This window comes from Chlorocebus sabaeus, chromosome X, assembly GCF_047675955.1.
Source record: "Chlorocebus sabaeus isolate Y175 chromosome X, mChlSab1.0.hap1, whole genome shotgun sequence".
In the NCBI taxonomy this organism is placed as follows: Eukaryota; Metazoa; Chordata; class Mammalia; order Primates; family Cercopithecidae; genus Chlorocebus; species Chlorocebus sabaeus.
This window is the reverse complement of record NC_132933.1, coordinates 141243239-142128740: the sequence shown is the minus strand read 5'-3', so window position 1 is coordinate 142128740 and position 885502 is coordinate 141243239. Positions and strand designations below refer to the sequence as shown.

General features: G+C 38.8%; 3 protein-coding genes, 1 long non-coding RNA gene and 1 pseudogene across 11 annotated transcripts; 2 read left to right on the top strand and 3 right to left on the bottom strand.

Moving 5' to 3' along the window:
- Positions 1-304338: 304338 nt before the first annotated feature.
- HCCS (holocytochrome c synthase) lies at positions 304339-316031 on the top strand. 2 transcript variants are annotated; one of them, XM_007991010.3, is made up of 7 exons: positions 304339-304480; positions 305016-305157; positions 307808-307959; positions 310252-310400; positions 311475-311594; positions 313869-313955; positions 314574-316031. In XM_007991010.3, the coding sequence occupies exons 2-7, from the start codon at positions 305058-305060 to the stop codon at positions 314770-314772; spliced, it is 807 nt and encodes a 268-aa protein (XP_007989201.1). In that variant the 5' UTR covers positions 304339-304480; positions 305016-305057; the 3' UTR covers positions 314773-316031. The 2 variants fall into 2 exon arrangements, with proteins under 2 accessions (XP_007989201.1, XP_007989200.1); XM_007991009.3 differs by having other exon boundaries at positions 304356-304538.
- A 14193-nt stretch (positions 316032-330224) lies between these two features.
- ARHGAP6 (Rho GTPase activating protein 6) lies at positions 330225-868703 on the bottom strand. Of its 7 annotated transcripts, XM_073013873.1 has the most exons (14): positions 639759-640004; positions 521505-521570; positions 462020-462179; positions 398247-398318; positions 388665-388921; positions 386177-386372; positions 381920-381975; positions 379236-379386; positions 378037-378185; positions 363239-363418; positions 350428-350525; positions 336438-336706; positions 334713-334793; positions 330225-332230 (listed from the first exon to the last, which is right to left on the bottom strand). In XM_073013873.1, the coding sequence occupies exons 1-14, from the start codon at positions 639804-639806 to the stop codon at positions 331554-331556; spliced, it is 2460 nt and encodes an 819-aa protein (XP_072869974.1). In that variant the 5' UTR covers positions 639807-640004; the 3' UTR covers positions 330225-331553. The 7 variants fall into 7 exon arrangements, with proteins under 7 accessions (XP_072869974.1, XP_072869973.1, XP_072869977.1 ...); XM_073013872.1 differs by lacking the exons at positions 521505-521570; positions 639759-640004 and adding an exon at positions 867020-868703; XM_073013876.1 differs by lacking the exon at positions 521505-521570 and having other exon boundaries at positions 639759-640021.
- Positions 500382-504576, top strand: AMELX (amelogenin X-linked). Its single transcript, XM_037986268.1, has 4 exons — positions 500382-500435; positions 502370-502417; positions 503824-503865; positions 504136-504576. Exons 1-4 carry the CDS (start codon positions 500382-500384, stop codon positions 504574-504576), a joined length of 585 nt encoding a protein of 194 aa, XP_037842196.1.
- On the bottom strand, positions 546609-548893 carry LOC103232869 (aspartate aminotransferase, mitochondrial pseudogene; annotated as a pseudogene).
- On the bottom strand, positions 712378-715878 carry LOC140710803 (uncharacterized). The gene is made up of 3 exons (XR_012091869.1): positions 715252-715878; positions 712898-713012; positions 712378-712465 (listed from the first exon to the last, which is right to left on the bottom strand). It is a non-coding gene; the product is annotated as an uncharacterized lncRNA (long non-coding RNA).
- Positions 868704-885502: the final 16799 nt, after the last annotated feature.

The window sequence follows — 885502 nt, the reverse complement described above, 5'->3', positions numbered from 1 at the left end:
ATGGGCAAAATGATAGATAATGATATCTATTCCAGTAACAACCCTCCTAAGCCCACATGCTGATGTGTTATTTGATGGTTTCAGGAAAGAAATCTAAGACTTGCGAATTTGCATACTTGGAGGTAAACATTTTTAAACAACTTCCTCGACTTAAGAAGACAAGAAAATATATCTTTAAAAGAACTCTATAGCTCTTCCCCTTACATTTTATCTACCACCTAGTAAAGTAATAATTTTAAAAAATTCTAGCCAATTCCACTGAAGACAATATAGAGACTTGAGACTTTCCTATGTACCGGAGATGAAGATTGTCTGCTAAAAAGGACCTATCTCAAAACAAAACACTTGTTTTTCTTTTGTCCATGGGTTGACTGCTCGTTGAGTAGTGACAACATTATTAAAAATAGCTCAAGGCTGTTTTAGGTCTCTGCTTAGGACAAGCGAGAAAATGAATCTTCAGATGCCACCTAAGCGAGCACCAACACAAACCAATGTCAAAGAGCTTCTGCTGAGATGAGTAAGGAACAAAAATTGCACTGCCAGGAAGGGTAACTATTTTTGGATAGCAATTTCCACTGGGCAAAGACTTTTGCATACAATTTCTCTTCTTATCTCTATAGGAACACTGTGAAGTGTGTAGTATTTCCTCTTCACAATAATAAAGTTGGCTTACAGAGATAAAGTGATTGGTCCAAAGTCTCATGATCAGTTTTTGGCAAATCCAAAACCCCAGATAAAGAATTTAACTCCAATAGCATTTCCCAAAATAGAATCAACTTTAAGAGACAGAAGAACATTAAAATGGCAATTTTCCATGTTCAAATATAATTTTTAATAATCATATGCCCAGAGAATTTAAATGCAATATACAAACTTATTAAAATACTTTTTATAAAGTCATAACTTACTGCTAACATGACTCCCTTTAAATGTCTCCAGAAAGATCATAAAATGAGATAGAGAGTGTATTTTTATTGAATATAAATTTGGGTTATAAAATATTATGAAAATATAACTTGGCAAATATTGCACACATTTTTCTGTTCACAGTACTCACATTTCTATTGTATCAAGTTAAGACTCATCCTGATTCCTCCACTGGAACGAATATCAGTGTTTTCTACTTACTGGGTTTTCATTAATCTTAAATGAAACTCTGTACCATGCTAGGTAAATGGCTTTCACTAATATAGTCCATTTATGATCTGCACCCTTTGTGTCCTCATAATTCCCACTGAAGCAAGTTCTGTTTATGTAGAAACTTTAGACTTTATTAACATGTTGTTGCAAGACAAAGAATGCATTTTTTTTTTTTTCCCAGGGCAGGCTAAACCTCTAAATGCCTTAAGCTGGTCTCCAAATTTGTTCTTAGAATTCTTTTTCTTTTTCTTTTTTTTTTTTTTTGAGATGGAGTCTTGCTCTGTCATTCAGGCTGGTGTGCAGTGGCACGATCTCGGCTCACAGCAACCTCTGCCTCCTGGGGTCAAGCAATTCTCCTGCCTCAGCTTCCCTAGTAGCTGTTATTACAGGCACCTGCCACAACGCCCAGCTACTTTTTGTATTTTTAGTAGAGATGGGGTTTCACCGTGTTGGCCAGGCTGGTCTCAAACTCCTGACCTCAGGTGATCCTCCTGCCTCGGCCTACCAAAGTGCTGGGATTACAGGCATGAGCCACTGCGCCTGGCCTGTTCTTAAACAATTCTAAGCAAATCATTTAGGCTTTAAACACAAAATATCATAGGCTATAATTGTTGAATTGGAAGGTCAAAATGAAATTTGGATCTCAAAATAGCATATTTCAAAGAGGAAATACAATCCTCTGCTAAATGCATTTTAGAGGCCTCAAGAAATGGTTTGGGAAAGTCTGGATCACTGAAGCAACATGAATTCAACCTAACCATAGAGAACCCTAGTGAAAGAGTACTTACAGCTAAATAATTACACCATGCCAAAAAATAGCACTTATGGGAAACTAAATAAAATACAAGACCTATTTGAAGGGGAGAAAATATCATTGTGGTTTAAAGAAAACATCAGGGGATAGAGTTTAGAAATTCCTAATGATATGTAACTAATGAGTAGTTGAGCTACAATTTAAAGCTCACTCCATCAGACTCCAGAAAGCTCACTATTTCTGTACACCCCGAGTGTACCACAGTAGCCAAAAAAGAGCAGATGCCTCAGAGTCCAAAGATATTTCAATTCCAGTTCCATCTCTTGGATGTGTGACCTTGGATACATGTTTCTGAGCTTCACCTCCAAAGTGGAAGTGAAAATGGCTCAACATATTAGATTACTGAAAGTACCTAAGGAGATTTCTTTTCAATCATTCTTCATATATCTGTTGACATTGCTTATGGTCCAGTCATTCTGTCACATCCTAGGAGTAAAGCCATAAACAAGCTTGGCATGTTCCCCACCCTCAGGGAGCTTACAGTCTTATAGAAAAGACTGTGTATATCTATATTATGGGATGTGAAAATCGAATGTTTCCCTAAATTTCTCACAACACAAGAATGTCTAGCTGAAGTTCCATATAAATATAGCAATATTAATAAACGAATGTTGTCCAAGCAACAGCTTTCACTGTAGTTAGTGCAAGTTACTCTTACTAATCTGAGGTGGACCTTACCATGATTAGACTGGGTAGACCTGGGCTGAGCCAAATCAGATAAATACTGGGGAAAACTTGATGCATCAGCCCTATCATGACAATATCCTTTTATCTAACAATTGAGGAGGACAATTACATGCAACTTGAAAGCATCTTGAAGATGCTCAGGAAGCTGGATGGACAATGGAGTGATTTTTATTATTAATTCTGCACATAAAGAAGTGACAGAAAAGCATAAGAAAAATTTCCTAAATATTGTAATCAGTTATCAGATAGCCAATCCATTGTTAATTCACTTCTGTGCAAGAAACATTTAATTGGTACATACTATGAATGAGGTTCTGTGAAAGACAGACATAGAAAAAGATACACGGAGATAAAGAATGATCCCTGGCTTTAATAAAAATGCTTTCTAGAAAAAATGTTTCAATGTCCAGTAGCTGTGTCAGTCAGAATAAATAAGGATATGCTCTGGTAACAAGCAAGCTCCAAATCTCAGTGGCGTAAAACAAAAGTGAATCTGTTGCTCATGCCACATGTTTACATAGGCCAACAGGGAGGGCGCACCTATCCATGGCCACTCAGGAACCCAGGCTGCTGAAGGTTCTTTTTAACATGTACTTTCACTGTTGCTGATACAGGAAACAGGGATTTTGTGAATCATGTGCTGGATTTTCAAAACTTTACCCCATAAGTGACCCTTAAACATCCACTAGCCTCTTGTTGGCCAAAGTGAGTCCTCTGGCTCTGCTTAACTTCAAAGAAAGAGAGGAGAATCAAGATACATGAAAAATGATTACCTGACAACTATGACAAATCAGCCAGCTGAAGATGAGTAACATTTTGGCTAAGTTAATTTTATTTCACCAATTTATCCACTAGCACCTGTGTGGAAAGCACTATAAAAGGGCCTTACAGTCAATTTGAGTACCTTACTCTTCTGGGACACTTATAATGTCAAGAGAGAGCAAGGTTCTGCAAAGTCTAGCCCAAAGTGGGCTGTCCAGGACATCCTTTCTAAATATTACTATTTCCTTCAAGATTCCACCAGAACCACTGATAATCTTTGAGTCCACCTTTAGGTCTCTGCTCTTAGGGAAATTGGATCTAATCAGTCATTTCTGAACTTAAAATGCCAGTCATTATGCCATAAGGGGTATTGAGTCTGCCTGCTTAATTGACCCTTTCTATTAGTGACTTGGGTGATGAAATAAAAGACAAGTTGATTTAATTTGCAGACGGTGCCAAATTGGATAACTGACACCTCAGAGAATTCTATTATAATTCAAAATGACCTTGAAGAATAGGATTAAAATGACATTAAGAAAGGAGCTTATGTTCAACAGAGATAAATAGAGGGTTGGAATTAAAGGTATAGAAAATACATGTTAGAAGAAAATAACTATATTGAGGTAACAGCCTGCAAGTTGAATATAGGCTGGCAGTTTAGCACTTTTACTTATAAAGGCTGTTGGGATATATTTTAAAATATGGTGGTCTTAATCTTGGATGCACGGGAAAATAGGTGCTTCTCAGAATACTGCTTCATTGGGGATCCACATTTTAAGAAATAAGAAATCAGAGCACATTCAGAAGTGAAAAGAGAATTTTCCTAAAGACTAAGTGCTCTAGATCAGGGGTCAGCAAACTTTTTCTGCAAAGGACCAGAGAGTAAATATTTTCAACTTTGCCAATCATTATGTCTTTGTTGCAGCTACTCAACTCTGCTGTTGTGATCCAAAGCACCCATAAACAATGCATACATGAATGGGCATGGCTGTATTCCAATAAAACTTTATCAAACTAGACAGCTGACCTGGGCCATCCTTTGCGGACCCCTGCTCTCTACATTATACAAAGTGTCTCAGAATGGTAAGGGACTCAAACTGACTGAAACTGCCTAGAAGGCAGGAAAGGCCTTATTTTGGTCATTTTCCTATTGCTCAGATTCCTTTAATATTGTTTCCACACAGGTGCTAGTGAATAAAGTAGTGAATGAAATTAAATTAAATTAACAAAAAATGTTAATACACCAGTCTCCTTATTAAATATTCCAAAAGAATTGGAATATGTACTTCTTGAAAATGTCATGGAAATAAATCTGAAATATAATTTACCATCTTAATTTTTCAAATATTTCTCAACTATATTGTCTTTTTGGGAAATATATTAATGATGAAAAAAATATAATAGAACCTAGAGAATAATTACAATAATGAAATTAAAGGGAAGAAAAGTCACAATACTAGCCGAGGTCAATAAAGCAAATGTTGCCTTCATTAGACATAGGTAAAAATGAAAACGAGGAAAGGTTAGGTCAATTCTGTAATGTCACCAAGCTAGTGGTGATGGAGAAGAAAATAGGACCCAGGTTCCTGGCATTCACAGTCCTAGATCATGATAAACCCAAAGTACATAGGCGCTGGGAAAAAGCAGCACACAGGAATGCAATGCCTGGAGGTATTCGTCAAAAAAGTGAGGATGAATGGAATAACAAACACAAGACCATAGCCCCTACATGGAAGTCCTGTGGTGTGTCTTTTGGATTGCCTCAAGGAAAGTCCAGCACTCTATATGCCATTTCTCCTTCCCTTCCCCAGGTGTTCCCATAGCCTTACATTCTCCAATCCAATCTGGTTTGCAGCCAATCCATAGCATCTCCCTCCTTAGATAAAGGTCAGAAAGCTGAATCATAGTTATGAGTGAGTTGGTCCAAATGCTCCTGAATCTTGATTACAACCACTTCTTATCATCACCTCCACCCCATCCTAGTCCAAGATAGCATCGGCTCCTGCCTAGACAAGTTTCTTAACCTCAACTGTGTTGGAATGGATCATTCTCTGTTGTGGGGGTTGCCGTCCTGTGCATTGTAGTATGTTTAGCAGCATCCCTGGTCTCTACTTGCTAGATGACAATCCAATTGCACCCCCACCCAAAGTCAAGACAACCAAAAGTTATCTTCAGACATTGCCCAATGTCCCCTAGTGGTCAAAACTGACTCTGAGTGAGAACTTATGAACTAGATTGTTACAATAGCTTTTTAATTGTCTTCCCTACTTCTGCTTTTGCCTTGCTACAGTCTATTCTTCATAGAACTGCCAAAGTCACCTTTAAAAACTATTTATTATGTGACACACACACACACACACACACACACACACACACACACACACATATCATGGAATACTATTCAGCCATAAAAAGGAAAGAAATAATGGCATTCACAGCAACCTGGATGGAGTTGGAGACTATTATTCTAAGTGAAGTAACTCAGGAATGGAAAGCCAGACATCGTATGTTCTCACTCATAAGTGGGAGCTAAGCTATAGGGTGACAAAGGCGTAAGAATGATACAATGTATTCTGGGGACTCAGTGGGGAAGGGTGGGAGAAAAGTGAGGGATAAAAGAGCACACATTGAGTACAGTGTACACTTCTTGGGTGATGGGTGCACCACAATCTCAGAAATCAGCACTAAAGAACTTATTCATGTAACCAAACACCACCTGTTCCCGAAAAACCTATTAAAATAAAAATAAATAAATAAATATTTATTAGATCATGCTACTTCTTTGCTTAAAACCTTGAGTGGTATCCTCCTACAATTAGAATGTAATCTAGTTTTCTTACCATTGCCCAGAGAGCTCCCCATAATCTGACCTCTGCCAGCCCCTCCAAACTAATCTTATAGCACTGTGTCCAGCCACCACCTTCCTTCTCTTTCTCCAACATACCCATTTTGTTCAGACATCAGTACCTTTGCACATGTCCTTCCCACTGCCTGAAACGCTCTCCCTGGTGTGGCAGGTAGAATCATTACCTCCCAAAGGTGTCCATATTCTAATCCCTGGACCCTGTGAATATGTAATGTTACATGGCAATGGTAAATTAAGGTTGTAGATGGAATTAAGGTTGCTAATAAACTGACTTCATAAGAAGATTATACCGGATTATCTGTGGGGACCCAATGTCATCACAAGGTTGTTACAATGTAGAAGGGGGACAGGCAGAAGAATCAGTTTCAAAGTGATGTGATATGAGAAAGACTCCAGCAGCCATTGTTGGCTTTGAAGATAGAGGAAGGGGCCATGATCTAAGGAATGTAGACCACCTTTAGAAACTGGTAAACGAAAGGGATCAGAATCTCTCCTGGAACCTCCAGAAAAAACATAGCCCTGTTAACAGTTTGATTTTAGCTCAGTTAGGCTTGTGTTGTACTTCTGACCCCCAAAACAGAAGAAAATAAATTGGGCCTGTTTTAGGTCACCAAATTTGTGACAATTTTTTACAGCAGCCATAGAAAACAAATATACCTGCCATCTTCACTGCTAGTGCCTCAGTCCTCAGAGTTTATGCAAACGTCTTCTCTGGTAGGAGGCTGCCCATGACAACCATGACTGACATTGCTGACCTTGCCATCCATCCCACCTGCAGTACTTCCACATCACTTTACCCATTTTACTTCCTTCATAGCTCTTATCACTATCTGGCACTAACAGAGTTCATTCATTGCCAAAGAAAAACAAAACCAAATAGCCAAATTTCACCTAGACGAAAAGTAGAAAACAATGACAAACTTGAAAAACAAAACAAATGTGGCAGTCATTTTATACGCCTTGGATCAGGAATGTTGGAGGAAGAACCAGGTTTGGTTTAAGTAAAGAACATTTGTGTTGGATGAAAAGAAATCTTTGACGGTAGTTGGAGTAATTTCACAATGAAACAGGCTGCCAAGGAGGGCCACGGAGGCCTAGATTGTGGCAACACTCACAAAAGAGATTAGATAACTCAAGTCAGGAGAATAAGTGGAGCTTAGCCTATAGCATTTACTCGATGACCTGCTTGTTCTTTCTCCAGCTTGAAAATGTATGTAGCACAAAGCAATGAATCACAGGACAACATCTGCATGTAATTGCATTTCTGTTCCAATAATAAATGTTTCAACTGCTATGCTATTTACGAAAGCTGTTATCATAAAGAGCCAAGTGGGGGAAATTCGAAACACAAATGCTTATCTTAAGAAACCTTTCCTTTGCAATTCAGTGTGCAAGAACCCAAACACAAAATCTGCTTTAGTATCTGAATTGTCCTGAGGAGTTTATTTTTGAAATTCTATTTTACGGTGATTTTTAGGTGTTTGATTCCTTGCAAAAGCTCTTCATGTCACGGTTTTCTTAATATCTTTTTGAACCGAAAGAGAAGCAAAGGCAAGAAATTGTTCATATTTCTCTCACAGACCTATTATCTGTATTCTGGAACCATTGTCAGCCTTGGAGAGAAGGTATTTTGTACCTTTTTAGGGAAGAATGTTAGTTCTCAAAACAAAAGACTAGCATTACAGATTTTCCCTCTTTCTCCACAAAAAAAGGCAAAATCCCCAAAAAGGGACTTTTGGCCTTTAATTACTAGCAAAACGCCCACATATTTTAAAATAATTAACAATAATGTAGAAGAAATAGGAAGTAAAAGAAATTCTTATTCCTTCAGGTCAGCCTTGATTCCCTCATCTCTCTGCAGCGGCCAATACGTTTTCTGTATGAGTGGCACAAGAAACGCTGACTTACCTGCACAACATTCTCAAAGCCGTCAGTGCCATCGGCACAGGCTAGCAATTATTTTGGACTTTTACACTTAGCTTTGAGTGAATGCACATTCTGCAAAATAAAGCAAGTTGAATTTTTAAACAGTTCACTTTACTTTACATCTTTGAATTGTGTCTGTCAGCAATGTAAAACTCACTGCTTTGGGTAAAGCATGAAAACTCATCAAGATACAGAGAAAATAAAACAATCTCCTAAATGGCTGCCTCTTTCCATTTGGCTAGGCCAAATGGCCTTAGATGATGTTGTTGAGCGTTTCTTATTTAATGAGATGGCACATAACCACGTGGTCAAAAAATCTTCAAAGAGCAATGAAAATGAGCAATTTTCCAATAATAATTCCAAAGCACCACCCCATTTCCCAAGGTCTGTATTTATTACCTCTTACATGCTTACTTCTCACTTCATTAGAACTGTTTAAAACATCAGATTTGAATATCAAAACCAAATGAAAACTTAGAATGGTCTTTTAGGAAGATGAAAATATATTGCAGTTTTCCAAAGTTATTTTCAATGAACTTTTTAAAGCCCAAATTGATAACAGTGGTTGGACTCTCAAATGGTTTATCACCTAGGCAGCCTACAATTTCTGTTTCCCACTCATGGACTCTGCTTGATCCATGGTATAGATGAGGATGGAGACAGATATAGAGATATTCATTCAACAAATAATACTGGGTAAATTCTATGTGTCAGAGACACATTCATATATTAGAGTAGATAAAAGCAACTTAATTAAAGGTTGGAAGAGTTTCAAATTTATGTTTTAGTGAAACATAGAAAACATTCCACTTTCTCTTTTTTTTGAGACAAACTCCAACTCTGTTACCCACACTGGTGTGAGTGCAGTGGTACGATCACGGCTTACTGCAGCCTTGACCTCCTAGACTCAAGCAATCATCCCACCTCAGTCTCTTTAGTAGCTGGGGATACAGATGTGTGCTAATACTCCCTGCTAATTTTTGTACCTTTTTGTAGAAACGGGGTTTTGCCATGTTGCCCAGGTTGGTCTTGAACTCCTGAGCTCAAGTGATCTGCCTGCCCTGCCTTCCCAAAGTGCTAGGATTACAGCGTGAACCACCGCACCTGGCCTCATTTTAAAATTAAAAACAATGGCATTTAGTGATACTAAAAAACAAGAACACATCACCAGTGATAAGTGATGTTGGTAGCATATACCCTTGTTAGATGTGATGAGAAGGGCCCTTCGCCACCAGTTTTTTTTCTCTCAAACCTATACCCTCAGTTTAATCACATGAAAACAACAGATTAACCTGCATCGGAGGGAAATTCTACAAAATACCTGACTATTCCTCCTCAAAACTGTCAAAGTCTTGAAAATGAAAAGACAAAGAAACTGTCACATCTCAGGGGGAGCCTAAGGAGACATGATAACTAAATGCAACGTGGTACCTTTGATGAAATCTTGGAACAGAAAAAGAACATTTGCATGCTGGGCACGGTGGCTCATGTCTATAATCCCAGCACTTCATTGCTACAAAAAATACAAAAATTAGCTAAGCATGGTGGCACGTGCCTGTAGTCCCAGCTACTGGAGAGGCTGAGGTGGGACAATGCCTTGAGCCCAGGAGGTAGAGGCTGCAGTAAGCTGTGATTGTGCTACTGCACTCCAGCCTGGGAGACAAAGTGACATTTTGTGTCATACACACGAAATAAAAAAAGAAGAAGAAAGAAAAAGAAGAAAAAGAGAAAGAAAGAAAGAAAGAAAGAAAGAAAGAAAGAAAGAAAGAAAGAAAGAAAGAAAGAAAGAAAGAAAGAAAGAAAGAAAGAAAGAGAAAGAAAGAGAAAGAGAGGGCATTTGTGGAAAAAACTGGAGAAATCCAAATAAAGTCTGGAGTTTTTAATGTAATGTATTGAAGTTCTATCTTAATGTGACCAATGTACCACATAATGTAAGCTAAGGGTAGTCAATTGAAGGTATGCAAGATCTCTCTGTATTCTCTTTGTAACTTTTTCATTAACCTAAAATTATTCAAAAATTAAAAGGTTATTTAAAAAAATCCCACAAGAACAACCAAACAGCATACCACGTTAGTTTTACCTTGTGGCAAGATAAAGAAAAATAAGATGGAGAAAAGATACATTGAAAGCAAGGACAGAGGCATAGAGACAGGGACCTGCAAAGAGAAACAGACAGGTGCAGAAATAGACTGGAGGTTTCCAGGAAGGTGTTAGAGCTCAATGGCCTTGTTATGTGACTGCTATTCTCTCAGGCTATAGAAATCAGAGAAAAGGATGATTCTTTAAAAGAAATCAGAAACTTGATATACGTTGGAAACATATACTAGAGTATAGAAACTTTTCTGCCTTTTTATATTTTTAAATGTTAGGTATTTTTTTCTACGTGATTCGGAAGGGTTTGCACATGTGTAAATGAATAGCTTTGAGTTAGCAAGTTTTTCAGGAGCCTTGGCAAAGACTGACCACCAAACTTTTGACACAGAAAGCTGTCATGTGCTATGGAATTGTTATTTGAGAAACCCATACTGTCTAGTGTGCCAATGCCAGAAGGATACATTTAGAATTGGCCTTGATTTCTTCCTAATAGACACTTCTGTTTAGAAATCAATCTAGTTTTTGGTCTACCTTGGAACAGATATAATGGGAAACAAATTAAAAAATTGTTTTAAAAATCTGTAAGGTTATTGTGAATAGTGCTGCAATAAAAAGACTTGGATTCAACCCAAATGTCCATCAGTGACAGACTGGATTAAGAAAACGTAGCACATATACACCATGGAATACTATGCAGCCATAAAAAAGGATGAGTTTGTGTCCTTTGTAGGGACATGGATGAAGCTGGAAACCATCATTCTCAGCAAACTATCGCAAGAACAGAAAACCAAACACCGCATGTTCTCACTCATAGGTGGGAATTGAACAGTGAGATCACTTGGACTCTGGAAGGGGAACATCACACACCGGGGCCTATTATGGGGAAGGGGGAGGGGGGAGGGATGGCACTGGGGTTATACCTGATGTAAATGACGAGTTGATGGGTGCTGACGAGTTGATGGGTGCAGCACACCAACATGGCACAAGTATACATATGTAACAAACCTGCACGTTGTGCACATGTACCCTAGAGCTTGAAGTATAATAAAAAAAAAAAAAGAAAAGAAAAGGAATAAAATAAATGATTTCCTTCAAAAAAAAAAGAGTAAAAGGATAGTCTATTTTACTTAACTCCAAAAAAAAAAAAAAAAAAAAAAAAATCTGTAAGGTTTAGTTTAAGTTTTCACAGTTGTACATATAAAATCTTCAGAAGGTCTCCTCTTGAAAGGAGTCCCAGTATTTCACAGAAGATTCCCTGATCCTTGAACCCCACAGTTAACCGAAATTAACATATGCTAGGCATTTCTGCAGACAGTGTGTACTCACTTACATTTTCTATAGTGTTTTCGAAAAAGTGACTTGAAACGCTATTAACTACATATCAGGATAGTCTAGACAAGGTTAAGTGTGAAGTACTAACAGCCAATCAAAGATATTTGATTAGTGTGTGCCCTAACTCAGTCCAAATATGTACTTCATGGATGAGATACTTATACCCAGGTCTCAAAATCTTTTATTGATATTTATCAGAGAATCCACATACTATATTACAGGAAAGAAATCTCTATTTAGAAACTGATTGAGATTTTGACAATGGTTGTTGGGTTGGAACTGGGAGAGTAGGGAGATAGATCTGGAAGACACCTCAGGGGGATGCATATTTCCTCTTGAATTAGTTTCATACCTTAAATGTGAAGTTCTCATGAGCTTGTATTTAAACTTTAATGTGGCAAATTACATAAACTCTTTAATAAGAGCCAAAGGTCTAAAGTCCCCTCTTAGATTTGTTTTCCTTTTCCACTGAAACAGCATACCAAATCTGAATCTGATTAAGCCTGCTGAATTTGTTATCAGTGCTAGGAACTATGTATTCTGTCCAGAAAATTAACTTCACCTAGAAATGCATGTTTTTGTGGTTTTACGCCACCCCCCGCCCCCACAAAAAAAAAGCAGGCTGGCTAGAAAGGCAATAAATCCTGGGAGAAGCCAAACTTCATTCTTCCTAATAAAGAATTGGGTTTGCACATAGGCTGAAAACAGGGCTGAAATTCTGAGTTTTGAAGACACATAATGACTTTAGGTTAAGTTAAGCTGTCAATGAGGGATGCCCTGGTTATTTTCTGCCTATCACTGTGTTTGAGACTTAGACCATATCTAGCTTTATTTTTATGCATCTATGTATCTATCACCTATCCATGTATATTTATCATTTAACTATCTCAAATTTTCCCAACCTCAGCACTACTGACATTTTAGATAATTCTTTATTGTGTGTGTGTGTGTGCGTGAGGTGGTGGGGGCTGCCCTGTGTACTGTAGGATGCTAAGCAGCATCCCTGGACTCTCACTACTACCCACTAGATGCTGGTAGCATTCACTACCTATGGTAGTATGTATAACATAATAATAAACTATAATAATATGTAATAAATACATATTCTCTAGGGGAGAATATGTCTTCTACCTATTATCCTTGGTGGCAACCAACTTTTTCTGTGAACACTGCTTTCAGATACTGCTTAGAATATGTCATAAATTAACAGACAACATTTAATTGTTTCACTGAATTAAGTTAGTAAATCCATAGCAGATCATAATAATCCCACAACTAAAGCTTGTTTGGTATATAAGAACTAGGATTTTTTGAGGGAGAAATGGGATTTTCTTGAATTTAAAAAGTGTTTCTTTAAATATCAACAGTCAGAACCCCAGCTGATTTAGGAATTTAAAAAAATGGACCAACAAGATTTGGTTTCTGAAAGCAAAGAGAGTTGTGCTCTATGTCCCAACTGGAAGACTGGGAAGAGATAGCTTTGTGGGATGCCCTGCCCCTATAGGGTGCAGCCAGAGCAGAGCAGAAATGAAGAAAAGGTCTTAGCTGGCTGGCTCCAAGTTTTCCTTCGCTACTCCTTGATGAGAAGGTAATTAGAGGTGTTCATGTGTCACAATAAGTGGTGTGGATAGAGTGGTTGGAACTTGAGAGCTGGGAACCTGCTAAGAGGTGTGTGTAGTGTTACTCTAGACAAAGGGTCCCATCCCAGAGGCTGCTATGAGTGGGACATTTCAGTCTGGGGCCAGTGAAAGGATGAGGCTGAATTGCAGGGCCTGGGTGGGAAACAAATTAGCAGAGATGAAGATCAAGTGTGTTGTCTACTCCACCTCTACCCATGCTTTGCCAATGAAATAGCCTTCCCTCACTGCCTCCCCACACTCAGACCACCCTTCCTAGGATAACTACAGAGGTCATTAGAAGAGAAATTCTCAAGTTGGCTGGATTTAAGCTCTAAATAAACCACACTTCGAACCAGAAGTGACCTTTTTCATTGAATTACCAAAGAATTCTTATGCTAAGTGGAAACAGTGGCTTCAATTGAGTTTAGTTATAGAGAAATAATGTACTTTTGCATCTTAATGATGTGACTGGAAGTTTTAAACTTCCTACAAGTATAGAACTTATTAAAATAGCTAAGTCCAAAAATGTTGAAGAATAACATATTCAAAAGATGACTCACATTTTTATATTTATATCTTGAGCACCTAAAAGAGTACTCGGTACACTGGAAGTTTTCAAAGCATTTTGTTGAATGAAGGCACAAATACTAAGGAGAGGCCATTGAGAGCAGTTAGTAAAAGTGTAGATTCCAGAACCAGATAACCTGTCTTTAAATTTTCTCTCCACCACTCATTTTATGATTTGGAGCAAGTCACTCAATGCTTCTGAGCCTTAGTTTCTTCTCTTGTAAGAGGAAGGGAATCATGCCTGTCTCTAGGATAACTATGGGGATGAAATAAAAAACTATATATAAAATGTTCATCCCAGTGGCTTGCACACAGTAGGTCCTCAATCACTATCATCTAAAGTAAATCATGGCAGGTTTTTTTTTTTTTTTTTTTTTTTTTATTTTTTATTTTTTATTTTTTAATTTATTTATTATTATTAAACTTCAAGTTGTAGGGTACATATGCACAACGTGCAGGTTTGCTACATATGTATACTTGTGCCATGTTGGTGTGCTGCACCCATCAACTCGTCATTTACATCAGGTATAACTCCCAATGCAATCCCTCCCCCCTCCCCCCTCCCCATGATAGGCCCCGGTGTGTGATGTTCCCCTTCCCGAGTCCAACTGATCTCATTGTTCAGTTCCCACCTACGAGTGAGAACATGCGGTGTTTGGTTTTCTGTTCTTGTGATAGTTTGCTAAGCATGGCAGGTTTTTAAGAACACATAAGTGATATCATTTCAATTTAAACTTTAATTTTAAGCAAAACCATAATGAGCACAACTTGGGTCAGTTTCTTAGAATCAAAATCTGTGGGTTTATATTTTCATGATGTATCAGACCCCTCTATACCACAACTGCTGTGTCATGAGTAGAACATAGACATTAGACTCAGAAGTTGACAAATGACCCTGGGCAGGCCATTAAAACTTGTTAAGGCTCTTTGATTCCATCATCTTGTAAAAAGGGAAGCATATTAATTTTTACTTCTTAGGCTTTTTCTGAGGATGAAATGAGTTCAGTTAGAGCAAGCGCCTTATAATAAACTTTTGTTAGGCATTTGTTTTAATACCCCTGGAGACTGGCTTCCATAGCCAATTGCTTCAAATTCAGTAGCAAAATTTATTTCTTCCTGTGCTTGACTCAAGAGCATATATGTGAAAGTCTGTTGACAAGAGTAAAACATTATAGCAATGGAGGTAGCAGTGTGTGCCCTACCCCTTCCAAGTAATTCTTCTACCCTGTATCTCTTCAAACAGGAGCTAGGTATACTTGAAAATATTGAACTCTCTTTTAACACTAGCAATTATTTAAGGGCTCCCAGGTCACCTACTCTCAGGAGGCAGACAGAGTGGAGACCAGCATCAGCCTAAAGTCAGGAATGAACAGTTTGTCAGAGCTGCCTTTGTTGACCTTGCCTTATGAAATTTTATCTAACTCCCTAAACTTGGTTTGCTTGACTATTCCATCTTGTGTTGCATGACCTCTATGAACCTGATCCCTGGTTTAAGTGACCTCCATGGCCTCATTTGCTGACTTTCTCATTCACTCACTGATTCCTTCAGTGATGAACTATATTCAAATTGTAGTTAATCAGTGATACTGAGTCTTGTGGAAGATCAAAGGATGATTCAGGACTTCACTGTGCCTTTACACACCTCAGAGCCTGAAGGGGAAGGAAGAAAATAATTACACACAGATAACTAATGCTACAAATGTATTACATTTATATGCCTGCTTGTACTACTAACATTCAATTATATATATGTATGTGTGGTATACAAGTGTATATATGTAATACAGATGATAAATGACATAAGAAGAATCCAACTCAGATGTTTTTAGAATTTGATGGAAAAAGATGACAGATAAGGGGCTCATGCAAATCTTTGCTGAAGGGCATGTGAGGTGGTTTTTGGGCACAGATAATATTTGGGTGTAAGGAGAGAGTGCCAATACAGTTATTCATTTTATAAAAATTTGTTAAACTACACATATATGCTTAACTGAAAAAAATGTTGACAGGCACTTTAATCATCATGTTTCTTAACTTTGCACTACATTCTCTGCTCCTCTGACCATTCCAAAATGTGGTATCTGAAATATATATTTTAATTAGGCTAACAAAATTATTTTGTCAAACCACTTCTAACAATAATTGGGGTGTACTGTTGAAATGAAAAGCCAGGATTGGGATTCATCCATCTAAGTCATCTAAAACCCCAAAACTAAGATAATTTTCTCAGAGAAATATAATCTATAGCTCTCTCTCTGTGTTCTTTGACTCACTCAGTATTTTTCTTTTAACATATGGATAACATTGTTTGTCTCCCTGAACTGTGTGGCTACTATGGGAGTTTCTAGGGCAATTTGTTTAAGTACTTTAATGAGCCCAGTGTATTTGAAATCAGTTCAGAAGATCTTTCTTCCATGGGCAGGCTGACCAAGGGTTCAGAGACCAGTTTCTCCATCATAGCATAAGAGACCTTAGCAGAATCTACCCAATGGGTGGAAGGTGAACTCCTCACCCACAGTCCCTTGAGGGAAATTGACAACTAGATTGGTGAATGACTGAATGGCTTGTAGGGCTAGGGATGGTTGTGAGAAGGACAGAGAAGGAGAGGTAGAGTGAAATATAGAAGAAAGGAAGTCCAGGTACCAAGTGGAGAAAATGTTTCATTGACAAGCAGCCTTGGAAAGTAAGAGATTAGGAATCAGGGACTTAGGGGTTAAGCCTAAATGTGGGGATTTGTATATTCCAGTTATGTTTCAAAATCAATTTATAATAAGTGACACAAACTAAACAGAACCACTAAAATAAGGATAAAAGAGTAAGAACAACATAATAAACCAAGAGAGAAGCAGTTGCTTAGAAAGCAAGTACAGCAGAGTCATTAGAACTGAACACAATGATTAGCTGCAGGAGCCATGGGAGCCAAGGCAGGAAGGAAAACGAGACTAATTACATAGTTTGCATGATGCAAAGAAAGAGGAAACCATTTTACTAGCACCAAGAGATAGATATTTTAGCCAAGCACGATGGTCCACGTCTGTAGTCCTAGCTACTCGGGAGGCTGAGGTGGAAGGATCATTGGACCCAGCGCTTCAAGTCCAAGTTGGGTAATATAGTGAGACAAAATTTAAAAATAAAGGTATTTTATTCAATGGGTCATGTGGTAGGCAGAAGAATGCTTTCCCCCTCCCCTAAAGATGTCCTAATCACCAGATCTGTGGGAATGTTTCCTCACATGACAAACGGGACTTTGCAAATATTATCAAGTTAAGGATCTTGAGATGGAAAGATGATCTTAAATTATCATGGTGGGCCCAATGTAATCACAAGAGTCTTTGCATAGGAAAGAAATAGGCAGGAGGGTCAGAGAAGGAGACATGATGATAGAAGCAGATGATTGCTGGAAGGGGACCATGAGCCAGGCAAGGTGGGCAGCCTCTAAAAGCTGAGAAAGGCAAGGAAACAGATTCTTCCCTAGAGCCTCCAGAAAGAATCAGCCCGGCTGAAACCTTGATTTTAGCCTAGTGAGAACCATTTTCAGAATTCTGACCTCCAGAATTATCAGATAATACATTTATGTTGTTTTAAGCCACTAGATTTGTGATACTTTGTTATAGCAGCAAGAGAAAACAAATATAGATCTGTTTTATAATAGACTAAGAAAAAAATCACTAAAATATAACTTAGATCACTTCTGTTGGGACTAAAAATAATATGGCTGATTTATGTAATCTTCTGGCAAGGCTGTCTAGATGTAAGCAACCAGGTACATGAGAATTATCTGAAGAGATGGTGAACAATTCAGATCCCCAAGTCCTTCTCCAGTCCTGCTAAACAGACTCTGTGGCTAGGACCCAGGAATCTGGATTTTTAACAAGCAGGTGTAATATCTATCATTTCTATATACAAATTACCACAAATGTAATAGCTCGAAACACATACATTTATTATTTCAGTTTCTGTGGGTCAGAAATCTAGGCAAACCTTAGCTGGTTCCTCTGCTTCAGGATCTTATAAGGCTACAGTTAAGTAGCCAGTTGGGGCTACAGTCTCATCTGAAGGTTTAGCTGGGGAAGGATCTCCTACTAAGCTCATTCATGTTGTTGGTAGAATTCAGTTATTTAAGGGCTTTTTTCCTCTCTTTATTTTTTTATTTTTCCATAGGTTATTGGGGTACAGGTGGTATTTGGTTACATGAGTAAGTTCTTAAGTGTTGATTTGTGAAACTTTGGTGCACCCATCAACTGAGCAGTATATACTGCACCATATTTGTTGTCTTTTACCCCTCTTATTTAAAGGCTTTTTGACTGAGGGCCTAGGTTCCTGGCTGGTTAGTGGTTGGAGACTGTCTTTAGTTCCTTATCAGGTGAGTCTCTCCAACATGGTAGCTTGCCTTATCAAAGCCAGCAAGAGAGAGTCTACTAGCAAGATAGGGCTTACAATCTTAGTAATGTAATCAGGGAAGTGTATGCCATTACCTTTGCTATATTCTATTGGTTAGAAGCAAGTCACAGATCCTATTCACATTCAAAGGAAGGGATTACACAATGGTGAGAATACTAGGAGGAGGAGATCAATGGGAATCATTATCTGGGATGCTGTTAGGTTGCTTCTAATTGACCTAACAGCATCCCAGATGATTTTTGTGTATGACCAAGTTGTGAAGTACTAACTTAGGATAATAATTAATAGAAGGAATCAAACATTCAAGCTGGGTTTTTGACAGGAAATGGATGTGAAACAATTCAAGACTGCGGGCTCTGGTGATGTCTCTGTTGTGTCCTTTTCATAACAAATGCTGTAAGTTAGCATAGTGTCTGGAACTTGGAGATAGCCATTATCACTACTTTCAGGCCCCTCTCTGCCTCTAGTCAATTGCTCCCTATCTCCAAGTTGACCTCAACATCTCAGGGGAGCCACTTTGTGGGAAAAGTGGGTAGGAAAGAGGGGGGTAAATTGGCATGGTAAGAGTGGGTCTCTGTGGAATTCATGAGTTCTGATTATTTTTAGTTCCTTCTCAAAAAATGTAAATTTTGCCCTATCATAATATAAAGAGAATCCATTTCACAATTTACACAGCTGATTTTAAATACTATCCTATTTCAAGCTCCATCACATTTTCCTCAGATATTGAAATGTTATTCTGGCAGAAACATTGGCATGTACTTGCCAAGCCCTCCTGGGCACAACACTAAACATTTCCCAGCCCCTTGCAGTTAAGTGAGGCCAAGGAATGGAGTCAGCTTGTGGCAAGTGGCCTGGCTGCTGAAGCCTCCCTCATGGTCCCTGAAACTCTCTCTTCACTCATCCTTAGCTGGATGTTTGAGAACACAGAAAAGGCCTCTGAGGCCCTTGTGATGGCACAGGACTAAAGGAGTCTCTGGACTGAAGGAGCCTGGGGCCCCAGGCAACTATGTGGACTTTCCCTCCACTCTTATTGGCCAACTGCACAGGAGTGAAATGTGAGCAAGAAATGAACAATTGTGCTGTGATATCACTATTCATTACAGCAGCTGACATTACCCTAAGTAACAGTTGTATTGTTTTCTTCTGCAGAATGGAAGTCACATGCTTGGTGTAGAGGGACATGTAGTAGTATAGTTCATAGGGGTGATGTTGATGTGCATATTCCCTTTGTGTTCTTTTTCTCTAAACTATACATTAGTATGGATCATTCTAGATGTCAATTCTCTATCTGTGGAAATTGAGCTCTTTCTCAGTGAGTCTGTATGACAGGCCAGGCCCACTATTCTGACTCAGACACTGATTCTAAGGGGACGGCTTGCCCTGAATTGCCATACTCCCACCAATCTAAATTGAAATAATGACCACCTGTGCCCCATCCCACTAGACTAGAGAGTCTTCATCCTGATGCCAGCCTGGTCCAAGCATAGGTTGGTTACGCTATTTAGACACCCTGTAGTGGAACGCTGGCTTCCACTTGAGAGTTCGGGGACTACTCAGACATTGTCTTATTTCTACATTAATACACTAACCTGTGCCGTTAAGGTACCAGCCTGTCTTTTGCAAAACCCCAAGACTTTCATTTTTAAAAGGGGAAAAAATGTCATTTAATATGTGTGAGGCCCTGTACTCATCATACATCATGTTTTATGTACTTTTATTTAAATGTCTGGGGTAAAGTATCCGGATTATGTTGAATCTCAGAGTAGTAAGCTTCCACACAGCTAATATGTGGGGAGAACTGGGATTAGGAGGCAAGTTTAATTCCAAAGGCAATACTATTAAGTTGTGTGTGTGTGTGTGTGTGTGTATAATGAATAGATTTTAAAACATAGAAATATACATGTGCATTGAATAGTATTTAAACCATGTATACATATGTATGTATAATGACTAGACTTTAAACCACAAGTGCTTGAGAGTTGAGAATTTAAACCATATATATTTATGCATGTGCTGTATGCATATAATAGACTGTAAACAATGTTTATACATACATGTGTATGTGCATTTAATAGAATGTAAACCATGTATGTATGTATATGTGTATGCATTGAATAGGGTTTAAACCACGTATTTGTGTGCATGTGTGTGTGTGTGTAAGGAACAGAGTTTTCAAGGAGATATATTGACTTGGCCAAGGACACAAAGCCAGTGACAGAGGTGGAAACCCATTCTGGCTTCACAAATCTATGAAAGTTGGCCTGCTCGAAGTTCTAGATGTTAACTTCTTTCAGGGTAGCTTCTAATAAATTCAGTATAGTACATATTTGAAATGTTTTGCAAAGGGCTAGAAATATACACTTTCCACATCATGCCAATAGAAAAAGCCAACAGACTATATAAGATGAGGTTGTGCTGTACTTTATAAAATAATATTAATAATTATTTCCTGAATTCATTATAATGCTATATTTGAAATGCCTGCTTTTAAAAAAAATTCATGCCATCTCATATAACAAATTCAGAGTCTGTGGGATTTATGCAATATGTACAATAATATTTTAAAGTACAGTTCTTAAGGTTTTTTATATAGTTTAAAAATATCTTTAACTTGGCATGCACATATGTGTGTGTGTGTGTGTGTGTGTATATGTGTGTGTGTGTGTGTGTGTGTATATATATATATATATATATAAAGCTTTGGAATATCATCTCCTAAACCAGCTATAAAAAATTTGGTAAAAATAGGACTTGGGCAGAAAATTTTCTTAGCTGGTATTCAACTAATGATAACTTACTTACTGAATGAATGAATGAACAAATGAATGAATTACTGATATGAGAATGCACATTATTAAACCTGTATGGTAATTAAGGCTATGATGTATATACCATGGATTTTCTAGAGTAAAACTAAAACAAGATAAATTACACAACACCATTTTCCACACATATGAGGTGATTGTTAAGTTACACAATGTCACATCAGTTAACTGATGATAAACATCTTGGCAGTTTGGTTGATATTATGAATTAAATTCTGTATGGGTCATGGTTGCATATTTCCCAGTTTAGGGGGTAAATAATGAGGTCTTGATTTGACTTTTAATTTTCTAAACAACACTTTGGTTACATTTCTAGAATTTCGTTATACTGATGCCATATCACTAGCCCCTCATGTTCTTGGCTATGTAACAGGATTTCTCAACCTTGGCATTATTGACATTTGGAGCAGGATCATTCTTTGCTGAGCAGCATCCCTGGACTCTATCCACCAGATGCCAGTAGTCTCTGCCTTAATTGTGACAACTGAAAATGTCTCCATTCATTGCCACGTGTCCCCTGGGGGGCCCAATCCCCCCTAGTGTAGAACCACTAGTGTAGAAAATGCAGGAGCACATTTGAGAGATCAGGGCCTTCAGCAGGGAGCTGTAACCCACGATCTGGACTCCGTTGCAGCTTTCAACTTTTATCTTGGTGAGATTCAGGATGTTGACTTTCCTTTTGATTCTTAGTTGGCCCTGGGCCTCTTCTTTAGAAGGTATCCTGAAACTAACCAATGACCTTGTCCAATTTCTCCATCCAGTTTAAATTCTGGCCATGTGGCTAGAACTATTTTCTTCCATCAGAATAACTAAAGTTTAAAGTTCAATTCTCACTAAACTCTCTTGGGATCTAGCAGATCTACTTCAAAAAGAATGTGCTCTTATATAGGCTACTTTTAAAATTATTTAGACAGGAACAGATATTAAACTTCATGCATTTCACTTTGCTGACATCTGACAGCTATTAAAAAAAATCGGACGAGCATACATGTTTACATGTATCTTCTTTCTCAACAGAATTTCTCAAGTAAACAATCTCTTTTGTCTACACTTAGATGAAGTTTTAATAATATTTCATTAAGATCTCCATAAAATTTGCAGCAATATTTACCTTTTATTTTCATTACTATAGGAATCAATCATTTTTCCTCAGGAAAAATTAGGCTTCCACAAACACCCTACTGTTTAAGAAAAGCAGTTAATTACAAACACTAAAGGTTAGTGTTTCAGCCTAGAGTTAAAATGAAGAACCTCTCTTATCCTTTGAAACAAATAGAGTCTACTCCTGAATTTGCTACCAAAAATATATTTTCACTGATGCTCCCTGTTAGTTAAATCATGTCTGAAATTCCATAAAGTAAATGCATTATGTAGTAAATGGGCAGTCATCATTTAAACAAAGCAATATAAGTAATTATGCCTCTATACAAACAGAAGAGTTCTCCAAGTCACTCTCAAGTGCTTCCTCACTGTGATTCAAGTTTCTGTAAGTTCCTGTGTCCAAATTTTCAAATGTTGTTGTTGACAAAGTCCTCTGGACATAACATTTTATGCTTATCTACTCTTGGTAATTTCCTAATAGGTTTATTTGGAACCAAGATATATTATTTCAAGCTGCAAGGTCTTCAAACCCAGCATGAGAAATCTGGGTTGGCTCCCATCTGCCTCTTAATTCTTTTCTCTTAATAACAATCCAGTAATCCAATTTTAGTTTGCATTCAACTCAGTGCTCTATCAGGAGGTACGGAATTCAGTTTGCTCATTTGATTCCCAAGTGCCTGGGCTAAAAATATGTCTTGTTATTGTCAAAGAAAACAATGCAATTTGAAGACTTATAAGGAATTAAAAGGATAAGAAAGAAAATGAGGCTCTATTAAATTTAATATGTCATCTCTCAGTTTTCTTTATTTAAAGGGCAACAGAATATGACTGTTTTCAATACAAAATATTGAAAGTAGAACTTAAAACAACTTTCATAAATAAGGAATTTTCTCAGGTGCTCCATGGATGACTCTGAAGGGTACAGGAATATCATGCGACACGACCGAGAGGGTGTGTTGATCAGCAGTTGATGCAAAACCTTCTTTCTTGCTGCCCCAACTTGCCTGTGTTATTAAGCCTCATAGCTAAACTATATTAGAGTGCTGGCAAATATTTGTTCCTCTCTATACAAAATTCTTAGCTTAGATTGTTGGCTCACGATATTTTAACCAGAAGAAATATCTCGCTTTAAATCAATTGTCCCAGGTCTCAGTTTAAAATTGGTGATGTATCCATCTTTGTGGCGTTCTCTGCAAACTATCACAAGAACAGAAAACCAAACACCGCATGTTCTCACTCATAGGTGGGAACTGAACAATGAGATCACTTGGACTCGGGAAGGGGAACATCACACACCGGGGCCTATCATGGGGAGGGGGGAGGGGGGAGGGATTGCATTGGGAGTTATACCTAATGTAAATGACGAGTTGATGGGTGCAGCACACCAACATGGCACAAGTATACATATGTAGCAAACCTGCACGTTATGCACATGTACCCTAGAACTTAAAGTATAATAATAAAAAAAAATAAAAATTAAAAAAAAATAAAATAAAAAAAAATAAAATTGGTGATGTACTGAGAACATTTCTTAGGGACAGAACTCCACTACATCTGCCTACCAGGTGGCAGAAATGTAAGTACACAGAGTAAATTTTATATCAGAAAGGCAGATAATTCTGACACAGGCAGACAAAGAGAAAAGCTGCCAAAATAGAGCAGGGAAGAAAAATACCTTAAGAGTGCTTCCCTTTTTACTGTTCCCTAGACGTGTCTCACCCCCGTCCCAAATTCTTAAAAGTCACCCTACAATTCAGGACTCCAAGCTCAGACTTCTCGTGTTCTTGTTGTGGCTTCTGACCTTTCAGCTGCCCCCCTGATAACCTAGCATAAGATAGATTAACTAACCATATGCTGAAAGGTTCGACCATCCCTTAGGGGATATCAAACTACATGGAGAACTCTATGTTCTGGCAGGGGAAACACAGTCTAACCCAATTTTCTTACCACTGCATGCATTTCACCGGCCTGGGAAAAATGGATCTTCTTACTTGTTTTACCAAACTCCATCAAAACAAGACTAGGTGTCGCCCAAACAACTAATCAGAGCCTGGATTTTATTGTGGCTCGAGGGGAAAGCAGAAAGATCATTGACATTTTCTTGGCTCTAAAGCTACCTTAGGGGAATCTTGCAACCCAGACATTCCTCAAGGGATACCAAATATCACTGTACTTGATGTGGAAAAGCATATTAACTCAAGAACCCAGATATTCTTATTCTTGTTTTGGAAAATTGATTGACAAATATGAACACAGTCATATTTGACATAAATATCACGCTACACTTGTTCTTAGCGCCTTCTTAAAGTTTAGTACAAAATATTGAACTAATTCTCAAAGCCTCCTTTCTGATGCCAGAAAATATTTATGCAAGAATTCTATGCATTATCATCAGCAGAGTGCCACTGCTCAATCTGAAGTCATTGCTTGCTGGAATAACCTCTCTTCCAAAGCCAGAAATCTGTCTTCCAACAAAACAAACATCCAACACCAGAATGGCAAAGAACCACAGTCCTTTTCTCAAAGCCTCTTGGTAAAGGTGGGAAATATTTTAGTGATTATTACAAACACAAGTGGCGTTACCAGTTTCAATCACTTCTTTACTTTTCATCTCTATTGCCCTTTCGTTGGTTCAAGCTACCATCCTGTCTTCCCTACAGTACTGCAACAGCCTTTTTGTTTTTGTCTTGTTTTTGTTTTGGTAAAGGTTGTTGGGGTGTGATTTACATATCATAAAGTTTACCCCCTCTATGTGTACATTTCAATGATTTTTAGTAAATTCACTGACTTGTACAACCATCACCTTAATCCAGTTTTAGAACATTTGCACACCTTCAGAGAGATTTCTCATGTCCATTTACAGTTAATCTCCATTTCTCCCTTCCTCAGGCTGCAGGCAGTCACTAATCTACTTTCTGTCTCTCTAGATTTGCCTTTTTGGATATTTCATATAAATGGAATCATATAATCTGTGACCTTTTGTGACTGGCTTTTTTTCACGTAACATAATGTTTTCAAGGTTCATCCATGTTACAGCATGAATCAGTACTTCATTCCCCTTTATGCCTGAATAATACTCCATTGTATGGATGGACCACATTTTATTTATCAATTTACCCATTGATAGACATTTGGGGTCGTTTTCATTTTTTGGCTATTATGACTAATGTTGGTGTGAACACACACATACAAATCTTTTCTATGTTTCACTTTAGGATTAGAATTGCTGGGTCATGTAGATTTATGTGTCACAGTCTCTGAACTCTTCTACTTGTCTCACATCTGGGCCCACTTCAAGACCTTCTCCTTACTATGGCTAGAATGGTCTTTTTTTCTTGTTGAAATGTCTTTATTCCTAAGGTATGATCTTTCATACTTCTTTTTAAAAAATTATTGTAATGGCCACATAATAATTATACATATGTATGGGGGTACAGAGTGATATTTTGATTCATGTGACTGTCCTGATTTTTTCATTACACATTATAAAATGATCTTTTGAAACTGAAAATTCACATGTCATTTTGCCTGGTTAAAAATGCTCCAGGGGCTTCCCATTGTCCTCGAGTTAAAATCAAAACTGTGCAACACTGTTTGTGGGGCCTTGTACGATCTGTTTTCATTCTGCAGCCTCTAATCTTATTCCTCCACTTCATCTGGCTCCTCAATCTTCTCTGTATCAATCAGACTAAATTCTAGTTTTCGGTACAGACTGTGCTCCTTTAAGGCCTTATCCTGGGCTGTTCCCTCTATCTAGAAATCTCCTTCCCTTTAGGGTAGTGGTTAAAAGGGCAGCTCTGGAGTTAGACACCTGAATTCACCAATGAAAAGCCATAAGACTTTGGGCAAGTCATGTCTCTGTATGTCAAATTCCCCATCTTTAAATCGAGGATTAATAACAGATCTTGACTCATAGGATCCTTGGAAGGATGAAATGTGTTACAATGTGCAAAGCATTTTAAACAGTCCTCAATAAAAGTTAGCGATGGCCAATGAATTCTTCATTTTTTTTTGGCTTAGATTTAACTTTCTTCTAGAAACCTTCACTGACCTCTTAAGTATGGGCTAGCTCCTTTCAGTGTTTCCATAATACTCTGTTCTTGTTGTGTTGTGTCATATTGTTATTGCCAGTTTACTTATCCGTCTTCTGGTAGTCTCTGAGTTTTGTAAGGCAAACCAGAGTACTTCCATCTTCAGCATCTAACAGAGAGCATGGCTCACAATAAATGCTCATTAAAATATTTGCTAAATTGAGAAAAACTATATTAGATAGTCTCTGTGTTCCATTCATTCCCACCCACCTTTGCCCAATTGTCTCTCTCAGAGAGACCTACATGAAATGTATCATCTAGACTACATACCAGCTGTGGTAAATAGTTAGGTTGGGTTTGGCCAAGAGGAAGCTCTGGCAAGAGATAGATGAGTGGGTTGAGGAAGAGGTCATGGTAATTATCCTTTCCACTTCCTCCCTGCTGTGGTTCTGCCAGTGACTGCATTCTGCTATAGCTATGGCTCCTGTTAAGACATCCCACTTCCAGAGCTCTAGCTCTTTCTGGTGCCATTACAGACATTCCCTTCTCTTGCCCACTCAGACCTAGGAGTGGCAGCTGCAGCTTCCCGTTATTGCTAATCCCATGGTGTTCTACCATTCTTCATCAGTCTTTAGCCATGCCCAACCATCTGTAAAAAGTTCACTATTCTCTCTCCATGTAAACTCATTTGAGTGTGCCATCTGCTTTGTTTTGAGACCCTGAATAATAACAATGACTGAGCATAGCCATTCCTGCTAGGGGTTTCAGGTGGCAGAGGGTGGGGGAACTCTTTGTGTGTTTTGTTGGAGAGATAGTGGTGGGGTAGAATATGATTTCACTATTAAATAGCTTGCAATGTTTACAGTTCTTATTTTTATGTGTATATACGTCACTTGCCATATGCCAGGATGTGTTATTGCCAATGGTTTCCATATGGATAGTTCATAAAGCATTTTACTGTTGGATCATTCTTTCCGGTGCACTCTGTAGTGAAGACTTGGTAGCAGTGCTTGACTTGATTGATAGAAAATCATAGTCCACCAAGTGCTAAGTCTCTTCAAGTATCACAATTCTTTCCAGTTCCAGCTGATGGTATATTTCTTAGGCTATTATTTCTAGTTCTATTTGAGAAACAATGCTGGATATGTGAGCCCATAATTTTCATTACAGGAATAGGTTTCAGACAGCCGAGCATCAGACTCTGAAACCAGGAAAGACATATAGGTTCAAAGACCACCTCCTGGATATCTATGTCTCTTGTGTTAGTCTGTCGACGTTTATCAAGCACACACTCCTTACAGAGCCTGACCCTATTTGCTTAGTTTCTAAGAGACAGGAGGCTTGAACTGACCCTTCAGGTATTTTATGATATAACTATTGCTTTGTGTCAAATAGGTGGTCTTCTTGCATATGAACTTGGAGTTATAAACAGCACACACAAGGCCTTGGCATTATTATCCAGTTTGCATTATTTAAAATGATTCTTTGATTAGTAAAGCTCAGATTTCAAGAGTTCTAACTAGATTACTTTGTAGCCATTAAAATTTGTCTGGAGCTAAATGTGAGAGGCTATACTGAGGAACTGATGGTTTTTTTAAAGTATATATTCTAAAATTATGGTTATATTTGTGTCCTATAGCTGTTGTAAGAAGTTACCACAAATTTAGTGGCTTAAACAAAGCAAATTTATTATTTTATAACTATGGAGGTCACAAGTTCAAATGGATGTCACTGGGCTAAAATCAATATGTCAGCAGGGCTGTGCACTTTCAGGAAGTACTAGGGGATAATCAGTTTCCTCAGTTCTTCCAGCTGCTTGGGGCTGCCCACATTCCTTGACTCATGGCCCCTTCCTCCATCTTCAAAGCCAGCAATGCTGGTTGAGTCTTTCTCACACTGCATCACTTTGACACTGCTTCCATCCTCATACTACTGCCTCTGACTATCTTGTCTCCCTCTTTCACTTACAAGGATCCTTTTAATTATACCGTGCCCACCTGGATAATCCAGGATAATTTCCCCATCTCAAAATCCTTAACTAAATCACATCTTCAAATTCCTTTTTGCCATGTAAAGTAACATAACCATAAGCTCCAGAGATCAGGATGGGAGGCCTTTATTTGGGCCTACTCCAATCTTTGGGGGCCATTATTCTACCTACCACACCTATTAAATAATTATGTAAAAATTTAAAAACCTTTATCTTTGCTGTTATAAATAATTAAAAATGATGGAAATAAAAACTAAAAACTAAAAAGCATTCTATGGGTGTTTTCAATTTTCTCCTGAGGCCATAAAAAAACTGAGAAACATTCTGTTACCTTGATGTCTTTAAATGGAAATAAACACAAATACTTTAAAGGACTTAAATTTTTTGAATTTAAAATGGCTAATACAGGTAAAATTACTGAAGTAAAGAATGTGCTAAAAAATAGTCCTCTATTCATTGCATACCATTTTGAAATACATATTATTTTCCCTAAGTTAAGAAAAAGGAATATTTCAGTAGTAATGATTATAATTGTTTAGGTTTCAGATGTCATTTTGTGATTTGGAAAGCTCTATGAAATAATTTCATAGTTCATATCATCTCATCTTCAAAATTAATAAAGAGGAAACACATTTTTTAGCCTATGTATATTTTTTACTTAAGTAGCTTTGGGTTTGGCTCCTTACAAGATAGGAACTAGAAAAATTTTTGGTTTCTGTGGTGGAAGCTAGGAATTCTCCCCCTAATTCACAAGCCAACTATGATGTATGATTCTTCATTTCAGCAACTGAGAAGATAATTGCAAAGTTTGAAGACGGCCAGGTTGTACTTCTTAGCACCATACAGTGTCATCGCCATGCCACTGTACCGAGGACAATGAAGTAAATGGCCAGCCAACAAAATGTACAGTAATCAAAAAGATAACTACCTGCCAGGTCAAGGAACAGGGGTGACGCAGACAGATAAGGCACCTGCTTTTGTGGTACTTACATTCTAATGGCGAATGAGAGAGAAATAATACACCAATAGGAAGGTGAGCCAATATACAAACAATGTAAATCCAGAGAATGGGAAATGTTATGGTGATAGTGATATGCTAGGTTGTGTCTGTGCCAGAGGGGAGGCTACTGTAAGGGAAAATGTCTCTGGGGAGGGGACATTTGAGCTGTCATTAGATGATAAACAGTACATCCTGTAAGTCCTTAAAAACCCAAATCCCTGATCTCCAAAATGGAGTATGTGCACTACCAAAGGCAAGCAAAAGAATCTATTGGAGTTTCGGGAAAAAAGATGAGAACTTCTGTTTGTATTTATTTTTATTTAGAAAACAAGAAAGAAATTAAACTTTGCTAACATAGGGAAGGAAAAAATTTCCATCACTAGGTTTGTGGCCAGTTTTCTATAACAAAAATTAGATTATTAACAAGAAAAAAAAACATAGAAATTTATTGAATATAAGTTTTATTTAACACAGGGGCCTTCAGAAATGAAGGTTCAGAATAGGTAAACTTGCATATTTGCATACTTAAGATTGATAAAGAATGGACAGTCACGGAGAAATATGATTGGAGGACGAAAGGATATGATCTAATGGTAATAAACTGGGGGGAATTTAGCAAGACTTGTTTGTTCAGACTTTTCTCTGCATCCCTGTGTCTTCAGATAAAAGGATGTTCCTTTCCTTCAGGTATAGTTCCTTTCCTACAGGGAGGAAACCTCTCACACTAGGGTCTTACAACTTGCTTCACAGGAGAACTGTGAAGGGAAGATGAGAGTGTCCTCCCTGTTTCTGCTGTTTTTCCAAATTTCAAGGTGCCATATTTTGGGGTAGTGTGTCCTGAACCCCATCACTAATATTTACATTTTTACATTGAAACCCTATATGTGGCCCATGTATCAGATAGTCACCCCCACTCTGGAGTATTGCAATGTATTGCACTGTTATATTATCTAATTTTAACTTGAATAACCCTCACATAATGGACCAATGGCTTTGAAAGTTTTCTATAAGGAAGCCACAGGTTGAGGAAGTACTACTATTGCAATCTTAATTCAGTGATAAGAAAATGTCAGAAGCAACTCTTTTCCTACTCCAAGTAGGCCATCATCAGCCACATTATGACTCTTTATTCAGAGTCAAAGATAACTCAGTCACAAATATTTAGTATTATCAAGAAATTAATATACAGCATGTATTAACAATTACTTCCATTCTATACAAACTGTACCCTAAGAGGGAATTGTGCCTTCCCACAGGATGATGCTATCATGGTGAGCATCACGTTTCAAAATATTATCTGTTTATGTCATCTTTATTCCATTATGTATGTTTTATAAGACACAACATGTATTGGTTTCTGGTTCATGTATGTAATTTATAAATATATATATATATTTATAATACATGTGCATTTATTGTTACTTCTACACATGCATAATCAAATATACTTTTCAATCGTTGCTCTAAACTATTTGATAGCTACGGCCCTTGTCAAAGACTCTCAGCAACTATATATAGGGCAACCCATCTCTGAATTCTGAAACTGATTTTCAAAGATGGTATGAAGTTTTCAGCATAATTAAGGTGGCAAGAATCACATAATCCAACAGAATCTAGGTGAAGTGGCAATTTCCTGGTGCTTTGGAAGGTACATTCTAATTCCAACTAGAAGCTTCAAGGCATCTGTGCTAATCCCTAAGGCAATGCTGTAATTTCTGTGTCTTTAGTTCATATATATGGTGAGGGTCAAGATTTCTCTACATATTTGTCCCCCAGAAATAGAGTTCCATGAGTCTATACAGGTCCCATCATCAGCAAATTTTGTATGAGCGTGTGTGTATGTGTGCCTACACGCAGGCACAAACATACACCAAAGTGACACCAACCAGTCTTCCCTTGGGCTCCTTGTGATTTCATCACCTTTGAAGTGTTTTGATATTTGTCTATTTTAACATGGATAAACTATTTTATATAAAAGTGGTTGTTAACTTTCTTTGGTCTGTAGCCAAGAAAATCTAGAATGCTGACTATGAATATATTTATTTTAAAGTATGTGTGTGTATTTTACTCTAAGTGGTATTGATGAAATAATTTTCAATTTTGTTTGTCCTTAAGTATAGGCATTCAATGCAGCAAATTTTCAGATGCTTTCATGTTATCAATTGTCTGTGGTAAATAGCAACTGGTAATATTTAAGGATTTCCTGGTGACTGGATTGGGATGCTTTTCTCTTTCCCAGGAGAAAAGGGAGCTGCAAAGGTGCCTGAAGGTTTCCATGTCCTATATCTCACATTTATCAAAGTAATAACTGTCCTATGAAAGGATTTTTCTCCTGTTCACTCTTTCTGCTCCCTTTGTCCCCTCTTCAGCTAGGCACACACATCCACTTCTAAGAACACAGACTAACTCATCCCAGAAACACGAGCAGGGTAGAGTTACAGAAGTCTCAGCCAGTCATCAGCATTTTCAGAGATTTGGTTCATTTCATTCCCATTGTTCATCTACATCTATACCATGCCATTCTTTGAAGTGTAATGCCACATAAAGAATTTTAATAAAAGTATTTTGTATAGGCAAATATATCTGTGCACAGATAATGGTGTCCTATATTTCTGAGGAGACAGATAAATTTATAGGAGTGTTCTAAGGAAGTCGCTGCTTCAGGCATTTATCTGTGTTGGTGTTGGTGTTGGTAATGGTGTGTGCGTGTGTGTGTGTGTGTGTGCATGCATGTTGGCAGAGGTTGAAGGAATAGGCTTTCATAGAAAACCATCTTTCCCATACTGTGGGAAAGAAGATAGGTTGGAAACCACTTAAATTACTAATCAAATACTACCTGATGGTCCGTACCAGGTACATGAAACTTATGAAAGTGGCTTGAATGATCCAAGAAAACTGTATATTTGGACCTGATTATTTGTTCCCTGGAAAATCTTTTCTATCCCTTTCTTATTTTTACCAAATGCCTTAAAGGTAGATTCTGGATAGAAGGTTCAGGGAATCTATGAGCTCCAAATCTATTTTAATAAAAACATTTCCAGTTCTGAGCAACTCGGGGATAAGTGACAAGCTAGCCCCTATCTGGGTGAGGCAGTTAGTGCAGAGAGGCACCTGGCAGATTTCATCAGCAGTGGGAAGGAAAGGGTGGAGATGGAGCCTCATGATCAGTTTGGTCTCTTCTTTCTTCTCTCCAGAGACCCACTTAATCATTTCAATCTTTCCATATCAAGGTCCTAGTAAATTTTTCTTTGGAGAGGACAACTTCCCAGGAATTTTCCAAAGCCTGCTGTCCTAAACTAAAAACACAGAAACTCAAGACCCCCACCCACCTCTTATCATTACAATAAACATGTACCACAATAGGATGGTTTAATTTATTTTACATGTGGAAGATTTTATTAAGTTTAAAGTAGATGGGTACACAGTTCTTTCATGCAGCTGCAGTTTATGATGAGGGTAACCCAAAACACATGACCACATGATAAAATAATGTAATGGAGCGCTTCAAGAATTCTGAGTGGACAGAAGGTTGGAAAGCAATCCTTTGTGTAAATAAGAGCTGGTCTCACATAATGGTAGATGCTTGTAGATCTAAAATCCAAAGAAACATGCACTTTCCCCCAGTATGTCATTTTCAGCATAATAAACATGATTCCAAATGCTTTTATACAAATATTGTCACATGAAAAGCCTAGAGGTCTGTCATACTCCAACACCATCTATTTGGACAAAATTTAAACCTAGAAATCACTGGAGGGGCTGTTTTTTATGAAGGTGAATTCAAGAAAGATTCCGGCATTTCTCTTCTTGATCTTGCTGTTAGGTCATCGACCAACTCACTTCCTTCTGATGTTAGCCCAACTGGAGGAAACTTCTTAGATAACTTTTGCAGGTGTCTCATGTTCCTGAAGCTCATTGACTTTTTTTTGGCTAGTCTAGATGCACATCTTCAGGCTCTTCAGACAGGAAAAACATGCAGCACTGTCCCCTCTATCATGACCAGGGACCTGTTCCAGCACTTAGGAAATCTTTGCAGAATGTTCTTTTTTTGCTCACAAGTATAATCCCCTCACAATACACAAAATACTAAGAGATACAAATGCCATTTTGGAAAATATTTTGGATGGCATACACACGAATTTAAGCATGAAATAGTGTAGTTTACTAGGAAGAGGAGATGCTGTTGAGTTAGGAGGCTTGATTCATGGTCCTCACCCTGCCATTCACCAGCTGGTGCAACTTGGGCAAGTCACTTGACCTCTGTAAGCCTCCTGATCCTCCTAATCTTAAAAGGCACCAAGAATATCTCCCCTACCTACTCACAGGGTACTTGTAAGAATTGGATTACTTGAATTACTTATTGATATACAATGATTGCAAACTGTGTTGAAGAAAGAGCAAAGAGTTACTGAGTTACTTCTTAGGGAATATTTGGTAAAACCAGTTCATTTTTCTGGATGAGTGATCCGAGGCATAGGAAAGAGAACTCAACATTTCTCATGGTTACACAGCGGATGTATGTTTAACATACAAAACAGTAACACAAACAATTGTTTGGACTGTGTACTCACTATAATATTTTCCATGATATCTATGTGGAACCTGTTTATAGAACATGACAAGAGTATTTTTTCTCCAAACCTCTGCCTTCAAACATTTTCTGTCTGGCTGCCAGTTTCTTCCCCAAAGATATCCCAGGCAGATCCTTCTATTGATTGCTTATTTTCTATTTGAAGTTGACCATCTCAGTCCATTATAAAACTTCGGTCCCATATTCAGCTTAGTAGGAACTCCTCCTCTGGGCTCCAGTGCTAGGCCTTGGCTTGAGGGGTTTTAGATAGGGAGAGAGCTTTTTCCACTTCTTTCACATTGTTCTCTTCCAGGTTCTTTCTTTTTATTTGGTGTCAGGGCTTAGGGAGAGGGAACAGGGTTGGAGGTGCCTGGGGGCAGACAACTCTGATAAAATAGGTACCTTTGTAGTCAACTCTCTGTTGACTATTGCTGCTCTTCCCCAGAGGCCCTGTGCATACATAAATAAAATGCCTGCTCTGTCCTACAGTTCATGGAAGTATTTTTCCAGAAGTCCCTTGGGATGGGTCTTTCCACTACACAGTTCTCAAATGTGAAAGATGCGCTTCGGTTTGATTCAACTTCAAAGACTGTCTTTAGTGGTGGACCACACAACCTCTTGCTGTCAGGGACCCCTCACCCAGTAGGCAGCTATCATGGGTGGGGCAATAGCCCAAACCCAAGTACCTTTCTTTATGTCCATTGGACTCATGGGAAACCCAAACATCCTGGACACATCCAGAATGTGTGCTCATTGGTCTCTGCCTTCTCCCTCTCCAGTGATTGTCTTGCCCCTACATCTAGAGAAGAAACCAGCAAATCTGTTATGTAAGCAAATAGCTAACTACGGAATAATATTCCACCCTCCATTACTGAACCTTTCTCATCACTTGACTTAAAATGTAGGTGTTCTCTGATGATTCTCCAGTGCATTTCCAGACTTCTGCTTGTAAAGGCTGAGGAAGTTGGTGAGGAGATTGCAGTTGTTTGGGACCTCCCAACTCTAATCAAGTTCTGCAGAGTTTGTGAACAGAGTGTGGGAATACAAGACGCCTGTTATTTTCACCCAGGTATCTTTATCTGCTCAAATGTGCTGTTGAGTCCTGCTGGTGAGTTTTTTATTTTGGTTATTGTACTTTTCAACCTCAGAATACCTATTTGACTTTTTTTTCAATAATTCCCATCCTTTCATAAAATGTTCTCTATTTAGTGAGATTTTGGTTCTTTTTTTTTTTTTTTTTTTTTGAGGCGGAGTCTCGCTCTGTCGCCCAGGCTGGAGTGCAGTGGCCGGATCTCAGCTCACTGCAAGCTCCGCCTCCCGGGTTCCCGCCATTCTCCTGCCTCAGCCTCCCCAGTAGCTGGGACTACAGGCGCCCGCCACCTCGCCCGGCTAGATTTTTGTATTTTTTAGTAGAGACGGGGTTTCACCGTGTTAGCCAGGATGGTCTCGATCTCCTGACCTCGTGATCCGCCCGTCTTGGCCTCCCAAAGTGCTGGGATTACAGGCTTGAGCCTACACATGATTTCTTTTAATTCTTTGAATATATTCAAAATCCCTGATTCAAAATAATTGTCTAGTGAGGCTCAAATCTGGGCTTCCTCAGGTACAGACAGTTTCTGTTGACTGCTTACCACCCCCACCCCACCACAGTGTATGGGCCACATTTTATTATTTCTTAATGTGTCCATAATTTTTTGTTGAAAACTAGATGTTTGAAATAATATAACATGGCAACTCTGGAAATCAGATTCTTTCTCTTCTCTAAGATTTGTTGTTATTGCTACTTGTTGTTTTGTTGTTCATTTAGTGACTTTCCTGAACTAATTATGTACAGTCTGTTTTCTTTGTCATGCATGAACACTAAAATCTTTGCTCAGTTTAGTGGTCAGCTAATAACTAGACAGATTTTTTTAATGTCTGGAATTAATAAGTCTTCCAGTCTTTGCTGAGGGGCATTTTGTGCATGTTGGGTCATACCTTCAACACTCAGCAAAGCAGCTTACAACTTGGCCTTAGCCTTTACTTCCTGCCTGCACAGATCCCCAAGGTTAGACAGAGGTGAGAACTTGGTGCCTTCTTATGTCTTTTTTGAGCATGTGCACAGTCTTGGGCATGCACACAGCCTTACACATGTGTGTAGCTGTCCAGATTCTCAGAAGTGTGTCAGAGTCTTTCAAATCTCTCTATGTATATCTCATTCTTTAGCTTTTTCTTTTAAGTTTTGTTGGTTAGCCTATTATTTGCCCTAACTGTTATCTACTGCCTGAGTTAGCTGAGATGTTTAACAATCATCTCTAATTGTTTTAGACAAACACTGCAGGGAAAATGCTGTTTGCACGGTGTAAGCTCTGAATCAGGTCAAATAAAGACAGTCTCGTGAATGGGGTCTTCCAGGGAACCATCAGATAGGTCAAGTAGACAGTTCTATGGGCATGAAGCTCTGAGGGAGATCTAACTCTGATCTTTCCCTTCCAGTGGCTGCTAAGCTGCTGATTTTCACCACGATTATGGACTGTTGGTTTTCAAGGCTACCACAAACCTGGGAGGCAAGGATAGAAATAGTACAAATTAAGATGCCACAAGTCTTGCTTTTCTTACTGAGATGCAGTCATTTTTTTTTTTTTTTTTTTTGAATAAATGCTTTCTGGATTTCTGCAAGTTTTTTGGTTAATTTCCATAGTTCTGAAAAAAGTTGATTCTGAAGATGTTTTGCTAGTGTTCTCATTTCTCCTATAAAGGAGAGAGTTTTTGGAAGTCTTTCCTTTCACTGCCATTCAGTTTGACCTTGGGGTCTTTGGCAGTAACTCTGGTACAAGAGAAATGGACTTCTTCAATAGCCTGTACATATACTAAGCACTTATCTGTCTTCATTCAGTTATTTAAAAGTAAAAAATCCTCTTTACCTTCATTCACGTGGTCCTTTTGGGATAGCAGCTTGTGGTCATAGATAACAAATAATATCTCTTGGCAATTTTACTTATGAATATCATATTTATACTTCTGTAGTCAACCACTATAATAGTTCTAAACTATGGCTTTCACATTATTTTAAACTTGTCATTCTTGGAAATGGCATCATCTTGGCATTTGGAGTACAGATCTACACTTGGTCAATGTTTTCTTGTGGATCTGCCCTAAGTAGTCTCTGGATCCCCTAATGATCATAATGAAATCAAGGCCATGGTGTAGCATCTTTAACCTTACTGCTGTCTACACTCCCTCTAGGATCTCTAAGCTTTCAGTCTAACTGATATACACAATACATATCATTGGTTCTGGTTCCCCTACACACGTTTATTTCCCATGCATTTCCTTCTTGTAGTTTGGCAGAGTATGAGAAAAGGAATAGAGCTCTATGTAACCTATGGTTCTAGTCTGAGTGTTCTAGGAATACCAAAGTTCTTGTAAGGATTGCTCTCTTAGCCAAAAACTTAGCCCAAGACACAAACCTTTAGGAGATCCTAGAGATGACTCCAGGTGAATAGATCAGATGGGCTGCCATGCCATAGCATCCCAGCTCACCATTCTTCTTCACTGCCTTTGCTTTCATTTTGGTGGTAGGGGCTACGCCTGTTTACCCATATCTGGACTTCTTCTTTCCTGGAACTATGGGAGGACATATACTTAACCAATCCCCTTGCCATTAGACAGAGGGATGTGACTAGTAATGGCCAATAGGCTGTGGGCAGAAGTAACTTGCATCATTTCCCAATTGGGAAACTTTATCGCTATTGTGAGACCTTACAGCACTCTTTCCACTGATGTTATGGCCAGTGATGTTCCATATGTTGTTATTTCTATTAACCCAGGTCCCAGAGGCAGGATAACATAAAATAACATCCTTCATGGGCATCTGCTATTTATGAGGCATAATACAAAAATAAACTTCACTGTGTTATGTGACTAAGATTTTGGTGTTGCTTGTTAATGCAGCTTAACCTGCACTAACCTGACTCATCTCATGATTTTAAGCTTGGCTCAACTATGGTCCTCTGGTTTGACTACCTGCATCATTTTGATCACATACGTCACATTCATCAGCATCTTTGTGCTTATTTGATGCTTAGTGAAGGGAGGCAAAAGCCTCATATTTTTTTTTCTCTCTGAGTCTCACATTAATATATAAAGCTATTAGCAAACCAAATATTACTATCATTTTCTTTATATCTCTCTCAAAAGAGGTTTATTTGACATAGACTCAACTAGCTAAAATTTAACTTATAAGAACATATACATACTCAGAGTTCCTATGCCTCTTTATAACTTGAGCAAACCACTATTGTCTTGGGTTTCCTTTTGCTACTCTGTAAAACAAAGACAAGAGTGATATTTCCCAACGTGGCTATGATAATGTGTGGTTGGGGGGTTGGGTATAACTAAGAGGATATTAGGGAAAGTTTTGTGTATTTTGCATAAAGTTCTGGAGTGAAAAAAGGCACTCCAGAACTTCCCAAGATGGCCAAATAGGAACAGCTCCAGTCTGCAGCTCCCTGTGTGACCGACGCAAAAGGCCAGTGATTTCTGCATTTCCAATTGAAGTACCTAGTTCCTCTCATTGGGACTGGTTGGACAGTGGGTGCAGCCCATGGAGGGCGAGGTGAAGCAGGGTGGGCATCGCCTCACCTGGAAAGTTCAAGGGATTGGAGGATTTCTTTTACCTAGCCAAGGGAAGCTGTGACAGACTACCTAGAAAAATGGGACACTCCTGCCCAAATACTGTGCTTTTCTCAAGGTCTTAGCAACTGGCAGACAAGGTGATTCTCTCCTGTGCCTGGCTCGGTGGCTTCCACACCCACAGAGCCTTGCTCACTGCTAGTGCAGCAGCCTGAGATTGATCTGTGAGATGGCAGCCTGGGTAGGGGAGGGGTGTCTGCCATTGCTGAGGCTTGAGTAGGTAAACAAAGTGGCTGGGAAGCTCAGACTGGGCGGAGCCCACCACAGCTCAACAAGGCCTACTGCCTCTAGACTCCACCTCTGTGGGTAGGGCATAGCTGAACAAAAGGCAGCAGACAACTTCTGCAGACTTAAACGTCCCTATCTGACAGCTCTGAAGAGAGCAGTGGTTCTCCCAGCATGGTTTTTGAGCTCTGAGAACAAACAGACTGCCTCCTTAAGTGGGTCCCTAAACCCCGTGTAGCCTAACTGGGAGACACCTTCCAGGAGGGGCCGACAGACACCTCATATAGGCAGCTGCCCCTCTGAGACAAAGCTTCCAGAGGAAGGATCAGGTAGCAGTATTTTCTGTTCTGCAATATTTGCTGTTCTGCAGCCTCCACTAGTGATACCCAGGCAAACAGGGTCTGCAGTGGAACTCCAGCAAACTCCAACAGACCTGCAGCTGAGGGACCTGACTGTTAGAAGGAAAACTAACAAACAGAAAGGAATAGCATCAACATCAACAAAAAGGTCATCTACATCAAAACCCCATCTGTAGGTCACCAACATCAAAGACCAAAGGTAGATAAAAACCACAAAGATGGGGAGAAACCAGAGCAGATAAGCTGAAAATGTAAAAATCAGAGCACCTCTTCTCCTGCAAAGGATCACAGCTACTCACCAGCAATGGAACAAAGCTGGACACAGAATGACTTTGACCAGGTGACAGAAGTAGGCTTCAGAAGGTCGGTAATAACAAACTGCTCCGAGCTAAAGGAGGATGTTTGAACCCATTGCAAGGAAGCTAAAAACTTTGGAAAAAGATTAGATGAATGGCTAACTAGAATAAACAGTGTAGAGAAGACCTTAAATGACTGGATGGAGCTGAAAACCATGGCACAAGAACTTCGTGATGCATGCACAAGCTTCAGTAGCTGATTCCATCAAGTGGAAGAAAGGCTATCAGTGATTGAAGATCAAATTAATGAAATAAAGCAAGAAGACAAGGTTAGAGAAAACAGAGTAAAAAGAAACGAATAAAGGCTCCAAGAAATATGGGACTATGTGAAAAGACCAAATCTATATTTGATTGGTGTACCTGAAAGTGATGGGGACAATGGAACCAAGTTGGAAAACACTCTTCAGGATATTATCCAGGAGAACTTCCCCAACATAGCAAGGCAGGTCAACATTCAAATTCAGGAAATACAGAGAACACCAAAAAGATACTCCTCGAGAAGAGTAACCCCAAGATACATAATTGTCAGATTCACGAAGGTTGAAATGAAGGGAAAAGTGTTAAGGGCAACCAGAGAGAAAGGTCAAGCTACCCACAAAGGGAAGCCCATCAGACTAACAGCAGATCTCTTGGCAGAAACCCTACAAGCCAGAAGAGAGTGGGGGCCAATATTCAACGTTCTTAAAGAAAAGAATTTTCAACCCAGAATTTCATATCCAGCCAAACTAAGCTTCATAAGTGAAGGAGAAATAAAATCCTTTATAGACAAGCAAATGCTGAGAGATTTTGTCACCACCAGCCCTGCCTTACAAGAGCTCCTGAAGGAAGCACTAAACATGGAAAGAAACAACAGGTACCAGCCACTGCAAAAACAGGCCAAATTGCAAAGACCATCGATGCTAGGAAGAAACTGCATCAATTAATGGGCAAAATAACCAGCAAACATCATAATGACAGGATCAAATTCACACATAACAATATTAACCTTAAATGTAAATTGGCTAAGTGCCCCAATTAAAAGACACAGACTGGCAAATTGGATAAAGAGTCAAGACCATCAGTGTGCTATATTCAGCAGACCCATCTCATGTGCAAAGATGTACATAGGCTCAAAACAAAGGGATGGAGGAAGATCTACCAAGCAAATGGAAAGCACAAAAAAGCAGGGGTTGCAATCCTAGTCTCTGATAAAACAGACTTTAAACCAACAAAGGTCAAAAGAGACAAAGAAGGACATTACATAACGGTAAAGGAATCAATTCGATAAGAAGAGCTAACTATCCTAAATATATATGCACCCAATACAGGAGCACCCAGATTCATAAAGCAAGTCCGTAGAGACCTACAAAGGGACTTAGACTCCCACACAATAATAATGGGAGACTTTAACACCCCACTGTCAATATTAGACAGATCAATGAGACAGAAGGTTAACAAGGATATCCAGGACCTGAACTCAGCTCTGCAACCAGCAGACCTAATAGACATCTACAGAACTCTCCACACCAAATCAATACAATATACATTCTTCTTAGCAGCACATCACACTTATTGTAAAATTGATCACATAATTGGAAGTAAAGCACTCCTCAGCAAATGTAAAAGAACAGAAATCACAACAAACTGTCTCTCAGACCACAGTACAATCAATTTAGAACTCAGGGTTAAGAAACTCAATCAAAACCGCTCAACTACATGGAAACTGAACAACTTGCTCCTAAATGACTACTGGGTAATTAACGAAATGAAGGCAGAATAAAGAAGTTATTTGAAACCAATGATAACAAAGACACAATGTACCAGAATCTCTGGGACACATTTAAAGCAGTGTGTAGAGGGAAATTTATAGCACTAAATGCCCACAAGAGAAAGCAGGAAAGATCTAAAAGTGACACCCTAACATCACAATTTAAAGAACTAGAGAAGCAAGAGTAAACACATTCAAAAGCTAGCAGAAGGCAAGAAATAACTAAGATCAGAGAAGAACTGAAGTTGATAGAGACACAAAAAACCTTTCAAAAAATCAATGAATCTAGGAGCTGGTTTTTTGAAAAGATCAACAAAATTGATAGCCCACTAGCAAGACTAATAAAGAAGAAAACAGAGAAGAATCAAATAGATGCAATAAAAAATGATAAGGGGATATCATCACTGATCCCACAGAAATACAAACTACCATCGGAGAATATTATAAACACCTCTATGCAAATAAACTAGAAAATCTAGAAGAAATGGATACATTCCTGGACACATACACCCTCCCAAGACTAAACCAGGAAGAAGTTGAATCTCTAAATAGACCAATAGCAGGCTCTGAAATTGAGGCAAAAATTAATAGCCTACCAACCAAAAAAAGTCCAGGACCAGAAGAATTCAGAGCTGAATTCTACCAGAGGTACAAGGAGGAGCTGGTACCATTCCTTCTGAAACCATTCCAATCAATAGAAAAAGAGGGAATCCTCCCTAACTCATTTTATGAGGCCAGCATCATCTTGACACCAAAGCCTGGCAGAGACACAACAAAAAAAGAGAATTTTAGACCAATATCCCTGTGAACATCGATGCAAAAATCCTCAATAAAATACTGGCAAACCGAATCCAGCAGCACATCAAAAAGCTTATCCACCACGATCAAGTTGGTTTCATCCCTGGGATGCAAGGCTGGTTCAACATAAGCAAATCAATAAATGTAATTCATCACATAAACAGAACCAACGACCAAAACCACATTATTATCTCAATAGATGCAGAAAAGTCCTTTCACAAAATTCAACAACTTTTCATGCTAAAAACTCTCAATAAACTAAGTTTTCATGGAATGTATCTCAAAATAATAAGAGCTGTTTATGACAAACCCACAGCCAATATCATACTGAATGGGCAAAAACTGGAAGCATTCCCTTTGAAAACTGGTACAAGACAAGGATGCCCTCTCTCACCACTCCTATTCAACATAGTGTTGGAAGTTCAGTGCAGGGTAATCAGGCAAGAGAAATAAATAAAGGGTATTCAATTAGGAAAAGAGGAAGTCAAATTGTCCCTGTTTGCAGATGACATGATTGTATATTAAAAAGAACCCATCGTCTCTGCCCAAAATCTCCTTAAGCTGATAAGCAACTTCAGCAAAGTCTCAGGATATAAAATCAATGTGCAAAAATCACAAGCATTCCTATACACCAATAACAGACAAACAGAGAGCCAAATCAGGAGTGAACTCCCGTTCACAGTTTCTACAAAGAGAATAAAATACCTAGGAATCCAACTTACAAGGGGTGTGAAGGACCTCCTCAAGGAGAACAACAAACCATTGTTCAAGGAAATAAAAGAGGACACAAATGGAAGAATATTCCATGCTCATGGATAGGGAGAATCAATATCATGAAAATGGCCATACTGGCCAAAGTAATTTATAGATTCAATGCCATCCCCATCAAGTTACCAATGACTTTCTTCACAGAATTGGGAAAAAAAACTACTTTAAAGTTCATATGGAACCAAAAAAGGAGCCCACATTTCCAAAACAATCCTAAGCAAAAAGAACGAAGCTGGAGGCATCATGCTACCTGACTTCAAACTATACTACAAGGCTACAGTAACCAAAACAGCATGGTACTGGTACCAAAACAGAGATATAGACCAATGGAACAGAACAGAGCCCTCAGAAATAACACCACACATCTACGACCATCTGATCTTTGACAAACCTGACAAAAACAAGAAATGGGGAAAGGATTCCCTATTTAATAAATGGTGCTGGGAAAATTGGCTAGCCATATGTAGAAAGCTGAAACTGGATCCCTTCCTTACTCCTTATACAAAAATTAATTCAAGATGGATTAAAGACTTAAATGTTAGACCTAAAACCATAAAAACCCTAGAAGAAAACCTAGGCAACACCATTCAGGACATAGGCATGGGCAAGGACTTAATGACTAAAACACCAAAAGCAATGGCAACAAAAGCCAAAATTGATAAATGGGATTTAATTAATCTAAAGAGCTTCTGCACGGCAAAAGAAACTACCATCAGAGTGAACAGGCAACCTACAGAATGGGAGAATATTTTTGCAATTTACCCATCTGACAAAGAGCTAATATCCAGAATCTACAAAGAACTCAAACAAATTTACAAGAAAAAAACAAACAACCCCATCAAAAAGTGGGCAAATTATATGAACAGACACTTCTCAAAAGAAGACATCTATGCAGCCAACAGACACATGACAACATGCTCATCATCACTGGTCATCAGAGAAATGCAAATCAAAACCACAACGAGATACCATCTCATGCCAGTTAGAATGGTAATCATTAAAAAGTCAGGAAACAACAGATGCTGGAGAGGATATGGAGAAATAAGAAAGCTTTTACACTGTTGGTGGGAGTGTAAATTAGTTCAACCATAATTGAAGACAGTGTGGCAATTCCTCAAGGATCTAGAACTAGAATTACCATTTGACCCAGCTATCCCATTACTGGGTATACACCCAAAGGATTATAAATCATGTTACTATTAAGACACATGCACAGGTATGTTTATTGTGGCACTATTCACAATAGCAAAGACTTGGAACCAACCCAAATATCCATCAATGATAGAATGGATTAAGAAAATGTGGCACATATACACCACGGAATACTATGTAGCCATAAAAAAGGATGAGTTCATGTTCTTTGCAGGGACATGGATGAAGCTGGAAACCATCATTCTCAGCAAACTATCACAAGGACAGAAAACCAAACACTGCATGTTCTCACTCATAGGTGGGAACTGAACAATGAGATCACTTGGACACAGGGCGGAGAACATCACATACCAGGGGCTGTTGGGAGGTGGGGGCTGGGGGAGGGATAGCATTAGGAGAAATACCTAATGTAAACGATGAGTTGATGGATGCAGCAAACCAACATGGCACTTGTATAGCTATATATCAAACCTGCATGTTGTGCACATGTACCCTAGAACTTAAAGTATAATAAAAAAAAAAAAAAGGAAAAAGAAAGAGGCACTCCATTCAACGGAGTGGTCTGGAGAACTATAGACCTTTGGAAGATGGTGGAATCTGTTTTCTATTTTCTGACATTTGTTTCATGCTAAAGCCATTTGGATGCTCATTCTCCATTGAGATATTTGGCCCCAGCAGTAGGTAGTGAAACATGGACTTGTTACACTTATTTACTGATTTAAAAATAGCAGCTAATCCAGTAAGAAGAGGATAATTCTTTTATCAACCTGAGAGGGTAACAAAACATTGTGTTTCTGCAAATTCTAAATGCTTTAATTTTTAACATTTTATTATTTTGTTTATAAAGCAATGGCCACTTTTTATTAAAATAGTAATATGTTTATGCAATGTTACAATAATAATTGCTATAGTTAGAAAATTTGCCCCTCTCAAAACTCATGTTGAAACTTAACTCCCCACATGGCAGTGTTGATAGGTGGGGCTTTTAAGAGATGATTGGATTACAAGGGCTCTGCACTCATGAATGGATTAATTCATTCATGAATTAATGGATTAAAGGGTTAACTGATTAATAGGTTTTTGTGGGAATGGGACTGGTGGCTTTATAAGAAGAGGAAGAGAGGCCTGAGCTAGCATGCTCAGTCACCTTGCCATGTGACTTTATAAACAATCAAATGTGTCCTCTTGAAGTATGCCTTGGGACTCTGTAGAGTCCCCACCAGCAAGAAGGCCCTCACCAGATGTGGCTACCCAACCTGGGACTTCTCAACCTCCATAACTGTAGAAATAAATTCCTTTTTTAAAAAATAAATTACTGAATTTCAGATATTTTGTTATAAGCAACAGAAAATGGACTAAGATAATAACTAAGCTTATAAAGGATATGCAGGGATAACCACATTTCATTTCCACTCCAGGCATTCAGGTTCCAGTCCTCCCAGAAGCAATCCTTACTATTACACATTATATGCATACACACGTATAATATGTGATACGTACAATGTTTAAAACCTACCCTTCCCATATTTATCAACATAAATTGGAGAGAATGTGCACAGTATTTTTGACCTTGCTTACTTAACCTTGATTTTTTAAACTTAACAATGTTATCTTGGTCATTGCTCCTCTTTTGTCTATATAGATTTATCCATTCTTTTTAATGGCTAAATAATATTTCATTGTACATTTGGGACCTGGCTTATGGTGCAGATGGCCAAGCTGGAAAGCTGTAGGTGGGTCTGGCTCAAAATTATAGCATGCACGATACCCATTTTGATAGCACAGTTATGCTACATTAACACACAATCCCCGGATGACAGACATTTATGCTTTTTTTCAGTCTGAGGCTATTGCAGACAATGCCATGAAGATCTTGCTCTACCTTTGTATACATGTGCAAGTATACCTAAAGAATAGGCTGGGCACGGTGGCTCATGCCTGTAATCCCAGCACTTTGGAAGGCTGAGGTGGGTGGATCACTTGAGGTCAGGAGTTTGAGACCAATCTGGCCAACATGGTGAAACCCCGTCCCTACTCAAAAAAAAAAAAAAAAAAAAAAAAAAAAAAAAAAAATTTACTGGGTGTAGCGTGGTGCATGCCTGTAGTTGCAGCTACTAGGGAGGTTGAGGCAGGAGGATAGCTTGAACCTGGGAGGTGGAGGTTGTAGTGAGCTGAGATCATGCCACTGCACTCCAGCCTTGGCAACAGAGCGTGACTCCATCTCAAAAAATAAATAAATAAAAATAAGATAAAAATAAAGTCTTAGCAATCAAGTGCTGAAATAAAAGGTATGTATATTTTTGTTTACTTTGAATAAACTTTATATACAATCAAATGCATCCTCTTTAAGTGTGCAGTTTGTGTATGTCCACGTTACCCTCAACACAATTCAGATATAGAATATTTGTGTTTTAATAGGCTTTATTATTACTTAGGTATGGTAAAGGCTGACAGAGCAGGAAATGACTGCCATTCAAAAGACAGTTTATGATACTCACAGTTTTCAAGAGAGGGAGTACACTTCACACTACCGGGGAGTCACCTGGGGAATCACTGAGGGTAAGGTAATGAAGCCAGTGGGCAAGAGAAAGAGGAACTGTGGGTCTAAGGCTTTATCATGGTTTCTGGAGGAAGCACAAGGGAGGAGAAATGACCTTTGGTTGTTAGAGAAGGGAATGTAGACTCTGGATTGGTTGGTTTGTATTTAAAGTGACTTAAGTATTTCACTGGGTTGTCCAGAGCAAGGTGTGTTTGGCATATGCATGCAGGGCAGATGTTAAAGTATCAAATTTACAGACGGTACAAACATGGTTAACCCAAATTTCATCACCACAGACGTTCCTTCACAACTGTTTGCAGAAAATCCCTCCCCAAACCCTAGCTCTAGGCAACCACTTACTTGCTTTTTATCAACATAGTTTTTTGCTTGTTCTAGAATTTTACAAATGGGATCATACAGTGTGCACACTTTTGTGCCTGGTTTCTGTTTCTCAGGAGAGTTTTGAAATTCATTCATGTTGTTTTGTTATCAATAGTTTATTTTTTATTGCTGAGTAGTATTCCATTGTATGAATATACCACAATTTGTTAATCCATTCATCTTTGATAGACATTTGAATTCTTCCTTGTTGTGGGCTATTACAAATATTCTTGAAAATATCTTTCAGGGCCACAGGTGTACATTTCTCTTAGGAAAACACCCAGGCATATAATTTCTGGGTGTGTGTTTAACTTTGTAATAAACGGCCAAATGGTTTTACAAAGTGATCATGCCATTTTACACTCACAGCTGTGTACGAGAGTTCCAGTTGCTCTAAATCTTTTCCAATACATGATATGGTCAGTTGGGATGTAGATTTTGATAAATATTGTGCTTCAAATGTGTATCAGATGCAACATTGTTGGTTGCTTAAACCAACGTCTGTTCCCACCCCCTTTCTTTCTTGCCTCTCTGCATTAAGCTAACACATTCTTAGTCTCCACTGCATCTAGGAGTGTTGGATTATATCACAGTTACAGCCAGTAGGGTATAAACCAAAGTCTGCTGGGACCTATCTAGGTAAGCTTTTATTTACCTAATACAGGAAGAGATGTGTCAGCACTACTTCCTCTCCCTCCTTGCTCCTTACTGACTTGAATGCAGACATGGTTTCTGGTGCTGTGGTATGCATCTTGCCACAGTGAGAGGGAAAGGTCAAGAGAACCACAACAGATAATGGAAGCACTGAGCCACCAAAACAGAAGCCATATACCTTTAAACTTCTAATTAGGTGAGAAAAGTAAACCTGAACTTATTTAAGTCATTGTGCCCCAGGTACTCTCTTACTTGCAGAATATCGGACTAACATTTTTGTGTGTGTTTATCATTCATTAAAGAATACAAAAGGGAGTCAACAGCTGGTACCTCTATTGCATGGTTTTCATCTTTAGTGTTTTGTTCTTTTAATATACATTTACTTAATTATGAATGAATTTGGAACTTCATTTGCTTAAAAGCTATTCATTGTCTTTTCTGTTATATGCCTGTATATATCTTTCAGATAATGATTCGTAAAAATTCTTTATATCTCAATAAACTCAGTTCTTCATCTGTCATTTTTCATTTGTCTCTCAACTTTGTGTAGGTAAGTTTTTTGCTAATCAGAAATTTTTAATTTTTATATAACATGTTTTAAAATGAGATGTCCTATATTCAAATGTTGTTTTTGCTCTTTACTAGTTCTGATTCAGGGACTTTTCTACACTCAGTTATCTATCATTAATATGGTGGGAAATCCTTCCTAGGGTTCCTTTGAGGATAAAATGAGTTAATACATACATTATTTTCTCCATATAATGAGCATGCAAATATGAGGTTCCACTGTTATAATTTACAATTATGCTATTTACCTCATTATTAGGATTCAAGTTGTTTTCTTTTATGTCTTTTAGAGTTTGTGTCTTGCTTGGAAATCTGTTTTAACTATAAAATTATGTTTTTAAAAAAAACTCATCTTTTGAAATATTTATTTTATGATTTTTAAGAAAAATTTTGTTGCAGTTAAAGAACAGAGTTTTAAATGGCAAAGAGCAAAAGAGTAAAGGGTTTTTCTTTGGATGGTAGACTAAGGGATATATATTAAAAATACTTTTATCTGACATTTTTTTAGATGGTTGGAAGAGCATACAAAGACACAAGACTCTAGGCTTTCCAGTGACTGAGGAACTTGCTTGGGTAGTAGATGTGAGTGCAAAAGCTGTTGGAAAATATCTGCTGTTTGATTGATAGATTCTTATAAAATGAAATGAGGTATATGTGGTACTGAGTTGAGCACGGGAAGGAAAGCATGCCCTGGATATCCTCCCAGGTAGCAATACCCTCTAGGAACCACGTAGTGGAAAAGCCTAAGACAGATGATATAATTAGAGTATTAGCAATTATTTGCAAAGTGCTATGCTTATTATTTTGTAAATACGTATTAAGAGGAAAGGCCAGTGCAATCAGATTGTTCTGGACTCAAGTCCCAGCTCCTCTACACCCTGTGTTAGATGACCCTGGGGGAGCTAACTGCCTTCAATAAACTTCAATATTTTTTCTATTAAATGGGATAAACATGAGTTCCCATGTCATCAGGTGATTGTGATGATTGAACAAGATCATGCAGTGCACTTAGCACAGCGACTCTTTTAGTACACACTAAGCACCCAAGAAATGTTACCTGTAATTATTATCCAGACAACACCATTAGGTAGGTATTATCACCCTCATTTTGTGGATGAGGACAGTGCTGTCCAGAGAGCTTAATTAGTTTTCCCAAGTTTATCCAGCTAGTAAGTTATGCTGGGATTTGAACCCAGGTCCATCTGACTCCAAACCCCAGGATCTTTCTATTTATCAAAGTACTTTATGCCTTACTGATTATATGCCATCTCAGTTAATTGGTGTGCACAGTATTTAGATCATCTTCCTAAGGGAAATCATACCTGAAGTCACAGAGAAGACACTTTCTTCATTTTTTCTTTGTGAAATTGTGGCTCCCCTATGGCTTCATCTATAGGTTATAAACAGATATGTGGATCATCCTTCTAGAGAAATCATACCTAAAGCACTGAAAACACTGGCTTTCTTCAGTTTTTGGAAAGGCTGTATTAATATTTCCAATCTTTTCTAAAAATGTGGCTCCTCTATGACTCCATCTGTAGTGTACATACAGATACGTGGTAGGTCCAAGTTGGTCTCCCAAGATCAAATTTTGTCTCCCTTTTGGTGGTCTCTACTAAAACAATTTGTTTTAGTTTATGAAATCTTTCAATGCCATTATCAATTGAACTTAAAATGTTATCAAAAATTTCAATTATTATTAACACAAAAATCTAAGAACTATGGACAGTCTGCTTACTGTGGGCTTATCTCTCCCTCGATGGCTATATAAGGGTGGGAATTTCATTTTCTTAACCTATATGAAATTAGAATTTTACAGTACATGCCACACAAAAATCAGCATTTTTCTCAATCCTATTTCCATTTTAGACTGTAATTTTGTGTTGGCTTACATTTTAATAAAGTTGGCATTTTTACATCTTCCACATCTGGAACATTTCCAATTGGCTTTTTCACATTGTGAACTGAAATAGTAATTCAGTTGTACTGAATTTGCTTTGAGGAATAAACCACCGCTTTTGCATTTTTCTCCTTTATGATTTACTGATTTTCAAGATGTGCCAGGAAATATAGAAATATAGGTATACATATATTGTATACATGTATATATGTACTATATACACATGTGCATATGCACAACTGAAGTTAAAGTAAGAGTTGCATGCACAGTTGAGCTTACTGTTAATTTGATTTATTCATATAGAGTAGCTCTGAGGAGTGAGAAGCTGAATAAAAGCAAATTTAAGAGAGAGAACAAAATATATATATGTAGATTGTTGAGAACACAATTGTTTCCATCCCTTCACTGCTTCTGGAAAATAAGTATTATTTCAGTTTGTTCAATATTTAAATTTAAGAAGAATATATTCTGTCAAATCAGTAACTCTGGTAAATCCACTAGACACCCTACATCAATGTGACTCTTAAATGTTTGAAATAATATGACAGCAATTCAAGAAGTTTAAAGGGTCTTACACTTTTACTACCTTTGCAAATAAAGGGGAATGTAATTTGCCTGTCAAGAATAGCCACTCTCTGCCATTTTGTTTGAGGGTGAGAGCATGGTGGGGTGACCAACCATTCCATTTGCTTGGGATTGGGGAGGTTCCCAAGATGTGAGACTTTCAGTGCCCAGGATTTTCCTGGGCAAACCACAATGAGTTGGTTAGCATAAAGCAGGGAAACCTGTCATGGGTGTTACAAATTGCACCCATCTGGGTTTGATATTGGAACACGTGACTGTCCTTCAAGTGCCCAGAACTGAGATCATCCCTGGAAATATTCACAGTGTCTAGATGGAGGAAAAAGTCCTGAAACCACAATAAAATCTTAAATGTTTTAAAAGGCTATAGTGAAGGCCTTTTGTAGTTTGATTTCTCCAGAATAGTCAGGATGTTGATATAAACAAAACATTTTCTAAAATTCAATTAAAGAAAACCAACTCTCCATAAGATAAGTGTCAAGTCTAAAATGAACATCAACTTAGTGGTTTGCCATGAGGGAAAGAGATGTTTATATATGGTTAAAATGCAATATTATGTTAAGAAGGCAATTTAGAAAGTAGTTTCCTTTATTATCATAAGCATTGAGTTCTCTAAGATAATAGGATGCCCATTTTTACGTGAAAAAGTCACCAGCAGCTAATATTCTAGTGGCAAGTCCCAAAAAAGCTATACTTGAATCTGCCACTGTTGCCTACATTCAGCTATGTCCAGAATTAGGGACCATTTTGAAATGCATTTTGTGTAAAGCAAAGACTTCTAAAAAGAAGATATTTATGCTCACAGATAAAATATTAAGTGCTTTTAAAATGATTAGACACCTCTCTTATCTCTTGTTCACAACTGGCCATTGTGAACAAGTTCTCGACCAGAACATTGGTTGAGGAAAGCATTCTGTTTTTTTTTTGTTTGTTTGTTTTTTTTTTTTTTTTTTTTTTTTTTTTTTTTTTTTTTTTTTGAGACAGAGTCTCGCTCTGTCACCCAGGTTGGAGTGCAGTGGTCGGATCTCGGCTCACTGCAAGCTCCACCTCCCAGGTTTACGCCATTCTCCTGCCTCAGCCTCCTGAGTAGCTGGGACTACAGGTGCCCGCCACCTCGCCTGGCTAATTTTTTTTGTATTTTTTAGTAGAGATGGGGTTTCACCGTGTTAGGCAGGATGGTCTTGATCTCCTGACCTTGTGATCCGCCCGTCTCGGCCTCCCAAAGTGCTGGGATTACAGGCGAGGAAAGCATTCTGGTTGAGAACTTTTCCATCTACTTTTGAGTTGATTACACTGCTAGACAATATGCACAGATGAAAGACAAGAGGGGCTTGGCCTAACTTTCTCCTTTTCATTCTATAAGATGAGCCAGGGTATAACTCAGATGTCAGCTGAGCCATGCTTTCCCTTTTGATTGTCATTAAGTTGGTTGGTATCTCCATCCCAATACAGTGGAGGTCCTCCATGGATTCATGGAGGTAGGTGGGGCTTGGGTTTCTTCTACTTGTTTCTGCTCAAATTTCTGCTTCTGATGGATTAGACTGTTGTCTTGATCACCTCACCTTACTGAGTTTATTGTCTTTTGGTGACCATAGGCTTATGCCACTCAGATCTCCCTTTATGAGAACTTGCTGCCAGGAGTATGGTTAGCAGACAGCCACCAGCTCTTGTGCATACAGCTCCCCTGTGGCATTTATGCCCTGACGTCACTCCCAGCCAATGACTGAGCACAGCAGAGGACTAGAGACAGACCCCTGTCTGATGTGGATTCCTCTAATGGGCAAGCTTTGTTCAGGGGCTCCCCATTAGCCAGGCCAAGATGTTCTTGGAGCTGCACTGCAGGTTAGTTTTCTGTCCCAATCTTCCTTCCTTTCTTCTTTCCCCTCACAGGTGTCAGAGTTGCATCATGGATTAATGACTCTCCCTGACTCCTCCTGCTTATCTTTCACTGACACTTTCTCCATCTGCATACGTGCTTCTTACAGGAGCCAATTTGACACATAGATTTTTCTTATTGACCTGTGCTAGACACCACTCAAAGTACCAATGACACAAAGTTCTATGTATAGCAGTTTTTCATTGAAGGCTGGAGGCACAGGATAGCATTCACCCTGTTATACACCAAATGATATGAAACTGAATCTTTAGCATCTCTGCCTTAAAATACTTTGCTCACCCCCCAATCTTGGAATTTCTCATGAACTGTCTTTCCACAGGCTCCAACTTCTTGTCATGTCTTTCACATTCCCAGCCATGTATCATTTCTATGGTATCCATTCTGCACTCAATATTTGCTGTGGCCCCTAGATTCTTGTTAACATCTAAGCCACTGGGATATCATCTGCCACAGCTCAAGAAGCCTATCATTTATCTTCCTAAAACTGTCAAGCCAGGGTTAAAAAAATGACATTTTTTCAAACCCTATTGTGCATTATTAAGGATAAAGAACCACAAGTCTCATGTTTACAGATGAAAAAGGGACATAATTTCCATAACTCTATCCAACCAGGAAGTATTTCTTCATTCTATGAAGCCATAAGAAAGAAAAGAACATTAAATTGGGTTAAACCAATGGTATTGTGGTAATAATTTTATATATTTGGTTCTAGCATTACATGAAGATGAAGCATTTCTCTATTTCTTATGGTCAACATAATTTTAACTCAATGTGCATTCTTTCAACATTTATGTTTAATGCTACCTGTGTGCCCAATGCAGAGTTTGTTTTTAAAATAGTAAATCCTTTGTTTGTAAATATAATTTCTTACATTTATTTCTTAGACACCAGTATATGTAAAACAATTAAAGACACCTTACAACATTTCCATAAATACTTATAAAGAATTTGAAAAATTGTGTGTTTAGGGCAACACTTTTTGTTTGTTGGACATTTGGTTCAATGGTTTCCTTAACTCTTTCTTATTTTCTATGATTTTTACCATAGACAAATGCTTCTTCCACTCAGTTAGGAAGTTGGTTGTGTTTTAAATAAATAAATGAATGCAGACATATATGTGACCATTTTATAAATTTATATGTTTATTTTTCTGCATTTTTTGTGTCTGTATGTATTTCCTTCTGAAAGCACACTTGGCCATAATTATGAAAGAAGTACATTACCGGAGACCACAATCTCTGTGTTGAATATTCCTTTTCCTAAACTTTCTGACCTATGACTCCTGGAAGGAGGAAGCACAGAATGGCAGTGATGCTAGGCTGATAATTCTAATGATGCTTGTCTCTCTGGTACTTGGAAGGTAGGATGCATCGTGAAAAAACATTCTTCAACCAGAATAGTTTGGGCTACAAAAAGCAGTAGAGCATGGGATACTGCCCATTTTCAGCGAATGAAATTTGGAAGGAGGATTTCAGAAGTATTCTGGACAACTTGCCCAGTGCCTCAGTCCAGTGTTTAAATGCCAGTGGTGTTTAAAGTGAGACTGCTTGGAAGTCTAAAAGCCTCACATTCAAATTTCATTGCAAAGGGAGCATTCTTAAGTCACATGCAAAAAATATTATGTTTAGGTTCGAATTATCTGTGTCTAAGCCCTTCTCCATTCCACAGTTAACAAAGATCAAACAGAAGTAACATTTCTGCCCTTATCCTCCTCTCATTGCATTATTTATTATCACTTGAAGCATTATGATGCTGCTAATCCTATGACTGTACAGCCTGACTTTCCCCTTGGGAAATACTCCCAGGACTAGAGTCTGCCAAGGCTAGGCTAGTCTTAATCTACAATTGGCAAGTCATTCATTTGAGATATCAACCAAGATGAGCCAAAACACAGCAGACTATCAGTAAGAAAGAGAAGAGAATGCTCAAAGAAATTCTCAAGAGGGAAAATGGCTCAATGAATGGCCATGGACTCAAGTCCCATAACCTCTCCACGTCTCAGTATACCTCTTTGTATAATGGTAGAGTTACACTGGAAAATTCTGGTGTTCTTTTAGTTCTAAAAGTCTATGAATTGAAGTATATGTATGTATTTTTTGAATGACATCAGTGCCTTATCAAACTCTAAATCTGACAGAGCATCCTTTTTTTTTTTTTTTTTTTTTTTGAGACAGAGTCTTACTCTGTTGCTCAGGCTGGAGTGCAGTGCTATGATCTCTGCCCACTGCAACCTCTGTTTCCCAGGAGCGATTCTCCTGCTTCAGCCTCCCGAGTAGCTGGGATTACAGGCACATGCCACCCTTCCCTGCTAATTTTTGTATTTTTAGTAGAGGCAGGGTTTCACCATGTTGGCCAGGCTGGTCTTGAACTTCTGACCTCGTGATCCGACCCGGCCTCCCAAAGTGCTGGAATTACAGGTGTGAGCCACCGCACCCGGCCCTGACAGATCATCCTTCAAAGGTGCACCCCTTGTGTTTTGTTTCACTAGTTTCACCATGTTAAAAAGAAAATATCTCATTTAGAAACCAACTAGTAAGCATAAAATTAAAAAATGTGGTGGAAGTTGTCAGTAGATATCCATGTATGTGTCAAAAGGTGATGAAAGGGATTGTCCAATTTGTTAACACCTCATTTTTGGATCAGCTTCGCCATAAATACCTTTCTCAAACCTCAGAAAGAACAAGAATAGAATATATGTAAGCTGGGCTTATTGAATGAGTCCAAAGCCTTGTCGGAAGATATGAAGCCTTGAAACCATAGATTCTCACTAAGTGACACTCAAATGTATTCCAATCCTGCAGTCTGCCACTTAAAGGAAGCAGTTCTTATTATATCCTGGGTTTACTTATTTGTTTGTTTTGCTTTGTTTCAATTTTACTGAAGTTTGATCACATCTGGCAAATGTCTACAGAGTAGAGGGGAGAGGGAAAGAGATGAAATGGGAATAAGGAAATAAACTTGCCATCGGAGGAGGGAGAGTTCCAGAAATATTTTCTACACAAGTTTCCATAGTAAGCCAATGGTAATAAGGTCTCACCACATGCCAGGCACTGGGTGAGGCCTACAAGGCACCATGCTAGATGGACATCAAACAGAGAGGGATGAAACGCAGCCACTTGGCAGACACTTCTGAGTTAAAAACCCTTTTGCATGGGCTTGAGAGAGGCTGTTGTCCCCTGGAGAGGCTTTGGCATGGCCAGAAGAAAACATCAAAGACACTCCAGACTTCAAATCCCCTCCAAGGGTGCGATCAGCGGGACAGGAAATGGGAAAGTCATTCTAGAAGGGATTTGGAAGGGAAAGGGCTTATCCAAGGATGCCCCTCACCCTGCACATGAGCTCTCACCGTGTGTACAGTTAACAGACATGATATGGTGAACAGCTTGGCCCCCAGTCAGTAGCAAGTCTTACCCTAGCCCCCGACCAAGAAACTGTGGGGATAAGGCGACACAAGAAAAGATAGTGCAATAAGGATGTTTTGTCATCTTCATGGTCGACTTAATAGTTTGAAAGGATACTATAGAACAGGGAAACTTGCATTCTAAAACACCAGAAGCACAAATAAATAACCAAAGATAGAAGTCCAAAGACCAAAGTCAACCAAAGGAAAATGAACAAATAGGTTTTGCCTGAAATAATATCTGGCATGCTAAACTAAAATTTCTGGTAACCCAGCAGGGTTGCTTCATGCTTATAGTACCCCAATATGACCAAGGAACCAAAAGTTGCCAACAAACACAAGGAAAGGCCTTTAATTCCATGTCACTGGGAAATAATGACAGACTATGAAATCTGTCCATGCGCAGAGCCCAAACAAGACTGAAATTTCACATGCGGCCTGCCATTGAAGTGGGATCATAAAAATGAAGTCAGCCAAGCTGTTTTTTTTTTTTTTTTTTTTTTTTTTTTTTTATAAATACAAAGAGCTCCTACAAAAACAAGGAATAGAAACTTCTTTGAAGAGATAGGAATGTGCAAGCAAATGTATGGGATACTGTGGATGTATATTGGTTGATTAAACCAAAGAACACATGCCACATATGTATGCGTACACACACATACACACACATATTTGAAGTTGAGCAAAGCTGAGATTTTTAAAGTAAAGCTGCAGCAAGCGATACATTTTTTAATGAGTTCCCAAGCCTGGTAATCTTCTCTACCACATGCCTAGTTAGCGAAGACCCACGCATGTAGCTTGATAGCTGTGTAGCATAATGGTCAAGCTTGGAGTTTCTGGAGTGAAACCTTCTGGCCTTAGCAGCTTCACTACCAACTATCAGTGTAACTTAGAAAAGGTCCTGGACCAGATCTCAGACAAAATGGGCATAATGGCAGTACTTACCATATATGGCTGTTGTAGGTATAGTGAGCTAATACATGTAAAACACTGGACTGAATCCTAGCACATATTATGGACTCAATAGATATTCACTATTAATATCATAAATTTATCATTAGCTCTGTGCCCCATATGTCTTTGTAGTATGCACAGCAACAGGGCAAAGAGTAAAAACAGCATTTATTAAATACCTGTTGTTTGATTTACAAATTAGGACTCTATTGTTTGTTTGATTTCCTAAGTCCCACAATATAATTGGTGACCTATAAAACAAAATTGTTTTCTTGTCTTTTTTCCTATATGGTTATTTTCATCAGTTATTTTAAAAAATGTTTTTTCCTAGTGTAGTCAGTTTTAAAAATTCATCTTCTTAGAACAAAGTAAACACCTGTTCCTTGTCATTAGTATTAAATTCCATAAATAGTCCTTCTGGAGCCCAGCACAATATTAGCACCTCAGAATAATGTTCCTCACGATATCTCCAAGAAGCATATTCTTCAGATGTTCCTATTTTTAAAAATACCATATTAAAGTTAACTTGAAAATGCTGAATTAAACAATGCTAATCAGGCATGCAGGACTTATCAGTCATAAAAATGCTAATATGTGCTGTGGATCTCCAAGAGATGAATATAAAATGAAATGCTGTGTTCCAACAGGTTACTTGTCCACATAATTCCTTTTTCATGGAATTACCTCTCTCACAGAACTATGACCCTCATACAGCAGTAATGCTCTGTGGTAGGCACTTTGGGACATTCTATGTTCAAGGGATGACCTGAAATCTACTGATTTTATCCTGGAAAGCGGGAGTCACCATCTCATTAGAACACAGTCACTTTTCTACTTAGGTGGTCTGCATATAAAGCAATGATAGCTACAAAACATCAGTATCCTGATCCCCAGGGCTGATTCTGATGATTTTACTGGATGGAATGGTGTTTTTTTTTTCACTTGCACTACTCCCTGCGTAGGTTCCTCCTGCACCTATAAGCTGAGAAATATCAAATTCTTAAAAAGATGAATGTAGTACTGGTTTCATTCAAGGGCATCACTTATTCTGGATGTGCGTTATGCTGAACACATCATCAGTGGATACTGCAAGATAACACAACCTTTATTTGTATTGTGCTTTCCATAGTCATTTAAGCCTGCATTACAATTTAGTTTCTTGATTAGTGTTTCCCAAACTTTAGGATCATAATAATCACCAATGGAACTTGGGAAAAATCATGATTCTTGAGTTCCACCAGCCCTGCAGAGTCTCCAGTTGGGAGGCCATGTGTTTTGAAATGCTTTCCTAGTGAGGCTTACGATCAAGCATCTTTTGGAAATTCAAACTTGGTTTCATATTACATGTTTTATTTTTTTCCCAAATACTAGAATTCTAAACAAAACCAACTGCATCAGAATCTCCAAAAGTGGAATGGGTATCTGTATTTTTAAATGTCTAAGAAATTCAGAGTCAGTTTTTGAGGGGAGCCACAGCTCTATACCATACCTGAGACATACTGACAGCTAGGGATGAAACTGGAAACCAGCTTCTCCAATTTGAAGTCCCAGGTTTCTTTCATTGGACCACTTAATACTGGTCATGAGGTACTGACCAGCATGGCACCCTAAATGGGAGGAGCCTAAATACATACTGAATGAGTAAGGAAGGAATGTCAAAAGTAACACCTGAAAATAAATACTTTTCTCTGAAAATAGGCTGAGTTGAGAGCAGGGAATTCGTCCAAAATTTCCCAGTGTGGTCTGACCAATAGGCTCTTCTTGAGAAGATGTGATCATTCCACTTTACCTTCCAGTATTTTCTACAGTGGAAAATGCCTCCATAGGTTTTCTTTAGGACATGAGATACCTCCCCAAATATTACCAGGCAGTTTTCTGACTAGTGATATGTTTTCCCAATATATTTTCATTTCTGTTTTGTCCCCCCAACCATAAGCCTGAATATATATAGAACAAGCTCTCCACAGGGAGACATGGCCTTCTAAGTGGGAAATGTGTGAGCCCTGCTGTAAAGGAGGAGACTCATCATCAGCTATTAGACTCTGGACACCTCATGCTAGAAAGAAGAGGCAATCTCAAGACAATTACAAAACTAGCTAATCATACTGTCAGCCCAGAGAAACTCTTATTTGAAGAATTAGCACAAATGGCAGAAGGAAGTGAGAAAGAATTAAAAGAGAACTTCTGGAACTAATTTTGTTAATATGATTCCTACAACAAGACACCTCTGAGTAATCAAGACGTAATTTCATTTGTAAAAAAAATTTTTATATCTCCATAGGTTTTGGGGGAAACAGGTGGTATTTCGTTACATGAGTAAGTTCTTTAGTGGTGATTTGTGAGATTTTGGTGCACCCATCACCGAGCAGTACACACTGAACTCAGTTTATTGTCTCTTATCCCTCATCCCCTTAAGATGCAATTTCTTGTTAACAGTTAATCTTTTCTGGGAGATAAATTTTAGACTTACAGAAGAGTTTCAAAGATAGTACAGAGAGTTCTCATATATCCTTCACCTAGCTTTCCCTATCCTTCACATCTTATATAACCATCAAATTTTTATTAAAACTAAGAAATTGACTTTAGCTTAATACTATTAACCAGAGTACAGGACTTATTCATATTTCCTCAGTTTTCACACTGATGAAAAAGAAATCCTGTTCCTTGAGAGGTTTTTAAATCAAGACATGTCTTTTTTTGTTGTTGTTGCAGGCATCCATTGAGGATTCCACATTGCATTAACTTATCACATTTCCTTAGTCTCCTCTATTCTGTGAGTTTCTCTTTCTTTCCTTGTCTTTCAGGACTTTGACACTTTTGAAGAGTACTGGTTACTTCTTTTGTAGAATGTCATTCAGTTTGGGTTTGTCTAATGTTTTCTCATGATTTAGACTGAGGTTTCACATTTGGGGAAATACTACTACTAGATCACCTAGCTAAGCTGGTATCTGCCAGAATTCTCTACAATAAACTTACATTTTCTCTTTGTAATTATTAAATATGTTGGGAGAGATACTATCTAAACAAATATCCTGTTATTGCCTAGACTATCACCCACTCATTTTAACATTCATTGGTGGATTTTTCCTGAGACAATTGCCACTATAGTTTACTAATTCTATTTTTGAACTACTCAATTTAGAAGTTCTATTTTTTTATTTTCACCATTCTTTTTACTTTTATTCATTGGAATTCTTTGTAAGGTACAGTTGTTGCTTCTCCTCCATTTAAGACAAAGTATTGAAAGGATGGAAACAGGGTATATAATTTGAGGTAGACTGGTAGAACAGCATGCATAGTTGATTGGATCTTCAGAATATGATACTAGACCACCATCCATTGATAGTATTCTACTCTGAAGACAAGCAAAACATGCACAGGGCTGGGCACAGTTGCTCATGCCTGTAATCCCAGCACTTTGGGAGGCCGAGGCAGGTGGATCACTTTAGGTCAGAATTTCGAGACCAGCGTGTCCAACATGGTGAAACTCTGTCTCCACTAAAAACAAAATTAGCCAGGCATGGTGGCGTACAGCTGTAATCCCAGCTACTCAGGAGGCTGAGGCAGGAGAATCGCTTGAACCCAGGAGGCGGAGGTTGCACTGAAGCAAGATCGTGCACTGCACTCCAGCCTGGGTGACAGAGTGAGACTCTGTCTCAAAGAAAAAAAAAAATCAACAACAACAAAAACCCGTTCACAGGACATGAAAAGTTCTGGAGTTTAAACCTAAACTCCAGGTTTAGGGTGGAGCAGGGTGGAGATGATACGGGGAGGGGGTTGTTCCTGGTGGTGTCCGTCTGAAGAAGATGAAGCACTAGCCAGGAACAAAAGTATTTCTGAGGTTCAGAGAGTATAAAGGCAGAAAAGGCTGAACAGGTGAGTGGCAATTGATGCTTGGTTATAACAGCAGCCAATATCAAAAGAATCCAAGCAAAAGGTGGCAGGGCCAGTGACAAAATTCCATAAGGAAAATAGGCCAAAATTTCATGGGGCTTAAGACTGAACACAGACGACTTTGTATGACAGCAGGGAATCCAGACAAATGTAATAGACCCAGAAAACAAAAAGATTAGCTGGTATCATCAGAACTGTTCTCTGTGAATGGCCAGAAAGAAAATATTTTAGGCTTTATAGGCTGTATGGTCTGTTCAACAACTCAACTCTGCTGCTATCACATGAACACGACAATATACATTATGTAAAGGAACGGCCATGGCAAAATTTGACTTGCAGTAGTAGCCAGAGTGCAATTTGAGCACTATATAATTTACCTCTTGATTAGGCCTGTCTTGACTTAAAAACTTCCCAAGGGGCAGAGAACTAAAAAATGACTATAGTCACTTAAAATGAGGCATAACAATTTTACGAATTCTTGCTAATGAGAGAATCTTTGAGTTACTTTAGTTATTGTTTTTATCTAGATAGAGGGGTAAGCATTACTCTGGAAATTAACCAAGTTAGTTATTTATAATACATTTCCCCAAATTAGATACATTACACACTTTTATTTGGTAATTAGAGTTTAGAAGTACATTATGTTGAAGTTTCTTGAGATTTTTTTGAACCAAAATTGAATATAAGTCACTGTTATTATTAAATGACCTCTTAACTTGAAATTTTATTATATGGGTAATTTGAACCAAGTTCTTGCCTTGAATTATTTCAGTAAGTTGAAATAAAGGAAATGCTAACATTTTCTCCATCCTTTGATTCATCTCTGGCGTGGTGTTTTGTTTAATGTTCTCCTTAAACATTATACCTTTGAAATATAAGCTTTTAAAGCATAATAGTGACTAAATAGAGGAGGATGAACCAGGGGAGAACTTCAAATCATTTCACTTTAGGAGGGTTAAAATATATAGAAAATGTTAAACGAATCCTTTTGGGAGTGAGATATCAATTCTATTTTCCTTGCACCCTCTGGGCTTTTCTTGAATCTTTGAAATCCTTTCCCTATAACTGGAATCTCTGTGAAAATATTTCTGCATATTTATTCTCAAGTAGCATAAAAAACTTTAGAATTCTTTGTTAACTTAATTTTATGATATTTTACAATTTTGACAGCCTTGGAACTTAAATGGACACAAATATAATGCCAGATAGACAAAATGCATGACCATTCACCTGGGAGATGAATAAAAAGAAAAATTACCTTCCAATATTTTCAGTTTCCATAACGTTCTATTAGTTCCCTGGAAATTTAATTTCAAACACATGTCATACTTTACAGATTTAATGTGAAGTAAAGGAATAAATTTCAGTAAAATATCAAAAAGATGTTTTCACATTTTAAATTTCACTAGACTGAATATTGGTATAAGACATACAGGATCCATGTCACAATCTACTATTTTGTAACATTTGGAATTGAAATATTATGCAAATTATTTTTCATCTAAGAATTTTTTCAGCAATTTGCTTTTACCTTGTGAAAAAAATAATAGTTTCATACCCCCAAACCAGTAGACAGACTATAGAATCATTTGGGTTTTAGGGCTATAGAAATTCCAATTGTTATATTCATGCTTTCCTTTGGGTATAAATTAAGTAGGCCATGGGACAGTTTTGTAGAATGACCACAGCTTTACAAACCTTATGGTTCAGCAGATGTGGTTGTAAGATATGGGTCCACTGAAAAATATTTACCACTAAGCAATTTGAGGACTCCATTCTGAGGTTTTGATTTAAAAACCTGGAATTTCCACCAGAAAATGGGTAGATTTACCATCATATTGGTCTTGGGATACAGAAATATTCAGTTGTCTCACGTAAGCAACAATGTGAATCAGGAATATTTCAAATTGCAGTGTTTTCACAAATCTGCAAGTCATGAGTTGAGAAAGGTTTTCAGCACATGCAATGACTCCTATTTCAGTTTCTTTTTGTTGACCTCAAGATATTCTGGGGCTTTTCTTGGTGTAAAAATTAGAAGCCTTCATGGGAGGCATTCACTTTGAAAGATCACCTCAATATTTGAGTAAATTATTTGAACAGTATATTCTCTGATTAGTAAAATATGTGCATTTTCAAGTAAATGTGGTATTATTGAAGTGTTCTAAGACTTTAAAGGAAATATCATAGCTACAATCATTTCCTGGGCTGTGGATTTGAATAACATTATCCATATGTACATTGAGAAATTTCATAAAATCCTGAAATGCACAGGAACCAAGTAAGTACCTAGACATCCATGAGAACAGAGACAAAGGAGCTTCAGAAACACATTAGTCAACCTCATGCTTCAAAGGTTTGAGTTAATAAAAAATTGAGTCAGACCAGCAGTACTACTTTCATCTAGATCAAAACTTCCCACTCTAATTCCTTGACTGTGAGAGGAAAGTGTATTTCCAGATTTTTCTTTGTAAAATAAAAGAAAATCTGAAAAATGCTGACATACTTCCTCAATGGTTTTAGAACTTGTGAAACTCATTATGAAACTCGTTGAGTTACAATCTAACATTTCCATAAAACAGGAAAAGCTGATGAAATTAGCATGCTAAAAAGTTGCAAGGGAAACCTACCTCTACAATAAGGCAGGATTGCAGTGTTGATCCTCAATGAGTGCTGTTTCCCCACCTGGGGGATAATTCCTAGTTGGTGGAATACTTAGCCCTCAGAGCCTTTTAAGATGTTCCAGTTTTTCACTTACTTTCCCATGGAATATTCAGAGTATCACTTATGGTTTTATTAGTCAGAACTCTTTGGTTGCCCAGTCATGACAATATTTATTTTTAAATCTTCCTGTTTACTTGTAGTGTTCTTGAAAAATGACCATACAAAACCTCACTGAACTCACTCATATAGATAAATGAAGACCAGGAAGAATAAAAGTACTGTTTCAATTGCCTCTGAAGTTGTCTGTTTTCTCTCACTAGATTATAATCTCTGTGAGGGTAAGGACATTAAGCATTTATCCTTCAGGATGTCATCAACACTAGTATGGTAGTTTGGACATAATATAGGAGCTCAATAAACATTTTAGTTTGATTGATTATATCTGGGGTTATTAGACCCTACACAGTGTGTTTCCTCTACTTATTATCAATTAAACTTCACAATGACTTTTCCAGTTAGGCAATATTATCGTAATTTGCTAAAGTTCCAAGGTAACATCATAGGAAAGCAAAATAACTGAGATGAGAACTCAGGGTTTCTTAGTCCAGATTTATTATTTCCACTCCCCATCAGCTGCCTGAGAAAGTATTCAATGGACAGTAGTAGTTTTAAAATCTTTTCTCATTCCACAAAATAAAGGATAATAACTAGACTTAAAAAATTTTTTAATATAAATACCTAATATAAGAATCCTTTCTTGACCACAGAAAAGGAAGGCTTTTGAAATCCATTATTCCTTTCAACTTTGAAGGAACAGAAAAGTCTTCAGTTAATTATTTAGAGAAAAGACTTCCCAATCCCCAATCCAATATTTTCCTAATCACATTCCTAGTTGGAACATAGGCACTGAGTTTGGAACCTGAAGCTTATTTCCTGTCTAAAATTGTTTTCATTCATTGTATGTGAACACTTGTTTTTTTATTGCAAAGTTGTTTACAAAGTTGAGCTGCTGGAATACATTTCTTTTAATGAACAAAAGAGTGATGGAATATTTAGCTGGAAGGAATTCACAGAGTTGCATGCAACTCGGAAATAGTTTTAAGGTTTAAAAGTTCTAATGTAGGCTTTTTAGTCCAAAGTGGAGGAATACACAGGTAAAAAAAATTTAATAAAAGAAGTGAATAACTCAGGAAAGGAAGTTTCACAGTCTCTTCAAACTAAACAGAACTTGCTTTCATCTAAAAGAATGTTTCATTCAGTAAACATTAATGAATATAAAATCCTTGCTACATGCCAGGCATCAGGATACAAAGTTCATTAACATTGATCCCTACTCATAACATAAAAGATCAATAATTTTGTATCTTCATAAAAAATAGCAAATGATTGTTATTCTAAAGGCAATTCATATAAGTGAGAGCAAATATTCAGAACCCCAACAATTAGAACAATAATATCAACACCTAAGGCTGAGATCAACTGCATATACAAGCTACCCTGAAGACAAAAACCTGGTACTTGGTCTATAGAATATGTGAATCAAAAGAAAGTGTTCTTTTAATCGGTGAAACTTCAGTCTTTTTACTTAAATTAAGATATAATTCATGCACCATAAAATTTGCCATTTTCAAGTGAATGATTCGGTGGCTTTTAGTATACTTATAGAGTTGTGCAATTGTCACAACTATCTAATTCAATTTTCATCACCTGAATTAGAAACTCTGTACCCTCTAAGCTGTCACTAGCTGTTCCCTCCTTCCCCTAGTACCTGGGAACCACACATCTGCTCTTGGTCTCTATGGATTTGTCTATTCTGGACATTTCATATCAATGTAATTATATAATACATAGTCTTTTGTGATGGACTCCTTTTACTTAGCATAATGATTTGAGTTTCATCTATGCTGTAGCAGGAATCAGTACTTCTTCCCTCTTTATAGTTGAAAAATATGTCATTGGGTGGATGGACTACATTTTAATCATTCTTTTATTGATGGACATATGCATTGTTTATATTTTTTCGCTATTATAAATAATGTTAATATGAATGTTTGTGGACAAGTTTTTGTGTGAACATCTTCCTTTGATAGGATCAACTTAGGAAAAAGAAAAGTAAGGGTGAAAAAGGCAGCTAACACAGTGCCAAAGACAGCAAATGGCTTATTATAAATCCATAAATCAGGATTCTAATATTCCCTAATTATTCTGAAGATAAGTCACTATGTCCTTTGCTGCAGGACATATTCATGGGCCCCAAACCAGGCATACTAAATTTGAATTTCCAGGGAAGTAGGGTGAAAATCTCTATATTTAAACAAGCCTCCCAAGTGATTCTAATCATTAGCCAAGTTCAGGGAACACTGGTTTAGTCTTTGCAACTCAAAGTTGATTCCTGAGAATCTCTAGCACTGCATCTCCTGGAAGCTTGTTAGAAATGGAGAGTCTTAAGCCCAACTCCAAACTTATTGAATCAGAATCTCATTTTAACAAGATCCCCAGGTGAAAGGACTCCTTATTCAATAAATGGTGCTGGGATAGCTGGCTAGCCATAAGCAGATGAATGAAACTGGACCACTACTTTTCATCATAGACAAAAATTAGCTCAAGATGAATTAAAAACTTAAATATAAGACCTAAAACTATAAGAACCCTGGAAAATACCATTCCGGACATGGACCTTGGGAATGAATTTATAACTAAGTTCTCACAAACCAGTTGCAACAAAAACAAAAATTGCCAAGTGGGACCTAATTAAACTGAAGAGCTGCACAGCAAAAGAAACTATCAACAGAGTAAACAGACAACCTACAAAATGGGAGAAAATATTTGCAAACCGTGCATGTGACAAAGGTCTAATATCCAGAACCTATAAGGAACTTAAACAATTGAAAGAGGAAAAAATAAATAACCCTATCAAAAAATGGGCAAAAGACATGAACAGACACTTCTGAAAAGAAGACATACAAGCATCCAACGAACATGAAAAAATGCTCCACATCACTCATCAACAGAGAAATGCAAATCAAAACCACAATGAGATACCATCTCACACCAGTCAGAATGGCTATGAGTAAAAAGTGAAAAATCAACAGACACTGGCAAGCCTGTAGAGAAAAGGTACATTTATACACTGTTGGTGGGAATGTAAATTAGTTCAGCCACCATGGAAAGCAGTTTGGAGACTTCTAAAAGAACTCAACACAGAACTACCATTTGACCCAGCAATCCCAATACTGGGTATATACTCAAAGGAAAATAAATCATTCTACCAAAAAGACACATATATTTTTATGTTCACTTTGGCACTATTCACAATAGCAAAGACATGGAATCAGCAACCTAAGTGCCCATCAGTAGTGGACTGGATAAAAAAAATGTGGTTCATATATACCATAAAATACTATGCAGCCATAAAAAAGAATGAAATCATGTCTTTTGCAGCAACATGGATGCAGCTGGAGGCCATTATCCTAAGTGAATTAACAAAGGAAAATATCTTAAGTGAATTAATGTAAGATCCCCAACCATAGTTGCACATTAGATTTTACCTAGAGTGCTTTTAAGAAATATGATCCCTGTGTTCCACCCCAGAACAGACCAATTAAAGCAGAATCTCTTAGGAGTTGGAGGTTGGGCATCAGTATTTCATTTGATTATTTTAGTCACCAGGTGAGTTTAATGTGCAGCCAGTGTTGAGACACCTAGGAAGTGGTGATCCCTCTTCGGCAGCAGTCCCCAACCTTTTTGGCAAGAAGAACCGGTTTCCTGGAAGACAATTTTTTCCCTCGGATTTGGGGATAGGTTTCAGGATGAAACTGTTCCACCTCAGATCACCAGGCATTAGAGTCTCATAAGGGGTGCACAACTTAGATCCCTCGCATCCTCAATTCACAATAGCATTTGCACTCCTCTAAGAATCTAATGCCTCGTATCTGACAGTAGGCTGAACTCAGGAGGTAAGCCTGCCACTCACCTCCTGCTGTGTGGCCCTGTACCGGTCTGCTGCCTGGGGTGTGGGGATCCCAGCTCTAAGGTAAGGCTAAGAGGTGAGTCCAAGAAGAATATTACATTGTCACACAGCCTTTCCCACTGCAATATAAGCATAACATTTCATGTACTTAATCCTTTAGTCCCACTATTTTCAAAAAGGGAAAAGGGAAGGAAAGGAGGAAGGGGAAAGGGAAGGGAGAAGGGAGAAAGTGAGTGAGAAGGGAAGGAAAATAAAAAAGGAAGGGGGAGGAAAAAGGAAGGAAAAAGGAAAGGGGAAAGGAAAAAGGAAGGGGATGGAAAAATGAAAGGAAAGGAGGGAAGTAAGGAGGGAGGGAGGGAAGGAGATATAAGAGAAGAAAAAAGTATTATAATATGCTACATAAGAACCATATAGTTTGAATCAATTGCAACAATTTTTATTGGAGCATATAAAAAATTTCCCAGTTAAGTTTTTAAAAATTCTGTTGGGGTATCATTTACATACAGGGAAATTAACCCCTTTTTGTGTATTGTTCTGAATTTTGACAAACACATAAGCTTGTGTAACCACCACGGCAATCAAGGCGCAGCAATTCCTTCACTCCCAAAAATTTCACTCATGCTGACTCTGTGTAGTTAGCTCTTCTTTCCACCCAAAGACAACCACTGACCACTTTTCTGTCTCTATAATTTTGCCTTTTCAGAATGTCAAATAAGTGGAATATTGAGTCTGGCTTTTTTCACAAAGCACAATGAATTTCAGATTCATCCATGTTGTTTCATGTATCTGTAGTCTATTCCTTTTATTGTTGAATACTATCCCACTGAATGGAAATGCCACTGTTTGTTCATTCACTCACCAATTGTATGTTTGGATAGTTTCACACCAATCGATGTTTGGGTAGTTTCTAGCTTTTGGCAATTATAAATAAAATCACTATAAACATTCACATACAGGTTTTTGTGCGAATATATATTTTAATTTCTCTTGGGTTATTACCTAGGAGTAGGACTGTAGCATTGTATGACAATTCTGTGTTTAACTTTATAAGAGACTGCTAAGCTCTCTTCAAACAGATCCCAGTGTTTTGGCTTCTCATCAGCAATATATGAGAGTTCCAGTTGTTTTGCATACTTGTTAACATTTAATACTGCCAGGCTTTCTGGTTTGTTTCTTTTAGTTTTAGCCTTTCTGTGTAGTGATATCTCATTGCGTCCCTTTAAGTTTTGATGCCCTAAATTATCCTCGACTGTATTTTTTTAAACTTGTTTTATAAAATCTAGCAGGTAACCTGCTTTGTTGTTATTGTTTCTTTTTGGTTGCCCAGCATTAAAAAAAAACTTGTGCAGAATTAGACAGAAGAGTATAATAAATCTGTGTGAACTGATCACCTAGCTTCAATGATTGTCAGTATTTGCCATTTCTTTTCATCAGTCACCACCATCAATTTTGTTTGTTTCTGGAGTCCTTTAAAGCAAATTTCATACTTTATTTCATTAGTTAATATTTCAATATGAATTCCTTGAGGAACTTCAAAAATAAAGCAAAGGTAATCATGTATAACAAAATTAGCAATGATTCTTTAATATCCCCTAATAATCAGTCTATTTTCAAATATCCTCAATTGCCTCAAGCATGTCCCTTAAAAAAATTGCTTTGTTTACATTTAATTTGCTTATGACATGAAGAGGAAGCTAGAAAATCCAAGGTCCTACTTTTTTTCAAATGATTGTGGTTCCACTCAATTTTCAGAAATAGTTTGAAGTCAGTTCAGATTTTACTGAGCCATAGTTTATCTATTCAAATTATATTTTTGTTATATAACAGCAATTGGGAATTATAAGGCAAATATTAAGAACATTGAATTGGCATATCATTTAACTCACAGATCAAAACAGTTAAAAGATGCCTGCCACTAATGGACAGTACAGTCAATTGATTCTGTTGGCAGTGAATATATGGGTTGGCATTACCAGCCCAGGGTAGCGGGGAGAGGACAAATGCAGTGGTAGGGGAATTGGAAGGGATTCTTTATTTGGCCAACAGAGAGAAGGGCTCACTTCTCTTACCTGGCATTGTTACAAATAAGGTTTGTTCATAGTGGGCCCCTAGCACAACTATGGAATTGATAAAACACTCTCAAGAGGTGTGTGTGTGTGTGTGTATGTATGTGTGTGTTGTCCCAGAGATTTCATCCAAATACAATTTTGGTTTTATTTTGTTTAAAATAATTTTTTCTTTCTTTCACTTTAGTTAGTAAATAGAAAAGACTTTATTTTGAATTTGTTCCATTGTTGCTTTTATCTTTTTAAACTGTGGTTTAGTTCACAGCCGAGTTATATAAAAGTAATTAATATTTAGATTTGAAGATCAGCATCTCGGTGATTTCTGTTCTGATTTTTTAAAGTATATGGTTCAGTTTAGATTCCAGATTGGAACAAGCCTTTTTCTTCAATCCAAACCTATATGGATTCCTACAGCCTTGAGCTCTTTTTCAACATTTGCACAAATGTATTTGCTTGCTCTATTACCGTTTAGTACAGATAAGAAGGTTCAAGTAAATGTAACCTGCACAATAAGAATATAATCACTGTTTAAAATCAAACTTCAGAACAGGTCAACATGGCATAATCTCCTGTATAAATGATCTGTAATTTGCCTCTCCAGATAGTCATCTTGGCCCTGGAGTGGTTTAAAAGATAGTAGCTGCCAAAAATTGTTAACCATTAAACAAAGCTTTTTTTTCTTTTATGTGGCAGGAACAAAGGTACACTTTTAAATTTGTGTCTGAAAAATGCATTGGTTTTGAATCCAATTCACTCTACAACCCTTGCTTTTGGGATCCAGGAGGAACCTTTCCAAAAAGGGTTTTTGGTTTGTTTTTTTGTTTTGTTTTGTTTTGCCTTTATGGAGTGACCTGAGCCAAGGTATGTGCGTTTTATTTCCGGGGGCAAAGTTGACATAAAGAAAACTTGGAAAACCCAAGGGAGGCTTGAAAGGACCATGTATTACACTGGAATGTATTCCATCAATTGTCAGAGTACTTAGGAACACTGAGTCATCATGGGGAATGTTCCCTTCATGAAGGCAACAATGGGTTTGCAGTATGGAGAATATTCATCTCTCTCATTGAACCATAGTGCAATTTGGCAGTCCACACATTCGCCTTTCATGGTAGCTAAAAAGTAAACATTTGTATTTATGTTCTATTTCATAAAATTAGACCACTATATTGCTTCCAACATCAAAGAATTCTGTAGTTTCACTTTCAAGGCAACTCTAGAAGACAGTATTTTAAGCACTAGGGGACTTGAGATGCATATACAACCAGCCTCTTATGGATTCAATTAGTTACCATTAGAACCTGAAGATCTAAGTTTCTACTTAGTTCTCTGTGCTCATGGTAGGTTTCTCCCAGGGGATTTATTTCATGGTTACGTTTGGTTTCTGCCAAATTCTTCTTTTGATATTTAGAATGTCTTTTTAGACCTTTACCAATGGAAGGAAAATGCCAGGTATTTCATCAGCATAATGCACCTATATGCCAAAGCTAATCAGATTATCATGTTACTTGCCAAATTCCTTAGATCACACATGTTGGCAAAGTAATCGCTTCCTTCCACCTATTAGATTTGTTGTTTTTAATGCTAGATGAGAGAAACAAAGATACTTCAAGCGATCTTTTATAATCAGGTGACTTGCTACTATGAACATTTAGGGTTAGGCAATTCTTTGTTGGAGGTGGGGACTATCTTGTGCATTGTAGAATGCTTACCAGCATCCCTGACCTCTACCCACTATTCCAATAGAAACCCCCTTGCAAGTCATGACAACCACAAATGTCTTCAAACATTGCCAAGTACTCCATGGGGAGCAAAACTGCCCCCTGTTGAGAACGAGTTTTATAAACAGCAAGACAGGTATTCATCCTCAGTCTTTTGAATTATTTATTAATTAATACGTTCCACAGTTGGCTTCTGTGTAAGGGGTGGTGCTAGACATGCGGGACTATTGGATATGATCCTTGCACATGGCTTGTTTTCACAAAGCTTATGAGTTAGCCTAGGAAGCTCACAATCTAACCTCATTCTTAACATCTCCCTGGCAAGAGTCAAGAATCAGGTCAGTGTAAGACAGGACCCATTTGGAAACTCACACCTTGCACTGGCTCATGACCTGCCTATTTGACCCTGAATCCCCAAACCAGAGCACCTGTGTAGCCTCAGTGGGCACTCAAACAGGGTGATTCCATTCTCTTTTGAACTCTTCCAGGGTATTAGATTTGTGCCATTGATTATCTACTGCCCAGTTTATAGACATTGTGTACAGTTCATCATTTTCTTATTTTTAATGATTAGCACCCTCCGTAAGGTGGATTTGGCTGGCTGCCTGGATGAATGGTTCGGTTGATTATTTTGGAGCATCTTGGCAGCCAAACTAAAGAGTTTGGAGACAATTTCTTTTAGTATGGGAATGACATGGCTGATTACTTAGTAATATCCACGTGTCACGGTGCTGGGAAGATTTGGAGAGGGGACAGCATGAAGCCAAAAAGATAATAAAATGATTTTATATTCCTCCTATGGATCAGTAAAGTACAGTAGCAGAATAGCAGCAATGTCAATGGGGAACAAAGGATCAAAAAGGAGAGCCATTTCAAAGAAAAAATAAATAAGATTTTGGAAGAGGAAATGATCATTACAGAGAAATTGAGTCAAAGGACTCAAGTTCAGTATGCGTAGATATGAAAATGTGGTTTCTCCATTAAATACAAATACAGGTATTGAGATGAATAAAAGATATCCTGATATACTGAGGCCATCATTCTTCATGTAACTTTCCTCATTTGAAAGTAATATTCTTATGAATTTTCTATTCTTACATTAAGTCTAGCTGTAAACTAAGAGCAACCAAACAGGAGGTAGGATGATTCACTTTTTTAACAATATCACATGTAAACAATGCTGTAAAAAGCAATGCAATATGAATACAAGAGGCCTGAAATCAGAATTAATAAATCTGGGCTCCCCAGATGATGTAAGTGAAGCCTCACATGGCATTATTCACCACGCAGTTCACCTCACCACATTTCTCTTTCCTCAATGTGAAAAAAGTGGCTGACAAGTGAAGCTTTCCTTAAATTGTAGTATTTTTAGAAATGCCAATTATATAAATGATATCCTCCTTATTAGTAATCTCCAAGTAGTTATATAATGTGCAGAATCATCTCAAGCACTAATTTTAAAGTAAATGAATATTGAGTGTCTCATATATGTCAGACCACTTTTCTGGGCACTGAGAATAAAGGGGTTTATAAAATAAAGTCCTTGTTCTTTTCCTCTTGGAGTTTACACTCTAATAGGGGAGACAGATAATAAACATATAAAGAAATGAATATGTAATAAATCATGTGGTAGTAAGTCCAATGAAGACAACTATGGCACTATAATAGGATTGAAGGTGATTGAGGTGTTATTTTTGATTAGTGAAGTGACATGTGAGGAGACTAGAAGGAAAGCAGGAAGCAGGCTATGCAGTGTACTAGAGAAGACTATTCTGAGCAAAGGAAACAGCAGGTGCAATGGTCCTGAAAAGGAGGAGTGCTTGGCCCCTTAGGTAAACATCAGTGAGGGCAGGTGGCTGGAGCAGAATGAGTGACAGGGGAAGGAGAGGAAGTCAAAACGGAGTAAGAGCCAGTTTATTAAGGGCTTTGTAGACCATGGAAAGGACATCAGGGTTTTCTCCCCAAATGTGATGGGAAGAAATTGAGAGTGTTTTGAGTAGACAATGACAAAATCTGATTCAGAGTTTCCAGCAGTGGTTCTCAACCAGGGATAATTTTTGTCCCCAGGGTACATTGGGGAATGAATGTCTGGAGACATTTTGGTTGTCACAGCTGGGGAGAAGTGCTCCTGGTCTCCAGTAAGCAGAGATTAGCGATGTTGTTAAATGTCCTGCAATGCAAAGGACAACCCCTTTCCCTTACCACTGCCCATTCCCACTACCAACGCACACAGCAAAGAATTTTCTGGGCCAAAATGTCAACAGTGCCTGTTTACAAGATACCTCTACCATTGTGAAGAGAACAGACTGTGGTGGGGCCAGGGTAAAAGCGGGGTAAAAGCAGGAGTCAACTGCATGAGACTCAGGTGTCAGGGGTAGAGACTGGAAAGTGGTCAGATTGGGGATACACTGTGAAGACCACAATAATAGAATTTGTAGATAAATTTAGTATAAGAGATGACTCAAGAATGACTCCAAGTTTTCTGGCATGAACTACTGAGCTGAGGAATTTAGGGAGAGTAGCCAGTTTGGGAAGATATCAAAAATTCATTTTTGAACATGTTAACCTTGAGAACTTGCTAGCTATCTAAGTGTAGATCCCAAGTAGCACTCTATAAATATAAATCTTAGAAACGTGAATCTAAAGTTACATGTTTGGCTGCAAATATAAAGTTGAGAGTGGTATTGCACAGGATTCTTAATTGCAGACAACAGTCCATTCTAGCCAGTTTAAATCAAAAGGGGATGTTACGTAGTTCCAATAATCTCTGGGTAGGATGGAACAAGACCTGATATTATTTGGTCAGAAACAATACAGCCAGGGTACACATCCAGCCACACCATAGGAAAGTTCTGGGAAAAACACCACTGTTGCTACTATCCACTATGACTTTAGGGACTGGAAATTGGAGATGTACTCAATTTGCCTCAGACCAAGCAGGTGTCTTAGCCTTCATGCTAGATAATCCTATTATCTCTCCTAGTCACAATTGTGCCCAAATCTTGTACCTGTACATTTGATGTCACATGTCTCCACTCTAGCTATAAGAAAAACATACAGTTTTAGCTTTGCAGTTTCTGTAATATTGGAAGGCGAGCTAGAACGGTTTGGAACGAGTGTTAATAAGTCACCTTGCTCCCTATATGCCTCAAGAAGCCACTGGCATATAGATGGATTTTACAGTTAGGGTGTTTGATATGTGGGGAGAGAAGAATATTTAGTGGGATGAGCTCTTAGGCATCCCAACACTTGGATGTCCAGTAAGGAGACTGAAAAGAATCATGTAGTGACAGGAATGAGAACCAGGAAATTGTGATATTCTAGAAGCCAAACCATGAGGGTGTTTCAAGGAATAAGTGATCAACTGTATCGAATGGTGCTGTCAGATCAATTATGGGCAGACAATTAACCAGTGGATTTGAAAACACTGAGGTTATTCATAACCTGACAAGAGACAATTCAGTGGAGTGATGGGGACAAAAGCCTGATTAGAATGGGTGCAGGAGAGATTGGGAGAGGGTGAAGTGGAGACAGTGAGTATAAAAGTGACAGAGATATAGTCCTGAAAGTTGGAGGGGGAAATGGGGCTAAAGAAGGGTCTTTGTTTTCAAATGGAAAATATTTAAAAATTAAATATTAAAAGAAAGGCATAACATGGCCACATTTTAAAGCAATCCAGCCAAGTTCTATATTGTAAATTCTCTTTCACAGAAATTGGTTTATATCTTGGTCTTTGCCAATACTGTGCTTTTAAACAATGTTCCTAATCATTTAGAAAGCCTCCATGGGGAATACCAAGAGAGTTCTGATTAGCAGCTCATTGCCCTCTGAGCCTTTTATGCATATATACATATATACATATACATATATATGTGTGTGTATATATACACATATATATGTATAAAAAATCATTGTCAAGATCATCCTTTCACAACTGAGATCTCTGATCTTGTTCAAGCTTTTCCTAAAACACTTTTCATTTTTCTCTACTTTTAACAAACGAGCTTCATTAGAAAATACTACCCTTTGTTATCCATAAGAGGAGTTCACTTTAGAAAGTGGTAGAATATGAAGATCTTGTTGTAATAATATATCTCTCTTCATCTGCTGAAGCACAGCTACTATGAAAACAGAAAGAGTAACTTCTTCCATTCAACACTCCCAGCTCTACCTAAAGGGAACATGTCTGAAGAATTAAGTGATTCGGTCACCTTTAATACATTTTCATTTCCATAATATCCTCTTAACAATTCAAGTGACATGTTTCTAAATTTAAGTCTCCCACTGGGCATCACTATCTTTTCACAAACTGTTTTTAGTTATTATATTTGTATTGTCTATGGAGATTAGGTTTGCTGCTATGACAAATCAGGGGAGATTTTAAAGGATGACATTAATTTGACAATTTTAGGAGTATTTATTCATATCTTTAAATATCAAAAGGATTAGAACAGTCATTTTGTTTTCTCCTTATATATTTTGTATGTTAACTTTTTGTCAGATACATGGCAAATATTTTCTTCCATTCTGTAAACTGACTTTTAATTTTGTTGATTGTTTCCTTTGCTTCGTTTGATGTAGTCCCACTTGTTTATTTTTGCTTTTGTTGGTTCTGCTTTTGGCGTCATATCCAAAAACTAATTGCTAAAATAAATGTTAGGGAGCTTTCCCCTGTTTTGTTTTCTAGGAATTTTATGGTTTCAGGTTTTACATTGAAGTAAATAATTTTTATGAATGGTGAAAGACAGGAACCCAATTTTGTTCTTTTGCATGTGACTATTTAGTTTCCCACCACCATTTATTAGAAAGACTATCCTTTTCCCACTGTGTATTCTTGGCACTCTTGTCAAATATTAGTTGACCATATATGTGTGGGCTTATTTCTGGCCTCTCTGTTCCTTTCCAGTGGTCTATGTGTCTGTTTTCATGCCAGTACCATACTGTTTTGATTACTAAAGATTTGTAATATAGTTTGAATTAGGAAGTGTGATGCCTCCTGCTTTCTTCTACATTCTCAAGATTGCCTTGGCTACTCTGGGTCTTTTGTGGTTCCATAGGAATTTTAGAATTTTTTTTTTTCTATTTCTGTGAAAAAATCCCAATGGAATGCTTTTAGAGGTTGCAATGAGCCTAAAGATCACTTTGGGCAGCATGGATATTTTAACAATACTAATTCTTCTGATCTATGAGCACAGGATATCTTTCCATTTTTTGTGTGTCTTCAGTTTCTTTCATCAATGTGTTATAGTTTTCAGTTTACAGATCTTTCATCTCTTTGGTTAAATTTATTCCTAAGTATTTTATTGTTTCTGATGCTGTTATAAATAGGATTGTTTTCTTTCTTTTTTAGATAATTCATTGTTAATGAATAAAAATGCAACTAATTTTTCATATGTTGATTTTGTATTCTGCAACTTTATTGAATTCATTTATTAGTTCTAACAGTTTTTCTGGTGGAGTCTTTTTTTAAAATTTATTTATTTATTATTATTATTATACTTTAAGTTCTAGGGTACATGTGCATAACGTGCAGGTTTGTTACATATGTATACTTGTGCCATGTTGGTGTGCTGCACCCATCAACTCGTCAGCACCCATCAACTCGTCATTTACATCAGGTATAACTCCCAATGCAATTCCTCCCCCCTGCCCCCTCCCCATGATAGGCCCCTGTGTGTGATGTCCCCCTTCCCGAGTCCAAGTGATCTCATTGTTCAGTTCCCACCTATGAGTGAGAACATGCGGTGTTTGGTTTTCTGTTCTTGTGATAGTTTGCTAAGAATGATGGTTTCCAGCTGCATCCATGTCCCTACAAAGGACACAAACTCATCCTTTTTTATGGCTGCATAGTATTCCATGGTGTATATGTGCCACATTTTCTTAATCCAGTCTGTCACTGATGGACATTTGGGTTGATTCCAAGTCTTTGCTATTGTGAATAGTGCCACAATAAACATACGTGTGCATGTGTCTTTATAGCAGCAAGATTTATAATCCTTTGGGTATATACCCAATAATGGGATGGCTGGGTCATACGGTACTTCTAGTTCTAGATCCTTGAGGAATCGCCATACTGTTTTCCATAATGGTTGAACTAGTTTACAATCCCACCAACAGTGTAAAAGTGTTCCTATTTCTCCACATCCTCTCCAGCACCTGTTGTTTCCTGACTTTTGAATGATCGCCATTCTAACTGGTGTGAGATGGTATCTCATTGTGGTTTTGATTTGCATTTCTCTGATGGCCAGTGATGATGAGCATTTTTTCATGTGTCTGTTGGCTGTATGAATGTCTTCTTTTGAGAAATGTCTGTTCATATCCTTTGCCCACTTTTTGATGGGGTTGTTTGTTTTTTTCTTGTAAATTTGTTTGAGTTCTTTGTAGGTTCTGGATATTAGCCCTTTGTCAGATGAGTAGATTGCAAAAATGTTCTCCCATTCTGTAGGTTGCCTGTTCACTCTGATGGTAGTTTCTTTTGCTGTGCAGAAGCTCTTTAGTTTAATTAGATCCCATTTGTCAATTTTGACTTTTGCTGCTGTTGCTTTTGGTGTTTTAGACATGAAGTCCTTGCCCATGCCAATGTCCTGAATGGTATTACCTAGGTTTTCCTCTATAGTTTTTTTGGTGTTAGGTCTAACATTGAAGTCTCTAATCCATCTTGAATTAATTTTCGTATAAAGAGTAAGGAAAGGATCCAGTTTCAGCTTTCTACTTATGGCTAGCCAGTTTTCCCAGCACCATTTATTAAATAGGGAATCCTTTCCCCATTTCTTGTTTCTCTCAGGTTTGTCAAAGATCAGATGGCTGTAGATGTGTGGTATTATTTCTGAGGACTCTGTTCTGTTTCATTGGTCTATATCTCTGTTTTGGTACCAGTACCATGCTGTTTTGGTTACTGTAGCCTTGTAGTATAGTTTGAAGTCAGGTAGCGTGATGCCTCCAGCTTTGTTCTTTTGACTTAGGATTGTCTTGGAGATGCAGGCTCTTTTTTGGTTCCATATGAACTTTAAAGCAGTTTTTTCCAGTTCTGTGAAGAAACTCATTGGTAACTTGATGGGGATGGCATTGAATTTATAAATAACCTTGGGCAGTATGGCCATTTTCACGATATTGATTCTTCCTATCCATGAGCATGGTATGTTCTTCCATTTGTTTGTGTCCTCTTTTATTTCACTGAGCAGTGGTTTGTAGTTCTCCTTGAAGAGGCCCTTTACATCCCTTGTAAGTTGGATTCCTAGATATTTTATTCTCTTTGAAGCAATTGTGAATGGAAGTTCATTCCTGATTTGGCTCTCTGTTTGACTGTTACTGGTGTATAAGAATGCTTGTGATTTTTGCACATTAATTTTGTATCCTGAGACTTTGCTGAAGTTGCTTATCAGCTTAAGGAGATTTTGGGCTGAGACAATGGGGTTTTCTAAATATACAATCATGTCATCTGCAAAGAGGGACAATTTGACTTCTTCTTTTCCTAACTGAATACCCTTGATTTCTTTCTCTTGCCTGATTGCCCTAGCCAGAACTTCCAACACTATGTTGAATAGGAGTGGTGAGAGAGGGCATCCCTGTCTTGTGCCAGTTTTCAAAGGGAATTTTTCCAGTTTTTGCCCATTCAGTATGATATTGGCTGTGGGTTTGTCATAAATAGCTCTTATTATTTTGAGATACATTCCATCAATGCCAAATTTATTGAGAGTTTTTAGCATGAAGGGCTGTTGAATTTTCTCAAAGGCCTTTTCTGCATCTATTGAGATAATCATGTGGTTCTTGTCTTTGGTTCTGTTTATATGCTGGATTATGTTTATTGAGTTGTGAATGTTGAACCAGCCTTGCATCCCAGGGATGAAGCCCACTTGATCATGGTGGATAAGCTTTTTGATGTGCTGCTGGATTCAGTTTGCCAGTATTTTATTGAGGATTTTTGCATCGATGTTCATCAGGGATATTGGTCTAAAATTCTCCTTTTTTGTTGTGTCTCTGCCAGGCTTTGGTATCAGGATGATGTTGGCCTCATAAAATGAGTTAGGGAGGATTCCCTCTTTTTCTATTGATTAGAATAGTTTCAGAAGGAATAGTACCAGCTCCTCCTTGTACCTCTGGTAGAATTCAGCTGTGAATCCATCTGGTCCTGGACTTTTCTTTGTTGGTAGGCTATTAATTATTGCCTCAATTTCAGAGCCTGCTATTGGTCTATTCAGGGATTCAACTTCTTCCTGGTTTAGTCTTGGAAGAGTGTAAGTGTCCAGGAAATTATCCATTTCTTCTAGATTTTCTAGTTTATTTGCATAGAGGTGTTTATAGTATTCTCTGATGGTAGTTTGAATTTCTGTGGGGTCGGTGGTGATATGCTCTTTATCATTTTTTATTGTGTCTATTTGATTCTTCTCTCTTTTCTTCTTTATTAGTCTTGCTAGCAGTCTGTCAATTTTCTTGATCTTTTCAAAAAACCAACTCCTGGATTCATTGATTTTTTGGAGGGTTTTTTGTGTCTCTATCTCCTTCGGTTCTGCTCTGATCTTAGTTATTTCTTGCCATCTGCTAGCTTTTGAATATGTTCGCTCTTGCTTCTCTAGTTCTTTTAACTGTGATGTTAGGCTATCGATTTTAGATCGTTCCTGCCTTCTCTTGTGGGCATTTAGTGCTATAAATTTCCCTCTACACACTGCTTTAAATGTGTTCCAGAGATTCTGGTATGTTGTATCTTTGTTCTCATTGTTTTCAAAGAACATCTTTATTTCTGCCTTCATTTCGTTACGTACCCAGTACTCATTCAGGAGCAGGTTGTTCAGTTTCCATATAGTTGAGTGGTTTTGATTGGGTTTCTTAGTCCTGAGTTCTAGTTTGATTGCACTGTGGTCTGACAGACAGTTTGTTACAATTTCTGTTCTTGTACATTTGCTGAGGAGTGCTTTACTTCCAATTATGTGGTCAATTTTGGAATAAGTGCGATGTAGTGCTGAGAAGAATGTATATTCTGTTGATTTGGGGTGGAGAGTTCTATAGATGTCTATTAGGTCTGCTTGCTGCAGAGATGAGTTCAATTCCTGGATATCCTTGTTAACTTTCTGTCTTGTTGATCTGTCTAATGTTGATAGTGGAGTGTTGAAGTCTCCCATTATTATTGTATGGGAGTCTAAGTCTCTTTGTAAGTCTCTGAGGACTTGCTTTATGAATCTGGGTGCTCCTGTATTGGGTGCATATATATTTAGGATAGTTAGCTCTTCCTGTTGAATTGATCCCTTTACCATTATGTAATGGCCTTCTTTGTCTCTTTTGATCTTTGATGGTTTAAAGTCTTTTTTATTGGAGACTAGGATTGCAACCCCTGCTTTTTTTTGTTCTCCATTTGCTTGGTAAATCTTCCTCCATCCCTTTATTTTGAGCCTATGTATGTCTCTGCATGTGAGATGGGTCTCCTGAATACAGCAGACTGATGGGTCTTGACTCTTTATCCAGTTTGCCAGTCTGTGTCTTTTAATTGGAGCATTTAGTCCATTTACATTTAAGGTTAATATTGTTATGTGTGAACTTGATCCTGCCATTATGATATTAACTGGTTATTTTGCTCGTTAGTTGATGCAGTTTCTTCCTAGCCTCGATGGTCTTTACATTTTGGCATGTTTTTGCAATGGCTGGTACCGGTTGTTCCTTTCCATGTTTAGTGCTTCCTTCAGGGTCTCTTGTAAGGCAGGCCTAGTGGTGACAAAATCTCTAAGCATTTGCTTATCTGTAAAGGATTTTATTTCTCCTTCACTTATGAAACTTAGTTTGGCTGGATATGAAATTCTGGGTTTAAAATTCTTTTCTTTAAGAATGTTGAATATTGGCCCCCACTCTCCTCTGGCTTGTAGAGTTTCTGCCGAGAGATCTGCTGTTAGTCTGATGGGCTTCCCTTTGTGGGTAACCCGACCTTTCTCTCTGGTTGCCCTTAACATTTTTTCCTTCATTTCAACTTTGGTGAATCTGGCAATTATGTGTCTTGGAGTTGCTCTTCTCGAGGAGTACCTTTGTGGCATTCTCTGTATTTCCTGGATTTGAATGTTGCCCTGCCCTACCAGGTTGGGGAAGTTCTCCTGGATGATATCCTGAAGAGTGTTTTCCAACTTGGTTCCATTTTCCCCTTCACTTTCAGGCACCCCAATCAGACGTAGATTTGGTCTTTTTACATAATCCCATACTTCTTGCAGGCTTTGTTCATTTCTTTTTCTTCTTTTTTCTTTTGGTTTCTCTTCTCGCTTCATTTCATTCATTTGATCCTCAATCGCTGATACTCTTTCTTCCAGTTGATGGAATCCATTACTGAAGCTTGTGCATTTGTCACGTATTTCTCGTGTCATGGTTTTCATCTCTATCAGTTCTTTTATGACCTTCTCTGCATTAATTATTCTAGCCATCAATTCTTCCACTTTTTTTTTTTCAAGATTTTTAGTTTCTTTGCACTGGGTACGTAATTCCTCCTTTAGCTCTGAGAAGTTTGATGGACTGAAGCCTTCTTCTCTCATCTCGTCAAAGTCATTCTCCATCAAGCTTTGATCCGTTGCTGGCGATGAGCTGCGCTCCTTTGCCGGGGAAGATGCACTCTTATTTTTTGAATTTCCAGCTTTTCTGCCCTGCTTTTTCCCCATCTTTGTGGTTTTATCTGCCTCTGGTCTTTGATGATGATGGTGACGTACTAATGGGGTTTTGGTGTAGGTGTCCTTCCTGTTTGATAGTTTCCCTTCTAACAGTCAGGACCCTCAGCTGTAGGTCTGTTGGAGTTTTCTTGAGGTCCACTCCAGACCCTGTTTGCCTGGGTGTCAGCAGCAGAGGCTGCAGAAGATAGAATATTGCTGAACAGCGGGTGTACCTCTCTGATTTTTGCTTTGGAGGCTTCCTCTCAGGGGTGTACTCCACTTTGTAAGGTGTGGGGTGTCAGACTGCCCCTAGTGGGGGATGTCTCCCAGTTAGGCTACTCAGGGGTCAGGGACCCACTTGAGCAGGCAGTCTGTCCCTTCTCAGATCTCAGCCTCCGTGTTGGGAGATCCACTGCTCTCTTCAAAGCTGTCAGACAGAGTCGTTTGCATCTGCAGAGGTTTCTGCTGCTTTTGTTGTTGTTTAGCTGTGCCCTGTCCCCAGAGGTGGAGTCTACAGAGACAGGCAGGTTTCCTTGAGCTGCTGTGAGCTCCACCCAGTTTGAGCTTCCCAGCGGCTTTGTTTACCTACTTAAGCCTCAGCAATGGCGGGCACCCCTTCTGGTGGAGTCTTTAGGGTTCTCTTGACATAAGATTGTGTCATCTTCAAACAGAGAAAATCTTACTTTTTCTGATTGGGATGTCTTTTATTTCTTTTTCTTGCTTAATTGCTCTGTCTAGGACTTCTAGTAGTATGTTGAATAGAAGTGGTGAGAGTGGGCATCCTTGTCTTGTTCCTGATCTTAGAGAAAAAGAATTCAGCTTCCCACTATTGAGTATAATGTTAGAGGTGGGCTTGGTATATATGGCCTTTATTATGTTGAGGTATACATCTATACCCAATTTGTTGAGAGCTTTTATTATGAAAAAATGTTGAATTTTGTCAAATGCTTTTTCTGCCTCCATTGAGATGCTCATATGATTTTTATATTTCATTTTGTAAATGTGGTATATCACATTTATTGATTTACATGTCAAACTCTCCTTGCATCCCAGAGAAAAATCTCACTTGATCATGGTATATAATCTTTTTGATGTGCTGTTGAATTTGATTTACTAGTATTTGTGCATATTTTCAATTCTTTTCAATTTGCTGAGGTTTATTTTATGGCCCAGAATATGGTCTATTTAAATTCAATATTCATCACACTTAGTGAATATTCATATGTTTCACTACAGAAATATTCATGTGATTTATTTCTTGGGGCTGCCCTAGTCTTTAATGTGGGTGACACACTGTATATGTAGCATATAATATTCTTAAAATTTGAAAAACTGTGAATTCTGAAATACATCTTTTTTTCAGGGATTTGGAATAAGAAATTCTTGGTTATATTATCATCCTTGTGATCAAGAATAAGTTTATATTATTTTTAGATTGTCACTGACATGAAAACAAATAAATTTTAAAATTTCATAGAAGAACTTGCAGACTCAAAAGAATATTTCCATAGACCATGGGGTCTGTGGTTCCCAGCTAAAAAAACTTAGCAATGATGAATTTACAGTATAAGGGTTGTTGAGTTTTCTTTGGCTCTAGTTGCTTTCTCAGCAAAGATCTTTGAAATGCTAAACTATCTGACAGGCAAATTTGGCTGGCACTTTTGCTTTGGATTTTCTTGGATGTGATCAGAATTGCCAAAGGTAATTTTATTGCTTTTCTGTGATGAGTGTCACAGATTGCAAGGCAATCACTGAGGAGAAAGAGATGAATAGTTCATGACAATTATCAGCCCCATTCTAGATCATAGCAATCTTGCTTATTGAAATCCAATAATTATCAGTTGTAACTAAGAAAATTTCTTGTTGAAACCAAGAAGGTTAGCAGTTTTAGAAGAAATTCTAATGCCATTCCTAAATCTGTGGTAATGAGCTGGAGGCAAATAATATATTTAAGGGTCCTTATAATTGCAAGCTTTAGTCCAGAATTAAATAGATAATGCCAATCTTTATTAAAAAATATTGTTTAGTGAAAATGATCAAGAGGCCTCTGTTGTGGTCGGTTATGGTGGCTCATGCTTGTAATCCCAGCACTTTGGGAGGCCAAGGAGGGTGGATCACTTGAGGTCAGGAGTTCGAGACCAGCCTGGCCAACATGGTGAAACCCTGTCTGTACTAAAAAAATACAAAAAATAAAAATTAGCCAGGCGCATTTATGTGTGCCTGTAATCTCAGCTACTCAAGAGGCTGAGGCAGGAAATCACTTGAACGCAGGAGGTGAAGGATGCAGTGAGCCCAGATTGTGCTACCACACTCCAGCCTGGGCGACAGAACGAGACTCCATCTCAAAAAGAAGAGGCCTCTGTTGTGTAGGATGAGGGGGAAAGACTCCAGATCAGCTACAAAAGTTAACCTGTTAAATTCAATGGACACTGTATAGGCCAGCCAAACTTTTGGGCAAGAGAAACACAATACAGGGAGAAAAAAACAGGCAAAGCTGTGACATGGTTTGCATTCTTTAAACATAAGCAATCAAGAAATCAAGAGAATCAGGGGAAATTGACTAGATATTGTAAACGATGCCACAACTGCTCTGCACATTTTGCACTCCTGATTGCCCAGGAACTAAGACCTCTGCCTTATTTCAATAACATTACAGAGATATTAATGTGCTAAAGAGGAGAACAGTAATTGGGGGTGGAGCAGTACATCATCTGGTTGGCTCCACCTTGACAAAGTCTTGAACAGCAACTTGGATTTGATGTCATTAAATAGAACAATATTAAAAGTTACTTTTAACTGGCTGCTACTGTGTTGCTTCCCCTCTGGACTCTGGTTGGACTTCATGTTAAGTAATAAAAGTGATATGATTATTCATTCCAGTTGAATGACATGGTCTGCTCTTGGATACCAGCTCGAAAGGAAAAGTTCAGGAAGCTGAGACTCAGGACTGGAAACAGATGAATGAGCCATCTCACCATGCCCTGTGCAGGCTAGACAGTGAATGTCAGTGGGATGAACCTCCCTCTCCACCCTGGGGCTGGGGAAAGGTGGCACATGGAAAGTTAATAGGTTCTACATAGCATTCCTGACAAAGCACTTATTTTTCATTTATATTTAACCTAGATGTTTAAAAAACCCAAAAAAGCAGATCAGAGTTTTTGAGGAATCCGTTACTAAATACAACCCTTGGTCAGGGATGTTACCTAGAAAATCCTATTCTGATTCCACTCCCATTTCAAATTTAGGAAATATACCTGCTGGTCTCAGTCTCCTCTACATCTGAAATCAACTTCAGAGGCAGAATAGAGATTTGGTTAGGTAAATGGTGGGTATCTATAGCATTCTTTGAAGAGAGAAAAAGGTAAAGCCAGGGCTGCAGGCAGTCATGAGTAGAATTCTTACACCCCGTGAAAAATCAAGCTGTGCATGATTCTGTTCCAGCACTGTCTACTCATGGTTGCCTTAAGTGGCTACTTCCAGTGAATGCAAAGTTCAGTCTCCCAAACTGAACTGTGTACCTGAATATTCTGGGAAGGTATCCTTATTTTATTTTCCTTCAAAACCCTAAAGCCTGCTGGCCAGGTAAAGTAAGAAAACATATGGTCTTTATTTAGTTATTTTGTCCTTACCGCCAAGACTAAGAGGAGGGTGAGGAGTGAAGATTTCTTGGCTGTCTCCGATGCTTTCCTTTAATCTTACTTTATTTGCTAAGAGCTAATAAAAAAATCTGAAGTGCTTAACTGTCAAGTGTTGCTTTTTTTCTGGGCATTGGTATTTGATTTGTTTCTTGGCCTAAATTCCCTCCCTCTTTTTACCACTAAATGGGTGATTGTGAACATCCTGTGTAATGCTGTGCTCATTCTCCTTTCTTTGATATATTTTTCAGCTTCTTGAAGTTATTGTCTTTTTCTACTCTTATTCAAAAATTTAAGCTACACTCATATTGGATTTATACAAAATAATTTAATTATAGAAGTAATATTTTTGGAAAAGATGAGAAAATCATTTATAATTTTACTGTTCAATTGCAGTAGCTCTTGATTTATTCTCTTTTGATATGTGTTGTATTTTCCATAGTGTCAGAGTGTGCATAGAATTCTGCTCCGAATGTCTTTCACACAACATTATCCAACCAATATGATTTCATGTTCACTAATTCTGCTTTGTAATAATTAGATTGCTGGGGCGCACCCAAGATGGCCAAATAAGAACAGCTCCAGCCTCCAGCTCCCAGCATAAGTGACACACAAGGTGGGTGATTTCTGCATTTTCAACTGAGGTACTGGGTTCATCTCACTGAGGTGTGTCACGTCAGACAGTTGGCGCTGGTCCTCGGGTGCAGCCCGACCAGCGAGGGCTGAAGCAGGGCGAGGCATCACCTCACCTGGGAAGCACAAGGAGGAAGGGAATTCCTTTTCCTAGCCAAAGGAAATTGAGACACACAACACCTGGAAAATTGGGTAACTCCCACCCTAATACTGCGCTTTACCAAGGGTCTTAGCAAACGGCACATCAGGAGATTATATCCCACACCTGGCCCAGAGGGTCCCATGCCCACAGAGTCTCCCTCATTGCTAGCACAGCAGTCTGAAATCTAACTGAAAGGTGGCAGCGAGGCTGCAGGAGGGGTGCCCACCATTGCAGAGGCTTACTAGGTAAACAAAGCCACCAGGAAGCTCGAATTGGGTGGAGCCCACCACAGCTCAAGGAGGCCTGCCTGCCTCTATAGACTCCTCCTCTGGAGACAGGGCATAGCTAAACAGAAAGCAGCAGAAACCTCAGCAGAGGTAAATGCCCCCCTCTGACAGGTTTGAAGAGAGCAGTGGATCTCCCAGCACGGAGGTTGAGATCTGAGAACGGACAGACTGCCTGCTCAAGTGGGTCCCTGACCCCTGAGTAGCCTAACTAGGAGACATCCCCGACTAGGTGCAGACTGACACCTCACACCTCACACGGTGGGGTACACCCCTGAGACGAAGCTTCCAGAGTGAGAATCAGACAGCAACACTCATTGTTCAGCAATATTCTATCTTCTGCAGCCTCTGCTGCTGATATCCAGGCAAACAGGGTCTGGAGTGGACCTCAAGCAAACTCCAACAGACCTACAGCTGAGGGTCCTGACTGTTAGAAGGAAAACTAACAAACAGAAAGGACACCCACACCAAAACCCCATCAGTACGTCACCATCATCAAACACCAAAGGCAGTTAAAACCACAAAGATGGGGAGAAAGCAGGGCAGAAAAGCTGGAAATTCAAAAAATCAGAGCGCATGTCCCCCTATAAAGTAACACAGCTCATCGCCAGCAACAGAACAAAGCTGAACGGAGAATGACGTCCAGCTTGACGAGTTGAGAGAAGAAGGCTTCAGTTAATCAAACTTGTCAGAGCTAAAGGAGGAACTATGTAACCAGCGCAAAGAAACTAAAACCTTGAAAAAAGAATGGATGAATGGATAACTAGAATAATCAATGCAGAGAAAGCCATAAAAGAACTGATAGAGATGAAAACCATGACACGAGAACTACATGAAAAATGCACAAGCATCAGTAACCGACTCGATCAACTGGAAGACAGAGTATCAGCGATTGAAGATCAAACAAATGAAATGAAGTGAGAAGAGAAGTGTAGAGAAAAAAGAGTAAAAAGAAATGAACAAAGCCTCCAAGAAATATGGCATTATGTGAAAAGACCAAATCTACGTCTGACTGGGGTGCCTGAAAGTGATGGGGAAAATGGAACCAAGTTGGAAAACACTCTGCAGGATATCATCCAGGAGAACTTCCCCAACCTAGTAAGGCAGGCCAACATTCAAATTCAGGAAATACAGAGAATGCCACAAAGATAATCCTCGAGAAGAGCAACTCCAAGACACGTAATTGTCAGATTCACCAAAGTTGAAATGAAGGAAAAAATGTTAAGGGCAGCCAGAGAGAAAGGTCGGGTTACACACAAAGGGAAGCCCATCAGACTAACAGCAGATCTCTCGGCAGAAACTCTACAAGCCAGAAGAGAGTGGGGGCCAATATTCAACATTCTTAAAGAAAAGAATTTTAAACCCAGTATTTCATATCCAGCGAAACTAAGTTTCATAAGTGAAGGAGAAATAAAATCCTTTACAGACAAACAAATGCTTAGAGATTTTGTCACCACCAGGCCTGCCCTACAAGAGATCCTGAAGGAAGCACTAAACATTGAAAGGAACAACAGCTACTAGCCATTGCAAAAACATGTCAAAATGTAAAGTCCATTGATGCTAGGAAGAAACTGCATCAACTAGCAAGCAAAATAACCAGCTAATATCATAATGACAGGATCAAGTTCACACATAACAATATTAACCTTAAATGTAAGTGGACTAAATGGTCCAATTAAAAGACACAGACTGGCAAATTGGATAGAGTCAAGACCCATCAGTTTGCTGTATTCAGGAGACCTATCTCACATGCAGAGACACATATAGGCTCAGAATAAAGGGATGGAGGAAGATCTACCAAGCACATGGAAAACAACAAAAAAAGCAGGGGTTGCAATCCTAGTCTCTGATAAAACAGACTTTAAACCATCAAAGATCAAAAGAGACAAAGAAGGCTATTACATAACAGTAAAGGGATCAATTCATCAGGAAGAGCTAACTATCCTAAATATATATGCACCCAATACAGGAGCACCCAGATTCATAAAGCAAGTCCTTAGAGACTTACAAAGAGACTTAGACTCCCATACAATAATAATGGGAGACCCCACTGTCAACATTAGACAGATCAACGAGACAGAAAGTTAACAAGGATATCCAGGAATTGAACTCAACTCTGCACCAAGCTGACCTAATAGACATCTATAGAACTCTCCACCCCAAATCAACAGAATATACATTTTTCTCAGCACCACATTGCACTTATTCCAAAACTGACCACATAGTTGGAAGTAAAGCACTCCTCAGCATATGTAAAATAACAGAAATTATAACAAACTGTCTCTCAGACCACAGTGCAATCAAACTAGAACTCAGGACTAAGAAACCCAATCAAAACCACTCAACTATATGGAAACTGAACAACCTGCTCCTGAATGAGTACTGGGTACATAACGAAATGAAGGCAGAAATAAAGATGTTCTTTGAAAACAATGAGAACAAAGATACAACATACCAGAATCTCTGGAACACATTTAAAGCAGTGTGTAGAGGGAAATTTATAGCACTAAATGCCCACAAGAGAAAGCAGGAATGATCTAAAATCGATAGCCTAACATCACAATTAAAAGAACTAGAGAAGCAAGAGCAAACATATTCAAAAGCTAGCAGAAGGCAAGAAATAACTAAGATCAGAGCAGAACTGAAGGAGATAGAGACACAAAAAACCCTCCAAAAAATCAATGAATCCAGGAGTTGGTTTTTTGAAAAGATCAACAAAATTGATAGACCGCTAGCAAGAATAATAAATAAGAAAAGAGAGAAGAATCAAATAGACACAATAAAAAATGATAAAGGGGATATCACCACCGACCCCACAGAAATACAAACTACCATCAGAGAATACTATAAACACCTCTACGCAAATAAACTAGAAAATCTAGAAGAAATGGATAATTTCCTGGACAATTACACTCTTCCAAGACTAAACCAGGAAGAAGTTGAATCCCTGAATAGACCAATAGCAGGCTCTGAAATTGAGGCAATAATTAATAGCCTACCAACAAAGAAAAGTCCAGGACCAGATGGATTCACAGCTGAATTCTACCAGAGGTACAAGGAGGAGCTGGTACCATTTCTTCTGAAACTATTCTAATCAATAGAAAAAGAGGGAATCCTCCCTAACTCATTTTACGAGGCCAACATCATCCTGATACCGAAGTCTGACAGAGATACAACAAAAAAAGAGAATTTTAGACCAATATCCCTGATGAACATCGATGCAAAAATCCTCAATAAAATACTGGCAAACTGAATCCAGCAGCACATCAAAAAGCTTATCCACCATGATCAAGTGGGCTTCATCCCTGGGATGCAAGACTGGTTCAACATACGCAAATCAATAAACGTAATTCAGCATGTAAACAGAACCAAAGACAAAAACCACATGATTACTTCAATAGATGCAGAAAAGGCCTTTGAGAAAATTCAACAGCCCTTCATGCTAAAAACTGTCAATAAATTTGGCATTGATGGAATGTATCTCAAAATAATAAGAGCTATTTATGACAAACCCACAGCCAATATCATACTAAATGGGCAAAAACTGGAAAAATTCCCTTTGAAAACTGGCACAAGACAGAGATGCCCTCTCTCACCACTCCTATTCAACATAGTGTTGGAAGTTCTGACTAGGGCAATCAGGCAAGAGAAAGATATAAAGGGTATTCAATTAGGAAAAGAGGAAGTCAAATTGTCCCTCTTTGCAGATGACATGTTTGTATATTTAGAAAACCACATTGTCTCAGCCCCAAATCTCCTTAAGCTGATAAGCAACTTCAGCAAAGTCTCAGGATACAAAATCAATGTGTGAAAATCACAAGCATTCTTATACACCAGTAATAGACAGAGAACCAAATCATGAATGAACTCTGATTCACAATTGCTTCAAAGAGAATAAAATACCTAGGAATCCAACTTACAAGGGATGTAAAGGACCTCTTCAAGGAGAACTACAAACCACTGCTCAGTGAAATAAAAGAGGACACAAACAAATGGAAGAACATTCCATGCTTATGGATAAGAAGAATCAATATCGTGAAAATGGTCACACTGCCCAAGGCAATTTATAGATTCAATGCCATCTCCATTAAACTACCAATGACTTTCTTCACAGAATTGCAAAAAACTGCTTTAAAGTTCATATGGAACCAAAAAAGAGCCCACATTGCCAAGACAATCCTAAGTCAAAAGAACAAAGCTGGAGGCATCACGCTACCTGACTTCAAACTATACTACAAGGCTACAGTAACCAAAACAGCAAGGTACTGGTACCAAAACAGAGATACAGACCAGTGGAACAGAGCAGAGTCCTCAGAAATAATACCACACATCTATAGCCATCTGATCTTTGACAAACCTGACAAAAACAAGAAATGGGGTAAGGATTCACTATTTAATAAATGTTGCTGGGAAAATTGGCTAGCCATAAGTAGAAAGCTGAAACCGGATCCTTTCCTTACTCCTTATATGAAAATTAATTCAAGATGGATTAGAGACTTAACTGTTAGAGCTAAAACCATAAAAACCCTAGAAGAAAACCTAGGTAATACCATTTAGGACATAGGCATGGGCAAGGACTTCATGTCTAAAACACCAAAAGCAACGGCAACAAAAGCTGTTGTAGGGACATGGATGCGGCTGGAAACCATCATTCTCAGGAAACTATCGCAAGAACAGAAAACCAAATACCGCATGTTCTCACTGATAGGTGGGAATTGAACAATGAGATCACTTGGACACAGGATGGTAAACATTACACACTGGCCCCTATTGTGGGGAAGGGGTAGGGGGAAGGGATAGCATTAGGAGATATACTTAATGTAAATGACGAGTTAATGGGTGCAGCACACCAACATGACACATGTATACATATGTAACAAACCTGCACGTTGTGCACATGTACCCTAGAACTTAAAGTATAATAATAATAATAAAATAAAAAATAAAAAAAATTAGGTTGCTTATTCCACCGAGTGACATTGCCTCAATTTACTTAACCATCCTTTTCTCACTGGGACATTTGGATTGATAATATCTGCATTTAAGGCTGTATTAACGCTGACAGGAGTTTTGTAAAGCAATCAAACCTACACAAAATGAATGTGTAAGGCCTAATAATGTGTGAATCTTTGGATATGAAAATGACAAGTTATAAAAATTTTGTGACAAATAACAAGAACAACTCTCCTTGGTTATTTTCAAGACGTTCTTACAACTGTAGATTGGGAAAGTGAGCATATGTATGGTAATACTTAAGAATGAGTATCAGCATTCTTAAAAAATAAAAGTATCACTAATACAATCATCCATACCCATGGTGTCAAGTTGCTGTCATACCTTTTCTGTAACTTACCCTTGAAAACGTGACTCTTGATATATCCAATCCCCAGGTCAAACTAATTATATCTATATAAAAATCTTCAATATTGGTACAATATAAGCATTTATTTCCTCATCAATTACATAGTAAGCAGCCTTTTAAATATCTTTCCATGTTCTAATATTTACACATTCTAATTTTTTTTCAGAGAAAATTAGAAAATTGATTTTTTTCTTCTAGAAGACTTGTATTTATCTGTAGACACTAAAAATGGAAACTAACAGCTTAATAAACCTGATTGCGTTATTACTATCCAGCCTAATCACCTTGTTTTGTGATAATCTGGAAATTGTAAAACAGACAAAAGCATGCTCTTCATCCTTTGTTAATTAGTGACTACACTATCTCTTTTTAAATAAATAGTGCCTCTTAATCTGGATATTGATCCTTTTTCTTTTTAAAATTCTTTTGTTAATGAAATACTTGAAATATACAGAAATCCTAAAGATTCTTGATGCAATCATCTCCTAGTCAAACACATTTTACCAATATCAAAACCTTTTAATAATCTTATAAGATCATTACTTTTTTCTTACCCAATCTTTTAGTATCTCTTTTCTTTCTATTTAAATATATTTTTCTTAAATTCTTCTCTACTTTATATACCTGTTTTGTTTTGGTAATTGGCCTTTCTCTGGATATATATTTTTTGCTCTCTCAAACTATTTAAAAATAGCTCGTGTCACTTTGTTTTATGTGTTTCTCTTGTGGGCAGCATACGGGTACATTTAATTTTTAATCCAACCTGATAATCTCCATGTTTAATGGTTTTATTAATCTTTTTGTGTATATTTTTACTGATGTGATAAAATTATTTATGCTGTCTTTTTTCCTTTTTCTTTATTATCTTTTGATTTGCTACTATTTTTATTTTCGCTTTCTAACATCTGTGGGATGAATAACTTTTTAAACTATTCTTTTAATAAGATAAGGCTTGCATTTGTATTAGTTTAGTGGTTATTCATACATGTTAGCATACACAGCAAGTTTAAATTTATCTAACAGCTTTAAGGTTATTTGGTAGTCCCACCCTCCTCCAGGACATAGCAAGAGCTATAATGCTTTAAATAGCCATAGAAACTTCCCATTCTCTTGTTATTCATGTCTATAATTTTACTCTTATCTCTTTCAAAAAAAACTTTTTTATCAGAGTTATTTATGTTTATTTACATATTTTATTAATTTTAGGCTCCCAATTGCTTCTTGTACCCCACATTTTCTTCTAGGTTTCCATTTCTTCATTCAGAAGCCCCTCACTCCTTGTAACTTTAGTGAGTATCTCTGGCTTTGAGTAACTGAAAATGTCTTGTCTTTGCTTCTGCTTTAGAATGATAGTTAACTGGGTATAAAATCCAGTGTTGGCATTTATCGTCAACATTTTGAGGTTATTAATCCATTATATTCTGGCATTCATTTCCAATTACAAAGAAATGCACTGGGAATATACCCAACAGGATTCAGTTCTCTGTCTTTTCTCTCTGGCAGCTCTTAAGATATTTTGTATGTTACCCTTTTTGTATGTTACCCTTAATGTTCTGTAGTTTCATTTCAAGTGTCTAGGTGTGGATTTATTTCCATTTATCCTCCTTGGTACTTGGAGCATTCTTTTAAATTGAAGACTCATGTCTTCTCCAATTTAGGTATTTTCCAGCTATAATAACAGTCATTTCCTCCATTCTTGGTGCCCCACTTCTCTGATGCCCCTCCAACACAAAGTGGTGGTTTGGGGCATCTCATTACAGCCTGGCCAGAATGGAAGTCTAAGCTCTGCACTCTGCCTTTGCTGGCTGGGGTAGAGGTGCAGCTGCAATTTGTTCTTTTTCTTTTCTTTTCTTTCCTTTTCTTTTCTTTTTTTTCTTTTTTTTTTTTTTGTGGAGTTTGACTAGAGTAGAGTGGTTAGTGTCTAAACGTTCTTCATATTGCCGGTTGCCCTTTTCCTGTTTTTTGGCTAGAGAGATCTGGCTTTTCTCAGGTTTTTTTTTTTTTTTTTTTTTTTTTTGTCTGTACCTATTGGCATTTCCAGGTATGCAGTCTGGAATATATGATGCAAAAAGAAAACCTCAGGTCCTAAGGTCCCTAGCTGGTCTACCTTCTTTTCTCCACCTTTCAGAGGCTTGTTATATTTGTTTTATGTTTAATGTTCAGGATTTTTTGTGGTACTTAGCTGGAAAAATAGGAAAAAGCATATCTACTCCATCTTCCTAGAAGCAAAGCCCATGTATTTTAAAGTATTTGTCAGACTCCTCTATAAATTAGTTTTTAAGTAGGAAGAACTTAAATAATGATTTAATTATCAATATTTTTGGCTATGTTCCTCACATTAGATTTCTTTGCCTGATTTTGCATTTTGGTTTTCAAGCACATTTTGAGAAAGAGGTTTTGCTTTATTTTTCTCTCTCTCTCTCTCTTTCAGTGATCCATTGTCTTTTTCTAGTCATTTCATGATTTCTTTCTCAAGACACTAGACTTCAATTCTAGAACCAGGTTTAAAATGTAATTCAGGGTCCTTGCTTTTTTTCAGTGAGCTACAGTTATCACAGATCTGAACCCCAAGGCATTTGGTGACCTAGCTAAGTTCCTAGTGGATCAGCTATCTCTGAGTTCTTCCACTGGTTTGGCCTGTAGGTAACTAAGAACTCAGTGAGTGGCAGCAGATTTTTCAGTCTGTTTTCACTGGTGGGGAAAGAGGAAGCCCCACTTCAGCCCTAGCTTTAAACAATGAGTTTGGCCCAGTGCATCCGAAGTGGAGATGGAGAACCAGAGGGCATGTTAGTCTCGCTTACTTTGAAGCCCAACTGTCTTCTGTTAGGCTCAGGTTGTGAGAGGCTGCTGGGTTTCACGTTTCTGTTATTCTTTCTTTTGACCACAGCAATATGTTGGCCAGGATGGTCTCGATCTCTTGACCTCATGATCCACCCTCCTCTGCCTCCCAAAGTGTTGGGATTACAGGCGTGAGCCACCGCGCCTGGCCTATCACAAGCATTTAAAATATTTTTGATATCTCATTACTATGTGTTGGGAGCAGAAACTGTGCACCAAAACATGAACTTGCTGGGCTATCTTAATGGAAAGTCTAAATTTTACTTAAACACCTTTGGAGACACTTGTGGGGAGTAGTTTATATAAGACAACAAGCTGCAAAAAGCTCAGATTAGGTTAACTTCATTAAAGAACCAGTTTTTCGTTAACATCATGTATTTCTTAGCAATTTGGACATATAATTACGTAGTTTTCTTACATCCCCCTTCATATCGACCCATCATCCAAGTAACTTTGTGTTAAATTGTTATTCAGTATTATTGGGTGAATATAAGCCAAATGTGTACTATCACTAAATTTTCTTCTAACCTTCTATTCCCCTAGTACTCATAACTGTCTCATTTTCCTGGGCTTAGTTATCTTTTTATCTATGGCTAATTCTTCCCATATCTTATTATGGGTAATAGAGATTTCCATGCAGTCAAATATCTCAGTTCATTTATCAGTTACCTTTTTCTCCTTTCTGACTTTCCTCCTTTCTGACTTTCTGACTCTCCATCTTCATGTCCATTAAGGCCAATTACTTTCTTGGACTTCTGACAGTTGTCTTCTGGGAACTTCTCTTTGCCATCAATCTGGGGATTCCCTTTTCCTCTTTCCTGTGTCAGATCTCCTTTCTAAGGACCTCACTACTTCTCTGGATTTACTGTGGTGTGGCTTATGCTCTAGAGACTTCCTAAGAAAAGATACATGAGAGATACCTTTTAAAAAAATATTTGTTTTACTTTCACTCTCAATGAGTAGGTTGGCTGATATAGCATTCTAAGTTGAAAATTATTTTCACCTAGAATTTTTGGAAGTCATTGATCTATTTTCTTCTAGCTACTAGAGTTGGTAAGTCAAATACTGTTTTTATTCCTGATCTTTTATATGGGACCTGATTTTTATCTCTGGAATATTTTATGATATTCTCCTAATCATCTGTATTCTGCAGTTTCACAATTGTGTACCATCATGTGGGTTTTCTAAATTCTTTGAATTATGCTCTCAGGAGGTCTTTTCAATCTTGAGACTCAGGTACTTGAGTTCTGGAAATCCCTTTTGAATTATGTGGCAGAACAACTAAACTTCTCATTGGAATTTAGTTTTTCTCCTTCCAGAGTCCACCCCCAACCCCTGTTCTCCTTACATCCAGGTAGGCCAGATGATAAGTTCTCACCAATAATAGGAGAAGTGACATCTGGGCTAAGGCATTATAGAGGTAGGTGGCTTACTCTACTCTCTCTTTCTTCCTATTTGTCAGATGGATGCAGCAAATGTCAAGGTGCTAGGATGGTAGAGCCACAAGGTAGAAGGATCATGGGTCCCTTAGTCATCATAAGGAGACAAGCAGCTTAGTAGCCAGTAACCATGGGCATTCATCTGTTATGTGAGTGAGAAAAGTACTTTGTGAAGCCACCGATGTTTAAAGGTTTGTTATAGCAGTCAGTGTTCCCTGACTGATATATTTTTTGAAACATCCTACCAACTGCTTTCTCTGTTCCCAGATTTCTGCAGTGTTGATCAGTGAGATATTCAACTTCCTAGATTAATCTTCTAATTTCTTACATTTTCTCACATCGTATCCATCTCTTTGGCCTTTTTTCCCCACTTTTGGTGAGTTTGATTTGATAACTTCTTTCAAATATCTTATTGAAAAACTTTGGAGGGGGGATGGAGAGGGAGAGGGCTATCATATTTTTTTAATTTCCAAGAATATTTTCTTTGATTCTTCTTTTATGGTATATTTTATAGTATATAGTTCATGTTCGATTAACTCAATAGTCTTATCTCTGAGGATAACAATTATAGGTTTAAACTATTTCCTGATTTTTATATCATTAATTTCCTTTTTGTATGTGTATTGGAAGCTATTTCACAATGTCTTAATGATACAGGGCTGCAATACTTCTTTAGATTGAAGTACTAGAAGTCTGACTGAAAGCTCCATGTGGGTCAGGGAGCAACTAGTGAGCTTCCTATAAAACAGTTGCATGGGCCACTGGCTTCTTCACTGGATGAGCTCCAATTATGAATGAATTCTCCACTTAGCCCTGATTTTCTGAGAACAATACAGGGACAGGAGATTGGGTGGGAGTGGAGAGTGGGGTTCCCATCATTTTCTATGTATACTTTCACTTCACCCTTACCTTCACCTTAACATGTGCCAGGTATTACCCCTAGTCCCAAGTCTCTCTAGTTTAACGTATGCATGGAATAAGACTTCTAGCCTTATTACAAGGACTGGGAAGAAATAATTGTCTGATATGAAAACTAAGGCTAGGTTATGGAGGCAGAGCAAGATTGGTTGATTGGGATCTTCCACACTCCCAGAGTTCTATAGGTCAAGTGGTGTCAGTAATTCCTTTAGCCAAGATGTGGGCAAAACAGGAGAAATAGTAAGTGGGGCATGGTTTGAGGTTCTAGCTAATTGGCTTTTTTATAGGGTAGAAGGACCCCAGCAACAAGAAATGAGAGATAACCTGGATTGCCAGGGTATCTCACTCTGGAGTTGATTTGGAAAGTCATACCCAGAAACAGAAGTGAGTGACTGAGGACAGTGAGACAGGGAAAGGAGAAAAAGCCACAAAATAGTGAGTTATTAAGTTGGTAAATAGTGTGGGCAATGGGGGCTCAAGCTCAATTAGTGCCATCTGGGGAACTAGTAGAATAGATCTCAGAATTGTTACATCAAACTAAATGGAAGTGAAGTCATTTATCTATTGACTCTCATTGCTTCTCATTGGTTACTCTTGGGGCATCAACATCCCCGTCATACTTCAGGGGAGTGGCTGTTCAAGGCCTGAAGGGTCTCCCTCTGCTTTGGGGAAAGTCCTGAGCAACAAAGCAATGATATACCAAGACTGAGATATGACATGTTGGCAGTATGCATGGAATGTCCATCTAAGATGCAGGGAGATCAGTTAGGTAAGAGCACATAGTAAAAGATACTATGAGTATCTGCTACACAGGGTGGTGGAAGGAGGTGACACAAGTGACTAAGCAGAAGAGAGAAGCACCTACCTAGCTCAAGGGGGTCAAAATCAGAGAGTTCAAACAGAGATCCTCCAAGAGGCCCTCAAAAAAGGCTCACATGACAAAGGACCAGTTTCATACATCTGCCAAGCATAAAGAAAATGAAGGCAACTCAGAAGGGACCAACTCCATTCCCTTTCCCTTCCCTTTCCCACTCCTCCTTATGCCCAAACTCTTGAGTGGTCTGCCCAACATGCTAGGGGGTTGGGGAAGAGGAGAAACCCAAGTTAATGCCCATTTCTTCACTGGAGGATTCAAGTCTGGGAAAGGGATAAAGTGCTGCCTTTAAATCAAGCTTTCTGTTTTCATCTATATCTTGGATTAGACAATGATTTGAGAGCTGAGACTATTTGCAACTGTCTATAACCATAAAAACTACATGTTACCTGAGAAAGAACAGAAATTTTTTCATCTTGGGGAAGGGTGCATTCAACCCTTTCAAATAAAAGTTTTATCAGGAATGTAGCAGATAAGAAATAAAGCTACATTTTGATTGTAGCATTGGCTGTGCTTATTTGACCTACATGTATCTTTTCTTATTTTCCAGGGTAGACCATATTTTCCACAGTGAAAAATGTGATGAAGGATATGGCAGACAGAAAGCTTGGCTTGAGGCTATGAGAATGAATCCAAATTCCTTACCACTGCTCATAAGGCTCAGTGTGGTCCTGAGCCTGCTTATCCCTCCTAGTCATGTAACATTCTCTTCAAATTCTATGCTTCACCCACAGGGAGAACCCTTCACTTCTGGCAGAGCACCAACATGTAGTTCCTCCCCCGTCCTCCACATTGTTGTTCTCTCTCCACTCTCCCACCTCCTCTGTTTTCTCTTATGTTCACCTAACTTACTATTCACTAGATCTCAAATTTCGCCTCCTTCAGGAAGACCTTCAAGCACCCAAGTTCCAGGTACTCCCTGTGCTCAATCTCTCCTAGTACCTTATCACTACTATATTTACTTGTTCACTTTGTGGTGTACTCCTTGCCCATACTCACTATTACAATCTCAGTAAGAGATGGTCTGTCTGGCTCTTGCCTGCATCTCCAGAAGTTAGTATAGTGTCTGGCATACAGTGGGAAATTACTGTCAAATGAATTAATTTGTGTATTTACATAAAACGTCTGATAAATGTACATCAATCAAGCCACAGATTTTAAAAAATAAGCTTTACTGTAAATAATAAAATGAAAAGATATAGGAACTATCCTGGAAAATTCAGGATTTATGTTGGCTATATATAGTAAGTATATATCTCTTAAAAGAGTGTTTCTCAAAGTGTTGTCTCAGGACCAGCAGCATCACCTGGGAGCTTGTTAGAAATGCAAATTATCAGCAGGGAAACCCACACTACCTCATTCCCAACTAAGAAACTCTGGAAGAGGGGCCCAGCATCTGTGTTTAATAAGCCCTCTGGGGCATGCTCAAGTTGAGAACCACTGCCATAATATTTGAAATGCCCCTCCCTGCAAAGAGCTTAAGTCATATTTTAGAGGAGATGGTGCGTCTATTAAACATCCCTGAAAGTTGAGATCTGTATGTTCTCCTTCTCCTTGATGTCATTCAAGTTAACCATCCAAACTAAAGACTGTCCAACACAGTCCATTACAAGAGGACTCAGCTGGAAAGGATTACAAATGAGCACTACTGTCAATATCTACAAACGGTCTCCAGGTGTGTGCATCTGGCATGCCTCGCTAGGAAATCACTGGATTACTTGCTTCATTTAGTTCTGCATTTTAACAGTCTGACATTTTAAACTTTATGGCTGGATTTTTAATCAGATGGGTTGATCTCTGTACCTATCTTGGCATGACAATTTACTTTGTGGGAGAGTTGAATTAGCAAAGGTGTTAAGCCTCAGGTTTGGCCAAGGGGAGAGGAAGTGACATTTAAAATGTATGACCATTCCATATGGGACTTAAGATCAAAGCCTCCTGTTGGATAAGGACAGTGAAGAGCCACGTAGAAATCATCCAGAACCTTCAGTGGGTATTTACTGATTCCTTCACCTGAGTAAGTTGTATATTCTTAAATCCCTTTTAAGTTCAGGGAGACAGGAAGTCTTGTATCCTGGGTTAGATTATATTTTATCCATGAGGATCACCAATAGGACCAATGGGAAAGACCTAAGACATAGGAAGGAAAATACATTTTTAAATGTAGTAAAACAACAACAGTAAAAACAAAAACAAAAACAAGAAGAGCATAAAGAAAGAAAAAAAGAGTAAAAACTTGTCAGTTAGGGTTAACAAAAAACAAATAATAAACAAATGAAAAATACCAGACACTACGTAGAGAAGGAAAAAAAAGAGAAGAATAAAAATGCCAACCATCTTACATGCTAACGGCTGTCTACTTATTCTTTACAATTGCTCTGTCCATGAAGGAAGCTGCTAGTCATATGAGGCTATTTACATTAAAATCAGTTAAAATTACATAAAATTAAAAATTCAGTTTCTCCATTACACAAGACACATTTCAATTGTTCTACAGCCACATGTCGCTACCATATTAAACAGCACAGATTAGAACACTCCCATCATCATAGAAAGTTGGATTGGAAAGTGCTCCTATAAAACTTACTTTAAGATCAAACTTGTACTTTTCCCTGTCCTTCCAGGGGTATCTAAATCCACAGAATATGGAAAACTAAAAGGTTAATGTCCAGATGTCCAGGGATGCAAGTAATTTTGCTTAGTTGATGAATCAGAATTTTCCCTGAAATTCAGTGCACACATGGTCTGGTTTGTTTGTCTACACATCTCTCAAGCATATATTCAACACAATTCAACACACCAAATGTTAACTTGGATGCCTGCTCTGGGCAAGATACTACCCTGAGCACCACCTGAAGAGTAAAGATACATATAATATAGTCCCTGTTTTCCAGGGACATATTTGACAGAGCATGTAAGACTAGGACATAATTAGAATACAAGATAAGAAAAATAGGTACATTGGGAGGGGTATAAAATAAGGTGTGGGTCTTTCGTCTTGCTGTGCATATAATTGCCTTGTTAAAAATACAGATGTTTCAGCATCATCCCCAGACAGGTGTATTTGTTGGCTCTGAGAGAAGCTTCCAGCATCAAGCATATACCTTCTTTATGGATGCAGACATCTGTAAGATGGCTGGTGGGTTTAAGGAGGCAGGACAGTACAAGGGAATGGGCATTGGTGTGGAGGTCAAGAGAAAAAGGATTTATAAACTGGCTTTGGCACAGATATTTGTGTGCTGTTGATCAAACCACTTCAGCAACTTAACTAGTGACTATGGTCAAAATGGCTGATTATGATTCATGTTTGAATCTTCAAATGTCAAAAGAACAATTTAAATCCTTGAGTAGGAAAATGAACTCAGGCATTAGTGAGATCTGAAAGGAATAAAAGGGAAACCAAGTCCTGAAGTCACCAGAATTACTCAAGGGACTTAAGCCAAACCAGAAGACAATATAGACAATCCTTTGGGGACAGACGAGTCATTTGTGATACTTATCAAGCTATTAATTAGTATAGGTAGAGCAGCAATCCTTAAGGGAAGAACATCCTCTTTATAGATAAATAGAACACTTTTCGAATACAGGGAAGCATTCCTTAGGATACAATACATAAAACTGAGAGTAGCTGGTAAAATTATGTACAAAGATGCTGCATTTATCAGGTGAGAAATGAGTACCTTTCTGACCACATATTGTCCATAGATATCTCCTAGCCTATTCCTTGGCAGTAATGGCTTTCACATTGATGGCTGATTGACTTGGGCCAGTGTGATGGACACCTCTCCTGTGGCTGTGCAAAACCAGAAAAATCAATACTAAGTTTGTGGTTGACTTCAATCCCATTGTAGCCTAAAAAGCACATAAGTATTTAAATTTTAACTTTTTCATCCTCATCCTTGGTTTCTTTCTTGTCCATCTATTCTAAGATATTGATACTTCCTTCCTCCCTCCTTTTATTTCTCCTCTCCTCCTTCTCCTCCCCTTCCTGCTCCTCCTCCTCCTCCAAGATTGGAGATGAAGGGGTTTGCCGTTTCTTAACTAGATAAAGCAGATAAAGAACAAGAATATTGGCTCACTCAAGGTTGTCATAATTTCCTTCATTTTAACATATTTCTTCACCACCACCAGAATGCCTTTTCTAATGACAAACAATTTCCTGCTGTACCATATTTCAAGACTTTAATCCTTGTGAATGGCCATGCAAATGTTAGATTTGTAAGTCATAAGCAGTTTTCTAAGGAATTTTTAATCGAGTTTCATTGGACATGCAGGCTAAAATGCAATTTCTGGCTTTTATTACACACTAAAATTCTGTCTTTCAAATAAATCAGCAAAGGAAAATTGGGGTGCAATACACAGCAGATAAGAGGCAAGACCATCATATAAGACCATACTAGTTGTACATTGCATAACTACAGGAAAAGTCATTCATAAAGTCTTTGATGTGAATAGTGTTCCCTGGAGTTGTACAGTGTACAACCTGCTCAACTGCTCATGACAGACATAACAGTAAGATTTCTATATAATTATCATGGGTTATTTGTTCACGTAATTAAGTGTTTATTGGGTGCTGGTCATATGTCAGGCTCCGTGCTGGATCCTGGTGAGCTAAAGTAATGAAGTCTCTGTCCTCGTGGCGTTAATATGACATTAGGAGGGTCAAAGAATTAAGGAAGCACTCATGATGAAAGCATGTTAGGTACTACAATATAAGAATTATAGGGTGACATGGAGCACAGAGAAGGGAGCCCCTTTGGGAATGGGTAAGGGGAGATTCCTAAAGCAATTGACATTGTTTTGAAATATTAGAAATAAACAGGAATTAGATAAGCCAAATGAGTAATATGATTGGAGTGGAGGGGGGAGGGGATGCTGAGGAGGGAACATTCCAGAAAGACTATTATGCATGAAAAGAACTAAATGATGTGTGATGTGCTGAGTCATCAGCTACTTCCTGATGCCAGTTTTATTGGAGCCAAATGTGCTTGCTGTATTAGTGCTCATGGCAGAGTCAAGCCATGGGTCATGTTGGAGAAGATGTTATCTCTAGGCAGTCACATGGACAGGTGTACTTTGCACCTGCTTGGTGACACTTGTCTCTAATCTTATGTTTTGCTCCAAAGTAAATGGGGTACTTTACTCCCCACTCAACTGTGGGAGCTCATTAAGAACAGAGTATGTCTTTGTTTCCGACGTCCTTTATGCTATCTTTGTATGTGGCAGGTGTCCAATAAATATTGATAGAAAATAATAAAGCTATCATCTAACAAGATAAATCAGCATAAGATAAGGACTTGGGATTCTTTTTTTCTTTTTCCAACCTTTCAATTAAGTGAAACCAACAGACATGTAAGCTGGGAAGATTTTGAGCCTGGTTTTTCTGATTTCAATTGTGTTGTTAGTGAACACATAAAGAGTGGTTTCCTGATATTGTAATATGACAGAAAATGACATTTAAATAATGATATTTGCAACCAAAGATCCATGATCTTATGTTTTGATTCCAATCTTATAAACACTTGAAAGTAGCTTTATAGGTATCTTGGGCTAAGACACCTCTGAGAGAGCATATAGTTCTTGTGCAGTCATTGGAAAGAAAACACAGTATCCTGTTCCAATAAAAGTTTCAGACATGGCAGTAAATCAGGCTTGCCTTCCAGAATGCAACATTAGGCCATCGGTTTGGGCATAACATTTGGTAATATCATTGAGACACTGAAAGTGCTCACCATAACCCACATATATCTGCAGTTCCAAGGGCAGCTTTATGTTGAAGCCAGAACATGACGATGGCATGCATTTTTTTTTTTTTAACCTCATATGGTGAAGACCATAGAGACTACCAGCCAGTAACCCATTAACAAGATTAACTTCCCCCTTGACACCAGGGGAGTGACTTTTCTCAAAGCTCATAAAATATCTTTGTATCTCCACTGATAAGTTTGCAATGACAGTGGGGAAAGTTCTCAAGTTATTTCACTCAGCTTAAATATTTTTAAGAAGTCTGATTGCAAAAATGCTCATTGACCTTTCAATTACACCACTCCTTTCTCTTATTAGTGACAATGTTGCCAGCAGCAGGGAGGATGAGTGACCTAAAAATGTGGGCTTTCATAATTTGGCTGATATTTTCAGCTTGTATTTAGGAGATTTTACTTCCAATTTTCTCCTGGCTTTTGCACTGCTTTAATTTCTCACAAGCTCTGTTTCCAGAATAGCTATGCCAAATTTGGTCATCCATGACGACAGTGGGGTAAGTTATAGAAATATTGGGCTCCAGATTTCTTTGGAGAACAAATTTGGATTTAATGCTCCCAATACCCCATATTTCTTGGGAGAAATATGCAAAAATCTTTGGTTTTACTTATAAAAATACTCAAATAAATGAATAAACTTGCCCATTGAAGAGCTTTACATTTACTGTATACTCTCATTACTTTAAATTCTGATAATCTTGGATTACATTGGGCTATTTCAACACTTAAGTTTTCATGGTTTCTTGAGGCTTTCAAAAAAACAAATGTACTTTTCAGGTACAAATAATCGATATGTTACAACATTGATATAAATATCTTCATAATTGAGCATCTTTCTATATTTGCTTTGTGCATAGCTATCCAGTGAATTTTTTGAAAAGAATGACTAGTTCTATAAATATTTCTCTATATCCATCAGCCAAAATATGTTAAGGCCAGACTGTCACCTAGATAATTTTAAAATGGCATACTTCCAATTGTAAAATGCAGTTCAAACCACTCATCATTTTCAGTCTTTTGGCATCTCTCTGGTCCCCAGGTCTATGTTCTTATAGGCCAGCCCAGCTCCTAGGAATACTCAGGTTGATCACAGTATTCAGTCACTGTGGCTACAGAAAACAGGGGCTAGAATATCCCAATGGAGTGTCTAACAACTGGAAGGAGCATATTGGCAAACAATCCCATTAGCAGGCAGACAAGAGATTTCAGGAAGGTTCTTCCCCGAGCTGGTGGGGAGCAAGAAAATACAGCCCTCCACCATTGTAGGAAAACTAGAAGGGATGAAGATGGTATAGCCCTAAGGAGGCTGAGCTGATTCTGATTTACTGAGATTCAGATTGAACTCAAGAGATGAGCCAGTACGCTACAAATTGAGGTGGCTGTCCTGGGAACAAAGAAGAACTCCAGTTATATGACCCAGGGGCAAGATCAGAGCCAAAATGGCAGACAGGAGGGCATAAGAGGATATTCTGGGCATTAAACCAGAATTCCTTATATTACCCCCAACAAAGATAAAGGTTGAGTCTAGAAACTAGCATGAGATTAAAGTAAAGTGACTGTGCCAGGGTGACTTCAGTGGGTGGCTGTTTTCACACTGATATAGAGAAATACCTGAGACTGGGTCATTTATAAAGAAAAGCAGGTTAAATCGACTCATAGTTCACATGGCTGGGAGGCCTCAGGAAACTTACAATCATGATGGACGGGGAAGCAAGGCACGTTTTACATGGTGGTACGAGAAATAGAGAGGAAGTAGTACACCTTTAAACCATCAGATTGCATGAGAACTCATTCACTATCACGAGAACATCATGGGGGAAACTGCCCCCATGATCCAATCACCTCTCACCAGGTCCCTCCCTCAACACGTGGGGATTTCAGTTCGAGATGAGATTTGGGCGGGGGCATAAAGCCAAACCATATCAGTGGCCCTGTTTTCCAGGCCATATGAATGTTTATCCCACGCTTCAGGGCCCTCAATAGCTCCATTTTCTCCTGCGGCTGAGCCATTCTATTTCTACAAAAAGTCTTTCTTCATGACTGAAGGTTCAATCTTGTGCTAGTTTCTAGACTCAGGGAAGAACCTTCCTGAAATCTTTTGCCTGCCTGCTACTGGGATTGTTTGCCAACATGCTCCTTCCAGTTGTCAGACACTCCACTGGGATATTCTAGCCCCTGTTTTCTGTAGCCACAGTGGCTGGATACCGTGATCTATCTATGTATTAGTTCATATTCTCCAAGAAGCAGATGTCAAGACAAGATGAAGTGTGCAGGTATTTCATTAGGGGACATGCCTACATGAAAGGAACTAGGAGGGGAATGGAGTAGGCCAGGACAGCATTCAGTTTGTGATGCAAATTGACTTGCAGTGAAGGAGAGAGGAGGAAAAGATGGAAGCTCCTAGACTATCCTTCCATCTTAGGAAGGTTTGGGAAAGCCACCAAGGGTATCTTAGCCAAAGTCATCCATCAAAGAGGTACTGCGTCTCCCAGGAAAGGACCTGCCTTAGAACGCCCTCAACCCCAATCACATTTAGCCATTGGTAGAGAACAGCCTGTGGGAAAGGGACCTTGGCACACACCCACTGATAGATTCCAGAGTGTACTAGATGGAGTTTCAGTCAATTACATCCCCTGTAGTCACAGGTGTGCCAGATGCATGCTCATGACCTTCCCAACTTGTCAGTTTGGACTTTCTTCCAGCACCCAAAGCTGGGTCTGTACCCCAAGGTGCTAGTCTCACTCTACAAACATACTGTTTTACCTTCAAGTCCCAGTCTCTCCTAGCCTGCTTTATCTGGCTGGAGTCAACAGACAGCCAGGTCAGGCCTTATCATGAGTAGCATTTTCAAGTGTGAATTCCTTCCTGGCATTTCTCCAGAAATTTATATGGACTTCTAAAACCTGAATTCCAAGAAAAAAATCATTGAAACATTGAGGAAATAAGAAAAAATGTTTTGATTCTCCTCAAAAAGTTAAAACTGAACAATCAACATAAAGACATAACTGGTTTGATGGAAGCCACTGATAAGTTAAAAGAGCAGGAAACTCTGACATGGAGTCAAAGATCAAGGTTGGCATTTCCAGAACCATGACAGGAGTACAGAACAGTGGTCATGAGCTAATTAGTCAGCCTTTCTTGCAGCTGTTGCCATGTTATACGTGTGTGTTTGTTGCAGATAAATATTAATAAGTTTATATGCATAATATACTTTATACAAATCATATGATTGCTGTTCCAAAAAAAAAACAAGTTTTTGAAGCAAAATAAGTCCTTTAACTGGCAGTTTCCACATGTGACTCTGAGACGTGATGTTAATTTTATTAGGAGATCTGAATGTGAGGTTATTTGTATATTACCCAATAATATTTGTCAGCATTTTTCAGTGTTTGAATATTTGTTATAAAACATAATTCTTGGTAAAAAAATAGTAAACTGAAAATTCCTTATTTATTAAATCATTTTAATGTCCATAATAATAAGATATGAAGAATGGTGGAAGTATTTAAAAAATAACATATGACTTAGAATAATTTGTGAAATTTCCAAGAATTCCAATATCTGATTCTAAGTCTTGAAGACTAGAAATACTGTGAGATAAAGCTTGGGAATTCTCCAGGATTAATTAGAGAAAGGATGATGACTAAAATGAGACTGCTATTTTCACTTTTATCCAATCAGAACTCAATCTCCTTAGCCAACCTAAATTTTAATCTCAGTGCTGTGAGCCTAATTTAACTGCTTCTTCAGAATAAGGAAAATAATTACACCATGCAAATTTCAATTGCGAATTTTCCCAACTTAGGAAAAGATCAATACAGTTTAAATATTCGTCCTCTATAGGGCTTGGCAACAACATGGCTAAAAATAAAAGTGATATTACAACTAAAAAGAAAAACACCACTATAGCCATGCTATTGCTGCAGAAATTTTCATATACTTGACCTCTGATTAACATATCATCTCTCTAAAGAGCTATTCCCAATTTTACTCCAGTGTCTTAGTCTGCTCAGGCTGCCATAACAAAATACCATGGATTAAGTGGCTTAAACAACATAAATTTATTTCTCACAGCTCTAGAGGTTGGGGAGTTCAACATCAAGGCACTGGCCAGTAGGGTTCCTGGTATCTCTCCGAGGTCCTTTCTTATAACATCACTGATTTCATCACGAGGGCCTTACTGTCATGACCTCACCTAACCCTAATTATCTCCCAAGGACACCATCTCAAATACCATCCTGTTGGGTTGTAGGGCTTCAACATGAGAACCTGGGGTGGAGGCCAAAAACATTTGGTTCATAACATCTGACAAGGCTTTCTTGAGACCAGAACCAGCTCATGAGAAGAGTCCAATCAGGTAAGTATAACTGGGCAGTTCCTACCACTTCTCCTTGGTGCCCCTTATTCCCCCAGGTACCAGTCCCTTAGTGTCCTCATGGGGGCCTCTCTCTGGGATTTGGGGAGCAACTGAAGGGGGCAGCACATTCCCATGTACAGAGGGCAGACCATGTGCAGGGGCTTCACAGATATCAACTTTCACCCTTCCAACATCCCTGCTGGGAGCATCTCTTCCATTTTCAGAAGAGAGACATTTGGCATTGAACCAGTTTCAATAATTCATATGCCCATATCACAGAAAAAGTAAGGACTAGAGCTAGTCTTTTCTTAAAGATACAATTCAGATATTAGAGAATTCACCCTTTCAAAGTATACAGTTCAGTGGTTTTTAGTATATTCATAACATGCAACCATCACCCCTATCGAATTCCAGAACATTTATATCATCCCTAAAAGAAATCCCATACCCTTTAGCAGTCACTCCTCATTCTTCCCTTTCCTTGGCTCCTGGCAACCACTTATTTACCTTCTGTTTCCATGGACTTGCCTATTTTAGACATTTCATATAAATGGAGTCATACATGTTTTTTGTTATCTGGCTTATTTCACTTAACATAAACATTTTCAAGGTTTATCTATGTTGTAGCATGAATCCCTACTTCATTCCTGTTTATGCCTTAATAATATTCCATAATTAAAAGTGGTTTTAATTATCTGTTTATCAATTGATAAACATTTGGGTTGTTTCCACCATTTTGGCTCTTATGAATAATGCTGTTATGAACATTCATGTACAAGTTTTTGTATTGATATATGTTTTCCTTTCCCTTGGCTATATACCTTAGGAGTTGAATTGCTGGGTCATATGGTAACTCTATGTTTAACTTTTTGGAGAACTTCCAACAGACCTAGTTTTGAACCAAAATATGTCTGTGTTCTTTCAATCACATCAAGCAGTTATTACAACCTCCCTCAATCTTTGTTGCACATTCTAAGCACTTGGAGACCTTTGAAAATACCCTGAAGCCCAGGTGTCCCCTGTGCAAAAGATTCTGATTTAATTGGTCTGAGGTGGGGCTTAGACACTGGTGTTTGTTCAAAGCCCTGGGTGGATCCTACTGGGAAGCCAACGTGGAGAATCATAGCATTCCACTTTATGCATTCTAGATCTATGGACCTTTCAGCTGAGGTCAGTCTCTCTACTGTTGATAAAGAGAAATAACAGGCTAAACCACTCTGGGAAGGTGTTTCCCCTTTCTTGGCCACATGATATTTTAACAGAGTAAAGATGCATATGTCTTTGACCATTAGATTTGCCTTTGAAGCATGGTGAGGCTATGGTAGGCCGGCAGGCCCCTTGGTGCCTAGTGTGCATCCATGAAGGTAAGGGCCCATTACTTTTCCTAACTTCTGAGATAACGTTATTGTCTATGAACCTTGCGATAACCCTCTGAGACAGTGATTGTCATGATCCCCATTTTATAGATGAAAATGCTAAAGCTTGGAGAGTTTGAACCCCTTGCCCAAGGTCCTCAAGCGGTGGAGCTAGAATTCAAACTGCAGGCATCCAACTCCAGAGTTCTCAGTTATAACTGATGTGTGATATTGACTCTATTCTAATAAACAACTTTAACAAAAATCTGTGATTTTGACTCTCTTCTAATAAACAACTTTAACTTTATTCATCTTAATTACTGAAAAAATAATCACCAAACATAGTGCTCTATATGACCAAAACCAAAATGAAACATTCTGGTGAGAAAGGAACTAAAGACTTTGAAATCTGGCTAAAGGCATTAAGAAAATAAGTACTGATATCAGAAAATTTCAGATGTTCTGTCTTCCAAACCTCTGTTGGGAACCTGACCCTAGAGCACAAGATATATTTTCCCTGTCCCCACGATGGATATATTTAACGATTCTTTTCTGGTCTGAGAATGGGGGTTCTGATAATGCACCATACACAATTATATCATCCTGAGTCTGGGAGGACTTTTGAAGGTTGAAAAGCTTGCTAAAAGTTTAACAGCACAGTGCAGCCTCAGCTGCCATCTCCTTCCACTGACCAAACCATATCACTTTCAAAACCATCTCTCTCAGTAGCCTCTGGTTTTATTTAATTTACTGCATTTGGAATTTGATAAGTTCCTGGCTAGCTTTCACATTCTTTTGCATCCTAGTAATTCACATATTATCTTTCAGCTTTCAATTCTTCAAATCTTCTAGTTACCCCTAGAGAAAAACTGCTTTAGTGTTTTATCCATTTAATGCCTCAAAAACGTAGTCAAACACGGGGATATAGATTCTTACCCCAAAAATGTCATTGTGGTCCAGGAGCTCCTCAATGTCCAACGTTTTGGGAGGTCCAGTTTTTTTGTGCATGTCCCCCACTGAGGATCTACAGATGAAAGAGTGTCCCCGCCCCACAGGAGCTCACATTTTTGTGGGAAGAACAGACAACAGCTAGTTAAAAAATAATACAGGCATTCCAATAGAGGTACAGTATGTGGTGCTGCTCAAACTCATGATTGAGGAAGCTTGCACAGACTGTGGAGGCCAAGGAATATTTTATTTTGGAGGTTGTGGGTCATGATGAGTAAACAGCGACAACTGCATACCAGGAGGTGGGAGGGCATCCCCAAAGCATCATCTGTGAAAGTAGATGTGATCTGAGCACAGACTGTGGGACACGGAGTGAAGAGATATAAAATGGCTAATCCATATATAGTCTTACTACATGCCACTCATAGTTCTTCCTGCTTAATCCTCACAACTCCTGGGAGATGGGTAGTATTATTTAGAGATGAGGAAACTAAGGCAGAGAGAGGTCAGAGTGCCCAGTAGAGTATAAAGCTAGGATGCAAACCCAGGCAGCCTGGAGCCAGAGTACACAGTTTAATTCTACCAGGCAGGTATGCAGAGCATGCATGAGATCATGACTGACTTTGCTAGTTCATTCCATTCATTCATTCACTCGTTCATTCATTCATTCAGCACATATTCATGGAATGCTACTATATGGCAGGGATGGTAGTAGACTTGAGGATAAAACAGACAAGGCCCTTGAATTCTATCCTTAAGGCAATAGTGTGGGCAGTGCAGTGGGCAGGCTGCCATTTGACTAAGATGCAAATGGAATAATAAGACATGGGCCCTGCCTTCTGGGTGCTCAAGGTCTAACAAGAGAGAATGCTGTAAGAACAGGAAACATTCCATTAAAAAAATTCACTCAATATTATGGAAAGAAAATTTAGACTGAGCATTGAACCTAACAAAAATTAATCTTAAAATGAATAAGTGAGCAAAGATTAGTAAAGAATAGGTTATTACGCAAATGGGAGAAAGTTGGAGATATTTGATACCAATCGAAAGGGGATGCAACTTGATATGAAGAGTGAAATGGAGCAGAGGCAGGACAAGCTTACAGGGCTGGCAAATGCCACCTGGAGGCACCATGTACATGACTTGGGTCTCTATCAAAATCCTTCAGGGTCCAGGCACCTGTAATCCCAACACTTTGGGAGGCAGAGGTGGGAGGATTGCTCGAGCCCAGGAGTTCAAGGCCAGCCTGGGCAATATAGAGACTCCCACTTCTACAAAAAATAAAAAAAATAGCCAGATGTGGTAGTGCATATCTGTAGTCCTGGCTACTTGAGAGGCTGAGGTAGCAGGATCACTTAAACACAGGAGTTGGAGGCTGTAGTGAGCTATGATCACACCACCGCACTCCAGCCTGGGTGATAGAGCAAGACCTTGTCTCTAAAAACACAAACACAAGAGCCCACAAAATACATCAAGACTTCTCTTGGAATATTCAAGGATGTTGCCAGTACACAGTAGCACCTGGAAGCCAGCCTCAAAAAGCTCTCTGGCTGACCAAGAGAACTAAAGGAAGTTAGTTACAAATTCTTCCAAGAACATACCCAATTCACACACTCTGGCCTTAATGACTTTGGCAGACTGGGCACAAAACACATGACCCATCAGCTCCCGACTGACTGACTTGCCCCAGTGTGAACCCCCACGCCCCTACTCACCTCCCCTACCTCTTCCAAAACTTGCCAGTGACAGGAGAGCGGAAACTACTGGGCTCAGAACATTTTTTTCTTAAAAATCTTTCCAAAGTTCCTTTTTAAACCGAAGCAGGGACAACACTTTAGGAAACTCTTTCCAAAGCAGATTTTTCTGCTTGACCAAAGGTATAATTTTTCCTCCAGGAAGTGAAGGCACCTCATGCTGGTGTAATCGAGTTTCCCTGGGAAGAAGCCGCTGCCCCCTGGGTGGTCACTGCTATTGAAAAATTAAACACAGATGTTTGGCGGGTCGCCTCCCCATGCATCCCACTCTTTGTGTGTTTCCTCTTAGAGAGACGGGAGTGGATTCAGGACATCCCTGACATGCTGGGCCTACGTACTCATCAACACGTCCATGCAGTTTGCTGTTATACAAACCTCTGAAACTAATTGGTCATCCAGTGAATCCATCAGGCACCACCATATTGGTTATCCCTTCTCCCAGCCATCGTCCCAGCCAATGAACACAGCAGTATGCCCCTTCTTATTTGAGGAATTGTGAAAAAAGCTTACAATCTGTGAGATGCAGATTTTAAAGCTATGTTCTTATTTACTCTTTTGGGAAATAAATGCCAATTATTTTAACCTTTCATATGAAGGGGAAATGATAGGGTGAAGGTTGTTTCCCTAACATGGTGCTATTAAGTGAGGATAATGGATATTGACTTGTTAGTGCAGCCACTAATTAATAGTAATTTTTGAAAAATTATGAGCAGAAATAGGAATGGGTTAAACTTTTAAATCTCACCTTTACAAATATCCTACTAAGTCTTCTATCTTAAAATAAAAACATATTTATTCCTGTCCCTCTCAAGTTAGTCCATCCTTTATTTCCTGTAATTTATAACAAAACTTTTGAAAAATTATCTGGACTCCCTGAAGCCAATTTCTCTTTTCCCATGCATTTTATGCTACTTCAATTTGTTTATGTCACTATAAAACTCATTTACATGAAAACTTCCCAAACATAAAACAAATCAGCTCTGTTTTTCAGCTAATTTCATTTTCTTTCCAGTCCTCTACTCTCTAATTTTAGGACCATGCTGTAATCAGGCTTGTGTATCAGTGCAAGCTGGCTTCCTGTACTAGCTCATTGCTATGCTCTTCCTTGGTGGGTCCTTAAACAGGCCAATAAAATCATAGTAAAACACTGTCTACAACTTCATTCTGCAGCACAAATATTAATCTATTGTAAGTTATTATTTGCAGGCAGCAGTATTTTCTATTATCAACAAATCTGTACAAATCTGGTATGATGCCAAAAAACTTGTCATGACACACAATTAAAATACTGTGTTTCCACCCATTTTAGTCAGGGCCCATAAATAGAGTATGCGTACATATGTCTGCTGTGTACCCTTTAAGAACACAAATGTCACTTAGTCATCTTACACTTCTATAATTGTGCTCACTGAATGTGTTGCTTCCTTAATGATAACTGTAGGCTAGGGTAATTGATTGATTTGGAAGTGTATTCACTCTCCAATAGTAAGCCCTGCAAGCAACTTTGGAGTAATTATAGGGTAGGGAAGGAATAAGTCAAAGCTTTAAAATCACCTTCAAAACATGCAGCCATTTCTCCCATCTCCCAATTTTTCTCCAGATAGTGACACATTTCTCAACTTCCTTTTACAAGGAGACTCCTTCCAAGTGTTGTTTCTATTTCCTCTTTCCACTTTCCTGCCTCCCAGTCTTGTGAACCTTCTCTTTTCAAGCCATTGCAGTCACCAAAGCTGTTTTAATGAAGGATCACTCGTTACTTCAACATTACTACATCTAACATTAGTTCTCAGTCCACATCAGGCGTGGCTCATGGGCAGCATTTTACAAAGCTCATCACTGTCCCTGAAACACTTTCTAGGCTGGGCATGGTGGCTCGCACCTATGATTCCAGCACTTTGGGAGGTCGATGCAGGAGGATCACTTGAGGCCAGGAGTTCGAGACCAGTCTGGCCAACATGGTGAAGCCCTGTCTCTACTAAATACACAAAAATTAGCCAGGCATGGTGGCACGTGCCTGTAATCCCAGCTACTTAGGAGACTGAGGTATGAAAATTGCTTGAGCCTGGGAGGACAAGACTGCACTGAGCTGAGATCACACCACTGCACTCCAGCTTGAGTGACAGAGCAAGACTGTCTAAAACAAACAAACAAACAAACAAAAAGGAAAGAAAGAAAAAGAAGAAACATTTCCTATTCTTGACTGTCAGGATAGGCACAGGAAAACCATCTTGGTTTTTATCCTGCCCCTCTGTTTCTCCTAAGCCTGCTTCACTGGTCCCTTCTCCTCTTCCTTTCTTGTTCCCTTTTTTTTTCAAATTAAGGTGAAATTCACATAACACAAAAGAAACCATTTCAAAGTGAACAATTATATGGCATTTAGTACATCCACAATGTTGTCCAGCCACCCACCTCTATCTAGTTCCAAAACATTGTTATTACTCCAAGAGGAGATCCTGTATCCATAAAAAGGTCACTCAACATTCTCCCCTCCACCCAACCCCTGGTAACCACTAATCTGCTTTCTGTTTCTATGGATTTTATTATTCTGGTTATTCATATCAATAGAATCATATGTCTTGTGTCTGGCTTCTTTCACTTAGCACAAGGTTTTCAAGGTACATCCATGTTGTCCTATGTGTCAGTACTTCATTCCTTTATGAATGAAGACTATTCTACTGTATAGATAGATCATAATTTATTTCTTCTGTTGATAGACATTTGGGTTGTTTAATTTTGTGCTATTTTTGCCCTTGACTTGTTAATATCAGCATGCTCTGGGGCTTAGTCCTCCCACCTCTTCTCTCTGTTTTCCTTTCCATATCACTCTTCAGTGGATCTACTCCCATTGCATGATTTTATGTGATATCTGAATGCTGTATATCTCCAGCTCAGACCTCTCTCCCAGTTAAATATACTCTTATATTTAACTGCCTGCTCAGCATCCATTGTTGGATGTTTAATAAGCATGTCAAATGCAACATGTCTAAAATGATACTTTTTATATTCTCCCACCTACCATTTACTACCAATCCTGCTTCTCCCAGTCTTCCCCATCTCAGTTAATGACAACTCCATCCATCTGTATGCTTTGGCCAAAGTGCTTAGAGACACCCTTGATTCGTCCTGTATTCATATTTGATCCATCAGCAAATCCTATCACCTGCTCTCATCACCTCCACTTGGACCACCCATGTCCACACTACTGTTACTCTTTTCTGGATTATCACAATGGTCCCTTGACTGGTTTCTCTGCTTCTGCCAAGGTTGGGTTATAAAACACAAAAAGACACACACACACACACACGCGCGCGCGCGCGCGCGCCAATATCAACTCCTCAGGACCCTGTCTTTTTGGATGTTTTCACAAACTGCTAGCCTGCTTCTGATTATAAAAGATTTCTTAGGCAAAAGCATTATGACCTTCCAGGAGAAGTTGAAATGTATCCATTATCAGCTGGCGAGAATACTCTCAGATGAAATAAATATGGAAGAAATGACTTTAATTTATTCACTCTCAAATGTGCTTGTTTTCTGGCTTTATTTTCCTTGTTTCCAATCCTTAAGGAAAAAAAAATCGACATAAATTAAGTTCCTTAGGTCTGCTCCAAGGGAAAGGAACAAATCCTTCTTTGTACAATTTCGATAGTAATCTTCCTCCATCCATTTTAATATATGGACTAACTTCTAACACCCTGTCCAGCTTCTATTCCATATATGTGAATTAGCTCCATGTTGCCTAAGTATTTAAAAGGACAGTAAATTAACTCTACTGAACCTACTCACAAACAAAGGTCAGCATAGCAGCACCAAAAACTTAAATCAGGGTTCAAGTAGTCACAAACTATTTTTTTTTCTTGTCAAATGTATAATTACACCACTATTATTTTCAAGAAAACAAAATTGTGATATAATATAATTGCCAACTTATCTTTCCATAAGGCAGTGATTTTCACCTTGGGGCTATTTTGTCTCCCAGGGCACATTTGGCAATAGCTGGACGCATTTTTGGTTGTTGCATGGTGATGGAGGATTGCTAGTAGCATCTAGTGAGTAGAGGCCAGGAATGGTTCTAAACATCCTACAGTGCAGAGGGCAGTCTCCCATCACAAAGAACTACCTGGCCCAAAATATCACAAGTGTCAAGTTTTAGAAAAGTAGCTTTGAAGTTACAACACCCATTTCTCCATGGGACCATGGGAGATAAGTCTAATTTTAAAAGATTTACATTTTATAAGTAGACTTCTGATTTTCAGACTTTTGATGCCTTTCATTGAAGTCATAGCTTTTACATTTTCATCTCGGATAATGTTATTTAAATTAACATATGTCATGTTTAAAGTAACCCATGTAACACTAAACTGACTTTTGGAACTACTATGAGAAAAACTCAGTAACAACTAATTTCCTGAAACACTGATCTGGTACCAAACAGATAACCTGGAGATGAATAGAGAAGCATGAAGCATAGTACACTGCATATAGTGTGTGTGGGAAATATCTGGTGATGTCTTGACTCCAGTTCAGGATGTGTTTGAAATACAAGTTTCTGGATGGTTTGTTAGTGCCTACATTTATCAACCTCATATAGCATTCAAATCCTTTTTGGGTCTAATAGGGTCCCACAATTTCTATAAATGAACATGGTATGAGATGACTTAGAATGCTTTTATTTCAAAACATTCAAATAATTCTCTCCCTATTACATGTATAAACATAGGTATAGGTATAGGTATAACCCTGTAACCACTGAGGCCATATTAAATTAAAAATCTCACATCTATTGTGTTCTCTACTTTAAGAGGTTAAGTAAAACATTTGCTTCCCAGAATGTGGATACTTAATGGACTTTAATGAAGATCTAGTGCAACCACTCCTTTTTATTACAAATGAGGAAGGAGAGGATCCCAGAGGATATGAGACTTTTGCAAGGCCACAGAGCTGGTTATTGGCCAATCCTGGACAAGAGCTCCTCTTTTGTTAAAATATTCTGGGATTATTCCAATAAGCTAATTTTTCTTTGCTTAACTTATTTGGAATCAAACTTTCCATAACTGCTGCATAAAGTTGTGTTGGCTAATTTATTGTGAGTCTATAAACTTGGTATAAGTCCCTGAGCAAGTTACTTATTCCCATCCTTTTGTCTGAAATGAAAATCTTCCACTAGGCACATAGCACAATGCTCTCTTCTCTGAAGTGAGCTGAAAAGTGTTATGTAATTCAGGCTTTATAAGTGCAATGTGTGATACGTAATACTTAATATATAATACGGTACAGTTAATGATTTTTTTTCTCAGAATGACTTTTGAGGAATTCTACCACTTTTAGAACAATACTTTCTTCCCAGATATCAATTTTTTCACCCCAAAACACACTAAATAAACTAAAAGAAGTGATATGTCAACATTATTAATTTAGACAAAGATATCTTCACCAATTTACTTGACACAACAATTTTTGGTAAGAGAATACAGTAATATGAAACAAGTTTTATGTCTACCATGCTTGAATGAACTCAAAGGATTTTGCTTGGTTTTTAAGCTAAGCAAGAAGGATATACTGGTTGATGGCTGTTGGCCACATGTGCCATTTCCACATTTTTGAGACACACCTTAATATTGCTCCCAAAGTATATATTTTTTTCAGCACTATAACTATTTGTAAGTGTATTCTGAATATAATGCAACCATGAGCTCCTAAAGATTGGGAAGTTGGGAAAGAAAACGAGTCAGAACAAAATGACTCAACAGATCTTCACAACATTTATATTTATAGGTATAAAATCTACTTATGTATTTATCTATTTAGTATCCATTTAATCTAATTAGTGAACTTTTTTATTTCATGGTTTTCAGTAATGAATTACTGATGTTAAGCAAATAATAAAACTGAAAGTGATTTGGGATTTTTATCATAAAGCCACGTACTCAAGCACTCTCCACAGTTACAACTCTACAGGTTGCCACTCCCTGTTCCCTAGTAGAATTAATTATTAAAACATTTGATTCCAGATCTTTTACTCTCTTTGCGTATCTTCTCTTTTTATCTTTTCCTACAAGCTAGATACCACAGTATTGTAACAGACACTTCAAAAATGCCTGGAGTCAGGCATGTGACTTTATTAGGAGGCTCTGGCTGGAGCTTTTTGCAATGAAAACTAAATAATTCTGCATTCAAATGGAAATGAAAATATTTCATCCTGAATTATCTTTACGAGATGATTTCAGCTTTAACATATGAAAACAGCAGTTGAGATTGTTATCTGCGAATTTCTCAGGAGCTCCATTTTCAGACTATGTGGCCTATTTTAAACACACCATATGGATTATGTACTCTAAGAACTACTCTCGACTAAAAAAAAAAAAAAAAAAAAAACTTTGCAAACACAAACCACCCAGCTCTAAAGTCCCAGCTGGCACTTCTGTTACCCATAAGTGCTCTCTTCTGTTTATGTTTCTTACACCCACATGTATATATGTTTGCAGTTGGAATCCTTCACCCTTGTCTCTTAAAAATTCCTTGAGCAACAAGGCGACTGCAAGTGAGATTTTGCTCCATTTCTTGTAGCACGAACAAGGCCAACACTGCAGGCAGACAGCTGGTGAGAGAACACATGGTCCAGAATCTTCTCCTCCTCCTCCTCCATCTAAATTTGCTTGTCTTGTATTCCATTCCCTTGAGGCTCAACTCTCTGCTCTCATTGATGCCACCCAGTCTGATGAACCAGCATTTCCCAAAGATGTGTGTTTTAGCAGCTGTTAGCAAGAGTCCCATGAAAAGATGGGTTCCGTGGTTAAAAGCATAGGAAGTCAGAACTTCTCAAAACCTTTTATGCCCAGGAGTTTCCATGTTATTGCTCATTTTAAATATATTAGATGGGATAGAAAAGTACAGATTTTTTTAAAATGTTTAAATATTTTCCTATTTTCCCCCTGAGAGTCCTATAGAAAAAATAGACCATAGAACTCATTTTGGGAAATACTGCTAATGTTAATGGTGCAAAGGAACCTTTCAAGATCTAATACTATATCCCAGTGGCGTGAGTCTCAAGTAGTACAGGCAGGCTGCAGGGTAAGCTATTTTTAAATAAGCAGAGCTATTGGCACATATCAGGGCCCACCACACAAGTGGTGGCCAGTTTCAGTCTGATAATAGAGTTCCCTGTGACACAGTCACATTGTCACACATCTAGGAGTGACAGCAATGATTTCAGGGATAATGAACTACACAAGAGGCAATGCAGAAAGCAGACAGAATTTTAACTGCATTTTTTATGAGTTACAAATAGTAGCAATCCTTTCATCCTCCACTACACAATGATTACCTTAAAAATGGTAGTCAGGTTGTTCCTTGCTGTTGCCCTGGGCTCGACTAGGTACAGGGTCTGGCACATGTGTGCACTCCATAAATATTTGCAGAATGACTCATTGAAGCAGTGATCACCAGATTTGGTCATTCAGCTCAGTTTTTATCTTTCTATCTTCTCTACGATTCCAATCACCTTTTCACATATGATCATGGGAATCTGTAGATACGTAAACCAGAGAGGGCACCTAGTCTGCTATTTGTCATCAGTCTGAAAGCTGCATCTATTAGATGAATGACAGCTCCCCTATCTTTACAAACCCCAGTAAAAGAGTCTTCAAATCTTCCTTATTACCTTGTTTCAGAGTTGAATTACACTCACTACTAGGAAACTCAATCTCAATCACACCCTCTATCTTGTGCAAGCATTCAAAAGGCACTGGAGGGATGGTGGCCATTTCCCTGGATGTATCAAGTCCAACCATAACCCTTTGGCAAAAGCACCAAAGAAACAGATTTTTCTTGATGCATGAAATCAGATGAAGGACATTCTCTGGAATCTAATTTCCATTCCCACCTTTTAAAAAATACACACACACATACACATATACACACATGCATATATCTGTGTGTATGAGAGTGTATTATATGTGAGTATGTGTACTAATATCATCACTTGGCTAATCATGTAGATTCAAGATTTTAGCCATTTTCATATCCTCCTCCTCCTGTGAACTTTGCTCATTTAATTAACCACTGAATTGGGTTCATACTGCTTCTGAAATGATGTTCATGCCCATTGGATCATCTCCAAATTACTACTACTAGTTCAGCCTTCTTTCTCTTTTATTTAGACTATGCAGTAGGCTTCAAACTGGTAGAGAGATGTTTCCAAACTCCCCATCCAGTGTTGTATTTGTATGGCAACTTATAACTGCTAAAATGTCTTCTAATATATTATTTTATGCATATGACAGTTCTATGGACTAGGCAGTATGGCCTCTGTGTGCAGATGAGGTCGTGGTGAACAGTAAACAATCAGCTCAGTGTCCCACCCACCACTATTAATTTATGTGTCAACAAATCACCTCTTTTCCCCTCCTCTTTTTTCCCCATAGACCTTAGGTATTTTTCAAGTAAGTTGTTAATGACTGCTAAACAAGAACGTATTAAGTGGGAACAGACAAAATTTGTCTTTATATACAATTTTAAAAGTTATTAACCATCAAAATATTAAAATAAATATTTATATAAAGTTAAATAATTCTACTTGAAATTAGTTAATTTATACTGTGAAAAATTACGCAATTTTTAAAATTCCTATGGGCATGTGAAAAGCAATATATGGCCATGAAAAAATTCTGTTATTTCCTGATTGTTGGGGTTTGTAGGTCTGACCAAGTAGAACTACATGTGGGGTGCAGACCCTGCATTTGTCTATTCTTTACTCCCAGCATAGGATGACTCTTTCCAGTATCTCCAATTTGCCAAATCCTGCCCACCCTCCAAGTCCCAGTTAGTATGGCATTCCCCTCCCCTATCTACTGCCCCATGAGGCCTTGTCTGTTACCTTAGGTTGTTGTTTAAAACTCTCTTAGGGAATTCAACAAATCCTAGCCTAAATCATAGTTATCTAGGGACACATTCCCCATCCTTAGAGAATCATTCATTCATTCGCTGATTCAACAAATAACCTTTCAGCATTGCTACCATGCCATTCTGGGACCTGAAAACAATGGGAGTGAGAAGAAATAAATTCTATCTTAAGAGTGCAATCTTGTGCAAGCAGCTGTTGTCTTTGTTATATCACATATATGAGTGAAAGGTGCTGCTATGTCCAGTCTAGCAAATCTGACTGCAGATCTCAGTTTTCTGAGGCTGTTGATTCTATTGCCTCTCTAGTGTAGCCTGAGACTGTAAATTTATCAGAAAGAAATTCAGCATTTCAGCCTTGCATTTAGTATCTAACAGCTAACTGCACTTCAAATAGAATGGAGCTTCTTTTGAGAAAGAGGTATCCCTTACATGAGCCCAGCATTCCATGAACCAATGAACGAAACTGTTGTTTAAACATTCTATTTCCCCTTGAATTCTTCTCTTAATTAATTATGTAGCTCAGGGGGCAGAGCAAGATGGCCGAATAGGAACAGCTTCAGTCTCCAACTCCCAGAGTGAGCGACACAGAAGACCGGTGATTTCTGCATTTTCAACTGAGGTACTGGCTTCATCTCCCTAGGGAGTGCAGGACAATCAGTGCTGGTCAGCTGCTGCAGCCCAACCAGTGAGAGCTGAAGCAGGGTGAGGCATCGCCTCACCTGGGAAGCGCAAGGGGGAAGGGAATCCCTTTTCCTAGCCAGGGGAACTGAGACACACAACACCTGGAAAATCGGGAAACTCCCACCCCAATACTGCGCTTTAAGCAAACGGGCACACCAGGAGATTACATCCCACACCTGGCTGGGAGGGTCCCACGCCCACGGAGCCTCCCTCATTGCTAGCACAGCAGTCTGCAATCTAACCGCAAGGCAGCAGCAAGGCTGGGGGAGGGGCGCCTGCCATTGCTGAGGCTTAAGTAGGTAAACAAAGCTGCTGGGAAGCTCAAACTGGGTGGAGTTCACAGCAGCTCAAGGAAACCTGCCTGTCTCTGTAGATTCCACCTCTGGGGACAGGGCACAGCTAAACAATAACAAAAGCAGCAGAAACCTCTGTAGACGCAAATGACTCTGTCTGACAGCTTTGAAGAGAGCAGTGGATCTCCCAACACGGAGGTTGAGATCTGAGAAGGGACAGACTGCCTGCTCAAGTGGGTCCCTGACCCCTGAGTAGCCTAACTGGGAGACATCCCCCACTAGGGGCAGTCTGACACCCCACACCTCACAGGGTGGAGTACACCCCTGAGAGGAAGCTTCCAAAGCAAGAATCAGACAGGTACACCCGCTGTTCAGCAATATTCTATCTTCTGCAGCCTCTGCTGCTGATACCCAGGCAAACAGGGTCTGGAGTGGACCTCAAGCAATCTCCAATAGACCTACAGCTGAGGGTCCTGACTGTTAGAAGGAAAACTATCAAACAGGAAGGACACCTACACCAAAACCCCATCAGTACGTCACCATCATCAAAGACCAGAGGCAGATAAAACCACAAAGATGGGGAAAAAGCAGGGCAGAAAAGCTGGAAATTCAAAAAATAAGAGCGCATCTCCCCCGGCAAAGGAGCGCAGCTCATCGCCAGCAACAGATCAAAGTTGGACAGAGAATGACTTTGACGAGATGAGAGAAGAAGGCTTCAGTCCATCAAACTTCTCAGAGCTAAAGGAGGAATTACATACCCAGCGCAAAGAAACTAAAAATCTTGAAAAAAAAGTGGAAGAATTGATGGCTAGAGTAATTAATGCAGAGAAGGTCATAAACGAAATGAAAGAGATGAAAACCATGACACGAGAAATACGTGACAAATGCACAAGCTTCAGTAACGGATTCCATCAACTGGAAGAAAGAGTATCAGCGATTGAGGATCAAATGAATGAAATGAAGTGAGAAGAGAAACCAAAAGAAAAAAGAAGAAAAAGAAATGAATAAAGCCTGCAAGAAGTATGGGATTATGTAAAAAGACCAAATCTACGTCTGATTGGGGTGCCTGAAAGTGAGGGGGAAAATGGAACCAAGTTGGAAAACACTCTTCAGGATATCATCCAGGAGAACTTCCCCAACCTAGTAGGGCAGGCCAACATTCAAAATCAGGAAATACAGAGAACGCCACAAAGATACTCCTCGAGAAGAGCAACTCCAAGACACATAATTGCCAGATTCACCAAAGTTGAAATGAAGGAAAAAATCTTAAGGGCAGCCAGAGAGAAAGGTCGGGTTACCCACAAAGGGAAGTCCATCAGACTAACAGCAGATCTCTCGGCAGAAACTCTACAAGCCAGAAGACAGTGGGGGCCAATATTCAGCATTCTTAAAGAAAATAATTTTAAACCCAGAATTTCATATCCAGCCAAACTAAGTTTCATAAGTGAAGGAGAAATAAAATCCTTTACAGATAAGCAAATGCTTAGAGATTTTGTCACCACTAGGCCTGCCTTACAAGAGACCCTGAAGGAAGCACTAAACATGGAAAGGAACAACCGGTACCAGCCATTGCAAAAACATGCCAAAATGTAAAGACCATCGAGGCTAGGAAGAAACTGCATCAACTAACTAGCAAAATAACCAGTTAATATCATAATGGCAGGATCAAGTTCACACATAACAATCTTAACCTTAAATGTAAATGGACTAAATGCTCCAATTAAAAGACACAGACTGGCAAACTGGATAAAGAGTCAAGACCCATCAGTCTGCTGTATTCAGGAGACCCATCTCGCACGCAGAGACATACATAGGCTCAAAATAAAGGGATGGAGGAAGATCTACCAAGCACATGGAAAACAAAAAAAAGCAGGGATTGCAATCCTAGTCTCTGATAAAATAGACTTTAAACCATCAAAGATCAAAAGAGACAAAGAAGGCCATTACATAATGGTAAAGGGATCAATTCAACAGGAAGAGCTAACTATCCTAAATATATATGCACCCAATACAGGAGCACCCAGATTCATAAAGCAAGTCCTTAGAGACTTACAAAGAGACTTAGACTCCCATACAATAATAATGGGAGACTTCAACACTCCACTGTCAACATTAGACAGATCAACGAGACAGAAAGTTAACAAGGATATCCAGGAATTGATCTCATCTCTGCAGCAAGCAGACCTAATAGACATCTACAGAACTCTCCACCCAAAATCAACAGAATATACATTCTTCTCAGCACCACATCGCACTTATTCCAAAATTGACCACATAATTGGAAGTAAAGCACTCCTCAGCAAATGTACAAGAACAGAAATTATAACAAACTGTCTCTCAGACCACAGTGTAATCAAACTAGAACTCAGGACTAAGAAACTCAATCAAAACCGCTCAACTACATGGAAACTGAACAACCTGCTCCTGAATGACTACTGGGTACATAACGAAATGAAGGCAGAAATAAAGATGTTCTTTGAAAACAATGAGAACAAAGATACAACATACCAGAATCTCTGGGATACATTTAAAGCCGTGTGTAGAGGGAAATTTATAGCACTAAATGCCCACAAGAGAAAGCAGGAAAGATCTAAAATTGACAGTCTAACATCACAATTAAAAGAACTAGAGAAGCAAGAGCAAACACATTCGAAAGCTAGCAGAAGGCAAGAAATAACTAAGATCAGAGCAGAACCGAAGGAGATAGAGACACAAAAAACCCTCCAAAAAATCAATGAATCCAGGAGTTGGTTTTTTGGAAAGATCAAGAAAATTGACAGACTGCTAGCAAGACTAATAAAGAAGAAAAGAGAAGAATCAAATAGACACAATAAAAAATGATAAAGGGCATATCGCCACCGACCCCACAGAAATACAAACTACCATCAGAGAATACTATAAACACCTCTATGCAAATAAACTAGAAAATCTAGAAGAAATGGATAATTTCCTGGACACTTACACTCTTCCAAGACTAAACCAGGAAGAAGTTGAATCCCTGAATAGACCAATAGCAGGCTCTGAAATTGAGGCAATAATTAATAGCCTACCAACCAAAAAATGTCCAGGACCAGATGGATTCACAGCTGAATTCTACCAGAGGTACAAGGAAGAGCTGGTACCATTCCTTCTGAAACTATTCCAATGAATAGAAAAAGAGGGAATCCTCCCTAACTCATTTTATGAGGTCAACATCATCCTGATACCAAAGCCTGCCAGAGACACAACAAAAAAAGAGAATTTTAGACCAATATCCCTGATGAACATCGATGCAAAAATCCTCAATAAAATACTGGCAAACCGGATTCAGCAGCACATCAAAAAGCTTATCCACCATGATCAAGTGGGCTTCATCCCTGGGATGCAAGGCTGGTTCAACATTCGCAAATCAATAAACATAATCCAGCATATAAACAGAACCAAAGACAAGAACCACATGTTTATCTCAAAAGATGCAGAAAAGGCTTTTGACAAAATTCAACAGCCCTTCATGCTAAAAACGCTCAATAAATTCAATATTGATGGAACGTACCTCAAAATAATAAGAGCTATTTATGACAAACCCACAGCCAATATCATACCGAATGGGCAAAAAATGGAAAAATTCCCTTTGAAAACTGGCACAAGACAGGGATGCCGTCTCTCACCACTCCTATTCAACATAGTATTGGAAGTTCTGGCTAGGGCAATCAGGCAAGAGAAAGAAATCAAGGGGATTCAGTTAGGAAAAGAAGAAGTCAAATTGTCCCTCTCTGCAGATGACATGATTGTATATTTAGAAAACCCCATTGTCTCAGCCCAAAATCTCCTTAAGCTGATAAGCAACTTCAGCAAAGTCTCAGGATACAAAATTAATATGCAAAAATCACAAGCATTCTTATACACCAGTAACAGACAAACAGAGAGCCAAATCATGAATGAACTTCCATTCACAATTGCTTCAAAGAGAATAAAATACCTAGGAATCCAACTTACAAGGGATGTAAAGGACCTCTTCAAGGAGAACTACAAACCACTGCTCAGTGAAATAAAAGAGGACACAAACAAATGGAAGAACATACCATGCTCATGGATAGGAAGAATCAATATCGTGAAAATGGCCATACTGCCCAAGGTTATTTATAGATTCAATGCCAATCCCATCAAGCTACCAATGAGTTTCTTCACAGAATTGGACAAAACTGCTTTAAAGTTCATATGGAATCAAAAAAGAGCCCGTATCTCCAAGACAATCCTAAGTCAAAAGAACAAAGCTGGAGGCATCACGCTACCTGACTTCAAACTATACTACAAGGCTACAGTAACCAAAACAGCATGGTACTGGTACCAAAACAGAGATATAGACCAATGGAACAGAATAGAGCCCTCAGAAATAATACCACACATCTACAGCCATCTGATCTTTGACAAACCTGAGAGAAACAAGAAATGGGGAAAGGATTCCCTATTTAATAAATGGTGCTGGGAAAATTGGCTAGCCATAAGTAGAAAGCTGAAACTGGATCCTTTCCTTACTCTTTATATGAAAATTAATTCAAGATGGATTAGAGACTTAAATGTTAGACCTAATACCATAAAAATCCTAGAAGAAAACCTAGGTAGTACCATTCAGGACATACGCATGGGCAAAGACTTCATGTCTAAAACACCAAAAGCAACAGCAGCAAAAGTCAAAATTGACAAATGGGATCTAATTAAACTAAAGAGCTTCTGCACAGCAAAAGAAACTACCATCAGAGTGAACAGGCAACCTACAGAATGGGAGAACATTTTTGCAATCTACTCATCTGACAAAGGGCTAATATCCAGAACCTACAAAGAACTCAAACAAATTTACAAGAAAAAAACAAACAACCCCATCAAAAAGTGGGCAAAGGATATGAACAGACATTTCTCAAAAGAAGACATTCATACAGCCAACAGACACATGAAAAAATGCTCATCATCACTGGCCATCAGAGAAATGCAAATCAAAACCACAATGAGATACCATCTCACACCAGTTAGAATGGCGATCATTAAAAAGTCAGGAAACAACAGGTGCTGGAGAGGATGTGGAGAAATAGGAACACTTTTACACTGTTGGTGGGATTGTAAACTAGTTCAACCATTATGGAAAACAGTATGGCGATTCCTCAAGGATCTAGAACTAGAAGTACCGTATGACCCAGCCATCCCATTACTGGGTATATACCCAAAGGATTATAAATCATGCTGCTATAAAGACACATGCACACGTATGTTTATTGCGGCACTATTCACGATAGCAAAGACTTGGAATCAACCCAAATGTCCATCAGTGACAGACTGGATTAAGAAAATGTGGCACATATACACCATGGAATACTACGCAGCCATAAAAAAGGATGAGTTTGTGTCCTTTGTAGGGACATGGATGCAGCTAGAAACCATCATTCTTAGCAAACTATCGCAAGAACAGAAAACCAAACACCGCATGTTCTCACTCATAGGTGGGAACTGAACAATGAGATCACTTGGACTCAGGAAGGGGAACATCACACACCGGGGCCTATCATGGGGAGGGGGGAGGCGGGAGGGATTGCATCGGGAGTTATACTTGATATAAATGACGAGTTGATGGGTGCTGACGAGTTGATGGGTGCAGTACACCAACATGGCACAAGTATACATACGTAACAAACCTGCACGTTATGCACATGTACCCTAGAACTTAAAGTATAATAATAATAATAAATAAATAAATAAATAAATAAAATTATGTAGCTCAGGGTAGTAACTATAGTAAGGAAATCTGTCACAGCCAGAGCTCTTTTCTACTAACAAACTAATTAGACCTTCTTGTTCATGTTTATATTTATAGTCATATATGAGAGTGAGTTAATTTTACAAAATACTCTGAGTTCAGTGGGAGTGAGAAGTGTCCATGGCATCCTTGAACAATCGGGGACAATTGTTTGAGAACTTGGTGCTAACTGTAACTGTCAGTTCATCATTTATATAACAAACTCTTATGAAGAGGTGTTTCCTCAGCCAGCATAAACCAATATGCTACCATTGGAGCAAAGGGAAAAAAACTTTCAGTAGACTTTATAAATTACAGATTCCATCATTATTTTATGGGTTGGCTAGTTCTTTCAAAGTAGGATTTGATACAGCTTACAAGTTAGTATATAAATTCCAAAAGAAAAAATAGGGAAGTGAGGTCATGGAATGAAGTAGAAAGAAAATGTACACCGGCATATTTGATGGCACTAAACAAGTTTAACTCTGAGCTTCTTGCTGGCAAGGGAAAAAAGAGAAAAATGACGAGTAACTGAGATATCATTAGCAGAATATATGAATGTTCTCCTTGGCTAACTTCCTCAGTTGGAGATTAGACGGTAGTTTCCTCATCTTTACCTCTCAGTTTGCTAAACTGGATCTTCCTTTCCAAGTGGAAGTGTGGGCTCCATTAAGTTTTACTAAGTTTCCTCTGTAATCAAAGGCAGTATTGTGTTTATAGCTAATAACTGGGATGGCTGCCTTTTCTCCTGACCCTGGTAATCCATTCTTCAGAGAACAGCTAGAGTGATCTCTCACAGACAGACATCAGAGCAGGTCTGTCACATACCCACCATCCTCCCAAGACTTTCCATCACATTTAGCATAAGTCCAGACTCAGACTCCTAGCCTAACCCAGAGGTCCCCAACCTTTTTGGCACCAGGAACCTGTTCCATGGAAGACTATTTTTCCATGGACCAGGGAGGGGGTATGATTCTTGCGCATTACATTTATTGTGCTCTTTATTTCTATTATTATAACATTATAATACATAATGAAATAATTATACAACTCACCAGAACGTAGAATCAGTGGGCACCCTGAGCTTGTTTTTCTGCAACTAAATGGTCCCAGTTGGGGGTGATGGGAGACAGTGACAGATCATCAGGCATTAGATTCTCATAAGGAGCATGAAACTCAGATCCTTCGCATGCAGAGTTCACAACAGGGTTCACACTCCTATGAGAATCTGATCCAGCCGCTGATCTGACAGGAGGCAGAGCTCAGGCGCTAATGCAAGCGATGGGGAATGGCTGTAAATAGAGATGAAGCTTCCCTCACTCACCCGCCCACCATTCACCTCCTGCTGTGTGGCCAGGTTCCTAACAGGCCAGGAACCAGTACTGGTCCATGGTCCAGGGACTGGGGACCCCTGCTCTAACCCACATGACCCTACAAGATCTGAACACTGCCTCAGCTTCCAACTCCCTTTCTTTCTTTCAATTCTACTTTAAGCACTGTGGTCATCTCTCTATTTCTGGAACACACCAGGCTTATTTACTCCTCTGGGTCTTAGCACTTGCTCTTCCCTCTGTCTCAAAAGCTCTTCCCTAGATTTTCACATGGTTTGCTCTTTCATGCATTCAGAAATAATGCAAATGTTAAATTCTCGAGAGGTGCTTTCCTGATGACCACAAAACCAGTCTGAATATCACATTTTATCACATTACTGGGTCTTATTTTCTTCACCACACTTAGCATCTGAAGTGATCTTGATGCCTGTCTCCATTTGCTTGTTTGTCTATGTTATCACTAGCATGTAAACCCACAAGAGAAGCAATTTGAATATCTTACTCCCTTCTCTATCCCCCCAGAGTTGTGCATGACATGTGGTGGTGATGAAGAAATCATTAATGAAAGATATATTATAAATGTATTTTATTATTAAATATATAAAATGAAAGAGAAATACAAATATATCATAGTTATCTCCTTTCCCAAACTATCTGGTTAATGTCTATATCAGTGAATTCACCTAATACAGGGGTTAGCAATTTTTTTTCTGTAAAGGACCACTAAATAAATATTTTAGGCTTTGTGGGCCATATGGTCTCTGTCTCAACTACTCAACTCTGTGCTTGTAGCACAAAAGCAGCAATACATAATACATAAACAAATGGGTGTGCCTGTATCAATAAAACTTTATTTTAAAAAATAAGCAGCCATTGGATTTGGTCCTTAGGCCACAGTTTACCAAATGCTAATATAGCATGTAGATCATAGTTAGTATCAAGAAAATCAGAGTTGCTGTTAAAAGTAAAAACAAATAAACAGAAAAAAAAAATCAATGTTAAAAAGAATCCAGAACACTGGAGCGAAAATTCATATTTATAAAAAATGAAACAATAATAAGAATAACAAAAGAAAAACCAAATAGCAGCAATGCCAATGTCCATATCCTGGTTTAGGCCACACTCCCAAGCTTCACTCCATGATTGTGAAAAGATGATCCTCTCTCTAGAATATGCTGATGAGATCATACCTGGAAAAATGTAGCCAGGTCCAGGCACTTCATTAAGGAGAAAATGGAAAAAAAAGTCCAAAAACATTGGAAAGCTTTCCTAGTCGCTGGAGTGCATTCAGAAGCATGCAACCAGAAAGGAAGCTTGGGAGGTGAACAGTTGCAGCATGATTAAAAAGGCTGCAGGCTATGAAACAGGGTGGAATAAAGAAAAACTACAGGGGACATGTGAAAGCATTTATGTAAGAATGCTGCACAAGCTGCAAGAGTTATGTGCTGTTCATTTTATCTGAAGATTTGAAAACATAAAATAGAATGATATTTGGAAAATACATATTGGATCCAAATTTTCCTACCAGAGTTTAGAAAAAAATATTAATATCTCTTCTTTTAAAAATCTTCCAGTGATTCTAGAAAATGTTTCCAAGAATATATTTACATTTATTTAGCACTTCACAGTTTTAAAGTTACATTTGGATGCTCCATTCCAATGTGATCATTGAGGCAGGCAAGAAAAATTTTACTATCCCTGTTTTGTAGATGAAAGGACCGAAGTTCAGAGACGTGAACTGGGTTGGCTAGTAAGTAATTGGGTATAGGGCCTAAGCTTTGGAGCCATGTAGATCTGAGTAAAATTCTAGCTTAAGTCATTGGGCTTATTACTACTTAAGACAGAACTTTCTCTGAACATCTACATCTTCATGGACTCAAAGAACACACTTGGGAAATTTCTGGCTCGACATGAGATATACCTGAAGTACATTTTTTTTTTAAATGTAGCTATTCTTGGGCTTCACCCAGACCAATTAAATAAAAATTTTTGGGAGTGGGACGCAGACATCGGCAATATTTAAATATTCCAAGGTACCACCAAAGTTGAGAATCACTGATCTAGTACAAGGGTTGGCACATGTTTTCTGCAAAGGGCCAGATAGCAAATATTTTAGTCTTTGCTGACCATTCGGTCTCTGCCACAACTACTCAACTGTGCTGTTCCATGGCAAAAGCAGCCTTAGACAGTATATAAACAAATGGGCATGGTTGTGTTCCAATAAAATTTTATTTACAAAAGCAGGCAATAGGCCAGATTTGGCCCAAGGGCCATGGTTTACCAACCCCTGATCTAGTAGAAGATTTCTATGGAAAGAGATGTCTAGAGATGTTAAAGACCTCATCATTCATCAATAACAAAATCAAGGCCAGGATCCTGCTGTTCTGCCCACTGGCCTGCTGTGGTACCACTACCAGCTCTCTCTCTGTCTTGGACATGCTGTGCTTTATTCTCAACAAGCTTAAAACATTGCTCCAGAATAACATATCAATCATTTAAGGGGAAGAGGGCTGCCTTTAGACAGAGAGAGCCATGGTTTTCAGTCCCAGCTCTGCCACTCATTAGCAGAAGCAGTTCCTTCAAACCCTCTGTGTCTGAGTGCCTTCATTAATAACCCAGATATGAGATTCCCCACAGGGAATTTCTATGTGGGTTAAATGAGGATGAAATGGCCTGGCACCACGGTTGGCACGTGGTAATTGCTTGATACTGATTCCACCACCTACAGACTTTTATTATTTTAAGATGTGCTCTTTTACACTTCATGTAAAATATTGGAAAAAACTGAAGTCTTAGGAAAAGATATACATTTTACTAAAATTTACTCTCACAATCAGAGAGGAGAAGGAACATATTTAAAAGGGGATTGAAAGAGGGGTAAAGAAGGTATATGAAGAAGCTCCCCAAAGAGATTCTGATGGCCATGCCCAATGTTACACCAACTGAGCGTAGAGTCTGAATAGTCTTCCAGCATCCCAGAATTTGAAACAAGATGAAGAGGGTGCAAAGATTATATATATTTTAAGTCAAATATATGAGAAACGTGGTGTGGGTTTGTTTACTCCATCCTCCTAGGCTTGGTGGCTTAAATATGAATCTAAATACCATAATTCATTATTTTTCATTGAATATGAGAGACATGTTAGTCAAAGTGTGACTTCAGGATTTAATGGACATGATAAAATTGATTTATACTGATATTCGTGAATTTACTGACTTTTAAAAATATCTTAGGGTGGTCATCAAGCTACCTATCTTTCCACTGAGGTTTAGAAGATTTCTATGTCACATATTCTAAAAGATTGGGATACTAATTCCTATGAGCAGGAATTATTGGTTGACTGTACAACATCCATTTCCTTCCTTGCTTGCTAAGGGATCCCTATATCATTCAGAGATTTCTTGCTCCTAGGCCATCATGTATTTCATGTGAGGGAGTCTGAACCTATGCTCAGCTCTACTTGTGGACCTGATTGATGTAGAAATAATGTACATCTTCTCACTTGTGATTGGATAGAAAACGGGTATGTTACCTTATTCTGGCCAATGAGAGATGAGAGGAAGTCACATAGGGCTTCTGGGACAGGTTTCCTAATTCTTTTGAGAAGGCAACAGGAGAGACTGTCTCTCTTCTTTCTTTGGAAAGCATTGTCTCTGTAGGTGATGCCAAGATCCATCATCTTGCCTAAAGTTAATCTGATAATAAAGGTGGCCATGGGGCAAGTGGTATCAAGAACTTGGATCCTTGTTGACATCATTATGTCATGGAATCAACCACCCTGAACATGCTCCATCTATGGATATTTCTTTATGTGAGTTAATACCTCTCCTTCTGGTTCAAGTCAATTTGATTGAGAATGTCTTGGTTCCAAAAGCATGCTCCTGAAGCCAAAGTACAGCATGGAGTAGCATATTTGCTACATTTGGTAACCTGAGGCTTCACAAGGAATGCAAGTAGTCTGGCATTATGAAGATTTTAGAAGAGACATGTTCTTTATTAACAAATTTCTACAGAAAAATCTCGCAGCTGGATGGCAATATACCCAGAATTAATACCATTAATCCTTAGGGAAAGCAATGTCTTTGGAGTTCAGACCACTTGAATGCACGCATATTTGCCAATCTTGTACACAACTCAAAATTTTGGTTTTAATTCATCGTTTCGAAGTACAATCAAATGTTCACCAGAGCAACCAAATAAATGAGAAAAACTTAAATTTATGGCTTTAAAATGATATAGGTTATAAATTATTTCTCTTAGCTCAGCATTTGAACTTCCTGTACTCATTCTTCCCATAAATATTTATTGAGCTCCTATTTTGTGCTAAGTGTACAGAATATAGAAATAAAAAGGGCAAAAATCAATCCTTTAAGGGAATCAGAGGCTATCGGAGTCCTGTACAGTAAACCTTTCTGCAATGATGGAAATGTTCTATATCTGTACTGTGCAGTACAGTAGCCCTAGTCACCTGTGGCTAAAGACTACTTAAAATGTCGCTATTGCAACTTAGGAACAGAATGTTTAACTAAATTTAATTTTAATATAAATAGTCACATGTACTTAGTGGTTTCCATATTGGATAGTACAGTCTAGATGGTAATGCAGACAAGAAAATCAAAGGTGATGATATACTATGATCTGTACCACAAAAAGAGATGCATCTGGCTCTAAAAAGTAATAATCCAGGGGAACAGTGCCTAAGTAATTCAGTCTGGGGCTAGAGGGCAGGATAAGGAAATACATCCAAGGAAAGTGGACCCTTGAACCAAGTCCTAAGGGCAAAGAGAAGTTAATCACTGAATCCACTTTCTGTCTCTGACATTATAGAATTATATTTGCATATTCTAGTATGTCATGAAATTAGCATATTCATTGTATATATACATTGGAGCTTTCCTGAATCACTCACTCCACATTTGATCCAGAAGGATTTCTACTTGACATTTTATGTTAAATACAAAATATTTTATGTTAATACAAAAACACTCATGTGCCAGTTTAAATAGGATATCTACAAACTTGTTTTTGAGCACATGCTACCAAAATAATTTTATCTGATCCCACTCTATCCATGACTTTCTCTCTCATCTATTCTAAATATTGGTTTTCAGATTACCATTAAAATACATATCTGAAAAAGCAAACCTCTAGTCATATAAATAGTATGTGTATGGAGATTCATTTTTCTTTCTATTGCTTATAGTTCACTGAGAGAGTCATTTCTGACTCTTGAGGTCTTTCTGAAGCCATGAGGCGCACTTGTCTCTGGAGCAGAACTGAGTGCCCACCTCTATGAATTGATTCCAGGTCCTATCATACCCTGCATGGTTCCTAAGCACAACATTCTGTCTCTCCTGAAGGAGAGTAGCTGGGAAAATCTGCGTGTCAGAGTACAGTTGGCTCTAGAAGATTAATGGGTGAGCAGTGAAGAGAACAAATGCGGGCAGGGGTACTGCTGTGGAGGAGAATCACCACAAGGCCTGGAAAATGAGGAAATGGAGAGGTAATTGGATCTCAGGTGATAGCAACAGAATGGACAGGCTTGGGGCAGAGGTGAGGAGAAAATGAGAGCACTATTCGGTTGGAAACACATTCAATACTGGAAGCAAAGATGGTTAAGGCTTTAAAGTAGGTGACTTTTAAAAATGTGGAGGATGGCTTGGCTTCTTTTGGGAGTTAGGTGGGGTTCTGTTGGATTTCAGGAGCAGTGGGGTATGGATAACACAAATGTGGAGGTCAGTGATGTCACATTTAGAGAGATCACTGAGGGGGTAAGGCAGATGGGAAGGAGAGCAAAGTAAGGGGCAAGAGACTAGACAGGGAGCAACCACACAGAAGAACTAATGTGCTTGGAGGTTCTCAGGCCTTGGAAGAGACTGTGGAGCCCAGATTAAGGTACTAAATGAGACAGTCAGGACAGAAAGAGACCTGGAATGGGGATAGATTGGGAACCACAGGTCTGTGATTCACATTAAACAACGGAGAATATGTCCCAAGAGTGCCTTGCTCCAGCAGAGGAAGTATGATGCCATGGTTAAGATCCCAGCCTCTGCCACCATTTAACCTGATTTGGAATTCTGTCTCTGTGACTTCCGGGCTGTATGACCTTGGACAAATCACATCGTCTTCCTGTGCCTCAGTTTCCTTCTTTCTAAAACAGCGATAGCAACAGTGCCTTGTGTGTCATTGTGAGGATTAAGCAAGTTAATATATGTAGTATATGGGAGAGGTGGAAGAAGGGAAATAGTCTTTCCGAACTGGAGATCTTGAAGTTTGGAAAGCTTTGATTACTAATGGTGGTGGCAGGGACAAATATCAAGGGTGAGGTGAAAATGGAGGCCCAGAAAGTGCTGGAGATTGAGGAACTGGCAGATAAGTGTGTTGGGAATAACCTCAACATAAATGTTAAAGGAGAGCAAGCATAAAAAAGAGCAGAAAGGAGATTAAGTTTTTCTTGACAGCGTTTGAAATTTTAATATTAGCAGATATTACTGATCAAATATGCTAGCCTCTATGGTTGGCAGTTTATGTTCCTTTACCTCATTTTCTGCTCATGACAACTCTGCAAAGTCAATGTTTTCTGCCTTTTCAGAAAAAAGAAATTGAGACTGAAGAGGTTTACGTACAATGCCAAAGCTCCCACAAATAGCGCATGGAAAAGGAGCCCTTAGTACCTGGGCTTTTCTAACCACAGCTATATCATTGGAGGAAAGAGAATAGCTCAGATCGCCAAATTGCAGTATTTGTTGAGCTAAGATGATGATGTCAAGGGGAAGATAAGGAAGAATGCAGAAAAGATCAGTTTGCAAGACTGTAGGCTATTCGACATTGTAATCTGTATTTGGAAACCTAAAAGAGAACCAATAGGCTATTCGACATTGTAATCTGTATTTGGAAACCTAAAAGAGAACCAATCAGTTTGCATCAGTTCTTTTGGGTTCATTGCAGTTACCCACTGAACTGAGGAAGCTCTTCTTTTCTTTTTTCTCTTCTTTTCTTTTCTCTTTTTTTTTCCTTCCTTTCCTTCCTCCCTCCCTCCCTCCCTCCCTCCCTCCCTCTCTCTCTCTCTCTCTTTCTTTCTTTCTTTTCTTTCTGTTGGAGAATAGCATTATCATTCAGATTGGTTTGAGTGTCTGACAATGTTTTATGTAGTCTTCTTATTTCCAAGCCTGAAAAGTTATTCCCCATGTAATAGTTCCACATTCCTTTTGGAATGTGTAGCATGATATGCCTCCCTCCCTCCTAGCAGCTTGTCTTCTATGACATATACCATTTCATCCCTTTAGCAATTGGAAAATGTATTTCTAGAAGCCACTCTCTTGGCAATTGGTGCATTATTTTTCCATTAAAGAGAATATCCATGCATTCACTAAGAATTGCAGGTTTAAAGTGTTTTGTAATAATCTCTGGTTGTTTGTCAAGCAGAATTTCTGTCTGAACATGAAAATACAACATGAATATGATTTGCAACCATTCCACAGGGTTCCTAATTTCCTCCAGCAACACAGAGTTATTTTTCTTCATGCTTAAAATCCACTACAGGTGCTTACTGCATTTGGTCTCCTTTGGAGGTACATGTTCTAAGTCTGACAAAGGAAAAAGTTGAAAATGTTCTAACCAAGTAATCCCCCCATTCCACAATCTTTTAACTCTGATTTATTCCAAAGCTGAAAGTATTCATCACTAGTTGAGCTAAAATAAACTAACTCTTATAACATATAATTAAATTACTGGCAGAAACAAAATCTGAAATTCCTCCACAGTACTTCACATAAACATCAGCAGAATAATTGAGTTGAGGTAAAACATTTTGTTGAAAGGCCAAAAAATGTCACCTGAAGGAATTTTTTTCCCTAATCTCTGATGTTGTTTAATTTTCTTCATAATTACCAAAAAATTCACTTTCATGTAAAATCCTCTTTTCTTTTAGCTCTTCTTTACCTCACTTCTCTTTCTATGTCTTTACCAGAAACTGGTAATAAAAACATTAGAAAAAAGTTTACACTTTTAGCTGATAGTCTCTCCAGATCTGGCTAAAATAAATTATGCATATACTCAGTATTCACAATTTCTAAGTTTAAATTCTAGAAAGGGAGAGTGTTACATTTCCGTTTTGTCTATCTGAGTTTTCTTTTCAGTTGACCCAAGAACAGACTCGATTATCCTCAAGACTTTGTAACCAGGGCACATTAATTTGGTGAGAATAGTGATTTCCGGTTTCCTAATTAAATAGCCTTAGGGAGAGGGCCAAAAATGGCCTATTAGAAGCAGCTATGGAGTGAAGCACTCATGGAGAAGAATGAAAGGGGCGAGTGAATATAGCACCTTCAACTGAAATATCCAGGTGCACTCGCATTGGGAGTGATCAGGGAAACAACTACCCACAGAGAATGAAGAAAAGCTGGATAGGGGGACGGCCCTCCCAGGATTGACATGGAGCCAAGGGAACCCCTACCCCCAGCCAAGGGAAGCAGTGAGTGATTGTGCAACCCTGGGAAATCGCCACTTCTCCCACAGATGTTTGCAACCCATGGATCAGGAGATCCCCTCAAGATCCCCTGCCACTAAGGCCTTGGGTCCAACACACAGAGCTGTATGGAGTCTCAGCAGGGCAACTGCTCAGGAACGCACAGAGACCCAGGAACTTTACATATTCTGGGCCCAGGATCCCCAACAAACATGTCTGCAACTCAGGCAAGTCAAGAGGTCCGTACATATCCCTAGGAAGGGGACTGAATCCAGGAAGCTGAGCAGCATCAGTCCGCAGACTCCACTTCCACTGCACCTCTAAGATAAGACCCACTGGCTTGGAATTCCAGCCTGCCACTGGCAACAGCATGAAGCCTGCCTGAGATGGGATAGTTCCCTCAGTGGGAGGGGCAGACCACCATCTCTGCTGTTTGATAGACTCAGCCATTCCAGCCTGTGGGCTTTGGAGAGTCTAAGCTGACAGAGGCAGAGGCAGTTCCCCAGCATGACATGGCTGTTTTGTTAAGCATAGCCAGACTGCTTCTTTCAGCTGGACCCTGGTCCACTCCTCCTCTTAGGTGGGTCCCCCCAGCCAGGGTGTCTGGCCATCCCTGCCCATGTTCTAAAGCAGACAGAGTTCTCACTTCACCCTGGTACTGAATGCCCAAGCAGTAGGGTAGGCTGCCACCTCAGCTGTTTGAGCGTCTCAGCTCGTCCAGCCTGTGGGCCTTGGAGAGCCAAAACTGATCAGGTGCTGAAGGGATCCCCAACACAGCACAGCTGCTCTACCAAAAAAGCAGCCAGACTGCTTCAAGTGGGTCCCTGATCCCATTCCTCTTGACTGGGTGAGACCTCCCAACAGGGGTCTCCAGTCACCTCCTACAAGTACATTTGGGCTGGCAACAGGTCAGTACCCCTGGGATGGAGCTTCCAGAGGAAGGGGCAGGCTGCCATGTTTGCTGTTTTGAAGACTTCACTGGTGATACTTCCAAGTACGGGAAAAATCAAGGTTACTAGGGTCTGGAGTGGACCCCCAGCAAACCACAGCAGCCCTATGGAAGAGTGGCCAGACTGTTAAAAGAAAATCAAACAAGCAGAAAAATAACAGCAACAAACCATAAAAACCCCATCCAAAGGTCAGCAACCTCAAAGATAGAAGGTAGATAAGCCCACAAAGATGAGGAAGAATCAACTCCAAAACACTGAAAATTCAAAAAGCCAGGGTGCCCCTTTTCCTCCAAATGACCACACCTCTCCAGCAAGGGCTCAGAACTGGGCTGAAGCTGAGATGGCTGAAATGACAGAAGTAGGCTTCAGAATGTGGATAAATCAAACTTCACTGACCTAAAGGAGCATGCTGTAAGCCAATGCAAAGAAGCTAAGAATCATGATAAAACAGTGCAGGAGCTGACAGTCAAATAGTCAGTTTAGAGAGGAGCATAACCAACATGATAGAGCTGAAAAACACACTACAAGAACTTCACAATGTAATCACAAGTATTAATAGCAGAATAGAGCAAGCAGAGGAAAGAATCTCAGAGCTTGAAGAATGTCTTTCCGAAATAAGACAGGCAAACAAGAATAGAAAAAAAAATAATAAAAAGGGATGAACAAAACCTCTGAGAAATAAGGGATTATGTAAAGAGACCAAATCTATGACTGATTGGGTTACCTGAAAGAGACAGGGAAAATGGAACCAATTTGGAAGACATACTTCAGGATATCATCTAGGAGAATTTCCCCAACCTAGCAAAACAGGCCAACATTCAAAGTCAGGAAACGCAGAGAACCCCAGTAAGATACTCCACGAGAAGATCAAGACACATAATCATCAGATTTTCCAATGTCAAAATGGAAGAAAAAATGTTAAGGGCAGTCAGAGAGAAAGACCAGGTCACCTACAAAGGGAAGCCTAACAGACTTACAGCAAAACTCTCAGTGGAAACCCTACTAGCCAGAAGAGATTGGGGGCCAATATTCAACATTCTTAAAGGAAAGAATTTCCAACCCAGAATTTCATATCTGGCCAAACTAAGCTTCATAAGTGAAGGAGAAATAAGATCCTTTCCAGACAAGAAAATGCTGAGGGAATCTGTTACCACCAGACCTGTCTTACAAGAGATCCTGAAGGAAGCACTACATATGAAAAGGAAAAACCTTCACCAGCCACTACAAAAACACACTGAAGTACACAGACCAGTGACACTATGAAGCAACCACATAAACAAGTCTGCAAAATAATCAGCTAGCATCATGATGACAGGGCCAAATTCACACATAATGATACTAACCTTAAATGTAAATGGACTAAATGCCCCAATTAAAAGACATAGAATGGCAAGCTGGATAAAGAACCAAGATTCATCAGTATGCTGTCTTCAAGAGACCCATCTCACATGCAAAGATACACATAGGCTCAAAATAAGGGGATAGAGGAAAACTCACCAAGTGAATGGAAAAAAGAAAAAAGCAGGGGTTGCAATCCTAGATTCTGACAAAACAGACTTTAAACCAACAAAGATCAAAAAAGACAAAGAAGGGTATTACATAATGGTAAAGTGTTCAATTCAACAAGAAGAGCTAACTATCCTAAATATGTATGCACCCAATATAGGAGCACCCAGATTCATAAAACAAGTTCTTACAGATTTTCAAAGAGACTTAGACTCCCACACAATAATAGTGGGAGACTTTAACATCCCACAGTATTAGACAGATCATCAAGGCAAAAAATTAACAAAGATATTCAGGACCTGAACTCAGCTCAGTATCAAGTGGACCTGATAAATATCTACAGAACTCTCCACCCAAAAACAACAGAATATACATTCTTCTCATCACCACACAGCACTTACTCTAAAATTGATCACACGGTCGGAAGTAAAACACTCCTCAGCAAATGCAAAAGAACTGAAATCATAACAAACAGTCTCTTAGATCACAACACAATCAAATTAGAACTCAAGATTAAGAAATTAACTCAAAATCACACAAGTATATGGAAATTGAACAACCTGCTCCTGAATGACTTTTGGGTAAATAATGAAATTAAGGCAAAAATCAAGAAGTTCTTTGAAACTAATGAGAAAAAAGATACAATATACCAGAATCTCTGGGACACAGCTAACACAGTGTTGAGAGGGAAATTTATAGCACTAAATATCCACATCAAAAAGCTAGAAAGATCTCAAGTTAGCAACCTAACATCACAACAAAAAGAATTAGAGAACCAGCAAACAAACCCCAAAGCTAGCAGAAGACAAGAAATCACCAAAATCAGAGCTGAAGTGAAGGAGATAGAGACATGAAAAACACTTCCAAAAAATCAATGAATCCAGGAGCTTGTTTTTTGAAAAAAATTGATAAAATAGATAGACCACTAGCTAGACTAATACAGAAGAAAAGAGAGAAGATTCAAATAAACACAATCAGAAATCACTGATTTCTGACCCCACCGAAATACAAACCCCCATCAGAGAATACTATAAACACCTCTGTGCACATAAACTAGAAAATTTACAAGAAAGGAATGGATAAATTCCTGGACACACACACTTTCTTTCTCAAGATGGAACTAGGAAGAAATTGAATCCCTGAATAGACCAATAATCCAATAATGAGTTCTGAAATTGAGGCAGTAATAAATAGCCTACTAACCAAAAAAAAAAAAAAAAAAAAAAAAAAAAGAGCCATCACCAAATAGATTCACAGCTAAATTCTACTAGAGATACAAAGAAGAGCTGGTACCATTCCTACTGAAACCATTCCAAAAAAAAAAAAAAATTGAAAAGGAGGGACTGCTCCCTAACTCATTCTATGAGGCCAAAACCTGGCATAGATACAACAAAAAAAGAAAACTTCAGGCCAATGTCCTTGATAAACATTGATAGAAAAATCCTGCACAAAATGCTGACAAACCAAATCCAGCAGCACATCAAAAAGCTTATTCACCACAATAAAGTAGGCTTCATCCCTGGAATGCAAGGCTGGTTCAACATATGTAAATCAATAAATGTGATTCATCACATAAATGAAGACAAAAACCACATGATTATCACAATAGATGCAGAAAAAGGCCTTTGATAAAATTCAACATTCCCTCATGTTAAAAATTCTCAATAAACTAGGTATTGAAGGAACATACCTCAAAGTAATAAGAGCCATATATGACAAACCCACAACCAGTATCATACTGAATGGGCAAAAACTGGAATCATTCCCCTTAAAAACTGGCACAAGACAAGGTTGTTCACTCTCACCATTCCTATTCGACATAGTATTTGAAGTCCTGGCCAGGACAATCATTCAAGAGAAAGAAATAAATCATATTCAAATAGGATGAGAGAAAGTCAAACTATCTTTGTTTGCAGATGACACAATCCTATACCTATAAAACCCCATCGCCTCAGCCCAAAAGCTTCTTAAGCTGATAAGCAAATTCAGCAAATTCGCAGAATACAAAATCAATGTGCAAAAATTGCTAGCATTCTTATACACTAACAGGCAATCTGAGAACCAAATCACAAATGAACTCCCATTCACAATTGCCACAAAAAGAATAAAATACCTGGGACTATAGCTAACAAGGGAAGTGAAGGACCTATTCAAGGAGAACTACAAACCACTGCTCAAAGAAATCAGAGATGACACAAACAAATGGAAAAACATTCCATGTTCATGGATAGGAAGAATCAATATTGTGAAAATGTACATACTGTCCAAAGCAATTTATAGATTCTATACTATTCCCATAAAACTGACATTGACCTTCTTCACAAAATTAGAAAAAAACTATTTTAAAATTCATATGGAACAAAAAAGAGAGCCCAAATATTCAAGCAATCCTAAGCAAAAAGAGCAAAGCTAGAGGCATCATGCTACCTGACTTTGAACTATATTACAGGGCTACAGTAACCAAAACAGTGTGGCACTCGTATAAGAACAGATACATAGACCAATGGAACAGAATAGAGAACCCAGAAATAAGACTGCATATCTACAACCATCTGATCTTTGACAAACCTGACAAAAACAAGTAATGGGGAAAGGATTCCCTATTTAATAAATGGTGCTGGGAGAACTGGCTAGTCACATGCATAAAATTAAAACTGGACCCCTTCCTTACACCATATACAAAAATCAACTGAAGATGGATTAAAGACTTAAATGTAAAACCCACAACTATAAAAAACCTAGAGGAAAATCTAGGCAATACTATTCAGGACATAGGCACAGGCAAAGATCTCATGACAAAGACAACAAAAGCAATTGAAACAAAAGCAAAAATTGACAAATGGGATATAATTAAACTAAAGAGCTTCTGCACAGAAAAAGAAACTATCAACAGAGTAAACAGACAACCTACACAATAGGAGAAGATTTTGCAAACTATCCATCTGACAAAGGTCCAATGTCCAGCATCTATATGGAACTGAAACAAATTAACAAGAAAAAAACAGACAAGCCCATTAAAAAGTGGGCAAAGGACACGAACAGACACTTCTCAAAAGAAGACATATATGCAGCCAACAATCATGAAAAAAGCTCAATATCACAGATCATTAGAGAAATGCAAATCAAAACCACAATGAGATACCATCTCACACCAGTCAGAATAGCTATTACTTAAAAGTCAAGAACAACAGATGCTGGGGGGTTGTGGAGAAAAAGGAATGCTTTTATACTGTTGATGGGAGTGTAAATTAGTTCAATCATTTTGGAAGACAGTGTGGCAATTCCTGAAAGACCTAGAGGCAGAAATATCATTCAACCCAGCAATCCCATTACTGGGTATATACTCAAAGGAATATAAATCATTCTGTTATAAAGATACATGCACGCATATGTCCATTGCAGCACTACTTACAATAGCAAAGACATGGAATCAACCTAAATGCCCACCAATGATCGACTGGATTAAAAAAAAAAATTGTTACATATACACAATGGAGTACTATGCAGCCATAAAAAGGAATGAGATCATGTCCTTTGTAGGGACATGGATGGACCTGGAGGCCATTATCCTTAGCAAACTAACACAGGAACAGAAAACCAAATACCGTGTGTTCTCACTTATAAGTGGTAGCTGAATGATGAGAACACATGGACACACAGTGCAGGGGCAGAGAGGAACAACACAAACTAGGGCTTGTTGAAGGGTGGGAGGAGGAAGAGCATCAGAAAGGATAGCTGTTGGATGCTGGCTTAACACCTGGGTGATGGAATGATCTGTGCAGCAAACCACCATGGCACGTAGCTACCTATGTAACAAACCTGCACATCCTGTACATGTACCCCTGAACTTAAAATCAAAGTTGGAAATAAAAATAAATAGCCCTGAGGAACACACCACCCACCTGGTCCCCAACACACATATGCTACTCAATCACTCTGTACTTTTACCCATTCAGGAACTTGTTAGGATAACTTCAGCTTTGTTTTGCTTAGGAGTTTGTTCTTTCTGTCACTTGAAATTTCAAAATGATATGGTCATTTCAGAAGCCAAAATTGCAGTGTCCACACCACATGGAAAATTTGTAGGCCAACACTTTCAGGATTCACCACAATATGAACAAGTCAATACAATGGTGGTTTACAAGGCAATAAATTTTTCCTCCAAGGTTTCATGGTACCATTTTCATATTAACTTCTAAGTTTGAAAAATTATCTTAACCATCCCCTCCCTTTTCCTGTTGAACACCAATTTTTAAATTATCTGGTGGTTTAATAAACTTCTCTTATTTTTCCACACTCTCTTCAACTGTGCTAGTATTTTTCAGACTACTCTTCTTTCTAAATGCAGGGGGCAGGGAGAAAAAACAAAAAATTGGACTTGAATTAGGAAATTTGGGATTGGCCTCAACTCTGTCATTTATTAGCCATGTGACCTGTGGCTGGTCCTGTGATGCCTCTGAGCCTACTGGGCTCATCTATAAAACAATGATATAAATACCTACACAAGTGGAGGATTCAAAGATATGGTAGTTTGTGAAGAAGCTTTGTAAGTGCCAAGAGGCTACACATAGGTAATTTTTATTCAAAGGCATCTTTGTGACATAAAATATCTGGCAAAAGAATGCATTGACTTTCTTCTTCTTCCACTAGGAAGAAAGAGCACTGTCTCAGGTATCAGCATTCACTGCTGTAATTACAAATGTCTTCCCACTCTGAACTCCAGAAAACTCTCCTGCTCACATTTCAGAACTATCCCAGGCCTGTTCTCAAGAAGGTAACTCTACTCCTACTATTTTGCAGCCCATAGTCTACTGATAACATGTCCATATGCCTTCATATTCTCTAATGTCTCTACCCCTTGCCTTATCCTCAAGGCTCTACCTCCCTTTCCAGCCTTTCCAAAGGAAGTTTGATTGCTCCTTCTCATACTTCCCATGACTTGGGGATGGGAGTAGAATGACTAGGAGGAGATGGAATATTCCCTACTTTCTTCTGTAGCTTTTAGGTTTCTGCCCCAATATCAACATGCTATAATGTTCCTAGTTTGCGGGGGTGGGGGTTGTTTTGTTTTGTTGAGACAGGGTCTTGCTCTGTCACCCAAACTGGAACACAGTGGTGTGACCATGGGTCACTGCAGCTTTGACCTCCCAGGCTCAAGTGATCCTTCCATCTTAGCTTCCTGAGTAACCGGGACCACAGGTGCATACCAACATGCCCAGCTAATTTTGTAATTTTTTTGTAGAGATGGGGTCTCACTATATTTCCCAGGTTGGTCTCAAACTCCTGGGCTCAACAGATTCTCCTGTCTTGGCCTCCCAAAGTAATGGTATTATAGGCATGAGCACTGAGCCTGGCTCTGTTCCCAGGTTTTAAGACTTTTGTCATATACTTACACATCTCTCCTTTGCCATTTATTGTTGTTCCATTCTGAGACACATTGCCAGGTCTTTTAAGACACTAGGCATCCACTGCTGTCTTTCTTTCCAAAGACATCATCCTGCAAGGCACTGACAACTGTACTGATGCCCCTTCTGACACCACAGTTCACAGATTCTTGTCCTTCAGTGCACTAAGAACTCATCTCTTTGGTACTTCCCCTCTAAGGAAGCATTACAATATACTTGACCATTTCATATGACTAAGTCTCACACATTTTGAAATTTCAAAATGATATGGTCATTTCAGAAGCCAAAACTGTGAGATTCCTCTAATAGACCACAACCTCCTGAACTTCCTATGCTTTCAAATCCTGATTCCTGCTTCTCCTTCCTCATGATAGCATCCACTTCCTCGATCCCTCCCTACTTTTCTAGTGGATTGCCAACTGTGGTCCAATGAATAATGACCCTCCCAAAGGTTTCCACATCTTAATCCCTAGAACCTGTGAATATGTTACCTTACATGGAAAAGGGATTTACAGATGTTATTAAGTTTAGGATCTTGAGATGAGGTGATTTTCCAGGAGCCCAAAGTAATCACAAGGATTCTTATAAGAGGGAGGCAGGAGGATCAAAGTCACACAAGGTGATATGAGGATGGAAGCAAAGACTGGAGTACGCAGCTATGAACCAAAGAAAGTCAGCAGCCTTTAGAAGCTGGGAAAGGCAAGAAAGATTCGCCCTGGGGAAGTAGGGAAGACCTAGCACTGACACCTTGATTTCAACCCAGTGAAACTCATTTTGGATTTCTGGCCTCCAGAACTCTAAGATAGTAAGTGCTGTATAAGCCATCAAGTAGGTGGTACTTTGTTACAGCAGCCATAGGAAACTAATATACAATCATAGCTGAGTGGCCTCTTGATTCAGTTCTGAAAGAGCCAATGGTCAATAATTTGTTTTTCCCTTCACCCTAGACTTTTTCTTGCCAATTCTCAACTGACTTCTATTACAATTATGGAACTTTTCATTCCTACACATCCGTTTTTGAGTGATGTTAGAGCAGATCTTAAACTAGTTAATTAAGATCATTTATGAATTGCTGAATTATATAAATTTTCTTTTTCCTTGAAGATTTCTCACCAGTGGCTCAGTAGCCGATGCTGAAAATATTTCTACTCTGTCTGGGTTACCAAATCCACTTCCACCCATTTCAGTCTTGAATGAACCCACCTTCTCTGACAAAATTGAGATAATCTACAACCTTTCAACTTTTCTTCTATCTTTTTTTAAGAACTGTTTTTAAATATATAATTTATTTTTTCTTTTTAATTGATATATAGTAGTTGTACATGTTTTTAGGGTACACATATTTTGATAGATGTACACAAAATAGTTAGAAAAGAAGATTGGAATGTCCCCAACACAAAGAAAGATAAATGTTTGAGGTATAGATATTCCAATTACCCTGTTTTGATCATTACACATTGTATACATGTATCAAAATATCACATACACCTCCTTCTGCTTTTAACTGCCTCTTTTCTTCCCTCTTGTCTCAAATTCAGTGCCCCTTTTCCTTCTCAGTTCTATGTACGTCCTCTCCATATCCCCTAGATCCCATGCCATTCTGCATCTTCCTGGGTCTCACACCATCTATTAGCTTCAATCACTGAGGTGCATAAGGAGTCTAATGCACTGGGAACTCCACTCCCAGGTTCAGGGAAGCACTACCTAAACCATCCAAGATAAAAATCATTCTCAAGTTGTTTCTCAAGGTCCCCAAAGCTAGATCCACAGCTTGTTTCCTCTTACCATATTTTCTTGCTTTAAATATAGAGATTTTCTCAAGTTGAAGAGAGCATTCTATTGTTTTGCCTTTTGGAGACACACAGGAAAAATAATAGACACAATGACATTAATAGGAATTATCTAAGATCAAGTGGATTGCAAATATTCTATACCATTGTCTCCATAAATATAAAATGATCCATTTGTTTTATTTTGTTTTGTTTTGGAAATTAGGGTCACTCTTCCCATGATACCTAAAGAACTGTGCCCTTTGTGTAATAGACACTCACTAAATATTTATTGAATTAAATATTCAAAACAGCTCATTGAAATGGACATTTTTCATGAACTTCATTATCATGGGCATTGGACTCTTAACCGAAATAGCTAGATTTGCCTTCAGGTAAGAATCTCTCCATCTCCGTCCCCATAAATTTGTTACAAAATAATATTTTCATCAGTGTATAACCTTTACCATGTGGCTTCCCACTGTGAAAACAGAATTATGTGCTTTCTACTGCTGACACTGATATATGCTTGTTATAGGCTTCAAAAATGTCATGTAATAGTTCCAAAAATTTTTGTTGGCAATTGAAGCCCATGGATGAAGAGAAAGAAGCATAAAAGGGAACAGTTGTGTATATATATATGTGTGTGTGTATATAAATACATAATAACTGACACTATGTCGATGTTAAAGATGTCAACATTTTTGGGGAAAAATATTGCTTATTTTAAAATGTCTAACATTAATCTAGCCAAATAAATAAAGAACCAAGCTCTTGGAGAAATATAATCCTTTTGAAAAAGATATAGATTTTTTCATATAGCTATTTTCTTTTTGCTTAAATTAATTGCATGTGTATGTAAAGCACACAGACCTATATTTAAAAAGTATATTACATATACTCACCTTCTCAAAATTTGTATTTTCAATCTGTGAATTTACATATATATGAAATATATAAACCATTTCAACAATAGTACCAGAATAAATTTTAAATCCCAATTTATGAAAATATCTTAAAGAAATTATGAAGACATTTAAATAAGAAAAGCAATATGGAGTACTGAGAAGAAAGTACATGTTTGAGCTACATCAACCTGGATTTGAACCTTTATCACTCACTATGTATTATTTCACAAGTTCAATCCCATTAATACCAAAAATTACATATAATAATATTGTAATTCTCATCATCCTCAATGTTATGGAGCTTAAATGAGTCACAGCCTTTCCAAAAACATGGATTTTTTTTCTTCCTTCTGTTTAAGAACTATATCTAATTTTTCCCCCAAGAATGCCCAACACAATGCTTTAAACAAAGTAGATATTCAACAAATGTTTACTAAGTCAATCAATGTCTTGCAAATCACTTGGCAATGCACATTACCTATTTTCCTCCACACTGAGAAAAAACCTTCACAGATCAATCAAGTTAATCATTTCCCTTAGCCTAAGAACTACATCTCAGTTTCTTTCAGAGAACTTTACATTTTGAGTCTCTGAGTTTCTTGTAAATTATCTGTCTTCCATGGGGCTTGGCAATCAAGTGGCTAAAAAGAAAAGAGACGCCAAAATTTAAGGAAAAGGAAAACACATCATTTTAGCCATGGTATTGTTTCAGAAGGTTTTATACACTTGACCTTTGATAAACATGTTATTTTTCCCAACAGCTATTCCTGATTTTACTCCAAGGTGGCTTTCCCAAGACCAGAACAAGCTCATGAAAAAAGAGCCCAATCAGGAAAGGGTGGTTAGACTCTAATCACCCTGGGCAGTCCCTGCCTCTTCTCCTTGGTGCTCCTCATTCCCCTGCAGGTACCAACCAGTCCTTTAGCATCCTCATGGGGCCCCTCTCTAGGATTTGGGGAGTGAGCAAAAGAGTCAGCACATCCCAATTTATAGAGGGCAGACCATGTGCAGGGGCTTCACAAACATCATCAACTTTCACCCTTCCAGCATTCCTGCTAGGAGCCCCTCCTTCATTTTCAGAAGAGAGACATTTGGGGTTCAACTAGTTTCAACAGATCATTTGCCCATGTCACAGAAAAAGGAAGGATTAGACCTAGATTTCTTTTTCTTAAGATACATCATATATCACACAACTTGCCCTTTTAAACTATATAGTTCAGTAGTTTTTGGTACATTCATGATGTTGTGCAACTATCACCAGTGTCTAATTTGAGAACATTTTTATCCCTCTAAAAGTAAACCCCATACTTTTTAGCAGTTACTCCTTACAACACTCCACCCTCAGTCTTAGGCAACCACTACTTTCTGTCTGTATGGATTTACCTATTCTGTACTTTTTATATAAATAAAATTTCATATTCTTTTTGTAAAAGAAAGAAGTAAACTAGGATATATTTTATATACATATAAAGAACCTATAGAAAGATATTTTAGTCTGTTTGGGCTGCTAAAACCAAATACCTTAGACTGGGTAATTCATAAATAATAGAAATTTATTTCTTACAATTCTGAAGGTTAGGAAGTCTAAGATCAAGGCATTGGCTGATTGATGTCTGGTGAAGGCCTGCTTACTGGTTCATAGAGCCTTCTCGTTCTGTCCTCATATGGTGGAAGGGGTGAGGAAGCTCCCTGGGGTCTCTTTTATAAGGGCACCAATACCATTAATGGGGCTCTGCCCTCATGACCTAATCACCTCTCAAAGTCTCCACCTTCAAATACCATCACATTGTTACTACGTTTAAATATATGAATTTTGGAGGTATACAAATATTCAGTTTATAGCAATGAGGGAAGGGGAAACTGAAGAGATTCTAAGGGTAAGAGGGGCTCAACCCACCACTGTCTGCAGGGGCCGGGGGAAAGCAAGAGAAAGAATGTAGGCAGCTGCTGGAAGCAGAGTGGTCTGACTGACAGCCAGCAAGGAAACAGGGACCTTAAGCCTACAACCGCATGGAATTGAATTGGCCAACAACTCCAAAGAACTTGGAAGTGGATTTTTCTCAGAGTCTCCCGAGGAGTGCCTAGTTGGCTGACACATTGATTTAAGCCTTATGAGCCCCTGAGCAGAGAAACCAGCCAAGCCAACTCCACTTCTGACTTACAGGGCAGTGGGATTTTGTGTTGTTTTAAGTTGCTACATTTGTGGTAATATGTTGCAGCAGCAATAGGAAACTAATACATACCTAGCTGTATTATTTTTCTTCTTATTATAAATAAAGATTGAAAGCTAGTGGAAAACCAAACAGACCATGCTAAGATAATTGAAAGTAAGGCTAGTTTCTCAGTGACATAACTTATCCAGTCAAAAGGCCATGGTAGTTTTTAAATTTTGTTTTGCGCACCTACGCTTACTAATTTTAGTCTGAAAATTGTAATTTTGACAAAAATCCCCAGGGAAGCAAATCTTTCTAGTAAAACTTGAATGGCAGGCTTATTATCCCAATGTTCTCTGTCTCCTAAATCTAGAGCCTTCCCTTAATACTGAAATTCCAGGATATAAACATGGTTTCTTTCATTCTTAAGAAGTTGGTTAAAACTGATAAAAATTAAATTGATAGACTCTAAAGAGACAGACACTTGGCTTAAAGGAGGATGTTTGCCTTATCTAGTTGAAATGTCTAAAGGTTAACTCTGCACTTTATCTAACCCTTAACCATACAGTTTTTCCTTTTGGTATTGGGTATGTTCCAGAGCTTTTCTAAAAGAGTTTAATGTTATTACATGGGGAAAAGGGTCAAATAAGTGGTCTTTAATACAGAATTAAGATGAAAGTTCTAAGAACACCATTTCTCTTATAATCATTTAGCTCTATATAGTTAACTACTTTGTGTGAAAACAAAAACATTTCAAAATTGACTACATTCTATGAGAAAAAGCAGAAATATTTTTCCTACCTAATTTTTTGGAAAAGTTAAATTAATTAATATTGAAAAAAACCCTACAAATTAATCTAGTTGTTGGGTAAAATCTACTTATTTTTAACATCATCTCTCCTCTTCTAAGACCTTCTAAGCACCTCTTGCTACCCACTGCTGATCAATATTTATTTCAGTAGTTCTCAACCCGCGGAGATTTTGCCTCCCAGGGCACATTTGGCAATGACTGGAGATGTTTTTGACTGTCACAACTGGGGGTGTGCTAGTCAATCTAGTGGGTAGAGGCCAGGGGTGCTGCTGAACTTCATACAATGCACAGGACAGCTCCCTCTACAGATAATTGTCCAGCTTCCAAATGACAATAGTGCCAAGTTTGAAAAATTCTGGTTTAGGTGGATCTGGAGAGGTGGGTCAGTAATGAATAAAGATATGGGGTTCTCCATTTAGGGCAATTAATGAAAGCCATGTTAGTATAGGATTGTTGTGAGACAGGGAGAGGGATCAGGAAAGAAAGAGGTTTGACCAATGTCTATATTAAACTATATTAAAGTAACAGAAAGAGGGACCAAAAAGTAGAGGCAAAAACCAAGTGATCAGAGAAATAGGAAGACAAGGATAACAGAGTGTCACAAAAATAAGGGCGAGACGATTCTGAGGAAGACCTCCTCAGCAAGGTTGAATGCTATGGAGCAGGAGTGTTGAATGAGCACTAAGGAAACACCATGACATTCATACTAGGATATTATGGGTGACCTCCGAAATATAAGCTTTAAGTGAACAGTGAATTTTGGGGAAGAGCTCAAGGCTTGAAGGAATAGGAACAGATGCTTGTGTTTTTTTTTGTTTTGTTTTGTTTTTTTAATTTCTGTTTATTTTTGTTGTTTTATTGCCTTTTTAAGACAGAAAAAAATGGAGAATGTGGTTATGTTGACAAAACCACCACCAGGCAGGATAAAAAATATCATTGTGCTAAAAATTATCCTCCAAAATAATTAGCATTTCAATAATTTTAATTTTTTTCACAATTTCAAGCAATCTCAACATTTAAAGAGGCATATATCACATATGACATTTAAAGGGAGATATGAACTATCTTGTGAAAACTGAGACATAATTCAATACAAAGAAGATACTCTTCCCTCCTTGTTCTTCTTATACCTAGTTGTAAACTCCAGTTTATGCAACATCCAACAATTGAAAGTTAATTGGATCTGAACAATTAGTCAACTGGGATGAAGGGAATGCAAAGAGGAGAGCATTGCTTATACTGCTCTCTGGCATGATGACAATCAGTTGGGAAACCAATTTGGTTTTTGTATTTTTCAGCTGATTTTTCTAATATAGTATAGAGAGGTTAACTCTGATTTTCCCATTTGAAACCTAAACGGATTTGACATCAAAACTATTTCTTTAAGTAAAGCATAAAAATAATCTATTCAACTGTCTGCCTCCTTCACGCTGGGCTGCTTGTTGCCATGCTGGACTGTGAACTGTCACGCCAGGCTTGAAAAGCCATTGCTTCACATAAAACCCAGGCCTGCCCCCATGGTCCCACATAGCTATTGATGGGCATGCTCAGCGGCTTCTTGGATCAGGCCTGAGAGCTGGAAAGAGCTGGAAAGTCACTATGGAGCAGCAGACAGAGTCAATCAAAAGAGAACTTCCTTTGGGCAAGTGCAACTACAGGAAACAATAATAGACTTCAGATTTCTGGGAGGGATTCTTCTTATCCAGTCTCTTAAAAACAGAAAGCTTTTCTCAGACCCTTAAGAAAATTTAGTTCTAGCTTTCTTTTAGCTTTGGGTTGGAGGGAATGTAGCTGAGTAATAACTAACAAGTATAATGCATTCGTGGGGGGTGCCCAAGATGGCTAAATAGGAACAGCTCCAGCCTCCACCTCCCAGCGTGAGCGACACAGAAGATGGGTGATTTCTGCATTTTCAACTGAGGTACCAGGTTCATCTCACTGGGCGTGTCGAACAGTCGGTGCTGGTCAGCCAGTGCAGCCTGACCAGTGAGAGCTGAAGCAGGGTGAGGCATCGCCTCACCTGGGAAGCGCAAAGCGGAAGGGAATTCCTTTTCCTAGCCAAGGGAAACTGAGACACACAACACCCGGAAAAGCGGGTAACTCCCACCCTAATACTGTGCTTTACCAAGGGTCTTAGCAAACGGCACACCAGGAGATTATATCCCACACCTGGCCCAGAGGGTCCCACACCCACGGAGCTGCCCTCATTGCTAGCACAGCAGTCTGAGATCTAACTGCAAGGAGGGCAGCGAAGCTGGGGGAGGGGTGCCCGCCATTGCTGAGGCTTAAGTGAGTAAACAAAGCCACCAGGAAGCTCAAATTGGTTGGAGCCCACTGCAGCTCAAGGAGGCGGGCCTGCCTCTGTAGACTCCTCCTCTGGGGACAGGGGATAGCTAAATAAAAAGCAGCAGAAACCTCAGCAGAGGTAAATGCCCCTGTCTGATAGCTTTGAAGAGAGCAGTGGATCTCTCAGCAACACTTGCTGTTCAGCAATATTCTATCTTCTGCAGTCTCCGCTGCTGATACCCCAGCAAACAGGGTCTGCAGTGGACCTCAAGCAAACTCCAGCAGACCTACAGCTGAGCTGAGGGTCCTGACTGTTAGAAGGAAAACTAACAAACAGAAAGGACACCCACACCAAAATCCCATCAGTACGTCACCATCATCAAACACCAAAGGCAGATAAAACCACAAAGATGGGGAAAAAGCAGTGCAGAAAAGCTAGAAATTCAAAAAATGAGAGCGCATCTCCCCCTCCAAAGGAATGCAGCTCATCACCAGCAATGGAACAAAGCTGGACAGAGAATGACTTTGACAAGTTGAGAGAAGAAGGCTTCAGTCGATCAAACTTCTCAGAGCTAAAGGAGGAACTACGTACCCAGCGTAAAGAAACTAAAAACCTTGAAAACAGAATGGATGAATGGATAACTAAAATAATCAATGCAGAGAAAGCCACAAAAGAACTGATAGAGATGAAAACCATGACACGAGAACTATGTGACAAATGCACAAGCTTCAGTAACCGACTCGATCAACTGGAAGAAACAGTATCAGCGATTGAAGATCAAATGAATGAAACGAAGTGAGAAGAGAAGTGTAGAGAAAAAAGAGTAAAAAGAAATGAACAAAGCCTTCAAGAAATATGGGATTATGTGAAAAGACCAAATCTACGTCTGATTGGTGTGCCTGAAAGTGATGGAGAAAATGGAACCAAGTTTGAAAACACTCTTCAGGATATCATCCAGGAGAACTTCCCCAACCTAGTGAGGGAGGCCAACATTCAAAATCAGGAAACACAGAGAACACCACAAAGATACTCCTCGAGAAGAGCAACTCCAGACACATAATTGTCAGATTCACCAAAGTTGAAACAAAGGAAAAAATGTTAAGGGCAGCCAGAGAGAAAGGTCGGGTTACCCACAAAGGGAAGCCCATCAGACTAACAGCAGATCTCTCGGCAGAAACTCTACAAGCCAGAAGAGAGTGGGGGCCAATATTCAACATTTTTAAAGAAAAGAATTTTCAGCCCAGAATTTCATATCCAGCCATACTAAGTTTCATAAGTGAAGGAGAAATAAAATCCTTTACAGACAAACAAATGCTTAGAGATTTTGTCACCACCGGGCCTGCCCTACAAGAGATCCTGAAGGAAGCACTAAACATGGAAAGGAACAACAGGTACCAGCCATTGCAAAAACATGTCAAAATGTAAAGTCCATTGATGCTAGGAAGAAACTGCATCAACTAGCGAGCAAAATAACCAGCTAATATCATAATGACAGGATCAAGTTCACACATAACAATATTAACCTTAAATGTAAATGGACTAAATAGTCCAATTAAAAGACGTAGACTGGCAAATTGGATAGAGTCAAGACCCATCAGTTTGCTGTATTGAGGAGACCCATCTCACATGTAGAGACACACATAGGCTCAAAATAAAGGCATGGAGGAAGATCTACCAAGCAAATGGAAAACAAAAAAAAAGCAGGGGTTGCAAACCTAGTCTCTGATAAAACAGACTTTAAACCATCAAAGATCAAAAGAGACAAAGAAGGCCATTATATAATGCTAAAGAGATCAATTCATCAGGAAGAGCTAACTATTCTAAATATATATGCACCCAATACAGGAGCACCCAGATTCATAAAGCAAGTCTTTAGAGACTTACAAAGAGACTTAGACTCCCATACAATAATGGGAGACTTTAACACCCCTCTGTCAACATTAGACAGATCAATAAGACAGAAAGTTAACGAAGATATCCAGGAATTGAACTCAACTCTGCACCAAGCGGACCTAATAGACATCTACAGAACTCTCTACCCCAAATCAACAGAATATACATTCTTCTCAGCACCACATCGCACTTATTCCAAAACTGACCACATAGTTGGAAGTAAAGCACTCCTCAGCATATGTAAAATAACAGAAATTATAACAAACTGTCTCTCAGACCACAGTGCAATCAAACTACAACTCAGGATTAAGAAACTCAATCAAAACTACTCAACTACATGGAAACTGAACAACCTGCTCCTGAATGACTATTGGGTACATAATGAAATGAAGGCAGAAATAAAGATGTTCTTTGAAAACAATGAGAACAAAGATACAACATACCAGAATCTATGAGACACATTTAAAGCAGTGTGTAGAGGGAAATTTATAGCACTAAATGCCCACAAGAGAAAGCAGGAAAGATCTAAAATTGACACCCTAACATCACAATTAAAAGAACTAGAGAAGCAAGAGCAAACACATTCAAAAGCTAGCAGAAGGCAACTAATAACTAAGATCAGAGCAGAACTGAAGGAGATAGAGACACAAAAAAACCCTCCAAAAACTCAATGAATCCAGGAGGTGGTTTTTTGAAAAGATCAACAAAATTGATAGACCGCTAGCAAGACTAATAAAGAAGAGAGAAGAATCAAATAGACGCAATAAAAAATGATAAAGGGCATATCACCACCGACCCCACAGAAATACAAACTACCATCAGAGAATAGTATACACCTCTATGCAAATAAACTAGAAAACCTAGAAGAAATGGATAATTTCCTGGACACTTACACTCTCCCAAGACTAAACCAGGAAGAAGTTGAATCCCTGAATAGACCAATAGCAGGCTCTGAAATTGAGGCAATAATTAATAGCCTACCAAACAAAAAAAGTTCAGGACCAGACGGATTCACAGCCAAATTCTACCAGAGGTACAAGGAGGAGCTGGTACCATTCCTTCTGAAACTATTCCAATCAATAGAAAAAGAGGGAATCCTCCCTAACTCATTTTATGAGGCCAACATCATCCTGATACCAAAGCCTGCCAGAGACACAACAAAAAAAGAGAATTTTAGACCAATATTCCTGATGAACATCGATGCAAAAATCCTCAATAAAATACTGGCAAACCAAATCCAGCAGCACAGCCAAAAGCTTATCCACCATGATCAAGTGGGCTTCATCCCTGGGATGCAAGCCTGGTTCAACATACACCAATCAATAAACGTAATTCAGCATGTAAACAGATCCAAAGACAAAAACCACATGATTACTTCAATAGATGCAGAAAAGGCCTTTGACAAAATTCAACAGCCCTTCATGCTAAAAACTCTCAATAAATTCGGTATTGATAGAACATATCTCAAAATAATAAGATCTACTGATGACAAACCCACAGCCAATATCATACTGAATGGGCAAAAACTGGAAGTATTCCCTTTGAAAACTGGCACAAGACAGGGATGCCCTCTCTCACCACTCCTATTCAACATAGTGTTGGAAGTTCTGGCTAGGGCAATCAGGCAAGAGAAAGAAATAAAGGGTATTCAATTAGGAAAAGAGGAAGTCAAATTATCTCTTTTTGCAGATGACACGATTGTATATTTAGAAAACCCCATCAGCTCAGCCCAAAATCTTCTTAAGCTGATAAACAACTTCAGCAAAGTCTCAGGATACAAAATCAATGTGCAAAAATCACAAGCATTCTTATACACCAGTAACAGACAAACGGAGAGCGAAATCATGAATTAACTCCCATTCACAATAACTTCAAAGAGAATAAGGTATCTATGAATCCAACTTACAAGGGATGTAAAGGACCTCTTCAAGGAGAACTACAAACCACTGCTCAGTGAAATAAAAGAGGACACAAACAAATGGAAGAACATACCATGCTCATGGATAGGAAGAATCAATATTGTGAAAATGGCCATACTGCCCAAGGTAATTTATAGATTCAATGCCATCCCCATCAAGCTACCAATGACTTTCTTCACAGAACTGGAAAAAACTGCTTTAAAGTTCACATGGAACCAAAAAAGACCCTGCATTGCCAAGACAATCCTAAGCCAAAAGAACAAAGCTGGAGGCATCATGCTACCTGACTTCAAACTATGCTACAAGGCTACAGTAACCAAAACAGCATGGTACTGGTACCAAAACAGAGATATAGACCAATGGAACAGAACAGAGCCTTCAGAAATACCACCACACATCTACAGCTATCTGATCTTTGACAAACCTGACAGAAACAAGAAATGGGGAAAGGATTCCCTATTTAATAAATGGTGCTGGGAAAATTGGCTAGCCATAAGTAGAAAGCTGAAACTGGATCCTTTCCTTACTCCTTATATGAAAATTAATTCAAGATGGATTAGAGACTTAAATGTTAGACCTAAAACCATAAAAACCCTAGAAGAAAACCTAGGTAATACCATTCAGGACATTGGCATGGGCAAGGACCTCATGTCTAAAACACCAAAAGCAACGGCAACAAAAGCCAAAATTGACAAATGGGATCTGATTAACTAAAGAGCTTCTGCACAGCAAAAGAAACTACCATCGGAGCGAACAGGCAACCTACAGAATGGGAGAACATTTTTGCAATCTACTCATCTGACAAAGGGCTAATATCCAGAACCTACAAAGAACTCAAACAAATTTACAAGAAAAAACAAACAACCCCATCAAAAAGTGGGCAAAGGATATGAACAGACACTTCTCAAAAGAAGACATTCATATAGCCAATGGACACATGAAAAAATGTTCATCATCACTGGCCATCAGAGAAATGAAAATCAAAACCACAATGTGATACCATCTCACAGCAGTTAGAATGGAAATCATTAAAAAATCAGGAAACAACAGGTGCTGGAGAGGATGTGGAGAAATAGGAACACTTTTACACTGTTGGTGGGACTGTAAACTAGTTCAACCATTGTGGAAAACAGTGTGGTGATTCCTCAAGGATCTAGAACTAGAAATACCATTTGACCAAGCCATCCCATTACTGGGGAGATACCCAAAGGATTATAAATCATGCTACTATTAAGACACATGCACACATATGTTTATTGCAGCACTATTCACAATAGTAAAGACTTGTAATCAACCCAAACATCCATCAGTGACAGACTGGGTTAAGAAAATGTGGCACATATATACTATGGAGTACTATGCAGCCATGAAAAAGGATGAGTTCGTGTCCTTTGTAGGGACGTGGATGCAGCTGGAAACTATCATTCTCAGCAAACTATTGCAAGAACAGAAAACCAAACACTGCATATTCTCACTCATAGGTGGGAACCGAACAATGAGATCACTTGGACTCAGGAAGGGGAACATCACACATTGGGCCCTATTGTGGGGAGGGGGGAGGGGGGGAGGGGGGAGGAATAGCATTAGGAGATATACCTAATGTAAATGACGAGTTAACGGGTGCAGCACACCAACATGGCACATATATACATATGTAACAAACCTGTACATTGTGCACATATACCCTAGAACTTAAAGTATAATAATAATAATAATAAGTATAATGCATTCATTCTCTTTAAAGCCTCTACCATACTATTTTATGGGTAGAACTGAAGCCCAGTGCCATATGCATTTCAGCCCCTGTGAGTTGGTTAGCTTTGCCCTGTGTCACAGGGTCTCATCCTAAGTCAGTTTATATGAAGGGCTGTGGACAGAACATCATATTCTTTGTAACTACTGGAAAATAAAGACGCCCTCCTTCTGATGTGAGTCCTATAGCATCTTGCATGAAAAGGAGAACATTATATTATTCTTGGTGATGAGAGTAGATGCTACCTAGAAGATACTCACATATACAATTTGATTTCCAATTCATTAGCACATGAGCTGGCTACCCTGCCATGTTCCCCCACTGGTTCTGCAAGTCCACAACCCTCAGTCTGTCCATCCCCCTCTTCCCCTTTCATGACTTTGGCATGACACACACTTATGTCTCTCTAACTCCTCCCCATCTACCACCTTGTCCAACACTTCAGAGTGGCACCCCAGGATCTTGGCATTTAAGTTGTGAAAAGTCACCAGGCCTATGTGTATCAATGGCCCTACTGAACGCTCATACAAAGAAATTATAGTTTAGTGTGAAAAACCCCATTGCCTTTGTAAATGCTGCGATAACACTCATTACATCAGAACAGAGCCAAAGAAAGAAGCTTAGATTTAATCTGTTTTAATCTCAGTTATTTCCTAATATAAAAGACTGTGGGCATTTTCACATTCTTTGGAAGGATTAGCAAAGGCCAACATGAATAACAAATTGACATTTCTGAAGTTCTGGAAGAGCCAAAAGCAATACTAAAGGAAGGCAGACAGATCAAATTTCTGAACAGAATTATTTTTCTTAGCAGAGTTTAAAAGTTAACATTAGGAACAAATGTTAAACAGCTCTGCACGGTTATTTTTCTTTACCTGGAACACATTTTGCCAAACAGTTTAACTGACAATTTAGAAAGACACATCTTGATGTTATTTTTTTTTTTTGGTGAAGAGTATGTTGGTTCCCATCAAATTGTTGAATATTTGTGTTAAAAGAGATCTAAAGAAAAGTAATCTACGTCAGCCTTTCATTTCATAAATGAGGAAAGTCAGGCTGAGAAACAGTACCCAAGCATCCAGTGTCATAAAATAACAGATCTATGACAGTTCAGGCCTACGACCCTGGTTTTCTGATGACTTATCCAATGATCTTTTCATTATCTTTGTCCCTTTCCTCAAGAAGATTATATTTTATCATTATATAGTATTAACTTGCTCCATTATAACCACATTCCAGTTTGCTTTGATGTATCTTGAATCAAAATAGCAAAAACAAATTGATTCTTGTGGCTCTACTTGTCTTAATGTCCCACAAAGTCACTGATAAATGCTGTGAGGGTTGGGTCCATCCCAGCCCTTGGATATAGATATATTCACATCTAACAGAATTGTGAAATGAAAAGATTCCTAAGATATTAGTTCTATGACAGGATTCTAAATCCTAACATATTCTGCCTTCCCTCTTAGTCCTAGACATGGGATTTAGTCTAAACCAGGGTTCCTCAACCTTACCACTACTGACTTTTAGGGCCAGATAATTTTTGTTGGTGACTATCAACCTGTGCCTTGCAGGGTGCTTAGCAGCATCCCTGACTTCTACCCACTAGATGCCACTAGCACCCCATCCCTAAATTGTGACAACCAAAAATGTCTCCAGAAATTTCCAGAAGTCTCCTGGGGTGGGGGTACAAAATCACCTCAAATTGCGGATCATTGGTCTAAACCCTTTAGCACTTATATAAACCTTGATACAAAATAGGAGCAAAGCAGAGATGAAAAGTAGGATACAAAGGAACTTACTGGCACCTTTGACTATGAACCTTCCTTGGCTCTAAAGCCAATTAAATGTTTTGGTGAAAAAGAGGAAAGTTGTTTTAATCAACCATATGCCTTTCCTCACTCCCACCATACTTTTGCCTTAAAGTAAGTTTTTGTTGCCATGAAAAGAGAGCCTGCCTGTTTGTAATTATAATATTATTCTGCAGCAAATTTCAGAAAGTGCCAATTGGTACACTTCCAACCTCAAATTCTCTCCCTCTTCATCTCCCTTCCCTAGCCAGGAGTTTAGAGAAGAGGAAGGAATGAGAGAAGAATGCCTGGTATCCTCAGCTCTGACCTCTTAATGCCTGCACTCAGCATAAAACTCTCAGGTCTCCAGGACCTGGCAATCAAACCTTCCAACACGGCCCTGTCTCAGACTGAACTTCATTTGCTCAGCATTTTCACCCAAAACCACAGAACTTTGATAAGAGTTAGTCAGGACTCAAAGATGGTGAAGAAAGGGAAGGAAGAGGTAAGACAAGTAGAGCCAGGAGAATCAATTTGTTCTTGCTATTTTGAGTCAAGATACATCAAAGTAAATTGGAATTTACTTTGCAAGTAATACTATACAATGGAGCAAGCTAATACTATACAATGATAAACACCCATTCTTTCTTCAATTTTTATTTTTATTTTAAGTTCTGGTGTACATGTGCAGGATGTGCAGGTTTGTTACATAGGTAAATGTGTGCCATGGTGGTTTGCTGCACCTATCAACGCGTCACCTAGCATAAATACCCATTCTTAATGAAAATGAGCTATGGTATTATTTTATTCATAGCCTGTGTTACGTCTCTGAATATGTCAGTAATAAACATGCTGTACAAATTTGATAGAACTATCGAATAGATGTGGTTATAAACATGCTGTAGAAATTTAACAGAAATATCTAATAGATGTGGTTCTTACATAATTTCTTCTCTGGCATTTCATAGCTTGAGATATAATTTACATATAATAAATTGTTCAAATCTAAACTGTAAAGCTCTATAAATTTTTGCATATGTATATATTCATGCAACTGCTTCCCAGATGAAGACATATAATTTTTTCATTATAGAAAGCTTCCCCTATTTCCATCTAGTTAATACCCACCCTTACCTCCCAGGGCAAGCAATATTGTGATTTCTACCAATGAAAGATTAGCTTTGTCTGTGTTTTTATCCCATAAATTGTACAATATGTACTCTTTGTGCCTTTTTTCCTTAGAAACTCAATGTTTCTAAGGTTCATTCATTCAGTTTTGTGTGTCAATGGTTTGTTCTTTTTTGTTGCTATGTAGTATTCCTCCATCTAAATAAAACACAGACTCCTGTTGATGGATATTTGTGCCTGTGTATATGTATGTGTCTATACAGACTATTATGAATAAAAATGCAAAGAAAATGGGATGTACTAGTCTTTGTGTGGATATATGCACTTGTTTATCTTGGGTATATAACTAAGAATAAAATTATAATACTAAAAATGGAAAATATCAATCAGCAAATTGAATTTTCTATATTGTTATAAAGACTTGAAGGACACAATGATCTTCTCCCATTTATTTTACACAAAGGGAATATACATAAACCTTTTAAATAATTAATCAGGAAAATATATTAATGCAGATGAAGACATAGAACACCTGACAGTAAGGTGAATATAGAATTTTTCATGAAACTGGGAGACTTTCTGAGTGAAAGGGGCATGATCAATATTTATATTGGGACTGTTTAACCTGGACTTTGCTGAGAAAACTGGATCTCATGGCCACTCATGCAAATTCTGACTGAGAAGATGGAAACTAGGCCAGACATCTAATGCCAACTTCAGAATCAACTCCCTTTTTGACCTTGGTCAACTTGTTTAAACCTCTGTCCTTTAATCATGGCATTAGTCAGAATATTCTCCACTGAAATTTTATGAAGACCCCATAAATGACAAGTCATAAATCATAAACCTCAAAGCCAATAAAGCTGTCCTGCAAGGATTGAGAGCTGGAATGCAGACTTCCAGGGTTGAGATGTATGCTTTCAAGAGCCTGGTTGTACCCGCTTCTAAAGTGCCACTCAATTAATTTATGAGGTTCTCTCTTCTCTTTCATTTACTTTTCCAGTTGTGACTTAAAATAAGTTTTGGCTGGCCACATATGCTCTATGTTATTTCACTGAAAAGATGTGAACTGCAAATTACATCAGTGGTTGCAACACATTTGGCAATATCTTTCCTCTTCATGCTTCAGTCAACTAGACTTACTGTGTGATGAGAATCCCAGAGGCCCAGTGTGACAGTCCCTGAAATTTTCACTAAGTCAAATCCCATGAAATTGTTTCATTGAGCTGACACTTGACATTGGGGGAAAGGGGGTTGGCATTACCTCATTAAAGTTGGTGTTCTTAGGCTCACATGGGACAACAATGCTTTATTTCTACCATGTTTAGAAACTTTAAGGCAACACAATACAATAACCACAAAACAGCAATGCCATTTGAAAAGGAGGGGCTGCCAGTTTTTGCATGCATTTAAAACTACATTTGTCAAAAACAAAAAGCAAAAAGATAGAAAATAGGTCTCTTGTAAGGGAAACAAGGTATACCGGCTATGTTTAGAATGTCCCCAGAGTCACTGGATTGAAATAATTAGTTGCAAAGAAAGAATAAATTTAGGTAAAATAATGATAATCTGATATTAAGGACATTGTGTTTCCTACTATAGAAAAACAGCCATTCCAAGTGAATTCATTGGGGAGTCATAACTTGTTGTAAAATTATAAGTTAGAACAAGGACTAAAAATATAGCATAAAATCATAAAAAAAAAAGAAAAAAAAACAGAAACTAAAATACTATTTATAACATGAATTCTTTTTTATTTACTTTTTAAAAATTATGGATACATAATAGTTGTACATATTTATGGGATACCTGTACCCTATAAATTGTTATATATATAACTATACATGTAATAGTTTTTATACAAGCCTGTAATATATAATGATCAGATAAGAGTAATTGGCACAGCCATCATCTCAAGAATTTGTGCTAGGAATATCCAATTCCACTCTTTTAGTTATTTTGAAATATACAGTAAGTTATTGTTAACTATCAGCACCATATTGTGCTATTGAACATTAGATCTTATTCCTTCTATGTAACTGTATTTTTGTACCCATTAGCTATCCCGTCTTTAATTCCCCTCATCTAGGACATGAATTCTTTGTGGATAAACTTTTGTTTTATAAAATCATCATTATCTTACCGCTAAGTTAATATTTTCGAAGTATAAAACATTTTTCACTGAGTGTATACCTTCTAGATTTCAAATACAAAAATGTATCCACATTCATTAATTTCAAAATATATATTATGTTTTACATAAACATATATATTTTTAAGTTTTTAAAAATCCATGTCTATTTCTAAATCTGAACACACACACACACACACACACACCCCTACACCATACACAGTCTTCTTCCTACCTTTTGAGAGTCACTGCCTTCTGAAAAAAACCCTTCCTAATATAAATTTTCATAAGTAAAAAACAAAATCACCATTAATATGGCAAAGTTTTTAAAATGGTAAAGGTTTTATACATTTCCGATGCCCAAATTAAACCTATTTATGCTAAAGCAACACCAAGTCACACTAAAATGAACCTGGTAATGTCAATATTTAACACAAGTTGTTATAACACAACATAACAGGGGAATAGCCTTTTAATTCATCACTAACATGGTTACCTATCTGCATATGTTCCATTCTTTCCTAGCAGTTATGTATCATGTATATCATGCATGTAAACCTGTGATCATAACACACGCATTTGACCATCATTGTTTAAGTAATTGCACTTTTAGTTAAAAAAAAAAAATGAAACTATCAGTGATAACAATGCAAATGCACCTGAGATCATGACTATTCCACACCAGCAAACCAGGAGTTCTCTTGGAGGAAGAGATGGCAAGAAGCACCAACTGCTTCGTGCCTGTTCCATAAAACATGGCCATCTATTTTCTTTGGGCCAACCAATGAGCATTCAAATGCCCTTCCATCTGTCCTCTACCAGGCCCAGGCATCATGACTGGGTCATTCTTCTCTAGCGTTCTTTAAAGACAGCCAAGCGGACACAGGGATGCTATCTGCAGAGTTTGGTGAGGACCTGATCAAAGATAAGGTGACTTTTGAAGCTGTCCCATATTAAGAGGTGTCTAGATAAGACAACAGAGTAGAGGAACAAAAATATACCATTTCAGTTAGAGCAAAAGTATCTTTATCTGTGTTTGTGTTAAACACATGTATGTCCATGTGTGCCGTGATGCATCTAATCACAGTTGGCAAAGTGTTCCTCAGTAATTTGCTGAGCTAAGAGACTTGGTGTCACTGGGAGAGAGTGAAGCCGACATAAAGAGTGTAATGCTTCCTTTGATAAAGACAATTCATCTCATCCCAACGAGTCTCTCCTTTTGCTTGGGATGCCCAAACTCTCCAAGGAAGGAGTGGAAAGAACAGAAAAGATGAGGGAGACAGGAAACCAGAGCAGAGGAGAAGAGGAGATACAGCAACCTGAGACAGAAAGTTAAAATCTATCGAGGATGGGAATTAGAGAGTTGCAGGTATGGACAGGGCCTCAGATACTTCCCACTCTAACCGTCTTTCTCACTCCGAAGGAAGCAGGAAAAAGAGCACTGGGGCATCAGCCAGTCCTGCCCAGACTCCTCAGAGCCACCATTTTCACCCAGACTCTGTCTAGAACCCAGGTGGCCTGCTCAACTCAGCTCACTTTGCACATGGGTCTCTGCATCCTCTCTGAAAAAAGTTAGGTGCTGGTCAGTTGAATGTGGCTATAGAAAGTAATGAGGAAGTATTCATGGAGATGACCAGACAAGTGGAGCCTTCTTAAGAGGAGATGCCTTAGGACTGGAATCCCTTAATCCATGGTTTTCAGCCAGGGGCATTTCTGACCCCTGGGCAACCCTGAATGTCTGGAGATGTTTCCAGTTGTCACAACTCAGGGTAAGGGAGGATGCTACTGGCTTCTAGTGAATAGAGGCCAGGGATGCTGTTAACGTCCTAAAATGAACAGGGCAGCCGCCACAACCAAGAATTATGTGGCACCAAATGTCACTAGTACTGTGGCTGAGAAACCCTGGCCTAAAAGAAGCCAACCCTAAAGGTCAGCTTGGTGATGCAGGAGCAGCCAGATTACATGGCTAAGAGGGACATAGTTGGACAGAGTCAGACGTGGGACATCTCTGGGCTTCAGAAGGACTTTAACTCAAGTGGATGAACAAATGAGAAGTCAGAATTGTGTTGCTGAAACATCAGAAGTTTCAAAGCCAGAATCAAGATTCCAGCAATTACTTGATGTTTCCCAATCTTCATTTTTTCATCTGTAAGACTGGGATCCTAACATTGCTCCATAGGAATTTGCTAAGACTAAAGAAGATATTGAACATGAAGAACTTCTCACCAGTGATTGGCAAGTAACAGGCACTTCACAAAGAGCACTTCTCTTCCCTTTTCTTGCTCTAGGTAACCTCTGGAATGAACATTACAGAGATATAGCAAGGAAGTGGATGGTTGGATCTTTTCCCCACAGCCTGACATTTTCAGAGCTCCTTGATCTTCTTTCCCTTTGTAATTTTTTCTTTCTACCCCACCTCCTTCTAAGAACGGAAATTTCCCATCCATCAGTGATCACAGACTCAGGCCAGGGCTTGAGGTGTAACTTTTTTCACCTTGTGACTCATGAAAATACAGTAGGGTGATCTCACCAGGAATCTATGCACATAAGAGACTAAAGAGCCTCATAGAAAATAACTTACCCTGGAAGAATAAAAAATCAACGGGAAAAGAGTGTTTCAAGGACAACAGCAAACTTTGAAAGAAAAGGGTCATTCTAAGCACAGCATAAACCTCATCACGAATTCACCCTCAATCTCTGGACAAGGAAACATTAAAAAATACCTAGTAAGAACCAAAATTGTTTCTGCAAAATTTCTAAGGGCTACTGAAAGCACAAATATTATTAGATTTATAACTATGAAGGAGAAGCTGGCATTAGTGGAGACTTTGCTTATGAGGGCTGCCCACTTTATTCTGACAGCCAAGTTGGTGATATGGTGGCCTCTATCCACCTCTATTCACCTTGACAGAACGCATTGGTTGCAACTGTAGCAGCAATGCTCTTTTTAAGCAATCAAATTCCTCCCCACAGAGACTCAGAGGAGGGGAAGAAAGAGGTAGTGTATTAGTCCGTTTTCACACTGCTATAAAGAACTTCTGAGACTAGGTAATTTATGAAGAAAAGAGATTTAATTGACTCATAGTTCTACAGGCTGTACAGGAGGCACAGCTGGGGAGGCCTCAGGAAACTTAAAATCATGGTGAAAGGGCAAAGGGAAAGCAAGCACGTCTTCACATGGCAGCAGGAAAGAGAGAGAGTAAAAGGGGAGATGCTACACATTTTCAAACAACCAAATCTCATGAGAACCCTATCATGAGACAGCATTGGGGGGATGGTGCTAAACCATTAGAAACCACCTCCATGATCCAATTACCTTCCACCAGGCCCCTCTTCCAACATCAGGAATTACAATTCAACATGAGATTTGAGTGGGAACACAGAACCAAACTATATCAGGTGGTGTGCATTCCCGCAGCATGGGGAGGACACATAGGGTACAGTGGGCACATTCTCTGGATATCCCCAAGATTACGGTGGGACAACTTGAGCAGTGGAGGCCAGAGCAGCCAGAGAAACACTTTTGGAGGTTGCCACTTGGCATTCTTTTCTTACTCGAACAGTTACGGCACAAGTTACAGTATAAGAGTAAACCATTATTCTGTCAGAACACCCAGTGAGTCTGCTTTCCTGTTGCTAAAAATCCTAACACCAGGTTTCAGCAGTAACAATAAGATGTTCACTGTGTCCCTGTAGCCATGCAAATACTGCAGAGCCTCAACTTGAGCCCACAAACCTTTGACAGGCCAGATCCACTATAGCACAGGATGGTGTTATGGGTAGGGGGAGGGAAATTACTGCTCTTATAACTTAGCTGATTCTCAATTGATGCTTCTAAGTTACTGTATCCTCACTTCCCCACTAAAATTAATATATTAAGTCCAAATCTTTCTGCTTAGGGTAAGGAAAAGTAAAGCTAAGGCTGCTCGACTTGCCTTATGGCGTGCTGTGAGACAAACGAGAGCCCAGGGTCCCTTGCTCACCTTGACCATCACTGCCTGACCCTTGGAATCTATACAGTGTAAATAAAGATCTGAGGGAAAAAATTCCTGGCTCTCTGTGATGTTTTAGAGGAATGCAAAAAATTAGACCTAAGGCATTTGCATTGAAACTCTTACATTCCATTATTCATATCTGAAGCTCTTTTGCTGGTTCTTTATGTCTTTTTATGGACAGGATGTTAATCTTAAATCAAGATTGTAAAATTAAACAATTTTAAATATATGCATGCTTAACTAAAAGATTTTAGAGATTAAGAATCATTTGTAAAATTAGATTTTACACATTTGATTTAAAAACATGTATTGAATGTTAGCCCCAAGTCCCCAAATCCATTCATTTGTAGGTACTAAAGGCTCCCAAGAGGTGAGCTGATTCTAGCCCTAGCCCAATTAATCCTGACTCTAAACATTATATGTGTATTTTTATTGAGTGCTTCCTACATGTCAGGGTACTGGGCAAAAAGCTGTTTGAGCACTGTATCTAATATGTCTGCAATACTTCCCTCTTCACTGTGGGGAAGAAATGTTTCACTCTCCTCTTAATTTTCATATATATATATATATATATATGCATCTGTATCACACTTCCCTCTTAATTCTCTTATATATGAATAATTTATATGTGTATATGTGTGAATATACACACATGCATTTATATATACATAAAGATAAATGGCACCTAAAGTATGGCATCAGTGCTCACTCCAGCTCATTGATTCCCATGGGTTTGTGGGGCCAATGTCAAGCTTTTCACGAAAACAAAAATTTCTGAACTTTTTATTTAAATATCCCTGTTATAGTCTGAATTATGTCTCCCCCAAATTCATATGTTGAAGTCCTAAACCCAGTATCTTAGAATGTGACTGTATTTGGAGATAGGGCCTTTAAAGAGGTAATTAAGGTAAAATGAGGCTGATAGGGAGGGCTCTATTCCAATATGACCAGCGTCCTTGTAAGAGAATCTTTGGGACACAAAGAGACACACCAAGGACGCATGCATACAGACAAAAGACCATGTGAGGACACAGTGAGTAAGTGGCCATCTGCAAGCCAAAGACAGAGGACTCAGAAGAAACCAACCCTGCCGATACCTTCATTTCACACCTCTGGCCCCCAGAACTGTGAGAAAATAAATTTCTGTTGTTTGAGCTACCCAGTCTGTGTCATTTTGGTATGGTAGTTCTAGAAAATGAATACGCTCTCATTTTTGAAAATTCAGGTTTTTAACAGCACTGTGTAGGTCAAACAAAAACATAACTAAAATGAAGAATGAACTCTCATACATAATGGGAGTGTGCATAAATTGCTTCAATCTCTATGGAGGATAACTTGGAAATATCTATTAAAATTAAAAATGATTATTTTTGAGTCAGATATTCCATTCCTAAACTATTTATCCTGCAGAAATATTCTCATGTGTGAAGTAATGTGTTCAATATTTGTTACATCATTTCAATACAGCAAACCACATACATGACCACTGATATGGGACTAGTAAGTAAATTATAGCACACCTATACAATAGAATTCTGTGTAGTTATTTTTTAAATGAGGCAGCTCTATATAGAATGATTTTACAGATAGAGTGCCAAGTTAAAAAGTATCAGAACTGTGTGTGTGTGTGTGTGTGTGTGTGTGTGTATAACCATTTGTGTGAAACAATGTGTAACGTGTTTCAAAATGGCCCCTCAAACTGGGATGTGAAAGAGAAAAAAATATATCTGATACTGAAGTCAGGGTTTTTGACCATGACCTTGAGGCATTTACTAGGGACACCATACCTATACCCAACCAAGATCTCTCGGCCCATTTCCAGATGAGCACTCAAATTTCTCAGTGCAGTTGGAGCCCTGCCCTACACAGCTAAGAGAGGCTGTGATCATCAGACTTCATTACTTCTTTTTCCCTGGGCAGGCTTCTACTCTGGCCTTTCCTGGCCCCTCCCTGCTTTGCCACTAAACACTGCCTGAAATATGGACAGCCTACCCAGAATGAACTCTCCCTTTGTGATGTCTCCTTGGGTGCCAACAAATGGGCTACTACTATCTCCCTCTTTTGAACAAAGGCTCTCTATGACCTGGTTAAAGCATTTAGCTTAGGTGGCAAGAGTATTCCATGGAGCATAAGAACCTCATTATTTATATGATCAACTAAATCTTACAAATGCTGCATACAGTTGCATACTCACAAACACATTAGCATATAAAGACTCTGAAGTCTCCGCAGTGCAGAAAAGTGGTTGCCCTTTTTCATCCCACAGTTGCCCAAGATTATTTAACTTATGAATCTTCCCTCTTTGTTGCATATCTATGTACATCATGTAAAACTAGTATTTCCTAGTGTGTAACACACTTGAGAAAATCTCTTCTAAGCCAAGTCCAGCTTCCATTCTTTTTTCCAGCTTGCTCTTTATAGAAGAGATTCCAATTACCTTCCCAAACAAGGCTCCAAGGATTACCGCTAACAAGAAGAATAAAACAACAACAACAAAAATAAGACTAAATAGGAGAGGGAGAGAAACCCAATAAAGAGGCAAAATTTTTAATTAAATGTCAAATTTTATAATTTGATGGTTCTACTTATTTCAGATTAAGAAAAGAAACCTGATCATGGAAACTAATAAATTAGAAACCAGGAGGCAAGCAGGCAGGAGAACAGACAGGAATGTTGAAGGTCACAGCAGGCAATGGGTCATAAATCAGGAGCCAAGAGAACACAAACACCTGAAAGGAGGTCAAGGTCAATGGTTCTACTCTGGACAACTCACCAGGAACCATTAAAAAGCCATGGGAGTAAGATGGCTATAGATTCTTACCCAACAGATGATTAAAAGATTACTAATTTGGTTTGATTGGCCTGAATTCTCAACAGCCAACATGTTTATGCATGTTGTACATCTAACGGAGCACCATTAAGATGGCTGACACTGTAGATCTGTGTATTTATTGACATAATTCTGACAGATTTTTTCTAACAAAATGTTTATATATTTTTTGTTTGTTCATTTGTTTCGTTTTTGAGATGGAGTCTCGCTCTGTCACCAGGCTAGAGTGCAGTGGTGTGATCTTGGCTCACTGCAATGTCTGCCTCCCAGGTCCAAGCGATTCTCCTGCCTCAGCCTCCTGAGTAGCTGGGACAAGAGATGCACGCCACAACGTCCAGCTAATTTTTGTATTTTTAGTAGAAACGGGGTTTCACCATGTTGGCCAGGATGGTCTTGATCTCTTGACCTCATGATCCGCCTGCCCCGGCCTCCCTAAGTGCTGGGATTACAGGCGTGAGCTACTGCACCCAGCCCAAAATGTTTATAACAATATAGAAATACATTATATTTCTAACTCATGCAAAGGTGCCATATGAGCAAGCAACAATCCTGCCCCAAGATCTGCCTGGTCTCTGGAAGGCCATGGAGGTAATGGCAGGAGGGCAGCTCTTGAAATCAGATGACCTGCATTCTATACCCAGCAGTTTTCCTCACCATTTTAGGTTTGAATGTCCTCATCAGCAAAATGAAATCTGTTCTAGATGATGTTTCAGTTACATGAATATATTAGATTCTTTCTCACCTCTGATTTTTCACATATGCTATTGCTTCTACTTGGAATGCTTGTCCTTCACTCATCCCCGGGCTGGCCCTCCACATTCTTCAAGTCTCTGCATAAATGTCAAATTTTCCAGAATGCTTTCTCTTCTACTTTGGTTAGATCCCCTACTCAAGGCTTCCATCAGCCATCCTCCACCCACCATCAATTCACATCAAATGTTATCATAATTATTTTTTTCACTGTTTGTCTTTCCCACTAGACTTTAAATACCCATGGACAGAAAACCTCTCTCTCCCTCATTCAGGGCTGCATCTCCACTACCAAGCACACAGTAGAAACTCAATAAAAATTTGTTAGATGAAGACATGAACAATCTTAAAATTTATATGGAGACCAATACATCTTTTTTTAACTTTTAAGTTCAGGGGTACATGTGCACGTTTGTTACACAGGTAAACTTGTGTCATGGGGGTTTGTTATAGAGATTATTTCATCACCGAGGTATTCTCATTTTTTAAAAGAATTTTTCTGTATCTAGTATGCCACTTCATTTGTCAAAGTTAGCCAAATTCACTTGTCTCCTACTTAAGAAAGTTAATTCTTGAATCCTGATTTCTTATCCCTGCACATTTTTATAAAAATAAAGTGCTATACAGGCACAAATATATTCTTATAAAGTCGTATATGTTTTGAGCGTGTGAAAACTAATTTCTACTTTAATTGTACTTAGCAACTCAAATGGAATGGAGTCGTCTTATTAATAAATACCCCTCCTCCCAATTTACTTAGCAAATTCAGATTAATTAGGACCATTTTACTTTAAAAGAGTGGACTCTTGGTGTTAACAGTGGGAGTGGTGGTGAGGGAAGTTCTGTTATTATCGATATGGAAATATCTTGATCATTTTCTCAGGGAAATAAATCAAGATAAAGAACACCAGAAGTGTGATTTGCATGATCCCCCCACCTTGACCCCATCCCCCAGTCTTCCAGAGGACTTCGTCTTTGGCAGTCATGTTTTGGAAGGCCAAAAATGATCCTCTGATACTAAAAGGGAGTAGAAAGATGAGACCAACTGGATCTTATTGCAAAAAGGGGCAGCATTTGAGGGAGGTGGCATATACCCCTACAGGAGGAAGAATTTACTCCCTGGGAGGTAAGATTCTCAGCACCCACAGATGTTTAACAGCACAGACTGTGAAGCTGGACTGCCTGGGTTCAAATCCTAGCTCTACCCTACTATCTGGGGAAACTTTGTATGTTACTTAATGGCGTGGTGTCAAGCTCACTCATCTGTAAAAATAGGGATAGTTATGGCAACTACATTATAGGGTTGTCATACCGGTAAAATGAATTAATGCATTCTGGAGATTAGAAAAATGACTACCATAATAAGTTCTCAATACTCATATATGTCAAGTTGGACTTATATTATGTTTAGCTCTATATTCATGGGCAGGGACTGAGAGGGAATTTGCTTTTGTAAGATACAGAGTACACGCCAGCCTAGCCTGAGGAAATTGGCAAAAACTGAAATGGCAAAGTTCCTTTGGGTAGGGGAGCCCAAAAGAGCTGAGGTCACTTAGAGGCCAGACTATAATTGCTTGAGATTCTCCAAATTCTCTGACTTTGGTGTAGGCAGTGGTAGCAAGGGAGAAGACCGAAGGCAGGTGAAGACACCAGTTAATGCAGTAAGGGTGACAGAACTGGGAAACAAAAGCAGCCAAGAAGCAGAGATGGGAAATGCCTGGAGAAGATGATCACTAGACTCCCCAGTTAAATGTTTGCTAGGCTTTCCTTTTTAGGTGCCTTCTGGAGAACAGCATAACAAACTACCTCATGGTATAGGAGGCATCTAGAGCCCAAAGCCTGTATAATTGTTCCTCAGTTTTTTCTCAACAGGGAAAATCCTATTAGATAATTCCAAAGTGTTCCAATCACCCAGCCTCTTTTAATGGTGCCCCCTGGAGTTGTGTAACACAGATGCTGAGCTGAGAGATCATAAATTACGTTTCTCCATCTATAAGTAATTTGTTAGCCTATTATTTCCACCTTATAATTCTGTACCGTTTCCTTTCACTGCATAACAGAAACTAATTTACATCTGCAATTAATTTTTGCATTTATTTATGTATTTATTTAGAGACAGAGTCTCACTCTATTGCCCAAGCTGGAGCACAGTGGTACCATCTTGGCTCACTGCAACCTCTGCCTCCTGGGTTCAAGCAATTATCCTGCCTTGGCCTCCAAAGTAGCTGGGACTACAGGTGCATACCACCATACTCAGTTAACTTCTGTATTTTTAGTGAGAGAGGGTTTCACCATGTTGGCCAGGCTGGTTTCGAACTCCTGACCTCAAGTGATCTGCCTGGCTCGGCCTCCCAAAGTGCTGAGATTACAGGCATGAGCCACCGTGCCTGGCCAATATTTTCATTTAGAGGCTACTGATTCATCACTAAGTTGTCAGGAGTGATATGTGTATGTTAAATAACCTCTTTTAAGAGGTTATTTAGAAGAGGAAGACACAATTATTCACTTCATTTATAAGAGTTGGTCTATTACAATTTGGTTGTTCCTTTCACAAAGCATTTGTGACATTGTTAGAACTTGTCATTAAGTCCCTTGGCGGAGGGCTCTACCTCTAATCTTTGCCCAGCACTAGCTTCTTACTGTCCTATTTTCTCACCCATCTCACACACTGCAACTGAAAATTGTGGCTGGGCTTGCATATGTAATTAGAGTTGTGCCTCTTTGCCAGGTGGTTTCTTCTTCCTCTACTAATTAGTCTAGTTTTCCCTTTAAGGCACACAGGAATTATCAGTTAAGTCAAATGAAAACAATAGTCTGGGTGATGTCAGTTTTTGAAACTGTTGATTACTTTCCATATTATATCATATGGTCATGAGGATTACTCTGCACTTATGGGTAAACTATTCAGCTACTCATTAGCTCAATCCAGACACATCGAGGCTTGTTCTGGTTTAACTAACTTTTAAGCCATGTGACACGGAAAAAAATGAATTATTCTTCAAGAGTTAAACTGACTATCATGCTAAGACCTTCCATTCCTGATGGCATTTGTAGTCATTTTTCTCACAACCCAACAGTTCCAAGACAAGGATTTGGAAGAAAAAGCAACAAAAATAATGGTGCTTGGATATCTCTTAAGAAGCTAGAGTCATATTTTGCAAATATATTATTGTCCATTTTTCAAGCATCCTAACAGGATGTGATAGGCTCAGAAGCTTCCCAGTAGTAGCATAGGTTGTTCCAACACTTTCAACGTACTAAATCCAGAGGTTTATGGTTACCCTAGCACAAAGAATAGCAGCTTCAGATGTTGGTCATGGGGCAATTGTTACTCTTACTCCCATCTCTGGGAGTTCTCGAAAACTGTGGTCCCAGAACCAGCAGCATCAGTATCACCTATTCACTTGTTAGATAGGCATATTTTTATGGCTCACTCCAGACACAATGAATCAGAAACTCTGTGGGTGGAAGTCAGCAATCTGAATCTTAACAAATTGTCTGGGTGACTCTGATACATCTCTATCACATGGAGCCCCATTGCCAACCATAAGGCCAAGTAGATATGGGCAAAGCAGGTCTGTACAGGTTTTGGTGAAATCCTTAAAGCTCATACTGTTACCATGAGTCTTAGACCACAGAAAGCACAGTGTTAGAATCATTGTTAATTCTATGCAGAAAAGGAAGAAGGAAAAAAATGCACCAATTTCCTGGTAAATTTCCCCAACGGTTTTAACAATCTTTACCATATGCAAAGTATAATGTTCTCAAAGATTAAATACCACTCTTGAGACTTAAAGAAAAGAGAATAGAAGACCATACTTGGGAAAAGAAATCTCTCTCCTGCTATGGGAGAAATATAACACTTATTATTAGGTAATTCAAAAATCTGTTGCACTGGTTTCTAAGACAAAGAAAACTTCTTAGACTGGGTCGCCAAGATGAATGAGAATACCTTTCCATAGTGACTTTTTCAGTGTTGACACACAACTTCTAACAAGAAATGTTCCTAAAGAGTTTAACCTAATTACTAAAGTTCTCTTTACTCCTGTCATAAAGGAAGGGGAGGGGAGTTCAGGTAAAATTGCCTTGAAATCGGAGTCCCAGACTCTTACACATTCCTTACATTCATGGCATTCATGACACCATCAGAAGACCACCCGTAAAGACAGACAAAAGAAGATGGACTGACGGCAGCACAAATACTAATTATCAAAGCCATTGCCAAGTGGTTATCCCGTGGAAACACATTTCTGTATAGTCGGTAAGTGACAGCAATGATAACTGAGAGTATGCCAGCCAGTAGAAGAGCATGAACAGAACAAGATTCTTCCTGACCTTATCAGTAAGAGAGGACTTTGAGGGAATGGAGATGCCTGGGCACTGAGGTCACCAGCACTCAAGAGGCCACCCCACCATGTCCTCATCCTGTGTGAATCTAATTGCTTATTTGGATTAGCTTTGCCACTTTACAATAGATGCTTAGAGGAAATCAAAATAATTTAGCATGCTAAGTGAAATTATACGAACAGGACTAACCGGGTAATTTAATGAAGAGGCACAGCCGCTTTGTTCATTAGCATTGGCCTTGGTCAAATTATGGAATTTCTCATTGCTTCAGTGACCTCATGAGTCTAGTGTGAATATTATTGCCAACATATTACTAGAAGACTCTTGAGAGAAATGGATAAAAAGGGTTGGGTTCTGTTGTATTGTACTCTAAAATTTTGCATGCATTTTTATTTGTATTTTGATGAACAAATTAGAAATAGCCCATATTCCAAGCCATTCTCACTGGAATCAAGTGAGGAAATCACTAAACCAGTAGGCAAGTATCATATTTTGCCTAACATTGAATGTTAAAAAAAGACCAGTGAAATGCTTCTATTAATAGCAGAGTTCTTCATTCAGTGTGTGTGTGTGTGTGTGTGTGTAGAAAGAGTACTTTAAGCCAACTAAAAGGCTAGATTGCCAACAGATCCTAGGAGTCTGAGAAGCGATGGTGATATAAACATCATTAAGCACTGAGTCTTTTAGAATACATATTCTATAGCTCTCCAGCAAACCAAGTCTTCACATGAGGAAGTCACTGAGGCAGCAGGTAGATGCCATGGTCCTGGTCATTAAGGTGACCCTACATTCACTTCTGCTTGCTAATGGCATCTCTTTGGGCCAGCTCCGAACCTCTCCCTAAGCAACATCTGTCCTTTAGGCTTAGTGAGCCAGAGTAGCTATGCCACGGCCCAAGGGCAGGGCAATTAAGATTCATTATGTCATATCAAGGGAAGAATTCCAAATACTGGGCCCTTCACCAACAATGCAGCATCCTCACCCTCCCACTTCAAGCTCTGAAACGTTTTCAGTAAAAATAACTTTAGCTAATCACAACTGCTAGGAAGGACAGAGATAATCTCAGTGAGGTCACAACAAGCTAAAAATAAGATTTTTGAGATCAAAGAGTTATACTAAGAAGGAGACAGAAAATTGAGGATATAATAACTAATCTTATATCTTTCTGCTCTTTCTGAACCTCAGTTGGGGCTTGGATGCTGGGATGAGGGTGTTTGTCCCACACGCCAAGCTGTATGCTGAATCAATTCCTAGTTCTATACAGAAAAGAAATATCATTTTAGTCTCGATAAATTAATAGTATGCAGCTCAATAACTCAAAACAGAAAAAGTCATCATAGTGACAGAGTTGTAAAAGTCAGTTGCAGGAAATTGCACAAAATAAGCAGAATAAATATTACTGGAGTGAACTGGATGTTTTATACAACAACCACCTGACACTCCAACTTTCTTTCAAATTTCACTTTTCCTCCCCTCTCTTTTTTGCCAGATGAATGTACTTCCAGCTGGACTTAAGAGAAGCGACGGTGTCAAACAACGACTCATTAAGAAATACACACCTGTCATAAACGCAAGACCCTCTCAGGGGATATATTGAATTGCATTCCATGCTTCCTATGAAAAGGTGCAATGAAAAAAAAAAAAAACAAATTAACTATCAACTACCAGATGTTTCTAGCATCTCTATTAGTTTGGGAAAGATGAAACAATTGCTGCATTGTACAGATGTGTAACTCACATAAGTATTTCGGATGTGGGAGGAAGGCTCAACTAAATGTGTCTTGAGAATAATTGATCTTTTCTTTTTGGCACTGCTTCATAATAACAGGAAGAAATCTCCTCCTCTCCTTGAATTGACACATTTTTTACCACCACTAAGAATAAATGAACATATATCTAAAGGTGCAAGCATATGGATATGCATTTTCAGTCTGACTTTGCTTCACTGCATCAATTATAATTATCTTGAACTTCCTGGTGACACTCATACATGCACGTTTCATTATTTGAAAGCTTTCTAGTCATAGAAATTCTAAGTACTGTAAATCCCATTCTCCAAATAATAAGAATGGAGTCTGGTGAGGAGAGATTGTGTGGTCAATGGTACAGAGAAGGACACAGCTAAAACTATTAGAACCTACACTCTAAAACTATTAAGAGACAATATATACAAAATGTTTGAGTTACTCTTGTCCTCACAATCAATGCTCGATGTTCTAGTATATGGAGAAGTCATCAATATGTGTTACTCAAGAAAAGGGTCAGGAGTATATAGTGGCAACAGCCTCAACTTCTGCCTATGGTTCCACATTGTTGCATCTCCCAAGTGAATGGGCTTTGGCTTCAGTCCTTTGTCATCTCAATGCCACAGGAGAGCTAAAGAACGGAAAGCAGAGGGGGAATGCCATTTTATGTCATGGAGTACAGGGCCCACAAACAGGCTTTAGCTCAACATGCCAGATCTGATGGATTTTCTCTAGTGACTGTCCAGCCTCTAACTGGAAAAGGATTCTGAGGTTGTAACTGGGCTTAGGTAGGAAAAGAGTTGAAATCTATTAGCAGCATTTGCCAGTACTTTGGAAGGAGATGCTATCAGCTCATGAGGAATTTTCCAGCTTGGGGCCCTGTAACGGTTAAGAATGTGGACTTTGAGGCCAAACCGATCTAGGTTCAAATACCATAGCTATACTACCTACAATCTCTGTCACACTGGGAAATTTACTTAACCTCCCTAAGACTTAATTTTATCCTCTCTCAAGTAGGGCTAACTAATATTATCCAAAAGAGCTGATATAAAGATTAAATGAAATAATGTATGGAAAGTGTTTTGTTGATTTCATGCCATAGAGTAAAAGCTATCAGAATGACAACTGTGGCTATGATAGTCATAGTATCCCTAGCCATAGTAATAGCAGTAGCAGAAGTATCAGCACTAAGGTAATAGTATCAGCAGCAACAGTCTCATAGTTATGGTAACAGTAGTAACAGTGGTAATATTAGTACAATAGTAATTTAAGGACAGGCCTAAATTTTTTTTTCTGGTAGGGATTAGATATGAAAATGAAAGAGAGAGAGAGAGAGAGAGAGAGAGAGAGAGAGAGAGAGAGAGAGAGCAACATGTTCTGATTAGCCAAGTAAACTGGAATCAGAAGCCACCTCTGGAGCTTATAGTCCACAGGTAGGTAATCATCATTCAGTTGAGGTGACTCCCTCAGTCCCAGAGAGGTTTGCTTTTCTCTCTTGGTGCTCTCAGTAGTGTGGCATGTGCCATATCTATTGTACTGAAACTGTGCTGACACTCCTGAGGTGAAGGGTATAGCTTGAGCTCTCCAAGAAAGAGATGAGGCAATGATGGGTGGTCAGATATTACTGAAAATCTTTCAAAGGCAAAGAAAACAGAAATGGAGGGATAGCTACTGTCCCCTGAGCCAATTCATTATCCCACTGGTACCGGCCGTTATGATCCTGCTTTTTGAGTGGCACCTAAAGGTTAGTTATCACCTATCTTGAAGAGTTGAGAGCATGTGTGATGAGTAAGAAAAAGGGAGTTCGGGAGCAGTCCAATGTTGAGAAACAGGTGGTGACTATGTTCCCTTTGGATTCTGGAGCCACTAAGTGTAACAGAGTGGGTTTCACAGAATCAAAGATCATGGATGTTTTATAAAGGCTCTGTGCTTCAGTTAAAAGACAGTGCAATTCATTAGAGAAATAATGGTCAGCTTTGCACCAATAGTAGAAAAAGAACAAATTCAGGAGGAGGAGTTTAAAAGAATTTTAAAGAGCACTGCTGGTGGAATAATACAGGAATAGCAGCTATAGATCATAGACTTTTATTCCTGGAATAAACCTTTGAGATCATTTCATCTAACACCATTATTTACAGATTAATAAATGCACATCTTATGAATAACAGGCATGCAGAAAGAGCTTTTAAAATCAGGAGTTATTGTACTAAAGAGAGAGAATGAGTCCAGAAATGGATATGCAGACTTTGGAGTCATCTAAGTACAAGTAGTAATTGAAATCATCTATGATGATACAGAGGGAAGAGATCCATTTCAGCTTCCAAGCAAAACATATAGAGAGTGACACACCCATAATGAAATGGCCAAATGGATACCACCCAAACATAGAGAACTATATAGTCCAAACAATGTGAATAAATAGAGGAAATTGGATGGCTATATTTCACATTTTTTGGCATATCAAGTGAACTTTAATTACTTTTTGCTCCTGGGATAAATTTTTTTGTCTCTCAAAGATTCTTAAGGAAATAAAGGCAGATTCAAAATTTGCAGTGTTTTTGGGAGGCCAAGGTAGGCAGATCACTTGAGACCAGGAGTTCAAGACCAGCCTAGACAACATGGTGAATCCACTCTACTAAAAACACAAAAATGAGCCAGGTGTGGTGATGCACACCTATAGTCCCAGCTACTCAGGGCATAAGAATTGCTTGCACCCAGGAGGCAGAGGTTGCAGTGAGCTGAGATCCCGCCACTGCACTCCAGCTTGGGCAACAGAGCGAGACTCAGTCTCAAAAATAAATAAATAAATAAATAAATAAATAAATATTTTTAAAAATTGTACAACGTGATACCACTTGGCTAAAACATATAAATATGTAAAGAAAAAAGAGTACAAGAAAGGTTGAAAAGGTCTAGTGGTGAACCAAATACTTATGATTATATTACAGAATGCAAAAATAATCATTCTTGCATGCAAAGCTAAACGAGTTAAAATAGTATTTAATATTAAACAATATGGATCTACAGCGACAAATAATTCCAACAAAAATCATAAGATGTGCCTACAAGAGGGAGGAATGAAAAAGAAGCTAATGACTTCAATTTAGATGGGATTCAAATAGTTTTATTAATTTTGTGACACTGATAATTAGAGATATACAGGTTGTGCATATTCTGTAATTTAACAGTAAAATCATAATATAAAATACATTCAGTGCTTCTAGAGAAAAAGCAGCCCCAAAAATAACTAGTAGTAGTTATGAGCACTGACTACTAATATATCACTCTTAAAACATTTGTTCCTATAACCCTCTCAATAACCTTACCCAATGGGTACTATTTTTATCCCTATTTTTCAAGTTTTAAAAATGAGAATATTTAGGCACAAAGAATTTAAGAGCTTCTGATTCTTGAAATATTGAAATAGGACCCATGCCCAAGTAGGCATATGCTTGAGCTTATGGTCTTAAACCAATATTCTACATGTGGATCAAAAGATGAAAACCAGTAAGAATAGTGGGAAGCTGTTTAAAAAAAACATAAATGAAGACATCAGAAGATAAAATATATTAGTATGAAAATAAACAGATTTGTTAGACTCATCTAAAAATATTTTAGCAATAGAATTATATATTATTTAGAAGAGATAATATATAGAACAAAATGTTCAGAAGTATTAAAAATAAAAGGATGGCAAATAGGTATCAGGAAATTGAAAGAAAAAATAGAAATCATTAAATGCAGATTGCAATAAATAAAAAATATAGCAACACTACACTAATCAAAGATATAATCCACAATAAAATATAATAGTCAAGCAATGCTGTCCAACAGAACTTTCTAGGACAATGGAAATGTTCTATACTTGTTCAGTCCAAAATGGTAGCTACTAGGCACAATGGGATTTTCAGCACTGGAAATTCAACTAGAATAACATATAAACTGAATTTAAAATTTTATTTAATTTTAATTAATTTAAATGTAAAATGTCACATGTGGTGCTTACCATAATGAACAGTGTATGTCTAGGTCTCTGTAGAAATACATATGAAGTAATGTTGCTATAATTAAACAGTTTAAGAGAAGCATATTTCAGTGTTTTATTATAAAACAATTCTGAAATATTCAATGGGCCAAAACAAAATACAATATAGAGAAATTGAATAATTTAATTGCCAAAATTACTTAATAGTTACATATAGAACTTTGCCTCAAGGAATGTGTATTCACATTCAGGGATATTTACAAATTGTCACCCACAAATAGCCTATTTTTAGATTTCCCCAAAGTAGACATTTCACCAGCTACAATGTACTGACTTAGAAATTTATAACAAAATTTTAGGCAAATATACACCAACAAAAACAACTAACTGGAAATTTTAGAAGCATTAATCTAAATTTGTGCACGTATATAATGTAAATAAGCTCTACAACTAAAGATAATTACAACATATCAAGATAAACAGGTTGTGGCAAAATTATACCGAAAGGTAACTTCATAACATTTTATTGAAATTAATCAATAAAACAGTGGAAATAAATGAGCTAACTCACTAAGAAGAGAACAAGATTATAAGAAAAGTCAAGAGAGGAAATAATAAAGGTAAAAGGCAAAATTAATGAATTAGAAAATAGAACAAAGTAATAATTTCAAAACCAAATACCTGAGAAATTGAAAGACTAAAAAAAAATACAGAAAAACCCTCAGTTTAGTTTTAGGAAACAAAACTGAGAAATATCAAACACCAAAATGTGGAAATGAGAAAGGGAATATAAAAAACAGTCATGGAGGTCGGGTGTGGTGGCTCATGTCTGTAATTCCAGCAGTTTGGGAGGCCAAGGCGGGTGGATTACCTGAGGTCCGGAGTTCAAGACCAGTCTGGCCAACATGGTGAAACTCCATCTCTACTAAAATTACAAAAATTAGTCGGGCATGGTGGCAGGTGCCTGTAATCCCAGCTACTTGGGAGGCTGAGGCAAAAGAATCACCTGAGCCCAGGAGGCGGAGGTTACAGTGAGCAGAGATCACGCCACTGCACTCCAGCCTAGGCAACAGAGTGAGACAATGTCTCAAAAAAAAAAAAAAAACCATCAAACTATCTGCTGTACATTGACAAATCACAAACCTTGGAAACATAAAATTTACCTCAGATTTAGTATTAGAAATTTTATTACTTTAAGCACTTGAATATGTCAAAGGAGAAAAATGTTATTATTTCAAGTGGATATTAAATGAGCATTTGTGTACAAAAGATTTGAAAAGACACTTCAAAAGTAAAATATACGGATAGCAAAAACCCCATAAAAAGATGCTCGACATCACTAGTAATTAAGGAAATGCAAATTAAAATTACAATGGGACACAACTACACACCTATTAAATTAACTAAATTTTAAAAATTAACCATACCAGGTGTTGGTGGTGAGAATGCAGAGAAGCTAGAACTCTCATAGACTGCTGGTGGGAGTACAAAATGGCACAACCACTTTGAGAAACAATTTGGCAGGTCCTTTAAAAGTTAATTATACATCTCCCACACACTCCAGCCATTCCAAGGGAAAAGGAAGTATATATCCATAACAAAGACTTACACATAAATTATCAACCCAGTTTGTAATAGTCCAAAACTGGAATTAGCCAAAATGTCCATTAGTGGGTGGATAGATAAACAAATTGTGGCATATCCATAGAATGGAATACTATTCAGCAATAAAAAGGAATTAACTACTTGTATAAGCAACCATATAGGTGAACCCAAAATAATTATCCTGAAAGAAGCCAGAATAAAAGAGAGTACACATTGTATAATTCAATTTATATAAAATTCTAGAAATTACAAACTAGTCTATAATGACAGAAAGCATGTCAGTGGTTGCTTGGGGATAGGAGACAGAGAGGGGCTAGAGGGAGGGGTTGAAAAACACAAGGTAACTTTTGGAGGTGATGAGTATATTCATTATGTTGATTTTAATGATAATTTCACAGGCGTATACGTATGTCAAAAGTTACCTAATTATACAGTTTAAATGTGTGTACTTCATTGTGTGTCAATTGTATCTTTTAACAAAAGGGCGGAAGTGAAAGAATAAGAAAAGATTTAACAGAAACATTCTGAAAGAACACTAGTACACATTAGCTAGAATAGACTTGACAGCAAAAGAGATTTCAAGGTATAGAGGATCTTCATAAAGTAGTAAATGAAAAATTCGCCAGGAATATGTAAAGATCCCAAATGTGTGTGCATTCAACAGAGTAGCCTCAAAATATATAAAGCAAAAAATGGAAAGTACTACTAGGAGAAATTGTGAAAATGATACTCGTAGTAATAGAAAGGAAGATGACTCTCTCAGAAATCAAGTATATAGCAAGGAAATAGAAGACTTTGACAACACAATTAACAAACCTTAACTAATTGAAACAGAAAATTTCTGCACCCATCTAAGACAATTGATCTTATTTTCAAATATTCATGGAACATTTACTGTAATGACCATGTAATAGTTCACGAAGAAAATCTCAACACCAAAGAACTAATATCATACAGTCCATGTTTTCTAATCACAATTCAGTAACATACAGCGAAAAAATCATATTTAAATAATAATAAAAATACAGTAGGGATCTAAAAATCACACATCGAGTTTCCAATCACACACATCAGCCTAGATACACACATGTTCACCTCTATACCTTCCCCAAACACTATTAAAATTACAGGGATATAAAAAGGCCAAAACTCACAAAGATAAAGAAGTAGGGGGAAAAAAGCCACAGCCACCACAGTTTGGAAGCAGAAATAGAGATGAAATTTACAATGGTAATAAGAGAAAACCCAAAGCAGGACGATTCATACCATAAAACTCCAGAATCACTCAGGAATTAGAACCACTGGTTACCTTTAAAATTGGGTTACGGGTAAAGTTGAAAATAGTACAATTAGCTGCATTTTAAAAAGCAGTTAGGGACATGTATCTCTTCCCTAACTCAAATAATCTGGAAACTACTCCCATTTCAGTAAAGGTCTGCAGGCCTATTCTCTGGCAGTGATGAATCAAAGGCACCCTGGACTTGTAGCTGGTCAGAGAAAAGGGTGCTGTACTATAGTCAGAACAATAAAGTAAAAATCTACTGCCTGATGAGTGAGATCCCACTGAGAAGCCAGCATTAAACACCCCAGGAAGAGATGGAAAACTTCTCTCTGGGAAACTCAGCTAAAAGAAAAGGCTCAAAGCTACTGAGATTTGTACCCCCCACCTTACCCAGATAACTCATCCCAGTGATCCTACATTAAAGTCCACACTCTATAAGGCCCTCCTTCCCAACACCCACACAGGAATCCAGATCTATCAATTAGCTCTTTTTTAACATGCTGGAAGCAAAGGATCCCCAGACCTTCGAGAAAGCCTCTAATGTCAATGATAGGTGAATACCAAAGAGGCATTGAAGAAAATAGAAGAAAATCAGTGAGAAGATACTTCAAAAAATTATAATATCATCCAAAAGATAAAAAAGATATGGCATTTGGGAAAGTAGAACAGGGTTTTATTTTTAAAAAGAAAGAAAAATCAGATCATAGAAATTAAAATCATGATAACAGTAATTAAAATTTAGGAGAAGGAGGAGAAATTTAGAAGGAGGATTAGAAGTTGACAATCTTTACCAAAAATTAAAACAAACAATTGGGAAACTAGAGAGGAAGAGAAAAACATTAGAAAATAAGTTTAAGAGGTCTAAAATCCAAATTATTAGGAATTTCAGAAAGAGAGCAGAGAATAGTGTAGGGAGAAAAGTATATAAGAAATAATACAAAAATAAATTTTCTAAAATTTAAGAAGTTTCCAGATTAAAAATTCCTGTCAAGTACCCAACACAACAGAGTCCTTCAGTCAGGTTAAGGACTACTCTGTTATATTACATGGCTACAACACAGTGTACCATTAATAGTTAACTATATTCCAGCGAAAAATACAGATAGAGATATTCCTGTCAAGGAGCATAAAGATACATGAGGAAAGCAGCCCAGAGCATCTTTGTATCATTATAGGATCAACTTCCCTATGTCGCCAGGAGGAAATACTCATAGAAATGTTCTGCCATATAATAAAAAAAGGACAAATACCATATGATTTCACTCATATGAGGTACTTATGGTATTCAAAATCATAAAGATAGAAAGTGGAATGGTGGCTGCCAAAACCTTGCTGGGAGGAAAGAAGGACAAGTTATGTTTAATGGGTACAGAGTTTCAGTTTTGCCAGATGAGAAAAGTTCTGTAAATAGATGGGGATGGTGGTTGCACAATGATGTGAATGTATTTAATGCGACTACACTGTACACTTAAAATGATTAAAATAGTAAATTTTGTTACACATATTTTACCACAATTAAAAAACATTAAATAAGGTATTGGGGAGTTATTGGGAAGCAAAACATTCAAAATTTTTTCTTTTGTAAAATAAGGAAAGAATGAAAGAACACTTTTAGTTAACATTCTCAACTGCATATATATTGATGTATACACACATAAAAACATAATGTGTGTATAGCATTTTTCACTCAATATTTAACTTTGTTATTTCATACTGACCCCAAATGCATAGGTGTTTATGCAGATAATCACATGACTACATATAGTAACTCAGACTGTAATTTTACTAAAAATGGCTTTATGTTCGTGGGTGGTTATACTTATACTTAACCTAGCATCTTTTGTCTTACAATTATATGGCTTAAAATAAATGACTAATGTGCAGACATTAAAAACGAAAAACAGAAATATAGCTGGGTGGTCAGACAAGCTTTGCATTCTTTAAAGAGAATGTTCCAGAATGGTAAATTTATAATAGCATATGTTCAGAATATAAAGCAATGAAAAAGTATCCCCCCTTTATAGTTTTCTGCCGACAAACATCTTTTCTTATCTCTCTCTTCTATTATCCTCTTATCGGGTTAGAAACAAACTTTGAAAAGTTATCTTACTACTCTATCAGAGCTTTGAATGAGGATCAGTATTACACCATACTATTTATAGCCTCTAAGCAGGGAGATTTTCTGAGCTCCCTGATAACTCAGGTCTCCTTGAAATATCTTCTTCTCTTAAGTAATCAAAGCTCTTTACTTCTTTCCCACTTTGCCTTTAGTGGAAAAAGAAACAGTTGAACTCTATGTTTTAGGTTCAAATTATTTTTTAATGTACTCATTGAAGAAACATTTTAAAGTAGATTAACGCTAAAAACAATAGTCTCATATACCATATGAAACCATGTATGTGCCATTCTAGAAAAGGAAAAACTTTCACGACAGAAAAAAGATCAGTAGCAGTTGTCTCGGGTCAGGGGTGAGAAGAGGGGATTCATCGTGAAAGGCCATAAGAGAACTTCTTAAAAAAAATTCAATAGTTTTAGTAGTACAAGTGCTTTTTGGTTACATGGATAAATTGCGCAATGGTGAAGTCTGGGCTTTTACTGTACACCCTTCACCTGAAGAGTATACAATGTACCCAATAGGTAATTTTTCATCCCTCACACGGAACTTCTTGATTGAAGTGGTGGTAACCAATTGTACATAATATCACAATGTATCACATTGCACACTAAAAATGGGTGAATTTTATTGTGTGTAAATAATATCTTAATTTTAAGAAATACTTTGTTAAAAAAATACCAACCCTGTAGTCTCACTACTAAAACACAATCCCTATTAATACATTGGTGTGTTTTCCAACACCATTTCTCACAGACACTTATTTCTTCATTTGTAAACATAATTTGGATCATATAGTTTTTTTGTAGCTTGTTTTTATAACAATTTATTGTAAGCACTTGCTACATTACATGGTCTTGGAAAATAATCATTTTCAATGGCTACCTAATATTCAATCAAGTAACAGGAATTACTGAATGGTCAAAACTATTTAACCACTTGTCTATTGATAGCCACATTGGTTGTCACCAATTAGTTATATAACTGTTACTGAGAAAAAAAATTTGTGCACAAACTTTTTTTTTCTTTAGGCTTCAAAATTCAGAAGTATTTTTAGGACATATTTCCAGAAGTACAATATTGAGCCAAAGGGTATAAACATTTTTAAGGCTCTTGCCAAACTCTAGATTCTTGTCAAAAAAGGCATACTAATTTACACTGCTTCCAGCAATGCTTAATGACCTTGTCACCTCCCCAGAATTGGATACATTATTTTTTTAATCTTAAAGACTTCCTAATGACCTCTCCCCACAGCCTTTCAGCCATAATTACCTCCTCCATTGTTTTTTTTTTTTTGTGTGTGTGTGTGTGTGTGTCAAGCTTTTAACAACTTTTCCTTTTTTGGTCCCTGTCTTCATTCCTCATCTTCTCTTCCTTCTTCCCTCCTGTCATCCACCAGGTCCCCTTACCTCTCCCACTGGTTTCTACTATAATTGATGTTTTTCTTCCTTATTCAGTGGAAAACCTCCACTGTTATATAAATTGTGAAGGAAGGTGTTGCTTTGACCAAAACAGAACTTAAGGCATGAAAAAAAAAAAAAACAAAAAAACAAAAAACAACTCTTCCCTGGAACATAGCATGGCCAGAGAAACCAAAAGCATTTCAAAACCAAACTGGAGTATCAGAGACCAGATATTGAAGACTGTCTTAGGGAGAGGGAATCTAGGAGGGCAGAGCACTCAAGGAGACAGACGTGAAAGCTGTCAAACTTCCTGACTACATTCCTACCTCAGGGGATAATGCTTGGAGGACAGCAAACCTTGGTCTGATGGGTATATCTTCCTAGATGTAGAGACACAGGTTCTGACTGTGTCGGGGTCCATGGCACCTGGACCTTTATATTGAGGCACCTGACCTGCTCTCAGAGTTGCATGACCCCTTGATAACAGAGGGAAGTGTTAAGGGCAACATGAGTTTGTGAAGGATTCAAGGATCCTAGCATGGTGTCATGAAAAGAGCATGAACCTTTGAGGCAGACAGACCAGGTCCGACTTTGTAGTTCAACACTTACTAGTTCTTACACATGTTACTTAGCTTCTCTGAACCTCTGTTTCCTCATCTGTGAAATATATTATCATTTCCTTTATTAAATCTTTCCTTTCTTAAATCTTTCCTTTAAACAGCAAAAACCTGGGGACATAATCTGGCCCTGGTGGAACAAGCACACAATAATCAGCTAAAAGAATAAATAAATTCATAAATTTCATAAATTTCCCTCCCCAGTTTGGACTCTGGGGTTAGTTATTTCACTGGCTCTCCTGAAAACCTTCAATTTGTCCATTATGCCCACTTCTGTCAACCTCCAACCCATAGTAGTCATTCGCTTTCACCATTCCTAAGTTTGTACTGAAGGCTGCTAAAAAAATTACATGAATGTTGTTAGTTACCATTATAAACGTATTTGTGATCCAGGATATTTCTGTTTGCAATTCATTGGATATGTCACTATGAAAAATGCCAGGTAAATATAAGATGAAAAGGCATGGGATTTGATATTGATGGTGAATTCTTATACCAGCAATTAGAGTGTGGGGCTCTTTCCCCTTTGGATCTAGAAGTGGGCAAGGAAGTGTGTAGAGATGATTCCTGGTAGGATGGGACAAAATGGTAATAGCACATTAAAGGAACTGAGAATAATTCTTGCTCCTGGAGGAATCTTTCATAAGATGCAGAACTGTTATGTGTCTGTAGAAGAATCTGGGGAATCCAATATTCAAAAATCACAGATGAGGAATTGATGAACTCAAGAACTAAATATCTAGAAGTAGGGACTAAGCCAACTCTAGTTTTTTAAGTTATTGTCAATGTTGAAAGTTATTGAAGGATTGCGAATAAAATTTCCTAGTTAGAAATCACAATTGTTAACTTCTGAAAAGAAAGGTTTCTGTACATGTGCCAAATGTTTCCATTCATGTGAACATATAAATTTGAATGTTGTTATGTGGATCACCTGTTGAAAACTCAAATTAAGGTGTCTGGACTGTCAGTATTATGCTCACTTGGTTGCCTTACCAGAAATCCTTGAGGGTAATAATTACCTAAGGAAATTTTTCACGGTGTCTGCAGTGATTTACCACAAGGAATTATTTGGGGGTTTTATCACTTAGAAATCTGTAAAGGAAATGAAGACTGTTCACTTTCTACAGAAAACCTAACCCATGTACTTAATGCTTACTCTATTGTATTTATTTTATGTACATTTTACCCTCTTCTAAAACCTTGAACATAGGGGTTGCAAGATGAATTAGTGGCAGTACCCACTGAACATAGTTAACATTCTGATGTATGCTATGTGGAATATTCCAGTGAAAGGAAAATATTTTTAAAGGTAATAGCAGGACCTTTGTGTTAAGATGAAGTAAAATAAGACATTAATTTCCAACAGTAGAAGACTCAAGGCTGCTTGAGTGTCACTTCTAGTTTTCTTTCTACATCTTTGATGTTCCTTTCCCAGTTTTCCGTCTTTTATACTGGTTTCTTTCTGTCCCCTTAAAATTACACCTCCCCAGCCCCTATCCAGATCTCTGCTCCTTTTTTCCCTATATACCCTCCCTTGTTTATTATATGTATGCCCATGACTCCAACTACCACTTAATTACTAATGGTTTTGAATTTTATCTACAACATTGACTGCTCTATAAAATTCCAGTTGTGTATTCCCAACTATTTCCTTCAAGTGCTTAAAATTTGATGCCTAAAATTAAGTTATCCTCTCACATTCACTTCAGGACTTGCCTTTCCCACTATAATTCCCATCTCAATGACTTTCATTACTATTCACCTAATAATGTAAATTAGAAAACTTGAGTTATCCCTATTTTCCTTCCTCATGACCCATTACTTTGTTTGTTTTTGGAGACAGTCTTGCTCTATCACCCAGGCTGGAGTGCAGTGGCATGATCTCTACTCTTTGCAACCTCTGTCTCCCAGGTTCAAGTAATTCTCATGCCTTGGCCTCCCGAGTAGCTGGGATTACAGGCATGTACAACTACACCCAGCTAATTTTTGTATTTTTAGTAGAGATGGGGTTTTGCAATGTTGTCGAGGGTGGTCTCAAACTCCTGAGCTCAGGCAGTCCACCTGCTTTGGCCTCCCAAAGTGTTAGGATTACAGGTGTGAGCCACTGGGCCCAGCCCCATAACTTTCAATGTCATAAAGTCCTACTGATTGTCCTCTCTAGAGATCTCACAGATACACCTGCCAGTGCTCCCCTCACAGCCACATCTTCACTGTGGCCATCTCATTAGGGCCTCATTATTTTTCACATGGACTATGGTATCAGCTTCCAAACTGGTACTCCCACCATGAGCAACTCTTCATTCATGCCTCCTCCCAATACCACCAGGGTTCTTGCTTGAAAATAGAGACATCAAAATGTCTGTCAGTCTTTCAATTAAAACTGTCCAAAGTTTCCCCATTGCTTACGGAATAAAGTCTAGATAATTTAGAACTATATCCTAGTTTGCCCCCACATCTAATATTAACTTTTCTCAATCTCCTTATATTACTCCCTACCTCACTACCAGTGGTCACGTCAAAACCATCCCTATCACACTCTAAACTTAGTCTGCTTCCTTAATTTCTTCTTTTCTTTGCACACTCTCTTCTTTCTGCCTTGGCCAAACCATAAATACCTACATATTTCTATCAGTCGAGGTCCTCAAGTCCAAACTATACCCATTCTAGCAAAAGGACTTTTATTATAGGATACTGGTAGTTCACAAAACATACTGACTGGTATGAAGAAGCTTACAAAGTTTCCAGAAGAGTCAGGGACTTTTGTATACTCAGATGCCAAGAACAATACCCAAATACCCTAGCCTCCTCTTTGCGAATCAACATCACAGATTTCCTCACCCCTACATTGCTCACACTAAAGCTCTACTTCTGTCTCCAGAAGGAAAAACCCACACACCTACCACTTCCATGGCTCACCTCTATATCAATGTCTCCTGTTTACCCCTCTGACTGCTGAAATCTAGGTAATGGGCAAGTGTTTAGCTCCAAGTAAGTCTGGTGAAGAAAGGTTTTTGCCTTCTATATTGGGGATGCAAGAAGTTTCCCAACCATTATAAGAGTGTTTAAAGGGTCTAGGCAGCTAGAGAATCTGGCAACTATCCACAACATCTTCCCTCTTTGATGACCAGATTTATATGTCCCTTCCAAAACTAATCAACAGATTCTTTCAGGCAATTGGCTCTCAATCTCATGAGGCATACCCCTACCGTGGCCCTCAGCATGCTGTACTGGAATTATGCATTTGCGTTTCCCTCACTTAAAAATTCCAAAAAATCCTTGAGCATCATGGGTATGCCTGATCTTTCTTTACATTATTCTCTTCTCCTTATTTAACATATAGCCAATGTCTGGCAGATGGTAAGCACTTAATAAATGTTCTTTTTGGAAAAATGAGTAAAAATTGGAGTCATAATTTAAATGCTCTTCATCTGCAAATATTTTAGTGATATACCTTTAGCTGAATTCTTTTACTCAATATCCCCAATTCAAGGGAATATTTTAAACTCTGCTGCAATAATATAGCATTTTAATACACAAAGTGTTTAACCAATATTAAAACCCTTTCAAATAGTATGTGGTTTTCTAATATGCCCTAGCAAAGCTGAAACTCTAGCATGAGTGTTCCCAAAGCTTAACAAAACATAAGCAATTTGAATTCAGGATCCTATGATGTCATTAACAAAGATGTGACTTTGAAATGGAAACAATAGTAGGGAAGAGTTCTGAGAGGAGATCTCAACTATAAAAGTCATTTTAAATGAATTCTATTTGTTTTGTTAACAATCATGGGATTTGCATTGATGTTACATTGCCTTTACTTTAAAGCGGTCTCCATGGATCTGCTGACAGCTTCATGAGCTGACTGTGACAACAGTCTATGTCCAATGAAAAGAAATGGGCAAGTAGGGAGTACGTATTTTTATAAGTGAACATAAAGAGAACAATGAATAAGCAAGTTCCCTTTTTATCTTTGAAATATACATGCTTAACTTTTCGAAAGAAAATTTGGTCATTCAGAGCCAATTCAAGCTATTTAACGTCCATCTTTGATAGCCAGTTAGTCTAAATTGTAAATCCATTAGTTCTGTGAGAAGAACAATTCACATAGAGCCTGCATCGTCCCTCCTGCCCCTGTTCCCTAAGTTGTGGCCCTAATTCCATGGCTCTGCAGTCTTGTAGAGTAGACAATGTATGTGAGGGATGAGGGGTGGTATAGGAGAGGCATAACACAACAAATACCAAACATATTAGAAAACACTTGCTTGAAAAATGTGCATCTCAGATCCACCTTGATCACTGAAAATAAAGGAAAAAACAAAGTCAATTTTTATATTCAAATCCGCTCTTCTCCCCACATTTTTAAAGACGAAAACAAAGAAAATGAGAAACTTGACACTGATCCAAGATCATTCATTCTCTCTTAAGTAACAAAACTTCTTTAATATGAAAGGAAAACCATACGAACTTCCCTATCCTAAATGCACTTACTGTATTCATGAGTTTTTCATTAAAGAGAAGAAAGAATCTAGTTCAAATTCCTACAATAGTATATTTATCATCACAGGTACTATACAGGGCTAGTTTAAACATACCGAGAGCATTTCAGTTACAATATAATCTACTTTCCAATTATGACAGCTTAGTTTAATTTCATGGTAGACTTGGCAAGTGAGGAAGGATGGACAGGCATTCATCCGTAGTCTTGATACAGTTCTTGGCTTAATTTCACCAATATACAGGGTGAGCTATGAGGGACCATTAACTAAAGTCCAAAAGACCATGTGGAAGATGGATGTTTATTCAATGAAATGACTATTTTCTCAGCCTGTTTCTACACTGTGTGAATAAGGATTTTCCATCAGATGAAGAAAAGAGAACATTTCAGAAATGTCTGTGCTTCTAAATATTAGGCTGAAATTCAAATACTTCTCCTAATAAATTCTTACAGTGTTTATACATGTTTTTAATCTAATCACTTATATATTTTTTTCTTCTAAAATAATTAATCTGTTAATGCTTGTGGTTTTGGCAAATAGCAGAATTGTGTTTTTACAGCTACGGTTGCCCTAGCCTATACATAGTTGTTACTTCTGTTTTCCTACAACAGTTCAGCACTAGATTTCTCTTCCTCACCCTTTCATCTGCATCCTTCCTTGCTCTATTTTTCTTCCTTTTTCTCTTTACCTCTCTTCTGTTCTTCTATCTCTCTCCATTATCTATTATCGTAATATAGAACTGAGATTTTTTATTTATGAAATATCTTGCACCTTTAATAAAGTGGAAACCATGATAATACTAACTTCATTGGGTTCTTGTGAGGATTAAATAATATACATAAAATGCTTAGAACAATGCCAAGGAGAGATGAAAAGTTATGTAAGGATAAGTTAGCAAGAATTATCTTGATTTTTGGTATTTAGTAAATAGCATTTTATAATCCTTGTCATTAATTTAGAAGTGAATGTGTAAAATTTCTAGCGTTTGTCTTATGAAAGCAATATGAAAACCTTGCTCTTTATTTGTTCTCAAGTCTCTTCTCCTGCTTTTAGGAATTCCCAGCAGCATCAACTTTTTATATCAATCGTTTTTCATCTATTGAGGACAACAACAAAAGCTCTACCCTACACCCCAGAAAACTACCTATATACACAACATTTTGCACATTATTTCAGAGCTCTCATCGATATCTTTTGTCCCTCTATTGACTCCTTAGTTGCCCGTAAACCTTACTTAAGAAACTCTGCTCCACAGAGCAAAAGTTTTCCTACCCTGACTAGTAACAGATTACACAAATGAAAAACAAGCTATGTGTTTAGGACACTACCAAGCGGGTGGGAGAGGGGGAAGAGGAAGGAAGGAGAGGGCTCTTTGAAAAAAATTGGTTATTGACACTTATAAATAAATAAAGAAAGAAGTTACCATGGGGAAAAAGGTGAGACAATGTGGTATGTTTCTGTACTTCTTTTAGGGTTTGGCATTATTTTATTTTGCATTACATTGGAGGAGTCATTTTTTTAGATGTCAGAGCCATGATCCATCCTGCCTGAAGACTGATAATGGTGTGGTCAAGTGGAAACAGCAGAGATTCTGGAAGCAAGAGAATCGAAGTCTGTGTTTGGATTCTCTTTTTCCACTTCCTTGGTTTGGACAAGGCACTACATTTCTCAGAACCCTTGCTTCCTTGGCTCTCTGAGGGTAAGATCACCTACCTCTTATGCTTACTGGGGAGAATACAACATCAGTGTGTTAAGGTGCTTAATGCTTATAGGTTCCCTCAACTTTCTTTCAACAGTAAAATTGTGCTGAATAAATAGATCATGGTGGAACCTCTTGCTCACATTATTTTAATGGCGATTTTAGAGACTGTCACTCCATGATTTCCGTGCATTATTGATCATGAATGACAGATTTTGTATTTTTTAACTGCAAAATTTGAAATTAGAAACATTATCATAGCATACTGTTGCTATTCTGAGAACTGAGACATCCTTAAACAACAGAAGGAAATTGTCCATGTGACTATTTTATTTTATAGGGGAAGATATGGAGAAAAAAAGGCTGAGAATAGGACAAGAATGAAAAGATAAAACTGCAATTTCACATAAATTCCTTCTTCTTATACCATTTGAAGTAATTAATGTGTTGTAAATAGGACAATTTTTCTTATTTATAAATGAATTTTCACTGTGAGGAAAAAGTGCCATTTCCTTTATTATTTCCCATCCACCTCTTGTGCCAAAAGTGCACTTTTTATTATTTTTCTGTACTTTTAAATATTTCTACACAATTTATCAATCAAATATCCACCTAGGAAACCTAAATAGTGAGGTGGATATCTCTGAAAACAATTGTCAGAATTCCATTCCTTTTGAACGCCCATTCCACCAGGCATGAGGATTAAAGGCAGATATCTGGGTATCATGTGATTCTCCTTTGGGAGATGATGACACACATGCAGAGGTTGAACAATGTAAATAGGCTAACATCTCGGAAAACCAGCCCAAAAAAATTGTACATAAAGATTTAAAGATTTCTTCTCTTTCTTTTTACCTTTCTAACCTCGATGATTACTGTACTTATCTTTTCTTATTTCCCCACTCTTCCTTTGACAAAACCAAAGACGATACATGGTTTTCTAATTTCCCTATCTGAAGCATCCTATGTGAGATACACAAGTTTCATTCTCCTTTTCTTCTTTTATCTTCTTGTGGTGGGAAGAAAGCTCATTATTTGATTTGAGACACTGAATCTAACTAACAATAACATTTATATGAAATGCCATCTATTCCATCAATAAACACTATTGAAGATCTACTATATGCACCAACATTAGGCACTAGGGGTACAAATATATGTTATATATAATTAGTGTCCTTTACACATGAACTTCTAAGATGAGAAACAAATGTTTAAATAAGTTTTATAACATGAATACACTCTTTAATACAGGCATGTACTCAGGAGTTTGCAGACACAGAGAATGACATGATGAATTCTGCCTAAAAGAAAGGGGTATGAGAGATATGATCTCAGGAAGCTAAGATGTGGAAATGAATCTTAAAAGGTGAGGGAAGACTAGATCACTGGAACCACCTCTCCAATGAGGGACAAATTTGACAAGTTGTTTAAACCAACTTGTTGAGAAAAGCTGGAAAAGTTGTTTAAAAACAGCTGCTTTAAGGCATTGAACTGCTAACAAGGGATTAAACAACTTTAACTTCAAGGAACTGGGAGCAGACAGAACTGCAGAGAGGTAAGCCTGCCATTTAGATGTTCCTTCTCCTTTAGAGACATTTGTCAAGCCCAAATGAGGGAATAAAGAAGCTGAGAAGTTGAGCAAAATGTCTGACAGTTTCCTAAATCTAGGAGAACAAAATTGGGAGTCCAGGATCACCAAAGAAAGTGAGAGCCTACTAACCATATAAGGCTGCGGAGTGGGACCTTGAGGAGTTGCAGAAGAAGAGTCAAGGTAAGTTGGAAAAACATTATTCCTCCCAGGGACTCCAATCCAAGCGCCAGGCACATGGTGATATGCAATAAATGATTGTTGAACAATTGATTAAATGATCATATCTGTGAATCAAGGGAGTGATGGCCCCTCCTTTTGCCAGCTGCCCCATCAGACAGCACGTAGTAGCTGGATGGCCAAGTGGCAGAAGGCAAGTTGGCACCAAGTGCCAAAAGAATGTGAATCCACAGAGTCAGGGTTCTGAGGTAGGAGGAATTAGGCAACAAGAGAAAGAGGGTGGAAGGGGCATACAGCTAAGACCATCATCTCTAGCCAACTCTGTTCCACTTGGAAAACAGGAGAGAGAGGGCGGGGGGGAGAGAGAGAGAAGTGTGTGAGTGGAAAGAGAGAGTTGGGGAGAGGGAGGGAGAGATGGGAAGAGGACAGGAAGAGTAGGGGGGATGGTGGTAGACCAGAACTCAGTTAAGAAACAGGGCAAACTTCATTATATTAAATATCAATCATAGTTTTCTACACTTGTACAGAAAGTTTATTCCTGAAATCCACTACAATATTAACTATTAATATCAATTTCAATTTGCACCACACTGGAACTAGTTTCATTTTAACTATGGTCTGTGGAGATCTTGATCTCTCTTGATTTCTAATCCTACTCTAGATCCCCATTATTTAAGGGCTTGAATCTCCAAATTAAACTGTTTTCTTACCTGATTGAAATTGTTCTCCTTCCTTGTCAAAACTGTTTTCCAAGTTCTAAAAACTTAAGGTTTCATGTTAACCACACAGAAGTGAGAGTTCTTCAAATCTGTGCATGATTTTTTGAAAAATTAGAGTTGTGAGTGAACAAAGGCCAAGTTTCCATTTTGTAGCCCAATGATAAATGAGGTGAACCTAGCATCACTTTTATAAAAAATGCAAAATAAAGATTTGTCTTTCTCTTCCTCTCATGCTTAGAAGAATAAGCTGGCTGCCCTAAAAAGCATATTTATTCAAACAGCAAACTTGGTCTTATTGAACTGTTCTCTGTGGGTGCCACATGTTTACAATATCCTTATCCTAAATTTCTTCCTTTTCTCTCAAGCTAATATCCTGTATGGTGTGCATTAATGCAAAATTGTTTAAAGGGTGAAAAATCAAAAGTCAGGAAATGCCTAGTTAAGGATCTTTAGAACAGTGAGAACTTGGTCACATTGCATACCCTGGGCAAATTATGACACAGTTTTTACCACATGAACAGAACTGTACTGAAGGTATAAATTCAACAAGGAAAAGAGGAATAGAAAAATTACATTCAGGCCATAACACCCATGTAATTAGGGTGTAGAAGTTTTGGAATTTCCTGACTTTTCTAAAGTTCGGTCTTTGCACAGAAATATTGTGATAACAGAGTTTTTGCATTTAATTTCCACGAGTTTGCAAGAGAAGAAAGCATTCTAGAGAAATCTTCAGTTTAGCAGTTCCTAACCCCAATTTTCTTTATTCATGTATCTTTATAGGACTGAAATGGAACAAAACCAATCAAAGCAAAAGATTAATATGTCTTTATAGGCTTTCATTCTTTACATTGCATTGAGAATTTTTCCTGAGCAATAATGAGCATACTGCTAAAGTGAAGTTTTAAGTTTGTCATTTGGAAATGTGAAAGCATAGGCATCTGTGCTTTTAAAAAAATTTTTTGAGCAAACAATAAATGGTTAAAGGTGAGTGAAGAAAGAATCTGAACTGAGGAACTCTCATTCTTTCTCATTTTCTTCCCCAGCCAAAGTCTTAACGGTTGAAGAATTAAGTTTACACAAGGATAACTCTTTAGTATGCCTTCTCGCTCTATATGTGCAAATAATAGTCACATGTAGTAATGTGGTTACCTAGATAAGGTCAGAAGAATTTATTTGTATTTTCTGAGAATTAAAAGTCAGTGACTATTTAAACACAATTTTCCTACCAACTTTCCAAAGAACTTGCAGATTTCCAACAAAATTATTGTGGAATTCTAAGTGTGAAAAATAGTGTATTTTTAATTTTATGTAGGTGTATGGATGCAACTACCCCTGTCATTAAAACATTTTCTGAATTGCAGATTCAAATGCATAGAAAAGACTATGCAGATTACTGTAAGTTTCATTTAGTTTCATAAAAAGGGTAGAAATTAATTAATTAGCCATTTATTTCTTAAGCAAGGTAAGAAAATTCCATATACAGAACTGTAAAACTTATTTTTTTAAAGTGGTAAATAGCTTTCATTTTTAGTATCTTTTATATATATATACTTTAAGTTCTGGGATACACGTGCAGAATGTGCAGGTTTGTTACATAGGTTTAAACATATCATGGTGGTTTGCTGCAGCCATCAACCCGTCAACTACATTAGGTATTTCTGCTAATGCTACCCCTCCCCCAGGCCCCCAACCACCAACAGGCCCCAGTGTGTGATATTCCCCTCCCTGTGTCAATTTGCTCTCATTGTTCAACTCCCACTTATGAGTGAGACCATGTGGTGTTTGGTTTTCTGTTCCTGTGTTAGTTTGCTGAGAATGATGGTTTCCAGCTTCTTCTATGTCCCTGCAAAGGACATGAACTCATCCTTTTTTATGGCTGCATAGTATTACATGGTGTATATGTGCCACATTTTCTTTATCCAGTGTATCACTGATGGGTATTTGGGTGGTTCCAAGTCTTTGCTATTGTGAATAGTGCCGCAATAAACATATGGGTACATGTGACTTTATAGTAAAATGATTTATAATCCTTTGGGTATATGCCCAGTAATGAGATTGCTGGGTCAAAGGGTATATTTCTGGTTCTAAATCCTTGAGGAATCACCACGCTCTCTTCCACAATGGTTGAACTAATTTACACTCCCACCAACAGTGTAAAAGTGTTCCTATTTCTCCACATCCTCTCTAGCATCTGTTGCTTCCTGACGTTTTAATGATCACCATGCTAACTGGCACGAGATGGTATCTCATTGTGGTTTTGATTTGCATTTCTCTAATGACCAGGGATGATGAGCTTTTCTTCGTGTATTTGTTGTCTGCATAAATGTCTTCTTTTAAGAATTGTCTGTTCATATCATTTGCCCACTTTTTGATGTGGTCCTTTATTTTTTTCTTGTAAATTTGTTTAAGTTATTTGTAGATTCTGGATATTGGCCCTTTGTCAGATGGATAGGTTGCAAAAATTTTCTCCCATTCTGTAGGCTGCCTATTCACTCTGATGAAAACTTCCTTTGCTTTGCAGATGCTCTTTAGTTTAATTAGATCCCATTTATCAATTTTGGCTTTTGTTAGCCATTGCTTTTGGTGTTTTAGTCATGAAGTATTTCCCCATGCCTATGTCCTGAATGGTATTGCCTAGGTTTTCTTCTAGGGTTTTTATGGTGTTAGGTCTTATGTTTAAGTCTTTATTCCAACTTGAGTTAATTTTCGTATAAGGTGTAAGGAAGGGGTCCAGTTTTAGTTTTCTGCATATGGCTACCCAGTTTTCCAAACACCATTTATTACATAGGGAAGCCTCTTTCCATTGCTTGTTTTTGTCAGGTTTGTCAAAGATCAGATGGTTGTAGATATGTGGCATTACTTATGAGGCCTCTGTTCTGTTTCATTGGTCTATATATCCGTTTTGGTACCAGTATCATGCTGTTTTGGTTACTGTAGCCTTGTAGTATAGTTTGAAGTCAGGTAGCATGATGCCTCCAGCTTCGTTCTTTTTGCTTAGGATTGTCTTGGCTATATGGGCTCTTTTTTGGTTCCATATGAAATTTAAAGCAGTTTTTTTCTAATTCTGTGAAGAAAGTCAATGGTAGCTTGATGGGGATAGCACTGAATCTTTAAATTACTTTGGGAAGTATGGCCATTTTCACAATATTGATCCTTCCTATCCATAAGCATGGAACGTTTTTCCATTTGTTTGTGTCCTCTCTTATTTCCTTGAGCAGTGGTTTGTAGTTCTCCTTGAGGAGGTCCTTCACATTCCTTGTAAGTTGTATTCCTTGGTATTTTATTTCCTTTGTAGCAATTGTGAATGGGAGTTAAATCATAATTTGGCTGTTTGTCTATTATTGGTGTATAGGAATGCCTGTGATTTTTGCACATTGATTTTGTATCCTGAGACTTTGCTGAAGTTGCTTGTCAGCTTAAGGAGATTTTGGGCTGAGATGATGAAGTTTTCTAAATATATAATCATGTATTCTACAAAGTGAGACAAATTGACTTCTTCTCTTCCTATTTGAATACTCTATTTCTTTCTCTTGCCTGATTGCCCTGGCCAGAACTTCGAATATTGTGTTGAATAGGAGGGGTGAGAGAGGGCATCCTTGTCTTGTGCCACTTTTTAAAGGGAATGCTTCCAGTTTTGCCCATTCAGTATGATATAGACTGTGGGTTTGTCATAAATAGATCTTATTATTTTGAGATATGTTCCATCAATACCTGGTTTATTGAGAGTTTTTAGCATGAAGGGGTGTTGAATTTCATTGAAGGCCTTTTCTGCATCTATTGAGATAATCACGTGGTTTTTGTCATGGGTTCTGTTTATGTAATGGATTATGTTTATTGATTTGTATATGTTGAAGCAGCCTTGCATCCCAGGGATGAAGTCAACTTGATCGTGGTGGATAAGCTTTTTGATGTCCTGTTGGATTTGGTTTGCCAGTATTTTATTGAGGCTTTTCACATCGATGTTCATCAGGGATATTAGCCTGAAATTTTCCTTTTTTGTTGTGTCTCTGCCAGGTTTTGGTATGAGGATGATGCTGGCCTCATAAAATGAGTTAAGGAGGAGTCCCTCTTTTTCTATTGTTTGGAATAGTTTCAGAAGGAATGGAACCAGCTCCTCTTTGTAACTCTTAGAATTCAGCTGTGAATCTGTCTGGTCCTGGGATTTTTTGGGGGGTTGGTAGGCTATTAATTACTACCTCAATTTCAGAACTTGTTATTGTTCTATTCAGGGATTTGGCTTCCTCCTGGTTTAGTCTTGCGAGGGTGTATGTGTCCAGGAATTTATCCATTTCTTCTAGATTTTCTAGTTTATTTGCATGGAGGTGTTTATAGTATTCTCGGATAGTAGTTTGTACTTCTGTGGGATCAGTGGTGATATCCCTTTATCATGTTTTATTGTGTCTATTTGATTCTTCTCTATTTTCTTCTTTATTAGTCTGGCTAGTGGTCTATTTTGTTAATCTTTACAAAAAAACAGCTCTGGGATTCATTGACTTTTTTGAAGGGTTTTTTGTGTCTCTATTAACTTCAATTCTGTTCTGATCTTAGTTATTTCTTTTCTTCTGCTGGCTTTTGAATTTGTTTGGTCTTGCTTCTCTAGTTCTTTTAATTGTGCTGTTAGCGTGTTGATTTTAGATCTTTCCTGCTTTCTCTTGTGGGCATTTAATGCTATAAATTTCCCTCTAAACACTGCTTTAGCTGTGTCCCAGAGATTCTGGTACATTGTGTATTTGTTCTCATTGGTTTCAAAGAATTTATTTATTTCTGCCTTAATTTCATTATTTACCCAGTAGTCATTCAGGAGCAGGTTGTTCAGTTTCCATGTAGTTGTGTGGTTTTGAGTGAGTTTCTTAATGCTGAGTTCTAGTTTGATTGCACTGTGGTCTGAGAGACTGTTATGATTTCCATTCTTTTGCATTTGCTGAGGAGTGTTTCACTTCCAATTATGTGGTCAATTTAAGAATAAGTGCGATGTGGTGCTAAGAAGAATGTATATTCTGTTGATTTGGGGTGGAGAGTTCTGTAGATATCTATTAGGCCCGCTTCGGCAGAGCTGAGTTCAAGTCCTAAATATCCTTGTTAATTTTCTGTCTTGTTGATCTAATATTGACAATGGGGTGTTAAAGTCTCCCACTATTATTATGTGGGAGTCTAACTCTCTTTGTAGGTCTCTGCGAACTTGCTTTATGAATCTGGGTGCTCCTCCATTGGGTGCATATATATTTAGGATAGTTAGCTCTTCTTGTTGCATTGATCCCTTTACCATTATGTAATACCTTTCTTTGTCTTTTTTGATCTTTGTTGGTTTAAAGTCTGCTTTATCAGAGACTAGGATTGCAACCCCTGCTTTTTTTTTTGCTTTCCATTTGCTTTATTTTGAACCTTTATTTCCATCCCTTTATTTTGAGCCTATGTGTGTCTTTGCATGTGAGACGGCTCTCCTGAATACAGCACACTGGTGGGTCTTGACTCTTTATCCAATTTGCCAGTCTGTGTCTTTTAATTGGGGCATTTAGCCCATTTACATTTAAGGTTAATATTTTTATGTGTGAATTTGATCCTGTCATTATGATGCTAGCTGGTTATTTTGCCCATTAGTTGATGCAGCTTCTTCATAGTGTCAACAGTCTTTATAATAATTTGGTATGTTTTTGCAGTGGCTAGTACTGATTTTTCCTTTCTATATTTAATACTTCCTTCAGGAACTTTTCTAAGGCAGGCATGGTGGTGACAAAATCTCTCAGCATTTGCTTGTCTGGAAAAGATTTCTCCGTTGCTTATGAAGGTTAGTTTGGCTGGATATGAAATTCTGGGTTGAAAATTCTTTTCTTTAAGAGTATTGAATATTGGCCCCCGCTCTCTTCTGGCTTGTAGGCTTTTGCCGAGAGATCCACTCTTAGTCTGATGGGCTTCCCTTTGTGGGTAATCTGACCTTTCTCTCTGGCTGCCCTTAACATTTTTTCCTTCATTTCAACCTTGGTGAATCTAACAATTATATGTCTTGGGGTTGCTCTTCTCGAGGAGTATCTTTGTGTTGTTCTCTGTATTTCCTGAATTAGAATGTTAGCCTGTCTTGCTAGGTTGAGGAAGTTCTCCTGGATAATATCCTGAAGAGTGTTTTCCAACTTGGTTCCATTCTCCCCATCAATTTCAGGTACACCAATCAAACATAGGTTTGATCTTTTCACATAGTCCCATATTTCTTGGAGGCTTTATTTTTCCATTTTTCCTTTTCATTCTTTTTTCTCTAATCTTGTCTTCATCCTTTATTTCATTAAGTAGATCTTCAATCTCTGATATCCTTTCTTCCACTTGATCAATTTGGCTATTGATACTTGTGTATGCTTCACGAAGTTCTTGTGCTGTTTTTTCCAGCTCCATCAGGTCATTTATGTTCTTCTCTAAACTGGTTATTCTAGTTAGCAATTCCTCTAACCTTTTTTCAAGGTTCTTATCTTCCTCGCATTGGGCTAGAACATGCTCCTTTGGCTCGGAGGAGTTTGTTATTATGCACCTTCTGAAGCCTACTTCTGTCAATTTGTCAAACTCATTCTCCATTCAGTTTTGTTCCCTTGCTGGTGAGGAGTTGTGATCCTTTGGAGGAGAAGAGGCATTCTGGTTTTTGGAATTTTCAGCCTTTTTGTGCTGGATTTTCCTCATCTTCAAGGATTTATCTACCTTTGGTCTTTGATGTTGGTGACCTTTGGATGGGGTTTCTGTGTGGACATCCTTTTTGTTGAGGTTGATGCTATTCCTTTCTGTTTGTTCATCTTCATTCTAACAGTCAGGCCCCTCTGCTGCAGGTCTGTTGGAGTTTGCTGGAGGTCCACTCCAGACACTGTTTGCCTCGGTATCACCAGCAGAGGCTGCAGAACAGCAAAGATTGTTGTCTGTTCCTTCCTCTGGAAGCTTTGTCCCAGAAGGACACCCGCCAGATGCCAGCTGGAGCTCTCCTTTATGAGGTTGACCCCTGCTGGGAGGTGTCTCCCAGTTAGGAGGCAAGGGGGTCAGGGACCCACTTGAGGAGGCAGCCTGTCTCTTAGCAGAGCTTGAGCACTGTGCTGGGAGATCCACTGCTCTCTTCAGAGCCAGCAGGTAGGAACGGTTAAGTCTGCTGAAACTGCACCCACAGCTGCCCCTTCCCCCAGGTGCTCTGTCCCAGGGAGACAAGAGTTTTATCTATAAGCCCCTGACTGGGGCTACTACCTTTCTTTCAGAGATACCCTGACCAGAGAGGAGGAACCCACAGAGGCAGTCTGACTATAGTGGCTTTGCTGATCTGCAGTGGGCTCTGCCAAGTTTGAACTTCTTGGTGGCTTTGTTTACACTGTGAGGGGAAAACTACCTACTCAAGCTTCAGTAATGGTGGATGCCCCTCCCCCCACCAAGTTTGAGTGTCCCAGGTCAACTTCAGACTGCTGTGCTGGCAGTGAGAATTTCAAGCTAGTGGATCTTAGCTTGCTGGGCTCCATAGGGGTGGGATCCATTGAGCTAGACCACTTGGATCCCTGACTTCAGCCCCCTTTCCAGGGGAGTGAATGGTTCTCTCTCGCTGGCATTCCAGGTGCCACTGGGGTATGAAAAATAACTCCTGCAGCTAGCTTGGTGTCTGCCCAAATGGTTGCCCAGTTTTGTGCTTTAAACCCAGGGCCCTGGTCGTGTAGGCACCTGAGGGAATCTCCTGGTCTGCGGGTTGCAAAGATGGTAGGAAAAGTGTAGTATCTGGGTCGTAATGCACCGTCCCTCACAGCACAGTCCCTCACAGCTTCCATTGGTTAGGGGAGGGAGTTCCCCAACCCCTTGCACTTCCCAGGTGAGGTGATGCCCCACTCTGCTTCTGCTCACCTTCCATGGGCTGCACCCACTGTCTAACCAGTTGCAATGAGATGAGCCAGGTACCTCTGTGGGAAATGCAGAAATCACTCGCCTTCTGTGCTGATCTCTCTGGGAGCTGCAGACCAGAGCTGTTCCCATTCAGCCATCTTGCCCAGTATCAAAACTTCTACTTGGTTAAAGTTAGAATTTTATTCTTAAATTTATTAAACATGAATATTAATGTTTATTACTAATGACAGTTCTTTTTCCTGAATAGCAGTTATATCAGCAGCTAATGCTTATTGACTTCTTACATTGTGCTAAGCCCTTTGCTTATTTATCTCATGTAAGCTACTCAAAAATCCCATATTGGAGATGTTATTACTATCTCCATTTTACTGAAATGGAGATAGCTGCTTAAAAGGGTTTAGGAACTCACATAGTAAGTGCAAGTAATAGTAAAAGGTACACCCTGCTGATGTACACTGGTGAATAATACTCAATAGAAAGTATGAAAACAACCACAATATATCTTCTTCATGATCTAGCTCAATTCCGGCATCTGGAGAGTGAAAAGTGTGAGAAAAATGAATTTAGATTCCAGCTATTCCAAATGAGAAGTTGATTGTTAAAGAAACAAACACTGAAATGTTTGATCTTTCATCGGGGAGTGTCAATATATTACAAATATTTTAGTGTTACTCTAAGGAACAAAAGGGAAAACAGAAATAATCCCTTCACCCCATGATGTGCTAAAAATTGAGAAATGGAAGCTCTTGTTTATTTGGTCAGGTTACTTCCTGAAGGTCATTTTGTAAGGGAAATGTTTGTGATTGGGAAAAGGAAATTCTTATTTTTTTGTGGCATTTGTTCATGCATGGAATAAGTGAATTGAATTTTACAGTTTATACTCTTGTTCACTTACAAACAGCCAATAAGTGGGAGGTATTTGAAAATACAATTAAATGAAAACATCATCTCAAGAACTAATATTATGTGTCTTTAATCTATTGAACTTTCAATTCTTTGCTTTAAATTTATTTTCATTTTTGTCCAAGTTACACATTCACATATTTTAAAGAGTCAAGTACTTTCACAAGGTTTCAATAAAAAACAAAAGTTACCTGCTTCATCCACTCAAATGTTTCCCTTTCTAGAGGCACCATGATAGACATATACTGCAATTTCTGAATATTTTGTTCTAGTCATTGTCTATCACTCCTAGTATGAAAGATGAAGATTTTGCTTTTGCAAAATCTCACCCCACTTGTACTCCTACATATATTTCTCATCTTCATCCTTCCACTGTATTTATCATGTGATTTTGCTTAGACCATCATTTGGTTTTTACATCATACTGACTCTGTAAATCCTATTTATAACTAAGTTGCCTTATATACTATGACTATTTTTCTACACAGCATTCTGTTTTTCTTAAAGTTAGCAATGATCTGGTGTTTGATTGCTTAGCTTTGTGTGTACTTACTACTAATACATTTCCCAATTATCCTCAAGTTGTATGTATCTCTCAGGACATTAGGACAATTTTATCTCTCTGGATAAATCCCTCTAGAGTCTGAGCTGCTTCAGTTTGAATTGTTTGCCATCTACACCTGCATTAATTATTTACTGCCACAAACTTGGTGGATTAAAATAGCACACATTTACTATTTCAGACTTTCCATGGGTTAGGAGTCCAGGCACAGCATAGCTGAGTTCCCTGTTCAGGATCTCACTGGACTGAAAACAAGGTATTGGTTAGGGCTAAATTCTCATCAGAGGCTCAGGGTCCTCTTCCAAGCTCACGTCACTCTTGGCAGGATTCAGTTCCTTGTAGATATGGGACTGAGGCCGTTGGCTTCCATAGACCACCCACCATTCCCTGACATGCGGTCTTTGCCACATAAATGGCTGTCTGCTTCTTTAAGGTGGGCAGGAGAGAATCTCTGATGTTTCAAATCTCTTTGATGCCTTCCCTGTATGATTTCTAGACCATTTTTAAAAGGCTCATCTAGTTAGGTAAGACTTCACCCAGGATAATCTCCCTATTGATTAACTAAAAGTCAACTGATTAGGGACTTTAATAACATCTGAAAACCTCTTAATCTTCACCATATAACATATTCACAGATTCTGCACACACTCATGTGAGGGGATTCTACAGCGCACATATATCAAGGGGTGGAAATCTTGGGGGTCATTGTAGAATTCTGCTTACCATTATACCTAATAACTGGAAGCCACCCAGAACTCTCCATTCATTATCATCACAGAGATTCTCTCAGCCTCTCTCTCGAATTGAATTCCCTGTTTCCTGGACTTTGTGTCTTTTTTTTTTTTCTTTTTTCTTGGTTCATTTCATAAATTTCTAGAAGCACATCTTCAAACAGCTTCCTGAAAAGGGACTACATGAGAAGTTTTGTTTTCTAGACACTGAAATGGAGTTCTTGAAGTTATTTTTCCTCAGAATTTTTAGTATGTTGTTGCTTCATTGCCTTCTAGCTTCCACTATTGTTATTGATAAGTCTGATGTCATCTTATACTTGATACTTTGTATGAAACCTGTTTTTTTTTTCTCCCTGAGACTTTATATTGTCCATTATCTGTCCCCAGTTTTGTGAAATTCCTCGATAATGTGCCTTGGATTTGGTCTACTTTATCCATTGTTCTGGGTGCTCAGTGACATCCCTTTCAATCAGGACATTCATGTTCTTCATAGATTCTGGAAATTTTATTTTGAATTATTTTATTAGTGATTTCCTTTTATCTATTTTCAGTATCCTCTATTCATAGAATTCCAATTATTATTATTATTATTATTATTTTGACAGAGTCTTGCTCTGTCACCCAGGCTGGAGTGCAGTGGCACTATCGCGGCTCACTGCAACCTCCACCTCCTGGGTTCACGCCATTATCCTGCCTCAGCCTCCCAAGTAGCTGGGACTACAGGCACCTGCCACCACACCCAGCTAATTTTTTTGTATTTTTAGTAGAGATGGGGTTTCACCATGTTAGCCAGGATGGTCTCGATCTCCTGACCTCATGATCCACCCGCCTTGGCCTCCCAAAGTGCTGGGATTACAGGCGTGAGCCACTGTGCCTGGTCAGAACTTCAATTATTCTAGAACATTCTAGATAAGTCTCTATTTTAAAAATATTATCTATTTTCTTCTCTTTCTTCTAGTCTTTCGGGGAGATTCTCTTGATTTTATCTTCCAATATATATTTTTTAATTTTTAATTTTTTTTTTGAGATGGAGTCTTGCTCTGTTGCCCAGACTGGAGTGCACGTGGCATCATCTCAGCTCACTGCAACCTCTGCCTCCTGGGTCCAAGTGATTATCGTGCCTCAGCCTCCCAAGTAGTTGGGATTACAGATACACGCCGTACTCCCAGCTAATTTTTATATTTTTAGTAGAGATGGGATTTCACCATGTTGGCCAGGCTGGTCTCGAACTCCTGACCTCAGTGATCTACCTGCCTCAGCCTCCCAAAGTGCTGGGATTACAGGTATGAGCCACTGTGCCCAGGGTATCTTCCAATAGTTTATGTGATCATATTGTTTATTTCTAAGGTTTCATGTTCACTGGATATTTGCTTTATAGTATCTACTTCTTCATAGATTAATATTCTCTAAGGATATTAATACTAGTTATTATTCTTTATATTTGTACTGGCATTTAAAGGGAGGTGGGGTTTTTTTCCATAAATGCCTGGCAGTCTTTGGCTGTCGGCTCATATTTAAGAGTGAGGCAGGCGCTAAAAAGAAGGCTGGGAACTCATGGCAGGGGGCGTGCTTCTCAATGGTGCTTTTCTCTCTAGGATAATATTTGGAAAACTTTTGATTTGAATGTCATGTGCTTATTTCTCTTGGGAGATAGGTTTCTCAAAGAAGATGCCTTTGACCCCCTCCACAGAAGGGGGAGAATGTTTTAGAATAGTTGAAATTCTATGAATAGAGGATAGAGAAAAATAGAAGGAAATCAGTAATAAAATAATTCAATATAAAATTTCTAGAATTTAAGAAGAACATATGTATCTGGCTCCCAACATTACTGAGCTATATGAGGGAAGGTGGCTAGAGAACTTAGGTCCTATACATAAGATTTATCTTAGTCCCTATGTTTTCCGTTTGGTATCTCTGTTTTAGTTGTACCTTGTATTGCCTAATTCAAAGATCATCTGCTTATCATCCTTAGAGAATAAACTTCAAGTCTCCTGCCAGAATGGGGGATGGATATTTGTTCAGATGTATAAATTTGGAATGGAGATATGAGGGACCAAATTTTTAAACAGTCTTTCAACTGATTATTCCACCTGCCAAATCCTGCTTCTTTGTAGGAGTCTGCAATGTACATTAGGTTATTTCTCCCCTTTTCCAACTTCCAGATTAGGATTCAGCTTTCTCATGTCTGTTAAATCATTTAACCTCTACCATCTGTCCACCAACTTCCAAAATTGTGTCACTGTTGTCTCCTGTCTCATACTTTGTTCTCATGTATTTATATCTTCTGTAAACATTCCTTTACTCTCATTTAGTGGGATTCTGGGAGGGAGAGGAGCTAAGTGTATGTTCAATCTACCATTTTTAACTATTCATATGTAAGACAATACTCATCAAAGCCCCAATGAGTTTTTTGAAAGGAACATCACCAGATGATTTGATTTGAAAGCCTGCCTGAAGGAATAACAAAATGTATTTTAAATATATAGTCAGTAAAATGGAATCATATTGGTGACTACAGACAGATTAATGGAACAAAAACACAGCAGACCAAAGACATTCGTATATGATCACACAATATTTCAAATTAGTAAGAAAAGAATTAACCAGGTAACTAATCAGCTGATAAATGATATTAGAACAAATGACTAACAATTTTTCAATATATACATATAACATCAGAATAAAGTTTGAGGATCTGGTCTCCTTCCTAGAGTCTGACAAGAGTCCCAGGGTATGACAAAAACTCCAAGAGTGTCTTTCAGTGTGTGGTTGTAACTATGCCATTTTTCTTTGCTCTGGCTCTTGTGGTCCTCCTGAAGGCAACTGGCTTTTCTGACTCAATCCCTCCAGTACACACACATGCACATGCATATGCACATGTGCATGTACACATCCTCCTCCCCCAGCGGATCATGACAGCCTTAACTGCAGTTTCCAAGGACACTGAGCTTAGTATTTGGTTGCCAGCCTTATTAGAGATCCTGCCTCTTCCCCAAAGCCAGATTGAGAGCAGGGCAACATCTCTACTGCTCTCACAACTCCCTACCCTTATCTACTGGGATTAGAAATCCTATTCCTTGTGGACTAGACTGCCACCTCACTGCTTGAACCCTCTGAGTCTTGATCTTGTTCACCTTGTTTGGAAATAAGGGCCTCTCTTATCTGTCCTTGAAGCAAAAAACTATCCACACCTCCAGAAGAGGAAGCCCTGGTGTTATAGTTATCTCATCTTGATTAACAAATCACGCCCAAACTTTTCATAAGCAATGATATATTTGGGGCTGCTCAGAGGCTGAGGACTAGGATATAAAATCATCTAGAGGCTAGTTCACTAACATTTCTGGTGGCTAATGCTGGCTGCCAGCTGGGGGTCTCAGCTAGTGCTATTAGAGCACACATTGTCTCCTCATGTGGTTGAGGCTTACTTATAGCATGGTGCCTGGGTCTCAAGGGTGAGCATGCCAAAGAGGGAGAGCCAGGTAGAGCCATATTGCTTTATAGGACCTAGCCTTGGAAGTCATGGAGCATCACTTCCACTCCATTCTATTTGCTGACTATTCTATCTCATAGGTTCACTCAGGTTCCACTCAGGTTCAAAGGAAAACAAAGGAACATGTAGGACTGGATAGATTGCTGCAGCCATTTATAGAAAATGTTATCTGCCACACCTGGCTCACTGTGTTAAAAAGAAGAGGAAGAAACTGAACAAAATTGAGAAAAAATTTATAGAATGAATCAATGAAACCAAAAGTTTGTTTTTCGAAAGGATAAGCAAGATTGATAGACTGCTAGCTAGATGATTAACAAAGAAAAAAAGAAAATCTAAATAAGCACATCAGAAATCACAAAGGTAACATTACAATTGACCCCACAGAAATACAAAAGATCCTCGGAGACTATTATGAAGACTTCTATGCACACAAACTACAAAAGCTAGAGGAAACTGATAAATTCCTGGAAAACTCCAACATCCCAAATTTTAATCAGGAAGAAAGTGAAACCCTGAATATATCTAAATCAAGTTCCAATATTGAATCAATAATAAAAAAGCATATTAGGCCGGGCGCGGTGGCTCAAGCCTGTAATCCCAGCACTTTGGGAGGCCGAGACAGGCGGATCACAAGGTCAGGAGATCGAGACCATCCTGGCTAACACTGTGAAACCCCGTCTCTACTAAAAGAAATACAAAAAAACTAGCCGGGCGAGGTGGCGGGCACCTGTAGTCCCAGCTACACGGGAGGCTGAGGCAGGAGAATGGCGTAAACCTGGGAGGCGGAGCTTGCAGTGAGCTGAGATCCGGCCACTGCACTCCAGCCTGGGTGACAGAGCGAGACTCCATCTCAAAAAATAAATAAATAAATAAATAAATAAATAAATAAATAAGCATATTAACAAAAAAAGCCCCAGACCGGATGGATTCACAGCTGAATTCTATCAGATGTACAAAGAAGAGCTGGTACTGATTCTACTGAAACTATTCCAAAAATAGTTATCGATCACTAACTCATTCTACAAAGGCAGCATCACACTGATACCAAAACCTGGCAAGGACACAACAACAACAAAAAGAAAACAATAGGCCAATATCCCTGATGAACATAGGTGCAAAAATCCTCAACAAAATACTAGCAAACTGAATCCAACAGTGCATGAAAAAGTTAATTCACCATGATCAAGTAGGCTAAATCCCTGGGATGTGAGGTTGGTTCAACATATGCAAATTAATAAGTGTGAGTCACCACATAACAGAATTAAAAACAAAAACCACATGATCATCTCAATAGATGTGGTAAAAGCTTTTTATAAAATCCAACACACCTTCATGATAAAAGTCTTCAAGAAACTAGGCATAGAAGCAACATAAGTAAAAATAATAAGAGCTATCTATGACAAACCCACAGCTAACATCATACTGAAAGGACAGAAATGGAAGCATTCCCCTTGAGAACTGGAGCAAGACAAGAATGCCCATTCTCACCACATCTATTCAACATAGTACTGAAAATGCTATGCAGAGCAATTAGGCAAGAGAAAGAAATAAAAGGCATCTAAACAGGAAAAGAAGCAAGCTATCTCTCTTCACAGATGATATGATTCGATACCTAGAAAACTCAAATGACTCTGTCGAAAGGCTCCTGGAACTGAAACAACTTCAGTAAAGCTTCAAGATATAAAATTAATGTACAAAAGTCAGTAGCATTTCTGTATACCAATAATGTTCAAGCTCAAAGCCAGATCAAGAATGCAATCTTATTTACAATAGCCACACAAAAATAAAATACCTAGGAATACATCTAACCAAGGAAGTGAAAGATCTCTACAAGGAGAACTACAAAACACTGCTAAAAGAAATAATAGATGACAGAAACAAATGGAAAAACATTTCATGCTCATGGATTGGAAGAATCAATATCACTTAAACAGCCATACTGCCCAAAGCATACTATAGACTCAACACTATTCCTACGAAGCAAGCAATGTCATTTTTCACAGAAGTAGAAAAAAACCTTTCTAAAATTCATATGGAACCAAAAAAAAAAAAAAAAAAAAAAAAAAAAAAAAACCTGAATAGCCAAAGCAATCCTAAGCAAAACAACCAGCATCAGATTACACGACTTCAAACTGTACTATAAGGCTACAGTAGCCCAAACAGCATAGTACTGTACAAAAATGGACACAGATGAATGGAACAGAATAGTGAATCCAGTTATAATACACCTAGAGCCATCCAATCTTTGACAAAGTCAAGAAAAATAAGGAATGGGAAAAGGACTCCCTACTCAATAAATAGTGCTGGGAGAGCTGGCTAGTCACGTGCAGATGAATGAAACTGGATCTGTACTTTTCACCATATACAAAAACTAACTCAAGATGGGTTAAAGATTTAAATATAAGACCTCAAACTATAAGAATCCTAGAAGAAAACCTAGGAAATACCATTCTGGACATGGGCATTGTGAAAGGATTTATGACTAGGTCCTCAAAAGCAATTACAGCAAAAACAAGAATTGACAAGTGGGACCTAACTAAACTAAAGAGCTTCAGTACATGAAGATAAACTATCAACAGAGTAAACAGACAACGTACACAATGGGAGAAAATATTTGCAAAATATGCATCTGACAAAAGTCTAATATCCAGAATCTATAAGGAACTTGAACAATTGAACATGCAAAAAGCAAATAACCCATCAAAAATTGGTAAAATACATGAACAAACACTTATCTAAAGAAGACATACCAGCTGCCAACATACATATAAAGAAAGGCTGCATATCACTGATCATTAGAAAAATGCAAGTCAAAACCACAATGAGATACCATCTCACACAAATCACAATGGCTATTACTAAAAGGTCAAAAAAACAGCCAATGCTGGCAAGGCTGCAGAGAAAAGGGAACACTTATAGACTGTTGATGGGAATGTAAATTAGCTCAGCCACTGTGGAAAGCAGTTTGGAGATTTCTCAAATAACTTATGACAGAAATGCCTTTCAACCCAGGAATCCCATTATTGGACATATATCCAAAAGAAGATAAATTGTTCTACCAAAAATACACTTGCACTCGCATGCTTATCACAGTACTATTCACAACATCAAAGACATGGAATCAATCTGGGTGTCCATCAATGGTTTACTGGATAAAGAGAATGTGGTACATATTGTGGGAAAGAGTTTCTGGGGTACCAGTTGAGTCTCAGTCTCCCCTGTGTGAGACACACATGGGAAGCCATGGGCGGCCTCTGAGGAGAAAAGTCTCCTTATTGCCTTCATGTCTTTATGCCCCCAGAGCATAACCGCTGAGCATTCCACAGGTTGCTCAGGGAGGTAACAGTCCCTTGAAGCAGTGGAATATAATCACACATCTTGGCTACTCCTGAAACCTGCTCCCACCCATTTCAGTCCTGGTAAGTTAAAGATCTTAAGTAGTTTAGACACACGCCTTTGCTCAAGGAAATTCACAGAAACTGCCACTGCTATACATCTCATCGAGTGACTCACGAGTTCTCCTTCACTGATTAATCCTATTCCTCATTCCTTCCTCCCCCTCCCATCTGCCCTAAGAACAAAGAGCTTGTAAACCAATAAATTAGGTGGAGCCTGAGAGCTCTGGAGCATAAGCAAGCCTCCGATGCTCCCCTGGACCTGCCTTTTAAACTCTTATTCTGTCTCTTTCTAACTCCTTTGTCTCCGCTGGACTCGGGGTACCCGCTGGGTGCTGTGGGGCTGGTTTCCCCAACACATATATGTCACAGAATACTACACAGCCATAAAAACAACAAAAGTATGTCTTTTGCAGCAATGTGGGTGAAGCTGAGGCCATTATCTTAAGCGAATTAATGCAGGAACAGAAAACCATATACTGCATGTTCTCACTTATCAGTGGGAGCTAAACGTTGGGTACTCATGAACATAAAGATGGTAACAATAGAAACTGGGGACTACTAGGTGGGGAGGAAGGGAGGGATCAAGGGTTGAAAAACTAACTATTGGGTACTATGCTGGCTACCTGGGTGATGGGATCATTTGTACTCCAACCTCAGCATTATGCAGTATACCCAGGTAACAAACCTGTACATGTACCCTATGAAACTAAAATAAAAGTTGGAAAAAAAGAAGAGGAAGAAAAAAATGTTTCCTTTGTTTTTGTGCATTAAAAGCCCATAGGCAAGAAAATATACAGTTAATTTCTCAATTAGGCTACCCTGCCCATCTGGTTTCATGGTTGAGAGACAAATGCTAATGAATCCTTTGCTACGTCAATTAACTCTGCTTTGCTTCAAGGTCACGGATTAGGTCCCTACATCGAGTCAATCACCTTGAAACAAATGATACTGCAAACAAGGATAACCAGACATCCTTCACACCCTGCCAAATAGAATGTCTCAGTGTAAATCCTTTTCTACTGGCAAATAATCTACTAAAGAGACATCTTCTGTGCCTAAAAATGGGCAGCCCATAAACATTTACAGTGATAGGAGTAGAAAATTATTTTCTTTTTTCATTTCAAATAAATCATTTGCACATTACCACTCTATTGAACTCATGTATAGAAAACAAGATCACGGTTTTGTTTTTGTTTTGTTTTGTTTAATGAGGAACAAACCATGTTACTGTTAAAATGCCATGTTATTTGTCTTGGCAACTACATTTGGATAAATCTTTATGGAGGCTCTATTGTTTGGTTTTCAATCATTGCTATACTTTTTAAAAATGTGCTTGTGAATGGTTAGCAATTGCCTATCACAGTGAACTTTTCCTTTAGGAGTTGGGGATTTCTGACACACAGACCTGCATTTCCTTTATATTGTGTTACAAATACTTGGTAATTCAAAACAAATTCCAGGTTAGTCTTAGTAAAAGACATGCCCAACAAATGGCTAGAGTAGTTTCTAAAATTCATAGGTGATATATTTGCATCTGGAGTTGGTAGAGGAAGATATAAGAGCAAATCTTGCATCAAGAATAGTTTAGAGAAAGCTTGATTTAGTTATATTCTTTCTTGTTCCAAATAACATTTAAACTAAGTAAGCAAGCTTTGTACAATCTACTAAGGATTTTTCTTAAGAAATGAGTCAGAAAATAATTTGCTAATAACTTTAAATATATTGTGAACAAGAAACATGGCTCATTTAATTCCCAGATCTTACTTTGACAAATGGCATTTCCTGAGAGATTTGTTAGAAATATAGATTCCTAGGGCTACCCTTAATAATTTGAGTAAGTCTGGGGTGACACTCCAGAATCTGCATTTTAAACAATGCCCCCATGTGAAATGGATACAAATGGACCTACTAACCTACATAAAATTTTATTTTTAGTTTTTAACAATTTAATAGAAAACTCTTACTCTATGTAAAGCAAGTATTAACTCATTAAATCCTCATAACTAATAATGTAGGGATATTGGTCCCAGTCTACAGATGACAAAGCTAAACCACAGAGAGGTCAAGTAACTTGTCCAAGGGCCCGCAGCTGAACCCAGGTGATCTGGCTCCAGAGTCTGTGTTTGGTTGACTTTTAAGAGACTTAATCACCCATACATAAAAATAAACTACATAACATTAAATCAGCATGTCGAGAAGAACAAAAATAAAATATATAAAATCACTGAACTGTAGGATCAAAGACCAAAAGTCTGGAGGTCGTCAGCTTCCCTCTTTCTCAGACCTTTGTAGCTGGAGTTACTGTAGGCTCTATGCTACCAAATTTCTGAGACAAAGTGGCCATAGAGTATCAAGTGGTACCACCAAGTCCTACCAAAGGTGCTACTCAGTTGTTGGTCATTACAATTCCCATAATTCCCATTGTGGCAATCATCCTTATCCTTTGAATTCTCCACTAGGACTGCCTGGAGCTCTTCTGTGATCCACACATGGTTGGTATTGTCCTAGCCATTGACAACTCTTGCTAACTTTGTCCCTGAGTGGTGGGTGTCATTTCCCATAATCCCATAACTACTGCCTGGGGTCCTTCTCTAAGGGACTCATGATCTACCACCACAAAGTCTGTCCTTCTAGTGTCTAACACTCAGACCCTGCAGCCAGACTACATTCCTCTGGCCACAACCATGGTCCAGAACCAAACCCACATCTTTTTTAGACTTGACATCCTCAACCTCACACTAGCCCAATGCCTCAGAGCACTCAAATTCAGAAATAAGATACACTGCTCCACAAGGATGCTTTATGGGGGTATTTCACACCCGAATATCTGGAATATGTTGATATATAACTGGACTTACTTGTTATCAGATCTAACACGACCCTTTCCTTCTCTGAAAATGAAAAAAGCCAAAATGAAACTTTAAATTTTTAAATTTACATATAAATAATTTATGATGCCTTTGAATTAGACATTTTCAACTTTTGCCTTAAATAGATGGGGTCTGTCAGATCTCATAATTTGGTTTCAGAAGTTTAACTTCATGAATTGACTTTATATGAAATATTTATAAACATTAGAGATGTGGTATGGAAAATAGACTCATTAAGGTCCATTTTTTTTAGCTCATCAAGAGGTGCTTTAGGAAACTAGGACTCGTTCTTAGCTGCACATGGAGTATGAAAAGGTATAAGGCTTTTTTCTTGTAAATTTGTTTGAGTTCTTTGTAGGTTCTGGATATTAGCCCTTTGTCAGATGAGTAGATTGCAAAAATGTTCTCCCATTCTGTAGGTTGCCTGTTCACTCTGATGGTAGTTTCTTTTGCTGTGCAGAAGCTCTTTAGTTTAATTAGATCCCATTTGTCAATTTTGGCTTTTGCTGCCATTGAACAAATTTACAAGAAAAAAAAAAACCCCCATCAAAAAGTGGGCAAAGGATATGAACAGACATTTCTCAAAAGAAGACATTCATACAGCCAACAGACACATGAAAAAATGCTCATCATCACTGGCCATCAGAGAAATGCAAATTAAAACCACAATGAGATACCATCTCACACCAGTTAGAATGGCAATCATTAAAAAGTCAGGAAACAACAGGTGCTGGAGAGGATGTGGAGAAATAGGAACACTTTTACACTGTTGATGGGATTGTAAACTAGTTCAACCATTATGGAAAACAGTATGGCGATTCCTCAAGGATCTAGAACTAGATGTACCATATGACCCAGCCATCCCATTACTGGGTATATACCCAAAGGATTATAAATCATGCTGCTATAAAGACACATGCACACGTATGTTTATTGCGGCACTATTCACAATAGCAAAGACTTGGAATCAACCCAAATGTCCATCAGTGACAGACTGGATTAAGAAAATGTGGCACATATACACCATGGAATACTATGCAGCCATAAAAAAGGATGAGTTTGTGTCCTTTGTAGGGACATGGATGCAGCTGGAAACCATCATTCTTAGCAAACTATCACAAGAACAGAAAACCAAACACCGCATGTTCTCACTCATAGGTGGGAACTGAACAATGAGATCACTTGGACTCGGGAAGGGGAACATCACACACTGGGGCCTATCACTGGGAGGGGGGAGGGGAGAGGGATTGCATTGGGAGTTATACCTGATGTAAATGACGAGTTGATGGGTGCTGACGAGTTGATGGGTGCAGCACACCAACATGGCACAAGTATACATATGTAACAAACCTGCACATTATACACATGTACCCTAGAACTTAAAGTATAATAATAATAATAAATAAAAAAAGGAGATTTCACTACCTTTGAATATTTAGAAAAACACTTGAAAATCCAATAAATGTTTTAATCCTTAAAAAAAAAAAAGGTATAAGGCTAAATGTTTTATTCCTAGATATTTGGATTATATATAATCAATTTGATATTGCGTTTTCTTAGTTTTATTGCTTAATTGTATTTATATACCACAGGAGGCAGCAGAAAGAAAACGTGTCAATTAGCCATTCTTACAAAAGAAAATTTGAAGAGAAAGATAATCTGTCAAGGTACCATGGTATGGTGGAAAATAGTATTGTCAATGGAGTCAGAGATATCAGGGCAAAAATTCAAGTTTGCAACCTCAAAGGTTTTTAGCTTTTCAGAACCAAGTAGAAGTTAATGACCTTATTGACATACTATAAATAATTCCCAGTAGAGAAGCTGGCAAATAGGCCTCATTGAAGAAAGTTAACTGGTTTCTTAAAACTACGCTTTGAACCATAGAAAAAAATGGGAGCAGGTACACACGGACCCTACCATGTGCCTTTTCCAAATGTCTAAATTTTGTATTATGTTATTATATTAAGTTATTTGGGGATCTAATAAGCTGGATTGGGTCATTTTAGTATTTGAGATAGTGTTAGGCGAGTAAAAGGGAGAGTAATTGTGCTGTGGATGTGAAATGAAAGGGTCAGATTAGTTCAAGTCATCTTTCATTCCCTGGTATACTCCATCAAGAGGTTAGGAGATGACAAGTTGCCATGGGTGTGAATCTCCAATTGAACCAATTAACTCCATCTAATTCAGAGCCTCAGATGAGAGTGATGGAGGTATAGCAGAAATATTGAACTGATTACTTTGAAGAGGTCACCAAGGGAAAACTGCAGGGGAAAATTTATCCTGCAGGCATAAATCCACAACAAAAACAAGGAACCTGATGACAAGTGGACCTGGAAGAATCAAGTTCTTACTGCAATTTTGAGTTTTAAGTTCTCCCTCAAGCTCATGACTTTTCACTTCATTTAAGTCTACTCAAGTAACTGAGGTTTTTTCAAAGGTCACCAGTGAAACCTTGGCCACCAAACTCAAAAGCTGTTTCAATACTTTTCCTCTCTCAATTCAGCGGGGCTTGCCTCTGCTAGACACGTCTTCCTTCAGAAGCATTCCCTTGATTCCAGGACAAGTTTTTACTGGAAGTTCCCACTTCCTTTTTTGTCCCTTTCTTACTTGTTTTATTCTCTTCTTTTCACCTCTTCAGGTTTCTAAATGAGGGCACATCTCACAGCTTAGCTTTGGGCTCTCTTTTATTAATATTTACCAGTTTTTAGTTAGTACATTTACGCCTTTGGCTGCTACTTTTCTATTTCAAACCTTGATAAACTTCTGAAGCGTGGTTGAAATTTCTAAACTTCTTATACACATCTCTAACAGATGTCCCACTGGCTCCTGAAACTTTGCATCCTGCCTGTATCAGTTGGTTCTCATACTGTTATAAAGAACTACCTAAGACTGGGTAATTTATAAAGAAAAAAGGTTTAATTGACTCACGGTTCTGTGGGTTGTACAGGCTTCTGCTTCTGGGGAGGCCTCAGGAAACTTACAATCATAAGAGAAGACAAGGGAAGCAAGCACCTTCTTCACATGGAGGCAGGAGAGACAGCAAAGGGGGAAGTGCCACACATTTTTAAATCATCATATCTCATGAGAACTCAGTCACTATCCTAAGAATAACAATGGGGGAAACTTTCTCATGATCCAGTCACCTCCCACGAGGCCCCTCCTCCAATTCGACATGAGATTTGAGCAAGAATACAAATCCAAACCATATCACTGCCACTCTTCTTATATTCACTGACCTGTGCTCCCAAATTCCCCAACACAGCTCCTCTCACTTAAGTTGCCCAGGTTCAAAAACTTGGAATCACCTGGGACATTGGCTTGTCATTCACCCTCTTACCTTAAGAGGTGCTAATTACTACAGATTCTGCCCACCAAAATTATCTTGGTCTGTGCCATTCATCTGATCCTTCCACAGACGCTCTGTGTCAACATTACGTCATGCCTGGAGCTAACATATCCCAAGAGAAATACAGGCCAAATGTACTGGGAGTCCAGAGGAGATTATTAATTCTTAAATGGATCATTCATGTATCTGTTCCAGATGATAAAAGGCAAAAAACACTGAATGATTACCAATCCAAGGAAAGTCACCCAAAAGCGTACTGAAAGACTAAAATGAATGTTGTATCTTAAATAGAAGCTAATTGTTGTAGAAAGAATGATATTTACAAATAGCAGGGCTCTTTTAAAAACAGACAAGGGAAAAGTTTCTTCCCTCCCCTAATCAGTCAATGGATGGGAATAATATGATGGCAACATAAGAACGTAAATCCGTTTTTTCAGGTGGTTTTTATGGACCTTCTGAATCATAATCATCTGGGGTAACTGTTAAAATGCTGTTTGCTAGGTTTCATCCTGTACTCTTCTTTTGTAGTGCCCTGGGACATCCTTTTAAAACAAGTTATCCCTGTGATTCTTATGTACATTAAAGTTTAAAAGCCACTAAAAAATAAGCAAGAGAAAAGGTCAACAATTACATCAAAATATGATAAATTACATTTTTTATATTTGTCTCTAGTTTTCAAATTTTATAGTTATATCAGAAAAAATAATGAGTAATTTTAAAGTTTCTAGTCTCTCTCTGGATTTTCACTATATATATCAGGCAATAACTCATAGATAAGTTCTTTTAAATAAGAAGAGTCTGTAAAAGGAGAAGATATTTGAGGTGGAAATTTTCCATATATTTTCAAAACTACTATTAAACTCAAGAGTGACCTAAATAATCTAATGTTTTTTAAATTCAAAAAGTTTTTAAAATTCCAGATGTGTAGGAAAAAGATAATAAAATTATGATACTATTGTTCTGTTTTCAAAACTCAAGTTCTCTTGCTAATTGTTAAGGATATTGATTTACTTGAAACATAACATGTTTCTGCTTCATAATAACATCTGTATTATTTTACATTTTTATTGGCAACTTTCACCGTACCCTGGTGATTTCTAGGCATCCTCATACTTCCCTGCTAGTAAAAGTTTCCAAAAAATAATAAACAAATGATTATTAACTCTGATCTTTTTATTCTATGACCATGTACCTTATAAGAAGCACTTGAAAAAGTGGAGCTATTAACTTTAGGGAAAATAGGATCCATATACCAGATCTCAACTGCAGGGATATTTTGTTAGGTAGACAGACCATCAAGAGTAGATAGTAAAATACCCATCACGAGTGTATTATTCCCAACAAAGAGTGTCAGCATTTGAACTTCCTTCCATTAGCATTGAACACACTCCTAACTTTTCACCTCATGAAAGGAATGTCCCCTGCTCATAGAGAAGTGGCTATCATGGCCAGTGTTGCTTTTTGCACAAGTGTCCAGCCTGGTGGTTCTCAGCTGGGGGTGTTTTGAGGCCCCAGGTGACATTTCATAATATCAGGTATATGTTTAATTGTCACATCTTGGGAAAGCTACCGACATCTAGTGGGTGGAGCCCAGGTATGCTGCTAAACATCCTACAAAGCAGACAGCCTCCCATGACAAAGAAATTTAAAGTCCAAAATGTCAATAGTGCCAAGGTTGAGAAACCCTGGGCTGAACTCAGAGTTCCGTAAATTAGTGCCTATTTCCATAAATTTTTAGGTCTGTCAGTTCCTGCTTCCTGACTTTCTACCCTAATCATCTGAAGCTTCAGAGTTTTTTATATCACCATATTAATGGTGACTGATCTTTTTGATACCTCTCTTGACCCATATCCTCACCCCGATCCTTGACCCAACCCTGTGCATCAGGCAGTTTCGATCCTTCTTTATCATCTGAAACCTCTATTCAGATCATTTGCCATAAAATTGTCTGTCCCTCTCTCACACAAGAATAATCTTCTTGAGTGTGAGAACTCTTACCTTAGTCTCCCCAGCATCCATCATAGTACCTCAAACGTAACAGGTGCTCAGTGAATACTTGTCAAACTAATGAAATAAGACTTGCACTGTACCAAACACTGATGATAATTCACATAATATAAAACATAACCTTTTCCTTCAAGTACTTACATTTTTGGGTGAAGGTACACACCAGAAAAGATAGCTAGCACTGTAAAGCAGTGCTTAATGAGTAACAGATGTATAATTCAGACAATAATTACTATAAAAGATTTCTGGTGAGTGTGAGTTCCCTTAGAATGAAGGGAAGCTAGAGTGCCTCATTAAAGTGAAAATAGAAATATACTCAAAAGGATGAGGATGCTTCGTATAAGCTAGGAAACGTGGGGAAGCCATTCCAGGGTGGTGAGATGAGGCTGGAAAGCAGAGCATGAGCAAAGCTTGTCTTTGCAGAATAATTTTGCCACACAGAACCATGGCATCTGAAAGCATGTTCATGGGGTCCTCTTTTGTACTTCTCATATAGTATTCCAAGAAGGGGGAGCGTACAGAAAAGCAGTGGCAGAAGCCCAGATGTCATCCATTACCCTAGATCACACTCCCTCCCTGGGAGGAGTTCAGATTCAGTGACTGTCAAATAGAGAGGGATCCAAAAGCCTGGTCCCCTTGCCTCAAGGCAGGACAACTTTGAAGAGCCATCCCAGTGCTAAAGCTTCCTGACCCATTACCATTTCAACTCCTCCCTCTGTCTCATCCTTCCGTCCATTGAGCACTTTCCAATAAATTACTTGCATGCAAATTTCCATCTTAGAGTCTATTTCCTAGAGAACCCAGCCTAAGGCCACAGGATGGGAAAAACAACCTATGCTGATGGCAGTTAGAAAGCTTGTGGTCTGGCAGCTTTTAAAACTGTCTCTCTTGCACACCCAGCAGTTCAGGCCATTGTAAGTAGGTAAGGAGTAACTGGTCAACCTTTTCGCTTACTCTACAGTATCTCACTTCCACTCCCCACTGACCCCTCATATCCCTAGGAATTTTCCCCACCCACCCTTTAACAAGACCTTCTCTGAAAGCCTTCATCATGGGGGCTAATTGACTGATGATACTTTATTCTCACCTAAGAGGAATTAAGGTTGTCATTCAACCTTGATCAAAGAATCAGCTTGCCATTAGAGACTACTTGGGGAACATGAGGGACCTTTATGGTGCCATACCACAGTACCTATATGGTATCAGAGACAATGCTATGAACTCACGAAACCCCATTTTTTTTTTGTCCTCCTAGGAGAATAAAATATGTCCCCAATGTTATAGATTCCCCAGCCTTCTCTGTGATGCAACTAGGCCATATGACTGAATTCTGGCCCACATAATGTGGGTAGAAGTGATGCCTGCCACTTCTAGGCCTGTTCCCTTACCGCCTCCCTGCCCCCAACCCCCCATACACAATTCTTCATGCTCCTTTTTCCTTTTTCTACCATTTGTTTGTAGTTAATCCAGTTGAATCCTAAGGTCTCAGGGCATGGAGCCATAACATGAATGGAGCCTGAGCCCCTGAATGGCTGAATGCAATAGAGCCTTTCTCTACACTATGTCAACCATGCTTGGGCTATGCCAGAGAGATTTTCATGTCACCTGGATTGTAATGCTTCCCTTTTTGACTTTAGCTACATCTGAATGCAGCCATAAGGACTAGGTTTGTCAGAAAATTTCTGAATGTTTTAGAAACTGTATTAGAGTAGCCCTGTACAACAGTATCCTAGAATATTCAGGAAAAAGAAAAGACTTCTTTGCCATTATAGGCATAGCAAGTGGAGATAATGTAATCAAAAGCATAATCACTTACAAACCAACAAACAACTGGCATCCTATATTTAGCTACAGAAGATATAAATGGATCATGTAATTATATTCACCCATACATATTACACACACCATTGCTTGTGTGTTAATGTGCTTACATTTTGTTTCAAAAACAAAATATCCTACCGTCATGCTCTGAGTAAACAGGTTCTTAGCAAAATTAATGAACAATGCCTGAAAAGAGAATAGGAAAACTTGAGGAAAATAAACCAAGATTTTCCCTGAAAAGTCAAAAATAGGAAAAGATATAAGGTTGGTTGGATAAATATAGAAATTATACAAACTAGAAATTTAAGAAGTGTATTATTTTAAAGGCCAAAATAAACAAAGCATGATGTATATTAACTCACTATTACCATGCTTTCTAGATGTCTATAGTCCATACTTGGAAAAGAAAATAACCAAGTGAAACAGGATGACTTGCTTTTCTCTTTTAAGCAATTATTCTTTTCTGTGGAAGGATTTAGCTATGCTTCAATTCTCTGGAGGGACTCTATTTAAAAAAAAACAATTTATATTGTTATACTTGAAAGTATCTTCACAAAGGACTCAAATTTGAAGTAGTAGAAAACTGGTTTCAAACCTATAAATGCAACTAATTTTATTATATTTTAAATTTTATTCTCAAGGAGCACATTGCATATTTTAAGTCACTCTGGAAGGAGGTTTCCAAAAATCTTTCTGTTCATAGGAGAATTTGTTAAACAGCAACACTTTCAGCCACTCACTAATATCTGAGCACCTCCTACACTCAATGGCTCAATCCACTGTGTGTTCGTGTGGGGGTGTGTGTGTGTGTGTGTTTCTCATCATTTTGCTGCATTGGAGGCAGTTTTATGCCTCCAATTTTTAATTTTTAATTTTTTTTGCATATATAGTAGGTGTATATATTTATGGGGTATATGAGTCATTTTGATATAGGCATACAATGTGTAATAATTACATCTGGGTAAATGAATGTGCGTCACCTCAAGCATTTATCCTTTCTTTGTGTTACAAACAGTCCAATTATACTATTTTAGTTATTTTACAATGTACAATATATTATTGTTTATTATAGTCACCCTGTTGTGTTATCAAATACTAGATCTTATTCCTTCTATCCAACCATATTTTTATACCTATTAATATTCCCCCACTTGCCCCTCCACCCACCCACCCACTACCTTTCCTAGCCTCTGGTAACCATCATTCTACTCTCTATCTTCATGAATTCAATTGTTTTAATTTCCAGCTTTCATAAATGAGAGCATGAATTTGTCTTTCTGTGCCTGGCTTATTTCACTTAACATATGACCTTCAATTCCATCCACGTTGTTGCAGATGACAGGATCTCATTCATTTTCATAGCTGAATGGTAGTCCATTGTGTATATGTGCCACATTTTCTTTATTTACTCGACTGTTGATGGACATTTAGGTTGCTTCCAAATCTTGGCTAATGTAAACAGTGCTGCAATAAACATGCGAGCATAGATATCTCTTTGATATACTGATTTCCCTTCTTTGGGGTACATACCCAGTAGTGGGATTGCTGGATCATATGGTAGCTCTATTTTTAGTTTTCTGAGGAACCTACAAACTGTTCTCCATAGTGGTTGTACTAATTTACATTCTCACCAACAGTGTATGAGGGTTCCCCTTTCTCCACATTCTCACCAGCATTTGTTATTGCCTTACTTTTGGATAAAAACCATTTTAAATAGAATGAGAAAATATCTCGTTGTAGTTTTGATTTGCATTTTTGTGATGATCAATGATGCTGAGCACCTTTTCATATACCTGTTTGTCATTTGTATGTCATCTTTTGAGAAATGGCTCTTTAAATATTTTGACCATTTTTAATTGGATTATTATATTTTTTCCTATAGAGTTGTGTGAGCTCCTTATATATTCTGGTTATTAATCCCTTGTTAGATGGATAGTTTGCAAATATTTTTTCCCATTCTGTGGGTTGTCTCTTCAATTTATCAGTTGTTTCCTTTGCTGTGCAGAAGGTTTTCGACTTGATGTGATCTCATTTGTCCATTTTTGCTTTGGTTTCTTGTGCTTGTGGTGTATTACTCAAGAAATTTTTAGCCAGACCAATGTTCTGGTGAGTTTCCCCAGTGTTTTCTTTTTTATTTTCAGTTGCTTTTTTCTTTTGAGAATTCTACATGCAGGATGATCCCCAACATTTTCTTGTAGTAGTTTCATAGTTTGAAATCTTAAATTTAAATCTTTAATCCAATTTGATTTGATTTTTGTATATGATGAAAGATAGGAATCAAGTTTCATTCTCTTGCATATGGATATCCAGTTTTCCTACCACCATTTATTGAAGAGACTGTCCTTTCTCCAAGGCATATTCTTAGCACCTTTTTCAAAAATGAGTGCACTGTAGGTGTATGTATTTGCTTCTGTGTTCTCTAATCTGTTCAATTGGCCTGTGTGTCTGTTTTTATGCCAGTACCATGCTGTTTTGGTTACTGTAGCTCTGTAGTATAATTTGAAGTCAGGTAACGTGATTCCTCCAGTTTTGTTCTTTTTGCTCAGGATAGCTTTGGCTATTCTGGGTCTTTTGTGGTTCCATATAAATTTTAGGATTGTTTTTCCTATTTCTGTGAAGAATGTTGTTGGTATTTTGATAGAGATTGCATTGAATCTATAGATTGCTTTGGATAATATGGACATTTTAACAATATTGATTCTTCTAATCCATGAACATGGAGTATCTTTCAATTACTTTGTGTCCTCTTCAATTTATTTCATGAGTATTTTATAGTTTTCATTGTAGATATCTTTCACTTCTTTGGTTAAGTTAATTCCTAAGTATTTTACATTATTAGTGACCATTGTAAATGGGATTACTTTTTAATTTCTTTTGCAGATTGTTCACTGTTGGCATTTAGAAATGCTATTGATTTTTGTATGTTGATCTTGTATTCTGCAGCTTTAATGAATTTATCAGTTCTAATAATTTTTGGTCAAGTCTTTAGGTTTTTCCAAATATAAGATCATATTATCAGCAAACAATGATAATTTGACTTTTTCCTTTCCAATTTTGATGCCCTTTATTTCTTTCTCTTCTCTGATTGCCCTAGCGAGAACTTCCAGTATTATGTTGAATAACAGCAATGAACTGGGTATCCTTGTCATGTTCCAGATCTTAGATGAAAGAATTTTAGTGTTTCTCCATTAAGTATGATACTAGCTATGGGCTTTATTATTATTATGTTATTGTGTTAAGGTATGTTCATTCTATACTTAGTTTTTTGAGGGTCATGAAGGGATATTGAATTTTATCAAATTTTTTTTCAGCATCAATTGAAATGGTCATATGGTTGTTGTCCTTCATTCTGTTGATACGATGTATCACAGTGATTGATTTGAATATGTTGAGCCATCCTTGCATCCCTGGGGTAAATACCACCTAGTCATGATGAATGATCTTTTTAGGGTATGGTTGAATTTTATTTGCTAGTATTTTGTTGAGGATTTTTGCATCAATATTCATCAGAGATATTGGCCTGTAGTTTTCTCTTTTTGATGGATCTTTGTCTGACTTTAGTATCAGAGTAATATTGGTCTGATATAATAAGTTTAGACATATTCCTCCTCTGTTTTTTGAAATATTTTGTGTAGGGTTGGTATTAGTTCTTTAAATGTTTGGTGGAATTTAGCAGTGAAGCTACTGAGTCTTGGACTTTCCTTTACTGGGAGACATTTTGTTATGGCTTCAATATAGTTACTTATTATTGATCTGTTCAGGTTTTTTATTTCATCATGGCTCCACTGTGGTAGTTTGTATGTGTCTAGGAACTTACCCATTTCTTCTAGATTTTCCAATTTATTGGCATATAGTTGCTCATAGCAGCCACTAATGATCTTTTGAATTTCTGTGGTATCAGTTGTAATATTTCTTTTTTCATCTCAGATTTTATTTGGATTTTCTCCCCTTTTTTGTTCCCTAGTCTGGCTAAAAGTCTGTCAATTTTGTTTATCCTTTCAAAAATCAACTTTGTATTTTGTCATTCTTTTATATTGTTTTCTTCATTTTGAATTCATTTCTTTCTGTTCTGATTTTTATTATTCCTTTTCTTGTACTAATTTGGGATCTGGTTTGTGTTTGCTTTTTTAGTTCTTTAAAATGCATTACTAGGTTATTTATTTGAAGTTTTTCTTCTTTTTTGATGTAGGCATTTATAGCTATAAATTTCCCTCTTACTACTGGTTTTGTCGTATACCATAGGTTTTGCCATGTCGTCTTTCCATTATCATTTGTTTCAAAAATCTTTTCAATTTTCTTCTTAATTGCTTCATTGACCCACTACTCATTCAGGAGCACATTGTTTAATTCCCATGTGTTTGTATAGTTTCCAAAATTCCTCTTTTTGTTGATTTCCAGTTTTATTCCATTGAGGTCAGAGAAGATGCTTGATATTACTTCAGTTTAGTTGAATGTTTTAAGACTTGTTTTGTGACCTACCATGGTTTATCCTTGAGAATGATCCATGTGCCAAGGAAAAGAATGTTTATTCTGCAGCCTTTGGATGAAAAGTTCTGTAAATATCTGTTAGGCCTACTTGGTCTATAGTATAGATTAAGTCTGGTATTTCTTTGTTTAGTTTCTGTCTGGATGATAAGTCCAATGCTGAAAATGGGGTGTTGACATTTCCGGCTCTTTTATTGGGTTCTATCTCTGTCTTTAGTTCTAATAATATTTGCTTTATATATCTGGGTGCTCCACGGTTGGGTGCACATATATTTACAATCATTATATGTTGTTGCTAGATTGACCCCTTTATCATTATATGAGGACCTTCTTTGTCTCTTTTTATAGTTTTTTCTTGAAATCTATATTGTCCAATATAAGTATAGCTCCTCCTGCTTTTTTTGGTTTTCACTGGCATGGAATATCTTTTTCCAACCCTTTATTTTCAGTCTATGTGTATCTTTATAGGTGAAGTGTGTTTCTCATAGGCAACAGATAATGGGATCTTGTTTCTTCATCCTTCCCAGGGCAGTTCCAGTAATACTGTCCAAGAGCTAAGGCCTGGACTCAGGGACCCCAAGAGCCTGCTTGTTGCTCTACTGCAAGGTGGCCAAGCTGGTACCTAAGGTACAAAACAAAGTCCCCTTTACTTGGAGTCTTTTCCTGTAGCCACCACAGCTGGGAACGTGTTGGGTCACACCTACAGTCAGCACATTACAGTGCCCAAGGCCAACAGTAGTGCCCAAGGCCTGATCGTAGCTTTGGATTATTCATGGCTCAAGACTCTTTAGTCAACAGGTAAGAAATCCTGCCAGCACTTTGTCCTTCCCTTCAAGGCAGCTCGTTCACTTTTGGCCCCAAGTGTGTCTAGAAATGTTGTCTGTGTACCAGGGCCTGGAATGGGGTCCTCATGACTCTGCCCAGTGCCCTATCCTACTGTGGTTGAACCAGTATCTAAGATGTAAGACAAAGTTCTCTTTACTCTTCACTCTCCTCCCCTTAAGCAAAAGGAAGGGGACACTTTCATTGCTGCAAGCTTCACTGCCTGGGGTTTGAGGAAAAGTGGTATAAGCAATCCTTTAGCTACCCCAGCTGGTATCTCCCTAGGTCATGTGCCACCCTAGTCCTCCAGCTCTGAGCCCAGCCCAGCACTAAGAGTTGCCTAGGAATTGCAAGCCTTGTGCCCTAGACTGCTATCAAGTTTACCTAGGACCCCAGAGCACTTTGGTCTGATGTGGCAAGACTTGCCAAGAAACTTGAGTTCAGACCAATGGAATGGGAAATTCCCCTCTGGCTAGGTCTAGTCCAAATGCTCTCTCCATGCACAGGCAATGACTGAGCCCAACATGGCTTTGCTCTCTGCTATGACAAGGCAGCACTGAGTTCAACGTAAAGTGCCCCAGTCACTGTGCTCTCCCTCCCCCAAGTGCACAGACTCTCTGCACTGCACAGTCACTGGCAGAAGACGGGAGAGTGGTGGCATTGGTGATCCAAGACTGTCTCTCTGACCCTCTTCAATGCCTCTTTCAATGATATGAAGTTAAAACCAGGTACTGTGATTGCCCACTTGATTTTTTGGTTCTTGCAATGGTTCTTTTCTGTGTGCAGATAGTTGTTAAAATTTGATGTTTCTGGTGGGGTACAAACCATGTAGACTACAATTCTGCCATCTTGCTCCACCCCCTCTAAGTTCTCATTACCCATTATTGGCCTTTTCAAGTTTTAGATTTTTTCATGGTTCAATGTTGCTAGGTTGTATGTGTCTAGGAATTTATCCAGTTCTCCTAGGTTTTTCAATTTATTTACATATACTTGCTTATAGCAACCTCTAATGATCCTTTAAATTTCTGTGGGATAAATTGTAATGTCTCCTTTTTCATCTCTGATTGTATTTCTTTGGGTATTATCCATTTTTTTCTTAGTCTGGCTAAAGGTTTGTCAATTTTGTTTATCTTTACAAAAAACCAACTTTTTTTTCTGTTGATCTTTTGCATTGTTACTTCATTTCAATTTCAGTTATCCCTGCCCTGCTCTTTATTATTTCCTTTTCTTGTACTAATTTTGGGCTTGGTTTGCACTGCTTTTCCCACTCTTCCCAATCTCTCCCTGTGGCTGCCACTGCCCCCGGCCTGTGGCAAATATTGCCTGACTACTGCCAATGTTCATTCAAGGTCCAAGAGCCCTTCAGTCAGTTTGTGGTGAATGCTGCTAGACCTGGGACTCTCCCTTCAGGGCAGTGGGCTCACCTCTGGCCCAGGACAGATCTAGAAATGCCATCCAAAAGCCAAGGCCTGGAATTGGTGACTCTAAGAGCTCCCACTGTGTCCAAGCTTGTACCTAGGCTGCAAAACAAAGTCTCCTTTACTATTCTCTCTCCTTTTCTCAAAAAGGAGGAGTCCCTCTCCATAGTCAACTGAGCTGGTAATGTGCCTGGTTACATCTAAAGCCAGTACTTCTCTGAGTCCCACCCAAAGCTGATGACAAGTACTGCCTGGGTACTGCTGATGATTATTTGAGGCCCAATGGCTCTTTAGTCAGCAGGTGATTAATCCTACCTGGACTGGGTCCTTCTCTTCAAGGCACAGAGTGTATCTGGAAGTGTTGTCTTGAAGTTAGGTCCTGGAATGAGGGCTTCAGGACTCTGCCTGGTGCCCTATCCTACTGTGGCTGAGCTGGTATCCAACTTGCAAGATAAAGTCCTCTGTACTCTTCCCTCTCCTCTCTTCAAGTAGAAGGAAGGAATATCTTCCAGATTTGCAAGCTGCACTGCCTGGGTTTGGGGATGAGGTGGTTCAAGCACTCCCTTGGCCACCCCAACTGGTGTCTCACTAAGCCATGTGTCCCCCTCCAAGGCCACTGGCTCTGAGCCCAGCACACCACCAGGGCTTGCCCAGGAATTGACTTCCTGTGACCTAGACTGCCTTTCAAGTTTATTTAAAACCCCAGAGCACTTTAGCCTTCAATGGTGAGGCTTGCCACAACTAAGGTCCCAACTGCTGGGATGGGTAGTTCCTTTCTGGCTAGGGCTGGTCTAAATGCTGAATCCATGAGCCACTGTGGTAGGGGAGCACAGAATTCCAATGCAAAGTCCCATGATCACTGTGTTCTTCCTCCCCTAAGTGTACAGATTCTCTTTCCATACCACGCAGTTGCTGCTGAGGGATGCAGGAGGAGTGGTGCTAGTAATTCAAGACTATCTCTCCTACTCTTTTCAGTGCCTCTTTCAGTGATTTGAAGTTAAAACTAGGTACTGTGATCACTCCCTTGATTTTTGGTTCTCATGAAGGTGCATTTTTTTGTGTGAATAGTTGTTCAATTTTCTGTTCCTACAGGGAGGACAATCAGTGGAGGCTTCTATTCAGCCATCTTGCTCTGCTTCCTCTTTTATGTGTCTTTTTATTTGGAATCCTACACTGCCTCAGGGCAAAAAAATACACTAGATAGGCTAAGACACAATGAATGGATATTCAAGCAGCTATACATATAAACTTAAGTTTATATTTCTGGTAGTATACATTTTTGCCCTGTAAATAAAACATTTTGATAAATTATATTTCTCTTGATTTATATAAAAATGCAAATAAATATGATGCATTTATAACTGCAGCATTATCAACTATATTTCTGACTGAAGATGACTTTGAGTTTAAGTAGGTATCAGTGAGAACCAAATCCAATGCATACAATTTTACACATCTGATGATTAGAAAGATTGTCCATAGATAGGCTTCTGGCTACATACATTTCAAATCTTGCTTTTCTTGCACTATTTGCATACTTTGCTGACAAGTAACATGGGGCACACTCATGTCACAGTACAATCTCTGGTCTTGTGCTTTGAGTCACAACACAGGGTGGCTCAGCACAGTGGAGAGTATTCCTGGAAGCCTTTCCTATACCAGAGCAACTAGTCATAACATACATAGAAGGGACTGGTAATCAATAAGCATATTCCACCAACGAATTGTGCGGGTGTCAAAGTGTATGTTCCTGCTGGGAATTTTAAATCTGTATCTTTCATCTATGAGTAAAGATAATTGAAAGTTATCTTATATCCCCAACTTAACTTTCCCTTAGTTAGATCCCCCAAAAGTCTACAGCTGCTCAAACATCTCTCATTTTGAAGGGAAGTGTGATGGAGGGGCTTTTGAAAGGGGAAGGGACAACAGTCTTAGCCAACTGCGGTTAAATTATCTCACTTTTTCAAGTTTTACAGAAAAAAAAATATGAAGACGTCCCCAGGGCTCCTCTCAGCATTCTGGAAGGAACTCATCCAGTAGTGGATCCTCAGGCTTAAGCTTCATCAGCTTCAGGGTGTTCCTACTTCTACATATGGGTTTTCTTTATTTCCTCATAAAAACTTTATATTATGGAAATTTTCAAACATATACAGAAGTCATGATGATATATAATAACTCACCATATACTTATCACTCAGTTTCAACAACTATCATCTCAGGGCCCTTCCTATTTCCTCCATGGCCCTGTCCACTGTTCCCTTCCTTCCCCACACCACAATTATTTTGAAAACAAACCCTACACTTACATTTCACCTACAATTTTTTCTGTACATACATGTTTAGGTTTATATTTCTTATATGGGGTTTTATGCCAAATCTATCATTGGCCATAATTAAAATGAATGTTTTGACTTTTACAATAATTATATTTATTTCTACTATTTTCATAATAGGAACCAAATCGATTCAAGACTACTCACTTTTAACATTTACAATAAAGATGAGTGCTCACTTTGACAGCACATATACAATAAAGATGAGATTTCATTTGAACTGACAATGATCTTTTATTTCACAATACAGCTGTGAATAAACTTCTGTTCCGGGGGCGGAGCAAGACGGCCGAATAGGAACAGCTCCAGTCTCCAACTCCCAGCGCGAGCGACACAGAAGACCGGTGATTTCTGCATTTTCAACTGAGGTACTGGGTTCATCTCACTGGGGAGTGCCAGACGATCGGTGCTGGTCAGCTGCTGCAGCCCGACCAGCGAGAGCTGAAGCAGGGCGAGGCATTGCCTCACCTGGAAAGCGCAAGGGGGAAGGGAATCCCTTTTCCTAGCCAGGGGAACAGAGACACATAACACCTGGAAAATCGGGTAACTCCCACCCCAATACTGCGCTTTAAGCAAACAGGCACACCAGGAGATCATATCCCACACCTGGCCGGGAGGGTCCCACACCCACGGAACCTCCCTCATTGCTAGCACAGCAGTCTGTGATCTACCGGCAAGGCAGCAGTGAGGCTGGGGGAGGGGCACCCGCCATTGCTGAGGCTTAAGTAGGTAAATAAAGCTGCTGGGAAGCTCGAACTGGGTGGAGCTCACAGCAGCTCAAGGAAACCTGCCTGTCTCTGTAGACTCCACCTCTGGGGACAGGGCACAGTAAACAATAACAAACGCAGCAGCTCTGCAGACGCAAACGACTCTGTCTGACAGCTTTGAAGAGAGCAGTGGATCTCCCAACACGGAGGTTGAGATCTGAGAAGGGACAGACTCCCTGCTCAAGTGGGTCCCTGACCCCTGAGTAGCCTAACTGGGAGACATCCCCCACTAGGGGCAGTCTGACACCCCACAACGCACAGGGTGGAGTACACCCCTGAGAGGAAGCTTCCAAAGCAAGAATCAGACAGGTACACTCGCTGTTCAGAAATATTCCATCTTCTACAGCCTCTGCTGCTGATACCCAGGCAAACAGGGTCTGGAGTGGACCTCAAGCAATCTCCAACAGACCTACAGCTGAGGGTCCTGACTGTTAGAAGGAAAACTATCAAACAGGAAGGACACCTACACCAAAACCCCATCAGTACATCACCATCATCAAAGACCAGAGGCAGATAAAACCACAAAGATGGGGAAAAAGCAGGGCAGAAAAGCTGGAAATTCAAAAAATAAGAGCGCATCTCCCCCGGCAAAGGAGCGCAGCTCATCGCCAGCAACGGATCAAAGCTGGACAGAGAATGACTTCAACGAGATGAGAGAAGAAGGCTTCAGTCCATCAAATTTCTCAGAGCTAAAGGAGGAATTACGTACCCAGCGCAAAGAAACTAAAAATCTTGAAAAAAAAGTGGAAGAATTGATGGCTAGAGTAATTAATGCAGAGAAGCTCATAAACGAAATGAAAGAGACGAAAACCATGACACGAGAAATACGTGACAAATGCACAAGCTTCAGTAACCGACTCGATCAACTGGAAGAAAGAATGTCAGCAATTGAGGATCAAATGAATGAAATGAAGCGAGAAGAGAAACCAAAAGAAAAAATAAGAAAAAGAAATGAACAAAGTCTGCAAGAAGTATGGGATTATGTAAAAAGACCAAATCTACGTCTGATTGGGGTGCCTGAAAGTGAGGGGGAAAATGGAACCAAGTTGGAAAACACTCTTCAGGATATCATCCAGGAGAACTTCCCCAACCTAGTAGGGCAGGCCAACATTCAAATCCAGGAAATACAGAGAACGCCACAAAGATACTCCTCAAGAAGAGCAACTCCAAGACACATAATTGCCAGATTCACCAAAGTTGAAATGAAGGAAAAAATGTTAAGGGCAGCCAGAGAGAAAGGTCGGGTTACCCACAAAGGGAAGCCCATCAGACTAACAGCAGATCTCTCGGCAGAAACTCTTCAAGCCAGAAGAGAGTGGGGGCCAATATTCAACATTCTTAAAGAAAAGAATTTTAAACCCAGAATTTTATATCCAGCCAAACTAAGTTTCATAAGTGAAGGAGAAATAAAATCCTTTACAGATAAGCAAATGCTTAGAGATTTTGTCACCACTAGGCCTGCCTTACAAGAGACCCTGAAGGAAGCACTAAACATGGAAAGGAACAACCGGTACCAGCCATTGCAAAAACATGCCAAAATGTAAAGACCATCAAGGCTAGGAAGAAACTGCATCAACTAACGAGCAAAATAACCAGTTAATATCATAATGGCAGGATCAAGTTCACACATAACAATCTTAACCTTAAATGTAAATGGACTAAATGCTCCAATTAAAAGACACAGACTGGCAAACTGGATAAAGAGTCAAGACCCATCAGTCTGCTGTATTCAGGAGACCCATCTCGCACGCAGAGACATACATAGGCTCAAAATAAAGGGATGGAGGAAGATTTACCAAGCAAATGGAGAACAAAAAAAAGCGGGGGTTGCAATACTGGTCTCTGATAAAACAGACTTTAAACCATCAAAGATCAAAAGAGACAAAGAAGGCCATTACATAATGGTAAAGGGATCAATTCAACAGGAAGAGCTAACTATCCTAAATATATATGCACCCAATACAGGAGCACCCAGATTCATAAAGCAAGTCCTCAGAGACTTACAAAGAGACTTAGACTCCCATACAATAATAATGGGAGACTTCAACACTCCACTGTCAACATTAGACAGATCAACAAGACAGAAAGTTAACAAGGATATCCAGGAATTGAACTCATCTCTGCAGCAAGCAGACCTAATAGACATCTATAGAACTCTCCACCCCAAATCAACAGAATATACATTCTTCTCAGCACCACATCGTACTTACTCCAAAATTGACCACGTAATTGGAAGTAAAGCACTCCTCAGCAAATGTACAAGAACAGAAATTATAACAAACTGTCTCTCAGACCACAGTGCAATCAAACTAGAACTCAGGACTAAGAAACTCAATCAAAACCGCTCAACTACATGGAAACTGAACAACCTGCTCCTGAATGACTACTGGGTACATAACGAAATGAAGGCAGAAATAAAGATGTTCTTTGAAACCAATGAGAATAAAGATACAACATACCAGAATCTCTGGGACACATTTAAAGCAATGTGTAGAGGGAAATTTATAGCACTAAATGCCCACAAGAGAAAGCAGGAAAGATCTAAAATTGACACTCTAACATCGCAATTAAAAGAACTAGAGAAGCAAGAGCAAACACATTCGAAAGCTAGCAGAAGGCAAGAAATAACTAAGATCAGAGCAGAACTGAAGGAGATAGAGACACAAAAAACCCTCCAAAAAAATCAATGAATCCAGGAGTTGGTTTTTTGAAAAGATCAACAAAATTGACAGACCACTAGCAAGACTAATAAAGAAGAAAAGAGAGAAGAATCAAATCGACGCAATTAAAAATGATAAAGGGGATATCACCACCGACCCCACAGAAATACAAACTACCATCAGAGAATACTATAAACACCTCTATGCAAATAAACTGGAAAATCTAGAAGAAATGGATAATTTCCTGGACACTTACACTCTTCCAAGACTAAACCAGGAAGAAGTTGAATCCCTGAATAGACCAATAGCAGGCTCTGAAATTGAGGCAATAATTAATAGCCTACCAACCAAAAAAAGTCCAGGACCAGATGGATTCACAGCTGAATTCTACCAGAGGTACAAGGAGGAGCTGGTACCATTCCTTCTGAAACTATTCCAATCAATCGAAAAAGAGGGAATCCTCCCTAACTCATTTTATGAGGCCAACATCATCCTGATACCAAAGCCTGGCAGAGACACAACAAAAAAAGAGAATTTTAGACCAATATCCCTGATGAACATCGATGCAAAAATCCTCAAAAAAATACTGGCAAACCGGATTCAGCAACACATCAAAAAGCTTATCCACCATGATCAAGTGGGCTTCATCCCTGGGATGCAAGGCTGGTTCAACATTCGCAAATCAATAAACATAATCCAGCATATAAACAGAACCAAAGACAAGAACCACATCATTATCTCAATAGATGCAGAAAAGGCTTTTGACAAAATTCAACAGCCCTTCATGCTAAAAACTCTCAATAAATTCGGTATTGATGGAACGTACCTCAAAATAATAAGAGCTATTTATGACAAACCCACAGCCAATATCATACTGAATGGGCAAAAACTGGAAAAATTCCCTTTGAAAACTGGCACAAGACAGGGATGCCCTCTCTCACCACTCCTATTCAACATAGTGTTGGAAGTTCTGGCTAGGGCAATCAGGCAAGAGAAAGAAATCAAGGGGATTCAGTTAGGAAAAGAAGTCAAATTGTCCCTCTTTGCAGATGACATGATTGTATATTTAGAAAACCCCATTGTCTCAGCCCAAAGTCTCCTTAAGCTGATAAGCAACTTCAGCAAAGTCTCAGGATACAAAATTAATGTGCAAAAATCACAAGCATTCTTATACACCAGTAACAGTCAAACAGAGAGCCAAATCAGGAATGAACTTCCATTCACAATTGCTTCAAAGAGAATAAAATACCTAGGAATCCAACTTACAAGGGATGTAAAGGACCTCTTCAAGGAGAACTACAAACCACTGCTCAGTGAAATAAAAGAGGACACAAACAAATGGAAGAACATACCATGCTCATGGATAGGAAGAATCAATATCGTGAAAATGGCCATACTGCCCAAGGTAATTTATAGATTCAATGCCATCCCCATCAAGCTACCAATGAGCTTCTTCACAGAATTGGAAAAAACTGCTTTAAAGTTCATATGGAACCAAAAAAGAGCCCGCATCTCCAAGACAATCCTAAGCCAAAAGAACAAAGCTGGAGGCATCATGCTACCTGACTTCAAACTATACTACAAGGCTACAGTAACCAAAACAGCATGGTACTGGTACCAAAACAGAGATATAGACCAATGGAACAGAACAGAGTCCTCAGAAATAATACCACACATCTACAGCCATCTGATCTTTGACAAACCTGAGAGAAACAAGAAATGGGGAAAGGATTCCCTATTTAATAAATGGTGCTGGGAAAATTGGCTAGCCATAAGTAGAAAGCTGAAACTGGATCCTTTCCTTACTCCTTATACGAAAATTAATTCAAGATGGATTAGAGACTTAAATGTTAGACCTAATACCATAAAAATCCTAGAAGAAAACCTAGGTAGTACCATTCAGGACATAGGCATGGGCAAAGACTTCATGTCTAAAACACCAAAAGCAACGGCAGCAAAAGCCAAAATTGACAAATGGGATCTCATTAAACTAAAGAGCTTCTGCACAGCAAAAGAAACTACCATGAGAGTGAACAGGCAACCTACAGAATGGGAGAAAATTTTTGCAATCTACTCATCTGACAAAGGGCTAATATCCAGAACCTACAAAGAACTCAAACAAATTTACAAGAAAAAAACAAACAACCCCATCAAAAAGTGGGCAAAGGATATGAACAGACATTTCTCAAAAGAAGACATTCATACAGCCAACAGACACATGAAAAAATGCTCATCATCACTGGCCATCAGAGAAATGCAAATCAAAACCACAATGAGATACCATCTCACACCAGTTAGAATGGCGATCATTCAAAAGTCAGGAAACAACAGGTGCTGGAGAGGATGTGGAGAAATAGGAACACTTTTACACTGTTGGTGGGATTGTAAACTAGTTCAACCATTATGGAAAACAGTATGGCGATTCCTCAAGGATCTAGAACTAGATGTACCATATGACCCAGCCATCCCATTACTGGGTATATACCCAAAGGATTATAAATTATGCTGCTATAAAGACACATGCACACATATGTTTATTGCAGCACTATTCACAATAGCAAAGACTTGGAATCAACCCAAATGTCCATCAGTGATAGATTGGATTAAGAAAATGTGGCACATATACACCATGGAATACTATGCAGCCATAAAAAAGGATGAGTTTGTGTCCTTTGTAGGGACATGGATGCAGCTGGAAACCATCATTCTTAGCAAACTATCACAAGAACAGAAAACCAAACACCGCATATTCTCTCTCATAGGTGGGAACTGAACAATGAGATCACTTGGACTCGGGAAGGGGAACATCACACACCGGGGCCTATCATGGGGAGGGGGGAGGGGGGAGGGATTGCATTGGGAGTTATACCAGATGTAAATGACGAGTTGATGGGTGCAGCACACCAACATGGCACAAGTATACATATGTAGCAAACCTGCACGTGGTGCACATGTACCCTACAACTTAAAGTTTAATAATAATAAATAAATTTAAAAAAAAATAAAAATAAAAAAATACACTTCTGTTCCATGAACTCCCATGTGTTTTATTTGTATGGCTAATAATAGTCATTAATCAATCATCACACATATATACATACAAATCACACAGAAAGACACATGTAATTTTTCTTTGTGTATCTCACTTCTCTAGCCTAAACTGAACTAGAGTCTTCAATTATGGGTAAAAGTCTGTAAATAAGGCATTAGAGAAAGAAACAAGAAAAATACAAAAAAGTCATCTAACCTATTAATACTTAAAGGAACTTAGGCCACACCCCATCCCACACATGTGCAGATTTTTATATCACAGTTTGTTTGTTATTATATCACCATCATTATATGTCATGTCATTTTCATATATCATAAAGGATGCATAAAATAAAAATATTTTGAAACCTAATTACTAGCATTTTAGTCAAAGTTGAGAGAAGGAATTTAAGTTGGCACCTTTAGTTCAAGGAGAAATTTATATGATTTCACTATTCTCACTAGTAAAATAAAGCCCGTTGGGACACACTGCCTTAGGGAATTTTCCTTTAGAGCCACAAAGGCTCCAACATGAGAAAAAAATAGTATTTTAATATGTTAGAGAGCACTGGTATGTGCCTTGGCTCAGGAATTGCTCTGATATTGAAGAGTTGTGATAAATTCCTTCGTAATTTGAGAGTATACCCTAGGCTTGAATCCAAGAATTCTGGGGTAAACAAGACAAGCATGGTCCCGACCTTCTCAGATCTTATGATCTACGGAAACAGACCACTATGCGAGGCAGCACAATAAAATGTGGTACTTACTACAGCAGAATAATTATACGGGCTTCGGTAGTGCAGAGTAAAGGAGATGAATCAGGGGTGATCTGGGAAGTGATTAAGGTGATGAAGCTGAGACTCAGGGTATTATTGTTGAGATTTCATTTTATTGAAAGGATAGCTCTGTGCAGAGGGGAGGAGAGATGGGGGGAGTCAATGTCAAGACAGGGAGAACAGGTAGAAGACCACTGCCATGAGTATGGGCAAGGGAAGGTGGCACCCTATACCAGGGCAGTGGCAAGGAAAATGGGAAGAAGTAGACAGATTCAAGAGTCATTTCAGAGTTAACATCCACAAAGTTTACTGATGGATTAGTAGGAGTGGGAAGAAAACAGGGAATACTGGATATGTGTCCTAGAAGGGAAAGTGGCAATTTTTGTTGTGTGAAGTTGGACAAGCAGTTAAGTTATTTGACTTGCAGATTCCTATTTCAGTTGATTCCCCAGAGACAGACAAACATCTCAAAGTAGAGCTTAGCATTGCACTTCATGAAATTTTGAAGGATGTGTGCAAGTGGTGTAATTACTGTTATAATTTAATGGGATTGCTAGGAAGCAAGCATGCCTTTGTGTGTTCAAAATGCTAATTGAATTATCTCTGACTTTAGTTTATATTCCTTAAGTACAAACTCTTAAGTCAGGCCAAAGGGATCACAGCTACGTTGTACCATGCTTAACTACCTTTTTTATAAGCAAGGATTTTTATTCCAAAAATAAACAGAGGCATACAGACATAAACCCATAAAGTATGTGGGTTAGTACTTTAAAGAACTATATATTTGCACAAGGACCAGGAGAGCTTTCTTAAAAGGGACCAGGTCTTGGGAATTCTCTCTAAAAATGATTTATTTCTGTCAACATTCTTCTTCAATTTAAACATACACATTCACATATATTTAAATTCCTCCAGACATTTGAGTTTAAAGTTTTACTCCTGATATACTGAGTAAATACCTTTAGCAAATAGGCAATAAATTAAGTGAAGGCAGCTTTTCTCTTTGAATATACCTTCCTCATACAAATCTCCATCTAAACACCTAAAGATTATTTGATAATATTTATTTCAAGATATTTCCTATATTTATATATGTATTGTGTATATATATAACATATGTGTGTGTATATATATATAACATATATATTACAAACGATGGAAATGTCTAAGATTTGCTGTTTTTTTTTCTCGCAGAAGAGTTTTCCTCAGCTTTCTGACAATGTAGATTTCAAACTTTATAGATGTATTTATAGAATCATTTGCAACAAACATTTGTTAAATACCTACTCTATATGGGTGGATATGCTAGTGTATGTCAATGTGTATCATCACCGTAATAAGTCAATTGTCAAAAAAATCAGACAACTTAACTGACAAATAATAATATTAAACAACCTCATGGCCACAAATGGAAACAGACTTAGGTGAACACGTTCTACCTTTCTAGTTTATTTAGAGGACAACTAAGAACAAAAACAATCATTTAGAAAGCTTGTTCCCTAGTGAATCATAGCAAGAATAGTCCATTCTACAGCCCTGACAATACATTTTCCATAGAATTCTGATAGTCATCTTCAACAAAAAGATATTGTACATGGCCAGTGGCACAAGTCAAGTTATTTCACATCCCAAGTTGTTACTGAGTGCCCAGAGAGTCTTAACATTATTTATATTTTCTGTAAAATAATCTTCAGTTTCCAGTAGGAGGTAACTTTGCATTAAATGATGTAACAGCACTTTGGAATATATCCTATTAGTGTGTATCATATTAGTACATTATCCCTAATACAAAAATCTCATCTGTTAGTTTAATGGGAAGCTTTACTTTCTCCTCACTTATAACTTACAGAAAGACATGTTGAACAAGTTAGTTATGTCAATACATGTCTGTTAAGCTGTATTGCAAAAGGACTGGAAGAATTTCTTAAAATGCTCTGCTTACACTGCTGCTGCGTTAACATCGCTGACCCTATTAAAAACACATATGGACAGCTCTGTATTGGTAACATTTTGTATGATTTAAATGACAAGGTACCATAAAAGGGAGCCAAAATAGGTGTTTTGATGTTTCAGAAGCAATTCCCCAGAGCAGAGTGAGAGTGATTGTTAATTTGAAAGTGATGGACCTTTAAACCTGGGTTGGGAGATCATCATCATCCATAATAGAGTGAATTTTTTTGTGTAGCTGTTCTTCAAACCTTGAGGTACCAAGGAATCTTGCTGGTGTGAAGACTGGTTCATAAAAGCAGAAATCGCCCTGAGATGTGGTGAACTTGACCTTGTGACTTGACCTTTCAGTCAAGCGGCCCACCATACAACAAACAGCTGTCCCAATAACAGCCCTTTGGCTCTCCCTTTACTACTCAATGAAATGTCATAGAGAGAACTTCTTATCTAGTTCTAAGTTTTGTTCCTCGGTTCCTGTTCCATCCCTGCCTTTACTCAGCTTCAAACATTTGGTCTCCACTTTCTGTCTTCTGCTTCCAGTCCCACACCTACACTTTGGGCAGATTTGGACACTTGGATTTTTGGCACCTTAACTTAGATGTGGTTTGAACTCACTCTGGTACCCATGAATCTGACTACACCTCCACTCAAACTCTGGTCTCCAGGAGTTCTCTGCCTGACTAGTGTATCCATCAGACTCAACCCTGCCCAGACAGAGCAGAACAAACAGTCTGGCCTCTATCCTGTGAAGGTACTTTATCAATCAGGAGAGGCTTGGGGATGCTTCTGTGACCAACAGCTCCAAACTCTTCTGCAGTTTAAAGCAAAAGTTTATGTTTGGCTTATTCTATGGGCCCACCATGAGCCAGTTGTCACTCTGCTCCAAATCACCCTCACTTAGAGGCTCCTCTTTTTGGAACTTCACTGGTCACATAACATGAGGAAGAAAGCATATTGTATTGCAAAGCAGTTCTTAAAGACTTGCCCAGAAGCATATTGCATTGCAAATCAGTTCTTAAAGACTTGCGCAGAAGTGATACATTTCCAGTCACAATTAATTGGCCAATGCATCACATAAGCATGCTTCATATCAGTAGGTACAACAGATCCCACCCAAAGACAGGGGAACCAAAGATATTGCTGAATGATATTAACTTCTACTGTTACCAGAAAGGCATCCTGATCTAGACCCCAAGAGAGGGTTCTTGGATCTTGTGCAAGAAAGCATTGGGGTGAATCCATAGAGTAAAGTGAAAGCAAGTTTATCAGAGAAATAAAGAAACAAAAGAATGCTTACTTCTTAGGCAGAGCAGCCCTGAGGGTTGCTGGTTGGCTATTTTTATGTTTTTTTTCTTGATTGTATGCTAAACAAGGGGTGGATTATTCATGCGGTTTCCAGGAAAGGGTTGGGGAATTCCTGGAACCAAGAGTTCCTCGCCTTTTTAGACTATGTAAGGTAACTTCCAAGCATTGCTATGGCATTTGTGAACTGTCATAGTGCTGGTAGCAGTGTCTTGTAGCATGTTAATGCAATATAATTAACATATAATGAGCAGTGAGGACGACCAGAGGCCACTTTCATTGCCATCTTGGTTTTGGTGGGTTTTGGCTGGCTTCTTTACTGTATCCTGTTTTATCAGCAGGTTCATAAATGAACATGGTTCCAGAAAACAGTGAGCCTCTCATAGGTGAGAAGACGGCCCTAATTGTTCTCAATCTGAACAAAATGATGGGTGGAGAAGAAATCCACTCTGGAAGAGAACAAGGAGAAACTAGGCAAAATTTTAATGAAAGTTTAATGGTCATATGTGGTCTGGTGTGACAGATGAGAATGCTAAGGCGCTCAGCCACAGGGTCTGCCCTGACCCATCAAATCATTCCCACAGGTTGTCACCAAATGCTCAGAGTTTTGTGCCAAAGGCTGTGTGTTGGACTGTTTTTGCATTGCTATAAAGAAATACCTGAGACTGAATAATTTGTAAGAAAAAGGGGTTTAATTGGCTCATGGTTCTGCAGGCTATACAGGAAACATAATGGCATCTGCTTCCGGGGTGGTCTCAGGAAGTTTACAATCATGGCAGAAGGCAAAGGGGGAGCAGGCACATCACATGGCCAGAGTAGAAGCAAAAGTGTGATGAGAGAGATGCCACACACTTGTAAACAACCAGATCTCACAAGAAGTCACTCACTATTGTGAGGACAGTACCAAGAGGATGGTGATAAATCATTCATGAGCAATCTGCCCCCATGATCCAATCACCTCCCACCAGGCCCCATCTCCAACATTGGAGATTACAATTCAACATGTGATTTGATTGGGGACAACATCCAAACTATATCAAGCTGGGATAGGTAGAAAAAAGATATACCTGTGAGATGAATGAGGCCTTTCCTAAGTGCAAGGCAGCCACGTCCAAAAACAGAACTGAAAACTCCAGAAAGCACATCTGAGGCACTCTGGGCTCTGAGGTACTCAATGCATGGGTAAGTTGAGAGAAACCTATCTGTGATACTCCCACAAGTCAACAACAGAAAGACAACCCAATAAAAATGGGCAAAAGAGTTACTCAAAGAGATACCTCACAAAAGAAGATTGTATAAAAGACAAATAAGTACACAAAATAGTGGCCAATATCTTTAGTTACCAGATAAATGCAAAGTAAACCAAAATGTAAAACAGAAAACATCAAATATTGGTGAGAATAGGAAGCAACTAGAACTCTTGTGCATTTCTATGTACAGTGTAGGCTGGGCACAGTGGCTCATGCCTATAATCCTAGCACTTTGGGAGGTTGAGGCAGGAGGAACTCTTGAGCCTAGGAGTTCAAGGCTGCAGTTCCAGGGCAACAGAGTGAGATCCTTCTCTAAAAAAATAATTTTAAAAACCCACTAATTAAAAACGTTAAAATTCTAGTCAGAGTATGAAATAGTACAACCAATCTGAAGAACTGTTTGGCAATTTCTAATCGTTAAACATACATCCGCCCTAAGGCCCAGCAATTCCACTCCTAGGCAATTACTGTAGCTGAATGAAAATGCATGTTCATGAAAAGACTTATTTACTAATATCAAAATAGTCATGCATAATAGCTCACAACTGGAGATTACCTACATGCTCACCGATGTAAGTGGATAAAACTATGTTCATACAATTGAATACTATTCAGCAATAAAAAATATAAGTTACTCATACACCCCCAAAGATGGATGTTTCTCAGAAACATTATGCTGAGTGAAAGAAGTCAAACAGAAGAGTACATATGTATGAATCCATTTATATGAAGTTCTAGAACCACCAAAATAATATATGATAGAAATTAAAACAGTAATTGAAGTGACCCGAAAGGGGCCAAGAGACCCTTCTGGCGTGGTAGAAATGTTATTTGGTTTCGGATGGTTAGTACATACAGTTCTCAAAACTTAACGGAAACAAAGTTTTGTGCAATTTATTGCAGCATAATTATACCTCAGTTTTTAACTGTACATGGTCAAATATTGTTATTTCAGAATATTGAGAATGAGTCAGCTCCAAATTCAGTCCATGATACAAGAGTTAAAAGCCAGGTCCTGCAAACCACCCAAGGTCAATATTTTTAAAATCATACTACTTTTCTTATTCATAATATTTAATGGACAGCTACAGACAAGACAGGGCTTGCTATAAAAAGGGCACAATCCCATACTTGATGAGTGATCTTTTCCTTTTATCTGTCTCTAGCCAGTGTTATCTCATGTTGATTCACCCAAAACCTGCTGATGTGTCACTGCTATAATCTCTCAGTGTCAGCCTATAATTGTTTAGGGTCAGCCTTTAATTCACTGGGGATTCCCACTCTAACCATGCAGAGCTTATCGATTATATGGCTGGTGAGAGCTCTACCATTAACTGCTGGACTGTTTCATTATTGCCACTTCTGATCTCAAGTTCTCTATACAAGTCTGTGCAGACATTTTCCTGTGAGAGTCCTTTGAAGTACTCCAAACTGAATATAGGTGACTGTAAGTGAGAAAAGGAGCACCTCCTAGTCTTAACACTGCCTAAAATAGCACTTCTCATACCTTAATGTGCATACAAATCACCAAGGAATCTTGTTAAAATTAAGATCCTGATTCAGTAGGTCTGGAGTGGAGCCCAAGGTTGTGCATTTCTAACAAGCTCACAGGTAATGGGGCAATGCTGTTCCATGGGTCACATTTTGAGTTGTGAGGACCAAGTATTCTTTTCTCTATGGTTATGTTTTCTGTTTCTAGAAATTGCCTCTCTCCATGTGTAGATTTGCAATTCAGGCTTTGATATTCGACAGCTTCAGGTTCAAATATGCAAGTGAGGGTTCCAGCAGTGGACAGAGGATAGCTTTTGGGTTTCAAAATAAACATTTGGACAGGCATTCTAGTTTTTGTGTATTCACTCAAAATCAATTCATCTCCCCCAATGCGTTCCCATCATCAATCTGGAGGATTTTCATTGATCAGCAGCTCCTGCAGGACAGGTAGCAGATCTTTCAGAATCATCTAAGACCAGAGCAGTGAGCCACATGCAGGAGCTTCACCGACACTTCAGCTCCTGCTTCAGTAGGATAGCCAGGGAAGGAGGAATGTAGGTCAGGGAGTCCCTCTCTGGGATGGGCCAGAGCCTGCTTCAATAATCAGGTCGGGGAAAAGGGCTTCTTTTCCCGGTGGTTCTGCTGGGTGCAACGTTGCTCCTCAGGCAAACATAAAGGAAAACAGATTTTGCCCCAAAGTGACCTTTGGGCAAGAGCATTACAAGAGATGGTAAGATTACAGTGACAGTATTATATCTGATATCCCATAGGGACATATTTTGAAAGTCTTAAATCTTTAAATAAATATTTAAGATGACAAAAATGTTGCAAAAATGCAAGAGTTCCAGACTGTATTTTTTAAAAATGTACTTGAATCATTGAATCTAAGCAATTCAGAATATTCATAAATCCCCCAACCATTTTCTTAGGGATTTAATTTATCATTTAGAATGAAACTTTATATTTAAAACAGGAAATATCAGTGCTTAATGTGGTGTGATATACACATGAGTTATTTCAATTGATCAGGTTTATTGTTAATTGGGTCAGTGGCATTAATCCTCAGGCATGCAAATACACAAACAACTAAAACTCATAGGCATATAAATGATGGCAAAAGAAGAACTCTTCAAATTGTTCATACTTTTGCTAATTTAACAAGATGGACTAGTCATGGTATGATGAAGATTAGGAGTTGCAAACTTTACATAGCCTGCTCAAAATGTAAAAACAAATTCTAAGTGAAGGCAGCCAGGTAAGTGCTTCCATTAAGGTACAGGGATCCATCCATTCACAGAGATCTGGAGATGTATTAGGAAATAGGGACTTCAAGGTGCTCAGCTGGGATACCAAGTACTCAGCAAGACAGTTACATAAACATGAACCAATAGTCAACTATTTATTTTATTTTCACTACTTGTCATCCCTTCTAGAAGTCTTCCTTTGCCATCCTAGAGCATTAGATAGTGGTTCAAGGCACTACTCAACATTTGACTGGGATTAGTCCAATATATTGGTGGTGATCATAAAATGCATGTTCTCAGGCAAGGCAAATTTTCCTAACATGGGTTTAGCTAAAGAATCAGAACTTTTCTCCACACTCAAAATGAACAGTAATAAAATCTGAAGGTCATCAGATATCTGAGGATAAGCAGAGATAAATTATTATAGAAAAGCACTGGGTTCTTTTGCAATATAGTATCATTACCATCATCTCTGTCATCATCACCATTATTGCTACCATCATATATTATTGATAGTACAATAAATGGGAGAAGACTTATTAAAAATAATTTCGGTAATAACTATTAAATCTTTATAATTCACATACCATTTGAGTCAGCAATTTCTCTCCAAAATATCTATCCTGAAGAAATACACATGCAAAAAAAGCATGGAAAAGCTTAATATTATAAAATGTCAATCCCTGCCAATAAAAGTCCAGTGAAAGTCCAAATAGGATTTATTTTGAGCAAACTGGCAAATGAACTCTAAAATTTACATAGAAATATTGTTTAAAACAAGGAAAAACTGCAAACACCCTAAGTAATTTTGAAGACAAATTCATTTAACAAATGTTTATCAAGTGCCTATTATGTGCCAAGTATTGCTTTAGCCAAAGGGATAATTAAATAAAACTTTGGTATGCAGCTATGATAGAGCACTAGGCTGAATATAATAAGAAAATAATTATATAGAAAAGAAAGGAAAATAATTTATATAGAAAAAAAGAAAATAATATAAAAGTACACTTAATAGATGTGAAAAAACGTGCAAGACATGTTGTGAAGTTAAAAAATCATAGTGCGATATATGCAAAAATGCTATTTTTTAAAAAAATTATCTTGATCTGAGCATATAAATATATAAATGCACAGAAAATAACTAGTAAAACATGTTATTAACAGGAGATGGATGATTACTTCTGGAGAGAAAAGTGGAATTGAGTGAGTCACGGAAAGTTTTATGTAATATTTGGACTTTTACCAGAACAATATACTTATCATATGTACACCTGAAATATATCAGGCTACCTAAAAAGCACTGACAAAACATTCCTTGGGACAATCTGGCCTAGAATAAACTGCACTTAATACAATGTTTTCAAAAACTTTCATATCATTGCTAGTCATTTTTCTAGGAGTTTAAATTCTGTAGGCTGATTGTAGATAAAGTTTATTTATTTATTTAATTATCTAGTGGTGGAAGGGGGTCACTGAAAAGTAACTATAATTTTTTAAAGACTTATTTTTGAGTAGTTCTAGGTTCACAGCAAAATTAAGAGGAAGATACAGAGATTATCCATACATCCCTGCAAAATGTATTTTTATTGGAAGAAAAGGCGGGCAGGCAGATACGTATGAGAGAGAACAAATTCGGATGATGTTTACCATCAGTCAAACTTGGATTCTAATCTTTATTATGGTGCCTGGTAAACATGTGTACCCTCAGAATGTACGCTTTTAGTAGAAAATAATGGTACGCCTAACAAAATATGACTTAAACAACAGAGATTTGTTAACTCACACAACCAAAAATCGAGAAACAGAACAGTGCCAGGCAGGGCAATCTCAACCACTCTCCCTTGACTTCTTCTTCGTGGTTGAAAGGTGGCTGCTGCGGTTTCAAACAAATACTGCATCTTCACAAGACAGCAGTCCAATGTAAGAAGGAATGAGGATTTTTATTTATGCAAGTCTTTACTTCATCAGAGAGAATACATTTTCCCAACAGCATCCACAAATTTCCCCTTACATTTAGTTGGCCAGAACCAGGTCACATGGCCACATTCAAATCAATCACTGGAAAAGAGAAGGAATACCATGTTTGACTTAAACCCAATCATATTCCATACCCTGGGGCTGGGCCCTCTTTCCTGATCACAGAACTATGTGATACCTGCAGTAAATCTGGATTCCTCTGTTAACAAAAGAAGAAAAAAAAGAAATCACCATTGAACACCCAAACAATCAAATTTGCTACAATAAGTAATTAAAGATTCAGTTTGTTCATCTGTAAATTGGGCCAAATGACCTATTCTCATAATTGCTTGAAACATTAACTGAAATTGCATATGTAAAGCACTTGGCTTATACTAGCTGTTTGATGAATGCCAGTTTTCTCCTTCCACCTCCTTCATCAATAATTCTAACATTATTTCAACAAGGAGCAATTATTACAACAGGAGGAGGAAGATTAAAGGAGATCGGAATTGGGATTCTCTACACCCAAACAGAAAGATGATCCTGGAGCAGTGGTTCTCAAACTTGAGCGTAGATCCCAACACCTGGTGAACCAGTTAAATCACAGATTCCTGGGCCCCACCCCCAGTAGGTCTAGGGTGGACTCTGAGAATCTGCATTTCTAACAAGCTCCCAGGTGATGCTAATGATGTTGTTCAGGACAACTCTTCACAAAGCCACTGCCCCGTAGTGAGGCATGAGCCATGGGCATGAATGTTGGCATCAGTTGTTCTCTGAATCCCCATCAGCGAACTCAGGGCCAACCCCAGCCAAGGACACTGGGGAGCAGAGCTGTGAAATGTATGGCATTTCTGAATAGTTTCAGATTATTTCCTGGCTGCAGAACTTCAGACTGAAAGACTTTATTTGGGGATAGGCCCCTTCAGGTAAGTTTGAAAGGAGAAGAGGAAGGCCACCTACCAACACAAGCCAGCTACGCAGTCGCTCACCTGCTAACTTCCCAACAAAGGGAGAACAAAATAACAAACACTCAAATTCTAAATGCCTTTAAGGGTTTACAAGTATTTCAAACAAATTACCCTTCCTTCTTTTATGCCTGAAAAAAACATTTAAGCAGAGACCCCAAGGTTTTAAGGGCTCTTTTGCTTCTTTGCCAAAGGACAGTTCTCCTTGATTGGGCTCCGTCACAAAATCCAAGAGTGGAGCCCCAGACAAACTGGCTAGACGAGCCTGCTGTCAATTGCTTTGCCAACAATGGACCAAAGAAGTGGATTAGCAAAAAAATTCTTTCTGTAATTCGATGCAACAGATTTTTCAAAACAATATTTTAATTTGCATACCAAGCCAAATTCCCTCTCAGAGGAGAGATAGAATGCATTCCATTGTGTAAGACAATACTCATTCATTCCCACTCAATGATGTCAGTGCTCAGCAAGCAATGCTCTTTCTGCAATTCTGTTTCTTGCCTTTAAGTTTCTATTATAAAATTTTAACCACTTCAGAATCATGCAAGATGTTGCAAATCTTTGTTATCATTTTTGCAAAACCAAAAGAGACAAGGCTGTCACCAACTGCCTCACGCACAATTATTTAATCATTTTTTCCTCTTGGTATGAATAGGATTTCTGAAATCCATCTTCACCTCCTCCCAGGACTTTCTTCTCATAGGAATACTGATTTGGATAGTTTACTTTTGCCAGCTTTTAATGTTCAGGGAGCAGTCTCATTGTTTGCTGAAATGATAGGAGGCATTTCAGGGTTGTAAGGCTGAACCCTGGTAGGAATTTTGAGGTTAATGGGAAACACACTGGGCATTTTCTTAGTTAGGGGAAATACTCTGGCACAGGGAAGATTAAGGACAAACTGCATTCTAACACATAAATGATATAAAATGGCGTGAAGTAGCATAGCATGGCAGGGAGATTTTGGCAAGAGCTTGTTTACAGGATTACATGAAAAACATACCAAGTTAAAAAAACACAATGTTCGTTCTCTCTCTCTCTCTCCGTACAAACTTACCTGCCTGCCCTTTTTTTTTTTTTTTTTTTTTTTTTTTTTGAGTTTTATTTAAGACTCAGGGAATACATGTGCAGGTTTTTTACCTGGGTATATTGCGTGATGCTGAGGCTCAGGGTACAAATGATTCTGTCACCCCAGATACTAAGCCTAGTACCTGATATGGTTTGGTTCTTCGTCCCCACCCAAATCCCACCTTGAATTGTAGTCCCCATAATCTCCATGTGTCAAGGGCAGGACCAGCTAGAATTAACTGAATCATGGGGGTGGTTTCCCCATGCTTTTCTCATGATAATTAGTGAGTCTCACAACATCTGATGGTTTTATAGGTGCCTGGCATTTCCCCTGCTTGCACTTATTCTCTCTCCTGCCGCCCTGTGAAGAGGTACCTTCCACCATGATTGTAAGTTTCCTAAGGCTTCCCCAGCCATTCAGAACTGTGAGTCAATTAAACTCTTTCCTGTGTAAATTACCCAGTCTTGGGTATTTCTTCATAGCAGTGTCAGAACGGACTAATACAGTACCCAGTAGTTAGTTTTTCAACCCTTTCCCCATTCCCTCCCTCCCCTCTCTAGTAATTCCCAGTTTGTATTGCTGCCATCTCTATGTCCATGAATACCCCATGTTTAACTCCCACTTATAAGTGAGAACATGTGATATTTAGTTTTCTGCTCCTGCATTAATTTGCTTAGGATAAACTGTCTACCTATTACATATCTCAAAATTTTAATATTAAAGAAAAAATTGAATTTCTATTTGAACTCCAACTGTGTGCTACTTCTTTTAATTGTGAAAAGCCTGAAAAATATAGAACAGTGAAGAAAAGAAAATAATACAGCATCAACCAGCCAAAATTAGCAACTGCTCACACCTATTCAATAAAACTTAGCTATTTTTAAAATAAAAAAGAGCAGTATAATTTTTAAAAACCCTTGATTTTTTTGTGCCCCATTTGCCTTTTCATTATTTAACTTGTTGGGTACTCTTCCAATACACAGGTTTTTAATTTTCTTTCATATACATCTTAATTCCATAATATATCCCAAAACAATACATAATATAGTCTTGTACGTTTTCTAGTATCTACATAAATGCTATTGCAAATAGTATTTATGATACGGAAAGTTGATTTTTTTCATTCAGTGTTATACTTTTGAGTCTATTTTCTTTGATACATACAAATCTAGGTTATTTTTAATGATGGCATAACATTCCATTCTATGATTATACTACAGTTTATCTTTTAGTGAGCTAATGAAACCTTCAGCTGCTTTCCATTTTTCACCATTACAAACAGTTCTGCAATGAACAGTATTGTCCATGTTTCCTAGGCACTAGCGGAAGAGGTTTTCTTGGGACTATATTAAGGACAGAACTGCTTGGTCAGAACATCTGCACATTTTCGACTGTGCTAGATATTATCAAAATGCTCTCCAGAGAGGTGATAGCAATTGGTATTCCAACTGGCAGCACTGAAAGTTTCTGTTTTCCCTAATTCTTGTCAAAACTCTAACTATATCATTCTTAAATTATTCCATTCACCCAAGGGTCCCTGGTAAACAACCAAGGTGAGTTTTCTACCCACACCTGGGATGACACTGCACCATGTGTCTCTTCCTCTCCTCTGCACCCCCAGCATAGAAACAGAGTATCTCTTTTGAGTAGAGAACTGTTTTCCCACACAGTGGGGTTATTAGTCATGAAGCTCTGAAGGAGCTTCTTTCTATGTACAGTGATTGATCCAAGGGTTGGCATCAGAACATGGCCAACCAGACTTTCTCTTTTGGGGTTAATATGTACAATGGGAGAGAAAATATCTCCCTTCTTTAAAGAACTTTAGGAGTGAGGACCAAGTTGTTTTTGCTCAACTAAGGATGAAGCCATGGAGAGGAAAAAAGAATCAAGATTATAGAAATTCCACCCCTTGGTACATGTCCAGTTGAATTGAAAACAGAAACTCAAACAGTTATTTGTACACCAATGTCCATTTCAGCATTATTCACAGTGCCAAAATATGGAAACAACCCAAATATCTATCTACCAATGGATGAATAAACAAAATGTGGTATAGACATATAATGAAATATTATTCCACCACAAAAATAAATAAAGTACTGATTCATGCTTCAACATGGATGAACCTTAAAAACATTATGCTAAGTGAAATAAGCCATACTCAAAAGGACAAATATTGTATAATTCCACTTATATGAAATACCTAGAATAAGCAAATGCATAATGACAGAAAGTACATTAGAGGTTACCAGTGGCTTGGGGAGGGGGGAATTGGGAAGTTAATGCTTAATGGGTATGAAGTTTCTATTTCATATGATGGAAAAGATTTGGAAACAAATAGTCATGATGGTTTCATAACATTGCTAATGTAATTAATGCCATTGGATTATACACTTAAAAATTATTAAAATAGCATTTCATGTTATATATATATATTTTTTATCACAATAAAACATTTTAAAAGGCACAAGATTACTGAAAATTTAAAAAGGAAAAAAGATTAAATGGATAGATATACAGACAAACAGAAAGACACATATGTATATCTCCTTACCACATCATTTGACTCCCTGGATCATACCATGCCTGAAGTCTGCACTAATTCTTCTCACTTTTAGTTACAAAACACAATACATTCTACTTTTTAATCTATTTTGAATTGGCTGGCACTAGAAACTTAAATAATTCTAGATCCTATTATTTTAGGCATAATAGTGTACAGTTAGGAAGGAAAAAGATACATCTTGAAATCTGTTTAGGTTCTAAAAATTTTATTTAAACCCCTGATATTAGCAGAAAATCAACCAAATCTTATTCTAGTCATGTACGTGTGTGTGTGTGTGTGTGCGCGCGTGTGTGTGTGTGTTAGCAGAAGCTGGTAATAGCTTGGATAAACATGATTTCATAAGTTCATTTAGCTGCTTGTTACAGGTCTAGCCCAACCATAGTTTTTCCAGATACATTTCTCCTTTGGTTAATGTGCTAAAAAGAATTAAGTGACAAACTGAAGGGGATAAAGAAGAGAGTCCACAAGGATGAGAAGATGAACAGTAAAAGTGATTATTTTATTCTGCTACCAAACAGAAAATGAAATGATCCAAAATTCTAAGGCAAAAATAATTCTCATATTTTAAGCATTTATAGTGACCTGGAAAGTGGGTGCTCCCTTTCCAAAAGTCATCATCTCTTTTAGAAGATACCAGGAGTCTCCTCCTTTTTTACAAAGGCAACTAATCATTATTCTCCTGATGTCACTTGTCCTTTATAGTAAAGACATTGACAAGGCCTCAGTGGAAAAAAAGAAGAAGGGGCAAGGAAAGGAAGGAAGGGAAGAAGAGACCATCTCCTTGATTTTTATTTTCCTTTAGTTTGACATTTCTGTCTTCACATAAGTTTAGCAACAGACAACATAAATATAGATAGAACAAAATAATTAAGGATTCACAAAACTAGATAGATAATTTTTGCATTGAATGAATTATTGAAAACAAAAACAATTATACTTTGAATCTAACAGTTTCTTCTTTTCAGAAATTACACATAGAGCAACTGGCAGACTGGCTTGTAATCTTGGTCATGATATGATAGAATGAAGCAAAAAATAACATAAATTTGCAAAGATTTAAGCTGTAGCCTTAAAAGTATTATTTATTGTAGAATTTCCTTAAGGACTTAAATAAGAGTGGTGAACAACAAAGTTGTAAGACAGCCCCAAATAATTGAGTGTTATAAAAATCACAGAAATGCAACAGTCTTCAGGACAGGCAAGAAAGAGAGAATGGATTTGTGTGTATGGAGTAGGGAGAAAGAAGCAAATTGGCAGACACTAGTGACTCCAATAGGCAAAATCTGATAGTTAATAATAGGTTATATTGCTTTTATAAGTGTTTCCACAATGGCCAAGTTTCAGAAATGTAAATTCAAAAGGAAATTTGGTAAAATACAATAAAAACGAATTATTTGTTCACATGAAAAGAAAAATGCAAACAGAAGGAATACTGCAACATTATGAAAGTTGAAACATTATTTTTCCCCTGAATTTCTTTCTTTTTTTCTTTCCTTTCTCTTTTTTCTTTTTTTGGCTCTGAAATAGCTCCACAAGGACTGAAAGAAGCAGGAGGAAAAAGGAAGCAGGGGATCTCATTGAAAAACAAACAGAGTTTCCAAAATTCATTTATGCTTTTCTTCATCCAGTTTAGTCCTTTTTCCGTCTCTTTAAATGCTTGCATGGGTGCTTTTTCTGCCTGGTATTCATAAGCAAGACATTTTGAAATATATAGCTTCATACCAATAACAGGGTGGGGTGGGACACCACACGAAGGAGCTTGCCTTCCAAATATAAGCACAAGGAAATGCCTCTTGAAATCTGTAACATTTCCAACTCTGGGCAGGCACAGCTGGCTTCATGTGTCAGTGCTAGGTAAGATCTTCCAAAAGGAAGCAACATGAATGGACTACAATGTATAGTCCATATCTTTTTATAACACAATTGAAAATATTAGCTAATTTTCCACTTCTGACATTGCATGGGTTTTCAGTATGCTTTACTTTCATGGTAGCTCAGTTGAATGAATAACGCCATAGTTAGAGGGAAAAATTATTCAGCAGAAAGGAGGGACAAGTAGGGGAAAGGAGGGATAACTGACATGGAAAGTCATTTGATATTCCCAGTTAAGCTTCAGAATTGGGGTTTTGAGGATAATTCCAAACAAAATCCAGACATTGGTTTGGAAAGTGTTTCTTTAATCTGTGTTCTACTTCTGTGGCATTCCAATGAATGATATCCCCAAATTATAAATGCTTTCTTCAAACCAAATTTCCTGTGAATTGGCAATAATCAAAGTTTAATTGGAGACAATGTGATTAATGTTGAGAAGGATATATTTGCTCTGAAACTTCTGGAGGAAAATCTATTCTGGTTTGGTAAAATGAAATATGAACCATAGTCATAAATGATTCATCCTACAAGGCAGTTCTATGATACATTTGAGGGCTCATTTAAATACTGACATTTTCCCTTGTAATATTAGGCTATAATAATTAAATGTGTTTCAGGGAGTTGGATTCTTTATCTAACATCCATTTTAATTCAAAGTCACAGTCTTAATTTCCTTTGCACAGCTCTGAATTGAGGTAGGAGGTGGGACTTGACTCCGGAGGTGGGGCTCTCAGACCCCAGATGAAATTGAGGACTAGCTAAAACAGGGACGAGTGGAAGCAGCTTTCCACAAGACACGCCCACAGTGTGCCACATCAGCTTACCATTGCCAACACCCAGTTGTTACCACCCCCTTCCATGGCAATAACCCAATGACTTGGAAGTTACCACCCCCTTTCTAGAAATTTCTGAATAATCTGCCCCTTATTTTGCATATAATTAAAAGTGGGTATAAATATGACTACAGAACTGCCTCCAAGCTGCTACTCTGGGCACACTGCCTATGGGATGGCCCTGCTCTGCAAGAAGCAGTACCTCTGCTGCTGCTGTACGTTGCAGCTTCAATAAAAGTTACTGTCTAACACAACTGGTTCACCCTTGAATTCTTTCCTGGACATAGCCAAGAACCCTCCTAGGCTAAGCCCCAATTTGGGGGCTCACCTATCCTGCATCATCACCTCATTTTCTCCTCATTTAAGCAGATAGGTTACTGCTTCTATTCATTGGCTCACTATTTACAAGCAGAGAGCTATGAAATTGTTGCATATGTACATCAATGAGTATCATTTGTGAAATAGGCACTCTAGCTGCTTTGTGTATTACCTAATTTAATCCTCAAGGCAGTGTTTTCATTTTCATTTCAGAGAGAAAAACACAAGTTTCTGAGGTATTGAAAAACTTGACTGAGGCTAGATTCAAACCCAGAACTGATACCACCACAGTTTGCACTGCATGCAATTTTCACTGTGCTATGCTATCTCCAACTGAAAAGAGTTGGCAATACCATCATAAAGGGGACTATGTGAAACTACCAACTAAATGTTCATTGAGGATGAATAGAACAAGCTATATCAGATTAAAGATTTTTCTCTAAAATATTACCTGCAAGAGCTTTAAAAAATATTCTAGAACTATAACCACCCCCTTATCCTAAATCACTAATATTAGTTATCTACATTTAAACTATTGGAGGTTTACTTTTTAATATCCTAATTAAGTGCTTATTAGTATTTTTAGAAATATAGCATTTACTACTTAATAAAATTAATAAAAATTGAAAGTATAAACAAACTTTAAGTTTTCAATAAAATACTTATATTGGACCTGAAAAATATTTCCTACAAGAAATCGAACACAGTCTCCTCATCATCCTTGTGCTTGTTTTCCTCTTTACTTCTGAGAAGATCTGGTAATTTATCACAGGGCAATATTGAGAAAGAGAGGAGGAGAAGCAGTTGTGTTTAACCTGAGAATAAATCAGCACACTCCTGCCACCACTGTCCAGCAGCCCTGCTGGTGTCCAGGAGAGGTGCTGGGAATATTTCAGTTGCACTGCCTAATGTGGTGAAATTGTGTCTCCAACTCATAAATGCTAAATTAGCTACCTCATCTCTCTCTCTGGTATTTCACAGGGGAGAAAAGTGAAAACAAGGAGTCCTTAGATCAGACCTGGGAATAAAAGAGGAGGACTTGTTCACCAACTTAAGAATCTGAAAAAAAGTATATTTCTTTTTATTGAATAGGGAGATATAAATATATTTATAAATAAACATTTTTATGTGATTGAAATATTAACTATCACCAGACTACAATGTGGTATCTTTTTAGCAGACAGTAACACATATTTGAAACAAGGTTCTCAAATGCCATTGTGATTTTCATGATTCTAATAATGAAGTTCTGTTCTATCTTGTATGTTTACCCAAATGATAGCCCCAGAAGATAATTTGTAACAACATATAGAGCTTACGGTATGCAAATTAAAGTGGAATAATATTCAAGCACCTTTTCTACATAAGTCCAAATCCATTCCTCCATATTTTCTTGTGTATGATTGAAATGATCTTATTAGATCTTAAGAACATAAAATAAGGTAAAGTGTGATCATCATAGGAAGCATATAATATTAAGGTATATAGATTTTAAAATAATATTCTGAGTCCTTCCAAATCCCACAATTTTGTTAACAGTCTGGTATACATTTTTCTACATCTCTCTCGACATCTTTCTTAGGCCCATTGTACCATGTACCTACATTTAAAATAAAAAAAAAAAACTTTTTAAAAACTTAAAAAAAAATAGGACTCTATTACTCCACAGTTTGCTTCTATCATTTACCAAAAAATCTTTGATATATTTCTGATTAATACATAAAATGATTATATTTTAATGGTCACCTAATGCTTTGCAGTATGAATATACAATAATTTATTAAAATGTTCACACTTTTATAGGCACTTTGGCTATTTCTAGTAATAAACTTCCATGAACAACAATTTCTAGTAATTTCTTCCACAAACAATGCTACAATAAACATCCCTTGCTCTATATATACAGCTATTTGTAATTTTATTTCTGTAGAAATGTCTCCAAATTAGGAGTATTGGGTAAAGTATATGTCCATTTTAAAATTAATAGATACTGCCAAAAATCAATAGCTATTTATGTTTCGCTTAATGTGGATACAAATGTTCACATATAGAAATATTTACAGATATGTGCATATACATGGCTTACTTTGCAAACATATATTTCCTAGCTCTGCCAGATGAAAGTGCCTACTAGTAAAAATCCAATTTAGCACCCGGATCTTGGTTTCTAACATCATTCTCAAACAAAAGAAACCAGGGAGTTTTGGAGAGATGGCTAAGCCTAAAGCTGGTGCAGGAAACACACAAAATGAGCCTGGCACATCTTGCAGTGCTAGAAGTAAAGAAGTGCTAAACAAACAAACAATCACAATCATGAGAGTATGCCAAAGGGACACAGGAGCCAAGTCAAGGAGCTCCAAATGGCCACAGCTAGGACAATTTGAGCAACAAAATAAATAAAGTAGCACTGGAGTACAATGTTATTTTGTACAATGGAGTACAAAATAAATATCCATGAGTCCAAACTGTTATGAATAAATAACTGAATAAAATCCAAACAGTATTGGATTATAACCAAAAGTATAAAGTAAATGTCCATGAGTCCATACTGATATAAATAAATAATTGAATAAATAAATACATGGGAGAACAGACAAATCTTACATGCAGAAGATTTCCAAATAATTCACGTAGATCTTCTGTCCCTGGGGGGTAGAAGATAATTTCCCGCTCCTTAAATATGATCTATGCTTAGTGACTTCCTTCCAAAGAAAGTAGTATGGAAAGGGCCAAAAGACAGAATAACTTAGCAGTGGAGAAACCTGACAAACACTACTCAGCCAGGTGATCAAGCTCAATATCCACACTGCAAAGTCACATTGGTAGTATGTGCCACTGATATAACGTGATGAGAAGGGTATGTCAATTCCATAGTCTTTCTCCCAATAACCCACAGCCCCAGCTAATTATGAGAAACATCCAGATGAATCCGAATAGAGGGAAATTCTAGAAAATACCTGCCAAGGTCATCAAAAATAAGAGAAGTCTGAAAAACCATCACAGCCAAGAGGAGGCCAAAGAGACATGATAACTAAATACAATGGGGTATCTTGGATGAGATCTTGGGTCATCAAAAGGACATTAGGTAAAGATTAAAGAAACGTAATAAACAATGGGTTTTAGTTTTAATGTTTCAATATTGATTTGTTACTTTTGAAAATAATACCATGCTAATGTCAGATGTCAATATTAGGGGAAACTGGGTGCAGAGTATATGGAAACTCTCTCTGTACCATCTTTGTAACCTTTCTGTAAATGTAAAAATATTCTAAAATAATAGTCTTATTATTTTAAATAACAGTAGTTTTAAAAACACCAATTAAAGTGGAAATTGAAAGAAAAATATAATAGCAAGAAAAACTACAAAATACTTCAAAATACATTTTTAAAAGCAGGTACAGAACCTACATGAAGAAAACCATAAAATTATATTTAAAACATTAAAACAAGATTTTCTACAGGAAGAATTCCTTTCTGGGAAGACTTAAGGTCACAAAAAAGCCAATCCACTGGTTTAATACTATTTCCATAAAAGTCCAAGCAAAGTTATTTGGAATGTGGGACTTTTTTTTTCTTGATAGAGGGTTGGGAGGTTGAATCAGATCAAAACTGATTGTAAAGTTTCATGAAAATTGCAAGAAAATTTTAAAATGTAATAATGAAGATTTGCTTAATAATGTTTTAAAACATTATAAAGTTACTATAATGAAAGGGTGTGGCATTAACATGACAAAAGACAAAGAGATCAGTATAACAGAATAGAAAATCCAGAAAGAGATCCAAATATATATAGCATGTGTATATACACACACATACACATGTGCACATGCACACACACACACACACACACACATATATGAATTTAATGTCTGTTAAAGCAGTCATTCCAATCCAAAAGGAAAGGAATAGATGATGCATTTGGAAGGGAGAGAAGAAAGGAGGTAAATAGAACGCTACAAGCCAAACTCAAAAGCAAAAGTGCATACAGCATTCCAAAAGGACTGAAGACATTTGAACAAGAGCACAGGGAGCAGTTTGGGATGAGGGAAAGCAGATAGGAGTATCTTTGGAGAAGGCTAAAATGCCAGGTAGTATTTAGGCTTTATCCAATAGTGAAAGGACCACTAAGGAAAGATTTGATTGAGACAGAGTTGGGAATGGGAGGAGTAGAAGACTAACTTATTGAGTACATTGAGTACTGACTGTGTCTTAGGTTCTGGGAAATTGACATAGGAGGTCATTTACTCCTCATTACAACTGTGTGAGCTTGGTAGTTTTCAATTAGTAGTTTGCTGTTGTTCTTGTTAGCATTCATCCCATTGTTTTATTTTTTGTGGTAATACTTACATTGTTACTTTGAAATATTGTCTTCATTTTTAAATATAGAGACAAGAAGTAATCATGTTAATAGTTTTATGTAAAAAGATTTTCCATATAAGAGAACAAAGTTATGATTATAAAACAAAAGAAGAAAAAAAAAAACAGTACTGTTCACTTGAGTTGGAAATGTTAATATGAGCTCACAAGTTTAAAAATATGTATTTTCTGGCTCTGTCAACTAAAATGACCTAGGAGCAACAGCATTCTGGTAGAAATAAGTGCCCAAGTCCCTAGATTTTGGCCTCTAATTTTATTCCCCCACTGAAAGGTACTAGTGTTCCTTGGAGAGATAGTCAACTCAAAGTCTAGTGTAGTGGAAGAGAAGATATAAGATGAGCCTGTAACACCATGTAGTGCCAGAAATCAAAGAAGATTTCAAAGATAAATAGGGTAATTTCAGAAGGAAACTAGAACCAGCTTAAAGAGGCTCCTACTAATCTATGATGAAAACATGAGCATCAAAAAGAGTAACTGCAGTTAAGTGTCCTTATTTTATAAGTAATAACTATAGAAATTCAAGCTGGGAGAAATTCAGTAATTTTTCCAAGGAAATGCAGCCTGTAAGTACAGTCAATGTTGAATATGAGTTTTTGTGACTCCAAATCAGTGTTTCTACCATACACCATGTTTCTAGAGCAATGTTTAACTGAAGAGAAAAGTGCAGAATGGAGGAGAGTAGAAAGATATAGCTAGGAGGAGGCAGGTCAAGAACCCAAATTTATCTTTCACTGGAAGAATTTTCTAGTTAATAGTCCCATTCAACAAGACAAAAGGATGATTACAAATATCCAAGCAGCAGCTGGATAAGATGACCTTTTAGAGAAACTACTAAGGTCCCTCCTTGGAATTAATATCCAGATGTCCCAAGTGCTCCTGCTTCATTGTGGCACTTCCCTTTAATATCCCAAGAGAAGTGATCAAATTCCCATCCCATGTCACAGTATATTTCCCCTGCCCAGGTATCTTTGACATGGAGATTCCTAAAGATAGTTGTTGACTATTCCTTAAGTTCATTCACTCTGCCCTTAAGGCTACAGCCAGCCCTGGAATTTAGCACCTTAATGTCTCACAAGCTTTCCCAGCAGGCTGCAATAACTATTCTCACAACTTTGTCCCCTACAGAGACATTGACCACTCCTTTGATTTCAGAAAGCACCACTAAGACCAGGCTACAGGGTTTAATAAGACTTCACTGACCACAGGAGGCTAAAAGGAGAGAACTGTTATGCAGAAGAGAAAATGTAAAACTGGATATGAAATAGTGTAGCTCCCAGTGCCTACTACGTTGCAGAATTGAGCCCACCTTCCCCACCCCCACCTACTCTTCCTGGAAAGGCTTTTGACTGTTGCCTCTCCCATACCCACACTCTCCTGGGACCTAAAGAGAGGCAACAAAAGTTTATCCTTGATTACCAGCCTCAGGTATGCCTCCTGTGAGTGTACATCTCTGACCTACAATGAAGAATTATTATGCAGATGGCTTAGAGTTATGACTTCTCTTTGGCATAACTAAAAGAGTTACTGTGGTTGTCTCTATTCCCCCACAACTAAGGAGTCCTGATCCTCAATGGAGAATCAAGCATCCATTTCTAGCAACAAAATAAACCATAGAAACTTCAACACTAGGGTGTCTTTTTCTCCCAAGACTCAAATATTGCAGGATTAATTTCTTCAATTAAGGCCCAGGGTTAAAATTCCAGGGATTCCTTTCATCCAGATTCAGAAATTTCAGTGAAAGGAAAGCTGTGGCCAAGCATGTGACCTGAGATGAAAAGATCAGCCTTGATACTGGGGGGAGGTAGGGTAAAGAGAGGAACCAAACATGATACCCCTCGCCTTTCCAGAGCAAACACCAAGGGACAGGTTACTCCTCCACCTCCCCCCACTCACTCTATGATTCAATTAGGCCCACAAACTGCAATTTATTTTGTGTCTCATCTTGAAAACTAAGAAGTTGCACTGATGTATTGTGACCTCAGGGTGGTATAGAGTGTAGACATGCAAGTTGGTCTCAGCCATCATCTGAAAACATTCTCCACACCTTTCCCCAGCCATCATAGGCTACTGTCCAGTGTCCAGTTGCTTGCTGCTTGGGAAGGACAAGCAGTGGGTGTCTTTCTCTCTCTCTCTCTCTGTCTCTCTCTCTCTCTCTCTCTCTCTCACAGGATCCAGTAGGGGAAGAGAGGATTTGCACACTCCTCTCTTGTAGGTCTGGCTCTGTGCCCCTGGGGGCTGACCTAAATGGACTTTGTGAATGAGCCTTCCAATGGGGAGTGCCAGGATAGTATCAGAGAAAGTGAAGATATTCAGTTTGAAGTAGGAATTCACACAGTGTTGTAGCTGCAAAGTGATCTTGATCAGGTTCTGTCAGCTGAAGGTTACAGCCTGGCCAGGTAGCCCTCTTGACTCAGCTCTCTTCGTGTCTGGGTCCTGGAAGCTGATCTCTCCCCTCCACCCTTCTGGCACGGGATGTCAACAGTGTCCACTCACTAGCTTACTGGTAGTATACCTACACTTGAGGTTTTCACACCTTTGTAACTAGATCCTTTACTAAAGTCTTTTCAGATTACTCAACATGAATGTGCCATCGTTTATACAAGCAGTTTAAAAACTTCTAACTCACACTGTTGAGATGGATTTGTACTCTCTAGGATGGCTGCCTTCTTGAGGCAGGTACCCAAGCTTTCACAGGGTCCCTTTGGGCCACCCTGACCACAACACCTATAATATGACATGACCTTTTGTCTGACTCACCGTTCCCAGTCCCCTCTTAGCATCTATCCCAGCATTGTACACAATTGCCTCCTAATGCTGAGGTCCCCTTGTCTCGGGTGATGGACATTCCGATGTGTCATCTTGATCCCTTTTTAAGGAAAGCCTTGTTTGCTGAGAGTGCTGCAGGCAGACAGCTGTCAGCTGGCAGCAACTTGGCAGCAGAGGGCTGCCAGAGCCAAGGTCACATCCTTCCCAGGGTGGCCTATACCCAATGGCCACTGGTCAAAGCAAAGGTATAAAATTCCTGTCATTTGGCCCAAGTGCGACCATTATGATAGGCCATTTTACTCCAGAACTCTCCATGGAAATGGCCAAAGCTGACTCTGGGCCTGCACTGAAGCTCAGCTTTCCTCTCTGCAAATCTCGCTTTCTTCCTCTCCTTTTCCCAGGTGTTGACCCCAAGGCTCATGTGCACACTAAAGTGTTGGACATGTGCACACTAAACTCCTTCTCATTGTGTACTTACTAGAGAAACCAACTTGTAACACCTTGCTATAAGATTCCTGTTAAAACAACCCTGGGCCAATATTCCCATCACGAGCTTCACAGCTGGTCTCTGGAATCCATGCAATTTTGGAGGGAAGGTAGTTTCCTTCCAAATGGAGTCCCCTCCCCTTTACCATAGGCCACTCAGGGTTCCTCAGATGAGTCAGGCACCAGCACTCTGGGCGCTCCAGTTTCAAGGCACAGATCTCACATCTCAGTGTAGGTTATGCAGATGTTCCCCTCACTAGAGTTGGGGCTAGAGGTAGGAGTCTCCTTGCCTCCATTCTTGGGAGTAAGAAATGGGACTCTCAGTGCTGCTTCTCCCAAGGAAATCCCTCTACCAAACACCTCTTTCCTCTGTCCCCTTGACCCTTTTATCTGTCAGGTCATTGCGTCTTCTATTCAGGTTTTCCATAGTCTACTTAGAATTATTGTCCTGGTGGTCTCTTGGAGTGTGATGTTCATTGTCTTCATTCCCCAGTTAAAACTGACCCTGGACAAGTCCCCCCATTTAACATGTTACATTATGGAAATTTTTGAATGTGGCAAGAACTCTTGCAGATGTCTCTAAGTAGGAAAATGGGTGGCTCAGGGAGAGGCATGGGATTGAGACATAATTTTCACTTCTTTTTGTCTTCTGGGATTTTGTGCCATGTACATGTATGTTATACCTGTTAGGTTGAACTTTATGGAAATACAATTTTTGACGATTTTTTGGTCAAAGGTTTCTTATAACTTGTCTATACTCAGCATAGTCAAGCGTAAGAAACCACAGGTGAACTATTCGATGTTTCTCCTACCATCAGATTATAACCATTTCATGTGGCCTAAGCTGTTACCTCTTTCTCTCAAACCTGGACCTCACTGTATAATTTTCCTGCTTACATCTTATACACTCTAAGATTGTCTTTAGAAGCAGAATAGAAACAGGATGTAATCTAAGGAAGATAGTCACATTCCCATTCTGTCCCACCCTACATCCAAGATCCCAGTAAATCGCCCTCCTTCAAAACTCTGCTGAAATACCACCTTCACCCTGAAGTCATTTCTGTATTTCTTTTCACTGCTTCCAGCTCAATGAAGAAAGATTGACCATTTCATCGTGCAGGTACTTATCAGAAAGGATCTCATATGCAGTATTGTCCTCATGCATAGGCAAATCTTTTTCCCTTGTTAGACTATTCATTTTTAAGGAAAATATATAAATCTTTATATCCCAAATGAGAATAGTGCCAGGATCAGAACACTAGACGATTGCTGAATGAACAAATGACTTCATTATAAAAGCTGGCATTATTTTATAGCATAAATAAGTTCAGCAAACCTTTTATGCTGGACACTCCTTATTCTGTATGAGTAAAATATTCTCTCTAAATGTGCAATGAGACACAACTGTGAATCATTAGCTTATGCTGACTCACTCAATGGTCCATATATGATAGATGTCTTGGATACACAGTCCTAGCACACAGAAACATACTCTTTCTGAAAACATGTCTCAACAAGGAAGGGCAGCCAGTAAGACCCTGGCTCCTACAGACGATAATTCTGTTACGCTTCATAACCTCCAAATTTCCATCTTGCTTCTAAGTGATGAGGAATTTCAAGTCTCCAAGGAGAACAAATAACATGAGAAAACTTTGTCAGGAAACTGCAGGCCCCTGGGGCCAGAGTTTAGAAAACACTTAAGCAGGTGAGGCTGTTTTCAAGAAGTTTCGACTATATAAATTCCTCTTTGTCAGAGTAACCACATATTAGTCCAAGACAGTTATTATATTTTCTTATTATAAGCATGCACTGTTTTCTGCATCTGGCGCATTTGCCAAATTGTAGATTTATTCCTATTTCTATGCATCTGTGAAAAGAATGTGTGTTCCATCTCATCAGGGAGTTACTTGAAGTCACAGGTTGCTAATTCCAAATGAATAGAAACAGTGATTAATCTGGGAGATATGGGCTCGCCACTATTCATGTAACAGATGTCCATTATGATGAGTTACACATTTGTTCCATGTTTACACTAGAATACAAAAAAGAGGATTCAACTATTTTGTATAAAAGAAGAAAAAAATAAAGAAAGAAAAGAAAGAGAGAAAAGAAAAAAGGAAAGAAAGAGAAAGAAAGAAAGAAAGAAAGACAGACAGACAGAAAGGAAAGAAAGAAAGAAAGAAAGAAAGAAAGAAAGAAAGAAAGAAAGAAAGAAAGAAAGAAAGAAAGAAAACAAAAGAAAAGGGGGGATGTGGGAAGGTAGGGAATTAAAATTAATACTTGAAAATGTTTATTCAGGTACCAGGTTAGATGCCACAGAGACATACAGTATGTCTGGAGGGTGGCAGGTAAAGAGTTGAGGGGAGGTAGAGAGCTAGGGGAGAGAGAGAGGGAAGTGGGGCTCAATATTCCTGGCTTAATTTCAGGGTGTGGAGATTAACTCAGTCAATCTCACTTGGCTGACAGAAGCACTAATGCCAAAACCGGCAATTTCATCAGCATCAGTTACACAGAAGATGGGATTTCAGAGGAAAGCACGAGAAAAGGGAGAATGATGTATGTGATTTTATTCAAATAATTAAAAACAAAGTTGGCAGTCTATCTTCCTGTCAAGAAGAATAAATATCAGACTATGGAGTTGGAAGGAAAAGTACAAGCAGCTTCCTCTGCTCCATATTAACTTTGGTCCAATACAAACTTTAGAGTTGACTCTTCACACAAATAAAAATCCTTTTCAAATGATTCTTCTATGTGTTTTTTCAGTTACTCTGTGCAGCAAGAGGACATGAGCCAGAGGTAAGTGTGGAGGAGGGTACCGGACTGAGCCACACTCAAGTTTGAGTGAGAGCCACAAATACTACTTCTCTATAGCTGAGCAAAAGAAGGGATTCTAGAAATTTCCTTTCTCTCCTTATTTTCATCCTGTCCTCATAAGTGCAGGAATCAAAGCGGGGCCTGGCCCATAGTAGGAACTGCATAGATAAGTAGATAGATAGATAGATAATAAATATACAATGCATGCATTTAAAAATGGATTAAATAAACATGAGTTGGACTTAATGACATGTGCACATGGATGGATAACATTTATTAATGGATTATCTTATATACTATATTTGCAGGCTCACTGAATTACAGCAGAAGCAGCATCATAACTGAAAGTTCAAGAATCCCTTCTGAATGTCATAATGTGGCTGCTATGTGTTCTAAATTATACTTTTCCAGAGAGTTTCTTTTTTATTAATTTTATTAATAAAAAATAAAAATTCGACTAGATTCACTAAAGGGTATTGCTCATAAAACATTTTAATAATCATTTCTCTATATTTCCAGTAAACTATTAAATTGTTTTTTAACTACTTCCAAAACATTGAATTTAAGATGAAAAATGCTTCACTTTTACATCTAAACCTTTCTTTTTATTATTTAATGATTACAACAGAAATGAGTAATCCTCTCTGCATTTGTAACATGCACAAGTCCAATTAGAGAGCAGAACTACTCTTCAGAAAAGTCCTAAATTGATTGGACTGCTGGGAGCCATACAAGGCAACAACAATATACATATCAACCTTAGGCAATGCAGGAAGGGAAACACTGCAAAGGTAATCAGATGATTATGGAGGAACTCAGCTACCTAAGAATGGCACATTGTTGTCCAGATTGGAAGTGTGAGTGCTCTGAGCCTGTTAAAAGGTTCTTTCAGGCATCCAAAACCTCTTTGCCAAAAGATTAGTAATTTTATTTAGTCTAATCCCACCAAGCGAGCCAAGTTGATGAAGATAGAAGAAGACTCAATTTTTGAAGGAGGTAAGAATTCGGATAATACAGGTGTCAGCAGACATTTTCTGTAAAGGGCCATATAGAAAATATTTTTGGCTTTGTGTACCATTTGGTCTCTGTCACAATCACTCAACTTTCCCATTGTAGTGAATGCATCCATGGACAACATGCAAATAAATGGGCAAAGTTGTGTCCCAATAAATTTTTGTTCATAAAAGCAAGTGGGCAAGCTGGATTTGCTTCACAGGCCATAGTTTTCTGACCCCTGGAATATTATGTAGATGGCTCTCCAAAACAGATCGAAGCCTAAGAAAAGACGCAGATCTCAAGGTCAAGTTGAAAATTATAGTGTTTTTAAGTTCCTTGTATTCTAAAATGTGCTTAGCAGTACCTTTACTTCTTGTATAGATCTTACGGTGTTTGTCTTCCAATAGAATTCTCCTTAAATGCATCTTTTAGATGTGCATGTCTTTTATCAAATTATCTGCATAAGCTTGAATTCAGTAAAAAAAAAAAAAAGAAAATCATTTTAAGCATTCCAGGAATAAAGAAATTACTACAAGTATTAGTCACGCAGATACTGGAATACCTGGGGTATTAGGGTCAAGAAAGTTTTGACTAGCGATCAGAGCATCAGACACTGAATATTTTAGCCTGGCACACCAAAGTGGGTGGTTAGCAAAGGCTTGAGAGAAAACTGCTCCCACTTGCAAGAATATCTGAGAAATCTCTCACTAACTGTTTCAGTTTGCACCAGCAGAGTATCCTGTTCTCAAGCACTCCCTGCAAAGCCACTCTAAGTCTCCTGCCTGCCTACCATGTAGCTGCAACCAGCCCAAACATAATAGCTTTTGTTTATCTTTCAACTCTCCAAAAAATAGATTATGTTACTCTCTCTGGCAAACTAACTCAAGAATGTACAGGGAAGGGGATAGAAAATATATAGCACTCTACTTCTCTCCTGCAATGCAGAAGCGCTCTTAGAAGAGGATGGTAGTGATGCCTACTTGGCAATGGATAATCCACTGCGGTTTGCCCCTTTGTCAATGCAGCAGCCATACACACCCTTTTTACCCATTTTAAACTTCCAAATAAAGTAAACCACATAATGCTTCTGTCCTACTTGATGCAACTATTCTTCATACATCCAAAATCCACTCACACTTTCCCCCAAAGTGGAGCCACAAAGTCCTATTTGTTATTTTATCCATAACTGGTTGATCTTTATTTGTCTTCTAGTTCAGTCACAACAGCTCTTTATCCTGCAATTTAAATATTGAAATATGGGCTTAACTCAGCCCTTATATTCTATGACAGACAGAGGAATGGAGGACAAATTTCATTAATATGTTCAGATATATTCATATCAAAAAAGGAAGAAAATATACCTATTACCATCTGCATTTCTACAACTGATCACGTGGCCCTTGTTAGCATCTACAACTTTATTTTTCTACCACTCATGGGGATCTTAGACACCCAGAACAGTCAAATGAGGTCATTGTCCATCCTGAAGGCCAAGTTGGGGTTTGCAATTCTCCAGTCATCACCAGGTGATGTGTGATAGTCCAGTTCAGGTCTTCCTAACTGCAGGGGCACCTAAGAGAGCCCAATGCCTCACCTGCTCAAGTCACCCACTTCTGGGCAGTTTCCTGGCTCAAAGGAGGCAAAGAGCCTACAGTCGGAAGTTCCCAGGAGGGGAACAGATCCACCCATGTGTCTGTGTTCTCATATACACTCCTCTACCTGTGACCCTCATTTTTTAACCTTTTAAATTTGGTCCCTGGTCCACTTGAGTGGTATAAAGTCTAACTCTGTCTCTCCCACTCACTGTGAAATCCAATAGATTTTACAGAGAATATCTTCATTCCAATTACACCTAAAAGGCATGTATTAACTCTCTTTAATCTAAGCTGGATAGTGGAGTTAATTACAGGCTGGAGTTCATGGATTTAGATTCTGTATGAACACATTTTGCTTTGTACCAAGAAAAACCTATTTCAGGACTTCAAAGTCTAACTCTTCCTGGCCAGCCAGTTCTCAATGTGTGCTAGTGGTCAAGGGTAAGGATAGTTTGTGTGATGGTTCAGTGCAATCCCTCCCTCATTCCTAAGAAACCCAAACAGAAAACTTTTCCCTTAATGATAGACTTAATGGGCAAGAGATAATGAGATTCTTCATTTAAAAAAATGGTCAAAATGTTAGTATCATCTGAATAAGCTTAGTCAATGAAAGTCCCCAAATACCCAGGCTAGAATGCCCATGTCCAAATTCTCTCCCCATCACACACACACACTCACACACACACACACACACACACTCTTCTCTTAACCTCAGTGCAATAAAGATCTGGGGATATTGAGTATCAAGATCTTTGGAATGTCAGAGTAAGGCACCAGAATTCTTGTTTGCGTGAGGACTTTTTAGAGGCCAGTGTTCCTCTAACTCTTTTAATGATAAGAAGCGTCAATGACACTTGTTAAAAATACAGCTTCTCAAGTGCCTCTCCTGGAAATTCTAACTCAATGGAAGGGAGCTATGCTGTATCCCTGAGAAAGCTTTAGAAAAAATACAGATTTCTAGGTCCCCAACCCAGACACACTGAACCTGAATTTCTAGGAATGGGCCCAGGAAACTGGTTGTAAAAAGTTCCTTGGGATATTAAACAAAAATTAGTCAGCTTTGGGGTTTGCTAGGAGAAATAGTCAAGATTTTAGGACTGATTGTCAGATTCTAAGACTAAGGTTTTGTTGTTGTTGTCGTTGTTTTGTTTGTTTTTGTTTTCGCTTTGTTTTGTTTTGTTTGAGACGGGTTTTCACTCTTGTCACCCAGGCTAGAGTGCAGTGGCGAGATCTTGGCTCACGACAACCTCCACCTCCCAGGTTCAAGCAATTCTCCTGCCTCAGCCTCCCGAGTAGTTGGGACTATAGGCGCACGCCACTATGCCCAGCTAATTTTTTGTATTTTTTAGTAGAGACGGGGTTTCACCATGTTTTGGACAGGCTGGTCTTGAGCTCCTGACCTGAGGTGATCCACCCACCTCAGCCTCCCAAAGTGCTGGGATTACAGGCGTGAGCCACAGCACCAGGCCCAGATTCTAAGACTAAGATTCTTAAGCAAAGAGTCGTAAAGCCAGAGTCAACCTCAAGGCAAGGTTGTTGTGTGTTTCTGAGCAAACAGGAAATTACCATGAAGTAAAAAGATGGAAAAAATGCATTGGCCCACCAAGGTTCACCCTCCTTGCTTAGGAAAAAACAAAAACAAAAACAAAAAACTCCTCTGCCTTTCTCCAATCTGTCTGCAGTCCTATTTGAACATTTGAGCAGTTAAATAAGGCTTTAAACACTTCCCTTTAATCAATTAGCAAATTATTTCCTTCTCCTCAAGATGTCAGTTTCAATTTCAAAAAAGACATATGCCGTTTTTCTCTTGACATTTCAAGTTTCTCAAATTTCAGAAAATTTTCAATAATAGCAAAATAAACAACCATATACCTAAATTCACCAATTACTCATATTTTGTCACATTTGCTTTGTTCTCCCTCTCCCCCTCTCTCTCAACTATTTGAGCATAAGATGAAGCTGATCTCACAGTACTTCATCCCTAAATTCTTCAGCATACATCTCTTATGAACAAGACATTATCTTATTATCCTACTAAACCACAACACCAATACCACACTGAGAAATTTAATATTGATAAAATAACATTACTTAATGTTATTTTAAGAATCTGATGTTATTTAAATGTTAAACATTTAAATGTTACTTAAAATAACATTATTGAATATACAATCCACATTTACTCTTCATATTCACCAAATCATGTACTTCATGATTGCTTTCAAAAAAATCATCCAAGAGGGGGCGCGCCCAAGACAGCCAAATAGGAACAGCTCCAGCCTCCAGCTCCCAGCGTGAGTGACACAGAAGACAGGTGATTTCTGCATTTTCAACTGAGGTACTGGGTTCATCTCACTGGGTCGTGTTGGACAGTTGGCGCTGGTCAATGGGTGCAGCCCGACCAGTGAGAGCTGAAGCAGGGAGAGGCATTGCCTCACCTGGGAAGCACAAGGGGGAAGGGAATTCCTTTTCCTAGCCAAAGGAAATTGAGTCACACAACACCTGGAAAATTGGGTAACTCCCATCCTAATACTGAGCTTTACCAAGGGTCTTAGCAAATGGCACACCAGGAAATTATATCCCACACCTGGCCCAGAGGGTCCCACGCCCACGGAGCCTCCCTCATTGCTAGCACAGCAGTCTGAGATCTAACTGCAAGATGGCAGTGAGGCTGGGGGAGGGGTGCCCACCATTGTTGAGGCTTAAGGGGGTAAACAAAGCTGCCAGGAAGCTCGAATTGTGTGGAGCCCACCACAGCTCAAGGAGGCCCACCTGCCTCTGTAGACTCTTCCTCTAGGGATAGGTCACAGCTAAACAAAAAGCAGCAGAAACCTCGGCAGAGGTAAATGCCCCCCTCTGACAGGTTTGAAGAGAGCAGTGGATATCCCAGCACGGAGAATGAGATCTGAGAACGGACAGACTGCCTGCTCAAGTGGCCCCTGAGTAGCTTAACGGGGAGACATCCCCCACTAGGTGCAGACCTAGACCTCACACCTCACATGGTGGGGTACACCCCTGAGACGAAGCTTCCAGAGCAAGAATCAGACAGCAACACTCACTGTTCAGCAATATTCTGTCTTCTACAGCGTCCGCTGCTGATACCCAGGCAAACAGGGTCTGGAGTGGACCTCAAGCAAACTCCAGCAGACCTACAATTGAGGGTCCTGTTTGTTAGAAGGAAAACTAACAAACAGAAAGGACACCCACACCAAAACCCCATCAGTACATCACCATCATCAAAGACGAAAGGCAGATAAAACCACAAAGATGGGGAAAAAGCAGTGCAGAAAAGCTGGAAATTCAGAAACTCAGAGGCATCTCCACCTCCAAAGGAACGCAGCTCATCACCAGCAATGGAACAAAGCTGGACGGAGAATGACTTTGACAAGTAGAGAGAAGAGGGCTTCAGTCGATCAAACTTCTTAGAGCTAAAGGAGGAACTACATAACCAGTGCAAACAAACTAAAAACCTTGAAAAAAGATTTGATGAATGGATAACTAGAATAACCAATGTAGAGAAGTCTGTAAAAGAACTGATAGAGATGAAAACCGTAACATGAGAACTATGTAACAAATGCACAAGCTTCAGTAACCGACTCGATCATCTGGAAGAAAGAGTATCAGTGATTGAAGATCAAATGAATGAAATGAAGTGAGAAGAGAACTGTAGAGAAAAAAAGAGTAAAAAGAAATGAACAAAGCCTTCAAGAAATATGGGATTATGTGAAAAGACCAAATCTACGTCTGATTGGTGTGCCTGAAAGTGATAGGGAAAATGGAATCAAGTTGCAAAACACTCTGCAGGATATCATCCAGGAGAACTTTCCCAACTTAGTAAGGCAGGCCAACATTCAAATTCAGGAAATACAGAGAACGCCACAAAGATACTCCTCGAGAAAAGCAACTCTAAGACACATAATTGTCAGATTCACCAAAGTTGAAATGAAGGAAAAAATGTTAAGGGCAGCCAGAGAGAAAGGTCGGGTTACCCACAAAGCGAAGCCCATCAGACTAACAGCAGATCTCTTGGCAGAAACTCTACAAGCCAGAAGAGAGTGGGGGCCAATATTCAACATTCTTAAAGAGAAGAATTTTTAACCCAGAATTTCATATCCAGCCAAACTAAGTTTCATAAGTGAAGGAGAAATAAAATCCTTTACAGACAAGCAAATGCTTAGAGATTTTGTCACCACCGGGCCTGCCCTACAAGAGATCCTGAAGGAAGCACTAAACATGGAAAGGAACAACAGGTACCAGCCATTGCAAAAACATGTCAAAATGTAAAGTCCATTGATGCTAGGAAGAAACTGCATCAACTAGCGAGCAAAATAACCAGCTAATATCATAATGACAGGATCAAGTTCACACATAACAATATTAACCTTAAATGTAAATGGACTAAATGGTCCAATTAAAAGACACAGACTGGCAAATTGGACAGTCAAGACTCATCAGTTTGCTGTATTCAGGAGACCCATCTCACATGCAGAGACACACATAGGCTCAAAATAAAGGCATGGAGGAAGATCTACCAAGCAAATGGAAAACAATAAAAAGCAGGGGTTGCAATCCTAGTCTCTGATAAAACAGACTTTAAACCTACAAAGATCAAAAGAGACAAATAAGGCCATTATATAATGCTAAAGAGATCAATTCATCAGGAAGAGCTAACTATCCTAAATATACATGCACCCAATACAGGAGCACCAAGATTCATAAAGCAAGTCCTTAGAGACTTACAAAGAGACTTAGACTCCCATACAACAATAATGGGAGACTTTAACACCCCACTGTCAACATTAGACAGATCAACGAGACAGAAAGTTAACAAGGATATCCAGGAATTGAACTCAACTCTGCACCAAGCTGACCTAATAGACATCTACAGAACTCTCTACCCCAAATCAACAGAATATACATTCTTCTCAGCACCACATCACACTTATTCCAAAATTGACCACATAGTTGGAAGTAAAGCACTCCTCAGCATATGTAAAATAACAGAAATTATAACAAACTGTCTCTCAGACCACAGTGCAATCAAACTAGAACTCAGGACTAAGAAACTCAATCAAAACCACTCAACTACATGGAAATTGAACAACCTGCTCCTGAATGACTACTAGGTACATAACGAAATGAAGGCAGAAATAAAGCTGTTCTTTGAAGCCAATGAAAGCAAGGATACAACATACCAGAATCTCTGGGACACATTTAAAGCAGTGTGTAGAGGGAAATTTATAGCACTAAATGCCCACAAGAGAAAGCAGGAAAGATCTAAAATTGACACCCTAACATCACAATGAAAAGAACTAGAGAAGCAAGAGCAAACACATTCAAGAGCTAGCAGAAGGCATGAAATAACTAAGATCAGAGCAGAACTGAAGGAGATAGAGACACAAAAAACCCTCCAAAAAAATCAATGAATCCAGGAGCTGGTTTTTTGAAAAGATCAACAAAATTGATAGACCACGAGCAAGACTAATAAAGAAGAAAAGAGAGAAGAATCAAACAGATGCAATAAAAAATGATAAAGGGGATATCACCACCGACCCCACAGAAATACAAACTACCATCAGAGAATACTATAAACACCTCTATGCAAATAAACTAGAAAACCTAGAAGAAATGGATAATTTCCTGGACACTTACACTCTCCCAAGACTAAACCAGGAAGAAGTTGAATCCCTGAAGACCAATAGCAGGCTCTGAAATTGAGGCAATAATTAATAGCCTACCAACCAAAAAAAGTCCAGGACCAGATGGATTCACAGCCAAATTCTACCAGAGGTACAAGGGGGAGTTGGTACCATTCCTTCTGAAACTATTCCAATCAATAGAAAAAGAGGGAATCCTCCCTAACTCACTTTACGGGGCAAACATCATCCTGATACCAAAGTCTGACAGAGATACAATTTAAAAAAAGAGAATTTTAGACCAATATCCCTGATGAACATCCATGCAAAAATCCTCAATAAAATACTAGCAAACTGAATCCAGCAGCATATCAAAAAGCTTATCCACCATGATCAAGTGGGCTTCATCCCTGGGATGCAAGCCTGGTTCAACATATGCCAATCAATAAATGTAATCCAGCATATAAACAGAACCAAAGACAAAAACCACATGATTTTCTCAATAGATGCAGAAAAGGCCTTTGACAAAATTCAACAGCCCTTCATGCTAAAAACTCTCAATAAATTTGGTATTGATGGAACGTATCTCAAAATAATAAGAGCTATTTATGACAAACCCACAGCCAATATCATACTGAATGGGCAAAAACTGGAAGCATTCCCTTTGAAAACCGGCACAAGACAGGGATGCCCTCTCTCACCACTCCTATTCAACATAGTAGTGGAAGTTCTGGCTAGGGCAATCAGGCAAGAGAAAGAAATGATTGTATATTTAGAAAACCCCATTGTCTCAGCCCAAAATCTCCTTAAGCTGATAAGAAATTTCAGCAAAGTCTCAGGATACAAAATCAATGTGCAAAAATCACAAGCATTCTTATACACCAGTAACAGACAAACAGAGAGCCAAATCATGAATGAACTCCCATTCACAATAGCTTCAAAGAGAATAAGGTATCTATGAATCCAACTTACAAGGGATGTAAAGGAGCTATTCAAGGAGAACTACAAACCACCGCTCAGTGAAATAAAAGAGGACACAAACAAATGGAAGAACATACCATGCTCATGGATAGGAAGAATCAATATTGTGAAAATGGCCATACTGCCCAAGGTAATTTATAGATTCAATGCCATCCCTATTAAGCTACCAATGACTTTCTTCACAGAATTGGAAAAATCTGCTTTGAAGTTCATATGGAACCAAAAAAGACCCCGCATTGCCAAGACAATCCTAAGCCAAAAGAACAAAGCTGGAGGCATCACGCTACCTGACTTCAAACTATACTACAAGGCTACAGTAACCAAAACAGCAGGATACTGGTACCAAAACAGAGATATAGACCAGTGGAACAGAACAGAGCCCTCAGAAATAATACCACACATCTACAGCCATCTGATCTTTGACAAACCTGACAAAAACAAGAAATGGGGAAAGATTCCCTATTTAATAAATGATGCTGGGAAAATTGGATAGCCATAAGTAGAAAGCTGAAACTGGATCCTTTCCTTACTCTTTACACGAAAATGAATTCAAGATGGATTAGAGACTTAAATGTTAGACCTAAAACCATAAAAACCCTAGAAGAAAACCTAGGTAATACCATTCAGGACATAGGCATGGGCAAAGACTTCATGTCTAAAACACCAAAAGCAACGGCAACAAAAGCCAAAATTGACAAATGGGATCTAATTAAACTAAAGAGCTTCTGCACAGCAAAAGAAACTACCATCAGAGTGAACAGACAACCTACAGAATGGGAGAACATTTTTGCAATCTACTCATCTGACAAAGGGCTAATATCCAGAACCTATAAAGAACTCAATCAAATTTACAAGAAAAAAACAATCCCATCAAAAAGTGGGCAAAGAATATGAACAGACATTTCTCAAAAGAAGACATTCATACAGCCAACCAACACATGAAAAAATGCTCATCATCACTCGCCATCAGAGAAAAGTAAATCAAAACCACAATGAGATACCATCTCACACCAGTTAAAATGGCAATCATTAAAAAAATCAGGAAACAACAGGTGCTGGAGAGGATGTGGAGAAATAGGAACAGTTTTACACTGTTGGTGGGACTGTAAACTAGTTCAACCATTGTGGAAAACAGTGTGGCGATTCCTCAAGGATCTAGAACTAGAAATACCATTTGACCCAGTCATCCCATTACTGGGGATATACCCAAAGGATTATAAGGCATGCCGCTATAAAGACACATGCACACGTATGTTTATCGCGGCACTATTCACAATGCAAAGACTTGGAATCAACCCAAATGTCCATCAGTGACAGACTGGATTAAGAAAATGTGGCACATATACACCATGGAATACTATGCAGCCATAAAAAAGGATGAGTTCACGTCCTTTGTAGGGACATGGATGCAGCTGGAAACCATCATTCTCAGCAAACTATCGCAGGAACAGAAAACCAAATACCGCATGTTCTCACTCATAGGTGGGAATTGAACAATGAGATCACTTGGACACAGGAAGGGGAACATCACACACTGGGTCCTATTGTGGGGAGTGGGGAGGGGGGAGGAATAGCATTAGGAGATATACCTAATGTAAATGATGAGTTAATGGGTGCAGCACACCAACATGGTACATGTATACATATGTAACAAACCTGCACGTTGTGCACATGTACCCTAGAACTTAAAGTATAATAACAATAAAAAAAAAAATCATCCAAGATCCAATAAAGGATTACCTATTGCATTGGGTACACCAGGAGAGGGAATCTTGGAGGCTGTCTTAGTATTCTGCCTACCACAAATGAGTTTATTACTCCTTGGTAATACTCTGCTATGAAATCTACAATATTTGATATTAATATAGCCACTCCAGCTTTCTTTTGATTAGTCTTGTTTCTTTCCATCCATCTACTTTTACCTCTTTCCATCTTTATATTTAAAGTTAGATCATTGTAGGCAGCATGTAGTTGAATCTTGCTTTTCTATCCAATCTGACAATCTCTGCATTTAAATTGGAAGGTTTATGCCATTTATATTGAAATTGATTATTAATATGATTAGGCTTAAGCATATCATCTTGCTCTTTGTTTTTTATTTGTCCCATCTGTTCTTTGTTCTCTTTTTCCTCTTCCTTTGCCAACTTTTCGATTAATTATTTATCGTGGTTCTATTTTATCTCCTCTGTGAATATACTCATTAAAATCCTTTGTTTTGTTATTTTGGTCACTGATTTAGGTTGCATAGTGTATATGTTTAACTTGTCACAGTGTAACTTCAAGTGTTTGCTTTTTTTTTTTTATAGAAACTTTTATTTTAGGTTCAGGGGTACATGTGAAGGTTTGTTACATAAGTAAACTCATGTCATGACATTTGTTGTACATATTATTTCATCACCCAGATATTAAGCTCAGTACCCAATAGTTACCTTTTCTGCTCCTCTCCCTCTTCCACTCTTCACCCTCAAGTAGGCCTCAGTATCTGATGTTTCTTTCTTTGTGCTCATAAGTTTTCTTCATTTAGCTACCACTTATAAGTGAGAACATATGGAATTTGGTTTTCTGTTCCTGCATGAGTTTGCTAAGGATAGTAGACTCCAGTTCCATACATGTTCCTGCAAAAGACATGATCTCATTTTTTACGGCTGCATAGTATTCCACGGGTATATGTACCACATTTTCTTTTTCCAATCTGCCATTGGTTGGCATTTATGTTGATTTCATGTCTTCATTATTGTGAATAGTGCTGCAATGAACATTAACATGCATGTATCTTTATGGTAGAATGGTTTATATTCCACTGGGTATATACCCAGCAATGGGATTGCTATGTTGAATGGTAATTCTGCTTTTAGCTCCTTGAGAAATCACCATGCTATTTTCCACAATGGTTGAACTAATTTACACTCCCACCAATGGTTTATAAGTGTTCCTTGTTCTCTGCAACCTCACCAGCCTCCGTTATGTTTTGACTTTTTAATAATAGCCATTCTGACTAGTGTAAGATGGTATCTCATTGTGGTTTTGATTGCATTTCTCTAATGATCAGTAACACTGAGCTTTTTTTCATATGAATGTTGGCTGCATGTATGCCTTCTTTAGAAAAGTATCACAGAAAGAATAACATACCTAAGAATACAGCTAACCAGGGAAGTGAAAGATGTCTACAATGAGAATTATAAAACTCTGCTCAAAGAAATCAGAGATGACATAAACAAATGGAAAAACATCCCATGCTCATAGATAGGAACAATCAATGTCATTAAAATGGCTATACTGCCCAAAGCAGTTTACAGATTCAATGCTATTCTTGTCAAGTTACCAATGACATTCTTCACAGAACTAGAAAAAACTATTTTAAAATTCATATGGAACTGAAAAAGAGCCCGAATAGCCAAGGCAATTATAAGCAAAAAGAAGAAAGCTGGAGGCATCACGTTACCTGACTTCAAACTATACTACAGGGCTACAGTAACCAAAACAGCATGGTACTGGTACAAAAACAAGCACATAGACCAATGGAACAGAATAGAGAGCCCAGAAATCAGGCCACACACCTACTACCATCTGATCTTTGACAAAGATGACAAAAACAAGCAACAGGGAAAAGACTCTATTCAATAAATGGTGCTGGGATAACTGACTAGCCATATGCAGAAGATTGAAGCTGGACCCCTTCCTTACACCACATACAAAAATCAACTCAAGATGGATTAAAGACTTAAATGTAAAACCCAAACTTTAAAACCTCTGGAAAATAATCTAGGCAGTACCATCCTGGACATAAGAACAGGCAAAGATTTCATGACAAAGACACCAAAAGCAATCACAACAAAAGCAAAAAATGACAAGTGGGATCTAATTAAACTTAAGAGCTTCTGTACAGCAAAATAAACTAACAACAGAGTAATGAAACACCCTACAGAGTGGGAGAAAATATTTACAAACTATGCAGCTATCCAAGGTCTAATATCCAACATCTATAAGGAACTTAAATTTTCAAAAGAAAAACAAACAACCTCATTAAAAAGTGGGTAAAATGGTGATTATTACACCATTTCTTATATAGTATAAGAAGCTTTCAACAGTATATTTCCATTTCTCCCCCTCCCAATCTTTGTGCTACTGTTACCATACATTTACTTCTACCTATGTTATAATATGTATATGACAGGATTTTTTTAAATTATACTTTATGTTCTGGGATACATGTGCAGAACGTGCATGTTTGTTACATAGGCATACATGTGCCATGATGGTTTGCTGCACCCATCAACCCGTCATCTAAATTAGGTATTTCTCCTAATGCTATCCCTCCCCTTGCCCTAAATACTAACTGACAGGCCCCAGTGTGTGGCGTTCCCCTCCCTGTGCCCATATGTTCTCATTGTTCAACTCCCACTTATGAATGAGAACATGTGGTGTTTGGCTTTCTGTTCCTGTGTTAATTTGCTGAGAGTGATGGTTTCCAGGGTTATTATTTTTATTTAAGCATTCAATTATCTTTTAATGAAATTTAATAGTAAGAAAAAACTCTTGTATATTTATCACATATAGTGACTATTTTGAATTCATTCTTCCCCTTTGTGTAGATATAATTCCATTTGATATCAGTTTCCTTCTGCCTGATTTTTTTTAAGTTTTCTCATAGTGTGGGGCTGCTGGTGGTAAATTCTTTCAGACTTTGATGTCTAAAAGTCTTTCAACTTTATTTTTGAAAAATAGCCTCATTGAGTATAGAATTCTAGGTCAACAGGTTTTTTTATTTGTTTGCTTGTTTGTTTTGTCCACCCACCCCCAGTTATTTTGAAGATGCAAATCCACTGTCTTCTTGATTGCATTGTTTCCAGTGAGAAATTTGCTGTCATCTTTATCTTTGTTCTTCAGTATGCAATGTATCTTTAGTGTCTTTATTTCTCTGTATGCTTTTATGACTTTTTCTTCATCACAGGTTTAAATTTGATTATGATGTGCCTTAGTGTCATTTTCTTGTTTTTTATGCTTCAGGTTTACTGACCTACTTAGATATGTGAGTTTATAGTTTTATATTTTTGGCAATCATATTGAAATTTTTTCCTATAATCCCTCTTCCCCCTTCAGGGAATCCAATTGCACATATATCTTAGGCTGTATGAAGTTATCACACAAATCACTGATGTGCTGTTCATTTAAACAATTTTTCTGTATGTTTTATTTTAGATAGCTTTTATTGCCATATCTTCACATTCACTAACCTTTTCTTCTAGAATATCTACTCTGTCACTATTCCCATGTGGTCTACTTTGTCTCCAACACTGCGCTTTTGGTCTCTAGGAGTTTGAATTGGGTCTTTTCTATATCTTCCATGTCTCTACCTAACTTTTTGATCCATTTGGGTCTTGCTCTTAAGATTTGTTAGGCGGAGCAAGAGCTGTGTTTAGAACTAATTATTCTTCCATTACTGAGGCAAGATCCTTCTGAGTTTACCATCTAATGCTTCATGAATTATGAGGTTTTCTTTTTTTTATTATTATTATACTTTAAGTTCTAGGGTATATGTGCACAACATGCAGGTTTCTTACATATGTATACATGTGCCATGTTGGTGTGCTTCACCCATTAACTCATCATTTACATTAGGTATATCTCCTAATGCTATCCTTCCCCCCTCCCCACTCCCCACAATAGGACCAGGTGTGTGATGTTCCCCTTCCTGTGTCCAAGTGATCTCATTGTTCAATTCCCACCTATGAATGAGAACATGCGGTGTTTGGTTTTCTGCTCTTGCGATAGTTTGCTGAGAATGATGGTTTCCAGCTGCATCCATGTCCCTACAAAGGACACGAACTCATCCTTTTTTATGGCTGCATAGTATTCCATGGTGTATATGTGCCACATTTTCTTAATCCAGTCTGTCACTGTTGGACATTTGGGTTGATTCCAAGTCTTTGCTATTGTGAATAATGCTGCAATAAACATACATGTGCATGTGTCTTAATAGTAGCATGATTTATAATCCTTTGGGTATATACCCAGTAATGGGATGGCTGGGTCAAATGGTATTCCAGTTCTAGATCCTTGAGGAATCGCCACACTGTTTTCCACAATGGTTGAACTAGTTTACAGTCCCACCAACAGTGTAAAACTGTTCCTATTTCTCCACATCCTCTCCAGCACTTGTTGTTTTCTTATTTTTTAATGATTGCCATTCTAACTGGTGTGAGATGGTATCTCATTGTGGTTTGGATTTGCATTTCTCTGATGGCAAGTGATGATGAGCATTTTTTCATGTGTTTGTTGGCTATATGAATGTCTTCTTTTGAGAAGTGTCTGTTCATATCCTTTGCCCACTTTTTGATGGGGTTGTTTTTTTCTTGTAAATTTGTTTGAGTTCTTTGTAGGTTCTGGATATTAGCCCTTTGTCAGATGAGTAGATTGCAAAAATTTTCTGCCATTCTATAGGTTGCCTGTTCACTCTGATGGTAGTTTCTTTTGCTGTGCAGAAGCTCTTTAGTTTAATTAGATCCCATTTGTCAATTTTGGCTTTTGTTGCCGTTGCTTTTGGTGTTTTAGACATGAAGTCCTTGCCCATGCCTATGTCCTGAATGGTATTACCTAGGTTTTCTTCTAGGGTTTTTTATGGTTTTAGGTCTAACATTTAAGTCTCTAATCCATCTTGAATTAATTTTTATATAAGGAGTAAGGAAAGGATCCAGTTTCAGCTTTCTACTTATGGCTAGCCAGTTTTCCCAGCACCATTTATTAAATAGGGAATCTTTCCCCATTTCTTGTTTTTGTCAGGTTTGTCAAAGATCAGATGGCTGTAGATGTGTGGTATTATTTCTGAGGGCTCTGTTCTGTTCCATTGGTCTATAGCTCTGTTTTGGTACCAATACCCTGCTTTCTTAGGCAGTATTCCCATGCCAGTGTGAGTGCTTCATATCATTCTCTGTAATCCTTTCAGATCATTCTTTCTCTGGTTCTGGGTAACATCCTCACTTGCATACATTGTTAGAACTGTGATGGATATTCTGCAGGTATCCAGAGTCCTATCTCTGGGCAGCTCTCTCCTCCCTGGTACTCTTTTCTGTGAATTCTAGCCTTCTTGTTCTCCCTGGACTCTCAGTTCCACCTCCTTGTATCATGGAGTTCATCAAGCTCCACCCACCCCCTTCCCCAGCATAGTGGTCTGGAAATTCTCTCAAGGCAGTAAGCTTAGGAAATCATAGAGTTCACATCATTTATTTGTCATCTCTCAAGGACCACTGTCCTTCATTAGCTGACATCAGTATCTTGAAAATCACTATTTCATATATTTTGTGTATTTTTTGTTGTTGTTGTTATTTCAGGTAAGAGGGTAAATCTGGACCTTGTTATTCTATACTAGTCTGAAGTAGAAGTCCATCATTTTTTGTTTTGTTCTGTTTGTTTTGTTTTAAACAATAAATAAATTTGTTTTAAACAATAAATAAATAAATTTTAAAAAATAAATAATAAATTATTGTTTGTTTTAAACAATAAATAAACAATAAATAAATTAGAACTTGGGGACCTTCACTATAAAACATTGTTTTAACCTACTTTATTATACTTCCTATTTTAGAAAACTAGGCCAACAAACACATTTCAAATGTTGATTAGTCAGAAGTTTCACAAAGTTAGGTGGTTCTTACCTTAATTAATCAGAAGAGTAAAGTTTTCTTGTAATAACTCACACAAAATCCATGCTTATTTATAAACAATATCATCATAAAGCTAATATCAAATACAAATAAATCATAGATAGCCTAAGTATTGAAACATTTTAGACATTTATCAAATAATTGGAATACCATAAATTAGCTCAATATTCAGAATTCCCAGAGTCAACATTCTAGCTCCCACATGATTTTTTTGGTGTCTGTTTATTTAGAACACAGACTGAGTTCACTATGAAGAGCTTCAAATTGAAAAGGTGAGAGCTAATTACATTTCAGTGTTTGTAGTTTTTTCCTTCTCAGTTTTCTTCCATCAAGGCTCTTCAGATCATTGCTGTCAAAGTCTGTCTCCCTCTTTCATTTTTAGCCCAAGATCATATCCTGTTATAGTCTATCTTTGGTATAACTTCTAACTCTTAGTCTTTTATCCACCATTAGTTCGGGTGTGGTTTGCTTGCAAAGAATGCATCATTCCACTATTGTAAGCATGTATGTACATGTAAACAAAACAGAACAAAATCCTTGATAGGATAAATCTCATTGCAACTGATACCATCATAATAAAAATTTTCATATAATAAAGGTTTTTCAGTCTCAAATACTGATTCCATTTATTTTAAGCAATGTTGAATATGCACACACACACACACAAAGAATTTTGTAGGACAGATAAAAATGGCCTTCAACTGGTATAAGACGGTGGGTTAAAGTATCAGAAGGACCTGGGTTTCACTTTTGCTCTGCCCTTACTGTGATTCCCTTATCATGTTATTTAATATCTCTGAGCATCAATTTCCTCATTGGTAAAATGTAGAGAATTATAATTTTATTAAGAAAAATTATCTAAAAGTTGAATAAGGTTAAAAGGGTGTGACATGACCTTTCAAAATTTTACCAGAGCCCTGACTGGTGCTAAAAGTTACTTTATTATCTGGGGAATATACCTGTGTTTGACTTTCTATTTTCTATTTGATTAGAATTTAGATGATCTGAAGTTATGTTAATTCATAAATGTCTATCCAATAGAAAAGATAATATCAAATACTGTGGTTTTATTTCTTTGAAGGATATTAACCAGTTTTAAATGTAGCCTCAAAATCTTATTTAACACTTTTTTTTCCCTCAAAATGTCTATAAATACCAGATTCCTCAAAATGCTCTTGGAATTAGTTTAATCTTGTAATGGTTCCAATCATTAATGAGTTAAATGACTGTTTGGCATGTTTTCATTCCATATTTATACAACATTCATGTTTTTAACTTGTTAAAAATTATACTTTAACTATACTTATAGCATAAGGTTATGATAATTAAATAAAAATAATATAAAGTAATTAATAAGGCCCTGACACATTTTAAGCAATGAATATTAACTATGGTTATTATCTATTATTAAATGAACTTTGGTCCACAGGAAATAAAAATATATTATATGCCAAACTTCACCTAGATACCCATGAGGATAAAACAAAATAAATAAAACAAAGAGAATATTGATTTCCTTTGGGACTTTTGAGTCTTCTAGCGTCTAGCCCAAGGAATCAAGTTTTGAATCAGTAGCCATTTTCATGGATGATGCTGGGACTTATATTTATTGGGATACATAATCATAAACAGAATAAATATTCTGTCTCATAAAGAAAAAGAAATATAATTTTCCCACTTCACGTGACTGATCATAGATAAAATAGCTAAAAATTTATCAAAGTAAAAATTAATATTTTTCCTTTAAAGTCCTGCCTTGATATACCCAATTGCTAGCTTTCATTTTATTTCCTTTAATTTTAATGAGTTATCCCCTGATTATTTTCCAAAAGTTTTTTTTTATTTTTAGACAGAGTCCTGTTCAGTCGCCCAGGCTGGAGTGCAGTGGCGCTATCTTGGCTCACTGCAACCTCCACCTCTCAGGCTCAACCCCCCGAGTAGCTGGGATTACAGGCACCTGTCACCACACCCAGCTAATTTTTGTATTTTTAGTAGAGACGGGGTTTCACCACGTTGGTCAGGCTGGTCTTGAACTCCTCACCTCAGGTGATCTGCCCGTCTCAGCCTCCCAGATTGCTGGGATTATAGGTGTGAGCCTCTGCACCTCGCCTTTCCAAAAGTTTTGAATAGCTATATCCTTCACATCTTCGTGTGATTTCAACAACTGCTAAATACAGTGGTGGCTTCCCTCCAAAAAAATTGTCCCCTAAAAGAAAGTAAAAAATAAGAGGGATGCATGAAATTTCTCCAATTTCATTATGATTTTGGTTCCTGTTTATGCTCAAATAACTTTCTCAGATTATAAATCCTCAAAAAGAACTCAGTCAATTTTAGGTTTTGGGGGTTTGCTTATTTTTTAGATACTGGCCCAGGAGTTAAATCAGCTTTGGCTCAGAACCAATTGAATTGAATCAACTGAATAATTGAATAAACATTGAAACAGCACTCCAGAAGCAATTCTTCTCCATACTGATGTCTAAAGAACAATGAAAAAGCATCTATAGAAAGAAATACAAGTACTGGAGCTCAAAATTTCCACATACAAATGAAAGTGGAATTTACTCTGCACTGTACACAAAACCAGAGCTTGGGTCATCAACTATTTTTTAAATACCTTCAAACATTGAAACACAATGCAGGAACCTACTTAATTCATTTTAAAAAGCAAATAAATGAATATAGAGATTTACATCAAGGTTAAACATGCAGCTGTTGTTCAGTTCCAGTGAACCAAAGAAGTGTGCACTGAATTTAAAATAAAATGAAGACACATAATATGTGTGGTACTGAAGTGCTCTTTACATTTGCAGAGCTAGCTTATGCTTCCAGACAAGTTCAGACATACATGTACATAGATACACACATAGTTGTGTATATGTGCATGCATTTATACATATGCGTAATATATGTATATATATTCACACATACATTTCCTAACCAAAAAGGAAAGGCTTATTGTTTTCGTGTTGAGCCTTTCAAACAAGAGATTAGCACTGAGCAAGTGGAGAAATTAGAGTGGAAATAGCCATCATTCAACATTACTCCCAGATTCTTGCTACTCAAAATGTCATCCCTGGCTCAGCAGCAACAGTATCACCTGGAAACTAGCTAGAAATGAGGAACCTCATGCTCCACCCACACCTCTCAGGACAGAACCTAAGTTTTTACCAGATTGCCTAATTTATGTGCCCAAATTAAAGTCTGAGAAGTGCTGCCCTGGATATGTGCTGTCCATTACCAAAGTTACTAGCCACATGTATCTATTCAGCTATTGAAATGTACTTATTGAGACTGAGAGATTGCATTTTAAAAATTTAATTAATTGAAATTTTAAAACTCATACTCAATTCAGTTATTGGAATACTTTTCGATATGTTTGGAACAACTTGGGTACATGAATCTAAATGCAGATAAGTATTTCTGGTGAAAATATAGCATCCAAATTGAGAAGTGCTGTAAGCAAAAAATACACACCAGATTTCAAAGACTTAGTATAAAAACATTTACATAAAATATGTCATTGAAAATTTTATGATTACAGGTTAAAATGATAAAATTTCAGATACGTTGGGTTACATTAAATATGTTCTTAAAATTCATGTGCTTCTCTTTTACTTTTCAAATGTGACTACTAGGAAACTGCAGCTCACATTCTATTTCTACTGGACAGCATTTCTTTCGATCCATAGTTCTCAAGTGTAAAATTACTGGTGCCTGGCTCCCACTCCCAGATATTCTGGTAAAATTGGTCTGGGGTTGAACTGCGCATTGGGATTTTTAAACTCTCCCTGGTGATTCCATCGAGCTTCCAAAGTTTGAGAACCACCACCCTGGATTAATAATACATTCATTAATTCTGACTGATAAATAATGGCCTCATAAAGTCTTTATATCTTTTGGGAACTCCCATCATTCTTCAACTAAAATATAAAGCTGGGAAAGTAGTACCATTTCTTAAGTAAAGATCAAAAGGCTGGAAGTTTGGGTGATATTATTCTCCTTCAACTTCAGGCAGAGTTAAATAAACCCAACCAGATGAAAATCAATGTTTTTCAATATCTTCAGAAACTGGTCACCAGTTATTTCAGCAGTTCATTTCTATATTTAATGTAGTAGATCTCAGACTTCTGTGCATTTAGAATAGTCTCCTGGATAGTTTGTTCAAAAGTAGATTGCTGGGCCTTAGTGAGTCACAGGAGTTCTGGGGTAGGGTGACCAAGTGTCCTGATTTGCCTGGGACTTTCCTGGGAATTGCTCAGTCCTGGGCAAAGAGGGGCAGTCGATCACCCTAACCCAGGGAAGTGCATTACTAACAAGCAGTCCAGGTGATACTTCTGAGCACAGTTTGAGAACTACTTTTAGAAACACAGGCTCTCAAATACTTTTTTAGTGATGCTTTTTTTGGATTAACCAACTGTCCTAGGAACACAACCAACGAAGTTATACAAATAACCAATTCAGCAAACAACTGATTGTGGAAATTGTTGTAATCCAATTAAGCATGTCATCAAATTGTTTTAAAGTGTATGAAAGAATTATAAAGAGATAGCCCTGATAGCCTTGATGGGAACAATTCCATTGTCAGAAATTTAGCAGATTGACCAGGGAAGCAAAGTAAGTATGTGGCTAGAAGTCACATCAATGCTGAGTTTGAATCACAGCTTCTGCCATTTGCTAGCTGTGTAACTTTCAGGAAGTTCCTTAACCTCTTTTTACCTCAGTGTTTTCATCTATAAAAGATGAATAATTTATACTTACACTGAAGGTTAAGGATGAGAATGAGAAATAATGCATTACATCAGATGAATTCCAGCTGAGGGACATTCTACTACATACCTGACCAGCACACTTCAAAGCTGTCAAGGTCATCCAAAAGAGGGAAAGTCTGAGAAATTGTCACAGCCAACAAGAGCCCAAAGAGACATGATAATCAAATGTAATGTGGCATCCTAGATGAGATCCTGAACTAGAAAATGTATATTAGGTAAAAACTAAGGAAATCTGAATAAATCTTGGGTGTTGGTTAATATTATTGTATCAAAATTGGTTTATTGCTTGTGACAAATGTACCATACTAATGTAAGATGTTAATAAAAGAACAAAATGGGGGTAGGGTAAATGGAAACTCTCTGTATATCTTTGAGACTTTTCTATAAATCTAAAACTATTCTGAATTTAAAAGCTTACTACCCCCAAAAAAGTGCCTAGCATAGTAGTGCCCAGGCCAGAAGTACACAGTTAACAACTGTTGTTACTATTTTTGTGAACTGTACATTAGAAATGATGCTAACAAGAAGAACATCATCTTGATTCAACATCTTTAGGAGGAACTACGAGCTTGAAACCCTTGGACATCAGAGTTGGGAGAGGAGGACAAAAGGCAAAATGAATGGGCATGAAGATCCCCAACCATGTTACTTCTGATTGACTTTCTTGCTGGCATTATTCAAATTCTGTACTTATTTTATTTATTCATCTGTTCTCTACTTTGAGCCCAACCTCTCCTACCTCTGCCCTAGAATATAAGTTCCTTGGAGGCAGAGACTTTTTGTGTCTTTGTCACCTCTGTATCCACCATACCCAGCACAGCACCTAACATAGCATGGAAATTTTATCTGAATTTACTTCACTGAATGAAACAATTCCATTGGCCATCAAAGGGCAGAGGCAAACACTCCGGACTGGAGCTATAATCCTTTTTATACATGTTTTCTTTTCCTAGCTTCCTTGTAGCTCCCCACCTTTCAAACAAAGAAAAGCAAACAAATACCATCACCACTCCACTGACCAAGTAATTTACTTTAGGGAAAGAAAAGACCTCAACATTTGGGTCCAGATTTGCTCTCTTACGTTCTAGCTTACATTTGCAAATATGGATGACACGGCTGAAACAGAAATGTCTTGGTAATTACTTGTGCTATATCACACCTTGTGTTTTCTACTCAATTTAAGCCTCACAAAAGTTTTGTTACATAAGCAGGGCAGATGTTTTTACCTCCACTATAAAAATAGATATAAAATATAAAGCTGTATATAAAAGAGATATAAAATTTTCATACGAAAAGACTATTTTTATAAAAAGATGTTTTTAAAAAAGAAGGAAGGAATTTAAGGTGGCATCATCATTTACCCAGCTAATTCACGGGGGATTATATTATTCAGCTGGGGCTGCCATAACAAAATCCCACACAGTGGTTTAAAAAACAGACATGTATTTTCTCACAGTTCTGGAGGCTGAAAGTACAAGATCAAGGTGCAAGTAGGGTTGGTTTCTGGTGAGCCCTCTTTCCTCAAATCACTGTACTCTCCATGGTCCTTTGTGTGTGTAGAGAGCGAGTTACAAGCCCTGGTGTCTATTCTTCTTATAAGGACACCAGTCCTCACCAGTCCTATCAGATTAGGGCCCCACTCTTAATGACCTGATTTGACCTTAATTACCTCTTTAAAGGCCCTATCTCCAATACAGTCACATTAAGGGTAAGGCTTTTCAACATACGAATTTGAGGGGACACAATCCAGCCTATCACCAGAATGTTCTCTGACAACGGGCAGAAGGGTTAACAGGTGAGCAAGGAGGAGCTAACACTTATTGAACAGGGAGGAACTAACCATTAAACCAGGGGTCAGCAAACTACAGCCTTTGGACCAAAGTTGAGGGCCACCTTCAGGTTGTAAATAAACTTTCATTGGAGCACAGCCACATCCATTCATTTACACATTGTCTGTGGCTGCTTTCATGTAGAGTTCAGTAATTGCCATGGAGTCTGTGGTCTACAAAGTCCAAAATATTTACTCTGGCCCTTCACAGAATAAATGTTCTGACTCCTGAGTTAGATCAATATATGAGTGTTCATTTTCTCCATGAGATAATGCCGTAAAGTCAGTGTTCCTGTCACTTCACAAATGAAGCAGTGGAGGCTCTGAGAGATGACGTGATATCCACATCACATAGCTGACAGTCAGAGAGCCCAGAGTTGTAGCTCCATGACTCCAAAGGGTGCCTTTCCAGGGCACCTCACCTCTGGGCCCAGGGCTCTTCTAGGCTCAGAATGGTGTGTGGATATGGCTGCCAGACTGTGGCCTATGTAAGTCAGCCCATCTGTACAATGGCTTCCTACAGTCCTCTCAGCCTCGAAGATCAAGGATAATTGTCATTCAGACCAGAATGTCCCACCGTTTCCATTCACACCTTATCAGCAGTTGACTATAGCTATTTTTGGCCCTTGTTTCTTGAAATTTTATTTTGTTTTAGTTCATGTTTTATGCTGGGGCATGTGTTTTATATGACTAAGATTTACATAGAAAGCAGATCATTTGCATTAGGGAGTCTTGCAAATAATATGTAGACCTTAAGCGGTTTCTAGGGATAATTTTGGGACTTTTAGCCCCAAATGCAACTGTTGGTCCTTTTCATTATTAAACAGAATGTTTCCTTTTCATTTCAGCATTCAATATTGAACTCCTGGTGCTTTCCTTATTGTAGGAATAAAAGAAGAATGTGATTACAACTCGGGTTCCTCTTTATGGGCATTTGTCAATAGAAAACAGCTCCAAGATCCTCTTTGAGTTAGTAGAGGCATTTCCCAAATTATTTACACAAGAATCCAGAGCTTTTTCATTAGGCCTATGTTAGAATATAAGGAAGCAAAACAGCAATTGGGATTAATTTTACTATTGGCTAATGGATCACTTCCTGTTTCCAGCTTGTTGATCTTCCTGTCCATACAGACAAATGATTTGCCTGGAGATTCCTGCTGCTTTTGTCTGTTCGGCATCATTTCCTCTGAGGAACATCCTCTCCCCCATTTCAGGTGGTCCCAGGTGGGCTGTCAATCACAACACACCAGACCCAGTCAATCATATTGCCTCACCTCCCCAGACACAGCAATTGAGCCAAGGGAAAGAATGTGACCCAGTCAGAGCAAATTCCCCCAAAAGTTAAAGAAGTTAGGAGAGAGGCCTTCACACTAAGTGGCATCAGGCCAAGAGATGGAGGCAGAGTGCCTGAATCCAGCCCTTCCTGAGGCTTTACCCACTCCTGGACTTCCTAAGAGTGTGATCCCAAAATTTCTTTTCCTGCTTAAGCTGACTCAAGCTGGACTTCTCACTCAAAATCCAAAATGTCCTCACTAATATAATATGCTTCCAGGTTTTCTGAGTGTCCCTCAGAAACATGTGTCAGCAACTTCCAGAGGACATAGGGCACTGAGCACTGGGATCCATGGGTCCTTATCCTAGCTGCAATCTTAGAGCCCTTAGGTTATCCCTATGCCAAGTTGGAGGGCTTTTGAAATGGAGAGCCTATTACACAGGGGATGCAACATGATTTCCTGGATACATTTATGTCTTATGCACAAAAGTGCATTCTAGACTTGCTTTTTAAGTTCCATAACTCTTTGCCCTCTTTGGCCCTTCCTGGAGTGAAAGCAGGACAAATTATTGTGTTGATGACACTTTTTTTTTTTCTTTTGAGATGGAGTCTCGCTCTGTCACCCAGGCTGGAGTACAGTGGTGCGATCTCAGCTCACTGCAACCTCCACCTCCTGAGTTCAAGCGATTTTCCTACCCCAGCCTCCCGAGTAGCTGGGATTACAGGTGCATGCCACCAGGCCTGGCTAATTTTTTTTTTTTTTTTTTTTTTTTTTAGTAGAGATGGAGCTTCATCATTTTGCCCACGGTGATCTTGAACTCCTGACCTCAGGTGATCTGCCCACCTCAGCTTCCCAAAGTGCTGGGATTGCAGGCATGAGCCACCACACCCAGCTGCTGATGATACTTTATTGGCAATCTTGGGAAGGAAAAAAAGACCAAGTAGAAGTAGCAACAGGACCCCTAACCCCCTAACGTTGATATTGCTTGATGACTGGGCTGGCCAACGTCTGGTGCCAGGACCCCTATCCTACAACCGAGGGAATCTGGAAGGAGAAATAAAGCCCACAACACGCCACCAAGTGGCTGCAATATTACTCTTGCAGTGAAGATACTTTTTCTCCTTTGTTTTCCATAGTGTGCTTTTCTAAACCTGTCCAAACTCCCTCTCACTAGATTCCTTAACTGTCACTTAAAGTGTTACCTATGACTCAGAATTTCCTAAGATAAACTCTATAACCTCCCTCCTTTCCTCAGAAAACTGAGGCCTACCCACACCAACCAAAACTGTGATCCAAGTGGCTGTGAGATGTCTGAATGCTGTTTAAACTGTGCACTTACATGTATTTGCAGGTAGTGATAAATAAGAACTCTTTTTTGTTGTCGTGCTTATTCACAGTTTAACTTGGCTTCCTCTGCTTCAGACAGAAGAGAACCGAAGTAAATTCTTAAGACACACAAGCAAAGAAAGTTCTTTGCGCTGAAGGCGGTTCGCCAAGGTGCTAATTCCATCTTTGGTAGGTTTCTCCCAGGACTGTGTTCCTCATCCAGGAATTTCCCTAAGCTTGATGGTTCACACGTCCAAATTCCAGCTTTGAATAAATAAACCAGCTGAAGTGCTCAGTTGCCTCAGGGATTAGCAGAGCAGTTCACGAACTTCCATCGCCCCCCAGTGGCAATTATTTGGATCTTTATGTTAGGGATTTTCTTATGCTTAAAATTTAGGTTATCGTTCTCCTCTCCAAAGTTGTTTAAGTTTTTGTTTGTTTGTTTGTTTGTTTAATTCTCACATTGAAGGTTATGAAGTATTTGTGTGGAGGCATGTTGGTAATGTCAAATTAATGGCTTCTGGGTCACCGGGTCGTAGATGGATAAGATGTAGTACCTGCTTTCATGGTTTTAAGTGAAAGACTGATTTTTCAACCTGGTCTCTATTCTGAGACTCCATCCTGAGAGATGGTGGAAATAAGCAGCACCAAATCACTAAATCCAGAAAGGACTCTCAGTGGGTGGCATCAAGGTAATCTAGAGAGCCAGTTAGCCTTGGTTGCATAGAGATGAGAACTCAGCCAGCCACAGTGATAGTATCTACTCCGAAAAGATACAGACTATGTGAGATTCCAAAAATAAAAAGCAGAAACTGTGTTGAGGGAGAAAGCTTATATACATATGAAATAGCCAAGGAACAGTTTTCTAGCATAATAAGCATAAATTCATGCAACATACAGTCAATGATTTTTGATGGATAGCATAAAGTACTTCATCTTGTTTTATAGAAAAGGAAGAAGTGGAATTTAGGAAAGTTCAGACTGAAGAAGCTTATCTTCAACTCAAAAAAGGGAAGGTTCTTGCCTCCCTGCCCACAATGGAGGTAGTACTTAAGCTTATTTTTCAGATCATAGTAAATTCCTTTGGTTCACCACCTGCCATGCTCCAGCCCCAAACCCCTTTTAAATTTAAAGCCAGGTTTGTAGTCCTTTAAGTAATATTAACTCAGCTCTAAATTCCTACACACCAAACAGTCCTGTCAATGCTAAATCCTGAGTGGAAGTGTTTGTCCTTCAGCTTCCTTTACTCAGAATTTGTCTCCTTTCCAGCCAGAACATTCTCCTTCCCTGGCCACTCCTCTCCCCTTGGCTTTGGAAGGCAAACTTTACCTAATCCCTTCTGTTTAATAATCCTAAATCTTAGTGGTTTAAGAGCCTCAGTATTAGTACACACAAGCACACATATATACATTTAAGAACACAGAATGTTTTATTATCAGCTCATTGTATTTTGTATAATATTTTGTATAATATTTGTTTAATAAATTCACCCTTAAAGTATAAGCCTTTGTCAGTTAGGCCTGGCCTCCCTATCTCCTGGACCCCAAGGTCTTATTCACTTGAATCTCCCAGTCCATGGTCCATGGAATAACAAGTTTCCCTGAGTTACATGTTACTCCTCATGGACTTAGGCTCCCATGGTCACTTCCGCCTCTGGACTCCTCTCTCTGCTTGTGCTGGCTCAGTTTACATTGACCTAGAGGGGAAACTCTACCCCTTTATCATCTTCTATGAAAACCCATTCACTAAATTACTTGCTGATTTTGTAAAACACTCATAACAAAATAGAGGTATATGGATACTTCCTAAACATGACAAAAAACTTTATGCCAATCTAAAAGTTCACAAAATGCTTAATGGATAAACACTAGACATCTTTTCACAAAAATTAGGAATGTCTACTGCCACTTTTATTTAACATTTTGCTGGAAAGTCTTAGCCCATGCAAGAGAAAGAAATTAGAGGTATTAGGCTGGGCGCAGGGGCTCACACCTGTAATCCCAGCACTTTGAGAGGCCGAGGTGGGTGGATTGCCTGAGGTCAGGAGTTCAAGACCAGCCTGGCCAACATGGTGAAACACCATCTCTACTAAAAAACAAAAACAAAAACAAAAACAAAAACAAAACAAAAATCAGCTGGGCGTGGTGGCAGGCACCTGTAATCCCACCTACTTGGGAGGCTGAGATAGGAGGATCACTTGAACTTGGGAGGTGGAGGTTGCAGTGAGCCGAGATTGTACCATTACACTCCAGCCTGGGCAACAAGAGCGAGACTCCGTCTCAAAAGAAAAGAAAAGAAATTAGAGGCATTAAAGTTGGACGGGAGGAAGTAAAATCATTATTAGTTGAGATTATATGAAATAATCCCTGGAAAATCCAAAATAAACACACAAACATTAAGACTAAAGACAAGAGAATCCAAAACATAGCAGAGCATAAAATGGATTTAGTCATTGGAGCTTGTCTTTAGTCCATTTTGTGTTACTACAGCAAAATACCTGAGGCTGGGTAGTTTATAAAGAAAAGAGGTTTGCTTGGCTTACAGTTCTACAGGCTGTTCAAGAAGCATGGAACCAGCATCTTCTCAGCTTCTGGTGAGGGCTTTCATGTTGAGTCAGACACAGCAGAGAAGGTCAAAGGCGAACCAGGTACATGTGAAGAGAAAGTAAACATGAGGGGGATCCTCACTTTGTAACAATCCTGCTCTTTCTGGAACTAATCCATTCCCCTTAGAATTAATCCAGTCTCACGAGAGTAAGAACCCACTACCATAAGAAAGTCACCAAGTCATTCATGAAGGATTTGCCCCATGACCCAGACACCTTCCATTAGGCCCCAGCTCCCAGCACTGCCACACTGGGGATCAAATTTCAAAATTAGCTTTGATGGGGACAAACAAGTCATATTAATACCATAGCACAGCTATACCTTATTCCTTTCACCAGGATAAGTTTCAAATATATAAATGGTTTAAAGGAAAAAGTATAATTTTTTTAATTGAAGAAACTTGGGAGAATTTAGGACTTAAAGAAAATGTTTTTAATTATGCCACAACATCCAGAAATCATAGATTATAAATTTAAGATCCATAAAAACTACTCAAAGCAAAACTTAGCAGAAGCAAAAACAAAAAAAGAGATAATTTAAAAAAATATTCCAACCTCATAGTGTAGAAGAAAGGTTAATTTCCTTATAAAGAATGTCTACAAATCAATTTTTTAAAAAAGCAATACACTGTGTTGATGAAGGTGTGGAAAAACAGGCACTCTCATCCACTCCTGAGGGAAGGTACAAGTGGTGCAACCACCTATCCTGGGTCATTTAGAAGTGACTATCAAAGTTTTAAAAGCACATTCCCTTTGACACAGTCATTTTAATTCTAGGTATTACAAAGATATGCTCACACAGTGTGAGAAATGATGTAAGCACAACATTACTCACTGTAGTATTGTTGTAATAGGAAAGTATTGGAAATAACATAAATTTAGTTCATTAGTAAGGGACCAGTTACATACATTGTATTAATCTATATGATGGAATAGTGTACATGTCCTAAATAAAAACAAAATGGAACACTGTATGTACTGATATGAAAAATTGTATTTTAATTATTGAATCTGTTAAATAAAAAGAAAGATGGATATGGAAAACCTCAAAGATATTTTAGGTGAAGAATAACAGTTAAATCCCTATGTAAAGTATGCTACTATTTGTTTTAAAAATGGGGTCCCCCAAAGCACATTTCTTTGAAAACTGCATTTCATGTTGTGGTGGTAGAGAATGGTTTGTCAACTTGTCTTTTGTGGGTTTAATCTTTCAATCCCACTTTACAATGAGTCTAAACCACTCAGAGAGCTTTCCCTTCCTTCCTTTAAAGCCACTCATGCCTTGCCTTATTGATTTTCCTTCTATTACTCCTATTTTCTCCCATTTATTAATTCACAATGCTTAGAATAAAAAAAAAAAAAAACTGTCAAGGAGGAAGGAATTTAGGTTGGCTAGTGAAGCATTCTCTTCCTAATAGGAAAGCCAAACTAAAGTCACGAAGTTCTTTGGTAAATTTGGAATAAGAGCAAAGAAAACCAAAGCCTTGAAGGATTTTACCATCCATTTTTATGGCTTAACATCCAAGCAAACCTGATAACTTACTTTTTCTTATATGCAACCAGCTCTTTCTTGAGTTCTAATTCTGTATTCTGAACTGCTTCTTGGATTTCACTGCCTAGATAACCATTATCATCTCAAGTGCAATGTGTCTAAACTGAACTCATCTTGCCCCAACACTAAATATTTCTCAAAATTAGCAGCCATTTTTTTACTCTTCTCTTATTTGCTTCACCTTAGCTTTCTCTTTATGCAGTAAGGTGGTAATTTCAGACAACTGTAATCTACCATGCTTCTCCTTTTTAAAAGAATAAATATGTCAGAAGGTCTTTGGTTACAGTTTATGCTTTAAAAATTGGAGGGCAAATCCAATACCCACTGGAAATTTCATTAACATAACCCCATGGTTTGTCCATTTCTCTCTACCATTAGTAACCAAATCCACTACTAATTATTTTGATAGGGAAGAAAACATGAAATTCCTCACTCCTCTAGGCAAGACTATAGTGATGTCTCCTGCCTATGTGGGTGGTGACTCACATGGCTCTCCAGAGCTCCTCCCCAGAGCAATGTTCACTTCAGCCATTCTTACCAGTGCTATTCCCATCTTTTTCGGCACACCGTGTTAAATCTAGTGACTCATAAAGGCCCACTTGTGGCAACAACTGGATCAACAACTTAATCTTAATAACTTCAATAATAATAATTGTTTTCACCACTTGAAAAGAGCGAGTCCCCGCCCCCACTTCTGCTTCTGAATGACTGTGTGTATTGGTTCGGGGTAGAAAGAAGGGACAATGAGTTATAGTCCCAGTGTAGTTACATAATGCACACTACATGCCAGTATGTTTGCATTTGTGTATATATACATATATTGAGCAAGCTGAGAAAGTAGAAGCCCATGCTCTAGCTGCCAGGTATCAAGGAGAGGAAGTTTCTGGCCTTTGGTTTTCCAAGAATAGGGTCTCTTCACTTTAATATTATTGACATTTGGGGCCAGATAAGTCTTTGTTGCTAGAGTTGGCCTTTGCATTGTAGGATGCTTAGCAGAATGCCAGACTTCTATCCACTTGATTTCAGTAGCAACCACTACCCTCAGTATGACAACCGAAAATGTCTCCAGATATTGTCAAATACCCCCAGGATAGGGACAGCAAAATCAGCCCCAGTTGAGAAGCACTGCCATAGAGGGAATCAGGGCCCTGTCTCCTGTCAAATCTCATACCTGCTGATTTCCCCAGCATGAGAAGAGGCTGGGCAATCTCCCTGCTGGCATTCATCAAATAATAGTCTTAAGTTTTCTGAATTGACCCCATTGCAGGTCCACTCAGACCACCTTGGCAGGTATCAAGGAAAGACCAGTCTTAAATAAGTACAGCTATAAATTAGAGAAACTTTCTCAAAAAGCAATGCTCTGTATACACATGGAGACATGAAACCAGGGTTCCTATAAGAAATTGGGAGTGATTCGTCATATAAGGTAGTCATCCACAATCAGCAAATTAATTCAATTTTTTTTTTTGAGACAGAGTCTCACTCTGTTACCCAAGCTGGATTGCAATGGCATGGTCTCGGCTCACTGCAACCTCCGCCTCCCGAGTTCAAGCAATGCTCCCGCCTCAGCCTCCCAAGTAGCTGGGGCTACAGGTGCATGCCACCACACCCAGCTAATTGTTGTATTTTTAGTAGAGATGGGGTTTCACTATGTTGGCCAGGCTGGTCTTGAACTCCTGACCTCGTGATCTGCCCGTCTTGCCCTCCCAAAGTGCTGGGATTACAGGCGTGAGCCACCGCGCCCAGCCAATTAATTCAATTTTTAGAGGTCTATGTGAAGAAACCCTCGACTCTCATCAAAACACAAAAAAACTTGGGACTTACCAATTAGTAATAATATATCCTCTAAAGTTATTACAATGGTTGTGAGAATAATAAACAGAATGATAACCTCTGGCCATCTCTAATTTTACTGGCAATAAATCCCTTTAAGGAAAAGTAGTGTTTATTTCCAAGAGTAAGAGGCAACCCCGGCCTTTGATGTAGACATGGTCCCTCTGAGTACACGTGATGAATCCTGGCAGACTCCATGGAACACAGACCTATAAGGGGGGGTGGGGGTCTCCTAGCTATATCTTAGGAACTTACCTTCATTCATTTAGGCCTTAGCAAAGATCACAGTCTATGAAGTTCATGGGCAGTGCTGGCATAGAACCAAGTGAAGGTCTCTAGGTGTAACTAGAGAGTGGTGAAGAGCAAAGTTGAGAAAAACAAGCTATCTCTATTGTCAGATCAAATAATTCTTCTTTTTAAAAACCCTTCCATGGCTTCACATTTCAATTAAAAGAAAATGTAACTTCCTCCTCATGGCCTATGGCATGATCCAGCCCCAACATCACCTCCACTATTCTGCCCCCAACTCATTCTGTGTGGGCCACACTGGTCTTTCCCTGTTCCTTCTGATCTCAGAACATTTTACCATGGAATTCTCATTGTCTGGACCACTCTTTGCATTGATCTTTACATGGCTGGGTCCTTCTCAATATTCAGGTCTCAGCTAAAATGTCACCCTTCTTAGAGAGGTCTTTGTTGACAACTATATCTGAGAAGGTATCCTGAGCTCTCAATCTGTATCGTGCACACTGATCATCTGGGGATCATGTTACAAGACAGACTTTGACTCAGTGGTTCTGGGGTGGGACTTGAAATTCTGCATTTCTAACAATCTCCCAAGGAATACAAACTTTCTGCTCCACAGATCATCTACCCACAGGGGTGGGTAGACCCCCATTCCTCAGTCTTTGTCACACTACCTGTGTCATTTAATTGGTGGCTTTTATCAGGATCTGAAATTATTTATTTATCTGTTTGTGCTGGATTGTTTGTTGTCTGATCTATTCATTTACTAGAATGTAAATTCCCTGAGAGCAAGGAGTCTGCCTAGCACTTTTAAATTCTCAGCACTTCCCACAGTACCTGACACATCATAGGTGCTCCACAAATATTGTTGAATGAGTGATGTTGTTCAAGATTCATTGACTCTGTGATCCCTTCAGTGTCTGCTTCTGACTGCTTCAGTGAACACTCAATTATACAACGGAAACTACACTGTAATGATAGGGCAGTGCTACTCAAGTGCCAGTCCAGAACTGCTATTTATTGGCCAATGCTGAATTAAGACTCTTATACTGTAATATAAATCTGCTATGCCACTAAGCACAATTTTATCTGAGATGAGACATTTTTCATAGTAAGACTTTCTGGATGAAACAAGCAATGCTTTGCCTTGCCTTGTGGTGAAAGCTCCTCATCTTATATTAGAATGGTAACAGTGTGTGAACTGGTCCCCACTGGCAGGACACATTTTGAGTTGTGCTGATATAGGGGATATAAAGCCAAATAAGATCTACTTTTTAACTTCAGAAAATCCATAGACAGGTAAGAGAATTACACATTCAAATACGTAGTTGCAAATCTTTTGTCAAGTGCTGTAATATGCAATTAAGTGGAAGAACTCAGGCATTGTAGAAAAAAACAAAGAATTGGTCTTTATGCTCCCCCTTAGTCACACCTTTCCTGACACCTGTTCTCATTATAATCACAAACTCTCACACTGTACCCCTTCCTCCTAATCACACACCGCTCATCTGGGCCATGCTCCTCCACTTGGGCCCTGAAACACTGAAGTTATAGGACCAGGCTTGGGTCTTCTGAGAAACTGTGAAAGAGCACTGAGAATTGTGGTAGATAACAGAAAATGATAGGAAAGATAGGTAATTGTGGGAGAAGGGAGAATTGTGGGAAAGAATAAAGTATCATGAGAGAACAGAGAATTGTGAGAGATGATGCGGAATTGGGAGAGAGACTAGGGAGCTGCGAAAGAGAACAGAATATTCTGTAATAAGGGAGAAGTGCAAGAGTGGAGAATTGTGAGAGAGAGCGAAGAATTGTAGGAGATATTAGGAATTATGGGAAAGACAAGAAATTATGGGAAAGAACAGAGACTCATAGGTGAGACAGGGAATTGTGGGAGAGAATAAAGAATGGGGGAAGACATCAGGAATTGTAAGAAAAACAGAGAATTGTGGGAGTGACACAAAATTGTGGACACACAGGGAATTGTGGGAGAGAAGGGAGAATTATGAAAGAGAAGAGATTATTGTGGGTGAAACATGAAATTGTGTAAGAGCACAGAGTATTGTGAGAGAACAGAATTACAAGGGAGACTAAGGAGTTAGGGGAGAGACTACAGAATTGCAAATGAGGATGGAGTATTTTAAGAGAATGGAGGACTGTGAGTGAAAGTGAAGAATTATCAGAGAGAAGAAAGAATTATGAGAAAGATGTGGAATTATGAGAAAGGCAGGAAATTGTAGCATACAACACAGAATTGTGGGAGACAGCAGAATTGTGGGAGAGACATAGATTTGTGGAGAGGACAGGACAAAGAATTGTGGGAGAAACACAGGATTGTGGGAGAGAACAAAAAATTGTAGAAGAGACACAAAATTGTGGGAGAAAAGGGACACTTGTGGGATAGAAAATTGTGAATGGGAATATTGTGAGAAAACAGAATTATGAGAGAATGGGAATTAGGGGAGAGACTGGGGAATTGTGAACAATCATGGAGTATTTTCAGAGAACGGAGAATTGTAAGAGTGGGGAATTCTGTGAAAGAACAAAGAATTATGGGGGAGATGGGGAATTATAGGAAAGACAGGAAATTGTAGCATAGAATACAGAATTATGGTTGAGATAAGGAATTGTGGGAGAGAACAGAGAATTATGAGAGGAAACCAAAAATTGTGGGAAGAAACATGGAATTATGGGAGACACAGGGAATTGTGGGAGAACAGAAAACTCAGGGAGAGACAGAAAATTGGGGGAGAGAACAGAGAGTTATGGGAGATACAGGAAACCATGGGAGAGAATACGGTGTTGTGGGAGAGAAGGAATAATTATGAGAATGAAGGGAAAATTGTGAGAGAAAGGAAATAATGAAAAAGAATATTGTGAGAGAACAGAATTATGAGAGATAATGGGGAATTATGGGAGAGACTGGGGAATAAGAACAGAGTATTGTGAATGAACAGAACATTGTGGAAATGAATAATTTTGAGAGAAAAGAATTGTGAGAAACAGAGTCATACGGAGTGATGGAAAAGACAGAACTGTGGGAGAAACGAAACTGTGGGAAATAGAATTTCGAGAGATACAAGAATTTGAAGGAAAGAATAAAGGATTGCTGAGAAACCCAGCAAATTGTAGGAAAAACAATAGAATTACGGGCAAGACAGGGATTTGTGGGACAGAAAAGTGAATTGTGGGAGACACAGGGAATTGTGGGAGAAACAAGAGAATTGTGAGCAAGACAAGGAATTGTGGGGCAGAAAAATGAATTGTGGGAAGGAATAGAATTTTGGAAGTGACTTGGGATTGTGGGAGAAATAAGGAATTGTGGGAGAGACAGAAGATTGTGGAAGGAACTGAGAATTGTGGGAGACAGAATTGTGGGTAACAAAACAGAATTGTGGGAGTGAAAGGGAATTGTGGGAGGGACAAAAGAATTGTGGGTAAAGAGAGAAGTTGAGCTGTGATGTAGTCAATGTAGTTGAAATGGAATCCTTGGGCTATCCTGTAGGCAGTTCTGATGCTGGGATGGCCCTTCTGAGTTGTCCCCCCTGGGGCTAGGGGTCTGGACTTACGTGCCCTTGCAGAGACCCTCATAGGATGCAGACCGTCCCCAAGGAGGGAATGTGATTTTGTGTGAGGAAATTCTCTTAGGCAGAGGACAATTCCTGGAGACTCAGCTGAAAGCTGTGAGCCCCCAACACTTCCTGCACCAGGGGGCATCTGGATGTATTTCACAGAGCCACTATAGTTATATAGAAAGATATATGTTTCTTTATTAACACTTTAAGTAACAAGATCAAATTACCTTAATTTCAAAGTAGTGGATGGATGATATTTTGAGACAGGCACAACAACCATATGTGACATAATTTATCTGTGATGTTTATTAGTGCCACACATAGCTAATAGTACTAGGATTTGTTGCCTACATTCCTGACGGAAGAAAATGCTAAATTTTTGTTGGAGGTAAATGAAAATACAGACATTCAAAATCACACACCCAGTTAAGAAGAACTTAGCAGCCAGAACACTGTCTTGTTCACTTTTGGATCTCCACCACCGAAGTTATGGGCATCTACTAACGTTTCTCGAATCATTGCTACAATTAAAACTGATGGGATAACATTAAAAAAACCAGAAATTTAAAAACTCCAAAGCACTCCCTCTGCCGCATAAAGCATACATAGTAGAGCTCTTCACTCTAGGGAAGCCTCTGGACGAGACAGCCTTACCTGCCACTGCTGGCATTTTGAAAAAGGCTCCAGGCCTGGAGGGGCGGGGCCAGAGAGCGGCCCCCGCAGCAGCTACAGGCTGAGGCGAGCAGGGGACGGAAGCTGCTCTCCGTGATTGACGGAAAATACTACTCTTCAGCCCGCCTCCCGCGTGCCCGGAAGTCCCGCCTTCTGAAAAGGAAGTAGGGGTGCGTGAGAACGCCGGCGGTGACCGTGGCCACAGCGGTGACCCAGTGAGAGGAAGGCGGCGGCGGCGGGAAGTCACTGCTGCTGTGGGTTCGGGTTGGCGACTGAAGGCGGTACCGGCCTCTCGGAGCAGCCCGGGGGAGGGCTCAGGTGCAGAAGGGCAGGCTGGCCGCGGCCGGTTTGGTCTGGGGACCGCGGGCTGGAGCAGGTGGGCAAGCGCCGGGACGGTGTGGGGAAGACTCTTGGCACCTCCTCGACCTCTGGTGTCACTTCGTTTCTTCGAATTCCTATTCATGCGCCGCACACTTCCCGGACCCCCAGCCCCTCGCTAAGGCTCTGGGGTCAGGGGTCAAGTCTGGGCTCAGTGGGCCTCCCTTCTTCCTCCACCCGGGTCACCACTCCTAGGAAACCCTCGCCCCACGCCCGCCTCAGGCCTGTACCTCCTAGCTGTGACGTGGTTTCTCAGCGACTGCCTCACCTCAGTCCCAAAATCCTCACTGCCTTAGATACGTGCCCCCAGAGGTTGGCCTAGGTTTCACAGTATTTCCCTAAGGGGGCGATATATTAAAGCTGTCCCTCGAAGTTAGTACCCTGCCTGGTAGATGCCCATGGGATGACAAAGAGGAGGAACAAGAGTTGACCAGATTAGAAGAGTCCAGAGACATTAATCTGTCTGTTTTGGCAGGTGGAAATTTAAAATTGTTTGGAGTCAACACTGTTTCCAGCCATGGGTTTGTCTTCATCTGCTCCTGCTGTTGCAGTTCAGGCCTCAAACACTTCAGCATCCCCACCTTCAGGATGTCCGATGCATGAAGGGAAAATGAAAGGTAATGGGCCGTTTGTCTAGAAAATGAAAACAAAAGGTAATTCACGGCTGGGTGCGGTGGTTCACGCCTGTGACAGCACTTTGGGAGGCCGTGGTGGGTGGATTGCTTGAGCTCAGAAGTTCGAGATCAGCCTGGGCAACATTGCAAAAACCTGCCTCTACAAAAAAATACAAACAGTAGCCAGACGTAGTGGTGGGTGCCCGTAGTACCAGCGACTCGGGAGGTTGAGGTGGGCAGGATCGCCTGGGAGGCCGAGGTTGCAGTGAGCCAAGATTGTGACACTGCACTCCGGCCTGGGTGACAGAGTGAGACTGTCTTAAAAAAATTCTTGAAAGGCTCTAAAGGAAGAGGCAGTGTAGTATGCTGCTGAGGCTGGTAGGCATGGGAGTCAGGCACCCTGGGTCTGGTCCTTATTTTGCATCTTATTGAGGTTTGTGAGTCTAGACAAGTTAACTCTGTAAGCCGCAGTCTGTCATCTGTAAGATGAGTGTATAATAATATTTCACAAGCCTGTCATGATGACTGAGATAGTACATGAGAACATAGTGAGTACTCTAAACCAGCCCCAACTTCCCAAAGTTTACTTGTGCCTACATCAGTGGTTCTTAACTGGAGGGGGGCAATCGCCCCTTCCCACAGGGGACATTTGCCAATATCTGGAGGCATTTTGGTTGTCACAAGTGAGAGGAAAGTGAATAGAGGGCAGGAGTGCTCCTAAACATCCTACAATGTACAGAACAGCCCCCCAACAAAGAATCAGCTGGCCCCAAATATCAAGAGGGCCAAGGTTGAGAAACCTTGGTCTGGATCTAGCTGTCTTAATAAATAACCTTTGCTCCCATAGCCATTTCAGTATTCTTATATATAAAAGTAAGCCATCACCTAATGGGCTTGCTGTCCATTCTTTAGATAATAAAATGAAAATGGAAAAGCTGTCTTTCATTATTAATTGATGCAGGTCTACTTTAGATTGTATTAAAGTGTGGCTTGAATCAGTAAGTCGTGAAGGGCAGAAGCAACATGGTGTGCTTACTGAGTACTAATGCTTGTGCTGTTATTCATTTCTTCAGTCAGCCAGCCTATTCTGAGAGGTCACTGCCCATTCTGTACCAAGCACTGCTGGGTTTTGTTTGTTTGTTTCTGCACGAGAGAATAACATTATACAAAATGGAGCTTTGCCTGATGGAGCTTACATTCTTATCTTCATAAGCTGTGTGGTCGGTTTTTTCCCTATTTTATAATCAAGGAAACTAAGACTTGGAGTAACTGATGCTCCAAGTCACATAGTAAGTGGCAAAGCCAGCAAAAGTTCTGTGACCTTGGACAAGGACAGACAGTGTTCTTCTGGGGTTTCTTTGTACAGGAAGAATTGAGACAGATCAGCCAAAGCAGGTGTGCTGCTGTTCTGAGTGTCCTCAGCGAGATCCTAGAACTCTTTCTTTGGTTTTATTTCATTTGCTGTATATCTTTGAGAGCTGCCAGACTTATTACATTAATAAAGAATGTGGGTGTCTATAGGAGATCATAGGGGCTACTGGTTATATGATGTGAAAAATTGAAATGTTATTTTCTTTCTAACACCCAGCTGGGATCTATGACTTGAAAAGGATTGGTGCTTTCAGTGGTAGAGAAGAAAGGCATAGCAAGTCTTCACCCCTAAAGTGGGCAGTGGCACAGGGCACCAGGAAATGAGGGCTTGGGAGGAGAAGTGCAGGGAAGGAAGTGAAAGCAAACTCATCTTTTTCATGTGTATTGTAGTTATTGCTGCTGCCTGAGGCCAAGATTCCATTACATGAGCAGCTGTCTTCTGTGTCACAGCTCTCCAAGTGCCTGCTCATTCTCTGAATCAGTTTCCCAGTCTCCCACTAATTGGGATCAGCATCCTGGGTCTTTGGGCATAAAACCCTTGCTATTGCTCATCTCATTAGGCTCAGACCTTCCCTTGTAATGGGCATCTTGATCCTGTATGGGTTGTGGAATGTTTTCTTTATTGTCTGCCTTTTCCTGTTAAACTCTTGCCGTTGACTGATGGGAATAGGCCCTAGGCCACGTGGTTTTCCTATGCCTTGTTTCAGTCTTGGGACAAAGCAGAGTGGCATTCAGATTTTTTTGCAGTAGCCTTTGTGATGTCTCCTCTGTTCATTTTCTTCTCCCATTCCTTGTACCTGAGATAATGCATCAGTAATGAAAGCCTGGATTGCAACTGTGTCCTGTTTGGGGCTGGACTTCTCTGGAACAAGTGAATGAAAAGTCAAGGAGACCCTGTGAAATGTGGCTGGTCCCCACTTAGGTTCCTCTAACAGCTCCCCAGCTGCTCCTTCAGCCAGGTTACTTAAACCATGGCATGGATAACACGTGCTCTTGCAACTGCCAAGGTTTTTTGGCTTATTTTTGCTGGGGGTGTGATACAATTAGAGAATGGGTACTCATTTTTCTTTCAAAGGAAATGTAAATTTGTAGAACCTTCTCATCTTTAGGATTTTGGAATGTTAGCTAGTTCACTTTTTGGTAGATATAAATGGAAGAAACCTGACTTTTCCTGTGGTGGTAATCATTGGTCAGAAATTCAGCACTTTAGTGCTTCAATTGAGAGAGCTAGATGGATGTCCTGCCTTCATGGTGACACCATTTTTATACTTGATTATTTCAGAGTGTCCAGTGAGTACAGAGCCATCTGGCCCAAACTGTGAGAAGAAAACATACTCTGTGCCTGCCCACCAGGAACGCGCCTATGAGTACGTGGAGTGTCCCATTAGGGGCACTGCGGCTGAGAATAAGGAGAACCTAGATCCTTCAAATCTGGTAATCCACACTCATCTTTTCTTTTTGGAGCTTTTTATGCAGAGTTGCTTGTACAGACTCCTAAGACAAGTTGCAGATGGCTAGGATGAATTCTTCTGTCCTTTGAAATCAGGGAAGTTAGATATTCCATCTATAGTGAAAATCTAGATGTGTTAGTAAGTGTAGTTTCAGGGAGTGCCTGGGAAAAAAAAAAAAACAGTGATTATGAGCAGCCAGCATAGTTGTACTGGGAATAAGCCATACCAAATGAATATTTTCTTCTGGGAGAGTTACTAGGTAGGTGGTAGATGGGAAATTCTGTAAGAACCATAGCTAGAGTTAATTAAGGTATCTTTGGTCTGGGGAAACTTTGTAGACACATTACATGATTGGGGAACTTCTTCAGGTACAATAGGGTGCCAGCCTGCACGAGTCATTAGAGTGGTTCACTGTTGTGTGACTGCCAGCAAATTGAATGCCATTGAGAAGTGAGGGCAAGGTAGATGTGACATCACTACATTTTGTGATGGACAGCATCGGAGATTGTGGTCTAAAGTTTGCAATCATGTTTTGACAGGAGGCTCAGGCATATACTTTAGAGGGCCACGGGATTATCAGGAGTAGAAATTTTAGCAAACCAGGCAGCATGTAAAGAAACTAGAAATATTTAGCCTGGAAAAGAAAGGGCGTGGGAGATACAATAGCAGCGTCCACCTCAGGAATCAACAAACTATGGCCCACTGCCTGTTTTTGAAAATAAAGTTTTGGACAATGCACCAAGATTATCTTGCACATAGGCCTTCAAATATTTGCACCAGAGGTCTTTGGCAAACTGCTTCTATAAAGGGCCAGGTAGTAAATATGTTTGGTTCTATGGGCCATAGGGTCTCTGTCATACTACTCAGTTCTGCTGCTGCTGCTTTCTCTGTAGCATGAAAGCAGCGACAGACAACATTATCCGAAGCCCCTGGCAGACCACTGGCCTAGATGATCTCTAATAGGTGAGTGGTTCAGAACATGGGCCTTTTGGAATCTTACAGACCTAGACACTTACCCCATGGGATCATGATATGTAGTGAGAATATGAATAACAGCTAACTTTTCTTTTGGTCCCTTTTTAAAAATTTTTTGATTCAAGGCTAGCCAACTGAAGCAGTGGGAGAGGAGAAGGAACAAAGAAATCTGTAACTGGTTGTGATCAATTAGTTGTAAATACCACTGTACTCAGACCAGCCTCTTTTGGTCACTTCTGTAGCATTTAAGCTAAGCACCCTACATTCTCCCCTTTAATCCTCATAACAACTCTGTGTGGCCAGTATTCTTAGTGTCCCCATTTCAGACTGAAGATACTCAGAGTGAAGGAGTCGTTCACCCCACATCACCAGCTAGGAAGTGGCAGAGCCAAAACTGAATCCTTATCCACCTCAGACCCATGTTCTTAAACACACTGTGTTTAAGTGTGTTTAACATAATGCAGGTAGAATACTCTGCAGTGCCTACCACACATGGGCCTTCCTGCTGTCGGTATTCTAACTGAGGGCCTTGTTGTGATGGAGACTTTTAATTAATGTTTACTAGGAAATCCTTTATACTTCTAACACAGAAAGTTCAAGGCCAGTCATTCCCAACCTTGAGTGATTTTGCCCCTCAGGCAAATATCCTGCTAAACATCCTACAGTACTTAGACCGCCATAACTAAAAATTGTCCAGCTCCAAATGTCAGTAGTGCCACGGATGAGAGACCCTGGCTAAGGCTAAGTGCTAGCGTAACAGTATTGGTGACCCACATGTCTGGGAGAAGGGATTCTTCCCACCTTCTGACCTGGCAGTGTTGAGATGCAAAGACTCATCTGTAGTATATTTTGCCTAAGGGATGAAGCATAAGCAGAAACCTAGAAAATCTGAGAATATTTTTTTAAAAAAGCAGTGCTGTACATGTGTGCTATGAGACTTTTCCCCAGAGAGTGAGTAGTCATTTTTGAAAAGCCTGTCATAAAGTTTTTAGAAATGCCTGAAGATCATGGCATTAGTTTCTACTTATTCCTTGGTGACATTACTTCTAAATTTGTTCAAAGGAGAAAGAGGCCAAAAATTTAACCACAGTGTTTACCATATTTGAGAACTTAATCAGTGAAGAAACACAACCTCAGTAATCTGACTCTTCAAAACAAATTATCTGAGAAGTCTGAAATTTTGATGTCACTGATTTAATAAGTAATCTGTGCTTTCTGTGTGATGTATTACTTTCCAGGAAGTGGTTATATTGCCTTTTACTTTATATCCTATAAAAGACAATCTGTTTATTTTATTTAGATGCCACCACCCAATCAAACACCAGCTCCAGATCAGCCATTTGTATTATCTACTGTCAGAGAAGAGTCATCCATTCCCAGAGCAGATTCAGAGAAAAAGTGGGTTTACCCTTCCGAGCAGATGTTCTGGAATGCAATGTTAAAGAAAGGGTGAGTGAACATATTATTTAAAATAAAAATTTGGTTGTCAGAATATCCAAGAGTTGTGTGCTGAAGAGATTTTTTACCTTCAAAACAATATAGTACATTTTAATGTATTAATCAGTTTATAATCACCTGATTTTTCACACCTGTCAGATTGTAAGTGCAAGGCCAGTGTATTACATCAGGGTTCTCAAGAGAAACAGAACCAATAGGATATGTGTAGAGGGGCAGGAGACAAGGAGGGCAGGAAGATATGTATTGTAGGGAATTGACTTACACAATTATGTAAAGCTGAGAAGTCCCAAGATCTGCAGTCAGCAAGCGGGAGACCCAGGAGAGCCAATGGCACACTTATAGTCTGAAAGTCAGCAGTCTCAAGATGCAAGAAGAACTGATGTTTCAGTTTAAGTCCAAAGGCATGAAAAGCCCAATGTCCCAACTCAAGCAGTCATGCAGAAGACCTTCCCTCTTACTCATGGAAGGGTCAGCTTTTTTGTCATTCAGGTCTGCAACTGATTGGATGTGACCCACCCATACGGAGTGGGGAGGGCAGTCTGCTTTACTTAGCCTACTGATTAGAATGTTACTCACATTCAAAAACACCCTCACAGACACAGCCAGCATGTTTGACCAAATATCTGGGCATCCTGTGGCATAGTCAGGTTGACACATTAAAATTAACCATCAATAGGTATTTTTAAAAAAACTGAAACACTTTTAGATAAAATGTTTAGAAAAAGTTAGGGGATCATTGATCAGTGGTACTATCTGAACAAATGTCACCGTAAAAATAGATGATTCTGTAAGTCTGGTTTACTGTGACTCAGTAAAATGAGACTAAGATGAACCTTTTATATTTGTTTTCAATGCTTCTGTAGTAGCTTTGGATTTATAGTGCTGCTCCATGATCATGGGTAAATCTTGAAAATGAGCCTTAGATCTGTTAAATTCAGAGAAAGTGAGCATTCTTAGTTCTTTCTCAAAGGGGAATGTTGAATAAATCATCTTATGAAAATGTGTGGATTAACTTTATGGCATTATCAGGAACATTTGTCAAATTTTCCATATGTTCTTTCCTAGGTGGAAGTGGAAAGATGAGGATATCAGTCAGAAGGATATGTATAATATCATTAGAATTCACAATCAGAATAACGAGCAGGCTTGGAAGGAGATTTTGAAATGGGAAGCCCTTCATGCTACGTAAGTATGTTTGAGATCTTAAAAACAAATCTTTCAAGCATCTTTCTTATTTCATATCAGCTTTCTAGAGTTTTAACATTTTATTCAAATCATTTGTTATTCTAATAAAACATTTTATGTAGCAGGCATGGCTCAGTGACAATTGTTGCATGACAGGCCACCTTTCTTAGTTGAAAAATAGCAACCATTTTATTAGACTTGTGGATTCAGTGGGTCTGGAGTACGCCAAGGACAGGGCAAGGATGGCTTGTCTCTGTTCCTTGATATCTGGGGCCTCAGCTGCGAAGACTCAGTGGTCAGGATGGCTTCTGAGCCATGGGCTAGAGTCTTCTGAAGGCCTGCTCGTTTACTCCTCTGGCAAGTGGTACTGGCTTTTGGCCAGAACACCTCCACATGGCCCCTGAATATGGCTGCTTCGGCTTCCTCCTATCATGGTGGCTAGGTTCCAATAGCTAGAGTTCCAGAAAGCATCAGGAGCCTGCCCAGATTCAAGGGGAAGGGACAGAGACCGTGCCTCTCAGCAGAAGGAGCATCACAGCCCTTCGAAAGCAGAGCATGTGGGAAGGGAGATGCTAAAATGCCATCTGCCCCAAGGGAGGTGGGAAAGACATTTTTGTTCCCTCAATAGCATTTATTTAATCCCCATTAGGACTAAACACAAAGAGATGTCTTAACTCAGAGCCCTTATTCTCAGGGAGAATAGGTAAATGCAGCTGTGTGTGTTAAAGGAGACAGGGCTTCAGTCTGTTGATAGTAGTGGTTCTCACACTGGAGCGTGCATCAGGATCATGGGGAAGGTTTGTTAAAACCTAGCATGCTGGGCCCCACCCCCAGGGTGTCTGACTTAGTCCGTTTCGGGTGGTGCCTAGGCTGGGTGTATCTAGAGCATTGCGTATGCTGCTGGTTTGAGCCAGGTTATGTCATAAACAGTGGTTTTAAATTCATTGCACAATGTGATTAATTTCTTGGCAAAAGTCCACTTAATGATTTTTAAGGTGTTTTGTTTGTTTTTAATATTTGCACTCTGAAGTTCATTGGTTGCACTCCCTGGCTGTCACTGACAGCCTCAGGCCTGGGGTGGGTTCATGTGAGAGGGGAACAACTGCGACCATGTTGCCCTCAGTAACCTCTGGCCTGAGAGGAGCCACAAGTGTTTACAGTGACCTACTTTGAAAGTGTGTTCTAATTAAGACCACCTGCTAATTACTTGTATGATTATGGAGCAAAGAGAAGAGAGAAAAGGGAATTTCAGTTTGTCAGTTTCAATTCCTTCTCCAGTTATCTTCTGTCAAAATTAAGTAGACCTTTTAAAAACTCATGCTATGGTCTCCAGAAGAAAGTTTTGCCTAGATTGAGTTTACCTTTTTGCCTGTGACCCTCTTGAGAAGAGATGTTAAGGAGTAGTTCCTAAAAGGAGAAGAAAAGTAACTCATAAGTCCTCCAGTAGAAGTCCTTTATACCTTGGAAATTTTTCTCCCTCCCACTTACTTAGACACCTATCTTGTTATCCATGGGAGCAGCTAACAATATAGGTGGCCTCCTGATTTGGCCACCACTCCCTCTGTCTTGGAAACAGCTGTCTGTCTAGCCTGTAGGTGGGCTGTGAACTCCACGAGGACAGGGCTCAGGGCTCAGAGGGTCTTGTTGGCACTGCTATACCCTGGTGCCCACAGAGGGCTGGCACCTAGAGAGTCCTTAGCAGGGGTCTGTGGGTAGAGGGAGTGCATTTGCCAGCTAGGACTCTGCTACCCCTCATCTTATGTGTAGTTTTTAAGGAGCCGGTCCAACATTAATTACAATCCATTTCTAGGGATTAATCCATCATTTTCTTTTCTTCATAAAGGCTATTCATTGGTTTGAAATGAAAGAATAGAATTTTCTTGTTTGTCTGAAAAACCCCAGCTGCTATGTGCCAAAGAGAAAGAAGCATGATGCACAATACTTGAGGCTGTTTTGTTTCCTTTGTTTTTTTAATGTGCCTTTCCTCCTCCACCAAATGGAAAGGTCATGTGTCCTGACTCCTGCAAAGTGCAGTATAGTATCCAGAAGGAAGGGGAGGCGATGGAACGCACCCAGTCCAGAAGGAAAGAGAAACATTTTTAACAAATAGGCACTTGTTGTTTGAGTTGTTTTAGAACTTACCTTTCTCTGTAAATGTTGTATTATGTGAAATGTATACAGGAAAAAAATGTATATTACTGAAAAATTAGAACATTATCTTTGTCAAAGAAAAGAAAGTATTTTAACAGACTTTTCTTATTTGGGGAATTCTAGAGAGTGCCCTTGTGGTCCATCATTGATCCGGTTCGGAGGGAAAGCAAAAGAGTATTCACCAAGGGCACGAATTCGTTCCTGGATGGGGTGAGTGTCAGCGTAGAAGTGTTGTTTCACCATCTTCAGATCCGGGTCAACTTTCTCTTCACACCAAAACCAGTCTAAGAATTGCAGTGCCATCTTGCAAAACCTAATCCATATTCAGCTGTAGATTTCTTTCTCTCCCTGAGGTTTGTCCATTAATGGGCAGATTTATTAGGGTGTAGAAGATTGCTTCCTATTTATCATAGGGTTGAATGGAGTTATCGTCCATGTTTTGGATCTGCCCTCTTACTCTTCCCATGATCTATGTCTTTGGGTTTATGCACTTAGCCATCCTCCCTTTCTTTTCTAGCATACTTGAGATTCTTTGCTCACACCTGCATTTCTGCAGTATCTCAGCTGACCTCCCTGGCTTAGGTCTCTTCCCCACTGACCTTAATTCCTTTGTAGGCAGATGAGCTGCCATGTGATCTGGACTTACCACAGTTCTTCAGTGCCATCTTCCCTTAGTACTGTTCACTATGTGATGCTTTGAGTCTGACTTCCCCAGTTAGGTGTTTGGGAGCAGGTGTTTGCATGTGCTTCTTGAGCTTTCACATAGCTTAAACTGGGACTAAATGCAGTGCAAGCATTTTAACACTCAGTGGCATGTTTTTATTCCAGGTATGAGTTGCCTTTTGATAGGCATGATTGGATCATAAACCGTTGCGGGACAGAAGTTAGATATGTGATTGATTATTATGATGGTGGTGAAGTCAACAAGGACTACCAGTTCACCATCCTGGACGTCCGTCCTGCCTTAGATTCGCTTTCGGCAGTATGGGACAGAATGAAAGTCGCTTGGTGGCGTTGGACCTCGTAAAGCACTGTTTGAGATGGAAAAATATAAACTATTTTTTTTCTGAGAGATACATTAAACTATTTTCCCCAAATTGAATTGCACTCATGATGTAATGGGAACTTCAAGTGGGTAATCACACTTTTTCCTTCACTTAATGAAGGATACTATGCACTGTTCACTTTTGAGTTGCATTGTACCGTATAGTTTATAGCAGATCATTTTGTTTTCTTCCTACTTAGCTTAAGTGGGAAGCAGTCCCTCAGTTTTTCCTTTACCCGCAGTATTGCCTGTGTATTTCATCTCAAAAAGCCTGAACAACCTCTGAAAAAGAGCTCTTAAAAAGTGATGAAAGTTGCTTTTTTTCTTACTGTTTTCTCAGGAATACTCGAGAGATGTGAAGCCTGAGAGTCCGTGGTGGTGCTCAAGAGCTTTCATCTGGCCAAATATTTTAACTAAAACTGTTCATTATAAATAAGAGGTGATTATACCTTTTTTTAAAAAAAGTTACCATTATTTCTAAAGCCCCATGGTATGATTGTGACCTTTAACAAAATGCAGAGTTGTACACTGTAAAGGTACTCAGCTAAATTCTCTCCAAATCTGATTTATATAAATTTCTTAGACTGAATAGAGTACTTTCAACTATACCTTCCTTTGGAACATACCTTTTAAAAAATGTTCCCTTTAAATCCTGTTATTCTAATATGTAACTCTGCTCCCAACAAACAGGTCTCCTCATTGTTCCTGGTATTTGACAAGTTATCCCAACTTCGAATCTCATTGCTTCCTTTGCTGGCAGCCTCCACCTTTCCCCGAATCAGTTGGCCTAATCCAAACCTTGAAAGCCTGGCTTAAGTCCTAGTATCAGTGATGGTCCCCCTCTAAAACATGATTGTATATTTGGCTGACTGTTAAAATTCACAAGATGAGCCTTTTTTTCCCAGATGGAGAATGCTTCAACTCAGTCTAGATTTTAAGGAAGCTCTAAGTTTGCCATTGAAACTTTTTGTACTAGTAATCCATAAACTGGTTGTTCTAATTATAGCAGTATGTTACAAATGACTGCTGGTTTTTGTTTTTTTTTTAACTGCCTATACTATTAAATCCTTTAATTTATCCTGAATGCTGTAGTGTTAAATTAGTGGATGAAATTGGCAGTCTGTGGGTGATTAATTTGGTATGGATTTGTCAGTTTTGTGTGGAGTTTAAGAAATACAACAGCCATAAACTCTGCATTTCAAAATACTTGTATATTTGAAAATAAAGCTGATTAGTTCACAGGTTTTGAAAATTTTTTGGAGTAATTTTACACTTAACCGATTGTTCAGACATATTATCTTTATAAAACCAATGCTTTATAGTAGAGTGATTTATAATCCAGCACACATGTTTATTGCAGCACTGTTCACAATAGCAAAGACTTGGAACCAACCCAAATGCCCATCAATGATAGGCTGGATAAAGAAAATGTGGCACATATACACCATAGAATACTATGCAGCCATAAAAAGGATGAGTTCATGTCGTTTGCAGGGACATGGATGAAGCTGGAAACCATCATTCTCAGCAAACTAACACAAGAACAGAAAACCAAACACAGCATGTTCTCACTCATAAGTGGGGGTTGAACAATGAGAACACATGGACACAGGGAGGGGAACATCATACACTGGGGCCTGTCAGGGGCTGGGGGGCAGTGCTAGGGGAGGGATAGCATGAGGAGAAATACCTAATATAGATGATGGATTGATGGCTGCAGCAAACCACCATGGCACATGTATACCTATGTAACAAAACTGCACATTCTGCTTATGTACCCCAGAACTTAAAGTATAATAATAATAAAGCAATGCTACAGTTTCCCTACTCCAAGCGGCCACTTTTTCATCTGCTAATCACTTTTTTTTTTTTTTGAGATGGAGTCTCGCTCTGTCACCCGGACTAAAGATCAGTGGCACAATCTCAGCTCACTGCAAGCTCCACCTCCCGAGTTCAAGCGATTCTCCTGCCTCAGCTTCCCGAGTAGCCGGGATTACAGGTGCATGCCACCACGCCTGGCTAATTTTTGTATTTTTAGTAGAAACGGAGCTTCACCATGTTGGTCAGGCTGGTCTTGAATGCCTGACCTCGTGATCCACACACCTTGGCCTCCCAAAGTGCTGGGATTACAGGCGTGAGCCACCACACCCGGCCCTAATCACGTATTTTTAAACTGTAGAGGAAAATAATTACTGTTGGCATTTTTGGGGGGTCTTAAGTGCTATTGAATGAGTGTGGGATAAGGCATTCTTATGAAAAACAAAACACTGTAACTGGAAACAAAAAAATTATGCCAAAGGCAAGATTCACCTGTTTTATAGGACTATGGTATTATTTAAGATAAACAAGCTTTAAACTCAAGCAAACTTGATGACAAGATCAACAGTTTTATACATCTTTTTATCACTTCCAGAAAAAAACCATGGCTTCCTGGATTGTCAGAGCTGTTTTGTGTCTAGATTATGCTTGATTGGGTCCAGGGGTCAATACTGATAGGAATTTTCGTGTACAGCTTGAAACTCATTTAGGGTATTCTCTGGAGTTTTAAACTAAGTCTTGTGTCTGTGGAAATAGCACTATTCAGAATCAGAACAAATTACTGAACATCAGGCTAAGTATTGGCAGACAAGCTGGGGCTACAAATGGATTGCATATTAACATTTAGTATTCCTATGAGTTCACTGGCTAACAAAATGTTTATGTCCCGTTTGTGCATCATATAAGGAATACAAAATTGCAAAAGGTATAACCCTGATATGGTTTGGCTGTGTCCCCACCCAGATCTCATCTTGAATTGTAATAATCCCCACGTGTCAAGGGCAGGGCAAGGTGGAGATAATTGAATCATGGGAGCAGTTTCCCATATGCTGTTCTCCTGGTAGTGAATAAGGCTCAGGAGATCTGATGGTTCTTTAAATGGGAGTTCCCCTGCACAGGTTATTTTGCCTGCTGCCACGTGAGACATCCCTTTGCTCTTCCTTCGCCTGCCGCCATGATTGTGAGGCCTCCCCAGCCATGTGGAACGGTGAGTCCATTAAGCCTCTTTCCTTTATAAATTACCCAGTCTTGGTCATGTCCTTATTAGCAGCATGAGAACAGACTAATGCCCCTACTTGTAGGGAACTCACAATCTTATGGACAGTCTATAAATGAAATGGTGGTAAATGCTAGAACTCCAATTTAAGGAACACATTGTCGGAATACCCAGCGTGCGAGTTCACGTAAGTATTTTTGAATATATAGAGATGATTATCAATTTCTTTACTGAGTCATCATTATGGTGTGTCTTCTCCCAGAGATTGCTTCCTAGGGAAAGTGAAGCAATGCACATTTCCTGTCTCAGCTTTGCAGTGACTGTCAGAATTGTATGACCCGTCATTTGTGTCACCATAGGCTTGAGGCTGTGTGTGTGATGATTACAAATGTGTGTCCTGGAGGCAGAGTCCTTGCTCTGCCCTTTAGTTGCTGTGTGCTCTTAATGTCTCTGGGCCTTAGCTTTCTCGGCTATGAAACGAGAGTAATAGAACCAACTTACCAGAGTTGTTTTGCAGGTACTTTGAGGTGATGCCTAAAACCACTGACAACAGAGCCTGTGGGTGGAAATGTTCAGCAAATACTAGCTATCACCCCATGATCAATAACGGCAAGGAGAGAAATCAAAGTGCTGAGATGTAATCTACGTCTCTCATCCTCTGGCCTTATTCCCCTCCCCCCCTCCCCCGCCACCAGCAGAATCAGTTTAGAGGGGTAACAGCAGGCTCTAATCCTCATTTTGATCAATTTTAAGGATTACCAGGTGTTTGGGTGCTTGCTCTAAGAAAGCTCATGTTATTTAAAATCATCAAATGGAAAAAGAACAGGCTACAGCCTTTGATCTTTCAAAAAATATCAGGGTAACAAATTAGGTACTTGATATGCAAGTCCCACTTGACAAAAATAAATATTATATTAAGACAGAGGCCCAGGCTGGAGTGCACTGGCATGATCTTGGCTCAATGCAACCTCTACTTCCTGGGTTCAAGCGATTCTCATGCCTCAGCCTCCTGAGAAGCTGGGATTACAGGTGCCTACCACCACACCCGGCTAATTGTTTTGTATTTTTAGTAGAGATGGGGTTTCACCATGTTGGTCAGGCTGGTCTTGAACTTCTGACCTCAAGTGATCTGCCCATCTCGGCCTCCCAAAGTTACTTGTGCTTCTTAATCTAAAATATAGCTCATTGTAATGTCCTTTGGATCACAAGGTTATCCCCCTCCATGAAAATATATTACACATCCAGATTCAAAACTTATTACAAGGTTATGTTTAGTGCAAAGAAAAAGATATCAAAAATTATTTCAAAAGCCATGTATATTCCTTGTAACTTAAGGTAACATTTTAAAAATGATATAATTTTGGGGGTATACAGTATATTAAAATGAAGCATATGAATTATGCCTTGCTACACTCATGACAAATAATGTCACATGTTTTCATTTATAAGTGGGAGCTAAATGATAACACACAGGGGAACAGCATACACTGGGGCCTATTGGAGGGTGGAGGGTGGGAGGAGGGAGAGGCTTAGGAAAAACAGCTAATGGGTACTAGGCTTCATACCTGGGTGACAAAATAATCTGTACAACAAAGCCCCATGACATAAGTTTACCTATGTAACAAGTGTGCACATGTGCCCCTGAACTTAAAAAGAAAAACATTTACTGCTGCAGTGGAGATTGTCATTGTACCTTCAGTAAAATTTCATGCCATAGGTATAAGTGGTAAAGTGTCTATTTCATGCTTGTGTGCTCTCTAGTTTGGAAGAAAAAGCTGACAACACTTTCTGCAAATGATTCAACCTGAGGTTTATATATCACATGGCAGATATTCTAATGTTTTTGTGGAATCATACCAGATGCTGGAGCAAACATTATAGTTCCTAAGACTGGTTTAGGGAAATGAGGCATGTACATGTGCGTGCTATCTTGTATTTATAATTAGCTTTTAGTTGATGCTTTTACATACCCAAGGTCATATGTGATAGGGGCACAGAAATAATACATCTTGAGTGGTGTAACAGGAATTGTGAGACAAGGCTTCACAATCATAGTCGAGTGAAGTCCTAAAGAACAATGAAAAATTACTATTTTGGAAGTTACTGTTTTGGAGCTCTGTGCAGAATCATCATTTAAACACTTTGCTATTCCTTGTACATTTGTGATAACAATGTGACTAATTCCCATGCCCCTTCAATGGTTTGCTATAGAATATTATCAGGATGCTTTTGGCTTCCAGTAACTGAATCCCTGCTTGAACTCACAGCCAGAAGTGAAGAGGTTGGGTGTACACTTGGTTGATCCTGCTTCTTTTGACTCCCTTTCCTTCCATGTTCAATTTTAACTTCATCCATGTAGGGCTGATTCCTTTCATCAGCATCAATGCTTCCTAGTTGCTTTGAGATCCTTGTTTATGGCCAGTAGATATGAGGTGGGGTGGGACCCAGCCATCTACCAAAACCATGGGAAATAAGGTTTCTCTTCAATCTAATTGGGCCAATTCAGCACTGGGCTTGTGTCCTACCACCCCTCCCATTTTAGTTATGTTCCTGTGGGTGCTTCATGCTTAGATTAGCTCAGACAAATCATCAGGAGGACATGTAGTGACCACAAGAGGATTCCTTCACTGCTGATTTAAAATCTCATTCTTAGTCATCATTTCATTAAGGTCTTTTTCCTTCATTTGAACCTTTTAAAAAATTTTTTTCTGAGACAGGGCCTCACTGTAGTGCCCAGTCTGGGGTGCAGTGGTACAATCTTGACTCACTGTAGCCTCCACCTCCCGGGTTCAAGTAATTCTCCCATCTCAGCCTCCTTAGTAACTGGGACCACAGGCACATGCCGCCACACCCAGCTAATTTTTGTATTTTTTGTAGAGACAGCGTTTCACCATGTTGCCAAGGCAGGTCTTGAACTCCTGAACTCAAGTGATCTGCCTGCCTCAGCTTCCCAAAGTGCTGAGATTATAGGCTTAGGCCACCAAGTCCAGCCTGAGCCCTTTCCTTAGGCCAGGGTTTTAAATCTGGAGGTGGTGGCTAACGTAACGGCATAAAACAAGATTTGAGAGCTTTGTTTCTGCACTGATTCCCTGCGTTAAGCTGGGAGATTTGGGACAAGCCACCTTAAGTCTGTAAGTCTCAATTTCCTGAAATTATCTTAAAGACTCCTTCCATACCAAAATGTTTATGTGTTTCATGTGGCCTCGTATTAGGATGGACTGAATTGTGTCATGTTTCAGGTTGAGAATCTTTAAGTTACGGGAAAACAATGTGGTATGAAACCGTATTTCAAACTTATTTTTACATAAACGACATCAGTAGACACACTCTTAAAAGACCTACACTTAAGCGAATTCCAAGTTAACCATTGCTTTCCTTTCCTTCTATAAAATGTGTTGGCTTGGAGACAATTCAAACATTCACCAGTTAGTAAATGGATAAACACATTTTGGTATATCCATGCAATGGAATATTATTCACCCATAAAAATAAATGAAGTACTGATAAATGCTACAATATGGATGAACCCTAAAAGCATTGTGCTCAAAGAGGCCAGAAACAAAAGGCCACCTTTCATATGATTCAATTTATCTGAAACCCTCAGAATAGCCAAATTTATAGGGGCAGAAAGCAGTTTTGTGGTTGTCAGGGCTGATGGAGGAGGAATGGGGAGTGACTGCTAATGGACGTGGGAGTTTCTTTTGGGGGTGATAAAAAAAATGCTCTAAAATTGATGGTTGCACAACTCTGTGACTGTACTAGAAACCATTGAACTGTATACTTTAAATGAGTGAATTGTGTGGTTTGTAATTATAGCTGTTTTTAAAAATGAAAAAGGAAGAAAAACGTGCTGGTTGATCCCTACAGCTAGCAGGTCCCCACTCTGCTCTTCCTAGTTGAGCAGTCAGCTTAGCATGAGCCAGTAACGTAATTATTTTAATTAACCAAAACAACAGACAATGCAATGTAAATGCATAAGCCAAGTATATAAAGATTAATGAATGATGAGGAAGGGTTTAAAGGAGAATCCCAAAAAATGTTGCTTTGAAACTGGAAGGGTTTTGGAAAATATAAAAATCAGAATAATTCTTCGCTCACTGCTTTGCAGTTGTTCCTTAAATTTGCTGTTAAAAACAGCAAACAAACAAACAAAATCCCTGGAACTGGAAGAGATGATGCACGGTGGATGTGGTTCATCCACCGTGCATCAGTAAGAAGGATGAAGTGGCACTGCTGACCTACCGCACCCAGAGATACAAAAGGCCTTGGCTCTATGTTGAAAGATTAGCAAATGATGTACATTTATGCTTTCAGGTAAAATGTAACGTGATCATTTTATGATTTCTAGTTTCAGCTGGATTTTTTTTTAAAAGTATGATTTGACATTGTTCAGGCTAAGCATTGCCTTAGAACAGCATTTTGGATCTTGCTGCCTTTCTCCTTCTACCTCTCTCCCTTTTGTCCTTTCCCCAGCAAAATGCTTTTCAGGCTTTTTTGTACTGTGTATCAGAATCCCCTAGAGGGCTTGTTAAAACGCAGATGGCTGGGCCCCCACCCAGAATTCCTGATCCTGTAGGCCTGGGGCAGGCTGAGAATTCTCACTGCTAACGAGCTCCCAGGAGATGCTGATGCTGCTGGGCCAGGGGGACCGATTTGAGCTTCACTTTCCTCTGGCATCTTTTGAATCCTTTGAGCTTCCACCCACCCCCATCTTTGTAATGCATTTCCAGTTGCCTCATAGTCACATAGCCATGGGTCAAAGTTCCCGTGCAGAAGATGTGAAAGCAAATCTTCAGTGTAAATACTACTTCCCCAATTTTGCTTATTTTCCATTTCTTCTTTAAAGCTTCTGCTCTCCTCACTTCTGAATGTTGCCTGATTACATCTTTGTTTTGCTTTGATAAAGAAAAGCTTTCCTGTGAAAGTTCATTTCTTCACATGACTTCTGTAGGTGATGATAGTGGGGGCAGGAAGATAATGGGGTGAAGACAATAGCCTCCCAGACTGGGTAACAGAAGGTCCCACTTATAGTGTGTGCTGCTTCTATGATAATTGTGGTCTCAAAAGGAAAACACTTTCTTGGTAGCACTCACTGGAGCAGGAGAGGTGCTCTGGGTGATTCTTGCTACTTGACCTTTGCTCAACACATTAGTTTGCTGTGGCTGCCATAACAAAGTGCCATATATGTAGTGGCATAAGCAACAGAAATTTATTCTCTCACAGTTCTTGAGGACAGAAGTCCAAGATCAAGGTGTCAGCAGGGCCATGCTCCCTCTGAAGACTCTAGGGAAGGATCTGTTCCAGGCCTGTTTCCCAGCTTCTGGGAGTTCTTTCGAATGGGGCAGCATAACTCCAATCTTTATATGATGTTTCCCGTGTGTGTGTGTGTGTGTGTGTGTGTGTGTGTGTGTGTGTGTGTGTTTGTGTGTGTCTGTGCCCCAACATCCTCTTGATTTTTAGGACACCAGCCATATTGGATTAGGGCCCACCGTAATGACCTCATCTTAACTTGATCATCTGCAAAGACTCAATTTCCAAACAAGATCACATTCACAAGTACTGGGGGCTAGGACTTCCACATCTTTGGGGGGAACACAATTCAACCCTTAACACTCACATTTTCAGAATGACTGTGAAGAAATTCATCCAGGGTCAGGCCAGCTCATTTATCTGGTGCCTGTTACTGCTGAATTGCTCCACTTGTGCTCACTCGCACACTTTGCTGGGCCATGAGTGTGGTTTGGCCCCTGTATTGGCAAAAGGGTGAACCCAGAAGGCTTCACCCTTTTGCAAAGCTCAGTGTGCTCCTGGCCCTTCCACAGACTGCATAACCAGCTCATGCATGCCTCTGATGGAAGTCTCTTGGTAAGAGAAGAGGGGCAGGGCAAGACAATCGTCTGATCCCCTGCAAAGCATCAGGAATGAAAAAGAGCCAGGTGGCTCATCTGTCCCAGTGTTCCTTTCATGATTGACTTTCCCAAGCAGATCCTGGGCCCAGACCCTTGGTGTCTGACCAAGTAAAGTGATTTGACTAGAAGAAGGCACTGAACACTGACCCTCTATGTTTCTTTCCTGCAGGAAAAAGACTGTTTCTAATCCCTTCTCTAATTCATTTACCTTCTAAGGAAATGAAGTCATCTCCTCTGTGCAGAAACAAGAAACAGCTTTGGCCTTCCCCTACTGGACATTTGAGGGTTCTGTTCTCCTTTTCATTCATTGCCCAGCATTACATTTGATCTTGGAACTAAGTGAATGGCTTAGTCTGTTAGGGCTGGTATAACAAAACACCATAAACTGGATGGCTCATAAGCAACAGAAATGTGTTTCTCACATTTCTGGAGGCTGGAAGTCCAAGGTCAAAGCACTGACAGATTTGGTGCCTGGTGAGGGCTTCCTAGTTCATAGACGGCACCTTTTCACTGAGTCCTCACGTGGCAGAAGGGGCGAAGGAGCTGGAGCCTCTTTTAAAGAGCATTAATCCCATTCATGAGGGCTCTACTCTCATGACCTCTTCACCTCTCAGAGTTCCCACGTCCTAATACCATCACCCTGGGGGTTAGGTTTCAATATATGGATTTTGAGGGGACACCAACATTCAGACTCTAGCAGTAAGAGAAGCACACACTGAAAGATAATGCCAGAGAAACAGTGACTCAGAAATAAAAATACAAAAAAATATGATGGCAGAAATAGAAACACAGGAAGAAGAAAAGTATGGAAGGAAATAAGTGGAATGGGTTTCGCATATCATAAACATTGCTTATACTCCCTGGGATGGAGCAAGGTACAGTTTTACCTTATTTTGCATTTTGGAATTATGTTCAGATGGAAAAGAGCTCTGTGGAGGAGTTAGGAACTTCGCAAAATGGCCTCAGGCAAAAGTCCCTTTAACCTCCTTGGACCTCAGGTGGTTCACCTGTACTATGAGGGGCTTCCTGTTCTTAAACTGGGTCCTTCTGTTTATCTAGCAAAGAATGTGACCAGATCTGCTTACATCATTTGCAAGTTCAAGTGAAAAATGAAAATGGGGCCGCTTGTTCAAAAGTATGAAAATTCCAAGAAGTCATTGACAGAGCATTCAAATAAGTGCTGGGCTCTTCCCAGCATGGGGTCCTCTGTGACTGCAAAGGAAGTCAGCCCTAATTGTGACCACACCATCCCTGATTTCTGCCAAGTTCTTTCTAAGGTGTTTGCTCCACTTCCAGAGACTGACTTTCTTGTTTGGGGTTTAACTTCAAAATCCAAGTAGCATTTTGTGCTATGGTCATTTCTCTGACTTTTTACCCTGGGAGAGACTGATGGATGGATGGATGGATGGATGGATGGATGGATGGATGGTTGGTTGGTTGGATGGATGGATGGATGGATGGATTTATCTATTGATAAATTTATGCAACAATTTATGGTTTGCCTACCAGACACCGCCACTGGCACATTTGCTGGATTTGTGGGACTTGACAGCATCTGCTGCCCTTCTCGTAGTACAGTTTACAAGAGTGACCATTTTATTAGCTGAGATATCTTTGAAGGCAGATTTGGACTTGTCTTATCTGTCTTTCTAATGGGCTTGGAAGCCTGTAGGCCACTGGTAAATATTGACTAGATAAGTTATTGGATGAATCCATTAACCCACCAGTTGACCTAATAAAGACATTGCATGGCTATTATAGCTGTATGAACCAAAGGAAAATGTAAAGATAATGCTAAACTAAAATTAAGTGCAAGATGTCAAATTAATAAACATGTAAATTGAATATTCTTAAGTATAATTCAACCAGGAGAGTTCAATGACTAAATCACACCCATTTTTCCCTGTGGTTTTGCTATCCAAAACTTTTAAAAAATAAAACCCTCTTTAGACCTTTTTAAATTTTAGCTTTAATTTCCCTTACTTCAGTAGGAAATGGGCAGGGAACCCAGAGCCCTTGAGTGCTCCCCTGAAGCTGTGGATCATCCCGGAGGCAGGAGCCCTCCCCAGGGGATGGTCCAGCTGAGCCCTCTTCTTTATGAGAGATACCCAGGGGCTCCAATAAGTAACAACAGAGCTTTGTTCATAGACTCTGCATTATACAAACAGCAGGTGGCACAGTTGGATGGCCTGTGACCAAATCCTGGTTCTGCACCTTCTAGATGTATGGCTTTGGGCAACTCATTTAATGTCACTTTGAGTCATTTGTGCCCTCTGGAAGATGAGGGGGTTAAATGAGTGAAAGTGCATAAAACACTGAGACTAGAGCAGAAGTTGTTAATAAATGTTAGTTATTACTACTGCATTTCACAGCAAGCTTCCCAATTTTTGTTTCTAAAATGGCCTCACATAGGACATGAATTACACTGCCATTTGTTGAATATTTGTTATGTGGCTAGCGCTGTTCTAGGTATTGTTTCATATAACTCTCAGAAGAATCCTGGGAGTTTGGTGTTTTTCTGCTCCAACTATTCTGAGAAAATGGAGAGTCGGCAGATTAAAGCAACTTTCCTGAGGTCACCCAGCTGATAAATGGGAAAGCCAGGAATCAAACTTTGTTGTCTTGGATGCTGAGGCCCATATCTTGAAACATCCTTGTCTTTTTGATCACTATTTGCATCTATTGCATGCTTACTAGGGAGCATAGAACTATACATTTATTTACGTCATTTACCATTCAAAATTTCATCTTAAGAATGGAAAGCCACCCACTTCCTCTGTCCCATACAGCACAGAGCTGAGGTGGTACATCTCTGCAGGGGAGTGCTGGTTGAGAGACCATGTCTCTGTGCTTGCTATCAGCTTCTCCTCAGACTGTCTCCTTTCTTCAGAAACCTATTTTTTATTTGGAAAATATATCACTATCTCTGCATTTGCCAGGTGGATTACTGGATGAATCTACCAATATTGGATGAATACAAGTTGACAGACATGTATTTTTCCTCTACTACATGATAAGCTGCTTGGTCATATTTACATGCATACATTCAGCAAAACTTTATCAAATGCCAACTGTTTGTCAGGTACCCCAGTCCTGAGGGTACAGAAAAGAAATACATGGTCCCCACCCTCAGGGACAGAGAGGAAACAACCTCCAGATTAAAGAATGAGACAGCAACTGTAATGCACAGCAATGCTTGCTCACACTGCCACGTGGCAAAGGGCCAGAAAAAGCTGTGTTGAATCATGTTTGTGGGAAGGGAAGGTTTGAGCTGATTTTGCAAGGAAAATAGCTTCCAATTGAACAGGAAAAGCAGGGAAGAGCATTCGATACCCTTGGAACAAAAATGCAAAAGTGTGCTGTGCACATGGGAATGAGGTTTTCTGTACATGGCCAGAGTATGGGGTGTCATGCTGGGGAGAGATACGAGGCAGAGGTAGATGAGACCAGATCGTGGAGTATGTTGATGTTATGGTGGGATATGGACTTTGTTCTGTATATCCGGGAGCAGGAGGACATCAATGTTTTTTCAGCGGTGATGGGCCTCTGACACAATGTGCACTTCAGAACTATAAACTGTGGCAGTATGGAGGAGGGGTGGGAGGCCAGAGATGGAAGGGCCCACTCTGAGTGGGGTGGACAAACAGTAAACACGTGCACAGTAGGACAACAAGAGGGGGATTGCAGGCCAGGCTGCCAGTGAGGAGCAGGAAGCAGTGCTCTGCATAAATATGGGAGTGGTGGCTGGTGAGAACATGGCTCACTGGTCCTTCAGGATGATTGAGGCATCCAGGGACATTCAGTGACAATGTCAAGCAGGTTATTGGGGAATGGGTGGGGTATTAAGGTCGGAGATTAGGGTTGCCAGATTTAGCAAATAGGTGCTAGGTTCAACTTGATTGTCAGATAAACAACGAATCCCTTTTTAATGTATGTCCCATGCAATATGTGGGATAAAGAATTTTTTGAGCATAATTATGTCTCAGGTATTGCATGGGAATACTGATACTAATACATGATCAGTTGTTTATCTGACATTCAAATTGAACTGGGTGTCCTGTATCTTATTTGGCTACCCTACTTGAGAGATGCCAAGGTCAAGTGTCCTGGATCCCCCATGCCACCTTTCCCCACCCTGCCAAGTCATAGAATGGCCTGTGTCCCAGACATGGGAATTCATTCTTTTTTCCTAAACTAGGACCATTCCTGGGGAATCTGGGATGAGTTGGTCACCCTAAGCTGAAAAGATATTGGTTGAATTGAACTTAGAGATGCTTCTGGTCCTTTTGTGACCTCTTGGGGGCCTCCAGTTGGAGCTGACACTGGATACACCGTGGTGAATTGGGGGTCACACCAGTTCAGGCGTGGGTACCCCAGAAACCACGGTGTGCCGTTTGCCATCTCCATGACACCATCTGTCACCTTAACTGTGCCAAAGAAGAATTCCAACTTTTGTCGGAATTTTCCCTTGGTTTGTATTTTATTTTTTTCTTGAAGAACATTTGCTACTGATTTAGTCCTGTTTTAAAATTCTGCTCAGTTGAGATGTCCTGTTTTAACCTCTGTGTAACTCTTCTTCAGTCATTTCCTTTCTTCTCAGTTCAGTATAATCTACCTCCCGCAGTTTGCTTATCAGACTGACATACCCCACAGGCCTGGACTTTGTTCTGACGTCCCTTTATATTTAATCCCAATGCTGTTTCTCTGCCAAGCAGATGTGTATTAAAATGTGCATAAGAAAAGAAGCAAGCTGGGTTTATTTAGAAATTTCCTCAATTTGCACAAACTCCATTGATATAAGAGGGTTTTTTTTTCTATAAAAACCCACAACAAACATATGGTAATAGCTACTTAGATGGATCAAGACAAATTCGTATTTGGCTATTTCTGCCATCCCCATTCTGGCCCCTTTGCCAGAGACACAAAAACAATGGTTCATATTGTTTCAATGTCAGAGTATTCATAGATGGAGAAACATATGTGACACACTGAAGCTTTTTTCATGATTGTTGAAGTTCTCTGTTCATGGGGAATGAGTGACTTGAACAGCCTTTTAAAGGGGTTTTGGCCAGCTTGAAAGAGTTTTTTATTTTTTTCTTGTCAGGTATTATATCATTTATACGGTATTAGAAAGGGTAATTTCCCTCAGGTCTTTGGGTTTTATGTATTTTTAAAAAACTGCTTATTTTCAATATGATAAAGGCATTTAAGAAACAAGGCCAGACATGGTGACTCATGCCTGTAATCCCAACACTTTGGGAGGCCGAGGCAGGTGGATCACCTCAGGTCAGGAGTTTGAGACCAGCCTGGCCAACATGAGGAAACCCTATCTCTACTAAAAATACAAAAATTAGCCGGGCATGGTGTTGTGCGCCTGTAATCCCAGCTACTCAGGAGGCTGAGGCAGGAGAATCGCTTGAACCCAGGAGGCAGAGGTTGCATTGAGCACAGATCATAGCACTACACTCCAGCCTGGGCGACAGAGCAAGACTCCATCTCAAAAAAGAAAGAAAAAAAAAAAAAAAAAAAAAGAGCTGTAAACTCACTAAGCTAAAGATACGGCCCCTAGGCTTAAACGTACAAAGAGAGGGAGAGTGAATATTGAGATATATGTAAAAGATATTGTGAGTCCTGTTTTCTGGACTGCTTATTTTAGATCTATTAACAGACGGACATACTTTTTGTGACCTTTTCTGACATAGGCATCAACTTCAGGGCCATTTGATCTGGATGTTTAAAAAAAATAGGACTACTCTAGCAAGAACGTGGTAGAAAGAGCGTCCCATTTATCAGGCCATCCAATCTAGGAAGGAGGGAAAGAGCCGATCAGATCATGGTCAAATTCAAAGCCAGGGAAGTAGCATCAGCAGGAGTAGGATAAGAGTAGGTGGCACAGAAAAGCCACCTGTGATCCACAACCAAGCAGCATTTCCTCTGGATCTTGTTGACAACTTTTGGCTGAGTGTGGGCAGTCAGGAGGAACCAGAGGTCTGCAGGCAAATCCTCCCTGAGTCCCAGCCAGTAGTGAAAGTGCTGGACCTGATGGCAGAGCCTGAAGCTATCTCAAACCATTCCCCAAATAAGAAATATCACATGCCACTTCTAGCTTTTATTATTTCGGCCCTGAAACAAATTAAGCAGCTAAGGCCCATAGAGCAGGTGTAACTTAACAGGAATTGCGTTGGGCAACACCTGCCCAACACAGTTCAGTAAACTCAGGAAATCTGAGTTTCAGTCCTGTAGAAAACCACCTCTTCAACAATCGAGGAAATCAGCCTTTACTTGCAACAAATTATTATACATTTCTAAATGCTTTGGTGTCACAGAGTTGATGTCCCAAATCCATCTGATATTTTTAAACCAGATTTTTTTGCTATATATGTATATGCACAGAATTGCCATGATTTTTACACTTGGATCTGTGGATAGTGAAATATATGTCTGAAATGTGATGCAAATTCATTCAAGAGATTTAAAGCCAGGAAACAAAGTCTTTGCTTAACTTTTTATTCATCATGGCACAAGATAGAACCTTAAGAAACAGCACTGGAAATTTCATCACCAACATGAAAATTAAGAGTAGCATGTTTTATAAAAAAAAAAAAAAAATCTTTTTTTATGATACACTTTCCCTTCAGAAGTGAAAAAAAAAAACATTGCATAAAATACTGAAGCTTATCGCCATCTGCTGGTCAAAAATAGTTATGCACTTGAAAAACTTCAAACTACTAAAGTACGGTAGAACATTTTACAATACATATAAAATTACGAAAGAAAACATTTCCTCAGCCTTTGGCACAATGTAAGTACAAAGCTGTAGGCTTTCCACCAAATGTGATTTAGGTTTTAAAGAATTGCATGTAATTTGGCAAATACTGATTATGGGGCAAAGGGAAAAACATGTTCTATAGTTTGAATATTCTATGTAGATTCTTAAACACTTTATAGTTGGATTCCAGTTTGTAGTTTTGAAAAATACATAAAAATTATACATTATAAATATATATTATATATGGCCTATATAAAACTGAATTTGATGTAATATGGGATGGACAACTTCTTAATTTCTTTGTGAGGCACTGCCTTTTTCTTGTTTGGTTAACTGAATCCTTTCTAAACAAGTTCTAAAAATATATTTCATAATCTATCAGATTTAGGATTTTCCTGAAAACGTATTCAGTATCAAAAACCATTCAGTGATTTTTCTTTTTGTATCTGACTCCTATATAAAAATATAGCTTCTCATATTCTGTTTCATCTTGTTAGTATTTTCGTTAGGTATTGAAGTAAGGGTTATCCCCAGTTATAAAGCTATGGCAAAAGCACAGAAACCTGCTTGTGCATATTCTAGAACATTCTATAGAATCTCATTGTTTAGTATATCTCATTGCTTAATGTAAGTGAAGTGTTTTTTTAAAATTGTTCCTTTTGTTTTCTTTGTGAATATATCATATATGATTATACATAATCTGTTACAGAATATACAATAGTCAAAACTGAAGACACATAAATACGGTTAGGCTATACCAAAGCAAGAGTTGTATCTTATATTATAGAGCCAAAAGGGACGTTTTCAGATTGGACATTGCCATCCGGTTTGGGTTCTGTTTGTTTTTCCTAAGGCTGGCTACGCAATGGAACCTTATTCTCAATGGCGGGGGCGTGAGTGCTCTACCTCTGTAGGTGAACTGGATTTCTCTTGTGTCGCTTTTGAGAAGCGTGAAAGAAGAACACTAAATGTGCCAGTGGCCACCACCCACGGTCCCCCCTGGGCTGGAGGGTGGGGGGCGCTGGGCATGGGGTCTTGGCTGGGCACGGGCTCAGACCAGCGTCTCCGGCAGGGCATCGGGGTTGTCGGCAGATAGGAGCTCCCAGATCTGCCAGCGCTCTCTCTGCCAGTCGAGCCAGCCAGCGTCTCCCAGGCGCGGACTGTCCTGCTCGCCTGCTGGCAGGGAGTTGGCGCTACTCAGTTTTTTCTGCGTGACCTGCTGCTCTCGCTCGGCTGCTTGGCCTCCCTGGTCTGTGGCTGTCCCCACGCCTTCTGGGGGCCCCTGGATCCGGGCCGCCACCGTCCCCGCCGCCGCGGGCTTCCCCGGGCCCGGGTATGGAGGTGGGGGCCGCTTGTCATCCCTCCCGCTCCCACGGGGTCTTTGGCACTGAGGTGAGGCCCGGATCTGCAGCCCGGCCACATCCAGCTCACTCTCGCTGAGGTCGTGGGTGCCGCTCAGGGTCAAGTACTGCTCCGATCTGGCCATGGGCCGCTCGGCTTTCCCTGCCACCTGGACGTGGGGAGTGCTGCAGGCACGCGACACCGCAGGGTGGGCCCTGCCCTCCGTCGCGGGGGCTGCAGGCTGAGTCCTCCTAGCCACCTGCGTGTCGCTGTCCAGCTCTGCGGGGCTCCCCTGCCACCGAGGCCAATTCGGGGACAGGTTCCCTTGAGAAAGGGAACAGGGCCCCGCTCTTAGGGAGCTGCTTTCAAAAATGTCTCCAGAGGAACCTGGAAGTCAGAGAGAAAGCCCAATAAAGGCAGTCAGTTTGTAGAATCCTTGTTGGGGATTCAAATCCTGTTATTTCCTTCCCATTTCTAAGACGTCCCCCCGGACTTCTAAAACTGAAACGGCATAGTATGCTCTTAGCTGCTGCTACCTGAAGAAAAGAACCCTCCCAGGAAAACAAAAAAATATAAATTGATTATCGGCTCAATTCATATGCCTAGACTCTGACAGGTTAGCTGAGATGTCAGACTAGATTAATAATTGGCTTTGCCACCAATTTGTGTTTCAGGAAAGGGCCCCTCTACATGGCTGGGAAAACTTCAGAATCCAGAAGGTGAAAGAAGCATTCCCTTCTTGTTCAATGCAATCTGTAATCCAGGAGAGATACAAATTATAATGTTTTCATGTTTCTATTGCATCAGTGAAGTTACTTGAATCTCAAGTACCCCATTCCATGCCAGAAGGGAGGCCAGCCACTATGCATATTCTCCTACCATCAATGCAGGAAAGGCTGACTTGGTGATCACCCAGTCGTTCCCCTTTACTTCCTACATAGCATTTTCCAGCCTTTCTGGCAGTTAGGAGGGCCACAGAAACGAGATCTGGGCAACAAGTGTGGACAGATGTGATGTGAGCCATTTCTAGGCCTGAACTAAAAATAAAATAAAATAAAATTAAAAATTAAAAATTAAAAAAAAAAAAAAAACCCTAAACAAATGCCTTCCTACTGATCTTTGCTTTCCCCATTCCCTTAACTACCAGCCCAGCATGAAGACTCCCTAGGTTCTGAAACTCTTGAAAGACTCCTGGGGCTCTGAGGATGGTGGAGCCACTGGATATGTAGAGCCTAGGCTGGGCCCCTTAGTAACTATGTGGAAGACAGCACTCCCTCCCCTCACACATTCCCACCCCTCCTCACCCCTCACAATCCACACTGTACTGGGACAGTGAGGGAGAAATCCAGTTGTAATAGGTTAAGCCACTGCCCCATTTCGGTGTTGTTATAGCAGGTAGCTTTCCCCAAAGGATACAACTTTCTTTAGGAAACTGAAAGGAAAGAAGTAACAGTGCATTTTGCAAGCCAAAGGAGGAGTCCTTGGGGCATGTGTACCTAGACTACCATTTTCCTATGAATCTGCTCTGCCCCCCACTTCTTAAAAAGCAGACAAGGAACAAGAACACGGCCATGTTGGGGGCAGGGGAGTTGGGAGATGTGAGTATTTACAAAGAAACAAATGATAGCTGAAACAGGTGATAGCTGACACTGGAAAAGGAAAATGCAGTAAGGCTCTTCACAGGATACAGTGAGATATAGTTAGAAAAGGAATTGGCGCTAGATGGCATTAAATTTAAAAATGTACTATGCTTTTAAAATGTAAGATGGGAGATATTACAAAACAATGAGAAGGGGAATATAAATATAAAACAACCAAACAAATAATTTACACATTTTATACCATATATAACACGTATTCCAGATGGATTTAAAAAATTAAGGTTGAAACAATGAAATAACATTAAAAAGAAATGCATACAGATGACTATCCAATGCTGAACTAAAGATTAATTTTATGAAAGAATTCACAGAAAAGAGAGTAATAAAATTAATGATGTAAAAAAAGAAAATGCAAGTGGTAAACAATATGGAAAAAGAGTTAACATCTTTATTATATAAAGAGTTCATAAGAATCAATTTAAAAAACACTAGCATACATAAATAGGAAATGATAAAAGTAACAATTCAATGGGGGGGAAGTTCAGCAAATTAACAGAAACACTGAAAAATACTGGTAAGAAAGGAATGCAAATCAAATTAATAAATGCAGTTTTGTTTTTCAAGTTAGCAAAAATGAAAAGCCACTAATTTGCAATACTGATGAGATTTGCACACAGCAGTGTAAAATCTCCTACCATCCACAGTTTACAGAATGCAAGGTAGTGGGTCCCATACAGAATAGGTGGTGACTGTACCTCCAGATTCTTGGAAAGCCTTGTTATATTTGACCCACTTCCCTGTTTTGGATTTATAACCTTTGACTTGCTTTCCAAAATTTTGTGAATCTATTAAAAATTTGAAAAATGAATTACATAAGAGGCTTCTGACAGTGTAACTTATTACAACAATAAGAAAAACTTTCAAATGACTTAGTATTGGTTTGTAAAATATGAATATGTACTCTGTGGAATATTCCTTGCCCTTAAAAAGGATAATGGAGAATAACTGGAAAATGGAAGTTAGAAAATAATACAAAGTTGCACAGACAGAATGATTGTAACTATAAAAACCTTTGCAAAGGAAATGGAAAATAAATATAGTCAAAGATTGGCATATTTGGGTGGAAAGCCTAAGGATAGTTTCATCCCCTCCCATTTTCAGCATTTCCCAAATAATGTTTGACAAGCATGTAATATAATGATAGTAAAGAAAACTTTAGAAAATAATTTTAAAAGTAAATGCAATAAAGTTTAAAATTAATACTTTACCTGTCATTCCTGGGTCTTTGGATCCGCTTTTTAATGTTGAATGCCAAGTTCCCCAGATATTGAAAGGCTCCTCTGACAGATCTAGGGAAAAAGTGTATAAAAAGGTATATAACACAAAAGGAAAATTAAAAATCAATGAACATTTTAATAACATCTCTTCTGTGCAAAGTATTGTATTCAAGATCCTGTTGCATACAAAACAATACAATTCAGATCCACCTTTCAGCATGTTCATTCTACTTGGGATTTACAAAAAGGCCCTTTGTATATCATGCTTGTGGCAGACAGAGTAAGGGCCCCTCAAAGATATCTGTGTCATAATCCCACAAATCTACAAAGATGTTATTTTCAAAAAGGACTTTGCAGATTTGATTAAATTATAGTTCTTAAGATGGGGAGATTTTCCTGGATTATCTGGATGGGGCCAATATAATTATAAGGGTCCTTATAAGAGAGGGGTAAGAGAGAAGATGCTGCTAGTGTGTTGGCTTAAAAGATGGAGGAAGGGGCCTCGATCCAAGGAATGCAGCAGCTTCTAGAAGCTAGAAAAGGCAAGAAAACGATTGTGCCCTAGGACATCCAGAAGGGAAAGAGGCCCTGTGGACCCATTTTAGACTTCTCACCTCTGGAACCATAAAATAATAAGTTTGCATGTTATAGGAAATGAATAGAAGGGTGATAGGTGGCAACAGCTTTATAGGCGCTAACCACATTAACACAGAACTAGAGGAACAATAGAATTTCTGTACTTTGCTACTGGTATCATTGGATTTCTTCATGCATGCATTCACTCATAAATCCCCTTAGCTTATCCATCAATATTTATGAAGTAAGGCACTACATTAGGCTTTTTCACCATCTCATTTAATCCTCACTACAATCCCATGATGGGATTATAATTACGATTTATAGCAGCAGACGTCTACTGGGTGCCTCCACGTGTTCAGCAGTTCACATGCGTTATCTCACTTCATCCCTAGGAGTTCCCAGGAGATCATTTTACAGACGATGCAACTAGCGTAAGGAGCAGGTAAGAAATGCACACAAGATTACACAGCAAGTATTATCGAGTGCGTATTACATTCGAAGTGCTGCGTTGAGGGCTTTACATGGATTAGTTCATTAAACTCAATGAATTAAATACTGTTATCATTCTGAGTTTTCACAGCAGGAGGAAATGGGACTCTGGGAACCTCACTCACTCACTGGAGATCCTGCAGGTTGAAAGTGGCAGAGCAGGTTTGTGACTCCCAGTCTAGTGCTCTCTTGTCATTGGATACTAACACTATTTGGTTCTGGAATGTTGTCTTCATACATAGTAGGTTCAGCTTGTTTTCTTTAGAAAAGTAACAGCAGTAATTGGGTGGCGCCTCAGACTAGCAAATATGCAACCCAAATCCAGTATACATAAAGTTCCTAGGATGCTGGAGGGAAAAAGGATCAGCTGGGAATAGGAGTGGCTCCTCTGGGCATGTGTTTATTTCCCAGATATCTGAGAATTGGAGCGTGGCCTGCAGGGACCCTCCCAGCCAACGACTGGGCTCGCCACACCTTCCTCTTCCTATGTAGGTGTTCAGCAGGTACTCGGTAAATGCAGGTTGAATTACAGAAACATCAAATAAGGGAGAGACGAAGAGAAGGTCCGCAGAGCCCCACACCATGCCACATGCAACAAGAGGAGGGTCACTTGTTTTGGCCAGCGCCAGCTGGCCAGGCTCCAGTTACCTTTCCCAAGCCTTGGTCCAGGAGAACTTTCCCTTGACTTTGACGACGACAAGTGGCCCACCAGCATAAACTGCCCTGGCACTTTGTAAAGCTTCTCTGAGCCCCCCGGGGCCGCGTCCTCTTGCATAGCCAGCAGGGAGCGCTCAGACAGCACTGGGGAGTTGTTGTCATAAGGGGAGATGTCTCCGCTGGAGGCCTTGTTGGAGTCTGTAGATGAATGCCTCCCTCCCACGGAAAAGGAAACTTCCGACTGCAGCATGTCAGGGCTTCTGGCACAATGAGACAATTACAGGTGTGTGAGTTTGTTAACAAGTAGTGACCAGATTTAAACAATATGGCTGTTATACAAATGACGGGAGGAGTATGCATGGACAAGGGCTGAAACAAAAAGACCATTTTGAGCAATGTTCCAAGATATCTACATCCATGAGGTGAAAGGGTTTCAACGATATGACCAGCAGAGGGCAGTAAAACCCAACAGATATAACAGGAAAAGGCAATGATGGAGAAGTGAGAATGAAACCCACAAGGAGCCCTGCATTTGCCAATGGGCATCGCTAAGTGCCTCAGGGACTCATTCCTGCTTCCATTTTTAAGTGAAAGTCTGATGCTCACTATCTATTAGGTAAGGATACACTAGTAGATAACTCACCTTCCTCAATATCCTGCATTAAAAATAATTCAGATAAAACTATGATTGACACTTTGCTTGAAGTTCATTATGGCTTTATGGACAACTTTTCCTTCCCCCAAAAATACTTAGTGTAAGTAAATCCATCCTTCATATGGTAAAGATGATGATGCCACCGGTGGGAATAAGTGTTTCATATATAAAGTGGTGACAAAAACAATAAATATATGACCGTCACTAGACTCCATTTTGTTCAAATACATCTAAAATGATTCTACAAGGCACTAGTGCTTTTACAAACTGATATGATGTACTAATTAGTATACCACTATCATAGTCCTGTGTTCATGAGTTGTCACAGAAACAGAAATAACAGTGAAAATGTATGTGGAACAGAAAAATGAGAATTTGAGCAACATGAAAAGAGCACGGGAAGTCTTACCTGGAAACATCTTTATTTTCTACCCTCCTCAAACCTGGCCCTGACAACATCTTGAAGGGAAACAATCACAGGTTGATTAAAAGTTTCAGAACCTACATCTTTTCCCCCTTACTTCACTTCTCTTTACTAGTCTTTGCTCTCTTTTGGCTTAATTTTTCAAAACAAATCCTTTTTATTTCTTAAAGAAGGTAAACACATGCCTGAACAACACTTTCCTAACCAAATGGTTTTTTGCATGCAAACTGGAGGAAGTGCATTCACAGGGATCTAGCTTCGTCTGAGGTTTTCAGCAGGGGTTAATATCGAGGGGAAAAACATCCGAGCTTCTGTGATACTGCCACAGCCGTAACTGAGGCAACCACGGGCTTGAACCCTTTTGCTGAGGACATTTCCTACCGACATGGAATAAAGAAGCCCCTTCCTTGCCTCCTCTTTGAACTCATATCACATAATCTTATGGGAAGAAGCCAGAGGACTGCTATGAGGATGATTTTCCAGACCTTCAGGCCACCAATGAGTTTGAAGGAAAAATAAAAGGAACTTACTATTTCTGCTGGAAAGTGGTGAGAAGGCGGCTATTTAACCACCCTATCTATTTAAAGGGGAAAAAAATCTTCCTTACTCTAGCTGAGAAAACACAAAAGAAAACAAATAGAGACATCTGTTGTCATGGGCTATCACTGGTTAAAGTTTATTATGAAAATGAGAAAAATTGCATGTGTTGAACTGGAAGCTAACATGGCTGTCAACTCAGAATCAGTGTTCTGTGTTAGATTGGGGCTAGAAATCTTATTACTGGGATACTTTTATTTGTTTTCCCTGTTTAGCTGCCATTTTTCCAGTCATTAATAAAAATGTCTTATGTCTACTCAGTAAGAATATAAGTCATATTTTTCTATCAATAACAGTGAGTACATAAAGCCTTACTGTACGAGATGACTTAAAGAGTCAATTCATTAGCTAAACCAAAACAAAATCAGTGCGACCAATGTTTTGTTTTGTTTTGTTTTGCCCCACTCATATTGGGAGGAAAGTTTTGGAAAGGTCGTATTTTAGCTCATAGAGAGCCCAATAATTCTCTCATGTCTTGCTTATCCGTGTTACAACCCATATAGAACAGAATACATTCAACCAAGTGTTATAAGTTGAAGATTTAGCCAGGAGTTACGTGCATAAAGATACTCAATGGAAGAAATGTCCCTTAAGTCTTGGTACTAGGGACATTTGGGTTTCTACTGATGAGTAGGTTATTTTTACCCTATGGAGCCATGAATCATGTAATAAATAATGTATTTCTGTCTCCAATGACTGCTAAGAGGCTCAGAGAATTAAGGCTCCAATTGAGTTGGTGTTTTTAAGCTTAGGGATGCCTTTGTGAGTTTTGCATCCCAACTTCATCTTATCACTCTTTGTATCGTGTTCCTTTCCCCAACATTTCAAATTACTTACAGCATCTCTAATTAATTACTTACTATGACATTGTTTCACTTTATATATTTTTCAAGCTGCTTCAAAAAATTTTTGGACTGATGTATAGGTAGGGGAAATTATACCTACATTAGTTGTTGGGGGTGGGGGGCTGGTGAAAAGGCAGTATGCCCCATGAGAGTGTTTAGTTTGGTGAAAACAACACAAAATAAAACAGACGATAATAACAATAGCAAAATTAAAGTTGCCACAGCATTTGTTCCTTTGTTTTAATATCTCTGATTGGATCTGATGAAGTAGAGGTGAGAGAGGAGGAGGCAGAGAGCCATTGCCCCTTGTCCCTTTCCTCTATTCTTTATGTCTGCAAGATCTCATTGAGTGGTTGTGAAGCGTGAATCCCTGGGAAACAGCATCTGTCTCACCTGGGAACTTTTTGGCAATGCCAATTCTACAGCTCCATTCTAGGCCTACTGAGAGGACTGGCTACATCATTTGTGGAGCCCAGTGCAAAATGAACATGTGAGGCCCCCATGTTTAAAAAGCATTAAGCATTTCAAGATGGCTGCTTTTAGTAAACCAAACGTGGGCTGCTTCTCAGTGTGGAATCACAGCCCTGAAAGCCAGCTCTGACTATTAAAAGGGAAACTCAGGGTGGGGCCAGCAAATTGTTTAAAGAAGCCCTCCAGGTGATTCTGATGCACAGGGATGTTAGGGAACCTCTAATAACCAAACCTTATTTTCCTCTCTCAATCTGTAGATGTGACAGTGGGCTAAAGGTCTGCTAAGAGCCAAATCAGGAGGGAAACCAAGGATGGTAGCCAAAACTGCAGCATTGGCTGCCCTGGGAGTGAATGTGGTGGTCTTGACCTTGGGGTTACTGAGGCCACAGTTAGGGGAAGGAGGAAGAGTGTCCCCATCCTAGTCGATTCCTGAACCTTGTCTGTCTGCCTTAAGCAGGATCCAGACAACTGAATGTAGTGTAGTCCCATTGTGGATCAGAACATGTTGAAGTGAAAGGGGGAGTAGAAAGGACCAGTGTAGTGTTCTCTGCTCTTCTGGTTCAGTCTCCTAAGTCAAGCCGGCAAAGTGACCACAGCTGGGCCCTCCATCAGGGAGGAAACAGCGGGGGGGGGGGGGGGGGGGGGGGGGTAACTGAAGCGAATCCCTGGAGGTAGAGGTAGATGAGGTGTCTCACAGTAGACACAGGCTCTGAACCTCCTTGGGATGGCTGGGGTCACAGCCAGGGACATAGACAGAGGGGGCATCCAATGAGAGATGATGTCTTCTTTTCAAAGTTTCCCCACCCCCCAGTGTATCCCAGCCATGGGAGGAGATACAGCGTGAATACACATGGCAAGCAGTTTGGGAAATATACTTATGTGAACTATCCCCTTGGCCTGTGAGGAGAGTAAAAGTTAATATTTATACAGAGTTAATTATGTGGCAGGCACTGTACTAAGCTACTGTTAACAACTCTTCTTTTTCCTGACCTGAGTCTGGGATTGAAAGAAACAAGGAGCTGACTGAATGCTGAATGCCATGCTCTCTAGCAGCAGAGGCAGTTAGGGTTGGGATCCTTCTAGAATTTATTTGGTAAATAGTGTTCAACATTATTACAAATCAATAGTAAAATGCTCTTTCTTACTTAGAGTTAATGGCCTTTTAAAATGTTTAAAATATTTCCCTATCATTTTATTGTCTTAGCAGAGGTCAGGAAGTGGCAGCCAAATTTGCCTAAGAACCTATGACCAAGAATTATCTTCTCACATGAAAGCCCACCAATTAAAAAGAAAAAAACTGTTTTATTCACTCCTCAGGACTCTCATAACATAGGCAGTTCATAGATTAAAAAATAAAGTAGTGTCATTCTATTGTTTTGTATCTGTCAGAAGCAAATCCAGGATCAACACATGTACACATACACATATATACATACATACCCAGCACACATATATACATAAGACACACGCATATACATACACATATTCAGACATAAACACACACATACATATATGCATAGACCTATGCACACATATACATATTCATACACAAACATGTATATACACGCACATAAATATGACAGACATGTACATGTATACACAGAGACATATTACATATACACATACATGCAACGATATACACATGCATATATACATACACCCACTTAGGCAATACAATTGGAAGTAAAGACACAGAACAGAGGGAGAGAGTAGGATTGCTGAGTGGAGGCTGGAGTCTGGAGAAATTTCCAGAGACTTGGAAGCAGAAGTGTGAGGGCCTTTCAGAGCACATCTGTCCTGTAATGCGGGCTGGGCATCCAGTCATTGTGGACACCTTCATTACACACCTATACTTCCTGTGTCTGTCCATTTTCCATTTTCTACTTCTAAATCTTTCTATTCTATCCCAGTTTCTGAAACATTTCTAAGTTTATGGAAGCTATTGTAAAAGCAGCTTGTCAAATGTATAAATCAGGTAAAATCTATAAAGTTCTATAAGATTTTCCATATAAAAATCACAAATCAAAAAACAAATTCTTGTAATCCAGAAATTCTGTAAGAAGACAGGGTGTGAATAAATCCAGGTGTAGTGTAGTGGAAATGTGGATAGTAAAAGTATATAGGAAAGGAAATTTCTCTGGCCCTGAAACCTAGAGATAAAAGTGAGAAAAGAAAGAAAAACCCCCTTCCAGGCTACAACTGTCAGAGAAGTGGTTGTCTGCCAGGACCAGGGTGCCTGATAAGAGTCACTGATCAGAGTAAATATTTCATGTAAATAGATACATGAGTATTTTAATGCCTTTATTTGGGATGCTGAACTCAAAACTATCTTCTTAGTGTTGGATTATCCTGGAGTCAAATCTGAGAGAAGACATTGTGGTTGCTTATCTCATTTTTCGGACATACCCAAAAGATGTTATGGTTTTCTAGATTTGACACTGAGTGTCCTGTGGAAAATCACTAAAACTCCTCCTCCTGGACTCATTTCTCCACCAGTGTTCAGAAATTAGAGTGCTGCCAATTGGAGCTGGTTTGTAGGAAGGCAATGCCCACTCAAGAAGCCCCCAGAGCTGACTCATAATGATGTGACATTTGATGGATTGAGGTTCAGAATGTTGGGTGGATGGGTTGCCAGTTGACATGAGTTGGCATCTAAAAGTGCCTGGTGGCTTCTCTTTCCAGTCTCAGAGCATCATGGATTGAGGTTGGGTGGACAGGTCACCAGTCTACATGGGTTTGCCTCCATGCACGGAGGGTTTCCCCGTTAGACCCCCAAACCCCAGGACCATCTACAGCATGCATGGCCAATCTCAGCTAACCAGACAAGCAAGGATGGGCATGGAGAGCGAGTCACATTCTCACCCTTAGCTGGTCCCTCCAGGTCAGGGCGTAAACATGCTGGCAGGGTACTGTGGGCAGGCCTGCACTGCAGCCGGAAGCACAGAACTTGTTCTGGGGACAAATGGAAAACTCCGGTTCAATCACCGGATGGGGCCTGCCCAGCACCTTGCTGAGCTGCCCCAGCAAGAACTGTGGAGATTTCAAATGTGTGTTGGCTTCATCCTTGGCTTAATTATTTGACTGATAAGTTCCAGTCTGTTGGAACTGAAAGCATTGTATCATCCATCTTGGATTGTATCAATGGAACTGGGAAAGGAATCCATTGCTGGAGCAGCTTTGGAATCATGAAGAATGTGCACATTAATCACCATCAGTTCTACAAAGCCTCCCTTACATAGATTGCTAGGGATAAAGGCACTCCACTTCAAAGAAGAACTGACATGGCTCTAAACTCCCCACTGGATGATGAAGTTAACACCCTGGGCATAAGGCTTTGGTGAAATTTGTCCCCCCATTTGTAGTCCTTATTAATTCCCTCCTAATATCTCTGGCATATGGAGCACTTATGACAGGTGAAGATAAGACAGTGTTATCTTCATTATTTACAGAGGGCCTGATAAAAACATCTTCAAATTAACATTCTGCAAATTTATAAAGAAGCCGTGAATCACAGTAAAGGTGTGAGGAAGGAAGGGGTGATATGATAAATTCTCCCTCCATCTTGAATGCCTTTCCATAGAAGGCATATATGCACACATTTTGGAATTTTTCATCATGGAATTCTCTATTCCACATAAGCTTTTTCTAAAACTATCTGGCTGGAAAGGCTTTCTTGAATGGAGTGTGTATGTTGGGGGAGGGGGGCAGGGGCAGTTAATGCTTCATAATTTCCAGGATATTGAGGCCAACAGCTACCACCACTCAATAGGACTCTTTGCTGTTACACTGTACTGGTAAAGTCAGATTTCTTGTCTGAAAATTTCCTGAAACCCTTTCTGATTTGAAAAATCCTAGTAAAAGAAAAACAAAAATTATAATCTGTCACATAACACTCCATGGATTTGTGAAAGAAGATATTTTTAATGATGAGCTTTGAAAGATTAAAAGAAATGATCTATGTGATATTTATTTGGTAAGTTAAATGTGATACCTTTAAATTAGAAGAAAGCCTAATGCTCCCCCAGAATGAAGAAAGCAGATTTGTCACTCAATAGGATGAATATCTACCTAAACAATACAATTATTTTTCAGTACTGAAATTTTTTTTTTCAGACTAGTACAGATCTTCAACCATGCTCTTGATACACTAGTCACCAGTTCTGCTATTTAAAAAAAATTTTTAATTTAATTTTTTTCAGTAAAAACTTTGTGAAGGCCACTAACAGAATTAACCACAATGAAATTTAAACACATATACCTGAGTTTAGTTCATCCATATCTGCCTTCTCTCCAAACGCAGTTAAATTTGTTCTATTTTGATCTTGTTTCCAGAGTATAGAAGGGAAGATACTTTATTTGGCCTTATTTAATTAATATTCTATTTCTGTGTAGCCCCTGAGGTTTGAGAGAATAAGAGCAAATCTTTATATGTTTCCTCAAGCCTATATTTAAAAATTACAAGACTTGTTATTGAAACTAGTTACTGTGTCACCGATGATCTGAGCTCTGCTGAGTTCTTCTGAGCTCCGGATTTATGGGGGATTTTCACATTAATCATGCTTAGTTCTACAAAGCATCCCTTATGTGGAACTAAGGGGCCTGAGATGCCTCAGGCAAAAGAAAACTGTGTACCTCTATATACATGGTTTTATGTATAATTTTTTTCCCCAGAACATGAAAGCAGTTGAAAAAATTGAAAAGAAGATACATTCGAACCTATAACATTTATGTTAAATTTAAATGTTTTATTTATGCCCAAACAGAATTTCCTTATTTTATTTCAGGTTAATTTAGTTAAAACTTATTTAAGATTGTCACTTGATCAAGAGAAACTGTCAAACATAGCAATTCTCTCAGTTGGAACCAAGATAAACAAGGCAGATTTTGAAAATCTTGCTTTGGGAGCTGAGGCAGGAAGATCGCTTGCACCCAGGCGGTTGAGGCTTCAATGAACCATGGTCGTGCCACTGCACTCCAGCCTGGGTGACAGAGCGAGACCCTGTCTCAAAAAATAAATATGACTTATGAGTTGCTTCCATTTAATGCAGCAGCACATATTTTACCTTTTGTTTCAGGTTCTATGACTAAGCATGGCTAGTCTTTTTAAAATTTTGATATTTTCTTCATCAAACATTTTTGGCATTAGCTTGGATTTTTAAAAAATATTACATTGCAATATAATCAATTTTAGTGACTGAGTTTTCCAGCATTCCCTTAAATTCTGTGTCTAGGCAAGTGTCTCACTTGCCTGTCACTAAGTCCCAGTCCTACTGTGATTCCTTTGTTCTGTTGCAAATACTCACGTTCAACATATGCTGTCCTGTTTGATTAACCTCCCATTCTCATTCCCTATTTCCTCACATCCTTAAATCAAAGGGGAGGGGAACTATTTTAAGTACCTTTGAAGAAAAGAGCATATATAATGTGCTCTTATATATATATATAAATATATATATAAAAGAGTATATATAAATATACCTGACAAGTATATATATTTTTAAATCAAAGTCTTTCTATCTTCTTCCTCTTCTTTTTTTCTAGAGACAAGGTCTTACTCTGTTGCCCAGGTTGGAGAACAGTGGCATAATCTTGGCTCACTGCAGCCACAAAACCCTGGGCTCAGGTGATCCTCCCGCCTCATCCTCCTGAGTAGCTGGGAGTACAGGAATGAGCCACCATGCCCAGATAATTTTTAAATTTTTCTTTAGTAGAGCTGGGGTCTTGCTATGATGACCAGGCTGGTCACAAACTCCTGGTCTTGCATTCTCAGTCATAAAAATCTCTTCTATTCTCCCTCTGGCATCCCATTTTGGTTGAAGTCAAACATTTAATCAGACAAGCATGACAAAAAACAAGGAATTATCCTTTAACTCCTCCAATACTGATGTTGCATAAAGAAGTGAAAAACCCAAATCAAAACAAAACATTAAGTTCCCAAATATCACTAAACGTTTGCTCTTTCAAAACAGAAATTATAATATTTTCTTGTTCTTGGTTTTACACTCTTTTGAAAACTTGTTTCTTTTCTCCTCCAAATAAAATCTTGTGCAGTTTCTACTTGGCCTCACAGGAATGTAAAGCTTTATTTAGGTACGTGAACTGGTGGCAGAGAACAGAAGCTTCAGGGAAAAAAAAAAAAAAAAAATCAAAGGGTTAGAAGCAAACATAGTGTTTGCTTTTAGACACAATGCTATAACTTAAAGTGAATGGGTTCTCTCTTGTGTCATATTGCCTGGAAGGTTGCTATCTCCTGAAAACCAAAGTAGAATCTAGTGATGGCCAAGCCTTTGGTAAGTAGTTGTAAATGAACAAATTGATGATGTTTATTATAAGCCAGACTATATTCTAAGAGCATAATTCTGTATTTAAGTTGGTGCTACTTTTTATCTCTAGTTTACAGATGAGGAAACTAGAGAAAGAGAGATCTATCTATATATTAACAGATATTAACTCTTAACTAATAGACCGCATATCTAATAGCAATAGAAATGGAATTCAAACTTAGGCAATCTGGCTCTGGATCTGAAATGGTAACCAGTCTATTAAACTACACAAGCATGTGTTATTGAACAGATAACTGACTACACAAATATGTGTTACTGATGGATAACTGACTTGCCAATGCAGTCAGCACCATCTGGCAGTTTAGAGTACTGTAATTTACTATAATTTAGCTTTACAGTAATCTATTGTCACTGCTTCTTGACTTAAGCACCACCCCTCAGCCTGCCATTTAAGGGCTTCTACCTTCAGTGCTGGCCAGCCTCTTTATTGTGCCCCCAGCTAGCCAACATATTTACTGTTATGTCCAGGTCCTGGTGCGAGCTTCCCAAATATCCAGGCCTGTTTATATCCTCCACAGTCTTCAAAGTTCACTGCAAATCCTTCCTCTTCCCAAAAGCCATCTCTGAGACTTCAAATCACACCTCTTTCCCTTCTCCAAACTCCAAGTGGATTCATGGTCTGGAGCATTGGTTCCCTTCCTTTGTCAACACAAGGATGCCTTTTTAATATCAAAAACCACGCAGCTCAAACTCCCACGTGATACTAAATTTGTGATATCCAATGTGGTGGATCTAAGCTAGAGGTTCTTAACCCTGGTTGCTCATTAGAATCATGCAAGAGACTTTAAAAAATCCCAATGTCCAGATTGCAGCGCATAAAAATGAACCAGAATCTCTGAGGGGTGGCCCAGGCATAGTTGTTCTTCAAGCTCCCAGGTGATTCTAGGGGGCTGGTGAGTCTGAGAGCCAGTGGGCCAGCACCTATTGTTTTGCATTCTACCCTTGGAGGCCTCCTCCAACAAGTCTGAAAGCTCCTGAAGGCAAGAATACACTTTGATGATGAGCATTTTTTCATGTGTCTGTTGGCTGTATGAATGTCTTCTTTTGAGAACTGTCTGTTCATATCCTTTGCCCACTTTTTGATGGGGTTGTTTTTTTCTTGTAAATTTGTTTGAGTTCTTTGTAGGTTCTGGATATTAGCCCTTTGTCAGATGAGTAGATTGCAAAAATTTTCTCCCAAATGTCCATCAGTGACAGATTGAATTAAGAAAATGTGGCACATATACACCATGGAATACTATGCAGCCATAAAAAAGGATGAGTTTGTGTCCTTTGTAGGGACATGGATGCAGCTGGAAACCATCATTCTTAGCAAACTATCACAAGAACAGAAAACCAAACACCGCATGTTCTCACTCATAGGTGGGAACTGAACAATGAGATCACTTGGACTCGGGAAGGGGAACATCACACACCAGGGCCTATCATGGGGAGGGGGGAGGGGGGAGGGATTGCATTGGGAGTTATACCTAATGTAAATGACGAGTTGATGGGTGCAACACACCAACATGGCACAAGTATACATATGTAACAAACCTGCACGTTATGCACATGTACCCTACAACTTAAAGTATAATAATAATAAATAAATTATATATATATATATATAAAAAGAATACACTTTGATATTTTAAGCTTTTAAAACTCAAAGTGTGGATCATGGACCAGTAGTATCAGCATCACTTGGGAGCTTGTTAGAAATTCGGGTTCATAGACTACCTCCCCAAGTCCCACTGATTCAGAAAGAGCATTTTAACAAGATCTGGTGATACCTACGCATAATAAAGTTTGGGAAGCATGAGTGAGTGAGTTTAAAGCACAAAAAGATCACCTACTTTGGGAGGCTGAGGTGGGTGGATCACAAGGTCAGGAGTTCGGGACCAGTCTGGCCAACATAGTGAAACCCTGTCTCTACTAAAAATACAAAAAATAGCCAGGTGTGGTGGCATGCACCTGTAATGCCAGCTACTTGGGAGGCTGAGGCAGGAGAATTGTTTGAACCCAGGAAGTGGGGATTGCAGTGAGCTGAGATTGTGCCACTGTACTCCAGCCTGGGTGACAGAGCAAGACTCGATCTCAAAAAAAAAAAAAAAAAAAAAAAAGCAACTACAGCTGGAGAGGTAGCACTCTCAATCCTCAAAAGATCACTAAAAGTAAACATTCACGTATGCATTTTTACTTCATGACATCATTCTTTGCCTTCTGGGCTGTTCCTTGTCCTGTACCTAGAGGAACACAAACAAAAACCAAACATTTTCTTCTCCTAAATAAGTCTTCCCCCAGTGTTTTCTGTTCATTGGTAATGCTAGTCTCTGACATACACAGAGCTCCTATGGGCTCACTCTTCTTTTCTTGGAAGCCCTGACACTCACCTAAAATCTTGGTCTAGGGTCTGCTTACCTACACCTTACAATTCTACTTCTTACTCTTACGGATAGGGAACAGAAGGGGCTGGACAATTGTACAGCTTGGAATGGGCTTAATATGTGTGCTTCTTCCTTTTCCTAATAGAAGAGAAAGAAAGGTTCGCTTTTTTACCATGGCATTTATATTCAAAGAGCGTATTTGAAAACCATGTAAAAATAACTTCTATCAACTGTTCTTTAAAGTATAGTATTTATCTGTCTAATAATGCCACACAAAAGCAGAAATTTGGCCAGGCAAAAATCAGTGGTTTTCTTCAAAAGTGTGTAGTTTATAGCTTTCCCATACACTACTAACCATAGGTTATAAGTGCAGTTTAATGAGGGGCTTATAAATAGAAATGCCACCATGTCTGTTTTCTGTACAAGGGAGGGAAATAAATAAATAATTATTAAAATTATGGTGGTGCGTGATCTGCTGAAAAGAAAAGCCATTTGTTAATATAAATTAAGACTTATACCTTGATGAGGGTTAGAAATCTACAAGAAATTTAGGTGTAAGCCTAATTCTCTGATCTGAAAAGCAAGATCATAAAATACTAGCTCATCTACACAATTTGAATATAATTTTATTCACTCATGGCTTTTGGGGCTTGAATTCAGGCCTTACTTTCAACAGAATTTGGTCCTATTTGAATCAGAATTTGGCCTGATAATGAATGGCCCAGACATAGATTTTTTAAAGTACATCTGAAAGGATAATCCAATTAAAAGGTCTTCCCTGCTAAGCTAGAAATGGAGTGAAGCTGAATTTAGTTGTGCTATCATTGTAATGACCTGGGAAACAAGGAGGTTGAACAACATGGAATTCCTTTTCACCAAATTTCTCTAAATAATATAACTTTTTAAGTATCTGAAATAATCATAAGTGAAAATCAATTTATCAAGTTCAACACCAATATACAGGAATACATTAACATGTGTTACTGTTTATAAGACACCACCAATTAAGACATGCCATTATTTTATTTATTTATTTGTTTGTTTATTTATTTATTTATTTATTTATTTTGAGGTGGAGTCTCACTCTGTCGGCCAGGCTGGAGTGCAGTGGTGCAATCTCGGCTCACTGCAACTTCCGCCTCCCGAGTTCAAGCGATTCTCCCATCTCAGCCTCACGAGTAGCTGGGATTACAGGCGCCTGTCACCATGCCTGGCTAATTTTTGTAGTTTTAGTAGAGACGGGGTTTAGCCATGTTGGCCAGGTTGGTCTCGAACTCCTGACCCCAGGCGATCTGCCCGCCACGGCCTCCCAAAGTGCTGGGATTACAGGTACAGGATTACGTTAGGAGCTTGTCGTTGGTTATAAGATTAGTCTCAATTTCAGAGATGATAGGGCATGGGAGAAACATGTCTTAGAATTGCTGAAATTTAGTAGATTAAAAGTATAACGAAAGTGATAATTTTATAAGAGCATAGCAACAACTTTTCCTGTCACAAATTTATGGTTTGGTGTCATGGTAGTAATACTACTCCTGGTTAATGATGCTATATTATGCCCTTAACTGGTATGCCAAATGCTCAGCGTCCCCACACCCTCTGCTTCTGCAGCAAAGATTGGAAGTAACCATAAAATCTGACTAATGCAAAAACTCTGCACTCCTCCTTTGGGAGCAAAAATGGCAGCAAGCCATAGCCTGCAGCATGGCTTGCATTTTACTAATTGCAAACATAAGTGTATGTAGAAACCCATGTGCATCTTTATCAAAATAATACTAGCTATAAAAAATGGGAGAGCTAAGAGGGTGCACACCTCTAATTTCAAATGGGCACCTAGGCCTCAGCTAAGGTCTGTCTTGTGGTTTGATAATGGGTTAATCCCACTGGTAAAGCTGCACAAGCAAGATGCATCCAGGCGCAGCCTTAAGGGCCCCTACGCATGCTTATCAGCATTCTAGAAGTAGAATCATTGACATGCATTATAGTCCCTTGCCAGTAATTTAGTGCTTTTTCCCTGTAAATGAAGTCAAAAAGACCCTGAGAGGCTAGAGAAAGCTGAAAATGAAACAGAAAAATCTTGCAATGTGGTTTCTAATTTGGTAAGTGGATTGATGGGACTGAAGCATTTTCTGGTTAGATGGACTGATCAGAATTGTCAAAAACTTGCCAAAATTCCACTTCAGGTCACCCTGCATGTAGTTGTGTGAACGTTTCCAATTTCTCAGAAATGGAAATAGAAATCTCCAATGAGGCTTTAGAAGATGCAACACTGGAATACTCACGATGACTGGGAAGCCTTTCTTCTGAGTAAATAGTCTACGACATCAGGATCGGTCTCTAATAGGCTGATCAGCACTTCGTTCTGGAGATCTGGGGGAACCTGAAGGAGCCAAATGTTGAGGCATAAATAAAACCATTCCCGAAATAGGCAAAATATGGTCATTGACAACTTTACTGTAGCATAAAACAGAGCCTTAAAAGTTGCAAGAGAGCAGAGTGATATGCTGGTTAAAACCAAAGCTATGCCAACCCATGCAGCTGCTTTAATTCTTAGGACCAACTGGATGATTACCAAATAGTCATATTCAATCCAAAATGTCACCCCTCATATGCCTGGAGATACAACTGAAACACTTGGATGCCTTTATTGCTCAGGCTAGATTTTCTTGGTTTTGAATAAGGAAAATATCATGGTTCAGAGAAATAGTGTCAATAATTTATTGCCCAAATGGGGACACTTTCTAGAGTTCACATTTATAATTATGCCAAGACAGCAGGCAGAAATGATGACTGTATTGGGCAGTTCTGGAATATATGATCAGTTTATTAAGAAGGCAGGCCCTTGAGCCAGACTGCTTAGGTTTGAATCTTAGCCATACCAGTCACTAGCTGTGGGAACCTTGACAAGGTACATCAACAAGGATCTTCCTAGATCTCAGTTTCCTCACGTGTAAAATGGGGATAACAATAGTACTCGCCACAAAGTATTGCTACAGTGATTAAATGACTTATTATATGTTGAGAATTTAAAACAGTACTTGGTCAATGGTAAATACTCAAAAAATCGCTGGTTACTACATTTGCATATGTCACTTTGTTATTCGGTGCCTGCCTTTACTCCTTTCTTGCACCAGGTCCATCAATGATGAAAAGTTTCTCACTTTGTAATTTGTTAGGTATCCAGTAGAGTTCTATAGATGAGCATCATATGTTTTTCTAAGCCTAATCCATCCACAGTACATTAGAAGATGGCCTCACAACCCTAAGTCATCTGTGTGGAAATGGTCTGTAAGAGATGACTGAACCCAGCTCTGACTTGTGGTTTCTTATTCCATAGAAGTTGACATGACAGCTCAACCAAAGGAAACTCAAACTATTGAGAGAAAATAAAATTTCAGTCTGATTCTCTCCACACGTGAGCTGAGAGAGAAGACTTTTTAAAACTGCAGGGACAAGTCTTCTGAAAATAAGTGGTTGGCGGAAGAATTTGCTTCTTGCCTCTTGAAGAACTCTATGGTTCTTGGGCTCTGAGAATCTGGAAACAATTTTATTAATAAAAACAGGGATGAGAAAGCAAGGAAAGGCGTTCTGTCTCTTACAAGTCTGTTCCTCCTACTTCATCATGAACCTTCATTAATGACATTGCCAACTTCTCATCACACAAGCTCAAGATCTCAGAATTGTACTAAAGTTTCTCTGCATCCTCTCTCCATTCAGAGCCAGGAGGCCTACTAGGCGTCATCTCTGTTACTTCTTTTCTCCCTTTTTCATTTCAACTGCAGTGACCCAAGTTCAAGCCCTCATTAGCCCTTTGTAGTGGTCATCTGTTCATCATTAAAAGTCTCCATTTCCCTCCTCTTTTAACAGTTATACACCACGTTCCCTCTGGAAAACCAACTGCTACCCAACCCTTAGCTTGAGGGTGAAGTGTGTAACCTAGTCTAAGTCTATTGAGCCTTCCATTCCCAGATCATCATAGTTGCCTGAGCAATGGGCATGTGACTCCATTAGAGGCAATGAAAAGCCTGGAGGTTTCCCCTGAGACTTCTAAGAGAGGATGCAGGACCTGTATCCATATGAGGCCTGCTGATTGTGCTGACAATTGAGCAAACAATACCAAGAAATAGAGATAAAAGGGATGTCCTGATATCATCTGAGTCCTGGGACAAGCTATGTCTGAAGCCATATTTGCTTGTGGATTGTTCAGCTATGTGAGCCTTCAAATTACTTCAGCTAGTTTGAGTTTTTCATTGCAAAGAAAAATACATACTTGATGAACCTTTGATACAACAGCTTGCAAATTTGTGTGCTATTTCCTTAACATGTGCATCACATTTCTTCTCTACGTGGTTGTCAGAATGCCGTGGTCAAGACACTCACTTACTGGAAACTCTTTTTATTCCCATGGCTGAAGCCATCCACTTGCTTGCTCTCCTCAATCTGTCTTTCCCATCTTCTCCCCTAGCAGTTGTTCCACACAAGCTCTACTTCAGCACCACTGTGCTTCTCCGTCAGGTCTTCTTTTCCCTCCCTTCCTTCCATTCATTGCATAAATGTTGAGTGAATGCTTCCTGAGTGCCAGGTACTGGATGCTGGGAATTCAGTTACAAACCAAACAGACAAGAATTCTTGTCTTCATGAAGATGATAACAAATGTGGAAAGACGGGCATTAAACAAATATACAAGGAAAACACAGAGAAACACAAGGCAAAGAAGGGCAATGAGAAATGCTTGGGAAGATGCAGTTTTAAATAGGATTGTCAGTCCCAGAGAAGCTGACATTTTAGCAGAAAACTGAAATTGATGAAGGAGTTGGAGAAAATCATTCTAGGTAGAAGGAAGGAAAAGAAAGCCAATGATAATGGTCTTGAGTCAAGAGTGATGAGGAGGCCTGTGAGGCTGGAAGAGAGTAGGAAAGGAGGCAGGTGGTAGGAAGGAGTCATGGGGCCAGGACCAGATGTCATGAAGTCTTATGGGTCATGATAAGGACTTCTGCTCTTACTTGCAGTGGGTGGGGATCCACTGGAGATTTTGAACAGATGACTAACATGAAGCAGCATCACTCTGGCTGCTGAGTTGAGAGTAGAATGCATGGAGCCAGAGATAAAGCAAGGAGAGCAGAGAGGGGCTGCTGATCTATCCAGATAAGATGATGGGTCCTGAACCAGGACGGTGAGGTGATGAGAAATATTTCCACCGTGGACATAGTGAGGATAGAGATGATAGCATTAATTTATTGGATGGAGAGAGAGAGAGAAGGAGAGGGAGAAGAAAAGATGACCTCAATGATTGGGGCCTAGGCAACTAGAAAGATGGAGTTGCTGTTGACTGGTTTGGAGAAGCTGCAGGAGGAAAAAGTTGGGGGTCAAGTTTTGGAGTGTGGTTTTGATTTGATAATGTTTAGAGGTCTGCAAGACATCCAAATGAAGGAGATATCTTGTAGATAGTTGGCAATAAGGATTCAGAGTTCATAGGAGAAGTCTAGGTTGAACATAGACATTTAAGAGACACATATAGATGGTATTTAAAACCTTGTGACCAGCTGCAGTGGCCTGGGAATGAAAATGGGAAGAAGGGAAATGACAGGATATTTAGGTCAAGGGTGAGATTATTCTCTTACTGTATAAATTAAACAGGAAGACATCATTTTTACTGTATTTTTTTTTCAAAGATCATCATCCAACAGCCATGTGCTATTATAACAGTTTTTTAAAACATAACACCTACAGGGTGAAAATGAGAAGAAAGAGAACTCATTTTTTTTTAATGAACAGCAAAGCAAAAAATAATATAGGACAAAAATATATGTCCCAATCTCTTTTTTAGAAGACACTTCCATAAACAGGAAAAGTACTTGCATTTTCATCCAGTTAGTTTAATTTAAAATTTGTTAGGCTTAGACATGTAATAAAAAATTTTGCTCCAGGCACTAATCCATTCCCATTTGGATTTCATTACAGAATAAACAATTAGAGTGCAGGCCCTTCAGAGTGGTGCAACCATGACAATATTAATTCTTTGAGAGTATGTAGTATGTCTAAGATAAATTATCAACTTGGATGCATTATTAGAATAGGTTTCAGAAGTATCATTACTTAAAAAATAACTTTCCATAAATTTTTGTTAAGCTAGTCTGCAATTCAGAGGTTTTCCTCATTCAACTAGGGGACCAATCATAATTATTGAGGCCCATTTTATGTAGCATACGTGACTCTTACTTGGTAACAAATGCAAATAGGAAGGGTCACAGTTATAAATCTATCTATAGTTTCCTTTTAAAAGGCCCATGGTACCATTTTGGTTTGGAGACACTATTTACAAATACATAAAAAAGATATAGTTTAAAAATTTAGATCCATGTATTACAGGAAGACAAATAGTATTTTCCTATGTATTATGCAAAACTACAGTGTATATAATTCATTAGTTAATTTATGTATAATCCATTTTGTTACATAATGATTTAAGGCAGCTTCAAAATTTATGTGATTAAATCACATTTTAAAAAATAAAGGAATGATTCAGAAAATTGGGGTCAGTGGGAAAATGAGGTAAGAAATTTGAAATGATGCCTGAAACTGATTTTTTAATGTTCATACAACAGCACCCAGTACTGTTTTCCTATAATTCCGCTAATCTTTGACTATAACTGCACATTTCATTTCCTAACATTTAATAAAAATGTCAAACTACTGGCTCAGTTAAATTGGATGAACATTTGTTTCTCTATTAATTTAGGTACTTACTGGAGAAACAAAAGTCAAGTGAATAAACTAATAGGAAACAGAAGCTTGAAATAAGTAAGAAAGAAATATCTAGGTAGAACACTGACTTAAGCATAACTTTTTAGGAATTAGGATGCTGTAAAAAAATCTGACTGAGGCAATAGCCCCTGAAATCCAGTTTTGGCTCTGCTGTTTATAATTATTACTTAGACACATCAATCACCTTCTTTAGGATTCTGTTCCCACATCTGAAAACATATGCATATTCATTTTCCTTAATAGGGGTGTTATGGGAATCAAAAGCGCCAAAAAAAAAAATTGAAAATAGATTACCAATTGCAAAGAGATATAGTAATAAAATGTTTTATTAGAAATAGATGAAATAAGTTAAACACTTGAAAAAATAAAAGCAGATAACATGGAGATGGACAATATTTGTTCTGCAATTATTATTAGTTTTTATCAACAGTCATCCATTTGCTTTCAGAGAAGAAGCACTCTCTTCTCTTTTACTTAACACTTCTTTTGGGTAACTCAGTTATAGGATTTTCTCTTGCTATGTCTCTGCTTCCAATCCCCCTCTGAATTTCTAGAGTTACAGCCTATGGCTTCTTGGCCCTTCAACTGCAATGGCCTTGAAGCCAGACTCTGTGTAGCCTCCCCCTGCCAGTTCCTTTTGCCAGACCTTGAATCTTCCCACCATTCACATTATTAGAAGGTAAGTTTCCTGAAGGCAGAGATTATCTGATTTGTTTACCCAGAACTGAAACAAGCTCAGAAATTTGTAGTTTTCTGTCAGCTAGCCTCCCTCAAAGCTAGGGCAAGATCATGTATGCACATGCTGGTACCTGAAGGGGACATATAGGAGCTTCTGGAAAAGGTTATCTTCCCTATTGAAAATGGGTGCATGGTAAGAAACATCATCTCTTCATTAATTAATGCAATGATGGCTGGAAGAGATGCTGTTATCAACTGTAGCCATTTTGTAGCTGAAGATGGCAGAGCAGAGACAGCAAAGTGCTACCGAGCTGCTGAAACTGTGCCCCCCTATATTTACTGTGTCACATAATAGATGCTGATGTCGAAAGCCCTTTGCAGTTGACTATTGTTCTCCTTGCCAGTCAAATGTTTCCTAAATGATGTCTCATTTTCCTCCTCTAACTTTGCCTTCCTACGCTTTCCTCTCTGGAAGCTCTTACCTGCACTTCTATGACCTTCACCCACTTATTCACTTACACACTGTCACTTGCTCAATTTTATGCTCTTTCAGAATACAAGCTAGGGTGGTGATTTCTACCCAATGGATGTGCAGTGAATGTTGCTGAAACGGCTAAAAAAAATAATAATCTAAAATCACCCAGGATTATGGTCTGCATGTGTTATGTTACCCTTGTCTAGATGTTTCTCTCTACTTATCAGTGGTACCAATACCATGCTGCAGCACAGTCTTCTTGCTATTCATTTCTAGAGTGGGAAAATAAATTTTCTTTCCCAACTGATTATCATCAGAATTTTTCTAAGTTCTTAAGCTATTTTTCTTATCAATACAAAAACTCCCAAACTTTTTGAAAAGATAGCTCAATAATTAAACAATGTTTTCATTTTCTGCTTCTGGAATTTTTGTATATAGCAAAATGGGAACTAAGGAGAAGGGTAGTGAAAGACATATTACATTTTTTAAAAAATCAAGCAATTTTGCATATTAAAAAGACAAAACAAAACCCAGCTCAAAGTGATTCTTCATTTACAATTCATTGTTTCACATCAAAATCTCTACTGGGCTTTAGTCAACCATGTAACAATTCTAGATATTTTCTAAGGGTACCATTTATGGTCGTGTTTATCTGGAGACTCAGCTCCTTAGATTTTAATGAGTTCCTTCAAAGCATAATGCTATTCCAAAAAAATCAAAAGAACTTTGGCCTCTCCAGCTTCAGAGAAAAAAATGTAAACACTGCACATATGAAGAATAAAACTGTCACAATTAAAATCTACCCGATAAAATTAAAAATGAAACCTTGAATTATTGCCTAGGGTATGATTGCTATGAGGTAGTTTATTCTATAAACCACTGAGAGAGAAAAATGGTATGAGTTTTCTCCATTTACTAAGTCACCACAATAAACCATTAAGGGCTTTTCGAAGAGCTATTCCCAGGACCCAGCCTTACTGCGCTTGTCACTGGGTGTTCCACACCAATCCACCACTTTACACTTGACCAAGAAAGATGCTTTAGTATTTAAAACCTAGCAAAAGTAAATATCACTGGAAATCATGATGGCATTTTGTAGTTAACAAACACACTAAAAGAAATCACTTTGGCTGTTTATGGGAGCAAAAGCTCAAACAAGGACAGGCCCAGCTTAGAACCTTTGGTGTGGCTCTGTTGTGACAGGTGGTTTAATAATTTAAGGGGATCTGGGTGCACAGGAGGGTCAAGATGCATTACATTTGGCAAATATTTCTCAAGTGCTTGATACATGCCAGGCAGCATGTTTTGGCAATTTAGGTACCTTAGTGAACAAATACAGTGGAAGAGTCCAGGGCTCCTGGGATGATGCTGGAGGATAATTCAAGCAAAGATGAAAGAAATCAGCAGTCTTTACTCCATGGCAACAGGTTAAAGGAAGTGGAAAAGGTTCAGGAATAATTTACTTCTGCTTCCTTCCACCTTTGTGGGACACCAACAGTACACATGTTCTGTCTTTGCAGACAGGGCCAAAGTGAGCAGGCTATAACAGGAATACTTGCTGGCTCTTGAAGCCATCTGCTGGCCTGAACATCAGGGGTGCTGTTAGTCCAGCAGTATTACTGCTGTTAAACGTCTTCATTCCTCATTTTCAGATTGGCTGAAATTTATTTTCTTATTCTTTCTCCACAAATGGACTCCATATCTGAGATACCACATCAAAGTGCCTCTTCTTTTGTGTGAGGAGGCATCATGCTGTAGAAATAATTAATTTAGTCACTGCGTCACTTGGGCAAATGAACTTGGCTTACTCCTCTTGAAATGGTAGTGAGATTTAAACAAGCCAATGATGTATGTAATGAGTAGCCCATCCCTGGTACATAGACAGTGGTATTTGTGATATATAGAAAAGGAAATGGAAATCATATATAATTATGTGGCTATACTGGGAGGGGTGGTTTCTTGCTTGATGACCTAGATGAATGCTTGACTCTTTGACTTGGCGTGCAAAGAGGCTTTAAGAAAATGCAATTTGCATCGGGGAATGAAGAGAACACAAAGCAAAGTTTGGCTTCTGACTTGGAATCCTCATCACAGCCTCTGACCCTTGCTCCCAGTAGTGCTCATTTGAAATTTCCCACGTGCACTAAGCTGGTCCCCAGTTCAGGCTGACAACTCAGTGGGGTGGGAACACACTGGCTTTCCCACGTCTCCACTGCACTCCAGACTTTTCATCAGCTTACAAGGGTGGTGTCTTCTCTTTCTTGCCCCTCTCCTAAGAAGGAGCCCTAGTAAGAATTGTTTAATATCAGCCCTTAGAAGAAGCTGACAGTTTTCTCCATTTGCTCTGAAGTTCTTACTAATCCCAAGAGCAATGATGAGTTTTCTCTGGAATTCCCAATATTAGTTACAGAAGCAACAACTCTCAGAACAATTCATGTATCAATGATTTAGTCAGTGAGAACTTTCTGGTTAGGATAATACCAATGACTTTGTCTAGATATTCATGATTCTTATCCTTGATTTCCAGTGCTCCCACACAGTATCATTTTATGTTAGCCAGTTTTTCAATAGGTGTTGATATCAGAAGTGGAGGGTCATGACTTAAAGATATGGGAATATAAGCAGTATGGACACTGGACAAAATCCAAACATCAAAAATACATTTTTTTTCTAGTAATACAGAATTGCAGTATTTATTCAACAAATAATTACTGAGCACCCATCTTCTGCTATGTACTTTCTAGCTGTTGTGAATGTCAGTGAACAGAACAAACAAAAATCTCAACCTGATGTAAATGACGAGTTGATGGGTGCTGACGAGTTGATGGGTGCAGCACACCAACATGGCACAAATATACATATGTAACAAACCTGCACATTATGCACATGTACCCTAGAACTTAAAGTATAATAATAATAAAAAAACTCTGCCTTTATCAGGTTTGTATTTTATTAGGTTTCAATAAGCATAAAAATAAGTAAATTATATAGTGGGTTAAAAGGTAATAAATGCTATGGAATAAAAAGAAGAGCAGAGTAAGGGCCTAGGAGTATGTATGTGTGGGATCAGGTCACAGCGTTATACACAGTGGGCAGAGTGGGCTTGATTTCCAAGAAAACACCCAAATATGCTTTGATAGAGCAGGTACCTTATCACCTTAATGTAATAATAATAGCAGAAATCTTTTTTTAATGCCTAGTGTATGTTAATTCTTTTCTAGGTGCCTTAAAATGTCATTTCTAATTCTTATAACAATCCTGTAAATTAGGTCATGTTGTTTCATCTTTTGGCTAGGGAAATTAACTGGGGGGGCCCAAGATTACATACCAAATAAGTGGCTGAGCAGGGATTTGAATTTTGGTGGCTCATATTCCAATGCACATGGTCTTTCTACCATACCAGTGTTCCCAAGATATGGTTTCCAAAGGTGTGGTTAGGAAACTACCAGAACTCTGTGGAGATCTTCACTAGAAAGTGCAGATTTCTGGGCCCCATCCCAGTGCTGCTCAATCTGACTCTCTGGAGTGCATCCTAGGAATCTGAATGTCTAAGTTTCCTTGCAACTCTGCTGCACACACAAATTTGAGAACCACCATTATAATCTACTGCCTTCGTATTTTGATACCTGTGGTCATGATACCTGCTATTATGATCTATTTCCAGCTCAAGGATTTCCAAACCAGTACCTGAAAAGCAAACAACCAATGCAAAAGACTGTCCTAGCCAGACTCTTAAATTGTGTGTCAACCTCTGCATCTAGGTGCCTCTTCTGTATTACAGGACGAAGCCAAGTTCTTTTCTGCCCTTTTCCATTAACTCAGAGAGTGGCCACTTGAAAGAGGCAGTCTCAGCATCAGGAAATGAAGGACGTTAGAACACTCAGAACAAATTTTGGGTCCCTGCCAGGCCTCTGTGAGCTTCTATAGCCCTTCCACCAGTTACTTTATGGAATCACTGCCTCCAGGTCTGTTCTGCCTTTCAGGACAAGCTCACAGCTACCTTTCCTAACAAGTCTTCCTTTCTAATGCTAATAGAAGTGACACCTCCCTTTCCGAGCTCCTAAACCCAAGGACTGTGAAACTGCACAATAACTAACTACTTTTAACCATCAAGCCCTGACTAGCTTCATCCTTCTTTGTTTGGAATTATAATAATTCTGAAAACTTCTTTAAAAAGCCAAACAAAACAAAACAAAATAGCTATATACACGATTACATTTTTGTCCACCCATGCAGATCAGCTTTGCTGACCAACCACCAGCCTTGGTGTAGCCAACTAGTTTCTGAACTGCCAAATATGCCAAGAGAATCCAAAATGTGATGAGATTAATTTTCTTCTGTGTTTTAAAAAAGGAAGGAAGGGAAGTCAGTGCTAGGGCATAGAACCATGCAGATTTTAGAACCAGAAGGGATCTTAGCTATTATTCATTCAAATCTAGTATTTGATAACTAAAGAAATAGAAACAGAAGAAGATGAGGTCATGTAGCCAATATATAACAGGGACAGGACGATAGTAAATTTTCTGGTTCCAGAGTCAGTTTCTTTTCATAGACCAAGGCTTGAGATATTTGTGTCCCTCTTCCTCCCACTGCACTGTTATTTTTCTGAATATATAATTACTATAAAATCCTTCTATAGAGATCAAGAATGATTATATTAATGGTTAACTTACTCCAAGAAAGGTATCCTTAATTTCTCCATGCCCAAATCTTTTCATACGTAAAAGGAGTAAGGCTCGGTAATATGGAAATCATATGTCACAGAACAACCATTGAGTCATTCATTAATTCAACCAATATTTATTGTGTTCCTACCATGTCCCAGGCACACGGGTAATGCAGTAAAGAAAGTACTACAGGTAGAAATGGGCCCCAAAAATCATCCTGTCATGTAGTTTACATTCCTAGGGAGCAGGGAACATAAAACGAGAAATTTGTAAAACCCAGTGTTAACAGTGGTGAGTGCTAAGGGGAAAAAGCAGGGAAAGGAAATAGGGAGTGATGATGTGTGTGTGTGTGTATGTGTGCAATGGCGGGTGGAGGTGCATTTTAGACAAGGTGGCCAGGAAAGGCCCTATGAGAAGTAAAGATTGTAACTGGAGACCAAAAATATGAGAGAATGTCGACATCAATCCCTACAGAGAATGGCAAACAAAGATCAGATTTGGGAAAAGCTGGAAAAGGTAGAATGCTGATGTTTTTATACTGTTGTTAGTAATTCAGGTGGCAGGAAATGGAAAGAAAAGGTATGACACAATTAAAATGGCAGCAGCTGTGTTTTCAAAGAAGCCAGGAAAAGTTTTGTTGGTATCTGAGTTGAAAAGAAATGCTCGATGATATGTGGTTTCATATAAAGGAGAATTTTGCTTAGATAATAGAATTAAGTTTGATGAGAAGTATTTTGTTAAAAAAAAAATCCAGAGAACATGAAGTAATGCCAAGACTACTTGGCAAGATGATATGTGACTTAAACTTGATGAAAATGTTGAAAAGTTCCGATATTTGATTCATCCAAATATGTAGTTAGTTATGAGGATTTAGGCTGAAGTGTAAATTTTATATAGAGTCAATTATTAATTCAACATTTTTTGAGAGCTTAGCATATGCAACCCAGGGGCAATGCTTCAAAGACACAAACAGGAGATGTCCTTCTACCTTAGTGAACTATTCATTTGCTCTTCCTCCTGGGCATCCAACCAGGATGCATTTCCAAGCCTCCCTTGAAGTTAAGTGTGGCTTGTGCATAAGTTCTGGCCAATGAAATTTGAGTGGACAAGATGGATGACCTTTCTGGGGTTGCCTGTAAAACCCTAAAAAATGTCAGAGCCTCGAAATACAAGGAGCTGGGATTCCTAAATCACCACCTGGAAGGTTGTCCACCTAACACCTGATTAAACTTTATGTCAGAGTGATATTTATTTCTGTGTTAAAGTACTGAGATTTGAGGCAGCACGTGTTACCCAACTAATATAATTATTAATTAACACTTGCATAAACTGCTACAGTTTTCACAATACTTTCACATATCAAATGATTCTGGTCACCACCCTGAGAATTACATCATCTTTTTGTTTTTCCCATTTCTAAAGCTAGAGTTGATGTTTAATGAGTATTGAATTACTTCATTACAATCATGTAGGTAAGACACAGAGGGCAAATATTCTAAACCACTGGGTCTCAAATTTACAAAAAATAATTGGTATAAGACAAGCATGGACATAAATCTAATGCAAAGCACTTGATAATTGTAGACAAATTACTAAAGAAATTTAAAAGAAGTAACTAGAATTCTTGGTTGAAGGAGCCACAAAAGGCTCTAGTGGAAAAGGCAGACTTTATAGTGTTTGCAAATTGACAAGAGAAATGGGAGAAAAAACATGAAGAAGGTTCCTGTAAATTTTGACATGCAATATTAGTGGTGAACAGAAATAGAAGAGAGTTGGCATTTGTTTTAATGTTTCAAGGGAAGTTGTAGCAAGCAATGCAGTTTGATGAAGGAAAACAGGAACTGGTAATTCAATACAAATCAAAAAAATATTTATTGAGTGCCTGCCAGATGGAGGGCTTTCCAAAAGTGTACAGAGGATATGGAGAGGAGATAACAAGGGTGCAGTCCTTGTTTTAAATGCATTTATACTCTACTAGGGGAAATGGTCATAAACAACTATACACAATGTTGGGTAAGATAAACATCAGTAAGGACAGTAATGGAGTTCAGGAGACAGAGAAGTGGCAGGGGAATGACAAAGGAAAGACAGGTGAAGCTTCATGTAGGAGGTAAAATGTCAAGATTGACCTTGGAGGAGGTGAAACCACTGAGGATGCTTATGAATACATGAATTCATGAGGGACACAGAATTCCATAAAGAAGGGTTTTATTAACATCTTGAGCAAGGACACTGCTTTATAATTAAATGACTCCAAAATGTGACCATGGTTTGGAGGACGACAAAATGAAAATTATAATTTGGTATGTTTGTTTAAACATGGAATCACAAACTCAAAATGACATCATAGTTGTGCAAATTTCTACTCCTGCTGAAACTGCCTGACTTCCAATGAATTCAGTAAGCAGCACTGCACCCCAGAGGGTGGTCTATTAGAATTTCATCCTGCCTCCAGAGGCAACCAATAGGCAGTTTGCTACGATGTCTTGCCACAGAAGGGCCACCTACCATGAACAGGGCTTCATAATTTTCAATCATCTTTTGCACCACAGCAATGATGGCTGTGCTCTCCTCAGCCCGGGCTGAACTCTGGACTGAGAATTCTTTGTCTGATGACTTCTGCTTGTGCAGCAGGTTGGGTCCAAATATGGTGGCTAAGTTTAGAGATGTCATTTTATTCCCAGTGACCTATGAGAGAACAGAACACAAGGACTGTTGTTATGTTTGCCCTTCAAAATACTGGGTGATTCAGTAATCAAGGAAACCTTTTACTCTCCATTTTTTTTTATCCTTCAAGGATACCATCATCTCTATTAGAATCCATGGAGGGCACCATGATTTTCCTTTTGCTTTCATATCTTGGATTGAAGCTCATAGTTCAATGATCATCTCAATAGCATATTGAGTAAAAATTTGCAACTCTAAGTCGTTGATTGTAAAATGGGTACTATATAAAATTTCTATCCTGTTTGCACTTAAGAAATATTGACACCCATCCATCCATCTATTCATTTCTCCATCCATCCCTTCATCAGTCCATAATCTCACCACTGATCCATCCACTCAGCACCTATCAGAGGCTGGGCATTTTTCATATATTTTAATTATTTTAAAACTTTTCCAACCATGATTACAACACAGTCCTTACTTTAAAGGGCTTTCATTCTAGGGAGGAAATAAACCTATCACTTACAGGTAATGAGTACAAAGTATAAAGCTCTCAACTCCGAAGGCCCCAGGGTCACTACCACAGAGACAGAAGCATTTGCACAAACTCTCAAAAGAAGAATAGAGTTTGCCAGGCTGAAAAGCAAAGGATCTTGGGTAGGGGGTAACTTTACAATGGAGAAAGCACCACACATGCAAAGACAGAAACATCTAAAATATGTCATGGAGCCCCAGGAAGCTCAGTGTGGTAGGGAGTTCTGCAGGAAAGACAGGCAAGGGCCAGGTGAGATGATCTTCGTGTGTCAGACCAAGGAATTCAAATTGTGATCTAAGGGCAAGAGGATTCTGAACAGAGTAGAACAGAAATGGAATCTGCATTTCAGGAAGAGCAATCTATGGAACAGGGGATGGGGGATGCAAGAAAGTAGGACTACCTGGGACATGCCACAACAGTCTAGGCCACAGCAGCTAGTATCTGAACTAGGAAGGAAGAAGTAGGGATGAAGAGCAGCTTCCAGAGTTATGGAGGGGGTGAAGAGTGAGGAGGATAATGCAGAGGGTAAGGATCTTGTGTTTAAACAAATGAAAAAATGGAAGGACAGTTAAGTGAGGAACATGAAGGGCTGACAAAGGGTTCCTGGAGACTCCAGCACCCTTAAGGAGCAGCTGATGAAGGAGGCCAAGAATGGTTGAGAAGTTAGAAAAAAAGAAACCTCTGTCCAAGAAGAAATGACAGGGGTGTTTCAAGTGAGTTATCAACTGTGGCAGAGGGTCATCGAGATGTGACCCTTCCCTCCAGAATGGACTCTCTGATGGTTCTGATGTCCCAGCTAAGAGTCATGTCAGTGGTGTGGCAGGAATGAGCCACAGTTGCAGAAGTGGAAACAGTGAATGTAGACACTTTCTTCAAAAGATATCACAGAGAAGGAGGAAGAAGAAATATAGGAGGAGCTAAAGGGGAGTACAGGGTGAAGGAAGGGAACTATGTTTTAGCTTGAAGTATAAAAAATTACTCATATTCAATATATTAATAATTAGAAAGTACAGGTAAGCAAAAGGAAAAAAAATGCCCATAATTTTACCACTGCCAAGAATCAGCCATTCCAATGCCTTCCTGTGCACATATATACATGTATACCTGATATTTTCTTCTTTAAAACTGGGATCACATCCATATATTATTTTGTAATTTGCTTACTGTCTCTTAACAGTATGTTACAATCTTTCCACTACAAAAATATCCTGTCTTCAGTCTTCATTGGCCCCTAGAATCCCACTGCATGAATAAACCATGATGTGTTTTAACCACAGTCAACTGATAGGCATTGATGTCGTCTTGAATTTTATTATTATAAGCAATGGTACAAAAAATACCCTTGAAAAGACATTTTGTGAGCGTGGGTGAGCACTTTTTAGGAGTAAATTCCTACAAGTTGACTTGTTGTAATAAGGAATATGAACATTTTTAAAGGTTTGGGAATTTTTTCTACTTGTCTCTTTTTTCAGGTGAATGGGAGAGTCTGAGTAAGTTTCTCTAGGCTAGGGTTTCTCTACGTTGGCACTAGTGACATGTAAGGCCAGATCATTCTTTGCTGTGGGGGCTGTCCTGTGCATCACAGGATGTGGAACAGCACCCCTGGCCTCAGCCCACTAGATGCCAGGAGCCACCCCTACCCTCAACCTACAGTTGTGACAACCAGAATTATCTCTAGACATGGTCGCATGTCCCTTGTGGGGTAAAATTGCTCCTGGTTGAGAACCACTGGTCTGCATGAATTTTTATTTATCTTGCCAATATCAATTGAGTGTCAGGATCAGTATGGGAACTGTATCTGCTTGGTGGGGATCTTTTGCCTGGGAAGATCTACACAGCCTTTGAGAAGCACCGGGGTGCCCAGCATAGAATTCAGGAGTCCTGATGAACAGCTGAAACAAAGCCCTCTGAGCCCCACTCTCATCCTGTGGAGTCACGGGTTGGTGGCTGCCCTGCCCTACAATCCCAGCATGGTATACGAGTTGTATTATTTTTAGAAGGCAAGGCTGTTTTTAGGTGAATGATTGGCCACCAAGGCATATTATTTCATGTGATAAACACAATTTGAAAGAAAGTACCCTTTATGTAGGATCGTTCAATCATTTTTCTTTGTTTTATTTCATTGATAAGTTTTGTATTTCATTGACAAGTTTTCATTTTATTTTTCATTTCTTTTCCTGAAAATTCATGGTTAAGGTGAAAATCAAACACATGTCATTTTCAGATTCCTCCCTTTAGAACTCAGAAGTATTTGGAGTGTTTCCCCTTACCCCTTTAAAGTCATATTAGGGTTTTCTCATTTTTTTGAAAAACATTAACAAATGGAAGATTTTGTTTTCTTTTAAAAGAATGTTTCATACAAGAACAATCTAGAGCTCTGTTTCCGCTCTTTCCTTCTCCTGTTGCTATTCTGGGAATGGAATACAACCCATCTGTAAAACTGCACACAGATTCCAGCTGCAGACCAAGCTGCTTGGGGTTTGTTAACACTTTTGGGGTTTATTGTGTTTTATTGTTTTGTAACATGGAAAGGAGACTTGCTCCCAGGCAACATCCACCTTTTCTCCATGTGTTTCAGCATATATTTTTATATATACTATATGGTTGTATCTAGGTAATACAATGTACCCTCGAGCCAGGCCATTACTTCATTTTTTAATTAGCTAGCAATTCAAGAAAACTTTTATCTTCACTAAATGAACATCCTAGGTCATTTCTAAACTTCATATGAATAGCTCATATCTGTTAAAAGTCTAGTATGTACAGGTACCAGGCTAGGGGCTTTCCACTGGCCATTGCAATTCTTTCTCACTATAAGCTTAAGAAGCAGCTGCTGCTGTTGTCCCTATTTTATAGACAAGGGAAGTGATGCCCAAAGCTCAGAGCCAGGAGATGGTATAGCAAGAAGCGAAGCTGGTGGCCCCACTCTAGGCAGCCCTGCCCTCTTCATCCCATTGCTACATCTCTTCCCGTTTCCTGTTGCTTGACAGACCCAGCCATGGCATGGTGAAATGGGAAAACGAGCTTTAAAACAGGGCTGGATGAGGGTGAGGGGAGACACAGGTCTTGCTAAGTTTCAAAGCCAACCTACCATTTCCTAGAGGCATGTACCTCCTCAAAGATCAGTAATCATGGCCCTACAATGGTATTTGTAACTTCTTTTTTGCCTCATAGACCCTTTGAGAACTCAATGCCAGCTATGGACTCTCACCAAACAACTGCATATTCACACCACATTTTCCATGCAGTGCCAGGGGGTTCTTGAACTCTGAAAAACCACTGCTCAGAAGGTTTCAATTTTGTTCCTGCTATATTCTTTCTTGAAGAAATGCAATGTTTCTTACACTTGGGAATTTCTCTTTTCCCTAAGGAGCAAAGCAAATAGCAAACTAAACAAAATAGAAGAAAACAAAACAAACACAAGATAGCAAAACACCACAATTCAATAAAATACTGCTATTTTTTCCCAAAAAAGCACTGATTGACTGGTCAACAATTTTTCTCATGCCCTTCTTTTAGACATCTTTAAGACCTCATCAGTGAATGATGCATTGAATTTTAAGCACATATCAAAGAGGAAATATTATGTTCATTTTGTAGATGAGGAAGCTAAGACCATCCCCCATCCCAACTCTGTTTTCCTTCCTCTTCCTCTCTTTCATAAAGACAAGTTATGCAGAAAGGTTCTGGCAGAACCTGTGTGAGCTTTCAAGCTTCTTGACAATCTGCTTCAGGTTTCATCTATGTTGCAATCCCCCCAAACAACACCCTAACAAATAGATGATACACACTAAAAAATAGGTAAGAGAAGAAGTTGAAAAATGTTGGGTTTTGACCATATTTTACAGTTTGATATTTAGCTTTACTCCAGTCTGCCCATTCAATATTCTCTACCTGCTCATGCCAAATCGACTAAAAAATAATAATTCTTCTCTTGATCCTCTCCCTCTACCCATGACTTCTAACAGAAGGGGTTTGGCTAACTCCCATCCCAATGCTGTGCTTATGTGGCCCATGTACTCAATCCCTACGCACCCTTTGATATGCATCTTAAATTCAACCTCCTCCTTGAAGCCATTCCTAACTTTTCTGGCCCATGCTCATCACTTCTCTGAATGTCTGCAATGACTCTGCAGTGCATTCCCTAATTCTATATTTACCTTGTGTCCTCACCTCCTCCACCTCTTAGATGCCATTGTATCCTGAGGCCAGTCATTAGAAAATCTCTGAGCAATAGTCACTGGTTTAAAGGAACCTAGGGTAGATGCTCAGGACATGCATGGTTCAAATCCCAAGGCCATTCTTTTATATTTATTTATTTATTTTTGAGATGGAGTCTTGCTCTGTTGCTCAGGCTGGAATGCAGTGGCATGATCTTGGCTCACTGCAAGTTCCGCCTCCCAGGTTCACGCCATTCTCCTGCTTCAGCCTCCTGAGTAGCTGGGACTAGAGGCACCCACCACCACGCCCAGCTAATTTTTTTTTTTTTTAGTATTTTTTTTAGTAGAGACGGGGTTTCACCGTGTTAGCCAGGATGGTCTCGATCTCTTGACCTCGTGATCCGCCCACCTCGGCCTCCCAGAGTGCTGGGATTACAGGTGTGAGCCACCGCGCCTGGCCCCCCCATCAAGGCCGTTCTTACATGGAAACGTTTATAATAGGAATTACTGTTGTCCATATTACTATTGATACAAAAGCCTCCTAACTCACTCTCCCCTTGTCTCTAGCCAATCTAAAACATGGATTATATCACCCATTAGTTGAATCCTTCCAAGGATTCACAGCTTAAAAGAATCAACCGCCTGCCCTGCACAGAGGCATTCAGCACTTATGAACATGGCCCAATTTCCCACTGTCTCCCTCAGTACTTCACTGCTCCGTAGCCTTTACTGTAGTTCACAATGGCTGTGAGAGCTGCCTGCTCTCCTGTCACTGCTAACGATTTCACGGAAGCAATGCTTTCCTTATATTTCTCCTGCTGCTTTAATCTTTGGCTATTAGTCCTTCATTTTGATGCAATGTTTAGGTCAAGAGTGTCTAGAAACCCTTGTAAACCCTGGCTTCCTTCTACAAGTTCACCGTCACTGGGGGGCGGAGCAAGATGGCCGAATAGGAACAGCTCCAGTCTCCAACTCCCAGCACGAGCGACACAGAAGACCGGTGATTTCTGCATTTTCAACTGAGGTACTGGGTTCATCTCACTGGGGAGTGCCAGACGATCGGTGCTGGTCAGCTGCTGCAGCCCGACCAGTGAGAGCTGAAGCAGGGCGAGGCATTGCCTCACCTGGAAAGCGCAAGGGGGAAGGGAATCCCTTTTCCTAGCCAGGGGAACTGAGACACATAACACCTGGAAAATCGGGTAACTCCCACCCCAATACTGCGCTTTAAGCAAACAGGCACACCAGGAGATCATATCCCACACCTGGCCGGGAGGGTCCCACACCCACGGAGCCTCCCTCATTGCTAGCACAGCAGTCTGTGATCTACCGGCAAGGCAGCAGCGAGGCTGGGGGAGGGGCGCCCGCCATTGCTGAGGATTAAGTAGGTAAACAAAGCTGCTGGGAAGCTCGAACTGGGTGGAGCTCACAGCAGCTCAAGGAAACCTGCCTGTCTCTGTAGACTCCACCTCTGGGGACAGGGCACAGTAAACAATAACAAACGCAGCAGCTCTGCAGACGCAAACGACTCTGTCTGACAGCTTTGAAGAGAGCAGTGGATCTCCCAACACGGAGGTTGAGATCTGAGAAGGGACAGACTCCCTGCTCAAGTGGGTCCCTGACCCCTGAGTAGCCTAACTGGGAGACATCCCCCACTAAGGGCAGTCTGACACCCCACACCTCACAGGGTGGAGTACACCCCTGAGAGGAAGCTTCCAAAGCAAGAATCAGACAGGTACACTCGCTGTTCAGAAATATTCTATCTTCTGCAACCTCTGCTGCTGATACCCAGGCAAACAGGGTCTGGAGTGGACCTCAAGCAATCTCCAACAGACCTACAGCTGAGGGTCCTGACTGTTAGAAGGAAAACTATCAAACAGGAAGGACACCTACACCAAAACCCCATCAGTACATCACCATCATCAAAGACCAGAGGCAGATAAAACCACAAAGATGGGGAAAAAGCAGGGCAGAAAAGCTGGTAATTCAAAAAATAAGAGCGCATCTCCCCCGGCAAAGGAGCGCAGCTCATCGCCAGCAACGGATCAAAGCTGGACAGAGAATGACTTCGACGAGATGAGAGAAGAAGGCTTCAGTCCATCAAATTTCTCAGAGCTAAAGGAGGAATTACGTACCCAGCGCAAAGAAACTAAAAATCTTGAAAAAAAAGTGGAAGAATTGATGGCTAGAGTAATTAATGTAGAGAAGCTCATAAACGAAATGAAAGAGACGAAAACCATGACACGAGAAATACGTGACAAATGCACAAGCTTCAGTAACCGACTCAATCAACTGGAAGAAAGAATGTCAGCGATTGAGGATCAAATGAATGAAATGAAGCGAGAAGAGAAACCAAAAGAAAAAAGAAGAAAAAGAAATGAACAAAGCCTGCAAGAAGTATGGGATTATGTAAAAAGACCAAATCTACGTCTGATTGGGGTGCCTGAAAGTGAGGGGGAAAATGGAACCAAGTTGGAAAACACTCTTCAGGATATCATCCAGGAGAACTTCCCCAACCTAGTAGGGCAGGCCAACATTCAAATCCAGGAAATACAGAGAACGCCACAAAGATACTCCTCGAGAAGAGCAACTCCAAGACACATAATTGCCAGATTCACCAAAGTTGAAATGAAGGAAAAAATCTTAAGGGCAGCCAGAGAGAAAGGTTGGGTTACCCACAAAGGGAAGCCCATCAGACTAACAGCAGATCTCTCGGCAGAAACTCTTCAAGCCAGAAGAGAGTGGGGGCCAATATTCAACATTCTTAAAGAAAAGAATTGTAAACCCAGAATTTTATATCCAGCCAAACTAAGTTTCATAAGTGAAGGAGAAATAAAATCCTTTACAGATAAGCAAATGCTTAGAGATTTTGTCACCACTAGGCCTGCCTTACAAGAGACCCTGAAGGAAGCACTAAACATGGAAAGGAACAACCGGTACCAGCCATTGCAAAAACATGCCAAAATGTAAAGACCATCAAGGCTAGGAAGAAACTGCATCAACTAACGAGCAAAATAACCAGTTAATATCATAATGGCAGGATCAAGTTCACACATAACAATCTTAACCTTAAATGTAAATGGACTAAATGCTCCAATTAAAAGACACAGACTGGCAAACTGGATAAAGAGTCAAGACCCATCAGTCTGCTGTATTCAGGAGACCCATCTCACACGCAGAGACATACATAGGCTCAAAATAAAGGGATGGAGGAAGATTTACCAAGCAAATGGAGAACAAAAAAAAGTGGGGGTTGCAATACTAGTCTCTGATAAAACAGACTTTAAACCATGAAAGATCAAAAGAGACAAAGAAGGCCATTACATAATGGTAAAGGGATCAATTCAACAGGAAGAGCTAACTATCCTAAATATATATGCACTCAATACAGGAGCACCCAGATTCATAAAGCAAGTCCTTAGAGACTTACAAAGAGACTTAGACTCCCATACAATAATAATGGGAGACTTCAACACTCCACTGTCAACATTAGACAGATCAACGAGACAGAAAGTTAACAAGGATATCCAGGAATTGAACTCATCTCTGCAGCAAGCAGACCTAATAGACATCTATAGAACTCTCCACCCCAAATCAACAGAATATACATTCTTCTCAGCACCACATCGTACTTACTCCAAAATTGACCACGTAATTGGAAGTAAAGCACTCCTCAGCAAATGTACAAGAACAGAAATTATAACAAACTGTCTCTCAGACCACAGTACAATCAAACTACAACTCAGGACTAAGAAACTCAATCAAAACCGCTCAACTACATGGAAACTGAACAACCTGCTCCTGAATGACTACTGGGTACGTAACGAAATGAAGGCAGAAATAAAGATGTTCTTTGAAACCAATGAGAACAAAGATACAACATACCAGAATCTCTGGGACACATTTAAAGCAGTGTGTAGAGGGAAATTTATAGCACTAAATGCCCACAAGAGAAAGCAGGAAAGATCTAAAATTGACACTCTAACATCGCAATTAAAAGAACTAGAGAAGCAAGAGCAAACACATTCAAAAGCTAGCAGAAGGCAAGAAATAACTAAGATCAGAGCAGAACTGAAGGAGATAGAGACACAAAAAACCCTCCAAAAAATCAATGAATCCAGGAGTTGGTTTTTTGAAAAGATCAACAAAATTGACAGACCACTAGCAAGACTAATAAAGAAGAAAAGAGAGAAGAATCAAATCGACGCAATTAAAAATGATAAAGGGGATATCACCACCGACCCCACAGAAATACAAACTACCATCAGAGAATACTATAAACACCTCTACGCAAATAAACTGGAAAATCTAGAAGAAATGGATAATTTCCTGGACACTTACACTCTTCCAAGACTAAACCAGGAAGAAGTTGAATCCCTGAATAGACCAATAGCAGGCTCTGAAATTGGCAATAATTAATAGCCTACCAACCAAAAAAAGTCCAGGACCAGATGGATTCACAGCTGAATTCTACCAGAGGTACAAGGAGGAGTTGGTACCATTCCTTCTGAAACTATTCCAATCAATAGAAAAAGAGGGAATCCTCCCTAACTCATTTTATGAGGCCAACATCATCCTGATACCAAAGCCTGGCAGAGACACAACAAAAAAAGAGAATTTTAGACCAATATCCCTGATGAACATCGATGAAAAATCCTCAATAAAATACTGGCAAACCGGATTCAGCAACACATCAAAAAGCTTATCCACCATGATCAAGTGGGCTTCATCCCTGGGATGCAAGGCTGGTTCAACATTCGCAAATCAATAAACATAATCCAGCATATAAACAGAACCAAAGACAAGAACCACATCATTATCTCAATAGATGCAGAAAAGGCTTTTGACAAAATTCAACAGCCCTTCATGCTAAAAACGCTCAATAAATTCGGTATTGATGGAACGTACCTCAAAATCATAAGAGCTATTCATGACAAACCCACAGCCAATATCATACTGAATGGGCAAAAACTGGAAAAATTCCCTTTGAAAACTGGCACAAGACAGGGATGCCCTCTCTCACCACTCCTATTCAACATAGTGTTGGAAGTTCTGGCTAGGGCAATCAGGCAAGAGAAAGAAATCAAGGGTATTCAGTTAGGAAAAGAAGAAGTCAAATTGTCCCTGTTTGCAGATGACATGATTGTATATTTAGAAAACCCCATTGTCTCAGCCCAAAATCTCCTTAAGCTGATAAGCAACTTCAGCAAAGTCTCAGGATACAAAATTAATGTGCAAAAATCACAAGCATTCTTATACACCAGTAACAGACAAACAGAGAGCCAAATCAGGAATGAACTTCCATTCACAATTGCTTCAAAGAGAATAAAATACCTAGGAATCCAACTTACAAGGGATGTAAAGGACCTCTTCAAGGAGAACTACAAACCACTGCTCAGTGAAATAAAAGAGGACACAAACAAATGGAAGAACATACCATGCTCATGGATAGGAAGAATCAATATCGTGAAAATGGCCATACTGCCCAAGGTAATTTATAGATTCAATGCCATCCCCATCAAGCTACCAATGAGCTTCTTCACAGAATTGGAAAAAACTGCTTTAAAGTTCATATGGAACCAAAAAAGAGCCCGCATCTCCAAGACAATCCTAAGTCAAAAGAACAAAGCTGGAGGCATCATGCTACCTGACTTCAAACTGTACTACAAGGCTACAGTAACCAAAACAGCATGGTACTGGTACCAAAACAGAGATATAGACCAATGGAACAGAACAGAGTCCTCAGAAATAGTACCACACATCTACAGCCATCTGATCTTTGACAAATCTGAGAGAAACAAGAAATGGGGAAAGGATTCCCTATTTAATAAATGGTGCTGGGAAAATTGGCTAGCCATAAGTAGAAAGCTGAAACTGGATCCTTTCCTTACTCCTTATATGAAAATTAATTCAAGATGGATTAGAGACTTAAATGTTAGACCTAATACCATAAAAATCCTAGAGGAAAACCTAGGTAGTACCATTCAGGACATAGGCATGGGCAAAGACTTCATGTCTAAAACACCAAAAGCAACGGCAGCAAAAGCCAAAATTGACAAATGGGATCTCATTAAACTAAAGAGCTTCTGCACAGCAAAAGAAACTACCATCAGAGTGAACAGGCAACCTACAGAATGGGAGAACATTTTTGCAATCTACTCATCTGACAAAGGGCTAATATCCAGAACCTACAAAGAACTCAAACAAATTTACAAGAAAAAAACAAACAACCCCATCAAAAAGTGGGCAAAGGATACGAACAGACATTTCTCAAAAGAAGACATTCATACAGCCAACAGACACATGAAAAAATGCTCATCATCACTGGCCATCAGAGAAATGCAAATCAAAACCACAATGAGATACCATCTCACACCAGTTAGAATGGCGATCATTCAAAAGTCAGGAAACAACAGGTGCTGGAGAGGATGTGGAGAAATAGGAACACTTTTACACTGTTGGTGGGATTGTAAACTAGTTCAACCATTATGGAAAACAGTATGGCGATTCCTCAAGGATCTAGAACTAGATGTACCATATGACCCAGCCATCCCATTACTGGGTATATACCCAAAGGATTATAAATTATGCTGCTATAAAGACACATGCACACGTATGTTTATTGCAGCACTATTCACAATAGCAAAGACTTGGAATCAACCCAAATGTCCATCAGTGACAGATTGGATTAAGAAAATGTGGCACATATACACCATGGAATACTATGCAGCCATAAAAAAGGATGAGTTTGTGTCCTTTGTAGGGACATGGATGCAGCTGGAAACCATCATTCTTAGCAAACTATCACAAGAACAGAAAACCAAACACCGCATGTTCTCACTCATAGGTGGGAACTGAACAATGAGATCACTTGGATTCGGGAAGGGGAACATCACACACCGGGGCCTATCATGGGGAGGGGGGAGGGGGGAGGGATTGCATTGGGAGTTATACCTGATGTAAATGACGAGTTGATGGGTGCAGCACACCAACATGGCACAAGTATACATATGTAACAAACCTGCACGTTGTGCACATGTACCCTACAACTTAAAGTATAATAATAATAAATAAATTAAAAAAAAAAAAGTTCACCGTCACCAGGATAATTTCATATTCCTTACAGTAAACTAGGTCTCTCAACTACTCTTCAAGTCTGGTTGAAGAATTTTCATTCCTCAAGTTCAGATGAGGAGACCCAGGTATAGGAAAGTTAATAGATTTTTCTGACAACACATGGTCAGTGAATTAAAGAGCTATCAAGCACTCTCAACCAGGGGTGATTTTGAACCCTTCCCCTCAGGGAAGACTTGGAAATGTTTGGAGATATTTTTGGTTGTCACAACTTGGTGGGAGAGGATATGTACTACTACTGGCATCTACTGGGTAGAGGCCAGGGATGCTGCTAAACATCCTACAATGCACAGGACAGCCCCATGACAAAGAATTCCTAGCTCCAAATATCAATTGTGCAGAGGCTAAGAAACCCTGACTTAGACCCCAGTACAGTTCTTTTTTTCTTATAATTCCTATTCTGTTAGACTGGCTTAGGTTCTATACACAGCTTGGACTTTGCTAGTAAGACTTTTTCTTTTCTCTTAATTGTCTCAGGTTCTATACACAGCTTGGACTTTGCTAGTAAGGGGACCAACCAGACCCATTAACCAGTATAATGACATTGCCCTTCTTCAAGATCTTTTTCTGTCATCCACTGGGATACGGTCCTAATAACTATGCAAATCTACAGTGACTATGGGGTCCATGGCACCTCCCCTAGAGTTGTGAAATGCACTAATATGCCACTTGTACAACCTTAAGTGGAAGCTCTCTGTGGGTTGCTACGTAAGTTACTTAGACCCCTGGCCCTAAGTTTTCACTTCTGTAACATGGAGACAGTGATCTCTCTCTTGCCTGTTAAGAGGATTTGTATGTATGTGTGTGTGTATGTGTGTGTGTGTATCCCCTAGCACAAAGCCAGCTCATGGAAGGAGAGACATAAATTGTAGCTAATATTCCAGCATACTGTTTCATTTACACCTATCCAAGAATATTTTCTTCTTTTTGGCATAGGCAAGGGAGATTTGTTCAGCATTTGAATGGAAAGAATATCTGAAAATGATTCTAAAAGGGCAATAATGAGTTCAATTGGACATTTTGCTTTCTTCAATGCCTTCTTAATTACCTGAGACCCAATTTTCTCCTTCTCACATAGTACTTAAGAAATGTCAGAGAAGTAACTGAAGTACCTTTAAACACAGAGCTCTGCTTTCCCCAAGCAATTAGGCAGATAATGCTTACAGCTTCTGTTATAACGGTAGTTGATAAAGGCTGGCATCCAAATGAGTAATAAAACTACTTAACAATTATGAGAATTATAGTATGCCCATCAAAGAGCTGTGTATGCTGAAATAAGGTGTCAGTGCCATATTATGAAAACTGAAGCCATCTGGGGCTTCACTAATTATAACTGCTATAGAGATAAATGGCTGTCAGGAGAGTTCCATTCTCACACCCATAAGGAGGGGGACAAGAAGAAATGCAGAATTGCCTGTCTGGATTAGAGTGAAAAAATTATATGTAACCACATTATTTATTTATTTAGTTATGTTTTATTATACTTTAAGTTCTAGGGTACATGTGCACAACGTGCAGGTTTGTTACATATGTATACATGTGCCATGTTGGTGTGCTGCACCCATTAACTCGTCATTTACATTAGGTATATCTCCTAATGTTATCCCTCCCCCCTCCCCCCACCCCACGACAGGCCCCGGTGTGTGATGTTCCCCTTCCTGTGTCCAAGTGTTCTTGTTATAACCACGTTCTTTGGGAAAGAAATTTGACAAACACAGAACTGAAGCCACAGTGCAGCTGAGCTTTGTTTAACAAGGATTTACAAAAAAGTTCCTGTGGTTAAGTAAGTTTGGAATGCCTCTGGCCCCCTGTTAATTTACAGTGCATGTTAGCTTATTAAAGAGTCTAAAATCTCCTGAGGCATCCGAGGTCAGGGAGAGGTATAACTGCATGGTATCAAAGAGGGAAGGGGGTGTCTCTTGTTAAGGTGAAGATTAAATAGGTTGGCTATTAGTAAGCAACTTAAAATTGAAGCCAGCATCTCATTTCTCCAAGGGTGAAACAAACAAACAAAAAATCTTGAAATATATGAGTGTAACCAAAGAGAACCAGAACCCAAGACCTTAGATTTGGTGGGGCGGGGGCGGGGGGGGCACACTGGGGCCTGACTGGGGATCAGATCCAACAAGAACATTTCTAAAGAGTCTGTGGGACTATGTACAACCTGCTTTGAGCAGTTGATACCATGTGACATCAAGACACAATGGCAATGGTCAGCAGATGATACCTAGTTTCCTCCACACCTGGTTTGGAAGCAGGACTGACCCTCCCTTGCATTGAGCAAGTCCCTGTTTTTGGGGGAAGGTTTAAGAAAGGAAAAGATCCCTCAAAAGGGAGATACTCGACTTCTTGCTCTTAGTACAGATGGGAGCTCCTGGGACAAAGTGGAAGAATAAAGAGGTGACATCATATTTGGGCTTCAAGTTATAGCAGCAGGTAAATCAATTACAAGGATAACAATCTCCTCCCACCCCCATAATTCTACTTTTACATGGTTGCAAGCACTTCTGTAGTGCATTGTTTTTCTTCTTTACAAACGGAAGTCCAGTCTTGAGTAAAGCTTCATCATGGAAAATGACAGCCTCATTTGGAAGTATACTCGAAATTTATAAGGAGACTCATGGCCCATGCACTCTTAGGAACTGTCCCTCCGGAGAAGGCCCTGCATTAGTCTCTTCCTACAGAGACAGCTAGGTTGGAGAAGGGGAGATGTCATTACCTCCAGGCAAAATGTTTGGCCATTTTGGTGGTATGCCCTTTTAAAATAGGGGAGAGGAAGAGTCACAGTGTCTATGGCAGCAAAGGCGTCTTACCTCTTGCCCGTCTTTGCTGATGTTGTCATCGGCATGCCTGGCAACGATGGAGAGGAACTGTAGGAGGCGGTGGAGGGTGTCACAATTGCAGGGAGGTAGGAGGTATATGAGGAGCTGCAAGGTGCCCAGCTGTTCCTCTGGCTCCAATACTAAGCAAGGCAAAAAGAGGTACTCAAATAAAAGGGGAGCCCATACCATTCAGGCACAGGGGAAAGGCCTCTTCTCAATTGTCTTAAGAAAGGGATTATCAAGGCAAGTCCCATTTCATGCTTTCACTCATTTGCCCATTGCTTTAGCAATTTACCAGCAAGATTCTATGAAATATATAAAGCCAAATTAGACCTGGAGAAGTGTAATATCTAGAAAAATAACTGTAATCCAGGTTAAAATAAAAGGTAACTCAATTTCCCTTACTTTCTTCTCCCCTCTTCCCTGGCATTACTCATCACCTAGTTTAAGGATTCCAGTCTTCCATTTTTGGTAAATATTTATTAACAATGGCTGAAAATTGGTGAACATTCTGAAATTTGAGTTTATAATGAATTTAAGGCTCTTTTCTGTTGAGCAATTCACAAGAGACAGATATTTTGTTGGCAATAACCATGATACAGCAAAGACAATGTATTCTCTCTCTGTTGTGATCCTATTGGAATTGTAGCATTGGAGGAAGAAATGTATGGAGGCTGACCCAGGTTTGGCCTATCTCTCCTCTACCTCCTCCTTTTTTTTCTTCTTCATGGGATCTGTAGCTACAGCCCAGAAGCAGCTATGTTGAAAACCCTGGCACTGGGCTATGACATCTTGCTTCCCCTGGAATGTTGCTTTCCTCCTTTCTCACTCTGGGTTCCCATAGTTCCCTCCTTCTTCACGCTAGAAACACAAACTCATTTTTAGGCACAGACTCAATGTGAACTCTTGTTGGTACTCTAAGCACTAACTCATAGCACTTTCTACTTTTCTTGGGTCATTTGCAAGTATCTCAAATTCTTCTTGGTTATTTCCATTTGTTTTATTGCAACTTTCTTCTTGCTAATTATTCCCAGGGTAAATCTGAGAAATTCCCCCAAATAGCTCACTCTTTAGAGATTGATAAATAAGGACAAAAAATTATCAGGAAACATATGCATAAAGTTATGATGAATGAGTTGGACATCTTAGTATTCCAGGGCCACTTTCCCACATATGACTGTATTACGCACAGAGAGTGTTGATGAAAGCTGTGTACAGCTCCCTGGTGAGAAGGGGGTCCGGCATGTCCCTCAGGAACTCTTTGAGCAAGGCTGCCACATCATGAACACTGTGCTCCTCCTCCAGAGAGACATCAATCCCACGGTCAAATTCCTCACGTAACTGGAAAAACAACGGTTCGAGTGGCAGTCACGTAACACCATACCTCAATGTGCAGTGCCCAGCAAAAGAAGTGCTGTGACATGTAGTATCTGGAGTTAAGTCTGCACAGACCCCAAGAAGGAGAAGCAAACAACATCCTCACCTTGATCTGCTGAGTTTACACAGTCCAGTTACGAATATATATATATGTGTATATATATGTATATATGTATATATGTGTATATGTGTATATATGTGTATATATATATATGCACTAAATAAAACTATCTGTGGATTTATTGTTAATGATGTATGTAGAATGGCTTAGTAATGACAACCAGGTTAGGAGGAACACCTAAGAGGTGGAAGACAATTTAGGTCAACTATAAATGTGGGAGGGAGGAATTAATCTATTACACAGCGTTTCTGTGTGTCACCAATTCTGCCATGTTTGAATGTTGATATTTTACTGAATCACTCAACAAGAAAGCAGAGATTTTTTTTTCCTGCACAAATGAAATTAAGAGCCCTGATAAGAGATTTATGACTAAGACTTAAAAGATGACAATAACTAAATAAAAGCTGTCTTAGATTTGTCAAAGTAGTCTTATTAACAATTACCAGAAGGATTTCCTGCCTTAATCATTATATTAGGTCTATTATCACTTACAGCAGCAAGAAAACACAGTAGCAAGAGAGTAATAACTCCACACCCTACTTTTATCTGTAGCATCTCAACTTTTCTTATGCATTGTTCTCTGCTGTAGAAATAATTATGTAAGTTCATAAAGCTACACTATGCAACAAACTTCTCTAAGAGTTCATTTGTTTTCAATCTTTCATCCATCCATTAATTCAACAAAGATTACTACACATTTCCTGTGTCAGACCCTGTTATAAGCCCACAAAATACACTAGTGAATAAAGAGGCAAATTCCCTCTAGAGAAACAAGGTGATAAGCAGGTAATCCCACAAATAATTCACTCTTAACATTGTGGTTAGTGATCTAAGGAAAAAGTGCAGGGTGCTAAGGGGTTATATAATAAAGTAAAATGATGAGTGAGTTAGGGCATATTTCATACTTGAAATCTACTTCTAAGTAAACACTGATTATATTTTTATTGGGTAATCCTTAAATACAACTCCATGCAAAGGTTTCCCCTTTAATGGATGCAGATATAACTGATGAGTAATTTCTGGCACTCACTACCTGTCCACCTGATGAGAATGAATACCCATCACTGTCCTGAACTACTCATTGATTCCAGACAACACGCCATCAGCATGTGTCAGGCAGCCAAAACAAAGAAGGCTTCCACTGGCACTCCTCCAACTTGTGATCATTCAAACACACCATGTTTCTTTTCCGACCATACATGCAGGCAGAAAGAATGGAACATGCAAAGAGCTTGGCCTATGAAGTTAATGGTGACTGGCTAAATTGTGTAATCTTGAATTATGTTTCTTAATCTCTCTAAGCCTTGACAGAAGTGGGTCAAAGAGGCTACTGTCACAGCTGGTTGGCAGATTCAATGAGATAATATTTGTAAAAATATTCTGCAATCCTGCACAGGTGAGAGGCCTATGAAATATTACCATACTATCTTCCTGCAAGTTCTGTTATGAAACATTAAATGTTGATCCATTTAATGTTGTTTCTTGTGTGACTATTAAGAATAAAAACCAACCAACCAATCAGAAAACATATTTCCATTGAAAGCCTTTTTTGTCTTGACAAAAAAAGATAGATGAAGTATTTATTTCAATTACTTTTAATAATATGAACAAATATCATTTCTTCAGCTTCTTCCCAACTAAAATTTGTTTTCATTTGAATTCATTTTTGAGTTGCTGAGTTCCTTATTTCCTTCCATTGAAAACAACAGGAAGAAAATAATGCTTTAATTTTCCTTCACCAACAAATGAACTCTTTTCTCAAAGGATGGTTTGCCTTTTGTGAAGCCATCATGAACACAAATACCTGCCTCATCACAGGAACCTATTGTTGAAGGTCTAATATCAAACTTCAGTTGCAGGAATGTTGCACAGGGCTGAAGGAAACAAAGGAGCACAGTCCCTATGTGAAAAGCAAACTGGGGGTCAATGGTTCTATGGAAACTTCATAAGAATTATTTATTTTTGATAAAGTAAAGCTATAAACATAGCATCTTATGTGAAGGGAATGTTAATGGCATTTTTCATATCACATTTTAGTAAAAATGGGTGCTACATGCAATTTGTTATCATTTATTGATTGGTCACTCTGAATTTCCTGCTTTTGCAATTTTCAGTAAGATGTTTATAAATTAGTTTTGTTTGGCTGCACATGGCACAGATACATCCAGACGTTTTGCTTTCAAGTGTTTGATCCTAACTGTAACAACATTTCTGAGTTGTTGCCTTTTACCTCCTGGAATTCAATTATATTATAATAACTTGGAGGGTAAAAAAAAAAAAGATGATCAAATGGAATTTGTATAAACTTGAACTTTGCAAAAGGTAATTCAACTGAAAGTCATGTGAAACAAAATATAATCTTTACTTTTCACTTACTTGTCTCACTCTCTTTTTTGAGCTTCCAACTCGGAATATCCCCACAGTCTGGAGGCCTGCAAATAAGCAAACAAAGTCAACAGTCTTGTTTTATGACTTGAGACTCTGGAGGAAATCAAAATAGAGAGCAGAATGCCAGCACATAACATGCAGAGCAATAGTAACTTGACAGCATACAGTAACACTTCTTTCATCTCACACTATTTCTATTTTCCAGATACTTAAAGGTCAGCCCTTTACGCACCAGAATTTTACGTTAAATGTTTCTGATCAAATATTTTTCATGTGATATTTTATATTTCTAATCTTCTCCTTATCAGAGAAAATGAGCTTTTTTTCATTATTCAGAATTATTACCTAAACACACATTTTATAGGGATTCTAGCTCTTTACCAATTTCTAAAAGATATTTCTCGTTTGTCTGATAATAATTAAAGTGTGCTTCTTAAAGAAAATCTGGAAAATGCAGAAAAATGTAAAAATAATATACTTTTAGAAATACCTGATGCAGAAATAATCACTCTTACTTTTCTTTTTCTCCTCCCTTCCTCCCTCCCTCCCTCCCTCCCTCCCTCCCTCCCTCCCTCCCTTCCTTCCTTCCTTCCTTCCTTCCTTCCTTCCTTCCTTCCTTCCTTCCTTCCTTCCTTCCTTCCTTCCTTCCTTCCTTCCTTCTTTTTATTTTTGAGAGAGGGTCTCACTTTGTTGTCCAGGCTGGAATACAGTGGTGTGATTATGGCTCACTGCAGCCTTGACCTCCTGGGCTCCAGTGATTCTCCTACCTTGGTGTCCAGAGTAGCTGGTACTACCAGCACATGCCTCCATGCCTCCATGCCTGACTAATTTTTGTATTTTTTGGAGAGACAGGGTTTTGCCATGTTGCCCAGGCTCAAGCTCAACTCCTGGGCTGAAGTGATCCACCTGCCTCGACATCCCAAATTGCTGAGATTACAGGTGTGAGTCACCGTGCCTAGCTAATCTTTCATTTTTTAAAATCCAGCCTTTTCTACATGAATGTAGGTATTTTTACATAGTTGAGATCATGCTGCATATATATATATATATATATATATATATATATATATATATATATAAAATATCTATTGACAGAGAGAATGTTACTCCCTTCCCTCACTATCATGTCACATGAATTTTCACTCATGCTAGTAACAATTCCTTGGAGATGTCACTTAAAAGGGATAAAAGACTACCACTTTGGTATAGTGTATATTGCTCAGGTGGTGGGTGCACCAAAATCTCACAAACCACCACTAAAGAACTTACTCGTGTAACCAAATACCACCTGTTCCCCCAAAATCTATGGAAATATAAAAAAGATGCAAAATATTCTATTGTATGAATGGGCCATAATTTACTCCATATTCCCCTCTGAATGGTGCACAGGTCCCCAAAATATACATGCTTATTTTGCTATTATAAATGACCCTATTGTGAACAATTCTGTGCACATGTTTTTGTTCACATTTCTGATTGCTTTTACTAGGATCATGTCCTAGATGTGAAAATACAGTGTCAGTGCTGAGGTTGAGAAACTCAGTTCTAAAAAATTAGGTCTCTTAAAAACACAAGTAATTTCACTATAATATACTATAAATGTCAACAATAGTTCCTTAATGCATTAAATTTCCAGTCAACATCCACATAAGGGTCACACACTGTGATACAGTTGATGTGCCTTTTAGTCTCTTAATCTGTGTTTCCTCCCTGTGTTTCCTTTTTCTTTATAATTGGTTTGGTGAAGAAATCTCAGCTATTTCCTACTGTAGATCTTCATATTGTTTGGATTTGGACACTCCATGGTGTCATTTGTATGTTCTTCTCTCCCCTTTATTTTCTGTAAAGAGATAGCTAGAGCCAGAGATTACTCTGATTGCGGTGTGATTTTATAGGGCAAGAATACTTCACCAAAAGTATTGTGTACTTCCTTTGGGAGCATGAAATATCTGAATGGTTCTCCTTTTTCTATGCCGGTCATTAATTATTGCCATTGATGAGCATCGTGTATATTCTTTCACTGGTGGCTCATTTTCTCTTCATTTGGGACAATCAATTATGAGAGTGATGGGATATTGGAGCTGCTAACAGCCATTTGAAGCCACATGAAGAGAGCTGGTCTGAGAGTAAAGCCAGCAGAGGACACTCATGACATCATTTGAATCCTGGATCCAGCTTGCCTAAATCTAGATCAGTCTCCCAGTATATAAAGATTGTTGTTGTTATTTGGGGGAGGTCACTTTGCTTAATCTAGTTTTATCTAGGTTCCTTTTTCTTGCCACCGAAAAATTTATGACTAGTACAATATATAATTAAATCAGAAAGAATTGTATTTTTTAGATACAGAATTGGGGTCTTGCTATATTACCCTGGCTGGTCTCAAACTCCCAGGCTCAAGTGATCTTCTTGCCTTGGCCTCCCAAAGTGTTGGGATTACAGGCTTGAGCCACAGTGACCAGCCTTAAATCTTTGTAACATTATTTCTTTACATCCAGAAACAAAGTAAACATCTCAATTTCTTTTAGTTGTGTTTTCTATCTCTTGGTAGAAAGAGAATAGTCCCACCTGTGTAGAAAATGTCCTTATGTGATATCATGCTGCTGTAGAAATTTCAATTATTCAGAAACCATGTGAAAATAAAAAAATACATGCAGCCAAAATTAAAATTACTGTGACCTGCTATTAAAGTTTTCTATTTCATACATAGAAGATTCATTCGGTTCATTCAGAGTCTATTTCTCTCTATATAATAATATATGCCAGGCACTATTCTAAGTACTGCATGCACATTAATTAATTGAATAATTGCACAACTTTTGAGGTGGGTACTTATGTTCATTTTGCAGATGAAGAAATATAATTCTGTATTTTATTTTAAATAGTGTGATTATCCTGTTTTCAACCTCCCAAAGTGATAGAAGCAATAAATTAGGCAATTTCATTATTGTGCAAACATCATAGAGTGTACATACACAATCCTAGATGGTATAGCCTACTATACACCTAGGCTATATGGTAGAGCCTAGTGCTCCTACACTACTAACCTGTATAGCATGTGACCGTGCTGAATACTATAGGCAACTGTAACAAAATCTTAGGTATTTGTGTATCTAAATATAGAAAAGGTACAGTAAAAATACAGTATTATAACCTTATGCAATCCCCATTGCCTATGCAGTCCATCATTGAGGGAAATGTCATTATGTGGTGCATGACTGTGTGTATGTGTTTGTGTGTAGAGAAAGAAACGTACATTCAAGATACATAGGTAATACACAGGCATGTGAAAGATAAGGTAAAAAAACATAAAAGAACCTACACTTAAAATTTGGTATAAACAAATTTATTAGGTCATCCATATGTTATCCTGTGATTTCCTTTATAATGAATTAAGAAATTGAGATATATCCTTAACAAATTTTAAATAAAGTTCCATTTTTATTAGAAGGAAACAGATGAGAATGTTAATAGTAGTTATGTCTATATGGTAGCCTCAGAATTTTCTTTGCTTTCACATTTACTTTATTACAATGAGCATATTATTTTTATAGTAAAAAAGTAACTAAACTTTTCCCATGTACATAACACGTATGCTAACACTACAGCAAACAAATTTAGTTTATGAAAATGGCAGTTTAGTAAGCCAGAAGTCTAAATTTCAGAAAAATTTTTAAAGAACTGTATATCATTCTTAAGTCAACTTAGTAACTAGAATTGAGTTGCAAAGGGTGACTTGGAGAAATTTTAAGTGGACAGCTTCCACAAAAATGCAAATGGCAATATATAAACCTGTTGTCAAAAATGATGTATTTTCTATTAAAAAAAAACTGGGGAATCATCACTTAAGTTGAACTCTTACTTTCTAAAGGAACCCTTGTGAGTAACCTCCCAGGCTACTTTTATGTATAAACAATAAAAGTGGCTCTGGTCTGTTTGAAAGAGGTTCTAGTGACAAACCCAGCCCAACAGACCTGATCCTTCACTAAATTGCTTGGCCTCCAAAGTCACTTTTGAGGACTACTGGGAGCGAAGCAGTCTGAATATCATCAAGTTGATTCACCCTCTCCTCCAATCTTGTTTAGCCCCACAATCTCTTAAGCAAACACTCACATCTGTATACTTTCACACAGGAAATTTCAGTTCAGAGCTTGATCAGATGAACACAGAATTGACATTGGGTACTTCAATGAATGATGCTTGAATAAATGAAAGTCCTTAGTACTTTAGACAGACAAGTCTACTTACCATGTTTTTCTAGATGCTGACAGCAGCTGTCCACCAGCCTAGGGACCTGTCTGTAAATAGGATTCAGACTGAGTTTCTTATCTCTGGCTTTTTCTTTTTTACTTTGAGCCTCAGCAGGCAAGGAAAGTTGTAAAGCTTCTAGTAGTCGAGACTGATTGTCATCAAGATCCGTGATAGAATCCACTGACATGGCACCCTGCAAGTGACACAGAGCTGTGAACATAAAGTACAGATAGCCAAAAAAACCAGCTGCCCCCAGATGCTAACCAATACATACTTTTGCTCATGACTCTTTATCACACTTGAAATAATATTGCTTGATTTCTTTAATTGTTCTGTTTGTATATTGAAAGAAAAAATATGCCTTTTGAAAAAGTTAGAAAACCTCTACAAGGTTTCCTCAAGCTAATAATGGCAGTTACAATTTCAACAATAGACAAAATTTTCCAAATGGAAGAACAAGCGATGGGAAACATATAATTAAAGTATTTTGGCCCAACCACTTCATTTCTTGAAACAAGAAAAAAATTACATACTCAATGAATGAGGTAGTCAGAGAAGTTTTATAAATAAAAAACTCAACTATGGTTCTAGGAAGTAGATTTTTAAAATATAATGATTCCATAAAACAGCCTGAGCTTAGTTTTCCTGAGAAACAGCACAAAGTGCTTTATTAGAGAGGTGGTCCTGGGAAACACCTATAGGGGAGGGGGGAAATGAGACAAGGAAGGAAAGGCAGCTGACGAAGGGAGCATTATCAAGTCTATTATCATTGTGGGCAACTGGAGTTCAATCTTTCTGGGGAGCTCTAGGAGACAGCTGTAGATCATGCACCTTAGAGCTATCCCTATCAAGTGAGAGAGCTGGGGTATTTATACACCAAGCCTCAGGAATCACTTCTTAAGGGCAGCCTCTGGTGGGGGCAGAGAGATAATATTATCTCCTAAGTACTTACAGCCTGCCATTTGGATGCGCTGGGTGCCTCTGGCATCAGAGAAAGCCCTCAGCAAAGAAATAAGGTGTTGGCAGATGGAAGGTGAGCTGGCATGCTAGGAATGGTAAAGGGTCAGGGAAAGGGAGCAGGGAACCAATCGCATTTGCCACACCCATACTTGATGAAGCACTGAGAAAGCAGTTGGCTAGCCAGGCCTGGACAGAGGAGAGGGCATTTGGGAGAACAATTGCCTGAGCCCTACATTCCCAGAAAGCTAAAATTTAGAGTTTTAGTGTTATTGTTGTATGACAATACACAGTCTGAGACACAATGACAGAATTAGAAGAATAATTCCATCATGCAAATTCAGGCATTCCATAATTTTGTAATTTCTTCATTTTTAAACATAGTCAATACTGCAAAAACAGCAATGGATCAGGTCTCTCTCTACCTTGGACAAGCCCTGAATGTTAGGGGCTGATTGAAAAATGTGGGTTTTAAGTGGGAAGTGTCTGGAGTTTTAACTAGGGCAGTCTTCAACAGCTGGAGGTGGCAAAAATTTTGGGTCTCCACGTGACAGTGAAAAAAGGGAGAGAAGGTCAGGTGTGGTGGCTCATGCCTGTAAACCCAGCACTTTGGATCACTTGAGTTCGAAAGTTCAAGACCAGTCTGGGCAACACAGTGAGACCACATCTCTACTAAATAATAATAATAGCTAGGCGTGGTGGTGTGCATCTGTAGTCCCAGCTACTGGGGAGGTTGAGGCAGAAGGATCGCTTGAGCCCAGGAGATTGAAGCTGCAGTGAGCAGTGATCATGCCACTGCACTCCAGTCTGGGCAACAGAGCAAGACCCTGACAAAAAATAAAAGATAAAAATAAAACGCAGATTTGTTTTTAAAAAGGGAGAGAAGATCTTCCAGTGACCTGGAAGCTTTAGAGATGCTTATGAACCGACTCAGCCAATCACCAACCAGTTTGCCTGAACAATTCAAATAATAGCACAGTACCTAGAACATAGTACTTAACAATTGGTACCATATTGTTAGAGTATTTGAAAGAGGATATATAGAGGATTCTATGGTTCTGTTTGAGAAAAAGAAATACTCCATTGATAAGGAAAAAGCTCATTGTTTAGGAAGACCCACCACCAATTAATTTGGCCAGACATGTTTTCAGACTGGTGATGAAGAAAGTATTAATAGCTAAAACACCGGGCCTTGCCCTCAAGCCTCACAGTCTAGTGGGCAAGTATGGCAAGACTGACAGATTACAAGAGACCAGAATCAATGGTGATATTGTCGAATGTTTAGGAGAGCGTGCAGCACAGATGTGACAAAGGAGGGACACCAACAGCTTCAAGAGGAGTCAGGACAATGTCTGAGGCTATGCAAGGTGCCACATGCCCAGTGCACATTCTTCATTAATGGAGTTTGTTGACAGACACCTGAACACCAACTACATATCCAGTTTTCACATGAACAAAAAGTCAAAGAATAACTGTACATCTTCAGTTTTCCTAGCACTGGTGTCAGAGCAAATACTGGCCACCTTACCCTCCTCCTAGCCCGAGGAGCCGGTTCCGGGGTGTTTGGGGACGTTGACTCATTTGGTGTTTCTGAGGTTGAGCTGAGAGATGAGTTACTGCTTGAGAGTTCTTTGTTTTGTCTTTTATTTCCAAATGGGAGGAGGGAAGCCACAAAGTCAGATGCATCTTTCTGCTCATCCCTCTGCAAGTCCTGCTTGAGTTTATAGGCCCTGTCATTCGCAATGACTTGGGATAAGGGCATTCCAAATGCCTGCGGGATGAATTCTGGAATAAAAAAACAGACATTCACTTTCAGAGACTGACTGGACCAGTGAACACTCTCATTTATGTTTCAGACCTAAGTAAGGACAGACATGTTCAAAGGAATGTTTTCTGAAGAATTGACTCATCGATCAAAATAAAAAGGTGACATTTGTGTTAATCAGAATGGCCCAAGTTTCCATTTCAATAAAGAAAACTAGTATTTATAAACACACGTCTTAGACATCTAGGTCTCTAGTTTTTCTCCATGTCTCAAGTCTATACATTCATTCAACAGGCATTTATTGATTGCGCACTACGTGCCACAACAAGCTAGGCAATGGGAAGCGCAAAGCTTATAAAAGATACAATCCTTTCTCCTGAGGTGTTCAGAGTATGGGTTGCGGTGAAGAAGTGAATAATCAGAAATGCAAATCATGGTAACAGACTGACTATTAGGTGTTATAATAGAGAGATGCATGAAGCTAAGGCTGAAATTTAGTCAACTGAATACACTTTGAGGTTCCCAGCAAGAATAACCTGACAGGCAGAGGAGCAGCTTGGGAACTGCTTGGGAAGGAGTCTGCTCTGTTTTCGTTGTGTTCCTTATCCCCACATTCTATTTCCAGCCAGCTAGGTTGGGGCTGTCACTCTCGTGACCTACACTCAAGCCATTCTACTGGCCACATGCAGAGTGGACTCAGCCACTAAATATCTCGTGGGAGGCCCAGGAAACAATTTGTTAAATCCTTTAGTAAGGAGAATTTGGGGAAAGGGGCATAGTGCAGAAATCGATGGCTTTATTTGGAGACATACATAGATTTCCTTTCTGAATTTCTGTCATAAATCTGTTTGTATACACATACCTTGGATCCTTAGGGCCAGGAGTTTTATTGGCAATATTTTAGATTCATGCTGAAAGGCACTAATAATGTAATCAGATGTATTATTCTTTTTAGACTACAAATTAGGTCTCCTAGCAGCAGTAAGTTGGAATCTAACCTCTCCATTGTTTTTAGAAGCCCTATGAATGAAACTAAATGATCAAGGGAAAATAATTCTAAGGTTGGTTGTTCTTTTGAAAGAAAAAGCTAACATTAAATTAGGTAGAAAGATACTTTAAAAAGTTTTCCTCCTTGATCCATGGCAACATTTCGAACACCACTGGGCTAATGACCAAGTCTACATTAAAAGCAGAAATGTTACTTGAAAAGCCTGCACCTCTGGTTCTATAAAAGCATGCAATTTGTTTTGAAGTAAAAAATCAAAACTTTAGTATTTCAGGATTTTCAGAGGATGCTTGCCATTCTTTAGCAAAAAGCTAGGTGATATATGGTAATAAAAAATAATTAGGTACTTCTCCTTTGAGTGATCAATTTAGACAGTGTAGTGAGGTATAATTCTCACTATTGATAATAGGCTGTGTCTACTACTAGCAAAACCTCCTGTTATGTACCCTGAGGAGATGCACGTACACACACACACACACATACACACACACATAGATATAATTTTGTCTGTAGAAATGATCAAATATTACTTTTAAAAGGTTGGAAAAGTCTGGAAACGTGGATGGTGAGGCTGACAACTACATGAAATAACAAATAGAGGGCATAATAAGAGTGAAAAGAACATTGATAAATGTAGCATGTGACACATCTGCTCAGGTGGGCATATGCATGGCAGGGATTTACTATAAGATGGGGACTACTGAGCCCTTTCCCAGTCATTTTTTCCATCTAAGGCAAACCAACCAGACTAGTTTAGAGACTTCTTATACCTCTGGTGCAGATCCTCCCCACCAGCAAATAATTCTGCCTTGTTTCAGGAGAAGAGCAACCAGCAGATGCAAAGGCTCCAACTCTTCACACCTGCTGTACCTGTGCCCTACACCACCTCCCTTTGCATGATATGTAGGTGTGACTTGGCATCCTGCCAGCCTTTCTGCCTCTCCCTGGTTCCCATGCTCTCCCACCTGCCATTCAACTATGGATAAGTGTAAACCATGGATAATGGTATACTGCACTCAAGAGCTCAAAAAAATTATCCAATACTCTTCGAGTATAAATAGGGTTCAGCAATTATTTTCTGTAAAGGGTGAGATAGCAAATATTTTAGGCTTTGTGGATATGGCTGGGGCTTAGAATGGCTAGGATGCAAAATGATAGGGTGCTCGCATTCAGCATGGGGCAAGCGCAGAGTCAGCATGCAGACTGAGCATTTCCTTCAATTCTGTGGCCTAGGTGCTCAATTTGCCTCACTCCAGCCTCCACCCTGTTGGCAGGCTGCACAGTCTTTGTGGTAGCTACTCAACCTGCCAGTCTAGCAGGAAAGCAGCCACAGACAGTAAGTAAATAAATGGGCATGGCTGTGTTCTAGTAAAGCTTTATTTACAAAGACAGCTAGTGGGCCACCCCTGCTATAAATTACATCTTCTTGTGCCTGTATCTTCAACCTCTTTTTTTCTACTATTTTTTTACTACATATATTCAAGCAGCTACTTCTTAAAAAAAATAACCCTCGACCCACTCTTTTCTTTTCTCCATGGTTTACCCCCTCTCCTTTTGCCACAGTTAAAATTCTCTAAAGTGTTCCCTTTACTTTCTGGCCTATAACTTTCTCACCTACCACTCTTTCCTCACTTCATCCTGTCTAGCTGATACCTCCATTAGATTCTAAAGCAGCTCCCTCTAAGTCATTGCTGTCTTCAGGGTCATTAAATTCAGTGTTTTTGACAGCTCTGTTTCATTTGCCCTTTTGTCATCCTTTAACCCTGATTGCCATTTCCTGAAATGCTCCCTGTCCTTTGCATCTTGGATATACTAACTGGGTTTTTCTCTACCTCTCTGGCTACATTCTTGCCCCTTTTTCTGGCTTATCATCTTCTACCTGGGTTTTCAATGTGGAAGGTCCTCAGAGCTCAATCTTAACCCTCCTCATCACTCTTGTCTCTCTATGTAAGTAACAGCACGATACCCATAACTTAAACTTCCATCCATACACATTTCACACCTTATTGCTACCTCTAGCTCAGACCCCTTCTTTGAGCACTAACCACTTCTTCCACCTTCTTATCTGGATGTCCCAAAGGCATTTCTTACTCTTCGTCTTCCCTTACAAGATCTTACTCAGATTTCCAAAAGTTTGCCTGTTCTTCATGTGGGAGAACCAGAAATCTGAGAGTCATCCTTGATACTTTATTCCTTCTTACATCCCATTTTCACTCCATCATCAAATCTTTATCATGTCACTTTCACATTATCTCTTTTTTCCATTCACTTCTCTCCACTTCCACTATCACTCCCACCCTAGTCTAAGGTACCATTATCTTTCTCCTGAACTTCCAAATCAAAAGTCATGCTGTGGCCCAGTACTGTGTGAGCTGGCCCCTTCCTAACCTTCTCAGAAACCACACACTCCCTGGTTCTTTCCTCTCTTCTTATCCTAGAAGTACTACCACTCAATGACAACATTCAATATATGTTCTTTGATAATTTCTGCATAGTGATATCTGATAACTTGACTGCTCTGCTATTTAATATGGAGCAAAATTAAAAGTTGTATGAGCTATTTGTACCTAGTGTTACTTCACAGCTCACATACAGTGACATACCTAGACAGTGAGGAAAATAAAACATGATACAATATGATTTCACCATAAAGAACGGTGCCAGACTTGAACTCTTTCCAGATACACATATGTATGTGGATACATATATGGCATAATCTGAAAATATCCTGGCAAGGGTTGTTGGGGGTACAATCTCACAGAGTTACATCATAGTAAAACCTATTCCCCATGTGCTCAGTTTAGGAAGCCCATTAATAAAACAAAGTAGCTATTTTTAAAATTACTTAATTTTAAAATTACTTTTGACACAAAGAAATTTTCAGAAGTTCTGAAAATTTTAAAAACTCTTTTGGTGTCAAGAAATATAACTAAGAGAAATTAAAGACTTGGAATTATTCTGTATGAAAATATGTTTTCTGATTAGTGTCAATCTTGAATTAGTCTCCATATGTAAATCAAAAGTCACATGGGCACTGCTTAAGTGGCATGGGGAACATAGGAGTGTCACATGATCCGCTATATATCAAGGCAATTAAATAACATACAGGACATGATTCATTCTGATGAAATCAATTAATATGGTAGCATATCAACCATTTATGAATCACTATTGGGAGAGCAATTCAATTCTAAAAGGCTGCTTCTGTTTATTTTTAGATTACCTAACTCAGGAGATCATTTAGTTTCCTGTTTTCCTTCTTTTACTCTTGGTTTCAAATGACCATTTTTCACATGTGCAGCTGTTACAAACCCAAATGCTAATATCCAACTGGAAGGAAATTATGTGAATAGATTACATCTGTGCCAGACTGGCACCCTCCACCTCATCCTCACACCCTGGTTCCCAGGACATCCATGCAATGACTCCCAGTGTTGACATGGACAGGGCTTTAAGTTCTGAAAAGATGCCATGTAATTAACCTTCACTTAAGCCTAGGTTACTTTGTTTTTAAACATTAAAGCTACTTAATTTTTTTTTTTTTTGGCACGAAGCCTGATATTTCCCCCTTAGTTGGGTGGGTGATACATCTTTTCTTTGGAACCACCAGGACCTGCCTTCCTCTTCCCACTTAGCTACCTTTGAGGCAGTATAGAACATTTCAGTTTTCACTAAGCCTATGTAAATATGATTTAGTTTTAAAAATCTATAATGGCCCAGTATGTATTGTTCGATTACTTCCCTGGCCCTTCCTTCCATTTTAATTCAAATTCTTGCTTCCCGCTGCTTTGAATATATAATATATGTAAGCAAACATACATCTTCTTCTGTTGAGGGAACATCTCATCATTCTGTTGAGGAACCTCCTGCAAATATGCTCACTCTGCTTAGTCTAGCCAAATGGATACTTTCTGAAAAATCACCTAAAGTCCAGATTAGATGTATTTAAATCCCAATATCAATATCATCACCCTAGAATAAACCAAGTTTAAAAGAGAATACATTACTAATATCAACCTCAGTGATCCCTTTAATATGCTCTATACACATGGAAAATTGCTCTAATCTGGAGACGTAAAAGTGCTCTACTGCAGGAATAGAATGAGCAAAAACTCTAGTTTAAAAGAGCAATGCTGGCTATTAATATTTAGGTCATTACAAAAATAAGGGCACAAACATATCAACAATTAAATATAACACAATTTATCAGACTATAATAGGTAGCTGGACCACCCTTAGCCTTCATTATTCCAGCAGTAGATTCTGCTGTGACAGAACATGCCCTGGTGAGTATCCTAGTTAATATGGATCAGAGTTCTCATCCTAGAAGTTGCACATTAGATGCTCTTAAAAACACCCATGCCTGAGGTATCCCTGCAGAACAATCAACTCAGACTCCCTGGGGTGGGGTCTTGGACTTTTTAAAGGTCCACAAGTGATTCTATTGTGTAGTCAGGGGTGGGGATCACTGACACTTTCACCTTCTTTTTTCCAATTTGAGGTAAACATTTGAAATGTCTGAAGATATTTGGGTTGAGGGTGGTGTTACTGGCATCTAATGAGTAGAGGCCAGGGATGCTGCTAAACATCTCACAATCCACAGGATAGCCCCTACTCCAGATAATTATCCAGTCTAAAATGACAATAGTAGCAAGGTTGAGAAACCTCACTCCAAAGGAAGTAAAACAATGGTTTTCCATTCTTTAGAATTCTTCACTTCTTTTAGTCTAAAGAACCAAATGTCATGACTGTTCAAGATATAGGTGTAGAGACTGAGATCAATGGTATGGAATAGCTCTTGTCCAATACTGATCCCAATGCACTTTTTAATACCCTTGGTTTCATCGCCTTCCATTACTTTTAAGGCAGAAATTATATCATTATATAAAAGGACTCCAAGATGAGATGTGTATGGCTGTTCTCATTCAAGACTCATTGACTGTGTCACATAAAATGAAAATAAATGCATACGTGGTACCATTTAGCAACCACTTCATAACAGACCATAAAAATAAGCAGCAAAAAGTGCGGTGGCTCACACCTATAATCCCAGCACTTTGGGAGGCCGAGGCAGGCGGATCATGAGGTCAAGAGTTCAAGACCAGCCTGGCCAGCACGGTGAATTAGCCGGGCATGGTGGTGCATGCCTGTAATCCCAGCTACTTGGGAGGCTGAGGCAGGAGAATTGCTTGAACCCAGGAAGTGGAGGTTGCAGTGAGCCGAGATTGTGCCAATGCACTCCAGCCTGGGTGACAGAGCAAGACTCTGTCTTGAAAAAAAAAAAAAAGGCACAAAAAATTGGACTGCATCAATGGGGCTCAAGTGTCCATTATGTGGGCTCAAAGAATATCAGTTTTAAATGACCATAAATACCTCTGAGAGAGTGGCTAAAGTTTTAGTTCCCTAAATAGACACACAAGGGGACACAAAACAGTATGATGAGAGTAAACAATCCCCAAAACATACAAAGCAAAAGATGAGTAGTATACTGTGATCTAACATAAAAATGCTGAGAATGCATTTGTCAATTTTGGCTTTTGTTGCCGTTGCTTTTGGTGTTTTAGACATGAAGTCCTTGCCCATGCCTATGTCCTGAATAGTATTACCTAGGTTTTCTTCTAGGGTTTTTATGGTTTTAGGTCTAACATTTAAGTCTCTAATCCATCTTGAATTAATTTTCGTATAGGGAATAAGGAAAGGATCCAGTTTCAGCTTTCTACTTATGGCTAGCCAATTTTACCAGCACCATTTATTAAATAGGGAATCCTTTCCCCATTTCTTGTTTTTGTCAGGTTTGTCAAAGATCAGATGGCTGTAGATGTGTGGTACTCTTTCTGAGAGCTCTGTTCTGTTCCATTGGTCTATATCTCTGTTTTGGTACCAGTACCATGCTGTTTTGGTTACTGTAGCCTTGTAGGATAGTTTGAAGTCAGGTAGTGCTTCTGCACAGCAAAAGAAACTACCATCAGAGGGAACAGACAACCTACAGAATGGGAGAACATTTTTGCAATCTACTCATCTGACAAAGGGCTAATATCCAGAACCTATAAAGAACTCAATCAAATTTACAAGAAAAAAACAACCCCATCAAAAAGTAGGTAAAGAATATGAACAGACACTTCTCAAAAGAAGACATTCATACAGTCAACAGACACATGAAAAAATGCTCATCATCACTCGCCATCAGAGAAATGCAAATCAAAACCACAATGAGATACCATCTCACACCAGTTAGAATGGCAATCATTAAAAAATCAGGAAACAACAGGTGCTGGAGAGGATGTGGAGAAATAGGAACAGTTTTACACTGTTGGTGGGACTGTAAACTAGTTCAACCATTGTGGAAAACAGTGTGGCGATTCCTCAAGGATCTAAAACTAGAAATACCATTTGACCCAGCCATCCCATTACTGGGGATATACCCAAAGGATTATAAGGCATGCTGCTATAAAGACACATGCACACGTATGTTTATTGTGGCACTATTCACAATAGCAAAGACTTGGAATCAACCCAAATGTCCATCAGTGACAGACTGGATTAAGAAAATGTGGCACATATACACCATGGAATACTATGCAGCCATAAAAAAGGATGAGTTCATGTCCTTTGTAGGGACATGGATGCAGCTGGAACCCATCTTTCTCAGCAAACTATCACAAGAACAGAAAACCAAATACCGCATGTTCTCACTCATAGGTGGGAATTGAACAATGAGATCACTTGGACACAGGAAGGGGAACATCACACACCAGGTCCTATTGTGGGGAGGGGGTAAGGGGGAGGGTTAGCATTAGGAGATATACCTAATGTAAATGATGAGTTAATGGGTGCAGCACACCAACATGGCACATGTATACATATGTAACCTGCACGTTATGCACATGTACCCTAGAACTTAAAGTATAATAAAAAAAAAAATCGCCCTCTCATGTTCAACCATTATATTTCATTTATATATATTTTAAAAAATTTTGTTGTACAAAAAAAAAATGCTGAGAATGCACTTACAAGTGGAACCTAAACATGTTGATATGGACACAAAGAAGGGAACAAGACACACTGGGGCCTACTTGAGGGTGGAGGGTGGGAGGAAAGTGAGAATTGAAAAACCACCTGTTGGGTACAATGGTGATTAGCTGGGTAATGAAATAATCTGTACAACAAACCCTTGCAACACAAAATTTACCTATTTAACAAACATACACATGTACCCCTGAACCTAAAACAAGAGTTTAAAAAAAATACTAGGCCGGGCGCGGTGGCTCAAGCCTGTAATCCCAGCACTTTGGGAGGCCGAGGTGGGCGGATCACGAGGTCAGGAGCTCCAGACCATTCTGGCTAACATGGTGAAACCCTGTCTTTAGTAAAAATACAAAAACAAACAAACAAACAAACAAAAAAAACCCCCAAAAAACTAGCCAGGTGTGGTGGCAGGCGTCTGTAGTCCCAGCTACTTAGGAGGCTGAGGCAGGAGAATGGTGTGAACTCAGGAGGTGGAGGTTGCAGTGAGCCGAGATCGTGCCACTGTACTCCAGCCTGGGCGACAAAGCAAGACTCCACCTCAAGAAAAAAAAAAAAAAGAAAGAAAATGAAAAAAGACTAATAGCCACTGACAATTCCCTAATGTTCCTGGATTTTTAAAAAGGAAAATACTTAAGTGAATATCTAATCTGGGAATTTTTAATTTAGGGGGTGGCAGGGTGGGCATTGGGTGAGTTTCAGGCCTTTGATAAAGCATCATCATTGTCAATGCTTCTTAAAGGGCTCTGTGACCCCCAAAATATTAAGGGCATTTGCTTTAACCTGTCTTGGCTGAGGCAATGTAACAAGGTAAAACATAAGCATTCACGTTGGTTACAAATAAATATTTTTCAACTGGGCGAAAAAAAAAATGCTGAGAATGGCCTATCTTCTTCAGTAACCCATGAGGATGAGACTGTTTCTTTCCAGTAGTCATGGTAGGTGAATTCAAACTCTCATTCAACTAACCCTGCCTGTCTGGATTTGCCAGACAGCTGGTTAGCGTTAGAGATGCTGTCCATGGCTTCTCAACCCAGATCCTCTTTATGCATAGCTGATTGGTCAAAATAATAATTGGAACCATAAACTTGGCTGAGGTCACACTCTCCTCAAACCAGCTGAATTCATCAGTTCAGTACAGGGTTGCTCAAACACAGAAGAGTAGACCAAAACAGCCCTTAATGACATTTCATTGTAGAAATCCAGTTTTCATAACAGAGTTGAACCATGTATACCTACGCAATTCAATAACCCCACCAAATTTATCCATTATGCTCCATGGAAGATGCATTTACATTAGTTACTTTATCTTTTACCTTTGTCTTTGTTTTTCTCCTTTCCTAGTGAATCCAGTTTCTTTCTTAAAGATTTCTTTCTCTTTTGTCCATCTATAAATATTAAAAGGAGGAGAAGTTATAAAGATAAACATATAAGTGATATTTTACAGTATCAATAATTACATTTGAGCAAAAGTATGACTTTTCTCTTACTTCACTTATAATTTGACATTTTAAACAAGTAACAGCTCTGAGAATACATGAAAATCCTGACTTGGATAGCACATATCACCAGAATTTTGGTGTATATTCTTGAATTTCCTTTCAGTCATGGAAGGTATAGGAAACGTACCTCCTTTGGAAGTAATTTAGCTTTGACATTTAGATAGGTGTAATTTTACTATTATCTAAGTCTCTTCCTCTTCTCTGTGGTTACATAACTTAATGTTCATCTTGAACCAAATCTCCATGAGAAGAGAATTACCAGCATATATAGCTTTGACATTCATGAGCTAGGAGAGTACAACTGGATAAGAAAATGGATTTGGAAGTCCATAGAACAGTATCATGCTGTTTTGGTTACTGTAGCCTTGTAGGATAGTTTGAAGTCAGGTAGTGCTTCTGCACAGCAAAAGAAACTACCATCAGAGGGAACAGACAACCTACAGAATGGGAGAACATTTTTGCAATCTACTCATCTGACAAAGGGCTAATATCCAGAATAAAATGGGAATTTCACAAGCTTGTTGTGAGAATGAAATGAAACAACACATATAAAGCTCTTCACAGGGAGCCTGACACAGGTCAGGCTACTTTCTTTGTGGGGAGTTCCATGTTATAGCTATATTGTAATTGAGTTAACCATTCCTCCATTGATGAACATTTTGGTTGTTTCTCATTGTTCACTATAATAAGTAAGAAATACATTCTTTTACAGTCTAGTATTTACAACAAATGTACTTAATGTGTCTGTTTAACTCACCAAATAATAAAGATAGCACTCATATCACTGGGCAGCTGCAATCAAATTCCTGGGCTGTCATCATAAAATATTGGCATTCATCATTGCCAGAATGCATTTTGAGGTTATGCAGCTGTCAATTTAGCATGTGGGAGGTGCAAATTCAGAATCCACACTGTCATCAAATAGGGGACATGCAGACCATGCCGCAAGGAAATGTATGGTGAAAAAAATGATTAAGAATTGTTTGTACAGGACACACTAAAAATGTAAAGAAAGAGATTCAGTCCAATACATTTAAAAGCAAGACTATAATATCAGGATAAAACAGAGTAAGCATTATGAAACAGAAATGAGCGTTCCTGGTATCCTCACAGAGTTGCAGATGTCCCTAACTCCTCATTTTTTGGAGGCAAAAGAACATCACAATATAATCAACAGGCACATTCAGTCCTTCCTTCTTTTCAAAGATTTCAAAAATGACTCTCCTGTCACCAAAAGAAAATAGTTCATAAGAATCTTCATTCTTGTAGTCACGCAATTTTTATAGGGGAAATTATCTAAATCAGTTGTAATGTATTTGATGGCAACAGCCATCAATCTCTTCCATTATGTATATGTTCATAGATATGAACAACATCTAAAAGGTGATCTACTAGGGCCTGCCATGACTTATTACACAGATCGTAAACATACTAACTGTACAAGATCTAATCTGTTCTCCAATTAGGCCTTATAGGTCTTTTACTCTGTAACACTTTGTTCATAGCTAGTCCATATCTCAAATGTATTTGACAGTAACAAAAATTCTTTCATTTAAATAGTTGACCCAGCAGAATAATTAAACCATCTATTAAAGCTTGAGATTTAATTTTTCATAACAAATGGGAAGATCCTAAAATTCAAACAAGCTGTCAAAGAGTCAGAATACATACCAGATAGAGGACATTATTTTTAAAAGATAGAATGATTCTTAAGAACTTTTTAAAAACTTATAAGATGTATTCTATGTAGATGTGTATAAATATAAATGTTCTGTCTAAATAATAACCATAAGTCCAACTCCAACATATCTAATAGCCAAGTTAAGCCAAGTTAAGATGTAGACTATTGCTAGTACCTGAGAAACCACCTGTATTCTTCCCTCTTCCTAGCCCCAGATAATTACTAGTGTGACTTTTGCAATGATGACTTATCAGATTTTATTCATAGTTTTACCATCTATCCATGCATTTATAAAGAATATGATTTTGTTTTTCCTGTTTTGGGATGCAAACAGATGGAATCACATTATGGATACTGTTTCTTGCCTTGTTTATTTTGTTCACCAACACTTAATGAGATTCATCCTGTTGAGGCAGGTAGCTGTAGATCATTCCTCTTGATTGCTATATAGTAGGGGTTTTTGGTATGAATATACCACAGTTCATTTCCTCATTGAACTGTTGATGGTATTTGAGTTGTTTCTAACTTGGGGTTATTAGGAACAATGTTTTTGAAAAATTTTGCTCATGTCTCCTTACAAGCATGTACATATACAAGTCTCCCTGAGACAGTGGTTCTTAAAGTGTAGTTCTGGGACCAGCAGCATCAGTATCACCTGGGAACCTGCTAGAGGTACAAACTGTCTATGGTCCCACTCCAGATATGCTAAATCTGGAACTCTGGGGTGTCACTCAGCAATGTGTGTTTGAACACACCCTCTAAGGGATTATGGTGCACATTAAAGTCTGGTTCACATTAAAGTCTGGAACCACCACTCCAGGGTATATGTAAAAGTTGCATTGCTGGATCTATGTATAGGCAATTTCAGACTTTATTTGGTAAAATCAAGCTTTTCAAAATAGTTTTGCTCATTTATATTCCCACAAATATGAGAGTTTACATAATCCCACAAGGATAATATATACCTTAAACTCCAAAACTCCAGACAACACCTTGAAGTCCCCTTATAGGCAAAGTATGATCTTTGAGAATGCTGGCCTATTAAAAAATACTTAATTACTTACAACAAAAATTTTTCACTTAATTAGATAGAGGTGAATGTTATGAATACGTAACTATACAAAATGATGGATGACATGCAATAATGTGAAATGAAGCATTGCGTTAGCACACCATTTTCTCTTTTAAAATCCTCAGCAAAATGACCAGAGATGCACGGTGAAACTGCTTATTCCTCTTCTCCTTTGTGATTAATCTGTGGTTTGCCTTGGAGTCCCCCATTTTTGAAGAATAAAATGTCTCATCTTTTGTTCTCATAAAGCACAGAAAACTTTGTGACAAAGCTCAAGAGGCTTATGTGCTTGCAACCATACAGAACAGTTTATGTTCCACCAGCTCCTTGGATGGCAATAACTGTGATTAAATGCCATTTTGTCTTTTAAAGAAATGCAAGCTCCACAACTACCAATACTGCACATAAGTGTTTTCATGGTGCATATGGTGATGACTGCGTGCTTGCTAACTGCTCCCAGTGTGTGCACTGTCTTACAGACAAGTGACCTGCAGGAAGAACTTGGGTTGCATGCCCTGATAAAATACATCTTGGAACAAGCACATAGGCATTGGCCACCCTTTGCCCTCTTTTCACTAGGAATTGTGGAAGTCCTCATTAATGTGTCCAAAGGAAACCATGTCCTACCTGAGAGACCTCACAGACACCTGTGACGCAATAGCAGATGGCAAGGCAGCAAGCTTTCCCCGTCCTAGTGACCCCAAAGCAAAGGACCCAACTGTGTGGGAGGTGGTTAATCTGGGCATCCTCTTGGGAAATACCAATGCCAAACAGTGTCTTCAGGAGGGTCGAAAACAAGAAAACATGAGATTGCTCCCTGAGACATGCTTTTTATGGATTCATTTGCTGTTAGGGATGGTGTTCCATTTTAAGGCTTCTTTCTCTAGTTAGACTAGCTCTCTGAGGGTGAAACTAGGCTTCCTAGGCGTTTGTCTCCTTCCAAGTGAATAGCCCAGTGCAGGGCATGCCCTGAGGACATGTCAACACTGTCCAAAGCCAGGAAGTCAGATGGAGCTTTTGGGTTGGGTCTAAGCAATGAAGTACGTATCTCCTAATTTTAAAGTGATCATATTCAGAGAATGAGGCTTATAAACTGGTATTTTCCATAATACAATTAATTCTAGAGATAATAATAAAAATATTGTCCAAGGAAAGATTTGTTTAGGTGACAGAAGGAAGAGTAAGGGTTACCTTTGGGGAATAAATATTACCTGAAAGAGGGTATGAGGGAATCTTCCGGGGTGCTGATCATGTTCTATATCTTGATCTGGTTGGTAGTAACATGTCATTCACATATTAAAAACCTATCGAGCTGTGCACACTCATATTTATGTACATTACTATATATGTTATTCCTCAATAAAAACAATAACAAAAGACCTCATCATTTTTGCAGAAGTGCACTAATATGAGAGTTAGTTCCATTCATGGAATGGGCCTGAAAACTCAGCAACAAAGTCCTTTGGAAGAAAGTTCTTAAGTGTTTAACTTTTCTAAATATCTGAATGCCAATGATCTCATCTGACCACCACAACTTCCCTGTGATACAGCACACAGTAGTAATAAATAGTCAGTGTTTATTGAGTAAGTACTATAAGCTAAGTGCTTAGTATCCAAAATCTTATTACATCCTCACAGCAATTCTATGAAGCCAATATTATTCTTTCCATTTTACAGATAAAGAGACAGATTAGGACAGAGTAAGTAACTTGTACATGGGCAGGAGGTGTGAGATGATAAATTCAGAACTTGCTCACAGGACTATCCAGTATCAAAGCAGGTCCTCTGTATTACTCTGTTCTCATGCTGCTATAAGAACATACCAGAGACTCGGTAATTTATAAAAAAGTTCAAATGACTCACAGTTCCACATGGCTGGGGAGGCCTCAGGAAACTTATAATCATGGTGGAAGGGGAAGCAAACGCTACCTTCTTCACATGGCAGCAGCAAGGAGAAGTGCAGAGTGAAGTGGGGGAAAAGCCCCTTATAAAACCATCAGATCTTGTGAGAACTCACTATCACGAGAATAGCAGCTTGGAGGTAACTGCCCCCATAATTCAATTAACTCCCACTGGGTCCCCCTCACCACACATGGGAATTATGGGAGCTACAATACAAGATGAGATTTGGGTGGGGATATAGCTGAACCATATCAGGTGGTTTCAACTTGCATGCTTATTTTTATGACCCTCCACTACTGTACCACTGTGCAAACTGGGTGTGTGTGTGTGTGTGTGTGTGTGTGTGTAGCCTGGTCCACAGGAAAACTCAGCAAGTATTAGCTGGTATTCTTAGCTATTATGGGTAAAGTTGTTTAGAGGTCAGTTAGCAGAGAAGTTGACCAAGTTTCTGGTCATCTGGGAGGAGTTGGCAGTCTTTCCGGAGTTGTAGCAGCATTTAACACCTGAGAATTTCTGTTCACTTGAAACTCCTTCATTTGAAGGAACTTTAGCACACAAATCAGGGACCCTCTGCCTAAGCATGTCCAACCATCTTTAAAAAGGCTTCAGAGGTGGCTCATTGAAGGCTCTCAAAATCTATAACCTGTGATGAGGTACTGTTCCCATAACCTTAAATCTATCTATAGGACCCTGGTGTGATAGATTCCTGGATGCATTTCCCTCCATCTACAGTCCCTGTCAGAAGATGGATAGTTACCTTTACAACACTAAAGAATACAGGTGCTTAAACAAATATGATATTTGAAAGCTTATAAGAAGAATTGGCTGGGCATGCACGCCTGTAATCCCACACTTTGGGAGAACCAGGTGGGCAGGTCATTCGAGGTCAGGAGTTTGAGACCAGCCTGGCCTATGCGGTGAAACCCTGTCTTTACTAAAAATACAAAAATTTGCTGGGTGTGATGGTGGGCACCTTTAATTCCAGCTACTCAGGAGGCTGAGGCAGGAGAATCACAGGAAGCGGAGGTTGCAGTGAGCCAAGATTGTTCCACTGCACTCCAGCCTGGGTGACAGAGCAAGACTCTGTATCAAAAATAAATAAATAAATAAATAAATAAATAAAAATAAAAGAATTGACTGAGTGAATGTGTGAACATATTATGATATGTAAACTTTCTCAATATAGAGTAAAAGTGGGAGGTCAGACTCTGGAAACAGACAGTCTTTTTCCAAATCTACTCCCTGACCCAAACCAAGATCAACCCTGCTATCTCACTGTGCCTCCATTGCCCTCTCTGTAAAATGGAGGATAATAACACTAGCTACCTATAGGCTTGTGATGAGGATTTAATGAATTCATTCATAAAGCACTTGGAACAGGTCTTGTCATGTGGCTAGCAATCAGTACATTTTTACTCAATAAATAGAAAGCAAAACTTTGGGCTCCTGTTGATTTCCTCACTCTGGATACTTCCCCCAGGATATACCAAATTGCTATTCTAGGTGTAAACATTTCCAGAAACATTTCTGATGCCTTTTCTAAATTAGGAATTTCCACTTCAATGGCTTTCAGAGCTCATCCACATAACCCTGGGTTTACACAAGGATATTGCAAGGATTTTACAGGGTTGAATTGTTTGAAAGAAATCAATTTCCAGAGCACCATTTTCCTAACAAACTCAAACTGCTCTTTTCAGAGGAACTCTTACTGTGATTCAGTCACGCCTCAATAATCAATGCCAGCACAGAGGAAATTCAGCTCATCACATTCTCCAGCCACTTCTAATTCACCAGTCTGGGATTGCTTGAAGCTTAGATGGAGGCTGTTGTCCTCTATAATGACATTAACAGCACCTCTTCACTCTCAAGGAGAGCCTGTTAAATTTTAAGCTTAGGAGATTTTAGCAAGAACTCCCTAAGATCATACCCAGTTTTCAGAATGGTTACGTTGTTTTTCTGGGGTGACATCTAAAACTTTCACGAGGTTCTCAAGAGGGTCTATGGGCCCAACAAGATTGAAGACCACTATTTTAGAGGAACAATGGACCCTTCTCCACTCCAAGGCCAACTCCTTCATTCTCTCATTTAGACTCTCACTCCTACATACTCAAACTTTGGTGTTTCAACTCAAGTCCTTCAGCCTACATCTACGCTCAAGTCTGAATCTTCATCTGTAAAATATCTTCCCTTTAGCAACCACCCTACCTTCCTTCTGTTCTTCCTGGCTCTACTTCTTCAAACGCTAAGTACTTTTCATCAAATTATTGTCTGTTTTTTGTTCCTTGCACTACAGCAAGACCCTGGTGATGTCTAATGCAGTGTACACATTCTAACTCTGATATAAACTCTGTGTGTGTGTGCATGACTTGATATCATTTGGATAGCAATTTATGGCAGAAACATCCTCTGGTCTGACTCTGAGTCTTTTTACGATTGATAACTGAAACTATTACTTGAAGTTCTCCCTTCCTTTGGACTTGATGACATCATTCTTCACTTTTTCTTTTCCTGTCTCAGGGTCTTCTTTCTCAACCTATTCTGTGGCTTCTTCTCTCCATGCAGCAATTCACTTTATAAATAATATTGAAAGAATGAATGGATGGGGATCGGTTTTGATGAGACACTGCTCCAAGCTTGGCTCTGCCTCTGACTGACTGCCTGACTTTGAGCGCCTTCCTGGGCCTGTCTGCATTCAGTCTCCTTGCAATATCATGGGGAGACTGAGATGATAACATATTGACTGTCCAGCACAGAATAGATGCTCAATAAATTAGTTGATCTTTCTCCCTGCAGGCAAATATTGTTTCTCTTAATGACACCCAGTGTTTTGATGACCATCGTGATGTTGCAAACTCTTAAACACATCTCTGTTTGAGGTCTCTTTACAACTGGAGACTTATTTTTCCCTTTGCTTACCAGGCATCTACATCTGAACCTCCCATGGGCACCTCAAAGGTCACAACTGTGGGTAGCCCTATACCTGCCCTCTGAGACTTCCTTTTACAGTCTCTCCAGCTACCCACTCTTCCGAACCAGCCACCTCGAAGTTATTCTGTAAACCTTCCATTTGGTGGCTAAACCCTTCTCACATGTAATTGGTAAAGAACTCCTTTTGATTTGACCTTCCTCTTTGCTCTGGCATTTCCATCTCCATGGACACTGCTACAGTCCAGACCTCCACTGTTTCCATGTGAGAGTAAACACTGATCTATATGGTCTTCCAGCCTCTAGTCTCATCCTGTTTCATCTGATAGTCCCCATTGCTGCAGAAAGTAGCAGTTGCCAACATCATGGGGAGATTAGTATAACACATTGACTGTCCAGCACAAAGTAGATGCTAAAGAAGTTAGTTGATCTTTCTCCCTGCAGGCGAATATTGTTTCCCTTATTGACACCCAGCATTTTGATGACCATCGTGATGTGGCAAACCTCCTAGAAAGTGTTGCATCACTTTCCTAGAAAGTACCTCTTTACTTCTCTCCCATATGTAAAATCTTTCAGTTACTCTCCATTATCTAGAGCAAAGTTGTTCACTCTAGCACTGTCAACATTTGGGGCAGAGTCTTTGCCATCGGGACTGTCCTATACAGTGTAGGATGCTTAGTGGATCCCTGGTCTCCATTCACCAGATGCCAGTAGCCTTCCCCCCTCCCCAGTTGTAACAGAAAAATATAGACCTTGCCAAGTATCCCAGGGAGGGAGCACAAAGTTGTCCCTGATTGAGAACCACTGACCTGCAAAAATAAAACCTATATTCTCTCTTGGCTTATAATATACCTCAAGATATTGTACCCAAATATCTTCGACTTTATCTCCTGAAACTATAACTCACACAGACCCTGAAATCTCTAATAGTTCTACAAAAAGTTTATTCTTTCCAAGTATACCCCACCTTTTATGACTCCCAGACTAAAATGCCCCATTTTTCTATTTTTTGTCCCAATTTTCTACTGGAGTACCTTTTTGTTCTTATCCTTCCAAACTAATCTCAGATAACTTCTCCTGTTGTAAAGTCTTCCCTATCTATACTATAAATAATTTGTCCTTCTTCCTTATGGATCCTACATCACTTGCCATCTATTATAGGACTTGTCACTATAATTTCTTCCTTTCACAAATGTATTTTACCCTGACCACTACTACTACCTACTTACAACTTTTTGAGTTTAGAAAAGAGATTCTATATACTTAGCATGTAGTACAATACCCAACACATACTAGGAGTCTTGACAGCTATTAGATGAATAAGGGAATGACTGAATGAGTGAATGAATGACGTCACATCCTTCTCTCCCTGGCATGGAAATATGTTGCATGTTCTGCAGGCAGAGTGAGTTGCTGGCCTCATGTCAAGGGGGAATCCCCCTTTAAGAATCGGATCTGAGCTGCTGTTCTCCATGTTACCTGAAATCCCACCTGTTCCTGAAACTTGCTCTATTGAGACTTGAGTTTCAACTTGATGCTAGAGAAAGTTGTTTAAATTTATTTTAATTTTTATTCATTAATGATTGCATCTGTAATGTCCCAGTCATAAAAATAATCTTATATTCAGTAAATCCCACTGAGAAATATTCTGCATGGGGCTCTGCTGAGCATATTGATGTGGAATTTATACCCAAGTCTATTTCGGAAAACATCAAATTAAACTTGTAACTATAAAGGAAATAAGAGTGTCCTTGACCTCCCAAGACTTAGATGATCAGCAGTTTTTAATTACATTCCTTAAAAGCAAACCTTGATTTTTAAAGCACTAGGCATGAAGCTGTAATCAAAGGCACTGATGATATTTAGATGATTTAGAAGAGCAAAAGCTGATCTGCCAACATTCAGCTTGCAGGATACATTTATCTTCCATAAGTAGTATGAAACACCTTTGTTTTTATATAGATTATATTACTTTAGAAAATTATAGATTTTGCCTTGTTATATTACTTACAGTCAAAATAAATGATTATGGATATTTATAATTACAAGAAGCAGCTCATTAAAAGGGGCTGGTTTTATTGAGGCTTTATTTCTATTGGAATAATTTTATGCACACAGCAGTATTACAAATAGAATATACCAGAGGATGATTTTAGGAACTTAGTTCAAAAGCCCTCTCAGGATTTTGCATACATTTTAAATAATATTCAGCTAAACACGTAATCACATGTTGTTCATATATTTCCAAAAATCCCATATGGTTAGAAATGCCTGCCAGATTTCTCTGTTTTGATAAACAGAATGACATTTAATTAAACAGTCCTGAAAAATACCTTCTTTCTTGACTTTATACTCAGGCGAGTTAATAAAGTTCCCATTTCCGATGATGAAATGACACATTTCTTGCCCCTATTCTGGTTTTCTGCCTCAAACGTCTTCCTGGAGAGACTCCATGTATGTCAGCCTTCTCAAGGATTTAAGAGTATTAAACCAAGGGTAGATGGTAGCTAGTGTTCTTTGATCTTACTGCACTCGTTGTTATTCATTTTATTCTTCTTTTCTTTCTTTCTTTCTTTTTTTTTTTAGATATTGGGGTCTCACTATGTTAGCCAGGTTGGTCTTGAACTCCTGGCCTCAAGTAATCCTCCCACCTCAGCCTCCAAAGTGTTAGGATTAGAGGTGTGAGTCACCACACCTGGCCTGGTTGTTGTTGATTTTTAAGAAGTGATTTCTTACTTGTTGTCCATGAAACTTGGTGTGCTCTAAATAGGTTGTTTGTTTCACTATGACATTCCGTATATTTACCATTAATTCCAATTAATAGGAATTCCAATAGAATGGCTGAAACAAATTGAGTAGAACAATTACTAACCCCTTTAGACATTATTATGTTAGGTTGAAATATTTTCTACACTGGCTCTATCTATGGGTCATTGCATCTGGCTATTTAGATCACAAGGAAATGTAATTGAACTAAAAATCCTAGTCATTGAGAAACGGGCTGTTTTTGTTTTGCTTGGCTTTTTACCTCTTGGCTGATTCCTCATCTTTGAAGTTTGCTCTGAGAGCTCTGAAGCTTGGGCAATATACAACAATATAGGCAAAGTAAGGAAACAATTAGGTTGTATGATATTAATACATTCCCATCCTGAAAACCACAGTTTTAAAATATTCCTATTGTTTCCCCTGTCCTCTGCTCATTTGACAGTTACCACGAGCTTTGGGCAGAGGGGGAGAGAAGTGCATATGTTGTCACCTGCCGCTCTGCTGCTTCCATAGCCCATGTTAGGAATGAGCATGGTGTAGATTAAGTACAACTACACAATAGTCATCAATTGCCAGTGTTATCAATACATTAGAAAAGGGCTTTGATTTCCAATTAAGCACTGAATAATTGAAAGAAAAATGTGTTGTTGCAGGTTGTTGAGAAACACCTCTACCTCCATTTACCCTTTCATTAAGAAACAGGGATAAAAAATATTGCGATATCAGGATATCTAGAATTTGGAAGATGTGGAATAATTCGTTGAGTCCAAGGGCAATCCAGCAAATAAGCTGTGATTCAGACTCTGGTGTGCTCCGTGGATGCCATGGGTCATCCAGGAGTCTTGTTACCTAGATGGGGAGGAGGAACCACCTGGGAGGAATTTATTCTAAGGAAAAAAGTCATCCTGGCATAGTGACTTTGACCCAGATCAAAAGCCTGGGTTGTTGAAGAGGAGCTGAATTCTAGGAGTGGTGTGTTTACAATGAGTGCTGTGTTTCCCAGATTTTCCCATCCATCCATAAGGATCTGCACATTTTAGGAAGACAGAGAGAGAGAATTCAGAAAAAGAACTGAATGAGAGTGCAGTAGTAGGTTAGCTCAGCAGATCTGTGTTGTCCAAACCCTGTACTTTCCAAAGAAACGTCCGCTCTTTGACAACCTTCCAGGAGATAACCTCTAAGCCCTTGGAATATCCCGCCTGATAATAATGTATTTGTTTACCTGAAGCTTTGAGTTATGCTAGATAGTTAATGCTAACAATGTGACATATAGTAGGAGCTTTGGGCCACCTGTATCAGTTTTGACCTCTGGAGGGGCTGGCAACTAAGTTCAGTCATGCAGACAGTCTGCCATGTCTACATGCCCCAAAACCACACTGGATGCCAGGGTTGGGGGAGCTCCCTGGGCAGCAATGCTCTGTGCATGCTTCCTCACCTCACTGCTGGGAGAATTAAATATCATTTGGTTCAATTTCCCAGCTGCTGAAAAACTAATTCTGTTGGGGAGAAATTAATAATGTAACTTAAAAGGAAGAATGTTGCTTTATAGCAGCATAATTTATAATCCTTTGGGTATATACCCAGTAATGGGATGGCTGGGTCATACCTGATGTAAATGACGAGTTGATGGGTGCAGCACACCAACATGGCACAAGTATACATATGTAGCAAACCTGCACGTTGTGCACGTGTACCCTACAACTTGAAGTTTAATAATAATAAATAATTTAAAAAAAAAAAAAGAAAAAAAAAAAAAAGGAAGAATGTTGATTGTGTAGATTTCGTAGAATTTTTTTTTTAAATGTTAAGGGAAGAAGGGAAGACCAACTATGTAGAAAAGGGAGCCTTTATTATGAACACACAACTCTTTAAAAGAAGTAATACCCATGTAGAATAAAAGTAAAGAAAAAAGAAATAACTCAGATAATCACATAAGATTATGTTTAATCTTACATATTATACTTACATATTTTATTTGAGACAGAGTCTCACTCTGTTGCCCAGGCTGAAGTGCAGTGGCATGATCTTGGCTCACTGCAACCTCTGCCTCCTGGGTTCAAGTGATTCTTGTGCCTCAGCCACCCGAGTAGCTGGGATCACAGGTGTGTGCCACCATTCCTGGCTAATTTTTTCTGCGTTTTTGGGAGAGAGGGGTTTCGCCATGTTGGCCAGGCTGGTTTCAAACTCCTGGCCTCAAATGATCTGCCTGTCTCAGCCTCTCAAAGGGCTGGGATTACAGGTGTGAGCCACTGTGCCCAGCCACTTACATGAAACATCTGATCACATTTCTGAATTCAAAATATATGAATATGTTATATGGAAAAATGTTTTGAAAGTCCAATGAAAATTAATAACCAAATAGAATGTTTTACTTAGTCATTTTTGACTTATCTTTGTAATAATTTTGTTTTATAATGTGAAAAATAGATCTATTGCTCATCTTGTCAAAAATATTTATGTACAGAACTGTATTTTAAAACAAGCAAGTACAAAAGAGAAATACAGTGTATGAATATTTTATTACCTCTCAAAATAGCCTTACTTGAAAAGACTATCACTCCATGGCCAATGGATCTACTTGATCCTGAAATAACTGTGGATGGGGTATCTGTTACTATCAGCAGGCCAACCTTACAGCAACAAGAAGAAAGGCCTTTGACAACCTGAGGGTCACCACTGGGATTTCTATGGCCAACTTAAGTGGAAAGAATGAGCAGGAAACCAGTTGACTTTTTTTGAAGAAAAAACGACAAGAATCTCTCACTTAGTACCTTTTAGTCATCATTTCTTGGAAACAACTATACATCATACAGTTGCATGCAGGGAAATAAATTGAATATGTACTTTGTAAGAGAGCTTGGCAATAAGTGGCAATGACCATCCCTCAAAGTTATATAGGAAGGGCAGTCCAATAGTATAGTTTTGTATTTGGGGCAGTATTTTGATAGAGGCATTTGAGCAACATACATTAAGCAGAGGCAGGCAGATGAATGGGTGGCTCTATTCTCTGCAAATCCATCACCAGTTTCGTGATACTCCTAACACTCTTCACTGCCTGCCAGTTTACTGGAGTCCTTGCATCACTGTAGTACATCCATCAGTACAGACTGTTATTCCTGCTGAGTAAAGGTAGTACAGAACAACAGTACAGCCTTTTATTACTGATGAAAGTTGTCAGTATTGAGGTCCAAAGAGGAGTCTGACATTTTTTCTAAGTTAAAAATAGTGAGCATGGTACATAAATTAATGCAATTGTTTTGCATGTGAACTTCTGCTATAATAGTCCCTCAAAAAGCAAGAACATGAAAAGAATGATAATTCGGCCTTGTTGTAGCTGAAAGGATTTGAATGGTATTTCTTGACATTTTGTTGGCTTATAAGTGAACCATGCCACAGAATGCAATGGACACAGGGACATTTCTTTTGTCATAGCATCTTTCACAAGTGAAATTCCCTAGTTAGACTATAAACAAAAACAGCTGTGCAATTTCAGACAAGTTCCATACACCGAAGATGGGTCAAATTTAAAAATGAAACAGTTATTGTGGAGTTTATGTTCCTCCAGCTTTTATTGTTTTTTTTTTTAAATTTATTTATTATTATTAAACTTCAAGTTGTAGGGTACATGTGCACAACGTGCAGGTTTGCTACATATGTATACTTGTGCCATGTTGGTGTGCTGCACCCATCAACTCGTCATTTACATCAGGTATAACTCCCAATGCAATCCCTCCCCCCTCCCCCCTCCCCATGATAGGCCCCGGTGTGTGATGTTCCCCTTCCCGAGTCCAAGTGATCTCATTGTTCAGTTCCCACCTACGAGTGAGAACATGCGGTGTTCGGTTTTCTGTTCTTGTGATAGTTTGCTAAGAATGATGGTTTCCAGCTGCATCCATGTCCCTACAAAGGACACAAACTCATCCTTTTTTATGGCTGCATCGTATTCCATGGTGTATATGTGCCACATTTTCTTAATCCAATCTGTCACTGATGGACATTTGGGTTGATTCCAAGTCTTTGCTATTGTGAATAGTGCTGCAATAAACATACGTGTGCATGTGTCCTTATAGCAGCATAATTTATAATCCTTTGGGTATATACCCAGTAATGGGATGGCTGGGTCATATGGTACATCTAGTTCTAGATCCTTGAGGAATTGCCATACTGTTTTCCATAATGGTTGAACTAGTTTACAATCCCACCAACAGTGTAAAAGTGTTCCTATTTCTCCACATCCTCTCCAGCACCTGTTGTTTCCTGACTTTTGAATGATCGCCATTCTAACTGGTGTGAGATGGTATCTCATTGTGGTTTTGATTTGCATTTCTCTGATGGCCAGTGATGATGAGCATTTTTTCATGTGTCTGTTGGCTGTATGAATGTCTTCTTTTGAGAAATGTCTGTTCGTATCCTTTGCCCACTTTTGGATGGGGTTGTTTGTTTTTTTCTTGTAAATTTGTTTGAGTTCTTTGTAGGTTGTGGATATTAGCCCTTTGTCAGATGAGTAGATTGCAAAAATGTTCTCCCATTCTGTAGGTTGCCTGCTCACTCTGATGGTAGTTTCTTTTGCTGTGCAGAAGCTCTTTAGTTTGATGAGATCCCATTTGTCAATTTTGGCTTTTGTTGCCGTTGCTTTTGGTGTTTTAGACATGAAGTCTTTGCCCATGCCTATGTCCTGAATGGTACTACCTAGGTTTTCCTCTAGGATTTTTATAGCTTTTAAATATCATTACAAACAATGTAATAATGCATTTTAGACTAGTAGTGGTTTTTCAAAAGTGAAACCAGGAGATTCCAACATTAATCTAGAAAATTGATTTTGGTGTGTATCTTTTGCTACTATTTTTATGAAAAACAAAACATATATAGAGAAAAAGTATATTTCCATCAATAGAACTATTAAGTTACACATTTGATTAAGCGTATTTTGAAGACTCACAAATGGAATGAGATTGAGAGCCTCGATATCTACTGAAAAGCCAAGTTTGAAAATGTTAAAAGTCTATTATTTGAATAGAAGTCATTTATTATTCAGAGCTCTATCATTTATAAATGATACAACCAGCCTCATCTTATGAGAGTTCAGCAATGCTCTTTAAAAAATCTGGATGAATTAAGTGTCATTCACTCAAATACAAAACAGAAATAGAGAGAAATTATGAGAACAGCTTTTTTTTTTTTTTTTTTTTTTTTTTTGAGATGGAGTTTCTTCTGTCACCCAGGCTGGAGTGCAGTGGTGCGATCTCGGCTCACTGCAAGCTCTGCCTCCCAAGTTCATGCCATTCTCCTACCCCAGCCTCCCGAGTAGCTGGGACTACAGGTGCTCGCCACCACACCTGGCTAATTTTTTGTATTTTTAGTAGCGACAGGGTTTCACTGTGTTAGCCAGGATGGTCTCAATCTCCTGATCTTGTGATCCACCCTCCCTGGCCTCCCAAAGTGCTGGGATTACAGGTATGAGCCACTGCGCCTGGCCTATGAGAACAGTTTTGTTGTTGCTGTTGTTTTGAGACAGAGTCTCACTCTGTTGCCCAGGCTGGAGTGCAGTGGTGCAATCTTGGCTCACTGCAACCTCCGCCTCCTGGGTTCAAGCTATTCTTCTGCTCCAGCCTCATGAGTAGCTGGGACTACATGCGCCCGCCACCACACCCGGCTAATTTTTGTATTTTTAGTGGAGATCAGGTTTCACCATATTGGCCAGGCTGATCTCGAACTCCTGGACCCATGCACCCACCTTGGCCTCCCAAAGTGCTGGGATTACAGGCGTGAGTCACCTCGCCCGGCTAAGAACAGTTTTTAAAAATTGTGTATGGTAGAGGAAGGAAAACACCTTTAACTTAGTAAAAGAGTCTTATAAATATAAGAAACAGCTCCCTAATAAAGATAAGAAGATAGTCCATGACCTCATGGCGCTTTCAAGATCAAATTAATCAACTCAGTGCCCCTGCCAACCTCAATTTAGCAGAAATTCCAGGTAGTTAATTACCTTGCCCAAACTTGCAGAGGCAGTTGGCATCTGACCCAGACTGTGTCTCCTAATTTGTTCTAAACCTCATCAGTTTTACTATATTATTAGAATCCATAATATATATGTATTATATATTAATCTACCCAAAAATGTTATAGTTGGATTCCTGAAGTTGCCTTTTGAGGGTAACGTTCTTTGGTTTCTTTCTAGACATGTTTTCTTTAATTAGCCCTTTACTCTGAGTAGTCCCAGGTCATATGGCACTGGTAAGTAGGGGTAATAATTTTGCATGTTTCTAATTGGGGAGAAGTTTCAGGAACTCTGGAGCCTATACAGAGAAAGGAGTTCCTTCTCAATTGCCCCCAAAACTGCAGCTCCTGATGCCATCACTGTAACTCCTAGAGCACTGCTTTCAGAGATTTTGTGAGGCAATGGATAGTTATGTTATTCAGAAGTCCTTTTCTTCTCTCCTATTGACACTGAAGATCATAAACTTAGATCTCAGTCTCCCCGTGTGTTTCACACATCACTAGAGACCCTGAAAATATCACACTGACCCAGTCTAATTGAGTCCCATGTGTGTCTGCATCGTTTCCCAACTAGCAGAGAACTGACTAAATTCATGACTCACCTAGACAAGATTTCAAAGGTTAGGTCATGCTAATAAAGTGTCCCTGCATTACAATTGTCTATAGATTTCTATGCACAAAGGTAAAATTAAATTCAGCCACAAAATTACATACTTTGAGAAAAAAAATCTGTATAATAAAAATTTAAAAATATATATAGGACCTGTAGATGCCAACACCACGAGGCTCCTCTGAGGGCCTGAGTCCTGGGTTCTTGCAAGATCAGCCAGCCCTCCTGCCCATGCTCCTCGCTGATTGGTCGGCTCAGTGCGCATGCAGGTGGTGGGGCTGTGTGGGGTCACGCCCCCTGCAGGTATGCCCTACCTCTAAGGGACCACTCAAGGAATCTGTGGACCCAGGGAGCGAGGGTGGCTCTTTGAGGCCTCTGTCCCCACGATACTCCAGCTCCTCATCCTGGCAAAGGAAGCAAGGAACTGGGAATGGGGAATGCTGGGAATCCTGTCCTGAGGAATGAGGCCAAGTGGATGGGGCCTAGGACCTCACCCCCGGGCTCGTTCCAGCCACCCCTGCCCCGTTGGGTGCAATGGCCATCACCCTGTGGGTGGGGCCCAGGCTCCCTCCCATTCCCTCTGTGCTCCCAACACACCCAGCTGCATCCTTTTTATCAATGGATTGTGCTTTTATGTTTTATCTAAGAAAATTGTTGACTTTCTGCTATAGACTAAATGTTTTTCCCCAGCATATGTCACTCTGTTCAACCCACCAATCCCACCACTGGGTATCTACCCAAAGGAAAAGACATCATTACATCAAAAAGACACCAGAACTCATATGTTTATCACAGCAATAGCAAAGATATGGAATCAACACTCAGGTGCCCAACAATGGATAATTAGATAAAGAAAATGTGGTTTATATGTGAAATGGAATAGTATTCAGCTATGAAAAAGAATGAAATCGTGTCTTTTGCAGCACCACGAATGGAACTATAGACCATTATTTTAAGTGAAACAAGTAAAACACAGACAAATATTGCATGTTCTCACTTATAAGAGAACGGAGCAATGTGTTATACAGGAACATAGAGAGTGGAAAGATAGACACTGGAAACTCAGAAGGGTGGGAGAGTGTTGAGAAATTACTTAAAGGATACAATGTACATTATTCAGGTGATGGGAACACTAAAAGCCCAGACTTCACCACTACACAATAGATCCATGTACCAAAATTGCCCTCGGCGCCCTTAAACTTATATAAATAAATGTTTGATTTTGCTGGGTCAAAATTAAAGGGTTTTTGAAAGCTTTTGGTTAAAATCATTCCTGGTGATAAAAATGAAACTGATAAACATTTCTATAATACTTGACAACAGAATTATAAAGAGAAATGATGCATGAATACATCTTAATTCTTGCCTTAGGAATATTCTCTAACTAAAGTACCCAAAGGCTTAAATATGCCCATTTTATGCCAGAGTAGAATTACCTCTGCAATTTAATCTATAAATATAAAAGGAAAACCTTTGCTTAAGTACACACACACACACGTGTGTGTGTGCATATACATATATATTTTTTTCCCCTCCAAAGGCAACTTCAATTTTCTTAGATAAAACATAAAAGCACAATTCAATGATAAAAAGGATGCAGCTGGGCATGTTGGAAGCACACAGGGCATGGGAGGGACCCTGGGTCCCACCGGCAGGGTGATGGCCATTGCACCCAAAGGGGCAGGAGTGGCTGGAACGAGCCTGGGGGCAAGGTCCTAGGCCCTGTTCACTTGGCCTCCATTCCTTAGGGCAGGGTCCCCTGGCACTCCCCACTCCCGGGTCCTTGCTTCCTTTGCCAGGATGAGGAGCTGGAATATCATGGGGACAGGGTCCTCAGCGCCACCCTGTCCCTGACTCCACAGCTACCATGGGCTGTCCCTTAGAGGGAGGGCATGCCTGCAGGGGGCGTGGCCCCAACGGCCCACCACCCACAAGTGCACTGAGTCGAACAATCAGCGAGGAGTGCGGGCAGGCAGGCTGGGTGCTCTCAAGAGAACCGAGGACCCGGGCCCTCAGAGGAGCCTTGTGGTGCCAGCGTCTGCAGGTCCTCTGAGCAAGCAACGTGGGGGGTCCGTCAGGTGTTGGGCCCACGGTGGGGAGGCGGGGAAGGCGGGCATGAGGCCCTTTAGGGATGAACGTGTGAAGCACGTGAGGAAATGGCCCTTAGCGTCGTTGTCTGGGGCCTGAGTCAGGGCGAGGCCCTGAGGGCAGGCTGGGGTGGGCCAGGGCCGACAGCTGGAGTTGCCCAGGTGGTTCCCAGGGCCAGGGAGCAGCCCTGGGGCCTGTGCTTATGTGCAGGGGTTGGGGAGTCGGTGTGGGTCCCTCCTGCCTGGCTGCCCAGCAGGACACTTGGGGTCACCAGAGGTCCCCTGGGTGTTCAGGCAGACGAGTAGCAGTGCCCACCCTTGATTGTCCGAAACAGGTGCACAACAGGTTACTCCCATTGAGATGGCTGGGGAGTTCCTCTGTTACCCCACAGCCCTTCCAGCCACACGGGGTTGCTGGGGGACCCAGGGGCAGGGCTGAGCTCTGTCCAATGGCTCCGCGAGGATCCCCCAGAGGCCGCGGAGTTCAGGTGTGCGCTGCAGCTGTGAGCTCTGCAGCCAGCCCCGATGACGGGCTGTACGGGCCAGAACAGGAGAGGATGCTGGCATCTTCTCCGTGATCCCTTCTGCTCCCACAGGAGACTCGGGGCAGGCCAGCCCCACCCTTTTTTTGTTTTGTTTTGTTTTGTTTTCTGTCGCCCAGGCTGGAGTGCAGAGGCCGGATTTCAGCTCACTGCAAGCTCCCCCTCCCAGGTTTACGCCATTCTCCTGCCTCGGCCTCCCGAGTAGCTGGGACTACAGGTACCCACAACCTCGCCTGGCTAGTTTTTTTTGTATTTTTTAGTAGAGACGGGGTTTCACCGTGTTAGCCAGGATGGTCTCAATATCCTGACCTCGTGATCCGCCCGTCTAGGCCTCCCAAAGTGCTGGGATTACAGGCTTGAGCCACCGCGCCCGGCCCCCCACCCTTCTTGAACCCGCGATCCCGATGGCTCTCCTTTTACACACCCCGTTTCCTTATGTATCTTTGCATTCACAAGGTTCAGGAGTCACCTCTAACATCTGAGGACAGCCATCCACGGAGCCTGTGGGCAGGAAGCTCATCAAGAGGCCTGCGAAGGCCTCACCCAGTGGAGGCTCAGGTTAAGGCCACCCAGGAAATGGAGCATGGAGGTAAAAACAGTCCAGGGGACCAGGAAGAAGGTGCACGCTCAACGGGACGGTCTGTCTGCTCTCTGCATGGGGGGCACACAGGCAGCTCGAGACCCCTGGCCCCTTTGTTGCTTTGGAGTTTACCTTGCACGCGCTAAGATGCCCAAGCTTTTCAAAGCAGGCTCAAACCTTAGGTTTCCCATGGGAGGTTCTTCCTTATACCAGGGTTTACAGATACTCTTAGAGCAGCTCTTCTCCATGGGTGCGGTCCTGACGTCCAAGGGATCTGACATATAGTGCCTTGTTTACCGGGACTTGAACCCCAAAGGCCTTGCAAAAATGCCTCTGTAAAATGGTCAGGGTCCCAATGATCCCATGTATAGCGCCGCTTTAAAGCTTTAATGGGCAGAGAGCCAAAAGAGTCCCCAAATAGTACATTTCTCCACAAAAAAAAAAATCCACAACAGCGTCTTCCTCTAAAAAAAAAAAAAAAAAAAAAAAAAGTGTGTCTTTTTTGTTTTAATGCAGGAAAGACTTCAGCAATTGATGAGCAGCAGGAAAGAGACCATTTTGCTGAAATTGATGTGGAAGACAAGGCGTAAAGTCAGTTTTGCCTGTCAGATAATGTCTTCTAAGAAAAAGCAGCTTTGGAGCCAAGCATGGTGGCTCACGCCTGTAATCCTAGCACTTTGGGAGGCCGAGGTGGATGAATCACTTGAGGTCAGGAGTTCGAGACCAGCCTGGCAAATATGGTGAAACCCCGTCTCACCAAAAATACAAATGTTAGCCAGGCGTGGCGGCATTTGCCTGCAATCCCAACTATTCAGGAGGCTGAGGCATGAGAATTGCTTGAATCTGGGAGACAGAGAAGTCAGCTTTGGATCATATAATCACTGTTCTATGCAGAACATTTAACATAAGACATTTCTTCTTAAACATGGCATTTTGTGTAGCATTATGTTAAAATTTTGATGTAATATTTTTCTTCTTTTTTATTATAGGGATACACGTGCAGAACGTGCAGGTTTGTTACATAGGTATACACCTGTCATGGTGGTTTCCTGCACCCATCAACCCATCATCTACATTAGGTATTTCTCCTAATGCTATCCCTCTTCTAGCGCTCCACCCCCGACAGACCCCAGTGTGTGATGTTCCCCCTCCCTGTGTCCATGTGTTCTCGTTGTTCAACTCCCACTTATGAGTGAGAACATGCAGTGTTTGTGTTTTCTGTTCCTGTATGAGTTTGCTGAGAATGATGGTTTCCAGCTGTATCCATGTCACTGCAAAGGACATGAACTCATCCTTTTTTATGGCTGCAACAGTATTCCATGATGTATATGTGCCACATTTTCTTTATCCAGTCTATCATTGATGGGCATTTGGGTTGGTTCCAAGTCTTTGCTATTGTGAATAGTGCTGCAATAAACATATGTGTGCATGTGTTTTTATAGTAGAATGATTTACAATCCTCTGGGTATATATCCAGCAATGGGACTGCTGGGTCAAATGGTATTTCTGATTCTAGATCCTTGCAGAATCACCACACTGTCTTCCACATTGGTTGAACTAATTTACACTTCCACCAACCATGTAAAAGCATTCCTATTTCTCGATATTCTCTCCAGCATCTGTTGTTTCCTGACTTTTTAATGATCAGTGTTCTAACTGGCATGAAATGGTATCTCATTGTGGTTTTGATTTGCATTTCTCTAATGACCAGTGATGACAAGCTTTTTTTCATATGTTCGCTGGCTGCATAAATTTCTTCTTTTGAGAAGTGTCTGTTCATATCCTTCACCCACTTTTTGATGGGGTTGTTTGTTATTTTTCATGTAAATTTGTTTAAGTTCCTTGTAGATTCTGGATATTAGCCCTTTGTCAGATGGATAGATTGCAAAAATTTTCTCCCATTCTGTGGGTTGCCTGTTCACTCTGATGATAGTTTCTTTTGCTGTGCAGAAGCTCTTTAAATTAGATCCCATTTGTCTATTTTGGCTTTTGTTGCCATTGCTTTCAGTGTTTCAGTCATGAAGTCTTTGCCCATGCCAATGTCCTGAATGGTATTGTCTAGGTTTTCTTCTAGGGTTTTTATGGTTTTAGGCCTTATGTTTAAGTGTTTAATTCATCCTGAGTTAATTTTTGTGTAAGGTGTAAGGAAGGGATCCAGTTTCAGTTTTTGGCATATGGCTAGCCAGTTTTCCCAACACCATTTATTAAATAGGGAATCCTTTCCCCATTGCTTGTTTTTATCAGGTTTGTCAAAGATCAGATGGTTGTACATGTGTGGCAGTATTTCTGAGGCCTCTGTTCTGTTCTATTGGTCTATATATCTATTTTGGTACTAGTACCATGCTGTTTTGGTTACTGTAGCCTTGTAATATAGTTTGAAGTCACATAGCGTGATGCCTCCAGCTTTTTTCTTTTTGTTTAGGATTGTCTTGGCTATACAGGCTCTTTTTTTGTTCCATATGAAATTCAAAGTAGTTTTTTCTAATTCTGTGAAGAAAGTTAATGGTAGCTTGATGGGGATAGCATTGAATCTATAAATTACTTTGGGCAGTATGGCCATTTTCACGATATTGATTCTTCCTAACCATGAGCATGGAATGTTTTTCCATTTGTTTGTGTCCTCTCTTCCTTCTTTGACCAGTGGTTTGTAGTTCTCCTTGAAGAGGTCCTTTGCACCCCTTGTAAGTTGTATTCCTTGGTATTTTATTCCCTTTGTAGCAATTGTGAATGGGAGTTCACTCATGATTTGGCTGTCTATTACTGGTGTATAAGAATGCTTGCAATTTCTGCACATTTATTTTGTATCCTGAGACTTTGCTGAAGTTGCTTATCAGCTTAAGGATATTTTGGGCTGAGATGATGGGGTTTTCTAAATATTCAATCATGTCATCTGCAAACAGAGACAATTTGACTTCCTCTCTTCCTATTTGAATACTCTTTATTTCTTTCTCTTGCCTGATTGCCCTGGCCAGAACTTCCAATACTATGTTGAATAGGAGTAGTAAGAGAGGGCATCCTTGTCTTGTGCTGGTTTTCAAAGGGAATGCTTCCAGCTTTTGCCCATTCAGGATGATATTGGCTGTGGGTTTCTCATAAATAGCTCTTATTATTTTGAGATATGTTCCATCAATATCTAGTTTATTTAGAGTTTTTAGCATGAAGGGATGTTGAATTTTATCAAAGGCCTTTTTCTGTATCTATTGAGATAATCATGTGGTTTTTGTCAATGGTTCTGTTTATGTGATGGATTATGTTTATTGATTTGTGTATGTTGAACCAGCCTTGCATCCCAGGGATGAAGCCGACTTGATAGTGGTGGATAAGCTTTTTGATATGCTACTGGATTAGGTTTGCCAGTATTTTACTGATGATTTTCACATTAATGTTCATCAGGGATATTTGCCTGAAATTTTCTTTTTTTCTTGTGTCTCTGCCAGGTTTTGGTATCAGGATCATGCTGGACTCATAAAATGAGTTAGGGAGGAGTCCCTCTTTTTCTGTTTGGAATAGTTTCAGAGGGAATGGTACCAGCTCCTCTTTGTACCTCTGGTAGAATTCAGCTGTGAATCCGTCTGATCCTGGGATTTTTTTTTGGTTGGTAGGCTATTACTGCCTCAATTTCAGAACTTATTATTTGTCTATTCAGGAATTCAACTTCTTCCTAGTTTAGTCTTGGGAGGGTGTATGTGTCCAGGAATTTATCCGTTTCTTCCAGATTTTCTAGTTTATTTGCATGGAGGTGTTTATAGTATTCTGATAGTAGTTTGTATTTCTGTGGGATCAGTGGTGATATCCCCTTTATCATTTTTTATTGTGTCTATTTGATTCTTGTCTCTTTTCTTCTTTAATAGTCTGACTAGCAGTCTATCTATTTTGTTAATCTTTTCAAAAAAACAACTCCTGGATTCATTGATTTTTTTAAGAGTTTTTCATGTCTCTATCAACTTCAGTTCTGCTCTGATCTTAGTTATTTCTTGTTTTCTGCTAGCTTTTGAATTTGTTTGCTCTTGCTTCTCTAGTTCTTTTCATTGTGATGTTAGAGTATTGATTTTAGATCTTTCCTGCTTTCTCCTGTGTGCATTTAGTGCTATAAATTTTCCTGATGTAACTTTTTTTTTTTTTTTTTTTTTTTTTTTTTTTTTTTTTTTTACAGGGTTGAAATCCAGAAGCTAGAAGATATTGCAGGTATGTTTTAGGAGCTATTTGTAGTTTATGAAAAATTGTTTTCAATCATACAACTGTTACAGTAGGCTGTACGAAGTAGTGGACAAGACTGTCTTAAATGCCTTCTTCTCATATATAGCATTTAACATAATCTGTTTGATAAATTTTTCTTACCTTTTTGATGTTGATGTGGAATGTGAGAATTCTTCTAATAATGGGGAAGCGAGAGGGATGGCTTTTCTTTCATACACGTGGAAATTTAATTGTTTGGGGGGATATTAGAGGACACTGGAGGAGAAACAGCTCTATTCGTTCCTTTTAGTGTACACACATTAAGTCATATATCAGATTTTTTAGCTTTTATTTTAGGTTTGGGGGTACATGTGCAGGTTTATTATAAAGATAAATTGCATGTCACGGGGGTTTGGTATACAGATTATTTTGTTACTTAGGTTATAGCATAATACCAGATGAGTGGTTTTCGATCCTTACCTTCCTCCTACCCTCCACCCTGAAGTAGGCCCAGTTGTCTGTTGTTCCCTTCTTCCTGTCCGTATGTACTCAGAGTTTTTAATATGAGTTTTTCATGTTTCTAATTTAGCTATTCTATTGTCACAGCTTTCTGATTTTGTTTTCTTTAAAGTACCAGAAAAAAATTGAATTCTCTAAAATGATTATTTTCTATTATTATTCCAGTAATAAACTGTGTAGTAGAAAAGAAAAGACAACTTTTCTACCAGTGAGAAACATGTAATTAATTGCATCCAAAACCCCATAAATTTTATACTGCCATGTGAAATATTAGTTGTACTGTTATAGGACCATTTTTTCAAAAAAGTTTGAGAAAATTTCTTTAGAGACCATGAAGACAATACTCATTTTTAAAAAGCTCAATTCAGTTTTCAGCTCTTCTATAGCGATGATTCACACAAGCAATATATTTGGAAAGCTTTGCTCTGCTTGGTGGTGACAAAGTGCTTGTTTTGTGAGCTGCCTTATACATCAACCACTATAGATGGATACTGTGTGTAAGAAATATTTGAATTATGGTGCAGATCTTTTATGACTGCTGAAAACTATTCTTAGCAATTGATGGTAGATCTCTGATGTGAAACTATGTTTAGGAAAGCATTCCTTGCAGTATTACAGTCTTCTGAAACACAGCACTATGGATAAAAATGTCATATAAAAAGCTCCCAGAAAATATTTCAAACATGTTTTTAAATGTATTTCTTTATCTACTTAAACCTAAATTTTTATACCCATGGACATTGCTTCTTTTATTAAAATACAGTTAATAGCATCAATCACTAGATTGCTTAAAAATACTTTCCTTATTGTGTATTAAGCTATGTCTACCCTTTTGATGGTCTTATTTTTATGTGCTTTATTTAATGAGTTGTGACAGTATTTCATGGAAACATGTCCCTTGAATTATAGGACATTTTATAAATGTAGAAATTGAAGTCTGTTTGTTACCCTATCTGCACATTTAAAAAATATAAACTGTTTTAACTATTTGCTTTTTTTCATCATCTGTCAATTAAGTGATTTGCTGTTATGCTAACTGGAATTGGAAAACTATTATTAATACCTGAAAGGTTTTACAGAAAATAAGTGAGTAAATCTTACTTTTTTGAAATGATCTTTCCATTTTACATTTTAAATATCCTTCTGATATTGCTGAACCATCATGTCCCATATTGTTTTCAATATATGCAAATAAACTACTTTTCAACATTAACTTTTAATGTATTTTCATTTACTATCTAGCTGAAATTAAAAAGGGTCTTGCTGCAAAGAGAAAAAGGATTGAAAGGGTTGCAAAAGCTTGCAACAAAACAAAGAACAAAATTAAACACATTTTGAGAACAATACAACTAAAAATATATGATTGTTGGCTTTTTTGAATAATGATATTTCTATCATTTCTTTGTATTCGTTAGTGCAGAATTTCAAAAACTATCCTGTACATATTGGCGTCTGCAGTGAACAACATGTTTTACTTGACTGTTCCCTAAGCAGGTAAGTTTCTTTTGTTTTATAACCTAAGTTTAACAGAATTGAGGTATATTACCTAGAAAGTCAATGAAGATGACCTCTTTTTGCCTTCCAGATAAAAAGTCTTCCTGTAAAATTAATTTTTATCAATTTCTAGAAATATGGCAGCTGCATGTAAGATAAATGTCTTCAACTTTTAGTTTGTAGATCCTTAACAATATGAAGTTATGTAGAAAGGGACAACCTTATGTTGTAAATAAGTTATCTATTTTAATTAAATTGTTTTCACTATCCCTTTTAGAAAATCATCATTGTGCCAAAGTGGAGAAATAGTTAAGTGAAGTATTTCTTTTGGGAAATCTTACGGTATGAATGGCTATGATATTCTTGAACCTACTTATGAGAACCCATATGTTATTTAGTTTGAGGAAATGAAAAGTAAACTGCTGTTAGAGAAAATGATTGTTTCTGGGAAATTTATAGTGCTGTAAACCCTCCTTTGTCTTCAGCATGTAAAGAATGTAAGATAGCTGCTCTACTAGTCAGTTAGGAAGGAACCCTTTCAGAATGAGAGTAACTCATTTCACCTTTTCCCAAAAAGAAGATTTCAGCTGCTATTATTCCCTTGCTACTTTATAGTATAAATTATGTCAAGTCAGTTTTGGTTTGAATAGGGTTAATTTTTCATCTCTCTATGACATATGACCGTGTTATGTATTATGTGTTACAGGCAGAAACATAGTTATGGATGTTCTCTGAAGTTGCTGAATGTCCTTGAAGAATACATCACAGGTGAGCAGAAAGATGAAGAAGAAAGGAAGAGAAGAACTAATTGTTGGTATCCAGCTTAGCTTTATGATTAACCTATTGTAACAATGTCTCAGGTAGTAATAGTTCATGCAGAAATCCAGCAAAGGAGGAGGACAGCATGAGCCCAGAGAGGGGGGCCTGTTAGTGGACTCATGGACTAGGGGAATATAATTGCCATGCAGCATTAGGGGTCCAACTGAGGTCAGCGTCATAGGGATTAAGAAGTTAAAGTCAGCCCAGATGGCATATTTGTGCAAGAGCAACTTTAGTGCTGGAATTTCCTGGGTTGGGGTGTAGCCGAGCACATTGATAGAGGGAGAGTTGGTTGGGCAGGGCATATATATATATATATATATATATATATATATATATATATATATGCGAGGGCGGGGGTTATGATGACTGGCTGTGGAATTTCAGCTGGGACTGAGTTACCTGAGCACATGGGGGTGGGGTACTGGGCAGTGAAAAGTGCTTCATCCATTGGGTGTTGGGTCCCTACAGATTCCTGAGATGTAGTACTGAAATGAGTGACCTACAGTGACAGGGAGGTAGTGGCTGTGTATGTTGGGAAGATGGAGAAATAGCTGAGTGGAGTGATCAGGGCCTGGGACTCTGCAGCCACATTGCTTGGGATCCAACTCCAGTTTGACCATCGCTAGCTCAGAAACATGGGCACATTATTTATCTCTGTGCCTCAGTTGCCTTATCTACGAAAGGAGACATGGTAAGAGTACCTACCTCAGAGTTGTTTGAAGGACGAAAGGGTTCTTATGTAATGGGTTTATTTAAATTTTTCAGGATGCGATCTCACCCATGGTTGCTCTTTATCGTTGCTATTATTGCTATTATTAATATTACGGGAGATGTTGCAGTCACTGGGAATGACAAAATCTAGGGGATGACTGTGTGTGCCACGTAAAGGAGAGGAGAACACTGTTGTTGGAGATTAGGTCAAGGTGCAGAAAGGCCATCATTATTGGAAGGTTCATCTATGTGCATATTGAAATGACCAAGTGTTTAAAATGTTAGTAACAAAAGAATATTTCTTAGTTAATTCCTATATAGATCTTACCTATCTGTGGTCAACAAATTATAAGAAGGGTCAACAAACACTCTTTATTTGAAATCAAGAATTAGGACATACATGTTGAATATGTATAAGAAGGAATATTCTTTACCCCATGACTGATGAAAAAGATTATGTTGTTTTAGCATATGAGTGTTGAACACAATTGTTTAAAATTGGTCATAAATGTTGTCTAAAAGAAAGTGTTCAGAAGTATTGATTTAAAGCGTATCTATTTAAAGCTAATACAGAATTATGTTTTTTAAGTATTAAAATTTACCCAATTTTAATCACTTTTTAGTTTTGTGCTTCTGGAGAATATTTCAAGAGCAACAAAAGAGGTGGCAACAAGATGGGAAAGGAACTGAAAGAGATTGAGCCGCCATGTGAGCAATTCACAAAGGTCTGTTCTATTTGGTATCACAATACATTCTTATAAAATACAACTCGTGAACAAAATAGAAGACAGTCTGCTTGTTTCTGAATGTATGGAAAGACCTTTTGGTTATACATTTTAAATTACCTACCATTTTCACTTTGAATATATTGTTCCAGATTTTACATAATTGGTAAATGTATTTTTAGGATTCATGGTTTTTTGGGAGTTATTTAGAACAGAAAAAGGCAAATTGGAAATTTTACCTAGAAATATAAATCTTGTGTATAAAATTGATACTTTATGAACACATTAATGAAGATTTCATATTCAGTTTTTAGGAGATCAGCAACAGATCTTTAGTGGAAGGCAGGAAATCCATAAATCCTTTCTGGATGTCTTTTTTACTTGTCTTGTTTAAACAGTTTTAGTTAAATAGGAAGTAGGCAAGTGTTAACTACTGAGTACCTCTTTTATTTCCTGCTGGAATGTAGGAGTGTTTTATGGCATATTCACTTTCAAAATTATTAGTGACTAGTAATGGTTTTACATGAAATTTGTAATCATAAGAGATGGTTCAGATGTATAACAGAATGGGAAAGCCAGCAGATTATTAACACGTTGTGAACTGTGAATTATCTGCTGTCATATAGCACATTAGCTAATCATTATTGGACAATGACCTCTTCTTCATGTAGATGTATATTATTTAGGAAACAATGTAATTTTCTTGTGGGAGGTATTCTTTTTAATAACCTTGTGAAAAGACATATTCATATGTCACTCCTTTACACTAACTGAGATGCGTTAAATATACTGGGAAAAGAGTTTGAAAATAAAATTTTCAAGCAACTTGATGATCTATGCACAAACAGTTATTTATATAGAAGTCACGAGAAGAGAACATGTTGCTATAATGTTCCTCAGAAACCATTTATTAATTGGTATGAGCATTAAACTAGAAAAGTTATCCTGTCAATGTTAATGCTACATGATACTTTGGTATCATCTTGGACTCTTCTGAGTCCATTATCCTATCCATGAAGTTATTGCGAGGCAAGTTTTACCTCTGTAATGGTCCTTTAATTTCTTTAAATTCTCACTGAGGCTGCCCTAGTTCAAGAACTCATTCTTCCTTGCTTGTACTATTAAACCCTTTTCTGAGTTCTCTCTTCCCTTCTGAGCCATCCTTCATTGATTAGCAATACTATCTTCCTAAAACCCTCCCCTTCCTAAAATGCTTCCTAGCCCTTCCCTCTTCCCAGACTGTCAGTGGTGCCCATGTCTCAGTTCTTAGATATTCAGAGACTCTCCCCTTTACATGACTCCCTGTTAGGCTTGTTTTGCCACCCTCTGTCTTTCCTCCCAACTCTCCAGATTGACAGCCTTCCCTGAAGGAACTCACCGTCACTCCCATGCTTTGCTCATGCTCTTCCTTCCAAATGCTTTTAAAATCTTTTTTTTTCTTTTTTGACCGATTGAAATCTTGTGCCAACTAAGTCAACATCAGTCTCCATATTTAGCTACACGTCCAAGTGAGTTGCTCTTCCATAGCAGTAACACAAGTTTTGTATTACTTTGTTTTTTTATTCGTGCATTTGCTCATGTCACAGGAATATGGAAGAGATTGTGTGTTCATTTTTTACATCTTCCTCAGCATTAACATACAACATTTTAGGGAATAGGAACTGCCGAACTATTTGTTGAGGGAATAGTATATGTTTCAAACGTAGTTATGTTTTCTCTAACTTGATGAGGTCATATCACAGACCATTTTGTCCCTTCAATGAAATCCATGTTATGTGGACCATTAGTGATAACAAATGGTCACTACGTGGTGAAAAAATACAGTATTTCATGATATAAGACTGACAGTCTTTTTCTGTCTTTGGTCCATCTTGTCTGTAACATGTTCATCAAACCATTTTCTTCAAGCAAACTACATGACTGTTGGACCTGCTATAATAATATTTCACTGAAATCTGGAATTAAAATTTTAAGTGAGTATTTGGAGCTCCATGTATTGATTACAGTTTTAAAATTTGAAATAAATAACCAGCATCCTTTGAATATTAAAAGCTGTTTCCTTTTGATATTTAATTTACCCAGATGTAAAGTGATGGTTTGTCAGTGAACTAGACTTTTTGTTTTAGAGTATTGAGGACTTGGAAGAGTATAATGAAAGCCCTCTTTTTGGTGAAGAAAGTCAACTTAAAAAATACATCACCATGTTCCAAAATAAAATTGTGTCAGAGACTGTAAGTAGTGGATATTTAATCTTAAAAACTCAGAATTGATGTAAGCACGGGAATATTTTATTTGTAGAAATGTGTATTGCAATTACTTAAATTTCTTTTTTTGAGACAACCGCAGCAAGAGTTGGCACTTATTCAGAGGTCTCTTTAACCTCTGTTATTCTGATGGCTGACTAAAGAACTTGAACCTATGTTATATTATACAAGCATAACTTGAGCTACACTAAACCACATGACAGTATTTAGTTAATTAATTCTTGTATAAATTAGTATATCTCCTCTATCATTAGTCTGTTTATTAAATGCCAGGCCTTGTTACTATGATCTGTTGAATGAACCCTAGACAGTTCTGTGAGAAAGTAGCAATTGCACAGTTATATACATGGTCAATTAAATTTTAACATTAAAGATAATTTAGTTTTAGGTTTGGCCTCTGTGGATCTGTATCAGTTCCAAAAATGTAGAAAGCATGGGCATGGAAAAGTACATTTTTCTCTAACAAAAGAAGACAAAACTTATTTTATTTTACTCATTAGGTTAAAGAAACAATTCCAATGAAAGTATAACTTCAAAAAATATATATACTCTATGGCCTTTCAAAATTATTAAAAGTACCTTAACATCTGTGTTCTTGAAAAAAAATTAAACTTCTATAAATGATTAAGACAACTGAGCAAGATATATTAATAGCATTGCCGAGCCACTGGTTTGTGGGTATGCCATATTTCCAAAGACATCAAAATGCCATGTAGTTTGTTTTGGTCCACCATTCAATGGTACCTCCCCTTGGCATTGATTCAAAGTATTATATTAAAATTTATGCATGCTTACAATTATTTCACATCTATGGCAAGGTAAATTATGTAGAGTGCTTTGGTTTTCAAGTTTAGTATTTGTGGAGTATGTGGAAGTTTAAGTATATATATGCATCTAAAAACTTAAGTGATGAATTCTCCTACCTTTCCTTTTGTAATGTGCAGTTTTTGTACATAACATACAAAATGTTCATTTGGAAACACTTTAGTAAATATGAAATTCAGAATATATTTGGAGTAAGTCAGTTAAATGTATTCTTTTGCTGAGTTTCTGAAATTCCATTCATGAATTGTTCAAAAACACAATACCCTCATTGGGAGGAGAGGAGCGACTTACTCTCATTTTCCCTGGTTCTTTTCATTTTAATTGGCCCCTATATACCACTCTTATTTTTTCAAGGTTTTCCAAGTTAAAGAAAAAAAAAGTTCATTCAGATTCTGCCTGCAGTCACTTATACAGGAATAAGTGAATCCTTATGGGGAGCATTTAATTTCTAAAGCTTGCATTTTCATAAAGGATTTTCCTTTTACCCAAAGCATGTGTTGATGTGTAAGTCTAAGTACTACTTCAAGTTTCTAAGAAGATCCTTATTTGAGATCTCTTTCAGTAGTTACAGAGGCAAAATAAGCACTGCAGAGGTCCATGTAAGAGTTCTATTATACATACTGGGCTATCTGACTATTTATTCTATAGTGGAAGGATATGAAAGACACCACAATGTACTTAGTGATGGAACAGCTGATTTATTTTTATTTTTATTTGTTTGAGATGGAGTCTCACGCTGTCACCAGGCTGGAGTGCAGTGGCATGATCTTGGGTCACTGCAACCTCCGTCTCCCGGGTTCAAGCGATTGTCCTGCCTTAGCCTCCCGAGCTGGGACTACAGGCACATGCCACCACACCCAGCTAATTTTTGTATTTTTAGTAGAGATGGGGTTTCAGCATGTTGGCCAGGATGGTCTCGATCTCTTGACCTCGTGATCTGCCTGCCTCTGCCTCCCAAAGTGCTGGGATTACAGGCGTGAGCCACCGCGCCCAGCCAACAACTGCTATTTATGTCACCCCTTAGTACCTCAAATGAGTAACTGTGTACTTGAAGTCACTCTGGCAGCTATTCTGAAGGGAAGAAAGTTTTTGCCCTTAAAAGTTATTAGGGGTGTGTGTGTGTGTGTGTGTGTGTACATAAATGTGTGTATATATGTGTGTATATATGTGTGTGTATGTATGTATATGTATATGCATATATATGTATGTATATAGCTAATATGCATATATATGCATATATGTATATGTGAATATATGCGCGCACACACATATATATTACTTTGTTTTTTAGAACTGTTTTTAGTTCACAACAAATTGATCTGAAGGTCTAGAGATTTCTCATTTACCCCCTGCTCTCCCACCACAACACTCCCCACTATCCATATCCCCCACCAGAGTGGTGCCTTTCTTATAACCCATGAACTTACATTGACACATCATTATCACCCCAAGTCCATAGATTACTTCAGGGTTCACTCTTGGTTCCTTTTGTGTGTGTGTGATTATTTTCCTCACGTCACCTGTGCTATAGCCCCTGTTTTATTTTTCATTAAGATAACATTTAATTTATACTTTTTTGTGACCATGAAATTTTAGGTTAGGATATCAGAAACAAGTAGCACTAAAACAAATGTAAAGATTCACTTTTCTCCTGAAAATGGTAAGACAGGTAACTTTTATTTACATACATATGCTTGAAAAATTGCAGTTAGTGCTTTTAAATTCTAGACTGAAGCACATATTTTATTTTATTCCATAATAAACACCCACTTTGAAGAATGGCTGGTATCAGGAGCATCATATCTCCTAATATTGTCTCACTCACCAGCTGAATGTTGAAATGTACAGTCACAAAGCACTAAATATATCCTTAGAGCAATGATGTACTGAACAAAATTCAGAGGTCATACGCAAAGACAGCACCCAAGAAAGTTTGCCCACAGACCAGTGGCAAGTCCTTTATTTCAGCAACTAAAACCAAGGAGAAACAGAGTCTCTTGCCTCTCTGCCTCTTGGAGAGTAGTTCTCCTGATACTGGAGGGAAAGGACCATCTCATTTCCCTGATGTTAAAATTTCATCTTGGAGTGATAGGCTTATATCTTTGTGAAGCTATCTAAATTAAGGTGATCCAGTCAAATAACAAAATACTTGACTCACTCCTTAGGAGGAGCTTAACTCTGCCCTGATTTCTGTGCACACACCTGATTTATTGCACTCACAGTACAAAAGCTCTGAGATGTAAAATTGAGCCAGGCAGCACCTTGCATTCTTATCCAGGTGAATCAGGGCTCTCTCAGTGCTGCTCACCCAAAGCACACTGAAATAATTCTTCTTATTTATTTGTAAAACAGTGATGATGGTATCTGTGTCAGAGGGTTACTGTGAGTGTCAGAGGAAACGATAGTGAGAAGGTTAGACATATGGTACATGTTGAATAAATGTTAGCTACCAATGTTAGTTATCAATATCTTCATGACTTTTATTGATATATAATAGTTGTAAATATGTATGGGGTAAATGTGATATTTTGATACATGAATATATAAAGATCAAATCAGGGTAGTTGGGATATTCATTACCTCAAGCTTTTATCAATTTTTTGTGTTGAGGACATTGCAAATCTCGTCTAGGTATTTTGAAATACACGATAACTATAGTTATTCTAGTGTGCTATTGAACCCTAGAACTTATTTCTTCTCTCTAACTGTATGTTTGTACCTATTGTCCAGCATTTCTTTTTTCCTGTCGACCCTGCTACTGTTTCCACCCTCTGGTAACCACCATTCTACTCACTACCTCCCTGAGATCAATTTTGTCCAGGAATGAAAAGCAAGTAAGTGGTAAAGATGGACCAGGTATGGTGGCTCACACCTGTAATCCCAACACTGTGGGAGACTGAGGCCGGCAGATCCCCTGAGTCCAAGAGTTCAAGACGAGCCTGGCCAACATGGTGAAACCTCGTCTCTACTAAAAATACAAAAAAAAAAAAAAAAAAAAAATTAGCTGGGCATGGTGGCATGCGCCTGTAGTCCCAGCTACTCAGGGAGGCTGAGGCAGGAGAATCGCTTGAACCTAGGAGGTGGAGGTTGCAGTGAGCCAAATCATGCCACTGCACTCCAGCCTGGGTGACAGAGGGAGACTCCATCTCAAAAAGGGAAAAAATAAAAACAAAAAAGAGGGACTAGTTGATAGTTAATAATCATGACTGTCTATTTATCTGCTACACTTTCTTTCATCTATGTGCGGCAAGTACCTACTTACTCTTTTAAGACTTGTGTCAAAGGACACCTTATTCTTCACCTTTTCTGGAATCTGTTAGTTCTCAAACAAAATTGCACCCCCTTTCCTCTCTTTTAGTGGTTCTGTACCTCTCAAACCCCATATTGTGGCTGTTATTTACTTAACTGATACCCTTGAGAGTAAAAACTTTATCATAATCCTAATTTTATGTTTGGAAACTGGGTATGTTCCCAGCCATACAGGAGGTGCACAATACACACGTACTAAATAAATTAATGGTCATTTGAAAGAGTAAATGCTGAATACACAGCAATTCTCCAATCTATGTGTTTATGCAAACACAAGAATTAACTTTATTGGCCTAATTCAAACATTATCTTGAAATTTATTCAAACTTCCCATTTTCCATGAATAACCATTTTTTGTTACTAGATTTTCGCTAATTAACCAGTTATATCTCTTTTGCCTTATATCATTTTAAAAGAGCATGTGGAACAAATTCAAACAGCTTAGGTAGTTCACATCTCTTGAGCTCACTATTTTAAGGAGTGAAGTTCACCCTGCCATTTGCCTACTTGCCTCAGTGCTCACACAACAATTGCATCGACGTCCTGCTAATGCACATTAAATCAAATATCCATACCTGGCTTTGAAGTGTGCCCTAGTCAACAAACAGGTCACTTGGTTATCATTGTCTTCCATCCAATATAAAGATAAAATATGTGCCAGAGAAAGATGTCTTATAGAGATTTTTGTGATGTACTAGTTACACAGAAACAAATGAATTACTGGGGCAGACATTCCTACCTTTTAGAAAGAGAAGACTTATTAATAGGAGTTGAGAGTGAAGAAAATTAATTCTTGTTGAACTGATAAATGTCTCTCCTAGATAGTTTACGTTGCCATTAAAGCATAAGGTTGCCATTTTTTCTTTATCTGTCAGCTACTTATTTCTTGCATGAGCTATTCTGGCTTTTAAAATCTTATTTTTTGGTCATTTGCCAAGTGCTTGGCTGTTGGGTACACATGGAATAAATTATCCAGTAAAAAGCATCTCAGATCTTTCCAGCTATTTTTGATTAGGTACACCTGTAAATCTTAAAAAGCCTATAAAGAAATACCTAACTAGTGCATTGGATACAAGACACACAAATCTCACATAGGACAATGGTAACTGAAGTTCTGAATGTTGACTCAACTTAGGAAATTGCAATCCTTAGGGGGAAAATATCCTTAAACAAAGGCTTAAAATCCTCCTAGGTAGTAACCACCATTTATACACACATCCCTCTTTGTATTTGGGAAATTGATGGTCATGTTTCCTTTTCAGGGTGGAAGAAGGAATTCTCCGTTAAGAGAAGGGAAGGAAAATATAGGAAAAAGAACCACTCTTTGAAGGCATCTATTGTCCAAACCAGGAGGAAGAGCTTGTAGTTCTGAGTTTCAAAAACGTGCTTTAGTTGTTTTTCTGTAGGATCCTGGGTGGGGTCCCCTGTTTCACAACAGCTGTGTCCTCAGACCCAGTGTAGGAGAAGGGCAAAATATGTTGATTGGAAAAATGTGTTACTTCACTAGTTCATACCTTTCTGAGCCTCTCTCGAAGCAGCTACAGGGAAAATTTCTCCATCTTTGTTATGTCACTTGCATATTTGGAGCCTTTCCTACTGCCCTTGTTATGCTGCTTTGCTTTGTTTTAAAGCATGCATTTTTCCCATTACATATGTTTTTTGTATTTCCAGGATCTAGCACATAACTGTACTCAATAAATATCAAGTGAATGAATGAATGAATGTATAAATGAATGAACATGACTTTCAGGTGTCCTTTACAGCTTTTCTCATTGAAGTATATGCTTGTTCTTTGCCTCTTCAAAAGAGGTGCAACTCATTGAGAATAGGGTTGCCAAATGCTGCAAAAATAAACATAATCTTACAAAACTAAACGCAGACGTGCCATACAATCTAACAATTGCACTCCTTGGTAACTACCCAAATCAATTGAAAACTTATGTCCACATAAAAACTTGTATGCCAATGTTTAACCAGCTTTATCTATCAATGGCAAAATTTGGATGCAACTAACATATCCTTCAATGGGTGAGTGCATAAATAAATTATGGTACAATGGAATACTATTCAGAAATTATAATAATCTAGCAAGCCACAAAATGATCAAGAGGAACCTGAAATGCATATTGCTAAGTGAAAGAAGCAATCTGAAGAGGCTGTAGCCTGTATGATTCCTGCTATATAGATGACATCTGGGGTCTGGAGGACTGTGGCCCTCTTCTCACAGCTCCTCTAGGCAGTGCCCCAGTGGGGACTCTCTGTGGGGACTTCAACCCCACATTTCCCTTCCACACTGTCCTAGCAGAGGTTTCCATGAGAGCTCTGCCCCCACAGCAGACTTCTGGCCTGGACATCCAGGTATTTCCATACATTCTCTGAAATCTAGGTGGAAGTTCCCAAACTATAATTTTTGACTTCTGTGTACCCACAGGACCAACACCACATGTAAGCTGCCAAGGCTTGGGGCTTGCACCAAGCAACAGCCTGAGCTATACCTTGGCCCCTTTTAGCCACAGCTGGAGCTGAATCAGCTGGAACTCAGGGTACCATGTCCTGAGGCCGCATAGAGCAGGGGGGCCCTGTGCCAGGCCCAGGAAACCATTTTTCCCTCCTAGGCCTTTGGGCCTGTGATGGAAGGGGCTGCTGTGAAGGTCTCTGACATGCCCTGGAGACATTTTCCCCATTGTCTTGGTGGTTAGCATTTGGCTCCTTGTTACTGATGCAAACTTCTGCAGCCAGCTTGAATTTCTCCCTAGAAAATGGGTTTTTCTTTTCTCTTGCATCATCAAGCTGCAAATTTTCCAAACTTTTATGCTTTGCTTCCTTTTGAAGGCTTTGCTGCTTAGAAATTTCTTCCCCAGATACCCTAAATCATCTTTCTCAAGTTCAAAGTCCTACAGATCTCTAGGGCAGGGGCAAAATGCTACCAGTCTGTTTGCTAAAGCACAGCAAGGGTCAACTTTATTTCAGTTCCCAACAAATTCTTCATCTCCATCTAAGGCCACCTTAGCCTGGACTTCATTGTCCATATCATTATCAGCATTTTGGTCAAAGCCATTCAACAAGTCTCTAGGAAGTTTCAAACTTATCCACATCATCCTGTCTTCTGAGCCCTCCATCTCTAGGAAGTTCCAAACTTTCCCACATTTTCCTGTCTTCTTCTGAGCCCTCCAAATGGTTCCAACCTTTGCCTATTACCCAGTTCCAAAGTTGCTTCCACATTTTCGGGTATCCTTATAGCAGCGCCCAACTCTACCGGTACCAATTTACTGTATTAGTCCATTCTCACCCTGCTATAAGGACATAACTGAGACTGGGTAATTTATAAATGAAAGAGGTTTAATTGACTCACAGCTTCACAGGGTTGGGGAGGCCTCAGGAAACTTACAATCATGGTGGAAAGGGAAGCAAACATGTCATTCATCACATGGCAGCAGCAAGGAGAAGTGCAGAGCGAAGTGGGGGAAGCCCATTATAAGACCATCAGCTCGTGTGAGAACTCACTGTTATGAGAACAGCATGGGGGTAAACTGTCTCCATGATTCAATTACCTCCCACTGGGTCCCTCCCACTGGTTCCCTCCCACCACACATGGGGATTATGTTCCCATAACTACAATTCAAGATGAGATTTGGGTAGGGACACAGCCAAACCATATCATGCTCTAATCTCTACCCATGCTGTAGTGGAGGAAATGTGGTGCCTATTTCAGGGATGTGACAGTAAGAGCCAGATACATGGACTGGCACGCCCAAGGTAACATAGAGTTAGAGAGGGAGGGGAATAAGAAACTAACAATTTCCAAGCTCTAAATATGTACCGGGACTGGAAGAAGTACTTTTTTAATGATATGAAATATTTATATCATATACTTAATACATGTCAACACACAATCCATTGGGATTTTGATTTATTCATTTTACAATTGAGAGAATTGAAAATCTGAGAATTAACGCAAATTCTCTCAAAATCACAGAACTGGTAGGTGGCAGGGCTGACGTTCAATGCCAAATTCAAGTTCTTTCCAATAAGCACAGTTCTGTCTTGAGAGGTGTGGCTAAGAGCAGAACCCAGATACCTATGAGGAGAAGCTGGAAGTCCTTCTTTAAGGTCACTTTGCCTCTGCAACATGAAAGATGGTTCAGGGCTCTCCTATCCAGGAGGTTTTGTAAAACAATGGACATCCATTTGTGCAATGCATTTAGACTCTGCCCTCTCAGAAGTCTGGGTGATGGGCAAGAAGCACTAAGGCTTGTTTCTTATCCAGGCAATCATGGGGAATGAGTGTAAACAGCCTCAATTCACAGGTGCAGCTGAACATGGGATATGGCATCAACATTTAAGCCCTTTTAAATTTCTTCACTTGCAGAGCCCAATAAAGATTACATTACTGGAAAGGAAAGGAAATCACATGCACTGAAATATGAAATGATGGTGGAAAAGAATCTCTAAATGTCTGCTGGAGACAAAGCCCTCCTCTGGTGTTGCTACACACACAGGCAAATTTCTAGCCTCATGGGTGCAAAATGGCCATATCCAGTCCCCTACTATCCAGGTGGTATTTAGCCCATGCAAAGTTTTATAAAAAGTTGAGTCCTAATGCAAAATCTTGGAAAGTTCACATACATATCTAGAGTTCCAGCCTCTTGAGGAAGGTGGAAGAGCTGGCAGCACTGGGTCCCACATTCCTCACATGTGCCCCAAGGCAGCATAGGCACCTAACCCTGGACCACTGTACCCACTTACATTACCTGGCATGCCTCAGAATTTGTGACCCCACCTTAGCCTAAAAGGAAGGTCCTAGTTTATCCAAAGCTTTGAAAAAACTCCTGCTGAGAAAAGACTGAAGGAATACTTTTTGGCATCATCTCCTGTTTCATTAGCCATAGCTGCCTTACTATGTACTTTGACCAGAAAAATAATAGACTCTTGGAGAAAGCAAACCAATGAAATTCACAGGCAATGAGGAGAGCTCAATGAAGAAGTAAGGGGAAAATGATTTAAAAAGATATACTTGGGGCCCGGCACGGTGGCTCACGCCTGTAATCCCAGCACTTTGGCAGCTGAGGCGGGCAGATCACGAGGTCAGGAGATCGAGACCATCCTGACTAACACAGTGAAACCCCGTCTCTACTAAAAATACAAAAAATTATCTGGGCATGGTGGCAGGTGCCTGTAGTCCCAGCTACTTGGGAGGCTGAGGCAGGAGAATGGTGTGAATCTGGGAGGCGGAGCTTGCAGTGAGTCAAGATCACGCCACTGCACTCCAGCCTGGGCGACAGAGCAAGACTCTGTCTCAAAAAAAAAAAAAAAAAAAAAAAAAAAAAAGATACACTAGGGTGGCAGAGTGGGAAGTGGTCCTTTAGAAACCACATATAATCTGTGCCAGGATTTCTCAGCCTAGGCACTACTGACATTTGGGGGCAGATAACTTTTCAGTAGAGAATAGTCCTGTACTTCGTAAGATGTTTAGCAGCATTCCCCGGCCTTTATCTACTAGATGCCAGAGCACCCCACCCCTGTTGTGACCACAAATGATGTCTCTGGACACCACCAAATGTCCTCCAGGGACTAAACTTACTCCAGTTGAGAACCACTGGTCTATGTATAACTCAACTTAGAGAGCAGCTATGAACCCAAACCATGTAAATGTGAACAAAACATTCACATATCCCACTTGTCACAATGCTCAATTTATACTTTATCTCAGTTTCTGTTTTAAACAGAGCAATGTAAGAGTGTTTACAAATTATGAAGCCTTTATGTATCACATTGACTTTGGGGCACAATAACAATTTTCTTTAATTTACAAAGAAATGGGAGTCTGCATATAACTACCTTTCTACCGAATTTCTAAGACTACTGATGGGGGAATAACCCAAGTTTCTTGAGCAAATAACCTTGTATTTCTTTATATGAACTGTTTTTTTCCTCCTTGGGTGGGGCAGGATCAGGTATGGAACAGCCTCTGATGGTCAACGTTTATATGACGGGATGTTCAGCATTCAGGGAAGACTCAGGAGACACTGTGGTTCTTTCCTTTTATTTAGAGGATTAAACATGGTGGATGAAGAGACTTACTGACCAGCCCTCCATGGGCCAGAATGAAAATTCAGGAAGATATCATAGGAAGACAGTCTAGCCAGCAAATGGAACCAGTGGAATGAGCTGCTTAAAAAAAAAAAAAAAAAAAAAAAAAAAAAAAAAAAAAAAAAAAAAAAAAGCATCATTCACTGTGGCTTCCATTTGGTTGTATTCTGTCTTGCATCCCTCCACTTTGTGAGAAACCAGGTCAGGAGCAGCCCTATGCAAAAGGCTAAGGGGTAAGTCTCTAGCCAAAAGCTATACTAGTGAGCCTGGGAACTGCTCCTCCAGCCCCAGTCAAGCCCTAAGATGACTGCAGCCCCATTTGTGCTTGGCTGCAACTTCACAGGAGCCCCTGAACCAGAACACCCAAACTAAGCTAGTTACAGAAGCTGTTTTACAGGATAAATGTTTGTTATTTGAAAAAGAAAAAGAAAAGAAAAGATGCTCAGTTAAATGCAATGTGGTATCCTGAATAGGATTCTGGAAGAGACAAATAACATTAGTGGGGAAACTGGTGAAATCTGAGTGAAGTCTATAGTTTTGTTGACAGCAATGCACCAGTGTTGGTTTCTTAGCTGTGATAAATGTACCAGGGTAATACATTTATGTTATTAATATTACCATAATAGCATTGATGTTATGTTATTATGTTAACAGGGCAAATTGGGTAAGGGGCATAAGGGAATTCTATACTATCTTCATAACTGTCTGTAATTCTAAAATTATTCCAAAATTTTAAAAAAGTCCTTTCTCCTAGGCACCAGACGTATTCAAGCAAAGGTTGGAAACTCATTTATCAAGCCTGTAAGAAAATGGAGGCCTGCACTGCTCACTGAAGTGCTCCACAGAATTGAAAGCTCAATTTAGTGACAAGAAGGGAGGTGACTCACAAGCCAGGCTGAAACTAGTGAAATAATCTCCTATTTGCATCTCCTGGATCTGAAAGAAAACATGTGCCTAAGCTGACATGAAACATCTATTATGTTTGCCATTCTGGTGGAGCATGTTTGCTAGAAAGGGAGTGGACAGCTAAGATGGACCAGATTTGTTTTTATGGGGCTGGTGATTTTTTTTATAGGTGGCTTATTAGGTTGTTGTAAGATTCTAAATCTTAGGTTCTCTAAATCCTTTTTCTGCTTAAGTTATCCAGACAGTATTTTTCATTTGCATTCATGAACACCGATTATTTGATTAGTACAGAAATCTTTTTATTTTTAAGCTCCAATGCCTATTCTGTAAAACAAAATATTGTTTTTAAAATAAAACATCTCTTTACATATATATGTACATATGAATGTGAATTAAGTGAGTTATACAATCTGTGGACATCTTGTAAAAAGGTTTACTAATACCATATTTTATCCTTTATTAAAACTAAAATTCATTATTTCATCTCATTATTTCTCACTTTGAAGGCTTTTTTTGTGGCTTTCAAGCCACAGACCTCCCAAAAAATCAAGAGAAAGACTGAACCAGATATTTTATTTCCAGTTTGGAACAGGTTTGTTAAAGAAGTAACAATATTATTAATGACTCCTGGGCACTTGGGAGCCATTCATTGTGCCTGTATTCCATGTTTGGTGCTTTCTAATGATTAATCCCAGCAACGTAAGTTAAATTGGCCCAGTAAGTTTACATAGGAACACAGGTGTTATCTGAGGACAACTCAGGCTGGACATAGGATCCACTTACTGCCACTGCCACCCCGAGTGGAATGAATTCAAAATTGCTCCTTCTACTTTGAGTTGCCTGCTTTATATTCAAAGTCTATCCCAAGAAATTGAAGGGACAGCAGCTCTGATAGGAAAGGGGAATAGTAATCTAGGAAAAGGAAACCAGTGGGACCAGGAAAGGGAAAACAGTGGGACCAATGCAATGCTCTGGTTTAAGAGTTAACCTGGGATGAATCCCAGAGATTTAGGAAGGGAGCCAAAACAGGGATCTCTTCTCTATTCTTAAGCAAGTATTCTCTGCCCAGGGATGTTGTACCATAGAACATGATGACTATTCTTGGCTTGGGAATATTATTTACAATATAATAGTTCCCTGTTTAAATGTCATCTTCCATATGCTGATCTATCCATCCATCCATCCACCCACTGATTGATCAATAGGTGAGATCCTGAGCTAGGTGCTATGAATCCAGATGAATGAATGCTATCTCTGCCTTTGAAAAATTCAAAATTCAGTGCTAGAAATAGACATGTGGAAACCTAATTAAAGCAAAATGAGGTCAGGCATGGTGGCTCATATCTGTAATCCCAGCAGTTTGGGACACCAAGGCAGGTGGATCCCTTGAGCTAAGAAGTTTGAGACCATCCTGGATAACATGGTGAAATCCTGTCTCTACTAAAAATACAAAAATTTGCTGGGCATGGTGGCATGTGCCTATAGTCCCAGCTACTGGGTGGGGTGGAATGGGGGGCTGAGGCAGGAGGATCACCTGAGCCTTGGGAGGTTGAGGCTGCAGTGAGCTGTGATCGTGTCACTGCACTCCAGCCTGAGCGACAGAGTAAGTGTCACTGCACTCCAGCCTGGGTAACAAAAAAAAAAAAAAAAAAAAAAAAAAAAGCAATATGAAGAAATGCTTCAGTGAGGAGAAGACATTTACTAGGTGCTAGGACAGAAGAGAGAAGACTGCTTCCAGTTCTGCTTGCAAAGGCTAATATTTGAGTTCAATCTTAAAGGATGAAGTTATCCCTCTCTAGGGTCTTTAAATTTTGGTGGGGGTTTCCACCAGCTTAGTTTAGGACATCCTTTCTTCCTGTTTACCCTATCCCTTTTAATGTTTGGTTCCTTATAATCCAACCCTTTAACAAGTAAGCATTCTATTGGTGAAAAAGATGAGAAAATTGCAAATTCAGGAGTGGATTGCTAGTTCTTTAAGTGGGAACCAAGGTTCAAGAGAGGGGAAAATAATAATTGTAGAAGAAAACAATCTATATGGAAAATAATAGAAAACGTATTCATGCCCAAACTGGTCCCATCATTCAGGCAACGTTGGATACGTGTGTGTGTGTGTGTGTGTGTGTGTGATCTTCAAGAAATCTTTCATACCCTAGAATGTTGGCTATTTAACCAAACTCATGTTATCAAAGTTTTTGCTTATTAACTTATACTTAACAGTTCTTCCATTAACTTGAATTGAAATAGACGAAGGCAGGTAGGAACAGGGTGATTGGGTCACTTTTCTTGGTATAAGTCCCAGTGAATTAAACACATTCTTTTTCCTGCTAGTACTTTGTGGGCTAGGATTTCCAAAATCTCTTTCCAAAGTGTCTATGTTTCCCTGGGGAAGAAAATGTTTTATGGTATTCTTAAGCAATAGAGATGCCTCTCCTTAGGGCGGAGGCTCCCCAAAGTACTTGTGAAATGTACTAATCCCCACAGTTTACATGTTGAAGTGGTGGTGAAATTATCAAAGCTGTGGTCAGAAAATAAGAACATTCTGTGAGTCTCACTGCTGTAAAGAAAGTCAGCTCTTGGAGGTCACCATGCTTTCAGTTAAACACTAAGAAGAAACCTGTTCTGTTTTGTGTAAATTATTCTGGCAGGGTGATTAGTTCTAAAATTTTTCTATATCATCTTCAAGAGGAGAAAAAAAATCCTTGAACCTCAGAGCAAGTGGTTTTCTATTACAGAAAAATCTTTAAGATATTTGATTTGTTGAACATGTCTCCTTGTTCTATCAAAACGTGAGGTAGGGAAGCTGATCTCATGCTTTAGATGCCATAGCTTTAAAGGCTCAACTATGGTTTTTCCTTAACTAGGTGTTCTTTGTAATCACTGCTTGCCGTAATAACTGCTAATGATCAAATTATGCCCTAGAAGGATCTTTTACTTGCTGTTACTTTTTCCACAGTTATATGATTTTTTAAAAAATATTTTTTTTCAAAGCTATATGCACATGTCCCAAAGGGGCAGCTCTGCTGCTGACTTTTCATAATCTAGGAGCCAGTATGTCCTTCCAGGCTCCTGAATTTGTATCTCCCATTGAACAGTGCTTAAATGGAAAACAATACTTTTAGCTTAGTCTAGGTAGGCACTGTCTTTGTAGAGACAGAAGTTTCCAAATATCAGGGCAGGGAAAATGGCTTTTGCCAAGTCATTTCTTTAAGCTACATTTCATTCCTGGAGTGTAAAGGAAAGGAAGTAGGTAGGAGAACAAAAATACAAAAATCATTTATCCCAAATAAATACCCTAGGTGGTTAACTCAAGAAAATTAAAACCCAATTTTTGGGAGTCTTATCATTACTTGTTAAAGTCTTGGAAATGCCTAAAATTTCCTGCCAGTTGCTCCCATGAAAACAGCTGTCTCTGATTCAGTAGCTGAAAAGATGATGCAATTAAATAAAACTATTATACTACCTATCCTTTTCTTTTCCATTCCATGCTTTTGATTATCCTTTGAGCCATTCAAAACAATTCTATATGGAAACACTATATAAATAAATGTGCTATGATTGAATTTTTAATGTATCTCATTTAATTTCTCAAATATTTATTGTGCTGTAGGCATGTATAAGGCATTGTGCTAGACACCAAAGCATCACTTGTTTGCAGTGGCAGAAGATGACAATGTTCTTCCGTATATCAGTGGTTTTTAATCTAAATCCATCTCTATCCTGCTCCCTTCCACCTACCTGCTGCAATTCTTTCTTGCTCCATTTTGTCAGTTGCTCACCCTCCATGCAACTCATCCTGGGATGAGTTATCACCCCAACCTCGGGAAACGAGCCTTAGTTCAAGCCAATCCCAGTGATTTATTTCTACTTCCCAGTATTGATTTGGGCACTGGCAAGTGTTGCAATTCTAGGACATGAGAAAGGAATATTGGTAACTTCTCAGTCATCAAACAAGAGAGTAATAGTAAAAGTAATAAATTGGACTGAAGATTGACTTATTAAAGTCACCCATTTAATGCATAACTTAAGTGCCTATAGACTGCATGGTGGCATCAGTTGTTTAAACCAGTCATAAAAATATTGACTTTTATTTTTTGCTTAGTGCCACCAAAGGAACTCATTTCACCTTGAAAAAATATTTGGTCACATATGCAGTCATGCATCACATAACAATGCTTTGGTCAACAGGCCATATATGAGACAGTGGTCCAACAAGATTATAATGGAAGTGCTTCATACAGCTATACTATTTTTTATCTTTTATGCAATACTTCTACTATGCCTTTTCTATGTTTAGATATACAGATACCTACCATTGCATTCCAATTGCCTACAGTATTCAGTACAGGAACATGCTGCATAGGTTTATAGCCTAGGAGCGGTAGGCTCTACCATATCGCCTAGGTGTGTAGTAGGCTATGCCATCTAGGTTTGTGTGTTTTGCACAATATTGAAATCATCTAATGATGCATTTCTCAGTATGAATCTGTCATTAAGCAATGCATGACTGTAATATAACCACAAAAACATCTAAGAATAACAAAGGTCTGATCATTAAAAAGCACATAATTACTACATCATGAAATTAAAATAATGAAGAAATTGAAAAGAACAGGAATAGTATAGTTGATCAACTGCATAAATAATAACAACGAATTACTATAATATTAATCTCAAATTAGGGGTTGGCAAGCTTTTTTCTGTAAAGATCCAGAGAATACTTTTGATCCTGTGGGCCATAAAGTCTCTGTCAAAACTACTCAACTCTGCCACTGTAGCACTAAAGCAGTCACAGGCAATACAGAAAGAAATGGACATGGCTGGGTTTTAATAAAAATATAAAAACAGGCAATGGACTGGCTTTGGCCCATGGGCTTAGTTTGCCCACATCTATCTTAAGTGAAAACCTGTTAAACTACTCTTCCAGAGCTTTCCATATGTAAAGCTGTAGTAACACCCATTAGTTGAATTTTTAAATAATCTTGAGGGCTTGATTCCAAATAACCTAAAAAGGCTGATTGGTTAAAAAATACACTCAGTATTTAATTTCAATGTATACATATTTGCTTTTATTTTGCCCATGGGGAAACCAAGAAAAAAGGCAAAAATTGTTCATATTTGAAGGATGGGACATTCCTCATAATTATCAAGTTTACTTTGGGCCATGATCCCAACAGAGAATATAGCACAGTCTTGAAATCTTTGAAAGGTGCCAGAATGTTTCAGAAACTGCAGTGACAGAAGTTTTGGTCAAGATGCCAAAGTCTTGTGCAATAGTAGTTGCTGCTCCAACAAGACATATAAATATATGTAAATGTGACCAGTTGAGACAAGACCTTGGATAGAAAATGATATTGTCTGAGAACATAAAGGAAGACATTTGTGAATACCATGGTACAAAGCACATGGCTTAAAGAATCCCACACCTAGCAAGATGGCCGAATAGGAACAGCTCCAGTCTCCAACTCCCAGCGCGAGCGACACAGAAGACCGGTGATTTCTGCATTTTCAACTGAGGTACTGGGTTCATCTCACTGGGGAGTGCCAGACGATTGGTGCTGGTCAGCTGCTGCAGCCCGACCAGCGAGAGCTGAAGCAGGGCGAGGCATTGCCTCACCTGGAAAGCGCAAGGGGGAAGGGAATCCCTTTTCCTAGCCAGGGGAACTGAGACACACAACACCTGGAAAATCGGGTAACTCCCACCCCAATACTGCGCTTTAAGCAAACAGGCACACCAGGAGATCATATCCCACACCTGGCCGGGAGTGTCCCACACCCATGGAGCCTCCCTCATTGCTAGCACAGCAGTCTGTGATCTACAGGCAAGGCAGCAGCGAGGCTGGGGGAGGGGCGCCCGCCATTGCTGAGGCTTAAGTAGGTAAACAAAGCTGCTGGGAAGCTCGAAATGGGTGGAGCTCACAGCAGCTCAAGGAAACCTGCCTGTCTCTGTAGACTCCACCTCTGGGGAGAGGGCACAGTAAACAATAACAAACGCAGCAGCTCTGCAGACACAAACGACTCTGTCTGACAGCTTTGAAGAGAGCAGCGGATCTCCCAACACGGAGGTTGAGATCTGAGAAGGGACAGACTCCCTGTTCAAGTGGGTCCCTGACCCCTGAGTACCCTAACTGGGAGACATCCCCCACTAAGGGCAGTCTGACACCCCACACCTCACAGGGTGGAGTACACCCCTGAGAGGAAGCTTCCAAAGCAAGAATCAGACAGGTACACTCGCTGTTCAGAAATATTCTATCTTCTGCAGCCTCTGCTGCTGATACCCAGGCAAACAGGGTCTGGAGTGGACCTCAAGCAATCTCCTACAGCTACAACCTACAGCTGAGGATCCAGACTGTTAGAAGGAAAGCTATCAAACAGGAAGGACACCTACACCAAAACCCCATCAGTACATCACCATCATCAAAGACCAGAGGCAGATAAAACCACAAAGATGGGGAAAAAGCAGGGCAGAAAAGCTGGAAATTCAAAAAATAAGAGCGCATCTCCCCCGGCAAAGGAGCGCAGCTCATCGCCAGCAACGGATCAAAGCTGGACGGAGAATGACTTTGACGAGATGAGAGAAGAAGGCTTCAGTCCATCAAACTTCTCAGAGCTAAAGGAGGAATTACGTACCCAGCGCAAAGAAACTAAAAATCTTGAAAAAAAAGTGGAAGAATTGATGGCTAGAGTAATTAATGCAGAGAAGGTCATAAACGAAATGAAAGAGATGAAAACAATGACATGAGAAATATGTGACAAATGCACAAGCTTCAGTAACCGACTCGATCAACTGGAAGAAAGAGTATCAGCGATGGAGGATCAAATGAATGAAATGAAGCGAGAAGAGAAACCAAAAGAAAAAAGAAGAAAAAGAAATGAACAAAGCCTGCAAGAAGTATGGGATTATGTAAAAAGACCAAATCTACGTCTGATTGGGGTGCCTGAAAGTGAGGGGGAAAATGGAACCAAGTTGGAAAACACTCTTCAGGATATCATCCAGGAGAACTTCCCCAACCTAGTAGGGCAGGCCAACATTCAAATCCAGGAAATACAGAGAACGCCACAAAGATACTCCTCGAGAAGAGCAACTCCAAGACACATAATTGCCAGATTCACCAAAGTTGAAATGAAGGAAAAAATCTTAAGGGCAGCCAGAGAGAAAGGTCGGGTTACCCACAAAGGGAAGCCCATCAGACTAACAGCAGATCTCTCGGCAGAAACTCTTCAAGCCAGAAGAGAGTGGGGGCCAATATTCAACATTCTTAAAGAAAAGAATTTTAAACCCAGAATTTTATATCCAGCCAAACTAAGTTTCATAAGTGAAGGAGAAATAAAATCCTTTACAGATAAGCAAATGCTTAGAGATTTTGTCACCACTAGGCCTGCCTTACAAGAGACCCTGAAGGAAGCACTAAACATGGAAAGGAACAACCGGTACCAGCCATTGCAAAAACATGCCAAAATGTAAAGACCATCAAGGCTACGAAGAAACTGCATCAACTAACGAGCAAAATAACCAGTTAATATCATAATGGCAGGATCAAGTTCACACATAACAATCTTAACCTTAAATGTAAATGGACTAAATGCTCCAATTAAAAGACACAGACTGGCAAACTGGATAAAGAGTCAAGACCCATCAGTCTGCTGTATTCAGGAGACCCATCTCACGCGCAGAGACATACATAGGCTCAAAATAAAGGGATGGAGGAAGATTTACCAAGCAAATGGAGAACAAAAAAAAGTGGGGGTTGCAATACTAGTCTCTGATAAAACAGACTTTAAACCATGAAAGATCAAAAGAGACAAAGAAGGCCATTACATAATGGTAAAGGGATCAATTCAACAGGAAGAGCTAACTATCCTAAATATATATGCACTCAATACAGGAGCACCCAGATTCATAAAGCAAGTCCTTAGAGACTTACAAAGAGACTTAGACTCCCATACAATAATAATGGGAGACTTCAACACTCCACTGTCAACATTAGACAGATCAACGAGACAGAAAGTTAACAAGGATATCCAGGAATTGAACTCATCTCTGCAGCAAGCAGACCTAATAGACATCTATAGAACTCTCCACCCCAAATCAACAGAATATACATTCTTCTCAGCACCACATCGTACTTACTCCAAAATTGACCACGTAATTGGAAGTAAAGCACTCCTCAGCAAATGTACAAGAACAGAAATTATAACAAACTGTCTCTCAGACCACAGTGCAATCAAATTAGAACTCAGGACTAAGAAACTCAATCAAAACCGCTCAACTACATGGAAACTGAACAACCTGCTCCTGAATGACTACTGGGTACATAACGAAATGAAGGCAGAAATAAAGATGTTCTTTGAAACCAATGAGAACAAAGATACAACATACCAGAATCTCTGGGACACATTTAAAGCAGTGTGTAGAGGGAAATTTACAGCACTAAATGCCCACAAGAGAAAGCAGGAAAGATCTAAAATTGACACTCTAACATCGCAATTAAAAGAACTAGAGAAGCAAGAGCAAACACATTCGAAAGCTAGCAGAAGGCAAGAAATAACTAAGATCAGAGCAGAACTGAAGGAGATAGAGACACAAAAAACCCTCCAAAAAATCAATGAATCCAGGAGTTGGTTTTTTGAAAAGATCAACAAAATTGACAGACCACTAGCAAGACTAATAAAGAAGAAAAGAGAGAAGAATCAAATCGACGCAATTAAAAATAATAAAGGGGATATCACCACCGACCCCACAGAAATACAAACTACCATCAGAGAATACTATAAACACCTCTACGCAAATAAACTGGAAAATCTAGAAGAAATGGATAATTTCCTGGACACTTACACTCTTCCAAGACTAAACCAGGAAGAAGTTGAATCCCTGAATAGACCAATAGCAGGCTCTGAAATTGGCAATAATTAATAGCCTACCAACCAAAAAAAGTCCAGGACCAGATGGATTCACAGCTGAATTCTACCAGAGGTACAAGGAGGAGTTGGTACCATTCCTTCTGAAACTATTCCAATCAATAGAAAAAGAGGGAATCCTCCCTAACTCATTTTATGAGGCCAACATCATCCTGATACCAAAGCCTGGCAGAGACACAACAAAGAAAGAGAATTTTAGACCAATATCCCTGATGAACATCGATGCAAAAATCCTCAATAAAATACTGGCAAACCGGATTCAGCAGCACATCAAAAAGCTTATCCACCATGATCAAGTGGGCTTCATCCCTGGGATGCAAGGCTGGTTCAACATTCGCAAATCAATAAACATAATCCAGCATATAAACAGAACCAAAGACAAGAACCACATCATTATCTCAATAGATGCAGAAAAGGCCTTTGACAAAATTCAACAGCCCTTCATGCTAAAAACGCTCAATAAATTCGGTATTGATGGAACGTACCTCAAAATCATAAGAGCTATTTATGACAAACCCACAGCCAATATCATACTGAATGGGCAAAAACTGGAAAAATTCCCTTTGAAAACTGGCACAAGACAGGGATGCCCTCTCTCACCACTCCTATTCAACAGAGTGTTGGAAGTTCTGGCTAGGGCAATCAGGCAAGAGAAAGAAATCAAGGGGATTCAGATAGGAAAAGAAGAAGTCAAATTGTCCCTGTTTGCAGATGACATGATTGTATATTTAGAAAACCCCATTGTCTCAGCCCAAAATCTCCTTAAGCTGATCAGCAACTTCAGCAAAGTCTCAGGATACAAAATTAATGTGCAAAAATCACAAGCATTCTTATACACCAGTAACAGTCAAACAGAGAGCCAAATCAGGAATGAACTTCCATTCACAATTGCTTCAAAGAGAATAAAATACCTAGGAATCCAACTTACAAGGGATGTAAAGGACCTCTTCAAGGAGAACTACAAACCACTGCTCAGTGAAATAAAAGAGGACACAAACAAATGGAAGAACATACCATGCTCATGGATAGGAAGAATCAATATCGTGAAAATGGCCATACTGCCCAAGGTAATTTATAGATTCAATGCCATCCCCATCAAGCTACCAATGAGCTTCTTCACAGAATTGGAAAAAACTGCTTTAAAGTTCATATGGAACCAAAAAAGAGCCCGCATCTCCAAGACAATCCTAAGTCAAAAGAACAAAGCTGGAGGCATCACGCTACCTGACTTCAAACTATACTACAAGGCTACAGTAACCAAAACAGCATGGTACTGGTACCAAAACAGAGATATAGACCAATGGAACAGAACAGAGTCCTCAGAAATAATACCACACATCTACAGCCATCTGATCTTTGACAAACCTGAGAGAAACAAGAAATGGGGAAAGGATTCCCTATTTAATAAATGGTGCTGGGAAAATTGGCTAGCCATAAGTAGAAAGCTGAAACTGGATCCCTTCCTTACTCCTTATACGAAAATTAATTCAAGATGGATTAGAGACTTAAATGTTAGACCTAATACCATAAAAATCCTAGAGGAAAACCTAGGTAGTACCATTCAGGACATAGGCATGGGCAAAGACTTCATGTCTAAAACACCAAAAGCAACGGCAGCAAAAGCCAAAATTGACAAATGGGATCTCATCAAACTAAAGAGCTTCTGCACAGCAAAAGAAACTACCATCAGAGTGAACAGGCAACCTACAGAATGGGAGAAAATTTTTGCAATCTACTCATCTGACAAAGGACTAATATCCAGAACCTACAAAGAACTCAAACAAATTTACAAGAAAAAAACAAACAACCCCATCAAAAAGTGGGCAAAGGATATGAACAGACATTTCTCAAAAGAAGACATTCATACAGCCAACAGACACATGAAAAAATGCTCATCATCACTGGCCATCAGAGAAATGCAAATCAAAACCACAATGAGATACCATCTCACACCAGTTAGAATGGCGATCATTCAAAAGTCAGGAAACAACAGGTGCTGGAGAGGATGTGGAGAAATAGGAACACTTTTACACTGTTGGTGGGATTGTAAACTAGTTCAACCATTATGGAAAACAGTATGGCGATTCCTCAAGGATCTAGAACTAGATGTACCATATGACCCAGCCATCCCATTACTAGGTATATACCCGAAGGATTATAAATTATGCTGCTATAAAGACACATTCACACGTATGTTTATTGCAGCACTATTCACAATAGCAAAGACTTGGAATCAACCCAAATGTCCATCAGTGACAGATTGGATTAAGAAAATGTGGCACATATACACCATGGAATACGATGCAGCCATAAAAAAGGATGAGTTTGTGTCCTTTGTAGGGACATGGATGCAGCTGGAAACCATCATTCTCAGCAAACTATCACAAGAACAGAAAACCAAACACCGCATGTTCTCACTCATAGGTGGGAACTGAACAATGAGATCACTTGGACTCGGGAAGGGGAACATCACACACCGGGGCCTATCATGGGGAGGGGGGAGGGGGGAGGGATTGCACTGGGAGTTATACCTTATGTAAATGACGAGTTGATGGGTGCAGCACACCAACATGGCACAAGTATACATATGTAGCAAACCTGCACGTTGTGCACATGTACCCTACAACTTGAAGTTTAATAATAATAAATAAATTAAAAAAAAAAAAGAAAAAAAAAAAGAAAATAACAAAAGATTTTCACAAAGATAAAAAAAAAAAAAAAAAAAAAAAAAAGAATCCCACACCTGCTTGGCACCAACACAGGACCATATAGTGGCAGCAGACACTTGAGAACTTTACATGGTAAAAACCCTGGGGTGCTAAGAAGAGCATCCAAGAAGAAAATTACAAAATAACCTGCAAGAAAATGTCTTTGTCATTCTTGTTTTTTACCAGAGTGGGTGGATGAGGTAGCTTCTATCTATAAGGATCACCAAAGTCAACTTGGACAGATCATATCCACTGTTCTATCTTTTAATATAATTGATGTATTTGTGTTTACTCTGTCTATTGACTAGGAACTACTTGATGATAGGAACTCCTTTTGACATAGTATTGAATCCTCTATCATAGCTAGAACTTAAAACCTCACATATATATCTCCTTCAGGTTGTATATCCCTTGGTATTATGAGGAAAGAGCTGTGAGGCAGTGTAGGAAGCCCTCAGGGTGTCACTCCCTCAGTTTGGCTCTAGAGAGAGAGGGCATAAGATACTCAGGTATGGCTCTAGCCTTAGGTTCATCACCATGGCCCTATGGAAAAAGAAGTTCCCATCCACCTTATCAAGGCCCTGAGAGCCACAGCAAAGAACAACTAATTTTTCCATACTGATATTTCTGTTGTTTCCTTTGTGATTCCCTGTTCTCTATTCCATGTACCTTCCAAGATGTGTTACTGAATAGTGGGTTATAACCTATCAATAGATCAATAAAATTTAGTGGATCATGAAAACATATCTTGAAAATGAAAGAGAATCAGACAGAAGAGGACAGGAGAGAATATTATAAAGAATACTCAAATGTATCTCTGATAAAGACACACTGTTTGGCTTCATGCATTTCCTGGGCTGAGATGTAAAATGTACTTCTCACTGCAGATAGGTTGTGGACAAAAAATCTGCAACCTGCTGTTCTAAGACAAATAAACAAAAGTCTGTGGTACATCCTGAGAACAGGCTGCAAACTAAATGGATTTCTTCTTTTATATGAAATAGTATCTCATATAAAATGGCTTTGATAGTGAGATCAGTAGACAATAGGGAGCCTTGGACTTTTGTTTGTTTTTTGTTTTTCCAACAAAGGAGTAGCCACTGTGGTTGAAGATTCACTCTGGGGATTTTATGTGTGGTAGACAGAATAGAGGAGAAGTCCTGAATTGAGGAAAGTAGGTAGGAGGTCTATGACTATAATTAAAATCAAGCATAATGATGTAGTGACATAGGGTTGAGGGGAGATACAGGACAAAGTGATATGGTGATGGCAAAAATGACAACGATGATGATGATAATGGTGATGCATAAGTTTTATGGAGAGTATATAGGATGTCAGGAAGTGATTTAAGCTCATTATGGTTATTATTTCATTTAAATCTCACATCAACCCTATGAGACCATCAATGAAAGCTGGAAACTGAGCATGAAGTGAAGCAGTAAGGAAGTGTTGAGGTTGTTTTAAAATCATTACTGGAGACACTGGGGACAGTGGGAGAAAGGTGATTGATGCTCTTTAGAGATATAGGGAAGAGTGAGAGAAGGAGCTTAATTTAAAAGCTTATTAATAGATAATATGCCTGCATGCATCCATTCACATCTCAAAGATTTGCTGAGGGCCACTGGTGTATTAGGCAGTACAGCTGGTGTTCCAGATAAAGACCAGTAAGATGTAGCCCTACCCCAATCACCATCCTTTGTGTGAAGATCACAGAAAAAGTGATTGTGGACACACAGAAGGTACAATCAGCTCCACAGTTCACACAATAGAGACCTTTATTGAGGGCCTCTAAGCACAGCGGTTTCATTATTCCGTGATCATCCCTATTTGGTGGTGTTTGCTTCCCACTGGCATTTCTACCTACAGTGGATTTTGTGGCTTCTGCACCAGGTTTCAACCTTATTTTCACTTACACAAAAGGCTTTGGCAGACAGTTCTAGCACATCACCTCTTCAACTGGGCATTGCCGAAAAGAGTAACAGAAATAGGACAGTTACATTTTTCTGTTGAGGGTTGTTATATAAACACTCAATCTCAATTTCCTTGCCCACCAGGTTACTTTTATTTTCTAAATCAACACTTAAATCACAAACTGAAGACAGCTGCAGTGTTGGTCGAGCAAGAATATAATTTTCCTTATTTCATTGAGTTGTGTACTTGGATTTGACATTGCCTAAAGGATAATGGTGAGGGATCACTTTATAAGAAAGTCATATAATTGAGCAATTTTGAGGCATTGGGGTACTCTTTTATGAGACTATTGTCCATATTTTCTTAAACCATCAGCTATTCCTCATTCCATGATACTATTTTCAAAATGCATAAACAAAGCCTTTCTCAATTGTGATATCAGAAATGAACTGATACAAGAAAAAAAAAACAACTCTAAATAAAACACAAATATGCATTTCTCTCTTATAGAACCATTCAACTGTAAATATTTGTTTACAATATAATAAGGTTAAGCCATATTGCCTAACGTGCTATAGTGATTGTGGCAGGAATAAGTTACTACTTTCTTTCATTTTACCTTAGATCAGGCATCAGCAAATTTTTTCTGTAAAGGGACAGAGAGTAAACTTCTGAGACAATGTCACAACTACTCAACTCTGACATTGAGTGAAAACAGGCATAGATGATATGTAAATGAACGAGCGTGGTTGTGTTTCAGTAAGACTTTATTTACAAAAACAGATGGTAAGCTGGGTTTGACTGTGGTTCAGTTGCTAATCCCTGATTTTGACCATTTGTATTAAAATGTTACCAAAATAATATTAATTGGACCTAATATACTACTTGGTATATAAAAAGTGCTTTTCTGATGTGTTTTGAATAAGTGAAAAGTTTGTGTAGACCACTAGGTTTTGCTTAATTTCTTGACTATTTTTTACATTTGTTTCCTGGTTCTGTGACTAAGAGTTGGCCATTTACAAACTAGATAGTCTGATCCAAGAGCCTATGCCAAGAGCAGTCATTTGAATAATCAGATAGTCCATGCTTGCCTCCATGGAGTAATCTTGGGCTTGCAGGGAAAATCATTGGTTCCTGATTTCAACCACTAAAGATTTCTCCAGATTCTCAAAAGCATTTTCAAAAGTCTCTTTTTGAACCATGTTAAGTTTAGAAGGGGTAACAAATTAAGCTTATCAGCTATTTTATCTTATTAGTTATTCAGTGTGTACATCTCCAGGCTAAATGGATATAGAGAAGGGAGGAGCCACAAGATGCAAGAAGCCTGGGTCCCTGAATAACAGCCTGGAAGACAGTTTGCCCTTCTCACCCCATTGCCAACCTGCATTAGATAGAGCTTCAGTAAGAAAAATACTTTTAGAGTGTTAAGGCACTGAGTGGTTAGCCTAACCCAATAAATACAAGTATGTATCTGTGAGATGCCTTCTTAGAATTATTGGGTCATTTAAAATTTAGAAAAATGCAAGAACCCAAAAGCAAATGCAATAAAAACAAAGATAAATAGCTGGGACTTAATTAAACCAAAGAGCTTTTGCACAGCAAAAGGAAAAGTCAGTAGAATAAACAGACAACCCACAGAGTGGAAGAAAATCTTCACAATCTATACATTTGACAAAGTACTAATATCCAGAATCTACAACAAACTCAAATGAATTAGCAAGAAAAAAACCAAACAATCCCATCAAAAAGTGGGCTAAGGACATGAATAGACAATTCTCAAAAGAAGACATACAAATGGACAACAAACATATAAAAAATGCTCAACATCACTAATGATCAGGGAAATGCAAATCAAAACAACAATGTGATACCACCTTACTCCTGCAAGAATGACCATAATCAAAAAATCAAAAAATAATAGATGTTGGTGTGGATGCGGTGAACAGGGAACACTTCTACACTGCTGGTGGGAATGTAAACTAGTAAAGCTGCTATGGAAAACAGTGTGGAGAGTCCTTAAAGAACTAAAAGTAGAACTTCCATTTGACCCAGCGATCTCACTACTGGGCATCTACCCAGAGGAAAAGAAGTTATTATATGGAAAAGATACTTGCACACACGTTTATAGTTGCACAATTTGCAATTGCAAAAATGTGGAACTAACCCAAATGCCCATCAATCAATGAGTGGATAAAGAAACTCTCTCTCTCTCTCTCTCTCTCTCTCTCTATATATATATATATATATACATATATATATATATATATATATATATATATATATATATATATATATAAATAATGGAATACTACTCAGCCATAAAAAGGAATGAATTAATGGCATTAACAACGACATGGATGGGATTGGAGACTACTACTCTAAGTGAAGTAACTCAGGAATGGAAAACCACACCTTTTTTTTTTTTTTTTTTTTTTGAGACGGAGTCTCGCTCAGTCCCCCAGGCTGGAGTGCAGTGGCTCGATCTTGGCTCACTGCAAGCTCCGCCTCCCAGGTTCACGCCATTCTCCTGCCTCAGCCTCCCAAGTAGCTGGGACTATAGGCGCCCGCCGCCACCGCCACGCCCGGCTAACTTTTTGCATTTTTAGTAGAGACGGGGTTTCACCGTGTTAGCCAGGATGGTCTCGATCTCCTGACCTCGTGATCCACCCGCCTCGTCTCCCAAAGTGCTGGGATTACAGGCGTGAGCCACCACGCCCGGCCGAAAACCACACATTTTATGTTCTCACTAGTAGGTGGGAGCTAAACTATGAGGATGCAAAGGCATAAGAATGACGCAATAGACTTCAGGGACTCAGGGGGAAAGGGTGGGAAGGGGGTGAGGGATAAAAAACTATAAATTGTGTTCAGTGTATACTGCTTGGGTGATGGATGCACCAAAATCTCACAAATCACCACTAAAGAACTTACTCATGTAACCAAATACCACCTTTTCCTAAAAAAAACCATGGAAATAATAAATACATAAATACAATTTAGATAAATGTTGCCAAATTGCCTTGCACCTTGTTGCAACAATTTATACCTCTACCAACTGTATGAGAGTGTTTGTTTCCCCATAAAGTGTATCATCCAACTTTTGGAGCCATGCCATTCTGAGAGAAAAAAAAATCTCCTTGGTTTTTAGCTTGATTTAATGAATGTGAGGGTGAGCATCTTTTCAAATCTATTTATACCACTTGTATTTTTCTGTGAGCCACCTGTAATTTGTCTATATTTTAGATTTTCTTTTTATATTAATTTGTAATTAAGTTTTATGTAGTAGAGAAGTAAGTCTTTAGTTTGTCAAATGTGCTATAAAGTTTATTTATTTGCTTATCTGTCAGAGATGATTCTGTTTTTTCAAATGTAGTAAAACTTGTTCCTCTCTCTCTGTTTTCTGGGTAGGCCTTCCCTAGTGTAAAAAAATATATATCCACCTGGTGCATCATTTATAGTTTCATTTTTTAATCTTCAAATCTTTCTTCCATATCAATTTATTATTTTCTTAATGATGATTGTCTCACTATCTCAAATACAATAATAACCTATCTTTTTCCCTTTACAAAAAATACCTTATTTATCATGTAATAAATTTTCATATATATTTTGGTTCATTTTTAATTTTTCAGTTTTGTGACACATTTGAATAAATGGACAGGGTTAATCTCCATTTTATCTCTTTATCAGATTTCCCCTGACTACCTTCACTTAATTATTTTACCAGATGTTTAGATTAATTTAGTAAAATTATCAAAAAGAAAAATTCTGTTGGTACTTTATTTTGTAATCACATTCAGCTTATAGATAATTAATGACATAATTGACATCTTTATATTATCGTATTTCTTCCTAATTTCCTTTGTTATCCAATTTAGGCTCTGTGTTGTGGGATTAGAACCATTCCCTTGGATACTGTATTAGCATCCTAGTGCTGTTATAACTAATGACCAGAGACTTAGTGTCTTAAACAACTCAAATTTATCATCGTATAGTTCTGGAGGCCAGAAGTCTGAAATGGGTCTTGCTGGGCTAAAATTAAGGTGTCAGCAGAGCTTTGTTCCTTTCTGGAGGCCCCTTGGGAAGAATTTGTCCCTTTGACTTTTCTAGCTTTTAGAGGCCATCTGCATTCCTTGGCTTATGGCCCCTTTCTCCATCTTTGAAGCTGGCAACATTGCATCTCTCTGACCATACTTCCATAGTCACATCTCTCCCTGATTACAGTTGGGAGAGTTTCTGCACTTTAAAGTACCCATGTGATTAGTTTGAGCCCGCCTAGACAATCCAGGATAATCTCCCTATCTCAAGGACATTAACTCATCACATTTGCAAAGTTTCTTTTGGCCTGTGAGGTGTCATCTTCACAAGTTCCAGGGATGAGGATGTGGCCATCTTTGGGGGTCCATTATTTTGCCTACTACAGATATATTCTCAACTGCCATGTCTCTCTTCACCTTCATTGAATTGAACTAGAAAAATCCTAACTCAAAAGAGGATATTTGGATTAACTAAGGCTGGGGAATTTTAGCTACCAGGATGTTTATTTTTCATTTAAAATTCCCAGTTACTAACCTCAGATGGACCTTTTGGCCTGTCCTGCAATCCTGTGACATTGCTGGCTCGTTAGCTGCCCTCTCTTCCACTCCTCTCCTCTTTCCTCAAACCTCCAGGACCTCTTCTCCATCCTCACTCCTAGTGGATTAAATTGCTTCCTATTTTGTTGGATGCTGAGAAGCAATCTGGAGTAAAATCCCACATGCACTCCCACCATCTTCTAACTCACTTGCATCAGTGTCCATATAACTAATGTCCATCTATCATTATAGTGTAAAAGAAGGCCAAACCCTCCACTTGTACTCTGGATCCCACCCCTGTGGTCCACTCTAGGAAATCACCCAGTAATTTCCCAACTTCCCCATCCTCATTTCTTTCCTATGGTAAATTCTGGCAGCTGATGATTATGTTATAATAGCATTCATTTGAACCCTGGAAGCACCAGACTCACAGGAGAGGGTTCTGCAAATAGATAACCACAAATAAATCCCTGTGATCATCCTAATGTGACAGAGAACAGAAATGTGAGCTTGACTATGTGTCCATTTTCATTGTATCATGATTTTCATTATATCCTATTAGGCTTGACATGATTTCTTTAGGCGTTAGGTCCTGGCTACAGTATTTATCTTCCTGTGAAAGTTATTCACACAGTGAATCTGATCCTCTTTAGAACCTCCATTAGAAGATTTGCATGGGGACCAAGTGGCCAAATTTAGACCAAAGCTACTGTCATAGAGCTTGCCACCAGCCACACATTCCAAGGATCTCAGTAAATATTTGATGTCTATATTCATATACCCAATTCAGTAGCTTCAGAAACCCTCAGGTGATGTCTGTTTCTTTCACCAGCCACACAATTTCCTTCTCATATATAAGTGAGAAAATTATTTGTAAATCATTAGTTCCTATTTTGATAGAAAATATGAAAATAACTGCTGTGGCCTAGGAATATCTTCAAACATTTCGATAGCACAAATCTTTCCCTGGATGTGCGGATAACCACACAGCCTCAGAAATAATCAATGGAGACAAAGCCTCTAGTAGACAACTTTTATAAAACTGTTTTTGGTAAAGGTTATTTGTTTAGTGGACTCTCTAAAAAGCAGGAACAAAGAGAAAAATCAACTGGATTTAAAAACAAAGCCACAGAGAACATCTGTTCCCTGATATCTTATCTGATGCGCATTCAATCCAAGTTTCAAAAAATTTTCAAAGTCATCATTCCCTTCACTACAAATTAAGTTTGCTAACAATATTGCCATTTTGTTTTTCCCTGAGGAATGAAAAGAATGTCTGTGCTCATTAAAGGGAGACAAAACTCTTGGCCCGGGCCCCGCATGGGTCACTTTGTGAGTTAAGTTGGAGGGAGAACAGGCCTCATCTCCACCCTACAACCAAACCAATACCAGGTAAGGCAGGAGGGCCTTTCTTAAGGAGAAGAGCGACATGGCCTGAGAGTCACTAGTATTCATTTTTCACAATTGCCTAAGTGATTTTCTTCTTATTTGAGCTGAGGGTCTCTATGTGTGAGATAAGCATGAAAAAATAAAACAGGGTGGGGATTTCCTCTTGGAAAGAACATGCTGTGGTTGTGGTAGTGAACGAAGTGTGACAAGAAAGCCAAAGGTGCAAGGCATATGCCAGTAAAATATGCATGTCTTGTCAGCCCATTGGCCTTGCCTATCTCTCTCTCCTGAACTCTGTCATGACCTCCAATGGAGTCTCAGGTTCCTGCTTCAAGAAAAAACATGGCCCTAAGACTCACTATCCAAAGAAAAACTCTGTCAGCATTTTTGTGCTACTCTTTCTGGTCAAAGAACTGAGCCTCCTACTGCAGAGGCAAGTTGCCCAAGTTCACATATGTGAGGAGTGACAGGATGAGTTCACAAGTCCTAGTCTTTATACCTCCAAGCCAGCATTCTTTCTGTTAGCCACAGCTGAGCCAAGAGAACTCCACCACTGGCACTGTGGGTGACAGAATGTGAACATATGTGTGTACAGCAAGGTAGGTCAACTTCAGCACATGGGGCCTGATAATTTTTGTTGCAGGGGGCTGTCCTATTTATTATAGGGTGTTGGGCAGCATCCTCAGGCTTTTCCCACTAGATGCTAGGAGCATCCATCCCCTAAGCTGCGACAACCAAAAATATATCCAGACATTGCCAGATGTCCCCAGGGCATGGGGGGCAAAATCAATCCTGCTGGAGAACCACATATTTGTGTGTATATGTGTATACGTATATATGCACATATGTTGTGTGTGTGTATATACATATATATGAACTATTTATGAATAAATGTTCATGAAGCATTCCCTCAACCTCCTCCAAAAGAAAACAAAGTATAAGAGAAGTTTTGCAGATACCAAAATCCTCTGTGGAAATATTCTAGCTTCTAGACGCTTCCTATCCCTCTTCTGCTGTCCTTTAAGTTTCGGGCACACTGCCCAATGTTGTTCTTCATGGCAGATTTACTCTATGTGTATAATATCATAGTTTTTCATTCTGTCTCAAAGTAGCTGTCTGCTACATACTAATACAAATTAAAAAGGGCCTTTATAGGCCAGGCACAGTGGCTCATGCCTGTAATCCCAACACAGCACTTTGGGAGGCTGAGGCAGGTGGATCACAAGGTCAAGGGATTGAGACTATCCTGGCCAACATGAGTGAAAGCCCATCTCTACTAAAATGACAAAAATTAGCTGGGCGTGGTGGTGTGCACCCCTGTAATTCCAGCTACTCGGGAGGCTGAGGTAGGAGAATCACTTGAACCCAGGAGGTGGAGGTTGCAGTGAGCCGAGGTCGTGCCACTGCACTCCAGCCTGGCAATAGAGTGAGACTCCATCCCAACCCCCCCCCAAAAAAAAGTGCCTTTATAGACAATAGTAAACATACAGAGACAAAGTTTTATGGATTCAAGGAATTCAAGTACATGTGTCTCATCTTTAGTGGAATCAGGATCTGTTTAAAAAACAAACATCAGCCAATCAGGTGTGCACTGGCTCCAGTGCAACACAGAACACACTAGCTGAAAAACTGGCTAAAAAGGAGTTAACTTCCGTAAAATCCCTGATTCCAAGTTGGCATAGGGTCAAATGACAAGTTTAACCGAGTGTTACGGCATTCTTTTCAAATGAGTTATTTTAAAACCAGACTGAGGTATTCACAGCTTTTCTTCTGACCCTTTAAGATGACCTTTCTGAAAATTATTTTTAATTGGTTGTTCTGAATCCATATAGACTGCTGATATACATACAGCTTTCCTTTGTAATGCTCCAAGTTGACCTTCCCTTTAAATAAACATATTAGCTGACATGCAAATTGTCCCTCTTGAACATGTCCTTCAAATGGACACTAATGCCAGCCAACAACCAAGAAGCTGTAGTTTCCTTCCTGTGTGAATATTAGGTGTGAGAAGAGTTCACAGCTCATGGCTTTGGCAGAGCCAATATTTGACTTGCAGTGTTCCCTGGCAGAAAGGCAGACGAGGCCTTACCTTTGGGAATGGTGATCTGACAGCTCAGGTCACAGTCCTGTTGCAACTGATAAAAAGCCACTTCCTGCAGCCGGGCCCTCTCCAGCTCTGAGAGACTCTGGATGGGGACTGACCTCAGCCGTACACTGCGGCCTGACATGCTGTTCCAGGTGAAATCACCCTGTAGGCCAAAGAAAAAAAAAAATCAAGAGTTAGAGAGTTCACCTACCTCTCACAAATCTCATCCTCTCTTAGTAATAAAGTCAAGCAAACCACCTTTGTGTTCCAAAATTGGGTCTCAATTCCCAAAGTCAAATCCTCTTTTATTTCACTGTGGATTTTCTCAGTTAATTGCAAATGTCGAAATCTCAAGTATCTGCTGGGTCACATGATCTCATCTTATTATGCATATAGGCCTAAGGAAAATATGTAGAAAGATACTGTGAGGGTCCTACTTCTTCCTTTTTATGGGAACACACGGGAACTTTTAACTTTTGTGAGATACTGTGCTGCTGCTAATTGCCATCATGCACATCAGATACAGGGGGATGAGTATGTATTGAGAGCCTGCCGTGTGCCAGTGGCTGCACCAAGGGCATTTTTAAAAATTGGCAAATAAAAATGGTGCATATTCATGGGGCACATGGTGATATTTCTATACATATGGTTATTAGATATGTATTTCTAATAATTAGTAACTAATCTCAAACATTTATTATTTATTTGGTTGCTAACATTCAATATCCTCCTTCTAGCTATTTGAGATTATGTATTGCTATTAACTATTGTCAAGGGCTTTTTAGTTAATCCCTCCAACAACCTTATGAAGTGGTTAACATTTTTTTACCTATCTCATATAAAATTTAATAATATAATCTAGTATAATATATGACAATATATTATAATAGATAGTAAAGTTTATACTTATGGTATAGTACATGAATAGTATAGTGACATATAGTATCTATACATATAGTAATATAATATAGATGATGAAACTGAGGCTTGAGGAGGTTAAGTAATTCTCCCCAAATCATAAAACTTACAAGATTTGGAATGAGGACTCAAGCTAAGAATGTAGGGCTTTAAACTCTATGCTAATATTGTAACCATTGAGGTTCTATTTATATACTCTCATGAGTTATTTTGAACACAATAAGCTTAGAGATATGATCAATAGGAAGATGTTTAGTATTTATAGAGACATTTGATGCTAAAATACTCCACATCAAAGAGTCAAAGATTCCCACAATCTTAAAAGTGTACTCATGTGTACACATGCACACCCTTGCAGCCTACTGAGGGTGAATGGCTCCACCCTCAGTGCAGACAGTGGGAAAGTTATGCCCAAAGAAAAAGTACTTTACAAACCTCTGAAGCCCAGTGTCTCCTTACTAAAGAAGACTTCCTGTGAATCTCATATATAAGTCATGCTGCAACAGATTTGAAGAGGCAGCTGCTGTTGCTCAATGATCAAGAAAAGAAAAGTTCTATTGGGGAAGGAGAGGTGCTGGCCCACGCAGGGACTCATTGCAATAAATGGAACACTTACAGAATCCCATAAGACTTCACCATCTTAAAGAAGTCACTCGCTTGGGCGCGGTGGCTCATGCCTGTAATCCCACCACTTTGGGAGGCCGAGGTGGGTGGATCACTTAAGGTCAGGAGTTTGAGACCAGCCTGGCCAACATGGCAAAACCCCGTCTCTACTAAAAATACAAAATTAACCAGGCATGGTGGTGCATGCCTGTAGTCCCAGCTACTTGGGAGGCCGAGGCAGGAGAATTGCTTCAACCTGGGAGGCAGAGGTTGCAGTGAGCCAAGACTGCACCACTGCATTCCAGCTTGGGCAACAAGAGCAAAACTCTGTCTTAAAAAAAAAAAAAAAGAAGTCACTCACCTTAAAGAAGGGAGACAGAAAGACTGGTCCCAGCAACAAAGTGCCATAGCACTTTGTTTCACACTGGTAGCAAATTCCTGCCTAGTGTATTCATTCCAAAAGTGAATGGCGCTATGTTAATTCTTTGATATTTTCCATTTATCTGGGATTTCATTCATTCATTTAATATATGAGTATATTATACTCTGGTAGGGGCAGCAAATGAACGGGGCGAGTAAAAGGAATGGTGTGTTAAATAATAACTGTTAGGGAGACGAAAAAGGCAAAGAAGGGGAAGTAGAAGAAAGGAATTTGCAGTTTTAGAGACAGCAGTCAGGAAAGACATCACTGAGAAGGTAAAATTTGAGCAAGTGCTAAAAGAAGTTATGGCTTTTAGTTTCTTTGCCTTGACATGTATGAATTACATCCAGTGGATAATGACGAAGACTAGCAGGAACCCAGGAGGAGCTCAGGGAGGGTGATGCAGGAGGGGATGTGGGGAGAGGAGTGAGTGAGCAAATCTAGTCAAAGTGAGGAGGCTGCAGTCACATGCAGTGAACAGAAGAAAATTCTTCTGGGGCTAGTGTATTTTGAATTTTTTCTTTCTTTTTTCTTTTTTTTTTTTCTTTTGGTATAACCAGTCTAAGAATAAATAGGACATGTAGATATTATGGCTGGGGACTCAGGCCTTGGGTGTAACCCTCACTCACCCTCGAAGCTTAGAGTACAAGGAACACTATTGGGGAATTTTTTTTATTATTATTTTCTCCCAGATAGAAAGTCCCCAGATGAGTTTATAAATTTTAGATACGAAGCTTAGGTACCTAAGGGAGTTGATTGCTATTTGAAGTGTCAAAGCAGAATTACATACCAATTCTTTAAAAGCGTTTAAAGATGTGACCTCCAATGGGCTTAATTATCTGTAGTAGGGGTTTGACAATCTTTTTCTGTAAAGACCACATAGAAAATATATCAGGCTTTGTGAGCCATGTGATCTCTGTTACAACTACTCAACTCTTGCTTGGTGGCATGAAAGCAGCCACATATAATAATTTATAAATCAGTGAGTGCGGCCATATTCCAATAAAACTTTATTTACAAAAACAACAGGCTGGTTTTGGCTGGCGGGCTAGAGTTTCCCAGCCTGTGAACTATAGCTTATGACTGAAATCAACTAATTCCTAGAAGGGACATTTTGTTCTTATTTACTAAGTCCTCCTGGTTAATTAATTCAAACAATATTTAATAAGCACAGATGAGATGCTAAGCTCTGTGGTAGGCTTGGGACTATTAAGATGACAACACAATCCTTGTCCTCAGAGTTAACCTTCAGGTAGGAAGAACACAAGCAATCCATAAAACACAGAGATTGTGATACTAGAAATAAGTACTAAATGCAATCAATGCCTAGGAGAGAAGGCTTTGTTATCTATCTGGAGGATCAAGGAAAGCTTTATAGAGAAGGTAGTGTTTCAACGGAGGCTTGAAAGTTGAGTAAGAGGGAGCAGGGTTCGCCCAGTAGCAATGCAACTTTAGCAGCAGGTGCCAAGGCAAATGAGTTTGAGAAAACAGGCTTGTTCAGGGAATTACAAGGCCGGAAGGAGGAAAATGGCAAGAGGTGAAGCCAAGCAGAAGTCAGGGCCAGATTCTGTAGGGCTGTCTCTGTTGGCAATGCAAACTAGATTAGATTTTCCTCCATAGGTGATGGGTAGTCATTCAGGAACTTTGAGCTAGAGAGGAACATGAGAAGATTTGAATTATAGGGAAGATGACTGGAAACAAGTTTCCTAAGGAATTAAAGGGGAGAGCAAGTCAAAGATGTGGGGATGAGAAAAGACTCTGTGCTAAGTAGGATGCTGATTCCAATTTGAACAGACACGGGAGACACTTAGAACCACATAGATGCTGGAGAATAAACTGGATGCAGTGAGGGGAAGAGAAGGAGTAATCTAGCATGACTCTTGAGTTTCTAGTTTCAGCAACTGGGCAGATAGTAACACTAATCACCAAGATGGGGAATGGCAGAGGGAATTAGGTTTGCAGGGGGAGAAGGAAGATCACCCAGTTTTGGACATGGTGAAAATGGTATTTTCTTTTGAAAAAATAGAATTAAAACATTACTAAGTCTGGCAAAACAGAACCTGGCCAATTTATATTTTTCTTGAGCCTTGATTTTCTTCTCTCAATTAAAACGTTTCCAACACAATCAAATAATATATGTTTTTTTTCAAACTGTTTACAAATGACTACACTTAGCATAATAAAAAGTGAAGTGCAATGCTTCAAGTTTACTTTAGTTCATTATATATTGCAGCCCATGGTTCTTAACTTCTTGGATTTTTAAACTTCTTTGGTATATTTGGAATTGTTAACCAAAAGAGAGATCTGAGGTTATTTTGTTATGGCAGACCCAGTTGACCAAGACAATCTCCGTATTTTTTGTTTCCTTATTTTTACTTTTTAAATTTCTGTGGGTTCATAGTAGGTTTATATATTTATAGGGTACATGATTTCAAATTTGTTTAGATTTTATAAATGTAGATGAAATTGAAATTCACCCAATGTCTCTGGATAGACTAAAGACCTTGGCAGTTGTAAAAATATCTTTCTATTCTAGGGTACTATGTGACAGCATTAATAAAGGGCAGCAATATGACAAAACGATATAGGATAATGGTCCTTGGTGGGGTAATGTTGCCCCCAGTGAGCATTTAGCAATGTCTGGAGACATTTTTGGTTGTTATAACTGGGGCAGCGTTTGATAGTGGCAGCTAGAAGACAGAGGCTAGGGATGCTGCTAAGCACCTTGTAATGCACAGGACTACTGCCCAAAATCAAGAACTATCTGGATCAAAATGTCTATAGTGCAGAGGTTGAGAAACCTTGGTTTAGCATAAATAAGTCTGCTGTTAAGCCCAAATTACATAGAATCTCCATAAAATGATGGTGCTGGGAAATATTAGCAATTATTTATATATTTTGTTTATCATAAAAATATGCACTATATATTCATATATATATCATGCATTACTATGTGTATTTTATATGTATTTTTCTACATATTGTACACATAAACAAAATCATAGGGCTTATTTTAAGCTAGTTTTAAGAAGCACAAATGCTACAAACCTAATTAAAAGAAGCAAACCAAAAAAAGTTTGAAAACAATAGAGTCTTGATTAACTGGAGAACAACCCACCAAAAATGTTAACTAAAGAGATTTCCTTCCCACCAGAAGTATATGTCTCTATGTTTAGAAAAAAAGGAGCAAAAGACAAACTAAAACCCAAGCAATACAATATCTATGCTTTATTCGGAAAGTCATTCTTTTGAGCTAAGTTGCATTTTTACAAACAGACTTGATTTTCCCATGAAATAAAATTGACTGAAATAATTTTGGTTTTGTTCTACACCACATTGTTTTCTTACATCCTTGGGGCTAGTCTCTAATTGCAGCATCTCTTTAATCTCATCCAACTGTAAACTCCCCAAGGCCAAACAAGGGGTGAGGCAGGGCTGTTCAAAATGTGGTTTGTGGACCCAAGGCATCAGAAACACCTGGGCAGATGATCATTGTTAAACATGTAGGCTCCTTCGGCTGTAAGGTAGATTTAGAGAATTAGAGTCACAAGGAATAGGTCCCAAGCACCTCCATTATAAAGCAGCATCCCCAGATGAGTCTTACTTTTTGCATAATAAAGGTTGAGTCTCACTGGTATGGTGGTGAAGACTTGGATTCAAATAGAAGGCAGCTCTTTGGTAAGATTCAGAAAATCTCTGATCATCGGTTTTCTCGTTAATAAGATGGAGAAAAGAACAAGACTTAACGCTCAGTTTGTAGCGATAATATCAGACAATACAAATGAATTTCTTGTGGAAGGCTTATAATCTCCCACAAGACCTGAATAAATGGAAATTTAAGTTATAATTAATATTAATCATCACCACTCTAAATTTGCATCCCCATCTGATGTGGTTAGGATGTTTGTCCCCTCCAAATCTCATGTTGAAATATAATCACTAATGTTGGAGGTGGGGCCTGGTGGGAGGTGTTTGGGTCATGAGGGTGGATCCCTCATGAATGTCTTGGTGCTGTCCTTGCAATAGTGAATTCTTGCTCCGAGTTCATGTGAGATATGGTTGTTTAAAAGAGCATGGCACTTCTTCCCTCTCTCTCTTGCTTCTGCTCTTACCATGTGACAGGCTGCCTCCCTGTTGCCTTCCATCCTGAGTAAAAGTTACCTGAGGCCATTACTAGAAGCTGAGCAGATGACACCACCATGCTTCCTGTACAGCCTGCAGAACTGTGAACCAATTAAACCTCTTTCCCTTTCTTTATAAATTACCCACTCTCAGGTATTTTTATGGTGATACAAGAAGGACCTAGCACAGCATCTTAACTTGGAAGTTTTAGAGACGCCAAAAACTCTTAAGAAATGTGTGCTGAATTACACAGCAAGTTTTACAAGGTGATAAGAGGTAGAGAAGGAGGTAGCGCAGGGTGAGGGGAATAGGAGTGCTGCATGAGCTACCAGGAAAGCCTTACAGAGAACATGATTTTTGCACCAACCCTTAAGGAGGTGAGGGAATGAGCCAGGCGGGTTTTAGAAGCCCAGTAGCCCAGGCAGAGACTGGTTGACATAGGTATAGCATAGCATGGTGGCTAAAAGCAAGGGGTGGCAAGCTGGGCTGCCTGAGTTTGAGTCCCAGTTTTGCCACTTACTAGCCAGCCATGTGGCTTTTTAGCAAGCTACTTACACTCCCCATGCCCCACTTTCCTCATCTATGAAACGGGGATGATGATAGGGATTTTGCTGATACAAGCTGACTAGCCCGGGAGCCAAGGACTGCCTACTTATTGTTTTCATAAATCAAGTTTTATTGCTTTATGAAAACCACAGCCACACTCATTCATTGTTATTGTCTATGGCAGCCTACAGGCCACAATTGCAGAGTTGAGTTGTTGCAACAGAGACTGCACAGTCCACGAAGCTGCCCTTCCGCAAAGGGCCATTAACCATCTGGCCCTTTATGGAAAAAGTTTGCTGACCCCCGGACTGGACTAAAAGTAAAGGCACATCTATGATTAGGATCTGCCTTTTGCCATCACCATTTTCCTCCTCTCCTAAGATTTTGTCTCTGAGAAACATCCCAGAGAGCCTGTAAAAAAAAAAAAAAAAAATCACACAACATAACAATGATTTAGCATATTTAAAAATATGCAAATGCTAGCATGAAATAGAAGTGGTTATCTGCAAATGACCTGTTCACCTGGGTTACTGATAAACTAAAGAAGTAGAAACGAACATTGTCAAACCCAGGGCTGGGATAACACCATCTAAAAAAACAAATGTCACATCTTGTTTCCAGTGGAAAGAACCTTTCCAATGGTTAGCATAGAGGGGACATACTGGAAATCCTCAAGGGCAAAAACATCAGAGCAAAAGGTCAGTTTCATTTCTGTGTAGTCCCAGTTGAATTGTGGACTTTTCTAATTGGCCATCAATTTAATTCTTAGTTCTAAGCTCTCTTGAGTCTTGGATGGGAGGAAGGTAAGACAGCCTGCACAAATCTCAGGGTTGCAGAAAGTGGAAACACTGGCATGAATTAGAAACTTCTCAATGACAGGGCCAGCAGCTAATGGTTCTACTTGTCTTTCTCTAATTAAATTTAGTTCACTGAAATTAGAATGACCTCCAGAGATAGCTTAGACCTTGAAGATGCTGCTCACATTTATAGATGGTCCACTCTCTGCTAGTTACTGTTCTAAGCCTTTCATTTATATTATCTCATTTAATTCTTACAACAACCTAAGGACTATGTTATCATCATTATTCCCATATTTCAGATGAAGAAACTGAGGCACAGAACTTAAGCAACTTGCCAAGAGCACCCACCAATTAAGTGGCAGAGTTAGGATTTGAAGCCAGGCTTTAGGTTCTGGAATTTAGACTCATAACCACTATATGTATTTCATAACATTTCATGATAAATCAATTCAAACCTCTAACTTTACAGATGAGCAAAGCAGCTGCAGTGGCATAATGGAATCTGGGACATCAGGGTCATGTTCCCCTCTTTCCACCACCAAGCCCTTTCATTATGAGACATACCCTTATAATAATGAAAGCCAGACAGTGTTTAAAAATTCGGAGGCTTAAAGTTTCCTCTTTTGTAAAAGACAGTACAAGCACATCAGATTTATTATTAGCCTTATATAATATCCAAACTGTTCCCCCAAACCCATATTTATCACAGCCACAGTAACTAAAATGTTGCACCCATATTCAAGAAGTTAAGAGGGAAAGAAAACCACCCTTTCAGACTTCAAAATAGCCTGTGCCAGAATCTTTTACAGAAATCAGCCCAATTATGCTGTTCTGTTAATCACAACACAATCCTTTCTGCTTGAGTTCGCTCATTTCAAGCTGCCACAACATCATTAATCTAAAAATAAGGTTCTCATAAATCTATATCAACACAGACAGTTTTTAGCTGTCACACATCTCAGACACTGATCAATCCAGTTTTCTTCCTAAATCACAAGATGGATGTGAAAGAATCACAAATTTTATTACAATTGTTTTCTGAGAAAGAAGTGTAAGTGTAGATATTTATATTGCTTACCCATAAATTATAATCAGCTGCGTCTTTGCTGTCCTCCCTAATCTAACTGAACTAAGCTTGGAGTAGGAAGTTGAGTCTGTTTTTTAAAAATTATTTTTTTGGTAAAAAATGCATCCTGAAATGGCAGATCATATCGAATGTCTGAGAAATGGCCTAGCTGGCATAGCTGTGACTCCCACGATACCTTTTGTTGCCAGAGACCTCCGCTACTGTGAATCTTGGGACCAAAAATATGCAGTCTTTTCATCGGATCATTGAGAAGTTCCTGTCCTTTCAGAACGAAGACAGGCTGTGTCCCTGAGTAAGTGCACAAATGAGTGAGTGCGTTTGTATGTGTGTGCATGCGTGCGTGCGTGTGTGTGTGTGTGTGAGAGAGAGAGAGAGAGAGAGAGTTGGGGAGGAGGAAAGAGGGGAGGGAAGGGACAAAAAGAATTAGAGAAATTGAAACTGGATTTCCTGTTTCTTATTTTAATAAGACCATTTTGAAGAAATATACTCGAGTTAGAAAAGGATTCCTCTAAAAAAATCCTCTTTTCCACAGGGATCTACAAATGGTAATTGAATTGTAACTGTGCAAACTGTCCTTATTAGGAATCAACCAAAGAATGCTGGAAGCCACTAGTGAAACCCCTGAGAGCAAGATAAAGCACATAGGATGCATTCTTTGTTTACGACAAATTCTCAGTTCTTAAATTATGTTTTAAAACTACTGACTCCATTTTTCTAACACTAGCCACACACATTAAAAAGAAAAAGTTTTCATTCTCTTTTACACCAAAGCATAACACATGCTCTGTATTTTATCCTCTTTGTGGGACAGCAGTCCTTGAGAAGTTATTCATTTCCTGAACCGAGGGTGTGGAGGTCAGAGTGAATATGCCCACATGACCATGTCTAAGAGGGTTCAGCTTAGGGTGGGGGTTAGGGGTGGCATCCATGAAGAGCACAGGGAAAAGGGAAGATTAATTCCAATCATGAATTACCTTGATCTCCATGTATTCCACATGGCACTGAACCAAATACAACTCGAAAAGACATATTTGTTTCCCAGTCAATAGGAAGTTATAGTTCTCTCATGGGTCTCAAGTGAATTCCAACAAAAGAATCATTGTGATTATAATTGACAAACCAGGAAATGATTTCATGGAAGATCTTACTGATTCAAAATTAAGGACTTGGTATGCTTTTACCAGGATTCTGTGAAGCTAATCATGTAAGCCACACATAGCCTCTGCTGCTGCTGCTGCTGCTGCTGCTGCGGAAGGAATTTTAAAGCAGTAAAATATTCCAGGTGGTTTTATTTACTAGAATGATTACACTTAAACAGAGATTCAGAGTAAAATCTACCTGTTACTGCACATACCTCCACCACCACTACCCCAAAAACTCTGAGGCTGAAAATACACATTATTCCAGTAGACAGTCAATATGGCTCATACTGGATACTCATCAATGGAAGTTACATCCTCATTTAAAGATATCTAATATCCTAATATATTATTTCACATGAAATTAATATATAATTCATTTTTAATTATTAGGCAAATGAGCCTTTAGTTTATGAATAGATGACAGCAACATGTAGTTCTGACTGAGCACTTACTAAGTGTCAGGCATTGTTTTAGGCAGTTTATGGGTACTGACTTATCTAACCCTCAAAATAATTTTTAGCAGTAGGTTACATTATTATCCTCATATTACAGATGAGGAAACAGAAGCTCAGAGGAGTTAAGTACCTTGCCCAAAGATTCACAGCTCATAAGTAATGCGGTTGTCATCCCAACCACTATGAGCTTACAAATTAACTGGAAGACAAAGCCACAGTTCAGAGTCAGTACTAATAGGAGCCATGTTATAAGTATCTAATAAGGGACAGTGATGAAATAAGAATAATTATCTAAGACTAGAGTGGTCTGTTAAATCAATTATTTGATGGAGACATACACTGTCAGGTCAATAAATGTTTCATAAGAAGGTGACTATTTAAGTGAATAATCTCAAATAATCTCGAGAGACAACATCTTGTGAAATTCCTAGTCTGTTTTAAGAGTGGAAGCAAGGTAGGCCTTGAGAGGAAATGCAGAAATAATGGAGAAGGTGTGTATATTTGTTATTCTTTGGAAAATGCATTCAAATCAGGAAAACAAAACATAAAGATAAGGAATCCTTTTAAAGATTTAAATAAAAACTCTTTAAGTAAAATCAATAAGAGACCAAATAGCCACCGAAAGAGCCTTGAAAATAAATACCAGGAAGCAATTAAAAGGTTCAATCTGTGGAAGAGTTTTGCTAATCACAAAAATAGCTGAGAGCACAATAGTCATTTTTTCCCATTTAACCCTCCATAGCTAAGCATACCAAGAAACAATTTACAGCCTCATAATCTATGCCATTAAGCATTAATTCTACCTTCTTCTTGGCTCTTATTCTGGATTATTTCTGTTTATATGACTGGTGATATTTTGCACATTTAAGGCAAAAATATCATAGAATCACTGTCAAACTTTTTGAGTGAACACATTTCTGATTATAGCACTCTTTTGCCTAAAACCCTTTGATGTATCCTCGTTAGCTCCAGGACAAAGTCCAAATTCCTTAGCCTGGTATTCATTGCTGTGTGCGTTTACTTAGATGGAATAAAATCAAATAGCCACTACATAATAGTGAATAATAACAGTAGAAGTTTACTGAGCATGTATTAGGTGCTAAGCACTTTATGTGTGCCATGCATTCACTGCCTCTAACAATTTCATTTTATAGAGGAAGTGATGGAGGCACAGAAATGGATGGCACACAGAGAGGAAAACACTGACTGTTCATGAAGGCCATAGCCCCCTTTTCATGGGCATTCAGCTAGTGTACATTTCCCAGCCTCTCTTGCAGTTAATAGTGGTCATATGACTGGAGTCTAGCTAATGGAATGTCAGAAGAAGTGACAAGCTTCATTTCTAGCCCCAGTCCATACAAACCTGGAGACAGCATCCAGGCAACCTGCATAGCCATGTGTGGTAGTCCCAGGAGTGGATCACATTTTTCAGTGTTCTTTGCCTAGTGTAGTCCCCTGCCCTTCAAGCCTGCCTGGCTCTATGATTTACTTTAACCAACTGAATGTGGCAGAAGGGGATGCCAAGCCCATTCTGGGCCTGAGACATAAGAAGGCATGGAAACTTCTGCTTTTGCATTCATAGGACCCTTGAGCCCCCATGTCATAGGTGTAGCCACTATGTTGAAAAGACCATGTGGAGAGTGACATAGCTAGTGTGAAAGGTTTAGTTGCTCCAATGTCTCAACCTAAATCCAGCCCACCCTACCTCCAGCTGAATGAAAGGAAGCAGCAGCCCAGGTTCAGAATCATTGCTTGGAGCACAGCTGTCCCACCAATTGTGGCCAATCTAACAGTATGAATGACAAATAGACTTATGTTGTGAGATTTGGGGATGTATCTGATGTAGCAGCTGGCCTCACTTTCCTGAACTTCCCATATGAATACAGATAATAAATCTAAGCAGCCTGATCTGGAGCCCTTGCGCTTGAAACTCCTCCTATACTTCCCACTGAATGACATCACGACTCATTTCTTCCCTTCCTACATTCTCACTTGGAAAGAGAGTAGTTGATCAACTGGATGGTAAAGTAAAAATTGCTCTTTATACATTGTTTTGCTGAGTATGTAGAAAATCTTTAATGTAAGACAAATATATTTCTAATGACATCCTTCAGATTTTCAATAATATATAGCCAATGGTTAGAAATAATCATTTATCTGTCAGAATCATGACTGAATCTAATGGCACAGTGAAATTTCATTTAGATTACATTCATTACTGATAAACCTTCCATTGGTCCTGGTAACCTTTTTTGAGTGTGTAGCATAGAGTTCACATGTAAGGTCTTAATATTTTTTTAAGACTGTATATAAAAATGCAAATTGTGAGGGACATTTTAGTTCATCTGCTGCCTTACAGTGCTCAGTGAAAAATGTGGTACCATCAGTTTAACCATCAGACTCTATACTTGTATTGCTCAGAACTTCCAGGGGCTAGGTGATAAGCCAAAGTATATTCTCTCATTGCTGCCATTTGCGCTTCCTTAACTGTGGCTGTCCATCCTTTTCCCATTCCTAGCACCCTGACCTTCATCTAATTGCTAGCGTCCTTCTGATGCTACTGTGACCTATTTGCATGGAGAGAATGTTTTGGATCCTTCAGATCTAAACTCTACCATCAAAGCAAATCTAGTAACTGGTAAGCTATTTAAGACCATGAATCTGAAACAGTCAAAACCACAATAAAGAATAACTAAAATTTACTGAGTGCTTATTGTCTCCATGAATACTCACTATCCTCTAGGAAGCAGGTACTAGAATTATCCCCATTTTGCAGACAAGAAAATTGAAACAAAGGGAGCGTAAAGAGCTTGCTAGAAGTCACACAACTGGGAAGTAAGGAGTTGGCACTCAAACCCAGGCAGTCTGTTTTCAAATGCAATAATTTTAACTCGTAGGCAATATCACAGCATGCCAGCAACGTTTTCTTTATTCACTCCCTTGGAAGACCTATATACAAAGTAAGTATGACACAGAGCATCCAACAGAGACTGGAAGGCCTCCCTGCAACTGGGAGAATTCTGGTAAAAACATGGAGGACAGCTCAGGGCTCAAAGCCCTGTGGAATTGAGACACAGAAATATGCAGAAACAGACACAGGGCACCAGGATGAAACAGAGAAAAGAAAGCCAACAGATAGGGCAATGACCTCCAGGAGTAAGGAGAGGGACAGGTATTTCATTTAAAGAAAAAGGAACAGCCATGTTAGAAAACCTCCTGGATGCCAGATCCTTTACAAGTAGAACTAGCCACTCTCAGTTTTGGGTAGGGGTGTAACACCATGAAAGAGGTGTTTTAGGAAAGATGAATGAGGGCAAATGGTGCAGAACTGATAGGAAGGGGATAAAGCGAGGAAGCAAACATTGAGTCTACAATGTAACTGGTAAAGGGAGGCCCCACGTGTGGAATGAACTGATAAGAAGTGAGTCTAGGCCGGGCGCGGTGGCTCAAGCCTGTAATCCCAGCACTTTGGGAGGCCGAGACGGGCGGATCACGAGGTCAGGAGATCAAGACCATCCTGGCTAACACGGTGAAACCCCGTCTCTACTAAAAATACAAAAAACTAGCCGGGCGAGGTGGCGGGCGCCTGTAGTCCCAGCTACTCCGGAGGCTGAGGCAGGAGAATGGCGTAAACCCGGGAGGCGGAGCTTGCAGTGAGCTGAGATCCGGCCACTGCAGTCCAACCCGGGCTACAGAGCAAGACTCCGTCTCAAAAAAAAAAAAAAAAAAAAAAAAAAAAAGAAGTGAGTCTAGGCAGCAATAAAACAAGATGACGCTAGGAATTCTTTATCAGATTTCCTCTCTTTTTCCAATAAATATGGATCCCCAGAAAATTAAGCCCAAGATTATAGCTGGAGAAATACCTTTGAGTACAGAGTGTGAAATTTGCGTCTCATTTTAGGTGCCCAGGAGGGTTGACCTAGAGAAAAGCATTTTATCTTGATTCTCATGGAGAAATCTGGATATCGCTTGTTCTAGCACACTGCAGAGAATGGTACGTATTTTGTAGCTGCTCTTTCTACTCATGTAGTGAGGAACACTGAGTTACAAGGTTGGATGCTTCAGATTTCTTGCAATAAGAAGGAAACTCAGATAAGAGGGCACTCATTATAGGTGAGATGTCATGTGAACTCTTTGTAGGGCAGGTTATTTATTCTGTTATGGGTATATTCACTGCTCATTAAACATGGAATGGATTTCAGAGCAAGATTACCTAAAAGATACAGGGATGCTGAAGTACTGTCACCTCAAACTGAAGAACCCAATCCCAAGTCAGATATTTACAAATCAGCAGGATATAAAACAAGCCTTAAGGATAGATGAATATCATATTTAGGAGTTTGAAAACTCTTAGGTCAAACAAGCTAGGCAAAATAAAAAATGCCAAAGTGAATTCCTTTCCACTTTCTCATTTCAATGCTATATTTGGTGACATTGTGTTTCATCAATTGCACTTTGGCACTTTGCAAAAGTCTCTTCTCAGTGGGGTTCTTCTCTAATGAGAAAGGAAAATAATTTCCTCAAAATTGCATGAGACTTCATAAACATATTAAGTTAATAAATTAATTTTGGATATCATCAAATATATAGAATCAGTTTCTCCTAATCTGTTGCCTAAAATGTGAGCTGTGGACAATGAGCCTCTCAGTTTTCCTATAAGATAATTTATCTTATTAAACTCTTTTAATAAGTAATTCAAAATCAGCACGACCTGTTGTACCACTTCATTCTAAGTGGGGCAAAGCAAGTTATGCATTTTTAGTTGCAGTCTGGTAGTTAACTCATCTAAACCTTGTAGAGTAAATGAGCAAGCAAGCTGCTTTAAATAAAAATATATGCAGCTACATTTCTAGGCTGCAGAAAAAGTCTAGCATTAATGATATTTTCAGAATCATCTTCCAAAGCAAAATTACCTCAGACATAAGTGGTGGTACATTTTAGAATAAATGTATTCTCTAAGGATCAACAGTTCTCTAAGCTCATTGCACATTAGAATTACTTCCTGTAGTTTTCAAAAATTTGTATGACCATGTGCCTCTCCCCAAGAACAGCACGGTCCAATAGCATTTTCTATAATAATGGACATTTTTGTTAACAGTACTAACTGCTAAGGTGGCCACTAGCCACCCGTGGCTAATGAGCACTTGAGATATGGCCAGAGAAACTGAATATTGGTGATTGTATTTAATGTTAATTGATTCAAATTTAAATTACCACAGGTGGATAGTGACTACTGTATTGGACAGCACAGGTATAGATCAAGTTAATTAGACTGTCTGGGGTTGGGGCTCAGGCAATGATATATTTATAAAGCTTTCCCCAAAATTCTAAGGTGCAGTCCAGGTTGAGAACCATTGCAATGACCAGGGCTTAATGAAACTATCAGGGAAGACAAATTCCTTGAACTTTTTCCAGGATCCATAACTTTTCTACAAATTCCACTAAGAATTTGTCATGTACCTTTGCTTCCCTCCCTCCTGCCTCCACTCCTCACTTCTTGTACCCTTCCACATACTCATGTGATGACTGAACTCTCCATGTGTTCCTTCATTGACTGATTCTGCCAGATTTCTCCCACAACAAGAGTATAATGTGCCCTCATCTCAAAGCTCAGATTCTCTTTTTTCCTTTCTCTTCCACTAGCAGTGGAAAGAAAACTTAACAATGTTACCAATTAAGAAATTAAGTCTCCAAGCACATACATCCATAATTGAAAATTGTTTTTCACGTGCACGGGCTTGATTCAGATGTCACTTTCCACGAGCTCTGCCATAGATGTGATGGGGAATATTTTAAACAGTAGCACAGTTAAGCAGCTTTCATCTTAGCTGTTCATTTTGCCACTGTTTCGTTCAAATGGGATGCAGTGTTATAGCACAGTGGTTACAGGGAGGACTCTCCTTCTGGTTGCCTGTGTTTGAATTCAAGTTCAGCATATAACTAGCCATGTGAGTATCCAACCCTTTCAAGCCTCAATTACCTGCTCTGTAAAGTGGAGATAAAATAATCCTGTAGGGAGGAGACAGCTATGCATCTAACACTTAAGATAAATGAACGTGTCACATGCACTCCTAGACCCAGGTTTTGACTGCTTTCCCCCTACACCCCTCCCCACACCTCACCATGATTTTGGTAAATAAAGCAAATAGCAGGGCCAACTTTTGAAGGAGAAAGTCATGAAATCCCTAAAAGCACATTCCAAGTATTTGATAAATTAACATAGCAATATAAAGACCATTTTGAAAACAGTTACAAAAAAATCAATTACATGGTAATCTGATTTTTAAAAAATATTGAACATTTTTATTTTAATGAGTCTTCATTTTTCTTTACTTCCATGCCACCAGTTAATATTAATAGGATGGACAAGAAAAGGCATGCTATAAACATAGCTACATTTTATTTCATTTGTTAAAAAAAAAGGCAGGCTCAGAATTCCAGAATTCAGTGATATGAACATAAAGAACATGGTGTCCAATGTTCAAGTACATAATCGCTTTGTTGACCTTTTGGTAATTTTAACTGTTGTACCCTAACAACATGTTCCCATGTCATTTTCACTCATGGGCATTACTGGTTCGTGCATGTTCACATTTTCTACACTGAGTTTTGCTGCTTCTTTCTTGTTAAGTATCCATTTATGGGTAGATTTTTTTTTAATGTAAGAAACTACAAAATTACAACCCATTAGCAACATAAAAATTTGTAGTCACCGCAACTATTAATTAGGGGTGCACAGTAAGGATTATTCATCAGTGACTCACAGCACAGATAAAATAAGCTGAGAGCTATGTCCTGGATCTAAATCCAAAAGATTTAGATATGTGGGGAATGACTAACATCTCTTGTGCATATAATGTGTACCCATTATTATTCCAGTCCCTTATTGTGTACTCATGGTTTTAATCATTAAACAATCTGAAAATGTGAGGTTTATTAATATGCCCATTTTATAGATGAAGAAATCAAAGCACAGGGCAGTCAAGTAACTTGTCCAAGGAAACATATTAAAAGTGGCATGGCTGAAATTCAAACTCAGGGACCTTAGTCCTGAGTTTGTGGGTTTTTTTTTTTTTTTTTTTTTTTTTTTTTTTTTTTTTTTTTGAGGCGGAGTCTTGCTCTGTCGCCCAGGCTGGAGTGCAGTGGTACTATCTCGGCTCACTGCAAGCTCCGCCTCCCGGGTTCCCACCATTCTCCTGCCTCAGCCTCCCGAGTAGCTGGGACTACAGGCGCCTGCCACCACGCCCGGCGAATTTTTTTGTATTTTTAGTAGAGATGGGGTTTCACCGTGTTAGCCAGGATGGTCTCGATCTCCTGACCTCGTGATCCACCCATCTCGACCTCCCAAAGTGCTGGGATTACAGGCTTGAGCCACCGCGCCCAGCCGAGTTTGTGGTCTTAACCACTATCCTATGCTACTTTTCTGCACCTTGCTCTCCTACTCAAGAAAATTCATCAAAATAACTGTATGAGGTGGTTCTAGGCTCACCTCTAATTCTCTCTCATATAGTTTTCTTATAAAGATTCTAAAGTTTGTAACTTAATTATTATAGGTAATAAATTACTTCTAACACATTGACTGAGGCATGCATGCCTTGATCTTGAGGTGGCAACTGTTGACTTAAAGCAGGGTCAGCAAAGGACAGCCTGAGGCCTATTGTTGTAATCAAATTTCATTGGAAAACAACCACACCCACTCATTTACCTGTTGTCTGTGGCTGCTTTTCCAATACAACAGCAAAGTTGAGTAGTTGCAACAGAGACAGTATGATCCACAACACCTAAAATGTTTCCTATCTAATTCTTTACAGAAAAAGTTTGCTGACCCCAGATCTGGACCCACTGAAAACAAATTACCAGACATATGACATAGGTGACAACAATGTTCACAGTTCATGGTGGAGCATTTCACTATTTCAAACAGCAAAGTAACTACATGTTTTTTTCTGTTTCTTTTTTAAATTAATTTTAAGTTCCAGGGTACATATGCAGGATGTGCAGGTTTGTTACATAGGTAAACATGTGCCATGGTGGTTTGCTGCACCTATCAACCCATCACCTAGGTATTAAGTCCAGCATGTATTAGCTATTTATCCTGATGCTCTCCCTCCCACAACCCCACCACCTGATAGGCCCCAGTGTGTATTGCTCCCCTTCCTGTGTCCAGGAACCACATGTTTTTAAAACGATCATTGTGACATCTCTGTATGTATGAGCAGATGGGTCCACAGAGATCACTCAATATCTTATTTTCTTTCATGCACATAATGAGAAAAAGCTCAGGGAAAAAAAGTGAAATCAATACCATGGATTTTAGTATTTGGTATGAGCTACTTCTTAGGAATCAGCATTTCTTCCAAGTATTCTTGAAAGAAAAGATATTCACACTAGAGTGATGCCTATCAAATCCACTATGGCCGGCCTGAGAAACTTGTAATTAAAAACTACAAACATTATACATTTATCTCCATATTAAATAGATTTAACTATCTCTACATCTATTATATTTAATGTATTTGAAGTAATATATGTATCTCTTGACTATTATATATTATATGATGAATTATATATGTAACATATTTACATCTTATATAGACAAATATTTATAATAGGTATGTGATAATACATAGTGGGTAAAGGGTATATATGCAAATGCATCTTGCTTTAAGTAAACCAATTATATGAAAATAGACACAATAAAATTAGGGGCAATGATTCTGTGGTTCAAATACATCAGTATGGGTTCCCTGCAATGACCCAGGAAAACTGAAGCAAAATCATTTTTAACATTACTTCCTATGTCTCTCCTACTGACACTCAGAAAGTCACCAGTTTCTGTGGATCCCACCTCATTAAAAACTGTCCTTTCCTTTAACACTTCCTCTCTGAGGAATGTCCACCAGCACTTCCACACTCTTGTAGGCTCTTTCTCCCTACAAAGCAAAACTCATCTTGTCCCTTCCCTTCTGAAAACCATCACCGAGGCTCCTAGCTTTCCAGATGAAATTCTCAACTCTGAGGTGAAAACACAAGATCGCTCAAGATCTGGTCACTGCTTAGCTCTTGGGCTTCACCAAGCCTCACTTACTTCACATCCCTTAATTTCAGCCACAAGGAAGAGCCCAAAGGACTTCATGGTGAGGGTGAGGGGTGCTCTCAGCCCAAATGCTTTCTCCATGCCTTCCTACTCACCCTGTAATGCTTACTGAGCATCACCTCCTCTGAGAAGCCCTGTTGTCCCCCTACAGGGACATTACAAATGAACCATCACATTAACAAGAAAAGCATACCATCTAAAACACAAACAAGTTTACTATGGACCTATAAGGAACATTGAAACATGACCTAAGGAAATTCACCTTGTGTTTGTAAAAGAAGGCAAATCTGCTTCTTTCAAGTTTCCAAATGACCTAGACACTTGAGATGTCTAGACAATCACTTGTGATGTCTCATTGAGGGAGGAAAGAGGAGGGGTGGGAATGTTTAAATGTCAGCTATTTTTCCAGAAAACTCTAACGTCGCAGATACGTCCCTCCTACGTAATCATCACACTCATCTCCCTGCTACCCTGCCCCATCTCAGCTATTTTCTTGACTCTTATTTAAACATTGGAAAGCTATTTGATTATCTATATTTGTGCCTTTTCTCCCTGGCTAGACTGTACGTTCTGGAAGAATAGAAACAGCACTAACCTTTTGTGCTTTTGTATATTTGCTGGTTGAAAGAAAATTTGAGGGAGAGTAGCAATTCTGTCTATACAGAAAATCATTTCTGTCTATTAGCATGGAAACAAGACCAGCAGGGAATATTTATATTTAGGACAATTATTTTAAAGTAGCTAAAATCACTTCCAGTAAAAATGCAAAAAAAAAAAAAAAAAAAAAATCTTGCCTCCTGATTTTTAGTATTAAGAGACAAACATGTAAAAGGGAAAATTGAAAAGGGAGAAACCAACATGAAGAATGACACCAAATGCAGGTATGAGGTGAAAACAAGCCATCTGCACTTACTGGTTCACATCTGATTTTCTAGTTGCCACTTTTCAGATTTATTTTTCAAAAATGTTTTCTCCTCAATATACGGCTTTTAAAATAATAAATTACACAGTGTTTCACAGACCTGGGTAAATACTTTTGCTCTGATGTATAGAAAATCACGCTTCCTCTGAGCAATGAAACATATTGAAACTTATGTTTTCAAAAATAAATTATGGTAAAATAATAGAAGAGCTTGGACATAAAAGTCACATACCAGAAAACTTACCATTTTAAAGTGTGCAATTCTGTGTTTCTATTTAGTATATTCGTAGATATATATAACCATCATCACTGATTCCAAAACATTTTTATCACCCCAAAAGGAAAGCCCATACCCAGTCACTCCCCATTCCCCTCTCACCCCAGCCCCTGGGAACCACTAATCTACTTTCTGTCTCTATGGTTTCGCATGTTTTTGATATTTAATACAAAAGTAGAATCATATAATATGTGGGCTTTTTGTGTCTGGTTTCTTTCACTTAGCATGTTTTTGGAGTTCATCCATGTTGTAGCATGTGTCATTACTTCATTTTTATGGCAGGATAATATTCACTGTATAGATATACTAAATTTTTCATGTCCATTCTTCAGTTGATGGGCATTTGGGTTGTTTCCACATTTTGACTGCTATGAATAAAGCTGCTGTGAATATTCGTACACACTTTGTGTGAACATAGGTTTTCACTGATCTTGGGTATATACCTAGAAGTAAAATTGCTGGATCATATGGTAACTATGTAGCCAAAAACAAAAACAGAAAATGTAGACAAATAGCAAGATTCAAACATTTATTTTAGTGCAAAACCTGTTTTCCACTTCATTCCATTCACATGAGATATCAACAATTACAAGAAAACTCATGCAATGTTTCTACTTCATACAGATCAGCCATCAGAGCTTTTGCCAAGCTGTGATAAGGAACATAATCCTTCAGTTTCTTTCGCTTTTTACAGTCTGATGAATATGAGTGGCTTGAAAAATTTAGAGGTTTCTAGTGTTCTTTTTTTTTTTTTAAATGAGCCCTGTAATGGCTATACCACAAAGAGTAGCTTAACCAATTTAATCATTTATGTTTATATTTTAACTCTAAAGACTAATTGTTGATATCCAGCATGACAATTTTACATGTTAAAGTACAGCTCAGACTCTAGTTCCTTTCAGGGAGATATTCTTGCCTATATCAGAAGAGAAGCTAAAAAGAAAATGCTACACAAAATAATTCAATAGGCTTGCTTTAATTACTCTTGTCCTGTCTGATTTTATTGCTTACTGGGTGAGGAAAAGCCAGAAGAACTTAATACTTCTTACAGGATAGTCATTGCACATTTCATGAGTTGCTAGGGTCAAAAGCAGATGAACAAATGCTGAACTTCTTCCTGGCTCTACAGAACACGACCCCACACCCTCCAGGGTTGAGAAATGGAAGAAGCTACTAGGATAGGTAGTGCAGAATAATGTCCCTCACCCCTCAGGTTTCCACACCCTGATTTCTGGAACCTGGGAATGTGTTACCTTACATGGCAAAAGGGACTTTGCCCATGTGATTAAGTTAACCTTGAGAGGGGGCAGAAGTCTAGATTACCCAGGTGAGCCCAATGTAACCACACAGGCCCTTAAATTAGGACAACCCTTTTCAGCAGAATTCAGAATTTGAGGGAGATGTGACTGTAGAGGAATGATCTAAGAGATGTAACATTGCTGGCCTTGAAGCTGGAGGAAGGGGAGCATGAGCTAAGGAGTGTGGGTAGTTTTAGAGTCTCCAGAAGAAATGCAGCTCTGTCAACACCTTGATTTTCGACCAGTGCAACCTGTGTCAGATTTCTAACCTACAACACTTTAAGATAATAAATGTGTACTGTTTTACGGCACTAAATGTATGGTAATTTGTCACAGCCATGATAACAGACTAATTCAAAAGAAATGAGAATATTTTTATGCCTGCAAGGGACACATAAATTATTTAATGCAGGATTTGCCAGGCTGTTCCATAATCAAATATATTTGAAAAAGTTGTACATGGTAGCGTCACCTTAAGTAGTCACAATAAACAATAACTAAGAATAATAGAGAAGTCCTGCAGAGGGAAAATTATAATTCAGACTACCTCCTAAATACACTTGCTATAATCTCACCTCCTTTTATTTTTTATTTTTAAAATTTTCAGAACATCTCTCCATATCGCTCGAATTTCCCAGAATATAGTTGGGACATGCTGAACTAATTCCATCTGCTTAGAACCTGAGGCACAATGGGAAGAAGTGACAAGCCAAGGTGCAGCTTGGCAACACAAAGACATAACCCTGGCCTCATACTCTCCATCTGGAGTCCCATCCAGGATGCCACTCTGTCTTGCTTTATCTGCATCACAGATAATGGCAATAACAAAGGGATGCAGCCACAGTGTGTTTCTTAAGGTCCAGACCTAGCTTAATATGATGACTTGTTTTTCTATTGCCAGAATTTATGAAAGTTAGATCTTTGGTGGTAGAAGAGGGTATCAGGTAAAAATCAACCCAACAAAGCTCCTAACAGACAAATTTTTCTACTCAATAATATCAAAAATAATACAGCTGCTTTAGCATTGAATATATTTTATTATTTAAAATACAAGCATTCAATACACTATTGAAAGTTTACTAACTTCATATTAACAAGAGTAATACAATAAAATATTTCCCCACAGTGATTTATCCTGTTTCTAAAAATGCCTAATTGTGCTGCCAAAGTCTATTTTCCACAAATTCTAGTTTCCAAATGTTAACTTGAGAAGGAACAGAAAGAGACAACTAAATGCCATTTTCTTCCTTCATAGCACTTAATGTTTTCTCCACATTTCCATTTCCCACTGCCTGTTCCAAGAGCTATGAGCCCCTTGTCCTTTGATGTTTTTCAGATATGCATTATCCTCATCCTTTTTCCAGGATACACAACGGAACCCTTTTTTCCACCCCTCAATTTTTTATAATAATAATAAAGATTATGACTAATAAACCTAACAACTTTGAACACTTATTTTTTGCTAAAGACTATGCCAAGTGCATCACATTAAGAATCTCATTTAATCTCAACAACAACCAATTGAGGTAAATATTACTATTAATATCTGTATTTTACAGATGAGCCAAATGAGGCAGAGAACTTAGGTACTTTGTCCTAGGTCACATAAAAAGTGGCTGAGCCAGCATCTGAACATAATATGATTTAGAGCTGGGGTCTTCTATAAGCACTAGCTCAATAGTCCTCTACTGGGGTGATTCTGCCCCTCAAGGGACATTTGGCATTGCCTGGAGATATTTTTGGTTGTCACAACTGAGGAGGAAAGTGCTGGTTGTGATGGGTGGAGTCCAGGGATGCTTCTCAACATCCTACAGTGCACAGAATGGCCCCCACAGCAAAGAATGATCCCACCCTAAATGTCAATAGTTCCAAGGTTAGGAAACACTGCTCTAATCTAATGTCTCCTAATGTCAGGGCATTCTGAATAGGACATTTTTTGGTAAGACATGCAAGTGACTCTCACCTCCAGGTTAGAATCTTCTTTCTCTACCTGGAAAAGGAGGTTATCTCAATCTGGAGTGGATGGTACTTAGAGCCACAGAGTCCATTTGCTATATATTATCATAGCATCAATTTACTCAAAAGTTTAAGCTGGCATCCTGGGACACTAGGTCATTTTACCTTTTGTCCCTCAGTGGATACATGAAAGAGGCACTAGCTCACTAGAGCGTGACTGAAAAGAGCCAGAAGATTCTGGTTTTTGTTAGTCTTGCCTTGTAGTCAAGAAGACACAATAACAGCGTCTGTGTCACAGATAATGGTACTAGCAAAGGGATGTATCCACAATAGGTTACTTGAGGTCCAGACCTAGCCTAAAAGTCAAAATATTTAGGCCAGGCATGGTGGCTCACATCTGGAATCCTAGCACTTTGGGAGCTGAGACGGGAGGATCGCTTGAACCCAGGATTTCGAGGCTGCAGTCAGACATGATTGTACCACTGCACTCCAGTCTGGGTGACAGAGCAAGACCCTGTCTCAAAAAAAAAAAAAAAAAAAAAAAAAAGTCAATTTTTTTTTTCATAGCAGTTCTGCCATACCTACTCAAAATGTAATTGTGAATACCATTTGACCCAGCAATTCTAATATCTACTTTATAGAAATACTTGCAAAATGTGCAAGATACATTCGCAAAGACATTCACTTCAGCATAATTTCTGATAGCAAAAAAAACCCAGTCACCAATAAAAATAATGGAAATGTGAGCATATGTTCACCAAAATATGTGTGTTGGAATGTTCATAGCAGCATTATTCAAAACAGCCCCAAACTGTAAATTATCCAAATGTTCATGAAAGTAGACTTAATAAATTGTGGTATATCACATAATGGAAAACTATGCAGTAATGGGAATGATAAAACAAACTCCAAACACCTACAACAATACAGATGAATCCCAGAGACATCATGTTGAGCGAAAGAAGTCTGACACAAAAAATAACATGCTGTAGGATACCATTAATGTAATCTATAAAACTAGATAAAACCAGTATGTGCTACAAAAATACAGAATAGGGGTTACCTCTGGGGAGAAGTGACAGGAAGGGAGTCCAGGGGATCCCTCTGAGGTGGTGGTCAGGGATGTTTCTTCATCTGGCACAGGTGTGTTCACTTTGCAGCAATTCATTAAGTTGTAAACTTATGTGCACTTCTCTACATGTGTATTATAATCTACCAAAAATATATAAATACTTATATATAAAATTAATTTTATATTAGTTATATACATATATGCTTAAACAAACATAAAAAACCTAAGTGTCCATCAGCGGGCAACTGGCTAAACTATGGGATACCTATTCAATGGAATTCTGGGCAGTCATGAAAAAAACATGGAGTAGCTCTCTCTGAATAAATTTGGAAAAATATCCACTATATGTAAAGTTAAACAAAGAAGTTGCAGAACATAAATTACGGACATAAATCTTTATTATAATTTAACAGGGAGATCCGAGGTTATATTCTCAGATGGCTATTAGTGGCTATCACTTGAAGATGGGATTTGTAGGACTTTGACACTCTGCCTAATGAATTTTTATAGTGTTGGAATTTATTTACAAATACGTATTATGTTTGTACTGAGGGAAAAAAGGACATTTAGAAAATTAAGATGAACAAAATATATCTTAAGTTTGAGATTGTTATTATTTCATCATCCATGAAGATTAGGGTTTTTGATAGATGAAGGAAATAATAATGGAATAAACGCAGTGTCTTGCCTTCAGGGTTGCTATCTGAACCCACTGATGGAGGTCACTTTGGTTTGTTGCTGGCAATCTTAACAATGGTTTCAAATTAGCACTTCTTTGCTGGGTTGCTCTACATTCAAATCTAGTTGTGGTGTGGCCACCACAAACAAGATTCTTGGCCACACAAAGAATGTGTCTACAAAATGGTAAAACAACTGAATTTGTTTGATTAAATTAACAAAACCATATACTCAGAGGAAGGAAAAATCAAAACAGCTACACCCAAAGTAATCCACTCAGATGGGTGGTTCATGAAATGCACCCATTCATTAAATCAACATGTTAGCAGCCTCAAGTGGACTCTGTGAGAGATTCAATTGCAATGCAATACTCCTAAATCAATCAAGAGACCATAAAAGACACTTTCTTTGGCCCATCATTAGCAAACATTTTCTGAGTGCTCACTGTGGTTCTGCCATCCTGCTAAAACTCTGGGGATGTGATACCACCTTTATAATTGCAATGTCATTGTGTTGAGTGTTCTTAATTCCACCCATGACACTGAATGGAAATTAGAAAAAAATCCACTGATTCAGGCAAAGTTGATAAAACTACAACTTCTCATATACAAAAAAGGTCTGACAGATGTAACAATTCATAAGGTAGAATAAGTTGTGTTCAATGGATCTCAACCATGGCTACATGTTATATTTGATCGAAACAGAATTTCTGGAGGTGGCAACTGGCCATCAATATTTATAAAAGCTCCGTCAGGTGATTCAAAAACATAGTAAGAGTTGGAGCCATTGCTTAGACCAAGTAAATCAGAAACTAGGTAGAATGGAACCCAGGCAAAAATATTATTTAAAAGCTACGTGAATGGTTCAAAAACATAGTCTATGTTGAGAAACACTGCTTCTAAATTTATGTTATAAATGAAGCCAGAGGTAACACTTCAAGAAGCATTTTGTAAAGAGACTCAATACCACCTCTCCTTATCTTGTGCAGTTTTATTAGTAAATGATCACAAGGTAGTATTCTACCGTGTTATGGTTTCAGATGTTTCATGTAAATTATATCTATTATCTCCATGTTCTCTATTTACAACATTTCATATGATTTCAATGACAATCCTATACAGAATGTAATATCCCCATTTTACATAGGAGGCTAACAAGGCTTGACAGAGATTCAGCATCAATTCCTCAGTTTCACAAAGATTCCACAGTCTATATAGTCATATTATGCTCTATATGCCTGAAAGCAGTGTACTAAACAAATAATGTTTTCTAAGTATCTATTATGAGCTAAATTCTCTTCTAGGCACTGAGGAGATGGAGAATAACTATAAGATAGGGTCTTCTTTAGCATATAGCTCACAGTCTAGCTGAGAAGCTAGTATGAGATAGCCATGTTTGGAGGATTTTGCAGGAAGATTTCTGAATTGGTAGGAGATTGGTCCTGACTGTACTCCTTCCAAGATTTTTCTCTATGACACAAATTTTGCTGGAGAATAAAAGTAAAATTATTTGTGTAGGAGGCAGAATAATGCCCCCCAAAATATGTCCACATCCACATCTCAAGAATATGTAAATATGTTATGCTACCTGGCAAAGAGGAATTAAAGTTGCAGATGGGATTAATGTTGCTAATCATATGCTGTTAAAATAAAGAGATTGTCCTGAATTATGTACATGGGACTAATATAATCATAGGAGCAACTTAAATGTGGAACAGGGAGGCAGAAGGGTCAGTGTCAGAGTGATGTGATGTGAGAAAGACTCACCAGGCCATTTCTGACTTTGAAGATGGAGGAAGGAACCATGAGCCAAGGAATGTGAGTGGCTTCTAGAAAATGGAAAAGTCAAGAAAAATGATTCTCCCCTACAGTCACCAGGTACCATGATTTGAGCCCAGTGAGACCCATTTCAGACTTCTGACCTCTGGAACTGTAAGATAATAAATTTGTGTTGTTTTAAGCTACTAAGTTTGTGGTTATTTATTATAGAAGCAACAGGAAACCAACACAATGTCTTCCCAATTTTTGAAGAGGGAAATAGAAGGCTGAAAAAGGAGAAATTTTGTAGCTTTTACCCAAGCTATCATATCTGTAGTCCCAAATCTTGATCCCTTTCTCAGGCCTATTAAATGAGAATCTGCCTTTCAACAAGGTCCTGGCCTAGTCATGTGATTTCTAGCAAGCTCCCAGGTGCTGGTGGTCCCCAAAGGTTCTCCGATTTAAGCATTAAAGTTCATCAGAATCATGGGGAAGCTTGTTAAAATAACACAGATTGCTGGGCCCTACCCCAAGAGTTTTGGATTCAGTAGGTGTGGGAGGGGGCTCACAACGTGCATTTCTAATAAGTTCCCAGGTGATACCAATGCTGCTGGTCCAGTCACCACATTTTGAGAGCCACTGCATTAGATGACACTAATAAACATGTAAGAGGAAAGAAGTGGCACTTATTATTCAACTAAAATCCATGATGGACCTCATTATTAACTGACATTTTATAGCAAGTGAGTGATCTGTTTAACAGTCTGTACTTTATATACTTGCTCTGTGAAAAAGGCACCACATAGCCCTGGGGTTTCGGGCAACGCTTGTGGGCAAAAATAGCCACATCTTTGGAACACCAAAGCATCAAATCCATAGATGTATTTCCCCAAAACCCAAAAACACATTTTCACGTGTATCCGTATTTTCTCCTTGCAGCATTCCATATGGCACAACTGGCAACTGTGGGTATTGACATGCTCCACATCTTATAAGACAACCTGAGGCACTGGGAATTTGCTTGAGCAAGATTTCCCAACTTCAATGCTACTGACATTTGGGGTTGGATAATTCTTTATTTGGGGGGCTTTCCTGTGCATTGTAAAATACTTAACAGCATCTCTGGCCTCTACCCACTAGATGCCAGGAACATCCGTATCCTCCAATTGTAACAACCAAAAATGCTTCCAAATATTATAAAACGTACCCTGAAGGGCACAATCATTCCTGGTTGAGGCCCACTAGTTTATCTGATTCTCATGAATGTTTTTACGAAGATATAATAGATCTGGAAAGAGATCATTGAGTTCCACAGCACACCTTGGATAGGATATAAGATTCCTGAGTTGCTGTTTGGTCAGATAATGAATTCAAGCTGATCCATATCATGTTGGGCCTTCTGTAAGCTACTGAGTGGGGAACATATCTTTCCAGATGAACAACGACACAGATTGTTTTTTTTCCAAACATTTTGCTCTTACTCAATTTTACAGCCGATCTGTGAGACCCAAACTCCCTCAGATGTTCTGTCTATTCACCATCCTAAATACCAGGGTGGGAGAACAGGTAAAGGGGAGAATCTTAAAAATATGCACATTTAAATTTTGAAAACATCTTTGAAACATGTATTTTAAAATAAATGTAAGTCAGCTTGAGTTTAAGGGCCTCAGTAATATCCCTGATAAAAACAAGAGCTACATTCTGTAATTGGTACAGTCCACGATAAATAAAAAGGAAATATACATTTTGTACTTACAGAGAAGCCACTATATAATGGCAACCTACTTGTAAACACAATCTGGCTTTACTAACTTGCATCTGATAGCAATGCCATACACAGGGCATCAAGTCCTAGAGGGTCAAGGCTGCACAGTCTAAGGTAGTTTGAGAGAACGCTTCCTTTAAACTGAGAAAAACAAAGATACCAGTTACTACCTCAATCACTTTGTGATTCCCACTCTGAGCAGGACAGATCCTAAGAACTAGAAAGGATCATAGTCATGATTTCTTTAGCCCATTTATTTACAAATAGATTTACCAGGGAGGATGAGAGCTTCCTTTACTTACACAATTCTGAAAAGAAAAGAGGTCACACTTATACTTTCTGAAATTTACATATTTCTAAAGTCCACGTGCTGCCTCTTTTTCCTCCATTCCTGAGACTAAGTTAGATTAGTAGGGTATGATCATACTGTGATTGCCCACCTGTTTTTGTTACCTACGGTATAAATCAAATTTCATGCTTCCTTTTGCTGTTAAAGGGGTGTTTATAGTCTGCAGAGTAATGTTAAAGCTGACTTAAGTAAGACTCTTTGAGAACCATTAATTCTTACTGTTGTAACATAAAACAGCCCAAATCCAAATTTAGACACTTTTTGAATTATTGACACCATTATTCCAGTCCTTTATAAGGAAGATAAAGACCACTGGCATATACTATTTAATTTTAAAATAATAATTTCTATCTTTTAAAATTTATTTTTATTTCCATAGGTTTTTGGGGAACAGGTGATATTTGGTTACATGAGTAAGTTCTTTAGTGGTGATTTGTGAGATTTTGGTGCACCCATCACCCTCTATCTTTTTTAGTGACCGAAAAAATGAGTGTTTTTTCCCACCAGCTATTGTTTGAACAATAACTTCATCTAAATAACAGTTGTGCCTCTTGCCCCTAGTCATCTCTTTCCTATTTTCTAAAATGAATCACAGAGTTTTGGAACTTAGGGTACAAAGTTTGCACCTTCACAGACCCTGAAACAGTTGTCTTTCCACAACAGCACCCTGGGTCCAGGTACCCACCTCACTTTATACAATCCTACACCCAGCTCAGTTCTTAGGTAACTGCCAATCTGTGGGTTTCAACTGGGGGCGAATTTGCCCCCTCATTCCCCACCAAACATATGTGATGTCTGGAGACACTTTTGGTTAGTCACAACTTAAGAGGGAGGGTGGTTGCTGCTAACACCTAGAAGGTAGAGGCCAGGGATGCTGCTAAACATCCCGCAGCAAAGAATTATCTGGCCCCAAATGCCAAGAGTGCTAACACTGAGAAACCTTTATGTAGAGGTTCTCAGAGACCCATTTTCCAACCATATGTTGTATGACTCTATTTCTATGAAATGTCCCAAACAAGCAAATCCATAGAGACAGGAAATAGATTGGTAGTTGTCTAGGGCTAAGGGGAGGGGAATGGGAATTGACTGTTACTGGGTATGGGATTTCTTTTCAAGTGGTGAAAATGCTCTAGATCTAGACTGGTGATGGTGGCAAACTTGGACGAGTTGATGGGTGCTGACGAGTTGATGGGTGCAGCACACTAACATGGCTCAAGTATACACATGTAACAAACCTGCACGTTGTGCACATGTACCCTAGAACTTAAAGTATAATATATATAATATATATATATATATACTAAAACCCACTCAAGTGTACCCTTTCAACACGTGAACTTTATAGTATGTGAATTATGTATTAATAAAGTTATTAAATCATTTTTATAGACCTTTCATTAACTAGCTTTTATTTCTTACTAAACAAAAGCTTATATTGTAGAGCAGTTTTGAATAGCTGTAGGTTTCTCTGGAGAATATTCTTTGGTAACAGTTTTTGAATGCAACCTTATATTTCACAGAAAAAACATTATGTTCTTTATTTTTACGAACTTATCTATTTCCAGTTGTTCTCATAATGTTATCGTTTTATCTGGGGCCCTGAGATATGCCTCATTCATCTGTGAGCAAGTGGGTGAATAGTGTCTGAGCCAGGGCCAAAGCCCAGGGGTCTTGCATCTGCTCTGGCTTTCAATGTGATGTGAAGACAGCCAAGTCATCTGATTGCTTTGTGTTTCTACTTTCTCATTCTTGACACAAGTCTGAGCTTCCAGATGAACTTTCTTGTAGAAACCCTAGCAAGCAAGGACAGTGGATACAAATGCTCAGTGCTTTGCCACTGCACAGGGGACACAAGTGGATTTCCCTGTCCAACATTCAGGGTCTCTCTGTTCCCAACAGCCATCTGCCATTGCCATTTTTCTACCTAAAACCTCTGCTGCCTCCTAGCTGGTCTTTTTCTGCACACCAAGCATGCTCTGCCCATTCCCATTTCTCTTACTTCCAATGACTCAACCCTATGAGGAAATGGCCTCTGTGTCTATCCAAATCCTTCAAATCTCCAAACCCTGAAGCTCCTGGCACACAATGAACAATATAATTATTTTAGGCAAGGAATTCTACATTTAATTGCTAAGATCATGGAAGCATGAGATGTCACCTTTTGGCCTTCAGCTCCTCTTATGCCCTCCACCTTGCACCACACCAGCAGTACTGGGTTCCTGCCAGCTAGCTAACACACTGGGCCATTTCCATGCTGGTGCCTTTGTGCTGATCCCAGAGAAGCTCAGGTGAACACCTCATCTTCTTCAAGAAATTGTTTAAAACTGACCACCCTATTGAAATGTGCAACTCAGTACTTCTAATCCTTCTTAGCTGCTCTACTTACTCCTTTTCCATAGGCTTTCTCTTCTTCTGCTGTACTTATTATATCCGTTGTTCACAGTTGCTTTCTGTGAGACTGCGAGTAGGAGTCTTTGTGTGTTTTAATCACTGATGTAAAACATAAACCTAGAATATACCTGGCATGCGGGAGGTGACCAATAAACATTTAAACATGTAAAATGCTTAGAACCATGGCTGGCAATAAAGGTTAGTTTCATCTTCATCATAGTTGTCATCATCAACTTTATCATCATGGGGCAACCCTTACACTATTGTTCTGTACCATTACACTGTGTTTAGCCTTTTATGTATCTATATTTTACATAATGTATAAAGGCTGTAAATGTTTTGAGGGCTGATACCATACCATATATATTTGTTAATATGTGTCTTTTAAAAAATTAAGATATAATTCACATACCATAAGAGTCGCCACTTTAAAGTGTACAATTGAGTGGCTTTTAGTACATCAACAAGATTGTGCAACCACCACCACTATCTAACTCCAGAACATTTCTATCATCACAAAAAGAAACCTGGTGCTCATTAGCAGTAACTCCCCATTTCCCGCTTCCCTCAACCCCTGGCAACCATGAATCTACTTTCTGTTTCTATGGATTTTGCCTATTCTTGGCATTTCCTATAGAATCATACAGTATATGGTATTTTATGACTGACTTCCTTCACTGAATGTAACGTTTTCAAGGTTCATCCATGTTGTTGTATGGATCAGTGCTTCATTCCATTTTATGGTTGAACAATATTTTTAAAAACTACTAATCTGTGTATGTCTCCACTGAACCTCAGCAGGAAAGTTGAATTTACTTTGGTGTATTTTACCCAATAAACAGGAATAAAAATGCTTGTTTTTACATTACTGTCCTACCTCTTTTAACACAGATGTACCATTTTCACTCCTGACAGTTACCAGTTAATTATAATCCAAACAACACACTCTTCAACTGCATATAATTTCCCTTGTTGAAAATTGTTCCACCTGATATTTAGCAAATACCTATGGAATTTTCAAATTACAAGTTGTATGAACTTTTACTGTGAATGTTTATATTATTAAAATATTTCCTACTCATGATTTAAAAGGGCTCTCTCACTTTAAAAAATCATGTGTTTTTTTTTTTTTTTTGTCTTGGATTTTACGTTCAACCTTTTTTCCCCCTAAGAATGAACATTGGATATACCCAGAGCCTATGCAAGTAGCACTATCACTTACTCATCTCTCTTGCTGAACGTGAATGAGAAATATCATACTCCAAACTTCTTGTATTTCCCCTGCATTTGTTGCATTCACAGATTATTTAAAAGAAATAAATTTAAACCTTGGCTACCCAGAGATTTTCAAGGAGTCCCTAGATAACTACTGTTAGTCTTTTGATGAATATCTCCCCAAATGGAGAAAAGGGAGAGCAGGGAGGGAGGGAGAAAAAAATTAGAGAAGGGGACTTTAAAAAACCTATTTTTCCACTTAACAATGTGTCACCAACATCTTTTTATGTTGACAAATACAGAGTGACATCCTCATCTTGAATGCTATTTGTGCCATAATCAATTTGAACCAGCTCCACTATTGGTAGACATTTTGTTTTAAATGTTACTTCATAGGCCAAGCGCAGTGGCTCATGCCTGTAATCCCAGCACTTTGGGAGGCCGAGGCAGGCAGATCATGAGGTCAGGAGATCGAGACCATCCTGGCCAACATGGTGAAAACCTGTCTCTACTAAAAATATAAATATAAAAATTAGCTGGGCATGGTGGCATGTGCCTGTAATGCCAGCTACTCAGGAGGCTGAGGCAGGAGAATCACTTGAACCCGGGAGGCAGAGATTGCAGTGAGCTGAGATGTGAAGGATTTGGATAGACACAAAAAGAAAGAAAAGAAAAGAAAAAAGAAAAAAACCCCACAAATTTATCTATCATAGTGTATTTGCTTGGAGTATATTATAATTTGAACTAAGAGGGTCAGAGCCAAATGTAATGAGAATGTTAGGATGATAGATCCTAGCACTTTTACAGCATCTCCCTTTTCAGGTACTTATCAGAGGTCATTTGCACAAAAATCCACAGGAGCAGTTGACAGCGATGCTGAATTATCCATCTTAGCTATTAAAAAGGTCCATCTAAATCACTGTAGGATTTATTTCAGAATCCACATTTTCTATATTTACAATGTCATGGAACACTTTTCTACATTTTCATTAATTAATCAACACATTTATCTAGCACCTACTTTGTATAAGAGCTTTTTCTAGGTACCAAGGAGCACCCAAGAAAGTATAAGACACAATACGTGATTTCTAAGGGTTGCAATGGAGTACAATGTATATTGGGATTCATCAGTGGTTTTTTTGCCTAAGATCTGAAGATCATACAACTCCAACTCTACCCCAGCAAAAAAAACAAATATCCTAGAGAATGATGTTTTCTTATAAGTAAACATCTACAGAGAAAATATTTAAAAGCCAACTTTGGCTCCAGCTACTTAAGAAGACTCACTGTTGAAATTATTATTCTAGAATATTGGACAACCCTGGGGATGCTTTAAAAGAAGACTCAAGAGTTGAACTCTTATAGATGATAGGAAAGGCTTTTCAAACTTATAATACCTGACTTATCCAAAGACCACCCTCATACCCCAAGTGCTGTTGAAACCCAGGCAGTAAGCCAGTGGAGAGGAACTCCAAAACAAAACAAACACCCTCCCAGCAGTCAAAACTAAGTGTCACAAAACCGAAATTCATTTGGTTTTCTCACAGGTGAGGCCCTCCCAGGCCAGCCCCACTTAGAGTGTTCCTTTACTTTCAGTTCATCCATACTTTAACAAGCTTGGGCATATGACTTTCTAGCATACTATAAATTAGAAGCAGCAAATTAGAAGCGGGGAAGTTGCTAGCATAAGCATTGTGAGAACAGCAAAATGTACTGGGCTGCGAGTCAAGAAAAAGAATACCTACTACAAAAAATGAGCAAAAGAACTATTTTATGCAGTCAATTTATTCATAAATAAAATAATTGCTTATAGGAAAAATATTTCAATTGAAATTTCATTTTCCTCAAAAACATTCAGCAATTTTTAAGCTGTGTAAGTGGGGCCTAAATTAGTGGAAGAGATTTCAAACACAGATCCATTATTTTACTGTCCTATGACTCAGGATATGCAGTAGGGGAAAATCAATTATTTCTATGGAATCGGCCATCAAAGCTTGTTCAACTGTCCATGGGGAATTAGCGGTAACTCACTATTCAGTGGTCCAGAGGAATTAACGCCACATTAAGGAAGCATCCTGTTGATCATTATGGCCAAATATATCATCCTCTCATTCTTAAAAGGTGAGAAAAAGTGTTAAGATCAATCTTTCTAAAACTACAAGGCCACTAGTAATTCATCATTGCCTTCATTAGTAGAGATTACCCACAACTTTGTAGAAAAAAATATCCTGAGTCCCTTCAGGCACTCCAGTATATGTAATTATATAAAATGGGGGAAAAAGATTGAAAGTGAACATAATGTGACCCACATTTTCCTTCCTCTCCCCTACCACCTTGCTGTACACCCCTGCCAATACTCCTAAGGTCCATTTTCCAACTTCTTTCAAAGGGAATCCTTCTTGTCTCTGATAAAAAATTCACCAATAAATATATTCATAAATAAATGCAAATCCTGAGGACATGTGGCTTTTAGAATCATATTCTATGTTTCTTTTCATGTATACATTTTACCTGTTACAATCTTCCACTTCCTTCTTTGCAATCTCTCTCTCCCTGATTGGAAGGTCTTACCTTTCTTTGCAATGTTCATCCCTACTGATTTATCCCCAAAGATCATCTTGGAATCTTGTTTATTAGCATTCTTTTAACATTTACTGTATGCCAGCTGACAGGGTTGGGGAGAGTAATAAATAGTCTTCCATTTCCCCAGAGATGTCGGTCATCTACTTTTCACAATAATTCCCTGAGCTAGGTTCTGTTATTATTCCCATTCTACATATCAGGAAATTGAGGCTCAGACAGGCTAAGTAATTTGTATATATACATATAAACATATATGTATATGTACAAACTTTATAAATATTACTTGAGTATTCAAAGAGATCCAGGTATAGCATCAACTGTATCTGGGTAGATATTCAGTACCTCCTTTGTTGATCTAATATTGATGGACGACTCGTCAGTTAGCTCCTGTCACTATTACAAATTTGCTCAATTAGATCAATCTAATCAAATTCCAGAATAAAAGAAAAAAACCCATGTGTTATACCAAGGTAGAGGGGTAAACCACACATGAATTTAATAGGTATATGATCAGAGTTTCTTTTAGAAAGTGAATAGCTTTGGTTATTGCTTAGGGAAAGGAGAGGCTGCTGAGAACATGGAAACAAAGTAGCTAGCCAGACCGTTAAGAGGCTCTGGAAAATAGAGAGGAATCTGGGTTTGCCTGTATGAGAAAGTGGGATTGCGCCAGAAGGATGTGGGCAAAGAAGGGCGGCCATACTGAGAGGCCAAGTTGCTCTGTGAGATGGGAGGGAAAGGACAACATCCCCTGTGACATGAGTTTGTTTGTAAAAAACAACATTTATTTTTAAATGTGCTGTCTGGTGTGCACTCCTTGCCTTGTAGTATAGATCATCAGTAAAAGTTTTGCTACTGCAAGAACCTTAAGTTCCTGATTGTTTTTAAGGTAGATCGGTTTCAGGATGGGGACGAGAAGGGGCTTTGTCCCCTGTTTTGGTGGACACCAGTGTGGTGATAAAGGAGCAGCCACAGGGAACAGAGAAAAATACCTTCAATGGAAGCAGAAAATAGAGCAGTGGTGATCCCAAAATTGTAATTCCTCAGAGAGATACTAGAGAGAGCTTCGGGTTTTTACCCAAATGGGAATTTGAATCAATTTCTCCTGATCTGAAAGGGCTGCAAAAATCCTGGAGGATATCCAGATTACACGAGAGAATCTCAACCACCTAGCTTGATGTTTGTAAAGAACAATGTTGTTTGCTAGAACTGAGGAAAAGACGATGGCAGAGGAGCTTCTTAAAAATAAATCTGAATATATCAACATGTGCAGTCAACTAATTTGCTGACTTCAAAATAGCCTGATGAAACTCTTTGCCTGTTAAACCTATTATTGCCCGTAATGAAAGATTCCATATGCACTAATCACAACATACAGCCTTATGTCTGATCATAGCTTCTAAAAAATCATGATACAGGGATTTTTAGTTATACTCAACACATTTTTCCTTTAGAAACCGGATTGGTTGTTATAGATGCCATGAATGATATAAATTGAGCTCGTAGTTGGAAGAAATCTAAAGGATCAAGCATCCCTGAGTTTCAAACAGAAACTTGCACTGAATACATTCAAAGGTATGTGGATTTTATTTATAATTTGATATCCTTTTTATTGTGCTTATTTCTTTCTCTGAATTTCTTTTAAAAGATACAAATGTATTCTACATTTCTAATACTATATGCCATCAATAGTTACTTTTTAGTTGGCCCATAATTAAATTAGACTCTGATTACCGAAATGATTTTTTTTTTTTTTTTTACTTTATAATGCAACAAAGTGCTTGTTTAATTCCAAAGCTCTTTCTTGGGCCACATTTCACAGTAAAATATTTATTTTAGTTAATTATCACTTAAAGTAAAAATAATACTTTCACGGGCTGTGATCTACTACTTTGAAAAGCTTTTTATTTAATTACATAAAATAGAACCATCAATGAAGTGATTTTTCTCATTAACCCAGACAAACAAAGAAAAAACAACAACAAATTTAGGAGTTAGAAAACTTCAGTGTACTTTTCATAGGCAGCATAATTACATGTAATATTCACTTCCTATACAAAATTTAAGGTCTTTCTTCTGACAGTTTTCCAAGTTAGTCAATAATTTGTGCCACAAATCAATGTGCACATTTTAGAATGACCTGTTTTATGTCCCAAGGGTCTTATTTATAGAATAATTACAGAGAAACATCAAACAAAACGAAGATTCCATTGAAAGAAAATGAAACCTCTGAGGCAGAAAGTATTCAAAATTCATTGAAAAATCACATAAAATTAGTACTATCCTCTCCTGTTAGTTCAGCCACATCTTTTGCTCCACAATCTGGAGCTCAGAGATGTTACTGGAGGGTCTTGCCTGAAGTTCTATAGATAGGAACTTCTGGAACTAAAATCTACTATCTTGGAAAATTAATATATTTTCTCAAATGATTAGTCCTTGCTTTTAACAGTAGCAGTACCCAGGTAGACTGTGCAGGAGACATTTCCGTGCCTCCTTGTTCTAAAATTATAAAATACTGTGCACTTTGATGATCTTCCCAACCTTTAGAGCCAACTTTATTCTGTTAATCATTAATTATAAATATCATTTAGCTTCTATGACTATGGGCTGTATGGGCATAGAAAATGGCATGCAAAGTCATATGAGGATAGATCATTCATGTCCCTATAACTTGTTCAGCCCTCAACCTAAATTAAATGCATCTTTGTCACTATTGTGACTCCACAAAAAATGAAACAGGCTGAGAGCTGGAAATCACATATGACTGAAGTAAATTCACAAAGAATGGCTCCATCCTTCTTACTAGCAATAGACTAATGTAGATTACGTGTGTTTTATGGAGCATTCATTACATCCATGTTTCAGAAGAGATAAGAAAAGTGGATGTTGACTTACATTTCAGAACCATCAAGAAATGGGGACCTGGATTTTATTTGCCTGCCTCCTGGGAGCAGCTTTTGCCATGCCTGTGAGTAAAACACCCCTTGCATAAGTCTGTCCAATTTCACAAGCTTGAAAATAAAAATCTGCCCACAGTTGGTGAAATTAGGGTTTAAAACAGTGTGAGATCAGATGTCTTCATACATCTCCGGGTTGAAGAAACACTTCAGGAGCTTGTTTTAAAAAGACAGATTCTCAAATGCCTCTACCAAAAATTCTGATATGGTACAGCTGGGCTGGGGCCCAGGACTCTGCATTTTTATAAGCACCCCAGGAGATTCTGTTGGAACTGTTAGCTTGTAAATATCACCACCCATCTAGATGGAGGAAGCTTTTGGAAGGGACCCTTGAAAGGTCTCCACAGAAAGTGCTTAACCAGCTTTGGACAAATATTACAGAGATGCCAGTTTTGTCTAAAACCCAATTCCTCTCAAGTTTCCAAATCTCTTCCTGCCCTCCATATATTGCTGCTGTTACCCCTCAAAGGGTAAGACTTTTGTGCTAGGAATCCACTTTTTGAGCCATCTTCCTGTTCTTAGAGGCCCCACCTCTTTGAGTACATCTGATAAGTACGTGGCTTTTTTTGTGGTTGCCTGGGATCCTGCCTACACCCAATACATAGTGATATATTTTATATTCAAATGTATTAAAGATCAGGACATTAGACCCACTCTGTCTGGACACAGGTGCATAAGGACAGAGAACTTAGATCACATGCATGCCAAGCAGGCTGCATCTGCTTTTTGGTGGAATAAAGAGCAGTTGATACAACCAGAAGCCAGCAAGCTTGCACGCCTGCCTCCTCTCTTCCTCTCTCACCCAGAAAACCAAGATTCTGTGCTCTGACTTCCTGAAATCCTGAATTGTAGCGATTCCTAGTTTCTTCAGGGGTCCCTGCCTTACAAATTCAGCCCTTTTCCCACTCTCTAAGCTGGTATTGATCAAGAGGGCATACAACCTGACTAAAACCATTCACATCCAGATAAGAGTGAATAAACCTTCCTATGAAATGTGAGCATTTTTAAAGAATATAATAGAGCCAATCCTAAATGAGGCCAATGTCTGAGGGAGATTTTCTGCATGACTGTCTCTCCTCCCTAGACTCCAGGAACAACCAGAGTTCCACAATACAGGCACCAGACACTTGGCCCCCACTTTTGAGAGGATAGACAGTCCTGATTCAGATCATCATTCAGGTGGCCTTTTATTTTTAACTTTAAAATTTTTCTGCCATGAAACCATTGGCAGAATAATAAAAAAAAAGATTGGCCTAAACATCATAAATGAACTCTTTCATTTTCCATGGGATATATAATGTTTCCACTTTGCTCCACCCATCTTGTTCTGGCATTTGTCAATAATTCCCACCTTGTGGTTTCTTTTGTGGCTTCTTTTGTTGTATGGATGTGTTGTTTACTTTGCATGTCAATTATGAGAAATCCCTTTGATACGTAAAGTACTTGACCAACTCCTGATCTACAAGGGAACATTTGTGAGACAATTCTCTCCTTGTTGATATTTCTTTATTGTGTAAAAGAAGCACACTTCTCTCCCCAATATGGGATGAGTTTTATCAGCAAGTAAACTGTTGGGCAGGATAGGGCAGGATTCATCGAAAACACTGGGCGTGGGGGTGGGATGTTGTCCAAAGATCACTGGAGAATAAATGTGTGCTGGTTTCTGCTTCCAGGTCTCCAACCATAAGACTATAACCCCAGGAACAGTCATATAGCTGTTTTGGACCTCTTTAAAATAAGAGGTCTCCTCTTCTACATAGCACATTTGTTCAAACTAAAAACAGACCTCAAGTATATTCTGTACTATATAGATTTTTTAAAAGTAGCTTCAGTCTCCTTTAATGTGAACAATTGCATACTGACTTAATCTCTTCCTCTCTCTTCTCTTCCTTCACTCTCTCCTTTCCTCTCTCTTTCTATTCTCCTCCTCTCCTCCCTATAAAAGCTACCACCTCATCCTGGGCACCCTGGTTATATCAACTTCAGCTATGAGGTAATTTTTCTCTTTACTAATTTTGACCATTGTTTGCGTTAACAATGCCCTGGGCTCTGTAAAGAATAGTGTGTTGATTCTTTATCCCAGATGTTTCTCAAGTGGTCCTGATTTTACAGTTCCTACCACCAGCTTCCCAGTTTAAGCTCTGATGGTTGGCCTCAAGCCTGTGTCGTCCCAGCAGCCTCCTGCCTGGCCACTCTGACTCAGTCTCTCCTCCTAAATATGGCCGTAAGCTTACCCATCATGAACCACCACTCAGGGAGGCTCCATGATAGGGCAAAAAGTCAACTCTGACCAGCTTGGTTCTATCCCAGCTAGTAAAATGTAAGGATTAGGTAAGATGTTATTTAAGACTCTTTCCAGCTCAAAAACTCCTGATTCTAAGATAGTCACACTCTATGTGTGTCTCTCATTTGGCTCTGCTGAAATATTAGTGACTAAGTGGCATAGGAGAGACTCTGCAGAACAATGGAATGCATGAGTTTTGGACATTGGGTTTGAGGTTCTCCTCAACCTCTTACTAACTGTGTGACTTTGGGCAAATCATTTCCTCTTTCTGGAACCCTGGTTTCCTCATGTGGAGAAAGGAAATAATTATAATAACCATATATCAAAATATTGTTTGGAGAATAATATACTTAATGAACATGAAAAGTGCTTTGTCAAGTATAATATGAGCAAGTTTACTAATTTTTTTGTATCAATTAAATGTCATATTACTGTATGAAGAATCCTCAAACCTAAGTCTAACCAAGTATATATACTGTTCAGAAAGGAATAAAATTCTTACTTTTCTCACAGGTTCAGGTAACAATCTGTGAGTTTATTTACTTATAAAAGCTGAAGACAAATGTTAATAAGAATTTGAGGCAAGATTTTCTGTTAAGCCTAAAAGATTGACACATCTGATGAGTAAATCTGTGTTTCCAGGATGAGGGACAGTGTTTGTACCTCTCTTTTTCCCATTGTGACATCAAAGAAAAAAATGAAATTAACATCATATCATATTATTATGTCATACTTTTGTGTTTGTTTTGCTCTTACAATGAAAAGCAGGAATTATGGAATTAAACAGATTTACTCCTTTTGTCACCTCAGTCAAGTTAATGAACCTCTTTAATTCCCCATGATCTTATCTAAAAAGTGAGAGTAATAATACTTGCCTCCTAGCATATGAGAAAAGATGAAGAATGTGTGTGATGGATGTAAACACAGTGCCTGACACACAGGAAGCACCCGAAAAATGTTTACCTTCTTCTTTCTTTTGTAGAACTCACATTCTCAGGCTATCAATGTTGACAGGACTGCATTAGTGAGTCTATATTTCATACTGCATCAGTGAGTTTCTATATTGGATAAAAGTAAATTAAATCAAATGGGTTCTAATATCTTTTTCTCTTAAGGTGCTTACCCCTTTGAAGTGGTACCAGAGCATAAGGCCACCGGTATGTAGATATTTTGTTCTTTATTCCCTGAAAATATTAGGCATGCATTAAAATTCCCATATTAAGTGAAATATCATGTCTACTCCACATACAGACATTAATGGGAAATTTAGTTTGTAAAAAATCATATCTGTGTACACAGTTACAAATTTTTGCAAAGGAAAAATGAATAAAATACTCCTATAGCCATAATGGCAAAGAAAACACTGCTGCTTCTCTGGTTGGAGTCACCTGAGCCAATGGTAAACCTGCCTCTCTGTTTCTCACCAGTACCCTTCCTATGGTTACGAGCCCATGGGTGGATGGCTGCACCACCAAATCATCCCCGTGCTGTCCCAACAGCACCCCCCGACTCACACCCTGCAGCCTCATCACCACATCCCAGTGGTGCCAGCTCAGCAGCCCGTGCTCCCCCAGCAACCAATGATGCCCGTTCCTGGCCAACACTCCATGACTCCAACCCAACACCACCAGCCAAACCTCCCTCCGCCCGCCCAGCAGCCCTACCAGCCCCAGCCTGTTCAGCCACAGCCTCACCAGCCCATGCAGCCCCAGCCACCTGTGCACCCTATGCAGCCCCTGCCGCCACAGCCACCTCTGCCTCCGATGTTCCCCATGCAGCCCCTGCCTCCCATGCTTCCTGATCTGACTCTGGAAGCTTGGCCATCAACGGACAAGACCAAGCGGGAGGAAGTGGTGAGTATATTTTGAAGCCACTACAATGCAAATCCTGTTAAAATGGTGCAGCAAAATAGGTCCCAGAGTTCTAAGGTCTCTGACAACCAAGGGTCTAGAGTTGTAGTAGTTACAAGTCTATAATTCTATTAGTCCAAGCAATATGCTATACCTTTATATTAAAAACAAATTCATCTAAATGGCTTGGTAATTAAGACCACAGTTTTTATGGTAGGTTTCAATTTTACTATTACTGAATTTCTACCAGAATATATATTACCAGAACCCATTAATAGAAATATATATTACTAAACCCCATGAATGTTAAAGGCAACAGTATAAGGGAATATCAGTTTTCCTTATATTTCAAGGTTTGACTAGCAAAAATAGGCTAGAGTTGCACTGAAGGCTTAAGAAAAGAGGGAGCAGGTAATTTTGAGAGTGCAAATATCTGAACAGGTTACAAAAGGTGGACAGAAAATCTCTTCAAAAACCTACAGGAAGATTCCCCATTTCCAGTAGTTTTCAATCTAACTTGGAGGAGGCTAAACTAAACATACTGTTAGATTCCTTTTCGGTACTGGGATTCTACAGATGATTAAGCTTTTAGCAAGAAGTTACTGCAGTTTAGCACGAAATCTTCCATTACAGGTAGCTCTTACAAATGAATGGGAATAGTCAACAAAACAACCTTAATCTACCTCCATAAAGTCTTACTTCTATGTATACGAGATTATGTGATCCTATCATGTATATGTATCCAACTGTAATTCCAATTTATACATGTTATTGATGATTTGCCACTGAGAAGAAGAGAGAAGTGAGGTGGAAATGACCAAGATAAGAAGCCAGGACACATAGGTTCCAGTTCTGCCTTTGCCCTCAAAGAGAAGGCAGTATTGTGAAAGTCACTTCAAATGTATGGGTGTTTTATTTTCTTTTAAATGGGGGAAAATGACAAAATCAGATTATTTTCAAGCTTCTATCCACTTATAAATATCGTAGTTTCTGAATTTAAAAAATCATAATATATGTCATAAATGGCTTCATAATTGTGAGCATGTTTATGGAAAATATGGGGCAGAATTTTTTGAAAATTGATTGAATCCCAAGTAATCTGGCGCCTATCATTGGCTATTTTAGTCTAAGGCACATGTTTTCTCTGTACATAGAAAATGCATTTGTTTATCTCTTTATTAATAATTAACACCTTGAACTTTATAATGTGCTCACATCTTGACAAAGCTATTTATGGAAAGGTGACTTTGGGAAGACAGTTTGAACTCTTTAAAACTCAGTTTCTTTTTGTGTAAAATTTGAGTATAAACATTGATAGCTTCTTAGAGTTAATTTTATGGAAAACAAAATAGCATGATAAGCTTGGAGCCTGGCATGCAAGAAGTACTCCCCGAAAAGGTAGCAATTGTTATTTTATTATAAAATAATAGGCTTTAAGTGTCCTGAAGGTGGAAGCAGTCCTCATGGACACCTAATATCTAATGACAATGAAATAACAAAGAAACTTTGGAAATTATAGAGTTCAGCTTAAATGGTTGTACATTGTTTTGACAAAACTGAAGCCAGACATGTTATAGTAAATGGTACTCACTAGGAACATTTGTAAATTATTTTAACTGTTCTTTTGCTATTTTTTTCAGGATTAAAAGATCAGAATATGAGAGGGGAATGAATACTTCAGTTGCTTTCAGGAATGACACAAGAACACAATGATTTTTGCTTATAATCACTTTACTTAGCAAATTCTGTAACTAAAAAAGTACCATTAGCAGACAATAAAATGCATTAAAAATCATTCATGTCTTTGTGTTGAATGAAACTTAAATTTTCCTATCATTTGAGACGATATATTATGAATGAGTATTCTTGAATAAGGTAGGAACTGCTCATTTAGTCATACAAATTCACCATTTGGCAAGCAAATAAGGAATATATTTCTTTTTAGAGAAAATTTAAATTATACTATCTCAAATCTTTTTTAAAAAATGAAGTTTAAACATCAGTTAAAACAGTTGATAAAATGAAAATTTATGAACATGTACAATAACTAAAACCTGAACCAAATGAAGGGAAGTTTATATGAAAAATTCTTTACATTAAAAAATATAAACTTTTGAAGAATGTTTATATTATGAAACAAATTAGGACATGGAACACTGGCTTTATACTTCACACCAAATTGGCAATCAAAATCTGGTCTTTTGATCTCACTCTATGGAAAAAGATTTTTAAATGAAATTATGTGATATGCATAATAATGTACTGAATTTAAAGTTATTCAAGTAATTTGTTTTCCCCAAAAAATGTTATCAATGGAGCTTCAAATAGAGAATTGCAGTGATTTTAAATACAAGTAATTTCTTCCACCTCATAACTTTAAGATGATAAATTGTACTGCATAGTCTTCAAAATGTTAACAAATGCATAAAATGGACTCAAAACAAGTTTTCTTTCCCACTCATATTTCTATTTGAATCCTTTTTTCTTCTTACACCCACACAGAATTGTAAACAGTCTTTGCAGGGTTTATATTACACAAACCCATGGTAACTTTATTCCAGTACCTTTATGATTAAGGCCCCTTAATCATTTTCTGGAATGAATAAACATAACTTTACTGGGAGGGTGTCAATATTCAAACAAATAACTTGATTTTAAAGAATTTAGATTCAATTTTTTAAAGGTAGAAAAGCTTAATCAATTGGCATGGACCACTTCTAATCAATTGAGTCAATATTTATTAAGCACACTCTAGGGTAAGGCACTATTCCATGTGCTGGTGAAAATAGTAAGGCCCCATCCTTAAGGAATCTAGAATCTACCACAGGGATAAAATAAGCCCACAAATAACGATTAAAAAGTCCAAATGGTATTAATACTATGACAGAAGTACAGTCAAAATACTCTGGCAAACATGGCAAATATCCTTGGCTAGCTGTCCGACAGCTTTCCTCACCACTCCTTTCCTGTTGGCAGAGCTGGAATCTATCCCAGCATTCAGCCACAGTTTCCAAATCAAAATTCAGATATGCAGTGTGATAATACAGTGGAATGTTTCAAACCAGAGACATGCATTAACTGGTAATTATACTCTATACTTGCATTGTCAAATATGGTAGCCCTGTCCGATGTGGCTATTTAAATGTAAATAAATTAAAATTAAATAAAACTTAAAATTCAATTCCTCAGTCATAGTAGACACATTTTAAGTGCTAAGTAGTCACATGAGGCTAATGGCTACCATACTGGACAACAGAGATACAGAATATTTCCATCACCACTCAGTTTTATCAGACAGCATTGCTCTATGTACTACTTCTTGAAGTTGAAAAATAATTCTTATTAATTCAAATATTTTAAACAAAAGATGAAACAAAACAGATTTGCTGGTTGAAACTGAAAATCTCAACTACCCACAGCAAGTTGTTCCCCAAGCATGCCAGTAATCCTGATCTTGTATGAGAATTTTCTAAGAACTGTAGATGTGCCATTCTTTTCCTCAGGCCAAACTTCACATACTAAAATGGTTTCCCCTCTAGTTTTCATTTAGAACAGATAAATCCAGAGTTCAGGTGTATCCAGACTTCAGAAGATATTTACATTCTTTTCTATTTTGTGGTTCAAACTAATAGTGCAACATAACATAGAGGCAGGCACACATTCATGTTACACACACTCACACACCCATAATCACGCATGCCTTCTGGGTTTACCTGTAGTAAAAAGACACATGTGGAGACATGTGCCATTTGAGTAACTTGAAATTTTAAATAAAACTTTCCATTACAATCATTTAGAGAATGATTATGTGGTTATGGTATTCATTATCACCACCAAGACATACTACAGTTCTTCCAAAACAAAAATTATATCAAGAAAAAAATGATCAAGCTGTGCATTTCATTTACAAGCAATGTCAAGTTTACCATCTACTTTCTCAATTCCACACAAAATAAAAATACAGACTTTTCTCTAAATCTGAAGTTCTTCCTTTGGTAGTAAACAATAGCTGAAAATACCAAAATTGAGTTTAAGGCCAAGACTTTTAAAAAGAAAATAAATTGGAATGTGTTTAGGGAGGCGGAGCAAGATGGCCGAATAGGAACAGCTCCAGTCTCCAACTCCCAGCGCGAGCGACACAGAAGACCGGCGATTTCTGCATTTTCAACTGAGGTACTGGGTTCATCTCACTGGGGAGTGCCAGACGATCGGTGCTGGTCAGCTGCTGCAGCCCGACCAGCGAGAGCTGAAGCAGGGCGAGGCATTGCCTCACCTGGAAAGCGCAAGGGGGAAGGGAATCCCTTTTCCTAGCCAGGGGAACTGAGACACACAACACCTGGAAAATCGGGTAACTCCCACCCCAATACTGCGCTTTAAGCAGACAGGCACACCAGGAGATCATATCCCACACCTGGCCGGGAGTGTCCCACACCCACGGAGCCTCCCTCATTGCTAGCACAGCAGTCTGTGATCTACCAGCAAGGCAGCAGCAAGGCTGGGGGAGGGGCGCCCGCCATTGCTGAGGCTTAAGTAGGTAAACAAAGCTTCTGGGAAGCTCGAACTGGGTGGAGCTCACAGCAGCTCAAGGAAACCTGCCTGTCTCTGTAGACTCCACCTCTGGGGACAGGGCACAGTAAATAATAACAAACGCAGCAGCTCTGCAGACGCAAACGACTCTGTCTGACAGCTTTGAAGAGAGCAGTGGATCTCCCAACACGGAGGTTGAGATCTGAGAAGGGACAGACTCCCTGCTCAAGTGGGTCCCTGACCCCTGAGTAGCCTAACTGGGAGACATCCCCCACTAGGGGCAGTCTGACACCCCACACCTCACAGGGTGGAGTACACCCCTGAGAGGAAGATTCCAAAGCAAGAATCAGACAGGTACACTCGCTGTTCAGAAATATTCTATCTTCTGCAGCCTCTGCTGCTGATACCCAGGCAAACAGGGTCTGGAGTGGACCTCAAGCAATCTCCTACAGCTACAACCTACAGCTGAGGATCCTGACTGTTAGAAGGAAAGCTATCAAACAGGAAGGACACCTACACCAAAACCCCATCAGTACATCACCATCATCAAAGACCAGAGGCAGATAAAACCACAAAGATGGGGAAAAAGCAGGGCAGAAAAGCTGGAAATTCAAAAAATAAGAGCGCATCTCCCCCGGCAAAGGAGCGCAGCTCATCGCCAGCAACGGATCAAAGCTGGACGGAGAATGACTTCGACGAGATGAGAGAAGAAGGCTTCAGTCCATCAAATTTCTCAGAGCTAAAGGAGGAATTACGTACCCAGCGCAAAGAAACTAAAAATCTTGAAAAAAAAGTGGAAGAATTGATGGCTAGAGTAATTAATGCAGAGAAGCTCACAAACGAAATGAAAGAGACGAAAACCATGGCACGAGAAATACGTGACAAATGCACAAGCTTCAGTAACCGTCTCGATCAACTGGAAGAAAGAACGTCAGCGATGGAGGATCAAATGAATGAAATGAAGCGAGAAGAGAAACCAAAAGAAAAAAGAAGAAAAAGAAATGAACAAAGCCTGCAAGAAGTATGGGATTATGTAAAAAGACCAAATCTACGTCTGATTGGGGTGCCTGAAAGTGAGGGGGAAAATGGAACCAAGTTGGAAAACACTCTTCAGGATATCATCCAGGAGAACTTCCCCAACCTAGTAGGGCAGGCCAACATTCAAATCCAGGAAATACAGAGAACGCCACAAAGATACTCCTCGAGAAGAGCAACTCCAAGACACATAATTGCCAGATTCACCAAAGTTGAAATGAAGGAAAAAATCTTAAGGGCAGCCAGAGAGAAAGGTCGGGTTACCCACAAAGGGAAGCCCATCAGACTAACAGCAGATCTCTCGGCAGAAACTCTTCAAGCCAGAAGAGAGTGGGGGCCAATATTCAACATTCTTAAAGAAAAGAATTGTAAACCCAGAATTTTATATCCAGCCAAACTAAGTTTCATAAGTGAAGGAGAAATAAAATCCTTTACAGATAAGCAAATGCTTAGAGATTTTGTCACCACTAGGCCTGCCTTACAAGAGACCCTGAAGGAAGCACTAAACATGGAAAGGAACAACCGGTACCAGCCATTGCAAAAACATGCCAAAATGTAAAGACCATCAAGGCTACGAAGAAACTGCATCAACTAACGAGCAAAATAACCAGTTAATATCATAATGGCAGGATCAAGTTCACACATAACAATCTTAACCTTAAATGTAAATGGACTAAATGCTCCAATTAAAAGACACAGACTGGCAAACTGGATAAAGAGTCAAGACCCATCAGTCTGCTGTATTCAGGAGACCCATCTCACGCGCAGAGACATACATAGGCTCAAAATAAAGGGATGGAGGAAGATTTACCAAGCAAATGGAGAACAAAAAAAAGTGGGGGTTGCAATACTAGTCTCTGATAAAACAGACTTTAAACCATGAAAGATCAAAAGAGACAAAGAAGGCCATTACATAATGGTAAAGGGATCAATTCAACAGGAAGAGCTAACTATCCTAAATATATATGCACCCAATACAGGAGCACCCAGATTCATAAAGCAAGTCCTTAGAGACTTACAAAGAGACTTAGACTCCCATACAATAATAATGGGAGACTTCAACACTCCACTGTCAACATTAGACAGATCAACGAGACAGAAAGTTAACAAGGATATCCAGGAATTGAACTCATCTCTGCAGCAAGCAGACCTAATAGACATCTATAGAACTCTCCACCCCAAATCAACAGAATATACATTCTTCTCAGCACCACATCGTACTTACTCCAAAATTGACCACGTAATTGGAAGTAAAGCACTCCTCAGCAAATGTACAAGAACAGAAATTATAACAAACTGTCTCTCAGACCACAGTGCAATCAAATTAGAACTCAGTACTAAGAAACTCAATCAAAACCGCTCAACTACATGGAAACTGAACAACCTGCTCCTGAATGACTACTGGGTACATAACGAAATGAAGGCAGAAATAAAGATGTTCTTTGAAACCAATGAGAACAAAGATACAACATACCAGAATCTCTGGGACACATTTAAAGCAGTGTGTAGAGGGAAATTTACAGCACTAAATGCCCACAAGAGAAAGCAGGAAAGATCTAAAATTGACACTCTAACATCGCAATTAAAAGAACTAGAGAAGCAAGAGCAAACACATTCAAAAGCTAGCAGAAGGCAAGAAATAACTAAGATCAGAGCAGAACTGAAGGAGATAGAGACACAAAAAACCCTCCAAAAAATCAATGAATCCAGGAGTTGGTTTTTTGAAAAGATCAACAAAATTGACAGACCACTAGCAAGACTAATAAAGAAGAAAAGAGAGAAGAATCAAATCGACGCAATTAAAAATAATAAAGGGGATATCACCACCGACCCCACAGAAATACAAACTACCATCAGAGAATACTATAAACACCTCTACGCAAATAAACTGGAAAATCTAGAAGAAATGGATAATTTCCTGGACACTTACACTCTTCCAAGACTAAACCAGGAAGAAGTTGAATCCCTGAATAGACCAATAGTAGGCTCTGAAATTGAGACAATAATTAATAGCCTACCAACCAAAAAAAGTCCAGGACCAGATGGATTCACAGCTGAATTCTACCAGAGGTACAAGGAGGAGCTGGTACCATTCCTTCTGAAACTATTCCAATCAATAGAAAAAGAGGGAATCCTCCCTAACTCATTTTATGAGGCCAACATCATCCTGATACCAAAGCCTGGCAGAGACACAACAAAGAAAGAGAATTTTAGACCAATATCCCTGATGAACATCGATGCAAAAATCCTCAATAAAATACTGGCAAACCGGATTCAGCAGCACATCAAAAAGCTTATCCACCATGATCAAGTGGGCTTCATCCCTGGGATGCAAGGCTGGTTCAACATTCGCAAATCAATAAACATAATCCAGCATATAAACAGAACCAAAGACAAGAACCACATCATTATCTCAATAGATGCAGAAAAGGCCTTTGACAAAATTCAACAGCCCTTCATGCTAAAAACGCTCAATAAATTCGGTATTGATGGAACGTACCTCAAAATCATAAGAGCTATTTATGACAAACCCACAGCCAATATCATACTGAATGGGCAAAAACTGGAAAAATTCCCTTTGAAAACTGGCACAAGACAGGGATGCCCTCTCTCACCACTCCTATTCAACAGAGTGTTGGAAGTTCTGGCTAGGGCAATCAGGCAAGAGAAAGAAATCAAGGGGATTCAGTTAGGAAAAGAAGAAGTCAAATTGTCCCTGTTTGCAGATGACATGATTGTATATTTAGAAAACCCCATTGTCTCAGCCCAAAATCTCCTTAAGCTGATAAGCAACTTCAGCAAAGTCTCAGGATACAAAATTAATGTGCAAAAATCACAAGCATTCTTATACACCAGTAACAGTCAAACAGAGAGCCAAATCAGGAATGAACTTCCATTCACAATTGCTTCAAAGAGAATAAAATACCTAGGAATCCAACTTACAAGGGATGTAAAGGACCTCTTCAAGGAGAACTACAAACCACTGCTCAGTGAAATAAAAGAGGACACAAACAAATGGAAGAACATACCATGCTCATGGATAGGAAGAATCAATATCGTGAAAATGGCCATACTGCCCAAGGTAATTTATAGATTCAATGCCATCCCCATCAAGCTACCAATGAGCTTCTTCACAGAATTGGAAAAAACTGCTTTAAAGTTCATATGGAACCAAAAAAGAGCCCGCATCTCCAAGACAATCCTAAGTCAAAAGAACAAAGCTGGAGGCATCACGCTACCTGACTTCAAACTATACTACAAGGCTACAGTAACCAAAACAGCATGGTACTGGTACCAAAACAGAGATATAGACCAATGGAACAGAACAGAGTCCTCAGAAATAATACCACACATCTACAGCCATCTGATCTTTGACAAACCTGAGAGAAACAAGAAATGGGGAAAGGATTCCCTATTTAATAAATGGTGCTGGGAAAATTGGCTAGCCATAAGTAGAAAGCTGAAACTGGATCCCTTCCTTACTCCTTATACGAAAATTAATTCAAGATGGATTAGAGACTTAAATGTTAGACCTAATACCATAAAAATCCTAGAGGAAAACCTAGGTAGAACCATTCAGGACATAGGCATGGGCAAAGACTTCATGTCTAAAACACCAAAAGCAACGGCAGCAAAAGCCAAAATTGACAAATGGGATCTCATTAAACTAAAGAGCTTCTGCACAGCAAAAGAAACTACCATCAGAGTGAACAGGCAACCTACAGAATGGGAGAAAATTTTTGCAATCTACTCATCTGACAAAGGGCTAATATCCAGAACCTACAAAGAACTCAAACAAATTTACAAGAAAAAAACAAACAACCCCATCAAAAAGTGGGCAAAGGATACGAACAGACATTTCTCAAAAGAAGACATTCATACAGCCAACAGACACATGAAAAAATGCTCATCATCACTGGCCATCAGAGAAATGCAAATCAAAACCACAATGAGATACCATCTCACACCAGTTAGAATGGCGATCATTCAAAAGTCAGGAAACAACAGGTGCTGGAGAGGATGTGGAGAAATAGGAACACTTTTACACTGTTGGTGGGATTGTAAACTAGTTCAACCATTATGGAAAACAGTATGGCGATTCCTCAAGGATCTAGAACTAGATGTACCATATGACCCAGCCATCCCATTACTAGGTATATACCCGAAGGATTATAAATTATGCTGCTATAAAGACACATTCACACGTATGTTTATTGCAGCACTATTCACAATAGCAAAGACTTGGAATCAACCCAAATGTCCATCAGTGACAGATTGGATTAAGAAAATGTGGCACATATACACCATGGAATACGATGCAGCCATAAAAAAGGATGAGTTTGTGTCCTTTGTAGGGACATGGATGCAGCTGGAAACCATCATTCTCAGCAAACTATCACAAGAACAGAAAACCAAACACCGCATGTTCTCACTCATAGGCGGGAACTGAACAATGAGATCACTTGGACTCGGGAAGGGGAACATCACACACCGGGGCCTATCATGGGGAGGGGGGAGGGGGGAAGGATTGCATTGGGAGTTATACCTGATGTAAATGACGAGTTGATGGGTGCAGCACACCAACATGGCACAAGTATACATATGTAGCAAACCTGCACGTTGTGCACATGTACCCTACAACTTGAAGTTTAATAATAATAAATAAATTGAAAAAAAAAAAAAAAAGAAAATAAATTAGTAGACAATTGTATTATTTGAGAAAAAATAACCCAAGAGATCCTGCTATGAACAGCTTAACATGAGACTAACAAGAGAAAAATGACTTCAACCAATTTCCTACATTTCCAGAACACAGTAGTATTTAGTAGTACTCCACATTGCTTTAATAAAATAGTCATCAGTTTATGTCTGTTGTGAAATTCTTGTTAGCTGGAGTTTTTACTTATTTTTGCGATTTGGCTTTCAATTCTTTTTGCCCCTATTTGATCTGGAGCCTTATCAGCAAGGGCCATAGGCTGACATTTAGATATTAAAAAATACATCCCTGTTGGGAAAAGTCCATGCTGGCCTCATTTGAAACACCTGACTCTTCCAGATGATAAATAATTATGGAGGAATAAGATTGGGCTGGGAGTCGTGAGGAGTTGAAGAGAGAAGAAAGGAGCAATCATTTGGGTTCAAAACATTTACCTCAATAAATCACACTTGAATCCTCTATCACAAAATCTAAATCAATAAAGCCCATTTGCAAATATCATTGTCCTATGGTCAACAAAAAACACCATAGCACCCAGAATTCACTTTATTGTTAATTTAAAAAATGAACAATACTAAAATCTCAATTCCTTCAAACAGCCAAATTTTGTTTGCCTCTCCAAATAATTTTCCATGCTTCATATTTGGCCATGGAATGTGCAGGCTCTGGGGGTGTCAGTTTAGTGTCCACAGAAGCACAAAGATGGCTTTCCAGTGTGGTGGTAGGGGGTGCAGCCTCCATAACCAAACCATTTGATTCACAATCATGACCACTGCCTATCTGCTGTGGAAACTTGGACAATTTTTTTGGCCTCTCTATGGCTCAGTACACTCGTCTATAAAATGTACTAATATCATGCTCTGAGTCTTTTCATGTTAATGAGTCCTAAGCTCAATAAATGTTGGCTACAATTCTTATGATGAGAAAGAGAACTTTGTCCTGCCTCTGTAGACTCCCAAAGAGAACACTACCCAGTTGGAAGCAGGAGTGATACAAAATTTAGATATGACATGGAAGTTTTTGATGCCACAGGCACTGAAGTACATCATGTTTGTCTTTTTTTTTTTTTTTTTTTTTTTTTTGAGACAGAGTCTAGCTCTGTCACCCAGGCTGGAGAGCAGTGGTATGATCTTGGCTCACTGCAACTTCCACCTCCTGGGTTCAAGTGATCCTCTAGCCTCAGCCTCCCAAGTAACTGGGATTACAAGAGTGAGCAACCACACCCAGCTAATTTTTGTATTTTTAGTAGAAACGGGTTTTCACCATGTTGGCCAGGTTGGTCTTGAACTCCTGACCTCAAGTGATCTGCCCACCTCAGCCTCCCAAAGTGCTAGGATTACAGGTGTGAGCCACCGTGCCCGGCCCATGTCTGTCATTTATCAGTGCATCACTCTGACAATGTAGCCACCTGATCTGATTGCGACCCGACCCTTCAATGATCTTTGCCTTCTCCTACCTGATATCCCCAGACACTGTTCTTTGCTGCCTCCAAGACAAGCCTTCATCCTCAATTCACCACTCTGAGGGTAACAGGAGAGCAACACCAGGCAAGTGTCATAGGGGCACTCCGCTAGATGGAGGCTAGAACTTGAGACCACCTCTCTCTGCATGTCGTCTTCCTTTTACCTTCTTTCTAGGGCTGAGCCTTTGTGTACAGTGACTCCCAACTCAGACCCTTCCCTTGTCACTCTGGCATTGGCATAGTTCAGCTAATTCCATTTTATAAGGATTTTTCTTTCTTTCTTTCTTTTTTTGTTTTTTTTTTTTTTTGGTTTTGGGTTTTTTTTTTGTTTTTTTTTTTTGAGACAGTCTCACTCTGTTGCCAGGCTGGAGTGCAGTGGCGCAATCTCGGCTCACTGCAATCACTGCCTCCCGGGTTTAAGCGATTCCCCTGCCTCAGCCTCCTGAGTAGCTGGGACTACAGCTGGGCACCAGCATGCCCAGCTAATTTTTTGTATTTTAGTAGAGACAGGGTTTCACCATGTTGGCCAGGATTGTCTTGATCTCCTGACCTCGTGATCCGCCCGCCTCAGCCACCCAAAGTGCTGGGATCACAGGCGTGAGTCACTGCACCCGGCCTTTACCAAACCGCTTTCCTCTAGATGAGTGGTTCTTAACCAGGTATAGTTGTGTCTCCTAGGGGACCTTTGGCAATGTCTGGAGTCACAACAGGGATCTAAACAAATCAAAACAGCTCGGGGAGTGGTAGGGGTGTTAAGGAGAATTTGCAAAATAAAGAAAGTGCTGTCCGGTGATTAAGTCAGCTAATGTCTCTAAATCAAAACTATCCTGTTAAAAGTCCAGATTTCACCACTATACAATATATCCATGTAAGAAAGCATGTCTACCCTCTAAATCTATAAAATAAAAAGTAAATTAAAACATATTTTTAAAAAACCATCCGACAGAAGTTAGAATAGTTATTTGCTTCTTCAGAACTTACTTAGAAGTGAGTTTGTTATTTCTTGGGAGGTTACAAAGAAGCTTGTCTCCTGTGAGTTAATTTTTCCTGCTTATTTGACCTTCCAAAGATGTGCTAAGGAGTTAATTGTAAATCAGACTGAAGAACCTCTAAAAGTGATTGTGTCTGAGTGATAAAGAGGAGAAAAATAATCAATTTAACCATGAGTGTAACTACTGAATTCAAGGTTATTCAATTAGTCTGGGACAAATTCTGTTCTGAGATTTGCTTGGATCTGGCAGAATAATGAGAAATTAGTGGTTCCATCTATAAAGTGGGCAGTAATTTAAGATGCCTTAATTCTCATGATTTTCAGAACCACCACTTTCCAAAAGAATGATTCGATTAAGAAGTTTTTGCTACAAAATTGATATGGAATAAAACCCCCACAGCCATGGAGATTATAAAGCAGTGTATTGTAAGGAGAGGAGATAATTAAGCACCGACCTTGGGCAGCTGAGAACATCTGACAGACCCAGGCCATCGAACACCCTATCTGTCCAAATAACCAACTCAAGGCACTTCTGAAGTGAGGATCTCCCTGCCTCCTTGCTGCTGTATCCCAAACATCCGGGAGCAGCCATCAATGACCGTCACCTCAATGCCACCTCTTACAGAAATCTTCTCTCACTGCTCTATGTTGGCTGGCACTCCTGGAAGTGAGGTTCCCCTGTCTCCTTGCTCCCATATCCACACATCTGGGAGCAGCCATCAATGACCATCATCTCAATGCCACCTCTTCTAGAAACCTCTCTCGCTGGTCCACAGGGCTGGAGTGCACAGGCTCAGAGGTTTCCCAGGATATGTTGACCATGCCTCTCTTTCAAACAACTGCTTCTTTCTACTTTTTGTCTCCCCACTAGCTGGCGAGCTCCTTGAGGCAGATTTAGAAAAATACTTGGAAATCGGTTAGTATGTTTAATATCTGCTCAATGAGCCATCATTAGCATTAAACACCCAGGATGCTGTAATATAAAAGTAATGATAATAATAATACTGAACATTTACTGGGCTCATTATATTTCAGGCACTATTCTAAGCACATGACATGTATTAGCTCATTTAATTATCACAACGTTATAGAATTGTCTCTATCACCAATTTACAAATAAGGGGTTGTTTGAACTTTAAATTTTAACAAGAAATTAGGCTCTTTTAAACACACACACACACACATACACACACACACACACTGCCGCATCTTTTATGAGTACCATTTGAAAGATAAACTAATTCGTTATCTGCCTCTAGGATTCTAATTAAATAACCTATAGCTATTTTTAATGGCAAATGTAAATTCAACTCCATTAGAGTGATGAAGCTTGTCTCCTTCTGTGACTTAATTTTTCCTGCCCATTTGTCCTCCCAAAAATATACTAGAGAGCAAACTGTAACTCAAAATGAAGAACCCTTAACTCAATAAATGCTTTGTAGTTGCATAAGGGGGTTGCCTCTTGTGCTAAACTGCCAAAGATAGAGAGGAGACAGCTACAAACATGGGCAAGTATCCCCTATGGTAGGACAACATTGCCATATTAAGACCATCTATCCCAGCTTTGAGTGTGAACCTGCTCATGGATAGTCCTCATGCCTTCTCTAGTTCCAAAGGATGGAATGAAAACAAATAAATGCAAGTACAGTGCTTGTAGAAACCAGAAGGCTTTGTCTTTCTCTCACTGATTAGGTCAATAAAATAATCATGTGTTTTAGGAGACCCAGGCCTTAGCCCTCCTCTATCTTCCTTCTCAGACATCCCACTGAACACACGCTCAACACATACAGAAAGCCCATTTTAAGCAGCATTCTGAAATTCACTGAGAATGACCAGAATAATAAGGCTACTGATATATCCCTACCATGACATTGAAGTAGAAGTAATTGACTTGCATACTCTCTCTACCTGGCATCTAATGCCCAGATTAAAAGAGATGACTAAGTTCAAATATCCCAGTAGCTTCCTGCACTGCTGCCTCTACAAATGTTAGCTATCAAGGCAGTAGTCCAAACTCGCTCCTTCCATAGGGTCCTGACTAGGGAAGGAAATGTTTGCAAATTTGCACAGCTGCATGCAATAACAAATTCAGGCTCTGCAGGTTTACAAAATCCCATCTTCTCCCCGTGACTAGGAACTTAGGATCAACTTGGTTTCCACAAATGATTTTTCTTAATCTGGAAATAGGTACAATGGAGCAACTTCAAAATCTGTTTAAGACAGTTGTCAATTTTTAAAGTGCTTATTAAACATTGCTAAAATGTGCAGTTTTTATCAGCAGGATTTACAATGACACTTGGAAAGCAATGGGATTTACTGCTTTTGTGGCTTTTTTCGCCCATTCTGGTAGTGAAAAAAATGTTCCCAATAAATAGTAATAGATATCCAAAAATCTGTAATCACCACATTAGTTTATTTGATAATTGCTATTACTATAAATAATCAGAATCACAATAAAAAGTCTATGCCTACAAAACGAAATCACTCAACAAACTAATCATAATCTAAGAGCAGCAAATTTTCTTCAAAAGCAACTTGGATTTAACAAACTAAATAATTCATATATATTTAAATTAGTTTATACCTATGGTGGCATGTGCACATGATAGAGAGAGGAAGAAATCTGCAAGTGAATTGATGTGGTCTGACCACATTGTTTAAGGTAATAGATCACCATTCTGCAGGAAAGCCAACGATCTCACTTTCTTGATGTTAAAACACAATTCACCAAATAAACCAATATGAGTTTAGGAAGGATTCAAAGCAGCTTTTACTTGTAGCTATATGAAACCACCGAGTATTTAATTAGGCTCTGTGAACACTTCAGTAACATTCTAAATTAATATTCTGAAAAGATGAGTTTTAAGGTTCTTTCTATTAAATCATTAAAAACAAGACCCTGGAATCATTATAAAAATAAAACTTGCACCAGATGCTACCTTTGTTGTATGCAAACAACAAAACCAGTTTTCTGAACCAGCCATCTGTCTTTGCTGTATGGAGCGGCCACAGGACAGAGCTGAACCACATTTTGTGGTTCCATATTAATACCCTAATCACTTATCAATGTTATAGAATCCTGATCCTTCATCATACTAAGGAAAAGGGCAACCTATGCCCTTGTCCCCAATCATCAGTCATTATATAGTACCCAACGATTGAGACCCAAAGAGAGGCTCCATAGCAATGATGTTTTGGCTCGGTTCTGTCCTGGATTAGTCTGGTGACCCAGGCAATGCCTGATTCACTCTGAACTTCAGTTTCCTTACCTCTAGCACGAAAACACTGGACTGGAAGATCACTAAGACCTATGCAACAGTAACATTATAAGCCAATGTGCATGTTAAAGTCAAATTCCATTGGTTTTCAAATACTGAGAAAATAGCCAAAAGGAATGGTGCAGAAAAAATGGTGGGTCCCTACTACGATTTGCTCTGAACTTTCAATAAAAATATAAATGTCTTGGCAAGGGTATGTAATATTCCAATAAGCCTGGTTTGAAGACTCTGAATTTACTCTTAAGGCAACAGGCAGAGATAGTCTGACTCTCATTTGAACCACCTGAGCTTTGATGTTAAAAGAGACTCAAGTGCCAGGACACACTGAGCAAATCCCTTCAATGCTATTGCTTCTCTCCTTTCCTGCCTATGTTCACCTTTTCCAGATGCTGCTCTGGGATTATTACTCCATGGAATCTTTCATGTCTTCCTGGCTTGGGTCCTATCTTGCTTCTAGCAGTAGGCATGAAACACGGAGTCTGAAATACACACACCCTATCTTACCTCTCCAGGGTTCTTACACCTCAGCAATAGCAGCAGCTCCAGGCAGTAGCGAGCCCCCATGTTCCCAACGCAGAGCCCCTGTGCAGTGTGGGAACAGAGAAGGAGACAGGAGGCAGGGAGGGACACTGCTCAAAGCGCTAGAGGAGCTGGCTGGGCAGCCTTCCTGTCTGGAATGCACAACTAGAGGCTCTCAGAGGGAGAGAGCCTTGGGTCACTGTGATCCTCTGAGTCAGACACCCTGGGGAGCTCTTAGTTCTGAAAGTCCTCCCTAGGCACAGAAGGCTGAGAGCCCCCAAGCACCCACTAGGAAGAAAAGTGTACAAGTTAAAAAGTTGAGATAAATGAGATAGACATATGCTAGCTTACAGTAGATTGTAGAAATGCAGTATGAATGCTGGAGGAACAAATCATTTGAATAAAATGCTCACTCACATATCTGATGAGAGACTTGTATCCAGAATCTGAAGAACTCTTACAATTCAATAATAAAAAGACAACCTAATTGAAAATAAGAAAAAAAATCTGAATAAATACTTCTCGGAAGAAGATATACAAATGGCTGATAAGCATATGAAAAGATGCTTGATATCATTAGCCGTCAGGGAAATGCAAATCAAAATCACAGTGAGGCTCATGCCGGTAATCCTAGCATTTTGAGAGGCCAAGAAGGGCAGATCACTTGAGCTCAGGAGTTTGAGATCAACCTGTGCAACATGGCAAAACCTTGTCTGTACACAAAATACAAAAAAAGAAAAAAATAGCCTGGTGTGGTGGTGCATGCCCGTAGTTCCTGCTACTTGGGAGGCTGAAGTGGGAAGATCACCTGAGCCCGGGAAGGTCGAGGCTGAAATGAGCTGTGATTGTGCCGCTGCATTCCAACCTAAGTGACAGAGTGAGACCCTATCTCAAAACAAACAAACAAACAAACAAACAAAAAAACAAAAAAAAACCCAAAAAACAAAACAAAATAAAACAAAAAAATCACAGTGAGCTATCACATCATGCCCACTAGGATAGCTTTAAAAAAAAGTGTTGGTAAAGATGTGGAGCCCTTACATACTGCTGGTGAGAATGTTTCTCCAAATGTTAAACATACATTTACCATTATACTCAGCAATTCAACTTTTAGTTATATACTCAAGAAATACGGACATGAAAAACATGTAAGTCTACACAAAAACTTGTATATGAATGTTCATAACAGCATTATTCATAATAGTCAAACAGTCAAAACAACCCAAATAATCCATCAACAGATGAAGGAATAAACAAAACGTGTCATATCCCTACAATAGAATATTATTCAGCCACAAAAAAGAATGAAGTACTGATAAATACTACAACACGGATGAACCTGGGGGACATTATACTGAGTGAAAAATGCCAGACACAAAAGACCAAATGAAATACTGGCTCTTATTCCCTTGCAACAATCATTCCCCAATTACACCAAGCTCTTCGGAGGTCACCATTACTCCTGCAAATTTACCTGTGTGGTTTGGCAGAAGCTACAGTTGAGAGGAGGCTTCCATCTCAGTGTGGAGCTACAACCACTGGTCCTCAGCACATTCAGACCCTTCTTCTCAGCTTTGCTTCTAGGCCACTGACAAAAATTCTGTTCTGGCTTCATGGTTCAGCCCCACTCCTCCTCGACTCCTTCATTTCTGAGTAGTGGCTCCCTTCTCTCCATGTCTATGGTTCCTATCTGTGAGAGTTTTTTTTGAACTTACAGTTGCTCTTGTGTATCAGGTAGTTGGCATCTCCAAAGAGATTAAATGCAACTGAAGCACAATGGACTCTCACACTTCAGTGAGTTTTTCATAACTGAAATTCAGTAATAAATTGTGACCCTCTGCCTTTTTTGCAGGGAAAGGATATACTTTTTTTGAGCACTTAAACAAAAAAATTAGGGTATTGCCTCTAGGGGCCATTGTGCATTTTCACTATTATAAGTAAAAATGAAATTAGAAGGTGATGTCAATGAAGGAAGCAGTCCAATGAAGAGACTGCCACTGTGGTCACTGGGTTAAAGAAAAGGTTGACATTCTTATGTAATTTTATCATCCACTAAGAGAAATACATTAGAGTTACTGACATTTTAATTATTAATTTTATTTCTTCTTCTTTTTTGCTTGTTTCCATATCCTTCATCTTTCCAAACTATTCCTGGGTACAATGGACAAATGCCCTTGAACGTTATTTTCTTAATAATAACTAGTTCTATCCTGTGTTATGCTCAAGGTTTAGTTCGATCAGTGCATTCTGCTAACAGGACAAAAGTCTCAAAGGAAAGATTTGCTACAACACACAGTTTCTGGAGTCACATTTTTGGCCAATATGTAACTTTTGCTTATTCTGGGTTTGTCTTAAAAATCTGAACCTTTAAACCCTTGAAAGTATCCATTTTTAAAGGTTGATGCCATTGCCTTCTGAAAAATGTCGATGGAAGTGTGGAGGAGAAGGCTTCCTGTCTAAGGATAACAAAGCTGCAAATGAATGTTCCCCAAAGGGCCAGCTGTGTTCATTTTGTACCGAAATGTCCATACAGGCTGATTCTGAAACACACTCGAGTGTTGTGGGTAATAGATGTCAAAAAATAAAACTCAGGCACATGCCATGCTATGTTACTGTTTAAGGGAAAAAAGTGGGGGGAAATCAAAGGGTTTAACAATTTTATTCATTGGCTTACATTCAACGACTCCGAAAATTTGGCCACTACTCAGGTTTGCAAATTTCTATGGAAAATGAACTGTGTTTGGCAAGCTCAACGAAATATGAGGCTGATAAAAAAATGTTTCATGCTTTCTCAAGACCTTATGCCACTAACTGTGTGGGATTGGAAAAACTGTTTAAATGTCAATTTAAATACTGTAAATAAATGATTTTCTATATCCATATGAATTAATATAATTCTGTTGATTTCAGGCCATAACTTGAACTAAAGTTTCTTTGAATTTTGATGAGGAAATGTTTCACACACAACACAACACAAACTTCAGATTAAGTAGTTTAGTTCGGTAGAGTTATGTTTCAGAGTCAGAAATGTTAATGCAATACTTTATTTTACACTACGGAGAACTGACTGAAAATTCAATTAACACTAAGGTTTTTACAAAGCAGGTCTTGAACTAAAAAGAATTAGACCCAAAAAGATAAAAATATTATTGTAACAGCCCAAGCCATTATACAAAAAAGACATGGTGGTAAATCCCATTGCAACGTTCAGAACTCTCAAATATTATCTCCAAATCAATCATCTTTGTGTTTTATGGACCCAATTATCCAGCTGCCTTCTTGACCCTTCTACCTGGTGTCTCAGGGTCATCTCAAACTTCCCTTATCCACTAATGAACTCTTGACTTTCTCTTGTGGTAAAGGTTTTGGTATCCTACCCTCCCACATCTTTAGAGGTGTTTACAAAGCATTTATCACAAAGCCTGCCTGGTATGCAGCACTCGCTTAATCAACGTTATTGTGGATGATGATGATGATGATGATGATTAATGATTATTTTTATCCACCCAATTAGTTGAGCTAGGAACTAAGTCATTTTCTTTATTCTTCTCTTCACCGCATGTTCTACTTTTAATCTATTACCAACTTCTGTCGACTCTGCATCCAAAATAAATCAGGAATCTGACCCTTCCTCTCCATCTTCACTTTTATCACTCCAGTTCCAGCCCCCATCATATTTCTCCCAAACAAATTTAGCAGCCTTCTAGACAACCTCGCCATCTGCTCTTGTCCTTACTCAATTTGTTCATGGGGGAAATAACAGTAATCTTCTTAAAGACAATTATTCATTTTGAGACATATATAGAGCATATCACATATTTATTAAATCTGCTAAACAACCTTATGAGGTAGGTACTGTTATTACTTCCATTTTACAATGAAGAACTGAGTAAAGAGACATTGGAACATGCTCAACTTTACTCTGCCTCTAAGAGGCAAAGCCAGAATTCCTGCCTGGGCAGTCTGGCTCCAGAGTTATGTGTTCAACTGCTACACAAAGTACCACACCATATCCAACCTTTAAAAAATAACAAACAAGCAAGCAAAGATCATCAATGGGCTTCCACTGAACTTAGAATAAAATCCATCCACATAGAACCTGCCTATGTCAAAGGATCTGGACCAACTTCCTTAGCCTCACCTTTCGTGCCTCCTCTCTTTCCTCCTGTTCTTCAAACACTCATGGACAAGGAAAGCTGGGTCCTGATTAGGGGTTTCTGCCTGTGCTGTTTCCTGTGCTTGAACTGCTTTCCTAAGGCGTCAGTCACAGGGTTGGCTCCTCCTTTTTCGGGTTTCTGCTTAAATATCATCTGCTCAAGAAGTCTTCCTTGATTTCCCCAATCTGATGTTAATGTTTCCTGGCTTCTTGATCTCAACACACTGTTGATTTTTCATCTTAGCACTTATCTCAACCTATAATTGATTTTACTTGTTTGTGCATTTGTCTATTGGCTGCCTCTCTTACTGGGCTAGAGGCTTCACAATTAGAAAGATTGTTTATCACTGTATTTTTATAATATAGCATCATGCTAAGATGCTAGATTTAGGTGCTGAGAATTTTGATAAATGACTGAAGGAAGACAAGTATGCTTTGATGATATGAAGCATCCCCACATAGACCTTAGATTCTCCAAGTGTGGGCAAAAGATCAAATATAGAGTCACCTGGGGTTGCTTTTTGTCAAAAGTAGAGTTCCGGGAACTCTGAGCTATTTTAAGCACTTACTTTTGAGGTTCATCTCCTTATATTATCAAGAATTTTTACAATTTTGATTTTGACATGATTTGGCAATAAGTAATTCATTGGATTCTCATTTGGCTATGATTTTTTAAGTAATTATTGTGCGTGTTCAGGAATACTTATTAAGAGAACAAAATGTACATTACAAATTGTTTTTACATGTGATGAGATTGTTAAAAATACTAATTGACAATGAAATTGGTAGTTGCTATGTTTTTATATATATAGGTAAGTATTTACATCATTACTTTGGGAGTCAATAATTTCCTCTTCAGCTTGCAGAAATCTGTATGAGCTCCTGAATGGCTTGTGGATCCTCTGCCCTGTAATCAGATAATGGTGTGGGATGGATGAAATGGACCAGCTGGAGTCCAGTCCCAAATTGATCATAACAGAACTTCTGAGGTCAAGAAATCTGCATTTTAAGAAATTTTCCAAGAAACTCTTATGCAAAATAAAATTTGAAAACTATTTTTCTCATAGCTAGGTGTATATTATTTTAGAAAAATTTACAATAGATATCCAGTGTTCACTCTTTAAACTTGTGGTTGAATTCTGAGAAATTCAAGATAATGTCCCACAAAAAGGGAAAACATTTTGCTAAGGATAATGGCCTCCACCTCCATCCATGTCCCCACAAAATATATGATCTCATTCTTTTTTATGGCTGCATGGTATTCCATGATATATATCCTTAGCAAACTAACACAGGAACAGAAAAAACTAAATACTGAATGTTCTCACTTATAAGTGGGAGCTAAATGATGAGAAAACATGGACACATGGAGGGGAACAACACACACTAGGGACCTCTCAGAAGGTAGAGGGTGGGAGGAGGGACAGGATCAGGAAAAATAACTAATGGGTACTAGGATTAATACCCGGGTAAGGAAATAATCTGTAGAACAAAACCGCATGATACAGGTTTACTTATGTAACAAACCTTCACTTGTACCCCTGAACTTAAAAGTTAAAAAACAGAAAACATAAAAATATTGATCAGATCACCAAGTGTCCATAAATGCAAATTATCAATAATCGTTCTGGTGAAATAAATCATCTCGGAAAAATATATTTTGTTAGCCTGCATGTACAGATTGAGAGAAGGGACAGGCATTTCTCACCCTGGAGGGGCAGGGTGAACCATTTGCCCAGATGGAAAAAAAAAAGCAAGGTAAGTTCCTTAGCCCATAGCTTGGCTATGTTTTAGATTAGCTGAGGCCAGGCGCGGTGGCTCAAGCCTGTAATCCCAGCACTTTGGGAGGCCGAGACGGGCGGATCACGAGGTCAGGAGATCGAGACCATCCTGGCTAACACAGTGAAACCCCGTCTCTACTAAAAAATACAAAAAACTAGCCGGGCGAGGTGGTGGGCGCCTGTTGTCCCAGCTACTCGGGAGGCTGAGGCAGGAGAATCACTTGAACCCGGGAGGCGGAGCTTGCAGTGAGCTGAGATCCAGCCATTGCACTCCAGCCTGGGCGACAGAGTGAGACTCCGTCTCAAAAAAAAAAAAAAAAAAAAAAAAAAATTTAAAAATTAAAAAAAAAAAAAATTAAAAAGTTAGATTAGCTGACCCCAACCTTTTTAGGCACCAGGGACTGGTTTTGTGGAAGACAATTTTTCCACAGACAGTGCAGCAGGGATGGTTTCGGCATGAAACTGTTCCACTTCAGATAATCAGGCATTAGTTATGTTCTCATAAAGAGCTTGCAACCTAGATCCCTCACCTGCGCAGTTCACAATAGGGTTCGTGCGCTTATGAGACTCTAATGAATGCCACCACTGATCTGGCGGGCAGTGGAGCACCGGCAGTAATGCTCATTCACTCGCTGCTCACCTCCTGCTATGCGGTCCCATTTTTAATAGGCCATGGACTGGTACTGGTCTGCGGCCTGGGAGTCGGGAACCCCTGTTTTAGATGACAAGTGGATAATGTTAAGAAAATTAACTGACGGCAGGAAGAGGCTTCCTGGCTTACTCAAAAGACAAAGAAGGCTGTTTTTTTTCTCTTTTAGGGAAAGAAACCCAAGTTCCAGAATTTGAAAGAGTTTAAGTTAAAAACAAAAACAAAACAACCAGCCATGTTTTTGACGTCAATTAACAAATGTGACACTAAGCTTTGTGGATGCCACACTCTCTTGAGTGTCTATCACCTCTCTGAAAGTAACATAATGTTGGAATTCACCATGGCTCTGTTCTTGGATCTCCTTTATTTTTCATCTGCAATTCCTCTTTGGTGATTTTAACAACCTTATATCTTTAAATGACATCTATGCACTGATAGTTACCTACTTTACATCTCCAACTAGGATATTTTTTTCTTGAATTCCCTGAGTTCTTCAACTTCTTCTCAATATTCTTCTCTATAGTATTCCCCATTTAAGTCAATAGCAACTCAATTTTTCCAGTAGATCAGGCCAAAACTTCTACTCTGTATCACCAATGGGTCCATTTCATAATCCACAGTCAATCTGTTAGTAATTCTTGTTGGCTGTGCCTTCAAAATATGTCAGAATCTGACCTCTTCTCATAATTTCAATGGTTCCATCTTGGTCCAAGCTAACATCATCTCTCACTTGGATTGCTGAATGACTCAGTAAAGACACAGGTTCTGCAAAGCCCTTCTTTAAAGTAGTCATCTCTCCTGGTTGAAGGTAATTTCTCTTGGGAAAATCCAGATTGTCAATAAGCCACTTCCAGTCATACCCTTTTCTAGAAAGATATTAATGCAGATAACCCAGAAAAAAATACAGGTGAAGAAACACTTCCCCAAATCCCACAGAAAGGATTTAAATTGCTATGGAGAGGATGTTTATTCCTCAGCAGTTCACAGGATTTTTTTAAAATTAACAAACAGAAATTGTACATATTTATTGTGTACAAGATGATGTCCTGACATACATATCCAATTGTGAAATGACGTCATTGAACTAATTGACATATGCATTACCTACATAGCTATCACTTTTTGTGGTGAGAATACTTAAAATCTACTGTTAGTGATTTTCAAAATAAAATACATTGCTATTAATTATAGTAACCCTGTTGTACAATAGATCTCTTGAACTTATTTCTTTTGTCTAAGTAAAATTTTGTATCCTTTGACCAACATCTCTCCAACCCCCAGCCCCACCCCCACGTTCTGGAAAGCGCCATTTTAGTCTCTGCACCTATGAGTTCAACTTTTTTAGATTCCACATGTAAGTGAGAAAGTGCAGTATTTGTCTTTGCTTTCTGTGCCTGGCTTATTTCATTTAACACAATGTCCTCCAGATTCATCCATGTTGTTGCAAATAACAGGAATTCCTTCTTTTTTTAGGGCTGAATAGTAATGATGCCTGAATTCCCCTCTCTTGCTAATAACAAAATAGTACTATTATATGATGCGCATTTATTGTTCTGGTAGACAGTGTATAGCATGGACATTCCACGTGCATTTGGGGGCTCAGTGAGCTGATCTTGGTAACACTGTTCCCCGCCCATGATTGATCTCAGAACCCAGGCCTAAAGCCTTCTATACTATAGGCAGCAGCATGTGAGGGAAATGTGGCTGGAAGCCTTTGGAAATGTTTCCTAGAATGTAAGTGAGAGTTATAGGCAAAGGAAACCTTTCTTCTTCTATGCCAGAGTTACCCAGCACTATTGACATTTTGGGTTGGATCATTCTCTCTTGTGGAGCTGTCCTGCAAACTGAGGTTGTTTAGAAGGATCCCTGGCTTTTACTCACTTGATGCTGGTAGCACCTCTCCACTTGTGGCAACCAAAAATGTTTCCAGACTTTGCCAGATGTCCCCTGGGGTGGTCACCCATAGTTGAGAAACACTAGCTTAGACATTGTCATATTTTTCCCCAAACTGCCATAGGTTCTCTTGCTATCAGCCTAGAGGTGACACTTAGAGGGACATAAAATGAAGAGCACTGCAGGAAAAAGATCATGTCACTGGATGAAACCCAACATACTTATTGATTTTGGTGACATAAGCCTCTAAAATTCCTATTTAAGCTGGTTTAAATGGTTTTTGCTTTTATTACAACCCAAGGGCATCAAAGTGATCCAAGGTCTAGCATCACCGGCCACTGTACATTGCTTTCTTCCAGGGCATCATACTGCTTGGAGAAACGACCCCAGCCCCACCTTAGATCAGGATTCCATAGTGCAGCTTTACATGAAGGATGGCAAGTAGAATGGCTCATTTTCCTATAATTATTGCTTATACACTCTTGTTATGGAATTACAGAATTTTAGAGCAGGAAGTAATTTTAAGGAAGAAGAATTAAGCTAAAACCAATGTCTATGTTTATCTTCAAAGGAAGGTCTTCAAAAGAGGATCAAGTCCTGTGCCTCCAAATATTAGGGAAAGTGCCACTATCCACTTCAATACAAATCCTGAGCATGACAAGTCATATTACATCTTGTGTTAAAAGCAAAACAAAGTATTTTCTTATAGTCACATACCCTTAAATATTCCCTTCTCCATAAATGGAAATTCTATTTGGTTTTAACATCTACATCAATTATCTATTTACAGCAGACTTCCTGTCATTTCCAAAAGCAGAGTTGTCATTTAATTCTACTATCCAGCAATATTGCTTTTAATGTGAAAAATGATGAAAAGATATAGCTGGCATAATCGTTGGCCTTTAAATTCATGGTATAGTGGGGAAAGGAAGAAGATAAAAAATATAATCAATTTATTTTACTTTTATATATAAAAATCTGCATTATCTTTGCTTATAACAGCAATTTGAGCTTATAACTAATATAATCAGAAATATAAAAATAAGCAAAATGAATAAAATTAAAACAACCATAATCCCACAATCATTGGGGATAATATTCATTAAGAATATTATCTTAATGGATATTATCTTAATGAATATTATCCCACATTTTTTTGCATATTGAAATTTTCTTCTCAAAAAGTATCATATTATTTTGCAATCTACTATATTTAAAACATCCCATTTTATCAGATATTTAGCTGTTACTTTTTCATCCCCATTGCAAACAGTGCTGCATATGAATAGTTGGCTGAAATTATTAGGTTGGTGCAAAAGTAATTATGGTTTTTGTCTTTACATGGCAAAACCACAATTACTTCTGCACCAATCTAAATAAATTATATATGCTTAGAAACAAAAATGGAAGGATAAAACACAAATGAAGAAATTCTGAAAAATGGACCAAGATGTAGGAAATTGTTGGCCTCAAAATCCTGTGAGGATTCAACTGTTGATCCAATCACCAAAGCAATCAGATCTACCAATGGATAGAACCAGGGCAGACAGCAGCCGCTAAGAAGACAGAGGGGAGGGAAGAACAAACCAGTTTTGCAGTGAAGGAAACCATCCAGGTGGCAGACTTGATGGAGCAAACACTTTAAGTGAACCTAATGGAAAATGGTTCAACAAATGGACCACAAGTAGATTTTTCTCAGTTTATAAGTGATAGAGCCATTGCCTAGAGAAAAGAACAGCTTTTATTCAATCATATAATAAGTAAAAGGAAATAATTTGCTCCTCTACAAAAGTCCTGTGATGGTAACTCCACATTTCTATATCTACCTATATCCATCTATCTATCTATATCTCAAAATATCTATATTCATATCTGTATTTGTATTCATATCTGTATTTTTACCCATATCTATACTTGTATTTATGTATGTATGTGTCATTGTACCCACATATCTTGCCAGCCATCCAACCATCCATCCATCTACATAGAAGTGGTTCTTAAACTGGAGTACGCATCAGAATCCCTTAGAGGGCTTGTTAAAACACAAGGGCTTGTTACTAGGCCCCATCCCGAGAGTTTCTGATTCAGTAGGTCTTCAACAGGGCCTGATAATTCGCATTTCTAATGTTTCAGGGTGATGCAGCTGCTGCTGGTTCTGGGATTACACTTTGAGAACTGCTGCTTACGCCTATACCCCTCTCATTCTCTCTTTCTATCTCATTACCAAACTCTAATTTAGTGAACATACAGTTACCTTCACATACTTTGATTCATTATCAATTGTCAATATACATCATAGTATTAAATACTACGCAAAATAGACATTATGCTGATTTCAAATTTCTCTCCCCTTAATTTAATAATAAAAGATACAAAAATTATTACCATGTATATTTTTCCTCCCAGGAGAATAGTTAAATTGTGGTACATTTCTTGCTTTTACTTGGTTTTCCCTGTCTTTGGCTTTTAACTTGATGTATTTACATCTTAATGATTCAGATTTATTTTCCAAACAGTGAGATGAAACAGGGACAACTCAAAGGCAGCTTCATTTTGAAATTGGCCAGGCTTTTGTAAACAAACACTTGACAGAGCAATTTATAATTCTCTAAACAGCTGGGGGGAAAATATCACACAGAAAAGCAGATGTTATTCTCGTAACTTCTTTTTTCAGGTCTACAATCACCATCTACAGCACCGGATCCATCATATCACTTCAAGTAAATTTTGACTTTGCTAGGTTTCAACCACATTACTCGTATTGGAGATGTGAGTCAAAGAATAAAGCTTCTCAGAGACAACTCTGTGGATGCCTCTTCATGTTAGGTTGACAGCTTTTGATTTAAGGGTTCTGTTACCTCATGACTGCAGCACAAAATAGGAACACAGTTCCTTAGATGCCAACCCTAACCTAAATAAAAGCTAGACCTGCATCTCCTCAGGGTCAAGTTAAAGAATATGGGCTGTGCTTTCTCAGACCTCAGCGGTTACCAATTACTGGGAGACAAGACATGTATAAAAGGAAATTTAATTGGTAATTTTAATGGATAAACAGCTGCAGGGTTGAGAGAAAGAGAGGTCACTTGTGCTGGTGGAGTTGGGAAAAGCTTCATATTCCATGCATTCAGATCTTGAGAAACAAAGGTTATATCTCCAGAAAGAAAAAGGTGGATATTGAAAAGGGAAGCAAATCTTTACAGATGAGGTCACAGCAAAGACAATCTGGAGCCGGGAATTAACATGAGACAAGACAGGGAATAATCCCAGGGATGATGAATTTCACTACTGAAATGATTATAAATTACAGCCACCTAAAACCTATTGTGAATGGCTTTTATGGTATCAGAACAGAGTAGTTAAAGGAATAGGAAAAAAACTTGTGCCCTAACAAAGAAAAGGAAGAGTGTGTTTTGCTCAGTTCAAAGAAAATATCTCTTTATACACACACACACACACACACACACACACACACACAGGTGTATAATATACACACATATATATCTATATAAATGCACACACATATGTATATATACACATATATACCTATATATACATATATGCATACACATGCTCAGACTTTATGGAATAATTCCAATTATATATAAGTTCTCCTTGTTCCCATTAAACATTCAAAATGCCCCTAGTTGCAAATACTTCAGCAAATAGTCATTGAATAGAAGATATAGTCAGCCAACATTGAAATAAAGCTGTTACTACAAAGAAAAATATTTTGCAAGAGACAACTCATAGACTACTACAATACAAAAGTCTGCATTTTAAGATCCATAACTGTACATGCATGTAGGTGGTGTTTTTAATGTTAAATACATGCTCAATATTTATTACTTTTTGTAAATTGTGCCATGAAGGAAATTTACTGGAAGAAAAAAAATAGGAGAAATGTTGACCATTTCTAAGTGTTTTCTAATGTAACAATTTGGCCTTCAGTTCTAATTTGTTTAAAAATTTGTTCAGTTGGGCACAAATTTATTTGCAAAATGGTATTTTGATGTAAAAGTTAGTATAAAAAGCAGGAAAAGTGAACATTTTTCAAAATAAGTATCTTTTCCAAAAACAGTAACATTTTGGATATAAAAATAGTGCAAGAAATGCTACTCACAAGTAACTTCTCAATAAAATGATTGAATAAAATTATACATCTAAATTTGCTGGCTCTCAGATCTTAGCTCCCAGAATTTCAATAGCCACACACATATACATACACATTTTCAAATTCAATGTTATCCTATTAAAAATAAGCCTGTTTTAAAAGAAGTTGTAAATGTCCATCACATCAAAAATGCATAGTTTAGCCACAGCCATTATAGCAATTTTCATATTATTCAAAAAGAAAATATTCTAAAAAGTACAAATAAAGCACAAAGCAGATATTCAAAACAAGTCTGCATCAAAAATTCAAAAACATTTTCCACAGGAATGGCGCACTCTCAGCATTAATATGCACCTACTATGTACCCACAAACATGAAAAATTAAAAATTAAAACAAATTAAAAATAAAAAATAAACTGACCATAAATATTTGAGCTGCCAGTTTCCTGGTGAGAAATCTTTGTGAAGAAATTGCAGTTAAAGTGATGCTCTGAAAAATGAGATAAAGCGCCAATTAAGAGATTATCTTTTCTTTCTGCTGTGACGTGACATATGTAAGACTGCTGGCATACCCACAGAAATAGTGATGCAAGTTAACACTTGCAAAATGTCCCAGATCTGAAGAACATCCCAAGAAAATCACTGGAGAATAAGGAAAACATTTTATTGATCATCTCTACAGTACAGAGTTTCTCAATCTCGGCATTCTTGCTATTTGGGCTAAGATCATTCGTTTTTGTGATGGGTGTTGCTGTCCTCTATATTGTGGGATGTTTAGCAGCATCCTTGGCCAGTAGTAAATCACTCCTCTCAAATATAACCACAAAAGTCTCTGGACACTGGCAAATGTGCCCTGGGGGGAGGTGCGAAATTCCCCCAGTGAAAAACACTGATAGCATAGTTTTCTTTTCTTTTCTTTCTTTCTTTCTTTCTTTCTTTCTTTCTTTCTTTCTTTCTTTCTTTCTTTCTTTCTTTCTTTCTTTCTTTCTTTCTTTCTTTCTTTCTTTCTTTCTCTCTCTCTCTCTCTCTCTCTCTCTCTCTCTCTCTCTCTCTCTTTCTTTCTTTCTTTCTTTCTTTTTTTGAGACAGAGTTTCACTCTTGTTGTCCAGGCTGGAGTACAATGGCATGATCTCAGCTCACTGCACCCTCCGCCTCCCAGGTTCAACCAATTCTCCTGCCTCAGCCTCCCAAGTAGCTGGGATTACAGGCACGCACCAGCACGCCTGGCTAATTTTTTGTATTTTTAGTAGAGATGGGGTTTCACCATGTTGGCCAGGCTATTTTTGAATTTCTGACCTCAGGTGATCCACCAGCCTTGGCCTCCCAAGATAGCCTACATTCACATAAACTTATTTGATCAATTGATGTGGTAAATAGGATAAAACTGTCCACAATGTTATATTCATACAGAACTCATTCTGTGAATTTTGCCTGAGTGTTGTATGTATACATTTTTTTTTTCATATTTAAGCACAATAGATTGACAAATCTGGAGTGACCGTTTCTTAGGTATAAATTTTTAAAACTCTACTGGAATGCTTCTGCTGATTATATTAAAAGTTCAAGGATTCTTGCCCAGAAGTTGTGATTTGGGGCTTAACCCAAAATGTTATCACTGCTTCACATGATGTAGCTTATATTTTGGATAAAGGAAAACAATCTGTTTCTGCTGTTTGAAGAGAAGCTCCAAGTAATATTGCTAAGCATAGTATACCCTGAAATTCTGAAGGTTTTGATATTAGTTATCAGAAATACCTTAGATGAATATGAATCGTTTGTAACAATTATTCAGGAATGAGCTGGAAAAACTTATCCCTGGAGAGAACTGGCAATAATATGGAATATTACAGAAATACTTAATTATAAAAACCATATAAGTCATACTTTTGACCTTAAAACTTATCTTAGTCAAACATGCTAGTAAAATTAACAAAGAGAAAGTATGAGGGGACTTCAAAAAGTTCATAGAAAATACGCATTATGAAAGAACTATGCAAAAATTTCAAATGTATATTGCACCAAAATAAATTCTTACTAACTTGTTATAACCTGTCTGAACAGGATCCAATTTGAGGCACTAAGAAAGATAAGACATCATTTTGTAAAGAGCCCCTGTCAGGGAAACATGAATTCTGCTAAAACTGAAGCAAGAATAAACATCAAATTTATGGTGAAGATTGGGTGGAAGAATGGTGAAATCACTGATGCTTTATTAAAAAAGTTTATGAGGACAGTGCCCCAAAGATATCAACAGCTTGCAAATGAAAAACTCATTTTAAGAAGGGATGAGGGCTAGGTGTGGTGGCTCATGCCTGTAATCCCAGCACTTTGGGATGCTGAGGTGGGCACATCACCTGAGGTCAAAGGTTCGAGACCAGCCTGGCCAACATGGTGAAACCCTATCTCTACTAAAAATACAAAAATTAGCTGCGCTTGGTGGTGGGCACCTGTAATCCCAGCTACTCAGGAGGCTGAGGCAGGAGAATTGCTTGAACCCGGGAGGTGGAGGTTGCGATGAGCTGAGATCACACCACTGCCCTCCAGTCTGGTGACAAGAGTGAAAAACTCCATTTCAAAAAAAAAGGAAGAAGAAGGGATGAGATGATGTTGAAGATGAAACCCACAGCAGTAGGCCATCCATATCAATTTGTGAGGAAAAAAAATTCATCTTGTTCATGCCCTAATTGAAGAGGACCAATGATTAACAGTGGAAACAATAGCCAACACCATAGACATCTCAAGTGGTTCAGCTTCCACAATTCTGACTGAAAAATTAAAGTCGAGCAAACTTTCCACCCTAAAGTTACCAAAACCATTGTAGTTAGATCAGCTGCAGACAAGAGTAGAGCTTCTGAAGGAAATTTTTCACAAGTAGGACCAAGATCCTGAAGCATTTCTTCAAAGAATTGTAACAGGAGATGAAACATGGCTTTCCCAGTACTATCCTGAAGACAAAGCACAATCAAAGCAGTGGCTACCAAGAGGTGGAAGTGGTCCAGTCAAAGTAAAAGCAGACTGGTCAAGAGCAGAGGTCATGGCAACAGTGTTTTGGGATGCTCAAGGCATTTTGTTTGTTGACTTTTTAGAGAGCCAAAACTCAATTAATATCTGTTTACTAAAAGAGTATTTTGAGAAAGTTAGCCAAAGCTTTAGCAGAAAAATGACTACAATAATGCTCCTGGCTCATTCCTCTTATCAAACAATGACAATTTTGTGAGAATCTCTATGGGAAATTATTAAGCATTCACCTTCCAGTGCTGATTTAGCTCCTTCTGACTTCTTTTTGCTTCCTAATCTTAAAAAAAAAAAAATCTAAAGGGCACCCATTTGTCTTCAGTTAATAAAGTAAAAAAGACTGCAATGACATGGTAAAATTCCCAGGACCCTTAGTTCTTTAGAGATGGACTAAAATAGCTGGTATCATTGCTTACAAAAGTGTCTTGAGCTTGATGCTGAGAAATAAAGTTTCTATTTATTATTTTTTATCTTTTAATTTCATTTTTTCCATGAACATTTTGAAGTGCTCTCATATATGCAGCACAAAGTGGTGGTTGGTTTCACTTTAAATGCTTTAGTCTGATAAATGTTCCAAATAAGAAAAATAAAAAATTTTTTTTACTAAGTCTGTTTAAAGTGTGTGACCGCATTGTTTAATGATAATAAATCTAGAGATCAAAATGCTTTTCAATCACTAATAAAATTATAATGTCTTCACTGACAATACAGGAATCACTCAAATTTACCAAGAAATGTGGGAAACTTTTAAGAATAACTAATAAGCATATCAAGTGGGTACAATGTGCTTACTTCAATAATACAGGACAAAATATGAAAACTATTATTTTTTCTGAATTGTTCATTTCTTTGTATAATTTTCTAATGAAGATTATTCATTTATTGCTAAATATAATCATATCATTGTATCATAATTAAATGCACAAATGAGAAAAAACAGCTTTGTTAGTCTCTACATACAAATTATTCTTTCAGAAAGTGTTGTCACTGTTACTCACATTCCTACACAGGTAACATCTGAAACCTGTATTTTGGCTTCTGTAATTATTATTTGTTATTGAAGTGATAATAATCTAAAATATACGTCATTTGAAAGAGAAAAACATCCTAGACCAAACTTATTTTTAAAAATAGTTACACTATTTTGTTAGAAATATGCTAATTTGTTAGATTAGTAGCTCTCAACTGAGGATGACTTCACACCCAATAGGGTATTTAGGGATGTCTGGAGACATTTTTCATTGTCTCAACTGAGGGGAAGGTGCTATTGACATCTAGTAGCTAGAAACCAGGCATCCTGCTCAACATCCTGCAATGCACAGGACAGCCCCTCACAAAAAAGAATGATCTGCCCCCAAATGTCAATAGAGCTGAGGTTTAGAAACCCTGCTACAGATAAAATTGTTTCCCAGTTTAATCTATGCAACAAGGCAAGAAGCACACAATTCAAAATGATGTGAAGAGAATCCCTGTTTAGAGAGTATATAATGGTTTACTAAAGGGATTTTTCTTTTTCTTTTCTTTTTTTTTTTTTTTTTGAGATGGAGTTTCGCTTTTGTTGCCCAGGCTGGAGTGCAATGGCATGATCTCGGCTCACCCTCCACCTCCTGGGTTCAACCGATTCTCCTGCCTCAGCCTCACGAGTAGCTGGGATTACAGGCATGTACCACCACGCCCAGCTAATTTTGTAGAGACAGGGTTTCTCCATGTTGATCAGGCTGGTCTTGAACTCCTGATCTCAGGTGATCCGCCCGCCTCGGCCTCCCAAAGTGCTGGGATTACAGGCATGAGCCACTGCACCCAGCTGGGATTTTTTTTTTTCCTACGGAAAGTGGAATTTAAATTACCCCTTCTTGCTATTGTTGGCACCTCACAAGGCAGGAAACACAATAGAAGGTTGAGAGGAACAGGCACTTTGATATTGACCCAAAGTAATGCCTTCACTACAAAACAGGAATTACTTGACATGCTAAGAAAAACCCATCACAGAAATCAATACAGCTAAAGCTTGAGTGAATCTGAGTAACTCTTTTTCCCTCAATGTGAAAAGTAAGTGGTAGCCTGTATTGCTTAGGAAGCACTATTAAAAACCAAACTTTTAACAGTCTTAAGTAAACGTTTTCATTTTCCATAAAACTAAATGATGGCGCAGTAATATGATTGTTTACAGCTGCAAATGCCTCATCATGAACTAACTTGTTAAACTTTGAGTAAAATTTTTCTTCAATGGCTTACAGTAAAATAAACGCATTTTTAAAATTATTTCATTAAATAATGCCATGGTAGATCGCTTAGTTAAATCATGTCATAGACTTGACCCAATCATCCACTGATTACATGATAAGTACACATTAAATCTAAAAAAAATAAAAAACCTACATCCCCAAATACAAACTACTTTATAATTTTACATTAGGGAGTAGCACTGTATAAGTTACTAATGTTTTGCCCCACCCAAAGGAAAGAAAAATAGAAAACTTCATACTAGGAAGGGAAAAACAGTTTCCTATGTGTTTAATTTTCCTAAGTGCCCAAGATATTCTTTACATTACATGTCATCAACACTTCAGGAGAAAGGTGTCAAGTTTCTGAATGGGGTAGTAAAGAGGAGCTGAGGTAAGAAAAGGACATATGACATTCATTCCTGCTAAGAAAGAAAAGAAAATCTTGCTCACACATTTCATTTTAAAGACTTGTAAGGGGGAAAAAAGTTTCTCTAAAATTTCAAATAATACAAAACAAAACATATTAGTCATTCACTTTTTAGGATGCATTACTTTAATCAGATTGTCTTGTTCTAAGGCCAAACTAAATTTAGCCCTTTAAAGATTGGAAAATATTTGATGTTGCTAGATGTTTTGCAAACTATCAAATAATTTTGGAATGTTGAACACCTATGGGAAGGGCATACTAAGTGAGTACCATAATCCAGAGGGATGTTGTCAAAGATAAGTGAGTAAAGAGGTATTTGAATACCAGCAATAAGCCAAAAAACATCACTCCTCTTAAACACAGATATTGTGGGTTCATTTAGTGACTATTACCATGCCCTCTATTGGTGCCAGGGATGTAGGGGCTCAGGTGAAAGGATATGAAAAAGTCAGGTCTGAGTCTGGCTTCACAATGGTACCTGGGAATTTGGGGGCAAACATAACCTGCTTTTGAGTGTAATCGTGTGCTACAGAGGAATGTAGATTGGGTTTATCAAAACAAAAGGCCTGGTTATTCATTTACAACAGGCTTGGTGACCACAGAAGTTATCCCAAGTCTTTGATTATTCTACTCCATTACAAGATACTTTACAGGGTTTTAAAGGTATGTTACAGGTACTTTATAGGCCAAAGCATTAACACAGACATTGCTGATTTAGTGAGCATCTGGCCTGCTTCTCTGACATGCATTTATATGGAACCCTTTCAAACAATATTCAGTGATAGTTCATATTGAATCCTTCATGTCACAAGAAAATCACTGTTTTGGTAAATTATTTTGTTTTGGTATTAGATTGGTGTTAATTTTTCTCATTTCATTGTGAAGGAAGATAAAATGTTGTCTAAAGTCATTTCTGAACTTTGTACATTCATCTCCAAACATCTGAGCATTATTATTCTGTGTGGGAGATACAGTTATGGTATAGGAAGGTATACCAGTGACAAGTGGACCAGTGTAGGGCTGGAGAGGGTGGGGAGCACTAATGGAGTCATGCTGAAGACCAGATGGGAAAGCCAGCCTCAGATAGATTCTAATTCAGATGCAGCATTTATTGAGTAATTTGGGAGCAAGTTACCTATATGGCTCACTTTTAAAATGGGGATAAAAATCTCACTGTACTACGATTTTTGTGAAGTTGACAAAGATTCTATGTGAATGCATGATGAGTTCTTAGAAACCAGTAGCAGTTAACTGAATTCAGTGCCTGACCACCACCAATCTCTTCTGCCACGTCTCAGGGTACTCTGCTACACTGGCTAAAATCCAAAGGATTCCTACTAATTCTGTCAAGGATTAATGATGTACAAGTGTCTTCCCTTGCAGAACTTCTAGTCTATCCTCACAGTTGTTGAGAATTTCTGGGAAAATCTTTGTTTCTGCAGCTTGTTTGAGGTATTTTATTTTTTCACCACCAAAAACTTTTCAGTAAAACTTATTTCTAAGTGTAGAGATATCTTCATGTCCCAAAGTTGCTAAAGGCACCTGAAGCCTTGCTGTACAAAAATTCTAATTTCAACTTAATTTTCAATACATTCAATCCAAAGACTATTAACTCATGTAGCTATATCACTCTTCAGACAAAATAACTGAATGTTATAATCAAAACCTTCCAGAGTTACAAAAAAATCTAATTCTGCAAAAGACAATCAATGTAATAATTACAGAGGTATTATGGTGACTCATTAGAAGAGGCAAGTGTTAGAAAGGAGCTTTTTCTCTAAATAGCAGCCCTATCATCTCTGCAATTCGACTAATCCCATTACACCTACACAAGAACAAATCTTAAATTTTAATAATAAATTTCATGAAGGCTACTGAACCTGGGCAATGTTGGCACCAGCATTATGAGATCATTATAGGAAGTTCCTGAACCTGGTGCTAGAGAGGTGATTCATCAGCTCTCTCTAAGATGGTAAAGATTTTATGGATCAACATGGGAGTAGGCATTTTTCAATATTTCAAAAGCCTGGCTTGGGTATTCAACAGTTTGACATACTTAGCTGCAGCAGCAGCCACAGTTTGTTTAGCCAGGGGCAACACGTTAGAGTGGTAAATTAGAAAATGTCAAGCCATTCTTTCCCTCACTTGCCTGACTTTAAGTAATTAATGACCGCTGTTTAAATGAATTGATTAGTTTAATAATTGAAAAATTCAAGACACTACCCTTATTTCTGTTATTTCTCCCATCTCCTTCTAACAAGTTGTTCAAGAATTGTATCTCTGTTAAAGTACAATCACGTGTCATTTAATGATGAGGATATATCCTGAGAAAAGTGTCATTAGGTGATTTCATTGTGAACACCACAGAGTGTATTTATGCAAACACCTAAGCATTATCATTCAGTGTGGCAGATATACAAAAAGTTATACACAAAAAGGTACAGAAAGGCTTACTAGTGACCTAGTGGACCACGAAGTGAACATCACAGCATGTACTTACACAAACTTACTACACACCTAGGCTAGATGGTACAGCCTATTGCTCCTGTAATACAGACCTGTATGGCATGTTACTATACCAAATACTGTAGGTAAGTGTAACACACTAGTATTCATGTATCTAAACACATCTAAACATAGAAAGGTACAGTAACAACACGGTATTATAATCTTATGAGACCACTGTTGTCTATGTGGTCCATTATTGACAGGAACATCCTTATTTGAAACATGACTGCATATTAACAAGCAGATTCCAGCCACCATTTTACAATAACAACAACAACCACATGCACAACAGCAAAAGCTAACAATTTTTTAGCACTGACTACATGCCAGTTACTGTTATAAGCACATCTCAAGGTGCTACACCAAGCTGGTGAGGCTGGGGGATGTCAGCAATGGGGTCAAAGGATGCAAAGCCTCAGAAAGGAGGAAAACATTTGATTTTTTTTGAGATCTACTGCACAGCATGTCGAATATAGCTAATAACTGAGTACCATACATTTCATAATTACAGAGAGTAAATTTCAAATGTTCTAATCACAAAAAAGATTAAATATTTGGGATGGATATGTTAATCAGCCCGATTTAATCATTCCACATTGTATTCAAAATTCATAACATCACTTTTTACCAAATAAATACAATTATAATTTATTAATATATAATTTAAAAAATTCTGAGAGCCCGTTAGATTTCTCAAGGGTTAACGAGATGCACGTGGGTCTCACAACTCCAGAAGGCATAGCAACTATCTCCTTGGCATCTCTAAAGAAGATGGTCTTGAAAACCAGATAAACACAATCTTTTACACATCCCACAAATATTAACTGAGGGCTTCCTTTGTGCCAGGCATAGAGCTCTATGCTCTAGATGTGCTTACTCATCTAATCATCACGACACCACCATTGCTCCCATTTCACAGGTATTTAATAGAAGGGTGGAGAAACTTGCTCATAAAAAGGTGGCAGAGTCAAAATGAAGAGAATAGATTTGGCAAATCACTTGGAGTCACTCAGTGAATGGTGTCATCATCTCGGCACCCAACTAGAAAGCTGCAGGATGCCTCTCTTCCTTTCCTCTCTATTCTCATGGCGTTAGAATAGTGCCTGGCACATGTTCAGCAAGTTAAAATAATTTTGTTGGGGCTCAGAAAACAGTATCTTAAAATGAAGACTGCTGCTGAGCATCTTCAGAAGCAAAAGTTTCTCTCTGACCTTCTCCCGTCTTCCTGTCTCTCAGTCCCATTTTGCCCTGATGCTAGCCATAGAAACTAGAATCCCTTTCCCCCAAGATAGGTCATAAAAATCAGAACCCCTTTTCCCAAAAGTCAGTCATAAAACCTAAAAAGTTCTACGTAAAAACTGGTCATGAAGAAATGATCTGACCTACCTTGTTTGACTGTAGATCCTAAGACTCCTGTTCTAGACAGGGTCCTCCCTCACACCAAGAATGAAGAAATGCTTCTCAGAGAGGCCAAGAAGAATCTAGACAGACAGGTCTTGCTGGGTTTCCCCCACTCAGTCCATTAGCATTTAAATCAGACCCTTTCTGTCCAATCACATTTCTACATGGCTGTCCACATGTTGTTGAACCTAAGCATAAAAATGGACAATTGTCCATTTTTTCCTGTATGTTAGGTATTCATTCCAAAGCTCCCTGTGTATACAAGTTAAATAAATGTGTATGCCTTTTCTTCTATTAATCAATCTGCCTCATGCTAGTGTATTTTCAGTGACCCTTTAGGGCACAAATGGGAAGTTTCTTCTTGACTCCCTTACAGTTAGTAAATGAAATAGGTAAAACACATGAGCCAACTGCTCACAGTAAATGAGTAAAACCATGCTTAAGATAGGCAGAATAAACACAAGGCTCTGTGAGCTGCAAAGTGAAGGCATTTAATCAGGCCCACTAACCAAATTCTCTATGTGAATTCAAATGCTATAGATCTGTTGCTGATTTACTGTGTGTTATTCTTCTTTATTGGTTTTGGAGGTCTGAGACTATCACAAAGAGGCTCTTGTGGTCTATTCTTGGCATCTCACAACATCTCACAATGTTGTCATGGGTAAGATAACTGATAACTGTTTGATGATTAGACTTTCCTGGGCAAATATAACTGATTACAGAGAAATCATAGCCATGTTAGCCAGGATGGACTCGATCTCCTGACCTCGTGATCCGCCCGTCTCGGCCTCCCAACCCCGTCTCTACTAAAAATTACAAAAAACTAGCCGGGCGAGGTGGTGGGCGCCTGTAGTCCCAGCTACTCGGGAGGCTGAGGCAGGAGAATGGCGTGAACCTGGGAGGCGGAGCTTGCAGTGAGCTGAGATCCGGCCACTGCATTCCAGCCTGGGCGACAGAGCGAGACTCCGTCTCAAAAAAAAAAAAAAAAAAGAAAAGAAATCATAGCCATAACTGGCCATGTTTACTTTAAAACTGTGAAGCTATATATAAACAACTAACAAAATGGGGCATATTGCTAAATCAATGAGAGCAAAGTACCCAAGTTCAAGACTATTTTCAAATGATATGTTTACCTTCTCACACTAATCTATTCATTTTCATTCTTTGATTAGATTTTAAAGGTTTAGATCAAGTGTGGTTCTCACAAAAACTAGACATATTACTTCCACCTAGTGACCCTCTTGTCGCTATATTTTTCCCACCATTTTCATGAACAAGCTCCTTTTAGATCCATCCCCTAGAAATATACTTTCTCTGAATAATCAAATTATTCAATTCCTTTTTGTGCATTCTGCTCAGGGCTTCCCTATGATGTCTGACTCGCTCTGGTATTTTGGGTGCTGATGAATCTTAGAGATGTATACATATATTCTCACTCATTTGCAACTTTTTTCTTGATGCAAACAAACACAAAGCAAACGAAAATGTTCTAGAGGGCACATACATTCCCTTATTCACAGTGCAGGGCCACAGTCTACAGACAGCAGAAAGTCATGTGGTTTGGCTTGCTGGTAATACCAGAGATCTTCATCCCTATGCTTTGTGAAGTGGATACATCAAAGTGCCTCTCTTTCAAGATGGTTTGACTCAAGTTCATGTTGAGAAATGCATTTTAGACTAAACTTTTTTTTTTTTTTTGAGATGGAGTCTGGCTCTGTCGCCCGGGCTGGAGTGCAGTAGCCGGATCTCAGCTCATTGCAAGCTCCGCCTCCCAGGTTTACGCCATTCTCCTGCCTCAGCCTCCCATGTAGCTGGGACTACAGGCGCCCGCCACCTCGCCCAGCTAGTTTTTTGTATTTTTTAGTAGAGACGGGGTTTCACTGTGTTAGCCAGGATGGTCTCGATCTCCTGACCTCGTGATCCACCTGTCTCAGCTTCCCAAAGTGGTGGGATTACAGGCTTGAGCCACCGCGCCCAGCTAGACTAAACTTTTTTATTTTGAGATAATTGTAGATTCACATTCATCTGTAAGAAATAATATAGAGCCATCTCCTATACTCTTCTCCCAGCTTTCCCCAGTTGTAACATCTTTCATGACTATAGTACAATGTCACAGCCAGGAAACTGACATTGATTCAACTATCTTATTTAGAATTCACAAGTTTTACATGTTCTCATTTATGTGTGAATGTATGTGTGTGTATTTAGTTATATGCAATTTTATCACATATGTATCTTTGTGTGACAACCACAATAGTCAGGACAAAGAACAGTTTCATTGCCACAATGATTCCTCATGGTACCGCTTTACAGCTATTTGCACCTTCCTCTCAACTCATCGTCTTCTTAAATCTAGCAACCACTAATCTGCTTTCCATATTCAATGAAAAGAGGATGTCCAACTGGGCAGAGGCAACATCCAGCAGGAGACAATTACACATTCATTGAAGAGGATGCTCAGATAAAGTACAGTTACCTTCTCCACTGAGAAAAGTAAGGCTATGGCATCAGTAGAAAATTATGTTCTTTATTCTTAAATAAATCCACGTAGGATGGGGCTTGATATACTTTGGCTGTGTTCCCACCCAAATCTCAGCTTGAATTGTAGTTCCCATAATCCCCACATGTCATGGAAGGGACCCAGTGGGAGGTAATTGAGTCACAGGGATGGTTACCCTCATGCTGTTCTCGTGACAGTGAGTTCTCACGAGATTTGATGGTTTTATAAGGGGCTTTTGTCCCTTTTGCTCAGCAATTCTCCTTGCTGCTGCCATGTGAAGAAGGACTTGTTTACTTCCCCTTCCATCACGATTGTAAGTTTCCTGAGGCCTCCACCACCATGCTGAACTGTGAGTCAATTAAACCTCTTTCCTTTATAAATTACCCAGTCTTCAGTACATCTTTATTAGCAGCACGAAAATGGACTAATACAGGGTAGATGGTCAATCCAGCAGTAGAATGGGACGAAAATCTAGGTTAGTTAAAAATCTTTGTGCATAAGGAAAAGAACAGCATGAAAAAGTAGAAGAGATAACCTTCTCTTTTTCTTAAATAAGACCGGAAAAAGCACCTTTTATTGTCCTTGCTGTAGTGGCAGCAGACTCATTAGTTTTCATAAAACACAATTTCTGCAATATGGTCTGTTGATAAGGTTGCTCCATCATGGGAGGACAAACTTGAGGCTGACTGTTAATGACAGAACTAGGTCTTCTCTCAAAGCCTCTAATGTGTGCTATTTCTCATGAAGAACCCCTGACACCATAAGATGCTTCAGTTAAAGCTTCTGAAATATTGCAGTGGCATAATTGACAGGTTTGTTGGTGCTATGAGTGTCTCACACATGTAAACCCTTTCGGAAAAGTTGGAGATAAAAAGATAGGGGAGAGTTTGGCTTAGAGTCACAAAGTTCCAGATACCAGCCACAGATGCCTCTGCCCAGTGTCACTACATGTTCTTTTCTAAGAAATGCATTCAATCACTCAGTATTATGCACTGTGATTGAAAAAAAAACAAGATCTACTCACCACCATCTACCCTCCCTTACTTATCCTCCATGTGAAGCTCATGGTAGCAGCAGCTGAAGACAGAAAAGTTGTATCTGTTTTCTCACACCAGGAGCATTACTTGGTGACCTGGTGAATGGCATAGGCAAGATTATCCATGTTACTGGAGGTGCTCCCTGCCACAGGGATGCAGCCATCCTTTGTCATATAGATGGAAAACTCCTTGGTTAGCTTTTCCACCTGTTCAGGCTTTAGCCTTGTGAAACAAAGCATGCCAATTTAGTCAGTCATGTGTTGTCAGATGTGCGAGGAACTCTCCTTACTGCAGTTGGAGATCAGCTGAGTCTGCATGCTAATAATGCAGTTGGCCATGATTTTCACTTCTTGCAACCATTGTTTTCACAAACCCAGGCTGTTCAGAATGGTAGAGGCAATACAGGCCCCATTGAGAGACGGGTTGGAATACATGGGATGGATCAGGATCTTCAACTGACTCCACTCTTTTGGTTTCATTCACTGTCTTTGCAGATCACAGTGAAGGCTCCCATATGCTGACCATATAAAGCCCATGTTCTTGGCATATGATTGACAGAGACAAACATTAATGCTCCATTCAATGAAGTTGCACAGAGCCCAGGTATCCTTGTTACCATCACCACTGGCAAAACCTTAGTAGACCATATCAAAGAATGCACAGATTCTTTTCCTTTGCCACTATTATTATTTCCTTCCGCTGCTTTGCATGAGGGTCCCAGGCATGCAGGAGAAGAGCACTTTGCTCTGGTATTTTTGAAATGTCCTCCATAGCTCCCGTGAAGTCAAAACTGCAAGTCTTGGGGTCATAGTATTAATAATCTTGTAGTTGCATGCCAGCTGCCCTGAAGATTGGTGTGTGATTTCCCCAGGGTGGTTTGGGCAGAAAGATATCTCTGTCTTCAAAAATTTTTTAAATCTTTGCATAAAACTGGCTCCACCCCTTAAGGCCCTAGTTCCAGAAATGATTCGCACAGTGACAGACTGGCCACTTTTCAACACTTTGCTCTTCTCACCCAAGGCTAGTTCTGTAGATGCCTTGCAAAATTCGGCTTGTCCCCCAATGGGCAGGTATTCCTTGTCTAAATATTTTTAATTATATTTTGAGTTCTGGGGTACACATGCAGAATGTGCAGTTTTGTTACATAGGTATACACATGCCATGGTGGTTTGCTGTACCCATCAACCCATCACCTACATTAGGTATTTCTCCTAATGTTATCGCTCCCCTAGCCCCTTGCCCCCCAACAGGCCCTGGTGTGTGATGTTCCCCTCTCTATGTCCACGTGTTCTCATTTTTCAACTCCCACTTATGAGTGAGAACATGCGATGTTTGGTTTTCTGTTCTTGTGATGGTTTGCTGAGAATGATGGTTTCCAGCTTCATCCATGTCCCTGCAAAGGACATGAACTCACCCTTTCTTATGGCTGCATAGTATTCCATGGTGTATATGTGCCACATTTTCTTTATCCAGTCTATTATTGATGGGCATCTGGGTTGGTTCCAAGTCTTTGCTATTGTCTAAATTTTTTACTGTGATCTAACTGGGTCTCTTATCATCCCGGTAGGCACCAACTCCCAGATTCATCTTTTTGCTATTGATGTCCCTCTTAAAGGTTTTGGTGACTCCCAGGATGGGATCTGGAGGTCTCATTTCCACATGGGCCCACAAGGAACTGGCTCTGGCAGAGGTCATGGTGGGGAGGCCTAGGTAAAAGGTGGCAGCGATCCCCTAGAGGACACAGCTGGAGTGGAGCAGGGTAGGGCCATGGTGGACCTTGAGAGTGCAGTGGGTAGACACAGGAAAAAGTAGAGGGCAAGAGGGAGCAGACCCAGGGGGCATGGGCTCCTGCTGAAGGTTTTGTTCTTGTTTTGCATTATAAGACCTCCACAGTGGAGTGAAAAATGAAGTCAATTCTCCGCATATTTTGAATTAAAGCTTGCACAGGTGTTTCAGCCTGCTAAACAGTTCAGCCTGGAGTATTTCAGCTTTGCATTTTTCAAATAATTATTTTTAAAATATTTTAATATAATTTAGCACACAGAGAATGCCTCTGTGTAAAGTGGTAGTAATTTAAAATAACTAATGATCATAATTATTGGAATCTAGTCTCCTGGGCATTTTCTACTTCATAATTTACAGGGAGCCTATGAGAGTTCAAACACACTGTATTTTTGCCAAAGGAGCCTCATGCTTTGTCTGCATTTTATGGCTTCCTTTGCACCTGGAGCAGCTATTTTAGGACTGTCTAGACAATCACCCCAGCTTTAAAGGTCTTTTCCTTTCTTTTCACATAGTCACTGAGCATGAAGGGTAACAAATAGATGATGCTGGCACTCTCTCACCAAAGATACTACTCAAATAGAGACAGGGAAAAGAATGCCTTTGCTCTGGCTCACAAAATCAAGGCGCCTTAATATACAGCCCCAGACGTCTACCAATTGGCCAGGCTTTAAACCAACAAGAAGGCCTTCCAATGTCCACATCTGTGTAGTAGCTGGATCATACTTTTTGGTTGAGCTGCGTGAAATGGTTACTATTTGACCATCTTGGACATATAAAAATGGCAATTTAAGATGTTTCAATCCAAGAGATTTGGGAAAGAATTTGGGAGTGCTCTGTTTCCTTTTTCCCTCTCCAATTCCCAAGCAACATTCATCTGGGTTCTAGCAAGGACCCAGGATGTACAACGTCTGCAGGTCACTTTTGCCAGTACAGGGAAATAATGTAGCCAAGCATGATTCTGGAACATTTCATACATACGTGTCCTAGGTAATACCTAAAAGTCAGTAAGTAATATCCCAGGGAGATGTACACCGAGTCAGTTTACTTCACCCCTCACAGTCCTTTCCTTCGAGAGGTAAGAGACAGCTTTTAAGCTCTCCACAGGACTCCTACAGTCCACCTGTCCCCAGGCTCTTTAATGGGTTCTGAGACTGCATCCCAATCTCAGACCCTCCTGGGAATATTTCTACTTGGTACTCTCTGATGGCAAAATTATTTCATTTTGGAGGAAAAAAATACACAAAAGTATATATCTACAGATATATAGATGTACATTGTATATAACATACAATATTCAATTATATTATATACAACATACACTATATATGCATTTTTACATTATATACTATATACATAATATGTCACCTAGCAATGATCAGTTTTATTTGCTTCCTTATAATGTTAGAGTATTTATTTCTCAGCACAAGATGTGCACATATTAATTTTCTGCTAACATCATACCATTTCCACTGTATTGTTCAAGAGCTATCTCTGCCCTTTACTCTGTCCCACTTTCTCCACTGATGATATGTGTACATGAATTAGTTTGGGGGTCTGAAGTCCAAAGCATTTCTCCTGAATATAAACTGGAGCTTCAAAAACAAGAGCAGCCCAAGAAGGTTGGGCCAAGGGCTGAGAAATTTCATATCGGTGCCACTCACAACTGAAAACTTTGTGCCAGGCACTGGGCTAAATGCAATGGTAGTATGGGGATACAAAGTAGATGAACACTCAGTCTCCATTTAAACAGATACAATTCTTATAGGGGAATAAAATTACAATACCAAGTGGAGCAAACACAGCACAGAACCAAGTCAACAGATGTTGTCTTAGTCCATTTTGTGTTGCTATAAAGGAATAGCTAAGGCTGGGTAGTTAATAAACAACAGAGGTTTATTTTGGCTCAAAGTTCTGCTGGCTTTACAAGATAGATGGCACTGGCATCTGCTTGGATTTCCTCAAGGGCTTTTGTACTCCATTAAAATATGTTTGAGAAGGTCAAAGAGGAAGGAGACACGTGCAAAGAGGTGTCCTGGCTTTCTAGCAACCCACTCTTGCAGGAACTAATCAATTCCCCTGAGAACCAATCTAGTCTCATGAGAATGGCACCAAGCTATTTATGAGGGAATCCATACCTATAACCCAGACATTTCCTACTAGGCCCCACCTCCAATATCACCATGCTAACCATCAAATGTCAACATGAGATTTGATGGGGACAAACAAACCATGTCCAAACCACAGCAAATATGGATTCAAATTATCCGAGGGCCATGGCTTATGAGCAGCGTTATTAGGGCAATTTGCTTAACTTACCCTATTTCCTCCCTTGAGTATCAGTTAATAATAATTCCAATTTTACTTGGCATTTAATAAGATAATTACTGAAAATTTTATGTCAGGTAGAGTGAGACTGGCAAACTTAAAACACTATAAATGCAAGCCCTTATTTTTAGTGAGCATCCACTGCATGCATATACTACCCCATTTCATCCTCAGCAATCTCAATCTTTTAATGTATTACTACTTTCTTCCTTTTAGATAGACAAGTTGGGCAAAAATAAGTTAAATAATTTTACCACTAACAGAAGACTCTGCTGCAGGACAATAATGAAGTCCCGAACTGAAGGCAAATTTCTCCAAAGTCACCAGCAATTTTTCACTTCTCAATTGCCAATATCTTCTCACTTTGTCAGTTTTCACTTCCCAGACACTCCTTAAAGCAATTCAATCTGTTTTCTACTTCCACTATTCAGATAAAACTGGTTTGGTAAAAGTTCTCAATGCTGCCATGTTGTAAAGCTGAAGGGGGACTGTTCTGTTTTTATTCTACCTGAACCCTCAGCACCACTAAACCTAGCTGGCCATTCATTAGCTTTGCCATCTGGAATCAGTTTTCTCCCCTAGCTTTTGCTATAAGCACCCCTTTTCTCTCTTTTTCCTTCACTAGCCACTTGCTCTAGGTTCTTTGCTGCTGCTTCTGCTCCTTTAGAGCTCTAAATGCTGGCACTCTTCATGGCTCTGTTCCAGGCCAACATCTCTTAGTCAATCTGCCTGGAATTTGTGAACCTCCTGAATCAGCCCCACCAGAAAGAAACAAGCTTCACGAGGGAAAGAACCTTTGTACATTAATTACTGAATTCCCAACACCTGAAAGAATCTCAGGCACACACCAGGTGCTCAACGAATATTTGCTGAAGGAATGTGAATTGCCTGAAGTGCTTGAGATGCTCCTGGGATGCCCTTCTGGACTTCTAAATTGGAATCACAGTGCATCTGAGAACCAAAATCTCTGGTCTTCTACCACACCAACTTTTATCCATGTTCTTTCCTTAATCTGATATCCTCTCCCACTTCCTCTTTCTTTAACGTGCAGGGAAGCCTTTCCTGACCCTCACCTTCACCCAGATTTAGTCGAATCTTCCTCTCGTGCCCTTTCATGGAACCCTCTTCTTTGTGGTACTGAGGTCCCTTAAATTTTACACATATCCGTGTGACTACTGCCAGCCTGCCTCAGATCATATAGGCTTGCACTCACCATCATACCTCCATTCCCTCAGTAAGTCTCCCTCACAGTGGGCCCTCAATAAATATCAGTGAATAAACTGTTAATAATACAGATTTTATATTAATGTTAATATGTAAAAATGTATTAACAATAAATATATTTAAATTATATATTTATGATATAATGAATGATTAAAAGTTAAATGATGACACAAATTTCTCTCTCCAGCTCCCAGTTTTCCTCTGAATTCTACACGCCCATCTATGGGCGTCACATTTCCAAATGGATGTCTGATGGGTTTCTCTATTTCAGCCTGTCCAAAACCCCAGCTTTTAAATTTTCCAATACAAACTTGTTTCTCTCTCAATATTTTACTCATGTTAGTAAATAGCATCGCCCACCCAGTTGCTCAAACACGATCTGGAGAGTACATTTGATTTCCCCTTTTCCTTCACCAGCCCCTTACCCATATCTAATTAAACACTTAGTCTTGTTGCTTATACTTCTAAAATATATTTCAAATCCATCCCTTCTCCATCTCCACAGCTGCTGCCAAGCCCAATCTTCCATTAACAGTCAACTGTTGGCTTGCAAATCAAGTGGTCCTCTGTATCCATTCTTACTCATCTACCACAGATTTTCTACACAGAGCTCAAAACATCAACCAAACCATTCCCATTAAAGCCCCATCCTAATTCAATGGCTTCTCACTGCAATGCAATGAAGTACACACACCTTAGTGAGGCTCTGCCTATCTATCCACAGCACCTCATGCCATTGCTCCCTTCACTCACTAGACTCCCAACTGTCTTTTGTACATACTGTGCCCTCCGCCTGGAATGATTACCCCATGTGTCCCCACCCCTCACCCACCTCACACACCTGTTCCAGTCCTCAAATTACATGCTGCCTTCTCAGAGCAACCTTCTTAACGGTATCTAAAATAGATTTCAGCCGGGCGCGGTGGCTCATGCCTGTAATCCCAGCACTTTGGGAGGCCGAGGCAAGGGGATCAGGAGGTCAGGAGATCGAGACCATCCTGACTAATGCGGTAAAACCTTGTCTCTACTGAAAATACAAAACAATTAGCTGGGCATGGTGGTGGGCGCCTGTAGTCCCAGCTACTCGGGAGGCTGCGGCAGGAGAATGGCGTGAAGCCAGGAGGTGGAGCTTGCAGTGAGCCGAGATCGCGCCACTGCACTCCAGCCTGGGTGACAGAGTGAGACTCCGTCTCAATCAATCAATAAATAAATATAAAATAAAATAAAAAAGATTTCGCTGGCTGGGCGTGGTAGCTCACACTTGTAATCCCACCACTTTGGGAGGCCGAGGCAGGTGGATCACAAGGTCAGGAGATTGAGACCATCCTGGCTAACACGGTGAAACCCCGTCTCTACTAAAAATACAAAATATTAGCTGGGCGCGGTGGCGGGCACCTGTAGACCCAGTTACTTGGGAGGCTGAGGCAGGAGAATGGTGTGAACCCAGGAGGCGGAGCTTGCAGTGAGCCGAGATCGCGTCACTGCACTCCAGCCTGGGCGACAGAGCAAGACTCTGTCTCAAAAAAAAAAAAAAAAAAGCTTTCGCCTTCGGATATCTGTTATCACAGAAATATTTCTGTTCTTTACACAGCATTTGCCACAACTTGGAATTACTGATTTACTACTGTTTATTATCTTGTTTCTAGATGGAAACTTCTATGTCAGTCTTGTTCATCATGTCATCCCTAGCACCTAAAATGGAGCTCAGCATAGATTATCAACAAATGGTTGTTGCATGAATGGATACAGTGGAGAAAAACAGATTAATACAGTTCCAACAGGTCAGTGGTTACCAGAGCCTGAGGGTGAAAAGAGGGGTTGACTATAAAAAGGCAGAATGAGATTTGGTGGTGGCGGGGGGTGGTATATATAGAATTCTTCTGTATCACAATTGTGGTGTTGGCTACACAATTTTATGTATTTGTCAAAACTGATAGAACCATACCCCGCAGAAGGTCAGTTTTACTCTATGTAAATTAAAAAATAAACTAATAAAATTATGATTCCAAAACCCACGTCAACCCAGAACAAATCTAAGATTCCAAGATTCACAGGTTTGGAGTGGTTTTTTTTTTTCTTTTTTTTTTTTCTTTTTTTTTTGGTGGTGGTGGTGGGTTCAGTTAACTTCCTGTGTTCATGGTCAAAGTACTGACTCAAACCATACTTCCCTATTTTTCATTTATCAATTTAAAGAAAGGAAACCGGAAACAAAATAAAGGTGTGAAAGATAAACAATACAAGACAAAACACAGTAGTAAAATAATATTTAAACTAATCATGTGATAAAATGTCAGCATTTATTCATGACATTTGGCTCTGTTTGTATTGGATCACCCCAGCAGGTCAGTGGCTGTGGGCTGATTTCATAATAGTGCCTCCCACATGAACGCCCACAGCTGACCTCTGCTTTGTGCAGTTGATAATGACTAAACTTCACATATTATGCTGGCAAAATCTACTCCTTGCCTAGAGGGCTGTTACACACAGGGAATTACAGTTTCACAGCTGAACAATGTTTCTCAAATTCTAGGATGATCTACTTTCATCAGAACAAAGTTATATGGGCTGATAAATTGCTGTCTTTTGTCAAAGTGTTACTCATCATTGTATATTCGCCCAACAGATGCCACTGAGAAACCCCATCCTATCGGGGGAAAGAAGGGTGCAGAAATATGTCTAGATTGTTTAGACACAAGTTGCATTCTCTAAAGTAAGCACATGACATACGAATTTCATCTTACAACCTTCCCCCACCCCCACCCCCACTACTGACTTTCATCCGTTAGAACGTGTTGATGGATATACCGTTTCAAAACGAAATATTTGGATATCTGACTCTGATTTGGGGAAAGGGAAATGGTGAGCTAATTTCCTCTTTTATCAAGCTGAATCACTAAGTTCACTCTGTTGCCATGCACGCATAAGCAATGCCATAGCAACCTCTCAGTTTGCTCTTAAACACACAACAGCAGAACTATGCGAATAGCTACATTTTTTAATCCTTAGATTTTCTTAGCAGCTTAAATTTTATAAGACATTTTATGGTATGGGATTATTTAGTTTACCTTTGGTAGTCTTATTGCTGACTGACACATATATCATCAATACCAACACAACAGAAAGGCTTAGTTCTTGGAAAATTTTCCAGTAACTTTCCTTTATTCTCAATCTCTAGCTCACAATTAAAAATTTGTACATTGGACACTATAGTCTGGATCCTCTTCAGGATTTTCTTTATAAGGATCCTAACTTTAAATGGGACTGAAACATATAATTTGAAATTCATGAAATATAGAAATACACGGACCTCTCATATAGCTATTTAAGTAAATTCAATGAAAGTGTAATTATCACTTGGTATGTACTAGGAATTATGTCAGGTTCTAGAAAGAAAGAAAATCTTTACTATCAAGAGATTCAGATGAACTCCTGTAGAAAATAAGGGATGGGTACTCTTGAATTCTGCCACTTTGGGGTTTAGATTTTTATGCCTACAAAATGTGCTGTAACATCTAACTTTAGACTAGTTTAAGAATATGAACAGACACTTCTCAAAAGAAGACATTCGTATAGCCAACAGACACATGAAAAAATGCTCATCATCACTCACCATCAGAGAAATGCAAATCAAAACCACAATGAGATATCATCTGATACCAGTTAGAATGGCAATCATTAAAAAGTCAGGAAACAACAGGTGCTGGAGAGGATGTGAGAAATAGAACACTTTTACACTGTTGGTGGGACTGTAAACTAGTTCAACCATTGTGGAAAACAGTGTGGCAATTCCTCAAGGATCTAGAACTAGAAATACTATTTGACCCAGCCATCCCATTACTGGGGATATATCCAAAGGATTATAAATCATGCTGCTATAAAAACACACGCACACGTATGTTTATTGCGGCACTATTCACAATAGCAAACACTTGGAATCAACCCAAATGCCCATCAGTGACAGACTGGATTAAGAAAATGTGGCACATATACACCATGGAATACGATGCAGCCATAAAAAAGGATGAGTTCGTGTCCTTTGTAGGGACATGGATGCAGCTGGAAACCATCATTCTCAGCAAACTATTGCAAGAACAGAAAACCAAACACCGCATGTTCTCACTCATAGGTGGGAATTGAACAATGAGTTACTTGGACACAGGAAGGGGAACATCACACACCGGGTCCTATTGTGGGAAGTGGGTAGGGGGGAGGGATAGCATTAGGAGATATACCTAATGTAAATGACGAGTTAATGGGTGCAGCACATCAACATGGCACATGTATACCTAGGTAACCTGCACGTTGTGCACATGTACCCTGGAACTTAAAGTATAATAATAATAAAAAAGTCCACCTAAATTGAGAAAATGTGGATTTTTAAACATTTTTATTACCCTCATGCATTTCTTCACAAATGTATACACTTCTTTCTACTGAATGACAACAAAATGAGAGTACTAGTACTATGGAAATGCCTTTTACAAAATGCCATGTCACTGCTGTCTGTCAAGTGTCTTTGGCTGATAGACTGGATGAATCATTGACTTGTTCTTGAAATACCTGAAATGGGTTTCAGATTCCATACTTGAATCTAACATTATTTAGCCACCCCTGCCAAATATTTTAATTACTTAAGGAATTAAGGTTTTATTATTTTATAGACAGGCAATACACTTCAATAAAATTTTAGATATCCCATCTACCCTTCCATGAGCATATGTTAATGTATCCAAAGCTAAGGAAATTTGGATCAAGTCATTTTTTTTACTTAAGCACTTACGTATAATTTGAAGGATACACATCAGGAAACAGAAAATACCAACTTTCTCACTGACCAGATGTGTTCAAAAATATCTCAGCAAACTGGCATCCCTTCATTTCCGATCAGGTAGAGAGTTGTGCATTCTTAAGACTACTAGGCTTGTTCTTAAGCAAAGCTTGCTGTTGCTCGCTCTTGCTGCTCTTAGAACTGGGAGCAAAAGGTTTGATTCTATAGGGTTGTCTTGATTGTAACTGTAGAACTAGGAAGCCCTCTGTACTTCTTGATGAATCATATTTTAAGTTATTTGTATGCTATGATAAAATGATTTTTTAATTTTTTAGGAGTATTAACTTGAGGCTTTAATAGATGGTCCCCAGGGTTAATATTCATTTGAAATGCTAATATAGAGAAATTATTTACATTATTGATTGTCAAAGTATAGTCCCTAGGCAAGAAATGTCAATCTTAGCTGGAAACTTATTCGAAATGCAACTGTTTGAACCCCACTCCGGACCTACCGACCAGGAACTGTGGAGATAAGGCCAGCAATCAGTATTTTAACAAGCCCTCTAGGTGACTTCAATGTACTCTCAAGTTTGAAATCCACTGCTTTATACAATACACATTGCTCATTTGGGATAATACATACAGAACAATTTATGTTGAGAAATAGCTCTTTTCTTCTTTTTGATGGTGTGTTGTTTTTGTGTTTGCTTGCTTGTTTTGTATTCTGATAAAAGTAATTGAAAATGTTTAATATAAGGATTTTTGCTTATCCCAGTATGGTTATGACACAAGATCACTTGGTTCCTGATAAAGTAAAAAGTCATTGCAAACATTGTGGTATTGAAGAACCACCTACTTAAAATATATTTTATTAGCAGCAATAATAACAAGATGACTAATTTGAATAATCTAGCAACTTGAGACTGAGGAAACAATATGGCTTAGAGTCAGAGGGACTTTAGCCTAGCTTAAATCAGGGTTACTCAACATAAGCATTATTGACCTTTGGGGCCAGATAATTCTATGTTGGAGGGGTGCTATAGGATATTTGGCAGCATCCCTGGTCTCTACCCACTAGATGCCAGGGGATGCCCCTTCTCATTTGTGATAATAAAAAAGTCTCATTGTCAGATATCCGCTTGCAGGGGCAAACAGTCCCTAGTTGAGAACCACTGGTCCACTGGGGTTCTCAACCTCAGCAGTACGGTAGAATCAATTAAGAATACTGATGCCCAGCCAGGCGCGGTGGCTCACGCCTGTAATCACAACACTTTGGGAGGCCGAGGTGGGTAGATCACCTCAGGTCAGGAGTTCAAGACCAGCCTGACCAACATGGTGAAACGCCATCTCTACTAGGAAAATACAAAAATTAGCCAGGCGTGGTGCTGGCAGGTGCCTGTAATCCCAGCTTCTCGGGAGGCTGATGCAGGAGAACCACTTGAACCCGGAAGGCGGCAATTGCAGTGAGCCGAAATTGCACCACTGCATTCCAGCCTGGGCAACAAGAGGGAAACTCCATCTCAAAAAAAAAAAAAAAAAAAAAAAAAAGAATACTCATGCTCAGACTGGTTGGATTGAACCAGTACATTTTCAAAGCTCAGTAGGTGGTACAAAGGTCCAGCCAAGACTGCCAAACACGGTACAGACATCCAAGTGCATCCATACCCTTACCTGGGAGAGAGCTGTAATACCATCTATTCTAACTATCACACAAGATCAGGTGAGAGAGCATTTATGAAAGCATTTACACCACAAGGCAATAAGTATGTTAAAGGCAGCAGAGAAAAATAATGTACTTTTCAAAGTTGTCATTGAAATTGAAAAATGTATCCAGCTCTCTATTATGAATTAGGATGGTTTATATTTACTGTCTCTTAGATTCATACCCCATTCCCAATAGGAAAGAGATGTGATGCATTCTCTAAGTCTCTCTTGGGAGTAGATTCATGATATTATTCAGTCTTCGACGGGCAGAAAACCATACAAATTGGTTCAAATCGTTTGTACTATGCACCAGTGATGCTCTGAATATATACTATAAAATCAATATTCTTTCTATTCTTTTGCATCTCAATAACCAATTTTGATAAGTGGAAAAGAATTCAGATTCCTCTGACAATAGCTTCTTTAGAAAGAATGGGGAAAAATCTTGGGTTACAATTGTGTCAATCAAAGGGATTCTTTATTTTAAAAAAGATAAAAATATCCAAAGCAAATAATAATAAATGTTAACAGTTACTAAATCTGAGTAACAAATACATAGATATTTGTTTTCGTTTTTCTGTATTTTTCTTCCAAGTATCTGACTAAAACTCGAAGAGGATGTTAAAATCAGTTTGAACAAAGCACCAGTGAATACTTCAAAGGAAAATAAAGAAAAAAGTACGTTTTTGTTGATGCCAGGTGACTATGGAGACCCCATGGGGATGGGGAGGCCAGCTGGGGGCCAAGAGGTTACATCTGACAGTGTCTACCTCAGTTTATATTGTCAGCTTATGCAGGGAGGGCACATTAGCCTTTGATATTCAAGAGCAGTTCTAACTGAGCAGTTCAGCTAGGGTGTAAGGAAATCTTAGTAGTTGATTTTTTTTTCATATGTTCTAACAGCTTTTAAAACAAGGAAATTATTATCAATATCTGCTTCTACCCTCCTTAATGAGTTGCAAAAGTATGTAACCCCTGCCTTTCTTGCTAATAGAACCAATATGGTAGCAATGGGGACATTTTACACAAAAGGCAGAGTGAAAAGATGGCCTTTTAGGCACTTTTTTTTTTTTTTTTTTTTTAAAGAGATGAGGGTTTTTCTATGCTGCCCAGGATGGAGGCAAACTCCTGGGGCACAAGTGATCCTTCCACCTCAGCCTCTCAAGTAGCTGGGATTATAGGCGTGCACCATCATGCTCAGTTTAGGCATATATTATAAAAGAAACAATTTGCCTGAAGCACTACACTCCCCTGTAGACTGTGGACAGATAAGTAAGCAAAACAATTTTTCTCTTAGAGTAGGAGTTGGCAAACTACAGCCCCTGGGACAAATCCAGTCCACTGTCTGTTTCTGTAAATGCTGTATTAATTTAACACAGCCCAGTCCATTCGTTTGCATATTATCTATGACTTCTTTCAGCTACAACATCAGAGTTGAGTAGTTGTGACAAAATCTGTATAGCCTCAAAAGCCTGAAATACTTACCATCTGTCTTATTACAGAAAAGTTCCCTAACTCCCATCCTAGAGTATTAACATATAAATTTGTTCCATAGAGCCACTGTAATCCCAGCACTTTGGGAGGCCGAGAGGGGAGGATGGCTGGAGCCCAGGAGTTCGAGACCAGCCTGGGCAACACAGCAAAACCCTGTCTCTACAAAAATTACCCAGGCACGGTGGTGGGTGCCCATAGTGCCAGCTATTGGGGAGGCTGAGATGGGAGGATCACTTGAACCCAGGAGGTGGAGGTTGCAGTGAGCTGAGATCATGCCACTGCACTGTAGCTTGGGTGACACAGTGAGACCCTGTCTCAGAAAGAAAGAGAGAAAGAGAGAAAGAGAGAAAGAGAGAGAGAGAGAGAGAGAGAGAGAGAGAGAGAGAGAGACTTAATAACAAGTGAGTGGACAAAATAAAATATAATATTTCTCAATGACTTTTATAGTCATGCAGTAGTATACATTTATACTACATTTTTGCTTTAATACAGAAAAAATAATTATAAAGACCCAAATATTGTCACCTTTTCTCTTTAAAAAAAAAAAAAAAAAAAAACTAGTGTGGTCTATAAAGGAAACCTAAAAGAGGATGTGTTGGTAATTAATAAATTAACACATTGTTAAAATATCACTGTTTGATAGTTTCTCAACCTAGCCATTTCCCAGAGTAAGACTATTTTATTTATATACCTACTTGCAATTGAATAACTGTAATACAGGTAAAAATACTAATGAAAATTCATAGGCAAAAATATTTCCCTTTTTATAGAAAAAGAGAAGTCACAGTTGTATGCTAGAGAGAAATAGAAAAACAATCTTTTCTTTCAGTCTTTACAAAATAATTACCTCTATAGGGAGTAAAGATGATATTTGTGTTTTGACATAAATAAAAGCTTATTTTTAGTTCATTTCATATGCCTGGACTTTCCAATGTTTGGGGGAAATTTAAGAAATGGAGACGTTTTTGTAGCTTCATAAGACTCTATCATTTCCAGAAGCCTCATAAATTGAAAATGAGACTTTACTGACTTTCTTTCTTTTGTTTCTCCTCAAAAGGATTCCCAAATAGGAAAAGAGTATGTAATAAAACAGAGAGTGCAGAGCTATGGTTGTCAAGGCAACTGTAATCATCTTGCCCTTGAACTGTGATAGAGCATCCATTGCAGTTCAGTCTAACCTCATGTTTCCTCAGAATGCTTATATATGTTCAAAGTCCTTATTATATAGCAATATCATTCCAATCAATCAGGTGATGATAGGAATGTAGAACAGGAACCAAAATGTCCATGGACACTTTTTGCATTTGGGACACTGTGCTGGCTACTACCATTAATAGAAACATGAGTCCAGCCCATAGATAAAGTAGTAAATACCGATTAAATGAGCTGCAATCCCGTGATAGATCCCCATACCCCTAGAGAACTATGACAAACTACAGAATGGCTGGTATACACACTCACAAATTGCCACTTTGTGGAAAAAATAGTGACTATTTGTGACCATCAGTTTGTCTTCATAGTGAAGAGAAGAAAACTTTCCCCACACAATTTGGAAGAAACTGTTACTACTTATTTGTATCTCATCTGATGCTCCCTTCAGGGCTACAGAGGATTGTGTTTTCTCTAGGAGATAGTCAATGTCTTAGAGGCTGGGCAGCCAGAGTTTGCCTCACTGAACGCTAAATGATCTTTGCTTCTATTTTCCAACACAGACACTTCTCAATTCTGAAAGTCTATTAAGATAGCTGGATATTTCAAAGTCCACATGCATTTTCCCATAGAAATAACGATACAGTGGTTTTGGTTCATAGGTCAGCTCAAGTAGTCTCATTTAACTTATGACATACTTGAAGTACAGAGCAGGAAGTACAAATGTAACTGGGAACCCCATTCTCACCCTTCTGAGACTCTGGAAAACAGAAAAGAGTCCCCATTATGGGATAGGGGAAGGAGCACTGCGTTGCGATCAGAAGTCTTTGTCTGTATCAGTTCCTTCTCTGTGCCTCCAGGCCAGAGACCATCTCCTCTGAAGTCAGTGCTGAGGCCCCTGGATCCAGCTCAATCACATGGCTCACCATGGGAACTCAGCATATCATTTACTGGAAATAAAATAATAATCACCTTGCCATATGATCTGAGGTCATCATTTAGTCATTCGAACATTTATTTTTCTGTTTTGTTTTGTTTGAGACACGGTCTCGCTCTGTTACCCAGGCTGGAGTGCAGCAATGTGATCTTGGTTCACTGCAGCCTCGACTTCCTGGGCTTAAGCGATTCTACTGCCTTAGCCTCCCAAATTGCTAGGACTACAGGTGGGCACCACACCCCGCTAATTTAAAAAAGTTTTTTTTTTTTTTTTTTTTTTTTTTAAGAGATAGGGTCTCACTATGTTGCCCAGGCTGGTCTCGAACTCCTGGGCTCAAGCAACTCTCCTGCCCCAGCCTCCCAAAATTTCAATATTTCTGAAATTCAGGATCCTCCCATATAAATTAGATGTTTGGGAAAAATTGACCAGGCACTAAGCTTCTCTTACTCTCAAATTGTATTGTCCTTAGATCTGTAGAGAGCTTCTGTTATTCCTGGTTTTTTTTTTTTTGTTTTTTTTTGTTGTTGTTGTTGTTTTTTTGTATAATAGTGATAACAATGGGTTCTATAAAGGGTGGATGGAGGATATCATAAGGATAGAGACAGAGTTAGGATAAGCATTTTACTATTGGTGGGGAATTGAAGACTTATGTTTTTGGAAAGGAATTTGCTGAAAAAATAGACACTGGCATTTTTTGCTGCATTGACAATGTGATAAGAAGCACTCCCCAATTTCCCCTCTCAGTGAAGTTTATTTTTAAGTAACTCCTATCCCACCTTCCTGGTGTCTCATTCCACTCATTAAACAAACTTCTCTGTTTTTTGTTTCTAGTGTATCTATCACCATCTCACTTACCTTATTGTTTGCTGTGTATGTATTGGCCATCCTTTGGCCCTCTAGAAAGAAAGTACCATCAGGGCAGGGGTTTGTGTCTATTTTGTCCAGAACTGTATCTCCAAAGCCTAGAATAGCATCTGCACATAGTAGGCATTCAAAACATACTTAGTGAATAGATACATGAATGAATCACCGAATGACAGCAAAAAAAAAGTATACTTTTCTTCAGATCTAAATAAAATAGACATTTCAAAGGATATGTTGAGGTATCCACTGAAGACAAATTTTGGAGTATTATGAAATCCAGTAGGAGGGAGATTACTTTTTGTCAGAAAAACTAAGGTAAGGAGACCCAATACCCCAGACTACTATCCAAAAGATTGAGTATCAGGGTGATTGCTTAGATAGAGATGTTCTTGATATATTAGAAGTAAACATGTATAAAGAAGGAATGCTTCTTGTATTTCTACTTAGACCTGGGAAATGTCTGGTATAATGCAAAACACCCTGAGGCAGAAGCCACCAGGCATCCACAATCAGTGGATTCTTGCTCTGCCACTTAGTACCTGTTGACTTTGAACAGCTAGAGGACTTCCCAAACTTCAGATTTCTCACTTGTAAAACTGGAATATGGCCCCCTGCTTTACAAGGTGGTTGTGAGGGTAAAATAAAATGTAAGGAAATCCAGAAAAAGAAGACCTTCAGTAAATGATGGCCACTCCTACTATTGCCATCACCAACAGTAGCCTTGCTCAAGTCACTGAATCCCTCTGGGCTCCAGTTCCCTTTTCTACAAAATGAACACATTGGATGAGAAGGATTTCAAATGGACCTGCCACTCCAAAAATCCTGTATGCTCAGTTTCACTCCCTCAAATATGTAACTATGGGGCTGGGTGAAAAAAAACAAGATCTTTCAAAGAAGGAGGGAACCTAGACTTAGCTATAGAGGTTTATTAAATATGGTAAATTATCTGTGTTATCATTCTACATTCATAACCCTAAAATATAATTTTCCCTTAAAAATATTCTGGAAAAAAAGTTTCCCATGTCTTGGCAAACCAAACTCCAGAGAGTTTTCCAGTGTTTAGAAGGGCTGAAGGGCCCCAATATTTTAAAGATGAATATAATTTGGTGCTGAAATCTTCCTTTTGTGTTTATGACTATGTCCCAAAATAGAATCCTAGAAGAGAGAAGTGTGACTTAGAAATATCAAGAGACTGCCTAAGAATCCAGCAGGGCTTCATATACATTTTAGTTGATTTACACTTTAAAAATGTTATTCATTTACATGTTTCCATATTTCTACTGTCCCAAATAGGATGAATTTGACAATTTGTGAATCATGAAAAAAGAAAGAAAATCAACTTAATAAACAAGTTATTTTCCCTTTGGATCATATGTACCCCATAAGATAACTTTAAAGCAGTATTTATATTACAGAGACATTTGCTTGGGATTAGCAGAAAATAATTTTCAGGTTGTCGGTCAGTCTTTAAAAATCTTTTTAAAGAAAGTATGCATTCAAAGAGCTCCCGGGGGGAAAAAAATCTGTTAATTATAATACTTCTGGCCAACAAAAAACACTAAATGGTCTGCAATACTTCTAAGTTATTAGTGAAAAAGACCTCCCTTTAGTACAACACAATTTTTAATTCCTTGAAGTATGTCTTGGTGCAACAAACACCCCCCTCCTTTAGGTCATATTCAAATTACACACACACACACACACACACACACACACACACACACACAATGCACCACCCACTTCTCCCATTTCCTCCTATAACCACAAAATGGAATGTTTTACTACAATCATGCACACCCATTTTATTTGCATAAAAATGATGGCTTTAAACTGGTAAAGAAGCAGGAGATCATAATCAGAACTGAAATTAGTCAAAATGAAGTAAAATCTTTTAAAAATAAAAATGAACCTTACATTCTAATATATTTGTGCCTGGATCAAGAGCTACTACATTAAAATAAACATTCATATCATATAACTAAATACAGGTGCCCTAGAAACACCCAACTTACAAAGATCCTGTACATGAGAACAGTCGACCTAAGTGAGCCAGGCCAGGAACAGGGTAGGCTCTCCCCAGACTTGAAGGCTAGAGAAGGATTCCTCTAGGATTCCCCTTGGTCTCGTCCTGCTGGATAGTGGCGCTGGAAGTGATTAGAGTAGAAAGGGGAAGTGAGAAGCCATGGGCCTTGTGCCGCCACAGTACTGTCTTTCCACCATTCTCAACGAGGACTCCATTTCCCAGAAATGTTACAAAGAGTGCCTTGGTTCCCAGGCCGGTCCATCAGAAGTCTGCTGGACCCACAGTGCAGCTGGAACTGTGCTATTAATACTAGGCTGACTTCCCACTTGGAAGTCAACTCCAGCCCTGACAGTGCTGTCAGCTCTGTTATGGTTAAATGGATTTGTGGGCGGTCCTGGGAGCCTGCCAGTGAGAACATCCTTTCTGTGGGAAAATTCCTACCGAGGCCCAAACAGCTCACTGTCAAACAGGGTTGTAGACCACAAGTTGTGAGAGCCTTAGGCATTGACCAATCACTTCTCACCTTTCCCTTCTGGAAATACTTGAGTGATCATTAGAGTCAACTCTTGCACAGAGAAACATAAGGCAAGTCCAACACTCAGCACGTGATCTGTTCCATGGCAAGTAATGGGTATATTTTACAGTTGTCATTAATAAAATGACTATAAAATAAATCATACCTCGGTAACACTATGTTCTAATCAACTGAGAGACATTATCACATAATAGCCCTCTTGAATAAGTGGAACTTGTGTGTAGAAAGGATACTGTTCTCATCAATAGCAAAGAGTTCGTTTGGTACAAATTGATGAAATACAAGATCAAATAGTTTACATACACAATACACACAAAAGGACAGCTAACAATGCAACAGAGATGGGGAGTTATTATAGTAGCAGATTGTAATCTGCTAGGAGATGAAGGATATTCACTGCCTGGGAGCCTTAAGTACACACTGTTAACAGTCCAAATAAGGCAATGGTCATGTTGAAGCAGGTACCTTTGGTATATCTGTAGTTTATTTATCAGTAAGAAGTAGGGTCTCCCTTATCTACTTAAAGACAGCACAGAAACCCCTGGAGACCAAATTAGGGCATGAAAAAGCAAAGGGTCTCCCAAATCTGAGGCCTTCTTAAGTCAGTTGATCAAAGTTCTTAACCAAAGGACAAGGGAACAGACAAGGGCCAACTTCAGTGTAGTGACTTGTCCTCCATGTAGGGCGTCAGAAGAGAGATTTTGGCACATCTGAATAATTCTCAATTCTCCAGTACTGAGTCACTAATGATAAGCCAGCTTTGGTGTTGTATCTTTCTTACTTAATCATTCCCAAGAATAAAATATTCCAGTACCCATGGGGAATCTGAAATGAGGTAAGAGCAGATTTAGGTAGGTTTCTTAAATGCCTGATAATGATATTTTAGTTGGCATATAATATATGGATGCATACACATATGTAGACTATATATTATGCCTATATACTGTGTTCACCCAGATTGATGTATATATACTATGTATAGGTATATATACTACATATATATAGGCATATGCACATATATATAATCTTTTGTTTTTTATACAATAGATGCCAACTGACCTGTGGAAATGCCTTCAAATTATATTATTCAGTTCAAGCATACTTAGTACCATATCCATCTGTGGGTAGCCAATTAGAAATCCATGCCTCATTAACATGTTTCCAGACTGAAGGTAAATTGTAAGCATGCCCATCTGTGTTGGTTGTGAAAAACATCATCCTTTGCACTATTGAAGAAATCTTAACGCCAATCTACCCTCCAGAGAAGCCTCAGATCCTTGGAAAATTTTCAGTTTGATCAACACACAGAGGTAAGACCCAGCAAAAGTTCTTTAACGGGTATTTGGAAAAAAGGCAACACAGAATTTCCCTCTCTAAGTTAGGCTGACTAGTGTGGTGCTGTGGAGACAGAAGGGGATATTAATTCCACATAGTGCTCTCTCCAAGACAAAAGCATTTTAAAATAAAAACAGCAAAAAAAAAAAAAAAAAAAAAAAAGTTCTAATATCAAGTCACCCTGAGAACTAAACTTCTTCCTTTTAGGAAATTTACTGAACTTGGCCAGTGCTTAGAAGTCTTTAGTGTTGAGATATTTGCTAGGGTGTCCTTATTTAATCAGAAACAACCTGTCTCAAGCAACAGTATTGCTTACACTGTGTGTGTGTGTGTGTGTGTGTGTGTGTGTGTATGCATGGTAGTATGTCAATCTGAGCCAACTTGTCCCAAGGGCCACACCTATTTCTTGATAGTTAAACAAACCCGGTTTAGGATAAGGAGTTTGAAATTGGAAATGTGGCAAGTAGCCCAAATGAATTTTTGTCTGATCTCTCACTTCTATTTTAGTTCTCTCTTCCCTAATTGTTCTGCCTCCTCTCTGTACTTTCTGATCGTTTTCCTTGACCTCATCATTGGAAAGGGTGTACCCACAGAGTGGGTGAAGCCATATTCTAGAAAAGTCACTGCCTAGGATTTTTAATGAGCCAACAATCATTTGTGACTGCATCAGGCAAATTTTTCATGCAAAGAAATGCTTAGAAAGCCTGAAAAGACAGATAAATTGATTATCTCCAAGCTACCAAAACAGGCTGGATTTTTGGTGCCTGCTGGCTATTAAATGGTTATCTACATAGAAGAATTTTCTCTTTCATACAATCTGGTAGTGACATGGTAGTATGGCAGTTAACTTTTACCACTTGTCACTTCTTCAGTGTTTCCATTATCTACCAAAGAGAACCTAACAGTCGTGAACGTCTAAACTGGTTAGGGTCAGTGAGCAACACCTAGCCTACAAGTTTGTTGCAATGATTACATGAGATAAAAAGTATAAAGCACTTCTGTAGTACCTGGCACATGGAAATATATATATATATATATATATATATGTTCATCACCATCATTATAACCATGATCACCACCACCACTATCATCACCACCATCATTGTCATCATTTATTGTAAAATGAGGACTACTAATTATAAAATTTTAGTTAGGACAGGAGTGCCATCCATGATAGAATAAACTGAAAGGTAAACACAATAATACATAGTTCTTCTATGTAGAAGGATCCCCTGAGAGTTCATCAGTCTCCACATATTTTCCCCACAAACCATATATCCACTTTTCTTCCATTAGCATGGAACCTGACTCCAAAAGATTTAGATAAATTACTGATTTCAGCAGCGTGCTGGACAAATTTTTCTGGAAACTTTGTGGATCAGACAGTAAAATGTAGCAAATACAGCTGTACATACAGATGGACTGAAGAACTATGCATATCAGGTACTAATTAATAAAGTAGGCAAATCTACCATTGCAGGTACCTAGTCCCATCTTGTTTAACATCTTCATCAGCAACTTACATAAAAGCATGGACTATGACTTTCAAATTTTTACTAGACAACTAAGCTAGGAAGAATGCATAATATAAGAGAAGAGAGAATTGGGGTTTTAAAATACAATTGTAATTTATATATAATTTTATTAGATCAAAAGTTTAGGATGATACTTTAAAAATTCAAGAAATTAGAAATTTGCATTTAAATTTTAACAATTAATTAGAAAGAGAGAAGCAACTTGAGTTTAATTCTGTGAAAAACAAGACGTAGGATTTTTAATGAGCCAACAATTATCCAATAAGCTCAAATGAACTCCAAGTCTGACAAAAGCATTACACCAGGCAATGGAAACTTGGGCTGCATGAAAAAAACTCTGGAATCCAACTCAAGAAAAGAGAAAAGTGACCACGCAATGGATTCCACCCAAGCCAGAGCACAAGTGGAGCACTAAACTCTGGTCTGGAGGTCACACCTTTGAAAGACATTGAGGCATCCAGCAAGTTCTGAAGAGGGTAGTGAGGCTAGGGAGGGGAAGATGGTGAAAACTTGGTCATTTCACAAACCTTCGAAATCCATGAAAGAAACTGATATTTAGTCTGAAGTTGCAAAGGCTGTGCGGTAATAGAAATGCTGACCTAAAATATTTGAATGCTGAAGTAGTAGATCTGGCCTATCTTTCAAGAGAGCAGATTTCAAATGACAGAATGAGAATTTCAGGAAGTAGGCCTGGGCCTCCTTCAAGGAGACTCTATCTAAAGAAAACATTAACTCAAGGATAAGTGACTTTAAGGGGAAGGGGATTCTTAATACTTAAAGGTTCATGCAGATAACCATCTGATTATCCATTCTGAATGTGGTGAAAAGGAATCCTGTTTTGGGTGAGTGGCCAAACATATGACCGTTAGGGTACCACAACTGTAATTCAGTTCTCCTGTGTAAAGTGTCAATGAGCGATATAAGGAAGAGAGAGGGCTTCATTAGAGGAGAAGGGGATGGCTGGAAATGGGGAAAGAGCAGTTTACGGCTGGTTTTGGGTGGCTGAAGAGTGTAGCAGGTAGCATAGTTCCCATGATAAATGAATTAATACTAATTAACTAATAAAGGTTCAAACCAAACTTTAGAATTTTATTCAATGCTAGTCCTATTCTAATGACAACTGAGTCAAAGACAGCTGTCCCAGTGCCCTATGGCCTAGTCCATTCCCTCCCAATGCTGGAATGATGTTTTATTCTTTCTCACAGTCCTCATGACACCTTAGGCACTAGGCAGTAGCTTGATTAACTTTCTACTTTTGCTCCAGGGAGTTCAGGTTAAAGAATGAGGAATGAGTAGTCAACAATAGAAACTAGTTTGGCATACCACACATTCTCACTCCTAAGTGGGAGTTGAACAACGAGAACACATGGACACAGGGAGGAGAACATCACGCACTGGGGCCTGTTTGGGGGTGGGGGGCAAGGGAAGGGAGAGCATTACAACAAATACCTAATGCACTTGGGGCTTAAAACCTAGATGACAGGTTGGTAGATGCAGCAAACCACAATGGCACATGTATACCTATGTAATAAACCTGCACATTCTGCACATGTATCCCAGAACTTAAAGTAAAATAAGAAACACACAAACAAAACAAAAACAAAAAGAAACTAGTTTGGCAAGGTAACTATTTGCTTGACTACTTTCACTAGGATATATGACCCCAACCTAAGTGGAAGTATTTTGACATCAAGGTGATATAAACATTTTTGCTGCTTTTTTGAGAAAAATATCACAGTAATATGTTAATGTGGTTTTTTTCTTAAATCTCTTGATCACTGTTAGTTTTTAAAATTTGTCTTTTTAAAATATACTTTTTAATGTCTGATGGGACATTAATGAATATTGTTAGATTGTGCTTCGACACTATAGTGATTTAATATATTTTGATATGATATAAAATATATAGCATACATTACGTTTTGATATATGTACCTTAATATCTAACAAAACTTTCTAGAAGAATTACATCCATTTATGTATTAAATTATACTAAAGCAAATTGAGAATTTATTTCATAATTAACACAAAATATCCATATTGCCTGGACCCGGAAATAAGGAAAATGATGCTACAGTGTTAAAGCAAGATTAGAATATTATTGTGGAGCATAATTGATGGAGGGAGTGCATTTTCAAATATCCTCTTTACCTCCTTGTTGCTATGTTGGCTACCCACATAATACTACCTGAGCCTGTATCTCTCATTAATCCATTGTAACCTTTTCTTGCTGAGGAATTTCATAACCGCTGTATTACCTGCCAGTAAGTGATAGTTCAGATCAATTTAAAATGCTATGGCTTTTGATCCTGTTGTCTGTATTTCATTTTAGATTTTAATTACAATAGTATTGTCCTTATTGACCAACCCCAAACTGCATTGAATTAGGAAGTCATTTTCCTTTATTTACCTTTTATAATATAATTTCAAAATGACAGGCTCATACACAAAGCATAATTCTTTATAGACACTGGCTCATCATTGGACTTAATCACTTCCAAAGCAATAAGGATGGAAGAAATCCACGGGGTCCTGATCCATGGAGATTCCTGGCTTTTTTCCCACTCAGTTGATGGAAAATGTTTTCTCTTTCTAAGTTAGATGAGGGATGGGGTTAGGGAAACTCACATCCTACACTCTTATGATTTGGCTCATGTCTTTATTGTTTTCCAAATTTTATGTGTTTGGGTCAGTTGATCAGACTCCTAATTCTATCCATTGTATTCAAACAGATATAGTACTTTTTTCTCCTTTCTTCCCCCAAAGCTGCATTACTTTTTGGATATGCGGTCTCTCTGGCCAGCTGCAAAGATTCTGCCTGTGTGACAGATGACATCTCCCTTGTGCTAATAAGTCTTTTAAAACCCTTTTAAAACCCAGAAATTATCTTGGGTATCCCACAAGTCATGAACAGCAGTACACTAGGGATATAGCGATTTACTTAATAAATGACTGTTCTGTGGGTAGAAAAGCTAGAAATAGTAGCCAGGTCTGCTTTTTCTCGAACTTGAGTCTAAATTGTATCTTTCTTTAAAATTGAGATATAATTCACATACTATAAAATTTACCACTTTAAAGTGTACAGTACAGTGAGTTTTAGTACATTCAGAGTCATGCAACCATTATCACAATCAACTTTGGAGCATTTCCATCACCCTAAAAAGAAATCCATACCCATTAACAGTTACTCCTCACATCCCTCTCCCTCAGCCCCTAGCAACCATGAATCCACTTTCTGCCTCTATGGATTTGCCTGTTCTGGACATTTCATATATATCCAATCATACAATATGTAGCCTTTTGGGTCTGGATTCTTTACTTAGCATAACATTTTAAACGTTTGCATGTGTTGTCACAGGAATTATCCCTTTTGTGGCTAAATATATTATTTTATATTGATATATCACATATGTTTATTTGTTGAACATTTGGATTGTTTTCAATTCTTAGCTATTATAAATAACACTGCTCTGAACATTCATGTACATATTTCCATGTAGACATATATGTTCATTTCTCTTACGTAGATAACCAAGAGTGGAGTTTCTGGGTCATAGGGTGACATGGTAGTTCTATGTTTTAACTATATCTTTTTTTTTTTTGAGACAGAGTTTTGCTCTTGTTGCCCAGGCTGGAGTGCAATGGCATGATCTCAGCTCACCGTTACCTCCACCTCCTGGGTTCAAGTGATTCTCCTGCCTCAGCCTCTCGAGTAGCTGGGATTACAGGCATGCGCCACCACACCTGGCTAATTTTTTGTATTTTTTAGTAGAGATGGGGTTTCTCCATGTTGGTCAGGCCGGTCTCGAACTCCCGACCTCAGGTAATCCGTCCGCCTCGGCCTCCCAAAGTGCTGGGATTACAGGTGTGAGCCGCCGCACCTGGCCTTAACTATATCTTAACTGTTTTCCTCAGGTAGCTATGGGTGGTCTCAATTCTTCTGTAAATTCTTTTATGATTTGGTGGTTTCTTGCCTTTTTATAACAGAAAATTTGTTTTGTTATATTTTATTCCATTTTATCGTCATAAAGGTCCTCCATCCATGTCTAGAAACATTTTAATGCAAAGTCCCAAAGAAAGTTAAATCCTAAGCACTTATCTCCTTAAAAATAAATTCAGCTTGATTTAGAAGAATTTAGAAAATGGGTAAATTCCCCATTCATTAATAACACTTTGTTATATTATTATCTGTTATGGCATCTCCTTATAAAGCAAACATCTCAGGTACTAGGCATTACAAATCATTTCTTCCTTGTATGAATGTCAAGTCCTCTGAGAGCTGATGGTATCAATCTATACAGAAGCATTTTCTGCTCACTGTAAAATCTGGTAATGCCAAACCCATCTTACATGAGACAAAGGGACCAATCTAAATTAGTGACACCAAAAACAAACAAGTTTTTTCATGTAAACATTTTTATATATAGGAACACATAATTATTCAGATTTTTTAAGGATAAGAAACTTTGTTAAATAAGAGGACACTATGTTTAATAAACAAATTAATTCTGTAAATGGCACTTAAAGGAAGATTAAAGGTAACCAAACAGCCTTGCTCATATGTATTGTCAATACAACTTCTAAATCTTATTTAGCCTATTAAAAAAAGGCTTGCTAAAAATGTGTATCAGCACCAAACCTCCTATCACCATATTCCAATGTATTCAAAATTCCTAATCATTTTTGCAGAAGCATTATTAAACACTGTAATTCTATATTGTGATTTGCTTCCCATTTGAAAAAAGGTATTTCCTCCCTTGTCTTCTAAGAAGATACTCCTTCAGGGATTTTATAGAGTTCAGATTTGCTGTCGTTCTCCTGCCTCCTTCAGCATCAGTCAAATCATTTTGTAAAATTCACTGGGATTAACAGCCGTTAGTAATTTGTTTACCAGTCACATAGATAAAATTTGCCTTTGAATTTTACATGAATACTGTCCACAAACACAGAATGTTTTTTCTATCTTTTCAGTTGACTAAGAAAAAAACTACACACATGCGTATATAAAAAGCACTATTTCCTTCTGATACTTCATTTGAAAGCCCCTCAAAAGCTGAAGAAAGAAAATAAAACCATATGAATTAAAGTTGAGGTAGAGGATTTTCCAACAGCATCATTTCTGCTGGTTACTAAGTTCCACAAATAGCTAATGTGGCCAACCACCTTTGAAATCAAAGTGCTGTGCCCCATCTCCTAATGGAGCCATAGTATGCTAAGGGAAGTGAAACTTCTAGAGTCAGCACCCAGATGGTGTTGACAAAGAAACCCACGTGCATGGTGCAATGCAGACTGTATTTTAAATTGGCCTCAAACTCTAAAAAGCACACAAACACACATTTGGATCACCTTTGTTCCACCACACAAAACAATCCCAGTTTGCCTGTCTCCCCACTGCCTGGTTCACATGCTGAATAACGGGATGCTATTTCAATATTTAGCTCAGGCCAACAACATTATTAGCAAAGCAGATTTTTCTCACCTTATTACCCATGGCCAAATATATAACTTCGAGGTGGTCTGTGCTGTCTGCTTCTTTCCATATGAGTATAACATTGACCTGTATGCATATGATTCTCACCAATGTAGAGGTAACTGCTCACATCTGTATCTTAGTAAGAGGCAATTGATAAAGTAATAAATGTTTAACAGCTAGGTGTCATCTCCCAGCTGTGTATGAATTTATGTTATAATATCGATGACAAATCATTGACTAAGCTTAGCTTACAAAAAGAAGTCCACTGAACTTGTTTTTAGACAACCTAAGTCGAAATTACATTTCTGAATGTAAATTAGTTCAGCCACTGTAAAAAGCAGATTGGCAATTTCTCAAAGCATTTAAGACAGAACTACCATTCAGCCCAACAATCCCATTATTGGGTATATACTCAAAGGAATATAAATTGTTCTATCATAAAGACACATGCACATGTATGTTTATCATAGCACTATCCATAATATTCCAAAGACATGGAATCAACCTACATGCACATCAACGGTAGACTGGATAAAGAAAATGTGGTACATATATTCCATGGAATACTATGCAGCCATAAAAAGGAACAAGATCACATTTTTTGCAGCAACATGGATGGAACTAGAGGCCATTATCATGAGTGAAGTAACGTAGGAACAGAAAACCATATACTGCGTGTTCTCACTTATAAGTGGTGGCTAAACATTTAGTACACATGGATACAAAGAAGGGAACAACAGATACCAGGGCCTACTTGAGAGTGGAGGGTGGGAGGAGAGTGAGGATCGAAAAACTACCTATTGAGTACTATGTTTACTACATGGTTGATGAAATAATCACTACACCACACCCCCACAACGTGCAATTTACCTATATAACAAACCTGCATGTGTACCTTTGAAACTAAAAATGTTTTTTTTTTAAAAAAAGAAATTACTTTTCCACCAATAATTTGCTATGTGACCTTGGAAAAGTTAATTAACTTTATTAGCAGCCTCAGTTAGTTGCCTACCCAACAGTGATTTCCCCTTCCCTCCCCCTTCCAAAGAGAGGTCTAATGTTATTTGGCTATTCAACCTTCCCCTACGTGACCAAGGGTAGATGACCCATCCAGGCTGCAAAGATAGATCCTCATTATTTTTAGTACATTGTGGTTATACTATTCCATTTGCCGGGAATGTTTTAAGAAGGGAAATGCATATCAGATTAAGTTTGGTTGCATAACCACAAAAAAGAGCAAGAAATAAAAATAACAGTTTTAAATAAGATGAAAATATAATTCCCTGGGGAATTAATCTATTGGGGAAAAGAAGACAGGTGTTAGGCAACAGGGGGCACCCTGTTCAGGAGTAGATAGATGCATCCGGGATGAGGCTCCCAACTAGCTTACTTTTCTGCCATTTTGCTGTGCTATCTCAGGTCCAGCACTGCTGCTAGGAGCTCTGGACAACTTTAGCCAACAGGAAGCCCTTACTGCGGGGGACTCAGTCACATGATGACAGTTAGCTATACAGGAGGTAGTGAAAGGAAGGCGGGGGAAATGCAAGGAGAAGGGGAGGCAACTAGTAGTCATTTTCACAGCATGTGGCCCAATTCCCGCCTATGAAATATGAAGCTTCTGGGAAAGTCTCCTGCCATGAAATAGAAACAGAAAGAGATAAACTGTACTTCTCCCTCTGATCGATGTCACATCTCAATGTGATGTCTGAAACTGATGCAGCCATCTTGGTACCAGCCTGAGAGCAAAGCAAACAATACACAGAACAGGACAGAGCCTGCGGAGAGAAGGACCCAACATCCTGACATTCTGTACAGTACCCAGATCCTAGGCCATGCTGGACTTCTTGTCATCTTAGATGGCAATTTCATTACTGTTTATTTCCAATGGAGGGGGAGTCTTCTGTTACTTACAGCCAAATGTCTTCAAATTCATTCGCCCTATCCAATAGGCCTTACAAATTTAAAGACAGTCATTTCTCCCTCTTGGTTTGTATTTTCACAAGCTAAAAAATTCTAGAGACATAGAAGATCAATCAATTCTCATTTTAATCACTATTATCAAAATATATCTTGATTAATGCCTTAGCAATATTAAGTAATGTATATGCCTACAATTATTGTGTTATAGTCATATAGACCAAAACAGAAAAGCAGAACAAAAAGATAAAATTCATTAAATATGTCATATTCACATTCATTAGAAAATAATTGTTCATTTATCTTTTGGCTTATTGTTTTTTAAAATGAATGCAGAAAACCATAAAATATTTCTGGTATTGGGGTTCCAATTCCTGGCCTTACCACTTGCATCGTGATCTAAGGCAAGTGATTTAATCTGTGAGAGCCATAGTTTTTTATATATTAAAAATGGGAGAGGAATACTACTGGTTTTAGTCAGCCTTGGCTGCCAAAACAAAATATCATAGACTGGCTGGTGTAAACTACAGACATTTACTTTTCACAGTTCTGGAGGCTGGACATCTGAGATCATGGTGCCAGCAAAGTTCAGTTCTGATGAGGGATCTCTTCTTAGCTTGCAGACAGCCACCTTCTCACTGTGTTCTCACATGGCAGGGAAAGAGCAAGGTCTGGTCCCTTCCTCTTCTTGGAATAAGGGTACTAATCCCATCATGGGAGCCCCACTCTCATGAACTCAGCTAAACCTAGTCACTCCCCAAAGGCCCTACCTGCAAATAGCATCACATTGGCTGTAGGGCTAGCCTTCAACATAGGAATTTTGGTGGGACACAAACATTCAGTCCATAAAACCATCTCTTCTTAAGAATGTGGGAAGGTTGAAAAAATATGTAAGTGGCATAATGGCAGTTATATAGTAGTTACTCAATAACTGGCAACTATGACATCATGGGCAGCCAGTGAGGATACAAAGTTAATAGATCTGATTCAATATTTCATTCATTTGTTTATACATACATACATTCATATTCCACCTAGTTCCAGAAGGCATTGAAAGCAGAAGGAAAGCAAATATAAAAATTATTGCAATGTTTTAAGTTATAGAATAAATTGTATCTATCAAGAAATTATGGGTAGATAAAGAGACAGCAGAAACTGAGAGACATCAGATGACACAAAGGAGCAGAAACCATGAGGGGAAGAGAAGAAAAGTCAAGGAAAGGTATTTGAGAGTAGACTAGAGCAATGTGGGTAAATGAGGGAGGTGGGGAGAAAGAGAGAAAGCTAGTTAGCTAGGTAGAGAAGTCAAGTCTACAGCCTGGTAAACGTCAAACGTTACTAGAGTCATACTTTGCACAGGGATGAGTTTCCTTTGAGTCTTGCATGGGGTGGTGTTCAGTTTTCACAAGGGCTAAGATGTTTTTCTCCTTTTAAGTTCCTTCCTGTGTAACTTTACAATGGATTTCTGCTACCTGAAATAACCAAGTGTGTCTTTGTTCCTTGCAACATGGAAGAACATAAGACAAAGTGGTAGCCTAAGCCACAGAATTGATAAAAGGGTGGAAGAAATGTGTCTACAGTGAGAGAAGAAGAGGCCTAAGATGGAAGCATGTTTAAGCAGCAGATGAGGGATAACATGCCTTCAAAGGAGAGGAAGACATATTACTTCCAGAAGTAGAAGGAGAAATAACAGAGTTATGGAAAAGGGAAGAAAAGAAGTGGTCAGGAAAAAAACAGCTGGATTCAGAGGTTCCAGAGGTAACATGCAATAAGGACTCACTCTCCTGAATTCACAGTAAAGTTGCCTATAACCCTGAAAACAGAAGACTCAAAGGAGTGATGGGGTAGAAGCCAGATAACAGAGAGTTCAGGAGTAGATAGATGAGCATCTGAACTAGCTTTGAGTATAAACTATTCTTATGAGAGATTTAGTTGCAAAAGAGAGATGGCTTTCAGAAGAGGTTTGCTCAAGGAAGGGTTTTGACAAGACAAGATGACTGAGTGTGTAGAAGTTGAGGCTGGGGGAGAGTTAAGATGATGCTATCTGGAGTGACCCTGATGAAGCAGAACTGCATGGGATTTGGACAGGATGGTAGATGCCTTTGCCTCTGAGATGGGAGGAAATGGGATCTGTGCTGCCCATTTTATGATGAATCTTTGACCACAAGGACAAATTGACCCAGTACTTTCATGTGGAACTAGCTATAACAAAGGAATATTTAAAGTTTTAAGTGAGGTTGTTTTAACCTCACCAAGTATTATGTATAAATAGTATGGTCATTTAAAATTTCCCAATTATTGCTATTTGTTCTGGATTTTATGCTCATATCACAAGAACACTGATGGGGCTGAGTTTCTGGAAGTGACAGATCTTGTACTTGTGGCTGGCTAATGAATCACCCAGGAAGTTTGAGAGACCAGGATGTTACCTCCAGATTGTGGGGTTTCCAGGTTTCCGCCCTATCAGGCAGGCACATCTGCTTCTCCAGATGAAGGAAGCAAAACCAGAATAGAAGAGTCAGTTGGCAAAGTAACAAGGTCAATTCTTGCCCTCTCCTTCCTGGTTTCCTGCACTGACCTGGGACTATCTACATGAACTGCCTTCAACCAATTCTGCACTCTGCAAAAAGAATTAAAGCAGGAAGGAGTACACTGTTCTCCTCTTTCAGCATCCCTGAAATGGCATCTGACTCATTTACTAAACCCACAAGTTTTGACTGATCTATGCTGTGCACTAGACTCTGTCCTAGGCACTGGAGAAAGCATGGTGATAGTAAAATAGTTTTCCTATGTAGCATAGATTGCCATGGGTCTTGCATGAGGACTAATTGTTAATAAGGATTCTTGTTGCTTATCTAAACGGATGCATCTGTAAATCTTGCTTGAGCATATTGCATTACTGTTTACAAAAGGGTAAGGTTGCTGTTTATTTTTCAGCATGGAAGATGCACACATTGTACTTTTCATTTACAAGATACAGCTCAGGGTGAACAAAGCCTTAGGATAAATACTCTTTTCTAAAACACACAAAAGATGATAAACTCCAAAGCTTACATGTGTTCTAATTTTCATCATGGCCCATTTGGCCCAGGGTTCCATATCTGTCAGAAGATCAAGGTGACATATTAGGGAGGGTAAAGTTTTAGCTATCATCTAAAATAGCATTCTTATCCCTCCTCCAATTCTAACTTCCCAACCTGCCTTAATTATCACATTTGGATTCATCTTTCATGAATTAAAATATTAGACTATATCACTTCTTAAAATACAGGATAGAAATAGAACCAGGATGCTTGCAATTTATGACTTCCATGAAGTTAACTCTAATTTTATGTTTCCTAATATTGCTGTTGTCAAGCTTAAAGGGTATTACCTAGTCCTGTTAAGTTCTGTTGTGTTCTGTCCATCTCATATCTCTGTAGCTTATAAAGTACCTGACAAAGAAGGAAAGAGCTTGATAAATACTTGTGGAATAAAATAATTTAATCAATAACTAATTGTCACCCTTTTAAATTCATAGACTTTAAATTTCCTGTCTCTCTAGTTTCATGTTTTACAGTTTAAAGAATCCTGATATTTTGGTAGATTCTCACCAAATAAGACTTAGGTGCCCATATGACCCAGTTTGCTTAGTGCAGTTCTAGTGCATGCCTAATGTGCCAGGGTAATTATTCCTAGTGATCTTTTCCCTTTCAAAAGTATCCCAATTTGAATGACCTTCTAACCACTATTCTCCTGGGTCCCTTGAGCCCCTCTGTAAAATTCCACATGTGCATTTCAGAAGCTGGAGAAAGCTTTCCTTTTACAGGACATTGTGGTAGTTTCTGTTTGTTTTTTTGCCTACTCCCCTTCCTGATGATGAAGTGTCTCTATGAACCTTCAGACTACTGGGCAGGGGTTGTCTAGGAAAAGTCTAGGGCCATGCTTTTCAAATTTTAGTGTACTTTAATGTATCACTGGGGGCTTCTGTGAAAATGTAGATCCTATTCAGCAGGTCTGGAATGGGGCTACTGACACTGTTGGGCTGAAGACAGCACTTTGAGTAACAAGAGTCTCCAAGTTTTCCTAGTTAGCCATGACTTAGAGCCCAGCTATTATGACATAACATTGCTTAGTGCTCAACAACATCCTCGTTAGAAGCCACAGAACTGAGGTCAAACCTTGCCCTCATCACTTATACCTTTGTGACCTTACACAAAGTATTGATCTCTCTAAAGCTCAGTTTTCTCACATATGAGATACGAACAATAACAATTATCTCAGAGGAATGATGTGAAGATTAAATAAAAAAATAAATATAAAACAGTACTATTTTCCCTCATTGTAAATGTTCAAAAATGGTGGTAGCTGAAATTGTCATCATCATAGTCAGAGTGTAGTTTGAATTCCTCCCCCGTTCTCTCTGTCCAGTTCTTCCCTGCCATTTCCCCCATTTTACTCAAAGCTTAACATCAGAAGGTACTTGTTTAGATAAATATCAGAGGGTAATGAGCAGAGCTAGACAGTGCCTTAAAAATGGACACCAGGATATGCTAAATTATCAAGTTGTCAGTACATGCAGGAATTACAATCAAGGTTTGGACAGATCCACAGGAAAGGCCAAAAGTTGGTAATTAATGCCAATTCATAGATACTTAATTATCACTTGACTGGATTAAATTCCCTGGGCTGAGGCTGCCTCCTTTAGTTAGCATGTGTCAATAGCAGCAGTCAGAAGCAATTCAATTGCATATACTCTTCTAAAACCCAGAATTACCAGCAGAAGAAAGAATGAATATTAGAAAAATAGAAAAGTTGAACAGATCAACTTATCAACCTAGATCTTGTTTTAAACTTTGTCTCCTCCTTTTCCTAATTGGGTATCAGGTAGCAGAATTCCAAGTATTCCAGTTTCACTAACTTTATTTTAGCCTTTCAAAAGTTACATAATCTAAACCTTCGTTTTAACTCATGGAAAGTGATAGGAGTGAAATAGCATTTTGTAAATAACAACTTACTATTTAAACCTATAGCATCAACATCATTGTTGCAGTCATCAAAATTGTTATTCTCGTCCTCATCTTTAAGTTTCTTTCTGGTTATAAACATTTCTCTTTCCTCTGATGTCAGTCCTAATGTAGGACCCACGTTCTTTCTCTCTGGGTAGAGTCACCAATGAAAGAAGAAAAGTGATATCAGAAACTTGGATAATTTTCTTACTAGAAAATCTCTACTTAGTCATTGTAAAACTGGATGTTGGGTTTGAAATGACAATGTGCTATAGGTTCACCTCCTACAATTCAAAGCTCACTATAGACTATAATTTTCCATTAATTCATTGACTTATTCATTGTACACATGCTTAGACCATAGTACCTATGTCATGAAGAACATAATCAAATGTCTCTCCCTAATGAGAACTCACAGAACTACCAGAGCATGCTTCCTGAGGCTCATCACACTCTACAGGTCAATCATGATTCCATCTTGAGTTAACTATTCTTGATGCTTACATGGCAGGCCATTTTCAAAGTATGCCTACCAAAACAAAACAAAACAAAAAATATGTTCTTAACAAAGATTGGCCCAACTATCACAATGACTGGAAGGCCTACTTATAGAGATAGTAGAAATAACTAATTTATATTTTCCACCAGTGTTGCACTGAGCACTGACAGATCTTACTTGATGGATAAGTCTCAGAATCCCTTAAGAAGATTTCTATGTAGAAAGGAAGAGAAATCACCAGCATATTTTCATTATCGGACTGGAGGGATGGCTGTTTCCTAGAGGACAGCAGCCAGGATATGTACAACATTAAAATTAACATGATCCCTTAAGTGTTTCTCTCACCAGATTGGCTCTACAAGCACACAGCTATTTATCCTCTAAGCAAGGGTCAGCCAACTATAATCCATGGACCAAATCCAGCCCATCACCTGTTATTGTAAATAAAGTTTTATTGGAACCAGTCATGCACATTCATTTGTGTATTGTCTATGACTGTTTTTGTACTCAAATGGCAGAGTTGTGACAGAAATCTTATGGTCAGCAAAGCCTAAAATATTTACTATCTGGTCTTAACTAAAAGACCATGCTACTTTACCAAAAACAACAACAACAAAACCATTAAGCTTGCATTGACATTTCAGTGATTTAGCTTGAAGATTTCATAGATATCTTTAATAATTTTAAATTACTATAATCCTTAATATAGGTAATTAAAAGCTACCATGAAGAGGTCTGGAATAAAAATTTCTATGCAAATATCCCTTTGGTATATGGTTAATCACTAACAAAATAATCAAATATTATTTATGAGAAAGATAATGCCTAGTTTTATATATTGGAATCTTAATGAAAAAGATAAGAAGTAAACATATTCAATAGCTCTGATTTCTGCCAGTATATCATAAAGTAAATACTAGTACTTGAGCTCATGCTCATATCTTAAGTATCTACATAATAATTTGGAATAGATGAGTTGATCCAAGACTCTGCTGTAAGTACTACAGGAAATGTCTCTGTAAAAGTATATTATCATTTTAATCTAGATTGAATGTATCTCATTATATACTTTTAACAATGTATATGTGTAATCATTTGAGAATCTAGAGCCCAAATGAAAAAATATATATTTAAATGGAGAAGAGGGTTATTTCTGTATCCTGCGTTAGTTAATTTTAAGACATAAATATCTAAAGTTGATAAAACAAAAGGGGAAACAACCCCATCTGCAGAAATAATTTTGCAACTTATATCCAAGCTACTTTTGAAATATAGAACCTCCTTTCTCCTTTCAAAGACCTTCAAGTATTTGCTGTAGCTTTATTATTAAAATATCTAGATGTGTCATTATAATCAGATGGAAAATTCAGCAAAATTATGTTTCCTTAGTAAATAAAGTATATACTGACTATACGTTTATATATTAACTTTTTCCCATGTGAAACCAGTATTTAAAACTAAACATTTTTCTCACTACAGATACTTTTTGACTAATGAGTCAGTGATTATATACCAAGTGAATATTAATGAAGAATAGATTTTTAAAAAATCACGTTCACTTTGTGATATTGATCTCATATTCCTCATTCTACGTACATTGTACAGAATAGTTAAGAAAGTATTGTTGGCCGGGCGCGGTGGCTCATGCCTGTAATCCCAGCACTTTGGGAGGCCGAGGAGGGAGGATCACAAGGTCAGTAGAAGGAGACCATCCTGGCTAACACAGTGAAACACCGCCTCTACTTAAAATACAAAAAAATTAGCCGGGCATGGTGGCACGTGCCTGTAGTCCCAGCTACTCAGGAGGCTGAGGCAGGAGAATGACCTGAACCCATGAGGCGAAGCTTGCAGTGAGCCGAGATTGTGCCACTGCACTCCAGTCTGGGTGACAGAGCGAGACTCCATCTCAAAAAAAAAAAAAAAAAAAAAAAGAAAAGAAAAAAGAAAAAAAAGAAAGAAAGAAACTATTGTTAACTTCATTGGGACAATGATTTACAATTCTACTTATGCTGAAAGGTTAAGGAAAGACTTTGGAAATTCAAAAGCCAACCACAATTAATATTGCTTTATTCTTTTCTTTCTTATCAGGTACAAAAAATTTGAAATGCTTATGGAATGCTTGTCATATGTAAATATTGAAATAAAAATTATTCATACAAATCCCTAAACATGAAGCTAAAGATTCTAATAATTCTGAATTTTAAAATATGAATATTTTCTAATTTTTTCACACACACACACACACACACATATATATATATATATACACTTTTAAAATTAGGATGCTAAATCTCTGCCCATCTGTGTCAGCCTTTTAAAGAGCTTGTGATTCCCAATCTGCAATCCCAGGATACACAGATGTTAGTAGGTGAGACAACAGACCAACAAATTCCTGCTTGGCAAGTAAAATAAAAAGTAAAATGTAAAACAGGAGATCTTGTTTTCTCTACTTTGGGGAAAATGAATCAAAACAAAACAAAATCATCACCAGCCCTCTCAAGTTCATAATAAAGACACTGTTTAAAGCAAAGAGAGAGATAGAAAAAAGCAAATGATAGCAATATTTATCCCTGAAGCATGGTGGCTAAAATGTGACCGAAGTACTTCCTAACTATTGAAAATTAAATTATTGGCTTTGTGGATTTGAAAAATAGAAGGTTTGCATTTCAAGCATATAAATAACATGAAATAATTCTGTCTTCACTTTGAAAGGGCTATTTAGCAAAAGAATGTGACATTCTGAAGGACACACTTTGGGGATGAAATTTAAGCAAAGGTCACATCTCAAATTCAACCAGCCTTTTTCACTTGGGCTGCAATGGAATGGAATGATTGAATAAGTGTGAACTCCTAGGCAGGGTGGGCATAGGTGGAGTTAGTGGGTAAATTTGATTTGTTTGGTAAGGTTAGTGAGATAAATTTATTTCCTTTGGAGTGGGATTCTAGGTGCTGAAAAATAAAACATGGTGTTTGTAGCCACATTTCTTTCCTGCATTTTCAAAATTTATCCAAATGAGATTAAGTTGATTGGTACTCTACAGAGGTAGCAGCCACCTACCATTCTGATTAATATTTCAATGAGGAAGCAATGTCTTATTATTAATTGAGACCAAGCAATTATCAGCCTTTTGACTCTATAACATAAAATAAAATAATCAAGACCAATCTCCCATGGAAATTATCTGAAGATACAAACACAAGCCTGTTGAGGTAAAGGACTGGAGTTTGAAGGGGCTCTTCCTCCTTCACAGAAGCACTATGGCCTAGCTACCCTCTCCGTGGTAGTAATATGGAGTGGGCCTAAGAGAGAGCAGCTTTAACACTCAAAACAAGATCCTGGAGGACTGTAGTTGACTTGGCCAGGTACTTAGGAGCCACAATTTTGCTCTTAAAGAGGCTTTGAGTAGTCACTCCCTCTCAGGTAGGCTCTAGGGTGGAGATTCAGTGTTTGTGGTCCTTGGGACATCTCAAACAAGAGACGTGGAGGCTATAAAGAAAACCTCTGAGGAAGACTATTCATTGGGACAGGGCAGATATTAAATATTTCCAGCATCACAAAATTTCCTATTGGACAATGCTGTATATCTAGGTGCTATAAAATTTAAGGTGTTAGCCTTTTAAAATTTATCTGCAACCATTTCTTCTCTTAATTCCCCAGAAGTAGGCAATCATTATAATACCACCTCTGGAGCTACTATTTCAATGAATAATCATATGTTTGCTTAGTCAAATTGGAAAATCAAATAAATCTGAAAGAGTATGTTATCCCTGGAATGTGCTAATTTCTTGTTACTCACTGCTATGCATAAGGAATTAAACTAAAACCTGTCCTTCACATTAACAGACAAAAAGGGCTTTCTTCGTCTGACTATCTAAATTGACTTCCCACACAGGAACCTAAGTGATAGCAAGCTGTTAACAATGGTTGACTCATCCTTTAAACATCAGGTCTCCTTTATGTCATATCTCTGATTGTCACCTTTTGAGAAAGCTTCCCTAACCATACTACTGACTCCCCTCCATCATTCTATCCCCTTATCTTCTGTATCACCACCTGGCATATTATATACTTATTGGCTTGTCAGTCTCCCTATTCTACAGCATCTCTTCAAAAGAAAGTATTATATTTTATTCACTGATGTATTCCTAATGCCTAGAACAGCATCTCAGTTTTGTTCACTTTATATATGCTTAGTAAATACTTTAGAATGAATTTATGAGTGAAACCTCCAGAAAGCAGATGCAAAATTTTGTTCGTATACATTCCTCTAGAGAGCAAATGTGTAACTCAGATCTTATTCTGAACAGATTTGTTCTGGGGTTTAAAAAGACTAAGAACCTGAGTTATACACATATTATGCCATTTCATTATCAGCAACATAATTCTCTGCAATGTCCATACAGGAAAGTTCTGCTACTGATCAAATGCTCACTTTATTAGAATCATACAAAATAAATATAAGTTGAAAAAGCAATGACATGAAATGTTTATATTTGAAAGGCTTGTTGTTCTTGTTGCTGTAATTGTAAAAAAAAATTACACCAAAAAGAACTTCATCTATCCTAGGTAATTTAGATCACTCCAAATTCTATTCTGACCTTTCTTATTAAACATACCTATATATTTACACATGTGTAATCAGTAATGATGTACCTTTTGTCTTTGATATTTCCTTAGAGATTTTAGCAGGAGCTCCAAAAGGCTCAAGTTTGGCTGCAGAACATGGGGCATTTTTATGTAGATCTGGGTTGTGATTCTCAGTACCAATGGCTTCTCCCTGCTATGTCTGCTTTCCCGCCTCCCATTTGTCAAGATATAAACCGCACAGTCAGAGCTGAAGAAGCCACAAAAGTTAAACAATGTGTGTACATGAAGATAAGAATTCTGCATGAGAGCGAGGGTTAGAAGAGGAAGCTAAGAAGGACAGAAAAAGAGATTGAGTCAATGTGGTGTAAAAATAGAGACCAAGAGGGCTCAAAGGAAGGTGATAAGAAAATTAAATTAGAGAGAAAAAGCCAGGAAGATAAAGCAAGTTCAAAATATCCATAAATAGCCAAATGAATAAGAAATACAAAGAAAATACTAAGAAGGAGTAAAGGATAGTAACAATAAGGGAAAAAAGAAATGTGCAGCAAGGGAAAAAGAGATAGTAAAAAAGGATAAACAGTGATATAGCATGAAAAGAGAAAACCAAAGAAGGCTGTAAATACAGAAGAGAGAAAATAACAAGATGATCATGTGCAAATACAAACATAGTGAGATGCGATAAGGAGAGAAATAACAGAAACTCGTCTTTTGGCAGAAAGATGGTCTCCCAAAGATGTCCACACACCAATCCCTGGAACCTGTGAATATTTTGACTGACATGGTAATAGGAGCATTGCAGATATGATTAAGTGTACAGACCTTGAGAAGGAGAAATTATCCTGGATTATCCAGGTAAAACCAATCTAATCCCATGAGTCTTTAAAAGTGAGACTCTCCCAAATTGGAGTCTGTCAAAGGGAAATGGAAGAAAAGCACAAAGGCACAGGGAGATGCAACACTGTTGACTTTCAAGATGGAAGAAGGGCCCAAAAGCCAATGAATGAGGGCAGCTTCTATTAACAGAGGCTGAAAAGGTGAGGATCTGCCCCTGGAGCCTCCCGAAGGAACCCTGATGACACCCTGATTTTAGTCTAGTGAGATCTCTGTCAGAATTCTAATCTACATAACTAGAAGATAAATACATTTGTAGTATTTTAAGACACTAAATTTGTGGTAATTTATTATTGCATCAATAGAAGACTAATACATATGAGATCACAAATTATTACAGCAGAATGCTTATTTTGTGCAGCACAATTGATAAAATCATGCTTGGGTGTCATTTTACAGCATACAAAGCCCTTTCCCATACATTGTCTGGTCTGATCCTTCTAAGACCTATGGAATATAAGCAAAGACCATCAATTCTACCCCTGCTGATGAGACAAGGGGGGCCCAGAGAGGTACCATGTCCAAGGTCTTGGTACTAAATGTTAGAATTAAGGACAGAATGAGCTCTCCAAGACCTCAGCCTGCTTCCGTAGTAAAACCATGATTGCCAGCAAGACATTCACATCTAATAAACTCAAGAGCACAATTAAAATAATTTGCCTGGTTCAATACTCTGGCACTTTGATGGCCTGAAGAGCAAAATTCTTCCAGTGTGAGTCCCATACCTCATGCTTCAACTTGCACACTCCAAATGATCTATCCCTCTGTTAAATGGAATGGGATTCATTGTTTCCTTGTTGTTCTACTTTCCCAGAAAGGTAAGCTCTTTTTCCAACTAGTACCCAGCATAGTGCTTGGCACAAAATGGATCCCAAAGTTTTGTGTTAATTTAATTGAATCAAGAACACAGAAACGTGATGCTAAACGAAAGAAGCCAGTCACAAAGGACCACATCTTGTATGATTTCATTCCTGTGAAATGCCTAGAATAGGCAAATCTATAGAGGCAGAAAGCAGATTAGTGTTTGCAAGGGCTGATGGGTGATGGGGAAAATAGGGTGTGACTGCTAATGGGTATGGAGTTTCCTTTGGAGTGATGAAAATGTTTTAAAATTAATTGTGGTAATGGATGCACAACTAGAGGAATGTACTAAAAGCCATTGAGTTGCACACTTTAAATCAGTTAATTGTATGGTATGTGAATCAGAGCTCGATAATGTTATTAAATTTTTTAAAAGATTATATCAATTTCCTCATTTGCCCCATATTCTGCTTAAAATCCAGAAGACTTATTTCAATGTCACCTTTGATTAGTCCCCCTTGTGAGGTTTTTAGTAGTAGCATTTGCTACCATTCATTCGTTGCCAACATTCAAATGAGGCTGAGGGCTTATAACAGTGAGACAGATAGGTCCAAGACAGAAAAAGTAAGAAGGATGGCAACTGGAAGGGAGCATTGAGAAGAGGAGCCAAGGAATTGATCCGTGGGTCCAAATGCAGGACATACATATCAGATCTAGGAAAAGAGCGTTTCTGGTCAAGATGAAAGGGAATGTTTTCATGATGGATACAAGCAGCACATCATTGTTACCTGCTGACTGTCTGGGCCAGGATGGGGAAGAAGGGCTCTTCCCTGCATCTACATGGAGTACCACTGGCATGGACACGGTAATGGCTCTAGACTGTGTGGCACATGTGGGCACCCCAATGGTTTGCTGCGTATAGTGTCATCTGAGAAAGAAGAGGAGGATGCTACTGTACTTGACAGGATGAGTTTGGGTATTCAAATGAAAACAGCCCCCTCCAGGGACTATGGAACATGACTGGTGGGAATTTTCATTGTTTCTTTGTTTAATAGCTTTATTGATATATATTTGACATATCATAAAATTCAACAATTTCAAGCATGCAATTCAATGACTTTTAGAAAACTTACCAAGTGGTGCTACCATCACCATAAACCAGTTTTAGAACACTTTCTTCATCCCAATAAGATCCTTCATGGACATAGTTACTTTTAATAAAAACTCACTCATTAAATATCAGGTGTGACCAGGAGAGAAACATGGGTTTCATCTATAGACAACCAGAATATTTTTTCTTTCTCCAAAATTCTTCCATAACTACCCTTTCCATTCCCCAAGACCATCCTCTGCTTCAGAGCTTCATGATCCCAGTTCAATAACACTACAAAAGTCTCACAGGTAATATGCCTAGGGACAGCCAAACCATTCCTTCTAACTCATGGTTGTATTTACCTTCTTAAAATCCCTGTTCCATCATTCCATTATCTCTTCCTATTGCATCACCTACAAACACTTAAGACTTGGGTACCATTATTGTTTGGCCATGAACTCACTTTGTCTCAGTTGAAGATCTGGCACCAGATTATTTCTATGGCACTTTCACATAATACTATGATTCTTTTGGCTGGCTTTTAAACTCCTCTATAATTTGAGTCAGCACTTTCTATCCAGTTTTATTTTTGATTCTTTCTCAATAAGCATGTTCTACTTCACTCAAGCCAACTTTCTCATCATCCAACATGTTGATAGACCCTTCCCTTCACGGTTTCATCAATACTATTACCTTTACTTGGAAAATTCTTTTCTTCTCTACTCATGTGTATCAGTCAGCTACTGCTGTGTAATAACCTAGTCGGAAACTGGAGAGTGGTTGATCCTGAATGGACTAGCTCATGCATCTGCAGGGGCTGTGCTCTAGGCTTGGCTTGGGTGGAGTTGCTTAGCTATGCAGCTCTACTCCACGTGTCTCTCATTCCTCTCCAGCAATCCAGCTCAGACATGTCTTTCTCATGGCCATGGCAGAAGCACAAGTGGGCAAGTGTGAACAAGCAAGGCCTCTTGAGGTCTAGGATCACAACAGGTATGCCATCACTTCTCCATGTCCCTATTGGCCAAAGTCAGTCAAAAGGCTGACTCCAGAGTCAGAGGGCACTGCCATGTTACCTAAAGAGCATGTATACAGGGATGAGTGGAACACTGGGTCCATACATGCTACCACACAATCCAAATCCTTCAGATGGATTTCTTGGTCACTGTTGTATTTGGCATAAGAAAGTATTCCAGAAACTGAAGTCTACTGGAACCTTTCAAAGATGACAATGAGGGATCTACAAACAAATTAGGTTTTGAAGAGCTGGAATACTATGAGCTCATATTTTAAAAAAGTATCATCAGGTTTAACAAACAAAATCCTTTAGCAATAAATAGCAATATTTGTATTTTCAGTCCCTGAAAAAGTATGATAGAAATGGCTCCACTTAATCATGTGTCTGTTGTTTAGGGCTTGAACTATCCAGAACATAATCTTTAACCTGGAAGTAACCCCAAAGCTTTCTCATGAACTTTCTTCTTGAGATAGGGGAGCTCTGAGATCACCCTTTGGCTAGAGTTAATTAAGGTAGTTAATGAACTTGGTTATCTGGTTTCCTGTGTCAGCCTTAAATTCTACTCTTAGTTATAGGCAAGCAGTAGGAATCTGTGAGATGGGATGGAGGACAGTGAAGTACAAACTACCTAAACACAGATGTTTTGTCTGACATTTTTATCCTTTACAATGCATCCTTGCCTAGAACGTATGCCCCACAAAAATCACCTAAAATACCAAGTGATGAGCAATTATTGAAGAGAAACCCATATAAAAATAATATTTCACTGGTTCTCAGTAGACAATTTGTGATTAGAAAAATGTACAAATATAGAAGATTACTTATTTGGGCCAGTAAATATGAAACTCAATGTAATTTGCAATTTAGAATTCTGTGGCTCTCCAAAATGGGTTTTATCTAATTCAATTTAAGGTTTAATTTTAGATCATCAAACCCCAAATCAAACCTGTGCATATGTTGACATATTTTGAACCTAGACTAAGTCTCCGAGACTTCCCTTCTTAAGTAGAGAAAATAAGAGAAAAAGAACCTTCCTAGATTTTCAGTTGGGTGTGGTTCCTGGATTTGTAATTGCACTGATTTCCCCATGAGTCACATTTGTTCCTAGCGCATGCCAGACTTTCCCCTTTTAGATGCCTGAGGAGATACTTCTATGCGACAACGAAACACTGAAAGTGGTGAGGAAACCATACGATTGTGTCCAGCTCAATAGACACAGAATGATCTGGTGTTTTACAGCAGAGCTTCTCTCCCTTGAGTGTGCAAGAAGAACCTGGGGGCTTGTAGAAGCACACATTCCTGAGCTCCAACCATGGAGTTTCCAGTTCACTGGGTCTGGGACAGGGCTCGTGATTCTGCATTTCTAACAAGCTCCCACTTGTTGCAGATGCTGCTGTTCTGTGGAATACGTTTTGAGTAGCACTGGTTTGGAGTACAGTTTCTCAGCCTTGGCCCTATTGGCATCTGGACCAAGTAATTCTCTGTTGTGGGGGCTGCACTGTGCATTACAGGATGTTGAGGGGCATCCTTGGCCTCTACTGACTAGTAGCATCTCTCCAGGTATGACAACCAAAAATGTTTCCAGACATTGCCAAGTGTCCTCTGGGAGTCAAATCACCCCCATTGAGAACTACTGGCTTAAATGATGGGTTCTGAATAAAAGAGACCTGAGCTGAAATCTGCCCTAATCATTTGACTACCCATGTGGTTCAGGGGAGCAGTGTCCACATGGCTAAAGCATCGGTATGAGTATGCCTCCCTCATAGAGTTGTTGTAGGGACAGGTTAAGTAAGGATGTATTTAATTGAGTGGCACGGGGCCTGACCCCAAAGCAGCAGTCCATAGGGGTTCCTGAGTATTGTATCAAAAAATCTTTCTATGAGGCAATATCATCCAAACTCTATTTGGAAGGGAAGTAGGGTTACCTACCTAGAAGGGTAAGTTTCCATCTACTGAGTTCAAGTACGTTCGTTGTATTTAGAATTCCAGTCTTTTCTCAGTTCAGAGGCAATAACAATAAAATAAACCCAACATATATCTCTATGATCATGAAGCTTAAAATCTAGTTTCATGGCTAATACACTAAGCATATTTTTATGACCCTGAAATAATCTTGATTTGAAACATAGATTTGTTTTTCAAGTTGTTTCCAAAGCAAAATGCTTTGTCAGTTTGTCAAATCCCTTTCATCCCAACGACCATAGAAGATAAAAACCAGTTGTTGTCCAAAGAACAAAAGTAACCAAGGGGGCTGAGATAAAAATCTCAGGCAAAACTGGTGAAAAGGGTAAAGCTGTATTTACATATCTCATATCCTATCAATACCCTCCCATAAGGAACACTAGTGTTAGTTTTTCCTTTCGCCACCAGGGGGAGAACCAAACTTTCTCACACAGTCACACATTTGTCAGATGTGCGTTACAGAGGCTGGCAGACCAGGGTCGAACAAAGCTTTTAGTTACTTCCTACCAGGATAAAAATATCTGCTGGCATGAATTCACGAGAGAAGGCTGTACGAACCACTTTTGTATACAAGGTCTTTTAAGCTTTTTTATTCCAAACACTGCAGCAACAACTATTTTTGATCCTGGGAGTCAAGAGACGACAAAGTTAACTATCTCTGGGTCTTCTTGCTTTCTTTACATTTAAGATGAGGCATTAGGAATAAGACAAGTAAAATTAATGTTACATAAGACATAAATGTACATTTGGCTCCCTTTAGCTTCCTCAAGATGATGACAATTAAAAGATGATGACAATTGTGGTGATGACAGTGGTGGTGACTGACTGTAATGCTCGTTGTGGTAGTGATGGCAGTAATGATGATTAAGATGATAATGGTGATGGAAATTTTAGCTAAACATAATGAACACCTACCACCATAAGATAGATCCTTGGCTAAGCAACTTATATTAGTAGCTAATTAAAACCTTACCCTAACTCTAAGAGGAAAACATGGAGCTTTCTTCATTTACTTATTAAAATTTTAAAGTTAGAGGAAGTTTGGGCATCCTGATCACTGCTAGAAACCTTTGAACCCCCCACAACAGGAAAAAATAAATAAGTAAATAGATGGATATAAAGGTGATTGGTAATTAAATGTTATATTAATAATAATTAAATAAAGAGTGTTTTTATACTCAGATACGATTTCACAGAGCTGTATTTGTGAAGGCTAGCTCTTCATATGATAAACTATTGGCCTATTTTCATTGATGTCCCAAGAAAATAAGGCAAGAATACACATATGGATCCTGCTATGTACTTAGAAATTTTTCTTATTACAATCCACTCTTTATAATTTTGTCTATCTTTGCAACTTATTTAGAGTGCATATTATATATAAAATAATAATGCATATTTCCATGTAACTTCCTGTGAATCTGTAAATATTTCATAATTTAAAACCTTTTTAAAAAGTGAAAAAAATACAGTGAAAAGTTTCACTATAGTGAAAAAAAGTGAAAAGTTTCAGATTTCATGAATTTAACAAAAGAAAAATAGTTTACAATTGTTTCACTGCCTATTGTAGCAAAAAAACTATTTTTGCTATCTAGATTTATATATTTAGTAGAAAGAATGACACTTTACACATATACTCTCACACTCACAAAAACACTGTATCAAATCACAGAATATACAGGGAAAAATGCAGGATGTAGAGAAGAGGTGGAGTTTGTTATTCCAAGAAACATTTGTTTCTGGTTGTTACTTTCTAAGTAAGGCCTGTCGGATACTATAAGCATTTTGCAAGTAGGCAAGGTATAGTATAACAAATAAGTAAATTATTTTGGCGACATATTGTTTACAAATCTAAATTAAAACAAACAAACAAACAAACCAGAAAACTCAAGCTTGTAATATTGGGGAATTGTGATACAGTCTAAGTGAATGTAGGCCTTCATTTCAACTCCCGTCTGGAAAATCACCAGAGTTTAGAAGCATTTTCATAGTTAGAGAATTTTTGTTGTTGTTGTTGAGACGGAGTCTCGCTCTGCTGCCCAGGCTGGAGTGCAGTGGTGCGATCTCGGCTCACTGCAAGCTCCATCCGCTGGGTTCACGCCATTCTCCTGCCTCAGTCTCCTGAGTAGCTGGGACTACAGGCGCCCGCCACCATGCCTGGCTAATTTTTTTGTGTTTTTAGTAGAGACGGGGTTTCACTGTGTTAGCCAGGATGGTCTGGATTTCCTGACCTCGTGATCCACCCGCCTTGGCCTCCCAAAATGCTGGGATTACAGGCGTGAGCCACCACACCTGGCCAAGAATATTTTTATGATTTAAAATGAAGTAATGATGTCATTTTTTAGACTCAATTGTTTTCATGGATCTTGGTGAGTTCTTGCAAAGTGGCAATTGTGTTCATATTTCTGCCTAAAACCATGGGCCATAAGTTAGCAGTGTGACTTCTTTAAAGCCCTGCATTAATTATACTTCTAATAAAATTCTTTCTATCGTTGAGCCAGTTGCAACAGCAAGTTCTATTTTTGTCAAGAACAAAAACACTTTATTAGCTCCAGTGATTATAGCCTTCCTATCTGAAGCTCGAATTAATTTAAAGAAATAACAAAAAATGCCTTCTTAACATATGAACAATTTTGATTGACAATAAAAGCTGGCATTTAATAATAATAATAATAATAATAATGATGCAGCTTTGTCATCTTGGAATAAACAAAAGGTGTAGCTCCCCCAAAAATACCCAGAATAAATATCACTTGCATGTCTGAGTCTGAAACATGGGTACATGTACTGATTAAACTGTCTCCTAAATGACTACAGATTCACTGAGTTTTTGCCCAAACAAATCAAAGAAATGAGGAAACCAAGGACGATGACAAAATTACAAATGAAAATTCACCTGTAATGAAAGTCAGAAACAATCAGGTCAAAGCAGCTTATACTGACATCAAGTTTCACTTGGCTTTGTCTGTTAGAAATTTACCTCAATGGAAAAGTGGATGTGGCATCTCTAGTCATATTTTTAGTGATGATAATTATGATTTGGTGGGTAAATATACAGACTCCACATTATTTATTAGATACATTATTTCCTCTTGGCTAAAATCACTTTGGAGCTTAAGCCAAAGCCTTCCCTACATAAATGACATCAATGAGATTGGCATTTACCAGAACATTCCAAAATCAATAAGGCATGTATTTTTAAGAGCCTTTTTTGCTATCTTTAGATCAGCAAATGAAGGAGTCCTGAAGAACCAGGACTGGGAGTTCCACAAATAAACAGCATGCTTCATGGTTCCTTGTGGAGAAAAGTCTGGAAACTCTCAAGGGGATTTTATTGCTGATCTGAAGTAACTTGACGAAACTCAGGATCCCAAATGAGGGAAATCCTTTGATAGTAAGAGTTTGCCTAATACCTTCTAAGAGTGAATTCTAAAATTAAGAGTTAGGTCTAAGATCAAGTCAAAAAAACACTGCAAAAGGGATGCCTCTTAAGATATGTCCCCTTCTCTCTCCCATCACTTTTCCTACAAAACAACCTAGGATGAGGGCAAAACTCACTAAAATAACATTTATGTGAGTTTTATTTTTGAGCCTTGGCCTGTAGTCTCTGCCATTGGTGGCTGTACTGTCCTGACTCAATTTCTGCCCCATACCTTAAATCTGTAGTCTCAGATACAAATTATTAACCCATATGAGGACTGAGAGGGTGGTCTGCTCATACATTTCTACCTCTTTTTAAAAGGAACAAAATAGCTACTTCCTGTCATTTCAGAGGAAAACCCACTTTCCACTTTATGTATAAAACTCAGTTGTCTATAACTTATGAAGAAATAAGCTAAGGAGTGGTGACTCTTCAGAAAATATGAGTACTGGAGAACGAAGAAATTATCAAACTATAAAAGGAAATAGAGTTTGCATCTGGAAAAGACAACAGGGTGTTTCCCCTTGCCTCTCAGAATAAACTAGAAAAGAAATGAAATCCATACACACAGTTTTCCTGATTCTCAGTTGAAATTTGAAAGGAGAGTAAATAAAAGAGTGACAGAATTTTAATGCTTGAAAAAACCACAAAGAACACCGTATTGGTTTATAGAAAAAAAGAATAAGGATAAAAAAGTATCTATAGGATGGATAATGGGGATGCGTAAAAACCATGTGAGAGAATTAAGAATTTCAATTTCAGATAAGATCATGGATCCAAGATCTACCTACTACCAATGCTCTTGTAAAACAACATGATGTGCCCCCAGGTAGCCAAGATTTTGGTCTCTAAAACTTTAACCTAAAAAGTGAAAGACACAGGGATCCTTGAAAAGTAGTTGATTCCATGTCTTGTGGCAGGAAAAACCAGGATGAGTCTGGAACACTTTGCTGTTACCAAGAAGCTTGAATACTTTCAAGGGTGGTGCTAACTGGACAAATGGACCGGCTTAATGCAGTTGTCACTAATGAAAGTGTAACAATTTAATCAACAACAAAAAACTCTGTGAAAAGTCATGAGAACACATATACTCAAAAACAACAAATAACATAATCTGCTCAAGAAAGATGTGCATGACTTCCCCCAGGAATATTTACTGGAAATACTTCACATTGATGAACCCAAACACATGCTTGTCAAATTCAAGTTTTGCTAAGTTCCAGGAGGTCAAAGTAGACAATAAAATGTTGCATAGGGTGTTTCAAATTGGGTAGAGAATGCAGAATGATGGTTCTCAACCTTGTCTACACGTGAAAATCACTTGAGAAAATTTAAAAAATAACAATGACTGGGCACTATCCCCAGACAAATTAAATCAGAATCTCTGGAGGTGGGGTTTGGGTCCTGGTATGTTTGAAAAGTTCCCCAGACCATTCTAGTAGCAGTGGATAACCACTGGCCTAGAATCTAGGATAACTAGTCATCCTGGACACTTTCCTGGCTTTAGCACTGAAAAGTCCCATGTCCCAGCAAACCCTTCAGTCCTGGACAAACAAGGATGACTGGTCACCCTCTCCAATTGGGCAATAAAAAGTTGTCACAGAAATTTTCAATAAAAATTACATAAGAAAACACTGTAAGAAAATTAAGTATAAATGACCATGATTCACCAGACTGCAAGAAAAGGTTGAAGCTTAGAAATTCTTACTACTATATAAATGACTATAGCACAATAAAGGCCCAGTGAGGTTGAGGAATCAGAATGGCAAACCCTAGTTCTTGGTGTCTTGGTCTAAAATCTCTGACTGAAAATCCTGAATTTATAAATTTGAAGTCACATTCTCAACCAATAACTGTATCCATCATTTCTGTTTTCCTTATTTGGGTCAGTAACCTTGCAACTCTGAGAACTATACTAATAGTAATATAATTCTAAGACCAAGGTTAATTCTTTGCTAATAGTGCTGGTGCTGGTACTAATAATGATGGTAGTTCTACCATTAACACTATTATGAATACTAATGATAATGCTTCTACTAGTATTAATAGTAATCAGGTACTAGTAGTAATATTGATAAAATACATGGGGCAAATGAAGAAATTAATCAAACTTTGGTATTAATACAATTGAGTTGAATATAAAAATAACTTCTGGAATCAACATGTTAGGATATGCAAGTTCTATTTGTTCTTTGAGGTGTTCGAATTGTTTTGGAGAATCTGACATATTGAACTTATGATTTTAACTAAAATACTTGGGATTTAATGATTTAAGTTTGTAATCTCTGTTTAAGTATTTGAGGAAATCTAGAAGCTTAAATTTTGTAAGGAATATTTAGATGCTCAGTAAAAATTTAAGTGTCAGATTTGAAAGTCTCACTAGCTAGTATTTAAGGGATCAAAAGAAAGGTGTTTTGTTTTGTTTTTAAACATTAATGGAAAAATCATAAATTTAAAAAACGAGATGTATAAATTGGGATTAAAGGCTTAGAAAAGGTGTTTTTAAAAGACTAACTTGATATACTAGTATTACACAAAGTGAGAGTCAATGTTAATATTCTTGTACAAGTGAACCCACAAGCAAAAGCTAAGGCTTTAAAAAATACAAGTGGTGTGATGTTTCTGGAACAGCTGTGGAAGTATGGTCTCAGAGAACACAAGAAGACAGCAAAGACAATTCCTGGAAAATTAGAACAAGAGAAAGGACAGAGCAGGCACAGCAAATCTAGCCTTAAGTCTCAACGAAAAGGCCCAAAAGGACCCAACGCTTTGCTGAGTTGTGGGAAGCTCCCCTGCCAAATCTCTGGAATGAACCTGAGATGCCTTTTTGCGGTGACTCAGATACTAGAATTGAAAGAATGTGACATAAGTTTTAGCAATGGGGCAATTTATGATTTATTTTGGAAGAACTATCTGAGGAAATAAGATGAAAGTTGCTGGTGGGGCTTAGCAGAAATGCTCTCAAGCAAGCCAAGGATAAAGATATTTGCAATATTACTTAGAAGACCAAAGGTTGCTAGAAACCACGGAGATCAGGGAGAGGCCAGCAACTACAGGGCTGGAAGGCAGGTGAGCCTATCTTGTGGGAAGGGGAGAGGTGAATCTAGACGTGACGAGATGCCTGAGGCCTAGGATGGTTTGCCTGGCCCAGATCCACCAGCCATAATAGGAACCTGGGAGCCCAGCAGACATGAGGTGTCACATTTAAACGCTTAGGTGGGGCAAACAGGGCCATAAGAACATGCATTTTTAAATAAGACACAAACCAAATACACAGGTCTAAAGTTATAAAGTACAGAAAACTTACTTTCCCAGCATCTTGAAACACACTTAATTTACAAAATGTGAGCATGTCATCTAAGGATGGAAACATGAATAAAAAAGAGCACAAAGAAAAGAAAGAAAATTAAACTATAAATAGCAGTAAGGAAAAAGAAATAGAGGGAAATGGTGGTGGTAAACATAGACAGGAACTGCGTATAATGATTTGCTGGCAAAGGAAGAAATACCCACTTAAAAACAATATATTTTTTTTTAAGGTGGAATGAGGTTAACAGTTGAAATAAAGGCAGTAGTTGAAAGGAAGGCAGCAGTTGAAAGAAGGTCATGGATTAAGAAGGTTGATCCAGCAGTTTCCATGCAAGTCCAGGTCTGCACAAAGGAAAAACACTTGGAAAAAATCAGTTGGTTAAAAATAATAACAAGGGATAGGCAGAAGAGTTTGACCAGGATGTTGCAGATAGGAAGAAAGCAGGCTACAGAGAAATGTGGGAAAGTGATCAGTGAAGGAGAAAGGCAGCAAAGCCCCATCTACCTACATCAGTGGGTGTCAACCCTGACTGCACTCTAGAATTACCTGGGGAGCTCTACAAAATACCTATGCACCACCCTCGACCATTGAGCTGGAATCCCTGGGGCTTGGGGATTGGGTATGAAGTGTCTAAAGCTCCCAGGTGGTCTCAATTTGCAGCTAGGGCTAAGACCCACTGCTTTGCGTACAGAGACAATAAATGTGAGGTCCCGTATCTCCAAATTATCAGGCCCAAACAGCCACTTGCACCTGAAGCACTCCAATAATTGCAGCCAAAGTCATTTCCTTATTTGAACTTGGCAGGTAAATGACTAGATTTTTCACTTGACTTAAGGAGCTTTAAAATTCAGAAGGAAGAAAGGAAGAAAATTTTCTCAACTAAACTCAGAAAAGGAAGTGGGGAAATACGTTTGGGTGGCTTGTAAGCTATCAATTATTTTACATATTTGGAACCATCTTTAAATAGAAATCCAATGTACCATTGGTCTTCACACTGATAACAATTCACTCAGCCACAAAATAAAAGCTAGCAACACGGAGATAAGAATGTCTCATTTAGGTCACAAAATATCTACAAATTCTTTTTCTGTTTTCATCTCTATTGATCAGTGGTTCTCAACTGGGGGCAGTTTTGCCCCCTCAGGGGACATTTGGCAATATTTCAGACATTTTTTATTGTCATGATTGGCAGCTTGTTATTGGAATCTACTGGGGATCAACCAGGGACACTGCTAAACAACCTACAATGCACGAGAAATCCCTTAAAGAATTATCCAGTCCAAAATATCAATGTGCTGAGGCAGAGAGATCCTGCTCTAGATAGTAAGGTTAACATTTCTGCGAATAATAACTAATACTCTCTATAATAACTATATATTGATACTCTCTACTAATAACTGTCTTTCAACCAAAACACAAATAAAATAAGTTTCAACATGCACCAATTATATGCTGAGGTAAAGAAAAACAAAAAAAGTCTCTTACAGAAAAATCAAAGCACTAATAAAATTATCTTGTGGGTTTACCACGATGATAGATCAACGACTGGAGAATTAAAGCATTGGCCAACCAAGTGAAGTTGCCAAAACAAAAACCAAATTTCAAAGCATTTTGATTGTTGGAGTTGAGTTTACACTCAGACAAATTGAGAGTCCTCTAAATGAAGACTTCTGAGCATGCGTTATCATCAATATTTAATAAATTATGCTTAAAATATCTGTGTTTACTACATTTTATATGTCCTAAATAATACATTTGTAGGGGAAAAAAAGGCTTTTCAAGCTATACAATTATACTAATTTCTTCCAAACCACTTGGTAAATTTACTCACTTCATGGAAATCAAAACAAAGGTGGGATAGGAAGATGTTCTTCAGAATTGCAATGCAAATACAGTGAGAAATAACATCACCCCCAAATATGAGAAAGTCAGTGTGGTTAGAGCTGGAGGAAGAGTCTTATCTGGTTTAGAAAGACAAGGAAAACTTATCTTGCATCCCAGGCTCTGATCTGTGATAACAGTAATGTTAACCACTAGTCTAGTTCTAATGGGAACTAGAAGTCTACTCTAGAGAAAGAAATTATTAAGATTATTCATTAAAGGGCAGAAAACATTAAAACATGACTGGTACTCTCAAGCAAGCAATTTAAATAATTGATGAATCCCATTTCCACGTGCTTGATAGTCATCAGTGATTGAGGGCCTTTGAGTGAGAACAATAAAGTCAGTGGTCTTCAAGTTTGGCTGTATGTTCTCATCAGTTGGAGATTACAAGCTTTTTCTTTTTTAAAATGATGCCAAGGCAGGCTTCTTCCCAGACCTAATAAATCAGAAGCTCTAGGAGTGAAGCTTGATCCTTGGCACAGTATTGTACAGCACATCTCAAACTTTAACATTCATGTAGATTGCCTAGGGATCTTTGTAAAATGCAGATTCTAATTGAGTGGGTCTGAGGTGTGTCTGAGATTCTGCATTTTGCAATGTCAATAGTGCTGTTCCAAGGAACACACTTGGAACAGTGAGGTGTCAAAAGCTTCCTGTTTGATTCTAATGTGCAGCCAGCATTGAGAACCGTCTATGACTAAGCTCCTAGTTTTAAGTTCGGTGCTATGCGGGCACAGAAGTAAAATAGAAAAAGAAGCATTCCTCAAATAAGGAATTGCTCCATCCTAAATCACTGTCATGCAGTTCATATATCTTTGGCTTACCTTTTGCAAGAAAAAAGGGTCGGATTTTCTAATGAGAAGAAATTCCAATGTAGACCAAAACAAGCTCTGTTACTCCTCTGGAAGTACAGCCCATTTGATGTTATCTTATATTAATACAGGTAACTTGCCCCAGCCTTAGCTTTTGCTGTTCCCTTTTCTGGATGGCTCTTTCAGCAGAGTTCTGCATGGCTGTTTCCTATTCATCATTCCGGCCTCCTCCTAGGTACCACTCCCAACCCCACCCCATCACTCTCATTTTCTTATCCTGGGTTTTTCGCCAGCTGTTTATCACGAGTTAATTAATCAATAACAATAAATGACCAGTGAGCTCAAAGAAACCCACAACCATTCCCATGTCCTGCTGAAACATGAATGAAGCCTGAATATTGGTCAGTACTCTTGGTCTTGGGAGAGAGAAATCCTAAAAGGAAGAAAAATAATGAATGATCTTATTAAAAAATCACACTGGCTAGCATTTTGGAGCAGTCTTTACATTTATAGCTTAATCTCATATTGATTCATTTGATGCCTATGAAAAACTCATAGGGTGGAGATTTTCCCCACTCTCAAGGTAGGAAAACTGACTTTTTGAGATGCCAAAGAGCACAAAATCACAGAAGGAAGAATCGAAGGCAGGCATCTGAATTTAAAGTCTAAGGACTTTCAACTTCTCCTAGCTGACTTCTTTATTTTTCAACACACTCTTAAGAACCAACGATCAAGTCCTAAGACTGGACATACATTTAAACTTGTTATTAAGTAAATTTAACCCACCAGCTTCTAAAATGGGAAATAAGAGCTACAAGGCAAGTCACATTGGGGTGTTTGTCCCAACCTTACACCCTATTTTCTCCATGTGATTTTTAATGGGGGCTCTTTCCATTTACTGAATTAAAAGAACTAGGGATATACTGAAAAAGACACTATCAAATTCAGGAAACAGTCAGTTAGTTTGTATTACTGAGTATTTATAAAGCAGTATTATTTTCTTATTTAAAGAAAATGGAAGTTTTAATTATTATTTATTCCAAAGATTATAAAAGGTGAATAACGGTGATTTAAGAGAGTATATGATAATGATTGCAAATCTATTCAAGAACAATTTAAGCTTTTTAGTCTTGAATTTTTCCTATTTAAAAAAGTCATACTTTTTTTTAGGAAAACAAAAGCAAAAACCAAAAATAGCAGAAATATACTGTGAAAAGAAGAAATCCCCTATAGTTCCTCCCCCCAAAGAAAACCATTGTAAGTAATAATGATAATAATAATATAACTAACATTTATTGAGTGTAGTAAAGGCCACACACTGTGCTATTAATTTGTTAAAATTTTCTATGGATATAACAAAATATATGCATAGACATTATGTTATTAATATAACTTGCATCATATTATATGATGTGTTCTGTTGTGATACACTAGCAAACGGTGGTACATATCTGTACATAACAGAATCATCACTCATCATAGAAATGTTTACATTTAGCAACATTTGTTGTACTAAGCACTGTGTTCAACGCATTACTTGACTTATTGAATTCTGTCAACGATTCTCTGAGGTAGGGTGTAGTATTATTTCATAATCTAGGAAATCAAGTATTGGAGAGATTTAATAGCTTATTTTAGGTCATGGCTTTGAGAGGCAGAGCTAGGATATCCACTGAGAGCTGTCTCAGCCCCAAAGCCTGAATTCTTATCAATGGTATTTTTAACTTGTTTTAATCCTGAGAAAAATACTTTTAAAATATTGATGAACATTAACTCAAAAAAGTGTCTTTATAACTGCTAGAATATGTTTACAATTTAGTAGTAATTCCAGAAAGTGTGCTCGGTAGTAACTGAACTCAAATATCAAGTTCATTTATACCCTCATAAATAGCTTAAAGTTTCTCAGAAGGTAGGGTGAGTAGTTGATCCAGACGGTGCCAAAATGATAAGCGTTATATGCCGAAAATGGACTTTCTGGAGAATGCAATGGGGCTACCTTTCCATTCTCAATGAAAATTTGAGCCAAAATAAATGTGCACTCACAGATAAGTAGATAAGCATTATTTGTCCTACACCAACTTCACATATCCTATAAATCTTAGTGTAAAGTTGTGCATTGACCTGTTACAACATAAATGAGCCTCAAAGACATGACTGAAAGAAGTCAATCACAAAACACCACATGTCATATTGCATGGTTCCATTCATATGAAATGTCCATAGAAGGCAAATCTTCTCCAATAGAAAGTAGATTAGTGGGTACTTGGGGCTGGGGGTGGGAACAGGGAATGACTGCAAATGGGGGTGAGTAATTTCACTGGGATGATGGAAATATTCTAAACAGATTGTGGGAATGTTGCACAACTCTGTAAATTTATTTAAAAAACACTGAATTGTACACTTAAACTGAGTAAACCATATCATGTAAAACTACTACTTCAAAAAGTTATTTCAAAAGTATACCTCGGCATCCAAGATGGCCAAATAGGAACAGCTCCAGCCTCCAGCTCCCAGCATGAGTAACACAGAAGACGGGTGATTTCTGCATTTTCAACTGAGGTACTAGGTTCATCTCACTGGGGCATGTTGTACAGTTGGCGCTGGTCTGCGGGTGCAGTCCAACCAGCGGGAAGTGCAAGGGGGAAGGGAATTCCTTTTCCTAGCCAAAGGAAATTGAGACACACAACACCTGGAAATTCGGGTAACTCCCACCCTAATACTGCATTTTACCAAGGGTCTCAGCAAACAGCACACCAGGAGATTATATCCCACACCTGGCCCAGAGGGTCCCACGCCCACAGAGCCTTCTTCACTGCTAGCACAGCAGTCTGAAATCTAACTGCAAGGTGGCAGCGAGGCTGGGAGATGGGCACCCGCCATTGCTGAGGCTTAAGTAGGTAAACAAAGCCACCAGGAAGCTCGAATTGGGTGGAGCCCACCACAGCTCAAGGAGGCTGGCCTACCTCTGAAGACTCCTTCTCTGGGGACAGGGCATAGCTAAACAAAAAGCTGCAGAAACCTCGGCAGAGGTAAATGCCCCTGTCTGACAGCTTTGAAGAGAGCAGTGGATCTCCCAGCATGGAGGATGAGACCTGAGAACGGACAGACTGCCTGCTCAAGTGGGTCCCTCACCCCTGAGTAGCCTAACTGGGAGACATCTCCCACTAGGTACAGACCTACACCTCACACCTCACATGGCAGGGTACACCCCTGAGATGAAGCTTCCAGAGCAAGAATCAGACAGCAACACTTGCTGTTCAGCAATATTCTATTTTCTGCAGCCTCCACTGCTGATACCCAGGCAAACAGGGTCTGGAGTGGACCTCAAGCAATCTCCAACAGACCTACAGCTGAGGGTCCTGACTGTTAGAAGGAAAACTAACAAACAGAAAGGACACCCACACCAAAACCCCATCAGTACGTCACCAGCATCAAAGACCAAAGGCAGATAAAACCACAAAGATGGGGAAAAAGCAGTGCAGACAAGCTGGAAATTCAAAAAATCAGAGTGCATCTCCCCCTCCAAAGGAACACAGCTCATCACCAGCAACGGAACAAAGCTGGACAGAGAATGACTTTGATGAGTTGAGAGAAGAAGGCTTCAGTCGATCAAACTTCTCAGAGCTAAAGGAGGAACTACGTAACCAGTGCTAAGAAAGTAAAAACCTTGAAAAAAGAATGGATGAATGGATAACTAGAATAATCAATGCAGGGAAGACCTTAAAAGAACTGATAGAGATGAAAACCACAATATGAGAAATACGTGACAAATGCACAAGCTTCAGTAACCGACTCCATCAACTGGAAGAAAGAGTATCAGCGATTGAAGATCAAATAAATGAAATGAAGCGAGAAGAGAAGTGTAGAGAAAAAAGAGTAAAAAGAAATGATCAAAGCCTCCAAGAAATATGGGATTATGTGAAAAGACCAAATCTACGTCTGATTGGGGTGCCTGAAAGTGACAGGGAAAATGGAACCAAGTTGGAAAACACTCTGCAGGATATCATCCAGGAGAACTTCCCCAACCTAGTAAGGCAGGTCAACATTCAAATTCAGGAAATACAGAGAACACCACAAACACACTCCTCGAGAAGAGCAACTCCAAGACACATAATTGTCAGATACACCAAAGTTGAAATGAAGGAAAAAATGTTAAGGGCAGCCAGAGAGAAAGGTCGGGTTACCCACAAAGCGAAGCCCATCAGACTAACAGCAGATCTCTCAGCAGAAACTCCACAAGCCAGAAGAGAGTGGGGGTCAATATTCAACACTCTTAAAGAAAACAATTTTCAACCCAGAATTTCATATCTAGCCAAACTAAGTTTCAAAAGTGAAGGAGAAATAAAATCCTTTACAGACAAGCAAATGCTTAGAGATTTTGTCACCACCGGGCCTGCCCTACAAGAGATCCTGAAGGAAGCGCTAAACATGGAAAAGAACAACAGGTACCAGCCATTGCAAAAACATATCAAAATGTAAAGTCCATCGATGCTAGGAAGAAACTGCATCAATTAGCAAGCAAAATAACCAGCTAATATCATAATGACAGGATCAAGTTCACACATAATATTAACCTTAAATGTAAATGGACTAAATGGTCCAAGGGGTTGCAATCCTAGTTTCTGATAAAACAGACTTTAAACCATCAAAGATCAAAAGAGACAAAGAAGGCCATTACATAACGGAAAGGGATCAATTCATCAGGAAGAGCTAACTATCCTAAATATATATGCACCCAATACAGGAGCACCCAGATTCATAAAGCAAGTCCTTAGAGACTTACAAAGAGACTTAGACTCCCATACAATAATAATGGGAGACTTTAGCACCCGTATGTCAACATTAGACAGATCAACAAGACAGAAAGTTAACAAGGATATCCAGGAATTGAACTCAACTCTGCACCAAGCGGACCTAATAGACATCTACAGAACTCCCCACCCCAAATCAACAGAATATACATTCTTCTCAGCACCACATTACACTTATTCCAAAACTGACCACATAGTTGGAAGTAAAGTACTCCTCAGCAAATGTAAAAGAACAGAAATTATAACAAACTGTCTCTCAGACCACAGTGCAATCAAACTACAACTCAGTACTAAGAAACTCAATCAAAACCGCTCAACTACATGGAAACTGAACAACCTGCTCCTGAATGACTACTGGGTACATAACGAAATGAAGGCAGAAATAAAGATGTTCTTTGAAACCAATGAGAACAAAGATACAACATACCAGAATCTCTGGGACACATTTAAAGCAGTGTGTAGAGGGAAATTTATAGCACTAAATGCCCACAAGAGAAAGCAGGAAAGATCTAAAATTGATACCCTAACATCACAATGAAGAGAACTAGAGAAGCAAGAGCAAACACATTCAAAAGCTAGCAGAAGGCAACTAATAACTAAGATCAGAGCAGAACTGAAGGAGATAGAGACACAAAAAAACCCTCCAAAAACTCAATGAATCCAGGAGCTGGTTTTTTGAAAAGATCAACAAAATTGATAGACCGCTAGCAAGACTAATAAAGAAGAAAAGAGAGAAGAATCAAATAGACGCAATAAAAAATGATAAAGGGGATATCACCACTGGCCCCACAGAAATACAAACTACCATCAGAGAATACTATACACCTCTACGCAAATAAACTAGAAAAATTTTCTGGACACTTACACTCTCCCAAGACTAAACCAGGAAGAAGTTAAATCCCTGAATAGCCCAATAGCAGGCTCTGAAATTGAGGCAATAATTAATAGCCTACCAACCAAAAAAAGTCCAGGACCAGACGGATTCACAGCCGAATTCTGCCAGAGGTACAAGGAGGAGCTGGTACCATTCCTCCTGAAACTATTCCAATCAATAGAAAAAGAGGGAATCCTCCCTAACTCATTTTATGAGGCCAACATCATCCTGATAGCAAAGCCTGACAGAGATACAACAAAAAAAGAGAATTTTAGACCAATATCCCTGATGAACATCGATGCAAAAATCCTCAATAAAATACTGGCAAACCGAATCCAGCAGCACATCAAAAAGCTTATCCACCATGATCAAGTGGGCTTCATCCCTGGGATGCAAGGCTGGTTCAACATACGCAAATCAATAAACATAATCCATCATATAAACAGAACCAAAGACAAAAACCACATGATTTTCTCAATAGATGCAGAAAAGGCCTTTGACAAAATTCAACAGCCCTTCATGCTAAAAACGCTCAATAAATTCGGTATTGATGGAACATATCTCAAAATAATAAGAGCTATTGATGACAAACCCACAGCCAATATCATACTGAATGGGCAAAATCTGGAAGCATTCCCTTTGAAAACTGGCACAAGACAGGGATGCCCTCTCTCACCACTCCTATTCAACATAGTGTTGGAAGTTCTGGCTAGGGCAATCAGGCAAGAGAAAGAAATCAAGGGTATTCAGTTAGGAAAAGAAGAAGTCCAATTGTCGCTGTTTGCAGATGACATGATTGTATATTTAGAAAACCCCATTGTCTCAGCCCATAATATCTGATAAGCAACTTCAGCAAAGTCTCAGGATACAAAATCAATGTGCAAAAACCACAAGCATTCTTATACACCAGTAACAGACAAACAGAGAGCCAAATCATGAATGATCTCCCATTCACAATAGCTTCAAAGAGAATAAAATATCTAGGAATCCAACTTACAAGGGATGTAAAGGACCTCTTCAAGGAGAACTACAAACCACTGCTCAGTGAAATAAAAGAGGACACAAACAAATGGAAGAACATACCATGCTCATGGATAGGAAGAATCAATATTGTGAAAATGGCCATACTTCCCAAGGTAATTTATAGATTCATTGCCATCCCCATTAAGCTACCAATGACTTTCTTCGCAGAATTGGAAAAAACTGCTTTAAAGTTCATATGGAACCAAAAAAGAGACCGCATTGCCAAGACAATCCTAAGCCAAAAGAACAAAGCTGGAGGCATCATGCTACCTGACTTCAAACCATACTACATGGCTACAGTAACCAAAAAAGTATGGTACTGGTACCAAAACAGAGATATAGACCAATGGAACAGAACAGAGTCCTCAGAAATAATACCACACATCTACAGCCATCTGATCTTTGACTAACCTGACAAAAACAAGAAATGGGGAAATGATTCCCTATTTAATCAATGGTGCTGGGAAAATTGGCTAGCCATAAGTAGAAAGCTGAAACTGGGTCCTTTCCTTACTCTTTATATGAAAATTAATTCAAGATGGATTAGAGATTTAAATGTCAGACCTAAAACCATAAAAACCCTAGAAGAAAACCTAGGTAATACCATTCAGGATATAGGCATGGGAAAGGACTTCATGTCTAAAACACCAAAAGCAATGGCAACAAAAGCCAAAATGGACAAATGGGATCTAATTAAACTAAAGAGCTTCTGCACAGCAAAAGAAACTACCATCAGAGTGAACAGGCAACCTACAGAATGGGAGAACATTTTTGCAGTCTACTCATCTGACAGAGGGCTAATATCCAGAATCTATAAAGAACTCAATCAAATTTACAAGACAAAAACAAACAACCCCATCAAAAAGTGGGTAAAGAATATGAACAGACACTTCTCAAAAGAAGACATTCATACAGCCAGCAGACACATGAAAAAATGCTCAGCATCACTCGCCATCAGGGAAATGCAAATCAAAACCACAATGAGATACCATCTCACACCAGTTAGAATGGCAATCATCAAAAAATCGGGAAACAACAGGTGTTGGAGAGGATGTGGAGAAATAGGAACACTTTTACACTGTTGGTGGGACTGTAAACTACTTCAACCATTGTGGAAAGCAGTATGGCGATTCCTCAAGGATCTAGAACTAGAAATACCATTTGGCCCAGTCATCCCATTACTGGGGATATACCCAAAGGATTATAAGTCATGTTGCTATAAATACACACGCACAGGCATGTTTATTGTGGCACTATTCACCATAGCAAAGACTTGGAATCAATCCAAATGCTCATCAGTGACAGACTGGATTAAGAAAATGTGGCACATATACACCATGGAATACTATGCAGCCATAAAAAAGGATGAGTTTGTGTCCTTTGTAGGGACACGGATGCAGTTGGAAACCATCATTCTCAGCAAACTATCACAAGAACAGAAAACCAAATACTGCATGTTCTCACTCATAGGTGGGAACTGAACAATGAGATCACTTGGACACAGGAAGGGGAACATCACACACCGGGTCCTATCGTGGGGAGGGGTGGGGGAGGATAGCATTAGGAGATATACCTAATGTAAATGACGAGTTAATGGGTGCAGCACACCAACACGGCACATGTATATATATATATGTAACAAATCTGCACGTTGTACACATGTGCCCTAGAACTTAAAGTATAATAATAATAATAATAAAGTATACCTCAATAAGAGAACCAGAAATTACTTACTTGCAAGTGAAGGATTGAAATCAATCTTATACATTCAAAATAAATGAGTAACATTACAATGTATCATTTTCCTTCGTAGGACACCCATTTAGAAAAATCACAATATAATGAATGAAAATAAACATCATTTTTTGTTACTACTTATTTAGTATTCACAGTGATCTGACCAAGGATCCATCTGTGGTTAATATAGAAACAGCCCACTGATCTACACACCAGACTTCTAAGAAATTCAGCTTTCTAAAATCAGAAGCAAAAAAGGCATCTGAACAGCTATCAGGATTGGCTACATAATTTATGGGGCCCTGATCAAAATGAAAATGCAGGATCTCTTGCTCAGAAGATTCATAATTTTAAAATGATGACAACAGAGCATTAGTCATGTTGTCCTTTTGAGCATGGGCCCTGTGTGACCACACAGGTAGGATACTCGTAAAGCTGGCCTTGACAATCAAACTAGTTGCCACAAAAATTCTGGACTAAGGCCATGCATTTTATTCAAGAGCTTTATTCTGTAATAAAAGTCCTCTAACTCTCATTTTATTCTATATGCACATTTATGGACTTGGTTATCTCATTTGATGGATTAAGGACAATCAAAATCAACATGTTAGAATTGAGTGGAAGATTTCAGAAGAAGCCTCTTCTGAAGGGAAAAGTGAAGAAACACTAAGAAGCTAACCCAGCAATATGAATTATAATAATGGGACCAGGAAATAGTAACTTTTTCTATTACACCCTGTTTGCAAAGACAGCAACATCTAATACATTTTAGAAAATATTCATCAAAAAAATAAAAGGAAGGATTCAATGGGGTAGGAGTGTGCTGATAAAACCTTTAACAACTGGTTCTCTGGGGGAAAGCTCTGATTTGCAGCATTTGTCGACTTCCATAATATAAATACTCATTGTGGCAGATTCCAGGGTACCAAGGTGAGGACACAGGACATACAGTTAGGAAGAGATGCACACAATTGGTTCTCCAGTCAATGCAAGCCAGCTCCAGCATACTGCTGAAATGAGGAAAACATTAGGTGCTACCGGCAGTGAAAATATAAGACAGACCCGGGGCAAAGGAGAAGTAAAATTCAGTTCTGTTCCCTTATAAAACATTTTGTTCCAAGGGTCAGCAAAGAGAGAAGGTGACTGTCGCTATTTGCTAAAATAAGATACTAATTCCAATGGCAAAATAATCTTGGATAATCAAAAATTGACTACATAACTATTTCCCTTATCATTTTCCTTCCAAAAATAATTATCTCTGAATAATTTCACAGTTAAAGATTGTATGCCTAAAGAGCAACCAATTGTAAAAACAACTGAAAACTATGCCAGGGATATGGCTTTTAAAAAAATAGTAATATTTGTTTTTAAAAAAGAGAGTATGGCCAAGTAAAAATATTTTCTTTTCTGTTCCAATGGTTTAACCTATGAATCACTCTCTAAGAGTACTATCATACCGCAGATATGCAACTCTTACTCTTTACAGCAAAAGCGTAAGTCTTCACTATCAGTTTTAGTTGCTTCCAATAGAAAGGAGAGTAAGTGTGATGTTAAAATTAAAGATTTCAAATCGCCATAGGCTATCTTGAGAATCCCTAATTCAAAAGACCTCTCTCAACCTCAGGAACACTTTAAAATTTCTTCAGAGTCAAGCATTCAACCACATTCTGGCTCAGGGCATGATATCACAGAAGACAACTTCTCTGATGGTCTCTTAGGTGGCAGCCATATTACTCACCCAGCATGCCTGGCGTTTCCTAAATCCCTTTTCAATTGCCCTTCTTACACCCAGAAGCATCAAAGAGAGGTCTGGGGATGACTGCCCCCTCTTACTGTAGCCACTCTCTCCTCCAGAGGGCAGGGGTTAAAGTTATCTTTTTAAAAATTATCTAATAAAACCATAGTTGATCAACATATTTTTTCCAAAAGTATTTACAGAGTGTTTATTACATCCAAGCACTGTTATAGGACTCATAATTTTGATATTTTTGTTAGGTACCAGTCCATTTCTGACAGTACTTGGAAGGCAAGTACTTTGCACTTTGCACATACAAGTCTGTTTAAAAAAAATTCTGGAATGAATGCCAAGATGAGAGACACTGACTTACATTAGGGAAGCCTATACAACTGATTATCTTCATTACCTCTGTTTAACATAAGCTCGGACTTTAAAAAAAAAAAAAAAACTCAGAACCTATATGGACATTATCAGTTTTAATCTAGTGTCTTTTTTGCCTTTATAATTTTCTAGTATGAATGCTTAGAATGTCCTACTTAATTAGAGATCCTCTAGGCATGGTCGCCTAGAGATTTGGTAACACCCATTATTTTGGTTCATTAAAACATACACACACACGTGCACACACACCCTAAATGGGATCCATCTTTGGGAAGCCAAGTAGATGAGTATAGGTTTCTCATTCTTGGGAGTAGATAGTATCATTACTAGCAACTGCTGTGAGATGCCCCTGCCTATAAGAACTGCGACAAGAAACTCCTTTTGATGGAAGTTACCCCCAAAGCAGAAAGGTGAGAATCAGGCCGCAAAGCTGTGGACATGTCACAGTCTTCGAATCTCTCTTCTACAAGGCATCCTCACTATCTGGAGATAGATGGAAATTATTGATCTTTCAATATCCTCTTCACCAAGAAGAAAGAATAATAACCTCCAAGAATATTAGTAGCGCTGTACTTCCTGGAAGTCTAAGAAGAATTATTACCCAAGCCATGGAAGCACATGGGAAAGGGTAGCCTGCAAGGGGCTACACACGTACATTTATATGTGTGTATAATATATGCATATATAAAATGTGGATGTATAGCAAAGACAGTATGACTATACGTAATATGAAAATGTAATATCATATATATGATCTATAATGTATAATATATGGCATAGATAATCCATTATATAGACCATCAAACAGGTAGGTGACAATGTATATTTTATCTCTCGCAATTAATTTCATTGCCCTCCTAAGCTGTATGAAAAAATCCTGCAAGCTGAACTGGTGACTCATGCCTGTTTTCCTAGAACTTTGGGAGGCTGAAGTGGGCAGACCAACCCAGGCAACATAGCGAGACCCCATCTCTACAAAAAATACAAACAAAAAAAAAATTAGCTGGGTGTAGTGGCACACAAATGTAGTTCTAGGCACTTAGGAGGCTGAGGTGGGAGGATCAACTGAGCCCAGGGAGCTCGAAGCTGCAGTGAGCCAAGGTCACACCACTGCACTCCAGCCTGGGCAACAGAGCGAGACCCTGTCTCAAAGCAAAAATAAAAACAAAAACAAAACCTGCATCCAAGTTGCCTCTGAAACCTGGCATGATGTCAGACAAACAGATTCCCCACATTGCTATTAACTAATTAAATCACCACTTTCTTTGAGATAAAGACTAGAACAGGCACTCTTTACTCTGGGCAGGCCTACTCTACTTTGGAACAGGTGTCAAATCTCACGGGCTTACACTACTTGGCGACCTTACACAAGTTACTGAAACTCTCAGGTTCCTTATCTGTAAAACGGGGATAATAATTGTATATATTTCCTAGGGTTGTTATGAAGATTCAAGAAGTATTTGTAAAGATTCTAAACGAGTGCCTGTTAAATAGTAAGGACTGTGTAACTGCTTTAAAAAAAAATGAAACCGTAGGAGTATCTTATTGTTTTCTAATGTTTGCAGAGGCAGTAAGAATTTTACTCATCTGTATATAATATGAACACAAAACTCATTCTCAGTTTGATTTTTCTTTAACATAAACAAGCCTCTTTTCAGAGTTTAAACAAATCACAAAAGAATTTTTAAGTCATTGTTAAAATTGACATGACTTATAAACTGGAATGAAAGTACCATTCTCATCCCTTAAATGCATCAGGTGATCAATACGTTTTTTCCTAGATAGAAATTTCTTTAGGTACCTGCTTTGGCATGGCTGGCATAGACATATTTATATTAGGTAAGTAAGAACTCAGATGAAAACAATTTGATACTATTGTTAAGCACAATATATTTTAATTATAGTCTTATATAATTATACCTTTATATATAGTATAACAATGCATTCTTTTCTACAGTTTGCAGTTTGATTCCTTTTATCCTTGATGTCATTTAGGAATTCTAAATGTACTAATTTCCCCAAAACATTGACTGAGAGTTGCAGAAAGACAAACATAAAACCAGATTAACTGTAGGTAAAAACAGCATATGGATAATTTTTTCTGAATCCAGAGGAATTACATTTTTGAAGGTGCTTTGTCTCTCCTTAGCCTAGAGTATCAAGCAGCTTTTATACATACAAGTCAACAGATTAACATTAGTGATGATTCACTGTTTCAAAATAACTTACATGGTACATCCAAAGTTACTGCTAGAAATATTGCTGGCATTGAATTCTTTAAGCACATTTAAACATAAAAGCCCAACAGAAAAATCAGAGCTTCTACATTTGGACTAAAAAGAGGACACACACAGAGATCTGTTCTTTCTCTAATAGAATGTATTAAATAGCAGACTTGAGTGGTGTTTGTAAGTATGACATTGTGGGAGGGAAACTATATGAAGCAAAGGCTATACCTTGAATAGGCTGTTATTACTGCACCCATCACCCCAAAACAGGCCAATGTGATTGTATGTGCCTCCCCCACAAAATAGAGCTCCTTAATCAAAGCCTTAGCACTTACTAGTTCCTGCCACACAAGCAATCAAAAAAAACACTGGCTTAAATAAAAGCCAAATAAATGGATCATTGTCCTAAGTAGCTAACAGTCTAATTTGGGAGGTGAGACTAATTTGGGATGTGGGATAATCAATCCTGAGGACAAATAGTGACATCAACAGACTTATGCAGAGTAAAATGCCAAAGAGGATATGGAGAACTCTGAATCCCTGTATTAAGGTTGGTGCAAAAGTAATTGCAGTTTTTCCCATTGCTTTTAATCATCACTGTTACATCACTGGTGGGAATGTAAAATGGAGCAGTCACTTTGGAAAACTGTCTGGCAGCTCTTCAAAAGTTTAAACATAGAGTTACTATATGACCCAGCAATTCCACTCCTAGCTATATTTCATTTCAAGAGAAACAAAAACACCTGTACACACAAAAACTTGCACATGAATGTTCATAGCATTATTCATAATAGCTAAAGTGGAAATAACCCAAATGCCCATCAGCTGATGAATGAATAAACAAAATGTGGTATATCCATACAATGAAAGATTATTCAGCCACAAAATGAAGTCCTGATACATGAATAACATAGATGAGCCTTGAAAACATTATGCTAAGTGAAAGGAGACAGTTACAAAAGAGCATATATTTTATGATTCTATTTTTATGAAATATCCAGAAAAGGCAAATCTATGGGGACAGAAAGTAATTAGTAGTTGCCAGAGGTGTTAAAGGGAAATGGAGGGGTGGTTGGCTGTTAATGGATGCAGCAATTCTTTATGAGGTGATCTGAATGTTCCAGAACATGTGGTGATAAATGCACAATTCTGTGAATATACTAAAAACTACTAAATTGTACACTTTAAAAAAGGGGAATTTTATGGCACGTGAACTAGACCTCAATTTCTTAAAGCACGCAAAAGACGCACCACTGCAGGAGTTCAGTGGAGAAATAACAACAAAATTTAGAGGACCTTAGAGACTTCCAGGAAGAGGGGATAATTGAGCTAGGTCTTCAGGGATGCATTGGATTTAGGTTTAAGGAGGGGAGGGTTTTCATAGGAGAGAAAGAAGGTGACAAAGTGAAGCTGGTCATTGTTCCAGTCACGAAAAAAAGAACCAACATACCTTGTAATAATATTGTCAATGAATGTGCCCCCCGCCCGCCACCCGCTAAAAGCACTGTCGTTTACTTCTGCTTCAGGTGGAATTTACAGTTCAAGGCAGCCAATATGCAAACCACCTAAGCCTCCATTTTCACAGCTGTGGCTTACCAACTTCTCTTTAAAATACCAACTTTTAGATTTCTGTCCCACTCAATTACATTGAAAGAAATCCGAGATATCCTATCTTTCATCCAGAAATATTTCAGCATTATATTCCTAATGTTTGACATTAACCTAGCATGAACTATCACTGTATGATACTCATCCTGTGACTGTGCTGTATTGTATTTGACTTTCCCAATATTTGAGGGTCTGAGTTTCAAGAAGGACATGAATGTTAACGTCTACTCATGTAAATAGAATTGAAAACTCCTAGTGCTGTTTACCTTGATAAGGTTTCTATAGTTTACTATTAAATATTAGAGGTCAAGCCTCCACTTGGAATCAGACCCATTCAGGAGACTGTATCATGGTGTTGCATAGCAGAATTGCTATTTAAGAATAACATTCTCAGCACATCCATCCACATTCCAAAAATACTCTGCTTGGCCCTGATGGCAGGATCTGAGAAGAAGCTGGTCATGGTGAACACAAAGCTTGGGAGAGATTCTTGCTGAAATATAGCTCTGTGGTACAAAAGAGGAAAAGCACGGGATTCTTGGGATTGGAAGAGCACCCAAAAGCAGCTAATCCAGCCTCCCGCCCAATGAACAAATTCCCTCTGACAATGGTATTAGGTAAGTATCACCTTGACTTCAAATAGTCACAGCTTTATGTCCAACCAACTCACGACTGGACAATTTTTATCTAGATGTCCTCATAGCGTGGCCAAAGCCACAAATGATGAAAGACATAATGAACTCTAGAAAAATACATAATATCAAGAGCATGTTTCTTAACCTAGGCCCTATAGACATTTGGGACTGGATAATTCTTTGTTGCAGGGGCTGTTCTGTGCCTTGTAGGATATTGAGCAGCATTTCTGACCTCTACTTGCTTATATGCCAGTAGCACCCCTCCCCAAGATGTGGCAAGCAAATATGTAAAAATGTCTCCAGACATTGCTAAATGTCCCTTGGTGGGGGAGCTGGGGTTGGGGAGGGCAAAATTGTCCCCAACTGAGAGTCACAGGGCTAGAGGCATTACATGTTAAGAGCTACAGGAGGGAAGCTGTGACCTAACAGCCATTCATATGTACAGGATATTAGGATACTTACAACTTGAACAAAAATATACCCTTCATCACCCAACAGTAAGTTATTTGACATTACTGAACCTCAGCAAATGTTTGTTGACTTAAATAAAACCATATGATTGTATATATTTCCTGCTTAAGAACAATTCAGTAAAAAGACTAGTGCATTATATGTTTTCATTACATACATATATACATATACATAATTGAAAGAGATCTGATAACATGCTAAACTTTAAAATTCAGTGGTATTATTTAGTCAGGCTTTGTCCCATCACAGTCCAACAACTTTATGTATATCATTCTGCTTAATTCTGACTCCATCTCTGAAAGATAGGTCTGCTGACTTAATTATGATATGATAATACTAAGGCTCACAAAGAACTTGCTGGAAGGCATCCAATTAGTAGATATGAGAGGTGGGATTTGAAACCACGCCTGATTCCAAACATAAACCCAAAGTACGACATTGTGTTGAGATTTAGGATCTGATTCCCAAGCTCTTGGCCACAAAAGTATGCTGTAAGTAAGTGTCTTAAGTTTGTCTGTCTCGTTTTAAAGAATTACAAATATGAACAAATGATCACAATTCAAATATGTGTCAAGTTTTTTCACCCATTTTGGTTCCATCTTCTTTGAACATTTTCAAAACATAAAAGACTGTGAGTCAGACTTTGAGCCCATGCCTAATTTAAACAAGACTTTATATAGCAGATTAATTAACAAAATAGAAGATTGTTCTGCTCTATTTCACATTGCAACAACCCAGGTTTTATTGTACAGGGGTCACCTCCCTTCTAGAATGGCTTTATCCACAACTATGCTTGTGCAGAGAAGTCTACAAGTCACTGGCTCTCTGTGAGTATCAGCTACAAGACACTGCTCTGGCAACACCAAGGCATGTTTGCAATTTAACAAACCCTCTAAGTGGAAAGAAAAAAGAGCCTTCCACCTAAATGACAAATCTAAAGGCTTCACATAGGAGTGATGTTTGAAATATCTATTTCATTTTTGCCTGCCACTCCCCTATTCTCTCAGAGCTCTGTTACATAAAGCATTAGGTGCTCTGGGGAATAATTGAGCATCAGTTGTGGCAGCACGTAGGAGGATGCCTAGGTTACCTCCATTATCACACACTCTATTTAGGAGGTGGGCAAATCCTATTTATATAACTCCAGATGAAGATACACCCTAGCAATTGGGAGGGTGATCACCAAAATAAATAGGTAATTTCACTTGAACACCTTGTACTAAGCACAAATCTGCTTACTGCCTTCATCTTCTTAGAAAGGAACAGGTGTCATGGAAAACAATAGTTTGTATTGACTGCTCCGTATGGGAAAGCCAAGGGGTTGAAATTCAAAGCTGAGAAGAATACAGGCAGAGAACAGCAGCTGAATTTTACTACGAAATGTGAAAACACGGCTCTGTATCCTCCCCACCTGTGAAGATAAGACATCCTGACTATTTCAGTGTGAGAAAAGTTCAGCAACTTTAGGGTGCTCAGGGCTGGGTGTAGGTATGGGGGAGAGTTAGAGACAGTTGATGTGAAAACTTCCCCAGTAGGAAACTGAGTCAAATCAGTCATCTTTTGGTTGCTCATTCAGTTCTCTAAAGTCCTGGTGTCAAATACGACAGCCACTAGCCCCAAGTGACCAATGAGTACTGGAAATGTGGCTAGTCAGAATTAAAATGTGCTGTAAGTATGAAATAAACATAGTATTTCAAAGACTTGGCATAAAAAATGTATATATCTCATTAGTAACTTTTCTATTGTTTCCATATTAAAATAATATTTCAGATGTATTAGGTTAAATAAAACATATTACTGCTTCTTTTTAAATTTATCTAAATGTGGCTATTATAAAATTTAAAATTGCACATGTGGCTTGGATTTCACTTCTATTGCACAGCACAAATCAGGCTGAAAGTTACTTTAAGGCATGATTTATGTTGAGCTCAAAGGAAGGCACTTCCATAGGAAAGTGTTGCTTGACTGAGCTTGACTCTCTATCTCAAAATGTTAACTTCAAATATACTTCAAAATTGAAATTTCATTCACTGCCGTCTTGGCAAAATCTGTTAGATAAACAAATCTTTTACTCTTTGAGACATGAAAAAGGATGGTTAACAATGTAACTAAACTTTCTTCCTTTGCAGACACACTTAAACCATGTTAAAGCAGAGATAAAACAGGCTCTAACATTGAAACGGGCTCATAATTAGGTGCTAATGTTGAATATCCTGTAATGTTTCAAAAAGACATATAGATGGAGAAAGGCCAGGTCTGCACAAGGCAAGAGAGAAAACGTTGCATTTATGAATGCAAATATGTTACAGATATCCAAGTTCACCAGTCTATGCCTTACTGATACTTCTTGCTTTTTGGCATCTCCTCTTCATTTTAACTTCCACCACTTAACTGATTCACACCTGGGTCAGAGGCAAAGCTGTCTTCCTCATCTCTCTGATGAGCCTCTCCACTCTTTGCATCTCCCATTGCTAATCTGTCTTGTCCTCCTACCATTGCAAATCATCTCAACTTTTGGCTTAAGAACTTATCCGAGTAGCAAGCAGCCCAGGATCAAGGTCTTCCTTGCATCAAAGCCTTAAAATCCAATTCTACATAACCCAGCCAAGCAAGAGATTCCAAAGGCAAGCACAAGAATCATTAATAATGAAGTAGTCTTCTGATCTATGCAAGTCAATCCTCAGTCTTTTTAATGCAACATTTAAATTAAAACTATGGTACATTTACCCACAAATGTCCATGTAAAAAGCATCCTAGTATCCTGTGGTTGGCAGTCGTGGTTGCTCCCAGCATGTTGGCCCTGATTAATGTGTGTGGGATGTGTGAGTAGGGGATATTGAAATATACTGTATCCCAGTGTCCAGCGAAAGGCCAGACTGTGTTCACATAAACAGTCCTGGCATATTCTGTTTCAGTTTCCCACGACATAAAATAAACTGTCACCTACAAACTGCAAGTAAACTGAGAAGACCGTTAAGTGCATATATAACAAAGAAACATCTAAAAAGATAACTGGGGAGTTTTTTTAAATAAGTAAATGTGCCTAGACAGACTATTACCTTACAGTGGAATAGACCATGCATGTCTAGCATTGCTTGGCTTTCTTGGTTCATTTTTTATAACTACATTATTGAGATATAATTCACACACTTTACAACTCACACATTTAAAGTGTTTGATTCAATGGTTTTCAGTATACTCACAGAGTTGTGCAACCATCACTACAACCAATTTTAGAATATTTTTATCACCTCAAAAAGAAACCCCATACCCATTATCAGTCACTCTACATTTTATCCCATCTCCAGCCCTAGGGAACCACCAATATACATTCCATCTCCATGGATTTGCCTATTCTGGATATTTCATGTAAGTGGAATCACAGAATATGTGATCTCTTGTGTCCAGCTCAAGAGAGACTTAGCACCATGTTTTCAAGGTTCATCTGTGTGTCAGTACTTCATTATTTTTCTTATTGAATAATATTCTCTTGTATGGTTGACCATATTTTGTTTATCCGTTAATCAGTTAGGATGGATTCTTGGGTTCTTTCCACTTTTTTGCTCTTATGAATAATGCATGTGCATTCATGTATAACTTTTTTGTGTACACACATTTCATTTCTCTTGGGTAGGTAACTAGGAGTGGAATTGCTGAGTCATATGGTAACTCTATGGTTAACTTTTTGAGGAACTGACAGACTGTTTTTCAAAGTGGCTGCAGCATTTTACATTCCCACCAGTAGTTTATGAGGGTTCTAATTTCTCTACGTCCTCATCAACACTTATTCTTTGTATTTTTTTTAATTATTACTATCCTGGTGGGTGTAAAGTAGTATTTCCCTGTGGTTTTGATTTCCATATCCCTGAATGCTAAAGATTTTGAGCATGTTTTCATGTTCTTATTGGATAACTGTATGTATGCTTCATGTGTTCATTGGTCACTCGGAGTTGAATGGGGAGGAGGTGTGGGATGGTATTCAATGGCATAGTGTAGGAATCAGATACAGGAATGATATCCTATAGACCAGTATTTTTTTCTTTCTGCTGGCACAATGAATGCCCTAAGGAATTTATGAGTAGCTTTTTAATCTTGAGCCTGGAATTTGTGAGCTAACTATAAATCACTTAACCAAAGCATGATGAAACGCTATTCAACAAAACGCTGAAGGAAGCAGCAAAATTAATAATTAAAGACAACAAATGACTTCAACACCATAACTTTAAAAAACCCCAAACAACAAAAATAGAACTATAACTCTTCTGTCCATTGGTCAAAGGTGTTATCACTGGCTCCTGGGTCACAGATTGAGACCTTAGACTGGTTAGTCTGTCAAACAGAGTTCACTGAAGTAAACATGTGTATGGGGGTGGGGGCGGTGGGGGGGAAGTGGAATGGAACAGTTTATAACAAAAATTGCAACCAGATTCTCAATACATACAGTGTGGTAAGCATTGTATAAGCTTCACGAGCGAACTACAATATTGGTTATCCTTGCCACAAGTCTGCCAGGGTTTCTTAAAAAGTTGTTGCTCTCAGTGGTGGTTTGCTGGTCTGTAACCGAGAAGGGCAACAAAGTTCCTTCCATGTCCACAGTTTCCTCTTGCTCTGGTTAGTAGCCACAAGCAGCTTATAAGCATAAAACTCTATCCAGGTACAACAGAAGCACCCTTAGCCATAGCTATAATAGGCCCAGGGAGAGGAGGTGATTGATACAGCAGTTACCCAATCAATAGGGGTCTATGAGGAGGCATGATGGAGGAGTTTTCCCAGTATGGATGCTGCTGCCCAAAGTGAGAGTTGTAGAAATTGCTGTTCAGTGGGTGCTGGGAACAGACAGAAGCAGATTTAAAGGTAGTAGGACCACAAAGTAGTCATCCATGAATTCTTCCTACCAGAGTTTACAAGATCTCTGAGGGTGGCAATGCTATGGGTATCCTGGCAATAAAGGATCTCCTATTCTGAGTGTCCAAAAGGCTATAACACAATTTCATCATGTCTTTTTTTTTTCTAATTGAGGAAATTGATCATCACACACACACACACACACACACACACACACACACACACACACACACCCTCCAACCCTCACACTGCTTAACTGTTTCTATAACTTCCCCTTGCTCCAATATCCTTACTCTGTGGCCTGTAAGTCCCTGCCATTTTTCTTGACCACCCCATCCATCTCTCTAAAGCTCCGTTCTGCTACTGTTCCCCTTACTCCTTCACTCAGTCTGCTACCTTCTTCACTCATTTGCTTGAACTTGCTATGCCACTTTGTTCCTCAGCATCTTTGCTGAGGAATAAGTTTGCACAAACGATTCCTTCTTTTCTAGAGTGTTTTCCCTATGTTAATCCACCTAATAATCATCAGCCTGTAGGTCTTGGCCTAGTCTTCACTTTTAAAGCATAATAGATATAATAACTAGAGCCACAGACAGGTAGATCCACAGCCTGCAGGGAAGGGGGTAGGGGATTATCTCTGGCTTGTACCCCATGATTCACTGTATATCTATGTCAAGTGTTCACTCAGGAGCACAAGCAAGGGCCTGTGGCCACATGCCCTCTGGCCTCTCCAAGTCTTGCTGCCAAGTGCCAGGGCTGGAAAATTGTTGAAGTGGATGACCCCCTGCCACTTCCTCCAAGGTGACACTGTGAAGGTAGAGCAGGACATCCATACTTGGAAGACACAGATTCTCAAGCAAGGAGAGGTGGAAAGAGCCTTTTGTGTACACTTTACTTTTATAACAGATACTGCTGGAATATGGGCAGACTGCAGTGGACTATTTTTAAAGAAAAGGATCTGGTTTTAAATTCATACGTGGTTTTGTGATGTTAAAAGGAGGACTACAAAAAATAGTGTCGTGAAGCAAATAATCACCATCTAATGTGCCTCTTGTTTGTTATACAAATAAAAATTATAACTAAAATAAAACACTTCACACTGACTAGGATGGCTATTATCAAATAGACAAAGCTGGATGTGGTGGCACATGCCCACACTCCCAAGCTGCTCAAAAGATTGAGGTTAGAGGATTCCACAAACCCAGGAGTACAAGACCAGTCTGGGCAACATAGCAAGATGCTGTCTCTAAATATTACTACTACTACTAATAACAACAAGTACTGGCAAGGATGTGGAGAAACTGGAACCCTCAAATATCATTGTAGGAATGTAAAATGATGCAATCACTTTGGAAAACACTCTGGCAGCTCCTCAAATAGTTAAACATAGAGTTCCCATAATGACCCAGCAATTCTACTCCTACCCACGAGAAGTGAAAGCATACATCCACACAAAACATATACACAAAAGTCCATAGCAGCACTACTCATAAAAGCAGAAAAACTGAAAACACTACAAATGTCCATCAGTTGATGAATGAATAAGCAAAGTATGATGTTTCCATACAATGAAATATTATATGGTGATGGAATGAAGTACTAATACATGCTACAACATGGGTGAACCTCGACAATATGCTCAGTGAAAGGAGACAGTCACAAAGGACCGCATATTGTATGATTCCATTTATGTAAAATCTCAAGAACAGGCAAATCCAGACACAAAAAGCAAATTAATGGTAGTCAGGGGCTCAGAGTAGCATTGGTGGAGGAGATAAAAAGAGAGCGACTGCTAGTGGCATGGAGTTTCTTTTGGGGAAACAAAAATATTCTAAAATTAGCTAGTGGTGATGGTTGTACAACTCTTGAATATACTAAAACCCACTGAATTGTACACTTTAAATGGGTGAATTGTATCATATGTGAATTATATCTCAATAGAGGCTTTAAACAAATGATGCTATACCTTGAGTTTACAGAGCAAGATGTCCCTACATAACTTTGTGTGTCCATGTTTGACCACTTAGCAGGAAGGCCTCTCAAGTTAATGAACACATTTCTGGCTCTCACCAAGACAGTCTTACTGATTGCTATGAGACTAAAAATCCACAGGAACAGAACCACAGGATCAGAACCATCTGGATGACCCTGATGAGCAAGAGAATGATAAATACAAGTCAGAAAATTTTCAAAAAAGAAGGAAGGAAAAGAAGTTAAAGTGGGAATAGGGTGTTACCACTGTGTTAGAAAAAAAAAAGAGAGAGAGAAACAAACAAAAAAATGGGTGAAAAGTTGTTTTTAGTAGAGCCTCTTTAAACAAAGGGAATGCTTTCAACAGTCCCAAGCAAATTTCAGTGTCACATGGTTAAGGCCAAAATATCCCAAAATAAGATGAGGAAGATAAGATTATGGCCCTGTTGCTGTGACTTCATTATGTGGAATATAGATATTGGGCCTGTGTCACCGGTAGACATTATTTAAATATATATATATATATATATATCACATATACAAATATATATGAAATAAACATGTTTATATGTTTATGTGTTATATATATTTATATATGCATATATAATAAACATATAAATATATAAACAAATGAATATATATTTATAGGAAGATAACTTTATTTTAGTATAATTGATACAGAACAAAATTTACCAATTTTATGTGTACAATTCAATGATATTTTAGTAAATGTACCAAATTGTGTAACCATAACTATTAATTCAGTTTTGCAACATTTTTATCAAATTATATGGACAGTCCTGGTGGCTGCTCAGATGTGTTTTTGCTTTTGAATTTAGAAAGTCGAGTTTCTTAGAAGTCTGGTGTCTAGTTCAGTGGGATATTTATGTCTTAACTACAAATGGGTGCTTGGTCAGATCGCTGAATCCTGAACAACTAGCAAAAAATAAAAAGGTGTTCCTCCTCATTTATTACATTTTGAGCTTTCTAACAGGTGGCCTAGAAAGGAAAAAACATATACCATTACTAACATATTTCAAGTTTGATTGTATAATATTGATTTTAATCCTTCATTTGTAAATAAGTACTTTTTAATTATCTTAACTCATACTCTAAAACAACTTCATTGAGATGTAATTTACATTCTATAAACTTCACCTGTAAATTTACTGAGTTGGATAATCATCTCCACAATCCAATTTTAGAACATTTTTGTCACTTCAATAACATCCCTGGGGCTCACTGACAGTCACTCTCCTTTCCCAACCACAGCCCCAGGAAACCACTAATCTATTTTCTGTTTCTATGGATTTCTGGAAGGCATTATACTTTCACACACAGATAGAAAAGATATATCAAAAATATATCTCTCCTTTAAGAAAATCCTATCTCTACACCAGAATTTCAGTGTTTGTGATGCTTAAAATTTTTAAGTAATAAATAAAAGTTGCCACAAACGCTATGAAAAACAGTCCCCCAAATGAGAAGTTTCTCTACCATAATATACTATTTTAAAGTTTATAATAACCAATTAATAGACAGCACTTTAACACCATGCAATATTTTCCTGATTAAAGCCAAAAGCTACCGATTCTACCCTGCTCCACGACTAACCAGCCTCCCACCAAAAACAAAAATCCAAAACACTTTAGAGCACATATTGTTCATTTTATTTACAGACAAAACTCCTGGTCTTCTTCAAATTTGGATCATAAGCTGAATTAAGCAAGGGAAACTTCCCAAAATGACATCCTATTCTGCAGCTTTTTAGAGCTATGGAAACTTTTCTAGACATTAAATTCTCTTTAAAGATAATCCAATATTATGTTAGACTAGTTTAAAAACCACCACTTTTCATAGCAACATGATAATATTGTGGGCATTTCCAAGTTAATTATAGATCTGTCATTTTAAGGAATAATCATTGAGATCTTTTCATTTAATTAATGAAGGGATATTATACAGCTGCAACAAAATAACCTTTTTCTCCTTAACAACCAATGGAGAGAATTCTTACCATGGTAACTTACAAGTTACCACCATTATGTATACGTATATCATAGTTCTCAAGAAAATATTGTTCCCAAATTGTCTTTTTCTACTAAAGAAATAACCATTGGTCAATATGACAAATATATGACATTGAGTCATTTCCACATAACTCTCCAGCATAACACATCTGTGAAGCTAGACAAATCCTGTTTCAATTTGGGTTTGCCATAAAACACAACACTCTTTTCAGGCCAGTCCATGGACTTCTGATAGCAGCCTTCACAGGCCACAGGTTGTCAGTTTCCAAGTCTAGGATGCTGTGGCTCTCACAAGGGTGCTGACCCGGCTTCTATTTTCAACTGGAATTTCCTCCTCTGGGGTCATTTGATCTCCACCCTCAGCGACATTTTCCTGGTTCTCTGTTCTGTGCCCCAACCTACCCCTTGCTTCAAAACCAAAAAGAATTCCAGGTTCATCCTCCTGCACAGTCCAGTGAGACAAAAACTCATAGACATTATGCTTTCAATCTGGTGGGAGCCATGGTTTTTTGAGCTTTGGTGAGACTCTCTTAGAAGACACCAAGGTGACATTTACTCAGGAAGCTGCTGGGCTCTAAGACAAGACCTGCAGGAAATGATAGCGGGAGGCCATGGTGTAGAGCTAAAGCTGTTAAGATGTCTTCATTCAAAGGGTCACAAGAATGTGGAAGAGTCAGCCAAAAGAAACATCACAAAGTGTAAGACAGGGCTACATCCGTTGGCACAACACTGGCTGCATTGGCAGGACCCAGAGATGGCTCACCCCCAGCTCTTGGGGCTGAGCACTCAGCAAGCTACACAGAGTTTAAAGAACTGGAGACTGGTGTTTTTAGAGTCAGCTCCTGGAGACCCTTTATATTCTTGCCTCTGAGGGAGTTCTGGATACAGCAATGTAAAAATCTCAGATACATCTACAAGAAGAACTAGCATTTTAAACCCATGAGTAAATGATACTTTTCTGAGTTTAAGTCTCCCTTTTGCACTGGTAAGAATGGCAATGTTTATGAAAATTATTTTGCCTAGAATAATTGCAAAATAAACCATGAAACAGATACTATTTTTAACATAAAAATTTTAAAACATTTTCCAGTGATGTAGAGATTGGACAAGGCAAAGAGTTTTCAAACACTATACTTGCAGATGCATCTTCTTATTCAAGAGGAAGGCTTAGAGTAAAAATTGGAGACTATCCTTTTAAAAAAATGTTTCCCTTAGTGCTACACACATACCCAGTTCTGCACATATACTGGTGAATCAATGAATGTTCACTGATATTTTACCCTTATCTGAAGTATGCCCACCATTCCCCTCCATACCAACAATGTATGTCCCTTTCTTTTGCTTTCATACTGATGTAACAGTAGACCTATCTACAGTGTCTGTGGTAATCTGAGACACAGCATTAGACTAGAGACAGGCAAACTTTTTCTGTAAAGGACCAGACAGTAAACATTTTAGGCTTTACAAGCCGTGCATTTCATTGTAACTAACCACTGAACTCTGCTATTGTAGTGTGAAAGCAGCCAAAGACAATATGTCAACAAATGTACATGGTTGTGTTCCAATAAAACTTTATTTATGAACACTAAAATCTGTATTTCATAAAATGTTCACAAGGCATAAAATATTGTTCTTTTGGTATTTTTTTCAACCATCTAAAAATGTAAAACTGATTCTTAGTTAATAGGAGACGCAAACGCAGGCAGTGATCTGGATTTGGCCTGTGGGCCATAGTTTGTTGACCAGATTTAAGAACTGAGCTACCATAATATGGCAGACAGTCTACTAGATATGATCATGTACAGAGAAAACTGGAAATATCAAAACAAAACAGGACTTGGCAACTGTTCAATCAAGTTGATATAATAGAGGAAGATATGGTGAAGGTGTTCAAACTTCAAAGAGACAAGATTTTGTGTGTGTACATTAAGTGCATTGCTTTTAATGTAGTTTATCCATTTACATGTCAAAATTGATCAAATTAACAATCTAATTGCCAAACGTTGCCTCTGGTGTGTTTGGTCTAAAGGATTAATATATTTTTCTTTCATTCATAAATCACCTCATCCTTAATTTCTTCCAGGCTTTGAAACAGTAGCTAAATTCAGAAATCATTTTAAAGTGACACTAGTAAAAAGAAGCAGATTAAAAATCTCCATGGAGATGTTGGTCAAGGATACAAAATTTTAGACAGGAGGAGTAAGTTAATATTCCTTGTTCAACATGGTGACTATAGTTAATAACAACGTATTATGTACTTCAAAACTGCTAAGACAATAGATTTTAAGTGTTCTCACCACAAAAAATAAGTATGTGAAGTAATGCATACGTTGATTATCTCAATTTAGCCATTCCATAATGCATACATATTTCAAAACATCATATTGTACATCATAAATATATTTAATATTTAATTGTCAATTTAAAAATAAATTTTTAAAAGTCTCCAGGGAGGTGATTCTGAATGGTTTCTTTTTGATAGTTTGAGGAACCAGAGCTGCTACACACAAGGAAACAGGGACGACTGTCACAATTGTGTTTAAGTTACTATCATTCAGTCTATTTCTATATTCCCTTAATATCTACTCAGTCTACATCCAATCACTGTGGATTTATGGGAACTGATATCAGTGACAGAACCTCAAAATCCTGCTTTTGTCATTTAATTAGGTCATGATGACATAGATATTGACATCCATGACAGAAAGAACTCACTGACGAAATAGAAAAAGAAAATCAGGATAGATTTGTACCTTCTTAAAAATATTGGTATTCTCAGGAGAAATTGATTAAACACCAAGGTAAAGTGAATCAATTCCCCCATCTCTTCATCCCTCATTGCTTCACATCCTTACCACAGCCCCATCGTGGAAGGAGTGCATTTCCACACACACTGAAGTTAGGCTTTGACATGTGACTTGCTGTGGCCAATGGCAGGTGGGTGGAGAAAACAGTGTGTCAAATTCCTGCCTATGTCTCAAGAGTCTTCAGTTGATCCCACTTGCTATCTTGTGCCTTTGTCATTGCTGAACTTCTTTGGGTAGATGCTGCCAGCCTGGGTCCCAGAATAGATACACATGGGACAGAATTGACAGAAGAGCCATGACACTTTGACCTGTGGTTAAACAGCTGCGCTCTGTCTATGCAAGCCAACCCTAGCTGACCCACAGATCCACTAGGATCCGTGATGGTTTTTTTATGCCACTGAATGTCAGAGTAGTTTGTTACACAGCATTAGTGTGGTGATAGCTAACTGATACAAACACACTTCTACATTTTAGACAACACAGCTATAAGATAAAGCACGATTTTGTGTGTCTATGTGCATATATGTATGCATGCTAAGAGTTCTATATTTCATTCCTTTCTAATGATACCTTAAATAAAAACATGCCCTCCCCAACCTGCAGCAGCACAGAAATATCACGGAAGGCCCCATTCTCAAACCAAGGTTCCTCTTAGACCCACTACATGAGCCTTTGATGCTTTACAGATGTTTATGCTTGTTCATAAATACTTTTGGAAAACCCTGACAAGGGCAGAATGCCAGCTCTCATGTACCTTTTCCAGGCTGCTGCAAGTTCAATCACATGGTTGTTGGTCCAGAAATGGATGTGCCATTAGAACAGCCATGCAGAGGGAGTGTGCCACATTTACACAGGAGATAAACTCTGCCATGTTTCAATCAAAAGCAGTTTGCTAGTGAAAACACAGGAGTTGGAATTATAAAATTACCACAACCCTCAACTAAAAATAACAAACAGGATGTTCTTTATATGGGGATGGAGATATATATATATATATATTGCTGACAACAAGGACACACCAAAATCCTCTCTGATCTCACTATCAATTCACCTTACTTTCTTCTGTTACGTTTATGGACACTTTGGGTGTAAATAATCCATGGAGACAGGAATGTTTCTACCATGCGGGAAGAACAGGAGGAAGAATTTAAAATGTGTCATCTTATGGAGACAGTTCAGTGGTAGCCCAGATTCAGGATGAGGGCAGGAGTAGGGTGGGTGTGAATACAAAGGCGTAGCATGGGGGAGTGCTTTTGTGGTGATGGACCAGCTGTGTATCTTGAATGTGGTGGTGGATATGCCAGTCTGTACAGGTAATAAAATTGCACAGAACCACATGCATACTTACGTACATAAAAGAACGCATGTAAAAACCTGGTGAAATGTGAATGGGGTCTGTAGTCTAGTTAATAGGATTGTTCCAATGTCAGCTTCCTGGTTTTGATATTGCGCTATATTTATTTATATAAGATGTTACCATTGAGGGAAGCTGGATAAGGGGTATATGGGACCTCTCAGTACTATTTTTGCAAGTTCTTAGAAGTCTTTAATTATTACAAAATGAAAGGCTTTAAAAAGTATTACCTCAAAGGTATCATCTTAAGCCAATGGCATGTCAACAATCACCCATTGCACAGTGGTTCAAGCATGAGACTTGGCAGTCAAATTAAGAGACAAGGATTTAAATCCCAGCCCCACTACATACTAGCTGTGTGGGCCTGAAACAGACATAAGGTCAATGCTTTGGTTTCCTCATCTTTTAAATGAGGATAATAGGACCTATCTCACAGGGTTATTTTAAGGATTAAGTGAGATAGTATATGTAGAATAAGCAGGACTCATAGAAAGTATTCAATAAATATTGGCTATTATTATTATTATTCTAAGTCAGACTAAATATTTCTGAGAGCTTTAAATCACTGATTAATTTCATTGACACTCAAGTACATATTAAACATCAGGCACATGCTATAAATGGCCAAGCATTGAGTCACACACAACATAGTCCCTGGTTCTGGTCTCTGCCCCTTTGGATTTTCTGGTTCTGTTGTGAATATGGTCTCCAAACAAGTAGGATGGATATTTATCAAAGTGGGTACACAGAAGACTCAAGGAGGTCTTCTGAGTCCTTAAGAATAAGAGGTACTTTCTTAATAAGAGGTACTTAAGAATAAGAGGTACTTTCTGCAGTCAAGGTTGAAATGAAAGTTTTCTCTCTGCTAAAATTTACTGGCGTACAGGGTGGTTAAACTGCAATGCTTAGCTGCAACAATTCCTTGACCAGCAGAGATAAATGAAAATTGCCTTTCAGTCAAGCACAGGTTAGACCCTTTGAGTTGATGTGCAACTTTAAGGGTTAAAACCCTTTACCCATCAACCAGAAAAAGAGCCAAACCAAATCTTCCTTTTTCTTTGTTTGGCAAGTAAATTACATTAGACTATCCTAATGGGCTTAGAGGGAAAAAAAATCTAATTGTAGTCTATATTAATACATTTACATATTTTGAATTATATTAATAAATACTAATACATTTAGACCAGGGCACTTTAATGAACTTTCCAATATTAGATTAATGACAAAATATATGTAGAATATATCACTCTCTACTAAATGCCTCAATAGGTTTGTGATATAAAAATCCTTAAAAGCAAGCACACCACGTATGGATAGAGCTGGCATGGCACCTGAGTATTTTAAATGTGGTAGTTAAAATAATCTACAGTGTGGAAGAAAGAGACATTTGAAGCAATTTGGGAGTCTTCTATTATACTCAGGAATTTAAGATCTTTCATAAATGTAAGCAAACCCCAAACAAGACTGAAAATGCTTGCAATGATATTTTGTGTTTGTCAACAGCGATCCCCCCAGCCCTCAACAAAAACAGGAAATAAAATGTTCTGCCCTTCTCTGTGCTGGTCTTACTGGGTTGGCTGGGTTTGGGACCAGAAGGAGATGGAGAATAGGGAGACCAAGAAGTCAGAGTATTTACTGTTTCAGTCTATCCCTGCTTCTCCATATTTTGCCCTTGCTGGAGTCTTCTCTGGGCACATTGCCAGGGTCCCTTCCAGCCAAGGCTGCAAGTCAGTGGGCTCTGGTAACACTGGTCCCTCCCTGGTAACAGCTTCTCAGTGTTGCTAATTGCTGGATGCTCCACCACTCACCGTTGGTTCCCTTAAACCTGTCAACACACTGGCATAGTTCATTTCTCAAATTAAGCCTTTTGAGTGATTTATCTGTTTCCTGTTTGGATCCTGATCAACACAAAGCCCTTGACTGTGAATCAATAGCTAATGTGGGAGGATGCCTTAATTTTTGAGATAAAAGTTAAGACTGTGCTTTGCATTTTGCTCAGACCATCAAAATGGCATCTTAACATGAATGGAACTGTTGAAAGTCATGTGCATAGATACCCACAGAAAAAATACTATGTGTTATGTTACCATTTTCAAATTATTCTAGCAAACTCAATGTTCCATACCCTTGCTAAACTATTATTCCTCTGTGCGTCTAACTAAAATGGCATCACCAAGCTAGGAACCTAGAGCAATGACCAGGGATTTGTGCCTATGTGGAGAGGCACACACCTGGCACAGAGATGCTTGGCAAATATGGAGCCCACGTGCTCCACAAGCTGGTGAGATGCTTTTAGCCTCTGTATTGCACTTGGACTGGCTTATACATTTCTTTACCAGATATTTTGGTCAACTGTAGAAAGGGGTCATTCAAAAATATGTTAAAAGTTTATTCATCTAAACTACTTCTGTTGCTGTTGCCATGGCAACTTTTCCCTAAAGCCACAACTCCAAATTCTTCTAAAATTGTTATTTCAGAAATCTAATTTAGCTGACATCCCAAACACTCAAATTTTACTATAAGATTTTTCATGTTAGAAAAGTTCTAAGAAAATGACAAGTATCCAAAAAGAAGAGGAGAAAAAGCCTGACAGGTTTTCATTTGAAAGGGTCATGGCATCTTTCAAGGAAATTGGAAGTGGAAGAGTCCTCAGTAACTGTATTTGAATGAAAAAGAAATTTGGCTTATATTTTGTATATGTTTCTTATATTGAAAAGTATCCCATATTCACATCCAAGTAGTCACCACAAAGATAGTGAAAGCCGTACCACATAATGACTGGTGGGAGTCCTTGTTGCATCACTGGATCTACCTTTAAGTTTTTAAGTATTCAGGGTATATTTAAGAATAAAATAAATCAGAAAAATTGATCTTTTGAAATTTTTGAAAATAAAGTTAGAATGAGAAAACTTGAGAACAGAATGTACATTAAAAGATATTAGATTAATTAACTGTGTTTGTAAACAGTGGTCTCCGTCCAAAATTTGGCAAGCACCCAAGACCTTTAAATCTATCCCCACCCTCCCCATCATCTCGTAACTCACAATCTAAAACAGACCATGCTAATGGACATTCAGTGACATGGCCAGGAGTTAAGAAAGGACTCTGCAATTCAATTGAAGGGAGAATAGGTAGGCCACAAACCCACCTGCCACCCTGGGCTGCTCAGGAGATTTTGAACCCTGATGGGATTGAGAGAAAAACACTGGGAGTCGCAGTTTCCCTCCCTCTTCCCTTTGCCCCAGAGCAGGCCAGTCTACCTCATTATCCTCAAGGAGTAGGGACAGAAGCAGGCACTCTAGTTTCTCACTTTCATACAGATGCAGATCCCACATCCACACACTAAGGCTGCTGAGCACTCCACACGTCCCCATTTGGAGATTATAACTTCTAATTTTAGGCCCACGACTAACATATTTGTTAAATGGGTATTCTGGCTAAATCAGAATAGAGGTGGCAAATTAGGCAAGACTGTTAGAAGGTCATAAAGGAAGAAGTTAGCTAATGTCTGACATGAGAGAGAAGACAGTAAACATTTTTTAACCCAAGATTAGGAAGGGCATTGGCATTAAGGAGTGAAGAAACAAAAAGCCCAAGATGCTGAGGCTTCTGGAAGGACCACCAACACCCTCTCCAGAGTAATCCCCATACAGTATAAAACACACTGTTCATAACCGTGACTCACAGCCAGAGAAGCTCACTCACATTTTCTTACCTCTATCTCTCAAAACCCAAGAAACTACGAATAATGTATTTTAGAAAGTGCCATACAAAATTGTTCTCAAAAACATTTAAGATTTTGATGTCTACTGAGATGCAATTAAGTCAGGGTTTCTCTGTCTCAGCACTATTGACATTTGAGGCTGGACAACTCCTTGTTGGGTTGTATTGTGCTTTGTAGGATGTTCAGGAACATGTCGGGTCTCTACTTAATATATGCCAGTGGCAATCCCTGCCAGTTATGATAACCAAAAATGCCTCCAGACATTGCCCAAGGTCCCTCTGGTTCAGAACCACTGGTCGATTTTACCTAGAATATGGATACTGAGGGACATATTGCCAGACGACATTACATAGAGGAAGTATTTCTATACCTTTTGTATCATTAGAGAGTTTGGCTGAAATGAACACTAGGTGGTAAAACAAAGGACCTCTCTGAAAACTTGTACTAGATTATCTCAGAGTCAGCTAAGGTAAAGTATTGTATTGCACTTTCTGAATCTACTTTGCTGCTGATCCTACATTTTATAGGGACTGCTTGACTACTTGAGTAGTAAGTGGTTCACCGTGTAAATTAATCAGTGTTTGCCAAACACACCTGATATTGGAACCACCCCCAAAGCTTTTTCAAAGGATTGATTCCAAGTCTGGTCCTTAGAGATTCTCATCTAGTAAGAACTCAGTGAAACCCTAAAGCTAATTTTTAGTCTTGTCTCTCCCTCAGACCTCAGACATCAACTAATAAAGGGTTAAGTTTGGAAACTCCTAGCGTAACCTACGGAAAAATACACAGACAGCCAGATTCATGTTCTCATAAATATTTATTGTGTGCCTACCCTGTGCCAGGATCTGCTCTAGGCAGTGGAAAGACAGTGGGAAAGGATCATTGGGTCTTTGCCCTGAATAAACTTAAACACTAGTCAGAGGAGACAGACAAACAATGAATATATAACATAATACCAAGTGGTGATGTGAACAATGAGGGAAGTGGCTAGTGTGATCCAGGGTAACTGAGTGGGCTCAGAAACACTTCAGAGAAAGCAGTCAGGAAAGGTGACATTTTCCTGCAATTTAAAGGATGTAAAAAATAGTCTACCACACAGAGGACATTCCAGGCAGAAGGGACAGCAAGTACAAAGGCTTGGGGCAGAAAAGAATTGGTCGCATCTGAGGAACAGAAAGGGCACAGATGTAGCCAGGCAATGATAAGCTTGTGGAGTGGGGTGTGGTATGAGGCAGGGAAGATCATGTAAGGAGCACTTGGAAGGTCAAGGTCATGGATGAAGCTGTTATTCTAAGTGGAATAGAAACCAACCAAAGAGCTTAAGCACTGAAATGTCACTATTTCATTACTTTTAAAAAGATTGCACTGGCCATAGGGATAGCCAACCATTCACTGAGATGGGAAAGTCTGAGAATGAAACAGGTGACAGGGAAGTGAGGAATCAAGAACCCAGTGAAGACTTTGTATGACTGGACAATAACTTCACAACCAAGTTGAGAGTCAAGTGTGTGTGGTCCAGGGTTATCACAGTGTGGGAACAGGAAAAGTAAATAATAAAAGTTCATCACCAGAAAGGACCAGGCAAAGAGTGGTAATTGTTTTCAAATGATTGGCAGATATGTCTGCTGTGCAACATCCAACAGGAATATGATTCTTTATCAGTTAGTAGTGGTACTTCATGAGTGGTTTGAAGGAGGGGAGATGTAGCTTCCTAAGATGATGGGGCTTCCACACCAAAGAGGCCTCATCCAGGAAAATGTCTGCATGCAGTAGAAAAGTAAGCATGCTGAGTTGGGGGTGGGAGTAGAAAAGGCATCTATGATTAGTAGAGGTGTTAATTCAGAGGATTAAATAATCTCTCACTTATTTGTAAGTTGAAAAAATTTTGCTTTTATTGGGAGACAAATGACAAGCAGAGTGATATAAAAATGGTTTTATAAAAGTAAGTTCTGGGCCATGCCACAGGTCAGTATAAGTTCTGCTGAGTTTCCTAAGATGTCTACACTGTTAGCACTGATGGATGATAACTGATTCATATCAGCATAGGCCTGCAATGGCGCCCAGTTCTGGGCATCTTCAGAATTACTAGAGTATCCTGTATTCAATACCACTCAATTATTAAGCAAACTTAATGACTTCAAAGTCTTTGAAAATTGAATGTTCACAGAAAACAAACTTGGAAACTTTCATAATAAGACCTTAACCATTCTATGTGAAAACAGGTTCTCTGTCAGGGTAAGCAGCTTGGCACTTCTGGTGAGTTTTTAGGAAGGAGTTAACTGGAGCAAGGGCACAGTCAGCATCTGATTACAAGGCTGCGGTCAAAAGCACAGATGGTGTGGTGACCCGCACCAAACAGGAAGTGACATCAGCAGCAGAGGAGCTCAGACTAGACAGTACAAGGGAGGAGAATGAGCAGCTTAGGACCTCAAAAACTAGCTCTCAACTACTAGATTCATGAAGTCATTCAACACATATCTACTGAGCACCTACTGTGCTTTCAGCACTCTGCTAGGTGCCCAGGTGACAGCAGGGACAAGACACACATAGTACTACTCCCAGTAAGTTTTCAATCTGCCAGTGAGAGAGAAGTGAATGATGTCAGTCCAGGGATTCCTGATGGTAACTGTATAATGGACATTGATTTGCTTTTCTCTGCCCCACTTCAGGGTTAAGACAGGTTGGGGCACCAGGAGAGAAAAGCTTGAGCCTTCTAAGGTCCCCAGTAAGTCACCAGGCCAAGCTTGTAATCCAGATTTTTTTAAATGTCTTTCAGAAAGACATAAAGATATGGCATTGAACTTAATGGATACTTAAATTTTTAGTTTTTGTCTACACCAGTCAAATTAAAGAGCTATTTGGCCATGGCAATTTGACAATATAGATAGTCACATGAAGTCACTGAAGGTCCAACATTTGGTTGTTGGTTTATTACTGTGGCAAAGTGGATTGCAGAGGGATGATTAGGTTTGACTATCCTGATTGTCTAAATGACTCAGAAAAGCACTACAGGATCAGGGCACCTGGTTAAAGCTTTCAGTTCTGTCAGCAGCGACACATGTGCTGCCTTGAATTCTACTGCTCTGAGCTTAGATTTCTTCAATCAGGAAATAGAAAACCTGCACAAGGCAGCAATTGGATTTGAGACTGAAATTGACCTAGACCGTGTTCAGATATTTTGCAATCTGTATAAGACAATAACGAGGGAAATATTATTATGATTAATTTGATTATTATATAAACTTCTAGAACTTCTCTAGAAGTGCTGCCAGAAAGTCATTGATTCATTCATGTCATCCTCATCCTTCATACTCTATCACCTCTTTATCCCATCCAAACTAAGTCTGATGGGTTCTGTGTTCTAAGCATCTCTCCAATACACCAACTGCTCTCAACCTCCTGCCCAGCTGCCACCCTAGCATCAGTCATCTTCTCGAATCTCTCCCAGGCCCAAATACCAGGATGCACTCTAGCTCCTCCTCATCCTGACTCCATGCTGGGATCATGGCAGGCTTCTGAAAATGTAAATCTGATTCAGTCACCAAAAGGCATCAAGGACAACACCCAGCTGGAAGGACGGAGTCACCATAACCTGAATGTGGGAAAACTGTGGGAGGAAATTTTTTGAGGAGAACATTAGCTGCTAACACACATTTTTTCTGTGTGTGATGATAAAGCAAGAAGACAGCTGTACTATACTTTGAAAATGTCTGATTATATAAATGGAGGATGTTCTTGTCTAGTTAATTGCATTTTGCTTTCTGTGACCATTATGACCATTTAAAAAGATGAGTGAGATATCCGTAGCAACTCCTAACATTTTCACTATCTAATTGCCTCTTTGGAAAATTGACCAAATACCTGGAATACAATAGGCATTCAACAAATGTTTATTGAATGAATCAAATGTGAGCCACTGAACTCTTATATGCAGTCTCACCTTGGACAAATTAAAAAGCACTAAAGGGAGCATTAGATACTTATCCCTGAATTATATTTCAGAGGAGGCAGGAGGTATTAGGGACACATGGAGGGTCATTCATGTCGAGGAAGACAGACCCCAAAAAACCCAAGATCACAGGAAAATGCATAGTGGGACAAAACCATGTTGAGCAAAGTAAGTGGAATATTTGTGCTAAAAGGCAAAACAAGCTCTGGAATTATCAAAACCCAAATGAGGGAAGTAAACAAAAGTGCAGCGTTAGAATAGATATTATACCACCAAGGGTTATACTAATATGAAAAACAATGGGTCACACTTAATAAAGAACATTCTCTGGACACATGACTGATTCAGAGCTGCTGCTTTATCATCCTAAAGTATACATAGGAAACTTCAGAGAGCCCGGGTGACTTATTCCAATCTGGAATCCCAATAAATTCCCTCTGGAATCTTCCTTTTTATAGTCTTAAATCAGAATATACATACATGATAATCTGCACTGGAATAAAGGGCTAATTCATCAGCAGTCTTCAGAGCCCCAGAGGGGACATTAGCATCGGCGTGACTCTTCAGTTTATGATTTTAGAAGAATGAGACAGCTGAATTAAAATCATAATTTTAAAATATTTTTGTAATACATTTACATAATTGAGGCAATAACCATTCATTGAATGAATAGATTGTTTTAAATTTAAGGAGCCTATTCTCACCTTTCCTCCCCCACCCCCCCACTCTTGTAAATGGAAAAGACTTCAGATCATGAATCAAAGGGTACCAACACACAGTTCAAAATCTGGAAAAGGTGGTGGGGTGGAGATGTTGAATGGGCACAATGAGCACAGACTCTACCTCTTTCAGTGCAAAGCAACCTCTGTTGAAAAGTGGTTATCCTTTAAACCACTTTAAAAGGCAAATCACCACTGAGCCACTAGTGTCTCCAAGACATATGAATGAGCATTAGTAACTTGCAAGTATCTCATTTGGTGTTTCAAGGCAAGTAACTATAGAAAAACCAGAGAAAGAGCTATCACAGGTTCCTGGAACGTTTGCCTGGGAAGGTATCTTAACAATTTCCTAATTCAGGCCTTCATTTTTCCAGTGGAGGAAAGTGAAGTGTACGAGGTATGCAATTTGCCCAATGACCCTGCAATTAATCCAGGAGCTCCCAGGTGACACCAGGAACCAACTGGAGCAGCTCTGGGATGCCCAAGTCCACCACCCCTGTCCACCTTGACTCCTTTTCTCAAAAAAAAAAAAAAAAAAATTCTTTTCTTTTTATGTTGGGGACTGGATTTTGGAAGACACAAATTCCAGACAGTTAACTGTCTTTGCCTTATAAATATTAATGATTCTTGTCAACTTTCTGCCTGCTTCTCTCCAATTTTTAAAGTTGGCAGTCAGAACGTCCAGTCTCAACAGTGCAAATCAATTCAAGGAAAACTCAGTAAATTAGCAGATGACAGAACAACTGCAGTGTCTCATCTCAAAACGACACATCTCACAAGTGGAAAATTAATGTCTGAAGACTGGAGTAAGGTAAACCTTCTCTCTGCCCCCTTCCTGGAGGGGGCATTTCAAATTTTTAGAAGTAGTAGTCATTCCTCGGAAACAACTTTCCTTTTTTTCCTTCTTTCCTTTCTTTTCTCTCTCTCAAAAAATATACTCAATCTAGTATCTGGATTTGTCAGTCGTTGACCTTGAAATCTTGACTCCTTCTTCAAAGAAGGCAAATCCCATGAGTTTTCTCTCTGTTGTATTTCCTGCAGTACCTGCAGCACCTAGCGCAGTCCCTGGCACACAGTAGGTCCCCAGTAAATCTTTGTATCAACAGGGAGAACAGAAGACACCATAAGGGAGGGGGAAGGTATGACAGAACAGCCCCTGGTATTTTCTTGTATTAGCGTGCAACATTAATGATAATGTGCAACATTCTGTCCCGTCACAAAATAAGAGGGAAATGCACTCCCTTTCCAAGGAATGAAACGGCTGCACCCCAATGCTCCCGGCAGCATTTCTTTTGCAAGTCCACTCGCCACACACTGAGATCATGAAGCAGCCCTGCCTCCTGTCCAGTCTTATTCTCGTCCTTTCAACATATCTGACTGAAGGCTGAATGAGCGACCTAGGCCTAACCCCAGGAACCCCATTTGTCAGCCTTTGTCAGCGGGGCGGTGGCAGAGTCCAGCCCCGGTCCCGGATGCAGTGACCACAGCGTTGGGGCAAAGAAACACTGAATCCAGGGTTGGGGCTCCCCCATACCTTCTAAAAGATTTCGGGAAGCGCCACTGAGTGAGCAGGTGGCACTTCGGGGTGACGTACCCGACCACCCGCCACCCCCTCAGCTGTGGACCTGCGTGGACCTGCGGGGAGCCCCGACTACCATCGCCCCTCGCAGTCCCCACCTGGGGCAGCCCAGTGGCGCCCCCTGTGTCCTCTGCACGCGTCAGGACACTCACCGCGTAGTGCAGCTGGGGCTTCTCTCCGCGGTACACCGGGTGCCCCATGTTGCCTCCGGGAGGAGTGGCGCGCCTTGGGCTCAGCCTGGGATCACGGTGTCTCTTTGAGTTCCCGGTACTTCACTGCCATCCCGGGGCAGCCCCAGAGCGAGAGCCCTGCTCCGTGCGTGCAGAGTGCTATGCAAAGCGCCCCTGACACAGCGTCCCGCCGCAGAGCCGGTGGGGACCTGGAGAAGGCGGCGCAAAGTGGGAGGGGGAAGAGGAGGAGGAGGAGGGAGCGGCCAAGTCTGATGCGATGGGCGGGCGTTTAATTCCTTCCGCTCCTGGCTGGTCCCTGCGGCAGCCACCGCTGACAGCTGTTGGGGGTTGCGGAGGCCGAACGCGCCCACGACAGGTGTCAGGCCGGCCGGCACGCCTGCCTCCTGCTACCCTACCCTCCCTGGACCTGTGGGACCCCGGCTGCTGAGGCGGGGACTGCCAAACCCTTCGATGCCAGTGAGAGGGAGAACTTGGGTTTCCAAGAAAGAGAGACTTTCACTAACTTTGAAGGAGGTGTGGGCCTGACAGTGGAAGGAGATTCAGAGCCTTCTCCTGGGAGGGCAGAGTTTCCCTTTCTAGAAAGCCTTCTTCTGTTACAGTCTCAAATGTGGGGACCCTTGGAGAGGGCAGGACTGACAGGAACCAAGTCATGCTACCCAGGGGAACTGCTGAGGGGACAAGGCTGTGCGGGATGCTGGTCACCTAGGGCTAACCGAGTTCCAGGAGGAGCTTGCAGGACACATCCTGTAGGTTCATAAAAACCCTTAAAACTGGTCTCTGCTCTGAAATTGCCTCATGGAAACCTGTACTTTAAAGCACCTTGGAGAAGATCACAGAGTTCCCTCCATAGCCTTGTCATTCTGTAATTTACATCCAGCCTCCCACAAGTTGAACCCAGACAAAAGCCAGGCCTGGGACCAGAGTAGAGACTCCAGATTCATGAAATCAATCAATGCAAGTCCCAGAGGGGTGGCTACGAAGTGGAAGACGTGTTTGGGGGTAGCTTGTGCCAATTTGTCAGGGTCCCACTGTACTGAACCAGCTGAATGACTCTCCACTTGCTCTGTGTAAGAGGAGGAGGGAGGACAGTTGGATGTGGCCCCTGAATTTCAGCCCTTACAATTTAGTTGAATGAATCATGTAACATTTTAAAACAAATTGCAGCATAATTGTAATTAGCAGTGGGAATGTGAAGCCAGAGGTGCAAGTGACCTGAGGAATCTACCATTAGATAGTCCCATGATGGTTTATCCACTTGGAAAACTGTATGGTTATATCTGCTAAACTCAGTCATAGGCCTATCCTCTGATCCAGCAAATTCCACCCCTAGATATATAGAGTACAATAATCTCATCATATACAAGAATGTTCATACTGTCTTGAGGCATAATTGCCCCAAATAAAAGCGATCCAAATGTACACCAACTGGTGCATGACAAACCAACTATAGTCTGTGCACATGATGGAATACTACTCAGCAATAAAAAGGAAAATGCTACTGATGCACAGAACAAATGAATTAATCTCACAAACATTATGTTGGGAAAAAGAAACCAGACACAAGTGTACATACTGTAAGATTTCACTTATTTATTCTGCAACTGAAATTCAAATGTTTAAGTACAATAGGCAAATGGAATCCATGGTGATAGGTGTCATAATAGTGGTTACCAAAGGGGGAAGGTGGTATTGACTAGGAAAGTGGTACAAGGGAACCTTCTAGGGTGCTGGAAATGATCTATATCTTGATCTGTATGGCAGCTACTGGAGTACACCCATATGTAAACTTTCACTGAGCAGTACAGTTCAGACTAGTATAATTTACACCCTTCACTATGTGTATTTTATACTGCAAACATAAAAAATAAAAATAAATTTAAAATCAATCCCTTGCCAAACCCAGGAACTTCCAGTGTTGCCTGTCTTATGAGAAAGTCAATTGAACTATTTGCCCAAGTCTCTCGTTCTCCCGCAGTCTGACCTACCCAAGTCTCCTTTCTTCTGCTTTGTGAGAGAAATGAGCATGCCCATTCATCTTGGAGGCCTTCCCTGCTCCGTGACATGTCCAGCAGAGCTGGAAAAATGACACACTGAAGTTCCCTCTACTTTCACTCTGTTCTGCTGCTAAAAGCAACCTTTAGAGGAAAGTCATCAAAGACCCTTAGAATAAGACAGAGAACCAGCTTGAGCTTCACCATCTGGCATCTTTCAGAGAACTGCAGCCAGGGCAGCCTGATGGGGGCATGTGTATACAGATGTAATTCAATGGTCTAGACAAGCCCCAGTTTAGGGACTTTCACTTCACTGTGGTCTATTCAGAAAGATGAACACTCCAGCCTTAGAACTTTTTCTTCTGTCACACTTGCCTTTAAGCCCCTGAAGCTAAAAATCCCTTTCCCTACAAACACTATTTAATTATTAATCTATTTAAACAACACAAGGTGAATCCCTGGGTCTTTAAAACCTTAAACATAGCCTTTTGATCATTACCCCTGAGTAAGTCACCTCTTAAAACTGGGTCATCCTAGATTTGGTTTGTATTCTGTCTTTGAAAAATGTAGTAAGTCACTAAATGACATTCTTGTAAGCCAAAAATACTCTATCATCCCCACACTGTGTACTTACATTTTAGGAATGACTTCTGCCTTCTAGCATTATTTATTGCTAAAGTGTCATAGCTAAGTTGGAGTAAAATGTTCAAGTGCAACAGGGTTGTTTTTTCTCTGTGTTTGAAGAGTTTTGTGAGATTGGGCAAAGCACTTAAAGAAATGATCAGTTCATGCTGCAAGACTCTTAAATCACCTTGGAATGAATCATCCACCTCCTTCAATTCTTAGTCCAATTGTTTAAGGCTCAAAGCTCCAGAAGGGATCTAGAAGATCATGCAGAACTCTAAGAAGTCTGTTCAATCTTAAACAATTTGAATTTCACACATTATTATTTCATTTAAATATATTTCAGGGTATATTTAAAACACTAATCAAAATTTCTTATTTGCATACCTGTACTTCCAAGTATCCTTCCCATGTTATTTGTTCACTTGGTCATGATTCAACAAATAATATTTTACATTTAACATTTTTATTTGTATAAATGTATGGGGTAGCAGTATAATTTCATTACATGGATAGATTGTGTAGTGATGAAGTCAGGGCTTTTAGGGTATCCATCACCAGAAGAATGTACATTTTGCCCATTAAGTAATTTACCATCATCCACCCCCACTGTCCTTCTGAGTGTCCATTGTCTATCATTCCACACTTTATAAATATTTCTAAGTGCATACTATGCACAGGTATTGTTCTAAGTCAACTAAACTGTATATTGACATGGCATGTGGTTTCAGAATGCACGTTTGATCCTTTGGGGGTAATGGAGAGAGAGAAAAAGGAGCAAGAAGCACATAAAACCTCACTTCAGAGGAGGCTGAAGTTCATCCAATTTGTTGGTTAAGAGCCTGCTAGGCTAATGTTATTCTTTGTTTAGTTTTTTTTTCTTTTTTAAAAAATAAATTTATCAGATATTTATAATTCACCTCAGAGAGGACTTAAAAATAATCTGTATGAGTTACTCTACTAGCATCACCTTTAAGAGAAAATGTGCCCTGCTAACTGGAATTTCCACGTCTTCCTGTCCCTAAACGTTACAGCATTTCCAGAACTGAATGCTGCCCTTTCTGCCAGAGCATTTAAATTAAAATCCTTGTTTGCATTTATTCTGCCTGCCTATAGGCTGAGTTAAAATTTTCCACAGTTAATGCCAATGCAAGGGTGATTACTTTTTTCAGAAAAACTTTACCCAAATCTGTGAAAGCAAATTCAACTTCAGAGTGTAGGAAGAGCTGAGGGCCCATCTGAGTATTAAAAATCACTTCAGATGGCAGGACAGGCCCTTCTTGGAGGCCCAGCCCCACCATTATTAACAGAGTTACTATGAGATCCTCTTAGATGGGTAACCCCTCCCCCAAACCCAGTGCCTGCACTATGCCATCCTATTGTCCTGCTAATCTAGCCTCTAGAGCCCTAGAGTATTTTTAACATTTTGAAATGGAAAAATCATAGCATATAATGTGCAGCTTAATGAATTGTTACAAAACATTCACCTGTCTAACCTTCACTGAGGTCAAAAATTAGAATATTGCTAGTACCCTAGACCCCCATGTCCCTTGGCTGTATTTCCCTTCCCCATCCCAGTGGTAGACACTGTCATGACTTCACTTCTTCACTTCCCTTTTCCAGCAGGGTTTCTCAACTCCAACACTCTTGACATTTGGGAACCAATCATTCTTTGTGGTAGAGCCTAACATTGCAGAATATTTCACATCACCCCCAGCCTCTACCCACTATATGCCAGTATTATTCCCCCTACACCAATTGTGGTAACCAAAGATGACTCTAGACATTGCAGATGTCCCCCAGGGAGTAGGGAAAGGCTTAATCACTTCTGGTTGAAATCCACTGCTTTTTAGGAAGTTAGGCATCCATAAATATTAGAGCTTAGTGTTGCCTGTTTCCCAACTTTGTATAAACAGATTCATAAGTATGCTTTTATTGTAGCTGACTTCTTTTGCTCAACATTCTGTTTCTAAGGTTCATTCATGTTGCTGTATGTAGCTGTTGTTTGTTCATTCCCATTGCTGTCTAGTACTCATTATATGTGTTTATTACTATTTATCTTTGTAACTGTTGATGGACATTTATGTCCCTTTCAATCTTGGACTACTGAAAACCACACTGCTTAAACATCATTATACATATTTCCTTGTGCATATGTGCATGCATTTTTATAGGGTACAAACCCAGGAATATAACTGCTGGGTCATAGGCATGCATATCTTCAACTTTACTAGACAATGCCTAACAGTTTTCCAAACTGTATTAATTAGAATCTTTATTTACACTATTGTATAAACAGACTGAACACAGTTTATATGAAGACTGAACACAGTTTAGAGTTGTCTCTTTTTAAAGTTTTTTCATGGAGCTACAGAGATGAAATTAAGGAAATCAAAGTCCAGGATCAGAAAGGAGAGTTGGAGTAGCAGCTTAAGGCCCTCCTCATCTGAAATCATGTGTCTCCTGTAAGTGAAGAACCTACCAGCCCTGCTAGGGCCCTGGCATTGGCAATGACAAGGCTGACTTCACCCATACTCACAGACAGGAGCAATGAATACACCGAATGTGCTTTTGAGGGAGGACATCTCATTAGGCAGAATTTCAGCAAACTGGGGGTAAAATCTCAGCCTGACAACTGTAAACATATATGCCATTTCAGGAATTATCATTTTGCTCTACAGCCATAATTTCTTCCCACCATGTTAACCCTTCCAGGGATGTAGAGATAGAAGAAATATAAGGAAGAATGAAGGTCCTCATTCTTTTTTCCAGGTAAGTTTAGGGAGACAACCCCCAGCCTGAAGACAGCTGGGCTGAAGAGCAGTGAAGGAAGAATTCCTGGTGTTTCCAAAAATGGTGCCTGGAGCTGTGGTCACATAGGAGAGATGGAGAAGAGAGAGGAGAACATCCTGGCACAGCATAGTACCATTGTCTTTGGCTTCAAACCCTAGTACGAAGAATATCATAAATACATGCATCAACTGGAGTCAAGAATATGATAATCTGAGAATTCAGGGAAAGAAAACAAGCAAGGAAGGGTGAGGAAAAAAGAATGACCATTACAGTAGGTTCTATTTGGTATTATTGGCTTATCTTGTTTTTGCCATTTTGATATTTTCACTGAAGAATTTCTACTCTATGCCACACAACCAGAGAGGGTATCCTTAAAAAGTACCTAAAAAGAGACATTTCTTATATGTTCAATTAAAGGGTCATTAGGCAAAAAAGAGAGGCCGCAATTTCTCCAGCTATGACTTTCCAAATAACCGTCTGGGAATTAAGAAATGATTTTTCATTTATATCCATAATCAAATGTTAGTCTATTGCCTTCATTCCTCTGATCATAATCTCCTTTCTTCTGCACAGTTGCACAGTGTTTCAGTTGTCTAAAGCCTGCAGAATTCCCATGACAACGCCAACACTGCAGGTGCTAGAATTATTGTTTGAAATGGTAACAATTCCACTATTCATTAAGTACCTACGTCACAGGCTCAACTAGATGCTTTGCAAACATCTGGATCCGCAAAACAACCGGGAAGAAAAGTATGATTATCTTAATTTTATTTATGAGGGTAATTAACTTGTTTTGCACATCTAATAAATGGTGGAGTTGCGATGTAAATGGTAGTTGACCCCAATCTCTTTGCAGGCCATTCCAGTATGTTTCAAGGTGGAGATTCTTTTTGACAAGTCAGACCCATTCATTAGATTGCTGGTGTCACATCCACACCTCCTAGGCCAGTGATTCTCAACAGGGGAAATTTTGCCACTGAGAAGAAACTTGGCAATATCTGAAGCTATCTTTGGCTGCCACAACTGCAGGGGAAGGGTGTCACTTGCATCCAGTGGGTGGAGACCAGAGATGCTGCTAAACATCCTGCGCTGCACAGGACAGCCTTCACAAAGAATGTTCTGGTCCCAAATGTCTAGAGTGCCAAGGTGGAGAAACTTTTCACAGACATAAGGAATTCATCCTTTAATAATTTCCACTTAGCAGTGCCTCTCACACTAACAACACATTTTCTTTCAGTGAAGTAGGTCTTGCACCACCCAAGAAAACAAAGAGAAAGTTCTCCAGAGCAGAAGAGTAGAACTGAGCCCTGGGTCTCCACCCATCGTTGAAGACTCATACACAAGTGGGTCTCCACGCAACATGGTGTGCTGTCAAAAGGCTAACAGACTGGGTAAAAATTGGCCATTTGTGTGATCAAAACTGACCACTCTGGAGTTCTTTGGAGTACTTGACTAGTCACCCCCCAAAAAACCACTTTTATAACCTCAAGAAACTCCTAGCTTCAGAGGCTCAGGAGTAGGATGAATGATGACACCTGGCATTACTCTGGTGTCTGCAGGTTTCAAAGCAATTTCACATATATTGGTTTCCCTACCCCCCCTCGCCCACTAATCTGTCTTGTGATAATGATAGGGAGCAGCACATATAAGGCAAATGTTAAGAATTTGTTGTCAGGAGTGTAATAAAATGAGGAGAATAAAACAGAATGTCCTTTTCCTGCCAAGTCACTTAAACTGTCTGTATCGCATTAATCCAGCAAATAGAGAGGATGAGCCAGGGAGTTCCAGATCCCCCAGGAATGCTTGGTACATAAAGGTCAAGCACCAACAGTTTAGCAGGGCCTTCTTTGCCTTGCTGTGCAATAAGAACCAACAAGAAAAAAACTGCTCCAAGCCTAATTTCTTGATTCTTTTCTTTAGGGACCATGCCTTATGAAGGTGGTTCTCAGCCAGGGGCAAATTTGTCCCTTAGGGCACATTTGACAATATCTGGAGGCATATCTGGTTGCTGTAACTTGGAGGGAGGGGGAGCTGCTACTGTTATCTAGTAGGTGGAGGCCAGATATGCTGCTCAACTTCCTACAATGCACAGGATAGCCTCCCACACACAAGGCAAAGAATGATCTGGTCCCAAATGTCAATAGTACCAAGGTTAAGAAACCCTATTTTTGGTTAAAATTGTTACAGTCAAAATAATTCTAATAAATCAGAATCTAAGCATCAGACTGGGACTTTTTTCATTATTTCAACTTTAGTTGTCTTCCTTTGTGTCCTTGCACACAGCACAGATGAAAAGATATTACCTGGAAAGATAATAATATTTTTTCTCCCTTTCGGTGGAATACAGAACACGAGGAAGAGGGACCAGAAGGAAATGGCTAGTCAGTGTTTTTGAAGGTATGGTCTTCAGGACAATGGGCATCAGCATCACTTGGGTGGGTACTGGGTATATACCCAAAGGATTATAAATCATGCTGCCATGAAGACACATGCACACGTATGTTCATTGCAGCACTATTCACAATATCAAAGACTTGGAATCAACCCAAATGTCTATCAGTGACAGACTGGATTAAGAAAATGTGGCACATATACACCATGGAATACAATGCAGCCATAAAAAAGGATGAGTTTGTGTCCTTTGTAGGGACATGGATGCAGCTAGAAACCATCATTCTCAGCAAACTATTGCAAGAACAGAAAACCAAACACCGCATGTTCTCACTCATAGGTGGGAACTGAATAATGAGATCACTTGGACTCGGGAAGGGGAACATCACACACCGGGGCCTATTATCCCGTGCAACACAGTTTGAAAGCCACTGATGCAGTGATAGTACGATGCAGAAACTGAAACTCAGAAAGACCAGGTGACTTGTCCAATGTCATGCTGATAGCATGAGACAATGTCAGAAGCCATCCTGAGCTCTGGATTTAATGTTAAAAGAAGGTGGAAAATATTCCTAAGTATATGACTAACAAGCAAGGATCAGACCCATTCACAGCTACAGAAGAAGAAATGACCATAACATTTGGGCCAGTTCAGCACAACCCAGAGCCTGCTAAGTAACTTGCTACATTTTCCTGTGGTTTTGTCAAGTTTTCTCCCCATTGTCTTCATGACTAAGAATAAAAAGAATGCTACACGTGACTTCTTTTAAAGCTCTTAAGATAACTGATTTCCATCAAATTTTATTTTTTAGAAGCACAGAATTCTTTTTTCTCACATTAACATGTCAAGAAATTACAAATTTATATATAAACTACACAAATCATTAGTCCTCTTGATTTCCAAAGGGAAAATCCATGCAGAGTCTATCAAAAAGCCTTCTTACCCAGAAAATAATTTGTTTTCTCTTATCTTGGCAAAATAACTTAGCCACTTGTTCCCTGTTGTTGATGGGAAAGTCTGAGATTTGGAACAAAAGAAAGCTGTTTTGTACATTATAACAGATAATGTAACAACCTCAAAGCTATCAGTTTGCATTTCTGTAAGTCCCATTTTTGCAGTGGAATGATTGAAAGAACAGAAGATACTCAGTCTTTGAAAGTTGAAGGAGGACATAAAGATGATGAATAGTTTGAGGGGATGTCATGCATAAGAAAATCTTGTCCATATTTCTTCAGAAAGCTGGATAAGTACCAAGTGTGGAAGTTAAGGAGACTCAGAGTTTGTCTGAATATAGAAAGAACTTTCTGTATCTGACCTAGCAATTCTACTTCTAGTATACAGCCAAGAGAAATGAAAACATAGGTCCACAAAAACTTGTACACACATGTTCATGGTAGAATTATTCATAACGGCCAAAAGGTAGAAACAAACCAAATTCCCACCAACTGATGAATGAATAAACAAAATATGATCTATCCATACAATGAAAGATTACTTGGCCATTAAAAGGAATGAAATACTGATACAACATGGATGAACTTCGAAAATTGTAAGCTAATTGAAAGAAGCCAGTCACAAAGGACCAAATATTATATTATTTCATTTATACAAAATGTCAAGAATAAGCAAATCCACAGAGTAGATGTGGGATTGCCTAGGACTGCAGAGCTTGGGGGTTGAGGAGTCGAGGGGGTGATAGCTAAAGGGTACAGTTTTTCTTTACAGGGTGATGAAAATGTTCTGAAATTTATGTTAATAGTGGTTGCCCAACTTTGAATATGTTAAAGACCAAGGAATTGTTCACTTTAAATGAATGAATTGTATGGCCTGTGAATTTTACCTCCATAAAGTAGAAGGAAGGAAATAAGGAATGAAGAAAGGGAGGGAAGGAGGAAGGAAGGCAACTGTCCCAGGAGGTGGTAGTATCTTCTTCCCTGACCATATATAAGCTGAACCTACATTACCATCAGCCAGAGAGGCTGCACTATGTGGGCAGTCTCACTATACGACCTTCAAACTCTAAAATGTAATAGTCATTATTTCAATGTTTTATTATTTTCCTGTTTCCCTAACTACAACATGAGTAGTGCAAAGCTTCTATCAATTCATTCAGTCCATTATTTCATCCAATATTTCATTGCTAATTAAGGTAAAGCCTTGCAATGTTTCTCTGTCTTAATAATATATGTGCTTCTTGCTTTAGGTAGAGTTCCCCAGAAGCAGATACTAAGATAAGGACTGATGTGCAATTGATTTATTAAGAACCTGTTCCCAGGAGAAACGGGTAAGGGGTGAGCATAACAGGGTAGGGAAGGGAATAAAACCAAGTAAGCGTGTGATTTCTAGCAAAGTCCTAGTTGTCTCAGTCTGGTCCTGAGGGAAGGTCTAGGGTATTAATTACATCTAAACTTTGTCCCGCCTTCGCCAAAGAATTTGGACTTCAATATTTTCACACACATCAGTCAGTCATGGGCTGTGGGACACCCCCAGGGTGATGTAAACTCCCAGGCACTTCCTGTTCTTTGTGAATATAGGGCAACTGCTCCAGAACCCCACAGAGTGTTCACAGATGTTGGTCATTAGAAGCAAAACTACACAGAAGCTGGTGAATGGGACAGGCACACAGAACTGGTAAAAGATCTGAGATATTCTGGGCAGAGCACAGACAGAGTCCACTATGCTTTTTGGTTGAACACATGTTAAGCTCTAAAGGCTATTTATGACTTTGTTCCTATGTCCAGAGGTCTTGAACAGGGTAGAAGCTTGCAACCTCAAGATTTCAACCTGGGTGATGTATGAGTCGATCTTTTCATTCTCCTCCTTACTGATAAATGCATTGGCTGACATCTTTGCCTACATTCGACCTGTTTCATTTCATACACTGAAAATCTTCTGAAATGGGTAATCTGCCCACAAGCAACACAGGGAATTCCTCAACAGCTTTAGCATCCGTAGTATCACCCCAAAATAGCATTGCTGTTCTGCCTCTTACTTTAAGGTTGGGCAGATGCCAAAAGCTGCAAACCCATGGAACCATCCATGACTGGGTACACTTACCAGATTTATTTCCTTCTCTTAAATTAACACAAATAGGCCTATGATGCTAATTCTGGAGCCACATTCAAGTTTCACTGTTTCATCAGTCATTTCTCGAGCTCATTAGCTGATTAACACTTTTTTTTGTGGTGATTAAATTAGTGAGAAAGGACACTCATATGATCATGTAATCGCTTAAAACACAGCCAGGCACATAGAAACTCTGTATCAGTGTTTGCTATTATTACACAAGTACAGAGCTTCTCTCAGGTTGTATGATGGGATCTTTGTCCTCAAAATCATTCTTCCTGCCAAAGGGCTTACAACAGTTTTTCTGACCTATTTCAATTTAAAAAAAAAAAAAAAAAAAAAAAAAAAAAAACAGAAAAAGAACTGTTTCTATCTTGCCTTTACTTCTACTACTTCTTGCCAGCACTTTCTTCTTTCAAGTCCTCTGAGGTTATCACATAAGATGGGGTTCCTGGCAAAATTCCTCAACACCTAGCAGAAAGACAGCAAATATTCCATAGATTGAAAAATGAGAAATTCTTTTTAAAAAGGGCAGAAACTAAAAGCTCCCAGAACCTCTTGACGCATATTTTGGTGGTGAAGAGAGAGCCAGAGGGCTTTGCTCCAGGGTATGCTTTTGTTTGTATCTCTGAAAGTGCACGAGTTGAAATTCCATAAATAGAGGAGCTTCTGTACCACTTTCTATTGCTAATATTTTCTTTTCCTCTGACGTCTGTCCCCAGCATTTCAGTTCATGGTGAGTGCTTAATAAATGCATGATGACAACAGATGTTAGAAAGTGTTACAAGAGCACAGAGCATTCTAGAAAAAAGTAGGAAAACACCAGTGGGGGAAAACATAATCATTTAATAAATTTATGAAAACTTTAAAGGGAAAGCATGTTGCTTTTCAACCAAGAAGTTTCTAACAGAACAAACTTGTGGAGAGATAATTGTCTCAGATCTAGCACAGGGTGGGTAAAATTTTTTTTACATTTTTGAATGGTTGGAAAAGTTAAAAGAATAACATTTTATGATATGAAAATTACATGAAATACAAATTTCAATATCCACAAATAAAATCTTGGAACATAGTTACACCCATTCATTTACTTGTCTATGACTGCTTTCTCACTACACCAGCAAAGGTGAGCAGTTGCCAGAGACCAACCGCATATTCACTAAACCTAAAATATCCGGCCTTTTACAGAAAATGTTCACCGACCCCTGATTTAGAAAACTAAAATTGCAATTTGTTTCCTTTGAATTTTTTTCTACTTTTGGCTTTCATCTTTTCCCTCCTGGAGTTTTATAAGCCCAAAAGAAAAAATCATCTTCCATATATTCATCTCTACTAACAGGCAATTATTTTGTTTCATTTATAGTCTGGAAACAGGCAACTTACCAAAGAGAAACCAGACTGCTTAGGTCAAGAAGACTTCCAAATTGGATTCTACTGCTTCATGTATCTGAGTTTTTAAAGACACATTTGTATTATTTCTAGAAACCTTAGGTAAATGTATTTGGGATTCATTTTGTCTGAGGAAAGCACCTGCAGCCCCATTTCTTATAGAACAATACAAATTGTAACTAAAAACAATGTTTTCTTGTTGCATTTGTCTTTACTATTCTCAAACCATTTGACAAAGTATTTCCCTCTCACTAATTAGTGTTTTCTAAGTGTTATTGGAAGCAACCTGCTTGCCTTGCAAGTTTAATCCCACATTTGGACACATGCTTGTTAACTGGTTTCCCCTCAAAATTGAATGGGGCTTGCACCCATCTGCCCTGGATTCAATTATACCAAATGCCATGTGCTCTGAGAACAGAAAAGCAAAGGATTCTAAAACATCCATGTCTGTATTTGGCCCTTGACATCTTATTACTCTGTCTTGTCTTAAAAACCCTAGGCCACTCACAGGAAGTGAACTCAAATTGCTATTTATTTTTATGGCATAAACTTTTCAACAGTCTATGACTTCTATGTCACATCACACTATATAGATAAATATGTGTGTACCCGAAATTTTTAAAAATCCGACCCATTGTTTTGCACTTACTACAGTGCACATAGCATCCTCTCCACACTTTGAAAATTCCAAAATGCAGCCATCCTTCTACTCAACTTCTTGCCAGAGGAGATGCCCACTGAAATTCTAGGTCATACATGGAATGTGATTCCTTTGTTTTCAAGGAGAAATTTCCCTCCACCTATAATGCTCTTCTTCCTCTGTCACCTCCCTTCCATTTCTCCTTTGCCTGTGTAACTCCCATTAGCCTCTCTGAATTTCCTGGAGGGACATTCCCTGATTCACCTCACCACCCTCCAATAGGAGCTCTGCTAGCTTCCTGTTCATACCTCTGTTATGATGCTCATCTTGTCTGTTTCCTCCTGAAACACTTGTCTCCTCAAAGACAAGGCTGCCATACTCATTTTTTACCCCCAGAGCCTGGTCCCATATACAATAACCACTTGAGTAATATTTGTTGAATGCCGTTACTAAATACAATTTCAGGAGATGAGAACAATCAGCATCAGTGGTTACAGCACCAGCAAATCAAGAAACAGTCTCATCAGGAATCAATTACAATGGCAATGACTGCTGCCTGGAGGAACCTGGTGAGTTATACAACATAATCATTCATTGGGCCCAGACTTGACTGCCATACCCAAGTGTTGAATGTTGCAGATGGCTCACCATTCTCATTAGGACACTGTGATGTAGTATTTCAAAAGCAAAACTTTTCAGAATCATAATTCTAATACTTAGGAAAGAATAAACCGTATCTCCAGAAAAGGATAGTCCACAGGAAATCAAAGGGATGCTGTCCAATCTCAGGGCTTCCATTTTTGGTTATAGAATAAATATATCAAAGGCCCTCCTATGAAGGAATTCAGTATGACCAAGAGGTAAATGCAGCTCCCAGAGCAGGGGTGCTTCCCAACAACACATTAGTCTATGTAGAGTTTAGGAGGCAGAACTCTCTAATTTGGTTTCTCACCAAAACAAGTGCAATCTATTCAAAACCCTTTGAAAAGGCTGTACTTTGATAATTGGGTCTTGTCTTTGCATACTCTCCCCTGATCAACTCTGTTATCAGTGAGACTAGCTCCTTGATGTTTCCAAACTGAAGCGCCATCACGGGGCAGAATAATTTGCTTTTCCTAAGACAAGACTCTCTAAATGTTTTGGTTCACAAAGTGAGAAGTCCAATTAGCAGCCAACCACAGGAGCTTGGCAAGGACACCCTTGTTCCGACACCCCTAGTCCCCCAACTCAACTGTCCTCCCGGGACTGCCAAGTAAAAAAGAGAAGGAACAGGGAAGTTATCTCCCTAAGGAGCCCCTAGGGAAGCAGCAGTAACCCAAGCACAGGTGCCATGCCACTTTGCCTTCTACTGTCAGATTTTAATTTTCACAAAAATGAAAGTCATGAGATTTTCTGTGTTTTCTCCTAAACTAATATTTGGATTTCTTTTTAAAAAATGATCTTTTTAGGTGCTACACCAGACCTGGGAGGCTGCATCAAGATCACCTAACTCTTCTAAGATTCTTGTACACAGCTCCAATTCCTTCTCATCACTTGCCAGGTTTTTTTGTTTGTTTGTTTTTTGTTTTTTCCCTTTGGAGGATGGTAACTTAAAAAGAAAACTCATGAATTTCTACACATATGTATTTGAAATATACATACACACATATATGTAACATATACACATAGTCTAAGAAACAAAATGATATTTTTAAATGAAAGATTTTGGATAATTATGAAACAATAACTAGTACATCTTATGTACATACTATAACTATTGGATTGAATATCTAGCTTTAGTTACAGTTATTTAAATTTCATTTATAGCAGTGTCTTTAAAAAATTGCCATCAATTACCCTAATTCTTGGATTATTACATCCCTTCTATTCATTTTTAGCATTTGATATTTTTCTGTCCTTTATAACTCCCCACCGGCATCAATGAGAGGGGACAAATTTAACTGAATATGTCAGCCAAAAATTTGGGTGATTTTTTAAAAAGACCTGGCTGTTTCTTCTGACCCTCTTCTAAAAATAAAAACAACAACAACTGCCTCAGTTCTTCCCTTGGGAGTAATAATATTTGACTTCTTTTGTAAAATCTAAAATTGATTTTTTTTAGAAGTATACACATTTTGTTTAGCTTCCCACATAACACTGGGCAGCCAGTCAAAACTCAGGAGCACAACTGAGGCAGACAACACTTTGCATACCAACCGCTCCCCCAGTCTCCAGCACCCCTTTACAATTTCACCAAGTTAAGACTAAACATAAATGGGGGAAAAAATCCTTCCAAATTGCCTTCTTAGGGTCCATAAATTCCACATTCAGCTTCCTTGCAGTCTTTGCTCTCTCTTTTGGCAAGAAAGCCCAGGGGCACGCGGTCTGCTCAGTGGGTTAATCCATTGCAGTTTAGATACAACCTTTTTATTCTTGCCATGGGGTATGTGGAGCTGAGACCACCTAGTCAGTCACACTGTCAGGGTAGATGTAGTCAAATGCAAAAATCTGAAGACAGAAAATTTATTCCATTTGTGAATAAGACTAGAATCCAAAGGGCCAGGGCTATTATGTAGGTTCATGTGGTTGTTTCATGAGGGATGCGTTATAGGCATCATTTTCAATAGAAAACTGGCTGAGAGCAAGGCTGATACATTTCTATCATTAAAGAGATGTGTATTCTTTTATTTTTTGTTTTTGAAACTCTTTATTGAAATACAATATATAAGCAAAAAAATTCTGAACTCACAAGTGCACAACTCAATGCATTTTGCCAAAGCGAACCCCTTGTATAATGACCACCCAAATCACAACAATTCCTCTCCCGATCTCTACCCCTAAAAGGAACCGTATATTCTGACTTCAAACACCATTGATCTGTTTGCCTGTTTCTGAACTTTAAGGCAACAGAATCAGTCTTGTCTGGCTTCTTTTGTCAATATAATATGTTGTAGCAGGTAGTGAGGCTCCTCTTCATCACTGAAAAGCATTCCATCGTATGAATAAAACACATTTTTCCCTTTTCTATTTTTGATAGACATTTGGGTTGTTACCAACTTTGGATTATTAATAAATAGTGCCAATGTGAACATTCTGGTCCATCCCTTTTGGTGAATATACGTAGGCATTTCTGTTGGGCATATACCTGAGAGTGGAACTGCTCCATCCCAGAGGGGGACATATGTTCTACTTTAGTAGACACTGCCCAATAGCTTCTCAAAGTCTTTATACCAACCTACAGTGCCACCAGCAATGTATGAGAGTTCCAATTGTCCCATATTAATGCAACACTTGATACTGCCAGTTCTTTCTTTCTTTCTTGATTATAGTCATTCTAAAGGGAAAGCAGTGCCATCCCACTGTGGTTTAAATTAACATTTCCTGCTGGGCACGGTGACTCATGCCTGTAATCCCAGCACTTTGGGAGGCTGAGGTGGGCGGATCACGAGGTCAGGAGATGGAGACCATCCTGGCTAACATGGTGAAACCCCGTTTCTACTAAAAATACAAAAAATTAGCCAGGCATGGTGGCAGGCACCTGTGGTCCCAGCTACTTGGGAGGCTGAGGTAGGAGAATGGCATGAACCTGGGAGGTGGAGCTTACAGTGAGCCGAGATTGTGGCACTGCACTCCAGCCTGGGTGACGGAGTGAGACTCCGTCTTGGAAAAAAAAAAAATTCCTGGTGACTAATGAGTTGGAACACCTGTTCATGTGCATATTGGTCTTTGGATATCCTCTTTGTAAAGTGTCTGTTCATGTCTTCTGCCCATTTTTTCATTGAGTTATCTGTTTAGAATAGGAGTTGGCAACATTTTCCTGTAAAGGGCCAGAGAGACCACATTTTAGACTTTGGAGGCCATATATATAGTCTGTGTCACAACTACTCTGTTTGACAGCACAAAAGCAGTCACAGACCATATGTAAATGAAGGGGTGTGGTTGTGTCCCAGTAAAACTTTATTTACCAAAACAGTCAGTGGGCTGAATTTAGTCCACAGACAGTGAATGTTGACCACTGGTTTAGAAGATCTGTGTGGTTTTGGCTTTTAAACACTAGCAAAAGTTGGGCTATATACCAGAGCTTGCTAATTGTCTACCCAATATCCATTCTCCTGCCATTTATTGGTAAGACAATACTGAAGGAGGTGGTAAAAACGCCTGGCTAAAAAACTATCGATTTTGGAGAATAAGTGTTAGGTGGAGGGCTTCAGTAATTTTGGGAAGCTGTCCCAGCAAGGATGTCCTTCTGAACTCCCCTCTTACTTATTCTTTCTGTCTGATACATGGGCATGATGGCTGGAAATACAGCATTCATCTTGTGAGCATGAGACAACCTTTTGAATGGTGTGGTCCCACATGATTATCTTACCTTCATTACTAGCCAAACATTGTGTCTTCACATTTCCAGGTGAGAGACCGATTCTGATTACAGGGTCGAGGGCATATTACTACCTGGAGACATTTGCATACTTATTTTAGCAAAGGTACACACCAGAGAACCATACAATGCAAATATCCACTCGAGGCTTTAACAAGCACTCTCGTCTACATGTGACAGGATTTCATAAGGGGGAACAATCTTTTTTCCCCTATCTTTAACACCAAAGGAATGACTGCTTTCAAACCACCTCTGGTTTCTTCAACTCTCTTGTCTCATAGCCAAGCCTGTTCTAAAATCGTTCTCTTCTGTCTGAAGCATTGCAAAGCACTTTTCCAAGCAGGAAGCCTGAGCCCAGCAATACTGTGATTGTAAAAGCAAATATGAAATCCATTATAAACTCAGCAGTAACTCCCTACTTAGAACTTCAGAATTTATTTTTATTGAGAAGAACATTCTTTTAAAAGCACTGTTCTCTTCCTTGTTGTCTGAACTCTCTTTGCCTACTTGGACAAAAACTGAAGCTGTTAAGAGTTAAGGTTGAAGACTTGAGTATGTGGTCCATATGGGCATGAAATAGTTGAATTTCCAGGCTCTTAAAATAGTACAGGAAGGCATCAAAAACTGCTGCAGAGTAGAAGTTTTCTGACACTATAAGAACTCTTAAAACTGTTCCCCATTTTCCAAAACCACATGGGGGCCAGATAATTTTCACTCTTACTGTGTCACTTTTCAAAGTGGTGCCACTTAATAATTATATCCAGATGACAGATAAAAACTGGATTATCCTAGGCAAACCTAGATGTGTGGACATCCTACACACATTGCCCCTTCCTTCCAAGACTCAATGCAAAGTTGAGATCAAATATTCAGACAGAAGCCTAGGGCAGCAGCATGCAGATGTAGCCAATGCTTTTTAGAATATCAGTTAAATGATATCAAACCTGGAAATTTGCAGTATCTTATTAGGGCAGTGGTTTCAACCAGGGTGATTCTGTCTCCCAGAGGACATTGGGCAATGTGTGGGGACATTTTGGATGTCCTGACAAGGGTCAGGGGCTGGGCACTACTGGCATCTAGTGGGTAGATGCCAAGGATGTAGTTAAACATCCTACAGTACACAGGATGGCCTCCCACATGTGGCCCAAATATCAACAGTGTTGAGGTTGAGAAACTCTGAATTAAAGCCAGCAGAGCCTAGACCAATAGATAGGATGGGCCTTGTGCATTCCAAAGCACATCAGAATGAGCCTTATGCCCTGTGGATGGTTCAGAAGAAAGATCCAGTCTCACAGGTTGAGTAAAGTTAACTTCCCATCACACCACAGTCAGGGTTCATCAGTTGCTTCAAGCAGAGGGTACAGAAGTTAGTGTCAGACTATTGTTATTATATATGTTCAAATTACATCTCTCAATAAACTAACTTATTTAAAAGTAATTTATTACATCTGAGAGGTTAATTATTGTTAATGATTTGTTTGGGCTTTTGTTCTACAACCTGAATTAAAGGATCCCTTCAGGTATTATTCCTTGAAATCACCTCAGCTGACCACTGTGATGAGAATTTCCATGTCCAGAGTGAGAAAAGCAGATCATGAATTCCGGTATCTTTTTTCAGAATGGAGCCTGAATAAGTTCCATCTTATCTGGGCATGTTCCAAGTGAAAAATTCAATAATTAGGCTTTAGCAAGAAAAGAAATTGAAAACCAGCCATAATACTCAGCATTCATTTTCCAATACGGACCAACATGGATGTAAGGAGCTGTGTTTTTTCCCCTTAATTGCTTTTCACTCCTTCTTTTGATGCCCTACTCAGATAAATTCTCCATGTGACTCACACTGAAAAGAAAAAAAATGAGAAATTCTCTTGCAGCCAGAAGAGTTGTTGGCAGAAAACTGACATTCCGTTCCTTTTCTGTCCTACCAACGTACACACATTTAATTCCAAAGAATGACTGATGAAAAAAAATTTTTAAAACCTCTGGATCCTGGCTGAAACATCAAACCACCTCAGAGGGTGGCAACCTTAATAGTATGTATTTAATAGGCCTTAGTTGTAAATATCTAAATACTTTACAAAGACAACGAAACCACATAACTCTGATTGACGTTTTAAGGAATATCTATTTTATTTGTAGGGAAGTATATCTCACTTCGGTCTATCTTCTAAATCATAAGAACAACACTGAGTCTCACATCTTGTCAGATATTTTTTTTTTTTGGCCAGGCCATATTTTACTATAAAAAAAGGTGCTTATTAATGAGGAGTCTCTAAATGCTAGGAACAGATTTGCAATCTAATGTGAGTTTTCCCAGAAGACACTGAATTTCCATAAGGAAATAGTTTAAAATACCATCATTGGTCTAGTCAACATTGAATTACACTGTTTCACGTGTGCCTATGGATTACACGGTTGAAGGAAATGACACTGTAGTGTCAGACACGCACTTTCTCCAAGATGAGGGAGGAGGTACTTGAGTTTTCAAGGGAGTAAATTAAGATGACAAGCCTGATTACTGTCTACATCAGAATATCATGACCTATTAGTTTTCCACAAACCCATCTGTACTTAGAACCTTCCATGTGTCATCATTTACAAGTTACTTCATTTCTATAGCACCGTAACAAACTATGATTTAAATGGGTTTTTTAAAGCCAAAATTGAAAAGTCAAATCAATTAAAATATGAACTTGGAAACCTTCCCACAAAATTACATAATCCACTAGGGTCTTTTATTATCTTAGATCAGGGGTCAACAAACTACAGCTCTCAGACCAAATCGGACCCACTGCCTATTTTTGTAAATAAAGTTTTATTGGAACACAGCCACAACTCATTCATGTATTGTCTGTTTGCTTTAAGATTACAAAAGCAGAGTTGAGTAGTTGTGGCAGAGATTGTCTAGTCTACAAAGCTGAAAATATTTACTCTCTGGCTTTTTACAGAAACAGTTTGCTGGCCCCTGCCTTAGATTCCTGGGTCTCTTCCAAGTGAATACTTTTACACAGGGGTACTTGTATACATAATTAATAATCTTCAAGAAAGAATGTTATCTACAGACTTAGCAATAAAACATGCAAACAGTCACAAAACAAGAACACATGGTTCTAGCAAGAAAGGTGTTTCTAAGGGATGCTGGTTCCACAAAATTTTCACTTAAGGCATTGCAATTTTCATAAATATAAATTATTTATGAAATATTATTAAAATATAAATTATTGATATAAATATAAATTATGAAATATTATTTCATAAATATAAATATCAATTAATATAAAGAATTTGGCTGACATGTATATTTATTGATGCAAGGGTAGGTTTTTAAAAATAACAGATATAATAATAACCCACTCTATAGAAGACAGCTGTGCTAAAACACATACAGTCACCATTGGACAGCCTTTATGTTAAGGAAGTTGGGAATAACCAAGGCAGACTTCTAGAACAAAGGAGTACAAGAAAACTAAACAAGTATTTCTCCACACTTATGCTTCCACCTCAATTGGAACAGCTTTCACTTCCAAGCATATTCAGCCACTCTATGTCATGCATCCACTATAATTGTACCACTTGGAAATCTTAACCTCAAATATTCCAGTCTTTGAGCACAGCCTCCAATCCTTCCTCCTTGATTTTCTTCTGGATCATCAGCCCCTCTTGACTTTTGTGCCTTCCTTATCCAGCCTGGATTCCAAAGGCAGCTGCAGAAACCCTTCTTGCCCTTCCATTGTCTCAGACCATACCACCATATCTCCCTTCCTCAAGTTGGATGGCAAATACACTGGGGCCAAAAGTTGCACAAATATGCAGACTGGACACAGATCCACAATTCTTATCCCAGATGGGGTTCAGAGCACTGGTTGGCCACCAGTCCATTGCATTCCTTCCTCTTCCAGGACTTGCAGCTTTTAGCCTATACTCACTCCACTTCTTTTCTCAAGCCCCTGCATGAACTGGCACCACTTAAAGTTACCTTTTCTCTTGCAGAGAACCAGCATCCTCCATCCCTTAAAATATGCTGCTGTAGAGTTCTGATATAATTGTTCAGGGGGTGGGCCTGGACATCGGGATTCTGAAAGGTCCCACAGATGATGCACTCAGGGCTGGGAACCACTGGCCTAGACTTTGATTCCTCCCAAATGAGTGTGTTCATCTTAGCTCTTTCTCTGAGTTCCTACCAAAAAGCTCCCTGGACACCCCTGCATGTACATTCCACAGGCATCTCAAATTTATCATGTGAAATACCAAACATTATCCACACTTCTGTCCTACCATAAAGTATGTTTCATTGAAATGCCTCACCTTCATCCAATTTTCTAAGCCAGGGGCCAGTGATGCCTCCAGGGTTTTATATGCAGCAATATATTTTGGTGCGGGAGACTGGGACTAAGTTTTGTTGAACTGGTTTCTATACTTATCTGGGGAAGCTGGGAACAAGATGTTGTGAAAGCTATGAGAAGCATATTCTTCACTAGCCTTCCTTTGTCACTGCCAGCTGAGACACCCACCTTTGGCCGCTAACCCAACAAGCCACCAAGGCCAGTGGGCCCCATGTCAGAATTCTCTCTTGAATCTATACTTTTCATTTCCTTTGTGTCCTCACCACCAATGGTTTATTCACTGGTCTCCCTGGCTTTGGCCTACCATCCCCACCTTCCCAAACCCCAATCCATATATCTTACTCTCCACTGCCAAAACCGTCTTTCTAGTGCCAGTTCAATCAATTACATCTGATTAGCAACAGAAGTCTGACATCCAGGCAGCCATTGTGTGTTGTTTGGGAGTCCCTGGAAGACCTCATGTTTATTTGTGCTCCCAGGCATGCATCCCAGATTTTCTCTCCTGCCTGGGCACATTCTCACTAGGCTTCTAGGTCTGAGCTCTAAAATCACACCTCCACTAGTGGAGCCTCCTCTGACACCCACAGGCCAATGCACCCCTACCTCTTTGGGCTACCCTGCCCCTGTACATGCCTCCTCTTGGATTAAAAGTCATCATTTATTTTCTACCTGTGCCTCCTTTCCCTTACCAAGTTCCCCTGAAAGCATGAGCCACAACTTGATTTTTAGATGTGCATCCTTCAGCACAGGGGCGGGCACACTGTTGGAGATATCCTAACAAAGCCTTACTAGATGGATGTGTCAAGGTCCAGGGATTTGGGAGGATTCCTGGATGATTTGTACCTGACTGGCATCAGTGATCATAGGTGCCTTAGGCAAAACTGGGAGTAAACACACGTGGACTGACATGTCAGAAATATCTTGGCTAGGAAGAAAAATGTCAGGTTGTGAAGCTCCACAGTGCTGCTGGGGAACACTCTAAGACACTTACACAGGTGTGATATCATTTCCCTGTGACAGGTCAGGTATTCACCCTGACAGAAATGGCTGATGAGTGGGCACATTCCACAGCTATGTACACTCACAGTTGTCACCAGAACAGCTCCTAGATACCAACGACAAGGCAGTTTGTTCTTGCTCCTTTAAGGGAGAGCTTTCCAGAAAAATAAGCTGACAGGTAGTTGATATTTGCATAGAGCATAAGTGATGTATGCTTGAAATCCCCTTTGTAGAATAAGAGAGAGAGAGAGTGTGTGTGTGTGTGTGTGTGTGTGTGTTCTTTTGCTATCTATTGTGTGTTTGATCCCAGGTTGATGAAAGGGCGATAGCTGAAATCCTATAAGAAAACAGCTTGTTGGGCTTGCAGCCCTGTCAACATATGGTGTTCAAACTAAATACAACAAACGTGTCATTTCAACGTGCTCAGCTACCTACGTGAAATTCTAAACAAGTAATACAGTATAAGGAGAAGAGAAATGTTTTTCTGAAACTGAGCACCTGAGCCTGCCGGGCTTCTGAGTCACGCTAGTGTGAGATGAGCCCTTCATTGCAAGGGTCTGGTGAGCCTGCCCTTTGTAATGCATGTTCTTCCAACGCCAAACATCTCTGACATCCTCTAAGAAGTCACAGAAAACTCACCCTGAAGAAATCCATTTTACAGCATCAGATTCATACACTGGTTCTGTTAGTATTTCCTGAATGCCAGCCATTCCAAAAGATGAAAATCATGGTCCAAAGCAGGGTTTCTAATCTTCAGCACTATGAACAGTTGTGGGCAGATAACTTCATGTGGTGCTAGCTGTCTTGTGCATTGAAGGACATTTAGCAGTACCCTGGGCCTCCATCCACTAAATGTCATTTGCACACCTCCCTCCACTGTTGTGACAACCAAAATGTCTCCAGGCATCATCAAATGTCCCCTGGGTGGCAAAATCCTCCCCCATTTTCCCACCGACCTCCGTTGCAAACCACTGGCCTAAAGGATGGCATCTTGCTGGAGAATTACCAAGAGGGCTGTTAATATGAGTGCAGGTGAGAGACCCCAACATTCCCACTCATGGATGTGGCTGTGCAGCATAGTTTGCCCAGGGATGCTTAGCCTCCCTGTAAGCTGCACACATTGAAAGTGTTCGTAAAGCCAATGTCATATTGGTCCTCAGGGAAGAGTTATCACAATAGCTGCCCCTTACAAGAGTTCATTCCAATACCCTTAACAGTTGCAGGAATGAAATGCAGCTGTTAGATGCAGGGGCAAACACCGAGATGTGGCTTTTATTTCTTTCTTTATTTTTCATAATTACCCAAAGAGAAAATGTCATCACCATGGCCTATAATGGAACTAAAAAGCAGGAGAACCACTTGTTACCACAGCAACAAAGCCGGAGTACATTTTCTGTACCCCTTGAGTTCACAGTACAGCTTTCTGGTGCCATCTGACTTGATTTTCTAATTGCTTTCACAGAACAATTAGTCCACTCAAGCATTACAGTTCAAGAAATAAAACCTTAGTTACAACTGATAATAAATATTCAAACGTGGTTCCTCAAGCTGAAAGACGGTTTTATATGAAGGCAAATCTAGCAATACAAGTAAAAGTTCTGAAGAACAACATTCTGGAGACTCACAACCCCACTCATCTATACTTTCAGCTTTGCTTTTGCTGCTCACTCTGTCTATAGTACTTTCTGCACTCTGCACAGGTGTCACTCCCCTGCTCCCCAGGCTAAGACCATGCCCTTTCTCCATGATGCATAGCACCTTGGTAACAATCTGCCCCACTGTAGTGCCACTCCTTTACATGTTTGAAATTACTGCTAGACTGGAAACTCCTTGAAGGTAGAGATGATGTCTTCCCTGGTATTTAATAAGGGTTTAATAAATGTCTGTTGAATTGAAATGACTCTTTATGTTTGACACTTAAGGTGAAAATCAACAGATAACAAAAGAAACTCATGCAAAAATTAGGAAAACAAGAAAAACCACAATTATGTATCAACCCCTGACCCCAGACTTCTGGCAGGAGATATAAGATTAGTATGGATGCAATCTGAAATCTTAAATATTCCATCAATGGGTTCAGAGTAACCACATTGTTCATTCATTCATTCATTCATTCATTCAAGGAATATCTATTAGATGTCTATTATGGACTAGGTACATTACAAATTAAAATAATTTTTTTAAATTTTTTTGAGACTGAGTCTCGCTCTGTCACCCAGGCTGGAGTGCAGTGGCACAATCTCGGCTCACCGCAAGCTCTGCCTCCCAGGTTCAAGCAATTCTCCTCCCTCAGTCTCCTGAGTAGCTGAAAATTACAAGCATGCGCCATCACGCCCAGCTACTTTTTGTATTTTTAGTAGAGATGGGGTTTCACCATGTTGGCCAGACTGGTCTCAAACTCCTGACCTCAGGTGATCCGCCTGCCTCAGCCTCCCAAAGTGCTAGGATTACAGGCGTGAGCCACCATACCAGGCCATGTTTTATATTTCTATAATGTTTTACAGTCCATATAACAGTTTTATCCACAGAACCTAATCAGAGGAATATCCAGAAACACACTGAGTGGTTGCATTTCCTAAGATCATACAAAAGTGAGAAATCTGGCTCTTCTGACTGATGCTATGCTTAGGGTTCTTTTTACAAAAACTTCCATTCAGAATGATACCTCTGAAGAATTGCATGCTTCTCAACAAGCAAATAATTGAATTTTTCAACCTTCAAAACTTCAATATTCTGCTCACATACCATGACAGCTAATGAATTTTACTCCACGGAGATTTTTTCATAGAGGCAGGCATTTGCTCACAAGAATCTCTCTCTGTGACTGGTCCCCTGGGCTTTGTCCAAGGGCAGAAAGCTCACTTAGTTATTAAGATGAATAATAAAGGGAAGCCAAACAGAAGCTAAATGAATTCTACAATTTTTCTCAGCCTTGCAAAGTTGTGGAAAGTCAAGTTTTCCAAATCTACTCCTCACTAGTATATGCTGAAAGATTGACTTAGAGGCATCCTTACATGGGCATTTATTAAAAGCCCCTATTCAAAGTAAGGAAACACTAGTGTGCATTTGGAAAACCCAGAAATAATTAGCTACACTTTGTCAACTCAGGAGTTAGAAGTGGTCAAGCTAAAATTTCATTAGGAATTTATTACATTTATTTTCTACAGTTTTATGTGGAATTGGAGATATACATATTTAATTATTAAGAATGTTCCTAGATACTCCCTTCTCCAGAAAGTTAAAGATCTTCTGGCTTGTCTAGCTTCAGTATGTACCCGCCCTGGACTCCAAGGGGGACCCTCACAAAACTTGTTCTTGAGATTTTTGAGCACTTGAAAGAGGTACAAATCTGGTTATAGTGTTTAAGGATGGTGGATGGGAGAGGAAAGAAGACACTATAAGCAGTATTTCTGGCTACTAAATATTTAGTTGTTTCCAAGAAGTTCAAGTAAATGACTTGTTTTAAAATTACTTCTGGTTGTACCAATAGTATTCTCTTGACTCTTCTAAAACTAAGCCACACATGAGTTACATGATATATCCCCAGCCCTCTGAAGGTATACTGTTGCTCAGCAAGGCTCATAAAAAAGCCTATCAATCCACTTGCTTTTGTTTTGTTTAGTATTTCCAAAAGAGGAGTAAGCAAAGTAGCGTGCAGAGCATACATGTCAACTCTCGGTCTTGGTAATGATTACATTTTAAGATGCATTAATAATGTCTCTTCCTGAGAAATCTCTTGTGGTTTTGCACTTCAGCTGTTTTCTCATCTTCTTTCCTTGGCTTTGTCTCATGCTGTCCCAGAAACCAAAAAAGGCTGTTTTTTTGTGTTTTTTTTGAGATGGAGTCTCACTCTGTTGCCCAGGCTGGAGTGCAGTGGTGTGATCTTGGTTCACTGCAAGCTCCACCTCCCAGGTTCATGCCATTCTCCTGCCTGAGCTTCCCAAGTAGCTGGGACTACAGGCGCCTGCCACCATGCCCAGCTAATTTTTTTTTTTTTTTTTTTTTTTTTTTTGTATTTTTAGTAGAGACAGGGTTTCACCATGTTAGCAGAGATGGTTTCGATCTCCTGACCTCGTGATCTGCCCGCCTCAGCCTCCCGAAGTGCTGGGATTACAGGTGTGAACCACAGCGCCCGGCCAAAAGCTGTTTCTTAAAGGATCATTGCAAACATTAGTGGGTTTGCATGGAACCTTAAATGATGAAGTCCTTTTCTATAAAATCACACTCTAAAATATAAGCTCTAAAATACTTTCCTTGAAGCATTCAGAGTAAAGAAAAAGAGAAAGGACACCTAATTTTAAGCCCCTTAAATAAAACTGAGGGTATCTTTGTTAAATAAAATAATTACCTGAATAAAAAAGATTTCTTTTTTCTTAAGGAAGGTTTCCAACAATCTGGCACTTGAATTCATTGGAGTATTTTGTATAGTAAGTTTCCATATGGGGTTGTACTGGCAAGAATCAAGGAGTGTGGTTTTCAGGTCTTGGAGTTGATTCGGTTTATATCATTTCATTTACTGATTGGACAACCAGTCTAGCTCTGACTCATGTGAGTGACAACCAGAAGTCCTGCTTGAAAATCTATAATTTCCACTTCCATATGAAACAAATGGTTCAACAAGGGAACTTAAGAGGTTCTTGGTGTGTACTGGGTATTTCAGATAGCATTTGGGATGAGACAGATCTCATGTGACAGGACATGTATGGTGTAAAATATTTATTATTCAGTATATACACCTCAGTCCAGTTTGGTTTCATAATTGGAATCACTGCAGACTATGAACCAATATTGAACTACCTGGGAATAGGAGCTGTTTGGCTTTACAACCAAACATATTTTTTTCAAGCACAACTTGGGGAGATGCCAGATCTTTATTATAAACATGGAAACCAACACTTAATCGCTCAGGAGTTTTCCTGGACTCTATTTCCTTATTATCCAATGGGTAGATTCCAATATATCTACTTGACATTGGAGAGAAAACATAATCTCCAAGGCAGTGGAAGAAATTCCTATATTTACTAAATGGAAATTCCTCTATTTGCTTTCCAGGCCTCTTTTGAAAATAACCACAGGAAGAAATGGGATATACTCTTACTGAATCCAAACTCTAAAGCACTTTTGCAGATTTTACAGAGTGAAGACAAAAGAAGAAATTGTGATCTTCTATTTGCAATAATGGTTAGGATGACATAAACATGGCTAGACTCTTTGGTGACATCTTTGTCATTCTACAAAGCATTATGAGAGGCAGAATAGTTACTGATACTAGTTCCTACCACTTATGAGGCAACCATTAAAACTGCGGTAGCTGGATCTTGCCACAGTTGTATAACTGCAGCCAAGGACTTCATTACTTCAGTAGCATTGGGACAAAACTGAAATATTTACTTTTATAGATATACCAATAATACTAAACCTTGCAAATGGGAAAAAATAAAAAGGAGTCTCTAAGTCCCTATGGTCAATAAATCAAGACTTAGCCAATTCATGATATTTTGATGTTCACATGGTAACTGAAATTATTTTCCTCTTTTCCATCTACCCCCACTATCTGTGGCTTCTCTCCAATTGCAGTTTTCATCTCCTTTTCAAGGTGAGTGATTTTAGGAGGCACAGTGTTGGACTGAAATAAGAGGACAAGAGACTAGATTCTTCTACTTCAATCACTTGGTACCTGGTACCTATGGCAGGTCACTTAAAATCTTTTGATCTATTTTCTCACTTCTAAAAATTGAGATAATACTTGCTCTGGGAAAATCAGATGTCATAATATATGTGAAAATGTTTGAAAATTTCTATCCTGTTGTTATAATCTGCAGATGACATAACTTCCTGCATGGATAACTCAAGAGACTCCACAGATAAATTATGAGAATTAACAAGAGAGTTAAGGTGACTGCAATAATTTCAATATACAAAAGCAAAGTGCATTTCTATAAACTTTCAGCCAGCAGTTGTAAACTGCTGTAATATTAAAAACTGTGCCATGTATAATTGCAAATATATAATATACAATAATCAAAATATGCAATATTTTATGTAGAAAATTACACATTTTAACTATTGTAAGCCATTAAGGTAAATCGAGAGAAATAACGTGTTCATGACTATGAAGACAAAATATCAATAATGATGTTAATTCTTCCCAATTTTTAACAGATTTTTTACAATTTCAATCAAAATCCAAACTAATTATTTTCCATTGAAGTTTCTAAGGAAAGTGTCAAAGTATCCAAGACTTTCTTCGAGGAAAACAAAAAACAGGTAGAGAGACCTGCCCTGCTCAATGTCATTAAGAGAATGTGACAAGGGTGGAAGAATAGACCAAGAAAACTTTGAAATGGAACAGAATTTAGCTACAGATTCAGATTATATTGGTGAAATTTTGATATATGACAGACCTGGCCTCATAGAATAAAGAACTTCAATTACCCAACTTAACCAGTGGCAAGGGGTGGAGGTGGGGCAAGCCCACTGATGCCTCCTTGGGACCAGCAGAAGACAACTCTTCTCTGTATCTCACAGTACATGACAGAACTACTTGAAAATGGAAACAACATAAAACCTCCATTACAAAAGACAATCCTAGCAATTTTCTAATGTTTTCAAGATAATTAATTCAAAAAAGAATAATTACAATGTTCACTAATCAGTGAATCTATTCTATTCCAAATATTACAAAATAGAAAATGTGTCTTGCCTTGAAAAAATGAAATATACAGTGAGAATTCAATAGGCAATATATTTTTACACACTCATAGGTTTTGCCCCTAATATTATTTTTATCCTTAAAAGGGGTTTGGTCTACTCAGATGAACACAATGCTTAGGTCTGAGGCTCAATCAAACATGCTGGACATAATAGAGATTTTGTACTACCCTGTTAATACTGCTATCAATAGAGAGAAGCATAGCATTTGGTAGTCACAGCTGGAACCCTGTCCATATCCCCTAGATCCACCATAGAGGTCCCCCAAAACTGTGATAGGTCTGAAATTTTACTCTACTTTCAAGTGAATGAGTCATTCTGCCAGTTTCATGGATGCTGTTAGAAGACATGAGACACCTGAGTCCAGGACCAAGGACAATATATTATTCACAGCAATAGTAATAGCCAGAGCATCACCATTTGCTCCAGTCCCTCCAAGCCCCAGTCCCTACAAGGTGACTTAAGGGAGTCAGGTGACACCTGCTCACATTATGGACTGCATCACAGGACATCATCCCTGAGCTTAGAGAACCTAAATCTTTTGTGATGGGTGGTAAGTTTGCCTAACCTTTGTCCCTAAGGAAGACATTCTTTTCCTTAGGGACAGAAAACAAACTTGCCCTTCTCTCTAGAGGGAGACATGACCTCTATCTCTCTTGAGACTGTTCACTAAACAAATATTTTTGAAAAGATATTCCAAAAGTGTGAGTTCCTCTGTTCACAAGATGGTAGAAATGCCAGCGACACATGGAGAACTGTCTTTCAACAGAGATCAGCTGCAGACAGCACCCCTAAATTCAAACTTCTTCAGGGCGATCTCTGGCAATGGGAGTCTACTAGGTCACCTGCACTGGGCAGGCTGGAAGTGCAGGGGTGGTAAGGGCCCAGAAAAGGTTACAGATGATGGCATATATACCCTTGCATCATCACCCATCACTGGGACATTTCTAAATTGTGTTCTACACAGGCCCTCAGCCGCATTGAGCCCCACTTTCCCACAGTAGTAACCAACTACTTAACATAGCTTCTACTAGCTTTCCTCCTTTCCTTGTCTTACCTCCTTACTTTCTCACTGTGTTCCTGCAATTACCTCCTGAATAAACTACCTGAACTCAATTCCTGGTCCCAGGGTCTAGTTTTGAAAAATCCATAACAAGACAGATAGAGCAAAGAAATAAACCCATATCAGTTAGTGTCCATAACTGACATCTTTACTTTGTGATGTGTAGACATGGCCTAAAAAATGGAAGGAAGTCATACTTTAAAGATCTTTCCTGTATTAAGATGATCCCTGATTCAGAGTTACATGATGGTCCAAATCTTCATTATTCTGTAGTCTTAGCTGTATTAAAGCAAGATAATCCTAAACTTGATGCAGCTGAACCTCCTGCAATAGATTCAATAGATTTACTGAAGCCTTTAGTAAGGCTGTGGGCCAGGGAATGAGCTCATTCTTCAAAAATATGCCTCAGCCTCTTGCCACTCCAGTATTTTGAAAAGCAGCAGGGCAGGAATAAGGAATTGGCTTGGCATACGCCAGTGGATCTAAAATCCAGTGCATATAAACATACAAATTGCTTGTGGGTTACTAGAGCTGGGCAATGCCTGACTCATCACATCCACCCTAGGGTTCCTCCAAGTTCCTCCATATGGTATACTACAGCCAAAAAGAGTATGTGTTGGAGTAGCACCAACTAAACTGTGTATCTTCTGACAAGCTACTACACCTCTCTAAGATTTATTTTCTTCATTTATCCAAAGGTAGTGATAATATCTACATCTCATGGTTCTGTTGTAAGAGTTATATGTGATAATATAAATAAAGCTTATGCCACAGGTTCCAATTTCTTCCATTTAGCATGTATTTCCTGAGTGCTGCTCATGTGCTAGGCATTGTTCTAAGATCCCGGGGTACATCAGCAAACAAAACAGGCAGAGATTTCTGTCCTCATGGAGCTTACATTCTAACAAGGAGAGATACACAATAAAAAGTAAATATAATATACAAGTAAATTATTTAGGATGTCAATGGTGATAAATTCTAAGGAGAAGTAAAAAATACGGCAGGGTAGGGAAACATCAGGAAAGAGGGAGTGGGATGGGGTGGGGTGAGGAAGCTTGCAGTATTAGATGATGTGGTCAGGGTAGGCTTCAATCAGAGTTTGAGATTAGAGGAAATATTCAAAGAAGAGGAGGGAGTTGGAGTACTTACATCTGGGGGAAGAGTGCTCCAGGAAAAGATATAAATATATTTTAATGAACATTAACTTCTACTAGCCATCTTTATAGTAGCTTTTTAATTGAACTGAACAATATTGACAATAACAATAAAAAACATGGTAAAAGTTTATTTAGTGCTCATGATGTGCCAAGAACTACTTAGATTTCTCATCTAACAACTAAATCAATTCTCATAGGAATTCCTTGAGATATGACTATCTTTGAGAGAAGTACTATCCCACTTTTGAGATAAAACTGAAGCAGACAGAAATTAGTAAATTGCTTAAGGTCACACAGCAAGAAAGTAGGGAAAGGAAGACCCAAACAGCACATTCTGACTCAAGTATTGAGTGCCAAAACACTATACCATAATGACTTTATTTAATTAAAAGGACAGTTAAAGGAGTGCTGGAAAGGCTACCTGGTGGGAGTTGGGGTTGCAGAGAAGTGTCTGGACTATGAAGGGGCATCAGATATATTTTTGGGGTGATGGAAATGTTTTGCTATTGTTTTATGGTGGTCATTTCACAACAATTATCAAAATTCATCCATTTGTACACTCGAAATGGATGCAGTTTATTAAACATAAACTATTGCTCAATAAAATGAACTTTGAAAAGGGGTTCTGGAAAGATTAGCTTGCATATACTGAAATCACCAGTTTCATTCACCCTAATTACCCTACAGAACATCTGTCTTTAATTACTCAAGTTTCTAATTCATGGGCCAAGTGTGATTTTGTCTTAACTCCCTTATTTTTCCTTGAGGTGTGACTTATATGGTCTATTTAATATGTGACAATTCACAGACTTCAGCACTAGGTTGTACATTTAGTAGTGAGTAGCCAACAAATTAGTGTTAAAAAAAAGTGTTACAGTTTATCCTTGTTCACTGTTTTTGACAGGCAGAATTCCAAGATGGCCTGCAAGATTCCCATCCCCTGGTATATATTCCTGGTATAATCCCTTCCCATGTGAGTGTAGGAAGGACCTGGGAATATAATGGAACAGTCTGCCCCTTGATTAGGTTACCTTATATGGCAAAGGTGATGGGATGTTGCTCCTATGATTATATTACATTGTGTAAGACTCCATAGTAGCCTACAGGAGAGAGATGCTCCTGCTGGCCTTTGAGAAGTAAGTTGCCAGGTTGTCAGAGGGCCTGTGAGATGGTCACATGGCAAGGAACTTCAAGGGGCCTCTAAGAGCACAGTGCAACCCCTGGCTGACAGCTGGCAAGAAGAAGGTATCTTATTTCTGCAATGGCAAGGAGCTAGATTTTGCCATCAATATGAGCTTGGAAGAGGATCCTGAGCTGAAGACGAGACAGCAGCCCTGGCTGATACCTCCACTTAGGGTCATATGACCCTGTATGATCCTGAGTGCAGGATCCAGTTAGGTGTTCCTGGCCTCCTGACCCACAGAAATTGTGAGATAACGTATGTGTGCTATTTTATGCCACTAGGTGGTACTTTGTTATGCAGCCACAAATACTGAATATACTGCTCCTTAAAAAGATCCACTCATTCATTTAACATTTATTGAGATCCTGCCGTGTGTACCACTCCAGAGTAGCTTCCCCAGGCTGGAATTTTCCACCATACTTCCCTTGGTTGGACCCAATTATATTTAAGTGCCATCTCCCGCATTGTTGTGCAGTTTACCACAGTCCTAGGAGCTAGACTATCTGGGTTCAAATCCCAGTTCTACTGTTTACTAGCTGTGTGACTATGGGTAGATTATTACTTCTGTGTGTCCATTTCCTCATTTGTAAAATGAGAATAATAATGGTTTCTACTCCACTCAAATGAGCTTATTTATTAGTCAGTTAAGGTTATGCTGGGGTAACAAATTAACCACGGAGCCTCACTGGCTTAATGCAATGGAAACATATTTTTCAGTGATGCTGTGGGTTTTAGGGGGCTCTACTTCTTGTAGTTACTAATGGACTCCAGCTGAGTGAGGGTCCTCCAAACTGAGATGCCACTATCTTAACAGATTGCTTAGACAGAGCTGGAGGGTCATTTACTTTCTTGGCCAGAAAGTAATACGTGCTACTTCCATTCACAGTCCATGCTGCAAAACCAGTCAAGTGATCTCACCTAACTCAAGCTGGTTGGGAAGAGACAAACAAAAAGAAGGAGCCCACCCTATGGAAATCTTTTCATATACAGAGAAGAGCCAGTATACAGGCTGTGGGGAAGGAATGACTGACATGTTCATGAAAGAGTAAGAAGCTCAGTGTGACAGCTGTATGGTGACGAAGGACAAGAGTTATAGAAGAAATCGTTGGAGAAATAGGGAGGGGCAAGATCACATAGAGTGAGCAAAAGCAAAAGAGTGAGAGAGACAGAAAGTGCTATCTGGGTCACCTCTTAGACTCATAGCCACACAAAAGTGGGAGTTATCTGTGTTTGCCACTTCTATCCCCCAAGTGCCTAACACACTTGCTGGACACTCAGTAGAACCGCAGACACTTTGTTTACTGAATGAATACATGAATGAGGTGGTGGGGTTGATATACTTGTCTCTCTGAATTTCATTCCCCAGGCCTCTCCAAGGTACAGACTGCTTCTTAACCATCACAACGAAGCTTTGGAAACATTTCAGGGATGATGAAGCAAACAAATTATCTTGTGTACAAGACAGTTCAGCAGAACATTATCAAGGAAACCACATTCCTATCTTGTAGGCTAAGGATGGAGCTGAAAGATGTGACTGGACTTTAGACTTCCTGCAGGCAGCAAATCTTCCCCACTGCAGCCTCCGCTGGCTGAGAAACAGGAGCCTTTCCCAAGAAGACACATATCAGATCCGACCAGAGACTGGCCAGAAAGAACACCCTGCAGACTGCCTGCAGCCCAGGGCTAGGAGGGAGGCTTGAGGAGGGACAATAGCATCTCTGGAAGTCAAAATATTTTCTTTTACCCAGCTGCCAACTTGCAAAGAAGGAAATTAAAGCAAGGCTGCTTTCCTAATTTAGAGTGATGATATTTTCCATATTTTTGTAGAAATATTTTATTTATGAGACACAAAAGGAACCAGGGGATACAGATAGTAAGAGTGTCTACTGGCCTTTTAATGCATGGTAGGCTGCACATTTCCTTCTTGTGCTTTAGAAATAGGTTCAATAAATGAAAGTCCAACTTGTAAAATCACACACATCTAATTCTCTTTGAGATTTAAGGCCACAAGTTGTGACCTGAACTGAGTCACAGCTGGGTCAAAGGGAACTGCCTCATCTCTCCTCCACCCACAACAATGCCCTCTCCATCAAAAAAATATCTAACTGTGTTTGTCCCAGATTAACAGCAAGCCTTGGGATGATGTGGGAAAGCGACCTTTGCATTGTTTGTACAGTGTAGTAATGGCATCCTTGTGTTTCCTCCATCCCAACTGAAAACACTTTCCAAATTTATTTCAGCTGTGGTTAAGGAATAACAGAATAGAAACATAGCAGCGATTTTGTAGTTTAATGACTCAATCAAGAAAGAAAACATTACCATCGTGCTGTGTTTGACAATTCATTCCAAATCGATTAATTTGATTTTTATAATGAGATTTGGGATGACATTCTGATTCCCTAAATCTTAGAAAGCAGCCATTTCATCCCTCAAATCTAATATAAAGGCTTTACCTGCATGGGATTCAAATTTATAATGTTGTGTGGTAAGGACTGTATGATGCATTTGCTCCCAACTTTTAAACTCAAATACCTTTGGTGACACCACGAAAGCTAAAAAGACACTGTGTCAGCAAAAACTGGACCTCTGCCAGCGCTTTGCTAGACTGTCACAGGCGTTTCTACTAACTGCATGGCTGATTGAAACAGCTTTTAAACGGTAGTGGCGAGACCCTTGAAAGTACTTGAGAGTATTCTTGTATCTCTCCTCTTGCAGTCTGCCCCATGGCTAAGAAATGCAGTCTATCCCAGCCAGAAATCTAGGTATCCATCTTTTTACTTTATGATTCCTTTTACGTGTCTCCCATTAGCATTGGTGGATTTCTCTCTTTCTGCGTCCAGTACAGAACTGCAGGATCCACAGATCGCCTGAGCAGAGTGGAAGGTGGTGTTGGAGGAGTAGGGAGACCTCACTATACAGTGAAGTTACATAACATGCAAATATACCTACCTTGAATTCAACTATGGGTGTTTTGGAAAAGGCATGGGTGGGGCGTGTGGAGAAGGAGGATGGAGGGAAAAATGGGAGAATGGCTGTGAAAAAAACATAATTCAACTACTGTGTTGTTGTTGTTGTTGTTGTTCTTTTGTTTGTTTGTTGATACAGGGTCTCACTCTGTTGCCAAGGCTGGAGTGCAGTGGCACGATCATGGCTCACTGTAGCCTCAAACTCCTGGGCTCAAGTGATCCTCCTGCCTCAGCCTTCCAAGTAGCTGGGACTACAGACACTAACCACTATACCTGGCTTACTTTTTGATTTTTTGTAGAGATGGGGTCTTATTATCTTACCCAGGCTGGTGTCATGAACTCCTGGACTCAAGCAATCCCCTTGCATTGGCCTCTCAAAGTGCTGGAATTACAGGTGTGAGCCACTGAACCCAGCCTGTAATTCAAATATTTGATTACATGCTACATTCCACTCATGAGTATGTCCCCCTGGGTATGCACATAACTTAGAAAATATGATTCCTTTAAAGTCATCACAACTGACTGTTCAGTCGGTGTCTGTCTTTGCATGCTTCCCACAGACAGCACCTGACTAAGCTAAACTATGAACTGCATTTAGTATTCGAAGTCATACATTCTTTAAATACAACATGGCCTTCAATTATAAGTCAACTGCTTCATAGTTGGCTGCCATAGCAACAGCCATCTTAAATCATGAAATGCCCTTCAGAAGAAAGACATGTGCTAGGAAGATGGAGGAGGGAGCTTGAAGAAACCTGGGTCCCAGGTAAATGTGAAGTCACTATTCCAGTCTCATGAAAATCAGAAAAGAATAACTTCCTATCTTTTTCAGCTATGGTTATTTTGAGTTTTTGGATAGATGCAGCTAAACCTCATCCTCATCTACACATTGTTTAAATGCAAAATGAATTCTACCTTGAGATATAATATAAGAAGCATGACCTCTTTGTGGCTGAATATAAACCACAGTGGAAGTTTCTCCAAAAGAGGAATCTATACAGAGCTATTGCCTTACCTCCCGGTAAGCAGAAATTATTTACTATTTTATTTTAAAAGAAATCACTGCATTCAATACAATGTATCTTGCTGAGCTTTTCTTGATCAGCATTTTAAGCTCATGTGATTAATTTTTCTGACTTTCTGAAGCACATAGACATGAAAACTGAAATTAAGTCACAGATAAACAAGGAGTACACACAAGGATGTATCAAAAGGCAAAGAAAAAAGTATTCTAACACTCAAACAAATATTCATAAACTGTAATTAGAGGGGAAAAGGCACAGGATGTTCCTGCCTGTTTATAAAGATTAACAAACCTTGGCCAAAACCTTCTTCTTTTCCTTATCTCCAGTAATTGCCAAGCAAGTTCAACTGCAAAGCTAAAGAATGCGCCAATCTCTCTTCTTTCAAGACTTTATTCCTCTTTGTTTTCATTGCTCATTTTCTTCAATACATCATCACAAGTTCCTTAGACCTACCTTTAGATAAAATGCTTCTGTTTCTTTAACTATAATGAGCTTCATGTATGGAGAAACGCCAATATTTATGAAAAAATTGTCTTCCATTTCTTCCATCAAGTTAAATACCTGGCCCTAAAGTAATCTGGGTGGCCATCTGGTCTGGCCATGTCATTCTTCAAATGCTACAAAGAGACAGAGTAAGTGAGCTAGCTTCCCCATCTATCCACAGTAAAGTCAGAACTGGCTTCCAAGCGTAGAACAATCTTCTGACGGCACCACCGTCATCCCTCACGGCTCACCTGTTATCTTTCAGCTTTCTTAATCTTGTTTGACAAGTCGCCAGGCATCACTCATTACTCATTGATCATCAGGTCTGTGATCCTTATAACTGCCCATGCCCTTACATACTTTATAAATCAGATATTTTCACTGTCCCTTCCCTTTTCTACAGAACTTACTTGTCTACCTTTTTATCCCTTTAAATAAAAGAATAATGATACCCAATTATTGACCCAGTTGTTACTGTGTTAACATGGGCTTTGCGTGCAACTCTAAATTTTGCCCTCTCAATACTTGTATGAAGCAAAAACCATAGGAGATAAGGAAACAGGCTCAGAGAAGATAAGTAACATGCTAAAGTTCCCAAGACACTCTCATTTTATGCTTCAACTTTCTCTGTAGAGTAGCACTGTCCAATAGAAATGTCATGCAAGACATACATGTAATTTAAAATGTTTCAGTAGTCAGATAAAAAATGTAAAAATAAGTAGGTGAAACTGATTTTTAACTACATATCTCATTTAACCCAAATATCCCAAATAGTATTTCAACATGGAATTGATGTAAATAAATAATTATTAATAGGATATTTTACATTGTTACAGCACATCTCAATGTGGACAGTGGATTTTCATTAGAAATACTTGATCTGGAATTAGACTTCATAAAATATATGATAGAAAGAATAGATTCACATACCCAAGTTATTCCAAATGTACTTAAAACTTTTCCAAAAACTGAACACAGCATCACTTTTTTAAAAGTTTAAATTTCACTTCGTTGCAATTATATTAAATTAAAATGAATTCATCAGTCACATGACCCATATGTCAGGTGCTCAAGAGCCACATGGTAGTCAGTGGCTACCATGTTGGATAGCACAGTTCTAAATCTATGAATGCGTCCTTCCAGACAAACTCAACTATATTTTCCTACCTGAACTCATGCGACGAGTATGTCTCCTCCTCCTCCGCCTCCTCCTCCACAAGAATAGTTAACCCTGCCCATCTTCCAAGGCCCAGTTCAGATGTCTCTTCCTACACAGAGACTTTCCTGATCCACTCAAAAGGAAGTAAGCTTCTCCTTTGAACTTCCAGAGCACTTTTTCTGGGCCTCTTGAACGTCAATGATCATATTTCTCTTTGTATAGTACACATTTCCTTTCACTCCTGGCTCCTGTACTATCATCTCTGGAAACCCATAAAGGCTTACCACAAAACAATGTAAAAAGGAGCTCCTAAAAATATTTTGTGCATGAATCACTCAAAATGATTTGTGAGGGAAATATTAAAATGACACAAGTCTAAGTCTTTGAAATAAACTATTTACTCTCCACCAACAAAACCAGAAGAGGAAAACTTCAGTAAAAAATTATAACCTCTTTGGTATCCTTATATAGGTTGAGAAAGAATATGAAAAAAACTATTATCATACTTCACTTGTTTTAAATTTTATAATAGACACATTGGTTTCACAAATTCAGGGACTTTTTTGTTTCTCTCTATAGAGACAAAGTCTTGTTCTGTCACCCAGGCTGGAGTGCAGTGGCACAATTATAGCTCATTGTAACCTCAAACTCCTGGACTCAAGCTGTCCTCCCACCTCAGTCTCCTGAGTAGCTGGGACTAGGCACATACCACTACGCCAGGCTAATTTTTTGTTTCTTGTAGAGACGAGGTCTCTCTATGTTGCCCACACTGATCTTGAACCCCTGGCCTCAAGCAATCCTCCTCCCACAACCTCCCGCAGTTCTGATATTACAGGCATGAGCCACCACACCCAAACACAAGGGGCATTTTAAAAGTACATGTCTATATATGTTTCTTGCAGTAAGGTAGAATGAATACCCACACTAGCCTTCCACAGAAAACAACTAGGGATGTTGGATAATGTATTTTAAAGCTCTATTTAAAATATGCATGAGTGGACAAAAAAGTAAGAAACAATTATGTCTCAAAATAATCAGAAAGAACATTGCAGCCCTACAGCCAGTGTTTGTCTTGAAATCATTTGTTGAACCTGGTGAATCTGAATTTTGTTTTCCTGACCTAACAAGATTCAGGGGACAAAATGCAAATTCTAGGTTTGCCCATGGTAACAAGTTGAATGGGACAGTCCTTCCCATAAAGCTGGGACTCTGCCAGGCATGGTGGCTCATGTGTCTAACCCCAACACTTTGGGAAGCCTAGGCAGCAGGATTGCTTGAGCCCAGGAGTTCGAGACCAGCCTGGGCAATATAGTGAGACCCCATTTCTACAAAATATTTAAAAATTAGCTGGATGTGGTGGTACTCACCACAATCATGGCTCACTGCACTCCAGCGTGGGCAACAGAGCAAGACCCTGTCTCAAAACAAAAACAAAACAAAAAAACACTTTGGGTCTCTAAAAAGGATGTATCTCGATGATAAGGGAGAACAGTCCTCTCTCCAATCAAAGGCACGAAAATTTCCTACCTCAAACTTTGCAGGTGAAAACAACTCAACACAAATCACAGTACAATGGATATACTGTGGTATATACACAGAATGAAATGCCACAAAGCAAAAAGGAGCAATGGACTACAGATGAATGCAACACTGAGATTGAAACTCACAAATATAACGATAAGCAAAGAATCAGACATAAAAGGGTACACTGTAGATTTCCATTTATATAAAATACAAAAATGGCCAAAACTGGTGAGACACAGTGGCTCATGCCTGTAATCCAAGCAATTTGGGAGGCCAAGATGGGTGAATCACTTGAGCCCAGGAATTTGAGACCAGCTTGGCCAACATGGCAAAACCCCATCTCCATTAAAAATACAAAAATTAGCCAGGCTTGGTGGCACGTACCTGTAGTCCCAGCTACTCGGGAGGCTGAGGCAGGAGAATCACTTGAGCCCGAGAGGCAGAGGTTGCAGTATGCTGAAATTGTGCCACTGCACTCCAGCCTGGGCAACAGAGCAAGACTCTATCTCAAATAAAAAAATAAATAAATAGACAGACAGACAGACAGACAGACAGACAGATAGATAGCCAAAGCTAATTGATGGTGGTAGAGGTCAGAATATTAGTAACCTTCGGAGATGGTGGGTTGAAGATCATGACTGGGCACAAGGGAGGTTTGTAGGATTCCAATGATGTTCTATTTCTTGATCAGGGTGCTAGTTATATGACTGTTATTACTTGGTGCAAATTCATGAAGCTGTACATTTATAATTTGTATACTTTTGTGTATATATGTTTCAGTATAATAATAAATGGAAACAAAGATGAAACTCAATGAACAGTTTCAAAGGTAGATTAAGCATAGCTGAATCGGTAACCTGGAGGATACATTTGAAGAAATTATGTATAATAATAAATGGAAACAAAGATGAAACTCAATGAACAATTTCAAAGGTAGATTAAACATAGCTGAATCAGTAACCTGGAGGATACATTTGAAGAAATTATGCATAATAATAAATGGAAACAAAAATGAAACTCAATGAACAGTTTCAAAGGTAGATTAAGCATAGCTGAATCAGTAATCTTAAGGACACATTTGAAGAAATTATGCTGAATGCAGTTCAGCCCCTGCCCCTTCATTTCGCAGTAATCTTTCTAAAGTCTTCTGCCTTCTCTCTTTCATTGGCTTTTTCTCTTCCACCTCTGTCTCTCAAATCCTGCTACCTTCTAGTGTTCTAGCCATCACTTCCTTCTTTTCTTAACCACAAATTTTATTTTGAATCTTCTCAATAGTTAATGAAAAGAAGTATTTTTAAAATGTAAAGAACATTTATCTGAGATGGACATTGTTGGCAAAAATATTAGTCAAGTGGTATCTGTTTAGTAGCAGAAGTACTTAAAATATCTGAAATGACTTCTAGAAAACATTTTCTAATCTGTTTTTTGCTTTGCAGTTTGAGAAAATTTCTCCCAATAAAATCCCAAACATAGAATTGATTCTAAGTGGCAATTTCTAAATGGCAAAAAGGGAAAGCCACAAAAATATAGTTATATCAAGGTACGACGCAATGAAAGTTTGTATCCCTTCAAAGTGGATATATTGAAGGCCTAATATGTAATGTGACAATATTTGAAGGTGGAAACTTTGGGAGGTAATAAGGTATGAGGGTGAAGCCTTCATTGAAGGAATTCATGTCTTATAAAGACACTAATGTAGAAGAAACATGAGAGAGATGATCATGATGACATGAGTGAAAGCAGGCATCTGCAAATCAGGAAGAAGGTCCTCACTAGACACGGAATCTGCCAGCACCCTGATCTTGGATTTCCCAGCCTCCAGAACTGTGAGAAATAGATGTTTACTGTTCAAACCACCCAGTCTATGGTATTTGTTAGAGCAGCCTGACCTGGCTAAGACACAACGAAAATTACGTCTTTTAGAATATGATAATGCTTTTTAAGAAACTACATCAGCATTCTAGGAAGATAATCTGCACATAAATTAGGCCTTTCTTAGAAAACAAATGTGATGATGTTATTAAAAGTAAATGATTCAAAGCAATCTTTAAGGCAATTCTATTTCTAATTCTAGAAACTTAATTAGTTGCTTTTCTATTTTGCTCTTTGAACTGACTTATTCTGTACTGTTTTAAACAAATTTGATTTTTTAAAAACACAAGTACCATACTATACTCAAATGTATGCGTACCTGCATAGATGTGTGCATGCATATATGCCCACAGAATGCTGACATAGTCTCCTGAGGATTCTTTTACTTGAAATCTCTTGGAGACTTCTAACAACTCTAATCCACTAAAGTACAGCCCAAAATTATAAGTGACAATTACCTCTTTGCACCCCAGGAACTAAGGTCCAAGGTCTAAGGGTGGGAGGATGTAAAGTATTAGATTTTCATACTAATTGCACACAATGCCTACATACAAAGAAGGGAATAATAGCAGAAGAAAAGCCTATCCCAATGTCATTCTCATAGGTCACCTGTCCATTTGCTCTCAGTGGGAGTTAATTCCCAGAAATTAGAGGGGCACACTTGTGAGTCAAAAGAGGCAGGAGAGACAGGTGGGTACATCTGTTCTATCTAACGGGATTCGGTTCCATAGTGGAGTCAGTGCTATGTTGTATATACAGGAGGAAGCAGCCTCAGATCCAGGATACCTTTTTTACACCATGATGAATAGAACATGGGTGCAGAAGGGACACAGAAGGGAAGATGGGCCTAACTGGAATTATGTAGCACATGTGGTGTATATGTTGTAAGTTGTAAGTATGTTGCTATCTGGCTAGCACAGTTAACCAAATACTGTAAGTGGACATTGTACCCTCAGATTTCAAGATATAATGCTGTTGAACATTGATAAATAAATGATGAAGCTAAACTAATTTCCAGCAATGTATTTCCCAGATACTTTCAAAATCTCAGTTTACCAAGACCTCTCATGTTTCATTTCCTCACAGGTCCTTTTGGTATTTCATCAGAAATGACTGACTGATGGGTTCCCTTGTGAAAGTGCCCCATTTGGACAAGTTAAATGAGTAAACCTGGTTAAAAAAATATGTTCACCAAGAGCCTCTGGGCATAGGTACAGTTTCCAAGAGCACAAGCATTCTTGGCTACTTGTAAGTATTATTGGAAGGCACTCAAAACAAACACTCCATTTGCCTGATCTTCAGCAAAGAAAATATCAGCCTGTGTGAGCTAATGTGGATGTTATTTTAGAATTAGCTTCACTGCCATTTCAGGATAGCTAACACTATTGTCCTCAACTCAAAGCCTTTTGAACTTAGATTTAGAAGGCAGTCGAGCTGCAAATCTTGTGACTTTGAGTGTTCTAGAAAAACTCAAATATGAGTAGATTTAGCTTGGTCATGCAGGACACTTTCCTTTAACTTACTGAGGTATTTGTATCATGGAAGAAGTTGAAATATTTATTTCAACTGTAGGAACAGCAAGGGTAGCTTCACAGGCATGAAACCAGGCAGTGGCTCAGGGCTTCGCAGTACAAAGGACTCTGTGCTGAGTTAAATGCTCTGCTGCTGCCATCTTGACAATCTTAATAATTCTTGAACAAGGGGCTCTGCATTCTCATTTTGCGCTGGGCCTTGCAATCCTGGAAACAGCAATGTGGCTTTACTTCTACCTCCTTCCTAGACAACTTTCCTTCTTGTTTGCATATACAGGTTTCTGTATTCATATTAAATTTAAAATATATCTCTTAGTAGCTTAGTCTCTGAAAGGTTTGGCCCACCACAAGCATAAAAAAGAGGATGAGAGAACAGTAAAGTAAAATGATAACATTAGAAGTAATGGAAACTGGATACAGGGTATACAGGGATTATCTGACAATCTTTGCAACTTTTCTGTAAATCTAAAATTATTCTAAAATATAAAGACCAACTCATCTTCAATTTAAAAAGAAGGTAGTAATTATAAAGGGACAATTGTAAAATAATCAGAAACAACAATAACAAAAGCCTCTCACACTTGAAAGTTAAAAATAAAAAAGAAACAACAACATTCTTCTTAAAAAAATCACTTGATCAAAGAAAATTAAAAATGGAAATTGTAAATTTGGGAATATATTACTATTATTTTTATAACCATTAAAGGATTTAATTAGAATTGTTTAAATATAGCAAAAATATGTTTAAAACTCAATAGTCTACTTTTGGACCACAACAATAGGAAAAATGAAAATCCATTTATTCAGAAATGTGCATTAACTATACGTGTATGTGTTTGTGTGTGAATAAATTATAAAATTTGCTAAATGTTACTAAAGAAGACCCAAGTAAATGAATCATATCCTATTGCTGGATGGAAATAATTAATTTCATAAAAATATCAGATTTGTCTAAAGTAATACATTTTTAAAATTCTTTCTGTAATCTGAAAAAGATAATAAAAAAATCTCTGTACCCCTGGGGGATGCAGGGAATCATCCTGGGGGGAAGGACAATGTAATAGTCTAATCCTGAGACCCAGGGATACAGGGCCTACCTCAAACTGAGGCTGAACCAGGTCAACAATGGCTTAATTCATTTAAAAACATGTCCCCAGGCTCAAAATGCTAGGAAAGGACAGATTCAGGACTTGAGGCCATTCATTCAGTCATTAACTCATTCATTCATCCATCGATTATTTTTTGATCACCAACTCTGACCAGGGCATTGTTCTGGGGAAGAGAATGAGCAACAAACAAGACACATACCAGTTTGCTTCCCTGCTTTCTTGGGATATACATTCGAAAAGGTTAAGCACAGATTAGAGAATACAAAAGCAACAAACAAATAGGTTTCTTCACCTTGGCACTATGGACACTGGGGGAAGAATGATTCCCTGTTGTGAGGGTGGTTCTGTGCACTGTAGGATGTTAGCAGCATCCCTGGTCTCCACCCACTAGATACCAGTAGCACCCTCCACCCCAGTTGTAAGAACAAAAAAATCTCCAGATTGCCAAATTTGCCCCAGGGAGACAAAATCACTCCATGTTAAGAACCACTGAAATAAATGAATTCAATACGTTCACATAGTGGTAAGTAATATGAAGAAAATAAAATTGGATGATGGATAGAGATGGAGAGGCACCACTTTAGACTAGAAGGTCACAGAAGGTTGTTTCAAGGGGAGAAGGCCAAAAATCAGGCATTTATATATGAGGGCAGAGAGTTCTAGGCAGTGGGAACAGTGAGTGAAAAGTTCCTGAGGTGGTAAGGAGCTTGGTGGGTAAAAGGAACATAAAAAAAACAGAGTGACTGAGGTGTGATGACACAAAATGAGTGAGCAGGGGCCAGATCATACAGCAACTTAGCGTTTATGCTTGAAAAGACGATTCAGTTGCTCTTTGGAGAACAATTTGAGGTAGCCAGAATAGAAGGGGAAATTGGTAGTCTAGGAGAAAGATGGTGGGAGCAGAAATAGGGTTTCAGTGAAGGAAATGGGAGTCACTGAACAGATCTGTCATATGGTGATGTGGAGCTAAGAGGCCTTGCTAATAGACTGGACATGGACAACAAGTTCCCCTTGCCCTTTAGGTGTCTGCCAAGATGGGTCCCATTGTCTATATTCTGCTGGAAATCCACCCCTGCCTCCAACTAGGCCAGATTTGCTGTATACCTGTTTGGCCTCAATCTCTAATTCTTGGCCCCATTCTGTACCCTCATCTTCTAATAGGTCACCCCTGACCACTGCCCTAGTCAGCTCCATGGCCAGAAACCTCATCTTCCCTTAGCCTCCCTACCATTTTCTCACGTCCAGTTTCCCTCCAAACATTGCCAGCACTTCAAGTCTCTTGGGAGCTAAAGCTGAACATTCTGTTTCTATGAATATAGAAACCCAAGAATGATCTTCATCATGAATTCCAGAGAAGAGCCTAGGGGTTTTCTCAGAGTCATCTTATGAACAAAAGACATGGTACATACAGGGGTCAAAAATGCAAGAAAGATGAATGTACAGTATAACATAGTAACCCCAAAAGGGATAAACAGTCATGAAACCATGGGTTGAATTGTGTCCCCCAAAAAGATATGGTCAAGTCCTAACCCCATGTTACCTGTGCATGTGACCTTATTTAGAAATGGGATATTTGCAGATGTGATTAGTTAAGATGGTCACATTGGATTCTGGTGGGCCCTAAATTTGTAAGGATGTCCTTACAAAAAGAGGAGGGGACACATACAGACACAAGCACACACAGGAAAGAAGTCCATGTGACAATGGAGGCAGAGACTGGAGTCAAGTAACTGCATGCTAAGGAGCATCAAGGACTGCCAGGAGCCACTGGAAACTAGGAAGAGGCAAGGAAGGAATCTCCCCTAGCACCTTCAGAGGGAGCATGGCCCTGCTGACACTTTGATTTTAGACTTCTGGCCTCCAGAACTGACAGAGAATACATTTCCCTTGTTTTAAACTACCCAGTTTGTAGTCATTTGTTTTGGCAGCCCTAGGAAACTAACACAATGCACACTTAGACAGTTAGGGCCAAAAAAAAAGTACATTTTAAGTACATGTGAATTTCCTGTTGAAAAGCTGTAGCACAGAATATTTGAATGATGAAGGTTAATCAGATGAAGAACTCCAGCAGCTTGACCTTCTGAATTCAGTTGATATTGTACACATATGCCCTGTGAAAGCTGCTTTCTCAACACTCCTTTTGGCTGCTCAACTGTTCCACTAGACCCAAGCTCCTGGGGTCCGGGCTCTAATGCTGGGTTCTTTGCAAAGTGAAATTCAATATGCATCCTCTGGGCTCTGCAGCCTGAGTTCCATGGCTGAGGAAGCCTCAGTAAAGGTTGATTGAGCCTTTGCATGTTCTGATTACCCTTTCCCACAAGCTGTTAACTTGACAAGCACACACTACTCCAAAAAGACCTGGACAGTCTTCTAAAGGTGTCACGCTCACACCACACCACACCTGAGTCAGCAACATTCCAGGGAGTACACAACAGTTTCATCCCCAAGTCTGTCTATAGATTTGTCTGTTGGTGCTCCTTTGGGTCCACATACCACCTTTTCTAGATCTAATCAATGCTTCTTGTTTATATCCACCTCCATATCCAGCTAATGAAAATTTAAATGGATGTATAAATCTCACCAAATTATAAGTGGACCAAGGCATTGTAACTCAGAAGATAGAATGCTAGACAGCAAGAGAAATGTTTTGGATGGTGGCACTTCTCTGGCATGCTTTCAACTCTTGGGCAGGGGACAAGAAGCTCTTTTTCTTAGTCATACAGAAGAATAAAAATACACAATCAAAGGGACAAATTAAAAGCATAAAGCAGTGAACAAATGGCAATAATAATTTGCCTTTCATTTTAAAGTGTGGCATTCTATGGCATTGCTATGGTTTGGATACAGTTTGTTTGCCCTCACTAAATCTCATGTTGGTATCTGATCCCCAGTGTGGTGGTGTTGGGAGGTGGGGCTTAGTGGGAGGTGTTTGAGTCATAGGGGCAGATCCCTCATGAATGACTTGGTGCCGTTTTTGTAGTAGTGAGTTCTAGCTCTTGTGAAATGGAATTAGTTCTCAAGGGAATGAATTATGTCTCCCAAAAATGAGTTGTTATAAAACCAGGATACCCCTGGGTTTGGTCCCTCTTTGCATGTGCCCATTTCCTTTTTGACCTTCTCTGCCATGTTTTGACACAGCACAGAAGCCCTTACCAGAAGCCAAGCAGATGCTGGTACCATAGTACTTTTATAGCCTGAAGAACCATGTACTAAATAAACCTCTTTTCTTTGTAAATTACATAGCATCATATATTCCTTTATCACAACACAAAACAGACAAAGACAGGCATTGAATATTCTACAGTATTATCTTCAGTGGTTTAACAGCATTCCATAATAGTGCTATATGATCATTTAATCAATCCACTATTATAGACTGTTTCCATTCTTCCTTTGCCCTATTTTAAAAAAATACTGTGATAACACATCATTGAAACTAAATTTTAGCACACACCCAGGATTATTTCTGTAGGATAAATGTCTTAATGTGAACCTACAGACTTTCAGGAATTAACATCTTAAAGGCTTTTGGTTCCTACAGCTTTTGATTCTTATTACTGATTTTTTCCCTACCCATGCCAAAAAAAGTTGTATGCATTTGTACCTCCAGCAGCATAGTTTGAGTATTTCTTTCCCAATCCAATTACCAGCATTATATGTTATATAATTTTCTCTTTGCCAAAGTTACCCATTAAAATGGTAAAAAGCATTTGAGTGTAATATTAAAAAAACTACACACACACACACACACACACACACACACAGAGCTTTCAAGAAAATAATCATTGATCTAAAAACTTAAAAGCTTGAGCTTCTGCACAGCAAAAGAAACTACCATCAGAGTGAACAGGCAACCTACAGAAGGGCAGAAAATTTTTGCAACCTACTCATCTGACAAAGTGCTAATATCCAGAATCTTCAAAGAATTAAACAAATTTACAAGAAAAAAACAACTCCATCAAAAAGTGGACAAAGGATATGAACAGACACTTCTCAAAAGAAGACATTCATACAGCCAACAGACACATGAAAAAATGCTCATCATCACTCGCCATCAGAGAAATGCAAATCAAAACCACAATGAGATACCATCTCACACCAGTTAGAATGGCAATCATTAAAAAGTCAGGAAACAACAGGTGCTGGAGAGGATGTGGAGAAATAGGGACACTTTTACACTGTTGGTGGGACTGTAAACTAGTTCAACCACTGTGGAAAACAGTGTGGCAATTCCTCAAGGATCTAGAACTAGAAATACCATTTGACCCAGCCATCCCATTACTGGGGATACACCCAAAGGATTGTAAATTATGCTGCTATAAAGACACATGCACACATATGTTCATTGCAGCACTATTCACAATAGCAAAGACTTGGAATCAACCCAAATGTCCATCAGTGACAGACTGGATTAAGAAAATGTGGCACATATACACCAGGGAATACTATGCAGCCATAAAAAAGGATGAGTTCGTGTCCTTTGTAGGGACATGGATGCAGCTGGAAACCATCATTCTCAGCAAACCATCACAAGAACAGAAAACCAAACACCGCATGTTCTCACTAATAGGTGGGAATTGAACAATGAGAGCACTTGGACACATGAAGTGGAACATCACACACTGGGGCCTGACATGGGGTGGGGGGAGGGGGGAGGGATAGCATTAGGAGATCTACCTAATGTAAATGACAAGTTAATGGGTGCAGCACACCAACATGGTACATGTATACATATGTAACAAACCTGCACGTTGTGCACATGTACCCTAGAATTTAAAGTATAATAATAAAAATATACACATGTGTACACACACACACACAAAATATTTTAGATAACAAAAAAAAAACCACAGGAGAATATCTTTTCGACTTTGAGGTAGGAAAACATTTCCTAGAATATAAAATTTGATACACTTCATCAAATTAAAAAAAAAAAAACCAACAACTCTTACTCATGAAAATACACCATTGCCGAATTTAAAAAAAAAAAAAAAAAAAGCACCACAGACTAGGAGAAAATTTTAAAAACACATGTCTAACAAAGGACTTAAGTATTGAGAGTTTTAAAATTCCTACAAATAAATAATGCCAATAAACAAAACAATAGGAATGGGAAAAAAGACATGAATGGGAAATTCTCAAAATACTCAAATGTTCAATAAATATGAAAAGGTGCTCAGAAAGGAGATGCATATTCAAGCCAGAGAGAGACTGAATAAGATATCTGAGACAGTGTTACAAGGCAATCAAAAGATATAAAGGACATACACATTGAAAACAAAGGAGAAACACTAAGTTTTTTTTCCCAGAAAAGACAATCATGTATTAATTATGTAAGAAGAAAATCCATAAATCTACTTTAAAAAGCCACTAGAGCTATAAGTAGATTGAGCACGGCCTCAGGATGCAAAGTTAATATCCAAAACCAACTGAATTTCTATTTGTAATCAATGAAGGATTGGAAGATGAAACCAGAAAAACAATACAACTTATAATTTAATCAAAGCACACAAACCACTCAGGAATAAATTTAGCCAAATATATACAACAATGTAAGAACTGAAAATTTAAAAATATTACTGAGAAAAGAAAAAAGACAAATAAATCAAACTATAATTTCAGTGTAATCTCAATCAAAATCCCATCATCAGTTCTTGCAGAAATTGAAAAACATTATAAATTGTACTGAAATACAAAGAACCCAGATTAGCCAACACATTTTGAATAAGAAGAACCAAATTATAGGACTTATAGTATCTGGTTTCAAGATTTACTATAAAGCTACAAAAATCAAGACATTGTGTACAGTGAAAGACAGGGTGATATTTGCACAAAGACATACAGAACAATGGGACAGAACAGAGAATCCACAACACAGACTCATAATATAGTCACTGATTTCAACAAAGGTGTCAAAAGTAATTTAATGGGGAAATGAGAGAGTTTCAAAAAATGATGGCATAGCAATGTTTTCTTAAAAAATTAAATTGTCCCTCTACCTCACACCATACATAAAAATGAATTCAAAATGAATCATAGACCTAAATGTAATTACTAAAACTATAAAATGTTTTCAAGATAATATAGAAGAAAACCTCTGCAATCTTGTGGTATACAAAGATTTCTTAAGATACAAGAAAAACCCAACAAGAACAGATGAAAATATTAAAAATTGGACTCCATCAAAATTTAAAATTCATGCTCTTTGAAAGATATCATTAAAAAATGAAAAGGCAAGACATAGACTAGGAAAAAATATCCACGATACTTGTATCAGACAAATGATTTGTTTCCAGAGTGTATAGAGATCTTACAACTCAAAAATTGACAATTTTTCAGTTATGAGAACTTTAAACATGATAAAAAAAAAAGATATGATTTTTCAAGCTGGTAAAATATTTGGAAACTTAACAAAATAAGATAATAAATGGCTGATAAGCACATAAGATATCATATTTATCAGCACTATTCATCAAGAAAATGTGAATTAAAACATGAGATACTACTAAACATGCTAGAATTTAAAAATATACTGTATGATTACCATATGAATGACAAATATTGGCAAGAATATGGAACAATTGGAACTCTTATGCCTTGCTGATGGAAGCATAAAATGTGACAACCCTTTAGAGAACTATAGGGTAATTTCTTATAAAGTTAAACATACGCTTACCATATATCCTGGCCATTTTACTTCTAGGTATTTACTCAAGAGAAAGGAAAATATATGTCCCCAAAAGAACTGTCCACAGATGCTTATTGCAGCTGTTTTCATAATAGCACAAAACAGAAAACAACTCAAATATTCATCCACAGATGAACAAGTAAACATATTGTGATATGTCTGTACAATGAAATATGAGTCAACAATAAAAAGAAATAAACTACTGAAATACACAAGGACATGCATGAATCTCAAAAATATGTTGAGATAAAGAAGCTAGACTAGAAAATACACATACAATATAATTCCAATGCTAAGAAATTCTAGATAAACAAAACCAATCTGTAGGGTCAGAAAATAGATCAGTGGTTGCCTGGTACCAGGCACTGACTGGGAAGGGGCATGAAGAGGTTCTTTTATGGTGATGGAAATATTTGATATCTTGATGTGGTGGTTGCATGGATATATATACCTGCCAAACTTAATCAACCTACACACTTAAGATGGCATATTTTATTGTATGCTAATCATACTTCAATAAAAGTGATTTTTTTTTAAAAAAAAGATATAATTGCATACCCTTCAGTATGACTAAAATTATAGACACTGCAAGACCAAGTGTTGGCAAGGATATGAAATAATTAGAACTCCTGTACATTATGGAAAACTTCTTTGGCAGTTAAGGTTAAATAAACAGCTTCCCGATGACCCAGCAATTCCACTCCGAGCTTTATATCCAAGAGAAATGAGTATGTATGTCCCCAAAAAGGCTTGCAAAATAATGTTCATAGAAGCTTTATTTGTAGTAGCCAAAGGCTGAAACTCCCCAAATATCTATCAACAGGAGAGTAAACAAATTGTGGTGTGTTCATACAATGGAAAACTACCTGGCAATAAAGGAACAAACTAATGATGCCCACAACAACTTAGTCTCAAAAGCATTGTGTACAGTGAAAGACACATTAACTCATACAGTATTATTTCATTCATATGGATTTCAAAAACAGGCAGCACTAATCTACGTGGATAGAAATTCGGATGCCTCTGAGCAGGGGAAGTAACTGGAAGAGGCATAAGGAAACTTCCTGGGGTGATGGAGATGTTTTATGTCTTAATCTGGGTAATAGCCATGTGCATTTCTCAAATTTCTTCAAGATGTACACTTTAATATCGCTGCATTTTACTATATATAAATTGTACCTTACAAAACATGAAAAAAAAACATAAAAATAAAATTTGAAGCAAGAAAGATTGGGGGGTTGAGAATTCATAAGAGCCTGTGTTCATTTGTACTTAATTTCTCATTTTCATAGAGATTTCACAGATGCTATCAAGAATATTCTTCACCAACAATAAAATTCTTCCTAGAGCAAAGTGACACAGAGCTCTAGTTTCATGAGAGCACAAAGAAACAAAACCAGGAGACTGCTGAGCAGTGTAAGCCCAAACTCTTTGAACTCACAGAAGGAATTCTAAATTGAGAATCCAAACATTTTCTGTTTCCTAGCAGAAATACTCATGCATGCAAAACCTCCAGGCAGGCAATGGGGCTATTGAAATGGCAATCTGGCCATGACAGATGTCCTAAAATGCATTTGAATCCACTCGGTCCCCACTTTAACGAAAGGCAGCTTTCTCCCAGAGTTACTCATAACAACTCATGTAGTCTGTGGTCACAGTTAATCTAACTTACAGGGTCCTGAGTTTGAAGGGCTGTGTCTTGGAAGGTTTCTCACAGGTCATAAGACAAACAGTGCCTGCTGCACAAGAAGCAACACATCTTTCATGGTGTTTTATTGTTGCTATCATGAAATGTGAAGCGGTATGACTGTACAACCAGCAAGGGCAACATCCTGGTTCAGCTCATCAGAACATAGCTCCAAAGAGATTTAATGTTGGAGGCACCTGGTAACATACTCATTTCTGGAGGGTAGCATCCCTCTGATCAATAGGTCATGGTGTACATTCAGCTGCTTAGGAAATATCTGCAAATGTGACATTCTGATTATAGGCTAGTACTCTACGGCAGATAGAATCTAGATATTTTCAAACTTAGAACTCTTCTCAGGGCTGGCTTCATGGGTTCACAACCTGTGCACACAGCCCCATACTCAGAAGGGCTCTGCACTTGGTTTAAGGCTCATCTCTTACCATCTTGAAATTCTAATAATTTTTTTCAAAAGGAGCCTCATGTTTTATTTTGTACTGGGTCCTGCCAATGATGTTGCCAGTCCCAGATGATGCTACAAAAGCTCATCTCTCGTAGACCTTGAGACTAAAAGTGAACCTTGGTCCCGCTGCTCTTAATCAATAACCAATCTATATATTTTATTTGGTTCTTAAATTCACTGGGGGTCGGGGGTATACCGTGGAGGGAGAATCTATATACCACTGTGCCTTTATATTTGCAAATCTGACCAGGTGATGCCCCTTCAATTTGACTCCACAAAAAGTCTTACCTTGAAATACACACACTACGGTGGGAGCAGAATACTGTGAAAATGAAAGGAAGGCTGGGCAAGGATTAAGTCAGGGTAATAATGAAGGAAAGGAAAGGGAAACGTACTACACCTGAGCTCTTAACTGTTCTCACTTGGATTTCTGCAGTTTGTTCTTTCTCTAGTTTGTTTCCCTGCCCGTCCTTGCCTATCCACACAAAAACTTGTGTGTGAATGTTCATAGCAGCAGTATTCATAATAGCCCAAAACTGAAAACACAAATGACTTTCAATTGATGAATGTAAAATGTTGTATACACAATGATATGTTATTCGGCAACAAAAACAATAAAGTATAGATATATGGTACAACATGGATGAGCCTTAAAACATTATGCTAAATGAAAAAAGCTGGAAATCAAAAAATATCACATACTGTATAATTCCACTTATATGAAATACACAGAATAGGCAAATCCACAGAGACATCAAGTAGATTAGTGGTTGCCAGGGGCTGAGGATGAGTGGGTATGGAGTGGGAGAAATAGCGAGTGATGGCTGGCTAATGGGTGTGGAGTTTCTTTGTGATGTGATAAAAATGCTCTAATTGATTGTGGTTATGGTGGTACACCTCTGTAAATATACTAAAAGCCATTTAATTGTGCGGTTCAAATGCGTGAATTGTATAAGTGAATTATATTTCAGTAAAGCCATTTTTCTAAAATGTAAAGTAATCATTACAGTTTTAGCATATTAGCTGCTTTTTCTCCCCCAATATTTTTTAGTTGAAATAACCAAGACACACAGAAAGAACTCAACAATACACACAGTATAACTCAAGCCAAATTTCCCCTGGGTCACTAAATAAACAGTCACCAGAGTTATCGAGTCTCTCACATGAATTCTGGTTCCCATGATGCTGCATCCTGCACCTCTGCTGTAGTTCTCTTATCTAGCAAGAGCTCATCACTGTCCTCTCTGCCACAATGAATGTAAGGAAGATGACAAGCAACATTTATTTCCCTTATTTTTTAGTTTGTTTTATTCAAATAACTCACAAATCAGCTGATCTTTTAGGCAATGATAGCATTAATAATAAAAGTCTTTTAGAAAAAATCATCCTAAAATATGTACAATATATGAAAGGTTAACTGCAGCTTGTCTTAAAAATGCAAACTACTAGGATCTCCCCTGGAGTGCTATTATTTACAGAGGATGTTTTTTCCTCTCCCTCTAATATTTTCATGGTGATACTAACTGGAGGCTTTCAGAATAGGGGCTACTGTGGAATGCTGGAGAATTCCTTCCCCAGGATCCTCTGTGGTTGTATTACTCAATGATTCGATTCCCATGAGCTTCTCTTAGGGAAGCTAAGAGTAATTTTTTTTTTCACATGCAGGCACACCCACATATAATTGCTGCAGGCCTTAATCCAACTCCATATAATGAATTTGCAGAAAGACACAAAGGTTGAAAGAAGGGACAGGGCACTATGGAAAGTAGCAACAATGCTGAAAGTGCTGAGATCAAAACAGCCCAAGTTGTGGTGCCACGGTGAGTGAAGTACAAGCTAATCAACAGGCAGAGTGGTGACTCCGTGATCGAAGGATATGATGAGTGCACCAGAATACAGTAATGGCAGGCATTTCCTAGTGGAGTCCTTCGAGAAAGAATGCATGCCAAGTACAGTAGCCAAATAAACTACAAGACACCAAGTTAAACCTGGTTTTGGATAAAGAACACATACTTTTGTAGTATAAGTATAATCCAAATACTGCACAGGATATACTTATACTAAAATGCTATTTGTTTTCTGAGATTCCAATTTAACTGGATGCCCTGTATTTTTATTGGCTTAATCTGGCAATCCTAATTCTAAGGAAAGAAAGTCTCAGCTCACTAATGGCAGGTAAACGCGAGAAGGGAGAGGAAATTCTGAATACAGGTCCAGTATTCTTTACCCCCTTAGCACAGAGGAAACAAGAGACAAGTGACAAATTAACTCACTAAGCATAAGTCACACTAACTCTGACAAACTCCCATGAAGTTCATAGAGTTCCACAGCTTAGAGGGCATTTTCCCCAATTTAGCAGGTGAAACCTGGAAGCCACAGTTGCAGGAGCCCAGTGTTCTAAGCCAGTGGTTCTCCACCAGGAGTGGTTTTAACAAGGTCTGGGGGATAGCTGTCACAACTGTGGTGGGGAAATGCTGGTGGAATTGGCTTCAAGTAGAGAGGGGCCAGAGATGCTACTAAGTATTCTACAGTGCACAGGACAGTCCCCCACAATGAGGAATAATCCAGCCTCAAATGTCGATAGTACTTGGGGTGGAGAAACTCTACTCTCAGCTAAAAAGTAAGAGGAGCCTAAATGGGGGAAAAGAGGAATGGCACTAGAAGTCATTACTGACAGCTGGTATACTCCCAGCAGCTGGAGATAAAGAGAATCCAGCAGATTCCACACAGTACCTGGGCAGCCAACATTCCCGTTCTCATGTAAGACCTCTCCTGGAGGCACTCTAATGAGTTTGGGGAATATGCAGAGGGCGGATGAGTGGGTGTCCTGAGATGTTGACCTCTCAGCATTTTTCCTTCCATAGGGGGCCACCTTCCTTATGCTCATATTGTCCTGGTTCACTTGGCAACCATCAAGCAATGCCCACCGACACTGTAGCTCTGGGGTGCAGAGTTGATGCTGGTCTTGACTCTCATGGACCCTGTGGCAAACGTCCTTGGGGCTCAGCTCATACCCCCTCCATGTCCCCAGCGTTATGCTTAGTGGCTCTAATGGGCTCTTACTCCAAAAGACCAGCCGTGTGTCTCCTGGTTAGAGAACCACACACAGACTTCCAGGATCTCCTTTGCCTGCACATGTGAAGAACCAGGAGTGCTCGGAAATTTATATCCCCTCCCCACAGTGTTGGTGGGGTAATCCTGATGGGGAACACAGCACTGAGTGGGGTCTACACTGTCCCCAGTACTTCTCTGTGGAGTTGCACTTAAGTTATCCTCTGTGGGGCGGGGGGTGAATTTTATGAGACCTTGAACCCTGTGGAGCCTCCCTCCCTTCTTCATCCCGCTTCCTCTACCATTTTTTCCCAAGAGTATTTCCTCACCAATCCTTTTGCTGTTAGTCCTAGTCTTAGAGACTGCACCAGGGGAACACAGTCGAAGGCAGAACTCATCATGCTGTCCTCAGCAGATCTGAGGGATAGACATATGATAGACATGTGACCCAAAATGGGCTACAGCAGATATTGACCACTGCCTTTACCAACAACCATCTGTACACACACCCTCTCCTGCCATGCACACAGAACGTGCAATGTGTTCAAGAGGCAGGAACCTTTGATTTCAGGAAAAACTGTCCCTTCATTTAGCCTCAGAGGCCAAGCCATGATTTCTCTAAACCACTCATGTTAACCCCATCATTTCTTGCCAATAATTGGTCTTGGAGTGGACATGTGCCCCACTTCTGGCCAATGGGATATAAAGAGAAGTCCACTGGGGTTTTTAGAGATCTTCTACCCCTCAAAATAAGAGTGTTATCAGAGGAATGACCTCTTTTATTTTCTTCCTCCCTATGATGCTGAGGTGAAGAAGTGATGCTTGCAGCTGCAACAAGCATCTGCAACCATGAGCATGAACTCAAGAGGGTCACAAGACACTGCTCAGCTCCCGCTATCACTGAGTCACTGACTCAACCCAAGAGCCCCCTACCTCCAAACCTCTAGCTCTGTGAGATAATCAAATGTTTTTTTCTTTTCTTTTCACTTAAGCCACTGCTAATTACTCTTCTGCTTACCAATGAAAATATCCTGAGATGAAGGGCAATCATAGCCCTCCCATGAAACTGGTTAATAAATTGGATGCTGTAATAGAAATAGTCTCACTTCCTTTGGGATCATGAGCTGTAGGGATGGATGTCTCTGTTGGATTGTGATTATCTTTTATGACTATAGGGAGAAAGACATATGTACTAGAAGAAATTAAAGCCAGCAGGGAGGGAAACAGAGCCGAGAGACTGTTCCTATAATATTGTTAATTCTTATAGTGACACCGTCTTCAACTCTCTTATCTGTAAAGTGGGAATAATAATTCCTGTTATGCAGGGCTGCTATGAGAATAATTTGATATAACATTTCAAATTGTAAAGTGCCTGGTTCCACTTCTCTTAAATTTAAAAACCTAGAGAATAAGGTATTCCAGGCTTATCTGCAAAGAAGCTTAATGTTTTGTTATTCAGTAGTATTTGGGTTGTATCCTAAAAGTCAGTGTGCCCGAGCTTGAAAACTGGCTTCCCTTGAAAAGACTTTGGCATCTGATGCAGCTTTGCCCTGGTATGTGCAGCAGCTGTGCTCAGAGATGTCCAAAAAAGAGAGGAGGGCAGGGGAGGGGAAAGGGGAAAGAAAGGAGAGAGAGAAGAATTTTAGAGAAGAAGAAGTAGAAGGAGAAGGAGGAAAAAAGGAGGAGGAGGAGGAAGAAGAGGAAGGAGAATAGGAGGAGGAAGAAGAAAAAGAGAAGGAAGATAAGCATGAAGAAGAGGAAGAAAAAGAAGAGGAAGAGGAGGATGAGGAGGAAGATGAAGAGGAAGAAAAATAAGAGCAGGGGACAAGGAAGAGAACAAAGGAAAAAAAAGAAGAAAAAAGGAAGAAGGAGGCAGAGGAGGAGGAGGAAGAAGAGAAGAAGAAGAAAAGGAAAAGAAGACGAAGAAAATAAAACAGAAATTAGATCCCATTTGTCAATTTTTACTTTTGTTGCAATTGCTTCTGGAGTCTTTGTCATGAAATCTTTGCCAAGGCCCACTTCTACACAGCAAAAGAAACTCAACAGAGTAAACAACCCACAGAATGGAAAAAATGTTTGCAAGCTATGCATCCAACAAAGGTCTAATATTCAGAATATATAAAGAACTTCAGCAAATTAACAAGCAAAAAACAAGCAACCCCATTAAAAAGTAGACAAAGGACACGAAGAGACACTTCTCAAAAGAAGACATACAATTGTCCAGCAAGCATATGAAGGGATGCTCAACATCATTAATTATTGGAGAAATGCCAATCAAAACTGCAGTGTGATACCATCTCACACCAGTCAGAATGGCAATTATTAAAAAATCAAAAAATTGAACTTGTCTTGAAGCAAAAAAAAAAATGTCAAAATATAACTGATACTGGTGAGATTGCAGAGAGAGGGAAGCAGTTGTGCACTGCTGATGGGAATGTGAATTGGTTCAGTCACTATGGAGAGCAGTTTGGAGATTTCTTGAAGAACTTAAAACAGAAGTTTTAATCATTTGACCCAGCAATCCCATTACTGAGTATATACCCAAAGGAATATAAATCATTCTACCATAAGGTAGAATGTTCATTGCCACACTGTTCACAATGGCAAAGACATGGAATCAACCTAGGTGCCTATCAACAGTGAACTGGATGGGAAAAGTGTGGTACATGTATACCATGGAGTACTGCACAGCCACAGAAGAGAATGAAATCATGTCCTTTGCTGCAACATGGATGCAGCTGGAGGCCATATTGCTAAGCAAATTAATGCAAGAACAGAAAAATATAGCATGTTCTCTCTTTAAGTGAGAGCTAAACATTGAGTACCCATGAACACAAAGAAGGGAACAATAGATACCAGGGACTACTTGAGGGTAGAGGGTGGAGGGTGGGAGGAGGGTGAGGGTCAAAAAACTACCTATTGGATACTATGCTCACTACTTGGATGATGAAATAATCTGTATACAAAACACCTGTGACACACAATTTTCCCAGGTAACAAACCTGCACGTGTACCTCCTGAACCTAAAATAAAAGTTGGAAAAGAAAAAAATAAATAAAAAAATAATAAATAAAAATAAAAATAAAACAGAAAAAGGAAAGAAATAAAACTAATTGTATACATAATTGGGATTCCAAAAAGCTTCATGGATGTATCATTCATCAAGTATCTGTTGCGCCCCACTCCATTAAAAAATTAAAAAGCTAAAATTTACTGGCTGCTTCCTGTCATAGAAATCACGTTTAGCATTTAGTTTGCAATATTACATTTAACACTCAAAAATAAAAAAGAAAAACTATGAAATAGGGGCTTTTATTTTTCTTACTTTATATTTGAGAAAACAGAAGCTCAAAAAGTTATATAAATTGCCCCAAGTCACACAGTTAAGTGGGTGAGCAGGGATTCAGACCAGGTGTGCCTAAGTCCTTAGCCCCCACTCTTAGTCACTCTTGTGCTAAATGCCACTGAAGACATTCACTGAGAATGAAAAAAAACAAAACAAAACACAACACATCACTCAGGTGTCATGAGCTAGCCAGTGTAATTACCCACTTAAGTATATTTGAGATCCTTAACATAAGTAAAAGAAAACAAAATGAAATGTAACATTCCCCTGTCTAGAAATTTACAGCCAATGGTGGAGACAAAGTGTAAATACGTAGTTTTAATGCATGACCACTGTTCTAATGAACTCACTTGAGAGCCACTGCAAGTTTCATAGAGAAAATATTTTTAATGCCCAGTCTTCCAGGATGAATAAGGATTTATCAAGGAAAGAGTATTAGAAGAGAAGAGGGAGGGGGAAGTAAGCTTCCAAAAGGTATGCAAGGCACAAGGTGTTTTCAGAGAGTTGATCAGCATTGGAAGTAAAATTGTAGGAAATGCCATTTAACTTCCAAAAATATTCTGAGCTTACATAATGTTAGTCTCCCTTCTCAGTCCCGAAGTTCTTAGTCATGCAATAAACATTATTTTTAAAGTTCCCATCTACTTTTGTCTCTCTTCCACACACATAAGTAAAATAAACTTTGAAACTGTTCAGCAATTTATAATAGTTTCATGTGATTTTTTGAATCAGCTCTAATAAATGCTAAATGAAAATATAATTTTATATGCCATACCCATTCATACACACACTGCTCATTCTCCCTGTGATGACTTGGGGCAGGATGGGAGTGGGTGGGATCAGTGAGCCCAGTTGCTACATCTCTTCAATTTGCAGGTTCATGAGGAAGGGATTTTTTCCACAAGAATTTAGCTAGCTGGTGAGAGGAGGAAAACACCGACCATTGCTTCCTGACCTCTGGGGACCTATGGGTGGGTGCCTTACTGCCTTTTCTCTCCAACTCATTCATAACAATTGAAGAGCTGGTCCCCAATTCTTTCTTTTATATGTAGAAGCAGTTTTACTGAGCAGATATTTTATTTGATAGCATAAGAAACAGAAGCTGATTTTGATCTCAGTATACAGAAATCACCAGTAGGCATATGATTAAGTCTGCACAGGGGATGAGAGCAGGAGAAGCCTGGGAGGCATGAAATGTGAGCCCAGCACAAACACACAAGCCACCTCCTAATAAGGAAAAATGATGTTTTGACCATACTCTTGCAAGAAAAGTCTGGGTTATAGTGACCTGAAAATAAACTTGCCCAGATGTCATGCTAGGTCAGGTAGAAAACCCCAAACAACCATTGGGTTACCATGGGTGAATCCTACATCAGATGTTAAGTAAGTTCACGGGCCAAGAGAAAAGAAATTTTTAGGAGAATTAAAACTTATTTTTTGGATGTGTAGAAACTTTAGCTCTCTACATATTCATTTGTTCATTAATTAACTCACTTTTTCATTCAATGGGTAATCTTTGAGTGCTTATGATAAAGTAAGCATTGTTCTGGTAATAAGGTAATCTGCCAGTGAATGAGCCAGGTTGAGGGGAAAACAGAGAATGAAAACATAAATCAATTATAAAAAATAATAAATAAGTTATACTGTTACGTGGTGAGAAATATCTTCCTCCTTTCCCTCCTTCCTTTCCTGAACAATTAATCCAAGACCCATGACGTCAGGCCTTGCAGGACAGGTATCTGCATCAGGTGGGGCAGGAGTGGTGACCCAGCACAGTGTATCAAGTATGATGAGGAGGGCATTCGCTCAAGGTGGTCTGTTGCTGGGGATCAAGCCCAAGTGGCATGAGGAGGGCATCCACATAGGGGAATGATGATGCTGCCCTGGCATGGGATGGTGAAACCTGAATCACGTGAATAAGGTGCCCATGTGTCACGTTGGGGGAAGTGGTACTGGCAGTGGCTTGGCATGGGATTTTGGAGACTGAGGCAGTGAGAGGAAGCACAGGGTGTGGTGTCAGAGCCCAAGAAAGGTGAGCAAAGCATCCGTGTAGGGGTGTGGAGGCTGGTGGTGGCAATGGGAGATTGGGTACATACGGGGGTAACTGATCAATTATGGTTGTATGGAGCGTGGGAGGACCAAATTTCTCACTGTTAAAGAAATAGAAAAGGAAAATGAGCAATGTTCATGTGGTACTAGATTGGAAATAGAAGCATTGGTGTGAAGTCATGATTTTTCAATACATACTGATATAGAAGTAAATGCATATGTAGATATATGTAAATATATGTATATGTGTAAATAGATGAATACATACATTGCCCTGGATCTCTCCACTGAGAATGTCTTAAGAGTTGTGACATTCTATAGTAATGAGTATACTCTGTGTACAGATCTTGGTTTCTAAATACCATTTTATAATAAACAGACCCAGGTTTCTTTGGGGAAGTGGCTTATTTGAGAGCTGGAGCAAGAAAGGTACCAGGTGAGGCTACAGCATTTTGTTGGGCCAGAAATCAAAGAAGTATTCAAAGAATGATGGGGACATCGAAAGAACACAGAATGAAGGAACTCCCACTGCAGGGCTTTAGATTCAGCAAATAAAAATAGAAGATGCCCACTTAAACTTGAATTTCAGTTAAACAACCAATAATTTAAGTATGTCCATGCAATATTAAACATGTATATGCAATATTTTGGACATATTTTACTAAAACAATTATTGTTTATCTGAGATGCATATTTAACTGGGTGTTCTACATCTTATCAGGCAACCTTACCCCACTGCTAAATGTGGGACCCTTTGAGCATCAAAATAAATGAAAGTAATGGATTATAATCCATCGAATAGCATAGGAATCAATGAATCTATGGTGATATAAATGAACAAATAGGAAAAGAAGAATTATTTTCCCTGTAATGGAATGCCAAATAATAATTATAGGAGTGATGGAAATTGAAAATCATCAAATGTCAACTATCACAGTAATAATTAATTTAGCCAAGAAACACCACTAAAACTAGTAAGTGAAAGTTTGATGATGAATAGGATATTTATACCTCCTCAAATGTGATATTCATATCAAAAACATATAACTTGAAGTTAATTATAATGAATCATCAAATACAATTTTACATTCTATAAAGCAGCTCTCCAGTACTCTTCAAAAAGCCAAGGTCATGCAAGTCAAAAAATGCTGAAGAACTGTTCCAAATATAAAGAGAGTAAAGAGATATGACAACCAAGTACAACTCATGATCCCGGACTAGATCTTTTTGATACAAAGGAGATTACTTAGACAATCAGTTAAACTTGTTAGAGCATGGGGACTAAATGGCTATCAGGTACCATGCTCATTTACTGATTTTGATGTAGTATTTTGGTTATTTTTTGTAAGAATTACAAAATAAATTATTAGGAGGGATAGGGCATCATGTTGGAAACTTACTCTCAAATGATTTAGAGAAAAAGTTCCTTATACCATTACTTCAACCTTTTTGTAAGTTTAAATTTATTTAAAGTATCTTTAATCACTGCCATTAAAAATGACATAAAATGAAACAAAGCTCTATTTCATTTTTAAATAGTAAAGCAGCTTGTCACAGAGACCTATCAACAGTCTATACCAAGGGTACCCAACCCCTGGCTGTGGACCGGTACCAGTCCATGGCCTGGTACTGTTACGGTTAGAAACCGGGCCACACAGCAGGAGGTGAGCAGCAGACCCGTGAGCATCACCAACTGAGCTCTACCTCCTGTCAGATCAGCGGCTGCATGATATTCTCAAAGGAGTGCAAACCCTATTGTTAACTGTGTATGCGAGGGATCTAGGCTGCACACTCCTTATGAGAATCTAACTAGTGCCTGATGATCTGAGGTGGAACAGTTCCATCCTGAAACCATCCCCCCGCCCCACAACCCTGGTCTGTGGGAAAATTGTCTTCCACAAAACAGGTTCCTGGTGCCAAAAAGGTTGGGGACCGCTGGTCTACACCTTCTATACCTGTCTGTCCAGCTTAACCCAACGTTAAGCATTTTATCAGATGTAACATGTATGACATAATTCTTGTGTGCAATGATTTTATCATAATCTATAGGGGATCTAGGGCTTATGTAGGGTAAGACATAACTATTAAATCTAGATAGTTTATGAGAAGTTCCTAATGAATCATACATGCAAAACTGGGTAAAGTCTTTGAGCCAGTGTTTGCTCTCAGCCCACCCAGGGAAGGTGAGTTTCTGTTAAAAGCATAGAAAAATAAAGAGAAATAATTTAGAACTAGACAAGGAAGATCTTCAGATGCTCAAACAAGAGCAATGAACCAAGGGCTTCAAAGAACAGAAGCTCTGAATAGCTGCTGAGGTCCAATTAGGAGATGGCTGAGTCAATTCAGGTGTATGATAACAAAAGCGCTAACCAAGGTGAATGATGGCAGAAGGAAGAGAAGGTAAGGAAAGAACACTATTGGAATTTTAAATGCAAAAGAAACAATCTTTGTCTTCTTTAGTTTAGAGCACAGGTTGGCAAATGCTTTCTGCAAAAAGCCAGATATTAAATATTTTCAGCTTTTAGGCCAGTTTCTGTAGCAACAACTCGACTCTGCCATTGTAGTGCAAGAGCAGGCATAAACCATACTTAAACATATAGGTATGGCTTTGCACCAATAAAACTTTATTTACAATAACAGGCATGTGGATCAAATTTGGCTCACAGGTCATAATTTGCCAATCCCTGGTTTAGAGAAGTCCAAGATATGAATAACTGTATGGTTTTGACTTAGGGTGACTTGAAGAATGATCACACCACTGAGATGAGTACAAAAGCCAGGAGGAGGAGGAGGTATTCAACATAACAGCATCAGTTTCATTTACCCATCCTGCGCTTGAACACTAAAATGAGAGGGCTAGCAGAGCCAAGGAATTGGTACTCGACCATAGAGAAAAGGTGGCCATAGAGACAGGTAGCAGGATGCATTCTGTGAAGGTGTTGGAAATGTAAGGTAAAAGGTAATCAGGAAGTATGTGAGAGCCATGAGAATGTGAGGACCAGACAGGCAGGAATTTGAAACCAGGCACCAGACAGGCATCAGAAGGGCACTGAAGGTGAAATGGAAACAAGGTAGTGAGTTAAACCAGAAATATGCGTGGCAGACATATCCTAGGGTGACCCCCCTCCAATGAATCACACCCTTGTACAATCCCTTCCCCTTGAGTGTGGGCAGAACCTGTGACTTACTTTGTACCAACTGAATATAGCAAAAGTGATATGATACCACTCCCATAATTATATTCCATTATATAAGACTCCATCTTAGCAAGCTGGGCTAAGAGACTCTCCCTTGCTGACTTTGAGGAAGTGAGCTGCCATGTTGAGAGGTCTGGGAAAGGGACATGAGGCAAGGAATGAGGGTGGACTCCAAAAGCTGAGAGTAGCCCCCAGCCAACAGTCAGCAAGAAAACAGGGACCTTGATCTTACAACCACAAAGAAATGAATTCTGCTAACAACCACATGAGTTGGAAGTCAAACTGAAGCCCTAGAGAGAAATGCAGCTCAGGTGACACATTGATTGCAGCCTTGTGGGACCCTGAGCAGAGGACCCAGTTAAGCTGTGCCTGGACTCCTGACCTATGGAAACTGCGAGATAATAAATGTGTATGGGAAGCCTCTAAGTTTGTGGCAATTTGTTATGCAGCAATAGAAAACTAATACAATTAGGAAAATGGTGTCCCAGATGGTGCTGTGATTTCAGAATGCAACTGGTTTCCAGGTCTCCTTCTATTTACCAGTTTATGGCTATTCACAGTCTTTGGAAGGCCCAAGCCTAGAAATGCCTCAATTATTACCAGTTTTATACATTTTCTTGTCACTTTTCAAATAATGGGTGGGAGGTGGAAGGAAACCATGCTAGAATCATTTTACTTAAACACGAATTTGACTTCACTGTGGACAATAAGACCCAATCATAGTATACCACCATTGAAACATCAGATAAAAACCACTTTTCTAAAAGAATATGTAATGTTGGAATTGTAATGCCTAATGTGAATAGTGAGGGGTGAGAATGAAGCAGTCAAGAGTTTGGAATTGAAATGGGCATACATAATTCTTTGCCTATTCTTGCCTCTTCTGAGGAATGTCAACAGTGTAAAAGCAAGCCAGAACAGACTTTGGGGGAAATCAAGTTTGTCTCTAGACTTGGAAAACAGAATGCAATTTGCAGTGTATCATTTTAATGGCCCTTGTTATTTAACAGTGCAATAATAAACAGAACAAATCAACAATTCTTTAATATATGGTTTTAAATAATTAGAAACCAAACATTCTATATCAGAATGCAAATTTCTATACTAGAAAAGAATGGCTTAAAAAGAAAACCCTAGTGAGCCATTCAAAAAGCACTGCTATCTACTGACCAAGTCATATATATACTGAGCATTTAATGAAGAGCTAAACAGACAGAAGTACTCAAAAGACCAACTTGATAAACCTGATGGGGGAGCCTCATAAGAGTCAAGAATAATATAGTTAATAGAGTTGTGGAAAAAGGAATATTTATATGTCCTAACATGGACAATGTTGAAGGTAAGGAAATGTGATTGTATACTGTAGTCCTCTTTATGTTAAGAGAGAAAGTATGAAGTAGATTATTAGGTTGCTATCCACCAAAATTTGTTCTTTATTTCTTGTACATAATAGAATTGTAGTTTAGCATATTGTAATTTGGCCTATCTACATGGAGAGAGACATCTCTGAGCCAGGGAAGAGAGATGAACCGTATCTAGGTAATTGTAGTCACTGAGTCCCTGAGCTAATCCTGGAACCATGCTCCAAGTTTATGTCTGTGGCATGCTGACTCTAAGGGTAGTCCTAAGGATTCCCCTCTTTTCCCTTCCTGGTATTTATTCCCTTACCCAATCTCTTCCCTTTGAGTGTGAGCTGGTCTACCCAAATATGGCAAAGGTACTGTAACAGACTCCACAGCACCTTCTAACAAATAGAATATGGCAAGGGTGATGGGACATCACTGCCAGAATTGTAACTTTTGTCTTGATAGCTGATTCTGCTGTTGCCTTCTTGACTTGCATGCATTCATAAAGTAAGCTGCCATGTTTGAGAGACCCATGAGGCAAGGAGTGGAGGAGGGTGGCCTCCAATCAACTGCCAATGAGAAGGTGGGGCCATTGGTCAAACAACCTTCAAGGAGATTCTGCAAACAACCAGAGTGAGCAGGTAAATAGGGCCTTCCTTCACCAGTTGAGCCTTCAGATAAGACCCCAGCTCAGGCTGCCACCTTAACTGCAGCCTCATATAACTCCTGAAGCAAAGAAATCAGCTAAACTGACCCACAGAAACTGTGAGATAATAAATATGTATTATCTTAAGCCACTAAGTTAGTGATAATTTGTTACACAGTAATAACTAATGCAATGATTATGTGAGATAAAAAGTGTTCTTACTATTTAAGCAACTTTCAATCATGTACTCTGTCAGTGCAGCCAAAAGTAGCCTAGCTGATACACAGGGAGATTTCTTGTGTCTATCCTATCTTTTTGTGCTTGTAATATTTTATTAGCACAAAAATGAGCTACTGCTTATTACCAAATTTATTATCTTATATATCTGCTATTATAAGATTCTTTAAAAAGCTATGTGTTATCTTTATATTCAAATAAATGAGGGGTATTCACAAAATTATCAAGTGTTCCTCATTACAGTTGACATTTGAGAGTGATATATTTCAGTTAAATGTATTCTGATTATTTTTAACTACCAAAAAAAAAAAAAAAAAGAATTGTTGTGCTTATTTGTAACATTTTAAAGCATTCTTATGCAAACAGACACTTTCTACATTTGTGTTATTGAAATAAAAGCATAGAGTTGGACCCAAGTCTTTTTTTTAACCATACATCCATTGCTGGATTTTAACAAAGACAAATCATCTGTCAAATTAAATTAATATTGCTACTGTGAAACTTACTGATTGTTACATATAAAATATTTGTTTTGATTAATAGATTAGCAGGTGGTTTCAATGCAGTAGAGGAACATCCCAGAAAATCATTATCCATAAAATATATAAATCCTCCTGCCTCTTATTTTGTAGCACCAAAGAGCTGCTTAGTAGGAAGCTGTATCACACATCAGCCCTACAAGTTGTGGTGACTATTTTGGTGACTTTCTTTTGGGGCCATATTTGAAATTCTGTTTATTTTCTCTGCTATGGATACATCTTTTATTGGTTTAGTGATCACCAGATCTTCTTTCTTCTGCTTTGGCTTCAACTGCTCTGGAGGAGGAGGACTTAATTTTGTGGTTTCCTGAGGGCCATCAAAGTGAATTTACTGAATGCTACAAAGCCTGTATTTTAAGTAAGATCGTCAGAAACATAAATTTCTAATGTAATACATCCAGCCATGTTTGTGTGATACTAATAACTTAGTTGGATTATATAGATAAGATTTCTGAACATAAGAAGTTTATTCATAGTCTTACATAAATAACTATAGCTCTATTTCAGTAAAATTAGAGTAAGTCAACACTGGGAATCAGTTATGGACTGAATATATCACCCAAAAATTCGTATGTTGAAGCCCTAACCCCCAATGTGATGGGATGTGAAGGCAAGGTCTTTGGAAGGTAAATAGGTCCAGATGAGGTCATGAAGGTGGGACCCCATGATGGGATTAGTACATTTATAAGAAGAGAAAGATAGACCAGAGTGTGCCAGCCCTCCCCACCCCTCTTTCTCTGTCTCTCTCTCTGCCATGTGAGGACACAATGAGAAAGTGACCATTTGCAATCCAGGTAAAGAGGCCTCACCAGGAACTGAATCTGTCAGCACCTTGATCTTTAATTTCCCAGTCTCCAGAACTGTGAGAAATAAATTCCCATTGTTTAAGCCACCCAGTCTCTGGTATTTTGTTATAGCAGCCTGAGCTAAGACAGAGTTCATGAAAATTTTTCTTCCTAATTGATCACTACTTGAACAACAAAACTCTAGAGTAATGGTTCTCAACCTTCTTTTTTGTTTTCACTTTAACACACAAAACAATGATGCTCACATGCATGACATTCTTCCATGAGGGAATTATCCCCAAAGTTGTGCACAATTGGCTGCAACCTCTTTATCTTGCAATCAGAAAAGGATACTAGAATATAAGGCAGCATATCATTATTGTTGCTGTAACCTTGAATTTGATTGAATTTCAATATATAAATTATATTTTGTCAGAATTTGAGATTTATCCATGTTGACACATATTGGCCCATTTCACTTACTTTTACTGAACTACTATCCCATAATTAATTTATCTATTCTCATAAGGGTATGTTCTTTCCGATTTTTTCCCATCACAAATAATGTTGCAATGAACAGTCTCATGCATGTATATAAGAATTTCCCTAGAGTATGTATTTAGAAGTGAAGCTGATGATTCAAGAGCCTGGAATCTTCCACTTTAATAGACACCACTATATTGCTCTCCATAGAGGTGGTACAATTTATAGGCTTTCGTGTTTACATGCAATGAATGAGAACTTCAGACACATCCTCATTTTATTTCACTTTCGTTAACTCCAAAAATTTATCTATGCCTGTTGCCAGACGACTAAAGAAGGAGGAGTATCTATATCACAAACTCAGCTCCACCTCATTCCACTCTCACTATCTGTACATTGAATCAGTCACTCCTTCAAAAGACATTGATAAAGGACCCACTATGTGCTCAGTCCAGTGGGGGTGTCAGCATAGGAAAACCTGTCTGTGCCCTCCCTACCATAAGATTTTAGGCTACTTATTTCAGCTCCCTGAACTTTCGTCTCATTTTAATCAAAGTGGGGTAACATTTACCTCACGGAGTAAATAGTAAAAAGTAAACTAAAGTTTGATTATATAGAAGCATCTGTGGGCTAGGGGAAATTTTTAAAAAGACAAAATAATGTCCCAATTCTCAAATACTTTTTTGTTGTTGTTGAAATAAAACAATTATACATAGGTAGAAGAGGTGACCTCAATGATCCTGTCCAGGTTTTGAAACCATCTGGTAAAAGAGCACTATCTAGAAGCATTTTATTTCATTTTTTTCTTTTACTTATTTGACATATAATAATTGTACATATTTATGAGGAGGCATTTTGGCATGAACATGCTATGCTGTATTTGGTCAGGGTCTCTGGTAACTTCCATTACAGATTTTAAGAACCAGGGTACCTATCAACTAAGTTATATCTAGAAAAGCACTTCTCCCCTTCCCTGTCCCAGTAACTAAAATAACATCCTGGAATGAGATATTTCTGTTGTAATATTTTCTGGCTATGTCTAAGAATGCCAAAACAAGTGAAAACTAAAACACGCAGGCAAATCAGGTACTTGGCACTGTAAGAACTGGTTGTTTCATTGACTTGACCTTTTCTCCTTCTAATACATTCAGTCAAGCTGACTTTTGTGTGTAGATGAACCCTAATGTTTATTGCGGAATTTGGAGTCATTCATCTTTAGTCAGTCATATGCTTGATGTAAAGATATTTGTGAAGTTTACATTTATGAAAATGTTTTCTCGACTTCAGGCAAGCAGTTTTCTCTCCCCTTCTAAACACACCATAGGACTTTTTTTCTATTAATTTGTTTATCTTCAAAATAGTAGTCTCCACTCCTTTGCTTTCTTAAACAAAATGGTGTCTCCTCATTTTCCCTCTCCATGCCCCTCTGGGGCCTCCAAGACTTAAAGATCCTCTGAATAGTTTTCTTGCAGTAATTCCTCTCCAAAAAGCAAAGGTTTCTCTGACTTTTGGGTGTTTATATAATGACTGTTTTCTCACATCTTTTTGCTATCTTGGGCTCTAGGTTCCCTGACCTCTGATTCCCAGTGTTAATGTTCTCATTTTTCATCTATTTCATCCTTACTGCCTGAAGGGACTCTGATCCTGCCTCTCCCAGGCACTGCTGGATGCAAATGGGAAGAGGAAGAAGTGGCATGGAGGTCTGCCCCTGGACAAGGGCCATCTTTACATTCTGAGGCATCCAGATTTGCCAAGTGTGACTTCAGCTGGAAACAATCTTGAGGCAGAAAGACCTACTGAGCCATATTCTGCAGTTTAATGAGTGTGCGCATCAGCTTTCTTCTCAAAGACTGATTCAGATACCTAGGTCTTATGGGGTTTTTAAAATATTTGCTTAATTTTCTTACTGGAAGAGTAATACTATTTTCTAACAGAGTCTTTAGAATAGGAGGATATCTGAAGAAGGGAGAAAATTGTTTAGTCACATGTAGAAACTTTTCTGTGATTTTATAAAATGAAAGTACTTGAAAGGGCATTGAGCCACCTGAACCACTTTTTCTTGTTTTTATTCTATCAATAAATATTTATGGACCCTTCTTTTCTTTGGAAGGTACTTCCCAAGTCACTTGGTCATCTACCTGCTTCATCCATGGGGGTTCCCTCTCCTTACGGACTTGCCTACTATGTTGTACTCCACTGAGAATAAAATACCCTTTTCCAAAGTACATTTTAATAACTTTTCATTAAGTCCCACAACTTAAGTTTCAGAAGCAAAGAGAAGGCCGGGCATGGTGGCTCATGCCTGTAATCCCAGCATTTTGTGAGGCCGAGGTGGGAGGATCACTTGAGGTCAGGAGTTCAAGACCAGTCTGGCTAACATGGTGAAACCCTGTCTCCACTAAAAATACAAAAATTACCGAGGCATGGTGATGCATGCCTGTAATCCCAGCTACTCAGGAGGCTGAGGCAGGAGAATTGCTTGAACCTGGGAGGTGAATGTTGCAGTGAGCCAAGATGGCACCACTGCATTCCACCCCAGGCAACAGAGCCAGACTCTGTGGGAAAAAAAAAAAAAAAGCAAAGAGAAACCTTTTTTTTCAAAATGAAATTACTAGTATACCATTTAGAAAAATCATACAAAATAAATCAAGTCTTTTGGGAGGGAAGGTTATAGAATCTCAAGTTGAGCTCAGCATTTAACCATAATGACAACTCTTTCTTGTAAGCTCTATTTATAATGTATATGAAGATTTCAATAAGATCATGGACATTAATGCCGTAACATGATTCATGAAACACCCACCAGAACACAAACTAGAAGAGCTGGCATGAAACAGTCAACAGCGTGGTTGTTGGCAAGGTTTTGAAACCCTCAGAACTCTAATATAGAGGTTGGCAAATTGGTTCTGTAAAGGGTCAGATAGTAAATATGTTTGGCTTTGTGGGCCACACAGTTGCTTTCACAACTACTCAACTCTGCCCTTGCCACAGGAAAACTGGCATAGACAATACATTAAAAAAAAAAACAACACTGAGATTGTGTTCCAATAAAATTTTGCTTACAAGCTGGCACAGTGACTCACGCCTGTAATCCCAGCACTCTGGGAAGCTGAGAACGGAGGATTGCTTCAGTCCAGGAAATTGAGACCACCCTTCTCTCATAGCAAGATCCCGACTCTACAAAAAGTTACAGAATTACCTGGGTGTGATAGTGCACACCAGTAGTCCTAGCCACTTGGGAGGCTGAGGTGGGAGGATCACTTGAGCCCAGGAGTTTGAGGCTACAGTGAGCTGTGATCTTACAAAACAAAACAGGTCTTCTAGCCATAGTTTGCCAGTTACTGCTCTAATACATTGTTGGTTAGAATGTAAATTTGTACAAGCAGGTTGGAAAACTAAAACTAAATTACAATTGACATTTGAACAACATGAGAGGAGTAGGGGTGTCAAACTCCCATGCAGTCCAAAATCTGTGTATAACTTTTGGACTCCCCCAAAATTTTACTTTTAATGGCCTGCTTTTGACCAGAAGCCTTATCAATAGCATAAACAGTTGATTAACACTTATTTAGTATATCATTTATTATATACTGTATTCTTACAATAAAGTAGGCTAGAAAAAAGTAATATTGTTAAGAAAATCATAAGGAAGAGAAAATATATTTACTATTCATTAAGTAGGAGTGGATAGTCATAAAGTTCTTCATCCTCATCATCTTCATGTTGAGTAGGTAGAGAAGGAGCAGGAAGAGGAGGGAAGGGTTTTGCTGTCTCTAGGGTGGCAGAGGCAGAAGAAAATCTACATATAAGTGGACCCACACAGTTCAAACTTGTGTTGTTGAAAGATCAACTGTGTATGTGTGCACATGTGTGTGTGCTTATATACAAATGAAGCCTCAGCAATTTCATTTACGGGTACAGACACATGCAATACACAAGTGTGTTTATTTAAAAACGTGTACAACAATGCCTGACTTGCAACAGCTAAAACCTGGAAATAACTCATATGTTCATCAACAGAATTGTTGTATATTTATACAATGCAATACTACATGGCAATGAAAAGTACATTAATTACAACTACACGTGACAACCTAGATAAACATCACAAAAATGTTAAAGCCAGACACAAAATAATATATGTGATTACATTTCTATAAAATACAAAACTAATCTATGGAGTTACAAGTTGGGATAATGGTTACCTTTGGCAGACAGGGGCAGATCATGCCTGGAAAAGGAGGCCTGAGAAGTTTCTGGAGTTCTATTTCTCATGATGCTCTATTTCTTGATCTGATGGTAGTCACATGGGTGAGTCCACTTTGTGAAAACAAAGTGAGGCGTGTATTATGATTTGCATACTTTTCTGCATCCATTTCATACATCAATAAATAAAATACACTTGACTCTAACAACACGCATTTGAAATATGCAAGTCAATTTATATGCTGATTTTCTCCTGCCTCTGCCACCTCTGAGACAGCAAGACCAAGCCCTTCTTGACCTCCTTTTCCTCAGCCCACTCAACAGGAAGACATGAGGATGATAACCTTTATGATGATCTGCTTCTACTTAATGAATACTAAATGTATTTTGTCTTATAATTTTCTTAATAACATTTTCTTTTCTCTAGCTTACTTTACTGGAAGAATACAGGGTATAATTCATATAATATACAAAATTCATGTTAATCAACTGTTTATGTTATCTGTAAGGCCTCTAGTCAACAGCAGGCTACTAGTAGTTAAGTTTTTGGGGAGTCAGAAGTTATATGCAGGTTTTCTTTTCTTTTCAGATGGAGTCTTGCTCTGTCACCCAGGCTGGAGTGAAGTGATGCAATCTTGACTCACTGCAAACTCCACCTCCCAGTTGCAAGCAATTCTCTTGCCTCAGCCTCCCAAGTAGCTGGGATTACAGACATGCACCACCAAGTCTGGCTAATTTTTGTATTTTTAGTAGAGACAGTGTTTCACCATATTGGCCAGGCTGGTCTTGAACTCCTGACCTCAAGCGATCCACCCACCTCGGCCTCCCAAAGTGCTGGGATTACAGGTGTGAGCAACTGCTCCCAGCCATATGCAGATTTTCTATTGCACAGAGGGTAGGAACCCCTAACCCCTCATTGTTCAAGGATCAGCCATATTTACAAATAAAACTTGTGAAGACTTCTTCAACAGCTCACACAGTTCAAATCCTGTTTCCTCAGTGAAATTTCACTTCCTCCATTGGGTTCCCATGGCACACTGCACATTCCTCTACTGTGTGTATTAATTCATGATTATTTATATATGTTCTTGCCAGGGTTAGACTCCTGCTACCTGAAAACAGGGACTACATTTTAATAATCTTTTTATCCCCAAAGCCTAACAAATAGACTGATCCAAAGCAGACTAGGAAAAAACACTATCAAATGATTTCAAGCACTTTGGATGATCACTGGAAAATGCTACTGTGAACTGATTACTCTTTAGCCCTTGCCAAAGACTCATTGCAGTCATTTGATAATCCAGGGAGAGATTCCCAAAGTTCGATGGAAATGTTCTTTCTCTCTCTCTTGGATCTTCAGAGACATGACTCCTTATTCATTTGATCACAAACAAAGACAATACCCAGAATGTATTAGTTCTGCAACTCAAAGAAATGCATTTCATCTCACAAAACCTAATGTTATACCCTCTGCTACTGTTTTAGTAGAGACTTTAGACCAGAAATATCCATTTGCGCGTGCACACACACACACACACAGACACACACACACAAACACATGCACACACACATCTGTGTCTTTTGCAAAGCCATGGTTAAAAAATTGTCTATTTCCTTGATGTCCCACATATAATGCCCTACAAGATACATTTCTCTTTAAAATCAATGGCAGGGAAAAAAAAGTGGTCTTGGATGATGAATTTATGTATCAATTTTTTTGGGGGGGGCGACCCAAAAACTGTTTCTTTTTTACTCATTTGTTAGGAAATACAGAACTCAATCAAATGTTCAACCCTAATGATTAAGTCATTTCAGTACTCCAGTGAAATCCTTGCTTCTGCTCCTTCTATTCTGTTTCAGTTCTATTTTTATTTGTAATTACTTTTTGTTATAATGTTTAATTTGTTAAGCTTCCTTGGAAAGCAGGTAGAGTACATATCTTAAATTAAGGTTTTTCTACCTCTGTACTATTGACATTCTAGACTAGACAATTTTTTGTTGTCAGACTGTGCTGCACATTGTAACATGTTTAGCAATATCCCTGACCTCCTCCCACCAGGTGCCAGCAGTGTCACCACCACCACTCCCCAGTTGTGACAGTCAAAAATGTCTTCAGATCTTGCCAAATGTCCTCTGGTGGATAAAATTACCCCTCGTTAAAAATCAGTGTCTTAACTATAAAAATAAATATTGTAGAACCCTTTTAAGCCCTCATATCTAAACTTGCTCATCAAGAGGCTATTAAAGAGGATGCGATGAAAATTATTGATTAAAACCCCAACTATCTCTTTACCCACATTAAGTGCAAATAAGCAGGTCTTTAGCTGAATGAGGAAAACACATACACACCCACCGGCTTACTGAGTCAGAAGACTGAGACTGAAGAGACACACAGTTAAAGTCAGGGAATGGACAATGGTGGTTTCATGCCTTTCCTGGAGGTAAACACATGGGGATAAAATGAACAAAAATGGTTAACAGCCACCAACAATGCTAGACAGACATTTCAATGCCACATTGGAGAAGTTTTAATGGAAAGAGTAAACCCAAAAGTTAGCATGTGTTCCTTTTTGTACTTCTCCTCCCTAGCCCTGGTAAATGATAACATCTGGAAGAAGATTGGATTTGTTTTTTTCAAAGTAAAAAATGACTGAGAAGTCTAGGTGGCTTTTCTTGAACAAACTTGGGAGCTTCCCTGAAATTTTCCCTGTAAAGACCAACATAATGAGGGAAGGAGCAACAGACTCCAAACTAGGCAGGTGACAAGCCAGTAAATAAGACCCACCTCCCACCAGTGTAGTGCATTATCCTTTCACCTATGAGCTCCCGTTTGGCTCTCTGTGGCAGCCTAGGCAGGTTGTGCTCCCCTTGTTTTATACTTGGGTTAGTCAAACATGTAAATGGCACATATTCGTGAACTTGAGGTTTCATACTATTATTGAGTGTTACAACACAGAAGAGCTTCAATATCACTGATCATTAGAGAATTGCAAATCAAAACCACAATGAGATACGATCTCACATCAGTCAGAATGGCTACTATTAAAAAGTCAAAAAATAACAAGATGCTGGTGAGGTTGTGGAGAAAAAGGAATGCTTATACACTATTGGCAGGAGTGCAAATTAGTTCAACCATTGTGGACAGCAGTGTGGCAATTCCTCCAAGAGCTAAAAACACAACCAACATTCAACCCAGCAATCCCATTACTGGGTATATACCCAGAGGAATATAAATCATTCTACCATAAAGACACATGCACGTGAATGTTCACTGCAGCACTAGTCACAATAACAAAGACATGGAATCAACCTAAATGCCCATCCATGACAGACTGGATAAAGAAAGTGTGGTACATATACACCATGGAATACTATGCAGACACAAAAAGAACAAGGTCATGTCCTTTGCCGGGACATGGATGAAGCTGGAGGCCATTTTCCTTAGCAAACTAATGCAGGAACAGAAAACCAAATACCACATGTTTTCACTTATAAGTGAGAGCCAAATGATGAGAACTCATGGAGACAAAGAAGAGAACAGACATTGGGGCCTACTTGAGGATGGAGGGTACAGGAGCAGAAAAAAATAACTAGCGGGTATTATGCTTATTACCTGGGTGATGGAATAATCTGTATAACAAACTGCTATGACACAAGTTTACCTATATAGAAAACCTGCACATGTACCCCTGAACCTAAAATAAAGGTTAAAAAAAAGAACACAGAAGAGCTTGAACAGGGATTACATCAATTCTATGCAACCTACAAGACCCTCCTCTCTGAAGTCTCCCATGATTCTCCCCAACTCTCAGTCAGAAGCATTTGCTTCTTCTCTTCAGCCTTTCCTTGCTCTTTCATTAGTATTATCTGAGTGGGGGCTTTTTCCTCCTAATCTAGTATATATTGTCCTTTTTTATATATACTTTAAGTTCTAGGGTACATGTGCACAACGTGCAGTTTTGTTACATAGGTATACATGTACCACGGTGGTTTGCTGCACCCAACAACCCATCACCTATATTAGGTATTTCACATAATGTTATGCCTCCCCTAGCCTCCCACTCCGAGAGGCCCCGGTATGTGATGTTCCCCTCCCTATGTTCATGTGTTCTCACTGTTCAACTCCCACTCATGAGTGAGAACATGTGGTGTTTGGTTTTCTGTTCTTGCCATAGTTTGCTGAGAATAATGGATTCCAGCTTCATCCATGTCCCTGCAAAGGACATGAACTCATCCTTTTTCATGGCTGCATAGTATTCCATGGGGTATATGTGCCACATTTCCTTTATTCAGTCTATCATTGATGGGCATTTGGGTTGGTTCCAAGTCTTTGCTATTGTGAATAGTGCCGCAATAAACATATGTGTGCATGTGTCTTTATAGCAGAATGATTTATAATCCTTTGGGCATATACCCAGTAATAGGATTGCTGGGTCAAATAGTATTTCTAGTTCTAGATCCTTGAGGAATCGCCACACTGTCTTCCACAATAGTTGAACTAATTTATGCTCCCACCAACGGCGTAAAAGTGTCCCTATTTCTCCACACCCTCTCCAGCATCTGTTGTTTCCTGAGTTTTTAATGATCGCCCTTCTAACTGGCGTGAGATGGTATCTCATTGTGGTTTTGATTTGCATTTCTCTAATGACCAGTGATGGTGAGCATTTTTTCATAGTACACAGTGTCTTCATCATCTTTGTTTTCGCCACTGTTTTCCCTAAGCACAGAGCCTTGTAGAACTCCAAAAATGTTTGTTTAATTGACCCTGATCTATTAATATACTCTTGAATCCCTACTGATCATTCAGTAGAGAAAGTTGAGTCATAAAAGCCTCATTCTAAAGGGGAGAGTAATTCCTAATATCTAGAGGTTTGTGACTCTGTGACCCTTCAGAAATAAGGGCAGTTATCAGCTCTTTGCAGGAGGACTCCTTTCCCTACAGTCTCCAGGATGTGACCTTCCAGTGGCACTTGGGATGGACATGGCAGCACAGCTTTTAAACAGTGACTGAGGGTGTGCTTGAATAAGAAAGATTCCACATCTCAGTCTCCATGTCTTTAAAACAAGGGATATTTGCTCAGGTGACAGGGAAATTTATCTCAGGGGTCTCTACTGTTTCTGTGGAATAAAATGTACATTTGTATCTTTTTTTAAAAAAACACCATAATTTTTCCAATACACACTTTCACGTCATGAATTCTCAATCCCTATGAGTACCCATGAGTCAGGAGATCCACTTCTATTTTGTAGAGACAAACTAAGGCTTACAAAGGTTGAGGGACCTTCCTAAAGCCATTGTACCAATTAATGACAGGGCAAGTCATCTGATTTTCCATCTAGGGCCATGGGTTTCAACAGAGGCAATCGTGCTCCCAGGCAGACACCCGTATTTAAATATGAGAATGATAAAGTTAGGGGACTGTCATTCCTGTCTGGGCCACTCTGCCCCCAGCTCCTTGCAGCTGCCTCTACTGAAAAAATCCTAAAGCCCTTATTATAGAGTAGAACTTTGACCAGCAGCCTCAGAGAGACTTCTAGTAGTACTTGTAAAGTAGTCCCACTGCTAATAAAGTAGTATGCACTCATTTAACACATTTCTTGAGCCCCACCTATGTTTTTGCACAAAATTTGTTGAAAGTCAAAACACCCTCATGGAGCTTGGTTTCTCAAGAGGGAGACAATTGTTAAATGAAGTAATCACCCAAATAACGGAAAGGTACAAGGAGAGAAAAGTACGGGGTGTTCACCTAGCATGGATGTGGGTAGGTATGGTTGCCAGATTTAGTAAATAAGGTACAGGACATCCAGCTAAATTAGAATTTTACATAAAAAACAAGTATTTTTTAAAGAGTCGGATTCTTGCTCTGTCGCTATGATACAGTGGTGCGATCATAGCTCACTGCAGCCTTGAACTCCTGGGCTCAAGTGATCCTCCCACCTCAGCCTCCCAAGTAGCTGGGATTATAGGAGTGAGCCACATCACCTGGCTAAGTTTTAACGTAAGTATGTCCCATGCTACACTTGGGACAGATTCATATCGGCAATATTATTCATTATTTATCTGAAATTCAAATTCACCTGAGCATCCTGTATTTTACCTGGCAACCCTAGGGAGAAAAGAAATGGCTGTAGCTTCAGAGATGCAGGCTTTCCCTGACCCCGACTGTAACCCCAACTCCTAACTCCATGCCACTAAGTCCGTCTCTCCATTTCCTTCTAAGTCACATGCCAGTCAACTTGGCTGGGGTATTCCTAGCCTGACAATTTCATTGCTCCCAAGGACTGACTTCAGCTGCCTTTGAACCCACCCAGGGACTGGAGTCCTTCTGCAATATGCTCACCTCTCCAGTCTTCCACTGTATGCCTCCTATGCTTGGCATAGTCTCTGGAGTCTAAGATATCTCTTCGACCATCATTTCCTCAGCCCCGACCCCTTTAGAATCTCAGCTTCCTTGCCTCTTCACTACTTCAAATGCTGATGAAATCCCAAAATGTGCCTCATGCCTTAGCCAACTCATATTATTACACACACACACACACACACACACACACACACACACACCACGCACCACACATGCAATCTATACGGTATTGGCATTTTATCATTTAGGTTTCTTTATTTACCATCCCTCATCAACATAGTCACAACCTTGATATTGGAATCATTAAGGAAAACTTCAAGTTACACCCATCTGAGTTTGGGTGCTAAGTTATGCTATTGATTCTAAACCTCTGCAAACAAGTGATTGATCTACTTACAGTGTTGATCATAATCCCATGGGAAGATCTTTTGATCAAAATATCTCATCCCTACAATGACAGTTAACAGAGTTCATCATACTGGGGAAAGTCTCCCAAATTGTTTATTTGCCATTCATCATATATTTAAGTGCATCTCCACGACTATTATTATTCAGCTAAACGAAATAAAATCTGAGATTTCTGTACCTAGGTCCAGGAAAGAATGGAAGTAGAAAAGAAGGGGGATAGCTAGGGAGATGAAAAATAATGTTTTGGTCCCAATATACAGCCTATATGCAGAGGATAGAGATGTCTTCTTTAAGTTGTATCTCAAATTCTATACAGAATTCTGATGATATGCATTTTATGGAACCTCAGAATCAAATTATATCCAAGTTGGGAGTGACTTTTCTTTTCACATGCAAACACTGAGGCTCTGCCAAACTAAGTGACCCTCCTAGCCTATCAGGTGGACCTTCACATTCTCAGTCCTCCCTGATATTTTGCTACATTCTGTTCACTAATTTATTACTTTTTAAATTCAGGGTACATATTTTTAAAAAGTGGTTTTTGTTTTGAGAAATGTTCTATTCAGGAATTTGAAATCATAAGTCTAAAATCCAGAAGGTTATCAGAAAAGAAAATCCAGAAAGTGAAGGTTAGAAAAACATAAGATGCTTTGTCCTGTGTTAAAAGTTGCATCAACAAATGGTGAGGGGAAGGAATGTGGCTAAAGGCAAGAAAAGCTACGTTAAACAGTCCTCTCTCAGTGATGTGGGTATAGCCATTGTCAGGAAAAGGTCCAGTGGTTTCATAGGCTCCACTTCCAGGAATAACTCCTCTCACTTCCCTGTGTTCAGAATGAGATGACCTCTAGGGTAACAGGGATACCTTTAGATGCCAAAGAATATTCACAGATAGCAGTTGGTGGTTCAAAATTCTCTCAAGGAAAACACTCAGTTGACCTTTGGTGTATCAGATCAAGCTGTGGAATATCCAAAGATACGTAATGGGTACTTTCCTGTATGATAGATATCAGATCAGGGCAAAATTATAAACAGCATTTTCCTGCAGATGACTAAGAGAAGTACTCATAGGAAGTTATTCCCTCCAGAAAGAATCTAAAATAGATTACATACGCCCTTCTTTTCTGTCTAGAAGAAAGTTGGAGGAAAAATAAGGAGATCATTATATTTTTCAATAAAGAAAGGGGAAGGTGAGTGTGATAGGCGGCGCTAGTGGCCCCAATTCTTCATGGCTCCCTGAATTCATACCCTATGTAGTTGCTATCACTAAAGAGGATATTTCCCTGTCTGCTGATTTTGGATTTGGCCATGCAATAGTATGGAATGGCCAATGACATGGTAGCCAGCTTGAGGCCACAGATGTACTTGGATGGTTGAGCTTGTACTCTTTTCTGTGTCATAGCCATGAAAAAAGCTGCTGCCACCCAGCCTGGGTCCCAGAATGAATACACAAGGATAAAAGTTATTCCCATTTCAGTAAGAATCCAAGGTCATGTGGATCTAGAACCTGAATCAGAGTCACACGGCCCAAGCTTGCATTGTATACTCCCAACCAATCTGAAGACTACTCAGTGATAATGATGGCCGGTTTAAGCCAGGAGATGGAAAATTAAGGCCTTCGAGCCAAATCAAGCTTCTATCAGCAAACCATTCGTGAATCTTACATTTTTTAAGGGTAGAAAACACACCAGAAGAAGATTTTGTGGCATCTAAAAAATTTTATGAAATTCAAATCACAGTATCTATACATAAAGTTTTATTAAAACACAGCCATTCTTATTTATGTATTGCTTATGGCTGCTTTAGCCCTACAATAGTAGAGTTGAGTAGTCAGGACAAAGAACATATGACCTGCAAACCTGAAAATATTTACTATCTAGTTCTTTCCAGAAAGAGCTTTTTGGTTCTCCTTGAAGCCACCAAGTTTTGAAGTGGTTTACTATGCAGCAATATGTAAGTGATTTTCCCCTACAATAGAGAGGTAAATAATTATTAGTAATTGTATTACAAGAAATGAGCATAATTAAAATAACACAAATGTAGAAGAATCAGAGAATCTACTGGTTCCTGAATAGGTTATACAAACCTCCTATTGTATCATATTGCCAGGGATTCTTGAGTAAATTGATTATATTTCCCATGCTATGATGGATTATTTTGCATCCAAATACAGTGATTAAAATAGAGGAAGGAGACATTTTTGCAATGCTGGCAACTCCAGAAGAAATGCTTACCTTGCATTAGACTTGATACTGATTGATACTGCACCCAGAGAGGAAATCAAAATGGGTGTACGAGAGTTTCTTTCCGAACCCCTGGGAGGACAGTGGCCATGCCTTGTACAGTGTATACATTCCCCTCAGGTGTCTTGCACATTTCAAGGCTAACAGAAGATAGCTGAGAAACATGTGCTGATTAAAGACATATCTCTGAAGACAACATATTTCCATAAAGGCATGGGACTGAAGGTCTAGAGACCTGGCTTCTTTGCCTGATCCTGCAACTAAATCATAGGATTTCCTGGACCCATTGATATCTTGGTCCATGCAGAACATCCTACCTGGCTTACTCGGCTGGTGGGTTACAGGTGTGTGGAGGTGGTAATCAACTTATTCCTTGAACCAGCCAGGTGAACCAGACCTGGGGAAGCCAGAACACCTGAGACTACCTGCCCCACCCCTCGCCCCCGCCAATCACAAGCAGCCTTGTCCTTTTACTCTAGTGTGCCACAAAAATCAAAAAAATATGATTTTTTTTTTTTTTTTTGAGATGGAGTCGTGCTCTGTCACCCAGGCTGGAGTGCAGTGGCTAGATCTTGGCCCACTGCAAGCTCCGCCTCCCGGGTTCACACCATTCTCCTGCCTCAGCCTCCAGAGTAGCTGGGACTACAGGTACCCGCCATCACGCCTGGCTAATTTTTTTGTATTTTTAGTAGAGACGGGGTTTCACTGTGTTAGCCAGGATGGTCTTGATCTCCTGACCTCGTGATCCATCCACCTCGGACTCCCAAAGTGCTGAGATTATAGGCGTGAGTCACCACGTGTTTTCTTTATGTGCCATGACATGAAAATGGGTAGGATACATTTGGGGCAAGTTGAGTCAGGATTTAACCTATAAGGAAATTAGTTTTGTGTGATGGCTATTTACTTTTAAAATGCAGGGTAAACCTTAGGCCTTTCAAGTTAATTCTTCACTGATCAAGAGTAATAAAAACACAACCTGGAAATTATTCTAGAAATCTCATTAATTACCATGGAGATCAGGATGCTCAGAAGTGAATAAATCAAGCTTAGTGTTCTCTCTTTCCATACTATGTAGCAACCTCCTCCCAGACTGTGGTGAGTTTATCTTACTGACGGAGCCTATTAATAGTGTCTCCATATATACCACCTTTGAAATGTGACTTTGCACCTACTCTCATCAAGAGTTGGGTCTATTTCTCCACCTATGAATCTGAGCAGGCCTCGTGTGTTGCTTTAGTTAGCAGATGGTGGCATAAGAGATGGTACCTCAGTTTTGAGCCTAGACCTTAAGAGATCTTGAGTGTTTCCACTTTCTCTCACAGATCCTTGCCACACCATAAGAAAAACCAGGAGAATCTGATGGAAGATTAGAAACGATATGGAAAAGAACCCAGTTTTCTCAGGCATGACCACCCTAGACCTGCTGACTTCCAAACATATGAAAGAGGTACCCAAGATCAGCAGAGCCTTCTCCATGACCTACAGCTGATTGCACATGCATAAGAAAGCCCAGCCAAGACCAGAAAGATTATCTGGCTGATTCATAAATACATGGCAAATAATCAATGTCTATTGTTTGAAGCCTCTGAGGTTTGGGAGGGTTTGTTACACATCAATAGCTAACTGAAACAAAGATATATAAGCATCAGGTTTATTTTCATTTTAATAAAAGGGAAAAGTATCCTTTTCCTTATATATGTTAGTCAAATACCTGTTGATCTATGGATTTAACAAAATGTTATTAACCATATATCCTGTGTCAGGCCCTGAAATGGACTCCTGGGATATAGCAGTGAAATCCACTCAACTGATGATTGCCTCCAAAACTACATCTGCAATGCTGCCCTCTTATCTAATGGCTTAGGGCCCAGCTCTTAGAATAGTCTACCATTACCGAAAACTCATCATGTTCAAAATCTTAAGTAATCATTCTCTCCTCCAGGAACCCCCAGCAAAAACAAACCACCAACAACAAAAAAACCCACAAGATTTTGTTATTTCCTACTTTTTTCCTATATATCCATACTTTCTTGCATGGACTGTGGGCCATAAACCCGTTTCCAAGCAAGTTGAGACTTCAAAGAGCAGTAAGACTCAAAACCACGTTTACAGAGATTATAGTTCAGTGAGAAGACATAACATCCCAGACTTGCCATTGTTGACTTACTTTGGACGCTTGCACTGTTTTACCTGTTAAATGGAGTCTCTTGCTAAGCCCTCTGTCCTCATGCCACCACTTGCCCAGGTGCTTACAACTTGGCACTAAATCTGTAATGGTTTTCTAGCTGAGTTCTTTGTCCAGTCTCTCCCAGTGTGGGAGAAACTGAAACGTATGAGACCCAGTTCTTTTTCTTCTTGGGCACAGAAATAAACCACATTTCCTAGGTACCTTGCATCTAGGTGGAACCATGTGACAAATTCTTTCCAAAGGAATGTGAGTGGATTGATAGGTCACTTCTGGTCCAAGGCAGGTAAAAGCAAGGATGACTTCTCTAGGAACACACTCTCCTTCCCCTTCCATGTCTACCTTGGTACTACATATTAAAGACAGTGGCTTAGGCCGGGCATCATGGTTTATGCCCATAATCCCAGCATTTTGGGAGGCCAAGAATGGCGGATCACTTGAGCTCAGGAGTTCAAGACCAGCCTGGGCAACATGGCAAAACCCCATCTCTACTAAAAATACAAAAATTAGCCAGGCGTGGTGGCACATGCCTATAGTCCCAGCTGCTCGGGAGACTGAAGCAGGAGAATCGCTTGAGCCCAGGAAGTGGAGGTTGCAGTGAGCTAAGATTGTACCATTGTACTCTAGCCTGGGTGATGAGAGTGAAACCCTGTCTCAAAAAAAAAAAAAAAAAAAAAAAAAAAAAAGAAAGAAAGAAAAGAAAAGAAAAAGAAAAAGAAAAAAGAAAAAAATAGTGATTTTACATAATGGAAAGTGCCTGAATTCCTGAATGACTTCTTGAAGGAGAACTCCCAGAATTTCTACCTCACCTAAAATACTTGCTTTGGTCTTTTCGTGAGCAAGATGGATTTTGTTGGATTAAATCACTGAGATTTGGGGTTACAGATTACAGCAATTAGCCTATAGCAGAATTGCTCAATTTAGCACTAATGATATTTTGACCTGGATAATTAATTGTCATGGGGGAATATCCTATCAGGATATCCTATCCTGAACATAGGATGTTCAGCAGTATTCCTGGCCATGGCATCAGTAGAACCGCATGCCACCAGCCCCCCCCTCCCCCGACCCTGCCAGCTGTGACAACCAAAATCTCTTCAGATGTTGCCAAATGTCCCTTGGGAAGACAAATTGCCTCCACTTGAGACCCAATGGCCTCTTATGCCTACTATATCCTATTTCTCATCTATTTGGTATGCACAGGTTTCACTCGTCTAGTTATCAAACAATTCTCTATTTCTATAATTGGAAATCTAAAGTCCTCTATGTGATTTTCAATATCTTCTTGATTTGACCCATGTTTACTTTCCAAAGTTCTTGATAATTACTGTACAACAAATCAACTGAATCTCCCTAATATTGCCCTCTTCACCTGTGTCTATGCATTGCACACACACACACACTCATCCACACATTTCTACTCCTGTGTGTTTGAGCCTACTATCCATTCCCATGAGGCTTTCAATTCCATCCTCACTGGTTTCTCCTATCCGTAAATTCTCATAGCCATATTGTCTAATACGGGATGAACAATGGGTTCCATCTCACAGAAAAACCATAACTGACAATGGCTGCTTGGAGCACAACATTGAAAAAGTGAGGGTGTATATGGGCTCAGCAACAGTATGTTGCGATCAATTAGTAATGTCTGTCATGGACGTGAAGTAGAATGTTGGTAGCCATGCCATCCAAGATAGATTGTCTTACATTGCTCTCTGTTGACTTTTCCCAGTCCTAGTATAATTTCCTTAAAAACAGGATATGTGTTTCATGCAGAAGGAAGAACTTTCTTGGAAAGTAAAATGTCAGTATATAAGTCACTAAGGTACACATAAGTTTATGAAATCATTCCTAAACATTTTCCTAATACATTTATCAAGAAGGAAAAGTTGCGTCCTGATGGAATCATTCCCTAGGCTCTGTGTCAATCGCAGTGTCACGTTAGGGAACATTATTTTGGTTTCATCAAAATTATCAGTTTGAGTAGTAGCTATACATTATATACTTACTGGAGCACATAACTATCTCCCCGTTTTTTAACAACCAAATCTTTCCCTCAAAAATCTTGGACAAATTTCTGCACTTGCCATGGAAATTCATACCATTTAAAATATGTTTTTGGACATCTGCCTCCTTAATGTTTCACTTTTATTTATTTTTCTTCGAAAACATATTTTTTATTAAAAGAACTAGATGTGTCATTGTCGTGGGCACAAAATCATCTTGTTTATTACAAAATGATTCATACAAATTAGTAATGAAAGAAATCTGTCCTTTTCAGAAGCAGTAAACAATTTGCACAAAACATTCTCTAAAATTTAGTTGAGCTTTATCTCAAAACCTCACATGATTTATGAAATGTTATTGGTATTTCTAAAACAAAAAATGAAGACTAAATTACTGAAATGGAATCAAAAGCCCCCATGAACCTCTGCATTGCCAGACCACCCCCCAGGGGTGTTTCACCCCCAAACGTAAAATCTCCAATGAAAATCAACAATTTTCCTATTAAAGTTAATTGTCTATGAGTAGACATAGGCCATCAAGGTCTCCTATCAATCTAACATGACTATTCCTAACCTTGTTTCTGGGGGAACTCTCTCTGCAACCATGTTTTTATTTACAAAAACCGCTATTGAGCACTTACTATATCTCTGATCTAATACTTGTCAGTCAAAAAGTTAGTCTACTAAGTATTTTTGTCAAGTTATATTTTGTAAGTTTCCTTTCATTCAAATGTTTTCTTTCTCTTTTATTTATTTTATTGTGGTAACATATACATAATATAAAATTTGTCATTTTAACCATTTTTAAGTGTACAGTTCAGTAGCATTAAGTACTTTCACATTGTTGTGCAACCATCATCATCGTCTATCTCCAGAACTTTTTCATCTTCCTAAACTGAAACTCTATTCCCATTAAACAACAACTCCCAATTCCTCCCTCTCCCCAGCCTTTGGTTTCATTTTATTTTTCTGAGATGCATCCTTTTTCTCCTAAAAAGATATTTTCAATATCTCGCCAAGTATGTATGCAATATTTTAGCTATCATAACTATTGAGTTTCTTAGAAAATAGCTAACATTTACTGAGCATTCTATTAGATTTAACACATACCTTGATAAGTTTACTTATTCGTTGTAGCAACACTCAACATAGTTCCTCATTCCTCCATTTTGCAGATGAAAAAACTGAGGCCTTGGGAGTTTAATGTTTCACTTTTATTGATTTTTCTCTTGAAACATATTTTGTGTGTTTTTAAAACGTATTTTGCTCAAGGTCACATTGCTAGTAAATGGTAAATATATGATTGTGCAGAGATTTTCCAAGTCCCAAGGCTATGCTATCCTTGTCTTCTCCTTCTAGACTCCAGCCTCTTTCTCTGTCATCTTCTTCACACTTCCTCCAGAACTGTAAATGTAGGCATTCTCAGGTTGTATTCTCCATCAAGGCCCCTATTTGCTTTCACAGCTTCCGCTACCATTTCTTGGAAAATAATCTTCTATGTCTATCTGCAGGCCTCTCTCCAGAACTCAAAATCCATGTTGCATAACAACAATAATCACAAAAATAATGAAATCTCAGAGGCCCATAACAATAAGACAAGAGGCATTGCTGTAGCTCATGAGTGTCTAGGTAGGCTGAGGCTGGCTAATGTAGGCTGGGCTCTGCTTCACATGTCATTCATCCTTTACCTAAGACAAGCTGGTTAGCCCAGGCATGTCCTTATTGGCATAGGCTCAAGATAACAAACAGACAGATGCAAAACATCTTAAGCTTAGGCTAGGAACTGACAAACTGTCACTACTGCCTTATCTATTGGCCAAAGCAAGTCAAAGAACTAAACATCAGGGGGCAGGGTATTATATACTCTCCCCTTTTTGTGCATAGAACTTCAAATTCTACAAGGGTATGGATGCAATGGTAGGTGAGGAATCAGGGCCAATAAAACAATTGGCATTACCAATTTCTGCTTTTAATCTTATCTTCTCGTGCACACTGTTCTCTATCATGAATCCTTTCCACTTCCATAGGTTCAACTGTCATGTCTATCAAGATAATGTTAAAATGGTTATCTCCAGCTCTCATCTCTCTCCTGTACTTTAATCCTATGAGTTTGGTTTAAAATCTTCAAGCAGTATGATATTGGCTGTAGGTTTGTGATAAATGGATCATGTCCTTTGCAGGGACATGGATGGAACTGGAGCTGGAAGTCATTATCCTCAGCAAACTAACGCAGAAACAGAAAACCAAATACTGTATGTTCTCACTTATAAGTAGGAGCTGAACAATGAGAACACATGGACACAGGGAGGGGAACAACACACACTAGGGCCTGTCAGGGGTGGGGTTGGGGGAGACGGAACATCAGGATAAATAATTAATGCATCCTGGGCTTCATATCTAGATGATGGGTTGATAGGTGCAGCAAACCACCATGGCACACATTTACCTATGTAACAAACCTGCACATACTGCACATGTACCCCGGAACTTAAAATAAAAATTTTTAAAAATTGTAAACAAAATAAAATAATCATGCAAATATCCCAGCCCCAAATACCTTAACCTAACATTTTAAAACCTGAAATTATCAGTATCTTCTTTACCCACTCACTCATCCACAACCAAAATCAGTTTGTCCTCCTGTCTTCAATTTTCTTTTCTTTTCCTTGACAGGGTCTTGGTCTATCACCCAGGCTGGAGTGCAGTGGTATAATTATAGCTCACTGCAGCCTTGAATTCCTGGGCTCACATGATCTTCCTGCCTCAACCTCCTGAGTAGCTGTGACTACAAGTGCACACCACCACACTTGGCTATTATTTTCAATTGTTTTTCATGGAGATGGGGTCTTGCTATGTTGCCCAGGGTCTCAAGCTCCTGGCTTCAAGCAATTTTCCTGACTTGGCCTCCCAAAGTGCTAGAATTACAGGCATGAGCGATTGTGCCTGACCCAATTTTCTTTAACAGTTAGAGAATCAATTTTCTTTATTAGAGAATTCCAGTTACCTTAGAAAAAAATTCTAGGCCATTGAATTCTCCTATGGAGTCTGCATCTCTTACATCTGTCTGTTTCTTTCCAGCCCCCATGTCCATTACCTTGATTTCCACCCCTGCCTCTAGTTGTCTATATTTAAAAGTCTAAGTAAGATTGTCCTGTTTCTCCCCAGTAACAAAAGTAGAACCAGCAAGTGTGGGGGGGAGGGTGTGGAAAGGCAGATCTGGGTTCAATAGAAGAAATAACAACCACGGTACTCAAGGAGAAAACAGGAATGGTGGGTAGAACTTAGGTTTTAGCATCAGACAGTCTGGGTTTATAAGCAGGCTCTGACACTTATTGTGTATTTTAGAAAAATTATTTAACCATTCATGCCTTGGTTTCCTAAAATGTAAAATGGAGCTAATAACAGAATGTAGCCTATTAGGCTACTGGGAAAATTAAGTGAGTTAACATGTGCAAAATATATACAAATTCATAAAATACAGGTAATCAAAAACTGAAGTTACTATCGTTCTTATTATTATAATAAAAAAAGTGATGTAATTGCACATTAGGGCAGAGATTGCTAACTAGTTGACAAAATATTCTTTCCTCCTCTGAGTAATGGATTAGTCCATACTGTATTTCCTAGCCTGCCTTACATTGACTGATTTCTAGTCAATGGAACATGAGAGGAAGACGTGCATGTTATTGCCAGATTTTACCCATATAAACCTCCTATACATGTTCCTCCACACCATTTCCCTATTTCAACTGACTGAAATGAAGGAAGCCTGGTGTAGTCGTGGAAACAATATACTGCAAGTGACAATCATGCCATCAGTTGATACCCTCTCATAGAGCAGAGCTGGGTCTACCTGCCCACTCCCCTGCCCACCCCCACAACCCCACCCTGGTCTAGCTTGAACTACCCTAGATTGTTATGGATGCAAAAATTAAATTTCTATTGTTTTCAACCATTGGATGCTTTGGTCTATTTGTTGCCTTATTCTAACCTTAGCACCAATGACATCTGGGACTGGATAATTCTTGGTCGTTGGGGGACCATCCTGTGCACTATAGCAGTGGTCCCCAACCTTCTTGGCACCAGGGACCTGTTTCATAGAAGACAATTTTTTCCAAGGACTGGAGGGGAGGGGGATGGTTTCTGGATGATTCAAGCGCATTACATTTATTGTGTACCTTATTTCTATTATTCCATTGCAATATATAATAAAATAATTATACGACTCACCATAATGCAGAATCAGTAGGAGCCCTGAGCTTGTAGATGGTCCCATCTGGGGATAATGGGAGACAGTGACAGATCATCAGGTATTAGAGCCTCAAAAGGCATGTGCCACCTAGTTCACAATAGGGTTCATGCTCCTATAAGAATCTAATGCTGCTGCTGATTTGACAAGAGGCAGAACTCAGGCGGTAATGCAAGTGACGGGAAGCTGCTGTAAATACAGATGAAGTTTCACTAACATGTCCACCGCTCATTTCCTGCTGTACAGCCTGATTCCTAAACAGGCCATGTACCGGTACTGGTCCATGACCAGAGGATTGGGGACCCGTGCATTATAAGATGTTTAGAGGCATCCCTACCTACTAATGCCACTAGCATCTTTCCTGACTCTCGTTGTTGGCAACAAAAAATGTCTCCAGACATTGTCAAGTGTCCCCTGAAGAGCCTATCTAACCATATACTCATCTTACTCATCTTCAGAGGTATTCACAATACTGCATGCATGATCTCTTTCCAGGGGTGGTTGAGCAGGAAATCTTGAGATGTTGAAGTCTGCCCATAATCTACAATCCTTTTCAACTCTGCAGTTGACACTGGGACTTTTACTGGTGCAAAAGATCACAGACACTTGTTGGTGAATGGATTGTTAGAGCTCATTCAATTCATAAGGAAAATAAGACCCAGAGGTGTTACACGCCATACAGAAATGAGGCTCCCAACTCCCATTTAAATTCTGCTTTTACTACCTCATACTGCCTTGCATAAGACTGATTGAATACATTGTTCTGCTTTATCAGTGTACAACTTTCTCATTCAATAAAATAATCTAATTTATATTTTATAGTTCAGTTCAAAGAAAATGCCCAAATAAAGATGCTAGGAGGGAAGCACTGAAGGACAGCAGTTATTCAGCATGTACTGTATACAAAAACCTATCAATTCTTTATTTATAGTGACCAAAATTTACAGAGGAAAAAAATCTACGTAAGCATAATTAATTTACGTCAGGCTCTATTTACTCATGTTGTTAGTAACTACATGGGCTCCTCTGTTGAGAACTGATATTAACCAGGCTCACCAACCTGCTTATTCTCAAAAGGCTGGACTAATTCTCAAGGCACTGAGGATCAGAAAAGTAACTGAGATATAATCTTTTCTAGTATTGATACCAATGGCAGGGTTCAAAAATATAAAATTCCTTAATCCATTTCTTAACATTGAGCTCTCCCAGAAGCAGAGGGTGAGATGAGAATTTGCATGCAAGCAGTTTAATTGGGAAGAGATCCCAGGAAGCTCTGGAAAACGATGAAAGTGAAACAAGGAAGGGAAGGTGACCAATTCAAATGCATTAATGAGCTGCTGACTACCGTGGGCACCTGGGACTTAGTCCTTCTGGGGGCCTCTGGGAGACTGGGTAAAGTTTCACTCTGAGTCATCCCACTCAAAAGGCAAGGAAGTTGGTTAAGAGTTGCTTTCTAGGTGTAACCACTTCCAGACTTCCCTGCTCTCCTACTGTCAGCTGAACATGAGTAGGGAGAGGTGGCAGAGAAAGCCATCAAGTCAAAAGTTGCCAATGTTTGTAGTATAAAGCCTTCAGGTTGAAGTGGGCAGGGCACCAGAATCATCTACTGTGGTTGAGAATTAAATCACTGACCCACCACTCCCCTGCACCTTGCATTTCTCCCCAGCTTCAGTAGTCTGTTTTCCTTTGGGTTTATTTCTACCTTCAGGGAAAGGAAGCTCATTCATCTTGGGTCTATTTCTAAGATTTAATTTCTCTAATATATAGATTCCCAACTTGTGGGACATGACTGCTTTGAGGTGGGAGTGGGAGAGCCTCAAGTTACATAAGGGAATCCTCCAATCTATTTGCACACTCAACATCATTTCTAGAATAAATAATTTATCTGGAGATATCTTTTACTGTCTTTCATATGCTGTTAGATGCTACTTGTATTGTGAAAATTACATATGAATACATTTTGATGGACAAATTAATTTGCTAATTTCTGTCATTATATTTTATTAGACAACTAAAATTACCATGCTTAGTAATTCTAACCATGAGAGGTTAAAATGGAGGAGAGGTGTCCATAATTTAAAAGTCTGAAAACCTTGATAAAATGGTTGGAAAACACTAAAGGAGAATTAGTCCTAATGATGCTTTGCTAATATGAGGAGTGTGTGTGTGTGTGTGTGTGTGTGTGTGTGTGTGTGTCTTTTAGTCCATCTAAAGTATTAATTCCAAAGTATTAATAAATGTCACTTAAGACTACACTGACATGTTTAAGAGTCTAGGTTCCAAAGTTAAACTTGATCTTGAATCTTACCTCTTTGACTCAAGTAGCTGTTTGACCCTAGACAAATGACTTAACTTCTCCAAGCCTGAGTTTCCACATCTGTAAAACAAGCTTTTTAATATGTCCTTCTTCTATGAGTGTTGTAAAATTTAAGTGAGATATATATATGTATAAAGATTTCAACTATGAATTAACTGATTGTTGCCTGGCGTGGTGGCTCACACTTGTAATCCCAACACTTTGGGAGCCTGAGGTGAGTGGATCACTTGAGTTCAGGAGTTGGAGACCAGCCTGGGCAACATGGCGAAACCTTGTCTCTACTAAAAATACAAAAATTAGCCAGGCATGGTGGCACATGCTTATAGTACCAGCAACTCGGAAGGCTGAGGCAGCAGAATCACTTGAACCCAGGAGGCGGAGGTTGCAGTGAGTCAAGATCATGCCACTGCACGCCAGCCTGGGCAACAGAGTGAGATTCCATCTCAAAAAATAAAAAGAAAAGAAAAGAAAAAATAATTAACCAATTGTCTGCTGCATCTTTTTAATCTGTTCCCACATCTTGACACTGTTCCCACATCAATGACATTAGATTAGGATTGCCAGACAGAACACAGGTCACTCAGTTAAATTTGACTTTCAGATAATAAATGAATATTTTTAGTATAAACATGTCCCAAATATTGCATGGTTCTAGATGGGTTGGGGAAAATATGATTTTAGAAACCTTGGAATTTTCAACCTTATTGTGCATTGTGGTCTTTTCAAAGCATTGCACAGGATCTACTTATAAATACCAAATATCACATGGAATGTACTTTTAAAATATTTGTTTTTCTGAAATTCAAATGTAACTGAGTGATTTGCTAAATCTGACAATGAGTTACATTAGCTGAATATGCCTAACCACAGAGGTGGTCAAAAGGCTTAAGGATTTGTGAATACAAATTTCAGTTCAGTTTTTATAAATTCCATTAATTTCAATAAGTATGGCTGGATTCCTTTTAGGAAACCTAGTCTAAAGATTCACATTCTTTTATGAGCAATCGCTACAGAACCAGGGCCCCAAATTCTGTGTGTTTCTTTTAGTCCATCTGCTTCCAAAGTCTTATTAAATTCAACTTAAACTACACTGAGCTATTGATTGAACTATTTATTCTACCAATAGACAGTACCTATGGTGCCTTTCTGTGGCACGTTTAGATAAAATATTTGCTATCCTTTCAGCACAGAGGGAGATGAAGCCCTGCTAGTGAAGTCCAGCTTATCAAGGGCATATATTATATATTCCCCTGTTATTCTGGCACACTTCTGATTTAGCCCAGATGCTCTGTAGATTCTACCGATTCTTGCATTTCACTGCCTGCCTTTTACCAAAAGGTTGCCTAGCAGGGTCCACAGGGTTTCCAAATGCAGGAAACTATAGCAAAGGTTGCCTGCCCTTTTAATCCATAGACTGTTATCAACGCAGATTCTCTGAATGCTTTGAAAAGACCGCAATGGACAATGAGGCTGTGAATTTCAAGGCTTCTAAAAAACATATTTCCCCAGCTCTCCTAGAATTGAACCCGTTACAACAAGATCTTTATGCAACAGGGCCCAGATTCTGGACACTAACAGCTTTGCCCCTGGTTCAAGTAGGCCAGGTTTCCTTAAGCAAAGGCTGCTATTAAGCTTTTGGGTTCTCTACCAGATCTCCAAGGCATTCATGCATGCATAAACAAACAACCTGAAACTCAGCCTTTCCTGTACCCATGTGTAAGCTTAATGGCTTATATTACCAAAACATTACTAAAACCAACCCAGAAATAAAAGAAAATCAATGTTCAAATCAGTGTAACTATCAGTGGAGTGGTTGTCATTCTAGACTTTCTATCCCTGAAAGAAGTTGGATAGAGCCAGAAACATCTGTGTGTGCTTCTGATGTCACACACACAATCTCCCTCTCCCCCTATCTACTTTTACTTTTCTCAGTCCCTTGTTGCAAGGGAAATCTCTCGAGTCTTTAGTGTAATGTCTGGAACATAGTAAGTGCTTGATAAATGCCAGCTATCAGCACTATTAACAGGCACTGTAACCTGGTTTGAGGTCAGTTCGATTCCAAGGTAAATTCTCAGTGTTCCCTATAGTTCAGGCTTTGTGGAACTAAAGGCAATGCACAAATCATGCTCTAGAGCAGTGTTTCTCAAATGACCTGTATTGAAAGACAAGGTTTGCTTGCTTCCAATCCATTGCAGAATGATACTTTTGTAAAATGTAATAAAAATGAAATAAATTACTAAAAAGGGGTGGAGGGAAGCACACGAAACACAAACCCAATTTTAAAAATTAGATTCAATAAATATAAAATTACTCTTGCTTGATTTGCTTATATCCTCATAGATCTGCAAGGACTATCTAAGAATTGGCACTGGTCTGGGGACCATACTTTGAGTAGCATGGATCTAATGATCATTAAACATGCATTTCACTATCGCAAATATAGGCTCTTGAAATGGAATATGATTATTTTAATCAGTGAGTAAACTGACATCTTGTTCTTTTATTAATAAGAATAACTCTGATAAGTCAAAGTAATATATGGAGTATGAAAATTTAATAATATTTTCCCCAGTAGATTGAACTTCTAATTATGTGGTATTTAGGCTAATGTTAAAATCTGTATTTTCCTTAGTAAACAGGCCATCAACAAGTGGAGGTGTCTGCTCAGGAATACAACTTATTTCTGTCAAAAATGTATTGTGGATAATACAATTTATATACAGTATATAATACTCTCCAAAGAAGGATAAAAATCAGAAAAGCTACAATAGGTATGGATTTGCCACTTCAGAAAGCCACTGCCTTACCTGGATATGGCACTCTCAAGTTTACAAGACTGTGGCATTAAGCCATACTGTGTCTGAATACCTTTCCCATCCCCATCTACCAAGGAAAATTCTGCTGATCTTACAAGACCCAGATCAAGAGTTACCTCGAGTGCATTCTCAACATTCATTCATTCATTCATCATTCACACACTCATCCATCCAACAAAAGCATATTGCCTACCCTACAATATGCCAAGCTGGAAATGGCACATGGTAGGGTAGGTGCTTGAGATACAACATTGAACAAACCATGGTTCCTACCTTCTAGAATTTGTGTTCTAATGGAGAGAAAGGAGAGAAAAACAAATTAAATATATTCATAATATTGCATTTGGTAAGTGAAAATTGTTATGAAGCAAAGTAAAACATGGACTCAACTTGCTATCTTCATCTAAACCACAGAACACCGAAAGTGCTTTGACAGACTACATTCTCAATTTTCCCAAGGATGATGCACAGCTATTACCATTCTCGATACATACGAGAGAGAAGTTAATTCATTGCATACAATGGATGCCTTAGGGAATGACGTCTTAATTTTCAGACTGAGAGAGGCTGAAATAGAGAGTAACTGAGGTGCTATTTTAGATAATGTACGCTGAGTGGCCTCTGTAAGAATTGTACAAGGGAGCAGAGATCTTTTTTAAAAAATCCTTGAGCATGAGCCATGTGGATAACTAAGGGAAAAACACTTTAGGCAAGAAACTGAAATTCAAATTCCCCAAAACACAGAGAACTTGTTGAGTCTGAGGAACAGCTGGGGGAGGCCTGTGTAATTGGAATGGAATAAGTGAAGTGCCAAGTACTGGGAGAAAAGGACAGCAGGTCAGGGTTGTCAGTAGAGGGTGCTCATACCAAGCCTTATTAGACTGTCACTTTGCAGTTCAATTATAGCAGAATCATCCTATTTTTCTTCAGTTAGCAATGGGTTGTTTAAGGCAGAATCTGTGTGATGGTCATTTTGTATTTCGACATCCAGCACTGCAACACATTAATGCTTAAATGTGTGACTGAACAAGTGAATGGCTAGATGAATTAATTAATGTATTCATACAGGGCTTTCACAAAGGATAGCATTAATTATCTGCCATCCTTTCAGGAGGCAGATCTAGTCTTACTGCATCTAATTTACAGATAAAGAAATCTAGAATGTTCATCAACTTGCCTGCAGACACAGAATTGCTAAGATCTAGGAAAAAGTTTGACTCTTAGTTTAATGCCCTTCAAATACATTGAGCTTCCAATTATGGTTAATAGAATGGACAGTAGAAGTAAGTTTTTTAAAAAAAATCACTGCATACCACAATACTTTCTGAAAATGGTAGATGCAAATATAAAAATTTACATTGTTTTTAGAGTGGGGACTGGCTGCCCTCTACTGGCAATATGAAAAAAATCACATGAAGCAAACCCATTTCTCTAGTCAATCTAAGACATTCCTCCACCCACCCAACCACCTTACCCCTCTTCCCCATCTCTCTGTTTCCTTTCTTTCCTAGATACACTTTTCATTCATGTTTGTCAACCTAGATTAATGACAGGGGGTCCTTTCTTTTCTGTAAGATTTATTTTTAAAACCTGAACTGCATTAGATACATAATACCCATTTGTTTGCAAGTTGTTGCTTTAAAATTTATTATAATCCATAGCTATCCCAAGCTTTGAGCTTCAGTTCACATTCCTTTTATATCCTCATTTTCCCCAAAAATCCACACAGCTGCCTGGGTTCCCAGGTATTACAGTCAAAACTATTGGTGATTACAGAGATGAAGAAACATGGTTTCTCTTATTAGCTGAGTACACCTACTCTTACAACTCAAAGTGTGTTCCACAGTCCAGCAACATCAGCATAATCAATATTAAAAATTCTGAAGCTCAGGCCCCATTGTGCTGGTAATATTTACCAGACAATGGCATGCACATTCTCATTTGAGGAACTCTGCTCCAAAGATGCCATCAAGGCATTGGTGCTACACTGAGCCAGGGTTTGAAGGCTCCTTTGTTTTTAACCATGTGGGTAGAGGTTAGAGAAAGATTTGTTGAACACACAGCAGCGTAGCCACAATCTCTAATATAGTTCACGGTATTTCTTTAAAAATACAATTCCATTCATTCATTATTAATTGATGCCATTTCTTATGTTCATCATAATCCCTTTATATGTATGTATTGAGTTTAAAGACAAGGTCTTAAAGTGGATATGTTCAGGAACATGTGTGTGTAATGATAAATACCAAGGGAACTTGGCTAAGAAATGGCATCAACTGATAAAGAATAAATGAATGGATAACAAAATTATATTTTTAAAATAACAGGGTGGACTGTGTTAGAGATTGTGGGCACACTGCTATGTATTCACCAAAACCTATTCCTTCTCCAGCCTGTCTGTGATCATGTGACTGAGTTCTGGTCAATGGGATGGTGCTTGACTGATTCCAGGCTGGCCTAGAGAAAAACTTCCCATGCAAGATCCTTTCTCCAGCCTCTGGCTGGAAGTAAGGATTCCGAAGCCTTAGGGCAAGTGTTAACAAACTGGTTTTGCACTGCCTGTGGGCTAATCATGTATTTTACATTTCTAAGGTTGAAGAAAAATATAAAAGAAGACTGTTTCATGAAAAAAACATGAAATTCCAATCTCAGCATCCAAAGATAAAGTTTTATTGGAATACAGCCACATTCGTTCATTTACATATTGTGTACAGCTGCTTTCATGCTACAAAGGCAAAGCTGAGTAGTTTTGACACAGACCAGAAAGTCCACAAAGCCTAAAATATTTCCCATCTGGCCATTAACAGAAACAGTTTGCTGATCTCTGCCCTAAAGTCTCGCTGAACTACAAGATGGGAGGAGCATGGATCCCCAAATCACTACAAGGAAGGCTGTGCACCAAATATCCTCATTGGACTCTTACATAAGAGAGAAATAAACTTTCAGTTTTAAAATTTCACTCAGATTTGAGGATTTATCTGTTTCAACTAATACAAAAAGTTTTTTATTAAAAATTTAGATGTCCAGAGGGCAGTGCGACAGGTAAACTGAATAAAGAAGATGAGAATGCATGATTTTAAGGAGATACTATTTTTGTGCTTTGTATTCACAGCGTTTAAGTCATACTGGGGCTACCACTGAGAAGGGGACAACTTTTCAGTAACATATTTTAAAATAAGTGTAATATATCCCCTCATTTCCACTAGGTGGCACTTAAGACCTTTTACATTTTCAAAACGGCTCTACTTTGTAGTATATTGTGTAATATAATCCTTTACTCCCACTAGGTGGCACTTAAGATCCTTTATACTTTCAAAACTAATACATTTTGTAATGCAATGTGTAATATGTCCCCTCATTGCCACTAGGTGGCACTTAAGATCCCTTATTCAAAATATACATTGAGATCACTTGGACTCGGGAAGGGGAACATCACACACCGGGGCCTATCGTGGGGAGGGGGGAGGGGGGAGGGATTGCATTGGGAGTTATACCTGATGTAAATGACGAGTTGATGGGTGCAGCACACCAACATGGCACAAGTATACATATGTAACAAACCTGCACGTTATGCACATGTACCCTACAACTTAAAGTATAATAATAATAAATAAATTTAAATATATATATATATATATATATATACACACATTTCAGGATCATCACAAAGTTTGTAACTTAATTAAGGTGGAACTATCAAAACCTACTGTATACTCGTTATTGCTGGAGACACAGAAAAAGATACAAATCAGAATCTCTCCCTCCAAAGAATTGATTATTTGTAGATTTAAAGTAAAACAAACAACATGTATCTTCCTATCAAATTTCCAAATTAAAATCTTCTCATTTCAATACACTTAACTGTTTGTTTGATAATCATTTAAATTGCATAAACACGTTTTACCTAAATGGTCACGGGTCCCACATAAGCAAAATACTGCCCTAAAAGTCTTTGTTTACAGAGAGAAAGGTCACCAATCCTGTCTTCAAGATGCATTTCTATTAGTGACAGCCATTAACGTGCATCATCTTGCAGTCATTTTGTGATTCTTACCATATTTAGTCCAAAATACATTGTGCATCCTTGACAACAATGTGTTGAATCCAAATAATAGTTTCTAGACTGTGATAAAGAATGCAGGCTACATCCTGGGAGTAATTATAGAAATATCAAAAGGTTTTAGATTTTTGAAAGAACACTGTGACATGGAGAAAGAACTGGAGGACTGAAGTGGTCAAGACTAGAGACTAGTTAGGTGGCCTTATCTAGGGTAGTGGGTCCCTACAATGGGAAGAAATAAATGAACTCAAGAGACTTGAACTTGAAGCAGTTACAGTTCTTATCTCTGTGAATGATAAAGCCCATAAGCTGAAATCAACTGACTTAGATTCAAAATGGAGGTGCTGCCCACCTCAATAGTGCTCTCATGGGAATTAAATAAAATAACATCAATATCAGGTGCTTGCTGTACTGCCTGTTGACATGCAGTTGAGCAGTGAAGGGTGTTATTATGGGTTCCACTGTCTACACTCTAGAGAAGATGCTTACACCCTCACACTTAGGTTGATACTGTACCTCCATATTGGGCTCTCAGTACCCTATATCTGTGGTGTAAAGTGGGGTTTCTCAGCCTTGGAAATATTGACATTTGGATAAAACTTTATGGCGGAGGCTTTCCTGTGCATCACTGAATGTTTGACAGCATCCCTGGCCTCTACTAGGGGGCCTCTAGAAGGCTTCTAGAAGCATCCCTCCCCTCCAGCAGTGGCAACCAAAAATGCTTTCAGACGCTACCAACTGTCTTCTCGGGGGCAAAAATCATCCCACTTTGAGAACCACTGGTACAGGACATGGTAGCAAACAGCCCTGTCCAACAGAAATATAATGTGAACCACAAATGAGAGCCACTATGTAATTTATAACTTTCTAGGAGCAACATTTAAAAAGGGAAAAGAAACGGGTGAAACTAATTTTAAACTATATTCTATTTAACCCAGTATAGCCAAGGTATCATAATTTTAACATGTAACCTACATAAAAATTATCAATGATATAGTTTACATTTTTTCATATTAGTCTTTGAAATTCAGTGTGCATACCTAACCCTAACAGCACATCTCAATGTGGACTCAGCACTTTACAAGGGCTCAACAGCTCCATGGGGTTAAGGGCTACTATACTGAACAGTGCAGAGACAGTATCTCATAGCGTGCATTTTTATATACTGACATCATCTTATTTTCTTCCCCCCTATTTCACCGTCATCCTCCTTTATCTTATTAGTTTCATATTTTTAACCACATATGGTATTACATACTTCCTTTTTATTGCAATAAGGGCTGGTAGGAATAAATTATCAACAAGTGGCCCCTCTCTCCAGTTCCTCCACCATGGCCACTGCTACCTTTGTTGACTTAAAACACACTTGCATTTTGCCACCCTGCTTCCCATATATCGGTGATATGTCCACCCCCATTGCCCACAGAAGTCTCTATCTCTTCATCAAATCCTTCTCTGTGCTGACTAACGTTTACCTTCTAGAATTATTCCCATTTATATGGAGACAGCCATATTGTCTCCTTGGGAAAATTGCTTGAATCTTGTATGGAATGAGTCAGCAAACTTTCATGTGATGTTCTGCAAGCCATATGGACTCAACCGACATCTGCTGAAGAGTGGTTGGTCCTTACATGAGGCTATTTGTTTTATTTATCCTCAAAATAATGAGCCTTCTTGCTGAAAGCAGCAGGTCCCAGTAGCCCACCTTAAGCTTTTTCTCCTCAATGATCAACAGCTTTGATGTACTATAAAAGGAAGTTTTAAGGGTCTCTGCCCTTCTTTAAGTCACCATATTGTTTCCCCATATTCTACAACCACCCAGCATCTCTCATCCCCATGCCCATCTGGGTTGAAGCAAACACTGATTCTGGGGCTGCATTCCAGTCTCTCATTAACAGTGGTCTGGCTTACATCTGACAGTAAGTACGATCCAAAGATGGCCCTGATTAACATCCTAGAGAAGAGGAATCTGTGATATGTTCAAGGCAAACAACAGCAAAAAGTTCCATTTCCCATTGTTGCTCTGCAGATATCCTTTGGGTTGGAATTTAAAACTGTATTGCTATGGCTCCTGAAAACTAACTTCATATTTTTGTTAATGTTTATGTTTTCCTGACCATCAAGTTGATGAAGTTCATTCACCATTTATTCATCATGCAAGGATTTTTGTCAGCATCCTTTTGAGGTCCTGCTTCAACCCATTTTCCTTTGCCTATCTGACCTCAGTAAGCCCACAACATAACATAGAGCAAGGCTGGTGGGGCAGAGACTGGTGAGTGAGCCAAGCCAACCAACCAGTGTAGAGGGTGGAAGAGATGCTGTCGGTACCCTGTCATGTCCTCTCAGCACTTGCTGCTTCAGGACATTCCATGACATCCAGCTTCACACATAAGCAGCTCTCTGCCTATGAGCTTTCTCTTGATGAGGGAACAAAAGGAAAGCCAGAAGTGCCAGGGAGCTAATGCCCCTGGATGTAGCCCTGAGCCAACAGCATATGAGAGTTGGAGGATAAATATTTCAGTGTCCTTGTCCATTGGGTGGGATAACTCTGAGTTATGTTCTATACTGGCTTATAGGGTTCCCTAATGGGATTTCAGCCCATCTCCTAAAGTGGAAATGTGCTCAATAGCACACCCTTTATTGGATTCCTTCCTTCTCTGTCTCAAATGTCCACTCCTCTACTTTTATTCCCCAAATAAACTCCTTGAATGTGAATCCTTGACTCAGGTGCTACTTCTGGGAGAACCTCACGCAAATCACACTTTGTTTAATAGATAAATATTTTGTTTCTTTGCGAATAATCACCATCAAGAGAGATGATAAAACCTTAATGAAAGTTGAAAAATAATTTAACTTGTGGTATGAAAATATGCACAAAAAACATATTTCTGGACAAAAACGTAACTAAAGAAAGCAAGGAGCCTGTATAATTATTTTTGTATTGTCTCTGATATTTGAATTTTTTACTGTGTAATATTTACCAAGGATAAAAGGTATGCTTGAACTCTCTCAAATAATAACATAATAGGAGTTTGAATAAAATGAAATTACCAATTAGAACTTTTTCACGGAAAGGCCTTCAATTTTTTATACCTAAATACTTCAGTAAAATCCAGTGACTTGTTTTCCTAGAGTTGATAGAATGTGCTATCACCATCACAAATATTTCAAGCATAGATTCTCTTTCTACACACGATGAAAACTGGGAGCTGTCCCCCAATACTTGTTCTCTTCTTCTGTCACAGTAATACAACATCCAATTTTAGCTGGCATATACCCATCTACAACAAATATTAGATAACCCAGCCTGTTTACAATTAGGAATGGTTAGGTGAATAAATTCTAAACAATGAGAGGGAAGCAGAAACGTCCTGTTGCAATAACAGATAATTTGCCTTAAGAGATAGTGGTTCTCAACTGGGTGATTTGCCAGCCAGGGAAAATGTGGCAATGTCTTGAGACATTTTTAGTTGTCGCAACTGAGGTTCCTACTGTTATCAAGTGGGCAGAGACCAAGGTTTTTGCTAAACATTCTACAATGCACAGGACAGCTCCTTTCAACAAAGAATTACCCTGCCCAAAATGTCAGTGGTGCAGAGATTACAAAACTCCAAATTAGACACTGGATTTGAAACAAGAACTCAGAAACAATTGCTTCTAGTTCTTTTAAGCTCTGGCACAGAATCCAAGGGTTTTTTGCATCTCTGATATCTACAAAGCAATAAAAGATGATGCTGGCTTATGTTATTAGCCATGGTATTTGAAATATTCCAAGTCCTGAACTTTTGTTCAACTTGATTCATTTTCTCTGTCAATCACTAAAGCAGTAGTTCTCATAACTTTCTGGTCTCAGGACCCCATTACGCTTGTAAATTATTGGAAGCTCCAAAAGCTTGTGTTTATGTGAGTTTTATCTATTGCTATTTATTGAATTAGGAATTAAAACTGAGAAAGTTTTAAAACACAAGAACACATTCTATTAGCTATCAGCATGATATTCATCGCACATGATGTGGTCTCTGAAAAACTCTTACTGCACACTCTTGAGAGAATGAGAATTAAAAAACACAAATAATATCTTCATATTATTATTAAAATAGTTTTGACCTCAAGGAACTCCTGGGAATAAAAAAAAAAACCCAATAGTTCCTCAGACCATACTTTGAAAACTGCAGGACTAAAGACATCACTTTAAAGGCCCAGAAATTGATAAATATTCTAGTATCCTTTGTGACATAAAAGGGCTTTTCACCTTGTAAATACATGCTCATTTCTAAAAGATACAGAGAGTTGTCTCTTATAGCTTTTCTATGGCCCAAAGTATACAAACAAGAGAAACAAAAATCAACTATATCATGATAACAGCAACTTTTGATCTTTTTAAATATTGAATATGTACATTGGACTGGCTCATTGATCTTAGAGATAATTTGAGAAAAACAATCAGCCATTTTCATCTTCTAATCTGAGACATCTGAAACTATCAGAAGATCATGGTCTCATATTTCATGTGCCCACATCCAGTGAAATCTGGTAATAAAAAGGGACTTTAAGATCTTGAATTATATTTTCTTTGCTTTTCCTACCCGTTTATATCTGAGCACCTGTCAATAAAATGTATCTTTAGGAGAAGAGTAACTAACACAAGCTGTACCCCAAAAATTCAATTACCCACAGAGAAGACCCAGAATGGCTCTTTTCTTTATGCAGATTTCAGGAAGAACTCAATATTTTTATAATTTTTTCTCAATTTGATAAAGAATTAACTCCTAGAATGTGTACAATAATAACCAAATACTGAATATCTAAATGCTTCTAATTTTAAAAATATTAAGGTACTTCATTTTATATAATCATTTTCTCCATTTAATATTCTGAACACTTGTTTCTTCAGCACAGATTAATTGAAACTAATCCAGATGTTAGATTAATAAAGATCAAGATTTCTCAGCCTTGGCACTACTGACATTTGGGGCCAGAAAACATTTTATTGTGGGGAGCACTGGGTGCTTTTTTTTTTTTTTTTTTTTGAGACAGTCTTGTTCTGTCACCCAGGCTGGAGTGCAGCTGCAGTGGCGTAATCTCAATTCACTGCAACCTCCGTCTCCTGGGTTCAAGGGATTTTCATGTCTCAGCCACCCAAGTAGCTGGGATCACAGGTGTCTGCCACCATGCGTGGCTAATTTTTTTTTGTATTTTTTAGTAGAGATGGGGTTTCTTCATATTGGCCAGGCTGGTCTGGAACTCCTGGCCTCAAGCAATCCACCCGCCTTGGCCTCCCAAAGTGATGTGATTACAGGCATGAGCCACTGCACCTGGCCCACTGTGTGCCTTTTAAAATGTTTAGCAGCATCCCTGGCCTCTACCCACTAGGTGCTAGTAACATTCCCCAAGTTGTGACAATAAAAAATATCTCCAGACAATGGAAAATCTTTCTTGGTTGAGAACCACTGCTACAGGTCTATCAATTTATCATTCAACTGTCTGAGAAATGAGCCACTGAGACAATTAACACATCACCCTTCGCATGCAAATTTAGAGGACTTCGGAATATGACTGAACTTTCTTGGCACCATCCCCATAACAGCTTTGTTTCATTACTATGATTTCAACTTAAAATTGTTCCATGAATTCCAAGAAAGGTAATTTCCATAGCATTCTGCAGAGTTGCCTACCCTGCTGAACAAATGACAGACCCCCTAACCATCCACGTGGGCATAAATTCAGACACTTGAGAGTAAACAGCTTTTTCTCACTCTCTCAGGAGATGTTTCAGAGACCCAGACCACAGCTCCCACTTCTGAACTAGCCTAAGCGATCCAACATCAGAAAATACCCACATTCAATAAATGTTAGTGGAGTGCCTAACCATGGCCTTCCACTGTTTTAGGAGGGGCTGGGGATAGAAAAAGGAATGTGACTTTATCCTCACTCTGGCAAAGAAATACAGACCTCCAAATCACCAGCCACTTAGCCTTTAGTTAAGTCTGTAAACAGCGCTTTTGAACCTGTTTAGAATGAGAATCAGTAAGCTTAATAGAGATAACTAGCCAGAGGAGATTAATAAGCAAGCCCTTAATCTCATTGGTTATCTAGAGACAAAAAATGAAAAAACAAAAACAAAAACAAAAACCTCAGGCTGGGTATGGTGGCTCATGCCTGTAATCCCAGCACTTTGGGATGCTGAGGTGGGTGCATCATGAGGTCAGGAGTTCAAGATCAGCCTGGCCAAGATGGTGAAACCCCATCTCTATTAAAAATACAAAAATTAGCTGGGCGTGGTGGCAGGCACCTGTAATCCCAGCTACTCAGGAGTCTGAGGCAGGAGAATCGTTTGAACTCGGAAGGTGGAGGTTGCAGTGAGCCGAGATGGTGCCACTGCACTCTAGCCTGGATGACAGAGCAAAACTCTGTCTCAAAAAAACAAAAACAAAAACAAAAAAACCCCACAACAACTCAACAAGTGCAAGTGCAATACTGAAAAGGTTTAAATATGAAAAGTTACCATGAGGAGTAATACTTCAACTTTACAGAGCAGCTAATAGGAGGAGGAAGGGGTCCTATGCTATAAGAGACCTCAAATTTCATTTGTTCACCCAGTTCTAAAATCCTCTTTTCAATAATCATGGCAAATGGTCACCTTTGGGGTAGAGAGCAGAGTTCCACAAGCAAAATTACCCATATGACAGATAACTGTCTTTCCTTGGCCAAATAGCTAGTCATTTGGATGTCCCCCCAGCTTGAGAGAGTCTTAGATCCCTCTTTGGGATCTCCAAAAGTAACCAACTCCTACCCAGCAGCCACCAGTGGCTTTCATTGTTGAAGATGGCTTAGTGGCACCAAGAAGGCTTGAGAGAATACACAGAAAATTCTATAGAAGAACACAGTATACTTCCGTAAAGAAGAACATGGTGAACCTTCAAATAAAGAAGGGACAAAGCAATCATAGGGTGCTGGAAGTAGTCCATAAGTGAGACTATTTAAACCAACTGATTTCTCTGGGCTGTAATTTAAGAACAGCATGGAAGTCATCTGTTACACTTGCATAAACCAGGCCAGTGGGGAGCCAAACAGCTGTTGTGCACCAACCACGGCAGAAGAATTGCATTTTGTGGCACAGCGCAGCACAGCTGTGAGCAGCTTGAAAACAGCGTCCAGCTGTACTTGTCTCCTGAGTGCCTGCATGGGGCTCCACAGGCATGTAAATGTTTCTAAATGTAAGTTTTGTTATTATTCAGGTATAGTGAGGCTAACAGATCAGTAGACAATTGCCTTTGAAAAAACAGCTTGTTATTCACAGTTCCCAAGAGGAGAGGCATGTCACATCACATAGGGCCACATGGGGAAGCACCAGGGCTGGTCAGGAGAAAGAGGGAGCAAGGAGAAAACATGGGCAAGAGCCTTTATTGTGGTTTGTGTGGAAAGGAATGGGTGAGGCAGGGCTAGCAGGCTTAGGATTGGCTAGCTTGAATAATTTAACTGGACTCTGGGGTGTAGAGGCCATCTCTAGTGTCTGGTACCTGGCCTGGGGTGATTAGGGCAAGGAAATAGTGGCCCAGAGTTTCAGAGCCCTGTGAGAGCCCAATAAATGAGGTGGTTGGGGTATGGGCTCTGGATTGGTTGGTCCACATAGGAAAGGTATAATTCCAAGTGAGTTGTTTACTATCCCTAGGAGTTAGCTAGCTCTCCCAGGGGAGGAGCAGTCCCTTCAGGATCAGCAAGGCTCCGGATATCAAATAATCAGAAACACAGAAATTAAAAAGGCTTAATTAATCCAGCAGTTAACGTAACACTCACCACTCCATCACAGGATTAACCATTCAGAGGTCTTCCCCACAAAACTGCTGGCTTTTTACTTGTCTTTGTTGCCCATGACTTAGCACATCTACTAATTGCTCAATAAATTTGAAATCCTAGAGCCACCACTACTAGCTGTATACCTTAGGCAACTTAATCTCTCTATGCCTCACTTTCCTTATCTGTGAAATGAGGATAATAATAATAATAGTAATAATACCAACTACATAGGATTGATATGAGGATAACATTGGTTAATATTTTTAAAATCACTGCAAACACTGTATAAGTGTTTGGTTTTCAAAATATCAGTAGAACTGGACTGAAAGCACATGACATCACATACTGGAATACAAACGCAGAGCTTTTTGTGAATGATTTCTATCTTCTAAGGTTGTGTTTGTGTTTTTCCTTGCTTAGATTTAGACTGTGCATTTGGTTTTCTAGAGCTGTAAATAATGGTTAGGCAAATCTGTACTTTTTTTTTTTTCTCACTCCCAAAGGGAGAAGACAACTCTGCTTAAATGAATCCTATTTCTCTCAGCTCATTCACTGGAAGACAATTAAATCTTAAGATTTCTGGCTGGGTGCAGTGGCTCACGCCTGTAATCCCAGCACTTTGGGAGGCCAGCTGAGGCAGGCAGATTACCTGAGGTCAGGAGTTCAAAAACAGCCTGGCCAACATGGTGAAAACCCATCTCTACTAAAAATACAAAACAATTAGCCAGGTGTGGTGGCAGGCACCTGTAATAACAGCTACTCAGGAGGCTGAGGCAGGAGAATCGCTTGAACTCAGGTGGCAGAGGTTGGCAGTGAGCCGAGATTGTGCCACTGCACTCCAGCCTGGGCGATAAAGCGAGACACCATCTCAATAAAAAGAAATAAAAAAGATTTTCTGTGCCAAGAAAATCAAAAGAGAGAATTGGTGGGGAGAAGGAGTGGTCAATAGAGTCAGAAGAGGGAGAATGCAAGGATGAAAGAAACCATCTATGGTTTATGGGTAGATCATGCCCATGCCCCTGCCCCGATCCCCTAATTCAAGCAGTCTGCTCAACTTCAAGTCTGGGTTTGAGGCAATGCCTTCAGAAAGGCATGATGGAAGGGCATAAGTGCTGACTATACTTCCAAAAAATGGGTTTATTTATTCCCCCTCCCTCTCACTTTCACCCCAAGAACATACAATCTGTCACATCTTGGATGTGAACTTAAGGCTGGTGTGAAAATATTTCTTTGAGGCTAGGAGTCTGTGAGTCCAAGTTGCAAAGTTAGAAAACCCTCCAAGCTTGACAAATAGGCCAGGAGAGCAAACCAAAAGATCAGCTAGCGCACATTAGTCTACATAGCAACCACCTTACTGACCATGAGTCAACACACAGATACTTTAGGATGCAGAGTGGGAAGGGTCTCCTTTGGGAAGGAAAAAAAAAAATCATATTTGAGAGTAATCAAAAACCATAGCTTTCACAAATGAGAGATGAAGCAATGATTTGAGAAATGGAGCCAGGGGATTTTCCAAAATTGTTGATTTACTGCAGATACTAATGGAACTTTAGGAGAGCAGGAAATATAGATGGGGGACCCTTGGGGTCTCCTTACAGCTTCTGTTCTATGTAACCTCTCAGTTCAAATGTCCTTAGTGGCTTGATTCATTTCAAGTTTCCTTCTCTTCTGAGTCTTAGAATGTCTAACGGTTATTTTGCTTTAGCAAAAGGAGGTTATTTTGTATAATTTTAGAACAGTAGTTCTCAACCGGGGCAATTTTGCCCTACAAGGGACATTCGGCAATGTCGTGGGACATTTTTAGTTGTCACAATTCAGAGGTGAGGAGCATGCTACCAGCATCTAGTGGTTGGAGGCCATGGGTGCTGCTAAACATCTTCAATGCATGCAACAGCCACCACCACAAAGAATTATCCAGTTCCTAATATCAATAGTGCTGAAGTTCAGAGACCCCAGTTTAGACAATGCAAAGGTATTTTGCTGAAATTAGCTGAGACCATAAAAACTCCAAAAGGTAAGTATTATCCTCCCCTCTTGGTTGCTTTCATGAGGATGGGAACCTGCCAGTGGCAACAAGTGACACTGCCACTAGACAAAGCTGAGTTTGGACCTGAGACTGTCTGAATCTAAAGCCTATATTCCTAAACAGCAAGCTATGTTCATAGCCCAGAAACCTTGTAAACAATTGCAAATGTGTATGTATGTGTGTGTAGAAAGAGGGACAGAAGGAGTTTTATATTCTAGTGCTTATTTTGTTAATTTGCTCAATTTTTGAAATATTTTGTTAAAGTCAAGATTTTCTGAGGAACAGAGCAATGCATTAAGAACAGATACTTGTTATAGATTGATTACCCAATTTTGTAAGCACAAGTGCACAAGGAAATTAACTTAATGCTAAAGCCATATCAAGTGTAATTCAATTTTGATTATTTACAAGGTACCTTCACTCTTAAGGCTCCCTACAGCCCCTTTCTTGTATCTAGAGCTGGTCAATTGTTTTAGGCATTTGGGATAATCATGACGCACGCAAAGCGAAACACAGAACATGTGAAAGGTGTGTTGTCCATGTAATGGATAATGCTGAGTAAGAGATGAAGAGAAACAATAAAGGAAATGATAAAAAATAATGCATGGCTACAAGATCTACATTAACAGCAGATGCCTAGTGGCCCAATGTTTGTTTAAAAGAATGCAATATGTTTGAAAGCTTGAGATCCACATATGGGTAAAGTTCCACAGGCCAGACTTTAGCCAAAAGCCACAGATTTATCATATGTAGGGCAGAGAGGCAAATGTTTAAACCATGCCAAAAATCAGAGTGACCTTAAGAACATAATCAAATTTCCAATAAACCCTAAAGTTTGGGTTATGCTTGTCATTTTGAAATTGGCTTCACAACCACTTCAGTTTTGAGGTTGAAAAAACTGGCACCCAAAACAAGTCACTTTTTAGGTCTTCATTTATGTTTGTTAATGCCATGTTTGGAATGAGGTTCACTTCCTGGTTCATCTTGTTTATTTGTTTCAAGCAAGGGTCAATCTCAGTATCATCAGTTCTCTGGTGGAATTTAATTTCACACTGATATCTTAGGTCACTTGAATCGTGTGATTCCTTTCTTGTGAATAAATTGATTCTCCATCAGCCTTTCAGAACCCAGCCTGTTTTGATGCAGTGGTAAGAAGATCAAACATTTTAGCAAATGAAGGATATGATGAATATTTTATGCTAGACTTACATAATGCAAGTCTTCCAATAGGGCCAATGCTATTTGGCAGAAATTAAAACATTATCTCAAACAAACAAAACCTTTGAAGAAATGATCTCATCACTCTGAAACTCCCTACAAAAAATATGTAGATAGTTCATAATTATGCTTAACATTCAGCTGGAGATCCACTGCAGAGTGGACTAGACAACCTCTCAGGTTTCACTCATTTCAGACACTAGCAAGTTGTGTGACCTGGGGCATATGCCTTTCTTTCTCTGATTTTTTCAGCTATACAATGATGGGGGGCAGGGAGTCAGGAGTGTTCTACATGGGACAAGAAGTGATTCTTGGCAAGTACAAAAGACCCACGATTCTATTACATAATTCTCCAGAATAAGAAAAAACCTATTTGGCAAACCAATGTTTAATTCACCAAGTAATAACGCCTTTCAAAAACCTTGACTTCAAGGAGATATTGTGCTTCTTATTTGCAAACATTAGATTGAAGTACATCTCTAGTACTTTCAATAACCTTGAAATCTAAAATACATTCAGGTAGCTGTATGGTTTATTCCCTTCAAAGTTTTGCATAGTAGGAGCTAATCATCTCAGATAAAGCTATCAGTTTTCTTAAAAAAACTAATTTGTGCTTCAAAATAGCAGATAAACTATGACTCTCAGATCACAAAACAGACAGTGTGCAAGGCAACATTTAGAAGCTTAAGCATAGAAGTCAGGCAGACATCCTCGCTCTATCCTTTATTTATAGCCGAGATTTGGAGAAAAGTATACCCTAAACCTTAACCTCAACATCTCTAAAATGACAATAAGAGAATTAGTTCAGGGAGCTGCCCCAAAGACTGCATGAGCTGATGTGTTTAAGAGTGGCACAATGTGGGCTCAAGGTAACTCCCCAAAATGCAGGCTTGAAATGTTAATAATTTTATTATTCACAGAGTAAGTTCTTACTATCACATTAACAGCATGCTTTCTACCAGTTTAAAAAAGTGAACTGGAACAAAATAATTATGGATCATGCTTTTTTGAAAGGATGTAAAGACTTCCAATTTAGGAAGGTAAATGAGGGTGACGCCCATCTGGATATGCAAGAATGGAGTGCTGTGATTTGCCCTGTAATTGACCTTCTGTTTTTATTCCTTTTTGAAGTCCTGCCTTCAAAATAATAAAGAAAAACATGAAAAGTGAGCCTTCTCCTACTGGGAAAATTAAGAAATGAACTATGATTTAAGGATTATTTCATTGTTTTCTGTGAACTCCTGAAAAATATATATAAAACACACACACACACATATATATATAGAGAGAGAAATATATATAGATATATATACTTGGCACATAAATATATATTTATCTTTTATGCTGAGACATTATTTATATCTATAGCCCTAATGCCTGGCACTTATTGGCTTTGCAATAAATGACTGCTAGCTGTTACACAAATGTCTTTCTTTGATCATCATACTGGGCAGAATTTAATTATGGTAGTAAGAATCTTTAACATCTATATTATGAAATTCCTATAAAATATAATAATAAAGACTAGGAAAATATTAACTCTAAACTCACATATCTTCTTTCCCAAATTCTATCAGAGTGTTGTCTGGTTTTCAGAAGGTTGTAAAGCAAGGGGTAAAGATGCACATTTGGAAACTACTTTCAGCTAATTCTATTAGACTTAAGTAATTCCTGCCCATGTCATTTTTTTCTTTGAAGGACCATGTGTTGCTGTTTGGATTTTGCAATCACTCTTTCTATCTCAATAGACTATCTCAAGTGGCTGCTTTCTTATTTGTTAAACACTTGCTGGCAGGTTTCAAACTCCTCTAACAAAAATGAGGAAACTTGAACTTCCACCACACCTTCTCTTTTCCAGGTCTACATCCAACGTTCCTCCCCACTTCAAACTCCAAGAAAAATTTTAGATGGAGATGGTCATTCAATAAAATATTATGCATATTGAATCAATTTCTTGTTCTACTTCTCTGATAAATCCGTATCAGGAAACATGACTTGTCATTGGAAATAAAAAGGGAGAAAATAACCCAGCAAATGAGACACAGTAAATACAAAGGTTTCGTTTGTTAGTAAAACAGGGTTGAACTCAACATCAAACACCCAAGATATTTTTAGAAATGCAAGAGTTACAAGAAAATCTGAGACACATCAGCTTCACGTTCTTTGGAGTCATTTGGGCAGCAGAATCTTTGGCCTGTCCAGAAAACCTAAAAATAGTTTATGGCTCCATATGATGGCATGTAGGTAGTGGTTTTCCAATAGAACATGTCACAACACTTCCACTGCAGTGTGGAAATAGGTGTTTGAATTTCCAAGGGAAGAATGTGCTAGATTCTTCATAGCTTCCTTTGTGGCAAGCTCATCTTCCATGACAGCAGAAGGAAAACAGAGGAATTGAAAAGTAATTTGAGAAAAGAAATATTCTGCCTCTTACAGACCACCACTTCTTAAATTTGAATGTGCATAGCAATCACTTGGGCACACTGTTGATGTCACAGATCTGGTTGAGGCCTGAGATTCTGCATTTCTAATAATCTCCTAGATGGTGCTGATGTTGCTGGTCCGTGGCCCACATTTGAAATAAGATAATAGAGTATTTCCAAATGAGGTCTGTTCTCTAGTTCCTCCTCTGGGATTTGCCAGTTGGCCCACTGAGAAATCTGAGCTTACACGAGTAGAAATTGAGACACTAAAAAGTCCAGTTGAGCAGTTATGAGAGTGGACCTCTATCTATTTCTAATTCTGTTTCTAATAATATTTCTATTTCTGTGCTCCTCTTTTTATCAGGGAGAAAGCCACCCAGCATATTTTCTTTATGTCTTACTGAACAGAACAGGGTCACAATAATTGCTCCACCTCAATAAAAAAGACAAAGGCCCTGCAATTGCACTTTAAAGATGCACCCATTCATTTTCAGGAACTGCTGTGCAACAAAAGGTGAGGAACCACTGATCTAAGCAGTCCTCTTTAAATACCCACAAAGGAATACCTTAGCTGTGGTCCTGAGTTTCCTAAGTGAAGCGAATGGAGTAATAAATGAGCATCTGAGAACCCGAGCTGATGTGAAGGTTAGAGCAATGGCTGGCCACTTTCTGGGACTTTATGGACACTGGGCTAGCTTAGTGCTGGTTCCCACTCTGGGCTGCATGCTAGAGTCACCTGGGAAGCTGTAAAAAACAATATTGATGACTGGGGGCCACCCCCAGAGATTTTTAGTTTAATTCATTGGGACATAGCTTGTGCAGCAGAATTATTTTTCCTTTTATGTTTAGTTGACATGTAATAATTCTACATATTTATGGGATACAGAATATTTTTATAATATATACAATATATAATGATCAAATCAAGGTAATTAGCATATCTATTGCCTCAAACATTTATCATTTGTGTTGTGAGCATTCAAAATCCTCTCTCCTAGTTTTCTGATATATACAATAAGTTATAGTCAACCATATTCACCCTACAGTGCTACAGAACACCAGAACTAATTCCTCCTACCTAGATGTAAGTTTGTATTCATTAACCAATCTCTCCCCATCCTCCCCTCCCTTCTGACCTTCTCTACCTCTAATACCCACAATTCTACTCTTCACTTCCTTTGGCTCAAATATTTTTTAGCTGCCACATCTGAGTGAGAACATCCAGTATTTACCTTGCTGTGCCCCACTTATCTTGTTTAACATAATGCCCACCAGGCTCATCCATATTGCCAAGAAAGACAGAATTTCACTTTCTTATGGTTGAAAAGTATTTCTTTTCTTTTTCTTTTCTTTCCTTTTTTTTTTTTTTTTTTTTTTTTTTTTTTGAGATAGAGTCTCACTCTAGGCTATAGTGCAGTGACGTGATCTCGGCCCACTGCAACCTCTGCCTCCCAGATTCAAGTGATTCTCCTGTCTCAGCCTCCCAAGTAGCTGGGATTACAGGCGTGCACCACAACACCCAGCTAATTTTTATATTTTTAGTGGAGACAGGGTTTCACGATGTTAACCAGGCTGGTCTCAAACTTCTGACCTCAGGTGATCCACCCGCCTCGGCCTCCCAAAGTGCTGGGATTACAGACATGAGCCACCATGCCTGGCTGGCTGAAAAGTATTTTATTGTGTATATGTACTACATATGTAGAAGAATAAAACTAGACCCCTATTCATCACTATACACAAAAATAAACTCAAAATGCATTGAATAGTTAAACGTAAGATCCAAAACCATAAAACTACTAGAAGAAAACACAGGGAAGGTCTTCAGGACATTAAGACATTAGGCCTAACCTTATATATCTTCTTTCCCAAATTCCATCAGAGTATTGTCTGGTTTTCAGAAGGTTGCAAAGCAAGGGGTAGAGATGCACATTTGGAAACTACTTTCAGCTAATTCTATTAGACTTAAGTAATTCCATAAAATTTGTATGACTAAGACGTCAAAAACAGAGACAACAAAAACAAAAATAGGCTAAGGGAACTATATTAAACTAAAAAGCTTCTTCACAGCAAAGGAAACAATCAAGAGAGTGAAAAGACAATCTGTAGAATGGGATAAAATACTTGAAAACTATTCATCCAATGAAGGACTAACATCCAGGATATAAAAAGAACTCAACTCAACAGCAACAAAAACAAATAGGATCTGTATAGACAATTCTCAAAAGAAGGGAAGCAGAATTTTTAGAAGCCCCAGGGGTGAATCTAATATGCAGCCAAGGTTGAGAGCCACTGCCCTGGAGCTGTGCTTCTCAGTCTGTAATGGGCACACAAATCACATAGAAATGCAGATTCTGATTCAGTAGGCCTGTGATGAGCTCCAAGCTTCTGCATTTCTCAGAAGCTTTCAAGGATGCTGTGATGCTGCTAGTCTACAGACTCCACTTTGTCTGGAAAGGCCTTGAAACAGCAGTACTCAAAGTGTGGTCCATGAACCAACGTGATCTGAAAATTGCTTACTGCCATTTCAAGAGGAGAGAATTTGAGAGCACTGTTTAGAAACATTTATAGCAACTTGACATTGCAAAGACACCCAAGTGTTGAGCTTTGTATTTTATAAAGGTAAAGCATATTACAACAAAACACCTGGTTGTGTAGCACTGGTAATCTGTGAAGCACACACCTAGAGGATGTCCTGTTTGGGCATGCAAACTTGAGGCGGAAATTACATTTTATTATCTATAGAATGCTTGGTAACAGGTCATAAAGGGCACTTAGAAAATGTTGGTTGAATGAATGAGTAAAAAGCATTAGCCATCTGGTTGTGGCTAGGGATAGGCTTCAAAAAGAGATAAGCCTAAGCTTATATGGCCTTCAATATGCAGAAAAAAAGGTTGGAAAGTTGGGGAAAGGTTGTAATTTAATTTGATTTCGAACATTTGCTAAGAGCTTCTACACTATACTTTGGAGACAGAAAGATGAGAAAAATGTGGTCCTGGACCTGACAGACCTCCGTTCATCACCCTGTTATACAAAGTGTGGACCAAAAACATCACTGGTTATTAAAAATACAGAACCGTGGCTGGCCCCAGACCTGCTGAATAAGAATCTGTATTTCATCAAGACAATTACTGCACACATTGATTGGAGACATGTTGTTCTAAATAAGTAGTTCTCAACCCCGACTGAATATTGGAACTTTTAAAAATCCTGATGCATAGACCACACTCCAGACCAATTAAATCAGATTATCTTGGGTGTGGCCCATGCATCTTTAGTTTCTAAATCTCCTGAGATGATTCAATGTGCAACCAAGACTGAGAACTACTTGTTTGGAGCTCTAGTAGGTAGGTATGTGAAGGTAAGATGTCAGTCTGAAGAATGCATTCATTGAATGGGCAATAGATGGAGGGGCCTTGGATTTTGAATGCAAATTGCTTTTCAGAATTACACATTAGGAAGATCATTGGAATAACTGCATGTTAATGTAATAAGATGAGGTAGAGACTAGCCACTTGGAAAGTCTCTTAAGAGGGCATCACACAATACATATCATGAGAGGACAGTATATTATCTTGTCAAATTCTCCACTTTGTGGAGAAACTAAGGGGGCCCAGTCTGTGTGCTGGTGAGTGGACTCATTGGCAGTGGTGACTGATGTCAAAAGGACTAGTTAGGATGGCCCATCCAACAATTTGATTTCAATCAGGGACAGCCAGTAGAGCATATCTAAGATAAATTCTTTAGGGGGCATTGAGCAAAAAAAATCTAGAGAACAAATACATATGTACGAAAGTAGGGGAGAGAAGCAAGATTTAGGAGCTAGAGGAGTGGTCAGAACAAGGAAGAAAGGACTGAGATAAAAGTCATAGACAACACAAGGATGACTTGGGACCAAGATAAATGTCATGGACAACATCATAGTGTCTTGACTTTGCCATAATGGGCAGGCAGGCTTATGAAATGAAATGAAGAGTCCAAAGTCAGGATAAATACTAAATAGAAGGAATTTTTTTTTTTTTTTTTTTTTTTTTTTTTTTTTTTTTTTGAGACGGAGTCTCGCTCTGTCGCCCAGGCTGAAGTGCAGTGGCCGGATCTCAGCTCACTGCAAGCTCCGCCTCCCGGGTTCACGCCATTCTCTGGCCTCAACCTCCCGAGTAGCTGGGATACAGGCACCCGCCACCTTGCTCAGCTAGTTTTTTGTATTTCTTAGTAGAGACGGGGTTTCACCGTGTTAGCCAGGATGGTCTCGATCTCCTGACCTCGTGATCCACCTGTCTCGGCCTCCCAAAGTGCTGGGATTACAGACTTGTGCCACCGCACCCGGCAGAAGGATTGTTAATCATCAAAATTTCTATTATGTATATTCTACTGAAGGAACCAGAGCTGACATCTTGCATAGTCATCTACAGGCTAACTGCCAGCAAATTAGAAAATTCCATCTGTTAGAACCTCTCATCCTACTCAGTTAAAGTTTTACTATATCTAAAGAGTCAAAGTTAAACATTTGATAAACCAGAGAGTCCAATATTAACCCATGTTAATAATGCTGCAATGAATACTTTTGTTGGTTTTACTAACTTTGGAGTTTCACATTTCAGAAGATGAGTGTTATGGGATGAATTGTGTCTCCAAAGAAAGATATGTTGGAGTTTTTACTCCTACTACTTCAAAATGTGACCTTATGTGGAGACAGGGAATAAACAGAAGTAATCAAGTTAAAATGATGTCATTAGAGTGGGTCCTAATCCAATATGTCTGGTTGTCCTTGTGAAATAGAGAAGTTTGGACAGACAGAGAGATATGCACATAGAAAGAATGCCATGTGAAGATGAAGGTAGAGATTAGGGTGATGCATCTACAAGCTAAATGATGTCAAAGATTGCCAGCAAACCATTAAAACTAGGAGAGAGACTTAGAATAGATTCTCCCTCACAGCCTTCAGAAGGAACCAACCTTGCTGACACCTTGATGTAAGACTTCTAACCTCCAGAACTGTGGATCAATACGTTTCTGTTGTTTAAGCCACTCCATTTGCGCCACTTCATTACAGCAGCCTTAGCAAACTAATACAATGAGCTGTAAGAGAAGATAGCATAGATGAAATTAAAACCTGGAAAAGGTATAAGCAACTAAAACAACTCAACAGTAAGAAAATAACCCATTTAAAACATGGGCAAAATACCTGAATTGGCGTTTCTCAAAAGAAGACATCAAATGGCCAATATTTTTTCAATATATGAAAAATATACTCAATATAACTAATCATCAGAGAAATGCAAATCAAAACTACAATGAGATATCACCTCATACCTGTTAGAATGGTTATCAAAAATATGAAACACAAGAAGTGCTGGAGAGGATGTGGAGACAAAGGAACCCTTGTACATTGTTGGTGAGAATGTAACTTTGAACAGCCAATATGGAAAACAGTATGAGAGTTCCTCGATAAATTAGAAACAGAACTACCATATAATCCAGCAATCCCACTACTGAGTATATATCCAAAGGAAATGAAATCATTATGTTAAAGAAATATCTGCACTCCCATGTTCACTGTGGTAGTATTCACAAGAGCTAAGATATGGAATCAACCTAAAGTTCCATCAGTGGATGAACTGATAAAGAAAATGTGCTATATATATACAATGGCATACTGTTCAGCCTTAAAAAAGAAAGAAATCCTACCATTTGCAACAATGCAGATGAACCTGGAATTCATTATGGTTAGTGAAACAAACCAGGCACAGAAAGACAAATGCCACATGATATCAATTTATATGTGAAATCTAAAAAAGGCGAACTCATAGAAGCAGAGAGTAGAATGGTGGTTGATAGGGGCTGGGAATGGAGAGGGAGGATTGGAAGATGTTGGTCAAAGGATACAAAATTTCAGTTAGCAGGAGTAAGTTCAAGAGCTCTATGGTACAACATGGTGACCACAGTTAATAACAATGTATTGTATACTTAAAAATAGCTAAGAGAGTAGATATTAAGTGTTCTTACCACAAAGAAAGATAAGTATGTGAGGTAATGCATATGTTAATTAGCTTGATTTAGTCATTCCAAAATGTATACATATGTCAAGACGTTAAAAATAAGACCGGGGAAGTTTATCTGTTATAAAATTAGGGCCGGGCGCGGTGGCTCAAGCCTGTAATCCCAGCACTTTGGGAGGCCGAGACGGGCAGATCACGAGGTCAGGAGATCGAGACCATCCTGGCTAGCACGGTGAAACCCCGTCTCTACTAAAAAATACAAAAAACTAGCCGGGCGAGGTGGCGGACACCTATAGTCCCAGCTACTCGGGAGGCTGAGGCAGGAGAATGGCGTAAACCTGGGAGGCGGAGCTTGCAGTGAGCTGAGATCCGGCTACTGCACTCCAGCCTGGGTGACAGAGCGAGACTCCATCTCAAAAAAAAATAAAAAATAAAAAAATAAAATTAGGACAGTGCTACTAATGAAAACAACAATTAGTTGAGAATATATTTTGTGAGAAAGTGATTTGTGATAAATCAGGCTTAAATAGGTAGAAAATTCAATCTTGAACAAATAAAATCATTGCTTGGAACTTTTTTTTTTTTTTTTTTTTTTGAGACAGGGTGTCACTCTATCACCAGACTGGAATGCAGCGGTGCAATCATGTCTCACTGTAGCCTCAACCTCCTGGGCTCAAGCGATCCTCTTACCTCAGCCTCCTGAGCAGCCGGGACTGCAGGCATGCACCACCATGCCCAGCTAAGTTTTGTATTTTTTGTAGAGAGGAGATCTCACCATGTTGCCCACACTTGTCTCAAACTTCTGGACTCAAGCAATCTGCCTGCCTCGGCCTTCCAAAGTGCTGGGATTACAGGCATGAGTGCTTGCACCTGGCCAGAACTTTTTAAAGAAGAGCTATGACAGAATGAGATCCCCAAGAATACAGGAAATAGTCCTTTCTTTTTTTTTTTCTTCTTTTTTTCCATATGTCAAAGATTTTATGTTTTATTTTTCTTACCTAAGAAATAACATATATTCAACCCATACGGATAAATATATATTTTTAGCCAAATGCACAGAGGCAGAGGGTCGCATAATCTTTTCTTTTTTTTTATACTTTAATTTCTATGGGACATGTGTACAACGTGCAGTTTGTTACATATGTATACATGTGCCATGTTGGTGTGCTGCACCCATTAACTCATCATTTACATTAGGTATATCTCCTAATGCTATCCCTCCTCCTCCTACAACAGGACCCAGTGTGTGATGATCCCCTTCCTGTGTCCAAGTGATCTCATTGCTCAATTCCCACCTATGAGTGAGAACATGCGGTGTTTGGTTTTCTGCTCTTGCGATAGTTTGCTGAGAATGATGGTTTCCAGCTGCATCCATTTCCCTACAAAGGACACGAACTCATCCTTTTTTTATGGCTGCATAGTATTCCATGGTGTATATGTGCCACATTTTCTTAATCCAGTCTGTCACTGATGGACATTTGGGTTGATTCCAAGTCTTTGCTAATGTGAATAGTGCCACAATAAACATACGTGTGTGTTAAACTATACTACAAGGCTACAGTAACCAAAACAGCATGGTACTGGTACCAAAACAGAGATATAGACCAATGGAACAGAACAGAGTCCTCAGAAATAATACCACACATCTACAGCCATCTGATCTTTGACAAACCTGACAAAAACAAGAAATGGGGAAAGGATTCCCTATTTAATAAATGGTGCTGGGAAAATTGGCTAGCCATAAGTAGAAAGCTGAAACTGGATCCTTTCCTTACTCCTTATGCGAAAATTAATTCAAGATGGATTAGAGACTTAAATGTTAGACCTAAAACCATAAAAACCCTAGAAGAAAACCTAGGTAATACCATTCAGGACATAGACATGGACAAGGACTTCATATCTAAAACACCAAAAGCAACGGCAACAAAAGCCAAAATGGACAAATGGGATCTAATTAAACTAAAGCTTCTGCACAGCAAAAGAAACTACCAGCTACCATCAGAGTGAACAGGCAACCTACAGAATGGGAGAACATTTTTGCAATCTACTCATCTGACAAAGGGCTAATATCCAGAACCTATAAAGAATTCAATCAAATTTACAAGAAAAAAGCAAACGACCCCATCAAAAAGTGGGCAAAGGATATGAACAGACACTTCTCAAAAGAAGACATTCATACAGTCAACAGACACATGAAAAAATGCTCATCATCACTCGCCATCAGGGAAATGCAAATCAAAACCACAATGAGATACCATCTCACACCAGTTAGAATGGCAATCATTAAAAAATAAGGAAACAACAGGTGCTGGAGAGGATGTGGAGAAATAGGAACACTTTTACACTGTTGGTGGGACTGTAAACTACTTGAACCATTGTGGAAAACAGTGTGGCAATTCCTCAAGGATCTAGAACTAGAAATACCATTTGACCCAGCCATCCCACTACTGGGGATATACCCAAAGGAAATAGTCCTTTCTAATTTGAAAAGCAGAGCATTTTTACTCTTGAGGCAATTCACCATTAAGTTTACTAAAGCAGATAATGGCTTCCAAAAAGTCAAGGGTGAGGGAATAGAGTCAGGGGAAGAAGAAAGGAGCCAAATGGATGAATAAGGAAAGGAAGAACAAAGAATATCAACATGTATTGCACAACTATTTCTCGAAAAATATATCAGCTTATACTAAGCCGGTTTCAACCAGCAAGTAACTAGCCAAACTCCTTTGGGTAAGAGAGGCAGTGATACAGAGTCCAGTGTGAATACCAACTTAAATTTTAACTACTTCAGAAAGACATTTCAAGGGCATTGAGTAGGCAGAATGTACTATATTCAAAAGCTACTAAAATGCTAAAAGCCATGCAAATGTTTAAATGTAATTGCCTAAATGTAATCAGCTAGACGTTGCTTTTAAGAATCACCTTGTTCAATGAATGGATAGAGAAAATGTGCTGTATATAATATACACAATGGAATACCATTCCACCATAAAAAAAAAAAAAATGAAAATCCCGTCATTTGCAGAAACATGGATAGAACTGGAGGTCACTGTGTTAAGTGAAATATGTCACGCACAGAAAGAGAAATACCACATGTTCTCACTCACATGTGGGAGCTTAGAAAGTGTATTTTATGGAGGCAGAGAGTAGAATAATAGTAACCAGAGCCTAGGAAGGGCGGGCGGGGGTGAGATGAAGAGAGGTTGATTAATGTGTGCAAACATACAGTTAGATAGAAAGAATAAGTTCTAAGGTTCAATAGCAGAGTACGGTGACCATAGTTAACCACAATGTATTGTATATTTCCAAATTGCTAGAAGAAAAGATTTGAAATGTTCCCAACACAGAGAGATCATAAATGCTCGAGGTGATGGATACCCTAAATACCTTGACTAAATCATTGCTCACTCTATGCATGTAACAAAATATCACATATACCTCCTAAATATGAACAAATACTATGTGTCAATTAAAAAAAAAAGAATCATCCTATTAAATCTTTTGAAGTTAGAAATTTGGTTTATCCTACAGAACCTGTATTTCATCAAGAATAGAAAACATATTCTCTGGCTTTTACAGCTTTCTTGGTAGTTGGTCTTTGGTGCAGTGGTATGAATATAAAATTAAACCTGAATCCACCACATGTATTTGAGAGTGGAAATATAAATACTTTTGTATAATCTCTCCCTCCCATAGATGTCTACAGTGAAAAAATACAGTTTGATAACGTGTCAAAACACAGGAAGGACAACAAGGTGACTGAAAAATGTGGGGAAGCAGAGCAAAAAAGAAAAGCAATACTCCTAAGTGGGCACCTTTGAGACAATCTACCAATGAATAAGCATTTACTGAACAACTACTGTGTGAATGGGTTTGTGCTGGGCTCCATTTGGGACAACAAAACACATCTGATAGGATCTCTGTTCTGAAGGGGCTAATACAACCAAGAGGGTGATAAGAAAGACAAACCCTGGCTAACACGGTGAAACCCCGTCTCTACTAAAAAATACAAAAACCTAGGTAGGAGAGGTGGCGGGCGCCTGTAGTCCCAGATACTCAGGAGGCTGAGGCAGGAGAATGGCGTAAATCCGGGAGGCGGAGCTTGCAGTGAGCTGAGATCCGGCCACTGCACTTCAGCCTGGGCGACAGAGCGAGACTCTGTCTCAAAAAAAAAAAAAAAAAAAAAAAAAAAAAAAAAAAAAAAAGAAAGACAAACCTAGAAAGATACTTGAAATATATGCCAGTTCATGAAATGTGTCTTCTGGTGGTATAAGCAATTCATTAACTCATTTCAAATTAATTCAACAATATTTACAGAGGTATGCCTATATGCCATGCATTGTTCTAGGTTCTGGGGAAATGCCTATGACGAAAACAAAGGAGTTAGTCCTCATGTAGCTTAGGTTCAGTCGAGATGGAGTGAGCAGAGATAGGCCACAAATACACAAATAATATTTAATATGTAAATATTGCAAAGAAAAATAAAGCTGGATAAAGGGACATGGGAGGGAGAGAGGGGTACACAGTGGTCAGGGGAAGACCTCTCTGAGAAGGGGACATTTAAGCAGAGAACTGAGAAAACTAAAAAGTGAGCCACATTGGGGCCAGGCATCATGGCTCACACCTGTAATCCCAGCACTTTGGGAGGCCAAGGTGGGCAGATCACTTAAATTCAGGAGTTTGAGACCAGCCGGCCAACATGGTGAAACCCCTATTCTACTAAAAATACAAAACAATTAGCCAGGAGTGGTGGTGGGCCCCCAGTTACTGAAGAGGCTGAGGTGGGAGAATCACTTGAACCTGGGAGGCAGAGGTTGCAGTGAGCCAAGATCATGCCACTGCACTCGAGCCTGGGCAACAGAGCAAGACTCCGTCTCAAAAACGACAACAACAAAAAATGAGCCACATTGATATTTGGGGGAAAGCATTCCAGGCAGAGGGAAGAGTATATGCAGAGACCTCCAGATGGGAATGTGCATGTGTTTGAAGAAAAACAAAGAAACCAGTCTCTGGGGAGTGAGAAGAAATGAGGCCAGAGTAACATCAGAGGAGAGCCAGAATACATAGGTCAACAAGAGAAATAATACGGGGTGATGCTGATGAAATGGAAGTTCACTGGAGGGTGTTGAATAAGTGGGATGGCATGCTCTGCATCAGGTTTTAAGTGGGAAACTCTAACTGCTCACTCCATCCACAACAAACTTTCTGAAATTCCTACTCTGCACCAAATACTAGGTATAAAAGAATAAGGTATAGTTCCTATGCTATTATTATTATTATCATCATCATATATCCTTATCATTAAGCACACCAGCACCAGCAGCACCATCAATGCCATTATCATCATCATCACCATCATCACTATCATTATCATCCTCCTTAAAATGCTGTTACTTAACTATACAACCAGTGGTCAATACACTTTCCTGAGTAGTAGGCCAAGATCCAACACCTTTTTCTTTCCAGGATAGATGAGTGCATTGGGTGAGAGTTAAGGATACATCTGACTTTTGTGAAGCTACCAGGGCTTGCAAAGTGATTTGAGTTACAAGGAAGACCCAAGAGGCCAGGCTATGTGCCAGTGCGAATTGGCCAACTTATGCTATACCACAGCAAGGCTGCTATCTGACTAGTTAACATCCAGTTGGACAACTTCCTGCAATGGACCCATTCTTTGTGGATTACAAAGTTTCTTTAAAAGACCAGTAGTCAAAACCAGACTTACAGTTTCTTGTTTTGGATCTCCCATGAAGGTGAGGCTCTTTGTGGACTAAAGAAAAGGAGTTCCTCAGGACAGGAAAGAGGTTACTATTAGCATAACTAACTGTAGCTAATTTTGTTATGGTATGGTTCTAGGGTGGCCCTTATTTTCAGGAATTTAATTTCAGAACCTCAACTACTTCTTTAAAAATAGAAATCACCTACTTTCAGAGCCTTTGATATTTCTAGAATATCCTGTTCATTCCTTCCTATGTTATATTAAAATTTTCTGTTTATGTAACTGTCTCCCTACTAGGTTCTGAAATTTCCAAGGACAGAGACTATGTCTTATCCATGTCTGTACCCCAATAACTTGCTCAGAGTCAGATAAACCTTCATTGAAATATGTAGTTTTTTCCTGCTTCTTCCCCTACAACAACAATCAAATTTCTACCCCTTGGGCACTACTATTGAAGAGTACAAAGATACTGTAATAAAAAGGAAACATAAAGTTACTAAAAATTGAGCTTAGATAATATAAAAATGAAGAGGAAGAAGAGGAGAGGAAGAAGAAAGAGGAGATATTCAGGTGTGATGCTTTGCTCTTTCCAATAAGGTAATACCTGGTATTCAGTTGAAAGTTTCCCCATAAATCCTATCACCATGTAAAAGTCTTTTCTGGAAGCAGATCAAAGTTTTGAAAACACCCTGTCAGAGACAGTATGACAGCTATGAATAGAATGTGGCATGAATGCTAGATTACTCATGATGAGAAAGATAGCAACCGCAATGCTGCAACAGAAATAAAATACTAAGAGCTTGTACAGGTAAAAATGACACCAACAGGCTGCAAGTATTACCCTCAGAGCTACAACAATCCCTTGAATTTTAACCAGTTGTTTCTGGGTTTTTTTTGTTTTGTTTTATTTTTGTTTTCTGAAAGGCAAAAAAAAAAAAAAAAAAGAAAAAAAGACCAAAAGAAAAAATTCCATGAAAAAAACGAATAGAGATATTACATGAGCCAAAACATGAACAAAATCATTTCAGGAATAATCCTCTAAAAATAAGAAAAGAAACTGCCTTTTGCAAAGATGGGCCTTGCAATTCATCCCAGTGTTAGTTATCAGGAAAAAACCCTGTAAGCACAAAGAACTTCATCCATAAACCATTCTTCCATTAGGTACCATCAAGTCATCCTAGCTAGGAAAATTTTATAAGTGCCACAATATAAAGTGGGAATTTGGGATCAGAACACAAGAAAGGAAGTTTCTAACTTACAACCTATTAATCAAACTCAGCCTCGGTTTTGAGCAAATCTTAATTCCAAAGTTATACTGCAGACTAATGTGGCCTCCAATTATATGTATGTATGAGAAATAACTCAGCCCAGGAGTGGCCTCTGTGAATCATTCTAGACAGATAAGGTGAGTAGACCTACCACAATGCATGCTCAAATCTCTAAGTTAAAGCAAGCTGGAATGGACCTATCATCTGGAATTATTGGGACAGAGCTACCATTTACAACCCCATATGCTCCGTGTTTTTTGCTGCCAAAATTAAAATCCAAGCAATCTGCTTGGGAAACGATGAAGCCTGACCATCGTGATACTTAGAGGAGAGCCGTAGTATGTCCTCAAGGCATTATTTATTATTGGTGTTTGCTTACTTTCCCCCCAAAGTCTGTGGCTTATCCATAACATCTGGGCTTCATCGTTGACTGGAAAACTTATGAGAGCCCTCGTGCTGAGTGAGGCAATGGAAACAGAAAATGATGTCGGAGGATTGTCAACAGGCATTTGGACATTGCCAAACATCATGTTCTTTTCCAAGGAACATTCAGGATGCAAATAAAAATCAAGTAACACTTCTTCTTGGCAAAGGAATGGGCTTAATTTGCTTTTGTTTTCTTCTCTCTTGGTTTTAACTTGAACTAGGCTGCAGAGGATCATGATGACTTTATCAACTTTAGTTGCACTAAGATAAAGAGCTGTAGCTACAGTTTAAAAAGGAGAAATTTTGTCAGGTGCGGTGGCTCACCCCTGTAATCCCAGCACTTTGGTAGGCCCTGGTGGGTGGATCACGAGGTCAGGAGTTCGAGACCAGCCTGGCCAATTTGGTGAAACCCCATCTCTACTAAAAATACAAAAATTAGCTGGCAGTGGTGGTGGGGCCTGTAATCCCAGCTACTTGAGAGGCTGAGGCAGGAGAATTGCTTGAACCTGGGAGGCAGAGGTTGCAGTGAGCCGAGATCATGCCATTGCACTCCAGCCTCGGTGACGAGAGCAAGATTCCGTCTTTAAAAATAAAAATAAAAAAACAAACAAAGGAGAAATTTTCCGCAGTTGCATAAAGCAGCTCCCCTTGTGCAGAATTCTATGGCTAAGTCACGTAAATTCCCTCTACTACAGTTAACTGCTTTGAGAATTTATTGGGAACTTTTGTTCCGCTTCTGCTTGTGCACTTGTCTACCCTGTCCACAGCTATTTCTCAGCTATAGTGACAGATCTGCATTAGCCCTTCCTTTAAAGGGAACAGAGATGGCAACAGCTCCTCCAGAACATCAGAGTCCTTCATGTTCCAGCAATCTCTAGGTGATGGCCCCCTGGTGGCTGGTGGTGATATGGAAGGGAGAAGTAATGCTACTCACCTCTTACATCATCGATGCACTTGGTCTTTCATGATGAGGCCCGTTTCTTTTTCTGTCACTGCTTCTTCCACTACTTCAAGCTGTTTAAAGCTGTTTAAGATCCAGCATCTTTGTACATGCTTAGTGTACTTTCTGCCTGCCTGGAATGTGTTCTTCTTCCTCGTTTGTCCAATTTCTTGTTATCCTTCAAAATGTCACCTTTCTGCACTAGCAAGCCTTCGTTGTCCTCTGGGATAACATGGAGGGCTCCTCCTCCCATAACAGTTCCTTTACACCTCTGTTACCCTTATAATCACTGATTTATGTATCTATGTCAACTATTGGCCCCCAAGTTTTTTCCCAAACAGGAAATCAATATAATTTGCCTTTGTATTCCCAGGCGTGAACATAAGAGGTTTAATAACTATTTTAGAGACAGTTTAATAACTGTCTGCTCAACAAAGTAGGAGGGCCAGACGCGGTGGCTCACGCCTGTAATCCCAGCACTTTAGGAGGCCAAGGTGGGCAGATCACGAGGTCAGGAGATCAAGACCATTCTGGCTAACACGGTGAAACCCCATCTCTACTAAAAATACAAAAAAATTAGCCGGGTGTGGTGGCAGGCGCCTGTAGTCCCAGCTACTCAGGAGGCTAAGGCAGGAGAATGGCGTGAACATGGGAGGCAGAGCTTGCAGTGAGCCAAGATCGTGCCACTGCACTCCAGCCTGAGTGACAGAACGAGACTCCATCTCAAAAAAATAATAAAAAAGTAAGAATTCACTATATTAAAATGATAAATCAACCAAACAACCATGCCTGTTCTGTAAAAGACAAGAAACATGCTGATTGCAAGTTCTCCATCCTAAAAAAATAATAATAGATCCCCTACAACTTCAGAGAAATGAGCACCCAATTCTCAAAGTTGGGGGAAAAATAGTGCAATCAAAAAGACAGGTTAGCAAGCTTTTTCTTCCATAAAGGGTCAGTAAATGTTCATTATCGTGAGTTCTACATTCTCTATTTCAGTTACTCAAGTTGTCTGTTGTAACATGAAGGAAGACATAGGTAATGTGTAAACAAATGCATATGACTGTGCTCCCATAAAACTTTATTTCCAAAAATAAGCAGCAGGTTGAATTTGCCCTGCAGGCCTTAGTTTACTCATTCCTAAAATCGAACGTCAAAGAATTTAAAAGCATCAACTTTAGTGTTTAATGAAAAGGGAAGTACTTTCATGTGTTCTCTAGAATCCCAGAAGGAGGGAAAAGTCTATGTAGGACATTTGTATGTGGGTATCATAAGGATGACATGCATTTTCAAGAAAATCCACTCATCATGCAAAACCAAATGACTTTAATAACCATGAGCTATGTTACCATACCCTGTTTTGTGGGTGAATCTGAGTTTACTAGTCATACTGATGGCCCATGGGGCAGGAAGCAAAATTTCAAAGGGTAGTTGTGCTACAAAGAGGTAGATAATCCTTCCTCCATTATATCATTTTCTTATTCCTGTTTACTACACTTTGAAAAGAGGTCAAAACGTCATCTTAAACAATTTTTTGAAATGCAAGGAAGTCAAATGCTCTTAAAGTCATGCATTTTCTATTTTCCATACCTCTTTTTTGATACAAGTATATTTTTCAAATCTTTTACTGTTTAGCATTCTCCTTACTCATCACTCAAATAACAGCTATTTGTTAAACACTTTCTGCAGGCCAGTCACAGTGCTAGGTGCTATGACAGTCTCTCAAAACTGAACATCTAGGGCGGGGGCCACACCTGGACTGCAGCCTGTTTTTATAAACAAAGTTTAATTGGAACATAGCCACGTATAGTCTATGGCTATTCTGGTAATACAGAGTGAAGCAGTTTCAACAGAGACCACATGGCCTGCAAAGTCTAAAATATTTACTATTTATCCTTTACAGAAGATGTTTGCCAGCCCTTGATCCAAAGCAAAGATCCTAAGCAACAGAAATATCCATCAGTAGAGGACAGGTTAAACAAATTAAGGGATCACTATTTTATAATTAATCTCCATATAATGGAATACTATAAAACCCTTAAAAATAAAAGCTAAAACAAAGGAAGCATATGTACACCCAGAGATATAAAACTATCTCCAAGGTATGTTAAGTATAGGAAATTGTGTAAAAATTGTGTAGTATAATTTGTACAAAAGTGGTATACATAGAGATAGATTCAGAAATGTGCATGCTTATAAATGCATACAATAACACAGGAAGAATGGAAATGTATGCGAGACATTGGTATCACTTGTCTCTGGGTAAGTAAAATGGTAGACTCAGGACTAGAGATGAGAATGAGACCTTTAATAAAAGCGCATATTGTTTAAGACCATTCAAATTTTTTATCCATATGTATACACGAACTATTCAACATTAATAAGTATATAAAAATAACACGTTTTGAAAATTGATGCATTAAAGAAAATCAAGTTTGGCTATGACTCCAAAGGAAATAAAGTTATATCTGGCCAACCCAAATTTTCTACCAGCTCTGGACAAAAATGGACTAGTGATTTCAAGTTTCCCTGTCCACCTCCTTTTTTCATGTCAAAGAAGGGAAGCTGCAGAAAGCCCTGGCTTCCTTGGTATCAGGAAGCATTGGTTGTTCCACATGAACACCAAGGATGCAACATCTGGATGTCCACACATGGCTAGGGCAGTGAAACAAATTCAGATGGAGGCTAGTGGCAACAATCACAAAATGGAAGCACTGTGGGCCTACCACTGAAGCTGCTGGGGCAGGTGATACAGCATGTCCTTTGGGAGGGGCCAGAGGCAGGGCTGACTCTATCTATAAGCAACAAGAAAAGTGCTGCCCCACCTAAGCACCAGAAAAGAGAGCAGGAGCTCATAGGAAGGGCAAGAAAGCAAAAGCAACAGGGGTAATACGTTATGAAGGGACTAGGCCAGACCTGAATACCAAGGATGACAACAAAATGAACAGCTGCCACACTGGGGGAACTACTTAAAAGGTGTGTGTGTTAATTCTTTTTAAGAACATGCCAGAAGTTATATAAAATGAAAATTGTCTTTCAAAACAGTGGATCTACCATATTAATTTGGGGAAACTGCCCTCAGATCCACATCAGTGGTCTGTGAAACTGCAATCTAGCAGCTTGTAATGGAAATGGCATGCTCATTCATTCAGACAATCTTAAAATGTTCCTGCATAGAATTTTTAAAAAGCCTATTAGCATGTAATTGGTATATTAAGGAAACACAATGCTTAGAGTCAACAATCTCACACAATGAGAATGTTATTTGGATTTGTTTCTTTCAAAAATGAAAATAACTTTATTATTTGAATGTTAGGAAGACATAAACAACAGAGAAAACTATAAAACAAGGAGAAGTTTTAAAAACCACCTTAAGTTCCAAATTCAGGAATTATTTAACTTTCTGATTCCCACCAAAAAAAAAAAAAAATTCATACCATCTAGCTAAAAATCTCAAAATAGAGTAGCAGGCATTACCCTAGATGATTTCAAAGTTAAACCTCCTCTTTGCCACTCCAGCACTAACAGTGACCTTCCCTCTGGCTCCCACCTTTGAAATGCAATGTCACTCAAGGTTCACTGGCTATTTTGAGAATAAGCAAATCAAATTACCCAAGATTTTTGCAAACTCACGCCTCCTAGAAAAAGTTAATAATGCCTTTATGTTAATTTGATTCACCTTCTAATTTTGGAACTTTATTACTCTGAACACATGTCAGCTGTTATATTTTTAGTTTAATTGCCTAATTGTGAAATTTCTATGCCATGTGTATTGGACTAACTTCTGCTTTGGGGAGAAAACCCACAATAAATAAAAGTTATTTTTAAAAGAAACATAAGGGCTATTGAGCACCTGGAAAAATGCATAATTATAACCACATATTAATGTCATTTTTTAAAAAGACATTGAGTTGAAAAAAAGAGAGGAAGAAAGGAAAAATGTGTTTTTATTAGAAAATTCATAAGAAAATAAAAATGATATTAAGTGAATTCATTTGAAATAAGTAATTTATCAATATTAAAATCCTTGAAGAAATTATTTACCAACTTTAATTTTGTGAGCCAAGAGTTGGAATACCCACTTATTAAAAGATCATAAGATAATCCAATTTAATAACAATAAAGAAGTTCAAATATATAAGTAACAAAAGTAATGGAGTAGGTATTATGGAAATGTGTTATGAAGAAAACTCAGTATTATTGTTCTTTCTAGCTAATTTTCAACTGTATGAAATATCACAAGATATATATAATTAGAGGCACATTAACTGAGAAAAGTATTTCTCTCTCACATGTGTGCACATGCATATAAGTACATATCCATCTACTAATTAGAAAGATACTCCTGTGAGCCAGAATAGGACATCTCTGCAAAGATTGGAAATTTTGCAAACATTCATCATTCATAACAATTAAGAACTTTATTGCAGCTACAATCAGGTTCCTAATTTCACATCACAACCTAAGTCTAGAAGGAACTGGCAGAAATTCACACTTATGTTTATATTTAAAATCGAAGTGAAGTTAAATTCTGGAACAAATACTGGTATTCTTAGTTTCTCCTGCAATGTGAAACATAATACTCTTTGATAAGTTACTGTTGGTTAACTTAAAATAATTTCTTGCAGGCCTTATTTTCAGTAACATGTCTCCGAGTATTCTTAGTTTTGACTTGTTGCATTTTTGAGTCCAGAGCTCTAAAGCATCGCGTGTTAAAGGTCACAAAGAGAGGCAGCCTCTAAAACTACTCATTTATAAAACATTTTGTTGACTTGTTAGCTTATCATTGTCAACAAAAAAATTCACATAAGCTCTAAAAAGTGCCTTTATTCCAATGAAAGACAATAAAATGATAGATAGCAAGAATAGATAAATCAGCATTCAGTGCAACTAGGGAGATTTCCAATATATACAGGTTAAATAATTCAACTTCCAATGAATTAACTGGAGGTTATTATGCCTTTCTCTTTGCATGTTAATCATTATAAAAGAAACAAAATTTCAATATTAGGTATAGTATCTGTGAAGTATTTTTCAACTAGAATTTTTTAAAACTTTCAGAACACTATTGATTACAACTTCCATACACATTTCCTTAAAAAATGATTGAAAGTATTAATAAAGTATTAAGGAAATTTGAAGTTAGTATCTCAGTTTGGTTAAATTAAGGGCCCATAAGTGCTCAGGTATAGTACTTTTTATTTGACTTATCCAAGAGAACTTTTTTTTTTTTTTTTTTTTTTTTTTTTTTTTTTACAGAATTCTGGTTTTATAATATATTCTTAAGGGAAAAAAATATATCATTATTTGATATTTAATACTAATTCACCTAAATACAGTAAAATTCCTTTATAAAACCTAATAATGAATATACAAAGACTATTTCACATCATGATGAAAAGAAAACTGACTGCTAGCATTTTATGAGGAATAAACCAGACTTTATGACTTCTAACATGTAGTAACATTTTTATACAGCATTAGGTCAATTTCATGGATTCCTCAGCCTTTAAATCTTGTATCTAGGCCAAAAGCATGGGTTTCTGGAAGCAAATGTTATGAATCAGATGACAAGTAGAATATGCCACTAAAAACAACCCCAAAAGTTGTTCTACCACTCCTGGCCAGGTCTCATGTCCTACAGGACTGGTTGGATGGAGCACCTGTGCAAGGATAACCTCTTAGACAAATTTCATTGCCTCCTGGAGACTTTTTCCAAGGTTTGTCTCTGAAGGAGAAAACTTATCCAAAGACTCTGACCTTGGCATACAGGAGTAGAGAAGACACTCAGCCAGCTGATTAAAGTGCACAACATATTTTACCAGAAAGCAGGGAAATCTCAGAGTACTATTCTACTATGTAGAGTAAGGATATGGTTAGGGAGTTGCCCAATTTTCCTGGTAGCTCTGTGTGAAGCATAGGTACCAGTCTTTTCCTATTTCACATCAACAACTATCACTGAATCTTAATTTTGAGGGTCATCACATCTCCAGTTGCTATTTCTCCCTGATTCTATTACCCTGCCCCAGATCAGAAATGTTTTTCTCAGCACTTTCAGTTTTGGAGGAACAACATCCTCTTCTTTGGGCACCCCAGGCTCACAGATCAGTTTCAGAAAATCCCCAGAAACACAATATGGCCTGAACTATCAGTAGGCTACTCAGAACTATATTCTTTCCTTTATGTTATTCTCTGGATTCCAGCAGCTAGAAGCTTGGGAATTACATTTTCCAGACTCCTTGCCATACAGTTCAGGGTGAGGTCACACCAATGAGATACATTCACAGGCCTAAGAGAAGCCAAAGTTCAATATGGTGATGGCAGGCAGATGAATAGGCTTGGGCCAATGGCCAATGGGAGGTGTTGCTAGATGCTTCCAGGTACAGTAGGTATCTGAGACCATCAATAGTGCTTGCCTGCTGTTATTATCTTCCTAATTTCTTGAATGCTAGTTGAAGTCCTTTTCAATTCTTTAGTAAGCCTCTCACTCCTGTAATAAATCTTTATTCTTGAAATATCTATAGGTTTTCTGTTTTCCCAACTGAATCCTTGCCAGCACAGAATGGCTCAGTCATAACTCAGGTGCACTGTTGGTGGAAGGGCCAAAGGGGGTTAACTGGCCTCCATAGAGGCAGCTCAGGTACCAACAGCAGATAACAAGCAAAGGTTCAAGAAATCAAACTGAGTCCAATATAAGGGATGGCAATTGTCAAGGGGGGACCTATTCAGAGCTGGCTATCAAAGGCAATATTCTAGCTCCTGGAAGAAACAGCATCTATTAGCTTTAGAGCTGACTTCAAAATTCAGTGTTCACATTTGAGATAGTGATGCACTTCCTCTTCATCCCAGATACAAATTTAGCGCAAGTATGATAAAGACTCTGTGTAAACCAACACATGGTACTCGTGGTGTCCTGGTTAGTGATGCAGAAAATATGGACTATAGTGTTCCTGGCGCTGATAATCCACCAGAGGCTGACAGCAATGGTGAAGGAGGTTTCCTGGAAGGTGAGAAAGCACTGGGAAAATGCTGCTTTCATGTCTGGTTCACTGGTGTTCATTTTGTAAAAGAATGCTAGCATATAGAGAATGTTTACTCTTTCCATTACATGAGAATGTGGCGAATTAACAAATCTAAAAGAAGACCAGACTTAGGACGATTGCTGAGGTCTGTATCCATTCATCCCCAAGTTCCCCTACCCTGCATCCTTGCTAATACACACTCTGCTTCCCTTGGAGATTACATTCTCACTCTGTTGCCTTTGCAGAATTGCTGATCACATGAATAAAATGTTTATGTGAATTCATGACAAAACAAAAGTGCTGAACGGAAACTCAAACTCTTCTGGAACTTGGTTTTCTTTATCATTAAACTGAGATTATAATCCTATTGTTTAGGGGGTTTGTGAGAATTAAATGAAATATACGTATAAGAGCTTTAGAATGTGAAGTATTACCAGTAAAAAATTTATTGCAATCATATCCATACAAAAATGTCTATGAAATATCTCCATGAGTATTATGCAAAACCATGTACAAGACAAAGTAAGTTAAGGCCATGAGAGCAAAAAAGGATTGCAAAGCATAACAAAAGCCAAAATTGAAAACAAAACAAGACTTTTGTTTCTTTAAAAATAATATCACCAGCCAAACTGCTTAACTTTCAAAGTTATGGCTTAGAGCATGCTCAAACAATTTCTAAAATGTGAAAACATTTGTGGAACTTGTGGGAAAACATAATTTCCAAAAGCTCTACTCACAACAAACCCAATAAAAATAACAATGCCCACATCATTGCAGACATACACAACAGTGCACAGCAATCCCTGATGCAGTCTGGCCCACCCAGAATGTAGACCTTAGAACATTTGGTGACAACACTGATCAACAGCATTTCATGAACAAGCCTTTGTGAATTAGTTCAAGATTTCTCTAAACATGTTGAATCATCATGTTTATAACATGGATTCTTGGTTTGGGTTCTCCCACAAGTAGAGTCAGAAACAAGGATTTGACTGTAAGTAGTTTATTTGGAAGGTGAGATAGAGAAAGGAAAGAAACCAACAGAGGTGTGTTATCACACAAGTTACTTCTGTGAGCAATTTGATCAATCCTACTAGGTAATACTGAGAGACAGTATAGAATATGCCTCAGAGACCCCGTCTCTACTAAAAATACAAAAAAAAAAAAAAAAAAAAATTAGCCAGGCGTGGTGGCGGGCGCCTGTAGTCCCAGCTACTTGGGAGGCTGAGGCAGGAGAATGGTATGAACCTGGGAGGCGAAGCTTGCAGTGAGCCGAGATTGCGCCACTGTACTCCAGCCTGGGAGACAGAGCAAGACTCCGCCTCAAAAAAAAAAAAAAAAAGAATATGCCTCAGAGTTGTCCTAACTGGGAGACTAGGAAGCTGGGGCAGCTATTTGCCAAATCCCCATTCATCCAGCTGCTTGTTTTCTTTTCTTTCTCTTTTTTTTCTTTTTTTGACAGGGTCTTGCTCTGTGGCCCAGGCTGGAGTCTGGAGTGCAGTGCTGCAATCATGACTCACTGTAGCCTTGAATTCCTGGACTCAACTGATCCTCCCTTCTCAGCCTCCTGAGTAGCTAGGGCTACAGGCATGTACCACCACACCCAGATTATTATTGTTGTTGTTGTTGTGTTGTTATTATTGTTATTGTAGAGAAAGGGTCTAGCCATGTTGCCCAGGCTGGTCTCGAGCTCCTGGGTCCAAGCAATTCTGCCTCAGCCTCCCAAAGTGCTGGGATTACAGGTGTCATGAGTCACCATGCTGGGAGAATTGCTTTCATGGCCATTAACACCCAGCCAATTCTCATTGTTAGGAAAAAAACACCCTCAGGTGGCAGAGTTTTAGTTGTTCCCAATAAGCAGCCTTCCATGCATACAGTAAATGCTAAGGGGACATGAGAAAACACTGAGAGTATTACAAATTTAAGTCCCAGGGAGGACGTGGAAAAAAAAATTCTATCAACTGCACACAAAATAACTGCCGAATCTACAATAAAAAATAGTGTGGCGTCAGCATACCCAGGTACATGCCATATAGCTGAAAGCTACAGTGGTCCAAAGTATGTTGGGAATATTCACTTTAAAAATGTATTCATCACCAAATGAGTATATTGGAAGTTCTCAGCAGAATAAAAGAAATCACAATTCTTTAATTCCTTATTTCAATAGAGATTCTAAAGATTCATTCTCTTCATTCCTGAAGCAATTCAGTAATGACAAAATTGCTAAATAAATAAAAATCAAGCAATGCAACTGGTAGTAATAGAAAATTGTAGTTCTGGCCAAGCGCAGTGGCTCACGCCTGTAATCCCAGCAGCGGGCAGATCACTTGAGGTCAGGAGTTCGAAACCAGCCTGGCCAACATGGCAAAACCCCGTCTGTACTAAAAGTACAAAAATTAGCCAGCTGTGATGGCGAGTACCTGTATCCCAGCTACTCAGGAGGCCAAGACACGAGAATCTCTTGAACGCTAAGGGTAGAGGTTGCAGTGAGCTGAGATTGAGCCACTGCACTCCAGCCTAGGTGACAGTGAGACATTGTCTCAAAAAAAAAAAAAAAAAAAAAAAATTGTAGTTCTGCTCACAAAATCAAAGTTTTACTGAGGCCATTTTATGCAGAATATGCTAGCAGGAACTTCAGAGATATGTTTTAAAATGAAGTCATTAACTTGTTCTTTTCTTACATACAGGAGTAACAAAAACTGATTTATTACAAATGGAGGCTATGGCAAAAACATAATTGGTAAAATCTATGTCTAGGCCCAGCAGGACAGAAGGTACTTAGTGATGAAAAAGCTCAGAGCTAGGTGGGATTAATTAATGAATTGTTTTGTACAGGTGAGCTATGAGCAGAGTTATAAAGGAAAACAAGGAAGGACAAGTAGAGCAGAAGAAAGATGGGGTTCTACACTAGTCGTTCTTAAGTGCAGACAATCGTGACTCCTAGGGGGCATGTGGCAGTGTCTAGAGACATTTCTGGTTGTAGCAACTTGGGGAGGGGTTTCTGACATCTAGTGGGTAGAAGTCAGAGATGCCACTAAATATCCCACAATGCACAGGACAGCCCCCACCACAAAGAATTGTCTGGCCCTAAATGTCAATGGTGTCACAGTTGAGAAGCCCTGTTTTAAATAAGGAGAATCATATGGATGCTAAAAGGTTAACATGTAAATCAAAGGAGGCACACTAATCTGTAGAGGATGTCATGGGTGGTTAGTGCAGGTGTTGGGGGAAGGTATCAGTGCTAGCAGGATTTCAGGTTTTGTTAATAAGAAATTCCTCTCCTCTAGCTTATGTCTTAATAATGTATAAAATCCATGTAAGGTGATAAAAACCAAAGCTCTGACTCTAGCACCAATGGGAACATTATTGGACCACTGTGCATTTCCATCGCTGACTTCTATGGAAATTGGGATGGGTGGATATCTACACCACAGTGGCCTCTCCTAACCACACCCCCCATCCTAACTGAGGTCTCAGTAGCCCCTGCACCTTCTGTAGCATATACTGTTTATAAACACTCTTGAATATTCCTTTTGACACCTCTGTCCTTCACATTTCTTTGCTCAAATTTCTGCTTAAACCACCTAGGGGTCTAGGCTTCATTCCACAGAGGACTCAACAGGCATTTCTGTTGCTGCCACAGAGTCTTCCCTCCATGGCATTTATTTTTGTCATATTTAAAATGTTGGCTGAGCAGAAGCCTAGGAATGTTGTGAAAATGCAAAAAGAGAAAGGCTCTGAGTAAAATGCAGAGCAAAAAGATCTAAAAATAAATTTCTTGTTTACAGCAAGCTCAAGTCAGGAGTATAAGTAAAAAGAAACGTGTTAGAAACCTTAGAATAATGGGTCTTGGATCAAGAGGCATAAGGAGAAGGGCAGGTTGAGAGGATGGTTTTGAAAGTGACACTAAGTCTCATGAGCTATGACATTAAATTTATATCTATTTAAGTCATTGACAGAATTAGAATCAAGTGTACAAACTCTAAATTACAGGAAAGGCAGAGGAAACATCAGATCAAAAAATTACTAAGTATTACACTTACTAATCTACAGCTGAGATTTCAGAAGCAAATGCAAGTTAAAAATGAGATCATGGGATGATAGTTTTTCTGTTCATTTGAAGAATGAACATGATTTATTTTATATGCTATTGATAAGAAATTATAAATATTTGATAATATGTTTAATAGGTATCAACCATCTAGGCTGAAGGTTGGTGATAACAATAATAAGATGATGATGATGATGATAATGATAGTAATGGTGGTGGTTAGAAATTATTGAGTGCTTACAGTGTCCTAGGAACTATGATAAGTGTTACAATTTCAATCTCTCAACACAACCAGAAGATACCATTATTATTATCCCCCACTTATGGTATAGAAGCTGAAGCATGGGGAATCAGGGCAAGTAAGTGGTGGTCCTTAGACTTTATCCAGATCTGTCTACATAGCCCACCATCATACTATCTCTTTGGTGGTGGCATTTTAAAATATCCAGTATTACTTTGGTGCCTAATTTTTAAACACTAAATCTACAATTTTAAATGTAACTATTATTTGAGTTATATATCTTGCTAACGTTTGAATCTTTTTGTCCCCTCCAAAAATTATGATGAAAGTTAATCCCTATTGTGGTGGTATTGGGAGGTAGAGGACTTTTGGAGAAATGGTTAAATCATGAGGGCTCAGCTCTAATTAAGTGTATTTGTGCCTTGTAAAAGGGCCAGAGGTAACCAGCTTAGGCCCCCTTTTGCCCTCTGTCCCTTCCGCCATGTGAGGACATAGCATTCTTCCCCTCTGGAGGATGCAGACAGCATCATTTTTATGCAGACAGCAGCCCTCACCAGAAAATTACACAGCTGGGGTCTTGATCTTGGACTTTCCAGCCTCTAGAACAGTGAGAAATAAAATTCTGTTCTTTATAAATTACTCAGTCTGTAGTATTTTGCTATAGCAGCACAAATGAACTAAGACATTCCTCTAGGTTAAGAATTAGGGTTGGGCTTTCCTTCTAGAAAATTCTTTTGGGATTGTCCACCACTGATTTTCATAGAGGGGTCACCTGATAGGTAGAAAAGGCACAGACTCTGATGCCAGATAGGCTGGGGTTTAAATCCTTGCTTCACTCACTACTCTCTAGTCATATGAATTCAGGCAACTCACTTAACTATAGTAGGTAGAATTCTAAGGATAGCCTCCCAAGATTCCCATCCCATGGTTACTAAATTAAATACTAATCTAGGTACTGCTACGAAGGGATTTTGAAAATGTAACTAAGGTCCCAAATCACTTACCCTCACATGTGGAGATTATCTGGGTGGGGCTGCTCTAATCACATTAGCCCCTTTAAAAGGAAGAAGTCAAAGGCTGGGCATGGTGGCTTTTCAGGTGTAAACTTGTAACCTCAGCATTTTAGAGGGCCAACACAGGAGGATAGTTTGATCCCAGAGCTTAAGACCAGTTTGGGAAACTTAGGGAGACCTTGTATATTAAAAATAATAATAATAATAATACTAATAATAATAATAATTAGCTGAGTATAGTGCTGCGTGCCTGTGGTCCCAGCTACTCTGGAGGCTTAGATGGAAGGATCACTTGAGCCTTTGAGGTTGAGGCTGCAGTGAGCCATGATTGCATCACTGTACTCCAGCCTAAGGAGACAGAGGCCCTGTCTCAAAAATAAAAAATTAAAAAGGAAGAAATCAAAGAGATTGGAAGCATAACAAGAATCTGACATACCACTGCTGGCTTTCAAGACTGAGGTACCATGAGACAAGAAATGCTGACAGCCTCTCAAAGCTGAGATAGATCTGCTGTCAACAGCCAGCAAGGAAACAGGCATTTTCCCAAAAACCAATGTTAACACCTGTTGATTAGGGCTCAAGTCCATTAAATTGATTAACCTATTAGGTGCTGAACTATTTGCACTATCAGGATAACCAAATCATAATGGGTAATGAGGTTTCTTTGAAAAAAACAATCCCTCTCATCTGTACCATATGTTTTACTCTAAAAGGAACTCTCAGATCAATTTTGCATTTTTCACCCACATAGCAACATTTTGAAGTAAGCACAAGAGGACAGAGATGGCTTGCTGATGACTAAGGGATTGTGCTAAGCCAGTGTTCACATTTCCTCACCTCCCTTGTAGCTAGGATGGAGCCACGTGATCAAGTAATGGTCAATGGAATGACCAGAGTTCTGGTCAAAGGCAGGAGTGATGTCAGGCTCATGGGATCTGCCATTTTCTCATGCCATTCCATGGAGCACACAGATTGAACATGGGGGTGCCGCAAGACAGAAGAAGCCTTGAATCCCCACGTGGAAGCCTGCCCTCCAAATGCCTAATTCCAATGCAAACAAAAACTAAATTTGTGTAAAGTAGCAAAAATGTTCAGTTTGTTTTTTCCAGCAATTAGATTTTTGATGCAGCAACAGGACTACCCTACTTGAGATATTTGAACCTTAAAGTGAGGTACTGACATAACCAAGACCTAATAATGAATTTAGAACTGGCTTAGTCCTCAGGTACAGACAAAGAGGAACTAGATACCAGAGGTTAGAAAGACAGGTGACAGCAAAAAAAAAAAAAAAAAAAAAAAAAAAAAAAACAAAAAACTTGCTACAACTTTTACCTGTGATAACCTGGAAGGGCGACCACATGCCTTCAAAGCCAGCACCTTTAGAATTAAAATGTTAGCGTATGTTGGCTACTCTTGACTGTGTCTGACAAGGGATTAAAAGGAAAGTGGGTGGGGGAGAGATGGGAGAGAATTTGGCCATTTTGAAAGCAGAAATGAAAGCAACAAGGATTCCAGAATTTCAGGTTAAAGTGTTGAAAAAGCTTACTCTACTACATGCCCAACCATATAAAACAGAGAAAGACCTTGGGACATTAGCGTGTGCTGACCTCCACCCATAACTGTTGTTATTTAACAGCTGCAGTTCAGAACAGTTAAATTACTGCCTGAGAGCTCATGATTTTGTGAAGTGACAGATCCAGGATTCGAACTCATATCTTGTGAATCTGACTTCAACTTTCTTTCCGTATATTTCACAGCTAAAATGCTGCAGTAAATTATCGTTGTTTAATGTGCTGATGGTTCAGAAGCTAAACAACAGTGAATTTTCTTGGGAACAAAATAAACTTTCCATGCTTTTTATGGGAATCTAGAAGGTGAAATCAGTGTTTCAGTTTCCCTAAAATGGGATCCCTACATTGTTTACACTGAGAACTCCTTGCCCTTCTTCCTTTTCTTCTACTGACAAAATAAGATTGGCCTCTTTTATTGTCACTTTATTAAAAATTAGATTTGAGAATGTGTTTTCTTGTTGGCTGTGACTATATTATTTTATACACCATTGTGTATGGCATATATTTATATACTTTATGCTTTGCTCAAGGTTCACATTAGATGCATTATAAATACTTACAGTTATTTGACTAGTAAAGAAAAAAGTGCTCAATAGTACAAGACACATGCTACAATTTTTGTGGCATTTTCTATTTCCACTGTTAGAATGTAAGCTCCATGCAGGGAAGGGCTGAGTTGATCTTTGTGACTTGCGTTACAGAAACATCAAGCATATAAAAGGGCACAATAACTAATTGTTATTGAACAACTGAAAAACACTGATATTTTAACTAAGGTAAAAATAAGCATACAATATCAGATTGGGAAGTGTCTTAATTTGGGTTCTCCCAGAAGCAGATGCTGAAGCAACAATTCCTGAACAAATGGTTTATTTAGGAGGGGTATTAATTTCGTGTCACTGCTGTAACAAATTACTGCAAATTTAGTGGTTTAGATGAACAAACATCTATTTTCTTTCAGTTCTAGAGGTCAGAAGTCCAAAATGGATCTCACTGGGCTCAAACCAAGATGTTGGCAGAGTGCATTCCTTCTGGAGACTCTCGGGGAGGATCCCCCCGCCCCCCTTTTTTTTGTCATTGTCCAGCTTCTAGAAGCCACCTGCAATTCTGGGCTTGTGGCACCTTCCTCCTTCTTCAAAGCCAGCAGTATATCATCTTCCAATTTCTCTCTAACTCTATTGTTGTCATCACACTTCCTTCTCTGAATCTGACTCCCTCTTTCACCTATGAGAGCCCTTGTGATTACAGTGGGCACACCCAAATAACCTAGGGCAATCTCCCCATCTCAAGATCCTTAATTTAATCTGCATCTGCAAAGTCTCTTTGGCCATCTAAGAGAGCAGATTCACAAGTCCCAGGATTAGGATGTGAACATCTCTCAGGGTATTTATTCTGCTGACCACAGGAGGTAACACCAGGAAACAGTGGTAGGGGAGTGAGAGGAAGTGAGGTAGGAAAGGGAAAGAAGTCAATAAAACATGAGTTAACAATACAGTTATCATCGAGGGAAACTGGGACTCAGCCCTGCAGGGAGACTCTGCGAGACAGAGTGGATATGCTTCAGAGTTACCCTGAAAGAGTTAACCTAGAATAACCCACTAACTCCTCATCCATCACCAGTTGAGGGCTGCCCCTAGGATCATTAACTCTCTGTCACTTCTGAAACCTGTCCTGTCATGGCAGAGTATGTTCCCATGACCAGAAAGAGAGTACTAGAAAGAGAGCTGCAGGTGTTTTAACCAGGTACTTGCCATCGGGTGTATGTCTAGGAAATATATAGAGGGTACCAACAGCTTCTTGTGAAGGAAGAAACTTCTAGGTCATCTAATCCAATGATATCTTTTTTCAGAAGAGCAACTAGAGGCCCAGAATGGTGGTGGTGGTGGGCGGGGGGAGGAGGATTACCCAAGGTCTAATGACCAAAGAAGAGCACTGATGGTGGCTTCCATTCAGTGTCTCAGGCTACTATGTATTAGGCACTGTACCAGTAGCTGGACACATGCTCCCAGTTCTTAAAACTCAACACAGCCAAAATGAAACTCATAATATTTCTGCCTATACCTATATTGCCTCCTTTCTGGTCCCCAGCCTATGACTGTTTCAGGGGCCACATCATAGTTATTGTTTTGAGGGACCACTTCTATCCTCATACCTAGCATACTCTCCAGCATGCATGAGTGTACTACTTAAATTTTGAAGGAAAAAAGGAAGGAAGAAAAGGAAGGAAGGGGGAAGAAAGGAAAGAAAAGAAGATATTTTTATACTTTTTATGCAGTGGCTTAAAATGGAGGTCTAGAGTGGAAAAGATGTAAAGGCAGCACTGCTGTATTCAGAAGAGATGAGGTCCCAGGGCCCCTGCAGCCAGGCATAGGCATCCCCCACCCTCTATACTCTAAGTTCGATGTATAACAATGTGAAGATTCCCCCATCTAAATAATGGGATATTATCTCACCAATGAAGGGTTATCACTTCCACTCTGCACATGGAGGATCTCTTTTGCTTTCATGTTAAAAAAAAAAAAAAGCCACTTTTTGGGCAAAGGATATGAACAGACACTTTTCAAAAGAAGACTTTTATTCAGCCAATAGACACATGAAAAAATGCTCATCATCACTCGCCATCAGAGAAATGCAAATCAAAACCACAATGAGATACCATCTCACACCAGTTAGAATGGCAATCATTGAAAAGTCAGGAAACAACAGGTGCTGGAGAGGATGTGGAGAAATAGGAACACTTTTACACTGTTGGTGGGAGTATAAACCAGTTCAACCATTGTGGAAGACAGTGTGGCAAGTCCTCAAGGATCTAGAACTAGAAATACTATTTAATTCGGTGATCCCATTACTGGGTATATACCCAAAGGATTATAAATCATGCTGCTATAAAGACACATGCACACGTATGTTTATTGCAGCACTATTCACAATAGGAAAGACTTGGAACCAACCCAAATGTCCATCAATGATAGACTGGATTGAGAAACTGTGGCACATATACACCATGGAACACTATGCAGCCATAAAAAAGGACGAGTTCATGTCCTTTGTAGGGACATGGATGAAGCTGGAAACCATCATTCTCAGCAAACTGTCACAAGGGCAGAAAACCAAACAATGCATGTTCTCACTCATAGATGGGAATTGAACAATGAGAACACTTGGACACAGGGCAGGGAACATCACAAACCAGGGCCTGTCATGGGGTGGGGGGATGGGGGAGGGATAGCATTAGGAGAAATACCTAATGCAAACGACGAATTAATGGGTGCAGCAAACCAACATGGCACACGCATACATATGTAACAAACCTGTACGTTGTGTACATGTACCCTAGAACTTAAAGTATAATAATAATAATTTTAAAAAGCCACTTTTATTCAAGGGGACTTTCTGTAGAGAAACATTTGGACAATCATGGACCCAGTGAGGAAAAGAAAATGACTTTAACGACAGATTATGAAACATCTCTACTTGCCTTCTGAGCTAAGAAGTAAAGAGAAGATAACAAATCAGTCTCATAGTGTTATCTGCATGGTGATACTATAGTATTACTGTAGTATAATGTTACAAATGATAACTTTATTATTTAAGTTAAATTTTAAAAATTACAGTCCCATTATTTCAGAGTAGATATTTTCTAACTTTATCAATGTATGTATAATAAATGTTAATTATTAAAACATGCCAGAAATAACATCTTGATTAACTAACTCTATCAATAAACCGATTTCCCATAGTCCTTCTTACCTTCAGATATGGAAAATTCCCTAAGGGCCACTTATCTGGAGGCAGAGCTCTTTAGCCTGCCTAACTTACCAAAATCTATACTCCAGAAAATTTCTAGTGGTTCCAGTTGTCAAAAAGGTATCTCTAAATGAATTATTATGATTCTTTATAGCTTGTGGGTTTAGCCATATTTTTAGAGGGAAATTTCAAATTCCGAAGGAGATGACTTCATCTGGGCAAATATTTTACTGTAAAAGGTACGAGACTCAGTACTTGTTAAACTCTCATTCAAAACTGCGTCAGGAGACAAAATCTCCCCCAAGGAAGGGCAGAGGAGAAGATGTTGACAGGTCCATAATGAGCTGTAACCATGTATGTGCATCCCTAGAGAAATCATTTTCTGGGCTCATATTTTCCATTTTAATGTCACAACAGAACAGGAAGCGCCTCCAACCAGTGTTAACTACTGCTATGACTCATTAAAGGCCAGAAAATCCCCTTGAAAGTGAAATCATATGTCCTATAGGGTAGGTGAGGTATCTAGAAGGCTAGCTACCAAAACTAAACAAACAAAAAACTAATTTGAACAAACTCTAGTGTTCACAATTGATTTCATTACATTGATTTTTTCATTTGCAGTTTCTTTTCCAAATTTGTGCTTTTCATTGCTCCTTCACACTGTGAGGGGAATTCAGTCCCTGTAAATAATATACCTTTATATTGGGATGCTGCCAAGACTGTAGGCACATAAATCTATGAGACACGTGTTGGCCACTAATTCTACAAATCTGGCTGGTTCAGCCAGGGTCACTCCCCTTTCTTCCTGTCCTACATCAATGCAAGTGTCTCCCAACGAAGCATGACCAAAGAGGATGATGAATAATCTTTCATTAGAAGGAGACTGTGCCTCAAACTGTTTTTTAAAGGCAAAAGATAATAAATAAGTACTAGAAAGTCCAAACTTACAGCTACATCTGTAGACAAAACTATTTTAAGAACAGAAAGTAAATCTAGTCACTTGGCAAATACTGCTTCTAAATGCTTTAAATTATAATACAAGTATTCAAGAAAAAAGTTAAATTATTCTAACTGTATCTTTATTTTCAGACACTAATATAATGTTAGCTCCCTTTAAAATAGAATATATTATATTTTACATTTCTCTAATACTTCCATTTGTGGAAGTGAATATAGGAAAGAATAAATAAAATGTAGGTTTTGTGTTTCTCTCTTCAAATGGCTTTTCTGAGTAATACATAAAAAGCCAATCATGAAGCATCTTAAAAAGGGACCTAAGTGAAGCAGAGTCTGCATTTTAACCAAGTCCCCAGGGATTTGTGTGCAAGGTCAAGTGTGAACAGCGATTAATAGCTCAATAAAAATTACCAGTGTTACAACTTAATAATTGAAAATACAACCCAATTAAAAAATGGGCAACAGATTTGAATAGATATTTTTCCAAAGAAGATGTACAAATGGCCAGTAAACACATAAAAAGATGGTCTACATCACTAGTTATCAGGGATATGCAAATTAAAATCACAATGAAATATCACTTCATACCTACTAGGATGGCTATAAACAAAAGCATAATAAGAAGTATTGGTGAAAGTGTGGAGAAATTGGAACCTTCAAACATACACTGCTGGTGGGGATGTAAAATGGTGCAGCAGCTTTGGAAAACAGTCTGACAGTTCCTCAAATGGACTATAACCTAATGATTCCACTTTTAGACATATACTTAAGAAAAACAAAAACATACATCCATACAAAAATGTGTACATGAGTGTTCACTGCAGCATTATTCCCTATAGCCAAAAAGTAGAAACAACTCAAATGTCCATCAATTAATACATGGATAAACAAAGTGTGGTCTATCCACACCCTGCCACGCAAAGAAATGAGGTACTGGTACTTGCTACAACATGGATAAACCTTGAAAACTTTAAGCTACATGAAAGAAGCCAGTCACAAAAGACTAAACATAGTACAATTTAATTTGTGTGAAACGTCCAGAATAGGCACATCTATAGAGACAGAAAGTAGATTAGTGGTTGCTTAGGGCCAGCTAGGTGGACAGGGAAAAAGGGAAATGAGAATTATTGGGTATGAGGTTCCTTTTGGGGGTCATCAGAATGTTCTAAAATTGACTGTGGTGATGGTTGCACATATCGGTGACTACACTAAAAACACTGAATTTTTTTTTAAATGAACCCCACTCTCCCAAACTTTCACGTATGGCATACTGCCTAGCCAGAGATATGATGACTTACACCTTAGAACAACAAAAATAAACTTCCAAATAACAAATGCTTTGTACTAAATGACACATTACTTACTGAGCACTTCGTATGTGCAGGGTCCTATGTTGGTCCTACACAGGGGTTTTCTCTTGTAATTCTCCCCACAGCCCTGCGAGATAATTATTATTATTATCACCATTTTACAAACGAGGAAACTGGAGCACTAGAAACACACCCAAGGTCAACTGGCTGATGACCAGTAGCAAAGCTCAGATTTGACCCAGGGACTCTGGGAGCAGAAGCTGCACACAATCTCGCTGTCTTTGGAGTCCCCCTACAAGATACTTTTGCTAACTGTGAACTGGTCAACACAGAGGTGATAGAAGAGCCTCCTCTAGAGCAATGAGAGGTGTAAAACACCCTTCCATTGCTATTTACTATGGTTGGCCAATGTTTAATGATTTGCCCTTGTATCAGTAGACAGATTCTGATAATCAGCTTCAATTTCATCTATTTGAATTTTTCAAAATGTAAAATATTGTGAGAAAAACAGCCAGCCCTTTTTTTATTGGAAAAACATTAGTCAAACAAATCTGCCTATTTTCAGAAATTCCTTGAATGAGTAAAGGACTAGTCAAATTCCACAAGGGGTATGTTTCCATGGGTTACATATAAGGAAAAAAAAGCAAATTTTTCATGTGTGATCATAGGACTCTCATTATCTGTAACAAAAACTCCTGGCAAATTGATCATTCTAATTTGATTATTTAAAGTCATAGCTTTTAGTTAATAATGTATTGTATACTTGAAAATTGCTAAGAGAATAATCTTAAATATTAATATTAAATATAACTGTGAAGTAATAGACATGATTAGTTTGATTGTAATAATCATTTCAGAGTGTATACATGTGTCAAAACATCACATTTTATATAATATATATACATTTGCAATATTTATTTGTGAATTATACCTCAATAAAGCTAGAAAAATTTTAAATTAAAAAAAGGAAAAAATTACATTGAAACAAAAAATAAATCATAGCTAGCACATATGTAACACTTACTATGCACCGAGTACATTTTAAGTCTTTATATTTACTCATTAAATATTCACAATAGCTCAAAGGTACCTTAAATAATCCCATTTTTAAAATAATAAAACTGAGGAATTTGTTTTCACAGCCAGTTAATGGCAGAGCTGTGAAGTGAACAGCTAGTTCACACTCTCAACTGCTACACCTTACTAACTGCTCTCCAGGATGATTGGTGGAAGAACAAGCTATAGCCTCTGCAACTAGAAATTACTGGGCAAACATTAATGTAGTACATTGAAATCAAGTACATCCCACAGTTGTAGTAATTTCTGCAGGCTCAGAAAAGAGTTTTGACAATAAGTGATGCTTGTTGTCACTTAGGAGAACTGGACTAGATTGTTTAATCACACAAAGTAAGCCATAAGGGCTGTTCGGTATTACACACTAGATATTTTATCAGGAAAAATATGGCCCACACAGCCAAGAAGTCATCTCTCTGTTATGATCAAATCCTATTGCTCATGTCAGCATGGAATGAAATTATTTTAAAAAGGGAACAGGATAGCCAACTAGTCTATTTGTATTCCTTGCTATAATTTCAAACTTCATGGTTCATTAGATATTTTGGTTCACTTAGCCAATAAGTGTTTTTTAATGGAGAATGATTACAAAGCTAAGCAAATAAAGAACTCCACAACAATAAATCATGATCAACCAGGCTTTATCCCAGGAATTCAAGAAGGTTCAACTTTAGGAAAACTATTAATGGAATTCTCTATGTTTTTATATTAAAGATGGAGGAAAAAAACATGATCATCTCAAGTAATGCTAAGACATAGTTTACAAAATTTCACAGGCTTTCCAGGTTGAAATAAAAATATAACTATCAATAAGTCAAGATGGAAAGAAACTGATTTATCTTGCTTAAGTTAAAAAGTGGTCTCATTAAACTCAGGAGCAAGGTAAAGATGCCTAAATTTGATATTGTACCAGAAGTCTTCAGCAATATGTAAGAAAAGAAGATTTTTTAAGAGCCTTAAATATGGAAAAGGACTATGCCAAAGTGTTATTATTAACAAATAAATGACTTTCTGTCTACAAATCCAACTTGTCAATTTAAAGTTTATTGGAACTAATATGAAAGCAATAATGTCACTAGATACAAGACCAACTTACAAGTTAATCGATTTCCTATGAGTCATAAATAACCAAATTGAGAACATAGAGGAAAAATATATTTCACCCAGATAAGCAAACACAACCAAGAAACAAACAAAAAATAAATCTGTAAACTACTAAAGAATAAAATTAACAAGAAATGTGCCAGATCTATATAAGACAGTTACAGAAGTGAAAAAACTATTAGTTGTGAGGATTACTGTGATCAATAATTATCATCAGATGAAAACTAACATCAGCCACTAAAAGTCTATGGGGGAGAGATACTGAATTATTCTCTTTGATTACTCAGATCCAATTTGCCAAGTAAGTGATATTTTACTGATGTGGCCAGCTTCAGAGCCCAAAGCACACCTAATCCCTTTGGTATTTATCCTCATGCTCTCAAGTGTTTATCAACCCCTTCAAGAGTAGAAGGCCCCAATGATATCTTCCTGGACAGCATTCTGTGATACCCCACACAGTACCTTGAACAGGAGGGTCTGCCCACAGGCAGTCATGTGTTGGAGTATTATGAATTGCCATACTATTTCAAAGAATATAAACAACCCATTTATTGAGCAAAATCCCACCTGAGTCTCTTATCTATTCAGATAATTTTGCTGTCAAAACTATTTGGCAGTGCTGATCGTTTGAGTCTGTGCAGCTCTAAAGTGTTATGACTATAATAACTGCAGATGTGTAACAGCATAAAACTCAACAAACGTTTTCTTTTTTAATTTTTAAGTTAAGGATACATGTGCAAGTTCATTACATAGGGAAATTAGTGTTATGGAGGCTTGTTGTACAACAAGCCCCACCCTCCATGCTCCACCCTCCACCCTCAGAAAGGCTCCAGTGCCTGTTGTTCCCCTCTATGGGTCCATGTGTTCTTATCATTTAGCTTCCATTTGTAAGTGAGAACACACGGTATTTGGTTTTCTGCTCCTGCATTAGTTTGCTAAGGATAATGGCCTCCAGCTCCTTCCATGTTCCTGCAAAGATCTCCTTCTCTTTTATGGCCACATAGTATTCCATGGTGTATATGTACCACATTTTCTTTATCCAGTCTATCATTTATGGTCATTTAGGTTGATTCCACGTCTTTGCTATTGTGCATAGTGCTGCAATGAACTTATGCTTGTATGTGTCTTTATAATAAAACGATTTATATTCCTTTGGGTATACATCCAGTACTGGGATTGCTACATCAAATGGTAGTTCTGTTTTTATGTCTTTGAGGAAGTGCCATGTTTTCTGCAGTGGTTGAACTAATGTACATTCCCACCAGCAGTGTATAAGTGTTTCTTTTTCTCTACAACCTCGACAGTGCTTGTTATTTTTTGACGTTTTAGTAATAGCCATTCTAACTGGTGTGAGATAGTATCTAATTGTGGTTTTGATTTGCATTTCTCTAAAGATCAGTGATGTTGAGCTTTTTCTTCATATGCTTGTTGACCACATGTATGTCTTCTTTTGAAAGGTTTCTGTTCATGTTCTTTGTCCACTTTTTAATGGTGTTTTGTTCTTTTTCTTGGAAATTTAAGTTCCTTATAGATGTTGGATATTAGACCTTTGTCAAATGTATACTTTGCAAATATTTTTTCCCATTGTATTAGTCCATTCCCATATTTCTATAAAGAAATACCGGAGACTGGGTAATTTATGAAGAAAACAGGCTTAATTGGCTCACACTTCCACAGACTGTACAGGAAGCATGGCTGAGGAGGCCTCAGGGAACCTATAATCGTGGCAGAAGATGAAGGGGAAAGCCTTCTGCCTATATTGTCAGAGCCTATATGTCCAGAGCAAGAGGAAGTGGGAAGAAGATACTACACACTTTTATACATCCAGATTGTGTGAGAACTCACTATTATGATGACAGCTCCAAGGGAGGTCATGGTAAACCATGAGAAACTGCCCCCATGATCCAATCACCTCCCAGCAGGCACCACATCCAACACTGGGGATTAAAACTCAACATGAGATTTGGGCAGGGTCACAGATCCAAACCATGTCACCCATTCTGCAGGTTGTCTGTTTACTCTGTTGATAGCTTATTTTGCTGTGCAGAAGCTCTTTAGTTTAATTAGATCCCATTTGTCAATTTTTGCTTTTTTGTGATTGCTTTTGGTGTCTTTGTCATGAAATATTTGCCCATTCCTACGTCCAGAATGGTATTGCCTAGGTTATCTTCCAGGACTTTTACAGTTTTAAGTTTTACATCTATGTCTTTCATTCATCTTGAGTTGGTTTTTGTATATGGTGATAGGAAGGGGTACAGTTTCAATCTTCTGCATATGGCTAGCCAGTTATCCCACCACCATTTTTTGAATAGGGAGTCCTTTCCCCATTGCTTGTTTTTGTCAGGTTTGTCAAAGATCAGATGGTTGTAGGTGTGCAGTCTTATTTCTGGGCTTTCTATTCTGTCCCATTGGTCTATGTGTCTGTTTTTGTACCAGTACCATGCTGTTTTAGTTACTGTAGCCCCATAGTATAGTTTGAAGTTGGTTAATGTGATGCCTCCAGTTTTGTTCTTTTTGCTTAGGATTTTCTTGGCTATTCAGGCTTTTTTTTTTTTTGGCTCCATATGAATGTTAAAACAGTTTTTTTTCTGGTCTGTGAAGAATGTCATTGGTAGTTTGATAGGAATAGCACTGACTCTCTAAATTGCTTGGGTAGTATGGCCATTTTCACGATATTGATTCTTCTTACTCATGAGCATAGAATGTTTTTACATTTGTTTGTATCATCTCTGATTTATTGGATCAATGGTTTACAGTTCTTCTTGCAGAGATCTTTCACCTCCCTAGTTCGCTGTATTCCTATGTATTTTATTCTTTTTGTGGCAATTGTGAATGGGAGTTCATTACTGATTTGGCTCTTGACTTGACTGTTGTTGGTGTATAGGAATGCTAGTGATTTTTATGTGTTGATTTTGTATCCTGAGACTTTGCTGACGTTGTTTATCAGAGTAAGGAGCTTTGGGGCTGGGACTACGGGGTTTTCCAGATATAGGATCATGCTGTCTACAAACAGGGATAGTTGGACTTCCTCTCTCTATATTTGGATCCCCTTTATTTCTTTCTCTTGACTGATTGCTCTGGCTAGGACTTGCAATACTATGTTGAATAGGAGTGGTGAGAGAGGGCATCCTTGTCTTGTGCTGGTTTTCAAGAGGAATGCTTTCAACTTTTGCCCATTTAGTATGAAGTCAGCTGTGGGTTTGTCATAGATGGCTGTTACTATTTTTAGGTATCTATATAAATTTTAAAGCAATGTGTTTGGTAATACATATGAGGAATACATTGCATGCCAAGGAAGAAAAAGATTCTTTCTATATAAGAATTTGGGAGATAATCACAGACATAGAGAGCAATCTGAAAGAAGACCTAAGTCAAGACTGATTAAAGAGTTCCAAGAACTACAGCCAGCAAGAAAGACTAGCGAGACTGGTATAGAAGGATGGAAGATGATCATGCAGTTAGTTACAAGGGTAACTGGTATAGTTCTGAGCCATCAGTTCCCAATAATTTAAAACAGGAAAAGAATCTGAGATGTTTTTCTCTCTTCACGAAGACTGAGCTATGCTGCACTCATTGGGTCAGCCCTGGGAAGAAGTTTGCTAGGAATAACCACTGCAGGTCACATATGCTGTTCAGGGTCTGGAAAAGTGAGCCTTTCAGCAGAAATGGATTTCCTGAAAGGAATTAACTCCTTAATGTGCTGCAAGATGGAGAACACTGTAAAAATCTATGGGCTATAGGATTCTTCACCTTCACATAAAGAAAGCAAAGGGAGAAGAGTTAACCTTACAATAGAATAAACTCTTAGAGTATGATGGTTTCAGTGGCATGACGTTTTCTATATATTTAACCCCTCTGCTTTCTCCCTGAACACAGTGATATGTGTTCATTTTAATAAGAATTAACATTTTCTGTTAAAAAGAGAAATATGCTTTTTACAGATATGTTTGCCATTTATGGAATTGCCCTTGAGATGTTCAGAGTTTGAGGCAGACACATCCATTACTCAGGTCCCAAGCTCCTGGCTTCCATCTCTTGTCACTGGACATTCTTAAAGGAATCTGAGAGGGCTTCATTTCAGGGGTGATCCAACATTTTGAAAAGTAATATAGGTTTATCTTATTGACTTTGGCAACTTTTTTAAGCAATCTGGGCCACCACTTTCTGGTTTACAAATGTAGATAATCATCACCTCCCATGATTGCTGTCAGTTTAGGAGGGTGTGGCAGCTTTGCAAAATGGTTTGCCAATTCCTCCAAAGCTTAGAAACATAATATTACTGCATGATCCAGCAATTCCATTCCTAGATATATACCCAAGATAACTGAAAACATCTGCCTACCCAAAAACTTATACATAAATGTTCATAGCAGCATTATTCACAAAGGTAGAAACAATCCAACTATCGATCACCTGATAAATGAATAAACAAAATGTGATCTATCCATACAATAAATTATTCAGCAACAAAAGGAAATTAACTACTGATACATGCTACAACATGAATAAATCTTGAAAACACCATTTTAAATGAAAGAAGTCAGTCACAAAAGACCACATATTGTATGACTGCATTTCTATGAAATGTCCAGAACAGACCAATCCATAGAGATAAAAAGTAGATTTTTGGTTTCTTAGGGCTGAGGAGAATGGAATGATGGGTGGCTGCTAAAGGACACAGGATTTCTTTTTGAGATAATGAAAACATTCTAAAATTAGATAATGATGATAGTTGCACAACCTCGTGAATATACTCAAATCCCCTGAATTGCATGCTTTAAAAGGGTGAATTTTATGCTATGTGGATTATATCTCCAAAAACGGTATTGTTAAAAAGTAATCCTGTATTCTGCTGTTTGTCTGTAATTCTATTGTCAGTATCTGTATGTGGGATAACAAGATACATTTGTCTCCTCCGCTGGAATTTTTTGTTTTCATTTTTGAGATGAGTCTTGCTCTGTCACCCGGGCTGGAGTGCAGTGGTGTGATCTCGGCTCACTGCAACCTCTGCCTTCCGGGTTCAAGTGGTTCTCCTGCCTCAGCCTCCTGAGTAGCTGGGACTACAGGCGCATGCCACCACGCCCGGCTAATTTTTGTATTTTTAGCGGAGATGGGGTTTTCACCATCTTGGCCAGGCTGGTCTGTAACTCCTGACCTCAAGTAATCCTCCCGCCTCGGCCTCCCAAAGTGTTGGGATTACAGGCATGAGCCACCACACCAACCTGTGCTGGAATTTATACTGGCTTGTTCTACTACACTTTTAAATAATGAAGAACTTGTATAACTCAAATATAACCTTTTTTTTTTTTTTTTTTTTTTTTGCAGTTTCTCATGCATGGATATCAAGCAGAAGACTGCATGGAAAGAGACATACTATGCTTCTGGATGTTTGTAAGTAGATTAAACTATAAAAAGCCTGAGAAAATATACTCGCTTGGAGAACTTGCCTCTGAGAAGGATTTCAGCAAGCTCTTCTTGTTTTCTATAAAAACAGGGCACTTTTCTGAGTGAAGGAAAGAAGGTGTTTAGTTACTATCTGCTGAAATGCTGAGTCCAAACAAAATTATCTAATAGGGAGCCTGATAGGCTGGTTTGGAGGGGAAAGGCTGATACAGGAGAGTGACAAAATCCAGACCAGCCCACTCATGTGGTGATGTCTCATTATGAGCCTTGCAGAAGAAAATTTACCTCATTGCAAAAACTTCTACCCACACTTCCCCAGTCCCCCTTCATCTGTGTGAACTGTTACCTTATCGCTAGCTTATGAGAACCCTGAAGTTCAGCAATGAGACAAACTCACTCACGCTCCCATTGGAATCTACAAGGCAATTATACAGCCTTTGATGAGAAAGAAACAGTTAAGACTAATGAGGCATGCCTTTAAGTACCAGCCCTATAGTTGAAGAAACAGAAAACTTGAGACAGAAGTGATTATAAGAAGGGCAGGGTGAAGAGAGGGAGAATAAGGGAAAACACAGCTTATACTGACTCTCTGTGTTCTGAGATTTCTATGGTCCTGAATCGGAATCTGATATCTTAAAAATACACAGCAATGGCGTGTATGTGGAGATTTTTAAAATCCATTCAGATTTGAGAAAGATTTAGATCATAACTCTACAAAGGTAGTGTCCCAGAGGTTAATTACTATAATTCTTTATATCTCCCTTTTTAATCTAAATCATTTCTCGCCAATCTTGATTTCCAAAGCTCTGTTTTATCATCTCCAATAATACATATGCAGTTGTCAAATCATGCCTTGAAATTTGGTTTCAAAAACATAACCATGTATTTCCAGTATCAAACACAATGCCTGGCATAATACTTTTAAAAATTGTTGAATTATTAAACAACAAATAATAAATGAATGAATACAAATAACTTAAAGAAAATGGAATCAGCTGAGCGCAGTGGCTCACACCTGTAATCCCAGCACTTTGGAAGACCAAGGTGGCTGAATCACTTGAGGTTAGTATTCAAGACCAGCCTGGCGAACAAGGTGAAACCCCATCTCTACTAAAAACACAAAAATTAGCCAGGCATGGTGGCGCATGCCTGTAGTCCCAGCCACTTGGAAGACTGAGACATAAGAATCACTTGAACCCAGGAGGCAGAGGTTGCAGTGAGCTGAGATCGCACCAATGCACTCCAGCCTGGGTGACAGAGTGAGACTCCATCTCAAAAAAAAAAAAAAAAAAAAAGGAAGGAAGGAAGGGAAGGAAAGAGGGAGGGAAGGAGGGAAGGAGGGAGGGAGGGAAGGAGGGAAGGAAGGAAGGAAGGAGGGAAGGAAGGAAGGAAGGAAGGAAGGAAGGAAGGAAGGAGAGAAAGGAGAGAAAGGAGAGAAAAGAGAGAAAGGAGAGAAAGAAAAGAAAGGAAAGGAAAGAGAAGAGAAGAGAAGAGAAGAGAAGAGAAGAGAAGAGAAGAGAAGAGAAGAGAAGAAAAGAAGAATCATTTGATTTAAAATATTGAGGGGGCCAGGCTCAGTTGCTCACCCTTGTAATCCTAGCCAAGATGGTGAAACCTCGTCTTTACCAAAAATACAAAAATTAGCCAGGCGTGGTGGCACGCGTCTGTAGTTCCAGCTGCTCGGGAGGCTGAGACAGGAGAATCACTTGAACCAGGAAGGTGGAGGTTGCAGTGAGCCGAGATTGCACCACTGCACTGCATTCTGGGTGACAGAGCGAGACTCGTCTCAAAAAAAAAAAATTCCAGCCCAGTAAATGTATATTGTTATCCCACATACAGATACTGATAATAGAATTACAGACAAACAATAGAATACAGGATTACTTTTTAACAACAGCCTTAAATTTAAAATATGTTTAAAAGCTTTTAATTTTTAATTATTTAATTAAATTATGTAATTATTAATTATATATTAATTAAAAGCCTCTATTAATCAATAATTATTAATAATATTCCAAAAAGTAGAAACAACCCAAATGTACATCAAGGAATGAACAGACAACCAAAAGGTGCTCAATCCATACAATGAAATACTAGCCATAAAAAGAAATGAAGAACTAATACATACTACAACACAGGTGCTAAATTAAGGCACATACAAAAGATCACATATTTTATGATACCATTTATACAAATTGACCATAATGGGCAAATCCATAGAGGCATAAAGTGTATTGGCAGTTGCCAGGGGCTAGGGTGGAGGAAAGTGAAGATTAATGTCATTTACATGGGCATGATGGGTCTTCTTGGGATGATGAAAATGAATCATTAGCAAATTTACTACATATATCATTGAAATGTATACTTGAAAGAATAAATTAAATAATATGCAAAGTATATCTCAATAAAGTTTCTAAAAATTCATAGAAAAAGACTGACAGCAGGTTTCTTGGAGGGTAGGGAAATAGTATGATTCATTTCCTGTTCTTTTTTTACACTTCACAATGATTTGCAACTTTTCTACCTCAACAAATTCTTACACTACGTTCCCCAAAAGTAGTCCTGAGATGAAGAACTGTGTAAAAGTGATTCATAAGAAGTAGTCCCAGGAAAAAACAGGAGCATGAGAAAGGGAGACTAAGTAGGTAAGAATGGTGAGTAAACATGTGACATCAGACAAAGAGCCTGAGAGGGTTAACTATGGCTCCATCCTGCAGAGGAGGAAGATGGGGAAGGGGAAGTTGATGAGACAGTGTGGGTCCCACTCAAAGTCATCTGCTCAGGAAGTTGGAGTATTTATAATACCACCCATACAAACATAAAACACACAACACCAATCAGCCATTGGCTGACACCCCTACCTCCACCCCTGCCTGGAATGGTAAATTCACAGGAACTTGTGGTTCTTTGTGTGCCACAGCCTAAAGTTGATCCTCCAGGAAAGAGATACAAGTACTTGGCTATTGGGAGTGAAAGTACCCAGGAACTGATGTGCACGATAAATGGTACAAGGAGGCATGAGAATACAGATGAAGCTCTGGCAGCATCTTCAACAAGCATGTTTTCATTATATAAGCAGGAGAAGACAAAATAGGGAAAAAGTATATTCCTGGTATATAATATATACAAAAATATAGTACTATATCATTATATGGTATTATAGTATTAGTGGTTATATCTCTAATATATTTAGTATATACTAGTGATATAATCCACATGTACATAATAATAAAGGTTGAACACTACTTTTGAGACAGTATATAAAATTTTAGAAAAGCCCAAAAGAGAAGATGTGCTTGACCTTTTCTTTGAAGAAATGAGAATTAAAATCCAAAATGTCACAGAAGACAAGGAGTTGTTTGTTAGCTCAGAGGAAACTGTTGGTGGTGGGGGCTGCATTTGGGAAAAGCAAGGTTTGAAGAGCCTCTGGTGAATTTCTTGCCAGAAGATGACCCTCACTACCTGGCAGCATTCTATTAGAGCATATTTGCACCTTTAATTCTAGACAGACCCCAGAAGTAATGTCTCTGAGTACAAAATTTGGACATGCAAAATAACTTTAGTGTCTGGAATCAAAGAAAGGATATTGAATGTATCTCATCAGTTAGTTGTTTCCTAAACCGTTTATTTCTTTGGAATTTGCAACAAATGACCAGTCAGTTGAAAAGATCGGTCAACTCTGTATGTACTTTGAACTATTCTAGAAATACAAAAATCCTGAAGAATAACACTTCAGTGTTTATTTGTCCTCTAATCCTCTAAAGTCAATTGCTCCTGCAAAACCTCCTATTCTCGTGATTATTCCAGGAGAAGTGGAAATGTGACCTTTGGCTCTCATAGAGTGCCTGGCAGAATTATCTGAAACTAGCAGGGGAAAAAGCAGTGAAAAGAAGCCTATCCAAGTAGACTACATACCGTATGATTCCAGTTCTATAACATTCTGGAAAAGACCAAACCATAATGACAGTAAAAGATCATTGGTTGCCAGACTTTACGGAGAATGAGCAGGTGGAGTATAGAGGATTTTTAGGGTAATGAAACTATTCTGTATGATACTATAATGGTGGATACATGTGTTATACATTTCTCCAAATTCACAGAATGTACAACACCAAGAGTGAACCCTAACGTGAACTATAGACTTTGGGTGATAAAGATATGTCAATGTAGGTTTACCAGTTGTAACAAAGGTATCACTTTGGTGCAAACCTCTGGATAGTGGGAGAAGCTGTTGCAGTGGGTGGACAGGGGATGTATGGGAACTCTGTACCTTCATCTCAATTTTTGCTGTGAACTGAAAACTGCTCTAAAAATAAAGTCGATTTAAAAGAAAAGAAAAAAAAACAGTGAGGAGAAAAACATAGTCCTCTCAGAAGGTATTAATTCACTATACCCAATGACCTAGAGCCTTGGCCAGGGTCAGCTAGGTAACTGGCAGGGCCCAGCGCAAAATAAAAATGCAGAGCCACTTGGTCAAAAAATTTAAAATTCCAAAATGGTGGAAACAGCATTAAATCAAGCATGGGGCCTCTCTAAACAATGGGCGTTCATCACATGCTGATGAAGTTGGCTCTGGCCTTGACATACGGTTCCCTGTTTAAAACCCTTCAAAGCCCCCTGTAAACAGTGAGGAAATTGGAAGTCCTTAACTAATTTGACATGCCCTTCATGATATCCCAGTCCCATTCCCCCTCAGCTTTATTTCTCTCAGCCCCACCCTAGTCTCTATGCTCTTAGTCACCCAGAGCTTCCTTTACTTTCTAAAATTTGGCATGCTCCCTTTGCCTCAAGGCCTTTGTATGTATTTCCCTTACCTGGAATACAATTCCTCCAATTTTGCATCACTCTGCTATTGATCCTACAGGTCTCAGTTCAGCAGAGAAGTCACAGCTAAGTAAACCAATGCTTACATTATATATTAAATACTATTTTAAATATATTTAACACTATTTTAAAATGCTATAGAATTTAGAAAAGAAAAATACCTTCCTCATGCAATAAATAACCTAATTCAGGGGTCGTCAACTCCCCCAGCACAGACTGGTACTGGTACATGGCCTGTTAGGAACCAGGCCTCAACAGCAGGAGGTGAGCATTGCGTGAGTGAACATTATTACCACCTGAGCTCTGCCCTCTGTCAGATCAGTGGCATTAGATTCTCATAGGACCATGGACTCTATTCTGAACTGCACATTCAAGGGATCTAAGTTTCATACTCTTATGAGAATCTAATGCCTGATGATTTGAGGAACAGTTTCATCTTGAAATCACCCCACCACGCACCACCTATGAAAAAATTGTCTTCCATGAAACCAATTCCTGGTGCCAAAAAGGTTGGGGATACTGTTCTAATTGCTTCATACATAAAAATCTGTATTTCGCGAAGCAGTTTTATATAAAATAAGGCACACTTGTAATTTTCAATATTGCTTGTCATGTTGCTAGTTGTTTAAGAAGCACAAGGTTCTGAACACTTGCTCTTGTTTACACAATAGAAAACAAAGCCTGAGATGATGCAGTCTTCTTGTTAAACACAACTTTCTGGAGATTTCTTCATTCTCTTAAAAATGAATGATCAGTTGGGCGCAGTGGCTCACGCCTGTAATCCCAACACTTTGGGAGGCCAAAGCGGGCAGATCACAAGGTCAGGAGTTTGAGACCAGCCTGGCCAACATGGTAAAACCCCATCTCTACTAAAGGTACAAAAAATTAGCCGGGCGTGGTGGCGTACGCCTGTAATCCCAGCTACTCGGGAGGCTGAGACAGGAGAATCACTTGAACACGAGAGGCAGAGGTTGCAGTGAGCCAAGATCGTGCCATTGCACTCCAGCCTGGGTGACAGGGTGAGACTCTGTCTCAAAAAAAAAAAAGAAGGATCAAAAAAAAAAAAAAAGATTCCCTGTTTAATAAATGGTGTTGGGAAAACTGGCTAGCCATATGCAGAAAACTGAAACTGGACCCCTTCCTTACACCTTATACAAAAAACAACTCAAGATGGATCGAATACTTAAACGTAAGACCTAGGACCATAAAAATCCTAGAAGAAAACCTGGGCAATACCATCAGGACATAGGCATGGGCAAAGACTTCATGTCTAAAAACACCAAAAGCAATGGCAACAAAAGCCAAAATTGACAAATGGGATCTAATTAAACTAAAGAGCATCTGCATGACAAAAGAAAATATCATCAGAGAGAACAGGCAACCTATAGAATGGGAGAAAACTTTTCCAATCTATCCATCTGACAAAGGGCTAATATCCAGGATCTACAAAGAACTTAAACAATTTTACAAGGGAAAAACAAAACATCAAAAAGTGAGCAAAGGATATGAACAGACACTTCTCAAAAGAAGACATTTATGCAGCCAACAGACATGAAAAAATGCTCATCATCGATGGTCATTAGAGAAATGCAAATCAAAACCACAATGATATACCATCTCACACCAGTTAGAATGGCAATCATTAAAAAGTCAGGAAACAACAGATGCTGGAAAGGATGTGGAGGAATAGAGACACTTTTACACTGTTGGTGGGAATGTAAATTAGTTCAACCATTGTGGAAGACAGTGTGGCAATTCCTCAAGGATCTAGAACTAGAAATACCATTTGACCCAACAAACCCATTACAAGGTATGTACCCAAAGGATTATAAATCATTCTACTATAAAGACACATGCACACATATGTTTATTGTGGCACTATTCACAATAGCAAAGACTTGAAACCAACCCAAATGTCCATCAATAATAGACTGGATAAAGAAAATGTGGCACATATACCCCATAGAATACTATGCAGCCATAAAAAAGGATGAGCTCATGTCCTTTGCAGGGACATGGATGAAGCTGGAAACTGTCATTCTCAGCAAACTATCACAATAACAGAAAACCAAACATCGCATATTCTCACTCATAAGTGTGAGTTGAACAATGAGAACACATGGACATAGGGAGGGGAACATTACACACCAAGACCTGTCGGTGTATGGGGAAGTAGGGGAGGGATAACATTAGGAGAAATACCTAATGTAGGTGACGGGTTGATAGGTGCAGCAAACCACCATGGCACGTGTATACCTATGTAACAAAACTGCACGTTCTGTACATGTACCCCAGAACTTAAAGTATGTTAAAAATAAAAAAGAACTTAGACTACTCCTCCATAAAAATTGCTTTTATAATATTGTAATTTTTGGTCCAACTTGCCCCAAATTCTCCAAAATTAGCACCCAAGTCCTTAGAGAACAAGGTTTGGCCCCCAGGCTTGGAATTTGAAAGGTGTTCAAATTTGGCCTCTTCTAAATTCTCTGGTCTCATGACTCACACTTATCTTTGATACTCAAAGGTTTCAAAGCACATTGTCTTTGATCATAGCTATTTTCCTGGCTTGTGAGTGTCTTGATATCTCTTCTTTGCCCACCTGATCCAAGCATGTAATAAATTATTTTTTGTTAAAACTAATGTGTGGCACTTTTCATAAAACAACTCATGCTATTATTTTGATATGTAGCTAGGGTGATCAACTCGTACCAGTTTTCTTGGGACCTTTTGTTTTTTTCTCATTGAAAATTCAATTTCTCAGGACTCCTTCCCCCACTGAGTCCCAGGCAAACTGGGACGGTTGGTCACCCCATACCCTTTGATTTAAATTACAACCTTATCTGTGTTTTTCACAGGCTTAACACAGGGCTTTAAGCATAACATTTACTCAGAAATATTTGTGATTAATTTCAATTGCATGCATTTTTGTTGCTGCATTTTTAAGCATCCATTTCCAAAATAGTGGTTTTCTGTGAATTTATCATAAGGTCCAAGTACTGTTATAATTAGACAAAATGGTCTGCCAATTCCTGGCAACCTAAAGAGAAAAAGGAAAGTTCAAAGCCAAAAATGTTAATAGCTTTTAAAAAAATACAGCACAGCTAGGAAAATCCTTGTTAACTAAGTCTACATCTTATCTGTGACCACTGAGAAATATTTCAGTAGGAGTGAAGTTTATGGCCAATTTAATATAGCTGATTAGCATCTGTTCTACCACCTTTTTTTGTTGGTAGTGATAGTAGAGTATTGAATCTGCCCTTTTTTCCTTGTCAAATATGTTGCATTAAAAATTACTTTGAATCCCCATGGGAGAAGCAAATATCATTCTGTAAGCTGTAAGGAATTATAGAGTTTATCACTGTTAATATAAAAAGCAAAGCCAAAATCAACATTTTTACTCAGAAACTGACAGCAGGTCAGGGCTTGAACTTGGCTTTTGAGAAACACAAGCAATCAAGACTAAGCAATAATGTTCCAGGCAGAGAGAAGAGCGTGAGTAAGGACTTACAAGTGAGGAACCATGAGGCATATTCAAGAAGCTAAACGTGTGTTTTGTTTGCAAAAAAAATTGAGGAGAGGATAGAGTTGGGGCTAAGGATGAAAAAGTAGAGAAGTGAATTCAGAGTTTAGACTTGATTCTAAGAGCAATGCGGAACCATCAAAACATTTTTGCAGGGAAGTAGATGTTAGATATTTATTTTCAAAAAATCACTCAAATAACAAAAGGAGAGAGTGCATTGTTGATGGGTCAAATTGGAGGCAGAGAGTCCAGTCCTATGACTGTCACAGGTCGTGGTGTGATCTCACATGGGACACTGGAGAGAGGGAAACTGGAGAGACGTTTAGAAAATGGAAGACACACCACTTGATAACTGATTGGATGTAGGGTGGGGACACGGGAGGACAGAAGGGCAGAAACTGACATTCAAGTACCTGGCTTCAGCAATCAGTGGACCTGGTGTCCTTCACAGGGATGGAAACTCTGGAAGAGGATGAGAGGGGATGGGGAGATGATAAATTCAGCTGTTTTATACACTGACCCTTAAGTTGACAAAAACCTGCAAAGAACACCAGCTTACAGTGCCACTTTCTTTAAAACATATACATACTTTTATTATTTTTTTTTAAATTTCAACTTTTATTTTAGATATGGTGGTACATACAGCAGGCTTGCTATGTGGGTATATTGTGCCCAGGCAGTGAGCAAAGTACCCAACAGGTAGTTTTTCAATCCATACCCACTCCTTTCCTCCCCACTCTGGTAGTCCACAGTGTCTATTCTTTCCACGTTTATATCCATATGTGCTCAATATTTAGCTGCAACTTCTAAGTGAAAACATTTAGTGTTTAGTTTTCTGTTCCTGTGTTAATTCACTTAGAATTATGGCCTCTAGCTCCATCCATATTGCTGCAAAGGACGCGACTTCATTCTTTTTATGGCTGCACAGTATTCCACGATGTATATGTACCACATTTTTATATTCTAAATCCATAGTTTCCATTTAAGAAACACAGCCATGGCCAGGCATGGTGGTTCACATCTGTAATCCCAGCACTCTGGGAGGCTGAGGTGGGAGGATTGCTTAAACACAGGAGTTTGAGACCAGTCTGGGTAACATGGTAAGACCCCCATCTCTACAAAGACATTTTTAAATTAGCCCAACATAGTGGGGCATGGATGTGTTTCCAGATACTTGGGAGGCTGAGATGGGAGAACTGCTTGAGCCTGGGGGGTCAAGGTTGCAGTAAGTCGTGATCATGACACTGTACTCCAGCCTGGGCAACAGAGCAAGACCTTGTCTCAAAAAAAAAAAAAAAAAAAAAAGAAAAAAAAAAGAAAGCTATTTATTTTCAGGCTGAGTAATAAACCGTGTGTGTGTGTGTGTGTGTGTGTGTGTGTGTGTGTGTACCTCATCTTCTTGATCCCTTCATCTATCTGTGGGAATTAAGGTTGTTTCCATGTCTTGGCTATTGTGAATAATACTGCAAGGAACATGGGAGTGCAGGTATCTCTCTGAGATCCTGATTTTAATTCCTTTGGGTAAATATCTAGAAGTGGAATCTCTGGATCACATGATAGTTCTATTTTTTATTTTTTAAATTTGTAATTGCTCCATAATAATTGTACATATTTATGAGGCACAATGTGATGTTTTAGTGCATGTATACATAGTATAATGATCAAATTGGGGTAGTTTTATATCCATCATTTTAAACACATAATTTCTTTACAGTAACAATACTCAAAAATCTATTTTCAAATCTTTGAAGAATCTCCATGTGTTTTTGGACATTATGGTAAATGAAATAAGACAAACACTACATAATATCACTTATATGTGGAATCTAAAATAGTCGAACTCATAGAAGCAGAGAGTAGAATGGTAGTTTTCAGGGGCTGCGGTAACAGGGGAATGGAGAGATGTTGCTCAAGAAATACAAGTTTCAGTTATGCCAGATTAATAAATTCTGGGGCTCTGGCGGATAGCATGGTGACTACAGGTAACAATAGTGTATACTTGAAATTTGCTAAGGGGATAGATCCTAAGTGTTCTTACCATACACACTCAAACCGGTAACTATGTGAGGTGCGGATATGATCATAAACTTGACTGTAGTGATTATTTCACAATGCATATGTATATCAAATCATAAAGTTGTATACCTTAAGAACATACACAAAAAGGAAACACAGCAGTACAATGAAATGTATGGTTTCAAAACAAATGTTTCTACTTATGCAAAATAAAGAATGCAGAGAGTAAACGGAACAGAGATGTCAATTTGTAATAAGTCTGGGCTTTCAGTGATATAATACCCTATGTTCTAGGGAAGCTCTTTTTTCTGGAAACTCTCATAGGTGGCTGGCTCTGCAGTGATAGCCAAGATACCATGCACCGCTCTCAAAAGCCATTTGACCAGAATACAGGCACAGCATGCTGCCCATCCATGAATTCCTGGGAATCCAAAGTAAGCCAAAGTAAAACAGTATCCAGAAGGACAGTTGTAATTTTGACTATACAAGAATCCCAGAGTATATCTGGATGGTAACACACCAGATTAACCAGACTGTCAAGGACCAGATGCTTTCAGTGTTGAATGTGGGGGAAGAAACACTCTTGCGTTCTATTTCATAAGCTCCAAGCCCAGAAACAAATAGGGAAAATCTCAGCATTGCAGCAGAATAACAAAGTCTTTTATAAAATTTAAACTTGTGAAACAGATATTATTGATGCCCCACCCTTGACCTCTACCTCTGCTTGCTGAAGCCTGCCTACTGGGAACACCTGTAAATCTCTGCCTGAGGGCTTTTCTTCTGGCTGAAGGAGCAAGACCTCCTGTTCAGGGCTAAATGGAAATACCAGAAAGTTAATGTCCTTGGAAGAAGCCCTTACCAATGACAAATGAAGTGTTGGTGGGCAAATACATCAACCTCCCTGGTCCCCAGTTGGGAAAACTCTGAGAGGTGTTCCATACTATCTCCCAAAGTGTTCTGGCAGGATTGAGCCCAGTGGGCAAGCATGTGAGTGTATGGAGTTTATTTTGCTGATGTTCCCAGGAAACACCAGTAGGGGAGTGTGAAGTGAGATTGGCAAGGGAAGAAAGCCAGTAGCACAGCTTCCCACTGTGGGCCACTGGGGTTCAGTTCTGCTGGGGACCTTTGCGAGCCTGGGTGGAACATGTCTCAGAGATTTCATAGCAAAGCTAAGGAAACACACTGGACATGTGCTAAGGGTTGATCCCAGCAGATGTGACTGCTTGGCACTTCCAGCCTGTGCCGTGCAGAGGCTAGAAAGACTGCAGCATCCACAGAGGCATGTCCAGAGAGTGGCATGGGCTGGTAGACGGAAGTCAACAGTCAGACCATACGGGAACAGTGAATGTTAAGCACAAAGAAGCACAAACCAGGAAAGAGGGTACCAGCAAGCAGTTCCAAGTGACTGATTGGGATAAGTCCTAAGGACTAGTAGGAGCTAGTGGGGCTTGGGAGAAGGGTGTGGGAGAGGGACAGCAGCAGTGTATGGGAAGGGAGGCATCATGAAGGGAGGCCTATTAGGTGGGAGGCTGGTGAACTTATCCAAAAGAGCAGTGGCGCCTGCCTGGTGGCAGGGAGAGGAGGTAGAGCTGGAGAGAGGGGATGGAATCAAGAGGATGTGGTGAATGGTGGGAGGGTAAAGAATCACAGAAAGGAGGAGATTCTCAGATGTCTGCCTCCAGACACCAGATGGCTGCACCATTCATGGTACCAGGGACACAGAGGGACAGACCATTTATTTATGCCTCAGAGTGAGCATCACGAGTTAGTTTTTAATATGTTTAGTTTGAGGCCTATGGGGTATCGAAATAAAAGCATGCTATGGACATTACTGGTAAGGAACCTAGAAGCAGTCTGTGCTGAAGACAAATATTTCATAGCATCCAATATAAGATAAAACTGATTCAACAGAGATTTTTTAAAATGTCTACTATGTGCCGGCCAATATGTCAATTTCTAGAGACATGAAGTGGTGAATATGAATTAAGAAGTCCTTTCCTTCTTGAAGCTTATAGCACAACCATGTTGGCAGTAACCACGGCGCCTGAGAAGATGCCCAGGGAGAGCATGGACATTAAGAACAGAACTCTGAGCGACTCCAACATCTGAAGGACAACCACGGCAAAGAAAACACTTAAAAGAAGCTAAGAATAAATGGCAAGTACAAAAAAAAAGTGAGACAAAGCCTGAAAGACCTAGAATTACAGTGCAGTTTTACTAGTGTGTATGGAGGTGAGAGGGCGTTGCTTAGCAAAAATGGAGTGAGGAGTGAGTTCAAGAGTTAAGGATGAGAAAAGAACTAGGGATATTTATATTGTAACTGTAGACAGCACAAATATTCTCTACCACTAGATAGTAAAATGTAACTGATACTTTTTTAAGTCTTATTTTGACACTTCATAAATATATATAATTGGTTCTTTAGATCATGACATATCTTAATAAAAAAAGCAACACCTCCCATCAGTAAAATGCTTTAAAGTTTATCAAACAAAACATTTGTCTGGGTATCTGCTAGGATTCTTGGTTGCAAGTAACAGAAATTTAAATCTAACTTAAAAAGCAAAGGGTTATATTGCAATATATTGGAAGAATATTAGCATTTTCTCAAGATTCAGGCTTGGAAAATGCACAGGAATCAAGGGAGGCTACATAGGTGTCTCTAGTGGATACCTGACACTTTCTCAGTGCCTGTGCAGTGCCACTGTCATGGGACCCAGTGGCCACACTACCCTGCCACTTACCTCCAGGCTACAAGTTCAGGAAGAAATAACTGATTGGTTGAGTCTGTGTTATGAGCCCTTGCTCTGCCCACTGGGGCATGGGAGAGGGATTATTTTCCCCCTCAACCTCTTGCAGAAGGAGGTAGGGATATGCTTCCCATCCCAATTCACACAGTGGGTATTGTCCAGTCGAGGAAAGGGGTGCTAATGTGGCACTGCCAACTGTCCACAACCTCTGGTGTGCTTATCTGCCAGACCCACGCTGGAGTTCTTTACTAAACCTCTATGTGGTCAATTACCATTATCCCTAATTGACACTGGAGGACACTGGAAATCAGGGCACTTACATGCAAGCATTAGCAGTAGGATCCCCACTGAGGAGGTGAGCTCAACTCATTTGAGTGCTTATGGACTCATGCTTTGCCCAAAGCACCAGATGTGTCTGAGTGACAGGACAGTAGAAAATCCCGAAAGACTGAAAATCACTAAACTGGCCCACCTGACTTTATGATTATTCTTAAGTCACAGAGATTGTGATACACATTTTCATCAGTATGGCACTGATTGAGGTTATGTGCTCCAGAAAGGGCCATGAACACGATCTTCGCTCTGAAAAGCAGAGTGGAATTTCTGCCCTGGAAACTAGCACTAAGGTTGCTCATTCCATCCCACTGGTAGTGGCTCTCAAGCAGCATTTAAGCCCTGAGCAAAAATTGTGAAATTCCTAAATTGGTTTTCAGGCCACTTAATCCACTGAGAGTGTAATTTATATCCTGGGAAATAGCAAATGCTACCCTGATGAAGAGGATCTATAGATGTGAGCATTTCAGTCCTGTTTTTATAATTTTTTAAAAAATTAACAGAGCTTCAAAGTGAAAACTGTTTTGCTTTTCACATAAAACGAAGTACAAAATAATGCTGTAGAAAGTGTTTTACCCTCAGTCAATTGCTGCTTTGACTTACAAATGCATGGGTAGGTATGTATGTGCAATGTTTACAGACCTCATTTGTGTATATGTATGTGTAGAGGGGGATGCTTTAAATACATCAGTTTTGAGACATCAAAGGGTCTGTGGTTTCTGTGACTCTGATATTAGATATTACTTGTGATTTACTAACAGGAAGCTTTTGCTTTATCCATATAGTGAGGAAAGAGGGATGAGATTATATGTTAGAATACAATTTATCAAGAAAAATAATGCAATTTATACTTAAAGAAGAAAACAGGATTGTGTATAGAGAAGACCTAGGTTTACATATAAAGAACACAATTTCTTTTTTATTTATTTATTTAATATTATTATACTTGAAGTTCTAGGGTACATGTGCATAACGTGCAGGTTTGTTACATATGTATACTTGTGCCATGTTGGTGTGCTGCACCCATCAACTCGTCAGCACCCATCAACTCGTCATTTACATCAGGTATAACTCCCAACGCTATCCCTCCCCCCTCCCCATGATAGGCCCCTGTGTGTGATGTTCCCCTTCCCGAGTCCAAGTGATCTCATTGTTCAGTTCCCACCTATGAGTGAGAACATGCGGTGTTTGGTTTTCTGTTCTTGGAGAAATAGGAACACTTTTACACTGTTGGTGGGATTGTAAACTAGAACACAATTTCTTAAAGGTGCACTTTTATGGTCTGTATGCATAATGTCTCTGATTTAACAAGATAAAAGAGTATAATACATCAAAATGGAAATGAAAAATTCACAATATCTTATGGGTGAAACTATCAAAAATGCTAAACCAAACTGATGAGTTACTGTTCTGTGTCCAGCAGTAACAAGTCTCATCCAATCCTATTCAGTGTCTCTGTTTCAGACTGCAGTCAGCTTGGTTTGGCTCAGGCTCATCTGTTTCATGAAGCCCAGGATGAAAGAGTAATAAGTACCTGGAGCATGCTCTAATCACAGCAATATTGGGAGACCAGAGGACAAGCCTAACCAAGGAAGCATATGTAAAACCTCCACTTGCATCATAGCTACTAGCATTCCATTGGCTAAAGCAAGTCATATGGTCCCCAACACCAATTATTGGTGCAAAAATATACTCAACCCACTCTAGTGCACTGGAAAATCATACTGCCTTAGAGAGAATGAAGCACTAAAAACACAACCAAGTTATCACACTGTGCAAGAATCCCATCATTATGACCCAAAAAGGGCCCAGATCAAGTGCCCTAAACACATTTTGATGAATAGTTTTGTGTAGAAGATAGACATAAGTGATTTAGTCACTGAGTTTATCAACAGTGGGAAACTGCCATATAAGTCACAAAGTGGCTCAAGTTTCATGAGTGAATTTGGAGGCTGAATTCTACAGACATCTAGAAATTCCCAGTGTCCACATGAAATCTACATACTTCATGCATAAATAGCTGCTATTTATTGTGTAACTGGGCTCAAACCTAGCCTATCTGGGGCCTCTCCCAAGTCCCCACCCTCTCCAAATAAAAGTATTTGTGGGGTCTTAGATTAGTTCTCTAGAAAAAGACTGAGCCAGGGAGTTGCATGCAGAAGGTTTATTAGAAAATCCTCTAAACCTATGAGGCAGTGAGCAAGGAAGGATCAGGCAGAAAGAAGAGTTGGCTTGCAATACAATTGCAGTGGAGGCCTCAGCTGACCCAACAAGGAGCTCTGGAGCTGTGGTGACCCTTCAGAGGCAAGGAAGCTAGACCTTCATATCCCTAAATCAGCCAGTCAATGGCAATGGATTGCCCTTTCAGAAGAAGAGTAATCTTTGGACAGCCAGTTCCCTGGGGCCAAGGACAACTCTGGTCAGGGGACAGCTGTGAGCCTTCAGTACACACCATTCCCAGAAGCCAGGATTGAATGAGCTGTCCCTGAAGAGAGGCCTGGATGGAGCCTCACAGCATCCACTACAGTTGGTATCTACTGATCTGTTTGGGAAGCCATGCTAGGTAACAGAGGGAGGAGATGAGAGTTGGTGGTTGTGCACAAGGGACAGGAGGAGGGAGGGGGAGAATGGACTCAATGTTCTCCATTTGGTCCCTAAGTTTGGGTTTGAGTTATCTGGTTAAGGCTCTCAGATTTCCATGGGAGACTCAGTACCCAAGCTTCAGGTCAAAATGACAAAGCCTAAGAGCTGGGGAGGTGTCCACTCTTCCTCACTTCTACATGGAAGCCAGCAGCAAGCTGGCATACAGAGGATTGGGAATTTTGGAGTGCCTAGTGATAGATACACTGGTATTCTGCTATAGGGCAGGTGTTTGGGTGAAGCTTCACCAAGTGGCTTCGGAGATGGGGCAGGAGAAGAACAGGGGGAGTGGCAGTGGGCATGGCAGCTAACTAGTCTGTGTTACTTATACAAGAGTTCTCCGGATAGTCCCCCAAAGAATAAGGACACTGTTCAGACTCTACTGCCATGTGAGGAAGGCAAGTAGGCAGGCATTTGGGTGCCCGACGCTTTCTTTTAAATGTCTCATTGTAATTTTGAATTTAAAGAGATTTTCCTCTAATCTAGATATCCCAGGAGGGCTGAGAAATATAAGACTATTTCTCCCAGAAATACTCCATGAAGCTGATGTGACAGAGGAAAATCCTAATAATGACAATTGAATATTCACAGCCTCCCATCAGCCCCCAAAAAAGATGGAGTCTTTTTTTTTTTTTTAGTGAGAGTACAGGGTCTGGCCTTTATTTGTATGATCTGGGTAATGGGTAGAAACATGAACTGAAAAAAAGCCCAGAGAAGAGAGTATGAGCTATATGAGAGCCAAGAGCAACCCCATATCAGGAAGAAAAGAATAGATCCAGAAATTAAGTTGTGGGGCATGGAGTGCTGTGAGAGAGGAAGATGAGTGGGGAATGGAAAAGGAAGGGTGGGAAGAGGAGAGCAGGAAGGACAGAAATTATGCAAAGGCAGTTCTCTGTGATGAATAGGATTTGGATTTGGGAGTTTAGATTGTTGAAGATTTTCAGGATGACTTTCTCTGTGTTACGCAATTTAATTTCATCATAAAGAAGATAGCAACAAAGATTTAGTTTATTGAATTTGTGTTGATTTGAATGTGACACCCACTTGGACTGTATAGGAAGTGGCTTAGCTTTATCGAAGTTATACAAATGAACTGAGGGAATTAATAAACATTTGCCAGGATAGAGCTGCTACACTTAGTAGAATTCTTTGTAATGGTTCTCCAAAGGTTGTCTTGCATTTTTATTAAATTCTTTGCTATGTTATTCACTTCTGAGAACCCCAAGAAAGCACTCTTGTTGCAGTTTCCACTTATTGATAGCATGTATATGCTTTATGATCTCTCTGAAGGCAAGGTTTGTCCATGCAGATCCAAGGGTCTTAGCAATCCTTGTAGCAAACAGGATCAATGAAGCCTGTGAGAGTGAATGAATAGATCCTGATGAGGTCACATCATTAGAGTGAAAATGAAATCAATGACCAGGATCTCCCTTAGACATAGTCCAGGGAACACATAGGGGAAAGTACAGTGGGAGCATCTTATTAGTGTGAGGACACCATTTCTTAAATTACTTTTATGTCTCTTGAGGCTCAGTTTTACTCTTTAAAATCTTAAAACTTCATCTGGAACCAATAGAAAGTTTAGTCATTGTTTAATTTAGGTACCACTTTCACTTTTGAATGAAACCTATATATGAGGAGTAATTTAACAGCTTAAATACATTAGGAAGACCACTTAGCAAAACATAAATGTTGCTCAAAACGTAGTGATTACAAATTCCACGTTGCAAAACCACTTCATTCAATACTTCATTCTCTCCAGTCTGTTTCTTATTTGTTTCATTCTTTGAATTTCTCATAAAAAGATGCTCAAATCCTTCTGCCTCAGTATTAATTTGATGAAGTAGGATTTTGTTCTTACAGTTGCCAACTCATGAACTAATTTATAGTTCCCATTAAAAAATATTGGAAACATCTTCATTGTAATCTTTGAATGCTTAGCTGTTACAGACAGTAAGTGTATATAATAATCTGTATGAACATATTCCTGGCAGACTATACTTTTTGCCCTTTGCATTTTGACAACTTACAATTCTCACCTCTTCCTGCAGTCAATGCTGCCTTATAGAAAACCTTGTTTCTCTTATTATAGTCTGTCATCTCAAGCAATGATATCAACAGAGGTCCAAAGAGATGTTGAACAGTGACAATGTACAAATGATGGAGCTTCTCTAGAGGCAGGATTTTGTTTCTGAAGTACCCCGAAAAGGCCAGATCCAGAAATGAATGGATATAAAAGGACAGATCCCTGGTGATGATTAAAGCACAATAGTTGATTCCATACTTCTTTCCCTAATAAAAAGCAAGCTGAGAAGGTATTTCCACCATTATTTAGTGTTCAGAGATGGGTTAGATGATGTTTGAGTTACTCAGAAGAAAAATTCACAAAGCTAACAGAATTATAGGCAAAGTAACTGAGAATCTGAGGTTATGTTCAGCGTCTAAAATCTCCATCTTCCTTTGTAAATATGTATTTTTAAAATAGCCATGAAGGAATGTAATCAATTTATTGTTGGCCTGGTTACTGTTAAGTTAGGCCATTTACAAAAGTATAGCTTGTAACAGTGACTTTACAGTCTACTTAAATTTATGTTTGATTGTAGCCAAAAAGCTGGGGCAACAAATAACTTATCATCCTCTGGCTTCTTTCAAGAAAGTTTTGAGTGAACCAGTGCAAAAGCCTAACAACACATCTGATACTATAGTCTTCAATGAAAAGTAAAGGGAAATAATCACATTTGGTTCTTCTTTGGGTATATTCTTCAAAAACACTGATTTAAGAATTAAGTCTGCAATCTGTATGCAATTATATCTTGTGGATACAGCAGATTATTATTTAAGAATGTTTTGTCCTTACTTGACAAAAATAGATAAAGCCTGGTTTTCATTAATCTCCCATTTACTACCATTGCATAAATATATTTCAGTTTTACAAAGTGATAATTCACAGCTACAACTCTAGAGTAAGTAACCCTAAGGTAACCCGGCAAACATAGCAGGATTGTATGAGCACAGTGACTGAAATGATACTTTTCCTTCAAGTACAAATAAATTTAAGTAACAGAACAATAGTATCAGTGAGAAAATGATGATTCTGGTACATTTTAGTGTTCAAAATATAAAAAATTTTTTCCTGCAAAATTGGATTATTAAATCTGAGGACATGGTTATGGTACACTGCACATTTCCAGGCTCAAAATTGGTGCCTAGTAAACTTTGACAACCAAATCTGTCACCACCATCATCAATGTTATCATCATCACCACCATCACTACCATCATAACCACCATGAAGCATGAGGCTTTTGGAGAAGAAACCCAGACTTTGAAGCTGGACAAGTCTGGCTATGAGACATCATGACTCTGTGTCCTTTCAGCTGTGTGGTCTCTGCCCATTGATATGGTTTGGCTCTGTGCCCCCACCCAAATCTCATCTTGAATTGTACTCTCATAATTCGCACGTGTTGTGGGAGGGAACCCATGGGAGATAATCTGAATCATGGAGGTGGTTTCCCCCATACTGTTCTCGTGGTAGCGAATAAGTCTCACGAGATCTGATGGTTTTATCAGGGGGTTCTGCTTTTGCATCTTCCTCATTTTCTCTTGCTGCTGCCGCGTAGGAAGTGCCTTTCATTTCCCACCATGATTCTGAGGCCTCCCCAGCTATGTAGAAATGTAAGTCCAATTAAACCTATTTTTCTTCCCATTCTTGGGTATGTCTTTATCAGCAGTGTGAAAACGGACTAATACACCCACCTAAGGCATGGCTAACCACCTATGGGGCACCAGGAATGGCAGATTCCATCATAATTAAAAAAGCAACTCCTGGCTTGCAATAGTAGTTACTGCAGTGGCTGAACGACAGAATGCCCTGCGACTAGATAGATGTAGGTTGCAAACCTGGCTCCATTACTTAGGGGCAGTGGTCCTGGGACAAGTTCCCCAACTTCTCCCTAGCCTTAGTTTTTACATTTATAAACTCATTATCTTAAATTTGGGTTCCACCAAGAGAAGACCCTGGAGAAGTATGGGGATGCAGGGAGTTTATGTAGGAAGTGATCTCAAGAGGCCCAATGGAGGAAGTGAAATGTGAAAAGAAGAAAAAAAAGTTTAAAAGTACGTAGATGAGCAGGTTCCTGCTATGGACAGGTGGGGCTCAATCTTGTCAAGCACTCTCTGAGAAACCACAAGGAACACAGCTTAGAATCACTCACTAGATGGGAGGGGGCTATGGCATTTTTCTACTTACTTCTATCCACTATTACTTGACTGTTCTCTGAGGTGTCAACCCCCCTTGACACTTTCAGGTTGCCTCTATATACAATGAAGTAAGCTCCTGGGATGCCAGAGGAAGCCCTCAGGCAGACTTTAAGAAGGAAAAGGAGGAGGAGAGGCAGCTATGGCAAAGAAGACAATGGCAGGACCTTGCAGTGGCAACCTATCAGCATATCAAAAACTGCACACTGTAAAGCTGCAGGGAATATCAGGCAGAAGAAAAGTGGAAAGGGCATCAACAGCATCGGCTACATTCAGGACACTACTCACCTTTACAGGAGATTGTGAGGATCAGAGATAAGGAATATGAAGTGTCTGGTCCATAACAGGGATGCAACAAATGGGAGCAATGGTGGCAAAGATGCCCTAGAAGAGGAGGCTGGGCACTACTAAACGGAAGAAACTGCCAGTAACCCAGGCTGGCCAACCCAGTGTTCCCCCTCTCCTCTAGGTGTATGCCTCCAGGTGTGTGCAGGTGAGCTGCTCAACACAGACTGCTTGCACTGTTGCTAAATTGCTGGTATGATTTTTGCTTGCACTGTTGCTAAATTGTTGGTATGATTTTAGAGGAGGTTTTTGTTGAATTTGCAGAGCAATAAGATAAACCCAGCCTGTGTCATTGAGCTCCCACGTTCAAGTGCCCATGATGCCTTCCATGGGCCTGAGGTACCTTTGTTTCATGGGTCTCTTCCTCCAGAAAAAAAAAAAAAATTACAAAATATGTTATTTGAACACATTGGTGTAAAGACAAATAAATTAGTATTATACATTAAAACTTTTTATTGGACCTAAAAGGACATCTTTCTTTCTTCTGCATTTCAAAGAAGTTAAAACATTCTCATGGGCCCCTGAAGTACTATGAGCCCCGGGTACTGTGCCTGCTGTGCCTAATGAGTGAGTCACCTCACCTCACATATACCATTTCATTTAGTTCTTACAGGGACTGTGCAAAGGTGGCTTCTTATCCCCATTTTTCAGGTGAGGAACTGAGGTTGAGAAAGATGAAATGACCCATCCAAATTCACACAGCCAATGGCAGAGCCCTGGATTGTTATATGCACTCTAAATTCCTCCAGTGGTCATATGGAGGAAGTGCCCATGGTAATGATGCTCGCTGCAGTTGCCAAAATCTGAGACATCGTAAATATATGTAAATATATGCACACAGAAACATAAATACATACACACACAGAAATGTCTTTTATTTTGTAAACAGATTTATGAAGGTGTAATTTACATATGATATAATTCACATATGATACATATGATAAAATTCAGAGGTTTTTAGTATATTCACGGGGTTGTGCCACCATAGTCACACTTAATTTTAGAATATTTCTTCGCCAAAGAAATCCCATCTATGTTCATTAGCAGTCATGCCCCATCCCCTCCTCCAACCTCTCCCCAGGCCCTGACAACCAATAACCTACTTTCTATCTTTATGGATTTGCCTGTCCTAGACATTTCATATAAATGGGACCATAGAATATGTGGTCTTTTGTGTCTGGCTTCTTTCACTTAGTATAATGTTTTCAAAGTTCATCTATGTTGTAGTATATACCAGTACTTCATTTTTATTGCCATATTATATTGCATTTTATGGATGTACCATATTTTATTAATCCATTCACGAGTCAACAGACACTTGAGTTGTTTCTATTATTTGACTAGTATGGGTATTGCTACTATAAACACTTGTGTGCAACTTTTTGTGTTTTAATTCTAAATATGCATTAGTTTTAATCAGATTGTTTTCATATAATCCATCTTAGCATAAAGAGGAAAGAGCTCTACAGCTAGGGCTCTAAAAGATAACTTTTCTAACTATTGAAGGGAATAATTACTAAGAACCCATAATGAAAGACACTTTACAAGAAAATAGAAGACCTTGTAGGGAATGAAACACACCTTTAAGAAAACCCGCAAGAAGCTAGGGCATAATGTGCTTGTTAAAACGGAGTGTAACTACATTTCTGAACACAACAATGAGAAAAAGTTATCCAGCATTCTTTCCCCTTGACTTAGTGCATGACGAGGAACAAATAGGATTACTCCCGTTAGGGCAAAAGATGTAGTTGCTAAAGCTTATCTTTCCAAGGAATGAATCACTAGTTGGGATCTAGTGAAGATTTAATAATTTATATGTCCCTGTCTAATATTCACTCCGCAGCTGAGAAAAAATCTTCTTAAAAAACATTCCAAAGGAAGTGCACAATGAATTTATTATTATTATTATTATTATTATACTTTAAGTTCTAGGGTACATGTGCATAACGTGCAGGTTTGTTACATATGTATACTTGTGCCATGTTGGTGTGCTGCACCCATCAACTCGTCAGCACCCATCAACTCGTCATTTACATCAGGTATAACTCCCAATGCAATCCCTCCCCCCTCCCCCCTCCCCATGATAGGCCCTGGTGTGTGATGTTCCCCTTCCCGAGTCCAAGTGATCTCATTGTTCAGTTCCCACCTATGAGTGAGAACATGCGGTGTTTGGTTTTCTGTTCTTGTGATAGTTTGCTAAGAATGATGGTTTCCAGCTGCATCCATGTCCCTACAAAGGACACAAACTCATCCTTTTTTATGGCTGCATAGTATTCAACCAACAAGCAGTAAATCCCCTCTTTACAATAGCCCTTCTCGCTTCTTGCCCTTCCATTTCCACTCAGAAGTTTTTCATCCTTCAAGGCTACTCACTCCATCAAGTTTCCTTGGAGTTCCCCCAAGTTATAACCATTCTTTCTCTCACTTCATATCACTGAGTGCTCAGGGGCACCAGACGACACACAGTGACAACTGACTATAATATGCCAAGCATAGTGGGTGGTACACCCTGTGGACAGAAAAGTACAAGAAAAAAATAAAGGCCTCAAAGAACTTACCCTCTTTTGAAAAACATGGAGACTAATCAACCAACCAAATAAATTATCAAAAACATTTCATATACAGAGATACACATACATTCTTGGTTGTAAGTAATAAAAAATTCACCTCAAATTAGCTTAATCTTCCTAGTGTGACCACTGATAATGTGATCTCAATCTCACAGACCTGGAAGGGCCACATGTACAGTTGACTTCAGGAGGAAGTGAAAATCATCATAATTCCACGTGTCTGTTTGCCTGCACATAGCTGAATATAAAGCTGAAATGCATGTTTTATGTGAGCAACAACTTCTCTCTTGTTAAATACTGTACACCCAACTGCTAGCTTCTGGTACATTGTAGATGTCCAAACTGACTAAGGTCTTCCAATCTCAATTCTAAATTTCAGAAGAGAAAAACCAGGTTGTCATTTGGGTCAGGTATCCACTTCTGATCTAAACAGCTGTTACTTGGGATGGGAGATACTATAAATGGAATGTTTGTGTACCCCTTAAATTCATATGTTAAAACCCAGTCCCCGATGTGGTGCTATTTTGAGGTGGAGCCTTTGGAAGGCCCTAGATAGTTCATTTGCCCCTTCTGCCATGTGAAGGCACAGCAAGAAGACAGTTGTCCATCTATGAACCAGGAAGTAGACCCTCACCAGATCCTAACCATGCTGACACCCTGATCTTGGACTTCCAGCCTCCAGAACCGTAATAAATAAATTTCTATTGTTTATAAGTCACCTAGTCAAAGACATTTGTTATATGGCAGCCTGAACTGGCTAAGATGGGAAGAAATAACACTTATCATAGAGGAGAGGTCTACAATAACTCAGCATCCATAGTGATGCAACTCCAGTGTTCTTTCAGTGTTCTTCAGTATTCTTTCAGTAAGTGGCACTATGATCCAGCTAGTCCTTCTACATTCTCTCTTATCACTCCTTGTTTACATACCAACCAACTGAGCCTACTAGCTGTAAACTTAGAAAAAGGAAAGAACATTGTTTAAACACTAAAGTTTCCATTCTCTAAAATGCCCATAATTTATTGAAATTGAATGGTTTATTCCAGCTGAAAAAATCAGTGATCACTGCCTGTAGCAGATATCTTCAGAAGCCAACAATACAATATTATTTTCTCTGGGACCTTCCATCTACTAATCTACTCACTGCATCCCTATTCCAAAGGTTGGCCTACAGCAACCATATTTGTTCCATTATGTGTGACCAAACTCAAGCATTAACCTGACCCAAGCAGGGTTGATCACACTCTTGCATCTGGGAATTGAGACTGCAAGGCTGAAGAACTGTTAGCAGGCTCTGTGAGGAGCAGGGCTCATTTGGTATAACCTCTGAAGATAGGCTACCTTTTGGCCACCATGGAAACTGAGAATCTGAGGACAGTGAACAGAGAAAGATGAATAAAGCAAATACATAGCAATCAGAGATTCTGGAATAATGCATATATAATTCTAACTTTAGGTTTCAGCCTTTTCTGAGATCTGGCTCCATCCCTGCTTTTGAGACCCACAGACATTCCTACACACTTTCACAAAATGTCCTTTAGCTAGTTCAATCAGCTTAGATCACTATCGACCAGAGCCCTATCTAATATAGAAGGTTCTGTGAAGCTCTGACAGAGCTTTTTAAAGAGTAAATGATAAAGGACAAATGTGGAGGTTTCTCACAGCATTTCTTCCTTGGCATTCCCTGTCTATAATTCAAATATAACTCTTTTGAGCATCAATCCCATCATTCTTCTGGCAATATAGTTAGTGACCAGGCTGTCATTCTTTGAAAAAGAGAAAATGGAATCACACTCTTAGGAAGAGTCAATGGTTGGTGCTGTTTGATAGCTTTGGGCTAAATCCTGACTGTATTTACCCTCTGTACCCTGTCCACAGGTTCCTGGGAGAGTTACATGTACCAAGGAAAACAGCAAAACAGAAAACAAGTTTCTACATTACTTTTAGCTGGGCCTTTGCCTAATAACCCCAGATGAGGCCAAGAACCCTTGGCAGGAACCAGGAAGGGTTTTGGTCTGCAGACCATCATGGCACCACATCCAGGGCTTCCAGACCACTGGCACATATGGTCCCTGTGCGGGCACCACCCACTTCTCTATATGGCAAATTCAGTAAATAGGACTTTTCCCATGGCCCATCTAGCCACCTCCACCCCAACTCTATCCTCAAGGACTTTCTGGGCAGACATGTGGCACACAAGCAGGATCATACCCCCATACCTCTCAGAAACTCTTACTTCAGTCTTCTCCCCCAAATGTTGAGAAAGAGATTGTTTTAGTGTAGCCCCTTTGTATTAGTCCATTCTCACATTGCTATAAAGAACTACCTGAGACTGGGTAATTTATAGAGAAAAGAGGTTTAATTAGCTCACAGTTCCACAGGCTGTACAGGAAGCAAGGCTAGGGAGGCCTCAGGAAACTTACAATCATGGAGGAAGGTGAAGAGGAAGAGGCACGTCCTACATGGCTAGAGCAGAAGAAAGAGAACCAAGGGGGGAACTGCTACCACTTTCAAACAACCAGATCTCATGAGAACTCACTCACTATCACGAGAACAGCAAGGGGGAAATCCACCCCAATGATCCAATCGCTTTCCACCAGGCCCCTCCTCCAACATTGGAAATTAACAATTCAACATGAGATTTCAGTGTAGACACAGAGCTAAACCATATCACCCTGAAACACAGAATGATTATTAAAACCTTTTTGAGTCAAGGGAACCAAATCCAAGAACACAACTCATGAGTGACAAGTGTAGCACATGTATTCTCAACTAGGCAATATCACTACCAAGGAGGTGAAAATCAATTATCGGGAGAGGTGAAAAAAGCGTATTATTTTTATGTATAAAGCACAGAAATACATGACACAAGTAGATAAATAGGATATCTGTGCTATTTAAATTTCATGGGTGGGGGCTGGGAACATTGAGAAAAAATGTTTTAAAAAGCTTCCTTGGCGGGGGAAATAATGAAAAAAAAAAAAAAAGGCAGAGACACGTTAGAGCCTGTAGTGGATGCTGTGGTGCTGCCACAGACTCTTACTGCTGGTGGACCCATTCCCAGTTGCTAAGAACTCCTAGCTTACTCCTTCTCCCAAGAATTGGCCTTTGCAAAAGGGGACCCACCTTTCTTAGGGAGGCTATGCTCCTATGTTCTCCTTTTCTCTCTCTTTCCTTCATGCTATGCTCCATTTCCCAAAATGTCAAACCAGTCCACGCACTTTTTCATTCTGTATCTTTCTCAGGCCTTTCTCTGACCTTCCCGTAAACATTGTTTTGCAACCTCCTCTTTGCATTCTCCTGACTCTTTTCCAAGTACCACTTCCATCCAAATACTTTCCATTAATGTCTATGCCTTTTCTCCTACTAGTCTTGCAAGCACTCTGAGGGATAGAACCTTGTCTCATTCTTTTTTCTACTCCCAGGATCCAGCACTATTCCTAACAGGAATGGGTGTTCAATAATTGTTGGGTCAAAGTAATTTACAGAATATCTCTGTAAGTTCCTTAGGCAGGTGTACCCTGTGAGAGCTGAGAAGGCCACAGAACAACTCCCAGTTATATCAAATTTGATCAACCCATTGAAAAGACCTATTTCTACTTATTTCTGTACTCCCATGAGCACCCGCAGACAGGAAAATAAAACATCTTGTCTACACTGTAGTCCAATTGTTATAAATAGGGCATTAAAAATAAGTTAAATATTATGAGAAAATACATCAGTACTGAAATAGCTGTATTTACATTCAAGCGCTGAACATAAATAAAAAAAAAACAATGCTGAGTTTATCTTACAGAGTATCTACAGTTTACAGAGCTGTTTTATCTACACTGTCTCTTTTGAGGCTCAAGCAGCCTAGATAATACTTTTCCCATTTTAAAGAGGACAAAACTATGTTAACAATTTAAAGTGGTTCCTCTTTCAAGGTCATAGTAATGTATGGAGAACAGAATTCAAACCCAACCCTTCTGCTATGGCTTGGATAGTTTATTCATCCCCACCAAATCTCATGTTGAAATTTGGCCCACAGTGTAGCAGTGTTGGAGGCGAAGCCTAGGGAGAGGTGCTTGGGACATGGGGGCAGATTCCTCATGAATGGCTTGGTGCTGTTTCACTCTAGTGACAGCAGATTAGTTTTCAAGGGAATGGATTAGTTCTGGCAAGAATGGGTTGTTATAACTAGTACACACTGGGTTTGGTCCCCCTTCCCAAGTGACTGATTCCCCATTTGACCCTCTCCAAAATGTTTTGGCACAGCACAAAAGCCCTTGCCAGTAACCAAGCAGATGCCAGTGCCATGCTTCTTGTACAGCCTGCGAACCATGAGCCAAATAAACCTCTTTTTTCTTTTTTTCTTGAGATGGAGTCTTATTCTGTTGCCCAGGCTGAAGTGCAATGGCATGATCTCAGCTCATTGCAACCTCTACCTCCCGGTTCAAGCAATTCTTCTGCCTCAGCCTCCCAAGTAGCTGGGATTACAGGTACCTACCACCATGCCCAGCTAATTTTTTTGTATTTTTCGTACAGACGGGTTTTCGCCATGTTGGCCAGGCTAGTTTCAAACTCCTGACCTCAAGTGATCTGCCTACCTCAGCCTCGCAAAGTGCTAGGATTACAGGTGTGAGTCACTACGCCCAGCCAACCTCTTTTCTTAATAAACTACCAAGTCTCAGGCATTCCTTCATAGCAACACAAAACAGACTAACACACTTTCTATGTTTAGCCTAGTAGTTCTCAGCTAGGCACAATTTTGCCACCCAGGGGACATTTGGCAATATTTGGAGACTTTTTTGGTTGTCGCAACTGGAGGTTTGCTCCTGGAATCTAGTGGTAGAGGCCAGAGATATTGCTAAACATCCCACAATACAAAGGACAGCTTCCCACAACCGAAAACTACCTGATCTAGAATGTCAGTACTGTCAGTGTTGAGAAACCCTGGTCTTATTCAATGTCTTAGCCATCATATCACATTTCTTTGAGTAGACAATATAACTCTTAAATGGGTGTGGAGCTATAAAAACCTTGGCTACAGAGTTGTGCTTCCCAAAGTAAGACCCATGAGCCACATGCAGCTATTGAGCACATGAAATGTGTCTAATCCATATGGAGATGTGCTGTAGGTTTAAAATACATTCCAGGTTTTGAAGACATTATAAAATAAAGCATATCAATATCTCATTGATATTTTTATATTGACTACATGTTGATATAATATTCTGGATCTACTGAATAAAATATATAATTAACATGAATTTCACCTATGTTTTAAATATGGCTACTAGAAAATTTGAATTTCCAGATGTGGCTTGCATTTGTAGCTTACATTGACCATTGGTGCTATAGAGATTGCTGCTATAGAAAATACATAAATAGTATGTGTCATATTCATCATGCAAAGTTACACGAGTACAGGCTATTTCAAAATAGTCTCCCAATTTCATATACCTTTGTGATAGGCAAAATAACCTCCTGCCAAAGATTTCCACTGAACCTTTGATTGTGTTACTTTACATGGCAAAAGGGACTCGGAAGATGTGATTAAGTTAAGGACCCTGAGATGAGGGATAATCCTGGATTATCTAGGTAGGCTCAATGTAATTGTCATGGTTAATGACTATCTGAAGCCAGTGCATGGGTGGTAAAGGAATTTACCAAGATAGTAATGAGTTTAGAAAGGCAGATTTATTTAGAGGAAAAGAGGAGATACATTGCAAGACAGCAGAAAGAAGACTGTCTGCTATCTGCAGAGTCAGGAGCTGGAAGGGGAGTTTTATAAGGTCATGCTGCTTGAGCTGAATGCTTGCAGACAGAATGCTTGAATGCAGGTGGGCCATGACCTGAGTGCTTGTAACAGGATGCTATGGGTGCCAGTGAGCCTTCTGTGGTTGACTCCGTTTCTCAAAACATTTGCACCCCTTACCTATTTCTGTTCCTGCCAGGTAAGCCCATTTTCCAATTTTCTTTTAACTCCTTAGGGCTTCACAATAATCACAAGAGTCTTTATAAGGGAAAGAGGAAGGCAGGAGAGCAAGAAGGAAATGTGATAACAGAAGCATTGTCAGAGAGAAAATAGAAGAAGGTATACTGCTGGCTTTGAAAATGGAGGAAGGGGCCACGAACTAAGGAATGCAGGCAGATTTTAAAATAGAAGCTGGAATAGACAGTGGAACAACTTCTTCCCTAGACCCTCCAGAATAAACAAAGTACTGCAAACACCTTAGCTTTAGCCCAGTGAAATCCATTTCAGACATCTAACTTCCAGAACTGTAAGATAATAAATTTGTGCTTTTCTAAGCCACTAAGTTTGTAGTAATTTCTAACAGCAGCAACAGGAAATTAATACAGCTTTATACACATACACAGATAGATTACATTGCACATCAGCTTTCCTTCAAAATGAAGGATCCTACCAAAATATATGACTCCATTTTAGTAAACAGAAATCTATATGACTATGATTAAGGACATTCACTGATAGCTGATATATTCTAGGTGTCTATCCCATCTGCACATTTATAATACAATGCATTTCCTAAAACTACTTTACCCAGTGAATCATTGTAGATTGTACCGAGCTTATGCATGATTAATTAATCTGCACAATATGCATGGGGTCACAAAGAGAAATCACTAAAGAGAAAAAGAAGATAAAATTTTGAAATAAAAATTCAGTTGTCCTATATAATGAACTTGCTTCATACACAGTACCATTTTCCTGTAGATAAACAAATGGGTAGTCATCACACAACCCATGCTGTTGCGATTCTGACATAAAATAAAATTACTGTGAGTAAACAACAATTACATATATCAAGGAAAAGACATTCTACATAACCACCTAAGTGGAAGTAGGAGCATAGTCACTGTGTGTCCCTCTACCTGTCTATAATATTTAAATTCATGATTACCAGGAAAGAAAAGGTTTCTTTTTTAATGCAGACAATCCCTATTCACAATCCTCTGTGTTTGAGTGCATAGCTGGAGAGTTAAATCTTTAGAAAATATCACTTTTCAAGGAAAGTGGGTTTTAGTAAAAGTTTTTTTAAAAAATAGGAGGGATTAATAATACACTAATCTCCTTAGTAACTGAGGCTAATTTATGAGAACTATAAACTTTAATCTATTTCCAACGTTAAAAGCAGAGAATAAGTCAACCAGAAAAGTATTTATGGCTAGCTACCAAAATTAAAATTGATTATCTTTTGGGCAGAAGTAACAAGATCTTTGGATTGGAGGGAAGACAAGGGATCTAGTCCCTGCTCTGCAACCAAGATATTGTGCACCTTTAAGCAAGTCCTTAGGACTCTCAGATCTTGTTTTTCTCCAGACAATATTAAATGTTGGACCAGTTGTGTGTCTGTAAAGCTCTTAGCAGCTCAAAAGCAATCTATGCTTAACCATTAATGCGGGTTAGTTTTAATAATTTCATTTTTGTTAACGTATAAAAGCATAACTTCTAAAGACATTTAAATCTTAGGTTGTGTCCATGACGATGCATGCTGGATGACTCAATGAAAAAGGGAACCATGATTTATCGTATGGTTAATTCAGTGTTTAGGTATTTGATTTCTTCACTTGGCATACAGTGAAAATGTTGACATGGATTACTGCCCTCTAATAAAAATAATTTTTTATCATATTTGGCCAGAAATCTGTGTGTGACAAAGAGTAGGATTCAAACAACAGATGATCATATCAGTCTCAGCAGCTTTGCCTCCTCCCTTCCTCCTAACAGTCCTCCTCCCCACTTTCCTATCTCTCTCCAACATCATTAATCAAAACCAAGGCTTAACTATAAATAGGCACTGGAATTGATTTAACTAACTTTAACATGGAGGGAAAGGGCTGGGGTAGGTTCCAACTTGGCTACATTTCACTTCATTCCTGAGGATTTTCCAGCAAGGTCTAAGCCTCCTGCTGCCCTCCTCTCCCTCACAGTCTTCACTGTCCCTCTGTGTTATAACTAACTATAGTCTTCCTTTGCTCTGACTTTGTAGGACAACCTCCTAATTGTCTTACTTTCCCAAATGCAATGCCTGTGCTCAATTCTGATGAGGTCATACACAAAGTCATAGAGATGTCTGTAGAAATCATTCAAAATTATCTAATTTTTATTGGTCTGATCAATACTCCAAATATAGAATTTGACTACAAATAAAGCAGGTTTATGGAGACTTTTGGTAATCACAAAGAAGCAGCAAAAGCATAAGCAAGTCAGGGCAGTAAGGTAATAAGGCATCTAAAATGTTGAACTATCAAGAAGTGCAATTAAAAAAACACAAACATTTTTTGAAAAACTTTCTTCTATGACTTCTGGTTAAGAAAGAATTTTAAGTTCATGCTATATGGTGTCCCCACTGCCTGAAACATGCAGTTGTGATAAGTGAAATATAACAAAAGAATACTGAAAAGAAAATGCCAGAATATAAATTAAGATATACATCCTCAGGGACCAGTAATAGTGAGTGTGATTGGAGCCACAGCCTGATGGGTGCTGAGCCCCAAATCAGGCAGTGAGACAGAGAAATTTCTTTCCAATGGGAGATGAAAAGTCCTCTACTTACTATGAAAGGCTGAAGCCAGGCTTTAGGCTTTAAAGCTGGACGGGATTTGGCACCCTTTCCTTGATAAAGGAAGATAAAATCAGACATTGCCAATTGACTCCAGGGTTTAGAGGTTTTACCATTGGTTATCAAGGGGGAGCCGGTGACTTTGCTCCCCAGAGGACATTTGGCCAATGTCTGGAGACATTTTTGGTTGTCATAACTGGAGGGAAGTTGGCACTGCTTGCGTTTAGTGAGTAGAGGCTAGGGATGTTGCTAAACATTCTACAATGCAAAGGACAGCTCTACACAACAAAGAATCATCTGGTCCAAAATGTCAACAGTACCCTACTGAGAAAACCTGGTTTATATGAAGCTAAAAACCTACAGATTTAAGAGACATCAACACAGCCTCTGTCTAGACAAAGATCTGAAACAAGCTGCTACTGGCCTGGAGACTAGCTTTGCATTATTTTACTACAGGGCAGGAGCTCCAAACCATCACCTAAAATGTGTTTTTTTCCTGGGAGCCCTGGTGGACATCAACTGAAAAATACTAGCCACAAAAAGAAGTTCATACAGAGAGAGAAACTGAGTGAGAGGGAACGAACATACATGAACAGAGAGCAAGAGACAGAAAAACACAAACAAAAAATTCACTCAAAATTAGCCTGTGAATCAAAATTCCAAAACATGTGAATAAATGTAACACTGAAGAAAACAGCCAACATATCAATATCCAGAATGAGTTTACTGTGGTGAAATTAATTTTATAAAATAGCTTGACAAAGACTTCAAAATAAACATGTTTAAAATATTCAGGAAGATAGATGAAATCACATGTATAAAAATCAAACAAATTATGACACAAAATCAGGTAGAAAGGAGATAAGAACAGGTGAATATAAAAATAAACTAATATTTTAAAAAATTAGTGTTTTAAAATGAAAAATTCAAAGGATAGGATAAGCTTTAGATTTGAGGCAGTTGGAAAGTGTTTTAGTGAATTAGATTTTGATACCAAAAAATTTACCCAGAAGCTAGCAAAAAGAGAAAAAGTAATCAAAACTAGTAAAGGAGCATTTAAGAATCAGGGCAGATGGTTTGAGAGCCTCTAGCTTCAAAGGCCTACTTAAAATTCAGAACCTATGCTTAGAGATTTTTTTAAATGAATAATTGTATTTGAACATTAATATCCAAGAGTTTTCCAGAATCAGAAAAAAATGAGAATCCTCAGTTGAAAGTACCCTATGAGTATTCAGAAACATAAATACAAGTAAGTCCTACACCTAGACACATTTTAGTCAAACTTCAAAATATCAATCTTAAAATTTAGCAGAGACAAAAGATAGTTTGACCTGTAAAGAAGTTACTATCACATATACAGAAGATTTCTGATCATCACAACAAATGGTAGAAGAACCTGAAGCAATGCCTTTTAAAGTGATGAGGAAAAATAACTGCCAATATAAAATTTTACTCCCAGAGAAACCATCATGCAATGTTGAAGATACAATGATGATATTACAAAATATAAAACATTAAGAGTGTTTAACAACCACAGGCACTCATTAAAAGAACTATGAAAGGATTCATTTCAGCAAAAAGATATGTGAATTCAAGGGAAAGGCATGGGACAAAGGAAACAATTTTGTGTTTCTCATCAATGAAAAACAAGTGACAATGCTGTGGTATTTAAGCTGCTTCACTCTCAGAAATGCCAAATGCCCTTGAGTTTGGTTGTTTTAATATTTTACCTCATACTTCCCACTTTAATATATTGCTTTTAATTTCACTATGAGAGAAAATTATACTTTCAAGTAACGAGATGAAAAATAAATTTGGGGGGGCGGAGCAAGATGGCCGAATAGGAACAGCTCCAGTCTCCAACTCCCAGCGCGAGCGACACAGAAGACCGGCGATTTCTGCATTTTCAACTGAGGTACTGGGTTCATCTCACCGGGGAGTGCCAGACGATCGGTGCTGGTCAGCTGCTGCAGCCCGACCAGCGAGAGCTGAAGCCATCATTCTTAGTAAACTATCACAAGAACAGAAAACCAAACACCGCATGTTCTCACTCGTAGGTGGGAACTGAACAATGAGATCACTTGGACTCGGGAAGGGGAACATCACACACCGGGGCCTATCATGGGGAGGGGGGAGGGGGGAGGGATTGCATTGGGAGTTATACCTGATGTAAATGACGAGTTGATGGGTGCAGCACACCAACATGGCACAAGTATACATATGTAGCAAACCTGCACGTTGTGCACATGTACCCTACAACTTGAAGTTTAATAATAATAAATAAATTAAAAAAAAAAAAAAAGAAAAATAAATTTGGGCAAGGAAAAGCATTTAGAAAATTTAATAGGAATTTTAAATGACCAGAATAAATCAATTATACATGGAAAAAAATGTACCAAAGAAACAGAAAGACTCTTCAGAGAAATAGATATCAAACCAGAGGGTTGGGGGAAGATAGGTAGGAGAAGTGTCTAGAACCATGGAGAACTATTGTAACCTGGACGCTGCTGTGTCACAAAAATGACTGATTACTTCAACTGCTCAATATGAAAAATAAGGGATTGAGAGAAATCAAATTTCTTCGATCCTAGATCAAAGATGTTGGTTAATCTAAAAGGTTATCATTATGGTATCTTTAAGCTGTACTATTTAGCATAAATGATCCAGTAGTCACAAGTATAAAATATTTACTTGGAAATATGTATATGGATTAGAAATTTTGCTGTTTCCAAGAAAATATTTTGTATTTTTCCAAAGGCTCTATGCCAAGTTTTTAGTAGTATATATTTAATAAAGACCATGGAACAAAAACGTAATTATCAACAACCTAAGTAAAATGTTAATATTTATAAGTCAAAAACCATGTTCTATGTTACCTTTACTGTTTGCTGATAAAATTGCAAAAGATGAGATCTGGAAAAAGAAAGATGCCCACTTTCAGCACTTTTATTTGACATAGTGCTGGATGTCCTAGCCAGAGCAATGAGACAAGGAAAATAAATAAAGGACATCTGTATTGGAAAGGAATAAGTCCAGTTGTCCTTGTTTGCAGACAATATAATCGTGTATTTAGAAAAACCTAAAGACTATTTAAAAAATCCTAAAGACTCTGCCAGGAAAATGTTAACGTTGATAAACAGATTCAGTAAAGTTGTAGTATACAAAATCCACATACAAAAATCAGTAGCATTTCTAGATGCCAACAGCAAACAATCTCAAAAAAGAAATCAAGAAAGCTATTTATAATAGCTATCCAAAAATACCTAGGAATAAACTTAACCAAGAAAGTAAAAGATCTGTGCAATAAAAACCATGAAACTCTGATTTTAAAAAATTGAAGAGGACATAAAATGTTGGAAAGATATCCTATGTTAATAAATTGCAGTAATTAATATTGTAAAAATGTCCATCTTACTCAAAGCAATTCACAGATTCAATGCAATCCCTGTCAAAATACCAATGACATTCTTCACAGAAATAGGAAATTCAAAAATTTGTATGCAATCACAAAAGAAAACAGAATAGCCAAAGCAATCCTGACCAAAAAGTATAAATCTAGAGGCATCACACTACTTGATGTCAAAATATACTGCAAAGCTATAGCAACCAAAAAGCATGGTACCGGCATAAAAATAGACATAGACCAATGGAACAAAATAGAGAGCCCTGAAATAAACCCACACTTTATAGCCTACTCACTTTACACAAAGGCACAAAAACATGCAATGGGGAAAGGACAGTCTTTTCAACAAATGGTGCTAGGAAAACTCAATATTCATATGCAGAAGAATGAAACTAGACCCCTATCTCTCATCATATGCAAAAATAAAATCAAAATGAATTAAAGACTTAAACCTATGACCCGAAAGTATGAAACTACTAGAAGAAAACATCAGGTCAAATGCTTCAGGACACTGGTCTGGGCGAAGATTTCTTGAGTAAGACCTCAAAAACACAGGCAACCAAAGCAAAAATTGACAAATCAGATTACATCAAGCTAAAAAGCTTCTGCAGTGGAAAAGAGACAATCAAGAAAGTAGAGAGAAAACATACAGAATGGAAGAAAATATTTGTCAACTATTTATCTGACAAGAAGTTAACAACCTGAATATATAAGGAACTCAAAGAACTCAATAGCAAATATAATAATAATCCAATTTTTAAATGGGCAAAAGATCTGAATTTCTCAAAAGGATACATAAAATTGGCCAACAGGTATATGAAAAGATACTCAACATTACTAATCATTAGGGAAATGCAAATCAAAACCACAATATGATATCGTATCACCCGAATTAAAATGGCTTATATCCAAAAGACAGAAAATAACAAATGCTGGTAGGAATGTGGAGAAAGGGCAATGCTAGTATACTGGTTGGTGGTAATGTAAATTAGTATGGCCATTATGGAAAACAATATGAAGGCTCCTCAAAAAAACTAAAAATAGAACTGTAACACCATATGATTCAGCAATTCTGTCAGAGATATCTGCATTCCCATGTTTTTTACAGCACTATTCACAGTAGTCATAATATTGTATCCATCAATGGATTGATGGATAAAGAAAATGTGGAGAGTGTGTGTGTGTCTGTGTATATGTATATATGTTTACGTGTGTGCCTGTGTAATGGAATATCATTCAGTCATAGAAATGATTGACATCTTGTCATTTGAAGCAATACAGATATAACTGGAGGACATTATGTTAGTGAAGTAAGTCAAGTACAGAAAGACAAATACTTCACATTCTCACTCATATGTGGGAGCTAAAAAGTATCAGTATCTCATGGAGATAGTGAATAGAATGGTGGTTATTACAGGCTGGGAAGGGTAGTGGGGAGGAATGAACAGGCCTCGGCTAATAAGTACAAAAATAGATAGAAAGAATAAGATCAGGTATTCTGTAGCACAATAGGACAAACATAGTTAATAGTAATTTGTTATAAATTTCAAAATAGGTAAGAGAGAAGATTTGAAATGTTCCCAACACAAATAAATGATAAATGTTTGAGGTGATGGATATCCCAATTACCCAAATTTGATCATTACACATTGTATGCTTGTAACAAAATATCACATGTACTCCATAAATATATACAACTGTGATGTATCCATGAAAATGAAAAATGAAAAAAATTACAGAAGAGTCAATAAGTTTCTAATAGCTACCGAAATTTTGTACTAAGCGTATGCCAAATCTCTAAACTGTGCCTGGTCTATAATACATTCTCAACACATTTTCACAAATAACTAAAATTAAATACCATGAAAAAACAGAATAAGAGAAAAGCAGAAATTGATGTACAAAACAATATGTAATAAAATATACGTAAAATCAAAAGCTAGTTTTTTACTGACAAACTAGTAAAATGGCAACCTATAAGTCAGATATGCCAAAATAAAATATACATATACACAATATTAAGAATTTAAAAAATAAAAATACAATAAAATCTTAAATCAGAATAATATGAATGTAATACAGTAAATTTTGAAACTTGGGTAAAATGGATAATTTTCAAGAAACATATAAATTACAAAAACTACTCAAGAGAAAACATAAAACCAGAACAAATAAATAACCATCAGAGAAATTCAATTGTCAATTTGAAGTCTGCTTGAAAATGATATCCAGGCTCAGAGGGTTTTATGATTTCTACAAACTATTTCAGAAAATGGAAAAAAAAATTACCCAATTCTCTGAAAGAAGCTAAAATGTTCTTTGTACTAATTTGATAATGATTGTATAAAAAATTAAAATATGAGATCTACCTGACAATGAACATAGATGTTAAAGTCTGGAAGAAAATATAGCAGGTATTTCTTAATGCATCATATAATGTACATCAGGAATGCAAGGATGGTTCAATGGAAAAGAAAATCTAAAAATGAATATACCACATTAGTAACTTAAAGATGAAAACCTGTTATCTGCATCTCATTGTATTTACCAAAAAATCCATAAAATTCATTATTCATTATTATTAAAACTCTCAACAAAAATTAAAGAACTCCCAATTTTTAACTTGATAGACATTATTTTAAAAATCTAAGACAAGATGTTAGATCACCACTTTCCCTCCAAACTTTTCTGAAGACCACAATCAATGTAAATAAAACAAAACAAAAATAAAGGAGTTAAGATGTCTAAGAACTAGAAAGAAAGAGATAAAACAGACCATACTGGTAAAAATATGATATTCCAAAGAAAATCTCAGAAATTCATAGAAAAACTATTAGAACAAGTTAGAGAATTCAGCAAGATTGTTTAATCAAGATCAACACTCAATCAATACCCTTATCGCATAAGATAATAACAAATTAGAAAGTAAATACACCATACAAAAAAAAAAATCAATGATAACCCTAAGGTTCCTAGGAATACATGCAAGAAAATTCGTACAGGGCATGTTGAAAAAGTTTTAAAATATTACTAATAACATACAATATTACTTTAGTAAATGCAGAGATATACCATTTCATGACATGAAGGCTCAATATCATATATATGCCAATTTTGCTAAATTAATATACAAATGCAAAACAATTCCACAAAATATTCCAACATGATTAATCAGGAACTTCATAAGCATACAATAAAACTTATGTAAATGAAGAGGTGTTGAAGAATAGCCAAGAAAATTTTGAAGAATACTCTGTTCATCAATAGGAAAAGAGATAAAATAATTGATATTATACTCATACAATGGAATACTATATAACAAAATGGATAATTAGAACTATGCTGAGTAAAGAAAATATGTTGCAGAATAATACCTATCAAATAATAGCACTTACACAGATTTTTCTGAACATGCAAAAATGCTGTTTAGTCATTAATACATAATATACAGGTCACAATAAATTGTCTTTATTATTATGCTTCTCCCAGTAATTAGGTCAAAGTGATTAGGAACACACATCTGGCTTCAAGTCTTGGCTTTGCCCTTATTGTGTGATTTTGAGCATCTTATCTAATCACTAGTCGTCAGTTTCCTCATCTGTAAAGTGGAGAATTAACATTATTTACATGAGATTAATGAGAGATAAAATGCAATTACTAATCTAATTCACTCAGTACCTGGTGTAATAAGTAGTAATTTCTCATTAAGTGATGATTGCTATTGTAGACATCATTTCCACTATGGAGTTCAGACACTGTGGTATATGCAACCTTCAAGCCTGCAGGTAGTGTACACTATTCAGAATAAAACTACTGTTTCCAAAAAATTAATATCCCTAATGGTTAGTTTTCCAGTCAATTCACTGCCTTTTGTCTCTATTTTTAGACCCACAGGTAAACTTTCATTAACAATGTAATATAAAAGTGTACCGAATGTCACTGGTAATTTGAGAAAAAGTTGAAACAAAGAAGAGGCATTTTATTTGCAATAAAGCAATTCAATATCCAATTGTTTATTAGGCCACAGCTTTAAAAAGAGCTGACTTGGGTAGTATTTGATATTTTAGAATAAAACAAAATGTACTAGATAGATCTGTCTATCATCTAAAATGGTTGACATAGGGGAAAATATTTATGATTGTGCTGTCATGGCTTCTGAAACAAACATCACAAAGTGATTTCACAGACAATTATTTGAAAGCTACAGGGAAAAATCTATTATGGTTACATTTGAAAAGCAACTTTTCCCCCAACATCATCTTCTGATTCAGTAAAGGTATAAGTGAATCCGTAAAGAGGGAATTGTATTATTGTGTAATGTTGAGGATTTAAAGGATTTCTTAGAAAGCTTACTAGTTTCTTTTTACAAAGCTTTCTTTTAAAACAGCTATATTCTGTGTATATTTTGAATACATGCAAATGGTAGCAAGACAATGTTTCTTTCTGTGATACTCTACAGCTAGTTGGGTCACCAGAGCGTGAAGAGATTCTAACCATTCACAATTTTAGGTACTGCTGTGAACTAGAATAATGATAGCCATTTCCTCCAGAGTTCACCATCTAAGTGTCACTAAAAATCTGCTACATGAAAGCAAGTAAGCAATGAACAGATCAACTCCTCTTCCCTAGTATGGAGTCTTTTCCGCAAAATGGATATAATAAATGTTTGGCAAAACCAGAATTGTTTTCTCCCTGTTTAAATATTTCAGGTGGGTATAAATACTTCCTGTCTTGTTATTAGCAGAAAATAATTATGTGTACTAATCATTCCATAACATCCAAACCCAGCTATTTTGGTCATCTGCTTACAGTAAGTGTTTAATTATTATTACTGTCACATGATCATCTCTAAGCTTCAGATACGTGTGTGTGTGTGTTTGTGTGTGTGTGTATACACAAGCTAGAACTCAAGTCTTGCAGATCTTCTACCTTTATACATCTATACAAAAGTATTTAGTTCATTACAAGAGACAGCTAGGAAAGGAGGGAACCTGCCAACTTTCCTCCATCTCCACCACCTTCTTCTGCCATTACCTTTAGTGGCTTCAACATCAGAGCATACTATTACCTCACAGTTCCACAGTTTTCTCAGGTCCAGAGAATTCTGTATTTATTCCAATGTTGCAATTCATGAGTGTGGTCACCCCATCTTAAATATCTGCCATCACTTGGAAGTGCTTGACCTACAAATGTTCTCTGACTACCAACTTCTATTCTTCAATTTAACATATGTCCTTAATCTTTCTACATGTGCTCTTTGTGGTCATTTTTCACTCACTCATTTATGCATTCATTCATTCAACAAATATTGATATTTATAATGTATGCCAAGCACTGTACTTGGAACATGGAATAAAATGATAAGTTAAAAAAAACATGATCCCTGATCTAAAAAAGCAATTATGAATATAATTATATATATTCACATATATATTCTCAATAGGACATTGAATCCTTAATAAAAATTTACTATAAGTCACTCCTAAATCCCAAAGGAAGCATTCCATTATTAAAGCACATACTCCCACGAATTGTAAGACAAAGGCATTGCTTCTGTACTCAGGAATAAACCGCTCCCCAAGGCACTGAGTGGCCACAAGATGGCTAGGCTGAGGCTCGCATTCACACAACCTTAAGAGTTCCCTGCCAAACCTGACCTCATGTTTCAACCACAAACACACAGCTAATAATAGCGTCTGCTCTTAACTTACAAAATACAATTCTTAAAGGCAATTTTTGAGAACCAGCCAGATTTCCAAAAGAAAAATTTCCAAAGCCTAACCAGTAACTACTACCAAAACAAAACTCCCAGCAGGCATATGGCACTTTCAAGTCTCACCAGCAAAGACCTTTGAAAAGAATCAAAGCTCCCCCAACTAGTATGTGTGTGTGTGTGTGTGTGTGTGTGTGTTCACCCTACAGGTCAAGTCTATTAATTACCTCCTGCCAGTTTCTGTTCTCTCAGTGACAAGCAATGGGTGGAAAGCTTTCGGGATAGGATCAACAAAAATGTATTACCAAATATATATACATGATAGATAGATAGATACAGAGTTGTTAGTAGAATTTGGCATGTGGTTAGTATCTCTGAGGGAAATGTTTATGTAAAAAGTTATATTCACTTAAAAAGAAAAGATGCAATGTCATAAATTTTTCATGCTTCAATTAAAAAATCTGATTATAACCTCTCCAATACACTATTTAGACTACTTGTAAAAGCAAGACATCCAAGAGTTCCAAGTCAAATGATATCCAAAAGGGCAGATTATGAAACATATAGACATCAAACTCCACTTATGATATAGATGCCTGGGCCCTACAAATCTGTGGACAAATAAAATCCATCTTCCGTGCAGCTCTGCCAAGTAAAAAAGACACTATGAGGGCAGGGACCATGTCTCTTCTGTTCACAAATGTATGTCTACTGCCTAGTGCAGTTAGCAAAATGGCTGGCATGTACTCAATAAACATTTCATGTTTGAGTTAATGATGAATGAAAGGATGGATGGATGCATGGACAGATAGAAAAGCAGATGAATGCATATAGTTACCTGGACAGGTGGAGAATGAGTTGGGGTAGAGAATAATCAATGATTTAGGAGAAGATTTCTGACCAATGTTAATGACATTCTTCCTTTGACTAGCAATAAGACAATACTCTGAGCAAAGCTTTGAAGTTAGATGAATCAAAGTGTGGATCCTGAAGCGACCTTTGATTAGGTATGCAATGTTGATGTGAATAGCATCACCTTTTTTGTCCCATTTCCTCATCTCTAAAATTGAAAAATAAAATTTATTTGTAGGGTTATTGAGAGGATGGAATGGAATAACAATGAAAGCGGCTGCTGGGCTGCCTAGCTAGGCACTGTTTTTTTAAAATGCTGGGACAAGGTAAATTGAAGAGAGTTGATGATTGTCTCTATGCCAAAGGACATATCACTCATGTAAACAGAACAGAGATAATAGATCAGATAATTCAGGCCCCTGGAAATCTACAGTCACTTCAAATATGCATAGATAAAAGATATTGTGCAATGTCTGTGTTGTAGCCATATGTCTTTAAGTAAAATGCTCATCAAGATAATCAACTCTTCCCTCAAAAAGGTAAAATGCGCTGGGCGCAGTGGCTCAAGCCTGTAATCCAAGCACTTTGGGAGGCCGAGGTGGGTGGATCACCTGAGGTCTGGAGTTCAAGACCAGCCTGCCCAACATGGTGAAACCTCATCTTTACTAAAAATACAAAAAATTAGCCAGGTGTAGTGGCGGGTGCCTGTAATTTCAGTTACTTGGAAGGCTGAGGCAGGAGAATCGCTTGAACCCAGGGAGCGGAGGTTGCAGTGAGCCAAGATCACGCCATTGCACTACAGCCTGGGCAACAAGAGCAAAATTCCATCTCAAGAAAAAAAAAAAAAGTTAAATGAACTTCATTTCCAGTGTCTCCATAGCATGATTCTCCAAGTTCTAAGCGTTCTAATGCTATTTTAAGAGATCACAAACTATGGGCAAAGGGAGGCACAGAAGTCTAGGGCAGGGAGCAGCAAACATTTTCTGTAAAGGATCAAATAAAAATTATTTTAGGCTTTGAGAGCCACCCAGTCTCTGTCACACCTACTCAAATCTGCTATAAAAGCACCAAAGCGGCCACAGACTATATGTAAATAAATGGGTGTAGCTATGTTCCAATAAAGCTTTATTTGGACCTTGCATTTTGAATTTCATGTCATTTTCATGTCATAAAATATTGTTTTGATTTTTTCCACCGTTAAAAAACATAAAAACCATTCTTTGCTCACAGGATGTACAAAAATGCATGTATGAAAGGCTGAATTGGGCCCATGGGCCATAGTTTACTGACCCTTGGTCTACAGCAGGTGGTTTTTAAATACCCGGCTAGAGTACTTTAATGACTCAGGAATATTTGCCTTAAAATATGATGTAAATGTTCTAATCTGACAGTAAGAGTTAAGAAATACATTTTATATTTTACCTAGAAATGAAGAACTATTGTCAAGCTACTCTATTAGTGAAATTTGTGAATACTTAAAACATGCAGGTATTTGCTGCCAGACACAGATTAGCCAATATCTACATTTTCTAGCAAAGATATTAGATTAAGAAAACAAAAGTAAGGGGAAATAATTTTCTTCTGGTTTCAGCTTAATCAATTGTTGAAGTGTGTTTCAGAGTGACGACAATTGGAAAGGTATTAAATATACTTCATTTCCCAATAATACATAACAACTTGCCATCCTGCTGGTAGAAAGCCTTTGGGGTTACCATTTATGTGACTATTAAAACCTGCCTTTATGGGTAGAGAATTGAAATACCCTAACCATAGCTTAACTATTAACATTTGCAAAGCTCCAATTTGATTTGAACACTAACCCTCTAAGTTAGAGACTTGGAATTATTTGTTCTATTCTTTATTTTCCTTTAGCAAATTGCAGTTTTAATTGACCTAACTCCCACAGATTCTGCATGAATGGTCACAGTGTAAAGAACTTAATATAATTTCTACTTCTGTCTGGTACATTAAGACCCAGCAGGAACTGAGGAAATTAGAACTGCCAAATTAGACATTTCCAGTTCTCACAAATACATGTATTTAAGTGGACGCACTGCCATATGTAGTTTAAAACATGCTGTAATGGGCACTGCTGGTAGCCACTACATCTTCTAAGATCTCTTTTACTAACTTTGTGTGCCCATCCCTTGGCTTTTGTGGGCTTTGCTGCTAGTGACTGGCACCTGTCCCCTTGGTGCTGAAGCCAGCTCACGCATGCCAGAAGTGCCTGAGACACTCAGCCATTGACTGGTGTGTGAGTATCAATGCCCAGAGCCTTTGACTCATGGTGGAACAAACTCTGAGGTATAATTTACCCTCCCAAGCACCCCGTGGGATCTAGGCTGACCCTGGGACTCCACCCAAAACTACACCCTTGCTTGGCTTCTTCCCCTTCCTATTCCACTACTATTGTGGCTTCTTTCTAAAGCTCTTCCCTATAAATCACTAGCACTCAAACCCTTGACTCTGTCTGTTTTGTGGAGAACACAACCTAAAACATATGCAATTGTCTAAATGCTGCTGGTGCCAGCTATGGCTACGTGGAAAAACATGCCTTGGTTTTTGTTTTATCCTTTCCCTTATAGTATTGGTTGTGTGCCAATACACCCTCCCTGTCCCAGTGCCATGAATGCCTTTGCAGAAACAGTCATAAACTTGCCTATGAGTAGCATCTCCTTAAACTTGCCTTTTGTTTCTCTCTACCTCCCCCATTACTTCTCTATACCTTCTTCGCAAGGGCTGAGCCACTGGGAGACCTCCTGTGACCTGCCATGATGGGTCATTCTTAGCATCACCCCACTATACCCACTGTTCCCAATTCACTGACATTCCATCACCCTCTCATATTGCATGTAGCCTCTTGGAGTTCAACCAACCTATATTTACTGAGCACCTGCTTTGTGTGCTTATTCCTCATAGGAAATGTGGAATTGGAAGGCGGCTGGACAGACTAGCATTTGAGTTCTAAATCACAGTACTGACAAGCTGCACAACCTTGAACCATTCACTAGACAGGATGCATTTTCATTTTTCTGATCTATAATGAAGGAATTGATGCCTCCTTTGGAATTTAGTGAGTGGATGTGGCTTTTTGTTTGAAATGGGGGTGTCTATTACATATCAGTCAAGGGCATGCCTATCTCCAGCTTCCAGCTCTGTGCTAGCTGTGCTGCTCTCAGTAAGTTGCTTTTTGCCTATTTTCTGTAAAATAGCATTTATAGTGGTGCCTCAGAGTTGTGAGGATCAAATAAGTTAATATTAGTAAAACAAATAAGGAGCACTTGATAAATGTTCACTGAAAAGCATTCTGCTATGTGTATATTTACTTATGGATCGAGTGGTTTAAGCTATGTGCTTGGCAATTTTTTTTTTTTTTTTTTATGTGAGACAGGGTCTCACTCTGTCTCCCAGGCTCCTAATGGTTTGGGACTGCAGGTGTGCACCACCATGCCCAGCTGAATTTTTTATTTTTTGTAGCGATGGGGTCTCCCTATGTTGCCCAAGCCAGTAATTATTTTTATTTAAATGCTTAATAAGCTTTAACTAATGAACTCAAATGGGTCCATGTGAAAAGCTCAAAGATATTTTACTGGGCTTAAATAAAATTATGTTCAGCTTCTTCCCAAACCTAATTGGATTTTTCAGTAATTGATTTTATCCTGTACTCTGAATTTGTTAGCTGTAATTTTGATTTGTTTTTTGGCATTTTTAAGTCTTCTTAATTACCAGTAACTAGGTGACTTAAATTAAAATGATTCTTTTGAAATTCTCTGAAATTGGTTTTACAAATGCTCAGGTAATAAATAGTGATGAATTTCTCCTTATGGAGAAAGAAAAATGAGAAAGATGTTCAATAATACAAAACAGTTGTTTTTATCAAAACAATATGGTCAAAGCTGAAAGAATGACGATTTTTCAATGAAATCAAGAGAAATCTTATTTTTAATTCCCATGAGGAAGCAAACCAGAGGCTTAGGCAGATAGAGATAGCTAATAACACAAGCGTGGCATCCAGTGGTTGGACACCTTTTGAAAGCAAAATGTAAATAGGTATCACCAGAAGAAACAAAAGTGGATAGAAAAGGTTGTTCTCAGGGATTTAGCATCTAGGAATATATACTCTAATGTAAAATAAATTCTGACTAACATTTTCAGCTGGACTGAAGAAAATGACAAATTCAAAAAAGAATAAGAGTAACACTGAAAAATATACACAGAAGCAATGAAAATTCAGTGGCCTGAGGTGAATTTGCCTGCCTTAAATTTTTGAAAGTTGTTTACAAGTCAGCACACATTAAAACCTGAAGCTTGAAATAGTGTTCAGGTTCTATGTGCAAATAACCAAACTTCAGGTATTTAGATGAGTTGTCCACATGATACACAACGAATTTGAACTGTTGAGATACTTTTAGTGATTACTGTCATCTAAAATTCATTCTATACCCCCTATTAAAATCTCTACTTGTTTTCAGTTGCAAAAATAATCCTAAGGAGTCAACAAGCATACAGAGAAAACAGGGCCAAATTATTACCACCCCTCAATATTAAACACAAGTTTTAATCCCCAACCCAAAGGAAGAAGATAGTAATTTCTAGTAGATAAAAGAAAAATTATATATAGCCCAAGACTATTAAATACAAAGTCATGTCAAAACATCTTATGAACCCCATAAATATATATACCTACTATGTATCCACAAAAATTAAAAATATAAAGGATTTTGAAATAAGTGTATTCACTACTAAAAGTGGTCAAACTACTAAATTTATAAATTAGAGTGAATAAGACCTAATGGATAATGAACACCATTTTTAGATAAACATTAGGCTGCGGAGGAACGCCACACTTGTAAATCAGAAAGTTTATAATTTAGCTAATCTGAAAATTGGAGACTACAGGAAGCATGGATTGACAGTCTCATTTGAAGGGATTTCTGACTGCCAAAAATCAGGAATGGAAATCCAGAGTCTAAGGAATGTGAAAGGGTAAGTAAGTGACAAGACAGTAGGAATGGAAGGGAGAAAAAACATAAGTCTGAAACGAGGGAAAAAATAAGTCTGAAACAAGGGACATTGGGGCACATTATGAAAAGAGTATAAATTATTTTACAATTATGCCTTTTTTTTATTGTACTTTAAGTTCTAGGGTACATGTGCACAATGTGCAGGTTTGTTACATAGGTATACATGTGCCATGTTGGTGTGCTGCACCCCTCAACTCATCATTTGCATTAGGTATTTCTCCTAATGCTATCCCCCTCACCCAGCCCCCCACCCTCCAACAGGCCCCGATGTGTGATGTTCCCTGCCCTGTGTCCAAGTGATCTCATTGTTCAATTCCCACCTATGAGTGAGAACATGCAGTGTTTGGTTTTCTGTCCTTGTGATAGTTTGCTGAGAATGATGGTTTCCAGCTTCATACATGTCCCTACAAAGCACATGAACTCATCCTTGTTTATGGCTGCAGAGTATTCCATGGTACATATATGCCACAAAAAAACATACCTTCTTGATTAGACAGCTGCACTGTGGTTTAGCAACAAATTATCATGGGACTTCATTTTTGTTATATAATTTAGAGTGTATATCTGTGAGAGAAAAAGAAAGAGAGATAAATTAAGAGAGAGATGGGGGATTGAGAGAGACTGGAAGAAAAAGAGAGATTGAAAGAGACAGAGACATGGAGAAAGAGAGTGAGAGGGAGAGAGAAAAAGATAATCACTAACCCCCTCCTGATCCCCCACTAACTTCTAACCCCCATGCCCCTGGTCTTAACCATTGGATTTTTAAAAGTAGATCAGAACCATACTTAATATTTCAAAAGTCTCCTTTTAACTTTAAGCCATTTTTTATTAAAAATTTTAAGTGATCTTTAGTAAGCAAGAAGGTCATGCTACAGCTATGATTTTGTGCCAGAAAAAAAGTACATGTTTAGATGACTGCTGATGTTAATAGAGGAATGAATCCTCTCGCCACTCCTTTATTCACTGTGTTCTCTTACAGTAATTTTTTTATCAGCTTCTGATTCCTTAGTTTTAAATCTAATAAAATGTAAAGAAGATGTAAGAGCAGTGTCCTGGGAAAGCAGACATGAATATTCCACTCCCTACTTCACCCTCACTGCTATCTCATCAGGCTATTTGTTGATTGCATGTCCATTGCTCAAGAACACATCAACTTGGCATCTGCATTGTTTTCTAGGTTTGTGTCTGCATTTTGCTTCCCATCCGAGCATTACAAAAACCCCAAAATACTCATTTGTTCAGTGAGTTGAAGAAAAATTCTACACTGGAGTTGGGTGTTCAGCCTAACTCTGTTTCTTTGCTTCCAAAAGTCATAGTGTTTTCAAAATTGAAAATATAAATGCAAGTCTGACGAAGAACAGTGCTGCCTCGCCTTAAATAACTTTCTATTGTAAATTATGTGATGGGGCAAACACAGATAAGAAAATAAGAGGTTTGCTCAAGTGTCTAAACACTTGCTTTCTGGTTTTGCTGCTTTATCCTATAACTGGAACTCCTGTCGTAATTTCACACACACAGTGAATTTCACACCCATCTTCCTTGGAGTTGCTGTTTAGGCTGCTTCTCTCCTGGAGGTATTGTTTGTTTCTTCCCCAACCTCAAACACCCAGAAGAGTGTCCACTTCATATATTGACATTCTGTTCTGTCTACCTCCAGAGGCAGCTCAAAGTACCCCCATCTGTGAGGTCTTCTTTGTTCACTCTCAATCATCCCAAATTCTCCCTTATCTAAATATATGTGGAATTGGCAGGCATCCTCATATAGTTTTATCCCAGTTTAATACTGATGTGTTATTCTGTAAATTTCCCTGTGTCCTACCTACCTAGAACGGTAAGCTGTATGAAGGTTAAGGCAGTTTTACACCACAAGCCTGTGTAAGTGACGGGGCATGGGTGTTTAATAAATACTTGCTGGCAGAGAGATTGATCAACCCATTTTTTTTTCTGGACTAGTAAATGGGAAAAATATAGGGAGAAGACTTGTCTTTGGAGCCAGTGGTCCTCAGTTATCTGGTTTCACAAAGGATCACAACATAAAAATTACATTCTGCCTCAGGAGAAACATGGGGCAAATATGACCTCTTACTTTGACATTCACCACATCCTTCAAATTGGCAGTCACCCTGAATTAACAGTAACAAGACTTGCCAAAATGATACAGGGAATGGAGAGAGTAAAAATCTATTCCCTTGCATAGAAGCGGAGCAATTTCTGGTTCCAAAAAGATGGCCCAAACGGGAGAAAATGTTTTCCAAAGACATTTATCTTGTCCTTCAGTATGAGCAGCAAGTAGCCTGTGACTTGGCATATTGACAACTGTGGCAAGTATCTCAAAGTCTTAACATTTAAGGATAACCTTTTCCTTGTGATATGCTAAACCATCACTTTCAACCTGAAGAAGGTCACATCACACGTTAACAGCTTGGTCAAGTTAGCAGATGATGCAATAAATTTGGTCATATAGATACTGCAAAATTTCAGAGAAGAATACAAATTTTAAAAGCATGTATTTAAATTATATGAAAAATTCTGGTACATGCATTATAAATATTTTCACAAGCTATTTTTGGAGCATTTCACCAAGACATACATTCTACATGTTTGAATAGATGCAATAGAAGGAAAAAAGGCAATATTCTCTTTGTTTAAATGCTCTTATACTGAAGAGTTTTAACAGCCTCCCAGGAAGGAAGCATAGAAAGTACTAAAGCAAATTCTAAGCATGGCCACGATGTTTCCGCTCAGCTGCATTTAATTATCAATCATCTCATCATTACTTGCTTTCTCTTCTTTTCTCATCATGTGTCTTCTCCCCAATACCATTTAAAAAAATAACATCCAGAGTTTTTCTACATTGCTTGACAGACCAATTTTACCCTTTCTTTTACTTTTTCGCAGTCCATAGGTACAGATCCATTTTCTCTTTTTCAATTCACCTTCGAATGCATGTTGATACCAAGTATATGTAATACATCATATATTTAATATTTACTATAAGATTTAATTTTTAATAGATGTAGTACAACTTGGAAACAAGCCACAAAATTTGCACAATCACTTCAATAATACTTAGCTACAGATGCTAGGGACCTATTCCAACTTGGGTGCCATCACTTAAACGTATCTATAGATCTACTTTTGAGGAACTCTCCTAGAATGATTACTCATAACATGTCCTATACTCACACTGTGTTTAGGCCAAAAAAAAAAAAAAAACATTCCCAGAAAAATCAACTATCATATTTGCCAAACACACCTAAGCAATACATTTGTTTAAGCCTCACTGTACTCAGAAATTCCAATGCTACATACATACCCAAGAGAACTGAAAACATGTATCTACACAAAGAATTGCACAAGAATGTTCACAGCAGTATTATTCATAATAACCAAAAAGTGGAAAAAACCTAACTATCCATCAACTCATGAATGGATCAACAAGATGTGGTCTATCCACACAATGGAATATAATTCAGTCATACAAAGGAATGAAGTTCTGATACATACTATAACATGAACATGGATGAATCTTGAAAACATCTTGCTAAGTAAAATAAATTAGGCACAAAAGGTCACATATTGTATAATTCCATTTATATGAAATATCCACAACTGGCAGATCCACAGAGATAGAAAGTAGATTAGATGGAAACTGGGGGCAAGAAACAGTGGAGAGTGACTGCTTAATGGGCACAAGGCTTCTTCTTGGGGGTGATAAAAATGTTCTAAAATTAAATGGGTGAATTATATGTAAGGTGAATTAAATCTCAATAAAGATGTTTCTTTAAAAAAATAAAGGAAATAATGGCTATAACTGAAATCTACTTAATATGGGTTCTCCTGTAGCATTTCCCTGCTTTTGTTTTTGTGAAGAACTCATTTGAGATTTGTCAGAAGGCACTGAGGAAGAAAAGCTGTTTTCTATAGCCATTGCCCCATCCATAGATCCACCACCAAGCTGTCTACTCAACATCAAACACACACAAAAGTCCATACTATAGAGCCCTTTCCCCTGCATGATTCCAGTCTTCTGAATTTAAGAGGATAACACCAAAGCCTTGTCTCCCCTTCTACAGTCATTCTTAGCACACAGCTATTGTAAAAAATAAATCTAAAACCTCCAAAGGTTTGGTAAAAGCCAGAGGTTCCCATCTACAAATAGTGTATTTAACATTTTATGCCAAAAAAAATTCTGGACAAGTTTACTCCCTGAAGGACTACTATTTACAATTCTTGCAATTTGGGAAGAAATGTTAACACCTTTCTCACAGACAGAATTAATCACTCCCTCCTTCTTTGTTTCCAACACACTTTATAAATTTTTTACAACTATTGTTTAACTTACACCAAGCAATATCTATTTATTGTAGAAAAACAAAGTACAAAAATGCAAAAGAGGATTTAAATTCATTCAGAGATATTATAATATTTTGATGTATTTTTCTGGGTTCTCTTTTTACACTACACTCATTTCAAAATTCCAAACCATTTATACGTAAAGAAGATTGATTACAGAATCAACCCCTTACATTGTGAAAGAAATTTCCATTAATAGATAGAGTCTATGTCCCCATGCCTTGAATTTGGGCTGGCCTTGTAGCCTGACCAATAGAAGATAGCAGAAGTGACAGCTCATAGTTTTCAGCCTATGCCTCAAGAGGCTTGGAGCATCTTCTTCCTCTCTTACAACTCTGCTTCCACCATGAGTATAAATCTGAGCTAGCCTGCTGGAGAATGAGACCATAGGGATCAGCATGAATTATCCCCAACAACATGATAGCTGACCACATATGCATGAGCAAACCCAATAGAGATCCATCACACTCTTTCCACATCAACCAGACTACACAAAACTACAGACCCATGTGCAAAATTAATTATTCATCATTGCAGGAAACCAAGTGTTGTGGTTGTCTGTTATACAACTTTATCATGGCCATAGATAACTGGTGCAGTAGGTAATTCAATGTTGTACTTTAGGTTCTTAGAAGTGAACTCCACCTAATGAAAAATGGAGTTGTGAGGATATTGGGCAGCTAATGGGATCATGGAGGGGCCCAGGACCAAGCTTACCAGAAAAATTTTCAAAAACACATAATGGAGCTGACCTGGTAATTTAACTGAATTTGGTCCTCTTCAAGCTCCATATGCTATAATTTATGTTTCCTCCCAAACCTAAACTTTACTACAACCACACTGTCACCAGATGGATGCCACTCTCATCAGAAACTCAACTTTGCTGCCACTGCTGCCTGTAAAAGCTAGAAACTTCTGCTTCTAGCCACCTTGCTAGAAAATGGATGCCTTCATTATGCTGTTACCTAGAAAAATCTAGGAAGAATTTTCTTACAAAAATTAAATCTACCTGATTTTTAAAAATGGGCAAAGGTCTTGAACAGACCCTTCACCAAAGAGGATATAAAGATGGCCAATCAGTACATTAAAATATGGTCAGCATCATCAACTGTTAGGGAAATCAAGCAGAACCATGACAAGATACCACTCATTAAAGTGAAAAAATAGAAACTACTAACAATACCAAGTGCTGGTAAGGATGCAGAACAACTGAAACTCTCATATATTGTTGATGGGAATGAAAATGGTACAACTACCCTGAAAAATAGTTTGATAGTTTCTCATAAAGTTAACCATACACTCACTATATGAAACAGCAATCCTACTCCTGGAATTTACTCTAGAGAAACTGAAACTCATATCTACATAAAAACTTGTAAATAAACATTTATAGCCATACTAATTGCCCTCAAACTGGAAACAAGCCAAATTTACTTTGATGGGTGAATGGAAAAACAAACTTGGACATCCATATCATGGAACTTACTACTCAGCAATAAAAAAGAATAAAAAAGAACAAACTATTGATAATGCAACAAGTTGGATGAATCACAAAAACATTATACTGAGCAAAAGAATCCAGTCTCAAAAGGTTAAATGCTGTACAATTCCATTTCTATGAAATTCTTAAACAGACAAGACTATAGTGATGGAGAACAGATCAGTGTTCGCCAGTAGGGGCAGGTTAGAAATGATAAAGCAATCATTCAAGATAGCTTTCTGGGGACACTGAAACTGTTCTGTATTCTGATTGGGGCAGTGGCTACACAAATTTATGCATGTATTAAAATCCATAGAATTATACTCCAAAAGAAAAAAATCATTTTTTTTTTTTTTGCTATCCCTTATATTAATATGGACTACTCAATACTCTAGACATCTCATCCACAGTAGTTTCTGGGGGAAATGTTACTTCATTTCTAAAAAAGAGAAACTATAATTCAAAAATATGAAGTGGCTACCAAGGTTCTCAGCAATTCATGATTGCGCAACCCCAAAGATGCTATCATAGTTTACATGGAAAACGGTTTTAAGTCATTGTCTCAGAAATTAGACAAATATACTTATTTTATTTGTCTCTAAACTTTACAAATAAAATGCTTGGGTGCTCTCCCTCATTGGCTTTTGGAGCCAAAGAGATGACTGCGAAATTTGAATAAGGTTGTTGAAGAGTGCAAAGCAGCAGCTTGGAATTAGGAAAGAGGAGGAGAGGAGTAGGAACAAAGAAGACTTCTTTGTTCCAGTAGGTCTTCTACTGGAAAAGGATGGGCAAGGGGCTGATGACTGTAGGAAGAGTCTGTATGACAGATGAGATTTTGTCTTGATTGTAACAGGGACTTCATAACAGGAAATTAAATGATGTTGTTAATTATTATTAAATTATATTATTAATACATAAGGAAGAGGAAAGCATGGATTAAAACAAGGTTAACACATCACCCAGGACAGTAGTTAGAAGGTCCAGTGTATTAGACCGTTTTCACACTGCTATAAAAAAATACCCGAGACTGGTTAATTTTTAAAGGAAAGAGGTTTGACTCACAGTTCCACATGGCTGGGGAGGCCTCAGGAAACTAGCAATCATGGTGGAAGGCAAAGGGAAGCAAGGACCTTCTTCACATGGTGGCAGGAAAGAGAAAAGTGAAGGAGGAACTTTCACACACTTATAAAACCATCAGGTCTCTTGAAAACTCACTCATTAACATGACAGCAGCATGGAGGAAATCACCCCCATGATCCAACCACCTCTCTCCCTGGATACATGGCGATTACAGGTCTCTCCCTCCCTTAACACGTGGGGATTACAAATCAAGATGAGATGTAAATAGAGACACAGAGCCAAACCATATCACCCAGCATGAGAGACAAGGGCCGTGCCTGGCGAAACAGGGAGAAAAGGTTAAACAGGAACATTGCCTAGAAAAAGAGACAAGTCTTGGGGGGTCATTTGAATACAGAATATAAATGCCGAGGAACAATAAGAAATGTGTTCAAGATTTCAAGGTTACAAAAATGGTTATCACAGAAGAAAACAGGAAGGTTTAGAGAAAGAATTGGTTGTGGTTTGTATACTCATGTATTTACTTTTCCTTTGTTGGGGGAAAGGGTTGGTAATTATTTTAAACATTTAGAGTTTGAAGTGATGGTAGAGTCAACAAGTAGAAACATTTTGTTTGCAAATAGAAATATGGAACTAGGGTTCAACTGGGAAGAGAAATAACAATTTTTACCTCTAAAGGATAGAAATTATAGTTGAAATAAACTAAGACATGACATAAGCCAAACAAAATTGCTGAGAAAACTCATTTCTTTCATTTGACTAAAACATTTTGACAAACATGAATATCTGATTTAATCTACAAATTCCTACCATGAAAGCACATTATGAACATCTGTTTTAGTGTCACTTCATTTTAAAAGAATCTTTGTTATATTTGTCTTCCAAAATAGATTTAATTAGTGAATATTGTACAAAATAATGGAATCAATATTTGTCAATCAAGAGAAATATTTTAAAATCAAACTCATAGGTAACAAGATCAGTACATTCAAGGAATGCAGTATAAACCAGACACATTCTGCTCCTCTTTGCAAAGCACCTTCTAATACCATACTTTGTTCTCTAGAGATGTTAACGTAATTGCTGAGGATGCTTGCCAGTGATATTTTTTTCCAATGGTATTTATTATAAAACAACCCTGGCAAGTGAAGGAAAACAGCACACACTGCTAATATTTTGGTAGAATTGTGTGTTTATTCTAGCACTGTTAATAAGAGAGATGTAAGCAACCAATGAGCACAGAAGAATGCTGCTGATGTAAGTGAATATGTACTCAAAGCTTAGCTCTTCCTCCCCCTTCTGAGAGGGGAATGACAAGGAGTATTTTCATCTTGGATTTCTCCCAACCTCCCACGTTAACAAACACAGCACCCAAAAACATGCTATTGATGCCCCAGGGCGGCAATAAGGACAGACAAAGCAATAGCCTGCCAGAGAGCTTCCCATGTAATGGAAAAAAAAAGGGCAGGCAAATCCAAATTACAGAGAAAGAGAATCCAGCTGAAGGGCCAATGAAGTCAGTTAGTTGCTAATGAGGTCACTGTTAAAAGGTGGCTTTCTTCAGTCCCTCAGCACAGCCTTCAGTATTGCATCTTATCAACAAGCATATGGCCATGCTACCAGGCAGACAGGACAGGAGAATGTGGGCTAATTGGGTGAAAAGCATCACCAATAATAGAAACATTGTATTTTACTAATATAGATAAACAGTGACACTTGGTGTTCAAATGATGTTTTGCATATTCTTCCCAGTATCCCATTCTAATCATGCAAAATCAGACAAACTGAAATTGAGGGACATTCTACAAAATACCTGACCAATACTTTTCAAAACTGGCAAGCTCATGAAAAATAAATAAAGAGAGATTAAAAAAATAAATAAATAAAGGAGAATAAGAACCCTTGCCAGCCTGATGTAATGTGAGATTCTGCATCAATCAGGTCCTGGAGCAGGAAAAGGACATTAGTGGAAAAACTGATAAAAATCCAAGTAAGTTCTATATTTCAGTTAAAAGTATTTCAAAAGTTACAGTTAGACAGGAAAAATAAGTTCTGATGTTCTATTGTACAGTAGGGTAACTATAGCTAATAACAATAAAGTGTACATTTCAAGATAGCTAGAAGGTATAGAATGTTATCTCCACAAATAATAAATGTCTACAGTGGTAGACACAGTAATTACCCTGATTTGATCATTCTACAATGTATACATGCATTGAAATATCACACTGTACCCCATAAATATGTACAACTGTTATGTATCAATTATAAGTTTTTTAAAGTATTAGTTAAAAATATTACCGAGATTACCCCAGTAATAAACCTGTTGCCAAAGTTTGTTTCTTAGTTTCCATGAATGTAGAGGATAAACTACACTGTATCATAATTCTTCAACTACTACATATTTTCCCTACAGTTTAAAAAACCTAAAATTGCATCTTACAATTGCTGCTTACATTTACCGTAGTATTGTTGCCTTTCCTCTTCCCCCCCGAAGCATTGTAAAATTGATGTACATCTTCCTATGACAACATTTGAGAACGAATTAAAGTAATAAACAATAAACACTTCTACATGACCTCTTATAGCATGTGTACCCTCATCCAATTCATTTCACAATCTCCTACAAAGTACATACTGTTATATTCCCCTTAAACAATTGAGAAAACTGAAATTCACACCTAATAAATAGAGGCACTGAGATTTGATCCTAGGCTTAAGATCATGTTGTCCTTCAGTTATGTTTTTGAGCAGCTAAGATTGTGGGTGACTGATTCTAAATGCTACTTCCCAGGAGCCTGTGCTAAAGTTTTTGAGTTCTGCTACAACTGTGCTGGGCAGTTCTGTGCAAGCTTGGACTGACGTTGTGTGCTGCTAGTGATTCATCTCTAGTGCACACCTCATCATATGTAAGAAGCACGAGGTAGTTAAAACCCCAGAAACAATCTCAAAAAATAGAAGACGGAAACCAACAGAGACATTCTCCAGCTTCCCATCCTTTAGCTCGTGGCAGATTAAAGAAGACCACAAATTCTTTGTCACTTCTTCCATCAAGGGGTAGACTCTTTTTCCCTTGCCCTAGAATCTGGGCTGGCCCTGTGACTCACTCTGATCAAATACCATGAGACCAACATGCAGTGAAGAAGCCCAAACTAGTCAGTTGGAGAGAGAAGGACCACAGGGAGGATCACTGAGGCACCACACTTGTAAATGAAGATACCTTGAACTTTCCAGGCATCCCAGACACCAGCTGGAAGCAGCCAAGTGACCGAGCCCAGCCAATGCCATGCAGAGCCAAAGAACTACCCAGCTGAGCTGTGATCTAATTCCTGATCCACAGAATCATGCCACTAAGTTTGGGGGTGGTTTGTTATGCAGCAATAGAGAACTAAAACATGGGTAGATCATCTCGAGAGACAGTCTACACACTTTCCAGCAGTCCTGGTGGAACTTGAATCATCCCTTTTTCCAGTTAAAACTTCCATGATACAACTTTACTTCCCCTCCTTCCCCATTTCATTATTCCCTTTTCTTCACTACTCCCTCCTGAGATTACCTCCCAAATAAACTGCTTTCACCCCGGTCCTGCCTTTGGGAAAACTCAAACTAAGAGCTTTTGCCACTCTTATCTTCACAAAGTTTTTAAAACTTGTATTTTCATAAAAATAATGTATCCACATTGCTCCAATTATATATGGTAATAACCAACCTTTCATTTTTTATTATAAAGCAGTTAAAAGTTATATGTATGTACACATAGACAGAGAGAGAAATTATACCAATAGATTGTGATCTAAAACTCTGTAAGAAGTCTTTTTAAAAAGAAAAAATCAACTTTCTGCATTGTAAAAATAGTGCATAGAAACATTTAATTAATTAATTGGAAGGAATCTTTGCAAATATATTGTTAATTTTCTTCTTGACCATTCAACTTTTTTTTTTTTCTAAGATAGAGTCTCACTCTGTTGCCCAGGCTGGAGTGCAATGGCACAACATGGTTCACTGCAACCTTGAACTCTGGGGCCTAAGCAATCCTCTTGCCTCAGCCTCCCAAGTAGCTGGGACTATAAGCACCCATCACCAAACCTGGTTAATTTTTTAAATTCCTTCATAGATATGGGATCTATCTATGTTGCCCAGACTGGTCTCAAACTTCTGGCCTCAAGTGATCTTCCTGCCTCAGCCTGCTTTCGAGGGGATTATAGGTGTGAGTCACTGCACCTGGCCCAACCATTCAACTTTCTTATTCAATGAACTTTTTTTAAAAATTATTTTTAGATTGGGTAGATTCAGTCAATGAACGTTTATATAAGCAACATCTACCATCTCTTTATGTAAATTAGAAATGATAACCTCTTAAGGAGAGTAAAACACACAGTAGGATTTTAAACATTTTCTGTAAAAAAGGCTATTTCTTGATGAGGAAAGGCAAACTAGACAATCAAGATCCACTGACTCTCCTGCATCTGGCTCTCCCCAGGGAGTACCAAAACAGAATATCTCAAAGAAAATGAACTATTTCACATTTTTTAAACTTGTAACTCTGAATAACTAATTTCAGCCAAAGAACCCTGAACAAAAACCTAAATATTTGATCACTTCCATAACACTATACCTATCTTTCACCATACACTTTCAGCTACATGAAAAAAGTAATATATTTACAATTCAATCACAAATTAGAAGATTAAAATATTGCCATTGCAGCAGAACAACAATATATTTGCTGAGCTCATGCCTTGGAGTGTCTGGAGCTGGTCTGGGATTCATATCACACTTTGTGACCTTCAAGCCTGTGGATAATCTTCATATCACTTTTCATGTTTACTTTCTCAGTATTTTGATGCATTCTGACAATATGATTTATTGACAATATATTAAAATATTAGAAGCCAGATTCAACACCCCTCCTTGAGGACTTGCTGAAATACCTAGAGTAACACTCTGATATGATATAAAAGCTGTACTTGTCTTTGAGCTCTCTTATAAATCATGAAATGAAGAAACCTGACTCTTTGCATCAGCAGCAGGAATCTAGAGACCGTGAGTACTAATGCTAGGTTTCTTTAACTTTTATTTTAGGTTTAGGGGTACATGTACAAGTTTGTTACATAGGTAAACTTGTGTCATGGGGGTTTAGCTATACAGATTATTTAATCACCCAGGTATTAAGCCTAGTACTCATTACTAGTTATTTTTCCCGATCCTCTCCCACCTCCCATCCGCTGACCTCTGGTAGGCCCCAGTGTTTGTTGTTCCCTTGTGTCCATGAGTTCCCATCATTTAGCTCCCACTTATGAGAACATGGTGGTATTTGGTTTTCTGTTCCTGCGTTAGTTTGCTAAGGATAATGGTCTCCAGCTCTATCCATGTTCCTGCAAAGGACATGATCTCATTCTCTTTTACGGCTGCATAGTATTCCATGGTGTATATGTACCAGATTTTCTTAATCCAGTCTATCATTGACAGTCGTTTAGGTTGATTGCATGTCTTTGCTATTGTGAATGGTGCTGCAATGAACAGGCATGTGCATGTATCTTTATAATAGAAAGACATATTCATTTGGGTATATATGCAGTAATGGGATTGCTGGGGTTGAGTGGTAGTTCTGTCTTTAGGTTTTTGAATCACCCCACTGTCTTCCACAGTGGTTAAACTAATTTTCACTCCCACCAGCAGTGTATAAGCATTCCTTTTTCTCCACAACCTCGCCAGCATCTTTTTTTTTAAATTATTTTTTAATAGTAGCCATTCTGACTAGTATGAGATGGTATCTCATTGTGGTTTTGATTTGCGTTTCTCTAATCATCAGTGATGTTGAGCTTTGTTTCATAGGATTGTTGGCCGCATTTATGCCTTCTTTTGAAAAGTGTATGTTCATATCTTTTGCCCACTTTTTAACAGCATTGGTTTTTTATCTTGTAAATGTGTTTAAGTTCCTTATAGATGCTGGATATTAGACTTTTGTCAGATGCATAGAAAGCAAAAATTTTCTCCTATTCTATAGGCTGTTTACTCTGTTGATAGTTTCTTTTGCTGTACAGAAGCTCATTAGCTTAATTAGATCCTATTTGTCAATTTTTGCTTTTGTTGCCGTTGGTTTTGTATTTGTCATGAAATATTTGCCCATGCCTATGTCCTGAATGGTATTGCCTCAGTTGTCCTCCAAAGATTTTATAGTTTTTGGTTTTACATTTAAGTCTTTAATCCATCTTGAGTTAATTTTTGTATATGGTGAAAGGAAAGGGTCCAGTTGCAATCTTCTGCATATGGCTAGCCAGTTATCCCAGCACTATTTACTGAATAGGGAATCCTTCAACCAACCCAACAAAAACAAGCAATGGGGAAAGGATTCCCTGCCTAAACCTAGTTTCTATAAGTGGTTTGCAAAATGTCTTTGGGGGCAATAGTTTAACTTTAGTTTAAAATGTTTTCCAGTTGTAGTTGGATATATTCACAATTCTTATCTGCCAGAAAGAAAATATGACCCAAACTTTTGTGTTGATTCTCAGAAAGAAAGTTAGGTCAACCCGTACTTCCTTAGCAACAATAATAATGCAGTATGGGTGATTTTCTGTAAAACCAGAGAGGCAGAATTTATCTGTAACATGATGAAAGTTTCAGGGAGACTGGTTGTGAACACAGTTCCATGGAGAATTTCTATGTCCATTATAATCTAAAGGCAGAACCATGAAGGTCTCTGTTTGTGGGTGATAGCTAGGCATAGACTAGGGGTGTCGTAGATGGGATTTAAGCATGACATGGATGTTTGGAATAGAAGACCTTCAAGGATTTTTTCTTCCTAATATTCTGTTTGCTCATAGAATGCTAAAATCAGTCTAGAAATGCTAATGGAGGTTACGTTTAGATTTTGAGCAAAAAGAGAATCTGATTGTAGATAGGATTGTCTTAACTTAGTGCTGCTGCCTTTTTACCCTGGAAATATGTTGATGAGATGGGCCTTGAAAAGCAGTCAACTTGGTCTCAGGTAATTACTGTAGTACGCGGAAATAAAAACACACTTGGCTTGAAATGAGAAGCACACTGCCATTTGGCAGTTAAAGAACAGGACTCGACTGGGAACTTTACCGTTTCTAACATTCTAAATATTCTACTAAAAAAAAGTGTCTACATGCAATGAAGTTACCATGTACTTGAATGAAGGCAGCCCCTTGGCCTGTTGGCATGTCTTGGGTTACGCCAAATCCACAATACAAGTCTGACACATTCCTGTGTTCCAAGTCACTAGGCCAAAACGCCTGGGCTGTCACTCCAATGCCTACCATGAAAACTATACCTTATTTAACAGCTTGCAAAATAAAGTTCCACTTGCCTTCTGCTGTTGTCTGATGCAGCTGGGCTTACTCACTGAGTTGTTGATCACTTACGCCCTCTTCGGCTGCCATGGTGGAAAGACCAAAGTTTCTGGCACACATAGTAGGTGCACGATAAGTGTTTTCGACTAAATTAATTATTTAGCTTAAGTCCTACCTTTGTTGTTTCCTAGTTGTGTGACCACATCTCTAATGTTATTTAGCCTTGCACTCCTATGCATCTTGTAGTACTTCCTATGTGCTGGGCACTTTCCAGGTAATTATGACATGAAATCCTCACAAAAACTCTGAGGTAGGCACTTTCATCATCCCCATTTAATAGATGAAGAAACTGAGGCACAAAAGGGGCTTAATAATTTGTTTAACGTCACAGAACAGAGCTGGGATTTAAACTTAGGCAGTGTGGTTCAGAGTCTAGCTGAACCGATTCACTTCATTTTCTCTGCAGCTAAATCTGCCTACCTCTGAATCTGAGTCTCAGTGTCCTCATCCATAAAATGAAAGTTGATACTATTACCCCACAGAGTTGTTCTAAGAACACTAAACTGGTGTGCATTCTACAAATATAGTTATTTTGTTTATCATCATCATCATTATCATCATCACCCATCAATAATTATTTGACTGAAATAAGTGAGCAAGAAATCACCTGGAGGTTCCAATTTGATCAGAATTATACTTTGCTCAGAAAGTCTGGTGGCCCAGTCAAGGATTTCCCTGGACAAAATTACTAGCTATAGCAAAGCCCTTGTTATATTAAATGCTGAGGCAGCATGGCTATTGTTGCCAAAGGCTTCTCTTTCCCCTATTCCATCTATATCTGGGCCTCAAAGTACCAGCTTGCCCAATTGTTTCTCAAACCCCTGAGAGATGAAGTTATCAGTAATACAAGCTGAGAATTGATCCAATGCTTATTGACACCTCAGCTCCTATAGGTGGTATTAATTCACCTGTTTCCATGAGCTGTCCACTTCTACAGAAATGAAAACATGTTATTTTCTTGGTCCATCAAGCTACATAATTCAATTCACTTCCAATTTCTCCAAAGATGTGGACAGCATCTTAGGCTCAGCATTCTCCTCTTGGATCCATCAGCATATCATTCAACAGGTGGTTTCTAGAATCGCTGTTACTTCTAATGGCTCCTGAAAATCTTTGGCTTTTTAATAATTCAGGTGAGATAAGGTCAGGCAATTTTTCAAGATTGTAAGTAGTTTTTAAAATCTTGCCGGGCGCGGTGGCTCAAGCCTGTAATCCCAGCACTTTGGGAGGCCGAGACGGGCGGATCACAAGGTCAGGAGATCGAGACCAGCCTGACTAACACGGTGAAACCCCGTCTCTACTAAAAAAATACAAAAAACTAGCCAGGCGAGGTGGTGGGCGCCTGTAGTCCCAGCTACTCCGGAGGCTGAGGCAGGAGAATGGCGTAGACCCGGGAAGCGGAGCTTGCAGTGAGCCGAGATCCGGCCACTGCACTCCAGCCTGGGTGACAGAGCAAGACTCCGTCTCAAAAAAAAAAAAATAAAATAAAATCTCTGCCTTTTATGAAAAAGCAATCTTTTAATAGCTTCTCCGTGCTTGCTTTCAAAGTGTAATAATCAGGACATAGAATTTCCACAGTAACCAGTCTCAGAAAATCCCACGGCTGGCTGCTGACTCCTCCGTTGAATCTCCCAAAGTCATTACTACCTCCCTCGTTTCATGTTGAATACATGAAGCTTCCACTGACTATATAACTGCTCTTCTATATTTATATTTATGTTTTATTGAAAAAAGATGTGGCAACAATATATTTTCTGAAAGTTATAAATATCATTTTTTAGGTAAAATTCACAGACCATATAATTCACCATTTTAAAATATACAATTCAGTGATTTTTTAGTATATTCACAAGATTGTGCAACCATCACCTGTATCTAATTCCAGAACATTTTCATTACCCTAAGAAGAAGCCTTTACCCATTAGGTGTCACTCCACATCCCTCCCTACCAGCCTCTGACAATGAGTAATCTTTTTGTCTCTATGGATTTCCCTACTCTAGACATTTCATATAAATAGAATTATACAATATGTAGACCTTTGTGACTAGCTTCTTTCATTTAGCATAATGTTTTCAAAATTCATCCAAGGCATAGCATTCATCAGTACTTCATTCCTTTTTATTGTTGAGTAATTTTTCATTAATCACATTTTGTTTAACCATTTATCCATTGATGAATATGTAATTGTTTCTACCAGTTGGCTATTATGAATAATGCTGCTATAACATTCATATACATGTTTTGGTGTGGACATACATCTTCATTTCTCTTAGGTATATACCCAGAAGTAGAATTGCTGAGCTCTGGAGTAACTGTTTTACTTTTTGAGGAATTGCCAAACTGTTTTCCAAAGCTGCTGCGTCATGTTACATTCTCACCAGCAGTGTATGAGAGTTCCGATTTTTCCACATCTTGTCAACACTTATTATTATCTATCTTCTATTATGGTCATCTTAGTGGGTATAAATGATATCTCATTGTGGTTTTGATTCATGTTTCCCTAATAGCTAATGAAAACATCATTCTTTACCAGATAACACAACTAATTTCATTTTTTCACATTACATTCCAAGGGTTTTTCTGCCATGTCATAACATAGTTGCAATCACAGTCTCACTCTCTTTATCTAAGTAATAGCTCAGAGAGGATGCAGTAAATTTTAGAACAAGATGTCACGTCCCAAAGGCATACCTCTGGGAATCTGGGAGAACTGCTATCTGCATGCAGACTCCCTCAGTCGTTGACTAGATTTTGATATGAAACATACTTTCTCTTATTCAAGCGCCATATTGGAAGAATGTGAATCTCACTATGAAAACGTGAGCTTCTGTTTCTGCAAATCTGGAACGTCATGACATGTACTAGAGTCAAGCTCATTTATTTGGAGGCACCTGACTGAGCCATAAAGTACAAATGGAGCCTTCTCAGGTAGATATGGGACCAAGTTATCAAAAGTAAAGTGAGAAGGAAGGAAACAAAATCTATGTGGGGAATCTTTACATTAAATGGTAAAATCTATATCATTAAGGCCAAAGTCCAGGGAGACTTATTCTTCACCATCTTCCCACTCCCATAATCCATTCTAGTTGGATTTCTCTAAATTCTTGAAGCATGCTACATTCCCTTTTCAGTACAGGCCATTCCTTCTCGCAGGAGCACTGTGCCCTTTCTTTTCGTTTGGCAAATGCCTCCTCATCCAGTGATTTTAGTTGAGACATCCCAGACCTGTTTAGTCCTTGTATCAGTTTCCTATCACTGCTCGAAATTACCACAAATTTTGTAGCATAAAACAACAGACATATTTCTTACAGTCCTCAAGGTCAGAAGTCTCACTGAGCTAGGATCCAGATGTCAGTAGAGCTATTTTCTTCCTGAAGGTTCTAAGAATGCATTTCTTTGCCTTTTCCAGCTTCTGGGGGCTGCTACAGCCAAGGGCTGTGGCTGCTTCCTCCATCTTCAAAGCCAGAAGTGTAGCATCTTTAAAATCTCTCTCATCACCCTACCCCTCCCTCCCTTCCTCTCTCCCTCTTTCTCTCTCTCTGCCTACTTTCATCCTCACATCTCCTTATCTGACTCTGACCTTCCTGCCTCCCTCTTATAAGGATCCTTGTGATTACACTGGCCCCACCCAGACAATCCATGATAATCTCGAATCTGCAAAATCCTCTTTTGCCATGTAAAGTGGCATATTCACAGGTTCTAGAGATTAGGACATGAACATCTTTGGGGGACATTGTTCTGTCTACCACAGTCCTCTCATCAAAATGCCATAACACTCTGAAAAACTGTAGAGATTGATTTGAAGTTATTGCTTTCATAAACTGGGAGCACCTTGCAGAGTCATACCTATTTGCTCCACATACATTCCTAGTGTCCATTGCATAGCTGGCATGCGATAAATATTTGATGACTATCTGTGTGAGTGGCCAGCCTGGCTTTGCTGGACTAGAGTTCCTGGGAGAAGGCAGGCTGAGATGATGTTGTAAAAGGCATTGAAATGACTAGCTAAGTAGTTTGGATTTTATTCTGTACACTCTGAGACCCATCAAAGGTTTTCAATCAGGGGTTGACATGATTACAATTGTGTCTTTTGAGGATAAGGCCAATATGCCAACAGGGAGAAACTGAAGGCAGGGTGACCAAGAAGAGGGTCACAACAAATGAGGACCCAAGCTAGGCAGTGACATTGTGAATGAACAGCTGGAGAGAGATGTAAGAACTCAGACACATTTCACTTCAAATCCCTTCTAGAATGGAGCAAATGGGAAGCACACACTACAGGATTTGAAAACTTATGGAAGTAAAGGAGGAAACAAAAAAAGGGAGAGGAGTAAAGGCATTCTGACCTGGTAAACCTAGGCAAGCGAAAGAACAGCGATACCAACCAAAATAAGGAATACATAAAATGAAACATGTTCAGAGGAAATGGGAGCTGACTTGTTCTGTTTCAGACATGTAGAATTTGAGTCCATTGGACATCCATGAGCAGATATCTAGGAAGAAATCAGAAAATCTATATTGGGAACTCAACTACAAGATTCCAGCTAGGCACCGAGTGACGAGTCTCCCCCAAAGGGATGATGGTTGAGGTCACAAAAGTGAATGAGACAATCAAGGGACAATGACCTGAAGGAAAAACACAGAACTGTAGGGTTGATCAAAGACAATCCCAGAGACAGAGGAGTGGGAAGAAAGGTAAGGAGGAAACTAAGATTCTCTGTGTGTGATGGGGATAGGAGGAGCAGGGAGAGGAGATGGTGCTCTCAGTTTTGCCCAGAAGTCTAGCCAAAGGGGTCTAAGAAGATTCTTGGAACTTAGGGAACTTTGAGATAATGGTTTCAGTAAGTAATCTGGATAAAAAGTGATTGCCAGGGTTTAAGGTGCTCATCAGAGAATAAAAGTAGTCGGGGTCGCTTACTTTTTCCAGAAGCTTGGCAGTTTATATAGAGAGTCAAGAAGGATTTCAGGGTGGTTCTACCCTTGGCTCTTTGCCTGAGTTTGAGTGGCTTAAGCTTTACAGTCCCTCCCTTCAACTGTAAAGTAAGCAGTTTGGAGCTAGATGCTACCCAAGGTTCTTTCTGAGTCTAAACTTTGCTCTTTCCAACCCTCAAATCTCAAAATGTTGGTGAAAACTCAATTCTAAGTCATCTGAGAAGCTATCTTCACAGTATTCTCCATTAAAATTAAAAATTGCCTTCAGAAGGAATTCTAGCAGAGAGATAGCCTGAGAGTGTGTATGTATAAAAGTTGAATAACTCTTTTTCCTAACTTAAAAAAACTTAAGGTATTATACTGATTTCAGACACAAATCCTTGTAAAACACTTTTTGTCCATTTCTTTTTGAAGCTGTCTTATTCTAATTACTTTCTCTTTGGTGACATGAGTGAGCCTCTATTTTTAAATACAATATTTCTCTCTGCTGCATTTTAAAATTTAATTCCAGTTTCCATCATTATATATTTACCATTCACTTCTTCCCTGTAGATACATTTAGACATCCCATATTTTTTTCATATGCTCAATACGTAAAGTCATTTTTCTTGAATTTCAAAGCCTTGGTTGACATATACTAGGTAAGAAGAAGAAAATGACAAAGAGTAAAGCCACAAGCATGAGAGAAAATGGTACTGAAAAGCAAAACCTAGAATTCAGTTTCTTGTATACAGAGCGTCTCAACCTCAGCACTATTGACATTTTATGCATGATAAGTATTTGTTTGTGGGGGCTGTTGTGTGTGTTGTGGGATGTTTACCAGTACCCTTGGCCTATACCCACTAGATGCCAGTAGCACACTGCTGCCCCAGTTCTGGCAATAAAAAATGCTGCCAGGCATTGCCAAATTTATACTGTGGTGCAAACTTTCTCCTAGTTGAGAACCACTGGTCTTTCTGATGATCTCTCTAAAACCCCCAGAGTACAGGGGCCAGATTTTAAGAATTCAAAGATAAGTAAGAGTTCTGCTTTCAAGGAATTCTACAGTGCAAGAAAAAATTTGCTAAAATGGAGAAGTGGGAAATATAAAAGTATTACGTTTATATGCCAGCTCCCAATTGTTTATAGGATGCTTGGCATGATTTCCCCATGCCCACCTCCTCTGAGGATCTGTCCTCCACTTGTTTCATGCTTCTAACCCATGCTCCCCCAGACACCAGTTTACCTCTAAAACACATCTGATCATGTTACGCCCTCATGCTTAAAAATCACCAATTTCTCCCACTCTCTACAGCAGGGTTTCTCAGTCTAGACACTCCTAACATTGACTGCCAGATGATTATTCCTTGTGGGGCTGTGCACTGTAGGGTATTTAAAAGCACCCCTGGCCTCCCACTAGATGCCAATAGGAACTCCCCTGTGGAAGGCAGAATAATATACCACCAAAAATGCCCACGCCCCAATCCCCAAAACATGTGAATACATCAGAGCAAGGGGTAATTAAGGTTTCAGGTGGAATAAAGGTCACTAATCAGCTGACCTTAAAATAATGAGTAGCCTGGATTATCCAGGTGAGCCCAATGTAATCACAAGAGTCCTGAAAACAGTGAGCGAGAAATGACCACACAAGAAGAGTCGATGAGATGTGACTTGGCTAGCTTTGAAAATGAAGGAAGGGGGCCACTGGAAAAGAAACCACAACAGATCCTAGAGCCTTCAGAAGGAATACAGTCAGGCCAACACCTTGAAGTTAGCCGAGTGAAACCTGTTGGGATTTCTGAGGTCCAGAACTGTAAGACAATAAACCTGTGTTGCTTTAAGCCACTAAGTTTGTGGTCATCACAGCAGTGATAGGAAATTAATACACCACCACTTCCAGCTGTGACATCCTAAAATGTCTTCAGACCTTGCCAAATGTCCCCTGGGGACAAAGTCACCTCCAGGTTAAGAATCACTGCTCTACACAATAGAGAGTCCAAACTCCTGAGATGAGCACAGTGAGACACTTCGTAATTACCACTATCCTACCTGTTGAACACTATTATCCTGCACACAGCAAGATACATCCTCTGCTCCAGGCACACCAAACTTCACTTGGGCAACACTCGATATGCCTTCACTCTCTGCAGTTGTGATGCCCAGGGGCTCCTTGGAGAGTAATATGCTTTGACCAGTCTCTCATTTTTATCCATACCCACAATTATCCTCCCAATAGAGGCTGGGTGTGGTGGCTCATGCCTATAATCCTAGCACTTTGGGAGGGTGAGGCGGGCAGATGGATTGAGGCCAGGAGTTCAAGACCAGCCTGGCCAACATGGTGAAACCAAGTCTCTACTGGTACATGCCTGTAGTCCCAGCTCCTAGGGAGGCTGAGGCAGGAGAATCGCTTGAACATGGGAGGTTGCATTGAGCCGAGATCGTGCCACTGCGCTCTAGCCTGGGCGACAGGTCAAGACTCTATCTCAAAAAAAAAAAAAAAAAAAAAAAAAAAAAAAAAGTATTTCAACAGGACTGATTTCTTTGTTAGGTCAGGCTTTTATTACATGAAAAGCCATGTGGTTGCTACATATATCAAACTGCAGGTGCCCTAACCTGCTCCTCCAAACAAATTATTGGGCTTAGGGCCCTCTAAGTCTTCTTTGTTGGGAGCTGTAGCATCACCAACACCTCTGTGCCTTTGCCTGTCCACTCTTTTCTGCCTCATCAAGACATCACTTTCCTTCTTCTCCTTAAAATGGCAGTCATCTTTGAAGATCAAGTTTAAATGTTCTCTGCAGAGTGAAGTCTTCCATGGCCCCCCAAAGCACACCCTCCCCTCTCTGTTCCCTCATTGTACTGATCTCTTGTACTGTACCTATCAGTTAACTCACCTGTCCCCTCATTAGACTGTGAGCTCTTTAGCCTCTCTGCATTCCTAGTACCTACAGAAATGCTTATGCTCAAGCAATACTTGCGCCATGAGTGAGGAAAAGTATGGATGCCAGTGACATATAGAAATCATTTTAATTATGGGTTGCAAAAGTTGGCAAACTATGGACATAATCCCAGCTCTGATCTTCAAGAATTAGGAGAAGCTCAGGATTGAAATTTTATTGCTTTTCCTGTGATCAGAGTCGGGGCAGAGTTTGGCTGCTAAAAACACAAGTTGAGAAACATGTTCCAACTGTGTTACCACGTACCATTTACCCTTTGTCTCTTCCATGTTTCTATTCAATAGATGATCTACCCAGCATGTCCAGGAAACGGATTTTGTTAAAGCAATCCTGAAACACGTAGTGAGGAAATACTAACAAGATCATAGCTGACTTTGCCTAACACTTCCCAGGTTTAGGCCATAAAATGGTCATTTGTAAGCTTTGAATGAGCACAAGTAACAAAGCTGCAGGCATTTGTGAGAGTCTTGGGAGCAGGGGCTGTTGTATGGACAATTTAGGTTAAAAGCAGACAATATCTTGAAAGAACAAAGTGGAAATGGATGAGATCCATCAATGGCTAAACCTGAAGGTGAATTCTTAGGATTTCATATGGATTCAATGGAAGAGAAATAGAAAATTTGAACAAACTGTAAGGGGTACATGACTCCAGAGGGATCCTCGTGGTTTTGGAATCAAACAAAGGCCCCAAGCAAACTTTAGGCCAGCTGTAAACACTTCTGTGGGCACGCTCTTGATGGCCAGCATGGGGTACTATGTTCAACCTCACTAATGCAGCAGTTCTCAGCTAGGGTGATTTTGATCCCCAGAGGATATCCAGCAGTGTCTAGAAACATTGCTGTCACACTGGTCTGGAGGAACGCTACTCATATCTAGTGGGAAGAGGACAGGGATGCTGCTAAATACCCTGCAATACTCAGGACAGCTCTGTAGCAAAGAATCATTCAGCTTCAAATGTCAATAGTGCCAAGGCTGAGAAACCCTGAGCCAGAGCAACCAGAAAAATTCAAGAACCAAATCTATATGAACCAGTTATTCCAGGGCCTCTAAGCAGCCTTGCAAGATGCTCATTGGCTGACATTTTGATGTCATTAGTAAAGATTCTCCTTTAAGGACCAAAGACCCAGCCTGCCTGCAAGTGAAAAGGACAGGCAGTGCCCAATAGGATGCATTTTCTTGTTTTTTGAGAGGGTTCCAGGGCATTAAACCTTTGAAAGGTAATCTAGGCCATTAAATTAGAGATCCAGGGGTTATGTTAGGATATCTTGGCCTTTATTAAACAAAACCAGGGTTGGATCTACATGCTAGAGTTCTATCTAATCACTCCATGTCCGCCTCAAGCATAAAGGAATTTCCGAAACACACACACACACACACACACACACACACACACACACACACACATATTCCATGAGAAAATTTTGGCCTTTTGCTACATGGCTACATCCTTAGTTTTAATCACCACGAAAAGGCGAAAATCATGGTAGATGAATTTTGTGCAGACTGCCCACTGTGTGGAATAGAAGCCACCCAGTATCGCTGCAGTTCAGATCCTTGTCCATTGATTATGAGATGCTAATACATAAGAAGATAATTTGCAACAAGTGAAATCATCTACAGCCAAATGCCTTTTGGTTATAACAGTAATGAGCAGCATCTGTATACTATATTCCAAGTATGTATATGGTTGCTAAGAAAAGCAGAAATGTTCTTAATGATGCAATTAGTTTTAAGCACGAATGTTAGTGGCTAGCTAATCCAAAAATGCTGGCTTGCTTTTGTTTTTCTCTTTCTCTCAACTCGTACAGATTAATCTGATAATGTGTGCTCCTGAAATACAATGAGAATCCAGCCCCTCCTAAAGACCAAGAGAAATTCAACGTTTCAATTTTTGATGCTTTCTAATCTTGAGTTCCCTAGTTTGGAGGTAACATCTTGCCCTCTGCCTCGACTTTCCTTTCTACTGCCTATCTTCCTCAAGAAAATGGGCAGAAGACTTAGCAATATTTGTTTTTTGAAATTTATACCCCCAACACCTAACAGCCTCAGTTACTTTGACACAATAACATTAATAATACGTGATGCTAATAATTCTGATAAATGATGCTTATTTTTCTAAGGCAGTCTATTAAAGCCAAAGTCTAACACTTATCTCACATTAACACAGCTGAGTATGATCTCAGATGCTATTTTCAAACAGTTTTTCTTGGTTGTGTATTTAGCCTACATCTCCAGCAATTACATGGTATTTCATTTCATTTCTGTAATGCTAACTGTACTTTAAAATATTAAATTATAACTGATGGAATCTCCCTTCCTTTATGGAAATAGATCCAAGGCAATCCTATAAAGTTTGTGGACTGAAGGGGATAGGGGCTGTTCATTTTTAAAACAATTACTATGTATTCTCTGAAAGTGTGTTATTTTCCAAGCGCCCATCAGTGACAGTTTCCCAATAGGTCAATTCACTATTCTTCTTAACTGGACAAACATTTTAAGGGTATCAGATAGCTCCCTCTGAGTCCCCTATGTATTGTTGATTCTTCACTAAACTACTAATTGTTCTAAATGGAATTTAGGCATCAGCATATTTCCATGATCTCTCACACCCCTACACAGAGATTTTCTTCTCCTAGGTTAAACTAATACTCAGTACCATAGATTTCTGAAATTGCCCCTTTAGGGAAAGAAAAGGTGAAAGCTAGATAATACTTTCCCCCCTTGCCACCTAAACACACACACACTCATACAGTCAATGACACCTTCCAAAATAATGTTTCTGAATTATCTATAGAACAAGATGGCAGACATATTTCAAAATATATTTCATCCAATCGTTACAAACAGCTTAGCAACAGATCATTTGAGTTGGGAAAAATATCAACATTGGGTGAAAGGATAAGGTGACCCTTTGAAATTGCCTGCAGCACAAACAGAAAACCAAAACACCATCTCTTTCTCCAGCTCCCACGACTGCTCCAAAGTAGAGCCAACAAGTCCTGCAAGACACACACGCGGGTGGCCACTATGGACGTCCCATTTCCAGGCACCATTTAGCAAGCAGAAGAGGAAAACCCACACCACGGAAACCCTTTAGTGAGTGCCTCGCTCTGTAAATGTAATGGAATTAAAGGCGGTCCCCTGGAACTGCCTGGGGGGGACTCCGCCTTGGGCCGTGGGACACGCAGCGCTGGTCCCTACCTCAGATTTCCACACGACGTAGGGGTGCCCGTGACTGTCGGGTGGGGACTGGAACTTCCTCTGCTGGAGCCACCTCCTAGGAGAAGTGAAGATGCCATTGGGGCCTCCCCCGGAGGAACAGAGGATACTCGAAGCGCTTCGGCTACTGGTTGGCCCGACCAGGACAGAAGGCAGGTCCCAGGCCATGCTCTTCTTGAGGCCGCCGCGACCCAGGGGAACCTCATAGTCAAAGTGAAAGCTGCCGGATGGTGACTTCTCCTGAGGGGTGCTGGGTGTGGAGAAGGATGAGCAAAGCGGTCCAGGAGGCGATAGCCGGGTGGCCCTAGGGGGCGGACCCCGGGGAGAGGACGCCAAGCGAGGGCCGAGACCCTCGGATGGGAGTGATGGGGTGTAGAGGCGGCCCGCCGTGGCTCCCCGCGCACTGCCCTCCGCGCCCGCCTCGCCACCCCCGCAGCCGCCGATCAGAGCTGGGTCCAGGCTGCGGGTCTGGCGCAGTTTCCTCTTGGAGAAGCCCTTGGCCGAGGCCGCACTACTTGAAGCGGGCGAGGAACAAGAGAAGACGCTGTGGAGCAGGCTCTGCGCGGACATCTCGGCGGGGCTGCACCTGAGGACCACCTCCTCTTCCCTCCCTGGACGCTGGTGGCTTTGGGTCGGGAACGTAAAGAGACTCGGGCAAAGGTGCCAGGCGGGGCTGGCCCGGGTTTGCCCAGGACGGTGGAGAGCAAAGCCCAGTTCACGCGCCGCCGGTGCGCTCCAAGTGCCCCGGCGGCAGGAGCAGCAGATCCATCACCAGCCTTCTAGGAAAATGGGTCTGGGGACCTCCTGCAGCCGCTAGAACCTTCCTCCGGAGCCTAAGACGCGAAGAGGGTCAGGAAGAGGAGGAGGAAGGTCAGGCGCTCGCTGGGTTCCCAATTCCAGCCTGCCAGCGCCACTCCCCCTTCCCAGCTGAGGCAGGAGACGCAGCGCTCCTGCTCGCTGGCTCTGGATGGCTTCTAAAACTCCAGCAAGCTCCTCCTTGCGGCCCGAGGACAGTCCTGAGGGCCAGGGAGGAGGCCGCCTGGGCGTGAGCCCAGGGCGCGTCCACCGCGCTCCCGGCGCCGCTAGAACTTCCTCCTGCTCCTGAGTCGGGCGCCTGAGCTGCGCCTCCTGCACTCTCTCCTGCTCCGGCGCCCGAGGTTGCGCGCCTGGCCTCAGCTGGGCAGCCGCTCCCACTCTTCCGACTGGAGAGGCTCAAGGGTGGTTTCAAAGCTCAAGGTTCTCGCGGGGTCTCTGTCTTGCTGCGGTGTGGGGACACCGAGCGTGCTGCGCCCGGGACCTCCAAAGGCTTCGTGCCCACGGTGGGAGATAATTCCCGGCTGCGCTCAGCCCCCTCCGTGGAGGAGGGAGCTCAGGAGAGAGCCCCAAGGCCGGGTGTGCGTGTTCCGCCGCAGGGGAACACGAAATTCGCAGCCCAGCCTTGGGCCCAGGGCAGACGCGGAGATGTCCCCGCACGCTCGCTCTAGAGGCAGCGAGAAGGTGGCGGCCAGGACGAGTAGAGCTGGAGGAATGCCGGGGCTGGAGCTGAGGCGGAGCCAGGAGCAGGAGAAAGCGGAACGTGAAAAGAGTTTGCCAGGAGCCAAACCTGCAAGCGGCGAGGAGAGAAGGCAGCTCGCCACTAATACCGGGTCTCTTGGAGAGAAAGTCGTGAGGACGGAAGTGCGGACCTTCTCACCCGTCTCCCCACCCCCAGATCAAGGGTCGCGCCAGCTCCACTCACGTTTCTGGAAAGGAAGGGAAGTGTCAGATTGCACCCCACCCACTGGTGTCAGATGGGCAGCCGGGGACGGTTGCTCTGAAGTTGGAGTTAAATCTTCTGCCTTTTCTCCCCGCCCCGCCCCCCACCCCCGGCTGTTTTTGTTTTTAAAAAGGAAGGATAGATAGGAGATTGTCTAAATGCAGTGGCTGCCAATGAATGAGCTGGAGATGGAGACCTACTAAGAAAGTGGAGGGGGAGGAGCTTTTGCCGTGGAAGGGCTCCTGAGCACGTGCGGAAACGTGCTCTAGGAGGAGGCGTGAGGGAGTCCCGGCAGGGGCCAGAGGCCGGGCGCAGCTTCAGCCTAGAGGCTGCAGAGATTGGCGCTCACAAAGCTATCTGTCTCCACGTCCCGCTCTGGGACGCCTCTGGGCTCAGCGCGCAGTGGTCACAGTCCTGGGAAGCTGGAGAACGCTGGTGAAATCAATCTTCCCGGCAAGGAAATGAGTCTGAGAGCAGCTTCTCCCGCTGTCGGACCCCTGGAATCTATAAAGCGCAAAGCCTCGCCCTCCTCTTGGAGGGCTTTTTGACCTAACAGTTAAGCTTTGCAATGCAACTTACAACCATCTCGGCAAGGAGCAGACAGAATGTTGGAAATGTCTACTTTGTGTTTGTGTCCTCTTTTATCACTTAGGGATCAAGAGAATTTTATACAAATGTAAAGGTGACTTTCCTTTACCATTTCTTTTATTTTGGAGAAAAAATACAATGAAGTTATAAATACAGATGTTGGACACGAACATTCGTCTTGCACATCTACCAGAATTGTCCAAGTTTGATTCTGGAAGACTTTATTCCCTATGACATTTTCAGGGTAAAAGTTAATTTACTTTGACTCTTTGAAGAGCGTGTTCAGTGTTCCTAGGTGTTCAGCTATTTTGGAGGAGGTACGTCATGAAATCTAATTAGGATAATTTGATGCCTCCACAAAGGGCGTCGGACTCCCAGGTGTTGGCTGTACTCGTTTTTTGTAAAAGCAGCCGGACAGACTGCACCCGAAGAGTTTTTTTTCTGGTAGCTTTAATGAGCTATCTGCGGTCTGAAGACAGAGTGCGATTCTAGTTTCCCATCCCCCATCACTGTCCATCTCTTCTTACCCTGAGCCCCTTAAGTATTTTCAGTGGCTGTCAATCAGGTGTGCTGCTGAGAGGCACAGTGTTTGAATAGAGCTCTTGCTCCCCTGCCTAACTACACACAGGCCAAGTTACATTTGGGGGCTTGTTGGCATTGGCTTTCTTCCCTCCTCATACAAGTCACATTAGAAGTAAAAGTGGGTGGGTCTTGTCTGCCCTTTCTTTAGTAACAAAACTGTGTAACTTATCACTGGTAATGGAAACACTTAATGTCTCTACCACTGGGATACCATTGCATGGTTATGCCTCATTGCATGGTTATGCCTCAGTGGAGTTTGGTATTCAGGGTAGATGGTTAACAGAGTCACTTCACAGAATCACTTACAACTCAAGGGGGGTGAGCAACTTGATGATTGTATTTGATGATTTATATAAGTTATATTTCTCTAAGCCCATGTGATAACCGTGGGGTAGCAAATGCACCCCTGCCACGACTGTATAGGCCAGTATGAATGCCCTCCAGACACAAGGGCATACATTCTTGGTCATGGGTGTTGGAGAGCCGACCAGAGAGGGATTCTTCTATTAGCACTCCTAGGGCTTGGAGCAGACACATGTCAGTTAATTCATCATCTAGTTTCCAAGTGTTCCTGACCCTCCAGGAAACTGGAAACTTGTGTCACTGTTCGGAACAGTGAATAAATTGTTTTAAATATTAATCAAATTAGACTGGGACTCCTTTTAAAAACTCAGTGTAAGTATGTGTGCTTTTAATACATGGGATAGGGGATGTTGATGTTCTTCTGGAAAGAAAGACTTTGTAAGAATTTTTTTGGATTTTTTTAAAAACTACTTTGATTTTCAACCTGACTGCTGTTAGGTTTACCTTGCAGTCATAGTGGCTTATGGTGGATTCATTCATTGCTATTTAAGGCATCCTATTTAACTCTTGTTTGTTATATATTCTCTTTGCTTATATAGACTCAACTCACATTGGCCTTTCTGATCAACTGTCAGGTTATGCCAAATTCAATTAAGATCTATGGGTTTTGATTACCAATTTCAAAAAATGGTTGGTTTTGTTACATTGCTTCCCAGAATCCTTCTTACAATTCATCAGCTAGCTTCAGAAGCAATATAATTGGTAGTCAAGAAACAAATAGTTTTAATGTATATACTTTCAAAAGCAGGTTTCTAAGACTTTGCTTCTCTATTAGGACATTTGATGTTGAAAATAGTGCCTATATTTGTTAATTTTTTCCTCAGAGACAAAGTTAATCAAGGACTTGGGATACCTTTTATTAAAGAGCAGAACATTCTGTTCACTATTCATTCCCCATGATAATTATTGTAGAAATCTAAGATTTAAAAAACATCTTATGCTATCTGTTCCATCTGGACATGGCACAAGAATATTCCAATGGAAGTTCTAGAATCCTTGGACTGACATCAAGCTATCCTGTTATCAGAGATCCTAGAAAATTCATCAGTATTCTTTCTATTCCCTTGAGAGACTGTTCTACAAACACACACATCTTACTATCAAAGGATATATTCTGATGCTTAACCTAAATTTCCCTTTCCTTAACTTTATCCCTTGAAGCTTTTCATATCTCCAGCCAAAATTCCTCTTTATCCTTGGTGTTTAGATCCCAAAGCTATTTGTAGATTTTTATCATGCCCTTTGGGTCTGACTCTGTGGTTTGGCTACACTATAAAGTTCGCATTTTGCTTTAAAACTATCACTGTAGATGATCTTTTCTGGACTCCCTCCAGTTGCTTTTTTTTTCAGTCCTGAGGTCCAATATTCCAGGTCAGGGCATCCTATTTTGCTCTTGTTTGTTACATAATCCCATTGCTTAAACAGCCTCAAATCACATTGAACTTTCTGATTGAGTGTCATATAATATTTCAGACTTCTATCTGATTGGCTCCCAACTTTTAGCATTGTTGATTTTCGTTTCATCCTGCCCATGTCTCTCAAACTGATCATGATCCCCCTGATATCATTTCTATATTCTTAGTGGGTAAACAGTTCACAGCATCTCACTTGCTGGTAAAAGTCAGGGTTCTGTCTCCAAGCTCCTGGAACATGAAAAAGAAGCATCATTTAAATCTGTGTGACATGCATGGAATATATGAGAGATATGTGGAGAAATTTTACAAGACTTAAGAATGCAAATTGCATTAAATAGCCCAACTTCCCCATGCCTGAACTAAAAATGTTTCTTTAGATTCCTATGTCAGCTGCCAAAGCACTTAAATTACAATTGACAAATGTCAGTGGAATTAAACCTAGAGTCTTTGAGTACAGGAAATTTTTGTCTTCTATTACATTTATATACCAACAAGCAAGGTTTGTGGCTCAATATTTTGGTTCAATTTCATATAGCCCAGAATTGGAACCATGAACCCTCCAGGTACACACTTGAGGTTTTAATATTCATCTAGTTGATAATCAGATCTGTGACATTTTTTTCTGATGTTATATTCGGAAACCCAAATGACTATTCTTATTCCTCTTTCCCAGTTTTTCCCCATTCTGTGTGCCTAATTTTGCCATTTCTCACCAATTGTGACCTTAAAAAATTAAATTCAATAAAAGAAAACTACTGTCTCTGTGTCCGCATCTGCATTGAACGCACAAACATCCACTTGCAACATTGTCCATTTTCTCATTTTCTGTGCAAATATTAGCAACATGTTCTATGTTTTCTAGTGTTTCATATTTATCTTCTAGACTTAAAAAAGCAGGAATTTGGCATAGGCACATTTTCTGCTTTTTTACTTACATGTTTATTTCTTGAGCAGGTATGAGTACACTATTTTTTTCCTTTTTTGTTTTTTTTTTTCTTAAATACAGTTCACTCTGTGGCCCAGGCTGGAGTGCAGTGGCGCCATTTCGGCTCACTGCACCCTCCACCTCCCAGGTTCAAGCAATTCTCCTTCTTCAGCCTCTTCAGTAGCTGGGATCATAGGCACCTGCCACCATGCCTGGCTAATTTTTGTATTTTTAGTAGAGACAGGGTTTCACCATCTTGGCCAGGCTGGTCTCAAAGTCCTGGTCTCAAGTAATCCTCATGCCTCAGCCTCCCAAAGTGCTGGGATTACAAGCATGAGCCACCGCGCCTGGTCAGGGTACACTATTTGTAAATGTCAACCATCCTGTTTTCATGGAACCCAAGTTAGCAAGGCAAGTGAAAAACAAGGCTGTATAAGAGTCGTAAACCAAGTTGCAGTGTAGATGTGCTCAGTAGGATCTCAGGGGCAACTCCTGAAACAAATAGTGGTTACTCTTTACCTGTGGCATGTGAAAGAATCTTCCAATATCAAATCCTAAATGCATGACCATCATCCCTTTTGCTTTAGGCTTTGAATCTTGATCTCAGGAGACTTTTAGTAATATAAATTGGCTGAAAACCAAATTCAGTTTTGGTTGATAAACATTTTTGAACACACACTGTGCGCTAGTGGCATTCGTTGTTTTACTTTCTTCTATCTTTGTGGTGAAAGTGCACTTAGAATCTCAAAACAAGTTAAATTTATCTGAACCTGGTATATAATTCAGCTGTACTAGTTACTTAAACTAGTTTTTGAAATCTTCTGTAGCATATGTCTCAGAACTACTTTTGAGGATGAAGAATTCTGTAATAATGTAAACAATTTTAATAGATACTTTGTTAATTACTCTAAATTGTTCATAATCTAAGCATTCATCAACATTTCCCATTTTAAAAAGCAACCAAATAACATGAGGCTTCATTGCCTATAAAATGTTAATTTTCCCCCGAATCTTCACTTTTCTATATTGAATGGAAACAGGAGGACCTATTTTGCCTAACATGTTTCTCTGGTGACAAGGTAGGATGGGGTATGGAAGGGAAAGAAGAAAATAAAATAACTGGTACTATGCCTAGGGTACATATATACACATACGTATATATTAATATCAACTTTACTGAGAAATAATCTACATACAATAAGCTATATAGATGAATTTTGGCAGCTGCGTATACCAATGAAACCACTACCACAATCAATATACAGAACATTCCTATCACCTCCAGTGTATGCTTTTTATTAACGTTCAATGAACATTGACAATTTGAGTTTTGCTATATTCATGGTTGAGTCGTGCCTTCGGCCAATGTAGAAAGGGAAGGAGGGAAGAGGAGAGCGAGGGAGGGAGGACAAAATAGAGAACAGAGCTTTTTTAGTTCTTGTAGTGGGTTGAACTGTGTTCATCTAAAAGGTATATCCAAGTCCTAATCCCTGGTACATGTGAATGGGACTTTATTTGAAAACTGGGTTTTTGCACAAGTAATCAAGATTAAGTCAGACTAAATTAGATGGGCCGTAAATCCAATGACTAATGTCTTTATGAGAGAAAAGAAAAGGCAATTGGAATACAGACACATGCATGTGCACGGAAGAAGGCCATGTGAAGACAGAAGCAGAAATTAGAGTGATACAGCTACAAGCCAAAAAAAAAAAAAAAAAAAAGAAAAAAAAAAAAAAAAAGCCAAAGATTGCCAGCAACCACCAGAAGCTAGGAGAGAGGTGGAACAGATTTTTCCTTAGAGCCTCCAGAAGGAACCAACCCTGCTGATACCTTGATTTTTGATTTCTAGCCTCCAGAATTGTAAGTGAATAAACTGTTTTTTTTTTTTTTAAGGCCACCCAGTGTGTGGTAGTTTGTCATGCCAGCTCTTGGAAAATTTTGTATTTCTTATTGCCACAGCTTGGTTCTCCTTCTTTCAAACAGTTTAATAAAACCCAAGGAATTCATTGAGCAAAAAGAAATCCCAAAGAATTTTAAAAGAAGACAAGAGAATGGCTAATGAATGCTTATCAGTGTTTCATTTTCAAAGGAAAAATGATGGATTAGAAATCCTGTCTCCTGCTAAGCATGGTGTCATCATTATGTCAGCAGCCGAGCTGCAGTTAGGTCCCACATGTGCACGGCTCCGTCTTCTTTCGGGATGGACTTCACTTTCCCCTTAGGGGACTTCTGCCCTTCTGTGCATTTATTTCAACAAAAGGGACTCAAACCAGAAAGAGACGCTCAAATTCAGAGGGCTGAGATGCTTTGGTTTGCCTTTTTTGGTATTTAATTTGCTCTGCATTAAAGGGGCTGAGCACACACCTGAGACACAAATGAGCTCAAGTGCCAGAACAAACCAGAAAGAAATGTTTTTAAAAAGAGATGGAAGCTGCTGAAACTCTTCAACAGGCTTCATGGAAACCAAAGCCTGGTAAGCCTTTCTCTAGGGAAAACTTCCGGGGATCCAGTTGAAAAAGCAGAGCTGCTTAAGCTAATAGCCGCATGCCCTTTATTTGCCTCCTGTATGATTTATTGGGAATTCCTTGGGTATTTTTCACAGTTCACTGCTTTGTAGCATGACACAGATTAGAGACATACCAAAGAACTCTCAGCCCCCTTTAAAGATATAGGAATGAAAATAAGACATTCACAAGATTGTAATAAGCGGGTTGTGTGTCAGGGAGCTAAAAGTAAGGGGTTCCCCCCTTTTAATAGAAATGGCTTCGTGAACCAGTTTATACAATTGGCAAAAGCAAAGTGATGGAAGTTGTTGGAGGTTTATGGAGCAGTAAGAAAAACTCAGTAATGAGAATCATAGATCTAACTCTTAGTAGAGGCTTGGCTACTAACTAGCTCAGTCATCTAACCTTGTGCAAAGGAACCCCCTACTCACAATTTAAGCCTACTTGGTTTAAACGCCTCTTGCCCGGCCTTAGGCTCCTACTCCAGCTAAGGTAGTTCTCATGGTATAACTCTCTTACTTTCAGACCTTCCCTTTATTATAGCACTTACCAAAGTGGTAAGCATATGGGATTCATTAGTGCAATTATGCATGTTCAATCTCTAACATCCCTAAGACCCTAAGTTTCATGAAGCAAGAGCCATCACTGATAGGTTTCCCTTGTAATCCTAGGGCTAGAATGGCTCATCTCACGTAAGAATAAAAGTTCGATCGATAACCATAATCTACCTCTCAACCACAGTCTCCTCATCTGGAACTTGGCTCTTCAGGTCTCTGCCAGGTGTTGCCTTCTGTGTCTCAGACACCTTGGACTTATCCTCTGGCATCAGTGGGAAGTTCTATTAATTTGACTCGTCACAGAAGAACTAAAATGAGTGATAACTATATAGATGTATACTAGTCAAAATTGTTAATATTTCCTTAAATGTATGGGCTTTGAGTCAGACATCTCCAAGTTAGAGTCCTAAGTGTGCGTGGGGTGTGTGTGTGTGTGTGTGTGTGTGAGAGAGAGAGAGAGAGAGAGAGAGAGAGAGAGAGAGAGAGAGACCAACCAGTCTGCTTTGGGTAAAGTTATTTAATTCTTCAGAGGCTCAGTTTTTCCTCTGGTACACAGAGTTAATAGCTATACATTGTAAAGCATTTAGTATGTTTTGTGGCATAGAACAAACACAAAATAACTGTTGTCTGTTATTCATACATTTGTTATCATTAATTACAGAAATAAGACACATAGTATGGCTTATTCAGGTTTGCCTATCTGTACATATTATAAAATTGAATATCTAATAGTAACAGTAGTAATGAGTCAACCTTTAATACGTATCAGGTACTGTGACAAGTGTCTTACATGGGTTATTTTATTTAATCCTCACAACTCATTGAGGTAGTTCTTTATCATCTTCATTGTTCAAATGAGGAAACTGAGTCACTGAGAGGTTAAAAACTTGCTTAAGTGAGCTAGTAAATGGTGGAGCCATTGATTTGCCCAAGTTACCTAGGAAATAATGAAGCCAACAAACTAATCCTCATACACTATACAAAGTCACTTTTTAAAACATGTTTTCTATGGAAAATGTGTGACAAATAGAAGTCATGCTCATCTCTCCATTTACATGATCTACACTACATAGACAGGACTGGGGGTGTCGGGGTATGGGGATCAGATATGGCGAAGGAGGGCTTAGCATTTCCCAAGCATCTATTCTGTGCTAAGAACTTTACATACATGATTTCTACACAACATTGCTGTGAGGTATTCTTATTCCCATTTCAGAAATCAATGATTCACACCAACGTCTTTCGTGTCACAACCCATGTGTTCCCCATAATACTCCTTGAATGGTTAATCTGGCTAGCAAATCTAAATAATCACAGTCATCAGAAAACATGACCATGAACAGGAATGTCATATTCCTAACTCGTACTTGCCCTTTGTACTTTCTGAGAGCAGGTGGGAATTAGCCACAGCTCTGTGTTTCCTGCGGATATTTTCACTTATTAAGAGAATTCTAGCCTTCTTTCCTCCAAGCTAAATCTTTAATTATTTTCCTCTGGCATCTCTATTATGTGCTGTAAACATGTTCTTGTGGGCGTTTTTTAAGTGCTGCATTATTCCTTTTAAGTTGTGAAGCCCCAAACTGGATACAGTGCTATCTAAAGTGACATATCCAAGCTGTGTTTAGTTTGATTTACCTGTGCTGATTAAGAAGTTGTGTAGAAGGCTTTTATTCACCCTCTGTGATTTTCCTGATGTCTTTAGGATGATGGTAAATAAATCTCGTACATCAAATTATTGTTATCTGTAAGGTGAAAGAAGGCCAATCCTGACAAATTGGGTTCCAAGATTATAAGAAATTGCTCTTACTAAATTCCCTATTATTGTTCAGAACAGTTCCATTTGCCCAAATGAGTTCTCATCAATGGAAAGTCAGTGCACTTGAGCCAGATGATACTTGAAGCATTTCCAAATTGTATGCTTTACAGTGTCTTTACAAATGGTGATTGAGCAGATGAAGCAGAGAACCAAGAAAGTGAAACCCACCCAATAGTCCCATAGATAGTTTATTTTTATAAACATAGAAATTGACCCTTCTGGTTTTAAAGCTTGAAACTTACATTTATTTTGTCTGAGTTCCTTCCTCAGGAAACAAAAGTACTAAAGAACTGAAACTCACCAGATCACCACATCCAGATAATGAGATGCCAGACCCCCCATTCATCGTGATTGCTTCCTTGCCCCTCCGTAGTTCCTGTTTTCTTACACATTATTTATTTCTTCCCTCCTATATAAGCCCCTAGTTTTGGTACCTCAGGGAGATGGATTTGAAACTGAGCTCCCAGCTCCTTGGCTGCAGCACCCTATTAAATCCTTCTTCCCTAGCAATACTCATCATCTCAGTCATTGGCTTTCTGTGAAGTGAGCAGCAGAACCTAGACTGAACCCCTTGTTTCACTAACAAAAGGATCTACTCAGCTCAAGCTTACGACACAACTTGGATCATTAAGATAACAACAACAACAAAAAAATGTTTACTTGACACCCTGATTTGAAGAAATAATAATTAACTTTGATTTGGTTGCATAAACATTTTATTGAAAAGTACTGAATTAAAAAAAGATCCTTTTTTGACACTACTTACATCACAGCAACCGATAAGGTAATCTTTTATGCATTTAATATTTCCTTAAACCTATACCTCTCACTTTGACCTAGGTGTTAGCATTTGTGTTCCATTCATTTTTTAATACCCAGAATATTCTAAAATAAATGAATGAGTGAATGGATGAATAAGAGATTTCTGGAACTAGAATTCTCGCTACCTGACACACCAAGGTCACTGTCCATATTATTTTGAATCACATCTGTGACATTAATTCACTGGGTGCCATTCATTGTTTTTAACATCTTTATTGACATATAATTCACATGCCATACAATTCACTCATTTTCAGTTTAATTCAGTTTCACTCAAATTAGCTAAATAGGGATGTTACATATATTTATTTAAAGTCTGCTTAAAGATTTGTTAAGAAACAAGGTAAATGTGCACAGTTAAAACAAGTTTTGGAATCCATCTCTTGATTTACTTAACGCATCCCTTGAGACCACCAATTGAGAATTGAGTGTATTTTCCAAAATATATGTTGGCTATAACTAAAAGAGAGTTTTTAAGTACCTTTTTAACTTGGTAGTGAAATTATTATAATGACGAGGAGATTGTTTTTTTGAATCAGTATCTTGCTAATAAAGAAGAGCTTGCAAAGCAGAATCATGAGATTCTCAGATGATTGACCAGATCCAGAGGCTACAGACTTCTAAGGCGAAGCCAGATGGATTTATTATTACTGATTCCCAGCAAGATAAAACATTTATTTTCACAGATTGCTTCAGTGTCCTGGTTTGACATTTGCTGTTGTTTTAAAAGGCAAATTAAAAACACTAGAAATGAAAAGGCCAGATAAAACATAGTTCCAAACTACCCTGGAGGGATGGAGTAATTGATAATGGTGACCTCAAACCCCCTTCTGCAGCCTGGGACAGACCAGAGCCCCAAGGACTATTTGGATGGTGCCTCTTTTTATTTGAAAATCTTTAATTTATGGTCGACCAGTTCCTTTCTCTTCTAGGAGTTCAAGTTGTTAGTCTAATCCAGAACATCATCAGCTATTTAAAGAAAGCCATGAACACAATGGGACTTTCATTTGGTAAGATTGAAAATCAAAAGAAACTAAACTACTGATGAGAAATACATTTTCTGTTCCTTTTATTGAGCCAGAGTGTGGGAGTGGGGGAGAGTCACTTTTTATGTTCTATTGCTAAAGGAAATAAAACTCCCAATATGTGCCCCCCTTTATGTGGTAACCACAAGACATCTTGGAAATACTGATTTTCACACATGACCTTTCTGGAGAAAGAGAAAATTTGGCATAGATCTGTTGATTAACCTGACCTTCAAATTAGACCGTTTTCAGCAGGTGCCTTGGAGCCTTCAAATTCTATTCAAAGCATCTCTTGAAATATTTCATCCCCAAATGAGTGATCATGGCTTTACATAGTCATACAGCCACCAGATATTTATTAAGTAACCACTTATGTACCAGGAATTCTCCTAAATACTGGAATACAGCAGTAAATAGGAAAGAAAATGTCCCTGCTTTCAGACAGCTTACCAAATTGTGAAGGGAGGCACATGATAAACACATAAGCAAGTTAATATATAATTTCAAGAACTGGTAAGTGCTATGAAGAGTCGAGAGCAGAGAGACTGGTGAGCTGCTTTAGCTACAATGGTGAGAAGAAAAGACCTTTCTGAAGAGGTGGTAGTTGATTTGGACTAAGACAATAACTCTAAAGGTCAATGATAGTAACCCTATATATACTGAGCAATCAAGGAAAACCTAAAGCCTGAGCCTTAATAACCCTGAAGCTTTCTCAAAGGTTTGCTTCACTGTTCTTATGAGAAAAGTAGAGTCTAGCTTCTCTCAAGAGACCTAGAAGAGGCTTTTTTTTTTCCTTTTTTGATAGAGTCTTGCTCTGTCACCCAGGCTAGAGTGCTGTGGCACGATCTCGGCTCACTGCAACTTCTGCCTCCCAGGTTCAAGCAATTCTCCTGCCTCAGACTCCAAAGTAGCTGAGATTACAGGCACGCACCACCACGCTCAGCTAATTTTCGTATTTGTAGTAGAGACGGGTTTTCGCCACGTTGGCTAGGCTGGTCTCGAACTCCTGGCCTCAAGTGATACACCCGTGTTGGCCTCCCAAAGTGCTGGATTAAGGTGCCCATCCCTGGTAGAGAATTTAAGTTACCACCTGCCTTGAGTTAATCCAGTGATGCTCACCTTTAGGAGACCAGGTGTTCCAATTCAACCCATAGATCTACAATCATTTTGAAAAGATAGTACTTCTGTGACTTTAAAAAAAAAAAAACAAAAACAAAAAAAAACAAAAAAACAAAACAAAACAAAAAACAAAACAAAAACTTTTTGTAAAAACACTTCACTTACACTCGAAATATAGTTTTCAGAACTAAATTTAGTTTTGGCACATATGCCATTGGCCGACTTCCTGCATTGTATTTGCCTTTAAGGGCATGTGCACTTTCTAGTTCTCATGCATTCAGAGGCTGCCACCGGTTGAGTTCACAGCCCTGCGGGGGCAGTGTTTAAATGACCTCCCATGTTTTCATTAATTCTTAAAAAATCTTACACAAACATTTCTGGTCATATTAGGTTTTGCAAACCTTTGCCCTTATGCTTTTTTTCTTTCACAAAAACCTAAATTTGGTGCTCATACTAATTTGACCTCATAATATATCATCTTTTAAATAAATACAAGACTTGACAAGATCCAGAAACTGGTGCTGAAATGGAAGTCAGGATCCTCTCCAGTTTTCTGAGGCCAGGTCAACAGAGCTACAATCATCCCGATAACTCAAGGGGGAAATAAAATGTTCATTTTCGGGGGGGAAAATAAACATTCAAGGAGAGTATCTATTTTGGGAGGAATTGATGACAGAGCTCTCGATGAGTGTTACCTGAATTCATCATCTGCCCAAATATTTTGTGTTATTTTTCTGGAGCCTACTCACCTTGGGTTGGTCCTGAGGTCATGATTTCTTGGTCATAAACATACAAGAGAACTCAAATGATCAGTAATAAATAAACTAATTGAACATGACTCCAAGATTCAAGGAACTACTCCTTACCCCAACTAACCATATTCCAATTTGGTTAAGTCTCTAAACAATTGCATCCCTTTAGCTTGCTAGTCTGATGGTGAGAATGGTGATAAAAGTCCACTAAAACATGTCAGATATCTTTGTTCACTCACTCATCCACAGTGAGTCAGTGCTATGTAAATATCAAATGCCCTAGTAGTATTTAACAGAATCAGTTCACTGTGGCTTTAAAAGAAGATAAATATGTGTCTTCTGAAGCCACGCTTACACATATCACTTTCATTACTTGTTAGGCTTTGAAGGATAATTTGTAGAACACAATTTCCAAGCCATTTTTTTACCTTATTATTTCCACAGAACCCACAAGAGGAATTAAACAGGATAGCTGGGTAGTTACATGACTAATTCTCATGGAAAAATAGCAGCTTTTGAAAGACTTTCCTGAGTATTGCAGCACTGTAGAGATGATAAAAGAATGCTTTTTAAAAGTGGGGCTGAACCAAGATTAATTAAGGTACTGGTTCTTGGAACATATAAAGTTTAGCATATCAGTGGATACATCCTAGGGCTAGGTTCTTCAGCTCAATCATCTATGAGACTCAGAGATAAATTCATAGCTTTCAGGAAGATAACGGTTTAGAATAAAGACTGAAAACTGAGAGGAGCAGGGAAAGACTCGAGTCCACCAACCCAGATTGTTTCCTCTTTATCCAATTGGGCTTTAACTAACAGAAACCAGGCAAGGGAGGGAAATAAAAAAGCGGTAAGGTCAGAAACTGAAGGCAGACAGGATGCAAAGGGGCTTGCAGCTTCTCAGGAAGTGGGGAGAGAGATGCAATGGGAGATGACAAATGACAAATAAGAAAGCTCTCTCAGGCCCCCTGTTACAAACTTTGCTGGCCATGGAATACTGCAGTGCCACACAGTTTGAATTGTTTTCTTTTCTTTCTTTCTCTCTTTCTTTCTTTCTCTTTCTTTCCCTTCTTTCCCTCCCTCCCTCCCTCCTTCCTTCCTTCCTTCCTTCCTTCCTTCCTTCCTTCCTTCCTTCCTTCCTTCCTTCCTTCCTTCCTTCTTTTTTTTTGATGGAGTCTCACTCTGTTGCCCAGGCTGGAGTGCAACGGCACAATCTCAGCTCACTGCAGCCTCTGCCTCCCAGGTTCAGGCGATTCTCCTGCCTCGGCCTTCCCAGTAGCTGGGACTATAGATGCCTGCCACCACGCCCAGCTAATTTTTGTATTTTTAGTAGAGATGGGTTTTCCGCATGTTGGCCAGGTTGGTATCAAACTCCTGACCTCAAGTGATCTGCCCGCCTCATCCTTCCAAAGTGCTGGTATTACAGGGATGAGCTACTGTGCCTAGCCTGAAATGTTTTCTTTCTGCAAGGGTCATCATCCAGAAAATAATACAAACAGCGAAAGTATATCCAAGAGGCAAAAGAGTAGGGACCAGGAGCAGGGATGCTGGGATCAGAGCTGAGGTTGAATTCAGGCTCTGCTCCTTACCAGCTCTGTGCTTCTGTTTCTCCTGCTGTCAAATGGGACAGTAGCAGTCTTTGCTCCTGGGTTATGATGAGCATTCAATGAGTTAATATTTGCAAAATGCTTAGAACTGTGCCTGACACACAATGAACACTGTCTGTTTGCTAAATTGATAAGGACAGTGACTCCAGCATTATTTAATCTATGTTTTGGTAGGTTTAGCAGTTGATAGAAAACAGCAAGCATTTTTGAGTGCTCATAATTTTATTTCTTTTATTCTTATTTTTATTTTATCTTTTTTGAGACAGAGTCTCATTCTGTCACCCAGGCTATAGTGCAGTGGTGCGATAATGGCTCACTGCAGCCTCGACCTCCTGAGCTCAAGCGATCCTCCCACCTCAGCCTGTAGCTGAGACTACAGGCTCATGCCACCACATCCAGCTAATTTTTGCATTGTTTTTGTAGAGATGGGATTTCACCCTGTTGCCCAGGCTGGCCTCGAACTCCTGCGCTCAAGTCATCCACCCACTTAGTCCTCCCAAAGCACTGTGACTACAGGTGTGAGCTGCTGGGCCTGGCCAGTTTCACTTCTTTCTTTCCAACTATTTCTGTTTATGAAGAGTAACTGCTTATAATATTCCATTTATTTTTATAATTTCTACAATTTCTGAGTAAATTATCTAATAGAAATTTAATCAAAATTTTTTTTCTCTGAAATGAATTTGGTCTTCAGAAAGTTGATTCATTCCATCAAGGCCACCCAATATTTGCTTTCCTGCATAGCATGTTCACAACAATACATTGTAGGTGCTGAGGATTTTTTTTCTCCACTATTAAACACAGGGCTTTCAAATAATCCATTTGTGATTTTATGGAAACTTTTCTAATGGATGGTGCTGCTTTTGAAGTTGCACACATTTATTCTGTGGAAAATATAAGTAACACTTGGCAGGAAAGAGCAGAAAAATTCTCAGAAGTAAGCCAAAATATTTATATATTTGTCCACAAAAGATATGCACCAATGATCCTAGGATATATAGGAAAACAAGCTTTGCCCTCAGCACTTAGACCTAAACCCCTTTCAACAATGACATAAAAGATGCCACAGGCTTTCCCTTTGTTACAGGGTTGCCACAAGAATGTGAGTTGAGTGAACTACTTAGTGTCCTCAGCACTATCTTTAGCTTCGAGTCTGGTGGTCCTTCTTGGAGCCAGACTTCTCTTGTTAACTCAAAACTGTTTTTACAGAATGTAAAATAGCTGTCTTACTATTCTTCATATTTTGGAAAAGATCATTTCAAGTTAATGCTAGTCTTTGAGTTGATTCTGTTTCTTACACTACTTTGCTTTTGTCTAGTTGCTCTGCGTTCTTACTTCAATTTGGATACTCTGTAAATGATTTACATTTGATTGATTTTATTTCCCCAACAGTATTTTAATGCCAATTGTTTTCCCCAAAGAAAATATATTCAATGGAATACAAAATAATTTTATTATTACAATGAATTTTTACACATTTAACTCTAGGCTGCTGGGTTATTTAAAAGGAAAAATCAGAATAGACTTATCTGCTAAATATGGTTGTCCCTCAGTATCAATGGGAATTGGTTCTAGGACCCCTATTGGATACCAAAATCCATGGATGCTCAAGTCCCTTATATGAAATGGTATCGTATTTGCATATAACCTAAGCACATCCTCCCATATACTTTATTTATTTATTTATTTATTTATTTATTTATTTATTTATAGACAGAGTCTCACTCCCTCATTCAGGCTGGAGTATAGTGGCATGATCTCGGCTCACTGCAACCTCTGTCTCCCAAGTTAAAGTGATTCTCATACCTCAGCCTCCTGAGTAGCTGGAATTGCAGGCATGTACCACCACACCCAGCTAATTTTTGTAGTTTTAGTAGAGATGGGGTTTCACCATATTGGTCCAGCTGGTCTCAAACTCCTAACCTCAAGTGATCCATCCACCTCAGCCTCCCAAATTGCTGGGATTACAGGCATGTCCTCCTATATAGTTTAAATCATCTCTAGATTACTTATGATACCAAATACAATGTAAATTATTAGTAAGTAGTTGTTATACTGTATTGTTTAGTAAATAATGACAAGAAAAAATGTCTGTACATGTTTGGTCAGATGAAACCATCCTTTTTAAAAATATATTTTTGATCTGTGGTTGATTGAATCCACAGATGCCAAACCTACAGATACAGAGGCTGACTGTTAATAATTCCTAATGTGTCCCAATTGTGTTTGTGAACATGCATATACATATATATACACACACATATACACATATACATGTATACATACATATATACATATACATACATATATGTATATATGTATATATAGCATAGATGTTATAAATATGTCCACCTAGCTTTCTTCTGTATATATTTCTAATGATTTTCAATGTGTAATGACTTCTCTTCAGTGAATGATGCCAGGGGAATTAAACACAGGAACTTTTAAAATTCACCCTTGACTCTCAACAAGAAGGATAAATATCAAGCGATCACATCCAAAGGCCATAAGACATCAAAGCAGGTTTTGATGCTTTAGCATATTACTTTACAGAAAACATAGTCTGCTTGAAAAGCTGGTATAAACACTGCCGAAGAAAGCAAGCTAAGGTGTGTGCACTAGCCAAATGCCCTTCCT

Excerpts from the sequence above, each read along its gene's own strand:
- HCCS (XM_007991010.3), top strand. The coding sequence starts at position 305,058 with ATGGGTTTGTCTTCATCTGCTCCTGCTGTTGCAGTTCAGGCCTCAAAC. Across the intron at positions 305,158-307,807 it reads GCATGAAGGGAAAATGAAAG|AGTGTCCAGTGAGTACAGAG; the intron begins GTAATGGGCCGT and ends TGATTATTTCAG. Across the intron at positions 313,956-314,573 it reads CGAATTCGTTCCTGGATGGG|GTATGAGTTGCCTTTTGATA; the intron begins GTGAGTGTCAGC and ends TTTTTATTCCAG.
- AMELX (XM_037986268.1), top strand. The coding sequence starts at position 500,382 with ATGGGGACCTGGATTTTATTTGCCTGCCTCCTGGGAGCAGCTTTTGCC. Across the intron at positions 500,436-502,369 it reads GAGCAGCTTTTGCCATGCCT|CTACCACCTCATCCTGGGCA; the intron begins GTGAGTAAAACA and ends TCCCTATAAAAG. Across the intron at positions 502,418-503,823 it reads ATATCAACTTCAGCTATGAG|GTGCTTACCCCTTTGAAGTG; the intron begins GTAATTTTTCTC and ends TTTTCTCTTAAG.
- ARHGAP6 (XM_073013872.1), bottom strand. The coding sequence starts at position 867,607 with ATGTCCGCGCAGAGCCTGCTCCACAGCGTCTTCTCTTGTTCCTCGCCC. Across the intron at positions 398,319-462,019 it reads TCAGATCACCATTCCCAAAG|ATGGACAAAAGAGAAAGAAA; the intron begins GTAAGGCCTCGT and ends TAATATTTATAG. Across the intron at positions 386,373-388,664 it reads CTCCTCGGGCTAGGAGGAGG|GGTGCCATGTCAGTGGATTC; the intron begins GTAAGGTGGCCA and ends TGTCACTTGCAG.